The 1002594-nt window shown below is 52.7% G+C and overlaps 356 protein-coding genes across 356 annotated transcripts; 171 read left to right on the top strand and 185 right to left on the bottom strand.

Moving 5' to 3' along the window:
- Positions 1-883: 883 nt before the first annotated feature.
- On the bottom strand, positions 884-2281 carry A1O1_06450 (casein kinase II subunit beta; the record flags this gene model as incomplete). The annotated part of the gene is made up of 1 exon (XM_007727329.1): positions 884-2281. One exon carries the CDS (start codon positions 2279-2281, stop codon positions 884-886), a length of 1398 nt encoding a protein of 465 aa, XP_007725519.1.
- Positions 2282-3086: 805 nt separating this feature from the next.
- Positions 3087-5527, bottom strand: A1O1_06449 (uncharacterized protein; the record flags this gene model as incomplete). The annotated part of the gene is made up of 5 exons (XM_007727328.1): positions 3087-4049; positions 4098-4349; positions 4404-5151; positions 5205-5327; positions 5385-5527. 5 exons carry the CDS (start codon positions 5525-5527, stop codon positions 3087-3089), a joined length of 2229 nt encoding a protein of 742 aa, XP_007725518.1.
- A 6260-nt stretch (positions 5528-11787) lies between these two features.
- On the top strand, positions 11788-12643 carry A1O1_06448 (uncharacterized protein; the record flags this gene model as incomplete). Its single annotated transcript, XM_007727327.1, has 2 exons — positions 11788-11961; positions 12017-12643. The coding sequence occupies 2 exons, from the start codon at positions 11788-11790 to the stop codon at positions 12641-12643; spliced, it is 801 nt and encodes a 266-aa protein (XP_007725517.1).
- A 1687-nt stretch (positions 12644-14330) lies between these two features.
- On the top strand, positions 14331-14777 carry A1O1_06447 (uncharacterized protein; the record flags this gene model as incomplete). Its single annotated transcript, XM_007727326.1, has 1 exon — positions 14331-14777. The coding sequence occupies one exon, from the start codon at positions 14331-14333 to the stop codon at positions 14775-14777; it is 447 nt and encodes a 148-aa protein (XP_007725516.1).
- Positions 14778-19070: 4293 nt separating this feature from the next.
- A1O1_06446 (branched-chain amino acid aminotransferase) lies at positions 19071-20463 on the bottom strand (the record flags this gene model as incomplete). The annotated part of the gene is made up of 2 exons (XM_007727325.1): positions 19071-20086; positions 20199-20463. 2 exons carry the CDS (start codon positions 20461-20463, stop codon positions 19071-19073), a joined length of 1281 nt encoding a protein of 426 aa, XP_007725515.1.
- Positions 20464-23782: 3319 nt separating this feature from the next.
- Positions 23783-25419, bottom strand: A1O1_06445 (uncharacterized protein; the record flags this gene model as incomplete). Its single annotated transcript, XM_007727324.1, has 3 exons — positions 23783-24314; positions 24528-24744; positions 24954-25419. The coding sequence occupies 3 exons, from the start codon at positions 25417-25419 to the stop codon at positions 23783-23785; spliced, it is 1215 nt and encodes a 404-aa protein (XP_007725514.1).
- A 710-nt stretch (positions 25420-26129) lies between these two features.
- Positions 26130-28865, bottom strand: A1O1_06444 (SCY1 protein kinase; the record flags this gene model as incomplete). The annotated part of the gene is made up of 1 exon (XM_007727323.1): positions 26130-28865. One exon carries the CDS (start codon positions 28863-28865, stop codon positions 26130-26132), a length of 2736 nt encoding a protein of 911 aa, XP_007725513.1.
- Positions 28866-29509: 644 nt separating this feature from the next.
- A1O1_06443 (dipeptidyl-peptidase III) lies at positions 29510-31645 on the top strand (the record flags this gene model as incomplete). The annotated part of the gene is made up of 1 exon (XM_007727322.1): positions 29510-31645. The coding sequence occupies one exon, from the start codon at positions 29510-29512 to the stop codon at positions 31643-31645; it is 2136 nt and encodes a 711-aa protein (XP_007725512.1).
- A 751-nt stretch (positions 31646-32396) lies between these two features.
- A1O1_06442 (uncharacterized protein) lies at positions 32397-34330 on the top strand (the record flags this gene model as incomplete). Its single annotated transcript, XM_007727321.1, has 2 exons — positions 32397-32780; positions 33461-34330. The coding sequence occupies 2 exons, from the start codon at positions 32397-32399 to the stop codon at positions 34328-34330; spliced, it is 1254 nt and encodes a 417-aa protein (XP_007725511.1).
- Positions 34331-34945: 615 nt separating this feature from the next.
- On the bottom strand, positions 34946-37263 carry A1O1_06441 (uncharacterized protein; the record flags this gene model as incomplete). Its single annotated transcript, XM_007727320.1, has 3 exons — positions 34946-35612; positions 35640-37179; positions 37242-37263. The coding sequence occupies 3 exons, from the start codon at positions 37261-37263 to the stop codon at positions 34946-34948; spliced, it is 2229 nt and encodes a 742-aa protein (XP_007725510.1).
- A 1996-nt stretch (positions 37264-39259) lies between these two features.
- A1O1_06440 (uncharacterized protein) lies at positions 39260-39900 on the top strand (the record flags this gene model as incomplete). Its single annotated transcript, XM_007727319.1, has 2 exons — positions 39260-39431; positions 39488-39900. 2 exons carry the CDS (start codon positions 39260-39262, stop codon positions 39898-39900), a joined length of 585 nt encoding a protein of 194 aa, XP_007725509.1.
- Positions 39901-41414: 1514 nt separating this feature from the next.
- On the bottom strand, positions 41415-42674 carry A1O1_06439 (uncharacterized protein; the record flags this gene model as incomplete). The annotated part of the gene is made up of 1 exon (XM_007727318.1): positions 41415-42674. One exon carries the CDS (start codon positions 42672-42674, stop codon positions 41415-41417), a length of 1260 nt encoding a protein of 419 aa, XP_007725508.1.
- A 2179-nt stretch (positions 42675-44853) lies between these two features.
- On the bottom strand, positions 44854-48418 carry A1O1_06438 (ubiquitin conjugation factor E4 B; the record flags this gene model as incomplete). Its single annotated transcript, XM_007727317.1, has 3 exons — positions 44854-45071; positions 45141-48342; positions 48389-48418. 3 exons carry the CDS (start codon positions 48416-48418, stop codon positions 44854-44856), a joined length of 3450 nt encoding a protein of 1149 aa, XP_007725507.1.
- Positions 48419-48828: 410 nt separating this feature from the next.
- On the bottom strand, positions 48829-49984 carry A1O1_06437 (uncharacterized protein; the record flags this gene model as incomplete). Its single annotated transcript, XM_007727316.1, has 3 exons — positions 48829-49376; positions 49429-49662; positions 49714-49984. 3 exons carry the CDS (start codon positions 49982-49984, stop codon positions 48829-48831), a joined length of 1053 nt encoding a protein of 350 aa, XP_007725506.1.
- Positions 49985-50456: 472 nt separating this feature from the next.
- A1O1_06436 (uncharacterized protein) lies at positions 50457-50929 on the top strand (the record flags this gene model as incomplete). The annotated part of the gene is made up of 2 exons (XM_007727315.1): positions 50457-50517; positions 50592-50929. 2 exons carry the CDS (start codon positions 50457-50459, stop codon positions 50927-50929), a joined length of 399 nt encoding a protein of 132 aa, XP_007725505.1.
- Positions 50930-53006: 2077 nt separating this feature from the next.
- A1O1_06435 (uncharacterized protein) lies at positions 53007-55267 on the bottom strand (the record flags this gene model as incomplete). The annotated part of the gene is made up of 3 exons (XM_007727314.1): positions 53007-53483; positions 53559-53995; positions 54931-55267. 3 exons carry the CDS (start codon positions 55265-55267, stop codon positions 53007-53009), a joined length of 1251 nt encoding a protein of 416 aa, XP_007725504.1.
- A 394-nt stretch (positions 55268-55661) lies between these two features.
- A1O1_06434 (uncharacterized protein) lies at positions 55662-56841 on the top strand (the record flags this gene model as incomplete). The annotated part of the gene is made up of 4 exons (XM_007727313.1): positions 55662-55788; positions 55842-55970; positions 56022-56103; positions 56154-56841. The coding sequence occupies 4 exons, from the start codon at positions 55662-55664 to the stop codon at positions 56839-56841; spliced, it is 1026 nt and encodes a 341-aa protein (XP_007725503.1).
- Positions 56842-57117: 276 nt separating this feature from the next.
- On the bottom strand, positions 57118-57744 carry A1O1_06433 (guanylate kinase; the record flags this gene model as incomplete). Its single annotated transcript, XM_007727312.1, has 1 exon — positions 57118-57744. The coding sequence occupies one exon, from the start codon at positions 57742-57744 to the stop codon at positions 57118-57120; it is 627 nt and encodes a 208-aa protein (XP_007725502.1).
- A 308-nt stretch (positions 57745-58052) lies between these two features.
- A1O1_06432 (uncharacterized protein) lies at positions 58053-60146 on the top strand (the record flags this gene model as incomplete). Its single annotated transcript, XM_007727311.1, has 1 exon — positions 58053-60146. The coding sequence occupies one exon, from the start codon at positions 58053-58055 to the stop codon at positions 60144-60146; it is 2094 nt and encodes a 697-aa protein (XP_007725501.1).
- Positions 60147-61033: 887 nt separating this feature from the next.
- A1O1_06431 (uncharacterized protein) lies at positions 61034-63181 on the top strand (the record flags this gene model as incomplete). Its single annotated transcript, XM_007727310.1, has 2 exons — positions 61034-61289; positions 61365-63181. 2 exons carry the CDS (start codon positions 61034-61036, stop codon positions 63179-63181), a joined length of 2073 nt encoding a protein of 690 aa, XP_007725500.1.
- An 893-nt stretch (positions 63182-64074) lies between these two features.
- A1O1_06430 (ethanolamine kinase) lies at positions 64075-65363 on the top strand (the record flags this gene model as incomplete). Its single annotated transcript, XM_007727309.1, has 2 exons — positions 64075-64257; positions 64311-65363. 2 exons carry the CDS (start codon positions 64075-64077, stop codon positions 65361-65363), a joined length of 1236 nt encoding a protein of 411 aa, XP_007725499.1.
- Positions 65364-66265: 902 nt separating this feature from the next.
- A1O1_06429 (uncharacterized protein) lies at positions 66266-68157 on the top strand (the record flags this gene model as incomplete). Its single annotated transcript, XM_007727308.1, has 3 exons — positions 66266-66940; positions 67023-67138; positions 67236-68157. 3 exons carry the CDS (start codon positions 66266-66268, stop codon positions 68155-68157), a joined length of 1713 nt encoding a protein of 570 aa, XP_007725498.1.
- Positions 68158-69557: 1400 nt separating this feature from the next.
- A1O1_06428 (uncharacterized protein) lies at positions 69558-72635 on the top strand (the record flags this gene model as incomplete). The annotated part of the gene is made up of 1 exon (XM_007727307.1): positions 69558-72635. One exon carries the CDS (start codon positions 69558-69560, stop codon positions 72633-72635), a length of 3078 nt encoding a protein of 1025 aa, XP_007725497.1.
- Positions 72636-75245: 2610 nt separating this feature from the next.
- On the top strand, positions 75246-76124 carry A1O1_06427 (uncharacterized protein; the record flags this gene model as incomplete). The annotated part of the gene is made up of 1 exon (XM_007727306.1): positions 75246-76124. One exon carries the CDS (start codon positions 75246-75248, stop codon positions 76122-76124), a length of 879 nt encoding a protein of 292 aa, XP_007725496.1.
- Positions 76125-77575: 1451 nt separating this feature from the next.
- On the top strand, positions 77576-78430 carry A1O1_06426 (uncharacterized protein; the record flags this gene model as incomplete). The annotated part of the gene is made up of 1 exon (XM_007727305.1): positions 77576-78430. The coding sequence occupies one exon, from the start codon at positions 77576-77578 to the stop codon at positions 78428-78430; it is 855 nt and encodes a 284-aa protein (XP_007725495.1).
- A 511-nt stretch (positions 78431-78941) lies between these two features.
- A1O1_06425 (Atypical/ABC1/ABC1-B protein kinase) lies at positions 78942-80708 on the top strand (the record flags this gene model as incomplete). Its single annotated transcript, XM_007727304.1, has 2 exons — positions 78942-79219; positions 79277-80708. 2 exons carry the CDS (start codon positions 78942-78944, stop codon positions 80706-80708), a joined length of 1710 nt encoding a protein of 569 aa, XP_007725494.1.
- Positions 80709-81339: 631 nt separating this feature from the next.
- Positions 81340-82854, top strand: A1O1_06424 (uncharacterized protein; the record flags this gene model as incomplete). The annotated part of the gene is made up of 1 exon (XM_007727303.1): positions 81340-82854. One exon carries the CDS (start codon positions 81340-81342, stop codon positions 82852-82854), a length of 1515 nt encoding a protein of 504 aa, XP_007725493.1.
- Positions 82855-84497: 1643 nt separating this feature from the next.
- A1O1_06423 (MFS transporter, SP family, sugar:H+ symporter) lies at positions 84498-86614 on the bottom strand (the record flags this gene model as incomplete). The annotated part of the gene is made up of 5 exons (XM_007727302.1): positions 84498-84963; positions 85057-85850; positions 85916-86188; positions 86254-86360; positions 86416-86614. 5 exons carry the CDS (start codon positions 86612-86614, stop codon positions 84498-84500), a joined length of 1839 nt encoding a protein of 612 aa, XP_007725492.1.
- A 1350-nt stretch (positions 86615-87964) lies between these two features.
- Positions 87965-88428, bottom strand: A1O1_06422 (uncharacterized protein; the record flags this gene model as incomplete). Its single annotated transcript, XM_007727301.1, has 2 exons — positions 87965-88345; positions 88396-88428. The coding sequence occupies 2 exons, from the start codon at positions 88426-88428 to the stop codon at positions 87965-87967; spliced, it is 414 nt and encodes a 137-aa protein (XP_007725491.1).
- Positions 88429-90146: 1718 nt separating this feature from the next.
- A1O1_06421 (uncharacterized protein) lies at positions 90147-91313 on the top strand (the record flags this gene model as incomplete). The annotated part of the gene is made up of 1 exon (XM_007727300.1): positions 90147-91313. One exon carries the CDS (start codon positions 90147-90149, stop codon positions 91311-91313), a length of 1167 nt encoding a protein of 388 aa, XP_007725490.1.
- A 1597-nt stretch (positions 91314-92910) lies between these two features.
- A1O1_06420 (mannan polymerase II complex ANP1 subunit) lies at positions 92911-94423 on the bottom strand (the record flags this gene model as incomplete). The annotated part of the gene is made up of 5 exons (XM_007727299.1): positions 92911-92949; positions 93052-93164; positions 93237-93500; positions 93560-94188; positions 94251-94423. The coding sequence occupies 5 exons, from the start codon at positions 94421-94423 to the stop codon at positions 92911-92913; spliced, it is 1218 nt and encodes a 405-aa protein (XP_007725489.1).
- Positions 94424-95602: 1179 nt separating this feature from the next.
- On the bottom strand, positions 95603-96850 carry A1O1_06419 (uncharacterized protein; the record flags this gene model as incomplete). Its single annotated transcript, XM_007727298.1, has 1 exon — positions 95603-96850. The coding sequence occupies one exon, from the start codon at positions 96848-96850 to the stop codon at positions 95603-95605; it is 1248 nt and encodes a 415-aa protein (XP_007725488.1).
- A 3011-nt stretch (positions 96851-99861) lies between these two features.
- A1O1_06418 (uncharacterized protein) lies at positions 99862-102681 on the bottom strand (the record flags this gene model as incomplete). The annotated part of the gene is made up of 1 exon (XM_007727297.1): positions 99862-102681. One exon carries the CDS (start codon positions 102679-102681, stop codon positions 99862-99864), a length of 2820 nt encoding a protein of 939 aa, XP_007725487.1.
- A 1111-nt stretch (positions 102682-103792) lies between these two features.
- A1O1_06417 (uncharacterized protein) lies at positions 103793-104545 on the top strand (the record flags this gene model as incomplete). The annotated part of the gene is made up of 2 exons (XM_007727296.1): positions 103793-104204; positions 104301-104545. The coding sequence occupies 2 exons, from the start codon at positions 103793-103795 to the stop codon at positions 104543-104545; spliced, it is 657 nt and encodes a 218-aa protein (XP_007725486.1).
- Positions 104546-104752: 207 nt separating this feature from the next.
- Positions 104753-108253, bottom strand: A1O1_06416 (uncharacterized protein; the record flags this gene model as incomplete). Its single annotated transcript, XM_007727295.1, has 13 exons — positions 104753-105069; positions 105131-105222; positions 105296-105395; positions 105450-105665; positions 105722-105917; positions 105968-106334; positions 106386-106528; positions 106588-106802; positions 106859-106914; positions 106968-107470; positions 107519-107571; positions 107619-108089; positions 108145-108253. The coding sequence occupies 13 exons, from the start codon at positions 108251-108253 to the stop codon at positions 104753-104755; spliced, it is 2838 nt and encodes a 945-aa protein (XP_007725485.1).
- Positions 108254-109557: 1304 nt separating this feature from the next.
- On the top strand, positions 109558-109899 carry A1O1_06415 (uncharacterized protein; the record flags this gene model as incomplete). The annotated part of the gene is made up of 1 exon (XM_007727294.1): positions 109558-109899. The coding sequence occupies one exon, from the start codon at positions 109558-109560 to the stop codon at positions 109897-109899; it is 342 nt and encodes a 113-aa protein (XP_007725484.1).
- A 31-nt stretch (positions 109900-109930) lies between these two features.
- A1O1_06414 (2,4-dihydroxyhept-2-ene-1,7-dioic acid aldolase) lies at positions 109931-111007 on the bottom strand (the record flags this gene model as incomplete). Its single annotated transcript, XM_007727293.1, has 4 exons — positions 109931-110083; positions 110145-110366; positions 110436-110767; positions 110851-111007. The coding sequence occupies 4 exons, from the start codon at positions 111005-111007 to the stop codon at positions 109931-109933; spliced, it is 864 nt and encodes a 287-aa protein (XP_007725483.1).
- Positions 111008-111600: 593 nt separating this feature from the next.
- Positions 111601-113000, bottom strand: A1O1_06413 (uncharacterized protein; the record flags this gene model as incomplete). Its single annotated transcript, XM_007727292.1, has 2 exons — positions 111601-112544; positions 112613-113000. The coding sequence occupies 2 exons, from the start codon at positions 112998-113000 to the stop codon at positions 111601-111603; spliced, it is 1332 nt and encodes a 443-aa protein (XP_007725482.1).
- A 532-nt stretch (positions 113001-113532) lies between these two features.
- On the bottom strand, positions 113533-114880 carry A1O1_06412 (uncharacterized protein; the record flags this gene model as incomplete). Its single annotated transcript, XM_007727291.1, has 5 exons — positions 113533-114003; positions 114052-114201; positions 114272-114397; positions 114471-114717; positions 114780-114880. 5 exons carry the CDS (start codon positions 114878-114880, stop codon positions 113533-113535), a joined length of 1095 nt encoding a protein of 364 aa, XP_007725481.1.
- A 1494-nt stretch (positions 114881-116374) lies between these two features.
- A1O1_06411 (uncharacterized protein) lies at positions 116375-117878 on the top strand (the record flags this gene model as incomplete). The annotated part of the gene is made up of 4 exons (XM_007727290.1): positions 116375-116465; positions 116514-116890; positions 116945-117100; positions 117153-117878. 4 exons carry the CDS (start codon positions 116375-116377, stop codon positions 117876-117878), a joined length of 1350 nt encoding a protein of 449 aa, XP_007725480.1.
- Positions 117879-118417: 539 nt separating this feature from the next.
- On the top strand, positions 118418-120810 carry A1O1_06410 (uncharacterized protein; the record flags this gene model as incomplete). Its single annotated transcript, XM_007727289.1, has 2 exons — positions 118418-118609; positions 118657-120810. The coding sequence occupies 2 exons, from the start codon at positions 118418-118420 to the stop codon at positions 120808-120810; spliced, it is 2346 nt and encodes a 781-aa protein (XP_007725479.1).
- A 943-nt stretch (positions 120811-121753) lies between these two features.
- Positions 121754-124954, top strand: A1O1_06409 (uncharacterized protein; the record flags this gene model as incomplete). Its single annotated transcript, XM_007727288.1, has 1 exon — positions 121754-124954. One exon carries the CDS (start codon positions 121754-121756, stop codon positions 124952-124954), a length of 3201 nt encoding a protein of 1066 aa, XP_007725478.1.
- A 3106-nt stretch (positions 124955-128060) lies between these two features.
- On the top strand, positions 128061-130299 carry A1O1_06408 (uncharacterized protein; the record flags this gene model as incomplete). Its single annotated transcript, XM_007727287.1, has 5 exons — positions 128061-128326; positions 128398-128596; positions 128659-128860; positions 128927-129334; positions 129383-130299. The coding sequence occupies 5 exons, from the start codon at positions 128061-128063 to the stop codon at positions 130297-130299; spliced, it is 1992 nt and encodes a 663-aa protein (XP_007725477.1).
- Positions 130300-132595: 2296 nt separating this feature from the next.
- On the bottom strand, positions 132596-133351 carry A1O1_06407 (uncharacterized protein; the record flags this gene model as incomplete). Its single annotated transcript, XM_007727286.1, has 1 exon — positions 132596-133351. The coding sequence occupies one exon, from the start codon at positions 133349-133351 to the stop codon at positions 132596-132598; it is 756 nt and encodes a 251-aa protein (XP_007725476.1).
- Positions 133352-136272: 2921 nt separating this feature from the next.
- Positions 136273-137664, bottom strand: A1O1_06406 (uncharacterized protein; the record flags this gene model as incomplete). Its single annotated transcript, XM_007727285.1, has 1 exon — positions 136273-137664. One exon carries the CDS (start codon positions 137662-137664, stop codon positions 136273-136275), a length of 1392 nt encoding a protein of 463 aa, XP_007725475.1.
- Positions 137665-138435: 771 nt separating this feature from the next.
- A1O1_06405 (alanyl-tRNA synthetase) lies at positions 138436-139260 on the top strand (the record flags this gene model as incomplete). Its single annotated transcript, XM_007727284.1, has 1 exon — positions 138436-139260. One exon carries the CDS (start codon positions 138436-138438, stop codon positions 139258-139260), a length of 825 nt encoding a protein of 274 aa, XP_007725474.1.
- A 199-nt stretch (positions 139261-139459) lies between these two features.
- On the bottom strand, positions 139460-141203 carry A1O1_06404 (uncharacterized protein; the record flags this gene model as incomplete). The annotated part of the gene is made up of 3 exons (XM_007727283.1): positions 139460-140892; positions 140985-141072; positions 141174-141203. 3 exons carry the CDS (start codon positions 141201-141203, stop codon positions 139460-139462), a joined length of 1551 nt encoding a protein of 516 aa, XP_007725473.1.
- Positions 141204-141764: 561 nt separating this feature from the next.
- A1O1_06403 (uncharacterized protein) lies at positions 141765-142877 on the top strand (the record flags this gene model as incomplete). Its single annotated transcript, XM_007727282.1, has 2 exons — positions 141765-142157; positions 142227-142877. The coding sequence occupies 2 exons, from the start codon at positions 141765-141767 to the stop codon at positions 142875-142877; spliced, it is 1044 nt and encodes a 347-aa protein (XP_007725472.1).
- Positions 142878-145330: 2453 nt separating this feature from the next.
- Positions 145331-147640, top strand: A1O1_06402 (uncharacterized protein; the record flags this gene model as incomplete). The annotated part of the gene is made up of 1 exon (XM_007727281.1): positions 145331-147640. One exon carries the CDS (start codon positions 145331-145333, stop codon positions 147638-147640), a length of 2310 nt encoding a protein of 769 aa, XP_007725471.1.
- Positions 147641-150582: 2942 nt separating this feature from the next.
- Positions 150583-151708, top strand: A1O1_06401 (uncharacterized protein; the record flags this gene model as incomplete). The annotated part of the gene is made up of 4 exons (XM_007727280.1): positions 150583-150658; positions 150711-151304; positions 151363-151518; positions 151569-151708. The coding sequence occupies 4 exons, from the start codon at positions 150583-150585 to the stop codon at positions 151706-151708; spliced, it is 966 nt and encodes a 321-aa protein (XP_007725470.1).
- A 636-nt stretch (positions 151709-152344) lies between these two features.
- Positions 152345-153727, top strand: A1O1_06400 (adenylosuccinate synthetase; the record flags this gene model as incomplete). The annotated part of the gene is made up of 1 exon (XM_007727279.1): positions 152345-153727. One exon carries the CDS (start codon positions 152345-152347, stop codon positions 153725-153727), a length of 1383 nt encoding a protein of 460 aa, XP_007725469.1.
- Positions 153728-154389: 662 nt separating this feature from the next.
- A1O1_06399 (uncharacterized protein) lies at positions 154390-154967 on the bottom strand (the record flags this gene model as incomplete). The annotated part of the gene is made up of 2 exons (XM_007727278.1): positions 154390-154643; positions 154727-154967. 2 exons carry the CDS (start codon positions 154965-154967, stop codon positions 154390-154392), a joined length of 495 nt encoding a protein of 164 aa, XP_007725468.1.
- Positions 154968-155793: 826 nt separating this feature from the next.
- On the top strand, positions 155794-156737 carry A1O1_06398 (uncharacterized protein; the record flags this gene model as incomplete). The annotated part of the gene is made up of 2 exons (XM_007727277.1): positions 155794-155833; positions 155896-156737. 2 exons carry the CDS (start codon positions 155794-155796, stop codon positions 156735-156737), a joined length of 882 nt encoding a protein of 293 aa, XP_007725467.1.
- Positions 156738-158132: 1395 nt separating this feature from the next.
- A1O1_06397 (uncharacterized protein) lies at positions 158133-159242 on the bottom strand (the record flags this gene model as incomplete). The annotated part of the gene is made up of 1 exon (XM_007727276.1): positions 158133-159242. The coding sequence occupies one exon, from the start codon at positions 159240-159242 to the stop codon at positions 158133-158135; it is 1110 nt and encodes a 369-aa protein (XP_007725466.1).
- A 2212-nt stretch (positions 159243-161454) lies between these two features.
- On the bottom strand, positions 161455-162600 carry A1O1_06396 (uncharacterized protein; the record flags this gene model as incomplete). The annotated part of the gene is made up of 2 exons (XM_007727275.1): positions 161455-161774; positions 161835-162600. The coding sequence occupies 2 exons, from the start codon at positions 162598-162600 to the stop codon at positions 161455-161457; spliced, it is 1086 nt and encodes a 361-aa protein (XP_007725465.1).
- Positions 162601-164937: 2337 nt separating this feature from the next.
- Positions 164938-169356, bottom strand: A1O1_06395 (STE/STE11/CDC15 protein kinase; the record flags this gene model as incomplete). The annotated part of the gene is made up of 1 exon (XM_007727274.1): positions 164938-169356. One exon carries the CDS (start codon positions 169354-169356, stop codon positions 164938-164940), a length of 4419 nt encoding a protein of 1472 aa, XP_007725464.1.
- A 991-nt stretch (positions 169357-170347) lies between these two features.
- A1O1_06394 (uncharacterized protein) lies at positions 170348-171700 on the bottom strand (the record flags this gene model as incomplete). Its single annotated transcript, XM_007727273.1, has 4 exons — positions 170348-170499; positions 170556-170824; positions 170879-171196; positions 171240-171700. The coding sequence occupies 4 exons, from the start codon at positions 171698-171700 to the stop codon at positions 170348-170350; spliced, it is 1200 nt and encodes a 399-aa protein (XP_007725463.1).
- A 1035-nt stretch (positions 171701-172735) lies between these two features.
- A1O1_06393 (uncharacterized protein) lies at positions 172736-174196 on the top strand (the record flags this gene model as incomplete). Its single annotated transcript, XM_007727272.1, has 1 exon — positions 172736-174196. The coding sequence occupies one exon, from the start codon at positions 172736-172738 to the stop codon at positions 174194-174196; it is 1461 nt and encodes a 486-aa protein (XP_007725462.1).
- Positions 174197-175082: 886 nt separating this feature from the next.
- Positions 175083-177281, bottom strand: A1O1_06392 (uncharacterized protein; the record flags this gene model as incomplete). Its single annotated transcript, XM_007727271.1, has 1 exon — positions 175083-177281. One exon carries the CDS (start codon positions 177279-177281, stop codon positions 175083-175085), a length of 2199 nt encoding a protein of 732 aa, XP_007725461.1.
- A 735-nt stretch (positions 177282-178016) lies between these two features.
- Positions 178017-179705, top strand: A1O1_06391 (uncharacterized protein; the record flags this gene model as incomplete). The annotated part of the gene is made up of 1 exon (XM_007727270.1): positions 178017-179705. One exon carries the CDS (start codon positions 178017-178019, stop codon positions 179703-179705), a length of 1689 nt encoding a protein of 562 aa, XP_007725460.1.
- A 572-nt stretch (positions 179706-180277) lies between these two features.
- Positions 180278-181759, top strand: A1O1_06390 (uncharacterized protein; the record flags this gene model as incomplete). The annotated part of the gene is made up of 1 exon (XM_007727269.1): positions 180278-181759. One exon carries the CDS (start codon positions 180278-180280, stop codon positions 181757-181759), a length of 1482 nt encoding a protein of 493 aa, XP_007725459.1.
- An 895-nt stretch (positions 181760-182654) lies between these two features.
- A1O1_06389 (uncharacterized protein) lies at positions 182655-184373 on the bottom strand (the record flags this gene model as incomplete). The annotated part of the gene is made up of 10 exons (XM_007727268.1): positions 182655-182894; positions 182949-183049; positions 183102-183228; positions 183298-183398; positions 183461-183595; positions 183665-183826; positions 183878-183914; positions 183969-184091; positions 184145-184195; positions 184263-184373. 10 exons carry the CDS (start codon positions 184371-184373, stop codon positions 182655-182657), a joined length of 1188 nt encoding a protein of 395 aa, XP_007725458.1.
- Positions 184374-189346: 4973 nt separating this feature from the next.
- Positions 189347-190681, bottom strand: A1O1_06388 (uncharacterized protein; the record flags this gene model as incomplete). The annotated part of the gene is made up of 3 exons (XM_007727267.1): positions 189347-190176; positions 190236-190348; positions 190401-190681. The coding sequence occupies 3 exons, from the start codon at positions 190679-190681 to the stop codon at positions 189347-189349; spliced, it is 1224 nt and encodes a 407-aa protein (XP_007725457.1).
- A 1275-nt stretch (positions 190682-191956) lies between these two features.
- A1O1_06387 (uncharacterized protein) lies at positions 191957-193340 on the bottom strand (the record flags this gene model as incomplete). The annotated part of the gene is made up of 6 exons (XM_007727266.1): positions 191957-192049; positions 192111-192288; positions 192344-192480; positions 192539-192934; positions 192987-193094; positions 193143-193340. The coding sequence occupies 6 exons, from the start codon at positions 193338-193340 to the stop codon at positions 191957-191959; spliced, it is 1110 nt and encodes a 369-aa protein (XP_007725456.1).
- A 599-nt stretch (positions 193341-193939) lies between these two features.
- Positions 193940-195697, top strand: A1O1_06386 (uncharacterized protein; the record flags this gene model as incomplete). Its single annotated transcript, XM_007727265.1, has 4 exons — positions 193940-194197; positions 194253-195078; positions 195132-195493; positions 195569-195697. 4 exons carry the CDS (start codon positions 193940-193942, stop codon positions 195695-195697), a joined length of 1575 nt encoding a protein of 524 aa, XP_007725455.1.
- Positions 195698-195839: 142 nt separating this feature from the next.
- Positions 195840-197671, bottom strand: A1O1_06385 (uncharacterized protein; the record flags this gene model as incomplete). Its single annotated transcript, XM_007727264.1, has 2 exons — positions 195840-195874; positions 195943-197671. 2 exons carry the CDS (start codon positions 197669-197671, stop codon positions 195840-195842), a joined length of 1764 nt encoding a protein of 587 aa, XP_007725454.1.
- Positions 197672-198630: 959 nt separating this feature from the next.
- A1O1_06384 (uncharacterized protein) lies at positions 198631-199506 on the top strand (the record flags this gene model as incomplete). The annotated part of the gene is made up of 4 exons (XM_007727263.1): positions 198631-198696; positions 198777-199039; positions 199166-199253; positions 199303-199506. 4 exons carry the CDS (start codon positions 198631-198633, stop codon positions 199504-199506), a joined length of 621 nt encoding a protein of 206 aa, XP_007725453.1.
- A 1081-nt stretch (positions 199507-200587) lies between these two features.
- Positions 200588-203423, top strand: A1O1_06383 (E3 ubiquitin-protein ligase hulA; the record flags this gene model as incomplete). Its single annotated transcript, XM_007727262.1, has 9 exons — positions 200588-200610; positions 200667-200689; positions 200745-200783; positions 200840-200945; positions 200995-201128; positions 201182-202343; positions 202392-202823; positions 202875-203270; positions 203324-203423. The coding sequence occupies 9 exons, from the start codon at positions 200588-200590 to the stop codon at positions 203421-203423; spliced, it is 2415 nt and encodes an 804-aa protein (XP_007725452.1).
- Positions 203424-204612: 1189 nt separating this feature from the next.
- On the bottom strand, positions 204613-206466 carry A1O1_06382 (uncharacterized protein; the record flags this gene model as incomplete). The annotated part of the gene is made up of 1 exon (XM_007727261.1): positions 204613-206466. One exon carries the CDS (start codon positions 206464-206466, stop codon positions 204613-204615), a length of 1854 nt encoding a protein of 617 aa, XP_007725451.1.
- Positions 206467-207106: 640 nt separating this feature from the next.
- On the top strand, positions 207107-207475 carry A1O1_06381 (uncharacterized protein; the record flags this gene model as incomplete). The annotated part of the gene is made up of 2 exons (XM_007727260.1): positions 207107-207131; positions 207204-207475. 2 exons carry the CDS (start codon positions 207107-207109, stop codon positions 207473-207475), a joined length of 297 nt encoding a protein of 98 aa, XP_007725450.1.
- Positions 207476-208112: 637 nt separating this feature from the next.
- On the bottom strand, positions 208113-209766 carry A1O1_06380 (uncharacterized protein; the record flags this gene model as incomplete). The annotated part of the gene is made up of 4 exons (XM_007727259.1): positions 208113-208335; positions 208383-208802; positions 208860-209510; positions 209570-209766. The coding sequence occupies 4 exons, from the start codon at positions 209764-209766 to the stop codon at positions 208113-208115; spliced, it is 1491 nt and encodes a 496-aa protein (XP_007725449.1).
- Positions 209767-211844: 2078 nt separating this feature from the next.
- A1O1_06379 (trehalose-6-phosphate hydrolase) lies at positions 211845-213778 on the bottom strand (the record flags this gene model as incomplete). The annotated part of the gene is made up of 2 exons (XM_007727258.1): positions 211845-212886; positions 212946-213778. The coding sequence occupies 2 exons, from the start codon at positions 213776-213778 to the stop codon at positions 211845-211847; spliced, it is 1875 nt and encodes a 624-aa protein (XP_007725448.1).
- Positions 213779-214697: 919 nt separating this feature from the next.
- On the top strand, positions 214698-216040 carry A1O1_06378 (fumarylacetoacetase; the record flags this gene model as incomplete). The annotated part of the gene is made up of 2 exons (XM_007727257.1): positions 214698-215643; positions 215697-216040. 2 exons carry the CDS (start codon positions 214698-214700, stop codon positions 216038-216040), a joined length of 1290 nt encoding a protein of 429 aa, XP_007725447.1.
- Positions 216041-216986: 946 nt separating this feature from the next.
- On the top strand, positions 216987-218661 carry A1O1_06377 (phenylacetate 2-hydroxylase; the record flags this gene model as incomplete). The annotated part of the gene is made up of 2 exons (XM_007727256.1): positions 216987-217614; positions 217712-218661. The coding sequence occupies 2 exons, from the start codon at positions 216987-216989 to the stop codon at positions 218659-218661; spliced, it is 1578 nt and encodes a 525-aa protein (XP_007725446.1).
- Positions 218662-221505: 2844 nt separating this feature from the next.
- On the top strand, positions 221506-223038 carry A1O1_06376 (homogentisate 1,2-dioxygenase; the record flags this gene model as incomplete). Its single annotated transcript, XM_007727255.1, has 3 exons — positions 221506-221573; positions 221634-222879; positions 222943-223038. The coding sequence occupies 3 exons, from the start codon at positions 221506-221508 to the stop codon at positions 223036-223038; spliced, it is 1410 nt and encodes a 469-aa protein (XP_007725445.1).
- A 940-nt stretch (positions 223039-223978) lies between these two features.
- On the top strand, positions 223979-225574 carry A1O1_06375 (uncharacterized protein; the record flags this gene model as incomplete). Its single annotated transcript, XM_007727254.1, has 1 exon — positions 223979-225574. The coding sequence occupies one exon, from the start codon at positions 223979-223981 to the stop codon at positions 225572-225574; it is 1596 nt and encodes a 531-aa protein (XP_007725444.1).
- A 758-nt stretch (positions 225575-226332) lies between these two features.
- Positions 226333-230606, bottom strand: A1O1_06374 (uncharacterized protein; the record flags this gene model as incomplete). The annotated part of the gene is made up of 2 exons (XM_007727253.1): positions 226333-228870; positions 228924-230606. The coding sequence occupies 2 exons, from the start codon at positions 230604-230606 to the stop codon at positions 226333-226335; spliced, it is 4221 nt and encodes a 1406-aa protein (XP_007725443.1).
- A 1273-nt stretch (positions 230607-231879) lies between these two features.
- A1O1_06373 (uncharacterized protein) lies at positions 231880-233780 on the top strand (the record flags this gene model as incomplete). Its single annotated transcript, XM_007727252.1, has 3 exons — positions 231880-232644; positions 232693-233435; positions 233528-233780. 3 exons carry the CDS (start codon positions 231880-231882, stop codon positions 233778-233780), a joined length of 1761 nt encoding a protein of 586 aa, XP_007725442.1.
- A 785-nt stretch (positions 233781-234565) lies between these two features.
- Positions 234566-236167, bottom strand: A1O1_06372 (uncharacterized protein; the record flags this gene model as incomplete). The annotated part of the gene is made up of 1 exon (XM_007727251.1): positions 234566-236167. One exon carries the CDS (start codon positions 236165-236167, stop codon positions 234566-234568), a length of 1602 nt encoding a protein of 533 aa, XP_007725441.1.
- A 553-nt stretch (positions 236168-236720) lies between these two features.
- A1O1_06371 (uncharacterized protein) lies at positions 236721-237530 on the bottom strand (the record flags this gene model as incomplete). The annotated part of the gene is made up of 1 exon (XM_007727250.1): positions 236721-237530. One exon carries the CDS (start codon positions 237528-237530, stop codon positions 236721-236723), a length of 810 nt encoding a protein of 269 aa, XP_007725440.1.
- Positions 237531-238197: 667 nt separating this feature from the next.
- Positions 238198-239038, top strand: A1O1_06370 (uncharacterized protein; the record flags this gene model as incomplete). The annotated part of the gene is made up of 2 exons (XM_007727249.1): positions 238198-238335; positions 238406-239038. The coding sequence occupies 2 exons, from the start codon at positions 238198-238200 to the stop codon at positions 239036-239038; spliced, it is 771 nt and encodes a 256-aa protein (XP_007725439.1).
- Positions 239039-245708: 6670 nt separating this feature from the next.
- Positions 245709-247075, bottom strand: A1O1_06369 (uncharacterized protein; the record flags this gene model as incomplete). Its single annotated transcript, XM_007727248.1, has 2 exons — positions 245709-246089; positions 246233-247075. 2 exons carry the CDS (start codon positions 247073-247075, stop codon positions 245709-245711), a joined length of 1224 nt encoding a protein of 407 aa, XP_007725438.1.
- Positions 247076-247810: 735 nt separating this feature from the next.
- Positions 247811-248872, bottom strand: A1O1_06368 (metal-dependent hydrolase; the record flags this gene model as incomplete). The annotated part of the gene is made up of 1 exon (XM_007727247.1): positions 247811-248872. One exon carries the CDS (start codon positions 248870-248872, stop codon positions 247811-247813), a length of 1062 nt encoding a protein of 353 aa, XP_007725437.1.
- A 1050-nt stretch (positions 248873-249922) lies between these two features.
- A1O1_06367 (uncharacterized protein) lies at positions 249923-250582 on the bottom strand (the record flags this gene model as incomplete). The annotated part of the gene is made up of 1 exon (XM_007727246.1): positions 249923-250582. One exon carries the CDS (start codon positions 250580-250582, stop codon positions 249923-249925), a length of 660 nt encoding a protein of 219 aa, XP_007725436.1.
- A 1509-nt stretch (positions 250583-252091) lies between these two features.
- Positions 252092-253393, bottom strand: A1O1_06366 (DNA glycosylase; the record flags this gene model as incomplete). Its single annotated transcript, XM_007727245.1, has 1 exon — positions 252092-253393. The coding sequence occupies one exon, from the start codon at positions 253391-253393 to the stop codon at positions 252092-252094; it is 1302 nt and encodes a 433-aa protein (XP_007725435.1).
- A 724-nt stretch (positions 253394-254117) lies between these two features.
- On the bottom strand, positions 254118-255195 carry A1O1_06365 (uncharacterized protein; the record flags this gene model as incomplete). Its single annotated transcript, XM_007727244.1, has 4 exons — positions 254118-254255; positions 254310-254803; positions 254856-254968; positions 255029-255195. The coding sequence occupies 4 exons, from the start codon at positions 255193-255195 to the stop codon at positions 254118-254120; spliced, it is 912 nt and encodes a 303-aa protein (XP_007725434.1).
- An 887-nt stretch (positions 255196-256082) lies between these two features.
- Positions 256083-257564, bottom strand: A1O1_06364 (uncharacterized protein; the record flags this gene model as incomplete). Its single annotated transcript, XM_007727243.1, has 1 exon — positions 256083-257564. The coding sequence occupies one exon, from the start codon at positions 257562-257564 to the stop codon at positions 256083-256085; it is 1482 nt and encodes a 493-aa protein (XP_007725433.1).
- Positions 257565-259361: 1797 nt separating this feature from the next.
- A1O1_06363 (uncharacterized protein) lies at positions 259362-260546 on the bottom strand (the record flags this gene model as incomplete). Its single annotated transcript, XM_007727242.1, has 1 exon — positions 259362-260546. The coding sequence occupies one exon, from the start codon at positions 260544-260546 to the stop codon at positions 259362-259364; it is 1185 nt and encodes a 394-aa protein (XP_007725432.1).
- A 2437-nt stretch (positions 260547-262983) lies between these two features.
- On the bottom strand, positions 262984-263955 carry A1O1_06362 (uncharacterized protein; the record flags this gene model as incomplete). Its single annotated transcript, XM_007727241.1, has 1 exon — positions 262984-263955. The coding sequence occupies one exon, from the start codon at positions 263953-263955 to the stop codon at positions 262984-262986; it is 972 nt and encodes a 323-aa protein (XP_007725431.1).
- A 3789-nt stretch (positions 263956-267744) lies between these two features.
- On the top strand, positions 267745-268779 carry A1O1_06361 (peroxiredoxin; the record flags this gene model as incomplete). The annotated part of the gene is made up of 1 exon (XM_007727240.1): positions 267745-268779. The coding sequence occupies one exon, from the start codon at positions 267745-267747 to the stop codon at positions 268777-268779; it is 1035 nt and encodes a 344-aa protein (XP_007725430.1).
- Positions 268780-269600: 821 nt separating this feature from the next.
- Positions 269601-271787, bottom strand: A1O1_06360 (uncharacterized protein; the record flags this gene model as incomplete). Its single annotated transcript, XM_007727239.1, has 1 exon — positions 269601-271787. One exon carries the CDS (start codon positions 271785-271787, stop codon positions 269601-269603), a length of 2187 nt encoding a protein of 728 aa, XP_007725429.1.
- A 1529-nt stretch (positions 271788-273316) lies between these two features.
- On the top strand, positions 273317-276917 carry A1O1_06359 (uncharacterized protein; the record flags this gene model as incomplete). Its single annotated transcript, XM_007727238.1, has 3 exons — positions 273317-275397; positions 275449-276321; positions 276371-276917. 3 exons carry the CDS (start codon positions 273317-273319, stop codon positions 276915-276917), a joined length of 3501 nt encoding a protein of 1166 aa, XP_007725428.1.
- Positions 276918-278629: 1712 nt separating this feature from the next.
- A1O1_06358 (PUA domain-containing protein) lies at positions 278630-279378 on the bottom strand (the record flags this gene model as incomplete). The annotated part of the gene is made up of 3 exons (XM_007727237.1): positions 278630-279020; positions 279156-279296; positions 279365-279378. The coding sequence occupies 3 exons, from the start codon at positions 279376-279378 to the stop codon at positions 278630-278632; spliced, it is 546 nt and encodes a 181-aa protein (XP_007725427.1).
- Positions 279379-280320: 942 nt separating this feature from the next.
- Positions 280321-282944, bottom strand: A1O1_06357 (uncharacterized protein; the record flags this gene model as incomplete). Its single annotated transcript, XM_007727236.1, has 5 exons — positions 280321-280845; positions 280935-281260; positions 281312-282147; positions 282197-282358; positions 282658-282944. The coding sequence occupies 5 exons, from the start codon at positions 282942-282944 to the stop codon at positions 280321-280323; spliced, it is 2136 nt and encodes a 711-aa protein (XP_007725426.1).
- Positions 282945-283302: 358 nt separating this feature from the next.
- A1O1_06356 (glutamate-1-semialdehyde 2,1-aminomutase) lies at positions 283303-284823 on the top strand (the record flags this gene model as incomplete). Its single annotated transcript, XM_007727235.1, has 3 exons — positions 283303-283580; positions 283633-284128; positions 284203-284823. 3 exons carry the CDS (start codon positions 283303-283305, stop codon positions 284821-284823), a joined length of 1395 nt encoding a protein of 464 aa, XP_007725425.1.
- Positions 284824-285060: 237 nt separating this feature from the next.
- On the bottom strand, positions 285061-286266 carry A1O1_06355 (uncharacterized protein; the record flags this gene model as incomplete). Its single annotated transcript, XM_007727234.1, has 3 exons — positions 285061-285131; positions 285192-285690; positions 285769-286266. The coding sequence occupies 3 exons, from the start codon at positions 286264-286266 to the stop codon at positions 285061-285063; spliced, it is 1068 nt and encodes a 355-aa protein (XP_007725424.1).
- Positions 286267-286833: 567 nt separating this feature from the next.
- Positions 286834-288483, top strand: A1O1_06354 (uncharacterized protein; the record flags this gene model as incomplete). The annotated part of the gene is made up of 5 exons (XM_007727233.1): positions 286834-287076; positions 287127-287295; positions 287343-287690; positions 287757-287832; positions 287889-288483. The coding sequence occupies 5 exons, from the start codon at positions 286834-286836 to the stop codon at positions 288481-288483; spliced, it is 1431 nt and encodes a 476-aa protein (XP_007725423.1).
- A 426-nt stretch (positions 288484-288909) lies between these two features.
- Positions 288910-290130, top strand: A1O1_06353 (uncharacterized protein; the record flags this gene model as incomplete). The annotated part of the gene is made up of 2 exons (XM_007727232.1): positions 288910-289306; positions 289382-290130. 2 exons carry the CDS (start codon positions 288910-288912, stop codon positions 290128-290130), a joined length of 1146 nt encoding a protein of 381 aa, XP_007725422.1.
- Positions 290131-290471: 341 nt separating this feature from the next.
- Positions 290472-291461, bottom strand: A1O1_06352 (uncharacterized protein; the record flags this gene model as incomplete). Its single annotated transcript, XM_007727231.1, has 1 exon — positions 290472-291461. The coding sequence occupies one exon, from the start codon at positions 291459-291461 to the stop codon at positions 290472-290474; it is 990 nt and encodes a 329-aa protein (XP_007725421.1).
- Positions 291462-291865: 404 nt separating this feature from the next.
- On the top strand, positions 291866-292441 carry A1O1_06351 (uncharacterized protein; the record flags this gene model as incomplete). Its single annotated transcript, XM_007727230.1, has 1 exon — positions 291866-292441. The coding sequence occupies one exon, from the start codon at positions 291866-291868 to the stop codon at positions 292439-292441; it is 576 nt and encodes a 191-aa protein (XP_007725420.1).
- Positions 292442-293234: 793 nt separating this feature from the next.
- A1O1_06350 (uncharacterized protein) lies at positions 293235-293954 on the bottom strand (the record flags this gene model as incomplete). Its single annotated transcript, XM_007727229.1, has 1 exon — positions 293235-293954. The coding sequence occupies one exon, from the start codon at positions 293952-293954 to the stop codon at positions 293235-293237; it is 720 nt and encodes a 239-aa protein (XP_007725419.1).
- Positions 293955-294273: 319 nt separating this feature from the next.
- Positions 294274-295173, top strand: A1O1_06349 (uncharacterized protein; the record flags this gene model as incomplete). The annotated part of the gene is made up of 1 exon (XM_007727228.1): positions 294274-295173. The coding sequence occupies one exon, from the start codon at positions 294274-294276 to the stop codon at positions 295171-295173; it is 900 nt and encodes a 299-aa protein (XP_007725418.1).
- Positions 295174-295763: 590 nt separating this feature from the next.
- On the bottom strand, positions 295764-296468 carry A1O1_06348 (uncharacterized protein; the record flags this gene model as incomplete). The annotated part of the gene is made up of 1 exon (XM_007727227.1): positions 295764-296468. The coding sequence occupies one exon, from the start codon at positions 296466-296468 to the stop codon at positions 295764-295766; it is 705 nt and encodes a 234-aa protein (XP_007725417.1).
- Positions 296469-297620: 1152 nt separating this feature from the next.
- Positions 297621-298586, top strand: A1O1_06347 (uncharacterized protein; the record flags this gene model as incomplete). The annotated part of the gene is made up of 2 exons (XM_007727226.1): positions 297621-298024; positions 298079-298586. 2 exons carry the CDS (start codon positions 297621-297623, stop codon positions 298584-298586), a joined length of 912 nt encoding a protein of 303 aa, XP_007725416.1.
- A 4237-nt stretch (positions 298587-302823) lies between these two features.
- On the bottom strand, positions 302824-303405 carry A1O1_06346 (uncharacterized protein; the record flags this gene model as incomplete). The annotated part of the gene is made up of 1 exon (XM_007727225.1): positions 302824-303405. One exon carries the CDS (start codon positions 303403-303405, stop codon positions 302824-302826), a length of 582 nt encoding a protein of 193 aa, XP_007725415.1.
- Positions 303406-308486: 5081 nt separating this feature from the next.
- Positions 308487-312146, bottom strand: A1O1_06345 (uncharacterized protein; the record flags this gene model as incomplete). The annotated part of the gene is made up of 2 exons (XM_007727224.1): positions 308487-308755; positions 308834-312146. The coding sequence occupies 2 exons, from the start codon at positions 312144-312146 to the stop codon at positions 308487-308489; spliced, it is 3582 nt and encodes a 1193-aa protein (XP_007725414.1).
- Positions 312147-312719: 573 nt separating this feature from the next.
- Positions 312720-313831, top strand: A1O1_06344 (uncharacterized protein; the record flags this gene model as incomplete). Its single annotated transcript, XM_007727223.1, has 3 exons — positions 312720-313286; positions 313340-313657; positions 313730-313831. 3 exons carry the CDS (start codon positions 312720-312722, stop codon positions 313829-313831), a joined length of 987 nt encoding a protein of 328 aa, XP_007725413.1.
- A 699-nt stretch (positions 313832-314530) lies between these two features.
- Positions 314531-315547, bottom strand: A1O1_06343 (uncharacterized protein; the record flags this gene model as incomplete). Its single annotated transcript, XM_007727222.1, has 1 exon — positions 314531-315547. One exon carries the CDS (start codon positions 315545-315547, stop codon positions 314531-314533), a length of 1017 nt encoding a protein of 338 aa, XP_007725412.1.
- A 541-nt stretch (positions 315548-316088) lies between these two features.
- Positions 316089-317357, top strand: A1O1_06342 (anthranilate phosphoribosyltransferase; the record flags this gene model as incomplete). The annotated part of the gene is made up of 1 exon (XM_007727221.1): positions 316089-317357. The coding sequence occupies one exon, from the start codon at positions 316089-316091 to the stop codon at positions 317355-317357; it is 1269 nt and encodes a 422-aa protein (XP_007725411.1).
- A 221-nt stretch (positions 317358-317578) lies between these two features.
- Positions 317579-317866, bottom strand: A1O1_06341 (DNA-directed RNA polymerase I, II, and III subunit RPABC4; the record flags this gene model as incomplete). The annotated part of the gene is made up of 2 exons (XM_007727220.1): positions 317579-317603; positions 317655-317866. 2 exons carry the CDS (start codon positions 317864-317866, stop codon positions 317579-317581), a joined length of 237 nt encoding a protein of 78 aa, XP_007725410.1.
- Positions 317867-318228: 362 nt separating this feature from the next.
- Positions 318229-319219, bottom strand: A1O1_06340 (uncharacterized protein; the record flags this gene model as incomplete). The annotated part of the gene is made up of 3 exons (XM_007727219.1): positions 318229-318465; positions 318522-318695; positions 318761-319219. 3 exons carry the CDS (start codon positions 319217-319219, stop codon positions 318229-318231), a joined length of 870 nt encoding a protein of 289 aa, XP_007725409.1.
- Positions 319220-320012: 793 nt separating this feature from the next.
- A1O1_06339 (uncharacterized protein) lies at positions 320013-321746 on the top strand (the record flags this gene model as incomplete). The annotated part of the gene is made up of 1 exon (XM_007727218.1): positions 320013-321746. The coding sequence occupies one exon, from the start codon at positions 320013-320015 to the stop codon at positions 321744-321746; it is 1734 nt and encodes a 577-aa protein (XP_007725408.1).
- Positions 321747-321838: 92 nt separating this feature from the next.
- On the bottom strand, positions 321839-322993 carry A1O1_06338 (uncharacterized protein; the record flags this gene model as incomplete). The annotated part of the gene is made up of 2 exons (XM_007727217.1): positions 321839-322195; positions 322286-322993. 2 exons carry the CDS (start codon positions 322991-322993, stop codon positions 321839-321841), a joined length of 1065 nt encoding a protein of 354 aa, XP_007725407.1.
- Positions 322994-323946: 953 nt separating this feature from the next.
- Positions 323947-324825, top strand: A1O1_06337 (uncharacterized protein; the record flags this gene model as incomplete). The annotated part of the gene is made up of 3 exons (XM_007727216.1): positions 323947-324300; positions 324357-324588; positions 324650-324825. The coding sequence occupies 3 exons, from the start codon at positions 323947-323949 to the stop codon at positions 324823-324825; spliced, it is 762 nt and encodes a 253-aa protein (XP_007725406.1).
- A 130-nt stretch (positions 324826-324955) lies between these two features.
- Positions 324956-326186, bottom strand: A1O1_06336 (uncharacterized protein; the record flags this gene model as incomplete). Its single annotated transcript, XM_007727215.1, has 4 exons — positions 324956-325530; positions 325595-325697; positions 325772-326092; positions 326151-326186. The coding sequence occupies 4 exons, from the start codon at positions 326184-326186 to the stop codon at positions 324956-324958; spliced, it is 1035 nt and encodes a 344-aa protein (XP_007725405.1).
- Positions 326187-327411: 1225 nt separating this feature from the next.
- A1O1_06335 (uncharacterized protein) lies at positions 327412-329274 on the top strand (the record flags this gene model as incomplete). The annotated part of the gene is made up of 6 exons (XM_007727214.1): positions 327412-327717; positions 327782-327841; positions 327909-328053; positions 328122-328312; positions 328440-328671; positions 328778-329274. 6 exons carry the CDS (start codon positions 327412-327414, stop codon positions 329272-329274), a joined length of 1431 nt encoding a protein of 476 aa, XP_007725404.1.
- Positions 329275-330696: 1422 nt separating this feature from the next.
- Positions 330697-332016, top strand: A1O1_06334 (uncharacterized protein; the record flags this gene model as incomplete). Its single annotated transcript, XM_007727213.1, has 1 exon — positions 330697-332016. One exon carries the CDS (start codon positions 330697-330699, stop codon positions 332014-332016), a length of 1320 nt encoding a protein of 439 aa, XP_007725403.1.
- A 3383-nt stretch (positions 332017-335399) lies between these two features.
- Positions 335400-336194, bottom strand: A1O1_06333 (uncharacterized protein; the record flags this gene model as incomplete). Its single annotated transcript, XM_007727212.1, has 1 exon — positions 335400-336194. One exon carries the CDS (start codon positions 336192-336194, stop codon positions 335400-335402), a length of 795 nt encoding a protein of 264 aa, XP_007725402.1.
- Positions 336195-337956: 1762 nt separating this feature from the next.
- A1O1_06332 (uncharacterized protein) lies at positions 337957-338509 on the top strand (the record flags this gene model as incomplete). Its single annotated transcript, XM_007727211.1, has 2 exons — positions 337957-338181; positions 338351-338509. The coding sequence occupies 2 exons, from the start codon at positions 337957-337959 to the stop codon at positions 338507-338509; spliced, it is 384 nt and encodes a 127-aa protein (XP_007725401.1).
- Positions 338510-341257: 2748 nt separating this feature from the next.
- On the bottom strand, positions 341258-342685 carry A1O1_06331 (eukaryotic translation initiation factor 3 subunit H; the record flags this gene model as incomplete). Its single annotated transcript, XM_007727210.1, has 4 exons — positions 341258-341840; positions 341894-342363; positions 342422-342461; positions 342516-342685. 4 exons carry the CDS (start codon positions 342683-342685, stop codon positions 341258-341260), a joined length of 1263 nt encoding a protein of 420 aa, XP_007725400.1.
- Positions 342686-343297: 612 nt separating this feature from the next.
- A1O1_06330 (uncharacterized protein) lies at positions 343298-344417 on the top strand (the record flags this gene model as incomplete). Its single annotated transcript, XM_007727209.1, has 2 exons — positions 343298-343330; positions 343386-344417. 2 exons carry the CDS (start codon positions 343298-343300, stop codon positions 344415-344417), a joined length of 1065 nt encoding a protein of 354 aa, XP_007725399.1.
- An 819-nt stretch (positions 344418-345236) lies between these two features.
- A1O1_06329 (uncharacterized protein) lies at positions 345237-346502 on the bottom strand (the record flags this gene model as incomplete). The annotated part of the gene is made up of 1 exon (XM_007727208.1): positions 345237-346502. The coding sequence occupies one exon, from the start codon at positions 346500-346502 to the stop codon at positions 345237-345239; it is 1266 nt and encodes a 421-aa protein (XP_007725398.1).
- Positions 346503-347438: 936 nt separating this feature from the next.
- Positions 347439-350262, top strand: A1O1_06328 (aspartyl-tRNA synthetase; the record flags this gene model as incomplete). The annotated part of the gene is made up of 2 exons (XM_007727207.1): positions 347439-348453; positions 348500-350262. 2 exons carry the CDS (start codon positions 347439-347441, stop codon positions 350260-350262), a joined length of 2778 nt encoding a protein of 925 aa, XP_007725397.1.
- Positions 350263-350698: 436 nt separating this feature from the next.
- Positions 350699-352323, bottom strand: A1O1_06327 (uncharacterized protein; the record flags this gene model as incomplete). The annotated part of the gene is made up of 3 exons (XM_007727206.1): positions 350699-351964; positions 352029-352091; positions 352147-352323. 3 exons carry the CDS (start codon positions 352321-352323, stop codon positions 350699-350701), a joined length of 1506 nt encoding a protein of 501 aa, XP_007725396.1.
- A 4650-nt stretch (positions 352324-356973) lies between these two features.
- Positions 356974-358071, bottom strand: A1O1_06326 (uncharacterized protein; the record flags this gene model as incomplete). The annotated part of the gene is made up of 1 exon (XM_007727205.1): positions 356974-358071. The coding sequence occupies one exon, from the start codon at positions 358069-358071 to the stop codon at positions 356974-356976; it is 1098 nt and encodes a 365-aa protein (XP_007725395.1).
- Positions 358072-359224: 1153 nt separating this feature from the next.
- On the top strand, positions 359225-360102 carry A1O1_06325 (GINS complex subunit 1; the record flags this gene model as incomplete). The annotated part of the gene is made up of 2 exons (XM_007727204.1): positions 359225-359251; positions 359413-360102. 2 exons carry the CDS (start codon positions 359225-359227, stop codon positions 360100-360102), a joined length of 717 nt encoding a protein of 238 aa, XP_007725394.1.
- A 535-nt stretch (positions 360103-360637) lies between these two features.
- On the bottom strand, positions 360638-361460 carry A1O1_06324 (uncharacterized protein; the record flags this gene model as incomplete). Its single annotated transcript, XM_007727203.1, has 2 exons — positions 360638-361101; positions 361220-361460. 2 exons carry the CDS (start codon positions 361458-361460, stop codon positions 360638-360640), a joined length of 705 nt encoding a protein of 234 aa, XP_007725393.1.
- An 822-nt stretch (positions 361461-362282) lies between these two features.
- Positions 362283-362618, bottom strand: A1O1_06323 (uncharacterized protein; the record flags this gene model as incomplete). Its single annotated transcript, XM_007727202.1, has 1 exon — positions 362283-362618. The coding sequence occupies one exon, from the start codon at positions 362616-362618 to the stop codon at positions 362283-362285; it is 336 nt and encodes a 111-aa protein (XP_007725392.1).
- Positions 362619-363281: 663 nt separating this feature from the next.
- On the bottom strand, positions 363282-364891 carry A1O1_06322 (uncharacterized protein; the record flags this gene model as incomplete). Its single annotated transcript, XM_007727201.1, has 2 exons — positions 363282-363386; positions 363443-364891. The coding sequence occupies 2 exons, from the start codon at positions 364889-364891 to the stop codon at positions 363282-363284; spliced, it is 1554 nt and encodes a 517-aa protein (XP_007725391.1).
- Positions 364892-365444: 553 nt separating this feature from the next.
- Positions 365445-367149, top strand: A1O1_06321 (uncharacterized protein; the record flags this gene model as incomplete). Its single annotated transcript, XM_007727200.1, has 3 exons — positions 365445-365619; positions 365699-366187; positions 366239-367149. The coding sequence occupies 3 exons, from the start codon at positions 365445-365447 to the stop codon at positions 367147-367149; spliced, it is 1575 nt and encodes a 524-aa protein (XP_007725390.1).
- Positions 367150-367624: 475 nt separating this feature from the next.
- On the top strand, positions 367625-369374 carry A1O1_06320 (uncharacterized protein; the record flags this gene model as incomplete). The annotated part of the gene is made up of 2 exons (XM_007727199.1): positions 367625-367691; positions 367798-369374. 2 exons carry the CDS (start codon positions 367625-367627, stop codon positions 369372-369374), a joined length of 1644 nt encoding a protein of 547 aa, XP_007725389.1.
- A 291-nt stretch (positions 369375-369665) lies between these two features.
- On the bottom strand, positions 369666-372939 carry A1O1_06319 (uncharacterized protein; the record flags this gene model as incomplete). Its single annotated transcript, XM_007727198.1, has 2 exons — positions 369666-371473; positions 371529-372939. 2 exons carry the CDS (start codon positions 372937-372939, stop codon positions 369666-369668), a joined length of 3219 nt encoding a protein of 1072 aa, XP_007725388.1.
- A 2596-nt stretch (positions 372940-375535) lies between these two features.
- Positions 375536-377015, top strand: A1O1_06318 (uncharacterized protein; the record flags this gene model as incomplete). The annotated part of the gene is made up of 4 exons (XM_007727197.1): positions 375536-376138; positions 376188-376354; positions 376409-376622; positions 376674-377015. 4 exons carry the CDS (start codon positions 375536-375538, stop codon positions 377013-377015), a joined length of 1326 nt encoding a protein of 441 aa, XP_007725387.1.
- A 579-nt stretch (positions 377016-377594) lies between these two features.
- A1O1_06317 (aconitate hydratase, mitochondrial) lies at positions 377595-380015 on the top strand (the record flags this gene model as incomplete). Its single annotated transcript, XM_007727196.1, has 1 exon — positions 377595-380015. One exon carries the CDS (start codon positions 377595-377597, stop codon positions 380013-380015), a length of 2421 nt encoding a protein of 806 aa, XP_007725386.1.
- Positions 380016-380545: 530 nt separating this feature from the next.
- A1O1_06316 (uncharacterized protein) lies at positions 380546-381472 on the top strand (the record flags this gene model as incomplete). Its single annotated transcript, XM_007727195.1, has 1 exon — positions 380546-381472. One exon carries the CDS (start codon positions 380546-380548, stop codon positions 381470-381472), a length of 927 nt encoding a protein of 308 aa, XP_007725385.1.
- A 404-nt stretch (positions 381473-381876) lies between these two features.
- Positions 381877-383302, bottom strand: A1O1_06315 (uncharacterized protein; the record flags this gene model as incomplete). Its single annotated transcript, XM_007727194.1, has 2 exons — positions 381877-382031; positions 382309-383302. The coding sequence occupies 2 exons, from the start codon at positions 383300-383302 to the stop codon at positions 381877-381879; spliced, it is 1149 nt and encodes a 382-aa protein (XP_007725384.1).
- A 1790-nt stretch (positions 383303-385092) lies between these two features.
- On the bottom strand, positions 385093-386286 carry A1O1_06314 (uncharacterized protein; the record flags this gene model as incomplete). The annotated part of the gene is made up of 3 exons (XM_007727193.1): positions 385093-385483; positions 385550-385907; positions 386040-386286. 3 exons carry the CDS (start codon positions 386284-386286, stop codon positions 385093-385095), a joined length of 996 nt encoding a protein of 331 aa, XP_007725383.1.
- Positions 386287-387982: 1696 nt separating this feature from the next.
- Positions 387983-390887, bottom strand: A1O1_06313 (uncharacterized protein; the record flags this gene model as incomplete). Its single annotated transcript, XM_007727192.1, has 5 exons — positions 387983-389269; positions 389321-390196; positions 390252-390471; positions 390522-390619; positions 390717-390887. 5 exons carry the CDS (start codon positions 390885-390887, stop codon positions 387983-387985), a joined length of 2652 nt encoding a protein of 883 aa, XP_007725382.1.
- Positions 390888-391325: 438 nt separating this feature from the next.
- Positions 391326-391892, top strand: A1O1_06312 (uncharacterized protein; the record flags this gene model as incomplete). Its single annotated transcript, XM_007727191.1, has 1 exon — positions 391326-391892. The coding sequence occupies one exon, from the start codon at positions 391326-391328 to the stop codon at positions 391890-391892; it is 567 nt and encodes a 188-aa protein (XP_007725381.1).
- A 105-nt stretch (positions 391893-391997) lies between these two features.
- On the bottom strand, positions 391998-394577 carry A1O1_06311 (uncharacterized protein; the record flags this gene model as incomplete). Its single annotated transcript, XM_007727190.1, has 3 exons — positions 391998-392612; positions 392665-394434; positions 394482-394577. The coding sequence occupies 3 exons, from the start codon at positions 394575-394577 to the stop codon at positions 391998-392000; spliced, it is 2481 nt and encodes an 826-aa protein (XP_007725380.1).
- Positions 394578-395164: 587 nt separating this feature from the next.
- On the top strand, positions 395165-396488 carry A1O1_06310 (uncharacterized protein; the record flags this gene model as incomplete). The annotated part of the gene is made up of 2 exons (XM_007727189.1): positions 395165-395601; positions 395660-396488. 2 exons carry the CDS (start codon positions 395165-395167, stop codon positions 396486-396488), a joined length of 1266 nt encoding a protein of 421 aa, XP_007725379.1.
- Positions 396489-397258: 770 nt separating this feature from the next.
- On the bottom strand, positions 397259-398761 carry A1O1_06309 (uncharacterized protein; the record flags this gene model as incomplete). Its single annotated transcript, XM_007727188.1, has 2 exons — positions 397259-398644; positions 398702-398761. 2 exons carry the CDS (start codon positions 398759-398761, stop codon positions 397259-397261), a joined length of 1446 nt encoding a protein of 481 aa, XP_007725378.1.
- Positions 398762-399779: 1018 nt separating this feature from the next.
- On the bottom strand, positions 399780-400385 carry A1O1_06308 (uncharacterized protein; the record flags this gene model as incomplete). Its single annotated transcript, XM_007727187.1, has 1 exon — positions 399780-400385. One exon carries the CDS (start codon positions 400383-400385, stop codon positions 399780-399782), a length of 606 nt encoding a protein of 201 aa, XP_007725377.1.
- A 350-nt stretch (positions 400386-400735) lies between these two features.
- A1O1_06307 (uncharacterized protein) lies at positions 400736-401029 on the bottom strand (the record flags this gene model as incomplete). Its single annotated transcript, XM_007727186.1, has 1 exon — positions 400736-401029. One exon carries the CDS (start codon positions 401027-401029, stop codon positions 400736-400738), a length of 294 nt encoding a protein of 97 aa, XP_007725376.1.
- Positions 401030-401457: 428 nt separating this feature from the next.
- Positions 401458-402777, top strand: A1O1_06306 (uncharacterized protein; the record flags this gene model as incomplete). The annotated part of the gene is made up of 1 exon (XM_007727185.1): positions 401458-402777. The coding sequence occupies one exon, from the start codon at positions 401458-401460 to the stop codon at positions 402775-402777; it is 1320 nt and encodes a 439-aa protein (XP_007725375.1).
- A 232-nt stretch (positions 402778-403009) lies between these two features.
- Positions 403010-403835, bottom strand: A1O1_06305 (60S ribosomal protein L10a; the record flags this gene model as incomplete). The annotated part of the gene is made up of 3 exons (XM_007727184.1): positions 403010-403466; positions 403573-403750; positions 403817-403835. 3 exons carry the CDS (start codon positions 403833-403835, stop codon positions 403010-403012), a joined length of 654 nt encoding a protein of 217 aa, XP_007725374.1.
- A 2026-nt stretch (positions 403836-405861) lies between these two features.
- Positions 405862-406623, top strand: A1O1_06304 (ADP-ribosylation factor; the record flags this gene model as incomplete). Its single annotated transcript, XM_007727183.1, has 5 exons — positions 405862-405989; positions 406042-406061; positions 406117-406361; positions 406411-406476; positions 406531-406623. The coding sequence occupies 5 exons, from the start codon at positions 405862-405864 to the stop codon at positions 406621-406623; spliced, it is 552 nt and encodes a 183-aa protein (XP_007725373.1).
- Positions 406624-407518: 895 nt separating this feature from the next.
- Positions 407519-409232, top strand: A1O1_06303 (uncharacterized protein; the record flags this gene model as incomplete). The annotated part of the gene is made up of 2 exons (XM_007727182.1): positions 407519-407659; positions 407751-409232. 2 exons carry the CDS (start codon positions 407519-407521, stop codon positions 409230-409232), a joined length of 1623 nt encoding a protein of 540 aa, XP_007725372.1.
- A 977-nt stretch (positions 409233-410209) lies between these two features.
- Positions 410210-410789, top strand: A1O1_06302 (uncharacterized protein; the record flags this gene model as incomplete). Its single annotated transcript, XM_007727181.1, has 3 exons — positions 410210-410245; positions 410324-410396; positions 410473-410789. 3 exons carry the CDS (start codon positions 410210-410212, stop codon positions 410787-410789), a joined length of 426 nt encoding a protein of 141 aa, XP_007725371.1.
- A 1620-nt stretch (positions 410790-412409) lies between these two features.
- A1O1_06301 (uncharacterized protein) lies at positions 412410-413576 on the bottom strand (the record flags this gene model as incomplete). The annotated part of the gene is made up of 2 exons (XM_007727180.1): positions 412410-413305; positions 413471-413576. The coding sequence occupies 2 exons, from the start codon at positions 413574-413576 to the stop codon at positions 412410-412412; spliced, it is 1002 nt and encodes a 333-aa protein (XP_007725370.1).
- Positions 413577-414238: 662 nt separating this feature from the next.
- A1O1_06300 (ADA HAT complex component 1) lies at positions 414239-415942 on the bottom strand (the record flags this gene model as incomplete). The annotated part of the gene is made up of 1 exon (XM_007727179.1): positions 414239-415942. One exon carries the CDS (start codon positions 415940-415942, stop codon positions 414239-414241), a length of 1704 nt encoding a protein of 567 aa, XP_007725369.1.
- Positions 415943-418912: 2970 nt separating this feature from the next.
- Positions 418913-421606, top strand: A1O1_06299 (uncharacterized protein; the record flags this gene model as incomplete). The annotated part of the gene is made up of 1 exon (XM_007727178.1): positions 418913-421606. One exon carries the CDS (start codon positions 418913-418915, stop codon positions 421604-421606), a length of 2694 nt encoding a protein of 897 aa, XP_007725368.1.
- Positions 421607-422508: 902 nt separating this feature from the next.
- On the bottom strand, positions 422509-424323 carry A1O1_06298 (uncharacterized protein; the record flags this gene model as incomplete). Its single annotated transcript, XM_007727177.1, has 1 exon — positions 422509-424323. One exon carries the CDS (start codon positions 424321-424323, stop codon positions 422509-422511), a length of 1815 nt encoding a protein of 604 aa, XP_007725367.1.
- A 1384-nt stretch (positions 424324-425707) lies between these two features.
- A1O1_06297 (uncharacterized protein) lies at positions 425708-428488 on the top strand (the record flags this gene model as incomplete). The annotated part of the gene is made up of 1 exon (XM_007727176.1): positions 425708-428488. One exon carries the CDS (start codon positions 425708-425710, stop codon positions 428486-428488), a length of 2781 nt encoding a protein of 926 aa, XP_007725366.1.
- Positions 428489-428848: 360 nt separating this feature from the next.
- A1O1_06296 (large subunit ribosomal protein L35e) lies at positions 428849-429422 on the bottom strand (the record flags this gene model as incomplete). Its single annotated transcript, XM_007727175.1, has 3 exons — positions 428849-429083; positions 429201-429346; positions 429420-429422. 3 exons carry the CDS (start codon positions 429420-429422, stop codon positions 428849-428851), a joined length of 384 nt encoding a protein of 127 aa, XP_007725365.1.
- Positions 429423-429860: 438 nt separating this feature from the next.
- On the top strand, positions 429861-430647 carry A1O1_06295 (uncharacterized protein; the record flags this gene model as incomplete). The annotated part of the gene is made up of 3 exons (XM_007727174.1): positions 429861-429920; positions 429971-430084; positions 430144-430647. 3 exons carry the CDS (start codon positions 429861-429863, stop codon positions 430645-430647), a joined length of 678 nt encoding a protein of 225 aa, XP_007725364.1.
- Positions 430648-433354: 2707 nt separating this feature from the next.
- A1O1_06294 (uncharacterized protein) lies at positions 433355-434524 on the bottom strand (the record flags this gene model as incomplete). The annotated part of the gene is made up of 1 exon (XM_007727173.1): positions 433355-434524. The coding sequence occupies one exon, from the start codon at positions 434522-434524 to the stop codon at positions 433355-433357; it is 1170 nt and encodes a 389-aa protein (XP_007725363.1).
- A 349-nt stretch (positions 434525-434873) lies between these two features.
- On the top strand, positions 434874-437254 carry A1O1_06293 (uncharacterized protein; the record flags this gene model as incomplete). Its single annotated transcript, XM_007727172.1, has 4 exons — positions 434874-435462; positions 435514-435686; positions 435740-435923; positions 435984-437254. 4 exons carry the CDS (start codon positions 434874-434876, stop codon positions 437252-437254), a joined length of 2217 nt encoding a protein of 738 aa, XP_007725362.1.
- A 722-nt stretch (positions 437255-437976) lies between these two features.
- On the top strand, positions 437977-440216 carry A1O1_06292 (uncharacterized protein; the record flags this gene model as incomplete). The annotated part of the gene is made up of 2 exons (XM_007727171.1): positions 437977-438487; positions 438541-440216. 2 exons carry the CDS (start codon positions 437977-437979, stop codon positions 440214-440216), a joined length of 2187 nt encoding a protein of 728 aa, XP_007725361.1.
- Positions 440217-447499: 7283 nt separating this feature from the next.
- On the top strand, positions 447500-449795 carry A1O1_06291 (uncharacterized protein; the record flags this gene model as incomplete). Its single annotated transcript, XM_007727170.1, has 2 exons — positions 447500-447605; positions 447778-449795. The coding sequence occupies 2 exons, from the start codon at positions 447500-447502 to the stop codon at positions 449793-449795; spliced, it is 2124 nt and encodes a 707-aa protein (XP_007725360.1).
- Positions 449796-451662: 1867 nt separating this feature from the next.
- On the top strand, positions 451663-453281 carry A1O1_06290 (salicylate hydroxylase; the record flags this gene model as incomplete). Its single annotated transcript, XM_007727169.1, has 3 exons — positions 451663-451739; positions 451863-452741; positions 452879-453281. The coding sequence occupies 3 exons, from the start codon at positions 451663-451665 to the stop codon at positions 453279-453281; spliced, it is 1359 nt and encodes a 452-aa protein (XP_007725359.1).
- A 1454-nt stretch (positions 453282-454735) lies between these two features.
- On the top strand, positions 454736-456650 carry A1O1_06289 (uncharacterized protein; the record flags this gene model as incomplete). Its single annotated transcript, XM_007727168.1, has 6 exons — positions 454736-454806; positions 454862-454911; positions 454968-455213; positions 455272-455342; positions 455395-456033; positions 456084-456650. The coding sequence occupies 6 exons, from the start codon at positions 454736-454738 to the stop codon at positions 456648-456650; spliced, it is 1644 nt and encodes a 547-aa protein (XP_007725358.1).
- Positions 456651-457252: 602 nt separating this feature from the next.
- On the top strand, positions 457253-458890 carry A1O1_06288 (uncharacterized protein; the record flags this gene model as incomplete). Its single annotated transcript, XM_007727167.1, has 3 exons — positions 457253-457571; positions 457959-458052; positions 458338-458890. 3 exons carry the CDS (start codon positions 457253-457255, stop codon positions 458888-458890), a joined length of 966 nt encoding a protein of 321 aa, XP_007725357.1.
- A 1207-nt stretch (positions 458891-460097) lies between these two features.
- A1O1_06287 (uncharacterized protein) lies at positions 460098-462677 on the top strand (the record flags this gene model as incomplete). Its single annotated transcript, XM_007727166.1, has 1 exon — positions 460098-462677. The coding sequence occupies one exon, from the start codon at positions 460098-460100 to the stop codon at positions 462675-462677; it is 2580 nt and encodes an 859-aa protein (XP_007725356.1).
- A 463-nt stretch (positions 462678-463140) lies between these two features.
- A1O1_06286 (uncharacterized protein) lies at positions 463141-466161 on the bottom strand (the record flags this gene model as incomplete). Its single annotated transcript, XM_007727165.1, has 1 exon — positions 463141-466161. One exon carries the CDS (start codon positions 466159-466161, stop codon positions 463141-463143), a length of 3021 nt encoding a protein of 1006 aa, XP_007725355.1.
- A 464-nt stretch (positions 466162-466625) lies between these two features.
- Positions 466626-467464, bottom strand: A1O1_06285 (syntaxin 7; the record flags this gene model as incomplete). Its single annotated transcript, XM_007727164.1, has 2 exons — positions 466626-467132; positions 467180-467464. The coding sequence occupies 2 exons, from the start codon at positions 467462-467464 to the stop codon at positions 466626-466628; spliced, it is 792 nt and encodes a 263-aa protein (XP_007725354.1).
- Positions 467465-467884: 420 nt separating this feature from the next.
- Positions 467885-469998, top strand: A1O1_06284 (uncharacterized protein; the record flags this gene model as incomplete). The annotated part of the gene is made up of 2 exons (XM_007727163.1): positions 467885-468032; positions 468083-469998. The coding sequence occupies 2 exons, from the start codon at positions 467885-467887 to the stop codon at positions 469996-469998; spliced, it is 2064 nt and encodes a 687-aa protein (XP_007725353.1).
- Positions 469999-470077: 79 nt separating this feature from the next.
- Positions 470078-474049, bottom strand: A1O1_06283 (uncharacterized protein; the record flags this gene model as incomplete). Its single annotated transcript, XM_007727162.1, has 1 exon — positions 470078-474049. One exon carries the CDS (start codon positions 474047-474049, stop codon positions 470078-470080), a length of 3972 nt encoding a protein of 1323 aa, XP_007725352.1.
- A 371-nt stretch (positions 474050-474420) lies between these two features.
- A1O1_06282 (cytochrome c oxidase subunit VIIc) lies at positions 474421-474725 on the bottom strand (the record flags this gene model as incomplete). The annotated part of the gene is made up of 3 exons (XM_007727161.1): positions 474421-474443; positions 474494-474526; positions 474578-474725. The coding sequence occupies 3 exons, from the start codon at positions 474723-474725 to the stop codon at positions 474421-474423; spliced, it is 204 nt and encodes a 67-aa protein (XP_007725351.1).
- A 357-nt stretch (positions 474726-475082) lies between these two features.
- On the top strand, positions 475083-478358 carry A1O1_06281 (uncharacterized protein; the record flags this gene model as incomplete). The annotated part of the gene is made up of 2 exons (XM_007727160.1): positions 475083-478126; positions 478178-478358. The coding sequence occupies 2 exons, from the start codon at positions 475083-475085 to the stop codon at positions 478356-478358; spliced, it is 3225 nt and encodes a 1074-aa protein (XP_007725350.1).
- A 978-nt stretch (positions 478359-479336) lies between these two features.
- Positions 479337-480305, top strand: A1O1_06280 (uncharacterized protein; the record flags this gene model as incomplete). The annotated part of the gene is made up of 2 exons (XM_007727159.1): positions 479337-479409; positions 479464-480305. 2 exons carry the CDS (start codon positions 479337-479339, stop codon positions 480303-480305), a joined length of 915 nt encoding a protein of 304 aa, XP_007725349.1.
- Positions 480306-481064: 759 nt separating this feature from the next.
- Positions 481065-482042, bottom strand: A1O1_06279 (cytochrome c heme-lyase; the record flags this gene model as incomplete). Its single annotated transcript, XM_007727158.1, has 1 exon — positions 481065-482042. One exon carries the CDS (start codon positions 482040-482042, stop codon positions 481065-481067), a length of 978 nt encoding a protein of 325 aa, XP_007725348.1.
- Positions 482043-482599: 557 nt separating this feature from the next.
- Positions 482600-483887, top strand: A1O1_06278 (diphosphomevalonate decarboxylase; the record flags this gene model as incomplete). Its single annotated transcript, XM_007727157.1, has 2 exons — positions 482600-482664; positions 482756-483887. The coding sequence occupies 2 exons, from the start codon at positions 482600-482602 to the stop codon at positions 483885-483887; spliced, it is 1197 nt and encodes a 398-aa protein (XP_007725347.1).
- A 798-nt stretch (positions 483888-484685) lies between these two features.
- On the top strand, positions 484686-486262 carry A1O1_06277 (uncharacterized protein; the record flags this gene model as incomplete). The annotated part of the gene is made up of 2 exons (XM_007727156.1): positions 484686-485580; positions 485691-486262. 2 exons carry the CDS (start codon positions 484686-484688, stop codon positions 486260-486262), a joined length of 1467 nt encoding a protein of 488 aa, XP_007725346.1.
- Positions 486263-486954: 692 nt separating this feature from the next.
- Positions 486955-487937, top strand: A1O1_06276 (uncharacterized protein; the record flags this gene model as incomplete). The annotated part of the gene is made up of 2 exons (XM_007727155.1): positions 486955-487038; positions 487809-487937. The coding sequence occupies 2 exons, from the start codon at positions 486955-486957 to the stop codon at positions 487935-487937; spliced, it is 213 nt and encodes a 70-aa protein (XP_007725345.1).
- A 1603-nt stretch (positions 487938-489540) lies between these two features.
- On the top strand, positions 489541-490965 carry A1O1_06275 (uncharacterized protein; the record flags this gene model as incomplete). The annotated part of the gene is made up of 1 exon (XM_007727154.1): positions 489541-490965. One exon carries the CDS (start codon positions 489541-489543, stop codon positions 490963-490965), a length of 1425 nt encoding a protein of 474 aa, XP_007725344.1.
- Positions 490966-491402: 437 nt separating this feature from the next.
- On the bottom strand, positions 491403-492309 carry A1O1_06274 (uncharacterized protein; the record flags this gene model as incomplete). The annotated part of the gene is made up of 4 exons (XM_007727153.1): positions 491403-491774; positions 491830-491964; positions 492023-492051; positions 492129-492309. 4 exons carry the CDS (start codon positions 492307-492309, stop codon positions 491403-491405), a joined length of 717 nt encoding a protein of 238 aa, XP_007725343.1.
- A 1833-nt stretch (positions 492310-494142) lies between these two features.
- A1O1_06273 (uncharacterized protein) lies at positions 494143-495762 on the top strand (the record flags this gene model as incomplete). The annotated part of the gene is made up of 5 exons (XM_007727152.1): positions 494143-494208; positions 494259-494276; positions 494323-494662; positions 494711-494861; positions 494895-495762. The coding sequence occupies 5 exons, from the start codon at positions 494143-494145 to the stop codon at positions 495760-495762; spliced, it is 1443 nt and encodes a 480-aa protein (XP_007725342.1).
- A 371-nt stretch (positions 495763-496133) lies between these two features.
- On the bottom strand, positions 496134-498425 carry A1O1_06272 (uncharacterized protein; the record flags this gene model as incomplete). The annotated part of the gene is made up of 1 exon (XM_007727151.1): positions 496134-498425. The coding sequence occupies one exon, from the start codon at positions 498423-498425 to the stop codon at positions 496134-496136; it is 2292 nt and encodes a 763-aa protein (XP_007725341.1).
- A 673-nt stretch (positions 498426-499098) lies between these two features.
- A1O1_06271 (uncharacterized protein) lies at positions 499099-502878 on the top strand (the record flags this gene model as incomplete). The annotated part of the gene is made up of 1 exon (XM_007727150.1): positions 499099-502878. The coding sequence occupies one exon, from the start codon at positions 499099-499101 to the stop codon at positions 502876-502878; it is 3780 nt and encodes a 1259-aa protein (XP_007725340.1).
- Positions 502879-503499: 621 nt separating this feature from the next.
- A1O1_06270 (uncharacterized protein) lies at positions 503500-503819 on the bottom strand (the record flags this gene model as incomplete). The annotated part of the gene is made up of 2 exons (XM_007727149.1): positions 503500-503554; positions 503623-503819. The coding sequence occupies 2 exons, from the start codon at positions 503817-503819 to the stop codon at positions 503500-503502; spliced, it is 252 nt and encodes an 83-aa protein (XP_007725339.1).
- Positions 503820-504836: 1017 nt separating this feature from the next.
- On the bottom strand, positions 504837-506446 carry A1O1_06269 (uncharacterized protein; the record flags this gene model as incomplete). The annotated part of the gene is made up of 2 exons (XM_007727148.1): positions 504837-505512; positions 505563-506446. 2 exons carry the CDS (start codon positions 506444-506446, stop codon positions 504837-504839), a joined length of 1560 nt encoding a protein of 519 aa, XP_007725338.1.
- Positions 506447-506753: 307 nt separating this feature from the next.
- Positions 506754-507542, top strand: A1O1_06268 (uncharacterized protein; the record flags this gene model as incomplete). The annotated part of the gene is made up of 1 exon (XM_007727147.1): positions 506754-507542. The coding sequence occupies one exon, from the start codon at positions 506754-506756 to the stop codon at positions 507540-507542; it is 789 nt and encodes a 262-aa protein (XP_007725337.1).
- A 482-nt stretch (positions 507543-508024) lies between these two features.
- A1O1_06267 (uncharacterized protein) lies at positions 508025-511246 on the bottom strand (the record flags this gene model as incomplete). The annotated part of the gene is made up of 1 exon (XM_007727146.1): positions 508025-511246. One exon carries the CDS (start codon positions 511244-511246, stop codon positions 508025-508027), a length of 3222 nt encoding a protein of 1073 aa, XP_007725336.1.
- Positions 511247-511956: 710 nt separating this feature from the next.
- On the top strand, positions 511957-512989 carry A1O1_06266 (uncharacterized protein; the record flags this gene model as incomplete). The annotated part of the gene is made up of 3 exons (XM_007727145.1): positions 511957-511990; positions 512051-512807; positions 512884-512989. 3 exons carry the CDS (start codon positions 511957-511959, stop codon positions 512987-512989), a joined length of 897 nt encoding a protein of 298 aa, XP_007725335.1.
- Positions 512990-513622: 633 nt separating this feature from the next.
- A1O1_06265 (uncharacterized protein) lies at positions 513623-515013 on the bottom strand (the record flags this gene model as incomplete). Its single annotated transcript, XM_007727144.1, has 2 exons — positions 513623-514770; positions 514827-515013. 2 exons carry the CDS (start codon positions 515011-515013, stop codon positions 513623-513625), a joined length of 1335 nt encoding a protein of 444 aa, XP_007725334.1.
- A 1846-nt stretch (positions 515014-516859) lies between these two features.
- On the top strand, positions 516860-517907 carry A1O1_06264 (protein phosphatase; the record flags this gene model as incomplete). Its single annotated transcript, XM_007727143.1, has 2 exons — positions 516860-516862; positions 516909-517907. The coding sequence occupies 2 exons, from the start codon at positions 516860-516862 to the stop codon at positions 517905-517907; spliced, it is 1002 nt and encodes a 333-aa protein (XP_007725333.1).
- Positions 517908-518681: 774 nt separating this feature from the next.
- Positions 518682-519547, top strand: A1O1_06263 (uncharacterized protein; the record flags this gene model as incomplete). Its single annotated transcript, XM_007727142.1, has 2 exons — positions 518682-519276; positions 519360-519547. 2 exons carry the CDS (start codon positions 518682-518684, stop codon positions 519545-519547), a joined length of 783 nt encoding a protein of 260 aa, XP_007725332.1.
- A 1748-nt stretch (positions 519548-521295) lies between these two features.
- On the top strand, positions 521296-521838 carry A1O1_06262 (uncharacterized protein). Its single transcript, XM_007727141.1, has one exon. The coding sequence runs from the start codon at positions 521379-521381 to the stop codon at positions 521751-521753; it is 375 nt and encodes a 124-aa protein (XP_007725331.1). The 5' UTR covers positions 521296-521378; the 3' UTR covers positions 521754-521838.
- Positions 521839-523116: 1278 nt separating this feature from the next.
- A1O1_06261 (uncharacterized protein) lies at positions 523117-525874 on the top strand (the record flags this gene model as incomplete). The annotated part of the gene is made up of 6 exons (XM_007727140.1): positions 523117-523355; positions 523449-523477; positions 523554-523655; positions 523712-524355; positions 524403-524765; positions 524810-525874. 6 exons carry the CDS (start codon positions 523117-523119, stop codon positions 525872-525874), a joined length of 2442 nt encoding a protein of 813 aa, XP_007725330.1.
- A 401-nt stretch (positions 525875-526275) lies between these two features.
- Positions 526276-527189, top strand: A1O1_06260 (uncharacterized protein; the record flags this gene model as incomplete). Its single annotated transcript, XM_007727139.1, has 2 exons — positions 526276-526516; positions 526624-527189. 2 exons carry the CDS (start codon positions 526276-526278, stop codon positions 527187-527189), a joined length of 807 nt encoding a protein of 268 aa, XP_007725329.1.
- Positions 527190-528403: 1214 nt separating this feature from the next.
- On the top strand, positions 528404-530706 carry A1O1_06259 (uncharacterized protein; the record flags this gene model as incomplete). The annotated part of the gene is made up of 3 exons (XM_007727138.1): positions 528404-529027; positions 529122-529858; positions 530271-530706. The coding sequence occupies 3 exons, from the start codon at positions 528404-528406 to the stop codon at positions 530704-530706; spliced, it is 1797 nt and encodes a 598-aa protein (XP_007725328.1).
- An 883-nt stretch (positions 530707-531589) lies between these two features.
- Positions 531590-533281, top strand: A1O1_06258 (uncharacterized protein; the record flags this gene model as incomplete). The annotated part of the gene is made up of 1 exon (XM_007727137.1): positions 531590-533281. The coding sequence occupies one exon, from the start codon at positions 531590-531592 to the stop codon at positions 533279-533281; it is 1692 nt and encodes a 563-aa protein (XP_007725327.1).
- A 1359-nt stretch (positions 533282-534640) lies between these two features.
- Positions 534641-535850, bottom strand: A1O1_06257 (delta-aminolevulinic acid dehydratase; the record flags this gene model as incomplete). The annotated part of the gene is made up of 2 exons (XM_007727136.1): positions 534641-535549; positions 535617-535850. 2 exons carry the CDS (start codon positions 535848-535850, stop codon positions 534641-534643), a joined length of 1143 nt encoding a protein of 380 aa, XP_007725326.1.
- A 697-nt stretch (positions 535851-536547) lies between these two features.
- A1O1_06256 (uncharacterized protein) lies at positions 536548-537645 on the bottom strand (the record flags this gene model as incomplete). The annotated part of the gene is made up of 3 exons (XM_007727135.1): positions 536548-536642; positions 536702-536911; positions 536967-537645. The coding sequence occupies 3 exons, from the start codon at positions 537643-537645 to the stop codon at positions 536548-536550; spliced, it is 984 nt and encodes a 327-aa protein (XP_007725325.1).
- A 1917-nt stretch (positions 537646-539562) lies between these two features.
- On the top strand, positions 539563-539937 carry A1O1_06255 (uncharacterized protein; the record flags this gene model as incomplete). Its single annotated transcript, XM_007727134.1, has 1 exon — positions 539563-539937. The coding sequence occupies one exon, from the start codon at positions 539563-539565 to the stop codon at positions 539935-539937; it is 375 nt and encodes a 124-aa protein (XP_007725324.1).
- A 638-nt stretch (positions 539938-540575) lies between these two features.
- A1O1_06254 (uncharacterized protein) lies at positions 540576-544598 on the top strand (the record flags this gene model as incomplete). The annotated part of the gene is made up of 1 exon (XM_007727133.1): positions 540576-544598. The coding sequence occupies one exon, from the start codon at positions 540576-540578 to the stop codon at positions 544596-544598; it is 4023 nt and encodes a 1340-aa protein (XP_007725323.1).
- Positions 544599-545138: 540 nt separating this feature from the next.
- Positions 545139-546131, bottom strand: A1O1_06253 (uncharacterized protein; the record flags this gene model as incomplete). The annotated part of the gene is made up of 1 exon (XM_007727132.1): positions 545139-546131. One exon carries the CDS (start codon positions 546129-546131, stop codon positions 545139-545141), a length of 993 nt encoding a protein of 330 aa, XP_007725322.1.
- Positions 546132-547734: 1603 nt separating this feature from the next.
- On the top strand, positions 547735-548459 carry A1O1_06252 (uncharacterized protein; the record flags this gene model as incomplete). The annotated part of the gene is made up of 4 exons (XM_007727131.1): positions 547735-547898; positions 547951-548051; positions 548112-548227; positions 548280-548459. 4 exons carry the CDS (start codon positions 547735-547737, stop codon positions 548457-548459), a joined length of 561 nt encoding a protein of 186 aa, XP_007725321.1.
- Positions 548460-548558: 99 nt separating this feature from the next.
- A1O1_06251 (uncharacterized protein) lies at positions 548559-549867 on the bottom strand (the record flags this gene model as incomplete). The annotated part of the gene is made up of 2 exons (XM_007727130.1): positions 548559-549680; positions 549862-549867. 2 exons carry the CDS (start codon positions 549865-549867, stop codon positions 548559-548561), a joined length of 1128 nt encoding a protein of 375 aa, XP_007725320.1.
- Positions 549868-550609: 742 nt separating this feature from the next.
- A1O1_06250 (ornithine carbamoyltransferase, mitochondrial) lies at positions 550610-551659 on the bottom strand (the record flags this gene model as incomplete). The annotated part of the gene is made up of 1 exon (XM_007727129.1): positions 550610-551659. The coding sequence occupies one exon, from the start codon at positions 551657-551659 to the stop codon at positions 550610-550612; it is 1050 nt and encodes a 349-aa protein (XP_007725319.1).
- A 559-nt stretch (positions 551660-552218) lies between these two features.
- Positions 552219-553226, top strand: A1O1_06249 (uncharacterized protein; the record flags this gene model as incomplete). Its single annotated transcript, XM_007727128.1, has 1 exon — positions 552219-553226. One exon carries the CDS (start codon positions 552219-552221, stop codon positions 553224-553226), a length of 1008 nt encoding a protein of 335 aa, XP_007725318.1.
- A 415-nt stretch (positions 553227-553641) lies between these two features.
- On the top strand, positions 553642-556050 carry A1O1_06248 (uncharacterized protein; the record flags this gene model as incomplete). Its single annotated transcript, XM_007727127.1, has 2 exons — positions 553642-555681; positions 555727-556050. The coding sequence occupies 2 exons, from the start codon at positions 553642-553644 to the stop codon at positions 556048-556050; spliced, it is 2364 nt and encodes a 787-aa protein (XP_007725317.1).
- Positions 556051-556463: 413 nt separating this feature from the next.
- Positions 556464-556763, top strand: A1O1_06247 (uncharacterized protein; the record flags this gene model as incomplete). Its single annotated transcript, XM_007727126.1, has 1 exon — positions 556464-556763. One exon carries the CDS (start codon positions 556464-556466, stop codon positions 556761-556763), a length of 300 nt encoding a protein of 99 aa, XP_007725316.1.
- Positions 556764-559153: 2390 nt separating this feature from the next.
- A1O1_06246 (uncharacterized protein) lies at positions 559154-560166 on the top strand (the record flags this gene model as incomplete). Its single annotated transcript, XM_007727125.1, has 4 exons — positions 559154-559202; positions 559265-559640; positions 559722-559904; positions 559989-560166. 4 exons carry the CDS (start codon positions 559154-559156, stop codon positions 560164-560166), a joined length of 786 nt encoding a protein of 261 aa, XP_007725315.1.
- Positions 560167-560669: 503 nt separating this feature from the next.
- Positions 560670-561458, top strand: A1O1_06245 (uncharacterized protein; the record flags this gene model as incomplete). The annotated part of the gene is made up of 1 exon (XM_007727124.1): positions 560670-561458. One exon carries the CDS (start codon positions 560670-560672, stop codon positions 561456-561458), a length of 789 nt encoding a protein of 262 aa, XP_007725314.1.
- Positions 561459-562426: 968 nt separating this feature from the next.
- A1O1_06244 (uncharacterized protein) lies at positions 562427-563655 on the bottom strand (the record flags this gene model as incomplete). The annotated part of the gene is made up of 2 exons (XM_007727123.1): positions 562427-562727; positions 562892-563655. The coding sequence occupies 2 exons, from the start codon at positions 563653-563655 to the stop codon at positions 562427-562429; spliced, it is 1065 nt and encodes a 354-aa protein (XP_007725313.1).
- A 1177-nt stretch (positions 563656-564832) lies between these two features.
- Positions 564833-566474, bottom strand: A1O1_06243 (mitochondrial-processing peptidase subunit beta; the record flags this gene model as incomplete). The annotated part of the gene is made up of 5 exons (XM_007727122.1): positions 564833-565223; positions 565279-565973; positions 566026-566103; positions 566151-566276; positions 566328-566474. The coding sequence occupies 5 exons, from the start codon at positions 566472-566474 to the stop codon at positions 564833-564835; spliced, it is 1437 nt and encodes a 478-aa protein (XP_007725312.1).
- Positions 566475-566865: 391 nt separating this feature from the next.
- On the bottom strand, positions 566866-569133 carry A1O1_06242 (uncharacterized protein; the record flags this gene model as incomplete). Its single annotated transcript, XM_007727121.1, has 3 exons — positions 566866-567560; positions 567611-568793; positions 568849-569133. The coding sequence occupies 3 exons, from the start codon at positions 569131-569133 to the stop codon at positions 566866-566868; spliced, it is 2163 nt and encodes a 720-aa protein (XP_007725311.1).
- A 1382-nt stretch (positions 569134-570515) lies between these two features.
- On the top strand, positions 570516-571226 carry A1O1_06241 (succinate dehydrogenase (ubiquinone) membrane anchor subunit; the record flags this gene model as incomplete). Its single annotated transcript, XM_007727120.1, has 2 exons — positions 570516-570937; positions 570986-571226. 2 exons carry the CDS (start codon positions 570516-570518, stop codon positions 571224-571226), a joined length of 663 nt encoding a protein of 220 aa, XP_007725310.1.
- A 214-nt stretch (positions 571227-571440) lies between these two features.
- Positions 571441-572262, bottom strand: A1O1_06240 (septum formation protein; the record flags this gene model as incomplete). The annotated part of the gene is made up of 1 exon (XM_007727119.1): positions 571441-572262. The coding sequence occupies one exon, from the start codon at positions 572260-572262 to the stop codon at positions 571441-571443; it is 822 nt and encodes a 273-aa protein (XP_007725309.1).
- A 240-nt stretch (positions 572263-572502) lies between these two features.
- Positions 572503-573732, top strand: A1O1_06239 (saccharopine dehydrogenase [NAD+, L-lysine-forming]; the record flags this gene model as incomplete). Its single annotated transcript, XM_007727118.1, has 3 exons — positions 572503-572560; positions 572610-572798; positions 572855-573732. 3 exons carry the CDS (start codon positions 572503-572505, stop codon positions 573730-573732), a joined length of 1125 nt encoding a protein of 374 aa, XP_007725308.1.
- A 287-nt stretch (positions 573733-574019) lies between these two features.
- On the bottom strand, positions 574020-574823 carry A1O1_06238 (uncharacterized protein; the record flags this gene model as incomplete). Its single annotated transcript, XM_007727117.1, has 2 exons — positions 574020-574642; positions 574703-574823. The coding sequence occupies 2 exons, from the start codon at positions 574821-574823 to the stop codon at positions 574020-574022; spliced, it is 744 nt and encodes a 247-aa protein (XP_007725307.1).
- A 602-nt stretch (positions 574824-575425) lies between these two features.
- On the top strand, positions 575426-575914 carry A1O1_06237 (uncharacterized protein; the record flags this gene model as incomplete). The annotated part of the gene is made up of 1 exon (XM_007727116.1): positions 575426-575914. One exon carries the CDS (start codon positions 575426-575428, stop codon positions 575912-575914), a length of 489 nt encoding a protein of 162 aa, XP_007725306.1.
- A 371-nt stretch (positions 575915-576285) lies between these two features.
- On the top strand, positions 576286-579686 carry A1O1_06236 (uncharacterized protein; the record flags this gene model as incomplete). Its single annotated transcript, XM_007727115.1, has 2 exons — positions 576286-576678; positions 576729-579686. 2 exons carry the CDS (start codon positions 576286-576288, stop codon positions 579684-579686), a joined length of 3351 nt encoding a protein of 1116 aa, XP_007725305.1.
- Positions 579687-584254: 4568 nt separating this feature from the next.
- Positions 584255-584730, bottom strand: A1O1_06235 (uncharacterized protein; the record flags this gene model as incomplete). The annotated part of the gene is made up of 2 exons (XM_007727114.1): positions 584255-584521; positions 584575-584730. The coding sequence occupies 2 exons, from the start codon at positions 584728-584730 to the stop codon at positions 584255-584257; spliced, it is 423 nt and encodes a 140-aa protein (XP_007725304.1).
- A 457-nt stretch (positions 584731-585187) lies between these two features.
- A1O1_06234 (uncharacterized protein) lies at positions 585188-586567 on the bottom strand (the record flags this gene model as incomplete). The annotated part of the gene is made up of 2 exons (XM_007727113.1): positions 585188-585983; positions 586263-586567. 2 exons carry the CDS (start codon positions 586565-586567, stop codon positions 585188-585190), a joined length of 1101 nt encoding a protein of 366 aa, XP_007725303.1.
- A 1607-nt stretch (positions 586568-588174) lies between these two features.
- Positions 588175-589845, bottom strand: A1O1_06233 (uncharacterized protein; the record flags this gene model as incomplete). The annotated part of the gene is made up of 3 exons (XM_007727112.1): positions 588175-588428; positions 588514-589457; positions 589526-589845. 3 exons carry the CDS (start codon positions 589843-589845, stop codon positions 588175-588177), a joined length of 1518 nt encoding a protein of 505 aa, XP_007725302.1.
- A 1484-nt stretch (positions 589846-591329) lies between these two features.
- A1O1_06232 (uncharacterized protein) lies at positions 591330-591785 on the bottom strand (the record flags this gene model as incomplete). Its single annotated transcript, XM_007727111.1, has 1 exon — positions 591330-591785. One exon carries the CDS (start codon positions 591783-591785, stop codon positions 591330-591332), a length of 456 nt encoding a protein of 151 aa, XP_007725301.1.
- A 643-nt stretch (positions 591786-592428) lies between these two features.
- On the bottom strand, positions 592429-594324 carry A1O1_06231 (uncharacterized protein; the record flags this gene model as incomplete). The annotated part of the gene is made up of 4 exons (XM_007727110.1): positions 592429-592941; positions 593011-593156; positions 593210-593259; positions 593321-594324. The coding sequence occupies 4 exons, from the start codon at positions 594322-594324 to the stop codon at positions 592429-592431; spliced, it is 1713 nt and encodes a 570-aa protein (XP_007725300.1).
- A 2036-nt stretch (positions 594325-596360) lies between these two features.
- On the top strand, positions 596361-597710 carry A1O1_06230 (xaa-Pro dipeptidase; the record flags this gene model as incomplete). The annotated part of the gene is made up of 1 exon (XM_007727109.1): positions 596361-597710. The coding sequence occupies one exon, from the start codon at positions 596361-596363 to the stop codon at positions 597708-597710; it is 1350 nt and encodes a 449-aa protein (XP_007725299.1).
- A 168-nt stretch (positions 597711-597878) lies between these two features.
- On the bottom strand, positions 597879-599410 carry A1O1_06229 (uncharacterized protein; the record flags this gene model as incomplete). Its single annotated transcript, XM_007727108.1, has 2 exons — positions 597879-598812; positions 598866-599410. The coding sequence occupies 2 exons, from the start codon at positions 599408-599410 to the stop codon at positions 597879-597881; spliced, it is 1479 nt and encodes a 492-aa protein (XP_007725298.1).
- A 3023-nt stretch (positions 599411-602433) lies between these two features.
- On the top strand, positions 602434-603561 carry A1O1_06228 (alcohol dehydrogenase 1; the record flags this gene model as incomplete). The annotated part of the gene is made up of 2 exons (XM_007727107.1): positions 602434-603099; positions 603154-603561. The coding sequence occupies 2 exons, from the start codon at positions 602434-602436 to the stop codon at positions 603559-603561; spliced, it is 1074 nt and encodes a 357-aa protein (XP_007725297.1).
- Positions 603562-604965: 1404 nt separating this feature from the next.
- On the top strand, positions 604966-606594 carry A1O1_06227 (uncharacterized protein; the record flags this gene model as incomplete). Its single annotated transcript, XM_007727106.1, has 1 exon — positions 604966-606594. The coding sequence occupies one exon, from the start codon at positions 604966-604968 to the stop codon at positions 606592-606594; it is 1629 nt and encodes a 542-aa protein (XP_007725296.1).
- A 1419-nt stretch (positions 606595-608013) lies between these two features.
- On the bottom strand, positions 608014-608970 carry A1O1_06226 (uncharacterized protein; the record flags this gene model as incomplete). Its single annotated transcript, XM_007727105.1, has 1 exon — positions 608014-608970. The coding sequence occupies one exon, from the start codon at positions 608968-608970 to the stop codon at positions 608014-608016; it is 957 nt and encodes a 318-aa protein (XP_007725295.1).
- A 2559-nt stretch (positions 608971-611529) lies between these two features.
- Positions 611530-613170, bottom strand: A1O1_06225 (uncharacterized protein; the record flags this gene model as incomplete). Its single annotated transcript, XM_007727104.1, has 1 exon — positions 611530-613170. The coding sequence occupies one exon, from the start codon at positions 613168-613170 to the stop codon at positions 611530-611532; it is 1641 nt and encodes a 546-aa protein (XP_007725294.1).
- A 586-nt stretch (positions 613171-613756) lies between these two features.
- A1O1_06224 (40S ribosomal protein S18) lies at positions 613757-614472 on the top strand (the record flags this gene model as incomplete). Its single annotated transcript, XM_007727103.1, has 4 exons — positions 613757-613760; positions 613894-613920; positions 613978-614116; positions 614175-614472. The coding sequence occupies 4 exons, from the start codon at positions 613757-613759 to the stop codon at positions 614470-614472; spliced, it is 468 nt and encodes a 155-aa protein (XP_007725293.1).
- A 1724-nt stretch (positions 614473-616196) lies between these two features.
- On the top strand, positions 616197-616892 carry A1O1_06223 (uncharacterized protein; the record flags this gene model as incomplete). The annotated part of the gene is made up of 3 exons (XM_007727102.1): positions 616197-616347; positions 616445-616634; positions 616736-616892. The coding sequence occupies 3 exons, from the start codon at positions 616197-616199 to the stop codon at positions 616890-616892; spliced, it is 498 nt and encodes a 165-aa protein (XP_007725292.1).
- A 729-nt stretch (positions 616893-617621) lies between these two features.
- A1O1_06222 (uncharacterized protein) lies at positions 617622-618742 on the bottom strand (the record flags this gene model as incomplete). The annotated part of the gene is made up of 5 exons (XM_007727101.1): positions 617622-617786; positions 617874-618273; positions 618339-618413; positions 618469-618548; positions 618626-618742. 5 exons carry the CDS (start codon positions 618740-618742, stop codon positions 617622-617624), a joined length of 837 nt encoding a protein of 278 aa, XP_007725291.1.
- A 1304-nt stretch (positions 618743-620046) lies between these two features.
- On the bottom strand, positions 620047-621438 carry A1O1_06221 (uncharacterized protein; the record flags this gene model as incomplete). Its single annotated transcript, XM_007727100.1, has 2 exons — positions 620047-621019; positions 621074-621438. The coding sequence occupies 2 exons, from the start codon at positions 621436-621438 to the stop codon at positions 620047-620049; spliced, it is 1338 nt and encodes a 445-aa protein (XP_007725290.1).
- Positions 621439-624484: 3046 nt separating this feature from the next.
- A1O1_06220 (glutamate decarboxylase) lies at positions 624485-626221 on the top strand (the record flags this gene model as incomplete). The annotated part of the gene is made up of 4 exons (XM_007727099.1): positions 624485-624750; positions 624803-624830; positions 624888-626053; positions 626110-626221. 4 exons carry the CDS (start codon positions 624485-624487, stop codon positions 626219-626221), a joined length of 1572 nt encoding a protein of 523 aa, XP_007725289.1.
- Positions 626222-626683: 462 nt separating this feature from the next.
- On the bottom strand, positions 626684-628299 carry A1O1_06219 (uncharacterized protein; the record flags this gene model as incomplete). Its single annotated transcript, XM_007727098.1, has 4 exons — positions 626684-627376; positions 627443-627577; positions 627643-628173; positions 628243-628299. 4 exons carry the CDS (start codon positions 628297-628299, stop codon positions 626684-626686), a joined length of 1416 nt encoding a protein of 471 aa, XP_007725288.1.
- A 1262-nt stretch (positions 628300-629561) lies between these two features.
- Positions 629562-630141, top strand: A1O1_06218 (uncharacterized protein; the record flags this gene model as incomplete). Its single annotated transcript, XM_007727097.1, has 2 exons — positions 629562-629807; positions 629953-630141. The coding sequence occupies 2 exons, from the start codon at positions 629562-629564 to the stop codon at positions 630139-630141; spliced, it is 435 nt and encodes a 144-aa protein (XP_007725287.1).
- Positions 630142-630503: 362 nt separating this feature from the next.
- A1O1_06217 (uncharacterized protein) lies at positions 630504-632318 on the bottom strand (the record flags this gene model as incomplete). The annotated part of the gene is made up of 4 exons (XM_007727096.1): positions 630504-631607; positions 631686-631910; positions 631972-632076; positions 632136-632318. The coding sequence occupies 4 exons, from the start codon at positions 632316-632318 to the stop codon at positions 630504-630506; spliced, it is 1617 nt and encodes a 538-aa protein (XP_007725286.1).
- A 6929-nt stretch (positions 632319-639247) lies between these two features.
- Positions 639248-641958, bottom strand: A1O1_06216 (uncharacterized protein; the record flags this gene model as incomplete). Its single annotated transcript, XM_007727095.1, has 3 exons — positions 639248-639612; positions 639665-640932; positions 640982-641958. The coding sequence occupies 3 exons, from the start codon at positions 641956-641958 to the stop codon at positions 639248-639250; spliced, it is 2610 nt and encodes an 869-aa protein (XP_007725285.1).
- A 6651-nt stretch (positions 641959-648609) lies between these two features.
- A1O1_06215 (uncharacterized protein) lies at positions 648610-651240 on the bottom strand (the record flags this gene model as incomplete). The annotated part of the gene is made up of 6 exons (XM_007727094.1): positions 648610-648706; positions 648759-648885; positions 648933-649167; positions 649240-650760; positions 650814-650909; positions 650971-651240. 6 exons carry the CDS (start codon positions 651238-651240, stop codon positions 648610-648612), a joined length of 2346 nt encoding a protein of 781 aa, XP_007725284.1.
- Positions 651241-654079: 2839 nt separating this feature from the next.
- On the top strand, positions 654080-655272 carry A1O1_06214 (uncharacterized protein; the record flags this gene model as incomplete). Its single annotated transcript, XM_007727093.1, has 2 exons — positions 654080-654187; positions 654256-655272. 2 exons carry the CDS (start codon positions 654080-654082, stop codon positions 655270-655272), a joined length of 1125 nt encoding a protein of 374 aa, XP_007725283.1.
- A 2365-nt stretch (positions 655273-657637) lies between these two features.
- On the bottom strand, positions 657638-658858 carry A1O1_06213 (uncharacterized protein; the record flags this gene model as incomplete). Its single annotated transcript, XM_007727092.1, has 1 exon — positions 657638-658858. The coding sequence occupies one exon, from the start codon at positions 658856-658858 to the stop codon at positions 657638-657640; it is 1221 nt and encodes a 406-aa protein (XP_007725282.1).
- A 652-nt stretch (positions 658859-659510) lies between these two features.
- Positions 659511-659915, top strand: A1O1_06212 (uncharacterized protein; the record flags this gene model as incomplete). Its single annotated transcript, XM_007727091.1, has 1 exon — positions 659511-659915. The coding sequence occupies one exon, from the start codon at positions 659511-659513 to the stop codon at positions 659913-659915; it is 405 nt and encodes a 134-aa protein (XP_007725281.1).
- A 920-nt stretch (positions 659916-660835) lies between these two features.
- Positions 660836-661714, top strand: A1O1_06211 (uncharacterized protein; the record flags this gene model as incomplete). Its single annotated transcript, XM_007727090.1, has 1 exon — positions 660836-661714. The coding sequence occupies one exon, from the start codon at positions 660836-660838 to the stop codon at positions 661712-661714; it is 879 nt and encodes a 292-aa protein (XP_007725280.1).
- Positions 661715-662081: 367 nt separating this feature from the next.
- A1O1_06210 (uncharacterized protein) lies at positions 662082-664914 on the bottom strand (the record flags this gene model as incomplete). Its single annotated transcript, XM_007727089.1, has 3 exons — positions 662082-662140; positions 662213-664466; positions 664516-664914. 3 exons carry the CDS (start codon positions 664912-664914, stop codon positions 662082-662084), a joined length of 2712 nt encoding a protein of 903 aa, XP_007725279.1.
- A 1012-nt stretch (positions 664915-665926) lies between these two features.
- On the bottom strand, positions 665927-666424 carry A1O1_06209 (uncharacterized protein; the record flags this gene model as incomplete). Its single annotated transcript, XM_007727088.1, has 2 exons — positions 665927-666272; positions 666324-666424. 2 exons carry the CDS (start codon positions 666422-666424, stop codon positions 665927-665929), a joined length of 447 nt encoding a protein of 148 aa, XP_007725278.1.
- A 654-nt stretch (positions 666425-667078) lies between these two features.
- On the bottom strand, positions 667079-668296 carry A1O1_06208 (alcohol dehydrogenase; the record flags this gene model as incomplete). The annotated part of the gene is made up of 5 exons (XM_007727087.1): positions 667079-667268; positions 667328-667864; positions 667924-668032; positions 668083-668164; positions 668225-668296. 5 exons carry the CDS (start codon positions 668294-668296, stop codon positions 667079-667081), a joined length of 990 nt encoding a protein of 329 aa, XP_007725277.1.
- A 497-nt stretch (positions 668297-668793) lies between these two features.
- On the bottom strand, positions 668794-669923 carry A1O1_06207 (uncharacterized protein; the record flags this gene model as incomplete). Its single annotated transcript, XM_007727086.1, has 3 exons — positions 668794-668869; positions 668920-669130; positions 669179-669923. The coding sequence occupies 3 exons, from the start codon at positions 669921-669923 to the stop codon at positions 668794-668796; spliced, it is 1032 nt and encodes a 343-aa protein (XP_007725276.1).
- A 1064-nt stretch (positions 669924-670987) lies between these two features.
- Positions 670988-672555, top strand: A1O1_06206 (uncharacterized protein; the record flags this gene model as incomplete). Its single annotated transcript, XM_007727085.1, has 2 exons — positions 670988-672005; positions 672062-672555. The coding sequence occupies 2 exons, from the start codon at positions 670988-670990 to the stop codon at positions 672553-672555; spliced, it is 1512 nt and encodes a 503-aa protein (XP_007725275.1).
- Positions 672556-673218: 663 nt separating this feature from the next.
- On the top strand, positions 673219-675572 carry A1O1_06205 (uncharacterized protein; the record flags this gene model as incomplete). Its single annotated transcript, XM_007727084.1, has 4 exons — positions 673219-674212; positions 674274-674557; positions 674645-674745; positions 674834-675572. 4 exons carry the CDS (start codon positions 673219-673221, stop codon positions 675570-675572), a joined length of 2118 nt encoding a protein of 705 aa, XP_007725274.1.
- Positions 675573-676177: 605 nt separating this feature from the next.
- On the top strand, positions 676178-677141 carry A1O1_06204 (uncharacterized protein; the record flags this gene model as incomplete). Its single annotated transcript, XM_007727083.1, has 3 exons — positions 676178-676352; positions 676514-676927; positions 677068-677141. 3 exons carry the CDS (start codon positions 676178-676180, stop codon positions 677139-677141), a joined length of 663 nt encoding a protein of 220 aa, XP_007725273.1.
- Positions 677142-677867: 726 nt separating this feature from the next.
- On the bottom strand, positions 677868-680363 carry A1O1_06203 (uncharacterized protein; the record flags this gene model as incomplete). The annotated part of the gene is made up of 2 exons (XM_007727082.1): positions 677868-679758; positions 679813-680363. The coding sequence occupies 2 exons, from the start codon at positions 680361-680363 to the stop codon at positions 677868-677870; spliced, it is 2442 nt and encodes an 813-aa protein (XP_007725272.1).
- Positions 680364-681624: 1261 nt separating this feature from the next.
- A1O1_06202 (uncharacterized protein) lies at positions 681625-682401 on the top strand (the record flags this gene model as incomplete). Its single annotated transcript, XM_007727081.1, has 1 exon — positions 681625-682401. One exon carries the CDS (start codon positions 681625-681627, stop codon positions 682399-682401), a length of 777 nt encoding a protein of 258 aa, XP_007725271.1.
- Positions 682402-682548: 147 nt separating this feature from the next.
- Positions 682549-683727, bottom strand: A1O1_06201 (uncharacterized protein; the record flags this gene model as incomplete). The annotated part of the gene is made up of 1 exon (XM_007727080.1): positions 682549-683727. One exon carries the CDS (start codon positions 683725-683727, stop codon positions 682549-682551), a length of 1179 nt encoding a protein of 392 aa, XP_007725270.1.
- An 857-nt stretch (positions 683728-684584) lies between these two features.
- On the top strand, positions 684585-685328 carry A1O1_06200 (uncharacterized protein; the record flags this gene model as incomplete). Its single annotated transcript, XM_007727079.1, has 1 exon — positions 684585-685328. The coding sequence occupies one exon, from the start codon at positions 684585-684587 to the stop codon at positions 685326-685328; it is 744 nt and encodes a 247-aa protein (XP_007725269.1).
- A 589-nt stretch (positions 685329-685917) lies between these two features.
- A1O1_06199 (uncharacterized protein) lies at positions 685918-686259 on the top strand (the record flags this gene model as incomplete). Its single annotated transcript, XM_007727078.1, has 3 exons — positions 685918-685981; positions 686040-686110; positions 686170-686259. Coding segments are annotated over 3 exons (225 nt in total), but the record flags the coding sequence as incomplete, so codon positions are not given.
- A 137-nt stretch (positions 686260-686396) lies between these two features.
- Positions 686397-687119, bottom strand: A1O1_06198 (uncharacterized protein; the record flags this gene model as incomplete). Its single annotated transcript, XM_007727077.1, has 1 exon — positions 686397-687119. The coding sequence occupies one exon, from the start codon at positions 687117-687119 to the stop codon at positions 686397-686399; it is 723 nt and encodes a 240-aa protein (XP_007725267.1).
- Positions 687120-687520: 401 nt separating this feature from the next.
- On the top strand, positions 687521-690889 carry A1O1_06197 (uncharacterized protein; the record flags this gene model as incomplete). The annotated part of the gene is made up of 1 exon (XM_007727076.1): positions 687521-690889. The coding sequence occupies one exon, from the start codon at positions 687521-687523 to the stop codon at positions 690887-690889; it is 3369 nt and encodes a 1122-aa protein (XP_007725266.1).
- Positions 690890-692213: 1324 nt separating this feature from the next.
- On the bottom strand, positions 692214-694013 carry A1O1_06196 (uncharacterized protein; the record flags this gene model as incomplete). Its single annotated transcript, XM_007727075.1, has 1 exon — positions 692214-694013. One exon carries the CDS (start codon positions 694011-694013, stop codon positions 692214-692216), a length of 1800 nt encoding a protein of 599 aa, XP_007725265.1.
- Positions 694014-694467: 454 nt separating this feature from the next.
- A1O1_06195 (uncharacterized protein) lies at positions 694468-695211 on the bottom strand (the record flags this gene model as incomplete). The annotated part of the gene is made up of 1 exon (XM_007727074.1): positions 694468-695211. The coding sequence occupies one exon, from the start codon at positions 695209-695211 to the stop codon at positions 694468-694470; it is 744 nt and encodes a 247-aa protein (XP_007725264.1).
- Positions 695212-696812: 1601 nt separating this feature from the next.
- Positions 696813-697922, top strand: A1O1_06194 (uncharacterized protein; the record flags this gene model as incomplete). The annotated part of the gene is made up of 2 exons (XM_007727073.1): positions 696813-696875; positions 696945-697922. 2 exons carry the CDS (start codon positions 696813-696815, stop codon positions 697920-697922), a joined length of 1041 nt encoding a protein of 346 aa, XP_007725263.1.
- Positions 697923-698097: 175 nt separating this feature from the next.
- A1O1_06193 (uncharacterized protein) lies at positions 698098-698877 on the bottom strand (the record flags this gene model as incomplete). Its single annotated transcript, XM_007727072.1, has 1 exon — positions 698098-698877. One exon carries the CDS (start codon positions 698875-698877, stop codon positions 698098-698100), a length of 780 nt encoding a protein of 259 aa, XP_007725262.1.
- A 1742-nt stretch (positions 698878-700619) lies between these two features.
- On the bottom strand, positions 700620-701750 carry A1O1_06192 (uncharacterized protein; the record flags this gene model as incomplete). The annotated part of the gene is made up of 1 exon (XM_007727071.1): positions 700620-701750. The coding sequence occupies one exon, from the start codon at positions 701748-701750 to the stop codon at positions 700620-700622; it is 1131 nt and encodes a 376-aa protein (XP_007725261.1).
- Positions 701751-702676: 926 nt separating this feature from the next.
- Positions 702677-703441, top strand: A1O1_06191 (uncharacterized protein; the record flags this gene model as incomplete). Its single annotated transcript, XM_007727070.1, has 1 exon — positions 702677-703441. One exon carries the CDS (start codon positions 702677-702679, stop codon positions 703439-703441), a length of 765 nt encoding a protein of 254 aa, XP_007725260.1.
- A 503-nt stretch (positions 703442-703944) lies between these two features.
- A1O1_06190 (uncharacterized protein) lies at positions 703945-705471 on the bottom strand (the record flags this gene model as incomplete). The annotated part of the gene is made up of 1 exon (XM_007727069.1): positions 703945-705471. The coding sequence occupies one exon, from the start codon at positions 705469-705471 to the stop codon at positions 703945-703947; it is 1527 nt and encodes a 508-aa protein (XP_007725259.1).
- A 1859-nt stretch (positions 705472-707330) lies between these two features.
- A1O1_06189 (uncharacterized protein) lies at positions 707331-708626 on the bottom strand (the record flags this gene model as incomplete). The annotated part of the gene is made up of 2 exons (XM_007727068.1): positions 707331-708180; positions 708229-708626. 2 exons carry the CDS (start codon positions 708624-708626, stop codon positions 707331-707333), a joined length of 1248 nt encoding a protein of 415 aa, XP_007725258.1.
- A 1411-nt stretch (positions 708627-710037) lies between these two features.
- Positions 710038-714804, bottom strand: A1O1_06188 (uncharacterized protein; the record flags this gene model as incomplete). The annotated part of the gene is made up of 1 exon (XM_007727067.1): positions 710038-714804. One exon carries the CDS (start codon positions 714802-714804, stop codon positions 710038-710040), a length of 4767 nt encoding a protein of 1588 aa, XP_007725257.1.
- A 1039-nt stretch (positions 714805-715843) lies between these two features.
- A1O1_06187 (uncharacterized protein) lies at positions 715844-720002 on the bottom strand (the record flags this gene model as incomplete). Its single annotated transcript, XM_007727066.1, has 2 exons — positions 715844-717666; positions 717716-720002. 2 exons carry the CDS (start codon positions 720000-720002, stop codon positions 715844-715846), a joined length of 4110 nt encoding a protein of 1369 aa, XP_007725256.1.
- A 1609-nt stretch (positions 720003-721611) lies between these two features.
- A1O1_06186 (uncharacterized protein) lies at positions 721612-722556 on the bottom strand (the record flags this gene model as incomplete). The annotated part of the gene is made up of 3 exons (XM_007727065.1): positions 721612-722232; positions 722261-722390; positions 722450-722556. 3 exons carry the CDS (start codon positions 722554-722556, stop codon positions 721612-721614), a joined length of 858 nt encoding a protein of 285 aa, XP_007725255.1.
- A 944-nt stretch (positions 722557-723500) lies between these two features.
- A1O1_06185 (uncharacterized protein) lies at positions 723501-725052 on the top strand (the record flags this gene model as incomplete). Its single annotated transcript, XM_007727064.1, has 3 exons — positions 723501-723703; positions 723748-724300; positions 724354-725052. The coding sequence occupies 3 exons, from the start codon at positions 723501-723503 to the stop codon at positions 725050-725052; spliced, it is 1455 nt and encodes a 484-aa protein (XP_007725254.1).
- Positions 725053-725961: 909 nt separating this feature from the next.
- On the bottom strand, positions 725962-727287 carry A1O1_06184 (uncharacterized protein; the record flags this gene model as incomplete). Its single annotated transcript, XM_007727063.1, has 1 exon — positions 725962-727287. One exon carries the CDS (start codon positions 727285-727287, stop codon positions 725962-725964), a length of 1326 nt encoding a protein of 441 aa, XP_007725253.1.
- A 1846-nt stretch (positions 727288-729133) lies between these two features.
- A1O1_06183 (trehalose 6-phosphate synthase) lies at positions 729134-731988 on the top strand (the record flags this gene model as incomplete). Its single annotated transcript, XM_007727062.1, has 2 exons — positions 729134-731777; positions 731822-731988. The coding sequence occupies 2 exons, from the start codon at positions 729134-729136 to the stop codon at positions 731986-731988; spliced, it is 2811 nt and encodes a 936-aa protein (XP_007725252.1).
- A 1182-nt stretch (positions 731989-733170) lies between these two features.
- On the top strand, positions 733171-734042 carry A1O1_06182 (uncharacterized protein; the record flags this gene model as incomplete). Its single annotated transcript, XM_007727061.1, has 2 exons — positions 733171-733219; positions 733345-734042. The coding sequence occupies 2 exons, from the start codon at positions 733171-733173 to the stop codon at positions 734040-734042; spliced, it is 747 nt and encodes a 248-aa protein (XP_007725251.1).
- A 1343-nt stretch (positions 734043-735385) lies between these two features.
- Positions 735386-737047, bottom strand: A1O1_06181 (uncharacterized protein; the record flags this gene model as incomplete). The annotated part of the gene is made up of 2 exons (XM_007727060.1): positions 735386-736857; positions 736951-737047. 2 exons carry the CDS (start codon positions 737045-737047, stop codon positions 735386-735388), a joined length of 1569 nt encoding a protein of 522 aa, XP_007725250.1.
- Positions 737048-737720: 673 nt separating this feature from the next.
- Positions 737721-738614, bottom strand: A1O1_06180 (uncharacterized protein; the record flags this gene model as incomplete). The annotated part of the gene is made up of 1 exon (XM_007727059.1): positions 737721-738614. The coding sequence occupies one exon, from the start codon at positions 738612-738614 to the stop codon at positions 737721-737723; it is 894 nt and encodes a 297-aa protein (XP_007725249.1).
- Positions 738615-739941: 1327 nt separating this feature from the next.
- On the top strand, positions 739942-741693 carry A1O1_06179 (uncharacterized protein; the record flags this gene model as incomplete). Its single annotated transcript, XM_007727058.1, has 1 exon — positions 739942-741693. The coding sequence occupies one exon, from the start codon at positions 739942-739944 to the stop codon at positions 741691-741693; it is 1752 nt and encodes a 583-aa protein (XP_007725248.1).
- Positions 741694-742286: 593 nt separating this feature from the next.
- Positions 742287-743211, bottom strand: A1O1_06178 (26S proteasome regulatory subunit N12; the record flags this gene model as incomplete). The annotated part of the gene is made up of 2 exons (XM_007727057.1): positions 742287-742553; positions 742660-743211. 2 exons carry the CDS (start codon positions 743209-743211, stop codon positions 742287-742289), a joined length of 819 nt encoding a protein of 272 aa, XP_007725247.1.
- Positions 743212-744090: 879 nt separating this feature from the next.
- A1O1_06177 (uncharacterized protein) lies at positions 744091-746241 on the bottom strand (the record flags this gene model as incomplete). The annotated part of the gene is made up of 2 exons (XM_007727056.1): positions 744091-745114; positions 745163-746241. 2 exons carry the CDS (start codon positions 746239-746241, stop codon positions 744091-744093), a joined length of 2103 nt encoding a protein of 700 aa, XP_007725246.1.
- Positions 746242-748024: 1783 nt separating this feature from the next.
- A1O1_06176 (uncharacterized protein) lies at positions 748025-749880 on the bottom strand (the record flags this gene model as incomplete). The annotated part of the gene is made up of 4 exons (XM_007727055.1): positions 748025-748756; positions 748822-749075; positions 749126-749740; positions 749796-749880. The coding sequence occupies 4 exons, from the start codon at positions 749878-749880 to the stop codon at positions 748025-748027; spliced, it is 1686 nt and encodes a 561-aa protein (XP_007725245.1).
- A 444-nt stretch (positions 749881-750324) lies between these two features.
- A1O1_06175 (uncharacterized protein) lies at positions 750325-752408 on the top strand (the record flags this gene model as incomplete). Its single annotated transcript, XM_007727054.1, has 2 exons — positions 750325-752160; positions 752211-752408. The coding sequence occupies 2 exons, from the start codon at positions 750325-750327 to the stop codon at positions 752406-752408; spliced, it is 2034 nt and encodes a 677-aa protein (XP_007725244.1).
- A 509-nt stretch (positions 752409-752917) lies between these two features.
- On the bottom strand, positions 752918-753255 carry A1O1_06174 (uncharacterized protein; the record flags this gene model as incomplete). The annotated part of the gene is made up of 2 exons (XM_007727053.1): positions 752918-753047; positions 753128-753255. 2 exons carry the CDS (start codon positions 753253-753255, stop codon positions 752918-752920), a joined length of 258 nt encoding a protein of 85 aa, XP_007725243.1.
- Positions 753256-754908: 1653 nt separating this feature from the next.
- Positions 754909-755884, top strand: A1O1_06173 (14-3-3 family protein; the record flags this gene model as incomplete). The annotated part of the gene is made up of 4 exons (XM_007727052.1): positions 754909-754969; positions 755027-755333; positions 755401-755713; positions 755768-755884. The coding sequence occupies 4 exons, from the start codon at positions 754909-754911 to the stop codon at positions 755882-755884; spliced, it is 798 nt and encodes a 265-aa protein (XP_007725242.1).
- A 1127-nt stretch (positions 755885-757011) lies between these two features.
- On the bottom strand, positions 757012-758993 carry A1O1_06172 (uncharacterized protein; the record flags this gene model as incomplete). The annotated part of the gene is made up of 2 exons (XM_007727051.1): positions 757012-758521; positions 758824-758993. 2 exons carry the CDS (start codon positions 758991-758993, stop codon positions 757012-757014), a joined length of 1680 nt encoding a protein of 559 aa, XP_007725241.1.
- Positions 758994-760296: 1303 nt separating this feature from the next.
- On the bottom strand, positions 760297-761946 carry A1O1_06171 (uncharacterized protein; the record flags this gene model as incomplete). Its single annotated transcript, XM_007727050.1, has 1 exon — positions 760297-761946. The coding sequence occupies one exon, from the start codon at positions 761944-761946 to the stop codon at positions 760297-760299; it is 1650 nt and encodes a 549-aa protein (XP_007725240.1).
- Positions 761947-762314: 368 nt separating this feature from the next.
- Positions 762315-765333, bottom strand: A1O1_06170 (uncharacterized protein; the record flags this gene model as incomplete). The annotated part of the gene is made up of 2 exons (XM_007727049.1): positions 762315-765208; positions 765267-765333. The coding sequence occupies 2 exons, from the start codon at positions 765331-765333 to the stop codon at positions 762315-762317; spliced, it is 2961 nt and encodes a 986-aa protein (XP_007725239.1).
- Positions 765334-766599: 1266 nt separating this feature from the next.
- On the top strand, positions 766600-769941 carry A1O1_06169 (uncharacterized protein; the record flags this gene model as incomplete). The annotated part of the gene is made up of 1 exon (XM_007727048.1): positions 766600-769941. The coding sequence occupies one exon, from the start codon at positions 766600-766602 to the stop codon at positions 769939-769941; it is 3342 nt and encodes a 1113-aa protein (XP_007725238.1).
- A 1479-nt stretch (positions 769942-771420) lies between these two features.
- Positions 771421-772905, bottom strand: A1O1_06168 (uncharacterized protein; the record flags this gene model as incomplete). The annotated part of the gene is made up of 1 exon (XM_007727047.1): positions 771421-772905. One exon carries the CDS (start codon positions 772903-772905, stop codon positions 771421-771423), a length of 1485 nt encoding a protein of 494 aa, XP_007725237.1.
- Positions 772906-774843: 1938 nt separating this feature from the next.
- On the top strand, positions 774844-778344 carry A1O1_06166 (uncharacterized protein; the record flags this gene model as incomplete). The annotated part of the gene is made up of 1 exon (XM_007727046.1): positions 774844-778344. The coding sequence occupies one exon, from the start codon at positions 774844-774846 to the stop codon at positions 778342-778344; it is 3501 nt and encodes a 1166-aa protein (XP_007725236.1).
- Positions 778345-779769: 1425 nt separating this feature from the next.
- Positions 779770-780456, bottom strand: A1O1_06165 (uncharacterized protein; the record flags this gene model as incomplete). The annotated part of the gene is made up of 1 exon (XM_007727045.1): positions 779770-780456. One exon carries the CDS (start codon positions 780454-780456, stop codon positions 779770-779772), a length of 687 nt encoding a protein of 228 aa, XP_007725235.1.
- Positions 780457-781209: 753 nt separating this feature from the next.
- A1O1_06164 (uncharacterized protein) lies at positions 781210-782769 on the bottom strand (the record flags this gene model as incomplete). The annotated part of the gene is made up of 1 exon (XM_007727044.1): positions 781210-782769. The coding sequence occupies one exon, from the start codon at positions 782767-782769 to the stop codon at positions 781210-781212; it is 1560 nt and encodes a 519-aa protein (XP_007725234.1).
- Positions 782770-785816: 3047 nt separating this feature from the next.
- Positions 785817-787124, bottom strand: A1O1_06163 (uncharacterized protein; the record flags this gene model as incomplete). Its single annotated transcript, XM_007727043.1, has 1 exon — positions 785817-787124. The coding sequence occupies one exon, from the start codon at positions 787122-787124 to the stop codon at positions 785817-785819; it is 1308 nt and encodes a 435-aa protein (XP_007725233.1).
- A 779-nt stretch (positions 787125-787903) lies between these two features.
- A1O1_06162 (DnaJ like subfamily C member 3) lies at positions 787904-789580 on the top strand (the record flags this gene model as incomplete). The annotated part of the gene is made up of 1 exon (XM_007727042.1): positions 787904-789580. One exon carries the CDS (start codon positions 787904-787906, stop codon positions 789578-789580), a length of 1677 nt encoding a protein of 558 aa, XP_007725232.1.
- A 758-nt stretch (positions 789581-790338) lies between these two features.
- A1O1_06161 (uncharacterized protein) lies at positions 790339-792241 on the bottom strand (the record flags this gene model as incomplete). The annotated part of the gene is made up of 4 exons (XM_007727041.1): positions 790339-790947; positions 790997-791166; positions 791220-792061; positions 792147-792241. The coding sequence occupies 4 exons, from the start codon at positions 792239-792241 to the stop codon at positions 790339-790341; spliced, it is 1716 nt and encodes a 571-aa protein (XP_007725231.1).
- Positions 792242-794390: 2149 nt separating this feature from the next.
- A1O1_06160 (uncharacterized protein) lies at positions 794391-796514 on the bottom strand (the record flags this gene model as incomplete). Its single annotated transcript, XM_007727040.1, has 2 exons — positions 794391-794534; positions 794598-796514. The coding sequence occupies 2 exons, from the start codon at positions 796512-796514 to the stop codon at positions 794391-794393; spliced, it is 2061 nt and encodes a 686-aa protein (XP_007725230.1).
- Positions 796515-799704: 3190 nt separating this feature from the next.
- On the top strand, positions 799705-801162 carry A1O1_06159 (uncharacterized protein; the record flags this gene model as incomplete). The annotated part of the gene is made up of 1 exon (XM_007727039.1): positions 799705-801162. The coding sequence occupies one exon, from the start codon at positions 799705-799707 to the stop codon at positions 801160-801162; it is 1458 nt and encodes a 485-aa protein (XP_007725229.1).
- A 425-nt stretch (positions 801163-801587) lies between these two features.
- Positions 801588-802057, bottom strand: A1O1_06158 (uncharacterized protein; the record flags this gene model as incomplete). The annotated part of the gene is made up of 2 exons (XM_007727038.1): positions 801588-801716; positions 801800-802057. The coding sequence occupies 2 exons, from the start codon at positions 802055-802057 to the stop codon at positions 801588-801590; spliced, it is 387 nt and encodes a 128-aa protein (XP_007725228.1).
- Positions 802058-802528: 471 nt separating this feature from the next.
- Positions 802529-803197, top strand: A1O1_06157 (uncharacterized protein; the record flags this gene model as incomplete). Its single annotated transcript, XM_007727037.1, has 2 exons — positions 802529-802779; positions 802831-803197. 2 exons carry the CDS (start codon positions 802529-802531, stop codon positions 803195-803197), a joined length of 618 nt encoding a protein of 205 aa, XP_007725227.1.
- Positions 803198-803640: 443 nt separating this feature from the next.
- On the bottom strand, positions 803641-804672 carry A1O1_06156 (uncharacterized protein; the record flags this gene model as incomplete). Its single annotated transcript, XM_007727036.1, has 1 exon — positions 803641-804672. The coding sequence occupies one exon, from the start codon at positions 804670-804672 to the stop codon at positions 803641-803643; it is 1032 nt and encodes a 343-aa protein (XP_007725226.1).
- Positions 804673-805392: 720 nt separating this feature from the next.
- Positions 805393-808119, top strand: A1O1_06155 (uncharacterized protein; the record flags this gene model as incomplete). The annotated part of the gene is made up of 1 exon (XM_007727035.1): positions 805393-808119. One exon carries the CDS (start codon positions 805393-805395, stop codon positions 808117-808119), a length of 2727 nt encoding a protein of 908 aa, XP_007725225.1.
- Positions 808120-809873: 1754 nt separating this feature from the next.
- On the bottom strand, positions 809874-810940 carry A1O1_06154 (uncharacterized protein; the record flags this gene model as incomplete). The annotated part of the gene is made up of 2 exons (XM_007727034.1): positions 809874-810579; positions 810861-810940. The coding sequence occupies 2 exons, from the start codon at positions 810938-810940 to the stop codon at positions 809874-809876; spliced, it is 786 nt and encodes a 261-aa protein (XP_007725224.1).
- Positions 810941-811777: 837 nt separating this feature from the next.
- A1O1_06153 (uncharacterized protein) lies at positions 811778-813726 on the bottom strand (the record flags this gene model as incomplete). The annotated part of the gene is made up of 5 exons (XM_007727033.1): positions 811778-812568; positions 812618-813391; positions 813448-813473; positions 813528-813565; positions 813634-813726. The coding sequence occupies 5 exons, from the start codon at positions 813724-813726 to the stop codon at positions 811778-811780; spliced, it is 1722 nt and encodes a 573-aa protein (XP_007725223.1).
- Positions 813727-818172: 4446 nt separating this feature from the next.
- Positions 818173-824101, top strand: A1O1_06152 (1,3-beta-glucan synthase component FKS1; the record flags this gene model as incomplete). The annotated part of the gene is made up of 3 exons (XM_007727032.1): positions 818173-818342; positions 818398-823680; positions 823732-824101. 3 exons carry the CDS (start codon positions 818173-818175, stop codon positions 824099-824101), a joined length of 5823 nt encoding a protein of 1940 aa, XP_007725222.1.
- A 613-nt stretch (positions 824102-824714) lies between these two features.
- On the top strand, positions 824715-826491 carry A1O1_06151 (serine palmitoyltransferase; the record flags this gene model as incomplete). Its single annotated transcript, XM_007727031.1, has 5 exons — positions 824715-824942; positions 824999-825099; positions 825158-825668; positions 825729-826220; positions 826297-826491. 5 exons carry the CDS (start codon positions 824715-824717, stop codon positions 826489-826491), a joined length of 1527 nt encoding a protein of 508 aa, XP_007725221.1.
- Positions 826492-827315: 824 nt separating this feature from the next.
- On the bottom strand, positions 827316-828893 carry A1O1_06150 (uncharacterized protein; the record flags this gene model as incomplete). Its single annotated transcript, XM_007727030.1, has 3 exons — positions 827316-827635; positions 827790-828389; positions 828578-828893. 3 exons carry the CDS (start codon positions 828891-828893, stop codon positions 827316-827318), a joined length of 1236 nt encoding a protein of 411 aa, XP_007725220.1.
- A 1256-nt stretch (positions 828894-830149) lies between these two features.
- Positions 830150-830803, bottom strand: A1O1_06149 (uncharacterized protein; the record flags this gene model as incomplete). The annotated part of the gene is made up of 1 exon (XM_007727029.1): positions 830150-830803. One exon carries the CDS (start codon positions 830801-830803, stop codon positions 830150-830152), a length of 654 nt encoding a protein of 217 aa, XP_007725219.1.
- Positions 830804-831357: 554 nt separating this feature from the next.
- Positions 831358-834492, bottom strand: A1O1_06148 (uncharacterized protein; the record flags this gene model as incomplete). The annotated part of the gene is made up of 5 exons (XM_007727028.1): positions 831358-831516; positions 831569-833504; positions 833639-833807; positions 833860-834406; positions 834457-834492. The coding sequence occupies 5 exons, from the start codon at positions 834490-834492 to the stop codon at positions 831358-831360; spliced, it is 2847 nt and encodes a 948-aa protein (XP_007725218.1).
- A 373-nt stretch (positions 834493-834865) lies between these two features.
- A1O1_06147 (uncharacterized protein) lies at positions 834866-836053 on the top strand (the record flags this gene model as incomplete). Its single annotated transcript, XM_007727027.1, has 1 exon — positions 834866-836053. One exon carries the CDS (start codon positions 834866-834868, stop codon positions 836051-836053), a length of 1188 nt encoding a protein of 395 aa, XP_007725217.1.
- Positions 836054-836079: 26 nt separating this feature from the next.
- On the bottom strand, positions 836080-836535 carry A1O1_06146 (uncharacterized protein; the record flags this gene model as incomplete). The annotated part of the gene is made up of 1 exon (XM_007727026.1): positions 836080-836535. One exon carries the CDS (start codon positions 836533-836535, stop codon positions 836080-836082), a length of 456 nt encoding a protein of 151 aa, XP_007725216.1.
- A 640-nt stretch (positions 836536-837175) lies between these two features.
- A1O1_06145 (uncharacterized protein) lies at positions 837176-839734 on the top strand (the record flags this gene model as incomplete). Its single annotated transcript, XM_007727025.1, has 2 exons — positions 837176-838499; positions 838557-839734. The coding sequence occupies 2 exons, from the start codon at positions 837176-837178 to the stop codon at positions 839732-839734; spliced, it is 2502 nt and encodes an 833-aa protein (XP_007725215.1).
- Positions 839735-840123: 389 nt separating this feature from the next.
- A1O1_06144 (uncharacterized protein) lies at positions 840124-841254 on the bottom strand (the record flags this gene model as incomplete). The annotated part of the gene is made up of 1 exon (XM_007727024.1): positions 840124-841254. One exon carries the CDS (start codon positions 841252-841254, stop codon positions 840124-840126), a length of 1131 nt encoding a protein of 376 aa, XP_007725214.1.
- An 870-nt stretch (positions 841255-842124) lies between these two features.
- On the bottom strand, positions 842125-842588 carry A1O1_06143 (uncharacterized protein; the record flags this gene model as incomplete). Its single annotated transcript, XM_007727023.1, has 2 exons — positions 842125-842520; positions 842571-842588. The coding sequence occupies 2 exons, from the start codon at positions 842586-842588 to the stop codon at positions 842125-842127; spliced, it is 414 nt and encodes a 137-aa protein (XP_007725213.1).
- Positions 842589-843134: 546 nt separating this feature from the next.
- On the top strand, positions 843135-844232 carry A1O1_06142 (uncharacterized protein; the record flags this gene model as incomplete). Its single annotated transcript, XM_007727022.1, has 2 exons — positions 843135-843596; positions 843651-844232. The coding sequence occupies 2 exons, from the start codon at positions 843135-843137 to the stop codon at positions 844230-844232; spliced, it is 1044 nt and encodes a 347-aa protein (XP_007725212.1).
- Positions 844233-844655: 423 nt separating this feature from the next.
- A1O1_06141 (threonyl-tRNA synthetase) lies at positions 844656-847119 on the bottom strand (the record flags this gene model as incomplete). The annotated part of the gene is made up of 2 exons (XM_007727021.1): positions 844656-844822; positions 844944-847119. The coding sequence occupies 2 exons, from the start codon at positions 847117-847119 to the stop codon at positions 844656-844658; spliced, it is 2343 nt and encodes a 780-aa protein (XP_007725211.1).
- A 570-nt stretch (positions 847120-847689) lies between these two features.
- A1O1_06140 (H/ACA ribonucleoprotein complex subunit 1) lies at positions 847690-847992 on the top strand (the record flags this gene model as incomplete). The annotated part of the gene is made up of 2 exons (XM_007727020.1): positions 847690-847788; positions 847843-847992. The coding sequence occupies 2 exons, from the start codon at positions 847690-847692 to the stop codon at positions 847990-847992; spliced, it is 249 nt and encodes an 82-aa protein (XP_007725210.1).
- Positions 847993-848911: 919 nt separating this feature from the next.
- Positions 848912-849889, top strand: A1O1_06139 (phosphatidylserine synthase; the record flags this gene model as incomplete). Its single annotated transcript, XM_007727019.1, has 5 exons — positions 848912-849036; positions 849093-849130; positions 849187-849198; positions 849260-849441; positions 849518-849889. 5 exons carry the CDS (start codon positions 848912-848914, stop codon positions 849887-849889), a joined length of 729 nt encoding a protein of 242 aa, XP_007725209.1.
- Positions 849890-850768: 879 nt separating this feature from the next.
- Positions 850769-853012, bottom strand: A1O1_06138 (uncharacterized protein; the record flags this gene model as incomplete). Its single annotated transcript, XM_007727018.1, has 4 exons — positions 850769-852157; positions 852212-852522; positions 852572-852781; positions 852862-853012. 4 exons carry the CDS (start codon positions 853010-853012, stop codon positions 850769-850771), a joined length of 2061 nt encoding a protein of 686 aa, XP_007725208.1.
- Positions 853013-854668: 1656 nt separating this feature from the next.
- A1O1_06137 (uncharacterized protein) lies at positions 854669-859207 on the top strand (the record flags this gene model as incomplete). The annotated part of the gene is made up of 4 exons (XM_007727017.1): positions 854669-855251; positions 855298-855530; positions 855588-858947; positions 858980-859207. 4 exons carry the CDS (start codon positions 854669-854671, stop codon positions 859205-859207), a joined length of 4404 nt encoding a protein of 1467 aa, XP_007725207.1.
- Positions 859208-859678: 471 nt separating this feature from the next.
- Positions 859679-862498, bottom strand: A1O1_06136 (C-1-tetrahydrofolate synthase, mitochondrial; the record flags this gene model as incomplete). Its single annotated transcript, XM_007727016.1, has 1 exon — positions 859679-862498. One exon carries the CDS (start codon positions 862496-862498, stop codon positions 859679-859681), a length of 2820 nt encoding a protein of 939 aa, XP_007725206.1.
- A 696-nt stretch (positions 862499-863194) lies between these two features.
- A1O1_06135 (eukaryotic translation initiation factor 3 subunit I) lies at positions 863195-864364 on the top strand (the record flags this gene model as incomplete). Its single annotated transcript, XM_007727015.1, has 4 exons — positions 863195-863221; positions 863275-863781; positions 863832-863948; positions 864005-864364. The coding sequence occupies 4 exons, from the start codon at positions 863195-863197 to the stop codon at positions 864362-864364; spliced, it is 1011 nt and encodes a 336-aa protein (XP_007725205.1).
- Positions 864365-866302: 1938 nt separating this feature from the next.
- On the top strand, positions 866303-867526 carry A1O1_06134 (uncharacterized protein; the record flags this gene model as incomplete). Its single annotated transcript, XM_007727014.1, has 1 exon — positions 866303-867526. The coding sequence occupies one exon, from the start codon at positions 866303-866305 to the stop codon at positions 867524-867526; it is 1224 nt and encodes a 407-aa protein (XP_007725204.1).
- A 1512-nt stretch (positions 867527-869038) lies between these two features.
- Positions 869039-870310, bottom strand: A1O1_06133 (serine/threonine protein kinase; the record flags this gene model as incomplete). Its single annotated transcript, XM_007727013.1, has 1 exon — positions 869039-870310. One exon carries the CDS (start codon positions 870308-870310, stop codon positions 869039-869041), a length of 1272 nt encoding a protein of 423 aa, XP_007725203.1.
- A 1335-nt stretch (positions 870311-871645) lies between these two features.
- On the bottom strand, positions 871646-874635 carry A1O1_06132 (uncharacterized protein; the record flags this gene model as incomplete). The annotated part of the gene is made up of 2 exons (XM_007727012.1): positions 871646-874537; positions 874600-874635. The coding sequence occupies 2 exons, from the start codon at positions 874633-874635 to the stop codon at positions 871646-871648; spliced, it is 2928 nt and encodes a 975-aa protein (XP_007725202.1).
- Positions 874636-875184: 549 nt separating this feature from the next.
- A1O1_06131 (uncharacterized protein) lies at positions 875185-876162 on the bottom strand (the record flags this gene model as incomplete). The annotated part of the gene is made up of 2 exons (XM_007727011.1): positions 875185-876013; positions 876065-876162. 2 exons carry the CDS (start codon positions 876160-876162, stop codon positions 875185-875187), a joined length of 927 nt encoding a protein of 308 aa, XP_007725201.1.
- A 504-nt stretch (positions 876163-876666) lies between these two features.
- On the top strand, positions 876667-877761 carry A1O1_06130 (uncharacterized protein; the record flags this gene model as incomplete). Its single annotated transcript, XM_007727010.1, has 1 exon — positions 876667-877761. The coding sequence occupies one exon, from the start codon at positions 876667-876669 to the stop codon at positions 877759-877761; it is 1095 nt and encodes a 364-aa protein (XP_007725200.1).
- Positions 877762-878423: 662 nt separating this feature from the next.
- A1O1_06129 (uncharacterized protein) lies at positions 878424-880514 on the top strand (the record flags this gene model as incomplete). The annotated part of the gene is made up of 2 exons (XM_007727009.1): positions 878424-879079; positions 879128-880514. The coding sequence occupies 2 exons, from the start codon at positions 878424-878426 to the stop codon at positions 880512-880514; spliced, it is 2043 nt and encodes a 680-aa protein (XP_007725199.1).
- Positions 880515-881554: 1040 nt separating this feature from the next.
- Positions 881555-884220, top strand: A1O1_06128 (uncharacterized protein; the record flags this gene model as incomplete). Its single annotated transcript, XM_007727008.1, has 4 exons — positions 881555-881689; positions 881793-882600; positions 882649-882864; positions 882932-884220. The coding sequence occupies 4 exons, from the start codon at positions 881555-881557 to the stop codon at positions 884218-884220; spliced, it is 2448 nt and encodes an 815-aa protein (XP_007725198.1).
- A 1087-nt stretch (positions 884221-885307) lies between these two features.
- Positions 885308-886823, top strand: A1O1_06127 (uncharacterized protein; the record flags this gene model as incomplete). The annotated part of the gene is made up of 2 exons (XM_007727007.1): positions 885308-885495; positions 885566-886823. The coding sequence occupies 2 exons, from the start codon at positions 885308-885310 to the stop codon at positions 886821-886823; spliced, it is 1446 nt and encodes a 481-aa protein (XP_007725197.1).
- A 1416-nt stretch (positions 886824-888239) lies between these two features.
- On the top strand, positions 888240-889678 carry A1O1_06126 (uncharacterized protein; the record flags this gene model as incomplete). The annotated part of the gene is made up of 3 exons (XM_007727006.1): positions 888240-888338; positions 888424-888995; positions 889069-889678. 3 exons carry the CDS (start codon positions 888240-888242, stop codon positions 889676-889678), a joined length of 1281 nt encoding a protein of 426 aa, XP_007725196.1.
- A 3224-nt stretch (positions 889679-892902) lies between these two features.
- A1O1_06125 (phosphatidylinositol glycan, class Q) lies at positions 892903-895204 on the bottom strand (the record flags this gene model as incomplete). Its single annotated transcript, XM_007727005.1, has 2 exons — positions 892903-895020; positions 895067-895204. The coding sequence occupies 2 exons, from the start codon at positions 895202-895204 to the stop codon at positions 892903-892905; spliced, it is 2256 nt and encodes a 751-aa protein (XP_007725195.1).
- A 126-nt stretch (positions 895205-895330) lies between these two features.
- Positions 895331-895601, bottom strand: A1O1_06124 (phosphatidylinositol glycan, class Q; the record flags this gene model as incomplete). Its single annotated transcript, XM_007727004.1, has 2 exons — positions 895331-895432; positions 895482-895601. The coding sequence occupies 2 exons, from the start codon at positions 895599-895601 to the stop codon at positions 895331-895333; spliced, it is 222 nt and encodes a 73-aa protein (XP_007725194.1).
- A 1985-nt stretch (positions 895602-897586) lies between these two features.
- Positions 897587-898481, top strand: A1O1_06123 (uncharacterized protein; the record flags this gene model as incomplete). Its single annotated transcript, XM_007727003.1, has 4 exons — positions 897587-897644; positions 897723-897776; positions 897838-897891; positions 897946-898481. 4 exons carry the CDS (start codon positions 897587-897589, stop codon positions 898479-898481), a joined length of 702 nt encoding a protein of 233 aa, XP_007725193.1.
- Positions 898482-899701: 1220 nt separating this feature from the next.
- A1O1_06122 (uncharacterized protein) lies at positions 899702-901132 on the bottom strand (the record flags this gene model as incomplete). Its single annotated transcript, XM_007727002.1, has 1 exon — positions 899702-901132. The coding sequence occupies one exon, from the start codon at positions 901130-901132 to the stop codon at positions 899702-899704; it is 1431 nt and encodes a 476-aa protein (XP_007725192.1).
- Positions 901133-901626: 494 nt separating this feature from the next.
- On the bottom strand, positions 901627-905923 carry A1O1_06121 (5-oxoprolinase (ATP-hydrolyzing); the record flags this gene model as incomplete). Its single annotated transcript, XM_007727001.1, has 6 exons — positions 901627-902507; positions 902570-902771; positions 902847-904576; positions 904635-904796; positions 904850-905141; positions 905204-905923. The coding sequence occupies 6 exons, from the start codon at positions 905921-905923 to the stop codon at positions 901627-901629; spliced, it is 3987 nt and encodes a 1328-aa protein (XP_007725191.1).
- A 1015-nt stretch (positions 905924-906938) lies between these two features.
- On the top strand, positions 906939-908730 carry A1O1_06120 (uncharacterized protein; the record flags this gene model as incomplete). The annotated part of the gene is made up of 5 exons (XM_007727000.1): positions 906939-907079; positions 907160-907273; positions 907341-907782; positions 907862-908301; positions 908359-908730. The coding sequence occupies 5 exons, from the start codon at positions 906939-906941 to the stop codon at positions 908728-908730; spliced, it is 1509 nt and encodes a 502-aa protein (XP_007725190.1).
- A 798-nt stretch (positions 908731-909528) lies between these two features.
- Positions 909529-911694, top strand: A1O1_06119 (uncharacterized protein; the record flags this gene model as incomplete). Its single annotated transcript, XM_007726999.1, has 1 exon — positions 909529-911694. One exon carries the CDS (start codon positions 909529-909531, stop codon positions 911692-911694), a length of 2166 nt encoding a protein of 721 aa, XP_007725189.1.
- Positions 911695-912291: 597 nt separating this feature from the next.
- A1O1_06118 (uncharacterized protein) lies at positions 912292-914028 on the top strand (the record flags this gene model as incomplete). The annotated part of the gene is made up of 5 exons (XM_007726998.1): positions 912292-912426; positions 912578-912926; positions 912995-913341; positions 913435-913549; positions 913625-914028. 5 exons carry the CDS (start codon positions 912292-912294, stop codon positions 914026-914028), a joined length of 1350 nt encoding a protein of 449 aa, XP_007725188.1.
- Positions 914029-914959: 931 nt separating this feature from the next.
- Positions 914960-919099, top strand: A1O1_06117 (uncharacterized protein; the record flags this gene model as incomplete). Its single annotated transcript, XM_007726997.1, has 4 exons — positions 914960-915259; positions 915312-915338; positions 915392-916341; positions 916390-919099. The coding sequence occupies 4 exons, from the start codon at positions 914960-914962 to the stop codon at positions 919097-919099; spliced, it is 3987 nt and encodes a 1328-aa protein (XP_007725187.1).
- An 849-nt stretch (positions 919100-919948) lies between these two features.
- A1O1_06116 (uncharacterized protein) lies at positions 919949-921472 on the bottom strand (the record flags this gene model as incomplete). Its single annotated transcript, XM_007726996.1, has 1 exon — positions 919949-921472. The coding sequence occupies one exon, from the start codon at positions 921470-921472 to the stop codon at positions 919949-919951; it is 1524 nt and encodes a 507-aa protein (XP_007725186.1).
- Positions 921473-922290: 818 nt separating this feature from the next.
- On the top strand, positions 922291-923613 carry A1O1_06115 (uncharacterized protein; the record flags this gene model as incomplete). Its single annotated transcript, XM_007726995.1, has 1 exon — positions 922291-923613. The coding sequence occupies one exon, from the start codon at positions 922291-922293 to the stop codon at positions 923611-923613; it is 1323 nt and encodes a 440-aa protein (XP_007725185.1).
- Positions 923614-924387: 774 nt separating this feature from the next.
- A1O1_06114 (uncharacterized protein) lies at positions 924388-924888 on the top strand (the record flags this gene model as incomplete). Its single annotated transcript, XM_007726994.1, has 2 exons — positions 924388-924634; positions 924707-924888. The coding sequence occupies 2 exons, from the start codon at positions 924388-924390 to the stop codon at positions 924886-924888; spliced, it is 429 nt and encodes a 142-aa protein (XP_007725184.1).
- A 462-nt stretch (positions 924889-925350) lies between these two features.
- A1O1_06113 (uncharacterized protein) lies at positions 925351-926886 on the top strand (the record flags this gene model as incomplete). Its single annotated transcript, XM_007726993.1, has 2 exons — positions 925351-925819; positions 925895-926886. The coding sequence occupies 2 exons, from the start codon at positions 925351-925353 to the stop codon at positions 926884-926886; spliced, it is 1461 nt and encodes a 486-aa protein (XP_007725183.1).
- A 4691-nt stretch (positions 926887-931577) lies between these two features.
- Positions 931578-933386, bottom strand: A1O1_06112 (dihydroxy-acid dehydratase; the record flags this gene model as incomplete). The annotated part of the gene is made up of 1 exon (XM_007726992.1): positions 931578-933386. The coding sequence occupies one exon, from the start codon at positions 933384-933386 to the stop codon at positions 931578-931580; it is 1809 nt and encodes a 602-aa protein (XP_007725182.1).
- A 951-nt stretch (positions 933387-934337) lies between these two features.
- A1O1_06111 (uncharacterized protein) lies at positions 934338-935739 on the bottom strand (the record flags this gene model as incomplete). The annotated part of the gene is made up of 4 exons (XM_007726991.1): positions 934338-934405; positions 934447-935071; positions 935142-935546; positions 935608-935739. 4 exons carry the CDS (start codon positions 935737-935739, stop codon positions 934338-934340), a joined length of 1230 nt encoding a protein of 409 aa, XP_007725181.1.
- A 1918-nt stretch (positions 935740-937657) lies between these two features.
- On the top strand, positions 937658-938423 carry A1O1_06110 (uncharacterized protein; the record flags this gene model as incomplete). The annotated part of the gene is made up of 4 exons (XM_007726990.1): positions 937658-937715; positions 937838-937870; positions 938062-938162; positions 938412-938423. 4 exons carry the CDS (start codon positions 937658-937660, stop codon positions 938421-938423), a joined length of 204 nt encoding a protein of 67 aa, XP_007725180.1.
- A 2116-nt stretch (positions 938424-940539) lies between these two features.
- Positions 940540-941705, bottom strand: A1O1_06109 (uncharacterized protein; the record flags this gene model as incomplete). The annotated part of the gene is made up of 3 exons (XM_007726989.1): positions 940540-941124; positions 941185-941305; positions 941377-941705. 3 exons carry the CDS (start codon positions 941703-941705, stop codon positions 940540-940542), a joined length of 1035 nt encoding a protein of 344 aa, XP_007725179.1.
- A 4801-nt stretch (positions 941706-946506) lies between these two features.
- Positions 946507-951122, bottom strand: A1O1_06108 (sterol 3beta-glucosyltransferase; the record flags this gene model as incomplete). Its single annotated transcript, XM_007726988.1, has 3 exons — positions 946507-946857; positions 947003-949807; positions 949857-951122. The coding sequence occupies 3 exons, from the start codon at positions 951120-951122 to the stop codon at positions 946507-946509; spliced, it is 4422 nt and encodes a 1473-aa protein (XP_007725178.1).
- Positions 951123-951948: 826 nt separating this feature from the next.
- Positions 951949-953733, bottom strand: A1O1_06107 (pyruvate decarboxylase; the record flags this gene model as incomplete). Its single annotated transcript, XM_007726987.1, has 2 exons — positions 951949-953380; positions 953438-953733. 2 exons carry the CDS (start codon positions 953731-953733, stop codon positions 951949-951951), a joined length of 1728 nt encoding a protein of 575 aa, XP_007725177.1.
- A 1407-nt stretch (positions 953734-955140) lies between these two features.
- On the top strand, positions 955141-960219 carry A1O1_06106 (STE/STE11/BCK1 protein kinase; the record flags this gene model as incomplete). Its single annotated transcript, XM_007726986.1, has 2 exons — positions 955141-960020; positions 960081-960219. The coding sequence occupies 2 exons, from the start codon at positions 955141-955143 to the stop codon at positions 960217-960219; spliced, it is 5019 nt and encodes a 1672-aa protein (XP_007725176.1).
- Positions 960220-963554: 3335 nt separating this feature from the next.
- Positions 963555-966741, bottom strand: A1O1_06105 (uncharacterized protein; the record flags this gene model as incomplete). The annotated part of the gene is made up of 4 exons (XM_007726985.1): positions 963555-964549; positions 964603-966186; positions 966247-966586; positions 966655-966741. 4 exons carry the CDS (start codon positions 966739-966741, stop codon positions 963555-963557), a joined length of 3006 nt encoding a protein of 1001 aa, XP_007725175.1.
- Positions 966742-967649: 908 nt separating this feature from the next.
- Positions 967650-972024, bottom strand: A1O1_06104 (transcription elongation factor SPT6; the record flags this gene model as incomplete). The annotated part of the gene is made up of 3 exons (XM_007726984.1): positions 967650-967918; positions 967970-971804; positions 971860-972024. 3 exons carry the CDS (start codon positions 972022-972024, stop codon positions 967650-967652), a joined length of 4269 nt encoding a protein of 1422 aa, XP_007725174.1.
- Positions 972025-972893: 869 nt separating this feature from the next.
- Positions 972894-974593, bottom strand: A1O1_06103 (uncharacterized protein; the record flags this gene model as incomplete). The annotated part of the gene is made up of 2 exons (XM_007726983.1): positions 972894-973708; positions 973765-974593. The coding sequence occupies 2 exons, from the start codon at positions 974591-974593 to the stop codon at positions 972894-972896; spliced, it is 1644 nt and encodes a 547-aa protein (XP_007725173.1).
- Positions 974594-975357: 764 nt separating this feature from the next.
- Positions 975358-978034, bottom strand: A1O1_06102 (uncharacterized protein; the record flags this gene model as incomplete). Its single annotated transcript, XM_007726982.1, has 2 exons — positions 975358-977226; positions 977354-978034. 2 exons carry the CDS (start codon positions 978032-978034, stop codon positions 975358-975360), a joined length of 2550 nt encoding a protein of 849 aa, XP_007725172.1.
- An 847-nt stretch (positions 978035-978881) lies between these two features.
- On the bottom strand, positions 978882-980162 carry A1O1_06101 (uncharacterized protein; the record flags this gene model as incomplete). The annotated part of the gene is made up of 5 exons (XM_007726981.1): positions 978882-979190; positions 979263-979465; positions 979547-979910; positions 979979-980088; positions 980129-980162. The coding sequence occupies 5 exons, from the start codon at positions 980160-980162 to the stop codon at positions 978882-978884; spliced, it is 1020 nt and encodes a 339-aa protein (XP_007725171.1).
- Positions 980163-980807: 645 nt separating this feature from the next.
- A1O1_06100 (uncharacterized protein) lies at positions 980808-982427 on the top strand (the record flags this gene model as incomplete). Its single annotated transcript, XM_007726980.1, has 2 exons — positions 980808-980946; positions 981001-982427. The coding sequence occupies 2 exons, from the start codon at positions 980808-980810 to the stop codon at positions 982425-982427; spliced, it is 1566 nt and encodes a 521-aa protein (XP_007725170.1).
- A 1604-nt stretch (positions 982428-984031) lies between these two features.
- Positions 984032-985760, top strand: A1O1_06099 (STE/STE7/MEK1 protein kinase; the record flags this gene model as incomplete). The annotated part of the gene is made up of 3 exons (XM_007726979.1): positions 984032-984319; positions 984370-984527; positions 984578-985760. The coding sequence occupies 3 exons, from the start codon at positions 984032-984034 to the stop codon at positions 985758-985760; spliced, it is 1629 nt and encodes a 542-aa protein (XP_007725169.1).
- Positions 985761-986285: 525 nt separating this feature from the next.
- Positions 986286-988320, top strand: A1O1_06098 (uncharacterized protein; the record flags this gene model as incomplete). Its single annotated transcript, XM_007726978.1, has 3 exons — positions 986286-986810; positions 986857-987129; positions 987178-988320. The coding sequence occupies 3 exons, from the start codon at positions 986286-986288 to the stop codon at positions 988318-988320; spliced, it is 1941 nt and encodes a 646-aa protein (XP_007725168.1).
- Positions 988321-991397: 3077 nt separating this feature from the next.
- On the top strand, positions 991398-992776 carry A1O1_06097 (uncharacterized protein; the record flags this gene model as incomplete). Its single annotated transcript, XM_007726977.1, has 2 exons — positions 991398-991471; positions 991528-992776. 2 exons carry the CDS (start codon positions 991398-991400, stop codon positions 992774-992776), a joined length of 1323 nt encoding a protein of 440 aa, XP_007725167.1.
- Positions 992777-994519: 1743 nt separating this feature from the next.
- Positions 994520-996288, bottom strand: A1O1_06096 (uncharacterized protein; the record flags this gene model as incomplete). The annotated part of the gene is made up of 3 exons (XM_007726976.1): positions 994520-995342; positions 995402-995877; positions 995935-996288. 3 exons carry the CDS (start codon positions 996286-996288, stop codon positions 994520-994522), a joined length of 1653 nt encoding a protein of 550 aa, XP_007725166.1.
- Positions 996289-997270: 982 nt separating this feature from the next.
- A1O1_06095 (uncharacterized protein) lies at positions 997271-998581 on the bottom strand (the record flags this gene model as incomplete). The annotated part of the gene is made up of 1 exon (XM_007726975.1): positions 997271-998581. One exon carries the CDS (start codon positions 998579-998581, stop codon positions 997271-997273), a length of 1311 nt encoding a protein of 436 aa, XP_007725165.1.
- A 759-nt stretch (positions 998582-999340) lies between these two features.
- Positions 999341-1001621, bottom strand: A1O1_06094 (uncharacterized protein; the record flags this gene model as incomplete). The annotated part of the gene is made up of 3 exons (XM_007726974.1): positions 999341-999628; positions 999681-1001306; positions 1001364-1001621. The coding sequence occupies 3 exons, from the start codon at positions 1001619-1001621 to the stop codon at positions 999341-999343; spliced, it is 2172 nt and encodes a 723-aa protein (XP_007725164.1).
- Positions 1001622-1002594: the final 973 nt, after the last annotated feature.

The following is a 1002594-nucleotide window of genomic DNA, read 5'->3' as shown; positions in this document are numbered from 1 at the left end:
GGTGGTACAAGTAACGAAGTAGATCATATAAGGCAGATCGATGTCAAGGGGAACACGGCCTGAGGAAGACAACCGGGGCCGAGAACAACGACACGAATCCTGAAAAAGAGACAGGAGAAAGAAGACCCATGTTCTTGTGTTTGTGTTCTTGTTGTACAGTACATAATCAATGACACTTGAGCCACCTCGCGCCTCTTGAAATAACGACCTGGCTCCCCATGTCCACGTTTCCATGTATCCATGTACACCACACTAGAGTTACGCATGCCGGTGCCGATGCGCGCAGAAGTCGTTCCGCACCCTGTGTTGGATTGGATTGAATCTAGTCTCTCCTGTGTTCTTGCCACGCAACATCTAAGGCAGACCTTTTTTATCCGTGTGGTGTGTCGTGTGCTGGTCTGCTTTCCGCGCTGATCCCTCGGAATTTCGAAAGTCCACACCCATTCACAATCGCAGTCACAATCATCATCTTGATTTCAAGACGCGTATTCGTCTTCGTTTTCGTTTCGTCACTGTTTGACTGATGACTGTCAAGGTCTGTGTGTCCGTTTCTCCATGCATCTCAATGGCAGGCGGGCAGGCGTCCAGGTGCTTCGGTTTCGCTTCGATACAACACAATCTTGAACAGTCAAGCATGCCACGACCAAGGCATCTTTGTCGGGGAGCGATGAGCGTGTATCGATCAATGCATGCGCCTTGGAACACTCACCACACTTTATCCTCGTTTGAGACCTTGCCGTAGAAACCGGTAATATTGGACAGGGACATCGCGCCAAGACCCTGCTACAGACGAGAGAACGGCGGCCAGATCTTGCCTTTGTTGTCGGGTGGCCCTAGTTCTTCGTGGATTCAATCGCTTCATCGGTCATCGGTCATCGTCCTGTCATATCCAATTGTTGGCTGTCTGCTGTTGTCCCCCTTGCTGCGTCGACACTTCCACTCCCTGATTCTTGGTAGTCGTAGACTTACGTCTCGACTTGCCCCGCTTGGTTCCCTGGGCTTGAGTTGTCATGGTAGCGTCGCCGTCGCCGTCAGGCTGTCGTTTCGATTTCGCTCGGGTGTTGTTCTGGGCTTGACTCTGGCTGGCCATGATGGCGTCTCCGTCAGGATCAGCCCCTTCCTCCTCCCCTTCTTCCTCGGCGTCTTCGTTGTCTTGACCCTCGGAAGCAACAGGTGGTTCATCGTCACCGTCTACGGTCCCACCATAACGTTCGTGCCAGAGTCTAGCTTCGTCAAGTTCGTTGATATCCAGGGGTTTCGACCGCAGCCATTTCATTCTCGGCCCAGTCTTGGCTCGTTCGGACACTCGAAATCCGTAAATCTTGGGCTCGTAGATTTTCCCCTTGCCTAATCCTGGAGCAAGGTTGTGCGTTGCTATCCCATTGATTGTCGGTGGTTGAGGAGGCAGCGTGGTGAGTGCTGCGGAGGCCTTTTCATCTTTGCCCTGTGTCACGCCTGGAATAGATGGAGGCTGCGGTAGTGTCAGACTCGAACTCCTGCTGGCGGTCATTCCAGTGTGTGTCGTGTTGGTCTCAGTTGGACTCAGGGTGCTTTCGACATCATCATTGGCTTGTGCTGGATCGCGGGCCGAGCGTTTCTTTAGCGGAGCCACGTCCAGATCCGGATAAGTCATGAAGAACAAGCAAGGGAATGTGGTCCCGAAGAAGGCACCATCGACAGCCTGGAATCGAGAGTTGGGGGGTGTGTAGGCATCCAGACAACTGGGACAGAATAGCTTGACGGTTTGTTGACCGGGGGTGTCCGTCAAGCCCACTGGCAACACCTTGGTACCGGCACAATACACACGAGGACAGAAGCCGAAGTGTGACAACTCGTACTTCTCCATCATTTGCTGGATCCCCGGTCTGGAAGTAATGTAACGGGCGTGGATCAACCCGTAAAGAAGTTCTGCCGACGATTCAATGACGGATGTGTCAGATGAAGTCCGACCATGTCGTCGACCGGTTGAAGAAACACCAGATTGTCGTCTCGCGGCACCGTTCTGCGCAGGCTCGTCCAACTCCTCTCCCAAAAGACCGTCGTCTTCCTCCTCTTCTTCTTCCTCCTCTTCGGATAGCGCCGACGAGTTCGTATCAGATGGTTCCACGTCAAGGATCATCTCCAAAGCCTCCTTGTACATGGGAACTTGTGCTTGTAACCCTGTGAGGTTGAAGTCATCTTCAATGAAATCCTCGCTGACTTCTGCAAAATACTCATGTCCTACCAAGTTGCAAAACGTGCCTATCCAGCTGTCTGGGGCCTGAGAGGATGATTGAGACATGTCGGATACCGTGGCAGACGAACTGGTGAACTGTTGGTAGTAGAGAGAATCCGAATATTCAGACTGGATGTCGAGCCGGTCCAGGCCCGCGGCCAGATCGGAAGCTAGTTCTGCAGACACTTTGAGTGGAAATTGACTGAGAGGGAGAGTTCTTTTGCCTTGTGTTCGTTATTCTGTCGTTGGATTTCGTGGAAGAGGAAGTAGAGGGGTTCCAGCGCGTGGAGGGGCTCGAAGGGATCCGCAATCGGGATGGCTACGGTGACATCTGAGATATGCCTGATGCTCAACCCAATGCCAACATACGAAAGGCCACAGGGCTCTTCTACTATCGCCAGCACAGGTTCAGTCGACGAATTCCGCGGGGAAGGGTTGAGACAAGGTGTGATCCTTGTTTGCGCACGACCTGGTGTTGTGGGATTGCCCAGCAGCAGTCAACACGATCGAACGTGGGAAGAGTAAAAGGCCAAGCGACTGAAAGGAATCAAAGAAGAATGCCCCGTCCTGGAAGTAGAGAATAGGGAACCAGGCAGTACCAGGTGCAATGGATACTGCTTCTCGAATGCGCCGACGTTGAACGCAGCCTGAGTCGATCGATCGATCAGTCAATCAGTCGACACGCAACCTGCGCGGGTCTTGGCATATCAGAACACGTGATTTGAGTTCCACCTGGAAATGGCGGGCATCAGGCTGTGAATTTTAGGAGAGGAGTGACTTGTAAGAATGATTGCGGCGGTTCATGCAGACTACAGTTCATTTTGGCGGATGGTTCAAGATGTCATGTTCTCGTAATCTGCTAAAATCGGCCTCAAAACAACTCATTCATGATCCTCGTCAGTTCAGGTTCATTCCCGAACGCATTGGTGCCTTCCAAGCCAACATCCCCGGCCGCGCCAACGAAATTGAAAGCTTCTGGAGCCGGTGTTGTGCTACCGTATCCGCCCGCCAGTTCGAACAGGCTTGACAACTCATTCGTGATCTGGAGAGCATCATCCGGACTGACCCCCAACTCCTGGTTTCCATTGCCCTGATGAGAATTCCCGTAGGAATTGTAGTCAACTTTGTGGCCGGCCAAACCCGCCATCGCCACAGCTGCATTGGAATGTGCATCCTGCTCCGCATCGTTCAACGAAGTGCCTACTCGAGCCAACAGGCCGATTTTATCTCCAACGTCCTTCAAACCCCGGATCGTTCTCCAAAGTCGCTTTGACACGTGAGATTTCGTGCTGAAGCCCTTGACAATCTCGATTGCGGCGTAGAATTCCTGCCTCGTCTGAGCGCAGAAGATTCCCGGGGCGTGGGCGACCGAGAGGAAGAGGACAGCCAAAGCCTGGACCAAGAAATAATTGTACAAGATCTGCTGCGTCCTGTAAATGTCGGAAACCTGATTCACCGCAGTGAGAGTGTTGATCGTATCTTTGGCGACGTCGACCACGTTCTGCGCGTAGTGACGGTTCTCCACGATACTAGTCGCCGAATGAAGAATGGGCCTGTATATTGATATGCGCGCCTGGTTCCTCCGCAGATACATGAGCAAGCGAAGGCGCTGAACGGCCCGTCCAGAATTGTCCTTCTCACGAGGAAAGTCGTGGTTGCGGAATTGTAACGAATCGGGTAGCTGTTGGTACCATTGTAGAACCTGATAGTCCAGAAAGCCAATCTCGTCCTTTTTGGTGTTCTGGCCCGCCTCGTATGAAAGATTGTGATACCACACCTTGGTAGCAATTTGGTTGTATTTAGTAATATGCCTTAGATATTGATGGCTCTCATCCTGACGTAGATTAGCAATGGGAGCCGAGTGAGGCGGACAAATACATACTGGCTCCGGTAACGCGGGATCAATGTCTGCGTCTTGTAACGCGAATGGCATCCCCGTACCAAAACTCCAACGACGATCAAGGGCATAGACGGTCCAAAAGATCCGGACCGCCTGCCGATATTCAGCTTCGTTGGTGAAAGAGCGGAGCAGCGAGTCCTTCCGGTGAAGGCCCATCTCGATACACATGCGTGCGGCAATGCCAATGAACCGCCAGGCTTGTGCTTCCTCGTCCTTTTGAAAGTAAAACGTAGCCTGTGCACCAGAGTCAGCCCCAAGAACCACGCAACCTTCCTTTGGGTGACCCACTGTGAGGACAGTCAACATGACCGACTTGAGGTCCAATGCCGTCACAAGTTTCAGATCTGTGGCTGGCTTCGCCGCGTCAAAAAACCTTTGGCCGAGCTCACTGCGGCCATGGCCCTCGACCGTCAAAGTAATGGCGAGAACCATCTTGAGGATGGTCGTGTCCTCGTCGTCAAAGGTATCAGCACCTGGCAGGCCGGGTTGCCCAAAGCCTGTTCGCAGAGACGCCCCGATAAACTTATAGAGCACAGTAGCGTGCTTGTGGAGCCTCTCACTATCCACTGCCGGATACATGATGCCAATTTCTTCGTCATAAACGTTCAGTAGGCGCTCGACTTCCGCGGAGTCAATGAGCCACAAGGGATCTTTGGTGGGATGTGGTGGTAGTAACGATGCCGGTGAGGCTGCTCGGCTTCGCTCGCGGGACACTGCCCCATCCTCCGGTGCAGTGTGTGTTATGCCCATGGTCTTCAGTGACGATCTGGCAACATCCAACCCGTACAAAGTACTGGTAGGTCCATGGAACTGTGGTAAGGCCCTCGGCGGCGGTCTCTTTGAAGAGATCAGTGGAGGCAGCGTGCGCGATACAGACATGGACATGGAGCGTTGCGTGCTGTCCGGAGCGAAGTTGGGGTCAACCGGACCGGAATACATGGCATCGGTCCTGTTTCGAAGCTCATTCAGACTGGCGTGAAGCTCATTGACTTGGTCCTGCAGAGCCCTGATGTGCTCGCGCATTTGATTAAACTCACTGCGCGATCGTCAAGAGATGTTGCAGAGGGGAATGGCCGCTTCAATACATACGCCGAGTCCTTGAGGGAATTTGTGCAACAGTTTGGCGCATAGACACACTCTAGCGAGAGATTGCCGCATCGCTGGCATGGTGTTTGACCGTTGCACTTGATCTTGCGGCGTTTGCACTCGTTACTGTTGACAACCGGTGTGTAAGTAAGATGCGCATCTACCTTGTCCCTCGACTCTTACCACGCAATGGAAATGTATCTATTTCTTTTCGACCTTGTGTGTGTTTGCTTGTCGCCCGAGGCGTCTCCCTCGGCTTTGCGCTTCTCGCCGTGGCCGTTGGTAGGGGCCGGCGAGGCGTCTGAAGCCGTCACGCTCGAAGCCATTGCATCTGATCGCAAGCTGAGGTCGACGCTCGTGTATACCGTGGAGTGATCGAACGCGTAGAGGAATTTTTCCGCAGTTCAAGGAGGGTTGAGAGAGGCGGAATTATGAGTAACAGGCGGGTGGCCGCCTTGACAGTATACTCTGTACGCCGGGGCGGGCGGAGGAGTGGGAAGACTGTTCTCAGTAGTAGCGATGAGGGTTGGTAGCGGGCAGCGCAGGCAAATTGTAAGGGATTAGGGGACTGATTCAAGTCTCCCCAAGCTTCAAGAGGCGGGCAAGTTGGTGGGATCAGCCCCTTAGCCGACTACTAGTGGTAAGGTCAGTAACTAGTAGCCTGCGTGCCCCGTTGCGGAGAAGAGGCGGGGAAGAGTTCGACGTTCGCCCTTCGAAACCATTGGGACCGCTCGTTTAAGCTCAGCATGCGCTTTCTGTCAGTCTGTCCAGTACACCTCTCTATGTCACCGAAGAAAGCTTCATAGGTAGCCATCACCTCCGACGGTGAGGGTGACACTCTACTTGGACACCCTTTCCGCGGTTTACTCCAATACAAGCCTGACGCTAGGTCATGTCGATCTCCAAACACCATTCCAGCATCGGTAGCCTTGCACGACCCGTGTTCAAATGCGACGAACCGGCGGTTGACAAACCTCCCATGAAGACAACCCTCTCCAAATATGGCCCGGGCGATGCTTTCAGTACAGCTACCAGTATGGTCCCGAAATGGACAGAATCCTGAGACGACTAGACCAGTGTCGCGGCATGAAAACATAAAGCAACAGGAGTCTGTCTAGTACTAGCTATTCACGATTATTGTCCTCTCAAGGCCAGTATGAGCTTACAGAAAGCCCAGCTCTCGGCGATTCGGCAGCGAAAATGCTAAGGAAGGGCAGACGTGAGGTCGTTGGCCTCCGGACCTTCTCCATGCCGACACCTCGCCAGAGATAGTGGTACGGCCATCCTGGGGCATGGTACTCTACCTTGAAGTCTAGTCCCTACCGTTTTGTCCGGCTACATGAGGTACGTCCGCCCGTCGCTAGGCCAGAGATTCTCTCGTCCAAAACTCCAAGACCTGCACGCACGAGACTTGGGTCGGTCATCCGCATATGTTTGGAGACAAGTGAGGTCAATCTTGAATGCCCGAAAACGAGTGTGACCACGGTCTGATTGGATCCGGCCAAACGTCGTGAAAAGTTCGGCTCGGAGCGATCTTCGTGGCATCACCCTGACCCCAAGAAGACACTGACCTTCTATGATCATCTCATCCTACCTGGGACTGGGAAGAGGTATGCACCCAACGTAAGCGTTCACTGTGGTGTCTCTAGACTGGTCATATTCGGATGGCATCCATCCACATCCATTTGTCGCTCTGACTGCCAAGGGCCGCAAAGCCGCCGCTCACGTACCTGGGAACTGATCTGACCGGCCATAATCTAAACGATCAAGCCGCCAGCACAGTGACTCAGCATCGCGGTCGGCATCGCGGTGTGTGGACATTTCGCTCTGCGCACCTGCAGGTCCCAATCTTGGATTGCCATGCCTCTGATGCTAGAGGCTCGGCGGAACGACCATGCGTTCCTTGAAACAGCAGGGCGTGATGTTGGTCCATGAGCATCTAGCCTGCTGATCCTACCGACGAAGTGGTTCTTGCCCGATGCGTTCAACAGATGACCAACACTTTAGTCCGGTTCAGAGCACATTCTCAACCCGGATTCGCTGACAATGCTTGCGGGCGCCGCAGGAGCTGTCCAGGTAGGGCTGCGCTTCGAGCGCGAAGAGAAAGAGACCATGTGCTTGCGTTCCCGGATCCAGGGGCCCAGCTGCCGTGTGCAGCTGCCGTGCAGAAGGATCAAACGCAAATACCACACGAAGGACCATGAATCCAACTTGAAACCCCTGCTAGCCCTATGAGCAACCACTCCATTCAGCTGCAACCCGCCTTCTTTAGAAGAGCGGTGGCCAAAAAGGGGCATTCGCACCATGGACACGTGGATTGGCTATAGCTTTTGATGCTGGAGGAGAGATTATATCAGACGATCTGATACCATGTCGACGCTGACTGCGGTTACTCAGCCGCGCATAAATCCTCCCACCGATTTTTCCAAGGAGAACACCGCGCTGGTTGAGTGGCAGGCTTGAATTGTTGTATCCAACCTGCCCATTCATCTCTGGTAGTAACAGTAGGATCTTTGCAACATGGATGTGAACGATCTTGAAGGTGAGCCCCCCCTGTTGCTCACCCAGTACCGTGGAAGGCCGGATCCCGATATCATAGCCATTCCGTTGTCTACCATTTCATGACCACGACTGAGAAAGATCCTTGCCCATCAGATAATGAAGATGATCGCTGACTAAGTATAAAATGAATACCACATACCAGTACCAATATAGAGAATTCACGCCATCTGATTCACTCGAAAGCTGGTATACGTCCCACGATAGGATCTCAGAGTACTCCCTGCACAAGCGCTTAGAATAATGTCACGAACAGATCCACGGCGCCTCTTTGGGAGGCTTTAGACCTACACTGCAGTACATCTCAATGGACATGAGGAAGCGCGCCCCGGGGTGTCAGTAGTGACAATGTCGACGAGTCTTTCCGGTCTGTGGTCGTGATATTTTTGGTGCTTTGTTTGTCAGCCCTTTCATCATCAACAACTGAAAGCGAGGCAAGCGGCCGATCGGTGCGTTGGCGTCGATCTAGCCAAAGACCTCGGTATGCGCTGGCCGCTTGGTGAGGCGCTGCTCACAGCTCGCTGCGAAAATGCCGGAATCATGCTGGCGTGGTGGGCATCCTGGTCCAAGCCGGGATCAGAGAACGCCGGCAAGGCTTAATGATCCTGCTGCCCTGAATGCCTCGTTCGGGGAGTGGGTGTGTATTTAGGGCTGAACGGGAAACGAGCCGGCCTATTGGCGGAGAACGTCCTGTCAGTGAGGATAGCTTTGCTGCATGGGGAAAATGGGGGGAGCAGTCGAAGGGGCCATGTTTCCACCCGCCTTCCAGCTGAACATTTAATTACATCTTGCTCAGGCCAATGACCGCGGGTAGAGACACAAACGTGGTTGTATGTTCGGGTTGGCCTGCTGCGGGCCACTCCCTGCTGATAGGTTGTGACAATCTTGGAAAGGGTAGCCATGGGTGATTGAAATATCTCACCACGGAGCCTCGACGCCGTATCACAAGTATTTCGCGTCTTGATCGCATGGGTTTCCGCACATGATGACAGTGAGCTTCTCAGATCTCCACGCTTCTGACCACCCTGATTACCCAAACGGCAGGGTGGCCATGGTCTTTGCTGGTATGCATGTAACCTCAAGGCGCAGGAGAGGGATGTCCTTTTGGTCGCTCTCCACTGTACATGCGCCTCCATCGATATACTTTACAATGAGGTGCCGGATAGCCGGGAACCAATAGTCACGGACGCCAGGCATAATAGGTTGCCAAATGTTCCGTAGGATCCTGGATTGATCCCGAAGTGAGGAGGTTGTGTCTGTGGATTCTTGCAGGTCTAATACGCTCTGTCACGTTGCCTGGTATGGACACATGTGCGTTTCAAACGAATGTATTGTGAACAGCACGCTCATGGAGCCAAATATGTGTAACACCATGGTAGACTCGAGCCAGAGGTCTTCCACTGGCTCTCGGGATTAAGGAGATCCCCTCCAGACGTGCGTTAGTACGGTGGCTAGGTTGACGTTGGTGCAGCCCTACAGGCGCAGTACAGTAGCCATACCTTAAGTTTGGTTCCAGGAGCCGAAGATGTTATTGGGAAGTGCGCAGACATGAAACCGTCTGGCGGCCGCCGAGCGGACCTTTCTTGTTTTGATATCAGTAAATGTTACTGACAATTCGCCAGAACAATAGAAGGTACTCGGAGGTCAAATCATGTCTCGTACATCGGGTGATAACCTTTAGATCCACATCAGTGGACTCGAAGCCTACGGTATGCCCAGGAGCGTAAGGTGGTTAGAACACTTGCAGGGCTCGATCGGCCAGCTGTTGGAGGAATAGGTATTGGAGTCGGTCAAACTCCGTGTTGAAGCCGTCTGCGTATTGACGGATCTGGGAGATCGATGTTAGTAGTAACCGAAAAGCGGCATGGAACATTGGGGACTGAGGGACTCCATAGCCCGTTTTCATCATGAGACGAAATCCGGAGAATCAGCAACCATCACCCAGATTCTCTCCGACATAGCTCGAAGCGGCGAAGGCGTCAAGTCGTCGGCGAAAGAACTATATGGCGATCCACATTAGTCTCCTGTCCATGTTCGAACAGCTTCATGATTCTAGGTGCGGCTGTATGACGGGCAAGGCAGACCTGTATAGGCAGTGAACATGATTTGCGAAAAGCATGCTAAACGTGCGAGCCATTGAAGAATTGACCGTCCACAAAGCTTTCTCTCGCAGATTGGCGTGTGTCGTTGCCATGAAACATAGTCTCTGCCTCCAGAGGCGGTGATTGTATGTAGCTGCTCGACAATCATGTCGGATATCACCAACGCAAATTGCACTTGATATTGTCATCCTGCAGTAGTGACTCATCAATCATAGGAGAGAATTTGGGGCAGAATTCATGATGACCAGCTACCCGCGTGTTATGAAGGACCTGGGCGTTCAGCGTAGCGTTACCTCACTTATTGATGAAAGGTCGTGGCTGGCATTCTCCCGTGGGGGCCAGGTACTGGTACATTGACTGACATACGGCGTATCGCTTGATAACCTACCTGTACATTGTAAACACCCTGATAGATTCCAAATCCATCGTTTAGCGTATCGGGGTCTGGTCTAGGATATCCGAAATGCTAGTGGTGGGCGCTGTGGCCAAGCTCGTTCTTTAGCGTGGACTGCTGCTGTGCTCATCAAGTTCGAAGAAGCGAGAGGCTTGAAAGGGAAAGTGGTGGGCAAGGGTGGACGCTCGCTTCGTGCACGGAGGACCGACACAGGCATTGAGCAGCGAGGTAGACCTGGGAGGAATGTCCCGGAGACACAGTAGGAGGGCGGAATCTCATCGCTTCACACGAAACAAGCTGACTGACCAGAGCGAGGGCCAAGCCTGAGGCACAGGACTGCTTGGTGTCTGTTTGCTGATGGCGGAGATAGCCGAAAGCAGGTGATGGAGGGAATAAGATGCTTCGTGCCGGAGGCCCATGATTTGACGGTTAGCAGTATGTTGAACAGGGCTCCAAAGAAGAAGGTGGGTGGTGGTGGTGTTGGTCGAAGGATGTTTTGGGTGGTGTTGGTGGTGCAGCCCAGGCAGACAAAGCGCAGGCAATGGTGGACAAGCAGCAGGTGGACACTGAAGGCACTGCCAGTTGATGCAGTGATAGACTGTGGTGGACTGCGAGTACCTTACATTACGGTGTATGGTGCTGCGTGTACACTCGAAAAAGGCGGGCGCCCTTGTCGGCGCAGGCTGCAGTGGCTGCTTGTGCCAGAGCGCAGACCGCCCTTCCTCTTCAGAGCAGCAAGTTACTAACACTAAAGGAGCTAGCCTTGCAACAGGGGCGCAGCCTCTTTACGACGTTACAGTCGAAGCCACCGCAACCAGCTCAACCCCAGCTCAACCACTCCCGTCGCCTTCTACACTGAGTAATGGCCAAAAATGCATGTATCCATCCCTATTTCCGTGTCATGCCGGCTTTCTGTTCGCTGTCCAGCCTCAACCGCCCCCGGCCGGCTCATGCGTTTCGGGTCCTCTATTTCCACCAACGTGGGACGCGCTAACATCCTTTGACAGGGCCCCGGGGCGGTCAACGGACCCTGGTCCACGATGAGGAATTCCCCTCGAGCCCCCTGCTCTCCCGCACGTCGCTTTGCAGGGTAGGGCAGCCGTAGGGCGCAGGAATGTGACGATGTAGGAAAATGCTCTGGTGCTTGTGCTGGCGGATGGACATGTGGCCCGCTGCTCGTGGACTCACACCTGGGTCCCGCACCCCGGTTGAACTTTTGTATCCTGGTACGGTGTATTACTCAACTCATCCTGGCGGCCACATTCTAGCACTGTTCGGGTCAAGCGCTGTATTGGCCGTTTCCGGCTGCTCAGGAAGGATGGTATATATCAGGGACCAGATTGGGCGTCCCGTGGACCTGTTCATGCATTTGTGATTGACCAGACTTCTGAAGCAACGACTATTAAGTCCTGGACATTTCCCTCTTGTCCATCCCGAAACTTCTCTTCAGCCTACCCAGACAGACAATTCCGAGGTATCAAGGACCCTTGATTCACTCATTGCACGTACCACATCAACCCTCTTCAACATCATGCAGAGAAGTCAGAGCTATTCCTACCCATCATCGGCCATGGTCGGCCAGTCGAGGTATGCATCGACACAGGCCACAAGCTCGGCATTCAGCGCATCGGCCAACCCCAACGAAGACTGGACCAAGATATCGGATCTTGCAGAGAGACGACGGATCCAGAACCGGATTGCTCAGGTACGTGGGAGCCTCGCATACAGCCGAAAGTCTTTTGTACTGACTTTCGGGATAGCGAAACTACCGCAAGAAACTCAAGAGGAGACTGGAAGACCTAGAGCGTCGTGCTGGGTCGTCTTCTGCTTCTCCAGAACAGACACATGCGGAACTGGCCACAACAACCGTAACCAAAGACAACTCCCGCAAGCAACCTCAAAGCATGACTCGCCAGACATCAACGTCGGGGTCAGCGACTTCCCACGAGATGCAACGGGCTTCTCCTGAGCTACTACCCTTTGATGATCATTCATCACTGTTTGATACCCCTTCGACACGGCATGCATCGCTTCATTCCCCACCGGAGTTCGCGTTCTCGACGTACCCACCGACCACAGCATACCTGCAGTACGAGGAGCAGCAACAGGCCTCTTACGAGAGTACGCCAGGCTACTTTCCGAACTCGTACTATCCTGCGAACGTCACGTCATCAAGCCTGCCTCCTACATTACCAGCCATGCTCCCGTCAACATATGGGAAACAGGATCATTTCTGGAGCGATGACGACTTCCTGAATCCCTTCAGTATGAACTATGCCTCTCTGGCTGGTCTTGAAATGCCCTCGAATCATGCATACACGGGGGCCACATCTCATGTAAATCCCACCACTTTCTTCTCGCGTTCATATTCCAGCCCGCATTTTTGAGCAGCATGAGACATCCATCTGGCAGCTCGGGCAGCGCGCGGACAAGATTCCCCTAACCTCGATTCAACTTCTGCAGCTCAGATGCTGACGTCCTCTGGGCAGACACCGCCGCTCACAGATCCATACTCGGTGCACTCACCACACAATTCGCCCAACTACTTCGATGTACCGCTTACCCCGGTCTCCCGCGCGGCGAGTCCTAACATTCAAATGTTTGACTTTGGCTGCAATTGAAGGGCCAGCGACAATTGTCACTGGCGTCAGAACCCCATTCAAAGCAATCACTACTTGACGAAAAGCCATCCGGAGTGGCCAGGGAAATTTGGATAGAATATGGGCGCAGGAGTTGAAGGATATGCTTCAGACTTTACCAAAAGCGTCCCGCTGGCGGAGATCATTAGTATTCAACCAACCCGGCACGGGCCTGGATGAATGGGAGACCCTGGAGAGAGATATCTGTAAACAGCTGACTTTTGGAGTTTCGGGAATGTATGTTCTACAGCGATGGTAGCAAGCAGAGGGATTTTGAGAGGGTATCTTAGGATGGACAGCGAGCTCAATATTCGACTGATCAGGAAGCGACTGTGGGAGAATTAAGCTCCTACCATGACATGAATCTATTCTCCCTACACGGCAAGATATCATAACGTTTCCCATATGATTCTATACCATGAGCCGATGCATCGTAGTTTGAGCCAGCTGGATGGTGTGTGCTGTTCAGCGTCTTCAGCTGGTTCACCTCAGGTACTCAGGTACATACTACCGGTACCGAGTTCCTGCCTGGTTATCAGGTACTTTACGTACGTACTGCAGGGCTGAACGGTGAATGGCCGCTTGTGGTTTAGCCCGAACTCTACCGAAGGGCGGCAGATAAACACTGCATCGCTTTGTTCAATTGCTATGTACTTTCCACCACACCTACCGGTTAGACCATTCCCTCATGCAGACGCCGCAGATAAGTGAATCCTACGGCTGAATCTCGTCCAGACCCCCTTCTTCCTCAGCTGGCCCGCTGCCATGTTCAAAATAGGGTGGTGCAGATTGTGCAGTGTTCCTCCCTAAGAACTCTCCAACGCCGCAGCGCATTCAGGCACCTTTAACACCAAACTGCAGGCAAAGAAAGCCTAGGATCGAGAGCCTCGACGCGGAAGAAGACATTGGTCCACAAGAAAGCAGGCAAGTGGCGGATCAGCTCACCCCAGTCCTCAGTGACAAATCATGGGCTCCTATGAGCAGCGACAGGTGTTGTTTGGGTCAGAGCTGTAAGCAGTTGTTATTTTAGTTACAGGCCCCGTTCTATGCCTTTCTGGTCATGCTTGTACCTCGAGGGCGCAGAACCACTGACTGTGAAGCCTTGGTCGGTTCTAGGGGCTGGCACCAAGACCAATGGACCTCCAGCGACGACAGGGTTCGAGGAGGGAAGTCACAGGTATGTGTGCGGACCCGTTTCGCTGCTTCTCTGCTATATCGCTTGACTTGGACCCGCCTACTATCTAGCCTGCAGGGCATAAGGGAGGCTATATGCACCTTGTACTCCAATTGGTCCGACTGCTGACCCGAAGGATTCTTCTGATAGTCCTACTTGGATTGCAGCGGCTCGACGGCCTGCTTCCACGGTCATCTTGATATCGGTACCTTGGGCGGGGCGGGCTTTGCGTCTCAACGCACTGTAGGCGATGATCGGCACATGAAGCTGTCCCCTTTCGCCGGAGTTGAGGTCTCGATCGACCCTTTGCAGTCTGACGACCACGTCTACACGTTGATCCTAAAAGACCAACTTCTCCCCCGCAACCCAGTCAATGGCCGCGAACAATCTACCGTGTCCTGGGAACTTGACTTTGCAAAGAAAGACTGCAGTCCAGAAGGTAATGCTGGGTCTCCCGCTGCCTTCATTTTCATTCCATGGGACCACTTCAAGCCCACTTACCGTGGCAAACCATGCAGCGACTCGAAGCCGCTGGACTTAAGCGACATAAAACGGATCAGCATCATGATCAGAAGGTACGCTCACTGGTCTCTCATAGTTGTTGATGAGAGCTTACGGATCAGTAGCTTCTTCGGCTCGCAACAAGGAGATTTTCGCTTGCGAATCAAGTCCATCGCCGTGTGCTCCTCGCCACTTCTTGACGATTGATCCGGTCTCCTCACCCACAGATATTGTGGAGTCTTTATTTGCCACACGCCTCCTCTGCCAGAAGTCAAAGGAAATGGAGAGAAGACAGGAATGAGATGATATGAAGTGCTCTGGGAAAAGGCACGGGCGCAATGCGAAGAGCGGGAGGTCACTGCTCGACATCCCTTGACCTCCCTCGACCTGAAGCCGGCCCGCCCTCTCCCCTTAAACGAGGCTTCGAGAGGAGAGAATCGCACTCACCTGCGTGTCGGTGCTTTGAACCCGAATCGCGCATACCAGCCACGGCTTTAACTGCCCATGCGGACTTTCGACCTACATGACGACAACCTTGCAGCGACAACCCTGATATGCCGCTATTCTCGCTACCGGTATCGCGCTCCTCGATACAGAGGCTCTTTCTCCAATGATGTTGTCAATATTGAACCGCCAATCTTCTTCACCTGGGTCAAGGCTGAGTAAGGTCATCATCTCCACATGCCCCAACGTGCGGTAGAACAAAAGGACATCTTACATCCACCTGCGGAGCCGGAGCCGTTCTGGACGCGCACACGAACAAGATGACAAGGTATTGGAGGTCAACATGAATGGATTCAGAATATCGCACCTTGGATTAACATGCGGTGCTCAGCCTTCCTGTGAAGCATACCGCTCGCTAACTCGGTCGCATTCACCAAAGCAGGTAACTCGCAGCGGATGCTCATCAGCTGACACGATCTCATCTCCGCACCGCCATCCACGTCCTTGGGACGTTGCAAGAGTGCTCAGAAGTAAAAACATAAACCTTCTGTGGTCATTTGTCGAGAACACGGAAGAAGTGATTCGGCAGCGAGGCTGGCTGTGTAATGACCTCAAACCCTATTCTTACACGTGCTCCACCAACACGAACCCGTTGTGAGCAGCGGATGACCGTGGACAGCATGCATCTGAAGATGCTTGTAAATGCCTCATAGGGCCTTTCCAGCAAGCCCGGTATAGGGAAGATATGCTAGGTTGGCAGAGTTGACCCTGTTACTGTTGAACTGCACCCTCATTGTAGGCACCAAATCACGCACGTTGCGGACGGACGCTACCCCTACTATGCTGGACCAGGGGCTGCAATGGTAGAGACCAGGTTGGGCTGCATCGAAGACTGCGTTATGTGCAGCCAGCCAACCTTCTAGGCGGAAGCAAAAGATTCTGGAAGCCATACCACAATACCGTGCTAACGGCGTTACCATACGTAACCATGCAACACAGCAGGGATTGCTGGCCAAACAGACAACTTGCCAGGTCGGGGCCTCCCGTCTCCAGTTTGGGGTCTATTCTGGGATACGCGTGTACACGAACTAAAGCAGCATGTTACCGATCCAACGAAAGGCGGGACCAAAGACATCGACTCGGGCAGTATGAAGCTACCCAGTTGGCGATGTCGAACCACGCGACCATGTCCAAGACCAGAGTCACCCTGCACCATGGTTCGCCACAGAAACATCCTGATGAATAACGATTACAAAAGTCTCGGCCTTGAGGGACAAATTCAGTGCTGCGGTTCCGACTTGTGTCTATGAGACGCCAAATAAGGTACAGGCCCTCTTCAAGATGTCTAACTATCCTGATGGAATGAACACGATGATTGCCCAATCATTGTTGTTCACCACAGCACTTGCCGTCCTACAGGCAGGCACCTTCGACCATACCCCCAACGTCATGATGGGACGCCCTAACCGTCGGGAGGACTGGCTCGAGTGGCCGGCCTCCAGTAACCGTTGGAACCTTAAGCAGCGTTTGTCATCGAGGCGTGATCTAGAGTAGCACGAAGCCTCTGGAAAGCTTCAAGAACAGTGGTACGCACGTACTGTACTGGACAGCGTCACGATTACGGAGCGCACCACTTAGCTCGATCTTGTCTACTGGCGGGGAGCAAGCCACACGTTGACCATTATCAAAATAGAAACATGCTGGCTAGCGGATCGCCCGGTTTCGGTTCGCAAGGCCAGCATTTCCTTATAGCGGACAAGCGCGTGGAACTCAGTAGCCGCCAGGCTAGGGGGCTAGGGGCCAACGTGTGAACGCTGAACGCTGAACGCTGAAAGAAATAGGATATGTCACACCAGCGTCGACTCAAAGGCGGCGGACTGCTTCACACCACCGACAACCTCCTACCACGAACGTCTTCTCCAGCAAGCAGACATAGGGCCCCGATGGCTCCATGTCATTCTTGTCAACCCATTTCCCCGAGCACTCGATGGACAAAATCAGTCCGCGCTTCAGACTGGAACCGGTGCCTCGTCGACATGAACAGATTGACCACGCAAGCGACCGCGCAACCCTCAAAGAGGCACCTGTCACCGTGCAATATATGCGCACGGTTTCATGCCCGCGGATACACCAAACGGACCCCTCCAAACGGGGTTTATAACGATTCCCCGGATGTTCTCAGTCGTCCTCCAATAGTGTCTTAACCTTACCGACTTTTGCTGCTCGTGGAGAAACCCGCCGTTCAAGCATCTTACGTGTGCACTGAGAATGGACTTCAAGTCAATGATCTAAACGGGGTGATATATACATTAAGCGGAGTATAGTCCCCCTAGGGACTTCAGCCATTAACGATGACCCGCAGCAACTCGTACCATACCTAGGTATGTATTTGGGAATTTCTTTGTTTCTTTGGCACTCTCTCGGCGAATCGTTCGAGAACTACCACGATCGGTCGATGCTCTACCACAGAGTCCCTCCCCTCTGTTGATCGGAAGCGGAGCACGGCGGATAGTCGAACCGGTCCAGGCATCGAGGCAGAACAATGGGGATTGCGTTCTTTATCGTCGATGAGAATCTAATCAAGGATAAGGCGTGCCACTCGGTTCTGGTGACACCACATGATGAAAGGACAAGACCAGGCGTCGTCATTGAAGCCCGAGGCTGCCGATGTCTTCTCCATCCATGTCCTTCGTTCCTGGGGCCTTTCATGAAAACAACGCACTCGAATACTGCGATACGTATAGAGTACTTGATTTTCGGTGCTGCCCCTTGGACTGGTAGACCCGCAACTTGAATCCGACACAGGCTTTGGAACTCAAAGCAGCCAGACATGGCCGCCCAATACAGTATTGCCTGATATGCCGGCCTCCCGGAAAGCGGATCTTCGGTATGGCATGCCGCGGAAATGACATGGCTGTCGATGCGGAGAGGTAGGCTTCCTCCCAACTCGAACATCACCCTCCCGCGCGGGACCCCCGGAAAAGCTTCTGACCGGAACCGTACAACCCGGAACCTTGGATTTATGCATTTCGAGGCGTAACGTCCACGTTGCGTTTCTTCCCATCGAAAAGGACTTGGGAGGCTGTCCGTATATCCAGCTTCTCGAGAGCAAGCCTCTCCTTCCACCACGGAGAGAACCTTTACCAGGCCCTTCCTTCCAAGAAGGTATTACTGAAATTCTATGAAGTGTCCAAGTTGACCTGGGGTGCGAATCAAAACTGGTCTCGTCGCAGCTACATTGTTACCGGTGCTTCTGAGTGGGATGATACTATACTGAACGGAAGGAAGTACACAACCCCTATCTGAAATCATTGATGTCCCCGTATCCATGGTTGCTGGGTTTTGCCTGCTACTCAAGATGATTCAATCAAGAGCATCCAGGTCGGCCTATCTGTCGTCTTGCCGGTGCGCAGACGGCAATGGTATCACCTGAATCCGAGAGCTGAGCTCCCAGAGGGGCTGCTAGACACAAGGCCAAAACAGTGAGTTCCTGCGCAGCTGGCTCGCAAGCTGAACGTGCAGCTCGGTCCCGGGGCGACGATGCGTGTGGGCATTACTCGACGATGAAGCTTCACATACAAACCAGACACTTCAGAGGTCCTGGTACGAAGGTAAGTCTTGCGACTTCTGTGGTTGGGCAGTGAGCGTTGCACGCAGCAAGAACGCGAAGTCTCTTTTTCTTTGCCCAGCCCTACTCACCCATAACACATGCGCATGTTCTACTGGGATCAAGAACCTTGCGTTGCCCCTTAGTAACCTCACCATGGACGAACACTCGAGCAATCGGATGTGACTTAGTACCAGCCTGGTGTAGGTGTAGTAGATGAGCACTGCGGTGGTGTGAAACTGTTCTTTTCTTGCTCGCGCTCGTGCTATGATTGACTGTTGCAGCAGGCGTTGAACCTCACGCATTGTATCTCAGGCTAGGTCGCTAGCCACATCTATATTCCTCAAGACTGTACGTTGTTCATACATATGCCATCATTTTTGCTTCTCCCTCATTGTGTCTTGGCTCCAGGAGGCTCACGCTGCACGAGCTGAGTTTAACATTCGCGTTCAGGGGATCTTAACACTCCAAGGATGTGGTTCATCGCCGTACTGGATGCCCTCGATCCAGTTCTTCATCTTGAGCGCGACCTCACCGGCCTCCTCGGTCTCCTTCAGGCCGCAGTCGATCAGGCGGTCTCTCCACGAAATCTTCCTCACGGGCGCGACGATGGCGGCGGTGCCGGCGCCGAAGACTTCGACCAAGCGGCCGTCGGCCTCGGCATCTGCGAGTTCCTGCATCTTGACATAGCGCTCTTGGACCTTCCAGCCCTCGGGCACCAACCGTTCGCGGGCGAGCGCCAGCACCGAGTCTCGCGTGACACCCTCGAGGATGGTCCCGTCCAGCGGCGCGGTCAGCAATTCCTTCTGGCCGGTCTCCTTGTTCTTGATGCACACGAACAGATTCATGGTGCCGACCTCGGTGATATTCTCCTCCTCCCCGAACAGCCACAGGTTCTGGTGCAAGCCCTTCTTCGCGGCCTTCAATTGCGGCACGATACACGGCGCGTAGTTGGCGCCGAGTTTACTGTCGCCGACGCCACCGGGCCAGGCGCGGACGGCATAGTCGGTGGCTTCCAGCGAAATGGCCTTGAAGCCTGTAGGATAGTAGGGGCCGACGGGCGACGCGATGACGAACAGCAGTGCGGACCCCGGCGGGCCGACGCCCAGAGTGCGCTGCGTGCCGATCAACGTCGGTCGGAGATATAACGAGTAGCCCTTTTCGGACGGGATGAAGCGTTCGTCCAGCTTGCACAGTTTCCCGATCAGGTCGACCAGCTTGTCTCCTTCGAAGGTGGGCAGCGCGATGCGAGCCGCGGATTTGTTCAGTCGCGCCATGTTCTTGTCCGGGCGGAACAGGCGCAGCGACCCGTCGTGTTGGGATTTGTAGGCTTTCATGCCCTCGAAGCATTCGAAGGCGTAGTGGAACACGCAGGTCGCCGGGTCGAGGGACAGGTTTTGGTACGGCGTTATTCGAGGAGTCTGCCAGCCTTGAGACGCCGTCCATTCGATCGAAAGCATATGGTCTGGCCATACCGATCATGTCAGTTATACATGTTTGGCCGCATCACACATACACAAGTCATAGTTCCACAACACAACCCAAACACAAGTCATAATTCCAAGCACACCACTCACCAGTGAATGTTCGTCCAAACACAAGATCCTTGTTGGGCACCAGCTCTTTCGGAGTGATTGTCTTGGTCACCTCCAGCTTGCTCGGGTCGATGCCCGGCAGTTTGGCGGCCGCCTCGTCGTCGACGGCCAAACTATCCTGTCTCCTCCGCGACGTCGAGAAGGGTTTATATGTGGGGAGCAGCCGCAGGCATGGGTCCGGTCGGACGGTTGGTCGGGCGAGTGCGCGCGCTGCGCAAGGAGCGCGGAACAGCCGAGGAAGTGACATTGTGATGGGCGTCGCGAGCAGCAATTGTGGTTTTTTCTTTCTCTTCTCTTTAACTATCGGTCATTCCACGCAGAGAGAAGACTAGAGGAGGAGGAGAGGAACAAGCACGCCGTGGGTGCGGTGGTGGGGTGGGAAGAAGTCAGGAATAAAGAATAAGCTGATGGTCAGCGACCGACTGGACCGATATGGGAGGCTAGTATAGTTGTACCTAGTCAGTCCACACTCCCCATAAATCATTTGTTATAGTAGTAGTAGTAGTAGTAGGGGGAACTAGTCAATTCCCGAGCCGTCAGCGGTCTGTTGCTGATAATGAAATAAATGTACGACTCACCACCTCTGCCACTTTAATCAATTCTGAGTCGACATACAATTTCCACCGTAAGCGCAGGCCCGGATTTCGGAGCTCGGCGCTTGGCACGAACTGAGACTGAGACTGAGACTGCGCTGCTCAATTCCAACTCCGCTTGAAGAATGAATACATGTATGGACCGAGCAACGGAATTTGTATCCTGGTATTGCGATAGTCGACAGCATCTCTACATGCCGTGGCTAACCGTCTGCTACGACTCATCTGTCCACAGTTTCTGGTCTTTGATTTCGTTGTGCACATAGTCATCTCGGAGTCCTCCATGACTCCCCGGCCCAGCGAGATCGGATAAGAACCACTTATCTACTATCTATTTGACGCCTTACCCCTGACGCCCTGTCCGTCGAACTACTACTAGTAGCGCTGTAACCTATCACGATGACTGCAAATCGATATCATAGTTGCTCACGACTTCATATCACCTCGGCCAACCTTATGTATAGATGATTATGACTCCTAGTCCTCCTGTCTCCGGGGACATCTCCTTCTTTACCGAAACCCACGTTTGCTGAGTCTGTGTTACGACCACAGGGGTGTGGACCATTGTGAAGAGTGGGAGCTGTGGGAGCTAATGAGTGTGCTGTACTCTGAATGTGGGTGGATATATCTTTCGATACTCAGAGGAGTTGACTCGGTTGTCTTTGACGCCGGAGGTCTGCATTGCTTTACCTGCTCTGCACGGCTATGAGGTTGGCAATTCTCTTCGGTTGTCGTAGCCTTAGCTGGTGATGGTTTGGTAAAGCTTCCTCACGGCTGAAACCAGAAGGGAGATCCATTGAAACAACTCAATTTACTGTATATCCCCAACTTACTGTATATCAGACAGGCTCAGCTCGGTCGTACACTTGGACTCGTCTTGCTGCAAGACGCTGGAACAACTGCCTGCCATTACATCTGGTTCTATTTAGACCTTCCCTTGACAGGCCAGCCGATGGTCTCCAGTCGATGGTCTGTGATTGACCGTGATATTCTTGCATAGGTACTCATGCACGGGAGAATACCCCTCTAGCCTCCACGCAAGCCGCGCCAGCATGGCTGTGGGAGATGCTGTCAAAAATCCTTGCTGGTAAGAGCCATGTGCATTGCACGTTCTCTGCAACCCGTGGCACAGCACATCCTCGAGGACAACATACGCCAGATAACGTCGGACATGAGACCGGCGCCGAAGGAGTCAATGCCATGCAGACAAAAGCGTCTGGCCAGCAATATACCACGATGATGCATACTCATGGTCTGTCCAGCCGAGTGTTGTCAGCCTTCAAGGAGCTATTGCAAAGGACTTTTTGACGTATGACGAGTTGACCAAGAGAGTCGGTAAGGACCACGATAGCAAGGCTGACCAACAAGGCTGCCCTTGAAGGAAGGCATCATAACACTGCACGTGTTTACAGTGAATACATACACCATCTCCTAGGGTGCTTCCCTTACACCAAAAGAAAATCAGTCGTCCATCCCAGCAACAAAAACTTTTTTCACAAGCTCCTTTGCTATGGAGGTTGTGAGAAGTGAAACCCGGGTTCGCAGGGGTTTTCCGTCAGAGGGCTCGGTGGTTGGTGTTAGGCCGGGTTCGCAGGACTTCGATCTTTTTCTCGTTTCGCTGGTTGGCGTCAACCCGGGTTCGTAGGGTTTGTGGTGGCCGACTTGCTCGAAAAGTCGTTGTGTTGCCTAGATTGAGGATCGAACTCGAGATATTTTGTTTTTCGTCGCATCGCCCAGTCGAATGGTTGCCTTCCACTTCTACCTGTATGGGACAGACGAGCTTGCCATTAAGCCAAAGTGGTTTGACCTGGACCATTCGGTGCTGGGGGTCTTGGTGTTGACAGAAATTCGGCATTTGAAATATATCTGCAGCATTTATTTCGTGAGTGACGCGGCAGTGAAGTCAAAGCGAGTCATATGCTTGCAAGTTGTGGTACTTGTGGTGGTGAAGGGCACCCGTTGCACCGACAACCATATGTGAGCCGCTAGATCAGATTCTAAGAGGCTAGCTACCATCCAATCCTTTCTTCGGGGCTAACAGATAGGTTCTCCAAGCTCTACTTCTAGCAGAACGTGGACCGCCAAATGCTCCAGCAGTCATGAGAGAACTCAGGTCGAGTGGACCTCCCATGGTCTCTCATCGAGGCTCGAAAGTCGGCTACAGGGGAAACTCGGCTTGTCTCATCTCAGCTCAGCTCCTCGGGGAGGACTCCCGGAGTGATATCAACAAAGGATACAGATGTGCGATGTCTACCGTTCTACTCCCTAATACAAACTCTACCGCTCGCCCCAGCATTGTCTGGCCGGCCCAGTTAGGTCATAGGTGATCGGTAGAAAGTTCAAACACGCAGATGAGATCGCTTCAGCAACACTGTGGAATGGTAAGACTCGCCGCTCGATCTTCAAAGACTCATTTCCTGGACTATCAGCTGTCTGCGACCCGCAACCAAGAATTTTAGTTCGGTTATTCAAATATTGTCTATACATTGAACACAGAAACTAGCTGAATGTGTATACAAATCATGCATTTTTGTTTGTATCTGTCTCGATGAGAGCGAAAAGGTAGGCAGGTATGTATTGCTCTCACAGCATTCAACATTGTATACATATATGTCAACTCTGTCTCCGTGTTGGTCACTTACGGTTCCCCCATCTTTAGTATTCTACCTGTACATTCAGGCTTGAGCATCATCCATCCATCGATGATATCCGATCAGCGCCTGTACTTAAGCCATTCCTCCCTTCTCAACAGGTTCATGAAGATTCGACCGAAGCTTGAGGACAGAAAATGGTATATCATCATGGCGTTCAGAAGACACAACACCTAGCACGTCTTCTCTCGCCAGACCAACGTGGGACGTCCCTCCTTTTTTCCCTTGTTCATCTCGTTAAAGTCCTAATCGACCCGTTTCCAGCCATTGCAAGTCACGTCTTATACCTCGCGCAAGGGATGTCTGGCTACTCGTTCCTCCTCTACATGAAGAAAAAGTCCGTATTAGCACAGTACTTGCAGTCACTCTGCATCACCTCCGAAGCTCGAGCTCCGAACTGCGAAACGGAAGCAGGAGCAGAAGCAGAAGCAAAAAACAAGGATCCAGGATCAGGTTCGGGGCCACACTTACTACTCAACCCCTCGCGAGCTTTGACCATAATGCTCCTTTTCGAGCCTTTTCCACGCTCAGCTTTCTCGAACCCCACAAGCGGCGCCAGCGCTTGTCTCACTCCAGCCTGCGCCGGGCCCAGCGGGGCATCATAGTCGATCGAGAAGACCGAGACGGCAACGGCGCAGCCGGAGTCCACGACGTCAGTTTCGCCAGGCAGGGCGCAGTCGCCGTTGATGCAGGTATTGATGGCCGCGGTGAGCTCGTTAGCAAATCCAAATGTCCCAGTGGTCGCATTGTATACCGTTCTATCTGTGACGGCGCCGCCGGTGATACGGGTCTGAATGAACGATGGGGAGATGCAGGAGTCGTTGGTCAGAGATGTGATGAAGGGGGCGTTGACACTGAAAGCCGCAAGAAACAGAAGTTAGAACGGAAGTCAGATCAAGGAACAAGGTTGACTTAATCGAAAAGGAAACAGACGAAGTCATAAGAGAGACAATTCAATTGTGGAAAATAGGGCAGGCATTGACATGACTTGTGTACTCCAGTCATCTCTGCAGGGCAACCCCCTTCGCTTTTTCTTTTTCTTCTTGCTTGGAATTTTTATAACTCACCTGATCCCATAGCCCAGCGGCAGCAGACGTTCGCCCGGTTTCGATGCACCGACCAACTGGGTGACAATGTCCACAGCCAATTGAGCATGGATGGTCGCTGGATCAGGATATCCTGACACGGTGGTCTGGTTGATCCAAGTATACGAGCGTTGTTCCGAGTTGGCTCCTGAGAAGGCGATTCCGGGAAGATTCCGTCCGATAGCTGCATACGTGCCACCTGGAGATGCAGACAAATGTAAAGCGTCAGTAAATGTGGTGTAAGCGTCAGTGAATGGGGGACCCAAAACAAGTGACAAGCACCATGATGGTGAATCCAAATTCCCAGCCAAAAAACGAGTACCACAATGAATGCTGAATCTGAACAAGTAACGACTGTCTCATAGGAAAACAGATCCCATGCGGGTGTCTCTTCTCTTCTCTTCGTACCTATAGTGCCACTCAGGGTATAATAGAAAGGACCGGCGTTTAACCCGAAATTCGGTCCTCCGAGATACAGGTCGACGGTGCGGTTGTCGTAGAAGGTCGGCAGCACATAGTCTAGAGCGACGTAGGTACAGGCGGCGGGCGTGCCGTTGTAGTACCACACGTCTGGATCGGCGGGATCGCGGCCAAGCGAAGGAGCACCAGCGGGGATGAGCCCGAATTCCGAAGCGACAGTCAGGTTCCTCGACGTGGTGAAGACGGATCGTCCGCCTTGGCCACTTTCGTTGTCGGCCGGAGCGACGAGGACGACTTGATGTCCGTCGGCTTTCAATAGGCGGTAGAACTCGCGCACTTGGGCCGCTGCGAAGCCATCGTCGTTGCCTAGGAGGATGGAGATGGCGGACGAGCGGGTAACGAAAAGAGTCAAGGTCAAGGTCACGATGGTGGCAAATGGAATGGAGAAACGCATGGTTGAACTTTGAGTGAGCAGCTGAATAGGTGTCAGTGACAGTGACAGTGAGGATTTGTTGTTCTAGATGCTATATTGAATATCCCTTGTCCTTTGCAGAGCTGGCTGTGGAAAGATGTCGAAGACAAGCTTCGCATAACTTGTAAGCTTTTAAAGATCAAGCTCCGTCCTAGCTGACCGCTGGAGAGCTTGGAAGCTCTTGTCTCTTGTCTCGCGTCTCTTGTCTCTCGTCTCTCGTTATACCATTGATCGGCAAGGAACCGTGCCTTGACAAGGCCTGTAGTAGCACAGCGAGTGGCTACAGTTCGTGCAGCAGATTGGATGGTGGGTGGTCGATGGTGGTGCTATGTGAGTGAGGACAATGGCAGACGGATATCGACATTCCCGAAGCGGTTAGCCGGGACTGTCCCAGAGCAACGTCGTGGTCGAATGATTGGTGTGGAGGACTTCTTCCAGACAAGTCCGCTGCATGGTCGACGTGGGACCAGACAAGCATGGTGCCGATGCAGAGGCATTACGTACCGGGCACCTGCTTCTTTGGACATGATTGTAGAGCGGGTTCGGGCTGCATAACGGTGTATATCTTGCGATATTGCCGGCTATGTCCAGAAGGTCAGGTCAGCAGCCGCGCATCCCGAGCATACTTTGAGCCGAAGGGTATAGTTAATGTTGAGGAAGCCCCATTGCAACACGGCCAGTAGGCTTCAATACTAGATGAGAGACTCGTATTTATCCAATCCCGTTTTTTTCTGCTGAGGAGGCTGTTGATGGGCACTTTGAGGCTGCAAGATGTTATTCATCGATCCGGCAAACCTTGGCTGGGAGGACATTCCAAGACTCTGGTTCGGTTGCTGCCACGCATTCCTTTGTACGTTGCTCAGTGTTGGCGGCGTTATGCTCGGAACGAATACTGTGGGTCGATTCTGCGTCCCAGGAGGAGGTGGAAGCTGCCATGCGTTGGTGGACACGGGCGGAGATGGAATGGCAGTGGGTGGATTGGACATGTACCCTGACGGTTGCAATATGTGGTTATTGTTCTGTACCGTCGTGGGAGCGGGCGAGGATGTTGCCCAGATCGAGGCAGAAGATGGTGGAGCAGGCTGCAAACTTGGGAACGCCGACATGTTGACATCTGGAGTAATGGAGCGCGACGCCGGTCGAGGCTGAAGCGCAGGAATGGGCATGGGTGACAGAGCTTGATGGGTGGAAACACTCTTGTTGGTCGTCGAGACGGGGGACCACGAAAAGGACGGGGGATTCGGCGTCAACCGTTCTCCTTCGGCCAAAGCACCGGCAAAGACATCTTTCTTCTCGTTGTTTTTGTTGCCCAGGACGAGCTTCTCAAAGTCATCTTCCATACCATTGGCCGCACCTCCTCGCTGCAGACCATTGCTGGTGGAAGGCTGCGATACTGACGCTGGTCGGAATTCAGTGGGTCGGCTCGACAAGAGCTCCTGGAGCTTCCGCATCTGTTCCCTCTCAATCTTGGCAGATATCGACCTGATCACGTCCATGAAGGCCTTGAATTGTGGGAGATCCAGCAGCGGCCCCAGGCTAAAAGTCCACAGAATGGGCATGACTTCCAGGGCGAGGAACTCACTGTCCGCCACGGTTCCAATTTGTCGGAAGACCTTCAGTGCAGCCATCATGACGGCAGGCTCTTTGGTCTTGATCGCTTTCAAGAGAGGAACCACCTTCTCCTGCATGGTGAACTTGTCCAAGCTTGACACGCTCTTGTCTTTCGTCTCTGCCTCCGCCGCCCCAGAGAAGTCATCGGCACGACTGGTCATTCGACTGCCAGGGACGCCGCAAAGGACTCCCAACGCCTCCAGTCCACGGACCTTGATACTAAGACTGTTTGTCTTGCTGAATACGCTTGACACCACTGGGAAGAGATCATGCTTGACCGTCGAGAAATCAATCAGCGGCATCACTACCGGCAAACTTTGCAAAGCTGCATCGGTGAGGGAGTGAGTGGAAGACTCCATGGCGACATGAATAATGGGCAGAATGTCGTCTTTGAATTGTTTAGCGGAACAGTTATCGGCAAGCAGCTGGACGTTACTGAGAACTGTAAGTAGAGCGGCTTCCTTGCTGCTGTCTCTTTCCTCCGATTTCGATTTGCTGAGGAAGATGTCTCTCATGCGTAGCAGCACTTTGTCCGACACCACCTCCTTACTGGAGGGGATGACCTTGATGATGTGGAAAATGTTCTGCATGATCAACGGCAGTAGTTCGCGGTCTTTCATCTCGTCTAGGAGGACTCCAAGGATTTTCTTTTCCAGCACCGAAGGGGGGAATTGGGGCATGACACGACCCAGCCCTTTCATGAACTGCGACTTTTCCACGGCGGTCTTTGCTGGCAAGGCGTCCAGAAACCGAATGGTGTTGACGAGTATGTTGTCAAAATATTCCGATTGCTGAAACTCGCTCGCCGTCAGTCGCTGGGCCGGCCTCCTGGTCAGCATTCGTGGCAATGTGACGTTTAGTTCGCGTGGAAGCTTTTGATCGCAAAGATAATTGTTGGCGCTCGAAGGGACAGTCGAGGAATTGCTGAAGAGTTTCTTGTAGGTTGATTGATTGCCATGGGTCTCGATCGGAGACCTGTGAGGATTTCTGTACAGGGCCAAGATGACCAGACCAAGTGAGAAGATGTCTGCCAGATAGTTGATGTTGGCGTCGAGAACGAAGTCAGGAGACGCATAGTCCAGGTCCATTTGTACCGCGCGTGGCAATCGCGGGTCATGGTAGAGTGCTTCGGAGAGTGAAATCTGGGGCACGGGCTGATGTCCTTCTGCTCCATCCGGCGGCCCAGAAAACCCAAGTCCCGCTATCTTCCAGTCCGACTTTGCATTAATCATGATGGCATCGGGCGTCAGGTTTCCGTGAACAAGTTTTGCGGAGTCGTGCAAGAACTCCAACCCTTTGGCCACCTGTAGAAGACCCTTTTGGATTTCCAACTCGTCGACCTCGACATCCTGAAGAGCCCGAGAGGCAGAGCCGTCGTCAGACAAGGACCTTTCAAGACCTCTCCCATTTCTCCCACCAGTCCTATCCTTGTGTGCCAAGGCAGCGGATAAAGAACACAACACTGCTTCGGTTGCAAACATCAGACCACCATTGCGAGTTTCCTCCACCGGTTCAACGAGCTGTAGAACAGATGGGTGACGGAGACGAGCAAGGCTACTCGCCTCTTTTTTTAGGCGCTCAATAACTTCATCTTGGGCCTTCCGGAGCGATGTGGCACTGGTCGAGCGTGGACCAAACCCACTGCTGCCGACATCCAAGGCTTTCCGATCGAAGACAAAGACTGACGCCTCAACGCCCGTACTTTTCTTCTTGGCGCTGAAGACGGTCCAGACACCTACAGTAGATGAGGACTGCCTGGAGATTTCATAGTTGGCTGTGATGTTGGACGAGAATGACTTGAAGGCGGATGAGAACATGGCCGCTTATTGTGAGACAGGGATGCCAGCTTGATGACATGGGAGGAAATGATAGAGATATCTGGTTCTCAGCCGTCTTCTTTTCGCTAAAGTCGGATTACCAAAACGAGTGTCAATGGGACGCCAGTCTTTCACACTGAAGAGGCTGACTTGATGTTATGGTCAGCAACGAGATTGAGAAACCAAGGTTCCAGACAGCGCGACAAGACAGGGGAAGATAGCATTTACGGCGGACCACAAGACCAGCACGAGCTGCTTACTAAGACACACAACACAATACGGTGGACCACTCGAACGCAGCTTTGCTCCCCCGCAGCCTGATCGTCGCTCGTCTTGAACTGCAGCCTCGTCGTCGATGTCGAAGATACTGTTAATCAACCAGAAGACTTCGGAATAAGCTGCTGTGAGCTCTAGGCGTGGACCTGTCGTGACACCCTCCTTTACAATCTACTACGGGCATACTGTGAGCGTTCAGCGTGGGTTGTACTTGTTAATGGTACAGGCAGCCGCCGGCGACTACGCTTTTCCCCCTATACATGACCATTGTGTCCAGATTGACTCTGGGCTCATCCCTTCAAAAGTGTCTTCGTAGACTCTCCCACTTTACCTCTCAATTCTCTACCTTTCAGCCTGTTTCAACCGCCATGGATCCGGCTCTTCGATCTCATTACCTCGCCGACCACCCTCCCACCGTCGTTCAGTTGGAGATCGCTCCTCATTTTGCCGCCCTCTCGTCTAAACAGAAACGCTATGCACATCATCTGAGTCGGGCTTCCTTTTATGGGACTCGAGTGACCTTGGCCCAGGTGTCTCCTGAGTCGCCCGTCATCTACGATCTAATCCTTGCACTGCACCGTGCCTGCGGCGGTGACTACAAGAAACTATCTAATGACACGGCCGTGTCCTCCTCCGAGATCACACTATGGCTGGAATACTCTGCCCAGTTCCTCGGGAACTGCGGCAATTACAAGGGATTCGGTGACTCCAAGTTCATTCCGAGGATTGCACCTGAATCTCTTGAGAAGCTCTGTGGAGTCAACGAGGAGTGCAAGAGCCTCCACGACAAGGCCGTAAAGACTGGAGGAGGCATCTACGAGACGAAGGATGAGGCTTTGATGCATCTCGGGTATCCAGAGGCTGGACATATGACAAACTACTACCCAGATTCACCGACAATTACAAAAGAAGAGATCACCATCGTTGGGGATGTCCTGGAGGAGAAGAAGCTGCTGATAGAGAACACCCGTCTGCGGAAATTGGAGTCGGGAAACTTTGAACTTTTGATTGCGTCGGGCGTCAGCAACCCGCCGGCCGAGGAAAGAGATCTGGGTGATGTGTCGTCAATCCCCTTGACTGGCAAGCTGGCTGGAAAGACGTTAAGCCTCGTCTTCGGGGATTACCAGAATGAAATGTCAAAGATTGCGCTGGAATTCAAGAAGGCACGGAAAGAGGCGGCCAACGAGGTTGAAGAGAAGATGCTCGATGAGTACGCCAGGTCTTTCGGGACTGGAAGTATCCAAGCCTTTGTGGAATCACAACGCTACTGGATCAAAAACAAAAAGCCTATCGTTGAGACAGACATCGGCTTCATCGAAACCTACCGAGACCCTCATGGAGTGCGCGGCGAATGGGAAGGCTTTGTCGCATTCGTCAATCAAGAGAGAACACGAGCATTTGGCAAATTAGTCGATGCCGCTCCAAGTATGATCCCCAAGCTGCCATGGGGAGAGGAGTTTGAAAAAGACAAGTTTTTGAGCCCAGACTTCACTTCGCTGGAGGTTTTGACCTTTGCCGGCAGCGGCATTCCAGCTGGAATCAACATTCCCAACTATGATTTCATTCGCCAGAACGAGGGCTTCAAGAACGTCAGTCTTGGAAATGTGCTGAGTGCCAAAGCACCAAATGAGCCGATTCCGTTCATCCGCAAGGAAGACGATCAGATATATCGCACCTACCGGGATCCCGCCTTTGAGGTCCAGGTAGGCATCCACGAGCTCCTCGGACACGGCTGTGGCAAGTTACTCCAGGAGACCGCTCCTGGCGAGTTCAATTTTGATTTCCAGCATCCCCCGATCAGCCCCGTGACCAAGAAACCCATTACTACCTGGTACAAGCCCGGACAGACCTGGTCGAGTGTGTTTGGCTCGATCGCCTCATCGTACGAAGAATGTCGAGCGGAGTGCGTGGCCATGGCTCTTTCGTGCGACTTTGAGATCCTCAAGATCTTTGGCTTCGGTGACGGTACTCAAGAGATTGGCAACGAAGCTGGCGATGTTCTCTATGTGGCGTACCTGCAAATGGCTCGAGCCGGTGTGGCTGCTCTGGAGTACTGGGATCCCAAGTCTCGGAAATGGGGACAAGCACACATGCAAGCCCGCTACTCGATCCTTCGCACCTTCATGGATGCCGGTGGCAATTTCTGCGAGATCAAGGCTGTGAATGGAGACCTGGACCATCCCGATGATCTGGAGATATTCCTGGATCGGAGCAAGATTCTCTCCCACGGCCGGCCCGCCGTAGAGGCATATCTTCAGAAACTCCACATCTACAAAGCCACGGCGGATTTCGAAGCAGGGAAACAGCTGTATGACACCATCACCAGTGTCGACGGGTGGTGGGCAGAGAAAGCGAGGCCTATTGTGCTCAAGAAGAAGACACCGCGGAAGGTGTTTGTGCAAGCCAATACTGTCTTGGATGAGGACAGTGGCGAGGTCGAGTTGGTCGAATACGAGCCTACCCTTGAGGGCATGGTGAAGAGTTACTTTGATCGAGATGTGTAGATGGTAAGGTGGATGGATGGTGATGGGCGAAGCAGTGCCACTCAATAGCACTCGAGCATAGCAGGGGAAGTAGAGAATGATGGCGTATGACCATGTCTCTGAGTAGCGTCGACCTCTCTCTTGATCAACGGGGTCGTGGCTGGTAGCATGACTGACCTCAAGTAAATGTCACCGGGGCCAAACAGTGAATCAGCCCAGGCAAGACCCCACAGTCTGAGATGTCCCATCATTGAGTCACAGCTGTACACGCCCTTATCGAGGCCCATTCCATGAGGCTAGACATAGCCGCAAAGTGGACAAGAACACTAGTATTATGAGGTGAGTGGTCTCGACAAATCCATACCTCGCACCCATATCAGCAACACCCCAGGGCTGTGCTGTGACTCTTCAATGCTTCATTGGGCCTGATTGGCGATATACAAGGTTGATGAACAGTCACACCTTTGGCCCCCAATAGCTGCAAGTAACATGCCAGTGCTGCATGTGCAGGACGATGGCATCTCCAGACTACCACCACCTCCCAATGGGCTGCCGCAAACCAAGTCGACATTGTATGTATGACAAGGCTATGACAAGGCTGCCGCGGCCGCGGCCGTACAACGACTCTCAATCCGGCACCAATATCCTGGACAAGGCTAGGTTAGGTACCTACCTTAAACAATCAATACCACTGTGTCCCTTACTTTTGTCACAAACCCTACTTTTTGTTTTATCATACTTCTAAGATACCGCATCAACATAATCTCAACAAATGCTAACACTCGACGGCTCGACCCTAGAAGGCGGCGGCCAACTCGTCCGCGTGGCTCTGTCCATCTCCGCAATCGAAGGCATTCCCGTCCGCATCACTCATATCCGTGCGAACCGGGCCTCGAAAAGATATCCGCGTTCAAGCCATGCGGGACGACAGCATCGAGAAGAACAGCAGCAGCAGAAGAAGACAGTCGAGGCCTCTCTAGCTAGGGGGTGTCTCTTTCTTCCGCGACATGCCAGCGGCAGTGGCGATGACGGTGATGGAGCCGCGAAGACCAAGAAACCAGCAGCGGCAGCAGTAGGGGGTGGTCTGAAAGAAAGCCATCTGGCTGCTTTGGAGTGGTTGGCTGGGAAATGTGGTGCCGATGTCCAAGGTGGCGAAGTTGGATCTTGTGAGGTTGTGTTCCGGCCTTGGACACGGGGATCTCGTGGGAGGATGGACTCACGGACACAAACACATACACAAACACAGACATGTACACAAACACGAGTACAAGCCTCAAAGTGGGAGGATCATAGGATGGTGCTTGAGACAGAGACAGAGACAGTGGTGGAGACCCTCGAGCTGAAAAATCCAGGCAGTGTCTGGCTCGTATGGCAGGCTATTTTTCCGTATATTCTCTTCTCCATGTTGGATTGTTCTTGTTGTCAGCATCAACAGCAACAGCAACAGCAGGAATTCGACAACGACGATACTCCTCCGCGACCGAAAGACCAAGGTCAAGACCAAGATCAACAAGAAGATCCAACCCTGAAAATCAGAATGACAGAAAAAACACCGCTGCCCCAAGGACAACCTCTCAGCTTGTATTCGATACCCCTTCTTCATCGTGTCCATGGCCCCAATCATCATCCTGTTCCAAGCCGGCGTTCCGCATCCGTCTCAAGGGAGGCACCAATGTCCCGAAATCCCCGTCGAGCGAGTACATGCAGCAAGTGTTCCTCCCGCTGTGCGAAAAGATCGGACTGCCCAGGGTCGTTGTCGATGTCCATAGACGTGGATGGGCAGGTAGTGCACCGCAGTTGGGGGAGGTTGAGATCACTGTCGATAATCACCTGCAGCCATATTGTCACCATCATTACCAGCACCAGCAGCCGATCCCGAGAAAGGATGGCCAGAAGAATGGCATACCAGAAGACAATGGTCCTGAGAATGAGAATGAGAATGAGAATGAGAATACACCTCATAAAAGCTGTCGCTTCCATCTGTCACCCTTCCACATGCAGACTCGCGACACCATCACACAAATCACCATGACCATCATATCCGGAAGCTCTCAAACACACGCACTGCTCGAGTCGCAACTGGCATCTTCTCTGCGTGCGATTCCGTGCTTCTCGGCCCCTTCGCTTCCCATCACGCTTCACAAATCTTCCGGTCCAGCATCTGGGGATGAACGACGCTTGTATGTTCTGCTCGTGGCACATACCGTGGCGGGGTATCGACTTGGGCGCGACCATCTGGGGTCAGGACGCAAAATTGGTACAGAGGCCGATAGGCGGCGTCTTGTGTCGGAGGTGGTGGGCCGTCTTGTCCGCGAGTTTGTGGAGGAGTGTAAACCCACGAGGAGAGAGTGCAGCGAAGAAAGGCATTCTGCCTCCACCCACACCCCCGTCTCCATCTCTAGTATGGACGAGTTTGCAGAGGATCAGCTTGTCATATTCCAGGCGTTGGCTGAAGGTAGGACAAGCGTACATGCACATGGTGGAGGAGTTGGAACAATGTCAAGGGGAAATGGTAGAAGTAGTCTGCACACGCGGACGGTCAGGTGGGTTTGTCAGCAGATGATGGGGACTGTGTTTGATGAGATGGGCGGTTGCGAGGGAAGAAGACCTAGTGGAAGGAGACAGGCACAGGACGATAACATGGATAGAAGCAGAAGAATGCGGCCAGACCAAGGGACGCCAGGACAACACCATCCGGAGTGGTAAGGGAATCGAAGCCTTGCACTTCAAATGAGATCCATGAAGAGGGCTGAGGACCGAGGGCTAAATGGAGAACGAGCCCCACCGGAGGAAGATGTAGAGAAATAAGGAGGAGCATAGAGTCAGCCGAATAAGGGTATGACTTTCTTTGTCTTGTCATTTGTGACATGAGTTGGTTGCCTGCTGGATTGCTTCCCAATTGCTTCCCAATTGATTCCGCTGCAGAGCAGGCCGACGGGTCGTTGCATCTGCTGTGGGCTGAGCCTCAGCAAACCTGCACAGGTCTTGTTTTGTATTAACATCGATCATCTTGGATGTGCCAGAGTCCATTGCCTCCTGAATGCAACTTCCAGCTACACCCATCCGTAACTTTTACCCTAAGAAAATATGTGCCAGGCAAACACCACGCTTTTGGATCTTTCATTCCGAAACGCTGGCATTGCTGGTATCAGGGATTAGACATGACCGAGAAAGAATTGAGTCCTGGGAAGTAAGACTCGTGAACCGAAAGAGTTATGACAACCACACTCAGTCTTCGAAGACAGTCTTCTTGAGGCCTTGCGGCAAGGCTGATTTCTGTCTGGGAGGTGGAGGAGGGAAGGGATGAGAGACCCGGGTCTCCTAAGCGCCGGGACCACCAGCCGCACTACCACGCGGGCCCTTCTTGTTTTTCAACACTTTGTTTTTCAACTCCTTGTGAGCCTGACGAGTAGCTTTGTCGTATTTGCCCTTTCCCAGAAGAGGAACACCGGGAAGCTTTCCAGGTACTGTCGTATCGGGCTTCGGCTGAATTGGGACAAGCTTCGATTTCGGTCCACGGGCTTTGACGAGGTTCTTGCGTTCTTTCTTCTCTTTCTTCTCCTTGTATTTCTTGCCTTTAGGCCCGCGGCTGGCGTTGGATAGAGTGGCACGTGTGGCGTCGCCCGAGTCGGACTCTGAGGCTCCAGCTTCCTGCTCGTCGTTGTATTCCCCGAAAGATACAAAGTCGGCATCGGTTCCAAGAGCTGCTGGCTCTGCAGTCTGAGCAGGTTCTGGGCTTTCGGCAGATGCGGCAGCCTGGACAGGTTTCTCTTCTGTCTCCGCAACTTTCACGGTCTCTGTGACATCCTTCTTTGCTTTTGCAGCCTTCTTCGCCAGCTTCTTGGCGGCTTTGCTGTCCGTCTTGGGTGATTTGGCCTCCTCTGCAGTGTCAACTCCATTGACTACTGGCGCCTTCACCTCGGCGACTACTGCCTCTACCTCGACGGGCTGTTCTGCCGCCGTGGTCAATTCATTGGACTCCTTGGGACTCTTTTCGACCTTTGATCCATTCTACTCGAATCTGGCAAGCTTCTTCTGGGCGTTCTTAAGAGCCTTTCTTTCGTCCTTGGCTAGATCTGAATCAGGCATGGTTTCAGCCTTCTTCAGCGCCTTCCTCTCCTTCTTTGATAGTTGAGGTTCTTTTGCGGATTTGGCAGCCTTAGCTCCTTTTGACGCCTCAGCTCCGGCTGCCTCGATGGAATCTGCAGTTGCGGGTTCGGAGGCGGCGACGTTCTCAGCAGACTGATCTTGCATCTCCTTGTCTTCATCACCATCAATTTTCTTTTTCTTATCCTTCTTATCCTTCTTTGCCTTCTTGTCTTTCTTTGACTCCTTCTCTGTTCCTTCGGTGGTGGCTTCTGTCAAAGCTGCTGGAGCCGGCTCCTGATCCTCAACAAGTTTGGGTTCTTCGGCGGTTATGAGTTTCTCCTGCACTACATCTTCAGGTCTGGTGAGAGTTGACTCTGGCATATCCAGTCCAATGGCCTTCAACTTCTTCGCCTTCTCCTCACGTCTTCGCTGCTCCTTGTCCACCTTCTTCTGCCATTTGTCGGCGGGCTTAGGTGCGGCAAGTCGCTCTCCTTCAAGCTTCTCGTGAGGAATCTTTCGGTACTTCTTGTTCGCGCCGACCCAGACATCCGGGTGCAGCGATTCAGGTGGAGCATACTTGCATTTGAGGATATGACCGAAGAGGAGGTAGTTGTCCATGGTCTCGGCAACGATCTTGGCAACTTCGTTTGAACTGAACTCGATAAAAGCATAGTGTTTGGATGCTCCAGTGCGTTTGTTGCGGGAGAGTCTTAATCTGGTGATGTCGCCGAATTGGGAAAAGTACTCCCTCATCTGCTTTTCGTAGAATCCATGAGGCACGCGACCAACATAGACTGCGCCAGGACCATCATCCTTGCCTTCTGCCTTGAGCTTGTCCAACTTCTTGCGAACCTTCTTGGATTGGGGCAGGGCAGGCGTGGTGGTGAGGTCGAGGCCTGCATCTTGTTGCTCGTCTTCCGAGTCACTGTCGAAACCGGCCAGAAGGGCGGCAGCGTTGTCATCCGCGGGGACCTCATCAACGTAGCCAGCCTCGTCTTCGCTCGCAACTGCACGGAAGTCTTCTTCAAGCTCCTGATCAACGGTACGCTCGGCCTCGGCTTGCATCGATGTAGTGACGGGTTTCTGTGCGGTTGCAGTTTCAAGGTCTTCATCACCAGGGTGCTCCACGACGCCATTGACACCATCAGCCGTAAGCAATTCGTCCTGTTTGCTCTTCTTGTTCTTCTTCGACTTCTTCGACTTCTTGGAAGTAGGCTCTTCGACAACTTCACCAGTAGAGAGGGGAGCGGCAGTCTTGGTTGTTTCCTCCTCCTCATTCATGAAATCGGCAGCACGCTTGCGAGACTTCTTGGTGCTGGCATCGTTTGAAGGCCGAGATTCGACTTCAAATGCGGCAGTTGGCTCTGTGGTAGACACTGGCTTAGGTTCAACGGGGTCTTTGGTAGCATCTGTGCTCTTTGATTTCTTGCTCTTCTTGAGAGGCAGATCAGTCGCTCCCAACGATCCTGCAAACAATCGGTTAATTCGAGGACGTGGAGAGTCCGGGAGTGATTTGAATTGTACTTACCCTTCCGTTTCTTTTCACCCATTGTTGCAATTGGATCAGGTGCGGAACCTGCTCAACGAAAATGTGAAAAGTTATCTACAAAAGTTGCAATGTAAGATGTTGGATTCAAAGTTCACAGCGACCTGGAGCGTGTCTGCCAATTCACTTGAACTCGATTGTCCCAAATTTTTTTCTCCAACTCCATCCGCCAAGAGTTCATAAAACATTTAGTGAGAATGACAGGGAAACTTAATCCGAAGAGCGTGACTAAGCATCCTCTCTGTTCTCACTGTTCCTCTTCTCCTTCATCCTTCCAACTTTCATTACATGTTCACCCTGTCTTTCTGTTGTTTGATAATATTTTGTACATCAGTTCTTGGGAAACCACCGTGGTTATACCAATCACCATAAGGCTCTCCGCTTACTCAATGCTCTTTTGTTACGTCTCGCTCTGGTCAGTGGCGTGCGGTTGAGAAAAGGTAGGATTCCACGTTGGGACAATATGCTACTAGGTGGAATGCTTATGCCCTGGTCTCAACTGCTGCAGGGTCTCACCCTCGGCCGAGAGCCCTGGCAAGGATCAGAATGTGCAACGACAAGCACCTAAGAGATAACGAGAGCGGACAGACCCCGAACAAGGCCCCAACTGAGGTGTAGTCGACACATGCGTCTGACCGGAACATACTCATATCTATGTATATATTGTAGCCATCAAAATCAACCAGTGCAAGTGGCTCCTCGCCTCGATCATGAGAGCCGCCACACTTCCCACACACTAGCCCAGGAGACTTTCTAGGACAGATGATCTAGGGACGTTGCCTTATAGACCCTGATCCGATAGCTCGATTCGCCAGATGGATCAGGCTTCGCTACCTGGAGATACGGTCATATTAGTAATTGCAACTCCTGGCACTTTTGGATCGACCTGCATTCAGCTTCGAGAAAGACCCCAGCTGACAGTGGGTGTCCGACATCTTTGATGGCTATCCAAGGCCCATAACACATCAAACGTATCACAAAGTGAGTGTGGAAAGAGCACATGCGCCGAGGATTATCAAGCTTCTCCAAGCCCTTCAAGCCTACTCGATTTATGCATATCGTCGCCCAAGAAGATGGCTACGCTGCAGATCGGCAAGGAAGTCGATTCCGTCTTAGCAGGGACGATACGCTAGATGGATCCTGAGTGGTCGAGGACCCTTTGGCCTCACGACGATGGGCAAGACCAAAGAACCACCCCCGGAGTATGATGTCGGGTTGTCCCCTCTATGGGCTGCTTAGGCTTGTGTTTGACAGACTTGAGGCGCTTCAACCTCTCCTACGATCTACCTCCAGGCCGAAAATCCGCGCTGTCTGCGTCATAAGGACCCCTAGACGAAACCACTCACCACTCGGCAACCCGGGGCTACTTGGGCGACGACAAATGCGGCATAGGAGGCGTTTAGCCTGGTCAAGCACTCTGCGGAAAATGCCTCTTGTACGGCTCACGAGTGGGTTCCAGACCCCGGCCAGGGTCCAGATCATTACGCAAAAGAGCTGACTAGCTGCCAACCAGGCTGACTACTCATGCCGGAGGACGGGCCTGTCTGTCACCCTCGCTCACCGTGAGCGGATCAACCGGAGGCCCGCAAAATAAATCTGCCATCATTCTGACAACGCAGCGCGTCACTTCGTCACAAGGACACGAGCAGGACAGGAAACGAATATGCCTCATTGGTCATCTCTTCCAATAATGGATAGAATATCTGTTTGAGATCCGCCCATTTCGAATATACGCATTTGTAACTAACCGTTGCTCACCGAATATAACATTTCCATTTCCTCCATTCCCACTCTCGTCTGTTCCATTCTCTTACCTCCTTGGAAACTTATTCATCATTATCTTGTCTTCGGTGTGACGTCAAACTCGAAACTCGCGGACGCTGATACTGTTCGCGAGACCCACCTAGCACATCACTCCAAGAACGAATCGCGATCGATATTAGGCCACTTTCTCTTCAGACACTCGCAGGCTTTGCATCGCGGTTTGCTATCTACCAACAATGGCCGTCATATGGGGCCTCGATCTGAGGGACATGAAATGGGGGAAATTCAAGAGCTCGTACATGTTTGGCAACAAGGATTACCATCTACGACGCACCAAGTTTGTGGTCTACCAGATCGCAATGATATTCTGCGTCGTCTCCGAGTCTGTCGGCACTGCCGCTCTATCTGGTGAGCCTTTCAGCTGCGATCGTTTGTTGTGACATGGTGCTAATGCTCGGTTATAGACTATGTGGACCAACAAGAGAGAATCGAGAGTTTACATTCTTCCGCGAGCGTGCACAACGACGACTTCGTCGGGATTGCCTCTTACAACATCTTCGTGGGGATCGCTGTCGCCACGATCTTCGGCGCGGCCTTCTTCTTCGACCTGTTCTTCCCGGAGCGCTACGAACCCCCGAGAATTCGCTGGGCATGGAAGATCAGTGCCGTAGTGGTCACCATTATGACATTGGCGGACGCATTGGCTTTGACCGTGATTGTGGCCACGGGCAATGCCTGGGTCTCGGCCGATACTGAAGATGCCCGAATGATTGCAGAAGAGAAGCTCAACCCTCCACTGGTATACCGACACAATGCCCGCGCCATTGCCAGTGTGGTCTTCCTGTGGCTCGGACTGTGCGGGACAATTGCTAGGTGAGTTGATCATTCCTGCTGATCATTGAATGCAGGCCTAGGCTAACGTCGTCTGCTTCCAGCTGTATCGTCATGTGGCTTTATTACCAACATCTTGAGATATTCGGACCGAAGTCCCGTACCGCAAGAATGCGCGACGAAGGCGACAAGGGCATTATAGTCCCCGAGCCTGCGGTTTGAAATGCATGTCGCCCAGCGAAAAATATTGTACAACAGCAGGATCGAGAGTCGCCGATACAAAGATATGACCGGTGATGAAGCATTGTACATTTACGGAATGTGGGTTTGGCGACAAAACGATACGTACCGCACCATCGGCCCTTCGACCTTGCCATTTACTGGCAGCAGATGCGGTTACGCATATCTGCACCCTATTGGGAATAATCAAGAAGAGTCTGCCCTCCAAAGCAGATGGAGGCCACCGCCCTCACGCATCAAGTCTACAGGGACGCCGAGCTCCATGCACGAATGCCTGTCGAGTACAGAGCTGGCCCTTCTTTGACACCTTCGGTGCAACACATGTGGCTGCACATGGATCACCACGTCTCGAGCAGTCTTCGATCTGCGTCGAGTCACTGGGATCTGAGGATATATCGAGATTGGCAGGGAATTACATTTGGGACATTGTCAGCCAGGTGCTAGGAATTTCATGGGATTTATAGATATGCCATTGCTACACAGCGGGAGTTCTGGGTATATATCTGCCAGGAGTTTTGGGGATATCTTGGGACACATTGGATGATTTTTGTTATATGCTATACCCGGACAGTACCTATTGCGATGCTTTTTCTACAGATACCCTCGTTAAGAATGGAATTCATGGTTCACTTATTGTCTCTGCTTCAGATTGTTTACTCTAGTTCCTCACCACAGCTTACAATCGTACTCGGAGACGCCATCGAAACGGCGACGGTTCTCCTGTATTCTCACACCCGAAGCCGATGTCTGGCCACACAATCATGATTAGCATCTGCTATTACACTCCAGTTGAAAATGAAATGCCAACCTGTGTTTGAACAGCTGCCGCTGCGTACCGGTCATCTCTGCTTGCGCTGATATTATGTGTCTCCCTAGAAATCCCGAACTTGTTCAGCTCACGGTGGTCTCTTCCGGGCTTTGTCGTTGCGAAGCAAACACAGAACCACGGTAGAGACAAAGATGGGTGATTTGAACGAACTTGCACAGTGGAAGTAAGTCGCAGCAAAATCGGTGTATCATACATGTTTGGACAAGCCACCAACCGTAGTGTTGATAGCCTGACGGCGTCTCTCTGCTATCGACGATGTACATGGATCGTAGACACATACATAATGCATGCCCAATTGGGCCATGCAAGGCTGTCAACCCCCTGAAATATTCATACAAAGCACACACAACCCAAGTTGGAATTGGAGTTGACGTTGCCGCACGCCCTCCCCCCAAGGCTCTCCCAGCTGTCTCAACAACCTGATGGTGCTGCCATCATTGTTGCCATCACGGTCGCCACCATCGCCAAACGGTAAACCAAAGAGGCAACCCTCAAGGATCCGGGGACGCCGCCGCACCCTTCGCCTTCTTGGCCTCTTTGGCTTGCACGGTCTTTGGTCTATGGCCGTCCCGCTCCCGGGCTGCCTGCCACTCCCGCAGGTTGTTCATGCAGATCTGATTTGTCGGCTTGGGGAGATCTGCTGTCTCTGGCGCATGCAGCATGGTTCCGCGGAATACTGTGTCGTTGTCACCCTTGCCTGTCCAGGTTGGGGGGTTGAGGCTGACGGAAGTATCAAGAGTGAAGCCGTCTCGCTGGGCACCGTGGCGCTGGTGGGCAGTGAAGTCTCGTCTCTCTCTCTTTGCAGCGCCGCAGCGGTCGCAGACAAAGACCCAGGGGTTTGCTGGCTTGTCTGCTTTCTTTTGTCTCTTTGTTGCGGGAGTGGTGGTGCATGAGTCTGGGTCGGATGGGTCTTGATCTTCATCTTCATCTTCAGATCCGTCTTCGCCTTCACCCTCACCTTCGGCTTCACCTTCAACTTCATCTTCATATTGATATGCTGGGCCGGTACCAGCATCATCACCAGCGAGATTGTCGTCATTGAAGAGAAAGTCAAAATCGTCCTGCAACTGCTGGTCAAGGAAGGTCGAGGGAGGAGGCACAGGTCCCGTCTGCTGGGGATAGGCCTGGCCGCCAGATCCTGACGAGTGCGCGTTCTCTTGACCAGCGGCGGTGATGTCTTGTGCCAACTGGGGAGGCGGGACACCGACCACCGGCTGGCCGTAACTTGAGGTGCCGGCCAGCCCCCCGGTGGCGCCCAGTCCTTGTTGGCCAATACCCTGATTGAAAGCGACGTTGAAATTGTTACCGGTAGTTATACCACTGGGAGCGGAGCCGAGTTGTGGTTGAGTGTTGCGGAAACCAGTGACACCAGTGACACCCAGCCCTTGATTCACCTGCCCCATGGTGCCGGTACCAATATTACCTGCGATTCCGGGTCCGAAATTCGGGACAGTGACATTGATACGGATGATACCAAGTGCTTGTGCCAACTCTTCTATGCCAACTATCTCAAACTGGAAGTTAAAGGGCAGATTCGCTGCTCGAAAGAGGTTTTCCAGAGCCATGCGCATCAACAATTCTCTTCCAGACCGCTGGTAGTATTGAACATGAATGATTATCTGTCGACGCTGGTACGGATTCAACGGAGAGCCTCGGCTTAGATCGCCCATCATGTCGCAGATGTCCTCGAAGAAGTGTTGGCGGTAGCGGTTCTCGGTCTGGAGTTGACCTTGGAGTATTATTCTCTCCATGATGTTGGCAGATCGATGGCGTCGATGAGGTGCGGTTGGAGAAGGAGGGTATGGAGATCGGCTGAGGCTTGAGGTTGGATCTGCCACGGAATCAAAATCAGTCAGTGAATACGATCTCGACTTGAAGGATTCTCTACCACGCGTGGGATCACAAGAAGTGTCGGATCACTTACACGATGTGGTTCGAGTCTCTGAGATATGCAGTTCGAGTCTGTGAGATATCTTCTTCGAGTTTCTGAAAGCTGAGCACAAAGTCGATGAGATTGTATGGAGTGATGGGATGAGATGAGATTCGGAAACAATACAGAGCAGAGAAGAGTTCGAGTACGAGAAGAGATTTAATAGTAGCCATCACAATACTGTTGGCCAAGCAATCTCACCGCGTAAGCTATGCCATAATAGACGGTCTGTCTTCACTACAGATCCGCTGTGAATTTGCTTGCATGCAGAATGACCTTTCTGGGACTGGAAAAGTGAAGGAGTGGCGCGGGAATGTTTTCCCGAATCTTGAATTCACACGTTCTACAATAGCCACAATGTCGGTGATGGTCATGCAAAGCCAGTAAAACAAGGTCAACAGGAACAACCATAGACCTCATCTACTGGAAGAACAATAGAAACACGCTCGTCTATAGATGTCTCTATGGAACACAAGTGGGTCGATTTGCATTCTGGGGACAGTTTGTACCGAATCCGGAAACACGCTAACGCTTTCAGGAAATCGACGGAAAGGACCCAGCAGACGAGGCTGAGATTCTGCTATTGACATAAACACACGATCCGGAGAGCCTGTGACACTACCAAGCTTGATAAGAGAAATACAACAGTTCCAAATGGCAAGAGTTGGAGATGGGATATACTGTTGTCCCGATATGAGAATTGGTCGTGTTCGTGAAAGCATGGACAAGTTATCGGGAAAGACGGAGGCGCAGGCAACAAGGCATGAAAGAGCAGGGGAATGGGGATGGCATAGAATGCAGATGTTTGGCAAGACTCCCAAGACTCCTCCAGTAAAAAGCAAAAGCTTCAGAGCAAGGAATGATGGATTTGGATCGAGATCGAGATTGAGATGCTACACGTCCCGAGCCCAAGCCTATTGATTGCACAGGCAACCCCGACAGCTGCCGTCCACTTCTGCCCACCGTCCACTACATCTTGGAGAGTGTGTGCTGGGAAATATGGGATTCCAACGAACAATAGTAGTAAGGAGCAGAACAGTGAAACTCCACAAGCAACAAAGGCAGGTGCGTCAGTCAATATAGGGAGTCTACTCTTAGTTTCTTCCTCTGATGCTCTCTTCTTTCATCGTTCAGGATATTCCGTTGGTACTTCGGTCGGCACTGTACCCAAGAATCGTCTTACGTGTTAACAGACCGCTGCACGTCCTACAGAAGACGATTCAAACATATTATGGAACTTGTACAACGTCTCTCGCAACGTCAAGACACATGTAATACCACTTAGGTCGCCACTATGCCGAAGTTGCACTCCAGGTGAGAAGAGGACAGCGTACAGTTCGGGCGTGATGCTAATCAGGCAACAGACCCAACACCGGTCGGAATCTCCTCATATACATCAGATAAGAGGTGTTCTTCGGGTCCTCGTCGCCGTCATGCACAAGTGAGTGCTCCGGGTATGGCCAAGTTGTCATGTAATTCACGGAGCAAAATGTGTCAACGACAGGCGATTTTGAAAAAGGAGGGCGACAAGGATACACCGGATTCTACAAGACGCTCGCGATAGGGGACGACGAAAGAATATGCATCATCCACAAAAGACAGAACAGGTCTATATAAACTGTAGGTGTCGCGACATCTTTGTCCATCGTTATGTATCTGTATGACTTCGAGGTCTACACTATATGTATGCAATCCAACGCGCCATGTTTGAGGCAGAGCTGGTCATCGCACTTGTACACCATCCGGTATATAAAGCCCGATGTCTCCGAATTAGAACATCGCTACAACACCGAGTCTCCCTAAATGCCGGCACCTGAAGCCGACAGATACGAAGTCTGAATACTAGTATTGGATCGTGCAGGGTGCCATGTTGGGCACTGCTCTATCGCTCACCATTGACCGACCTCGCAGCATTCCGGTGGTAGGATCGCATAAGTCTGCATAGCCGACAGACCTCGTAGATCTCATAGATCCCATGGGCGGTGTGCCTCTTCCGCTCCTCAAGGAGAGGTGTCCATGGGCTCATTATCCGCATTGCCACCGGCTTGAGACGTGTCCATGGGCTCACCATCTGCATTGCCACCGGCTTGAGACGTGTCCATGGGCTCACCATCCGCATTGCCACCGGCTTCCGTCTTCATGGTTTCCACAAAGTCTTTACGACGGTTGCCAATCTTCTCTTCCTTGAACTTTTCAATTGCCTCTTTGACATCCGTAGCTGCAGGACAAGAGCATAGATTAGCAAGCTGAAATAGACGGGAGTAGAGAGAGAAGGATCAAGACATACCAGGAATCACATCTTCAATCTTGAGAGGCATCCGATTAAAGGGGTCATGAGGATCACTCAACAAGTGGCTGCGGATCGTGCTGCGATCGATCACGATCTTGCTCACAGGCAACCGCACCGGATCTTCCATGAGTGTGTACATCAAGGGATCGAGGAACTCGTCAGGAATCTCGCCCAGATCTGCATCCGCAGCTTCATCCTCTTCTCGAGCCTTGGCCACCTTTTCCATGAACTGGCTCCATTTGGCGAGCTCCTCTGGAGACTTCAAGCCGTATTTACGCAGGATGTTTCCCGCAGCAGCAAAGTTGTCCGGTTTGTAGGACCTGCCATCACGAGCCACGGCAAGGATGAAATTCTCTCGGTCGCTGAGGTTCAGGTAGACATCGACAAGTTCGCTGAGGAGTGTTCTCGGATTGAAGTTGTACTCCTGTAAATTGCCAACCTTGAGGGACGAGCTCTTGGTGCCGACCATCGCATCCAAGTTGTAGTCAAGCATGTCTGCCAGTCGTTGAACGATTTCGGGCATGGTGAAGGCATCGCCCAGGGTTTCGGTGAACAGTTTCAGATTGTCGACGGTTTCGTTCGTCAACTGCATGTATGACTTCGCCTTTCCCTTGGCCGCCTCCAATGCCTCTTCTTTCTCCTGTCGTTGTTGTTCGTTCAATGTGGTCCCGGCCAGGGAGAGCTCTTTCGACAGGTCGTAGATCGTGTGGAAAGCGGTGAAGGACTCGTCCAGAACAAATGTCACATCGTTCAACAACAGATTCACAAATCGCACGAAAAACTCCATGTTGACCTTGGCCTCGTTGAGAAGGTTTTCTCTGTAAACGGGGTTCGGCCAAATACACTTTATGATCTGGAAGATCTCAAACCGAACGTTGAATTTGTCGAAAAATTGACCGTGGCCACCCATGAACTCCGCTTCAATGAAGAACTTCATCAAAGAATGCAGTAAATATTTCGCAGCAAAGGGCAAACTGTTGTATTGGTCTGCCAGAATTCCCCTGCCCCCTTGACGCCAGGACCACGTGCCCCGGAACAGAATCGTGACCAGAGAAGCTTTCAGGTAGGGATTCTTGATGTATTCTGAATTTCGTAGGAAGGTGACGCAAAGCATAATCAGCTCATCCGACTGAGTTGACGAAATGACCTGTGGCATGTTGTACATGATAAACCCGAAATTGCCGCTGATAACGTCCAAGAAGTATTCCGGGAGATTCTTGAAAGCCTCGGGCTGTTCGTCAGGGAGTGGCAGGGTGAGTTCCTCCTTGGGAAACTGGCGGTGTGGGGACACTTGTCGCAGTAACCAGACAGTCACAAATCGCATGAATTGCATTGACCGAGTCTGAGCAAGCTCGTCAAGCAGAACCCCTTGAACAGCGTACTTGTAGGACAGCCCTTTATCGTGTTGATCCTTGTACTTCTTAAGTGCATTCTCGAACATCCGCAGCTGCGCTGGATTGTTGATATATTTGTGCCGCTCGGTCTCGAATTGTTCGATCTGCTTGGCCATGTGCTTGAGTTCCCGATCCATGTCCTTCAGCATGTTGCGGGCAGCCTCACTGCCATAATGATGAGCAGCGACTGTGAGGAAGAACAACTCTGATATGAAGTTATTTGTTCCTTCAAGTTGATCCTTGTAGTAAGCGTCTGAACTCTCCTGGTCCGAGTTGATCTTCGTTTCGTCTTTGATGTCGACCCGGGGATGTCGTCGCAGATAGTCGATGTCGACACGGTCTATTTTCGAAAACTGGGCATCGATGAAAGGCTCGCAGAGTTGATCTAGGCAGGTATTGACGTTGATCATGAACCCGTCGCTTGACACTGTCGTCTTGTCGATTCGCATGGCTCTTCGCTTGTGGTTCGAATTCACCACGAGGGCGAACCAATCCAAGACTCGCTCTCTCGACTCGGGCGATGCGCGGACCAAGGTATTGACGATGTCAAATAGTTCAGTCTGATGCGCGCGCAAAGCCATCTGCAGAGACTGTTGTGCGCTCCTAATTCGACCTGGATCCATCGTCTTTGGCCCGGTAAAGTATTGTTTGGTGACTTCGGCTTGAAGGGGTGAGATCTGAAAGTAAGGACCAAGCAGGGTGGCAACTTCTAGTTGTGCTGCTGGAACAGACTTGTCGACGAACATCGGAGATTTGGTGATCGCAACGGCCAGAGGTTTGTATCTGATAAGATGTCGCAACATGGCAGTATACCGTCGATAGTCACTGTCCATTGTCAACTTGGAGAGTCGCCGACTCAGTGTTTCCACGGCTGCAATGAAAACCTCCCTGACGGAGTCGTCCTCCTCAAACCGTGTCACAATCTCCGAAAGGAAATCATGACAAACACCTCGATCCTCGTCCGGATCGAAAAGAAGGTGATCTGCGAGTGCAGAGACTCCATCGTACTCCGCACCAAAAATGTCTGGGTTGGTGACGGACAGTAGACACCAGTTCATGCACAGTCTCCTTGCTTCCGATACTATCGTCCACTTTCTGTTTTCAGGCGATCGATCTTTGATAGCCTTACTCAACCTGGTGATTCTCTTCCAGCATCCAAAGAGCCAGTCGTGGGGAGTGATCTTGCCCAAGTTTGCACCAGCTTCCATGATGGCTTGTTCGAGCAGGTCGGTGTTCAACAGTAGGGGTTTCTCTTCAGCCTCCAGCTCTTCCTTCAATTGGGATATGGGATACAGAGTCTGGCCATGCATGTCTTTGGTTTGTCCAGTATCGAAACTGAGACGAAAGATGCTTCTCAATGTGCGATCCTCCCACTGTTCGATGGTTTCACTTTGCCTAGAACTCGGCCGCTCTAGGCTGATGGAGTCTCGCTTTTGGACGTCGGCGGCAGGGTTGATCGTTATTTGCATCGAAGGCGCAGGAGAGGGGGCGTAAGAGATATCGGCGGAGGGTGCGGGCGACTCAGGATGTGTCTGATCCCAGGTTGAATGTGAAGTGACTTTAGAGAGGCTGCTGGTTGATGGGATAGGCGAATCTATCCGCAGGGGCGTCGCCGGAGTACTCTCTTGAGGAGTCGCGGGCTGGACTGATGGCGTCGACTCTGAACCATTCGTAGCTGAGTTTGTTTGGGCTGGGCCATCTTGACCAGGACGGTCGGGCTGTGAGCCATCTTGTTCTGAGGCAGCGGACTCTTGCGAGGGCGGGAGTTGCGACTGTTGCAACTTCGCCAGTCTCTTATTGCGGATCTGGTCGCTGTTAGATAATTTCGATCACTGAGGATATACCACGCACCTTTTCGGCGTCCAGCGATGGCTCCGACATTGTTGTAGGTAGGTAGCTAAGTCGGTGGGTTGTAGAGATGACAAATGTGAACGACGAGTCTAGGATGAAGTTGGTCGAAGACGGTTCTTGGGGTCGAAGATCGGAGATACGCAGCCTGACCTCCGCCTGCGATTAATTCACTATGCTTGGTAGCGCCACTCCAGGTTCCTGAGGCGCCAGTGAGGTAACTCAGCCTCGCCGCTAAATACTATGCACGGTGGAACCATACAGAAACGCATTATTAAACGGCGTCGGTCAATACTACATATTCCTTCATTCACTTTACAGTTACACTCTGAGTATTGAAAATGTACGCTGGCCCTCCGTTGTTGGGATGCTTCATAACGCCGCCAACACCGAACGATGATGCAATCAAAGGGCCGTCAAAGCACAGAATGTTCAAGATCTGCTCATGGCCGCCGGCTGATCTTCATCTCATCCAGTCTTCGGCACCCAGGCATAGGCATATTCCTCGCCCTCCTCAGTCGATCTTCGTCCGTAAAGAAGAAACCTGTGGCATCATTGATCTCTTGTCGTTGCCGATGCACTTCGTTGTCACACTGGTACTTCAGACTTGACACATAGTCTACCTCCGCCTTTTGGTCCAGGGAATTAAGTTGCCTCGATGTCAGCGCTTGGACTTCCGCAGGGTTGACGAAATAGTCGACCTTGTACCTGGGTGTAACACGATGCATGGTATGTGGTGGGACAGGAGCGTCGTAGCGAATCTGAGGCCCGGGGCTGGCTGAGCCGGAGAACAATGAGGAAAGTAATGGTAGAATAAAAAGCAGCAATAGCGGCAAAAGTTGAAGCAGGGCAGACAACCCGCCGGAAGGAGTCTCTGCGCTTGCGTCTCTCGGCCTTCGTCTTGGTGTTGCACCTCCCATGCGATGGACTGTAAACCCGGGGCCTCCTCCCATGTTAAACATAAACTGAGGGCCACCGAAACCGCCGCCACCTGATGCAGTTAGCGAACTCGTCTCATACGTTTGCTCTCGCCCATGTCTTACCGAAATTAAAGCCCTGGCCCATACCTCCCCCAAAGAACCTGTTGAACAATTCTTCTGGAGATATCTCGTCCTCATATGAAGGGCCGCGGCCAGGCGATCTCGCAAAACCGCTGAAGGGACTAGCTCCGGCGGCCGCACTGCTACTCGAGAAGCGATTGTCTGGATCGCCGCCGAACTGATCATATCTCGACTTCTTGTCCGCATCTGATAATACCTGGAACGCCCGTGACACCACTGTTTTGTCAACACTACGCCCACTGAGATATCAGATAGATGTATACTGACTCTTGAATGCCTCATCGGCGCCCTCATGTCCGTTCTTATCAGGATGTGTCAAGAGACTTAATTTTCTGTATGCTTTTTTTATTTCTCCATCGCTCGCCGTCTTCTCGATCGCAAGGATCTCGTAGAAAGCCGTCGGGCTGCATTTTCGTATTCGAATCACCTCAGCCTTTTGCTGAGGTGTGTACTTTCTGTCTTGGTTGCCTTGATTGTGTTCGCGGGACTTTGCTGAGCCGTTTGCCCTGGCGTCCGAGCCCGAAGCCGATGCGGACATGCCGCGGTTGAAGGATGGTGTATGGCTTTGGAAGTAGAATCAGATGCGTTGATTGTAAGGCGCAATCACGGGCAGTTCTCGAGAGCGACAACAATAGCATTCGATGGAGTTGTTCAGCCAGGCAGCCGACTGGTGGAAGCGGGTGAGGTGGTCAAAGGGAGAGAAATACGTAGTACCATGCCGCACTAGCTGGTGGGTTGGCTTCGAGCGCCCATTGTCGCAGCCACGCCCGGGCTGGCGCTCTTTTGCTATAGGCTCTTTCCAGCACCTGAGGTACCGCTTGGGCTCTCAGAACCGATGACGCACCACGTCCATTTACTGTGATCTCCCGACATCCTCAATTCCAGAAGGACCTATTTTTACAGGATCCCAACCCATATCTGCGGCCTTCAACTCTTCTCGCACCACTGCAGCGGCATGATCTCGCTTCAAAAGACACCTATATCAAAGCTGTAGCTCCTCATCCATCGAAATGCCTGAGAAACAAGAGCAGGCGAAACAGTCGGTGCTGCAGAGCGCCAAAAAATGGGGAGGTCCGTCAAGATACACTCTGTGCATTTTGCATCGCATTGACTGTGTCCAGTCTACTTGCTTACCCTGTTGACAGAAAACCCTGTGCCCCCAGCTCTTCTCGCTACCTTCGTCTTCGCCCAGCATGCCAGGCCTTTTCAACCGCTCCCTATGATCTTTCCGCCGCTGCTCCTCTTCTCCACATATCTCAACCTCCAAGGCTTCAAGATTGACAGCGCAGGGACCACTGCTGCTATCAGTGGGACATACTTAGTTCTGGCGGGCAGACGAAGAGTCGGCTTCATGAACAAATTCGGCGCCCGTGGAATTATTCGAGGTGCCACGATGGGACTCTGTCTTGCAAATCTCATCGGTGGTGGTCTTGCGTACGCATTCGGAAGACGGTCCAAAGAGGACGACGAGAGAGGTCTATGATGCCACCATCAGCTTGATTTCTCCAGCTAGCGAATCTACTGAGCTGGTTTTGTGATCGTTCATGATTCGCGCAAGCGGGCCAAATCTGTCCCGTTCTACTCTGTGTCTCTGGGGGTGCCTGTTTTCGATATCGGCGGCAGACCAGGATGTTGGGGAAAACTTAAGTTACTCGTCTGATGCAAAGAAACGCAAGGACTGGCGATGACTGAGGGCCATGCACGGCATTCTCCAAGACGGCTGGGCCCAGATGTGAAGACTTTCGTACTCGGTCGGATTGGAGTGCAAGCGACAGAGCGAAGTCCTAATTCATGCACACCAAGTGAAGCAATTTTCCCGCGAGATGTCTGTCGGACATGATGTCCTCAGCACACGTCCAAGCCGAGTGTGCGGATAGGCATGAAAGCGGACACTGGGACTGTCAACCAGCATGTTTTCCATGTATGTAAGATAGGGGGTGGATGCTCAAGGAAAGGGACTGACTGAAGGTATGATTAACATTGATCTTGAAGCACCGATGAGCTGGTCGACGCGCTTAATTCTGCGAATGACACTCTTCAACCGCGCGTGTAGGTCGCTTCCTATAAGTCTCGAAGATCAACGAATTTATGCAGGTTGGCATTGGTAGAGGCCCGTTGTATACAGGTAGATACTCTGAACTACCTAAGAGTACGAGGCTGAGGAGTTCAGCCTGATGCCAAATTCGCCAAGCCTCGATATCATTCTGCGCGCAAACAACCGCAGATATAAATATTTCCTCGCGCCGCCTACCACTTTTCCTTCTCTTCACATTTATTGTCAAGGCGCTCTACATACCCTTGTTAAATGCATTCACAGGTTGCGTTGACACATTCCCGAGTCGCCGAGATCGAAAAAGCAGCCTATCTAATCCGTTCCGCTTGGTTCGCGCGTCTTCGGCTTCGGTCGTCGAGGCAAGACCGTGGTGGTTTCGGTTCGCTTTTGGCTCACAGAATCCTCAAAAAACAATATATATCTATAAAATTTATACAGCATTGTCTCCCTTCCCATTCACTCTTACCCTTGCCCTTACCCTCTCCTTTCCTTTCCACCATTGCCCTCTCCCCTTCCTCAAGCCCTCTTTCCATCCCCAGGCCCCGTTCCCTCCTCCAGGCCCCTTGCGACAACTCCTTGGCTCAGCAGGCAAACTGGGCATGGTAAGCAACTGTCGACAAAGCCCAGAAGCGCCAAAGCATAAAATGCCCACGGTGACAACTGGGCCTGGTAAAGTATACAAGGGTGAGTGAATGATGGTCACTCTCTTCCCCCATTCTACCAGACCCCAGTTCTCACATCACTTATCACTGATTTCTCACTTCCTCTTCACATCTGGGTCTTTGAAAGTCCTGACATTGGGATTCGAAAACACTCTAACCCAAATCTCGTCGGTCACTGGGTCAAGGTAGGTGAGGTAGGTATCAGGCGCTTTCGAAGCTTCATCGACTCCATTCCTCCATGAGCGATGTTGTCAAATTTGTGCCGAGATCGAACCATTTGCAAAGGTACGAAAATAACCTTCATCTCCATCATCGTTTCACCCTAGCTCTGCTTTCGCGTGAAAGCCAGGTGGGCATGGGTGGACTTTGACGAGATACAATTCTCAGAATGAAACCATAGCTTTTATACAAGACATGAGTACCGGAGTCACTTGTAAGGCTCGGGGATTGGAGACCCAGCAGGTCGAGAGAGCACAGAGAAGACTAGATCAGAACGCTTCTTGTGATGGTCTTTGCATACGTTCTATCTTTTTTCCCTTTTCCCATCGTTGCAAAGCGAGCCATGCCGAACTTCTCATAGCATTATGTTACACTTCCATCCTGTGCCCTGAGCAGGCTTCCTCTGCCGGACACGATACTGTTCTGAGCTCGGCCTAGCACTCGATGGAAGCTTCACCCAAAGTGAACCTGTTCTCGGAGGTCCATGTAGGTAGTTGGCAGGTTGTCTTGCTGCACACGGTTCCGAATGCGGATCGTTCAGTCGTCGACGGTATCTGCCGAGCATGAAGCTCTTCAGGCGAGAGGCATCGTATCTGTTCCTTGTCGTCACGGTTCTTCATTTTCCTTCATCCTCCCGCAGCCTCCCGGTAGATGGCGATGGACCTATTACTGCCCGCCGTAGCAAACCTCTCCGCCTTATGCTTGTTCATCTCACCCTTGGGCAACCACCTCACACACCAGAGGCCCTTGTCGCTTTCACTATGCGTCGCAACGCAAGTCCTCCGCTCAATGTCCCATACCTTGACCTTCCCATCCAGACTGCCGCTGAGCAGATACTGGCCGGTGTGGCTCCAGTCCAGGCTTGTAATCCAAGCAGCATGCCCGCTCAGATTGGCCACCTGCTCGCCGGATTGCGGATCGTAGAGAGAGATGATACGTGCATCCCCCGCCGCCGCAAGGAGCGTGCTGCCTGGCGAGAACTTGACTGCGCGCACCGGCTTGATGAGGCCTGGTAGCGAGTGTAGGAGACGAGAAGTGGCCGTCGAGAAGAGGTAGATGTTTCCCGATTCGTGGCCGCTGGCGATGAACCGGACATCCGGCGACTGACAAGCAAAAGTGTCAGTTATGGCTCCCATCCGCGTAACGCCAGCATCGGCAGCATAACAATATTATCTTACCACGTCAACGCACATGCCAAAACTGCCTTTCGTCTCGAACTCCCGAATCTTTTGCCGCCCGTTGGACAGATCCCAGACATTCACGCGGCCATCGTGCGTCGCGCCAGCTAAGTATTGTCCGTCCACCGAAAGGGCTACAGCCCATGTTTCGCCGACTTTCTTGGGTGCACTTTCGCTCACGATCTCGCCGTCCTCTTTCCACATACCCTCTTCGTACTTCCATAGCTTGACTTTGCCGTCGAAGCCCACGCTCACAGCTCTCGTGCCAGCCTGGTCCGTCACGAGATGGTGGCAGCCAAGTTTGTGCATGTCTTTCAGAACCTGTGTGATGGGGAAATCGTCGTCGGTGGTGGAGTAGATCTTGATCGAGGACTCGCCGGAACCGCTGAGGATTTGGGTGGTTGTCGCGGACAGCGCGAAGACGTCGGTTGCATGTGCTGCAAGAATTCATGTCAGCGGGGACGTATGTCTGAGACGACAGACCTGACACACTGACCTTCATCTATCGCATGCTGCGAGAGATATTGCTTCGACTATTCCTATTGTCAGCGACGCTGTAGCAAATCCAGAACCATGTGGAAGTGACAAACCATCTTGACGTCTGCGCTGCATTCTACCACTGCGCCGCCGGTGATCACAATCTGGAGAGAGGGTCGGATGTTACTGTATGAGTGGCATCGAATATGACCGGTTCACTGAAAGGTCAGATTGAAGATCAACATATGGTACTTTAATGTTCCCCTTCATGTCGTTATATTTCGAAAATTACTGTACAGGTGACGTAATTTTACACAACTATCTACCTAGCCCAGGCGAACGCTGGCAGAAAGCTGGACCATGCGTTGCGTTTCACAGATCGAGGCCCTATATCTGGTCGACAGTGTGAGTTGTAACTCCAGTTGAAACACCGGGTGGTGACCATTCCTCTCCATAACATATCATCCCGGCAGCGGTCCAGTCTGCCTTGCCGCGAAGTTGTCGCAGCCAGGGCCTTCGAACGCTCACCACTCTTGTTCTCGGCTCGCGATTACCGGTCGCCTTTGTCGACCCCAACTTGACCATGCCGAGTCTCCGGACACTGTTGCTAGCTGCTTCAGACAAACTGAATCATATATTGTCTGGCGTGACGATGATTCATCCTCGTGTGGCAGCCATTTCGACAGTCCCGACGCCAGCACAGACTTGGCGTCATTGGGGCGAGACCTTGGTGCACGTAGTCGTTTCCTGTATTGTCCTGATTTGCTCTGTCTCATCTAGGCCTCTTTATCAGATTTGGTCATTTCTCTTGCTTGCGCATCTCTTTTTTTCCAGCTCTCGTAGATTTCTGGGTCCGGTCAGAACGAGTCACATCTGGGTGACAACTCATACTAACCTGAGACACAATATGGACAAAGGGTATGAGCCCTCTTCGGCCTTCCGCAACCAGGGCACTCATTGATTGCCTTTACATCTTTCAACGCCTTTCCTGCCAACTGCCGATGCCGCTTTTTCGAATGGGATGTCTTTTTCTTAGGCACAGCCTTTAACATTCCTTCCCAAATATCTGTGAGGAGTCCAGGAACGTTGATTGTAATAGCAGGAATTGTGATGGAGGATGAGAGGAGAGTGCGAGAAGACCATGTCCGGAGCACTGTCGAAAAGGCAACGCGTGTCTGTCGTAGGAGGAATGAAGAAAGCTGGCTGTTGCCAGCAGCAGCCGTCAACGCCATATCGTGTATGCCTTCGCCGGACAGAGGAAGTAAACCGTGCGGATTGAAATCAAGACATATTTCAGTATTGGTAGAGAGCTTTTTCGGGATCTCCAGGGTATCTGCAAATCAAGACCAAAGGAGTGCCAGAGATATATTATAGCGGCGGCACCTAGGTGCCAAAAGTGGGTTAGACAGGGGTAGGTTAGCATAATGTCCCTTGGCGACGGAGAGACAAAATAGGGGGATAGTACTGCAGTGCATCTCGACAGGTCTGGGGAACTTTCGTCGCAGTCGCAACTGCTCGCTCACACACTCTTGATCTTGCGATTCACTTGCGCGTTTGGATTGAACAATCAGGAATTTATTCTATCACGCCAAACAACCTGACATCACAGTCAGACCAGAGGACATCATGACCATGGCAATGCCGCAGGGGAACGCGGTCTTCCCGCGGAGCCACGTCGGCTTTGACAGCATCACTCAACAAATCGAGAAGAAGCTGTTGAAGAGAGGGTTTCAGTTCAACATCATCTGTGTCGGTATGTACAATGTCTCTCTCACTTTACTTTATCCATGACTCATGAAGTTACAGGTCAAACCGGTCTCGGAAAGTCAACTTTGATCAACACTATCTTTGCTTCGCATCTTATCGATTCCAAAGGCCGCCTAAGACCGGATGAACAGATACGTTCCACAACCGAGATCCAAACTGTCTCCCACAGTCAGTGAATGTCTTTTTAGGCGGGATGGCCAGACACTGACCGTTCCACAGTCATCGAGGAAAATGGTGTGCGATTGCGGCTCAACATAGTCGATACACCCGGCTACGGCGACCTAGTGAACAATGACCGATGGTGGGTTTGACGATCCCTTCTTGCGAACATCACTGACAAAAACTATCTAGTTGGGATCCCATCGTGAAGTACATCAAAGACCAGCACTCTGCGTACCTGCGAAAAGAACTTACGGCACAACGAGAACGCTACATCCAAGATACCCGCATCCACTGCTGCCTCTTCTTTATCCAACCCTCAGGCCATGCCCTCAAGCCTCTGGACATTGTGGTCTTGAAGAAACTATCCGATGTTGTCAATGTTGTCCCCGTCATTGCAAAGGCCGACTCCCTCACACTCGAAGAACGCCGGGCGTTCAAGGAGCGCATCAAGGAGGAGTTTGCTTTCCACAACCTCAAGATGTACCCATATGACAACGAGGAACTGGATGACGAGGAGAGAGCCACCAATGCCACCATCAAGGACATCATTCCGTTTGCAGTAGTGGGCAGCGAGAAATCGATCATCGTTAATGGCAAGCAGGTGCGCGGCAGGCAGACCAAATGGGGTGTCATCAACGTCGAAGATGAGAACCACTCCGAGTTCGTCTACCTCCGAAATTTCCTCACCAGAACGCACCTCCAAGACCTCATCGAAACCACCAGTCAAATCCACTACGAGACATTCCGGGCCAAGCAGCTACTAGCCCTCAAGGAGAGCAGTGCAGCGAGTGGCATGACTGGAAGCAGGCCCATCAGCCCTTCCGCAGATCGCGAATTGAGCCGGGGTTCTCAGCGCATGACCATGAATGGATATTAAGGAGTCGCACATATCGAGGCTCAAAGCCAGATAGGGTTCGATTTCACAGGGCGATGGTTGACGTTGAGTGACTGCCATATCCTTCTCGTCAGGGTGCCTTTTTTCTATTAGCGTCTACTATGGAGAGCGGGTCTTTCGTCTTCAATCCGGATACAAGTAATCGTCATAGCATTTCATGGCTCGAACTGGCTCCATGGTCCCCATCTTCTTCTTCAAAAACGCCCATGTACGACTGGAATTGTACCATCGGTTGGTAGAGTCTAGTCAAGATGATAATCAGATGTCTTGCATCACCCATTCATCCAGCTCCTGGAATGCGACATCCAAATCGTCGTTGATGATGACCTTGTCGTTCTTGCCCTCGGTTTGGCAATATTCCATTTCTTTCTTAGCTTGAGCCAGGCGCTTTTGGATGGCATCCTCGCTCGTGTCACCTCGACCGCGCAGTCTCTGCTCGAGGATCTCAATGCTGGGCGGTTGAATGAAGCATATCCTTGGATTCAACGGGCTCTTCCTCACTTGTTTCACTCCCTCCATCTCGATGTCGAAGATGCATATTCTCTTTCCCACTGCGGGTGTTCCATCAATGGACTTCCCTCTTCCTTCAGCAACATCTTGGACAGCCTGTTTCGACGAACCATAGTAGTTTCCGCCAAATTTGGCATGTTCCACAAATGCATTCTCCGCAATCATCTTCTCAAATTCTTCGGGGGTTGTGAAGTGGTAGTGGACGCCATTCTCCTCGCCGGGACGAGGCTTCCGGGTAGTGTGGGAGACGCTGAAACCAAAGAGATCGGGATGTTTCGCGAAAAGTCGTTTGATCAGTGTAGACTTTCCAGTGCCAGAGGGCCCGGAGAGGACAATCGGACGAGGCGCGTCGGTAGGGACATTGGTCGGTGCCATGGTCGAGGTGTACTTGAGTGTTTGGCCACAATATCGGAAATTCAGTTTCACGTAGGCCTGGCTCCTGACACAACGTCCTGGGATGAACCCTCGGGTGAGCATGTGTCCTCACGCAGACTGTTGGTGGGGACAGAAGTACAACTTGGAACTGTTTGGGAGCGGTGGAAGGAGAGCCAATGAGAAAGCTGTAAGGTGCTTTCTTGGCAGGGGCGCGATCTCAAAGTCGCTCAACTTCTTCAACTTCGCTCTATTGCATTTTGCGAAAGACGCCTATTATTTCCATCCAAAACAACACCGCTCTTCTCGCGATGGACACCCCAGATACCAATAACGCATCGACCGAGACTCCAGAGCAAGCTTCTACGTCTCAGGATAATACGGACGCCCACGCGGACGCCAATGCGGACGCCAATGCAGACTCCAACGCGAACAACACTCCTGATGGAGCGGACGCGCCTGATGGATCGGACGCGCCTGCTCCAAGAAAACCGCGTCGTCGAGGTCGACAGGCCAAAGACCCTCTGGGACAGTCAGTGGTCTTCAAAGTCCAGAGAGCCGAGGACTTGGAGACGAAACTCCGCGAGTATTTGGCGAATCCAACTGGAGATCCTGCACATACCACGTTAGAGTTCTCCTTTCCAGTTACTGCTGCATTTATGGTTTCCGCCAGAGAATCCAAGACACCAAGTGCTCCCGACAAGAATACGCCGTACATGTACAGTGCTTTCAACAAGACCGCTGTCAGCGTCATTGACGCCCTGCAGACCACCCAGGACCCGAAGGAACAGATGCTCATGCAAAAGGCCATTTCCAGGACTCTAGTCGACACGGTTCAGCTGGCGGATGGCAATCGTTACAGTTTCCACAATCATTGGATTAGTCGAGAAGATCAAGCTAGCAGGTTTTCGTATTTCTGCAATGACTCTGTGCTCAATAAAGGGAGAGCTGCCAATGAAGGAGCAGCCAAAATCAGACTGGGAGTGAAGATCAGAAAGCCAGTTTACGAGTGCCAGGGACTTCTTTCGATCAAGTTTTCGGTCACCAAACAGAGTCTGGAACTGCACTATAAGCATATCCCGCTTCACCAGACTTACGACGAACGGGCTCCACCACCGCGCCGGGATAGCAGACGAAGAAAAATATTGGAGATTTTTCATCCAGAGAAACTTCCGAAACCCAAGGAGAAAGTCCCGAAAGAGAAACGGAAACCGAAAGAGAAAAAGAGGAAAGCTCCACCATCGAGCGGGACGCCGAAGCGGAAAAGACGTGCTACAGAGCCACTGCCTCAAACCGGAACCGTATCACGCCCAGAAAATGCGCGGGAGAGTAGCCTGCAACCTCTATTTGACTTTCTAGGTTCTGCAGGCAGACTTGAGGAAGAACCAGCCGCGGCTGCTGGTGCAGAACAGACAGGGACTGAAGGCGACGCAGTTGGATTGACTGCAGCGTCTACACCGGGCGGCACTGCCATCGACCATGCAGCTCCAGACGGGGCTCGATCTGATGCATCCAAGTCACGGAGAAGCAAGAACTTGTTCCCTGGCATGATGTCCGGTTTCATGTCCGGTGAAGAACTAAACTGGGGCAGCAAGGGAGGGGGTAAAGGGCATCGACCACTACGACCCAGACTCAGTGCGCCTGCCTCTACCGGTGCACAAACACAAAATGCAGACCCAACGCCTGCTCCTGCCACGGCTCCTGCTGCTGCTGGGGCTGTGCCGCCGGCGCAGACTGTGTCAAAGCCTTCTGAGGACGTGGACCTCCTAAAGGCCCGGCTGCAAGAGGCAGAGCGGAAGATCCGAGCCCTTGAGGCTGAAAAGAATAGAGTCGCAACTCCTATAACATGGACAGCGCCACAACATCTACCTCCGCCGCCGCCGCCCGGGTTCGCTCAACCACCGTACTATCCTCCACCCCACTATGCCCATCCTCCGCCACAGTGGCAGTATCCTCCTCCTTCCCCTCCGGCTATGGCTTACCCACCTATGGCTCACCCGCCGGGACCTCCAGTTCCAGCTCCAGCTCGGCATGGAATGCCAATGTGGCCTCATCCTCCCCCTCCCCCTCCTCCGTTTGCTGCTCGGCCGGCCCCAGCACCAGCAGTGCAGTCTCCAATGGCACCTACGCCGTCTCCGACAGCGCCACAAACAGCGGTACCTGTACCGGCGCCTGCTGCCGCACCCGCACCCGCTCCCGCAGCAACGCCACCACCCACAACGGTACCTGCACCAGCAACAATACCATCGCCCGCACCCGCACCCACACCCGGACCATCGTCGCAAGCCGACTCAAATCAGACTCCCTCGCAAAACTCTGCACCAATGTATGGATTCGTTCCAAGTCCGGCGGAGATATCGCCGAGTCAAGCTGTCCCTGTTCCAGGACCACGTCGGCAGCCGTGAAAGCCGATTTTCGGCGTCGCACACAGGTGGCGGCAGGGACCATACCTAAAGCGTAGAAACGGCCCCCGGCACAGGGTATATAGCAAGACCTGGGCTGACCGCTCCATCGGAAGAGGAGCGTTAGTGTTAATCGGTCGGTCCCAGAGGATATCGCGAGCGGTCAAGGTTGACGATGCTCTACAAGTCTATATGTTGGGGTCAGTATGATCAATTGCGAGGGCAAAGAGGTCGGCCGGTCAGCCTGCCACACAGCCATATTCTAGAGGTTTGTCTTTTTCTTTGACTTCAGCAAGGAGCTGTTTAACATGGAAGGAGGCTGGCTTAATGTTGTAACCAGACTCGAAGTTTTACATGGAGGAGGCTTTCTTCGGCGCTCCCGGAGTCCCAGTGCCTCGCAGGCACAGTCTTGCAAGACAACAAAGGACCATGAGGGAGAGAAAGATGGAGGGATGACGGGGATCACATCTTGACAGTCTGCCATCGACGTGGACAACGTCTCTGTTTAGAATGCCCTTCCCTAGGCCTCCTTTTCAAAGCTAGCGAAGCGAAAGCGTTTATTAGCTTCGAGTTGGGAAGTGCAAGTTTGATAAGACCTTAAAGTCACATAATATACAGAGTAGTACGTTGTTCAGATCTTGATAGCAATGTGGTGAGGGCTGGTAAAACAGGGGGCTTCCTAGACCGGGGGATTATCGGAGCGAACCTGGGACATCATGAACCGAAGAGCAAACATGCCAAGTGGAGCCCGCAAACTGTCACTGCAGTGGAGCCCGAGTTTGTCTGGTTTGTTACTCAATTTTTAGGAGGAAGAAAAAGTTTCCAGGCGAATGCAGTGAGCCATTACGCTGAGAACGACTGCCCATCTAAATTCGAAGACCATGTCGAAAATGGCGGGAACGAAGCGCACACATGACACGACCGAGTCAAATGCCTCGAAAAAGGCAAAGACCGTCAAGAATTCCTCCAAGCAGGAGAAAGCGGTTTCATCGCAGCCAGAATCGCTGGAGGATGATTTTATCCGCTTCGCCACGGCCGACGACGGCGATTCTCCAGCAGCGGGAGATGTCAAGTTGAAGAAGCAGAAGGAAAAGTACCGGCCTCAAGTGTACAGGCCTCCGAAGCAGCCTGAGCCATTTTTGAGTGGTGAGTAAATGGAGAATATCCTGGCTGACAACGTTGGAAGGAAGATTGATTATGCTGACCAGTTTATCCTCACAGGTACTACCTCCCGCGAAGCACATGCAAAGCAAAAGGCACTGGCCCAGGACCGAAAATCCGCGAAACCCAATGCCGACTCGATTGCACGATCCAAGAAAATCTGGGAACGGCTGCGCCGCAAATCCCATGTGCCGAAGGACGAACGAGATGTGCTCGTCCAAGAACTGTTTGAGATCCTGTCGGGAAGAGTGAAAGATTTCGTTTTCAAGCACGACGCTGTGCGCGTAGTCCAATGTGCGTTGAAATATGCTACCCCGGCACAGAGGAAACAGATCACGAAGGACTTGAAGGGCACGTACAGAGAGCTGGCCGAGTCCAAATACGCCAAATTCCTGATTGCAAAGATGGTTGTCAAAGATGACGAAAGTCGGGATGCCGTTATCGAGGAATTCTATGGACATGTCAAGAGATTGATCAAGCACCCTGAGGCAAGCTGGATTCTCGACGACATCTACCGAGGCATCGCGTCCAAGCAACAGAAGGCTATCTTACTGAGGGAATGGTACGGGCCCGAGTTCTCGGTGTTCGCCAGGTCCACCAATACCCCTGAAGAGGTCACCGGCGACCTGTCGGAGATCTTGAAGCAGAATCCGGAGAAAAGAGGTCCTATCATGCAGCATTTGAAGGAATTGACAAATCATCTCGTGCAGAAGAAGACCACCGGTTTCACCATCCTGCACGATGCGCTGCTGCAGTATTTTTTGAACTGCAAGCCCGGAAGTCCCGAAGTGGAAGAATTTCTGGCAATGCTGCGCGATGATGAGGAGGGTGACCTGTACAAGAACCTGGCTTTCACCAAATCAGGCTCCCGACTTGTATGCCTGGCTATCGCCTACGGGAACTCCAAGGATAGACGAGGGATTATGAAATTCTTCAAGACGCATATCCGGCTCATGGCCTCGGATGTCAACGCGCACAAAGTCTTGCTCGGCGCCTATGAATGCATCGATGACACGGTCATGACGAGCAAAGCGATTTTTCCCGAGTTGCTCAGCAAGGACTTGGAAGAGGATGCGCGCGAACAAGAGTTGCTGGCGCAGGTGGATGACCTGACAGCACGCATCCCTCTACTGTATCTCATGTTCCCAGATGCGCCCAAGTGGCTACTTCCGGACGAGTCCGCGACGATCGTCAAAGAAGTGCGTGAGATCCGAGGTCAGACTTCGAAGAAAGACCCGGAAATCCGTCGCACGGAACTTCTAAAGGGGATTTCCCAGCCTCTCCTGGACTTGATCGCCTCGCAAACCAAGGCTTTGGCACGCTCAACTTTTGGCTGCAAGTTCATGTTGGAGACATTGCTGGGCGCCATTGGAGACAAAGGGCCCGCGTTGGCGGCCATTGCCAGTCTGGCAACTGAGGGTGATTTGCCGGAAGAGATGACCCAAGTTCTTTCCGCGCCGCCCTTCGGACGGTTGCTGAAGGGTCTGGTGCAGGGCGGACGATTCGACCCAAGCACCAAGACAGTCATGCAGGTTGATCCACCATTGAAGTTTCATGACCTCCTCTACAGCCAGATCAAAAGCCAAAGCGACGACGACAATGGCGTGCCGGAGATTGTGAACTGGGCTACGGGACCGAACTCGTTTGTGGTCGTCGCCATGCTCGAAACAGCAGATTTCAGTCATCGAGGCGAACTGGTAGATGTCCTTAAGAAGCGTGCTTCGTCCTTGGACGAGGACAATGCTGGTGCGCGGATCATTCTGGAGAAGATTGGTGTTCGAGCTGCAGGAGCAGGTGATTCGAAGAAGGCCAAAAAGGACAAAGAGGCCGGGAAGGACAAGAAGAGCAAGAAGGATAAAAAGTCGAAAGGTATATAGAATGGATTGGCGGGTTCTTTGACTATGAGAGTGAGAGTGGCAAGGGATGCCTCCGGGTAGTGATGAATATGACCAAATCAACACGAACCATTTCTGTTCCTGGTATATCAATGATATCTCCTTGGGTGTGTTCTGTAGGCGTGCTCATATGTCTGCAAAAAAATACCTGGCCGCCTGGCATCGACGCCGAAGGAGTTTCTGAATCTGGTGATACGACGGGATTCTTTCTCCGGCAAACAGAGGATGGTGTCTGGGCATACAAAGTGGTTGGGCCAGAGTCATGGAAGATACCACAGGATACCATGTAGGATGATGCACATGCCAGTCAGGCACCCGGAGCTCGCCCGAGGGACGCGGTGGAAACGCACCCTACGCACCCTGCGTGCCTAGGCGCCCTAGGCCTAAGAAGCCTAATCAGGCTTAAGGGCCGAGTGTCTTTGGCAGCAGAAGTGTAGGGGCGTACCGGTCCCAAGGGTCCCAAGGGTCCCATGCCAGAGCCAGAGCCAGTGCCTGATCAGCCCCTCACACCTACTTGCTCCAAAATACGTACTCGGTACAATCACACCGGCCACAAGCGGCGTTAACAGTGCGATTGCGCACAAAGCGGCAAGCATACTACGTACCTAATAGTACTAGTAGCGATTATTACCTCACTGCAGATCTTCCTTCGTCTCTGCAACCCCTCCGAGTCCACTGACTGCATTGTGCTCCATCTTCCTCAATCCAGTAATTCAAACAATCCTTCTTCCAACCCAACTTCTCAAAGAAATCTTCGTACCCTAAATAACGACCGACCTGATCTGCTCATTCCGTGACCAGGACTTGCTCTACTCTACTCTCTGCTCTGCCTATACTGCACTACCGCCTTGTTCCGCACCTGCAAATGCTCGGTTATGGGGGCACCCAACGGTACCGCAAACGGAGCGCCTCCCCAGCTACCGTTCGTTGATCTTCGATTTGACAATAAGAATGTGGATGATTCCGCTCGCGCCTTGGTCTACAGGATACAGCCCAAATGGAGGGATGCTCCCGGCGAGCTGGAGATTGTCAGGTTCACCGACGGCATCACAAACACGGTGAGCCCTCCGGTTTCTGCTCAGGCACGTGCCCATGCTGATGTTCTCTGCAGTTACTCAAGATAGCCAAACATCTTCCAGGACAGTCCCAAGCCGAAATCGATCGAGACTCCATTCTCCTCCGTGCCTATGGCAATCACACCGAGATCCTCATTGACCGAGATCGAGAAGCGCAATCCCATGCGCTGGCGGCAGAGCGAGGACTGGCTCCTCCTCTGCTGGCAAGATTCAAGAACGGCCTTCTGTACCGATACATCGTCGGCCAAGTCTGCACTCCCCGGGATCTCATCTCAGAGCCCGTATGGCGAGCGGTTGCAAAACGTCTGGGGGAGTGGCATGCGCTGTTACCCGTGGACTCGGTGGCCCAGTCCAACGGTGTCGATAGTACCAACGGGGCTGCTCATGACTCTCGCCCGTCTGGTGTCGATACTGCAGACGGCCATTCCGTGCATAATGTCTGGTCAGTAATGCAGAAATGGATCGAAGCGCTTCCCCGCGACACCCCCAAACAGAAGGCCCGGCAAGAACTCCTGCAGAAAGAGCTAGACCGATCGATCGAAGACCTCAATAAAGGCCGAGGGCCGGGATCTCACGGGCTGGTCTTTGGACATTGCGACTTGTTAAGTGCAAATGTTATAATGCTCCCCCAGGATTCCGCCAGTAGTAAGCTGGACGGCGGAATCGAGGTCGCATTTATCGACTATGAATATGCCACACCATGCCCTGCGGCCTTCGACATTGCCAATCATTTTGCGGAATGGGGTGGCTATGATTGTGACTACAACATGTTGCCCACCAAGTCTGTACGCCGCGCATTCCTTCAAGACTACCTCGAGTCGTACAAAGCCCACAGCGACAACCCTGTATCTGACGATATGCTTGACGTATTACATGACGAAGTGGACCGATACCGTGGGATGCCCGGACTGTTCTGGGGCATTTGGGCTCTGATCCAGGCCGTCATCTCTCAGATCGATTTCGATTATGCCTCGTATGCGGAGGTGCGTCTCGGGGAATACTTTGCGTGGAGGGCAGAACAGAACGGCACCCGAGTCAAAGAAGGCACCGAAATACCTCTCCGTGAAAGACGATGGGCGGAAACCTAGAAAAGCAGACATGGGTTTCTCTTGACAAGACCACGATGGTACGACACTGTCATGGCAGTGATCCAGGGATTCAACATTCCAATTTAATATATGGATGGAGTTAAGCCAACTGAGTGTCATCTTGACATGGGTTCTCTTATACACAGTATATATATATAGGGGTCCCACGAATGTTCTCGTTCTCGTTCTATGGTGCTTACTGCCTCAAATCCACGTCGACAAGCAAAGGTGACTCGAGATATGCAGGGCGCTGACGTAAAGATATGAACAGGGGCGGAGATGGAGATGCCTGCACCCTCAAGATACGGTTCGATTCTTGGAGATACTCATGGTTCCTCTGATGAGTGAACCAGGTGAGTCTGTGCCATCTTACCACTGCAGTGCGACCTGAGGTATATACATGCTTCCACTTCTGCCGAGGCTGGGCAAGCAACCATTATGCGTGAGATGACATCGATGCCAGGCTGCAGATTTGCTTGATAAAACAGTGATGGCACGGGACACGGGCAAAGACGCCGCCATACATAGATAAAGACGTTTCTCAGAGCATCGCCGTCCTTTAGCCTGACATGACAACATCCTTGGTCTGTTCTCGCAAGGCTGTGGCCCCCTGGGATAAAAAGACGGAGCTCGCCGGCCTCACTCGCCTTGGTCAGCAAGAATCTGCGATCACTCGGGAGCCTATCTAGCCACCAGATCCCACGGTCAAAAGTCCCGGTGAGTATCCACTGTGGTATGCTCAATGGTAATCTGGACGACTGTAACCTGATAGAGGACTATGATGGTGGTGGAAAAGCACTGATTCACACAAGATCCCCATACCGACTTTCGAATGTCGCAACTTCTGTTTACAATCCTCTGAAGCAGAATCAGTAGTCAATCGGCTGCAAGGAGAAAGCCAAATGTCGTTCAATGCCGCCAGAAACACCTTCATCACGTACAACAATCCAGCCGAATTCCAGAACAGCCAGAATCGACGAGCAGTGTCCTCCCATGCATCAAAAAGCTACCGACCAACGACCAGAAGGATCGTGCTAGACCGTACACACTACCGGCCTTTCTCTCGACATCCTGGTGGTGGTGAATCCATCTCATCAGCCGTGCTCAAGACCGAAGAGAGACAAGGTCCGACCACAAAGAGATGGCCTCCTCCCGCCAGGTCTATAGAACCGAGTTTTCCTCGAGACATCCAGCCTCTCGATGAGCGCCTCCTAGGAAGCCCGCAGGCGGACCCGTTCACCACGTATCCCATCGCCTACCAACCATACATACCGTTTCTCGTGGACTACTTTATCCGATTTCTCACCCCCAGATTCAGTCCGGCGCTGGCGGTCGAGACCAGCCGCTACCTGATCTGGTTCAACAGAGCCATGAACCACTCGGAAATGTTCCATGCATTGATCGCCCTGAGCCAGGTGTATCACAACATCGATATCAAGGGGTTCGGCAACACCCACTGGACGGCGTTGTACCACCGAGGCGAAGCGCTCAAGCAGTTGAGGATGAAGGTCGAGACGGCACAGTGTGCGGACGACGATGCCGCCATCTTGACCGCTCTCTGGCTGATGGATGTCGATGTGAGCCTGACCTGATGATCGCCCACAGCATTTCTTCGTGACGAGCCACTGGACTAATATGAATCTTTCGATGGCTGGACAGGCCGCGCATGGCGATCTCAACGCTTATGCTATGCACAAGCGAGCAGAAGAGGGAATGGTCTTGACCAGAGGCGGGATTCGGAAACTGAACCCAGAGCTGCAGGACGAATTGCTAAAGTATATATCTATATCCACCTCCTCTGCCGTTTGCATTTGCTTAGCTGTACGTTGGTTCGATTTGCGGTTACTGACGTGACCATTGGCCACAATCCAGGAGCGAATTCTTCCTACCGTTACTGTTGCACGGCAAATTCGAATCTGAACTGACAGACGACGACGTCCTCGTCAGGTTCAAGGAGAACGTCCCCGTCAGACGCTCCCCGGCACGAGGGTTCCAGCGGCTGTTTTCGGTTCTGGCCAGCAAAGGGCTCATCACGACCCAAACCGTGGATATCCTCCAACGCATCTACCAGCAGATATCGCAAGGACAACGCAACATCCCTGAAGTTGTGAACAGCGGGACAGAGCATCCTGTCGTGAATACCGCCAACGAAATGTCTCGAGTACTGCGCATCACCGACGAAACCCGACCGACCACATCGGATCATCGACTCCTGCTTGCCCTGCTCGTCTACATCTTCAACTACCACAACCAGCCACGCGAGACTTTGCTGAGAAGCGGGTCTGCAACGATCAAGACTTGTGCAGGGCGTCCTCCGTACCTGAATATCTTGCGCGACGTGACTTTGGAGTTATCGACCCCTTCTAACCCTTGGGATCCGTCTTCAGTGACAGAACGAGAAGTCACACTGTGGACAGTCGTCGCCATTGGATCTGCTTCGAGTTCCAGTCCGTGGCGGCTGGAAATCCCGTTCATGGGCCACCTTATAGAGTGGATGGAAAAGGAGGATGATGATGATGACGACGACAACCACAACTACAACAACGAACACAGCAACCACAACTACAAGATGGAAGAAAGCGCTGCAGGAATGGGAATCGACACTGGTACTGTGCTGCTCAAGACTGAATGTGATGTGTTGGGTACCGTACAGCCCGAGGGTTGGCCACTACGGGAAAGGAACTCCAATATGGACAAATTGACGGCATGTCTAAGGGGGTATTACCTCTATGGAGCGGACAAACACACGCTGCGAACTCTGGAGACTTGGGAAGGTCCAGATCCTCCCAGGTGAAGCACAAGCTGTGATATGGTTCTTGAAGGAGATTGCCCTTGGAGTATTCGGACGCGATGCTTGCCATTGAAATACCTGAGGCTTTCTCGTCAGTCCTTTGTGAGAGCCTGGACTCAGTTCTAGAGGATGAATGCCGCTTTCTTGACGCTGAGAGCAAGGCACTGAAATATCTATCCTCTCCTGTGAGAAGTTGTTTGCGAAGGTGAAAAATAACCTCCTGATATTCATCGCGGATCGTTGAAATGTCACCCACCATACACAACCAGCTGATGGCGCCACACCGCCGAAAGAAAGGAAGGAAGGAAGGAAGGATGGAAGCCACAGAAGATATCACGAACACATCAGTCCAGTCCTAAGAATTGTAAAGGGCCTCTTCGCTTCCCAGAGTTTGAACGAAACTGTGTCGGGACCTCGGATGGTACGCCACTGCACTTATACAGTTTGAGGGGCAATCGAATGGCCTCCCTAGCCGTCCGCCCGCCTTCGTATTCTCAAGACAAGACGCCCTCCTCCAATGATTTTCCTCCAGTCTGTCACAAAACATCAACCATCCACCATCCACCATCCACCATCCACCATCCACCACCACATGTCGCCATTCAATCAGATCGATGACTCTTCCTATTCGACCACTGAGGTCTGTCTGGCTATTCACTCGGTAAATCCTAGTCAACTCGATGATTCGATGATTCGATTATGGATGGATGGATCTCGCCCTGCCCGCGTGTTCGGGTCGGGGGTTTTAACCTCTCTCCAACAGTGTCCAGTGTCCAGTGTCCATTGTCCGGGGTCAACAACACCTTGTGGATTTTGAACCCCCTCTTCAGCGGCGAAATGGCGTACTTGGATTTTGCCGATGAGAGTCCTGTCATCTTGTCGTCCTGTCGTCCCTTTTACTCGAAACTCTCAGGTACCCCAGGAAATGGTGAGAGCCAAAGCATCCGCCCGTCCTCCCCCAAACCGTCATGCCTCCCCCCAACCGTCATGGGACACTGCACTGCACTGGCATGTCATAACGACTGGCCTCGGGTGTTGAGTTAAAACTTAACTCCTCCATGTCCTTTCTCGCTTGCTGCGCTTGCGGCTGCGACCTACTTACTTCCAGGTTGACTTCGTTGTCTTCAGTATAGTATAACGGCTACCCCGTTCCCTCTCGCCTCGCCGTTGTGCTGTCTTGGTACACCACAGTGTGTCTCTCAACATCGATCTCCAGCTCATGTGCGGCGCTCTCGAAGAGAGCCGTACCTCCTCGTCCGGTCGGACATGATGCTGACGACGACGATGACGCACGCAGTGATGATTCGGAGGCTGATGACTTGACAAACGAATGTGTCGCCGACCGAGGGCGAAGGAGGAGACACTTACTATCCTTATATCTATATCTAGGTATTTCTATATCTATGGTCCAAGACAGAGGACCGGCCACGTCGGCCGTGACCATCGTCATCACGGTCCTAGCCACAGTCTTTGTCGCCGCGCGCTTCTACACCCGACTCTGGCTGGTCAAGTCGGTCAAGCAAGATGACTGGTGGATTCTGGCGGCGTGGGTTCTGGCGGTCGGGTTTTCGACTTCGATCTGCATCGCCGTCACCTACGGCCTGGGCAAACACAAGGCCGACATCGCCGACACTTCGTTTGGGTCGCTGCGCAAGGCCGAATATGCCTTTTCGATCCTCTACAACCCTGCGCTGATGCTGACCAAGACGTCCATCGTCGTCTTCTATTTGTCCGTCATGAGCAAGGACGTCGACCCAGTCTTCAAATGGTGCAACTGGTTGACTCTGGCGCTGGTCAACGTCGCCGGAGCGGCTCTCACCTTCTACAACATCTTCCAATGTCGACCGGTGGGGGCTGGCTATCAATACCCGACTCCCCTGGGCCGTGTGAAATGCACCGACATCGTCACGCTGTACTTGTCCTCCGCGCCCGTCAATATCGTTACCGACATCGCCGTGCTGTTTCTCCCGATGCCGATCTTGACGCGCATGCGGCTGCCCCGGAAGCAGAAGATCATCCTGGTCGTGACGTTCAGCTTCGGCGCATTTGTCGCGGCGGTCGATGTCATTCGCATTGCCTATCTGCAGACCGCGGCGCTGAATCGGCTCAAAGTCGTCCGGGGAGACGGCGGGACGACCACCCGTGTTGTCGAGCAGAATGACTTTTCGTGGTACGCCAGTCTGAGTTTCATGTGGTCGGCCGTCGAGGTCTGCATTGGCATCATCTGCGCGTGTGTGCCGAGCTTGAAACCGCTGTTTTCGCGATTCCTGCCGAGCTTCATCAGAGATCCCGGCGACGATCTCACCTCGAGCGATAGCGCCGATCATGGAAAGCCGGATGCGTCATCATCGTCGCCTGATACCAGGACTGCTCTGCGGGGGAATGTGTCTATGGTGACCAACCCGGCCGCATTCAGGAGCCCCAGCGTCAAAGAGTACACGGGAGACGACGACGGCGATCAGATGGGGTTTCTGAACATGCTTGCCGCTCCGCCTGACAAAGATGACGATGACGGCGGTGTGTCGTTCACCGTGAGACGAACGACTACAGCAACCAGCAGACTCACTCGACGCGATACCAACAAGACGACCGTGTCGGACTTTGGGTTTGTCAAGATGTCTGGCAGCAGGAATATGCTGAAACTGTCCAGCGCACAGAGTATCTGGCCGATCGCCGTGGTGACTGGGATTTTCTTCCTCTGGGGATGCGCCTACGGGCTCTTGGACACTTTGAACTCCAGATTCCAGACGGTGGCCGGACTGTCTACTGGCCAAGTGTTGGGTCTGCATGCTGCATATTTCGCAGGGTACCTCGTTGGCCCCTTGACGCTGGGGTTGTTCATCATCAAAAGGTACGGCTTCAAAGCGGTCATGATATCCGGCCTCTGCGTCTACGGCTGCGGCACTTTGGTCTTCTGGCCGTCGGCCGTGCTGACTTCCTACGGCGCCTTCATCGTCTCGAATTTCCTGGTCGGGTACGGTCTCGCGTGTCTCGAGGTTGCCGCGAATCCCTACATCGCGCTCTGCGGGCCGCTGGAATACGCCGAGGTGCGGCTCAATGTGTCGCAGGCTTTCCAGGCCATCGGCACAGTCTGCTCTCCATTACTGGCGACTAGAGTGTTGTTCAAGAACGTTTTGGACGCTTCGTCGCTGGTGAACGTGCAGTGGACGTATCTTGGGATTGCCTTGTTCGTGTTCGCCCTCGCCGTCGTGTTCTACTACATCCCGCTTCCCGAGGCGACAGACGAACAACTGCAGGAAATGGCGGACAAGCGCAGTGCCGCGTACCGTGCCGCTCCAGTTCCTGTGGTCGGTATCCCGTGGAGAGTCGTCTACACGACGCTCGCTCTCGGCGTGTTCAGTCAATGGTGTTACGTTGGGTTGCAGGAGTGTGTGGGCAACAATCTACAGCCGTTGATCACGTTGCTAAAACCAGGCTCGGATCTTCACCCTTTTTATTTCTTGACAATAGGACATACCGTGTTTACGGTCGGACGATTCGCGACAGCGTTGCTCAATTACCTCTTCAAACCGCGATGGGTTCTGCTCGCGCTTTTCATCGGTCTTGTGGTGTGTCTCTCGCTGAATATGGAGTTGGAAGGGAATGCCGGAGCCGTGTTTGGGATCCTTACGTTCCTCTTCGAAGCCGGTATCTTCAGCAATATCTTCGCCAGTTCGATGCGTGGACTCGGCGCGCAGACTAAACTCGGCTCGGCGCTGATGACTGCCGCTATCTCCGGAGGGGCTGTGTTCCCGCCGATTCAGTGGGGAGTGGCGAATGGTCGTGGATTGAGGTATTCATATTGTGTGCCGTTGGCGGTCGCTGTGTTTGGCATGCTGTTCCCCTTATATTTGAATCTGGTTCCGGAAGCGAGGGCTCAGGTTGATCCGACACGGGAAGAGCATGCTCAGAGACATAGGCGGACGGTGCTTCAGCAGGAAAGAGAGTCCGGAAGTTATGATCAGCAGCAGCGGCCAGGGTATGAGCAGGCAATGATGGCAAAGAGAAGGAGGAAAACGAGACAATCTGGAAAGCCGTCGGTGGAACATGTCGAACAACGAACGAGTAGTCGAAATGGCACTCTGTCGGCGTCTTCATCACCTGTTTTGACCATGGACTTTGCTGATTACGAGAAGCGTGAGATTGTGACACGGAAGCTGGAGCCGGTCCGGACAAGGTCTTCTCAGGGATATACTGGCGAACTTGCTTTGTGGCCTGCTGATCAGTCTTCAGAACGCAATAACAGTGTCGGCACCAGCAGTGGACGAGCACGAGAAGCAGAAGGGTCCGACGGTGACGGTGGCAAGTACCGTGACCGTCAAACAAGAGCCCATGAGGAGGAAAAAGACGAGAGAGACGATTCCGATTCGATGGTCACTCACCACCAACCTGCTCCCACTCATGCTGCTTCTGCTTCTTACGAAGTGAGAAATGATGACGAGATTGACGACGATTATCACGCTTTCATGAGACAGAAATGAACGCCGAGGCTGGAGAAGGACGGGTCTGGGTACGATGGATGTAGATATCCCGTACGGGGCCTATCCAACTAATATTTCCCCCCGGAATGCTTGGAGATTTCTTTTTATTGTCTTGCTGCGTTCAAGCGACATGGTTTGGGAATCTGCTAGGTAGGTAGGGCTGTGCATTCACTTGACACTGTGAAAGAGATCTATATGTCTATACTGTACCTCAATATGCCACAGGCCAATCCTGGGCGTACATAGGATCGATCCAATTGTTTTCTGGAGTGCTCCTCAGGCATAACAGCACACAGGTCGATGTTAGATGAGCAAAGACGGATTGTATGCAAGGAGAAGTACTCAGTGGCAAAGAGGAGAGATCAAGTCCGAACGCGGAATCTTGCTCAGGAAGGGCCGCCGTGAGAGAAGAGTACGCATCGGGCTGTTGCAGCACTCTGTCTCATTCGTTAATAACAGTAGTGTAATGGGGGATTTTTGCCCAGAGTCCGTAGGCGCGAATGATGAGTTGTCAAGTCCCTGCAGGGCCAGTCTATTGGTTTGTCGGTGGAATCATTCGGTAATGAAGGAAACACGTTCAGTTCAAGCAGTGATGACTGATGGGCAAAGGCTTCCTCTGTTTGACATCAGTGGGCAAAAGAGGATCAACTTGAGTCGACTCGAGTCGAGGCGTGGGTTCGCCATGGGAGAAGACCGATGGGTAGGTAGTATTGCCTCGATCCCCAAGGATCGAGACTCCGATGTCCCTGTAGACGGATTGCAAGGCGACTCTTGCGAAGAATTGGGCACGCATCGGAGGACGATGGGGTCAAGGGTTCGAATGTGCGCTCATGGGCCTTGGAAAGGCAGGTGGAACAGGGTTGTGTATGTAGACCGACAGCGGCGACGACCACAACCGCAAACCAGAAAGCGGTGGTATGGTTGACCGGCCATCCTCTTTTCCCTGCTCCTGCTGCATGTCCTGCTGCGGGACCACAGACGCAGGCTATGGACGTGCGCAGGAGGGTGAGGATAAGGACGAAGAGGAGGAGGGAGCCGGCCGCTGCAGGGTCTCGATAGACTGGTTCAACATTTTGATTTTTCTTTTATTCAACAGCCATTTGACCATCGTGGAGGTGGGCTAGGGAGGCTCCCGTATGCACCGCCTGCATGTCAGGTACAGGAACAGGAACAGGAACAGGAACAAGCAACAGTCGGACTCATCAGGCGAATGGTCAAGACAGAGTCAAGGGCCCGTCGGCGTTGGAGCGTCAGGCACCAGGAGCAAAGCTCGTCACCACTTGGACGATTGAGGCTTAGACTCGGCTGTTCCTGAATGAAGGTTGAACACGTTTTTCTGGGTCTTTTTGCAGCGACGAATCGTAACATGGATACTGAAAAGTCGACAGACAGGATCCCGAGTCCGCGTTGCCTGAGGAGCTTCCTAAGCCATTCATTCCCTTGCTCCCTTTCCTCCCGTCGTCTACCACTGGCACCTCCTCATCCTCCTGCGAAGCCACCACCGAGCTATCATCGAGCCGGCCAACATCCGTCGATGGAGTGCTAATTGTGGTACTCTGTACTATTACTACACGTCCTACTAGCTACCTGCTTCAGGGCCGAGTCTGGTGCAGTGTCTGGATACCATTGCGGTGGATATGTTACCGTGGACAAAGACTGGTCTGTTGACTCTTTGACAGTTTGTTGACAACCGACAGCCAACATACCACTGGCTACTGCTGCCATGCCATGCCATTCATGCCCTGTCATGCTAGGCTCCTACCAACTGGGACCTTGGCCGTGGCCGTGGCCGTGACCGGAATTGGCACCTTGGATCCTTTGTCTCTCCCGAATCTCCCATCCGCGATCGCTGTTTGGCTCGGTTGGATCCTCGCCCCCTGGACCAGAGTTACACTACCCCATCGCACGACCAGAAAAAGAGTACCGTGTACCTGTTGTATGCAAGGGGGACAGAAAAGACTGGGGAAGAGGAGGCTGGTGTGCATATCCAACATCCACATCCTCATCCTCGTCCGCATCCCCTTTGAGGCTTCCACTGCTGGCCGGTGTCCACTGTCCGCCGTCTAGGCTTTCCTCGAGAGCCAGGGGTCAGGAGGCTGTCGTTCTCGATCGGATGAGATGCAAGGTGACGAGCAAAAGACCTGTCTCTCTCGTCCGTCTTGTCGGCTCCAATCCTTTGTCCTTTACGTGGTGGTAAAAAAAAATCCACATCCGTTCCTTTCCCACTTCATCCTGTTCGTTCCTTTATCTACTCTCCCTTTGTCCCCTTCCTTGACATTCAAGGCTTTCGCTCTCTTCATCGCTCTCTTCATCGCTCACTTGCCAACTGCATTCCTTTCCTTTGCGCGTTTGTTGCATCCGTCTCTCTTTCCCGGAATTGGACTTGACGTCCTTCCCACTGTCCTTCTTCAACCCCAGACAAGGGCTTGTCATCGCGACAAACAACAACCAAACTACACTCCTTCAAGTGATTGAATCACTTCGAATCCAGATCTCAGTGTCTCATCACTTCATCTTGCTGTCGAGCCAGATCTCCAGTCCTTCACATTATTCACTCTCGTCCCAAAAAGAGCTTCCATAGCTCACCACTACCTCCAATCTCTTGACGAAATGGCTGTTCTCAAAAACCTCGTCCTCGCGGCGTCGCTGCTCGCTCCTTTGGCCTTGGCCGCTCCCATGCTTGACGGACGTGCTTTGCACACTCACACCGAGGTCGTCTGGGTGACCGTCGAAGAAACCACCACTGTCTGGGTTGATCCCGCTGCTGCTACGGCCCCTCCTTCCTCAGCAGCGCCCGTTGAGGTGATCGCTACCACCACTACCACGGCGACCCCAACTTCTGTCGAGGTTGATTTCACCACGACCACTGAAGCTCCAGTCGAAGTCGCCGCCCCGACCACAACTTCCACCGACGCACCAGCTGCTGTCTTCGCCGAGACCAACGCTGCTCCATCCACTTTCGCAACCGTGGCGGCTGTCTCATCTGAAGCCGCTGTCGCTGCTCCGGCTCCGGCTCCTTCATCTGAATCGCCTTATGTTGCCCCGGTCGCTTCTACCACAGCAGCAGTCCCCACCAGCTCCGCCGCTGTCGCCGCCGCTCCATCAGCATCTGCTGCCAGTGTGGGATCCGGGGCTGTCACCGCTTCAGCCAGCGGAACTTGCGAGGGTCAAGGAGATGCCTGTGTCGGTGACGTGACTCACTGGGATGGAGGTCTCGGCGCATGTGGCTGGGATGTCAACACCAGCAGTGACATGCAGATTGCTCTGCCAGTCGGCTTCATGGGCAGTCTGTCTAACAGCAACCCTTACTGTGGCCGATCCGTCACTCTGTACAATCCCACCTCCGGCACCACCGTCCAGGCCAAAGTCGGCGACAAGTGCATGGGCTGTGTTGACCGCGCCATCGACTGCACTGACGCTCTGTTCAGCGCCATCACCGACGGCACTGGTGATGGTCGTGTGAGTGGTATCCAATGGTGGTTGAACTAGATTGGAACCCTCTCCCAAACATTGGTTCACCACGGGATCCCTCAATCCTTTCTTTCGGAACGACGAACCATTGGGGAAACCCTCGTTACTGGAAGGATGCGGATTCGGTCACGGCTTTTGAGAAGTCGCTCGACCTATGCCAAACGAACATGACATTTTAGCTTCTGGGAAGCATGGATAGAGATTCAACGAAAACAAAAAAAAAAGAACAAAGACAAAAACACTCAACTGGGAGAAGAATATCGTCATGGCCTGGACCAAACTTCAAGCTTTCGTCTCAGTAGGCTGGTACAAGTCTGACGGGTTTCTATCGTCTCAGCTTGGATTGCCTTGTCTTTGACGAAATTATGATGGGTGATTCATCACGAACTGGAATTGGAAAGGTGAAAGGGGAAGACGAGCCCGCCTTCCCTCCAAAGATTGCATTCTGCATTTTGCATTGGCTTCAGCAGCAGCATCAGCATAGGCATCAGCATAGGCATACCTAGGTATACATAGCAGCGGCGGACGACCACGCAAAAATTGAAATGGTACCATGAGGAATGTAAATGAATTTGCTTGAAAAGCATGACCTTGCCTTTGTCTCCTGCATGTTCCTGTTGAGGTCCACTTCCACAAGGTCACGACTGCTTGTACTAGTACGGTGTTGGGATCAAGACCAAGACAGCTTTCTGACCTCAAGTACCCTACTCAAGTACCTAAGGTAGGCAGAGAGGTAAGGCATGACCTTAATACTCGTTGATACGTAGCAAAATTGAAACTACGGCAGGTAGTATGTGTTTCAAACCAGACCCAGACTAGCCCAGGCCCTCCCAGGCCGATTTCGATATCTCAGAATCGGGTAACGAAGAGGACTGTGATGTGATTGTGATTGTGATTGTTACTATGACTGCGAGTCATCTTCCTGCATACCTACTAGAACATATTACACGCCCGCTTACCAACCTGCATGACGATGAATTGATGCCAGGTACGTTTAACGGATCATTCAAGCGAACAAGTACCTCGTACGTACGTAGTACCTCGGATAGGTCACCCTGCCTATAGGTAAGATGATAGATAGCCCAGGGTAGTATGATATCTCGTACCCAGCAAATGGCTTCTTCCAGTCAACAAGGGCCCCCTTATGTGCAACATGCAGTGCCCTACGAACTAACTCTTGTTGGTTGCGAACGGGTTAGAATAGCTTACTATTGTTGTATGTTTCAGATACACTATGTCGAAGTGCAGCCAATCTTCCACCTGAAACGTCTCTTCGACTCGCACCGTTGCAACCCCCCTATCTTGTTCAAGCAGAATCGGCTGGTCCGTCCCAGGTTGGAAGTTCATTGCCAGCCTTGAAAACAGAGGGTTGCCAGTCTCAAGTCATCACCAAGCCTGCATGCCTGTCTCGCAAGGTCATGTGAAGGCAAGATCTCTAGAGACAAAGACAAGACGAAACAATCCCCAGAATGCATCTCGTCCTATCTCGCGTCGAGCCAAAAGACCTCGATGCCATCGTGCCCATGATGTTTCAATCTTTTCACAACATCGATCTCGCCAACGTCTTCTTCGGCCGCGACAGCCCCGCATCATACGCATACGCCAAAACACAGATGCTGGAAGGAATCCAAGAAGACCCGGCCGACGTGTCTCTCAAGATCGAGGACCTCGATGCCGAAGTCGATGTCAAGATCCTCGATGAACGGGGAAATCCGGTCGGGACGGAACGTCGAAAAAGAATTGTCTGCAGCAGTAATTGGAAGGTTTATCCTACCTATGTCACGCCCAAGGAGGAGGACGAAAAGCAGCAGCGACACCGACAACGACGACCTACCGAGAACTCACAGACTGGTAGTGGTGACGACCATGATCATGATGTTGTTGTCATCCCAGCCACTGAAACCATCAAACCCAAGGCGGCCGTCCAGGAACCGTCATTCGCGTATCTCAAGACAGAACAGGAACGTCTGGACGCGGCGATTCTGATGCGAGACTTCCTCGGCCGTCGCCGGCGTGAGTGTCGCGAGGGCCATGTCTTGTGTTTCCTGCTCTTCACCGACCCGGCGTATCAGGGCAAAGGATGCGGACGGATGATGATGCAGTGGGGAAACGACGTCGCGGATGCCCTCATGCTGCCGTGTTGGATTGAGGCCAGTCCCGCGGGAGAGCTGTTGTATCTGCAGATGGGGTATGAGGGACGCGAGAGGGTCCGGATTCAGACAGAGAGCTTTCTGGGGGAGTATCTACATATGCGACGGCCGACGATGGTGGAGAGGGTGAGATTGGATGGGCGGAGGTTGGTGAGGGAGCCTGTGAAGGAGTAAGGGAGTATAAGATGTCTTGGTAGCAGTAAAGAGTAGATGATGGTCAGTCAGTCAATCAATCAATCATGAGACCATGGGATAGATGAGATGCAGCATGATATGGACAGGAGATAGATGTGTATTTGGATAGACAAGGACATGTATGTGATAGATGTGAGCGATGGACTGCTGTTAGTAGTAAGTGTGCCTGCGTAGTACTTTCTGTACACAGTCAAATAATGGAGGAAAATTGCGCGTCTTGTCGGGAGACCGCGTGCCGACGGTGGCATGGTGGCCATACTACTTTTATTACTCTCTCAACAATACTGGCAATGCCATCTTTCTCCATCCCGGCGCCCTCCATTTTATTCCATTTCAACCTGATCGGATCTGCTGATGGGTTATCTATCAGCCCATCTCTCTCCACTTTGTTGACAGCTCTATCTTGACTCGATCTCTAGTCAGCTTCTGTCTTCTGCGACCCAAACACCCTCTCCTCCATGCCACGATTATAACCCGTTGTCTGCGTTCAATGCGACTCGATCCCAACGCCCTCCCGCGCGGAGGCGCCATCTGGACATGCGCCCGATGTAAAAACTCGCATTCGCCGTTCCAAGGCTCACGGCGCGGATATAGCTCCTCCAAGAGACCTGTCAAGATTATTCGGCCGCGCAGAGGCGTGGTCTGGGCGGCGGCTGGTGGTGGTCTAGGAGCGAGTTTACTATTCTTCGGCGAGGATATCAAACATGGTTGGCTTGCCGCAGAACGCACTGGTCGGGTGGTCACGGCGTTGGCAGTGTGCATCAATGAGTACGGGGCGCTTCTGGTTCAGACCAAAAATGCAGAAAGGTGCTAATGTGTGGCCAGCTATCGAGTTGCGCTCAAGCAAGACCTCGACGACCCCGAACAGGAATCCGCCATCCTCAAAGCCTGCCACAAACGCTGCGCCGAACGGACGTTGAAAGTGCTGGAGAAGAATGGCTCGGTCTTTATCAAACTCGGCCAACACCTGTCGTCCATGGGTTATCTCCTGCCCACGGAATGGACCGAGACCTTTATCCCTCTCCAGGACAAATGTCCCGTGTCGTCGTTCGAGTCGATAGAAGACATGTTTCTCCGCGACACCGGCCACCGGATAGAAGACGACTTCGACGAGTTTTCAAAGGAGCCCATTGGAGCGGCTTCGTTGGCACAGGTGCATATCGCCAAGCTGAAAAACTCCGATCAGAAGGTAGCGGTCAAGGTCCAACATCCCAGTCTGGAAGAGTGGGTGCCGCTGGACCTGGCCCTGACCAGATTTACCTTCCGCACGTTAAAAAGAGCCTTTCCCGAGTACGACTTGGAGTGGTTGAGCAGGGAGATGGATATCTCCCTGCCGCAAGAACTGGATTTCAATCTGGAAGGAACAAACGCCATGAGGGCCAAGGAATACTTCGAACAACACACCAACCTGCCGGTCATCATTCCGAAAGTCATCTCCGCAAGGCGACGCATCCTGGTCATGGACTACGTGACGGGAGCCCGAGTGGACAACTGGGCCTACTTCGACCAGAATAACATCTCCAGAGAGGAAGTGTCGGCGGCGCTGGCCAGGATCTTCAATGTCATGATCTTCCAAAACGACGCGCCTTTACATTGTGACCCACACGGCGGCAATCTCGCGGTTTGCCATAACCCGAAGCGAAGGTATCCGCACAACTTCGATGTCATCCTTTACGACCACGGGCTCTACCGCATGCCGGATAAGAAGCTGAGACACGACTATGCCAAGTTGTGGCTGGCCGTCATCAACGGCGATGAAGCGGAAATGCGCAAATACGCCTACGAAATCGCCGGCATCACCGACGACCAATTCCCCCTCTTCGCGTCGGCCATTACAGGTCGCGATTACCGGGTCTTGAAAAGCCACAAAATCGCCACGTCGATGCGCGACTCACATGAGAAGGAGGTCCTCACCGAAGCCTTTGGGGACGATCTCATCCAGCAACTCGTCCAGCTTTTGGGACATGTCCCTCGGATTATCCTTCTCATTTTGAAAACGAACGATCTCACCCGCAGCTTGGACGAGTCGTTGGGATCGAAGCAGCCAATGCGGCCTATGATGATCCTTGCGCGGTACGCTAGTCTTAGGGTGTGGGAGGAGGAAAAGGACAGGATTCGTCGGCAGGGAGGTTTGCTAAACCCGAGGAATTTCTTCACTTTGTTCCATGCCTGGTGGAGTCACATGAAGATTGAGCTGAAGTTGTTTGGTTATGAGCGGTATTTGTCTATACGGAGGCATCTGGGGCTTGAAGGGTGAATGAAAGGAAGATTGGGGTGGTGTCCCAGGGGAAGAACCTCATTCCAGAGAAGGGTATGCCGACCATGAGCGGTCTATGATTATATTAGACAGCGATGGTATGCATAGCGCATGGCAGCTCTGTCACAATCGACGGGTTTAGAGATAATCTGGCCCATAATGCGTGCTGGAAGTATTGTACTCTGTGTCATTTATACTCTGTATATGGTGTGAATCTGCCCTACCATTGGTCAGCCTCGTCAAGCCGCGACTGGACGCTCTGATTGGACAGTCGACCGTATATAAACTTGAATTGGTCGAATAATTCTGTCACTTCATCGAACCAAATCCGAGCATTTCATCTGGTTTCCTACAACTCAACACTTGTCGACAGCACTGCTACTGCTACCTTCAACAATAACCTCCATGACTGATTCCTCTATGGCATTTTGAGGCCATAATCTCGTCTATCCAGAACCCCTCGGTCCAAGAGAGAGATGTCTTGCTCGACGCTACCGCTACCCACAGATCTAATGAACCAGACCCGATCCCCACGATCAACGCTGTGATATTTTGATCTCAGCCTGATGACATCCATCTTTGTTACTAAAACCACAACACCCCTTCTCTCATACACCTATCTCATTCAGCCATGATCAATCTCGGTCTCCAACGGATCTCGCGTCTCCTCGCCCCCCTCTTCACAGCCCACCCAACCCTACCCTTCAAAGCCATCCACATCGCCGGCACCAACGGCAAAGGCAGCGTCGCGGCGCTCATCTCGACAGTTCTGTCTGCTTCCGGCTACCGCGTCGGCCGCTTCACTTCGCCCCATGTGATCGACCGATGGGACTGCATCACGCTCGACCAACAAGTCGTGGACCGTGACCTGTTTTTATCTGTGGAACGGGATGTGAAGTCCAAGGCCGGGGCGGGGCCGGGGGGTGAGGATGCCTCTGAATTTGAGATCCTCACAGCTACGGCGTTTGAGTTGTTTGCCGCCGAGAAGGTCGATGTTGCTGTGGTCGAGTGTGGGCTCGGCGGACGTCTGGATGCGACGAACGTCCTGAGACCCCAGGATGTTTTGGTCAGCGTGTTGACCAAGGTCGGGCTCGATCATACCGAGTTTCTGGGCGAGACGGTGGAGGCGGTGGCGAGGGAGAAGGTGGGGATTTTCAAGCCGGGGGTGCCTGTTGTCGTCGATGAGAGTAATGATGGGATGGTGTTGGAGGTGGTTAGGAAGAAGGTGGAGGAGGTGGAGGTGGAGGTGGAGGAAGAGGAGCTTGCTTCTGGAGAGGGGGCTGGTCTTTTCGTTTTACCTGAAGATCTGAAGGGGAGGTTGGTGACCGTTCAAGGACTTGCTCAGCTTGGATTGGCGGATCATCAGGTTCAGAATCTGGTTACGGCGTTTACGGCATATTATATTGCGGAAGAGCAGCTGGAGAAATTACGAACAGCGATACCATCGACGACACCATCAACAAGCCCAACAACCTCAACGAGACCGACAGTACCAACGACATTCGAAGAACGTATTTCGAAAATCACACAATCCCTTCCATCTCTCGTTCGTCAAGCTCAATCGTCTCTGCGCGGTCGGCTCGAATGGCTCAGTCTATCGCCAACAGTGCTTTCGATGGACCGAGAGATTGTTGCAGATGCAGATACAGACGCCGATGGTCCTGTCAAAGTCCTTCTCGACGGAGCGCATAATCCCCAATCAGCGCACGCATTGGCCGACTATGTCGATGGCCATATCCGAGGCGATTGTCCCGTGACTTGGGTCCTGGCCGCAAAGAATGACAAGGATGTCCGCTCCATGCTGTCGATTCTGCTGAGATCCTCGGATAATATCGTCACTTGCTCCTTCGGTCCGGTTGATGGTATGCCTTGGGTCAAGAGTATGGATGCTTCCCAGCTGGCGGGGGTGGTGCGTGAGTTTATCACTGATGGTGTTGTCGAGGTGGCTCAGACTGGCTGCGTTGACGAGGCGGTGCGGAAGGCTGTCAAGATTGCGAGTGGTCGGGGAAGTGAACAGATCGTGAATTGCCAAGGGACCGGGAACGGAAATGGAAATGGAAAAGGGCCGATTTGTATCGCTGGCAGTTTGTACCTGGTTGGCGATACCTTACGGTGGCTGAGAGAGGCTGAGATATCGGGAAAGTGAGAAGAACGGAATGAAACAGAACGAAAGAAAGAATGAAAAGATGGTTCTTGAGTGGTAAACAAGGGAATAGTCGTCGACGATCCAGAGATATCTGTCAGAAGGATCACGACTGGGTTGGGTTACTCAAGAGTGATGGTCCATGACAGGCAAGGCTGAAGGCTTTTTGCATTATTCGGGACAGCTGAGGAGTTGCTTCGTCACCCAGCAAAGCTCAGGTCCTCAGGTCATTGAAGCGTCAAGTCATTAATGAGCCCTACTGGTACTGCTACTGCTACGACACCCGACTCATTGCACCCACTACACCCGGCAGAAGGAGACATGATCAAGGCTGAGCACGGCAGCTTCTACAGCTTCTACAGCTTCGACAGCTTCGACAGCTTCGACAGCTTCGACAGCTTCGACAGCTTCGACAGCTTCGACAACCTCTACACCTTCCAGATCGCCAGACCAGGTCGATTAGATATCAGCCAGACCCATACTGGCCCAAAGCTTGACTCGGTTCCGATTCCAATCAGCATTCCATGATCTATGGACAATCCACATACAACGATCGACAGCACCAGCACCAGCATTCCATCCAACCATTCATACTGAACAACACAATCCAAACAAACTGAGAGAAGACTTATCCAAAGATTTCCTTCTTATTTTCTTCCCAGATCTCTGGCCAGCAAGAAATCATTTCTTCTCTATCCAGGTAACAGCACTCTTCTTCTTTTCTATCCAGGTGACAGCACCCTTCTCCTTCTTCTTCTCCTTCTCCTTCTCCATCTTCACTTTTTCTTTCCTGAAGACTCATATTCCACTTCCCCTTCGCCGGCCAGCACACCATCATGACCTAGACGTGCGATCACACTGACACTGACAGTTAGTTACAACATACGGGACTGTCAGCATCAACTTTCAAGCATCGCCGATTCTCCCGCCTCCCGCCTCCTGCCCAAACTTCCTACACCCCACAACTCTTCCATCGGCTGTCGCTTCGAACTCTCATTCGGGGAAAAAAGCTTACAGCCTCACCACACACACATCGCAGTCCTGATTTTCGGGTTGGGTCGGGTCTGTATCTCGATTCGCTCTGTTGGGATTCAAAGCAGATATCGACCGAAGCAGTCAGTGTTCAAGTCATCGCATTCAGGAGGAAACTCCCCTTCGTTATACCGGTATCCAACGTTTCAACTTTCAGGGCTCGTTCCATGATAGCAGCGTCCGAGCCTACATCTTCTCTTCATCCTTTTCGAATACTGTCTCATCTCATAAATTCATCAGAAAAGCCTGTGTTTGATGATTGATCGATTGTTCGGTCGAAAATGGCTGGAGATGCCACAGATACTACGTAATACTTCCATACAAGATGATGTTCTTCGGTTTCAAAGATCAGATCTACGATCTACGATATAATATATAATATATTTTCTTCCGACGACTCTTTGAGAACGCCTTGCCGGCTTTGAGAAGTCAGATCTCGAATCCCCCTTTCTTGCAGCCGTCCACGTCAGGCCAACAGAAGACAGTATCCCTTTCCTTTCTTTTCTTATTACGGAATTATTGTTCTCTGAAAACATAATCTTCTTCCTTTTCCTTTGTACATTTCTTCTTCCCAATCTATTTTATTCTTTCTTTCCCGTCTTTCCCGTCAATGATCATTGCGGCCCTCTAAACGATTCGCCACGCACTCCAGCGCCCATAGGAGACTGATTCTGGCCCGAAACGATAGGAACATGAGGCAAGTCATCACCAGCATCAGCACCACCAAGCACTCCACCCCCGTGTCCTCCATTCGGACCATCACTAACACCAACCGTTTCGCGCTGTTCCGCCGCTCCGTACCCGGCCTCCTGTTTCTTGGTAATGCCTCTCCCACCAGTATTCAATCTCAATCTATCGGCGGTGATGAGTTCCTCGCCCCTCGGCGGGATCCATTTGCTGCTCTTCCACGGCTTGACTTCGAGGAGGAACATGGTGTCGATCTCCTCCAGAGAGCGGCCCGACGTCTCGGGCAGGCAGAAGTAGACGAAAAACAGGGCAAACAGATTGCAGCCGGCGAAGACGTAGCCATAGGCGAAGTTGATGTCGCCGGTGATGAAGGGTGTGAAGAAAGCAATGAGGCTGTAATCGTGGAGAAAAGGAGATCAGTCAGCGGGGGCCGCCGGAACAAGCAAAACCAATGTTTCGACGTCCTTGTTTGTCCTGAACACTTACAAATTGAACAACCAATTACTGGCAGCGCACAGCGCCATAGCCTGCGACCGGTATCTGGACGGATAGATCTCCGCAGTAACCACCCAAGCTTGACAGCCCCAAGTACATGCGAAAGCAGCGATGAACAGACACGAGAAGATGATCAAGACATAGCCGATGGTCTGGTTGTTGGTGCCGTCGGCGTTCTGCAGGGCGAACTGGCCGAGAGACGCGAAGATCAGGAAACACATGAACATCCAGGCCGCGCCAGCCATGAGACATTTGCGACGGCCGAACTTTTCGACGAAGTACAGGCCCGGGAACGTGCAGCCGACGTTGACGGCGCCCAGGATGATCTGGGTCACGTACGAGTTCGATAAGCCCACGCTGGCAAAGACCGTCGTGCCGTAGTAGAAGAAGTAGTTGGCGCCCGTCAGCTGTTGGAGTGCTTGGACGGTCATGCCCAGCAGAGTGCGGTACAGCATGCGAGGTCCGGTGAAGACTTCGTACCATGGGTGAGAGCCGCCTTCGAGTTCGAGTTGGAGCTTCTCCTGCATTTCCACCACTTGCTCTTGGACGACTCGGTGCCGTTCGGACACGCCGTGGAATTTGGCGACGCTGGTCGTGGCCCGGTCGATGTCGCCGTGTCGGTATTGGTGGCGGGGTGTTTCTGGGAAGAATAGGATCCCGGTACCCAGGACAATGGCCCATAAGAATCCAATTCCCATGGGGATACGCCATGAGGCCGTGTTTTGTATGCTCTCGGTGCCGAAATTGATCAGATTGGCGATCAGAATGCCGATTGTGATGAACAGCTATCGCGGGAGTGTAAGTAATCACCAAGAAAAAGATCAGTTGGACAGGGTTTGGGACAACTGACTTGGTAGCAGCACACAATAGCACCTCGGACGTGTCGAGGGCTGGATTCGCCCTGGTAGGCCGGAACCACGACGGACATGCCTCCAATGGCCAAACCGGCAATGATCCGTCCGATCATGAGTTGATACCATCGTGGACCGAGGGAACCGATTTGTACGGCGACACCGGCGCAGAAAACAACGGACCAGATGCAGATGGAGTACTTGCGACCGATTGTTTTGTTGTTTGCGACGGGGCCGGCGATGAGTGCTCCGATTAGGGTACCAATGGAGAGCTATGGAAGCATATATATATCAACTTTTGATTGTCCAACGTATTGCCAGACCTTGCCAAACTCACCATGCCGACTATCAGACCGGATCGCACGTTATCGAACCCTAGTGGATTGCGCTCGTTGGCGAAGTTGCGCAGGAAGTCGTCCATTTCCAGGAAGCCGGAGATCTGTCCTGTGGATTCAGTCAGTCACGCCGATTCCGAGCACACACGACAATCCATCGCTACCTGTATCATAACCAAAACATAGTCCGCCGAATGAGACCAGGACGGCCATGAAGAATGTTCTCACGGTGAGGAAAGGCATCTTGGAATCATCGTTGAAGGGGCCCTTTTCGGCCTCGACATCGGCCACATCGCCATTCCCCATGAACGAGGGCCTTCTCGATCCGCCTCGCCGGACAGTAGGGGGTTTCTTTTGGAACATGGTCTACCGCAGACCTCTTCTTCTATCTTGACATGGGACCAGGAAGAAGAGTACAAGGAATCATAAGCTGGAAGAAGGATTTGGCTTGTTGTGCGAGGGTACAAACTCTATGTATTACTGTAAGCGGATGGTTTGGCATGGCTGCCCAGAATGGGGGCGTCTTTCATCCTGGCCGCCATTCGTGCCGGACGAGAGATCCTAGGAGTCGCCGGGAAGGGTCTTGACCCGGGTCGGTCTCTTGACAAGAAAAGAAAAACAAAAAAGTCCATAGTCGATCCCCATGCGATGTTACACCGTTGACATGTCGACGTCAGTGGCAGCTGAGCCTTGCCAGGGGGCAGAGTGGGTCACGTGCCTGACAAGGCTTTGCTCGGTGGCCAAGATGGTCGGAGGTTGATTCACGGTTTCTTTTCACAGCCAATATGCCGTCAGATGAATGGCTTTCTCGGTATCATTCTGGGAAAGTTGAGTTTGCACATCAGCCTGCTCGTTCATACGACCAATGCCATGGCCATAACTTGTATACCTGGGTAGAGATGCTCAAGGGTTGTGGGGGATGTTGCCCGCGGACAACCCTGGACAAATCTCTTGTGTAATCCTCGTCAAACCCTCGTCGCGGGAACCGAAAATGACGTGGACAGTGCGGGCTACACAAATCCGGAAGGTGTTGATGGAGCCAGTAATGGGACGTAGATACTTTGTGGGCATGGACAAACTTCGGATATTGAGACCCCATGGTTGTAACCTTGGGGATGCGGTGGACTTCCAGCTGGTCACGGCTTTGGGATGTTCCCACACCCACGGGGTCTCATCCATCTCGCTCGACTTGAAATCATCTGCCACCTGGGGGAAGCTCCAGTTGCTGAAGACCAGAGGGTTGCAGAATGGGTATATTTATTGATAAGTGCCCCCTTTTCACCCACCAACTCCGGTCCAATAATGCCGAAGTTCGGACTATGATTACAAGTTTCTGTGATTGATCACTGGATATGCAGCGATGTGAAGCATGCCTCATCGAAATCGCCCATTTGCTGCTTTCATTTTAGAGCGGGGATAGTTGATGCTCGCTGGCTGACTTACACCGGAGAGTCATGGTCGAATTTGGAGCACTGGTGGGCGGTTCAGTTAGCCGTCGAGGCGGTTGTCGACCTGGCTTTCGGAAGGGTTGTCGTCGTGGACACAGGCGCCGGCAGTCCTTTAATCTTTTCAAGATGCGTTCCGATCTTCACGACCGACGAAACTGAGGTCCTGTGCGCCGTTTTCAGGTCGGCGAGCGACGGGGACCCGGGCAGTGTCAGTCGCGTCTGAACAGTCACCGCCGTGACAGTCTTAAACAGGACTTCCTCCATTTTATTGTTGTGGATGCTCCTCCTTGAGCTTCTTGAGGCCGCGACGCCCGCGGTAGGTATCGAGGACTCCCTCGTTCTGGGTCCGGGGTGCGCCTGTTTCTTCTTTCTGCTCTGAGCCCAGCGGCTTTGCTTTGTTTTCCGTCAAGAATCTCGACTCGTTCTTTTCCTCAGCTCCTGCATCTCTGAAAAGTTCCACGCCGCCTGTGCCTTCGACCTGGTCGAGTACGCCGTGTCTGCGCAAGCTCTCCCGACGCATGTCGAGCTGTCCACCGTCGGCTTCGCGGTGCAATCTAGCGTTTCTTTTCGCCGCTCGAATGGAGGTCACAGAGTAGGTGTAGAGTAGGCCAGCCATGACAAAGGCTGCAACGGGTGCGGTGACAGCCTGCAGGCCGGTGAGCTTGTTGACAGCAACAGACTGTAGGGAGGACTTACTCGAGGATTCCATCCGGAGCGTTTGGGGGCCATTTTCACAAACCAGTCAGGTATCAGTTATCCAGTGATCAATCAAGAAGCTGGATGTAGAGATTTATCTTTCTCTTGAGTCTTGCCATTGCATGGTTATTCAATGGCGAAATAGCGAGCATGACTTGAAAGAGCGAGGTAGTGGCCTGATTATTGGAAGCTCCGACTCTTTTCTCCGCAAGCTGCCCTCAACTGCCCTCACCGCCTATAACTCTCGACTCTCGGTCAGTTGGTACCTGGACAGCATCCTCTCGAGGCCACCACAACTTGGATGGTATCCCTTCCCTCTGTCTAGCAGAGTATTCTTCCTCCGTGCCTGTGAAGGGCTTACCAGCTACAGGAATCATACCTAATGCAGAGGGTGCCTATGGTCCTACTCCGATCCTCATGCTTGTACAGAGCATGATGTGTTTGAAGACGCAGCCACTCGAGTACTACTAGTCTCGCCTCTGTTCCATCGTCTCGAGCAACTTCTGGGTCTTCAGCTGTCGAGGAAAGCGTTGTTGTGACGATCAAGAGGATTTGAGCGCCTACAGAAGGTTCGCAGCAATGGTAAGGATGGTGGAAGCATTACACAGTATATCACTCGACACACCAAAGGGTCCTTAGCATCTACTTTGTATCTGTTGAGCTGGCCTCACAAGTATATTTTAAAATCAAGCAATCGCGCCATGGAAGCCAATTCTTTTGCCATCGACAGCCTACTCTGTACTACTATCTGGCGAGCTGCATCGGTATCTGGCCTTGGAGACTTGCTGACATCATGGTGGCCCATCAGCGGCCCAGCCAGGATCCAGGTACGATCAAAGCAGAACCGATGTCCAGAGGTAGTAGACAGACAAATCAAGACGACGTTTACTATGGCCCGAACGAGATCTTCTGAGAAGTTCGGCTGCTGACACCCAGAACCGAAGACTTGGACTTGATCCAGCACGACGCTTGTCTCCATTGCGTTGATGCTTGTTATCGCTGCCAGTGCTTGAGTTCCTCATCTGCGTATCTCCGTATCTGCGTACCGACCCTTCTCAACCTAGGCACAAACTAGTAGGTACCTTAGTTTACGACCAACTCCGCCCTTACTCTCGGATTATTGCTCTACGGTGTACGAAGGAGGCCCACGCCTATCTCAAAAGATATCTACCTTAGGTACCTTACCTACCTAGGGAGCCTCTGCAGCTAGTGCTCTCGCTCACTACTGCCACTGCCAGTGCTGTGTTTCGGACATTCGCCTCGCATCTATCTGGCGAGCTGGCTATCACCCACCCACTCACTGCTCACTGCACAGTCAATTGCTTATCCCGCTCACTTATCATCCCCCCAGCTTCACATTGTCGACCTTCGTTTCCCGACCAGGCGAATCCTGTGTGAATCTGAAACCTCCATACACAAAGTGCTGGCGATCGCTGAATAGCATTTGACCATCATTCGCATCCCAAGGGAACTGTCGCAACGTCGACCGCTGCAGCACTCGCACGCCCCGCAACCCGACCAACAAGCAGTTCTACCTCCCATACTACGGCAAACAGCCGGCATCGAAGAAGACAGACGACACTCTCTTAAGACCCTCCAAGCACAAGATCAATCCTTTCAATTCGGCTCTCTTGCTTGCTTCTGCAGCTCGAATCCTGCTACGGAACTCTTCACTCTACGATCTTATCGAACCCCCGCCCGCTCGACCTGCGAGCCGCGGCAGAAAACAAAACGGAAGAGACGGAAACACAATGACATCCTTGATCTTCGGCTCAATATGGCTGGGCCACAAAGGCCTAGTCAAGTACAAACGGGATAAGCAGCGGCAGAAAAACTATGAGCGCTGGGAAGGCCTGCGCGACGATTATGACGAGCAGAGGAAGATCACCCGGGAGGCCAAGTCACTGGAGATCCAACGCACCGGGGCCAGCTACGTGGATCCGGACGCCGACCGACCGATCCTCACGCTCCGAGACCAACAAGAGGCCAACGATGCTCGCACCAGCTGGCGTCCTCAGGAAGCTTGGGATGGACCCATCTCCCCCGTGGCCCAACGGACCAGCGTCGAAGTCATTGCAGGATCCGGCCTGAGGCCGGTGGTCAGGCACAAAACCGGATCGACGTGGGACGAGGATCTGCCGCAACCTCTCCGCGTCAGCCGACGGACCTTCGATGGCCAACAGACCCCCAACATGAGTGCGGACGTGAGCAGGAGCGGAAGTGTCAGGACCGCCAGCAACAACAACGCCGCCGCCGCCGCCAGTGGAATGTATTCGCCGGGAGACCGGAGCAGAAGCAACACGCCGTCCCTGTCTCAGAGGACCTCACCTCGCCCGAACTCGGTGTTGCCGACCAGCAGCAACGTACGCTCTCATTCCAGAAGTGTGAGCGTGCCCACAAATCTGCTGCTGGAGAGCATCGAGCCGCTCGAGAGTACGATTCCGGGCGGGAAAATGGCCGAGCTGATCGAACTGGGCAATTCGCGACAACAACAACAACAACAACAACAACAACCCTCGCCGTTCAACAGTCCACCTCTGCAACCGTACAACAACCCGCCACCTCCACCACAGCAACTACAACCGTTGTATACCAGCTATCAGACCAGCAACCCTTTCATGACCCAGCAAAACACGATTGCACCACAACAACCCCTGCCTCAGCCGCTGGTTCAGTCTGTCAGTCAGCAGCAGCAGCCTCCTCAACCTCTCCCTCTCTCGCCCACTTTCCCACCGTCCAACTCCCAAACAATGTCTCCCACTTTCCCGCCTCCCATGTCTCCACCCATGCTGCCAACTGGCTATCCAGCACCTATATCGCAACCGCAACCGCAACCGCAAGCCAATTCTCAACCTTTCGGCACTGGTCCTGCCCAGCCTGTCGCACAGGGCATGGAAGAATGGTGGAACCGTCCGTGACCCAACTTCGCCAGCGCATCGTCTTATATCTGTATCTCCGCCCCTGTACGCACGATCGAGAAGCGGGGACTGAGACAGTAATGACAGGACACGTCATATTTGTCCCTCTCCTATATATATGACTGGATCTCTGTCCCCTCCCCTCAAAGCCTCGACTTTTCATGCTTCTGGATCGGTACGATACAGTGCTGGAAGTCTCATCTGCTACATACTCACACACACACACACACACACACACACACACACACACACACACACACACACACACATATTTCTTTTTCTTCTTCACCAGCGCCGGCGTTATAGGGAATCTACAAAGACAGAGCAACGTCACGGATTGAGGGAGACGGACACAGAGAGAGGGAGAGGTTCTGCTTGCATTCTTGAATGACGTTTTCCTGGGGTTATTTGAAACGGGGTGCCATATCTGATCATTTGGATGCGCCTGACTGAGAGCAGTTGAATATGGTTTGTCTAAGGGTACTCCGGTACAAGAAGGCTGTATTTGACGGAGACACTGGCAGGGTACAAGAAGCAATCGACATATATTTCATATTTCATATTTCACATTCTGATCATATGTTCTCTCTTCCGCTTCCCCTGTTTTCTGTTCCTGTTTCGTGTTTCCTCGTTCTCTCTCGTCTTCCAGCCTTTCCATCTCCCTGTCCCTGTCATGCTCGCCGTCAAATTATCTCTATCTCCACCTCAAAGCGGACACTGGAAACTGGAGCTCCAAGAATGCCCACAGTTTCGCCATCATGATACATACCACCAAGTTTCTTGATTTGTTGCTAATCAATGAAACGGAGACAAGGGGGAAGAGTCAGAAAGAGCAGGGAGGTAGAATCTAGGTATAAACATTGCCAAGCATGCCCCAATGATGCCTCTTTTATCTTTGAGGTACGGTACATAAAAGAGCCGGCCGTCGCAGAGTGCTTATCTGGTATAAGTCCATCAAGCGACAGAGGTGACACAAGCCAACCACCGAGCCAACCAGCCGTTGAAAACACCGAGACCATTTTCCCAAAGCCGAATGCCATGGGGCAGACTAGACCTGACCAGACCTGACCAAATGGCCCAGTGCGAGCAATGGCTGGTCAGTTTCGACGGTCGAGTCCAGCGACTGCGGCAGATACAGCCCAACCAATGATACCGGCATCAACGCATGTACCCACGGGCGACCCCAATCCCAATCTCACACTGATTGATATCGTGATCGAACGGCCCCCGGGGCTTCATACACACTTGACTGCCATCACTGCGGAAAACAACAACCTTTTTCGCCCGATATTCGCATGGAGATGAGTGAGCATAACGACGTAAAGATATGTATATATCGAGGATGCTGTTGCTTGTTGGGGAAGATGAGGCGCAGGATGGTCGGGACGACAATTTCATGATTCGCTGAGCGGCCGGGGACAAAAGAGACGTTCATTAAGGGGTACAACCACTCGGCTACCGAGCGAGGTATAGGCCCAAAGTAAATACTCCAGAGCGCTTGACGTGTGGGAAGGACACCTCCAAAAGGCGTAGATGCCCGTATAAACAAACAATGAACCAGAGTTGTTCGGCGACATGATCCTTTCAAATCTTTTGTCTATCCGGCATTGCCTGGCTTTTCTTCCGTATCAATGTGCTAGAGGTGAAGAGTGTCAGTAACCCATCTGACAGCTGACAGCACGGAGCGGAAACAAAAACCCTGGAAGGAACCAGTTAAGCACGCAAGTGGACCACGTACCCAGACAACATAATTCGGCAAGCCAACGACTTGATAACCTGCTCTCTTGGCCATCTTCGCGAAGCCTTCTGTCTCTGCCTGGTTTTCGAAGGCGTAACAGGGGAAGTTGATCCCTATTATGAAGACTTTGTTAGCGACGAGGTCCACGTTGATGCAAGACTTTGTCTTCCAGCAAAGCAACCCACCTGATCTATGAACATCGGCCTTGACCAGAATATTTACACCTCCAATGCCGTCTAGTTCGATCTCTTCATCTTTGTTGTTTCTCCAATCACCCATGCGGGCCATGTACGTCCGGCCGGTGTCATACTCCTTGTAACCTTCGGCAAGCACAATGTCTTTGTCGAGGGTGGAAGACAGCCGTCGGCCCTTGTCAGACTCGATCCACGAGTTGTAGTCGAAACGGCCTTCGATGTCGCGACCGTTCTCGTAACGATGGAACCAGATGTCTGCATAGCGGTGTCAGTAGAGATGTAGAGCTTTGGGAGTTGAGTAGGTTGCCACTTACTCGGGACCAAAACATCTCGGTCATGAGCAACAAAATCCTCGATGATCTTCTTGGGGCTGTCCACGATATCGACATCCCGCCAGTAGACCCAGGCATGATCAGGTTTCAATGCGGCGGTGAGAAGGTAGTTCCGCGCTCTTCCCATTGCTTTCCTTCTTGGTCCTTGTGCGGCAAAGCCGTGCCTGGTCTCCACATCCATGTTCAATGTCATGCCAAAGTCCTTCTCTACAATTGTGGCACTGTGGAAAGGTATCTTGTCCGTCCGCGACTGAATGCGGTTGAGTTCGGACGACAGAACTGCCAGAGTGTCATCCGTGGAATCGCCAACCAGGAAAGCAAGGTCAATCAGGTCATGAGGATAGGTAAGCTCGGTGAGGAGATCGAAGTATTTGATCAAGTAGGGCGAGGCATCCCGCAATGGCGTCAGGATGAGGACTCGTTCCTGGTTGCTGACTGCCCTCGGGGTCGAGACGATCGGGTTCAGGTCTACCCGTTGAATAGTGCTCGCGTTGACTTCGAGCGGCTCGTGGTGATTAAAAAGCACTGGTGTTTGTAAGTGCTGGTTCCACGCCACCATTTCGTTGATGGACATCTGCGTCGGCGGCTTCGAGGGACCAAAGCAGTAATAACTATTTTCGCAATCAGCATTCGATATTTCTTTGCTCGTGACGCGGCTGATGAATATAATTACTTTGACATCTCCCGCGTTGATACAGAAATCCCCCTCCATAATAACACAATCAGGCCAGTGAGAGCGACGGCCACCAGAAATCGTGTCCGGGTCAAAAACATTAATATAGCTCTCCATGGTGGTAATCTTGCTTTGGCGGACTTCCAGGTCACGCCGCCTTTGGGGAGCAGCATGGTGATTAGGGAGAAGATCAAGGTATCGGAGGATCGAAAAGGAGGATCAAGAGATAAGCGCAAGCACGGGCACAGCCTCACTAGGAGGGTCTTGTAATCGTCGTGACCACCTTTGGAGGGCGCAGAGAAGAAACGAACGGAGTGGCCTCCGAAGTTGCGCAAGAGGCCAAGAGGAGGAGAGAAACGCAGGCGGAGAGGCGGAGGATGATTTCGGTTGGATTTATGCGATCGTGTGAGGAAGATTAGGGAGGCTGTATTGGCGGGCGAGAAACAGCTGGATGTGACAGACGGTCGGTCGGTCGACCAAGGATTAGGAGGTGAAGTATGTGTATGTCGAGTAGTCAGTATAGTTTTGTTCACAGGTGGTGGCTTTGAAGGTGGAGGTGGAGGAGGAGGAGGAGGATGGCGTTGGTCTGGCTGCTGCTGTCGCCGTCGCCGTTGCTCTTGTTCTTGTTCTTGTTCTTGCTCGCTGCTGGTCCGCGTCTCTCCACTAAGTCCTAAAGAGGTCTAGCCCGCTCAACGAGGCTTTCCACGCTTCAAGTTTCTCGACTGCCACCATCGACATCAGCCTCAACTACAACTGTACAGACCACACCGTTGCCTTCCGTAACGAATTGATATCGATAGAAGAGATGCGGTGTGCACAGTGCATTACGTTCCTTATCTATCTATGGAGTAAAAGGAGAGACATCGCTTGCAGCCATCGTGGTAAGCCCATACTTCCATCCACCTCTTCTTCCCTGCGCATCGTGTTGGACTAGAGGTCTGTCTCTACAAGTCACTCTTCTATGGGTACAGAGTGTGCAAGTAGCCGACCAGATGTGACAATATAAACCCGAGTTCCAGAATCCAACGGTCCCAACTATTTCCCCGTTGATGTTGGGGTGATACGATCAGGTCCCTGATGTTGTACGGTATCGTTGCCACAGCGAGGGACCGCGTTCCTGTCGTGCCCAAACCTTCCGCTCAGAGTTGGACGAAGGCTGGGTAAATAATGCGAAGTCAAAGGCAGCGCGTTGCTCAGATCCAAAGCCAGCCGTGGTTGAAGGTGGAATGCCCTTGTCGGGTTCGTTGACACTATGGCATCTTGAGAACAACGACCGTGACACATCAGCGGACTATCTGCTGATTCGAACCTCGCAATCATTGTCCATGTCAACTCCAACCTCAAGCCGCATCCTAACTTTGTTCAGAATCGCTTCGAGGCCGCTTATGCCTTTCCTCTGAATGTGCCGTCGAGCTTGAAGACCTTATGTCACGACGACATAACTCCCGGACGGCGTTGAGATCCGGCCTCTGTTCTCGGACGAGGTATTGGAGCAACAACTGCACCATCTTTTCTGCGCGTTTACGCCCATCGTGTTCTGATTGCACTACACGTGCACTGAACTCGTGAGAGTAGATGGCTGTGTACAGTTGTTCATCCTTTCCGGGCCCCTTCGCTCGTGTCCTTCGGGTACCTTGCACCAACTTTTCTTCGTCTGCATGTGTTTCACCGCAATCTGCAGCAATCTCACAGCTGCGAAGAGCACTCTGCATCTGAAGGTCACGGTGCCGATCTCGCCTGCTCCTTTCAAGCTCCCTGTGCTCTTCTCTGGCTCCTTGATATTTAAGCAATCTGGTCGATTCATTCGGACTGCAGTCGATGGTCCTTGAACACTCCGCCTGCGTAGTTATGTTCTTTTTTGAAAGATCCAGGCCGACCTTCCCCTGATCTGGTCTTCTTGGAATCGTTACCTGCTCGCCGTATGTCTGGCGGGCTTCGTTACGGCGGAAGAACTCTCTCACAAGGTCGTCCCTGGTGTGTGCACTGACTTTAGCTTCTAGCCTGTGACTGAACTTGTTATTCGGAGACTGAGGTCGATACCAGCCCTGATTATAAGCAGGAGCCACCGAACCGTGGAGGAAGTTGGAGACAAGGTCGGCGAGCAGTATCTTGTCTGGATCTTGCTGGCTAAGCACGTCCTCCAAAGCAGTTTCGGGACGATCGATCGCTCCAACTGGTGTCGAGCACGCTGACGAAGGCGCAGTGTACGGCGGCGAAGGCGGCTGACCTGGTGTCACGGGCAAGGTATGTGGTCTCAGCCCTCCAAGTGCTATTCTTTTCGGTGCAGGCGCTCTGATCGTGGTCCAACTTTCTGCTGTATTGGTGTTTCGGTGGAATTGTTGATTCGAACACCCTACAGCTGGAGTGATCCCCCGGCTTGTTGATGGATGCGTTTGGCTGGAGTCCGAGTCAAACTGCCTCTCTGTTTCCGTGAAGACATATCTGTTTGATGACACCGCAGGGATTATGTCTCGTGTGTGCAATGTATGTACTTGTCTCGAGTCTGCTGCTGGTACACCAAGGAGGAGGTCGGATATGCCAGGCAGGACTGTGATTTCGGTTTTGACGGATCCCCTTCTATTTTCCCGTGTGTCATCCATCACGGCCCTCAAAGCAGATCGGCCGACCGGATGTGCAGTTCCACACTGGTCTGCTGGACAGTGGCAGCCCGAATCAGAATGCCAAACTTGGTCAAGGTTCGAGCTCTTCTCGCGTCTCGAGAAGACTCAATTCATGCAGGTGAAACACTCAACAACTGGACTGAAAAGGGCAAAGAGGCACATTCACTGGAATGCGACTGTAGAAGGTGAGCTTGAGGGTCCAGAGAGCAAATGAAGTACTCTGAAGTCTTGCCGTGCAAAAACAAACAAACCAAGCAAGCATCGACCAGGGACATGGGACATCAAGCACACATATATGTGGCAGCCTCCCGCTGATGCTATACCATGCCTGAAGCAGTATACAGACATGTACTTCGGATGCGGTTCTCCTGCCAGTTCTTTCTTGACGAGACATTCTTTCTTTCTGCCGCAACTCCCAGCTGGTCCTCTCAATTGAACTCTCTTCCTTTCGAGGCTTGGGCTTACCGCGGCTCAGCATTTCATTGATCCGCTCGCACGCTTCCAGGACAAATCCTTGAGAACACGACAATACGAGAAAGAACGCGCCATACTCTCACGAGCTGCGTCTCAAAGGAGAACCCTGTACAAACCTCATTTCAGAACAAGGAAGCCAAGGATACTTTCTCCGAACGATCTAGCAGTCAGCATCTGAAATCCTGGATAGCTACTGCAGTAGTCCTCCGGAGACTTTCGACTTTCGACTTCGGAAACGGATCCAAGGGCATGGGAAGAGCATCCTAGTACCTAGACATGAGCATGTGAGGAGAAGGCTTGCTTGGACCAACCACCCTCACCTAGGCCGCTGCAGGACAATCCCCATCCCCAACCCCCGGGGATGTCAAATGTCTCGTTCAAATAATGCACACATGCGGACCCCTGGCACGAATCGCCAGCCGGATTCGTGGTTGTGGGCGCGGCCATTCTTGTTCTCAGATCCCTGATCCGGAGTCACTGTCAGCGACGAAACAAAGACAGCATACCCATGTCGTTCAGCCTACAGTCCTAGTATTTCCGATCTCCATCTAGAACTACCTGATCAGGAAAAGAGTACGCACTGCAGCTCCTGCTCTTTCTCTTTTCATCCCGTTGGACCCGTCGACAAGATACATACTACGTACTAGTATGCAAGTCCCATTGCCCACATCCCCGATATCTAGTACTAGATCCTATTCCCAAATAGTCGTTTCCCAAGGTGCAAGAAATCAATGTTGACATCCACCACGGATCCCGGGTTGTGGTACAGCCTATCAACTGATACTATCTCTCATTTGCAACCGACAACCGACAGCTTGAACAAAACACACCGACTGATGGGATTGGGTTTAGACTGACCGTTTCTCAAATCCCTGTGCTGGCATTATTGCTTGTAAGTTGTCGCTTCTCGTTTCTTGTCCCTACTTACTGTCCATCCCGGCTCTTCTCAAGCCAGCAAACCCTGAGATCCTAGATCAATCGACCGATCAGGCTCTTGAACTACTAATCAACACATCGCATTTATTGCTGTTGGAAAGCACCCTTGTTGATTGATACTTTACTAGTTTCACTATCGCGCAATCTCATTTACGATCGGGCCCCCTCCCCCAATGCCCATGATCCTGGGCCAGACCACCCCCTATCTTGGATCTATCTTGGATCTATCTTGGGACAAGTGAGCAGATTTCACCCAGACCGTACAATTTCCCCTGACAAAAGTTCGGAAGAGCTTTTAGGCAAGATAGGCGATATCAGCTACCTTACGCAGCTCCTTCTACAGAGTATCATGCCGTACTAGTACACAGCAGTCTAATATCCGTCGAACTTAAATAGCGGTGAGTTGTTCAAGTTGTAGGTAAGCCCCTAAGGGAGGCAAGCCCTGGCTCTGAGTCTGAGTCTATTCCCTGTTCCCTGTTCCTTTCCCGCCATATTGTAACCTCTCCCCTGTCTTGCTTCAGTCATGCCGTGCCGTAGTCTGAAGGGCAAGGTACTCTGTAAGTAGACACTTAGTTTCCGTTTCCGCCTCCTTGAGACGTTCAGTCAACTTTAAACCAGACGGCAGACAGCAGACAGCAGACAGCGCGGCCCGGTGTCAAATTGTCAAATTGACAACGGCCGGGCAGGATGACGGAACCAAGCCCCCCCGGATGAACTCAAACAAGAGAGGAAAGGAAAAAGGTTGTTTGTAACCGAGCTGAGCTGAAATAGAATCTGTCGTTCTGTAGAGCAAGATATCGAATTTGATGGCTTGGGACCCGAACAGCTGAAGACAGTTGCAGTCCAGCCTCTTCGAGTCCAGCCTTTTCGAGTCCCAGGACAAACCTGAGCCAAAGTCTTCTTCTGGATAGGAGTGCTTCCGAAAGTATCTCTCTGCTCATTCACAATTCATCCTCTCGATCCGAAGCATCAAGGCCTACAAGACTGATTGAACAATGCCCGACCATCACTCACTCGCAGAGAGGAAAGATATCAAGGGACCAATGTACAGGGAGAAAAAACAGAAGGATATCATTTCTAAGCGCATCATTCTTCACAATAGCTAGATATATCTTTGGCAGGTTTTTGCGGAGTGACATGACTTGCAAAGTGGGTATAAAAAAATATATATGAGCACCTCAAACATGAACATGGCACCAAGCTCCAATATATGGATATAAAACCCAAACTGCCCACATCCTTCTCCTCCTTGACTTGGACTTCTCGAGGCCGCCATCGTGACAGGTAACCATCCCCAGATCAGATCCGATCAAATCTCAGCTACCGCCACATCAAGGGACAAATATTTGCAGAGAGAAAAGAAACGCCTCCGATTTCGCACTGTACACCAGATCACCTTGCTGGTATGGGTATTGAAATCTCCTTCCCCCTTAGAATCTAGAAGATGATCAGACTGACCACCAGAACCCCCCCCCCCCCAAAAGACTATTTCCTCGCCTTCGCCAGGCATCAAATATTGCACACCGGTACAAGCCGTGGCTGGCCACCTGGCCCATCCCATCCCGTTCCTTTCATTCCTTTCATTGGATCGTATGACCTTCCAACAACTTCCGCGAGTCATCCAGCCTTCTCCGCAAGACCTTCACGGCCCGGATTTCGTGAGCCATCTCTGCCTTCAGGATCTCATTACACACACCGCCAACAGCTCGAAGAAGATCAAGGACAAGCCCCTTGTCGACGTCAGAGAACGTGACTGACTCCCGACCTTCGGCAATCTTGAAATCCGGATCCGCGAGCTTGACCAGGCTTTCCATAAGAATCTCCGTGTTTGCAGGATGGTCGACTACGCCGTCGTCGGGCTGGACGGGTTTCAACTGGCTGATTCCCGAGGATGCCGCGAACCGAGTGCCCGGAGACTGCATGGGAGGGGTAGGCATGCCGTTCGAAACGACGACGGATGTAGGAGTCTGGACTATATGTGGTGTCCTGCTGGGACCTTGCTGGACGCGTCCGCCCCATGAAGGTGAAGGCGACATAGGAGGAGGAGGAACAGAAACTTCTCGTTTGGGACTCACTGGCGGTAGAGGGAATCCTGTTGTTGCACCAGCGCCGCCGCCATTTCCCCACTGGAGGATCTCACTCGGTACGTCGTTGTCTTCCTCCTCCTCTGCACCACCGTCTCCTTCCGCGGCCGTGGCGAAGGTGGCGGCTGTCGAGACAGAATCCATACTGTTGCTGCGTACTGCTTTCGTCCAAGGTTTGACAGGCGCTGCAAGGTAAGTCGTGGGGTCGGGTTCGACAATCGATGTCGGGAAAGTCTCTTGAACAGGAGTGGTCGCTTCTTCCCTTTCTTCTTCTCCTCCTACTTCTTCCTCATCTTCCTCTTCTGTGCCGGCATCCGTGACCGTGTCTGTCTCGCCTTTACCATCGTCTGTGGTGGGGGTGTTCTGATCAACTCGAGTAGTTGCTGTGCTACTGCTGTCGCTCTCGCTAGGAGATTCACTTCTAGTACCAGTACCAGTGTAATTGCCCAAGGCACTGTGAAGGAACATGTTCTCGTAGTCGAACGCATCGACTCGGTCTTCATGTCGCTCTGCTGCACCATCCGCGGAAAGCTCGACAAGCTCTGGAAGATCTGGCTCTGCCTCCTGCAGACTCTCCTCTAAGACTTCGTTCAAATAGATCTGTTCTTCTTCCGAAGCTGCTACCGGCTCTTCGTCGTCGAACTCTTGCGCCGCGTCCTCGTACAGTGATTCTTGGATGATGGAGATCGAGTCATCCTGCCCAGCAGGCTTCAAATCGACAGCTCGGTGTAGGCTAGGAGTGTTCTTGTCTGTCCTTGCCTCGCTTAACAGTCTGGAATCATCCGTCGTGGGCTGTTTGACATTCCTGAATGTTTGTGCTTGCGGAGTCACTGGTGTGATTTGTATCTCCACAGGTCTTTTGCTGCGAGAAGGACTCCAGTCCTGACCACCGTTCGTACTGAGCGGGCTCCATCCCTTTCCAGCATTTGTGTTGAGCGGGCTTCCTGTTTCTTTATACTCGGGCGCGCTAGTGTACCATTGCTCTGGCGTATGGGCGTCGGTGAACGGGCTTGAGTTGCGAATGCTCTGCATGCTCTGTCTCCTCAAGCTATCAGCATGAGCTTTTTCCTTCAGATCAGAAATCCGAGCTCGCAAATCCGACATTTGTTCTCGGAGTTCTTTTGACCGGCTGGACATTGCCGAAGGAGAGCTAGGGATAGCAGTCGCTGGGCTGCTGATGGTGGCAGAAATGTCTTCCTTTGAAAGGGCCGCAAAAGTATTTATACCCAAACCCCTCGGAACCGAGGATTCCGGAGAAGTCTTGCTTGTACTGGGAGTGTCCTGTTCTTCCTGAAGCACGCGCAAAGGCGAATTGAAGCTGTGGTTACTCGCCGGCGAATTCTGGGCTTGCGGCGATTCTTGTCTTCGGCCATACTCAAGAGCACTCGCAGACCTGACGTCCGGGACGACAGAAAGACGCTTCAGCCCTGCGCTCGACACATCGCTTCCACCTCTAGTGTGCGCTGCCGAACTTGATCTGACGACGGGATACAGGTGCCGGGGCTTGCGATGGCTTGCTCCTGCTGCCGAAATAGAACGATACAGCCCGCCAGCAGGCTGATGTTGCTCCGACGCATTCGGTGATGATCTGGCCAACATAAGGATGCTATGACGAGCTTTGGTCAGATGGTCTTCCATATGCGTCAACCTTTTCCGCGCGTTCGCAAGAATCCTTTCGGCTTGCTCGTTGAGTAAGGTCATTTCATCCTCTGGGCTTGCTGCCACAGTCGAGTTCCTCCTACTATCGGGCTCATCCATCTCGTCGTCCGACACGTTCGCTACGTCTGCAGCCAGCCTTTCATTCATAATGTTCGATGTGTCGAAATCTTCCCAATCTCCCAGATCAGAGCTATTGCTTGACGACGACTGTGTGCTCATTCTTCGCATCATGTGCGACGGTCGTCCAGCGGGCGTGGGTGACCCTGCGTTCGATCTGACTAAATTGTCTGCTCTCCTGCTTTTCCTTGACCTGGGAGTTTCCTCCTCTCCAATGTCGCTCAAGGGTGCCCCATGCTCGTAACCATCGTAGCCGGCGCCGATAAGAGGTGCTGCGCGCGGAGGCATCCTCACGGTTGTCGCGATTCCGACTTCGATCGAGGCATCGTGATCCGGTTGTGAAGAACCCAAGGAGACTGCGGAGTCGGGTCGCACGGGTAGCGATGTTTGTAGGGTCGGCGATGAAGCGAACGGAGTCGGACTGGAAGCATCAATGGGTTGGTACGGAAGGATCATGTCGGGGTTGGTCAATGTCGGCGAAGGCGGGAGTTCTTGGATGAAAAGATCGTGAGGGATGGGATAGGCGTTCACATTTGGCATGGCTGCTTGTTCGTCGCCGACTTTTGGTTGTAAGAATTTGATATACGAGAAGTGCGAGACCGTGCGACCGTGAGTGGAGAGCGCCAGTGTCATCGATCGAACACAGACCAAGGCTATCGATCGACTCCGGGTTTATTGATCCGTTCTGATGGAAGGATATTGAGCATTGACAGCTGGCCGGGGCCAGAACCTGGGCTTTCGGTGTAGAGCTTAGTCAAATATTGAAGCGATAGAAACCATGGAGAGCAATAAACTAGACTGTCAAGCTGTGTTGAGCGAGGAAATCTTTGAATGAAGAAGGTGAACAGCCCTGTTGGGTGGTAAGCCGGAAGTTGGAGCAGAAATCATCATGAGAGATTTTGCACTGGCTTGCTCAGTTTGATCACCGGCAGCAGTTCGCTAAGCTGCTACGACAAATGAGCTGTTTTGTGAGAAACCCCCCGAGGACGCCGCAGTGAGAGAACGTCTACTTGAAGCGTACATCAGCATCGGCGGCCAGGGCATTGTAATGCACCTAAGGCAATGCCTAGGCAGTGTTCCTCACCCCCATAAGATAGAGTGTGTAGGGGTCCTAAGGGGGGTTGTACAGCGTACGCAGGCACCAAAATGACTGGCCACACGCCCAGCTTCCCCTGCAGCAGCGCCAAATCCTAATTAAACCGACAACCTGGACCTGCCTGGGAGCCCTGGAGCCTTGGAGAGTAAATCCATTCACCACGAGCCACGACGGGCCATATAATGGCTCCTAAGGCTCCTTAGGGCTCCCTAGCCTCTATAGCCCCATACAACCTCGATTTCCCGGCAACCGACTTCAGCACATCCATGTCGAAGTTGAATGCAAGCAAGCATCTCCCATCCTACCTTCAACTCCAAACCCTAAACTGACAGGCGTGAGAGGATCATTTGTGGTGGTGTTCCCCTTCTTCAAAGTAAAGTGATGCAGTCAAGGGCTGGATCGCAAGTGAAGGATTGCTCGGAGCCCCAGAGCTGACCTTCCTGCGCCCTCTGTACCGCCTACTAGCCTAGGTTCTTAGCTATCCTAAGTTCCGACGACAGCCCACAACTCTCACCTCTGAACACAATCGAGAAGAAGCAACAACCAGCAACCATAATGCCCACCTTCGTCGTCCTCCCTGCGACGCCGTCCGATCTCGAAGCCGTAGCCCACGTCCAGTTCGCCGCTTGCGCATCTGACCATGCATTCCCCGTCATCTTCCCGCGCGGCGCGACGTCGACTTCGCTCACGCATATGGTGAAATCCTACGAGAATGACATGTACAGCGATCCGAGCTGTCATATCATGGTCGTCAAGGAAGCCATGTCCGGGGAGGTGGCCAGTTTCGCGGTGTGGCATTTCTACGCTCCCCAAAGCCAGGACGAGATTGATGAAGAAATGCTGACCCGCGAGTTCCCTCTGCCTGCTGACTCGAACAAAGAACTGGGCAGCAGGTTGCTTCACAATAGTGTCAGGAAAAGACATGAAGTTGTGGCCGCTAATATCGGTGCAGAGCGACCTTATGCGTGTGAGTTCTTGTTTTTGTGTGTGTGTTTAGAAGAAGAAAAAACCGAACTGTGAAGTCTCTCTCTCTCTCTCACCGGATCTGACATTGCAGCATCAGTTCTAGCAGCCATAGGCACGAGCCCGAAATACCAGAAGCAAGGAGCTGGGTCGCTGCTGCTCGACTGGGGTTTAGAACGAGCGGACGACCGAGGCTTTGCCACGTATGTCGAGGCGTCCCCGGCGGCTGTGCGGCTCTATCGAAAACAAGGCTTTGCAGAAGTTGACCGACTGCCGCTCGAAATCTCACCGTGGAAGGACGGCGAGTATGTCAACCTCTGTATGGTCAGGCATCCTTCGACGTGATCATGATCTGTCTAGACATCTATCCTGCACGCCGAACACCTAATGATACACGAAGAGACGAATTCCGCAAGCATCTCCCACCTTCTCTGCAATCAAAATGCACTTTGAGTAGCCTGAACGACTGGACATATTCCATAATGCCCATTTCAAAAGATAGTCGCACTCCGACGATCTCGATCCCTTCCAGAACTCTCTCAGCTGTACTGGCTATGCAAGATCCGCAATACCCTCGAGCAGCTGTTGGTGCTCTCGCTGCAATCTCTTGATCTCCTGTGCGAGCTGCTCCCGTGCATGTCTCTCTTTATCGGTAAATCGAACGTGTGATGTATGAGAAGGCACGGCGAGGTTGAGGTCGGCGCGAATGAGGCGGAGAATATCATTCATCTTCTGTCTCAGCCCATGGAACGCTTCATCCAGGACTGAACTGATGTCGTTCAACATTCTGTCGGAAATGTTCGGGAACAGAGTTCCATCACTGATTCGGCCTTGGACGATTGCATGCTGTTTGGCCATCTTTCCCGTTCCTACGTTTGAGAAGGTCAGTGCGGACGATAACTTGGGTTAGAACGGCAGTCATTGACTGACCATATATTGCTGCTGCGGACCGGTAGGCGGGAATCATCTCGGCGAGAATGTATGCAGCACCGTTCGGTTCAGACGCGTTCCGACGGATCAATCTGAAGAATATGAGTAAAAACCAACACAGCATCATTCACGTCGAGCTCCTGCAGACGAGAAACTCCAACATACCTTAGATCTCGAAGGAGGAGCCGCTGAGCATTGACCAATTCAAACTGAACTTCATGAAGTCTGAGGTCGAGACTCTGCGCAAAGGTGTCGAGTTCCGAGTCTGCGTGCTGAGGATCAGAACTGGATCTCGAAAAGCCAGATATCATGGTCCCACACTCACCTTGAGCCGACTCTTTGAGCTCCATCAGGTGGCTCTTGACTCCCTTGAACAGTTTCTCAAAGGTCTCAGGTATGCGCTCTTCCATCAACGAGTTCCACGGGATTTCCAGCTCCATCCTGGTCTTCCAGATCAGCTCTGCGTTCCAGTTCACCTTGCCTCTCTTGGCGGTATAGTGGTCACCATATCTTAGGATCCAGGCATTGTATTGGGCTTCCGGGACAAGTGGTTAGCAGCGTCTGCTCGTGTCGGGGCGTTGCATGACTTACTCCAATGCCAGCTTAACCACTCTCGACCTTTCTTCTCTGCTTCCTTTTCCCACGCGTCATTCCTCTGCTCTACCGCCATATTCAGCTTCTTGTCAGGAACTTCAAGGCGATGGTCAGACTGACCGAAATGCTGGAAGAGATTTTCGGTAACCTCGTCATGAAGATCATCTGCGGCTTTTCCGACCTCATTGACGGTCTGGGCGGTCAGCTTGTGGCACACAGAGCATTGGGGGAAGATAATAGCACCTGTTTTCTTAGGCCTCTCCATTCCTCTTGGGCGCGGGCAGCATCTAGCCCCCGGGGAGGAGTCGACGCGGCCTGGGTGGTAACCCACAATTCAATCGAAGTCAGCAAGCTAGGCAATTTGGAACGAAGGAAGTTCTGAGCCTGTAAAAGCCTCGCGGAAGCCGTGATAGAATGGCAGAACCGTCGAAGATCCGGTATGCCGCTCATTTGCAGTAAGTCGAGGTCGTCGGAGCTCTTGTACTTGTCAAACAGCTTGCTCGAAACACAAAACACGTCCAGTTGGCCCCCTGGCACTCTGGAAGCATAGGCGGCTTGCAGACCCGCGGTGACATGACGATTGCGCGCCCCTATGAGGAGGGTTTTCTGCCTAACGATTCATCAGCTTCATTCACGGCCTCAGGGAGTGACTCGCACATACTTTCTCTTGAATGATTTGGCCAGCTTTTCATCCTTCGAAGACTTGGCCTTCTCCAGCTCTCTGTCGAGACGAGCCCATTCGGCGGGTGAGATGGGCTTGTTTGGACCGCAGAATTCTCGTCGATTGGTGGTCATGTTGATCCCCTGTAAACAGTCAGACAGACTTGTTCCCAAAGGACGAGACATTGATCCTCGTTACATACATCGATCTTGGTGCAGACAATTGCCATCTTGAGGCTCTGGCCCGCCGAATTTTCCCATTCTAAAGGGATATGCTGCGCCAGAGCCTGGTAAAGCGAGGACCTCAGTGAGGCATCTGTCTTCGCGCGCATGATGTTGGTGACAAGAAAGACGTGATCACTCTTGAGGAGGTAATTCTGGGTGAGGCGGACCCGGGCAAGATTTGTGTCTTGTAGACCTGTATCGCCATCATCAGTTTGTGAAATTTGATCGAGTTTTGTTTTGATAACGCACCGGGCAAATCGGCAAGGACAACACCATGCCTAAGAACTGGAGCGTCGACGAACACTCTAACGCGGGTGGTCAGCCAAGGGGAAATCTAAGGCAGAAGCTCAGATCCAACCTGATAATCTTTGTGAATGGCCAGAACCGGTTGTTCATGAAGATGCTCGTCTTCTCACAGCATTCGTCAGCATCGGTAGCTGTTGTCGTCCAAAATCCCTCCTGGTCTCCTTCCGGCCATTCAAGCTCTTGAGACCATCGAGCCAGCTTTGCAACAATCGAGGGTACATCTTGTGAACGATCCGTCAGCATCTCTCGTCCGAACCCGGCGTGATGCCCGAATGCCGCTTCCAGTGCTGACCAGGCATGCTCCGCTTCTCGCTCGATACGTTCGTAGTCCTTGTCGCTCAGAGTCTGTCGGCCCTGTTCGTCTCTCAAGGAACCAGCTTCGTTAGCCTGTTTGACAAGGAATAGGTTGCGATAACTCCAGGTAAGTTCTTCCAAGTGCTGTTCAATCTCCTGCTTTGAAAGATACTCGACTTCAATGGTGATGGGAGCTTGCTGCTCTTGCGTCTTCAGGCGGTATTCTGTCACGACCGATGTACATGCCTCACCGATATCTCCCTGTATCAAGCAATGAGCTTGTGACTTCGAAGGACTATGTCCACTTACCGTCTTGGCCAACTCGGGAAAATCGAGGAGACAGTTGATGACACTGCTCTTGCCTGAAGAGCTGTCAGCCATTGCTCTCATCTGCCATTCTGAACCTTACCCTCGCCAGAATCGCCAATAATAGCTATCGTTCTCAATGCTGTCGTCTGATCCATACTAAGACGTTCCGCATCAGCTCTGAATTTATCCAGATCATCGCTTTTGTAGCCGCTTTGCAGAAGCTTCTCGATGGCAGAGGCAGTGTCATTGGCTATGGTCTGGCAAGCATGTAAGGCAGACTGAAAGGCCGGACTGAAGAACGGCTCATCGGGAGTCTCTTCCCTTGGCAAGCCATCGGGGATCAACATGTCCACGTCTGTGCTATCATTAGATACGTCCGAGCCTGGAAAATGCTGGGTTGATGTCGGCGAGCTTCCTAATTCCTGAGGAGGTGATGGGATTTGGGCAGAAATGGGTCGTGGCACTGTGTCGATAGCCTCTTTGTTGCTGCTGCGGTCCACAACAATCTTCTCGTCGGAATAGTTTCGGGTTCGATCCTGATGATTCTCCTTGCTGACTGGTGAAGCGTCGTCTGAACTCACATTAGCAGTAGCCTGCAAGAAACGTGGCAACTTGTGGGTACCTACTTCTCAAGGATTGTGGCGGAGAAGACGGTAGCCAGGAATCTCCATCTTCGGAAGATTGGCTAGGCGTAAAACTCCAAGAAGGTCCTGGGGAGTTGTGCAAGTCGTACATCTGGGAGAGTCTTGAGTCAAGTGGTGAAAGCTATGTAATATGCTACCAAGGCTGAAGTTTGTCAAACTTGGACCTTCTCAGCTTTGCCTTTCTCCGAATGTCTGGACGGCTCTGTAACTGGTTGAGGCTCTCCCAAATATCTTCGTTCTCGAACAAGGAATGTTCAACCTCTTCAGTTCTGTCAATTGCGTGGTCCAGAGTCAAGCAAAATCAAAGATGCCAGCAAGCTCTTATACCATCTCTAATGTAAGTGACCGCAGCAGGCCGACCTAAGCAGCCATGGTCTACTTGCGGCTGAGACGGTGCCAGAAGTCATCGTCTTGCAAAGACATGCATTAGTGCGCTTCAAGAGATGTCACCCACCTAAGGCGTTGTCTTTGATGTACACCCTCCATAAACAATAGAGAGACAGAGGAGATCCTGCAATGATGGCAAGTTTTGTGACACCAAATCATGTTCATCCTACCTTCCATGCCCTCGAGAACACGACTGCAATCCCCCGGTACCTTCTGCCCCAGTCGAAGTCATTTTCACCTTCATCCGGCAGAATGTCTTTGTCCGGCTTGCCATTTTCAGGCTACCGCTGAGCAGTCACGCCAGAAACCTCGAAGGTGGCTTGACCATCTTACAGCCTCTGTAGCGGCTTCACGGTGATCGTCCGGCAAGCGAGTTCGTGGGGGCGAAATGCTCATTGACTCCAAACGCTTGACTCGCGCAAGATAGACATTGATACTGAGTCGCATCGGCACCATTAGTGCGAAACAATAAAGAGACACTGGCGCTGCTACCTTGCGAAGGCGCCTGCCGCGCGCTTCCCATTAAAGAGGGAACATGAGTGGGTGAAGATAACGCCACAGGAGGACTTCGCGGAACGTTGCACTACCCTCACCGGGCTATGTTCCTGGTGGCACATTTTGTGTACAAGGTCATCCCCTAGATTGAGCTTCCAGTACATTTTGGCCCCCAGACGCCGACTCCTGCCACCCCCTGCACACTATCAAGGAGTCGGCGGTGTTAGCAGGGTCGAGTAAAGCGAGAAGCATGAAACCATTGATCGCATGTGCGTCAGGTAAGTCAGTAACGAGGAAGAAGAAGCGACGTCCGAATATACTTGATGGGAGCAGGTAGTACTGGGGCAAGCTATGTAAAAGCAGCAGCAGTACTCTGGTTGACAGTTCATTAAAGCAGCGGCCAGAGTTTCCCTTCCCTGGTGATCCCTTTCAAACTTGTCGATGAAATCCAAACTTCAAGCAATACCCCTGGTCATTCGTGCCTCGTGGGACTCCAACTCCATTGACTTCAAAATGCGTCCTTCCATTGCCCTCCGCGCCGCCAGAGTGCAATTGACACTATTCACCCGAGCCAACTGCGGGTTGTGCGACGTGGCCAAGTCACGCATTGTCGAGGTCCAGAACAGGCGACCTGTCAACTACAGAGAAATCGATATCATGAGTCCCGGGCACGAGAAATGGAGAGATGTCTACGACTTTGACGTCCCGGTCCTACACGTGGACAAAGTTGCCGGCGGGAAAGAAGCCGGCGAAAGTGGTTTATCGCTGGAGGCCGCCAAAAAGCTCATGCATCGATTTACAGTGGAGGAGGTGGAAGAGGCTGTGGACGAGGTTGAAAAAGCATCGTCTACGTGACTTTTTGCCTATCTCACTCTACATGGCGGCTTCACTTCTTCTCCTCTTGCGACATCATATTGGCTGCTCCGTAAGCGGCGCCCTTGATGGCTTGCGCAGCCGCATGGCCATAGGAGCCTTTGGCCTTGGACAACGACTCTGCCATGAACGTCGGAATGGCCGTCATGTCATTGACGACACTGATCTAAAAAGGCACGATTATCAGCACCACCGCGCCGGTATACGGAGGCAGGGCCATCACTTACCATTTGGAATCCCATATCGGCATACCGTCTGGCAAATTCGCCCGAAGGACAATAAATCCCCGACCTTTTGCCCGCGGCTTGGGCGGCTTTCAAGACTCTCTCAATCGCCGCTTTCAGTTCCGGAGCGAAGTCGCCTTGGACGGGATATCCGATGTTGTTACCCAAATCCCATGGTCCGATGAAGAGCACATCGATACCATCGACTTTGGCGATTTCCTCGACCTAGACGCCCACACTTGTCAGCTTGCCTCCACCTACTTTGCGACTCCAGAAACTTGGACATATACGCACACATTCCAAAGCCTCCTTGGTTTCAATCTGGACGATAGTCAAAAGGTTCGCGTTCGCGTTTTTCATGTACTCGTATCCGGTCAGGTCGCCCTTGACGTCGAACGCGCCCATCGAGAACGGACTCCCAAAACCTCTCTTGCCCACCGGCGGGAACTTGGCCGTCTGGACCAGTTTCTTCGCATCTTCAACGCTGTACAACAACGGGACAATGATTCCATGCGCTCCGGCGTCCAGGGCTCGCTTGACCATCCATCCTTCGTTGGCGGGAATCCGCACGATGGGACTCACGCCACACGCAGCAATTGCATGGACGGACTCGTGCATCTCGTTGTCTGCATTCCCGGAGACCAAAAATTAGCTCCCTCTCTCGACTCTCGCCAATGCGAGCCAAGCTTCAACAAGTGTCACCACTGACCCGCAATGTTTCCGTGTTCGCAATCAATACAAATCCAATCATACCCTGCCCTCGCGATCGTGCGTGACAGATGTGAGCCAGGAAGCATCTGCCACGCCCCGAACGACAGGCCCGAGCCTGAGCCTAGCGCTTTGCGCAGGGTATTGGAGTTTTTCATAACGGTGGCCATCTTAACAAAAGCACTTTCTCCGGTTTAATTAGAGGAAGTCTCTGCGTAGACGGTAGATGTGTGGTCACTGCCCGCCAACTCTTGCTGCAAGGGTCGAGGACAGGCGCCGGGGAGGTGGACTAGCAACAAGACTCTCGACGGCACCGTGGCAGCTACGAGAAGATACGAGCCGGAAAAGGAGAGAGAAGGATAGAAGGACGGCAGACACGGATCAAGTATCTGACTTAGCTGTCCTGTAAGAGGGCGTGCATCGAAAGGGGACCAACAGCTGAGGTGTTCAAGTTGAGAGCTTCAACTCGGTGTCGGTCACCGGAGTCAACGCGGGGTTGAGCCGATGTGCAGTGGGGAACGTGGGCGTAAGAGCGGCTAAGAGGTTATAGGGGTTGCCTATGCCCAATAGAGAGCCTAGAGAGCCTAGAGAGCCTCCATAACCGACGGAGCCCCTTTCGGCGGATGATGGACCGAAGATTCTCTCCGCTGTCTCCGACTACTATACAGCTACACAGCCAACCATTGAAGCAAATGGAGCGAACTCAACCTGGAAGTTGAGCCACCTTCTCTTAGTTCCCCTACTCTCTCATTTACAATTTACTACTCCCACTCGGTCTCTCCAGGGACTTGGAGGCATTGCGATAATTCTTGACCAGCTGCCTGATGGCCAAGTCGAGCATGACATCCTCGCTCCCACCGGGGATCCTCGCCCCGGGCACCTCTCTGTAAATTCTCTCGGCGATCTCGCCCTGGCCGGTGCGCGTGTAGCCATTGCCGCCGAACAACAGCACCGCGGTCTGCGCACACTCGTTGAAGACGATCCCCGCCCTCGCCTTGGCCAGAGCAGTGAGCCCGCCGAGCTTGACGTCCGCCTCGGCCTTGGACAGCTGCGTCATATGGTACAGGAACTGCTCGACCCACGCCTGGAGGGACTCGAGCTCGGCGCCGGCTTTGGCCAGCCGGTGGCGCACAACGGGCTGTTCGACGAGGGTCTTGCCAAACGCCTCGCGCTTCATGACATACTCGATCGCCGCGGACAGCGCGACGCGTGCCTGGCGGGTCACCGAGACCGCGATCAGCAGCCGCTCGTGGTTGAAGTTGGTCATGATATAGCGCATGCCCATACCTTCATCGCCGATGAGGTTTTCCACGGGCACCTTGACGTCGTCGAGCTCGATGTATGTCGTGCCCGCGCTGATCTGGCCCGCCACTTTGAGCCGACGCATTTTGACGCCCGGATACCCCTTGAGAGGACAGACGATCATGCTTAGACCCGCGGCGCCGGGTCCGCCTGTCCGGACGGCCATCGCCGCGTAGTCGGACCAGAAGCCGTTGGTGATCCATTTCTTCTCGCCGTTGACCACGTAGTATTTGTCGTCGGGCGTCTTGGTGGCTGTCGTCGCGATGTTCGCCACGTCGCTGCCGGCGCCCGGCTCGGTGATGGCGATACAGCATCGTTTCTTGCCTGGGAGGAGGTCGGGCAGGAATTTCTCATGCAGTGCCTTGCTGCCGAACTTGATGATGGGCGGAATGCCTGTCCTCTGGTGTGTCAATAGACCGCCCATCCAGCCTGCCTTTTTGCAAGAGTGGCACGTCTCTCACCAAATGAGTGTCCGGCTGTCATGGAACCGCCCGGTCCGCCGAGCCCTGATCGCGCCATCTCGTCCAGATATATGCCCGTGTGTAAGTAATCCCACTCTTCTACTGGGGTGCCCAAGATGTCATTGATGCCCAGTCTCTTCAACCACTCGACTGGCAGCGGCGCGGGCAGGTTCGGGATGAGCATGTTGTGTTTAGCAAATGTCGGGAATACGTGGTCGGGCACTGTCTCTTCTCGCTCCCATTCCATGGCATTGGCGAGTAGGTGTTCTTCAACAAACGCGCGACACTTTTTCTGCCATTTCCTGTGCGTCTCTTTGTAGTAGGGGGAGGGTAGGCCTGCGAGCCATGCAGGCTCTGAGAACGGAACGGGAGTAGTTGAGGACGACATCTTGGACGATGGGTCCAGAGCAACGATAGTTGGGGAACTCGGTGGTAACACTACCTTGTTGTACTCATTTCCTGGAAAAGACTAGGAAGAAGGTTTCAAGTTCGAATTCCGAACATGATATAAGTCACATCCTGGTCGGAGCCTGTCCAGCGCCAGACGCTGACATGTCTGGAAGGACTCTCTTGGGGATGCCATGCCGAAAGATGCCTCGGATGGAGTTTCTGGGGAGTGATGCGGGTGAAGCGGGGAGGTTTTGAGGAGTTTTACCTTACTCCACAGGTTAACGCGGAGCATATGGACCACTGGCAGGAGCCCATTTTTCAAAATCGCAATTCCACAAACTCGATATTTACAACTACCTGTGCTACGTGGGAACGTAACAGCTATCCGAATGGTCTACATTTCTCTCTATAGTAGTGATGCCTAAACTGTGATATTCGCTGTTAGATACGCTCTAAATCGCAGCGAACTTTTGATCACATCCACCCTGCACGTGCCGAACGGACGACATCGTCTTGTCGCAAGCCCGTACCTATTGCCGATATGTGTAAGGTGGTGCAGGAGAGCCTTCAGCACTCCTTCGTTTGGATTCGGACTTCATGACGAAAGCAAAATATTTGGCCTCCAGAATCTCCATCGGATTCAGTACACTCAACCAGGCCTTGATACCTAGAGGACCACCTTGATAAAAGCGTGTGCCTTCTACCGCAGACTGGGGTTGGTGTTGCGGCTGCTGCTGCTGAGGATACTGGTACTGACCAGCACCACCATAGCCGGTCTGCAGGTTCTGAAGGTTGGGACTTTCGGTCATCTCAGCAAGGGGCAGAGGCTGCGGCTTGGAGATGTCGTAAGGACGCACGTCGTAGGCATAGTGGAAGAAGACGGCGAAGGGCACCATTTCGCAACAGATGATCATGGTCTGGATGCCGAAGTTGACATCTGCGTAGGTGAGTTTCGAGGTCCCCGTCAAGACATCCTTCGAGCGGAGAATCTGGAAGATGATCTGGTCTTGTCATCAGCATTGTTGGTACAAATGTGTTGGAAAGCATACACTTTGGACAAAGGTGAGCGCGATGATCAGCTTGAAGGCCAAGAACTTGGCAACAGGTTTGTGGTGCTTCAAGTCCTTCTTCAGTACCCCAAAGAACCGGAGGACTGAGATAACGGCGAAGGTCACTGAGACGCGGCTCGCGATAGAACACTATCAATGCGCGTTGTGTGTCAGCTGAAGTGGCTCAAGAAGTCTTCGTGTCGGAGACTCGGAGTCCTACCCAGAGATGTGCGAAGTGAATGTTACTGCTTTCCAGACAGTATTCATTACTTGGTTGTGTGGCATCTGTGATAATGGCGACTGCGAAAGTGACCAGCGGGTATTGGAAGATGAGGAACCATCGTCTCTGTTATAGAGATAGTGTCAGTCATCTTGATTCTTGACCCGGGGACAAGGGGTATTCAGGCCAAATCTCTTACCCTGTACCATCCCAGCCCTTGAACTTGTTTGCCCTTCTTCTCGGACACTTTTAGAGCGGCGAAGAAGACGTCGCGAGTCTGTGCGCTGGGTGATACGTACTCGCACAGGAGGAGAAAGAAGCTCCCAAGGGCGATTGCCTGGAATACTTCGATCCAAGGGGTCAAATAAACGTAGCTGTCTGGCACCGCAATTGTGATGAAGGACAGTACCGCATAGATGGGGATCAAGGCGCATATTTTCAGGATCCTGGAATCAAAAGATGTGTGAGAAGCGTTGACGGCGGACTGTGGAATTGCGTCGCTACTCACTTGGTCTGTTCATTTGGTCTGCTGAAGTGCATGGCATGTCGCGCCATCAACACGAAGATAGACAGGCACGAGAAAGCAGCACATGCCCCCGAAACCGCCATGTTTAACTTGTGGAAGGATAGATTGCCTATGAAGGGTTCCGGAGCGTCTAGCCGCAGGGGTTAGAGGTTGTGATCAGACTTGAATGCGCCGGGTTTTACATACCAGCTTGAAAATGCGTTGGCATATTGCAATTATGCGTCTTTGAACCATCGTGATGAAAGAGCCCCATTGTGTCTCAGCCCACAGGACTAAACTTGACAAGATCGGTGAGCGGTGTTCTGGCGGCGAGTAGAAAGGTCTTGTCTGTAGCTGAAAAGATCACAAAGATGAAGCGACGAGGGAGAGTGGATGCCGAGGACACACTTGCAGTTATACTCTCTGCCATGTTGACTGCGATTCCAGGAACCACGTCGTTGTCGTTAGGCCAGCCGTCCCTCATTCGGAGTATGTCACGAGTTAGAGTGATGCTCCGCCCCTATAGACCCTGGCATGTCCTTCGATATAGACATTGGATAATGCGATGTTTAAGCAGCCCAAGCACCGTCGATCAGTTGAGGCTTGTATCTGTTGAAGTGAAGCTACAGGACGAGGTGAACGGGGCTCAGCCTTGTCGGTGTGACCCACAGCCGAACAAAGCTTAGTGTCGTATCGATTACCGGATCTGGAATGGTGTTTGGGAAAACCCCTGCATTGCAAGGTTGTTGTGAAGCCAATAACGTGGTTTCAACGGGAAGAGGGAAAAGCCTTTTGTATGACAGAATGACATCCACCGTTATCATCCAATCTGGTCCATTCGCGAGGCACCCCTAGGCAGTATTCCTGATACATACCGTCTTTGCCAGTACGTTGAGTGAGTACTCGATAGGCCCCGGAATTGACCGCCTTGGTCAGACAGGCTTCTTTCCCATGCTGACAATGAATAATAATAGTTGTTCGCCTAACAAACCATACTGAGTCAGAAGCGCGAGGGACCTGGTCACTTCCGTCAGAGCTTTCAAAGGCTCAGGCCTCACTGTCCTTTTGGCCTCATCCACAACGGCCCCGTAGCAACAGGCTTAGCACTCAGCCACTTCACACGGGGCGCAACTCGCGATGATGTCCGTTGAGACATACATGGTGCGTCTCACGAGATGAACATCGACCGAAAAAGAACCTGTAGCGGGTCGTACTGACAGAGCATTTTGGTTTCGACCATAAAAGAGCATATCTGTCCATTCGTGTGTCCTCGACTGCCGGTGTCATCTGTCAAGGATGCCAAACGTTGGACGACCGAGTCGAGGCTGCCATCGTTGCAGGCAGGGAAGAGTTGAGGTAAGTCGGGTCTTTGAGGTCACGTACTCATTGAAACTTGCATTAACCCTAGACTCTAGTGCGATCTAGGTCGGCCAGGATGCGATCGATGCAAGAGGCTGGGCATGACATGCCCGGGCTATCGAGACGAGTCGGACCTTGTTTTCCGCGTACAGAGTTCTGCTTCGTTTGCCAGTAGAGGGAATCGAGGGCGCCGTCCAAAATACGGGGTCGCAACGGTACCGAGCTGGTCGCAACACTCGATGTCGCCAGTTGAGAGCTCAAGAGGCCGCGAAGTATCTCTCAAGGCAACCCATGCAGGAACGTCACCCTGGTCCAGCGGTGCTGGTGTTGGTAAGTTCCTGAGCATATGACGGAACCGAATCTGACTGTAACATGTAGGTCTGGTGGGCTACTATTCGGGATCGAAACGATCTCCTTCACTATCCCGTGGTTCAGCGGTCTCACGGATCATTGACCTGCTCCCCCCTGGCTTAGGGGGCATCTTCTCTCCAAACCAAGGAAAGAGGCCCTTGGGCCTACTGGGATTCTTGCCTCAGATGGTTGCGAGATCCGGAGAGAACTCCCCGATTGCACTAGCATGTCGTGCCATTGCGACAGCGCTCATTAGCAACCTGAGTCGCACGGCTGAGGCGCAATCTCAACGAGTGCTAGACTATGGCAAGGCCTTGACCGCCGCGAATGCCGCTCTTGGGGATCGTACATTGCAGACCCAGGATGAAACCCTCACGTGTGTCTGGCTCTTGAGCCTGTATGAGGTAACAAAAAGTCCGTTCCCCGTTCTAACCTTCCTTGTCGTTGACGATTCAAAGGTCATTGTAGGACCTTCTGCTCCGTTGGAGAGGTCTGGCTCAACTAGTTGGTTTGTCCATACACAGGGGTTAGCGGATCTGCTTCGACTCAGGGGAACATCACGCTTCTCTTCGCCCGTTGCACGAAACCTCTTCTGGCTGGCATATAACACGGTAGTCAGTGCGTCTATCCTGGTTAGCAAAGGCCTTCGACTGACATATCGTGCAGCAAATTCAATCTTTTGTCAATGGTGTGGAATGCCCCTCCGAGTCCATAGCCTGGTTCGAAGCCTTGGAGAAGTATATCGACAATGACGATATGCACTTACATCGAGAATCTGTGTATGGCTATCATGCATCAAAAATCTGTGCAAACGGGCGTAAGCTCATCGACGGAGGCCACATTGACTCTTTGGAATCAGTCCTGGACATACTGAATGTTGTCGCACTGCTTGACACTGAATCATACGACACACAGATTCCGCGGGTCAGCTTATCTGGGTCCGACGCGAATGCCAATTCATCAGAAGAGGCGCCTTTCAACCTTCGTGCATTCATCAGTCGGACGTCTTACTGTTCTTTTCGCCTGAAGATGCACATCACTCTCCTGGAACTCCTCAATGCATTGAAGCTGCGGTTTCCTGGCGTCCAGCCCGATGAGGTGCAAGAGCGGCAGCGATACTATACGGCCATTGTCCAAGCCCTTGCAGACGAGATACTGGAAGGTGTTCCTTTCTTTTTCCCTTCATCAGACTCTCCGCTGGGAGGGGCGAGAGGAGGAACGAGACGTTGGACGGATGGATTGCGTTTGCTCTGGCCGCTGCGCCTTGTCGCATTCTGGCCATTTACGCGAGATGATCAAAGGAGGCTTGCTCAATCGGAGCTGCAACGCATACGAGCGGAATGTGGCTTCGTGAAGGTCAAGGCTGCCTTCACGGTTCCAAGCACTGGCTGATCTCCATCCCTTGAGTCGACATGTTAGGGAAGATGGTCTCCTAGGCCTGGAAAAGGAGTACGTGCCATCAACCAGGGAGCATCGCGTTGGTTATGGCCAAGTGTCGCAGTCGTCACCCCATACTCAAGGTCGTGGTCTTTCATTCGAAGGCTTGAATATCTCTTCCTTTCAACAGGTACCTGAGGTCCTCGCTAGGCGCGGTTGATAAGATAACCGTTGAGAGGTGAGGCTGCTAGCCGGACGTCATATCCCGTGACTGGAATACTCAGCGGGTTCTTATCAATTTGTTATCTCGCCCGGCGGCAGAAGATGTCAGAACGTGCTGCTTATCGGCGCCTTCAAGAGACCAGCGACCAGCGATCCAGTGGCCGTCAGACTTCTTGTTGCGCTCTTGACGTCCACGGAGATGCAGATCCAAGATCTTACTGCAGCTTGACGCAGCGCCAAAGCCATCATGGCAACACCTTTGAATCTTTCCAAAATGCCACTCCTTGGAATCCTTCCTCCTGCACAGCTTCAGTGCTGTTGCCATTCCCGGCATGGCGATGGACGAAGAACGCCCTGATGAAAGGACGCACCTACTCGCTCATGGCAGGAGGCTGAGCGAAGCAGAAGCTGCATCCATTGTTTCTTCCCAGATCAGCAAGGAAGAACAGGCTCTGGGAGAGACCGCAGTTGGAGAGCGTTTGCCATACAATGACTATACTACGATTGATTGGCTTCACGATCTGGTCAGTAACCCACCAGTCTCCAGGCTCCCTCACTGAACCTGCTGCAGGTCAAAGACTCTTTCCGCTACCGTTCCATCCACACCGGGAAGGGCATCCGCCATAAACTCAGGTCATCCTTTGATTCCTGCGAGGGATGGATCGTGGCTGCAGTTATTGGCACGTTGACGGCATGTGTTGCCTACGCTGTGGACGTCGCTGTCGCCACGATCAGCGACTGGAAAACAGGATACTGCAAGACCAATGTGTTTGCAAGTAAGGACATATGCTGCGCTCCGACGGCGTCACTGGACCCTTTTGCGGATGAAATGGGTGAGAGTTGTCCTGCTTGGAGATATTGGACCGATAAATACTGGCATGGGTTTGGAATATACGTCGGTTTTGCCCTCCTCTTCGGCATCATCAGCGGCTCAGTAACCTTGACTACGAAGAGGAGTCTGCCTGCAACTGCTCCAGGCTCGGGCGACAGAGTACCCATGGAAATGAACGGCCAACAACCCACCCCTGCGGATACGGCGAAGCCGGAGCCAGCTGGAAAATCGATATACATGGCCGCGGGCAGCGGGATCCCCGAAATCAAGACTATCCTGTCGGGATTTGTCATTCCACACTTCCTGGATCTAAACGTGTTGATCGTCAAAGCGGTGGGCTCTGTATTCGCCGTGGCTACGGGCATGTGTTTGGGAAAGGAGGGGCCTTTCGTTCATATTTCTACGTGCGTTGCATACCTGGTCGGTGTCCAATTTCCAAAATATCGTGAGAATGGTCGCAAGCTTCGGGAGATTCTTTCTGCTGGCTGTTCGAGCGGTCTAGCCGTGGCCTTCGGAGCTCCTATTGGAGGTGTGCTTTTTGCCTACGAAGAGATTTCCACGTACTTCCCTCGAAAGGTCCTTTGGCGAGCGTTCATCTGTTCGTTATTCGCGGCCATGACTCTCAGAGCGCTCAACCCTACAGGCACAGGAAAACTGGTGCTGTTTGAGACCAACTATGGTACGAGTTATCAACCATACCATTATGTCGTGTTCGTCGTTCTGGGGATCGCTGGCGGCATTTTCGGTGGTGTTTTCTGCAAGGCCAATTTCTTCTGGTCTCGCAGCTTCCGAAAGTACAACATCATCAAGAATTATCCTGTGTTTGAGGTCTTCTTGGTTGTCCTCGTCACGGCCCTTCTGCAATATCCCAACCCGCTTACTCGAGAACCTGGCGATGTTATCATCAAGAACCTTTTGGTGGACTGTTCGGACAACTCGAGGATGGCATATGTATGTCTGCAGGAAGGGCATGCTGCGCCTTCTCCCAAGTACCTTGCTTGGCTGGCCTACGGCACGCTTGTGAAACTCGTTTTGACAATCATCACGTTTGGCATCAAAGTCCCCTCCGGTATCATCATTCCTGCTCTTGATGGCGGAGCCTTCTTTGGAAGGTTGGTTGGTCAAATACCTTTGCTGGCAGGCTCTATCTCTCCTGGAATTTTCGCCATGGTCGGAGCAGGGGCCTTCCTAGCCGGAGTTAGTCGAATGACAATCTCCCTGGCGGTCATCATGTTCGAACTGACCGGTGAGCTTGAATTCATCGTGCCCAACATGATCGGCATCATGGTAGCAAAATGGGTTGCGGATGCGCTTGAGCACGAGGGTGTGTACGATTTGGCACAGACAGTCCTTGGCCATCCATTCCTTGATCTTGATTACAGTATGAAGCTGGTGCAGCAAGATACTTACCTCGTCGAGGAACTCATTCCACCTGCTCAGACGATGCGCGAGATCACAGTGGACGTGCCCGAAAACGGTGTGGTACCTCGGGTCCTGTTGGCCCAGAAGCTACATCAGCTCCAACGTCGAGGCCTCATGGATGCAGGACTTGTCCTCGTGCAGCATGGTATGCTTCAAGGCTACCTTGCGGAGGGTGAATTGAAATTTGGATTGGAGAACCTAGGCCGGACGCTTCCAGAAGGATGTCTTGTCCGTCTACTACCTCCGGCCGTAGAGGGTGCACCATTCGAGCATGAGGGCGAGCTTGACATGTCACACTTTGTCGATCGAACCCCACTGTCCATATGTGCCAAAGCCCCAATGGAATATGCCGTCGAGATGTTTGGCAAGCTCGGACTGAGGCACCTGTGTGTGACGGAGGAAGGTACTGGAAAGCTGGTAGGTGTCATCATCAAAAAGAGGCTCGTAGTCTGGTTAGAGGGATTGCGGTGACGAGGCGAGTGCATGGATGGAAATCAGGGGGTTGGTTCAATAGGAGACAAAGTGCCGACCTGATCGTATCCGGTACGGAGTATGCGAATAGAGCTTGCCACTGTCTATCTTTGTTCTGCAGCCCAGACTTGTAGAGAAACGGCAGTTCAGCGATTCCAGGACTTCTGTTGTTCGTTCTGGTGTTGGTCTGGACCTTTCTTATGGCCGATCACAGATCTTCAGGACATGATTGCGTGCTGGCTGCTCGAACGCGCGTGATGCGCAAGGATAGATGCTCGTTCCGAGCCCGTCGACTTGGACAATACCAAGGTGTAGAGCCTAGGAAAATTCGGGCAATGTATTGGAGACGTTTGGTAGAACCGCAGGCGATTTTGCGGGGCTCAATGGATATTTGCTAAGCTGATGATGTTTGTGGTGTCTGCTTTATCTCTCGCGATGCAACCATTTTATCTCGCCAACCACCATCATTGGGCGGCAGGCGCAGGCTTCGTCGACAGCAACATTTTTTCGAGCCAGGTCGGTAGCGGGAGTCAAATTCTTCACCAAGGTACCAAGGAGGGACCAACAAGGGCTACAGTGACTGGCAGAGCTCTCGAACGGACCCCTGTTGTTCACGTCTCGTTGGAGGTCCCCTGTCCGGGTATTTTGCTACTCGTTCTACCCCTCGTACCTCACGTCGTGTTTCTCCTCAGCATAACGCAGCTGAAGGTCAACAGCTTGTTAAAACGACCGCCCGAAGTGCGAGAGCACAACATATTCGATCGACCTGGTCCATACCAAAATCCTACTCCTCGTTGACGCCATCCCTCATTCCCGTATATACCCCATCGGCCGAGAAACTGTCGCCATTCCGTCCCCGCCCGTTGAAGAGCTTGGGATTGGGTGCTGCCACGAGTAACATATGCGAGTGCTGGTCAGCATGATAACCTCATGAGCTTGTGAAATGTCGACAACTGCGCCGGGCAAGCAACATGCCCGCCACAGATCGAACTTTTCTTCTAGACCTCGGTCGGGTCCAGTGCCCGGGTCGCCGTCGAGAAAGTCTTACAGTGAGCATAGTACAGAGGGAAGCAGCCCGGTAGCTTTCGGGGACCGGTCTCACCCCAACCGTCGATCCCGGGCCAGTTCTACCTCCAGTCAACCGGCAGCGAGGACTCCGGCGAGATCTTTCTACCATCGTTCGTTCCATGGCCAGCTAGATCCTGCTCAATACTCTTCTTCGGCCGAACTACGGGATCAGACTGCGGAATTGGCTTCGTTCGCACTCTCCGACAACCTCTCCCATCCGGGGAGCCCTTCACGAAGCCCCTCTCCGGATCCCGAAGATGACCATCACCCCGATGCCATTCAGGAAGTGTCTGAGCCTGTGTCACGAGACGGTTCGGACCACGATACGACCCCTACTAGCGAGCCTCGCCTTTCTGAACTGAGCATGATGATTGAAAACTCTTCACATCAAGAAGCGCCTCATGAGAATGGACAGAATGGGAAGATACCATCAGACCGTCGAGCCACCTCCACAAGGCCAAGATCAGAAGATTCGAGTGAGCGGACGCCCCTTTTGGGAGACCGCAAAGCTTCGATACAGTTTGGTGCATTGGACGACATTGAGCGACAATATCCGGGCAACGTTCAAGGTCTCCGGCAGAAATTGAGAGCAACGGCGGGACGGGCCCGGTCGTGCGCTTATGTCGTCTCACACCCGAAGACATGGAGCCCGCGTGCCGTATATCGAGAGGTCGTTGTGCATCCGGCAAGTCTCCTGCCGGCCGTTTTCCTAGGTTTACTTCTCAACATCCTCGATGCGCTCTCGTACGGAATGATATTGTTTCCGTTGGGCAACCAGATTTTCGATAATCTGGGCTCGGATGGCATATCCATGTTTTATGTCAGCACAATAGTGGCCCAAGTCGTGTATTCGTCTGGAGGGTCTGTATTTCGTGGTGGAATTGGATCCGAGATGATCGAAGTGGTCCCGTTCTTCCACAAAATGGCCTTTACAATCCTCAACAAGGTTGGAGAAGACGATCCGAAATCGGTCCTGGCCACGACGATCCTCTCATTTGCTGTCAGCGCTGTCCTCACAGGGGTGGTTTTCTTCCTGATGGGAGCCTGCGGATTAGGGTCTCTCATTGGATTCTTTCCTCGCCATATTCTGCTGGGCTGCATCGGAGGTGTCGGCTGGTTTCTTGTTGCCACGGGCATCGAGGTTTCTGCTCGCCTCCCTGGCAATTTGGAGTATAATCTTGATACTCTGAAAGAGCTGGTTCGAGGCGACACCATTCTGCTTTGGATCATTCCACTAATGCTTGCCATCATTCTTAACATTGTGCAGCGATTTGTGAAATCAAACCTGTTGGTCGGTGGCTATTTTTTGTCGGTCGGACTGATCTTTTACTTTTTCAAGTTTGCCCTGGACATTCCCATGGAAACCTTCCATTCGCGAGGCTGGGTCTTCGATTCACCACCGGCCGAGAATCCATGGTATCACTTCTATACCCTATATGACTTCAAGGCGGTTCATTGGGGAGCTCTGGCCGATACCATACCGGCCATGTTCGCCTTGACCTTTTTCGGGGTGTTGCATGTTCCCATCAACGTGCCGGCGCTCGGCATCTCCACCGGCGAAGACAACCTCAACGTGGACCGTGAACTTCTTGCTCACGGTGTGTCCAATTGTCTGAGCGGCTTATGCGGCAGTGTGCAGAACTACCTGGTATATACAAACAGTCTGCTCTTCATGGACAGTGGCGGCAACGATCGTCTGGCAGGCTTAATGCTTGCCGTGGCTACGTTTGGCATCATGCTGGTCGGTCCAGTGATAATCGGTTTCATTCCTATCATGGTTGTTGGGGCTCTCATTTTCTTGCTCGGTATCGAGCTTCTGGAGGAAGCCCTTGTTGGGACCTGGGGCAGGGTCCACAAGCTTGAATATGCCACGATTGTCATCATCGTCGTCACAATGGGAGTATGGGACTTTGTGACTGGTATACTAGTTGGCATACTGCTCGCAGCTTTGAGTTTTGTCCTTCAAGCTTCGCGCCGAACCGCCATCAGGGCTGAGTATTCTGGTGCGGTTGCGAAATCGTTGGTCCGCCGACCACCGGTACAGCTGAACTTTTTGAAAGAGACGGGTCACCAGATTTTCTTGCTCAAGCTGGCGGGATATTTGTTCTTTGGGACTATCGTTGGAGTGGAAAATCGGATTCGGGCTTTGCTCGCGGACGATTCCTTCCGCGACCGACCCCTCAGGTTTTTGGTCTTGGATATGGCCCAGATCAATGGCGTTGACTTCTCCGCTGCCGAGGCCTTCACACGCATCAATCGCCTCCTCCAGCAACGGGGGGTTGAGTTCATCGTGAGCAGTCTGGATGTGGATGGCGAGATTGGGCAAGCTCTTCAGAATGTCGGCCTTTTCGCAGCGGAGTCGAATGTGGCCATCTTTCCCAACCTCAACGTCGCACTGGAGCACTGTGAGAACGAATTATTGACGGCACTCTACCGGCAACAGGAGCATCGAAAGACCAAGCGACTGTCGACTCTAGATGTTCCTCGCAATCGCCACCGCAGCCAGGACCTCTCCCAGTCCTACAAGGCTGAATTCATGGGGAGCTCGCCACGCCGAAGGTTCCTCCATGAAGTCGCCGAGACTGCGCTGAATGAAGATCCCTCCAGCACGAGCAAATGGCAGACTTTCAAGCAGCCGTTGCCGTTGTTGCTCCAGATCTTCGCGGATCTGAGTGACAAGAACGAAGACTTTTGGTATCGCGCGACGCAGTACTTTGAGAAGGTGCATTACCCCTCCGGATCCATCCTCTTCAATATCGGTGACCGGCCCAATGGCTTCTATATCCTCGAGGAAGGCATCCTACGTGCCGATTATGACTTACCACAAGGCAAATTCTCCGAACTCATTGTCGCCGGCAGGCCGTGCGGAGAGTTGCCCTTCTTTTCGCAGACGCCGCGTACAGCGACCATGGTGGCAGAGAAGGATTGTGTCACTTGGCAACTGGATGGGAAGAGGTGGCAAGAAATGCAGGCACAAGATGCCGACGTGGCTCAAGAGTTGTTGGTCATCACCTTGAAGTTGACGAAGGAGAGGATGGACGCGATTACGTCTTATGTCTTGACCATGGCGAGCTGAGAGAGAGGCACAGTTACATACGTTAACGATCGAACCCAGGAGGCACTTGTGAGCAGCCTGTTTGGAAAAGTCTGGATATACCTTGGGACGGTACCTTACGTTTGGATGATGAACATACAAAAAGAAGCCGGGCTGTCTGGCACCGAGTAGATACTGTATAGGCCAATCAGGGCAACAATCATGGGCACTGCCGGCGAAGGTGTACAGGCCATATGTGTACAGGACGGCACGATCCCGGCCTGTTGCGGCCAGTCTCCTCTGCCTACTCTGTACACAGCAGTCCTCCTGATGAGACGTGATTCGAGATCATTGAAGCGACCTGCACTGGATCAATCTATCACCATGCATCTCGACTAGTTGAGCGAGCAATGAAGACCCCTGTCCTGTTGTCTATCTAGTTCTCCTTCGTACGCTTGCAATGAAGGGTGATTGTACTGCTTGCAGAGTAGATATCCCTTCCACCTACAGTCTCAAGAAAAGTTAGACCTTGGAACACGAACTATCTCTTCTTTTGCGAAAGCACGGATTGGAGGTTACGTGATCCTGGTGCAGCCAGAGCCCTACAAGGGTTCTTCCCTCCTCTCATCCCTACCAATTGCCCACCGCGCGGTCTTCAGTTCAAATTCTGCAAGTAATCATCCTGTGTCGGGGGTGTGTTAGGAGGGAGGGTTCTTCAGTACGTAGGCAGCCGTGCCCCTAATATCTCCCTACCTATCCAATTATAGACAGCCAGCCTGGACTGTTCAAAAGCCGCGTTTCAGATTCCCTGACCGACTACCTACCTAGTGCCTACAGATACCTAACATCCTCTCCCCCTTGGGTGGCGGGTCTCGCTTTCAGGTCTGGAAGCCAGCCACTGACTGACTGATTGACTGATTCTGTAAGAGTTTTCTGAAGGACAGGGGTATCGAAGGTTAAAAGATCACGAGTGACGGGCGAGCACGACAGTATTGTTCTCGTAGCTAACCAGCCCAGTCCAGTCCAGTCCATGAGCATGTCTTGTTTCAAGCCAATGCAAAACTACTCTGACAGAACCTCAACCAAACCCAGCCTGAACGATTCTTGACACCCGTCGCAGGGCCTGCTGTTCGCTCCTTCTCCGTGAAGTGGCTGACCTAAAAAAGTTATCATTGTCAGACGACCTTCAAGCCCAAGCCGGTGGACCTAACTTTGGCAGTATGATAAGTCAGCGTCTGGCTGCAGACTCCATCGATCTACGTTGCAAGTGGAACGGGTTCCTAGGGAACGAATCACACAAAGGCAAAGCGGACACTTTCTGAAGATTAGGTACGCACTGTTCAGACAGAAATCTGTCCGAGTTCTCCTCACTAACAACCTGACAGGACCGTTGAAAATAATAATGTCTTGAAATGAATATCTCGATCTGTATCCGTTCAATGAGTCCAACGGCGAGCCCGTGCCTGTCTACATACCTACCTGTCCACGCGTCTAGGTACGTAGTAGGATGACCATGATGAAGGCTAGGACTAGTTGTCTACTCACGTTCAAGTTCAATCATCTACTCACAAGTTTATGATGGCAATAAGAGCATGTGATGGCTGCATGAGGCACGTCATCTCAACCCTAGGCCTGCACTGGGATGGATGGTCGCATGACCACTGACAATACTGGAACAGCCGCTTCATCTTTTTCTCGTGATACTCAACATCTGGTCACTCTTCTCCTGCACTTATCACGCCGGTGCTCTTGTTGACCAATTGACGCTTCGGTGTGATGCTTTTGCCCTCCTGCCCCACTATACTTCGTGTAGCACCATCGAGGTCTGCGAGACGTACGGACGGACATATAGACAAGACGAACGACAAGACGACAGCGACAGCGACGGCGGGGAGGGGGTGCAGACGTGCGCTGCTGTCAATCATCAACAGAAGTGGATATCTCAACAACTGGATTTTGGGGGAAAAGGTGTTTTAGGGACAGACAAGACGGCGATGATAGCCAGCTTGGGCAGGAGAGAAGCAGTCTGGACGATTGTCGATTGTCGAGATGGTCTCCATCTGTATACCAACACATTACCAGTCTGGGATGATCACCGACAGGCGTCGCTGCAAGAACCCTCAGGCAGCTGAGCGCCACTGCTTGACCGCCTCCTCTCCATACTAGCAGTCGAAAACGAGGGCCAGACATAAAGAGTAGGCATCAGCAACGACATGTTCATGAAATCGCTCTAGGCGCAGAAAGAGTATACACAAGTATGGCTGGATGTCGGTTCAGTTCCATTCGCTTCTATCCCGTGACAGTTTGTATACATACTCCCGTCTCTCTCTAGCATAGTAGCGCTGCAGGCAACCGAAATGGCGGTGCAGGCAGAAAAACAACGGTCGACCGTCGTTGTGGTGTTAGTTTAGAGACCGGTGGAGCCAAAATAACCGTACCACAGTGGGTACTTAACTGTGGCTCTGGGCTTCTGGGGCCTAAGGAGTTGGGCTTCCAGTTAAAGAGTAGTTAAGAGTGGACCTGGCTGAGCCTGGCAGTTCACCTGGGATACCTGGACACTTAGTGGCCGCGTGAGGCATGTTTGGCCCTGCTTAGCCTGGAACCTAGTGCCGCCTCCAAATCTCTCTCGAGGCTCCTTACTTGGCCTACGCGGCGCATGACTGGTCGCTGGCCAACGCCGACCACAGCGACCCAAGGCGAACCCAAAACAAAAATGCCCCCGGCGTGAGCCTGGTCAAAGACAAAAGATCTTGGGAGCATCCCTTCATCTCACACTCGCTCGCTCGTTGCCTGCGCGCGCCTTCCTCTCAATCTCGCTCCTCTTCCTCTTGTCCAATCCTTTTTTCTCCTCCCTCTTCACACAAACAAGACCCTTCTTCTCATATCCAGCGGTTTCGCTTCCTGCAACTGCACCTTTTCTCCCTCATCTTCATCCTACTAGTATTTCAAGATACTCCCTCATAGGCAAGAGGTCCCTGTGCTCATACAAAGCATTCTGGTGAATCTTCGCCCTTCGTATTGTCAAACACCATCCATAAGTTCTAGTCAGACACATTCTTCTTTGTCTGGAGACCTGATCTTGCACATCTTGATCCCATTTCAGAACCACTGGTGCACATAACCAGCGCTCGACTTCACAATCATCATCATGTCTGTCGAAGCCCCCAAACCTGTCGAGGAGACTCCTGTGGCGGAGACCTCCAAGGCGGTTCCCGAACCTACTGAAGCCTCAACCACTCCCGCAGAGACGTCAGTTGCTCCGGTTGAGACGACATCGTCTGCTCCCGCAGCAGCTGTCGCAAGTGAAGAGCCTGCGGCCCCGGCTGCCGAAGAGGTCAAGAAAGAGGAAACACCTGCCGCGACTGTCCCTGCGACAGAAGGTGTCTTGGGATACAAGGAGCCAACCTTGTTCAAGTATGTTTGCCTGCGCGCATGACTTGGTCGATTCAAAGCCGAACGTTCAATACTGATTGGTCTGCTCCCAGGAAATTCTTCTTCACCAAGCACTACTTCTGGTTCTCGGAAGAGCCATCTTCAACCGAATCTTTGGCCACTTTCTTGCGCTCAGAGAAGGCTGACGCGAAACACTCGACCGCCGCATGGGCTCGTGAGACCGGCAAGGGCTTGTTGTTCTTCGCCAAGCGCGTCGAGGACAAGCCAACTCCGGTCGGTATCATCAACCTGGTAAGCAACAACCTCCCATAATGGTGTTTTCCAGGATGACAATTGCTAACATTATTGCGCAGGCCGATGCTTCCAGTGTCGCAAAGGAAGGTTACAACCAGTTCTCCTTCAAGGCTGGCAGCCATCAACACCGTTTTGAGGCCAACACCCCCAAAGAGCGCGACAGCTGGGTTCTCGCGGTCGAGAAGGCCGTCGAAGAAGCCAAAGGTCTAAAGGAGGAAATTATTGGACGTGAGAGCTACAAGAAGAACGTCGAGGATTATTGTGAGTTTACACTGTTCATGATGACCTATGGGTTCCACCAATGATCGTCGGCTAATGCAGCTCTAGCCAAACCTGCCGTTATTGCTCCGGTCACCTCGGTCAAGACTGCCCGCTCAAAGTCCAAGGAACCCAAGAAGTCCCTTGATGCAGCCACTGCCACTGCCACCGCTGCAGTCACCGCCCCTGTCGCCGCCGATAACGCCAGCATATCTTCCAGCAGCTCCGATGAAGCCGTCAAGACCAAGAAGGAGCGATCTCAATCCCGCAAGCGTGGCAGCATCTTCGGAACCCTTCTCGGCAAGAAAGATGAGCTCGTCGAGAAGAAGGAAGAGAAAGCTGAGGCCAAGAAAGAAGTAAAGGAGGAGAAGAAGGCTGAAGCTGAAGAGAAGAAAGAAGAAGCCAAGGCAAGCGAGGAGCCGACCATCAGCAAGGCTGTCGAGGCTGCTGAAGCTTCGGCCGCCGTTGCCGCGAATGGTAAGTGGAAGCATTCGTGACGAAGGAAACCTAACTAACACGGTATAGCCCCAGTTGCTGCTGTTGCAACCGACAAGAAGGAGGATAAAGAAGAAGCAGCCGCGACTGACAAGAAGGCTAAGCGCGCCTCTGTCTTTGGAAACTTTTTCAAGCACCGTGTGACCAGCCCGGCCACCGAGAAGACGGAATCTGAAGCGACTGCACCGTCGGATGTTCCTCCTGTCTCCGAGACCGCTCCAAAGATTGAAGAGCCAATCGATACAAAGCCTATCGACACTGCGGATGTCACTGCTCCAGTTGATGCCGATACTGCCGCCTCTGCAGCCCCAGTTGAAGAGCCTGCTACGGAGGCCACTCCTGCTCCGGCCGAGACAGCCCCGGCTCCCAAGACGGAGAAGAAGGGTGGCTTTTTGGGTTTCATCAAGAAGACTGAGGCCAAGCTTGAAGGCAAGAAGGAACAGAAAGAGGAGACCAAGGAGGAGGCCGCCGCCGATGCGATCGCCAAAGACCCCGTTGCCGCTGCCAGCGCCGATCCAAACGAGTCGGCCATCGTCGACACCCCGGCTGAGACCAAGGAAGAGCGTCCTGCCCGCGACAACAAGCGCCGAACTTCGCTGTTTTTCAACAAGAAGAAAACCGAGACCAGCGATGCCGAAGACGCGACTGCCGAGCCCAAGCGGGAGAAATCGCCCATGCCAGGCAAGTTGATTGGCAACCTTGTTCGCCGTGCTAGTAAAGCGGTGAAGTATGAAGGGCCCAAGGAGAAGGCGACTGCCACCGCACCCACCACTGAGACAGCTGCTACTACTGCACCCACGGCTCATCAAGCAACCACCATCCCTGAGACCTCTGCAGAGACGTCTGAGCCGAAGACCACCAGCGATATTGTCCCAGAAGACGTGGTGGCCGAGCCCGCACCCGCCGCCACCATTTCTACGGCTCCAGAGGTCAAGGCGGCAGCTTGAAGGTCCAACGAGGTCAGAGACAAGACACCACGCAACTCTCTGTCACATTCAGCCCGACTACCTCGAGCGACTAGTCCACTTGAGTTTGAGAAGTGGTGGGACGAGAGGAACTACAGCAATCCTTCGCTACCTCCTCACAGCCCTTCTCGTCTCTCTGGCCTCTTCGGTTGAGGTGGCGCGATCCGAATTTCGGAGATGGGTTCTACGCCCGAATCCTGCAATGGCTTGCTCCTTTTCCTTCATTCCGTTTTCACCAGTCCCGCTCCTTGATTCCGACGACAAACTCGAACACCACTCATTTGCATATGTTTCCGTCTGCTTTTCCACGATACCCACCACCACTAGATCGAAATTGGCCAATTTTTGTTTTGTTTCGTGTTGGATTGTGTCCAAATGTGCGTTTTAGTACAGATACCCCGCTTATGCAAAGTCTGGTTCCTTATGAGAAAGAGATACCCCCATTGAAAGCAAGTGTGTGCTACTGGATGGAAGGCGGTGGAAGCCACCCTTGGGGAACTAATAGGAGGCTTATTAGTCCTTTGCGATATTCCCGGTGGGCTTGGTGTCTATGGATCACTTCTGTTTTGGATTGGTCACATGTTGAAGTGAAAATGTGATGGTTGAAAGCATCGGATGGCACACTTCGATATCTTGTCATCGACATGGCATGGTGCGATAGTGGTGACAGATGATGCAGGGCCAGAAAAATTCAGTAGCATAGCAGCAGCAGCAGCAGCAGCATAGCGAGTTTGAGATAGTAATAGCTAATAACAGATGTCAAGAGTCGATAATGCTTTGGTTTGTTCGTATCATCCATGGCCCTGATTGTCCTTCTGTGCTACTAAGGATCCTGATTTCCAAGTTGTATTGGAAGACTGGGACAGGAGGGTTGAACGAACATACCTACCCACCTAGGTAACGTAGGTGAGGTACTAACTACCTTAGTATCGTTGTACACAGAATCCAGCCGTAACGATCACCCTGCACACTGTAATGGCTAAGGTATATCGGCCGATCGCTGTATCCAAGTCGCACTGGCATAATAAGGTGGGTATCGATATCCTGATTCGGAAATTCGACACCCCGAACGGGCGTCAGAGGTCGAAGTTGCTCGCCCAACAGCGAGATTTATAACGATATCCTGAAGGAGGATGACTGTCCTGTCCCATTCATACTAGTAGTTACCAAGTACGTATGTACGTAGAACGTAGTAGTGGATAGTTAGATACCTAAGGTAAGTTGCGGCCACATTGTGCTTCTCGGACTTTATAGATGTTAGACGTTGGATGTTGGATGTTGGATGTTGGATGCCGTATGTCTTGTGTCTTGTGTCTTGTGTCTTGTGTACTCTGTAAACGTTCCTTCGCTGCCACGTTACTATACCAGGCACGATGCTTGTTGGGGTTCACTTTCATCGTCATCTCCAAGACTATAGGCAGGCGCACGCAACATGATAAGAATGTCTGCAACCCTCGGTTGCTGTGCATTGGTCAAGCATCAACATGTTCACAGTGTAGGTAGGGAGGGAGTAGATAATCTAACAGATATGTTTGACCTCTACAATTGAGAGTGGCGGTGTGTCGCAAGACATGAAGAGCCTTGGAAGCCAGGTAGAAGTTGTAGAGACTGAGTTGTATTCATCACTCCAACTCAAAAGAGTCTGGAGGGCAAGACGGGATATCACGTCTTGTCTGAAATAGCTAGCTAATCGCGGTAAGGAATGACCAGTGATGCATCCCTTTCACCCTTTCGGGATTCATGATCATCACAAGAATTAATCACACTTTTCAACAGGCCACGAGTCAATCCCTTCAAGACTCAAATATCCTTGCACGTCCACGGAGGTCAAAAAGGAAATTTGATCAATGTCGTGACAGGGAGACGGTCAGAACCGGCCATGTTTCGTCAAAACAAACAGACTGACTAACGGGGACAACATGCCCGAGTCCACTGTTACGCGGTCCCAAGTTTGAACGTCACCCGCAATAAAGAAATCATAGCGATGAGATTGTGCAGAAGAAGCCTGAGAACCCCCGAGGGTAACACTCATCAACCTCAATGATCGCCTGAACCGATACAAAAAGAAAATTCTCGACGTGGCGGAAGGCGAAGGCAGCCTTCACGGCTTCAGCCTGATGATTCCCCAACCCCAAGCGTCATGCAGCTGCGTTGAGTGCTACCTAGCAGATAGCGACAGCGTCAATATGGTCCGAAGCATTGCAACGAAACCAAGCATCAAGACAAGACTGATTGTCCTGTCCTCGATTCATCAAAAAATTCCGTCACTGAAACTCATTCAAACTTCCGCATCGGGATCACCTCCCAGACGATAAATGATGGCTCGAAGGCGCTGAATCTCTGCATCGGCAGCTTCAGCCGCCTCTTGCTTTCTTTGCCGAGACTTCCGAGCGGCAGCAGTGTTCTTTTTCCGCTTGGCAGTTTCCTTGTCATCTTCACTGTCGATCTTGATTTCGGGCAAGGTCTTGCTGCGCGACTTTGACGAGGATTTGTTGATACCGTAACTTTCCGAGAGTTTGTGCCCATGTGCAAAAGGCATCGACGGCGGTCGGCCGGGAGATGATTTCTGTCTGACCATGGGAGACGGGCTGGCAGAAGGCTGAGATTTCACGGCACTGAAGCTCGGCTTGGTTGGAGCCGGATCAGTTGACATGAGCTGTTGAGCAAATTGATCGAAGCCATTCTGTGGGAACAATGGTGCCATGTTATCAAGCTCGGCAAAGTTAAGCTGGCTATCGAGAAGTCCATCTTCCAATGGGGAGGTGTTCAGGCCGCTGCTGGCCATGGCCGGAGACTCCAGGTAGCCAGACTCCGGAGTACTCAAGTTGGGGAAAGCAGTAGATGGCGGGGCCGACATGATGATCGAATCATCCTTGAAGAGATCGGACGGAGAAACGGTGCCATCATTCGACGTCATCCCAGAGACAGCGGTGTAGTTAGTTGGTTGGAAGTTGGTATCGAAGTCCAAGAAATCACCCTGGGAAGCGAGAAACTCGCCTCCCGGGAGGAAGGTAGTATCAAAGACGGTCGACATGTCGCCTGAACGGGGAGTTAGTGGTCTGATACTGTGGGCAAGTTGTTGATGGTTCGTACCTTGTGCAAGTGTTGGAACTGAGTTGTTTCTATGAGTGGTTGATGTAGTTGAATCGAATGGAGGAACAGGGGGCAGTCTGTGCAAACGAGCTAGTTGATGCAAGCTCTGTCTTCGAAGACGCTGTTGGTTTGGTAATGCCGGAGTTGAATAAGACCGGTGGTTGATTGAGTGGAAAGGCCCGAGAGACGGAGACTGACAAGACTGAACTGGAGACACTCTGCTGGAGAGGGAGAGTTGTCTGGATTGAGACAATCTATAATTCTTAGGGGCTGTACTCGATATCACCTGCGCACGCGAGGCAGTCGGAGAGACCTGAGAGAGGTACTCCGGAGCGGCGAAGAGCTGAAAGTCCTGGGTGAAGCTGTGCTGGTTGTGCGGTAATGCAGCGGTTGATCTTGGGGTTGAGGAACGCCATGATTGCTGTTGATCCGTGGTGAAGGATGTGAAATCCAACGCGTGAATGGTTGCGGTGGGCAGTGAAGAGGTCTTGCTAAGAGAAGCGACCAAGCCTTTGTTCACAGAAACTCCGGGTGGAGACTGTGTACGAGGGGGGAGTTGAGAGTCAGATGGTTGTAAACGGGGATGGATGACTGAGTCTATCTTGCCGGTGAGCGAGATAGGGAGGTGACGACGAGGGGATCAGAGTGACTCCATGTCTTGATGAAGTCGTAGTGATGCTCTGAGTGTAATGATTGTTGGTGGTGATGGAGAAAAGAGGAAGAAGAAAAAGAGAAAATCAGGCAACAGGCACGGGGACGGGAGGAAGTTTAAGTGGGAAGCACGCTGAGCGCGCCTGCCGTGAGTGCGAGTCGCAGTGGGCCTTGGCAGTGTGGGTCAATGCGGGAAGGCTAGATGCGATTGGGTAGCTCCACTAGAGGGCTCTCAGCGATTGGTCAAAGACATCAGGCCCCGGTTGCCAAAAAGGCTCACATGTTCATTAGGTTGTTGGCTCCGGGTGACAGAGACAGAGACAGAGACAGAGAGGACTCTTCGGGTCCATGATAACAGAGAAGAAGAGAACAGTGAAATAGAATCAGCAATTCGCCCTGTTCTTTCACCTGAGTGCGTCGGTATGGTGGGTGATGTTGCAGGATTGAGGACTGCAAGTGAGTGAGGACAGAGCACGGCTGACCGGGACAGGCTCGAACTCCCCACTGGATCCAAGGCAGACACACTGCACTGCATGGCACAGGCACAAGAGTACATGAAGTGCAAACCTTGTTACCTCCAGATCGAGGGTAATTCCAGGCGATACTGTACCCGCCCGCCCGTCTTACAGAGGCCGTATCATATCTGTACTTGACCCGACCGCTGTCTGATGGAAGCCGTGCTTTCTCTTGTGTCGACTCTCTCTCTCGGAGTCCACGTCTCTACAAGGAAAAGTACAGAACATGAACTATCGCTCGCTTCTGCACGTCGAAACATGTTACACTGCATGATGGCGGAGTTGTAGCTGTTGACTCATAATAAGTGGAGTCCGAGTCTGCAGCAGCATGAAGGCCATTCACTCAATGCGTCTGTCGCAAAAGTGCAGCCCATCATGGTTCCAACAGGTTTGTGGGCAGCCCATGTATCAGGTACAGATACGAATTGTTTCCAGAGTACTGCATGTCATTTATGGTCATTTGTTTGAAATCCCACCGCGGATCGTTGTTATGTGTGCGCCCTTTGGCATCATCAACGTGAAAATTGTTCTGAGCAAAATGCGTCCTGCTGACTTCAGGTTGTTTCTGCTATTTTCCTTCTCAACTGTCGTTGCATGCGACTCTCTGATCATGAGCCGGCACCTGGAATTTGATGTATGACCATCATTTACAGCGTACACACACAAGCATATGCCTCCAGAGACGTCCTGGTTGCGGTAAGATTGTACTCTCCCAGCTAACAATTCTGGTGTAGCTCCAATTTCCTCTGTCTCCGTTGTGAGTCACAGCCCTAAGGCTCTAACCGTTCCTGTGCAAGTTCCGCCAACCCTGCAGGCGTGTTTCCATTTTCCATCTCCCATTGGATCTGCTGTTAGGCTGTCAGTCTTCCTGAGACGCCATCTTATCTTGCTGCATGGCTCGATCAGATTTCAAACCGATACAGCGTGACGACCAAGGCCAACCATCCCCGCGGGGGCCAAATACAGCTACCTTACCTGTACCGTGGTCCCAATACTCGAGGAGTGATGGAAGCCAGGACCCAGCAAAGGCTGAGGCTGTGCGCTGCATGCACCGCGCCTTGCACAAACATCCGCGTTCAACCTTCGCTGGCCGCGAAGAGGATGTTTACTACAGATTGCTGCCATCTTGACTCCTACTTGCATATCGCAGGTATTGTTCTCGTAGCAACAAGCGCTCAAAGTCCGGCTTCATCATCGCTACTCCGCCATGTCCCGTCTGCGCGCTATTTATCCTCCTATCGCCATCTGCCTGCCCGAGTTTGAGTGCTGACAGTCATCATTGTCTGGTTGGGATTAACGTCACTACGCATTGATCGCGTTGTGGGCGAGTCCTACGCACAGAATAGGTATCCAGGTACTAGCATGGGCCATTGATGGTAATACGTCTCCAAAGGTCAGGTGGCTTTTTTGGTCGGTTCCCGGCGAAGGTGTTCAACAAATACGCTCTGGAGTTTATCCATATCCTAAGGTATCGCTTTGCTTCGAAGCCTCTTGTACTTGCATCTCGCTGTTTTTGTGCCGCACTCGATTTCATCTCTATCGACAACCGTGGCCTCAAAATGGTGCTCTCGAGGTGACGTGCCCAGAAGAAAGAATAACCCCCATGAAGCGATTCTGGATTATGACGTACAGATCAGATATTCGATCACACAGAATCAGGTGGCTCTTGTGCACGATGACTGTCGCTTGGTGCCCTTCACTCTGCCAACGGCCGATCCTTGACCATCGACTGCACCAGTTGCCACGGGTTCTGGTCAGCAATATCCGGTGGAGCCCCTCCCATCATCTCCATGACTTTGGAGCATTCCGCTCGTAAAACCTCATCCAACAAGTCCTCGACCCGTTGCCACTCGAGCTTGCGGTTTTCATCTGCCCCATTCTCGTCTCCCGATCCTCTCTTGACCAGATTACCCTGAGCATCTTCCACTGTAGACCGTAGACCCTCCAGCTCTCGTTGGAGATCACGACCTTCCTCTTCGGCCCATTGGATTTGGCGGCGCAGCAGTCGGAAATATTGTGAAGGAGGCAGACTGCGCTCATACTCGTCCATGTCTTCCAAAATCTCGGCCGGCCAGTAATCGGGAGGAAGAGGGAGCGTGAGGGGGACACTGTCGACGTCGACTGCATCGGCAAGCTCCTCTGAACCATCAGCATCCGCCATTTCAACGTCATCAGGATTGATCCCCATCATGGCCACAGAGTATCTAGTTGGCAACGCGGGAAGGTCTCCAACAAGGGTGGCCTTTTTATCGCCGTTGGTCTTGCCGCCCATTGTCAACTTGAGTCTCTTGAATGGATTGGAAGTCGACCCTCCATTGGAAATGCCTCCAGTATGCCCTCTAGGTACCGGATCACTTGGACGGAGTGCTTCGGTTTCGTGAACGGTCCGCATATGTTTGGCCAGAGCATCCGACCGGGTAAAGCTGCGGTCACATTCCGGCAACGAGCACATGAATGGCTTCTCTTTCGTGTGGCTTCTCATATGTGCTTTCAACGCGTAGGCACTGGTGTGAGGCTGACCCTTGCGAGGACACCCTTCCCATTCGCAGTAGTATTTCTTCTGACGCGGAACGATGTGGACATCATTGATATGCGCGACGAGATTATCCATGTTTCCTTGCTCCGGATCTGTGCAGCCATCCCAAAGGCATCTGGTCACCTGTACATAGTCTGCCAATTCTGGGTTTTCGGGGTTGGCTTGAGCTGCGGCATACGCGGTTGACAGAGGGTGGGTTGGACCGAGATGGGCAAAGGATGGCGAGGTAGGGACTGAGCCTGAGCTGTCGCTTGATATCGAGCCTGTAGGAGAGCGAGACCGCGATCGAGGAGCCGGAGCAGTAGAACCTGACTGGGGAGTGGCATGGTCATAGCTTGATGCGCCCGTCTTGCGACGTTTGGCCGGCGGCATGTCGAGTGCTCGCGCTGTCGTGCTTATGGGAGATCCTAGATCATCTTCTGAGACGGAGATCGTAGACACTCTTGAATGGGAGCGCGATCGAGGGTTGAATTTGACATCTTCAGGGAAGTCGTCAGAGTCAATATCTGACAATGGAGACCCCGAGTTGGGGGTTTCTGAATCCACATCCATCTCGCCGAGACAGACAAACAGGAGACTCGGCCACAAGTGAGGTGACTCTGGAGAGTGACAGCAGTGAAGAAGGTAGGTTTCTACGCCTCCCTCATGTTGACGGGGTTTGTGAAGCGTAAAAAGTGTCAAGATGGCTGTGTCTACAAGTCGTGCAAGGAGTAGTTCGCCATACCTGCCTTATCGGGAACCATTTAGCATGCTAAAATCGTGTCACGTCTAAAGTGCGCAGTGAGCCATTGGACCTATTTCGCACTATGACAGTCACTGTTACTTGTCCACCCAGTCAGTCAACCTGAATAACATGGTGTATCAATGGTGTATCAATTGACCATAGGCTCATCCAGGTGTTGAGTGGTTAGCAACATATCATGACTTTTGCTCAACTTACAGCCCATAAGCATGCTGATAGCTGGTCTGTCAGAACGGTAGCTGGCACAATAGACATGTTAGGTGGCCAAGTCTTCTAACATGCTTACCCATCATGGAAGGTGAACAATGGCCAACGCCTTTTGATCACATCTTTGTGAAGCATATTCGCTTGCTTTCCTCTCAATTCTGTCCTCTCGGAGTCATTCATACTCAGGTTCGATTTCAAAGTCACATTTGAGTAATCATCTTTCAGTGGACGAGGACCCGGTCGATGAACATACAAAAGATGGGCGACCGATAACATCATGATCCATTTTCAACATCAGCGAACAACCAGACTACCTTGAGAACCAAAGTTCAACTCCCCCCAGCGAGCTCAGTTGAGCTACAGTACCAGCAAACATGTCAAGTCCTGTCGCCCGAACAATTCTGGCCTTCCAGCATAATGCAAAGCTCTACAATCTCTCCACCGCCGTGTTGGCAGTGACCCCATTCCACGCCCTAGCCGAAGCGAACCGGCAGCTCTTCAAGATCGGCACCGACGACGACTCTGTAGTCATCACCGGCGAAACCATCTTCCACCCCCAAGGCGGCGGCCAGCCATCTGACACCGGCAGCATGACCTCATCAACCGGCTCAACCTTCTCCGTATCATCAGTACGCATGGACAGCGTGCACGACGGCCAAGTGCTGCACCTAGGCCGCTTCAGTGAAGAATCACGACCATTCAGTGTAGGCGAGACCATCACACAGTCACTGGACGTTGAAAAGCGTCTGCTCTACTCGCGCCTCCACACTGCAGGCCACGTGCTGGGCGCGGCGGTGCGGCATTTGCTCGAGAAGCAGATTCCGGGATTCGACGAGCTCAAGGCCAGCCATTTCCCGGACAGCGCCGCGTGTGAGTTCCAGGGTGTGATCGAGGGCAAGTGGAAGGCTCCCATCCAGACCCGTGTTGATGAGTACGTGGCCCGCGCCATGCCGGTCGAGGTGGATTTCTGGAGTGAAGATGACTTCCGTGCGAATGGGCTCGAGAGGCTCATCCCCGCGCCGGACAGTGGGCTCAGGCTGGCGCCCGGCGAGAAATATCGCGTGGTCAAGATCGTTGGGGCGGAGGTCTACCCTTGTGGTGGGACACATGTTGACTCGACGGATCTTTGTGGCACAGTTGGCGTCAAGAAGATCAGTCGGAGTAAAGGTACCAGTCGGGTGTCTTATACCGTGAGCTGATATAGTTCTGCATCCTGTTTGGACATTGGCGATCTATCAGGTTGAAGATTCTTATACAGTCAACATCATTGATATATAGAGATAGACCTGTCTCTCAGATTTGAGAGAAGAGTAGACTTGGGCGGGTCAAGGAGAACTATCTGCAGGTCTGGTCTGTGTATAACATTTTACGCTGACTATGCTGATTTAGATTCATTCCTCATAATTTACTTTCTTGTTTCTCGTCGGCTATTCCCTCCGCAGGCTTCCACTCGTAATGATGTTTCCCCTTGACAGGCTCGCCGGGCCCCTCGGATTTGAGGTCGAAGCTATGCTCGCCGAAATAGTCGAGCTCGGCCTCCATGAATTGGGTGGGCAGCTCCGTCGAGCCTGAGTATTTGTAGTACTCGAGCGTGGCGCTTAGGGAGGGAATGTATGCGTCGGCCTCAAGACTCTTGAGCACGACGTTCTTCAGTGGAGGGAAACACTTGTTCAGCTCGTCGCCCAGTTCTTGGTTGGCCAGCAGATTGTCGTCGTCGTGGTCAGGTCGCGCAAACACCCCGTCCAGCAGATCGGAGATATACCCGCTGGTGATGATGCAGCCACTGCGCCAGATTTGGATGATTGCACGGTAGTCGAGGTTCCAGCCCTTCTCGTGGTCCATGGCCTTGATGATCTGAAGACCTTGGACGAACGAGGACAGGAACGCCGCATACAGAGCGAGCTTCAAGTCTTCGATGAATGACGGCAGAGACTTCTCGTGTGGCACTTCCAGTTTGATCACGCCGGGCTGCACGCCGCCGTTGAAGGACTTGTTCACGGCCAGGCGCCGGGCTGCATCAGCTGAAGCGAGGCGGAAAAGATGTGCAGTGGCGATCGTGGGCGATGGGACATGCAACCGCATCGTCTCCTCGCAGGTCCAGACTCCAGTTCCCTCGGAGTTGTCGACGTCTTGGACCACTTTATCCAAAATACTGGCCAGCACGAAATGGCCGTCTTTGTCCTTGGTGCGATTGATGTCGACGCCGATCGAGACGAGGAAGTTGTCCTGCAAGGGGCCGTCTTGGTTCCACGATTCAAATATCTCGGCAATCCGCTCATATTTCAGCTTCAGACACCTGTTCATGATAAACCAGACCTCCGCAATCGCCGACAACATGCCCTGTTCGATTCCGTTGTGCACCATCTTCACGTAGTGCCCACTTCCGCCTGGTCCGATCGCCGTCACACACGGCCGGCCTTGTCTATCCTTGGCTGCAACTCGTTGCAGAAAGGGCAGCACTTTCTTCAACGCCTCGGCGTTCCCTCCTGGCGACATGGACGGACCGGATCTTGCGCTCTGATACCCGCCGCTGACACCGCATCCAATGTAGTGGATCCCGTCAGGTTCTAGTTCCTCCTGTCGTCGTTCGGTGTTCTGCCAATGCTCGTTCGCACAGTCGAGGATGATGTCGCCCATGTTCAGGTGCGGCTGTAGTCCCTTGACGATCTCGTCGCCCACGGAGCCATGTGGAGTGCTGAAGACGAAAAGCTTGGGTGAGTTGGGAGAGGAAAGACTCTCACACAGGTCTTTGTAGTCTTTCTGCCGTACCACACTCTTCTCGAGATGGATTGCTTTTGCATTTTCTTCCAAAGCGTCGGCGTTTTCTTCCTCTATTCACCATGCCATCGTAATTAGCGTTTGCTTCAAGTTGTGAGCTCTGAAAGGCTTCGGGGCCTTCCAAGAAACGGTAGGCACCACATACTGGGATCATAGTAATGGACTTCAACGCCATGTTCGGCATATAAAAGAGACATCATCCCACCCATGCTCCCTACGCCAATCATGCCAAGCTGTATGACAGAAATAGTCAGCATCTTGTTTGTAGTGGCTCCTGTCGATTTCCAGAGGCCATTGGAAGATCAATGCTACCAAGGAGCCAAAAAGAACATACCTTCTTGAACTCGGGCCCACTGTCACCCATCTTGTTGGTTTTAATATTTTGAAAGGTCTTGTTAGAGTTGAATCAACGTGTTATACTACACTTGAAAGTTTCTTGATCGCACGTCTTGTCGCTTTGAGGATACCTGCGGGATGTCAAAAATTTATCTCGACCCGACCCAAAGAAACAGGAATCGATGGAAAGCCGATATCCACATGACTGCGTCAGTATGAAGTAGATATGGACAGATGCACCACTTGCCTCAAGATACTGGACGGTTGATGGGTCGCATTTACGCCATCAGGGACTGACGCGAGAGTGACGTCATACAATGGTGACTGCATCTCTCGTAGTGCCAGTGATGCTGTGACTATTTCATCTGATATTACAGGGTGACGATGTCTGAAGAAGAAGAAATGATGCAAAATACTTGACGTTTGAAAGGTGAGAAGAACGTTGACAAGTGTATTCACTGAACGACCTACTGTATAGTGAAAGCAACATCATCAAACGTTCAGAAACACTCGATTCGAATAAAAACTGGCAAGCAAGAGAAACGGTGGACTGACTTACGAGTGCTGTGACAATTCTTCTCACCCCATAATGACTGAGTTCATGGGACAGAAGATTCCAGTCTGTTACGCCTCATGTTCGATAGGACATGACGAATCAAAGCACACGCTGCCGGCAAAGCTCAAAGCCATCGCCAAAGCTGGGTTCAATGCAATCGAACTCTCCATGCCCGACATTCTGACATATGGTCAACAAATCTCGAAAACCAAATCAGAAATCGATCCCAAAGACTATGCAACACTTCGACCCGTGGGACAAGAAATAAGAAAGCTGTGCGAGAAACATGGCTTGAAGGTCCTTATTTTGCAACCGTTTGCCAACTTCGAAGGGTGGCCCAAGGGGAGCGAGGAAAGGAAGGATGCCTTTGAGCGAGCGAAGGGCTGGATGTCGATAATGGACGCCGTCGGGACAGATATGCTGCAGGTAGGGGACACTCCAAAACCATTCCACAGTAAGGTTGACAGACGTGAATATGCTGACGCCTGATGATAGATTGGGTCGTCCGACGCCGAAGGGATTTCGTCCAGTTTCGATGACATGGCATCTGACTTGGCGGAACTGGCAGATATCTTTGCGGAAAAAGGCTTCAAAATCGCATACGAGAATTGGTGTTGGGCAACTTACGCTCCCACTTGGAAGGACGTCTGGGACATCGTCAAGAGAGCTGACAGACCAAACATTGGTTTATGCCTGGATACTTTCCAGAGCGCTGGGGGAGAATGGGGAAGTCCGACCACGAAATCTGGGTTGATTGAGGACGTGGATAAAAGTGAGCTGGACAAGAGGTGGAAGGCCAGTTGTGAAGAACTCTCCCGAACCATTCCGCCAGAGAAAATCTTCTTTTTGCAGATTTCCGATGCATACAAGGTAGAGCCACCTCTGGAAGACAAGCCGGATGAGAGTGGATTAAGACCTCGAGGTCAATGGAGCCATGACTATCGCCCCATCCCATACGACGGCGGATATTTGCCCATCGAGGACTTCACCCGGGCAGTCTTCCAAACGGGCTTCAGGAGTTGGGTCTCGGTCGAAGTGTTTGATGCCAAAGGGCCGGAAAAGTATGGAGACGACATGGGGCCTTTCGCAAAGAAAGCATTCAGTTCGTTGCAGAAACTTTTCAAGGCAGCTGAGGCAACAGGTTGACGGGTGCCTGCAAAGCCAGGATGTTGATATGCAGGAAGACCGAGTCCAGGTGGAACTAGAACAATTGCACCATTAGCTGTCCACGAATCGTCATACCTGTCACCGTGCATGTTGTCCTTTAGTTTGGGGTAAGATGCAGATACGGTTCTAGTCTGTTTCGACCCCGTTCCAGCATCTTGCACCTGGACCCGACCATGGAGAGAGGGTTGTGTTCGAGATTCGTCCGCCCAGCTCAGTCTGGTGGTGAGACAACTAAAGGAAGTGACTCCTGCGACACCATAAATGCTTGATATCACGTTTTGTCGTCGCACAGAAGCTAGGGTCACTAAACGAATCAATGGACCCAGTCAGAAGTTGGAGTGCTTGCAGAAGGTCTGTCATACGTGTCGTGTTCAGCTCCGATGTCTCAGCTTGTCAAGCAATCCCTCCAGAATTGTAAGATTGGACCTAGGAGATACATCTCAGGCCGCCCACCGTTGGTCTTGCGCGGCGTGGCGCTGTGCGGGAAGGAAAGGTTTGATAGAGTCCCGAACCAAAATATGGCAGACAGGGAAGGGGATGACGCGAAAAGTCGACAACCATGTTGAGTGGTAAGCTTTCTCAGGCACCGTCCCACCTCTTTCACGCTTAACTCTGATAAGCACCTCTTTTGGCAGCCAGAGTCTATTATCGCTTGCTTATCAGGGAGATGATCACCAATGGTTGAAGATCTCTTGGGCTTGACTGAAACAGGTGCAGCCTTATAAAGTGGCTGATATTTGACAATCGCATTTCCGTCTTGTGAAAACTTCCGCCGGGTTCAGGGCTTGGTATCCTGGTTGTACACAGCGTGTAAAAGTGCTCCCTCCATGTACAGCGTGGTCACATCATGAATAGTGATGATTCAGTACTGTAGCCTTCCGCAGCAGCAAACTACCGCATCTGGTTTCAGTTATCGTACTGTGCTCACGTTGCGATAAGACCACAATCGTTGGTGGGTGCTCAAGAAAAGCCAACAATGCCAAAATGATGAGCCTACCCAGTCGTCGCCATGCTGTTGGAGAGTTGCATGAAGCATTCCTGACTTGGACAGGTCTCACCATATTGCACATGGAGAGTGTACCCAATGACTCCTGGGTTTCGACACTCGGTGGAAGCATGCAATTGAGAGGAAGAACATATATAGCGTGACGGATGGCAGAGACATATGCCCTGACGAAAGGAAGACTCAAGAGAAGGAACCCTCCAACAGTAGTACTCGGTACTCCTGTGTTACCTGCCCAGTACCTGCCTGTATTGGCGACCAGCAAGGAAAGCGGACAACAGGAGTCAATCAATCCCTGGTCGTCTGCCGTCTGCCGTGCGAGGATGCGATTGTTGAACGAACAAGCGAGAGGGAGAAGAATCCGGACAGGTCTTGGCGTCCGGTTCAATCGAGCACTAGTCCTGTTGTAGCTTAGCGGCCCAATCTCCGGGCTCCACCGCGTTGCTTAATCAAATCTCCTCGAAACTCCGACTCGCCGACTTCGTCCAGAAACGAGAAGCAGACGAAGAGCTGCCCATGGATTGTTCTGCTGCCAATTCCATCACCACGCTCGTCTCTGCGGTTCGTTTCAGTCTCCAACCGCGTCGTGAGTGGTTGTCCAGCTTGACGCCACAAAACACACCATCTGCTAGCGTTGCCCGTGTTGACCGGGGACTACAGTACGGCAGGCAGTACGTACCTGGTTCGACATCAGATCAGGCCTGGGCCCCATGTTTGCAGGCCGCCGTAAGGCAAAGATTGTCGTTTGGGATCATCATGACTATCGACGAACCGTTTGCTGACTACTAGTACTGTGGCTGATTGGCACGCTTAGTCTGGAAATGGCTGGACGATCCTATCATACTTGTCCCGCGCTTGGTCTACTAGACGTGTGCAACGACATCCAAAAAGCATTCCATCGAAACCAAGAAAGCCTTTCCCGCGTTCCTCCAAGAGTCTACCACCTGAGCGCGCTGTCTGTTTACGTCTAAGTCCAAGCCGAGTTCTGCATTCGGGCGCAGTATTCAAAATGAGGTGGCTTGCTAGACCATAGTACCATTTCCCCGACAAAGTTTCCCGGGATGACCCACCCTGCCAGTCGTGGTACCGTCCCTGGGAGCAGGAGTTGGTAGGATATGTTCCTGCAGAGTCAATCTCTGGCAGACTGCGAATATGGGCCAAAACTATTCTAACAATACCAACGGCGAGTCGGCGCGCCGATGCACATGCAGAATGCTTTGGGAGCAATCCTTGCCTCATCTTATCCTCGCGGTACGCCCCCGGCCTTTCTACCGTGTGTATTCTTGTATATCACATATGACGCCTTGTTCTTGCCCTGAGGGACTCGCTACCTAGTACTTATCCCGCGTACCGCCTTATTCTTTATTCCTTTCCCTTTGTTGAGTGTCACTGAGGTTTTGTAACACATGAATCATTTGCCTCCTTGATCATGTCTTCCGAAGGCCAGGATAGACTGAAGCTGTCCGTTCCCCCACGTCATCCTCTACATACCAACACCCAGCAGACTGTCGATAAGATGTCCGGCATGACGGAAAAGGGCATTCCAGAATCACAGAAGCCGTCAGCACCCCCAGGTGGACCCCCGGGACCTCCAGGTGGTTGGCTGTGTCAAAGCATGTCGCGACAGCAAGAAATCCTATTCAATATCATGGTGGCATTTCTTCAACTAATCCCTCAGTCGACCTTGACGACAGTCTTCCCAGTAAGTCATGGTATTGCGAGGTCGTTTTCGATCGCCAACCCTTCGGTGCTCCCATGGCTCGTCGCCGCCTACGCCTTATCCTTTGGGACATTCATCCTCGTTGGAGGCCGACTCGGGGATATCTTTGGCCACAAGATGATGGTAGTGATTGGCTACTGTTTCCTCAGTACTTGGAGCGTTGTTGCTGGCCTGAGTCACTACGCAGGGTATGAGCTTTTCTTTGTAGCCAGAGGGTTCCAAGGTGTGGGCGCAAGTCTCATGGTTCCAAACGGTCTTGCCGTGTTGGGACGAACGTATCCGCCAGGGTCGAAACAGAAGATTTTCTCTTTCACATTGTTCGGCCTTTGTGCACCTGTGGGCGCATATATGGGGATGATCTTTGGTGCTGTTTTCGCCAGATTTTTGTCCTGGTGGTGGAGCTTCTACACTCTCGCCATCGTGAGCTGTCTTTTGGCTGCCCTGGCGCAACTTGTTCTGCCTTCTCCGCCACCTACGCCAAAGCAGATGCGACCTGTCAGAGAGAAGCTGGGAGACATGGACTGGTTGGGCGCCATTACAGGAGTCGGTGGACTAATCTGCATCCAAGTCTCCCTGGTCTCAGCCCCGGCCTCTGGTTGGAGCACTCAATATATCTTCATGCTTCTCATCATCGGCTTTCTGCTGATTGCATTCTTTATTGTCATCGAGCTCAGAGTTGCTGCACAACCACTGGTACCATTCAAGATGCTCAAGGCTGATGTCGGGTTCGTTCTCGGTGCCGTTGCATGTGGTTGGGCAACCTTTGGGATCTGGACATGGTTTCTCTGGAAATTTCTCCTCGGGATCAAACGCGAGGCTCCGCTCGAAGCTGCATTACACGTCGTGCCGATCGTGCCCGTTGCGTTCATTGCTTCCATCCTGACCGCTTGGATGATGCGAAAGTGTCGGCCCTCGTGGACCCTCTTCTGGGCCTTGGTGGCTTTCACCTTGGGTCCGCTACTGCTCGCCATCGACCCGAACGTCAACAGGACATCATACTGGACTTGGACGTTTGTCAGTCTACTTATCATGCCGTTTGGGATGGACATGTCTTTCCCGGCCGCAACACTGATCATGTCCAACTTCTTCCCGCCTCACCAGCAGGGCGTGGCGGGCAGTCTGATCAGCACCGTCGTCAACTACTCTATTTCGCTTGGGCTTGGATTGGCATCAACTGTGGAGGTCCATGTCAACAACCACGGCCACAGCCCTATGGCCGGCATTCGCGGCGGTTGGCTGATGGGTGTCGGTCTGGGTGGATTAGGCGTCATAATCAGTGTCGCGTTTGTGGTCAAGTCGATCTTCTACCCAGCAGCTCCACTTCCAAAAGGGCCGCCTGGAGGACCTCCATCAGGTGCAGGTGGCCCAGCGATGCAAAACAAGCCTCAAGAAGCCCTGCAACGCAAAGCTCGGAGCACAACTGTCTCGAGCGGAGCAACGACCATGGTCCCTGACAGCGCAGGCCCAATAAGCCCACAACAGAGTGACCTGGAAGTGTACAAAACATTCAACTTCAATATGCCGCCATCGACATCCACCACACCACCTCCGCGCGCCCGGTCTTACAGCATCGTCAACAACAGCACGACCAACCTGAGTCTTCCCAACGCCATCTCCACTCCTCCCCCACTATCACGGCCGAAGTCGAGAGAAACTTCACGACCCGGCATTCTCGTCCATAACCGCCACGAAAGCCAATCGCCTCTTCACTCGCGCTTCAACTCACAATCCCAGTTGCCCTATTATCCTGCACAGCCTCTGTCTTCGCCACCTCTTCCCTCCGTGCCAACTTCAGCTGAACTCGAAGCTGTCTATCGCGGGCGTACGAGCTGGGAGAGTGAGCATGATGCGAACGACCGAGAAATTGGCCGACTGACACCTCGCCGTGTCCCAGATCGTCTCAGATCTCATGAAGACATGCGTGTGCAGGGGACTGGCCGTGATGATGTGGATGTGGACGGGTTCGGATTGGATTCTCGGCCGCTCGCGCCCAGGCAGATGATGGGTGATCGATTCTAGTCATGTCGAAGACTATCAACCACCGCGAGAAGAAACCTGATCCGCAATACCACTGAAGACAGGTGAAGTTGTCGCCTGCCCTTCTATCTTACAGACACCTCCCTGGATCGGCGTCGGCGTACTATATCTACTGTTCGGAACCAGGATAGATGGAGTACTACGCTTCCGAAAGAAACGTCCCATGATGCTACCGCCACGAAGGCTTCCTACTCATTGGCTAGGTGGGGCGTTTAAGCTAGGGTGACATCTGCCATGGGACTGAGGAGTCGAAGTTCAATGCTTACGATGGAACGGAGGTTAAGATGCAGGGCGTACGGTGTATCCAAGATTTATGCACGCGATAGACGAGTTGACAAAGTGGTTCATTATCAGATGACAGAATTTGACTAGAGACAGCAAGACGGAGAATGGCTTTGATTATGAATGGGTATCTACAAAGAAAGGAGTCATGACGGGATCGGCGAAGTAATGAAACAACGGATGGGATGGGAGGATGGGGGAACGTTATGTGCAGACATCACTCATGCGTATGGTAGGGTTTCGCGGGTTCTAAGATCACTGAATAAGGAGTGCATGTGGCGTTTGGGCTGGGCTGGGCTGGACTCGACTCATGGCTTGGAAAGGGATATGGACATGGACAGATGTACCACTCGTTTGAGTGACTAGCTCTAGCTCTAGCTCTAAGCTCTGCAGAATGGTTCTGCTTGTCTCCAGCCGTGGTTGTGAGAATAGCTCTCTTTCTCTTTCTCTTGTTGCAGACATATGATCAGCCTGCCGTCGCGTCGATGATCTCTTTTTCCGTGTTTAGGGAATCTCAGCTCAAGTTCTCAAGCCAGATTCACAGAGAGAGCGACACTGCCACGGACATGTCTGACTCAATGTTTTCAGGCCTCTGACGCCTCTTGTCCTGGGCTTGAGTCATTGCGACCCGCACAACAAGGCAAGTTGCAACCAGGATCTTCAATCATGGCTTCTCTCATTCGATCCTCGACCATCATCCCGGCTCTCGCCACCACCGAGCACCCCCGCAGCACGGCAATGTTGAAGTCCAATGTCTGCAGTTTCGCATCCCAGCCTGGTTTCTCTTCCTCACTGGCGTTCTGGAACAGTTGGCGTAGCTTGCGGTGCATCATGCGAAGGAACTTGACGCCGTCGTCGACAGTGTCGAGAACACGGGTGGTGAAGACACGCTTCGCCCAGGGGTCGATGTGATCCTCGGTGTTGTTGTCCATCGCCTTCCTCAGTTTGTCTACGTGGCGTAGCATTTCGGCTGGGGTCATGTTTTTGCTGTCGGCGTTGAAGATGAGGAGACGTTCGGTGATAGTGAGATGTTCGTTTTCACTATCGCTGTCACTTTCACGTGCATGGCCATTGGTATGGGAAAGCGATTGGTTCTGTTCATCTTCGCCTTCTTCTTCGGATTCAGATTCAGACTCGGATTCAGAGTCAGAATCAGATCCAGATTCGGCTTCAGATCCAGATTCAGACTCGGATTGTGAAGTGGTATTGTCTTCCTCGTCTGTGCTGTCTTCTGCATCGCTCATGTCGATGTCACCGTCATACTCGTTATCGCTGGCAATATTGTCGTCGCCGGACTTGACGCTGTGAGGAGGTGCATCTTCTAGAGTCTGCTCCATTGCGCCGTGACTGTCTTGCTGCTGTTCTTGCATGACGTGGCTGTGAGGAGGGATGATGAGGAGGAAAAGGTGAGCTCTGTCGCGCAGGCAATAAGGTAAGACTATGTTTAGCCAAGGTCGTCGCGATCTGTCCTCACTTGAGAACAGGGATCTGGCCACTGCTGTTGTTAGCACAGTTCATAGCACTCCTATAAGATTGTCTCTTACGTACCTGGAATCTTGAGCAGCAGCACGGTATGGTTGACTTGTCGTTCAGCCATATGCCAGCTGTCTTGGGTGGAGTGGTTGCGGGATGAAAGAAACCAAGTCAGAATCCTTCTTCTCCTCGCGCCTTGCTCATCCGTGAAGTCCACGCGACCAGAGAAGCATGTCAGTTAGGCCACGAATAGCTGACAAGACGTAAAGTACTGTCGGCGTCGTGTTGTAGACGCGGGACAGTGCGATGACAGTGTTGATGATAAAGGTGTAAGAGGGTGGAAGAGAAGTCAAGTCAAGTTGATCAGAGAGAAGTCAGAGGTTGCAGTGAAGTAGAAAGCACTCACCTGTGTTGCATGATTGATGTCCAAGACTCTTTGTGAGGGTCAGCACATATCTGTCGACAGTGGGAGCTGGCTTGAACCTGAAGAGGCCGCCACGTATATCTTTGCGATAACCATCTGCGCTGATGGTAAGGCTGTGCAACCGCTTCTTAAAGACACGACATGAACACCGACATGGTCATTAGTCGTCTATAGATGGTGTTCGCCGCCACCACCATGCTGCTCCGGTTCTCAGTGGCGCCTCGCAGAAGCACGTTGAGAACTCAATGAGCTCCTCTTCTGCTCGTGAGATGGCTCCTTGTATGTAGAGTGATGGGGCACGTCTAGTAGGTCTTACATACTTCCATGCCATGTGGGTTTTTCCTTTGTGCCTGACCATAGTTCCACGAAGACGGATGGTGCTGACCTCTCATTCACATCTAATGATGCGATGGGAAGTACCGTATGCACAATGCTGGAGTTAAGGAGTCGGGGGCCGCCAGCCTCGCAGCCTTGCAGCCTTGCAGCAGCCAGGTTAGTAAACGGGCTAGCCACCAATCAGCTTCGTGCATTAAAGCCGCAAACGCCGCCTTCATTGTCCGAATACTGCATATGGTGGAGTCCAGGATCAAGTCGATGCTGGAGGCCTGGATGACGGGGATATAAGACAAGCTCGGGGGTCCTGCTGAGAGAATGTCAACAAGACTGCGGTCTCAGACAAGGTCAGCAGCAGAGCGATTTAAGTATCCAGAACCCAAGACACGCTTGAGGCAAGAGAACATCAGCAATGGTTGAGTTTGGGTTCGAGACCACTGGCGATGAGGTGGTCGCGACTTTTAAGGAGCACATCAGAGGCAAGACAAGTGAGTCAAGCGAGAACGATCAGCTGCTGCAGGAGACTGATCAAACCACCAGTCTTGATTACAGGCCCCAGCTGGGGAAGCGTCGGCTCTGAGACGGTGATCACACTGGCGAAAGGATCTCCCGCAATGTTTGTGCTGCTAGGACGAGACCTTGATAAGATCCAACCAGTCATTGACAAGATCCATGAGCTGGATTCGAGTATTGAGACGAAATTCGTTGAGATACACCTTGACTCTTTGAAAAGTGTCCGAAAAGCCGCGCAACACATTTTGGAAGACGAAACCATTCCCGCGATAGACATCCTGATCAATAATGCCGGCATCATGGCGTGTCCATATTCTAAGACAGAGGACGGGATCGAGCGACAATTCGCTACAAACCACATTGGTCACTTTCTCCTGACCAATTTGCTCGTACCAAAGCTCGTCACCACAGACAAGAGTGCGAGTGCCAGAGTGGTCAACATCTCAAGTTATGGAAACGTCCTGTCGGATGTGTTCGACGATCCCACCTTCAATGACGGCAAGGAGTACAATCCGTTTCTGGCATACGGGCAATCCAAAACCGCCAATATCCTGATGGCTGTGGGCTTGAATGACAGACTGGGGAAGAAGGGTCTGACAGCATTTGCGGTTGATCCTGGAAGTAGGTGTCCAGTTGTTAAAGGGGCATAGCAAGTGCATCAACAGACTGATTGACTCAGGCGTACCGACCAATCTCCACCGTTTCCTCACACCTGAGATACTCAAGGAGAGTATGGCTGTCGCTTCTCAGACTGGAATTATGATGCCGCAGACAAAAACACCAGAACAAGGATGTTCGACTTCGATCAGGGCAGCAATTGACCCAACGCTCTCAGGTTAGTGGATGCGATTCACCTGTCCCAGGAACGTGCTGACTTGTGGGCAGTGGACAAGGGCATTTACTTGACAGACACCCAAGTAACGTCCGACCCGAAATGGGTTGCTCCGTATGCCTTGGACAAGACGAATGCAGATAGATGCTGGAAGCTCAGTGAAGCCTTGGTCGGTCAAGAGTTTGTATATTGATATCAGAGCCAAATAGACACAGCTGAAGTCTTGTATTGCGTTTCTGATGCAGTTCCAGTGGCTGACCATCACGCCGAAGATGAGAGGAGGATTGAGGATGTAATGAAATGGCCGGTCCCATCATTTTGTATTGAAGATATATCACGTTTGAAGGACTCTTTCATTTCAGAACCGTCGAATCCCATGGACATGCTGTACCCATCTAGGCGCGTTCCAAAGGCAGCAGAGCACGTCAACTGTGTCTCTGCCGAGCATCAAATGAGACAAGGAGGGAAAAGCAATCAAAAACCCCCGCCAAAGCTGTAGTACTGCCGGTGCGGACATGGCTCCTTGATCCCCAAGAAAATTTCCCCTCGTGCGTGTTTTTGACACAAAAAGACTCATCCACTCTGATACCGATACTCAACCCCCACCACCTCGAACCGTGAGACCATTGAATTGCGTCTTGAAACCTCATTGTACCTCTTCCCACTCCACAGAGCCGGCTCCATTGCGCCATGATAGTGAGGATATCGATCTGAAAAGCGTCTTCCACTTTGCCCTCCCTTTTCCTTCCCTGCCGACGCACCTTCGGATCTCGCAGATCGCATTGAATTGTTTACAAGTAGCAAGAAAGATCTCACATCAACTGCCACGATGCCTGTCACGCTCGTGCTGGGCTCGCAATGGGGCGACGAAGGCAAAGGCAAGCTTGTCGACATCCTCGCCACGTCGGCCGACCTGGTGTGCCGTGCCGCGGGCGGGAACAATGCCGGACACACGATCGTGGTGAACGACGTGACCTACGACTTCCACATCCTCCCATCCGGCCTGATCAACCCGTCGTGCAAGATCAACTTGATTGGCACGGGCTGCGTGGTACATATCCCCAGCTTTTTCAAGGAACTGAAGGCACTAGAAGAGAAAGGACTACAAGGTGTGCGGGAACGCATCCTGATCAGTGACCGCGCCCATGTCTGCTTCGACCTGCACGGCGTGGTGGACGGGGTGGCCGAAGAGAAGTCCAAATCCGTCGAGGGCGGCAAAGGCATGATCGGCACCACCCGCAAGGGCATTGGCCCATGCTACAGCGACAAGGTCGCCCGTCGTGGTGTCACTTTCTGGATGCTGGTCAACGAACAGCAGCGCTGGGTCAAGCGGCTGCGTGACCTGGAGGCCAACTACCGTCGACTTTACGGCGATGCCGCGCTGCAGGGCTATAGCGTCGAGGCCGAGATCGAGAAGCTCAGTGCCCTCCGAGCCGAGTTGCAGCAGTATGTCGTCGACCAGACGCCTCTGCTCGCCCAGGCGGTGGGCACCAAGGCTGCGGTGGTCAAGGCGAACGGCACTGGAGTCGGCGAGGCCGCTCCCCAGCCGAACATCCTCATCGAAGGCGCCAATGCCCTTCTCCTCGACATCGACCATGGCACATATCCGTACGTGACGTCGAGCAATACTGGCCTCGGCGGCGTCTTCACCGGCCTGGCTGGCTTGTCTCCGCAATCCCTGTCCGCGCCGGGAAGCAACATCGTCGGTGTCGTCAAGGCATATACCACCCGCGTTGGCTCCGGTCCCTTCCCTACTGAACTGGACGCCGCCATCTCCCCGGTCGACGCGGACTATGGTGAGCGTCTGCAGCGTATTGGCCGTGAGTTCGGCGTGACGACTGGTCGCAAGCGTCGCTGTGGCTGGTTCGACTTGGTCTTGGTCAAGTATTCGGCCGCCGTCAACTGCTACACGCAAATAAATCTGACCAAGCTCGATGTCCTGGACGATTTCGATGTCATTCGCGTTGCTACGGCTTACAAAGTGGATGGCCAGGTTCTTGATAGCTTCCCGGCCGACCTCGATGCTCTGGAGAGACTGGAGATTGAGTACAAGACCTTTAAGGGCTGGCAGACCAAGACTACTGGCTGCAAGACCTTTGAGGAGCTGCCGGTCGAAGCACGAGACTATGTCGCGTATATCGAAGCCGAGGTTGGCATCCCGGTCAAGTGGATTGGTACAGGGCCTAGGCGAGAAGACATGATCGTTAGATGAAAAAGGCTACGGTACAGGCAGACAAAGGAATTTGGCGTTGCATGAAGTTCAACACCGTATCCTTTACGAGGGGGAAATGCTTGTTTCGACGGGAGGATTATATCATGGCCGGCAGAGAGGTTGCTGATGAAACCGTGTCTGATTCCTGCTCAGTGGTTGATCAGCGTAGGGCTTAGGCCACATCCGTCTCGCATTTTGGAAAAACAGCTGCATCAAGGTTGCTTTTTGAGGTTATGTCCTTGTACATACGGTCTGATGATAGGCCAAAGCCAGCTCTAAAAAGAAAGCATACCACAGTCTTCTTGAAGACAGAACAGATCAGTCCTGACCAGCAAGCCCAGCATGATCTGTCAGGTAGACGATGTGATATTTGAGAGGGCCGTCACTCCCGTACCCAGAAACAAACTTCCAGAAGGAAGAAAGAGGATGGTAAAATGTACAATCGTAGTCCATAGGGACAAGGCCAAGTCTTGACACGCCCGTCCATGGTTGTCGCAAAATCCATCGGCTCTGACCGCCAAGGCCTGCCTTGCAAGGATCCCGTAGCGACCATATTCTGTGCCCCGTAACATCTGAACCATGGAAACCAAACGCCAAATGCCCTGCCTGATCAACGCGGCGAAAGACTTCAGTGTCAGACCAGTCAATTGTGGGGTGTCCTTTCACAGAACAGCGACGACCCCGGCAATTGCGATAGCAGCAGCAGCGAAGCTACCCACTTGTTTGACATCTGCAGCTGCATTTCCAGTCGCCGAACTGCCCCCGGTTGAGCTGGTCGCAGAAGCAGAGCCCGTCACCGTAGCAGTAGCAGTAGCAGCTGCGCCGCCGGTACCGGATGTAACGTAGATGGTTCCGCTGGAGGACGAAGTACCGCTCGTAAGGCTGTTCGAGGATGTCGAGGTTGCGGTGTAAGGAGCTAAATTTGGAAGCAAACGCAGGTGTAATTAGTTTGTGGTGCTCCTTTCTTATTCAGCGTCTCTCCTGCGGCACAAAACTCACCAACTGAAGAACCGGCACCCGAGCAAGTAGCGATGAAAGCAGACTGAGCCACGGACTGATTCGCACCACAAATGCTGGCAATGGCTTTCTGAACATCGGTAGCCTCCTTGCCGCAGACGGCTGCAAGATCACCAGGATCGTCTTGTGTGTTGACTGCGCTGAGGAGACAGGCTGGAGGAACATCGGCAAAGACGCAAACAGCAAAGGCGAGCAATAGAGGGAGGACCGAGATGTTCTTCATAGTGGATAGCTGATGGGGGTATCACTGGTAATCACTTGAGGATCAAAGGCGCAAGAAAGGACTCGCTTGTGAAGAGGACGGGTTGCTTTGGTGGTTTTCTCGTGAAACCGACGACGCAAGGAGTGGCCGAAAACAAAGACGAACTGAAGGATTGACTGGGACATAAACAAAAATCACGCTTGCTGGAAGACAATGACAAACACGGCGCAAATGAGTGAATGCGACAACGTTCGAGGTTGTTTGATGGAAGACAGACGGCCGCCCGTGTGGAAACCTGGGGGAGAAGGCGCAGGGAACAAGGGGCCCCAGATCACGGGACCACACGTGATTACGGTACGGAAGAATGAAGCTCCGCCTCCGCATCGACGTCGACCACTTGCTACTTGCGACTCTGTTTCTCGTATCTCTAGATATCAAGTCATTCTTTTACTCAGGGCTGCCAAATATGCGGGTTGATTGCCTTATCTCGCATGAACCAGCATCCAGTATCCCCGTCACCGAGTACCTTCAAACCTGAGACCAGCAGAACCATCTCATCAATTTATACCTACACCAACCGTGTTCGTTTCGAGATCATAGTTCTATTCTCCAGAGCAACGCTGTGACGCACGCCTTGAACCATGTTTCATTCGCGATCATGACAAAAGCCACCACTTCTTACCCAGATCTTCTCACGCTCTAACAGCTAGGTAGCATCAGACCGTCTTGGCCGTCCTCCATTACATCGCTACGCAAGACAGACACACTCTTCAAGAGGTTGGGTCCGGCTTCTGATCGAGCCACACAGTCCTCAGTTCCCGTCCCGGTTGACGGGGGAGAGCGTCAGATGGAGTCCCACGTCCAGCGTCTGGTAGACCAGACTTGGGGTAAGACGACCTCTTCTACGTCTCTTGTTTACCCCCAAGTTGCCAACTGATGTAAATTCTAGAGAAGTTTTCGAAATGCGATCTCTCACAACGGCTGATGATCGCCATCGCCGGCATCCCCGGTAGCGGAAAGACGACTCTGGCGGCGACCGTCGCGCACGGGCTGAACAAAAAGCACCATGAGACGATGCACACACAGTTCCCCAACCGACCTGTCGCGCCGGACCCGTCGCAGCCGGACATTGCGTTCGTGGTCCCGCTCGACGGCTACCACCTGACGCGCAAGCAGCTGGCCGAGATGCCCAACGCGGAGGAAGCGATTTACCGACGCGGGGCGGCATTCACGTTCGACGCGCAGAGCTATCTGGAGCTGGTGACGCAGGTGCGCAAGCCGCTCACGCCCGAGACGCGGACCATCTACGCGCCCAGCTTCGACCACGCCATCAAGGATCCCGTGTTGAACGACATTGCCATCCCGCCCACGGCGCGCATCCTGCTGTTCGAGGGGCTGTACACGGCTCTGGACGCTGACGGGTGGCGCGACGCCCACGCTCTCATGGACCAGACGTGGTTTGTCGACGTGGACATCGAGACGGCCTCGCAGCGGGTGGCCAAGCGCAACTTCGCCGCCGGGATCACCCAAACGTTCGACGAGTCGCTGGCCAGGACGAGGGAGAGCGATATGCGCAATGCCCGTGATATCCTGGATCATCGGTTGCCCGTGCAGGAGGTGGTGCCGAGCATAGACGACGACAGCTGGCGCAGTGACGAGGTCTCGCGGCTGGAAGACGAATTGGAGGCCGACCAGGAAGGTGAAGATGTGCGGGAGAGCAATCTCAGGCAGGCGAGGATGTTGCGCATGGACAGTATTGCCGCTCTGGCTGCAGATGGGGTGGGCATGTGATTAACAGGAGAATTGCAATTGGGATAGACCAGTCTCGCTTCGGATGCAGTCATATATCAGGAAACAGAACAGCTTGTGCTTACTAGATCATCAGCATAGCAATCGAATGCAAGCACCATCATTCATGGCATGCGCAGGACGTTGACAAAGTCAGCCTCCTTCCCAATGCCGTGTCGACAAACCCACTGGTGACCAAAAGATGCTAGACGAAGGATATCTACATCGAATCACTGAAGGATGGAGTTGTTCGATCGCAAGTATCCATACCGCGTAGAGCCTTCGATCCTGTAAACCCAGTTCATTATTGCCTACCAAGAAGAAGCAGTGTATCGATGACATCTTGTATCTTTGACCCAACCGAGCCTATCCTCACGAGGATCCAAGTGTTCTTTGGTTCAGTTCATGAATCCATGCAGGAAAGCATATAGCCGTCGTACCGCGCGTACCAAAAACCCGTAGAGCCCGAGGAGATCAGGACGGGCCGAGAGCCGTGATCGGTTGTATACTACCATTTACCGGGTATCTAGGAGTATCCACCGCATATAACCAGAGTCAAGCTACCCGACCTCCTTTACATCCTCCTTACCCCCAGGAAAGAATGCCAATAAATACGTAGGTACTCTGTAATATGCAGTCCCTTCAAGTCGATCAGTTGTGGCGCGGAGAGAAAGCCGTGGTTGACAGGCTTGGCCTTAGAAAGGTGACCGGCTAGACAGACGAATCAGATTCATCAGCAATAACCGGCGGCTAGAAACGGCTGGCTTCAGGGTCATGAGGCAAGAGGGTCGGTCATTCAAACCACGCGGATGCCCCGGTACAAAGTGGTACACGGTGGGGAGTTGAATGCTCGTTGTGATACAAGTAAGATACCTTATCGTACGTATGATTGGTGTATCAAGGTGGAATCATACATGGTGTTGTGGGGTTGTCTTGTCCGGGGGTTGCGGTCATGTCAATACTCTGTAAGAGGGCAGTGGAAGATGAGCACCGGGTACCGGACTGTTTCACATGCTTGCAATAAATGTTTCGTGGATTCGGGAAGAAGCAGATCAGAAGAGTTCACAAATACCCGTCGTCAAGATGGGACGCCGAGACGTGAAAATGTAATAAGACTGGAGCCACAAATCTGAAATATGATCGATCATTGACATTCGGGTTCTCATTTGATTTCATTTGATTTCATTTCGGTCTCCATTCCTCTTTCTCCTTCGGAACCGACGTCGCTACGCGTCAAGGTGCCGAGGGTCCCGAAGGTGTGCACTCTTTTAGTCTTCCGTAGATGTACATCTGGTGACTGCCAATGTTGGGCATTCTTCGAAGTGTGCTGTGAAATGCGGATGGGTGTCGCCTCAGCAAAGAGATTCCACGGTCCAAACCATGCCATCCAGCATTTCCTCATGGCGTTGCTAGAGGTGGTCCAGCAGCTCGGTCGTAGTCGAATAGATCACCGTCGTCACCGTCGTCATCATCACCGAAACTGCTGTAGTCACGTATCACTAATCCCGCCGGAGATTTGGTTTCTTCTCCGTCTTCCTCCATCCCGGGGCTCAGACCGGATGAATGTACATCGCTATCCCTGATCTCGTCCGACATTAAAGGAAACGACGTCGAGAACTTGGAATCATGCACTGAGTCGAATAATGATTGAGCGGGCCCAAAAGGGAACATGGTGTGAAGGTAGCCTTCGTCGGCATGGTAGCATTCATTGAAAGGGTCCATCTGCTCGGCCTCGCGTTTTGACTGGATGCCGGAAAACTCGGCTGGCAACAGTGTCGTGGATGGGCTCGGATTGAGAAGATCGTTCACCATATCTCGTTCATGCTCGGTGCATCGCAGTCCCTGGATCAAATGACTGAACGGAGCACAGTGCAGCTGCTCATAGATTCCGGGAGAAGGTGTCGCGCAGTGGTCGTGTGATGGTGCAGGGGACGAGGTGTCGGCCGTCAAAGCGCCTGGGGAAGATATACAATCCTCGTCGTGTTTCCCTTCTTGAGGTACTCGGCGAGCGTCTTCATCGGATCGGCTGTGGGTCTCACCCTGGGAGTGGTTTGGCAAAGTGTAGCGCGGACGATCGTTAGGATGAAGATGTTGTAGGTAGTTCTGCAAGATGGATGGCTCGATGAAGCTTGGTAGGAAGGACTTCGCTGTAGGAGCAGTAGTCTTGGTAGTCGCAGTGCTTCTTGAGGTCGAAGTGGCAGTATTCGAGCTCGAAGTGGCAGACGGCTTGAATTCAGGGTTGGATCGCTTAGCAGTGCTGGTGTGGGATTTGGATGACATTCGGCGACGTGTTGTTGCGAAGGACCCCCGGCGACCTAGATACACGGCTGAATCACTGTTGTGTCTCCGAGACGTTGCCAGGGTCGCTCCTCGATCCTGCTTTGGCCCTCGCTCATGTCCTGGTCCAACGTCCGGATCGATCCTCCTTCTCTTAGGTACAGGCTCGTGCCATCTATTCCCTAATGCCTCAAGCTCTGCCTGGGGAAAGAGAAGGTCGACGAGCGACATGGTGGTTAGAGACATTTTCGCAACACAACTACCGATTCAATGGTTGCTCTGCTGAATCGAGGGGAAAATGTGACCCGTGCTAGAAGTCGCATGTGGGAAAGAGCAAGATCAAGTACAACCCCCAGAGTCGGAGAATCAGGGACGGGACAGGGTTATACATAGTATGGAGGGTCATGACTGGAACCCGGGGACCCCGTCTCATGGCCGGAGCTCAGCATCCACAGCTGGCAGTCATAGGTTCTGCTTCTGCTTGTTTACGGCCGATTGAGATTTGGCCACGGGATAGACAAAAAATTGTGTAATTTTCGGCCTAAGCCGGACATGGGACCAGCCTCGTGCTGTGGTGTGCAACGACATCTGTGGCCTATAAGCCGCGTCCGCCCCGGATGAGGGGATCGATTCTCCTCGGTGACCTATCCCAAGGTTGGCATAAGCTGGGTGCTCCATGTCGCTTCAGGGTGACAGGGTAATGAATGATACGACGACCTCAGCATTAGTCGATGTAAGCTGACGAATGAATATCATGGTAGCAGCGGCAAGCGGCGGAAATTAACCAACCATGCTGTGAGGTTTGAAGCAGAAGGAAGTGACGCGGAGATGGTTCGGGTCCTGTCATTCCAAGACATGGAGTCTCCGTAAATCCCCGTATCCATCCATTCACAGTCGACATATAGCCGTCTGTTTTGCGTTTCTGGAGCTCCCGCCCGTGGGGTGAAAGCCACAACGCTTGGTGAGGAGACAAAAATGAAATCATGAACACGAGCGGGCAAAAGGGATGGCCCTTTGCGGCATACGCTTCCACACACGGGTGGGATGATTGATTTCTGATATGGGCTGGCCAGACTTTCTCGCAGATCAAACTCCAACGAGGTGCCCGTGCTGTTGTTCAGGCTGTTGAAACGACTAATCAGTCGGCCTGACCATGCAGAATCTCTTCGGCTACGTGGAGCGTTAGCCAGGGGTGTTAATCACAGTAGAGAGGTCGAAATTTCCACCAGGATAAAGTCCCGCCCCCACCAAGCACCAGGAAAGATGACCGGGTCTGATGCCTCGGATCCGAAGGAGATGCACGTGCTCCTTGGTGATAAGATGCCGCCGGAGATTTTTCAGTGACATCGACGTCGAACGCCGGGGTTAGAACCGAGCAAGAGAGTCTCTGACCTGTATGACCAACTCGAACTTCAGGAAGATTCATTAGGCCGCCTCATATTTCCAGGCAACCGTACAGATAGGCATGTCAGAGCCTTGTTGTGGTCCCATCGGGCCGTCGACCAGCACATTTTTGCAGTAGCTGCTTCTGATCATGTCAGATTGTCAAGCCTTGTTTGGAGCCAGCCAGAGTGGACTGGTGGAATCGTCAACCGTCAGTTACGGAACTCTTTCCTATCTTTAGCTCCATTCAAGGCTGCGTGGTTTGAGTCACTCCTAAGGTCCATATGTGTTGACAACTGTGCTGCTGATCTGGGCAGACAAGCAGACGATCAGACTATGATACATATGTTCCCCCTTCTTCCAGGCCGTGGGAAAGATTGATATCGTGCTTCTTCTAACCGAGCTGTTTTTGCCGTCCGAATCGCTTCGTGGGGGGCATATGCAAGCAGTTCATTTATTGGACGCCGGACGCAGGCAGCAAGCAGTGAGCGAAGATTCTGATCGTCGTTGAATGTCAGACAGTCAGAAAATAGATCGAAAACCGTCCAGTGAGGTCTGTCGAGGTCGCAACAGTGTACAGTCAAGAGATTGCGCAGCGCAGGGCAAGAATGAGGAAATCCTGGATGATTTCAGCGCAGCTTAGTCACCCTGCGGTGTCTAGCATCACTACCATCCTTCCACCTCGACTTGCATCCCTTTTTCTTCTTCTCTGGAATCACGATATCGACAGCGCTCACAAATGCACAGAGGGCAAGGAGTTTGTCCACCATGGCGCACTGTGAGTCATTCTGACCTGTTGACTACCTACTCGACTCCCGGAAACTCTCAGCGCAATCCAAGAGCCCGGGAAGCTAGTGTTAGGATTGACACAAAGGCTCGACCACATTGGCAGAACGCTGACAGCCGAAGAACGGTCACAGGAGGGGTAATACCATTGGATTTGGTCTCAGATTCCATTACCAGAGACTACAGCGCTGAATACGACTCAAGACTGTCGCAAACCGTTCCAGGAGGTGCTGATTCGCCTACAACTCCTCCACCGCCATACCCGAGTATCCATCTATTTCAGGTGTTTCTCGTTAACGAGAACATACCTATATCTGGCCTTGCCAGCCTCCATATCAACGATAGCCTTGTTGGCTGCCGACATGGGAACGTTGTTGGTCCACGTATGCACACCCTTTTTGGCGAAGATCTCCAGCATCTTCTTAATCTCTCCCGGAGCGCCGATATAACTGCCAGTAATGCTGGCCCGCTTCAAGAGGAGGGCAGCCATGTTGAAACCAGGCACGATGTCATCAGGGGCACCGACTTGGACGAGGGCGCCCTTGAATCTCAACAGCTGGAGATATTGCTGAAGCGGCATCTTAGGAGAAGAAACTGCAACACCAAAGTCAGCACCCACGTCACTTGCAAATCAGTGGTTAGAAGCTGGCTTACCTGTTGACACGATCAAGTCCAAAGTACCAGCATGCTTCGTGGCCCAATCTTTGTCCTCGTCGGTGGCGATGAAGTCAGTGGCACCCATCTTCAACGCATCTTCCTTCTTGGCGGAGGTCCGCGAGATGGCCACGATCGTCTCACAGCCGAGGGCTTTGGCACCCATGATTCCGAAGTGCCCCAGGCCACCAATCCCGATAATCCCAACTTTCTTCCCCGGACCTGCGCCATACTGGTTTAGGGGACTGAAAGCGGTGATACCACCACATAGCATGGGCGCCGCCTCATCCGACGGGATCTCGTCTGGGATCTTGAACACAAAGTTGGCACTTCCACGCCAGTAGTCGGCATAGCCGCCATAAGCTTTGCTTCCATCAGGGTATCTGCTACCGTATGTCGGAATCCCCTTGGGACAGTGGTTTTCGATGCCGTCGGCGCAAAATTCACAGTCGCCATTCTGGTTCATACAGGCTCCTGCTTGTGCTCCCACCCCGACTCTGTCGCCGACCTTGATGTCCTTCACTTTTGGACCAACGCGCACAGCTTCACCGACGATCTCGTGGCCCACGCAAAGCGGATAATCTGACGGACCCCAACCCGAGCGCAGAACGTGGATGTCCGAACCGCACACACCACAATGAGTGATCTTGATGTCTACGTCGTTCTCTTCAAATGGCTTGGGCTCATATTCTTTCCAAACCATTTTGCCGTTGACTGAGTCCGGGTCGAGGCCGAGCCAGCCCTGGAATTTGTAATCTGTCGACATGATGGAGGGTCGAGTTTATTCGTCTGTGTGGGATCGGATTTCTGAATTCGAATGCACTCTTAATGAAGAGGGAAAGGTAGGTCTAAGTGTTGGGTGTGATTTTCCTCTGATTTTTATATGGGGGACTAATACTGACCGAGCGCACTTCCTACCTATTTATCTTTTGTCATCAAGCACTCTTCGGATTTCGCGCGTTTCTATGCCGTTGAGGTCATGCTAGGAGGGAGATGAGATAAAGACGTAAGTCAGATCCATTGGTCTCCACAACTTTGTTGTTGTCGACGGGTGCCCAAGACTTAAGGTCTCAAGGTCCCGGCACGCTACGCCACGGTTGGAATTTGCACCGGTATCACCTCGCTGTGGAAGCTCCCAAAGTTCAAGGTTCCATCTGCCAGAGATCTACGACCCAACCACAGCCAGAGCTACACGAGTGCCAAAGTTACTATGTGAAAAGCTACAGGGCACATGGAAATGGACATGGAAATGGACACGGGCCTGGACATTAAAGGAGACCCCACTGTCGTCATTTTCAGCGCAACCCGCACAGAGCCGTTCCCGAATGGGCGAGGCTCAGATTTTTATACCTCTCCACCAAGATATCTTTCACGCCTCCCATCTTGCCCCTATATCTACGAGTGGAGAGAAGGCTGCCAGAGCTTGTTGTTTCTCCTTGGAACTCAGCCGTGTTCGTGCGTGAATGCGGTCGCTAATATCAAATTGTCACGGATATGTGGGTGATGTGACTTCATGGTCTTGCCAGGACCCGGTGAACGCCGGGGGGAGCACGTCCGTAGCTGGGCAGCGAATCTGCAACCGAAAAAGCACAGAGCCAGAGCCAGAGAAAGAGAGCCAGAGGGGGTTTCCAGGATAACAAAAACTCTTCGAAGTGCTTCCATTACAAGGGTTGACACACAAGTTGCCAACGAACAAGGCTGCGCGCGGATGTTTTCTTCGGCCGTTGGAAATATCCAGAGACTCGGGCTCCACGGACCCGCGAATCGAAGAACGGGACCCATCTGCCACAGAGTCCGGCTCCGGTATCCGCTCGTTTTCGACCGGCGGCGATGATCCCCCTTCCAGTGTGGCTCAGCTGTGGTGATCCGCTAACTCCCAGCAGCAGCACCCGAGTAAATGATCACCCATGAAACATCTTAGGATACCTTCCATGCGCCAGTTGATGATAAAAAGTTGGGTGCAATTTTCTCTCTTTCTCCCTCAGGCACTCTCGCGGCAGATCAGAGAAACCTCTTTCCAGTTCTGCCGGCTATTTCTTTGCCATTGATAGACCCGTTGTGTCTTTCTGGGACCGATCGAAGCTGGTCGCGGGAAAAAGATGAAAAGATGAAAAGATGAAAACTGACATCATTCATTACCTCGAGGTGGAGAAGATTCTGACCAATAACCATCCACATTATCACGCACACAAAACCCTCACCGTATCACAATCGAAACAAATGGATCCCTTCGGCCTTGACGACCATCGAGAAACAGATTACTATTCTACAGAATACGGTCTCGCTGTTAATTGCTTGTGGATTCCGATACTTTACCGTAGAGTTTTTACCGGTATTGACGTCCTCGCTGTTAGTTGCTTGACTAATCCGAGACATGAGGCCGAGGCCGAGACCGAGGCAATTGTTTGGAACGCATTTGACTTGAGAATGCACGACTGGCTCTACTAAATACGGAGCAGTGCCCTGATTATGGCTACTGCTCCTGCTACTGCCGCTCTCACTTTCGAATGTCTACAGTGTCGGATCACTCAGAGGAGGAGGAGGCGGAGGTGGCTTAGCCAGCTCGAATTCGAATATGCAGTACTCGCCACACCAGCGAGGCAATTCATGGTCCATAAAGTACCTATCTATGGAGGTACAGCAGGTAGGAGGTCCAGAACCATCCCCTTCCCCTTTCACAGTTCTCGCAAGCGCCATTTCAGCCATTTCATATTACCAGTCCATGGAAGGGCGTCGAACCCGAATTCCAAAGCTGGACGTCTGGACGGACGCACATTCGTCAAAAGGTCGTCGCCATTCCTCCCCACGAGCTGTTATGTCCTTATTTGTACAGGTGCAGGTCTAGCAAATACATAATCGTAGAAACAGAGGATCCGGAGAAATGTGCTCGCCCGCACTCCCATTCATCCTCTATCTCCCATCAATGGCTCCGGTGGTGTTCATTTCCACCATCATGACCATTGTTCATCCAGTCATCTCTTTCTGTCTCCCACCCCAGGCCATCAATCTATCGAGCTGATTGGATCACCTGAAGACAAGAAAAGAAAAAGCAACAGACATCGAACCCCAGTCCAAATACAGATTGGGACAATTCAGACGCACTCTAGCCCCAGCGGTCGTCTCCAGCCCCTTGCCGCCGAGCCGTGGTCCGTCTCGCTACTGTGACCTCTGGTCTTTGAGTCTGCTGCGATCCTGGACGCGACACATGCTGATTGTTCTGATTGCCGGTATTGTTATTATTATTCGTCAATCCAGACGTCTGGCTCTGACTCAGGCTGCTCGACTGGCCATGTCGACGGAACCTCCCTTCCACCACCGGCGTCAGAGTCGTTGGAGTGTTTCGCCCGCTGCTCTGGCTGTGTGACGATTGGTGAGCGCGTGTTTTGACCTCTTTGTCGGTAGGTCCCGGGCCTGACCCCCTGGCCGACCCGACCATACTTTCACGCGTACTCTGCCTTGAAAGACGATGATGACCCGCTATAACGGGCGTTGCCGTAGACTGTCGCGGGAGTCTGCTCTTGTTCACTGTCGTCTCCGTCACCGTACTGGCAGTGTTCGCTCTCGTGAGACTTGCCATTGGGAGTGCAGGTGAGTTTTCTCGCGTGTATGTGGACCCATCCCGACTCGCCGGCCGCATCACACTGGCACCATTGACATACATACCGTTGCGCTGCCTTCGTGGAGTCTGGGCACCGGGAGCATCAAACATGGTGATGCTCGCACGCTCAGAACGGCCCAGCTGAGGAGAAGTAGGCATACTCATTTGACGGTCGAGAAGATGCGGAGGAGTGGTGGAGCTCGTGCGGCGTTGAAAGCCGGGATGTTTCCGTCGACCAACATTGGCCGCCGTGGTGCCTCCTTGGCCACTCTTAATACTGACATTGTCCGTTTCCTCACATGAGCGGATAAGCTCTCCTGCCATGCTCCGAACCAAGACTGCCGAGTCGGAGAAGGATAATTCACGAATCACGTCGTATAGACCACACTGCTCGAGGAGGAAACAGCCTTCTTCTGTCGAGTCGCAAATGCTGCCGATTATGCGAAGTAGATTGAGACGAATGGCTGGTTTAGTGTGACCCAGTCTTTGACCCAAAGTGTCGAACAACTGCGGACTCCTTGCCATAGAGGCGGCAAGGGGCGGAGATAGTCTGAGCAGCTTTTGTAGAGGCTCCAGAAGGTTTTCAAACGCAGTCGACTTGCTGCTGGTCAAGGCGGCGACAATGGCCGAGGTGAAATTCTGGTTCTCCAGAAGATGGTCTTCCACTCGAGCGGTCTCTTCCTGGAGCCATGTGAAGATGGCGTCGAGGGCTGTCACCTGCCAATATGGATCAGACAACAACGAAACATAGAACGCCAATCCCTTGTTTTGCCAGAGTTCACGGCGCGCAGCCCTCGTTGAATGAGCCATGTCACACAAAATTGGCAGGGCGAATTCCTTGACCGGGGTCTTTTCTTGCTTGACAATCTTGATGAGGATGGGTATGATACCGACAAGAGCGGCGTCCTCTTGCCGTCGCTTCGATAACCGACAAAGATTGTAAATCGTGTTCAAGATCTGATTCGACATCTCTCTAAAATGTGGTTTGTTCATGCTGTTGCTCAGGAGTTCGGCCAGGACATCGATCGCGTTGGAATTGTGTAGCGCATCCAATGTCGTGGACAACATGGACAGGTTTTTGATGAACTTCAACATGGTGACCTGATGTGCCGGCGTCATCTTTTTAAGATTCTTGAGAACACGATGTAAGACCGTCCTTTCCGCCACGAGTTCCTTGACATAGTTCTCGGCTTGCGAGAAGACAAAGAAAATGCTGGCTATCCGACCTTCGCACAAGGCAGCCAGTTCCTTTTGGTCTCCAGAATCTGATGGTTCATTCAATACTCGGTTCAGGACGAGTGACAATGGTTCCAATACCGAGTTCCGTGAGAGGATTCTGCAAAAGTCGTTCTTGGGAGTAGATCCTTGCAACTCAAAGACGCTCCAGATTCCATTGACCCCAATAAGCACCAATTCCCGGTCGTCATCATAATCGTCTTCCAGAAAATCAACCAATATCGTCAAGCCGCCGGCACTGACAAACATTTGGAGTATCAGTGTTGACGTCTGATACATTTGCCGAACAAAAGCAGCAGCCTCTAATCGAATCTCTCGAGGGAACTTCTTCGACGCGAATTTGTTGATTTTGGGGATTCCGCCGACAAAACAAAGGTTTTCCTGAACTTCTTCGTCATTGAAGATGATGGCGTTGACAATCTTCAGCAGGTTAAGCACGATATCAAGACGCATACAATCCTCCAGGATTTCCAGAATCGGGAGCACTCCATGTGCACTGATAATGACACTTTTCGTTTCCGAGAAGATGTCAAAAAAGTTCATCAACTCTTCAGAAATCTGTAACAGGGCATCATCATCCTGCATGACTTTGAGCCGCCCAACCAAAACTTCCACCTCGCTCCTTAGCCGGGCATGCTTGTCGCGAGCAATGTTGGATTCAAGGTCCACTTCAGGCAGACCTTCTTCGAGTTGCGCGAACGGGTCATCGTCGTCTTCGCCGTCCGGCAGCCAGGACAGATTGGACATTTTCGAATTCAACATCAACTCGGACCCATCTTCACTGTCGGGTTTCTCGAACACTGCGGCTGTCTGTGCGAGCACGTCGGAAAAGTCTTCGTCCTCCTCGTTCTCGGCGAAACGTTGAATCTCAATCGAAGATCTCGTCCTCCGCATCGACAACTTGTTTCTAGGCACAGGCGCCCTCTTCAGACTTCCTCCAGCTCTTGGGGGTCTCATACTCTGCATCAAATCCGTCACGCTCGGCGAATTTAGAATTTTCGATGGTGCCTCATCATCCAGTCGCATCATTCCCAACTTCGTATCCAGAGCCAGTTCATTCCCGTCGATAATGTCGGAGAAATCTTCCACCGAACTTTCTCGGTACCGTCGAGTGGGTGGTTCATTCTGTGGAACCTTGGGCAGTGGAGCTTTATTCTTGGAAAGATTGGTGGCTTGTCGTGATGATGGTAACGAAGCTTTTCGAGGAGTCTGTATGGGCTTGCTTTTGCCCTTTGGCGGAGCTTCGGATTTGTTGCGAGCATGCCGGGCTTCGGGCTTTTTGGAGGTTGCCAGTCGAACAGTTCTAATCGATTCGGCATTGGCGGCAGAGGCCTTCAAGGTCGAGTCCTGATCTTCCGTAGCCTCATTCTCCTTTCCCATCGCATTTTCGACCGCTGCGAACGCCTTCAATCTTTCAGAGGACAGCATCCCCCCAAAGTTATCGTGAGGTCGAAGATGGGGTAGCTGGAATGTGCTGGGCGAAATGGTGGTGGCAAAATCATCATCCCAGTTGTCCTCGTCCTCCAGAGACTGGAATCGAGTCGTATTGTCCTCTTTGTTGAGTAATGGACCAGCGGCTTTGATCTGGGACTTGATGGGTCGAAGAGATTCCTTTGCCGAAGAAGGTGTCGGGCTGCCGGTAGAAGCGTTGGAATTCTTTCTGAGAGAATTGCCATTGGGAGAATCTTTCAGCGCATCGTTCCATTCCTGAACACTCTTGACGGCCTCGGTATATTCGGTCGGGTTTTTCGGTTTGACCGCGTCGGTTCTTCTGGCGTTGACAATCCAAGGATGTCTCAACAACTTCCTGGCAGAGACGCGCAGGTTGGGGTCTTTTTGAAAGCATTGCATCAGAAAGTCGAGGACCGATGGGGATGCACCTTGTGGCAGAGGAGGGTGGTCGTCATTCACAATCCGGAACAGCGCCGGCATGGGCTGGAGGGTATGATATGGTGGTTTCCCGTCTAGAAGCTCAATCACTGTGCATCCCAGACTCCAGATATCGGAAGCTGTCGTTGCTCCAGTCAATTCAATAACCTCGGGTGCCATCCAATAGGGAGTTCCAACGACACTGGACTCGTGAAGACCCGTTGTCCGACTGGCAACCCCAAAGTCTGCAAGTTTGACCAGCCCCTGCTTGGTGGTTAAGATGTTGGCTCCTTTGATGTCTCGATGTATTACACCTTGTTCGTGCAAGTAAACCAATCCTTGAAGCACTTGGGACATGTAAAGTGCCACCAGGTTTTCCGGGAACCGACCAAAGTTCTTGGATATTGAATGTAGAGACCCATTTTCACAATATTCCAAAATTATGTTGAGCGTTTCGGGGGTCTTGACAAAACCATGGTACTTGACGATGTTGGGGTGGTCGAGGTTCTTGAGCAGATCTATCTCCAGCATGATAACCCTGAGCTCACTCTTGGGCAAATCCGCCAGCTTGATCTGCTTCACAGCGACAGTCTCGCCAGTTCCCCAGTTCAAGGCCCGGTACACGGAACCGAAAGCACCTTTGCCCAGACAGTCACCCAATTGATAGTCCTTTAATTCTGCCACATCCTGAGCCTTTGTTCTTTCGTCCTTTTTGGTCGGGCTCGTAGGGGCCCTAGACACTCTGGGCTTAAGGCCAAAGCCATCGACCTGTCTGGCGGTCTGGACATCTTCTGGAATGTCGGCAGTGCGAGCAGGCATTCTGGCTTGCGGTGAAGGGGGAAAAGGTCAGAGTCAATGCCGCGACAATTCGATCGTCATTTGTGCGCTGGCCTGCGGCCTTTATGGCACTCGGAAGTAATTCGTGCTTGGTGGACAGACCAACGCGGATACCGGTAGGGGATTGAGAGGGTGACTGTCTTCTGCGGACGTCAGGAGAGGTGCTCGGTCGGCGGGACAGATGCTTTCTGCAGAGAGGACAGTGGGCTGCCACGTATGCGTGGATTAGGTCCGTACAATGGGCGGAACAACGGATGCATTGGACATCAAACAAACAAACAGTCTGGATAGCAGTGAAGTGCCAGTGTACAGTGAGTTGGGACGTATGAGAGTTGCAGTGGTGCAGTACCAGTTGGGTATCTGTACAGAGTAAGGTGTAAGTAAGGTGTAAGTAAGGTGTAGGGTGTAGGGTGTGGGGTGAGGTGTGAGGTATCTAGCCACAATGCACCTGCGGATCTACGGAGTTGCTAAGATAATAATGCAATATACAGCCATCAACATAGGTTTGTCCTGTTAGTTCTAACTGACAACATCTACTAGAGGATGTCTGTACCTATAAGCAAGCCTCGCTTAACCAGCACTGCAAGGGACTTCCCCATCTTGTCTGTTACTGTGCTGTACTATGCTGTGGTCCCTTGTCCTGGACCTGATACGCGTCGCTACACGCGACCTCCTACTTCCCCGACTCTTGTCGCTGTATCCGACTGGTGGTCAGTCTATGCACGTCAGAATCATGTACGATGTCTTGCTTGACCGCCAAACTGATTGTCATGCTTTAATGGCCTGTCTATCAAGCACTGGTTGTTACCATACTGATATACGACTGAGAAGGGTGATTCAGCTCGTAAACAACACTCAAAATCACCCTGTGGCGCAGAACAGGTCAACACAACACCAAAATAATGGAGACGGTGCGTGCACAGACATACAAGATCCAGGCAGAGTCTCCCCACAACCAACGTCAGTCATGCCTCTAACCATATACACGGTCCATGATGCAGAATCTGGCCACAAATGGATGTCTTGCGTCGCCCAGTCCGGCTTCCACGAAAGCTTTGATCACATATCGGAGAGTAAAGCTCAAGACACATCCTACCCAAGCATATCCCACGATTCGGGTAATCCCTGTTTGGATAGTTAACCGTCATGAAGCAATGGGATTCCTTGTTGGTGTTGCTTACAACTTTCTCTCAAGCCAACCTTGTTTGCAACGATAATGACAACATCTTCGACAGTTATTGCGACAGGCTGCATCATGAAGAAGAGAAACTGATACCACACCATTGAGCAGTAGGGCATATTCAGGGAGCCAACATGATGGATCAGAGCCGAAACGAAGAATGCAGCGTAGAGCTGCAAATAGCGAGATGCAAGCGTGCCTTTCTTGATTCTGAGTAGCCCAGTAATGCCCGAGTTTGCAGTCTCAAACGTTCGCCGAAGAAACTGATGCCTGTACAGCTGGTCAAAAAGAAGAGCGGCCTGGATCGCCCCGTGGGTTGATTACCAGCAATAGCCCCAGACCTTTCTCATCGTATATCCTTTCTGAGTGAAAGATCCAAACATTGGCGGCCACGATTGTGGATGTGATAGCCCCGTCATAACTGTGATGGCTGCAAGGAAATAGTATCCAAAAGCCATAGTGAATCCACTGTGGAGGGCACCCGCCCAAGCAAAGAGGATTTGCTGGACAAGGGAGACGGAGAAGAAGTCAGGAATGGGACGTGTACCATCGCCAAATGAAGTTCGGCGAATACACCATTCATACACGTCGAGAAAAGCGAAACAGTAAATGACTCTGAAAATTTGCACCAGGATGAATCGGCTGCTGAGTTAGTCGCCATTACCACATGAGAGAGACTCATTACCTGCGCGGGATATCCCGGGCCACTTCTTCGACGTTCTTGACCCTCCAGTTCCAACCAATCCCGCGCATGGTGGTGAAGAGGTCGAAATTCCATCGAAGCTTTTGCCAGAGTGTCAAAGTGGTGATTTCTTGCAGTGTTTCCAAGCTCCCATCCGGTGCCACGCGACGACAGGCATGTTCAGAAGTCCGGAGTATGCAAAAGTCAATATATTTCCCCAGAGCCATACACACATTGATAGCCGTTAGGTAATCTTCTTCGGTCTGGCCGGTAGTGTATTGTCTAAGACTGTACGGGATCCAGAGCAAAGCTGGAATGGCAAGACTATGGCGAAGATAGCCGTGAGGGAGTAAGAGTGTAGCAATGGGAATGGCATTTGCGGCCAAAACGTATCGTCCCCCCAGACGGATGGGACGATCGGTAGGAGGGAACCAGCTTGGGTCCATACCAAAAATATCGACCATGGGTGGAATTGAGAGGGTTAAATTGAGGGAGAGGGTGAAGTTGAGGAAGACCGTAAAAATTGTGGCGTAGACTGATCTCGCTTTTAAAAGGACTGCATCGACTGACGAAACACCATGCTGGTAAACCCGATGCGAATACGAGACACCCATGCTCACCTGAAGTACCTCTCGCGCAACCGCAATGGACAGAGTTTAATGCACGGAGCGAGGTCAACTCCACGATGTGAGGCGAGCATCATGGCCAGTCTCTTGCCGGAGGAGGTTTGGAGATCTTTGAAGCCGAGCCAGAAAGGCCAAAGTGAATAATCAAGCAAGCGACGATATTCATCAAGCAACTGGAATCGTACCTAAGGAGTCAGCCTGATGATCCCACGCCGGTCGATGATTGTAGATGCCAAGCATTGTGCTGGGTTTAGCGCCAAGTGACAAAGCACGTGACTGGAGCGGAACTCACTCACGTGACCGCAAGCATTGATCAGTCCTGATTGGCTCCGCCGTGATACAGTTCCAACCTCCCAGTTGCCGCCTCTGCCTCCTCTACCAACCACCTCTTGAACCACCAACCAATTGAACGCCCTGTGCCACAGTCTCCCTACGGCGTCCAGTCTCCCTCGCCGCCTCCCTCGTCCCGTCGCCCTCCTCGAGCCTTCGTTCGCCCTCGCTCTCGCCCTCACCCTCACCCCCAGAATTCCCGTCCGACCCAGTATTTTATTTCTCTTTCCTTATCACCAAGCAACAAGCCATCAACAATCCGCCTCATTTTCATCCTCCTCTCCACTCCTTTTTTCATTGTTTGTCGCGTTTCTTTAGTCCGTTGTTGTCCACTTCGAATTTCCTCTCCCACCGCGACGCTTAATCGTGTCGCCAACGCTCAGGCGCTCACCGCGACATTATGGGCTTGCCGTATGTTCGTCCCTTGGCTTTTCCCACTGCCCCCACCACCACTTCTGCGCGCTCGCCCGGCGCATGCTGATGCCATCTTTCCACACATCTTTCATTAGGGGTCTTGCGCTAACTGCCTGGCCAAAATATAGTATGTTCCGAGAACCGGACGAGGCTGCGGTTGACCAAGCCGCCGCAAAACTCGATCGACTCGCAGCTACAAGGCGCTCTACCATCCGTCGCGAATCAAGTCTGCGACCCGGCCGAACCCCCCTCTCGCGCTCCCTTATCGATCGCATAAGAGACAGGCGAGAACAGGCAGATGAGCCGAGGAATTCTTCCCTATCATCTCGTCAACCGCGCGATGACACCGAACGCGACATTCACGAGCTGGATGCGGATCTGGGCCGTCTTCGCTCGGTGCGCATGAGGCAGCGCGCCCGGGCAAACCAACTTGAACGTGATATGGCAAGGCGACCCGACAACAACAGTAACGACAACAATAACCTCCTCGATTTGATGCAGCGAATTGAGACAGATGTTGACCTGTTGACCACCCTCCGGCCCACGTCGGCCAACGTGTCGTCTGCCAATGACACGAATTTAGATTCGCGCATCGAAATCTTCTCGTCTGACACCCTTAACACCATCGCGCGCCATTTACCCCGTCCGTCGCGGGAATCTGGGCTTCGATTCGAAGTCGCCGCACCAGCTTCACAGCCTTATTCGGAACAATCACGTCGAACACGATTACGTACGGCTGGCACCACGCGAGTCCCCAGCCCGTCGGCTCGCAGACGATTGGGGACTGTCAGGTCTTCGTTAGCTCCTGCAAATCAGGGGCCAACCGGCCTGGACGACGATGTTGAGGTTGATGTTGACGTCGAGACTGCCGACAACGCCACGCTCACTCCAGGGTTCGCTCCAGCCCGTGGTCCCTTTGGCACCGCCACTGTAGACCTTTTGGGGGCGGGACGGTCAAGCAGAACTGGACGCGATATGCTAGATGGGTTCGTGGACACTGCGCCGCCGGAGACTTTCGAGTCGGCCTCGTATCCACCGCTCCGACGGGTCAACCACGCATCTCCACGTCCGGTCATCGGGTCTGGCTCCAGGATTGACGGGCTCGGTGATCGCCTTCGAAGTCCGAGCCCAACTTCTGATGCCCATGAGGAGGAAAATTGGGCCACGCTTCTGACCACCATCGAACCAGGCCGGTCAAGCGCCGCGACGTCGTTCATGTCTTCGCGGCCAGAATCGCGGTCCGGCTCGAATCGGTCGTCACAGGCCACCACTGTCGCAACCAGTTTCGGCGAGATTGGCGGCGACGACACTTGCGATCTCGATCTTCCCTCGGGCATCACCGAAGCAGATGTGCGAGAGATCCGTGCGCGACATGGGCGCTTACGAACAGTTTCCTCGTTTCCACAGACGGATGACTTGGTCCCCGAAGGCGTTCGGAGAGATACTGAGGCTGGCCGAAGAAACGACAGGATTTTGGAGTTGGAGGTGTTCAGCGTCATCCTCGACCGAATGCAGAGGAGAGAGGAGATTCCTGACGAGTGGTGGGCCGCAGTTGGGCTCTCCCCGGATGTGGTCCGAGGTAGTGCTTGAACATGGGCGATGGCCACAAAAGTCACTTCTGGTAGATGATGGAATTGGAATGCTTGTTGGCTGTCGCAATTGCGGAAGAGTCGCTTCTGGCGTTGGGAGCCTTTTACTCAAAATTAAGGGAATGGATGGCGCTCACGGTTGAGGTCTTCGCCATTTGAATCAAGGTAGTTCGAAGTCTGTGCGAAAAGCATGGGTTTGGACCGGGTTGTTTGGTCTTGTATTATGATGTGTTTACGACTTATTACAGGCCCTCTATCGGAGGATCTCTGGGGGTTTCGACGAAAAGTCATCGTTGTCTTGATTGCCGGGAAGAATACTTCATGTCCGAAAAAGGGGACGTATTCAAGTCCAGTCCAGGAAACTGCCGACTTTGCAGCACTTGTGGCCGACCCAGGGTCAAGGCTGGTTTCCGAATAGCAGAGAAATGGCCATGGACATGGCTGGACCATGTTTGTCTTCTTCCATCTGGGAATAAATTCGATTGTGCAGTCTCCTAAACCGTCCGTCCCATTTCCTGCTTCAATGCGACTCCAGTGGTATACTGTCCGTTATAAAGGGTTGGTGATTCCAAAAGAATTCCCATCTCTTCGCTCTTGAACACCCAAAGCACGGCACGGATGATGATGTCCTCGTCCCGGTCGGGCGTCGGGCGCTGCCACCCTCGATGGCTTCGAGTGATCCAAGTTCCAAGAATAAGACGACGCACAAGACTTGGCAGCTTCGCTGCCGAGGAGTCTCAGGACTGGCATGCATTCGTGGTACCAGGCTGATGGTTCTTGTTCTTCTGCTGCAGATATTGTTGCATTATACAACCCGGCGCGCTTCCAGGTTGTCCTGAACATAAGTCCAATAGCTTCTGATCATATCAGAAATGGACCCCGCACTATCAACCTCCAGCAGTCAAAGCCAGACATGCATCCACAGCCAGGCCAACTCTTCCCTCCTTCTGCCGCACCACATCGTCAATTACCTCCTTGTCGAGGTTGGGGAACATGCCGCACAGGGTCTCGACCACGGTCCTGTGCTCGGCCAGCTGAATTCGTCGAGCTTCTGCAGCTTCTGCACTGGCTTGTCTTGCGGCCGCTTCTTGGGCATCGTAAGTGGAGACCATGCCTTCTCGTGGAGGTTGAAACACCGACGGACTCAGCCGTGCAGGATTCTGAGGCGTCGAAGTCGGGGTGACTCTGCGTTCCAGGGATGTCTCTTGATCGGAGAAAATCTTTCCAATAGACGACAGAGGTCGTTGAATGGTACGCAACAGACCTGCAACGCTGTCGTCCGAGCCACCTTCAGAGCTGGAGTTGAGGCGACTCGGTTCCCTTCGTGTGGGGCTTGTAGATACCACATCGACAGAGTTCCTTGGTGTGAGCTCCGGTTCCGCGATACTCGATTTCTCCCGCAACGCTCCGCGTGGGCTGACAGCTTCGGCCTCGCGGTTTTGAGCGGCGATTTGGGACACTGCAATCTCGACATTTCGTTCAAAGTCTTCGTCGCTCACTGTCAAGCTAGTACGATCCAGGTTCTCAATGAACTGGATTGCTCCTGATAGGGAAGACAAATAGTAGCCTGCCTCACCCCCAAGTTTATCCTGGTTTCTGAATCGTAGAATGTACTGCACGTTGGACACCAAGTGCTCCGGATTGGCTTGGAGGACGACGTAGATAAGCAGCGGCACAAACGCATCGGCTGAGGTATCGGAGCTTTTTGAGTTCTTCAACAAGCCGAAGATGACCTTGCAACAATTCAGAACACAGATGACTTTGTCTCGAGGGGCACGATAACCCTTGATCTTCAACAGCTCTTGTTGTGCGAGTTTGAGAAACCTCTCACCATTCGGCCCCACCGGCTCGAGATCAAGATGCTCTTCTCGAACCCAGCTGTAGATTCGAATCTTTTGAGCCAGAATCTCGTCCCGTTCGACATCTTCTTGATGCTGGCCTCGCCTCCCAGGCAGGTTATTCTTGTCCAACTCTCTTCGCCGCCCCCTCGATCGTGATCGAGCAGGTTGCGCGGGAGGTGGTGGGATCGCAGGTGAAAACGTCTGCGAATATAACCTGTTCATCACAAGCTTTTCCATCCCTTCCTTGGCATTGTCGAATTCGTTTTCCGAAACGTCACGCCAGACATCACAAAGAGCCATTTTATTTGTGATGAAGGCGAGGAAGTCGCCTATAATCTTGACTTGTTCATGTACCATCCATTGCTTCTTTCCGAACTCGGTCAGAAACGAACGTAGAAATTTGGCGACGGGATCCGCTGACTTGTGTCGAAGCTGTTCCAGGAAACGATGAAAATCAAACGGCAATTCCGGTTCCGGCTCTGGCGGAGGAGGCTGCGCGAGAAGGGAGGCTGTCGACGCTACAGCTGGACCTTTCAACGACGGGCTTCGCATCCCACCAGAATCATCCGGGACTGCACCGGAGGGCGGTGAAGGCAGCGGCTTCTCAGTCTGAGTCACCACTGGTGAACCTGCCATGGTATCTAGATCCCTGGAGCGCAAATGTTCCAGGCTCGATCTTCGTGGAGGAAAAGTACCGCTTGATCCGAGCAGCGGGCCTGCTATCTCATGCCTTGGAGACATGATTTCTTCTCTCGACGGCGCAACCGACGCATCTTCAAATTGGCCCATGATGCTTTCGATCTCTGTCCTGGATTCGATGTCATTCGCACCGCTCACCTTTGGATCTTGAACGTCCAACGATGCATCTTCACTGTCATCCCCATATGTGATCTCTTTCTCGTTGTATTCTACCGCCGTGCCTCTTACCGATGGGTGTCTGGACACGATTGGCGTTTTGGGAGTGGGATCTCGGTAAGGCTTCTCATCGGTGGCCGGGGATACTGGCGGAAGTGGGATGAAAGACAGGCCCTTTGAAGTTGAGGCAGGGTTGGAATTGGCTGGCTTGTCTTCAAGACCGAGCTGTTGAATTCTTTCTGCCGTATCTGCCTCGGGCTGCTTCTCTTTTCCTAAAGATATTTCTTGTGGTGTGTCGTGTGGAAGGACATTCTTTGCCTCCTCCTCTCCAAGGTCTATGAGGTCTGTCGTAGTATTTTCCGGCGGAACGGTTTCCTTCGTGGCATCCATAACTGCATGATTGCCGTCTGATGACATGGACGATCAAGTATGGGCGGTTTCTAGAGCCTGATGGAGATGGCACTGCATGCTTTAAAATGGAGGCAGCACTGAAGTGTCGTGTCAAGTCGTCTGAACACCGCTGGATCCTCAACGTCGGCAATGATAGAAAGAGGGAATTGCGTAAACAGCCCGCTCAACAATTGGACGATTGATCGAGGCTGGTGATTGTGATATGAGGAGGTCTTCGAGTCTCGAAAGGCGGGCGCTGAGATTGATCAGGTCGAAGGGCCTTTGTTCTTCGAAAGGATTCGGGATGATGACAACCCTCGTAGGCAACAATGTTAGCACAGTAAGTTGAGATTGGGAGTGCTGTCAAGGCCACCCGGCTGCGTGGCGATGGAAACAGGCGACCGACTGGCGCTGATGATGATGGAACTAACACATCGATGGTGGAGGGTCAACGCATCTAATCACATACCATGCTGATAGTGGCCGTTGGCGTCTTCGGCGATCCTCGTTGACAGTTGTTTGGTCAATCATTGATCGATCATCTCTGCCTGCCGCCTGCCCATAGCATTACTAAGGAATTACTAAGCGGCTGGATATCTCTTGGCATCACGAAGTTGGCTCCGAGTCCGGGTTTCGCTACGGCTGAAGAAGCTCCCCATCTTCTTGATGCCCTATGTACCTTGATGTTTTGGAGCAAGTCGGGGGCTCTAGCTCTCGGGACTGTCCTTTACCTTGATGTGTGGCATCTTTTTCTCCATCGCAAGAGATCGCCCATGTCTGCCCGACCCTAGGATCGTATCGAATTTACAGGCACGAGGACCTGACAGTTACAGAGTCCTGAATGCCACAGTGTCTCCTGCTCTGGCAGAGAGCGTCCACTTGACATTTGTCTCTTCAGTATTAGCACTACGGGGCGATGTTATTCAGCAGCAACCTCTGTGTGACCATGACTCCGGGTCCATTCTGTGCTGGAACGGCGAGGCCTGGAAGATTGATGGAGTCGCCATTGAAGGGAATGACTCTGCACAAGTGTTTGATCTTCTCCTACAAGCCTCCCAGAGCACTGAACCAGCGGCCCATCAGCGAATCTGCGACGTGCTCACCAACATTTCAGGGCCTTTCGCATTTGTCTTTTACAACGCACTGACTTCTACTGTCTATTATGGCCGAGACAGACTAGGACGTCGCTCATTGCTCGTCAACCAGTCTGATGATCAGTCGCTGACGCTGGCTAGTATCGGCGTACCCAATAGCAAGACACCGCATCTCGAAGTCAGTCCTGAATCAATTCACTACATCACGTTCGAGAAGAGTTCCATCAAGACCGGTGAGCTCCCCTGGCTCAATGCGCCGCCCGCGATTAATAAGGAGGTGCCCACCCAACCACCAGCCTTGATCCCATCAGCCCTTAGTGTGACACAGTGTTTGACCCAGTTGAGAGAGGCGCTTGAATTCAGGGTTGTCGACATTCCCGACCATTCACATTCGCAAGTCCGTCCAGGATCTGCCAAAGTGGCCTTACTCTTCTCCGGCGGGCTGGACTGTACCCTTCTGGCACGCCTTGTACACGATATCCTACCAACAAATGAGCCTGTCGACTTACTGAACGTCGCTTTCGAAAACCCGCGCTCCATCGCTGCAAACGTCAGTCGCACGAAGTCGCCCTACGAACTCTGTCCCGACCGCATCACAGGCCGCTCCAGTTTCTCCGAACTCTGTGAAGTTTGTCCGGCCAGAAAATGGAGGTTCGTGGCCATCAACATCCCTTACTCGGAAGTGGTTGCCCACCGACCGACCATAATACGGCTGATGAGTCCTCACAACACTGAAATGGATCTCTCGATTGCAATGGCACTCTACTTCGCCGCTCGAGGACGGGGCGTATCATCGGAGAATCAGCAGGGGCCTGATGTTACTGAGGCAGACTTTTCGTCTACAGCTCGAGTCCTCCTGTCGGGTCTTGGGGCGGATGAATTGTATGGAGGCTATTCGCGCCACTCTGCTGCTTTCGAGCGTGGCGGCTATTCCAGACTTGCCGATGAGCTTGAAATGGACATCAACCGTATTGGATCACGCAACCTGGGTCGAGATGATAGGGTCATAAGCCACTGGGGCAAGGAAGTCCGATATCCTTACCTGGATGAGGATTTCGTCAGATTTTCTTTGCATCTCCCTGTCTGGGAGAAAACCGGTTTCCGGCCAGGGAAGAAGGTACCAAAACATTATGAAGACGCCTTGCAGGTGGACATACCGGAAAACCTCGAGCCGGCAAAGCTGCTGTTGAGGTTGGCCATGTGGCAGCTGGGGATGAAAAGAGCTGCTACAGAGAGGAAACGAGCGATCCAGTTTGGCGCGAGAACAGCAAAGATGGATATTGGCAAGGGCAGGACCAAGGGGACGGACACGCTCGTCGCAGATGGATGAGAAATGGGACATCCGAAGACTGAAAGCGTTGGACCGGCGATGATGACATCTTTTCAGATACTTCTGAGGCGCAAAAGACACGTGCTGGATGTTGTTTTCATTACCCACGGAACTGCAACCGCCGTGTCAACCCATGAAGTGCAAAGGCAAGTCTGAGCCGTGAGAAGAGCTGCATTGGTTTCGAATCGGACTGTGAGTGAGCATTTGTCACCGCATATCCTGTCTTCGGTAGGTATAGAATACATACATACCAAACCCCCACTTCATTCCTACCTTGCTCCATATGTATTTTTGTCATTCCGAGCAGCAGACGGAGAACAGCGTGGGTGGGCAAGCTTGATGCATCCACAGTTGTGATTAATTGTATCACCATCAACCAGTCACTTGCGCAGTGAGAAAGCATGGAGGAAAAGACTTCCCCATTAGTCACCATGTCAATGATCCTCTCGAAGGGCGCGATATGACGAGTGTGTGTGGGAGTCCGGAGTTTGTCATATAGAAAGAGAAAAACAAGTCATGTTTATTCATTTTTGCCCTCTGCATTGCCTAACCTTTTCCCTTCAATTCATTCCATGGACGCCGTCACATCTCCCGTAGTCCAGACGGCGAGCTCCGACGACCATAGAAATCGAAATGCGCACGCAGACGGGGAGGAGGTGACAAGCAACCACAGCATCAGAACTCTGTCGCCAGCAAAACCAGCACTGCCACTATTATTGTCGAGTGACGCCGAAAAACGAGCCAATGCATCTGCGAACACGGCCGATGACCAGGACGGCGGCATCCCCGTCGAGATCGAAGGAGATGAGGCAAACGCGACTGCCTCCTCCGACGACACGTTCCCCGAAGGCGGACTGGAAGCATGGCTGGTGATCCTGGGGGCGTTTCTCGGGCTATTCGCGTCATTCGGGTTCATGGTATCGGTGGGCACGGTGCAAGAATATCTGCAAACGCACCAACTGTCCCAGTACAGCTCGCGCGACGTGGGCTGGATCCCGAGCGTCTTCGTCTACCTCGCGCTCGGGCTGGGGATCTGGGTGGGACCGCTGTTCGACCGCTACGGGCCGCGCTGGATATCTCTGGTCGGCAGCGTCTGCTATGTGGTCATGGTGTTCCTGCTGGCCGAGTGCAAACTGTACTGGCAGTTCCTGCTGTGCCTTGGGATCCTGGGCGGGACGGCGGGCGCGACGCTGACCACGACCGCATTGGCCGTCGTGAGCCATTGGTTCAAGCGGCGACGGGGCCTGGCGCACGGCATCGCCATGACCGGGTCCAGTGTCGGCGGCGTCACGTTCCCGTTGATCCTGAGACGAGCGTTGCCGTTGTACGGATACGCGTGGTCGATTCGTATTGTCGGCTTCGTCATCGTGGCCTGTCTGGTCCTCTGCAACATCTTGACCAAACCCAGGCTGCGGCCGTCGCCGGAAGCGAAGCAGCAAAAGGTCCTCTCGCTCGGCCTGTTTGGTGATCTCAAATTCACTTTCCTGACCATCAGCGTCTTCGGGTTTGAGATCGTGCTGTTCGGTGCCCTGGGCATTCTTCCTACCTATGCCACTTACAGCGGCAACTATCCTGCCGATACGGGCTTCTATCTCATAGCCGTGCTGAATGGCGTGTCTTGTGTCGGACGTATTCTGCCGGGATTCTTGTCCGATTTTATTGGTCGCTTCAATACCTTGCTCATCATGATCGTCTTCACTTTGGTCATGATGTTGGTTCTATGGTTGCCCTTCGGGACTACGAGTCTGGCTGTCCTCTATGCGTTCAGTGCGTTGTTTGGATTCGGTACGGGCGCGTGGATGGCCTTGACGCCGGCCTGTATTGGTCAACTGTGCGAAGCTGCCGAGTTCGGAAGATACTATGGCACACTGTACTTTATCGGCTCGCTCGCCACGTTGGTCTGCGTGCCAATCAGTGGTGAGTTGGTCGAGTCTGTCGGGCCTCAGATCATGGTTGGCTTCATGTGTGCCATTTTGGGCTTGGCCATGATGACTTTCAGCTTGAGCCGTTGGGCTTGTCTTGGGTGGAAATGGGAGTGGAAAGCAAAGGTCTGATTTGAGCATAGCGAGGATGTTTACATGCATGTACTCTGCATTTGACTGGTGTCTATGTGTAGCGTATAGATGGGTTCGCTTTCAGCCAGGAGCCGCTTTGGAGAATTCCAGCTCTGAGGCATTGTACTTGAGATCTGGATTCAGAGCACCTATCTCGTGAGGTACTAGGCCCCTTACAGCTCCCATGTTGTAACAGAAGTCAAAGCTACGGTGTATACTGCTATGCACCCTGCTTCGAGCTGCCACCTACAAGTTCCAACTCTTCATCTCAGCACACCCGATCCGCCAACCAGGCCTAACCGCCTCAGACCTTCTACTCGTCAACGTTCAAATCTCGACCACCTTCAACCCTGCCGCCGACTTCTTCTCATTCCCTTCATCTGCGTTAGGTGCAAGAGACCCGTCCGAGTGATCAAACGCAGTTTCGAGCTGAGTGAGTTGACCTGTTCCCTTCTTACGTAACTTCTCCTTATGAGCAAGCCACGCGATAATCGAGAACACAATCACATTCAATCCACCCACCACTGCAGCGGCTCTGTTTCCGGGAGTTACTAGACACAAGTGAATAAGTCAGCTCAACAGCGCCTCTGGTACGGGAAGGGTAGAGTGAGTGAGACGAACCATTAGGTTGGTGTACTTGCTGGAACCAAACTAGTGGTATCCATGCCGTGAAGGTATCTTATGAAAAAGAAGAAACAGATGTCAGTAACTTTTCGACCGATGACAAGGAAGAAAGGGAGGCTCACATTGAAGAGTGTTCATGGCCGCAGCTGTAAAAGCCCTTTGTTCAGCGTTATCGGAGATCAACTCTGCCATCCATCTGGAATGTTAAAGGCTACGTTAGCTCGAGTTCATTCGTGAAGGGAGAGCAAGAGACAACATGCAAAGAAAGGACTTACGCCATGGTCAATGGAACCATACTCCCACCAATTCCTGACACAATGTAAAGTGGTGCCCGATGAGAGAATGGGCCAAATACAGGAGTGACGGCGAGTAGCGTGAAGACGATGATGGCCACGAGATTTGAAAACAGTATAATTGGCCACCGGCGGCCTCTCAAGGGTCCGTCAGAGATCCAGACGGCTAGGAGAGAGTATACGGCAGTGAAGGCGTTGCCAATGGTTGGATATTCGTTCTAAAAGAAGTCAGTCTGATTTCTGGGTTCCGGATGAAAGGCTGTGGAACTTACGATCTGGGCAACTGTGTAGACAGGCGGTTGACCTTTCTTGTTGTGTGCTTTGAGCCAGAAAACAAAAGCAGTGAATGGCTGACTTCCAAAGGGTTGCATTGCTGTAGAGATTAGCAAAGCTGGTCCTCCATGTCAGATAGGAAGGAACCTTACTGAAGATCAGCGTGAAGAGAACTGTCTTCCAGCTGGTAAAGTAACCGAGAATGACTTTCGCTGTGTATGGTTTGCCTTCAGGAGCACGGCCGACTCTTGACATTCTTTCCCTAGCAATTTCAATCTCCTAATATGCAAAACAACAGTGTCAGTGGCTTTGGGTTGCCTGATCTGGACGGACGACCTCGCTACTTACACGCTCGGTGAACAGCCAGTTGGGCTTCGCAGTTCCAGGAGTGTCGGGCAAGCAGAAATACGCGAGAGCGGCAACTGGGAATGAAATGACGCCGTTGATGACTACAGCAGCGATCAGTAACTTGAGAGGGGAGAGCAACAACGGTAGGATTGGGTCGACTTACCAAAAAGCCATCTCCATCCAGCGAGACCAGCATGGCCATCAAGAGAGTTGTAGATACCAGCTTGCAAGAATCCGCTGAAGATCGGTGCGATGGATACCGCGGATTGCAGAATACCGTTTCGTTTTCCAAGTTCGCCTGTTCGACAATTGCACCGTTAGCGACGTTATCAAGATGATTTCCCAAGTGCAGAGCAAGGCAACTAACGTTTATTGTACCAACATCCAAGAATGTAGTAAAGAGCTGGCCAATAACCCGCTTCAAACAGACCGACGACGAATCGAAGACCGAGCATTGCATGGTATGATTTTGCACCCGCAAGAGCAAAGGTGAAGATTGTCCATCCAATTTCAAGGAAAGGGATCCAGACTGAGAAAGGAGACGGTTAGCTATATCTCAGCGCTCTGTGAGTATGCTTACTATGAGCGCGGACTCGAGTCAAGATGAAGTTCGATGGCTGTATTTAAACCATGTCAGCACCCGGGTGACCTTGATAGAAGAAGATGCATACCCATTGCCCGATTATATATCCCACCGTCCATGAAACGACGATGTAGTTGTACTGATTCTGGTAGAGATTGAGGTCTTCTTTCATGCCTGAGACAAAGGCGTTGGTGATATTGGAGGTATCGATCTATTGCTCTGTTATCAGACTTTCGGTCGAAGGGGATAAAGCAGGTTACTTACCCATTTGATTAACATTCCAAGAGTCCCAAATGTCAAGAGAGTGGCATCCAACTGTAGGCTCAGACGCGCTGTCAGTATAGAACACCCTTCGAAATGAGAGCATGGTAGGGCAGCCAACCTTGAGAAGAAATCTCCGTTCTTCCTTGGAGACATCAGCCGAATCCCACAACCATCCTTTCCAACTGGTGGAGGGCGTCGAAGAGGCGACGGAAGGTGCTTTTTCTGCCATTATCTGAACAATCTGAGGAGTGGAAGTGAAGAAGAGCACAGAGACAAACGGTCCAGGTTGAGTACAAATCCCAGGGGGTTTGGATTCATGATATAGACCCTGCGGGAAAAGCAGGAAAGAAACTCACAGCTACCCGAACGTTAGGCTTGAAGTCGCCATTGTGGCGGTTCTGGTGTGATCCTCGAGGCCATGCAATTGGTGCAGGACTCGGTACTCTGCTCTCGCCAGTATTCGCATCTCAAGACTAAGCGATCTATCGGCTGTTCTGGATTGAAGAAGCTTTGCGAAAGTGGTCTCGACAGCAAACGAGGACACCCAGGAGATGCAGTCGGTCGATAAGAAGCCCTCGGTGAGCATCTTACTGGTCTATGCATCATGTCAGAACTCGATGGAACTCAGAAAGAAGAAAGTGTTTCCGAATTCACAATCGTGATAGGAAATGACGTGACTGCCTTCCAACCAGACAGGGGTTTGGACTCACCACAAGCCAAGGTTGCTAAGTAACGTAGATTGAAGCTTGAGTATGTCTGAGAAGGTAGGGGAAATGATGCATGATTGCCGAATGTGCAGGTGAATGCATAGACTGTGAAAAGATCCAGAAATGCAAATGGCGGAAGAAATAAGGAATTCGATGGCACCGAGGTGTCACCCAAAGCCCTCCCCGCATAAACGATGTTATATTCTCATAGTGCTGCACTTGCAAATCAGGCTCTTACCATAGTTCCTTTTGAGGTGATTGCTGTGTACACCTATATCTGTTTTTCAAGATAGTCCTGACACTTTCCAAGACGCATTGTGGAATATTGACAATGGATAATTGAGGAGGACCCGTATGATGCTCTTGAGGATGGTGCTGGGCCGAAGGTGGGCCGAATTCCCATGGGGACTCCACGTGGATACAGCCTTGTGGGCGCAAGGCTGAGTCACGTGTATTGTACTTCACCTCACCCGTATGGACGATGGCAAACCCATGTTGAGGAAGACCTGAGTCTAGTCTTGCCGGCAGTCTTGACGAGAGTGTTGGATTTTGGCGGTCTTATTTTAGCTGGTGCAAGTTTGTATGCAGCGATGGTGAAGGATGGAAAGCAGGCCAATGAATCGTTTTCTATGTGATTCAAGCAGGAGTCTTTACCACGATCATGGCTACAAACTATCAGTCGCTGCACTGACCCCATGCCTGCTCCAGGAAGATGGCAAGAGCCTGGAGTCATGTTCACCATTGCGCTGACTTGCAAATTACCTCGTCGGCGACATCGATCTAGTTCTGGGGTCACTGCTGACGCTGCACTGTACGCATGCCCTCTTATTTCATAGTGGCCGAGCATGTGACTCTGCCATCCGCCGGGCCGCCCTCTAAGAGCCTGCTGCAATGGCCGAAGATGTCGGCTTGGGCTATGCATTTCGCAGTCCACGTAGCCCCTGCTGGAAACTGCTCTTTGATTGTCATATGCTTGAGCGATTAACAGTGCTCAACAGCAGCGGTTGGCTGCATGGACTCGATGGAGCCAATTGAGCTTGTTGAGTATTCCTGCCAAAGCTAATCGAAGTCAAGTGCAAAGTGTGCAATTGTCCAATGAGGCCTCGAATTTCCAGATCATTCGTGATCCTGTCTGCTCAGTGGTCGATGGCTGAATCGTTTCAAGTCGAGCATTCGTGATCTGAACCGAGTTGAGGCACGATTGGCTGCATCACCATCAAATGAACCAACGTATGTGCACGAGGTGGTGGAGAAGTTGTGCTGATCATGCCCTTCTGCTTCGGAGTTGAAAGTTTGAGTGAGGCTGAGGCAGATTCGGCTTGGGTGACTCGACCTGCCCGCGACATGACCAGTAATGATCCCCACATGGGGATGTGGCAGGACAGGGAGTTCACTGGATGAACTATCACCTACCTTGAACGATTGGAAGTCCACATTTTGGACCGTTGTAGGTCTCAATGGTAGCTTCGGTAAGAGTCATAACTGTGATTCTGAATGTGCAACGAGAGTTTCAGTGAGGCTGAGCTCATGAGATCTGAATTGATCTGAAGTGCAATCAGCCAATCCAGAAGAGTCGAAGTGCGAACTGAGGCGGCTGGTGAACTTTCGTATAACTCACTTGTGAGGGCAGCTGATGTAGCGGAGCCAGCAAAACGTGGAAAGCCATACAGAGCCGCCCAGCGGTGGGTCCGCCAATGACAGGCGCCCATGTCCAGCCTTGTTTTGTTTGGATCGAGCAACGTCTCGGCCACTGTATGCCTCAGCCCATCTTGAACCAAAGTATCAATGTTGCGTAAATTGTTCAAGAAGCGTCGATCAAAAGCAACAGCTAAAGCATGATCCGCCACCTGCTCAGCAGAATCTCCCCAGAGGTTGATCTGAGGGAGCTCCGAAAGACATAAATACGGCTTTCCTCGCCCTCCCTTTGAGGTTTTCTCTTCTTTTCTCCAGATCCCGCATTCACAGCCACAAGTACTACACAATTCACCATGGGTTGTATTTGCAGCAAAAAGTTCCACGAGGACGACGAGCCCGCGCCCCGCCCAGTCAGCCTTCCTCCCTCTCCCTCCCCCTCGCCCCCTCCCCAACCGGCTGGCGACCTTCCGGGGACCCTCGAGTTAGTGCCCGAGGTCGCTCCCCAAGAGGTATCGCCACCGGCGCCACTGACACGAACGCCATCCCAGGTGTACCGAGCGCTGCGTCGGCACATGACTCCCTTCTCGAGCGAGGCCGCCCGTGTGCCAACTCCTCCCCCGGTGGTCAAGCCACCACCTGATCCGCGACGATGGATCTTTGATCCATCGGATGACCCGGATTGGGTGTGTCCTTGAGCTGCCCAGGAGGAGCACACACGGGGTAGGCCCAAGTTCGGGTGGGCAGTATGTGCTGGCAGCCGGTGCAACTGCGCGAGGGTGGTCGTCATCAGTGGCCGGGGAGGAGGTGAGGGATGGGTGAGATAGATGACTGACTTGGTGGTGAGTGAACTCCTAGTCCGAGTGGTTCTTCTTGCCACGGCGGCAGGATCTCTTTGGGTGGTTTTTTGATCTTTTTGATTTGGTCGTACGTTTGGGTGGTTGTCTGCTTTGGTCTTGCGTTTGGGAGGTCTTCTTTGATTTGGTCTTGCGTTTGGGTGGTCTTCTTTGATTTGGTCCTGCGTTTGGGTGGTGTTTTGCTTTTCATCATGCTGCTGTCTTGTGCAGTGGTATGGAGGAGAGCTGTAGTGTTGCCCTTGCCTCTCTTTCATCATGTCGACGCCTTGAGCAGAGGTATGGGGGAAGTTGTAGTCGTCGACCTTACCTTGTCGTCTTCACCTCTTGACCTTTCCCTCCACGTCACCGCCTCTTTATCCTTCCCTCATTGCATCGCCTCGTCGTCCTTCCCTCGTCGTCCTTCCCTCGTCGTCCTTCCCTCCACGTCACCGTCTCTTTATCCTTCCCTCATTGCCTTACCTCGTCGCCCCTACCTCGCTGTCTTGACCTCTTCGAAGCTGTCCCTCCCCAGCACCAAGTTTGTTATTCCTATCCCGTCATCTTTACCACGTCGTCCTTGCCACGTCATCTCCACCTTAACATACCTACCTTGTTCACCTCACCACTGCTTTCACACCTTGTCGTGTCATCTCACCGCCCTCACCTTACCGTCATGGGTTTGTTGCTGCTATTCTTACCTTGTCTCCACCTTACCGTTACCAAAAGTTGAGGGAGGAATAGTCCTCGCGTGTACCTCATCGTCTCCAAACCTCGCTGTTCCCGTACCTCGCTGTCGCCACACCTCGTTGTCTTCAAATATTACTGGTTACGTTCTGCTGCATCCGATTCCGTCGCCCTAACATCATATCGATGCCCTACCTTATTGTCCCTATCGACATCGTTGTCGCTCTGGTCTGTCGTCTCTTGTTACCTTTCCAACTCATTGTCTTTTCATGCGAAGCCTATGTCGTCGGCACACCGAGATGACCTCACGTGCTCGCATCACTGCCGTTACCACTCCAAGCTTTGGACTCTTCATCTCGGACGTCATGCTAGGGTCGACTGTATGCTACGCAAGGTGGAAGTCTAGTTCTCGAGCCAGACTCATTGCTAGCACTGAAAGAGGTTATACAAGATGATGGAGTGAATCTGAAATGCGATATGCTGTTGAGCATTGAATCTTGCCGTCATTAAGCAAGGCGTGAGAAGGAGACGTCGTATGAGGTGGTCGTCTTCTCGCAGATTGATAGTACAATTGATCATTGTCATCGCTGTCATATATTCTTGGCGGAAACAACAAACTGCTCGCAACTGTTGTGCGGCCTCTCCAATACCACGCCGCTTTTAGAGCAACGCCAATGGATATAATGTATCTGAGACAACCGTCCAGACCTTTGGCAGATACGATCTCGACTACACAACGAACCGAGTCTACGAGATCAAGAACAGTGTTTGGAACCCTGTTATGGAATCCCTCTCCTGTGGCCCACCAGATCCGTCGGCCTGCCTCCTAGCCTCTTCAAGCCGATTTGAGAGCCCATCATCGGCGCGCAGAGTTTACAGACCATCATGGGTATCTTATACAGTACAGGGATAAGCAACCCTACGCTGGAGGTAGATACACGAATCGATCACGAGGTGGCACAGGAGTGAGTCCCTTGGCTAGTGACAGAGCCAATGTCAAGAACAAGGACATCGTACTGTGTGTCATCATCTGCCGAGTATTGACAAGTTCCCTGTGATGTCGAGGACGGGCAGAATGCTTGCCTTTGGTTCCGAACAAAGACGGAGGAATTGGTTGAGGATTATCAAATTCATTGCTATGTTGGCCTTTCTCCCTTCACTCCCATAACGTGTATCATGTCACGTCAGGGTGCGGAGCAAAAAGATCGAAGCACCATCCTGCCGTCCGACTGCAAACACCCTTCGAACTCTTTCGGTTGGAACTTCTTATTTCTTGCCTTCGTATGCAATCATCCGAAGCGTGGCCCACTAAAACAAACGAGGCACAAAGAATCAGCTTTCCGCTATATGCCAGAGACCAGGGGCACAAGGTCATGGATCGGGGTCTTACCTCTCCGCAGGAGATTGGTTCGTATTTGGCAGGTTCTTCTGGAGTAACACATGATGGCAGGACGCCGCAAGTAGCGCTGAGATTGAAGCCTAGCAAGTGCGCCCATGTCAGTTGGGAGTCCCAGAACAACGTTGTAAACAGCATTGGGACAACAAGGGCATCTGGAGAAAGCAGAAGGGTTCTCACCGAAAAAGAAAGGCATTGATATTCTGGGCTCGGGCGACCTATTGATCTCAACCTTGTGAACCGTACTGACCCATCGATCATTGGTCATGCGCTGGAAAAAATCGGCGATGTTGACGACAAAAGTGTCGGGAATTGGGGATGCCTTGATCCATTCCCCCTTTCGGTTGAGCACCAACAGACCTCCAACCATGTCCTGCCATAGGAGCGTGAAACCCGTGTTGTCCGTATGGCTTCCCAAGCCGACATTCTGTGGGCTGAGATCCACCTTCTCGCCCGGCTCGGCTCCAGGGTAGTAGGCGATAGTGGCATCGGCGCCGGGATAGGTGACGATATCGTCAAAGTAGTTCTCGGGGAGCTCCAATGCCAGTGCGAAAGTACGAGTCATGCTCCGAGCAAGGGTGAGGCAGCTGCGGTAGTAAGCTACCCACGCCTCCTTGAAACCTGGGAGGTTCGAAACACCCTCCCAGATCTCGGGCTCTCCCTTCAACCAAGGATGCATCTCTTCTGGAATCATGGATAGCGGGATGGGATGTGGCAGAGAGTCATATGCGGGGTCGAGTTCTGGCTGATATTGAAACGCAATATGCTCTTTGCGGTCTGGTATTTTGTCAGTCCATGAAATCAAATGCAAAATGGGCTTGAGACGATTCACGAACCTGTCGACTCCGTCTTGTTGCCGTGAGTTGTATACCTGGCTGAATATCCGTTGAAGAACTTGAACTTGTCTTTACTGATTCGTTTCTTGATCTCTTCGGGCTGATGGAAGAATCTGGGACACCGAGTTAGAACTCAGCCTCCGGAGGGCAGAGATCATCATTCACCTCAGGGCGTTTTGGTATGCATTGTCAATGAGCTCGGAATCGACACCATGGTTTTTGATGTAGAAGAAGCCGGTGTTGATGGCCGCGTCTCTGAATTGGGTTGCCACGGCCTTGCGATCCTCGATGTTCTCGCTGTAAATGCCACTCACGTCAATGAGGGGGATCTCTTCACGCGTCGCTTCCCGTGGCGGCGCAGTTGATACGCTGCGTTGGATTGTGCCGTATGCCGAATCCATTGTCAGGATCGTCCGCCCGACGCTGGTGGTAGTTGTGACCGACATGGTGTTTGGAATATAGATCGTGGTTTGCGTTTGATTGGGGCACAGGCTATACTTTGGTCACTACTAACGTTTCGTCGACAATATAACCTTGACGATATTACGGCAGAACAAGGGGAAATCACTTGAAGATGGGAAACATTATGATATTTCAAACTAATAACAGGAGTGCCCCCCACCCCGGTGGCCCCCAACCGTCTAGGCCTACATTGATTCCCGAGGTTGTAGGTAGACAGGCTCGAGATAAGCAGCCATGTGCTATGACCTCCGTATGAGTGGCCACAGTGATACTTGGATATGCTCAGGCGAATCAGCAGGCTATGATTCAAATTCGTTCTACAGTAAGTACAAGGGCCGGCGACCGCCGTACCCAGATTGGAGCTTCAAGCTGTCGATTTGCATGTTTCGGCGGCTTCCTAGCCTCACAGGGTCCTGGCGTACCGGATCTTGATAAGGGACACGCTGTCGTTAATAGGGGCAGCAAGCAATACAGGAAGGAATACGCCATAGCGGTACTTCTTCCCAAAACGGAATCATAGCTTGTTATCTCTTACGCTACGGAGCCTTCTATAGTTTTAAGCTCGTGGAGCACTTGGGTCGACTAGACATCTAGACAGTGATAAGGGGGGCAGCTTGTCCGGAGTAAGCGGGCCGGTGGGTCAATGGAGGTTGGAATTAGGAAATGGGGCGGCGGTGGGGGCCTGTTCAGAGGCGGTATATTTTCCAGAAGAGGACAAGAGCGTTCCACAATTGATTGCTTTGCCTTGCCTCCTATTTGACAGATATCATTGCCCGGAGATAAACCACCGATTGATACAAGGTTCTGTATAGCGCCACTGAGAAAGTCGCTTGGAGGACGAATCAGACCGGTAGGCCAGCAGGGTTGGGCTCGACTGGATTGCTGACGTTGAAGATACGGTAAGGCTTGGGGGTTACGGACGACTGTATCTGACAGCACCCAGTGCGGCCCCGTCTGCTCAATCTACGGATGCTCATTGGTCGTTTACTAGCTCATAGGAGCATGCCGGTACCGTGTCCATGTCTTTGGATCTGGGTCATGCAGCAGCACGATGTGAGCCACAAGTCACAAGTCACTATCGTTTTCGGTTTCATACGGTGATCATGCTTAGGTCATGAATTTGTTGCGTCAATTTTTGATAGATCTAAGATCCAGAACTGGCATATGGACAAAGTCACGAACGCCACCTATGAATGAACCCATAGCACCCAGATATGCACTTGAAGCTGACGAGCAGCTTCCATAATCGAGTATCACGGCTACACCGGAATCTGGATACCCACAGCCTCCGGCTGAGAGTCGGGCACATCGAGTGGTTTGTCATAGACGGCTGCGAGTTGGCGACGAACATACTGTGGAAGCAAGCGTCAGTAAAGATGGGCCTTTCGTTCTCAAGGGAGGAAGTAAACCCACATCACCAGCCATGATCTTTTGTTGCTTGTCGCCTCGGGGGGTGTCCTTGGAAAGGCAAGTGTCCAGAACAGAGATCGTGGCGTCGTAGTTGACTCCAAAGAAGAAGGGCACCGAATATCGATCTCGTCCGGTGAGGTTGGTTGCCCGATGCATGGTCGAACGGAACTTGTTGTTTGTCCTACAGAACAACGTCAGCCGGCTTCTCAGGCGCCGAAGCAAAGCGAAGGACTCACCAGAATTGCAAAAAGTCACCGATGTTGACGACAAAGTGGTCTGGAATGGGTTCTGCCGTGACCCATTGCTGTCGTTTGTTGAGAACTTGCAAGGCGCGCACATCATCTTGACTGAGGATGGTGAAGCACTCGAAATCCTGGAAGGCTTTTTGTTAGCTTCTGAATCGTACATAGAGCCAGCGGGGATGATCGAACCGTGTGAGGAGCGATGCCCGGATGGGTGCTATCAGGCAACGGCTGAGGCGGGTAGTGAATCAGCCTCGACATGCAACCGGGGTATGTGGTCACATTGTCGAAATAGTCTTCTGGCAAGTCAAGAGCCAACGCGAATATCTTCAAAAGGTTGCGACTGAGCGTGAGCATCGCCCGGAAATACTTCAGGTACGTGGATCTGAACCGGGGCGCCGTTTGGGCATCTGGCCAGGTATTTGTCCCATACATGTCGGACTCCATGTCGGGCAGCTTATCACCAGGCGATCTCTCAGGGTCCCCGTCAATCTCGTAGCCAATATCAAATCCTTCGCAAAGGCTGCCAACAGAATGGTCAACCTGAGAGAACTCATTGAAAAGCGGTGTGTAGCCACGGAAAACCTAGTGATAATCAGCAAATTGACCGGACCTACTCAGACTCGGACCACAATACATTTGAATCTCCTCGGAAACACTTCATCTTGTCCTCCAGAGGAAGTGAAAAATATTCTTTTGCCAACGCATGGATTTCACGGACCAGGTCCGAATCAACTCCATGGTTCTATTCACAGTCAGTCGTGTTGAAAGCAGCAGAATATGACTTGCTTACCTTGATGTAGAAGAAGCCCACGGTTGAGCAAACACGGCTGATCTCTTGGGCAAGCTTCTTCCGGTCTTCAAGATTGGGACTCTTCATCGCTGTCAAATCGATGATTGGGATGGATTCAAAGTCATCCTCAACAACATTCTCGGAGACCCGGATTTCCCCAAATTTGGTTTTGAGGACACTGTCGTTGGTGCCTGCCATTTTGAAATGAGTTTTTTGAGGGTAGTCTTGTCGTCTGCTCGCACAACGTCTACGAACTTCTTGGGCCGACAGGATGGTCGACAGTACAGTCAGATCTTATATGGGTACACTGTTGCTCCGAAGCTTCTCTCAAACCTTTGCATGTTGTCATCTTCGTGTGTCATCTGGTTTACATTGCCACAGCAAACCCACAGAGATCCAGGCCCGAAGATGGGTCCAGTGCACGTTACAAGGGTGGCGAGGCAGAACGGCGGCGTGCTATCAGTTGGCTAACCCGATTAGGGAAATCTCCCACCACGCTTTGATATAGAAGTTTTAGTGGCTGTGGGTCCAAACATACATCGCATGATTTTGGGGATGTGTGTTGAACCTTGGGATAATCCAATAATTGTCGTTTGGCCGCTGAGTCCCGACCTGACGAATGTGACCCGGAGACCGTCGTTATCTCAAAAGAACGAGAGGCGTGGATGATACTCGAATGTTTAAAGAGGGCCAGACTTCGCATCCCTCCGATTTACCACGCAATACACATCATCTCTTTTTGACTTCTTCTCCTTGTCATTATTATACAGAGTTGTTTCAATATGGCCTCCCACAAGATGGCTACGGGAGAAGCCCCAGACTACCAGTCCTCGGACCTGGAAAGTGCCAAAGAAGGCGCGACGGTCGCAGACGTCCCTGTCATGACGAGCAGCGTCGAGACCGGCAACTCAGAAGAGCATCCAACCAATTTCTTCACCCGCTTCCTGCTTCGAAGCCGACAGATAGAAGATTGGATGGACAAGAAACTGGGTGTCGAGCAAGATGCCATCCAGAGAGTTCCCACAGAAGACCGCAAGCCCCCCAGCAAGTTCAACGTGAGTCGTGCTACTGCTAGATGCATGAAAAGTGTACTGACTGAGCGTCCTCCAGATGGTGTTCTTGTGGTTCTCCATGCTCTTGAGTCCAACCTTGATCAGTATCGGCTTGCTTGGACCTCTATTCGGGCTTTCAGTGACCGATTCGGCCATCCTCACCGTTTTTGCTTCCATGTTGGGGGCCGTCATCCCGTCTTTCACGGCGACCCTATGCCCTCCCTCTGGCCTTCGACAAATTGCCTTCAGCCGGTTCGCGTTCGGCATCTGGGGTGCTAGAGTCTGCGGGCTACTCAACATCGTGGTCAACATCGGATTCGGCATAGTCAACTGCATTCTCGCGGGTCAATTGATTTCTGCCGTTAGCGGTTACTCGGTCCCGCTGGCCACGGGTATCGTCATCATCCCAGTGTTGGGATTCATCATTTCTCTCTTTGGCTTCACTGTCATCCATCGATGGGAGTCGGTTGCCTGGATCATCGTCCTCATCCTGCTATGCGTGGAATGGGGCCAGTCAGCCAAATACTATTCGCCGACACCGGGCCTGTCACAGCTCCATGGCATTGATAAAAGCGGCGCCGCGCTTTCATTCTTTGCCAGTGTATTTGGTACATGCGCCGCTTGGTGTTCCATGTCAGGCGACTATTATGTCCACTATCCAGCAAACATCGACAAGCGCTTGGTGTTCGGCCTTACCTGGATTGGCCTTACTGTTCCCAGTGTTTTCGTCGGTCTTCTCGGTGTCTTTTATGGTGGAATCATCGTGAGCGACGAGGCTATGGCGAATATATACTACGAAGGTGGTATCGGAGCTTTGATCCTGGCAACCATGCGGCCCTCAGGATGGGCCAAGTTTGTCAGTGTCATCTACGCACTGTCGTTCCGTAAGTGTGAGCCGTCCAGTTTCAGAGTGCCTATGACTGATAAAATTGTGCAGTGTCGAACCTGGTGGGGATCCTGTATTCCAGCTCCCTCTCCATCCAAATCTGGGGCAAATACTGGATGGCCGTTCCGAGATACTTTTGGAACTTTTTGCTCGCTGCAATCACCCTCGCCGCGGCGTGGGGAGGACGCAACGTTCTAGAAGACATTCTGAACAACTTCCTTGTCCTTTTGGGTTATTGGACCATCGCCTTTGGTGAAATCCTGGCCATTGAACATTACTACTTCCGACCAAGAATCGGTGGCTACGACTACGACACTTGGAATGATCCCAAAAAGATCCCACTCGGCATTGGAGGCCTTGGAACGCTATTGATAAGCTTCGGCTGTTCTTTCATCGGAATGAACCAAGTCTGGGTGAGTACGAGCCTTTTTCTTCTCTTAAAAATAAGTCGAGATACGTCCATTGGATTTAGCTAACCTTGCCAATAGTACGCCGGTCCTGTTGCAAAGTTGATCGGGGTTGCGGGAGGCGACGTGGGAGACGAATTTGTGGTGGTGACTACTGCGATTTTCTACCCAATCCTTCGCAGTTTGGAACTCAAATTCATTGGAAGATGAGGTGCCTGGACGGACCACACGCATCGCCAACTCTGGTGATAGCAAATGCAACTTGGAAAGCGGTGTGAAATGATAGACAGGAAGTAGACAGGTTAATACGAAGCTGGTTTTGTATTGTACAGAATTATGGCTGCGTGACCTCCTACACTGGAATGCAATTCGCAACACTCGACGGGACTGCCAAACATTTATTAGCCTCATAGTCGCAACGGTCAGTAAAGCAACAGGGCGCTGGAATGACATACCTCCATTAATCCACTGCTTCCAGGTAGACCCGGGATTCAGGTCTCTATACTCCCATATAGCTCTCAAAGACGCCACCAGTTGGTTTTCCCGGTTGTACCAGTACCCAGGTAGAGTGTTGAGCCGGCTCACAATGGACTCCCGGGTGATCAGATCGACGCTCTCACAGGCTGCAACGTAGAGCGGGAAAACAATGCCCAAGGATACACGAGACGACGGGTCGATGTCGGCGATATTGTCGTGGATGATTTTGACGTGTCGCCGGATGAAGGGTGCAGTCCATGGAAGATCTCGGAGCCGTGTGTAGAATAGAACAACTGCCGCAGAATAACTCGCATCATTCAGCCGTAAGAGATCGATGTTCTCTTTGGGCCGGCCCCCATCTGCAATCAGATCTTCCTCCCGACATGTTAGCAGCAATTCCTCCAGCGCGTCGACTTCTGCATCGAACTTCGAGCGTGCATCATCAGCCAAATCATCTGAATCCTCTACATCGCCGTCCAGATCTCGTCCACGACGGACCAGTCTGGCCAACTTCAGGAGTGGATTGATCAGGCGACTGGAAAACCCGTAGAAGGGATGCACGAGCCAGTCTTTGCAGGCTTGGGACGTGGTGGAACTTATCTCCCACCACTTATACTCAATGGCTTCATGGATCTCGTCGCTTGACAACGAAACGTCCATGTTCAGTGAGCATTGAGCACATATTTCAGCCCATCGAAGGAAGTGCATGGCGATGGAAAGGCAGTCCTTGTCGACAGATGTTGCGACTCCCTCGTTGGCAAGACACGCCGCGGCGCTTCGTGCCAGTGGCAGGACGTCATTGTGGAATTCGGGGTGTAACAAGAAGAGAAACACGGCAGTCACAATGGTCGTCAGCATGTGAGAGCTGGACAGGTCGGAGCCGGCCACCCGGGTAAGTGCTTGAGACGCTTCCAGTCCGAGTTTCCCGGCATAGCGCATCATCCGCTCATCATTTTCGCTAGCCCCGTATTGGAAGGCCGACAAAGCTAGGGCCGCTAGTCTGAGAGGCGAGCTTTCAAAGGCCATCGCAGGCAGCGAGATGGTATAAGGGTCTTGATAGCTTTCGTTGCCGAGGTCCTTTTGCGGATCCCAGCAGAGGAACATTCTGGTACTTCGATGCACAAAGTATGACCACAGGAACATCCTATCACTGGACATGGAGAGGTCCTCAGGCATGGCTGAGATGGTCAGCGGGATGGATTGAGAGAACAAGGACTCCAACGGAAATCCATGATTCCCATGTAGGGCTGTATATCCGTGTGGGCCTGTATATCCATGTAGGCCATTGGATCCATTAGTACGACTCGGCGACCTGCGATGCTGCTGGAAGCGCAAGTCCGTGGGTGTCGACATGGAGGTTGGTGACCGTTGCAGGCCATCTCGCACAATCTTGGTCTCTAGGGTTTCGTGCTCTGGTGGAAAGCTGCTCGCCCGCGACGTCAGACCACTTACGGGAGCAGCTGCCAGGACGTCTTGGTCATAAAATTGAGTATCGATACTGGGATAGTCCAGCACGACTGATGGCGGGGAACTCGAATAGGTTGAACGAGAATCTGAGTCGTCTATTAGCACTGCGTATACAGCCGATTGAAAGTGCCAGCTGATCTGGTAGACACGAACCTCCATGAGACCGCCTGGCGTATTCCTTTGTGAGCTTGTGCTTAGAACCACGCTCCCAGACTTTGAAGGTTGAAAGTTCGCAATCATGGTTCCGTTTCTGACAATGGCTGCATCGTGGCTTTTTCTGATCGCACTGGCATTCGATCAGTCATGGTCCCATTTGGCTGTACAATAGGAAAACGAGGAGACGCTTACCCTTCGCTTTCGGCGCCTGCACTCTAGGCAAGCCCCTTCGTTCCGCATTTACTCTCTTGCGCCGCGCAGTGTCAGACCTGGGTTTTAGAGAGCGTTTGATGCAAAAAGGATATACCGGGCCAAGGAGGAGTAAAGTATAAAGTACAAAGAGGCTCGATCGGATGTGGCGATCAGGCGATCATTCGAGCACTGGCAGTCCCACAGCCAATGCCAAGTCAGTAGTGAAGGAGATAAGCTGATAAACTGATAAACTAGACGCTGAGTGGGTTGAGAGCGAGGCTGTTATGTTCGACTTTCGAGACACTGTACTCCAAAAAGGCTTCGCAGACCTTCTTCTTATCTATACAGAGGCTCAACAGGTGGCAGAGACGTCGAATTAGAGTGGCTAATAGAAGAACTTAAATTGCTCATCTCATGAAGCTATTGTGGCTATAGTCACCGATAAGTGTCACCTGCGGGAAATAGCCGGATGAGCCTACAGGGCGGCATCACCCGAGTTCCCAAACGGGTCGATTCACCAACCCTTGGCAGGGACGCGGCGAGCAAATGCAGTGCAGTGCGGCTCAGGCATTGACAGCGACATTCAAGTTGTACCCTGCAACTAGTATCTGCGTTCGTCTTACCTCCAGCAGATTTCCCTGCTAGTCGACGCATGAGTGTCACCATTGTCCTTCGTCATTCTCAGACACATCCATCTCTACCGTGACTGTCCTCGACCCAAGTCATAGAAAGTCCATCTCGAACGAGACCTCTCACCTTCCGAACATATCGCATATAAATCACCCTCCTCTCCCTTCGATCTTGCCTTCTCCTTCTTGAGCCTCACATCGAGACTCCATAACTGCGTCAACATGTCCGAAGAACTCGAAGTGAAAGATGAACGTCGAGAAAGCCAGGAAGATGGCGGAGAGGAAGAAGTAAGGCTTCCAACTGCTGTCCTCAGAGTGTCCAGATTACAGTTGGTAAAGCGATGCTAACATGGACTTTTACTCTACAGGAAGAAATAGCAGCCATGAAGAGGCGCGTTGCCGAAATGGAGTCGGAAGCGGCCAAGCTGCGAGAAATGCAAAGTCAACTCGAACAACAGTCAGAGAGTGGCCGCAGGGAAGACCGAGAGGACGTCGATGCGCGCAGTATCTTCGTGGGTAACGTGGACTACGGCGCAACACCGGAAGAGATTCAAGAACATTTTGCAAGCGGACCAGGAACAATCAACCGCGTCACGATCCTACTGGACAAGTTCACTGGTCATCCAAAGGGGTGGGTTTGAAATCCAAGCACTATTCTGCATAAGGCTTGTTCAAGAGCTGGATGCAGTTGAATACCTATTCAAAGATCATTTCATGCTGCCTGGCAAGAGATGGATTGCTAATGGAGTTCGCGCAGGTATGCATATGTGGAGTTCTCGGATCCTGGATTGGTGGCACAGGCTTTGGTTCTTAACGAGAGCCTCTTCCGTGGCCGCAATCTCAAGGTTGGTGTTGTTACTGAACTCTTCAGGCCTCTACTGATTGATCGCGTAGGTCGTCCCAAAGCGCACCAACCTTCCCGGCATGACTCGAGGCAGAGGTGGAAGAGGTGCACCGCCACGCGGAGGTCGAGGAGGCTTTGGAGGCCGTGGTGGTTTTGGAGGTGGCTACGGAGGACCCGGTGGTGGTTATGGCGCTCCTAGAGGTGGCCCACGAGGTGGTTTCCGAGGTCGTGGTCGTGGATTCGCCCCTTATTGAGAGGCCAACGACATCTATGGCGACTTGATTGTCACACGCTGGGAGCCATAAGCTGAACGGCACGTGGAGGGAACATTATTGTTGCATGAGCGATGGACGTCGCAAAAGTCACCGTACTAGGCTCGAGCAGTGGTCAACAAAAAAGCTTCCATTTCCCTCTTGACCGTACTGGAGAGGTTTACTACTCAAGCATATCAGACACTCGGATGATGTTTGAGAAAGGAATATCCGTTGGTTCTCCAAGGGTCAATTCGCGAGAAAAGAGGACATTATTTGCTGTGAGCGCAGCGTCAGAAAGGAAAATTGCCATGACGGAATCCCAGATACCATCGTCATGAATGATGACCTAAACTGTAGAAGATGGTATGGCTTCCACTGTCAAACGCGGTAGTAAGTGAATCAAGGGTGACAAATGCTTGTTGAGCATAGTAGTAAGGAAGCTAAACCCGCCGAAATGTGGAATAGACAGTTCCGCGAGCCCTGTTGTGTGTGCCTCCTGTGCTCCCTGCGCTCGTACTAGTATGATGTAAGCTGCGGCCGAGTTGGTCGTAGCCGCGGATTTGGAGGCGGAAAGTCCTTGTTCATGGGTGCAAATGGGCCTCCCTGGTTCTTCAACCCCAAGCATCCGAACCGTCAGAATCACTTACCTCTGTACACTCACGTTTATCAACTCGACGACCAAACAGTCTCTTCACTCGGTGGTATTGTCCATACTTTTTCCCTCTTATGCAATCATGACATGAGCGCCACCCTCTCATTCCTGCGCCATACGGATCCAAATCCATTGCCTCATACCGTCCCCTTCCGCAAAGTTCTTAGCGCCCAAGACACACTCGAGCTGCGCCTCGTCCAGGCGGAACCAACACTGGCAGTGGCTCGCCTCGCGAATACGACACGGCCTCACCCCTCGAGGAATTCTGACAAGAACAGAATTCATCAGCATTCATTTCGATCCCCTCGATTTGTCTGACGGGGATATCGTGCTGTTCATCCTCACGCAGTGTCCCTCGAGATCATTACCCCGCCGCCCAATTGCCAGTGCTAAAGACGTCGACCGCTACCGCGCGGTCAAGGGAACAACATGCCCGAAGCGAATCTACCTGCGTATGTGGTCATCTCAACCTTCTGACCGAGTATGAGGACTAACTACGATGTTACAGAGAGCCCAATCTGCGAGTGACAAGTACGTCCATGGTGTCCTTGACCCGAACCATCTTCGAGACTAACCTCTTCTTCAGTCATCGCAGCCGATGGGTTGTACAAAAGAGATGTTTTCAGTGAGTTCACGCGACTGCAAATATAAAAAAGAGATGGTTACTAAAGGCATCACTAGGATTTCCCGACCCTTTCGCTGTTGCGACCATCTCAGGAGAACAGACGAAGACGACATCCGTCATTAGGAAAACGTTAAATCCTTATTGGAATGAATCCTTTGATATGTGAGTGCTATCAGATCTATCATCTGCTTGGATGCTGACTCGATTGCAGGCGAGTCACCGAAGACAGTATCTTAGCCATCCAGATTTTCGACCAAAAGAAATTCAAGAAGAAGGATCAGGGCTTCCTTGGAGTCATCAACGTTCGCATTGGCGATGTCATTGACCTGGACGTTGGCGGAGATGGTAAATATCTCTAACATTGTGTCTTGTTGTACCAAATCACTGACCGCTATCAGAGATGCTTACGCGGGATCTTAAGAAGTCCACCGACAATCTGGTTGTTCATGGAAAATTGATCGTGAATCTATCCACCAATCTCTCAACCCCTCCAAATCAGCCAAACCGACCCGCCGCAAGCAACGCACCGAGTGTCAATGGCACCAATCCTCACTCTAGTACCACCACTGTGAACCAAACCCTTCCCGTCCGATCCAGGAGCCCTGCACCGTCACGAACGGCTACATCAGGCTCAACAGAGGCCAGAGCCTCCACCACCGCCCTGAACGGCAGTTCTACGCAATCAACGTCCAATGGACCAGGCAGATCAGGAGGGTTCAGCTCCTTCGAAGATAGCCAAGGACGATTGCCTGCCGGATGGGAACGTCGAGAAGACAATCTGGGCAGGACTTACTATGTGGATCACAATACCAGGACAACAACATGGACACGACCATCCAACCACTTGAGCGAGGCTGAGGCTCGAACCCGTCTTGAAGCGAACATGCAGGTAGAACGTCAACGACATCAGAATCGTATGTTGCCCGAGGATCGCACGGGTGCCAATTCGCCCAGCTTGCAAGAGTCCCGGGGAGGGTCTCCTTCTCAACACAATGCGGTTTCGATGATGGCCACAGGGGCCACTACCCCCGGAACTGGAGAACTCCCTGCTGGTTGGGAAATGAGACATACGCCAGAAGGCCGAGCGTATTTCGTCGACCACAATACGCGAACCACTACATGGGTCGATCCCAGACGACAGCAATACATTCGTATGTATGGGAACAACCCGACGGGTAACAACACCACCATTCAACAACAACCAGTGTCGCAGTTGGGACCATTGCCGAGTGGTTGGGAAATGCGACTCACCAATACTGCCCGTGTCTACTTCGTCGACCACAACACCAAGACGACGACCTGGGATGATCCACGACTGCCATCATCTTTGGATCAGGGTGTTCCTCAATACAAGCGTGACTTCAGGCGCAAACTCATCTATTTCCGGTCTCAACCAGCTCTGCGCATTCTCTCTGGTCAATGCCACATCAAAGTCCGACGGGGTGCCATTTTCGAGGACTCTTACGCCGAGATCATGCGGCAAAGTGCAACGGATCTCAAGAAACGATTGATGATCAAGTTCGATGGTGAAGACGGTCTGGACTACGGCGGTCTTTCCCGGTAAGTTCTTTCGTCAATGTTGAGCCTGCTCACGCTAACAACGTTTAGGGAGTTCTTTTTCCTTTTGTCACATGAGATGTTCAATCCGTTTTACTGCTTGTTCGAATACTCCGCACACGATAACTACACTCTTCAGATCAATCCTCATTCCGGCATCAATCCCGAGCATCTGAACTACTTCAAGTTCATTGGCCGGGTTGTCGGTCTTGCAATCTTCCATCGACGTTTCTTGGACTCTTTCTTTATCGGCGCCTTCTACAAAATGATGCTTCGAAAGAAAGTTACCATCAATGATATGGAGGGCGTCGATGAAGAGTACCACAAGAACTTGACCTGGTGTTTAGAGAACGACATTACCGACGTGCTTGATCAGACATTTTCCATTGAGGACGAGCAATTCGGGGAGACCAAGACAATTGACCTGAAGCCGGACGGCCGCAACATTCCAGTTACCAACGAGAACAAGAGGGAATATGTCGAGTAAGTCATGTCTTTTCTCCTGTCACCTGGCCAACTTCTAACCGTGCTCAGGCTTGTGACCGAATGGAAGATTGTCAAACGGGTGGAGGAGCAGTTCAACGCTTTCATCACTGGCTTCAACGAACTCATCCCGCAAGATCTAGTTAATGTCTTCGACGAGCGCGAGCTGGAACTTTTGATCGGTGGTATCGCCGATATCGATGTCGACGACTGGAAAAAGCACACCGACTATCGTGGCTACCAGGAATCGGATGAAGTGATTCAGAATTTTTGGAAAATCGTTCGTACTTGGGATGCCGAACAGAAGAGTCGTCTACTGCAGTTTGCCACCGGCACGAGCAGAATTCCTGTCAACGGATTCAAGGATTTGCAAGGTAGTGACGGACCAAGGAGATTCACCATTGAAAAGGCTGGTGAAATCAATGCTTTGCCCAAGAGTCACACTTGGTATGTTATCGTTTGCTGCGGGTCTGAAGATTTGTTACTGACCTCTGTCACAGTTTCAACCGACTTGACCTTCCTCCCTACAAAACCTACGAGGCTCTTCAACAAAAGCTCACGATTGCCGTGGAAGAAACGCTGGGATTCGGGCAAGAATAGAATCTGGTTTCATTTTGCGCTGGCCGCTCTGTGTATGCACGATTACTCCGGCCGAGTTCGAGTGATACTTCGATTCGGAGACGAAAGCTGATTGCTCTTCTGACCTCTGGGACGGAAAATCGGAGGGTTTGAAGACACGCATCGCTTTGAACCGCACCACAGACTGGAGGTGGGTTGATGGCATTTCTCAAGGCATCGGTACGGGTCAATGTCTATGCCGTCGATGGACGAGCTTGGGGTTATGGTGTTGGTCCGCTTTGGTCGGGTGTAAGTGCAGCCGCATCTGCTGGCCATTGACGGACCAAAGTGTTGGTTGCCGACTGGTCATGGAGGACATTGAATGCCGTATATAAATGCAAGGGGGCGTCCATGGATTGAAATGCAAGTACAGCTTATTTTTACCTCATCTCCGGGCTCCTTTCTTGACTTTGCGTATTCGAGTTCTAGTTTTGAGGGTTTCTTGTCGCCATTGCATTGAAAAGGCATTCTTTTGGGGGGTACGTTCTTTTTTGGGGTGCATGAATTTTATATTATCGTCCTTGCACACACAGCAGTGAGTATAGTACTTACTACTAGTACCCACTACTTTACCCTGAGAACTGGGTTGACAAAGTTGAGTCTGCATCAATTACTCTAGTAGTGTATAAGTAGTAAGTACTACTACTGAGATGATTCTCCCCTTTTCCCTCTGCCACCCGTAATCTGTACGTTCACACTGTCGGCTTTATGATTGCAGAAGGTGCGACCACGTGACCCGCGGACATGCTGACGTAAGCAATCCGCGACTGAGTTTGGGCACCCACCCTCCAATTTTGTGTTCCGCGACTAGGTTAGAAACTAGATTTAAAAACTAGATTAAACGAAACTAGATTAGAAACTAGATTTAAAACTGCCCTTGTTCGTAGGTTGATTTGCGGGGCGTCTGGATCGAAACCGGGGATGGAAGTTGGTGATGTATATCCATAAAAGCGAGTGATTCAATCTCTGAGGTCTTCTGTGAGAGTTTTATGATGTAGATATGTCCTGGTGCAGACAAATGAATCAACTCCAGCGGCCTGTTCGAGTTGAGCATTAGTAGTGTCTTCATACTTATCCCATATCCTATATATAGCCCACTTCTCCATCGTCAAAGTCATTAGTTACCACCATGCATGGATTGGCTTTCCCATTGCTCTTGTGAAATGGTCTGTCAAGGCCAAATCCATCCATCCGGTGCATATGGGGGCGGGTTTTCGTCGTCTTGGGCGACCGTGTTCTGTGTCTGGTTTGTCACCTCGAGGGTTGGAAGCTCACTGTCCGAAATAGGAGGAGGAAGAGGAGGGAGGATCGACTCAATTGGATCTTCGGCGAGAGGGGGTGCTTCGGACGAGATCGTGGCGACGGCAGCTCCTGGTTCACTCGCCTCGGGTCCTCCACTGTGCACTAAGTCCCCGAGTGTGTCGGTTCCTGCTCCTCCATGATCAGAAGGAACATCAGTACCAGCACTCAGGGCTCTCTGTAGGGGGATTGATGTGCCACCGGTTGATAGATGACGTTGAGAGTCGTGGAGGTCTTCTGTTGTTGCTGGACCATTGACAACAATGGGACCACTGGCAACAATGATGGGTTCCCTGACTGGCTCGCTGTCCCTGTCGCGAAGAGTCTCCACAAGCTTTGCACTATCCCCTTCTTCTTCAATGGATCTCCTTCGGTGCTGTGTGATTGTGCGTTGAGCATACCAGAGACGTAAGAGCTGTCGATACTCTTTCACTGTCGCATAAAACCCGTACTCTTCTTGCATAACCCGTTGAGCTGCTTCGTAGCCGAGCTTTTGCACAAGCAAGACTTCCAAGATCACAGCCTTCAAAGTCCACCACTCCTCAACACGATCAGGGGACATGGACAAGCCGCTGGTCGAAAAGGAAATCAAGCCGTCTAGAAACTCGCCATTTGTCCGTGCAAAGGTCAGAGCTCCTTGATCTTCTGGCGTAAATGCCCTCATCTTCGCCGGCACAGGAACGTGAGTGCAGCGACTTCTCATTTCAAGAAGGAAATTCGTGCTATACCTCCAATAGCCTCTTTTCGAGTTATAGACTGAGTCACCACTTGGAGCGGCGGCTTCGGTCATGTAACTGCGGTAATTGAGGGTGTCGAGATGTCGGACGAACTGAGGGACGTCGGCATCTGGATCGTCTTTGACCGCTTCGTCGCCGCGCAACTCCCTCCGAGACATCCTCGTCAGCTTCAGGCGTCTCCTGTTATATTCCTCTAGATCTGCTTGGCGAGAAGCAGCATTCCGCGCCTTGGCCTCGATCATCTTCTGGTTCCAGTGATACCTTGTAGTGCCACCTATCTGTCTGGGCAGGGCCTTGTTGCACCATAGACAAATTCTCCTTCGTTCTTTTTCATCATCCAGTGGCTCCCTGCAGTCCTTTCCGTGACAGACTGTGACGGCGGAGGACATGGCTTCCCAATTCTGAAGATCTTTGCATTCGAGACAAAGCCAGCCGTCGTCCTTTAGAGTACAAGTACAGTAATCCTTGGTACTGCCATCTGGATCATACCATTTCCGCTTGGACGGAGCGTCATGCGGAGGGTTTAGCAAGAAGCGTTCACTTTGGCTCGGATTGCCTCCCTCCCAGCACTTCTCGCACAGAGATCGCGTCCGGTTTTGGAAAGTGTTTTCGTGACCTCGAGCGAACGATGACCGCACGATGCACGCGTCACATATTGGCTTCGAGCAATACCGGCAAGGCTTAGGGGTAGGGCCTTTGGTGTGGGTTCGGGATGAGCATTCAAATGGCGCTTGATTCTTGAGTTGCTGCCAGTAGAGCGTTCCATGTCTCCCGATATTCAGTTCTCCGCGCACAACCGTCGGGTCGGCGGGTAGATTCCAGTGCTGCGGTTTCCCGAATCCGTGGAGGAGTGCTCGAAGACTGGCGCTCGATCTCGAGAGAGTGATCAGATCTCCTGCGGGAAGGTGTTGGCTCAGGCTAATGGCCACAGGCCACAACGATACCAGTGTTTCCAAATTTGGAGACGGCCGTGTGTCCATAGCATCCATGGGTGGTCAACAGGACTTGTAGTGTCACGAATAGGCCACGTCGCCTAGGGGGCCGCCCTGGCTTTCAAAAGGACTTGAACCCTAGACAATGTGCCTAGTAATTCTGGACCTGTAGTTAATATCTGTTGTGATCGGGGCAGCCACCCGATCATAACATGTAGATTGTGGCGAAATCTGATCAGTCACGGATGTAGGGATGCTCCATCAAGGCCCATCTATCAACACCCTTGTTGTTATGTTCTTTTCAGTGCTGGCACCGGATAGAGACAGCCAACATATGCAGAGATCGACAGGGGAGAGGTACGTGAGATGACATGATCGTTAGTCGTTGTTTGGTGAGGTTCGGTCTGGTTCTGATGAGGCCGATTTTGTACCTGGCGAGTTTTTGGTCCACCGTTTAGCATGGTCCGCAGTTCAGTTTCCTTTCTTTTTAATGTACAGCTGCGACGCCCAACTTTTCACGAAAGGATGAGGAACATACCCAAGTCGCAAGCATATTCCTCCATGTATTGAGTGGGATCCAAGTGTCGGCATCTGCAGTGTGACTTAGGCGGTCGCAATACTCGCGCCTGCCGGGTCTGTTGTCGCGACTGCTGCCTTCCCTCTCACTCTCCCACGCGCCTGACTAAGGCCGGTCACAATGTCTCTTCAAACCTACATTGACAGTACGAGCTGCTTCTCTCATTATATTTCGTGACAGTAGGAATGCATACTGACCAGCCCCTTACTTTTTATAGAAAAAGTCCTTGTCATCACAGTCGATGGTCGCAGTCTGGTCGGAACCCTCCTGTCTTGCGATCAGGTCACCAATATCGTCTTGAACGACACTGTCGAGCGAATTATCCGGCCTGCCGATGACCCTGAGCCGAGCTCCCAGGTCAGCCATGGGTTGTACCTGGTGAGAGGGGACAATATCACGATTGTGGGACTTGTGGATGAAGAATTAGACAACAGTATCGACTGGGAAAAGGTGCGAGGAGAGGTTATTGGGACTACGAAACATGTGTGAACCATGGGGACAAAGGGACAACACCGCCTTTGAAAGTAACGCTGAATGGCTGCTTGAGACTACACAACGACCGAAAGGACTTGCGACAATGGATGCCGTCGTGCTGCACCATAAGAAGAAAAGCAGCTGATACTGGCTGGTGCAGGCATGAATTTAGCCGGACGTGCGCCAACAGGGCAGCGGAGAGCTTGAGTTGATTCAGTGTGGCCGAAGAGTATGTCTCATTCATGTCCAGCCCAGAGACTACTTACTGGTTGACACCTTTCATCAAAAGCCATCATCTCGAACTTCTATACTTCGTCGTGCTGATAATGGCCCTTGACGATGCCACTGGCAGGCGATTGAGTCGAGACCATACGCTCCATGCAGGATTATGCTACGAACTCCCGGATTGAACATCAACATCTGTTCAGCTTGCTGGATACTATCTCCAAGCAGCACAGGGCAATGCGGATACCTGTCACCTGGGACGACATACTGGCTCACTCCAAAGGATGTTCCCATGCTATATATCTAGATAGCCAGGCGGTCAACATGGCTTCCAAGACCAAATTGGTTGCTACCGACAGCACAAGCCTTTGCGAGATTATTACCAGAACGGCGAAGATGTCCCGCACCTCGTTGAGCTCGACACAGATCAATATGTAAAGCGGAAACCAGGGTGGTCATCTCCAAGATTCCTCTTCTCATCATGAGGAAGATTATACCTGTGGTCCCTTGCGCCTTCGTTCCTCATTTTGTTCTCGCGTCTGACATAGAACAGAAACGCGGTAGAACTGATCACACAGAGCCATATCAATCCCAACCCTAGGCCGAATCCCAATGGATATTCCGGCGCCTGGCTGGTGATGAACATGTTGCTAATAAAAGTTAGTTCTGAACCCTTCTGCGGTGGTGCAAGTCTTACGATGCAACGATCCCTCCAGTATTGCCCCAGCCGATCATCATTGCGGAGCTGATCGAGCGCTTATAGTGTCCAGACATGTTGTTGTTCACCCAGACGAGGGTGACAGGTTGAGCAATGTACCCGCCACCGATGACACAGAACAATGCAAAGTATCGAGCTCCAACTGCGACTTTGTGCATGTTGAGCAAGATGACATATCCGATCGTCGCCATAACACAGCCAAAGACAATAAAACCGAAGCGATGGCGTAGCTTGTCACTGAGAATGGCTGCGCACAAGGTGCACACAGTCGCAAAAGCGAAGATGGGAATTGACATGACTTGGGCACGAATCGATGTCCACCCCAGTTGTTTGAGAATCGTGGGAGTAAAGAAGGAGCCAGCATAGCCTGTGGTGACTATGCCCAGGTACATGGCAATGCTGGAAATGCCGTGTCAGTTTCTCTCTAACGTATGCAGGAAAGCAACAGCGACTCACCCGAGATATATCTTGACATCTGCAAAGACACGCTTTGCGGTGGCTTTATTCCAGTGGTCCATGGTTGCGCCCTCTACGTCGATGACTAGCCGGCGAAGAAGAAGTTCTCGCTCGCTGGTCGTTAGAAATTTGGAAGTGGCTGGCCAGTCCGGCACGATCCACAATGCAACGATGGCGATGATAACGGTGGCGATACCCTCGATGATGAAAATCCAACGCCAGCCTCCATATCCGGCGATACCATCCATATGAGCGATGGCATATGCAAGAAGACCACTGAAAGCCCCTGCGACGACCGAAGCAGAAAAGAAGAGATTGAATCTCCACTGCAGCTCGTGTCGACGATAGTACATGGAGAGGAGATACAAGCATCCCGGAAAGAAACCTGCCTCAAGCGTACCGATGATGACTCGGCAGACAACGAGGCCCGCAAACGATTGGGTGACCCCTTGACAGACCGTGATGACACCCCAGCCGATCATGATACACGGAAGAAAGATGGACGGACGCACCCTCTTCAGGACTATGTTGGAGGGTACTTCAAACAGGATATAAGGGATGAAAAACATGAAAAGAGCGATATTGTAGTCGTCGCCGGTCATGTTGAGATCTTTTTCGAGGCCCTGAATGCGAGCATTTCCGATATTGATCCTGCAAAGGGGCCGAAGGTGAGCTGAGCAGACCATGAACGCGATGTTGTCGGGTCTTACCGATCAATAAAAGCGCAGAGGAACAACGTGAAGAGCATAGGAACCAAATTGAGGTCGACCTTGCGCAACAATTTCTTTTCAAGTACAGGGTCGATTTCCTGACCCTCTCCTTTGAGGTCGAGACTGGCAACATCGTGGGATTCCGTCTCGATAGGAAGGTGTTGAATCTCCGACCGATTGACCACTTTGTCTGCCATGGTGAAGAACAATATATGTCGCAATTGTGAAAGGACGGAGGAAGGACCCCGGTGAGAAAATGCGACTGGGAGGCCAAAAAGGACGTCCTGCAAAATGGTACTTCTTATGCACGCCGGGGCGACACTTTGATTTGGGTCCCGGTTCATGTTTAGTCTTGTGACGGAGAAGTCAAACTGGACTGACTGCCTTACCGTCAGAATCCAAGGGTTGTTTCCGCTTTGTCGTGTCCACTGGATTTGAAAGATTGACCCGGACATCGCATCATTGGCTATCTATCGATTTGCTGGGGTCATTTGGGCTTTCTCCGCGTTCCAAGCATTTCTCCCACGAGGATGGGGATTTTGGCCCGGGGGAGATGGACAGTCTGGGCGCCTGGGATCGCCTGGGATCGCCTGGAATCCGCCCCTGGGCTGGGAATAGGAGAAGGAATCAGTCGTCGCCATCTCCAAAGCGGCACTTTTCCTATTATCGCTTTGGCACTGGATGATGGACGCATGCCTACCTACTCCTTCCGAAACCTGGGCACTGAAAATTCCGCCATCAATCCGGGGGATCTGCAACCTTGCCATCTCCAGGTCGCCAAAGATGCGGAGACGAAGAGACTGGGGAGCCTGGGGAGCCTGGGGAGTTCGGTCTGGAGGACCAACACGAACAAACCTTTATTAACCGAACTCCGCACACTATTTCGACAAAAGCAACCGAATGGACTAACACCACACGACTCTCACACATCTTCCCGCCTGGTGCCCGGCTCTTCTCCACGAGCCGACACCATTAGTTGCCTGGCACAGGTTGGATGGGCTAGCAACTAAGCGATTCCCCCTGTTTTCCTACCTTGCTGGGCTTCTCATAGTGCGGAATTCGACCTCGACGGAACCGAACCTCAAACCGCATCCTTTCTAGTCTACCGCCCCCCTTACGTCTGGACTGCGTGACCAATCCTAGGCAATCAAGTACGCATCCAGTGAGGGTTCTACGGTAAGTGCTGGTGTGATGAGCCTGCCGTTTCGACTACAGAGTATCGCGGGCCCGTGCAGAAACATGCATCTTGTCGTACAGAGCTGAGAGGACACCTACGCGACCTACGGCTATAGGCAGATACGACCCGAGGGCATGATTGCTGGAAACTCAGACATCCAATATTGTACGCAAGCAACGAGGACATCAACAGGCACCTACTTGGAATCAACCAAACAGTCTTGGTTACTGGCAGAGAACACCGACCTCGCTGCTCTACCAGATACAACCCTGTCCGATACTACAGAGCAGAGCTGGCTGCTGCCCAACCAAGGATGCAGCTACTGGGCGTGCGATCACCATCGACTCTGCGCTCCCTGGATTCCCAAACTGGCGGCTGAGCATTCCTTTTTCGTCGGTTGTATTCCCGTGGTTTGTGCTACACCAAAAGGCTTCTTGTCAGATACATATGCAGCTGGATTCGGAATTCGACTTTATATATTTGTCTGTGATTGCTACCCAGGACTCATCGAAAGAAGCTACTCCCTTGTGGTCTTGTCTTCTCTCAGGTCTCAGCCAGTCCAGTCGCCTATACTTGCCAACACCATTGAGGAAGTGCCCTGATGGAGAAAAGCAGACGTGCCACAAACACAAGTGACTGACACGGTGGCTTCTTCTCCCACTGGAATACGACGACATAGTCTGGAGTTCGTGCAACAAGCCCGACGGCATGCAGGTAGTATGCTTTTACCGGATCTGACCACCCACTCACCAAACCAGGCAGCTTACGGAGGTGATGGCACTGTCATCGTCGGTTGAGATGTCTACGGTCAAGCTACCCCCTTTCCCAGATGCTACAGCTCGGCCGTTTAACATGATCGCATATCTGATTTAATACCATGTTGTTGTTCGGTTTGTGCAGCCCCGTTGCTGGTGCATCTGATCACAATAAGTCATGGTAACTCAACGCCTCTTGTATATCGTCTATATCGTCTATATCGTCTAGATGGCATCCCATATGTCCTCTATAACCGGAACGACTCATTACCGGGATCGGTACAGCGTCATCTATATCTGACCGTCCGAAAATGCTACTCATCATGGCGAAAATCCAGCCCTTCTAATCCGTCTTCACCTTTGCCAACAGCCCCTCCCATGGCCTGAGTGGAATCTTGCCCTTCTGTGGCTTGTCTGGCTGGCCTTTGACATAATTGCTGCTATCCCAAGATTCCAACTTCAGATTCTCGGGCAAACTCCACTCAACATCATTGCCGGAAAAGTTCATGACCACCAACCAGCGTTCAACACCATTCGCGCTGGTGCGGAGATATGCAAAGACATCAGAATCTTCGTGTACGACCTCCTCGTAGTCACCATAGACGAAGACGTCGGCGTGCTTCTTGCGCTTTTGGATGGCTCGTTGCCAGAACTGCCAGGTGGACAATTCCTTAGGATCGTCGGCGTTCATCTGGTCCTCGACATTGATACCCTCCTTATAGTCGTCCATGACGCGCATCCAGGGTTTGACACCGGGTTTGGAGAAGCCCGCGTTTTCCTGGGAGTTCCACTGCATCGGAGTGCGGGCGTGGTCGCGGGCCTTCATCTGGATGATCTTCTTGGCTTGGTCGAGCTCTTTCTGGTCGTCTCCGTGCAGGTCCTGGACCTTCTTCCAGTAATTCTGGGTCTCAATATCCTTGTACTCGGCATTGACATCCCATTCCATCGGGGCATTGCGCATGCCAATCTCTTCACCCTGGTATACGAACAACGTGCCTCCCAGCGTGGTCAGCATCAGTGCGAGCAGTTTGGCGCCCTTGTCGCGCACCGCACCGGCATCGTCGGTGTATCTGCTCACACTGCGCGGGTTGTCGTGATTCTCGATGAAGACCGAGTTCCAGCCGTCGCGGTCGATCATGCATCGCTGCCATCGGCTCACGATCGACTTCAGTTCCTTGACATCCCATGGTTTCATGGCCATCCGGACGTTTGGCTTGTCAATGTCCACCACGTCAAAGATGAAGATCATGTTCAATTCCCCTGCGTGTGAACCGACCGTGCGTAAGATCTCTTCGGGATCTGATATACCAGGCATCTCGCCCACGGTGATTGTCTCGTAGTGCGAAAGTACTTTCTGGTTCATCTCTCGAAGGTACTCATGCAGTCTGACAGATTCGGTTAGTCATCGGATTTCAAGCTAGACGTCTCGAAGAAAGGGACTTACCTTGGTCCGTTCACAAAGAATTGCGATCCAGGCTGGTATTTGTGGCTGAGAGGGTCTAGTGTGACTGCGGCATCGGGATAGGATTGCTCCTTGGAAATCATGTTGATGACGTCCATCCGGAAGCCGGCGACGCCGCGATCGAGCCAGAATCGCATCACATCCCATACGGCCTCGCGGACTTCGGGGTTCTCCCAGTTCAGGTCGGGCTGTTCGGGCGTGAACAGAGACAGATAATACTCGCCGGTGGTGGTGTCGTAGGTCCACGCGGAATTGGCCTCTCCTAGGATCTGCGCCCAGTTGTTCGGGGGTTCGGGAACACCGGCGTTGCTGACAGACTTTGGTGGTTTCCAGATGTACCAGTTGCGCTTGGGGTTGTCTTTGGACGATCTACTCTCCAAGAACCACGGGTGCTGGTTCGAGGTGTGGTTGACGACCAGGTCCATCATCAGCTTCATGTCCCGCTTCTTCAGCTCGGCGATCAGCTCGTCCACATCTTGCAGCGTTCCATACATGGGATCGATGTCTTTGTAGTCGGCAATGTCATAGCCCATATCAGCTTGCGGAGACTTGTAGATCGGACTCAGCCAGACCACATCGATCCCAAGACTCTTCAGATAATCAACACGCGATGTGATGCCCTTGACGTCGCCCCAGCCATCACCGTTGGAATCTTGGAAGGACGACGGGTAGATCTGGTAGACCACGGACTCTTTCCACCATTTGGGCTGGGCGTAATGGTAGTCGAGTTTCTCGGTCTTTTCGCTCAGAGTCGTGGCTGTGGATGTGGACGTCGGTGTCGATACGGAGGTGGGAGTAGCGGTAGAGACTGACATTGGATTGTGGGAAACAGGCAGGTTAGATACTAGGGGGGATGGGTAGGTAGGAAACGAGAGCTCTCGGAACGAGGTGGTGGTGTACTGTGGAAGGTCTAGTAACTGTCAATTGTTGTGGTATTCTCACCGTAAAAGTAATGGCATAGGTTTCACGAGGGCATTTTATTTCTTGGTTTTTCTGCAGATGATGGACGATAACGCAGGCGACGAATTGTTCTCTCCATCATCATCATCGTTTCGTCGTTCAATGCATTTCGATGGATTCTTTGGGTTTCGCCGACCGAATCGCCGTCATGTCGTCATTGCCCGGTTGGGAAATGTACCCGACGGTCACGTGATGGGTGTTTTTCTCGTCCTTTCCAGCATGCGGGAGAAGAACAAGTTGTACTTTGCACAGAGAGCATGGAGACATCGTCGTCCGGTCTACCAATCCTTGAGGAAATGAATCTGAATCTGTGCAGAGACACTTCTTGATCCTCGGTAAGATCTCATATCTTCTCATATCTTTCACAGGGTCCAGAGACATGCAAAGTCATGGCCGAACTCGCAGATCGCAGGTAGATCTCAGACCCTGCCCACTTCACGCCCAGCACGCTTGATCATGTCGAACGGGCTCTCAGAACAAACGAACTCTTATGCGAGGCTGTCTGACAGAACAACGGGTCGATTTATGTCCAGTCTTACCGGATGACTGAATTCAACCTGAGGGGTAGTTAGCGAGAGCCGGGAGACAAGGACTCGAGTACATATCTGGGGAATAACGGAATTACTCCGAACAAGCTGTATCCTGTCCATCGGAGGCTCCCCATCTCAGCTTCAAACATCCAAAACCAGACCTTAGACAGTCCACGGTAAGTCTCAAGGAAGAATTGATCGCAGATATTCTCTAGACACGACCGAGAAACACATTGAACCCATCATGGCATCTCTCAAGTCGTGGTTTCCCATTCCAAAGTCCAGTCATTTCTCTCTGGCCAATCTGCCCTTTGGCATCATCTCGACACCATCCAAACCAACGCCCCGACCAGCTGTGGCCGTTGGTGATCACTGTTTGGACCTCCAAGAATTCTCGGCATCTGGGGCTCTGTCATCCCTGGGATTTGATGTTGCATGTTTCTCCAAGCCAACGCTCAACGATTTTGCTGCATTGGGCAGACCAGTCCATCGCGCTGTGAGGAAATATCTGCAAGTTGTCTTTGCCGAGAACACGTCCATCCCAGATGTGTTACAACGCAATCCCAGCCTGCAGGAGAAGTCTTTGCTGCGACGTGATCAAGTCACCATGCACCTGCCTATGCACATAGGAGACTACACCGATTTTTATGCCGGCAAGAACCACGCCTTTAATGTGGGCTCTCTATTTCGCGGACCCGATAACGCCCTTCAACCGAATTATACGCATTTGCCTGTTGGATACCACGGTCGAGCATCATCGGTCGTTGTTTCGGGGACGCCAATCACCAGACCCAATGGTCAAATTCTGGAGAGCCCGGCAGCAACGCCCAAGGTACCAACCTTCAGTCCCTGCAAACGACTTGATATTGAGCTGGAGTTGGGCGCCTTTGTGTGCAAGGGTAATGCGATGGGCACCAACATTCCGATCTCTGAGGCGGCCGACCACATCTTCGGCTTTGTTTTGCTGAACGATTGGTCTGCACGAGACATCCAAGCTTGGGAATATGTTCCATTGGGACCATTTCTGGCAAAAAACTTTGGATCGACCATCAGCCCCTGGGTCGTGCTGGTCGATGCGTTGGAGCCGTTCCGATGCACTGGTATTCCTAACGAGACGGAGCTATTACCGTATTTGCAGGAAAAGGAGGAAAAGAATGTTTATGACATCCGATTACAGGTGGATATCACACGTGAGTTTTGTGTCCTGACGATCTTGTGTAAATATGAACCTAATCCCGCACAGCCGACGGAAAACCGCCGACAAACATCCTCAACTCCAACGGTCGACACCTGCTCTTCTCGTTTCCGCAGATGCTCGCCCATCATACAATCGGCGGATGCCCCATGGCATTAGGTGACCTGTTGGGGTCCGGCACGATTAGTGGGTCGGAGCCAGGGACAGAAGGCAGCATGCTCGAGATCACCAAGGGCGGAAAGCAAACCATCCAGCTGAACGGTGGAGTTGAGCGTAAGTTCTTGGAGGATGGAGACACCATTACTTTCTACGGAGTATCCGGCACCGAGGAGTCAGGTCTGGTCGGCTTTGGGGAATGCTCGGGCAAGATCCTCCCAGCACCGAAGATTTGATGGGGTCAGATACCACGGACGACGGTTCTGGATTGTAGTGAGCCTTGAACGGCCATCACGAAAGAGTGACAATGAATTGAAGCAGTCAACAAGATATCTGTGCTACCAGATGTCAACGCTTGATGTATCGACATGGATGGAGATCCGGAGTATCAAGCACTGTACCAAGAACCCAGAGACGTCCTCAATTCCGCCTTGGAGACCTGGAGATCCAGCTCGTGCCCCGTATCCGGTTGAGGAGATCTAGTATGGGGAATTGCCGCCCCGCCTCCCCCAGGGTCCAATAATGGCCATCTTATTGATTTGACGGACTGGGATACAGGATGATCAGGTTAGTCTAGTTCTTACCCCAGACACCCCACTCCAAACCGTTTTTTTTGTTCTCTTCACAGTCCCGCGGTCTGAACGGCCATATTTCCGCCGTCAGCATCCCACACAGACCAAGGATGACAGCGGTTTCTTCCCCGCCTCTTCCTTGACGCTGTCTTGCAGATTGCTGACCCCTCCCAGTAGATGACATGGAAAGGACGAATAGGCTGTTTGGTAGGTGAGGATGCCCGGTGGTAAGCGGCTCAGGTTTGACCTCTGACTTTTGATCACCGAATTTCGTGCAAAATGTTATATACCTGATGCTCATCACGAATCTACACGAAGAAGATATAAGTGGCGGTCCCTCATCTTTTGTTGTCACGCACCCTCGTCGTTCCCGATTGTTGTTTTCCATCTTATGCTACCATAGCCAAGTGCCTGATCAATCCTTCAATTTCGAAGCTTGCCCTTGACGAAGAAGGGAGAGCATGAGGGCATAACAAGATCATTGTGCAGCATCTGTGTATACAGTACCAAAATACTTCCACGTTATCAAGTCGAACGAACAATTCTCCCCTTCGCTACACGACACTATACGGATCGGGGGCAATTTGGTGGATCATTTCTATCTTCAAAGATGGTTGTAGCGCTATCCCCCACGGCAGTCTCTTTCATCCTTCTCACACTGGGATACTTCCTGATCCGATATCTCAATTCCACGGACCAGCCAAAGATCAAAGGGTTGCCCGAGATCCCCGGGGTACCGCTATTCGGCAACCTTCTTCAACTCGGCCAGGACCATGCACGCGTCACGGGCGAATGGGCAAAGAAGTACGGCTGGCCCGTCTTCCAGACTCGCCTGGGCAATCGCCGCATCATCTGGGCCAACACATTCGACTCGGTCCGACATTTCTGGATCACGAACCAGTCCGCCCTGATCTCCCGACCTACGCTGTATACCTTCCACAGCGTTGTCTCCAGCAGTCAAGGGTTCACCATCGGAACTTCTCCGTGGGACGAATCGTGCAAGCGACGACGCAAAGTGGCAGCGACGGCATTGAATAGACCTGCCGTTCAGAGCTATATGCCGTTCATCGACCTGGAAAGCTGTGTGGCCATCAGGGACATGTACAAGGACAGCAAGGACGGAACGATCGACCTGGACCCTCGCAAGTATTTCCACCGGTTCGCCCTCAATACCAGCTTGACTCTGAATTATGGCGTTCGTATTGACGGGGGAATAGACCAGGAGCTGCTTCGAGAAGGTTGGTTGCTCTCCGTTTCCATTTCCACATTCCCTCGATCCGACTTGCTCAAGGTAGACTGCCAGGAAAATGGCTAACCTATGACAAACCTCTATAGTGGTGCATGTTGAACGGGTAGTGTCCAACTTCCGTAGCACATCGAACAACTGGCAGGACTATCTCCCGCTCCTACGCCTCCCGTTGATCTCTCGCCAGAACAAATCAGCTGCCGAATACCGTGAGCGTCGGGACCGCTACTTGACCGCTTTTCTCAACATGCTCAAGGACCGAATCGCCAACGGAACCGACCGACCATGCATCACCGGCAACATCATCAAGGACCCCGAAGAGACACTCAACGAAGCAGAACTCAAAAGTATCTGTCTGACCATGGTCTCGGCCGGCATCGACACCGTCCCAGGCAACATGATCATGGGCCTAGGATACCTGGCCTCGCCGCAGGGACAACGGATCCAGCAAAAGGCGTACGAGGAGATCATGAAAGTCTACCCCAATGACGGCGAGGCGTGGGAGAAATGCCTGCTGGAGGAAAAGGTGCCGTACATCACAGCCCTGACCAAGGAGATTCTCCGCTTCTTCACCGTCATTCCCGTGTGCCTGCCTCGGACGAGTATCAAGGACATCAAGTACAACGACGCGGTTGTCCCCGCCGGCAGCACGTTCTACATGAACGCCTGGGCGGCCGATTACGACGAGAGCCATTTCAAGGATCCGACGCAGTTCATGCCGGAGCGATACCTGCATGACCAGGAAGGCAGTGGTGGCACGCCGCATTATGCGTACGGCGCGGGCAGTCGCATGTGTGTGGGCTCGCATCTGGCCAACCGCGAGATCTATACGGCGTTTTTGAGGATGATTGTCGCGTTTCGCTTTGGGCCGGCCCAGGATACGGGCGATTGGCCGGTCCTTGATGCCTTGGAGTGTAATAGCATCCCGACCGCGCTGACGACGGAGCCGAAACCGTTCAAGGTCGGGTTTAGGATCAGGGATAAAGATGCTCTGGATCGATGGATTCGTGCGAGTGAGGAGAGGACTAAGGATTTGTAGACAGAGGATCAATGTCGGAGGAGACAGGACGTGCGGGATCGTGGAAGCAGTTATCGAGATAGATATTGAAACTGACTGGATGGTATGTCTGTCACTTGTTGGCGCTGGGCTGGGCTGAATATACGTCGCACTCCCGATCGTGAATCATATCTTATTCCCTCTATCGAGGCTGTCAAGATATGTGTCAATTGAGTAGTGATTCGTGAGTATCCAGTTAAACCAGTACATCTGTTGGAATTTGCATCACGCCGGCATCAAGCTATACCTCTCAAGTGATCAACGGGTGATTTGTGCAAACGCCTGTTGACCGACCAGCACCTTCCTAACTCTGCACCTGCCTGACCGAAAGACGTCCACATACCTCGCGTATCAATGACTTTCTCAACTCATCATCCTTTTTATCTTTAACCCCAGTGCCCATTCTTGTCAGCTCACACTATACGTCCGTTGCTCATTGCGTCCACATACCTATCCCAGACATTCCTGCTTGTCCTGAAGCCCACAAGTTCGAAACTTCTGCCAGTCGGAGAGCACGTATCTACACATACCTGCCTATTTCATCCAACACATCCGCCATAAGACACCCAGTCGAGCAGAAAGCGACACCAGACATCAGATTAAAGGCAGCCTTCCTCTAGCCACACCTACAGCGCTCGACTCACCGCAGTCCAGTCTACCTACCTCCCGCCATGTCAAGTTCACGGGACTCTTATGCAACAGAGCAAGTGAAATGGTGGCAGCGGAGCGAGATCATTCAGATCACCAAGGACTCGTTGGAACAGCGGCGGAGACGGAAAATCAAGACCACGCAAGGTGAGTGAGATTTGAGACTGGAGTTTAGTCAACAAGAAACAGCACGCCATGCCCTATCACAATCACGTTGTCTCGCGGTCAGGTTGTGCCGTGCTCCTATCTGCCAGTGTTTGTCCAGACTCTTTGATCTTTCCATTCGCTGCGGTCCGATATCGTGCAAGCCGCTTCTCGTGAAGTTCTGCATATAACTCCCTCTGCGTTCTTTCGGCAAATGGACATGGACACACGTCCTCAATACTGGCGGCACGAGAGACGAACTGACCGATGACATAAGAGCAAAGGAACAGGGCAATGAAAGTGACATGATTCGCTGAGCAGACTCGTTCCATCCTCGGCAATCCCGTGCCGCTAAGAAGTGTCACTGGAGATGCGCGTGAGGCTTTTGGATAGCAAGCCTCTTTTTGCCACTCGGGGTTCGAAGATGAACGATAACGAGGACCATCGAGTGTAAGAGTTCGGGAGCTCGAACGTCAGGCTATTTTCCCCTGCGATCGACGGTCAAGGGTGCTTTCGATCAACAACGTGCGATCGGGTGTGAGCGTGGTCGCAGGTATCTTTTCTAGAACACGGGCGAACCTGACGACGACCTGAAGGCGTCATTATCTCGGATGTCCTTCGAATCCTGACCTGACTACTACCTGTCCTCAGACAACAATACTCGGAGAGTTCTGTACGTGCCGTGTCCATTGCTGGGCGCATCCTGCCAAGGCGCAGTTCAGCCGCCGGGCGCAATACTGTTGCGAAAATACCGGCAGAATTGTCTCGAGGTCTCTGATGCAACCCCAGACACAAGAAGCTTCAAGTGGTTGCTTGTGACATCTCTGGGTTATCAGGCATGCCACCGCCTACCCTCCAGTCCGGTTTGTGTTGAGTTGTGCCCTGCCCACGAGTGGCCCTGTGCCTCTAGGGCCTCCGGCCGGGGCGAGCGCCTAAATCGCAGTCATCAAACGCCAATAATACAACCAGTGTCGGGCGACGGTTTATTTTTGACCCTAGATGTCCGACCCGACGTCGCAGCATCGCCATGTTCGAGCTATTGAAGAAAGATTATTGGAATGAGGTCGGCTATACGATGGCAGGCTCAGCAAACAGCCTAACGGGCAGACACCAAATCGAAGCAAGCAAGCAAACCTGCTTAGGTGTTGATGGGCTGCGCAGTCCTTTTCTTGGGGTGCCATATCGCGGCAAAGTCGGCATTGATGTTTTGGTCGGCGGCGCCTCCGGCTCAATTTCTTTAGGCTTGCTGGGGCACAGCTGCTACCTGCTAGGGGACCTGGCGTCACCTAGAGTGTTCACGCCCCGACAAGTATTGGTCCTGGCGATCGACATCCCGCTATTGCGACTGCGATCTTGTTTGTGTTCGTGGAAAAAAGCTACGCCTGGTTCCGCCGTCCTCGCTCGTCGACCATTCACAGCTGCGTCCGTCACTCCATCCATCGATCTCCATCCCACCCATTTTCTTGTCCTCTTCGTATCATGGACGATTTCCAGCGCTACATTCGCTCTCGGAGGCCGCCCACTCCCAAGTTGGACATGATCATGGCCCCTAGATGCCGGGTGCCCACCTTTTCCTTCTGTCCACAAGTTGCTTTTGATCTCACAGAGGCGGCCCACTCGTTACCGATCCTGCGTATGCCCAGGGCCCTGAGCCCTTCGCGATTTCATTCATATTTCTCCCCACGGAATCAATCCTCACTTCCCTTCGACCCATTCCGCACTCTCCTCTCTTGACTGTGGCCAGTCCATGCATTTACTCGATTTCAGGTGATCTAGCGACAACATTGCCCCTCATGCAGGGCCTCAAACGTTTGCAGGAGGCCATCGAACGGCACCGTGAGAACAAGGACATCAACATCAAGTACAAAACTCCCCTCACAAGTAAGTTCGACCTCAGCTTGTTCCCCTCAGCTGCCCAACCTCGACCTCGACCTTGGCCGGTTCTCAACTCTACATCGTCTGTTGTTCCAGACTGACATTTCTTCTGTCTAGTTCGCAACGTGAGCACCTTCACCGACGAACAAGCCATCGACGATGCCTGTAACCCCATTCGCTGTGACCGATACGTACGAATATCTGAATGGGTTCGGGGGATACAAAGAGTAAGAAAAGCTGAATGGACAGTGTTGTTGTGACGGACACAAGCTAACACTGTCGCGCAGGACTGAAGCCATAAAGGGTGCGTTGCCGCTGGCGGCCAATTCGCCTCAGAAATGTCCCTACGGGTTGTATAACGAAAAGTTGTCGGGCACTGCTTTCACCGCACCCCGAGACGACAACCTGCAATCATGGCTCTATCGAATCCTCCCTTCGGCGAGTCATCAGAACTTCGAGCCCGTCCCTTCCACCTCGGCCGAATCGTTGACCACTCCCACCCCAAGTTTCGGCACCCATTTCAACGCCATCCCAAATCAACTGCGATGGGATCCGTTTGATTTCGACAAGGAGGTGTCTTGGATCCACTCGCTGCACCTGGTGGCAGGAGCGGGCGACCCGGTCATGAAACAGGGTATCGGCATATACATCTACGCGGCTGGCGCCACCATGCCCGATAAGACGGCCTTCTACAGCGCGGATGGAGACTTTTTGATCGTTCCACAACATGGGGTCCTCGACATTCGCACTGAATTTGGTAGGATGCTGGTACGACCAAATGAAATCTGCGTGATTCCGCGCGGCATCCGATACCATGTCACACTGCATGATGGGGAACCTGTGAGGGGATACATTCTGGAATTGTATCAGGGTCACTTCAAGCTGCCCGAGTTGGGTCCGATCGGGTCGAATGGGTTGGCCAACGCACGAGACTTTCAGACTCCTGTGGCCGACTTTGACGAGGATTATGACGATACCGAATGGACTCTGTACGGCAAGTTCGCGGGCAACCTGTTCGCGGCCAAGCAGTCACACACTCCGTTCGACGTTGTAGCCTGGCATGGGACCTACCATCCCTACAAATATGACCTTGGCCGGTTCGCCGTGATCGGCAGCATTTCTCACGACCATCCTGACCCGTCCATCTTTACCGTTCTTACTGCTCCGTCACACTCGCATGGTGCAGGCACAGCGGTTGCGGATTTTGTTATATTTCCTCCTCGGTGGCTCGTCGCCGAAGACACCTTCCGGCCACCTTGGTATCATCGCAATACCATGTCCGAGTTTATGGGGCTTATCATGGGCAATTACGATGCCAAGGGGGCCGGAAAAGGAGGCTTCCAACCGGCTGGTGCCAGTTTACATAATACGATGAGTGGGCATGGTCCAGACATGCAGACTTTCGAAAAGGCGTCGACGATGGATTTGCAGCCTCAGAAGGTGGGCGAGGGTAGCATGGCGTTCATGTTTGAAAGTTGTCTGATGGTCGGCGTCACGGACTGGGGACTGAAGAAATGTCAGAAGGTGCAGAAGGTGAGTGTCTGCTGTCTGCCTGTCTCTGGTAATGATGGTATATATGCTAACGACCGTCTACAGGAGTACAATGCTCATTCCTGGGAACCTTTGAAGGTGCATTTCAAGCGACCGGATTCGAATGGGGTGGGAAACGGAGAAAAGAAGGATATCAAGTGAACACATTCGGTCGAGGGATCATGGAGAAGTTGTCTGTTGACCATTGGGATAGTTGATACCGCAGTGGTATGAACAGATCTCCGACCTCTCTCAATTTGGCTGTGTTTGACTTCTGTGGTCTTGTCCAGTCTATTTTCATGATGCATGGTCTCGGGCACTTTTTTTGTGTGAAGCGGGGACCCTGGCGGAGTCGAGAGAAGCACCTTAGCACCCCCGCCATCTGTCTTCCAAGCCTAATTGCAGGGGCTTATGACGCCTGAACAGCCTAAAGAGCCCCTAAACCCCAAGTTTATTAGTTGCCGTCACTACTACTGATAGCGCGTTCAGTCTCTAAACAACTTATACGTAGTGCCAATCACACCCAGCTCGCTCTACACGTGCAATGTCTTCCACGTTCCTGTCGTCGTGTCGTCGACTTTGAGTTGCGCAGTTTCAATGATGGCGACAATCCGCAAACAGGTCGAGCAATGTTGCCTCCATCTTCGGATCCTCCTATCATCTGCCATCTACCACACACGAGGGTTGTCGGTTCAGGTTGACGAGTGTCGTGTGCTTCATTCAACACATGCCCGTTTGTGACTGTCTCCTCTCGTCTTGTTTGCATGATTGTTCCTGTGATCCTGCCTTATTACTGTCTGCCTGCTATTTGAAGACCACCTCTCTGCTCTCCTTTCTCTGTATCTGCCCTTGATAAATGCTGACTCTATTGACCATCATCTCAATTCCCAGTTCCGCCTCCTTTTGTCCCGTGTCTTGCCCTGAAACTCTGTCAATACCAAATGCCCCTTGCCTCGAGTGACAGGACCTTGATCACTTCCGCGCTGCGTCTGGCTGTCTATTCTCCTTCAGTCAGATCAATCCATCCGAAAACCTAGCAGCAGTTCCCTAAAGTTTTTGTGCCATCCTTGTGGTGTCCTCTTGCTTCAGTCCACCGTCCAACATGCCCCGGCCACGCCCTCCTCCTACGCCGACCAATTCGACGGACCTACAAGCACTGGAAAAGACGATTACATCCTCGGAGACGGAGCTAATGTTTGCTCTACCTCCTCCGGCCCTCCGTTCGAGCGAGACAGACATCCAGCTCAACAGGTCGAAGTCGTCCCCTCGAGGAACTTCATTCGGCGTTGCAGTCCCTCAAAATACTCCTCCCATCTCACCAAAGGACAATGCTCTTTATTCGAGCCCTCGACATAAGCGGACGGCCTCTGGTGTCATCAAGTATAGCAAAGAGCCGGTCAATATCCTATCGAGTTGCGAGCTTCCACCACCGCCTAGTCGTGCTAGGAAGATCATCCAGATGAAACCAAAGCCCTTGACCACAGCCAAATCCTCTTCGGCTGACTACCATCCTCCAGCATCGGCTGCGGCTGCTCACACTTCAAGCTCGAAGCAAACTGCTGCCTCGACCAAGTCCAAACAGAAGCAGTCTTCGGCCACCAATGCGGCAGGTCGGAAAATAGCTCGCAAGACTGCTCACAGCATTATCGAGCGGCGCAGACGGTGTAAAATGAATGAAGAGTTCGGCGTGCTGAAAGACATGATTCCTGCCTGTGAGGGGGTGGAAATGCATAAACTGGCCATTCTGCAGGCAGGCATCGAGTATGTCCGATATCTGGAAGGATGTGTGGCACAACTCAAGACCGAGAATGAGAAAAAGGGTGAATTCGAATCGAGTCGGACCAAGCTTTACGAGCAATCGGAATACGTCGACGAAAATGAAGAAGTGGAAGAGATTCCTGACAAAATCGGCGAGCAAGTCTCCCCACCAGCGTCTCCCGTCGTACGGCAAGGCTACAATCATTCTACGGTCACGACCAACGAATCGTCTTTGAGAGACTCGGCTACATATTCGAACGCCTCCCCAAGCAGTTGGTCCTATTCCTCTCCACAGTTGCAGTCTCAGTCACAAAGTCGAGAAAATCATTCAGCGCGATCCCAGAATCGACCTGTCGTTTCCCACTGTAAGGGTTCGTCCACAATCCCGCCAGTCCAGTTGGCCGCTCACTCTGATGCTACCTCGGCAACACCTACCTCTACTGTCCTCAGTCCAGCACTCAACTGTACCCATTCGTCATCTGATCTGAGCCGCACTCAAAAGGCCAGTAATGTCAGTATGTTAGCAGGTAGTGGAGCATTGGGTTGCAACGCGCCGTCAACGTCTGGGTCATGGACAACAGTGAACCAATCTTCCGATCCCAGCCCTAATATCCAATCGCTCCCATCGCCTGCGGTAATGCATCTACCACTGCCTCATCCCCAGCCATCACTCCTGGCCGGTTCATCACTGCAACTTGCTCATATGAACGTCAGCGTTCAATGTGATAGAAGCACTCAGAGCAAATCACCCGCAGTGTTAAGTGATGTCTCGGCCACTGCAGAAGCCACAGCTGGTGCCGCTCTTATGATGCTCACGAACGAGTGGAGAGGTGGTGGAAGGGGTCAGAATCTCGAGAGAGGGAACGAGCGCATGGATCAAGGCTGGGGTCACAGAGACAAAACTAAGGCAATGAGTGTGAGGGATCTACTGACTTCATGAGAGCTTGACTTCATGAGAAACCGGTTCCTCCCAAACTCCCTGCGGCAGACTCTGACGTCGACGCAGACGAAGCGATCGAGCATGCCTTTTTGATACACGACGGAACCTCGTGGAACGATACTGACTGTGCTGTACGACTTCATGTTTAACCAGAGTCGAAGTATACAGACCTTGGCGTGGCTTCTACATAGACGGATCGATAGGTGAAGTGTAGAACAATCACAAAAGCACTTTCTGTATCAGTCTTTGCAAAAGCTCAAGTGACTAATGGCCGGCACCAGTATTGGGTACAAATCCGACGGCCTTAGTCTGAATACAGGAGGGCGAAAGGGAATGCTGACTCAGCAAGGCTGTTCTCGACGTGTCGACACTATCAGCCAACGTATCGAGTCGAGATATGTACACAGTATGTTCTGAGACCCTACTGGAGATTGTCCACTTCGGGCGGCCATCAATCTATTCTCTATACGACAGCAGTATGTGGTCTCTAGATCTATCCACTCTAACTGTCTGTCAGGTATTCTCTAGAGTTTCATGCCCATGCCATAATGCCAAATCTATCGTCCTGACTCCTTTGGCACTTCCGAGCTCCTCTAGTTGGAACTTGCACCGTCTTGAACAGAAACATTCGCCAGTCTTGACCAATAAGTGTCACAAATGACAAGCCAGACTTTCTCCCAAACAAAAAACAACCAAAAGACGAGACCGCTGAAACAAGGTATAAACAAGAGACTTCGGATTGTCCTCGACTGAAAACCTTATCCTTCAGCCTTCTTGCTCTGCTTCGTCCGCAGCTTCATCAACAGATAGACGAGCGCATACGAGCTGAAGACGAAGATGACGACAATGGCCGCGTCTCTCCAGCCATCGTACTGATGCTTGAGATTCAACGTATACAAATAATCGGCCCCGGTCTTGTATTCGCAGACCTGGCAATCGCTCGTGGCATCCGGATTGGTGAGGTTCGCAAGCGCGCCCTGAGGACCCTGGAGATAATCGGCCAAGTATTCGCGACAGGTCACGTTGGACGGGGTGTTGAAGATGGCGAACTCATGCTTTTTGCACTTGACTTTGGAGTCCCAGACGTCAAAGACCAGCAGGGATCCCATGAGGTAATTAAAGGGATTCATCCAGTAAATCCAGTACCGCCAGAACGCCTGGATCTGGCCGTACGGCACGAGCGTGCCACAGAAGGACACCAGCGTGCCGATGACCAGGGGGTTGACCAGCGACGCGAACAGCGCGTTGGGCGCGTATGCGGCGATGAACTGCCCGATGCCGGTGTACAGGAATTCGTAGAAGAGCATGACGAAAAAGGTCCCGCCGCCGGCGTTGCTGTCACCCGAGAATCCGACCGTGTAGTACCAGCAGACGAAATACAGCAGGGCGCAGACACACAGGTAGGGGATCTCGGAGATGATCAGGGCGGTGACGAAGGCCTTCCAGTCGTACATTTTGGCCTTTTTCTCCCGCGTCTCAAAGATATCCCGTCGCTCGATGAACAGGGGTTGCAGCTGGTTGATGACTCCCGGTGCGACGAAGATGAAGTTGAAAATGGTGAAGAGTTTGAGCTGCAAATCACCTACGCCGGAGCCGATCATCCAGAACGAGAAGCCGTTGAAGAGCGCCGACGAAACGTGCAGCGCGAACTTGTTGTTGGTGTAATCGACATTGCGGTACAGGGAGAGGTTCAGCCGGTGCGTGACGATCTTGATCTGCGCCCATAGCGGCATGGCGAATTCGTGTCCGTCGTCGTGCGTCGCGGGAGCAGACTCTACAGCCTCGTGGATGATCTCTTCCAGCTCGTGCGTCACTTTGCCGTATTCGGCCGATTCGAGCCATACTTGGGCCCAGTCTCGGCCTTGGGACAGATGGCCCGACACGACGTCGATCATGTGTTCGGCCGGATTGGCTTGGGGCGGACAAGGAGCGCCATATCGACCGAAGTATTCTTTGATGGTGGCCGCGTTGTCTCCGATGTCGCCGAAATAAACCGTTTTTCCGCCCTTGGCCAGAAGAAGTAGAGTGTCGAATTGTGCAAAGAGCTGTGCGGATGGTTGATGGATCGTCACCAACACGGCTTGACCTACGTCGGCCAGCTTGCGCAGGAATCGTACCGTGTTGAACGCCGATTGTCCGTCCAGACCAGACGTCGGCTCGTCCAAGAAGATGAGGATACTGGGTTTAGCCACAAGTTCCACACCAATGGTGACTCGCTTCCTCTGCTCGATGGAGAGACCGGCTCCGGGGAAGCCAATCAGGGTGTTTTCAAGGTCCCCCAACTCCAAGAGTTCGATGATGGTGTCGACGTACTTGAGTTTCTCTTCTCTCGGGGTATGCCGCGACTGGCGAAGGAGGGCTGAAAATTCCAATGATTCACGTACCGTGGCGTAGGGTTCGTGGACGTCGAGCTGTTCGCAGTATCCGGCCGATCGTTGGAATGAGACCGGTAGAGGTCGACCATCAACCAAGATCGAGCCTTCGATGGTACCTTCGGTCTTGCGCTGAGCTAGCACGTCCAACAAGGTGGTCTTACCGGCTCCAGAAGAACCCATCAATGCGCCCAGCATGCCGGGCTTGACCCAGCCCTGGACGTTGTCGAGAAGCTTGCGATCACCGTGAGGAGTCTTGACCGTGTATGACAGATTCTTCCATGTGAAGACCGACGTGTTTTGGAGTAAGGCCTCGTCGCTTTTCTCCGCCGCGGCATTTTGTTCTCTGAGTGAAGAGTCGGAACTGATGACCTGTTTCTCTGGAGCCTGAGTTTCCACGTCTCCCAGGATGTGACGAGCCAAATGGACATTCTCTCGTGGAATCAGAAGTTTGCTGCCCTTTTCCGAATCCGACTTCCAACGGGTGGTGAAGATGACAGTAATAAAAACGAACAGCGCCCACCACGCCCAGACGATGCCAAAATTCCGCCAAACGTGAGAATGGTGGTAGGAAAGTGAGTGCAGGTAGTCATCTCCCGTGACATAAGTCTGGCCATAGACGGCACCACCGACACCGGCACAAGATTGGTATTGAGCATCGGTGTATCCGGCCCCGTTGGGAACGAGATTGGTGCCGACACAGGGAATGATGGTGTTGTGGAATTCGTTACCCATGATGGACTCAAACGCGTAGGCCAGTGGATCGATCCAATAGATCCAGACAAACCACGGATGCATGTGAGGCTTCGTGATCATGTACCCGACGTACATGACCACCACCATGATCATAAGCCCAGAGATTTTGGAGGCGGCGTCAAAGGTTGAAAAGGCCGCTCCAATCGCTCGGAAACACGCGGTCATGCACTGCGAATGATGAGTTAGTCGTGTTTGAACAGCATGGGGGTGGTGAACATTACCATTGTAGCCGAAAACACCACTATCCAGAACGTGAAGAACTGGGATGCAGTGGCGCCTAGACCGGCCATCCAATATAGAATGACCGAGAAACAAGTGATCTGAACCAAAAGCTGAGGAATATCCGCGGTGATCTGTGCAATGCAAAAGGCACCGGGGTGGAAGAAAGCGAACGACTTGTGTTTGGCCAAAACTGGACGACCCAGGAAGGAATCCGTGACTTCAGACATACTCAACAGAGTGTTGAACAGGAGGCCAAAAAACAGGGCACCACCCTTGATGAAGAGACCTCCCGAATTGTCAGGAGCGTCATAGAAGAGAGAACCGGCAATGAGGGCTTGAATGATGGTCGACGCCTGCTTGATGAAGAATGTCGCCTTGTCACCCCAGATGATCTGGTATTGACGAATGACACACGCCTTGACTTGAGTGAGAAAGCCCGTCGTCAGAGGACTGGAGTGTTTGAGCTGCTTGTCCTTCTCCATGACCACGGCCTCCTGGAAAGCTTTGGTGTTTGCCTCAGCTTCTGGAGTGCTGGGGTATTCGTATTCTGCAGTCATTTTCCCGAACACGGGAGACTTCTCGTAGTGATCCTTGAGCTCGTCTGCGGTTCGGGGGAATCGGTTCTCGTATCCAGGGCGAATCTGTCGTTCGGTGGGCACGGTGACACCGGTGAGAAAATCGGCCACGTTGGCTCCTTCGGCACACACGAACCCGAGGTCCTCCATGAAGTGTTTCGCCTCCTTGATCGGTCCATAGTAGATCTGCTTTCCCGTATCCAGGACCAAGACTTTGTCGAAGAGATCGTAAATGGCATTTCCTGCTTGGTAGAGGGTCACAATCGTGGTAATGCCGAGCACGTCCGACATGACACGTAATGCTTTGGTGTACTCAAGGGCGGTACTGGCGTCGAGCCCACGGGTACTGTTATCCCAGCAAAAGACCGATGCCCGAGTTGCCAGACATTCGATGATCGACACACGCTTTCTTTCGCCTCCGGACACACCTCGGACGTATTCGTTGCCGACTTTGGTGTCTTCGGTGTGCGAGATTCCCATCGACTCCAGCAAAAACTCCTTGGCTTTTTGGCGATATTCTTCTCGTGAAGTAACCCCGTTAGGTAGTTTGAAGGGAACCTTTAACCGTGTTGCGAAGTCGATGGTCTGTCCGACGGTCAAGGTGGGGAAGAACAGCTCTTCTTCGGTGTTCATCACGATCTGGCCGCGATACATTTTTGCTTCGGTCTGGTTCATGGAACCGTAAAACACGTCGCCCTCAACCGAAGTGTATCCCCCTCTTCTGTTGGCCAGCAATTTCAGCAGTGTGGTACATCCGGAGCCGGGTCGTCCTAGGACCAGCAGCATCTCTCCCGGCTTGACGCAGCCATGTGATCCATGCAGAATTGACTTGAGCGGAGGCTTCTGGCGGGCTTCTTTGATGACCCTGGGTAAATTCATTTGGGATAATGTGTTGTCGTGAATGCTAGCATCCGCGGCGACGACCTTGACTGTCAGATTGGACCAGGTGACGCCCAACTTCCTCTCTCGTTCATACGTTGCGATGTCCCGTTCATACTGGGCTTTGACTCGATCAGTCAATGCCCAGTCATGGCCGCGGGGAAGACCGGCCGGGGTATCATGGCCCTGGCCTTGAGCATCTGGGCTGTCGACGTTCTTCTCCCCCATTATTACCTCGTTGACGATGGTAGGAGACTCCGAGGTACCTAGGATACTACCTTCAGATGACTCCATTTTAGAGTGAGTGAGAAGAACCCAGAGTGTGGGAGGGTTGCCAGACCAGAATTATTATTTGTAGTCCATCCTCGCCAGGGTCAAGTCCAAGACCCACGCATTGGAAATACGATCAACGGCGAATGCAAAAACATTGTGCTCGAATCCACATTTGGGGGGCCAGCCTGACAAGGTCTAGCCAGTCGGTTGACTCGGAGGGATCCGCATTGATATTGCTGCTGCCTAAGGCTGTACGCACTCGGAGCTAATATGTCCCGAGTGCTTAGTAGACCTTATCTGGACTGTATCTCAAGACTCAAGGCCAGAGGAATGATAGCGACTGGTCGTCGAGTGTCCGTGCTCCATTTATTGCCTGGCCTCAGTCAAGGTCAATCACAACAACTCCAATAGAGAGCGGCTTACCCAGAACATTGAGAGACCACGACATCTGAATCTTGCCGGGCATCAACATTCAACGTAAAGACCGCTTGATTCTTCCGGGAAAGGGCAGGTTTGCAGCCGATCCGACTCAGATGTTCCATCTCGCTCCCGAAGTGGAAACGATGCCTGTCACAATTGTGGACCCGCCTTCCCCGAAGTGCCGCTGACTAAGGTGCCGCTGACTCAGCGGCAGCAACTTACCCGAGAGTCTCTTTAAGTGCCGAAATCTCCCATCCATCTTCAACAAACCCATTCCGGCCGCATATGAACGCCAATCCCGAGAAACAAGCCCAGTTTCGCCCAGGTTTGAGCATCTTGATAAGCCTGGGCCTTTGTTCTAAGCGACCGCTAGGATCGGATCCTGCGCCACTACTCTGTACATCTTCTGGGCGTCTGCACAACCGGCAAGTCTACTATCACTCCGATGTCAGACACGCCGGCGTCACTTTCCCCCGATGTTTCAATCACAAGCAGTCGTGCTAGTCCCAGAATATCGCGCGCTTGTGATTCCTGTCATGCCAAAAAGGTATTCTATTACTCGCTCCAGTCTCTGGCAATTCCCCAACAATATCTAACTATGTTCTGTTTAGATCAAATGCGACGGCGTCAGACCTCAGTGCAATTGGTGTCAGCATCATGGCCTTCCATGTACCTTTGAAAGAATGCGAGGCGGTCGAAGGAGAGGAACCCGGTCGAGGTTTGTGGATGACTTTATCCATTTGATGCAGTGTATTGACAATTGACCGTGTCGCACAGAAAACTGGAGGAGAGTGACCTCGTCCGCCGGATGGAACGAATAGAGCAGTTGATCACGGATAATCTGAAAAGACGCAATGGTTCGCTATGCTCTTCGACCCCGAGTCACAGACTGAAACTCACCTTTCTAGGCGAAAATGAAGGGCCGTCGCATACGACTCTCCCCAAGCCAATAACCAAACCTAACGATGACGGGCGTCCTGGTCCAGTCGAAGCCGAATCTCCCAGTTTCGAAAATGTTGGACGAATCTACTGCGCCGGCTATAAGCTCGGGGATATCAACATGTTCCATGGAGTCCCTTTCCTCTCGCGCGAGGGTCAGAAATGGATAGGTTTTCGGGCCGATGAAAACGACGTTCCTATTGGCAAACATGAGGCCAAGGGACCACTTTGGCAAAACCGACGACCGGCCTGGCCCAGGGCAAGTCGGCCGAGAACTGTGGCGGATGGAAGAATCCAAGACTTGCCGCCTCGAGCGGTGGTGGAGAAATACCTAGATCTGTATCACCGGTCCGAGGCCTCTCATGCCTTTCCACTTGCAGATCCAGTCTTATTTCCGCAGACCCTCGACAAGGCTTACGATGCCAATCTGACCGGCAGTCTCGACGCTCTTTCAGCCAAAGCATGCATTGTTTCGTTCTTCGCCCTTGCAGCATCCCTGCTCGGCGATGCGGCCACCGAGTCACAGTTGCCTCCTGTGGACATATTGGACGGTGGTAGTTCGGCGGAACTCCTCTTTCTTGACATCTTGAACGCCCGTGCCAGTACCGAAGCGGTGGATGCACTTATGATGCAGGTCAGTTTAGGGTCTTCACTCTCTTGTCTATCACTAATCATCCGCAAGGCTGTCTATCAATTTACTTGTGGACATTTCCAACCTCTGGATATCACCCTGTCGACGGCATCGCGGTTCTTGTTCATGTTGGGTGCCCACCTCTACCCTGGTGAAGAGTTGGATCTTCTTCCTTCAGAGCCACAGAGCATCGAAACCAGGACGATCCTCCATCGACGAGACCTCTTCTGGGTCTGTTACAGTCTAGACAGAGAGATCACCTTCCGCACCGGACGGCCACCCATCATCAACGACACCTCATGTGACCTGACATTTCCCAAATGGTACCTGAAACAAAGGGCCGCCGATTTCGATGGCAACCTGCGCTTCCCTGGCGATCTAGGCTTGAGTTTGATCAAGTCAAAAGCATACGAAAAGCTATATTCCCCACATTCCCTGCAGAAATCCGACGCCGAAATTCTGAGAGACATTCGTGAGCTGGACGAATTGTTGGAGAACTGGAGACAATCGCACCCAGCAGAATCCCGGCCCAAGCTCTCATTCTCGCTGGAAACTCAGGACTCGCTGTGTTTCGAAAACATGAGTGTTCGCTACTTTCTCCTGCAACTGGAATACTATCATTGCATGACGACCATCCACCAGGCCAGCAGTCGCTGCAAGAACTGGGCTCACAACCACAGAGTACATGAAGGTCTTAGTTCCAGTCTTGACCTTGCTTTAGAGTCCAGTCGCTCTTTACTTTCGTTTCTTCACGCTGCCGATCCGGTCTTGGTCAAAATCCCAAACATCTTCTGGTACGTCTTACATCTTCCCGTTATGCTGCGTTTCAAGCCGCTGGACTTGGTTTTGCTGGGCACTACTGACTCTTCCATGTTGGATCACTTAGGGTCGTGCTCTTCTATCCCGTGTCGGCAACGTTGGTTTTATTCTGCAACATCCTCCTCAACCCTTCGAGTGCAAGCGCGGCCTCGGACGCCCTTCTTCTCCGAAATTGTCGGGATCATATCACCACACAGTTCTATCCCCATTCCGGTCTTTCCGAGACCCAGTCGCTTCACCTGCAGAGCGTGTATGATTTTTCTGCAGAAGTGATCAGGTCTGCCGAAAGCCTCATCACGCAGAGTCCTGCAGCAGGATGACAGAAGGGGGGAAGAAAGCCTCTTATCGTAGGAAACACAATGGCCAACAATTTTCTCGCTGCGGCTGTTGCGTTTCACAAACAACTGGAGATCTTCGAGGATATCTAATCCGAATACTTCTAAATCGTCGCCAGTCGCTAACAACAGCTTCCGGCTTTGGCGACTGATGTTTCGTCTGGCCAAGTTACCACAAAACGAATACCTCTGTCATCCACCGATTTATATTCGCTACTGGTGGGAAACAAGAGTCCTCTCAGCGATGTCGAAAAGGATGTCATGTGTCCCTTGTCCCTCAAGCCAAAGAGGAGAGTTTTCTCGATTCGAGAGTCTCTCTTTGTTGCCCGACTGAGAACAAACAAGCACATGTCCCTATCATCTGTACTGTCAGGTTGGTGGCTCTATGCTAACGAGGAAATAAACGATCCTAGTTACCTGTGTGGTTAAGCGTTTCTTGTGCACCCAAGACCCTGCAGTCCAAACGGACAGGAGTTCCGCCTGTACGCTGGAAGTATGTGATCCAGATAGACACCGTGCGGCGTACGATACATATATCAAACCGTGAAGGATTGCTAACTTGAAAATGGGATCAAGCATACGAACGAGACACACTGTTCTCTGATTTTGTCTATTCCTCACTAATGGCCCCTTTTTTTTGGTTTGTACTCCCACTAGAATATCCGCGTCGTTTGCCTTTCTTTCCATATACGGTCCTTAATTATGCAATATGCCTCCTCTGTTGCATAGAAGTCCTTGGATCAGGCAGTCACTTTCAATTGATTTCGACTTTATTTCTTGGCCTTCTCCACCTCGGCCAGACCCGACTTCAAAGCCTCGATAGCCTTGTCAATCTCCCCTCTCGACTCATCCATGGCAGTCACGCCCATATGGCCGAAACGAATGTATCTTGTGGCGATCTCCCGATGCAGACCTCCGGCAAAGATGACACCCTTGGCCATCAATTTCGGCAAGATCTCTGGAGGCGTCATTCCCTCGGGCAAATAAATGGCTGTCATGGTGTTGGCAGCGTTGGCCGGGTCTGTGGGCAATTGCTTCAACCCCAGCTTCGTGATCTCGGACTTGACATATTGGCTGATCTTGTGATGTTGAGCGATACGAGCCTCAATCGGTTGGGAAAGAAGCTGCTTCAAGGCCGTGTTGAGGGCATTGACCAACTGAGTAGGAGGGGTTGCGAAATAGGAAGGCTTCTTGGCCTCGTAGTTCTGCATGATGGGCAACCAGTTCTTAAAGCTGGCGTAGTAGCTGCCCGGGGGAGACTTGCGCGATTTGAACACGTTCATGGCCTTCTCCGACACCATCACGATGGAAAGACCCGGCGGGCAGCCAATGGCCTTCTGCGAGGCGGTCAGGGCCACATCGATCGACATCTTGTCGAAGTACAGCTCTTCTCCACCCACCGAGCAGACGCCGTCAACCACCAGAAGCGTGTCGGGGGAAACGCGACGGATCAAATCGGACAGAGGCTGGATGTGGGACAAGACGCCAGTTGAGGTGTCGACATGGGTGACGGTGACGGCCTTGTACTTCTTCTCTTTCAACGCAGCTTCAATCTCCGGCAGTTGTGGTCGGTCGCCAATAGGAGCTTTGAGTTGGGTCGGCTTCCCTCCGTAGGTCGCAATACATTCGGCAAACGAGTCGGCGAAATAACCGCTGTGTAGCACCAAAACATCCTCGCCCGGCTCGATCAGGTTGGCCGCCACAAGATCCCAACCCAGAGTGCCACTTCCTGCAATCACAAACGGCTGCGAGCCTGGGTTGCTGGTCTGGAAGAGATCGCGGAGCAGAGTCAGGGTCTCGCCGAAGGTGTTGACGAAAGGTTGTCCGACGTGGGACTGGGCATAGTGGCTCATAGACTGGGAAACCTCGTCGGTGATCTCGATCGGCCCCGGGATCAAGAGCGAAGGATGCGGTGGTTGTGTAGACATGTTGGATGCTGAGGTGGACAACTGTCTCTTCTGGACGTGAGACGGTGATCGTTGGAGAGGTGTGTAGGGAAGGTCGTCGGTCGAGGCAGGCAAGGACTCTCGTTCGGCAGTGTAGGGAGTGTTGATCGGAGGGTACGAGGATTGGTGATGTTCGTTGAGGTGTCGTGAGATGAGACTCAGACGAGTGGTGGCAGAGGAATAAGGGCGTGAGGGAGCCAGGTTGCTGACGGCGACTGTGGGGGAGGCAGCTTTGGCCAGGGTTTGTGCGGCTGTAGATGCGAAATGACTGTGGTGAACTTGCCGATGCAGGAGATGTGCGGGGGAACGACAGATCGAGGAGGACGAAGCGAACGAGTAGCAGCTGTTAAGACGCGATAACGGCGAGAAAGAAACAGACGGGAACGAGAGAACTTTATGGTGGATAGACGCGGTCAGGGATGCCATCGTCCTGGTCAATTCTATGTGTGAATAATAAATGGTTGTAATAGATGATGGTCGGTTGGGAGCCACAGAAAATTCGCATGCGTTGCCGCTGCTGGGTTTTTAATGGCTCAATGGAGACACCGGCATTTTATACAGCATTGATATCGAGGAGTCTCCTATCTTTAAGTATGATTGTTCCCTTCTCTTGTTCCTGGTTCTACCCCAGAGCATCGTTAAATATACATTGTTGAAGTGGTGTCCGATATGAACATAACGAACAGGTGAGAAATGCGACGTGGACAAGCTCCCGCCACAAAAAGCAACTACATTGTTGGATCAGGAAGACGACGAGGTTGTGGTTTCACCGGCAAAATGAATAAGCGATGGATGTCACGTGTGTCCGTCTGCTCACGTGAGAACCACTTATCACGTGATCGGGATGGACCCCCTTTTCCCAATTCGGCAGGTATTCGTTGTTTAGCTAGAAAGGGACAACGACGGCAAGGCTGAGGTTGCCTGCTTTGCTGCCTGCCTGTCCATGACTAATACAAGAAGAAGGTCGTTGCCATGATACTCAAAGCTCCTCGCTCGTCTCGCTCAATTCCCGGCTCACAAACCGCCTCTCCAGCTCCATTTCCTGGCCTTGATTGCCGTCCTTGTCCTCTTCTTCAGCCTCGTCCATGTCCAGATCCATGTCTTCGGCGTCATTCTCGTCCTCGTCCTCCTCATTGGCCTCATAGCCTTCAATCTCTGCCTCTTCGTCGTCCTCCTCCCACCAGATGTCGGCCAGGACCTCGTCAGGGAGATGCTGGTTGAGGTATTTGTGGATCAGTATCTGCACGTTCTCTGGCAGACTGCTGGGCTCGATGTTCTGGGCGACCTCGGGAACCAGGAGCATCATTCTGGGGACGACAGACCGGATGATGCCTTGCAATTCGTCGAACCTGGCCTGGGACATCTTACACATGTTGGCGTCGTTGAAATCCCTCATTGCCCGAGTCACCTTTTGCTGGGGAAGCTTGATATCGACGTCTTTGGCAATGTCACGGGCGTAAATGATCTGGTTGATGCCTGCCACAGCCTCGTTCGACAGATCTTTCGGCTCAAACTGCTCATTTCTCGAGATCTTGGTCCAGATCGACGGTTGTATGCTCAGAAACATCCTCAAATTCTCGTCCGCCTTGTCGGGATCGTGCTCAAGGAAGTACTTCATCGTATTGTACATGGCCTTGCGCTCTCCTTCTGGCCATGGTCCATGCAGACGCGGTCGTCGAGCTTGAGTCGTGTGGGCTCTCGGGGTGCTTGGAGTCTTTCTGCCTCTCTTTTTGGCAGCATTTCGAGACTTCTTGCCAGCTGAGGGGTCGTTGGATCGCACACGGGCCATTTCGATTGATGGATTGATCGAAAAAGGGGTTTTTTGTCTGTCAAAGAGGTTCAGAGTGATAGACGAGGAATGGAGATAGGTGAGAGCGACAGCGATGAACAAAAGGCAGAGAATCGCAGTCACGGCTTGAATCACACGGCAGAACAACCTGCCACTCCAAGGTTGCGGTTTCATTGTACAGCCTCGTCGCCTGGACGATCACAAACCGCGCCCCAACAGACTGTCTCACCTCTGAACAAAGGCTAGCACGAATCAATTGTCACACTTAAAATCTCTTCAACTCATGAATTGATCAAGAGAGTGATTGTCTTCCATTCAAACCTCGAACTTGATCAATAGCCCTCGCCTTTTGAGTCGTGGTATTCGTCTCCACTCGCCTCAAATCTGTCTACTCTTGCCATCCGACCACGCCTTCTTCGCCGCTTGCTCCTTCCTCTACACACCTTTTTCGAAGTATATCATCCTCTCCAGATGCTCTACAGTCCTTGCTAACAGCCAGTATAGCTCGCCGGCGACCCATAACCCTCTATCCTACGACGACATACTCTAGACGATTGGTTTTTGGACAGTCAGATCCACAGCTCGCATCGTTTTCTCTCCGCTGGACGGCCTACGACTCTTCAGATCCGCTTCTTCTCTTCTCCGCTTCCTTGACTCAACTGCAAAAATGGATATGGGACCAGACGACATCGATCTGGACGATCTGGAGTACAACGAGCACATCTACCACATCGCCGTCAACAGCCAGCGTGAACGTCTTCGTCGCAGTGCAGCTGCTCCTTTCAAAGCCGTGTTTACCTTTCTGGTAAGCTCTAGCCTTGAGATCGGTATTCTGATCGTTCTTCATCCAAGAGATACTAACGGGGCTTCTATAGTCAATGGTTTACAACTACCTCCTCCGTCTACGCAGCAACAGTGTCGGAAATGCCCTCTTCTGGGTCATTTTGACTCTCAGCTTCTTGGTCCTGGCTGGCGCTGTCACTGTCGTCGTGTTCCTCACAATCTCTACCTGGCTTCACGGCCTCAAATGGATGGATCCAAACTTCTCCTACGCGCCAACAACCAGTGTTCTTTCGGCTACTCCGACTTCTCCATGGGCTTCTCTACATTATACAGCTCCCGTAGCTCACAAGAACGTCCCTGTTGGCATGTTACACCCAGACAATCGCCCTCCTGTCCCTCGACTCCCACTCATCCACGACGATCCTCCACCGTCGAATGAATCAAGTCACAAGCGGAATCTCGAGAATTGTGCCACCAACCTGCTTCAACGACTGCTTGGAGACGATGTTGAGGCCTCTACGGACATGGAAACCGCTCTCAATCGCTGCCAAACTGCCATTTCTGCTGTTTTGAAAGACCTGTTCTCGCCCAAATTTCCTCCTGAGCCAGCCAAATCACGATCAGGGGCGTGGAAATGGGTTGTTTTCATGGTTCTGCTCGGTTTCTGCGTGCTTGGAGCTCGTTTCCTGCTGCGCAAGATGCGATTCCGCCTCCGAGGATGCTAGGAAGCATCCAGAAATGTGGCGAGGCGTGCTGAAGATAGGGGCAGTGGCAGAATCATAGTCATGCAGCCCATCAGGCGGCGAGGTGTTCGTTCATAGTCAACAAAGCAGTGAATACAATTCATGATATGCCCTGTCGCCCGCCATGATACGATTAGTGATTTCGTTGTAGACTTTTGTTGCGTGGTATATTGTCGGTTTCAGCATACTGGCGTCCTCCCGGTGCCCTTAAGATCATGCTGAGTGTACAGCGTACTCCTACGGATAACGTCTCTTTGTGGCATCTTGTAGGACTCTGTTGCCTGCCATGATACGATCAGTGATTTCGATGTAGACATTTGCTACGTGGTTTATTGTCTATTTCAGTATACTGGTGTCCTCCTGGTGCCCTTGAGATCATGCTGAGTATACAGTGGACTCCTGAGGATGATATCTTTATATGGCTCCTTATGAATTCTATCGTCTACCATGACATGATCATCCATTTAGTTATTAGATTTGGTTGTACGTATATTAAGCTATTTCACTACAACGGCACTCTCCCCAGATAATCAAGATCCCACATTTCATCTCTTCTCAGAGACGACTTCATAAGCATCTTAATGACTGATGTAGGTGGGCCCCATTCCGAGTCTCCAGATCTAGCGGCCGGTCCGCCACTGTGCACGTGCCTTTGACTCCTTTTCGGTGCGGTCTGAGCCTGGAGTGATAGTCACGACTCGAACAAATGCCTCGGTAGTTCCGAATTCGTTCAAGGGCGCCGTCATGGCCTTCTCAGCGGAGCTGACAATATCGGCAAAGTTGTCAATTAAACGAGACGGTGACTCGGTGAGATACTACGATCGGAGCCAGATGGATGCAGACTGAGGCAGACCATTGAGACTCCTGGGCAATCGGTGTGCCAGAGAATGATAATCGTGATTAATCCGACGAAGGCCTCCCGTCCTATTTCATCCGCGTTGGATGGCAGGTTTTCTGGTGTATGCTGTCCTCTCAGTTCCATCTCTCTTGACTCTTGTGGCTAGTCTACTAACTTTGCCTCGCAAATTTTGCAGTCAAAATATGCAAAGCCCGACAAGATTGGACCATCTACAATAACGCGTGCTACGAGTCCCGGCTTACAGACGACGAGTCGACGAATGTGACAGCGCGCCCGGTGGCATAGGATATTGACAGCCACAATAAGCAGAGGTACGACCGTTCTACGTCGGTCATCTTCTACAACCCGCCAGACCCTTAGGAGGAATACACCTTCAACGGCTCCAAGTGCTGCGCACAGTACGCCATCCTAGTACTATACGGGCTCTGACTTCTCCACGAAACGTGCTACCCAACAACGGCACCACGCTGACTGTTCTGTTCTTTTTCGCCCTTAATTTATTCTATTTGTTCTATCGGGTGCCTTTGTCCGAGACAGGAGTGTTGATTCTTGCTGACAGAGCAGGCCTCTTGTTCGTCGTCAATCTACCCATCTTGTACCCTCGCCTGCCTCCCATTCTAATAGGTCTAACACTATAGCTTTAATCGTACCTCAACGTCTCCTGCAGCTATTATGCCGGAGTCTAGGGGTAGCGGCGCGCCTACTACCGCCCGGTAAGAGTAAGGAGGAAAGGTGAGAACACAAAACTACAAAATATCCACGGTTATATACTAATGGTTATAGTTAATAATATAGATAATCGTTCAGGGCATCGCCATCTTTATAGTCACCTAGTTTGTCGTTAACTAGTCCTTCGGTTCTAAGTCGCAATCTAGCGGCGGCGGCGTTACTACGCCAAAAGCGAGTATGAACTTCGACGAGCGAGCCGATACAACAGATTCACCATTTCGAGAAATACCATGACGAAAACACCAAAGAGGAGGATCTGGTGCATCTGGAGGATATCGAGCATTTCAGAAAACATGATCAGATAGAAGACGAAGCGGAGCGGGTCTTGAAGGAGCAAAGGCAGAATAACGTGGAAAAGAATATCCCGATGCAGATCGAATACTGACTTTTGCAAAGATCCTGCTTCAACAGCAGACGCTCAGCAGAAGACTGACGTTTTGAGCCGTTGTAAAGCTGCTCACGCTGGTGGCGAGTATGTAGCTCCTAATTCACCTTCAATCCTCAATGAGCTTACCCGGCAGGGTCCAGGGCAAACATGGCCTCTCTTAATTTACGATGTTCCTCCACCACCCTATCTATATACCCGATAGCTAGCTGTAGCATGCTAACTTCTTCCTTATACTGCGATCCCGTAAGCTAGGCTTATTTCTACAACAACTTCTCTTGAGTCGGTGTTAGACGGGGGACAGGCGGCTTCGTGGATAGGGCAGCGTTGGTACTCTTTGGAGCGAGCATGGTCCGGTCTGGGCCAGGAGTTATGATCACGTTGATGTTAGGAGACAGGCTTCGTTGTCGGTAAAGTCATCAATCGAATGAGACGGTGACTCGGTAAGAGGAACTTTATAAATGCTTTAGACTCCTATTCGGTCCGGTCTGGACTAGGAGTTATGGCCACGTTGATGTTAGGAGACTGGCTTCGTCTGAGGATGAGCTCGGTTGCAAATTGGGTGCAAAGGTTGTCCTTGGTAGGAATTCGCAGGCCCGAGGACGCTGGATTTGCCTGAACTCTGATTACCGTGGTGCGCGCCGTAGAGCTTAGTATCTTTGCTCTCCTGGTATATACGGCGCGCACCACGGTATCAAACCCGGAGACCGAAGAGAAAAAGATACCGTGGTGCGCGCCGTAGGCACCAGTATTTCTTCGGTCTCCGCGAGAGGTTGGCTCCAAGGTCCAGCCTGGTCCGAAAAAAGAGAAGGAAACACGATCGAAATTGTTGAAGTAGAGAGACCGTTGTTGCCGTGGTGAGATCGAAGGAATACCTCAATGTTGTCCGGCCGGTCACCGCGCCGTCGTGGCTGTATCAGTTGTCCAAGGTGGAAGCGAGATATCCTCGATATCTTTCCCGAAATAACCAACACCAGTTATGTGAGATGGAGGGGAGGAAGCCGGTCAGAAGGGTATCATCTAGCCGAGGTGAGTATTTCAGAATTGCGTGTTCGGGCTCTTCTCATTGGCACTCACCTATGTTGCTGAACGTCTTTGGTCACTGGGAGTGTCCGGGCCTCCCTGGGGCCTGCCCCCTTCGCTTGCTGCCCTCCGCCCTTGCTCCTTTTGCAGTGTAATCGTTACTGTGATCCTGATCATGCACCAAAGAAGAGTCACAGGCACTAGGTATCTCTTCCTCGACAGTGATTGTCTCCGTGACTCGATCGGGCGATGCCTTCCCAAATCGAGAAAGTACCAAAGGTTGTCGAGGCCGCCGTGACGGATGGATGGAAGGAAGGTAATGAGCAATTAGCTGTGAATGGGACCAGTTTCATTGCTGGGTGACGATGTGGAATCAGACTGAGAGTGTAACGAAAAGAAGGTTGCAGGTGTATGCATTATGAGCTCTGACAAACACTAATCAGCTTTGAGAGACCATCCACGCCCCTGCTTCCTAATGGTCGCATATCACGTACAGACACATGACGTATCAGCCTTGTCTTACTAGTAATGCTTAGTGGTTGGAATTGTCGTAGAGCACACTCTTGCGATACTGGGGGTCTCTGACACTTGTTGATGGGGCGCTGACATATTCCGACGACAAATTGTCTTGTTACGCACTTACCGACGTTGATAAGTGAATGCGCGTCAGGTCGAGGGTAATCGGCAATGGACCAGACATGAGGAGCCATCGCCATTGAGTCGGCATCATAGTTGGGCATAGCAGATAGTCTTCGATGAATCGCTGAGTTCGTCCAACCAGGAAATGCCTTTCATCGTATTTCCGGACCTCAAGGTACGGTCCCGCGACATACAGTCACTCTTAAGGCGTGTGGTATGCATATGGATTGGTCGCCATCAAGAGCGTGACGTCGGTGAAGTTGCTCAAGGATTTCAGACGATGCGCGGATGCGATCGATCCGCCTAGGGTCGGATGGATACGCTCGAGCGTGCTTGCCCCTATCAAATGACGCCCGTGCTTGCCGAGGGATCCATCAAGAACGGGACGGTCCGGGCGCCAGGGAGGGTCGGTAGGCGACACTTCCTCCAATTAGACGCACAGTCTGACAGCGCCACCGGAGCCCTAGTCTGCGTAGTGCCACATCCCGGCTTGGGTAGCGAGGCTGAACTACTATATCAACGTTAACGTTTAAGAGAGGGCTGTAATTACGAGGAGAAAGGAATGGAGGGTTTAATGTGACTGCACTCTCTCTGCAGTGGTTGATTGCCGCAGCGGCACTGTACGACATGTTTGACTTGGACGAAACAGATTGGACTGGCCCGACTGGGCGGCGCTGGGAGAGATAACTAGTAGATATCCTGCGATGTCCCAGCGACCTTAAAACATCAAATATGACTCGGAGCAGGGTGCATTGAACGCGTCTCACGTGTACTGATCAATCACGCGTACTTCGCCAAGCAACGCGCACCATCGCACATTGGCACTGCAGCCTAGTAGTATCTAGACTGCGTCTTTCGATCTGAGAACCTTCTCCCCTTCTTTCTCTCTCCAAGTCGCAACCAGCTTTTAGTTGAATGATTGCGCAGGCTCTTGAATGCTGCGGCTTGTTGTTCAAGCCATCGTCAAGTGTGAGTACTCATCATTCATTCAATTTGATCCGTCAAATCGGTTTCTGTGGGCTCAAACTGATCATCAACAGGCCTCCAACCCCGTCCCTTGCGCCCTGTTTGCCTGCGTGCCTCTGGCTGCGGCGAGTGTTTTTCCCTCTCCCCTCCCCCCTCCCACCCGGCTGCATCAGGTGACTCGACGCCCATTGGCGTTCGGGTCCCTTGAGAACAGTCCGCAGACCTGCTTACTGCGGGTTCATATTTTCATCAAATATGGCATCACCATCTGACGCCAGCCCCGAACTGCTTCAAGTACTTGAGGACGAAGTCAAGGTGCTTCGAAGGAAAGTAGAAGTCCTTCAAGTCGACTTAGTAGAGTCGAAAGCTATCTACCAGGATTGGAGCTTCGATTTCTGTAAATTGAGCACCACCTACGATGATTTGAAGGCAGACTATGAGGCTTTGAAATTCGAAGGCTCCCATCTCGGCCACGATGCATCAGCTGTCGAGCTTGGCCGTGAACAAATTACGATCTCACAACTTCGACGTGAGGTGGAAGATACCAAGGGCGCACATAACCAACTGGAAGCCCAGTACAGTGCAATGTTCGCCGAGAATGAGACCTTTCGACGCGACAATGAGAACCTTCGGAGTGAAAATGAGGAGCTCCGAGGCGCACTTTCGGCTTTTGAGAACGTTCCAACTCGAGCAGAATTTGAAGACATCAAATTGCAGTTGTCAGAGGCCCAAAAGCAAGCGTCCGACGCCCAAGATCAAGCGGACCGGAACATGAAGTTTGCCATTGCCATGATAGGCATTGTCAAACAAGGCAGGAGCGAATTCCTTGTGACGACGATGCGGAACAACAGGATGATGGAGGAAAATACCCTTCGGGGGCAAGCGTCTGACCAACGCCTCTTAGAGACCTTGGCCGCCCACCAAACATCCTTCCACGTGTTTCCAGATGATGAAGAGAATCGGCAAGGCGGGCCAGATTGTTGCGAGGAAAATGCGGACAACACCTCTATTAGGATTCGCAGGCAGATGACAACGAGCAGTCCGGAGATGGTCCAACGGCTTCGACGGAGGATGTTTCAGACGAAGACGAGTCCAGAATTCCAACTAGGTTTCCAATCAGGTTTCCAACTAAAGAGGAGCTGGCCGCAAGGATGGCAAAATGTACATACCTCTCTTGAATCAGACATGTTAATTTGCTAGACCTCCCCCCTTAAGCCCGCTAGAATATGAACTCGTCGGTGGGGAAATTCATCCAATCGAAAGTAGACAGCTGTTGACTGAACCATGCTTCAGAGAGCGGCTCAATCCCATTGATTCCCGGATAAGACATTTCGCGTTGAAGTGTTGCTTCCGGGACCGCGTCCACTGCTGGAGGGGCGGTCTGGTCTTCGACGTTGCCCGGCTGTCTGTCTTCAGCAACATTTGTATGCGCTGTCGAAACCAATTAGCTTCCGGTAATGCTTGGTGGAGACTCTCTGGATGGGATCGGACATACTTTGACGTCCAGACGACTCAACCTGGGCTTTCAAAGCCTGTAGGACTGAAATGGCCTGGGGCGCTGAATGGATTTGCTCTTTGTAATGACCCAAGACGTGCAGACAGCGGTTCCATGAAGTAATGAACGACATGCCATCTGCTTCGACATTAAGGGCGGCGAGCCTTTGACCGGCTAGGAGAACGGTGGCTGCCCCAAATATGACTAGAGAAACATACATCAGGACAGGTTTCAAAATAGAAAGGTTTGTGAAGAGTGAAAAGGTGGGAGAGGTTCATACAGTAGACCGTGTGCCATCCTGAGCTTCGGTAGGTGCTGTGAAGATTTTGATAAATATTCTCAACAAGTTGGTGTGCCGTCTTGATACAGAGTCGACATGCGTTCCTCGCTAGAGCTTCATTGAGGCTTAAATCAGCTGTTGGGACTGGTGAGGAAGGGGTTGTTCGCCTCCTTTCTTCCTTTTCGGCATTCGCAAGAAGGATTGGCCGTAGCAGCAGTATACGCGTGTAAAGGAATCTGTTCAAGGACCACTAATCAGCTCTACGTTGTAACACATTCACTTCGATCGTACATACCTGCAGTACAAGACCTTGCTTTGCAGTGATACATGTTTGTTCTCTTCATTGACGCCAGAAACAGAGGCCGATGTGGGCTGCAAATAGTCTGGAACGCTGGCGATGAACACGTCAAGCCGATTGTTGAGATTCATGACGTCCGAGAGCATTTTTGTGAAGCTGTTCGCATCGCCATCTTGACTGGGAAACCTCTGGCAGTCCTCGATATAGAAGATGTTGAGAATGTCGTTTAAGATCTCGAAGAGCTTGGACGAGTAGACAGAGAGTCCCATGTAGGAAGGGTGGGAGGATGGCTGGGTTCCTTCGCCGTCGACTTGCAAGTAGTCGTCATCGATCAGGAGCGGGGTTTGGACATTCCAGATCTTTGAAATTATAGCAGGTCGTCCAAAAGTCATGGCTAGCAACCTAGGCGACCAGTGTCAGCAGGAAATCTGACAGACAGAGAAAATATCTCTAGCATGAGGGGAGTACGGTACCTGTCAAGAATGACACATGTATGCCATACCCTGCGCCTCATTTCTCGACCTAGCTGGTTCTCGTTCACTCGCATAGGTCGATCCAAATGTAAGCCGAGACTCTGGGCTACCCGGATAGCCAAGCCAATAGTGTTCCAGCATCGATTGGCATGCGTAGTAGATTGAAGATAGACACCCGTTAGAAGGAGCAGTTGCACCACGCCAAGCGATGTTGAGTCCATAACATCAAAGACGATGATCTTCCGGGACCGCTGGTAGAACTCGTCGCCCATGGTTGTCTTCTCAGCCGACATGACAAGATCGCTATACTGGCACCCCAGAGCAAAGACGAGATTCAGAGTTGCGGAAAAGACTAGCTCATCATTGTGGGCGGTGGCGCTGTTTGAGCTCGACGCGTTCTGAGGCACCCAGAGTCGTTCGTACTTTTCCATGAAACTCGTCTTATGGATGACGGGAAAGACCGGATGAACGAAGTCCCAGAAGCAAAGAACGAAGTTGTCAGCCATTGGACGAGATGGGTAGACAAAAGCGCGCGGGTCTTGATCCCGAATTATTTCTGGGGTGGACTGGGTCATTGGAGTGTTGGTGTCGACAAGGTGATCACTCGGGACAGCTTCATTCTCAGAGGAGCTGGATTGAGGTTGGCCGCCCCCTTTGGTCTTAGAAAGCCGCTGTATGAAAGATATTGTCGAAGAGTTGCCATACAAGACCTCTCGAGTGTCGCCGGGGGAAACCATCACCAAGCCATCCACCAATCCAGGTTCGGCAGGCGGTACCGAGTCCTGATTTTCCCTCGAGGTACCGTCAAGAGAAGCGGGTGAAACACCGGCGCTTACCACCCTCGGCGTCTGAGAGGCTCTTTCTTGTTCCATTCTCGCCAGTCTGCTCTCCAGTTCGGCAATATACCTAGTACCTCATCAGCTTCCGGATAGGGCATAGATACAAGTCCGAGAAGCAGGATCTACTCAGTGCCGTATTACCTGTTAGATGTCGACGGCTCATTGTAGACGCAGCTCATGCTGACACCGTTTCTCCGGCAGACAGAGCAGACAGGTCGGCCTCCATCACAGCGGACTTTGCGACGGCGGCATGTCCCGCATGCCACTTGGACCTTGCGCCGTTTGGCCGCTGGAGCTGAAGCAGAGTCATCTGGGACCATGTTCATACTTGATAGGCCATCATTGGAACTGCTGCCGCGAACAAGTCATGGCGTGTCCATAAAAATTGGGAGAAAAGACTTGGCCGGCGGAATCTCCGGCTGTTGCGATCTTTGGGGAAAAATGCGGGGCGCAGGGATCGCCGGCGGGATCCGGATCCACAACGATCCCTGGCAGTCTGTTGAGGCTATAGCTTCTTCCCCATTATAGGAGCCTCATGGTGGTCGTTGCCATGGTCATGCTTTCGAGAAGGTCTCCCTTTCCAACAAGGGGGTTTGGCTTTATATACCAGAGCCCATCAGCACTCCAAAATGAGTCTTCCACGACATACTCGAAGTGAATGAACATAATGTTGGGGATAGTATTGTTTTATTTCATCAAGAATTGGGACTAACTATGGTAGAATTCTCGGCCGGAGAAGGTCGAAACCTTTGTCCATATAGTCCTCCACTAGTTCACCTTAGCATCAGAGTCATGGAACTTGCCCAGACGGAACAGCTTCTTCGCATTCTCCCTGCCAACATCAGCGTAGGCCTTGGTGCCTCCCAGAGCCTTCTTGATGTTGTCTGCATCGCCGTCCCACCAGCCGCAGCCATTCTCGATCGTCTCGTATGGGTAGTCAACACTGAACAACAACTTGTCATGACCGAGGTAGTTGGCAACATACTCCAGGGTGGGGGTGGAGAAGTGGCCGCTGGTTGTCAGATAGATGTTTTCCTTGAAGTAGTGGAGGAGTGGTTTCTCGGCGAATGTGTCGCCGGCAGCCTTGGCCAGAGGTCGCTTGACATCTTCGAACCAGTGGTTGATGCGCCAGAAGTCGAAGGGGATATGTTCTCCGAGATGGCCGACAATGATCTTCAGCTTAGGGAAGCGGTCAAAGACGCCGTTGCTGATGATGCCGAGGAGGTGCAGAGAGACCCCGTTGGCGAAGCTCAAGGGTGGTCCAATCAAGTATTTGCGCTGGGCGTACTGCTGTTGAAGGTAGGAGCCCATTGGCGCTGCAGGATGGATGTAGATTGGCACGTCGAGTTTCACAACTTCAGCCCAGAAGACGTCGTAGGCTGGTTGGTCGTAGAACAGGTACGTCTCGCCATCCGGCCCGGCGTGTTGAACATCGTTGAGAAGTGCACCGTGGAAGCCGAACTCCTTCACGCAGCGACGCAATTCAGCGGCAGCCTGGGCCGGGTCATGCATAGAAAGAGTGGCAAAGGCACCGAGACGATCACGATGGCCTTTGATCTCGTTGGCGATGTAGTTGTTGATCTCGGTTGCGCGTTTTTCGGCAGTGGCCTTGTCCGAGATGCCCTGAATGCCGGGGACGGTCAGGGAAAGAATGGTATATCCAATCCCATGTGCATCCGAGAGGGTCACACGCTCAGTGGTGATTGATTTGATCTGTCGCATATACCGTTCCAGGTCATTGGGGGCGATGTACAAGGCCGCCTGATCACGACTGGCCTCAGCCTGGTCAGGAAGCTCGTACGCTTCTTCGAGGGAGACCTTTCCGAGCATCTTGAGATGAGGACAAGAAAAAAGTGTTAAGTGTTTGGTTGTAAGTCTTTGGTTGCTTGAGAGGCTGGTTGCGTGGTATACTCGACTTTGTGTTGTTGGAGAAGTCCTTACCGATATGCCTTCGCTGTCGAGGATATAAATACCCTCGAAGATGATGACTTCATGGTTGGAAAGTGTCTCAAACGGGATTCCGTTCGGCCACGGCGGATGCCAGAGTCTGATCTCTTTCCATACCAGATCAACTCATATCCAATGGACTGAATATTTTATGTCACAACCTTCCGTATGAAGCCGCTCAGCTCGACATCGAACCACGACATCCTGCTCGGTGGTCACCCGAAGCGCTCGGTAGTGATCCGAAGTTTCGGTGAGAAACCGAAACTTACGGTACCGCCGGATAGCACGAGCTCCAGGCAAGTAAATTTTCATGATTTAGTATCGGCATGTAATGGTACGATCTGGCGGATCTGATCGGAGATGTCAACAACTAGACCACTAGAAATGGACTGGGCGATAGTTGCAATTGCTGTGTTCACATTGAGGCACGCGCACCGCAACAAGTTCTGGATTGGGGAGCTTGGGGACTTACTATCATGTTGGTTTCCGGCTCGTCGCTTCATCTTGCTGCAAGCCATCCATACCATGTACCATCTCTCGGCGGCGCGTTCACTGACGTGGCTAGGTGAATACGTCGACTTGTATCCCGACGTCGTCTGTGTGTAGAATCGCCAAATTAGAGGGGTGGTAGGAGCTGTACCTGCAGAAGCACAAGAGAAGTGAAGACAGCACAACCCTTGATGGCATGAACCCATGAGTCTTGAGTGTATTTACTGATCTAGGCAGAAAAGCATACATACAGGGGATCGCAATTGTAAATTGATGATCGTGTCATGATGGGCAGCACAAGACTAAAAGGCATCACCAGAGGTTGTCAAGGTGGGCGACGCGAGACCAAGAAGCATTCCCCAATAATGGTATCGTTGTCAGGGTACGCCGTATCTCCAGAACGAGCATATCATTGTACTATATCAGGTAATCTACTCATGGTCCCTAATTCTCCGGTGTTGCATTCTCAGTCTTCTCGGAATCGAGCTCTTGGATTTCCTTGATGGTTTCCACCATCTTTAGCACCGCTTCCATGCCCTCGATATCCTTTTCAACCTTGCCCACGAGCTCTTCTTGTGCCCCAGGACGACCAAAATCGAGTTTCCGAGCGAGCTCCCCGTCTTCTTTCAAACGCCTTTGAATGCTCCCGTCCGCATCCTTGTACAAAAAGAGCATATTCAATTCTTGCTCCGTGCGACTCCAATATGAGCTTCCATGGGAGAAGCCAGCACCGTGGTGACTGAAGCCGGAGCCCTCCGTAATATACCCCTTACAGAGCTGTGTGAAAGCAATTTCACCTAGCCAGGTTTCGGCGGGGTCGGAGCACAGATATAAAACGTGTTGATGCAACTCGAATGTACCGGGAAACCGTCTCTCGGTCGCGGCGTGGAACAAATTCATCACGTAGTTGGAGCAAGTATGCTTTGCGTGCGCTCTAAGCCTCTTGATGACCTGGTCCGAGAATCCCACTTCCAGGAATGGTACATGCCGCGGCTTGTCATAGCCGGCCCTGATGTCCAGATCGCGACGGAGATCTCTGACGAAATGTTCGACGACGGACCGGCGGTTATGATCCTGTTCGTGCAGTTTGTTGACAGTTACCATCTTTGAAGTCGGTGTATCTCCTCAGCCCTGTATGTACCAGTCCGGTGGACCATGACTTGGTCGTGTTGACTGCGCGATCTATTTGAACAGCGATCTTGTCGCTCTCTGGACCGCCACTTAGATACAGTGGATATCATCCAGGATCTCGACACATTAACGGTTTGTCATGGGCAAACCCAGCCTGTCACATAACAAGTTGGTGTATTGACAAGGGAAATCCGGGGCAAGCGCCGCATTCGTCTTCAAAGCTTTTTTGGTCGGGTGCGTGAGCATTCTCTCGTGCCGTGCCAACTGGCGGGTGATGCATGACCGGATAAAGTCATCGTCCACGGAAGCGAACATCAACAGGATCTGCGTCCTCGCCTGCTCTGCTGTTTCTGGATTGGTCATCAGCCCTCTTAAGGACGTTGAAATTCCTTTATATTCCTTTTGTATGATGGCGTCAACCGGGCCGAGGCGTCCGAGTGACTCGAATATAGCCAGATGATACTGCGCATGCTCGTCGACATAATCCTCTGTCAGGTCAGTGGAAAGGGGAATGTCACGATACTAACGTAAATAATACACCCGATCTTGCCTACATCTTTTTTCCAACTTCACAACAGACTGCCGAAAACGCTCGACTGGGTCTTTCTCGAGTATGGCGGAGGCAGCTGTGAGATATGTTCCACACAAGCGTGTCACCGAGTCGGTTGGAGTTCCCCAGGCCGTATGGCTTCTATACAAAACAATCAGCCAGACATAAACACACAATGCCTGCGACGGCTCCTTTTGTTCCTCCGTGGGCTCGTCAGGCCTGGCCAATGTCACATCTTTCAAGAGCTCGAGGACAAAGTGAATGCCGAAGAAGACATCGTGAGCAATGCTTGCAGTTCCTGTTCGATTGCATAGTTCGGCCAGGAGCTCCGCATAGAAGGGCATTCTCGGGAAACCCCCGGGCCCTGCATCTTGCGTCGTCGACGATGAAGCGCCGCTCGACTCATCCGAGTTGGGAGGACCTCTCGGCTTTTTGGCCTGCTCGCTGGTCGAAGCCGCTTCAGGCTTTCTCTTGTTGCATGTTGCCATGGTGGCAGCTGGGTCCATGTCGGGACACCAGAAGATTCAATACTAAGGTCAAAGACAGACCTGGAGGGCACCTATAATGGACATAGACAGCACAGAGGCACGTCACGCTTCCAATATAAGCAGAAAAACAATCGAACAACTGTAGCTGGCCATCAATACCATGGGAGACGGAACCAAGAGCAACAAGAATATTCCAAGATTTGGAGTATAGGTATACATATCACCGACCCGCGACTTCCTCCTTGCATGTCCCTGCCTTGGCAAGGATGTTGCAGGCGTTCTCTTGAACGGCAACTGCGCGGGGGTGAACAAGCATCCTGGTCCTTTCGCCGGTGTAATCTTCTACTACCCCATTGTTTGATTGTTCCAACATGATCCTTTAGCAATGTATTGGCAATAGAATACTAGTAGTTGTCACAAGCTTCGATTTCTCTGCGGCATTCGTCAAGGCCCGAAAATGGCGTTGAGCAAGTAGGGCGCCGCAGCATCTGGACCCGGACTCTCTAGCATTCTGTAGATCCTGTTTCCCGACTTGTTGCCCAACCAGTTGCCCCTGTCGTGAGGAACCTCGCCATCACTATTCCTCCGCTTGCGAGATCTCTTGTCACCGACGGTCATGCCTCGAGTCCACTGCCCTGCGGTCTCGACCCTGATGTCCTCAGGACTGCGGGCGCTAGGTTTCCAACGCGAATCATCCTGTGTCAGGACATACCAGATACACAGCGGATCGTGGAGGGCAAGAGCGGCACCTTCGCCTTCATGGCCGATGTGCAGACGCTCCATTTTATCGAGCATAGGGTCCATGAACGCGGTAACCCATTGCGCCAAGGGGCTGCCTTGTTTGGCTAGATCGGATGCATATGCCGTGAACGCACCGCGGCTGAGCATATGGGACTCGGTGATGTCCAGCGACATGAGCTTGAGATTGAGTTGTTTCGACAGACGTGGCGGGTACGCTGGTAAGTCGACCGATCGCGACCCTGCATTCGCGATGGGCATTGTGGAAGATGGAATTGGAGAACTCAATGCATATACCCGTGCTGCAGCGTACGGGTCGGCGTAGACATTGAATTCGGCCACGGGGGTCACGTTTCCGATGCCGTCGACTGTGCCGCCCATGCTGATGACTTCCTTGCAGCGCAGAAAGGTTTCGGGGTCCTCGGCGGCGGCGAGGGCAAAGTTTGTGAGAGGGCCAATGGAGATCAAAGTGATGGTGTTTGGTTCATTTTCTCTCAGGAGACGCAGGATCTCTTTGTGGGCGGGCACGAGTGAAGGGATGAACGTTTTCGTTGGCTCCTCTAGATCTGTTTCTTCCTTGGCGGTCTCGGTCAGGAATGAGTCTGGAGGCGGCTCTTCAAATAGGGTCTTCCAACTTTCTTCGGGGGAGAAGTGAGGGTGAGTGGTGTGCGTTCCGGCCAGTCCATCGACGCCATGGAAGTAGTCAGCGCTTTCAATCCTGTCTTGCAATGGTTCATCTGCGCCAATTGCCACGATGGGCTTGAATTGGGTGATTCCGTCAAATCCAAGTGGCTTGCCGTTCTCCTTTCGCCATTTTAGCTCCTTTTCCAAAATGTGGAAGATGGCCACCACGTTCCGTAGACAGCTTTTCACGTCGACATTGCCAAAGGTTATTGAGACGAGCATGACTTCTAGATCTTCTGCCTTGGCTGCGAATGCCAGCAACATTGCCAGTACATCGTCCACGCCGGGGTCGGTGTCGATGATGATGCGATTTTTGGGAGCCATGACGGTCAGTCAACGTAGTCTGGTTGCTCAATTAGGAAACTCGAGATCAGAGAACAGGTGTTGTTGCCTGGCGTATGAAGGGAGCTCGTCAGATCACCAACAACAGTGGCTAAACGTGTGCCGCGACAGTTCACTGACAGCCGCGAGATACACGACGAGGAGGCAGACGATAACGATTGAAGGAGAAGGACCGTCAGGAAATCTGCTGGTGAGGTGGATTGAACAGTCCCAAGAGCCTGCTTACGAGTCGCTTGTGGAATGGTGCACAGGCGACAACTAGACTCGGAGATCCGACGGAGTGATGAATACCCGAAACTCGCCCGAGTCATGTCAAAGCTTTAATTCCCCATGTCATGACTCGGAAACCAAACTGCGATGCGAACTCCATCCTCCTCGCAGGCTACGTGTAGGACTACGACTCTAATTCCCTTGTTCATGTGGACTTTTGGTATCTCTCTATAGCTGTGCTCATCGCTACACACAGAGAGAGGCTTAAAACGATGGGCCGTCCCAGATGCACTCGGCTGTCTTTTGTGAACGCTCAGATATGCAGACGTCGCCGGTTGAAGTAGATTCACTCCCCTGATTGGCAGGATCCCACGCAGATTGGATCAAAATCTCGCAGGCCGCCATGCATGCTCGTCTCGCATAGTCTCGTACTCCTCGTTATATGGTGGCTCGTGTAATTTCCAGTCACCTCATCGCGACGGGCAGACCTCAGCGTCTAGTATACCTTCTTCTTCTCGTCAACGCTTAATTGACCCGGACCCATGTTCACCAACAGGAGAAGCCCGCCCATGATGGATAGGATCTGGAAGAAGTCGTACTTGGCAAAGTCTTTGTGAGGATGGTTTTTGTGAAGCTGCGGCCACAAAGTTAGCATGTTCTTCAAGATGGCAGGGATGGTTCAACTCACTGTCCAGAAGTTGTTGACGAGCACGTTGAACACGCTCAACAGGAGAACCAAGATGATGGCACTGAGCTTGGCCTTGAAACCAACCACAACCATCACGCAAGCCACAAATCCAATCAGACTGACCAGGACTCGCCCGATACTCCATTCACCAGCGAAAACAAAGCCGATGAAGAGGAAGATGAGAAGAACTCTGCCTCCGAGTTGGATGTACATTTTCTTGTCCTTCTCGTCCATTGTGGGGAGCCCAGCAAATACCCTGCTCTTCTTGACAAAGCTATCCCCGAGCACCATGAGAAGACCGCCGATGACCGACAAGTTGCGGAGGAAGAAATTGAGGTCGAAGATGAGCCCGTATCCAAGAGCTTGCACGACCACGACGGAGAGCAGTCCACCAACTGCATATTCTCCATATCGGCGCATAATGACCAGCGTAGAGCAGACGGACATGGTGATCACGTTGAAGATCAAGAACAAATGTGTGATGCCCCAAGGAACTGTCCTCGTCGTCAGAATCTGGCACCTAGCTGCTTGTCAAGTCTCACTCACTATGTCTGAAATCCCTCAAGTATGTGAGCTGATCGTTCCATTGTGTGATAATTCTTATAGCATCTTCGATGAATGTGACAACGATGAGGAATCGACCGATGGCAGGGAGGTAACTATATTCATATGGGGTCAGGACACGGTCTGCAGAAGAACAATACGAAAGAAATACTTACGGCTTCAGAGGTTCGCCCATGGTAGTCAGCCAGTCCTCAATCTTGCTTGTTTGTTCTCTGATCTGATCCAGAGGACTCGGGTCGCTGGTGGCCTCGCTAGTCCGCTGAGAAGCAAATTGGTTGTTCATCCCCAGGTTATACCCAGCAGTTCCTCGTATTTGCGCCATGGTGACACGTGTGCTTTGCCGTGCGGACGACGAACAGGAGGAAACGAAAGGAGGCGGTAGTCGGTCAAAGGAGGGCGAGGCAATTCGAACACGGTTCGGGCGTGATTGTCTGTTGGTAACAAGGGGGAGCAGGAGAAGGAATCAAAATAAATAGAGGAAACGAATCGAGAAATTGCGTGGGGCAAGATCGTGGTTTGGTTGAAGTTGAATGCTGTCAAGTTTCCGCAGGTGTGAGATTATATCGATCCGCACCCAACTGCTCACTTGTGAGACCAATGTGAATGGACAGAAAGGGGAGTTCTAGCTGGTGAACATGAGTAAGTAGACGGGCAGTCAGCAACCTTGGTGCAATGAGCGAATTCAAGACCTGCGCTGCAACTTATTCAAGTTGTCAGCGGTATTCGACCAATTGTAGGTAGTTAACACGCTGGCCAAACCGGGGAGGGAAAACAACTCGCTATCCTTCATCTCTAACCAATGAGTTGAGACCGGAGGATATTCAGCCCCTGATGGTCGGTTCTGACTGCCATCTTTCAGCAATTCGGTTTACCCTCGGCTGTCAGGTCTGGCTGAGCTGTATACAGATCAACAATAAGCAGAACAACATCTGTGATATTTTCGAACAATTCTAATGCTTATTTGGCCATTGCGATCTCCTTTGTATTAGGAGCGTCGCATCTCTGACACTTTTGCTTTGCCGCTCACGGCCCTATCATTCTCCATGCGTCTCGAATGGATCAATGCCGAAAGTGAACGCTTCCCAAACAGATGTGCAAACCAGCGCCTTGATATAGGTATGCATCTCGAATATCAACAATAATACAGTCCAGACTCCCAGTAAACCATGATCAGAGTTGCAGCACATGTACCCTCCTGTGCGAATGTTGTCAAGCCTCCCATTCGGCGTCCTTGAACGATGGGTCCATCACAGGCTCGATGGACTGAAATCGATTGACGTTCTCGATTCGTGGCTTGACCCCGTTCTCCTTGGTGCCGTTAGTCACAGACTTGTTGGGCATTGTGACTGGTCGCACAATCGACGAGCTGGCCTCACTGCTCGTATCGTTATCCTTCTTGACCTTCTTCTTCCCTTTCTTTGTCGTCACTGGCTCCCATTTCTCTTCCCCGGCAAGTTCAGTCGCCCACTTGTCTTGCTCTTCTTCATTCACTTCATCAGCCCAGCTAGCTTGAGCATGTAGCGCAGGTCGAGCCAGCCTTTCCCGACTGGAAGCGGCCAAGGCATTGGTTTCCTTCTCCCCGACCTCTTGACGAACAGCGTTGGCGTTGGCATTGTCCATGTCAGTGACGGGGCTGATGATAGTCGGGAGAGGCTTAGCACTGACTGCACCATTAGGCACGTCGGATTTGACAGCTGGTGTTGCCCCAGTGTCGAACGTATCCAAAAGTGGGACAGCCTCTGTCTTGGGTGGCTCTTGAACAGACTTCTGGGGGCTTGGCTTCCCAGTCTGCCATGGATTTTGTTTGGCGGTGAACGAATTTGCTTTGGTTTGGTTGGAGGTCCCTTCTGCCAGCCTCGCCGTACGAAGCTGTTGCTGCTTCTTGGCCTCATGCACACGGTCGGCTTCTTCCCGTAATGCTTTCTGCTCGGCTGCTTTAGCCTGTCGTTGTCTTTGCTTTTTTGACAATACAGGCTCAAAGGCTTTAGGAGTTGTCTTGGGAGCACTTTTGGTGGTAGTCTCCTTGACATCCGTCAATCTCAGGGTCGTTGGTTTTGGAGCCGGTGCTTCTAACATGTCTGAAACGTCTCCTGCTCGGGAAGTCGGAGCGGTTGAGACAGGGCCAGTAGAAGGTGATCCAACCGGTGAAAGATCATCATCTGCATCGCGGCCAGTCGTCGAAGAGTCCTCGGTGGAAAGACCGGAAACTCCCTTATTGGGATGGTTCCCTTGAGAAGTCTTCCTCGCAGCACGTCGTTCCTTCTTGCTTGAGCCTTGCGACTTAGAAGACTCCAATTTCGTACCAGCTTGTGCCTTGGCAAGTTGCTGGGCGAACTCCTTGTTACTCATCCCACCATCCTCGTCTCGTGGTAGGCTAACCTGGTGACCATTTGTAGTTTCAGCAACCACCGTGTTGTCGACTGGTGCAGAGATCAGTTTCCTCCTCTTACTGGCCTTGCCTTCTGGGGCACTTGTCGGGGTAGAGGTTCCACTGCTGATATTGTCGAGCCGACTGGCATGTGCGCGCTTAGTTTTGTTACGTTTGGCAGTCGGCTTCAGTGCCGTATCTTTTGTTTCTGGCCTAGCCGCCGCCTGCCCCGTAATCTTGCTGAAGAGTTCCGGGTTATAGTATTTTGTAAGGGCCGCAGTGAGCGCGAGGAGTGCTACCCAAGAAGCGGCGGTCGACCACATCTTGGATGGTGCCAGGTTGTCGGTAGCAATAATGATCGTGATATAGATTGAGACAAGGTATTCGGACAGGAAGATACTCTGTCAATGGAGACCTCTACTCTCAACAAAGTATCAACTGGAGCCAAGAGAGGGACGCGGCGCAGCCAAGCAAGGGATGTGCTACTTCAGAGCTGGAGTCGCGAGCCAAGAGCCTTGAGGAGAGAGCGTGAATTGTAGGTAGCTTTGTAACGAGAGGCTTCAAATGAGGAAATGAAGTAGTGCGTGAACAGTAGATGTCTGCTTAGGACAGTAGCTGGTTGAGGAGCTGATTGAAATGTCTCGGGAGTATGGATGGCTCGTTGCTGCGATGCTGTGGGTTTTGGAACGAGACTCGGGGAGGTAGAGGCAGGGCAGGCCTGACACTGCAGTGGAGACAACTGTAACCCGCGACAGGTCCTGGACTGGATGATGAGGACTTGCTACATGATGTTAGACAGAAGTGCATGGACGATTCCGCGTCATCAGTTCACCACGTACCCTGTTGTGTGTCGACTTGTCACGGATAAGCGCGATAAAGACAGCAGTATTTTTGTCTAAAGAGGAAGAAAGGGAGAGCTCTGCTTGGTGTAAGATTCAGCTGTCAGTGTCCTCGTACAGCGAGGAAGTAAGAGCAAACGCGGATGTTGTGTTGAGTGGTGATCTTAACAGAGTGGTCCGATGGTCGGTCCTCGTGGAGAGACGGAGAGCAACCGCAGCTGTTAGTGAAGGTGCACCATCTAGTCCTGTTACTGTGCTAATTAGGTGACTGCAACCCCTCACAATACATCCTTCAGCTAATTCGAGTCTGTCTCTCGTTTGTATCCCAGAATCACCGTTGAGATTCAATCTTCCATCTCCGCAACGCCCCAGCGCCTCCTGACTCTCCTCCTCCACGCCTCCTCCAATCATTGGTGTGCCACGGGCCTATTGAAGTTGTCCGACCGCCATTGCAGAGGAGCGTGCGCCTTACCCTACGCCAAAACGCTGGTCTATGCATCTATCCCGGGTTGCCACGCGCCCACATCATTACGCCGGACTGATTCTGTGGCTGCTCTTGTGAATGACCAGAAGTGGCGAAGATGTCAGCAATGCTATGACAAGACCAACAGGGAAGGGCTTGTTTCGAAACGTGTCCACGGGCATGCACAGAGAGAGAGAGAGCGAGGAGATCTGGACTGGGTCGTTTGTTTGATGTCTTGTTCATGTACTTATTCAAAGAGTGTTCAAAGCGCGCTCATGACTGTCTCATACCCGCTCATTGTTTTGCTGCTGAATTCCAATGCCAATCCAATGCGCCAAAGCAGGATCATCTCTCCAGAAAAGTCCCGTCATGGTCTCCTTTGCAGAACTCCATCCAATGCCCAAGCGCCGAAAGCATGCAAATCAAATTCATCACTCCGGAAAAGGCCAGACTTGGGTCTTCTCTGCTGTACTCCGACTCCATCAAAAGCATCCAAAACAATTGAAAACAGTATGACTCTTCATACCACGGTTTCCTGTGCCGAACTCCAATCCCATATGCGCCAGTAGCAATCAGAGCAATTCATCACTTATAAAACGCTTCATTCACGGTTTTCTTGCTTCATTCACGCCTCATGACAAAACTGTACTTCTCCTGATAGACCCGAACTCCTTGCTGTACGACAGTAACTCCAGCTGTCTGCATGCATTGCAAAATCAAAGGTAGAAATCGCCCAAGTTGGCCAATGGGCTTAGTGGTGGACTGGGCCACTGTGAATAGGTCCGAGGGGACCGAGTAATCCGTAAGCTCGCAGCTTTTCACATTTCCATAGACCGGTCGGATGGAATGCTGGCAACGTAGTGAAATTGCCAAGAATCTCGTCTCTTGGTTTCAATTGGTTTTCGGGTGATCACCGACGGTGAATAGATCGGGACCGGTCTGGCGACAGGTTCCGAAAGATGCTTCACCCGGATGGGTAGGGGTGGTTCGGCCGACTCATCGACTTTGGACGAGCTAAAGTTCTCAAAGTCCATATCGCTGTCGTATTGTCCTGAACTGTCGCTGGACTCCAGGTCGCTATGGCGTTCATCGCTGCCTTTGGTGGACGGATTGACCAGTTCCGCCACTTCTGATTTTGGAATAATGTATTGCTTCGAACTTCCGACGACGCACATTGGCAATCGCATCTGGTCCGCGACAGGCCTCTTAGCACCGGCCATCACGGCTGCACTGGGTGGGCCAAGTAGCATCCATGCAACGTCCTCTCTTCTGGCAGGCAATTGAGAAACAATCGGAGGGTGGAGGGAATTGATTGAGGGATTTCTGCCTCTGAAGTAATCATTCACTTCGCTTTCGTCCGAGGTTGAATGTGCTCGTGGGTGTAATGAGCGCGATCCTTCATCATAGTAAATGCTGGAAGTCGCACGATGAAACCTTCCAAACATTCTATCGCCCAAGTTCTTGAGGTTCTCATCCTCTCGGGAATGGAGTCTGTAGTTGTTCCCTTTGGAATCCGTGGAGCGCAGTGAGGCTCTCCTTTTCCCTTTGGCGGTTGTGGATGGTTCCGTAGAAGCTTCGACAGGCGGTGCAGGTGGCTGAGTTGTAGACGCTTCCGGTTGGGCAGACTTCTGTGATCCAAGCTTTTTTGTAGCCGCATCTTGCACTTTTGCTGCCTTTGCTTCCGCTTTGGCAGCTTCTTTCTGCTCCTTCCGCAATCTTTCCAGCAAAGGGTCGGCTTTGTACCCTTTTGGTGGTCCGGGACCAAGCAGTAGTTCTTCCGCCCATGCCTCATTCGTCTGGAATGCCATGGGTTGCCTGACAAAGCCCGGCTGAGTGTTGACGACTTTTTCTTGTCTTGCCTGGGCTGCTTTGACTTCTTGCATTGCCTTGCGTCTCTGCTTGGACTCGCGGCATGGCACGCAAGAGACGTAATAGAATATGGCGGACTGGATACCACGCAACAGCCAATGAGGTGGCTCAGGAGGGAAAGTATCCTTGGCCATTTTTCGGAGCTCTGAAGTATTGAGCTGAAGAGGAGGGAGTTCTGATTGAGAGTAGAGTGGTGGTGTTGAAGGTCAGGGTTCAGTGTCGTCTGATCTTGTTCGTCGTGTTGGTATGGGAGGAAAGGAGGTTCTCTCCTGGTTCTGGTGACTTGGGAAGTTTTGTTCCCCCATTGTATCGGCGGGAGGAGGTGACAACTATATAGCTGCACAAAGATCGCACCGCGGTGCAGCTGCGCCGCAATTGTCGCGAACCAAACTGCTGCAAAGGCTGAAGACGAGTACCAGAGGAAGATAGGGTAGGGAGCGGTGGGAGGTGGGAAGCGGTCTTTACTAGTAGTAGGTTCAGAAGAGCGCGGACGGACCATTCGGTTGCAGCGTGGATCTCACTTCCAGCATCGTCACCTCGCAGTGGGTGGCTGCCAGACACCAGGCGGCCAATCAAATCAGCGTCACGTGATATCAATCGCCGGTCGTGAAACTTCAATCGTCCGTCTATCAACTTAGTTCACTTTAGTCTATATCACCCCTCGCTTGACGGATGTGAACGGTTCTGCAATCGACGAGACCCCTTCTCCCGACACGATACGTCGCTGCAAGCCTTGCCAGAGGTATTGTCTTGCAGGCCGACGACACTACGAGACCTGCCATTACGCTCTCCTCCCATTAAGAACTCCCGGCGCATCAGTCCCCCGATCGGCATTCATCAGGTGGCTCCAACAGTAGAGTTTGAATACCCAGGGCAGCAAAGAGCAAGTGGAACATGGCGCAGCTCGCTCAAGATTGGCTTTTCACCTTGTTTAAGAAAGAATGAGTATGGTTGGGACGTGGTGCCCAAACATGCCGAAATCCAGTTGAATTTGGCGCTTCCATTGGCGAATACCTTGCTATGTGGCTGTTGAGATGAATGATCTACAGCCTCGTCCACATGAGTACCCCTCAGGCTTGTGACCATCGAAGAGGCCGACGCTGATCCAGAATTTCGTCCAATTCCTTATCCGTCAAAAACGCGTGTACTTGTTCCTACGGGTTGTGCGAACGTTCCTTGGCGAAACCCGATGGGATCGTACGTGGAGGGTGTTATTTGTACTTACGCTTGTGTACCTACAGGCAGTGAAGCTTACCCTGTATTGGAAGCGGGAAGACCACTGTGGCATGATGTCTGAAGCATTACAAGTCTTCGGAGATCGACTAATCGACTGGGTAGCAATTGACAGCCTCGGAACCATGGGTACGGCGGACAACAAGGTCTTGAGGAAGGTCGGTAGCAATGCTTTTTCTACATTGCTCTCTAGTACCATCTACAATCACATCACTTTTGAAAACACGTCTTAGCTCTAGAGACTGTATTACTACCGTGTTACTACGATATCGCTAACCCCGGTTCTGCAGCTAAGAAGCCATCTGCTGCACTAGGTCCTTGCTATGGTGCCAGAATGGCCCCACGAACTCGACATACGAAAGTGATCATGCATGATTCGGTCGCTATGCTGATCTCTGGTTTGAATGGAGATGAACTTTCTTTCTTGTGTGTGCATCAAATAGGTAGCCTGGACACTATGTACACGAATAACCAAGTTCATCTTCCATATCCCTCTATGCAGTTCGCTTAGCTTCCCGCTCACCCGTATCATCTCCTTCAGCTGGTCTCTTTTCAGCAGCAGGAGCAGCATCATTCCTCTTCCCCTTCTGATCCTTCCGATCATTGTTCTTCGGAGCCTTTGCCCCTGGCGCTTTGCGAGGGACTCCTGCTGCCTGCCGGTGCTCGGATTCCCTTGCCTGATGACCTGGTGCGATTCGTGAGATCCACCTGTCGTTGCCATTGTACGTTGTCATTTGACTAGCTGTAATCATCACTCTTTCTTGTTCTTCTCGTCGACGAGCTCGCACCTGCTTTACACGCACCAATAGCCAGTAAAGACTTGCTTTTGAATTGTGAGACGATATGCTATCGTGCCACCAGTCGTATACATTTTCTGGAAGCGCTGCCTTTATGCGAGGATTGTGGGCTTTGTGAATGCTTCGTCCCAATGACCCTCGTGCGAGGTGAAAGCCCACGAAGCTCTGCAAGACGATGCCACTGGCGTCGGAGGAAGAGGCAGCTGCCTGACTTGGAACACCGGCCCGAGTCGAATAGCCCCCTTTAGCGAGGCTTCGGGCGCAACCTAGGACGATTGTACCATGGCTTGCTCGGGTTAGAGCCACGTTCAGCCGAGATGGCTGAAGAACGAAAGTGGAAAGATGGAATGAAACATCGTGCTGCAGAACGGAACCTTCGAACATTGAGCAGACTTGCGGAACACAGGTTGCAGTTGTCAAAACGATAACAACCGGTTTTGTCTTGCCTTGGGATTGATCGACGGTGATACACTCGACCTCTGCCATTTCCGGTTTCTGGATGAGAACGTTCTGGACAAGTCTAACCTGTGCTTTGTAGTATCTATCTTATGACACAGATGTCGGTAAGCGGACAGCCTCTGTTCAGCAGGTCGGTTATAGTCTGAGCGGCAGACCAAGCTTCCGCGTAATTGACTTTGGAGTGCCCGTTGGCTTCCCGTTTACCAACCCCGCCTGGGACATCAATCATCAGGAAATTGAAGCCTCCCTTGCCCCTTTCGGGTGAATTGCACCCAAGGTGTTGAGAAAAGGCTCTGACAGCCACACGGGCCGGATGCGCCTCTGCCGCGGCGTTGAACGTGCACTCATGGGCAATAAGACCAGATGGATAGAAGTTCGGCGTGACGAACTTTAGGATCTCCGGAGGAACGCGGTATTGGATCTTGCTGGGAATTTCCAGCACCTTCTTGATGTGGAGATACTCGAGTATCGATACATAGGTGTAACCGTGAGCTGCGTTGGCCTTTTTCCCAGCTCTGCTGGTCCCGAGTTGCATGAGATCGCCGATGACAAACGTGTGCAATGGTTTATGTTGAAAGCCGACACAGGCGGAGGGAACGGTGATCTGGCTTGCCTCATCCATGTAGAGGAAGTCCGGCTTGATGTTTTCCGTAATCAAAGCATCTGCGGAAGAGGATAACGTCAGGAAAATAATATCAACGCCTTGTATCACGCGAGTCATCTGGCTCAGACGAAGACGGTTAAACTTCTTCTGTTCCTCCGACGTCAATGGTTCCAGATTTTGTCGTTTGACTTGAATGTCGTGCCACTCTTGTGACAATTCGGGTCGGCCCTTGGCCATATCATCTTCCCGCTGAAGACGAAGCTGCTCCATCATGGACATTGCACGGGGGAAAGCAAGTCGACGACGAGTGTTGAGCTTCTCGGCAGCTGAGTATGCAAGATGAGCACTTTCTACACTGGTGCGAAGCTTTTCTTTTCGCGCTTCGAGTTCTTCTGTATCCGCAACGACTTCATCGGCAATAGACTGCTCGTATGCGGACAAGAGATCCATATAGCGAGAAACTACCGGATCGGCGAAATTGCTTCCGAACGGGTTGCCTTACTGATGTAGGTTTCGTTTGTATGCTCGAGCAGGACATGAAGAGCGTTACCGGACATGGGCATACCATTTGCCTCGAAACGGAGAGGTCGCTTGTTTCGAAGTTTTTCGGCGATTTCGGGCGCTGTATTTTGGAAGTACTGAATTGCACGTTGCCAGATATCGTAGAAGTTGTTGGCATCGTTGTCGACCGCGTCTTGTTACTCGGCAGTGACCATAATCTTGTAGTCACCTACCAAAGGAAGGACGTGCATGTTCGACATCAGGGTTGTCTTCCCAGTCCCAGCTGGACCAGTGAGTAGGGTCATGGATCCCTGTAGACTGGAGAAACAGTTGAGGATGTCCGCATGGTACTGGTTCGTCGAATACCCCTGATTAGCGGTGATGGCACCCGAGACAGAGTTCCAGTGATCGAACACCTTATTCCGAACAGTAAGTTCTGGAGACTTTCCGTAACGATAGTCGGTGCCCGTCGGCACCCGTAATTCCTGCTGCCAGAAAAGCGGAAACTGTATATGCCTAAAGGATGGGTTGTTGACATTGCAGATAGTCTCTAGAGCGTCGTATTGCCGCTGCTCGGTTGTGAGATTGAACCGTGGATATAGATAGACCGAGGTTCGCCTCTTGGACTGCTGCAATGCCTTGTCGATGTTCTCGTGAAAAACCATGCGACGAGCGTTTCGAGTTGACGGGAACTGCGCAAAAATGTAGAAATCAGCACCCATATTCAGTGTTTTAGGATGCTGTATGACGATTCCCCGGAACTGGTCGTGTTTTGCCGATTCGACGTAAGGGCCATCTCCGGAAATGGGTTCCACGAAGAACAAAGTTCCCTCCTTTGGCAATGTTGGGACATCGATCGCACTCCGTGCCAAGAAAACAAACATGTACACTGATGTATGAACGATAAGCGCATCTTGCGACAGGAAAGTCCCTTGTTGCTCTTGACGTCCTGGTTGACCATGTAGCTCTCGAATGCTTTGACACCCACTGCACTATGGATATACCAGGGGAGATATTTAAGTTCCCTGCTGAGAAACCTATGTTCGAAGTAGATACCCAACTTCATCAGGGCTTCGAAGACCTTCGGGTCTGGGAAAAATGGTGTAAAAGGCACCTTGTAGATGCTGTCCGGGGCCTGTGGGAAAACAACCGGTTTTTGGGCATGGTACTGTTTTGCAAGGTATTGTTCCTCCGCCGACTCGTAACAAGCATACTGATGGTTGAAGATGATGTGGACGTTCTCAGTATCGTACAGAGAAAATGTCACGTTGCCCTCAGCGTCTCGAGCGTTGTGCATAGGGGAATAATGTTTCTCCATGAAGAGGTCCCAGGATTCCGACACTTGCGAAGCCCAGGATCCATCTGCAGAGAGACTGATTCTGCAGATGAAATAGTGGACGACTGGCACTTTGTCGGCTTTGGTCTGTTGAACGGCCTCCCTCGCGTTCTCAGGTAGAGCAGTGTATTCAGGGTTAGACCATATTTGCTCGCATCGACCACCGAACAGTGTAACCTTGAGAAGAAACCCAAGATCTCGCTCGGCTTCAGGTACCAATCTGCCCACGGCGTTGCTGATGAGGATTTCCTCTTCGTCGGTTGTATCCGCAGATGGCAGCGGGGTCATTTCGAACGACTGTACCTCGAAACCATCTGTGTCGGCCATGGCAACATCTGTAGCAGGAGTGTGGGCCTGTGCTTTGATACCAGGCTGATAGTCAAACCGAATGCCAAACTGAGTATTGTATGGACGGGCCGCGCGTGACTTCTGACGGTCTGGTGAGTTTACATTGGCCCAGTCAAGCAGGATATCCAGGCTCGGGATGGCGGTATATTGACCCGAATTGACTTGGAGTTTGACACTGACGACATCGGAATCGGACTTGTTCTTCTCATCGCCGATGGCCGGTTTAGTACCCTCTCCAGGGGCTTGCTTGTCATCGGCAGGCCAGAAACCCACAGGGTCTTCGAATCTTGGTGTCCGAGACCATATACATGGGAGGGCGAATGTTCTAGGAGCGAATTAGTATGCATGCTGATCTCTGTCGATCTCATCTTCAACCGCAAAGGGAACAATGAGACCTGAGTTCTTCCGGACCTGGACATCTTGATCGTCGGTGGCCTGAGCACGATGCCTGATTGCCATGATCGTTTCATATTGCTTCTTTCGTTGCGCTATGATCGTCGATGCATCTATAACAGGAAGGCTCTCCTCCAATGCAGCGACGAAGCTGCTGCGCCGCTCTGGTGGAGCTGGAGGATCCATGGTAGCCAGATTCTGAGTTTATTGCTCAGAGAAAGGGCCCTCCTCATGCGGATCGACTAATCAGTGTGCCGACAAACGAGAAAAGAGGTATGCTATCCCAAGATAGCGATGTTGGCAATGCTCGAATGTCTGGAGAGAAGGAAAAGAGAAGAGAGTGAGAGTGAGAGTGGGGGGTTTGAAGTCAGCGCAGCGCAGACAGTGCTGCCGCCAAGACCCAGACTGCGGTGATAGTAAGGAAGCTGTGTTAGAGCGTGTTTTGGACAGGCAACTGTGTATTATGCAAAGAGTTCAAATGAATCTCAGTTTGGTCTGATCAACTGTAGCTGCATCTCCTCCCGTTGCTCTCTTTTCTAGCTTCCACGACAGCATCAAACGCTCCCTAATACGCCAATACTCTCGTAACATGATCCAATTCCCACGTGAAGACATTGCTGATGATGACCAGGTCGCTTCGCATCAGACCTCACGCTCACCTACCTGCCCACCCACCTTGACATCCTTTACTTCGACGCGCCAGGATGGCGAAAAGACACGATCAACTGCACCATCATGTTCTAGAGCAATTCATTTTATGGGCCATGGGCTTGTTGCCATCTCAAACTTAATCTTCGAAGCTGTGTCGGGGATGAAAAAGAAGGATGAGGTTGAATTACGACTTATCGTGATGGCCCTAGATATTTCAACCCCGGCACGACCGGAGAAAGGCTAACCCCTGCAACTTCAATCTGCCACGACCGCCTTTCTCCGTTCACAGAGACATCCCACAACCCATTTACGATGCTGGTTTTTACGGAAAGAGGAGGAAGCTATTGAAGGACTCAAAAAAGACAATATCTGGTATATTGCTAAGAAACAGATTCAGCGTTCAAGGAGAAGGTTTCAATGACTGCTGCTCGACGAGTTGCTACACCTGGAAATCCGTGATGGAGACACAATTATGTCATCATCCTCCCGGTGCTCTCAGCCTCGCCCGATTTTTCCTCTTATCGCGATCATTTTAGCGCGTCCGCTCGCCGCCTCTTCACGCAGCAATCTTTCATGTGCTCGAAGTGCAACTGTGGACACCAGCGCCAGACCCACAGACATGCTCCAGCTATTGTAGCAGCAGCCAAAGGGATTGTCGCCGATTCTGGTGAAGTGCGACGATGATGCCGAGGTAGATTGTTGGCCTTCATGTTCGTTCCATGCATTTCGTCTTCGCCCCTTTCCATCTTTCCCATCTTTGATCCTGCCAGATTCCTTCTCTGTGTTTGAGCACTCTCATTCCTTCAAACAATATCCCCCTGATCTTTGCTTACCTCAGAGGCGACTGAGAGATTCTGCTTGTGACATTTTCCGCCTATTACAAGTCCGAGCAATCCGCGTGACAGAGAGACGTTACCCACGCATTCCATACGCAACCACTCCGTACGGTTCCCCTTGCAAGACAACACCAAGCGACTTATCTCAATACCTGAGTTGTCACATCCCACACGATGTCCTCGCAATCTCAGCCTCCTACGACCGACGTCCCTCTCACGCCTTCAAGCCCTCAGCTCGCCGAAGTCCGCGCCGCCATTGTCAAGCTACTCAAGCAACCCGACTACGATGATGGCAGCGCTGGTCCAGTCATTGTCCGCCTGGCCTGGCACAGTGCCGGCACCTACGATAAGGCAACAGACACGGGTGGCTCGAACGGGGCTGGTATGCGGTATGAGGTAGAAGGCGGCGACCCGGCCAACGCGGGACTACAACATGCGCGGGCTTTCCTCGAACCCATCAAGCGCCAATTCCCCTGGATCACATATGCCGACTTATGGACGCTGGCGGCGGTAGTTGCAATCAAAGAAATGGGCGGGCCAGAGATCTCCTGGCGTGGCGGCCGGACCGACTTTACAGACGACAGCCGATGTCCTCCACGCGGGCGACTACCCGACGGCTCAAAAGACGCGGACCACCTCCGCTGGATCTTCTACCGCATGGGGTTCAACGACCAAGAGATCGTGGCGTTGTCCGGTGCGCACAACCTAGGCCGATGCCACAGCGACCGATCAGGATTCGAAGGCAAATGGGTCAACAATCCAACACGCTTTAGCAACATGTACTACAAGCTGCTGCGCATGCATGACTGGAAGAAGAAGAAGCTGGCCAACGGATTCGAGCAGTACGTCTATATTGACAAGGACCTTGAAGGTGAAGATGCCGACGGAGAAGAGCCTGAAGAGCTCATGATGCTTCCCACGGACATTGCGTTGTTGCATGACCCGTCCTTCCGCGTCTGGGTTGACAAATACGCCGAAGATAAAGATCTCTTTTTCCGCGACTTTGCCAACGTTTTCGCGAAGCTCCTCGAGCTGGGCATTCGACGTGGCGAGAACGGAAGGGTCATCAACCAAGAAAACCTGGAGAGCGGGTACAAAAGTGCTCCGAAGAAACCGGACCATGCTACGCACCCTACCGACCAGAATGAAGGACAGATCGGCCACGAGGCTGGTCCTCTGCGGGAGAAGAATATCAAGGCCAAGCTATAAACGGCCATCAGACATTCGCATTATCCGCTTCTGGATGCACTGCCGCGCATGAGGATGTCAAAGCACGCAGGCTCAAAGTGGCAGGATGGCAGACTTGTTCTTCTTTACATCCCCATGCTCTTAGGCTATCTCAATCAAGCCGCCCCGTCCCTCGCTGGCCGCCATTGGACTCGCTCGCTATTCAACGCCAATTTCCCTTACATCAGTCATACTAGACGCAGTGCGAGGCTCTCGAGGCGCACAGAGAGCTACAATCCGGTCGGTTTCGAACATGCCATTCTTTGCATGGGTATAATGTGCCAGTTTACATTCTGGACGTCTGATTCACCAACATTTTGCCCCGACGGACGTCCTAGGATACGATTTACCTTTCTGTTGTATTTGTCGGCGGGCGTGTTTCTGGAAAGCAATCTACATTTCTTCAGCTTTCCCGGCGTGGGGTCTGATTGATTTACTGGCAGTGGCCTGGTCTGGTACGGGTGGTGTCGTCACGCTACAACGAAACAAAGAGATCTGCAATACTACCACATCATGGAGCTGGTGGCAGTTCAGCGGTGATGCACCGTGGCGTAGTACCAGGCTGGCAAGAGCAGAGACAAGGGGCGAAGTCCTGCATCCATCGGTGTATGACCTCTATAGAGTGATACCCTGTCTAGATTCTAGAGGGTGGATAGATTTCCTAGACATAGACATGAGACTAGACATAGAAGGGGTGTACTTAGATAAGGTGAATATGAAAGAAATGAACAGGACGTGCTAATCAGAGGTATACATTAAATTCAAAATAACGGAAATTTCCTGATTCTAGCTCCATTGATATCCTACCAATGTCGGAAGGCGACCAAAATACCTTTATTCTCCCCCTTGTCATCCTCGACGCCGCCGTCTAAGTTCAAACCCATCTTGACCAACGTGTCCCAGACGAATTTCCTCTTGAGGCCCTCGCGCACAGCAATCCGCTCCAGTGCTTCCGAGCCCGTAAAGTACTTGACAAACATGGGCCAATACTGTCGCAGCTCGGCGGTCTCGATCTCTGTCGCCCCAACCAGCGTCGATCCGATATAGTCGAGCCAGCGTGACTCTTCGGGAGAGGCACGTTGAGGCGACAAAACCAAACTCGCTGCTTTGGGGTTATGTTTGGGTTGTTGCATCCCATGCGTGCTCGTATGATCGGTTGAGATGGATTGACGGCCATCACTGGACGGTCTGCTGACCAAGCTCGGCCGCTGTTTGAACGACGAAACCAAACTGCTTGCGACCGTGGTGGGTGTGCCGCTGCCAAAGCTTTGAGATACTGGCACATCACGATCCGAACCATTGGGGTCGGCAGGGGGTTTGTTGCGGTTCGTGCGGTTGGAGTTGGCCTCTTCCTTTTCCCTTTCCCTCACAGCCTTCTTCACTTCCGGGCTGACGCGCACATACGCAAAGGTTCGAAGCTGCGTCACCCACCCGTCGCGCATCAACCAGGCCAACACGCGGTAGTATTCTTCCTTGTGGTCACTGCTGGGTATGAGAGTGCCGTAAGGAACAGGAGTGCCACACAGAGAGTTCAACATCTTGGGTAGGGACGGCATCATGGGAAACGTGGCCTCATAGGACTTGCAGGCCGATACCAGCTTGTTTATATTTGCATTCGGAGACACCATGTACGTGTTTCGCTGATGTAAGGGAGGTATCGCTACCGCCCGTCGCCAGTAGACCAGATGCCGAGCGAGGTGTTGAATGTCTCCCAAAGACATCTGCGCAGCGACTGATATCTTATAAAAGGACTTTGTTGGATTCGCTTTGGCAATAAAATTCGCCAATGGCAGGGCGAGTGGTCCTCCGGCGGTTTGAATGTCCTTGAGGATCTTCTGTGGACTCGATTTGAACAAGAGAGTAAAGTTCTTGGACAGTTGAAGTGCTCCACCCATCGAGGTCGCGTCCAAATCGGATGCTGTCGAAACGGCATCTGTGGCAGTGGTGAGCCACAGGCCGGGTTCCAAAGGAGGCTCGTTTAGCGAAGGCAGGTAAGAGGTTGAGGTGATCGGAGGGATCTGAAAAGACACAGATAGTTTGGAGCTAAGTGTGATCGCAGCTATTTTCGAGGCAGAAATGTTGTCAAACACTTTGGCAATGGCTGATGCCAGAGACGACCTTCGAAGCATTTCCGTATACATAGCTTTCGTAGGCGACTGTTGGTGGGAGTGGGTGGTTTTGATGGAGTGAAGTAGTTCCGATTGTTCCCAGACATAATCGTGGTGCGACTGCTCCCATTTGAGAACCTTGGAGAATTTCTTCGCAACATTGTCGTACATATCTTTGACGCGCATGGTCTGCTCTAGGGGTGAAGGATCCATGACGAACACAGCATGAAACATGGTCAACTGGCTTTTCGAAGGTTCGGGTTGACGCTTGGTCTTGGATTTGGTGTTCGGCTCAACCTCTTGGTCTTTCTCGCTGTCACTTGCCAAGGCATCGGAAGACTGTTGTGCCCCTTCTTCGTCGGCAGACCTGGACTTTTTAGATCGTGGCTTGCGCCATAACCCATCTTCACGGGCATAAACCGGCCGCCCCAGAAACGTCAGGTTGTTGATTCCCAGTTCAAACTTGCGTTTGTGCCAGGCACGACCTGGAGCCAGTAAGCTGACCAGCCCGTCTTCCCCCAGACCGAGGAGAGGCTCCCACTGTGGTTTCCAAGATCCATCGTCCTGTGTCTTCTTCACCAGCTGGTCATCATCCTCGTCATCAGAGCGTTGTGAGCGGTTGTCACTGTTGGACTCTACCCCATTCTGGACTCGCCGCGTAAACAGGTTAAATTCCTCCTCCGAAGAAGACTCCTCCGAATCACTGCTGGAACTCTCTTCCTCATCGTCATCAATGGATCTTAACGCCGGAGAATCACGATCTGGTGACAGCGGGTCCGGGGGATAATGGAACACAAGTTGGGCACCTGACCCAGTGCGAGCTTGTGTGACGAGGAGGATGGCGACGAGAGACGGGTTGAGAGATGTTGCAGCGGTAGCCATGGGATCTCCTGTACTTCAACCAATATATGGCATCTTCTGTCACGCTAACTCACATCCGTTTACGATACCACTGATAGCCCTACTATTGAACGAATCTTGATTGAACTAGCCTAGCCTCAGCCTCGGACAGACAGGCGCATCCAGCCATGCTCCGTTCGGGCGAGAGGGCAGCTATCATGTAACGATGGAGGCTCCGGTAGCCATCACTGGATCGGCAGTCTTAGGGTCTTCGGTTGTCGTCGTACTTGGCCAACGGGAGGAAAGACACGGGCCGAATCGTATCGAGACGAGGAGCCAGACAATGCAGCCGGTATTGGTCAGAGTCGTGTGTGAGGAGAGGAGTAGGAGGAGCAGGCAGCACAGAGGTTGCTAGTCAAGGAGGGGTTCTCGATTTGGTCCTTTGGGTGATACTTGTCAACAGGAACGAGAGCAGGTGCAGCGACAGAGGTAGCCACCACGATCAAGTGATAGAATAAAGTGTAGATAGAAAGGAATCTAACGTCTCTCCTTGTTGTGTATACAATATCTGGCTGCGCGGGTGTCGGAAGTGCAACGGTCGTTGGTCCCAGTTTGCCGCGCTAGGAAATCGAAATTCAGTCCATACCTGGAGCTTTGCACGAAAAAGACTTCCGCACTCACACTCACACTCACTTTACCTTAACTCTCTCTACCCACAATCCACACTCCTCCTCTCACCGTCCTCTCTTCTTTATTATCCTCTTTCACGCGCCTCTCTCCCTCGTGCTCGTGCTCACCCTTGTTGAGCGCGACATACCTTCCCTGCGCTACTCGGCGCTGTATGAACAGGGTCCGGCTGCGTTCCTTTGACTCTCCGCTCACAAAAGTTTCGGACGCCTCACCTCACTTCATCCTCATCGCACAATCCAACCGCGGGGCCTTCTACCTATCCCTGCCTCTACCTCAGGACGTTGACCGACCTTTTCGATTGCCTAAATTTTATTCAATTGTTCGCGCAAGGAGTCATTGTCTCGAGATCGTCGCCGATTCTGAGTGAAGTGCATCAATCGGAGAACAAAGTCTACCTTGTCAGTATTCCAGCCGAGGGCCAGGCGTAGACAACTTTCAACTAACAGACAATAAGGAAGCACCTTACTCTTCCCGACTATCCGCACTCTCCGGGATAACTCTCATCAGAGTTATCGTGAAGTCGGTCAAACGAGGGTTGTCGAACCGAACTACGCACGAGTCATTGGCTGTTTGACACCGGTCTCATAGTCACGGCTGTGGCAGCTCGGGCACAAACCACATCTATCAAAAGAGTTGTCGCGTCACAAATTCTACTGTACTACTGGGTTTGAGACAACCTTGTTCACAAAATCCGTTGTTGTCCTTCCGACAAGATACTGGGTCAGGAACAGTTGTAAAGTGATTCCAATCCTATCCAGGTCAGACCACCAGGCTATACTGGTTCTTCAAGCTTGCAACCAGCTTGTTGCTGGTTTGGGGTTTAGTATTGTGGAAGTGGAACAGGAGGTGTAGGAATTCTCGCGCTTACCATCGCCGAGACAATGTCGAACCCTTCAGGCACCGGTGTTGCGGCACCAGTCTTCTCATACGCACAGGCCGCAAAAGGACTCACGCCTTCGACCTCCGCGCAGCAGACTCCCCGCAACGAAAGCCCTGCCGCTTCTGAACAGAGTGCCAAAGAACAGACTTCCATCGAGTCCAGCAACTCTACATCAACCCCGAAACCCGAGTCTGATGACAAAGCCAGTCTGGATACCAGCGATATCAAACCGACCATTCAACAGTCGACAGACAAGGAGAACATTCCACCGCCAGCACAGCAAAAGCAGGCTTCAACTCCAGAGGAAAGATCAGGTCCGCTAGACACTGGTAGCAACGAACCAAACCATGACTCCCAGAAAGACGAGACCAGGCCATCGCAGAATGGACGATCATATTCGGAGCAATCAATCGAGTCTTCTTCTCAAGAGAAGGGATCGGAGAGGAAGTCCAAAGAAGTGGATGATGATTGGGAGAAGGTTTCGGTGCCTTCAATGACTGCAGAAAAGCCTCTCAAGGCGGCGCCGCTCCCCGCAGTTAATATTTGGCAACAACGCAAAGAGGCTCAACAGGCGAAGTTGAAAGACCTGGTTGAGCAGCAGCGTATCACCGTCCCTGCTGCGCCTGGTCCAATTCCCAAGACTACAAATGGCAACGAAGATTCGAAGCGCAAATCAATCAGCAAGGACTCCGTCAGCGGTGAACAGGAATCAAAGAATGCCGATAGCACTCGGGGCAACAGTCGAAAGGACACTCCATCAGGCCGATTTTCCCGATCCGAGAGAGCAGAGGCAGGGATTCCACCTGCAGGAGATGCTCAGTTATGGCCAACCCCTGAAATCTCGAATGTGGAAGAACGACGCAAGTCATCTGCTCACGAGAAAGTGGAGAAGCCGGATGCCAAAGAGCAGGGTCAGAAATCCCACGGCAAACAGTGGGTTCCCATGCGTTTCGTTCCGACGGCCAAATTTGAGACGCAACTCCCACCGTCTGCCGCTCGTCGAGGTGGTAGAGGTGGCGCCCGAGGTGGTCGAGACTCGAATGGTCGTGGTGGACACGCTGGCAGTGGCCATCCTGCCGAGAAACAAGAATCGACAGGGTCTATGGGGCCGCCTCCTCTCCCAAGAAGTTTGGGTGATCAAGACAGAGGCCGTCGAGCTGAAGGTCATCATGGTACTCGTGGTGCATCTGTTCCTACCACCAGTGGTACGCGACAACCGAGCCGAGATGAGTCGACACCCAGTTTTCGCAAACCTTCCGTGCCTTCTGCCAAAGAACACGCCGGTGCTGATGTCGCCGGAAATGTTGCGGTTACAAACCAACCGAATGGAGAAGATCAGATTCCAAAAACTGATCAAAGCTCCCGCTCCTCCTCGAGACACACTGGACGTGCTGGAGGTCGTATGGTGAATGGGGACGGCAATCCTGCATCCGAACAAGCTTCCGGCGGCTGGGGTCATTCAAGTGAGCCCTCCATCCGCTATTCGTTGCCCGCCGATCGGACCAAAGGCGGCGCACACAATGCACGAGGAAATGGCGACTTCCCCCGTGAGCGCGGATCTGGCAGAAATCGTGACTGGTCAAGAGACAAACCTGATTCAGCGCGTGAGAAAGTCGAGTCCTGGCGAGACCGAGAGCCTTCTGGAGAACACAATCATCGCCGTGATGCTCGCCCTGAGCGCGGCCGTGGAGGTTATCGTGGTAGAGGCAACCACAACTACAATCCTGCATTTGGCTCGTCGCACGCCTACACATCTCCTCTGCCCCAGAACGGATTTGAGCCATCCAGGTCGAATTCTCACCCCGAGGGTCGCTCAAGACAGACATCTCAAACATATCAACCTGGCCAGCAAGCCAGCGCTAACAACACCTCCCGGTCGCAATCCATTCCCGTTGGTATGATGTTCCCAGGTTACTACAACGCTCAATCAGGCACGGCTCAAGGTATGCCGGTGTTGCAGACTGACGTGGCAATGTATGGCTACCCATCTGGAGTGCAGATGCAGCCGGGTATCATGACTGCTATGCCATATAACGATCCTTTGAACTCGTATGCCTTGCTCTCCATGGTCATGACTCAAGTGTATGTTTTTCCCTCGACGACTTCAATTCCCCAATACTGACATGTGTTTAGTGAGTACTATTTTTCGATTGATAACCTGTGCAAAGACCTGTTTCTGAGAAAGCACATGGATGGTCAAGGCTACGTGCCACTTAGTGTTATTGCAAACTTCCAGCGGATCAAGACTCTGACTGAAGACACCATGACCATGGACACTCTTCGATACGTGTGCCAGCAGGTCAAGAGTGTGGAGTTTCTTCCTGGACCCGACGGCACTGATCGCCTGCGACGACGAGACAATTGGCGAGACTTTGTTCTTCCAGTCGAGGAGAGATTCGAATCGGCTCGCAATGATGGGCCTTTGACGAGTCCCCTGCCATATGCCCAATCATCACACGAGCAAGCTGCGTCTTTCGAAACAGCCTTTGGTTTCGGGCAGATCCGCAGTCCTCAATTGAACGTCGCTCCCGTCAACGGTACTTTCCCTACCGGCTCTCCACTGTCCTTTGTCCCAGGGGCCTCGGTGGATGGACACGTTCCCGGTGCACCATTTGTTCCCGCGTTTGAGACGGTGAACGGTGATGAGACTCGTGTTTCATCTATGCCATCGTTTCCTCCCGCTGCGCCTGATGCAGTGCAGAATTTGAGATCACCCTCAAACCCCGCTTCAGCTTCGCCCAACCACATGGTCAACGGTCATCATCGTCAGGCTTCTCGTGGCGACATCGAAGAAGATATGTTTCCTGACGAGCAAATTGCACACATCAACATCCGCATGCAGCCACGCTTTTTTGCCGGTCAGGAGATGACTGCATCTTTCTCCAACCTTACTGAAGCGTCGTCTCAAGAAGCTTCTACTGGGGCTAACGAAGCTACCAATGGCGTCGCCGAGTCGGATCACTCTCGTATTCCAGGGCTACGTGGGGGAGCAGGGAGTCCACAACAGTGAGTTCTTCAACATTTGTCTCTATCAAACCATTAATCATTCAAGCAGACTTGGGCAATCCGAAACCATCTCGTTTGGATTCCCAAATGCGACTCCGACTGGTGATGGCAACAGTATCATCTACTTTGCAAAAGACGGTCGGGAAACTCATCTGCCACCACCAATGCTCGGACAATACGACCAGACCTATCTGTCACTGCACGATGTGGCATTTCAACAACGCCAGCTGGGCGTCGAGGGAGCCTTGGAGCCACTGTATTCTTTCTGGGGCGATTTCCTGATGCATAAGTTCAATGTCGCCATGTATGAAGAATTCAAGACCACTGCTGTCGATGAATTCAAACAAGGCCATGGCAGTGGTATGGCGCATCTTGTCCGTTATTACGGCAAGCTCTTAGGTGGACCCATCCCGGTCAGTGAACGCCTCGCCTCTGACATGGCCACACTTATGCGTGACGAAAAGAGCGAGGATCGTGCGATTTTCCATACCTTGCGGACGGCCTGGCGCAATGGAGCCACCAACATGAAGACCATCAAGAGATTGCGTGATGTCCTCACTGCTGAGGAGAAAGCCGAGCTCGACAGAAGTGGTTGAGAGGGAGATCCAAAACCTCGTCAACACGTCACCACGTCAACACCTCGTCACATCAGCCACAGATTATTCCAAGCTGTCTTTGAATCAGCTAAATGTCCTTGTTCATCTTCACCAAACTGGAAGATGTGCCTTTTCCCCACTAGCTATGTCACACGTCGATGTTCCAAGCATCTCTCAACGGGCGTTCGAGCAGATTTGACTGGGCGGTGAGATCGAGAATGATGTCAATCTCCTTCTTCCATCCAGGCACGAACAAATGAGCTTCATCATTCAGCATATAGCCCATCAGACCAACCACTCCGATCGACTTCATACTTTACTTGAAGTTCATTCGTCATTTGCTCATTCCGGCAGGAGTTGGTGGCTTTGCTGGAGGGGAGTGCTCTTGTCAGAATCTTTCTTTTCTCTTTTTTCCCATTGTCCGGACAGCATAAGGAGGCGCAACGGCACAAGACGTCAATGCCGACAATAACAAAAGTCACGGCCTTGCATACCACAGGCTGGAGACCATATCCCTGACGGCTGGGCCAGAACACGCACGACGACCGATCATGATTCCGATACCATCATACCCCCATTGCTTTGTTTTGTTTCGAGTCACCACTAGCTCGTCAGTCGTCAATTCCTCGCTCATTTCTTCCGTTTCTCCTTGGGTTCTTGCATAGACCCTTCTTCACACTGTGTCATGACAATGGTTGCGGCGCGTTGGGGAGAAGGCATGGTCTTGTTGCGGTCTAACCAAGGGAAATTGAGATCACCACGGGCTGGAGGATTCACAGAAAGGATAGTTTGCAGAGTGGGAGTTGTGCTTGTTCAGAGTTGATGGGCTTCACTCCATGGCTGCGACCGGATCCCGCCTTGATCATTTGCAGCGACACTAATTCCACGCAACGCCACCTGCGGAGGACGGCTATGTGCCAGTTGTTACGCAAGACCAGGTCTACCAGCAGAACGCGGTGTGGCCTTGACATGCGCCATGAAATCACCAATGATTGTCACTGTCACTGTCACCGTCACCGTAACCACCACTATCCTGGTCTCCATGTGTCTACGACTGCTGCTGGTTTTCCTCTTGCTTTTCCTCAGGCGCGGACACAGTAGCACAGTGCTCAATGGATCAATGCATGGCGAGCAGAGCAAGACAAAAAGTTTGTACACAAGAGTATTATGAGAACAGAGCTTCTTCAAGCCCCATCTTCATTGCCATGTGTTCTGTATCTTGTATCCAGCACGTGGGTGTCGTAGTTTCTCGAGCTATCCTGTCCATGGCGAATACTGCTTTCGCCCCCGTAGACTCATAAGGCTGCTGGTAGTTTCTGTGCCAGATCGCAGACTCGGGCGCACCAAGGTGTTTCCATCACGACCTGACACATGGCTCTTCGACGTTGCCAGATCCCACCCTCGACTGAGCTGTCGTGATATGCCAATATCTGTATTTCCCATCATACCCCTTCATGCCTCGTCTGATACTACCCTCTGTATGGGGTACTACCGGACTTCGACGCTTGATTCATCGTCTCCCGTCACATTCTCGGCCCGCCATTGGTTTCTGGGGGAACTGCACCGATTAGGGCATCCCAAACGGTCGGGAGCGGTCGGCTTTGTTCTCTTTTTCTTTCGTTCCAAGTCTTCCTGGGCCGCTTTTCGATTCAGGATTGATGATCTTCAACGGTATAATGGCTCTGCTTTCCTCCTGCAATCGGCCTGTCCTATCAATTCAACTCCAACTTCCAAAGTCCATCGCCGAGGTAATGCCCAGCGCTGATGGCGACGCCCTTTTTCTTCTCCTTCATCTCCTCCGTGCCCATTTCCAGGGGCCCGATCATGCAGACCTCCTCTTTCCCCTCGGCTGCTATGGCCACAATGTCGCCGGGTTTGGCCTCTTCGTCTTTATCCGGCAGCCGCCCGCCGGCGGAGGTGAGGCCGGGAGCCATGAGTGCAGCGCCGGACAGGACGAAGCGGATGGCGCCGCGGTCGATGCGCAACGTCTTGAATGCATGAGGGTATTGGTGGACGATTTTGAGGTGGGGAACGATCGGGTCATCCATGTGTTGGTAGAATAAGGGTTGGTCGTCGAGTACGTAGAGAGAGACTCGGTCGGGTCTAAAAGCCATGTATGTTAACGTCACTGTCCCGGTCTCCGACTATTCACAAGTATGAAAGATAGAGGAGAGTCACAAAGAGATAGATAGACAGAGAATGCGGGTGTTGTGTCTGTCCAGTCAAACTTCAGCTTACAATTTCACCAGGTCCAATTGACTCTTTTTGGGTAGGATCTCTTCAATATGTGGTTCCAGGTCTGGGTATGTTTCGAGGACTTTGGCCCTGATGCCCCGCTGTACGGAAGACTTGACCTTGGACTTTGCGCCCGCGGTGAAGCTGCAACGGACAAGTGTGAGTAGGAAAGCCTCTGATGCAAAGGGAAAGGGTGGAGGTCAGACACTTACTCCTTCTTGAACATGTCGAAGGCCGTGGGTTGGAGTGAACGAACGGCTTCAGTCACTGGCGTAGGTATGTCGCCGTTGGACTTTGACAGTCGAGGCCGCAGTTTGGAAACAGAAGTTCGGCACACTGCATACGAAGACGTCTGCCAAGTTCAAGTTCGGGGGGAAGCTGCAAGTGCTCGCGGCTCACTCTGCTCTGTTTGGGGAATAGGGTGATGCCGCCCTACGCTCACCTGGCCCTGCGGCCCCCGACGTCCATGTTGAGGCTGAGGATGGCATTGACAAACGCAGACTATCACTTTATGGCAAGGAAATTGTCCTAGATATCGGGTTTACGGAAGGGTACCTCACCTCTCTGGATGATGATTTCACGCCTCGTTGTACGGCACCGAGTTGATTGCGTTCGCCTTCTGTTGTCCAGCAATGCCAGACTTGACCCTCACCCTCAATCCGATGCAGATCTCAATCGCCGGACAAGCTGTATTTATGGACCTCTCTTTTACATGCAGCAAACGGAGGCCGCGTCGACTGTCTCCGTGCCCTTCTGGGGTAGGGAGCCGATTCGGACGCCTTGGATGAAAGGCGCCTTACTGCCATCTACTGCGCATCCTTTGGACACCCTCTTGCCTCTGTGGCGCCCTCCGTTCAAACCTCATCCAGGTGCTACGTATGTAAAAGACCTCTGCGAAGGGCGAACAACGCCGAGCGACGCTTCCATGCCTGCGGCGCTATGTGGCTGAGTTGTGGTGCTTCCCTCCAGCGGACATCCCACGCGCAGGGTTTAGACGACGTGCGAGGAGGCTCAAGCCATCCCTCTTCAATACCGCATCAAACACCTATATGCGCTATGCGTAGGTGGGGTGGGACAAGGCTCCAACCAGGAACACTGATGCACATGAAACCACACTTCGGCCTTGAGGATCCTGACATCGAAATCAGGCAAGCTGTCTCCTGTAAGTCTAGCAGTCCCAGTACACGGCTTCAAGGCTCAGATCATCCCAGCCATCCGAAGGTAAGAATGCTCCTGCGCGAAAGAGATCCTCCAGTGGCAGCACCTCCATCCGGATGGGTGGTTGCTGCTCGGTCTCGGACGTCGAGACCATGACCGAAGTTGAGTCGGGCGCGGCGAGGGTTGTAGGAGGAGGTATGTCGTTCGGGGCACTGTGAGTGGCGGTCGTATCATCACCGCTACGTCGCCCCGGATGTTCGAATTCGGAGGTCATATTGACGTCCTCGTGCGGATGCGAATCGCGCCTGGTGGATTGGGATTCGATAGCTAGCAGCCATCCTTCGAAGTCGAATGTGGGTTTCAAATTCATCAATCGTGAAGATCGGTCCTTGGGACTGATCTGACGCAGGTAGTTCATGACGCCGTCCTTGACCTCTTGGATGTTCATCCTCAAGGCGCTCAGAGTCTCGGCGCCACCGACGAAGGACAGACGAGTGAGGTAGTTCAGTTTGTAATAGAGCGAGATCTGACGAATCTGCGGGCGTATAACCTTGGGTCAGCTACACGCTTCATTGAAAACAGATACCGCGGTATGGGGCAAAGAACCAAGAATCACCAACATACCCAGTAGATTGGCAAGTCCCAATATTGGCCCAAGGAATTGAACGCCCGCATGCTCACGGACAAATATTTTCTGGCGCTCATCCTTGATACGAAGGGGCTCAGGCTTTCCCACTCGAAACTCGTGAATATGGCGTGAATGCTCGCAGCCGTGAACAAGCTGAGACCAGTAAAAGGATATGCCGAGGGCGCGAGATCGAGATCATGCATCCGTGTGTACAGGTCGGCGGCCGAGTTTGCACTTTCCACCATCGTGATGGCATAGTCTCTCCACCAAGACGGAGGAGGTACGCTATCAGGAGGAAGCAAAGGCGTGCCGTCGGAAGGGCCTGTTGAGCGTCAGCGATCGCTAATATGCAATATACATCGAGGATTCTCACCGGCGGCAGGGTCGTAGTTTCTAGACGGGGTGAAGGGAAGATACTCTCGGTAAAGATACGTTTTGGCTTGAAAATAGAACATGAACATGAGCGCCCATAGCTTCCCTTGGCCGGCGGCAGCGACAAGGGGAACATTCCGAGGCTGGTAGTCCCAGTAGATGGGAAGACGTTCTTTCCACGCAGCAAGGGCATTTGCATAGAGGTTGAAAGGCGTGTCCACCAGCCATGGGCTGCGGGTGTCACGACGGCGCCCGCCCCGACCATGCCACAGAACTATGTTGCCCAGGATGTCGATAATGCGGATCGTGTAAGCGAGTAAGCTCTCAGGCCCATCGGTCATGCCTTGTGCACGTCCGACCGGATCCGTCAGACGGCCAGCCTTGCATTCGCGACCGAAGATAAAGTCCTCATCCGGCTGAGGGAGACGGGTGGTGATATCTTCAACGGAAAAGCTGGCAATGCGGTCACGGCCATTAGCCAACAGCCTGTCCAAGCAATAGATGCACCAGAAGGTTCGACGGCGGGCCTCGAGATCTGTCGCGACGAAGACAGGCCGGGGACTGCCCCAATTAAAGGATGTTTGGTCGAGATCCTCTTTGTGTAGCCTGGCCAGCTGAGCGAGCCGGACAGCATGGCCGACGCGCAACCATGCTGGGTGCTCAAGGCCATCACCTACCTCGACGACACACAAGATCAGATGGCATTGGATGGTTGTGATCGAAGGTTGACTGGACAGGCTCAGACGATCAACTTCCCGCCTGGCCCATTCAGTGTAGTCGTAGTGAGAGATTACCCCCGCTCCATCAGTAGACGAAGATGTATGACCGGGTAGGAACCTGGTGATTGATTAGCATGCCGTCCTTCGTCGGGTGCCAAGGACCTCACCTTGATGTCAATGCCAGGATGCATAGCAACAAAGGCAACGGCAGTTGTTCTCCCGCCGGGTCATCGACCAATTGCTGCGGTGGTAGGAAACATAGGAGGCTATTGGCATAGTTGTCCCGAAAGAAGACGATGGCGGATCGGCGTAATTGCGGCGAGGGCAATCTGTGTAGAGGCAATGGTCAACACCACTCGGGCCATTCATCGTCTTTTGCTCGTCAAGGACAATCATCTCTCACTGTAAATCTAGATCTTCACTTGACCCTTTCGCTCCGCTTGCAGTGGCGGATGCGTGAGAGACGGGAGGGGTTGCCAGTTTGGCTCTCTGCCCCGGATAGATACAATCTCGCTGACGGGCCCTGCAGTTCCGACATTGTGGCCATTCGCCCGTACAGCGGATTTTCCGTTGCCTGTCATCTACTGATCAGATCACTGCTGGTGCTCACCAAAGGACCCATTCTCACCTGCAAAACGTGCATGCAAGCGCCGTGCGTTGTTCTGGCCTTTTCCGGCCGGTCCAGGGTCGAGAATCGTGCGGACTAGAGCCTAATGGGGTGCTGATGCTGATATCGGGCATGGCATAAGGATAAGGTGGGAGGCGGGTGAAATGAGAGACGGATGTGGAGGCGGGCGGCTGATGGAGAAATGCACGACGCAGCCTGATCCAAGCCGAGTTTTTGACGGCATCTCCGCCACGGAACAACGGATCAAAGATAATCCTGGACTTCCATCCGCGCTGCGCATCCGCCATCGCCGCTTTGAGGTCCGCAACGACCCGCAAACTGCAATCACACTCCGTGTCTCGATCGAGTAAATCCACAAACACCGTCCATCCTTATCGGCTCGACTCGAAATCATGAGACCCTGCAGGAGAGTCCACTGCCAGGGCGACCTAGCCAGAGGACGTCTGGCCCCGTCGCGGCTTTCCCGTATTTGTTCACGAGAGGGCTGATTGGATTGGACCTGTGCTGATGGCCGGTTTAAATCCAGCGCTGGGTTCAACCTCAATCGTAACGACAACTCCTGGCGGTGGTTTCTTGATACCTCGGAAGCTCGTGTTCATGTTTAGCTAGGCCATCTATCCGACCACGTCCAAAAGACTTTTCATCATGACAGACATCATCACCGTCACGAAAACCGGCCGAACAACTGCTAGGATCTCTCTCGACGGAGTGAATGGGACATGCTCACAGCAGGCACTGAAGACGAAGTTACAGACGGCCGAATCGTTATATGCTTCGAAGAACCCAGGCTCCAAAGCCGCGCACAATGTTGCCTTGGAGTCGATGCCGGGAGGTAATACTCGATCAGTCCTCTACAACCAGCCATTTCCCATCTGCATCAAAAGGGGCCAAGGCAACCGGTTATGGGATGTCGATGGCCATGAGTATGCGGATACGCCTTTTTGACACATACATTGACTAACAAGCTCGACCCAGATACTTGGATTTCATGGGCGAGATGACCGCTGGGCTCTATGGACACTCCAACGGTACCATTCGCGAAGCGCTTATCTCTGCCTTTGATCAGCTCGGCGTCAATCTGGGTGCTCACAACCTCGAAGAAGCGAAGCTCGCATCGCTGTTGTGCTCGAGATTCCAATCTATCGAGCATATCCGCTTCTGCAACTCTGGCACGGAGGCCAATCTGTACGCCCTGAGCGTTGCTCGAAAGGTCACGGGCAAGCGGAAAGTGATCGCGTTCACTGGTGGCTATCACGGCGGCGTGTTGGGCTTTGCTCATGGCGTCAGTGAAAACACCGTCGACCCGGGCGATTGGGTTCTCGGGTCGTACAATGACCAAGCGAATCTTTCATCTCTGTTCGAGTCGCATGATGATATCGCTGCTGTCATCGTCGAAGCCATGCAAGGCGCCGGAGGCTCCATACCAGGCGACCTCGGCTTCCTGCAGTCGATTCAGTCACTGTCAGCAAAAGTAAGTCATCCGACCCACATCTTTCGTCCAGTCCTTTCAACAATTCGTGGATCGCGTCACTCACCCATCTACAGCACCGGGTGATCTTCATCCTCGACGAGGTCATGACCTCACGGCTTTATCCCTCGGGTCTCCAGGGCAAGTTTGGTCTCCACCCCGACCTGACCACGCTGGGGAAATACATGGGCGGTGGATTGGCATTCGGGGCCTTTGGGGGCCGAAAGGAGCTTCTCCAGACGTACGACCCGCGTCAATCTTCTGCTCTGCCCCATTCCGGCACCTTCAACAACAGCACCTTGACCATGGCAGCGGGTTACGCTGGTCTTTCCAAGGTCTACACTATTCAGGCCAACCTCGAGCTCAATGCCCTGGGCGAGTCTCTTCGCACCAAGCTCCAGACCATCGCCAAGGGCACCAAGATGGTCATCACTGGTGTCGGCGCCGTGATGACAGTGCATTTCCTGGAACATGGCAGGACGCCCTTGCGTGTAGAGGATCTTGACCATCATTCGATCCCCGAGCTCAAGAAACTCTTCTGGTTTTGGTGCATTGAAATGAGCTATTGGATCGCCGAAAGAGGCATGATCAGTCTTTCGTTGGGGACCACAATGAAGGATGTTGACGTGTTTGTAAAACTTGTGGACGACTTCATCGCTGAGCATCGAGCTGATCTGAAGTTGGAAAACTCTGCATAGGTGAAGGATGTTCAAAATCATGGTCACATGGGGTTCGGACTACTCCATCATTCAATGGCTCAGGAGGGGAAAGATCAAAATGAAGAATAAAATGTGATGTCCAAACGTGTCTATATTGTCTCTACCACTTTATCCAGTAGTTAGGAGTTGGTATTTCCCAGACTCCATGGATGATGGGACCGTCTCCGATTTCCATGCGCCAGACGACAACTAATTGTATAACCGTGTCACACTTCCCTATAATTTGAAAGTCTTCTTAAGAGCTGCCAATGTGACCTCGTTGTATTGCTTGCCGGAATCAAGGATCGCTGTCGAAGCTGTTAGCAAAGAAAAGACAAGGACAATACTGGGGAATGCCCGGATCTCACCATCTAATAGCATAAAAGTGTGCGGTGCCCGCTTGAAGCGGACGATGTCAACCTCGCAACCGGCTTCCTTCATCTTGGCACCATACGCCTCGCCTTCGTCTCTCAGCACGTCCATTTCAGCGGTGATGACAAGCGCGGGAGCCAGGCCGGCAAAGTTGGGCGCCAAAATCGGCGAGACCTTCCAGTCATTCTCCAGATGGTCTGGGCGGGGAGTGCCCAGAAAGGCTTTGTGGAAGTACTCCATCCGCTCCCGGGGCAAGGGCTGCGTGTCGGCCAGGTCGTTGTAGGATGGGTAGGGCTGATCCGGGCGGATGGGACCGTCGCGGCTGAAGACGTGCAGGTCGGTGACGGGCACGGAGAGAATCTGGAGAGCGAGCGGGATGCCGGCGTCGCGACAGACATGGGCGACCACGGCGCTCAGGTGACCCCCGGCCGAACAGCCGCCGATGGCGATGCGCGAGAGGTCAAGGTTGAACTCATCCACTTTCTGGTCCCTGATCTGAGCCAAGTGGTCAGAAGAGGGTCTCTACAGATGTCGCCGTCCTGGGCCTGACGGAAGGGATTTGATTGGACTTACCCAGTGGAACGCAGCAACACAATCCTCGACCGGAATCGGGTACTTGTATTCTGGGGCCAGACGATAGTCGACATCAAAGACAACACAGTCCAAGGCACGAACGATGCGCTTGCAGAAATCATGGTCGGTCGGCAATCCTCCAAAGACCCAACCGCCGCCGTGGTAGTTGATATAGACTGGTTTCCTGGGCGCCGAGGCTGAGCTGGAGCCTTCTCGTTCATACACTCGTACTGTGATCTCGCCTCCGTCGACCGGGCATCGCTGGTCAGTCATCTTGACGCCGTCGTTGGGCACCAGTTCACGTCCATAGGCGATGGTGTACTTGAATGGGTCGGCTCGATAGCTTTCAATCGGCACCTGATGTGTGGCAAGGCGACCGGCATTGTATTTGTTGTAGTACTCGACATATGTTGGGTCGAAATCCGGGACGAGTTGAGCCGGAATGCTATTCAACAGCGGCTTTTCGATCACCACATGAATCGGAGTTTCTGACGCCATCTTTTCTTGCTATACCAGACAGTCTTGAAGGATGAGATACGGCCTTGATAGCACGCGATGGAATATAGGCTGGCTCACAACAACTATATGAATGTATGATGAGGAAGGGTATTGGGCATATTCGACGAGGCTTTCCCGTCCAGGTGGAGCCGGACATCGACGGCGCATGACGGATTTGCCGCAATACGGGATGGCACCGATGGCGGGATGCTTGACGGCATCTCCGTGTGACAGCCACTGATTCACGGCTTCTGATAAGGACTCTGATCAAACAACAAGCCACGGAATTCCCGTGATGCCCGCCCCGTATCAGTTACTGATCAGCGAGGCTGGACTCATTTCCCATATTGAGATTCAACGGCGAGCTCAGACCGCCTATCTTTTATTCCACTACCCAGGACTTACGGTAGTAGGACGATGGATTATAAAACTCCACCTCTGCGCCGTGTCTATATGACATGCAGCTCCTTCGAGTCGCAGTCGCACGTCTTATATCATTGTCACAACGCGTCGTGGTGTGAAATCTGCCAGTCTCTTCTTCCCGCTTAACAACAAAGACAGGCCAAGATGTTGCGATCGCTGGCCACGCTGCAAACCCGGCCTCTTGTACAGAACTTGATCGCCGGAACGGTTTTGTTCGGTACCGTCGGTATCTATGTTGCCATCGCCAACTTGGGTGCCGGAGCCGGCAAGCCCAATTCCCTGACGATGAACTACATTACCTCGTCGACCCTCTACGGTATCTTTGCCATCTCGGGCTTCTTCGCCGGCTCCATAATCAACCGCTTCGGACCCAAATATGCCGTCATGGTGAGTCCTTGTCGACTCGTTCCTTGAGATCAGAGTTGATATGTTGAAAGCTGGGCGCCTCTGGATATCCATTATATGTGACTGGTCTTCTCCTGTTCGATGAGTATGACATCCTAGTCCTGCCGATTCTCGGGGCCGTTGCCCTCGGCTTCAGTGCCGGCCAGCTCTGGGCGGGCGTGAACTATATTGCCATGGCATATGCGGATGAACACGAAAAAGGTTTGCTTGAAGATGCTGATGATTGGATCGATCGCTGACACTTCAAGGCCGATTCTATGGGTTTCAAGCCGCCATGCAAGCGTTCGGCAACCTGGTCGCGGCGTGCCTCGTGCTGGGAATCAACATCAGCAATGTCAGCAGTGGTGGCGTCCCGCTGTCAGTCTACCTCACCTTCATTGGAATCATGTGTGGGGCAACGGCCTTGACCTGGTTCCTCATCAAGCCGGAAGACGTCCGCCGTAAGGATGGAACTGCTTTGGCCATTTACAAACACGAGTCTCTGATCAAAGAAGTCGTGAGTGTCTGCAAGCTGGTCTTTGACTGGAAGGCCATGGCACTGGCTCCGGCGCTCTTTGTGACCGAATTTGTGCTGATTCTGCAGCCCGGCATCAGTGGTAAGTTTCCCGTCAAGATATCCCACCGCAGCGAGAGTCTACATACTGACGAGCCGCGTCCCATAGCCGTATACTTTGACCTGCGCACGCGATGTTTGGTCGCTGTCATCTCTGGTGTTGTCTCCACCATAGGTGCTTTCTCGTACGTTGGAGACAGCCTCCCCTTCACCCGTCATGTTTGCTGACCGACTCGACTAGGATGGGCATGCTCCTTGACTGGCCTCGCCTGAGTCGTCCCACACGCGCCCGAGTCGGGTTTTGTGTCCTTGCCTCCATCATCGTTAGCATCTATAGCGGCGAAGGTGGTTGGCTCTACAACGACCTGCCACAGGATGAGCCTGAGGACAACCCGGCGTACGACTGGACCAGCAGCCACTTCGCTGGATTCTTTGTCCTGGACGTCCTCTTCAGCACAGTGGGGGCCATGAGCCCGGTCTATGTTGCTTGGCTGCTGGCCTCTCTCACCAACGATCCCAGAAAGTCCGGACAATACGCAGGATTGATTCGATCAGTCATGGCCGCGGGAACGGCCGTGGCTTTCGGCATCGCCGCTGGGGGGACCTCGGACAGGCATCAATGGATCGTTCACACGGTCTTGCAGTTCGCTGCGTTGGTGCCTCAGGCAGTCGTGGCCTTTACTCAAATCACCGAAACCAATTACGGTAAAGAAGAGTTGGTCATAATTCCAGAGAGCATTGTCCCGGAGATCGAGGCACGCCAGCCTAACAAAGCTCTGGGGGCGGGAGATGGATCCTTTGCTGAGAAGGTCCGTGAGTTGGAGCCGTTTGTTTGATGATAGACAGAATGGTGAGGAGTTGGGTAAGAAATGAAGTCAACAGCGTTTCTTCTCAGAGGGTAGTCACAACGGGGTAGCCAACAGAGTAGCCAACAGAGTAGCCAACAGAGTAACTAATCGTGCCGAGAGTATAGTATTGGTATATATGTATGTACCAATGTAGAGCACTTTAAAAGGTGGTGATATCGGAAATAGACTTGGCACCCGGCATTATCCTCTTCGAATTGCGGGCACCAAATAGGTCGAAAACAACCAAACCAAACCAAACCACACCACCACGGTCTGTCACGCTGACGGTGAATGTTGATCCTCCTTCTTTACGGATCAGTTGAATGCTCATAATTCAATTCCCCCTCACGCTAACACCTTTCCCACGCCATATAGTTCAAAGCATGACCGTTCAACTGTATAGTGTATCCCGCCATGGCCTCACCAGAGATGCACTCCGCCTCCCCAACAACAACATCGACAACCACTACGACAACGAAAACTCTCTCACCAGAGGAGTTCACCACTTACATCAATGATCCTTGCCTTAACAGGACCTTCCAGCTGCCTGCCGATCCGTCGCGCGGCCGCCCCGAAGCCTTCCAGGTCTCCTATGCCGATTTTGGCTATCATCGCGAAGATGCCGGCGATGATTCTGACCGAGAGGAGCAGGTGTTTCTGTTCTTCGGGCCACTCATGTCTTCACGGCTGTTCCATGGTGCAAAGGATGGACTGGCGAAGAGGTACAAGGTCCGCTTCGTGAGCGCAGAACGCCCGGGCATTGGCAAGACCGACAGCGTACCGGCTGAGAGAATGCTCGAGGTTTGGCGGGGTGAGTCATCTAATTCAAAGATACATTCTTCAAAATGATACTACCAGCATCCACATTGCTGATCCCCAATTACAGAAGTCATGCCCGCCCTGCTCAACCACCTCGGCATCAAGCACGTCTCTGTAGGCTGCCACAGCGCGGGCACCGTCTTCGGGCTCGACTTTGCCGTTCACAATCCACAATTCCTACACCCCTCGCGGCCGTATATCGCCCTGGCCGGCCCCTGGATTCACCCATCGCATTCGGGCATGCGCGTCTGGTCGCTGGCCTCGTCGTTGCCGCGCTCGCTGATTGCCCAGACCGACAAGATGGCTGTCCTTGTCAACTCGTTGGGCCCTGCGGTCGGCGTCAGTTCCGCTGTCTCAGGCACTGTGTTGCAGCTCTGGTCCCAAGCAGAACCCTCAGGTCGCGAGGGCCCGGACGTCGACCTCGAGGAAGGCTTGCGCGACCGTGTGCCGAAGCACGTCTTCGCGGATAGTGTGCGTGGCCTGGGCCAAGAGACGCAGGTGCTACTGCGCAACGGGGTCGAGAAGGACGGCTGGTCCGACTGGGGCGACTTTGATGTGCTGGCGCCGCGCCTGGCCGAAGCAGTGAGACGGGTCGGGGGAGCCAGGCTGAAGGTGGATATGTTCTTTGCGGAGAAGGACAACATGATTGGCGATGCGGGCTCCAAGGGACCCAGGTGGTTCGAGGCGTGCTGGAGAGACGTAGATGGCGTGGATTTTGCGAGCGAAACGGTCAAAGGGACGGACCACGACCACGTCTGGGATCTGCGCTGGGACGTGATGGAAAGGGTGTTCAAAATGATGACGCAGGAGGCCTGAGATAGTGGTGAGTGTGCGAAGTGTCTATAAGGGGTCTTGCAGGCATTGTATTCGATGCCATTCCCATCAAGTGGTGGCAGAGGAAAGGTGAACCATGTCGAGGCTTGTCATAAGCATTTGAATGTGAAGGAGGATGTTTCTCCCGCTCTCTAGACGCTAAAAGTCTCAATTCCGCCATAAACTCCAGGTGAGTGAGCGGACAAGCGAAAGCGCTCAGTCTTTTGGTGCTGAGAACAACAACGCCTGTGGAAACAAGCAAAAAGGCTCCTCTTGTGTACGCCGGTCACAGTCTGCCCATAACGGCACAAGCACAACGCCAATCCGTCAGGCAACCCTGCTCCTTAAACCTCCAACCCATGCAAGACCTTATGGTACCAGTCGAAGTTCGGGTCCTTAGGACTGCTGAGCACCGCAAAGATGACCTCCTCCCACCAACCCCCTGCAAACTCGAAATCCTTCAACACCGAGACCCAAAGATCGCCCACCTCCTTCAGCGGATTGGCGAACGCACCGCAACCGAACGCACCCAGCACGATCTTGCGATGTCGATTCCGGATGGCAGTGCGAAGGACGATGCGCATCTTCTCCCGCATCAGTTCCCGATCACCGGCACTGGTATAGACGGCCGACATCGCAGGCGGTAGGTTGGCATTGGCCAGCACCTTCGTCTTGGGTTTGTGGATCGCCGCAGCCGAGACCACGCTGATGACAGGCAGTCGACTCGGGTCGCGGGCGTCCAGCACACCATGACCGTTGGCCAGACTGTCTCTGATGACGAGGATCGTGGGCGAATAGATGGCGGCCTTGTCGGGAATAGGGTAGTGGCGGATTTTGAGCGAATAGCTGAGCGACGTTCGGTAGCAGAGCGCCTCTTCCTGTGCCAGCGCACCCTTTCGGAACCCTCCTCCGGCGTGGATCGCGTTGGCCATGTTGAGAACACAGATGGGCTTGTCTGATGAGCGGCGGGATATTTGCAGAGCAGCCTCGATGGTGTCGCTGTTGATCACGCGGACTTTGGTCTTGGGGAGTCTCGGGCAGAAGGTCTGATCCAGCGGGCCAACCTGGTGCTTTTGGCAGAGGAAGCCGTCTGGTTTTGCGTCGGGACGCGTAATGAGTAGTCCAGGAAGAAGGCGGATGGTTTCTCTGGCGGTGTAGGCTAGTTGGTCTCGATCGAATGGTTTGGGAGGTCCCGAGGCAGGCGGCTTGGAGATCAATTGCCCACTAGGCGTGCGTGTCAAAACGCGCTGTGAGCGGCGTCGTTTCGGGGGTGAGGGTTTGTAATCGTCATCATCATCGTGATCACTGCCGCGCTTGTTTCTGTTGTGGGCCATAGTCGTAGAGCATTCGCCGTCTAATGGTAGTAGAGAAGAATGTAGAGAGTCTAAAAGTGAGGAATAGATCTGGGAGTAAATTGCGGGGCAAGGCTGAAATGTCAGGGAGTCTGCAAGTCACAAGGCTCCGAAGCACTGCCTAATAATGCTTGGCGAGATCGGACTGCGGCGTCACAGTTTAGATGCCGCTATAGGGTCATTCAAGTGATTGACCTGCCGTTACACCAGATATATATCTACCTGTACCTGTACTTGTATCTGGAAAGCATTACGGTTGATTGCAGACCATCATAAATTGATTACGGACTTCATCACAATCACTTGTCTCACCACAAAGACGCGGGAATCAGCAAACATCGACAAACAGCAAACCAACCCCCAGGCCCCCATCTCACGCCGTGGCTATGGACCTCGACGAGACCATGACGACCTCAACCTCCTCCACCCCGTCAGCGCTTCAAGATACCACCGAGATCGACGAGTCCTTCGAAGACGACAGCCTGTTTCCTGAGCCCACCGACAACAACGGCGGCGGCGACGGCGGCACCGACCATCCACGAACACCACCGGCAAGCGACCACCTCAGTGCCTCTGCACCAGGCGACCTATCTCCACCACTGTCGCAGCCACAATCTCAGAGCGACGAGGGAGCAGTGTCGACGACTCAAGCAAGAGGCGCAGGAACAGGATCATCCATGCCGAATGGCAGCCACGTGGGCGCAAACATAGCTGCGACTAGAAGTGCGCCGAGATCTACAGCACCATCTGCGATCGATGCGGCCCAACGAGGGGAAGAGCCGACCGAATCCCAGGCACCAAACAGCAACGAGCGAGATGAGCGGCCAGGGTGGGGATGGAAGAACAAGAAGGCCCAGGAAGAGCTGCAGCGTGCTTGGGACAGCATCATCGACCGGGATTTCAATCTTAAGGAATACGGCGACGTGGTGATGCTGGGCAAGGCACAGTTGGCGCAGCAATGAATGGTTCACATAACACTGTTGAACATGGGAAATTTTGGAATTACGAAGCACTTTGAACTCGGCATGCATGGCGACGGGCGTATGGGGCATTGCAGATGTATAAACAGAAGGCTGCCGATGGCCGTCAACCATCAAGCATAATCAATGGAAAGCTTGAATGAAGCAGTCAATCTTCTTGATCGCTACATATGATGCCTCAGGAACGTCTTTGTATGGTGTTGCCCACATCCGCGTGAACACAATGAATTGGCGTAGTCGCTCTGATGACGCCCAACGGACATGTGCCCGGTTCTGCCTTTCTTGATTGCAGTATGCCCGTGTTGAGCATGAGGCGTTGCTTGAAAAGTGGTGAGTAGGTAAAGGCGTTTCTGGAGCGGCCGTGGTGTCTGGTCGTAATCATGCTAGACTCGCATGCATGATCAGACAAGAGACCGGTTCGAGATCGTGGTCAAGCCTGGCATCCCCGCTGAGGATCCATTCTCCAAAATACTGCCTGGATATCGCTGATATGCTGGCTTGGTAGAGTTCTGAGGTCATCTGTGCATTGCTCAAGGCCGTCCTGGGAGGAGACCAGCACACAAGAACTGCCAGATAGGCGGTATCACTGTTTTCCACCCAACATTTATTTGCATCAGTGTGACAAGGCCCCAGCACAGCACTGTCATGTTCGAACGGATAGGTCCTGTTGTGCCAGATGCCAGACGTCGGCACATCAATAGCCACTCATGAATATTCGTTTCCTCTCGCTGCCGGCTTTCATCTTTCTTGCAGGGACCATTCCTCCATATCCTGCTCACTTTTTTCCCGGGGCCGGCGCCAACCCAGGCACATTACTATACCGCTCATCTCTCTCCGTCTTGAAAAGCACCTGACACCAAAACTCCTTGGCATCAGCATCCCACCAAGTCCAATACCTCCCTTCGCGTCGATCGACCTCGCGCGACTGCAACTTGAACGCACACGTCTCGTACGGCTCCGCGGCAACGAGTAAATACTGATAATCTCGATCCGGCTCTTCGACCTTCTGCTCAAAGGCGCTCATAAACCGCACACGAGGCTGGACCCCCGGCGCGATCTCCGGATACAGCAGCTGGAAAAGCAACCCGACCTGTCGAGTCAACGGGTCGCGAACCTTGGTGATCTTGTAGCCCGGCCGGCCGATTTTGACCGCATTCTTGCGCACTTGTACGCCCATCATGCCTCCGGGTCCGCCGAGCATTTGGCCATCCTTTTGCATTTCTTTCTGTTCCCGTGCCGCCCGTCGTGCCAGGTTCGTTTGGTGTTTCCGCCCCTGCGTGTGTGCCAGGTAGGAGCCATCGTTTTGGTGTACCGTAAGACAGAGCCGGCATTCGAAGGAGCCGACGTGGTTTTTGAAGAAGTAGGGGTCTTTGTCGAGATCGATCGTTTCTAGGGCGAGCTTTCGTAGTCGTTCTCTGCGGTCGGCGTTGGTAGCGGAGTGTGAGGCGACGCCGCCACCGCCGAATTTGGAGCCGGCACGGTTTTGGTAGTCCATTTTGACGACGAAGGAAACAGACGTCAATTGGTACCAAAAGACGCAGTTACAGTATCAGTGGACTCGAACGTAGGTGGAGGTGGAGGGTGTTGGCGATGATGATGATGGAAAAGGTCGGTTGTGATGGTTGATTGTCATATGGTAGGACAGGCGAAGTCAAGCTAAGAATTTCCGCAGCCTTCCTCCGCACTGTCGGGTGGACCGCAAGGCTGTAGCGCGCCCGCACATGCTAGGAATCAATCACTCTAGACCACTACTCCTACATCCCCCTGCGAGATCACAACCTCCATATAGTCCTACCTTCTGCTCTTATCCCAACATGGCAGAATCCTACTACAACAGCTCCTCAACTCCAGGCATGCCCAATGCGGGACCCATCTCGTCGACACCGGCATCTCCTATCACAGCAGCAGCCCCCCCTCCACCTCCACCTCCTCCACCCAAACCAACTTCACATATGAGCGCCGACCCAAGTCGATCCGCTACCCCATTGGGCTCATCGACTCCTATCATATCTGGCTCATCTCAGGCTGGCGTGTCGGTGAACTCGCCTCGTCCACAACCGCCGCTGCCAACAGTCCAAGGCTCATATTCTGCAACACCAGCCACTGGCCACACACAGCAAGGGCGGCAACAGGAACATATCCCCATTCCGCCTCCGTCACTCTCTGATCGATGGGTCCCGAAACAGCTTCAAGATAAGCCGACCAGTGAACTCCACCCGCTTGTCAACAACCCTTCTCTGCTGGCATCGTTGGCGACCACCCACCCCTCGTACGCATCCTCACTCGTCCCGCTACGATCCGCGATCGAAGCAAACATTCAACTTGCACAACAGGTAGCGCAGGTGGAAAATCAATTGCGCCAATTGCGAGACGAAACTGCACAGTTGCTGCTGAATCATACATCTCTACAGAACCAGTGGAGAAGGAAACAGCGTGAAATGGACGATGCTCTGTCACCGTGGGGTCCTAGACAAATGTATCAACGGCTAGTTTCGAGCATCAGTGAACAGGAGGCTGTACTTCGAGCTATGGAAGAGAGCTTCCTGGAGGGGTCCAGCGATGGCGACGGGTACTATGGTGGTGGTGATGGAAAAGCTAGTGAGAAGGAGGTGACCGAATGGATCCGTAGGATCAGAGAAGGAGCTACAACTCTCGCAAAGAGAAGGGAAATGCGAGCTCGTTGGGACGAAGGAAGAGTCGGCGGGTGGAGATGAACGCTATTTAATGATGTGAATTGACTCTAACCTAATACTGTTCACACCAATCCATCAACACGACACCCTTCTTCAAACCCCAGTTTCTATAGAGCAGATGCCAGGACGAGGCATGCAACAACACACGACAGACTGGAGTACAGAGCTGCACTTGTGTAACGAACGGGCACACCGTCGCTGGCTTTTTCGCTGCTCTGAGCGCGATAAACCGCCTTGGAAGCCGATTGAGCGGCTCTGGACTCGGACACTGCCAGTACAGACTCCGAAGAAGCTGCTAGCGAAAGAAGTTCCGCCGTGGTCGCCAGGCTCGTATCACCCTGGCTTGTTGCTCTGCGCGACTCGCTGCTGGCGGTTCTAGAAAGTGCTTTGGCCATATCCGAACGTGATCTGGCGGCGCTTGACAAGGAACTGATCTGGGATTCGTATGACTTGATGCTTGAAACCCATCCGTCGATGACAGGGTCGGCGCGACGAACCAGTCCAAGTTTGTTGATCGTTATTGTAGGCTCGTCGGTGGTTGCTGCAACCATCATAGGGGGAGTTGTGATGGTGGCATAGTAGTTCTTGACGTTTGCTGGCATGTCCTCATACTATTGAGGAAGAGTGTCGCCGGAGAACTCTTGAGCCAAGGACTGAACAGCAGTATCAGAGTCGCTGTTGAGCATTGCTTCTTTGACCGAGTCTGGCATTGCCGAGTCGACTTCTTCGGCAATGGTGTTGGACTGATCGATGTCAATCACAATTGGTGACTTCTTCTTCAATTCCGGCTTGGGAGGTTGAGCCGGGGCGGCTGGGATGACGAATTGCTCCTCCTTTGGGGTACGAGCGATGAGCATTGAGTCTGCTGGGGACTCGCCTGCTTGGTCTTCAGGATTGAATGGCCCAGCTTTGTCCTTGGAGGATCCATCTTTGTCCATCCACCCAGAGTTGTCTTTTAGGGGGAAGGCTTCTGGTGGACACTGAATGAGTTGGATCGTGCAGCCTTGGTTGATGACGCATGCCTCACCATCAGACGTGCGGGATGCCAAACAGTGTGCAAATTTCAAAACTTCGGCACAAGACCCGGCATTGGCAGTGAAGCAGACCAAGTCCGTTCCGGTGTTTCTCTCCAACAACCCAGCTCTTACACTCGGATATGCGAGTACCTGTTGAATAGGGAAGGGCCCATGAACATGCCTATTGGTGACGCGTGCTGCCGGCGTAAGAGGACTGCAACTGGTATGGGAGTTTCGGGTGGCCAGGGTTGCCGAGATCTCAGCCAAGATGACAGAAAGAAGGAGAGTTTTGCTGTACATCTTGACGACGAGACGAGGCGCGAATGGTTCGAGAGAGCGTCAAGCTAGAAACAACAGGTGCAGAAGGATGCGATACAGGGAGATAAAGAGCGGACTTCAACTGCAGCTACACTCGGTTGCCCAAGCAAAGCTCAAGAATGGATGCTTCCAAGTACGTGGTGCTGGTGGTAATGGTATGAAGAACGTGAGGAGCAGGATTCTAGAAAAGGACATGATAAAGGTGGAAGCAAAGCGTGGGAGGCACCTTCCCATGCAGCTTCCTTCCAATCTCACCTTGCGCAACGTCATATTCTCCCATTTTGATGTATACCCGACAAGACAGAGGAAGGAGGACGCATGAATGAAGAGAAGGAAGGAAGGATGTGATCTTCGTTACAGGCGCGCTCGGCCGAGCGAGTCCTACGAGCTGACGTAGAATATGCTGCAGGTGATGTAGATTTGCGACATCATACTCAGGGGCGCAGACTGGTAACTGACCTACAAGCTCCTCACAATGCTCTTTCTGTGAGATACTCGTAGAAGGATAGAGGAGAATGCGATAGATGTTGCCTGATCGATCGATGGATCTGCTTGGTTGATTCCCGGGCCCTATCTTATGCCCGCGGAGGCACCACGGAGCGGTTACTCTTTGTCGTGGCTATGCTGTTGCCTGATCGTCAGACGCTGCTTGGCAATTGGCTGAATTCCCGCAAGGCTGCAATCACGTGGAGGAATCGCTTTTATCCCTTACAACCGAACAGCGAGATGACCGCCGCATCTTGCACGATATAAGGGTGATCTGGGGTCGAAAGGATTTGGAAAGAAGTCTGGCTCATGGCAGGCTATATTCACCAATAGAGAAAGTGCAATTCTACTCAACCGTCATCAATTGGCCTTAGCTGAACTGACGGATCAAATCGCTGACTTTTTCACACCCTCTGATTGGCCAGACGCATAGAGTTTGGAGGAACCCCCTTCACGTCCTACGCTCATCCTGGCGCGATATAAGAGGAGAGGCAAGATATCATATTCTCACCGCTGAAGACAGATAGAATTCTTGGATCTCAATAAGTCTTTTACTTTCCAATTCTTTGACGATTCCTACCGAATATCGTGGAGACCGGGAAAATAGGAATAGTGTTGGGCAAATCAACGCAAGGCGAGGCTTACAACATGACCAGCCAGGACGGCGACCGGCTATTAGTGACGAGCCAGAACGGCACATCGTCACAAAGAGTAACGCTCCCAACAGCACCCGATCTTGAAGCGAACAGACCGTTGCTATCAAGAACATCCACCCTTCAAGGTTCCGAAGGTCAACCAGTGCGCGGATTGATGTCCGACAAGAGTTCCCAGAGAAGTATGGGCGGCTTTTGGTCAAGACTCCGACTCGATGCGAGGATAGTGTCCGATTCGATATTGGGATTGTCGGATGGTCTCACCGTACCGTTTGCCCTCACAGCAGGCCTGACGGCTTTGGGAGACACTCGAGTCGTGATATTGGGAGGCCTTGCAGAACTCGTTGCTGGAGCAATATCAATGGGACTAGGCGGATATGTGGGGGCCAAAAGCGAAGTGTAAGTTGACTCCCAAGGCGACAATATCATTCCTCATCGACTAACATCAGACAGAGACTCGTACCACGCAACAGATCGAAGTTGCGATGATTTGATCTGGCAAGAACCAGACACAGCGCGAGACTATGTCCAAGAATATTTTGAGCAATTCGGATTGTCCGTGGAAGACACCAAACGGATAGCGGACCAGATCAAAGCCTCACCTCCAACATTCAAAGAATTTCTTATGCAACATCATTTCCAAGCGGCCAAGCCAGACACTGGACGGCCCTACCTCTCAGCCATTACCCTGGGAGTCAGTTATTTCGTCGGCGGATTTCTCCCGATGATACCATATTTCCTCGTGCCCCGAAACGATGTTCTAGCCGGACTCTGGTGGAGCATCGCATTGATGGGGGTTGTCCTGCTGCTCTTTGGCTATGTCAAGACTGGAGTCGTTCGAGGTTGGACAGGCAAAGACAACTATCGGGCTTGCATAGGAGGAGCAGTGCAGATGCTGGTAGTAGGAGTGTTGGCAGCAGGTGCCGCAGTGGCTCTGGTTCGACTCATCAATCAGAGCTAACGAGGAAAAGTGGTCTTGTTCACTGCGAACAAATCAAGCAAAGACGAGCACATTATTTGCAAATGGCAATGGCAAAGCACGTCGACTTGGGCTTTCGGATCCGTTGCTCACCAATCTCTTCTCACGTTCCCCCAGCGTAGCCATGGGCACAGTTCTCCTCCACAAGTTGAGAGCCCCAGAGCGGGTACATTCTGGAAGAAGGGCTCGAGCGTCCAGGTCAGGGTCTCAAGGGTCTTGGAGGCACACTTGAAGTTCAGGCAACTCAGGGCACGATTCGGAGGCGGCCGTCTGTAGGCTCGGTGCTTCGTGAGTGCGAATCCACCCGGCCCAAAGACCAAAGAGACATCGAGACGAGGGACTCGGCACTGTGGACCGGAATGGGCAGAATAAATCGACCCTCAAGAAATGGCTTCGATTGGACAGCAGATACCCGGGAAAAGTCCTTCGATGAAAACTCTACATCGTAGAGAAGCTGTACAACTAGACCTGAGTAATGAGTGGATCCAATGCAGATTTTTCTGACTCCGACAATGTAACCACGTGACGGATGATTTTAGCTCAAGGCGTCACGTGGAAGCTGAGCACGTGGCCTCTTCGTGATAATGATGGCTTATGTAACCCTCCTCGCACGGCCACGCGGGTTGTGTGAGAAGCTCGTGAAATCAACCACCTTCATTCAGCGGACATGAGGAGTCAGTCTGTCTGCATAGGAGGAGCCTCTGTCCCTTTTCGTCTCGTCGCTTATTTCGGCTGTCCATCCCTGTTGAAGATGTTGAATTAGGGTAAGGATGGAGATCATCAAAGGACTTGGGTTAAACTTTCAGATTCTATGTCTTAGTTGAATATCCTGTTCCGTCAGTCTCGAGAGGCCAGCGATGATCACACAGGCGATGTGCAGTGGTCCTCGACCAAAGATTATGTTTGTGGACTAACATGTTTCACCTGTCACCAAACTCCGATATGCCCATACGTCGATCTCGAGAAGGTGATCTCGTGTTTCTTTGTACGCACTAAACGTCCGAACAATCTGCTCTGGAAAGCAAGTTACATGAGATCCCCATTTGTCCATCTGAGGCTATATACAATATTTATTCGGCTTCATAATGTTTGAGATTCACGGGACGACTGTCGGCCTTCAGACCTGAAGCGGAAGCCTTTGATGGCACTATTCCCTTCCATTCTCATGCTCCACTGTCCTGCCCATGTCTTGATCCAGGAATACCAAGCAAGATGTGTTCCACGGCTTCAAGACAGCCGTCGTCCATCGCATAGCGGAAGAAAGCCTGACTTGATAGGACAAGGCTGATGCTAAAGGCGAGACTCAAGGATACAGAGATTCAGCAGGACGACCCGTTCGTCACCCGGCACATTTCCATTTCTGGGACATCGCAATTTGATGAGCTCGCCTCCACACTCCATATTGATCAGAGCATCCATGTGCCATGGAGATTATGGTTTCAGACACGCCCGGCAAGTTCGGCCTGAACCGCAGTATATTGTTTGTTTGTTGTTATCCACTGGCACTGGTCTGAGGGACGATCACAACCACAACCGCTTAGTTAGTATCATGTGGGTTGGCTCTCCTGCTTACCGCACTCCATTGGATCCATGACTTGATGCACGGCCGAACTTTGGGAAAGATATTCAGGTACGGGTTATCCTCCAAACAAAAGGCCCCCAAATATGAATGGACAAGGGAAGGCCCTGGTCAGCCTTGTGGTTGTCTGTCTCAAGCTCTCAGATCGAGCTGATTCTCTTGTTTCATGATAGGTCAGTTCCGGACGAGGCTGGTAAGAAGTCATTAGTAGTCTGCATGTCTCAGTTTGGGGCTGAATAGTCAGGAACCTACCTGAAGTATGCACCTACCTCACAATTATCATCATCAATCGACAGCTAGCCCCGACCAAGTACAGCCACCACCGTCATCTCAAGTATGTATCGTCGTCCAAATCACACAAACATGGCTAGGGAGGTATGACCAGACAGCTGAGTCGAAGTAACCAACAGGCACCAAGAACGGGGCTGAATTGCAAGTGATGCCTTGAGGCGTACCAGGAACAGTTGGTAGACTGGAATCATATCTCTCAGGCTGGATCGACATACCTAGTGGTCGACCATGACATTCAAGCGCTAGAGAAGCGACTTTTACATCTCTTGCGATGATAATGTTATAGGTCAACTAGGTTGTCCCAATATCAGACTCGCAAGACGAGGCGGGACTTTCCGTCTCGCGTGTTGAAACCTTCTTCTGCATCCGAACCCAAAATCCAACCCTTGAACATACAGACGGATGTCCGTACTAAGTATGCGTCTGCAGTCAAGATTGGGATAGCACTCCCATCATCCCCTCGACCCTCAGGTCTCATGTTTCACGTTTCATGTTTCAAGTAATACAAAAGACAAAAGCGTAATGAGGGTTCTCGAAAGGGGTCAAAAAGAGACAGGGGGTTTCAGTTCCTCGCTAGAGGCTGCCCCCCTTTTCAGTATCATTGGATCACCGAGGCCTGTCTACGTATCCTTCCTTTCCTCGTTCAGGCCGGGGCCAACTGATCTGTGCAATGGCGAGAAGAGAACTGTATATCCGTTGCATTTGTTTCCAATCATAGCTTTCACTTCGGAAACCCTTGCATCGATATAAACGGTTGGCGTTAATCAAGGGAAGAGAGGCAGGAAACGCGATTCAAGACACGGCCGGTACGTCGCTCGGTAGGCAGGACACGTCAATGCTTCAACTCCGCTGGCGTCCGGCGTCTGGCCTCTGTAGTCCGCAGTCCGCAGTCCGCAGTCCGCAGTCCGCAGTCCGCCCTGGGTCTCTTGTGCACTATACGGTTGTGTCAATTGTTGCGTTGACCGTGGGTTCAACCAGCTGTCATGAAACAAGACAAACGTAAGGGGCGGTTGACATAACCGAAGTTGATGGCGGGGTGGCTGGAACGCCCTCTTCTTACGCGTGGATGTACGTTCCCGAACTGCCATGTCCCAGCACAGATCATCAGGCCAATATCCGTCAGTTTGGAGTTGGAGGGCTGAGGAGGCTAGGGTAAGGAGGATCCCATGAGGCTAGGGGGCGTCGTCAGCATTTACCCAGCGTTTAATTTCCCTGCCGCAAAATATCAACAACCACCAGCAACAACATCACAACATTCACAGTGGGTTAGATCTGAGATCGGAGATTGGAATTGGAATTGAGGTTGATGATATGTGCGGGTCGTCAATAACTCGCTAGGAGTCCATTGGTTGTAGAAGACTTTCAGTTGAATCCAGCCTAACATACCAACACGATACCGTGAAAGCAGTGCATGGGGGGTACTAGCATATCAATCATCAAAGTAGGAGGACCAAAGAACAGCAACACTTATGGAGTTTTCATATATCTATTGTCCCTAAGCAGTGTGATCAAGAAGCGAATGTATATACGTGAAGTAACCCTTCTCCAGTTAACAAAACCAGCTGAGAAGCTCAACGTTGATGGCGAGTTTGGTAATACTACCACTCAGCCTTGCACTTCCCAACCTTTTGGTCAACTGTCAAAGGAATACTCCATACGAAGAGAATGACAAAAGTGGTTTTTCCTCCCACTATCTGCACACGCAATGAGTCTTACAACCCAACTACATCCACCTTGTAACAAACAAGATGAGATGTAAATCAGGCGGCAAGGTTGCTCAAAGCAATGTCGATAAAGAATGGCCTGAAAGCCATGTATCCAAAGTCAAAAGATGAAAAAAGACAGGGAACCCCCAAACCACCACAGGCGCGTGTTGCTCCTTATCCATCGCCGTTGCTTTGCTAGTCATAGTCATTGGAGTCATGACATGGTTTCGCGTGTGTTTTTTGTTCGTTCGTCATTTCATGTAGGGAATCTCTAGTTCGTAGCCCCAAGAGCATCATCAAATGCCCTTTGTTTGTTGTCCTTGGTAGCGTAGTGTTCCACGGGAGACCTGTCGCCGGAGAGAGGAAAAAGCTGATCGTCGAGATCGGGTACTGAACCTGCAGGGGTAATGACATGTCCTTGTGTCGACTCAAGGAGGATGTCGTAAAAGAGTGACTTTGCAGGCAGCGTAAAAGGAGAAATTTGGCGGAGCGACAATGAGGGCTTCGTCAAGGCAGCAGAACTAGCTGCGCCAAGAGGAAAAGGATGATGGAAAACATTTGTCGTGCTTGACAACAAAAAAGGGCATTGCTTGATGCTGGGAGTCTTCGTTTGCAATTCTGTGGTAGCATGGCCATCCCCCGCTTATGCCAGCTTGGGCATGTGGCGAGCGTGAACACGGTAGTGGACGTGACCTTGGTGAGAGGCCTCGAGATCACGCTTGGATGAACCACTTGGGCACATGGTCAAGACAAGATCGGAATCTTGGTCACAGACCATGGTGCGGGTGTCATCAGGGTGGTTGTAGGCGGCAGTGCAGACGGCCTCACCGGCAGGGCAGTCGACGGGGACACAGGTCGGGTTGCTCGAGTCGCCCTGCTTGGATGGCACAATCTCCATACCACCGGCGGAGAATGGGTAGCCGTCAATGTTGGACAGGTCATAGGCGATCTTGCCGTTGGCCCAGGTGAACTCGAATTGGGAGACGGGTCCAGAGGTTGAGGCCACGGGGGCGAGCTTGATGGAGATGCCGACACCTTCTTGGCTGTACTTCTCGGTGTAGTTGCCCTTGATTTCTTGCATGTCGGCAGTGTAGCTCTGGCCGACAGAGGCGTAGTAGATGGGGAAATCACAGTTGTTCACCACGGTGGCAGAGCCAATGGCCATAACGGCGGGAGCGGAGGCAAGCAGCACGGCTGCGCCAGTGATCATGTTCTTGAATTGCATCTTGGTTGATGTGGTGGGTGGTTTTGTTACTCGTAGAGAGTGAAAGTCTCAAGGAACTGAGAGTCGGTTTGTTGGGGCTGAAGAAAGGAGTGGTCCTTGTGTAGTGGTGGTCAAAGTCGACACAAATGGGTTCTTGCAGCAAAAGGAATGATGCTGTTCAGAGACCTGCTCGAGGCTGTAGAGAGGGAGGCTGGAAAGGAAGGATTGACACGAATGGTTCCAAAAAGCGAAAGGTGACAACAGAGAAGGACCGTGGGTTTAAGTAATTTCAACACGGTCCTTTTTCCCATCGCCATCAACAAAACCTCGATGCGCCCACAGCATCTCAACTCCAGGGCCCTGGTCTTCCAGATGGACCCTCCCTGCACCGTTCAGAGATTTTCGCCCATACTCCATTAGCGCCGTCAACCAGTCGGTAACCGCAACCGCAACCGCGGCCCAGACACAGCTAGACAGATAGACCGACAAGGGTTCTGGGGCGGTAGTTCAGAATCAAACTCCGTAGTGCCACCGCTGGCAGCATCCGTAAAGGATGAAAATGGAGCCGGTCAAATAATGCATGTTCGAGTGCGGGCGACAAGGGGTTGAGCCGACTTGTCCATGTCGTGAATTGGATCCCCCTAGGTGGTGAAAAAGGATGCGCTCGATGGAGGTTTGCATATCCACCAGACAGTCGCCCAATAGAAACTCAATCGCAACGCCACGAGTACCGGCGGCCCCAGGCTAATGCAGGTCGTTCAGAACAGTTTTGGGCCAATCCCGACACACGGTACCTTTTCGACCAGGGAGTCCACACCAAGCACTGATCCCAGGCACCAAAGCCCGCCGATTGGAAGTTGACCATGAGCCCGCCTTGAAAATGCCGCAGTCAACTCCGGTCAAACTAGACGGAAGAAGGGTAGGCTTCAGGTACCGTTCAGGCACCGGCACACCCTCACCTCCAAGAATCAAGCCTCCCGCCTGGCCGTGCTCGCTTGCGTTTACCCACGTGTTGAACAGCCGGCGGTGGTGGGTGCTTTCAAGTTTGGGCTTATCTAGGTACCGAGCTGCCATGCTGTCTGTTGTTTGATATCGCTTATGGTACCGCACCATGGCACTCTGTCGCACAGCATCATAGTCAAAGCAGACCTGTCGAGTCGCAAGTCGCCACATGTTTCAAGAATGAAGTCCTTCCTGCCGCTCTCGCAGGACTGCGCACCAGATGGGTTAGTCTGACCAACCACAAGAAAAGGCCTTGTTGAAAATCTTCGGTGGTCCTCCAGTATGACACGTTCGCGCATCGAAGGCACATTGTATCCCAGTAACGCCAGCCGCCGTCACTTTGCTGTTAACACTCCAACCCGCCCGTGAACCTCGAAGCGGTTAAGATCTTCGGCAAAACGTAAAGGTTTCAACGGGTCTCATGGTGTCGGTAGCCTCCCACTCGGGCACACTCAAGGTTGCCGCCTCAGTGGGTTCCGGGGCCTCTGCCGTACCAAGCTAACAAAGTCCCAAGCTGGGTTTTTTAGGTTTTGGTCCTGCGTAAGATACATCATGATGGTAATGGCGATGTGTTGACAGCTGGCGTTCGGCTGCATTGCACAATGCCACTACTACTATAGTGCTTGCAGGATGTCACTTCGGAAGCCTGACATGTGCATGAGTGCCTGACAGGCGATGGCAACAGCTTCCTTACTGTACGCTAACGCCTTGTCGTGTCGAGACCACCGTTCAGGATTCGTTCCCAGTTGCCTATTGTAGAGTATCCTATAGCGAATGGCTGGCTCGAGGTCTTTTCTTGCTCATTTTTCCAGGCATTGTACCTCGGTGCGTGGGACGGAAGAATTGTTGCGGTTGCCGCATGTTATCGTTGATGCTGGTCAATCCAGCTGGTTCGTGCTTCCATGATCCAGACAGGACTTCGCCGTGGTCAAGTCAAGATGCTCTGGCTTCTCAACGGAGGCGTTCAAGTCTTTTGGCATTCGTCGAATTCTCCGCCCATATACACTCCCAAGGTCGAGGCCTTCGTATGTTCCATGTCCTTTGAGTTAAGGTTGCAACGGCCAGACGGTGAGAGCATAGATCGATATGAAAGGTGATACGTAACTCCATTGCATGACAAGGTTGTATGCGGTAGATGATGAGAGAATGGATGTGAACGTCCCGTCCAGTCCAGTAGCCCCAACCTACCTTTGGTCTCTGCGGCACTCGGTCACTGCAAGGTGTCTGACTGAGTTCGGTCTGCAAGGATGGTCTTACAAAAGATGCCAACCAGGTATCGACGAGAGTTGCCCCTGCTCCGGTGCAGTATGCGGTGGAAGAGAGATTCGGCAGAGATTCGGTGTCTAATTGTGCTTTCACGTGACTTTGAAATGTGCCAAGATATCACGTGTTGAATAACCCTAATCTAATCTGATCCAGATTGCTCAATCCCTCGCTCCGTGTGCCTCCATCCGCCCAAGGATTATGGACGACGGGAAGTCGATAAGGCATCAATCAAGATTTTCTCAATGTGACTATGAACAATAGTACGAGGTGCTAAGCATACAGAGTCCAACCCTGAGAGAAGATTGGTGTGTGAAGGACTGGCACTTCGTCTCGGCTCTCGCCTTTTCCCACCGAACTCTCTTCGAGTTTTCCAACCATCTGCAGAACTCATCACGGCACCCCCAGGACTTGACTCGGTCCTACCACAGAGTACAGACTGGCCACCGCTTGCCACGGCCATTGTCTACTACTTTCTTGATTGAAAGAGAAAGGTCAGAGCTTGTTTGACCCCTCAGTACTATACCGGACTCGACTCGTTCACCGCTGTGTTCTTCTCCTCTCACTTTTTTCAACCACTGGCAGTCTCCCTACGACGCTTTGATCACCTCACACGCCGCCCTTTCATTTGTCAACCGTGCTTTACCTCGCCATGCGCTCGGTCACAGTACCGGTGGCTTGGGACAATCGCACGGACGGATTGACTGTTATCGAGTGGGGAAGATTCACCAGGTACCGCACAACGTCCGTTGAAGCCCAACTACCGACGGCCAGATGACCATGCGATGGACAATCACTTCTGCGTCATGCGCGCAACTTCCTGTTTCCTGAAATGCATGGATTGATCATGGCCGCCACTTGACTTTGGATACATCATCCGATGCCAGTGCTGCAAAGCTCACTACCCGATGACTTCAAGCCATGATATAAGATACACAGCCTTTTGCCAAGCTAGGAGCTTCATTCAGGGCCCAGGGTACTATGGGAAACTACTTTTGACAGCCTCCGGAACTCCATACATACTGTGGGTACAGGGATTGTGTTCTACTGTCAACTATCGATTTTTCCAGTATGCAAGTTACCAGCAAGTGCTTTCCCTCTTTCGGTAACCAGTATAGAGAATACCCATCCCAGCCACATCCCGCCGGCGCATTTCAACACTCCGCTTTAACTTCGATACCCTCTATCCGCGGTCTGGTCTGGACACCAGCTCGCTTGTCATGTTGGACAGCTACTCTTGGTATCAATTCTCTGAACGACTTGTCTGCGTTGGTTTGCGCCACCTTTCCGATGGCCATTTTTGACGTTACTGGAGGGCATCGCTGCAGTCCTTCATTGACCAAACCAAACCACGACGGATGGACAGCCCTTGCATCTGAAAGTTGTTGCTTTTGGCACTAGCTTGATCTAGACTGCTCGTTCCTTCGTTACTCTCTTTCCAGGGACCGGAGGGTGTGCGGTTTGCATTGTTGCGACGCTACTCACTGGTGGGCAATGGCATGCTATCTCCCATTACCTCGTCCGATCATCGGGTTACTACGAACTATTGAAGCGGCGAACCTGTCTGCTCACCTTGTCGAGTCTACCTTCCTTCCCGTCTTGTGCGACTTCCCTACAGACTCTGGGCAGGTTAAGGTTTGGCAGACCGCAGGGACTTTCTCAACCGACATGGCGCGTGAGCCGAAGAACTAGGTTTGCAGCACAGATCCTACGTCCTCGGTGGACAGTTCGTCTCGGAATGCCGGTTGGAAAAGGATTTCGGAGCCCAGGTCGTCGAGGACCACTGGGGGTATTTCGCGTACATGATCAAGGTGGAATCCTGCGTGACCGTCGACTGTATCCTTTAGCATGTCGATACTAGTGACTACGTTTCTTGAGAGGCAAGTCGGTTAAGAATGTTTGCAACCTGCCATGCTTCACTAGATGCGACAAGGCTCATGCACGAATCCCTGGTGCAGCGGTCCTGATTCTCAAGCACTCTCGCGTACCGCACTGTTGGCTTGGGTGTCAGATACCTGCCCCAAGCGGTGGCGACTTTCAATCTACATGAATGCGAAGGTTGAATGCGAAGGAGCTTCGGTAGATCAACCGGTCCAGGTCTCCATGATTTTGTCCTGTCTAGCAACCGAACCTCATCTAGACGAGAGCCGTGAGAGCCGTGAGGGCCGAACTTTGCGGATCATCTCAAGATGTACCTAGACAGTCCGGCTGACCGCCGAGATTACATGTCCACCGAGTATCTCTTATCCATCTCCGTCGAGCACACAAATGACCACGACTGGTAGTATGGCCATGGGCGTCTATGTCAACGTCGGAAGCCGATCTTCGCATATCTAGCTAGGTAGGCTTTGCTGAGGGGGCAATAGGTGCAAGTATCTCTACGCTTCTGTTAGGTTTTCAGGATCATCGACGTCTATGGCCGCATTTTGGTACTACTTCCCAAGTGACTCCAAGCGCCCACCAACTGCTTGCCTACCACTGGGTCCGCGTTGGTGTCCGCCTGCCGCTTTAGCGACGAGGCTGTCTGCATTCGTCTTATCGATGAAACTTGGGTTGGGTACTATTTGGATATACATCTGTACGAAATCTTCAATTCTAATCGAATATTGAACAATCATCGATCATCAATCAATCTGTGACCGTCCCTCTTTTTCATTCGGATATCTGATTGAATGCCCACTGAGCGTCCACCCGCCGCCTCGTGCTTACATCTTGGACATCTATGCATTATAGCAGCAGACGTTAATGCCCTCTGGAACCAAAACGTATTCTTGAGGTGAAAATTATATTGGACATCATTCTCACGCACATGACTTTCGTCCAACCATCCATTGAAACTAAACTACAGAGTATCGTCCTCCGGTGCGCTCCGTCGACTCCGCAGCACTCATGGTCCCTTCCTTCAACAGCCGCATCAACTCTCTCATTGCATCGCGCACCACGACCTCCGTATCGCCTTCGACAAGAATATACAACTTTGGATTCTCGCCCGGCCCTGGCTCTTTGCCGGCCGGATAGAAGGAGCCCTTGGTGGTGATGGAAGTTCCTGTGGATTCGAGGATTTTGGCGACATTGGTCCGATTCGTGACAGCCCATCTGGCCTTTTCTACAATGAGAACAAACATTAGCAAATCGTTCAGAAACTCTCGGGAGAGGAATAGAGGAAAGCAGCACAAAAACTTACGAGGAAAATCGTTGATCTCCAGGGTCGCATGGAATGCACCGGCATCTGGACCTTTGTTGTCGATCGGCACACCGGAGCGCATGATCCCGGCTTTGGACAGTTTCTGGTTGATGGCACCAACAGCGGCGGCGACTTTGTCCATCTGACTTGCAGGTCCAGAAGATGGTGCCTCCCGTTCTGTCCTGTGCACTGTGATCTTGCCGTCGAGATCGATACCCTTGGGGACGCCGGGGAGAGAGCTGGACGGAGCAGGCGCATCGGATGCCTTGACACTCGATGCTGCCTTGGCGAATAGATCGTCGCCTACTTTGACGTCTTTACTGTCTTCCTTTTCTTCTTCCTCTTCCACCTCGTCTCCGGTCTTAAATGTCTTGCGCTCTCGAGCTTTGGCCGCGTCGCGTTCCTGGTCCAGTCGTTCAAGACCTTTGCCACCGAACCCAGATCCTGCAGCTTTTTCCTTGCCAGCTTTGACCTTCTCCATAAAAGTATCGACAAGCTTCTGCACTGATTCCGGAACCGGTTGACCACTTTGCCTCAAAGCCTTGGCGATATCAACTGCATACCGGTCCTGCTCTTCGGTCAGGAAGGTCACTGCAGTACCAGTGTTTCCTGCTCTTCCTGTACGACCAGCTCGGTGCACATAGTCCTCCAAGTGATTTGGCGCGTCATAATTGACCACCAGTTTCAATTGTTTAACGTCCAGACCACGAGCCGCGACAGAGGTGGCAATGAGGATGGGAATCACACCGGCTTTGAAATCGGCAATGGTCGAGTCGCGGTCGATTTGATCTTTCCCACCATGAATCGACATGCATGGATATCCTCTCTTCATCAAATCCCTCAACAGGCTGTCGGCGGACTCCTGCCGATCAACAAATATGAGAGCACGGTCATCTTCGTTCTTATCGTCTTCGTATAGCTTACCCAAAAGCTCCAGCAATCGGACGAATTTGGTGCTCTCGTCTCGGACCTCGACGATTTGAGTAATCTCCGGAGCTACGACACTGCGCCCGCCCACGATAATTTCAATCGGTTTGTTCAGAGTCTTTCTCGCCAACGCCTCCATTTGTCGTGGAAAGGTGGCCGAGAATAACACTGTCTGACGATCTGGCCGAATATTCGACAGAATCTTCATGACCTGAGGCTCGAAACCCATGTCGAACATTCGGTCTGCCTCGTCCAGTACCACATACGTGACACGCTTCAGATTTGTCACCCGGCCACCGTTGGCGGCAAGCAAGTCGATCATTCTACCAGGTGTGCATACCACAATCTCAGCACCTCGCTTTAGATCGGCAATCTGATCCTTGATCGGTGCACCTCCGTAAGCACAGACAGCCCTCAACCCAAGAGCCTTCAAGAACGGCTTGCACTCTTTATGGATCTGCGTGGCGAGCTCTCTGGTGGGACTGAGGATGAGCCCAATCGGACCGTCCAGTGGGTCTAGCGGTCTCTGGTCCTTGATATGCCGAAACACCGGGAGGAGAAATGCAATTGTCTTGCCAGAGCCTGTTTTGGCGACACCGATGACATCTCGACCAGACATGATTGCAGGAATTGCCTGAGCCTGAATGCTGGTAGGAGCTTCATAGCCTAGTCTTTGTATGACTTCTTGAACCTGTACGCCCAGACCACACTGAGCCCATTTTTGTACAGGCTTTGGGACATTCACACCTCTCACTTTGATGTTGTCAAGCTCCATTCGCAGGACCGCCACCTCTTCTTCGGTCATCTCTGCCATTTCAATAGGTTCCGAATAGAAGTTGCGCCGGAATGGCTCATAATTGATCTTTGAGTGATTGACCGCTGGAATATCCTTCTTCTTCTTTTTCGCAGTGGCGTTTGCCAGCGAAAGGATGTTGTCGGGATTGTCGTCGTCGATTGCAGTGAAATCAACGTCATCGTCTGAGAACAGGGCCTCTGGCTCTTGCTGGCGAGATTTAGCATTCGACTTCTGTCCAAATGATTTTGTGTTTTGCTGAGGTTGCAGATCTTGCATGAAGGCATCCAATGGATCTACATCCTCTTCCTCTGCTTGGGCATCTGTAGCGTCCGTCGTCGACACTGCCGCGGATGCATCAGTCATGGCTGTATCTTCGCCCCTTTCTGCGCGACTTCTTTGCTCTGCGGCAGCACGTGCGGCCGCCATAGCCTCTTCTTCTGTGCCTTCATCTTGCATGTCAACATCATCCTCGCCATCTACTTCGTCCGGATTGACAGCACGAGAGTCACCATTGGTTTCAAGCTGCATGTCCGGGAGCTTTAAAAGTGTTTTCTTTGTCCCCTCGTCGTCCTCAAAAGCCAGCGCTGACTTGGAAAGATCAGTTTCGGTTGCAGCCTTGCTCCCAAGCCCAAATTTGCCCAAATTACCCTTGGCCTTCAACGCTTTCGCGGTTGAGGAGCCATTTGTGGCGGGATTGGGCTGATCCTTTGGCGACGAATGGCCATTGGTGAGGACTGGGGCCGGTACGTCGCCACCAAGCACTTTGGCCGACGCAGGACCGTGTTGAGCTTTCTTCACTATGGCCTTTGGGTCAAATTTTCCGGAATAAGAATTGGATGAAGGTGCAGTGGGTTCAGGGGCCGTAGTAGTAGAGATGTTAGCTGCAGGTGACTGCGGCGAGCTTACAGCCGGCGAGAGCTCTGCTTTCCTGTCAATCTCATTTAGAATGCTTCGTGCTCCACCTGAAGCCTCAAGCTCCTTCTGCTTTCTGGCTTGCTCTTCGGCCTGCTTCTTCTTCCATTGTTCCAGCTTCGCAAGTCGAGCAGCCTTCTGCTCCTCGGCCGTTTGATGGGTAGGGGTGCGCGGCTTCGAAGTCTGTAGGTGGTGATGAGCGCCGTATGATTGAAGCGTCTTTTTGGAACTCACCTCTCTAGAGATCCCACCAGAGTCCCGTCTCGTATCACGAGCACGACTATTCTCCCGTTTCCGCTTTCTTGATTCCGTCGACTCATCCCTAGGACGACGATCTTTATCACGCGAATCGTCTCGTTTGGAGCGTGTATCTCTGTCTTTACTCCGTCGTCGATCGTCACGATCTCGGGAACGCCTCCTGTCTCTTGACCTATCCCGCCTCGAATAATGATAATCATCATCTCTCCGGCTATCGTATCGGCGGTCTATGGAACGGTCTCGCCGCCGGTAGCCATCACGGTCACGGTCACGGCGGTCGCGGTACCGGCGCTGTGCAGAAAGAGTGTAAGCATTGATCCACAGAGATGGGGAGACCGTGGCAGCAACATACATCAGGACTCCGTGATCTGGAGTACTTCCGCCGATGACCTCTGTCATCCTCCCGACGACTTCTCTCATGTCGGTCCTCATCTTTTCGACTTCGTTTTGACGAGGAAAAAGAACTGCCTGTAGGTGATGGTGAGCGAGTGTCCCCGTGCCTAGCCATCCTGTGGCTGCAGATAAGTGAGCTTTACTGCTTGTACCGCAACCAAGGACCAGGCTCGAAAAGGATTTCTGAAGGCGAGTGCGATCAGTCGAACTGGATAGTTTCGTCTTTCACACAATAGCTCCTGTTTGTAGAGGTAGCCGCACGTTGTATCAGTCAGGCGTGACTATTACTCAAGTCGGCCGTTTCCCATCGCAGTCTATTGTATCTTGATGTCCGCCCGTTGAGCCTCAAGGCTGCAAAGGGTCGAACTTGGATGGAGCGCCGCCATCGTCCCGCTTTCTTGGCATATTTACATAAGCAGACCCTTCATCCACGTGACTGGATGGACCGTGACCCCAGCTCTACGCGCATTGGGATCGAGGCTCCAGCCACCGAATACTAACAGAGGTGGCTCCATGAACTGATATCATCTCCATTCCAATGCCGGCCTCCTTGCTTTGATTTACCTTCTCAGATTCAGTCATCGCTATTTTCAGGTCGTCATGACGGCCACACTGCCTTATTCCCGGACTTTGTCCAAGCAGCTTGTCGGTAGGGGGACTTGGTTGTTCACGCGACCTGCTGCGAACAGCCCCCTACTACGCGTTTCTTGCAACTGCACACGCAGTGGTGAACGACCCTACAGTCGCCGGACATACCTGAACCGTGTTTCCGGATACAAACATGCAAGAACGTATGCGACAGCCACTGAGAAGCCGGCAAGCAGACCAAAAAGTCACACCGGACGCGATCCTCCAAAGCGCCGCGCCACAACGCTCACCAAGGAAGCCAAACCTGCAAAGAAGACCACAAAGAAGCCCAAGAAAAAGGCTGTCAAGAAAGCCAAACCCAAGGGCAGGAAGCCTCTGAGCAAGACAGCAATCCTTCAGAAGCAACGACAAGACGCAGCGGACCTTCGCGCTGCTGCTTTACTGCAGGAACCAAAACAGCTCCCTCAGACAGCCTTCACTTTAGTATTTGTGGAGGAGGCGAAGAAAGGTGGTGATGTCAAGAGCAACGCCGGAGAAGCGTCTGCCAGATACAGAAATTTGTCTCCTGAAGAGCGCGAGGTAATCAAATTCCCTTTCAGAATATTACGGCCGAGTTCTAACTATTTGCGCAGCAATACAACCACCAAGCCAACCTGAACAAGGAGAAGAACATCGAAGCATACAAGAGATGGGTCCAGAGCTTTACGCCACTTGAAATCAAGAAAGCAAATAACGCCCGAAAACTGCTCGCTAAGAAGGCGAAGGCGGCAGGCAAGAAAACCAAATTCCTGTCCATCAAAGATGACCGGAGTGTGAAAGCGCCACAGAATGCATACTCCTTCTTCTTTACAGACCGTCATAAGTCTGGAGATCTGAAGGGAATGTCTGTTGGAGAGTCAGGCAAGCTTGTGGGAAAGGAGTGGAAGAGCTTGTCACCATCCGAGAAGAAGGTACGTGCTGCCAGCAGTTCTCTACAGGACAAATTGCTTGCTTTGGACATCTTTGCTAATTAAATCTCACAGCCTTATGAGGACAAGGCAGCCGCGGACGCAGCCCGGTACGAAGAAGAATACAAGACTGTCTATGGTGTGGACTCTCCACGCTCACGGAAACGGACATCATAGTGTGTTTCATGTTTCATGTTGCAATTGTTCTGTTGTGTCGACGGTCTCAGAAGTGAACATAACAAGGTCGGTGTGTACTGGTCCATTAGCATCATTTCCACGTACGCCATGGCTTGATCTCTTGTCTCTATCCTCATACCAAATGCTTGTGGCGGGGATTGTATCTGCAAGAGAGCAGTTAGACCGGCATTCTGGGTTCCTGGATCAGATGATGAATGAATGCTTGTGATTGTACCCTCAACCACTTGGACGTCATTCGTGATGAAAGTTGCATCAGACACAGGAGGATTGTGTATTTTAGCGGCACTCACGGTGGAGGTGATGGTTATAGCGATTTCAAACCAAAGGGGCGGGCACAACGTGGGTCAACGAGTACTCTACATAGAAATCAACCAATATTTCGATTGCCGTCAATCTCACAATCCATATTGTAACAGCGGTGTTGCTTTCCAGTCGAACACTCCTTAGCTGACTGTCCCTGGAGTTGGTAGCCACAAACACATTATCTCTCCAGTCTCCGGAGTGGCATTCAATCCTGTATATCTTGTCAAGCTTCAAGCCGACGATCCCAGTCTGTAGTACCATGTCTTCGCAACGTCGCCTGCTGGATCAGAAAGCGTCCTTCGGAGTTGAAGCAAATCCGATGGCGCGTACCACACCAGCCCCACACAAACGACTCTCGTACGGTCGTGACGGGGTTCATTCCTTGCTCTCCTCTTTAGGCTTTTGCTCCCCTTCCAACATGTTCCTTCGGCTATCCATGGTGAACCACAAATTCCTGCTCGCGCTTTCCAGGGTGCTTGTAAGTGCGACACCAAATCCTTGCAAAAGAGCCACCAATTGAGCACGCAATCCATCAATCCCACCATCAATGCTCCCGACCCATCTCGTACTCTCCATATCAAACACGTCCCCATTGATGCGCGCGCCCAAGAGCAACAGCTTCTTCAGACCATCCTGGACCGGAGGTTCGTAGTACGACGGGACTGCCCGACGTGTAGGAGCCGGGAAAGTCGGTGGTTGGGGAGATAAGATAGAAAAGGCGGTCTTCAGATGCACCGGCGAGACAGAAGGGAAGGTCAGAATCGCGACAGCACCGGCAAGGACAGGCGTCAGAGGATGCTCGCCCTTGTGTTCGCTCGCCACCTTATATGCTGCTTCAGACAGCGCATGCGTCAGAGAAGGATCTTCTTTTTCTGAAGATATCCCGCTCAATCCCCCGATCGGCTCGGGTGGAAGTTGCACTTGTCCAGGCTTGAAGTACTCTGCCACACGAAGTGCCGGTTCGAAAATGTTAGTCTTGATGACTTCGATCTTGATAGCGTCTGCAATCAGATCTTCCGGCGGCGATCCTTGCCTGGCGAGCTGTTCGTCGACTTTCCTAAGTGCGGCCCTCAGTTCGCGTCTGATGCCCACCCATTCTATGGCTTTGAGATTGGTGTGTTGGAAGAAAACTATCATAGGCGTTGTCTGGAGAAGAGAAACGTAGGATCGCAGGAGTTGTGACTTCCGATACGCAGGATTTCGATGTGACGGCGGCTGGACGGGTGAATATCGTGATAATGAAGGTATCGAGGCATGTATTTGTGCATCAGACGGTGCCGGTGTCGTAGCTACTGCTGTCGCGTACTGGCATCTGCCGCATGTGTAGGCAGTTCGCTGGAGCTGTAGGTCCGCTAATTGCGCAAGTGAACGCAGCCGTAGACGAGGAGGCATGATCACTCCTCTAGACGTCGATGAGGCTAGGAAAGGTTTCGAGATTGGAGGAGATCAGTTGTAAAATGCAAAGTTGACGGCGGTCGAAGCAATTCACCATTCGAAGTGCCAATGGACGCAGTCTTTTCGACGTCACGTGCCAGCGTCGCCAGCCTTGCAAAATACCGCCGCCTCAACGATGTTGTCTGGTGATTGTACCCCTTGAGTCTCAGCCTTCCCACGCAACACCCCAGTATATAAGATTCTGTAAGAAGAATCCAGGCTATCTTGCAAGATGACTCTGCTCTAAATTGACGTCTGCACCTACTTCTCACTGTCTCTCTACCGAATAAAGGGGGTTCATCTCGGAGGCAAATGGGTTGCCGCTTTTAGCCCGCGCAAGCCCGCCGCGAAAGGTTGCCCGGAGATATTTACACTCGCACCAGAGTCAAATGCCATCGTCTCATGTCTTGCTTCCGGAACGCCGTGGACTGCACCTCCCTAACTTGAAATAGCTCTCGCTTGCTTATAAGACGACACAAGGTCTTTGTGCGCCCGGAAAATGGAGAATCCTCCCACACATGTCTCGATTGCGCCGTTACTAAAAAAGCTCTCCGCCCCAGCACCACAGAACAACGACGTCGACGTGGAAGATATAGCACTAGCATTCTCGAGGACGTTTGAGAATCGACTCACCACGACGCAGCTGGCAGCGCTTTTGACCTTACTACATTCCAGCGGCAAGGATAGACACCCAGATGTCATTGCAAAATGTGCACAGGCAATGCGAGATGCGGCGGTCTTTTTCGACAAGCAGAAATTGAAAAAGGCGGTGGGAAAGAGGAGGCGCAAACTGGGAGAATACAGAGGAGGCTTATGTGACATTGCTGGCACAGGAGGCGACTTGCATTCTACCTTCAACATCTCCACTACGTCCTCAATCATTGCTTCGCCAATTTTGATCATGGCGAAGCATGGCAACAGAGCCCAGACATCCATGTCCGGATCCGCCGACGTCCTCAATGCTATACTTCCCACACCACCCAAGATCGAAGCCCTCACCGCCGAGCACCTCGCCGACGCATATGAGCATACCAACTACACCTTCTTGTTTGCGCCCAACTTCCACCCAGGAATGAGATATGCTGCCACCGTAAGGCGAGAGTTGGGCCTGCGCACGATATTCAACCTGTTGGGCCCTCTGGCGAATCCTGTCGACGCGCATATTGAGACTCGACTGTATGGAGTGGCAGACCAGAAGCTGGGGCTAATCTATGCGCAGGCGTTGCTCCTGTCGGGCGCGACGAAGGCATTGGTAGTCTCTGGCCAGGAAGATCTGGACGAGATCAGTTGCGCTGGGAAGACAAGCTGCTGGTTACTAAGAGAATCGAAAAACCCCGAATACAAAGGGAATTTTGATGACGAGGAAGACGACGGCACAAGCGACGACGAGGCACCTCCGAAATACGTGGCCAAGATCGAGAAGTTTGAAATCGAACCGGCTGACTTCGGTCTTCCTGCACACCCATTGTCCGAGGTTGGAGGCGGCAAACTCCCAAGACAAAATGCCGAGGTTTTGATGAGCATCTTGCGCAACGAGAGAAGCCCGGATGACCCCATCTTACATTTCGTCTTGATGAACGTCGCGGCGCTCCTTGTTGTAAGCGGCGCTTGTGAAGCAGATACTTGCGAAAGCGGCGAAGTCATCAAAGAGCGAGGGCCGGCAGGAGGACGATGGAAGGAGGGTGTCAGGAAAGCCCGCTGGTGCATAGAGAGCGGAAGAGCCTTGGATGAGTTTCAAAAGTTCATAGATTTCACCAACAGTTTATAGACGGAAACTGTCAAAGTTGAAGCATGGTGTCCTGCTATCCGGCAATTCCCACCCGCATGTATGGTTGTTTTCTTTGCTTGGCCTCTTATGCCTTGATTCTCAAAAAAACATTCAGTCCTTCCTCCATCCCGTAGTACGCCATCGCTATGCACAGAATGACCAGTTTGATTCATATCCCCTCGCGCAGGGCCTGTCTCGCGCTTTCTCTCGCGTTTCATGGGTCATCGGGCTTCGAACTGGACCATGCTAGGACTCTGTCAGTACGAGACTTAGGCATCCGTGAACGCTGAGCCATACCGCTTGGTTCTCTCCTTGTAAAGCACTCGGTGCCCGCACATGCTGCATCTGATGGCATCTCCTCTTCCTAGACTGACTTTTGCGGCGCATTCACCACAGACATATTGAACGGTTGGGCCACCAGATGCGTCGCCTGCCGCATAGCCGGAAGCAAACTGGTTGAAGCCGCTGGACTGCGTGGGGAGAGTGTAGGCTTCTCGTTGAGACGACATGATGAGCGAAGTGAGCGCGAGTGAGTGTGCAGGTATGGATAGATGGGAGACAGACGGAACAGATGATCTTTGAGAAAAGGGAGTGGTGTTGAAATCGTTTTGCGTTGACAAATGCGATCCGGACCAAATGATCCATCGGGCGAAGTTTTGATGAACGCAGCGGTCACGTGATGGAATTATAAGTCACGTGACTGAATCCCCACTCCAACTTCTCCTTCGAGCCATCTTTCATCGTCTTCTTACTTTCTTCACTACTAATCTATCTATATCACTCTAACTCGCGGGCTGATCAATGATCATCAGATATCCAGGACACTCACGGTGGCTCATCGGCATGTCTGGATCGGGTTTTCTTGCGGTGTCTAGATCCTCCCCTCTCTGAACTCTTTTGCCATTTCCGCGAAAGTGCACCATTCAACTCCTTCATGCTCATTGTTGACCCAGTCGATGAACCTCTCATGCATCCTGAGGATATGAGGCCGTCCGCTGACTTGAGGATGAATGCTGATGGGAAAGATGAATGTGTTATAGTTTTCGTAACACCATTGAAACTGTTCTTGCCATTGCCGTTGGATGTTGAAGGGATCAACGTAGCCTTGCTGGTGTTTGACTCCCATAAGCTTCTTACCATTAGCGATCGATGAAAGTGACTTACCGAATTGGACCATGGATCGAATTGGAAAGGCGGCCAGTCGTCTACGGACCAGTTACCAGGAATTTCAACCATTTTTGACGGCGAGCTTTGCTGCAACGGCACCATCCACGTCCCAGGGTGGTTCTTGTAGTCTGTAGCCTTGAACCGCTCCCGGCCATAGGGCACGAAATAGGGCTTGAAGTCATGGTGCATGAAGGAATGGTCCGGTGGGAGTCAGCAGCGTGCAACGATTATGGCACGTTTTCCTCGCACTCACCATACTCGATGCCATATTGTTCCAAAACCTCCACCATATCTGGACTCGTCTTCCACGCCGGAGCTGTGAACCCTCGAGGCTTCTTGCCGCAGAATTTGGTTTGAATCTCAATCGTCTTGGCCAGAGTCGTCTCAAACTGTTCACGGGTGAGATCTCCTGGATATTCGTGGGTGTAACCGTGCAAGCCGATCTCATGTCCAGCATCTCGGATCTGAGCCATCTCTTCTGGGAAAGTTTCCAGCGTATGACCCGGAATATACCAAGAGCAGGTGATGTTCTTCTTTTTCCATAGATCCAGAAGACGGGGGACACCGACAGTGGCCCCGAATGTACCGCGCGAGATGTTGGTCAGGTCGGGTTTGGCACCATCTCGAGTATTGATCGCGCTGGAGCAAGCATCGACATCAATGCCATAGCCGATCAATATTCTCTTTGTCCCCATGGTGTTAGATAGTCAGATGAACAATGGTGGCAAACTTTCTTCGCGGGTTTGATCAACAAAGATGACATTGGACCAACCTCTGGAAACGAGTATAGCTGCGGTTCAACCAGATTGCATCACTACTGGAGCATCAGCGCCGATGTCTGGGACACCTTCAACGTTCGGCATCATATTGAATCACTGGCTCAGCCTATGGTGGGGACGACTGCACTTCGCCTGTCGAGCCTGGTGGACACCTCAGTTGAGTACGCGAAAAGGAAATAAACCAAAGTATCCTCCCTGCCACTGGCTTACTGTCTCACTGTGTCAATGAACGAGGAAGAACGATTCGAAGTAAGTCACAAGTCAAGAAGCAAAGATGCCTTTCTCAAGCCTTGACAATGTTACGGGCAGTTACAAGATACGGTATCGACTGTTACCAGAGTTGGACCTTATCAATTTCACTCCACTCTCCTCTTCTCGAGCATGTGGGTCTCGCCTCTATCCACGCTGGTGGTCGCACAGATAAGGCGAGTTTCAGTCCACATAACCAGATTGGCATATATCAAATCGTTCTGTCAGATCCCAGAAGCTATAGTCACTTCGAAGACAGACCAGCCAAAGGGTGGACTGCATAGAACGACCTCTCACGCAGTTCCTTGCTATCTACTACTCTTGTCCCATTGCGTCCCGGATCCACCTCGAGCCAGGGCTCCATTCTCTCACACGTTCCCTCGAGACTACTAGTCCAGTCACAACTACAAATGAAACCCCTAGGTCGCATGGAACGGCTGGACCTTCATCAGTTCTCGTCATGGGCCGTCGACGCCGGCCTGGTCAATTACCGCCCAAGCCACGCACGCGGGCAGGCTGCCTGACTTGCCGCTCACGCAAAGTCAAGTGCGATGAACAACGGCCCACGTGTCACCGATGCCAGATTTCCCGGCGACAATGCGACTATGGCAGCGAGATCCGATGGGAGGAGGACTACGTGTCCAAAGGGCGAGCTTTTGGCCGGGCAGGAGTGTGGTCCAAGTCCGGGTGTTCGTCTTCGTCGACGGCAACCTTCCCCTCAACCTCGGTACCGGCCATACCAGGTCAATGGCGACCAGTCCCCGTGCCACCAATCCACCCGTATCATTTCCTCAACTATTCCGCCCAAACATTCGAAGAGCCTCTCCGGATAGACAGACACAACGGCTCCCAGGCGTGGCAGGCTGCTGGCTATGGCGGAGCGCATCTACAACGCCTCGCCTCCAGGCTCAATGCCGCCTTGGAGGCCGACTCAAGCCCATATCCGATCAACTCTTATTCCACCGCCTTGACCCGGTCACGGTCGCTGCCCCTGATCCCGCACATAGTTGACGAAGACCAATCCATGCTGTTGAACTACTACGTCCAAAAATTATGTCCTCTCACGACCTCGAGCAAGCTGGCACAATCGCCTTTTGCCAATCTCATTCTCCCCTTCACGCTGACGAATTCCAACACGGGAATTTTGTCTATTCTGGCTCTGTCGGCATGTCATCGGGCCAAGAAGGAGCCGGCTTGGAGACTGCCAGCGATGAAACTCAAAGCACAGGTCCTCCAGGAACTACAAAACAGGTTCCACGTTGAAGGACCCGAGAAAGTCGCTGCCAGCTCTGACACGCTGATCACGATGGTGGTGCTCTGCTTATACGAGATCATCCAAGACTGCGACAAGGGTTGGGTCGTTCATCTGAAGGGGGCGCATGACATGGTGAGATTCCGCAAGGAGCTGCAACGCATTCCAGGTACCGAGGTCGAGGTCAACGACCTGACCGCCTTTGCTGAGAGGTTCTTCGCCTTCCACGACGTGATCGGCCGGACGGCATGTGCTCAAGTACCCCTGTTTGGTCGTGACTACTGGAACTTCGGCGAGAAGGTGGTCGATGTCTGGATGGGCTGCAGCCCCGAACTGGTTGCGTTGCTCTGCACCATCACGGAACTGAGTCGAGCGGCGTACGCGGATCCAACGATATCCATTACCGATGCATTTGTGAATGCCTGTGCCGTGGCCCGGTTCAAGCTGGAAAGTCTCGAGCAAGCGGTGGAGAACGATCAAGACGAATTTCTCATGATGTCTGCCAGTATCAAGCGTCTGGCAGCTCTGCTCTATCTGAACTGTGCGCTGTACAACACCTTACCGACGACGCCACATGTCATCTATCTGGTCGAGCAGATCATGCGCCAGGTCGTCGGCTTTATTGAGAAGGGCTTCATGACTGGCCTTACCTGGCCCGTGTTTGTCGCTGCCGTCGAGCTAAACAACTATAATGACGACTTGTGGATTGATGAGCGATCCGGTCGTCCTGTTCACGGGCGGAAGTTGGTGTTGGAAGTCCTTCATATCATGGAAACTTCGACCGTGTCCAACATTGATCGTATGAGAGCTATCATCAGTCAGGTTTGGCAGGCCAGAGACATGGAAGAGGATCCTTTCTCGCAGACTGCTGATAGCCACTATTCCAGAAATGATTGGGAGAAGTATGTGGTTCCCGTCAGTGAGAATATTAGCCTTGTATGATTAGACCAGTGATTATGATTCAGCTCCCGATATGCAACTACCATACACAAATGTAGACTACATCCATTCCATGCCAGTCAATATACACATATCTATTTCATATGGTCATAAGTCCTCTCGAAGTAAGCTATCTGCTCCTTTGCCCACTCAGCAAACTCCTGAGGATCAACCACGGCGTCAGAGTAATTCTCCTTCTTCTCATGATGTTCACGGTATTGTTTTGCCTTCGCGGCACATCTGGCAGCCAGCGTTTCCAAGCGATACGTGGCCCACTGATAATACATCTCCGGCTTGAACGAGACGTCCCGTGTATTGGCGATTTTGGAGTTATCATGCTGTAGAGGGTCTGCCGGCCACCACGAGCAGACCATGGTGATACGCTCTTCAGCACCAACGGCCCGGACGGCTTTGTGCAGAACAACGCTTCCATGAAGAAGAACACCGTAACCCTGTCCAATTAAAGAGTCAATTTCGAGTCAAGAGACCACAACTGAGGAGCTGGGAAAGGGGACAAGGTAAGAACATTGGCTTCCACTTACGACATCGGGTTTAGGAGCCTTGATGATCGATCCGTCTCCACACAGACAAGCAGTCTCTCCACCCTGTCCTTGTGGCAGAGAAAGCGAAACGACCAAGGACCACGGGTACATGTCATTGTGCCATTCGATCACATCAGTGTCTTTGTCTTCCTTGATATCTTCCTCTTCAATATCCACCGGGGGGTTCTCGGGCACCAACGGCTCCGGAGTCAAGCTTTTGAGCCCCTCCAAGCCTGTGGGTCCAAGTTGGATGTTGGTGTGACCGATTTCTTGCTCCATGTTGATCTTGACTGGTAGGCCGACGACCGCGGACACCGCCATGATCGTTTCCGGGTGCGTCCATGCCTCGTAGACGAAGGAGGCGTACTGCGGGCAGGCGCCTCGGACTTGAACGGAGCCTGGGCGTGTGTAGGTCATGCAATTCTTGATCGTGCGCTCGCTGAGCAGCTCGCGGCGCATCTCAATCACAGCCTCGGGCGTGAACAGTGGGAAAGGGTCCGTCGCGGCCACTTTGCCCACGGATTGCTTGACATTGTATTTGAGGTCTTCGAGCGTATATGTCTTTTCCGGCAGCTGGAATCGTAAATGCTTCTTCGGATCGAAGTGGATGCGGGGCTGAGCTGCTTCGCCTTTCAAGGCCAGGCGTGGTGGCCCTTCTTCTTGAACTGGATAGTCGTAGTGCTCTGACACGAAGGTTTTGGAGTCCATTTTGGTAGTTGATAGAGAGAAATAACACAACAAATGCGGCTTGAACAATCGATGGAACTCAGAACTCGAATAGTTATACCAACAAGATCAATATATCCTTACTGCACCTTGATAGATAAGAACCTTCCCATCTTTCGAGCAATTCCCCAGACCCGCTCCCCAAAGTCTGCCAGCAAAGCACTCCACAGGTTTAAGGGGAAAGACAGTGTCCTGAAGGTACAGCCGAGGATAGATAGAGACCTGACCGCGTGAACGACCACGGCAGTGTCCAGATGTCTGGGTCGCTTGTTCATACTGAACTCCGCTGCGTTTCGACCCGCCGATCTGCATTGTCCGCCGTGATCTGGATGTCCATGGTTAGCAGCTATCGTTATCTCGGTTGTACCTTCAATGAATAACGAGGCTGGCTGCTCTGTTTCGTCGAGCTGGTTGCATCTTATCAATGTGTGATGTGTGCGTCCGATGAAATACCCAATGGCCTCTGTAACAAGTGAATCGCCGAAACCCGCTTTACCTTAGCCTGGTAACACAATGTAAAGCTGTACGATGGGGAACGGGAGATGTGGGATGTGGATATTGTTCTCTCGCTTGTCTATGCAGTAAAAGTCCAGACCCGCTATTGTCGGCTGTACCTTCTGCAGCCTCAACACGTCGTTGGACCCATATGGATAACGTCGAGACATCTTACTGCGTAGCAACCATCAGTTATCAAGTAATCTAGGCAAGGATTGCACAGATTGGAGGCTGTGATGTTATCTGAGCAAGGCAAGATTAGGGGGCGAAGGCTGTGCCAACGAAATAACCCACAAGTCATGTCGACTAGAGATCCTGGCCCCTATCATCCCTTAAGGAGATCTGATATACCGTAGAGAGGTGGAAAGACCAGGAAAGAAACATATCCCAGAGTCAGCCGTCCCCCCGTTTCTCTACGCAAGCAACTATTGCCAGACAAGATGGCTCAATCACCTGTTGTCATTGTGACGGGAGGAGGTTTCGGCATTGGTGCTGCTATCGTCAGCGAGTTGATGGAACAGAATGCACGCGTAGTGCTGGTCGACCTGAACGAGGCCCCCCTGGAAGAATGCCAGGCCAAACATGGTGTCGGCAGAGTTCAATATGTCGTCGGTGATGTTAGCCACCATGAGACCAACCTCAAGGCTGTGGAAGTCGCTGTCAACACTTGGGGTAAGGTGGACGCAGTGGCCTTGAATGCTGGCATCATGGCGCCGGTCATGAGGATAGCTGAGGTCGAGCCGGCCGCCTGGACAAAGATCTTCAACATCAATGTGGTTGCTCACATCTCAATGGTGTGTACAGCCTCATGACTGAAGCATCTGGACTGTTGCTGACCAGTTGACTGTAGCTGAAGGCGGTGATTCCAGAATTGAGAAAGACCAAAGGCCGAGTTGCCTTCACATCGTCAGACGCTGCAGACAAAGTCTCATTCCCAGCATGGGGCGCCTATGGAGCGACCAAGGCGGCGGTCAACTATGTGATCAAAGTGGTGACCTTGGAGGAACCGGATATCACTGCTGTTGGACTGTATCCAGGCGTCGTCAACACTCCTATGGTCCAAGCGATCTTGAAGGGTGGATGTAAGTATATCTTTCCAAGGACTTGCAGAGGAAGGTTTCTGACTATACACCTCATATCTAGACAACAACGGCATGACTCAGGAGGAGCTCCAAAGATACATTGAGAACATCACGCCTCGACTGGTGGAGCCTCATCAGCCTGGCTCTGTGATAGCAAATTTGGTTTTAAAGGTAACCCCTAATTTCAAGGGAGAGATTAATTTCTGGGACGACAAGGAATTTGCCTGCTATCAATAGCGGAAGAGTCATGATCGACTGGCCTGGACAACACCTCAATATTAAGATACTATGTGATTTTCCAATGCTATCCACAAGTGAATCTGCTCTTCTCCGACTCCATCAAGGAATGATAGATATATTGTGGTATCTAACTCAATGTCCTAGGGCGTAGTACATAGGTCTTCTCAGGCTTGTTCGGACGTCCCAGCAAGACCTTCGCCTCAATCTTGCCGAGGTCCATGGTGATACTGAAGATGCTGGCGGCATCACTCTCGCCCCTCTGATCTCGATTGATTGAACAGGGATAGTTCTCTTCGTCACAAAGAAACTTTTGTAGAGAGTCTTGAGTCACATCATCTTGCAACTTATCTGCCAGTTGGCGGATTCTCTTGACCCGGCTCAAGCTGTCGTTGACCCAAAGCATGTCCGTACCAGGATGTGATTCTAACATGTGGTTGCTATGGAAGATTCGATCTTTGTCGTCTGGTTGCAAGTATTTGATAGTTCGATGCGTGACTTCGACTCCAATGCTCCCCGATTGGTCTCCTATCAGCATATGACATGCCCCTCCGCACCCGTGGGCGTTGATGGCTTCCACAGCAGCAGCAATTGAAGTGCTCTCCAGAATCACCCGCCACATGATGTGAATGGGGGTGCGGTTGACATCGCTTCCTGCGCAACGGATTGCATTGACGCAAAGACCTATGCCTGCAGAGTTGAGACCTTCAGGAAGATCAGTGACAACCCACAGAGTCAGAAAGTGGCATGGGGCGCAGTCTCTGCTTACCTATTTTCCCAATCATGCCTGCTTCTGTGACCATTTGGATGGTTGGCTTATTCTTCTGGACGAGTCGTAGAAGCACAAGGTTTGGCTTTTGTTCAACCATCCACTGTTGACGTTGACAATGATCAATCAGTTTGAGGCCTGTGGGCTGGCATAATAGTCTCAAAGGGGCATTCTTACGTCCCAATTCTGGGCCAGATAACAAGTTGCTCCCGTCTTCCAGGAAAGAGCAGTGCAGCCGTCCAGAGCAGCCCCGAAAAACAGCTCAGATCTCACATTGAGAGCCAGAATCTCCTCGTAGGCGACACCGGCCCCTTGGGCTATCCCTTGCATCTCAATCTCTAGGTGAGGGTAGTTCTCATGGATGTGAGGCGCAAACCCGTTGGCTTTGGAGCATGCTTGCTTCCAACTCAGGTGACACTTCTTCTGGAACAAGTCGGCATAGAAAGATATGGTACTGGCGATTTGCGGCGCGGCTTTTGTCCCATGCTCAAAGCCAATCTGAGACCAAAACATCAGATCACAAGGAGCCTTGAATTGGACACGCCACGAGACTCACCTCGAAAGACTCTCCAACACAATTGACCTCAATCATTTCGTTAGTTGTATGCCAGTTGTTGCTTATGCTAGAGGTCAGTATCAACGACCAGGATCACTGCTGTTTACTCGATGACGGAAAGTCTAGGACCAGAGATTGATACGGACCCTTCTGCGGCCCTTAGATAACTAGCAGACCTGCAAACCCGGTGCTCGTCGTGTCCATAAAGCAACAGCCACTCGTCAATCTTCGCTTAGTATCATCTCAACAATGATGGTGTCTATCTTGTATTCTGGGCTCTGGTCCATTCTCGTGCATAATCACGACATGCAGGTGAGTCCCCTAGCGGCAACAGATCCATGACCTTATCAGTCCCAGCGTCTCTTTCTCTCCCTCCTGCTCGTCCGACCTCGATGTAGAATGTCGGTTGGACCTTCAAAGGGTCCGCAAGTGATAAGGTTCGTTTTGACGCCGATTGTCCCGATATAGAAGTAGACTGGACCCCCCGATCGGGTATAGCGCAGTATCAAACGGTCAAAAGTGGAGACTGGTCCATATCGGTTGTACCTTCATATCAACCTCCTTAGACTCATCCAAGACAGCCCAGCGAGCTCAAGCGGTCAATGGCAGCAGCTTCATTTTACCCACTTTCTGTCACCTCCAGGCTCTCGTGCCATCAAACGCCAGAGATATCAGTCCCCCAGTGCCGCTTCCCCTCAGACTCACCACAGATGCGGAACATCGTCTCTATCATTTCTAATCCGCGAGGCGGCGAGCAACCTGCCGAGGACCTGGGGTACCTCCATTCCTCGACAGCTGATTGGCGCGAGGACGCATGGGACGGAATTTAGGGAGTCCTAGTCTCTCGGGCGTCAAGCTATATTCTCTCCAGCTCTCTCTTTGAGCGCTATTTTTCGCTGCCGAGCATCGGGTGTACCTCTCATTCCAATCAATTGACAGGCATTTCGTCGAAACAGCTTATCTTGAGTGATCTGAGGTACATGGCCTATTGCCAACACCCTCAGATAAGACAACGACTGGTCGGTGGTACTAGCATTGAATCTCGTCGGGAGATGCAGCAATGCGACATACATAAAGGGCCGAGGCAACCACCACCCAAGTATCGTCGCCTCATCCCCGTTCCCAGTCGACCTCTTGCTCACTGGCAACCTTTCTTCCCTTCATTTCCAATCTCGTCTTCATCTCCCTCTGTCACAGGGGGCCAGACAAGCCTCCAAGATACCGAAACCGGCATCAACAAAGCGCGCCCACCAATCCCACCATGTCGGAGAAAGTGGACACCATCACCAGCAAGGCTGAGCCTGCAGCGCCATCAAAGCATTCCTCGAAGGAGGGCAGTATCCAGGACGGAGTCGACATTGTCCTTCCCGAAGGAGTTGACATCGCACTCGGATGGTTCGAAGAGATGAGAACCATTCCTCCGGGAGAGCTGGAGGCGGAGAGCAAGGCTGTGCGCCGCAGATGTGACCTGATTCTAATGCCTGTTATTTGCTTCACCTATGCCATGCAATTCCTGGACAATTCCGTTCTCGGATACGCTTACGCCTACCAGTTGCTGCCAGACACGGTGAGCAGTCTGCGCCTGTCGTTGGAAACATCTACATTTAACGAGCTAATCCTCTTCGCAACAGCACATGACTCCGGGAGATTACAACTGGCTGGCAAGTATCTACTACTTCGGATACCTCTTTGTAAGTCAACCACGACCACTCAGATAGCAACGACAGCACCAGCTGACCAGCTTTCTGTTGTTTGTAGTGGGCATATCCATCAACGCTCCTCCTCCAGAAACTACCGGTTGCCACCTACACCACCAGTCTCATTTTCACCTGGGGATTCCTAACCCTCATGTGCTGTGTGGCCAACTCATTTGCCGGATTTGCCGTTCTGCGATTCCTGCTGGGTGAGATATCCCGTTCAACTGTAGGAGGTCCGTGATCATGGAACTGACAGACATTCCGAAACAATCAGGCTGCCTCGAAGTCGGCATCACCCCCACCATGATGATCATCACATCTTCTTTCTACAAGCGAGAAGAGACTCCGATCCGAAACAGTTTCTGGCAATCGTCCTTCGGGAGTGGTGTGGTTATGCTGTCCATCGTCTCCTATGGTCTCGGGAACAGTCACAGCTCCGTGTCGAACTGGAAACTTGTCTTCCTGGTAAGTACTAAGCACCGAATGAAACGTCCTTGCGCTTGGCCCTGAGGGCTTTCAAGACGATCAACGCTCCCCTCTGCCACTCATGACCTCACCGTCTCTTGTAGGCTGACCATCTGAATGCAAATAGTTTGTCGGAGCCGTCACCACCGTTTGGGCAGCCGTCTTCTGGTGGCTCGTCCCTAACACACCAACCGAGGCTCGATGGTTGACACGTCGCCAGAAGCTGGTTGTCATCCACCGCATTTCCACCAACAAAATCGGCATCCAAGACAAGAAGCTCAAACCCCACCAGATCAAAGAGGCCCTGACCGACCCCAAGCTCTGGCTCTTGACTGCTTTCCAAATCACCAACGGTATTTGTAAGTCACCACCTCAACAGACACCAATCAAGGCTCAGGACAAACTGCACATCTATTACCTTGAAGCTTCTTTCTTCTCATGGCTAATCCAATGTGTTCTTTGCAGCCAACTCCAGCGTCTCGTCCTTTGCATCTCCCTTGATTGAAGGATTCGGCTTCAGCGACCTGGACACTGTCCTCCTCCAAATGCCTACCGGAGCCTTCGTGGCCGTGATCGAACCCATTCTCGGCTATATTGCGACCAAGATACCGAACACCATCATCTACATCTCAATCGCCGCAAACATCCCCAACGTGGCTGGACTGTTCGGAATCCGGTTCATCGATCGAACTCCGGGCAACAAATGGGCTTTGCTCGGCTGTACCTGGCTGCAATTCATCTTTGGCGTGACCAATCTGTTCAGCTGGACTCTTACGGCCTCCAACTTTGCCGGACATACCAAACGATCATTCGTCAATGCGGTCATCTTTGCCGCCTTTGGGGTCGGCAATCTGATCGGTCCTCATATCTTCTTCCCCCGTGAAGCACCTGTCTACAAGTCCGCCATCACTGGTCTGCTTGTTTGTTTTGGATTGAGCGTAAGTCTTCATCTTTTGCATTAGCAGCCCGCTTCACACTTTGGACTTCTGTTGATCGAGGACTACATGTCAACATCTCGGCATGTATTTGTCAAGCCTACCAATTTCCTGTCGCCTGCAACGCTAACTCCAAGATCTTTTTGAGCTGACAATATCCAATCCCCATTTATAGATCTGTTTCAACATATGTCTTCGCTTTTACATGTCTCGAGAGAACAAGAAGCGTGACGCAGCCTTGGCTCGCGGCGAAATCCAGGAAGTCGACGGAGAATTGGAAGGGTTTCATGACAAGACAGATAAAGAGAACTTGGCGTTCAGATACGTGCTGTAATCGACACCAAGCGTGAGAGAAGAGAAGAGATCGGGCGGGAAGAGGAGGGAGCGAGGAAATAGAACTCAAAGAATCCAAGAAGAAGCTGTGAGAGAGACAGATTCTTGGGCTATTGATTGGTGTCGAGCCGAGCCCAGCCGCGTCTAGCTGTATGATCCTCTTGGTGAACTCGTTGGGCGGAGCCTTGTTGGAGGATGCGATATTGTGCAAAAGGCGGAAGAAGGTGGGAGGAGAACAGATTTCGCATTCTTCACCCTTCGAAGCCCAATCAGAAGAGAATCCTTGAGCTCTGGTGTTTCCTCATTCCAGAGCCAGATCTGTACAAAATGAGGCTTGAGCCACATCTTGTCATAGTAGTACAAGGGAGCTGGAATAGAGGTCCAGCGAATGTTTGACATGAAGTCATCAAGCACATCAAACACGGTGCTGCGAACCAACACCAAAGCTGAATCCACAACATAGTCTTTTTCTCGCATTGCCATGTGTCACCAGACGGGCGTTCGCGTTTCATGCCGGAAGTGTATGTACTGTTGTAAGATGCGTGGTTTGGTGGCTGTCAGGGTTTCGCTTGGACCTGCTCAGTTCTCGATATCCCACTTTTGAGACTTGTTCTATCGTCCTCCGGTTTTCCATAGGAGCCACTTTTCCCTCGGTTCTGCGGGCGGGAGTGGAGAAAATTGATGGGCATCAAATCGGGAAGGTCGACAGTTGACAGCAGTCAGGAGTAGCTTGATGACTCTAGAAGATAAAGCACAGTCAGGTCCAAATGGCGAAGAAAAACAAATGATGACCGTTATTCATCCTTCTCGATTTATTCTGCCGAAATTCACGAAACCTGATTATCTCATAGGCGACGGCGAAGATATTTTCTTATATATCAAGTTACCTAACGTGTTACCCATCCCCTCTCATTGGATCCGAATATACTAGTAGTCATAATATCTACAGCTCGATCCTCCAGTCTACACTGTCAACAGCACCGATCAACTCAACCTCTGACCAAGAGTGAACAACAGACTTTTTGATATAACCTGAGATTCAAGTCAACGGCTCAGTCCATCAATCACAAGTCTCGAAAACTAACACCATTGATAAACATTTCATATCTCTCTACAATGCCGGTCACAAAGTCATCAAGTTTCCTCATCGTCGGAGCAGGGACCTGGGGATCATCAACAGCCCTGCACCTCCTGCGACGAAGCTACAAGAATGTTACCCTGGTCGATCCGTATCCAATGCCATCACCTCTATCCGCAGGAAACGACGTGAACAAGATTGTTGAACAAGGCAATTTCTCCGAAGGCGACGACGAGGCGTGGGTTTCTCGCTATCTCCTTCGAACCGCAATGGAAGGCTGGACGCACGACCCGATCTTCACCCCGTACTTCCACGACACGGGATACATTGTGGCTGCGAGCTCACCGGACGGCCTCAAGAAGCTACACGACCGCGAGCGGCCCGACCTGAACCCGGAGTTCGTCGAGTTGGAGGACGCCGAATCCTTCCGCAAAACCATGCCCGCTGGTGTTCTGCAGGGCGAGTTCCCCGGCTGGAAGGGCCTGTACAAACAGACCGGTGCAGGCTGGGTGCATGCACGCAAGGCGATGGAGTCGTGTTTCAACGAGGCGCAAAGACTGGGTGCCAAATTCGTGGTCGCAGAGGTGACTGAGTTTATCTTTGGCAACGGCGACGTCAAGGGCGTCCGGACCAAAGAGGGCCGCGATATCCTGGCTGATATAACCATCCTCTGTGCCGGTGCAAATGCCAACCAGTTGCTCGATTTTAAGGACCAGTTACGGCCGACCGCCTGGACCTTGGCTCATATTCAGATGACGCCCGACGAGACGCGACTGTTCAAGAACTTGCCCGTCTTGTTCCATATCGAAAAGGGCTTCTTCATGGAACCGGACGAGGATAAGCATCAACTCAAAATGTGCGACGAGCATCCTGGCTACTGCAACTGGGTTGAGCGTCTGGATGGATCTAGGCAGAGCATTGCCTTACCGGTTGACCTACTCCCAGTTGATGCCGAACAGCGTTGTCGCCAGTTCCTGCGCGAGACCATGCCCCAACTGGCAGACAGACCTTTTGTGCTAGGCCGTTTGTGCTGGTGTGCCGATACCCCAAACCGGTCTTTTCTGATCGATAGACATCCCGATCATCCCTCCTTGATTATCGGTGCTGGTGGCTCCGGTCATGGATTCATGCATATCCCTGCTGTCGGAGGGTATATTGCCGATGTTATCGAAGGGAAGTTGCATCCTAAGCTGAAGGATTCGTTCAAATGGAGGCCCGAGACTGCTGTTGGCAGGAACTGGGAAGATACTCAGGGTCGCTTTGGCGGTCCGAATCAAATCATGGACCTGCAGAAGGTCAAGGGATTCACCAATATCTCCAGCGACGATGGTGATGCCGATGTTAATGCCAAATTATAGAAGGATGGATAATTTGTTGCCATATCTGGAGCATAGAAATCTGTTTGAGTCAGTTCAATCTGGATACGGCTCCAGCGAGAACGTGTTGATCAAGCCTCTGAAGTGAGATTTTCTACGCCGTCCTTCTGTCGGGTTAACAGCATTCTCTATGCCTTGACTTCTGCTGGTGGGATTCTGGAATCCGTAGAACTGGAAATGCCAACTTCACGAGATCTTATGGCGGTCAGATGTAGCAGCAATGTCAGGAGGAGGCGTCGTCATTCACAGTAGACATTATCCAGTGGGCAGGGGCATGAACACCCTGACCCATAGTAGACGATGAGGATGAAATTGGGTTTGTTGCAGTCGAGGACTTGAGACGCCCAGTGATCGCACAATACTCCCTTCACGATCACAAGTCTCCTCTTCATGTGGTCAATGAAGGGAACAAGTTCTGTCTAGAATCCCATTTCTGCATAAGGGACAACGCAACGAAAAGAAAAAGCGCGACGGACGACGATCTACCTGAGGACACTTGTTAGTGCGAGCCACATCCAAAAATGATACAAAACGAAAACTTACTTAATTCGAACTCTCGGGCCCACGATCAGGGCTCACGAGGAGAAGCTGTGTGCGAACTTCTGGAGTTAGAAACCATCCAGGAGATCACGGATACAACGAGAACATACCCCGGAAGCTCATCAAGAGACACCATGTAAGAGATTCATTCCAGAGTTAGCAATCATCCAATAGTGTATACTATGGGATGAGATTTTACATGAGTCTTGCGACTCGCGAGAACAACCAATTTGAGGCGATATGTTGCTAGTGTGCACTGTGTGATAAGTTAGCGATCGACCTTGCAACTGTGGCATGACCTTACTGGGAAAGTGACTACTGTGTGACAATGACTTCCTGGGCACCACCCAACCGCCCACTTGCCCAGGAAGGATGCTGACGGCGAGATGCTAGTGACCTGTCATGTCTTAGTATGGGTGTAAGCTTGTGACATTGATGTAACACCGGCATGGTCCATATTGAGAAAGCGAGAGTAGAACGACGACAACGACCTCCTGGGTTCCACCCAACCACCCAATTACCCAGGAGGTATATCGGAGACAAGATATTGGTGATGTGCAGTAGGCTAGGACCGTCCTAACTGTGGAATTGAGACAGTAGCTGTAACCCACTTGCTGGGAAAGCGACGACAGGACAATAAGAACTCACTGGGCACAGAACAGCCAGTCACTTGCAAAGAAAATCTATCGCACCTTGGAGACGGAATGTTGGTAGGTTGTAGTTGGTTAGTGGCTCCTGTTGTGACAACAAGATGGTCACAGAGAGCCTACTTGCCGTGAAGGCGATGGTAGGCTGGCAAGGACTTTTCCGTGACCACCCAAGCACCCGCTTGCCCGGGAGAATGTTGGAGATCGATATTGGCGAATGCGGTAGGGCAGTGAGTCCTGTTTGCAACGGTGAGATAGCACTGATGCTAAACTTGCCGTGAGCTCAACGATAGGATAGCAAGGACTTCCTGGGCAGCAACGAGCCGGCCACTGCCAGAAAGAATGTGGGAGACGGGATGCGGTCACATTGGTAGTCGGAGTCTGTACTAAGTTAGCACCATCCAGCTTGTAGAGGTAGTAAGGGTCAAATGCTCACCATGACTGGGATGATAGCAAGGACTCCCTGGGCACCACCCAACCGCCAACTTGCCCAGGGAGAATGTCGGATTCGGGATGTTGGTAGTCTGGACGTCGTCAGTGGAAGTCAAGTTATGAGAAGGAGGTAGCGACAACAAGATACTCACCCGAAGAGGACGGCCAATTGACAATGACCTCCTGAGGGCCGCCCAGCCACCCGCTGCTCAGGAAGCCTGGTTGAATATTTGTCAGTGGCCATAATGAGATGGTGACGGGGAGGTCAAAGTTGACGGAGACGACTTTTTCGGATGATTGAAGTCGTCTATGGGAATGGTCCCTTGTCAACGCCGAGTGATACATGTTAGCGAAAGCCAGCAACAGTGAGATGTTGTCTCAAGTATCAAGGAATCTCCAAGTAAGATGTCCTGAGAACCGCCGTCCCACCCACTTTCTCGGTACAGGTTGTGAGAGATGTAGTGGTGTCGCAGCACAAGGCGTCTCCGGTGACGGATCGAGGAGAAGTTATGCCGATAATGGAGGACTGCCAGAATGGTGAGAGGCTGGTCCGGAAAGGGTGAGAGCAAAGGACATGAATCTCCTGGGCACCGCCCATCCACTCTCTTGCCCAGGAGACTCCGAGGGGAAGGGAAAGGAGAGGTAGCGCTGATTGTGTTGTTGCCACTGCGTGTCGGCCATGTGCTGTTGACAGTGAGCAAACAGCAGTCAGAGGCGCGGACTTACACTCTCGCGTATCAGCCCACGGTGAGAAATAGAGTTTGCAATCGACGGGAGGGTAAGGGCAGTCTGATGCTCCATGGATGCTGCTGGCCTCAGTTCTCGGATATTGTAACTTGGAATGTTGATGAGGGCATCGGTAAGCCCAGATAGGCAGCTATTGCATGCGTGAGGCGTCGGCATGGCCCTATTTGGGGATGAAGGAACCGATTAGTGCCTGAAGGGAGTTGGTTGGGCCATTGTCTAGGCTAGACAGGTGCCGATGACGCGGGTGAGTGTTGGGTTGGAGAGGCAGGCTATGGGGGCCACAAGCAGTGATGAAGAGGCACACAGGGCCTGAACATCCTTCCGGGGGTACCCATAATAGGCATAGTTAGGCGCTGGAGAGGAGACTCTCTGGGCACCGCCCTCAACACCCACTTTCCCAGAGAGTAACGGTTTAGGTCGGTTTGAATTGCTGTACTGCCTTGAGAAGCGTCGAGATGGCGGCGGTCAAAGCACAAGATTTCCCTGGGTACCACCCTACCACCCACTTACCCAGGAAAGGATGTCTTGATATCGGTTGCGGCGTGCTGAAAGTGGTTGATGTCGATGTGAACGTTGATGTGAAAAGAGGAAGTCTCCTATGGAGCCACCCAGCCACCCTCTTCCCTAGGAGTTGGAGGAGTTGTTGTCGGATAGATTTGAAGAAAGGAAGCATTTGCTTTCGACTGATTGGAGTGTGTGGAGAGCAGAGGAAGTCGAGATGGGTGATGAGTAGAAAAAAGAACATGATGATGATGTTCAAGGGCTTCAGCAGACCGCCCGTTGTAATTGCTTGAGGATTGCCTTTGCAGAGCACGAGCTCTGTGCTCTTGGTTCATGTTGTGTCGTGCGAGAGCTTTTTGAGGTGAGGTTTGAGGCAGGCAGCTGGATTGGTGTTTGAGGTTGAGGCTTGCAAGTCAATGCCACTGGTAGAGCCCGAGGAGATAAATGCGCTTGGTGCCCACTGAAGCTGGAGCGCCCCCGAGACCTTCCACTGTTCCTTCACACCGAGGACCACCAGTCGGACTCCTGATTGCCCTCGGACGGTGTGAGGGACAGAAGGCGGGGGTCAATCCCCTGCCCTAGGACTGGGTTGGTAGATGATTCCGCCAACCCGACAACGCCTGTAAAGACCATCTCATTGGATTGAGATGGAATGGCCGTTGCCTCTGCGGCGAGGCCTGCTCCCTGATCGAAACCAGGGAAGCCGCCGGCGAGTTCCTGGAGGACAGGATCTTCGGGTGCTGTCCAGTCATTGGCGTTCTCCAGTAAGGAGGACGCAAGGGCCATGGGAGGGACCATCACGTCCTCCTCAGCGTCGACAAGCGGAGCGTATTGGACTGGAGCGTACTGAGCTCCATTCAACCCTCCAGGAAAAGCCATTGGCTCTTCCGCTCGCTCCAATGGGGGCAGGGGCGCCCCAACCTGCAGATGGCTGACGTCGGGGATTTCGCTGTCAACCAAGTCTCGGGAATGGACCTTGATAGGCCGTTTCGTACCTACCAAGTTGGCAGGTTTCAAGGCACATGCTTTCATGTGCCTCGCAACGTTGTCGTTGCGGTCGCCGCTATGCGTGCACGAGTGCCACGCGCAGACGTATTTGTGGACTGCCACGGCGGCCGGTCGCAGCTTGCACGCTTTTTTGTGCCTGCTGTTGTCGGAGGCATCGTTGCACTCCCTGCTGCAATAGGGGCAGCGGTATTTCTGGCCCTGATGTTTGCACTTGTTGTGCTCCCGGAGCGCACGCGGGGTGGTGTATTCCGCAGTGCACTCGTTGCACTTGTGAGGGCCCGGCATCTTGTCTGGGGAGTATCAGCTTTGTTGCATGAAGAACACAAGGGTGTCACAGGCTCCTGGAAGCCAGTGACATGTCCAGGTAGTTGTGAATAGAGTCCACTTACCTTTCAAGCTTGGTTGGAGTTGTTTTCTGCTTGGCGTCTTCTCGAGAGAGAGTGAGAGAGTGAGAGGAGAGAATGTGTGCTGTGTGTTGTCGTTTGTTTGCTGGGAGTTCTCCAATGTGTTCTGTCGAGAGAGACTGAGACGGAGAGAGAGAGAGAGAGAGAGTGTGTGTGTGTGTGTGTGTGTGACTGTGAATGTGTGTGTATGAGTGAGTGAGTGTGAATGTGTGTGAGTGTGTAAGTGTGTGTGTAAGTGTGTGTGTAAGTGGTGTATGAGAGAGATACAGAGGAGGGAGAAGCAACGAGAGAAGGGACGAAAAGGGTGTCTGATATACCTGGGGGATCGAGCCTGCCATGAAGATCGCCCAACAATGACTCTGATCGCTATTGCCTTTGCAATCGCCTGGAACACAATGTCGAGATACCTGATTCCAGCAATGCGGCGGGAAATGCAACATAATCATCGTGGAATGGATGAACCATGCTCGCGAAAGTATCCTCCGGAATTGGTGGAAAGGAGCCAAAGAGAAGCTTCCAAATGCAGAGGCATGGAACGGACATCCATTCCGCTGAGAGAGTTCAATAACCGATGGCCTCTTGCAGCCCTTGGTAGTCACGTTGCATGCAAATCCCGTCTTGACCTTCCCCATTACGGAGGAGCTCCAGCCACTGCTAGGACTGCAAATCTTCGAACGTTGAGCGAGAGGGCCAGCATCTGGAAAGCCTGATTCCTCTCTGGCGAGATTGCCAGGACCCCCATGATCCTTGCAACAACAACGCAGCCCATCTTTTTGCTCCAAGGCCGAAACAGGCAAAGTATCGCCAGGCTGCTCACGAACTGGGCTCGACCTTGATCCCGGTCGACGATCATGTTCAGCCTCAATCAGACAGGGGAGGAGATCTCGGACGGTTCGCTGAAGAAAGACAAAATGGTGGAGCAAGCCACAGGTGGAGTCAAACGTCGGCAGGCAAGGTTTAACGTCTTTGTAGTGAGGCAGTGTCGGCGGCGACGACGACGACGGTATCGTTGGTCACCGTTGGTCCCGTTACCAAGTATGGTCAAAGGTAACAGGCCCAGAGTTGGACAACAGAAACAGCACAGATCTTTTGGCCTTGCCATGAACATTCGGTACTCACTTGGTTTGACTGCGTCCTCGTGATGCCGAACGACCTGACAAGAATCGACGTGTTCGCGGTTGCAGCACTTGTTGGTAGAGCAGGTGACGTTGGAATTGAGTGATCGTAGCTGCAGCCTTGCATTGCGTGCGAATACAGAATGTGACAGGAGACGCGCCTTCCAAAGAGGGCTGGTATAGGCTGTCACGCTGTGATTGGTACCGTACGTGACGTGTTTGTTACAAGGGTAAATCCCGGGCCATCAACAGTCGGTCCGCGAATCGCCAAGCAGCGTCGCCAAACTTCCCTCCGAGCCTCCGTTTCTACCTTCCGAGTCTCTCGCTCACCACTGCACTGCAGGCATCAACTTCTCGTCCTTCTCGTCACCTTGCTGTGTTGCATCAGGTACTACGTTGCATCCAACTCAACTTGGACAGATTCGTGACTGGCGCTACGGCCGCGTTCTTCTCTCTTCGGCCCCCGCCAGGCTGTACTTTTGCAGAACCAAGCTCTCTGTCGGTTGAGGGACTCCACACTCGACCGTCATGGGCAACATCTGCTCAAAATCCGCGAACAAGCCGGATCCCTTCTCCACCCCCGGAAGAACTCTAGCTGAGGGTAGCGGTCCAAATCCCTCCACTCAGAACAAGCCTACCACAGCCCCTCTTCCCCCGAAACTGACTTCCAGCACGCCTGGCCGAACACTTGGAGGGCCAGATAGTTCCTCCCGTGCGGACGATGCTAGAAGCGCCGCAGCAAGAGCAGCTGAGGTAAGCCGCGCCGTTGATTGCTGCATTTTTTTTTTGCCTCCCAACGGTGCGAGTGACGCAAGCCATCGCCCAATCTGTAGAGGGAAGGGAAAAAGTCTATATTGACTGGCCTCCGATGTGGATACGGCCCCGATACAGGAATCAATCAACTAATCTATTCCCATTATAGGAACGGGCTGCCAAAGCAAACAGGGCAGGAGGAAAACTCTCTGCCCAACTGTCCAGCCAGAAAAAGCAGACTCAGAACCAATTGCTCAACTCTGGCTCCGAAGCAGAAAGGAGAGCTCGAGACGCCGATCAAAGTGCTGAAGCCCGCAATTGGAACTAACCAAGCCTCATTCTCTCCTTGAGTCATCAAGGAACATACTATGGAGCTTCAAAGTATATCATGCGTCTGCCGTTACAAATCCGACACGGAGCAGCACGGAAAGCCAATCCCTCTCTCTGTGGCTTGCGAAGCAGCAGCAGATGGACAAGGTGGCAACGTCCTGATGTTCGGAAATTGCAGCGTCCGGCATCTTCGCTTCACAGAAAACGTCAGGGCATGGGTTCGCCCCCAGAGATACCTTGGGGAACTCAAGAGTAGGGTGGACTTCAAGGTTTTCGAACTTTTAACGAGCTTACGACGGGGAAGGTTTTCATTCATTTGAGTGGCTGGCGAACTTTGCTGAGCTTGGGGTCGTTTGTGGTCCAAGTCGGTGTACGGAGGAGTCACGGTGTGATGCGTGAGTTGGATGAAGACCCTCTAGCGGACACGCTCGCCCTACCATGCATCATGGCTTCGCTGGGAGCATTGTCGAGGAAGGCCATTTTGATTACAGTTCTACAGTACATACAGCAATGTTGAACATACCTACCTATTCCTTCTTGATCCAGAGGTGGTTGTGGGGGATGTTGTTGCTGCGAGATTGAGTGGTTTCGCCTGGGGGTGGTGACATACCATGCTTGGACCCTTACAAAAAGCAGGCAGAACAGGGGCGCAGGGTTTGCAGTGGGAAAGTCCAGCACGCAGCGAACATGCGTTTCGTCTACACCGGAGAACAAGGCTTATGGGGAGCAAGGCTTATAAAGCGCAAACAGGCAGCACAGTGCCCCCAATGAGCCCCTAACTTGAAGGTCTTGCATCGGCCTCAGCTCTGCATCGATGCCTGATCATTTGTCGTCGGTGCCTCCAGCAGCAGCAGTGGCGGCCCTGCTCCCTCTTGATCCTCCCTCCACCTAACAACCTGCTTGCTCGACTTTCAGTTTTCCCAATCGTTTCATTCTTCTATCACCATCAATCTGTTTTTATCTGGCATTCAGTGTACGTCTTCCTGCGACTTTTGAAGCAGATGCTTCCGCATGCTAGACATATAGAGATCGAATTGCTGCATTGCGACTTGAAGAACAATAACTAAGTCGATCTCTACTCTCCTAAGTGTAGGTATTCCTTTTGCCTGCGCTGTTCCTACCTCTTGGGCTGAGTTCTACTTGACAGCTTTTCTGAACACTTCTTCCTCGTCCTCTTTTTGTTTACGGCCGAACACATTGTCCGCTTGTTGTACCTCCTTGCTGCCAATCCATTGCATTTGCTGCGGCATTAAAAACACAAATTACTATCAGATCCTCAATTTCATATTCCACCTCTGAAGAATGGCCGAGATTCGGAACAACGTCCCTTTTATACAGCAGAGATACTGTTTCTATGCTATTGTACAGTCTACACCCGATGTCGAATCAAACTCTCCCTCTTCCACTAAGTTACATGCTCCCTTGTCTGCTGGAAAGGACCGAGCCGCCCTTTTCAACGCCCGGATCAACGCCCGGATCTACCCTCCACAAGACTGAAAGGTCCTCGAATACACCACTCTCTTTTCTGGAAACAAGACATTGTCCATGGTCACGTCTTGAAGATCATTCCAGGGGTCAACAGTCCACGAACGGGCCTACGCGATGAGAAATATATCCCTGAAATGCGTGAACGTCCAGCCTGTGAGAATGGTTGGCTGAAGTCTAAAGAGACGTCAAGTACAGGGGAATGGTGGAAGCACGTTGGCCGGGGTGGAGCATTTCATCTTTGTGGGGAAATCCAGCTGACATTCCGATACAGTTCGATTTCACTGATATACTGAGCTGAACAACATACTCAGGAAACAGGCTACATGCTTACAGCAGTCTCATTTTCATCTGCATCCCTACACGAGGTGTTTGGGGAGAAGGATCAGTTGGTGACTACATGTTGATACAGAGGAGTTTCGGGACAACGTATATCTGTGGATGATGCCAAACAGGATGCGATCCAGGCCTATCCCAGATGGCATGACATGGCGGGATCATCTTGGAGTTTGATGATGGCAAAATTCAGTGACACACCAGGAGAGCCGCTGGCTTCAACCGAAGAGAAAAACGAGACGGATGGAGCAAAAGCAGACGAAGGACTCCTATAACCTTGATCCAGTGGCCAGGTGAAAGAGTACCACATCAGAGGAGCATGAGAAATCCATCGTTGCGTTGATGGTCGAGACAAAGCTAAAATATATCGAACAAATGTCTGACGGCGATGGTAAGCCTGTCGAGTTTGACGCTGCTGACAAGACGTCGAGCACGAAGAATATCGCTCAATATTCTCCTGAAGCGCGCACGGGGGAATGTTGCTGGCGTGCCCTCAAATGTTCATTTTCCCAGATTCATGTCCATACTGGCAGTGGATGCCAGTGATGTCGCTGTTTGCACTTCTCGACTGCCTCGGTTCTTCTTTCTTTTCTGACCATGCCCTTGAGAAGCCCTCCGTACCTAACTTTTTGAAGCTCATCAAGATGACCACGGTGTCCTCCCGGAACTCAAACCAAGCATGCCTCTCTTCCGGTCGGGGAGGCCTCCAGCAACAACGCCAAAACGCCTGGCCCATGCTATTCTATGCTAATTTGGGTAGAGGTCATCTCAAGCTCATTAATGTCAGTCCAGCACGAGCCGATCTAGCTCGCTGCTTAACTAGACGCATTTTCGCTGGTTTTGTTGGACCCTTTTTCGAAACGAATCATTCGTCGTCTCGATCGCTCTCATCTCCCACTCTCAATCCACGATTGCTGCTCGCAATTCACTCCTCCTTTCCGTCACCGGGAAGAAGATTGCCACGGACCGAGAACATCTTGCCAGATGTGGCTGCAACGAATCCATCCACCTGTCGTGCATACTGCTCCACCTGGCGACTGTTCAACATGCTCTCCAAGCGACTTGGCTCCGTCGGCAACTTGAAGAGTTTCTGCCATTCATCCTCCGGCAACGGTGCCTGCTTGGAAAGTGCACGAGCTGCGTTCTCGGCCTTTCGCTTCGCTTGCCATTGCTGGATCTTCGCCTGTTCCCTAGCCAAAGCTCGCTGGTAGTAGGAGAAGTTGTTGGATTCGACGTGGTGAGTCTCAATCGAGTCAAGAAGGTTGTCGGCGGTCTGGGAGAGATATGGGTCGATGTTGATGGACAATGATTCAAAGGTTGGAGCAAGAGTGTCGTTCTTCACCACTGGGTTGTTCTCAATCTCATCGACAGAGGTTGGGGGCTTCATGGCACCAGAGGCGAGCATGCGCGGGACTTGGTGAAGGAAGGTATTGACAAGATGAGAGTTATGGACGGTGACCGGGATTTCGACCAGGATGTCGGTGTATTTCAGGCCGGACTTGAGAAGGCTGATTCCAACATGTTAGCACTGCACATTTTCAGCTCGGGCGGTCATCCATACTTCTCGGTGGTGAACTTGTTTTCCTTGTAGGCAGTCATGAACTGAGGAGAAAGTCTGAAAGCCTTGATGCTGAGAATTCCCTGAGAGCTTCGGCTGACATCATGGACAAGCGCAACAGTTCTCTCGTTCAACTCCTTCTGATAGTGATACTGGTTCTCGATGAAGTTTGCGTTGACAAAGTTACCCAAGTTTGCGCTTGTGTACCAGCCCACGTTGTTGGCATCCACATTGACCTCACGCAACATTCTGATCATCTCGGTCTGGTATGCAGTGTTGGATTTTGCCCGTGGAGCCGCGGCCGCACTATTGAAGTGCTGTTGCTCATATTGCGCCTCGGGAGGAAGATCGACGACTGGGAAAGGGAAGGTATTGGTGATTTCGAGGGTGCCGTTGATGTCCATGCCAACGAGACTGCCGGTCGCGGTGGTGGGGAAGCGGCTGGCGCAATGCTTGATGACTTTCATGACGACCTGTTCTCTGTGTAAGATGTTTGCAATACAAGAAGACCTCGCTGTACACGAAACTCACCAGCGCCTCAAGCTGGACCGCCTTGAGCGGAGCGTCTTTCCTGCGACGATGGTCAGTAAAGTTGTGGATCTAGAAATGAGCGACCAGAACATACTCGACGATGGGAGCGGTGGTAGCCATGATTGAATATCCGAGGTAGATTGCGACCGGTTGTCTTACGAGGTACTGTTCACCGGTGAGAATCGAGTTATGGTCGTCGGTAAATGGCTTCCTCACTTGAACCTGCCGCTCGTGGTCACTCTGCTTTGTGGGTGAGAGGGACATTTTTGCGAACTGCGATGAATTGTACAAGGAAGGTTTAGCGAGACACTTGTGACTGATACAGAAGGTTTGCCGAAGCACTGATTCAAAAGAGGGAGGTTTGCCGACTTGAACAATATAGAGAAAAGGTGAGAAGAGGAGACGAAGCCTGTGCAAAGGAAGTGAGAGGGAGTGCCTGTGTTGGTCTGGCCGCTCATCTTCTGCACATGACCTGTGTTTACATCTACGGTGCTTGTGATTTGAAGCGCATGGCATTATAGGATACTAGGCGCCCAGATACACTTCGGGGACCATTTTCACATGGAACCGGCGAGGACTGTCATGTTCAACCAAGCAGGAGTCTGTGACTGCAACAGCCTCAATGAGGGATCAAAAGTACAGGGACTGAGGAGTTGACAGTAGAGAGTGGGCAGCGTCCAACATGGCTGGTGGTCAATAAAAGTACATATCGTGCTTATAATACTATGTCATGGATGACGATCAGACAAAATACCTTTTTTATCTTGGCCATGTCATTGATATTTCCTCACAACAGCTCACGTATTCTACATGGACATAGATACTGCTATCTCTCTTTGACATTCCTGCTGCGTCTTCTAGGCCCTTTGGCCATCCATGTCGTCCAATACTAATCTTGATATATGGTTTGTAAGTGATGCGCCCAGCAGCTCGAATTGACGAATGTTTGCTCATACATTCACAGGCTGGTGCTTTTGCTGCATTCACGGTTGATCTGCTCGTTTATCCTCTAGACACCCTCAAGACACGGCTTCAGTCGCAGGACTATGAAAAGCTGTACAGAAACTCCAATGGCACATTAAACCGGTCTTTGTTCCGTGGATTGTACCAAGGCGTTGGCTCCATCATCCTCATCACGATCCCTTCCTCGGGCGCATTCTTCACCACTTATGAAGCCTTGAAGTACGGTCTTAAGGACTTGGTACCACCGAACTCTACGATATACCTCCCTCAACCTGCCATTCATGCTGTTGCAAGTGGCACCGCCGAGCTGGTTAGCTGCGCCATCTTGACACCCGCGGAAGTTTTGAAGCAAAATGCGCAAATGCTAAGTGCTGGCACACGCCGGTCTACGTCTCTTGAGGTTCTCAGACACTTCAGGAAGCACCCGGCGAGGCTTTGGAGGGGTTATACTGCGTTGGCTGCGAGGAACTTGCCGTTCACTGCACTGCAGTTTCCTGCATTCGAGTCGTTGAAGGGCTATTTCATGAAAAGACGGCAGCTGAAAAAGGGTGGTCAAGCGGTCGATGGAATATTTGAACGCGCACGTATCACCGCCCTGAGCGCTGGTATTGCCGGTAGTGGTGCTGCATGGATCACCACGCCTGTTGATGTCGTCAAAACGAGGATCATGCTCGCTGCTGGGTCTGGGGACGATGGGCCGAAAAAGGACCTCAAGGCCAAGTCTTCAAATTGGCTTTTGAACGGCGTACGAGGCACAGGCAAGAGTGGATTCGATGTGGCCCGAGAAATCCTCAAAGCTGAAGGAGTACGGGGTCTGTTCCGGGGTGCTCTGCTGCGTGCATGTTGGACTTCCATCGGTAGTGGTCTCTATCTGGGATGTTACGAAGGTGGTCGATTCTATCTCGAAGATGCAAGACAAGAGACCAATGAGCGGGACACGTCCTTACAGAATGACTGGTCAAAGGTCAAGGTTGGTATTGGGGGCAGCAGGTCCCAAGACGTCGTCAAGAAGAGTGCATGGCAGGATGACTGAACGTCACGACGAGGCTGTCATATGACCTTGATTCTCTTCAGTTGGCGCCCTGGTCACGGGTCGAGTTACATCCGCGAAAACGCTTCGACGGTTTCCACGGGAGTTGAGGCACCATATCGCCATACACAAACAACACGCCCTACGTCCCTACCACTGTCAGTCCAGAGCAATACTGAAGCGTTCGGTGTGAGAGACAAAACATATATTGCCTGACAGCAACACTGTGTGTTAAGGTCCGAGTTCTATTGCAATGGTCCTCCACAACCTTACGCCCGTGTCTGTCTTTCACGCCGAAGGCTCTGATATGGATGTGCAGTCTGCTCAATCGCTTCAACCTCGAGTCATCGCGGGTGATGTGTCATCGCAGTTGAAGGAATACACTGATCTGGAAGAGCTGTCTCCTTGGGGTAGAAATTCCCGTTCGAGGTATCCTACGCAAAGACACCATCGTAGTTCCACACTTCGACATCTTGCGGCTATGATGGCGATGGATTGATTGCGGGCCGTTGCAGGATAAAGCATCTCGGGCATCAAGTCTCCGCAAAGACTCCGACAAGCTGGAATCCAAAAGAGTGGAAACCCGAACCCGTTAGTTCTCCCCCTGTCTCAATGCGAGTAGCACAGTGCCAGCGTTAGTACTGCCTGCAATTTGAGAGAAGTGTTGAGACGTGGCCAAGGGTGACTCCGGTGCGTCGTTAGATGAAGAGGCAAGATGTGGCAGACACTGAACTAGACAATGCTCTTCGTTGGCACTGTGATATTACGTGGATATGGGAGCCAAAGTGCGCTCAGGCATATCTCTTCTGCGGCGCAGGACATTCAGTTCATCTCTACATCCCCATCCTCATGACCATTTGTTTCGACCTCGACCTCGAGATCCTCGTCGCCATCTTCCTCCTCCTCATCATCTTCCCAGGCCTCGTCATCGTCCATCTGGTCCTCCACACCTAGGATCTTATTCAACTGCTGGACAAGCTCAACCGCATGGTCCCGTAACCTCTCGTCCTCGTACTGTTGCACCCGATATAATCTGAGGCAATTATCCAGCCAAGTTTTTGCGGTTTCTTGATTGTTGGCCTGCGTCTCGGGGACGACGTCAGGCTTCTGCGACATGAGAACATGGCACCAGCCGCCGAGGTACCAGCATTCGACGCTCTGGTCGTCTTCGCGAATCAAGCCCTCTAGAACTTCGAACGCTTCGGCCTCCTGCTCGACTTCCATAAGCAGCCTGCTCAGACTGACCCGTGTGGGAAAATCAGGGCGCCGTTCGTCATTGTCAACAATCTCTTGCGGGATATCCTTCCAAATGTCGATGCTGCGCTTGAGGGCTTGGCGGGCATCGTCGACCCTTGTCTGGCTTATCCTGACACTGGCGAGCGTCTGCAGAACTCCGGCGCTGAGTCGTTCCGGACACACGGCCACGGCTTCGGTGACCAGTGTTTCGCATCGTTGCTCTGCGTCTTCTTCCCAACTGAGATCCGTCATGTAGACTTCCGCCATGGCACACAACGCGTTGGCCAGCTTCGCCTTCTTCTCGTCCAGGATCGTGGTCGTCTGATCCAACGATTTTGCCTCGTCGTCCTCCAAGACTTCAATCTCGTTGCGTAGTACTTCTGTCGCTTTTTCAAAGTTTGCTATACTCTCACCGCCGCCACCTTCGCACAGCTGCGCCAACCACAGCCACGGCTCCGCACTCACCAGCGCGCCATCCGGGTCAATCTGGGTTACCCGCGTGAAACTTCTCCGAGCCGCATCCACGTTTCCCATGGCAAGCTGGATCTCGGCTTCCAGTGTCAACGCTGCCGGGAGGGTAGGCTTCCCTTCTGCGGCCAGGCGCAGGAGCGTGTCGATGTCATTGTCCTCGCTGGTGGATTGTCTTTCGGACTCGAGTCTGCGGAGGGCTTCTTCGGCGAGGGGAAGGGCGAGTTCGGGTTGAGACTGTTCCAGCAGCTCAGCGGCTTCGGTAAGAAGATCTTCAATGGGCCGTTGTGAGGACTTCTTGGGCAGAGACTTGACAAGCGGAGCGTTGGTCGAATGAAGTATATCTTTCACTTTCGGCGGTGATTTCGACTTTGTTTTGGCCATCGTAGTCAAATCGAATCTCGGATTCAGTTATTCTGGATTGACTTGACGAGGAGTGTTGTAGCTGGAAATTTGTGTAGCATGCCTCTTCAGGATCTACCACATCGCAATCCTCAGGGTCCGCAACAATTGGGACAAATTTTTGGCCGCATAGTTTGGCAAGGCAGGTTTGCCGGGCTCCATAGAGTGTCACGTGGATGAAACGGAGCTCCGCCCCGACTTCCTCGGTTATGAGTAATCTAATTGTCAAGTCGACTTTTTATAGCAGCAAGAGTGCGTCAGTCGACCGAGTTTCAAGCAACAAGCATTCTGCCAATCTCGGGACAAGCATTTGGCTCTGCCCGGGCCTTTAGATCGAGACCTTGCCCATGCTAGGCTGCTGAACCAGGCCCAAAGAAGCTGTTTTGGCGTCACCGGGACCTGACACTTGTATTTTATTTGAGAAACTCACTGGCCACTGACTGTCCGTGCCTCGGTTGGCAGATGCGGATGCGGATCCCGCCAGGGGGAATTACAGAATCACATCTGGTCTGTGACTTCATCATCAAGTCAGGCTGCCGAGTTCTATCGCTTTTTGACATCCGCATCATGGACCTTAACTGGAATGGGAGATCATCGGCCATGAGGCAACGTTTCAGGCCGTCGCGGTTGATAGTGGCCCGGCACTTGCTTGCGAGACGCAGGCAGTGTCAGAGTTGCTTCACACTTAACACTCTAAACCGTCGAAATGACGTCAAATGAACCGACTGCACTGCAGTGTAGCACCAACCCGCCTTCCTGCTCGACTTAGGCTGCAGTGTAATATGCCCCGGCTGTTCTCGCCGGGCTATATAGTCATCCTCTGACTTGCCAGGGAATGTATTGACCAGCCTCCTCCAGACCTCACTTCCTCTTCTCGAACAGCCCAAAACCCCGGCGGCTCTATCCAGCCACATCAACATGGCGCCGGCGAACAATCTCTTGTCGACTCTTCGCGAGAAGCTGTACCGCCACAAGCCAGAATTGGGTATATCGCTGAACCGGGACCGCAATGGTGTCCGCGGAGGGTCAGAGGACGACATTGCCCGTCGCATAGAAGAACAGGAGGGAAGTGGCTGGTCCAGTGAGGATGCGTCGGGGTCGGACTCATCGAGCGCAACTCCGTCTGCCCAGAGCGCCAAAAGCTTGGATGAGTTCCTCGACAACGATGACCCTCCGAAGATCAAATGCCATTACGGTCAATTACCTGTGATGCAATCGCAGAATGAAGCCGCCGAAAATGGAGAACATACCGGCTGGACATCTCTAACCGATCTCACTCCTGACTCGATCGGCCAAGAAGTCACCTTTCGCGCGCGGATCCATCTTGTGAGGCATATGAGCGCAAAACTCGCCTTCGTCATTTTTCGGGAACAGACAACCACGGTCCAAGGCGTGCTCAGCATGAAACAAGGCCAGATATCCGAGAACATGGTGAGGTGGGCTCACCATATACGGTCTGGGACGATAGTGGTGGTCAAAGCCAGAGTCAAAGAACCCGAGCAGACAGTCAAGTCATCCAGCGCACACCATCTTGAGCTGGAGATTATGGAGATGCATATCGTATCCGCCAGAACCAGCCCTGTCCCCTTCAGTGTCTATGAGGCCGAGGCAGCAACAGACGGGCACTCCATCGCCGACCGGGTGAGATTGGCCAACCGCATCCTAGACCTGCGAACTCCCACGTCCCAGGCAATCTTCAGAATCCAATCTGCTGTCTGCAGAGCGTTCCGAAATTACCTGGAAGATCGAGGATTTCTTGAAATCCACACTCCGAAACTGCAAGGCGGTGCCACCGAAGGCGGAGCAGACGTCTTCCAGGTCAACTATTTTGGTCGCCCAGCTTTCCTAGCACAGAGTCCTCAGCTGGCTAAACAGATGTGTGTCTCCGCAGATTTTGGTAAAGTGTATGAGATTGGTCCAGTTTTTCGAGCTGGTAAGTATTCAATCTGGTCATCTCGAGTCGTCTAACATTTCCGCAGAGAATTCAAACACACCGCGGCATATGACCGAATACACGGGCCTAGATTTAGAAATGGCGATAAACAGACATTACCACGAAGCTATGTGGTTGATAGACGCATGCCTTAAGAGCATCTTCAAGACTATCTACGATCGACATCGAAATGACCTGGAAGTCTTGAGACAACACTTCCCTCATGATGATCTGATTTGGCTTGAGAAAACTCCCCGACTTACATTTGCGGAAGGTGCTCGATTGTTAAATGAATCGGGCTGGATGAACGAAGATGGCAGTCAGCAGTCGGAATACGAGGACCTATCGACGAAGGCAGAACGAAGACTCGGCGAACTGGTTAAAGAGAAGTATCACACTGACTACTACATGTTGGACAAATTCCCAACCGACGCCCGCCCGTTCTACACCATGCCTGACCCGAATAATAACAAAGTCACCAACTCGTTCGACTTCTTTGTTCGCGGACAAGAGATTCTTTCCGGCGGACAACGTGTGCATGACTATACCTTGCTGAGAGAACGAATGGAAGGTTCCGGCATGAATCCCAGCTCATTGAAGGAATACATGGAGGCTTTCGAATGGGTTGCGCCACCACATGCAGGGGCAGGAATCGGACTTGAAAGATTGGTTTCATTGCTTCTCAATCTCGGCAATCTGCGTTTTGCGACACTCTTCCCCCGCGACCCCAAGAGTTTCCCAGCACCAAAGGATAGTCATCTGCGACATCCTGAAGACAATACTTTGGAGAGGCCTAAAGGTCATCTTCCGCCCTTGGAAAACCTGGTGGCAAACTATGGTGATGCGACAAACACTTCCTGGATGGATGAGAGGTTCCAAATCTGGAGAGACGACAAAACCGGAGCAGCCATAGGCTATGTTCCCATTCGGAACCGCGCAATCTGTGCCGGCAACCCTCTCTGTGACGCGAGGCAGCTGGAGGACGTGATAACGGCGTTCCTTCACTGGCTCCGTCGAGAGACCAAGCTCAAGCCGCTCTTCATCCTGGTGGACAAGGAGGTCGAGGAGGTCTTGGGTGATAAGCTAGGATGGAAAAGCTTTACTAATGTGGCGGAACAGCGGGTCAACCTTGCGAACGACGAACACATCAACGTGGACAATGATGTTGAACGCAAGATCAGACACGCCAAGAAAGATGGCGTCAAGGTGGTTGACTATGGCAGCTCCGTTCCTGAAGACGTGCGCCAAAAGATAGAAGCCCGGATCAAGGAGTGGCAGCAAAGTCGTCAGGGAGCACAGGTCCACTTGAGTGAGATCACCCCGTTCATGGACAGTACTCATCGGCGGTACTATGTCGCAGAGGGCGAGCAGGGGAAGATCCATTCTCTGGTGGTGTTGGCGCAGCTCGCTCCACGGTATGGGGTACAAGTGAAATGGGCCCTGGATTTCCCGGGCGCAAGCAACGGTTCAATCGAGTATACCGTACAGACAGCCTTGAGTACGGCGGCACAGTCGGGATACAAAACGTGTACGTTCGGTGCCGGGGCGACAGCAAAGTTGACGACCGGACACAACATGGGCAACATCAGGTCGGCCGCACTGAACTCGATCTATCAAACTTTGGCTGCCAAGTTCCGTCTGGAACAGAAGACTGGCTTCCGTGCCAAATTTAACAGTATGGACGACCCGATCTATCTGTGTTATCCGCCAAAGGGACTGGGACCGAGAGGCACTCGAGCAATTGTGGAATTCTTCCAAGCTGAAGGAGCTGACGGGAATGATGGAACGACTGAGACCAATGGGGCATAACCAGGGATCAAGTCGCTATCGCCGTCGCTACGCTCCTGGTTCGGTGTGGTTCTCTTTTCGTTATCTTTCGGAGCAATGGCGAGGGCTGTGTGCAGTCTCATGCCGATTACGACTTATGTGGTGTCACGTTACAAACTCATGGTCTGTTTCCCGCAAAGCAAGCGAGTGGTGAAGGATAGTCATACAAATTCTTTGTTCCAGTACTTAATGGCACTATGGACAGCATTTCAGAACTATGTTGGGCCTGCTGGAGACTGACTCTGATAGCATTTCCTTCTGTTGACAAAGAATCCCAGAGGTCTCTGAGCGACGCTCCACACTGACTATCGAACAGACAATTCCAAACCAAATGAAAGAGAAATCTAGTAATACTCCGTGGCTATGCGAAAATCAGATCACGGCCATCACGTCCCAGGCCGGCAGATCTCTCTGCTTTTCACCTTAACTTCTGAAATTCCGAGTCAAAGTCGGATCCAGCATGCGCCGCATCCCCCCAAACATCATGTTCCTCGGTCAAAGTGGCCAGTCCCGGGTGATATGCCTCTGGTTGATAGCCGACTTCGAGCTGGGAGACTGGCTCATAGGAGATTGTCCTTGGGATCTCCTGGGGAGGCTTCATCGCGTCTCCGTAATAGACGAGCGGATAGTTCGGGTCAAAATGGCCCAGACGCGGATCGAGCACATTGTGTTGGACGGGATATTCCATGGACTGCGGCGGCGGATAAGACGACAACAGCTCATGGTGACCGGCATTCGGCATGCCCAGAAGACCCATGGTGGTCTGGTAGGAAGGGAAAGGATCGTGCATCTTCTCATACTTGATATCGCTGATTTGCTCTCCATAGGGGCCCATTGCCGTCGACGAGGGCTGATAATACTCGCCAATCATGCCCCCGGGACCCATGACCAAAGGTGGCGGCCCATATGGGTTGCTGATCTCATAGCCGGAAAGATTCAGTGCAGCCTGCATGGGAGGAGGGTGATGATAGCGAACAGGTCTGTCTTCCAACGGAGTCGACGAGGCGCTTCGGCTGTCAAAGCGTCGGGCGCTGCGACTGCGTTTGGAGCTCCTGGTGGACCCCTCCCAGTCTGGATCGCTGTCACTGGCATCATCACCGTCGTCGTCGTTGCGTCCGGGTCTGGGCCGCTTGGCCGCCTTGTTGGGCGCGAACTTGTAGTTCGGGTGGGCGGCCTGGTGGTTGTCGCGCTCGATGAGAGAATACCGCTCGTACATTTCCCGCACCTCCTTAGGCTCCAGTGGCCATGAAGCGCCCGTCACCTGCGACACGACCTGGTGGTTGTTCTCTTTGCAGAACTGCTTCACTCGGTCGGCGTACGCGGCTCGGTACAGCATGAACGAGTTCATCGGTCGCGAGATGTATCCCTTCTTTTTCTCCACTTCGGCCATCCGGTCGGCCACTGGTCGATGCACCCATGCGCCCATGTCCTTCACTGGTGTTGTGTAGTCTTTGGTGAGTAGGCTCAGGGGCTGGTCGATCACGGGCGCGCCTTTCCTGGCTGGCTTCTTCTTGAGGTTTCTTCGTGCTTGACTGCGTGGTGCCGGCGAGGCTGATGTGCGTGTCGATTCGGTGTTACCGGGGCTTGAGGGGGTGGTTGCGAGCGCTCTTCCGCTGCGAGTCTGCACGCCCATGTTGAGCATGCCTGGTGGCGGCGTGTGGGATGGTTCAGAGGTGATCATAGCCTTGGAGACTTGTCAGTATGGTCCTTCTCTACGGTTGCCAAAGTCTGTTTGGAACATCACTTACATGCTGGTGTGTATAGTAGACTTGACTGGGCTCTGGATATAGGGATTGTTCGACATAAGGATGCTGTTCCCGGTCAGTCAGTATGTGTCTTTCTTGTCTCGAAATTGCAGGTACTTACAAAAGCTTGCTGTGGCATCATGTCCGCCCTCATCAACCTCGTCGGCATCGGTGGTGTGTATGGCTCTGTCTTGACGGGGCCCAGTTGGCCAGCTCGATTGTCGTCGCCCATGTTGTAATGGCCGTCCACCGAGTGAGGAGGCGATGGAGGTCTGCTCGTGCCTGTGTTCTGGGACATTGCTTTTCGCAAAAGTTTCTTTCTGAATGTTCAATGAAGGTAAAGAAGCTGTTGCAGTGATGGTGACTATAAGGTGGTTTCCTTTTTCTGCTCAACACTGTTCAAAGAGACTGCTGAGAGAAAGGTAGGATGCTGGATAGCTTTAATATCGGAGGCCGTGGAAGGTTGGGCGGCCTTGCAGAGTGTATACCCTTCTGCTGACTGTCTGCTAGGGTGAGAGATGCAGATTCGTCTGGCGCCTTCAGCTAGCCGAGCCCCTGGCGAGGCTGAGGAGAAAGGATTGTTGGAGGTGACTAACGATGCTGTCTTCCGTGGCCTGATGGACTGCTGCACAATGGAGCAAAGATTTGAGCGTTGGTGTACAGGGAGTCAATGGCGCCGCTGTCTTTGATGGAAAGGACAATTGATGAAAGAAACCTTTCTCCCAAGACCTTTGGGGGAGGCAATATGTTGCGGGATGAAAGCCCTCCTTTGCTCTCTCTCTCTCTTTGAGGGATTGTTGCAGGAACCCGATGCACGTTGTGGAGGAAGTAGAGAGCAAGACCGATGATCGTCAATGGCTCTTTGGGAATAGGATGTCGGTCCACTGCAGGACAAGCCTGGTGTATGATACTTGCGGTGAGTGGGAAGTCGCCTTCTCACGCCTGCAACCTGATGACGCTAGGGCTGTTGGGCTTTGTCTCAATTACCCGGCGGGCGAGATGTTGGGAGTTGGAGGGAAAAAGACCAATCTCAGCTCTAAGACCGACAGGCTAGGCTGAGCTTGACGGACTGATTCGGACGGACAGATGAACTGGTTACTGACCAGATGTAAAGCCACCTTTGTTGTATGTGGTTTGCAAAGAAGAAACATGAAGGAGAGAGAAAGACAACAAGAATCAAAGGCATCATATCAATCGACGGGTGAGAGTCTCGGCCTTGTTGCGTTCGCTCATGGTCGATGTCCCTGGACGACGCTTTAAGATGAAGGTGCCGCATCCGGAATCATGGGCAAGATCTCTCTCTCTCTCTCTCTCTCTGGCTCTTGACGCACTTGTTCTGTTTTCGGCTTGAGATGAAAGCAGAAAAAGACGTTCAACCAAGACGAACAACTCACCCCAGGCACCTGTTGTCATCATACAGTATACTCCTCCTATGGTGGCCGTGGCCGTTGCTGCTGCCAGTAGTGCTGAAGCCATGTTCCCACAGTAAGTAAGATCCACGCCTGCTGAACCAAGCCATCACCATCCATGTCCACGGGTATGATCTTGATTGAGTTCGAGGAATCAGGATGTGTGAATCAACAGGGAGAGGACACTACAGCAGCAGCAGGCAATGATGGCGTTGCAAGAGATGAGTAGCTCTGAGACCCTGAGCAATTCTCCCCCTCCCCACCTCTTGGGTGAGTACTGTAAGTGAGTCTCTCCTTGGAGGAATGGAATGGACCGTTGCCCTCCCCTGTCTCTTCTTGCCGATGCTCGGACCCACCCCAGTCAGACTCACATTCCTGACATGTTTTGGGAAATCCGTTTTCAAAACCCAAGTCAGTCGGATTCTTCTTTTGTTTACCAGCCCCGCCCTGGTTTTGTCAAATGACTGCTGTCGCCTGCAAGCATTGAATCTCTTGCTTGTGGCCTGTGTCGTGATTCTGACCGACTGGTTCAATTTCAACCGGCTTCTTCTCCCGGTCTCATTGGCTACCAAGGGGGTTGCTAACTGGCTCTGTACAACGAACACTGAGATATGACGGGCGGCTACGCGCATGATCGCCATGGAACTGGCTGCCGCATTCCATATTTTCCGATACGCTACAAGCCAACTTCCTTCGTCGACTGCAGCTGCGGTTGTGGTTGCAGTGCTATACTAGACAAGCCTTCTCCACCGTGGCCGTTTTCAGCTGTTGTTGCGGTCCCGGCTTGAAATTTGAATGCAAAGACCTGATTTCGCCGATCTCGCATTCCGCTTTTCAGCGATATGCTCGCGGACTAATGCTTGTGCAGGGCTCAGCTCTATGATCAGTTTGCCCTATCTGGCGTCATCTGGATCCGTGTGTCAAGTTGTTGGTCGTAGTCGGCCCGCTCCCGCATTCTATGGCTTGGACTTCAGCCTCGACGGAACCGCTTACAGCTCCACCAGCGAGCGATGTTACCAGTTGGCCGACCTTGTCACAGTCTGTCAAAGCTTACTTGCTTGCTGACACCGTTCACATGAAAAGAAAAGCCCTGCAGTCTCAGCTTTGACTGGTCGACCGATCTGTGGTCAGTACTACTGTACCTGCCAGAAATACAAATGGACGCACTTTTATCAATCGTCTCTGACTGGACGGCTTCTAATCTTCGAAAGCTTCAATCGGTACTAGTATCTGACATTCTCGATCCATTTGTGGCGTGTTACATCCGCATACCAGGGCCAGAGCCGCCACAGATGCCTCCTCCATACAAACCATGTATCCGGCTTTCGGACGAATGGCGCATATCTGGCGTATCTGACCTCCATTGGAGCAATCCGTATGAATCTCCAACTGGTTACTTGGTTACCGAGCCTCTCTCTCTCTCTCTCTCTCTCCTTGGGCAATCCCAGTCTGGACTCTGTAACGCGTTTCAGCCGCAATGGCGTCAATTGAGTTCAGTTCCTATTGCTCGCCCAGAGAGCTCGTTGCAGATCAATCCTTCTTCTAGCGAGAGAAGAAAAGTATGGGACACGGTGAGATCCCTAGCTATGGCGTCTACTATACACCATGGCCGTCGCTCATGATGCGCAATGCCAATCACATTGATGATATGAGACTTATACCACTATTTGGCAAGTTCTCAACCACGATGCTAGGGACCTTTTGATCCCAGCAGTGACTTACAGGGAAGAATTTATTTATCATATACCTGGCTGCCCGTACCATGGCGACATGGTCAGATTTATTTTCCGGGGTATCTGATTGCGCAATGCTTCATCCCTGCCATTACTTGAATCCAGGGGTTCATCAGCTCATGCATCTTAGCCCAGGCCCAGGCGCTTCATCAGCCATTGGTTCGGAAACACCTTTTTCAAGCGGGTGCGTTTCATATCATGTACTCTGTAAGTCAATCCCAAACCATCTCTGAACCTTGTATCGGCTGCACATCATCCTGATCCTGGCATTGGCTTGTCCCAAACTACAGTGGGTAACTATCCCCGGATTGACCATCTCCCTATCCTGAAGTATTACTATCATGTCAGTGATTTCCTTATATTCTAAATCCACAGGTGTCCCGTTCCCATTCATGTGTGGATGGATGCTTGACAGACAGCTTCGATGGTCGGCATACTGGTACCCCGGTTGGCCTCTGCGGCTCTGCCACAAGCCCGTCAATTCATTCCTGACAAATACTTGTTGGTTCTATACCTTGCAAGGTGGTCCCATCTTTGGATCCAGTCACAGATCGATCCATATACAGGGGTGGGTTCTCCATCTTTCTCCCCCGAACCAATCCTTCTTGTTTTCTCGGATTCGATTCCAACGGTTCAACCTTCGTTACTGATCTTCTATTGGTCGTTCCCGATACAACGTTCATCGGTCGGTACCGCTACACATACACATACACCTACCTGTCCTTTTGCTACTACGTCCTAGTACAGCGGGACATGCCACTGCCAATATGTGATTGGGGTGTCATCTGCACGTCGTCACACTTACGGCCGTCCACAAACTGACTAGTTATCGAGTCCAGAATATGTCACGTCGATATCTCTTACTACTGTCAGCGCTTCACAGTCTTTCTGTTCCTCTACTCAGAATAAGTGGTCGATCTTGATCCAGACGATCTTTCAAGGCAAGAGGAACTTCCGAGCAAGGGAGACAGAGCCTTTCTTGATCTGGTCTGTTCTTATTGAACGGATGTTCTCCAGTTTTCTTTTCTAGGATATTCCAAATACTGCTTGGAATTGCAACAATTTCACTGGACGGCTTTGACGGCAGAACAGGAAAAGAAATCTCACTTACTTGAAAGGCGACAGTTGTCAGAGGTTTGAAGTGTGAAGGAGGCCGACTACATACAGAGCAGCATGTGTTGTGTCCTAAATCCTTCTCCCCACGGTGCTGTCGTCGGTAGCTATAATATCATGTCTGATATGATGAAGACCCAGAGTCGAGGATGTCGATGTCTTTTGTCTATGGCGGCGACCTATCTGGCAACTGAATATAGTGAGTGGCAGATGACGATGATAGGTGAGGAACGTACTGTATCAGACGACCAAGCTGTTACTTATGGTCGCGGAGGGAAGCAGGTTCATTTATACGACTTTGAATACTATAAGCATAGAGTCTACCAAAGTTAACGGGATGCCAAACATTATGGGAGAACGATCTGAGTTAGGGGCGACGTCGTGAACAACCGAAAGTCATATAATGAGGCCGTGGAGCGAATAGACAGTTTGGGATATTATGGTCTCCTTCTCTCTCTGGAAGTGCAGTCGGTCGCATTAACACCATTCTGCCCCTATGATACATAGACGGTCGGCGTCATTCCTAGAAGCAGTCCAGAACCTGCCTACTGCTTTATCAAGATGTGCCGTTTCAGCCATACAAGCTCGTCCCCTCGACCTTAACTCTTCTCCCAGGCATTGCCACGCGCAGTCGACAAGAACCCAATTCATCTGTTCATCTTATTCTCTCCTTGCGACGCTGTCGTGCTCCATCTACAGCGTTCCCAATTCCTTGGTCCGGTGGTCCATCATTTTAATCATAAACTCATCATCCAGTACCCCCCGACAACAGGGGCACGATCCGTTCTTGTGTTCTTCAATGGCTGTTGGCTGAAGCCAATTAATAAGACACGTCGCATGGAACGCCTGGTTGCAACAAGGGTGGGTGAAGAGAGGCGCCGGGACCGGCTGGCTCAGGGCGACCTGCCAGCGGTTGTCTGGATGGCTAAAGTCCTCCTTACATATCGCACAGACGACAATATCGTCTTCTCGGATGGGCGACTGATGCACATGTTCCTCTGCCTCTTGGCCTTCTAGCGTTGTAGCGACGACGTCTTCCATTAGATCCGGGTCACTGTTGTCGATGCCCATGGCATCTCCCTTGTCGTCAACGTTGATGGCATTGTCGATGGTCATGGTATGCTCGTCATTCTCTTCCTCTTCGGCATCCGCGTCGCTCTCGCTGTGGTCTTCCGCAAACACAAAGCCGCCTTTGTACCTGATGCTGTTTAATCGCGGCGTCGACAGGTCGTCTATCTCCATGTCGAGCAAGTTGCGGAATTCAGCCCGTAATGTGCGCACCACTGCATCCTCAAGACGGTATTGCGTGCACAGCAGATGTTGGTTCGCAGCTCTGTCTCGTTCCGGAGTGACAAGAAAGTGCTCTATCACTGCTCCACGAGCCAAGATCAGTGTCATGGTGTGTTCTGCGTGGTGGAGCCATTCCGTCATGGGTTTGATGTCAATCTGGTCGAGCAACTCTTGCATTTGCCAATAACAATCTTGAGCCAGTCCTTTCGCTTTCCACGTGTCTTGATAGGTGATATCCTGCTGCCTTCCCACAAGGAAGCTTCCCACAAGGCAACGTAAACGGCGGATGAACTTCCTAACTGCCTCTATGAAGGAACACATGTCGTCACGTTGGACCACTTCGGGAGCTGGGCTGGGCTCAATTGGATCGTATTCATACTCTATGCTGTAGTTTGTGAAGATGACAGCTCCTGACTCGTTGCGTCTTTCTCGTCTAACCAGTCTGGCGGATGTTGGGTTGGGAAATGGAGGAAGGAACTGATCTAGGGGGTCTGAAGACATTGTTGCCGTTGGCAGTTGCCAGTGTTGAAAGGAGATAAAGACCGGAAGAAGGAGATGAAGAAGGAAAGGAAAAAGGATAATCAAGTAGAGGAAAGACTGATGAGATGGAAGGAGAAGAAGATGAGGTTTCGTGAAAGTGTGAAGCAGGTGCCGAGGGGAAGACTGAAGGACTCTCGGCATCCGCGCCATAGAGAGGAGCGTGTAGGTTGATACCGCATACCACAGTGCGTGCACAACTCATCATAAGTGCGGAAGATCAAGAGGCTTGCCAGCCAGCACGGTAGCTCATCTAGTCAGCTGGACGCGAGTGGACGCTTCAAATGGCTCCAGAGTGTGCACACAGAGAACTTACATTATGTCTGAAGAGCGGATATAGCTATCTTTAAGTAAGAAACCTGCAAAGAGTTCTGCTGCGCAACAGTCGATGTACACGGAAAAGATTGGAATTTCGGAGTGTTGTACAATAGTGATCATTGAGAGAGTTGTTGAAGTCTCGTCAACATTTAGAATGGGGGAAGGAGGAGGAGGAGGAGGAGGAGGAGGAGGAGGAGGAAGAGAAAGAGGAGACAACATATTTCACAACACCTACTCTTCGAGATACTTCATTCGCTCCTACTGAAAGAACGGCGGTTGAAAAGCTGATTGACAGAGCTCTGCTGGCTTGTTTGCGAGGACTTCTCCATAGACGGAGGGCTTCTTCTCCACGAGGCTGAGAATCCAGGGGCAACAGACCAACCGGGCAAGGGAAGAAAATGACATCCTGCAGCTCGCCCCATCAGATATATATAATGTCAAGACTGCCTGTATCTCGAGAGCACGATATGAACAAAGTACAAACAAAAGTAAAGAGCAACAAACATGTCTCGCTAATGATAAAAGACACAAACACATTCCCATGCAAACGGCGGCAATCCGCAGCATCTGATTGGCGGACCGGCCGACGCGTCGGGAGACTGGAATCCAGGGGCATTTTTGCCATATTACTAACTACAGGTGATATTCCATCCACTCCACGTCCCCGCATAAACACTCGTCCATTTCGCCTGTCTAGAATCCCAGTTGCTGAATGCGTCAGTCCTCGTTGTCCTCCTCCTCGCCATAAGAGGCCAGATCCGCGCTCTCCCGAAAAGAAAACTAGTCTATGTGATCCCAAATGCATGGGGAGCTTGGGAACAAGCTCGTAAGTCTCTGGTCTTCCCCCCATCTTTTCCCTTGAACCATTTTACTCAAGGAATATGTATCTGCGACCGAAGGAAGACGGATCCTGTACTCAACACAGAGTTGAAGACACTACTATCTCAATCAATGCTACTATCTTACTGACCATCACCTCACCAATAGGTCCAACATGCCAAACGCACCCAAACGCTCCCAGCCCTCCCGCCATACCAAACCGAACTGGTGCGCGCCGTGGTGCGCGAAGTGCGCGACCTCGACCGCGACGTAACCCGGATCCTCGAACCATTTAACGCAATCGACGAAGAAACAGGCAGCAGCCAAAGCACATTCAATCCGGCCGAACACCCCGCGACGGCATGTGCGCTGCTCGTCGACCATCTGAGCATGCGGCGCAACAAGAGATGTCTGCTGGCCTACCACCGCGTGCGTGCTGAAAGACTGGAAACCATGGCGTGGGAGGGGAGGGATCTGTTGGATGAATTGCATAATGCGCATACAGAACAAAAGGAACAGAACCAAACCCAAAACCAAAATCAAGGAAACCAGCAACAACAACAACAGTCGTCTGATGTCAAGGCGACTCAAGATTCATTGAGTCCAGAAGAGGAATCATATTTCCGACGCTACGTCGATCTCCTCGCGCAATATAAAGGCCAGTGGACGGATATCGATCTCACGGGCCCGCTGGAGCCGCCGCGCGACTTGTTCATCGATGTTCGCGTGTTGAAGGACGCCGGGGAGATTCAGACGGAGTATGGGGTCATCAACTTGACCAAGAATAGTCAGTTCTACGTCAGGCATGGCGACGTGGAGAGGTTGATTCAGATGGGGTTTCTGCAGAGACTGAGTTGATTAGATGGATCTGAAGGAATGCGTTTCTCTGTGATGGAGAGTGGGCTGTTCGGCGGAGAAAGTGCACGAGGGTCACTGGTGACGCTGTCGGTTGGAAGAGGGTGAAATAGACGCTCCCATGGAATGGATTGCATGACTGATACGAGACCAGGAAGAAGTATATATTACTGGTTTACGAATACATGATTTGGAAAAAACAATGTCTTCTGAAATAGTGAGGAATGGTCGTCGAGGTTCTTTGCAGGAAACCGGTTATGTGCCTGAGGATTTGTTGTCAACTTCATTAACGTACATGGGTATTATCTACCTGCACCTTTCCCAGTAAACGAGCGTGGTTTGGATAGCATGGCTATCCATCGCTAATGAGCCGGCTTTCATGAGCACTGTTGTCGTTGATCTGTTGTAGTCTTCAGAGACAGCTCACTTGATTGAACCCTCGATCTCACAGTATTTCTGCAGCCCATTGATCGAAGCGCTCCGGCTTTCAACACTTTTGTAACTGAGGTGGTAGATCCCAATCACTCTGGTTTCATTATTACATCGTCCCCAGCATGTAAGCCATTGCGGCAACGGCACAGACAAACCCGCCTTTGGAAACGGTCGCCAATCCGACTGCTGCCCCTGTCGGCGTAGAAGTGCCAGCTGTGGTTGTCGTCGACCCACCGCTGCCAGTCGTATTCGAAGCCATCTGCTGTGTGAAATTGCCACAGTTCAATCTCGCGCCGTTGGCGGCATGGACCACAACGCTTCTATTCCCAAAGAACGACACAGATTGTGGATCCGTCGAAACATACAGATCAAGGTACATGAGCTGGTAATTCTTTTCGTGTGCGGTGTCGGTGATGGCCCCATGTTTTCCGCTCAGATCGCCCGGTTGGCAGGTCCCAGGCTGGGTGGCATTGCAAGCTGGAGTGTCGTTGCGTCCGTAGGGGGAGAGATGGCCGCCGGCGCCGGTGCAGTTTCCATCTTGAGGGACGGGGAGGTCATGGATATGGTATTCTGGCAACGTTAGCTTGAGAATCAAGGTATGAAAATAGTGTTGGGAGATCTGGAAGCATAAGACAGGAGATAGATTGTAGAACTACAGTGTGGTAGGCTGTGATGGTTTGACACTCACTGAATGGGCCCATCGCAGCGTCTGGGAAGTCGAAGAAGTTGATGTTGAAGTTCACTCCTGTGCCGTTGTTGCTGGAGACGCCCGTGATCTGTCCTTGGATGGGTTTCTTCTCTTGTAGAATGGCTTGAAAAGTGGCCATCTTAGGGTTGTTCTCTGTGATGGGAGCATCGTTGGGCTGTTGCTGGGCGAGGACGGCGCAGATGAGCACGAGGAAGGAGGAGAAAAGAATGAGAAGCTTCATCTTGGAAGCTGGATGTGGCTTTGGTATTCAGGCTTCGATGGAGCGTGCTGTGAACTGTTGGCAGCGAGTTGCTGGAATGAAAGGAACTGCTTGTTTGGGGAGATGTTTGTAGCAGAGAAAGCACAGAAACGAGTCTGCAAGGTATGAAACAACAGAAGAGTGAGCTACCGATGACCAGACCGAGTCTGACAGAGAGATTCAAATGAGTTGCTGGAGACAGGTAACGCGGGAAGTGGTGGTGAGTGTGTGAGTGTGTGAGTGTGTGAGTGTGTGAGTGTGTGAGTGTGTGAGTGTTGGATGGAGTGAACCCGGCAACCTGCAGGAATGGCAAAGACAGTGAGTGTCGAGTGTGTACCGCGAACCTGAAGCGCACGTCACCAAATTCCAGCTTCACACGAGACAGTGCAGTCATGTCTCAGGAGCAACGAGACTCACCAAAAGGACATACAGACACAGTTCTGTATTCAATCAAGAGTTGAGATCTGGTTTCATTTGGCCTTTTCAGTCCAACAAGTGAGGTGAACCTTAACAATATGCAGCCTGCCACCACCGACATGGCTCTCTGGATCTATACACAGAGCTTCCTCTGACAACTTCAGTCCGTCTTTGCTCCCAATGTGCCCGCATCTGATGGTCAACAAGCTGCCTGTATCCCGACCGGAGTGTGATCGGACACCTGGCTGTGACCCGTGTGCTGATACAAGCTGTCTCCAGGTAACATCAACACCAGCTGAAGTCTCCTGACCGTGCTCAATCGTACTCTCTGCAAACCCGAACTGGTGCTTCAGTCCCTCTCACTCATGGCATCCTTTCGACCACCTCTCACATAGGAGTCCTGACCGCACAGAAGAACGGGTAGATCGTTGCATTCTTCACATCCCAAACTCCAACTTTGGTGTAGGGATCATCCTCCAACAATTCTCGGACCTTCTCCTCGCTCTCTGCCTTGTAGAGCATCACACTCCCCGTCATAGCTAGAGACTCGCCCGGACCCGGATGCTTGGCCAAAGTCGCTCCGCCAAAGGCCACTGTGCCCGACTGGACCTTGGGCTTCACTCCAGCCAGATGATCAGAACGGGCGGCAACACGCTTCTCTAGCGCGCCGGGAATGTCGGGGATGTGAACAAGCCAGTCCGCCAAGGGTGCGGTGGAAGACATTCTGGAAAAGCGAAGACCTGGTGCGGTCAAGAAGAGAGTGTTCGGTCGGAAGCTGGCTGGTAGGTGATGTGTACAAGCTCTGCTGGTGCGAAGTGCGAAAGACATCAAGAAGGAAAGATACAAAAGGTGCTATTGCTATTTATAAGCTTTCAAATCACCAGAGAACCCGACAGCTTTATGGGATGTCTCGGTCAACCATCGTGGTGGAAGAGATGTCTCAGGGCGCCCATTTCAACACCCATTATTAATGAGATCTAATGGGTATATTATTAATCATAGAAGTAATACCTCGCTAGTACGGACTCTCTATTCCTCTCTGTCTACACGTGACTAGGCCAAGCCGATGTTGGAGAGAGCGGGCGACATCGGAGCGGGACCTTCGACTATGATCAGACAGAGTCCTGGCTGTATACCTATCTGTCACGGCGTCGATGTCCATGGCTGTACTATCTTTGTACATGTCTACTCGAATCCTCCGACTAGCGACTGGGCTTTTCCACAGCAGTCTACAAAAGTCATTGTGCACGAAATCGTCCAGGAAGCCATCGAAGCCTTATCAGCCCCTTTCTGAATTCCCCCTTTGTCCAAAGCAGGGTAACAATTCGTCTTCTCTATCACCGTATATTGCAACAATCCATGTCCAATGCAATGTTGACCGCACATCTATAACTTCGGTCTAGGTTTATCCTTGGCCAACAGTGAGTCGGCCACCTTTCGTCGCTGAATCTTCCCGGTCGCTGTCTTGGGTATCTCTTTCAAAATCCAAACCTACATCTTCATGTTAGTACCTTGTATGCAATATAGGCTCTGCATGGGAGACTCACCCTGCTCGGCTTCTTGAACTTGGCTGTCTTGCCAGCGACAAACTCGGTGATTTCTTGTTCTGTCACACTTTTCCCGGGTTTCAGAACAACTGCCACCCCAACTTCTTGACCGTATAGTTCGGAGGGAATAGCAAAGCTCACGGCCTCCGAAACAGCAGGATGTGTTGCAATCACATTGTCCAGCTCGATCGGGCTGATCTTTTCACCTCCTCGGTTGATCAATTCTTTGATCCTCCCAGTAATGTAGACATATCCCTCTTCATCTTTTTTGCCCTGATCTCCAGTTCGGAAGAAGCCTCCCTTGGTGAAGGCCTCCTTGTTTGCCTTCTCGTTGTTGAGATAGCCTTTGGTGACGTTCTCACCTCTAATGCAGATCTCTGCTGCTGTCCCTTGAGGCACCTCATTGCCTTCGTCGTCCAGGATCTTGACTTCCACCCCTTGGCCAATGCCCACACTTCCTGGCTTTCGCTTGCCTTTGTGTGGTAGTGGATTCGAAGTCATCTGATGCGCTGCTTCCGTCATAGCATAAGCTTCCAACACAGGTGCCCCATAAGTCTGCTCGAGTTCTTGGAAGGTCTTCGGTGACAGTGGCGACGAACATGACCTGATGAATCGGATCTCTGGCTTGGGATTCGGTGGCGGGTTCTTCAAAAGAATTTGATGGATCGTCGGCACGGCCGTGTACCAATTCGCTTTATAGGTGATGAAGTCGTCCCAGAAAGACCTGGCGGAGAATGATGGAGGGACAATGACGGAGCCTCCAGCCTTCAGCGGTGCAAGGAAGCCAGCCAGAAGTCCGTGGACGTGGAAGAGAGGCATGACCAGCATTGTCCGATCTTTCGGTGTGAGCTCGTACGTGTTCTGGATGTTCTGCATGGTCCTTGTGAGATTACGATGGGTCAAGGGGACAGCTTTCGGCCGTCCAGTCGTGCCGCTCGTGTGTAACACCAAAGCAACATCCTCGGGCTGAGCATGGGATGTTGTTTGGGACTGTCTCTGGGCCAGCTTTCCTTGCTCTTTCACGTCGAGAACCAGCCTTGACCCTTTCAGATAGCATTCCGCAATGGCCGCATTGTATTTCCTCGACGCCCGCACCGCCGGAATATTTTTCTCGTACGATCCCCTTGGAACAATTACCACGGCCGAGGACAGATCTTCAATATAAAACTCAAATTCGTCTTGTTTGTAGGCTGGATTCAGAGGGGCCGCGATTCCTCGTTGCCACGAAGCCGCAAGGAAAGACACAATGAACTCGTAGCTATTGGGTAGAGATATTGAGACCGCATCACCATTCCGGATCCCAAGCTGTGCAAGCTTCTTCTGAAAGTCAAGGATATCTTGCGTCAGTTGCTGGTAGGAAATGGTCAGAGCATTGGGCTTCGCAGGTACGATGATCGCTGGCGCAGAGGATGTTCCTGAGAACGAGGTTGACAGAGTGGAAGCGACCATGGCTGGAACACTGCTGGAAAGCCAGCGGAAAGGAGAGAACGGAAGAAGTAGGAACCAGATGTTCGGGGACAGTTTATTTAGATATCTATAAGTAGCAAGATCTAAGGAAACACACAAAGTAAAGGACAGAGAAATGACGTGATAGAAGGAGAGCACGACTCTGAGCCGAGCAACAGCCTGCGCATCGCTTGAGTTCGGCCTGTCAATAGATGCGATTTCAATACATCCTCCCACAGCATTTTTATCTTTCACGGTTGCTTCCGATGCCGATTTCTGCTTCGCTGTGAAGAACAGCCGAAAAAGCAACCAGGGGAGTGCCTTGCTATAACTCCTGCTTCCTCGATTGGTGGGCGCCCGCATACAGGTTCGGGTCACATCCCAGTCAACGTATCGCAAGGCCCTGTTGAACCTCCTCGTCTCCTGCTTCGCCCTCACTTTTCCCCCGAGAACCGTCCGTCGTTCGTCACGCGGCCATATCGAGCCTCCCGAATGTTCACCTTGATGTTTCGGGCCGTGTCGCAATCTTGATGAAGGACCGCCTGTAATCATCAACATGTCCAGCAATACTCCAACACCTGCGAAAGGAGGCCTGTCTCTCTACGCCAATCTACTCGACCCAAACAGTGCTACGGCTGGCACAATCTCAAGCGCGCCAGTGTCGTACGCCAGGCCGGCTGAAAGCTCTCCTGAACAAGATGAAGCTGTTAAGAAACAGCAAGCACTCGCCGGTATATACAACATCGTAAGGATCTAAAGGTTTGCCGAATAGTTTTGCTCACGTGTGCCATGCGTTTTGGTGATATACAGCTTCCCTAAGGTTTCAACCTACCAAAAGACCGCAATTGGCGGCCCAAAAGGCGAAGGCGAAGGCCATCGCTGGCAAATTCGCGGCCTTGTCATCCACAACCTTCAGCGCTCCAACAGTGCCTCGCTCTGAGGGCACAGAAAATGCTTCGACAGACGCCCCGACCACTCGGCCATCTGCGCCCAAGACAACTCTTGCAGACTGGACTGCTGGCGCCTCCGACGATGACGACGTGAACAACTTCTACACGAGCGGGCAACGACCACGTGTCACCCGCAAAAAACGCAAGAAGAACCAGGATAATGGCGGTTTCGCTCAAAATTGGGATGACATCTATGACCCCAGTCGGCCAAACAACTATGAGGAATACAAGCATAGTGAAGAAAAGGTTCGCGAGGTCAGAGAATGGAAAGATCTGCTCTATAGACATCGCTTGAGACGGAGAGACACCGGCGAGTCGACGGATGATGACTACAGCCGTCCCCTGAACCGTAAGAACCGGAGAGGAAACGGTCGTTGCGCTCTCAGCTGACTCTTTGTAGGACAATTCGCTCCACCGGGCATGTCTTTTGCTCCGCCGCCAAATTTGAATGACGAGAGCTCTCCGGCCATTTCTACACCACCGCCGCCGCCTGCTGATGTGCCAGATGATCCAACAGGCGAAGATGCATACCTCCGTCGGATGAGGTTGACGCAGACGCAGCCAACTCAGACGCCGCCGCCGCCCGAAGTGCAACCTCCACCCCAAGTCCAGCCTCCACCAGGTCAGATTGCGCGAGCGCCGGTTCGTTACAACCTGCCTGCGGCACCGGCAGAGATACCTGCTTCTGACGCCGAACTGGAAGAGAAACTTGCACAGTCGGAACAAGAGGCCAACGACTCCGCTGACAATCAACCGTCGAAACGTCCTGGTCAAGCAGGATTTGCGGAACGTCTGATGTCGAAATATGGTTGGAGCAAAGGTCAAGGTCTAGGTGCCCAAGGAAGTGGAATCATCAATCCCCTGTACGCCAAAGTCGACAAGCGGAAGAAGAAATCCGATGCCGATGGTGGCGGCTACGCTACACCTATTGGCACAGGCAAGATCCTCGGTGGGAACAAATCCAAAGTCGCTCAAGAGGAAGAGGAAGGCAAATTCGGAGCCATGTCAGAGGTCATTCGACTAGAAGGCATGCTGAACGGCCTGGATCTGGACGAGGAGCTGGCTCAAGGGGAGGGAGGAATCATGCAAGAGATTGGCGAGGAATGTGGTGAAAAGTACGGCACCGTCCAGAGAGTCTACATTCACCGACCCGAAGCCGAGGAGGATGAGCCGCTGGTATTTGTCCATTTTGTGAGCCAGCTGAGCGCGTTGAGGGCAGTCAACGCATTGGAAGGGCGTATCTTCAACGGCAACGCCATCAAGGCGAAATTCTGGCCCAAGGAGCGGTTTGATCAAGCAGACTATATCTAGAGATCTCGGTGACCATGATGATGTCCAAGTCTGGCATGTTGAAGACTTGTAGTAGCAAAGACATGAGCACCGAGTAAACAAGCTGCAATTGTCGAACGATTTGTCGCTGATGTCAGGGATATCCAACATTTACTCTGTAGAATAGAAAGTATATCAGCCTGAATGCTCTGTTGATGATGAAGAGGCTACAAGCGGCAAGCGAACAAGGCCCGACGCGTCAGGGGCACGGCGCGATATGGTACGTATAGAGCAAATTGATTTGAATGCATCATCCAACCGTCGCAGTATCACAGGTGTCCTGGCCCATTCTCAAAGGGTTCAAGTTTCCTATGCTGTCCTGACCCTTGACTCTTGACATTAACCGTTACCATCTCCTCCGACGTCCAACCTGGGCGCAACTCGAACAACAAGCTCGACAGCGACAACTGAAGTGTCCCATCTCCCTCTGTGCGCACACAGACTTACGATGACCGACATGGCCGCAATCAATCGCGCCTTTGCGCACGACGATGTCCTGAAGCAGAAGATCTTCGACGTACTGAGTATGTTTGGATTCCGCGAACCTGAACCTGTCCTGCTCCTCAATGGCATTGTCATGGCCTTCACTCTCTACGCTCTACGGAACACCCATCTCTAACCTCTACGTAGACGTCAATCCCCAGTACGACACGCTATTTGAGGAAATTGCACGGTACATCCTCTACTACGGCCCGCAGAGCCTCAATAACGGCGACAACGACCAACTCCATGCGTCGAAGAAGCGGAAACTCACAAACGGCAGCCTCCCCATCACCTCTATCTCCGGCCCAAACAGCCAAGACGGGACCCAGGAGCAAAAAGGACCTCGTCAAGTGATCCTAGAAGCAAGAGATATCTCGTTCTCCCTACCCCAGCGAAAGAAACTACACCTCGGAATCGCGCAATACGGCACAGACATGCACGACCCAGACACGACGTTTACGATATTCACGCGGAACCCTGCCACGAGCCAGATCGACATGGAAGTGCCTCTCTCGCGATTCGCCTACGCGCTGCGGCTGCCTGTGCCCGAAAAGGCGGCGAAACAGTACAATTTCTGCCTTATTCCCCGGACTGGGGGGGATTTGAACAGTCTTCCTCCTCCCGAACCGATCATCTGGACGGTCAACCATGGGGCCCTGAAATCATGCCACGTTTCCAGTCCCGAGCTGGCCAAGATCGCATCCGGCCCGGACGAGATCCTCGAGAAGGCTCTGGACTTCCTTCTGCAAAAGAGCAGTGGAATCAACCTGACGTTTCCGACCGCGGAGGAGTTCGCCAGCGCCAAACCCGAATCTCACCGCAAGGGCGATAAAGCTTATCACGTCAAGGCCTTCCGCGGCAGTAAAGACGGATACCTGTTTTTCTTGCACACCGGCATCTTCTTCGGGTTCAAGAAGCCGCTTTCCTTCTTCGCGTTCGACGATATCGAGTCTATCTCGTATACTTCAGTCTTACAGCGCACCTTTAATCTCAATATCGCGTACAGATTACCGCCCGGGTCGTCTGATGGTGCTGGGGCGAATGATGTTCCCGTGCAGGAAGTCGAGTTCTCTATGCTGGACCAGGCCGATTTTCCTGGCATAGACGCCTACGTGAAACGACATGGCTTGCAGGATGCCAGTCTCGCCGAGTCGCGCAGAGCTACTAAGAAAGCCAATGCTGCTGCCGCTGCCGCCGCCGCGAATGGAAGTGGGAAGCAGGAAGCGGGAACTGAGGGAGTCGGTGGATCTGGAGACGAAGAAGATACCCGGACCGAATTGGAAAAGGCGCAACAGCAGCTCGAGGATGAGGAGGATGAGGAAGAAGAGGATTACGATCCTGGCAGTGAAGGCGAGAGCGACGGAAGTGGGAGTGACGAGGACAGCGAGGATGATGACAACGGTGCGCAGCAGAATATGCGACAAACAAGGAGGAAGACCAAGACGAAGAGTCGTGATCTGGTTGCTGAAGAATTGGGCAGCGAGGCTGAAGATGTCAGTGTCACTGAAGCTGAGGATGGAGGACGCGTAGAGGCAGAAGACGGCGACGAGGAAGGGGAGGTATATGAGGAGGAAGAAGAGGAGGAGGAGGAGGAGGAGGAGCAGGCCGATCAAGCTCAGGCTGTACCATCGACCGGCAAAGGCGATCCTTCAAGCCCAGTCCATCAGCCTGCTTGGAAACATGACCCTGGCATGCCCGATCCAGATGATGAGGATCAATTGTGAAATAGATCAGTCAGAACCACCACAAAGGCCACAAAGAACAGACAGCAAGTTCTCTCTGCCATGGGACTACATGACACTGGATTGTCAATACCCGAAACCAGACCGTGAGCCTATAAGAAACCAATTGCCAAAGCTTCGGCCAACATTCCACTTGGTAATCATACAGTAATTAATTGTAACAACGTTCTAATCTGTATCAAAGTTTCTGTCAGCCTTGCGCGCCGTCCCAACCAATTTTTCCCATTCAGTCCCGACTCCATCATTGATATAAGAATATTACAATACATGTCGCTATGCAGGGGTATCTCCGTTAATCAACTCGTCTATTTTCCAGAGCACATCAATGGCACGGAACGGCTTCGGTAGCACGGCATCAACCCCAGCCTCGAACGCCGCATCGATCTGCTCGGCCCTCGCGTTCGCCGTTATAGCAATGATGGGAACCTGCCTGGTCAGGGTACCTTGGTCCTGCAGCTCGCGGATCCGTCGGGTGCAGCTGAGGCCGTCCAGGACTGGCATTTCGACATCCATCAATATACAATCGATGTCGATGTCGAGGTTCGAAGATGGGTCTTCACTTTCGGGGGCGCTCTGGTTTTGGCTGTGCCACGCTCTCAGTCGTGGGAGGAAATCCAACGCTTCGGCCCCGTTGTTCGCCGTGTGCACCGTACATCCCATGCGTTCGAGCTGCTTGGTGAGCACTTGGGTATTGATAACATTGTCCTCGACCAGGAGGACTCGCACGGGCGGTGGCTCCTCTGGCAGGGGCGGGTGGATCTGCTGGGGGTGCGGACCTGTGATTCGGCGCGACAGCGATGGCCGTCGTGAGATAGCCGGTGATGTTGGAGATTTAAGAATTTGTGCGTGATCTTGTGAAGATGCTGCTTTGCGTGCCTCGATGTAGAACGCAAAGGTGCTCCCTTTCCCAGGCGCAGAGATAACGCCAATCTCACCCCCCATGTTCTCTGTAAGCTCGCGGGAGACGAACAGTCCAAGGCCCGATCCACCATATTTGATGTGGGTCTTTTCCGTTCCTTGTTGGAAACGGTGGAACAGTCTTGCCATTTCTTCCTGTTCCATGCCCTTTCCCGTGTCCGACACGGAAAAAAGCAGATACACAAGGTCACCATCGCCCCAATCTCCTGACGAAGTTATATCTCTTCTGCGGTGATCGCTTCGGAACCATTTGACACCTTGCAAAGACGGCGGCGGAAGAGTGAGGAAGGCTGACCGTCGGACAGTGATTTTTCGGACCTGTTCCATTTTCGTGAACTTGATGGCGTTGGTGAGGAGATTGATGAATATCTGCGTAAGACGCGACGGATCCAATGAAACCCAATCCACCCCACATTTGGCATACATGTCGTCTGCTATATTTTCGACGACGATGGAATTTGTTTCGAACTCGGCGTGGAACATCGTCAGGGCAGAATCCACCACAGCGTGTGGTTGGGCCACGACCGGAGTGATTGAAAGAAGTTGAGAATCGAGTTTGGACAGGGTAAGCACATCGTCGATAATTCTCTTTTGGTGGGCGGCGCAGAGCAGGATTGTTCTCGCATTTTCGACATTTTCCCGAAGTATGTCGAGCACGGCGTGCTTGGAATCGTGCTTTTGACCATGACTGTTGTCAAGAGAGGAGGCAATCCCATCTGCAAGTTGAGTGATGGCTGACAGAGGGTTCCTCATCTCATGTGAAACCACGTCAATGAAGGCCTCCTGGAGTCTGCGGGCTTCCGTTGCTTCAACCGCCAGACGACTTTGAATCTCCTCTGTCCATTTAGTACGGCTGATGTCGGTGACACAGCCAACCACGCTGTGGGTGACGCCGTTATCCATGACCGGAAAGGCGTTTGCCAAGATCCAGCAATTCTCTTCCTGTGGGTTGGGATTCCCTGCAGTGGGCGGTGGGAGCCACTTTCTGTTCAGGCGGAATTCCTGCTCGATCGACTTGTGCTGATCGACCATGACGGACCAATTTTCCATACAAAATTCACGCTCATCGGGATGGAGCACTTCGGCGAACGAGTACTCATACTGGTCTTCGACCGAATGGCCGGTGATGGCATAGAACTGTGAGTTTGCCCATACGATATTTCCTGGAATAAAGGTCAGCAAGGAGAGCGAAGGGACGGAATAAATCCAGTGTCTTACCGTCCGGGGTGACGCGAATCATGCCAACAGGACCGTGCTCTGCAATCTCTCTGATTTGCCTCTCCCGGTGGGCTAATTGCATTGTGATCCTCTCGGCACGTTGGTGGGCTTCCTCGCGGTCAATGGCAAATGCTATCGTCGCTGACACTTGCCGGCAAATAGCATTGATAAAGGCGTCGTCTGCAGGTTGATATCGCCTTCGCGGACTCCATCCGAAGACAATGATGCCAAGTAGGGCGGTGCTGACAGATACTGGTACCAGAATCAGGGTGACTGGAGCTTCACCATAGCCGCGCCAGGCAAAGCCATCGAGAAGTCCATCAGGCAGGGATCCGTCGGCTTTGTGAAGAACAACTGGTTTATGTGTAGTCTTCACTTTGCGGTAGAAGAAGGGAAAGCCTGTTGACCCGTCATAAATGTCAACGCGCTCTGGGACAAGAGGGTGACCATCTGGAGGGAGACCGAGCGATCCTCGTAAGGTCAACAGGCAGGCCGAAGTGCTATCCTCCGCGGAATAAGCGAATGCCATGGGAAAGTCCTGCTCGTTTGTTCCGAGTGCGTCGATGACGTGCTTCCATACCGAGCCGTTGGCGTCTTCAGGTGAGGCAGATATTGCATAGAGGGTGTCTGACCTCCTCTTGCTGATTTTTTCGGTGGTAGTCTCTGTCGCCCTATTGTAAAATCCAGTGATTTGACCATTTTCCCCTCGTATGGGAAGAAGTGCCCCATCCCAGAACGTCTCTTCTTTGCGACCGTCAGGCTGCTCTGGGTATACCGCTACATTCAGATTTTCCAAACCATGCTTCAGCTCTTGCATTGTATCATAGAAAGGTTGCAGGTCAGGCCACACTTCCTTCCACACTTCCTTGAAAGGTCTACCTTGAATGCCAGCATGACCTTTGAGCCGTTTTGTGACATCTTCATATGCCCTCTGGTTAAAACAAGCACAAAGTGACGGACCCCAGTAGATGACAGCCGGACCGGGCTCTGCGAACAATAGGTTGACCGCGGTTCTCAGGGAGATGGGCCAGGTTCCCAAGGGTCCAAATTCTGTAAGAGCCCAGTCGACTCCGGTCAAAAACCATTGCCATTCGTTGCTTATGGGGAGAAGTTGCGTCCAGGACTGGGCAGAACTGTCGAGAGAAAGTTGAGAAGAGAACGGCGTAGAAAGTTGGGTAGAAACTTCATCAATGAGAATAGGCAGTTTTGTTGGTTCCGAGTTTGTAAGCATCCACCGGCCAGTCGACTTGTTGAAGGTAGCCTGAGAGCTGTTCAGGTCGCTGTTTGTGCCCTCATCGAGCTGAATGGTCCATCGCTCCTTGCCGTCGGGGCCCACAGAGGACAATATTCCCAAGTCTTGAAGCGTAAACTTCTGGTCGCGTCGGACTGTGTCGAACACATTCATGCCCATAGCGACCTTGCTCGTGGGATTGATTTGAAAGCACGCGGCTTGAGTGCGATCAAGTCATTTCCTGTAAGGAATGATCCAGAACGACGTTGTGGAAAGAGATTTGTTCGATATGTCGCATTCTTGCAGCGGAAAGCCGCCCTAGATATCCGTGACCAAATTGTTCCAGAGCGATGCGAATGCCACTGCGGTCGACGGCTGGGACAACCCGACGGGACCGTCAATGGCGAGGCTGCAGTAAATGTATCTATGTCGACACGTTTTCTCAGGTTCGTAACAGGCAATAAGAACAAAAATGAGATCGATAACGAAGTTTGGTACACAGGCTGTAATCGTGGCAACCCCCGGGGCCGTGCAGGTCAATAAGTGACGATCCTGGCGGACAGTTGACCTGATGTGTAGGGAGCCCACTTCGCCCGTAACTTTGTGGATTAGGCCATCGTGAGCTTGCTGTCGATGGGTCCGGGTGGCTGAAGCGCCCCGGCTCCAGGGATACTAGCCATCTAGGCCCCATGAGTTGTGGTCTCCTCTCCAGTACAGTTCTCCAGATAGCCTTCCTCTTCAACCCGATCACATCCGGCCGACCATGACTTGTGAGGCATACCCGCCCTGAATGCTTTGCGGATGTTTTGCATGGCGGCGGTAACCAACAGGAGCGGGAAGTTTGAGTGGGTTGTGGAGATATCGACGATGGTCGTCCGAGAGCCGACTAGCCGACCGAAACAAATGCAACAATATTCTTTGAATCAATAATATACTCTGTACCGCAACCCAATAAAGATCCCTGTCTAGGAGTCTGTCAATCGACGTCACCAGTGGTCCGTTTGGGGACGAACGCCCGTCTTTTACTTCTCACCTGAGTATCCGAATTATAAGCGAAGGACAGGGACGGCTGGTTCGACATGATAGGCTCGTTCATGGGCGTTGAACCGTGTCTGTGTGTCTCTGGTGTCGGTCGCTTAAAGAGCTGATGGCTGCCACGAGGGACGCTGTGGGTTGTGGCTGAGGCTGGAGATTTGAACAACAGTCCGGCTCTCTTGTATTTCGATCAACGTTGATCATACAGCGATGGACTGTCAAACAGGTACGTAGTTGTTGGATCAAGGAGTATTCGAAGGTGGTGTCGGTCATCTGGTCCTGGACACGTTAGGAGCTGAGTGCCTACCGAACATAAGGTAGCTAAGGTCGGCAGGCACCTCCTACAAGACACCGGCCGTTACTGCGCAGTACAGAGCACGGGAGGTAAACTTCAAGTTAGTATAGGACTAGACCATTTGCAATCTAGTTCAGACTAATCTCCTCCCTAACAGTTCATGGAACGGACATCTTCGCTGTTTGCAAACCTATCAATATACTCCTCGTAGGAGAAAGGTCTCTAAATCCTTCCCTGGGCTTCAATGGCGCCTTGATTCACACCAAATTCGAGCTGAAGAACCTGGAGCTGACTGTATATGGGGTTGTATCATTCCGACATGGTAGGATGCCCTGCCAAATCGATCGTTTGGGGGTTCAAGCTTTGCAATACGCCAAAACGGCCGGCTGGACGAATAATACTGGGTGACTTATTGATGCGATGGTGAAGGCCGCCGCGAGATATTCGGATCAGAGCGCAGAACCTTCCTTTAGTCCTTTGATCTGGTGCAAGTCGAAAGACAAGCCTCACAGAAAGCAAGTTCACCGGCGAATCCAGCAGCTCTGGGGTCGGCAGCCTTACTTCCCTCCGATCATGGTTTGTCCCAACTACCATGCTGCAAAGCGTCAAGTCGATTATTTTGTCCGCAAGACACCCAGATTTCGCATCAATTTGAAGATCGTGAAGAGGCTGCACTCAAGTCGAATGATGAGGACAGCACGGCGGTGACAAGGCTGGTCTCAGGAGCCTCCTAGCCCTCATCAGCCGGTACCTTACCTACCTTACCTTGAGTAAGTACCTAAGGGCCTGTTCGGCAAGTCATGTGTTGAAGTGCAAGCTTGTCTGTCAGTCAACGGCGCGACCGGAGCGGGCGCTTCCGCCAAGGCGAGGGGCAGCTCAGCGGTAGTAGCTAGTATGTAAGGTAGGTCAGGTAGGTAGGAATACAAGTAGTGAAATCAGGTCTGCATACTTCCTGGCCATCGTTTCAGGCTGGCTGTAATTGCTGTGGGACGAGAGTATATACATTCTCATCAGATAGTAGTAGAAGTACATGCACTGCAGTGATAGACTCTAGCAAGAGGATGAGGTTGAATACCGGTAGTTTAGAAGGTGGACTACTACTAGGTACTAATGCTCTGTTCTGTGCACCCTCGCTTAGTGTGTAAATGACCACTAATTAACCACCTGCACCGACCTCCCCCGCTTAGTATTTACTGACTACAGCGCCGCAGTCGTACATACCTACCTAATCACACCTACTTGCCCGCGGCGAACTGAGAACCGGATAGCCACCACTGCTCCTCCCAAACCTGAACGACCAGATAACCCTCCTGCGACGATCGGAAACCCCATGTTATCTTGCTCCGAGTGACGATTCAGTGACGGCGACGACCTGCTCCCGTTCCAAAACTGTCCGAAGCGTTCTCTCTCGAACCTCTTACACACATTTCATGCTCGTTCCTTGCCATGGCTGACTCGCCTATCATGAATGCGCCCTTAGGGCCCCAAGAGAAGCCAATATTGGACCAACTCCTCTTGGTCAGGGACAAGCTGCTTCTTTTGAAGCAGGACAAAAGCACATACCTCAAATCCTCTGATGTTCTACCGCTATACGAACAAGTCATCGAGCAAGTGTCCCTGCTGAATGAACTCCGCGGAACGGAGCATCTGGTACAGAACCGCGTCGATACCGTCCTAGACGACTGCCTACAACTGATCTCCCTATTCTTCATGGCTGTCGGACGCAATAACGAGGCGCCCGCCTTGTATGCCATGACCGGGAACATCACCCGCCTGTGCCATCATCTGAAAGAGGCGGCCTTTTATAGCAAGAAGGACCTGACCAGTCTCCAAAGCACAATCGCAAAGATGGAGGCTACGCTGGAGAATGGGACAGACAAATACTCTCATCATTTGCTGACAAGGATACAACATCGCCTGGAAGTGTGCAAAGCAATGTTAAGAGAATTGTGGGATTTCCTCGCGACTCTGTCTCCAGAAATGACTCCCACCTGGGAGAAGTTGGTTTCAATCCTGCGGGCGCTCGCAGCCTTGAACACCAGAAGCAAGGTTGGTCTCTGAAACACGTCGATGGGCCACTGCTGACAAGTGTCTGTAGTATAGTCAGAAAGATCTGGACGAACTACGCAAACAACTACTACAGATTCAAGCCACCATGAAAGACGGCCAGTTGCCGGACGAGTCGGGCAACACTCCGTCAGGACAAGACCTTGTAGTGCCTTTACTGAACAGGTGCCTGAGGTTCGCTGAAATGGTCGAGGAGAGGTATGGATCGCTACGCCGCCTATGGAACTACGGGGATGCTAACCGTTCCCAAAGAAAAGGCAAGATCGATGAGCGATTCAAGGATCTTTACGATCAACTCATCGAAATTCGCAATCAGCTTGATCGATTGACCATGACCCAAGCCTGGTCGCTGCGTGAGACCGATCTGTTTATGTGGCAACGGAAGTTGGATCGTATTGATGACTCCCGACAAGACGGCAACTTCTTTGACGCGGAGGGCCATCCGGCAGACTTGCACGCACAAAGAGTAGGTACATTCCCGGCGGGGTTGAAGTGTTCATTCTGACTTGTAAAACAGACCCTACTATATCTCATCCGTCGCGGTTATGCCTTCATCTACCAGCTTTTGGTTGCTTCGGAGCCGGTTTCGGAGGCCCTTCTACCCATCTACAACCAGTTGTTGACGCTGCGGAGATGTCTGGTCGAGGTTAAGAAAGCAGGGGGCGTGTCAAATCCCCGTGAATTATATCCCTATAGCATGAAACTCAATTCCATCGACAACATGCGGGTGGACGGCAAATTCCAGATTGGAAAAGACATCCCAGAAGGTCAAGGAAGCGTCAACGATCTGCTGGCGGAATGCTATGACCTTGCCTACGACCTAAGGACGGCTGCCGAGGAGGAGAATGAGGAATCATGATCTGAGGGTGGTTGTGTCCGAATTGTCATTTTCTGAATTGGGCGCGTTGGCGGCTGGAATACTTGATTACGAGCTATTGCAAACCTTGATCGCTGGGCGTGAACCCACGTGAACCGGGTGGCCTGCGTGCCGTGCTGGAAACCCTCAGTAGGCGCAAGAAGGAGTCGCAGCGGCAAAAGCCATGGGTTGATATCGGCTGGCGGTCATCTTTTTGCAGACATGTTGTACCCATTACAGGATTCTTCAATGATCATGTCCTTTTACCCATGTAAGGTATCCTCTAACCATTTACGAAGCCTCATGAACCCATCAGCATCATGCAGTACGTACAGACTACCATTCCTAGCTAAGGTACCTTCTAAATGATATCCGATTATGGGGAGTAGTCAATTAGATGCAATATGACTGGTGGCCTTGCGCACCTCGGCCCGCTTTTACCCCGAGATGAAGCCTTTTACTTATTTTAGCCTGCAGACGAAAAAAAATTGGGCTTGAATTGCCAGTCATTCGTCTGAGCAACGCAGTCACTTCTCTCTCCTTGCTGTTGTTCTCCCCTCTCATACGGACAGTACGCCAAACATGTCTGTCCTACTACAACGGGTGCCGCCCGTACGAGGGCGATGTCCACTCGACCTGGCCGCCTGCGCTCCTGCCCGCAGAGCACTCCGTCGAGGGTACGCGGTCCACGCCCAACCAACAGCTTCCAGGAGGAAAGCAGCCATTCCTCCATACCAGAAGATCCTGAAGAAATTCGAAGACGTCAGAGCCATTCTGGGATCTCGAAAGCTGACTCTCGCGGAGAAGATCCTCTATGCCCACCTTGACAACCCCGAGGAGTCATTGTTGACCAACACCGACAACGGCAACAAGATTCGTGGCAATGCCAACCTCAAGCTCAAGCCCGACCGAGTGGCTATGCAAGATGCGTCCGCTCAGATGGCCATTCTGCAATTCATGACCTGCAACCTTCCCTCTACGGCCGTTCCCGCGAGTATTCATTGTGACCACATGATTGTGGGGGAAAAGGGCGCAGACACCGACTTGCCCAACTCGATTGCCGGCAACAAGGAAGTGTTTGATTTTCTGGAGTCTGCCGCAAAGAGATATGGGATTGAATTTTGGCCCCCAGGTGCCGGCATCATTCATCAGACAGTGTTGGAGAACTACTCGGCACCAGGTCTGATGATGTTGGGTACTGACAGTCACACGCCAAATGCTGGGGGTCTAGGTGCCATCGCGATTGGTGTTGGTGGCGCTGATGCTGTTGATGCACTTGTTGACGCCCCATGGGAGTTGAAAGCGCCTAAGATTCTAGGTGTCCGTCTAGAGGGCAAACTGAGTGGCTGGACTTCACCAAAAGACGTGATCCTACACCTTGCAGGCCTCCTCACGGTCCGAGGCGGAACAGGCTCTGTCATCGAGTACCATGGACCTGGGGTCGACACACTGAGCTGCACTGGCATGTCTACGATATGTAACATGGGGGCCGAGGTTGGCGCCACCACGTCCATTTTCCCATTCTCCGACAACCACATTCCTTACCTGCAGGCTACAGGACGAGAGCAAATCATTGACGCCGTCCGAGGGATTGCGTACGGATCGGAAAAGCACAACTTCCTACGGGCCGATAAAGGAGCCGAATATGATCAAGAGATCACGATCAACTTGTCCGGCCTCGAGCCTCACATCAACGGACCCTTCACCCCTGATTTGTCAACGCCGTTGTCGAAGTTCAAGGATGCGGTTCAGACAAACAAATGGCCCGACACCTTTTCGGCAGGTCTCATCGGCAGCTGTACAAACAGTTCCTATGAGGATATGACTCGGGCGGAAGATTTGGTGAAGCAGGCACAAGCAGCAGGGTTGAAGCCGAAATCCGACTTTTTCATCACCCCTGGCAGTGAGCAGGTCCGCGCCACACTTGAGGATAACAAGACTATTGAGACATTTGAAAAAGCCGGCGGCACAGTGCTCGCCAACGCTTGCGGACCTTGTATCGGACAGTGGAAACGTACTGACGGGGTCAAGAAGGGCGAAGACAATGCCATTCTTTGCTCTTACAATCGCAACTTTCCCGGTCGAAACGACGGAAATCCTAGAACGATGAGTTTTCTGGCTTCTCCCGAGATCGTCACCGCCATTTCATATTCCGGATCCACCTCGTTCAATCCGATGACCGATGAGATCCCACTGCCTTCAGGCGAGAAATTCAAGTTCCAGCCTCCTGAAGGCTCCCAGCTACCAGGCTCGGGCTTCGCAATTGGGAATCCCGCATTTCTGCCGTCATCTGCTGAACCGGATCCCAGTGTCGAGGTTGTTGTGGACCCAGAGTCTGACCGACTGGCTCTTTTGGAACCGTTTGAGCCGTTCCCAGAAGGCGACCTCAAGGGGCTCAAGGTCTTGTACAAGGTTAAGGGTCAATGCACCACCGATACCATTTCTGCAGCCGGTCCATGGCTCAAATATAAAGGGCATCTCCCCAATATTGCCGAAAACACCCTTATCGGTGCCGTCAATGCAGCGACTGGGGAAACCAACGTTGCTTATGATGACGACGGCTCGAAATTCTCCATTCCAGATCTTGCGAAGAAATGGAAAGAGCAAGGTCAACATTGGCTGGTGGTGGCCGAAGACAATTACGGCGAAGGGTCCGCAAGAGAACATGCCGCTTTACAGCCGAGATATCTTGGAGGCCAGGTCATATTGGCCAAGAGCTTTGCACGTATCCATGAAACCAACCTCAAGAAGCAGGGAGTGGTGCCGTTGACCTTTGCGAATAAGGAAGACTATGATCGAATTGATGCATGTGACAAAGTCGACACAGAAGGTCTATGGGATGTCTTGCAGAACGGAGGCCAAGGCGAAATCAAGCTCCGCGTCACAAAGACAAATGGAGAAAGCTTCAGCATTCCAGTCAAGCATACATTGAGCAAAGACCAATGTGCGTTTATCCTGGCCGGAAGTGCTTTGAACCTGTTATCGAAGCAGAGCAAGAAATGAGCCGCGTCTCGAACTTCCTCTTTCGCGCAAAGTCCTCACCACCTGAGGCGGCGCCTCGGTGAAAATGTGTCTCTAAGAACAAATTGAACTTGAACCTGGGTCTTGGAGTTGGAACTTCTGCCCCTGCTTCGACCCCTGCACATATCGACATCTTGGCTGACCCAGGTATCCTGATTGGCTGCTTTGAGGTAGTATTGCAGGAGATTGACAGCATTGTGCTCGTTCAATGCACTCACAGCCACCCTTGTCGCGCCACTATGTCCAATCAACCCACAAATGGCAGGACGTCACGAAAGTGTTCAATCGGAAAACAGACATGCTTTGCTTGCCTATCTATCATCATCACTGGAACGGAGCAAACGACCACTCTGGGGCATTCGATGTGGCGATCTACATGCATACTTGCATGCCAATGCAGGTAACCACATACCAGATGACTTATAAATAAGTGTCTTTCCTCCTCGAACTCAATAGGGATGGAAGTCGTCACATCGAGAGTAACTAGGTGAGTTACACTCAGTGGAGTCATGATGCACTACTCCTCCACGACAATACGGTTCAGACCCGTCCTCCTTCTGGCATTCACCCTCAGCTTCTCCTTCACCAAGCTGGCGTATGCCTGGGGCTCACTTGGCCACGAGACCGTCGCCTGGATTGCACAATCCTATGTCTCACCGGCCACCGAATCAACGATCAAGGCTCTCTTAGAGTCCAACCGAACAGACTACATGGCCAACGTATCCACCTGGGCGGATTCATACCGATATACCAGTGAAGGCCGATGGACTGCACCTCTGCATTACATTGACGCAAACGATGATCCTCCGTCTTCCTGCTCGGTTGATTATGCTCGAGATTGCGGAGATGCCGGGTGCAGCGTCAGCGCCATCGTCAATTATACTTCGATTCTACTAAACGGCCATCATCGTCCATCCAGCAGTCGTAATGCGAGCAGTGCAGCCGTCCTCAAAGATGCAGCCAGATTCATAATTCATTTCATCGGCGATCTTCATCAACCTCTCCATGACGAAGCGCTCGATGTCGGCGGAAACACTATCAACGTCACCTATGATGGCGAAGACACTAATTTGCATCATATCTGGGACACGGAGATCGTGGAACAGCTTGCCGACGGGATGGACGCGCATGAGTTCGCCGAGAACCTCACCAAGTCTATCGAGGCTGGAGATTATGGCTGGAACGTTAATGGCTGGCTGAGTGGTGTCGTCTCGGTGAACAATACGTTGGCTACGGCAATGGAGTGGGCGAGCGAGGCCAATGCCTTTGTTTGTACCGATGTCCTGCAGGAAGGGGTCGATGCTGTCGAAGACGATGGGGATCTGAGCCGTAGTTATTATGAGGCTCATTATGATGTCGCCAGAGTGCAGATTGCAAAGGCAGGATATCGCTTGGGCATATGGTTGAACTTGATTGTCACTGGGAGGATGGATGGTTAGAATAGGGAACGAGCGGCACGGCAGGGCAGGGCAGGATATGAGACGAGATGTATATATGTGGTTGTGGTCGAACTCCCGTGTAGATCTGAAGATCGATCAATCCATGAGAATCCAGCATGGACTTCTATCACCATCACCTGCACCATCACCACATCATGTCCCGTAAGTGGCACGTGATTCATTAAGTGAGTATTCTTTGATATGGGCTGTGCGTGTGGCGTCCTTAATGCTATCATCCTAGCAATAGATTTCGGTTTCGCATCTGCAGCAGCTCAATTGTGTGTCATGTATCTCCCCATGGTGAATATAGAAGCATGCTTGTGTCCTGTGAGATGATGTCAACAGGCTGCGTATCTGTAATGGTTGGCACACGGCAGCGAGGCTGAATGGCGGCAGCGCCTCTCTCATCTCCAGATTCTGCCGCCATGCACGACCACAACCTTGTTGACTTGGTCAGGAGTCTCCTGCAACGACCCCGCGACCCAGCCCTCGATGCCTTCTTTCAGGAGACGTTGGTAGTTCTTGATCGTGGATTGCGTGTACCAAGCGATGTGCGAGGCTAGATTGGAGAAAAGAAGTCAGAAGGTAGTGTTCCAGCCTTGTCTTATAACGATCCACAAGAAAGAAAGAGAGGGGAAAAAGAGACACGGTTCGACCGCTGATGCATGGTAAGGAAAGAGACGAAGAGAAGAGAAGAGAAAATCCAGACAAGGAGTGATCAACAAAAGGGGAAATGAAGAGGACTTCCCAAAAGGAAAACATCAACAAACTTGCATGGAAGAGAACGTGGTGTACGGTCAGTATTCAGTAAGGTAAGGAGAGGAGGACCAACTCACAAATAGTCAAATTCGGCACGGCAGATTCCTCCCCTTTTGCCAGATCCGGCGTCAACGGGCCGGACCCAGGCCAGGCCGGCTCGATCTCGAGGACATCAGTGGCAGCACAGGCGATCCAGCCCTCCCTCAAGGCTTTGGCAAGGGCTGCCTCATTCACGATACCTCCACGAGCCATATTGATGAGCAGCGCGTCAGGACGCATCGCTCGCAATTCCGGCTCGGCGGTGAGATCGACCGTGTCATTCTCCTTAGGAAGACACACGCAGATGGTTGTGGCTTGTCTGATGATTTCGGCAAAGGACACTCTTCCGTCTCTGATTGTGTTTGTGGTGGTGGTGGTGGTGGTGTTTGTGGTGGTATTGATGTTGCCATTGCCAATCTGGCCAACATTCTTCCTCTCACTGATCAACACCTCACCAAACCCAACTGCCCTTGCGAGCTTTTCGATCTTCTGCCCCAGCGCGCCGTAGCCCATGATCCCCAGGGTTTCCTGGCCACAGCCTATCGGAGGACCGGACCAAAAGGCCTTGGTCAGCGTTCCCTGGTCGCGCCACTCGGTCGAGGCGGTGACCGAGTTATGGACGCGCACGACCTGTCTGCGAGCCGCGAAGTACAGGGCCAGGAAATGCTCGGCCACGGCGTCGACGTTGCCCGCGACGCAGTTGGTCACGGTGACGCCGCGGCGCGCACAGTCGTCTTTGTCGACCCAGCCGAGCCCGACGGCCATGACGGCCAGCATGCCCAGGTGCGGCGCGTGGTCCATGTCGCGCGGCGTCACGGGCACGACGCACGCGATCACGATCGTCGCGTCCTTGATGCGCTCCGCTACCTGGGCCGGGTCGGTGCGCGGGTGCAGCTCGATCGTGTGCGTGAAGGAGAACGCCGGCATGACGCAGTGTATCGCTTCCAGCACGACAATGTGGTGTTGGGCCCTGCCGGGTGGTAGGGGGGGTGGGTTCTGGAAGAAAGACGTGGTCTTCGAGTTGTTGGCCATCTTGAGACGGCTGGATGTGTTGAAGTTGTGTGAGGAAGAGGAAGAGGATAGGGGTGTTCTTTGGATTGTCTTCGAGAAGAGGTGCTGTGTCGAGTAAATCCCGCTTGAGACTGTTCGCCGTATGTTCTGTTTCGAGTAGATTCTGCTTGAGAGTCTCCTCTTCGTTCGCTGTTCCGGAAGGGTTCCTCCTAAACAATCAACAAGTCTCGTGAACTTGGCCCTCCTCGAGCTGGGAATCGATATCGAGGTATTCCTCCACACATTTGTCTCGCGATTAGCGCGGCTTATCCGTGTCCTCCACGTAGACGCTGCTCTGACAACCTCTGCCGTTGACAAGATCATACAAGATTGCCGAGTTCAAATGCAGTTCCGTGAGCTGAGTAAATCTCTCCTGTCGTCTCTTGATTCCCTGTCCGTATAGACAGCGAACGCACTTCGCGCTATGCAACCTCCTGCTGCCGAGGTCGTTGGACCATAAGTCTGACAATTGACAATTCGCGACAAGAAGAGCAGATGGAGATCAGAAACGTCGTTCTCCTCGTTATGACCGAAAGACCTAGCTTGTCTGGTCGATTTTAGTCTTTTTCCCAAGTGATAGGACAGACACCGCTTAGTAGATCCCTGAGGCAGTTAACTGTCCAATCCTAGATATCGTCGAGGCGCGTCTGTTCTGTATGTACCACGTTGTTGTCGACACCGTGCTGGAAGAATACGATAACGATCTCGAACTGTGGCTCCTCTCTCGTGAAGGAAACTGTCGTTTAAAAGAAACGACGACGACGAAGAAGAAAAGAAAGAAGAAGAAGAAAACGAAGGGCAAAATCACCGCTGATTGATATATTGATATATTGATATATATTGTCGAGAAGTTGATATAATCAGCACCAGGAAACCAGGTCGGCAAAGTCGTACGTAGATCGATGTATACGCCCTTAGGATGACATTGAAGACAACAATACCTAGTAGTAATACACAACCAAGTCTGTTCTGATTGATTGGATTACTGATCATCGGGACCCAGAGTGGACTGTGGTCTTCGGTCTCTCTCGGTCAACAACTTCATATCAGTTAGACTCTTTACTCAACAATCATCGGAATATACAGAGTTATATATCTCTCTCTTGATACTGTGGACAAGGACGGAGACCAGCGGTGGCAGATTCTTGAATAAGATATCTCTCTGTCATGCTACAAGGGAGCAGACCAACCACTCCAGAAAAGGAGGCCTAGGTGGTTATATATGTACATCTATATTCACTTACTATATGTGAATAGCCCTTTATGCACATTCCTTCTTGACCGGGGTGATGGACTGGAAGAGACCTAAGACATCAAGGTCTCAAGACTCGATGAGTTCTTTCCGTCAAGGTCAGGGATTCCCAGCCTTGCGTCGTTACATATTGACAGCCTCATCAGCCTATAGAGATACATCATACATGTATATATATATCGAGTCAACACATTCCCAAGGAACGCCCTACATTTTGATACTTTTTCACGTCCATGTCATTGTCATTGCAATGCAAATATGAATGTGAATGCTGAGAGTAGACGCACGCTCTCCCACCAACAGCGGCAGAAAGTATACACGTAACAGAAACCAAACTCCATATTTGCAGTCCATACTGGCCAAGATAGACTCTGCCAAAGTCATGACCCAACACTCCACCCTCGCTGATGCTGCTTTCCGTCGTAAATCATGCTTTCGTGATTATATGGATACATAGTACCCTTGTAGGTCGGTATGCTCGCACGGAACAGGCCGGGTCACACGATTCCATCTCCAACCATCAGACCAGACTCAGCTTCCTCAGCAAGCTTGGGAAATTGTTTTCGCCTTCCTCCTGCTTGCGGATGTTAGCAGCGACCTGGCTCTCCAGGGTTTCGGTTTCGATGTGTCCCAAGACAGTCTCATCGTAGTATTTGTGCAAGGTCCCTCCTTCGGTCCAGATGCGGCGTAGTGTCACCACCGTGGCCAGTCGAGAATGTACTTGATACTCTTCCCTTTCGATTTGTCGCAACCGTTCAAGAGAGGTGTAGGACTTCTCCCACGTGACTCCGGTCTGTCTTTCGTACTCGGCCAGAATCTCATGCGGTGTCGCGGTGAACGAATGGACGATCAGCGTAGCATTCCTTGACGCGTTGGTGTTGATGAGCGCCGCAACGACAAATTTGCCCACACTAAGTAATCATGGATCAGCAAGGATGGCCTTCAGACAGCCAAAACAACAAGAAGAGTCCTCATACTCTGCAATGGCCGTAAAACTGACTGCCCCATTGCCATCACCAAGTAGCACCGCCTTCTTTGCCTTGACATCGAAGTAGCCCAATTCCGGCCGGGTTTCCATGGTCCCAAAGTACAGGTCACTGTAGGGCCCGGTGACCAGGTAAGTGTGTTCTAAGCGTTGCATCGTCTTCATGTGCGCTCGGACTTTTAATTTGAGCTGATGCGGCGGCTCCTGGGCCGACTCGGGCCAGTATTCAATGTCTGTGCCATATTCCGAGGGAAAGAACCGCCGCACACCAGCCTGCTCGGCCCAGGTAATGAGATCTATCTGCCTCTCGATCCCGGCGCGGCCAACGCAGGAGACAACGGTATCTATGCCTGTTCCGATTTGCGTATATTAGCGACCGGCACTCGACAACCGCTTCTGCATAGTCCCACGCGTCTCTTGCCTGTTGTGTGCGGGCCACGGCAGCCTCCTTTTGCATTGTGTTACACAACGTCCTGACGTACCTTCATATGCACTCTTGACGGATCTCTCGCTCTCCATGCGACCGGTGAAGATCTCGACTCCCCATGCTTCCAACGCAGCGATATCTTGTACTTTCTCTACCAATGTCTTCTCACTGGTGAAGACACAGATTCGCCCAAAGTTCTCTCTGGCATCGACAATGGCGCGTATAATGTATGTTCCCACCACACCGGTGGCGCCAATGATGAGGATGTTTCGTGTCTGTTCCGCCGTGACGTACGGTGGCATGGCCAGGGAAGAGATGGCCAGACGGATCGAGGCGAACCGCTACCGGGCAGGACACCTGACACCTGACACCTGACAAAAGACCTAATGACGGTCGTGGACAGTGTTCGTGTCCGCAGCTGTGAGCCGACGCCAGACACTGACTTGTTCGAAGGATGACTAGAGTGCTGACAGCGGATCTGGATCGGAAGATGACATTCGGCGCGACGGTGGAGAGAACATCAAAGCGCACAAGGGTACAACTTGGGGAGGGGGAACGATATATACAAGAATCGAGTACTGGGTAAAAGGTCAAGACGGGCTTCGAGCCAACAGGTACTATCGGACTCGGCGGCAGTGACGGTCTTGGTCTGGAGTAACTATAACGAGCGTGGTGTAGTAGTAGAGTCAGTCAGGTGCAATCGAGTACGGTAGCAGCGTCTTGTATGTCCCAAGAGTCGAGTCCAGAGTGTTTGTCAAAGACAGAAAAGCTAGCCCCCAAAGCTCCAACACACGAAGATGGTTTCTGGGGGTTGTTCGTATATTGACGAGTCGAGAGCTGGCTTTGTTCAGCGATGATGATGGTGATGGTGGTGGTGATGGTGATGAGAGAGAGAGTGATCGAGGGGCCAAAACTGCGGCGCAGCGCCAAAAGCATCACAAAGTAAATACAGTAGATAACTCAGCAACTAAACTACCACCAAGTACAACCACCATCAACCTCGAACGGCTTCTTCTACTCCCTGCTCGCTCGTCTTCCTCACTGTCTCATCTGAACTCCTGTCTCGTCTTGTCGAATGCTCATGTCCATCATACTCGAAGATAAACAGTTCTCGATGCCTATAGTACATTGCCGCAGAGTCATTCAGTAATCAAGACGATCGCGTGAGGCACCTTTTCAGCCCGACACTCTACCAACCCCGGCCTGGCTCCCCAAAGACCTGCCTTCGATGGAACACATGCTTGCCAAATCCGCAAGCCTGCATATGAAGCTGGAGCCTTCGCGTACATTGATGGTCGCACAAAGTCATTCCTTGTTTCAGAACTCGGCCTTTTTGGGTGGGATGCAGCAACGCATGCATCTTGGGGGGACAAGGCCATGGATTCAAGTCAAAAGAACAAGTGCTGATGGGAAAATGGGACAATGTCACCAGAGCCTGTCTGTGTCGAGTCTCTCGCGCCGAGGTAGGTAGGTGTACATGTTGTTAAGGCCTCCTATCTACATCCATCAAGATGCACGCAGTTGATGCACATGCTCTACGCTCGAACCATGGCAGACCTCAATCATGCTCCTTGTCTCCTACCGCATCCAATATTCTGGACGAGGCGAATCAGTGATTCAGGAAGTCATACAACAGAAACAAAGTTGCAAGTCATGGCCAGAGCAAAGTTCCTTTACTTTATCAAGCAAGGCTCACTGTTCATACCAAGTCTTAGTTCATCCCCTCGGATCCCATCCCAGTCCATTTCATGTCATCATCCGTGCCAGTGGCCATCATTCCATCCACAGTCATATCATTCGCTCGTGTAACCCAGGATCTCAACCAACAGATATGGTTTAAACCCTTAGGGCTATCGCCAACTTCGAATCTGGTTGTCCCATTCGCCTAATCATCCCAGGCGCCAGTGGCTCCAATTCGTCCCAAAGACCAAGATATCTCTATCTCACAACCAAATGCAGTGACATCCGTCTTCCAGTATCACTGTCGTCTGGACGAAACTAGTTGTCCATTCCGCCAAGTGATTGAGGAGATTCCCGAGGCTGAGGCTGAAGCTGAAGTTGATGTTGAGGCTGCTTACTCGGAGTAGGGACCGGTTCATTGCTGCTCATGTTACTCATCTGTTCGGGACTCGGCCTCAGGTTCTCGACAGGAGGGAGAATGGGCGTGCCGCTAACTGTTCGTCTCTCTGCTGGACCAGATCCGGCCGCATTTGCAGGGTTTGCCAGGGCTGTCAGGGGAGGGGATGTCGTGTTTCGCTTCTGTGGAATGATAGATGGTGGTCCAAGCGGAAGAGGAGTTTGTTGCTTCTTTGGCGAAAGACCGGAGAATGGTTGTGTATGGGGGGTTTGTGCTGGTTCACCCGAACTGGGCTGTCGAGGCGTGCCCTGCGGTTGAGATCCTACACCGTTGGACGCCGCTTGCGGATACCCGTTGACGCTGGATACTGTGCCATTGGCGGCGTGTTGGTCCAGAGTTGTCGACTTCTGAGGGATGCCTGCAACAGGGCCGACATCCATGTTGCCTTGAGTAGGGGACATGGTTGGGCGGTTGATGACTGGAGATGGAAGGCGACCACTGTCCATCATAGTCTGTGCATTCACGGTTGAAGATGGCTGACGCGGAGTATTTTGTGCAGCGGCGATCGGTCTCTGACTAGGAGGGTAGCCCGAAGTTCGAGATGTGGCGCCATTTTGATAAGAAGGACTGGTCGAGACTTGAAGAGGTGGACTCCTCGCGGGGCCGTTGCTCAGGGGCGGGGGAGGATGAGAGCGGAAGCCTTGCTGGGAAGCGGCCATCTGTCCCTCGGGTTTAGATGAAGACACTCCATTGTAAGCTGCTCCGGCATTTGCCTGCTGAGCAAAGCCATAAGCTGGGTGCGAATATGCGTATCGCTGGCCGTCGCCGTTCTGGACAAGTGGTATACGCGACGGTGATGGTGCTGGCTGACCAGGTGGCGAGGACTGGGGCTGGGAACCGTTTGTCAATGACCCCTGACTCGGTGCTCGGACGGCGTTCTGGCTGGGAATCTCGACACCAGCAAACGTAGACCTAGGAGGCGATTGCACCGGCATCTGTGCAGGGCTTGGTTGGACTGGTGACGACGATGTTCCGACCTTGAATTTGAGCGAGATCTTGGGCTTCTTTGCGTCTTCCTCCTTGCGTTTGCAATCGTCGCAGACGAAGTGGAAGTCGTCTTTCTCAGCCGCGGACTTGGAGATTCCCAAGCATTTACTATGCTGCCAAACATTGCATCTCTCACAGGCGACACTATGAGATCCATCATCCTAGACAGTGTCAGTTATGGCAATCCACAGAGGAGAACAGCAAAGACTTACAAAGTTCTTGCCGTGCATGCCACAGCCAGAACAATCAAAAGTCCAATCCTCCTCGGCGTTGAGGTCCTCCAATTCTTTCTTGGTCTTCTCGATCCGGTCTTGGAGATGTCTGCTAGACCCCCGAATTTGACCCTGCTCAAGACGTTGCTGTTCGAGGGCATCTCTTGCAAGCTCCTCTTCCTTCAAGAGTCGCCGGTGTTCTCGATCCTTGATGCGTTGTTCTCTTGTCATCATGCGGTATTGTCGCTCTTTCTCCATCTGTTCTTGTCTTTCTTGTTCGCGACGAGCAGCAGCTAGATCCGCCTGTCTCTTGCGTTCGGCCTCGGCTTCTTCTGCCTCTCGTCGTTCTCGTTCTTGCTTGTCGGCAAGACGGTTCGATCGTTTGGCCCCGACCATCTTCTCCATCATCATGAGTTCGCGTTCTCGTCTCTCGATCTTTCGACGTTGTTTCTCTGCTGCGGCTTCGATGATCGGGATGACCTCCTCTACCAGTCGTTCTCGTAGAGCCTTTTCATTGGGATCTCTCGAACTCTGGAGACACTCACACAGTTCTTGATAGTCTGAAAGAGTGATGGCAACGCACTCCCATTTATATCCACCGAACGTGTCGACCTCCCAGCTCTCCGGCTTTCTCTCTTCCATGACCTCAGTATCGTCTAGGGTATCTTGCGTCTCATCTTCGACCTCGGGTGTCTCGGATTCGATCTTTCTTCGTTTGCTTTGTCTTCGTCTGGCAGCAAGTGCCTTCTTAGAGTTTGCTTTAGGTTTGGCCTTCGGGGCTGCGGGTAGGGGAGGATCAGTGCGACGGTAGAATCGGTTGTCGTCGAGAAGGTAGTACTGTCTGTCATGTCGATCGTAGCCAAACTCCTCAATGCGCTGTTCGGACCATGTTAGTGGTTGGGACCTATCATGCAGCACGGTAGGAGCATACCCATTCCGTCTGATCCACCTCACGCGGATGTTCAGGCATCTTCTCCCGTATGCGATCGGGATTCCAGAAGGTCCAGACGGTCAACTGGTGCAAGACTCTGATTTTGGTAAAGATGTCGAAGTCACGGAACCGCTTGGGTTCCTCTTCGTCGCCGTAAGGATTGAGATGTGGTGCTTTGGCGAGGTACTGGCGGCGAGTGTACTCGTCCCAGATGTCATAACTGGATGCGAGTTAGTTTGGACCAAGGCGCCGCAGCAAGGGGTGACTAACTTGAGTCCTCGATGGGATGAGATCCATTTGAGAAGAGTGAGACCGATTTCTTCAAGTTTTTCCGAGTGACCTGGCTTCAGGCATTCGTTCTCAAAGTCCTTCAAGATCATAATTAGCCCTTCCGCGCATCAATTATACTCCGCCGCAGTCTCCTCTAGAGCAGTGCCCGCGTGTAGAAGGGGTTTTATGGCGCACCTCGATGTCAAAGTCCTCGTCTATCTTGACAGCTTTGCCAAACATGAAAATGTATTGCATCACGGAAGCAAACTCCCACATATTGCGTATTCTCTGAAGCAATGAAGGCTCTTGTTTCTTCTCAACCGGCTCCGAAGCCTCCATCTCGTCGCGGGTGCGTTTGCGAGGCATGGTGGTCAAGGGCTGCGGGCAGAGGCGCGGTTGCGGTTGCGGCGATGGTGAGGGAGAACCAGATTCCTGTCGGCCAGGGGTCTCACGGATTGACGTGCCGCAGGATCCGGACGTTCATGTGTATGTGGTGGGCGGAGAATGGATAGCGACGTGGAAACAGTCCTGTAGTTCCTTTGACCAGGGGACCGGCAATATAGTTAGCATCCTATTATGTTTCTTACGCGGAGCGCAACTTTTGGGCGAAGCGAGACGTGGAGGCGCGACGAGCCCCGCCAAGACCATTTCGGCGGAGCGTTGTTCCGCCCGACGCATCTTCTCTCCCATCTCTATGAACATACTGTGAGACGGCGGTCGTTTACGTTGAATCTATGAGTGCCTACTCAATTCAAGATATGCTGCGGTAGTGTCACTGCACTAGGAGGCTTTGTTTCCAAGGCTATGAATCAAGCCGGACAGAAACAGGAGAATGCCTCCGACTTCGTGTTCCCCAAAAGCTACAACTTCCCTCCCTTCTTCAGCCCTCAACCTACAGCGTTGACCCGCGAGGCCCAGTTGAGGAAATGGTCAATATTCATCCAGAGATATTGCAGGCATCATCGTATATTCCAGCTCACCATCATCGAAGCCCTGGACACGCCGCTCTTCCACAATGCTACACTGAAGAAGCGTCTGAGTCTCAAGGATGCCAAAGCAGTCATCGACTACATGGTGAGCAAGGCGGGCGATGAACGGGCCGAGTGGCTGGGTCCAGAGAAGGCGTCGGCCTGGATCTGGTGGCGCAAGCCGGAGGAATGGGCGACGCTGATTGCCGCCTGGGTCGATGAGACAGGCCAGAAAGGCACAGTCCTGACCCTCTACGAATTGGTCCAGGGGGAAACCACCGAAAAGCAGGAATTCTATGGTCTGGATATGGAAGTGCTACGCAAGAGCCTCCAGACGTTGGTCAAAAAGGGCAAAGCTCAAGTCTTTGGTGCAGAAGACCAGCAGGGTGTCAAGTTCTTCTGAAAGAGCTAGATTGCATACACCTGCTCTATGAAGTCGTTCACAATATCCATCATGTCCGGTACTCATACAACACATAAGGGGCAACATCCATGTCTCGGTCGCAAGCTACACCTCGTATGGTTGTGTTGGTAGGATTTGTTGAGACATTGCGGTCTCGAGGAGCCAATCGGTCAGCACGATGCGCGGGACTTTTCCACCTTCTTCTGCCATTTCCTTGAAACGAGACCACGAGGGCTTGTTTTCTTTTCGCCCATCGGTGACCAAGTAGACATCATGGTCTGCATCATTGTCCGTGCTCCCTTCACTGTCGGCTCGACTGGACGGTACGGTCTGTACCTTGCGGTTTCGCCACTGCAAACATCGACCACCATTGACTTCAACAATGGTTTTGAACGTCTCGAATCCACCATGTATGTTTTCCATACAATAGATGCTCCGGCCTTCCAACAGTTGATTGTGGTTGTTCCGCGCCCGCTCTCGAGAGGCTTCAATCGAAAGGTTTAGTCGCTTTTCATTCTCCTCGTCCTGCAGCCTGAAATCTTCCGGGTTCAGAAACTTGTTTTCATCCAGGCACGCATCAATGAAGTCGATGGATATGACCAGCGGAGCATAAGCTAGGGCCGTGACGAATTTCTGTGTCCGAACAATGTGTGGAGCCGCGAGATGTGTTGCTTTCGAAGGGTCTGACGTGCATATTATGCCCAGATTTTTGAGTTGTTTCTGAACAAATTAGCAAAGGATGTGCTGCGGCGGACCTCATCAGAGTACATACCTTGTCATTATCCTCGATCTTGGGGCGACCGACCCATTTGTTGAAGCCAGATATAATCAAATGCATGGTTGGTTGTGGATTCGATCGCTTGATCTTCTTCGTTGCAGTGTCACTTTCCCCGCCGTTTGCTGATGTTTGGTCCGCTGACCGCTTCCGTTCGACTGGAGCCCGATCTTCACCGGCCTTTCGTCTGCCGCCATAGACAACTCCTCCAACTCGCTTGCGTTCTTTCTCGTACAAGAGTATGTCAGGTGTCAGCTCGTGCAGACGCGCCGAGGCAACCTCTTTCGATTTCCGGCTGTTGGTCGTAGAAGGTGTGACATTCTCCTTTCCTGTGGGTATAAATCTTGGTGGAACTGGAGTTCGAAGTTGTTCAGTTGGCGGATCGTTGCTTGTTTGCCCTCGGTTCGCCTTCCTTGTCTGCTTGAGTCCTCCGGCAGAGACTGTGTTTTTGGACATTGGACGCATTGGACCTGGCTCTTCAGCGTCGGTCATATCTGTATCCTCACTGGAAAGGAAAAACTGTTCGAGGACATGGCGATCTAATTGAGTATGGCCCACGACATCACCCAGGTTAGTACGCTTGGGGAAATGAGTGTATTTTCCGTCAGTGATGCTCTGCATCTTCCAGCGTGCGTAGCTCTCTTCCAGCCATAGATGGTTGACAATGTGGATTCCCCAGTCTTTCGCAGCTGCACACTTTTCGCTCATGACATGCGCAGTGATCAGATGAGTGTTGTCTTGTTTCAGAGTCTTTGTGCATTCTGCGCCGGTCGCATTGATCAGGTTTTCGAGATAGGTTCTTGCTTCGCCGCTGTAGTTCGAGAGACTAATCTTCAGAGATGGAAAGCCAGGGAGGCCACCTCGCACGATTGGATAGTGCAATAAGCGTCGCAGAGGAGAAGTCCATTCATCAGTCTGAATGAGGAAGTAGAGCCAAGCCAGGTTGCCCACGTCTTTTCCCGCCCTCGAAGCAATCTTGTAGTCTCTGCCCTCACGATATTTGCCGATATACATGTTGGCCTTGGTCACAAAATCCGTCAACTCTCCTCCACCAGCGGTTATGATCTCATGTAGAATATCCCGCAGGTACTGCGAAATTCCAAGATCTCCTGCAAGCATCACAGTCTTGTTTTTGAAGACCTTGCGTAGCCGACGAGGCTGAGCCGAACGCGGCTGTTGTTGAGAAGGATCAGGATCGGTGGCACCTTCAACCGGTGTCTTCCTCTTCCCAGACGGCGCTTTGCCCATTGGAGGTTTCAAGATTTCTGGATCTGGAAGCATATAGGGTTGTTCATCGATCTTTCTACCCAGCTTCAGGCAGTCGTCTACCCAGTGGGGAAGTACAACCTTCACGTTGAGCCGCTTCTTCTGAGCGTAGTCGCAGGCCTCAGAGTCGCTGGAAAGTGAAATTATATGGGTGACTTGGCTGGTGAACTTTGTGGAGAAGAGGCCTCCCATAGCGAGGATCCCACCAGAGATGGCGTCGGCGTCACCATGAGGGAGGTCGGCCACACAAGCCACAACATCGGACATGAAGAAACGTGGATCGGGGGTGTATTGACGGGGGTTGATCAATTTGTCCTTAGCAAGCGAATGTGACACCCAGATGGGTTTGACTACTGGAATGAGGGCATCGCAGCAAGCGTGGTAGTCGGGGAAGTCGGAGGTGGTCGCGATAACGTGTGTGATGCCGGAGAGATCGAGATTGTTTTCGGGGTAATCGTCGATGTACACTTCGCCATCGTGTAGTTTCAATTCACCTGCCAGCTAGGGAACGTCAGCTTAATCCTCACACAAGATGACTCGGTACGTACCGACTCGGCATCCTTGGTTGTGAGAGTCGCGGAACGAACGATGGCGAAGCTGCAGTTGGCAAACAAGCCCTGCGGCTGCGGCTCGTCGAGGTCCATGTTGGCGGACGATGATGTGCCGACGAAGCTACGGATGATATCTTTGCAGGTATTAAATAGAGTGGCGGTCATAGGAAAACATATCAGTCGCAGTTGCTGGACTGGAGAAACCTGAAGTATTTCGTACGCGCTCTGTGGTCGTGAAATGCGCGGCGCGTCAAGTCAGGAAGTGGCGGCCACGCGCCTGATCATGTGACCTCAGCCTTGCTCAGCCTCGCCTAGTCATTTATCACCCAGGGTTCCGCCCTCGACACTCAATACGCTATACAAGTTGACCTCGACCTCTTCCACTCGGTGTGAGCGTGGGATCGAGACACTACCGACGACATTACTCTCTGCGAAGATCAAGGGGACGGATGCTCTTATCCAGGTCCCTGCAATAAAAGGGTACCGACTTCCGCCTACGGCTTGAACCTCGGCAGTTCGACAACATGCGGATCTACACAGCCTTCGACCTGAGGACTCGATCTATGCCACAAGAACCTGGAGCATTTATGCTACCATTTCCAGGATGACTCTCTTTCCTTGACAGTATCTTCCTCCTGTAATCTGAATGCTAGCCTGTCATCTCGCCGACGTTCAACAACATGTCGTCCTTCTACGTCGTCGAGCATACCATCCCATGTCAACATATCCGAGAATACCCCAGAGCATTAAGTGGCTCGCAAGAGGATGTACTACAGTTAGCAGTGAAGCAATATATACCAAAAGACAACCCGAACCCGCAGCCAGGGGATGTGACCATAATAGGGGCCCATGCGAACGCCTTCCCGAAGGAACTGTACGAGCCGTTATGGGACGACATTCACGCTCGCTCGAAGACGAATGGGTTCCGAATAAGAAGCATATGGATCGCCGACGTTGCGCAACAGGGCCAAAGCAGTGTTCTCAACGAGCAGCTCCTCGGGAATGACCCTAGCTGGAATGACCATGCCCGAGACCTGCTGCATCTCATCAATCTCAAGAGAGATCAAATGCCCCGGCCTCTGATTGGCATCGGCCACTCAATGGGCGGTAACCATCTGTATGGCACATCCTGTCTTCATCCGTTGGATAGTAGCTGACTTTCCTTCCCTCTGCAGGGTCAATCTTGCATACATACATCCCCGTCTCCTTACCACGTTGGTCTTGATCGATCCAGTAATACAAATACACTCCAGTGTCGCCCCAGAGGCTGGCCCCAGCCCGGCGCGTCTGTCTACGTTCCGCCGCGACGTCTGGCCTTCTCGAGAAGAAGCAGCAAAAGGCTTCAAGGCCAGCAAATTCTATCAAGCATGGGATCCGAGGGTGTTGGATCGGTGGATCCAGTATGGCCTACGAGACATGCCCACGTTAATACACCCAGAGAAGAAAGAACCGCCGAAAGTGACTTTGACCACCTCACTTCACCAGGAAGTCTTCACATTTCTGCGGCCCAACTATGAAGGGTACGGATACAATGGGAAACCCGTCAATAGGAAAACTCACCCGGACGTGAATCCTACTGTTCCCACCATATATCCTTTCTATCGCGCGGAAGCACACCAAGCATTCTTCCGGCTGGAAGAGCTGCGGCCTAGTGTATTGTACATCTTCGGCGGCAAGTCCGAAGTCGGGACTCCTGAGTCTTGCAAGGCTAAGATGGAACATACTGGTGTCGGTGTTGGCGGGAGCGGAGGGGCCCCAGCCGGCAGAGTGAAAAGTGTATTGTTCGAGGATATTGGACACTTGATTGCCATGGAAGCTGTGGACAGGACTGCTGAGCACTCCAGCGCCTGGATAGCCAGCGAAATGAAGATATGGAAGGAGGATGAAGACGAGCACAATCAGATCTGGCAAGCGAAATCGTTACTCGAGAAACAGACGGTGGATGAAAGATGGAAGACAATGATAGGAGGTCCGCTGCGCAATCCGAAACAAACGAAGTTGTGACGACCAATCAACCGTTGAAGCTACTGTGCTACAAATCATCATGCTCCAGTCATGAGACCCAGAGGCGAGACTCATTCTTGGGTAGAGGCAGGGACCCATTTTCCATGCGAACGAGTAAGATGGCAAGCCGACACAGACGTCGCGGCAAGTGTTTAGCGGTCACAAGGTTCCCTGGCCTGGACAGGCAATGGATCAAAAATCAAACATGCAGCCAATTGTTGCTCGATCGATTTGTGGCATTATATTGGACATCTAACAATTTAGACTTCCGATCCTTGATGGGTGCGATACTTAGGATGATTCGGAATTGGGAGGCCTTCATCCGACTGCGGTCAGAGCCAGCATGGACGCAGCACTCAATATGTTGTCCCAGTGCAACTCCGTGGATTATTGTATTCCCGAGTACATAATGTTGGCCGGGCATATGTTCTTCGAGGCCTTCCACAGCAGCGTACCGTATATATTGCCCATCTTGATGCTGCGAAAGACCCAACCGAGCTCCTTGCGGCGAGTCCGTCCTTGCATCTCCTTCGGTCAAGCAAGTCTGACACCGGGAGGAAGGCCAAGCCTACGATGTGATGATATCGCCACCGGTTTGCAAGTTACCGGTGATCGTCTGAGCGTACAACGAGTCCAGAAGACATGCACCCCCCGACACTGATCCTTGCAAGACAGTCATGGAGATATATATAGGCCCAGGCCAAAGCGGTTTAGCACGCCATGGGGGTTCTCAACCCGTTGTTGGATTTCAGCATCCCTAGCTGCATTGTTCAGGCCGCAAAGGCATAACTTCCCAAAACGGCGTAGATCGTCCAAGGTGCAGGCTTTTCTGATGCGGTAAGTATATCTGCGACGAGACGAGCATTCTTGATTCCTGATGTGCTCGCCATCGATCTTAGTCGGGAAACAACCCACTCCGTGATGCCGCTCTCCGGGCTCGCGAACAGCCCAGCCACATAGAAGGGGAACAGCAGGGTATAATAATGCATTTTCCGCACCGACGAAAAGTCATCGATCTTGTCACGGACGTTTTCAACTGCCGTAAATTGTGGTCCGGGAGCGCATATCTCTTGTGCCAAACTATCAATCATCTCGACGGAGGACCGAATGTGTTGGTCGAGACATGGGTAGTCGTCAGAGGTCGCCAATTCCGTATAGGCCGATCGAATGGTATCATGCAAAAGAATCCTCATCATTCGAATCACATTGCGGGTCTGCGCTGTGAAGTAATCCGGATAGACGTCATAGTACTGTTCGAAGACACGATCTGACTGCTTCGAGCCCGGAACACTGTGACGAATCCACGACGGAGGAAGGCGTTCTGCAAGCACACGAAACTTGTCGTCAAGAATCTTTGCCTGTAAAACCACGTCCGAGGGTGCGAGGCAGCCAGTCTGTAGCGCTCCACGGAAATTCGAATAGTCCATCACGAGTCCCGACACTCGCCACTTGGGATCCAAGGGGTCAAGCAAGGGGTCAAGCTTCTGACGGAGCTTATCCAAAGCCGGTGGAATGGGAGCATTTGCCGCGACGCAGCTGATGAGCATGTTTGTGAAAAGACGTACGGAAAGCCGGAGCCCGACGTAGGATTGAAATTGGTGCACGTCTCGCACCTTGAGGAGAGCCAAAGCACCGTTGACATGGCTCATCCATGAATCTGATGACCGGGGATTGTTATTCATGATCTTCTCGAACAGGTCCAGCAGGAGTACCGCCAGCAACGTCGAATCACGAGCAACTAGATCGGCGGAACCCAGCGCCTTGTTTACTAGCGGCAAGGCTGACAAGTACTTTTCCTGTGCACGCCGTGCAGCATCCGTGGAGTAGTGTCGGAAATAGAAGAAGGCCAAGCTAGCGGCATCAAGGCTGGCCGCCAGGTGTTTGTCCAGTGGGGATTGTTTGCCGATGCTTTGGAGCACATCATAGGTTTTGGCCAGGCCATTGACATAGTGAGAGCAAAAGGTGGCCCTTGCTAACTCCTCAATGGATAAGTCGATGGTCTGTACATTCAACCTGATGATTCGACGACTCTCGAGAACCTTTTGTCTCGTCAAATTGCTCTCGTCTCGGATCCTCAGTTGATTCGGGTCACGGTAACCGGAACACGTGAGTCCGGCTCTCACACATTGACCACATGCTTGCTTGCGAAGGTCGCACTTGTGACTTGCTTAGCAGGGTTGCAAATCTTCGTAGATGATTACATAGCCACTTACTCGGAGCTTCCTTCTTCTGCAATGAGCACACGCTCTCGATGGTTTGCCTGTGAACACCATATTATGCCATGACAGAGCACAGCACCTGAAACTTGGCTTCCTAGCAAGCAGTATTGATGCATGGCCTTTTAGTCACAGAGGCAGAACATGAAAAGCCAGGTTACAGCTGTGCACAGGAAGAGGGCAAGGCAGTAGTGAGTGAGTGGTGGTACGAGCTGAGCCATTTTCCACTTGACGTTGGAAACCCGCCAGTCAGAGATCGTCGGGAAGTCGGATAAACAATATATATCCACTGAAGCTAGTCCATAACAGGCAACGGTTACGTTCTCCAGCCACAGAATGATATCGGCGCCTGCTGAGAACTCTGTCGCCAAATATCATATCGCGACAGGTGTCCAGATTGCAATGATACTCTGTAAGTGCCACTTGCAACATCATATTGTCTCTGTGGTGTCATTCTGCTACTCACATGAATGCAAGTTCTCGTGAAAAAGGGGCCAAGCCAGGAAATTAAGGAGCAGGTAAGTGAACACGTGCAGGCATCGGCTCTGGGGCCGGTTCAAGACATCCGGCCTCTGACCATTTTCGAGGCATTCTCCGCAGACGTTGCACAGATCCTGTCCACCTCAGAAGCTAGCTTCACGGACTAGCTGTGTGTGATTGCCCGTCTCCTGCAGCGGGGCTCTTTTGCTCATGCGAATCCCAAACCAAACCACAAGGCCACAAACCTTGGGATTGCTTGACCCGTGGGGGGCCAGGGTTCAGGATGCAAGCACGCCACCGACTCTGGTTCCTCAGCCTCCGCGTCGGCAAGTACAACTGGCAGCTCCGATAATGGTGCAGCCAGCCTAGGAATCGCTGGCAGCCTGTTCGGCCTGGCTCTCGCGAGGCTCGGCTTCGTCTTGTAATAATACAAAATATGGGTGAAAGCTGTGCTTGCGGGATAGTCTCATAGCATTGCATTGGTCTTTGGGGGAAAGTGTGCGTTCACCTATTCTCTGCTTCGGGGTGTGCAGGGAGCAGACATAAACAATTCACACCTTAATCGTTGATTTAATTTCGCAACAAGCTTGTTCCTTCATTTGATCCGTTGTGACCGGCGCTTCGGTGGTTGCTGCTCTTTCTTATCAATCTCGAGTGTCGATGATGTTCGTTTTGCTACCTGGGTCGTGTTTGTTTGCTTTTGTGGTTGGTGGGTCTTGACTTTCTTGTCCTCCAAAGTCACTTCTTGTTTGACTTCTTCGTCCTTGGTCTCCGTTTCACTCAACCTGAGGTCATGCTCCAGCTTGCTTCTTTCATTTGGCTCCAGCAACTCCAAGTGTCCGAGGACGTAAGAGATTTTTTCCAACTCAATAGCTTTAATACCTAGCTTTTCCAGCACCGGTCGAGCTGAATCAAATAATTGCAGGTACTCTTTCTGAGTATACTTGAGCTTGTCGCCTTTTGTGTGCGGGAAGAACCACATAAACATCTCATCCTGAAAGAAGGGCACGTGGTCCGAGTCGTACACATTCAGAATCAGAGTGCCGGTTGCCGGTCCGATGCCTTTGAGCTCGCAGACCACATCAAGAGCCGCAGTGACTGTTGACGTCGACGGGGCTGTTCCTGTCTGATGTGTCGATAGCTTTTCCCAAGCCAGTTTGGTCTGAGTCAGGACTGCACTAGTTTCGTTCTTTCTCACCATGGCAGGCAAGAAAGGGCGAGAGTGGCCATGCGTACTGGAAAAATGTCAGGTCTCGGACACAGTTATATTGATTATTTTGGGACGACGGCCCCTTGTGGATCGTGGAAGTAAGGGAGACAAGGCCAGTGTAAAGAGGAAGAACCCAAGATCAAGATTAAGGATGTCACCTAGAGGCGATTTTGGGATATGAGCAAGCATATTGGGACCGCGGTATTATCATTCGTCCCAGAGATTCGCCGTTTTTGTGCAGAAGAAGAGCAGCTGATTGACAGCCGCAATGGTTTACACCGGTGGTGTTGTTCAGGGCCTCAAAACAGGACAATTCCAGGTGCCATTGAGCAAGGTAAAGCTTACATTTTCCACTGCACCAGCCTCTCAAGAGCGTCTTTGGCAAGTGCCCCGTCGACTATATCGTTATGAGAGGTCGACTGCTTCGTTTCGTTGCTCCCTCCTGAATTTATAGCAGCAATGGCAGCCGGCAACTCGCCGAACCGCCATTTGTCGCGTTTGAGAGCATCCGCCACTTTCTTCGGATCCTTTAGCTTGGCCTTATACACCCTCTCCACGAGCAAGGGATAAAGCTCCAGTGCTCGTTGCACGGCATCCGCTGTTAACTTTGCTGGAGGTGGTAAAGAAGATGGCATGGCTGCCGAAACCTCGCCTCATGAAGGGGTAGGTGTTCGAGTGCCGCCTCATCAACAACCGGGGTTTTCGATTGTCACCCCAGCACATGTAAGATTCCTGGTTGCCCTGATGGAGGGGCGAGCAGATCCTTACGAAGACCAGCAAACGTCGTGTTCAAAATATCGTGAGACGTGACTGGGTTGTGCCAATGCAGGGTACCTCAAGCTCAAGGAAGTTGAAACTACTAGGCTAGGACATCGTACAGCGTAATGTTGCCTCACCGTTATAGAGTTAGGTAAGCGTTCACGTGAGCAATATTTGCCGAAGTCCTGCCGATGTGCCTCGTAGTACTAGTACGGCAGTGACATTTCTGCGCAATAGAACAGTGTATGTGATGCCCTCTTCCATGAACACAGCGTCGAGTACCAGCACGACTACCTGACCTAGTATGGCGACTCTAGTGCCGCGACAAGCGGGCTTTGTTTGTCGTTCATGTCAAAGAGTCCTCGCATTGAACCCAAGTCGACGGCACTTTATCTCATTGGCAACAATTACTCCAAAGCAGGATGTAGCGGCAAAGTCACGGAAACATGCTTCACTCCTTCCAAGGACTCGAAAGGCTGCCTTGACAGGAGCAGCAATAGCTGAAAGAGCATCGCAACCTCAACCAACACCGACGCCTGATCGTATCGAGATCCCTCCAGAGCTCTCCCTCCAAACATTCAATCCCGCCGCAGGACTAAAGAAGCTAAAGGACGATATTTCGCGCCTAACATCGCAAGATGTTGCTGCCCCGGCTGAGGAAGTCATGGCTATCATCTTGGGGTGCTATCAGTTCGCGAATTGTATTGTCTTTGGGACAAGCAATGGCCCTCATGACGTGACGGAGAGGCCAGGGGAAGATCTATCGCAGGCAGTGCTTCGTGACTTGGCTGAGGATAAAGATGCTTCGAAAGATGGTCCAGTCTTCATACCAGATAGGGAAATGTCGGCGCCATTCCGACAGAACGCTGCAGACACAATCGCTGAGCTAGCCTATACGCTACTCCGCGACCCGAAGGTGTACATTTCCCAGGAGATACTCGCAGTGTACGTCCGGATTCAGTGTCTTCTCGGGAAGCCGGAGTACCTTCCGGAGATATTCCATTTGTATGCACACAAGAAGATACCCAACCCAAAGACGAAGCCAGTCACTTATTCCGACCCATGGCCCAAAGTGCCTAAGTACGCTATTCCCTTGGATCTGGCTGAGGCAGCGTTGGAATCGGCCATCCTCAAGAAGAATCTGGCGCTGGCCTTGGCTATCATTGATACAACCGTAGCAACTCCGGCTTTCCGCGCCAACAGGGTCCTGCGGCGTGCATCATTACCAGGCTTGTTCGTTGCAGGGACGCCGGTCGCCGCATACGCTGGAGCAAGTTGGGTATCCCAATGGCAGAACACAATGGACGTCGACATGGCCAAATACACGGCCATCGCAGCGGCCACGGCTTACATTGGCACACTGACCACAATCGGCTTCGTTGCAATAACCACGTCCAACGACCAGATGGTGCGTGTCGTCTGGCGCCCAGGGACAGGCCTGAGCGACCGATGGATCCGCGAAGATGAACGCGCCTTCTTCGACAGGCTCGCCTTGGCTTGGGGATTCCAGGAAAAGCACCGATGGGGCGAGGAGGAAGGCGAGGATTGGCAGAGACTAAGAGATGAATGCGGGATGAGGGATATGATTCTCGATAAGACGGATTTGATGGAGGGCATGCAGTAAGCATGCATCGTGTACAAACATAAAACGGAATAATTCACTACGCCGGGAACCAAATTCTGGCGTCGTCTCATGGCTTTCATTTCGGCTTCTTATGCGGAACTATGAAATCTGCATGTTTTCGTCAAAGTGATAACACTTGACTGCTTTGGCCATCAAATCGTGCCGTGAGGCGACAAGACTTGACTTCGAGAAGCGAAGCGAAGCATGAGCCAGCCACCAAGAGATATATAACTTAATACAATCTCTTGGGCGGGCTCATGGTAGCCTTGATGGTCAAGCTTCCCACGTTCTGCCATCCCTTCTTCAACAAACTGACCAGGTAGTTGATGGCCAACATGATGTTGGAGATCAGCTCATCCTCGGACATACCGACGTTTCCGACAGCGACACCCATGCACAGAACCTTCTTCAACTGGAACTTGATGGTGGACTTGACCTCGGTAATCTTGGCGGAAAGATCTTCGTTGGCGGAGATCGGGGTAGGGAACTTGCCGGCCTTGGACAGACCAGGACCCAAGAGACGAGGGATCTGCTTGATCAAGCTGTCGGAGGCGACGAAGGCATCGTACTTGCGGGCGAGCTTCTTGATCAGCTTCTTGTTCTTGTTCAGCTTCTTCAAGTCGTCCGAGGACATGGCGTCGACACCGAAATGCTTGGCTCGGTCGATATCGTGCTGGTCACCGAGAACACTGTGTCTTGCGTCAGTACTGTCTTCTCTCTTGCTATGCTGCTGTCATGCTGTTCGGTCTTCGCTTCCTGCGTTGACCCGAATGCGCATTATACGGGGTGGCGTACCAGACGGCCATGTTCGGTCGGGGAACGGTCGGCAGCTTGATGGTGCCAGAGAAACGCTTGTCACGCTGGGGGTCATAGTTCTTCAAGCCGATTTGGAGTTCGACAGTTTCGAGGAAGTTTCGCTTCTTCTCGTTCAAAGAGTAATCGAGAAGTTGTTGCACGTTCTGGCGCACTCCGGCTAAGGAAATCTGTCAGCACATTTCTGGTGCACAAATGGCGCAAGATGGATGGGGAAAAGACTAACCGACTGTGATTTTCGACATCTTGAGGACAGTCTTCCAGAAGAATTGATATAATTCTTATGGTGAGGCACTGCGCGAGAACTTGGTGGTCTGAGAGAAAAGACGGCGATGCGAAGGCCAATGTTCGACGTCGAAAATCCAGTGTGAAGTGCCAAGACTTTTGATGAGCTAAGGCCTAATCAGGTTAAGTGGATTCTTGCATCTCAAGTCTGCTCCCATTGGAGGCGTTCGGTTCCTGGGGTCGCTTCAGACTGCTTAGTAAGCTATTGAGTTGTCGAGTCAATCCCAAGCAACCCACATTTCCCCTCTTGCCTTCCTGTGGCTGATCTCCTATGGAGAGCGATCAGATGAGGCCGCGCTGGCAGACGTTGGAGTACCCAATGGCTGGTTCCTGAGGTGACACAGTCGCAGGAAACCCTCCTCTCCGGTCAGAGGGGGTGAAGACTACGATCAAGACTATGCGGTTCCTATCATACCTTTAAGACTAGCCTGTGAACAATGACCGCATGCAAGTTCTCGAGTCATGGGCTTCTCAGACCGGCTCCTGACCGGAATACCCTCTTCGAACACTCCTCGCGCCTAAACTCTTCGGTTGAAGAGCCTGAAACAAATTCCTGACAGTTTCGTTTCCATCTACGACAGTGAGGTCGATCAGCCTCAAGCATTCTGGCCGAGAAGGGTCTCAGATCCGAGCGCGATTCATCTGATCCCAATACCATATCCTCGGACGAGAGATCTGGCTTGATTCAAGGCAAACAGGTAGGGTATGTGATTGCCATCGCAACAGACCTGGAGAAATCCGACAGTGCAGGTTATGGATTACTTCAGTACTTCATGGCAGCGTTTTATATTGGCGTGGACTTCTATTGCCTCGGTCTAGGAAAGCGAATGGTGCAAGCAACCATCGATATGGTCATGGAAGAGTGTGCAGCAGAGAACCAGAGTGTCTGCTTCGTGTGTCACCAACGTCCTCCACGGCAATGAGCGCGCATTGGCGTTTTATCAAAAATGGGGCTTCGAGGTCATCAACCAGAACAAGAGGATCGAGAAGGAAGGAAGAACATGTTTTGTGTTGGCGATGAGGATCGATGTTTAAGGAGGGGAGGACTGGCCATGTATAGGCCTGAAAAAGTATATGAGACCGCTATTCATGCAGCGCCAATCTACTAGACTTATCAGCCGAGCACTGTCAAGCCCCTTTGTCGAAAGGGATGAAAGGTGTCGCACGTGTTCTTTTGTGGTGTGACTGCTTGATTATTGGTCGAGATTTGTTATAGATGCCGAACTGACAAGATGATGACAGCGTTCTATGCTTGACCTGGTATGTAAAGAAGAAGGATTGACCCATCCTTACGGTGCAGACCAAGCCCCTGCCCCTTGAAGCAGCCCGAGCGTGTATGTATGTTCTTTGTGCGTCCTCAATGCCAGCTTGAATATACGAAAAGACGTCCCGAGAGACCATGGCGCGCTAAAGTAGAAGCCACACATTTGCTGAAGACGCGGTGAACAGTGGCCAGTGATTAGTACTAGTAGTGGAGTACAGTGTAGGCGTTGTGGTGTAGTCTGGTATCTCCATCCCCTCGTCCTCGTAGTAGGACTTTCAAGTTGTCAGCCGAACAGATTTGGCTTGGCGCCTGCGACCTGCGAGTTCAACCTCGAACTCGGCCACCCCCAATTGACTATCGTCCTATTTCGACTCGTGCACCCATTATTTCCATCGAACTATCGACACTCTTTGCTACTCCTGCCCCAGGAATAGTCACTCCATCCTCTCTGGTATGTGAAAAATGAATACTGTCTGCCTGATCCCGGATCTCACCCACGGTCGCGAGGACAAAGTGGCCACACATGTGCCTTCAAAGGGACAACCTTGGCTTCACCTTTATATCTCGCGACACGGTAGATCCTGCGATCATCCCCCCTCTGTGTATTGCATTTCACAATTCATAGAAGTTTACGCGCTTTTTGGCATCTCACTAACGCTATCATCGCCAGACCGCCTCTCCTGCCTCCCTCTTCGCAGCTCCCCGTCAGCTCAGTCGCAATCATGGGTCTTGCATTCTCAAAGCTTTTCGACAGGCTATGGGGGAAGAAAGAGATGAGAATCCTGATGGTGGGTCTTGATGCCGCTGGAAAGACCACCATCTTGTATAAACTCAAGCTCGGCGAAATTGTGTATGTGACGACCTCTGGTGACTACCTTTAGATGTCTTGCTAACGTCCACAGTACCACAATTCCCACAATTGGTACGCCGAATTTCTTCCGTGCGACGCTCGTGACGCGAATTAATCCCTTTCGCAGGCTTCAACGTTGAGACGGTCGAGTACAAGAACATTCAATTCACGGTGTGGGATGTTGGTGGTCAAGACAAGATCCGACCTCTGTGGAGGCATTATTTCCAGAACACCCAGGGAATCATCTTTGTTGTCGATTCCAACGACCGAGATCGTATTGTTGAGGCACGTGAGGAACTTCAGCGCATGCTCAACGAGGATGAGCTACGTGATGCCTTGCTCTTGGTTTTCGCCAACAAACAGGATCTTCCCGTAAGTCTTCGTCCCGATAGATTCAACAATCAGTGTCTAATTGCAGCAGAATGCCATGAACGCCGCCGAAATCACCGACAAGCTTGGTCTCCACAGTCTTCGACAACGTGCCTGGGTAAGAGCAAACAATATCCCTAAAAGGCATGCAGGCAACTAACGTATGAAACAGTACATTCAATCCACCTGCGCTACCTCGGGTGATGGTCTCTATGAAGGTCTCGAATGGTTGAGCAACTCTCTCCGGAAGGCCGGTCACAACTGATCAACCTTTGCTGTCACGTTCTAAGAAGGGGCCATTGTTAGCAGTGGCTTGACAGACATAGCCAGTCATCTTCCACAAATCGGCCCGAAGTTCATGTTTCTTTTCGCAACAAATGTCTTCGCAAGACCTGCAGTGGACATAATCCCAATTTCACGTCGAGATTGCCATCACTGCAGCCAGCTTGCCAAGTTGAAAATGCTTCAATCACGCATATGAATGATCTGCCTGTGTCTGGTCTGTTACAGAGGTCTGCTACGTTGGGGGCGTTCGTTCCATAGTTTTTTGTGCGATTGCTGGCATGCCTTGGCTTCAGGCGGCAGGATCCGGTAGTCTGCAAAAACGAAGCATGGGTTGCCAGTGTGAGCAATCAATAGATTTAAATCACTTTGCAGGAACGCGCGTCCAACAGCTTAACATGTTTGGGATATCTTGTTGCCTGCGGATGTGATGTGAATGAATTGTGATATGCCCCAGGGACTCAGTAATCCAAGCTGTGGGCAGTCCAATGGTGGTAGTACGTACGAATACTGTGGAGTACAAGGTGGTTAGTAGTAGCCAGGCAGAGGGAGTCCGTCTCTGCAGGGCAACTCTGCCGCCCTCGTATGACGAACTGCGGTTTAGCCCTTGCCAACCAACGTCTCCAACTTGAAGTCCATACATTAATTTAGGGACCGACTCTTCTTCATTGATTGATTCTCTCACATTTGCAAATGCGCGGCCTGTTTGCGCCTCAGGCTGCCATTACCTCTTCGATGTACATTTGCTGAGACACCTCGAGTCCTCCTGGCAGTTACCAGTCCTTGTTTGTGCCGTTATCGAGTACCTTGTCCGTGTCAATTTCAAGCCTTTGTGGTAGAAGAACGACGAGAAGCACGAAAGACGAAACCACCACAAGATGCCTGGTCCTCCTCCTCCACCTCCTCCACCTCCACCACCGCCTCCTCCAGGTATAGGTTCGGGAGGACCTCCACCACCACCGCCTCTTCCAGGAAATGCCCTCCCAGCAGCACCGCCCAAAGCGGTTGCGAAAAGTCGAGTACGTTGCCCACCCCTAAGAATAGACAAGAGTGATATGGCCCTCCAGGATAGAGCGCAAATGTCGACCGGACGACTAACACAGGCTATAGGATGCTTTACTATCAGACATCACGAAAGGAGCGAGGCTGAAAAAGGCCGTCACAAATGACCGTTCAGCGCCATTGATAAATACCAAGGCCGGCGGCGGAGGTGGACCTGTGGCCGGCGCACCGCCAGTACCAGGAATGAGAGCACCAAGCGGTCTGGCGCCGCCAGCTCCAAACGCAAACCGAGCCCGAAGCAATAGTGATACAGGGGGAGATGCTATGGCCAGCCTGGGAGGCGCTCCACAACTGGGAGGCTTGTTTGCTGGAGGCATGCCGAAGTTGAAGAAGACAAGAGGGGGAATCGACACCGGTGCTGGTCAAGATGGCGCTCACTCGGACTCGGAATCGAACAATCCATCAATCCCTCGACCACCGTTGGGCGGCGCACCTCGGCCACCTTCGATGCCCGCTCCTCCCATTCCTGGGATCAGGCCTCCTCTTCCACAATCAACAGACTCTGCCCCGGCCATACCGAGTCCGCTAGCTCATCTCAAAAAGGCTCCTCCCAAACCGTTATCAAAACCGTCATCTGTGGTCAATTTGGCGATCGGAAAGCCTCCGCCCCCTCCTCCGACAGCAAGGAAAGTGAGCACTTCTGGGCCACCTCCCGCTCCACCGCCTCCTCCTCCGCTCTCTTCATCCTCGAGTTTTGCTCCTCCTCCTCCACCACCACCACCTCCACCACCGCCGTCATCAACAAGTCCAGCTCCTCCAGCTCCTCCGCCTCCGCCTCCGCCTCCACCAACAGCAAGCCCTGCACCTCCCGCTCCTCCCCCTCCGCCTCCGCCTCCGCCAACAGCAAGCCCTGCACCTCCCGCTCCTCCCCCTCCGCCTCCACCACCGCCAACAGCAAGCCCTATACCTCCCACTCCTCCCCATCCACCGCCGCCAGCCGCCAGCCCTGCTCCCCCAGCTCCTCCACCACCGCCGCCTCCGCCTCCTACAGCAAGTCCTGCACCTCCTGCGCCGCCGCCTCCGCCTCCTCCTCCTCCAAGTAACGCAGCACCTTCTTTGGCACCTCCCCCACCGCCAATGCCACTATCTCCTGCATCCGAGCCACCTTCTAGATCAACACCGCCGCCGCCGCCGCCTGGACCGCCTCCACCGCCGAGCTCACATCCAACGACCAACGGTTCTGGGTCCTCTTTTGCAATGAAAGCTGCGACTGCCGCATTCGCCAGACAACCATCTCACGGTGCTTCAGAAACTCCCCCGTCACCCTCATCCCCTGTATCACCGCCTCCTTCTCAACGGATATCGCAACGTCCTTCGCACTCAACCTTGGATGCGAGCTCATATACACTCACAAATGGAGGCTCGATCGGCTCCTCAGCTCGGTCGGGGCCCATCAAGATCGAGGATAATAGATGGAAGTTCCAGGACGATTCTCAGTTGCCACCACCACGACAATTTACAGGAGTACCTAAAAGGTACCGAGCAGGAAGGGGGAGCAGTGTTCCACTTGACCTTGCGAGTCTGGAATGAATTGTTCTACCAGCAGGATGGATACTTTATTTCGTTTCGCACTAAGAACTGTCGAACACTTCTGCCTTCTACTCCATGTTCAAGCAGTCCAGATCAGCCTTTCGGGCCAAGTTGAACCAGTTCATTGATAGCAGGCTTCCATGGTGGTTGACCTTGGACTACGAACTGCAGCTCTGGCAATGGTGATCGTCCGCAAGATCGACAGCAATGCGTCAAAAAGGTAATGAGGTCAAGAAGAGCACAGGCCTGTCATCTTGAGCCAACAGCCAGTGGTAGGTTGTCTCAGAATTTCAGGTGAACTTGAGGCCGGGTCGGATGGAGGAGCGTTGGATAGGGAATAAGCGAATCCTATCGGCCACAGGATCGAATGTTCCAAAAGCGCCAGTCCTGGACGAGATGTACTCGGAATCGATGGAAAGTCTCGCCAAAAATGATCCAGCCAGATAAGGCATAATCCAGGTGCGAAGCGTCTGTATGGTAAAACTTCAGATTCAATCGAATGATCACAATCATGAGGATCGCTCAGCTCTTTTGTACGTCGGCCTGCCTCTTTCGGGTTAACAGTAAGACTCAGTCACAGTCGACTCGGATCAGAACACTAGGCATCCTGGGACACAGGTCAGTTCACTCTTCTTTCACTCAACACTCAGGGAGAGACAACGATTTGCAGCGTATTAACCCGAAAACACGACATCAAATCACGAACTGGCCTCCTCCATAAATACCTGCTTCTCCTCCCTCTTCTACCTTTCTTCTTTCTACCAAACCTGCTCGACCTACTTAGGATCCTCGGCTACCATAACGCTTATTAGCTGAGACTTGATCGTCGTACTCGAAAGTAGAGTGAGTGTCTTCTTTTCCCTTTTATCTCCTACCTTCCTCTATTCCTTCAAGTCAGAAACTGATTCAGAATAGTTCCAATCACCGCTACCACCAAACCCGCTGTTCAAGCCAATACCACTTCACAATCTTTCAAGATGCCTATGACTTGGGATGCTGACGCCGATGCCAAGGTACGTCTCTATCGCCCGATGTGCTCGTCCTGATTGTCATCTTCTGTTCTCTCTGCTGACTGGACTGCACGACTATAGCTATTCGCAGCTGTGCTTGCAACATCTGAGGTGAAAATCAATAATGGAGCCGTTGCGGAAATGATGGGTCCAGGTAAACTCGCTCCCAAGTCCCCTGCGAACATTGTGTTATTCTTGCCCATTACGATACTAACCAGACTGTCTGATAGACTGTACGGCAAAGGCCATCATTCACCGTATCGCAAAAATCAAAGACATCGCCCGCAGCCTTAGTGATGGTAGCAGCACGTCAACGACTCCGACCAAGTCTCCTGCCAAGCGAGCCAGAGGAAAGGGCAAAGCGGCCGACGATGACAATGAGGCTGGAAATCCAACTGTGAAGAAAACCAAGACAGCGACTCCACAGGCGAAGGCGAAGGCAAGAGCTCCAGCCGGCTTGAAGGCTGAACCCATCGAGGGCAGAATTGTCAAGAAGGAGGATACACCCGATGACAGTCAAGATGGCAAGGATGAGTCCAGTGACTAGCCACCGAGTCGAAGACACGGGCTCTACAGCTCAATCACTACCAGATTGTCGCTACCATATTTCCACGGTCCGGAACGTGGACCCAGCGGACGAAAAGTCTTGAATCAGAAACTTTGAGAAATGGGAACGGCAAGATCTGGTGTGGGTGCAGAGTGCCTAACTTGGTCGATATTATGGCGGACTACCATGCTAATATGCTGGGAGATGCTAAATGGAAAGCAAGAGAGAGCTGATCATGCTGGTGTCGAATACCTGCTGCCAGACAGCGATCGCCCATCATGGGAGACATGTTATGGCAGCAGCAATGGTGAACAAGAGCTTTTGGCATGGAATGCCTCGGTGACCACATCACCCTGTCACTAGGCACTGCAAACAATCAAGTAGTTCTCGTACTTGCACTGGCTATGATTCAATGGTACATCAGAAGCCATTTGCAGGCCTCGCTCTCTCTCTCTCTCCTTCCCTATACTCAGGGTGACGACGATGGCTGCCCTCCAAGGACAAATCCGTGGTCAGGAAATACATGGCTCCAGAAGCAGGCTGGAGAAGTCGTGTTGTATCTATCCCGCCATCGACATTATATTCCTGCAGCATACATTCGTCAACGCACCTGAAACATCGACTCGTAGTCAATTGGAATGTTAAGCCGTGAAAGCAGTCAGAAACCTCCTTGTCAATTGAGACCTGGAGTGTAGTACCGGGACGTTGATACATAACTTCCACATCCACGCAAGGCTGAGCAGGGGATGGTGATGTCAAACTCCCACTAAAAGCAGCGTGAGCACTAATGCTAAAACGTCTCGTTTCGCCAAGGCCGCCGCCATACCCGACTGGGACGTAGGCAAGGTTGTCATACAAATATCTTTTCCGCCGGCAATCGCTTTCTCCCTCTTTTTTTTCTTTTTTCTCTTCTTCATCATCAGTAGAGGTGTTACATTACCTATGTAAAGTATACACTTATACACCGGAGCTCCACTACGGTGGCTTGCTGAGGGTTATTCTTGATTTTCTTCAATGGATCTCCTTCCGTTCCCGGCTTCGCAGAGAGAAGACCAGTCACCGTCCTTTTTCCCAAACATACTATGGCTGCATGCGCTTTCGATCGCGTGGAGCTGTGGAGGAGATGATACATACCAGCATTTGAAAAGTTCAGCATTGCTAAAAGAAAAACAATGACAATGAGTGGAAAGCAAAAAGAAGCAAGAACAAGAAGAGTTTGGGTCGAAACAAGAAAGATCATGGAGTCAGACACAACCACGAGACCTGAGGAAGAGAAAACTCGAAACACTGATCATTCGTGGTTCCGCGCTGGACGGAACATGTTTGATGTCGTGGTCGTCGGAAGGGAAGACGAGGTTTCACTGTAGGTGCAAGTTCTGTAGTGGGAATGCTTTTTCCTGTGTCCGCTATATATGCAGAAAATGATACTGCTCTGGCTCTATTTGCTCAACCCAAAAGCTTCGATGCAGGAACACATTCTTTTGTGTTGTGATGTCCCTCCTTTACGTAGCGTCCTCAAACCATGGCCAGCCACGCCCTTGCTATGCCCGTATGATCGTCCTTTTTGAGATGTTCGAGCCATTGTTGAAGAAAGCGAGAAATGCCTCCAAATGAAACCCTCTACAACAATCTGGCAGCTCTTCCAACCTGAATCCTCTCGCCCGTGCCCTTCTCGTCACTCCGCAGCGTCGACCAACTCGTTCCATCCTTCTTAGCCAGCTCCAACTCCAACTTCGTACCCATGATCTTGAACTGCGACTTCCCGGGTTCGATAGGGGCAAATAGCGGTATCGTAGCCTTGAACCGCTTGCCATCGCTGGTAGGCAAATCCAAATCAATGTCCACTCCGTTGTCTTTGAATTCGACCTTGGCCTTCTCCTTGACAATCTTCTTCAAGTAGAAGCTGACAATGACGCTGGTCGGCGTCTGGTAGAAGTCGTTGCGCACAGTACTCAGCATCTCCTCTTCCTCGTCTGCGGCCGCCGCGCCGTTGGTCCCGCCGGCCTTGTTGTTGTTGTTGTTGGGTTTCTTCTTGCCCACGTAGCAATGCCGCTTCCTCTTCTTACATCCTTCGATTTTCATGAACTCGTCGAATTCCAGGACTCGCCGTTTGCAGCATGTCCAGCCCTTGCTGCCTTCATGGAAAAGCGGCACTCCTGGGTGATACACGCACTCCTCCTCATTGCGGGGAATGCTTTCGTCGCGAACTTTCCCGCATCCTCGTCTCTTGCATGTCGCGCCGGCAGGGATTTCGGCATCGGAGTCGTCCGATTCGTCTTCAGGCGGCTCAGGCTTGGGTGTCGACGACGCGGTCGGTTGCTGGCTGGGTTTGCCGAGGTTGGTCGAGAGAGGTTTCGTGATGGGCACGGTTACAGGCGTCGGCGCTGTTGTAGAGGATTCGGGTTTGGGTGGTGGTGCGGGTGTGTCGTCAACGGTCGAGTGTTTCCCTTTGGTGCAGGGTGGGATGGCCAGGAACTCGTCGAAGGTCAAGACTCGAGGTTTGCAGCATTTCCAGCCTGTAGGTCATCATTCAAAGTCTCGTTAGCATCTCTCGTATGGACGGAGCCATGCCTGTAATCGGGATATTGCTTCTCCGCCATGGGCTGCGCTACTGCGGACCCCCTGGTGGCAGAGAAGCTGCATGAGAGCAGCTTGAGGTAGCCGAAATGGCAACAACTCACCTTTTTGACCCTCATGGAATTCGGGCGGCCCTGGATGGTATATGCACTCCTCCTCAGGATCGGTGAACGTCTTCCCGCATCCCTTGTGTACACACTTCTGCGCCATTGTCCGAACCTCCTGCCCTTTGGGTCTTGATGACCTGTTGTCCTCAAGAATCAGTGGGAATGCACTTCAAAGACTTATGTCACCTGTGGGATGTTATATCTCCAAGATTGAACAATTGTCTGATCAGGGGCTGCGGTTCCCGCACTGTGAGTATGGCTAATAGTAGTAGTATACTCTGTAGTATCGAATTATAGAAGACCGAATCCGAGCCTTGGCGGTTCCAGAAACATCTGACGCAATGGCGCGCAGGGGAGTGGATATGAAGATCCTCAGCCTTGCCAGCTGACAAGGCTTTACTAGACGACCACGGCACGTTGAGCACAGACATACTCGACGAATATGTGGCTTAACAAAGACGGCCATGCTTTTCATAGAGTTGAGTCTTGTATATTGATTTGCACACACGAGGTCTTCTGAAGCATGGCCGATATTACTCAGACGCCACAAAGATATTTACATGACACATTCTGGAGATCAGCGTGATTATTCTTTCAAGAAACCACGCCCCTTCCTATATCCAACATCTTCGTCACTCATACACCAAGTCACTCCTTTCTCAACGAAAGAAAGCCTGGACGCCTACTGAAGTGTGCAATGATGCTTCACAATGACCTCTGTTGGGCATACACTCTATTGAGGCAGCCGTCCTAACAGAGACCCCTCTAGGCCTTCCTCCTCTTCCGGTCACCGGCTTGACGAGGTGCTGGCAAGTCTCTGGCCGGACTTGGACTCACGAAAGTAACGTGCTTCTCTTCCCGGTCTTCACCCTGTCGACGGATGGCCGAAGGTCGTCTGACGTGCCCAGTAGGTCTTGCAGGTTGTGTGCAACTGGGCTGAAAATCTGGACCTCGCAATACACTTCGGGCATCGTCGTCTTCGTCGCCTCGAACCTCAAAATCAACCTCACCAACGTCTTGTTCATCAGACACGGAACTGCTTGTGGGCGAGTGAGGCTCGAACTCTTCGTCGTCGTCGACCAAACTCGGAGCCTGGTTGGACTCACTAGTTGGGGACGGATCTGAAGGCTGCATTTCAGTCATGGAGGTCTGCTCAGTGGGGATGTCGATTCCTCTCGGGCGTTGCTGGACGGTATTATCGGCCGCCCCGTCGAACTGTGGCAGACTGCTGCGCGTACTGGCGGCCGATCTCGACATGCTGGTACTCAACAATGGCGAAGACATTGGAGATTTGGTGGATTTAGAAGGCTGCTTCGTTCCAGCCACTTGCGGGTGTCGGCCTTGCGCTGTGTTTTGCATGGGCACATCAACATCCATTTGGTCATCCTCCGAATCCGACTCTGGCATCTCAACCTTCTGCTTAGCATCAATTACCATCTCTTGAAGATCAAATCCAAGTCCTTTGACCTTAACCAGCTCCGACAAATTGGGTGTCAACACTGAACCCTTAAAGTCGGGCGATACTTCCTTTGACTTGACCACTCGTCCGTCGTCGTCTGAGGATGGCGACGATTGCGCCGTCCGCGGTGCCGAGGGCTGCAACAACTTGGCAGAGCGAATGAGAGGATGGACGTTACCACCTGTGGGTGTAGCCACAGGTTCAATACCGACCATTGCTCCCGAATCATCAATCTCGACCGGTTCTCCACAAGCATCAGCGGCCGCATCGTGACTTGCGAAGCTCCTGCCATGTCCTATTCGACAATGATTGATGAATCCTTGTGCACTGCCGAAATCGTGTCTACCACAGTCGGGACAGACAAGCTTCACCATGCGCCCGTCGGACTTCCTCTTGACAATCATAGGACCAGTTGCCTTCTCTTTGGGATGACCGTAACCAGCCGGTAGAGCTTTGAGTTTGCCACTGCGTTGAGAGCGAGATGCACTTGAGGCTTGCGGAACATCCACAATACTTCCCCTGGTCGATCTCGACTTCAGGGGAGACTTGCCTGCCGGGAAGCTGCTCACAGGCTCAGGTTCACCGCCATCGAATCGATGATCTGGAAGAAGCCAGCTCGCGTAGTGACGAGTGTAAGGACCATTTGTCACCCCCCACGGAGCCGGGGATTTGGGTAGAGGAGTCGGGAAGGAGCCACGCAAGGCATGTCCAGTACCCTCGCTCACTGCCAAAGAGGGCCCTTCAGTACCTGGGTAAGGGATTTCCGTGCACCGCCGCAGTTGCTCCAAGGAGATTTGACACTTGGCAATTTCCTGGTCGATCAGCCGGAGTTCTTTATGCTTGAGCACGATTTCCAGACTAAGCTGGGTTTGAACCACGTTCCTTATGGATTGTAGACGTGCCGCGGCAGCAGCCTTACTAGACTGTGTCTCGTGTTCCAAGCCGTCCATCTCGCAATCCCCAGCGCGGATCTCAGGAGGAGAAGGTAGGAACGATGGTTGTCCAGGCATAGCGAAGGATGAAGTGGCTGTTTGTCCAGTAGAAGAAAGGGCATCTCCTGATTCGGAGGCCATCACCTGTGAAGTATCTTTGCCAGTGATTTTTGTCCGTTTCCTCTCTGATTGCTGACCCTGCTGGTCGGGCGATTGTTTGCGTTTGTGAGGAGATGGTATGGTAAGACCACCAGAAACAAGTGATTCTTGCTTAGGGACAAACATCCTCATCTCTGCAGAATTGACCTTATCACATCCCGTCCAAGACAAAAGGCGCAACATACCGGAGCGCTCCTCAGAACGTTGCAATAGGGGATGATATTCAATTGTAGATCGCTCATTCGCACCGCCTAGTCACCCAAGACTCGGAATATCGCCACCAGCCATATGTTTCCCTCACTAAGCACCGGCTTTGTGATCCCACCCAAGATACTCTTCTGACCAACGCAGGACCGCAATGGTCTCCTAATTCACTGAATTCGGTGGATGTACTTCCCAAGCACTTCAGTCGACACAAGCAGGGCTAATCAAGTCGAGCAGGATGAAGTTTCTCATTCGTGGTTGATGCTTGTGCAGGAGTTCCGCAGGCGTCGAATGTGGAAGTTTTGTTGTTGTGTATTACAAGGACTAGTTGGTGTACAAAATGCGCGCAGCGCTAGGTAGGCAGAAAGGAGCGAAATGAGCCCAGTCAGGTTGAAGAGTCGTTATCGAACAAGACAGAGGACAGATGGCGTGCGGGAGCGGAATGGAATGAATGACGCAGAAGATGCGGATAAGCGGATCCCTGTGGTGGCCAATATTCCGGAGAGAAGGCGGCGACGGGTAGAGGAATAGGCGCAGTGAAAGGGGATGTGTATTAAGAACAAGCCAGGAAGAAATGGGATCAAGAAGTGTTGTTTGAGGCGACCAAAAGGGAGACAAGAGTGAAGTAGAAGTGGTAGTAGTAGCAGCAGTGGTACAAGGTGTAGTCGTGGCTTGGATAGAGTGGAAGGTTGTATGGTAGAGGTTCGCAGGAAGAGGCGAGGATCAGACGGCAGAAAGCAGAAGGCACCAGCAGCAGCAGCAGAAAGCAAGAGCAGGGGAGAGAAGGAGGAAGGAGCGAAGGGGGGCGGCAAAGACCCAGAAACCAGACGCAGAGACCCCGATGCTGAGCAAATAGTGGATTCTAAGCACATCAGCGGAACCTGATGGCCATATTAAGGCCCACATGATGTCCGCTACTGCGTACTATCTTCGAATACAGACCAATTATATGTGATAGATAGCAGCCAAGAAAGTGCTAGGCCGCGGACCTAGGCTTGTATAGGTAGCATTGGGTGGGGTCATATCAGGCACCAGCGGACCCTCCATCCGCCCGCCGCAAGGGTCACCTGATCGATTTCGAAGACGACTGATAAGAGATCACGTGCTCAGATGAAAGGCCCAATCACGCAGTCAGACACACTCTGTCTGTTGTACTCTCTTTCTACGGACAAAGGTACTACCCATGATATCTACGACTCTGTAAGCTGGCATGTGCTACTCCTGGACATTGTCCACGAAGATCGGAGTAGTATCCAGATGCTCACAAAAGGCGAACAATAAGTGTTAAGCCTGCCACATAACAGGTTCTCCTGGATCAAGCACCAGGTACCTGTCCTTTGACTCTCGCCAGCCGTTGCGAGGCACCGAGAAACGTATATCTATCTACTCACAAGACCCTCAATGTTCTCCTTCCTTTGATGTACAATGTGTCTGCACTAATCGGCAATATTCTGCTCCTAGTGTTGACAGACTGAGCTCTGGCGAGCTCTCGACAACACGATGGTTCGAGAAGCTTGCTAGTCCTCGGCACCACAGACGAGAGGGTTTGGGCAATCTCGAACTGTACCAATGAGAAGCCATGCGAGAACCTTCCTTCCATAACAGCCTCTCTTCTTGTGGCCATCAAGTCCTCATTTCCAGAGACCTTACGGCTGGCAGTAGAGGTCGAACACTAGACACTACTAACAAGACCATGGCCAGATGTTTGGACGACATGAAAGTGGTCTTGATAATCTTCGACATCTCTTGCCGGACACTTTTAGCCGTCCGGTTGGCCATCGTCAGCGGATTTATCTGGCTACACAGTACAACCGATGATGGCTCCTCCCTACAGGCTGTCTAAAAATAAGACAAAAACAGAATTGATCAGGAATACTTCAGGGTATGATCAGCCTCGTGAAGCGTTGGTGGCGACTCTTCTGTCTATCAGTTCCCAATGGACGAGACTCCTGCAGAAGCTTCAGGGGAGGAAAACTGCGAGAATGCGAGAATGCGAGACTGCGAGACTGCTAATGCAGATTCCCTACTATCTCCTCTCCAGGCTCCAACTATTGTTCACCACAATGAAAGACCCATCTGCTTGGAAGAACCTCCATGGCTACAAGTTCGCCACTGGCACGACGCCAGGAGCCGGGTCGATAGAACACAGCCACGCAGCCACAAGAAGCCGCCATTCACGCCACAGCATCACCTCCGTCCCTGCATCGACGACCCCTGTATACTGTCCAGGATTCCTCCCAGTCAACATCCAGGTTCTTTTTCAACGTCCATTCAGACTTGAAAACACCTTCAGTCGGTTACCTTAGTCCACTGCCAACCATGACATCGTCGGGCCGCTTCCAGGGACAGGATGAAGCTGCATTAGCTGCGTATGCGAATCCGGTCCAGGCCCATGCAGATCTACCACTGCAAGACCTGCAACTCGTCGCTCTCCCCTGCGCGCATGGTGTTAGAGAACACAACGGCCTCTAGGCATTGTGGCCATGAAGATCTTCGAGGCCATGCGCAGAAACGAAGATCCGGCGTTTATGAACCACCCTGTAGGTAAATACCCAGGTAAGTGCCGTGACTTATTTTCTTGAGGAAGTGATCCTCTTGCTATTCCACCTGAGTGTGGCTATGATATTTCCGACTTCAATCTCTTGAAAATGCCCTGTCTCCCTCTTGAGGTCCTAGCTTCACAGCATGCTTCCCGAGCGAAGAAGGCAAATCTATAACACCAACGACAGAGCTCCCAAACTCGGCGGGCGAACAATGAGGGTCCGCAAGGCGTGGGTGCTTGCACCGACTTTCTTCTCCCTCGTCGCAGCGCAACAAAACACTGCGGATCCACTGGAGATCTTTGCGTCGGAGGCATATTCAATATACACAGAAGCGACCTCAATACTGGCTTCAGCTGCCTCGGCGGCCTCAGCAGCAATTGCTTCATCTTCGTCACAAGTCGCTACCACGTCCACCTCGTCCAGCTTTCAGTCATCAAGCACGCCAGAAAGATCAATAGTCGTCCCAGAGGCTAGTCCAGACACGACTACAACTTCGTCGCCATCCTCAACTTCGTCTTTGCTGTCTTCTCCCACCTCTGGAGCCGCCTCGTCCAGCTACTCCCAGACCTCGGCATCAACGTCTTCACGGACGTCCTCGTCGGTAGTTCCTTCGTTGATCTTACCGTCTTCGTCCTTGGGAAGTTCTTCAGTGTTGGGAGCTGCTGCCGCAACCGATACAACCCATCCGTCGACGTCAGCGTCCAATCACGACAGCTCGAAGTTAGCTATAATACTCGGCTCTGTCCTGGGCGCCCTCGCCCTCGGGATGACCATTCTCACGGTGCTATTATGCCGAAAGAGGCGGCACCATGGCCAGTCTCCTCGGCATCGGGCCCTCTCCCCAGGCGACGACGAGGTGGAAGGTTGGAGACTGGATCGAGCCTCCACTCTCACCGGAAGTAGAGATACCTCACGCCTTGTGCCCGGCGCCTCTGGAGCCGCTCCTCTCATGTCTGACCATCCCGCATTTCGGAATAGCGGGGAGCATGAGAATCCTTTCGTCCCTGTCGTGCCACCACCTAGGCGAACAGCCCCGAACGCCAGGGCTGGCCTTACTGACGGGATGGTGCCAGGCGATGACCCTTTCTTGACCGAGAAACGGACGGGAGTTCCAGCAAGCTCCAAAGGCAACGTGCCCCAAAACAATGGGTCCAAGCACACTACCCTCGCCGCCGCGCTGGCAGTTGCAGCCGCAAAGGAGGACTTTGTGCATCGCCAGCGGGATTCGCACACTGACGCAGTGCTGGATGAGAAGCATATCCCAGAAGTCGAGCCGCGATACAAGATCAACCGCAAACCAGTCCCAGTGAACCAGATCAACCACGCCGAGCCATGGCCCTATTCTCCGGTCTCGCCGATTGACCCAAACGCCAAAATCGGTGCCCTAATTGATGGCCCTTCCGGACGCGAGAGTGGCGAGCATCATCGAAGCTTCAGCCGCGACGCCGCCAGAGCCAATGCCGCCTTTGACAAAGAATACATCCCGCCTAATGCTGAGCAGGAGCGCCACGCCGAGTTGTCAGCCGGTGCACCAAGTCTCGCTGCTGAGGCTGTTGGCGGTACAGCTCTGACATACCATCATAACCACCCATTCTCGCCGAGCAGCAGCGGCAGCAGCAACGGTAGACGCAGTCCCCGGCGAAGCCAAAGCCCTCAGTATGCACAGATTCCGTCGCACCCTGAAGGTTCTGGAGCGTCCAAGTCTTCGAGAAGATCGACTTCCAGCCACGCCTCCAGCGACAATGCCACCTCGAATGTTGACCACCCCGCCGACAACGGTCCTACCACTACTCCTACCAGTAGCCGATCGCGACAGCGACCAACTCTGATAGTCAGCGCGCCTCAAGAGGCGGCTATCCCCCCCAGTCAGCCTCGGCAAAACACCCATGAGACCTCCTCCGCACCATCACCGCCATCCTCTCGAAATGACCGACGCAACAGCGCAGCTCTGGCCAACGCCGGTGCGGTCGTCGGTCAGAGCAACCGTCCAGCCGTGCCGAGCCCCCTGTCCAGCGAGATCCAACGCGATCGATCGAACTCCCCTCCACGCGCTCCTCGACGGACCAGCAACGGCCTACTAGTGACAGAACGAGCGACTCGCAGCCCACGCCGTCGCAGCGCAGCCCGCTACAGCTACGAATCTGACTACGCCCCCAGCCTTGGCTATGACGCCACCCCGAGCTCTTTCTACGAGCCATACTACCCTGTCGACATGACTGGCATGTCAGGCAGCAGCGGAAGTGGAAGTGGAGTTGGAAAGTCGGCCGGCGGAGCTGCTGCATCAGACGGCTTTTACGTCCACGTCCCCGAGTCCGATGACATCGCCTCGGTGCAGAACACTCTAGCAAAAGGTCTGAACGGCGACAGTCGCTATCCTGACATGGGAGTCGTTCCTCAGCGCAACAGCAACAGCCGTGGCGACTACGATTTCGATCACAATCACAACACTTACAGCTATGGCTCTGACTCGGATTTCCAGACGATGGAGCCCTCCGCCTCTGTCGACCACAACCACAACCACCATCCTTCCACATCCCAACTGTTGGCCCGGAGACGTGATGATAATGCCGTGGCCGCGACGGCCATGTCTGGCTATGACTCGACTTGGCGCCTCTCCACGGGCATGCCCGCGGGATGGCAGCGTGAGAGGACGACTGGTGACGATGGCAATAGCAGAACTAGTAAGCCCAGAGACAGTGGAGGATCGTATGGGATGCGCGACTCAGGTATTGCTGGAATCAATGGGCGGAGGAGGAGGCTGAGGGCGAGTGATCTCGCTAGGGAGCAGCAGCATGACGGAGGGTATCTGGGACAGGGCGTCGGGCAGGCGCTGTAATCGTCGCTGGTATTGTGCTTAATGTGTTGCATTGACGATGAGAGTTGAGAGATGAGACAAGAAAGGAGACCTGGTCAAGCCAGCAGGGGTCGAGCCCACGGAGTCTTGTACCATCAATAATGGTGTTTGAGGAGTCTCTGAGGAATCTGATGTTGGATAGGTTGTCTCTTCCCTAAACCTCATATTTGAATGTCATATAAAAACCCTTATGCTCGATCCAGAGATATATACTAGGTATTATATGTCATATATTCTCCTGATCATGCGTAATCCATCTTCTAATTCTACACCCATTGGCCCCTCCGCCAGTCCTGAATTGTCCTGCCGCGGATTGTTTTGTTACTGTCCATTTTTATTTGAACAGACACGAATATACGTGCACAGGAGAATTTTATGATCGAAGGGTAAGGTAATGCTATGCTCAAATAGAGATCTCGGTTCAAACTAACATCTGGGTCTCAAGTGGTGTCCGCTCATATCAGCAAGAGTGAGACGCGCTCTGGTCCTCAGTATCGCATCGATATGTTGAGATATCAGGAACATGCTACAGGTCTGTTTGTGTCCCTCCAGCAAATGAAGAAGAAAAAATGCATTGTCTGATCTCATGCGTAAAAGCCCCTTGTTCGGGCATGCTACCATGCGAGAAGTGGGAAGAATAGAACACAGTCGCATGGCGCCCCTTATTCGAGCCACGTCTTTGTAGGCTCCCTTCCTGCGAATCCAACGACGCAGGCGATATGCGACATACGACGCTCTCTCCACGCTGAAACCACGCGAATGATCAATTGTGTCAAGAGTTTGTTCTCCTATGCTTTTGAGAACATGAGAACCTACGGAGAAGGCTCTCTTCGCCATTCTTCCCGTAATAATGCTCGCATCATTGAATATGCTTTCCCACGGTATTAGTTCAGTAGCTTGACCATGTCGGACGGTATCCTTCCTGTAGGAGACACTGTTTCCCGTTTCTGCCACTCATCGTTCATCGAGGGCGGCGTTTCTGGTGCAGGGCTCCCTTCTAGACTGGAATACTCCGATTTCTGAGGAGGAATGAGAGTTTCATTCGAATCGCGACGAGGCGACAACGGTTCCGGCAGCGGCTTTTTGTTTACCGTATTCTCCACGGCGCTTGATTTCGTGATCTTGCCTGTGATCAATGTCTGTGATCGAGGATTGTTGCGAGCTCGGATCTTGGTGACCTTCGGCTTCCTGTTGAGAGAAGTCTTGGACTTGGTAGATTTGACCTTGTTCTCTTTTCCACACAGCACATCGGCGAGAGACCTGCCCGAACTGGCCGCGTTCTTGACCTGTGCAGAGGCCTTGCTCCGGTCCGAGACAAATAACTTGATCCGCACAGGCGAGGCACTCGAAGATTGGCTCTCCCTAGATTTCTTTGGAACGTCCCCTCCGTTCTGGCTGCGCGGTGGAGTCATCGTGTTTGGAACAGCGGAAGGTAACAACGGTTGAGCAGGTCTTTCCTCCTTCTTGGGAGACCCGGAAATGACCACCTCGATTTCTCCTTGACTTGATTTGACCTTCTCGAGATCGGTTTCGGTGTAGGGCTCTGTCACATCAGGGCTGGAATCGTCCCATTCTTTCAAGCCTGCTAATCTCGCCACGTCATCGGAATCCGCCTTCACAATGAGGTCCCAGCAGTTCTCGAGGTCCTTGCCAGGGGGAACCGGGTCTCTATTGAGCCATATCGTAGTGCCTTCTCGTCGGTCTCTGACAATCTGACACATTTCGTGGACGATTCTTCGTACCGCTGGGATTTTCATGCTCGTTCCAACAACGATTACCGCGTCAGGTCTTGTCCGAAAATCGGCTCTCGTTACAGCACCAATGGCTTCATCGTCAGGATTATGTTCGTTGTATAGAACAATTCTAGGTCGTAACCTTCCCACACCGTGACTTCGCTTGCCCGCATGTGTTGTTCGTACGGTATCCGCCGCGACACATTGTGGGCAAAGTGGTGGGGTAGGTCCGTTGAAGAGATGGGCTTGGAAATCAGAAACATGTCTGCACTTTTGACACATCATCTTCTCCAACCCGCCATGCAATTGGATAGTTTGCGGCCATGGCGCTTTGTGGCTGAGGGGTACTTGGGTTGCTAGGGGAGGTAGAGACGTTTCCAGGCCGTCGACATTCTGAGTATAGAGGCGTAATAGGCGACCTTCGACAGCAAGTCTGGCCAGGAAGCGGTGGAAAGCAGACGGCTTGGTATTTTCAGCCATGGTGGAAAGCTTGCGCACCATGTCATGGAAACTGGAAGTTGAATGATCATCCTTGTAGACGGACGCATCGAAAAGCATTTTACCAGAGCTTTTCAGTTTGTGCTCGTCCCTCAAGCTCCTGAATAGTCCGTCGGATGATCTGAAATCTGGTATGCCAGCTGAGACGGAGATGCCGGCGCCTGCAATGACCACGATTTTCCTCCTGTTGCGCAAAGCCTTCAGGAGGGTGTCTAGAGCTTCGGATCGATCATACTCCGACTGCGCCGTGTCTGACGTGAGGTCCAGGTGCTGGGTTGTGCGAACCCTGGGTTCAATTTTCCGGCGCTTGCGAGCAGGTGGCATTTCGTCGCCGGCATGCTGTGACGGTGGGGGAGTCAGGTCTTGCCAGGCAGGAGGTAAGATGGGCGAGCTTGGAGGAGAGCTGAGAGGAGAGCTGGGAACCGAGCTCAACGGCGAAGACAGGTCGGAGAAGTCGTCGGCGTTCATGTTTGTTGTGCTGTTTTTCATGACCCAGCGATTTATCGCATGATTCAGATTCTGGTAAGGGAAGGAGCTACCCACAGCCGGATCGCTATTTTCTCCGTCGAATCGCAATTCAACAGACTCGAGACGACGTAGTAGAGACTCGAGATCGCAGTGCGTCGACGACGGCGAGATAGTCGCAGGCAGGTGGATTCGAAAAATGAGCTGAGAACGAGGCGTAGGATGAGATGAGGCTGGACTAAACCATACTCAACTGGGATGATGGAAGGAGGAGTGGGAGGAACAGGGAGCCGATCTGGAGATTGAGTGGTGGAAGAAATCGTCAGCGGCTGCGAGGGCGGGATAACACAGGAGACAACGGAAAGACGGAGAGAGCCTAAAAGGCGCCCTGCAGCGTCTCTGCAGAATGAAGAGAGCCGACTCTCCGGCGAGGGACGCAAACAAAGTCAAAACAAAGGATCGGAATCTCAATCGGTCAATCGGTCAATCAGACAATAGCATTCGGGCTGCGGGCCTGAATAGCACGCGTTTTAGGCTATTGTGGTGCCTGGACAAGCATACTAAAAAGGCGTAACAGATGCCCGAGGAGCCTAACAAGCCCCCAACAAGTAACGAGGCTGCGGGGGGTGAACTTTAGTGCTCGGGCACCCAACCAGCTGCTGGAACCAAACATTGGCCTAAAGTGCCTACCAGGAGTCCTCCCTAGGTAGGTAGTATCCCTCTGGGCTTTCCATTATTGCTCTCTACTACAGTGACTCAGTGACTGCACATCAACTCTGCTTCATACCCCGTCCTGTTCCTCTATTTCCCGCTGGTTGCACACCAGGCTTTGCCTTCTTGCTCACTATACTGATCTATCTGCAATTCTCAAGCAAATCTTCTACCGACCTCCAAAGCACCTGAAGTTCGTACTACTCTACCGAGTGCCGACCGTTACCCCGGCTACAACTACAGGCACAGACAGACCTGAAACGCAGGCTGTGGCTTGACCATCCTCACTCAAGCCACAGCGCAGTCTTGCAGCCTTTTCACACGAGCCACCTGTGCCACGACGGCTCCCTAGGACTGTTCTTGCCTAAACCCACTTCCCTGTGGCACTCCACGCTGCACACGGTGACCAGGACATCTATCATCACGCTTCAAATTCGAGATTCACACACGCCTCTTTCGGCATATACCTAGTTGGCTGCTGCCAATCAAGTACACCGTATCACTGGCTAAACATTCACTACATCAAAGGAGTCTGCGTTGAATTCACCAAACAAAAGCCGCACACCATCACCAGGCAGAAAAAGAAACCCTGCAGACACGATAAAGCGCAAGCATGGAAGACATGGACGATTCATAGTATGAACGCATCCTGCTCGAAATGGAGCAATTGAGTCAAATGGATCACCCTGGCGACTTCGCTCCGGAGGCTTTCTTCGATCAGAATTCTATGCACCAGATTCAGCACATCAACCCTACAACAGAACTTGGATCCGTACCGAATGTCGCCCTACCCCCAAACCTCACTGTCATCGAGCAATTGCATCGCCGATGGTATTCCGGCTGCCTCGAACGCATAGCCTGGTCGAGACATGGGAATATTGCCAGCATCTCCGACGATGGTTCCACCGTCTATCTCGAGTGTCTTCGGTACAGCCACGATGCCAAGGCATGGCAACTCAACGATAGACATGCCCTGACCACTATTTTTGAGGATGCTGTGAACCTCAGTTGGAGTGCGACGGGAGGCGAACTGGCCGTCGTCGACCTGAAAGGGAGAACTTGGGTCTACCACACCTCCCTTGTCGCCATTAATCGCTTGATCTTGGCTCGTCGAGGAGATCTGGACGAGCCAAGTGAACTGTCTCAACCCGTCGGTGTAACATGGCTCAATCAAGACCGGCAAGAAAGGCTTAGGAATGTCGTGACGCTTGCCACAAAGGCCGACTCTCGATGGGTTCACAATAACGCCAGGGCGAAACCACTCGGCCCCTACTGGCACCGAGCCATTCTGGTTGTGCACCGCAGTGGTCTTCTCACATTGTGTTTCCAGAGAGGGGATGGTCAATATACCAAAGTCACCAAGCATCTGTCGCCCTCTGAAGACATTTTGTACAGCCATGCCAGCTTTGCCCCAACGTTGGAAGGCAAGATGTTAGTCGCTCTGCATTCGTTCAAAGCCTTGATATCGGTGTGTCTCATCTCCTTCGACTGGACCGAAGTCAGACAAGCGGTTGAGGGGCTTCCAGCCATCAATGTCGAGTACGCCCCTAGCAAGGTGTCATCGCAACCAGCCGGGTCTTCCACGCTGGGGGACATGTATGATCCAGACTCCTGGCGTCTTACTCATCTAGAGGTCGTGCAAAGTCCAGACATGGAAAAGGCGGCTCAGACACCTCCAACAATTCTGGCCATTTCTTCAGGCGTCAACAAGGCAGTTAGCATAGTCGATCACGGCTATCTGGTTTCAAGCATGATTAAAAGATGGGCTGTGACTTCGGTCGAGCAAAAGCTGCATCCCCGATTCGCCGAGTTACCATCAAAAGGCTCCAGCAAGGTCGGATCACCCTCCACCTACGCTCTGCAACGTCGCGCAGACAAAGAGGAGCAGGTGATTACCACGGTCCATCACGTAGATGGCTATCCAGCACTCGTGGTAACGACGCAGGAAGGTCGAACGGACTTTTTGAGCTCGGAGGACTTGTCCCCCGTCTCATTTGCTGCCTCAGCAACGGAAACCTCTTCCATGTCCCAAGCAGGCTTCGTGTTCCCATTCGTACCGAATGCCGTTTGTTCGAGTTTCTCACCCAGTGCTTGTGTCAAGGCGGACCTTATGCAGGATGGGAAGACCCAAATCGTCACCATGGAACACCAAGTAGCACAAGTGCAAATGCAATCGCAGCAGTCACCAGATCCCAATGCTGATGTGGCCATTGCTGCTCTGAATCTGACATTTGCACGAGCCTGTTGGACGAATTCGACTTGCGACGACGTGCTGATGTGTGCTTTACACAGTATACCGACTGCCATTACGCCCACCATCGTCTCGGGCATGTATCGGAGTCTCTTCCGTGACAACGAATTTGTGCACGAGAAGACACCCGGTTCGGAGCTTGAAAAATTGTTTCACAAACAGGTCATGGGGCGAGTCATGGCTTACCACGCATGCCTCGTTGCCAATTGCCCACAGCTTCCCTCCATTGCTCCAACTGAGGGGAGAAAGGGCTGGTCTTTAAGTGCGCAGTGGGCATGGGTTGCGAACAACATACGCCACACGGCGACTCTGCTCTTCATGAACTTGAAAGAAGTACAAAATCTGAACGTTGTCATGACCGAGGATTTCACCGACATGCTCTGCTCTAATATTAGATGGGGATTGTCGGTCGTCCGATTCATCATCAGCACAATTCTGGAAGTGGGTGACAGAGAGACAAATCCCGAAATGTTCGACGACAAGGACATTGGACGCTTAGGAGATACCAAGGGTGATGGCAGCCAGGGGCTGGTCGCCCTTCTCATAAATATACATTGCTCTCGCCAATTTCTTGTTGCATTTGTCAGGGCTGTGAGAGCTTACGCCAAAGGCACGGAACCGAAAACACCACATCACGTTCAAGTGCTTCAGTGTATTCAGCAGCAAACCACCAACAAAGGAATCAGCTTTCAGGCCATTGAAGCACTACTGGAATATCGCTGGTCCGGGCCAGGCGACATCGAAGGTGACATTCCTGGAACTGCTACCAGACAGCTCGACATGATGGCGACAGGCATCGTCCACGAAGCGTATCAAGGAACGATCAAAGTCTTATTGAACAAGCTGTTCAACAGTCCAGTCGGGTTACGGGCGAAAATGCTGATCGATCGACTGAAACTCTTTACGGACCAGGTCGACATCGAGTATGTGTTTTTGAACCAAGACATACTCGGTCATCAAAGTGATGGGTCCAAGACGTCCTCCGTCGTCTATGATGTCCACCGCAAGAAGCCGATATTGAAAGGCGCACCGGATCCGAGTGGCACAGGCGTGCTCATGGTTCGCCGGTGCATGAGATGTGGCAGTTTCAATGAGGATATCAGCGTCTCACCGCGTGATTGGCCAAGACAAGTCGCCGGGCTTCTGGCGAGATGTGTCTGCGATGGGCATTGGGCTCTCGAGCCCTGGGAGCGTAGCGGCAACTGATTGATATCGACTGTTAGTCTACAATATCTCTCCCCGAAAGCTACGAAGTCTTCCACGGCCAGGCTTACAGCCATTCGCCCCGACAATTCTTATCGTCAATGATCAAGGCCAATATTCTTGAAACCATAGTGTTGTCTTCAAATTTAGGTACTGAGGCTTTTCTTCACCACGTAATCTGGCAGGACCAGATGTACTTCTGCATTGTCCTGTGCTCAGTTCCGTAGCTAAGACGCAAGCCGACGCTCCTAGAATAATGCTCGAGACCGGGGACTACCGATCCCATTCCATGCCTCCCGAATCATCGCTTCATTTGTCGCACTTGCATACACGTCGCACCACCAACTTTCCACCGCTCATCATCTACTCGGCCTTGACAGCATACTTTCGCTGGGGGAAATGCGTTTGTCTCTTCTTCTGCTTCTCGGTGATTCTGCTGGCGTCCTTCTTGCTCAATTGGCGACGGATGGCACGGGTCTGCTTGGGTCGGAGGTCGAGAGGAAGATACTTCTTCTTCTGGTAGAACAGGCGGAGCTGGTGTCGTTGGTTGGCGTTGATGACTGTGAGAACGCGGGCAATCGATTTGCGGAGATCATGTCTATTTTCCCAGAGAATGCTTGTCAGTTTTTTCTGCCTTCATCTTGCCAAAATCTGCCATTTCATCCTGCGCACTCGCTTGGGTGGTGGAATCAATCTCGTTGCAAAGAAAACGTACATTCTGGTGAGTTTCGAGGAAGCACCGCCGGCAATCTTCTGGACACGGAGGGAAACGAGCTCGCCCTTGAGCTCGTCGAGTTGCTTCTTCAGGTCGTCCTTGCTCTTGCCCCAGAGCTGGCCGGGCTTGACTTTTGCGTTGGTCGACTATTTGTCCCAGTCAGTATGCGCTGCGCTGCAATGCACAGAAATCCTTCTTGTGCGACTCGGGGAACCGTACCATGGTGACTATTTGGGAGACCTAGTCGACGTCAAAAATCGTGCTTGGAAGGGATTGATGTCGTGTGGATGGGCGGCCAGGTCAATGTCCTTAGTGGTAGCGACCTGCGACCTTGGAATTTTTGGAAAGTGTGAGGTGCCAAGATTTGAACACGTGACTGGAGATGTGCGGTGGATCGACTGTTCCGGATTAGGCTTGGCGTGTTTGACCAAAGGATGGGGCCGGGGTCCGCCTGCCATGAGCCTCGTCAGGAAGTTCGCTGGCGGTAGGATCCCTTCTTTACCACTATCTGTAGGTAGTATTACACCACACACTCTCCTATCTCGACCAACAGTCGATGCTCCTGGATGAGTACCATGGAGACATACGTCTGCACACTTCACTCCAGATTGTAGCACGACTGCATGCTTTTATTCCACGATACAGTACTGCCTCTAGACGATGACGACCGGAGCAGGCTGGGCGCAGTTGCGTCAACAGCTGAGGACTCTTGAGAGTCAGGTTGGTGCACCCCTTCAAAGGATGGTGCATTGTGCTAAATGATTTTTGAGACCGAGGCGTTATTCCACACATACTCGCAATACTCTTCGACGCCGAACCTACCTCCCAAACCGTCCGACGAAGAACGAAGAAACGAGGCCGACATCGAGGATTTACTACAGAAGGTACGATGCCTCAAGAATGCAGGAAAGTATATGCCAGTGCGCCTGACACGGAGATATAGCGCGATGGCTTGATATCGCAACTTTCGCGACTCCTGGACTCCGAGAGCGCTTTAAATACTTCCACTTTAAAACAGAACAACCTTACCCGCCATCGCGAACTGTTGAGCGAGCATCGCCAGGAATTACGGCGCCTCAAATCCTCCATTTCCGAGGCACGCGACCGGCAACATCTGCTGGCCAATGTGCGGTCTGACATTGATGCATTTCGAAGTTCGAATCCTGCCGAGGCGGAAGCCGAATACATGCTGCAGGAACGCGCTCGGCTCGATCAGAGCCACAGTACGATTGATGGCGTGCTGGCGCAGGCGTATGCGATCAATGAGAACTTCGGCATCCAGAGAGAAACACTGTCCAGCATCAACCGGAGGATTACATCCGCAGCGGCACAAATACCTGGTGTTAACGGGCTGATCTCAAGAATCGGATCGAAAAGACGACGCGATGGGATCATCCTGGGGTCTTTTATCGCCTTTTGTTTTCTTGTGCTGCTTTACTTCAGCTGATACTGAGGAGCTTGTGGCGTCTGGTTATCTTCTTCATTTAGCGGGATTCACACAGCCGGCACCTCTGATACCTCCCTTAGCGAGAGTCGACTGCGTGGTCCAAAAGGTCTCGTCAGGCTGGGCACTGAGATGCATATTGCCAGCATCTTTCACGACATCTACGTCTCGATCACGGGAGCTGTGGCGGGCGATGGCAGTCAACTCGATTCCGCTCCGATCTCGACCGCTGATATGTGCCAAGTCTCCGTCGGTTTGAGATGAGGCTCACCAAAGCATCGTCGAGGAAACACACTCTGTAACCGACAAGGGCTGGTTATGTTTTCCATTATACGACCCAGAGACCCAATCACACCCCTGCAAGGTACCTCGATTCCAGGAGCGAGCAGTCAGAGAGATCGAAGCACACGGAATCCGGGCAGCACGAGGTCATCCGTCCGGGCGTCTACAAGGACGACTATCGAACTTGTTATGCAGGGGTATCTGAATGATATTTCTTATTGCAACGCTACCAACAAACGGGCCCTGCAATCTCCTTTGGTCGATAATGTCCAGCTCGTTTGTATGACTGATTCTTGGCTCATTCTCGATGTCAAGACGACTCAGCTTTGGCAATAGCACATTGGTGCTTGCATTCGAGCTAATCGGGACAATGCGAATGGGCCTCTCACACGGGCGTGTCAGAGGTTCATCGAGGCATTTCTGCGATGGGACCACGACAGTGGCCCTTTGTCTGTGGCCTTCGACAGCTGGGTCTGGGATATCCTGCAATAGAGGCATGAATGGTCGGTCATTGTAGTGGCTCACTGCTGCCATACTCTCAACGGAGATCAGATGGCCACATGGAGACCCGTGAACTCCTCGGTCCTTCTCAACCCCCCTTAGAGCGTTCCCAGCAAGGCTCGATGGACGCTACGCCGCACCAATTGCCAACGTTATAAGGAAGGAGGCATAACCCTTTTGGTTGATACTCCGAGCTCAGATATCCTTAGGTGCGCTAGGGCAGGATAGAATGCAAAGACGGACGAGAATAGGACAATGCGAGTACATGTCCATTTGATATCCTCCACAACATTTTCGTCTGTCTTCCCATGATACATCCATCGTCTTCGCCTGTCTGCGCGCTGCCTTTTTGATCGGGTCAAGACATTTCGAGAAGTCAATCCAGTCTTGCGCGACTCAATGCTCGAAGATAGGTAGTCTCGGTGTAGTAGACTTCAGGCTTTCCCGGGTCACTGGCCAAGAACGACAACGCTTTGGCTATACTACCTCAGATCATGACGGCTTTGCCGTGGCATACTAGGATGTTGGAAGCAGTGTTTCTAGATATGAGGGAAATGATACCTTATGTAAGGTACCTACATAACTCTATAGTGTCTTTGACCCTGGCACTGTAAAGCAGTGCACAGGGCTCATAATACTGTCATGTCAGTCTTGGTCCTTTTGTCTTGTCTCCGGGGCTGGGCGCGGCAATTAGATTTTGAAAATTTCTCCCTCTTGGGACCATTTCTAAATACCTTATTTTCGTCTTCGAACACACATCTCGTTGAGACTGTATAATACAATCTTGCCGTATACTACATTGTAAGATCGACTTGTCCAGCACGTCTAATTGTTGCATCTGCGCTGGTCCGCTCTATCGAAAAAGAAAACTTGAAGGTGACGTCGCCAAATCGCAAAAGGCCATTGAATCATTATTGGAGACGCAAACGACATATCTTGTTGCATAAAACACACAAGAATACCTCAACAAACGGGGTCGCATATTTTATGTTTCTTTGCTGCAACCGGCAACCGGCAACCGGCAACGCAGCAGACAAACAATCACCACCTCAAGGCTTTGAGGCGTGTCACTCGGCTGTGATTTGGGCCGGAAAAGGCAAGAAAGAAACAAAGAACAACCAAACACGACGAATGTTTGGTTGAAGTGGCAAACAACAAGCACAACCACTACCAGCCGACGTTGTATTTGCTAGCAACTTCATTCAGCGCTGGGCCTCAAACCGGGCTGCGATGCGCATGTACTAGTATCAAACCCAGAGGATATGGACCAGGCCTACTTTTGGGTTTCCAGCAGAGCTAGATTCCAATTGTCAGATCAGGTCAGAGGCCAGACGCCAGACGCCAGGAGCCAAAACCACCGCCATCTCGGAGACGGAAACAGAACAACGACAGAGACAACGCTGCAGTTGGAGTTTCAGACACCACCTTTCGACAGAAACCAGCCGTGCGAACCTGACAAGACTGTGTCTTTCAAGCATCCAAATCGGCCACGGGAAGGGTAAACAGCGATTCAGCGATATCACCGGCATCTTTCGTGTTGGCCTGAGACCATTCCCGCCTCATGTGCATCTATTACACATACCACTGGGGTTGCTGCCCTGGTACCGCTCGGCCGGCTCCATATTATGTGCATTCCTTATGCGATCGCGCAACGGGACGCAAGCCTTCCAAATCTGCGGCGAGCGAGTCGGACCAAGCGACAACAGTATCGAAGAAGTGCAGGATCGAGCATGATATCCTTGATGGAGCCGAATCTGACCAGCCATGTCCGAAGTGCGGGTGAGTGCTGAAACATCATTGGACACCGAGGAGACTTGCTGACTGACTGCGTCATTTAGATTGAAGCCGGAGAATTGTGATCAATAATGTAATCTGACCAGATAATGATGGGTTGCATGGGTTTGGGAGTTGGTTGAATGAATTATCATCAAGCTACAGCGGCGGACGGAATTGCATCTGGGCTTGTGTCGGCGGAGTTCGGGGTTGATTTCGTGATCGCGGGTGATCGCTGTGACTGTGCAACCGAGTTGGTCGATTGTGACGATGATTGCAGCGCTCTTTCTTCTTGTATCAGTCTCTGGAGGACGGCGTTGAGGCCGTCCACTTCCCCTTCCCATGCATGGCCACTTCCGGCCCATCGGATCTTGCAGCTCGAATCGACCAGGTAGACGTATCCAACCTGAGAATTGAGCAGACCCATGGCGTCTCGCACATCATCTGACAATCCACGACGAATGTCTCGAGGCAGCTTGATCATGAAGTAACGGTTCCAGCGGTCCTCCGGTACCAATTTTCTCAATCTCCCGCTGAATAGCTTGACCAGCAAAGACCGCGCCCAGTCTCCTTGCATGTTGATGTCGACTCGTTGCACCAGACCGTCGCTTTGCGCAATGATGTCCTGTAATCGCGGATTCGACTTCTCGCTGACGAAGGTGTCGACTTGCTCCTCTGCCCATTGTCCTGACTGCATGGCGATGATGGAGATCTTGCCCATGAGGACCGGAGTGGTGTCTCGCCCACCATCTGGTCCGTCCCCGTCTTTTGAGAGAGTCTGGCCCCATATGTTTGGAAAGTACAACGCCTTTTCCCTTTTGAATAGCCTGTCGTTCGAGACAAAGCTTTTGCCTTTCCAATGGTCTACCCGACGCCATTCCTGAAAGTATGGACGGAAGAACGACCGGAGGTAGACTCGCCGCCGTTCTAGGGCTTTTTGGTAGCTCGTGAAGTCGGCCTTTTTCTCTTGGAGCGTCCGGCGGTCGATGGGACTGTTCTGTCCCGGGCGAGGAGGATATGTGAGACCGAGAGGTCGCGCTAACACAGAGGGTATGAATTTCTCGCCTTTCTCTCCCTTGGGGATGGGGATTCTTGAGATGGCGGAAAGTCCCTCGGGATTGCGGTCCAGCCCTACATGGAGTGGTATAGATGGTTTGGGAGCATCAGTTCTGGACTTCGCCGGCAGAGCGGGTTTCGCGGGCGTGGTCGACGTGGAAGCATATCGGAGAGTTCTCGCAGACAACCGTGGGGCTTGGTGCAAGCAACGACTGTGAGGTCGCATTGCCAGGGAGACGAAGACGTCGACTATTTCCCCACGCGCCATGTTTGAAGAGCAAATAACCTCAATCTATAAGAGCTCTGTACTTTCACTCCCAGCGATTCTACTGCATTGCCAGTGGAACTGGTACTCGGACTCAAGTGCTTGCAGGAATATGTCTTGGCATCACATGATCAGGCGCAGATATCGTGTCTCGATTCCAATGGTCACCCAAAGAGACCGCGTCGTGCCGTGTCGTCTTGTCCCACACCCCGCTTCTTTGTTCAGTGAATGAAAGAAAAGTCACTTCTGGGTGAGAGATGAGTTGTTACATGTCAGCTGCACATACTCTTATTATGAATCCTTCTTGCGCCTCTAGGTTTGACCCTTACACCAACAATTCCTTTCAGCCACAATGGTCTCTACGCAAGAAAAGATTGAAAAGGACAAGTTCTTCCGTGATCTGTATCTCCTAGACTCTCTTGACGATGACTCACCAGAAAGTGAGGTCGAAACTCCCATCAGACTAGCTGCGAAAGCCAAGCGGCAACCAGACCAAACCCTAGATGCTGTCCAACATGAACGGGCAAAGCAGATCACAACCAGAGGCAAAGTTGGTGAGCGGCGGCCAGAAACCGTGCCCAGCACAGTCAGCGCTGTGGATCACACTCTGAAGAAAGCGAAAGTACCTCTCCCTGTCGACGCACCAAAGAAGAAGGCTCTGCCTGAGAAGAGAAAGCGAGCACCATCCACGGACCGTGAGCTCCGACGAAGAGACTCAGAACCTGCACTCACCGCGAAATCTGCTCCATCTCGTGCAAGGAGGTTGAAAACATCGCCGTCCATCGTTGTTGACTCTGCAGTCCAGACCACCAAAAGGTCTTCAGAGAAAAGAAAGCATGTGACGGACCTATCAAATATAAAGCAGCGCAAGCATCAATTGGGCAGCAAGAAACTGCCGCCGGTACCCATTGGGGAGCAGATGCTCAAAGGACTGCTCTTCTGTATGTATCTCCCCGACTCTGTTTGAGTACATGCGCTTATAACTCTGGCAGACTTCGTCCCAAACAATGACATTTGTCAAGCCCGGCGTTTTCGAATCCACAAAGCCATCCAGTATGGTGCTGCTTGGGCGAACGAGTGGTGCAATGGTATAACTCATATCATTGTGTGCGACAACCTCGACGTGCACGAAGCATCAAAAGAATTTGCCTGCAAAGAGATCCCGGTAAGTGCAAAATTGTCCCGAGGTTAATATCCCATCGCTAACAGGATTAAAAGCGTGGTCCGACTTTGGTCAACGTGAACTGGCTCATTGAGTGTTTCTCTCGTAGGGCTGTCTGCGACACTCACTGGAACCGCTTCCAAGTATCTGGATCTGAGGCTTTGAAAGAAACAAACAAGGAACAGCAGCAACATCAGTCCAAACCCCTGATCGAACACGAAGATTCGATTGATAAACACGGTCCTACATTACCGGCGGGAACACCAGACTGCTGGTAGTGGTATGGATTCGCTCCATCAGCTGTGGATGAGGAGACTCCGGAGGGTCTGGAAGCAAATGCCGCCGAATGTGCGTTGTTGGATGCAGAAACCGAATCAGAGGACGAGCTGGACAACGCGATCCGTGACGTCCGGAGCCTTGGTAGCCTTTCAATTGATCCGAGCTTCGATGACGGTGCGAAGTCTCCGGGAGACGAGCCTCCTGTTGACCAAGAGCCGGCCCCATTCCACGGTGATGGCAAAGCTCGAAAAGAAAATGCGGGCTTCATGTGCATGGAAAAGCACGATGGTGGCAAAGGAGACAACCCAAACGAGCAGACCATTGTGAAGCTGCTGAAGATGGCAGACTATTACAGTGCCACTGGCGATCAGTGGCGGACGAGAGCTTACCGGCAGGCAGTAGCAGCTTTGCGAAAAGAGCGGCGATTGATCAGGACGAAGCAAGAGGCGTTGACGGTCAGAGGGATTGGCGACAGGTTAGCAGAGAAGATCCAAGAGATCGTGTCGATCGGCAAACTGCAACGACTCGACAATGCTGAGGCCGACCCTCGTGACAAGATCCTCCGGTTGTTCATGGGGATTTACCACGTAGGATTTCCCACAGCGTCCCGGTGGATTGCTGAAGGTCATCGCACGCTGGAAGATCTCTATCAAAAGGCCGATCTCAACCGAAACCAGCGCATTGGAATCGAGCATTATGAAGATTTTCAACAACGGATTCCCCGAGCGGAAGTCGCTCAACATGCCGCGATCGTTAAGAAGGCGCTTCGAGCCGCAGATACCGAAGCACAAATGATCATTGGGGGCTCTTACCGCAGAGGTAGCGCCGACTGTGGTGACATTGATATCCTGATCTTCAAGAAGGATGCGGGCCTTGATCAGATTCGTGCCTTGATGATGGAGACAGTCATCCCGGAGCTGACAGCTCAAGGCTTCCTGAAAGTGGCTCTGGCCACGACTCACCATCAAGACTCGGGGTCAAAATGGCATGGAGCATCAGCCTTGCCGGGTTCGAAGACATGGCGTCGCCTTGATCTTCTTTTCGTGCCGTGGGCCGAACTCGGTGCGGCCTTGATCTATTTCACCGGGAACGACTACTTCAACCGGAGCTTGAGGTTGCATGCGAGCCGGAAGCAGATGAGGCTGAACCAGCATGGGCTGTACGCAGATGTCATGAGAGGGCAGGGAAGGGAGCGCATAACCCAGGGTAGACTGCTCGAAGGCCATGATGAGAAACGTATCTTCGAAATCCTGGGGGTGACATATCGACCGCCGGAGCATCGAAATCCGTAAGATAGGTACTTGGGTACATCAAACCCTCAGCACGTCTCCAGGGCAATGATTCTGTGGAACATAATAGCATCGACGAGCCAACAGAGAACATGAGAATATGAGAATATCAACTTGGGGCCAATATCCAAGAAGGCATTGAGTAGGCAGTTGAATTGACAGTGACGGCGGATCAAGATAGAAAGATGAAAGGGGAGCAACGTAGAGATCAAGTTAGTATCTTCCTCGACCCACTAGTCCGAATATGATTAAGATTATATGGAGCCCGCTGCGGGCAAAGGCGCGACCCGTTAGCCAATCATGGCGGAGGCCGGAATCTCACCGCCCAAGAGTCCGAGCCACCGCCTTGGCCAAATGAAAATACTGCCTGTCCAATTTTTGACCTCGAGCATGGCGGTTGTATACATACATACCTACAGCATTGACTTCGTGAGCGCTGTAACTCTCACTCCCTCATCTTACTCTGATTGACCATGGTCCACACTCAATTGTGATCACGTCGGCTGTAGACTGAACCTGGCGTCCGCCTGGGAGCCACGATCTTCTAACACTGGTCTCACAAATCTCTCACTTCACTGCACGATCTCCTCCTCTCTCAATCCTTTCTACTGACACACGTGTGCCAACAAACAACATTGTGTGAGTCTCCTTCATTCAGGCTGTATGATATCAACATAACTTTTGTGATCCGCTAACCATACTCCTTATATACAGACATTGTCACAATGGGCCGCAGGCCAAACCCTCTTGTCGCGGAGTACTTTGAGCGCGGCTCTAAGATCGGAGACGCGTCGAACCGCTATGCCCACACCTGCAAGAAGTGCGGCGAGCATTTCGCAAAGGGGCGCCTGGAGGGGCTCACGACCCATCTGACCAAGAAATGTCCTTCTATCTCGCACCTTGAGAGGACCCGAATCGTCATGCGCATGCACGACCTGACCGACCTCGGCCTCGAGCCGAGCAAGAACACTTCAAGAGGCGGCCCACAAGAAGATCTGGTCAGTCCAGCCAGCCAGAAAACCTCGCAAGAGGTTCAGAATTTCAACGGCCTCAACGTGTTGGCCGAAGCGTCCCGTCGAGTGGGCGGAAACGCCCAAAACAACTCTGGCTATACCCCGGCGAACCAGGCTCATGCTGAGGTGGAACCACCCCGGATGCCCCTTGACCCACAACTCGATGCTGAGCAGTTTGCTGATCACCTCTTGAATGAAGACGGTATGGGCGCCAGCAACAATGGTGAGTACTACAATGATATAAATGTGTTGTCAGCCTGCTCTAACACGATACAGCCTTCCCCACGGCCACTGCATCGGGCCTACCAGCAGAGTACTCCTTTGTGCACAGTGGTGCACCGGTCACGCAAGATGAGCTTACTATCATGCCCGTGGCGAGCACCCATCCTCCAGATCTCAGCAGCATTGCTGCCACTGCAAATGAGACCCTTGCCAGCCAGATGGTCGACAACGACATCAACATGACGCAGGATGAAGTGTCAAATGCAATTCTGAACAGTCTTCAGGACCACAGTCTTGTACAAGGTCAATCACAACTGATGTGGCCGACGATCATGCCAGGCACACAATCTGCGGATACACCAAATACTGTTGAGCAGCCAATCAATCCGTTCCTACAACCTCCAGCTGCAACCGGAGCTCGCATGCTCCTCCCAGCAATCCCTCTGAATGCTAATACTGATGCTCGACCAACCCATTTTGTCGCCGAGTCTGGCACGCCGGCAAAATCCCAGAAGCCCAAGGTCAGGGGCAGATTTGATGAAGAACGTCGCAAAGAGGTTCGTGAGCTACGTAAGCTCGGGGCTTGTATGCGCTGCCGCATGCTCAAGAAAGTGTGTTCTCAGGAGACGCCGTGTCAGACCTGCTCCGCTGTCGAGTCGCCTCGGGTTTGGAAGCATTCCTGTGTTCGCACAAAGCTTGCCGATTCATTCCCGCTGTATTCTGTTTTGCCGTATGGCGTTTTCGCCCACAATGAACTCAGCAAACTGAAGGCTTGGTCGGCTCTCGAAAACCTAGACGCTCGGCTTCTCGCGTGGTACCTACCAGAGCAGAAGCTCCAAATCAAGGCGCAGAAGAGCAAAGTCAAGCGCAATAAGGCTGCAGAGTCCCCTGCCAGTGCAAATGGTCAAGATGTTTTCGTCATCAACACAGACGACCAGCTTAGTGTCAAGGTGGAACAGTTTCTACAGGAGATCCGTGTACCGCTGGTGAATCGAGAGAGATCAGAAGTGATCCGGGCGACTTTGACACTGGCTCAAGCCATGCAGGACGACCAACTGCGAAACAGACCGACGGAAAAGAACGATAACCTCCTACCAGATGTCATTGAGCTCTGGACAGCCACGGTCCTTCTCACCGACAGAGACATCGGGCCACACTTTATGCTGGAAGACAACACGACCCACGAGATCCTGACGATCGACGGCGAACACTACCAACACACTCGCACTATCATGACTCTCCAGCTCCAATCCACTGTTGAAAAGCGCGCAAGCAAACTCGGGCGCGCCGTCATGAACCACCTGGAGCAACGCGTACTCGAACGTAAGCGTTACCAGAACGTCGAGACCGTCCTTGTCGCATTCATTCTGCTCAACTGTGCAGAGCGTATGTGCTGGCTCTACCGCTTGTGGGCGGAAGACCGCGAGACTACGAAACCGGGTGCATGGCCTCTCCACCACCCAGCGGGCGACTATGCCAGCAAGGGCGAAGGCTTTGCGGAAGTCATCCGGCTCCTTCTCAGCCTCAGGCAGATGGAGCCTGTTGTCACGGTGGACCCGGGTTCTGGATTCGTCATTCCTCGTGACCCAAAGGACACCGCTCTTGCGATGTGGTTGTCCAATGTTGGTCTTACGAGAGACTGGCTGGTGCAGAGCGAAGCCGCCATCTTTGATCCCGCCGATTCCAGATCCACGGAGGGGGCCCTGTGCGCTCGTCTCTTCCAAACTTAGCTCCACCTTGCTTCAGTATCAGGAAGATGACTAGGACAAGTACGACTGCGAATTACAATCATGATCACTGGCCAGGCATGACTCCCAGAAGCGCGTGAGTCAGGAGCAAGGGTTAAAACGTTTCAGTGCCAATTGAGGCTCTGACACTGACACCATAGCATGCCTTCAGGGATCAGCGATGTGCGAAGAAGATGGCATACGAAGGCTGATTGCTAAGGAGTGAACGGAGGTGGTAACAGAAGGCGAAACACCATCAGACACAGACTTTTGTGCGCCAGTGATCGGCCTCACCTTGCTGTACACACGTACGCAGAAAGAGAGACACGCAAAGGTTTGAGCCAGGCACCAAGTGGCGATGTCATTGTCCACCATTGCCCACCGCCTCTACTGGCAACACTCACGGTTTTCCCAATTACGCTCACCCCAAACACCAATGGCGAAACTATGTCAAACACAATAAGATGGTTTCCACCAAATCACCGGACACATTTGTCACGAGCGTGATACCTCACACAAGGCGTTGAGTTCTACCTGAGAGAAAGAGAGAGCCTGAAATGAGTGGATGGCTGGAAGGCTAGGAGCAAGATGGCCAAGTCTAATCCTATGACCTACAAAACCACGAGCTATGAGCCATGAGCTATGCCATAAGAGCAAGACAAGGCATACCCCTGGGCTGAGCTGGAACTGGAATACAACAGAATTGCTAACGAGGTGGAGAAACGGGTACAAAATTGTAGCCTCTCAAAATGGAAAAGAAGATGTCACAAATAATGTGCTTCGAAATCCCCTGAAGTTGAGGTGTTTCCTTCGTTGTCCAATGCTCCTTGGATTGGGCCTCATAAGTGGAATGTTACAGGCTGCAACTCGTAGTTGTATGTTGTGGGGAGACTTATGAGGACGTCGGTGCTTACATTGATTCTCTTCCTGCGCCCGCCGGTCTCCTATGTATACCACCTTGGTGACAAGGAAGGACTGCTTGTTGAGATGCTTAACGAGACAGTTGCCTTATTCGAAGCAGATATCGTCCTGGATCTCAGAACTAGGCTTACCTAGCCCGGCGATAGCTATTGGTTAGACGATGAGCTCATAAAACACAGGACAACGTGCGGTAGAGTGTCCAAGAGCTCAGGCGTGAAACATGGGATATGGCACAGCGTGCGATGCTTGGTAACGACGCCGACTGAAGAGCGCTGGAATCGAGGGACAACGACTCATCATCTCTCATTGTTCAAGGCAGAGAGTGAGGGAGCGGATAAGCAATCGAATGCGACAATGGTCGGTCGATGAATCGTCAATGTCGAGGCGTTCGGCATAATCCGTTGCGGGTTTCCAATGAATGGAGTTGATGAATGAGTCAGATTGCATGGAGATCCAACTCAAAGCTCAGCAAGCCACAGTTGCACAGTATCTCACCGGAAGGAGCCGTCGACGTGTCCATGCTCATGGTCGTGGTCGTAGTTGTAGTCACGCTCGCGCTTTCTGGCGGACATTCCTGAGTTGACAGAGGTACATGGTGATGCAAAAGCCGGCGTCGAGAGGTAGTGACAGGAATGCCTCTATCCTGCATGTTCCAGTACATGTTTTTGGCTCATTTCCATAGATTCTGAATCGTATAGTATAGGTATGACGAACCCGACGCCTGGAAACCTTGAGACGTCATGTATGAATAGGGGCCAGTGATCTGACATTGATGCATGGCAAATCACTTTCCCAGCACTAAGTTCAGTACGCCTGGTCGTGGGCATAAAAGACAGGGGCACTGCAAGGGGTGACAAGGTGTTGCCGGTGCATCCACGATCGCGTTGCACAAGGACAAGGACAGACTTCCGATGGTCGTGCGCGAGATGCAGTGTTCTCGAGCCAGACATATGTGATATATGAAGGAGTAGAGACAGTATAATAAAGGGTAATTGCTTGATGATAGGTAGTGAGGGGGCGCGTAGAATAGGGCTGGGGTTGAAAGATACTCCCCGAGGACCACAGGAGCATTTCAATTTACAAGGGGTTCCTTTAAGCATAGCATGTATATTGAACAGATTCTCCGTATTCTGTAGGGTGTCCTGAGCACACCACTTGGACGATCTTGCATGCGTGGTTGTGGTTGTGGTGTGGTTTCGTGAACAGGCAGCGCGTACTGGCGCATGAGCAAATACCAATACTCGATGGACAATGTCATGGATGCATGTCCACCACTGCTTATGCGGTTCGGTAGCAACCGACTTGCTTACCGGCATGGTGAGTACAGCCATCGCGGCGAGATGAACTGCTGCGCAAGCGGCTCGTGTCGATCTGCTCAACGTGCCACGGCGCCCGCAGCTGTGTCGTTCCGTGTGTCTGTGTGCGAGTGTGTTGCAACAACCTGGATCCCTGGATCACATACATGTCGGGCGGCAGATCCTGCGCACAGTCCATGCCGACCTGAGTTCCATTTACCCCGCGCATTTCGGCTGATGTCCGGCTGGCGAGTGGACTATCGACGCACTGAGGAGACTCGAGAGTATACGCCTTGACTGCGGTGGCGTTAGGGAGTCTGTATCGAGAACAACCGCTTGTATGGAACAAGACAGTCTCAATGGGACATGCCTGGCCTTGCTGTTGCTGTACCGCGCCTCCAAGTCTTTCCCCAGAGCACCCTGAACGAGCACGCACGCGCAGTTCATGTGCTGCAGAAACGACGTACACATTGAGGGTGTGCATGCAGCCGGGAACAGATTCCAAGCACTTCGAAACCGTCCGAGTCGCACAATATTGCCACCATCCAAATGCGACGGCACAGGCATGAACCAGGGGCGGGCCGAACAGTTGTTGCAGCTAGGCGGCACATCGAGCTTTCTGGATGGTGTACACGCCACTTGTCAGGCGTTCAGGCAGTGAATGGATGATAGCAACGCAAGTCACACATTCTTCCTGGTAGGCGCCACGGCAGATAGACCAACCAGCTCAACCCATCTGCCGTCAGCCGTCAGCCACGGCGCCGTTGTCGCATTACGCTTGTGCAAATGGTATGTCCCCCCCGCCCCTGTCGGGCCAGGTCGTTGCTGCCCAAAGCACAAGACAGAGCTCAACTCCGTTGGAAAAGTATGCCGCGTTGCCATCATCTATTTTGTACTATGCCGAAGCAAGGACAAAGGATCAGAACGAAGAAGGCGGGGGTATGCAAGACCATCCAGTACCGTGGCTTCTCGGCAGCTGCTTATCATTTCCTCGACCATTTACACCATAGTTGAAGTCTCACTTTTTAGAGGCTGGAGACACGAGACTAGCCGCGATTGTTCGGCCGCGTCGTGAACACCGAAGAAGCGAGCTCTCCTCTTGCAGGACTAACACCGGAGCACCCGACACGTTGTGTTAGTTGACGCGCAGGCAATAAGGCACGTACTTCCCTGTTGGTGCCGCCGAGTAGATGACGAGGCGGAGACTGTTCGGAAATGCAAGCAGCTCAAGCCATGTGCTCGCTGCGGGTCCACAGTACAGAGTAAAGAGCATGAGTCGAGCTGGTGCTGGCTTGCGACGAGGAGCTTGCTTACCTCTTTCATCACTAGCGCTTGTGATCTCGTCCATTCCTAACCGGATTTCCGGCTATTCGGCCGACAGAGCCGTCTGTGGAGAACGATGAACCCCTCGAGAGTGACATGGTTACGATAGAACGCAAAAGCAGACGCGTTTTCTGCGGGACGGATGCGACAGGGAATGGCGAATTGGTCTTTGCACCAGTGCGACATTCGTCGATGAAATATAGACTGTAGTCAGTGACACACTGTCCTCCAACAGCTCTAGAATGAATGTCTTAGTAGAGGATACTCTGTACATCGATTACCCATGAGTTCGGCGGAAAAGGCAATCAGCAGGTTGGCCAAGATGAGGCCGACGGGCGCATCAGGCAAGACTGGAGCCAAACACGAGACCCAAGGTGGATGGACCGAGCTATTCGTGGATTCGTCATGGAGACAACTTCGAACACTACGCTCGGACCCTGCAGTCGATAAGTTTCTTTGTTCACCTCACCTGAACCGGTTGATGTAGCCTGCGGTGCAAGCCGTCTCGATATTTCAGCCGTCTCTCTTCCATGTCGGCGCACTGGCCAGACGAGGGCGTTTGAAGCAGAAGTTGATTGGCACCAGACAACTGCCCAGCAGGCATGCCGCAAGAACAGTATGGTCGTCAAGTTCAGTAGTTCGCAAACATGACAAAACAGGTTAATCTGAAGCGGACGCTGCCACGGGTAGATCGAAAGACAGGGGCGTGAGTGCAACGGTGGACGGCCGCCGTGGAGAAAGGATGGCACAACGCAGACTAAGCGTGACCAGGGCCCATCCCGCGCTGGCCGACGCGTTAAATGGACGGTGCATACCAGGATGTAGCGACCTTGGACGAGGATTGAATGGTAAGAATCAGGTTATAGTGCTCGAGCAGACCAGTCAGGATGCAGCAAGGCTCTTTCCGGAATGAGACTGTCTCCAGTACTAAAGCACGCACCCGGCCGCAGGCTTAGAAGATGGTCAGCAGATGTCTTGGGAAGCAGCATGCCCTTCCTACTGGTCTTTCTCCAACAGGAAAAGCCGCACGGTTGGAGAGGAGGTGCGGAGGGCTCGAATGAGCAAGCATTCAGGACGTAACGTAGTGCTCAAGGATGCACCCGGCCAATCATTCAATCGTATCAGCTAAAGATGCTGGTCTGTTCGTCGAGGGGCGCAGTCTGTCCGTAGCGAAATGTGATCTTGTTTGGTTTGGCTGCAGAGGGTGGCAGGCTTGAGCTCCTGCTGGGAGGAGCGTTGTAGTTCGTTCTCACTGATTCGGTGGACGAGGCAGATCCCGTCTGGTCTTTGAGCGTACCTAGGAGGGGTCATGGTGGCCGGACCGGGTTAGGATTGATGAAGTTCCTAATGACCAAAAAGGAAGGGAGCTCGTGGAGAGACATTTCCGCCACCAAACAGGGATCTTGTAGTCGGGGTGGAGCAGATGACCTGTTTGAAATCCGACAAGGAGCGAGCATGTCAGCGGCAATAGAGGGTGAGGGTGAGGGTGGCAGCCTAATCATAAGGGCGTCCAGACCAGCGTGGCAGACGCAATTGGCCAGATCTTGAAGTGGTATGGCAGAATGACCGGTGTCTGTCGATGTGCCAGACTCGCAGAGAGAGAAAGAGACGAGGAAGAGGGAAAGAGTCAGGCATGAAAAGACCAAACGGTAGACAGTGTGAAACCAACGGACTGAGATGGGATGGGATGAGATGCGACGAGGTTCGTAACTGAAGGATACTAGGACCATAGTACTCGCGAAGGTCAAGATGCAGCGCTTGCATGCCATACTAGTATGGCCTTTGGGGGGGCTGTCAAGCCGGGGCTTAAGGCCTGGACACTTACAGAGTATACCTGATGGACGCACACGCCTGTGCAGTGGTGCTGCTACAGCTCCTCAGCTAGGTACCTCAGGGCCTTATAAGTTAGTCACCATACCTACCTGGAGAAAGCTCTGTCAATTAAAATGCTATAGGCACTTATGGGTGCTGTAGGTGCGTCGATGCACCAGGGCATTTACTCCCCGGTTCCCTGTCTCTTCACACTCTATACTCTTTCTGCGTGCTGTCTTTCCGAAGCATATCTTGCTTGCTGCCACTGCATATCTCGTTCATTTTCAAGAACCGTGCAGTGACGATCAACTCAAGGATGGTAGTCGTGGGTCAAGCCGGGTGACAGGCTACATATCTGACAAGCAAAGGCCCATTCATGCCAGATCTCTTCCCAGAGCCACGATTCCGAAGTGACCGATTCGACGACTCACTGCCTTTACTTAATCTGTACGATAACATTGTCGCGCACCAGACCCTGTTCCACTCTGTTCCACCCTGTTATACTGTCTACGTACCTAGTAGCACAGTAGGTAGTTTAAGCTACCTGTAGTTAGCTACTGAGCGACCGAGCGAGCGAGCGGCTGCAGCTCGGTTCGTCCACCCACACTTTGACTCCCCTACTTCTGCTGCACATCTCCTGCGAGGCTCCCATCTCCCCCTCCAATGACTTGATTACCATTCCTTTCTCGAGAACTCAATCCTCCTGTCAGTGGCCCGCTTCAACCCTTTCATAGCGGTACCAAGTACTTGGGGCGCGCTCTGTGGCTCCATCCAGCTCAAACACATATACACAACGGGCGCCATAACTTAGACCTACCTACTACTGACTCGTGCTTCCAAGAGGGAGCCTGACCAGCCTGCGATCCACCGACAGCCTGCTGGTCATCTGTTGTCGCTAGCTACCTCAGATACCTACAGGTACTTACGTACCTCTGTACTCCTGCCTTCCCGGACACAGCCTATCGCGGACTGTCGCCGCCAGAATATCAGCCACTGCTATCGCCACCATCATTAGCAGCAGCGGCAGCGGCAGTATCATCATCATCATCATCATCATCGATCACCACAATATCAACATCACCATCATCAGACAACATACCTCGTACTCTCCCTCACCAAGTGCCAGCCTCATCTCTGATGGTATCAACCACCCTCGTTCTGCTATAACAGCACCGCCTCCTCGGCCATATTCACCTTTCTCTCCTCGTCCGTCTGTCAGTCACTGTCGTTATCGCCACCACTAACGATTTGACTGGTGTCGGTTCAGCCGCCAACTCCTCGGCAAAATCGACATCCACAAGGCCCAATTTTCTTAGTCGTTAATTTACTACCTACCTATCGACGGTCCGAGCAGAGACGAATGGCAGCGAGGAAGCAAGAGTGAGGAAAAAAACACACAAAGACCAACAGCGGCGGAAACCGTGACCAGCATCTGCAAGCTCAAGCCCAAGCCCAAGTCGCGCACTTTTGCGCGCTCTCCTACTTCCGAGCAGCCCACAGCTCTGCTTACTTGCCTGTGTTCTCTCATCATCCGTGCACCCACCAGGCAGTCATAACAGGCCACGACCAACAAGCGCCTCTTCTTCTTCTTACTAGGTACCCCCGAGCTGCCAGCTGCAGCCTCTGCTCTCTCCTCCACCCCATCGTCTATCCGCCATTGCGAGTGGTCCGGCGTCACCCTCGTCATCCTCGCTACCGCTGCACGCCTACATACACGCATCTTGCTTCGCGCCCTCCTACGGGTCTTGTCGCACCTCAGTAACCCTTCTGTAGCACGACTGCTCCAAGAGGCGAGGAACTTATCAGACGCAGGCACCCTCCCTAATCTTTGGGTCACCTAGCTTTGTGCTGCCGCGCAGCTCCCTGGTGTGCTGATGCGAAGCCTGCGCATCAACACCACCACCACCATCTCAACACCTCACCTCCAGCCCTAGAATGTCCATCTACCCGCCGACTCGTCAGCCTACAAATGCTCTGAATGGTATCAGCGACATGAGTGATGGTTCAGGCACCATCAATCCTGCGGCTTTGAACGCTAGTGGTACGTATTCTTCATTGGTGCATCGACCTGACCACTCAACACGTCGTCGGGCCTCTGATTCTCATCGGAGAGCCATTGGCGCAATGGGCGCATCGTCATCACAAACTTCCATGGCCATTGTCTATCAAATCTCTGTCGCGTCTGTTGACTAACAAGGTGGCGTGTGTAACAGGAGGATTAATACAGTCGTCAACCGAATCTGCCCCGCGAGGCATCAAAAGAAGCCGATCCCCTGAGCAATATGGTGATTATCAGCACGTTGTTGAAGAAGAAGGTCAGTTGGGACATTTGGAGCCGGTTGACCTGCATGCTGACGCGCACACGTTAGGGCCTCGCAAACGTGGTCGGCCGTCGAAGACGCCGCGAACATCCGGCGACTACAGCTCTCACATTGATGCACTGCCAACGCCTTCCAGCCAAACTTCTCCCGATCTGACACAAACGCCAAAGACACAATCCGGCGGCCAACATCTTTCGGCCACGCCGGTTCAGTCCTCACCGCCGCGCACGATACCGAAGTCAACGATCAAAGCACTACCAACGGTCAGAGATCATACGAGCGATGTGCTGCAACCAGAAGGAGATGAATACGTACCGCGTGAGTATGACGAAGCAGGAGAGAAAAAGGTGGATGCTCTCGGATACCTCCAGGGCGGTCGAGAATATAAAATCCGAACATTTACTCTTCCAGGAAGGGGTCAGAAGTTGTTCATGTTGGCCACTGAATGCGCGCGACAACTACAGTATCGTGATTCTTACCTGCTGTTCAACAAGAACCGGTCCTTATTCAAGATCATTGCTAGTGCCAAAGAGAAAGAGGAACTTGTTGGCCAGGAAATTTTGCCTTACTCGTACCGATCACGGCAAATAGCGGTTGTCACGGCTCGGTCGATGTTTCGGCAATTTGGCAGTCGTGTCATCAAGGATGGTAGGAGAGTTCGGGATGATTACTGGGAAGCAAAGGCCATCAAACAAGGATTCACCGAGCAGGACGCCGCAGGTGAAAAGAGGCCTGGAGCCGCAAAGGCCCGGGAGGCCGCGGCTCAAGAACAACTCAACGCGAGGACCAGTGTGGTTGCTAGTTATGGCGACATCGTCTACAGCAACGGGCCAGCGTATGGAGCTGTTCAACCGCCTGCCTTGCATTCGGGGATCGCTTCCACCATGGCTCAGCTGTCATCATTTGATGCGGCGTATGACTCCAGGTACAAGGATATCCCACGGCCCAGGCAGGACATTACAGGTCCGCCTTACCAAGATATCACACGTTCGAGCAGTGATGTCGACCTTGCCAGTCAAGCCGGTCACGCCGCTGATTTCAACAAGAGCATCAACCAGCAAAATCGCTACCGGCGCAGTCTTGTTGAAGAGTACTGGCGCAGACCACATGAGCCGCCTGCAACGACACCGCCTCCACCAGAACCTGAAGTCCCCACGACTAGCCACTCCTTCTCATCACCACGCTTCCATACCAGCGACCTGCCGTCGACCCAAGCAGGAGCCCTGCCGCACCAAACTCAACCATCTCAGTCATCGATGAATCCTCCCTCATTCCCTCACCAGCAGCCACCACCTATTCAGTCACCTGTTCGGCAGCCGAGTCTACAGCAACCATTTGCGCGTGACGCTTCTCAATTTGCACCACAGCACCCTCAGTTCCAAAGATCGCCGTCGAATCTGTCCATGTCACAATCTGCGGCCCCACAGCATCAACTGCCTTACGGCGGTGGCGCCTTCTCCCCGCATGGGATGAACCAGCAGCAGCAACCTCCACCACAGACTTGGGGGGCTCCACCGCCGCAGCCTCACCAATCCCCGGCCTTGCATCGCATGAGCACACCTCAGTTCTCTCCCGATCTTTCGCAGGGTCAGATGCCTTCTCCGTTGCCCGGTGCTGCGCATGCTAGCCCCTCGCCTCATCCACCGCAAATGCAACCGCCGCCGATGTCGATGCTTCCTCACCAAGGGAGCTCAGGTCCCATGGGAGGCCAGCAGCTTTATGGGCCTGGGGCAGGACTCCAGGCGATGAATGCTGCAGGTTACGGCTCCATGGGCATGGGTCAACGCCCAATGTATGGAATGGGAGCCCAGAACCAGTTCATGCCGCCGAACCCTCCACACGGACAGGGCTGGCCCGGTCCACAGAACCCATCTCCCGGAGCGGGACAATGGAACCAAGGGTTTCAATGAGCTGGCTGAGGGCTTGTCTCGTTCTTCCATCGAATGGCCGAGCAGGCGCGGTTTTCTTCCATGTTTGACGATTCCACTACTTCGGATGGCGCTGGACCACAGGACCGAGAGCGCACGGCACCGACTTATACACCTAATAATGTTGTTTTGATGCATGCATTGGTGATCTAGGTTGTTGCATAGCGAACGGGGGGTTACATGGGGTTGATGCCTGACCATCGACAGCATGTATGGGAAGGAGCACAGTGAGACGCGTTGGACGATAGCTGGTTGCATTGGCGATAGGGCGGTTGAAGACTGAGCCTTTTTCTATGGGGGTTTGTCACTTTCCGGTCCTATTCTCTTCTCTGTTCCCTGGTGCTTTCGGTTTCAATTGGAAGGTCTGGCACACCATGGTGGCGAAGAGGCTGGTGATGGCTGCGCCAGTGCAAGCATGATGCCTTCTTGTTTGTCTCGAGTGATTGTCGATTTTCTGTGTACATGAGGTGTTCCGGCATCTTCTGTGAATTTGTTCTTTTTGCATTGGATTGGGTGAGTTGGATGAGGAACACGACTGAAGCGTCTGCATTCCTGTTGGATCACGTTGCGTACACACAGTTTTAATGGGCCTCGAAGGAGACCACTAATGATGGACTATGGCGAATAAATGCAGTTCCCACTGATATTCCAAGATCCAGCGATCCATTTGTCTATGTCTGTTGCTTCTGCTCCATCCTTGAGAGAACAGTAGGCTCGTGCTGACCCTTCTTCCTGCGTCAATGGAATATACATCAACATTGCTTGTGCACCGTCAGCTCGCTATGTACGCGGAGTCTATCCGGTGTATTCGGCTGTCCAGAAAAGCCGAGAGGGCTGTAAAGGTTGTTTATGATGACCTAGTACATACCTACCTACCTACCTAAGGTACACACCTATTAGGTCCCCCTATACGTAGTATGTACTCTGTATTATTAGCCAGGGTGTTGGACAGGTCAATACCTTAGATAAGATAGGTAGGTACCTTAGGCTACCTTAGGCACGAGCAATGAACGAACACTCAAGCCTCAGGCCCGGCAGATTCAAGCGACAGAGACAAGCTTCGGCAGTTGCATTTGCTCTTCAGAATCATGGAATCGTTTCCACGCATGATTCCCTCCTAGTACTAGATATCTACCTACCAAATAACTAGTACGTAGTAGCTAAAAACAACTACCGGCTATCGAGACCGGATCTTCGGCTGGCCCCTGGAGAGCCTAGAGAGCCATCTACCCAATCTACAGAGCGAGATATGCCTCTCTAGGCCTCTCTAGGCCTCATAAGCCCATGCCAGACAAGCGACCCATCCTGTTCAGGCAATTGACTCCATCCGTGCCTTCAACCATCATCTGCCGACAGAACTCGCCCCACGAACAGTCCACTACCACTGCATTGATTCAAGTTTGTCTCTCTCTATTTGCACTGATGTACGAAGCTTTGTGCCGACCGATCTCGAATTCAAATCTGTCCCTTTAATTGCCGTGCCGACTCCTAGATTCGATAGTGACAGGGACAACTGTGAGCTGAGTCTACAGTACCCACGACCGTCCGAGAATTATATTGTTTGTAAGTTATTATTCCGTCCGAGTCGTTCACAGCACAGCTTATCGTTGCGTTGCGTTGCGTTGCGCCATTTCGAAGAAGAAAAGAAAAACCAGGGTGATCTGTGCAGTCGGCGGTTTCGAGGCTGACGAATGATATTAGCAAGCTGCGAGCCTTGTAGGATCTTGGGGTTTCTGAAGGAAGAGAAATATCTTCTCGGAAGGACCATTGCACCAGAGGAGTTGCAGCCTTCGCCTCGAGGAACATTACACGGTCGAGTCGTCTGGGCCGGACATCCTCATCTGCCGACATGGAGAACAGGACGGAAGTGAAGCGGGAGAAACAATATGCGCCCGCGAAAGTCCCATTGAAGGTCATCATTGTAGGGTTCGTGTTAAACTTCCTCCCCTGATCCGCTACGTTTCTTTGCTTTTCTCTCCTCTTCTCTTTTTTCCATTTGTTCCAACTCGGACATTCCTTTATCTAAACTTCTCTCTTGTGGGCATCTAGGGCAGGTATAGCCGGACTCGCAGCAGCGTTGTCGCTCGGGAAACGCGGCCACGATGTGCGCATCCTCGAGAGCGCGCCCGAGATCGCAGAAGTCGGAGCAGGCATCCAGGTTGCGCCGAACATGCTTCGCCTCCTGGACCGGTGGGGAGTAGGAGCCAAAGTGCGCGAAACCGGAGTCGCCCTGCAAGCGATCCACATTCTGCGTTGGGAGAAAGGAAGCCTGTTGGGGAGCGTGCCGATCAACCAGCAACACGGCGAGCAGTTCGTGGTGCACCGCGCGGACCTGCAGGGAGCTCTGCTGGAGAAGGTTCTGGCGCTGTCCAACGTGAAGCTCCAGGTCAACACGAAGGTCGGGAACGTCCGCTTCAGCCCGGCAGCCGTGGAACTGGCCGACGGGACGAGGATCGAGGCCGACGTGGTACTCGCGGCTGATGGGATCAAATCGGCCACCCGAGGCAAGATCCTGGGCGACGACACGGACGTGGCGATTCCGACCGGCGACGCCATGTTTCGCGTCGTGCTCAGCAGAGACGTGATGAGCAAGCACCCGGATCTGCTACCGTTCATTGAGGAAAAGAAGGCCATTCGCTGGGTCGGCCCAGAGAGACATATCATGGCCTACCCCGTGCGGAACCACGAGGTGTATAACATGGCCCTGGCCCACCCGGACCGCGGCCGCGTCGACGAGGGCTGGACCACGGTGACGACCAAGAAGATCCTCTTGTCGGAATACGAGGGATGGGATCCCCGATTGGTTAAGATGCTCGATCTCGTGCCGGAGGGCGACGTCCTGGAGTGGAAACTCTGCATGCACATGCCTCTGCTGCGCTGGACGGAGGGGTCTTGCGCGTTGCTTGGTGATGCGTGCCATCCTATGCTGTAAGTCCTCTTGATCTCTTCCTTGATCTTTCTTGCCTTTCTTCCTTCCCGAAGGCCGATGGGCCCGAAGGCTTAAAGATATTGGGCCGAGACGCACATCAAGGCCATTGCTGACATTGAAAATGAAATATATACAGACCATATGTCGCTCAGGGAGCAGCTCAGGGTGTGGAAGACGCCGCGTCGCTGGGCGTCGTGCTCTCTTCGATCTCCTCCAAGGAAGAAATCCCACATGCCTTGAAAGCGTACGAGACCGCCCAGAAGGCTCGCGCCGAATATATCCAGCAATCGTGTCTGACCACGCGGATTGCCCTCCATTTGCCCGACGGGCCGGAACAGCAGGCCCGAGACCTCAAGTTCAAGGCCCTGTCGTCTGGTGGTGAGAGCGATGATAAGTGGGGAGACCCGGAGATGCAGCGGTTCCTGTGGAGTTGGGATGCTGAGGCCAAAGCCGAGGAGGCGTGGAAAGGTGAGTTGTGTTTTGGCTGTCCAAGGAGGCCGTTCTGTTCTGTTGTTTGGAGGGCTGCGACTGATTCCTGATTCCTGGCTAGGTATTTCTCGAGACTCTTCTGCTCAGAGTCGACTTTGATCGCAAGGGATGATGATCTTTGGTCAGGCGGATGTGTCAAACCGATCGATCACCCGTTTGCGCATGGTATATACAGATGTCGAGGACGGGAGGCAGTCTGAAACGTTCTATCCCAGAGCTGAGTGAAGGGGGTATATATGGTGTACAGGCGAATGATTCATTTCTGCTGGACTGTTGGACACAAGCGAGCGATCGGGTCACATACAGCATATCTCTTGGTGTTTGTGTAGATGGACGTGTTACTCTACTCAATGCGCCTTTCCCCCTGGATTGACGCGTCGTTCGGTTTGTTAGCAATACATTCTTCGACTCACCCCCCACTGGCAGTCTATGATACGGGCTTTTTCGCGTCCTCAGACAGATCCTCAGTTATGAGGGACATTTGACGCCTTGCACTCACAAATGTCTTAGAGCCTCGTGACCAAGCGTGGATGGGCTGGATGCTCAGAAGCAGATGGATGCCTCATCGAATTTGATACAAGCGAACCAACGCCAGCTATTATGTACCTGGTAGCTTGGCCTCCTTGGCCGCCAGTTTCGGGGCCCAATGCAATTTCTCTCGGGATCAGGTTCGTCTCTTCTGTTCGACTTGTCCCAAGTCTCATCAGCCCTAGGTTCCAGGGATTCCACCAGCTGGTGACGCTCCACGCGAGGGTTAAAGGGTCATCAGATCTTCGCAGTCCCAGGTGTATCATTCCCGGGCCAGAGGAGATCCTAGCGCACTGGAGCTACCGATGCTATTCGGGACGTTGATCAATCCCCGGAGGCTCAGTGCATTGCGCAGTGGCAGAAGGCTTAAGGCCAACATGCCGACTGAGAAGAGAAGACCATGTCCATTCGACAATCACCATGACCCCCGCACGGCAAAAGGAAGCCTTGTTCTTGTTCGCCTGGGCGAATCTGGTCGGGGCTTGAATATTTGCCGAATATGCCAGGGGACAGACAAATCAGGCTGATCGTAGACGCCGAATGTCATGCCCCCCACAGTATCACGGCAGTGGTAATACGATGCTATCCCGCCACGGATGTTCGACCCTGTGGACTCTCGAAACCCCTTGGCCAGTGTTGTTCCCCGCTTAGGACTCCATGCAGAGGTATACCTCGCAAACACACAGACACCAGGCACCGTGGAGACCCCGCCTCGCCCCACAGACGATGGACTGGAGGATGACGGCTTAAGAAAAAATGATCTGACAAGGATTTTGTGTGGACACTGGACTATGGTCCAGGCCATGAAGAATCTGGGCGTGGGTAAAGAGGAAGATCATTGTTTTTATGAAGACGGTGGCTCCCCGAGCATATGGTTCTGTCATCCGTCAACCACGGTGTCTATACCACAAACCGCAAACTGTGCTGGCGGTAGGCTTTTCCAAGTCCCCGAGACCCCAAGCCTCCGAGTTTCACCATGCATATCCTTCCTGGTCATGATCATGAACACAGCGAACATGGCGCGCACCCACCACACCTCAAGCACAGGTATGTTGAAGTCTTGTTCAACGTCGCGGCCGTCCCCATACTGACCTGAATATAGCCATGCGCACGAGGAGGACATTCCAGGCACTGTGAACTTGAGAGCTCTAGGTAAGTCGAAGCCTTGAACGAGATCTAGAAAGTCAATCTCTGACCTTGCCATATAGAGGGAGATGACACTGGCTATGGACAGGGGCTATTTCCGGTTCCGGCCGACGACCCCAATGATCCTCTACAATGGCCCAACTACAAGAAGACCATGATCTTGATCATTTGCTCTGCATATTCGTTTCTGGGCAATTCGTCACTGTTGGGGCCTTCCGTCTACATTGGCATCTATGCCGAGTCGTTTGGAATCTCGCCAGCTACTGCATCGGGGTTGATATCATATCCCAATCTGGCTTATGGATTCGGTATGCATAGTGAAATCATGCTGCTCCTGTCACGAGGCTGCTTATCTGACCTTCTCAGGGTCTTTGGTTTTGGTTCCTGCTTACCTCAAATTCGGTCGTCGACCGGTCATGCTGTTTTCCATCATTGCTGTGAGTCTACCTCACCTCTGCGCTGGATTCGCCCGCTAACCTTCCTCCCCAGTTCGCGGCTGGACTCATTGGCGCTTCTCAATGCAATTCCTATGGTAGCCTCATGGCCGCTAGAATCGTTCATGCCTTTGGCTCCGGAGTCTGCGAGGCGCTGCCTGTGCAATTGGTCAATGACATCTTCTTCTTGCACGAACGTGGTCAGCGGTTGGGCTACTATACCGTTTGCCTCTGCCTGGGCGCCACCGGGCCCCTTTACGCCGGTTACATGCTGGCGGGAGGATATTCATGGCGACTGTTCTTTTACGTCGAATTTGCGTTTGCGTGTGTCTTGTTCATTCTCGCCTTCTTCTTTGTGGAAGAGACGTGGTACAAGCGGGACGAGATGAAGGCCCGCCTAGGGGCCGCCAGCGAGTCGTCCAACGATAACGAGAAAGCCGTCGACGCCGAACTGAGAGAGGTTTCGTCAGCACCGCCTCCTCGAAAGTCCTTCATCACAACCCTGAAACCATGGGGTGTGTATGACCGGGAGGCGCCGTCCTTCATGACCGCGCTACGCTCGTTCTCGTACTTCTTTGTGCCGTCAGTGTTCTGGGTTGTGGCGACTTACGGTATCTACATCGGCCTGGGTGCGCTGGCTTTCAACTACACCTTTCCCATCAAGATCGTTGCCCCGCCCTACAACTGGAGCCAGGTTAGCCAGCAACAGAAATCTTCCAAGGACGCTATGCTAATCCTCTCTAGACAAACTCTGGTCTGATCGCCGTCGGCAACGCGGTCGGCTACATCCTCGCTGTCCCTTTTACGACCTCGTCCGATCGACTGGCAGCGTATCTGACGAAAAAGAACAACGGCATACGCGAGGCTGAGATGCGTCTGGGGGTTCTGTTGCCAGCCCTGCTCATTGGACCTGCTGGATTGATTGTGTATGGCTACACTGCAGGACAAGACCTCCATTGGTTTGGCTACTTTGCGGGAGTGGCCATGGTCAACTGGTCGGCCTACTTCTATTTCACCTTCTCGCTCGCTTATGCCGTGGACAGCTACACGGTTAATCTGTCGGAGATGCTGATCGCCATGAACTTGGGCAAGCAGGCCATCTCGTTCGGCATGGGCTTTAAACTGCTGGACTGGATCCTCGAGACCGGCTACATCAACGTCATCGCCGGCATCTTCTGTGGAGTCCTGGCCGCCAACGATCTGGCTCTCTTGGTGTTCATGGCTTTTGGAAAGAGAATCCGCATTGCGACTAGCAAGACATGGCTGGCACGCATGCATAAAAGGACTCACGTCACAGGGGAGTCGCATTGAGATCTGCCATCGTATACAGACGGAGTCGGATGAACCCCTGATTTGAAACTCTGTGGAATCTGTTATTGACAGAGGACCATGGCATATATCAGGAGTGTCGTTGTTCTTTTGCCCACAGCAAGCACAAGCACTTGATCCGGGCATTCATCTTCAACATGGTGGGCTCCTGGGCTCTAAACAGCATTTCGTTTCCTCGTTTTGATGGGCTCCCTCCCCATCTTCATTTCATCGTCCATTGCGATGCATGGCGGACGCCGTGGCAGGGAAAGGTCAGTGAAGACTAAGTACTGTCCCAAACACAAGCACTCATTCACTTGAACTTCACTTCACTTGTCACGTTTGATCCTTATCCTCATCCTCGCGCAGCCTTTTCTTTTTTCTCGTCCTTTTCATCCCTTCTCTCTTCTACCTCGTGCAACAACTTCTCTCATCAGCCGCGACATTTGTGCTGAACGACCTGATCAATCTCCCTTGCTCAGGCTTGCTGGCTGCGCTCGCTCTTTCCCTCCTTTCATAAGACTGACCCTCCTTCACAATCCTCAACTGCGGCAGAACGCGCTTCAGCTTTCTCTCAAGTGCCCCGTCACCCTGGCAGTGCCAAAATGGCTCCAATCGCAGCGACAATGACCACCTCCATGGCTCTCTTCCTTCTGACCATCCTCGTTGCTTTCCCTGTCGTATCGGCCCATCCCAGCAACGCCACCAGTCCCAGCTTCGACATCTGCGAGTGGAAGGACGCGATGCCACTTCTGTACCATGAGTACGGCACGGTGCAATGCCCATGCCTCTTCTATCTCCTGGAGAATGGAGAGTGTGAGCGGAAGTCCTGGATCAGTGGGTGCTCCAGTTTCTGTCAGGTCCGGACGACTTTCTACCATGGCGAGGAGCAGCCGTACGTGCGTGTGCCTGTGTGTCGTGGCGGTAAGTCAAGTTCCGGTTGGCAAACAAGCAAATCATACTTCCTTGATGTCTTTTGTTTCTGGATTGAAGATTCCTGGGAAGAAAGTGATGGTCAAGCAACAGTTTCAGCACCAAAGGGCAATCAACGTTCAACATATTCGCAGGCATGGTCATCTACTTGAGTCGCCACCTTCCTCTCCTCTGGATGTTTGTTATGACGGCTTTTATAGCCTCTCCTCTATACCATTATGGCGTGCCTCAACCTTCCCTCTATACCATTTTGTCGCGAGGCTGAGGCGCGCCGTAACTCGGAATCCACCATTACCCTCTTTCGTTGTTTTCTCGCATACAACGCCCACCCCTATATTTGTGACTGGCATATAGACTGACTCTATGATATCCTGTTAGGTCTCACTTGTACTTTGTCGGAGTCTGTCCACCAGAACTACGCATGGAAGGCAAAGCTGAACTTCAACGTCAAGATTCAAGTACTTACTGCAGGGTATGTATATATCCTCCTACTAGTTCACATACACTTTGTTCTCTCAGAGGATTTATCCACTGCCCTTTTCACATTACGAATGTCTGCGAAGCGAGCAAGAGGGAAGAGAGAATAGAAAGAGAAGAACAGAAAAGAGAAGAAACATGGCTAGATGAGAGCACTGCCTCGTACCATCCTCGTCAACAATCGTTGGCGAGGTCTTCTCTATAAGATCAATGAGCAACCGCTGCCTAAGTCACTACAAGTTCTGTGATCTTCGTCTTTGCTGACTTGGTCTTACATCAGCATCACGCAAGGCTACAGCACGAAGTCCGGCATCACGCAAGGCTACAAGTTCAGCAAGACTCTCCCCGACGGCGAATGCGGCTACTTCACCTTCATCCCAATCTACAAAGGCACTTGCGGGAGCTCCACCGAGTGCTACGGCAGCCGGTGCAATGACGACTGCTACACTCAAGGCAATGTCTGCGTCGAGCAGCTGGTCGGCTACAACGCGCACGACGATATCCACGACTGGCGGCCCATCCGGGGCATCGTGGTCTTTGTCTATGTCGACTGTCTCACCTTGGCTCCACTGCCGGACGAGAAGCAAGACCCGGCGTTCAGCCAACCAGGTGTTCGGCTGCCTCGCGACTATCACCCCATGATCCGCGCGTATGAGAATCTGTGGAAGGCGTCGCTTCAAGGTCCCCTCACTGCCCAGGTCGAGACGCCTTACTGCGGAACCCGAATGCCGGTGAATGCGAGCATGTGTTTTATGGGTTGGTGTTTCTGCATGTACTGGCTAGCTATTAGTCTCACTCTTACAGCCGAGATCCGCTGGCTGGTTGACTGGTAAGTCGTAGGAGGAGAGTAGGAGAGTAGAAGTGCTTGTGAAGTATCAACGAATAGCCCCGGATTCCAGCTTTCTGCCCCGCCATTGCATCTCTGGGCATTTGCCTGCGCCCCTAGGCTGCTAAAGAGTTCTGCCCCTCCACTCCATCTCTCTAATTCCCATTATTATTGCCTGCGCCCCAAGTTTCCCGCTTCTTCTCCATTTCTACGACTCCCCCACGATTCTCCATCCCTTGGTTCCCCCCCCAGGAAAAGGCACCGACAATTGCAGTCGAGCTCAGTCACGAGCTGCCAGAGTGCCGTGCGCCTTTGGACCTCTTAAAGGAAGATGTAAGAACACCAGAAAGACTAGGTAGGATGCGAAGAGTCCAACCAGCCTGCGCCAGTTCGTCGTCTGTTCCAACTCCTCTCCTCCGCATCCTCTTCCTCTTCCCTTTCTCGATGTCCAGACCTCTCTCGCGTCTTTGCCTGCCACCTCTCATAGCCCATCCCTCTCTCTCCTGCTTTTATCTCACCCCGCGGGGATGTCGTCGGGCCCTGTTGGCTACTCCGAAACCGACCTACTCCTTCAAACCACTGTTCCTTGTCCCGCATGAAAGAAGAGAGCAGCGGTCACGATCAACGTACCAGGGATTGCTGCCACCCAATCGAAATGTCCCATCAAGAGACCACACGTCCCCGTGCCAGTGCCAGTGCCAGTCCCTCGGATAAGACCCCAGATTGTGTTCGGCCTCGCATCCGCCCTCCACTCTTTCTCCGCGAAATCTCTGGTTTTGAGATCTCCTGCTCCTCCCTCCACCTCTCCCACACTGGCATCTTCCATCTTGCGGGACGCCCTCTCCTATATTGCTCCTCCCTCCGCAAGCTGCCAAAGACCACCGCGGCCATGGTATTGAGACAGTGCACCGTATGTGGCCGCCGCTTCACCAAAACAGAACACTTCAAACGCCATGAGCGCTCTCGTACGTCTGCACTTAGCCGATCCCGCCCGAGTCCAACCTCATCGTTCGTGTCGTTGCTGACGTATACTGTTAGATACTCGAGAGCGTCCATATCCTTGTACGGTCTGTGACAAAGCATTCTCCCGCAGGTATGTCTTAGACAAACTCCCTCGCGTTGCTTTTCTTGCTTGGAGCGAGAAGTACCTTGCGTTCCACTGTGCATCATGTATCCTGACCCAATCACACAATAGCGATGTCCTGTTCCGACATATGAAATGTCACGCTCAAAAGAACGAGAAATCAACTCCGGCCAATCCGTCCTCGCGCAGAAATACCATCTCTGAAGGGGTGGCCCCTCAGCCCCCTCAGAACGTCTTTGATGTCAATTCTCCTGCTGCTGGTGCTGCAAATGGCTCCCATACTGGCATCCCGTTGATGCAGATCCTTTCGCCCTCCGACTATCTTCCACACCGAGGAAGTGAGCACAACCGGCCAAATCGACATGCTTCTATCAATGGCTCCAACCCTTTCCTTGACGGCTCGGGCAGCCAGCCACATGCCCTCAACCTGCAGCTCTCGGGCTCAAGTTGGAACCTTTCCTCCCCTGTCAACCCCATATCCAAGGACCCCCTTTCATCGCAGCACCAGCAGCAATCGCCTTCGCAGACCAGCGGCGAGGCTTCCGCCTTCGAGCCGTCGGTACCGACTCCAGGAAATCAGGCCCACACTCCGAGGTCTGATCTCGCGCCTCACCAGTTCACTGATGCTCACAACGACTGGCTTCCGCCGTCCAACCATGCAAATCAAAACAACTTCCATGATCCTTTCCAGGTGTGGTTATTCCCTTCATTAGGAGACCTGGACCAGTCTCCCGACCTTCTCCAGAACTACGGACTCGGCGATATTCAGCATCAATACCTCGAGGAAAAGGACCCGCCCAATAGAACGACTTATGATCCCGTTGATCGTACCAAAACCATTGCTAAAGTCCCCAGAGAACGCTTTTCAAGGATCCAGCGTTGCTGGGGTCGCCATCCGGCTCGCAACCATCGTATCATGCCGATCCTCTGGAAAGAGGCCGCTTCATCCGTCATGGACAATCTCTTCTCCGAAACTCCATTTGCCGCCGACGACTTTCGGACGGCCTCAAACTGGGGACTCGACACAGATTGCCGGGCTCGGTTACGCGACACCTTCCATACCCCTATCCCAGTGACTTTTCAGTCTCCCAAACTGCAAGGGCTCGTCGATCCGGCTTTGTCCCATGGAAACGAGGAGTTTCCGCCTGCTGAGATCCTGGACATTGCTTTAGGTCTCTTCTTTCGTCGATTCCATCCTACGGTTCCATTCATTCATGTTGCCACCTTCTCTGTTCGAAATACCCCAACACCTATGTTGTTCGCCATCTGTTTGATCGGACTGAGTATTCTGGGCACAACCGGTGCTACCCGGTTTGTGTCGAGAATGTTTCCCAGTTTTCTGCAACGCGTTTGCAACGACCTGTCTGCGTGTGCAGGAGGTTCTGCTCCCCCAGTGCAACAACTGGTTGTCTTCGGTACAGCACTTCTTACTCTGAACTTGTCCATTGTCACGGGCGACAAGGACTCCTTCAACAAATGTCAGATGCTGTACGTCAGTCTGACTTCGATGGCTCAGCAGAACGGTCTGTTTACGGCAGATGACGGCCAATCTCTTGATGCTGTGCTGTCTGAAATGGCTGAATCAGACGACCGGTGGAAAGCCTGGAGTCGCATTGAGTCGGCCAAGAGACTCATACTCGGCCTGTTGCTGGCTGACTCGTGGTACGCAAACCTCTTATCCAAAGCCCCCATCATCCGGTCCGAGATGGTTTGTGTATTTGCACCCTGCGATGAGGCACTATTCCAAGCCAAATCTGCCACTCAATGGCAGTCACTCCTGCGAAGTGGAGAAAGCCAAAGTGCGCCCACCTTCAGGCTCGAAGACCTACTTCAACGTGATGTGGAATCCATTGGTCGATTGGGCTACCTGGGTAGATCGTCACTGCTGGCTTTGCTTCAGATCCAGATCCTTGAGGCCTACCAGCGGCTGATGCCCACCGATCAATTGACCGTGGGCGCCTTCATTCCCTGGCACGTCTACGTTGGCGACACTCGAGCAAAGACCGTGATATCAGCCGTGCTGGCGGCGAACCGCACAGCGGGCCCGTTGTCCAAAGTCGACGACACAAACTGCGTCGTGCTCTGGCACAGTCTCTGCATCATGCTTCTGGCAGATCCTCGGCTGTTTGAACTCGCCGCCGGTCGCCACGGGGCACTTCCAGCAACTGCCGCGCTCGAGAACGTCGCCCAGTGGTCACAGACACAAGCTGCACGTCGGGCCTGCGTCCATGCAGCCCAAAACTTCAAGCTGATGTCGGAGCGCCGGGTGTCGGACAACGTGACCATCCATTCAGTCAACGCCCTTTTTGCATCGGCTCTGGTCTTGGGCTTGTATTTGTTCATGGTCACTCCAGGCTCGATATCAAGCCAGGGCGCCGCGCATGTCGAACTGGTCGAGGCTGAGCCCGACTGGATGGAGCTGCACGATCTGGGATTCGGCGCCGAGTCGCTCGAGCAGCAGTCCGAGCACAGCCTGACGGCCAACAGTGGAGACCAACCATCTTCCTCATGTATCTACCAGTTCGTCAAGCATGGTGGGAGTATCAGTCTCAACGGCGTCGTGCATCAGGGCGGGTACGAGAGCGCCAGGAGGGTCTTGTTGGATTTTGCGAACTTGATGGACGGCATTTCTGGGCGCAGGCTGGGCACGCTCACTCAGGTTTTACATATCATGAGTGATGATCTGATGAATGTCGATCCCGCCCCTTAGGCGACAATGGCTGTGTAACGGATGGAGCGACGGATTGATTTAGAAGACCTGATATAAAAGGAATATATGCATTTATTTCGTTATGTCGCGATCTGTTCTTGTTCGTCTATCTATGGCTTCGTCACCTAGTCACCACAGCGTAACCACCAAACGGCCTTGCCTTGTCTTGCCTAACATCTTCCCGAGAAGCCTCAGACTCTCAACATCACGCCCCACCCTTCCGGTCTTTTCGAAATCTCGGACAAGGCCCATCCAACGAGGAATCTTGTAGATTGCCGGAAGGCTGAGATCAGTCAGATGTCGATAGCCTCACCGGCACGCCTCGTCAACGAGATCGACTTTTTGAGTCGCTGTTGATGCCAATGACATTCCCTCTGGACATGGACGGGGCGCTCCCCAAGACATCCCTAAAAAAGAGAAGTGGGTTCAAAGAACCCATCGGACGCATCAGTCCTGATTGATCTTAGATGTCAAAATCATCGTCGTTCCATCCGAGTTTGGCATAGATGTCACCGGCCTCGTCGCCGGCACCAGTCTGGACTGTGACTGTTATGGGATGCGTTGAGACCGTTGCATCGTCTGTCCTCGTCTGGCTCCCATTCTGAGTCCCACGGGGATTGCTGTCCAACGTTAATTTATCTTGGTCGGCGTCGTCCCATGCCCCAAACCCGGCAGGGAGGGCCCGCGTTTTCCCGCCCATCACGCGATCCATCGTTTTCCCAGCTCGCTCTGGGATCTCGGGCGCATCGCGGAAGGCTTGTTCCACGCTCACTTCGGATTTCCGGACCGTCGTGAACAGAACGGGCCGGCCAGAGCGGGTGACACTAGCCGATGATAGACTTGGGGCAGAAACAGCCGAGTAGTAGTCGCCGCCGCCGTCGCGACCGCCATCACCGTTGGCCGAAGACACCAGCCGCGGCAAGTCCAGTGGGTTTGAAGTCTTGTTATGGACTCCGCGGGACGGGGTCTCGTGGATTGCAGACAGCACTGCTCGTTTCGTGGCGGACGATCTGTTGGAGGGAAGTCCCATGCTGCCGGAGCCTGAGATCCCGGGCCGCGACACCCCTTGCCGCGGTTTTGCCGTTGACGATGGAACTATCATCATGTCTTTGTCCTGCTTGTGCCCCGGGAGCGAGAGAGAAGGTATGATCGGCGGTAATTCTGGCTCGGCATGACCGTGTTCAAGGTCCTGACTGTGGCCTATATGTAAACTGCGGTCGCCGATCCTGCGAGCCCGCGGAGTCGCAGTGATCTGCACCGTCTTCGTCTTCTCGCCGCGTTTCTCCACCTCGTCCATAAACGCGCTGGCAACCGTCCCACGACTAGGCCTCCTAAGCGCTTCGATGGCGGCTTCAAGCTCGCGCTTCTGTTGCGCCAGACGGTCGAGTTTGCGGCGCTTCGCTTCATGAGCCCGGCAGTCCGCGACGAGGTCGATTTCTCGATTGCTGAAGCTCGAGGATTTGGCTAGCATGCTCATCCCGCCCCGGGACAATGGTCGCTCCGATGGCTCACGCTTCAAGGCTGGGATCACTGCATTCATGGCGCTCAAAGGGGCGGTCGCTGAGCGGGAAAGTGATGTCGGTGGCGACGCGTGTCGGTGGGCTTGGTCTTCGCTCAAAACACGTTCGAGAGTCCGTTTATCTAGCATTTGTGGTTGGCCGGGCTTGGAGTTGGCTCTTGCGAGGGAGGAAAATGAGGAGGACCTCGTCAGTGCTGTCGGAGGTGCTAGAGCCTGCTTTTGTCCCTGGTGTCGGGCCACGGGCTTCGGCCGTTTGGGCGATATTTCTGGTCCGCCGAGTTTCCGAGATAGTGACTTCACCTGCTCAGGGAGCTTTGCGGAGTAGAAGGGGAGTAGAACGTCCTTGCAGAAATCACGCAACGAGTCACTCGCTTTCGCCGCGGTGCTGCTGTTCGCCGAGTTGGTGGTGGTGCTCAATTCGTCTTGACTCACCGTATGCCATATACACAGACGATCCACTATTGTGTCTAGTTCGCCGACTAGATCGCGTTTCTTCTTGGGCTTCTGCTTCTGAGGTGTTTTGGCCAGTATAGCCGAGGGGTCCTCTTCGATAGACTCGACCTTCACCTCCGGGCCGGTAGCGGTGTCTTGGGTTTCGGACAACTTGACAATGGCGAGGTTCAATAGCATGAGCTCGAGTACCAGTAGCATCTGCATCTTAGTCTCTCTCATACGCAGGTCTGCCAGCTCTCTACGCAACTCATCTAGTAGTGAGGGGCCGTTCATGGCTGGCTTGAAGTCTCGGCCGCGCCACCACTTCTTGATGAAATCTTCTTCTTCGGGCCAGAGGCAGTCTTTGCCTAATTTCTGCTGTTGTTGCTTCTTCTTCTTCTTCCTTTTCTTCGGGACATCCTGCCCGTCTTGCTCGCTTGTGCTTGCCAAGCCCTTGACGATGCTGGACAAAGATTCCTTGTATTTCAAGTCAATCTTCTTCGTGGCGAGAATGCTTTGATCGTAGAAACCGGCCAAATCCGCAATTGCTGTCGATGGGTGGGCAGCTGAACGCACATGCGCTCGCGCCCGGCTCAGAGGGCCTTTGACGTAAAATGCCAGAGAAGTCTTGGAAGCGTAGAGATGCTCGAAATACTGATTCCGAAGGCGTTCGGGAGCACATGGCTCCTCAACCGCCGCAGCAACGTCCAGTACTCGCTCGGGTTCTTGAGCGAGCTCGTGGGCGGGTTCAGTTGCCACCTCGGTTGGTAGATGCTCACTGTGGAAAGGGTCTTCTTCTCTGATCTGTGCAGCAGGAGTGATTGGAAACAGTGCCGTTGTCGGAGATGGGACAATAACAGGTTCGAGCGTCCTGGGAGAACTGGAGGTTTGGGATGTCGTATCCTCTCCCATTAAATCCCTGGGATTCAATATTGACATTCTTGCAAGAGCTCCTCGTCGATTGGTTGGCCTTCTTGGGCTTTTGGGCGTAGGGAGGGCTGGCACGAAGCTTGAGGAAGAAGGAGCTCTCGAATGCCTTTGACCTGCTCCATCTTCTCGCTTCAGGAGATCCTCGACTCTTGCTCTCGCCACTTTTCCGATTGCAGCATCCTTACACCAGTCTTGCGATACCCAGTTGTGCAGGGCACACGCCACATAAGTGTTATTGCCCACCCTTTCTACTGCATAGAGCCCGCCATTCGGCAGTCTGCGAGCCACAAGTACGCGCTGCTCCCATTCTTGCACCGAAGAGATAGTTGCTTCGACGACAGGGCTTGGTAATGCCTGCGAGGTGTCGAGCCAAGCCAAAGGAAGACATGCTCTGGCAATAAGTGCTATCGGACAGAACGCGAGGCCTTCCTCCTCGAGTGGTAGAGATCTGGCGGTGAATGTCTCCTCCTCGAGATCACCCGCATCAATCACGTCGCTCTTCCTCTTTCTGCTGTTGCAATCTGGACCGCGTGACGTGACATTTAGACTGCTACTGGTCGCCGGCACCAGTACAGATCTCTCGGTTGGATTTCGCGGCAGCATGGCTTGCCATCATGCCTCATGAACGCAAGGATACTGAGAGTAATGAACAAGGACGAGGCAACCAAAAGAAAATGCCGATGGTAGACGTGGATTCTTACGGAGTCCAGACGCGTAGGAGACCGAGTACGGGGGATTACTTGACGTCACGCGTCTTCAGGCGACATCGGGACAAGGCTGAGTCTTGGCTTCAGCCTCGTCAGTTCAGTCATGTTACAGCCCCGTCAAAGGGTGATCGCATGCAGATGTGCAATGTATTTATTAGTATGCTGTAAGAGACGTGTCTGAGTATACAACTGCAATACGATTAACGACTTTGTCTCGAGTCAGTTTAATCCATGCTCTAGCACATCGCCCCCTGGGCCTTGATAACACAGCAATGTACCTGATGACCCCGTGTGCCATACAATCCAACCTTGTTCCCCGAGACTCAACTCCAGAAACGCCATATTCTCCAGGCTTGCCTCTCATCCCAACACAACAGCCAGGACCACAATTAACAATACAATAGCCAGGATCAACAATAGACAGCAGGCTTTGTTTCGTGCGTTTTTCTGGTACCTACTCGCACTCCTCAGCTCGACATCGGCTCCGCGTGTATCAGTCAGGGTGTTCTCAACGTTGACATCAATCGCGTCAATCAGATCACCCTGATCTCGGACGAGAGTCGCGACATCGCGGAACAACTCGTTCAACTCGCCCACCGACTGCTCGATCTGTCGAATCTCTCCTTCCCGTTCAATTATCAGGTTTTCTTGGTAGTCGACTTCATCCTGCTGAGCCAGTCGAGGTTCCTCCAATGTCTGAAGCTGTTGTTCTCCTTCCATCGAGGGTGATTGGGCTGACGCTGCTTCCTCCAGAGCAGCCTTCGAAGCTCGTTCCTTTTCTATCGCTCGTCTTTGCACAACTTGAAACTCGGACAAAGCCGATGCAAACTCGCGGGATAGTTTCTGATTCGTGTATCTTTGCGCAGGCTGTTTCCTGTCAGTGTCGAAACTCGGGAGGCTGCCAGGTGACTCACATTGAGGTCCGGCCATGCTTGCGCCCTCTTGATGCCCTCTCCAACATCCTTAAAGCCATCCCGTGTCTCTTCGAGCAAATCATGTACCCTCTCTCGAACCCTCTCGGTATCTCGTTTGGCAAGTTGATTGGACAGGCGGGAGATGTTTGATACTAGTTCGAAAAGCTTGGTAGACAATGATTCCGTGAAGTCCTGGAATTCGGGGTCATCTCTGTACTGAGGATCGTCCTGCCGCCGGGTTGTCGTCGGTTGCGACTCGAGCGAAGAGAGCCTGTCGAACGACATGACGCCTGTTGAGCAAATCGAGGACGGTGACCGCTAGAGGAATGAGTGAAAGCAGGTCTGGAGGCTAGTGAGAGTGTTGTAACGGAAGTGCGAAAGTGACTGGGCGATCATGGAAGCCTGGAATCTGGACGAACGATAGATTGAACGGGCGACTGCGACCAGCCTCCGCATGAGGGCGCACATCACGTGGATCTCCGAGTCCGGGAGAACTTGCTACTGTGGAGCATTCGGCCAGTCTCTGCAGCGACCACCAAAAAGTTTGGAGACGCAACGCGCAGCATCGACTGTTTACACACTGCAATTCATTCCTTCAACAACTTCCGTACCAGTTATATCCTCGAGCACACGCCAACTGCAGTCACGCTGGTCGATTTCTGCTGGTTGAGCATGCTTTGTTTCGATTGAACCTCTCATTCAGCTATGGCGACCCCCTCCATGGCTGTCGCTGCTGCTCCGCGGCCCTACAGAAGATTCCTCACATCTGCCCTGCATACACGGTTCGTGCATGCTGCACTCATATCTTTTCTTCTCGCCTTCAATAATGCTTTCTGGCTGGGGTCCAAGAGAGGTATGTGCCGCTCCTCTCTATCTGACTAGGAAGAATCCTGACTTTTCTAGATCTCTTCTGGTCATGGTTCCCATTTGGGCCTGCGGGGATCAGAGCCCTGCTTTTCTTCATGTCCAGCCTCTTCATCTTCATCTTGCATATAGCGACTCTCAGCATTGGCAGACAAACCACTACCTCGCCGTTTGCTACCATCCGAACGAACTTTCTCAGCATCACCGCGCTTCAAACGATGTTTTGGTATGTGGTTTCGGCGTGGTGGTTCACCGAAGCCTACGTCTGGTCGGCCCCAGATCTCGGATGGATCACAAGAGGCAGCCACAATACTCCCGACATGTTGAATGAGAGACCGATTTTTTTCCGGTTATATGCCCTAGTTACGGCGTTCGCCTACGCTGGATACCACCTTTACATCGGAAAGTCAGCGCTTGTTATTCCTGTCTCGCACCTACCTGCAACTGCGGCTGCCGAGGGGAAAAGCCCGAACACTCATCAGCTGGAACCGATACAGATACGATTACAACAGAGATTGATACCTGCGCTCTACCGAACTGGCATTGCTGCAGCTTTGTCTTTGGCGACGGCGATTGTTCTCAACACTGCTTGGCTCCGCCAGCCTCTTTGGCAGCTGCATCTCATGCTTGCAAAGCCCTTCTTTAATCTGTCACGGGCAAATGCTCAGGCTACTGGATATCCGCCCTTAGGACTATTTTTACCTCGATGTTTTGTGGCAGGCTCTTTGTTGGTCCTCACGTGGGAAATCACGTCGGTCCTGTTCTTGACCTACCTCAATCAGGAGCCTACCAAAGCTGGTTTACCACTTTCAGCTTCCAGCAGAGATCCAAATGGGACGCTGCTCAATGGTCTGAAAGCCAAGCGGGATGTTGTCAAGACCTTCGCATTTTGGGAGCTTGCCATCATTGCACAGAAACACAAGGATCGAAGAAGAGCCATATTTGAGGATATTGAGCGACCCAGTGGGCCAGTGTGGACTCAAATCTCGGAAGCAGGTTTGAAAGTTCTAAGAGAGATTCAGGACCGTATCTCTGGTCCCCCGTCTGTTGCACCACAACCTACGAACAACAGTTCTGTCAGATCCCTTCCTCACATTATTCCTGAACTGCCTGCTCAACCAATCTTCCAACCGAGCCCCAAACCCAGAAAGGCGGAGGCGATAGTTTCGAACCAATTACGACACATAGGTAATAGTGCCCATCCGTGGCACCCGCCAGTCGAGAGGACGACGAAAGCAGTGGAGACGAAGTTGCTTGAATATGCGAAGCGCCCAGGCGCAAATGATATGCCTGCTCGGAATTTGTTGGAGCAATGGAGTCTGTCTCTGCAGAGGAGCCCCGTGGGTTGGTTCTTCATCTCCACCAATGCAGCAAAGATCAATGCCGCTGTCCTCGGAACACCATTTGGCAATGCGGCTATTATAGTTGATGTGATTGACTCCATCACAAAAATGCTCGTGGCAAGTCTTTCCGAGGATACTTATGGTAAAGCCACGCCAACAGTACCAGAAGCAGTCCGAACGTTCACGAGGACGTTGCTTGTTATTGAAAATTTTGTGGCCAAAAACGACCCCGGATCAACGAGAAATATCGAGGAAGTTGAGATCATCGTTGGAAGGTTGAGGTCTGGGCTGAAGGAGTTGTTGTCAGCTTTCCAAGTTTATCTGATCGACGTTGGTCTGGGAATTTCAGATCTCAACCAAGCAAAGAAAGCAGTCCAGGCACCACCAAGAGATGAACCTAGAGAGAAGATTGCGGCACCACCCATCCGGAGACAGTTATTCTCCAATAGCGGACAGAAGACTAAGAGTGCCAATGGGCAACCCATAGCAGGTGCTCCTGACGAAAGACGCCGACTGGATGCACCTCAACAGTCATCCGAAGGTGCAAACATACCAGCGAGGAACGTAACCAGCCGGCAGTCCCAAAGAAGGGAGATGGAGCAGGTTAGATGAGTTGTACGTCGAAAAGACAAGAAGCAGTGAAGCCGAGATTATGGTCAATGCTTGACAACATCTTGATGCGTCGATCTACTTAGGACGTGAGCAATTCACTCGCAGCCCATGCCTTGACTTCCGGCGCCTCTTTCTTTTGCATTTCCTGTTGGCTGTCCCAGAAGACGCCGTCTGCTCCTGAAGGCCGACCCTCGCCATTCACATCGTAGAGATTGGCTGGCTGCATTTGATCACTTTGAGGGAGTTGCCAGACCTCGCCTCTGGCTTTGGAGCATTGCTCAGCGAGATCTTTCAAGACCTCATCGACTTTCGCAGCCTGGTCCCGCATGCCACGTCTCAACAGGCCACTGATTAGTCTCTTAACCTCGTCATGCACGCCATTAACTCTGTCGATTAATCTTGCCACGCTGGCGACAAGGTATTCCTCCTCGTACACACTCCCCTTCTTCCCGCGGGCGCGCTTCCTCTCCTCGCGTCGCTTCGTCTTAGACGTCTTTCTCGACACATTCGACGCCACGGTGCCGCCGAACTTACTAGCGTTGGACCCGTAGCGCGTGAACAAGCTCTGGCCACCAACCGTGCTTGCATCGGTGGCAGCGAGGGAAATGTTATCCGGAATATCGACCGCATTGGCATCCATAAGACTCGGATCGCCGCCATAAAAGGCCAACGGATCTTCCTCCTTTTTGCGCCGCAGTTCTTCGATCCGCGGGATCTGCGCACTTAGTTGTCCCTTGCAGTCAGCCACGAGTTCGAGAATCTCGCCGAACTTCTCGGTCAGGCCGGAATCGATGATCGTCGGCATCTCAGCCTGCAGGCCTCTCATGGCTAATATGCGTGAAGCATCGGCGAAATAGGAACCTTTGCAAAGCAGTCTGGCGGCGCCGGGGATCTCGTCGAGATAATCGGCGTGGATTGTCGCGGCGGAGCGGTAGTCGCGCGACACGTCGGCGCAAGTCGTGGCGAGGGATGATGCAAGATTGAGAAGCCGCTCACGCTCCACAGGCACGAGGGTCGCACAAGTCAACGATTCGCGCCATTTATGAGCCAGTGCGTACAGCGGATATGCTGTCTCGTAGTCACCCAAGGACTCGAACAGAGTCGCGGCTGAGGCGTGCTGGGACTGACTTGCCAGATGTTCGGCATACAGGCGAGTCGTGGGCTCCAGATGTTCTCGATCGTATTTGTACAAATCCATCGCCGTCGTGTAGAGGCCATGTTTGACCGTGTATGTGCGCACCTCATCGTGGGCTTCGAGTGCGTGCAACGATGCCAGTGCTTTGCTGTACTTTTTCAGGTGGTTGTCGATCTGGTATCGACGGCGTAGCACAGGCATCTCGTGCAGCGATTGCAAGAACGGCATGTATTCTCTGGGGTCGCGCTGGGCGTTCTGCGCCACTAGAAGCGTCAGGTCGAGATCGTATAGCGCCAGCGCGGCGTCGAAGAGCCGGTTCGCGTCCGTTAGGAAACAGAGGTGCGCGACTGCCATGTCGGCTTCTTCCTCGGAGGTCTGCCGGAGGGAAGAGACCAGTGAGAGAGCAGAGTTCAGGTCAGGTGGTCGTTTGGATACGTGGGCCGTGATGGTGTTCTGGAGGTATTGAGACGGTTTGGATGCCAGGGCTGAAATGAAGGCGTCGGCAATCTTGTTGACTTTGTTTCCCAATACGGGGTTGGAAGGCTTCTCTGGCTGGTTCGGAGGTTGAGGATGTGCGGTTAGAGTGTCTCGATAGAGCGTCTGGGTTACGTCCTCGTCTTTGATTTTGGACAAGAACTCGTCGATCCGGCTCGGTTTCTTCAGCTGGTCGATGAATTTGGGCGCATTGGCCAGGAATGTCTCCGGGTCGTAGTCGTGCAGAATGTTCATGTCGACCTGGTGTGTCTGGCATGCTAAAAAGGCGGCCAGATAGTCTTGTTGTTTGAGGTGGTGTCGGATCCCAGTCAAGACAAGCAGGCGAGGATAGATGGTTTCGAGGTTGCCACGCGGCATCTGTAGGATCAGGGCGTAGATGGAGGGGATGACCGTGACGATATTCGCGCCGCGTTCCACGTTGCGACATCTTTCGTCGATTTCGGGCGTGTCACCTGGTACCTGCATGTCTGTAGGCTCAGTCAGGTGGACGAATTTCAAGAGGTGTTGCGAAGTCGTGAAGATGAGGTGGGCCGAGGTGACAACATATGATGTGCATTCTCGGGCCAGAAGAGTATCGTTCACGTATAGACTGCCCTTGGGGCTTAGTGAGACTTTGTGATACTGGATGCTGTGTCCGTTTATAATTTCATTGGATGCGCCACCTGGGACTGTAAAGAGGGAACTGTTTGGTTGGGAACCGCTCAGCCGAACTTGATCAAGACTATGAGGGTCGGACACTGAAAGAGTAGCGTTTTGGCTTGGATCGGTGCAGAAGAGGGTCTCGAAGAAGGTGTCGATGAGCAAATTCTGAGATCCCTGGGGTGTCGAAACGTCTTCAAAGGTTGCGGTGGATGGGTCATTGCCCCATTCCAATTTGTGGCAGGTTGCCCCGACGTTCGCCTGGGCAGGGGCTAGGAGGAACACCTCGTCGGCCTTTTGCGTGACCTGGGTGTATCGAAGACTCTGAGACGAGTCTCCTGCGCGCGGAAGTGCAATGGAATAGTTCTGGACTTGCGTCGTGAATCTGGCCTCGCCTTTTGGAGTCGACCGAGTGACCCATTGGCACAACTCAATAGTGTCTGTCGTTAAGACCGTGACTTTGTGTCCGTCTTGACTGACGGCCGAATCAACAATATTGGAGGTGAAAGAGATTTCGCAGAAAGACATGGGCGGAGGGACACCAGCCTGTTTGAACGGGGTGAGCTTCAATGTCTTGCCGTCAATAACACTGACAATCCCATGGTCGTCTGGAGGGACAGTGCTTCCACGGGCCACAGTGGACTGGAAGGTCAGATCCAACAAGTATTCATGAGCTCCAAATGACACTCTCAGCGGTGACTCCGGATGCCAGCGCAAGGGAGCCTTGCTCTGGTGCGACCCAAGCTGAACCTCCTGCTTAAGGTAGTAGTGGTAGTTGCCCATGGTCCAGAATTGTACCCTGTCCTTGAATGTAACAGCCAGTACGCTTGAGTCACTGTTCCATGTCAGAGTAACGTCGGATGCCCAGCTATCCATTTCATCTTTTGTCAATCTGAGATCGAACTGGCCATGTCGAAGGCCATTCCTCTCGAGAAAGATGACCTCTATCCTGTTGTCTGACCGCTTAATCCCTGCAATCAGATTTCCAAACGGTCTCCAACTCAACGCAGATTCCATTCCATCAACAGGCTCACTTGCACTGTCCAGTACAGCCTCGCGAGAGAAGACTCTAATGGCTCGGCGGTGGCCTGGGACAATGCTGTTGATGGCCACGTATTGACCGTCACCTCGCCAGCTGACTGTAACTTTGCCATTTTCACATGGACTTGGTTTTCCTTCATCGACAGTCTCGGGCATCGTAGGATCGCGCATTGCTTTGGCCCTTTTGCCTTGGAATTGAGTCTCCTTTTTGCCCCAGCCAACCGAGACATGCTTAGAAACTTTCAGGTCCTCTGGGGAGAGTGTGGCTTCGTTGAGCGGCTCAAAGTTCCTGCTCATCAACACTAGAGTATCTGCTCGGGTGACAATAGCCAGGAGTTCCTCGTCTGGAGCCCAAGCAGCGGCACAGATACCAACATCAACACTCCCGACAATTTCGATCTTTTCTTGGTCCGGAGAGGGATCTTCACGGACGACCACAACATCGCCGCCCGCCAGGACAAGGCAAGATGTCGCAATGTCAGTGAAATGCTGCAGAAGCAGGATTTCGTCGCAGTCGAGGTCCGGCAGGGGACAAGGAGCATCCCATGATGTTATGCTTGCAAAATCGTCGCCGGAGGACAGAGAAGGATTCCTCCGTTTCAACTCGATGATGGGCTGTGTTGGGGTAGGCCCAAAGGCACAAATTACCGTGTCGTTCCCAGCATCCCAGGCCGTCGCGGTCAACGGCAACTCGTTCTTCAGCCTCGTTTCATGATATGCAATCGTCTTGAGGTTCCTCATCGTGGTTAGGAGCCACCATGACCCAGGTAGTGGTCGCAATTTGGGCTTTGGCGTCAGATACAAACTATTTCACGGCGAAAAATAAAATGTCGTCGGATAATTAAATTTACTACGTCAATCCGCGTATTCTGATTGGACCATTTCCCGCAATGCACATACACAGAGTACGGAGAGGAGAGGGCGGAACAGTGCGCCAGAGATATCCAAAGCAGATCATAAGAGACAAGTTGCGTGAACTGAAAGCCTTTGTGATGATTGTGTATTTATTCAGGGCTCTGTACAGACACCGGCCACTGGGAGCGCCACTCCCAGACCTGATTCGACGCGACCTGTAATGTTCTCCCAGCAGACTTCTGATTCATCCAAACAACTCAAGCCTTGTAGGTGTGCCAAACTGCCATTGTGTAAGTAAGAATCCCCAGTTATCCAGCGTCGAATACGTACCAGCCATGCCGAATGGGATAAAGAATCCAGTGGCTACAGAATGTTCAGTGTATTGCCCCCGCCTGTCGGAAACAGGCCTCTTACCCATAAATGTCCAGTATCGCAGCCAGAAGAATCGTGTCTTAGGGTTGAAAGGTAAACTGGCTCGCGGGCCTTCGGGATAGTGGTAAGGGCTGGAGAATTGAGGTCGGGTGGTAGAGAAGCCGCGGCGGGCAATCTGTTGTGTTGCCATTCTGGCGCGGAGCATGGTTTGGGCGTTCATCTGCATGATCAGCATACTGTACAGAAGCGACGGAGGCAGACATACATCGACAGCTTCTCTCACACTAAGAGTGATAATGTTCAGAGAGGGACAGAGTCGTGAAGATGAGTGAGTCTCTCATAAGTCCGTCAGTCATTCCACCGGATTGAAGCTGCAGGAGCTATGAGGCTTGGCAAGGCTTCGGCAAAGTTGCCCCGTTAATTTACCCGCAATGGATTTTCTTTCCCTCTACTGCGTTACGCTTCTAGTCCGTCTACCGCAGATTTCTCTGTTCGCGACATTCCCATTCTCTAACGCAGTTTGTGGGGCACCCACAGCTCAGTCAATATGGATGAGCTCTTTGATGTCTTTGAGGACAATCCTCAAGGTGGGCAACCCGCCAACAGCGGCTCCGCTACACCCCACAAGAGAGAGCGAAAGCGGCTCAAGCGACAGGCGAATGGTGAAGTAAAGGATGCGGTCAACGGTGACGAGGCACCCGCCGCCTCTAGTGATGTGAATACCTCAGAGTCTGAACACAATGGGTCCACAAGTCCAGCTGGAAATGAGGCAGGCGTGAAGCGTCTGCGTTTGGACGATGAACCGGAGCCCGTCGTCACCGACACCTTTGAAACCGAGCAGTCCAGAGAGGTGGCGGCATCTGCCGGCTTGCAGGCATCCAAAGAGGAGGAGAAAGTCATTCTCTCACACCAAGTCCGTCATCAAGTAGCCCTTCCTCCCGACTACGACTATGTCCCGATTTCCGAACACAAACCTCCCGCTGAGCCCGCGAGAACATGGAAGTTCCAGCTCGATCCTTTTCAGCAAGTCTCTATCGCATCGATCGAACGCAACGAGAGTGTTTTAGTCTCAGCACATACTAGCGCCGGCAAGACTGTCGTGGCTGAGTATGCCATAGCACAATGTCTCAAGAACAACCAGCGGGTCATCTACACAAGTCCTATCAAAGCACTGAGCAACCAAAAGTACAGAGAGTTCCAGGCCGACTTTGGCGACGTTGGCTTGATGACTGGAGACGTTACGATCAATCCTACGGCCACTTGTCTCGTCATGACCACCGAAATCCTGCGCTCCATGCTGTATCGAGGATCCGAAATCATGCGAGAGGTTGGATGGGTCATTTTCGACGAAATCCATTATTTGCGAGACAAGACTCGAGGTGTGGTTTGGGAAGAGACGATCATCCTGCTTCCAGACAAAGTGCGCTATGTCTTCTTGTCGGCAACCATTCCCAATGCCATGCAGTTCGCCGAATGGATCACCAAGACACACAACCAACCCTGTCACGTCGTCTACACTGACTTTCGACCAACTCCGTTACAACACTACTTCTTCCCAGCCGGAGCAGATGGTATTCACCTCATTGTGGATGAGAAAGGTGTCTTCCGAGAAGACAACTTCCAGAAGGCCATGAGCACAATTGCTTCCAAGCATGGAGACGACCCTGCTAATGCCATGGCTCGTCGAAAAGGCAAAGGAAAGGACAAGAAGTTGAACAAAGGAGGGAATAAGGGTCCTTCCGATATCTACAAGATTGTCCGCATGATCATGACCAAGAACTACAACCCAGTCATTGTGTTCAGTTTCAGTAAGAGAGACTGTGAGGCATATGCAATCCAGATGAGCACCATGTCTTTTAACGACGATTCCGAAAAGGCGATGGTCTCCAAAGTTTTCGACAGCGCACTGGAGATGCTGTCCCCCGAAGACAAGAACTTGCCACAAATCCAACACCTGCTACCGCTGTTGAGGCGAGGCATTGGCATTCATCACTCTGGCTTACTACCCATTCTCAAAGAAACAATTGAAATTCTATTCCAAGAAGGGTTGATCAAGGTTCTGTTCGCGACCGAGACCTTCTCGATCGGACTCAATATGCCTGCCAAGACAGTGGTGTTTACCAGTGTCCGCAAGTTTGATGGCATCTCACAACGTTGGGTTACACCATCCGAGTTCATTCAGATGTCTGGCCGTGCTGGCCGTCGTGGCCTCGATGAGCGCGGTATCGTCATCATGATGATCGACGAGCAGATGGAGCCTACCGTCGCCAAGGAGATTGTCCGCGGTGAACAAGACAAACTAAATTCCGCATTCTATCTCGGTTACAACATGATTCTAAACCTGCTACGCGTCGAAGGCATCTCTCCAGAGTTCATGTTGGAGAGATGTTTCCACCAATTTCAAAACACTGCCAGCGTGTCGGGGCTGGAGAGAGAGCTGCAGCAATTAGAGACCGAAAAGTCTGCTATGGTAATTGAGGACGAGAGCGCCATTCGTGCATACTATGAACTTCGAAAACAGCTGGACGTCTACGGCGAAGACATGAAAAATGTCGTCATCCACCCAAACTACAGTCTGCCATTCATGCAACCGGGTCGCTTGGTCGAAGTCAAGGACGGCGAGAATGATTTTGGGTGGGGAGCGGTGATCAACTTTGCGAAAAGAAACCAAGGTAGATCTAACGAGAAGTTGACTCCTCAGGAAGAATGGATTCTCGACATCGCGCTCGAATGCGCCGAGGGTCCAGCTCCCGCTACCAAGACGTTCCAGTCTTTGCCAGCCGGCATTCGTCCTCCTCAACCTGGCGAAAAGTCCAAGATCGAGGTGGTTCCAGTCCTCTTGAAATGCGTTCAGAAGATCTCTCACGTCCGCATCTTTCCTCCCGCGGACATGACAGACCCGGAGGAGCGCAAAAAGGTCCAGAAATCTCTGGCAGAAGTGAAGCGACGGTTTCCGGATGGTCTGTCGGTGTTGGATCCAATCGAGAACATGAAGATCACGGATAACTCCTTCAAGGAGCTTCTTCGAAAGATTTCGATTATGGAGTCTAGGCTCATGGCCAATCCTCTGCACAACTCCCCGCGGCTGGAAGGTCTCTACAACCAATATGCAAAGAAGGTGGAGTTGACCAACAAGATCCGAGCCCTGAAGAAGCAGATCCAGGATGCCCACGCCATCATGCAATTGGACGAGCTCAAATGTCGCAAGCGAGTCCTTCGTCGACTACAATTCATCAACGAGGATGAAGTTGTCCAGCTGAAAGCTCGTGTTGCCTGTGAGATCAGCACTGGGGACGAACTGATGCTTAGCGAGCTCTTGTTCAATCGATTCTTCAACGACTTGACCCCAGAACAATGTGCTGCTGTCATGAGCTGTTTCGTCTTCGAGGAGAAGGTCAACGAACAGCCGACGTTGCCAGAAGATCTGGCAAGACCTTTGCGCGAAATTCAGAAACAAGCTAGAATTATCGCCAGGGTGTCAGCCGAGTCGAAGTTGCCGGTCAACGAGGAGGAATACGTGCAGAGCTTCAAATGGCAGCTGATGCCTGTGATGTTCGCTTGGGCTACAGGAAAATCATTCGGCGATATCTGGTAAGTGGGCTGGCGACTGTCTCATAAATTCTTATACTGACTGCGTTGTAGCAAAATGACCGATGTTTACGAAGGTAGTCTGATTCGGACTTTCCGACGACTCGAAGAAGCGTTACGGCAGATGGCTGAAGCTTCCAAAGTCATGGGAAGTGAAGAACTGGAGAAGAAGTTTGAGGAAGCGTTGAGCAAGGTAAGACGAGATATTGTGGCCGCGCAGTCACTGTATCTCTAGATTCGACATGCCAGTGAAACGAGCGTGCTTTGAGCGATGCATAGCGACTCTGTGGGAGTCATGGATTTTTACACGGTACAATACCCACGGCTGTTGGACAATACCATTTGCACGAAGAGATCCCGTGGGCAAAGCAGGTATGATGTTATTGCCTGGATAGCTGCCCCACGAGCGAACCCTCTTACGCTGCGTTGCGTATTGTCGAAGGCCATTGCTGTTGCTGCTGTATGCAGAGTATTCTTTCTTGTCATGAACACACCCCAATCAATACGTTTCAAGCCTTGCAGTGGCGGAAAGCTGCACTAAAACGCAATTGTTGTTTGACGTTCTCATAGTAGAGGCTGCAGCCGTAGACAGGCCGTGTAGCATTTTCCTTGTCGAAACCGAGATGCAATCAACGTACTAGAGGGGGAGGCAAAAGTGCTTTGAGACGTACGGGGGACGGCTGGAGGGAGATGCAAGCTGCACAGACCCGCGGTGGATGACGGTTCGATGGCGACCTCAGACTGTAAGAAACATTTCTGTGGACTGGGCAGTGACAGACACTGCAGTAGTAGTAGTAGTAGTAGTAGTAGTAGTGAAACAGACCTGTTGATCGAGTCGATGGTCCGAGGAGTCAGTGCGAATCAATGATAGCAAATCAGGGTGCGTCGAGGCAGCGGGCAAGGAAGTTGTCAACTCATTAACTTCGCTCCAAACTCGAACTCCACCAAGTAAAGTGCGTTGCCATCACATCCATCTCCAATCCCTTGGAATCAGGTGCAGTTGAAGTGGTGGCAGCCTCCTCACCGCCCGCTCTGCCTTGTTGATTGGCACATCTACTGCTTCTTCTTTCTTCCCTTCTTTCACCACTCTCTGTCTCATCGAGATAATCTACATCCACATACCGCCTGAACCTCCGCCAAACACCACAACCCATCGTCTACTGTGTTTCAGGCAAACAAGAGCGTCCCTGAACATCCGGCTTTCGCAGCCACCATGAATAGCCTGGCTACGCCGCCAGTCCCTCCGCATTTCCACGAGCACACTCGTCTCTCTCCCAGCAGATCAAGTCAGTTGCCTGCTGTGGCCTCCATTACGTGTGGTGTACTAACCGCCACTGCAGTGTCTGTCACCGCCCCCTCTCGAAAACGAAAAGCGTCACCCTCCCCGGATCGAGATGATGAAATGTCCACCTCGCCTGCGATATCCAACGCTCGACTCCCGCACACCTTGACACCTTCTTCGAGAAAGAGAGCTCGTCCGAATCTGGCTGGCAGGGCACTGTCGGTGGACAGACTGCTGGAAACACTGGATAAGGATGCATTGAGATCAGTCCTGAAATCCGTGTACGATAGAAACCCTGGTCTACGAGATGAAATCATCCAAGTCAGCCCTCGACCAAGCATTCAGAGCACACTACAGGTGCTACGGAAATACTACAACCGATTAATGGCGTCTTTCCCTCTGGACCCGAACCCACGATCCGACTATTCCTATGATCGAGTTCGTGCTCCATATCACGATCTCCTGGAGGCTCTCACCGACTTCACACCGCACTTCTTGCCACCAAATGAACAACAGTCTTCGATATCCCTCGAGTATCTCAACGGAGTGACGCAGATTATACATGACCTGCCCGATTGGGACAACCCGCAACACAATCTGGCCAAGCAAAATGCCTATGATGAAATCTCAAAGGCCTGGGCCAGTGTCATCAAAGAAGCTAGCAAGAGGGGTGCCGGTATACAACTACAATACAATGGCTGGGAAGAAAAACTCAGAGCCCACAACGAGAAGAGCGGCGGACGATTGAGGGAAGCCTATGAAGCTCTCGTTGACGCTCAGGGATGGCTGAGGCCAGCGAATCAGTCGGGTCACCAGCAACAGCAGCAGAGTATTCGACAACAACTATTTTCCAACACCTACGGTACGGAGCAACCCATGGTCCGAACAGGCAACTGGTAGAGGAGAATGGCCGGAACGAGAAATGGCCAACTCGAGACACCAGAACAATGAACAATTCCAGCATACAAATGGAATCATCATGCGATGCGTACAAAGTCACGTCAGAAACGATTTTCCTTTGTCACTGGGTGGGATGAGTCTGCACCTTGATTTTTAATCATCATGAATTGAAACGGCCTGCATTCATATGCACCATTGTGGTGGGGTTTGTTGCATTTCGTCCATAGAGGGATCTATTCCTAAGAACATAACTGCAGAGGCGGCAGAGCAGGTTGCCTACGCACTGGTCCACATTTGCACCTGGATTCGATGGGTTTGCTGGCGTTTGTTGGCGTTAATGAGGATTCCTAGGCTTTCATGAAGGAGCAGCCTTGAAGCATTTGTTGTGGCCTGATTTTGTTTTTTCGATGATACCACGGAGAGCAACGCCCGGTCGGGGCAGCAATACACCTCTTTTTACCTTATCAGCTCGGCTCGGCAGAGTTATCAGGTAGTCAGTGCAACCGGCCGAAGGTAGAGTGGAGGTGTAGGCGGAGCGATCCGTAATGCAGAGACATACAATTGAGTAGGTAGTGCTCTGGAGAAGAATGTAGAAGAATGGCATTTCCTTTGATCAGTACTGTTGATATGTACAACGGGCGAAACATGTAGTACTGCAGAGAGTGGGATCATCTTCCTCGTCACCTTTGTACAGTTCGTGGCCTTCTATGGATGGAATAACATTATACAATATGGTACATTTCCTACAGCTGTTCACTGTCACCTCCAACCCAGGGAGCGTTCGGCCCGCATCTTCCAGCCCTCAAACGTGTTCAGCTTGGGCCGGACATCCAGATAGAAGTTGAGAGCAGTATCTCGGGTCTGGGGCTCCGACTTGCCCTGGTAGAAGTCGATGACATATTCGACCGTCTGGCCGTCGCACCGTTCCACCACCCAGTCATGCCGGTCAAAGGGCTCCGTATAGCCCATGAACGTCTTGACGCGGGCCTTGGGCGACTTGGCACCACTCCCCAGACCCTTGAATGACAGCAGCTTAGGTCCGCCACACGCCGCGGAGGAATCGCCTTCCCAGCTTTTGATCAGCGACCACGCACGCTCGTTGACGGCGTTGTGGATGGGGATGATGTGGCTGATGGAACTGACCAGATCCGCCGGGTTGGAGGAGGTCTGCTTGCGCATGACGGCGTTGAAGAACTGCGATTCACTCGGGTAGATCCAGTTGCCGGAGCTGGACACGCCTGTCTCTGCTTCGTTGTTCATGGGGGTTGCAGGACTTTGGCCGAGCCCGGCGGAAGGTATGGCGCGTGGAATGGACGAGACAGCACGCTCTTGAGATAGGGGGCGTGGAGTCTTGAACTGCGGTTCTGTGTTGGGTGACTGTGATATTCGGTCGGAGGAGCATTCTTCAAAAGAGCCATAGGAGGTCGTTGGCTTGATTGCTGTTGCTGGTTGCTGAGGAGCTTGGGAGGGTAGCGGGATTGTCGGGTGCAAGGGTGGTAGGGATGGGAGAGGTGTGTTCGTTTGCGTGGCCGGTTGGGATTGGGATTGAGATTGGGATTTCTTCTGCGCTTGCTGAAGCCATAGGGCTCTTGTTTTTGGGTCGACCGGACATGCTGAGGCCGGATCGCTGGTCGACTGCGGAGGGATTGGGTGTGGTGGATGCGACAAGACTTGAGGTGTAGGAGGAGGAGGAAGAGGTGTAGAGTCGGGAACCGGGTCGGCCTTCCACCAGCCCATGTTGGAGGAACGGATATATGTTACAATACAGTTGGAGCTGGAGTTTGTGTTCTGGCGAGGGCTGGAAATGTTGTTGGCAGGCTGAGATGAAGGAGAACGTTGAGTGTTTTGTGAAGTTTGCGAAGAGATCGGAGACCAAACTGCAAGTTCTCCAACGAGTTATTAATCAATCAATCCTCGACTTTCTCAGCCTCACTCCGATAAATGCGTCCGTCTCTCTCATCACCACCATTCATAGGCCAGAATCGCTTCAGTTCCTGCCCGTCACCGGCGATCTAGGAATACGGCGAACAACGAGCCTTGCCGGGGGATGGTATCGCAGTATGATCCAAAGGTGCTGAGTAAAAACAACCGCTGTAGAATCATTGGACATTTGAACCAAGCCACGTGACACCGACTTTCTTTGGTCGCTCCCTTTTGCCCGCATTTTCTCCAGACTATTTACTCTTTACTCTGCACTTGCGCCCACACATTTGGAACAGTTATTCCAGAGCTTCAGACCTGTCTGCCCTAGTACTCCTCACCATTGTGGTCCTTTCGTGCAGAGTGTAGCCATCATGTCTGGCTCCTCCCAAGTGTACCGTGCAAGCACGACTGCTCCAGTCAACATTGCGGTGATCAAGTAGGTACGCCGCCGCCGTTGTCCCTCCCGTCCGATCAATCAATGAAAGATACGTCGCAACAGTGTTGAAGGGTTCTAACGTTGGAAACAGGTACTGGGGTAAAAGAGATACAGCTCTTAATTTGCCCACCAATTCCTCACTGTCGGTCACGTTGTCGCAGAAATCCTTACGGACACATACGACAGCATCATGTTCGGAATCCTTCAGTGGTCCTGACTCTCTTATTCTCAACAACGAGCCCGAAGACATTCAGTCCTCCAAACGAACGCAAGCATGTCTGAAACACCTCCGGTCACTACGGGAACAACTAGAAGCAAAAGATGCATCTCTGCCTAAATTGTCCAAGTTGACTCTACGCATTGTCTCGTCCAACAACTTCCCTACAGCCGCCGGTCTCGCTTCTTCGGCAGCAGGGTTCGCAGCGCTAGTCAGAGCGATTGCTGACCTTTACGAATTGCCTCAAACACCGCAAGAGCTATCTTTGATCGCAAGGCAGGGGTCCGGGTCAGCATGCAGAAGTCTAATGGGTGGCTATGTTGCTTGGCGAGCAGGAACCAAAGAAGATGGCAGTGACAGCATTGCCGAGGAGGTGGCGCCAATGTCGCATTGGCCTGAAATGAGAGCGTTGATACTGGTGGTCAGCGCGGAGAAAAAGGGAGTGCCTTCGACGGCGGGGATGCAGACCACGGTCGAAACGTCGACTTTGGCACCAGCACGATTCAATGAGATTGTCCCCAAAAGGATGGCGGAGATCGAGAAGGCCATCCAGGAAAAGGACTTTGAGACTTTCGCCCGCATCACCATGCAAGACTCGAATTCGTTCCACGCGATCTGTCTGGACTCGTGGCCGCCAATCCACTACTTGAACGATGTCTCTCGGGCAGCCATGAGTGCCGTGGAGACGGCGAATCGAAAGGCAGGCAAGTTGATTTGCGCGTATACATTCGATGCCGGCCCAAATGCGGTCATTTACTATCTGGCAGAACACACACATGAAGTCGCTGGGGTGTTCAGAAGTGTTCTACCGAGGTTACCGGGCTGGGAAGGGGAATTCGCAGAACAGATTCGACCTAATGAGTACGGCAGCTTGGATTCGAAGGCGCTGATGACTCTGAAAGCGGGCATCAGTCGTGTCATCTGTACAGGCGTCGGTGGAGGCCCGGAGAAGATTGAAAAGCACCTGGTTGATGAGAGTGGGAAAGTGGTACGCGTTGAGGGATGACGGCGTCGCTGTTTGCACAGGATGTACCGGCAAAGGAAAGTGGCAGGAGGATGGAAGAGACACTGGTCGATACGAATATCGTAGCGAAGCAACTATTCTGTCTTGATTCTCGTATGGGTCGTTAACATCGCGCTGGGTTTGGCATCCACCGTATCTTCGTTGCGCGTATCGCGTATACTGGCTGAGGGATCTGACTTCAACCTATGTTCGTATCCCAGGTCTATAATAGAATTGGATATAGACGAACCAGGAGATGTATTGTAAGTATATCCCTTACCTCGGTATCTCGATCCTGACGGCACTCGATCGGCTCCAATGCCCAATCAATGACTATAGGAATGAACGAGGATCAGAGTCGTCTACGCATCTCTCCACACTTTGGGACTGTCTCTCCGCAGACTTGCCACCACCATCTCGGTCCAGACGTCAGCCAACCACTCGGGTGCAGGTATACACCGCGTTGGATTGACCTCCAAGACCTCCAAGACCTCCATCCAGCACCCCGGTGGCGCTCCCAGTCTCGTATCGAATCCCAAACTTGAACCGAAGCAACCCTCCGAGGCTGATTCTTGACTTTGCCAGGGGGGGGGGTAAGCACTGGCACCTCAATCCAGATACTATCAGTCAGACCTGTTTTTGGTCGGTTACTGCAGTTTAATACATCCTCCCTGCCTCCAAGATTCAAACAGATTCTCACGTTCCAGTAACCTTGAGCCACTATTGTGCATTGAGTAGGTCATTCCTACTATACATATCTCTCTCCTTGTTGTTCAAACTGGAGAAGCCATCGATTGCACGATGGGTGACAACGATTTCGATGTGATCATCATCGGTGCTGGCATCAGTGGGATCAACGCCGCGTATCGCCTGCAAGAAGGGATCCCAGACTATTCCTATGCCATCCTCGAGGGCCGACCGGAGATGGGAGGCACCTGGAGTCTCTTCAAATATCCCGGCATCAGATCCGATTCCGATCTTCACACATTCGGGTTCGCCTGGGACCCATGGAAAGAAGATCGATCCATTGCCGATGCATCGTCGATTCTCAACTACCTGAAATCCACGGCCGAACGACACGGGATCGACAAGCACATCAAGTACCGGCACCAGGTAGAGTCTATGAACTGGTCGACCGAGAAACAACATTGGCAACTCGAGGTCACGGTCGACGGCACCGACCGGCGACGATACTATGCGCGACAGGTCCTGATGGGCACCGGCTACTACGACTATGCCCGGGGTCTGACCACTCAGATTCCCGGCATCGACAGCTTCCAGGGAACCGTCATCCATCCGCAATTCTGGCCCGAAGACCTCGACTACACCGACAAGAAAGTCGTCATCATCGGCAGTGGGGCCACCGCGGTGACACTACTGCCCAACATGGCGGACAGAGCCAAATCGGTCACCATGCTTCAACGATCGCCCAGCTATTTCCTGCCAGTGCCCCTAGTCGTCCCGATGGACCGGTACATCAAGAAAATCCTGCCGGAGAAATGGGCGTACAAACTGATCCGGCTCCGCTTCCTGCTGGTGGGCTATCTCTTCATCCGGTTCTGTCGCCTATTCCCCAACCAGGGGATCAAGATTCTTCGAGCCGCGACCGAGAAGGAACTTCCCAGCAATATTCCCTTCGAGCCGCATTTCGTGCCAAAGTACAATCCATGGCAACAGAGGATGTGTATCACGCCTGGTAAGTCAATACCAAACAAACCTTTCTCCGTTTTATGGTTTCATCAGGACTCTCGTCTGGAAACCCCCAAAGATGAAGAAACATGCTGATCCTCCTTTTGTGTCTTTCAGGCGGCGACTTCTTTGCAGCCCTCCGCACCGGCAAGGCCGACATCGTAACCGACACCATCGACACCGTCAGTCCGACGGGCATTCGTCTCCGGTCTGGAGCCAGTCTGGACGCAGACATCATCATCACCGCAACCGGCCTGAAAATCCGATTCGGAGGCGGCGCCAAAATCCTGGTTGACGGCGATCCGTACCAGATCTCCCAGAAATACGTCTGGCGCGGCGCCTTGCTGCAAGACCTGCCCAACTTCGCCTTCGTCTTCGGGTATACCGATGCCAGCTGGACCTTGGGCGCGGACGCCACGGCTCAGTTGTGGGTGCGGCTGCTCAAGACGGCGCGAGCAAAGAACATGACCAGTATGGTCCCCCGGGTGGGCGAGACGGAAGAAGTCCTGGACAAGCCGCTGCTCAATCTGAACAGTACATATATCAAGGCCGCTGAGCAGGACAATGTTCTCCCCAAGGGTGGTGATCGTGGGCCGTGGCTGTTTCGGAGCAGTTACCTGAAGGACATGTGGCATGCCAAGTTCGGCGATATCCAGACCGGGTTGCAGTTCTATCGGGTGTCGAGTTAATCGCAAGAAGGAACGTACTAGATGGTCATCGTTCAACCAATATGGGGAGCAATGTTATACTGTGAGCTGTAGACGCTGGTTACTGGGTTTCATGGGGGGAGGATTGTATCTATTTCTCCCCAGATGACGGAATGAAGGGTGCCTAGGAGTACAAGTCTTTCACTGTCCCTGGCGATGGATGGTCTCATGTTTTACGGTGCGAGGCTGACAAACAGACAGACAGCGGGAGTTTGGAGAAGCATTGCGGTACTAACAGCATGGTATTTAGCCCAATTGTAAGTTGGCACCAATCACACCATGTTCTCATAGATTGAGAACCGCGCCATTAGTGAAATCAGGCTTAGCGTTTGGGTTAATATCTCGTGCCTAATCGCAATCACTGCAGGCCACGGGGCGCTAGACCCTTCTGGCCACTGGTTATCGTGGCACTAGTACACAGCTGTACAACGGTAGTACTAGTACACTACTACCTTGGTAGCTTAATCACTCTACTAATAAAAAGGAATATTTTTTCTCCGTTCTCTTCCTCACCTCCTTCCGCCTTACCCACTGCATACAACTACAGTCCTTCTACCACTTAACAAGCAGCCTATCTATCAGCACCACACCCGGTCGGTTGCACTCATTCAATCCGACAGCGAGTTGCGCACAGAAAAGACCCGTTCTACAACTACATTCTTTTCCGGGGAACAATGGGTAACGGAGCCAAAGCCGCTCAGAAGCGCGAGCGGAATGCCAAAGACGGCAAGAAGGAGCCGAACAGCCAGTTGAAATCGGTACGTTGTAGCATTTCATATCTTCGTTGGTGCTCTCGTTGGCAAGTGTTTGTCTGCAATGTTTCCGCTGCCTGTTTCCAACATGCTCGCGGATCGAGTTGGCCGGCAGGGGCCGTACATGTTTTGATCCTGGCTCGAGTCCAATTTTGTTTTCTCGATATTCCCGCATGTGACCGAGGCATAAAGCACAAACTGCTGTGTTTTGTTTTGGTCTTTGATCTTTGATCTTTGATATTGAGAACTCGTTGTGCTTTGATCTTTTGACTGGGTCTTCCTCCCAAAACGCCCGTGCCATTCTTGTGGTCGAATCAAGCCGTTCACCGTTCACCGTAGACCGGTGACCATGGAATGTCTACATGGCATCGAACGGTGTACTCGGCTGTAGGGGAACGTGATGTTGCGTTTTCGCCCATGCTGCCGGGATTCAGCCCTACTCGACATGAGACCCAAAGCTCAGGACCCGGACACAGGCCCCATGGCCTTTGGTGCTATGGATATTACGACTCTGGTTTAGGTCTGTGACCTGAACTTATACAAGCGAGCGAAGGATTCCGTTTCAAGGGCCTTAGGGCCGATTTTGTTCACTCTTCCAGAGGAGCTCCTCCCGGTGATTTGGGTGTTTGGATCTATTTTAGGCATCTCGTGCCTCATCGATTCTTTTCCTATTCCTTGCGTTTTGATTCTGAATTCAGTCTGTCCTTTGCCACTGTGTACTCTCATACAGTCTTTCCAGGAGATAGACCTCACCGACTGACATGATTGATGTCTAGAACGCAAAAGCCCAGTCGATCAAATGCAAGATCTGCTTCGCCACCTTCCAGAGCACCACGGCGCGCAAGGGTCTTGACGAACATGCAAGCAACAAGCACAGCAAGCAGTACGAGGACTGTTTCGCCTGAGATTATACATCAACGGCGCAAACATGGAGAGACAGGCATCATCAATACAACGATATCAACCACCGCACTACGGGTTCCACTTCTTCTTTGCGGAGGGCGTTGATGACGTGCGGTACAAATACGCTTTAAGGCCCGCTGGAGGTGGATGTTGCTGAGACGAGCTGCGCTGAAAGGGCTGGGAGAAGGAGTGATGGTGTGTCAACCCATGAGATATGGCCCCTGGCCAAGACAGAGAATGAAGAGAACGAGAGATGCGACGATTCGGTCTTGTCCAACAACGAATCGAACAGGAGTGCGGAAAAAGCGCAGAAGGCGACCGCGTTGTCTAGCGAGAGGAGTTACAGGTTCTGCTCTTTTGGTCTGCTCTACTTGTTGCTTGGGGAGCCTCGATTTACGAAACCGGAGCTCTTCCCCGCCTGTTCCTGGATGAGATAGAATGATGCTTTACATTTCAGCTCAGATTGAGCGTTGTGGATATATATTTTTCTCTGCATTAGTTGCCTCATGTGTTTCCGGCTTCGAATCATATATCAAGCTAGCAAGGCAGCTGTCTGTCTTTCGACACGTCGTCCTCCTCACACTCACGCTTTGGCCAACCAAAAGCGATAACCCCGGGACTTTATGAAAGGATGGATCTGCAATTGGAACTGACTGAGACACGCCGCCTCAAGGAGCGAAAGAATGGGCCACGCATGGTCTCTGAGGGATCTCTGATATCACAATACCTTGATGCCTACGTAGGCATCAACAATCTTTCTTACATGAAGGAATACTGGCCCTGCTTACCAATCTGAGATAAGTATCAAGGAGAACCCCCGGACTTCGGCGGTGATTTGGGTGTACTTGTACTCTGGTGACTCTTTATCGGTCGGTGCGTATGTAGGCGATATATAGCCGTGGACACTAACACTATGCAATACTACTTTGTTATCTAGTTGGATGGGCAAAACAGTCATTTGCCATGACGATCTACATACTGATGCTGGATAGATTGATGAAGTTCAGGTTGATCTGCCTGCCAGTAGGCACCAGCGTGGTATCAAGGTAGTACTTAAGTACCTTAGCGTGCATTAGGTACCTTAGTAGTAGTGCTAAAGGACTAAGTACGCTGATTTTTTATACTAGTAGTGGAGATCGTCATATATCTGCCCAATCAACTGCTACAGCATGCCACATAAACATAGTACTAGTAGTATAGTACTACAGACTAAATGGACGCCGATCAAGTCGGGAAGAGATGCCTGGTTGATCCAACAATTACCTACTTGGGTAGTAACAATCGTTGAGAAGGCTTGCTGCCTGACCGATCGTCATATCCATCTTATCCAGTTCTACCTCAGGTACGGTACATTAGGTATATATATATAAACGTTGCAGGATCGCACTCTGGTCGTTGTCAGACTGCAGTTTGCAGTGGTCGAGACAGAATCCTTGGAGGTCGGTGACTACATACCTGCATCGACATCTCGTCAATACCCTCATTAGCAGCATCTAGTGTGTTGGAGGGCACCTCGGGTGAACAAAACAAATCATGACGATAAACGACACACTCCGTATCGACATCAAAAGCCCTGGTTCAGACACCACTGCTACGGCGACCACCATGGCCGAAACAGAACCGGCTCCTTTACTAGGAGAATCGACTCCTCCTCCTCCTCCTTCAGCACTATTCCACCGCTCTCTACAGCAGCAACCGGCCAAAGTGATCTCGGCCAAGGGGATCTACCTGACGCTCGACACGGGCCGAGTGGTGATAGACGCGTGCGGCGGCGCGGCGGTGGCATCGCTCGGCCACGGCAACGAGGAAGTGATCCAAGCCGTAGCCGAGCAGATGAAGTCGGGCGTCAGCTACGTCCATTCGCTGACGTACACGACCGATGCGGCGGAAGAGCTGGCGCGGCATCTGATCGACGGGCCGCAGGGCGGCGGGCGGTTCGGGCTCACGCGAGCGTATTTCGTCGGCAGCGGCAGCGAGGCGATGGACTCGGCGCTCAAGCTGGCACGGCAATATTTCTTCGAGCTGGGCCAGCGGGGCCGGACCAAACTCGTGGCCCGCCGGCAGGCGTTCCACGGCTCCACGGTGGGCGCGATGAACGTGAGCTCCAACGTGCCGCGGAAGGTGCCGTATGCCAATTTCCAGCTGGACAATATCAGCTGGGTCAGTCCGGCGTATGCGTACCAATATTCCAACTGGCAGCGAGGCGAGACGGAGGAGGAGTTTGCCCAGAAGCTGGTCAGCTCTCTGGACAATCATTTCCAGAGAATCGGGCCGGACAAGGTCATTGCGTTTGTTGCAGAGCCACTGGTCGGCGCCACCAGTGGCTGCACGCCCGCTCCCAGGGGCTATTTCAAGGGAGTCAGGGAGGTGTGCGACAAATACTCGATCCTGCTGATCCTGGATGAAGTCATGTGCGGCATGGGTCGCACGGGGACCATGTTCGCCTTTGAGCAGGAGGGGATCGTGCCAGATATCGTCACCATCGCCAAAGGCCTCGGTGGAGGATACGCGCCCATTGCTGGCATGCTGGTGCATCAGAAGGTTGTCGAGGTCGTGAAGAAGGGCACGAGCAGCTTCAACCACGGCCATACCTATCAGGCCCATCCCGTAGCGTGTGCTGCCACTTTGGCCGTCCAGAGGATCATAGCACGCGACGGCATGATCGACAATTGTGCTCGCATGGGCCGCGTCCTGCACGCTCTGCTCGTCGAGACTTTCGCCCAGGCCAAATATGTCGGCGACATTCGAGGCCGCGGTCTGTTCTGGGGACTCGAGTTTGTCCAGGACAAGGCCCTGCGCAACTCTTTCCCTCCCGGGGTCCTCTTCGCCGCGCGCTTCCAAGCAATCGCTTTCGAGCTCGGCGTCGCCATCTACCCGGGCGCCGGCACGTATAACGGTACCCGAGGAGACCATGCCATCGTGGCTCCTCCGTACAACATAACGCCAGACGAGTTGATCAAGATCGTCGACACTCTGAAACTGGCCTATGATCGATTGGAGAAGGAGATTGACGACAGCGCTTCAGAATGAGCTCGACTGCAGTGGAACAAAGGCGGGATGCCGGATTGGAACAGAGATGCAAACGCATCGCCGAAACCCCCCCTGATCAGACGATTGGAGACACCAACAGACTGTTAACAGGTCGTGCTTCAAGTCTCTGAACATTAAAATTACTCTGTCACTGGTCAATAGCCGTCAATCACAGCCAGCAAAGACCTCATCGATATCCAGATCGGTTCCAGTCGTGATCCGAAGTCCTGTAACCTGCATTCTGCATCCAGTGTCGTAGCCTCCAGATTCGTCTCTTCCTGTATGGAGCTTCGCCGCAAATGCCCAGGTGCGATGTTTCGAACCAATGCCGCCGATGCTGGTCAGCCCTTGAACTCCATCCCATGTCCCTTACCCATGCCAATTATTCATAATGCATGTCCTCGAAAGATGATTTTTGAACCCGCGAAATTGCAGCTCTACCGTACCGTCACTTCCGCCTTGCCACTACTCTCGGGTCGAGATATCTCTCCCAGCTCGCTGCCTGTCCCACTCTGACCTCGTCTTCGTCCCGGAAGCAGATGGAAATGATGTTTGCCGTCTTCCTTCACAGGAGCGGCGTCGCTGCTGGAGTCGCCGAACCGGGAGAGAAAGCTTTTCTTTTTGGGCTGTTGTTTCGGCTCTTCGTTCAACTTGACATCCTCAAACCCCTCTTCCTCTGCTGTGGGCTTCTCAAACGTGGTGCTGTTCAACGTGGATCGGGTGGGGAATCGAGTCGACGGTCGTGAGTCTAGTGATGTACGCGAGTTGAAGCTGTCCGTCAGCACGATGGGGGACCGGCCGGAAATGTCCTGCAACGCGTGTCAGTGAGGTACCTCTGTTTTTGTAGACGCGACAACCACTTACGAAAGACCGTCGGTAGGACTCGAAGGATTCACGGGAAATGGAGAAAGGTTCGTTCTCGTTGAAGCAACTGCGGTGATTGCTGCTTGTGGTAGATGGAGATTTGACCCAGAAGGGCTTCTTCTCTGTCGGAGATGGCTAGAACCGGCGTCAATCGTAGTCCACAAGATCTGGGCGTGTGAATTCCCTTGCTTACAGGCAGGTATTCACCACTGTCGTTGACGGCTGAACACACGGTTAGCCCGGATTCTCTTGTCTACCTCATGCAAGGCATTTGGCGGGGCAGTAGGAGGGCGACATACAACTCAACTTGAATTCATCCGGCGCCTCTCGTCTTTCTTTAATCCCAAGGGCTACAGAAGGTTTGTCTCTGTACGGGCTGGTGACGCTTCCATCGTTGGATGTCGGGCGGCTGTTCTCGTCGACGGGCTCTGTGCTGACCGTGGGCCGCTTGGTAGTGAAGGGCATACGAAACGGAGGCATGGTCGGCGATCCTGGGTTCTATTGTTGCGTAAGGTTAAATCTATTGAGGGAGGATCATACAAGGGGCGAGGATGAAAAAGAAAATGTATCTCTGTTTGTTCCGCAAGGGAGATACGTGCAGTGCGACAGGATAGAAAAGAAGTCGTAAGGATGGAGGTGGTGGTGACGGTCACGAGCGGCAGGGTTGCGTTTTAGTTAAAGAATCAGCACCCGGGTAAGGCCGCGAGGAAGCTACCCACCCGGGAGGACCTGGCCTTTGCCCTGAGATTACTCTGGTTTGGTAGGCTTGAGATACCAGGCAGGTCTTCAATGGGTGCTGTGCTGCAATCTACAGTACCTCAACACTGTAGCTTAGTACCTAGCACCTGGTACCGAGTTATTGAACAGTACATACCTATAGCCAGTATAGCACACTATTGCTGCCGCGCCGTGGTCTCTTCGGAAGGCCGGGAATCAAACACAGCGACCCTTTATTGGTTTTATTGGCTTTATTGGATGTATCCGGCGCCTCTACCGCTGATCGCGAACCCTTTATCGATTGACTCCAGTGGGTTGGACCCCTAGTCGCTTTGTCAATTACCCGTCAGCCACGTACTAGTGCCAGTGCTGTGTTGTGTGCGCCCGATTCCAGTGCATATCTTGCGGCACAACTTTTGCTAGGGCAAATACTGACCATCGAGTCGGCCTTTCTCTCTCACACATGCAAGGTACGGATCACTGATGGGGAAGCACGAGACAGATCTGTCCTCATCCCATACCTCGATATCCGTGGACCCTGAGCTGTGAAACATGCATCGTTGTTTCCCTTTTTCTTTGTCGTGACGATCTTCTTCTACTCTGTATTCATCTTTTAGTGGAAGACAAAGATGGCCGGTCCTCTCCGATTAGACCGGTTCTGTATGATATAATCGTCCAAGCCACTTGAAGTCAATCAGTCGATCCAGAAAACTCCACCGCTTGACGTTGGCGATCCAAGCTCCGGTTAACAGGCCGTGGCGTGGCGCAACTCCGCAAGGCGTGCTCAGGATGGGGATGTTTTCTTGGGAGACGACATTTGCATCTCTCATTCTCCATCTCTGTCTCCAGGCCGACGTGTGCAGAGTACCGTAGCACTGCATATACGCGTGGTCCTCCTCTACCTGCAATGCCATGTGCCCTACCGTCTCTTATATTTTGGTTGCCCTTGGCCCTGTTACCAAATTGTGATGAGCGTTATCATGTATCAGGGAGGTTGAGTGATCCTTTCAACGGTCATGCAGGTTCGAGGTCATGGACCGGAGTGCGAGAAAGGTTGTTTTCGTTGCTCTGGACACGCGTGTTGACATGGAGGAAACTGTAAGGTATGCTGAAAATGTGGTGGGATCGGCCAGCTGCAGGACAGTCGGTATAGATGCAGTGGTGGAAGCTGAAGGCGCAGGCAACTATCGCAGCATTCGCCTGGATGCCTCATGTTGATTGATCTCTCCATGTTTCTCGTTCTTCCAAAAGCCATGGCGGCCCTCCTAGGTTGGTCCATTCATCTTCAAGTTCAAGTTCGGGTTTTCGCTGCTTGCTGTTCGTCTGGCGCGGGCAAGAATGGAAGCCGCGATGGCAACTCTTCTTCGTTCCTGTACCAATCTCAAGCAGGTGCCGCCGTCATCCAACCTCACCAGCAACACTGCTCTGTCTTCACTTTGGTTTGCTCTCTGCTCTGTCATTCGTGCTGCACTTCACTATTTCCACGGTTGCTCTATCGTTTGTGCGGTACTTGTCTCCCTTGCTCTACAGACATGGGGATGCCAACCTTCATCATTCCGAGCCTCTAGCATCCATACCATATGGTCGCTCATCAGCATGCCTGCTTTTTTTCCAAATGGGGCTTTCTTTGTGGATTGGCCAACATGGGCCCGACTGGCTATTGTGAGTTTCATTTGGCCAACACTATCTGCTTCGGGCTGACTGGTACGTAGATTCTAGGTGGCTTGCTTGTTCGTTCTCCCGCGACTCCGTCAATCTCAAATCTAACTCCCTCAGACCATAACCTTAATCACTGGTTTCTGTGTGAAGTTGAGAAATTGGAGGAAGAACATCCGGCTGGAGAAAAGAGCCGCCGAGGAAGAGGCTGAAAGGGGAGAGGTAGCTCTTGTCGGCCGATCAAGCGATGACATCCCTTTCGGCATTCGTGCTCTGTTGGAGGACTCCGAAGTTGAAGGCGTCTGGAACTCGCGAAACGTCACTCCTCTACATTACAATCCTACCGAGCAAGATCGCCCGGTGGCCTTTCTCCAAGCCACAGTTGCCCCCAAGACAGACTCCTCCACATCATTCACCTGCCTCTACGATCCTGCAGATATAGGCCTGACAGCACCAAGTGGTAAGGTCGCGACAGCTTTCTTGTCCTCAAAGCTCTAACGTTCTGCAGATCGCGGACCGGTCGTCAATTCGGCAGTAGTGATCGATCCGCCTCCTGGAACTTCATCTATGAAACAGAAGAGAAAGACTCTGATCATCAGCTACAATGGCCCATACATCCGATCGGAATCGGCGGGAACTGTACCAGGTAAAGTAGCATTGTGTTTCGACCGCCAACTAAAATCGTGTCCTAGACCGCTAATCGGTTACACAGCCGTCGACTCTGCCACACCGCAAGCGAAACCAGGCAGCTCTCCGTACAAAATGCATCTGCGATCAATCGCTAGCCAGCCCTCTTCTGGAAGCCGCAGATTCGTGATCGGAAGCCGACAGATGGGATCGGCTGGATATAGACGGGCGGAAACCAAGTCTGACTGTCACCCGCTTGAGCGCATGGAAGCCCACCGAAAGTTTCATGCTGCAGAAAGCGGACAACTCTTGCCCAGGGATCAACGACATACCGACTTGATCCTCACATCACCTCTGGCACCGTCGCTTCCGGATGGCGAGGATAATGATTCACTCCCCGCTCGTGCTTTATCTTGGCCCTCTAGGATAGAAGACATGAACCTGGGCAAACAACAATCTCGCAAAGCACTGAGGTTGGAAGGTCCGCGGCCTGTACCTTTCCGCGCCTTCGTGGAATCGCTGCCTTCTACCAAAGCCCCTCCATCAGCATGGACACAAAAGACTCAAGCCAAACTCAACGCGAACATGTCAACTTCTTCCAAAGGGAGTGACACGAATTCGAAGACGTCCACGCACACACCGAAGTCATCCATAAGCTCTAGTGTGACCAGCGCATCCACTTCGCGTACCGATTCGATCTCCATCCCAAGCACCCGGGCTCGGAAGATCAACGACGGGTTTGAAGTGTTACCAGCTGGGACATTGGCCAAGGGCCCCAGTGTGAAGGAATTCGGCCTGTGGCCCGAGAATGTGAAGGCCATCAACAAGCCTAACAAGCTGCGGAAACATTCTCGCTCGGATGCAGGAAGTCGTCGAAGTTCGACAGAAAGCCGAAGATTCAGCGACGAGAGCTTTCGCTTGCCAATTTTCTGAAGTCACTCTGAATTGTTTTTACACTCCAGTCGTGCGTGCTAAGGGAGGCGCTGTTGGATTATGCTTCTTGAGACCTTGGAGGTCCCCCAAGATGATGGGTTGCCGGATCGGGGATGGGACTAGAGGTCTGTCAGGTGTCCAACGCCATGCTTTCGCTTTGAGACTCATGTGTCCTCCAGGATCAACTTCACTTGGGATATCGACGTTCACTCTTGGGGTTTAGGATGCTGTCAGGCGTGCTTAATACGGTGAAGGAGTTAGGAGAAGTACAGCATTAGCATTGAGCAGCCGATGTCGAATGATATGGGCTGTGTCTCCTTCTACGATGAGCATTGGTTCCATGGCTCGCTAATTCCATTTTTCCAAAGGTCTCAACTTTTCCCCCATTGCCTTTGCAGCATCTCGTATCGCTTCATGTCGTCAATCCCAACACTTCTTCTGACTTCGCCTCTGGCCAATTCAAAGTCTGCTGCGACTATCGTGCCTGTTTCCAAAGAATCCAGCTGCGATTCGCAACGGCTAATAGCCGCATAACCTGCCTTTCTCAGCAATGATTCCAGGTCGGCACCGCTGAAACCCTCGCAAGACCGTGCGATGGAGGCCATGGATTCATCGAAAACAAAGTTGTTCAAGCGTTTGCACAGAGTTTGCAAAATATCCACCCTCTCTTCGGCAGTGGGAAGTCCGACGAAGAGTAATGTCTCCAGGCGACCGGGCCTCAGCATCGCCGGATCAATGATGTCCGGCCGGTTCGTTGCCGCGATGACATATATGCCTTCTCGACTATTGCCAACGCCATCTAGCTCCGTCAGCAGAGTGTTTACCACCCGCGCACTCGCCTCGGACATGGTGCCGTCGCGTCGGGGCACCAAGGCATCGAGTTCGTCAAAGAAGATGACCACAGGCACGCTGGATCTCGCACGGTTAAAGACCTGTCGGACTGCACGTTCAGACTCGCCGACATATTTGTTGAGCAACTCGGGACCCTTGACACTGATGAAGTTGGCGTGACTCGAGTTTGCACATGCTTTGGCTAGCAATGTTTTCCCGCAGCCAGGCGGACCCCAAAGCAGGACGCCAGAAGAGGGGGTGATGCCAAAAGTGGTATATACCTTCGGATTCAGAATGGGATAGATAATGGCCGTCTTCAATTCCGTGATATGATTCTTCAGTGCGCCAATCGAGGTGAACGTCGTGGAAGGGATCGTGGCGAAACCTTCTCTCAGGGCGGAAGGTTGGATTTGCGGAAGAGCAGTCATAAAGTCGCTGAAGGTGATTGATATTGTCGCATCATCGTCATTCGGCTCTGGAGGGTTCTCGCGAGTATACTTGATCAGGCGACGGAGTGAGGCTATTGTAGGTGATACCGTTGTCGCCGCCTGGTCAACGTCCATGGAAGTTGTTTCGGAGTTGGCCTTCAGAGTGTCGAGGTATCGTTTGATAGCTGCCGCGCCGGCCGTCGAGACCAGATCGTTCAAATCTGCGCCCACGAACCCGGGGGTCCGTGTGGCAAGGAGTGAGAAGTCTACGTCAGGTGCGATGCTCGTCTCCTTCGTGAGGGCCCGCAAAATCTGTTCGCGCACAGGTTCGTTTGGTACGCTCATATTGATTTCCTTGTCGAAGCGCCCACCCCTTCTCAAGGCAGTATCGAGACTGTCCGGACGATTTGTCGCAGCCAACACAATCACCGGTTTCCCATCCGTCTTCTCCAGTGCAAGGTCATCCATGCAGGTCAGCAATTGCGCGACTATGCGCTTTTCCATCTCCCGCTGCGCAGATTCGCGCTTGGGCGTGATGGCATCGATTTCGTCAATGAAGATCAGACACGGAGCCGCTCTTTTGGCCTCCTCGAAATGGTCGCGCAACGCCTTCTCCGACTCTCCCGACATCCCTGAAACGATGCTTGGCGCTGAAATGGAGATGAAATTGACACCCAACTCGGCTGCGAATCCGTTGGCGATCATCGTCTTGCCGCACCCTGGTGGACCGTGGAGCAGGACTCCCCGAGGAGGTTGGACCTTGCTGGATGTGTAGATCTCCGGCCTGGTCATGGGAAGGACTAGTAGGTCTTCAAACTGCTGGATCACGGCGTCGACGCCGCCCATCGAGGCAAGCGAGACGTGAGTCGGCGGAGATTTGTCAATGGCCGGATTGGAGGCAGCAGTTGTGTGTTTGCGGCGCTTTTGGTACGGCTCGTTGTTGGCCGAGCGGCGTTTCGTGCCGGAGGAAACTGGTTCAGAGTCCATGGCAAAATTGCCCCTTTCTCTTCCCACTACTATTTCCTGGTCTCTTCTGGGCGATGCCGATGCGTCTGGTGTAGAAGTTCCGGAGGGTCTTGCCCATGCTCCCACAATGCTTCTGTTCAGGCCGCTGGAAAGTGAGCTCTGTTGAGGCTGCTGTTGTGATTGCGAGGTCTCCTGTGTGAGCTCGTTGTCCAACTCCTCAGAATCGACCTGCGCATCTTGTTGGATCGTCTCGAGAACTCGTTCGATGCTGTCTTCCAGTATTTTCTTTGGTTTGCGGTTCAGACTAGAATTTGAGGCTTTGATGGCGTCGTATACTGTGGCAAAAGAGAGACTGCTGGAGGTGGCGTCGGGGTCGCCGTATTGTGTGCGCTCGTCGATGATCGCGCGGACGACTTGGTATACCTGTATGCATTGCATTTGTCAATTATGAGCACTCTTACTACATCGCGGTAGTAGGAAGCCATGGAGTCAAAGATACCTCTCTGTCCAATCCCTGGCTCAGTGCATGATGCCGCCGATGGGCTCCGCGAGCCATGATGGTTGAAGACCGAGTTCAATCGACTTTTTTTCAACGGTCAACTTATGGTCAATGGTCCTTTACAATTTAGTGGCGACGACGTCAACTTATATACTAGTGGTAGATCATGTGCCAAGCAAGGCAGGTATTGCGGACCAAGAGAACAGAGACGGTAGAAACTGCGCTTTTGCAAGCAACTTGAAAAGCTGGGGAATGTCGGAGTCACGTCGAAGTACCTGTTACCACATAGCTACAAGGTGCTTCACCTAGTAACATACGACTCGGACCTGTGCGACCACTCAGGACAGAATGATCATCCAATGACCCGGGTATCTTGTCTCTGCGCGAAGCATTGCACTGGCATGTGGCATCTATTACAGCCCCGTGTCCAACAACTGTCGCACCGTCCCTAAAAGCCTTCAACAGTCCACTCCGACAATCTCATCTAGAGTCCATCCTTCCTCGCCTCCTACGATCGAACCGGACCATCAGCCCACGCTGATCACTTTCTCATGCCGATGCAGCCAACGCCTCAATGATCCGCGCTGCCAAATTTAGGCCCATCGCGCCTGGATGCCCGTCCTGAATCCCTTTCTCCGCGCGCTCTTTCAGAGTAGTGTGCTAGGAAGTGCACTCGCCGCTCAGAACTATGTCCTCCTTGTTCCGACCACCGAGTCCCTTCTCTACGGCCAAGACAGAGACACCCACAAACGATTTGCCGAGCAGGTCGAGGATGAGGACTTCTTGGGCAGTCATCTCCTCCGAATTCTACCCAGTGTGGCCGGAAAAGAGGGCAATGTTCGCGACAATCGGAACAAGGCAAAGACCTATGCGACCGTGAATGGGAGGTCTGTGATTCTGAAGGAGAATGTTGTATACACCAACAAAGGATTCAAGCAGCTGACCCAGGCCACCCTGTTGACCGACCTCCTGTATTACTCCCCGGGCCATGACATGCAACAATGGCTTGTCTACTACATCTCCAAACCACTCACCGGCTTATTCGAGCCGGTACCGTTCAAGCCCGCCATCTTCGGAGAGACCAAGGCCCTTCCCCCTGCACTTGCTTCCTCCTCTGAACCTCCGACCCCGAAGAAGAAAGATGTCAAGACATTTAGTGAACTTCTCAACAGCTTCCCCATGATCGGACGCCAAATGCAACCGGGGCTGGAGAGGCTGTTCAACGAATTTGGCAAGGAATTGGGCCGGCCACTACCTCCACCTCCTTCCCGCAGTTCTGCCAACGGCTCATTGGATGGAACCACCCAGGCCTCGGAAAACGATTCGATCAAATCAAATGGGTCGCTGAAACTTCCGTTCAACTCGGCGGCTTATTTCGAAGATGAGGAGGACCTGATGCGAAGAGCACTGGAGACGGCCGTTACTGCCGCAATCGATCTATTTCAAGGTGTAGACAAACAACAACTTTCCTACCTCGGCGCTACGACGGATCTGACGGGCCCTGACGTTGAGAGGCTGATTGAACGATACGTTGCCGAGTACGTCCATGACTCTCTCCTATTTCCACGCCTCTGTGCCTTCTACAAGGTTCAAGACCAGGAGTTGGACCGGCGGATACGGCAGATGGATTGCCTGGACGTCTCACAAGTAGGAATTGCGATCGAGGACGGCCGGGCGGGGAAGCGAGAGCTGATGGGCCGGATCTCTCGTGGCGTCGCTGCCTTCCGGAGAATGGGAGTGGCTAGTAGTCCGCAGGAGATGTTGGATATCCTTCTTGAAACTCAGAAGATCGTTTCTGAGCCGCAGGGAATCTCGGACGTGGAGAAACGCGCAGTAGCAATGACCATCAATGCCGACGTTCTGGTGTCATTGATACTCCTGGTCGTCATCCGGTCGTCGGTGAGGCATCTCCAAGCAAGACTGTCTTACATGCAACGTTTCATCTACATTGACGATGTCGAAAGTGGCGAGATTGGATATGCACTGAGTACTCTCGAGGCTGTCTTGACCTACCTGGCCAGAGATGCCGCTGGACTTCGGAAAGCATCGAAACAGAATCAGTTACTCTGGAACGCTGTGAAGGCTGGCAAAATTGATGATGTCCGGTCGGTGTTCGAAGAATCGGCCATTCTGTCGGATGGGTTTGTCGATGAGCCTGTCGATGAGCCTGCCGAAGTTCCTTTGTCCAGGATCACAACTTCTTCCAGTTGCTTGTCCGAACCTCGACCTCATAGCTCACTTTCGCGGACTTCTTCCAACGAGGGTGGCTTGTCGCACGTGTTTCCTTTCCAAGCAGCGGAAAAGAGGCCTTCCATACCCAGACTGAAGAAAAAGGTTCAAATGGCTGCCCGAAGCCTGTCCATCTCATCTTCATTCTCGTTGGCATCCAGAGCTGCTACCATCGACACCACCCTCAGTGGCCTTGAAGGCGACACCTCTGTCCGGAGCCTTGCACAGACACAAGATGCAATGGGTAATTCGATCCTGATGATGGCAATTGAAAGTCAACAGCCGCAGTCTCTCCGGTACCTGCTGAGCCTTTCCGAACACTACTCGCCGGACGAAGTTCTTTCGGATGTGACTCAGGATGGGACCTCATTATTGAGTGCTGCGGTTCAGCTTGCTAATACCGAACTGGTCGATATCATTCTTCAGTATGCAGAACAGAATGCCGACGAAGCCAGATTTAGGAGTTATCTTGCCCTAACGGATTCCCGTGGCCGAAGTGTGGCACATTACTTATTCAACGCGCCTGAATTGATCAAGAGGCTTGCCAACGTCCTTCCCTGGAGACAAAAGGACAAGATCGGGCACACGCCTTTGTTCGCAATCTGTCGCACATACGACCATCCCGACTACAGCAGCATGGTCTCAGAAGCTCTCATTGCAGCGAAGCAAGCACAGAACGATGATGGGCCACTGCGTATCGAAGAGCACACCGATCACAAAGGGAACTCGTTGCTACATATTGTCAATGATGCCGGCATCATGCAAAGGATCCTCCAATATTGTGACGTAGACTTGAACGCCATGAACGACAGAAAGTTCACGCCGTTGATGCTTGCGAGCAAGTATGGTCGAGTCGATATGGTCCGCATCTTCCTGGGTGATCCAAGAATAGATTTGCACCTGAGAGAAGCGAGAGGCTTGACCGCAGTCGAATTGGCTAAAGACGACGAAGTGCGAAATCGAATCGACGACTTGACATTGTTCGCACCCGCGAACACTGCAGACATGGCGGGTCGGATAACGTCGATTGTACGGTCATTTTTCGTCGAGGATGGCTCGTCACGATACATTCTCAAATCAGGCGCCCCAAACCCGGCCGTCTCAAGTACAACATACACGATCACAACCAGTCGTAGATCTCTGCAAGATTTCGAGAACCTGGCCAAATGGCTCCTGATGGATTCTCCTGCGTCGTATATGCCAACCATATCCACATCCAACTTTCGAAGCCCCTTTCAACTTCATTCGCGACCATCCCGGGCAGTTTTATACGACGCCCAAACCTATCTTGACCGGTTCCTGAAGATGCTAATAAACCATCCGACCTTTTCGACGCACGAGATGCTCTGGGAGTTTTTCTTGGTGCCAGACATGCTTCAAGAGCAAATGGCGGAGCGGGCCAAGCTCAAGTCGGAACTGGTGCAGGAAAAGATCATGGACGAGTATGAACCGTTGACGTCCAGAGCGGACATGAATACCGTTGAAACGGTTGTGACTCATTCGCGGGAGATGGTGCGAAGGCTCAATATCAGTACCCGGTCGGTGGTCCGGAGAGGCCATGTCTACGTTCAAGCGCACGCTGATCTGGCGGAAGCAATGAGTTTATGTGCGGTCGCTTTGGCTAGCCTAGGTCCTCCAGCCACCACTCTGTCACAGAAGCACGTCGACACCCTGGTCAAGTTCGCCTCGTTGATGCACACGGAGCCTGCATCGTCGCCGCTTGCCAATTTCGTTTTATCTTTCAGCTCTCTTCACGCGACCATTGCGGCCGTGCAATCGGCACTGTTGAAACCGAGCACCTTGGTCGGCCAGATCTATTCCACGCAGCGCGCCCTGGACAAGTACAAATCCAATCTCGCCAACAACGCCACCCCGCGCAAAGGGATCATGAACATCAATTTCCCCGGCACGGAAGAAAACCGAGCCAAGACTGCCAAAGACACAGAGAAGAAGATCGTGCAGGCTGGGTTGGACATCGAACGACTAGGCAAGGAGTTGAGATACACGCAAGAAGTTGTGGTTGGCGAGTTGGCTGGTTGGACTACCTGGCGCGAAGAGTGGGGTAGAGATGAGATCAAACGACTAGCAAGGAATGTGGTGGTCAAGGAACGAGAACGGTTGAAATGCATGCAGAGAGCGCTCAGGGCGTTGAAGGAAGTGTGATGATACTGTCGTTGTGTTGGCGTGTCGGTGTCTCCATTTATCCATCGATGGGAGCTACAGCGAAGGGGTCAAACGCTGGTCCCACTCTTGATTTGGCAGGAGGGGAGTGGCATTGTATGTTCGTTCAAGATACCATCTCTGGTCTGGTCCGGCCCAGTGCGACACTTTGATTCAGCACCCAAGTGATACCCCAAGGAAAGTCCTCACACCGCTGAGAGACAAAGAGATAAAGATAGGGTGGGAATAGAAATACAACAAGCACAGGACTTCACAGACTCTGTTGTTCGTATTGCAGCAGAAGAGTTGGAAGTTGGTTTCTTGCAGTTGGTTTCTTGCTCTATGTTGGATTGTAGCTCAACTGTAATTGCAATAATTGGTATTCATGCCCCTGTCCGCAAGCTCATTTCATCTTTCATAAGAGGAGAAGTCAACTTCACGTCTCCTCAAGCAAGCCTTCCCATAGTCATATATGGATGTCGTAATGTGATCGTTGGAGAAAGAGTGCAGGTGGTGTGTGTCATACAATATAGTGGGTGTACTGGACGTGACCCTCTGAGAGGTAGGAAGGACTCGAAGGACAGTCGAGGTACATGTACATATAGCGGTACTTCGGATCGACCTCTATCCTTTAGTGACTTTCTTGACAGTCCCGTCTTTGTCAACATGGACGTTGAGTCTGTTCGTTCTGTCAGTCTTTCCCGAAAGAGACAGCGAAGAAGAAAGAGAAGATTTCAATAAACTAACCTGTCAGGATTGTGGTCCATGGTCAAGAAACCGCCTTCTTCAACGACGCGGTGGTTCTGAGGCAGATCTTTCTTCGCGAAACTCGTCTCGTCGCTCTTGTCTGCAAGTGTCTTGCCCATCAGCTTGGTCATCCAGGAATCCGTGCCGGAGCCGGAACCGGAGTCTTTGGAGTTGATGCCGGGGACGACGAGAGGCATGATTGTGGATTGTTGTAGGGTTAGGGATTGGATGGTATGAAGAAAGGTAGATTTGGTCACGGATTGAGGTTTAAAACTCGGAGGAGGAACATTCGAATAGTACCTGCGAGGACTTTGGTTGCCCGTTGTCATATATAAGGTATCTCTCTTCTAGCCGCGTGTTGGGTTCAAGTTGTTGATGCCTGGCTTCTGGGTGACATTGCGCGATGACGTCGTTGTCGTCAAGCGAGGGAAGGGAAAGGCTAGACATGGCTGAGAGTGGTAAAGCGTGAAGGTTAAATGTCAGGTCACACGATATCACTGGCACTGCAGTCACCAGCCAGACACGTGCGAGAGACAGCCCCGTGTATAGATGACGTCGAGTAACCAACCTGCACAGGGCAGCCATCATCGCAGCCAGATAGTACCTATCACAGAGGTACCTGTATGCTTTTCCTTTTCGTCGCTTCGTTCTTCATACCTAAGATAAACAGTAGTCACTGTCGACCTTGATCCTCCACCATTAAAACTCTCTACAGTTCGGCCACGTAAGAGGAGACGGCATGAGATGAACATAGTAGGGCACAAGACTCCACGATTGATCGAGAGAAGAATTATTTGTATTCTGGTCATTTCGACTCTTCGCCCGACAAGCGGTAGCGGAGTTCTCTCAGACAACCACAAGTCACCAAAGGCTGGACATGTTAGCAGCCGTCAGACTTCTCGTCCGGTCCTGTCACGTCCGTCGGATGCATCCGTTTCGCACCTGACCCGACCCAACCTGACCTCGTCAAACTCCGGACAAGAGTAGAAATACATCGCAAGGGGAAAATATCCAGACCGCCGCCCATTCAGCAACAGTGGACACTGCTGGGGAAAGTGGCCTCCCCACGGAGAAAAAGACGTGAGAGAAACAGCGGCAAAAAAGGCATTCTTCTTTTCCGGTCCCGAATGCTCGCTAAATGCAGGAACACACACACGATCTCCATCTCATCTCGAAACCCTTCGTCGTCCTTTAGACTCGAGAAGGCTCTTCCATCAGATGTAATCTCTGGCGGCCTTTTGCAACTCAATCATCCTCCACCCACGGGTTTCGGGGTTGTTGACTTCTTCAGGTAATCTCGTCATGCCGATGGCATATGTGACCAGTTGGACTTTGTCCTCCATCCCAGCAGCGAGTTCGTTGGTTTTCTGATTGCGATAAACGTGTACCTCTTGCGTACGGCAGGTGATGATGAAGACAGGAATGTCGCCGGGCTCCAAGAGTCTGGCGTTCAAGATGTCGACATTTCGGATATCCAGGATCCGCCCATCTGATTTCAATCCAGCCTTAGTGTATTGTTCCATCAGAGCGGAATAAACCTGAAATTGCGCTGCCGACAGCCAGAGCTTGAGAGTTTCCACATCGCCTTTGACATATGCGTCCAAGACCTCGGGGAGGATGTATTCTCGCAGTTCTCGTAGAAATGGCTCCAGCTGGAACGACGGGTCCATTTCGCGGAATTTCTTGATCACCATTGCCGTTTCGTTCTCGGCGAAGAATCCGGCCACACGGTCCGAAATTGACCGTGCCGTCGAGATCAACGGATTCTCCGACTCCTCGTACGTCGTCTTCATATTGAACAGCCCCTGCATGAGTTTCGAGTTCTCCTTGAATTTGTTCCAGGACTCCTTCCACGCCGCGTCCTTGTGGATCGTGATGTTCGTGCCAGCACTAGCGAGATGTTAGACAAGTCGACTCTGCGGGTTGTATGCTTCACTTACTTTGGATCTTCGACCATAGGCTCGGCCGGAGCGCGCGTGCCCTCCCTTTCCTCTTTCAACCTCAAGGCTTCTCTTCTCTTGCGGCGCTCCTCTTTCTCTATCCAGCCACCGTACCTTGTGCTGGCTCCATCGTCAACGGCTTCAGTGATATCCTTGAATGCCTTTGTCTCTCGAACCGGGCGAGTTGCTTTCTCGATTGTCCGACCAGTCGCATTTACGCCTTGGCGGATTCCTTGAACCATCTTTGTGTCCCAGGTCCAGGCTGCACCTTTGCCAATGGCACGACCGGTGGTTTTCAGGACTTGCGAGGTTCCCTTGGAGGCGGCCTCTGAAGCCTCTCGCGCCCTCCGTACCGTTTCAGACTCTGTGAATTGTTGGACTGAGCCAGAGAGCTGTTTGGTGGATTCGTTCCATTCCTTCGATGCTTTGAATTCGTTTCGGAGTGTCTCGGTGAAAACCTGCCACGGAGTTTTGTCTCCATGAGGCGGTGGGGGAGGTTTTGAGTCCTTCTCCGACTTTTCGTCCTTCGCCTCATCCTTCTTCTGTTCAGATCCCTCACCAGCCTCCTGCTCGGGTTTCTCGTCCCGTGGCGGATCTCGTACGTCCTGCTTTTGGTTTTCTTTTGGTTGTGCTTGCTGGTATTGCCGGGGGGAGGTATGTAGAGATCGTAGAAGAGGATAGCTTGACAATGCCAGTCTAGGAGAGAAAGGTGTGAGATATGAGGAAGAGGATAGAGGCGTCGACTGAGTCGGTGGTGAGTTCAATCTCCGGGAGGCTGCTGTTCGTCCATATTGCGCCGCTCGTAATGGTAATGTGGCGACAGGCGCACTGGCTGTCACATACTGACGGACACCGTACACTGGTGCGCGACACGGGACAACCATGCTATGGGCGGGAATCTTGACAAACGGGGTCGACAAAGAAGGCGTTGACCGTCGTGGGAAAAATTGAGACTGAGCTTGTTCATGGTTGTAGAGGCGGAATAGCAGCGACTAGAAAAGTGGTAGAGCATTCGGCTAACCTTCCGTCTTTTGCTGTGAGAACGGGTTAGCAGCCACTTAACAAACGGCCGCATCAAATTGTACTTTTAGTACGTACTGAGGAATCTTTGTAGCTTTGCTGTCGACGACTGATCAATTGACTGTGTTGAGTATTCACTATCCACAGCTCACCCTCCTCCTGGCCACCGCCATGGCTCGCCCCAGCATCCTCACGTCCATGTGTCGGTCATGTCAACGCTCGTACATGGCACAGACACGACGCAGTGCCTCCAACACCACACGCAGCCAGGAGCCCAGCAGTCTCGCCGAACGGCTTGGAATCCGAATCGAACCTGAGACGCCTCCCAAGGAGCCCCAGGCTCTCGACCAGATCGCCGAAGCGCTCCGAAGACCGCAAAAGACCTCGACAACCTCTCCATCCAGCGACAACGCTCAGCGCTCGGGCCTGAGTTCCCTGTTGACGGGCGACCTTCGCTCAATTGCACGAAGCGCACGAGACGAAGCGGCCACGCGACCCAGCGCGCGCGTCTCCGCCGACGAGCCGTACCACATCACCGTCTACGCGCACAAGCACAACACGCACATCACGTTCACGGAGCCGTCGCGGAACCCGATCATCTCGCTGTCCACAGGCAACCTGGGCCTGCGGAAAGCGCAGCGCAGCTCGTACGACGCCTCGTTCCAGCTGGCCGCGTACACGTTCCGCAAGATGGCCGAGAAGCAGTGGCGAGTCGGAGGCAAGAAGACGACCCATAACCAGATGATGACGCTGGCGGACATCCGCAAACCGGGCGCCATGGGTGGAGGGGCTGGCATAGAAATCATTATGAGAGGATATGGGCCCGGGCGAGAGGCGTTTCAGAAGGCATTGCTCGGGACCGAGGGGAGGATGATCAAGCCGCTGGTCTCCAAGGTCACGGATGCCACGCGCCTGAAGTTTGGCGGGACCAGAAGTCGGAAGGTCAGAAGGCTGGGTTGAACCATTTGTTTCATCACTCTTGGCTGGATGGTTGTATGTACAATTTTCTTCGCTGTGTCTGGGAATGGGATACAGATACAACGAGGTCAGAAACCATGCTTGTGCTTATACGCTCTGAGGTTGAGATTACTCTGGAGGAGTCGAGCTTGTACGCTTTTCTGTGGCTTGGCCTGTATACTTACAGACATGGAGTGCAGTGGGTACGAAGAAACAACGACAGCGTTATTTGACGGCCGTCTGCCATCTGCCGTCTCCCGTCCATACCTGTAGGGGTCGGTGCGGCGTGCGATGCACTGTCGTAAGGGGCGTGTCTGGACTCTGCGCCGCACACACGGTATTGAAGACAAAACGGCACAGCACGACTTCATCATGGCTTGTGATAGGGTGGGAACACAACAGAGGATGCACGTTTGGAAGGTATACAGATATCAGGAATTCAAGAGGTTTAACATCTATCTTTCGTCGTACTTTAGCCAGTGCCATCAAAATCCACCAGGCGACGGAGAAAAGTAATCTCCGCCACCCCCAGAACGTGCTCTGGACTCTCCTCCCGCCTCAGCGCTCCCTTCTACTTTCTTCTGCTTAGGAGAAATAACCAACGACCCAGACACACTTCGCGCCGGGGCCAGATGCGTTGGTTTCCGCCCGAAGCCCACCCCGACAATGACCCTTCGCAGCGCCTCTCCTCGCGGATCAATGCCCATCATGAATCGCGCCAGTTCCGAGCAAAGCTCAAAGTCCGACTTCTGCCGTGCCAGCTTCATCAGCCGCACCACATAGCCCTCGAACTTGCGGGCGTCGTACGTATCTGACTCGTCATCCTCTTCGAGACCTTGCAGTACAATCAGGAACCCCGTGGCTGTTTTCAGGTCCTCCAATTCGAGCGCCTGCTCGAACAGCACAAGTGGGGCCGGGAGATGGGCGAATAATGTCCGCCAGGAACTCAGCTCTGTTTTGCGGATGCATTGGACCAAAGTCGACAGATAGGTCGTGGGAGGGAGGACTAATTGCAGGAATGATAGCACTGCCGGCAACGGGCCTGGAGACGGTTCGTCATTCACCTGTTGGTTGTCGTTGTCATTGTTGTTGGGTATCCGCTCTGCTTTTCTGGTCCGGTCCACTTCGTCGTCAAGGACGTGGTGTAGCAGAATTTCCAGTGCGTGTGGGAAATATGATAGGTGCTGGTACTGGTTCGCCAGGCCAAATGCCGCGGCCGTGTCTTTCGCTTCGCACAATTGGTGGCGTAGGATGTAGGGTAGGAAAAGCTGTGTCCGGATTCCGGATCGGAATTGGGCGAAGTTGACGTCGCGTCGTTGCAGGAGTTCGGATTCGATGCCCAGCACAACGCCTTTGGTCAAGAGGATGGATAGCGGGTAGAAGTCCACGGACATCGAAAGCAGCGGAGATGTGCTCAGATCTCCGTCGGCTGCGTGATTGAACAGTTCGCGAACGTCAGGCCAGAGACGAAGCTCGTCGCCGCTGAAAATCCACAAAGAGTCCCGTAGTGAATACTGATGTTGTCTGCGCATGTTGTTGAACCCTGCCCCGGGTGACGGGGTCGGAGGCGCAGATTCCTCGGGCCCGGTGAAATTGAAGTAGATCTGGTCGCGCATCAGGATATAGTACTCGACATGCTGGGCAATGACGCGCATGTCGTATTTCAACTCGTCCTGATCATTGCGCGATGACTGCAGCAGAACCAGTTTGTCGTCGACCAGAAACAGCACCGAGGCAAACTCCACATCTCGCGAAGGATCGCCGTTTCGTAGTTGAGAGTCAGGGAGGACCCAGCTTACCGATCGCACGCGACTCGGTGCACGTACGATCCCGTGGAATGCAATCTGGCCCACTTGCACGAGCTGGGCGCCTCGGGCTGTGATGTTGAGGATATAATGATAGAGGATGTTCTCGTACGTATACACCAGCAGGGAATCTTCGCCTGATGGTCCAACGAACACGATGGGCATGGAGAAGGCTTCTGTATGCAGAGGAAATCGGCCAAGCTCGAGCTCGCGCGAGTAGAGACGCAGATCATAGCCTGCGGCATTTTCAGTGGCCACGGCGAGGATGTGGTTGAACCAGCACATTCCCCCGCGGACGGCGAATGAGTTTTCCACCGCAGACTCGGCGAATGTCTTCCACCGTCCGCTTTGTAGGCTGTAATGGGCGAGCCCTCGACGACCTGCAATGGCGATGTATCTGCCATCTTGTGAAACAACACAGGACTTTATAGGCCACTGGTTGTGGAGGTAGACTGGAGGATACTGCGCATGATGCCATAGTGAAGCCTCGTTTGAGATGGACGTCAAGTCTGGAAGCTCGTGACCCCGGTAGACTGTTAACTCGGTAGGTGTCTGGAGAAGGGCACGGACAAGATTTGCGCATGAAAAGCAGCCTATGGCTGCACTGCGCGACATATCAAGCTTCCATATCGTCTCTTCATGCGGCGATGTGATTAGTATTTCTCCGCCACCGCTGATCCAGCTCGCCCGTTGGACGGCGAGCAGCCATCTTTCATTGTTTGACTCTGCATGGGTCAAGTTTAGGTGGAAACTTGAAGCTCCTTCTTTTCCAAATACCGACCACATCGACCATCCACGGTCGTAGCCGGCGAAGAGAGAGTAGCCGTCCGGTGACCAAGTAAGGTGTGTCACGAGGCCCCGAGATGAGGGTGAAGTAGATGCTTTGAATGTGTGAGACAATGGGATGTTGCCTACGTAGTCTTTGGCGGCATAGCAAATTATCTCACCACCAGACGTGGCGATAGCAATCAGTGAGAAGCGCGCATTAATGCTCGCAAGCCGCGCTTCCCCCCAGGTATCTGGCTGATGGAAGCAGTAGCCGTCAAACAATCGTGTTGAAGGAGTAGTGGAAGACCTCGACGAGGGAAGAGAGTCGGATGAGGATGTGGACCTAGGCAGTTGAGGCCTGATTCGCTGAACTGCGTAGGCATATCCGTCCTGCGACAGCCAGACTGAGAGATTCATTGCCCGATCATGGACCATGATTGATATGGCAGATTTATGACCAATCCAGTCCATCTTGGTCAGTAGTTGAGCTGCAGCATGAGGGCCATCCTTAGGCGGTTCCCACTTGATACACTGCACAGCGGCAGGCTTCGTCGTCGCCACCACCAATTCCGCATCCAGTGCCACGACAGAGTTAATACCCGCATCGATCTTGATGGCGCGTCGAAACCGAAGAAGGACCTCGCCGACACCCGCAGTATCATCCACTCCGAAACTCCGCATGAGATTTTGTCGTTTTGCCTGACTGTATCCATATTGCTGTTGCAAGACTCGCGCGGTTGGGTCACTTTCAACCGAATACACAATCAAATAACTCCCTGTGGTCCGCAGCATAATGGTACTTGAATCTGGCTTGAACACCACAGATATGTTGCTGCCATAGGTCTGGAGTGAATTCGTTGATCTAGACAACGAGGCAAGTAAGACCACTGGGCGAGTGCACCATAGATCTAGTCTGGAGGCAGTGATTGTCGCGAAGAGGTGATCATTGCGCGCCGTTTGCAGATCGAGGATCGTATTGGCCACTCCAGCAGCATCCCCATTGGCCTCTGTCTTTTCAGTTGTATCATGGGTTTCATTGACGCGTACGGTTCCCTTCTCGCCGTTGTCGACTTCTGTCTCTGGTTGGGGGCCATGATATGCTGAGACTTGAGGCACACTGCATGGCCAATACATAACTTGACAGCTCAACAACGGGGACCATCTTTGTTTACAGACATCTCATCGCCGACGCGAGCTCTCCAAGGTGCAGTCTCCTAGTGCAGGATCTGAGGAAAGACTTGTTGAAGGATCGTGGTGAAGCCAAATAAGCGGATGACCAACTTTCCCTTCAAGTGCTGGATGAACGTCGGATACCTGAGAAGGGACTAGTGGCCAAGCTACACTCATGCTGCTTTACCACAATCACGTGATACGGTCCTCGGTGTGCTCACACGTGCAACGTGGAGCCAGGACGATCATTGCCGTTTCTCGTATAACACGGATCTTCTCGGAAATCGGGTGGGACAGAACTTGCAGTCTTTTAGGTACATGTACCTTACCTACTCCATACTTATGCTCTACAACACAATGACTGATCCACCATGGAGATGCACCAGATCCTTCCTCATGAACACACGCCGCAAGATGAGCTGTCGTATATTCATTGTCGGAGATAGACTCGGTGTTATCCCGCTCAGACAGCCTCATCTCGATAAAACACACGGGTCCCATGCACAGACCGGTTAAGGTCGAAATCTATTCAGGTAGGTGGGTAGGAGCAGTGGAAGCCCATATATATACGTAGTAGATTCCATTCCAAACCTCCTTGACCTAATCCTGCCCTTCTCTACTTTCGATCCCAATACAGCCGACGACGAACTACATCAAGCAATACGACCGCGACCATGGCGCCTTCAGTCGCAACGGACGTAAACCGAGGTGAAACCCCCCTTCTCTTTGAGTCTTGTTGCAAGTGACGACATACTGACCTCCTTCCAGTCATCAACTTCGTCCCGACCATCCATAACGACACATACCCAACCATCGACCCATTGAACGCGAATCTTTCCGGCAAATATGTTCTCATCACCGGGGCGTCGAAGGGCATCGGTCGAGCGACAGCCATGTCATTCGCCCGAGCAGGAGCATCCGGCATTGCCATACTCGCCCGCTCCGACCTGTCATCTCTTGTGCCTGAACTGCACACAGCAGCCGAGAAGGCGGGCCGTGCACAGCCCAAGATCCTCACCTTGGCCGCCGACCAGACCAACGAAACACAAGTCCAAGCAGCAGCGGACAAGGTCCGGACCGAATTCGGCCGTCTCGACATCCTGATCAACAACGCCGGCTATCTCGAGCCATGGAAGCCGATCGTGGAGTCCGACGTCAACGAATGGTGGAAGGCCTTCGAAGTCAACGTCAAGGGCGTGTACCTGATGGACCGCGCCTTGATCCCACTAATGCTGGAGACCGAGAACGGCGACAAAACCGTCATTACCGTAAGCAGCAGGGGCGCTCTTGGCGCCAGGGCCGGGGCCAGTGCATACCAGACGAGCAAAAATACCGTGATACGACTGAACAATTTCCTCTCCGCTGAGTATGCGGACCAAAGGCTTCTCGTTTACACCGTACACCCTGGAAGTGTCGAGACAGACTTGGCTCGGGGTATGCCGAAGTATATGTATGAGCACTTCTACGATACGCCGGAACTAGCGGGCGATATGTTTGTCTGGTTAACAAAAGAGAAGCGAGAATGGTAAGTCGAATTCCTCGCTTCACCTTCGCATCACGAAAAGGGGGGCGTCGATCGACTGACAAGATGTATATATTAGGCTGAATGATAGATTCATCAGCGTGGCCTGGGATGCCGATGAGTTTCTCGCCAAGAAGGAGATGGTGCTCAAGCATGATTTACTGAGGTACCAGCTACGCACTTGAAACGGCGCAAGACATCAGCAATTTGACTCCGGCCCCGAACGAGACTGTCTCCAAAGGGATACTCCGACTCCTGGTGGCGCCAATGTACCGCCCCTCTTGATCTGTGAGTGCTGAAACTTGGCCGAAAATGTACTGGCAACTTGCATGGGCACTATGGCAAAGCGGGCAAGGAGAACACCAGCCTAAGGGGCTTCGCATAAGCCTCGGGTTTGGCGGATCAGATACGGACGCAGCTCGTTGGACAGACGCTGCAGGATATCAGGAGTGTCGTGGTACAGGGATAAAGACAGCTGCATAGCAAGAAGCCAGAGTCGATGTCAGATCACGACCTAGAATTCAAATCATCCATTTGCATTCCAGCCTTATAGGCTATCCAAAACAGCCTGAGGAACCATATACGCTTTTTGATCCCGGGGTTCAGAGGACCCGATGAACTAATGTATCCAGTCGGATCACAATCTGTGCCATCCAAGAAATCGCTCAGTACTTTTGTCCATGCCGTGTCGGTATAAATGTTCATCCTGAATCGTGAAATGTCGTAATATCACAAGACACAAGATCATCGCTGCCGGAACCAATGGGTATAAATCGCCCGTTCATGACTCAAAACACAGTTTTCCGACTTCATCTCGATCAACCGGTGGCCGGTCGCTTGTCGCTGTTGATACCAGAGGCCGTGCCTACAGCCGCGGTAGTAGTGCTAGTACGCCGGCCACTATGGCTATCGAAAGCCTTTCCGAGTGCACCACCAGCACTAGTCGGAGTGTGGACATCATGTTGCGAATGTGCCTTTGCATTCGCTTCCACTGCGAGATGCTGCCATCTCCTCTCTTCATCCGGACGCAGTTTTCCAGGAAAGAAAGTGTCTCTCATACTCGCCCCGAGATGAGGGTATTTCTCCTCGACAGCAAAGAGCGCATCCATAACCTTGTGGGAACCAATGACGTCTTCCAGAGTCAGTGGAATCCCATATGCTTCTGGGAACCTTCTGTAACCGGCAACGAAAACGTTCTGGACGATGCCAACGCCCCCAATGGCAAGCAGAAACCAGGTGTTCCGCTTGAGGCCGGCTGCAGTCAGCAGCAAGAGAATCCAGAGGGTCGCCAGAATACTCATCACGATCCTGGTTCCCCACGAGGCCGAGACATCGACGTTGGTCTGACCGGCGGCAAGGTCCTCCAGATCGAATCCTTTGCCGTTGCCCAGAACGACGATGGCGTGTTGGCTTCCGTTGCCTCTGGTCAAAATAATATTCTTCGAAGACCTCTGTCGACATGCCCACTTCTCCTTGCACCATTGCGGCAGACTGCCAGTGGCGAAGGACAGGAGGATACCCGCGACAGTAACCAGAAGGATACCCCAATCGCCGAAGATGGCGCAGGGAATGGCAGCGATGCCGAGTTGGACGACGGTCGTGGCAAAGCCCATCCAGTAGACGAGGTCGTAGCCAGGGTATCCCTTGACCGCTTGCCCCGCGTTGTAGATCGATATGCAGAGACCAGCTTGGGCGGGCTTCTTCACGTTTGCGCCAGGCTCGACATTAACGACCTTGGCTTTGTCGTGCTCCCAGCGATCTGCAAGGATCTGGTCTAACTTCGCTCGCACTCTGTCGTCCATCCAGCTGTCGAAATCTCGCACGATCCGCCCGATGATCCAGCTGGTATTGCCGCGCACATAGCCCGACCTGCCATTGATGACTTGGCAGTTACAGTCTGGAAGGGGCATCAGTCTGTTTTCCCCGACTGCAGAGACAACCGCGGAAACCCCATATGCCACCCATCCTGAGTCGTGGGTCAGCAGGCGACTGCAGGACCATTTCAGAACCCAAGACACTCACCAAAGGAGAATGCCACGGGGGTAATGGAAGTACCAGCAAGTTGAGCGAGAGCACGACCGACTACATCACCGCCTAAGATCAGCAAGACGGAGAAAACATCACCAGGGTGTTTCCATTGAGACCGGAAAGCGTCTGATGTTTCAGCTGGGTCGAGTGTGCGACGCATGAGATCCATGACAGGTGGCATCGCGAACCAGGGACGAAGGGCTGATATAGGGAGTAGATAGTTAGTGTATCATAGCGAGTCCTTCACAGACCGTGCACACTCCAAATGGCGATCACCAATGGAATAAGATGAGTTTGCACGTTGGGATTGTCCGTGATGACATTAGAGTAAGCACACAACGAGGCTGGCGTTTGATACCTTGCGGCCATGTCATTGAACCACCCCAGCCATCGGATTGGCCCCCAAAGGCACCAGCCACTCCGGTCACTAGCTTCGGCCCTTACCGAGCTCCTTAAGCAGACCCAGTATTTCAGCCTTGGGAATGGATCATCTTTGAATTCGTCTTCAACTCTGTGGTGTCACCCATGGTCGCCAGTTCAGGAACACATATTTATATATATTGTAGCCATTTGAAACAAGGGCAGTCTTCGACAGCGCGTGGCTTGGAAAAAATGAGCTCAACTTCAGGGAGTCGGTCGCACATGCTGTCCATATAGTGAACACGATTCGACCCGGCATGAGATTTTGTCTACGTCCCGAAAGTTTGGCCATACTCGAAGGTATCATCGGAAACGCGAAGAAAGCAACACTTGGTGTGGAGGAAATAAGCAAGCCTGGAGTACGAATATGAAGTCGATTTCGAATACGTACGAGCTTGGAGCCTTACGTAGGAGTTTCGACTTAGAAATCCGAGTTTCGTTCCGTTCCTGGGTATCGTTCTGCGGGCATCTTGAGAGCATCCTAAATTAATCAAAATTTGTACTGGCAGGTGAGTAAGGATAAAGTCCATTTGAGAAACCACAGAATGATATAGCATGTAGCATCTCGGTCGATTTGCCGTTGCCCACTTGACAATCATGCTGCTGATGTGAATGGAGACTCCCGGGCTGTGGCCATCTGCAGATATACTCACTTAGATAACCAAGACAACACCAATCCGTCGGGACCAAGTCCTGGAGATTCGGTAAGCCGCTTCAGCCTTCCGACCTAGACACAAACCGCGCCATCCAAGATCATAGTCTTGCACAGGTGGTGGCTCTCAGAATTGTCGCCTCCAGCGGAGCATCGGCTCGCAATCTTTCCAGGTTCTCTCGATGTATTTCCTGTATCTATTTTGGAATTGCGAGGCCGTGTCCCTAGCATCACAGCACCTTTAAGGTTGAGCGCGTGGCCAAGTAGTCACTGTCAGCATTGCATTTCTGGTTTTCAGCTGCTCTTCAGCTGTCACTTTCTTGAGATTTTAGAAACCTGTCCAGATTCCACCAGGATGGTAGGAATCGATGCTTTCACAGACCATGCAGGGTCAATCAATTACCCACATACTAGTAGGATGAGCAGGCCAACCAGACGTCGGCAAGGCGTGAATCATCAGAAGTACTCAAAGCCCCGTCTGGTCATATCAAAAGTCCGATGGTTTGCAGGGTGTGATCATGAGCTGCCGATGCGCTGCAGGATCCAACATGCAGCTTCTGATGTGCCACGTGTCTTCTCTGCTTTGCGCATATGCCTGAAGCCTGCTTAGAGAGGAGGATTGAAAAGAAGAAAAGTGAAGGGTGAATTTCTCTATCTCGAAAGTCAAAGGTGTCAACTTGAAGTGGAGTGATATAATTGCTGTCTGACGAGGAAATAGTGGTAAAAGTGCTGCCTGATTAACACTGTCATCACCCCTATCAAGCCGTCATTTGGTCAGAACCCTGCTTTGGGGCGAAACTTCTGGAGCCGCCAAGGTGATAAGATATTGCCTACATCATACTAGGATTGCCTACCGGCTGGCAACTGTTTACATACACGCAACGCAGTCGACCCTCAATTCATTCAATTCACGACTCTTACACACTACCTCACAAACGTATCCATAGTCATCAAAATGGTAAGTGTGTGTTCGTCAAAGGCGAACAGCTACTGACCGTGCACAGCCACCCTCAGACTCCCAAAAACGACTGGCGCTCTCAATCATTGACTTCCTGTCGGCCTCTCTCAAAGATGGCACCCTCACCTCTGACGATGCGGACAACATTGAGGTCGCCACGAATTGTATCGCTGAAGCGTTCAAGGTCGACCCAAATGACAAATCAGCCATATCTGAAGCAGTCGGATCTCAATCCCTGCTCAGCATCTTTTCCGTCTATGAGAAATTGAAGGGAACCGGTGCCTCCAGCGGAACATCGGCTCCCAAACCCTCAACAACGTCTGCGATTAATCCCGAGGCCGACAAACTCAAGAGTGCCGGAAATGCTGCAATGCAGCAGAAAGATTACAAGACTGCCATTGCCAAATACACCGAGGCCATCAAGTATGCTCCTACGAACCCCATCTATCTGTCCAACCGCGCGGCCGCATATTCGGCGCTTGGCGATCACACGTCGGCAGTGCAGGATGCCGAGCTAGCCGTTGCGGCCGATCCAAAATATACCAAGGCGTGGTCAAGGTTAGGTCTGGCGCGGTTTGCCCTGGGTGACGCGAAAGGGAGCGTGGAAGCATACGAGAAAGGGATCGAGTTTGAAGGTAATGGTGGAAGTGAGGCCATGAGGAAAGGACTCGAGACTGCCAAGAAGGAGCTGGCTAGAATGGAAGCCGAAGAGGACAAGATCCCCGAGGACGAAGTCGACGACGCTCCAGGCAACACCCGAGGCGGAGGTGGGATGCCTGATCTCTCAGGACTGGCAAGTATGCTTGGTGGAGGTGGCGCCGGGGGAGGCGGCGGCATGCCCGATCTCTCCAGCATCATGAACAACCCCATGTTTGCATCCATGGCGCAGAATCTGATGCGGAACCCCGATGCCTTGAGTGGTATCATGAACAACCCTACGATTCAAAACATGATGCAAGGCCGGCGAGAGGGTGGCGGCGGTGGCATGCCAGACATGAGTTCCATCCAACAGATGATGCAGGACCCTAACATTGCCAATCTGTGAGTACTACCTCTTTCCTTGGAGTTACTATTGCTGACATGGGGTTTTCCAGAGCGCAACAGTTCATGGGTGGAGGCGCCGGAGCTGGCGCCGGAGCTGGTGCTGGAAGAGGAGCTGGCCAGTAGAGCATAGGGGCCAGGTGATTGTTTGCATTGCACTCCATAGGCGAAATGAAGTCACGATACATCAAGTACTCTGTGCATGCCATTGTTCGCGTAGACTGATTGTTTGTTTCTTCGATACAGCTGGATCTGCCATTGGTGAACCCGTCAGAGCGATTGTGACTGGTCAGCCTCGTCCGTTCATATGCCTGACAGTACCTCGTCTCAGTTGTTCTCGGTATTCGAGCAAATGCACTGAGATCTCCTCTGCCTCACGTATCAGTCCGCGCCACTGGCATTATGTTGTTAAGCCGCGGATGTCGTTATCGGCGCTCGGCCGGGCTGTTGACACAAGTGACAGCTGGTTATCTTGCATGAAGCTAGAGACTGCAACGTGGCATGCATTCGAGCAACACTGCACGAAGATGCAATCTGCTGTCACCTCGCGAGTTAATAACCTGTCCCTCTCATAAGAGACACATGGGAGGTTTACGACCTTGTCACTGACAACTTGTGGCGATAAGTATTGGGCGCGATTCATCTGTCACATCTCCCTCCTTTTCCGGCGCTGTTGCGGAGATCCACATCCGATCGTTAACAAGAACTGTATACCAGGATACTCACTCGCCTGTCATTCAACAGCCCGACGGCGTCTCAAATTACCGGGCCTAGCAGCATGGCATCCATTGCCGGCAAGGTATTTGCACTTACCGGAGCGGCGTCAGGGATTGGTTTGAATACATGTTGCCAGCTGGCACGACTCAAAGCCCGCGCCGTCTCTATCGGCGACGTCAACCCAAACCTGTTCGAAGATGCGAAGAAGACGTTACTGGACATCAATCCCGACCTGCAAGTCTTGACCGCCAAAGTCGACGTTTCTTCGAGCGAAGAGGTCAACGCGTGGATCCAAGACACGGTGAACACGTTCGGCGCCCTGGACGGAGCAGTCAATTGCGCCGGTGTCATCAACCAGGGCAGCACATCAGAGCAGACACCACCCCTGTTTCTGAATGAGACGGATGAAACGTGGAATCGAGTGGTCGGCATCAACCTGAACGGTGTCCTGTATTGTATGCGAGCCGAGGTCAAGGCCATGATGGATCTGCCCAAGGCACCCCGAAGCATCGTCAACGTGGCCAGCGCGGCCAGTTTGTTCCACGATCCAACAATTCTGTCGTACTGTGTCACGAAAGCAGCGGTCGTTAGTCTCACCACCACGGTCTCGAAGGAGCTGGAATCGTTGGGCATCCGACTGAATGCCGTCTCTCCCAGTAAGTGAAAGGAACCGCCCAGGTCTTCATTATCAGACGGAACGAACCATAGGTTCTGACAAGTGGGTTTCACTTCTATATAGGCGCGACAAAGACTGGAATGTCTCTGCAGTGGTATAAGAACGAGGAAGAGGCGGTGGCCGATATGGCCAAACGCGGCATCACACTGCTTCAGCCCGAGCGAGTCTCAGACACTATTGTCTGGCTGTTGGGTCAGGAGTCGGATGGCATATCGGGCGTCAATATTCCCATCGGTGCAAGTGCTCCTTGAGTCTGGTTCGTTGCAACAACGACTATAGTAGTGTGGAGGAACTCAAGCCACATACTAGACACATAGAAGACTGTGGAAATACCTGGCATCCGGAAAGGCTACCTACCAAGTAGATACCTAGTATCGTTGGTATCCTCGGCGGCCGAACAAACCCCCAACCCACTTTCGCAGTACAGAGTACGTACCTAGTATCAACACCAATGCCAACAATTTGCTGACTCGCCGCGTCTCCATCTCAAATATTAGTTCCCGCGATGGACCAGACTACAGACTATGGACCTACTCTGTGGGTAGTAGTTCATCAACATTGACATCATCTTGCAGCTTGTCTTCTGTGCTTTGATCCATCACCACGGACTTCGAAAGAGACGGACACGGGCTTGACCAGACCCACGCCACTCGCCAAACCACTGTCGTCTAGACCTCGTGTTTGTACAGAGTACGCGCAAGCTTCCAACACCAGCCGGGGGACTTGATTGGAGTCAAGCTGCAGCTCTGCATCGTCCTGCGAGACACTGCATGCTCGACTGCTCATCCTGGTTTTGTCTTAGGTGGGACGGTAGCTTCCAGCCACCGAGGAAGTCAACCGATGGCAGATGGCACCCTGATTGGGCTGACCAGGCCAAACCATGGTCGCCAGAAGTCTCCTACTAGCAACCAGCCTATCCCATATGGCGCCAAATATCACGGCTCAGGTCATGGAGCAATCATCGTCGAGATAAGACTACCTTTCATCGAGTCTGCCGTGGCTTTAGGAGCCTACCACCACCCTTGTTTCTTGCATGGGGCGGACGGCAAACCACGACTCACTGCATGTTTCTTCGACAGCGGGGTCGCTTAAGCTCGAGTCCACGTTCACTACTGCGGTCCTTGCAGCTGCTACAAACCGGGAATGTAGCGAGCGGTATATTTCTGGATCTTGGAAAAAGCTGGAACTCTCGTCGCAGAGCTGGATGGAGCTGAACTCAGTCAGGCGATTTCCCCTGGGGCTCAGAAGCTTGACGACCACGTTGTGTACGAGGTTCCTAGCTGCGGGACATACAGCTTAGCTGTAGACAAGCTGAGGTACAGAGTACCTTCGCAGACCCAACGCCGTCGACTACTACTACCGATGCCTCGCCTTGCAGCTTGACGCAGATCTTCCTTCTTACTTACTGTCGGAACTGGAGAAGCCTCGAAGTCTCTCACTGCATGCCAGGTTGAGGTAGCCAACTAAGGCAGGGCCGCACCTATCGCTTCATTCCACTATTCTACAACTTCAACTTCTCGCTATTTGCCCATCGGCCATCACTACCATCTCTGTCCACTCTCGCTTTTGTCTCTCGTTTCCCATTCCCTTTTCCCCATTACCCCTGCCACTAAGCTGTCTTGTTACCCTCTATGCCCTACCGTCGGGGTTGCCTTACACATCGTCCTCACGTCAAGGTGTCTTATTGGTCAGGCTGAGACGACCTACTTCATATCCTAGCTCCAACCTCTATGCGAATGCAATACCGACGAGATGCTCAGCTTCAATACCGCCGTCGTCCTCTTTCTCAACCTTCTGGGACAAGGCTTGACATAGTACGTGACCACTTATTACTTCAGCCTCGCCAATCCCTCTCTGGACTGCTAGTGCAAGACCTGTACAGGAAGAGACCCAACCCTACATTACCCTACCCTATCCAATCCTACCTAACCTTACCCTACCCTACCCTACCGTGTCCAGCCTAAGGTACAAAATCAGCAAAACCCATCATCACGGAGAAGCATTCTCACTAATTCTCTGCTCCCTTCTTCTTCTGCTTTACAGTGAACAAGGCTACTGGACTCCCGAACCAACGACAACCGCATGGTGGACCCCAACCACAACATCATACTGGTCATACTGGACCCCCTCGACGACCTACACGACATGCTACACGCAACAGAACGTCGTTGTGACCGTCACTTCGGTGCTGCCCTGCCCTGTAACCTCGACCGTCGTCTACTGGGAATGCTGCGACCAATGCGCCACCAACTGCAACTACCCACCCACCACGACCTACGATTACGGCTACGGCACCACGACCGTTACGTCGTATACCACCACGACACCCGCGGCCGCCGCGGGGTTACAGACCCAGACCATCACGAGCAACGGCCTCGTCATAATAGTCGTGTCGACCTCGCCGGGCGTGACCACCCCCACGCAGACGGCGAGTGTGGTGTATCAGGTCGTCAATGAAGCGCAGGATGGAGGGCCGTTTGCGAACCTATGGTCTGTCGGCATGGTGTTGGTGGTGGTTGCTACTGTCATGATCTTGTTATGATATGATTTACGATGAATCGATGTGATGAGTCCATCTAGCCCTGCCTTTGATGAATGCAATTAGGAAAATATCCTGCATTGTATTGGGTGTGTGTGATCATGGTGGTATGTATGTGTTCAAGGATGTTGGGAGGCGATTTGTCTGCTGAGCTATCTCATCACTGCATGGGCGGCATTTTGGGGAAGAAGGAGATGAATACCCCCGAGACCGCCCGGGAGCGGCGGCCTAGAAGAGCAGGACTGATTAAAATAATGATAATGAACGCACTAAATCCTTTGTATGAGAAAGAAGTCTGAAACGGACGCCCCCATATCCTTTCAACGTCTGGTCACCCTTTTCGACCTGTCCACCTTCCCTTCCGACGGCCTTGGAAATGAGTGAGGGGACTGTCTTGCAAACGACAAGAGCGGCAAATCCTTTTTCCTTCCTGGAATGGCATCGCCTACCTCACAAGCATCGACTCCTCGAGAACTGATGCGATGCTCTTAAGACGATACCGATCCTTCCACATGGTCTTACACCCAGAGTCACACGCCAGGTCCAGCTCTCGCATGACAAATTACTCAGTCTTCAATACGATGGAGGCAACCGATCCGATTCCAACCTGAGAGCTGGCGAGTATACTGCTCAGCGTCGGTCTTCGTAGGTCGCCTTATTGCCATGATGAAGATACTGGTTCAGTCCTAAACGCTGATCAGAATCATCCTTTCGCGCACGCGTTTCGTCCCCTGGCACCGGTCTGTATCGAGACAGATCAAGCTCAACGGCAGGAGCGCATCGAACGTCACTTCTTTGGCCACTCAACTCCTCGTTTCCCAAGGAGTGAGATGGTGTGCAAAGGTAAGGTACCTAGTAAGTAAGTGGTTATGTCTCCATTGAGCATCTTAAATTAGCATCTGCCTTGCCAGATATCAATGCTTAGTAAAAGCTTGGTCTGATAAGGTTATCGTGTCAGTGCTGTCAACCCTCCGATTGGCGTATGCTGGGTATCGGTATCCTATTAGTGCCCAAAATGACATTCTCATTACGGTTACCGGCTGACGACGTAGTCCGGTTTGTGAGACACTCACTGCACTACAGGTTTATGATTGCTTTTTGCTGGCATCATATCCATATCCATATCATGGCATGCTATTCAAGTCGTTCAGATGGATGGTAGGTACTACTAGTATAGGGGAACTAATCAATAGACATGACATCGGATGTTTGTCAAATGTCACTATGCACACACACACATAACTACTTCGATAAGCGATTGATCAGCCAGAGTAACAAACAATGCCACCGTTCGGTTCAAGATCGTCCAGTTCGCGCGGGTTCACTCGCCAGTTCCGCCTGAATAGCCAAAGAACAGAGACCGAGGCTCTGCTGGCGTCGCAACACGACGAAGAAGATCACGCCGATAGCGATGGGCTGTATCCGCCTCATTGCACCTGGACGAGCGATCAGGCCGAGCCGCCTCCAGGGGCAGATCTGTATAGGAATGCAGATTGCAATGTCTATGAAAACATTCTCCGGTAAGAAGCGCTCGTTCCCTCATCCAATCCCCATGCCATCCGTGATAGCAGACGCTGTGAAGAGTGCAGAGCGCTGACCTAACTGGAAAATAGGATTCGGAGAGATATCATCAACAGCATTGGTGAGCAAGGCTGACCTGACCCAGGAGAGCGAGAAGTAGGAAGTCTCCAATCAGTCTAACCACCAACCACTCACAGATGACCCGTACTCGCTGGAACAATTGAAAGCACCGCGCATGAACATCTCCGTCGTTCGGCCTCTGGTCGATTCCATCTACGGGAAACAGGACCTTTCGCTCGGTCTGGCCACTATTCCAACATCCTGACAGTGAAGATTATTACTGACCCTGCCTTAGTATACTGTCTGCTCGTCAACCGGATGCAATTCATCCGTGAGCAGTCCTTCGCGACACATCATCAGACAGTCAATCTCACCCGTGCGCTTCTGTGCGAGCTGGCCGCCGAGAAGGTTCTTCGTCGATATAATGAAAACAACCCTGGTCCGCGAGGCCTGCTGAAACTGGCTAATATACTGGTCGCCGGCTTCGACCCGTTCCAGGGGGCGCCTCCGGAAATCGTGCAGAAAAGCACGCACCCGATTCACTGGGCAGCTAGAAGGAGCGGCAAAAAGATCGAAAAGAAGCTGACTGCTCTCGAATTGGCGATTGTGAGTGCAAGCAAAAGCTTTCTGGCCAGTAGTGCTTGTCAGAAAGTCGTGGATGCCATCTACCGAGGTAAACTGGTCTACACCCCAAGCAGTTTCATCGACATCATCCCCGATGGTTGGAAGAAGAGACCGATCTCCTTGTATGACCCCAGGAGAGCGCCCCTGCTGAACCAATACCGCTTGATTGTGCCTCGGATCCGAAATGTCATCGAGGTCTTCCAATTCGTCATTCTACTTGCACTGTACATTGCACTCATGGTGGGTCGAGAAAGTCGGCTGAACACGCGATATACCCCGGTTGAGGCCGTATTTGACCTGTACGCTGCTGGCTGGGTATGTTGCGGATGGTTGTACCGTAGAGCCTGAGCTAATATGGGCAGGTCCTCGATCAATTCGCCTCCATCCTCGAACACGGCTGGGGTGTCTATACCCAGAACTTGTGGTCATTCCTGGATGCCACTTTCAGCACCATCTTCATCATATATCTTGTTCTTCGACTCCATGCTTTGCGAATCGACGACCAGGACAACTCCATCCTGTGGGCCCGGACGGCTCTTGACGTGCTCAGCTGTGCAGCGCCAGTTTTGATTCCAAGACTGGCGTTCAACATCATGTCGGAGAATATGTTGTTCCTCTCCTTGCGAGCAATGATGTCTGACTTTCTCACTCTTACTGCACTTGCTGTTTGGTGTTTCGCGGGATTTATGTTGAGCCTGAAATGGTTGCATGCTGGGGCCCATTCAGTAAGTCTTGGGTGACTCGTTCAGGAAGCATCTAACATGATTAGTCTGTCACAATTGGCAAATGGATGATTTGGATTTGGTTCGGGCTCGATGGTACCGGTATCGACGAGTCCGTCGATTTCCACTGGCTGTTGGGACCGGTGTTGATGGTGCTGTTCGCCTTTCTCGGAAACACGCTGTTCCTCACGATCCTGGTTTCAATGTTGACCACCACGTTTAGCAGCATCGTCTCCAATGCCATTCAGGAGATTCTTTTCCGTCGGGCAGTTCTGACCTTCGAGGGGGTGAAGTCAGATGCCATATTCGCATATATGCCGCCGTTCAACATCGCCGCACTGATCATCATGCTTCCGCTGAAACTGGTGGTTTCGGAACGAACTTTTCACAAAATCAACGTTGCAGCGGTTCGGACGCTCAATATGCCGACATTGTTGGTGATTGCTTGGTATGAAAGAAAGACATTGTGGATGTCTGACAAACCTCGACCTTACCGTGCCAGAAGAATAGATTGGAAGAATACCAATGGGCCGAGACCCGCCGAATCGCCATACTGGGCCCTCTCGAGGTTTAGTGTCCACGGAGACATCCATGCAGTGTTTGACATTGATCCACCGCAGCCAGTCTTGGACAAAATAGCTGAAGAGGATGATTTGGAATATGGTGATGGGATAGGAAAAGCGGTCAATAACAATTTGAGTAGAGGTTTCAACCCTGCCCCGGTGTCTCGACGAAGCAGTCGAGCAAGCGATTCGAAGCGACGGATGTCTGCCAGTTCCAAAGCCGAAAGACACCAAAGCAAGGACCGCAGGACTCCAAAGGGATCCCCAAGGGAGGAATTCCGAGACTCGAGCGAGGCAGAAGATGAAGGTAGTCATCCACCCCATCACCGCAAAATGATGAGAGGGGAAAGAATGGATTCCATCGTCGACTATAGCGATGATGGGGACGATAAGCTCCTGGAGGCGAACACAAGGTTGCACAAGATGGAGGCCGCTATAACAAGGATTGAGGCTATGCTGTCGCAGCTGGCAAATGGGGATGCCAGCTCAGAAAACACGGAAGGGAGGGAGGAGTTGGAGCAGGAAATGCAATCGGGCACGATGAAATAGGATGGCTGTCTGTGTCGCGGTTTAGTAGGCGTGTATTTGGTTTCTTCGTACAATTGACGGGGATAGGCCGAAGAGGCCTTATGATGCCAGTACCATTGTTACCTTGTAGATCCTGAGGTACCTGCTCGCACGATAAGGTATGCTACTATGAGAGATGTGATGTGTTCGCCTACATGAAGCTGAGAATATACTGCCAAGACTGGTGGTGGTTGCCTGGACGACGATTCGTGTTGTGGTTCCCTTAGTTAGACGCCAACCTGAACTTCATCATCAATGCTCAGCGAACTCGCGGTTTGCATAGTTACCAGGTATCAACCACCTCGATTCAATTGAGACCGCCGCGCGCACTCGAATCAGCCTATACAATCACCGAAAGAACATTTCCCTGCAAGACTGCAACGATGTCTCAAGCATGCTTCTCCGCAAGCACCTCCTCATTCCGGACATCACAGTCGCAAAACGCCCCCATGTCCTATTCAGACAATCCTCTGACCCAATTACCGACGGTAGACTTCAATTTTGACGACCTGCGAAAGCGCATGACCGAATTCAGCTTAAAGTTTGACGCCTTCATTGAGCGAGGCAGGAAACGAGTTCTTGAAGAGAGGAACGAGTTCCGCGCGCATCTGGGAGAGTTGCACGGTGAGTAGGGCCAGAAACAAAGATCGCCTGTCCTTGAGAAGCTCGCACGAGTGTCTGTCGCAAAGCGAAGTAAGCTGACTGGTCATTATGTCGTGTGGAATGAATAGAGGAGCAGCGATCAGCAAATACACAAATCACAAGCCTACAGTCCACATTGTCGACACATAACCACGTCCTCGCGCGAGAACAAGCCGAAAAGAACGAGATGCATGCACAAATCTCCAAACTGGAAGCTCACCAGGCCAACCAAGCCGCGGCGCGAGATCGGCTGAAGAGCGCGATTGCACAAACACAGCGGCAGATCGAGGTCAAATTACAGGCGCAGCGCGAATATGCTGCCAAAATGGATCAGCAGAGTCGATTGAATGGGCCGGAATTGGGGTTCTGGGAAACACATCTCGGCTGCCGTATTGAAGGGAGTGGCGATGAAAATAAAGTCAAGATCGTCTTTGTTTTTCCGCCTGTCAAGGGCGGGAAGGGGGATGAAGAGAGGGAGGCGGTGTTCGAGTTACAGGTTCCTGCTACGGCGACGGGGAAGTATGCTGTGGTACATATGAAACCGAGACTGGATGGTGCGAAGGTGGATAAAGTGGTCGACCGTTTGAATTCGTCACGCGAGATAGGGACGCTGTTGAAGGGGATGAGAGTGTTGTTTGCGGAAGTGATGAAATGATGAAAATGAAAGAGAGTTTGATGACTGATTTGGATACCCTCTGCTGCAATGGTAATTGGAACGACAGAATGGGTCTGAAGATGCCAGGTTGGCCGACAGTCTGAAAAAGACTGGAAGGCCTGCATGTTGTGATCCTCGGCGATATTCTATCCAGTTCTCGAAGGTCATATATTTCGGACAGCCGACTCCTCGGAGATATGTCCAGCAGTCCTGCAACTCTTCAAGATGGCTTCAAGAAGAAAATACCTATTGTTCTCTTGCAACGACTTGCAACATGCAGCCTCTTCCTACCTTTCGATGAGATGTAGTCTTTTCGCTGCTGTCGTCCGGGAGACGCGACTATTCGCATCGCACCGGTAGTCTCACTTCGATATTCGCACCATTATGGACAGCCAGTCCGTTTGACAGAGTTTGATACTGCTGCTCAATCCTTACCGTGCATCATGGATCTTCAAGCAAGCTGTACGAGCGCTAGCACTCGTCATGGAAGCATAGGTGATGCAACCAGGAAACGCATGTGTTTTGCCCTTCATGCCTGATGCATGACGACAAGTCGATCTGTTATGGATTAGGGAATCCGGGTCCATTATAGTGCTGTGCCAGTCAGGGTACATGTTGGAATGGACGTAAGAAACGGTGGGTCGGCAACCGCGTTCAAGTTCTTCATTGCAAAGTCGAGTAGTCCGACGACCATCTGAAGCACCACCGGCCTCGGGTCCAGCAGAGACTCAGCCAGCAGGAACTCAAACAGGAAAGAGTCAACCAGCAAACAAGAGTGAGCTCGAGTATGTCTCGGTGCGGTTTCAGGAGTTGGTGTCGAAACTCGCCCTTGATCATTATGGTAACCTCCCCGGTTCCTGCAGGGAACAGCGCTGCGAGACTCATTGTTTGCTTGTTGGTAGTGGGAGGTATGTCTGATTGAGTCACTGCAACGTATTCGGTACATAAATGGTGTTGTCTTCAAGATGCAATAAGAGACGAAGGTAGATGTAGATATCTAATGAGGCGGCCATCAATACATGTATGCAAATAATGCGCCAAGCAGACAATTGGACACGCGGCGTCTTGCGAATTGGACGACCATCCCGAGTTCGGACAACGTTTCCATATACTATTTACATTTGCGGTTGACGAACACCATTAGCATTGTGAACGTACTACGTCGTCCACGAATATGGCTTCAATGCCCCCAGGAGGTGCGGTTGACGTTAATGATGTTGACGGAATGCAGGTTGGCTGACATTTGTTTAACAGACCAGAAATCCAAAAAGAAGAAAAAGTCCAAGAAGAAAGGCACTACTGCCCCGTCCCCGGCAGTAGATGCTCCCACGATCGCCGTCGAGCCCGAAACTCCTGATCCTGGCGACGAACTAGAGACAAAGGATACGGCAGAGAAAGAGAGCGAGGACACAGAACTAGAAGATGACACCAAGGCGAGTGTGCACGCGGACAGCAAGCAGGAGTCTGTCAACGAACCAGAACCAATACCAGAAAAAGAACCAAGCATACCTACGACGGAGGAGACAAGTTCCGCAGCCTTGACAAATGGGGATGCCAGGACTGTGAACGAAACAGAGAAATCCGTCGACAACAACGATGCTGCAGCACGGTTTGACGCGCTCGTCAAAGATCGCGATGCCCTCCGTCTTGAAGTCACTCAGCTCCGCCAGTCACTGGAGGAACTACGGTCCAAACATGCCACCGACATCGAGACTGTCCGAAGCGAATTGGCGGAGACACAAGCCGAGAAGGAAAGCGCAGAAGAGCAATACCAATCGCTACTTGGCAAGGTGAACACGATTCGATCTCAGCTTGGAGAGCGTCTCAAGGCCGATGCAGTACGTACAGTAACTCCGTCCAGCCCTCTCCTTCTGTTTCTATAATACTACTTCTTCATCTCCCGGGCATTCTCGGCGTACTGACAAGGAACAGGAAGACCTGGCGCAAGCAAGGACCCAGATAGACGAGCTGGAAGAACAAAAATCCGAACTCCAAGAACGATATACCGCGCGGTCCGCCGAGGTCGAGGAGCTGACGGCACGCAACCAAGACCTTGCCACCAAAGCGGCGGAGCAGTCCAAAGAACTGTCGACGTTGCGCAATCGCCTGACGCTGGCCCAGCAGAATTGGCTGAAGGAGCGAGAAGAGCTCGTCGACCAGGAGGCGTACCTTCGCGAGGAGTTCGAAAGTGCCAAACAGGCCATGCATGACTGGGAGGTCCTGGCCATGGAGGAACGTACTATGCGCCGCGATCTGGCCGACCGGAACGTCGATCTGGAGGAGCAGGTCTCTGCCCTGAAAGAGGCGTACGAGAAAGCCGCAAGCGAACGTGACACTCAAACGAACACTGTCGATGGATTGCAGAGAGCGCTTCAGGAGATCCAATCGGTTCGAAAGCAAGAATTGAAGGAACTCGTCGAGGCGAATCAGAAGGAGCAAGAAGAGCTACGCGCACAGCTGCACGAACTCCAGACGAAACACGACACGACTGTCGCCGAGCTGGAGCAGACCAAGAAGGAACTCGAAAGGGCCTTGCCTTTCGAAAAGGAGGTCAAGGAGAAAAACCTGCTGATCGGCAAGCTGAGGCACGAGGCGGTCATTCTCAACGACCATCTTACCAAGGCTTTGAGGTTTCTCAAGAAGGGCAAGCCAGAGGACAATGTGGACAGGTGAGGCATACTTTGGTTTCTTTCCTCTTTTCTCCATGTCTTCCTTTTCCCTCTTCCCTTACATCTCCCAACTCCTGTGGCCATCGTCGTTACAGATTCAGACACTATGTGACCATCGTGTCGGTGTGTGTTGCATTGGTGTTGTGGACGGGGAAATTGAGACCCATCGATGGACAAGACGTGCCGTCGAGGCCTCGGAGGGTTGCCTGTCCTACGACGCTTTGCAACACTCAACAACCAGACATGACTCAAGATACCGAGTTCCATGGCACGATGGGCAAGGTTTTTGGATCTACAGACCCATTGCCCAAGACTTCCCATACACCCTCCTGCAGATCTTCGGCATGACATCGTGATCCCCTCTCTGTACTCTACTCTATATGCTGACAACTCCCAAATTCTTCCTATCCAGACAAATCGTCACAAACCACTTCCTTCAATTCCTCGCCCTCGACCGGGCCGACCCCAAGAAATTCCAAGTCCTCCAACTCATCGCCGCCCTGCTAGGCTGGACGGACGAACAACGCGAACAAGCCGGCCTCGCGCGGCCTGGAGGCCACGGCAGCTCCAACACCTTTGCCTCGAATTCCAATTCCCTCCGACTCCCCGGGTCGCCGCTCTTCCACCGCACGCCGAGCACACCAGCTTTGCACCATGAGTACTTCGGCCCGGACAGCCTGGGTGTTTCTAGCCCTGGTGCATCGTCGGCGAGTAAGGAGTCACTGGCAGAGCTGTGGCAGCATTTTCTGGAACAAGAGGCCGGAGCGAGTGCCAACAAGTCAACGAAGACAGGAAACTCGAGGCAAAGTAGTCAAAGCACGACGATACCGCCACCGACGCCACAATAGAGTGGATGGAAACGAATCTTCTTTTCTGGAGAAGACTTGTATCAGAACAAAAAGTCGGGTGTTTGACAAAAGCAAGCCTTTCAAGAAAACCTTGTGCAATTCCAATCTACCTTATGTTTCATTGTATTACTTCAACTTGAAGATTGTGTCAACAATAGAGCAGTGCTGTAGTTGAAGCATGGAGTCTGTTGACCGTAGTCTCTGTAGTGGTGAAGAAGAAATATGGTAAGGTCGAGGCTGTATAGGTACAGTTTGAATAAGGGAGAGGAACAAAGGATACGGTACATGTATTGTAACACCAGCCCGTATTATTACCAGGATGATTTCAATTGGCTCTCCTCCCTTTCAACTTCATCCACTCTACTTCCTATTCCGGCGACGACTAAAGCTTGGCATTTCTCCTCCCGACCAATCGCCTGCAGCCCCTTTCAACTTCTCCTTTTCCCTTCATTCCAAGCATTTCACGACATCAACTGCAACATACCTCGCGCCAACCGATCAACGTCGGTGCAGGCGTGCCAGTTGGTGTCTCAACTGTCACATCCCTGCGGCTCCTTAGTAAGGAGACAATGTTTGACTCCCGTTGACTAGTGTCAAATGTTAAAAGATTGGTTTGCTCCCGCAATGTCTGCTAGTTTGGCTGTTGGGGTCTCCGCCTTGTCTCTCTTCTGTATACACACCGACTAACCATCTCCTTCTCCATCCTCTATACTGTACAGAACAGCTTTCTGCCTTTCTTACCCTTCGCCTGGATCATGACCTGATTGATCATCGTCGTGCCCTCTGTCCACTGACCTCCATAAAGGGCTTTGTTCTTACCCTCACAAGAGCAACTCCTCACGCCCATGTCCATCTCCGAACGGTGACCATGGCGTGGCTAAACATGCTGCCCAGGAAACGCGTCAAGATCGCCATTGCATTGTTCACACTCCTTGTGATCCTTAGCTTTCTCTCAACCAGCCCATCAAAACCGACCAGGATCCAGCACAAGTTCACACGGAAAGCTCAGATCCAGACGGCCCGCCAGAATGCAGTCAAACGCGAGTTCTTACATGCTTGGACGGGCTACAAAGACCATGCCTGGATGGCGGATGGATTGATGCCCCTGTCCGGAAGTAGGAAACAACAGTTCTGTGGTTGGTCAGCCACGCTGGTCGATTCTCTGGACACCCTATACATCATGGGACTCGACGATGATTTCGATGAGGCGGTCAACGCCACTCTAACCATTGACTTCACCGGCACGGCAGGCGACTGTGACGTCAACCTGTTCGAATCGACCATTCGTTATCTGGGAGGGTTGATGGCGGCTTATGATCTCAGTAACGACGCTCGCCTCCTTCCCAAATTGGTGGAGCTGGGCGATATGCTGCATTCGGCTTTCCGGACTGCAAACGGGATGCCATGCACTCACTGCAAACTGGGAGCTAAGCGAGGCGTACTCATGGCCTCCAACAGCGCTCCCTTAGCCGATGTCGGTAGCTTGTACCTGGAGTTTGCCAGACTCTCCCAGATCACCAGAGACGAGAAATACATGAAGACGGTCGACTTCTTGAGCAACACCTTTGCTCGGGCGCAGGACCAATCCAGCATTGTGGGGCTGTGGCCGGAGATTGTCATTCCAAGTGCCACGGACGGCACCGATCCCATGTTCGTCAAAGCAAACTTCCGCTACTCCCTCGGTGCGCTTTCGGACTCTGCCTACGAGTATCTGGTCAAGACCCACTTGCTGCTAGGCAAGACGACCAAGATCTACGAATCGATGTGGAAGGCGGCATCCAAACAGATCAAGCGACATCTCCTGTTTCGAGCCTTCATCCCGCACGCCGACAAGACCGAGGTGATCTTCCCCGGCATCGTTACTAGATCACGGATTGTCAACCAGACCTTGCTTGAACCGCGGACAGAACATCTGGCTTGTTTCTCCGGAGGCATGTTCGCGATGGCATCGCGGATCTTCAACGAGCCCGACGACTTCCACATCGGCGAGCAGATCACCAACGGCTGTGTCTGGGCGTACCGCAACAGTCCGACAGGCATTATGCCCGAGGCTTTCACGGCGCTCCCGTGTTCAGATAATGACGGCAGACAATGTGACTGGAACGGTTCCTACTGGGAACAGGAAAGCCGCCGTCCCGCCCATTGCCAGGATGCGGATTGCGACCAGTATCGGTTCCCACCCGGCTTTCTGCAGGTGTCGGACCCGTCTTACAAGCTGCGGCCCGAGGCGATCGAATCCGTCTTTGTCATGTGGAGGATGACCGGCAACGAACACTGGCGCGAGGTTGGTTGGTCCATGTTCGAATCCATCATCGCACATACCCGCTCTGCGTTTGGCCACGCGGCTCTCCTGAGCACAATGGAGACATACGACCAGGACCGGTACGAGAAGGGACTGATGGTCAGAAAAGTCCTGGCGAGAAGACAAGACGACATGGAGAGTTTCTGGTTCGCAGAAACGTTGAAGTACTTCTACCTGTTATTCAGCGAGCCCAATCTCATCAGTCTGGACGAATGGGTGTTGAACACTGAAGCCCATCCGTTCCGACTGACTGCTGGGATCCGCGGTTTTTGAGCAGTCGCTTCGGCTGGTCTGATCTGACCACAAAGAGCCACAGGTCGAAACCAACCTTTTCACCATACCAAAAGGCCCAGGACCCGGAGCCGGAAAGGTTCAACAATTGAGCGTCGTATCTCCACGGCCAGTTACCACTTTCGTCGTTCCAGCCGATGACTCGGCATTGTATGCTGAGCTGCAATACCTCCAAACGTTCTGAACCAATGGTAAACATGTGTCAGTGTCTGTCTAACTGGGCCTTTGGGGGGAGCAAAACAGACAAAACGGGCACAATCCGGGCTTGGCCTCGTCTACACTTACTGTACTTCCGCGATAAGGCAATGCAGCACCCATCAACGGGCGAATCCCAGATTCATGACTATGCTCCTCCCAACCAGGGGATCTCGTCTGTGCCACTACAATCGAGAAAAGCCAGCTGCTAGACAGCCGAGCCGAGCTATGATATCATCATTGCCAACAGTCAGCATGTGGAAGGCAGTCAATAAGAGCAGAGCTTGAGAGGACAGTCGGTCAGCACTCTGGAGAATGGATCCGACATTCCAAGCTTGATAACCAGAGAGAGACGAAAGAAGGCAAACAACATGTGACGCGAAAGACATGAGAAAGATCATACATACTTATCTTCCCTGGTGTCGCACACCATAGGGAAAATACCGCCCCCGATTCCATATCATCGGCATGCCCGTAGCAGATGACGTTAGGCAAGCCAGGCTACATCAACAACATACGAGTACGTGGTACACTTTTGACGAAACCTTTATCAACTGCTCTCCTTTTCCAACAAAACGAATCATTAGGAAGCTGTAGGAGAGGGCGTGAACGAGGATCTTTGTGTCCTTGCTATTAAGCGATCCGCTTCCTTTCCGTGGGCGGTTCCCTCCTTTGCTTCTTGTCCGGTTCAAGTTGATCGTGCCCGCCTGGCTGCTAGATCTCTGTAGAAGGAGCCCACCCCTCTCCGGACTGGCCCTACTATGCCACGAGGCTCATCCTCTTCAAGAGCTTATGGAGGCAGACGCCAGACATCCACTACCTACTACTAGTATAGAGGGATCTCTGTGTAAGGGCAACAAAAAGAAGTGTTAGTTTGGACAAAGAGGTTTGGCTCGGGGAGTCAATTGCGTCAATTCTCTTTCGAATATTCATACCACCCTCTTGCAACCGCAGAGGGCAAAGTAGCACATCTCTTCTCACCGGCCGAGTTGCGGCCTCTTTCTTCTTCTTTTCTTTTTCCATCAGCCAAATCTCGGTTCCAGCCGCAAGACTCATTTTGTGCGCAACCACCTTCATCGCTCCCATACGCCGGTCCCGCTACGAGACACAAACAAACACACATGATCGCTGCACAGACCGTATCCCTTATGCATTCAACCAATCCAGAAACTCGGGTGTGAAGTAGCTCACGACGATGCCCGCGCCGGCTCGCAAGATACCTTCTGTGCTCTCGAAGGCCATAGTCTTGAGGTCAAACACCCCGGCTTTGGCTCCGGCGTGGATCATGGCGTATTCGCCGCTGACCTGGTACGCGGCGACCGGCATGTCCTTTGCAAGTTCCTTGGCGTCTGAAATGATGTCCAGGTACGACGAGGCGGGTTTCACCATAATGATGTCCGCACCTTCTTGGACATCTCGTGCAATGGCCCGTCTCGCCAGGCCCCGTCCGCCAGGAGGCAGCTGGTAGCATTTTCGGTCGCCGAACGAGGGGCACGATCCGGCGGCATCACGGAAAGGGCCATACAGACAGCCCGAAAACTTGGCCGCGTAGCTCATCAGGTTGACTTGGTGGGCGAGGCCGGCTTCGATCAGCTTGAGTTTGATCGCTCGTATCCGCCCATCATTCATGTCTGACGGTGCCACACAGTGGGCGCCCGCAAGAGCGTATGCCATTGCGACGTCCGAGATACGCTCCACCGACATGGCGTTGTTCAAGCTCCCGTCGTCACGTAGGATGCCGCAATGGCCGTGAGACGTGTACTCGCACAGGCAGACGTCTGCGACAATAAACAGTTCAGGGAAATGCCGACGGATCAGTTGGATGCCCTTGATCACCGGACCTTCAGGGTCGTCGGCGGCAGTGCCCAAGGCATCTTTCGCGGTAGGAGCAAGAGGCACCCCAAACAGAATGACCGATCGCAGACCCTTCTGGACCAACGGTGTAAGGAATGGAACTAGTTTGTTCAAGCCGAGGCGGTTTTGGTTGGGCAGCGAAGGGATCGGAGTGACCTCGTTGGGGTTGTCGGTGATGAAGAGAGGGTAGATCAACATGGACTGGATGCACTGTGTTAGCAAGCGCACAATACTGCTAGGTCTACTAGCTGGCCGTGTTCCCACATACCTTGGTTAATTGTCTCTCTGCCTGCCATGCTCTTGATAATGGGTGACTGTATCCAGCATGAAGCTGACTCGAAATGTCGCCTGCAATGCTGACGCTCGTCGCCGCGGTTGAGGTGTAGGACCGCGCCTGTGAGGGTCGGGAGATAGTGGATTGGTTGTCAAGGCTGACCGAGCTGTCTCTGGCATTGGCCTGGTCGCGAAAGGCAAGATCTTGGACTAGCGACGAGAAAGACATGATTGTAAATTGCTGGTCGAACGTCGATGAACAAAGGATTTATGAGGCTGCCGATGGGCTACAGCTGCAAAGGACCAGCTGGCGGCGATAGCAGAACGGCCTCTCAAGAGCAGGGAGGAGACCTATTGAAACTTGATCAAGGGTGCTTTGCGATGAGATGAGACACACGAGGTAATAAAGGCCAAAGTGTGAAACTTCCAGGAACCGTCAGGATGGCGAAATAATCTTCTTGTCGCAGTCCGGCAATAACTCTGTAGGACGGGCTGCCGGTCTACAATTCTACCAATTCTCAATCCTACGGAGTCAGCGGAAACCCCGAGCAAGGGACTCGACGACTGGCAGCGGCAAACCCTCCCGCTTATCTCCCGCCACATACCATTCGTCAACCCGCCTCTCTCATCTCCTCGCTCTTCTCTCCTCTCTACAAGGTGGCCTCGGAAATATTCCGGCGTATTTATCCCCCGGTTTTTAGTGGTTCGAACATAGATTCAGAAATAACGGCACTCACTCTGCGAGATGTCGAATTGGAAACATCCTGACCTACGTCCGGTCATGGCTCCAAGGCTTTCTATCGCCACGCGCTTACATGTCATTCATTGTACACCATTGATGTACCAGCTGTATCCCAGCCTCTCATACAATTCCATCACCGTCCGCCATGAAACGCCAATCCAGTCCGCAAATGCTCCTATGAAGTCTAAAGTTGGATATCGTTGTTCAAGAGACGCACTTCCTCGCCAGGCTTGAAGGCGGGAAGACCGATATAAGGACATCCATCGCACCGGAAAGCATCTGGACGGAGAAACGGTAAGCAAGATAAACATGTCAGGACAACGAGGGCTCTCTCTTACCTCCAAGACTGCAATTGCCGCAACTTCCAACTTTGCCCTGCACCGTGAAGTCGACTTCAGCCAAGTCGTCTGCTTGTAATTTCATCGTGTTCAAAGCTTGATCGGCCTTCTCGCGTCGAGCTCGATCTTCTGCTTCCAATCTTTCTGCGAGTCCACATGTACAATCTTTACATGCGCGTCGTCGCTTGGCCTTCGGCTTGCATTCAACAGCTGTAAATGTCAGCATGATCCTGAACCCACAGATAGCGGCGTGTGATGAACATACGAATCTTAAGAGGTCTCTGTAGATCCTCCCCGTCCAGCAAAGTATCTTCATCAATCAATTCATCGTCCGAGTCATTTGTCCCATCATCGAACCCAACCCCTTCAGGAACCGCATCCAGGCTCTTCCGTTTGCCGTTGAGCGCGAGCGGTACTGTGCCATTGGTTGTGTTGGGTCCGCCTACGGCTTGCGCAGGCTTCTTCTTTCCAAACTTCAACGGAACGGACTCCTGCACCCCATAGTCTGGCTTTGAAAATCCCGTCCCAGGCTGGAATGACAGGCCTGCCAAGATGGCTTCATTCTTTTCCACGCCATCAACGCTACCGAATTGTCCATCCTGACTGCGCAGTTGTCCTCCGCTTTTGAGGGCTTTGACCAGCGAAGCGAGCATATCCCGATTTATTAAATTCTGACTTTCGCGGCGAGTCCCATCGGCGTCGGAAAGGATCATGATAAGGTCATACGTCGACTGTGGGAGGGATACCAGACCGAGCGATAATCTATCCAGCATCTGCATGTCTGTCTTGGTCCTATCGTGCATTGCCAGCACTGCGGTCAATTTCTCTTGATGGGATGAGAGCGACGGTGGCGAGAGGAGCAGAGTTCGGCTCGAAGATGGAGGGGCTTTTGCGACCGGGAAAGTGAAGTCATCCGACAGATCCATGAGTACGGAAGGCGACATGGTGGCTCGTTGCTGGATCAAAGGAGCGTCGGTATTGAAGGTGGTTCATGGACTTGAGGACTTTGCAGTAAGCGCAGAAAACCACGAGCAACAGGAACACAACTTTGAATCGTCCAGGTGGAAGCGGAATTACTAAAATCGCAGACCCTGGCCGAACTTGCTGACCAATAATAGTAGATATTGGCAGCCAGGGCTGGAGGGGGCGCTACCGGCTTGGAAAATGCCACTACGTATTACGGTGCAAGGGTTTCTGCCTGCCTCTGATTCGGTAGTGCGCACGTATGATTATGTACCGTAGTCGTGCTAGTAAGTCCTGGCACCTATGTCCCTTCTATGCCTGGGTCTCTTGGTGCGAATCTGTTTGATTTTGATTCCGGCTTTGACCCAGGCTGATGTTAGAGCTATCTACCTTATTCATCCCTGCGGGGTCTTGAAATAGCAGGGCTGGCACCTGTGACCAAAGCTACCTCGAGCACCATTCCACTTTGTATCGCGCACGTGACGAACGGATACCGGTATATTCCGTTGTCAGCCCACTACACAGTGCACCTGCCCATCGTTATGGGTTGGGTGAGGTAAGGCTGACCAGCTGCTCATTCATCAGGTGCTAGAGTTCCGGTAACGTGTCGCTGGCATGGAGCTTTGAATTGAGATAATACGTTAGGTACCTAGATACCTACCTAGGTACTTCCAAGCAGTGTATCATGCTGGAATCTACACGCAGATCTTTCGCCTTGACCGATAATAACCTGAAAGGTTAGGTACCTAAACTTGAAGTGAATACCTAGGTACCTAGGTAGGTAGTGCCTAAACTGATGTAATATTATTCTCTAACACAGCCTTGAGTACTCCAAGCCTGCGACATTATTTCGTCGGTTCTTTGTCTCCATGGTCTCCTGCCAGCAAGTGGCGATCCTTCGAACTCGCAAGCACTTCGCAATTAGTATCATTACAGGTGCCTGGACTCCACGTCCACCTGCATGTTAGGCAGTGTTTCAGTAGTGATAGTACTAGCAGTAGTAAGGCCCGGAACTCGATCGATCGCTGCCGGTACCTGCCTGCAGCCCTCTTCAAGTTCCGGCATTACAAGTTGGGGTGGAGATGAGGCCAAGTCCAGAACCCCGCGCTAACGCCAGCGCTGCTCCATTTCTAGCACTAGTCCATGACGCCAGCCACTAAGGCAGCATGAAAAATCCGGGGAAGGTGCAATGACGACGGCAAGGAAGGCGCCAGAATGACCAGGAGGTCATGCGAGCAGCGAGGATGGAGACAGCAGGAGATGCTGTTCATCGCAGCCTGAACACACCATCTGGGTTATTCGGTCACCTTCTTTCTCCAATAAGGAGTTTCCGGCCCCTGTCACATAACTTCCGGCATTTATCTTCCTGGCCATTCCCCTCGTCCTGTACAATACGCCAAACCAAAGCAGCAACTCAATCACAACAACAACAACGCTCTCAAACATCTCGCGTAACTCTGTGCTATTCCTGCCTCGGATCATCCTACCATCCTATCGCAGACAAACACCAGGTAAGCCTTTCCTTCGTACCGCGCTACCGCAGAGTCCATTTATTCGTTCATCATCCTCATCAATGTGGTCCGAGCGTCTTATCGCTTGAACTGCAGGGTCGCGAGTCCCCTTCTTTAACTCCAACTTCACTTGATAGACACTGACTTGTTCTTCAGCAAACAATCTGCTACCTCGTCGACTCTAATACCACTGAAACTCCTTCAATTCACTTGTGTCGTGCCCTATCCCTCCTTCTCTACAAAAGTAAGTCATTCCGACCTCTCCGACGCTGGCTGCTAACCCTCCGTCAGTGACTCGCACCACCAAAGGAAACGACCGCAACCACAGCGCTCTGGCTGACGGTACCGCCGTTGCTGAAGACCGCGTCCCTCGCTACTTCGCGAAACATGGTCACGCCGACGCCGATCCGACCAGTGTCAAGAAACAAGGATTTGGCAAGGGAAACTGGTATGATCTCACCCCTGCTCTTTGCCGATGTCAGCAGACATACTCACGATGACGATAGGGGTCGCGAGGGCGAGGAAGTCGAAGACTATGGCTACAACTTTAGCAAGACTCGTCGTCGATCCAACAGCAGCACCCATGGCCTAGGTGACTTCAAGACGAAGTTTGAAACCCGCGATGCCGACCCCGTCTTCGAGGAGCAGTTGCATGGACCGACCGAGGATGACGTTGAGAAATTCTCCAACCTATCCAAGGAAGAGAGCATCGACTCCAGCACCAACGCAGGCAGTGTCGATGAGGAGTACAAGAAGATGTAACAACACAAAACAATCCTTCCTAGAGATGATTGGTCATTCAGTCGGTGGCCAATTCATTCTCACATATGGCGCTCAGGATGGTGCTCACGAATGTATACCAAGATACAACAGCAGTCACATTGCTCACAGAGCCTCAAGGTGACACAAAGCTGAGGATTCCATGGAATGAAATGGGTTCAACCCACATGTATTAGCATAGCACGAATCAATGCAATCAGTTCAGTTATGACACAATGGACACGCTCTTTTACCATTGGACGATTGTAGGTGACATGGAGGCAGCTGGGCCACAGCACCTTACGGTATGTACCTGTATGTATTGGATCGGTAGTAGTCGAACCTGTTAGGTAGCCTTTGAAGTTCATTGACTGCGTCTCTTTTGCCAGATTGTTTAAAGAGGCGTCAAGACCACGTAGCGCGCAAATAGTGACGGCCTTAAGGCGGCATTAGGTTTGTCCTAAACGGGAGTGTTGGCGGACGCGAAATACGCAGGCCACCACAACCCGGGGTTTACAACGGTCATAACAATCACATCTCAATTGACCCTTAACCAGATAATTTCGCGGTATTATTTCGTTACAGTTGCTCGTCCCTTCTCCCTTTCTCGACGTCTTGGACGTCAGTGTGACCTGTGCAAGATGTTCTCACCAGAGACTGCGCGTCCGCAGTCTGTGCGGCCCAAGAGAACTCGACAGGCAGCAGGACAAGATGATTCAATCAAGCTGCCACAAGCGAAACGTAAACGGTCGGCCCTTCGAAAAGACACATTTGAACCTCTGGCTGAGGCTAGTTTAAATGAGGTCGCAGGACGCGAAGCAAACGACGAGAAAGCCCATGAGAATACCCATTCAGCTGCGTCCACGAGAGAATTGACTTTGCGGAGTGCGAAGAAACCTGAAAAGCGGTCCGAAAGAGCGTCAGGCGCAGCCAGCGCGGCCTTGATCTTATCCAACAATGAGTTCTACACTGTGTCTCAGCTACCCGCTCTGCCGGACCAGATCAGAAACCGCCCTGCAGTCCCATATTCCTGCGTGATCTCTCCCGAATATGGCTACGCATTGGCCTTGACCCATACCGATGCAATCATCTGGCCCTACAATACAGGCGCATCCACCCCTTCTTCCCGAGAAGTCGTTACCTTCAAACTACCATTTCCGCCAGCTTCGATCGACGACCCGCTACCGCTGGCAACCTTTACGGCCCGAGCAGCGAGCGGAGAACCAGGAGTTGTGGCGGTTTCTGCCAAATCAGGAAAAGTCGTGTATTGGGAAACAATATCCAGCGCCTCATCTTTGCTGCCTGGCCAAACATCCAGCGTCCAAGGCTCGATACCACAATTGCAGAGCAATGAAGTCGTCGAAGAGCTGGTCAACGCTGAACCGTCCGGATTCATACTTGCATTACGACATGGCCGAGCAGCTCATCTGACCATCCGAGATCAAATGGGAAGGCCTGGTATAGGTGTCCAATTTCTGCGAAAACCAACGAACGGTACAGGAGGCTTACTAGGGAGTATTCGGAATGTTTTCGGTGGAGATCGAAGAAAAGGAATTCCCATTGTGAAAGCCGGGGGTTCACGAAAGGGCCAGCGAGACATTGTCATTGCAACTCAAGATGCTGAACTGGAACTCTGGAGTACAACCTTGAGTTCTGGTAACAGCCTCGAGGCTTCTTTCAGCTTCAAAGATGAAGTTCTTGAAGCATTGAAGTCATCGATGCCTGAAGATGCGCAACCTGATGTCGAGGTCCTGGATGTGGAACTTTCAGCAGGTCCAAGCACGGCGTTGACTCGACGAGAAAGCCACGGTGCACCGATGATGGTGCTGGCTTCGGTGTCGACTTCAGAGCGCGTCAAATATTTCATCATTGAGATGCTTGTCGACCAAGGCGCCCAAGTTAAAGTGGTCCATCCCATAACCTGTCACTCCTCATCAAACTCGGATGAACAAGCCTGGCGGCCTCGCTTGTGCGTTGCGAAATCACATCCAGTGGCGTTTGTCCTCTTCGAGACTGCTGTTGTGGTGTTCTCGCTTGCGAAGATACGAGAGACTCCATCCTCGCAACTCTTGATGGAGCGGCAGGCGCTTCCCGAACCATTTCAAGATGCCATTCGATTCCGGGAAAGTACACAGTACAAGGTCCTGGGGTTTGCGCTGGAGACGGCAGAGAAACACTCCTCGGTCGTTTTCGGCGTGCAAGGTTTCGGAGTGGTCAGATTGACCTACCATCCTCGAAACAATGGTGAAATTGATGTTGATGAACTTGAAGACCGGATCAGTGCGAAGAGCAAGATAGAGCAAGCAGTGTTTTTTGGAAGTCTCAAACAAAACCCTCTGGATCTCAAAAATGCCAGCCTATCTTTCTCGGCCGAAGAAGTCGAGACCGCTGCACTGGACATCAGCTCTGAAATACTCTCCTCGTCATCCAAACACCTGCCGAAGAGTGCACCTTCCATCGAAATGCAGATGCGGATCCGGGCTAAGGCCCTCGATGACTTGGCACAACATCTGCTGGAGCATTACCCGTCCCTAGTGTCTCGCAACACTCGCTTCGAGTTGTTGTTGAATGCCGAGAAATTGGCAGCCGCTCAGGCGCTTTGGAAGGTTCAAGAGGCAATTCAGCGGAGGTATCCTCAGAGCGATCGGGAGATGTCTTATCTTGACTTCACTCTTCGAGCATTGCACGAGTCCCGTCAGAAATACCCAGATCCAGAAAAGGGAGAGAAGGATCGAGTGAGACACTGGTTGGTCAATAGCGTTGAGCACATTGGCCATTTGATGTCTGAATTGGGCGACTGCACTCATGAACTAGAGCCCATGGATGTTACAGATCCCAGAGTTGTTGCCGATTACTACACAGAGGCCGCCGACCTGTGGATCGCAACATATAGCACCGCCTTCAAGTTCAGGGAAGACAACGCTCCTCTTTATGGGCTAGGAGATGAAGTCTTCAAAGATGGGGTGCTGGTCTCAGGTTTTCCTGTTGAGATCCCGCACCCTTGGACGTCACGTCCGGAGCCGTTACGACTCGGCCAGCGCATCATCTATGACATTGGTACTTTCATGAACGAGTGGTGGGAGTTTAGCCACGGGAGAAACAGAAAGAAGAAGATGCCCACGGATCTTGACGGCAAGCCCTATGATGGACCAAGCAAGACCGCACTCGAGGAACTGGCTGCACGTTTGCCGGTGCAAGTTGAATTGCTTTCTCGTATTGTCGATGAAGAAACCACTCAAGCGGAGTGCCACTTGAAAGTCTTGGAAAAGGATCCCGAAGCCCTCAGAGATGAAATCAAGGCCTTACGAAATGAAGAGATAGACCGTCTATCTCAAGCATTACTGGTGATTTCAGCCTTCAACATGCCAGGAGCAATTCGGTTAAGCGAGAAGTTCGGATACTTTGGAATGCTGGTCAATCTGCATTACGACTACTATAAACGGTTGACTGCAGAGGTGGCGGCTGATCCATCTTTGGCCGAAGAGAACCAACGAAAACTGTCCGAGATGCAGAACAAAGCCGAGATGTACTTCGATCAATTTGGTAAAGGATGGGCCCTTGCTTACTTCCGCCGACTGATCGAGGATGATGAGTGCGGATCTCTTTTGCTCAAGGGTGAAGAAGACGACAAGAAGAAGAAGTTCCTTACCTGGTTCTTTAAGCTGGCCGAAGAATTGGGCCAAAAGGTCGGCAAACTCAGCTGGATCCATGACATCGTCGCCAATGGAAACTATCTGCGCGCCGAAAAAACACTTGAAGAAGTTGCGGCCGAAGAAATGGATGACCTCTGGAGCAAGAAAACCGAACTGTCCCTTGCCAAATTGGCAGGCCTGGCTGCAGCTGAAGGCAGAGCCACGACAGCGGATGATCTCGAGCGGTATGATGATGAACTGGCGCTCATCAAGATCCAAGAAATGCTTCATTCCCATGTGATGGCCGTGGTCGGTCCCGCACTAGACGACAAAGCAGCAGCTGATCTCGCTATGGAGAGTTTTGCCACACGCTGGGTATCGAAATTTCCCGCGCTGAAGAGACAGCTGAAGCAGGGTCTGAAGGCTCTGTTGCGTCAAAATCCATTGTCGGCGGAAGAACTGATAGATATTCTGACCTTGATGGATCCGATGGACTGGCCTGGGATCCCAGAAGAAGATCCCGAGGTCCGCGGACAAGAGTTTTCGGTATCTCTGCAGGTTGTGGACCTCTCTGGATTGCCAGCTCCCAAGCAAGATGATCTTCGAGTCTTGATCTGGAGACGAGCAATGATTCGGGACGACTGGCTGTTGCTGAACGAGACCAGTGGAAAGGACGATCAAAGAGTGCAAAGCGAGATGCAACAAACCAGTCTCTTTAGAACCATCGAGCAACTTCTCACCCTGGGACACCTTCAAGGAACAGATGTCCACCTGCTGTCACCCAAAGAAATTCTGGAGCGTGATCCCTTCCCAAGCAGTCTCCAGGAGAGGTTTACCGAGAATGAACTGGAAAGCCTTCGGAAAGACCTTGACAAGGAGCAAGCTAAACTGAAGACTTATGTCGAGAAAGGAAGACTGGAGGATCATTATGGCGGACTGGTGTCGTCTGCCCAGCGAACTGTTCGTACCGCCATGGATGGGAAAGGGGAACATATGGCCAAAAAAGTCATGGATGAGAGCAACGGCTTCTGATTGTATCATCGGCTGCCCAGATGCCTCGGGGTAAGGGCGTTGGGGATGATCAGGCCGAACACGGTGATGGTCTTCCAAAGGGACGGCAGTGGCAGTGGCAATGAATGAGTACAATGCGATCTCTGAGAGTGATTAGATAGCAGCAACGCTTGTGATGGCTGAGAAATGTCCTTGAAGCCATCTTCAGCCTTCTTCAGCCTTGTCACATCACAATCCTTGCTGGAATGCCCTCACAGCCTGGGGATCCCTCTAAACAGCCTTCTCCGGCTGTCTAACCTCATCAATGTTCTACGTCCCAGACCACTTTCAGCAGTAGCAGTACGAGTCAGCATGGCTATACCCGACGAAGTCGAGGCCGAAGTGATCATCAATGGGAGCTCTTCGTGAACGCGACAAGGAACCGCGCCCAGCAGACTCCGATATCTTCCCCCAGTAGTACAGGGAGGGTTGGGCCAGCCCCAGCCAGATGCATTCCGGGGATTGACGTCTTTGAGACATGATATACTACTAACTAATCGTCATGTCATTATCATCTGTTTGTCACTGTGTTTGCAGCAGCGCCGCATGATCATGCTCTGTCGCGGAAATGGCGTTGATCCAAACCGCCAACCTTCGACCGGCCTTGGCCACCATATCATTGATAATGGGCACAGCTCCATCATAGTAATCTCCGCCCAGATCCTGACCACGCACATCTCTAGCCAGGACATACAAACAGACATGCGCATTGGCCTCGCTCGCCCATTGAAGCGCACACTCTGCCGGATCGGTCAAACACTCGTCGTGGTCATCGTCATCAGCATGGTCTTCGACCCCTAATTCGTCTCGTTCATGCTTGTCGTACAATCTGCGAGCCCATTCCCAAGCGTCCAACAATTCGACGTCAGCGCTGTGATGATTGCTGCTTTTGGTTTCGTTTCTCGCCATGGCAGTAGCGACAAGTTTATTCGGAATCAACGTGTCCCACGCACTGTGGAGATTGGTGGCTTTTCCGTCAAATGTCACGGCGTACTCGTTCCCTCCGCGGTCCTCGGCTTCCGTGTGCAGCGGCTGATGGACGTCGCCGAAGAAATGGATCATGAACCGCAGACTCTGGCCGCGGAAGTACGCCGGCAGAGATAGATTGGAGACCCGTTGCGTGTGGTTGGCGATCGCGCTGACCACGCAGCCCCCGGTGGCGGTAGTGTCAGAGTGAGAGTCGGCGTCAGAGTCGGTGGCAGGGTCAGAACTTCCGCTTCCGTCGCCGCAGTCCCTGGTCATATTGATCCCGCAGTGGCGTGGCGGATCGTCGCGCGCGTCGATGTAGTGCCAGCCGGCGGAGTAGGCGAATTGAGGCATGTGCCGCACTTTGTCAGCGAAGAGGGCTGCTTCCGAGATGTCCTGGCCGTGCAGGAGGTGGTTGGTCATTACTGTGGATTCGGTCGTGAAGTACATGCTCGCTAGGTAGGCCACGGTGCGGTGGCCGAGGCTGCCCCATGCTGAGACGTGGGGGAGGGGAGATAGAAGGGTGAGGATGACGATGAGTGAATGCATTGTTATAACCGGTGTATAGGTGAGGTTGAGGTTGGTTGAGGTTGAGGTTGGAGCGGTAGAGAGTCAAGGGAGAAGCTGGCGCAGTGGTATAGGGCCCTTAGGTACCTAGGTAGCTATGTAGAGATGGGGATGAGCTGATGTATATATATTTGTTATGAGATTGACAGGGTGTTGTTCTGTGTCTGTGTGATTTGTTTACATCCTCGTATCGGGTCGGCAATGTGGTCAAGTGATACTAGATGTTGTCATGGGAGGTTATAGCAGGCAGATGATTCGATGTCGCTTGATGAATGCAGCGATGGAGGGATGGAGGGATAGAGGAATGGTCGCTGCAAGGCTGCCAGTGTTTCACGTTTCACGTCGGAACTGGGTCACGCGTCGGTCCGTCGGCACGCGTAAAGTGGTTCAAGTTGGGGACCTTGCCAAACTAAGTTAGCGTATCAGAAGTGCTTTCGTCAGACTGAAACTTAAGGTATTTTCGCTTTTGGAGAAGAATTTCTGCTGGCGACTACACATTTCGCCAAGGAGCTGTCTGACAAAGCCGATTTTCCTCAGACAGTCGACCACAGCACTGCACTACACTGCCAAAATCATCGAGCTCTCCATGTAAGTAACTAAATGAACTCTGTACACGAAGACAGATGCGTCGTTGCACTATTTACCTCTGCAAGTGGCGATATTCTACTGTATCTGCTATTGTAGGTACCTATTCAAGTACTTCTGCTGGCCGCATCAAAAGACTTCCTTTCCAGGCTCGACTCACTTTCAAACCACGCGGCCAGAGTCGAATAGACGCTCTTTCACGCGCTTACAATGCCGCAGTCTCACTGACTGTAGGATCTTCTACCAGACAGTCTCATAAGGTGAAAAGAAAACGTGCCTGCTTCCACCGATCCGTTTCTGCTTCTCTCACTACCACTTGACCTTGTTTCGCTTTTCTTCTCGTTGACCTCCTCCTTTATCATCCTTCATACCTTGCCCTCTTACAATCGTCTGTTGCGAACCCTTCTTTCGCTGCTCCTGCTCCTGCTCCTGCTCCTGCTACGCTCGATCCGCCTGCGCCACTTCGAGCCCGAGTCACCGTCCTTCCTAGGTACATCAAGCCCACCGCACCCCTCTTCATGCAACTTGTCCATCCTCATGGCGATCCTTGGAAATGTTGAGATCACAATCTCCAGCGGTGGGAAGACCGTGCAGGAATATCAGCCTCGTGCTGACGACGACGCGGCGCTGAATGCTCATGGCTCTTCTTAGGGGTCCTCCACAATCGTCAAGTACATTGAAGCAATTCCCGGTGCCAACTTCGAGATCAATTATACGGTCAAAGGACATCTGTCGTTCGGCACGGCCGACTACCTATCGTTGACTACTTACGTTGATGGACAGAAGGTCCATGTCCCTGTCGTGAAGAAAGCAGATTACAAGCACCATCATCGTATGAACTTCGTCAAACAAATCCAGGGTGTAACGAGTGGTCCTCGTTCACACAAGAAAGTCAATCTTTTCCAGTGGAAAGAGCTCTTGATAAGTACGTAACGACTGGCTCCCTCCATCTACGATGTTGATATTTACCATGATAGCAGAGGAAACCCCTGAAGGTACAATGGCAGAGATCCAGAAGAAGTATGGACATATTGGTACCATTCGTGTTACTTTTTCACGCAAGAGACTTCTAAGCAAGGCCATGGTCGGCCGGGATCTCCCGACGTTGGAGGACTTGATTCCGGAGAAAGCTCTGAAAGGACAGGCAGTGGACATTGGGATCAGGTGAGTGACCACTGCGATGGCACGATACAGAAACGCTGATCAATATGACCAGCCTTGGGAAAGAGGAACCAGCAAAAGCCCTGATGACCTACACAGGGGAGATGATCGACAATAGCCCCATTGCCGTGTTCATCTTCCTGTATCGGAGCAAAGGTGTGTATCGAATCTGCTTCGGTCTAACGCAACATCCTGACTGGACTAGATGCGCTGCAGATGCGCTGCAGATCCTCGATATCCTTCCACGAGCACCCAGTCCTGTCCCCTTGGAGGAAAGAGATCCCGAGACTCTCACCAAGGAAGAGGCAGTGGAGCTACTCCGTCGGCAAAAGGTGTTTCAATACGGTCCTCAAACACAATGCATCAGCTGACAATCAATCACAGGCAGAGCTTGAGGCAGCTAAGCGCAAGATCAAGAAGGAGCAAGCAGAAGCAGATATGCAACAACGTGGTGGGATCAAATGTGAGGCTCCTGCTGATGACGAGGAAGACGACATCAGCGTCATTGCACCACCGACGAAGAAACATCGCAATATCCCAGAGACCATCGAGCTTTCAGGCTAGAAGCACAGTTGCTATCGGGGAAGGGAATCAAATCCACGAATTAGTTTGTTGAGTGGAGCGCAGTGGAGCGCAATCGAGCTGGTTCGACGTGAGCTTAGGCTATGACTGAAGAGTCCTTGCTATCAAACGACCAAACCAGGCCACATCATCCCAGACACCATTGGGCTTCTCAGGAGGAGCTTCCACTGACGTTTCGGATGCCACACTGGCAGTTTCCACGTCTTTTGCTGGTGCAGGAGCTGATTGAGCATTGCCTGCTTCCAGATCTGATCGCCCAGGTTCCGGAAAGTCTTCTAAACGGAGAAAGACGTCCGCCACTCCATCCATCCATCTTCCTAGTCGATATTTCGAGATCTCCTGTCGTACGTCCTCTTCGTCTTCACTGTCAAATTGCCCTTCGAAATCAAGGAGTCCGTAAGGGTCCTCGTCCAGTTCGTCGGTAAAGTCACTCTCAATTTGTGCAGCGATTTCCGCTTGAGTGTGGTCATCAGCCCAATCAGGAGTCGGTTCATCCACAGGCGTAGCTGGAGCCGGTGTCATAGCCAACGACCTCCGACTTCTCTTGTGGCTGCTTCGACGACTGACACTGGGTGTGGCTCTCCCTGACCGCCACGCCAGTCTCTCGTCGGTAGGGGTGTGTAAGGAGGTCGACGAGTCGCGTTTGAACATCCACGACTGGCCTTTACTTTCTCTCGAACCCTCCGTCAGTGTCAACCCGGTCTGGATCAACCACGACGCGTCCGAAGTATGCACATTCAACCCAGCGTGATGTTTCTGTCCGAAGCCGTCGCTGCTCAATGCTCCCGACGGCGTATTGAGGTAAAAAGGAACGCCCTCGTGTATAGATGAGGCGTGTGCGGTTGTGGTGCTAGATGCAGATGCATGCGGCGGCACAGACAACGCCGACCTCGTCTTCTCTATGGTTTTGTTCTTCAGTTTTCGCGTCCGCGAACTGGCTCTCGAATGCGCGGCCGAGCGGCTGTCACCTCCTGTTGTCGTCGTAGTGGTCAGGATGCCGCCCGGAGACGGCAGACTGGCGATCTGGCTGATCGAGGCCGATGTGTGCAGTTCCGATGTCGACGGGTCGAAGTAGGCCAGGTAGTCTGCTGGATCGATGGGGTATTTCGGCGTCAATGGCGCCAGGGACAGATGGTGTAGGTTCGGGTGGGAGCGGCGGTGTGGACCGGGCGCGAACGATGATGAGCGCGATAGGGCTGGGGACTGTTTGTGAGGTCAAGCGGTTAGCAAAAGGTAGGTTTGCTGTCAGGGGAAGACATAGTTGGATATGATGGGTACATTGAGCGGTGCTGGAGTGGAAAATTTGATGTTTGCTACATGTTCGTACGATTCGATCGACGCGTGAGGTGTGTGAGGTGTGTGAGGGGAGGATAGGGACACATACCTCCATCTTGTCTGGTCGGCGGGTTAAGTGTTCAATGTAGTCTGTAGGTTGTATGTATCGCGGCCGGGTGAGATGGGGCGCGACTTCGTCAAGGAGTTATGTTATATTCCGCAATCAATGGTAGGCCGCAAGCGAGAGCAGGAACAGGTTCGAGGCGAGGAGAGACGAGGATTCGAAGCAAAGCAATCAGCCTACTATCGCAGAGGCATTGGAGTGATCAAAGCATAATCGGGCGATGGTGTGGAAGGGTGGAATGATGTCGGCGGTGGCGTGTTATGCAGCGGTGGAGGTCTGCTCGTGAACTTGAAGTTCGAAGTTGGATGTCCTTTCGGGATTGATCTCCAGAATTGACAACTTGAACCCCAGACCGAGGCAGTCAATGCATGTGATTCCACCAATTCCGGTCCACTAGGAGGATGTTACTTAAGCACAACTACAGAGAGGTATATAAGGCCTTTTCAGTTGTACGTGACGCACCCTTCTCAGTGTAGTTGTGCTCTTTATAATGGCCTCGCTTCGACTATCATCGCATAGATCGTCATCTGTACGTGGATACTCTGCGTTTGCTGGTCGACATCCTGAGAAACGGCTTAGGACTGTAGATGAGCATGTGTATCTATCGTAGCTCTAGTATTATGTCTACTATCTTTTTTGTATTTCGTTGCCTCGGACGACACCACGTCGTGCCGGAGGTCATCCGCTCCATATGTGCCAGCTCCCGTGGTTGCTGAGAGAATGGTCAATCCGTTCATTGCTCGGTCTTTTTGACTTCTCCTTTGTTGACGACGAACGCCTCGAGAGTGGCAATGGCCGACCATAACCGGTTCTCAGCCTCCGGGAAAACCAACGACCTCTTTCCATAGAATACCTCGTCACTGACTTCTTCGGGGTGTCGAGGCAGACAATGCATGAAGCGCCAATCCTCAGCGGCGCCACCCCGTCGAGCCAGATCCTCTGTCACCTGGTATCCACTGAAGGCCTGCAATCGTTTTGCCTTCTCCTCTTCCTGGCCCATGGAGATCCACGTATCCGTCACGATGATGTTTGCTCCCTTGACGGCTTCTTCCGGAGTATTTGTTTCTAACAGCGTTCCTGGACCTGCAGCATCGATTTCTTGCTTGATTTTGTCGGGAATGCCGTATCCCGATGGGGTGGCCACTGCCATATCAACCCCCAACTTCCTGGCGCCAATGCACATGTCGAACAAGACATTGTTGGCGTCGCCCACCCACGCGATCTTCAGGCCCTTCAGCTTTTCCGCGGGCGTGGAGAACGTTTGCGTCAACGTCGCAAAGTCCGCGATGGTTTGCATGGGATGGTAGGTGTCGCAGAGGGCATTGATCACCGGCACAGACGAGTCTTTGGCCAGATTGGCAATGTCCGAGTGCGGCCCGACTCGCGCAACGATCCCGGACACCATACTCGAGATCACTACGGACGTGTCGTATAGCGACTCGTTGACTCCTAGTTGGATGTCGTCTTTCCCGAGAAACATCGGGTGTCCGCCCATCGCGACAACCGCGCCTTCAGTCGATACTCGTGTCCGCGTCGATCGCTTTGAGAAGATCAGCGCTATCGTTTTGTTCGAGAGGCCGTTTCGGAGCGGCCATGTTGTGGGTAGTTTGGAGTTTTTGTGTGCTATGGCATTGTTGACTAGGGTTGCCAGCTCCGTCGGTGACAGGTTCGAGATGGACAGGAGATGTCGCGGTGAAGGTGAGCTCGAGGTAGCAGCTGAGGAAGCGGTCGAGAGAGACCGGACGTGTTGTAGAGGACGGAGGAGAGAGCGGAGAGACGCCATGGCTGGAGGAATGCTTTTTGTCTTCGCGATTTTGTAGTGCAAGGTTTTGAGATTCGAATTTCAAGTATCTTTGAACCTGCAGAGAGGTAGGTACCGTCGCCAGCGACGCCGACCCAACACTAATGTAGATGACTATATTTACAGTCAAGGAAAATTTGTTCTGCACAGAGCGAGATAAATTTTGATGGCGGGGAAGCGTGCATTGGACGCCATTCAAAGTCACAGGTACGTAGTACGCCTAGTACGCCGTGTGCAGCTTGCATGCTTGCGGTTTGACTCACAGTCTTTCCACGCCCAATGATTCGGCTGCGATAATCTCCCCAGGCCCCTAGCCGGGGGAAGCTTCAGGCTTAGGAGGCCCATTTTACTTTGTTCTTTTCAGGTCCACCACCTACAGAATGTGCAGACGTAGATTCTGGAACGCCGAGCTCTGGCCTATTGCGCCCATCGACCCACCCCCCTTAGGTATCCCTTCGTGGCCGGGGCTTCAGCCTTGTCGTAATTTTGACGAACATGACCTGGTCGACTGGGAGTTTTTTCTTCAGCTTGATATCCTCTAATGGCTGATCATCTACTCGACCGAGACGTCCTCTTGCTTGACGGCGGCTTGGGGACGACGCTGGAGGATGAACACGGGGTTCAGTTCTCGACCAAAACGCCGCTGTGGTCATCCCACTTGCTCGTGGAAAATCCATCTCCGCTCCAGAGCGTACAAAGAGATTTCGCCCGTGCAGGTGTCGACATCATTCTCACTGCGACTTACCAGGCTAGTTACCATGGGTTCAGAAACACAAAGACCTCGAGCGACACTGGCATCGAGCCAGAAGAGGCGAAGAAGTACATGTGCTCTGCAGTCAGGATCGCTCGGGATGCGTTCAACGGTCGACCGGGTCTAGTGGCTTTAAGTCTGGGAGCCTATGGTGCAACTATGGTTCCTAGCACTGAGTATAGCGGAGACTATGGGGCAATTAAAGAAGACAATCTTTTCAAGTTTCATATGGAACGAATATCCGCGTTTACACAGGATGAGGCGTGGAGAGATATTGATCTCGTGGCTTTTGAGACTCTGCCCAGGCTCGACGAAGTGAGGACGGCAAGGAAGGTCATGCGCGCCATCACCGACAAGGAGTATTGGATCTCGTGTGTCTTTCCCAGCGACAATGACAGGCTGCCCGACGGGACGGAGATCAAGGACGTGGTGGCTGCCATGCTCGAAGGCGAACGCAGGCCATTCGCAATCGGGCTCAACTGCACCAAGATCTATAAGGTGGCAGGATTGGTTCGCGGATTCGAGGACGCCGCAAGATCCCTCTCGATGGAGTTGCCTAGGCTGGTCTTGTATCCTGACGGTGCTGGACGCAAGGTCTACGACACACAGCTGCAGAGATGGGTGGGCGACGACATCGATAGCAGACCTTGGGACGAGCAAATGCTCGAGATTGTAAGTGAAGCCAGACAGCGAGGGGCGTGGAAAGGTATCATTGTCGGAGGATGTTGCAAGACTACACCGGGACATATTGCAAACCTGAGGAGGAGGTTGGATGAGATGGAACAACAAAAGTTATAGGTGCCTCTCTATGTCACGGGCGAGGAGCGCAGTGCTGAGACCAGCAGATAGAGCACATGCTGTCATAAGCAGTCAGGTATATCTGGGTGCCTGATGCACATCCATCACCCCGCACGACGCCCCCAAGCACCTCTCTGGGTGACCCATTGGGGGGAAGGGCGCCTAAAGTCCGGCTAATTCCCTGTTCCTGTTCCTGTGCCTGGTGCTGCAGTGGTGCTGTTTTGTTAGGCAGACAACTTCCAATCGCATGTTCACTCTTCGTTTCATCCGCATGATGAATCATGATCTGATACTAATATCCTAGAATCACATCACATCCAGCCTCACCACTGTAGCCTCCAGTGTTGACCACCTCAATTCTACAATGGTGATCACCTAGTTGCTTCGCAATAGGGAAGCCCTTCTGCAGACTATCATGTCGTCGCGACAGACGTCGCCGCATTCATCCGAACGAACTCCCCTGCTTTCGAGACCCGAAGACGGTTCGCGGACGAGCTACAATGACCAATCGGACGATGACGACCTGCCTTCAGTGTCTGTCTCCTCCGTGGAGTCGATAGAGAATGGGAAGAAAAAGCAAAGCAGATGGCCAACCATCCTTGCTCTGTCCATCTTATGTGTCGGGGTTATAGCCGCATGTTTTGCCTTTACCCTTCCGTCGGTCATCGAGGAATATGCTAAACAGAGCATCGTGTTCGAACCGACCAACCTGTCCATCGATTCTTTCACATCCCTCGGCATCCGCGCCCGGGTACAGGGAACCTTCTACCTCGATGCTTCACGGGTGCGCAACAAACCAACAAGGGACTTGGGCAGATTCGGGACATGGATCGCACGAGAAGTTGAGAGCGGAGAGGCCAATGTCAAGGTCTATTTACCCGAATATGACAATGTTTTGTTGGGTACAGCAACACTTCCTCCAGTCAAAGTCAATATCCGCAATCATCATCATAACCATGTCGACCTCCTGGCAGATTTGGAGCCCGGTGACATTGATGGCATCCGAAGAGTTGCCAAAGATTTTATGGATGGGAAGTTAAAGGCAGTCACCGCCAGAGCCGTTGCTACGGTTCCGGTTCGAAGTGGTCTCGTCAGATTGGGCGAGCAGACGGTTGCTCAGGTCTTGAAGTTTGAGGGCCATGATGTCCCGAGAATGCCGGAACCAGACATTCGACAGGTTCGCTTCGCCGAGTACGGTGTTCCAGGCCACCCCGAAGGTTTGAAAGCCATGGCCAATGTTTCGGTCAAGAACGACTTTCCTCTCAAGTTCGACATACCCACATTGGGGTTTGAAGTACTTCTGCCGGATTGCGAGGATGATTATCTGCGTTTTGCGACCGCTAGAACAAGTGCGATACATATCCTGCCGAAGCAGAACATCACGGCAAGCGTTACTGCATTGGTGCGTCAATTGCCGACGTCTCTGACCAAAATATGTCCGAATTCAAACACATCGCCTTTGGATACCTTCATTGGAAAGTATTTGGAAGGGAGAGATACGACCGTGTACATCCGAGGTGGTGAACAGGATGAGAATACACCGCAGTGGATTGGGAAGATCTTGCGCGAGACCACAATCCCCTTTTCTCTACCTGGACACCCCTTTGACAACCTGATCAAGAACTTTTCGCTGGCCGACGCGCACTTTTCTCTGCCTGACCCGATCAAGGAGACACGACCCAAGATTTCGGCGGTTGTCACAGTCCTGGTTGCATTGCCTCCAGACATGAATATAAACCTGGATGTCGACCGAGTCAGAGCGGACGCGGATGTTTTCTACAAGGGGGACCTGCTGGGTAATCTGGATCTAAGCGAATGGCAGACAGCCAATGCAACGAAAATCGGCCACGACTTACTAGTTCAGTCCATCGTCAAGGACGCACCCCTGGAAATCAAGGACGACGCAGTCTTTGCAAAAGTCGTTAAGGATTTGGTGTTTGGCCATGGTGCCGCACTTTCAGTCCATGCCAGTGTCGACGTAAGCACTCTGACTGCCTTGGGCCAATTCGTGGTGCGCCAGATCCCGGCGCAGGGAGATATCTTTGTCAACCCAGTGACCGGGAATTTTCAAATGCCAGAACTCAAGGGTATGGAAGTCGTCGATACGTCGGACACATCATTAATTCTGCAGGCAACGGTTAATCTGATCAACCCGACCGAGTATTCCGTCTCGATTCCTTATTGCAATGTCAGTCTTTGGGTCAACGACACGCGAGTCGGATACGCATGGCTTTCGGCAGATGTCATTCCTGGTCCGAATCAAATCACCGCGAGAGCAGCCTGGGAGGTCGGTGCAGTGGGCGGTGAATGGTTATCGCAGTATATCTCCGGCTACAACACGACACTGACCATCAAAAGCCACGCCGACTCGATCCCCAACTTCCCGGATCCGAAGGTGGAAATGACGGTGCCGACGCCAAAGATGTTTGGACCCAAGTTCTTGAAGGAGACGACGGTACGTTTGCCGATGCCCCTGAGGATAACACGGCTGATAGAGTAGATGCATATACTCTCGTCCACGGCCACATTAGTCCTAGTGTCGCCCTTTGCCATGTATGTCACCAGTATCGATGCTGCAGCATACCACAATGGCAGCGAGATTGGCACCATCGCCTGGGAGTATCCATTCGCAATAGTACCAGGGGAAAACCTGACCCCCCGGTTGCCCGTAGATTGGAACAGTAATGCATTTGGCACAATAAGAGACGCTCTTGGAGGGAGCTTGAAACTCGACGCCAGAGCTGACGTGGGTGTCAAGATAGGTCAATGGCAGGAATCGATCTGGTACGAGGGTCGTGGATTGGGGGCGAAGATTCGATTGTGAAGCAACAACACCAACACCAACACCAACACGTACAGACTGTTAAGGACAACCATCGGATCGATCAGGTTCCTGGTGAGTTACATCTGACGGATCCGAGCTTGTGCTGAATGTCACGATAGATCGAACCATCATCATCCGGGCATGGGAACCGACCGATGCACGTCATTGTCGTCCAGCCTCGTTGACAGCTACCTGCCAGGTACTATTTAGCCCAGTAGCCGGTCAGCCTCATCACATCTTGCTCTGGCGGTAGAGAAAAAGTGGCTTGAGAAATTTTCTTTTTGGTCGGCGGTCAAAACTCGGATTTTACTCCACGGCCGCACTCCCGGTCACGTGGTGTCAACAGTGGTCCAGGGTATATATCTTACCTGTTCGTCCGGCTTCCGGGTTACCCTCCCACAATGTATGCCAAAATGAAATCCCTTAATACTCAGCTGAAGAAAAAGGGCCTGGAAATGGTCGAGGAGTATGTCGACCCCGAATTCGGCCCCGTGTACACCATCCATGCGGTGAAGGGTGATGTCAGCAACAACGATGTGGCATATCGACTCTACTACGCCGGAGAGGTCACAAAATGGAGTGCGTCGAGGAGGAAGGCCATTGAAAAGGCCTCGAACCGTGTCAAGGCCGCCAAAGCCAAAGCCGAGAGAGAACTTGAACGGGCTCAGAGCCAATTGACAGAATCCACGAGGAGCTCGCCGTCGACATCATGAGGACGGTGGCATGTTCGGAAAGGGTACCAGCCCCGGATCACTATCATTTTTCATTTTACCTGGAAATACTGTTTGGTGAATCACACCCGCGTGGACGATGACAGCCGAGGACGGCCGAGGACACTCCATTGACACCTCTTTCCACCTCGAGCAGTGGATTGAATGCAGCAGGTCTTTTCTGATGGTCGGCGTCTCTCGATATTCCCACTGCATCTTTACACATCTGCTCAACACCATCAACATCACTGGGCAGATAATCATGCTCCAATTCACGCATCACGAAGTCCACGTCAACGCCCAGTGTCGATTCGGTTATGGGCTTGGATAACAGCCACGGGCTATGTGCTCATACGGCCGGTGCCAACTGCATGAGCCAACTTGCCAGGCATACACTGTCTTTTTGGAACAATACAGCTTGTTGAAATCTTCGATCTCTCTGCGACGCTGGAGGCATGCCACAGGTACCAAGATACGACTGAGAGAGCGAGAGAGAGAGACGCACGCTTCAAGTTCCAAAGAAGCTTTTCGTCTACTGTTGGCAGATGCCTTTGTTTGGATTCTTTTTTTCTTTTCCGACGCGAGGGGAGCAGGCGCCTTATCTGGTTGTTGTTGTTTCTGGGTTTTCAATGGTTCTTCTACGACTTTGCAAAGACTTCTCCTAAGAGGGAGCCGGCATACATATTAATGAGAGACAACGAATGACGATACGGCAGATCCCTTGGAAGGACAAAGGACACTTTATATATACGATAATGAATTTATTTTGCATCTGCATCTACATCTTGTTGACCTACGTACGGCTTGAGACCGCGGGGAGGAGCTCAGCTACTCATAATTCATTGTGTTTCTGTTCCCAATCCTACGCTGATTGAGAATCGAGGATTGAGATAAGATAAATGGATGGATCATTGGATCATCTTGATCTTACTCAATAATGAATGAGAAGACGGGATTTGCCGTCGTGGATCCATCCATCCAATCGACACCCGTCGTTGTTTGCTGACAGACTTGAAAGCTCTGCTCTGTTGGAGCAAACCGGAGCAAACCCGGGAGAACCGACATGGAATAATCGACTCCAGGCCTCGGGCCAGACCGTTTTTCCTTTTCCTTTTCCTTCTCTACAGCAATTTTCGGACAAGACTTGGAGAACCCGAGCGCTTCCGAGCTGCTGCAGTGGGCAACAGGAACATTCGTATCCCTAGGTAGTCGATTGATTTCATCATTGCTTTCTCGGGTGCTGTTTCCTCTCGCCCTGTGGTCCGGTTGACGGCATTCGCAGGTCAAGTATCTACGTATCATGGTATTCCTATGATGTATGAGTAGGGGCCCATGCTCTATGCTCTCCCCGGACTGCGTGGAGTTGTGAGAATCCAGTAATGCATGAAATACCTACCTCACTATGTTTCTCATCGATGTTAGTCTCCCTGTGCTCCTCAGACTGGCTGCCAGTGCTAGTCACAGCAAGCTTGAGATTCTCAGGAGGACGAAGCTCAACCTATCCTACTAATATCATATATATACTGACAGCGGCAGCGGCAACAGAACCGTGGATTGACGCAGCCCCCTTTTTCTCTCTGGGGATGATATTCCCGATATTTACCCCAAAAAATGTTCCCTGACACCGTTGCTTGACTCACGTACATAAAGGCACGCATGAGAAAGGCTGTTATCTCGCAGTGATAATGCGTGTTGACTTGTCAACAGCGAGGGAAGTACGTAGGACGACGGCGCGCATGCCACTCTTCGAGCTGCATCCATAATGGCTGGGGTGTGAGTAGTCAGGAAGGAAGCGGTTTGGTGCCTTCTAGAACATTATGAGAAGGATTGAAGATCCGTCGCACGCTTGGATCCAAGTTATTTTGCGGTTTCCAGTCCGGGGTCTTGGTTAGATAGAGCGTCCAATCTGCTGCCTTCCCAAATCTCAGAAATATAGCCGGATCTTTGTATTTTCGGTGATATCATTCAACTACTTGCTGCAGTAGTACTGGATTGCACAGAATTATGCATGGTCCTAGGAGATGGTATGAACATTCAGAATCGGAACCAGGCCAGCAGATTGCGTGGAGACTGTCTACAAGAGACGGGGCGAGGCTGAACCAAATGAGGAGAAGGCATCTCAATCCTCAGGTGATGTTGACAGCCACAGCCTTGGCCACATCCTCGGCCTCGGCATACAATCGCACCACTTTACGGCACGAGATACTAGTAGTAGTACACTACGAGTAGTCTGTATTTGACTACACCAGTTTCAAGTATAGATTGAGTAGCTGTACCCAGGCACATCACCCAACAATGGTGTCGTCCAAGTCCATCCCTTCAAGTTCCACAAAGTACCATCTATCGAACCCATCCTGTGCGAAAAGACACAAACATCTATCATAACCCATCCGATGGCGTCGATACTGAAAGGAGTCGGATTCATTACGGGCGCTGCGTCGGGTGAGTTTGACCGCTTCCTTGAAATCACCGGCATGAGGGACGCGAGATTAACCTATCTCCAGGTATCGGGAAAGCAACCGCATTCTCGTTCGCGAAGCACGGCGCAAAAGCCCTAGCCATCGCCGACCTGAACGCTTCGGCGGTGAAACAGGTCGGCGCAGAGATCAAGAAATCATTCCCCGCCGTCGAAGTGCTTCCCCTGCAACTCGACGTGACCAACGAACAAGCCATCGACGACGCCGTGGCGGCGACGGCCAGCAAATTCGGCCGGATCGACTATGCCGTCAACAACGCCGGCATTTCAGGGACATTGGACGCGTCAGCCGACCTGAGCACGGCGGACTGGCGCAAAGTCGTCGAGGTCAATATGCACGGTGTCTGGATGAGTTCTCGAGCAGAGATCAGACAGATGTTGAAGCAGGAGCCGCTGGAACCAAAGTAAGCCAGCCATCCTGCTCTTTCTTCTTCTTCCTCTTCCTCTTTCCCACATGTTCGAACTGTGATTAACATTTCAACCAGTTCCGTTCGATACGGCCGAGGAACGATCGTGAACATGGCATCCATGTACGGAGTCGTCGGGACAGCGATGCACATCCCAGCAGTGGCATATACGGCGTCCAAGCATGCCGTGTTGGGCTTCACCAAGACCGACGCCGTAGCGTATGCATCGCACGGCATTCGAATCAATGCCATCTGTCCAGGGTAAGCTTTATCCAACGGAACTTCAGTCAATGTCGTCCCGGTTGATCTTTTTGCTAAACAAATGTCAATCCCTTCATACTTCAGGTATGTCGCTACCCCCTTGTTGAAAGAGGCCACCGCAAGCGGCGCCATGCAGAAGGAGATCGAGAGGACTCCTGCGGGAAGACTGGCAGAGACGGAGGAGATCGCGGATTCCATCGCCTTCCTGGCGTCTCCTATGAGCAGTTTCATGTACGGGGCTGGTCTTGTTGTTGATGGGTAAGTTCGGAAACCTGATGATACCACGTATCAGTCTTCGTGGGCCGATGATGCTGACCTTGGCCATAGTGGTTTCACGGTACAATAGCCTTTTTGCCGACTGCGTCCCTGCGGAGGGAACCACACACTGAAGTGTATGGTACTACTGTGCCAGCGCCATCTAGAAAAGATTGTTGAGTCCTACGTGGTAGTACTACGTGGTACTTGAGTTAGTAATCGATAAAGGATACTTTGCGGTTAATCTCATATCGATAATGCGATATACTACTAATATGTCTTTATCATCTCATTCACAACCCCTTTTCCAACGCCGACAACATCCAGCCTCTTCTCTTACATCGTACATGATTGCCGAGAGCTACTCCAGATATCCGTCATTGTACTTACCACTTATTTTCAGACTACTAGGTAGTAGTAGTACCTACCAAGTGCTCTAATCTACTCTCTTCAATCTCTAAGTACTTCATACCTCGGACCGCAGGGACAACAACTTGAACCACAACAAACATGACCAGTCTTGCCGAGGGGAAAGTGGACGTCCGCAAACGCGTGTGGGAGCCACTCCTGAAAGTAGCCCGACCGGACTCTCGGCACCATTTCGATTTTAGCAGTTTCATCGCCGACTTTGACGGCTCGGACCGGGCGACCGAACGACTCGTCCAACTGCCAATCTATCTCAGCAGCGATATCCTCTTCATCACGCCCGACAACTGCCTCGAGAGTCTGCGCCTTCAAGCGCTACGAGATGGCAAGACGATCTTGATCACGACCTACGCCATTCGCCGGGGCTTCTGGGTGTTAGACCCGCAGCATATCGCGACGTCGGATTTCCGCCTCGCCGCGACGCTGGACGGCATGGAGCGTCTGGGCCAGCACGTAACGCTGGCAGACATTGTCTCCAGACGGTGGCGCATTCCGTTGATGGTGACGGGCACGGGCGCCATCAATCTCCGCGGCGTGCGCTTCGGCAAGGGACACGGGTTCTTCGATCTGGAGTGGGCAATGCTGTCCATGCTAGGCGTCGTGGACCAGGACACGGTCGTGGCTGCAGTGGTGCACGATTGTCAGGTTCTGGACGAGGAACTGCGCCCGGAAGAATTCGATACCGTTTGCGACGTTGTCGTGACGCCGACCAAGACTGTCGAGGTCCAAATTGGAGGAGGTGGAGGTGGAAGTGGAGTTGCCAAACCGTCGTGTGGGATTTTGTGGCCGTTGCTGCAGCCGGGGATGCTGGAAAGTATTCCTCCTTTGCAGGAGCTCAAAGCCATGTATGTCGGACAGAAACGAACACCATAGTATGACCGACCAGTCGGACTTATGGTGGTTGAGTCGCTGAGGTAACTTTGGGGGTAACTCCTATCCTGGGGCACTGGAACATGCCAGGCCTTCACACCACGGCCTGCTCACCACTCCAGTCGGATGGATCACATGGTCTGACCTGTCCAGGCAGGCATTGCAGCATTCATACGACGAGCTGAGTGTGATGGGTACGTCGTCTGCTCAGCAGCTGGTCTGGCTTTACAATTGTCGCCCTGCCCAGCCAAGCATCCGCATCCGCATCCGCATCCGCATCCGCATCCGTATCCCTCGAAGCAGCTTTGCTGGTCTGCAGGGGAGACTCTTGCTTGGTTAAGTATGCGGAACCTTCGCACCTAACTGCGTGATGTCTCCCGAAATGGTGCATCTCAATAAGACGGGCTTAGCCGGCGGGATATATATGATCATGTGGCGTTACACCACGATCATGGTCTCTCATGTCTAAGATCTCGGGGCTCCTATCAAATTGCTTCGACGTGGGCCTGGAGAGGTCAGATGTCTGCCATTGTGAGTGTACGGATATCTCGGATTTCCATCTCTGCCTGTGGAGGCCTGCGGCGTCACTCTCTGTGATCATGTTTGCCGGGAGAAGAAATCAAAGGTTGTACAGAAACACTCTGCATTTCCGTTATCAGTAGCTAGTACTTGGATTGCTAATTTGTTGGATATAGGCTTCATGCTCCATTATCCGTCAATGGTCTCTATCTACAGACAAGAGTCATTTGTCATCGCTCGACTACTGAAATATCTCTCTACATGCAGTGCCTTTTATGCCATATCGAACAAGACATTACTCTTCCACTCAAGAACGATGGCGTTCGACAAGACGATAGCAACTTCAAGTCTCTTCTTGATTACAGGGGAACTTGCTATAAGTCTACTACCAAGTGCCGACCATCATCCCGATGCCGAATGCGCTCAAGCTGGAGCGAACCTTCATACTATTCTTACACTTTGACCTTCAACACGGCCTTGCCGAAGTTCTCGCCCTTCAACATACCGACGAAAGCATCGGCGGCATTCTCCATGCCCTGCCACTCGTGGATCTTAGCCTTGAAGCTGCCATCCTTGAGCCAGGTGCCGACGTTCTTTTGATGCTCTAGGAAGTGCTTAGGCCCCATGTTGGCGTCGCCGACCATGAATCCTGTCATCGTGATCCGCTTTGCTACGGTCTGGAACGTGTTGCGGATCGGATAGCGCTGGTCGGGTGGGAGGTTGTATTGACTGATTTGGCCGCATTCGACAATCCTAGAAAAGAGGACCGAAAATGTCAGTATACTGTACTACACACGATGGCTTTCATCCAGATATTTTTGGTAGATGGAACCCCGGTCCTCCATCGACTGGACCTTTTGAGAGCCGGGGCGGGGGGCTCTATCTGTCCAGAACGAAAAAGATGGTGTTCGACTTACCGGCCAAACAGGTTCAAAGTGTCGAAAGCCCCCTCGAGCTGTTCGCCTCCGACATTGTCGTAGAAGATATCGATGCCCTTGCCGTCCGTGAGACGGTTGATGGCATCTTTGGTCGACTTCTCCTTCTTGTAGTTCCAGCCGCCATCGAAGCCGAGCTCCTTGGTGATGAACTCGAGCTTGTCGTCGCTGCCGACGCTGCCCAGGACCTTCAGGCCCTCGTGCTTGGCGAGCTGGCCGACCAACTGGCCGACGGCGCCCGCGGCGCTGGTGACGACAATGGTCTCGCCCTTCTTCGGCTTGCCGATCTCATAGAGCGACGAGTAGGCGGTCAGGCCGGGCATGCCCAGCGCCCCGAGGTAGTGGCGGATATCTTCGGGCCCGGCGCTGGGGTCGATCTTGCGCGGCTTCGCGGGGCTCGACTCGGACGGTTGCCACACGTTGTACTGCTGCACTGGAAGCCTGTCCTGCACGATGTCGCCCTCGCGGAACGCCGGGTCGTTGGACTTGAGTACCTTGGACAGCGACGCCGCCACGACCGGCCCGTTCAACGGGAACGGCGGCATGTATGATGGGATCTTGGGGTCGCGGAGCAGACCGCGCAGGTACGGGTCGAACGAGACGTAGAGCGTCTCCAGCACCAGGCCGTTGGGCGGCGCTGGTTGCGAGAGGTCGAACCCTACATCCTTGACTGTGAGGTGTTCGCCGGGCACGGGGAACGCCTCGGGGATCTTGGTGAAGATCAGCGAGAGGTTTTTGGTGGACATTGTCGGCGGGGCAAGAGAGAGTTCGTGATACTGGTATGTATGTCTAATCCTTAAGGGAGAGAGTGTGCCACAGAATATATATGGACGGGCCACGGAGCGATAGAGATAGGTAACCTGATAGATCGAATCGAATCGACGGCAGCCAAACACTTTCATTTACCCTGGGATACTCCCTTTTATATATTTACAGTAGTTGTATCATGATCGGAGGCCGTGCTATTTGTAAGCTACTAGAGGAACGGACCTACCTCCTGTTTGAAGCATGTCCCCGGGTATCCATCGCATCTACTGCAGTGTGTAGAAGGAATTCGACCACAGCTCTTCGTGGCCAATCATGGCATGCGGGTTATGGATGGATGCATTGGATGTAGATTGCAGATTGCAATGAGACGAGGCACTGATGGAACAAAGACTGTGGACTGACAAAGTTCTTGCGTCATGGAAAAGCTCGATCGTTGTATACAGAGAGGTAAAATGCTCCAAATTGCCGAGGTATCAACGACGAGGGTTTTTCCAGAATAGTAATATAGTAGTAATAAATGGGAACAGGGAACATTCTCGATCCTCGGGGTCATTTTATTAGGTACAGAGTAAAGGCGTAAAGTACTCGAAGCAACCACACAGTTGTGACCAGTCGGACGATAGTTCGTCCGTCGTCAGAGATTGGTCCGGATTTGGTGGGTGGCATTTTTAACCTCTGTATATACTACATGGTCCCACGCGAGACAACGGCCTCCTCTGCTGGCATCCTTTTAGTTTCTCCCGGCCCAACGCTGTGGGCAAAGTATGGGACGGAAGACCGAGCAGTGTTCGATATCGATCTCGTTGGGTATGGAAGGCAAGACTCGACGTAGTACAGGTATAAGAAGCTCAGCTGAAAGCGAAGAGACGCGGCGAAGAGGGACTGTGGATGGAGCCTTGTCGATGGTGCAGGCTGCACACGTCTGCGATACAGAGTAGAGAAGCCGAAGAGCAAAGACCCAAAGCCTTGACTCTGTACTCTGTAAGCCGGCCGTTGCAATCTCGCCAAGAGTCCGTATCTAACGGTAATCAAACGGGAGTCGTGCCTATATCTGCAATTCTTTTCGCATTATTGCTGCACTGTACAATACAAAGCCTCTACCCCAGCTAGCTGTGCCCAATCCTGCATTTTTCCCATCGAACAACCGCCTACCTTCTACACCGTGTTGCGGCTCATGTCGTTCCTTATCCGGTTGTAATCCAGCAGACCTTCGATCGAGCCAACAGCAGACACGGCAATGTCCTGATCCCATAATTTCTTTGTAGCAAAACGCATCACGTCCTTCTCCGTGATGGCTCCAATCACTCTCTCGATCTCGGCGGGCTCCATTCGTCGTCCGGTGGTGATGATCTGTCGGCCAATGTCCTCGGCAACTGCGGTCGTTCCGTCAAGCGACAAAAGGATTGACGCCTTCAGTTGCGCCTTGGCTCGTTCCGTTTCGGCCTCGGATACGTTGAAGCAGAGTCGTGTCCATTCTCGAAGAGTAAAGTGCACCAGGTCATCGAGTTGGGTCCTGTTCTCGGAGACGAGATAGATGCCCCATAGACTGGAACGAGCGATGTTAGCTAGCGCGCATGCAAGAACAAGTGGTGACAACATACCCGGTATCGCTGTAGCTGGTGGAGAAGCTCATAAAGCTGTTGGCCAGGTTGTTGGCATGCACAAAGGTGCTCAGTTTGCTGCCCAGGTATGGCGAGTTACCCATGGCTCTGTCCCAGTTACCAACAATGGCTTGAGTCACCAATGCAGTGAAGTAATCATCATCCTTCCAGCTGACTCCTTCGACGGCAATGGCGATGTGGGCGGTCGGAATGGTATCGTCTCGGATTCGAACCTCGGAGCCAATGAATTCGGGCTTGCGCTTCTGCTCGGCGGCCAATTCGGCAGCATACGATGTCGCCGGTGCAGTTCTCAACGAGCCAAAGCTCTTCTCGGCCAGCTTGACCAGCTCCTCGTGGGGAACACCACCTGCGCCCACAAGGACCATGCGGTCTGCGGTGTAGTTGGTGCTGATATAATCCACTAGGTCTTGACGGGAGATGCTCTCGATGTTCTCTCGGGGTCCGAGGATGGTCCGTCCGAGAGGCTGGTTCATGTATGCAGTGGCGTGTAGATGATCGAAAACCACCTCTTCCAACTGTTTGTCTACCTCTTCCTGTTCCCTCAGAATCACGTCCCGTTCTCGCTCGACGGCGGCGGGATCAAGTTTCGAGTTTTGCAGAATGTCGGAAAGAATGTCCACCGTCTTGGGTACATCGGAGTTGAAGCATTTCGCATAGTACACGGTGTTCTCACGCTGTTTTATACTGTTAGCCCATGGCCACTGTGGTGGAAATAGGTTTTCATACCGAGGTGTAGGCGTTCAGGTGGCCACCCATGTTTTCAATTTCGAGCTCGAGTTGATGCTGGCTGCGTCGCCCAGTGCCCTTCATTTCTTAGCCTGTGTCCTAGCATCTTCCACGATTGTCCTTACCTTGAAGGCCAGATGCTCAAGGAAATGAGCTGTGCCGTTCGTCTTGTCTGTTTCCGCTCGACTCCCAGCATCGATCCAGACACCCACGGTCGAGGTTTGGGCCCATGGCGAATGCTCGGTCGCAATCTATCACTGATCAGCTCATCCGTCCCTTGCACCAGTATCGGGGCTTCGTACGGTCAAGCCATTCGACAGCGTCGTGCTTTCTGTTCTTGTGGGAGTGACGGGGTTGGCATAGCGTCGGAGAGGAGATTGGATGGACTTCAGAGCTTGCCGGCTTCGAAGGGAACGCTGAAGGTTCAGCGCCAGCCGCTGAGACGCCATGGAGAGGAATGAGCGAGGACGCAGGGGCGGTTCGGGCAGCTGCGGTGCGAGATGAAGTTGTCGAGCTTCGAAGCAGATTGCCTTCTCTCACTTTGGGAGCTCCAGTTCGAGATGATGGGCTCTGCAGTGCTTTGCAAAAATGGCGCTAGTCCTGCCAAGGCAATGTTCTTTACCACTCTTGTGATTGGCCAGATCAACTACATACATTCAAGCTGATGGTCCCTTAGTCTATGTACATAACCAGGGAAGAGTAGGAGCACACGAGCACAATGGTACAGAGAGGACAATGTCTATACTGAGCTTACTACAACCGTGTGACAGTACCAGTATATATAGCAGCCATCCAGTTCAACATGCTATAGTAAATTGGAGTTTAACTCGGGATGCACGCCTATGTCGCAAAATTCCACATCGATTCTCCTGCATCCAGGGTTGTCCCCTCGAAATCGAAGAATGGCATGCCAAGTCCGAGGGCAGGATCCCCGAAATCGAAGGCGGCAGGTTCCAAAGAGTTGTATTCCGGAGCATTAGCTTGCCTGTGGGGTTTCTGATCAGGGGTAGCATTCCCCGTGGCCAGACTTGGAGATGTCAATGATTGACTTGGGTCTCCGTCTGTGCCATTGACTGTGCGACTCTTCGCACGGGCCGATCCCCCAAGAGTTTCTGCCATCTTTTCCAATCCCTCTGCCATCCGGTGGAGCAAATGGTCTTTACCGACGTTGGTGGCTTTGAACTGTTGAGCCAACGCATCGATCAGTTTCTGGAAGCGGGCCTTGTCCACAAACAACTGCTCGCTGTGCCTGGTGGCAACCTTGAGCAGAAACATACAAGCGAACGCGACCATGCCGTGAAGGTGGTGTGGAACGTAGGCAATTCCTTGCTGCGCATCCTTATCCTCTAACAGGAGATTGATGATCGCTGTCGCCGCGAATACAGCGGCCGACGCATTCTCGAGAAAGGCTTCAGGAATGACGGCCCCATTTTCAGGGAGTCCTCGAAGCACATAGGATTGGAGATACAATTTGGCCCAGTGGTACTGCATGATGGCGCCTTTGTTCGGCCAATTACCGATCTTTTTGCTTGGATCTATATGGCAGTTAGTGATGCATGCAATAAAAAGGACCTCCTCGCCTTACTATGTCTGGAAAATCTTGCGATCCAGTCGTCCAGATCCCGTTCAAAGCCCGCGATCTTGCTGAGAGCGGAAGGTGGTAAGACCGAGCCTGTGTCTTCGGGACCAAGCGTCTCCCGGATTTGGTTCATCAGGTACATTAGGCAGATCTGTCCTGCGATTCTGCGGTCGGCGTCGGTGGCTAACGAGCAAGCAAGATATGCTTCCCATCCTGTGATGTAGCTCTCGTTGTCGCGCATAATGGAGGATCGACCGTAAAGAATAGAAAGATGATGGTCGCAGATGTACAGGGCATATAGTACGCGGAGTCCGTCAATGGCTTCCTGCAGGGTGTCCTGGTCTACCTTGCCTGGGAACCGGTTTGATTCTGCAATATCATGGTAGTACCGCCGCAGCTGGAATTCCGTGGCTCGGCGAATGGCATATCCCGAGAGCGTCCATGAGATGTCGCTCAGCCAGTAAGAACCAAGCACCAATGCTCTCAGGTATTCCATGTCGATCTTCCTTTCGAACATGGCGTTGGCCACTAGCCTGCGATATTCCTTGCTGCATATGGAGTAGAGATGACCCAGTTTTGTGTCATGAAGAGCGGCCACGGTCAGAATACAGGCAGTCAGGGTGGGTGACCGCCGTCGGAAGGACTCGAGATCTTTGTAACCCATGCACATATGCCAGATGTATGGATCGAGTTTGCTCAGGTAGTAGGTAGCCAAATGCTCGGCTTCTTCTAGTTTGATGATGCCTCGGGCTATGAAATCAGTGTCACGCAGTTGTTTGCATATTCGCGACTGGTCCTCCGTTATATTCTCCGTCGCTCGCAAAGACCGCATGCCGGTGATCTGATACAATGACTCAATCGGGACGTGAGACAAGTTGTCGGCGACGGGTGTAACCTTGGGCGAATTGTCAAGCGATTGATCTTCATCGTCTTGGTCATTGTGATCCTCCTGGTCAAAAAATATCGCTGGGTCTTGCGTCGATGTAAGCATCTGCGGTAATGCCGGCAATTGAAGTGTTCGGACTATCTCTTCCACGGTGGAATAGAGCGACGTTACGTCTTTCGTGACTGCCGCCTTCCACTTCGAGTCCTCCGACATGAGGGTTTGTAGACTCTTGTTTAGTCGGCATGACAGCCCTCGCTCTTTGCATCGCTGACATGGAGGGTCTCCGTGCATAATACATTTTATCTGCAAGTTCAACCATTTAGTGTCGCGTAGGGGCAATGAACCGCAGGCTACATACTTTCTGCTTGCGACATGCTGCGCATGCCTTCACTTTTCTTGATATTCCGGGCAGTTTACTGGAATCGCCATGGATACCATTGACGGAATTGGCTCGTTGCGGTTTCGGAGGGCCTTTGGCTAGGAGAGGAGGCTCGTCCATGGAACTGCGTATCTTTCTCGGCGAGGTGGGTTGTGCAGGCGAGGCATAGGAATGGGGCGACGTCGAAGAACCAGCTTGTTGAAGGCTTGTTGCAGCAGACCGAGGGGAGGGCAGATTAGCCTCTTGCCAACTCCGCTTCGACATGTTGTGATTAGTTGGTAATGGGTTCTACCAGATGGGAGTAAATGTCACGAGGCATTGGGGTTATCGACAGGTTCTTTAGGATCTTGAGCACACACAACGTGGGTTCTTTGGGAGGGAGGTTTCAGGGCGCAGGCTTTCAATTGATGACTCCAGACCTTGGGAAGTTGTGAGCGATCAACTTGAAATGCAGTGGGCGGAGAATTCGCAATCAGGGGACTAGAGACGCCTTAGTACGATATGTTGCCTGTCCGTCTCGCTGTCTTCCGTGTTAAAGTTAAACATAACCGCGCATCCTGTGGCACTAGTTAGTTGCACCTAAGCTTAACCCCACCCACAGGTGGTTTACACCTACTACCGACCCGCCGTTGCCGCCCATGCTCCGCGTTAACCGCGTGGTGCCCGCCAACCACATCTATTGTGGTACAACGCATTATCGATATTCAAGTTTGTGACAAGTGTGCAGCTCACGTCCTTAGCGCCCTTAGTTGTCCGGCATCTAGATATTTCCCTATTTCGGCATCTACTAGGATCTTTTACCTCTTGCAGCAAGCCCTATCTACAGAGCTAGAGCTTGTTAGACCGGGTGCATTATTGTAGTAACGGGCTGGAACCAGCAAAATGACAGGTGTTTTGCCGGGGATTTAGTTCTCCCTCCGAGCTGCAACTACGTACTAGTATATCTTAACATGGGTTGGCAGTTGCCTACGTATCTGACATCCGCTGATGATTTGGATCCCGACGGCTACCCTACGGGTTCTCTTAGTAGGCTGGTCGGGCTGAAACGTAACTGCCTGCCCACCTACCTGGCTGGCAGAGGTTTGCCCCGGATCCCGTACACCAATATTATATCGTTACAAATTCTTTATTCTGGCCGGAAACTCTAGTGGACATACGCCGTCATTGGTAGGTCAGCTATATCACCTTCCCCGACATTCAGCTAGCGTTTCTTCTATGCATCGCGGAGCATGAGGCAACCTCTTTGAGATCTCGCTATGAGGCTCATCGAGACCCGAAGATGGGCAGCAAAGAGCTACTTATACCATGGCCATTTGCGGATTTGCTTATGGCAGCAGTAATCATCTCAACTTACAAGACCAGCGAGTTTTGGTCGATGCAAGCAGGCAACTAGTAGGATATTTGTACAGCAGTTGTATCAATTACAACCGTAGTATATACGAACCATACATGTGCTACCGGGTATTGTGAGTATATTAGTATGAAATGCAAAGGTTATGATTGGCTCGGGCCAATGTGCTTGGCGGAGTCGGCAAGGTGCCGTGGATGAAGCACTGCATCGCAGTCGCTACATGATCCGACACTCTTGCTTTCACTTCGCATGTTCTCCCACGACGGCGACTAGATAACTCGAATCTGCATTCGTTATGGCGGCAGCATCGAGAACTACTCTGCTACGGCAGACGCAGCTTTTCACCTCTTCTCCGAGTCGACTGCTGTCCTCCACAACTCAACCTCTTCGCATCCTCCGATCGGCTCCGTCCACATCATCGCGGCTGTTGCTCTTGCCGAAATGGTCAGCTGTCTCTCGAGCAGCAGCTTTCTCGACGACTACGAAAAAACAGATCCTCCCTGCTGGTCCTCAAGTAATCAGCGGTACAGTCAATGACCCGGCGCCAGTCCCGAAGCCAGATCCTCTCCACGGCAGCTATCACTGGACATTTGAACGCTTGCTCTCTGTCGGCTTGGTACCGTTGACCATTGCTCCCTTCGCTGCTGGCTCAGTGAGCCCAGCATTGGATGCAGCCCTTATCTTCTCCATCATTGTGCACTCACATATGGGTTTTCAGTAAGTCCCAGCCGTACCCTGGAGGGCTACCCGAGCTAAATGTGGCAGATCAATTATCATTGATTACATTCCCATCCATAAACACCCGACCCTGAGGAAGACCTTCATGTGGCTGTTGAACCTGGCCACTGTCGTCGTTGCGATTGGCTTCTACGAATTCGAGACGAATGATGTTGGTGTTGCCGAGGCAGTCAAGAGAATCTGGCATGCTGGGAAGAACGATGCAACCATTGGCAAAACAGATGTGTCTGCACTCGGCCATGACGGAAAGCTGAAGAACCTGAAATAGCTGGCTTCCAGAGGCTGGAAGTGCGTTTTCGGCGAGTTTGATATGTATATGACCTCTTTGAGATGAATAGGAGTTCGCAATTCGACACCCGTCACTGGCCATATGATCCGCTTTGTTTTCATAAGATCGACCGCCCAAAATCAAACGTCCTGTCTATTGGCGCCTTGACGCCTCCCAATGCGAGTTATATGCAAGTCATGATCTATTGGCCCATTCATTCTTCTTCGAGCAGATCTTCTTCGCCTGCCAGCATGTCATCGTCATCAGACTTGGCCATAATCTTTCCAATGAGCTTCAAGGTCGTCCTCAATGGCAGGCCAACCACATTATCGAAGCTTCCCTCTATCCTTTCGACAAGAATAGCGCCAGTGCCCTGAATGCCATATCCGCCTGCTTTGTCTGCCCCCTCCCTCGTGCGAACGTACGCCATCAGCAGCTCATCTGTGATCTCATGGTCAAACTTGACTGTCGTCTCCTCTGTCGCAGTTTCCAGTGCATAGCCCGGATCTCGCGCGCTCTGAAGAGGCGTCACGAGCGCAACGGCCGTGTATACCTTGTGCAAGCCAGTATCTCTCAAGCCTTTGAGCATGTTGATATGATGTACTTCACTCCTAGGCTTCTCCAAAATCTCCCCTAAGCTGCTAACCACGATGGTGTCCGCGGCGATGATCAATCCCGGCTCTCCCTTCTCGCTATTGTCCACTTCGTGCTTGTAGACCGCCAGCGCCTTTTGAGTTGCTGTTGCGAGAACGTATTCGAACGGCGAGAGCGTTTTGGGAAGGTTCTCTTCGAATTTTGACGGCACAATCTCGACATTTGTCAGGCCTATCTGCGCCAAAAGCTGTTTTCGTCGAGGGGACTGCGATGCGAGAATAACCCGTTTGCCGCGCAACAAGTTCAATGCGGGCAACTCGAGCGGCGGAGGAGGTCGAAGTCGGCGTGGAGGCGCCCCGGGTTGCGGCTCTTGGGGAGGGACAGACGCAGCCTCATAAGATGGAGGCGCATCCGTAGGGATTGCAGACTTCAAGTCTGCCATTATTGTGTGGTGCTATTCTGAAGCATGCAAATGGGGAATGCGCACTGGTGTTGTCAGGCACACTCTTGGTTCCGCGCGTTTCACCTAGATTTGGCGGTGGCAGAAAAGTTCTGGGGAAAAGTCCTCCAGCCCGATTGCGGCATTGAAGACTTGAGTCATAGCACGTCCTTACAACACTGAACAACTTTCTGCAATTATAGGAAGCGTGTTGACCTCTCAATCGACAAACATTGAACAATTATGGCGACTACACTGCATTTACGAGCAGAGTCCAAGCCCCTGGAGCATAGGTCTGCCTGTACGTTGCCCCTCCATCCTCAGATAGCTCATGACTGACCGCCATCAAGTGACGCCTGCGACGACCAAGGCCCTGCTCGATGCGGGTTACAAAGTGAACGTTGAGCGAAGCACGGAAAGAATATTTGACGACTCCGAGTTCGAGGCTGTAGGCGCCACGCTTGTTCCTGAGGGTTCATGGGTAGACGCCCCAGCGGACCATATCATTGTCGGTCTCAAAGAGCTACCGGAGGAAAAGTGTACGTTGTAACCCACATGAAAGAACATGCATCATGGCTTTTCTGACTCTGAAAAGTTCCTCTCAAGCACACACATGTCCAGTTTGCCCACTGCTACAAGGGCCAGGCCGGCTGGCAAGACGTCCTTTCCAGATTCCCTCGCGGCGGCGGGACACTGCTCGATTTAGAGTTCCTGACCGACGATTCTGGCCGGCGTGTTGCAGCTTTCGGATACCACGCGGGCTATGCTGGTGCCGCTCTCGCCGTCATGGCATGGGCATACCAACTGAAGAATCCTTCTGCAAAGACAATGCCAGGCGTGTCTAGCTATGCCAATGAAAGCCTCCTGCTCGACGATGTCCGATCCCAGATCGCGGAAGGAGAAAAGATTGCAGGACGCAAGCCTACGGTCCTCGTCATTGGCGCGCTCGGTCGCTGTGGCAGAGGTGCTGTCGACCTGTGCAAGCAGGTGGGCATTCCAGACGAGCAGATCATCAAGTGGGATATGGCCGAGACGGCCAAGGGCGGTCCTTTCAGCGAGATCGTCGAGTCAGACATCTTTGTGAACTGCATTTACCTCTCCGAGCCGATCGCACCGTTCCTCAACAAAGAATCGCTATCTTCGCCGAAGCGCAAGCTCTCCGTCGTTTGCGACGTCTCATGCGATACCACCAACCCGCACAACCCGGTGCCTATCTACACTGAGAACAGCACCTTCACAAACCCGACGTTACCAGTGCCCGGCTACGACAACCCCCCTCTTTCTGTCATCTCCATTGATCATTTGCCCAGCCTGCTTCCGCGAGAGGCGAGCGAAGCGTTCAGCCAGGCTCTTCTGCCCAGCCTCTTGTCTCTCAAGGACCGCAAGACGACAAGAGTATGGCAACAAGCTGAAGAACTCTTCAACAGCAAGGTGGCGACGCTACCCGAAGCTCTGAGACAAAAGGAAATCTGATCTGATCAGAACTGTACGGCACGAAGTTAGATACCCAAAAGATAGATCCCAACGGCATCAAATCGTTGTAGTCGATATTGAACTTTTGCAACTATCAACGTCGTTGAGTTATTCGTGTTCCCTATGAATTCCCGGCTCCCCATATTATGAGCTTTTTTTTTATCTCAGCGGAAAGCGCAGGTCAACGGTACGAGCTGAAACGTTGGCGTGCCCACTCCAGCATCTGTCGTTCTATCTCCTCTCACAACAAGGGCCTCCGAACAGTTTTGGTCGTCGGCTATGTACCTTCACAACACCATGCCCACATCGCCTATCTTGCGTTTCGAGCCCGTTGGTGTGGAGGCAGATTCCAGCTCGTCGCTTCCATCGTCGATGTATTCGGAAATCTCCCATTCCACCGAGGTAGAACCGTCTGCACTAACTCCCACGCCACGTCTGATATTCTGTGTGCGGCCTAGACGGCTGCCCTCAAGTAGCTCTTCAAACCAAGACAGTCCTCCCCGCTTTCCGGTCCGCTGTGTTCGGGTGAGCCCTGGTTGGTTCCCTTGACTGATGACGGCTTGCTCTGTTGGGGGTTGAACCTGACTCTGCTGGCTGGGCTGCACATCCTCCATATCAAAGTCTTCAGGGAGCAGATCCAGGTCTTGAAGTGCCTGCAAGTCCCGACTCAATAGACTGCCCAGAGTGATGTTCATGTACTCTGCTTCAGTGGAGGGTTGTTCGGTCCAGTAGGACAGATGCGTTCCACAGTAGCCACAAAACACACGCTGACTGTGGGGTTCATGTACTGGAGAGAAGGTGCGTCGGATTGAGGAATGGGTTTCGTCAGGGAAAAAGGCTTGTGTCGACGAGAAGTACCAGGTTAAGGGAACCCGCAGCCATGCTGTTAACGGTGTGGCCTGACTTCGCCCTATGCCAGATCTTAGACTCGTGTGTTTGTGGTCGACCTCCAAAGATTGATAGGACTTACTGCTGTCGCTGCTGTCGTCGAAGTAGACTTGTGCTCGCTCTGTTGCGTCCTCCGGAACGACCACGGAATACATAATGCGCCCGCAGTTGCAGGCGCCATGAAGTGGTCTGAGGCTGCTCATGTTGTTAAGTGCAGAACGATTGGGTTTACAAGAAGGAAAAGTATGTACAGTGCTTGCGAAACCCAAGAAAAGAGAACTGCGGCTTTTTAATACGTTTGGTGTACTGGCAGTGGAGGTAGTATGATGGCAAAGGCGAGTTCGATGGTCAGTCTCGACAGAAAGTGGCGGAACTTGCAGAGGGCGGCCTTAGCCACATGCATGTGGCTTAAAGCCGCAGCCAGGCTTACTAACCAAAGAAATATAGTAAACTTTAAGTGGAAGTCACATTGAATGGTTACTAGGCAGGTACCTACCTAAGGTACCTAGGTAGTTATCGATACAACAATCTGGCGCCTTCCTGATGCTCAACAGGCAGTCTTCTTCTTCACACCCTCTGCCACTGGCAGTGATATAGGTCGGCTCATCTGGCAGATGCAGGGTCCCTATGGCTCTGCATACATCCCTCTCTGAACAGATGACAATAGGTTGGACTTCCCCGGTTTTGCCTCTAATCTCTACCTCTCGACGCCTTCCACTTTCTCTCGACTTCGATAACCAATAAAGACACATTTTCTCAAATTTGAGCAAGGATAGCTGGCCTTATCGAACAGAGATCGACAAACATGTCGAAGGAAGACGCCACCGAGTCCGACCCCTCCTCAAGGGAGTCATCGGAGGCATCAGAAGCCCGATCAACGGCAAGACGGTCTAGCTCGGCCAAGAAGACGTCGAAGACGTCGAAACCGCGCCTCACAGCAAGCCAGAAGAGTTTCAACCATAAGGATGCCGAAAACAAACGAAGAACAGCGATCAGAGAACGCTTCACCGAGCTCTCACGTATGGTGCCAGGGGCTCTAGGCCAGGAACGGAGTGAGCAAGTCATGTTAGCGAAGACGACGGATTTCCTCCGGGAAATGCTCCTGGAACAACGGCGGCTTGAGGCGATCGCCGATGAGCAGGGAATCCAGATTGACGATGAGGGAAGGCTGAAGGACATTGACCTTGGGGGAACGGAGTGGAAGGCGACCAATATGGAGCAATATGAAGCCAGTAAGCAGAAAAGAGTCTCTGGAGTCGGGCCAAGTGGCAGCAAAGAGGAAGACCACGACTAGACTAGGCTGTGGTCTCGCTGCAATTGATGAAAGGGCCCATGATCAGCACCTTCACCAGATTTGGCACAGTGTGCTGGACGTGGATGGAACATGTGGTGTTATCTAACAACCCAAGGAGGAGACCTGATGGCTGAGACCATGAATTGATTTAGCGGTTCCCTCCCGTCTTAACAAGCTGGATAAATGGGCGAACAAAGGTCCTTCTGCCGCAACCTCCATTAATCTGGCATTCACTCATGCGCCGAATTGAGCGACACTAACTACTCCCACAAAACAAACATCTTCCTTCACGTCCACCACATTTCTCAACAGCACAGCGCGAGAACTTCTTTAGAGTTCTACTTCGCGCAGACCCGCCTAATCCTCAAACCATGTCGTCGCTGAGAGGCGGCCAGGTATATGCTCGCGCCGATGACTATGATGAGATCTACAGTCAACCGTCAGCAAAGCCGACCGGTCTGCGTCCTCGCAAGGTGACACCATTCAGCGACCCTCCTATCTCTCACGTCCCTAGATATCCTGTTCTCGTCAACTCCTATCACCCTGCTGGCAGGTCGTGCACTGCTGTTGTTGGATGCGCACAGTCATCACCTCTGAACCCTGCTTCATCCGCAGACAAGCCCAGAAAAAGACGCTGGATCAGCAGTGCCTCAAAACATTTTGGCTTCACAAAGTCGCGGGAGAAGATGGAGCCAAAACACGGGACCAAAGATGCCGCGAAAGCCTTGGTCTCACGCAGAAACAACTCGCCTTCCAAACTTACTGTGAGTGCTTTCAGAGGGCATTGTCCAAAAATTCACTAATCTGACAACAGGGCCAGTCGCTCCCCTCTTCACAATCACCCAACCCTGGCGACCGAACCAAGCCTCTACCTCGTCCAAGTCCGTCCGATAAACCCTTACCGAGTCTTCCAGTAGCAGCAGTCAAGTCTGGCTCCCCTGTCCGCAGATCTCTTATTGACTGCACAGAACGGCCCCTGCGCCGATCTCTATCGCCTGCCGAAGGTCAAAATCCCAAGGAGGATTGGCCAACGATGGAACCATCAAAATCTGGCGCGGTCCCAGTCCGCCACAAAGAGACAGCGTCCTATTCGAAACCAAGCCTGGGCGAGAGCTTCATAGAAGGCATTCGCGGATTAACCATTGACGATCATGGAGAAGAAGAGCCTCAGCCCCCTGCGAAGGTTCAGTTCTCAACTCCAGATGTTGCTCGAAATGCTGGCAAGGCGACGAGCAAAGTCTCTGCCAGCCTTGCCACCCTCGGCGTTCCGGCAAACCCTTCAGATCGACCACTCTCTTCGAGCCAACTCCCTAAGCCGAGAGACTCCATGCTTGAGTCACTGGCACGTCATGTTGACACTCCCACTGTTCGCCAGACCAAGACCTCGGCAATGCGACTGCGTCGTTCTATCGGCAAGACTGCGTGGGGATCTGGTGAAAAGAAACAAGAGAAAGACGGTCGTCTCCATGCGATCCGAGAAAAGACACAGTCTCCGTCGGTGGCAAAAGCCAGACAGGTATCTCCAGGTGGCCCTTTCCGTTCGACCTCGCGTGGTCGTCATGCCGTCACGGCTCGGGGCTCTCCATACACAATTCCGCCTCATGTCAGTGCGAGGTTGAACAAGGCTCTGCCAAATATCGAGGACGATACAAAAATTGGTCGGACTACACCCGTCACACCACCTACCAACATACAACATTCACGCGGCCGCGTGGACGAGGTCACTCAGACATCCATCACCTCCAAACGCACAGCCCGTCAGAGTTCGATCCCTTTGCCAAGCCGGGGTAACCAGTCAGCACGCAGCTGGAATAACAACGGCGCAGATAACGGTAGTCGTGACCCAACGCTGGACGAAGATACGAGTGCACGATGGGAAGATCATGGTGAAAATGAGCCATTGGCGAATGCCAATGCTACTAGCACGGCTAGTACGCCCCAGTTGAACGTACTGGACACTCGTGAAGAGGTTGCCGCTCAGGAGGCTAAACTTTTGAGCATGAAAGAAGTCTTGTCTACACCAGCTCCCTACGACGTTGAGTCTCTTCCAGAAAGCGAGGCTTCTGGTGCTACTGTCCATGGCTCCGACCCTCTTGGAGGCTTCCGCGTCAGACGTGTACGGAACACTCCTACGGGAGGACCAACACTCCGCATTACTGATTCAGCGTCACGCGTACTCCTAGGCGAGGAGGACGAACCCAAGTTTACCGAGAGCGGAGACGCAAACGTCACTTTGAGATACAAGGCAAGCTCCCCTGATCTCCATCAGTCCGCTGTTGTCAAAGAACATTCTCGACGATCCAGTGGGCTTTTGGCACGGCCTCTTTCATTCGCCCGAAGCATTACGGAGCGATCGCAGACCCCTGGCAAGGAATCACAAGATGAAGAAACTCACAAGCTCATCGACGAAGACCATTTTGATGGAGGTGCACTGCCCGCGGAACTGCCTGGCGGTGATGTTGAGGATGAAAAGCAGCCGTCTGTCGAGTCTCAGACTTCTCTTGATGTTGTGGAGCCCACTACAGAAGACCTCCCTGCGGCGCGTGGCAGTTCCAGCCTCACCCATGGTGACTGGCCCTGCAAAGATTTCGCCGATTTCAAGCTCTGTGACGATGCTCCGCCAGTACTTCCGGACGAGAAGGATTCTGCCCTCCCCACTGCTCCAGGGAGGAGTAAACCGTCGTCTACCCAGACTTCCATCCGCTCAAGACCATCCACCATTGTCCTGCGTCAAGCACCCACCAAAGAAGTATCACCATTCCTCTTCCAGGATCTCGAGCAGGAAAAGGCGAGCCAGGAGAGATATTTGCAAGACTTCATGGACAAAACCAAAAGCCGAGAGAGTAGTGTGATACCAAGCTCCAGTTTTCCTCCTCGGACTTCGTCACGAAAGCCCAAGCCACCACCGATCATAGTCTCTTCTCCGGAGCAAGGGCTGCCACCCAACTTCTTCTCGTCCCAAGCCGCGAGAGCATATGGAGGTGACCCAAGAGTGAATCGAAACGTTAAGGATGTTCGGGCATTCTCTCAGAACATGGATCCAAAATCCGAGTCTTCCAAGGCGAAGAAGGTATCGCAAAAACTATCTTATAGTCCCTCTTCGAGCAGTAAGAAGGTCATCTCGAACATCCGAGGGCTGTTTCACAAGCGGTCGATCGAATCCACCACAAGCGTCAACGCGGCTGCTTCTGAAAATATGTTTAATGGCCAACCTCGTCTCCAAGGTTCTATGCGTCGCAAGCCAGTCCCGGATCCCAAATTGTCTAACCCCTTATCGTCGAACAATCAAGGACTGGCTGGACAAGGTATGAATAGCGTTCATCACACCTCCAACTTAGGAATGCAACCTGTCATACGCAACCCGTTCATCAGCCCTACCACTCCGTTCACCGCTACGGCCAGACCGTCCCCGGATCCGAGATCGCCATCTCTAGCAAAGATTGCATCTCCGCCTTTACTGTCCCCCTCATCCAGCTCGCCTGGCAGCTCGCCTTCTCTGTCTACAGCAACAGGTTTGACACACACCCTTTTGGACCTTGCCCGAGCGGAGGCCAGCCCTCGACGCAAGGCATCTCTCATTGAGCTCTCCAAATGCATGGTTGAAGTGGTCAATGCGGCGCGAGATGCCGAGAAAGCCATGGAGAAGGCCAAGATGGAGGCAGCACGAGCAGAGGTCTCTTGGCTCAAGGTGCAGAGAGAGGTCGGTACTATTGAACGCGCTGTCAGTGGACTCTTGGGACGAAATGGTGAATTAAAGTCGGAGAAGAACTGATGCGCCATCACAATACCTCGGGTCCCGGGTGCCTAAGAGACCCCTTCATCCCGAAGAAATGTCCGAGCCACTCGTTTCTTTTGCTACCATTGTGCGACATGTCTGAGTATGGTCTTTGCCTCTTTCTGCAATACGACAATGTCTTGTCTCGGGAACATCAACATTGCGTCAGACCCCGGGATTTGCAATGCTCCGGACCCAAAACGACATCTGCCTGGTCCTGACGAGTTGCGAGTCGCTGCCTGTCATATTGTTGCGTGCTTGGGTATGTGTGATTTCTGCGGCAAGGGAGGGTGGGGGACATGGCATGTTTCTCCTAAGAGACGATCATAAGAATGTACGAGCGAAGCGCAGCAAGGCGAAATGGCAGTTCCTGTCCAGACTGAGAATGGCAGATGGATCGCTTCAATACCGGTCAAGGTGCAGATCCATGAATGGAAGGTCACGTTCAGTCCACGCCCGAGTTGTCTTCTACACGTCCCAGTCAGTGATCGTAGATGGTGGAGGAGCCTACCAGAATAACTTGAAGATACACTGTTGTTGAATTGAAATGAAAATTGTTTGATTGGCCCTGACCCTGACCACATGCTGACGTGAAATACCTGTCGTCTATACTGTTATTGCTACTAGACGTATACCTCCTAGGGACTATATACGGGACCTGTCAATTGCGACAATCTGGCTCTTGTGCCGCTGTTTCTTCAATCAAGACACAAGTTATGCCATGAGCATGCTCGGATATCTATTTCCTAGGGGAGATTTGATAACATTGCATTGCTTACAATCTGCACTGAACGAAAAATCGGATCTAGAGAATAGTATCTATCTTCTTCTCGTGGTCCCTGAGATCTCCCCGGTCTGCACAACGACCGACCATTAACCACATAAGCATAATTGTCCGAAATTATTGTCAATCTTCGGTTTCAAGCCGCTGTTCTTACCCTGCGATGGCGTAGTCCCCGACAATTAAAAGAGCCGGTGACAGTTGGGACACGGGTCCAGCAATCGAAGACTCCGTAGAAGAGGGCGAATGGCTCGGGGTTCGTTTGACACGGACACTCCTACCACCTGATCATCTCTCTCGGCGGGCTTCATTGAGCTTATCCTCCTCGCGGGCCTTATCCATGAGTGCTTGCACAATCTTCAGGCCCGGGTGGTCTGGAGACATACGTGTCCTTCCGAATTCATGGATTGTAAGCGTTTGCATGGACCCTTCTGGCTGGGGTTGCCCGACGGACTCCGCGGACTTCCATGCTGATGCCAACATGTCCACCACGTCCGATGGCGGGACAGTCACAGTGCTCCAGCCTGTCAAGGTCGAACTCAAAGTCGTCGTAGCCGCGATCACAGGCAGTGTCGGCGAAGGGAGCAGATCTGTTACGGACGAAAAGCCCAAAACAGCCTTGACATGGTCCGACGAGCGTTTGAGCGTGGAGAAGTATCTGGCGCCCGTGGAGAAGGGAAGGGGTACACCATTGCGGATATCCCGGGCCAGCTGGACCAGGTCGGCCAGTTTACTGTTGACGGCAAAGCCTGCTGCGCTCCGAGCTGCGGCGGCCTGCAACGCGACGATCAACATCCCGCTGGCCAGTCCGCCGAGCAAGCCTGTCGCCACCGCCCACTCGTAGGCGCGATATTCCAGTACGAGATTGACGGCCTGGATTCCCAGATCTTCGACTCGATAGTACATGCCTCTGGCTCTGCGCGCTGCGCCGACGGCTTGTTCCAATGTTTCATAGTGGTGGGATGGAGTGATGCCGTCCCGGCGCGGGAATGCCGGTTGCGCATCGTCGACCCATACGCAGTAGACATTGGCCGGGGCGAGGCTGGGGTAGACTGTGACGAAAGAGCCGCGCAGGGGTTTAGGTGGTCGTCGTGCTCCGGCTCCGCCTCCAGTGGACGAGGAAGGCTCGTCCTCCGAATCGGCATGGCCACGCTTCTTTCCATAAGTGTACTCTCTGCGCTCTGCCGCGGCGGCTTTGGCGATGCCAATGCTCCACTCGGTGCCTCGAACAGGTCGGTCGCTTTCGACTGCGACTCGGCCGGCATCATCTTTCTGCAGATCATACGGCAGAAGGGGGAATACTCGGTCTTCCACGTCGGCCCAAGTGAAATCGGCTTCCTCGCCAAGTTCTTTCTGGATCTCCGTCCTATGGCCTTCCAGCTCCATCCGGTCTGGGCCGTGGGGCACCACGGCTTCGACTCGTCCCCAGCAAGTCATCTTCACGTGTAATGCATGCCGAGGGCCGAGGGCGTGCGGCTTAGTTGAGTTGCAGAAGTCGGCGTTCACGCAGATGTTGTTTGTGTCGGGGGACATGTCGTACGCGCTTCCCTTGGCCACGTGTGGTGCAATGCGAACAACTGTCCCGTTGTATCCTGTCAGACGAATGCAGAGGTGCAGGCTGGCTGCCAGCTGGATCAGTTCCACCAGTTCCATGAATATGGTGTGGTGCAACGAGTCAGCCTGCTCCTTTTCCGCTCCGGCCAGAGGCGACTTGCCTCGGAGGGGATCAAAGACCGGCGGGGGAAGCAGAGGCTCGAGGAGTTGCAGCAAATGTCCGGCCAGTTCGAAAGACGCGACGTCCAGGTTGTTAGAGTGTTCGACGGGGAAGTACGGGTCGTCCTCGGTATCGTCGTCGCCCCACTGGAACTTCAGCCCTTCCAGGACTTCTGCGCGCTTCTTGCTGCGAACAAAGGCGTCGTATTGGACGTAATCACGGTCGATAGCCTCGAGTTGCTTTTGTTGGTAATCTGGCACTCCAAATGCCGTGTGGTTGAAGATCCGGTGCTTGCACCATTCGCCGATGGTCCCGTGTATCAAAGGAACGCGGTGCGCACGCTTGGTGAAGAAGTTGCGCCAGCTGTATCGACTGCCATCGGCTATGAACTGTGTCATAAGCATGAGATGCTTGTATTGAGTGGAAAGGAGATGGAGGGGCCAGGCCGCCTCTTGCTCGGCTGTGAGCTCGTAGTCGAAATGCCGTTGGGAGAATCGGAAGCTCGTCTCCTGAAGACGGACGAAGAGGGCAGATATCTCATCCAGCTCTAGGGCTCGCGGGCGGGCGAGCACCTCTTGAAACAACTCATCTGCGTGCTCGATCAGGAGGAACTCCTCGTCGCTTGATGCGCTCTCGCTCTCGCTCCCACTCTCACTCCCACTCTCACTCTCACTCTCACTCTCAGAGGGAGGGACTTTCTCGGCCTGGGTAGGTTTCAAGGCAGGAGGCTCTTGGATCCGGACACGCTTCGGGGAAGAAGCTACTGTAGGTGTGACATCGGCCCGTAAAGCCGGTCGCTTTGTTGCGGTCGATGCTGCTGGAGATGGAGAAGGTACCGAAGCTCTGGGGCGTCGACGGGCACCAGCTGATATATCCTGTGGAGACTTTCGTGCTGGGATTGCAGCACCTTGACTGGGCGTCGGTGTCGTTGACAACGCTCTCACAGGTCGACCCTCGATCAAAACAGGTCGGCCCTCGATCAAGTCGGCCATGCGTTTCGGAGCGGATGTCTCTGGTTGCAACAATAGGTCCCTGGGTGGCGTCTCGCGCATGGGGGGTTTCAAGGTCAACCTTGCTGCTTCTGAAGAACTATTCCGAGGACTTGGCACCGGAGGTGGCAAAGGCTTCACTCCAACAGGGTCTTCGGCTTCGTCGTCCTCATCCTCATCCTCATCCTCATCCTCATCGTCCGAACGGGCTCTGGCCTTCCCTTTGGCCTTTGCGCTGAGCTTTGCTGGCTCGCTGTCTTCGTCTTCGTTCTCATCTTCGTCCTCATCGTCCGACCGAGCTCTGGCCTTCCCTTTGGCCTTTGCGCTGGGCTTCTGGGGCTGTTGAGGTTTCTTCTGTGGCGATCGGCTTCGAGACTTTCGAGACTTCGCTGTTGGTTTCAACTTGTCACTTTCCTCAGAAATGGAAGAAAGTGCAGAGCCCGCGGAGGTGTCTGCGGTCTTGGGCGGTCTCCTGTATGGAGAAGGTCGGGTCATTGCCCGTCTGGGCGGATTCGAAGATGAAGGCATTTCGACCTGGTCAATGTTACTGCAGAGATTTGTGAATATTGCGATGTCTTCCTAGAGAATTCAGCAACCACGAAAAGAAATGCGGAACAAAAGAGAAGCATAGCCGTTGTGGTAGATATATCGCGATCATGGGCGGTTATGCTTGCGGTGTGTGGGCCGCCGAAAACGGAAGAAAGCAGGGAGAAGAATCGGCCGTTTTTATCATTGAAGATGTCTTCACAGTCTTTATTGTTCATTGTTACCATTTTGGCTTCCATTGAAGACAATAGCGTGGAAAGAGTAATCGGAACTCTATTCAGCGGCGCAAACACAAGTGGACAATAAGATCTCTTCAAAATGAGACTGGAGATGAAATTGAAGTGAGGCCAAATGCAAGTGCGCAGCAAAAAGCTTAAGACCTCGTCGTCTCATTCCTTGAAACGCTCGGCTGGTATGGCCCTCTCTGGTGCACCGTTGCCGCGTACTGAAATGCTTTTATACATGCGCAATGCACTCGATTTCGACCTGACACTCATTAGTGAGAGCCTCCCAGAACATAAGGAATTGGGAGGAACTACATCAGTCTTGCCAGGCAACTCCTTGACGCAAACGCATGATCTGGCCGGCTTTGGGTCTGGGACGATATCGAGGACTGTTCGCGTGTCAGTCTGTGGAATGTGGCCGGTTCAGGCTTGTAGCAGCTGCTGGAACTGTACGCACAGGCCTTGTTCATGGCGGCATAGTCAGCCATGTCAGTCAGGAAGATGTTGATCTTGACAATGTTCTGCAAGCTGCTTCCGGCTTCCTCCAAAACGTTTTTGATATTCTCAAGTGCTTGTCTCTGCGTTGAAACGGGTCATTATCTAGAGCGAACTTGATGGTTGTCTCGCTTACGGTCCGGTCTTCCACGCTCCCTCCCACGATCTTCCCTGTCGAAGGCACCATACCAACGGTTCCGCTCACGTAGACAGTGCCATTGTGGATGATGGCCTGAGAGAACAGGGGAGACTTGATGCCTTTCTCAGAGACGACGGGCTGTTTTGGGGCCATTTTGACGAGCAGATTCGGGGGTAGATAGTCAGGACGCTACAAGATATACAACACAGATGGACCAAATAGTAGTCTACAATCCTCTAAAACAACAAATTGAACAAAGTGCGAGGTGTAAGATGTGTGCGTGATGTTGATGTGGACGCCCGTCTCCTTAAGCCTGGTCCTTCAGGCGGTCAATTCCGGGCGCAGTTGGCGGACTAATCCGCCACGCGCACCTCGCAACTCCGATCCTTGACCAGGCTGCGTCCCTGCGCCGTCAAACTGTGCCCCTGATTCTCCTTTCCCCTTTTCTTCCACCATGCAGCATCCACCATGCAGCATCCACCATCATCATGATCATCATCATCGCCGTCGACATCGTCCTTGAGCTTCAGCAAACATTTCTTTCACAGAGAAACAGATGTTTCAACCTCCATCAAAAATTGAATGTTCTGTCATAGACCTTCAGCCGCTGTTACCACCGATCCAATCGCCCCCATCGGCCCTGTGGCCTTCCTCTCCGTCTCGCCCGCCGCTCTCGGTCTCGATCTCTCTCTTGCTCCCAATGATACTGCTCACGACGGGCTCGCTCCATTCGGTGTTCTCGTCTGTCATCCTCTTCTCGCCGTCTTCTTCGATTCTCATCATCGGCTGCCATCTCAGCTCGCAGTCGTTGGAGTCTGCCCTCGTCCCCTCCCTCTTGCTGATTCTCCTGCATCCCCTGAATGTGTTGAACAGCCCGACCGTCTATTTCATTGATTTCCTGGTTCTGTCGATCCATGCGCTCCTGGTGTTGCTGAGCTCGCATGTTTTCCAACTGCTGCAGGTCCTCTGCTATGGCCGGGTCTAGGGCATCCCACGGTATGGGTGGTTGCCACGGCCATACCGCGTTCCATCCTTCGTCTGGATATCGCTGCTGAACGCGTTCATCACGGCCGGCTCTGTCATCGTGCATGATCTCACGGAACCCTGCGTAGTCTCTAGGCTCATAGTCGTCATCGAGGTAGTATACCCCTCCTCTTCTTCTTTCAGGCAATGCATCGGGATCAAGTCCTATTGTTCTGGAGAGCGTCCGCGTCCTCCGACCGTCATTGCCACGGTAGTGCTCATCGACAGGTACCCAGTAAGTTCTCTTACAAGGCCCCCATCCTTTGGTGATCGGGATCCTTCGACGTCGGTATGTCCAGTCATCGTCTGCCATGCTGATCAGCTTGTCGTTGGGGTGGGCTAAGAGGAGTAGCGACTCTGCAAAGACTATTGATGGACCACTTCTGTGTACTGAGCAGCAATGGAATGTATCAGTTCTCGTTGCAGGCAGATGCTAATCTGATGTACTACATCCCCCACAGCTGTTGCCCGGAGGTTGGAGTCAAGTTACACCAGAGCAAAAGGCAAACAACTCGAGGCCGCCAGTCGAAAAGCTCTCTCAGCGCCCCGCGGGAGACAGCAGAATTCATCATCTCCGTCAGTTCTTCCCCACGAACCAAGTCAAGGTTCAGAAATGAAAGCTATGCCCTCGTACAACCTGAATCTCAACCGGCCCTGCTCACTTGTCGTCCGCAGCCTCAGGCTCCTGCGCCTCGCCTTTAGCCTCCGTACCCTCAGCCGCTGCCTGCGTACGACGACGAACCAGATCATGGTACGGATAATGGTGTAAGTATCTGTCTTGAATCTCCCGTATCTCTACATCGAGATCCCTCCTCCGCTCTCGAAGTTTCCGCTCGCGTTCTTCCTCGAGGCGAACCTCTTCCAGGATTCGTCTGCACTTTTCCTTTACCGACTCGGAAGTGAACCTGTCAGGGTCGAACTGATGCCGTGTCCACGCTCTTTGGATTTCTTGATCCATCTCAATCATCATCAGCCTTTCCTGTGATCCCGATCTGGATGGTGTTGCGAAAGCGCCGTAACCGTACGAGACAGTCGATTTGGGCTCTAGCCGACCAAGATGGTCCTCGTACCGATGTCCCCTCCGGTGATTGCCACGGTCATGCTTGAAGTCGATCTTGTCAGATGTTGATATTGCCGAGATCGGGAAGGCGGGCTCCTGTCTTCTTCATGATGATTGTGAAGTGGCCTTCCATGCAAGTGGCATCTCGGACACGACCTCGATCTCGTTGGTCGAGGCATTGAGGTATTACCCTATTAGGTGAGATCTACTGGCACTTTTCAATAACAGTCAGTGGGTGAGCCTCTCAACTTTGATTCGCAAGATTTCGCCCTTTCCTGCAAGATTATGACCACAATCTAGAGTTTTGAGGATGTATTGCAAACTCTTTTGATGAAGATGGGCAAAAGCGAACTGAGAACCATTGTCTGGTCATTGTGTTAAAAGGATGGTATGGCTTCATCACTCTACCCTCAACTCGTTTGGCCGAACGGTTTCTGGCACCGAGCGGTTCCAGCATCCTGTCACCATCGATGAGGCAACAAATCTGGAGTGATGGTCTGTGACATGTTCGTGTAGATCCACCACTCGTGCATCTAATAGGACATAGGCAGAATCGTTGGCCGGAATTCTGTCTCTACAGCACAGCATTGGAGCGCGATATTTCTTCGTCGCCTTGCGCCCCCTGCTGGCCGGATTCTCTAGATGGTCGGGCGCGCCGGCCACGCTTCCACAGCCATGTTTTCCACCTCCTTGACTGGCGCCGAGTCCCGTTTCCATCATCGATAGATTTCTCGCGTCCTCCCAATTCACAACGAACTTGAACCACAACGCTTGTCTCACTGCTTGTAGTAGCATAGCATTTGATAGCATATGGTGAAGCGTTACACACAATGGCATGTAACGAACATAAACGCTCGACAACATCGTCAGTAATAGATACCATAGACGGTACTACCACATGCGAAGTTTGATGGAGGTGGAGGAGCCGTAGAACTCTGGGACAGAGCCCAGTCCGACTTTCTTATGCTGATTTGGGCTGTCAGCCTTGTCAGCCTTGCGAGCCTTCCCAGTCAGCCTAGATCAGCCACCCGCCTCGTGGAGCCTTGGGTGACCTGGTAGGGTTGCCATCAGCAAGAAGTTCACGGTGAAACAATGGATTCACAGAACAGCCATTCCTTGTTAGGGGCCCATCTCTGCAGACCATGGCTTTTGTATAATTTCTGCCCTTACTTGCTGGCCTACTTGGGTTTTGGGCAAGCGGAGCGTGAACTTCGCTGTTCTCTCATTCATATCCGGGATGGCTTGGCTTCCCATGTTCACAGCCTATTTTATAGGTGTCGGCTTCTCGTGCATATGCTGTGCAATGCCGTTCGCTGCCATTCGGGGGGGGGGGGGGGGGGTCGGAGTGACATGACCAGGAATCTTATCTGCGTCTTGTAATCGCCCATTCTGGCCGGGCGATTGTCCTGAAGTGGGATTCAGATTCATGTTCAAATCTTGTAGGCACTTTAGAAAATGTAGAGTTATTGATGAGATTCAAGATGTAATATTCCAAGGCACGTATACCGGGTCTCTCAATCGTCCAACACCGGAGCATACGTCGAGCGTTTCCTGAGAGCCAACCCATACTTCATCAAGAGGAACGGGACGGGAAGCAGGGCGGCGGCAACAGCACCGAGAATGGACATTGCCGGGCCGACTCCCAGATTGTGGAACATGGGCCGAGCGGCGAGAGGGAGGCCTGCAGCCAGAATGCTGCGGAGGAATGTGTTGGCCGCCGTGGCGCTGGCTGCGTAGAGACCATACACGTCGACGAGATAGTTGATACCTGAGATTCAGGGTCAGTGAAAGAAGGAAGGGAAGCAAATTGGCTCGGAGCCGACCTTTGCACGAGGCAATAAGACAGGACTTACATTGTTGGAAGATCGTGTTGAATCCAGCTCCGATAAACAGCGCAGCAATGGTGGGAAGGATCCAGTGGTACTTTGGCGCCGCAGTCCATCCGAACCAGAACAGTCCGGCAACCATGAGGACAGCTCCGATGGATAAGGGTGGCAGCCTTGCCTCTGGGACTGGCTTGCCGTGGGCGGCGCGACTCTTTCGGATATACTGAGGCTGATTACCCAAGTTGATGCCAATGGCAGAGATGACACCGATGAAAAGACCGATAAAAGGCAGCGAGCCGACCACTGGGCCCCAACCGCGCTGTTCCCGGAAGACGATGGGGAAGACCTCGAGAGTGAGATAGAGGATCGAGTAGACGAACGAGGCGTAGAAGGCGATGCAGGTGACGATAGGCTCGGTACACAACATGATCAACGGGCGAGACAGCTGTTTGGTGACGATGGACCGGAAATCCAACTGGAGCCTCTCATGGGTATGGTAGAATTTGTCGTTGCCCGTCTCCTTGCGCAGTCGTTGAGCCTTGCGCTTCAGTAAGATCGGGGGATACATTTCAGGCATGCAGAAAGACGTCAACGCCACCACGGCGAAGCTGATTATGGCCGTGATGTACTCTGTCCATCGCCATCCAAGGTGCCGGTTGACCAGAATGGCGGCGCCCGTGGTAGGACCCAGCGTCGGGCCTCCGACGACACAGGCAGCATACAGGGTGACGGCCGTGCCTCGGACTTCTTGAGACCAGATGTCCCCCAAGGCGGCATTGACATTGCTGACGGCAGCCGAGCCGAAAAGGCCACCGAAAAAGCGAGTGACGAAGACCGACGCGGCATCTTTGCTGGTTGCTGTTCCAATCGAAAAGATGCCCAGGCAAGCCATGGCCGGCAGCATGGATATTCGTCTGCCCCAGATTTCCGATATGGGAGCCCATAATAGAGGGCCGCATGCGAAGCCGATACTGGACGAACCGTCAGTCTCCAGGCAGAACACTCACGCACTTCCCGCCGAGGGGAATCCAAAACTCACATGTAGAGCGAGGTATCCAGTGTCACAACGATCTCGCTGACCCCAAGATATTTGGCAAGTGTGGGATTTGCAGAGGAGAGAATGCTCGATCCCAGGCTCGCAGCGAAGGCCAACAGCGTCAGCTGGAAAGTCACCCAGACTTTGACGCCCGTCGACCAGTTCTGCGGATTCTCTGGGTCATTGTCCCCATCCCAGCCCACCAGGATCTCGTCTTTTTCCTGGTCGGCGTATGGCACTGCCACTGTCGTCGCCCCGTTCTCTGCTGTTTCTGTCGGTCCCGCCTCCTCGTCCGGTGCTGCTTGGGTGGTGGACAGCACCATATCTCGACATCTGGTCACGGGCAGGGAACAGCAACATCTCTGAATCACAGATGGTCCGTTTCATTAAGTAGAGAACAGCCATGTACGCATCGGAGATCCTGGAGCCGATGGTCGGGCAACGAATGGCACCCATTGTCTTTGTTTTCCGAATCAAGGAGAGGATGGCCCGAGTGGCCGTTGATACGTCGTTGTGCCGGTTTAGCCGTGGCCAATTCCCGCTGGTGGATTTGCCCATTTGTTTCTGGATGGAGATCTTGAGCAGATTCAGATCCACTGTTCCTGGCTAGTTTGTAGCCGACCAACACGCGCAGACGCCCGACAGCGGACAAGGGTCGCTGCGAACAACGGGTTGGGGTTCGGGTGTGTGTCTTTGTGTAGGAGGCGATATCGGGTCTCCATCAAGCCAAAAGACCTTGTAAACTGCGCTTTTCGCGCCGACTGCCAACACCAGACGTCTGAGGCACCTGGACAGGAAACACTTTTGGACACGCTGCCCGTTTGTCTTCACTCGGGCCCAGAGATGTCTCGATAATACCGATGTCTTGAAATGTGATAAATCCCGCAAGCTGCAGACCTTCATTGCATCGCTCCGGATTACGCTCGCAGCGCCCGAAGAACTCAGCGTGACGGGATTTCTCATGTCGATTCAGAGATAGAAGGGACTTTGACATCGAATTTTCTTTCTGAAGGCTGGGTCCGACGAGGTGCATATTTTGCGCCTTTACCAGACAGCCAAGCGACCGGTGCAGCGAGATAGGCACGATCTTCAGTTACCTGATACAAGAAAGCCGAGAACGGGCCAAGCAATAAATACTCGGCACTGCATCACGCAGCAATGAGGCGAAAGGCGAAAGGCGAAGAGCGAAGAGCTGGACCTGAATAATAGCGGACAGGCAATTTGTTTACCATTCAAAGCAGTCGCTCCCACCCGTCCCTCATGACTTTGTCCAATCCTTCGGAGCAATAGCTTCATTGCCGGTTTACTCTTCAACGTACCCATCTCAGAATGCGAAACTTGTGGCCGCAGGCCATGCTCTCCGTTCTCCAGCATTGATGGACTCACAGCGCTTGATCTGCCCCCTCAAGTTTGAGCGAATGAATGATCGTCTCCGTATCAGGATGGACGAAGATTGGAACACTAAACCTAGCAGGCAAGATATCATTACACCATCACGGCTACCTAAGGTACCTATGCAGCGACTCATGTCACCATAGAGACTGGCGAGGTTTGTGGTATTGTTACCAGCAGAAAAGATTACATTGGTAATGCACTAAGAAAGAGTCCTTCAACCATCATGGTTTGACCACACACCCACCAGCCCTGACTCCATATTGCTGCCCAACAAGCAAGACTTGTTACGCCAGAGCCTGAAGACCCTTACAATTCCAACGCGAGTCAATGGTATGGCACCAAGCCCCATACAACGCCCCAGATTATAACTGATCCCCACTTACAAGCCAGCAGAACGAGACTCTTCCCTAGTTTATACCTTTGCATGGACCCCGACAACAGGACAAACCGCATCCTTCGACACCGTCGCAAGGCTTGGATGTTTATGTACTTTATTCCTGTGATGCGACAGTGTGGCATTCGTCACCGGACAGACGTCGGTGTCTTTGGCCCCGGCCGTGGAAGGATGGTTGGGAGGCAGGACGCTCGAAACGGTCCCGACCACCGGACAGATCGCTTCGTCCATGGCCTGTTGTTCAGGACGGCTGACTAACTTGGACAAGGCGGGACAGGACCCGGCGTTGGAAAACCGTTCGTCGGATGAAGATGTGTTGAAGATGCCGGGGTGTTTGTGGAGGTTGTGGTGATGGTCGGTGCTGGCGTTGGTGACGGGACAGACGAGGCCGGGTTGGTTCATGTCGAAGCTGGGGTGTTGGGGAGGAAGGACTGTGTTGGTCGTGCCAACCACGGGACATACTTGAGTCGCCATGGTGATGATGAACTCGATGCTGTGGCAGGAGAAGTATCAGGTATGTTGCAAGCGGGACAAGCTGGATGATAGATGCTGTGTGCTAAGGACTGTTGTGACTGCGGGTTCTTGGTGTTCGATATCAGATTGTGTAAGAGGTACAAGTATCATGTACTAGGTAGACGAAGTGGGTGGGTTTGGCGAGTATGCTTTACAAAGTAATGAAGAGAATACGGTCAGCAGGGAGGGCAAAGGGATGAACAAATATTGCGCATCAACGAATCAATAGTAACGGTACAGAATAGCAGCCAGTTGACAGCCTCGTTCTGGCCGATGACGTATGAAAGCGACTTCTTCCCCGCGTCCGAATATGGAGTGGCAGCACACCAATCATGGCCCGCCCGTTTCCTAAGCAACTGATTTCCGTCTTACTAGTAGTAATAAGGATCGCAGCCTTGTCTATGGATAGATCTCGTAGGGATCCGACGTCTATAAGAGTATGTACTTCAATCTGGCGCCGTACCCTCATTCGGTGGCGGCCAGCAGGGTCAAATGAATGATGGAGAAAAAGGTAAGGGCATACCACGCAGCCCGACCTTTCTAGGGAGCAATGCTTGTTTCCCAATCCAGGGCCCTTCCGCCTGGCTCGACATTCGGTAGCAGCTCATCTCGTCTTCCTCGCCATCTCAATCGCCTTGACAGCCATGGCGGTGGTCAGGCCTCGGTTCCCAATCTCGAGACTTGTCTTGCCTGTCTGGCATAACCAGCCAACCTCCCACCCGCCGTCCTCTTGCTGGCTTGTTTCGAGTCTCTTCAGGTCGACTTCATTCTTGATGCCCATGTCAAGACACGCAATCACGCGCATGGCCAATTCTAGGGCATCACCGCTCGTGCCAATCCGTTCCTGTAGTCTCTCCCGCAACAACGACGCTGTACGGCGGTACATGTCGCTCTCAGGGTTGGCAGTCAGAAGACGACTGAACAGATAGAGGAAGACGTCTCCCGTCGGGTAGTAGTATGTGCCGTCCAGGTAGGCTCGATAGAAGAGAACATCCGAAACCCAATCCTTGGTGGGCTGCAGGGCAGCTGCATCCCCTCGCGCGTACTTGTGGAAGAAGCGAAGGGCATTGATGCACACGGCCGGATCCACGCGAGGTCGTTTGTTGTCGAAATACGTCTGTCACAAGTAAGCACGATTGACAGATTCTTGGGGCTCCCTCTTGGGCTGAAAGGGACAAGTCTTTACCATGATGATGCCATCTGCATTGGTATGCCTTAGGACCTCGTCCAAGATATCATTAGCTTTCTCAATGTCGTTAGGCAGCAAAATCATTGCCAGTGAAGTCGTGTCAATATCATCAGGAAACTTCTCAACCGTGTCCAGTGGCTTTTCTGTTCCATGAGTTAGGTCTTGGCCAAAGGTACGGTGCCCATCCTCATCTCACCAATGTAGTAGTTCCATGTTCGTTCGTAAAATGTCAGGTTGACCAGGTCTCTGTACATTCAGATCGGTAAGCTATGCATGTCCTCTTAATCACGTTGATCGGGCGACTCACATGTCGTCCGCAGCCTCATACAAAAAGAGTTGGGCGAAGTTATCTCTCACTTCTCTCCCCTGCGTCGTCACACTCCACATTTGCTTAGCGTTGTTCTTCAGATACTCAAGGCCCCTTTGCACAGGATCGTGAAAGGTGGTCTTCAAAAACCGGTCTAAACCCTCGGATCCCCTAAACCTAAAACTCTTGATTCCGATAGATCGTGCTGCAAGAACATTCTCGGCGTTGTCATCAACCAACACTACTTCTGTGGGCTTCATGCCAACCTGCCGCAGAACATGCCGGTAAAAGCGCAACTCGGGTTTGCACATGCCTGCAGCACTGGACGTGAAGAAACCGTCGAAGAGAGACCAGTCGAAATCTGGGTTCTCTTTCAGAGCCTTCCACTCAGCAGCTGGAATGTTTGACATGAGATATGTTTTGAGAGTCGCCTGGTACCTGGCCTTGAGTCCTTTGATGATCTCGAACACAGTGTAATTGGGCGACAAGGAGTCGCGAGCCTTGTCAAAAGCTTGGGCAATGTCCGAACTTGAGACGCTGTATTGCTCAGCAAGCAGGCCATAGCATTCGTTTTGTGTTATCATGCCGAGATCATACTCGTACCAGAACCGTGTTTTGCGAAACCTGTGCAACATCGCAGGCGCTATAGGCAAGGCTACTGGTGCGGTCCAGTTGCATAGCACGTCACCGATGTCGAAGATGAGGGCTGGTATATCGGCATTTCTCTCCCGCTGGACATTTCCGCTTGAGGCATCCTCATCGGATTGGGCCTCTGACTTGGGCACTCCATTTGATGACACTGTCGGCTCTGTTCCAGATGGCGATTTAATGATGGGCTCAACATCCTCATCTTTTGACTCATCAGGAGAGATATGGTCACCATCGGACTGCAAGGTCGTTAGGGAGACGCCACTATCCTTCCGTTTCGACTGTCCCGCCTCAGGTTCCTTGTCTGTCAGATCAGCCTTGTTTGCAGAGACATCGTTTTGCACATCTTCCGCCATGGGGTTGTGCTGTATTCGAAGATCGCCAACAATTTCAGACTGGGGACACTCTACGCCTTCCATATCGTTCTTCAATCTCTGCTCGGCACGACACGCAATAGATTCCACGTCCTTGGTTGTGGGATCAAAAGAAAGAGAGAAGGATAGAGATGGACCACCGAGAGAGCGGCAAGGTCGAAACAAAAGCTCCAACGCTGACTTGAGCTGTCACTCATATTCTGTTCGTAGTTCTGCCTGCCACATGCCACGAGAGCTGATCAGTGGGTATCATTCTCCCCTAAACTCACACTCTTCGAGGCCAATGCTTCCATGGGATAATCACAACCCGCTGACGAAGTGGGATGCCTCGCATTAGGTGACACAGACCGTCCCTGATACACTGGTGTCAAAGATCCGATACGTCGAAAACCATGCCGGTCATGACCAGTGTTTTCAGACATTCGGGTAGATACGATGGGTGAACTGCCCCCGATTGACACGTCATTTGGATGCGTTGGCAAAGATGGTGTCAACGATGGAAGGCATGTGCGGGTGATCTCACAGCGAACAGTGACCTGCTATCAGACGCTGAGGGCATTTCTGCTTGGAAAGGGTAGATATCCCATGCTGAATCCAGTATAGATGACCGGCAAGATACGCTCGTGCCGAAGGGAATCTCTTGGTACCTAGATAGGTGGACGGTAGTGTGTGGACAAAGGTATCGATGCATGTGGAGAATCAGTCCACCGGATGGCTTGCTTATTCGTCAGGCTCGGCCCGTTGAAGGAGGTTTCTGTTGGCGAAGATATCAACATCCCAATTGACAGACAACTTGACAAGCTCTGGTAGGAGAGACTCGGACTAGGTTCGCCAACATGCATTAGTCCCCTGCAGTGTCATGCATCAAGCCAGCAGAATGTTTCCAAGTAGGTGGCCAATGTCCTGGCCTACTAGTAGTACTAGCCATCTCCGTCGTTGTCCTGCCTCATTGTACTCGATGCTCCCCTCTCTCTTGAAGGAGCTATCATCGCACCCCGCTTTCGGTCTCGAAGGCGGTGAAAGACGGAACGACGGGTTGGCGATGAGAAATGTGCACGAACATCAACTTGCAGAACATGGGGATGGTCGGCTGGCGGTCCGTTGTCTCACAAAGGGGACGGCCTGATGGAGACTGCGCAAATCGCATGCAGTGTTGTCTGTGCACTCCTGTCCAGCCATCGGCAGACTGACTTGTTGGAAGCGCCCGAGGTGTCAACAGGGCATGCCAACGCCGGAGCCGCAGGCGTTATCAGGAAAGAATTGTCCGGGAGCACGAGACACCTTGCAACAGGTCGGGAACGACGTCAAAGCACCAGATGGGAGCGTACTCCGTCGTATTCCTGGTGAACTCGAAGGGGAGAATGGCGCAAAAGCGGCAATATTGTGACAGCTGAAATAGGTTGCGTCCTCCCAGCGAAGAAGCTGGGATACATGCCGCTTTTGATCCATGATTTATTCCATCGTCTGGCTGAGGAGGTTGCTTTCCCACCTACTACTACTACCTACCTAAGGAGATCGTTATTGCTATATCACAGACAACGGTGCATCTCTGTATACCATAGTAAGATACGCTGGTTTATACGTTGTACCTTCAACAGACCGAACTAGATAAGAGTGTTTCTACATCCATACTACTGGCATGTCATTCGACACCCCACGTTGCTGTACAATTATCTGGCGAGCTGGCAATGCTGTCCAAGCCTCAAACATGCAGCAGTGGAGGCAGCAATCCAAGTGACTGCAAATCGACCTCGCTATATACAAGCCCACATCCTGGAGTATAACTTCAAGCATCTATTCAGGTAGGATGGGTAGATACATACCTTAGGTACCTAGCGAGATACTACAGGATGTACCTAGGCATGTTGCCCGCACAAAAGTGCGGAGCGACGGTACTAGAACTTGGAGGCATGCACTTGGTCGTCCCACCACTACTGCAGTCTTCCAACTTGCTCTTTCTCCAACTGGCCTGCTTCTGACTTTGACTTTCCCAGTCCCAGTTCACGCACGCAGCAGCCATGTCGGCCACGGACGACATACTCAAGGGCAAATATCCTGCCAAAGCCCATTGCCGGCGGGTGGCCAAATACCTGACCGACGCAGGCCTGTCGCGCGATGGAGTCATCTACCTGGAAGCGCAGAAGACACAGATGGTGGAAGACGACGACCAGGCGATGCCGTTTCGACAGCGTCGATACTTCTTCTACCTCTCCGGCTGCAAGCTACCGGACGCATACCTCACGTACAACATCCCGCAAGACATCCTCACGCTGTTCATCCCGCCCGTGGACCCGGACAGCGTGATCTGGTCCGGGCTGCCGGAGTCGAAAGAGGAGGCACTGCAGAAATACGACGTGGACCAAGTCCTGTACACCACCGAGGTCAATGCCGCGCTGGCCGCGTACGGCCCGTCCAAGTCGACCACCGTCTACGCCATCCCCGAACAGGTGTCGGAGCATATCACATTCCTGGCCTTTGCGGCGACCGAGTTCGCATCCCTCAGGACGGCGATTGACGAATGCCGCGTTATAAAGGACAGCTACGAAGTCGCACTGATCCGCAAAGCCAACGAGATCTCGACGCTTGCACACGTCGAGGCCGCAAAGGTCGTCCGCACTGCGGCCAACGAGCAGGAGCTGTACGGCGCGTTTATCGGAACCTGCATCTCCAACGGCGCGCATGAGCAAGCCTACCATTCCATCTGCGCCAGCGGCACCAGCTGCTCGACCTTACACTATGTACGGAATGACCAGCCTTTGCGCGAGAGGCTGAACATCCTCCTGGACGCCGGCGCCGAGTACGACTGCTACTGCGCCGACATCACCCGCACGTTCCCCATCTCCGGCACGTTCACGCCCGAGTCACAGATAATCTATTCCATCGTCGACGAGATGCAGTCGTCCTGCTTTAAACTCCTCCATGCTGATGTAAGGTGGGAAGACGTGCATGAACATGCTCACTGGGTGGCTATCCGGGGACTCAAAAAGGCCGGCATCCTGGTGGGCGATGAGCAAGAGATCTTCGACAAGAGAGTCAGCGTCGCCTTCTTTCCGCACGGCCTGGGTCATTATCTGGGCATGGACACTCATGATACCGGCGGCCATGCCAACTACGACGATCCGGATACCATGTTCAAATACTTGCGAGTCCGTGGAAAGGTGCCGGCGGGCGCGGTCATCACCGTCGAGCCGGGCATCTATTTCTGTAGATTCATCTTGGATCCAGTCCTGGAAGACCCCAAGTTGAGCAAATACATAGACAAGAGCGTGCTCGATCGATACTGGGCCGTGGGTGGAGTGAGGATCGAAGACGACATACATATCACAGAAGACGGCTATGAGAATCTGACAGACACGCCGAAATTATAGATCCTGGAGTCCATCTGAACGGAGACGTGTTATGTCCTCATGAAGCGAGTATCAGCGAAATGGAAATGGTATTGAATACATCAATGGCTTATGCCCTGAACGTAAAAGCAAATCCCAATGGCCGGTCACGTTGATTGTGATCGAAACCGCCATGCTTATTCTCTCCATTCAGTCCTTCCATGTGACAGCCTTGGTCCGGACCCATTCTTCAAGACCCTGCAAGCTGTTGAATCGGCCAAATCCACTCTTCTTCGCGCCTCCGTGCGGAAGAGCCGCTTCATCATGTACAGTCATGGAGTTGATGTGCACAGCGCCGGTCTCAATCTGACGCGCGATACGCAATCCACGCCGGAGGTCTTCTGTAAACACGGCACTGGCGAGACCGTATTCGGTGTCGTTGGCGATTTCAATGGCCTCCTCGTCCGAATTCACCACAAACAGAGATACGGTCGGACCAAACGACTCCGTGTGGTAGATGTCCATGTGCGGCTGCACGTTCTCGATAACGACGGGCCGCATCTTCGTTTTCGAAGGTTCATGGTGATCAGGGTCGCCATGGAGGGGGACGGCGCCCTTGGAAAGAGCATCGGAAACGAGTTTTTTGTTCTTCTCGACCGGTGCCGTCGTCACAAGTTGTGGAATCCCCAAGCCTTCTTCGCTGAAGACCTGGTCCAGGGTGGCTTTGAGCGCGGGGCGGAACTTGTCGACGATCTTGGCATTCACGATTATACGCTCGGTGGCCATGCAGATCTGCCCGGCGTGCAGGAAAGCACCGAGCGCGCATTGCAGCGCCGCAGTCTCGACGTTGGCGTCTTCGCAGATGATGGAGGGCGCCTTGCCACCAAGTTCCATGACAGTTGGCTTGAGGTATTTGCCCGCCATAGACGCGATAATGGAACCGACTGCGGTAGAGCCGGTGAAATTGATCTTCTTGATGGCTGGATGGGAGACCAGAGCGGTAGTGACTTTTGCAGCATCTGCAGGTCGATGGTAGATTGTGTTGAGACAGCCCGCAGGTAGCCCAGCCTCGTGCAGGACCGACGCAATGGTGTAGTATGTCGCCGGTGCTGCTTCTGGACCTTTGAGGATCACTGTGTTTCCCCTGAGAATGTCAGCTATTCTCCAATGACAGAGTCGGGTTTGTCGAGAGCTTACATTGCGAGGGGCTGCAAACAGGCACGCACACCCAGAGCGGTGGGGGCATTCCAAGGAGCAATCCCCAGAACTACGCCGTAGGGTTCTTTGATCACCATCGCAGTCCTACCCTCCTCGGCGACAACCGGCATGGTAGAAGTAGTGGCCACTTGAACCAGGCCCGCCACACTCATACACGCCTCGTACGCCAGGTTATACTCAAATGCAAACATGGATTCGGCTGCGCCAGTCTCAGTATGAATATAATGAAATTGCTCGTCCCTCCTCTGCTTAAATCCCTCCGCCGCCCTCAGGAATATGTCTCGCCTTGTGATTGGTTTTGACTTCGACCATGTTTTGAAGGCTTTTTCTGCTGATGCGATGGCCTTGAGAGCATCTTCCTCGCCGGCAGCCGAGCACTGATACAGGACTTTGTGGTCAAGCGGGGAAACGACGTCGAATGTGGACGAGAGCTTGACTTCCTGGCCGTCTAGCCACAAGGGAATAGTCGAAGAGCTGTCGAATCTCGAATGAGATGACGTGCCGTTGGTACCGTTGGTAGCCATCATGAAAAGAACAGAGAAGCTAAAAATGAAGGGCAAAGAAAACCTAAGACAAATTGCCAGACCTGTGGGTGTGGAGGGTCTTTATGATCTGGGATATGCCTGCTGTTCTGCGGAGATATGACCGGCGATGAGCCGCGGCAATTGAACAAGGCAATATGAGAGCAATTTGCTTGGTTCGGGTCTGTACCTTTGAAGCGCAAGCGCGGGCAGGCTCTTGCTCTTGCTCTTGCCCTTCAGGAGCAAACTTCCAGTTCTTCGGACCGGGGATGCGGGGCCAGTCAAAACCAACCCCAAGGGCAGGCTGCGGGGGCAAAGGGGCTCCCCAAAGATAAGGTACCGTACCTGTGCACTGCCAGGCATACGGTGATTTGTTGGTGGGTGCGTCCACGTGCATACCTCGGCTCGCTCTCGTCTCAATTTGCTTTCAGGGCGTCGACGATTGGCCCCCTTCAAAAAATGTATAACTGCCGGCGGGTTCAAGTAGTATTCTGGGGATCCATTCCCGCATAATTTCTGGTCAGCAGGACACAATGAACAGTAGTAGTGAGGCCGGCAGCCCACCAGACTTCCTTGGACACCGGAGGCCGCCCAATAATCAATGATTCTCGGCGAACGCTCGTGAGCAGGAGACACACCTACCTAGGCACCAGCTTCGGTGCCAGTTGAAGCCATTATTCCTGAGTGGCCCGTTACACATCGACCCGCGTATGCCAGGAGTAGCCGGCGAGCCGGTAACAGAGGGATCACTCGTATGGATATTAGTTCCTGTGCGGTCTTTCCTTTGTTGCTGCCTCTGCTTCGTGGCGAGCAGCCGCATGAAAAGAGAACATTGCAATTCACGATGTGTGCTCCAACAGCAGGAGGGCTCGGAGACTCCAGGCTCGGCCGCATAATAGGGATCATGTTTGAGCAGGTCAGCTTTCACGGCGCAGCATAAAAAATGAGGCACGCTCCGGATCCTTTTGGGCGCCGCGTCCGTCAGCTTCAACTTGTGGGTGCTCGGCATCGGCTTGCCTGTTTCCCCGAAGATGGCTGCCCTCTCCATCATTGAAAAGAATTCCGCTGAGCCCTCCATCAACAATCGTTGTTCTGTCAATATTCTCGAGACCCCAAAACCGGTGACGATGCATCCGCGCGCGATGAATCGAAGCAAGGTGGTGTACAGCTGGCCTAAGCATGCACCTGTTCCTGGTTCCCCCTTTTCCCAAGCTCGACATGTCCAGCAGCTAGGAAGCCACGTCAACACGCCGATTGTGGTTATGGTGGTGGTATCGCAGCGCATGTGCGGTGGCTTTAAAGTCCATGATAACAGAAGAGTCGCTGATCGGATTGCTCGCCGATGGTCATCATCAGTAGGGACGTCGCGAAGTTTTGCCTGTTCTAACATGCGGACATCAGTCCACATTTGCGTAATCGCAACATCATACCTGCAGTGGCTCGCTGGGTGCCTAAACGAAATAATCGACTCGGCTTTCCCCGATAGGGCTCATAGATCAGCCTGGACTTCGACTTTCGCGGACGAGGCATGAGGACAGTTGTGTTGACCGGTGCAAGTAGTGTCCCTTGTATACCTAGGATGCCCTCACCGCAGTAAGCTGGCCATGAAAGCCACAAGGTCATTGTGGCATATGGCTGAGACGCTGCATGTAACTTGAAGTTCGTGAGGTTGGCTTCAAGTTGCTGATGCCGGACGCGTGAGGGCGCTTGCCTGCAGCCATCTCCCTACCATCGCTGCCCACCAAAGCGACCAGCGCAGGCGTGGTCAAAATGGTGCGGTCGTCTCGAGTGCTCCTCTGCTGTAGCGAGAGGCCTGGGCCGCGATGGTGAATATCTACTGCAGTGGTATCACGGTCCAGGTCTTGGAATTCGTTTAACCTTTACTATCGGGTGAGAGGCAACAACCATCCTGACAGCCGATTGTAGACCCCTTGTAGCACCTACTAGCGAACCCTCCTCACCCCCACTTTCAACATCATCATGCCACTTTGTAAACAAAAAAACAAAAAAACAAAAAAGCCATCGGTTAGCGATAGCTGATCGCTTGCATTATTAGGATCATCGAGGGGTTAACCCTTAGCCACTGCACTGGATGGATGCACAGGATGAAGGAGCTTTGTTGCGTCACGAACTTCGCCTGCGCTGCAATCCCCCGCATTGCCTGCGCCATGTCGAATGTCTCCCACCCCTCGGAGCTCCATCTGAAGCATTTGTTCCGTCAGTCCTGAGTCCCCGAATGAGCACCCCTCTCCTCATGAGGCACAACTCGAACTGGATGTTGCATTTCCGCCAGCTCTGGCCCTTGTCCCGGAAGATGACTGCTGATCATGGTCTGATCCGCGAGTCCCTGGTCTCGGCGCACCGCGTCTCGCTTGCTGGAAGCTCAATGGAAGAGCTCTCGCACTCTATTACTAGGTAAGTATAGGAGTACTATGATACACATCTCGTATCGAGCTGTAAATGTTTAACCTGCCCCTCGACGCAATCTCCATTTTTCTTTGCAGCTTCATGCTAGCTGACGATGGTTCAGAGCTTGGGGTGCATCTACTGCTTTGTTCCTCTCCCATTCGTCCTATTCTTCCAGAAATCCGTTCGTCCATGCTTCTTGACCCACCGTGACAGGCTGTGCTTGGGCAACCACATCATCCCAGTTACTCTGTAGAGGAGGCCTCCTTATACCCGTCATGAGACGGAGCACTGGGGTATCCGTGTCATTGGTTCCATTCGCCCACGAGCTCGTTCGGTCCACAGAATACCGATCTTCGTAGAGGCGTCGGCCCTGGGCTAGATGCCCGATCTGCTGAGGGGTTTCCGCTCATCCTGTGCATAAACGTTGTCGAAGACGTGGGTGGCACAGGTCATGAGAGGGGTTGATGAAGCTTATTGATCGTCTACATAAACGCGCATCTCTCCCTCAGACCACGACAGCATACCCTCCCCAAACAAACCCATCTCCAGATTCTCTTTTGCCAGTCTATTCCAATAGATTGTTGTTCATACCAAACTCTTTTGACACATCATCCGCCATGTCCTCCCCCAAAATCCCCTCCGAACAATGGGCTCAGGTCATCGACAAGGTCGGTGGCCCTCTGCAATACAAGAAGATCCCGGTCGCAAAGCCGGGCCCTGAGGAAGTCCTCGTCAACGTCAAGTATTCGGGTGTGTGCCATACCGATCTTCATGCCCTCAATGGCGACTGGCCCCTCGACGTCAAACTGCCTCTTATCGGTGGCCATGAGGGCGCAGGTATCGTCGTGGCGCGTGGAGAGCTCGTGACCGACGACATTTGCAAGATCGGCGAAGCGGTCGGCATCAAGTGGCTCAACGACTCCTGTTTGTCCTGCACATTCTGCCAGCAAGCGGACGAGCCTCTCTGCCCGAATGCCAAGTTGTCCGGCTACACGGTGGATGGTACATTCCAGCAATACGCCATTGCATCAGCAAGACACGTTTCCCACATCCCCGAGGGTGTTCCTCTCGACGAGATCGCCCCAGTCCTCTGCGCCGGTATCACGGTCTACAAGGGGTTGAAAGAGTCGGGCGCAAGGCCCGGCCAAACGGTTGGTATTGTTGGAGCCGGTGGCGGGTTGGGCGCTCTTGCCCAACAATATGCGAAAGCGATGGGTCTTCACACCATTGCCATTGACACGGGCGATGACAAGAAGAAGCTTTGCGAGGAGATGGGTTCCCAGGTGAGTTGATTACAGCTGTAGGCGAATGCCACATGAGCTAACCCATTCTTCCAGGCGTTCATCGACTTTGCCAAATCCAGCGATATCACCAAGGATGTGAAGGCTGCCACCAAGGATGGCCTGGGCCCCCACGCTGTCCTCCTTGTCGCCGCCAGCGAAAAGCCTTTCCAGCAAGCCGCCGAATATGTCCGTCCCCGTGGTACGGTGGTTGTGATCGGTCTCCCTGCCAAGGCGTTCATCCGAGCACCAGTGTTTGAGTCGGTGGTGAAGATGATCAGAATTCAGTGCTCTTACGTCGGTAACCGTCAAGACGGCGTGGAAGCCCTGGACTTCTTTGCTCGTGGATTGATCAAGGTTCCATTCAAGACGGTGGAACTGAAGGATCTCCCCAAGGTGTACGACTTGATGCACCAAGGACAGATCGCTGGCCGATATGTGCTGAAGATTCCAGACCCTGAATAGATGTTGAACCGCGAAGCAATGGTCGCCAGGGAGACGAAAAATAACGACTTCTTTTGAGATGATGATGCAGCCAAAACAATGCTGGGATGGTTCTCGGGCTGCAATTTTATAGCTAGATAATCAAATGGTCTTTGACAATCCTTGCCTGTCATCTACAGCGGTCTGATCTGATCTAGTATCCGATCTCTGCGGCTGGCAGAGAAGCCGAATGTGCGCCCATCGCCCATTGCCCATCGCCCATTGCCCATCGCCCATCGCCAATGTAGTGGTTACACTCTTGGTCCGAAAACGAGCGTAGGTTGGGGAGAACAGGAACAGAGCTGAGGAGTTGCGTCGACCACTCCCTTCCCACCACTAAAAAAGGCCGGAGCTCCGCAGTAGCGGCAGAGGAGGAGAAGGAGGCTGGCGTTGACAGGTGGTTGAAGATCCCTTGGACCGTAGTCTCCGGATGCTGGCCATAGCTTCCCCGGGGAGAAGAGGAGGAGAAGGCTGTTCTGGAGAGGAGGTGCAGGTAGGCACCTAGCTGTGAGCAGCCATGTTAAGGCATCATTCACTGCTACGTTAAGTACATCTCTATCGTCAGTCATTAGGTGCGTACCTCCAACTTACCAGGTAGTTCTACGTAGTAGATCGCAGGTGAAGGAGAAGTTCGGGGCCGGAACATGTAATCTTCCGTGTGTCAAATTTTGCCATCTTCTTCTGTCTCGCAGAGATAGATAGATACCTCTCTCTCTTCCTCTGCATGTTGCATTCTCCAATAGCGCAGTACTACTACTTATAGGTAAGTGGCCATATTCGATTGACTAAAGTACACTGTCTCCATTGTTATGTCACATCTGTGTTGTTCTGTGGCCTCAACGCCGGATATCAGAGCCTACCGCCTTTCTACTGGCACTCGCTCTCTACATGCCACCAGAGCTCAAAATATTTGGCCGATTCACTGAGTCAGCCTGCATCCGTTGGCCCCTACAACGGCTTTGTCTTGCAGGCCGGACCAATGGAACTGCGCAGAAGAAACCACGGGGTTTAACGTCTTGTCCCATATTCCAGCATGATATTTCTGCCGTGCTCGACATCGGAAAGACCTATTGCCTAGTCGGGAATTTCAAGGTAGCACTGTCCGAAACCGAAGCTCTTCGGCCTGACTTGTTCTCTCGAACTCCCCGGGAAGCTCTCATCTGCGCTGCTTACTACCCGTCAACGAGACCTTGATTGCGGGATCCCCGCCGACTGGACAAGGTAAGATAGGTCGGATGTAACCATCCTCTTGGGGGCGCAACCAAGCCTCAACAAGCGTTAGAGTCTTTCTATCCCTTCCTTGCATGAATGACTACCCAGCTCCCCTGGGCTGAGTCAACATACAAAAGAGGCGCCGCAAGCTCCCAGCTGCTACACTCACTAAACATGAAGGCTTCAAAATTTATGTTCATCAACAAGGACGCTCAATCCGAATCACTTTCTCACAGTAATAGACATGAACGCATCTCAATCCACAGTCATGTACAGAAATGTCAGAGATACAAGAAAGCAGAAGGCCGTGTGAGTCACGCGACTCCGTTGCGCCTGCTCCAGCCGGGCAACCGATCTGGCAATCCAGGTCATCGACCTGAGCAGTCGGGCGACGATGTCTTAACCGCCTCCGAGCAGTCAACTGCTCCCAAACACAATGCAGGCCATGTCCATGTAGCGCCTTGGGAAATGTCGCCCATTAACGGCCCTAAGCAGACCTCGCCTCACATCATTCCAGTCTTCCCAGCCTCGGCGGAGGAAAGCTTTGACCCCTTCGACGTGACTTGTATCACGGTCGATGCAGCGGTACACAGCCTCCTGCAGTATTTTCTGCGGGTCCACCATCCCAATATCTGGCATATTGAACGAGCCGTTCGGTTGGACCACCAGTATACATTTCGCTCCGATGCCATGTCCATTGTGCAGGGCTGCTTGCACGATCAGTACAACATGTATGCCCTTCTTGCTTCCATGGCCAGCTACATGACCTATATCGATGGGATCCCTTCGCCCGCAGATGGGACCTACTACATCCACAAAGCCCTAAAGGCTTCGCAGGAATATGTACACAGCCGCCAACCCATCACTGGGAGGATGGTTTTCAACATCTTCAACCTCGGCTGCGCAGAATGGTACCGATATAATGTCGATGCGGCATATGTGCATCTTAAAGCTGCAAAATCGATGGTGGATTCGATGGGCGGTCTCAAGATCTTGGACGGGCCACTCATAGACCTCCTCCTGACTGGTGACGGCTATGTTGCGGCCGAGCTTAGAGCGAAGCCTCTCTGGTCCGCGTCCGATTTCGAACCTGGTGATGACCATCCCATGACGACCTATGGCATCTGTGAACTTCGGAAACTGCTATCTGGCAGAGTGAAGATAGCAGCAGGACTACTTACTCCCACCCAGCAAGACATCGTCCCGGCAGACCTACGCTGGATCATTCTCGACCTAGCGGTCGCGCTGTCGGTACTCCGGGCATCTCAGTCATCGGACAGAGCAGCAGATAAACCTCCATCAGATAGTCTTCACTGGGTCCATATCCGAACCCTGACGATTCGACATCGCCTTCTGTCCATGCAGCTCGACGACCCTCGTAGCGGCGCACTCCGCACCGCTCTTGTTTTGTGGATCTTTCTGATCTTCACCGTCTCAGGGCGCAAGAGATCGATCAAAATCATTGCACCATTTTTACGCGAAACGCTCCTTAGCATTGCTGACGAGCTTTGGGCCGGACATGAAGAGGTGCAACTTTGGATACTCAGCGTTGGTTCTTTCTGTGCAGCGCCGGATAGCGAGGACCACCGGTGGTTTGTGGATGAAGTGGCCAACCGGTTGACTGGTGCGCTGGACGACCTTGACACTATTTCTGAACTACTCCGCGCGCAGTCTCAAAAGTTCTTCTACCTAGAGCCGGCGCAAAGCTCTGTCTTGCAGACTCTGGCTGAGGACATTCATAAGAGGAGAGTCCCAGGAAAAGGTGATACATCCAGGTATGGAACGGCTTTCAAGGCTATGTAAAGTCTAAAGCATCTGAATCTGGGTGAGACAAGTAGCGACAAGCTTACACCAACACCACATTGCTCCTCCCTCTACACTTATGTGACATGTCGAGCCTCCCGGTTCTCGGAGTTTGCTGGAATCGACCTTCCACCTCGGCTTTGGATCTGAGCATCATTCTAGGCTGTTGCAGGAGCCGAGCCAAGTCTACATCTGCTGGCTCTGAACCTCCTTTTCCTCGGTGGCGACAATGTGCATCAGAACCAAGAAAACGGGAGACATTCAATAGCGGAGGACGACAAGCCGGTAAGAAGCCATGCACTGGCTGCCTGTTTACTGAGGCACCCGCTAGTACGGCAATCGAGGAGTGAAAATGCCAAATAATGCGAGTTGGGTTGATGCAAGCATGGACTTATATTTTCGAACTGTCTCTCTGCTATTGCCTCACTTTTGCCCGTCTGGAGGAGACAAAAGAGCGTCTTCTTTCACAAGTTGAACCCCAAGTGCTGGATGCAAGAAGCGCTGATTCCAGCTGAGCAGAGATGCAGCAGTGCTTGTGAAGAGAAACTCGATATTCCATGGACATCATTGTCGATGGGGTTTGCTTTCCAATTTCGTTTTCTGTAACGGTTGCTCTTCATCTTCCCCTTCCTCTCCCCCACCACCTACCTCCAGACAACTTGAATGGTGTCTTTGTGAACAAATATCCAAGTTATCGAGTCAGGCAGCCAACGATTCAATCACTTCTTCTCATCTTCATGTCTGCACCTGAAGAAGTAGCGAGTGGCCTACCTCAGCCCCTTTCGGTTGTCCTCACACTCGCCTGCTACTCCTCCGACTGTCTCTCTCTCCCTCTCCTGCGGCCAAAAGCCCTCATCCATCGAGATCCCCTCGCTTTCTCGATTCATTTACCTCGCCATCTTGCCGTCGCCCCTGATCCTCAGTCTTCGTCTTCTTCTTCTCTCCTCCTTCCACACGCTGTGCTTCACTGCATATCGACCTGGTAAGCACATCTGCCAGATGAGGCAGTTTGAAGCCCAGATCCATGATGGGCGAGTAACACAGCGGATCCGGCTGAGTCAAGCAATTCCCTTCTCATGAGAGATTGGGTTCGGCTTCAATTGTTCCCTATTCTGCAGATGACAAGTCCCATTGACGGCTGTCCGGACGGACGCGACGGGGATTGTTGCTGAGTGACAGATGATGACATGGCTCCGGAGAGGTTGACTCTGTATCTCTTCTTCCATGATGCCAGAACGACAGTGTCCGCTGTCTCTTGTCGCTCTCAAATGAACGGACGAAATGCAAGTGCACTGCCATAGCAAGATACAACAATTTGCCTGTCTCCGGATTAGCCCCTTCAGATACCCTTTCTGGGTTTACTCACCAATCAACGCATTCCAATATTCATGCATGCACACACATACATAGAAGCACCGGCTATCTCCTTCTCTTCTCAACAACGACAGTTCTCCTGCGATCATCGGCGCCAGCATGGGCTTTTGAGGAAGGCGGCGCCCGCCTCCTCTCGGCCTCCTTATGCATCCTGGCGCGACGGGCACGTTCGTCCTCGCTCGAGTCCTCCTCGCTAGCCACAGACGACTCACATTCGGAAGAACTGGAACTCCACCCCCCACAGCGCTTGCCGCCGCAGTCGAGCTTGACGCGCTGTCCCGACCGGGTCACGCCGAAGCGTTCACAGCGACAGCTCCGATCGCTGACGCTGGACATGGTCGACGGCGACGAGCGCGAGAAGGCCGTCCCACTGGACGAGCTGTCGTCGGACAACTCGGACGGCGACGACGACGACTGGTCCGCGCTGATGCGGTAGCCGGCAAAGCGCTCCTCGAGGTCGTCGACGGGCGAGTGCTCGTAATCGGCTTCGCGCAGTTGTCGAGACGCGTACGGCTTGCCGGGCTTGGGGTGTTGGATCTTGCCGGGACTCAGGGCCCGGCCTTGTGGGACTTCTCGACTGTACCGGTTGCTGCTATAGCTTGTGGTGGTGGTGGTGCTTGCAACAGTAGGTCGTTGTGCTGTTGCTGCTGCTGTTGTTGTCCTGCCACCACTGCCACTGCTACTACCGCCGGCCTTGGGGACGTCGATGACGTTGAGTTTGCGGCCCGTCGTCTTCTCCGTCACGAATTCCTTGGCCGGGTCGTGCGACACGTGGTAGCCGTCGACGATGTAGTAGTACCAGTAGCGCGAGCCGAGTTTGAGCGCGTTCGACCCTTGGAAGCGGAATGTTCCCTTCCAGGACCCCGGCTTGGCGGTGCTGTCTTTGACCAGCGAAAGGGGGAGCTGGGACTTGTAGTTGTCCCATGAGCCGAGGAGATGGACAGTCCGGACGTTGGGAGACGTGCGGAGAGTGAATGAGAGCTGGACTGCTGGGGACGACATTGCCTTTTTGTCTTTTGTCTTTTCTGCTGTGGTTGTTTTTGGGTTTGGTTTGTTGGTCGGTGGGATTATGTTTATAGTGACTTGGAAACACATACATGTCAGCATAAGGCTCTGTAGAGAAAGGGGTAGATAGTCTTACATGGGTGTATGAAAGAGATATTCTGTCGTCGAGACTCTTGATTCGTAACGGTGCGTAATAAGTTTCGTGAAAAATGCTGAAGAGCTAAGTTGTCAAGTCGATGGAATTAAACCAAAGGTTATAAGTTGATGCTGATGCTGATGCCAAAAAGCAGAACGAGGTTCCAAGAATGTCGATTCGTGTGGAGTCAAAAAAGGCACAATGCCGTGCGTATTGCACTGCACGGTGTACGCTTTGTGGATGGGAGTCCAAGAGACACACCTCTCTTGCAGGGAGAGATCTAAGGCCAGAGGCAGTGGCAGAGCTTCCTCGACAGATACGTCAAGGCCACGTGGTATCGAGAGTACCTAGGAAGGATTGAGAAAGATGCTGTTGCTGGATCTGAGATGGAGTAGATTGACCGGCAATCGTAGATGTGAAACGGACAACCACACAAGGCGTCAAAGGGGGTAAATGTGCCTTTTGAGGCTTTGAAGGCGAAGAGCTAAAATAGCAGCGTTGAGCCGTCGTGGGTAGGTGGGTGGCGTGCAGGGAAACCACGCTGACGCGGGCGTGCAAGAGACAAGACTGGACAGAGGCTGAAGCCCGTGTCTTTTTCGGCTCTGGGTCCCGGGTGCTCGGGTAGGGTAAGATGCTGGTGCTGAACTGAACAGTCTTGGGTATGCTATGCTGCAAGGTCGTGCGGCACAGCTCGACTTGCAGTGGCTCGACAGTAGCTTGACAGGGGGGAGTTGGGGGACAACTGAATGCTGGTGTACACTACTCGCCAGGAGCAGCGTTGCGGCGTGGAGGGTCTTCGCTTGATTGGAGATTTCGGACTCGAATCGACCAGACTGGATCCAAAAAGGATGGGACAGGATGGAAATATCGACAATGCTGATGCTGATAATAGTAATAATAGTGAATGCTTGAACAAGGTTGACAGTTGATGATATTAGATTGTTTTTTGGGAACGATGTCGGAGGGGCGGCACAGCAAGATTGGTATGTGCGGTGTCAAATTTCACACAAAGGCGGACAAGGAGCTATTAGAGTTCACTTCGTCTGTAGACAAGTGGAAGGAAGCCGTCGACCAGCAACGGAGCAAGACTGGATATTGACGAAGAGAATTGAAAGGCGGATGAGTCTGCAAAAAGACGGGTGATGTGTCGTGGTGTCGTTGACCAGCGGCAGGCGTTTAGATGGAGCGGGAGCGAGATCTCGAGGCCAGCTCGAATCGATGCCGCAATCGTCTTCGTCGTCGAGGACACTCTTCTTGTTGAAAATAGACCGGTAAGCAAGACCAGAGATGGGTCAATTGGCTGGCTGGTTGGCTGTCTTGCAGTCAGGGAATCAACACAAGAATAGTGTACCAGACACTATCCTTTGCAGACGGATTAGGTGGTGTCAAAACAAACGATGAACTGTATGTTGTTTCTTTTTTTCTCTTTCTCGCTTTTCTTCAAGAATAGCTCTTTGTAACCGCACAACCAAAATTAAACAAGACTTGCTTGCGTGAAGAGAGGAAAGGGATCAAGTTGCAGAGAGGCGGGCTGGGGATGGCAATATTTAGCTACAAGCAACATGGCGTGCGGCACCGACCTTGAGGCGGAGAGACCCATGACTGGTCCGGTTACAGACCTTTTGGCAGCGAGAGCAAGACTGCATGTGGCATGCCATGGCAGGTCGGCCAGGCAGAGAGCCATGTTGAAGAGAGGGTCTTGCAGAAAGAACATGAGGGTGGTGGGAGAGTCAACAGGCCAGTCAGAGGCAGCTGTAGCATGACAAGACTGGGCCGGGCGCGTAGAGGGAGAAAGTCGACCAGCCAGAGTGCGATGGAGATGATGGGACGAGAGAAGCGAGGAACAGGCTGGCAGGGATGGAAGATGGGACAAGATGAACAAAATACGGGAGCTAGAAGGCCTCTCTCCCACTCGGCGCTTAACCCGCTGGTGATTGGTGTGATGGCGACGACCACGCATCCAATCGATGTCCGCTCCAAGAATAGCCTGGCCAGCAAAAGACAGGGGATGGGATGGGATGGGATCATGCAGACGTCAAGTTCAAGTTGGGCGCTTTCGACGATGTGATGGTAAACAATTCTCTGACTGCCTGGCTGCATGGCCAGAATCAGACTATTGACCGAATCAACCGGTGTATTCGCTGGAAAGAGAAGATACGAACAGGAACTATGAGTGATGGAGGAAGACGGATGAGTGAGATACATCTAGATGAGTCAATGTATGCATCTAAGGTTGTATATCGGCGGTGATAGTGCATACATAACCGCCAGCGACCCTTTACCATGCTTTCTGATCAGTCATGTTTGAATCCATCGCCAGGCCTTCCATGTCTTCGTCACTGCAGCCCAGTCCCCAATTCACTTCACCAGCGTGATATATTGCCTTCACATTCGGATTCCTGACTGCCATAGACCGGAGTCTAGAACCATTCCTTCGCTAGCCACCGGTTGAAGAACTCCAAGCTGGCCTCGGGTTGGTCCAAGGGAACCATATGCCCGCCCGCGTGGATCCTCATGTAGGTGAAGTTGCCATGTGACTTGACTTCTCCGATCTTCCGCCCGTCCTTGCTGCCGTCCATGCGTAGGTCCTTCATCTCGGCCGCTGCATACTGCTTGTGGTCAGGATATTCAAGCGCCTCGGTCCACGCCTTGTTGCCCAGCCAGTTGCAAATGAAGTCGGCGTCACCTGCATAAATCAACACCGGGAGCTTCTCGATCAGTCCAGGGACCAATCGATGGAAGGGCTGCATCCAGTCACCCTGGAACAAGAAGTTGCGGTTGATGTCGAAGTTGCAGGAATCGTAGCCCTCCACTTCCACTCCCAGGGCCTTCATCACAGACTCCTCGTTGAGCCATTTGCTGATCCAGCCAAGCTCGGGATAGCATAGGTTGCTGCTGTCCTTACACTTGCCGCGCACATCATAGACATTTTGGCCGGTGCGTTGATAAGGCGCCAACAGTGCATTGTTGCAGTAGATGCTGGCCGGAACACACGACCAGACGCTCTCGCTATCGTAGCAGTTCTGGATCAGAGACTGACACCGAGGCAAGGCATTGTCCATGGCCTGGCAAGACTGCTCGTCAAGCACTGCGGGCCATCCTCCCTCACCGCAGGCCATTGGTCGGTAGTACTCGTACTGGGTCAGCCCATCGGTAAGCCCGTTGCCAATCAGGACAGACTTGAGGTTGATATTGGTTTTCTTGTGTGATAGGATTTCGGACGCAAACACTGGAATGTAGTGTCCAGCATAGGACTCTCCTGCAATGTGGAAATCCTGGCTGGCATACTCGGGGAACTGTTCGAAAAACAGGGTCAGCAGGGCATAAACGTCCTTGCCGGCAGCCACTGTGTTGGAGACGCTGGAGCTCGAGTACGAGTATCCGACGTTCACCGGCTGGTCCAAGAAGATGACACTGGCGTTGTCGTTCCAAGAGTACGGGTTTGCCACAAGTTCCAGCTTCTCGTTGATGCGCGAAGGCCCAAGCTCGAGGAATAGTCCGGTCAACGACGAGCAGCCGGGGCCGCCGTTGAGCCACAAAACGACCGGGTCGGTCTTAGGGTCGTTCCTGGATTCAAAGAACCAGTAGAACAAATGCTTATCATTTTCATTGTCATCCAGGTATCCCGAATACTGCTTCACGTTGGGGTCGACGCCGAGCGCGCTCGGGTCCACGGTCTTGACCCGAAGGTCGTATGTGTCAAGCTTGCCGTCGATACGACGCTCTTTCTCGCCGTTGGCATTGTCAACCCAGACGTTCTGGATGTCTTCCCCACGAACGATGTGATCCCATTCATGGTCCGGTCGACGAGTGTGCTTCTTTGGGGTTGAGAAGAAGCTGGCCGCGCTCATGTCTTCGGGGTACAAGGCCGCCACTTCATCCCAGATGGCTGCGGCCTCGACGGTGAGTCCGCGGAGGGCGTCCTTGAGATGATGGAGCTGGTTGTCGAGGACACTCTTGGCCTCGCTGGGGAAGGATTTGGGGAGTTGAAGCGGTTGTTGCTGGGGAGCAACAGCAGCCGTGGCGACCCCCGCCAGGAGGGCAGCAGCGAAGGCCTTCATGATGGAGATGGCCGATGAATCGATCGAGGTTCGTCTACGTGACCAGTTAAGGCGGCAGCGAATACCGATGACGTTGTCCAATAGATGCTTCAACAGACAAGTGAGCGTCGAGCTGGCACTGGGCTGATGGAGGAAACAAACAAAGAAAGGATTATGAGATGGGGAAGGGTGGCAGAGATGAAGGGGATGAGAGATGAGAGATGGAATGAATCAAGATAGTGAGAACACGATGGATGATATGCTGATCATCGAACTGCGGCTCGTAATGAAGCAGCCTGTTTGTTGCTGGACGACGAACCACTCGGGGCACTATCGGCACTGCACTGCAATGCATGGGGGTTGGGCCCCTGACATCATGTGACAGCCGATAAGACAAGGCACGTGAGTCCATAGTCCGGACTATCTATTATCTAATATATTGATCCGCTAGTCGAGTTTGGGAGTAGCTCATTTTTCGGGTGCCAAGCCCACAATTCCTCGTCCGAAACCCTCCAACATCGAGGATTGCACATTGATCGCTTTGAAGAAAGTTGGTCCGCTACATCGCAACTTCAACAAGCCCGTCAAGGAGAGACTGTTGCCCATCATGTGTACGTACTACCAGAGTCTAGCAGCTGTGACATGATATTCGATCCTCAAATGAGATGCTTCTCACTGGGAGGATTCGAATCATGTTGCGCCTGCGCTGTGATCGATGTTGATGGCTAACTTTTTCTTCAACAGCTCTCGTCAGCGGAGAGAAGTCGAACTGTATGAAACAACGCCAAATCCCGTCGGCAGAGCCACGAAGCTAACTTCAAATCACAGTCCAGTACATTCTCCGTCTTCTCAACACCAACGTCGATGGCAAGCAGAAGATCATGTACGCCTTGACCCGGATCAAGGGTGTCGGTCGCCGCTACTCCAACTTGGTGTGCAAGAAGGCCGATGTCGATTTGAACAAGCGGTATGTGGAATTTTTGAAATGGCCGGGATGAAAAAGACGGCTGACTTGGGGTCTATAGTGCCGGTGAAATCACCACCGAAGAGCTCGAGCGAATTGTCACCATCATCCAAAACCCGACTCAGTACAAGATCCCAGAATGGTTCCTCAACAGACAACGCGACATCGTCGACGGCAAGAACTCGCAAGTTCTGGCAAACGGCATGGAGAGCAAGCTGCGTGAGGATTTGGAACGTCTCAAGAAGATCCGTGCTCACCGTGGTCTCCGACACTACTGGGGTCTCCGCGTCCGAGGTCAACACACCAAGACCACTGGCAGAAGAGGTCGCACTGTCGGTGTCAGCAAGAAGAAGGGTTAAACGATTGCTGTCACTTTGTGGAGATGCCGGTACCGGTGCTTCTGGTTGTTGGGGGTGGCTTGAAAAGGCTCGAAACACCACTGCAAATTCTGCAGTGGACCAAAGGAGCGATAAGCAGGGCTGGGGATTCTCGGTCATTGCAATGATATCACAAATACTCATGGGGGTCAAGGTTCAGTAGACTTCCGGGGAAAATGCATGGCATAAGTTGAAAGTTTCCATTGGGTTTGTTCCTTTTTGTCTGCCCGTGAGTTGTATCCTTGTTCGGATGATATTTTCTTTTTTGTCTTCGTGCGCTCCCATGCTGTGGGATGGAAGTTGTGACCACTGAGTTGTGAGGCAATGCAAGGCATATGAGTGTCCCTGGGTTGGTAGGTAATGACCCAACCGGGCTTGTCAAGGTCACCGTGACAACGGAGATGGCGGCCGCCTTCAACCGTCAAGCACATCGTGGTGACAACCTGCGCGAATTTTGGGAGAACAGGAGGCCTTCACGGCAGACCGACCGGGGAATTGACTTCCTTAAATTCCGTGGGCGGTGGCCGTTCCGATGTCTCAGAATGTCCTTGACCGTCTATCATCTCAGCCATTGATCTGGTTACACAACAGTTTTAAGCCCGCGGTCAGGCGACTCGTTGATACGGAAACACTCGCTTCTTGTGTTCTTCTCCCACGTTCGCCTACACGGTGAGCGTGCCGACCGACCTTTACTGGCCGGTGCATGAGGCTCAGCTCTAATACGGCGATACAGCCCATTCCAATAACAGCTGAGCCATCTCTCGGTTCGATTGCGCGACTCCATCGACGGTCCCGTTTATAAGCAAAGCCCCTTCCATGCTGATTCACATGCCCGCCAAATGCAACTCGTCGGCGCACCAGCAGAGCAGTCGCAGTCCTGCAGTCGGCACGAAAACCGACGCCACAATGCTGGTCCCATGCCACCGTGTCTTTGCCTGCCTCTCACTCTGCTGCTCTTGTGTAACCCCTACTATTTCTGGCAGGCTCTCTCGAATGTTCTGAGAAGTTGGAACATTATCCAACCCCGATATTCTCCGGTCTAGGGGCACGACGCGAGGACCAGGCAAGTGGAAGGCTGGAGTCGCATCGCATGTCCTTCCATGCAAGGGGTTTTCAGCCAACTCATGCTGGTCCCATGCAACCTCTGTCCTCGTCGTTGGGCCACACAACCTTCCCAGCTTTCTGCAAGACCCGACCGCATGTCTCATGCGGTGTCGCCGATTCAACTTCGGATCGCTGGGTTCTGGAAGGACATTCTTTTCGACGGCAATTTGAATGGGCGCAGCATGCAGGTGTTGGGTCACAAGCATTGCTGTCTTCAAATTCGCCAAGGGTTGCACTGTCGCCATGTTTGTCTATCAACGTCACAGAATGCAGAGGCGCATCATCCTGATGTTTGTCCGCCAAACTTGTTCTTGCGTGGTCCAGAGAGGCGGGCAAACGGACCTGGTGAGAAATGCAGATTTTCAGGAGCGCCGGTTACGCTGCCCGTGATGCGAGATATAAACCTTCATCCTGCTGCTTCCCATCGTTCCTTCCCCAGCCTTCCTCAGATCAAACAAATTCTCGAATCTCGATCAATCCACTACTTTCCCCTTGGCTTTGAACCCTCTGTCTGTGTCTCTCAGCATCTCTTGGATCCGACCATCACAGCTTCGAGACTTCCTAGCCATCTCACAAAGTCCTGGTAAAGCATCTCAATCAGCATGTCTGCCTTCGTCGCTCTCCTGACAGTTGTCGCTGCTTTCTCCTCTTCCATCGTGGCAGCATTCTCTGGCAACTTCGAGATGGCCAACGTTGTTGTCTCGTCTCCCTTCCAAGCAGACATCAAATCCACCGAGAGCACTTACATTGAATGTGAGCCGACACCCCATTGCCTGCATGACACCAGCATATGCTCTAGTTTCCCCATCGAAGCAATTCCCCAAACAAACACTCTACTGACAATAGACAGTCGACTTCTGCGACCAAGATACTCCTGAGGTCGGCTCAACACACTGCTGTGTCGAATGGGCTGTGGGTCTTAGTCCACCAGCCAGTTCGGGAAACACCTGTGACAACGGCACCTTTGCCGTCCTTGTCACCTCTTGGAGCGGCGTGGGGAACCTTTCGCTTGAATTGGCGCACACCTATATTGATAATAGGTATGTTTAAGGCCCCTGAGGCTGGAAGTGGTCGCAACTCGAACAGTTATCGAGCCGAGGCCTCGCGCACATCGCTCGTATGGGATTGACAAATCATGTAGTGTTGGAGAAGCCCCGTACAATGTTCTCACCAAATTCGCCGATCTCAACTTGACATACCCGGCTACGCAGTCATACGAGTGCGACTTACCGCAAGCTGAATGCAAGAGCTGTGACGGAGAGGTCATCGTGGCCATTGTCAACAAAGCTGTCGCCTGATCCGAATCGATGTGCCGTTCAGCTCGGAACATCTTCAAGAGTGTTACGGAAAATACGCTCTCGAAGATGCAGTGTGAGTAATGGGGCGGATAGAGTCGGAAAAGCCTTGAGTGCATCACATCCAAATCCAGGTGGTTCGGAGGTTACTGCAAAAGTGATAAATTTTGATCATGGGAATTGAATCGTCAGTACTGCACAGGATTGTTAGACCGGCTTCTTTGTGTGCATGTATCCGTGTATGATGTATTAAGGTGAGAGGTGGTGTAGTGGAAGCGCATGAAAAGTTCTTGGACTGATCGAGGGGCTTCTTTTTTGCGGCTGAGGGATAAAGGTCTCAAATAATACGTATAGTGAACACAATTTAGAAGTTAGGCCTTCCAGAAAGCAAAACCCAAAAGCAAAATCAAGATATGGCTGGTAACCAAAGTCAGGGAGTAGCAAGACTGATTGATGCCGATAGCACAAATGACCACGTCGTGCTTGATACACAACACATTAGTATTGGATCTCTCGTACACTTCACCCGGCAAGACATGATATCAAACAACCTCCAGAGTCTGATTCAAAGGGGTTTCTAGCGGCCCGAGAGTCAGAGATACTTTCATTCTCGTTTGCTAAGCGATCTCCCCGGCCTTCCACTGCTACTCCTTCTCTGGGGAAATGCAGAGGTGAGCCTCTCCAACACGTCCATTGTCAATCAACTCCTCATGGGCTGTTTGCGGGCATAGGTTAAGCCTGCTTCTCGGCTCGGCCCATCTCGAGGTCGGTCTTTGGCCAGAAATGACTGAGGTCGCCGACGGGGAGGCTGACAGCGAGGCGCATCTCTGCCGCCATCATCACGAATGTCATGTACCAGCCCAAACAGCCGACGATGAAAAGAAGGGCTCCACCCGTCTAGGATGGACCATTTAGCACCTGGCTGGTAATGTTCGGCCAGTGTCCACAACAGAACACTGGAAAAGCTGGAAAAACTGCACGTACCTTTTGTAAGTCCTGCGCCTTGCTGTAGTCCCCGGTGCTGACCTTCCAGTAGGCGCCGCTGAGGACCCAAGCGGCGATGGTGACGAAGAGGAAAATAAGCGCGAAGACGGCATTGGTCTTGAGTGTGAAGATAAAGAACGTGAACAGCGCAAAGCCCCAAACAATCAGGTAGAGAGCAACCACGGCGTTGAACTCCTTGGTCGCTGCGCCGGACACTGCATCGGTGCCGCTGGCCGAATAGGGCGCCGCAAGACCCAGCGTGGGAAGCTGCAGCATGCCGAAACTCAGCCAGAACACCGCAAACAGACCGCACACCATCATGGGGAAGAAGTTGCCCATGATCCATTCGAATATGGTGGTCAGGACGAGTAGGACCGGGCCAACAAAAAAGAAGATGCCACTGTCGTCGTCACGCGATCAGCCGACGGCAGATTCAATGGAACACTCCATGGTCCAGGGACTTACACAACTGGCGACAAGCCTTCGGCGCTGCCCCAGCCCATTGAAACCATGGCGAAGGTCATGGTCGAGATAACGAAGCTGTCTGTCTCAGCGCTTCCATCTCCCAAAGTGCTGTTTGCACAAGAGAGCTTACCCCACGAAGCCCAAAGGCGTCGGGTTGGCGAAACGTTTGATGTTGTCGCCAGCATGGGGGACTTTTGGAGTCAGGTAGAGCTATGTAACCACTCCAGATTAGCAGGAGGTCGCGCGCATGGGCAATGTTCCAATCTCGTGAGGCTCGCTTTGCGTACCTTTTCAAAGAGCTCGGGACTGATTGAGATCGCCCCGGCAGATAGGGTGTGCGACAAGCCGGACTTTTCCTCAACAATGTCTGGGTCAGATAAAGTACGATTTTTTGTAGACGACATCTTGCTAGAGAGACTTTCCACAGGCTTGATCGTTCGATCGAAGGAAGGGCGCAAAGAAGAGCTGAAAGAAACTCCTGTCTGTCTACGGCCAGACGAAAGAGTCGTCTTTATTCCCCCGTCCGCTTACTTAGGTCATCGGCTCCTTTCTTGCAAGATGCCATAGATGTGGGACTCTGCGGAATAGAGCCAGTCTCCAAGCATTCGACATTGTTATTTGACACAACAATCGCTGTTGACTGACTAGCCAACTGCCGGTGGCTCTCATGCACAAGGCATGCATCGGACACAAAAATAACACCATCCCTCCGGCGGTCATGTCACTTGCCGCATGCAGGGTACGGCCATGGTCCCAGGCGTAAGGTATGGGAAGGCCAGAGGTGTCAGTTCTAATGTGGTCGGAATCAGGAGGTGCCAATGGCCAATAGCCAATGGCCACAGGCCATGGCCCTTTCATCTGCTTCGCTTTGATCTTCAGGCACATTAGCTCAAGGAAAAGTCGCCAACCCCGCAAGCAGGAAGCTGAGGTTTCGGCCAGTGGCTGTGTGGGAGAAAAGAAAACTTCTCGTGAAGTCTGAGACTCCTCAGGATCACAGGATGTGGAGCCCGCGGAGGGCGGAGAGCAAGCGACTGAATGAGGTGTGGTAGCGAGGCAGTTCGATCAAGTCTCGAGGTCAATCTGTCCGGTTATAGGTCAAGATCATTTCCCCGCAAACAAAGCAAGCAGCTTGGGAAACACGATATTGCTGGGGTTATACTTTATACCCCAGATGGTGGTTAGGCTGATATGGGGCTCGTGTTGATTTGCTTGACTGGTTTAGCCGACCCCGAAGCAGGGGGCTCGTGTGGTACAAAGGATTCGGTTGTTGAGCCACTGCAATCATTGAGAGCCGGCGCAAGACATGAGCGGAAGATGGAGGTTCTTGATGAGTGGGAGGCGAGGTGCGAAGGAGTAGAAAGGTGGGAAACAAGAACAAGAGACGCAGTTGACGGATGCCTGCAGGCGCAGGCAGGATCACTGCTTTTCTGCGCAGTCTGGTACAGCTGCTGCTTCTGCCCCGTCCCAATATCTACTACTCTGTATTACTGACAGTCCTTATCCAACTTGAAGAACTACCTAAGGTATCTACCTACCTACGGAACTAACTGATGCGTCTGACAATTGCTCTCCTCCCTTGCATGAATGACCGAATATTACATTATTGAAGTAAGAAGCAGGCAACGATCCGCACCTCTCCCAAGACCACACGCACGAACAAAACAGACGCTTTTAGATGAGGGGCCGAAGAAACCGTGTGCCCTCGTTCTCAACGGGTGGACACGCGCCTAGCCCTGGTTGCAGATATCTCCAACAACTGGCCTTCCACTCGAAGGATGTCTTGCGCCTTTCCAACGACCTCTGCAAATAGCATCGGTCTGTGACACGGATCTGGAGTCGCCGGAAGGGAAGGAGTTGATGATGGGATCGATTCGGTCCCTGAAGCGAGGCTGGGTAGCCTTTCGACATACAAATGGGAAGCCGTCGTGTCAGGTGTCCACCTTGCTTGGTTCCAGCATGGTGGTTCGGGCCCCAAAGATAACTCGAGTGGGAGAGGAAGAGAAATTCGCGGCTCGGTGTTGCGCAGGATGTAAACATCCGCCAGTTTTTCCGCTGTCGTTCTCAGCCGCATGAGGACTTCGGGTTTCGCAAGGTAATTTTCCGTCTTCACCTCAATTTCGCTTGGGCCATGCTTGTCTACGACCGCCTGCCACTTGTCCAGAGTGATGCTGTGCATTCCTGTATCGGCACTGAACCTTTCGAAAAACAGCTTCTCAGGGGCAAGCGCGGCGATATAGGACAAGTCGGCCGCCCGCTGTTCGGACTCAGTTGCCATCTTGGCAAGATCAGACAGCAGCCCGAGGGCCTCCACTAGACTGTTTGGCAACAGCTTGGTCCACCAGGGCCGCTTGCGAAGGCGGACTTCGTCGGAGCCTTCTGGTAAGGTGCCGGTTCCGATGTTGATCAAAACCAAAGGATGCCTTGCAGGAAGGCCATGGCTCTGGTGGTAGTGGATCTTGGCTGCCCAGGATGGGTTGTTGGTGTCACCGTACCCTCCGTCGACAAACGATCTTCCTTGGATGACCATCGGTTCGAAATACGATGGTGCGGCTGACGTCGCCCGGGCTGCGTGTCGTAGCTCGAGGTCAGGGTCAAGCATATGTCGCCGGTAGGGTCCTGTACACTCATGTGTGCACAGAAACATCTGATGTGCCCGTAGCTTCTCGTGGCAGACGACGGTCCTCGGTTGAGTCAGTCAAATGCGGGCAGAGGTTTTAGTGATCATGTCAACTCACCCATGCATTTGGTTCCGCTGAACGCTGCCGCGTAATTTGAGGTCATGGGGATGACCTCTGGATATCAGAAGCTTTTCCACAGCTCCTTGGAGTCTGTTGCCTGAGAATTTCGACCAATCTGAACCGAATACTCTCCTCAACAACGAGCGGTATTTCGAGAAGATCTCTCCCGACAAGACCTTATACTGTCGAATGCATTCGTCCACGGTCATATCCAATTTGACAAGCATCAGCACAATCAACCCGCCGGTGCTGGTTCCAACAGCAGCGTCAAAGATCTCCTGAGGATCCAAGATGGGGTGATCTTCTGGTATCGCTTCTCTTCTGACAAGCTCTTGTGTGACAAACGTGAGTAAGGATCGCATTATTATCAGCGACGAAAGACCCCGGACGCCGCCTCCATCTGTGAAAACATGGTTAGCTCAAAGCCAAACTATGAAGACGTTGAACCAGACTGCTGAAAGAAATACAGAAAATGGCTGGCTGCAATATCATCCCAAGAAGAAGACTCGTACAGAAAGTGACAATGGCAGGACCCTCCAGATGACACAGCGCGTCTGATCTGGTCAAGAGAAAACACCAAAAGCCGCTGACACCCTTCCACGTTCAGAGGGCGAGTATGGAACGTACCAAACGAGAGCATTGCAATAGGTCGTCTGGATTGACCTATCGTGTTGGCACACTGTGTAGCCATGGTGTTCTGCTGAGTTTGCAGTCCAAGTAACGGGACTGAGCAGGTAGGTGAAGGTGTACTGTCGGGATATCTGTGTTTGGCGACTGGATGAAGGGTTTAGTCAGTGGCAACAGAGACGGAATCCGACTGTTATAGAAGAGAACGCCGCAAGCAGCAACACATTCGCCACCATATCATATGACTGGGAAGGCGACAATCAACGATCACTGCATGGAACAGATTCGAGGGCTGGTTGCCTTTCCAAGAAATGTGTGGGAGGCTTATGGGAACACCAAGTGCCCAATATATACAATTGATTGGACCAAGTTCTGATGCCAATGCATCGCGGTCGGACAGAACGGAGAATTTTCAGCTATATTTTGAGCCCAAGATCCGGATACTTGATCTGAGGAGGAAGTTGGATGAGTGCATTCGACGTCGCTCCCAAGACCGCCTGACTCAGTATGCAACTCTTCATGACCAAGATAGGCGAAGGGTTGTCGCATACTTGGGTTCCAGAACATGTAGGATCCGGTTATTCCAATGTCAGGCCGCACAAATTGAGGGTCTGTACGGGGCTCTCGCTCTTCTGATGCCGATTTGATAACATGCCCACAGAGAGAGTGCCATTGATGCGCAAGGTGAAATGGTTCAACCGTAGCAATGCCCCAAAATATTCGCATCCAGTGATAGTGTCAATACTGGTCAATGTTCTGCTGCAACCCGCCCGGTCAGCAAGAGGTGCCAGAAATGAACAATCGAGAGAAAACTCCAGCAGTCTCAGGATCATGTCTCAGAGCGCCCAGCCGCTGGCCGAGCGGAAAAGGCGCAACACGAGGTTGCTGGTAACACAAAGAGTCAAGAGATGTCAGAAGCACGCTCGGCCTTCCTAGGCCGAGCTTGAGACACCCACCGCAATACTCAGGTCCATTGTACAGACACTGTGCCCGGAAGAAAACGTGGTGAAGGTCGTCTACGGGGCTGTTGTGGCGCAGTCGATAGAGTCATCACATACAAGCAGCACGGAAGTTGTTACCTACAACGTCCTTGAGAAGAATAGTCCACATTGAGACGACCTCTGCACCGAATAGAGTAGGGCTGCGGGCTGGTGATTGACGCAGCGAGTGCCGCCGCCATCTGTGACGGATGTTCTTTCGCTGTGATATAATTGACTTGACACCGGATTCACCCTGCCCATCAGTAGTATGCGTTCGCCGCCTGCGGAGGGTGACGCGATATAGCTGGACAAGTCATCCGAGCGAAAGAAGGCTTCGATTCCATCGATTGCAGGAGGGGAAAAGATCCTCGGTACAAGCTTGCTCGGAACTATACCCAGCTGACAGCTTGCCCGACTGTGTTGGTATCGTTCGCGTGCCAGGCATCAGCTGGCTCTTTTCGAGCAAAGAAGGGTGGGTCGTAAAAGTATGGTCAGCGGATTTGAACCTACAGAGTCCTTACCGTGATGGCCCAAGGCACGTCTTGAAGCGTGCGGGTGTGCCCACGTCGACGGACGACAGCGTAACTCCCGCTTGCTGTGATTCATCCGCCCGATCTTACCGCACTGGGAGGAACGTCTTAGTTTGAAAGTAATGTACCGTGACGGGCTCATGAGAGAAATCCAAGTCCTGCTGGATAGCGTAGCTTATCCACCTTTTCAACGAATCTGTTGGTTTTCGTGCCCCCCAGTCTGCTCACTCTCAGAGCATGCTTCAATGAGATCGCGGGGGAAAGGGTTCAAGTGGCGGTAACGGCTTTGCTCGTGTACGTTGTTCCAGTAGAAACTTGAAATAGGTGCAAGGTAGTAATGCTGGGCCCAAACAGTACTTGGACTCGATGCGCAGGTTACAGCTTGCCGCTACAATACTGAACGCGGGGATGATCCGATCATTTGCGTCGTCAGCAGGAGGACTGCAAGCAACAACAAGGCGCATGGTCGAGTCGCTCATCACCCAATAGCGGCCGTCTCTGGGACAGGGGACGAGGAGAGAAGCAACACCAAGCAATGACAAGCTCATTAGAGCCCGTGGGTCAGAGGCCCGATGGCATTTGATGGATCAATTCTCCAGCTGATGTCGGTGGCTGTCGGTTGTTACATGGTTGTGGTGGTGGACTGGAGGTGGATTGAATGATGCAGTGTGGGCAGGAAAAACCGGAGCTTGGGCACATCGCTCAGCCAGCTAGCTGTGTTTGCAGCAGTGCAGACCCAAAAAATGAATTTTCTTGCCTGCGCCCCCGAAAACGAGCCCCTGCGCTGCGGCTGCTGTCTTGTCCCCGCCAATCGTCACCCCTGGCACCACCATTTTGTGGCTCTTGCACCGGCATCACTGCTCTCAGGCTCATCATCACGGTCACCCATTACCAACTTGCACTGTCATTCAACTGTCCACATCACTACTCCCCATCCAGACTGCTTCGTCACTTCAGTGGAGGGGCGATCGGGACCCAGGAAATAACAGCTGTTACGCAGCCATTCGTCATGTATCCTCTCTGTACCTGACTGTGTAGATAGCAGTCCTGCCAGAACAAAAGATCGCAACGCACTCCATTCTCCTACCATCTGGATTCACTCCCCTTACGTCTCTCTTCCTCTCTCAGACCGCCATCTTGTTGAACGCTCACTTCCTTCTTGAACCCCTGGGCCGCCGGTCCTATTTCTTTTGCTCCTGCAACAACCTCTGTCCCTACTCTCTTTCGTCTCTCATCCACCATTCTTCCTCCAGCAACACTGATCAGTCAAAATGGTGCACCTCGCCAGTGTAACGCCCGACCCGCACAAGGGCGAGGACTTCGATGCTCCTAAACGCAGAACCTCCATGGTTCCTGGCCTCGAACACATTGCTCTCGAACCTCCCGGAGAGGATGAGTTCTCCACGTCCGTCTACGGTTCGCGTTTCGCAGCCCAAGATCTACCCTCCCATGAAATGCCTGAAAGAGAAATGCCCAAGGAAGTTGCATATCGTATGATCAAAGACGAGCTCAGTCTCGATGGAAACCCTATGCTGAAGTGAGTTGGAGGGATATATCGGATTTGGGACCAAGCTGACACCGCTCCGTAGCCTGGCCAGTTTTGTCACCACATTCATGGTTAGTTTTAAGCTCACCAGGAAATGCTACCAATATTTTGCTAAGATCTGGGAATAGGAAGACGAGGCTGAAAAGCTCATGACCGAAGCATTCTCGAAGAACTTCATTGACTATGAGGAATACCCACAGACCGCCGAAATCCAAAACCGTTGTGTCAATATGATCGCTCGACTGTACAACGCACCGGAGTCTGAAGACGGGTCGAACGCAATGGGCACTTCTACCCTCGGTTCGAGTGAGGCAATCATGCTGGCTGTGCTGGCCATGAAGAGAAGATGGGCCAATAAGCGCAAGGCGGAGGGCAAAGACGCCTTCAAGCCCAACATCATCATGAACAGTGCGGTGCAGGTATGCTGGGAAAAGGCTGCCCGTTATTTTGATGTGGAGGAGAAATACGTCTACTGCACCAAGGATCGGTACGTCATCGATCCAGAAGAAGCCGTCAATCTGATCGATGAAAACACCATCGGTATCTGTGCCATCGTGGGGTTGACATACACTGGCGAGTACGAGGATGTTCAAATGATCAACGACCTCCTAGTCGAGAAGAACATCGACTGTCCCATCCATGTTGATGCTGCTTCTGGTGGGTTTGTGACACCGTTTGTCAATCCGGATCTCGTCTGGGATTTCCGGCTCGAAAAGGTAGTGAGTATCAACGTCTCGGGCCACAAGTATGGTTTGGTATACCCCGGTGTGGGTTGGGTCGTTTGGAGGTCGCCAGAGTTTCTGCCCAAGGAACTCGTCTTCAACATTAATTACCTAGGAGCCGATCAAGCTTCCTTCACCCTGAACTTCAGCAAAGGTGCAAGCCATGTCATCGCTCAGTACTATCAGATGATCCGACTGGGAAAGCGTGGATACCGCAGTATCATGTTCAACCTGACCCGCACGTCCGACTACCTTGCCGCACAGCTCCGGGCCTTGGGCTTCGTCATCATGTCACCTGGTGGTGGTCGATCACTACCTGTGGTCGCTTTCCGACTGAACTCTGAGGATGATCATCTTTATGACGAGTTCACTATTGCCCATCAGCTACGCGAACGCGGTTGGGTGGTCCCGGCCTATACGATGGCACCGCATAGTGAACAGCTCAAGTTGATGCGTGTGGTTGTCCGTGAGGATTTCAGCAAGGCCCGGTGCGATAGTCTTGTCAATGACATCAAGATGGCTCTACAACTGCTCGGTGAGATGGACCGCAAGACCATAGAGCGCTACCAAGAGTAAGCACCCCATAATCGCTTTGGACCGACAGATCGAAGGCTAACACTTTTTTAAGGCATGTCAAGAAACACAGTCGAACAGGCAAGGCGGGTGTCAACATTGCACATTACAAGCATGAGAAGCATTCGCTCCAAGGCAAACACGGCAAGACACATCCTATTTGCTAGACGGATGTCCCTCTTTTGATCAGATAATTGGAATGACCATACTGTGCACAAGTTGCAAAACTCTCGACGGGAAAGAAAAGTTAGTGGTGGTCTACAATCCAACAATGGTAGAATCACCAACCTCTTACTTGTTTTGCGTTCATTACCCAGCAGACTGTTCGTTGCTCTTTATTTCACACGACGGATCAATATCTGTAGTTGACTTATCTAACTCGCGATGTGTAGCGGTCGCCCTCAGCCAGGATGTGTAGGTTACTTGCTTTCCTTTTCTTTCGGCAACGCTGGACCTTGGCTGAGCCGATCCTGCGTATGTCGTCGCGGTGTTGGAAGGAGAGCTTCGCTCGGTATCAAATAGCGAAGGCGTTTCTCATCATGCCAACTACCCGCATGGTTGTTCTTTCTTTTCTTTTGATAGCGTGACTAAGGCACTTGAAGCATGGCATCAGAGCACAGACTTTGGTGCTATTGCAATACTCGAGGTCTTGATGTGTGACGGCTGCAGGTTAACCTGAGTTTCATCGAGGATAGATCATGTGCGTCCTTTCCACGAAAGTCGGAGTGGTAATCTAACCGCAGCTGCCGGGCGGCCAGTTTCGTGTCAGGATCGCTGGCTCCAAGCTCGGCGGCGACTAGGCACATGCCCAGAGAAGAAGCGCCCAGAGGTCGATATCGACAACCGATTTGCCCCAGGCAGACTAACTCGGTCGCAAACTGTTCCGATTCCGCCAGAATGTGGGACGGGTCATCGGACAAGGCGAGTTGGATCTCGTTGACGACAATTGCAATGGCCAAGCCGAGGCTGTACGAGCGGAGATAGTGGCAGTCTCTCAGGGCGACCCAAATACTCTGCTGAGAATTGAACATGGTGTCAAGTTCTGCAACTGCAACTGCATGCCACCGTTCACGAAGGCCGGATAGATGTGGCTCCAGATCGTCGCGAAGACGCCCGGCTTCATGCTGGAGGTCGACGAGGCTGCGACCGCAGCCATCCGGCATTGCAAGCATGGCTTTAGCTCGGCGCATCAGATTCGGCGCCCGGGTCAGGCACTGGACCAGTCGGCCTTCCAGACTCAGTGTGTCGTTGCTGGTCTGGAACATCTCGATCCATTCTTGATCGGAAAACGCAATGCGGTCATTGAAAAGAGACTCAAACAGCTGCATTCACTACGTCAGAAGGCCAAGGCTCCAACAGATCCAATATTGCTTCCAGGTGTGACCTACCACGACCCCACGAAGGCTCAGGAGCAAATTTGTCTCGAAACGGTCCCGATTGCCAGGCCGCCTGCGCATTCTGAGGATCTGAGCTGCGCCTTCAGAATGAGTGGTGCGGACACCCGCGGGAGTCCAGAGGAATGTCTTCTAATGCATCAGAACGAACACGGGAACTGATCGCCACAGGCAACACACCAAGAGATCCTTACCTGACACGTCAACAGCAGAAGGATGGCACAGAGCGTCTCGCTCGACTTCGCTACTACCGGGTCGTCCAAGCACATTCTCAACGCCGTCAGAGCCCGGATATACTTCTCGAGAACAACGGGAGCCACGTCGGAACCATGGCTTGAAAACCTCTCCATCGCCGCCAGAACGGCATCGGCAGCTTTGTCCAGGGCATCATTCGTGCCGAGCCGAGCAGGCACATCCACGAGATAATCTCCGAAAGTCCAGGCCAGGTTGAATCTGACACCTGTGGAGGGTTGGATCTTGTCTACAAAAGCGCTGACACGCCACGAGTGGTCGTTGGAGAGACTCCGAAAAAGAGTTGTGCTCGCTGACGAGTCGCTTCGAGAGTCGGATAGTCGGGTTGGTGATCTGCTCTCCCATCGCGCAGAGACGGAGGTATCTGGAGAACCCGTCTGAGGAGTCACGAACTTGTACCGTTGTCGTCCTAGTCCGATGCATGGAATGTCTAGACGACGACATCGAGAGCATGGATAATTATCAACATCGCACTGTGGTCGCGTTCATCAGAATCCGGTCCACGGGAAGGCCTGGTGGGCGGCTGGTGTCTGAGTGTTTACCTTCTTCTTCTGCTTACGGCATGCGTCGCAGCCGCGCCCTGATGGAACCCCGGGCATGTCGATATATGATCATCCTTGATACAAACCACTTGAAGACTCTGCCTCTTTGAGGGGTCCTGACAGTTCGGATTGAGGCCTCCAGAGACACCCTGGGCGGAGAATAGAGACCTGAAAGAAAGACTGGTCACGCTATGTCGAGCAGGAAATGATTGAGCGATCCATACCAGACTTACCCTGGGCCAGTGTATGAGAGTCTTCCTCTACTGTGTTCAGAATAGAAGATGCTGACAGAGGTTGGTTCGACGACCAAAAAGGGGCGGGGCAAGGATCGGGAAAGTAAGGCGAGTGTCACGTGATGTAACCCATACAAAAAGGGGTGGGAGCCTTGCCATGAACACAAATCACTGCATACATTCATACATGGGCATTGTTAGTAGGCACAGCATCGTTTCCTTCAGAGACCCCAACATGCTTTGGAAAGCTGCTTGTAGTTGAGGGACATTTGCAACGGTCGCCATGGGCTGCATCATCGGCCGTCGTCGTTTCAGCAGAGTTCCCTGGCTGTGTTGTGTAGACAAACAGAAGAGAGACTCCCGACCACCAGTCCCGGTAGACTCTACTGGATTTCCAGTGGGCGTCAATCATCCAAAATCTAAGGATTCGTACTGACAGTGTTGATGAGCAACAAAGAGCCGTCTTCGTCTCAACCCCTTATCTGCATGACATAAGCCTGACACGTGATCCATATCTCGAAGCCGAGGTACTCACGCGATTGGCCATCGGACCAGAATTCCTTTCCCTTTTCCCCAGTTCTATGACACCAACTGCATCTTCATCCAGCGACCACCACTGGCAAGCCAATGCGTGATCACCGCAAATCGGCGAAACATGATGCAATATCGAAGAAGCAGGTGAGGTCGGGCCACGAATCATTCAGGCCAGCTAGTGAGTGATGAGCCAACCACAAAGGGGCAACGAACCTCTGTGATTCTCAGCGCAGCTCCATGCCGTCATCTATACTTTATACTGAGGAAAAGCGCCAGCCATATTGGATGACATCCACTCCAGGTTATGAGCGCAGGCCAGCCAGTAGTGGCGGCAGTGACGGACTCGGATGACAGATTTGATGAGGGGGTGCTGCGACTCGAGGGAATAGCATCATCGCCCGTCCACTGGGTACGAGGTGTGACCGGTTGGTTGCTGCTTCTCATATATATGGATCGATAGGTGCCTTCCTTGTTTCAAGCTCCATCTCTTCAATTTCTAGGAGGTATACAACACCCACGTCCCTCCTGACCAACAACCACCACCACCACCAGATGACGCCTAACATCCTCAAATCTCACACCGACACCTCCAAGTTTATCGGCCAGAAACCACCGACCAAGGAGAACGACCCGAACAACAACAACTACCAGAACTACAACCCCGCTCCGAAATCAGACAGCAGCAATATGCCGACAGACGCCTCCAACAGATCTGGTCAGGCTCTCGACGCGGGTGCTTCGGCGGGGAACCAGGCTCTGAATGCCGAGACGTCGCTGCCTGAGAACGCTTCGAAACAGGTACGGTTGATTGTCTCTTTTCTTCCATTCTCGTTGATCGCTGGTATCGTATCTGGTTACGGTCGGGGAATGTCTTCGTCCTGTGCCCTGAAGAATTGCGTCTGTATATGAGTGAGTGACTAACTCGCAGGTTGTTTTTGTCTAGGGTGTGGCACCAGCGTTGAGCTCTCAAGGCGCAATCGGCTCCCACTTCACCGAACATGGCGCGATCGGGGGCACGGCCCAGAAAATCGGCGGTCCGTTAGATAAGGAGGGGATCATTGGCAAGCACTTCAAGGGCGATGGGACGTTGGGTGGAACGGTGAACAAGATAGTTGGCGGAGAACAGAAGTAAGGAAGAGGATGTCATTACCACCTGCGCTTGCAGAGGTGAGGTATGGTATGGATCATGGTCAAAGAGATGTCTATACTTTGACACCATCATGTTATCAAGACCCCGGTTCGGCACGTATCAAGTCGGACGAAAGCCTTATATCAATAGCCACTATATGAAATCATGAACGTTGTTCTCAAGAATACGAAACTTTTGACTTGGTCATAATCGGGTTCTTAGTTCTGCATAAATAGTCCGGCATCGTTGTGTAGGAATTCCTGTATATCCTAGGTAGAGATACATGATCCATCAAAGAGTAAAGCCCAGCATGACCACCAAGCCTGGCCAGGGGTATCATTAACATCATTCATTTAACCTCAGCCTCATATCCAGGCTCCACCGGGTCCTTGACTGGGTTTCACGCCGGCGTTCTCCCGCTGCAGATCTTCAATCATACTATCCAAGACCAATTCGGTGCGGCTCGGGTGGTACGACTGAGAGATCTGGTTGTTTTGCATATAGTAGCTGTCGATGTCGATCTCAGAGAGGTCCTCGTCGTACAGCGAACTCGTGGTATCCCACGGTCTGGTCGGGGAATCGCGCGGACCAGGCGTCAAGTATGCAGGTGGCGGCGCTTCATATGGACCCCTTCCTTGGTGGTGAGGGTAGTGTTGACCGGTCAGTGTTGGAGGCAATGCTGCTCCCAGAGCAGGCGACTGTTCCAGCACCGGAGACAACAGATTGCTGAGCGGGCGGCGGTAGTGGTGGTACGGCCGGCGTGGTACATAATGCATCGAAGCAGTAGCCGTCCCGGTCCCGGTTGCGGTCTGCTGAGGCATCATGGTAGGAGGCAGCTCGTCTTTCTCCTCCTGCTTCTGCACATCAACCGCAGTGGGCTCCTGGCTCACCAGCGTGCGGCCGGATTCGAAGCTCTCAAAGCTTCCAATACTCCGCACCTGCACAATCACTTGGTCGCCCCAGCTACCCTTCTCGCCGGCGGGAGAGAAAGCCGGGCTCGGCTGCTGGATGTATGGCTTCTCCAGACCGAGATGTCGTGCTTGGGCTTGGGCTTGGGCTTGGCCCTGGCCCTGACCCTGACCCTTGTCCAGACCAAGCTCGTGCCCGAAATCTCGAGAAGCGGCCCAGGTCGACCTCAGTCCTGCCGAGCCCCGGGTCATCAACTCCCACAGCATCCGGCCCAACGAGGGCAGGCAGGCCGTGATGACACTGATATTCATGACGATCTGCTCCCAGAGCTGGAAGGAGACCAGGTCCCATGTTTGGTCTTGTGAGACCAGCACCTTCTTGAGACGGTATATTTGTGGTGCGGTGACCAAGGGGAGCGCGAGGCGAGTGCCGAACAGGATGCATACGAAGATCTTCTTGTCTCGAGGCGTCTTGAGCCTGCATACCATGATAATTGGTAGGAGGAGAGTGGCTGCGTCGATTATAATGCTGACGATGACAAACGAGGTCAAGAAGGATTGCTATGTGGCAAAGGTACTGTTAGCTGAAGGGCCCTTGGGAAATGCTAGGCAGAGCTGGAGATCCCCAGTGTGACTAACCCGGTCGACGCATCTGTCTGCTGCAACCAGCCATGGCTCTGGAAGAGAGCACTGGAAAGCAAGGATCGAGAGGGACAGCGTAGTGTAGACGCCGATACATCCAAGCAGAACATTGCAGGCGATGCGGACTGGCCGCTGCGGCTCGACGCTCTTGATAAGGAGGACCACAATGACTTCGGATAGAGAGAGCACCAGTTGGAAGAGGAGGTTGCTGGCGTATGTGAGCTAGAGTATGACCGGTCAGTGCCATCCTTCGATATGCTCGGTACACCAGAAGATGTCTAACCTGCTGGAATTCCGTGAGCTGGTCGGAGCTTAGCGAGGCCACATGTCTGCCCAATCCGCTCGACAGCGACACTCGGACACAGACGCTCTGCGCGATGGCCACAACCTGCAAGTTTTTCAGTTAATCGTCGTCGCAGTGTTGGTGTAGGCGAGACAAAGACCTACCAGAGTCAAAGGCAGCAGGACATCTGAAGGTTCAGCAACTCGGCTGATCCGATACCTGGCCACACCGCGAACAAGAACCACGACGAAGGAGACTGCAATCAGCACGACAGTAACAATCTCCAACGAAGATCCGTTGTATGCATTCATTCCTCCATGGCCACTCGCCGACACCTCACTCGTCATGATGGGTTGAATCAATAATCAGACACATTGGTTCATTTGCAAAAGGAAATTGAACAGGAACAGGGCCCAAAAAGGATGATTGCGATGCAACAGGCTCCCAGCCAAAGTATATGCAAGATGCTTGCCTTCCCTCACACGCGACATCCAGATGGGTCGGTGGGCAGGCGGGGAGATAGAACGAGAACCTTACCATCTCCACAGCCTTTCGCGTCAGCAAGGCGTAGGCTCGTGTGCACTGCCGGAGAAGCGAGCACGGGATAGGGTGCTACGTGGAAGTGGGTGGCCCGAAGGTACGTGTTGTAACAAAGACAAGTGTCCGAGGCGTCGTCGGGATGTCAAAGCTTTCCAAACTGGCTGTCGAGCTGCAGGGGTCCAAGGGGTCACGGACGCCGAATCGACAACGCCTGCCCACACTCACTGACAGATCTCGGTATGTCGCCGGCTGTTCTGTAAAAGAGGCGAACGAAACTGCCAACACGCTGGAGGCACATATACTCGCTGTCGTGTGACGCGCGAGGCTGTGGTGGCAGATGTAAGAAAGAGTTTCTTCAATGCTGGCTTAGAAGACCGCCCCTCGGAATATCTTCGCCAGTGGATGGTTAAGAGTTGCTCCATGCAAGGCCACTTCTCGACTTGGCCAACAGCGAGTCATAGTCCTGTGCAGTAGCCTCGCTCATTCATAAATACGTAGCTGCATGAGAATTGTAGGTCACGCTGAGGCTCGAGGCTCGCAGCTCGCAGCTCGCTTGTATGCAGCATGGGCGCATCTGCGTATTCTGGACTCGAACAAGGCTTCCAGCCCGCCGCACCTGGCCATTGGGAAGGAAGCCCAGCACACAGCGCGAACCCTCCCAGCACTCCGAATTTGGATCGAGCGAGTCCGTCTTGAGCAGGTGACAGTTGGTTGACAGGTCGCGTCTGCGTAAGTGGAGGGGAGGTTGAAGCTGTTCAGTGCTCAAATGTTCAATTCTCCAGCCTCCATGAAATTTTTGGCCCGCCAAAAGAGTCCAGTTCTTGGCATCCAGGGGTCGAACTTTGATCATACCACCAGTCACTGCACGTCGTGATGTCTGTCTTTGTCAGGCTTTGCCTGTCTCTTATCTGTCTCGGTCACGTCTCTGCTGCTGTCGTCTCCTTTCTTACTATCCACAGCGGTACAGGATATGCTGCTGCATTCCAGTGCCCTCTCGGACTCGTCCGAAGACATAAGGACTGCCGTTTCAAGTCTGACTCCGCCACTTCGGCCATCGCAGCGTCTCTGACTGAGACTGGGACAATCACGGCGAGAACAAGCCTGGAGCTGCTGAACTCGGCCGATGAAGGGCTGGAATAGGTAGGCTGTTTGATGTTCGTTGGCAATGCAACGCTAGCCCTACATATGTGTGCAAATAATCCGTCGCTTTCAATCAATCCACGGAAATTCAAATATGCAGAGGTTCATGAACAACGTTCGCACGGTAGCAAGATACATATACAAGCGAGAAAGCTGAGCGAGTTGCTGCCCTCGAAAATTGCAGAGAAAAGCCACAAGCAAACGAGACTTCATCGTTTCCCAAGCGCAGTCCTTGGGGGCATATCTCCATGACCATGCCAATGCCAATGCCAAAACGATATTGGAAATGAGACATGGGCACACGTGAGCTAAGGCGCAGAAAAACCTGAGGATCGTCGCAACAAGGAAGACAAGGCCACGCCTTCGCGAGACTTTGCACACTTGTAAGGCGAACATGTAGCGTCGTGGTCTTCCATTTGGTCTGTTGCACTCAAGTACAATGACTATAAAGATAACAAGATGTTAAGTTTAGAAGGCCGAGCTACAACTGAAGCTGCGAAATGGTATCTTCACATGATATAGCTTACAGGCTACCGCCCTTCACGACCATACTCTTTTTGATGATATGGAACCTGGACGTCAGACCTAATTTCTCTGTTCACAAGCGAGGCTGGCTTGCAGCTGGAGTACCCTTGGAACACATGGCAAATGTAATGAATCTGTCGCCGTGCAATGCAGTGGTGTTCACCTATATTATCCATTCACTCAGGCTGCCTAAGATGAGGGATCATCTAGAGCAAAAAAGACATTTCCTTCTCCGACACTTCTTATTAGCCAAGGTAGTATTGTGTGCAAAACCTGGCATCCCATGTCCTTCCATCACTGCTTCACCACTTCAAAAGGTGTCTTGCAACTGAGAGCGAAAGACATGAACGACCCAGGGACCCTTTTAGATGCAAATAGCTTTCTACTCAAGAGGGGCCTGTGATGGGAGTCCAGCCGGGTAGATGACCCGTAACGAGGGTATGTATGCAAGTTTCTCCTTGTGCCATCCCATTCGTAAAGTCAACCAGATGTCTGTCTCTCTCTATTCCCTGGGATAACTTCCACGTCAGCCTGATCGTGACCACTGACCATTCACTATTGTCGGTCTCATTGCAACCTTGGTCAGCAGTGATAGCCGCTGCGACACGGGACGGGAAGGATGAAAGTGCGGGGCGATCACCAGACGGCACAAGGTACGCAGCTGTAGATCGGTATTAAGTCGCACACGGCAAGAGTCATGACGGCAAGTTTATGTTCCTCTGGAAAATGTTTCCTTTCTGCCCAATGTGACACGGAATCCTCGACGACTCTCTACCATCCGTCCACAAGGAGTATTCGAATTAAGTGGGAGAATTTTACCTCTCTTTCTCCGCCATTTGCGGGAAGAAAAGCATATCCCTGGCCTGATACTTTTACCTGGTCAGGTTCACCGTGGTCTGATTGTACAGACGACGCTGCAATGGAATGAAGCTCCGTAGGAACAACGGCCCGTCTTTTCTCTGTCATTTCATGCAGAAGTTGAATTTCGTATACGTACCCTGTTGCCACGGGCTCTCGAGGTCAAACAGAGCACCTCGCGGGAATGCAACAAGAGCAAATTTGCAACAATAGTTCCACGAATAAACAAAGGTAACAGCGCACAAGGTCGCCATGTCTTTCCCAGACCCTGCGTCACCGCTTCAACCTGGAGTCTCCAACCAAGAAAGACAACGCATGAGAACGGCGGTTGGCTGGCGTGCTACCAATTGACGTTGTAGAAGAGGAAGAAGACGGGAGGGACTGCGCTGACACATACCCTGCAGCTTCCAGTCGCATCAGGCATGCATAGAGGGAGGACATCAGTACATGGATCATGGTGGATAACATGCATTGCAATTTGAAAATGCATGCACCGCCACACCAAGCCATTCAAACTTGCAACGGCATAAACGGCAGACACGAATGTTGTCTCGACCTCGATTGGGGAGTTCCAAGAGGTGAAGTAAGGTAATGGTCGGGATTGTGCGTGATCTGTGATTCTGTGTACCCTCTGAGAGGCTTACCTTACTACTCATTCGCGGCTCCTCTCTCCTCATGTTTCGTAAGGCAGGTCGGTTCTGCCTGGACAGTCGAGACCACTGGCCAAGTCCAAGTCCGTTCGGTCAAACCGCATTGCTGTGAAATATTGTACCAGGACAATAGTCGCAACGACCACAAATAGCATGAACACAGCCACGATTCAGTCCAGTCCAGTCCAGCCTAGTCCAGCCAGCTAGAATACAAAACAGGGAATGCTGATCTCGACGTGGAGGCCCCGAGACCGAGACTGAGACTGCGGAAAGAAAGAGCGCGTTGTCACCCAACGCCAATCCTGGGAACCTGTTAGCTGGTGCGGTCGGAGATGCCTGCTCAAAGCCAGATATTAGAAACCTCAATGACATGCTTCTCCGATTCGCTCACATCCAGAATGAGTCGTATATTCCAAAAACGAAAAACGAGGAACAGAAGCACCAGAGAGGACAAGGGTTGAAGTCGAGAATCATGATGCAGGGCACTGAACCTGTGGATACTAGTCCTGTGGCGCAGCAACAACAGCCACAAGCTCTGACATGTGATTGTGGCGAGTGAAGAGCCAGTGTGGCGTCGGATATGCCGGTCGGCGTGCTAGTGGCTGAGGTGTGGCACACCCATTGTGGCGTAGAAATGGAGTGTGGCTTGCGTCTGGGCTCTGGCGACCCGCCGTGACGTCAGAGAGCCGCCGTCTATCAACCCCACCTGCACCTAGGCCCTTAGCCCTTCCCTTCACACTGCAATCTTGGATTGCTTTTCCGTCGTTCAAAGTTGAGAACAAATTCAAGTTGTGTACTACACAGCATTTCACACGCTAGTACTAGTACCTCAGATATCTGAGCGGAGTACTAACCTGTACTACTACCCGAGCATCAACCACTGCGGCTGTACCCAAGGAACAGTTAGTTACCCGGACTCTATCTTGCCAGCTAAGGGGTCATCACAGGACCCTTGGACCCTTGACAATTGTGGTCGCACAGCTACAGCTACATGGGTTACCTGACGCCTTGAGCCACCTCGACTGAACTAGGAGGGCGGCCAGACAGGTGATCGAGTGTGCCCATCCTTTACCGCAACCGCAACCGCAACCGCAGTTCCTACGCTTCCTCTGCCTCCCTCCTAGCTCCTCGAACTGCAAAGAAAAAGGACCAAAGGGGCGCCACTGACCTAGTAGCCAGCTCAGCCTCCTCGGTCTGTACCTACCGTCACGATTTCCGGCGAAGACAACTCCAGAAGCGACGCCAGGTCCAGAAAAAAAGAACCGGAAAGCCCGCCAGCAGTTAAGTTGATTGAGTGGTCCCGGGGTGTGCCGGTGTCGTCGCTCCACTGTACGCCTCTGCCTCCTCCTTCTCGGCTGCATGGTGCCGAATACCTGATGGATATCGGAAATGAGGGCACGGTTTCTCGTTCCAACTGTAGTACCTACCTACCCAAAGAGTACCCTAAGGTACTGGGACAAGATGCAGATGGTATCTCGGTACGCACTCTACCCAAGGTATACAGTGTACACAGTACATAAGGGGTACCAGCTCTCTGTATAGGGCAAGGTATTTATTAATAGCGCTGATCTTCAACAGCCAGGGTTAAGGGATCAGGGGGCCAATTCCAACGACTGGAAAAGATACCCGACTAACTCAGCGTAGCAACACCCTTGCCACCTAGGTACATAACTACTCTGTATCTACCTAAGGTAGCCACTCAACCACCGAATCATTCTACTAATCTACTCATGTACCTAAGGTACCTAACATACACAGGTAGGTACTTTATCTACCTACCGATCAGCAATTTGAATACTACCGAGGGCCCCGGGACGTCGCACGAAGGGAGTCTTTTCAGGGCTGACGTGGCCGGCGATATACAACAGAACTTGAAGCCTTGAAAGTCGGGACATTGTTCCCTGCAGGCACTACTGGTACCTCAGATCCTCCTTCTATCATATCAGCACGGGCATCATACCAGTAGTAGGGGCGACTGGGACCGGGACTGGCCGACCGGCTACAAGGGATAGGAAAGGCAGAGGAACTTTACTCACCCAGTCATTCACTCTACTTACCTTAGGTACCTTAGGCATCTCAGTACGTCCTGTGCTTGAAATAACAACAAAAGGGTCTCTCCACGCTCTCGGACTTTTAACCCATTGGAGCCCAGATCGTCGGGTCTGCTGATATACTACTGCCAGTCCCTTGCATCCAAAAGTTGAAGGGGTCTCTCTCTATTGCTACTACCGGGTATACCAGTCTTGCGCCACATACTGGACAGTTTCTCGGTCAACTACCGACCTAGGTACGTGGTAGCGACATGGGCCATAGCCTAGGTGCCTGCGTACACAGTACTATGTACGTACCTAGGAATGGTGTGATGTGAGGAGACGACAGGGGGGAAAGATGCCGCTTGGCCTGGGTGTGCTGGCAACCGCTATGCACCGCCACTTCTACAAGTTCAACAATCCATTGCCACTCAGGCTCATCCCTCCAAGTCTCCTGGGAGAACCGGATTCCAGACGTGACTGGCTTGTGAAGGACAACATTTCTCGGTTCAAAACGTTACTAGAGTCACTTGGGTTGAACCGTTGAAGCGGAAAACTTGAAGTTTGAGACTGTCGTCGCGTTGCATTGCATTGCATTCAAGCAGTTTTGATTGGTTTCTGCTCTTCACCCTGCAATCATATCTCCCAAACAGACTCGGACTGTCGTTCCTGCAGCACGCAGAGAGCGCTAGGACGAAGTCTGGGATTCTTGAGCCGTATATGCGCTCCCAACATCGACACTGCACCCAACATCCCAGTCTGCCACTATCCATTCAACTGCTCCGGCTGGTCAATCGTCCCGTCAATTACCAACTTTGCGGCCTTGCCTTGGCAAGACCAGCATTCACAACGTGTTCACCCCCTGTTTATGTCCCTGTCTCAGAAGAGGAGAAGAAGAAGAAGCACGGATCATGGTCTCAGACCGCGCGCAAGATGCGCGGACAAGTCGCCCGTGAAGAAGTAAAGAGAGAAACAAAAATGCGTAGGGTGTGTTACGCAATCAAGATTAGTCGATAGAATTGATAATGATGGCATATCCCCCCATCCAAGTCAACGGGGTATCGTGCTGCCTGCCAGAAAGGAAAAATTTCCGCTCTTCCCATGTGGGTATCTCGATAGGTCGTGTATATCGTCACAAACGAAACAGTAATAGTCGGACGTCGCTCAGAGACTCGTATATCATCCCGTCATTCGATCGTCCGTGTGCTGTACGAAACAAAGGAAAAGGTGGTGATGGTGAAAGCGCAGGAGCAAATGAATCCATCCAAGAATGTCCTCCTCCGGTTGTCGTCCAACTGTACACTCTCGAGGCAACCGACGAAGTCAATAGTATATATCAAGCTTCTGCGCCATTAAAGGTTATCGAATAGTTATGGTTCGGCTGGCCGTCTTTCTTTGACACTGCCAGACGGCTCCGAAGGTTGCCTCCCTCCAATATTAGTCCGTGTTCGTAAGGAAATAAAACCGATTGATGAAGCCAGGGGTATCTCATGCAATTTCAGGGTCGCGTCGTGGTGCTCAATGGTTGTAATATCAATAATTCAGCCACATCTCCAAGGGGTCGGACATCCAGCTTTCCGCAGGTGCCGTTGCGCTGTCGACCCTCACCTCGGTCATCGCTGTACGAACAGGTTCAGGTTTGACCGGCTGCTCGGATCGTAGTGGTGCAAATTCAACGATCATATCCTGTCCTTCGGGCAACTCTCGAACAACATCTTCATCCACAATGATGTGTAATCCTCGAGAATTGATGTGCGTCACCTGGGTCACTTGGTGAGGGTCAACTTGGAACTTGTCCGATATGCCGTTGATCAGGTCTCGGACAGATCGCTGCATCAGGTAGACTGCGCGATAGTAGTCCCTGCGTGAATCTTTCTGGCGCACATAAAAACATGCAACTATGTACCAGGTCAGCGCGAAATCTCATCAAAGGCACGAGAGGCAACTTACCGGGTCGGATGGGTTTCTCGACAGGTGGCTGATAACTGCTATCGACGTCCACCGCGAACAAATCTCTTTTGACCATCGCATCAGTCTCGGTCTTGGGGATCTTGACCGCTCGAGTCGGAGCGCCAGATGGAGCCGCCGGTTCCTTGTCGTGCTCGCTCTCGCCCTCCTCCTGTATGGCGGGTTGCTGCATGTCCGAAAATCTCCTCTTGGGCGAGGCCTGTGATGAATTTGAACTGGGCGAGGCTGCATTCGATGTCGGGGAGTCGGAGACACTCTGTCTCGACTCCCATGTATTGGTTCTGACGATTTCCTTCATGTCAGGGTCGTCCCCAGGTAGCTTGACAGGAAACAAGTCCGGATCGTCTTCTGGATCGCCACGCAGAAACAGAACGCTGACCGGTCTGGTCGACGAGAACATATCTTGCATGGTAACAAGCTTCATTTGCAGGTCTTCTTCGACCGAAAACTTGGCTCCATCGGCCTCCGAATCGACTGAAAATGTACGCTTGTGTTTCATCACTTTCCCAGGGCGCGACGTCGATGTCGACGTCAACGCCTTCACCATCGATCCACTCCTCCTCCTCTTTCCAGAATTGCCCAGACCAGCCTCAGCCTGCGCTATCTGTTGTTTGAGCTTGTCAATCGTCTTTTTAACGTGGGCCACGTCGTTCGAGAGCTTTCTTTCGGCACCATGGTCTCGGAAAAGTTTGACCTTCGAGAAACAGACTTCTGCTTCGTTGCTGGCCGTGGTTTGTGGAGTGACCAATTCGGTCTTCGCACAAAGTCGGACGGGAATACCCTTGACACCTTTAGAGTGGCTAAAATCCGTCGACAAAAAGTTGAATCGAATGGAGATAGAACAGTGGGGACCTCCACTGACCAGGCTGGGAACCCAGGTTACTGCGAACCCGTCGAAAGACGCCTTCTCAAGCTGGACCAGTGGCTTGCGTAGTTCGTCATCCCCGCCTTGATTAGGATCGACGTATTCCACAGCGAGAAGTCTGCCGCCTCGTTGGTGGGCCTCGTTTGAGCCGCGGCCTTCTTTCCAGAGTTGCCAACAGGCTCCTGGTCGGGCTCTCTGTTGCTCGTCCTCGAATGAAACACGAACGCAGGTGCGGTACTGAGGAGCGCTGTCTCGTGGCATGGGCGGAACCGTGTCCCAGATGGACATGGTGTATGCTTGACCTTTGTTGAGATAAGTGATGGGGATCTCGTCTGCATGCCGAACCATGGCGGTCGGAGCATTTAAAGTGGTGTGAAATCGTAATCTAACAGTCATGTTAGCCAATGCGTGCTATGGAGCTGGATCGTACTGACTTGTCTCCCAACGGCACATCTGCAAGCCCCATTGTCCCGGACATGGCTTGTGAAATGGCCGCATTCATGGGAGGTCGTTCCATGCCAAACTCGGCCTGATTCGGGGTCGTCTTGTGCGGACTATCGTCCATTGCCACATAACCCGAGTCCTGATGCTGGAGGAACTGTTGAGGCGCAAAGCTCTGTGGTTGCTGCGCAATAACGGAGACTTGCGGTTGCGCCGGCTGAAAGGCATCCTGGAACGGATGAGGTTGGTGTAAGAAATGGGGGTTGAAATGTTGGAGATGCATTAGAGGATCGTGCGCATGCATGGCCTGCACTGAGTGAGGCAACGATAACGGCGTATTCATTCCCATTCCAGGGGTGTGAAGGTCGCCCGCTTGGGGGTGGTAGAGCGTGCTATAGCCTCCAGGGGTCGGCGTATACAGGTAGCCAGGAGGTTGATTTGCGAAGGCCGAGAAGGCGAAAGAGTTGGGATCCATGAGGGAAGGAGTGAATCTCCAGCCGTCAGCGAAGTGTTTGGGTGTCGCATCCTGCGGTTCTTTGACCTCAGGCTGACTATCGAATGCGCTGGAGAAATAGTCAGCGCGATGCCCTCCTTGGTCGGGCTCCTCAGAGGAGTGATAGGTCGGCGACATTGTTGAAGAATGTTGACATGTAGCGCTGGTTGAGAGGAGAGGAAGACGAGATGAAGTAAGACTGTCGGAGACGTACCGTTGAGCTGTCGAGGGTTCATCCACAATAGCCTCGCTTAGGACTGATGATCTGCGAGCAGGGCCTTCGTCACTCGGTCCAGCTGATGAGGATGATCCAGGCCCGACTTCGGGAAAAGACTCCTTGAAGGCCGCGTACAACGCTTCGTCGGGCTTCTGAGAAGTGCGTCTGCGAGCAAGTTGACGGTTAGCGTCCCGGACGGTCGAGTCGGGGGGAAAGGAATACAGATCAGAGGGCAAGAAGACGAACCGATTGCGAAACATTTGCGCCGGAGACTGTGTCTCAGGCTGCAGGCTCTCGAGAGAACGGGGTCAAATCAACGACATGAGGCCTTTGAATGGTCGGACGGTGTAATGGTAGTTGAGGCTGCGCGCATCGACGGATGGCTTAGAGAGGTGGACGAGATCGAGTAAAGGAGGCCAGGATGCTTTCGAAGTTCGAGAGTTGCTGCGCCTTACTGCGATTGCGCGTAATGTGAGGTGTGGCCGGGTCTATGTAGGCCGTCTTTGCTCTGTTCGGTATGGATTCTCTTTACGTGTCGGAGCAAGCAATATGAGGACGGAGGACAGAGGTCAAAGGATCGACGTTCTCGCTTGGGGTACACTTCAATTGAGAGAGATCGAGGTTGAGATATGAGGTGAGGTAGGCAGGGCGTTGGACGCATCCGCGTTACTGCTAGGAGTAGTACAGGGACCGGGGTGGGATGCTGGTGGCCATGGGCTTTGGGTGGCAGCATTTAACATTTCATAGTAGGATAGTAACAAGATTAGCCCATCACTAGATTGGGGGGGTCACGGCTGCAAGGATGGTGAAGCAAGAGTGGATTAGAATGGGAGGATGGGTGACAGCAGATGGAGATGGAGGATGAGATGTGTATGGAGTGGCGTGGCGTCGACCCATCGATCGGAAGTAGTTTGAAGCATCGATGCACTGCAGTGGCATTCGTCCCAGCGCAGCGCAGGCAGCGGAGACTCTGGTCAAGAAGGAAGTCTCTCACCACTAACCCATGCTTAAAGATACCTCGTACTAGCTACGGTGGGCAAGACACAGGCGGTATTTGTGGGATTGTTAGGATTGTACTCCGTTCGTTGTTTACTGATTGATTGCTGGATTAGCCTGGAGCCTACCGGAAAACTGTGAAAGCCTCAGCTGCCCAGGGCCGGGGTCAGGGAACCTCGTCTAGCTGAGCCACGCCTGGAATTAATGCCCGGGGGTGATGGAGCCTCCCCATTGGAGAGTGTGATGGAGCGGCCTGGTGGAGGACTTTTAGGCTAGTCACCCAGCCGTGGCGTCGAGCAGAGGCCTGGAGTTTCACTGGACAGCATGAGTGGCCCCCGGTCAGGCGACGTGGCTGGCACACTCGTACGGGGACTTTTCTCAGTGGCTCACTACACTGGACCCGTAGAGGAATGATACGTACTCTGTCGGCACTGCACCTAAGAGCAAGTGTAGGTACTACGGCGGTACCCCATCCCCCGTCCGTCTCAGACATGCCTCTTTGGTGCTTGTTGGTCTCTGTTCCTCTCCTTGCAAGCCGGGCTCATCCCTGACCAGACAGCGGGCAACAGTGTGCCGTACCTGTAACAGGCATCTCCTCCTTCGCATCACTTCCTCATGCAGTCTTTTGATACTGCGGCGTCCCCCAGGGCCCAGGCAGTCAATCGCCGTGATCGACAGAAGCACAGCCACGCGTCTCTCGAGGTTAGGCTTCAATCCCATCGACAGGACTGTTGAGACTCACGCCAGTGGAAAAGTAACTACTAGTAGTTACAACGAGTCATAGTAGGAGTGGGAACTGTGGCTTCTCAGTGGCAAAATAGGTGTGGCATCTGTGGCATCTGTGGCGACCACGCCTAACTCTGTAAAAGGGGGCTCCCTAGGCCCTAAGCCCGGAAACATCAACCTAACGAACCCAGTGCCATCTACGTAAATACCTAACTGACACTGCCTGTGTCTGTGTGTCTGCCTTTCTCCGCAGCGGCCCCAAGCGCCAATTGCCGGCCCATCTGTGGCTTGACTTTTCTTCACTCCTAGTCCTCCACCCAAACTCGTCTCCCCCCTCGCCCCTTACGAAAGTTCAACAGGCCTCTGCCCTTGATCCCGTCACTCTCATCTTATCCTTCGCATCGACAATTTCTCAATTTCCCATCCCTCTCTCTCGACCGGCACTTCCATGGCTGGGTGAAACAATCCGCACAATATCCACCGCAAGCCACGATCCTTTCTCCCGCAGCCAGCAGCATACGCCGTGTACCGGACACCGTACAGTCGTTCGGCAATTGGGCGATGGGTTATCTCTCTTACGGGTCCCTGGTTTCTCCATACCCAAACTACTACGTACTGTCGTCTAGAGAATGGTACGCTACTGCTACTGCTACTGCTACTGCTCACTTCTATCTTAGCACCAATCGTCCACACGTGTCGCCTGAGACCTTGAGAATATTTTACCGTCACTTCGCTGTCGATCAATCGTCCCTCTTCGTTCCGTGCAGCCGCCTGCGCCAATGGCCGGCCGCAATGTCATCTCACACAGGCCAACACTTGACTCGATTAAGTAGCAATTCGCTCCATCGCTTTTCGGAGGCAGATCCTCCCTGTACTGTGACGTGACGCGTACGCAGCTAGCACATCGTGCACAGCGAAGACTATAGGATCGAGAAATAGGACACCTACCGGCGACTCTCTGGCTAATTGGTTGCGAAGATCATCAAGAGCGTGGCACTTGGTTGATAATGACAGTGGTCGCCATCTTGACCGACACCGCATCAGAGAGTCACCCGACACCGTCAATCCCTATAGCCTATGGGGATAGCGCAGACCAATAATGATACGCCCAGCGCCGAATGGTACCATCTCTAAACATAGACACCGTCCTTCACACACCAGGCTGCACCGCAGATTCCCTCACGATGCTACACGAGCCATTACATCATGCCCTATGCCCATCACACATCGCCAGCCGTTTTGTCTGTGAGCCCCTTGGAAGATGAAACACTCCGGGTGCAACGAATAGAGATGGGCACGTTGGTCAACTGACCCCTTGATAATCTCACATCTTTCGGCATTGCCTTTCACGTGGCAATCTTGATCATTCTTCCTGTGTCGTTGCACCAATCAGCAAGCTACTCTGCTGAGGTTCGACGGGATCATACTGGGCCTCGTATAGGCCGCTCTCCACGCCGTCCACGGCGCACTGGCGACCAAGTGACCAGAGAACCACCCCCCTGCCTGCCGGACCGGTCGGTGACCCGGTGGACCTCGAGCAAGCAGAGCCCAGCGATATCAGCCTTAGCGCTCGAATAAATGAAGGCATGCCTCATTGGGCGTGTCTTGAGGGAAATTCAGTCCTCCATCGGCTACGGACAAGTCGTAAGGGTCGGACAACCCGCTCTCAGAGGATGGCCCATAGCGCGGCATTGACCAGGCACCGGGCGAATTGGCGGACCCCGGTAATCTCGATTCGAGACATTTGGAACGCGGATGGAACGAATTTCAACGGGAGCAACGGCGCCTGGGACCCACGAGGCGCACGGTCGGAAAGCACACCCAATAATGGACCAGCATCACCGGCAAGCCACAGACCAGACGAGCTGTGGCACAGATGGCCCTCGCCTACAGAGTGGGCTTGACGGGACGGTGGACACTTCCAGCTCGGTTGATTCGATCCCGTGCCGCAAGCCCAGAGGAACATGCAAATTGCTCGGGCCCTCAGCCATGTCGTCGGAATGCTAATTGCGCAGGGGAGCTTTGAAGGTAGTGTACCTTCACCATGCCATGTCTGTCGTCCCAGACCGTCCATCTCAACCGCTCAAAGGGGCACGGCAAGCCGCCGTTGTTATCGCTGCAACAGTATTCGGGACAATTCTTTTCCTCTTAATGGCTTGGGGAGATTGGTATCCGTGATGGGAAGCATGAAATTCCTCATTCTGCGCCAGCATCAGGGTCCTAGCCTGAGGGTAACGTCAGTATCTTTGGGCCCGTGACAACAAATTTGCCGGGGCACCTTGCTTCCAAGCGCCAACTTCGCGCCGACTACTCTCCCATAGTGTTTACGATCGCAAAGAGAATTTCCGATCATGCCAAACCGATGGTCCGCAACGCTTTCTCAGTAAATCTCATACGCGCCAGCACGCGGGACCAAAAGAAAGTTTGAGCCGGGTTGCCCGCAGCCCACTCCGGAGACAGAACTGTTCTCCTCACACGGATCCGGCTCGCCGAAGAGTTCGTTCACAAAAGTTCAAGTTCCCACCAAAAGTGCCACACTTGAAACCGCCACAGTCACTGCGCCACAGTCAGCGACGATCATTCCCGTTGTGGGGTTAGTCATGGGTCTTTTGTTGAAATCTGTGGCTTGAAAGCGAAAAGTTGATCCATACTCGCCATTGACAGTAGGCAGGACAGACGGACGACCCGATCAAGGATTCATGATTTGGTTCAAAGCCTGTTCAACACGGCGGTCTAGAAGCTGTCGGCAGCAGGAGACAGCAGTAAGTAAGACGCTGATCTTTGCACCCCCCTTTTCCTTTTCCAAGACTTGGTAGGTCGAAGAATGAGGACACTGACGAGATGGGTGTCAACCGGTATGGATACTTTGCCTGGATACAGAAAAATCCGATTCGCCCACCGACGAAAGAATGAGAGCGGCCCTCCCACCGACGGCATTTCTAGGTTCCTGAAAAAGCAGGTGGACAACCATACTATTGACTACTAGTTTACTGCCGTCGTGGGTTTGCAAAGAACGTACTCTACCCATACGCCTCGGGCGCGCTTCAGTGTGGCGCCTGTTGCAAACTCTTCAAAATGTCATACGACTTTTTGAAAAGGCTGAAGAGAGTTATTCTCTGTCTCAAACCTACAGGGAGTGTCAGTCAATGCCTTGCCCGTCCGGACCAGGTATGCGGTGACTGCTGACCCCCTGCAACCTTAATAAATCCTATACAGCGAGATTATGGCATACCCACCATGACCAGCGTTGAGAGTGACCGCTCACCGACAAGCAATCCGGACAAGGCCCTTTCTCGTGCTCCTTGTGATTTTGACCTGCGCACAGATGATGTCCCCACTCAAGAGATGAGAGAAATATACATTCAGAGATTCCATATTGGGATTCGATCACGCTGGTACTATCGATATACACGAGCAAACTCTGATTAGGAGCAGAAAGAGAAGAAGAGATAAAAAAAAACACACTTCGAGCATGCGGCAAACCACTGGCACAAGCATGAGGACGTGAAAGGAATTCCACACTTCTACCTCACAGAAATCTGGACTTGCTGCTCAAGAGATGGATATATAACCCAGCTTCTGTTTGCCTTGCTTTGCTGTGGGACTGGCTTTACTGGCCTTTGCCGGGCAGGCTGGCCGGCAGGTAATGTTGGCAGATCATGGAAGAGAGTCGTCGCATGGAGGTATCTGTTGTCGATGCCTACTCCTGTGAGACATCAGTTCTTTATCTGCCTTCGTCTGGTGGGTAATGGTATATTGTTGCTGTGTTACAACATGTGAGTTCAGGCAGTATCTTTTGGCACAAGAAGCACACACTCGGCCCATTGGACCGCCTCTCCTAATCTATATGTCTTCCCATTTCAAAGTACTTTACATCTGCATCACATACCTGGCACATGAACCTGTCTGTACTTTTAGTATTTACTTTAATATGGATCTCATCTGGGAATCTGAATCTCAACCTCAACCTGAACCCGAATCCACTCAACCATGATTCCGAGCCCTGCGTAAGTCGTCGCGATTCCATTCTCTCCTTGAAAAGGTTCGCAGATCAGGAAAAGACACCAAATGTCTAGTCTTGGATCCAGAATCCAAGGTCGAATCCAAAGTCGAGTCTGGACACATACTGCGTACTACGGTACTAGTAGTAGAGTCATTGTCTTGCCACGCCACACCACAAAAAGTGAGTATCAGGTCCATCCAGCGTTTGAAGCCACCGCATCCAATGCATATAGGATTCTAGATTTATAGAATCCAGGTCATAAAAGAGGAGAGGACAGCACCCACTGTATATATATTCATCTCTCTCTCGCTCTGTATGCCTTACATCTCATACCGGCGTATCAGACAAAACTCCCGTGCAAGACAGAAAGAAGAAAGAGACCCAGCGGGTACCGGGTGATACAGTCTTGTGAAGACACACTTTGTCTGCCAAACCACTTAGAGTAACTTCCTTCATTACCTGAGAGTCGACAACCGCCGGAAAGTATTTTGCTTGGGAGCTGGGGAACAGGATATTGTGGTAAAGAGCATGGGAACCCAAGATACTTGATAGCGAAGCCTTTGTCTCTGGCAGCCATCCCCGTAATACAATTCTTGTTCATTGCCCTCATTTCCCATTACTTCCTACCTATACCTAATATCGCCCGTTTCTCGGTATTCGCTTCTAGAGCTGCGTCGTCCAGCGAGGCCAGATGAACCGCGCGACCACCACAGCCATGGCCCATGCGGACGGCGCGGCGTCGCGATGCGGCTGCTCCTCTGTTTTCGGAATATTATGTACAAGCTTGACTGTCTGTGCGCGCTCACAAGATGCTGGGAATTGCTTTCTATTTTCCTCAACCATGGCATTGGATCAACGTCACCCGTCTCACCCGTCTCAATTATTGCAGGATCGATGATTCGATGCCCTCTTCTGCGCGTCGTTTCTTTTATGCTTCCCTTGCCGTATTCATATGCGTGTGGCTGATCCTGGCACCCTTGCAGTGCCGTCCGAAGAGAAGGATGTAATAACATTATTTCGCTTTATGTTGTTGTTGACCTGATCGGTACAGCTGACCTCAGCTGTAGTGATTGCCGTCTGTATTAGAAAATGCTGCAAGTCGCAAGTACTCCAATCATGGACAATTGCGTCCACGGCAAGTGTTCGAATTTGGATGCGTGTCGGAGAGATCCGTGATCGAGGATTATTACCGGGTGATGATGATTTGGAAACCGTCCACCCACGCGCCGCAAGATCCCGCAATGCCAGCGAGACTGTAACCACGAGGCACCATCAAAGTGTGCCTGATGTCCCGTTAGAGCATAGAAACAAACATGTGCAGATGTAATCACTTACCCAGAGCCCCCTTTTGCATTGCCAAAGACCCCGGATCTTCGACCAGTACTCGTCAAGATTTCCACGCCGTCGATCCAAAGACCAGCTCGCACATAGAACCCGAGAATGGTTTCCCCTCGACGTGTATCTGCGAATATCAGCTCCGAAGAGACGCTAGATTGGTCTTCCGCTTACCGAGAGGGAATTCATCGCCGCCAGGCTTACCGCCTCTTTTCCCGAAAAGCTGACTATGCCCGTCTTCATAGCAGAATTCGATGCCATCTAGTGCGTATCCATGATACACTCTAACCGATGTGAGGAGTTTTGTTTGGAGGTTGGCACAGTCCAGTATCACTTCTTCCGGCTGCGATCCCTCCAACGCAGAGTGGCCCAGTCTTTTGCCCTTGAATCCCAGTCGCGTATCGAACGACTTGCCCAACTTCATCACATTGTTATATACATTCAGAGTCAGGCCTTCGTCACGCTTGGGGGCCTGCCTGACTGGCGGTAGGTTGACGATGTTCTTCTTGGACAGCAAATCATCCAGGTCCTCAATCTTTTCATTCCGTGAGCCGCCGGAGAAGACAACGAGCGACAATTTGGCCTTCCTCTTCTCTTCGGGGAGACGAGCTCGAAGGTCACTGTCGACTAATGTCACCTGTCTAGGGATGCCGCTCAGTCGAGGGTCGGCATTGTTGAAGTCGATCCAGTGCCGGCACAGGTCGTCTCCTTCAGTCCAGATTTCGATGAAAGAAATCCCCGTCGCAGCTGAACAAATGACCCGCCCATTGCCAACTGGGAAATACTGGATGCTGTCATCTGGCGACAGAGGTTCGTCACTGGGGAGCTTGAAGCAAGGGTGATGTCGGAATCGAAGAACATCTAGGCGGTGCCAGCCGCATTCATCCTCCTGGCGACAAACTTTGAGCCCAGGAGACTTGGTCCTGATCGAAGGCGATTCCCGGATTGAAAATGTGCGATTGAGGCGCACATAGTCTCTTAGCATAACTCCACTTTCTTGGTGAGGGCAACCAAACAAGTGGCCGACTTCGTGGAGGTGCGCGCCGATTCCGATGTTTGCAGCTTCCCAACTGCTGCCTGACTCGTTGCAGTCATTGGCGACAAACTTGGTGTCGGTTGGGGTGCAATCTGTAAAAGCTGGCACCACTTCTTCGATGCATGATGGGTAGCTCTGAAGCGCGTGGGAGCCAAAAATGGCGAGACCAAGGTCATCCCCCGTACCCCCTAATGCAGCATGGCCAGTGATCGTCCCCACCGCGGGATCCCAGTGGGCGTCGAGCAAAAGACAAGCAACGTACTGCTTCTGGCCTGGTTTGATGTTGAAGTACTTCTTGACTGCATCCGCGGCGATCGAATAGAGTTCCCCTTTCTTTGAAGCCGGCCCGTACTGTTGGGCATACTGTAGATCGCGTAACTCTGCAGTGGTCTTGTCCGATCGTACCACATGTACCCTGGTCTCGTTTTTCATCCGGCCCGTTTCCCAATCACGCATGGATAGTGTTCCCGTCTGCCATTCTTCTTCGAATCGGAAGCATCGCCGTCCGAATTTGTGCCTGTACATTTGTTCGGCCGTGAATGCCTGCCAAAGATGAGCCGCCATCCGGAACTTCCGAATCGCCATGTCAAGATTATTGCCTTCAGTCTCTATGCGCTGGGGAACGGCGTCGTATGTGCACGGCGAGTCCCTGCCGGCAAGAATGACCAACTGTAAAGGCGGCGCACTGTTCAATGGTAGGTAGTTCAACATCATATAAGAGGAGTGCATCGTAGGAGCAGAACCGTTACTAACGGAGCTCAACTTGGGCGAGGTGAAGTCAAGTCGTATCTTATTCCATCCAGGCGAGAGATAAACCAAGGCTTTGAAGCAAGATTCGGATACTGGCCAATTGGTTGGTGGAAACGATTGCCCGTCCTTGTCGTGGTGAACAGTCAAATTACCGTCAATCGCCTTTTGACTGGGGTCTCCAACTTCTCCGTAAACCGACAGCACCTTGTTATAGACCTGGATGTCCTTTGTAAGTTGTGGCCCAGACTAGTGCTCATGTTTTGACATACCACTGAGTTGTCCAGGATAGAGGTGACTTTCGGCGCAAAAGCCGAAGTGGCCATTGGAGTCCGCATTGTGCCATTCGAGCCAGAAGGAGACAGTGTCTGAAAGATGTCAATGTTTCTGCAAAATATTTTTCCGTCTCTTTCTAGGACATATCCTTACCATCATGCTATTCCGATTTGAACTCTGCACCATGACGTTGGGCCGCTGGGGCGCCGGCGGAGGGGTATCGCCATTGGGCTTCGGCGTGGCCTGAACGTTGGATGCTGAGCCATTGGTATGGTAGGTGGAAGGTGGAGTGGTGCTTCCCAGGGCGGAGTTCAAGGTAGAGGAAGACTTTGTCGTCTGGACGGTGCCATTGGATTCGGTTGAGGAATCGGAGGTTCGAAAGCTAGCCTTTGATCGCCTGCGCAAATCTTTAAAGAAGGGCATGGCCGACAAAACGAATGGAGGTTTCTGTGGTTATGACCCGGGCATTGAGATATGAGCAGTGGCGCGGGATGAGCTCGACAGTGCAACCAGGGATGTCGCGGAAGGATTGAATGTAACGACCGCAGGTACATGCATGTGCGATGAAGCTTGTCCGGGGTGACAATTGGCCGACCAAGGGGAGTACAGCAGGTCGTTGGGTGGTTTCGCAACCTTGATAGACAGCAAACGAGTGACGGAGAGGATGAGGATGCAAGGGAGATGTGAAGATTAGAGGCGTAGGCTGTTCGCAGTGAGGTCTGTCACTATACTGAGCGACGACGAGCAGGTGCTATGGTGCTACGGTGCGGTGGATGAGCGCGGACTTCTACAACACCCAACTCCCACCGATTGGTTTGATCCCGCTCGACCTCTTCCTCTTCAGATAGTGCGCGGGACAGCAGCAGCTCTTCCTCCACTGTGCACTCAACAGATTGGTGCTTGACCGACACTGGCGAGACATGCTCCTCTCCCAGCTCAACCTAATCGCCCGCAGAGATAAAGAGGTTCCTGGAGCCCCTGTAGCATTGAGGTTCAGCCCGCCCGTTAAACCGCTTGTGGGTTGGCGCTCGGAGGCTCGTAGCCATCGGGGTGCCTAGAGTGCACGCATTTTGTGGGCGGGAGGCCCAAGGGAGAGAGCAATGACGCAGCCAGTGGCGCCCCTTGCGCCCCACGGAGCTTATGGTTGGGCACGCCGATTTCATATCCATCATCCTAGGTGTTCCGCTCTGCAGATTTCAACGACACAACGTAGCATATCACAGGTAAAGTACATACATTAGTATGCCTCGGTGTGTGGCGCTTATCTTTTCCGACCAGCTCATCTGCAACCTGAAACAGCATTAATCGGGACAGGGCTTAGAGCTTTGGCAACAATCCGCCATTGATCAGCTGAAGTCTTATGCGCACGTTATCGGCTCACGACCAGGGCAAAAAGGGCAGACCACACCTGTTGGCTGTTCTCCAAGACTGACAGTCTTTCGTGCTTAGGTTTGGCATATATGAAGCTGTCTTACAAAAGTACGAAGTCATGAGTGGTATGCTTAAAGGGTGAGCACATGGACAATATAGCAGCCTCATCTCCATTTTCAATCAAGCCTTGACTCACTGCTAATGTACCTAGTGGCCGCTTCTTTTGAGAGATGTCTCGAGTTGTGGGCAAAGAACGTCTTTATACACGACCTGTATTCGTGCAGAGGGAAGCATTGCCTCGATTTCCGAGGCCGATGGTGGTTTGAACAAACGATGGTGGTTTGAACAAACGATGGTGGTATTCATGTGTCAGACGTTGTAGCATCAATCTCTTCGAGTCCAATTCCGCTCCCAGCCTTCCGACTAATACCACAATAACGCTCATCTCTTGTCTCTTTACCGTTCTTCCGAACATGGTGTAGTGAAGCTTGGAACAAGACTCGCTAGCGACTGCCCCTAGTAGTAGTACGTCCCAGGGACAAGGTTCATGACTTGTTGGAGACGAACTGGACGAGATGTACCTAGATAAATCGTGATTAGCGGGCGCATAATGCAATTCCGTGACCAAGCTTCACAAAATTACTACTCTGTAGTACAGAGTAGTCCCAGGGCTCTCAGCAGTAGAAGGCAAGATGTTTCCCAGACCGAGACTGCAAAGCCAAACATCGTTCCAGGCTTGCCAGGAGGAGGCAATAAAGATGGGCAGGAATCTACCTATCCTTTGACGGCGGTCGAGCAGGGTGACAGCGCATCAACCATCTCCCGCCCTGGACGTTGTTCCAGAACGTCTATGCACACACGCCATACTACGTATCTCGACCCAGGGAGGCGGGCACACAAAGTTGACGCTCATCAGCCCCTACCCGGACCAGACAGTCTGGCAGAGGTGGGCGCTATCTGGTATCTGCAAGCTGGCGAGCAGATTGGGGAACAGAGAGCGATGAAACAAGAGGAGAACTGCTTGCTGTGGAAGGTAACTGGGCCGTGGACAACGTAGGGTTTGAGCTGGAACCGACTGCAGAGACTCCTATGGCTGAAGTAAGTTGCGAAGACACACACGACCAATGTAAGGCGCGAATCTGACATCCAGTAAGCAACTTGAAGCTCCCAGTAGACCCAAGTGAAGAGCATGTCAAGTTGCAGTCAAGTTGCAGTCAAGTTGAGGCCTAGGGGCTCGAGGGCCTGAAGCCAATGGGTTACAGGCTTAGGCTTGGGGGCAACACCAGCCACGGCAAATGTAGGTGCACAATTAGGCGGCCTTGGAGGTGGGAATGCGAACTCACCCCTCGCGACAGGCTGCTCTCCACTACCGGTGCCGATGCCTCATTACTACTAGCACACGGTTCGGTTGGCGCTCACTCTCCAAATTCACTAAACGACTAGCAGTAAAGTGGCCCCTAGCCCTCAGTGCCTGCCTTAGGTGCTCTTATTTGACATTATTGCATTCTCATATGCTTCACAAATTCCTCATCTGCTACTCCGTCGACCGCTCTACTGCTTGCTGTTCTTCTGCCTCACAGTAAACCTACCGTGGAATCCACCACCCACCAGACAAACCTCCATTCCTCGGCCTTGAGATTCTTCTCCCTAATCGAGAAAGACGCCGGTACCAGGCATCCCCCAGCAAGTTGCACCGGTTGCCGTGGCCAGCGGCCAGCGGCCCCACGAGTCAGGACTTAGCAAGTGTCAAGCTCTAGTATTATTCCTAGCCTGCGCTTTGACGTGCCAGACCAGCTACTACATATTCCACACTCCTGTTCCTTTCTCCTTCTTCAGACCTCGACCAAAGACTCGATCCCTCATGCTGGCCTTTGACAGTATCTGCACCAGCATGGCTTCTCAGCAGCAGCAACAGCAACAGCAGCAGCAGCAGCATCATCATCCTTACGCTGCAGCTCAGGTCGCTGAGAAGGTTATGCGGAGAGTGGAAATTGCAAAGGTAACCCACCCACTTCGATTGAACTTTTTTGAGGCCACCAAAGGAGCCAGGACTGAAATTCTTCCCAGGTTGCACGGAACCTTCAAGATTGTCTAGCATTTGCGAGCTTTAAAGCCCAGAACGGCTGGCAAGATCGAACCCTTTCCACCATTGAGCCCGAGGTCACAGAAAAGCTCAAGAGGAAACGACCATTCCTGGAGGACGACGGCCCATCCGATGGCTCCTCCGGGACGGACGACGAATATGTCCCTACTCCCTCCATCGCAAAGAACCGCTTCGCTCGTCCCTCGAATGGAAAGTTCAAGGTTCCTGAGCCTCCTGGTGGCGCGAGAAAGAAAAGAGTCAGGTCATCCTCCACGAACGGTCGTGATAGGCAGTCTAGCAGCATGACATGGAAGCAAGACCACCGCCTCACACAGTCATCTCCTGTCCTAGGAAGGTCACATTCTTTTCAAGGGAATAGGTTGTTTCACTCCGATACCGCTGGAATGCCACAAACTGCTCAAGACGACTCTCCCATGTTCGATGTCCGCTCTGACGACGAAGACCATGACATGCCAATGCCCCCCTTTAGCGATCATCCATCGAGCAGCATTTTGTCATCCTCACCGCCCCGGACTCCGCCACCTACCAAACGTCTACTGAATGTCAATGCTAAGCAAGCTGGAGCCGATCTCCTTCTCTATCTAGCCAACTCGCCGTCCCGCTCTCCGGCAATCAACATCCACCGGACGTCTAGTTCCTCCAAGGAACCTCCTTCTACCCCACCTTCGCAAAACTATCATCTTCCGTCCTCAGTCATGACTACGCCGGGAACACAGTTGGGACTATTCAATGGTGCTCTCCAGACTCCAGGACAGAATTTTAATCTCGCCGATTTTTGCAATGTCACCCCATCCCCAGCGCAGGCCCAATGGGGCGGTCGAACACCAAATGCGGCCAAGACGCCCAGTAGATTCGCTCGCCGAAGCCTGAACTTTGATTCCATGCAACCTCCTTCTGGCAGCCCAACCTTACAGCGCAAGACGCCAACTACCAAAGGCCTAGCCCTGCAGCTTGGTGAAGAACTGATCCCAAGATCATAGATGAAGTTCCTTGCCTTGTGTCATGCAACGCGACACAAAGTCTGATCACCTTTTTTGTCGACCCACTGCACATCGATACGATAAACCCAAAGAACGAAGACACACGATAACTGTGCGATGAACAACTCGAATTGTCACGATACACATACAAATTTGTCCCTTTAGCAACGACGCATGCGATGACCAGGATGGAGTACGCCGGATGAGCCTAGTGCAGTGGCACTCGGGATATGCACATTTGTTTGTGTTTTGCTTTGGCTCTGTATTTGCCAATGGGAGAGAATGTATTGATTGCTTTTGCTTTTATGCACTACGCCGGCTCTCAAAGAAAGTCATCGGGAGGGAGGGCTCGGGGAGATACTGTTTTGGGCACTTGTTTGTGTGCCTGCATTGCATTGCACTGCTTCTGCTTCTGCTTCTGCTCTTGCTCTTGCACATGCATCTGTGCGCCTGAATGCGGTCAAGCGACGGCATCCTCGAACAGTTAATTCAACACACCGTCGATAAGGAGCGCTGAATTCACAGTAGGTAGTCAACCAGCAAATAAATAGCTAGTACAAAGATATTCCATCTTGGCCTATCCCACTATCTCTGGCCGCTATATGTTCTCTATTTGCCGGCCGATCTTGATGGTGGCCAATCTTCTAGTTGTAGTTTGTCGTCGTTGTCTGTACGTATTAGTATTTCATTGCGTTCTTGGTTCATCTTTGGTTTCCTTGTACCACCATTCCACCTGGCGAGCCGCCTTTGTACATACCGCCTATTGAAGTTGTGAAGGGCGCCTATCATACCAAGCTTACGGAACTGAAGGCACCTATATCATTTTGCGGTGCCACTTATTTTGTAGGTGTGCTTGCTGGCACGATCACGATCACGATCACGATCACGACATACACACTGCCAGCCACCTGTCAATAGTAACTGTTGCATTCATGCTCATCCGATCATGTCAATCGATCGATTGCGTGCTGCCATGGGCATAATAAGCAATATCTCTCCGATCCTTGTTTGGCACACGGCAAGGCTTAGGCCTTAGCCTCACAGTCTTGCCGCGGGGCTTTGTCGACGCCATAAACTCAAACTATATATCTAGTGTGTCATTCGTTCTTGTTCCTGCACCGAATCCCCGTTGCAATTTCATGTTATTTAGTCTATCAGCTTGTTTCTCTCTGCTGCATGTATGCTGACTGCTGCCTCCTTAACCTGAATTTGATAAGATCGTACTTGTGGGCTGAGAATGCCTCAGGTGATCGAAGCTTCTTCCTACCGACCACGCACTGCTGAACTTTCTCCAATCCGTTCGGAAGTGAGGCTACTACTAGGTATCGAGCAACGCATACCATACGACTTGCATACTTGAATAAATCAGGCGTGGACATATTTTTTCTCCCCCACGCAATCACTGTGCCAAAATGTGGCTGGCTTCTTTTCTGCTTCTCTGAACTCCGCAAACGATCTCTTGCCCCAGCAAATCGCGGTGTACGGCGGGACACGCGATCTGCGGTCTGCGCGTTACGTTTTAAAGGATCCATCGGGCCGATTCTTGGTGATCATATTTCCTTTTTTGACATCATGGTTCGTCGAGCAGTACGCATGTCGCATATCGGTCGATCGTGGCCGGCAGAACGCTGCGGGTGCGGATCGAATTGATAAGTAACTCGAAAAAGGGTCCGTTTTCCCCCTGTTGACGTGTTTTGGAGAAATTACCACTTTACGCGTCCCGGCGCGGATTAGCTGTCCAGCTTATGACGTGACGTGACTTAGCGCGTAGCCAGTGGCTGTGTGGCAGCAAATGAAAACGCCGCGAGTGGAGCACTAAGATCTCCGGATAAGACATTGCGAAATCCGGCCGGGGGCCGGAAGGAGGTTGGGGAGTGCAGCAGCCTCACCGCACGGAGTAGCACGGAGCATCACTTAGTATTTCGTACGTAGTGCTACTAGTCTCTGTAGTAAATAAGGCAAGTGTCCAAAGTGCTGCCAGATCATAATAGTCATTATTGTACGAGGATAACTGCTGCTCCTAGCGGAGATAGATCACTGCATCGAACACATCAAGGCATATAGTCCTAGACCGGAGTGACGCCGGTGGTTCAAAAACCGGACTGTTGGCATGCCGAACATTCAAGCGGTCCGGAGCCGCGCATGGTCCCAGAACGGTGCGGCAGATCTGGATTTCTGATCTGAGACACGACTCGTCGGAGGACGACAAGGGCAAACAAACAGTGTGGTAGCTTTTCAACCGGCTCTCTCTCACAGGGTATTCGGCCTTGAACAGGTTCAAGCAGCTTTCTGTGCTCATGACCCAAGAGAGTGCTGAGTGTCATGCATACTCTCACAGCGATGACTGAAGAATGACGCTCTGTTCTTACTTTCTGGCCACTCTTTCTTCCCACTGGACGCCGACCCATTCCTCTCGGAAGCATACGCTCCCAGCCTCACCACAGTTATTGGCACAGGTCCCGACAATGATGGTCCCCCATTCCATTCCGTCTTCTAAGTCCATTGCTTCGTCCTTTTCCAGCTCGTAGATCAAGCCAGGAACGAGCTGCAATTCAAAAACCCTGCGAGCACCACAGCTCTCGCACCTCGGCATTCCTCTCACCGCGCCGGACTTGCCATGCGGCACCACGAACCGAGAAGCAACACCGTCTGTCCCGGAATAAAGTAGCGGTTCGCCCTTGAATTCGTACCGCAAAACTTGTTCTGGATTCTGCGCTATTCGGTCGGAAAACTTCTGGAACGTCTTATCCAGCGCTGATTCGAAGTCGTCCTTGCCCGCGGCGCCGGCCCCTCCACTATCATCCATGTCATACTGTGTCTTTGAAGCTTCCGCTTTGGTAAGCTCTATCGGTTCTTTTTCCAGTTCTTCGGGGTAGGCATCTAGGTAAAATGAGGTGAATGGAGGAGGAAACTCGGAGGTCTCCGGCCATGGTTCTGTCACTTCGACATTGTTTGGTTTCGGATCTGGATCCGAGCCGATCTTGAGTTTGTCGGCGAACGACTGAGTGAGAGGCGCGGGGTCGTCAACGGGTCGTTGTGGAGGCTTCGCAGCCAGCGCCGAAGGAGACCCTAGCGAGGAGAAGGGGTTTGCAGGTGCCTGCGCAGTCGAGCTGGACGTGGAGAAAGGATTCGCGGCGCTGAGCGTCGACGACGGGCCACTCCCTCCGAAAAGAGCAGTCCCGAGGTCCTGAAGCGGCCTCTGTGGTTGTGTGTCTACGGCCGGCTGTGGCTCTCTCTTCTCCCGCAGTTCGGGTTTCCTGACTTCTCGGAAAGCCCTGATGCTGCCAATCTTCTTCGAGCAGATTTTCTTCCTGCAGCAGAAAACGTGAAGACGTCGTTCGTCGTGAGGGAAATGCTGTTGGAGATCTGCATTAAGCTGTAGCAGAAGAGACATGTATCCGTTGCAGACTTTGCATTTGGCGAGGGTGGCAGGAGGAGGGTGCTTTGGATCTAGCCAGCTGGGATGGCCACCAACGTGGCTGACTTCATCGCCAGTGGGATCAGTTGTGGCATAGCCGAGGACGACATTGGTCGTCGAGTAGTCGTCGTCGCCGTCGTCGGATGATTCGCTATCGTAGGGAGCCATCGCGGTGAAATTCAAGACTCTGAATGAGTTGGATGCATTACAGTAATTCCAGGCAAACTGCGCTCGGGATTTGGTAAGAATAATTTTCCCAGGCGGTACGCAATCTCTCCAGAAAATACCAAGCTATGATTGGCCAAAATTAAGCTGTGATCAGAGCGGAAGCTATATCGATAAAGGACAAGTGCTCAGCCTTGTTTCCTGTGCCCCGCCTTGCACGTCAACTCCCGACCACGCACTTTCTCCTCTTTCTCCATCCTCCACCGCAGCCTCTTAACGTATTCATCCTCCTCTTCACTACACGTACCGAGCCGTGTCCGTGTCAGGCCAGCAATTCTCGGCCTGTACATACTTTTTACATCTCTTTCTTTCTCTGGCCGTTGTTTTCTGCCTCTGACAGGGGAGCGGCCCCCTTCATCCGTCCCCGTTCGACTTGATGCCCGCGTTCCACTCTCCCCGCCTCAGGCGGGGAACCATGTAGACCGGTGTTTTGCTTGCATGGCAATGAGCATAAAAAGCCACATCAGACGATCGGTTATCCCAGATATACCGAAGACCTCCTTACCTCCTGTCTCTGTTCTAGTACCTCTAGGTGTGTACCGTTGACCAGACTCCATAGTACCAAGTCAGCCAGACCAAATCCTCCTTGACAGACATGGCGACGCACAAAGCCTCCTACATCACCATTGACGAGTATGAATTCCCAAAGGGTAGCAAAAGAGTTGCAACGCTGATTCTCGCGGGATTGATGACGCTATCTGCCCGAAGGAAATTCATCGAACCTCGTTCCATCATACACGATCACCTGCTGGCTCGGAGCATCAAAGCCACAAGATACTCCAAACTTGTTCAAGATGTGATGTTCTATGTCCTGTTTGGGATACATGGGATCGAGACGGTCTGGTTTGCCCTGACCAAGCTGAAGAGACACAACGTCGATGTATTCAGTCTGCTCGGGTTCAAGTGGCTAGCAACTGTCTTTGCGGGCGGTAGCTTTGCCATTGCACACTGGGATGAAGTGGTTGAAAAGAAGGAACTCAATGTTCTCAAGGGGATCTAATTGCTGGGCTCCTCCCGCGGAGACGAGGCTCGACGAATGCTATGTGACGGTTGGGATTGACAACCGAAAGATATATGCAAGGTCTCGGGGGATACTTTCTTCAAAGCTCTCCCAAGACGGTGTGGTGTGCAGCTATGTCTCTTTGGCATGATTTGCGAAGGTATAGCCACACCCTGCTGCCAGTGGGGCATCGGACAGAGCTCGTTGGGGGAGACATGCGTGGTCTACTGTAATTCATGTCAGTTGGTTCAATCTGATCGACGTCTTCACCCTATATTGTCCTGATTGACCTGCTTCTTCACATTTCTGTGTATGTCCCTCATGTTTCCATGGTCTCTTTGAGACCAGGCACTGCCACCTAGTAGGAATGTCGGTTGGTCGAACCTATAAGTGCTTATTGCGGCATAGCGACTTCGTGTCACCTCCTGTGCGGCGTTCCAGGGCGCGAAGGACTGTAGACTCAGCTGCCACCAAAGGCTGTATAAGGGCAGAATTGAATTCCACCGTGGTCCAACTACCACTGACATACAAGCGTATCAGCTACATGTCAGCAGACACGTCCATTGCGTGTAGGTACAGGCACCTCAGTATAGTCAGCAGTGTTAGCAGGCAGCCTTCCCGCCAACCTGCTCTTTGAGGCCCGTTCAAGTTTCAAGTTCAAGTTGACTGGCCGTTGCATTTGGTTCAGTGACAAATCACACTGCATGGGTTGATCGGCTGTTTCAATGTCCAACTTGAACCTCGAGACCGACTTTCGCCCTTATTATTCGGCCAGAAGATCCAGCCTTGACCTTAACACCACAGCCAACAACACATCAACACACTACAAGTAGGTAGCAGTCTGGTCCTGGACGATCCAGACGTCGACGCCTCCAATCACTCCCAAAACGAATCATCTGATTCACGAATATACACCGACAATGACTCAACTCGCCCCTCATGAAGAGGCGGCCCCCTTTCTGCGCCTCCCAGCCGAAACCCGCCTACACATCTACAGCTACCTGATCCCCGAAGACCGAATAGAGATTGACCTATGCACATCACGGCGCTCGGAACTTGAACATCACCCAGCAGACGCCCGAACGACTTCCGTCTCCTCGTCCTCATCAGGCCGATCTCCTCCAAGATCAAGCACCATCCCCACTCCCAAACGGTCCATCATCTCCGGCCTCGTAGCCCAAGTCATCCAACTCGAGACCATCACCCGCACCAACGGCCTGCACTTGCTGCTCGTGTGCCGCCGGACCCGCGACGAAGTGCGCTCCCTGCTGTCCACCCTCCCCGTGCGGTTCCACTGCCCGAAATGCTTCGAGGAGCTGCTGCGCAACCTCTCCTTCGGGCTCGGCGTCGGCGTCAAATGGATGAGGCATGTCGAGATCGTCGTCAACTGCGGCTCCGGCCTGTTCGGGCCGCCCTTTCGACCGCTCACCGACAGTCTGGCCAAGTTCATGGTCACCGAGACGTTGCAGGCCGCGAGGCGCACCGGCTGGCTTTACTACGGACGTCTGGATCTGGCCGGCCGCGAGGAGTGGAAGTATGAACCGTTGCCTGCGGATCCGGTCGCCACTACGGCTGAGAGTCCATCTCCGCCGACCGTCTCCGCTGGAGCACTTCAGACTCAGACTCAGAATCAACTGCCACCAAATGCACAGTTTCCTGTTCCTGCTGATGATCACAGCGTCGCTGCGGCAGGGTTGGGTGTCCAGCAGTCTATGACCAATGGCCTTCAGCAGCAGCGAGGTGTTCAGCCCAGGGGCCCGCCGGAGAAGTGGTTGATTAGTGGCTGGTTCTCCATCTGATGTATTGGGCCGCTTTTCGAGATGAGAGGGAGGATGGATCAGGGAGGCCGTCCCGAGCGCAGGCACTGTACGTATAGTAGCGAAAGGAGGAGGAAAGGGGCGGCACGCGCAAAAGAATGGAACAAGGACCAGCAAATCGTGTCCTCATGTCGACGACTTTGATGAGATTATGAGCATTAACATGTTATGGAATCCAATCGCTATTCGAGCGACGCAATTCCATGAGCCATGACAATTGACAGCTTTTATCTTCATTCCCTGTGAGTAGAACGGCCTCAGCCCAAGCTGTAAGTTCAACCCAGCTGATGATATCCCTTTTCAGCACTTGCCTCCACAACAGATATGACGCTGTCGAATGGTCTCCATTTCAAAAAGTAAACTGCATCAACCCTGGGTTGAGTACAAGAGGCAGCAACGCGTGTGAAGCTATGCAAATGTTAGTCGAGCGTGTGCGCACCCCCGGATGCGACATCATATCGCAGACAGTGGAGGACTTACCAACTATGGTCGCCAAAGGCCAGACGGCGGTGAAAAATGATATTTGCCAGTCATAAGGCACCAACGCACCAACCGGCCCGACGCCAGCGACGATGATCATCCCCAGACTCATGACGCCACAGAACACAAAGGTCAGTCGGAACTTGCGCAGGATAACAGGCACTTCCTTGAAGAAACTGGTGTCGCTGGCCTCCTTGCTCGTCGCACCCCATGACATGTCCACACTGAACAAGTGGCTGAGAATAGCCTGGGAAACGTGCAGTGAGATGCCGCCTAGGAAGACAGTGAGCAAGGGGACCCAGCGAAAATTCTCCCAAAAGGCAGCGACCAAGGTCGTGTTCTCGACCCGATACCGCATGACGGCGAGAGCCACGTTGCCGAGGGCCGTGAACACCAGGATGATGGCAAAGTAGATCTTGAAGCTGTCGATATAGTAGTGGTCCAGGTGCCCGTTGAACCATCCAATGATACAGTAATTGACTAGTGTTAGAATCCACGCAGACCCAATCGCATAGTACGTGCCCACGTACGCCATGATGGTCAGCTTGGATGGGAACGGCATATTGCTGGCGACGAACCCGCGAAACAGGGTTGTGAACGGGCCTTTGGATAGCCACTGCGCGAACGGGTGGAAGATGAGCTCCGAGCAGCCGTACGCATATTTCTCCCAACGCGCGAGCTCGTCATACACGGTAAGTGAGACGCCTTCCTTGAACCCCTGGCCAGCATATGCAGCAAGACGTAGGATATATCCACTTGTCTGGAGCCGCAGTGCCATGTCGAAGTCTTCGGACACGGTCGCTTCCGACCAGTACTTTTCCTTGACAATGCCATCATTCACGTCGGCGTACACATATGCCACGTCCTGCACGGCTCGCCAACGCAAAAATGCGTTATGCCCAACAAACGGCGCAACATCGCCATTGGACACTGCGTATTGGATGGCGGAGTACACCAAGTTGGTGAAGAAGGTGATGCCTTTCTCAAACCAGCTGTCCGTGACGTTCATGACGCCCGAGGCGAATTGGATGATCGCGACTTCAGGAGACTGCTCCATTTCGCTAACGGCGTCGAGAAAGCAATCTACAGGGACCCGGGTATCCGAGTCGATGAGCAGGATGTAGTCACCTACGCGAATATTCCCATCTGCTTGAGTGCGTCCTTCGTCTTCGGTGATGATTTCAGCCAGAGCACCGTCATATGCTTTGTGTTCTTTCTCTGAAGTCCACTCCTCGGTGCGGTCGATCAGGGCAAGTTTGTCCTCAACGCGGGCGCTCACATTGAGTGCGTAATTCATGTTAGAGGCCTTTTTGAACTTGCCCGCTCGGATGAATGGCCGCTCGCCGTCGGCTGGCTTGGGGTTATGCCTAGGTCGTGCCACCCAGCCAACGTTGTGTTCGTCGTAGTATTCGCGTCGTTCTTGAGCCTCATCGGCAGGTATGATTTGCATGCCGTCGTCGTTGATGAAGATATTGGCTGAGCCGCCTTGCATCTCGTACGTGGAGATGGCAGCCTTGATGGATTTGATCGTCGGATCAATCACTGACCAGAGGCCTTCTTTGTACACCGGACATTGAATCGTGACGTGCGGCAGAGCCGAGGCTGTGGAGAGTCGAGGTGGTGCTTCGCCAGAGAAGAACTTGGAGTTTACTGTCATCTGACTGATAGGCCCAATGATTTGGGCGAGACAGCCTGCAACGGATTGCATGAAGAAAAGCGCCAGCCAACACTGAAGAGGCACAACAAGTATGAAGGCAAGCCGGACCCAGGCCTTGTCCACTTTGATTTCAACAGCAATCTCACGCCAACCGCTGCCGATTGCACTGAGGAGTAGAACGAGTGTCAAAGCTGTCAGAACGGATTGTATCAGGACAACTCGGCGTGGAGGTATGCTGTTTGTGAGCTCGGACTCTTGCGAATCCTCCTTGCCATTGAGATTGACGGTGCTGGGCATTGCACTCATAGCCGGAGTCGCAGATTCGTCGTCATCTCCCGTTTCTTCCTTCCAGACCATGCCGATTAACTGATCCATGAGGCCTTGGACACGTCGCATGATGTGGTTTGGGTCATCGTCCCAGACAACAAGGATCGAGTAGTCCTGGATGAAGGCAGCAAAGTGGTGTTTCTGGCAGTCGGGCAGGTATGATATGCTTGGAAGAATCTGCAATCGAAGGCCTGAATCGAGCGGGAGATACGCCATGCCGGGGTTGCGAAGGAGAAGCTTGATGATGCCTGTGTTTACAGTCATGGCACACTAGGACAGCATTAGTGGAGGAGTGGTTGGCTGCGATTGCAGATAATACCTTAACATTCAACTTCCTCACCGCATCAAACACTCCGTCTGAACGAGAGCGTAGATCTTCAGGGGCACATTTGTATTCGTCCCTCGCTTTCTTGATTACAACTCCCTCTTCTAATCCATTAGTTGACCACATTTTCTCCAGCTGCTGCTGATGCAGCCAGGTGCACATCATGTCGGTCTTGAGATCCCGCAGCTCCTGTGTAGAGCTATTTCGTAAGTCGCTTTCGTTGTGATAGAGCACATTCCGGCCAGGCGCAGTCTCGGCCGAGCCAACGTGCAAAGAGGAACCTGATAGTGTACCTTGAGGTACCCGGGAAAGCGGTGGCAAAGCGCTGGGAGGCGGTGACTGGAGGAAGCGTGAAGTATCGGCATGATTGCCTTGGAGCATGGTCGACTCCATGTTTGGCTCTGCAGGGGTTTCGTATTTCCTCAGACTTGAAATGCTGTGGGGTTCGGCTCCATTAAGAGGCATAGCCAAGTCTGCAGCCGACCTCGAGGTGTTCAGTGAATAGTAGATCCTGTGTGTCAACATAGAAAAAACCACGGAGGTTGAATAAATCACAGATATAAAATTGAATTCGGGAACAACATTTCAGGAGACCTAGATCGCATAGATCTTCCAAGAAGCTGGCTGATCTGGACTAAGCCAGGATATGAGATTCGTGCCATCGATGATCGCAATGCGTGTGTTGAGACAAGAGACTGGTCCAGGGACGCCCGAAGAATTGCTCTGAGACTGAATTCCAGATCTTTCGGTCGGCCAGAACCATCGGTGACTTCGAAGCAACGAGCTTCGAACCAGTACGCCCGAAAAGAAGGAGACGTTTCATCCGTTCTTGAGACCTGGCTCCCCTTTTATTCTCAAATTGCCCTTCAGGTCTGCACAGGGGCTGGGAGGCGGCCATTCTCTCTCAGATACTCTCCATCAGCACTATACCATTGACAGACAAGGCTGAGGGCACTCAGGCCAGATGCAACCGTGGCTTTTCAGTTCTCTTTCCACAGACGTAGTGCCGAGCTTCATACGGGACAGACTGGAAAGAGGAACTGCGTCGAGAGAACAAGTTCGGGTGAGTATTTCTCAACCAGCGTGGAGGAATTTCTGAAACCGAGCGAAAGGAGTTCTCAAAATCCGAGAGTGTGCTTCTGATCGCAAGGCCAAACGGCGCCAGATGCTAAGACAGTTGATGGCTTGATTTCAAACCCAACCTGCCAAATGTCACCTTGTTGAAAAGCTGGAGAGGTCCAGCGTGCCTCCTTGGATACACAGCCAGTCATCACAGATCTCCTAGCTGCAACTCCTAACCAGCTTTTCATGATTCGCACGCAGGGCAGAGAGTCTGGTGCCCTGTGTACACGATACATTTTTCGGTCGCCTCAACACATATCCTTCTAGTTCTCAGCGGCCGATTTCACTTATTCCTGCGTTCAATCTGCCGATGCATCTGAATTTGTTCCTCCAATGTTGCTTCATAGTCCGCTATTCTGAGCGGACCGGCATCCCACATCAAGATTGCCTGCACAAACACCGGGAGGTCCTTATTATGGAGCTGGGTAGCCTTGCGCTTCCGACCTCCTTGGTGGGCATTCTGAACATATCCAATAACATTGACCCACCTGCCTCTTTCAAGCACCGACGAAGGTGTGCTCTCTAGGATGAGATTGACGTCGATCAGTGCATGAGGGCCCGGCTGCGCGGCCTTCGGAAAGGCATGTTCGAGTAGAAGTCTACCGGAGAGGCTATCGTAATCGACCACGCTGACAGTAGATGTCAATAGCACGATATCTGGAAACGAGGGAGGTGCATACCAGCCCAGAAATCTCACCTTGGTCGCTGCTGGGAGCGAAGGTATTTCGCTCAGGAAAACAAACCTGGATGGAGTGGGACCATTGCTTGCACTTTGGGTCATGGCGTAGCTGATACAGTGGTCTCAGAGTTGCGAAACACAACAACTCAAACAGCAGCACAAGAGCTCAGTCACCATTGCATGTCGTAAGGTGAAGATGATGGACAAACAAGTTCCAACGCGTACAAACGCGTCTATGGCAGAAGCAAAATTTGGTCCACGTGATCTCGGCTGACCTTCCCTGTCCCTGATTATGACATCTTCGTCTCCATGATCGAACGAACAGAGTCCGTCCCTTGTCATCTTACGGATTGAACGTGTTCTTGCATTGGGAGTCTGCCGGTTATAGAATGGACCGTCTCGAAAAAGACCTCTCTACCTGTCATCCTCGGGACACTATGGCAACTTTTATGATATCTTGCTGGCGCCGCCAGGACCGACCCGACTACTCGCGCCTAATAGTGACTGACTGTTGTTATGCTCCATAAGCTACAACACATGGCCTTCATAAACTGTCGTCCCTCGCAGTCGCCCATCTATAAGTCGAGGGCGTGCGACGGTACGTCGAGCCTCGCCGAACGAAGCACATAAGCTTCTGGTGAGACACGTCCCAGAGTTGAATGTGGGACATATTGTTCATATTGCAAAATGGCCACAAGTTGAATGTTCATGCAAAGATGCGCTGAGGAGGGTTCAAGTATTCGCCCTATCATATGGTCAGCCAATCTCGAGGGCACCAGAAACAATGACAATGCCACAGGTGACACTTACAGGATCGTTGAATCTCAGGCCTTTATCCAACGAACTGATAGCGCTCAGTTCCTCGGACGAGAGGTCGAAGGAGAAAACGTCCATGTTTTCTGTCTGGCGCTTCGTATCGGCCGACTTTGGGATCACGATGACACCTCTGCGAGCACGGACAGTCAATTTGTGCTGGTCTAAAGCAGTTCATGGCCTCAAGCTTACCGTTGCACCGCCCACTTGAGCAAAATCTGAGCTGGGCTTTTGCGATGTTTCTTGGCTGTGGATGTGATAACATCGTTCTCAAACAGCAGAGCAGTCCCAAGGGCTTTGGGAGTCTGAAGGTCTCGATAACTCAGAGGGCCAAAGCTGGAGTAAGCCGTCACAGCAATGCCAAGGTCTTTGCACAAGTCCAACAGCTGGGGCTGAACGAGATAAGGATGATGCTCGATCTGAAGCATGGCTGGAGGAATCCTTGCAGAGCGCAGCAGGTCCAATAACAGGCCACCCTGGCAGTTACAGAGGCCAATGTTCTTCACCAGACCGGCGTCGACAAGGGATTCCATTGCCTTCCAAGTCGTAGCCAGAGGGATATTGGCCGTTTTGGTCTCCCATTTGTCTGCAGCAATCGACCAACCAGGTGGGTAGCGCTCTGCAGGATCCACATATTGGAGTGGCAGTGGGAAGTGGATGAGGTAGAGGTCGAAATATTCGAGGCCCCAGTCCCCGAGTTGCTTCTTTGCTGCCTGTTCAACGTGCTCGCTATGGTGGTCATGTCAGTCAACGGCATTGAGGCTGGCTCTGGTGAGGATTCGACCTACGGAGAATGGAAGGTTGCCCAGAGTTTCGTGGTCACGAAGATGTCTTCTCTCTTGACTAGACCATCTTTGATTGCCCGCCGAATCCCCTCGCCTGCTTCTTTCTCGTTGCCTGATGACTGGTTAGTGGCGGTATGTAAAACAGTTTCAGGGTACGCTTACCATAGTCGCAGGCTCCGTCAAAGTGACGATAGCCTGTTTTGATAGCATTGTACACAACATCGGATGTGCTGTCGTTTGGTACCTGTCATGGTGTCAGAAATGGCACGACTTCGAGGCCAAGGAACAGGGACTGCCAACCGACCTTCCAGAGCCCGAACCCAACCTGGGCCACCTTTTGCCCCGAAGGCTTGAGGGTGATATTTGGTACAACCATCTTGACTCCAATTTGTACAGATCTGTGAAAGAAGATACAGATTAAACTGATGAGATGCAGCAGGACAAGTTCGAAAGAGAAAAGCAGAAAGCAAGCCACAAGGTTCTGACGGACTGTCAACAGGTTAAATAGCCACCAATACCGTGCAGTACCGAGAATTGCTTCATCGAGTGGGCCGTGCCTGATGCGGCCCAGTGTTTCAATCCTCGTATTGGGAATCGGTGTTGAGGTCAATTTTGAGGATCTTCAGGGCCCAAAATTACCGGTCTTGTCAGGGGTCTTACGGTCTTATTGATTGTTATTACAAAAATCATTTGACCGCTGTAGTGGATCCACCAAAGAATCCCTGGAAATTACGCCGAGTTCCGCATCCCATACAGAGTCAGATACCAGGTACAATGATGCCACCGATTCTGCTGGCCTCGTCCAGCCTCGCCGCCGCCACCAGTCACGCTTTCTTGGAAAGACCATTATATCTTTACTGTGTACTTGGTCAATCATCCCTTGAGGGAGATCTCGTTCACCAGCACCGTTTCCACTTCTTTGCCAGCCTCTACGAATCTGCCATCGTATCTGTTGCGACTGGTCAGTGGAGGCAAGCTTGATTCTGGTATCTGACTTACAGCATGTGGCACATGTGCTCATAATAGTTGACTGCTGGCTTGCTGAGGTTGTTGCTTGCATCGCTGGCACACGCCTCAAGGGGCTTGACCTTTGTGGTCAATGACGGCTCGAAGAAGAAAGGGATCGAGACTCGGGTCTCCTCGCCCCGGTGGATGACACGATGGACGGTGGCAGTGTATCGATTGTTCGTTAGGACATTCACCATATCCCCTATGCGTGCGTCAGTTGCTGCAAGGGATGAAGAAGGGACCTCCATACCGATATTGACAACATATGCTCCCGGGATTGGGTCCGCATTGATCCAGTCGCCATCCTTGGTTTGCACTTCCAGAGCCGACTTGATGTGGTCATCCGCAAGAAGGAACGTCAGACCCCCATAGTCGGTATGCTCTCCGCAAGAGATGCCTTTCTCCCTCTCGTCGATGTCAGGTGTGCTCAAAGGCGGATAGTTGACGAATTTCAATCCCCAGAAGGGGTCAGTAATGATCTCCTCGAAAGCCTTCGCCCCTTCTTCCATCCCCAGTCCATCACCCATCGCTCGCATCAGCGCCTGGCCGACAGGGACTAGACTCTCGACGTACTCCAGGACGGTGGACTTGAGTGTGGACGGCCGCGATGGCCAGAGCTGCGCCCCTCGCAGCATCTCGCTCGAAGGTTGTGGGTATTCTCGATATATGTCAAAGCCTTCAAGGACATCCCTCTTCCCCGAGGTAATGTTCTCGCCCAAGCGAGCATATCCGCGAATCCGGTCCATACTGTGAAAAATCGAGACGTCGTCCTTCTCGGCCTGTGGTAAGGCAAAAAACTCGTGCCCTAGACGCAGCATCTCTTGCCGCAATTCCTCGGGGATCCCATGTCCGACGACGTAGAAAAAGCCAAAGTCTCGACATGCCCGGTGAACAGCGTCCGAAGTCTCTGCGCGATCTGATGCTGTTGACTCGGGATCAAGGTAGGGAGCAATATTCACAATGGGCAGAGAAGCACCTTGATGGTGGTGCGCCATGGTGTCGAATCGAAGACCGGCAGCACGACCTAAGGTAAAGCTCGAGACAGATCGATGGTCCTGGTCTGGCTGGCAGCCTCTAGCCATGTGGCCAGAGATATCAAGGATCCCTATCGACCATGACTATACAGCAAATTCCCTCGGGTCCAGCGATGCATACTGCGACAATCAAAGTGGGCGGATTATGTCCAGAACAGCGACATTCAGGATTATTTCCCTAGAACGTGTAATTTCGAGACAATTGGTTTCCTGAAACGGCATTTCCCAGCCTTGAAGAGGCCTCGTCCTCTTGACAACTGGAGAACACAGCTTGCCGACGGACTGGTTGTGGACACCTACTGACAGCTCCCGGTTGCCGCATGTTGGACAGACAGAGCTCTAGTCCCCTCTATCTCCTGAGAAGACATCTCTTATCGGTCTCCGGTTGCCGAAAGAGGAATAAACAGTGGGGACTTGGGAAATCGACTACTGGGCACTGACCCGTTTGGATTACCAGTAGACAGTCTATCACATCTCGCCTTCAAACGGACTAGGCCGGACCTCATACTTTCTCTCGGGCCAGGATCACTCTCCTTCCTATCACACGACATTCTCGCTTCCTCGATGCCAGAACAAAGGTCGCCGCTAGCACCTATGGATACTTGTTCGTTGATATCGATCGTTTAGGTCCAGGCACATTCGACTGATAACCAGAAGACAGATAACAGATAACGCCAGTCCGATGGGTTACCAAGTGTGGCAAAAGCCCATACCCATCGGTTAACACACACGCAAGACATAGTACATGGCCGCGCGAATAAGACTGACCAAGATCGCAACGTACTGCTGCTGAAACTGTGGAACTGCCCTTGTCTTTTTGGTCACCCTCAGGACGCTTTCAGCCTCGCGCATCGGCAGTGAGTGTGCAAGATACAAACCACGGCAACAGTTGATCATTCAATGGTGAGATTTACTTGAATCATATATTCGATTTGGGCAAATGCTAACAAAAGCGACAGCCTTCCGTGACTGAAGAATCGGCTACAGAGGCCGCCAGTCTTGAAGTTTCCCTGGAAAAAGGAATCATGACGGAGAAAAGGACTCAGGCTGATGCCGGAAGCACCAGAAGCATCGGCGAGGTTGAACCACACGCCAATGGTTGGCTTCAACGGGTCCAACACTTCTCAGCTTTGCTAGACCGGAAGTTGCATATCGAAAGTCGTGGCATAGAGCGCGTCCTGCCCACCGAGCGCGATGATACTCTCAACTATTGGGACATGATGTTCCTCTGGTTCTCCTGCTCCGCCACGATCTCGACGGTGGCTACTGGACTACTCGCAGGACCTTCATGGCTCGGTCTCAGTGTGACGAACGGATTCCTTGCAGTCTTCTTCGGCACAGCCCTGGGCGCGGCCTGCGCAGCTTACATGGGCACATTCGGACCCCGTCTGGGACTTCGACAGATCATTCTTGCCCGCTTTGCCTTTGGCTGGTACGGAGGGAAGCTGGTGGCCCTGGTGAACGCCATCACGGAGCTGGGCTGGTGCTTGGTCGGCGTTGTGATCGGTGGCCAGATCCTCAACTATATCTCAGGAGGCTCCTGTCCGACAGTGGTCGGGATCATCATTCTCTCAGTGCTGTCCTTCGTCGTTGCGGGCTTTGGATACAGTCTGGTCCATTTCTACGAGCGATATGCTTTCATTCCCGGGTTCATTGCCGCCATCATCCTCTGCGCCATCGCTTCGAGACATTTCGACTCCGGCGCTCCCAACCTGTACTCCGGAGCCACGTTTTCCGGCAACTTCTTGACCATGCTTCAGATCTGCTTCGGTTCCGCTTCTGGATTTCTGCCTATCGCAAGTGACTACTATATCACCTATCCTGCGACAACGCCACACTGGAAAACCTTCTCTCTGACATGGGTGGGCATTACCGTGCCTATGGTGTTCTTCCAATCCGTCGGCCTGGCCATCGGTGGTGGAATGGGCACTTACTCCAAATGGATGACGGTGTACTCTGATGAGGGCTACGGAGCTTTGATCGGAACCGCGTTGAAACCTGTGCATGGCTTCGGCACTTTCCTTATGGTCGTCTTCTTCCTTGGTAAGCACAGCAGTTCCTGAAAGGTCTCCCAAAGTCTCGTGGCTAATGACTCCCAGGGCTTATCGGGAACAATATCCCCAACACCTACTCGGCGGGCCTGTCCATCCAGGCGCTCACCCACTACTTCGCCATCGTCCCCCGCCTCTTTTGGACGCTTGTTGCCGTGCTCATCTATGCGATCTGCGGCATCGCTGGTCGCAACAGCTTGATGAACATCATTAGCAACTTCCTCAGCGTCATCGGGTACTGGACCAGTGCCTTGTTCATGATTGTCATTGAAGAGGATCTCATCTTCCGGCGGAACACCGGTTACGACGTCGATGCCTACGCAGACAAGCACAGGTTGCCATGGGGTCTCGCGGCAGTCTTTAGTTTCTTGCTAGGCATTGTCGGCGCCGTGATCGGCATGAACCAGACCTGGTACGTTGGCGTCGCTGCCCGACAGATCGGGGAGATGGGCGGTGAACTCGGGGTCATCTTGGCCTTTGCGTTCACAGGTATCTCATACCCTCCGCTGCGATGGCTAGAACGTCGACACACAGGGAGATAGAAGAAGGGGTCTTTCGGGAAGGAGTGAATAATGATCTGATCTAGAGTGTCACTGAGTACTACATAGATTTACGATGATGCCGGCTATAGCGAGCTCGTGTACGACCTGTTCCAGTAATGGAGGTATTATTGTTTGAGTCAGTTGCATCTTGTCAGCCATGTCCTGTGACAGCAGGCCTGATCTTCTCCGTCCGTGGCGAAGTTGTCTCCTGGCGAATCGGGATGCGGCCAATGCCAATCGTATATAGAGCCGATAATATACCTCAAAGCCTCGTATCATGATCAGCCGCACCCTCTGTATTAGTGGCCGGGTTGACACAAAAAGTGGACAAGATAAGGCTAGAACCATCTCTCTTTCGGTAGTAAGACGCTGACAAGAAGCCTGGATCACCCACTGGCACTCTCCCGGAACACACACCCCTCATCTCCAGACTGCTTACCATGGATCAAGCTTTCATTATCATCCCTTCACGATCCGACTTTGTTGAGTAAGTGGAGATGATCACCATCGACATCTAACAACATCAACCACCGCGCCGTTCACCCGATGAAACACCCGCACTGAATCCAGGAGATTGCGCTCAGGGGGCATCTTGGAATTTGTTCGAGACTACGTTTCCTGAACAGATCAGCATAGCATCCGATATAATCCGTTGCCGTCGACATGTCACAAAGGACCAATTCGCTGGCGTTCGCCAAGTCAGACTGCCACACTTGCAAAGCGCTTCACAGAGTCTGTGACCGTCAGCGACCTATTTGCACGACATGCCAGAACGCCGGGGATGAATGCAAAGGGTTCCAGACGCGTTTGATATGGGAAGGGAGCGACTTGCCCTCCAGACGCGGCGACGACAGTAGGCGGAGGCATGGCATCGAATGCCGCCCAGTGCCATCTGAGACGGCGACGGCGACAGCGACGGAATCAACAAAGGCCAAACGAGCTGGCCACACCAAAATCGGCTCCCAGAGGAGCACGTCGCCTCAAAAACGGGGTCGAGAGTTCTCCTTTGTCAACTGGCCACCAAAGCGCCGGAAGAAGCACTCTAGAAAAGGCGGCGAGGAATCTCAACAGGCACACGCCAGTCCCGTGCCAAAAGAAGAAGATGCATCCGATGCTCATGCTCCAGGAAAGACCGTCGCTGACCCAGCGTCGCAAAAGCCAGTGCCGCCGGTTCCTAACATGAGGCAGAAGCATCAAGACTCCCTACATATCTCGGCGGATTACACGTCTATCATGGGCTCGGCAGATCTACAGCTGACACCAACTGTGCAGACCAACAACATGTTCCGCAGCCCCGTCTTCGACAATTGGCTGCTGCCCGATACAGCAGGAGTCGAGGAGCTGCCGCTCTTCAGCACTGATGCCACATTGGACGGAATGCCAAACCAAGGGTCTGAGCAGCACCCGTCCGCAACCCTGTGGTTGATGGACGGAGCCGAGGAAGATGAGGACGTGGAGGGTACGGTGACGGGCTCGGGCGCGAAGATACAATCTGAGTGGCCGCTGAGGCCAAATTCACCTAGCTCAATGGCCTTGTCAATGGCCACTCTGCACAAGGACACGTTTGATATCGACTCCTTCACCATCCTAGCCTCGATTCCACCCCGAGTACAATATATCTCCACGGCCGATCAGTTCTCCGTCCTGCTTGACAGATGTAAGTCCCTACTCTGACCCACCACCGTGGATTACAGCTCTTTGTTCTGACAATATACTAGATGACCAGGAGTTTTGTACATATCCAGTGACGAACGACTTGGACATCAATCCTTTCCGCTACCGTAGAGAGACGTCTCGCGGGTCTAAACATCTCCTGCACGCAATCATTGCAATTGCATGCCATCACCAGAATTCGTATTCCATCAACAGCAGTCCGCCCGCAGAGTTCTACCAGCATAAAAACCAGGCGGCTGCCTTGTACAAAGCAGCGGTTGAGAATCCGGAAATCCAAGCCCAGGGTCTGGAAGCGCTAGACACCTTGTTGGCTCTATGGTGCATCGATGTAAGTCCTCGCAGCTATCATGCGTCGGCCAAAAGCCGCTGCAGACCTCCTCAAACGGCAAGCTGACTCTTTGTTCTTCTTCTGCAGACTGTGGAATCGGCTCTGAATCCATGGAGAGCTCATCTTTCGCACGCATACTCTCTCCTCGAGCTCGCGGGCGGTATCGATGTATGGTCGCTGTCCTTTAGGTCACAAACCCAGGTGACAATGCTACTATGGCAAGTTCTATTGCTCTTATCTCCTGCGGCCGAAGTACCGCTAACCGTATGATCATAGGTGGGACGCCGTGGTGGCCTTGTTGTCTCGTCGCCCATGCGTGATGCCATATACGTACTTTGAAGCCGTTCTTCAATGGGAAGTGTCGCAGTTCTGGACCTTTTTTGAACTGATCGGCTGTCCGCGCGAGCTGCTCGTGCCTCTGATGCAGCTTGCCCATCTTGCCGGCCAATCCAAAACCAAAGGCAGCATGGGCAAGGCCATGAAAGCGATTGTCACCGAGATCGAGGGCAATCTGCGCAGTTACCAGCCTCCCGACAACGAGGCGGTCTACGACCTCGAGCTTGAAGACGATGAGAGTCTGCAGCAGGCTAGGGATCAGTATCACAGCTGCGAGGCGATACGATATTCGCTACTCATCTACGCTCTGCAAGTATTTCAGGACGATGAAGGAGAAACGACACGGGCTTCTGTGAGCACGAAGCTGAGATATCTGAGTCGGGTGGCTCTGGACCATGTGTGCTCGATTCGGCCATCTTCGCCGACACAGAAGCAGCTGCTATTACCCATCTTCCTCGCTGGAGCTCAGACGACTTTCGACCGACACAAAAATTTCATTCGAGAATATTGCAGACAGTGGTTCGAGACTTTTGGGTACCACATGTTTACCAGCGTCATCGGCATCTTGGAAGAGGTTTGGGCAGGGCAAGATGAGGCTGATCGAGGGCCATGGTGGGGTGAAGTGGTCGATAGATGGCGGCAAGCAGGCCATGGGGACGTTGACTTTTGTTTCGGGTAGATGGACAGATCCATTAACAGATAGAACTATGAACCATAATGCCTTCGAGAGAGACCAACTTGAAGTTACAGCCTCGTCCCCTGCCCTCGTCCCGGGCGCATGACTAATATCTGACTCACTAATCACGGGATCTCGGCTAACCTGCCAAATACGTGCCACGTGACCGAAGCCGCCGTCGATGTCATTCTCTCATTCATCCGCTTGGACACTTCCAGATCCCGTGCCAGGCTCTCGTTCTCATCTCCATTCCATCCAAACTGCGGCGTCCTTCTCCCTCTACGCAAACCACTGTAAACGTCCTGCTCTCGACCTGCCATCAACTCGAATAGTCCGTACAATATAGGCCCCCTCCTCGTCATTCATTTGCCCTTGCAGACCACGAAAAGAACCCGGCTGATAGCCATCCGGCACACGACGCGATAACGATCGAAGTCTGTGGAAGTGCCATCGAGCACGCTGCCACCACCAACAGCAGCATTGAAGGTCCAACCATCTGGTATAGCCGGCCCTACCACCACGCATTGAGCGCAACGACGTCTCGGGCCGCTTGTTCTGCTGGGATCTGAGCATAAATCTCCCGTGTCTTCCGTTCTCAAGCGAACAACATGTGGAGTTGGTTTGGCGGGGCATCGGCGCAGGCCAGGAAAGATGCGCCGAAGAAGGCGATTCTGAGCCTGCGCCAGCAGCTGGACATGTTACAGAAGCGGGAGAAATACCTAGAGAGCCAAATGGCAGAACAAGATGCATTGGCACGGAAGAACATCACCACAAACAAGACAGGTAAGCAAGCTACCCAACACATCCCAGACAACATACACAACCTCCCAAGCCTGGTCTTGCAATATACGTGCTTCTCTGTCTCTCCTTCCTGGAAGGCTCCCATCTGTATGGGTTAGTTCGTTTTTCAGACAGCTCACACAATGTTCTTTTGTATCTTGTAGCCGCCAAAGCCGCCCTTCGACGCAAGAAGCTGCATGAACGAACGCTAGAACAGACGTCGGCGCAGATCGCGCAGATCGAACAACAAATCTACTCGATCGAGGCCGCCAACATCAACCAAGAGACGCTGAACGCGATGAAGAACGCCGGCGCCGCCATGAAGCAGATCCATGGCAACCTGACCATCGACAAGGTCGACCAGACCATGGACGAGCTGCGCGAACAACACGCTCTGGGCGAGGAGATCGCCAACGCCATCACGAATGCGCCCATCGGCGAGCCCATCGACGAGGCAGATCTCGAGGACGAGCTGGAAGGAATGGAGCAAGAAGCCATGGACGAGAGAATGCTCAAGACCGGCCCCACGCCTGTCACGGGCGAGGTCGCGAGGCTGCCTTCTGTTTCTACCGGTCCTAGTAAGTTTCCATCCAGAAAGCCTACATCTGAGATCTTCATAGCAGGAAGTCCTGCCGTTTTGGGGCAACCCGCAATCAGAGACAGGAGACATCCAACAACAATCACATTGGCCAAACCCATACTGACGCTCTTGTAGTAGTCACCAAGCCCTCCACCGTCGAGGAGGACGAAGAGGAAGAACTCAGGAAACTGCAAGCCGAGATGGCCGTGTAATTGGAGCTTTCAGGAGACCAAGCACCTTTTCATTGGCGTGGGAGAAAGCAATTGCACCGGATCATAGGCCGAGTCAACTATGTCGCAGCACGATTGCACCCGGTTCAGTCCTACCGTTCCTCATTCTCATACACTACCTCCACGACCGCCACCGTCACCGCCACCACCCTGGGAACCTTTCTGTGGGATCTGTCTTGCGATTTTTCGAGTTCGGCAATCTCCTCGCGTACGAAGTAGATGGGCGTTTCGCACTGGGGTACTAGTATGGGGGCACGGGTTTTTGCATCAATCATACATTACTAGTTTTGCAAGGTTGTCCATGGGCCCCATGCTTGCCGTCTGTTACAGGAAACAACGATGACTTTCTTCAATTCCGAACTCCCTTCTGGCCTGTTTGCTTCAAGACCGGTACTCTGCCCGCCGATCTATGGCTCTCTCATTACTACTGCGCCATATTCCTCGGAACCACGCTTGGTGGAGGGCGTAAACTTGCCCTAGTAAGAGCCATGCTCTCCATCGTACACGAGGCCCAGTCATGCTGGGAAAAATCTCTGACATCGTTGTTGTTGGATACAGACTTGTATTGGCGCTCCCCGAGGGCGGAGAACATGCCTAAATATGTAGGTATCTCATGCTCGCTTGCAATTGTAGCTGCATCATTTCCATGTAACGTAGAGCATCCAAGCCCTAATCCCAAACGTAGTCCGTGTTTTAATGCTGGAACGTTTAGGACTTGAAGGTCATGCTCTTGCCTGCCAACTCCTTGCCCATCCTGCCCCGTTTCGCCCCGGTGGTGGTGTCCAACGCCTTTGCAAATGGATTCATCCTCTTGCCTCCTTTCGCATCTGTATCGGCTTTTGCTGCCTGCGCCTGCGGCTTGAGAAGGGATTCCGCGCTCGCATAGTCGAACGGTTGTGTCGCCTTGGCCGCGTTCTCGGCGGCAAGTCTGTCGGCTTCCTTCTTCGCCTTCTTCTCTGCCTTCCTCTGTTTTCTGGCTTGACGCATTCCCTCGAATGCAGGGTCCTTCGGCGAGTCGCTAGAGGCATTGGGCGGTTCTGCCCCCAGGGTCGACACTGGCAGATCTGCTGCCTCCGTCGTTTCGTCCGCCTTCCGCTTCTTCGCAGTAGCCGCGTCTTTCAGTGTGAAGATCTCGGCTTCCTTGGGTTGAGATTGTGCTTTGACAGCGGGTTTTGTGGTTGCAATGGGCTCGGCTTCGACAGGGGTCGCCTGTTCAGCGGGAAGGGGCTCTTGCGCAGGATCTTGCGGGACAGACGGCAGAGGCAAGACGGACTGGAGCGCAGTCATCACGGTGTCTAGTTGGGCAGGCAAATGTGCAAGCTGCGGAGTGATGCCACCCCAAAACATGGATGCCGAAGAGCGCGTGGCGACCGGCGTTTCGACGTCCACATCCACATCCATGCCACCATCATAATTCAATGAAGCTGGCGAAGCACCGACGTCGCCACTGGCAACCAATTGCTTCAAGGTCGCGCCTAGCCCCTGGATTGTGGTTGCTGCAGGTTCTCTTTTCTCCCTTGGTAGTCGGCGTGGCGCGATGCCGTACACCTCCTCATTATGCTGCAACACTTCCTGAACAGAAGGTCCAGTACGGCCCTCGAATTTGCCGGTCTTGACAGCTTCGAGTAACTCAGGTAAGTGGTCCAAGACTGATTTTGGGGCACTGCCTCTGAAAACGGCGTGGAAATTGAAATTTGACGTGGGCATACTCTCTGCAAGCTGCCAGAGGATGCGATTCGGAAGAATGTACTGTAGACCTTCATCTAGCTCTCGTGCTTTCCGGTCTCGCCAGGCATGAACGGCTCGGAAAACACCAAACTGTTCGTTGCTGAACCGGACAGATCGTTGCAGTAGAAGTCCCAGCCACCCAAGTGGGCCACGCCCGCTTTCCATGTCATACACAGAGCGCTCGTAAGTCTGGAGGGCCTCTTTCTTCGACTGCGCCAGTACATAATCCGTGAGATTTTCGGCCGGGTTGGAGCTTTCAATCAACAGGTTGCGAAGATTGTCGTAGATGTTGAGCAGAAAATGAGTATCTGAACGGGCATAATCTACTAGCTCCTTGGGAAGAGGTCGTATTCTCCAGTCCGCGGTCTGGTATTGTTTCTGGGCCTCGAAATTTGCAAACTGGTGCAGCAGATGCTTCAAGCCCTTGCCGGGAAATTGAAGGGCGCAACATGCGTGGTAGGTATCGAAGAGGCCCACGACGTACAGGCCGAGATCTCTTTGCAGCCAGATGATGTCCATGTTGGAGCCATGAAACACTTTCAGGATCTTTGGGTCGGTAAAGACTTCGTTCAGGATTTGCAAGTTCTCCCGCCATGGTTTTAGAGTGTCAATGATCCAATCTTTTTCCCTGGTGCTGATCTGCATGAGACACACCATACCCACGTATGAGCGCTGGTCATTATGCTCAAGGTCAATCGCAATTTCTGAAGCGCCCTTCAACTCTTCCAGCATTTCCCTCACTCCTTCCTCAGTGTCGACGAATATCGGCTTACTGTCCTCCGGTGGTGCAAATGGAACAGGAGGCCTGGATTCATACACCGAAGCTGGATAGGTGTATTGCTCGATCTCGTGTAGGTATGGGTGCTTGTAACTATACCACCGTCAGCGCTGCGAGAACATCCCTTGTCCTAGGTACTAAACTCACCCTGTGTCCTCATTACCGATACTCTCGTCCAAAGGAACGATAGCATGCGGCTTCTCTCTCAGTAGAGGTTTCCATGGTTTTGTCTCGGCGTTGTTCACGTGTCGATCGAATTGGAGCTGGGGCTTCTGAGTATTCTCTGAAGCCCATGCGTGAAGTCCTCTTCCTGTCCTGACTCGCTTGGCTGGAGGTTCTGGATCTTGACCAGGGCTTTGACGCTTAATGACGCCAGAGTATTCATCAAGTGCGGAATCCGCCTTTTCAAGGAGGTCGTCAACCACGTCGACTATTCCACGCCAATTGTCCTCGATGTCATCCTGGTCTCGCACAGCAGGGGGTTTGAGAGTGGTATCTTTAGTGGCAGCCTTGAGCAGACTGCTGGTCAAGCGCAGAAGATGCGTGTTCTGACGGTCAAGGGCACGGGACAGCTTTTCGCTGGACGAGCGATGGAAACTCAGATCTTGGTTAGAGATTTGAGTTGCCGTCCTCGTCACGTCGATGAGGGATGATTGTATGAGATCTTGAAAAGACTTGAAGTCCGCGGTCAAGTCCATGGCTACGATAATGGACAGTAACACAAGTCCTCATAGGTATATTTTTGCCAAAGGAACTCGGTCGAGAAACTTACGTGCTTCTCATCAGGTCAGTTTCATCGACTGTCGCAGCATCTGCAAAAGTCTCCAAAAGTTGAATTCCTCCCCACAAGTGCCAAACATGCCAAACATGCCCATTAGCGCCACCCTAAAACCACGGCGCCGCATTTTATAATCTCATGCAGATTGGATTGCCGTACGGTGGATCTCTAATCCTTCAAGCGCCTTCGACTCCTGACGATTGTTCGTCACTAGGCTGCAGGATCCTAATCATCTTTCTCCCATCCATGAACCAGCCTCAGAGACGTGAGGTTCTGGTGGTGAACTCAGAGAATTGCCATGGTTGGTACTTTCAAAAGCACTGGCTGTGCAAACTGTCGAAAACGCAAGAAGAAGGTAAAGCATTGCAATTGTCGCTCTTGACTTGAGGTATACGGGCAATACTGAACGTCTACATGCCAGTGCGATGAAGAGCTCCCCGGATGTGTGGCATGCTTGAAAGCTGGGTGGAAGTGCCCAGGCTATCGCAGACGTTGGAAGTTCGTGAATGAAACTGCCCAACTCATTGCGCTGTATCAAAGAAAGAAATATATATTCGAAGATCTCGACGAGCCTCAATGTCCAGATTCAGCACGGCCAGATCACCCTCCTCATGGCATGGTTACCCGACAAACAGCTGTTCTAGTCAACCATGATACTACCCTCCTACATAACCCGCTTACCCGTCTGAATCAGCTTTGTTCTGCGCTGAGTTACATGCTTAACGGGCGAGAAAGTCAAATTCGGTTTCCTATCGGGTCCTTCGGTGGGTTTCTGAGCATGATACCCTGTCGTCTTGGCCGCAATACTGCGTTAGATGACTCCGTTTCATGCATTTGCAGCATATACACCGATGTGCTGAGGTTTCAGACGGCGGCTTCTACGGATTCATTTCGACTCTATGCAAAAAGCCTGAAATCCTTACGAAGAGCATTGGGTTCGCCACAAGTCCGAACCGAATCTGAGACAATATGTGCTTCTATCTTGTTGCAGCTTTGCGAGGTAGGTCAAGTGCTTGTCTGCATGTATAACGGTCCAAAGGGGAACTGCTGATGCTCAGAATACATATCTGCAGCTGAATCTGAGTGCCAACACCGGGCGATGGAATAGTCTCTGCAGGGGTTCAAAGCTCCTGATTGAAGAGTGCGAGCCTGCTCGCTTCTCACAACCTTTCGAAAGATCAATGCTTGAGTCGCAGCGAGCTTGGTTTGTGAGTGAAGCTCTTGTTCGACGGCCCAGTGGCTGTATTGTAATGCTGAATCTCATTTGGCTGTGCACACAGATCGTCCAAGATGTCGGATCCGAGGATCGTTGTTTTCTGGCCCACCCACGTTGGCAAGCACTATTCGAGGCTTCTGCAAGACCAAGTGCCGTCGAATGGCCTTCGGGCTTCTCGCTACGTGCGCAGCTTTGTGATTTCCTTGTCCAAATCCCGGAACTCATCACAGAAGTCTCAAACATTGTCGAGTCTTTGAATACAAATGCTGTCGTGTCGGTTGGCCTTGCGGACCGGCACCAAAGTGCTCTGCTTCGAACATCATCCATCAAGAAGTCGGTTGAAGGCTGGTATTCCACGGACCTAGAACCCCGAAGGTCCCTTGTCACCCTACAGCCAGATGACGAACAGCCCAATAGCGACCACCTGGCAGCATATCTAGCGTCAGCTACTCAGACGGAATTCCCTCAGCCGGATCTACTCATAATGATCGTTCATTGTGTTTCGAATCACCTTATGGTCAGATTGGACACATTATTGTCGAGTCTGATCTCGAGTTCACCCTATGACATCGACAGAACAGGCCTTTGCCCTTGTTTGGCAACTATGCTGACAAGGAGAGATGCCGCCTTCCAATATTGGAACGTCGTCAAGTCTATCTCTCAGGTAGCTGCAAAGCCCCTGGAATATGGCATACGGCAGCTTTGGGCCAACGATACCGCAGGTCTTGACCCTTTTGCTTGAATTCTTATAATGACAATCCGGACTAATGTCATATGATATGTAAATGGTCATGCTAACGACAATCTCAACGGCTGCTGCGACAAGAGAACGGCAGTTGGCTTGGCAAGTGGCAATCTGCGGTGGTTTGATGGTTCCCTTTGACCCTTTCTAACGTCCTTGGAGTCGTCGGGCCATCTCGTCAATGCCATCGGCACTGAAATGGCCTATGAGACCTTTCTCAGTCTTGCGGGCATTCTGCTCTGCGCGCTCCCACATCACCTCCTCATATTGTCGGATCGCGTCTGGAAGTCGGCTCGCATCACCGGCACAGCCGATCACGGCTTTGGCTAGATCCATTGCGTCAAGCATGGCCAGATTGACGCCGACCCCAGCGAAAGGGGTCATCAAATGAGCTGCGTCTCCAACGAGCGTAACTCCAGGGTGCGTTTCCCATCTCATGCCGATGGGTAGCATCCACATTTGCCGAGGGATCAGCTGGTCGTTGGCGTCGAGAACGGCTCGTTTCAAGTCAGGTGCGCAGTCGTTGAAATACCGGTCCAGCAGGGCTTTCTTTGCTTCCTCAGGTGAGGCCCAATCAATGCCACATGTATTTATCCAATCTTCCGGCTGCCGCACCCCAACGTAGACTCGAATCCTATTTTCACCATCCCTCTGACACTGGATGGCACGGCCTTCGTCGAACATGAAGCAGCTTCCTGCGCCAACAAATTCTCCTAGCCACTGATGCCGCTTGTCGACCTCGAGCGCCCAGAGCTCGATCCCAGTGACGCCCGAATAAGAAGGTTTCTGCTCAGTAAGAAAGTTGCGCACTCTGGACCACGCGCCGTCGGCGCCAACAACCAGATCAAACCCTTCTTCGACACTGTCTTGGAAGTGCAGATCATACCTGCCCGGTATGGACGTCGATGCTGCGACGGAGACGAGCTTTTTGTCCCAGATGACCGTGTTCGGCTGCAAAGAATCGAGCAGCAGTTGTCGCAACTTTGTACGGTCGACCTCGGGGCGATCGGCATGTTCTTCGGGCCTGCGGCTGCCGGCCACATTCTCGTCGAGAACCACAGTGCCATCGTATTTGATGAGTTTCAACGCCTCTCCTTCCGGGCGCGCGACGCGCCTGAATTCCTCGAGCAGACCCGCTTCTCGGAGAGCCTGTTGCCCGCCGTTCCGATGGAGGTCAATGCTACCACCTTGGTCACGACGGTCAGGTGTTTTGTCCAGCTCAAAGACTGTGCAGGTAACATTGTAATTTTGGAGAATCCGTGCCAACGTTAGACCGGCCGGGCCGCCTCCGACGATTGCAATTCGCATGCTGCTGCTGTTGTTCATAGTGTTGGTGTTCAAGTCCAGTCACCGATGTATCTATCTGATGGGATGTTGCTTGCTCTCAACGCACCAAAGGCATGTATTTATACACGGATTCCCCATATCACTCGACTCCAGACCACGTTCGGTGCTGGACGCATGAGCATCTCATCTCGGCGTGGAGCCAGCCTGATGATGCTAGCCGCATGTTACTGATTGGCGACTGCGCAACATGCAACCATATGGTGCAGTCCGACCCTGAATCCTAAAGAGGAGCAATCCTTACGGTAGATTGCTCAGAGGTGTGGCGCGAACCAGCCTTCGGCCATATCTTGTATAGCGAGCCTCGCGCCGGGCGATAAACCCGAATGGCGGCCTCGGGATGTGGTGTCCCGCAAAGACAATTCAGGTGTGGATGCATCTCATTGGCTACAGCGCAACATCAACCCCTATCCACCCTTCAGCCTGGTCCGTCCACTTCGAAAATACTCAGTGGCAGCCTGGCTTGTGCAATTCGGGACGCAAATACTTGTCAGCGTTAACATCAACTGCCTCGCTGACTACACTGATGTGCGAAGGGTGATATAACAAAGTGCGCAATCATTTGGCAAGTACGGAGTGTTGTTTGATATCGCTTTGTCCATTCTTGCAGACCCATTATTTGGGTGTGACGGCTTAACAAGGTATAAGTTGAGCGTTCGATTCTGAGCCCATTACCCACGCCTGCGTTCATTGCGTTGGTCCTGCTTCTCAAGTTTAAATCTCTGGAAGAGTCCATCCACTTGTGACACAAAGCCTTTGTTTACCATCATCAAACGCAGTCGAATCTCCCCCCTTTCTCTCTCTCTCTCTCTCCTCTCTAACTCGGCCAAATTACGATCATGGATTCAACCATAGGCTCACTCTTCCGAGTCTTCCCAAGCGACCCTATTATGGAACAGATCGGTGTGATAATATGCAGCCAACGCCCCCGCCGGGCAGGTCCACAGATTGCAACATTCGTTCTGGACACACTGAAGCAGTACCAAGCCGGTCATCCATCTTCGCGACCGTATCAATTCATGCTCATCGACCTCGCCGAACATCCACTGCCGATGTATGACGAGCCAGGCATTCCATCTCGCATCCACTCCTCGGCGGGATACGCCCACTACCACACTCGAGCCTGGTCAGACTTGATCAACAGCTTTGCAGCGTTCGTCTTCGTCACCCCACAGTACAACTGGGGCTATCCGGCCGGCCTCAAGAATGCACTCGATTACCTCTACCACGAATGGGCAGGCAAGCCGGCCATGGTGGTCAGTTACGGCGGGCATGGTGGGCATAAAGCAGCGATGCAGTTGAAGCAGGTCTTGCAGGGCTTGCACATGAAGGTTGTGCCACATCATGTGGCGTTGCAGTTCCCAGATCGAGAATTCATGGAGCGAGCCTCTTCTGGCGCTGATCTGGGGCTTCGGGTTTTCAACGAAGCCGAGCCAGGTGAGAGACTCTGGGCGCAGGAGGGCAAGGACATGCACATTGTCTTTGCGCTGTTGCTGGAACGATTGTTTGGTGAAGCAGATGAGGAATTTGGACTAAGAAATATCGAGGGGTGTGCATGTTCGGATGCACAATCACACTCCTGATCACATTTCTTCAACATGCTGCGGATGACAGACTAGGGACAGGCAAGGCAGTCTCGGCAGGTCATCGCAGGTCTTGCTTTTCGTTCGGCAGTCGAATTACACGGCCTAGCATAGCAATCCCGAGAACACTCAGAATGACACGAAAATTGCACTCTGGCGTCAGAATGGTGTAGTATGCAGCAAAGTGATAGGAGGCACATCTGACAGTAATAGCGACAGTGGCATCACGATGGCAGCGATGAGAGAGTGGAAGATGGTAGAGCAGTGAAGATAGATACCAAGCTAGATGCAACTTGAATGAGCTGCAGTGGAATGACAAAATATCTGTCTGACAGAATGTTGTGACACCGGAACAACTGTTCTTCCGATCCGGCACCCAACCTGGAGAAAGGAGCCTCATTGGCTCTCCCTTCAAGTTGAGATGCTCTTGTTCGCCTCCAACCTCCAACTCTTATGACTTCAAGACGAAACTGTTTTTCCACAGTCACTCATACATTCAGTCTATCGTTCACATCGACTCGAAAATGTCGGCTTCGCTCGCCTCCGAGTGCAATGAAGTCAAAGAGTACGTTGGACCATCCTCACCGATGTTTTGGCACAGCTAACTGTCGACAGGAAGTATGACACATGCTTCTTAAAGTGGTATTCCGAGAGTATATCTGCACCATTTTCCATCACTGAGAATGCCATGAGCTGAGACGATTCTTTCAGAATACATCCGCGGCAACTCTTCCACAGACGAATGCCAGCCTCTCTTTCGGCAGTACAAGTCCTGCTTGACTGTGAGCACCTTGACATGCGAATTCCTTCCTGTTTGGCAAACGCTGACGGCGCAACACAGAAAGCGCTGAAGGAGAGAGGGATCGACTCTATGCTGAATGAGGCTAGGGAAGGCACCTCTGAGACTGATGATGAACACTTGCGGCGGTAGCCATTGATGCGACGCAACCCCGGGAGGACCGCCTCGCTTCGCTTCAGAATGACTCCGACTGCTGGTTTTGACGAACCATGTCAGGACCGCACCATGATTCCTCCTGACCATATTCCGATTATTCCACCATCTACCAATCACCTCTCCACCACCAGATCAGATCTCAGAACCCATTTCTCACCACTCGTCACCTCCCTCCCTGCATGGAGCATACAGTCTTCGCCATGCTTATGCAGAAGACCCATGCCAGCTTCGGGTTCCACCATGATAGGGTCCGGGGTCTTCTCTCCCCTCTTGCGGACGGTCGGGTAGAAGGCGGTCTCACCGCCTTCACAGGTTGTTAGGTATATCAAAAGCGTCCAAGTGGTTTTGGCGGGCACTTTCTCCTCGCCAAACTGTAGTCTATTACTCTCATCATAATGCGGGTCGAAAAAGTGGCCTGGACGATATCTGTACACTCTTATATTTGGATTCAATCCAAGCACCTTCCCTCCAAAGATAGTCGGATCCTCAAATGATTCTACCAGATATTGAAGCCCACTCTGCTCCCAGAGCATTCTAGCGAAGACCGTATCCTCGATTTGGAAACGGTCGTTGACTCGCACTGCTTCTCCACGTTTAGGGTTCCCCGGCGTGGTATTCAAGGGAAGTGCGGACAGGAATGACACATAGGCTTTGCATAGGTTGGAGGTGAACAAATTCCGCACGAGAAGAATCTGGCCTGGACACAGAGTCTCTAAGGCGAGGTGTTCGGCAGGAATCAGAGGAGTCAACGGTGGCCAGTTTGGCACTTGTGGTCTGACGACTTCTTTGATCGAGGCCGCTGATTTGGCAGGCTTTTGTTTTCCTCGCGGAGCCATGATGGACGGTGACTCATGATAGAGATGTAGCGATGTAGAGCCAAAGTCTCCAGCATGTGTCCAAATGGCCAGTAGTAGTAGCAGTAGCAGTAGCAGTACTAGTAGTAACTAGTATCTCCTCTATCACCTTAGTGAAAAAGTCCCCATGCTGGAGACTCGGGGTCCAAACAAAATCTGAGATGGAGCCACAGTCGATCGGATCTGATTGGCTGGCTGCTTGACTAAATCACCCGCAGCCAATCACCGTCCCTTATTCGTCCTGCGCCCGCCGCCTCGAGACTTTGACGATGCAGAACTTCATGTTCCCGTCTTTCTTCGCAACCAAGTCTTGCGCCGCGTCCTCGACACAGTCGAACCTCGTGCGCTTTTCCCCCCCGGCCCGTGAATTCGCAGACCTCGTCATGTCGTCGCAGGCTATCGCGACGTCAACAAGAGGTCTGCCGGATTTCTCCTCCCATCCGCTCGACCTGCCCGACTTTCCAGATCCAACATGGTCCGATCGCTCGAATCCTCACGACGAGGCCGCGGAGCCGAAACCCCAAGATGAACCGCCGCAAACGAACCTCGCTCAATCTCCTGGCGCCGAACACCCATCTTGGAGTGAGATGGATACACAACAACGAAGTCAAGCCGTTGGGAACCTCCTGGCGGCATTGGCGCCCATAAGTCCCACCCAGACCGCAACTGCGACCGCGGACGCAGATGCCAACGCAGATGCAAATGTAAACCAAGGGTCGCCTACAAACAAAACCGAAGCCACATTCAAACCGACAGACGAGAATGACCCTATCGACGTCCCTGCTGCAACCGAAGCAACCAACGACAACATCAATGCCGATCCTAGTATCTCTCTTCCTCCGCTTCCTCCACTGAGCAACGATGAGTTCCTAGATGCGAATCCCCAATCTACCTTTTCTCCTCCCTTACCAGAACCACCAACCGACCCGACGCCAGCAAATCAAGGGCCAGCAACGCTTATGCCCTCGGTATCGCAGATGGAATCCCAGACTCCTGCTGCATCTCCCGGCCCTCTTCCTGAACGAAGAGAAATCGAGGCTTTCGCAAAGATCGAGTTCGAAGACGGCAACTACTACATTACAACGTATGCCTGTGAGCTGGGACGGGATGCCTTCGCATACAGAGCAGCTCTTGCCAGAGCGGAAGAGGCGCGCCAGGCCGAGCAAGATCGCACTCAAAGTTCCAGTGGGAGGCGGTCTGAGGGGATGCCAAAGCCTAACGATAGCCAAGTCCAAGGAAGTGTCGTCAGTGAGGCTGGAGGGTTTGGAGGTGTCGACGATGGTCCGGTTCTGCAAGATGGCGACCGCCGCAATCCTGATCCGCTTCATTCTCAATCCTCCGACCGATCTGCTGGTAGCGTGGTGAAGCCTCAAGAAGTCCTCATCAACCCGCCCCTGATCCCCTTCGATTACCACAAGATGGCTGAGCGTCAGGCACAATTTGAACACGAGAACGAGCCCGAAGCGGACAACGAACAACCGGCTCCGGTCACTGCAGACCATATCCCTGATGCTCACAACTGCCCGCTTATTCCGATTCATGCGATGCGCACTTCACAAAAGTCCGAAGTTGAAAACCACAGAAGTATCTCTCGACGACACGTCAAGATTCAGTGGGACTTTGACAAGGATTGCTTCTCGATGAAAGTATTAGGGCGGAATGGTGCTTTCTTGGATGATCAGTATCTCCCCCGGGGTGGGGTTAAGCGCCTCCGAGATGGGTCAAAGATACAAATCTCAAACGTCTGGATGACATTTCGCCTACCAAACCAGAGGAGTGAACCGATATCTGAAGATTCCGAACGTGATCGAATGGAGGAGACCCCTTCTGCACAACGCAACACTTCGCCAACGCCGAACGAAGAAGATGAGGATGAGGATGCGAGCCTATCGCCTTCGCGCAGTGGCAAGACGAGGACTAGAATCGTTCTGAATACTTCGCAGCAACCGTCACCATCAATTGCGGATCCTCTGATTGGACCTGACGGTCAACCTATGCCGCCGAGGAAACGGGGGCCTGGAAGGCCACCCAAGGACGGGATCATGTCTACTCGAGAGAGGAGAGAAAGGGAAAAGGCGCAAAGATTGGCCGAAGCCAAAGCGGCCAACGGAGGCAAGACTCCACCGCCGATGTTGAAGGGGAAATTTCCGAAGCCTATTGTAAAGGAAGAGGTTATCATCCCCGACATGAGAACAGAGAAGAGGAAGTACAAGAAACGAAAACGACCCGGAGAGGATGGCGATATTGTACAGTCAATTGAAGGAGGTGAAGTCGACGTCCCTAGTGAGACGGAAAAGGCGCCGGTGAAGAAAGCGCGACAATCCAAGTCACCTTCGCCAGATTATCCCCCAGCGGAAAGCTTGACGGAAGAGCAGCTTGCACGACCATCCGAACCATATGCTCGGTTGATCTACGACATTCTGATCGACATACACCCGAAGGCTCTTCCGCTGAAACAAATTTATCGAGCGTTGAAGCTGAAGTTCCCTTTCTTCGTCCACCGAGTGGATTCGGAGGGCTGGCAGAGTAGTGTTCGACACAACTTGAATCAAGAGTGGAACAAACTGTTTGAGAAAGGAGAGAAGGAGGGCAAAGGGTTTGCGTGGAAGGCCATACCTGGCGCTCTTCAACCACAAGCTGAAAGAAGACGAGCCGCTCAGCAAGCTGCAGCAAACAAACCAAAACCGCCTCCCGCACCACGTCAACCCCCTCCTCCAGGATCTCATCCTCCGTTGAACTGGCAAAATACTCCCTTTCCTCAGCAAAACGGTATGCCACCCCGCGGTCCTCCACCTTTCTTCGTCCAAGGTCCACATGGTCCAATGCCGCCTCCACCCAACGGTATGCCTTGGCCTCCGCCCCCTCCACCACCGGGTGGAATTCCATCTTCAGCCTCACCAAATCCAAACGGACACGTTCCTCCACACATGCAGCCCGGTCAAAATCCTCCTCCCCAATTCTTCCCACCTCCCCAGGGAGGTCGTCCGCCATTTCCTCCCCAACCGCCTGTCCAGCCTGGTGGTGCTTCTCAACCCAACGCTGCCACGGCGCAAGGACCGCCTCGTCCCAACTCGGCAGCCGCAACACCAGTGCCACCTCCACCCATTCCATCCAGTTCCTCCGCATCTCGAAACATGCCCTGCTCGACCGACGGATTGCTCGCCATCAGACGCTTCGAAAACGCCATGTATGATCAAGTGCGCGACCCGGCGAAGATTGAGGAGTGGCAGAAAGTGTTTGCGTCTGTCAAACGACGGTTGCTGCATGGCGCCCCGCATTCTTCTTTGCCTAATGGAGAGACCAAGGAGGAACTTACCATCATGGAACACGTTCGGCGGTTCATTGATCGTTTCAAAAACCCCAACTTTGTCGGCTTCTCCATCGAGCAGACCAGAGGCACTGGGTCGCCGGCTCCGACGACGGCGACAAGCGGCGCAGTTCAGTCGGCCGAGCCATCATCTGCGCAGCCATCACAATCTGCGACTGCACCAGTTCCGACTCAGGCTGTCTCCAGTGCCAAACCTGTCGCGGTTGAGACCACGAAAGAGGCTCCAAAGGATGCCGTTCCTCAACCTCCGCCAACAATTGATACCATCATTGGGGGTGAAGTCAAAAACGGTGCTGACAACGGTGACAAGAATGGAGGCGCCGAGCAGCTCAAGGCCCCGGTCGATGTTCAGCCCAAGATTGAAGCCAACAATGAACGATCCAAAGTCTTGACCGACAAACCCTCTGTTAACGGTGCAGCCTAGGGATTAGACGCGACAAGTTGAGCATTTTCTATCCACCAGTGTCAGGAGTATTTGGCGTCTCTCTTGGAATTCATGTCTTGTCGCATGGCTGCTGCAGGAAGGTAGTGGTGCTGAACAACAATCTCGCCATCTGTTTGGGCTCTCGGCATCTCTCATGACATTGCTTTCATGCGTGCACCTTATGCATGCGGGCGGACAGGCGGATAGAAAGCAGACAGGTGTCTAGGTCCACATGCAAGTATCTCTTACCACTCCAGGTAGCTTTTCCTTTGCAGGTTAGGTAGTGGTAGCGACTCAGCAAATTCACTTTTCATGTCATCATGTCATGTCATGTTATGGTTTCGCATTCCGTCCTCTCATCAGTGAGACCGGAAATGCCAATTTTTTCTTTTCTTTTCTTCTTTTCCTTTCTGTTTTTTTCCCAGTGATGATAACAACCCCTTGTCATACGTCGTCAGTCAGCGAGAAGAGGATGAGAGCAACTCAGGTGTTTCTCTGGCTTTTGTCTGCGTTTGTTTCCTTCCTTTTGCTCAACATCGCGCCGTGAGGACCCGTCCTTTCAGCTTTACTTTACGGGACGCAGGCACCTGATCTGAGGTATATACTATACAGAGTCCAGTAGTTGTCGACCATGTCTTTGTCCTTTTTGTGAAATGGCTCCAAAGACTAGGTTATAGACAGCCAGCTGGGTATAGATACATACATACATTTACGTATATACATACCTATATACAGGTAGATCTGGGCAGGTGGACAGGTGTGCAGGTGGGCAGGTGTGCAGATGGGTATCTTAGATTTGCTCTGTGATACACATAGCTCGGAGACCACTCCAGACGCATGGTCTATTTCCAATGCATGATTGACCTTTACGGAAACCAGGAGATTCCTTACCCTGTTTTTCCGTCAGGATACCAGTATGAGATCGGTTACAGTTGGGTGCGGATAGAGAAGAGGAAGCAGGAATGTATTGCTTGGATGGAATATTGTAGGATTTGATCAGATGGTTTATTTATTTATATAGAAAGTGGTACACCCGACCGACTCTTGAGAGAGCCTCTTGTGGAGTTCGCATCATCTGGAAGTTCCATTTAATGATGCGCTGGGTGTCAAATTGACCCTTTTCACCCGGAGGGCCGGCATTCGATGACCAGAGTCTCGGTTTGGCTGGTGTCTTTTCGCCCTTGTGAGTCGAGTATGGACTGGAGTTGTCGATCCAAGCAACCAAAGCAGAGGTGGAAAACAGTCAGACTTTCGTTCGAGTCACAATCATGCTGAGGTGGTTTGTCTCGGCTTGTGAAAGAGTCCACTATTCCAGCCGGGTTCTTCAGGTTTGAGGCTGCCTTTGCTGCAGCTGGAGCTGGTCGATGATCAATTTGGCCACGTTCATTCCAGAAAGTGCACTCGTCTCCATGGTGGAGATGAAGCTCTCCATGCTGGATAGATAGAATAGGTTCTCGCCCTCAGCCTCGGGCTCGGGCCCGTTCATCAGCGACGACATCGTGTGCAGGGTGAAGTTGTCGAATGTCCGTCGAGGGGTCTCGTAGGGATAGCTGTGCCAGTGCTTCTCGTAGAGCCAGGTGATGTCTTCCTTGGGCAGCGTGGATACTGGGTCCTCCTTGGATGTCGGGGCATGTGGGAAGCCGAGAATCCAGGAGACGAATGTTCCGGTCAGAGGGGCCGGCGAGAAGATCTTGTAGAGATACTGCGTCTCGGAATCTGTTTTGGAGTTAGTGTCACTTTCGGTATCGGTCTCGGTTGGTCTTCGTCCGCTGTTGGTGCTGTTGCTGTTGCTGTTGCTTGATATCGGACCGGAGAAGCTCAGCCCGTCTATGTCGGGATGGAGGACGCGTAAGGTGCTGATTGACCAGAAGCCTGGCGGGCCGACGGCATCAACGCCGCGACGGGAACTGAGTTCGTCGTTCAGATATTCGGGCAGAGTGGTGAGGATCGACGAAGGTACGTCGGCTTGGGACTGTAGACCGAAATAGGCCGGCGAGAGTTGATGTGGGGAGGTCAACAGCGTCACGTACAGAGAGACATAGGGGATTTTGGAGGGCGGATCGACGAGCGGCGGTGTGAATGAGATGTTGGCGAACTGGTACGGTGCGGCGAGGATGACGGTGTCGTAGGCGTCCGCGTTGAAGTGTGCATCGAGGTCGGGGTCATTGGTCTGCAGGCGGTACGATTTCTTTCCCGGATCCTGTGTAACGTCGGTGACCGTGGTGTTCAGAAGAACCCTCGAGGCCGATCTTTTCACCATCTCGTCGAAGATCTGCCAGTTGCCTCCATCAACCGCCATGGCGCCTTCGATCGCCATACAGACCAACGTCTCCAGACCGTGGATTCCGCCTAGATTGGAGGCGTAATTGACCCGCGTGCTGGCCTGGATGATCTCTCTGCTGAATAACTCGCTGACATGCGTCTCTTGGAGTACCTCCCTGCCGGATACGCCCGTGTATGCGTCCAGAGCTGTGCGGTCCACAGCCTCCTGCAACGAACGGAACGGGAACAGAGGTTCCTCGTAGACCTGGAGGAATGCGCCCACCGCGGCCTTTGTCGCTCTTTGAGTGCGGATCGGACTCAGCCCGTATTTCCACAATAGCTTCGCTATGTCCCACCACCCGCGCCAGGAACTGCGGGTGTCATCATCATCGTCATCATCGCTGGCAGTTTTGAAGACGAATTGGTTCCCGTCCCATATTCCCAGCTCGTACTGTGACTCCGGTGTGGCCTCGTAGATCTTGCCGGACGGGGCCAGCCCGAAATCCCGCGTGGCATTGTACAGGATATGGTTGACCTTGACGAAAATGCTGGCGCCCAGTTCGGTCGGGTAGCGAGGGTCGTCCAGGGCGTTGACGGTTGTGGTTCGTCCGCCGATGCGCGGGTTGGCGTCGAAGACGGTGATGTCTAGATCAACGTCCAGGTCTAGTGACTGCGAGAACTGGTTGAGGTAGAACGACGCAGATGAGCCGCCAGGGCCGGCGCCTATGATGGCCACGCGGTGTGTCTTTGATTGAGGGACTCGGAGGGGGTCATCGTGCAGAGGACTCTGGGACTGGTCTGCAGCGGCAGAAATGAGATGAAGGAGGATGGTTACAGAGGTGAAGACCACTCTGCTTAACATGTCGATATTGATTGCCTCGAGGGCAACAACACGGTGGATTACATATCTTTGGAGAATTGGCTTTCATGGTGGTTCAACGTCTCGCAATTCGCGATTGAAGCGACGTCTGTTTATGGAATTGTTTGGCGTGTTTGCACAGACTCAGCCTCAGCCTCGTCGGCTTCTACCATTGTAATACGTAGTATCCAATACAGAGGCAGACCGTGCTTTGCAAAATACCTACCTTAGTTACTGGCACTGGCTGTCTGTCAACATGAAGACATGAGCAAGTTCAAGTCCTCTGATTGGGCTGGAACGAAGCGTGTTGGTCATAGTGATCGAAATTGCCAGAATGCTTACAGTATTTGAGACTCAAGCCTTGCGAGAGACCGAATAGCTGATCTTCCCTGCTTTCCCTGTCTCGTTGGGTTGGCTGATGTTGAAGTCGATGCAATGTCTCTTTCCAGGTCAGTCTTCATAGTAACCCTTTGGATTGCTTCTCTTTGCATAACTTTGCAAGTAACTCAACATTATGCTGATCACCACCATCCTTGAAACCAGGCATCAGGGCAAGCCATTGATATACACCCTCCCTGACTTCCTTCGGCAGTCTGGGCGGTTCTTTCAGGACCTTCTCAAAGGCATCAATGACTTTCTGCGCCACATCCTCGATCATCAACTCGCCCCCAGTTGTCTCTTTCCCTTGACTCAGCGCCATTGCCAAACTGGTCTTGTATCCGACCATGGCATCCAAAGCGACAGCGACCGTACGTGGCCAGAATGAGCTCATCAGATTCCAAGAATCACCCACTTTGCCTTGGTCTCCAGCTCCTCGAAAGTCGGTGCGTAGAATGACAGTGGGGATATCTGCCATCTTGGCGACCATATACTCGACCACGGTGCCCGCATCCAGTTCTGCCCCATCATAGGTGAACATGGCCAAGTCGGAAGATAACAATGCACGAAGATCCTCGTCTCGGATCGAGTGTGGACTGAGATCTCGCTGTTCTAGGTCTTGTGGCAGTATGGGAATGAATTTCCCCGACGACTGTTTGTTGATGGCTTGAGATAGGAGAACGTTGGTGTGCAGTTCTGCGATCGTGAACAATGGCCCGGCATGGTAGTAGGTGTATGTTTGGGGCGGATGAGAGATCTCCCGCTGACTGGGATCTAGCGAAGTATGGGTTTCAAGGACCGAGTGACTGGTGAATTCGCTCATTTTGGACAGAACGTGATGGAAAGCAAGCAACGATTGTATCAAAGATGAGTAGGGAGGGAGATAGAACCAAAATCAAAACGCGCCGTGTAGATACCTAGATATCTATAGTTTGTCGATTGAAGTCGTGTAGACTCTCGGTTACAGGATATCAGATAAGCAATCTTGCTGTGGGGATCCATTAGGATTGTTGATGCCTGGTCCTAGGCGGTTCAGCCCTATCGTGAAGCCCGGAGCCCCCCGAAGCGCCTGAGCATCCTTGGCTTTTATAGCCTCCATGGGGCTAGGAGGCCTAGGCCTAGGGTCCTATAGGCGGGTCCCCTGTTCCATATCCTAGGGACTGCAGCCTCATCAGCCCTAGCCCCACAGCCTCCTTAGCCCATGTACCTGATATATAACAAGCATTCTTCCCCTTCTCGATATTCAATCTTGTCATCTGCATCCTTGAGAACCGGGTGCACGTCATTTTCAACCAACGCAAGAATCTGTGGGAAATCAAAGGGTTATAAGGGAAAAGTTCCCAAATTCTCCTGCCCATCGTGGTAGGTTCGATAACCTAGTGGCACGACCACAGCTCTTGGATACGCTCTGCACTAATCAGAGGATTCCGGTTCTTCTGCCTTGAGTGGTTATCTGTTCCTTTAGGGGCCGGTTCCTTCAGTCCTAGCGATTAGGTTCACATACCCATAAATACGAGTTCGGTTTCTTTGTCGATTTGCTTTTTTGGCATTCCCGTGGCTGGCCGTTTTGATACTCCGCGGTAGGTTTGTGTTGAGGAAGAGGGTGCGGACGCCCGGGAAGTTGCGCGGTGCAGTGAGGCACAATGGTCAACTGGAAGTGAAATCCTTGAAGATCCTCTTCGAGCTACAGTGTCATACTCTTGCATACTCTGTACAGAGTATCCTTCACCTTGCCTATCGTTATATCGACTCGCAGGTCCTTTACCTAGCGCAGGGTCTTCTACACGCCCGCCCGCTGGCCGTCCAATCCACCACCCGTTCCACCCTCTACCGCGACACCAAACCCACCCCTCGGCCAGCGCACTACTAGACCTACAGTCCCCCCTTCGTCAACTCTACGCTTGATGCTGAATAGAAGAAGAGTCGGAGTGATTCGAATCAAGAAGCTGATGCTCACAAACTCAAGCTCCGGATTCAAGCCAGACAACGGCTTCTCAAGCTGCCAGCTTGTCCTCAACACGACTCCGGGGCATCGAGCGCCTGTCCTTCGAAGCTCCATCGTGGTAGAAGAGATTGGTCAGCTGCGTGACGTGTAACGGCGTAATATTGCGGACAATTGTTAACGCCGAATTCGACGCCATCACGACAACTTCTAGGGAGGCTCTCGGCGCAGTCCAATCGGAGTGGGTGAGGCTGTCACGACAGAACTAGCCATCCCTTCCCTTCATACTACCTACTAGTACTTAGTAGTGAGTCCCTCCATCCTTATTAGATAATTAGTAACTCAGCCGCGCCTGTCTTCTGTCTTCTCTTCTCTCTTCCCCTTACTAGAACACAGTCTCTTCCTGGGCGCCTCTACTACCACAGAGTGAGTTCTGCAGTGGAAAGCTACCCTCCAATCTCCCATCCCAATCAACCTTCGCCATGGCCCCAAGAACAAAAGAGGAGCTCGACGCTCTTTCGGTGATCGACCCTGAAATCGAAGCCGTAAGCTTCCCCTTCTTCCACCAGTGCAATGCCCTGGTTTGGCTGGACCCACTGACTCCGTCTCGACAGATCGTAAGGTCAAGGCCATTGCCCGCCCCTGAAACTGAGACTGAAACCTCCAGCATCGAGACGCGAGTCGCTCAACTTCGTTCGTTGGAGAGTCAATGGCCCGTGCCCCCTCCAGTCGCCGGAGTCAAAGAATCCAATCCCAAGTTCACCACGCGGGACGGGGTCAACCTCAACCTATTTGTCTATGAACCTGCCTACGCAGACCCGCACTCATCAACGCCCAGACCTTTGGTGATCTTCTTCCACGGCGGTGGCGGCGTGATCGGCTCGGCGAAGTCTGTCGCATCGCTGGCTGGAAGCCTAGTTCTCGCGCATGGCTGCGTGGTCGTGAGTCCGCAGTATCGTCTGGCGCCCGAACACAAGTTCCCCACGGGGGTCAACGATGGATGGGACGCATTTGTCCATGTGACCTCCAAAGCATCCGACTTGGGCGCCGACTGTTCTGCCGGGCTTGTGGTCGGTGGCGTCAGCTTCGGTGCCGTCCTGGCCAGTGTCATCGCGCTGCGGGCCAAAGAAGAGAACCGGACGCCCAGGATCACGGGCTTGTACTTCTCCGCCCCGTCGTTGATCGCGAGCAGCGACACCGTCCCGCCCGAGTACAAGGACCAGTACCGCTCGCGGACCGACGAACGTTGTCTCAGCTCGCCGGTCCTGGACAAGAAGACCAAAGCACTCTTCGATGCTGCCTACGGCGCGGACCCCAAGTCTCCACTGTACCGCGTCTTGAATGTGCAGCCGCTGTCGAAGCACGCGGGGATTGCGCCGAAAGCATACTTCCAGATCTGCGGCATGGACATTCTCCGCGATGACGGGTTCATCTACGAGCAGATTCTGGCTGCATCCGGGGTCGAGACCAAGGTGGACGTGTACCCAGGGGCGCCGCATATCTTTTGGGCCGTCTTCCAGAGCATCAAGCAAGCGACAAAATGGAAGGATGACACGGTGAGAGGTGTAGGCTGGTTACTTGATCGACAATGAGGGTGAGGGTCGGGATAAGAATGGATTAGGGTGTTGGTTGGGTCATGCCGAAGACGCTTCTTCTCTCCTCTCTCGATGTACTAGTATTCTCTCCTCTCTCGATGTACTAGTATTCTGTACGAACAACGAACCAGATTCTCTTTTCCTTTCATACTCGTCTCTACTTGGCTGTCCATCACATCAAAAACACCCCACCATCCGACTTGGCCACCGTGCCCGTAGCATTGCGATCCTTCATCAAGAACAAATAACTCTCCACCACATCCTCGACGGCGCCGACTCTCCCGGTGGCCTGTTTCTTCGCATACTCGGCCATTGCCGCTTCCTTGTTCGGCCCCAACGCATCCCACAACTCCGTCACCACGGCGCCGGGACTGACCAGGTTGACTCTGACGGGCCTCAACTCCAACGCCAACCCGCGAACCATGCCGAACAGGCCGCTCGCGAACGACGAAATCACCGTCCACCCCTCAGCCGGCTTCTCCGCGGCCGCGCCGGTCGTCAAGGTAATCGACGACGCCGGGCCCGGAGTCAGCAGCGGACTCCCGTACTTGGCGACCATCAGGGGCGCGAAGAAGCGGACCATGCCTACCTTTACGGCCGACTGGACCGTCACGTCGCTCAATTGGCTGGGCGCCAATGGGTCGCCGGCGGTGAAGACGATATGGTCCAACTTTTCGATGTGGCTGATTAGATTGCGCACGTTGGCTTCCAGGGTGGCTTCGTCGGAGAGATCGCAGGTCAGACCGGTGATGGTTGTTGTTGTTGTCGCTTCCGGGTATGCGGTCTTCAAGCGCTGCACGGCGGAGTCGACTTTGGCGGCGCGGGACGACGAGATCCATAGCTTCTCCACGCCGTGCTCGACCAGGGCTTCGGCCAGACCGTAGCCGATGCCGGAGGTGCCGCCGACGATGAGGACGGAGGAGCCTTGTAGTTTGGAGGTGTATTTGGCCATGGTGTCCTGTTCTTGTGTTTGTTCTTGTTCTTGTCCTGTTCTTGTTCTTGTTCTTGGTCTCTGTCTTTGTCTTTGTCTCCGCTGGATATGAAAGAAGTGTGTAATTTGTATTCAAGAGTCAAGACTGAAAAAAAAAAGGACAAGCCCTATTGCGAGGTTAACTAAGTATCCGGTCTTTCAGGCAGTATAGACAGAGAGGAGGTATATATACTTTGTCTGTTGTGCATCCAAGGTGAGGGTTTTCCCTTGTTTGTGTCAATATGTCTCCTTGGTCGCGGGGAAACTTCCCTCCGTCGATCACTTCTAGCGGCGGAGCGTTGTCACCAAGTGGGGAAGTTAGCTTGTCCTGACTGGTCTGACCCACTGGCAATGGCAGTCCGGAATATTCGGTAACGATGCGGGAGATTGGGTATCACCGTAGATTGATAGATATCTCAACTATGTATCTTTTGCTTCAATTCACCTTATTCAAACAACTCACCTCTCTCAAGAAGTGCATGTAGAGGGACTGCTAAGTAAGCGATACCCTTGGCCAGTTGTAATCTCGCCGTGTATTCTGTACAGCGGGGCAGAGAAGTCTGGTGCTACTGGTACCTTAGTAGATTAATGCCATCGTCATAGAAAAGTTCTTGTCTTCGGACGGACTTAAGGAGCATGAAGGGCACTGGCAGTTGTGGTAGCGGGTGGGTGATCCTTATCTCCGGGCGTCAAGAGAAAGAGTCCCGGCACGGTCCATTAAGGTCAGTCAAGCTTTGGTTAGCGAAAGAAAAACTTTAGAGTTTACTAGCGGCCGAACACAAATCCACGTCAAGTTTCCACTTCGCTGATAACTTGAACTTTGAACCTTATCAGGTTAGTAGTCACCTACTGGTAATAAGTACTACTAGTATAGAGATGTTACCTAAGGTACGTACCTGACTTAACGACGTCGTCGAATCGGTATACTACCTACGATAAGATGAGGTGGTTACAAAGATTACATCCTCAGCAATAGAACACCAGGGACACGCAGGTAGATCTCCCATGCTCCGCTAAGCTCTACGCGCCCATACTACTAATAATGTACTCTGTACCTCCCTTCCGCACTCACCACTGCGCCTGCACTGCAGTTTATGATGGGCGGATATAAGAACTTAACACCGCTCTGGCCAATACGGCCAGCGAGACGGAATACTCTGGTCGAATTGGAGTTTGAAAGGACTGAGTTGGCTACCTAGGTACCTTATGTGGTGGGTATATTATATTTGGCATCTGCTCCGGTTCTGATCTACATTTGATCACTGCTTTTTTTCTCTTTCTGTTGCGTACGGTTCAAAAAGGGAGGGGGAATGAAGAATTGCCAACTGATTGAATGTCGGTTCGACGCAGATCAAAGAGAGTGCTGGGATTGTCCTGCAAGGTATGTCTTGTACTCTTGGGCAAAGGGTATAGTGTACTTCGCTGTATAGGGTAGGTAGATATCCAATTGAATCGCCACATCTCAACCCATGTCATGGCAGTCGCTGGAAATGAAAGCCAATTCTCTATTGATCTTCTCTGTACGTCAGACCTAGACACTCCTCCATGGAAGATGAGATCCAACCACATGCAACGATACTGTGTCAGTGTGTCTATCTGCCGACTGTATACCGTGGCATTATATATCTGGCGTACCAGAGGCTCGATTTTTCTTATGGTCTTCTCTCCTATTCCCACTTCAACGTCAGCCATCACATCTGAGACTCTCAGTGTCGTTCGGTCGGCTATTGGATTGCATGAATAGCAGCCATGACATCCAATGCAGCCAGTTGACTATGACTGGTAGGCAGGTCCATAGGCCCAGCCCACCAGGGCCCAAATTGGCCTCTGCCATTAGTAGCGCGCTGCTGAAGACTTTGGAACTGCCACTGGACAAACCCGGCCAGCTGGGTCTGCAGGTCCGGATAGACACGGTCTCGGGACAAGATCTTGTACAGTTTCGCCAGACTGCGCAACAGAACTCCTTTGAACCCGACGGCGTCGTCGTTTTCCGACGCCTGCTTCGAGTTTGGACCCGTGCCGGGATACGCGCCACGCTCCGTGAGAGTGCCGTCGGCGTCGACCCAGGTTGAGCGCGTCATGGCAGCTCGGGCCATGTTGCATGCCAGATCCAGGTACGTGCCTGCACCGGGGGAGTTGGCCGGTTGGGTCTGGGTCTGTTTCATGGCGTCGTAGATGGCGACCGCCGCGGCGATGGCCTGGCCGGTGTTGTAGGTGAAAGTCCAGTCGAAGCACTGGCCGGTCTGGAGATCGATGTGGTCCAGCACGACATACTGGGCGGAGAGATATCGACACCGCAGAATCCAGAAGAACCCGAAGATGGCGTCGGTCAACATCTCCCGTCGTCGTGCAGGGTCTTGTTGCACGAGGGCCAGTCTGGCCGAGAGCTCGGTGAACAGGCCCGTGGTGATCGCGTTGACTTGGGTTTCGTTGTTCTTGTTGCTCCACTTGACGCCGCCCTCCATGTCGGTGCCGTTGATCACGTACTGTCCGGGCGGGATGACATAGTCATGCACGTGAGCCCAAATGTTCTGGGCGACTGACAGATGGTTGGTGTCTTGGGTGAGATCGTACATCTCCAACAGGAAGATCCCCCACCAGCTGGAATCGTCGTTGAAGTCGTTGATGCAGTCCGTCTGGTTTGCTTCGACCTCGACGAGGAGATCATGCAGAATCTCCGCGTTGCCTGTTGTCTGCGACCAAGAGTCGTGCAGGGCAATTGCTGTATAGCCGTTGGCGACTTGCCAGTAGCCCAGACCGGAGATCTGCCCGTTGGCTTGTTTGGATGCGAGGAAGACGTCGATGGCGGTTTGGGTCGTGTTGATCAAAGCCTCCGCCCCTAAAGATAGAGACATGTTCATTTTGATTTCTACGGAAGGCACAGCGGGTTCGTGGATTGGGGATAAAAAGGACTAGACTTACTGTTTTCGTCGTCCGAAGACTGGCTTTTTGATCTCCTCGAGGTCATCATGGGTCAAACGCGGCAGGCTGGAGCTGACGCATGCGACCCGGTGTCATGGCAAACAGCCCTTCACTGGCCTCGAGGGCTGGCCGACTGTGTCGTTGGGGCTGTGACGGACGAACAAATCGAAAGATTGAGACATCTGCTCGAAGTCATTGATGGTGACTCGAGGCGCGAAGACAGTAAAAGTCCATCCAGTCACGGCCGCCATTGGGTCACGTTAGAGCGGCGGCAATGTCAGTGACACCGCGTCGTCAAGGGTGCAACATCCGACTGTCAGCCGGCCCCAGTCGGCAGCTCAGTATAAAATGATTCGCAGTGTAAGAAGCAGGTGATAATGAGACATGTAACAATAGAGTGGAAGAAACAGGTGAGAATCTCTGCGCATTGGTATAAAATGTTGAATAGTGATTAATGATTGATATGTCGTTGAACTTGAGTCGTCGGTTCCCATCTCTCCGATTGGTCGAGATGGAAACAACGTAACTCATACCGCATTCGGCAGTGATCGCCACAGACTATCTCCGCGAACCCCCTAAAATCCAGCCAGTCAGCATCCAGTATTCAACGTTAACCCTCATACCTCCGTACCAAGTCCCCATTGCAGCAACTGAACTACATGTCTGTGAGCGTGTCTGCCCCGTTGAGAAAAAGCTATATAAAGCTGCCCATCATGGCATTGACTCTTGTCTTCTCTTCTCTTCATCCTCTTCATCGCACCTCGATCTCGCTTGATCACTACTCAATCGCACTACTAGCACAGCCTCCTACCAGACTGATACCAATACCAATATCAAACCTCATCCCTCAACTGTCAAGATGACTTCCTCCATGTCCAAGATCCTCATCTTCGGAGGCACCAGCGGGATCGGCGAGTCGCTGGCCCGCGCCTTCCACAAGATGGGCAAAAAGGTCATCATCACCGGCCGTCGCGAAGCCCGTCTGACGTCTCTGGCCTCGGAACTCCCAGGCCTCGAGACCTACACCATGGACAACGCCGTGCTGGACGCCCTTCCCAAACATGTGGCCACGCTGACCTCGCGATACCCCGACATCGACACCGTCTGGGTCAACTCGGGGATCCAGTACCAAGGCGACTTCAAGGCTCTGGACAACTTCTCCGACGAGAAGATCATCAACGAGATCAACACGGACCTGACCGCCCCGATCATCCTGGCCCGCCACTTCATCCCGTACTTGCTGTCCCAGAAGCACGAGACGAACTTCATGATCACGTCGTCTGGGATCGCGTTTATTCCCGTCGGCAAGTTCCCCGTGTACACGCCAGCCAAGGCCGGAGTGCACGCCTTTCTCGTGGGACTGAGACAGGCCCTGAGAGACACGAACGTCAATGTGATTGAGATCGTGCCGCCCTATGTGCGCACCGAGCTGGACGCCGCGAATCCGTTGCATAACGTCTACAAGCCGATGGAGTTGGACGACTTCACGGCGGAGACGCTCGAAGTGTTGAAGAAGCCCGCAAAGGAGATCAAGGAGGCTCCTGCCGGGAGCGCGGCCATTTCGGTGGACGCCTGGCGGAAGGCGTTCAATCCTATCTTGGAGGCAAGGCATCTGTTTGGTTGAGAGGGACAACGTTAAATGGCCAAGCGGAGTCACGGAGATGGATACGTGTTCATCCAGTCCGGCGTCCGGCCTGGAGGAACGATTGTACATAGCACCCTTCCGATGCTCCTTGCAAGTTGCCTCATAGGCATGTAGAATGGGCCATATCCACTCGACCGAGCTGCGCTACTGCATATATACATATAGACCATAGGCAATCACTCGTTATGTATATAGCAAGAGAATGAGATCGCTCCTTATGCCAACTCTTCCCTAACTTTCAGAAAACTAGTTGAATTCGGGTGCCAATTGCGCTCCACGTCTCGTCTTGCCTCGTCTCGGTTGGTTTCTACGATAGCCCAATTCGTCTCTATATCTTCTTCTATCCTGTCCTCATCCGTCTGTTGGATATATAGCCGTCTCTGGCGCCTGTATGTATGACTATGTCTCTATATGAAGCCCGCGGTCCTTTGCTTTCACGCCTTCTCCTCGAAGTCTTTGTCTTTATTCGGCAAAGCCGGGGCTCAAGTGGGAGCAGGTGGTAGTTTCTTCCGCGGTACATTTGGATCAGTGGCCGGCGACGCATCGGGGTCGAATTGTGGTTGTGGTTGTGGCTGTTGCGCTGGAGGAGATGGAGGCGGTGGAGAGCTATGAGATCTCGACTCTGGCGTGGTATAACTTCCACTGTCTTTGTCTTTGAGTCCTGAAGGTGGTGACGTAGATGAAGAGCGAGGCGAAGACGGGGACGAAGGCGACGTAGATGAAGATGACTTGCCGTTGCCTCGCTTTGTGGAAGAAGAGCCGTCATCTTCGCTTTCACTTGTGTCCTTTTCCTTCTCTCTTGCTTTGCTCTGGCCGCGACGGTCCGCAGGTGTGGTATCGTCTCGTTGTTCTTTTCCACTAGAGTTCTGCTTGTCAGCTTGGCCATCGTCCTTCTTGTCGTGATGCGATTGCCCCTTTTCCTTGGGTTCAGTGTCATCTCTATCAGCATCGCTCGCTGTGCCTTCGTGTATCTCTTTCCTGGCATGTCCATCTCTATCGTTAACAGAGTCTTTAGCTCCATCTTCATCATCAGTCGGTTCCTCATCTTTATCCTTTCCTTTATCGGCCTCCTTCTTACCCTCCTCCTGTTGAGTCTGTTGCTTCTTAGGCTCCTCCTTAGGCTCCTCCTTCACTGGCATCGGCTTTGCCGCTGTAGCAGGGCTTTCATCCGGATCCGGATCCAAGGTCTGCTGTGGCGGCACGGGCACGGGCACCGCAACACCTCCCGCCGCCGTCCCCGTCCCAGGATCTACCGTCACCACAGGAGCCGCAATCGCAGGCTGGGCACCCGAGCCGACCGGCAGAGAAATAGGCACGGCAGACGAAGCCCCAGGCACCTGGACAACGGCCGGTCTCGGCCTCAAAGCCGTGTTCATAGGATCATAGATGCCCGCGCTGCCAGCCATGTACATGTCCGGATTATTGGCCGTGTTGGTCCTCACCGCGCGATCAAAGAGACGAGTCAGCCTCGCCACCTCGCTGCGGACGGTGACCTGGTGATCGTCCGTGTTGATTTCGTCGTAGCCGTGCACCCGGCGCGTAATGCCCAGCCACATGATCTCGGAGTTTTCGATCTCATCGACAACGCGCTCCAGGTCGTCGCGATACATGCGCGCCCGCATCGGCTGGCCGCGCGACTTCAGGTACGCCACGAGCCCGGCGATGACGGTGTTCAGGGCGCCGAACAACGTGATCAGCACATGCGAGGACTCGGAAGCCCCAAGGGCGGTCAATGCCGCGCCAAGCACCACTTGGGACAGGAGGAGTGTGTTGGACAGTGATGCAGTGAAGTAGTATGTGAAGCGCTGTTTCTGGAGCTGGCGTGTCGCTCGAACGTATAGGGATTTCTTGGAAGGCGAGAAGGAGGAGCCATTCTTGGTGCTGCCGCTGGGATCGGGGACTGATGGTGGCACGCCGACAAGCATGCAGAATTGCCTGTGCGGGTCTGAAAAGAAGTCGTCGCCGCCGTATGAGGAGCGTGAGAGCAGTGGAGTGCGTTCGTTCGACATGGTTGAGGTCTTCATGAAGTTGTTTGGGGGATTGTCCTTCCTTTGCTTGATCACCAAGTTCTAGGTCATCCAGTGTAGCTTCCCAACCATGAACATACGGTCGTCGTCAACCGGCCCTCCTTGTAGCAATATCTGAGATAGCCGGCGTGGGACCAAACTGTAGCCCCTTCCGCCGACCTGGTGTCAGATAATCAGAATCGACAATTTCTAGTCGAGACGTTCGCAACAGCCAGACACACGCTTGCCTCGAATCGCGGAGACGTTGAGTAGTATGGGCAACGTAACGAAGGACACCGAAAATTCAATGTCTACACTCAACGCGGCGCAAAGAAAACACAACCAGCACACTCGTCAGCCCAGAGGAGTCCCCAGCCAACACCTTTCCGCGTAGCACAAATCAAGAGCAGACGGAAGCGAAAAATGTGATTTCACCGTCAGCAACACCACGCTCCAAAAAAAGGATTCGCTGGAGGGCTGTGTTGACGCAAACTTGGAAACAAACAATCCGAAACGCGATAGATAAACAAGGTCGATGCGCACGAACTTAGAACTTGGATCCTCGACGGTAAATCCAATCTCGCTGGCACAAACCCTCCCAGATCAACGCAAACAATACCGTAGCAAGCCAACGAGTGAAATAAATGAAATGGAGGTCGAGCAGAACAAGAAGCAGAAGCAGCAACAACAATGGCGAAGTGCCTACCCAGCAAAGGAAGATGACATGTACGTGAAGGATCGCCTCGCACTGGTCAATGTCAGATACTGTACTGTGCCCCCTTCCCCTTATCTTCAGATTAAAGTACCGAGGTACTTCAGGTCACCAACCAAGTGACGTGAGATTGGCGCCTTCGGACTCAATACCGTATTGATATCAGTGATCCTCAGGTGGTCAGCCAAGCAACTGTACGTGCATAAATAAGATGGGTACCAAATTTAGAAACGCTTTCGGACGACAATTTTGGTGGCTCGAAGGCTGAGAGGGAGAAGAGAGGAGACGAAACGAGGCCGAAAAGGTCACTGTAGGGACTATAATGCCAGGTATATACATGTATGTACCTGAGACCTACACAATGAAAAGAATAATGGCTCAAGGGGACCCTACAAAAGACGCGGAAAGAAAACAAGAGGCAAGGCGTAGTTCGAATCATTCAGTGTTACTCAAGGTATCTCAGATCCCTCCTTCCCAGATCTCCCGTCGACTCATTCATGGCCTTGAAGTACGTAGTTTCGAATCCTCATACATACATACATACATACAGTCGCCGGCGCCGGCGCCGGCGCCTTGATTATCTGAAATCCATCCTGTTCGCCGACCAACCAATCCACGCTCGTTCGTTCGTGATGTAACATTGGACCAGCAATGAAACCAATCCGTAGACAGAAGTAGAGAAGACAATGTAGGCTTGTCATGTGTCGAATCGAATGTGTATGAGGAACGCCCCTTTCTGGTGACAAGAAGAAGAGGTGGCAATGCAGACAACGGCCCTGATGCAGCTAAAGCGAATGAACCCAACCCAGTCGAGCCGATCCCAAGTGCTGATGAGATCCCTCTGTGTCCGAGGTCACAAGGACAGGAGACCACTTCGAATCGAGTTGAGGATGCGTAAAGGTGACACTTGACAGAGAGTGCAAGGCGCAGTCGCAAAGGGGTGTTAGGCAGACGGGCAGCAGCTTTGGTGTTGGACCCTTCATTCCATGGATGCGCAAACCCTTGTGTCGGGGTCCCATTAAACCATATTCCAGTCCCTGCTTCACGCATAAGAGACGACCTCATATTATGCAAGTCATCGAGTCTCGCAAGCCACAACAGAGACGCATTCCCACAACAATCCAGGACCTATTACAGAGCTCCGCTCCACCTACCATCCCACTCCCGGATTGTTCCAGACCCCCATAGTCGACGGCCAGGCGCCATGACTGGTCCTCAAAGGATGCAGACTCCCAGCCAAACCGACTCCCGGGTGATTATGGTTATGTCTCGATGCCGCGCCCACGGCAGCTGCCGACGTCGATGCAGTAGACGACCCAGTCTTGGCCGCCACGGCAGCAGCCCTGGCCGCACAGACCGTGGTGGCATGAACATGATAACAGCATTTGTCCCAGAGGGCGGGATCCTTCCACGGCTCCGCGGTGAACTGCCACACCTTCTTCATGATATAGAAGACCAGATCGGGGATCTTGAACAGCTCCTCCATATCGACGCGGGCAGGCTCGGTACGTTTGAGGTCATGGTACCATTTCGGATGTTTCATCATGTGATGCACCAGATGTTCGACGTAGAACCGTTTGAGAGGCGACTTGTGCGGGCCAGTGAGGTGGGTGAGCGCGAGGGCGGAGAAATTGGGCGTCTTGCAGGACTCGGTTTCGCGTCGTCCGAAACTGGCGCGGATGCTGTCCATGATGCTGTTCTGGAGTTCCTCCATCCCGAACTTGTCGGCCATGCAGTATGCCGCGGACATGTCGGACAGGTCGAATGACGGCTCGGTTCGCAGCGGTAGTTTGGTGCGGTAGATCCAGTCGACGATGATCGAGAACGCTTTCGGGTCGTCTTCGGGGAGGTAGAGCTCGTTCTTGTAGCCTTCGTCGAATCGGTTTTTCTTGAGACACTTGTCCATGAACGGTGATCGTTGGCAGATGAGCTCGCGGTGGAGGAAGAATCGCTTGCGCTTGACGCCGACGTAGACTGTGACGATTTCAGATGTGGAGAAGCTGGAGGATGTTAGCAAGAGTACTGACTTGAGTCCACTGACAACTCACTTATCAACATCATCATCCTCGTCGTAATCTTCGCCTTCTTCGTCGTCGTCTTCTTCCAACTCTTCTCCCTCTTGACCTTCATCGCCCTCTCCCTCAGCATCAGCCTCTCCATCTTTCTCCGGATCTCGATTCAGACCCCCGTCGCCGAACAAAAGCGTGCCATCACGTATTCCTTTGCCCGTGCCAAACAATTTCGACGACTCAGCTGCTGTGCCAAACACTGTCTTCTCCCGCTGTGATGACTGCTGCTGCTGCTGTTGTTCATGTCGTCTTTCTTCGACCGCCATCACATCTGCTCCACCTCCGGCCTCGATGATACTTTCTCGACCGGGAATCGACGTTGTTGAAGTTGCAGCCGATGCTGCTCGAGTCTGAGGCCGAGACTGAGGCGCAGCCATAATCTGACGCTCTTTCTTTTCCTCTCTCTCTTTTGAGAAAGCACACTCCTTGTCCCTCGGAGTTGTTTCTTCAGCGCGAGACGAAAGGAAACCGGCTCGCTCGCTCGAAAGCCGAAAAGGATAGGAAGAGATACGGTTGAGACAGACAAAGGATACGATAGCCTAACATGCAAAGCGATGCGATGCGATGCGATGCAATGCCGTGCGATAAAATGCGATCAAGTTGCCCGACGAGGGATGAAGTTGTAGGGCGACGGCGACGGTAAAGGCGACGGTAAAGGCGACGGTGACGGTGATGATGACTGTAGTAAGACTGCGGATACCGAAGGTCCTACAAAGTAGAGTAGGATGCCCGATGTCAACTGTCGGGCTGGTTGATAGCCGGCGATCAGGAACAAGTGCCGTTCATGTGCGGTGTTCGGCGTTCGAACGGCTCGGAGCCTGGAAATGTCCGGCGCGTCGGTCCGATCTGATCAACTAGTAATTACTAGTAACTTAGTACAGAGGTAGGTAGTACTAGTACCGTATGTAGTAATAGTTACCGAATCAGATATGCTACGGCGGAGTAATGCAGATAGAAACACATATAGAGCAGAATGATCTGAGGCTCCCATCACATCACATCACATCACATCACATCAGGCTACCTTAGGTACCTACAGAGTTACTACGGTATCTAATATCTATTCCTCCGCTGTACATCTATCTATACATACCTACATATACTTACTCGTACCTCCCAATTCGATCTGATCTTCTACACCTTCCAAGCTGGCTTTGAAGTCCAACTACTAGTACGGAGACGACGGCGGGAGCACACAGACAGACTAGCAGAGAGAGGATTGAGTGAATGGGTGTGAGCGCTCGTCAATGTAGAGTGAGCAGCACATCTGATCTAACCGTCCATAATGAGTTGTACTCTCTGTTTTCCACCATGGGCGTCTCTCTCAGCAGACCAGACCTTTACTTTCTATGGAAACGCCCAATTCTTGTTGGTTGCTATAGTGGTTGATACAGGTCGGTTGTCTTCCCGACGTCCTGACCCCCTGCCTGGTATATAGTAGCAGTAGTGATACAAAGACGATCAACCCATCCGAGTTCAGTTCAGCTCAGCCAGTCCAGTCCAGTCCATACCATTCAGTCCAGCCCAGTCCATTCCAGTCCAGTCCCATCCCAGCACGCTTAGAGATCCAAGTCTCTTCTCAGCCCAATCAATCAATCCTCCAAAGATCCTATGAGGCAGACAAGGCCAGACACATCTCTGACTCAAAGCGAAGAAGCAAACACCATTCTGAATACCCATCCGGCTTTCCCTCCTATACCATCTCTCCCCTTTCATCCCGTGTTCCTCGCTTTTCTCTGTTTCTTTCCCTTAATGCCAGCGAGTCACTTTGAACCCGCCAAAACGAATCTAGCGCTTCTTCGCTCCATTTCCATTCCCATTCCCACGCCCGGCTCCAGCATCCGGTTCGGTGGCATGAGCCTCGCCCGCCGGGAACGGCTGCAACCCAGCATCCGCACCAACGTCAACGCCAGCATCAGCAGGCTCGACACTCTTCCTGACCCTCTCGCGTTCCAGTTCCCTTCTCAACTCTTCATTGACCGCATCTCTCTCCTCCAACCTCTTCCGTGCCCCACTGCGGTCCAGGAGCCGGGCTTCGCGCTCCGCCTTGAGCCGTCTCTCCAGTTCCCGGAGGCGATGGACCCATTTCGACTCCTGCCCTTGTCCGCCCACGCTGACGGCCGTCGTGATACTGGCAATGTCCGATCCCGACGCGTTACTGGGAGGCGCAGGAGGCGCTTCGCGCGGTGGCGGCAACGAGAAATTCCCGTTGGCAGGAGCATTGAACGGTCCCGCCGGGATCATGAGGCCTCGCTCTCGCTCTCGCTCCCGTTCGGCGTACATGTAGGCCGAATTGCGACTGGAGATCGAACTCGACCGCAGCGAAGTCACGTCGCCGGCGTTGCCGTGGTTGAAGCTGGCGAAATGCTCCACCGTCCCTGCCGAATGGTGCCGTTGCAGCTCCCCGGGTCGACTGCGCCTCATGCTCGACGACCGAGTCGGCACTCCGAGGGCACTGTTCATGGCTCCGTCAAGGGCTTGTCCCGGCCCCGGCGCCTCGTTGGTGGACATCAAGCTGGAATAGCCGGATGCTCGACTCTCATTCCGGTCCCGTCGCTGGTGTTGGGAATGATGGGCTTGCTGCTGTTGAAGCAGTTGGAGTTCGGCTTTAAGCAGGCGGTTCTCCCCTTTCAACTTACTGATTTCAGGAGTCCGGCTCGATTTCGGCGTCCGACTTCCAAGGTCGCTGGGCATGCGCGTCTCCATCTCGGACACCTTCAGTTTCATCTGCTCCCAACTCTCCTCGATGCGTTCGAGTTTCCGCGTCCGCACTTCGAGCGTCTGTTCGAGCGCTTGGTACTCCTTGTACAATTCCCGTTCCACCCGTTTGATCTTCTCTTTGAAACTCGACAGCGTGCCTTCCACCTGTTTGGCGGCAAGTAGAAGATTGCGGCTGAACCCGGGCCAGAACAGCATGTTTCCAACAACTTCCTGCGACGGTAGATTGCCATTGATCAGACTATTGTTGTGAGTCCAGTCAGGACCGCACATGGCCGACAGTCGCTTCCAAAGAGTGAGCAGGATCTGGTTGCGCTCGCCGAGTTGTTCCTTGAGTTGGCTTTCCATCTGGCCCATTCGTTTCCGGTCAGTCTGCCGCAGCCCTTCTAGCTCCGCAATCCGGGCGGAAGCAGAGCTAAGTGCGCGCGTCGTCGAGTTGTGGCCCTTGTTGGTCCGCTCAAAGTCCAGCTTGTCTTGTCGTCGACCCAGCTTCTCACGTTCAAGGGCGTCGGCCAATTTCTTGCATTCATGACTCGTCGACTCCAACAGAGCATCCCGGTCAGCCAGCAGACTTTCGCTTTCGTCCAATCGCCTGCGCAGCGATTCAAGATCTATCGTTGCTTGATCAAGCTCCCGGCGCATCTTCGTGATGCCACTGATGAGGCTCGATCGCGAGCCCTGAGAATCGCCAAGGATGTTCCGCAGGCTCTCCTCCAATTCAGACAGCCGGTCTCTGTAGGCATTTGCTTCGATATCGCGAGACGACAAGGCCTTGCGCACCTTTCGCAGTTCATCCTTGGCACCCGCAGCCTCGCGGTTGAGATCATTAATGACTCGCTGAACTTCTTGCTTTTCTTGGTTGGCCACCGCATCTCTTTGAGCCCTTTCGTCGTTGAGCCGACGCTCCAGATCTCGACTCCTGTCTCTTTCTGTTTCCAGATTGAGGTGGACCTTCTTGAGCAACGATTCCAAATCGCCAATCTTGATCTTGTCCGCATCTTGCTCTTCGCGTAGGAACGCAATCTCATTATGACTGCTCTCCTGCTGCACCGTCAATCTTTGCACTTTGCTCTCCGCTTCTTGGAGAGATTTTTCGAGATTCTCGATTTCGCGATTCGAGTCATCGAGCTCGGTCTTGACGGACTGATATCGGGCCAAGTTCTGCTGCGCATCTTCTTCGAGACGGACCAGCCCTTCGGCGGCCGAACGCATTTCAGCCTGCAATGCTTTGACATTGTCGATTTGCCCCTGGAGTTCCTGCTCGAGCCTGGCACATTCCTCCACCTTAGCATCGAGCTCGTCTCCCAAGCCGTCAATCTCTTCTTGCGCCTCATTCTTCAGCTGTTGGAATGCCTGGTCTTGCTCCTCGGCCTCCCGCAGAGCGTTGTCGCGCTCCTGAGTGAGAACATGAAGCTCCTCATTGAATTGATCGGCATCCGCCTGGGCTTGGGCATCCACCGCGTCGAGTTCGGCCAGAGCTTGGTCGAATTGGTTTTGAAGCGTTTGGTTTTCAAGTTTTAGTTGGGAGACCTCATCGCGGAGCTCGTTGATCCTGTTCTCCAAAGATTCTCGTTCCTGGTCGCTCACCCGAGACAGCCGCGTGCCGTTGCTAGCGCGAGAATGAGATCTTGCGCGGGAAGCTGATCGGTCCAGAATGCTGTCACCAGCCACGGATCGAAGGCCGCCCATCCGACCCAACTTCAAATCTTCGATTTCCTGGTACAGGCGTTCTTTCTCCTTGTTGCGTGATGTCAGGGTGGATGCTTGCGCACCGATCATCTTCTGCAGCTCCGAGACTTCATGCCGAAGTCTTTCGATTTCCGCGATTTGCGCATTCGCAGCTTCGACACTGCTGGACCTTGAGACAACGGAACCTGCCATGCGAGACTTTCGTGAGTTTGATTTGGCTGAAGCTTGGAATGCGTTCCGGAGCTTCACAATCTCATCGCGAAGCCTCTTGTTGTCCTCTTCGGATTGCTCGCGGGCGATCGTCTCCGCCTCCAGCATATCCTTCCACATATCACGCTCTTCTCTTGAGCCAACATCTGAGGTGGCTGTCCGGGTGTCTCCCAAAGATTTGACCATCTCAGCCAATCTGCGCTTCTCAGATTCTTTGGTAAAGTTCTCCGACCGAAGTTTCTCAATCTCGACTTCGTTCATCTCGACCCTCTCACGAAGGTAGATGACTTCTTCTTCCGCGGTTGGGCTTCGCTCCTCATCAGTTCCATACCCAGGATCGCCGTTCGGAGATTCGCGAGCACCGCTTTCTTCAAGCTTTTTCTGCAGCTCCCGAACCTGCTTGCGTAGATTATGATTATCCTTCTCCAGCTTTATCCGGTCCGATTTTAATTGTACATTTTCCGTAATCATTTCTTTGATCCCGTCCTCAGAGCGCGTCTGGAGAGCTTGGTCCAAGAAATGTATCTTCATCTTCAGGTCGAAGTTTTCCTTGCCCAGCTTTTCCACCGTGCTTCGGTGCTCTTTCAGGGTCAATCCTCGCTTGGGGCCGGGCGTCATACCAAGCATTGGATTGTTCTTGTCGGGTGACATACTCCGTTCTTGTCGGTATTGCCGCGCGAACGTCCCAGGTACTTCTATGTCCCGGACGTTATTGGCAATGACGGTATCGGTGGGCATGTTGAAATTGAATATCGATGCTCGCGGAGTCGCCAGTCCACTAGCTTTACTAGACCGTGGTGGGCTCTCTTCTTCCAGCGTACTCAAATCTGGCACACTGGCTTGTCGCTGTATTCGAGACTCATCGTCACTCATCCCCGATATGCCCGACATCATGCTTCCCAGGCTGGCCTGTCGTGAAATTGTCGCTCTTGCCTGGCGTTGCGCACTCGATTCGGGTAAAGCGCCACCCGACTGCAGCGCGAAGTCTGCGCCGAGTGTAGCATCACTCGCGTCCGTGTTTGAACTGGCCATCGAATCATAGGAGAGCCGGGCCTGCGAGGATCGTTTGTGAAGGTACTGTGGCCGCCTTGACACCGAACTGGTACCATTGTCTGTCTTCTCCTGCTGTCCATCCATGGCATTGGGAACGTTCAGATATCGTTTCTCCTGCTCGTACTGTGCGCCAATCCGTTTTGGTGTCTCTTCAGCATCTTCTCCTGCATGGCCGTGGCCTCTGTCCGATCCGAAGTCGTCTTCTCTTTCGTCTGCCGTCTCGTAACCACCCATTGTCGCCAGAGACTGAACTCGTGAGAGTGTTCGAGCCGCGGCGGCCGCAGTTGGAGAGGAAGACATGTTTTCGAGAGCTGACGTATTTGATATCTGCGGCGTGGTCCCTTCTGGTTCCTCGAGATCGTGGAAACGTTGCTGTTCGGGCGCCGGCGTCTTATATCCGCCTGGCGGCGTACGAGGAGATTGCATCTCGGTGGATTTTGAATGCATGTGGTTTTCAGTGTCATCGTGTGAATAGGATATTACAATCGGTTGAGGCCTTTTGCGCGTGGCAACATTATTGTTTGGAATTCCGAACAGATGCGTGTCGTCCGCGCCAGCCTCCCCCGAGTCTTGAATGGCAAGCTGAGACGGTTCAGGGAGGAAACTAGATTCGACATCGAGTAACTTGTTGTTCATTTCGCTTTCGTCCAGGGTCGCATTTGCCCGTCCATCTATATTTGTGTTCTCGTCCAGTTGCTGCAACAGACTGCTCGGGTCTTTGGGTCCTGGAAGCAAGGAGTTGGTCAGGGAAGAGTCGAACTGTGAATCGCCGTGCATGCTTCCTGTGGGCGACAGATCCTCGTCGTTTTCTTGGTCAAATCCCCCCGGTACCCTCGACGACCTGCGCTCCACCTGTGGCCGGCCACTGAGGATTGAAGACGACATCGTTGGGTTTTAAGGATGGCTAGAGATAGTTTGGTGGCTAGCCGACAGTAGGCATGCGGCGTTGCAGGCCGATTGTAGTCGAGCCGTTGGGTGGTGGTCTCGCGGACATTGGGGGGAGGTCGGGGAATGGTGACCAGATAGACGCGGCTGGATGACGAAGGGAGAGTTGGGGAGCGCGTTGTTTTCGCGGTTGCACAGAGAGCGATTGAGAAGCGCAGGTTGGCTTTCAGGATACTGAGTAGTATGTAGTAGTTGCTATGAGCAGGAGAACGGAGATGGAGCAGTGAATGGCTCAGTGCATCAAGCAGCCTCCTCCATCCCTGAAACTCGCTCTCTATCTCTATCTCCATCCCTCTCTCTCTCAGTCCCCCTGTAGTCTACTCTAACTAATAAGCGCCATTCCCAATTCGTGCGCATCATCAACACTACAGCCATGACCAACACACTTGGTTTATGTCTGACCAATATATTTCTCAGCCGTTGCTCATTATTTAGACAGTAGAGCACATCCTCCTGGAGTGCTCCCAGTGGGTAGCGGAGAGAAGAGAGCACCTTGGACTACTAGTAGGGCACCCCCTACAAAGAACCCTAGGAATAAGAGAGGCGAGTACAGCAGGATCCCACAAAACTTTTTGTCAGACAAGAGCCAACCCCCCTGATCACCGACCACTGCATTATATCTTGAGAGTCCTCCTGCGTAGCACCTTGGTAGTTCTCATGTCCCTTATCGCTGTAGGAAGAGACGGTCAAACAGTAAGCGAAGAACCAGCGTCGATGGTGCAACAAGCTGTCTCAAACAACATAGGGATTTCATGTCAACAATCTTCGCCAGCTCCATGCCCGCAGAACAGTGGCATCAGCTACGCATCCAAAACCCGGCTTGCTCTGTTGTTTCTGTTCCTGTTCCTGTTGCTCGTAAGTCGTGATTCGTTAGCTACAAATGCAAAGTGCATCAAATGAGTGTCTCTTCAGAGTCATCGCCCCTTTAACTTCCACCCCTTCTCCCACACAAAGATCAGATTCGCATGACCAGTGCTGTTCACGCCGTCACAGGCTGAGCATTCAACACCCGTGTATCCATTTCGGCCCTTCGAGCCTCGTCTTCTTCCCTTCTCATCTTGTATATGCGTTCCTTCGTCGCCTGGGCGCTCTGGAGTGCGTCAATGTATGTGCGAAACTTGACGATCTCCCGAAGAAGGTAACTGCTCTTCTTCTCCCAATTGTGCATTGCTTTGGTCGAGTTGGGATGTTTCGCCGAGAATGCCAGTAGCATTGGTCCCCGGAGCTCATTGTGCTTTTGCAACTCGTCCTCCACATTGTTGACGTACGTTTGTAACGCCATCAATTGGTCCACCTCCATCAATTGGGAGGCAAACATGGACTGTTGGGGAGGAGCCCAGTCATTGATATGTGCTCGATCTCCCGCCAGCTTGGCCCGACCACCACCAACGTGCTCGAAAGAACTCCGCATGGACATCTGGGTGCTTGGACGCGGACTGAGGGAGCTGTTGATTGCGCCTTGAGACTCAACCGCAATCAGTGCTCGGTTGATGACCGCCTCGCTCCAGCCATATTCCATGTTGCTAACGCCGCCCATCATCGGCTCTTTCGAAAGCCGGGCGCTCCAAAAGTTGGCGCTGGATACGAACTCCTTGACAATGTCCGGGGTTCCCACGGAAAAGAGGTGCACAGCCCCAGTGGGAAGACTCAAAGCCCAGACATACGGTCGTGCTTTCGAGTAGCCGGGAGGAGGCAATGAGCTTGCAATCGTGTGTCGCAACATGCACTTCCACACTTCTTCGGCGTTGTCCTGCCAGTTACCGCCACCAACAACATCTCCGGCTCGAGGAGCCCGTGTTTTGTGTCTCGTCGACTTCGCAGGCGAAGAGAATGAAAACAATCGGATCCATCCTCTTTCAACCACCGCAAAGCAGTCACTCCAATTTCGGTCTTTGGATCTTTTGTCCACACCTTCGAGGTGACATTTATGTTTGACAATCCCTTCCTTTGCCCAAGGCGCACCACACAGCTCAAGCGATTCATCCTCAAGCAGCGAACCGGCCTTGGATCCGTCGTCAATGGAAAAGTCCAATTGGTCCTCGCGAATGATGGCTTGACTGAGAGCATTGGCGAAGCCGATCGAAGATTGATAGTCTGCGTGAGTCGCCTCTGTGCCAAAGGAGTCGACCGATACCGATGTCAGGGTCTTTCCCAACGAAGCTCTACTCCATGTGCTGGACATGGAAGGGCTCCATGTTGACTGCTCGTCTATGCTGGTTCTACTAGAGCCAAAGCCTTGTGCGGACGGCAGGCGGGGCCTCGACCTCGCTTTCGTCATCCATCGGGCGCCTAGTGACCGGCTTTCTCCGACAAGTCGGCCGCGGTGGGACTCGGAGTGAGCTTTGCTGAGCACGCTGGGACTCCGGCGTAGCATGTTCGAGCCAACGGTCAAGAAGTTGTTGGACTGGCTGAATGGCCCGAGTGTGTCGCTCTGAAAGCCAGACAAGGGTAACGGTTCCTGACCGATGGATTGGTAGAAGGATCTGAGTACCGAGTCCATCTGCATTTCCCAAGTCCTGCCCGATCCACCTTCTGCTGACGACTCAATGGTGTAGAGGCCCGACTCTGAACCTTGCCGTTCAGCATCATTTGCGCCTGAATCATCTCCCGACAATCGGCTCGGACCAGGAGGGATGGCATGGCCGCGCAGAGTCCTATCGGCCTCTCCCCCCTGAGCCACCACTTTGATGGTCGGAAGCGTATTTCGGACAAACTGAGCCTTGGTCATCTTCTGGCCAATATCGGCCATATGCAGATCCGTGTTTAGGAGTAGAATAGAATAGCATATTGTATGCACGACATCTTCCACCAGTCAGCAAGATTACCGGGATAGAACATTAGATTAACGTACCACTCGATCTGAACATGTGTGAGGTGTTGCACTCGCACCATCTCTGTGCGAACGCGTCCACCACTCGGTCCATCTGCTGAGTTTCTCCTTTGAGGGCGATGCGCTCGCAGAGGCCTCGGAAGGCATCTAAGAGATTCTGATCGGACCAGTCGAAGAGCTCCATGTACGCTTTTCGCACATGCTCGCGCTCAGGTCCAGTTTCTCCTAGCCATGCTGCCGCACTTGTGGAATCAATTTCGTCATCTGCATTGTCGAAGATCTTCTGGGCCCTTAGCTTGTAAGGGTCTGTGACCACCTGTAGCTGATCTGGCCGTGGAGCATGGGAAGATGCCGACGCAACCTCGCCGCGGGCTGGCGGCTCAGTCACCAGAGGAGTTGTGGGTGCAGACCGATACTCGCTGACGTCGGATGTAGAAGCATATGGTGAGCCCTTGGAGTCGTTGTGCCCTGCCTCCAACTGTTTCAGTCGGCTCGCATTGTGGTTGGATTTACGCAGAGTGTCCGTAGGCGTGGCGGCAGATGGTGGATTTGAGGCAAGGTGAGGGATGGGCGAAACTTTGTCAGACTTCCAAGACGGTCTTCTTGTCGTTGACTTGTACGGATCGGTAGACGGGCTTGCTAAGGTGCTGAACGCAATAGTGCGATTGCGCGGGTCATTGACACTTTGACCAAACAAGTCGGTTTGGTCACTATCAAAGTGTTGGTTTTCGTCGAGAGCAGAGGGTCTCGAAGGCTCATCGGTGCTGCTACTATCTGCCAAGAAAGAATCTTGGTGAGAGATAAGGAGGGTTGATTTTGGATTGCCGTTGGATTTCAAGGTTCTGTTGCTTCCGTGCGACTCATTGCGAGCGTGCGCTGCAAGTTGCGGCCGGTTGGACGCTTCTTTCATCAAGCCAAAAGCAGGAGGAGGGAGGGTTGGAGTATAGAAGCCTTGCATCGAGTTGGTCCTGACATGACCTGTGGAGGATACTGGGGTCCCGACCAGGTATGGATCCATGAAGGCTCTGAGACTACTGACCGGACTCGTCTCGCCAACGGGAGCAGACTCCGACTTGAGCTCAGAAGTGAGAGTCAGCGGGAGAGGAGGAGGAATGTTGGTCGACATAGATCTCTTCCTGCGACGAAAGAAAGTGGAAGTCTTCTTAGTCACCACAGGTTGATTTTCCTTGTTGGCAGATGCATCATGGGAGGAACGAGGAACTGGTCTTTGACCCTTAGCCGGCGGCGTGAACGGCTGCGGCGTCTCGTCCTGAATTGGGGTCGATCGACCCTGTTGTTGTTTGAGGGCATTCAGTGTGTGAGCATCAGCATTGGCAGTGGGCACATTTCTGGCCGAGCCGAAAACACGCCGGAAGAAACCAGGCCGTGGGACAGAGGGTGTGCTCTGAAACGTGACCTTCTGCTCGTGCCCGCCATTGGCAAAAGCAGGAACACTTCGCATCGAAGGTAACTGCGGCACAGAATCACTGTTCGGCCTCGTGGTATTGTTTCCCAAGGCTCCTGGCCGTCCTTTCTTCGCATGGGCGCTTTTGGAGGATTTTGTGCTATTTTTCCGTACGAGAGGTGAAGCAGAAGTATTCGGCGGCGTCGAGCTCTGTGCCTCTGGCCCTTGAGAGATGATAGGCATCGGTGCGCCTCCAGCAGCCATAGCGATTTTGGCGGAACGGACATTTCGTTGTCCGGAGCCCAAATCAAAACTTCGAGAACGCCTGTCCCCTGCTCCTCCCAACCGACCTGATAGACTGGTCAGGTGGCCCAGATCAATACTCGACGATGCACTGCTGCCCGGGCTTTTGCCGCCTCTGGATGTATTATGCTTTCGTCTCTGATGGCTGGGCTGAGCCGCACGCTGGGAACCGTATGCCTTTGAGCGAACCGAGTCCTCGTCCTCGCCAAAAATACTCGGCAGTCGTTGTAGATTCTTTTGATGCCTCAGGTTGTTTCGCCCTGGGATGCGAGGTACAGTATCTGGAAACCGTAGTGCAGCTCTCATGTCATGCAAGTCTGCCTCCGAGGAAACCGAAGAGGAGAATGTGTGCCCCCTTCCCCGCAGCCTCGTGCCAGTATCATAGCTGTTATTGCGAGGAGTGGATGGTGTCTCGTCAAAGACGTTGCTCGAGAACTGATCTAGCGACAAGACCAGGTTGTCCACCATAGAGGCGCGGAGGATGTGGCTGGAGGAGAAAGACAGGTCATGGGGGTCCTCGACATCATCTTGTTCACTATCGTTGTCATGCAGATGCTCAATGGAAGGCGAGTCTGCCAGAAATGTGCCCGAAGCCGCCATCGAGGGAGGATCTAGCGGACGTTGACGGTCGACGTTGAGCGTTCAAGAGATGTTCCGCTGGCTTCGGAGAGGAATAACGGTGTGCTGGATTCAGATTCCGACCACAATATTGAAAAGTAATATCGGTCTCCGATCGATCGGAAGAGTTGTGCGTTGGAGGATGAGACACCTAACACGAGTTTGCCGTCGCACGACCAGCAGTCGGTCGGAGCGGTGGCCGTTGCATGTCCAACTGCAATGCAGAGGATTGAACGGGAGAAGGGTGCCAGAAGCAGTCTGGAATATGTGCTGAAGGAAATGGAGGGATGGAGGCACGGAGGTCCTGCTTGACCGTTTTTCGAGTGTCCAGGATATATCAAGAAGAATTCTGTACTGCTGTACTGAGTATGTTAGGTATGGGATCTCCAAGGGTCACGAACAGCGCAGCGCAGGACATGGACATGGAGACATGTACCTGACTGTAGTTGTGGCACCCTGAGATGCTGGAGTCCAGTGCCAATTGGGTGGAGCGATTCAATGGGTACCTTAGGTACCTATGTAGAGACGACGGCCAACGCAAGGATTAGGGGTTGAACCTGCAGCTAGTGGCAGCAAGGGATGAATCAATCAATCAACCACTGGAACTGCACCAAGTTGAGATACATTTTCCCTCTGGCTCGACATCTCTTTTTTCTTGTGCTACTCGTTGCCTTACTGTCCACCCGCGATCCTCTTCTCAGGTGTCCTCCTCCTACAGAGTCAATATACTAGAATATCTCACTGGGCGACGACACAAACACAATCCTGCGAGAACAGTCGATGTCGTCCTCGTATTCCCTTATCTTGTTGTGCACCGACCTCCTCCGCCCACATGATCCGCAGCGAGCATGACCGGAGGCTAGGCCTAAGCCTGTCAAGCTTGCCGCAACCCACAGAGGCGTGTGAGGCTTGCTCTGGACTGGGTGCTGTGGGTAGACTGCGACTGCCTTGGGTAGATGTCGCCTCTTCCGCTCAAGGATCATTGAGACCATCCCGTATTGCATATTCATTATTCTAAATGCGTTTATAGCCAAAAAGTTTACCCCTGACGCCCATCTAGCCTCCAGCCCCGAGTTGACGGCAGATAACTCAAGAAGTGCAATACGGCTTCTCCCCTTACCGTTTAAGGACGGCATTCGATCCTAATGGTGGACGCCCAAACCAAGTGCTGGTGGAGGGACCTGCATTAGCACTCCCCGCTACCGCACGCCACCTTACATTTAATGGTCAGACCGGGCTGGTCCGCCCCTGGTGCTGGGCGGAATCGTGCACAGAGTTGGTACAGGCGATCAGTGAAGTGTATATACATAGGAACTCGGTAGATGCCTCCATAACGAACAAGGCGCTGTGCAGTCCCCAGACTGACTGTCGCAATAGATGACCGTCTCTCTGCCAGACAGCCGTGTGCCAACGTTCAACGACGACATAGATCACTCAATTGGCTCATTGTTTCAATACAGCATGGCTGATCACATATGATGGGCGACACTTGACACCGAGGTGGACGGGGAACAGTAGCAAAATGACTTCAGAAAATGCATATAAATTGCACTCGCTCGATTAAGATGCTTTTGATATCAACTTTCCTTGATCAACCCTTGACACCCAAAAACATCCACCTTGTTCCCCAGGTCGTCAGGTTCACGCCTAGGATCGTACAGACAAGCCAGATGACCACCCAGGCCACCATGGGCGAGAGAAGCAGCTGCGTATGGCTGAGGAAATGCAGGGCATTGTAGCCCAGGAAGATAATCACGCTCCAGTATAACCCGGCTGCCAGATAGAGGAGATTGGCGAAGAAAGTAGAGGCGCGGTTTTCGTGATTGAGGACCGGCATGAGGATGTACTGTAGAATATAAAGCAGCACGTACGGCGGGAAGAACGCTCGTATTGACACGTCGAAACAGTATCCGAATTCCAGGGCGTCGGCCCCTCTTGGCCCTCCAGCTGGTCCAAACAGCCCCTGCTGACGCCTCCGACCAGGAAGTCCTGCAATGCCGGGGCCCAGAAGCCGTCCGACAACATAGTAGGCGATGGTCGAAACAATCAACGATCCCAGGAGGAAATGGATGAGGACGAACATGAGGGCCAATTTGACGACGGAAGCGAAGGATGGCGTGTAGGCAAGCGACCAGGCGAAGGACGTTAGGAGAAGGAAGAAGGACAACAAGTAGGTAAAGGAAGGATCAGGACGGTGCCATGTATTCCTTGTCTCTGCAGCTGCTGTTAGCGAAGGGTACGGTGTTGGCAGGATCGGAAGACGTGCGTTTGTGGTAGTAAATTGATTTGAATACTTTCTTGGGCGCGATGAGCAGATGTGTCATCTCCCACACGGCCATCTCGAAATCCATCTGAGGGAACTTGAAGAGCCTGCACGGTCACAGCATTAGTATGCCAACGGGCCCAGCAGATGTCAATGGGTGGTATACCTTCTGAAGAATCGAGGCATGCGCAAGTCGGAGCGCCGCCTGTCGGACGTGGCGCCAAAGTGACCGCCGCCATATTGACGAGGTGTTGCGATTCGGGGACTGCTCATAGAGAAAGAAACCGAGTACAACAGTCCAGTGCCAGACTCGTCGACGACCAGAACGCGCGACAGGAAACGCGGACGAAGCAGGAAGGCAGCAGAGGACGGAGACAGGCAGGTCAGGTAGGTAGGTATGTTTGTACCTATGGATTGTTGATGCGTAGTAATAAGAGCCCTAGCATTTACTCGGCCCAAAGACTCTCTTTACTCCGAAGGCTTGCAGCCTGACTCTGGCTTGGCATCGTCACTCTCTCCCTGCTCCTCAGTACATGTAGTCGTCCTGATATCAAGAAACCCAGATGTGCTGAGCCGGCGAGCCACCATACAAACTAAATGGCACCGCCAGATATTGGTAGGGCGGCCCTTCGAACATTCAGAGGCGGTACCTACAGGTAGATAGGTAGGTATACCCACGCTGAAGGAGACCGCCTATTGTATCAACTTCCAGACTGCTTACCTCTTGCCTCCTAGGCAAGAGGTTAAACTACCTGGGGTGTAAGTAGGCACAACTTAACGCGTTTTGCGCGTTAGGAGGTGCTCAAACCCGACCTTCATATGCTACCCATCAGGGTGTTCCTCGAGATCAAGCATTAGGTAAGGGGAGCCAGCAGGGGCTGGCTCTCGGCCAAGATCTCTTCACTCCCTTCAAGTTGTTTGCTTGCTGTTATACTTTGGGCTGAACACGGAAATCCACATCACCATCATCATATTCAAGCCGGTAACCACACAGTTGCCTAATTCAAGCTTTCGGCTGTACAGCTTTTCAGCAAGCTTGTACTTTTGACTATGACTGCAAATCCCTCTCCAGAAAGGTATAAGAATCTGCTATAATCTCCCTCTCTTCACCCCCCAAACACCAACTCAAGCTTCGAGCTATTTCATCCCATCACATCCTTCTCAATCCACACCAACCGCGATCCTTCATACTCAACTTACTGCACGCCTAATCAGAGATGTCTGGGGACAGAACCTCCTGGGATTGTTTACCTGCCGAGATTCGAAGCGAGATCATTGGTCTCCTGCCAGTTCTCGGCGGGAGGTGCAGCCTGCTCGCGACCGTTGCCCGAGAATGGCAATCAATTATCGAGCCGCTCAACTTTGCCGAGATCAGACTGACGGTACCGCGCCTTGCCGACCTTAACTCTCAAGCTATTCTGTTCCGAAAGAGAAGCCTGCTACGCTATATCTGGTTTTGCGTAGAACTGAAGCAGACGATTGCAACCAATGTGCTAACACTGACCGGGACCGTTGGGGCTTGGACGAAATCGACAACCAATTCATCGCGGATGCGTTTAAAAGCTTGTTCACGACACTCAGCACATGGGAGCCCCGCGGTGACTTGGTCCTCGATATCAGTGTCTACTCGCCCAGTGACAACCAGCACTGGTTCAAGTACCTCAGCTTCTACTCAGACACAAACCTAGGCGAGGGCTCGTTTCGCCGTGGACACGAACAAGGAACGACCCTGATAAATGACCCGGCTCATGGCTGGGTTGCCGGGCAGCAGGTCCTTGCTCCTAAAGAGCTCGCCATAGAACAGACATTCGATGAGATCATGGGCGAGGGGCCTTTCGACGACGAGGAACCCGAGATGCAGTGGTGGCGGGGTCTCCCCGTTGTACCCGTCGTCGGGGTCGTGCTCCTTCGCCAGCAGACCCGCCGACGATGGAAGCCGGTTGCCCTTGCCAACATGTTCACGCGGTTCCCTAACATGAAGGAGCTTTGTTACGAACCCTGGAGGGAGTGGTATGGAGTTGAGATGCAAACCGATAAACGCAAGTGCTTGCTTGACTCCTGGCAATTTAGTGGACGCAGCCGCTGACCAACCAGCATACAGGCACTCAGACGCTGATCGAATCTTTTTCCCGGACCAAATTGTGCAAGCTGACGATATTCGAGAACTTCAACGAGTCATACCCGGAGGGTATTTCCGACTGTCCCGCTATCAGGGTGCCGAACCCGGCCGTGAGCTGGAAACTTGCCCGCGCCAGCCTGCACCTCACGACGCTATCCGCCTCTTTCATGGCCGACGCCGGACACTTCTTCGCGGCGTGTCAAGATTCATGGACGTGGGAGAAGCTCACTTCTCTGGCGTTGACCTCGAGGGTCCTCACCGACAATGCGGACACCTGGGCCATCGACAACATGCTTCGAGATGCCGCTACCACAGCGCTCAAGATGCCGAGACTTGAGACGATGGAGTTATGGAACGGCAGACGGGGTGTGGCAATGCTCTTTCGCTACCAGAGGGCTCGAGGTGCGCAGTTGGCCATCATCACGGTACGGGGGACGTCGGAGCTTGCTCTAGGGATTGCGGCCATGCAAGCCTGGGACGTGGTCGCCCACCGGCATTGTCATGGCAGGGTCGTCGTGCAAACCTCTTTGATCGATCCAGATGTGATCCGATGCCACGGCGATGCGATCCGCCAGCTGGGACTTTCGACTGAGGTCGCTAGGCCTGTCTCGCTGCGGCAAATCCTCAGCGAGCATAGGTTTCGGGCGTGAGATCATTCCCATCACTACCACCATCATCATTGTCACCACGCAGAAGAACTGGTGTAATGATCGAGTCTTGGTTTCGGCCGAGTCCATTTGTCTCGGCCTACTTATCCAGGACACCACAGAAAGGTGCTCGATCGTCGTCCTGGGGGGCAAGGGCATGTGCAAGTGCTGTGCAGGTGAAAAACAGTCTAGCCCCGAAATTCTCCGAACCCTCGGAGAAGGGCCTCGAGGGCCGCTTCGGCCAGGAGTCAACGACGCCAGCCGGCGAGGCCCAAATGGCCCGCCAAGGCGGACGTGGCGGCGGTGATGGTGGCGTCGCGGGCTTGGTTGAGCTTGGTCTTGGCGTCGTTGGTGGCAATGCGGCGGGATGGTCCTCTGTCAAGTTCAGGCCTATCAAATCATGTCAGCAGCTGCGAAAAGGAGGCATAGAAAGATCTAGGAAAACGAGATAGGCAAGTCTTACATTTTGTTGTGGATGTTGGTATAGGGAGAAGAAGAAGAAGAGCATCGAAGCGGCGGTGGAAGAATTCATAGTCTTCATCAGCTCATGCACCTACTGCAAGAACGGTAGGAGCATCCCAGGCATGGCTCTCTACTAGGCAGTGGCATCTCTAGATCTACTATTATTAGTCCAGGAAACAAGACCTGGGGTACTAGTCCTGGGCTTATGAGGCTGCTCGATAGACCGTCATTCCTTCCTTAGCATCACTTGTGGGTGGGAAGTTGACAGGACGTCCTCGTCAACACCAACACACGGATTGCCTACCGAACTCAATGCGATGGGCCGCCGAGAACTGGCAGGAGACCAAGTAGATTAGGTGGAAGATCTTGTTACAATCAGACGCAGCGCCTGGCCTTGCCGATATCAGAAACACAACCCGTCAAATCTGTCATTGACCTACTCTACACGTCTCATCTGGTGGCCTTGGAAGGGCCCAGGAGCCGTTGCCCGAGAGCCTGCAAGTCACTGCGCTCCTGTTCGTAGATGCGGTAATCAGCACCAAGGCAGGGTTCCAGCAGCGCCTGTGGCCGTGAAGCGACTCGGGAAGGCTCTGAATCCTGGCTCAATCGATCCCATTGTGCCATGGTTTCATTTAGCTTGGCTCTCAGGTCGATCAGTGTTGCCTGCACATCTTTGATCATGTATGCCGACCGTCCAACATCGTTGAACGGGTTTGCGGGATCTTGAAGCGTCATCAAATAGCCAGATTTACCTCGAGAAAGGCTCATCTTGCGCTGGCCCTCAAGTTCCTGCGGGAACAACTCCAACAAAGAAGCATCTGGTGTGACACTGTCAGACGGCCTCTGCTTGCCGCCGCCATGCTTTGGGAAGAACCGTAGGGGCCGGGTGGAGATGCCTTGGGACGAGAAATCGAGCTCGCAATACAAGTCGAGGAAGGACAAGAGCTGTCTTCCGGCGTCCAGCGGGTGGACTTTACCCTCGGAGAATTTTAGCGCTGCCACAATCATGTTGAGCAGAGGGTAGGACGTCAGACCACCGTGGCTACCAACGGTGAGCCCGCGCATCAGGAGAGACTGCTTCAGAACTTTGAACAAGCTCCGTAAAGTGGGATACTCTTTCAGGAATGCTTTGACATATTCGGTGCTGTCGTATGTTCGAGGCGTGCACTGAATTTGGATAGGTAGACCTGATGACCGATGCCGACACAGCAAAATAGGCACTCTGGCACTCTTGAGGTTGTAGACGACCTCAAGAGGCCGAAAGTCCAATTTGATCTTTTCATGCGTTCCACGGAATGCCCTCTCGAGCAGGTTCAATATCTCCATGGGGGCTTTGGCGCTGTCCATTGAAGCGGGAGTTCGCGGTCTGGAGACATTGACATCCAGATCTGACAAGGCGTCCGCGGTGCCGGTCGCTCGGGAGCCGACAATGTCGATGTCGAGATTCTCGTCGGCATATTTGATGGCTTGAATCAAGTCTTGGAGGGCGAGCTCCGTCACCAGTTGCTCCTCCTCGGACGGAGCGACATATTGTTCGAAAGCTCGGATCTCGTCAGATAGCCGATCGACCGCGGGGGCCCAAGTCTGCGCTTCAGCAAGATGGGCCAGCCATGGGAGACGGGACCGCGTGGCAAGGCTCTGATCCTCGTCGTCGGGGAGCCACAGGTTTGTCAGCCCGCGGCTTGTGCCTTTCTCTTCCTTGAACTCATCCGAGCGCCTGATGCGGCTGCTGGATGCAAGGCTGGGAAGTGCTACCTTCCTCACCGCATCCTTCATTCTTCTCCCGTCTACATGCTGTGATACATCCTGGGAGTCTCGCTCTCGTTGTGTTTCCGAACTTGTCGAGTTGCCTGCTCGGACAAAGCGGCGTCGTGGCCTCTTCCGATGGCCGCTCCATCGACCATCGTGACCGACCTCTTGAACATTTAGTGAAGCACGGTTGGTTTCTCGCACGGCTTGCAGTGTATTCCGAAGACTCTTAATGTCAATGTCAGGGTCTGCTGTGGCCAACGGGACCGATCGATGGCCAGGAAGGGCGTCTGCGGTTGAAACCCCCTGCGCGGCGGCGCTCCTTTGCCACAAATGGTAGAAAGCAGCAGTTGGCCTCCGCGGAGCCCGCGCTGCAATCCCAGCTAATGCATCATGGCGAGGGACAAGAGCGCATGTTCGAGTGGAGAGACGGACCGATGGCATGCAGCATAGAGACGGGCGCAACCGGCGACGATGGACGGACCTGGGTGAAGGGACAGAGTATAGGACTCGGTGGATGGATTTGGGCTCGGTGAGAATCCGAGTTGGGTATTCGTGCGTTAGTGAGCGTGAATGGCGTTGGTCAGCAGAGGAGGAGCCGGCTCGCCAGATATCGGTAAGCAACTGGTGTTTGACTGTATGAGATTATATGGTCATGCAGAGGTGTGTCACGGCGAGTGCACGAGAGAAAAGACTGTCTGATTCAACTGAAGTTCAAGTTGTGAGAATCGCCTTGGCGGATGAACCCAGGCTTCAGGGCTCAAACCACCTACATACAGGGTACAGGTACAACTCACTGCACGTTTGCCTCGATACTTGTACCTGCTTGTACTCTGCACCTCACCCAATGTCCCAACTCACTTCATCATCCCACGGGCGTTATCGGCCTGTATTACTCAGGCTTCTCATCATGACTGTGTTTTCCTACACTACCGGAGACAGGATCCGTCTCAAACAACGAACCAAACACACAAAACTTGACCTCAGGTGATATATCAAAGCGGATCTGCTTGTTGTGTGTCTGTTGGGCAGCCAGTGCTGCACCAGCGCACCCCGGGAAGCTACTCCGAGCCATTATTGTATCAGGGGGTCTCGTTAGCCTAACCCTGAGATCGCCTGGGCGCCTATAGGCGTTAAACACCTAAGATAGGTACCTAGTAGTAGTCTCTCTTATACCTAATCTAGTCCCTCTCGGGTCTGTGTAGGTCTATCTCCCTACGGGCGTCCTCCTCGTTTCTATCGCTCCTCCTCCCCTCCTATCTCTAATACCTCCCTCTTCTCCTCGTCTTCTCCCTGGAGCACGCCGTGGTATTGTTCTATACAGGGGGTGTCCTAGGTACTAGTAGTCCAAGGTGCTCTCTTCTCTCCGCTACCCACTGGGAGCACTCCAGGAGGAAGATGGAAGTGCCCTACTGTCTAACATAATAATAATATCGATATTTCTCTTAATTGCCCACCCGCCGAAAAGCGCATGATTCCACCAGGAAGATTCCATCTTCCATCATCCACCAATTTGTTCCTCAGCTTGTGACGTCGTTTCAACACCAGGCTTGTTGCTTGTGCTTGCTTCTACCTCCCGTCTTCTTGTGTCAATCTGTCGATTTTGTCGGATACAGTAAACGTTTAAACGTTACGCTTGTTGTTGAATTTTGTTACCTGACTGGTTATCCGACCTTCTTTTCGACAAAGGTGAAGCTTCATTTTCTCCTGCCTCTTCTCCCCGGGTCCGTGGTCCGTCCTCCTTCCTTCTCATCCGCGCTCTGTCGTCGGTGTTCGTTATCTTTATTCCCTCCCCTCTCTACCAACACGGAACAATAGGGCGATCGTCAATCCTTTCCTACATTCCCCTCGCTCGCTCGCCTACAGCGCAATCATGACCGACCCTTCAGACGATCCAGTCAAGCATCTGCGTCAAGAGTATATGAACAACCCTCCGAGTTCAACAGCAATCGAAACTGCCGCCCCTCAAAACCCTGCCTTGCAGCGAGCGACCACTTCATACTTTTCCGTCCCTCGACGTCAACCCCCAGCTGAGGAGCCTGCTCCCGCTCCTGCTGCGCCGGAGTCTCCGGTGGAAATTGCTAAGGGTGCTAGTTCAGGCAAAGACCTGCTTCGCCGGCTCAGCCTTGTCGACCAGAAAGACGCCGAGACCCTGGATGTCGATCCTCGTACCGCCTACCCGGGACTGAGGTTGAGCGGGAATGTGATCAGTGCAACCTTTTGTATTCCTTATCAGCTCACCCATGGACCGAATGGCGAGTGGGCGCTTTCAAATCGACGCGGCACCTCGGCCTTGTTCGACTCATTTCGTTACCTTTCGTCCGATAAGACGCCCTGGAATCACACCTTGGTTGGATGGACGGGCGAAATCCAGACTCAAACCGACGCGCATACGGTCACTGACTTACAGAAGGATGCCACTTCGACGACTGCTCAAACTCAAGCACAAACACAAGCGAATCCACCTCTCAACAAATCCGCCGCACCCTACCCTGTGGATGGTAACCTTCAGAGTCAGCAAAATCCCCACGGTGATCATCTTCGGGTGCCACGTGCGGAGAGATCCCGACTCGAGAAGATTCTACTCCACCACCCGAACGGCAAGACTGTCCCTGTATGGCTACCGGACGGCTCGACGGATGACCAGGGTGAATTCGTTTTTAGGGATCAGAGTCGATGGCGGAAATATCCCGAGCACGAGTTGTACACGCTCTTCCATTACCGACAGCATGGTCCAGACGATGGCCGAGAGGAGAAGACCTCGTGGGCGGACTATGTGCAAATGAATCAAGCATTCGCCGACCGTATTCTGCACATCTATCAACCCGGCGATATTGTTTGGATCCACGATTACCATCTGATGCTGCTGCCTAGTATGCTCCGCCAGCGTATCCCGAACATCTACATTGGTTTCTTCTTGCACATTCCCTTCCCGAGCAGCGAGTACATGCGGTGTCTTTCTAGGAGGAAGGACGTGTTGACCGGGGCTCTTGGCGCCACCATGATCGGATTTCAGGCCTACAGCTTCTCCCGGCACTTCAATTCATGCTGCAAACGCATCTTGGGCTTTGAATCCAGCTCGGCTGGAGTCGATGCATACGGCGCCCACGTGGCGGTGGATGTCTTTCCCATCGGCATTGACGTGGCCTCGGTGCAGAAGCTGGCGTTTCGGGACCCGGTGATAGCGCAGAACATGAAGGCATTGAAACAGCTGTATGCGGGCAAGAAAATCATCGTCGGGCGCGACCGACTCGACACCGTCCGAGGGGTGGCGCAAAAGCTGATGGCCTTCGAGATGTTTTTGGAGCGGTATCCCGAATGGCGCGAGAAGGTGGTGCTGATCCAGGTGACCAGTCCGACCAGCGTCATGGAAGAGAAGGTGGACGGTCCTCATAAGATTGAACATCACATCTCGGAACTCGTGTCCCGGATCAACGGCAAATATGGATCTTTGAGCCACGCCCCCGTCCAGCATTACCCACAATATTTGAGCTCCCAAGAGTACTTTGCACTTCTGCGGGTAGCCGACGTCGGGCTCATTACCAGTGTCCGAGACGGAATGAACACCACCAGTCTGGAGTATGTCATTTGTCAGAAGGACAACCATGGCCCCTTGATCCTCTCGGAATTCTCTGGAACGGCGGCCAGCTTAAGCAATGCCCTCCACATCAACCCGTGGGACTTGGGAGGAGTGGCCAAAGCACTGAAATATGCGCTCGAGATGCCCGAAGGAAAGAAGAAGAGCGACCACGAGAAACTGTACCACTACGTGACCACCCATACCGTAGCGACGTGGAGCAACAATTTCCTGAGGCGACTGCTCACCAACCTGACATCTTTTACCCAGAACGAACTCACCCCGGCCCTGGATCGCAATCTCATGATCCAACAGTACCAAAAGGCTAAGAAGCGCCTGTTCATGTTCGACTATGACGGGACCTTGACTCCTATTGTCAAAGACCCGAATGCCGCCATTCCGTCCGACCGCGTGCTGCGAACGCTCAAGGCCCTGGCTGCCGATCCTCGCAACAATGTCTGGATCATCAGCGGGCGCGACGCTTCCTTTTTGGAGGAGTGGATGGGACACATCACCGAATTGGGGTTGAGTGCTGAGCACGGTTGTTTCATGCGTCGCCCGGGTTCCGAGCAGTGGGAGAACCTCGCCGAATCGATGGACATGGGTTGGCAGAAGGAGGTGATGGACATCTTCAGCCACTACACGGAACGCACACAAGGATCATGGATTGAGAGGAAACGCGTGGCTCTGACCTGGCATTACCGGCAGGCCGATCCCGACTTTGGAGAGTTCCAAGCGCGTGAATGTAAGAAGGCTTTGGAGGACAACGTCATGAAAACATGGGACGTCGAAGTCATGTCGGGAAAAGCGAATCTAGAAGTCCGCCCGCAATTCGTCAACAAGGGGTTCATCGCCACGCGGCTGATCAGCGAGTATGGATACGGCGCTGGCGATCCGCCCGACTTTGTGCTTTGTCTGGGAGATGATCAGACGGACGAAGGTAAGCTCCTCATTTGCAGATTGCGATGGACTTTGCTAACTCAGGCACAGATATGTTCCGGGCTCTTTTGAAGACCGACTTACCCAAGGAGAATGTCTTCGCTTGCACGGTTGGAGCGAGTAGCAAGCGGACCCTTGCCACGTGGCATTTGCTGGAACCCAGCGATGTTATTGCGAGTATCGCCTCGTTGATCAAGCAGGAGAATCTATGATTCTGGCAACAGATGCCTGGATGAGTCATATTGTGCCATGGGCCACTTTGGATGACAATGATGTACGCTGCTGCTGAGATCAGCGTGGCGATATGCTTCTTGGTATTGCGTACACGTCGCAATGGGCAGTATGAGGTGGATGCGACAGACGACGACCAACGCCGAGCTTCCACACTCACAACACTCAGTGTCCGTCCGAGTACGACTACGATTACAAGCGAGGATTTGGTGCAAGTTTGGAGGCCGGAGCGCGAATGCCTGGATACGGACAGCGATCCAGGGGGTGGACAGGCCGTGCAGGGCTTGTACGGAGGAGATTATTGCTCATACATGTGGCGATGCGCCTCGAGGTCTGGGTCCTCGGAAACTACATTAACGGACGATAGAAGCAAACAGATCAGCCACTGCATCCTGCTGCTCCAGAAGGGGATGGGATGAAACTTGAAAAAGTCGGCACCATGGGCATATAGACAAATTCTCTTATTGCGTCTCCTTTGAACAGAGTCATCTAATATCTGACGCTGAGAGAGATTCCAAGGGTGGCTCATTCAGGAGCATCAGCCTTGCAGCAATACACTCTAGAGCAGGTGAAGAGGGTAGAAATCAGCAGGATGATGATTGGTTGTAGCCATGGCAGTCAGTCAGTCCCTTTTTCCCTATGACAACTCACCGTCGCATATGCGTTTGACTCTTGAAGCGCCCTCACATCTGCTGTTCTGTGTCCCAGAAAGTCAACCAACTACTAGTATCGATCGATCAGTCTGTGCCTACTAGTATCTTGAAGAGCTTGTGCTCTGTAACTACTTAACTGATACAGTGTGAGTGCGTCTGTTCAGTCACACTACTACTAATAGTACGTCATATTTGGAAGAGGGCACAAAGAAATTCCTGACCACTGACCGACTGCATCCCACCGCTCTTTGATCCTTGATCTTTGTCGCAGCCCTGGTTCTTGTCTCTTGTCTCTTGTCTCTTGTCACTCGTCCACGACACTGCTCAGATTCCGCACTTCAACCCAGACGTCTTGACTGACAGGTTAATCTAGAGGCCTCTATCCTCCTACCCACCCGCCAGATACGTCCACCACGACCACCCCGCCGCAGGACAACCGACGCTGCTAGCCCTCGAGCGCACCTTTCAGCCGACTCCACGAATACACACTCACACTCACCTCAGTCCGTCATGGCTCCGCGAGGAAGAGGAGGCAAATTCTCCAAACCATCGAGAGGAGGTAAGTAATCCACACACACAACCCCCATGCCTTTCAATCCTGTGCGACAACGACTACAGTCCGCAATACCACAATTCAAAACATAGCTAAATAAAAACTAACCAATACTTCCCCCACTCTCACAGGCGGCAAACACTTCTCACGCGACCTCCAACCGCTCGACAAAGATGGCAACCCTCTCGGGATGTGGCGCGACCCAGCCGAAGCGAAAGCATCGTCGTCCGAATCGTCGTCCGAAGAAGAATCATCTTCCGAAGAATCCTCCGACGGCGGTGTCGGTCCATCAACATCTTCTGCCGCCGGCAGCGAATTGACCCGCGAACAGCGCCGCGAAGCCGCCCGCCTACGCAAACAGGCCGCCATCGCACGGAAGAACCGCAAGGCCGCCGCGCCGGGAGACATGCCGACCAGTTCGTCCGAGTCTGAAGATGAGGAAGAAGACGCGGCCAACATGCCGGCCAACCCCAACCATACGTCGAAAGCCCGGACGCAGGCGCGCGCCGTCACGGGCCCCAGCGGCGAAACTACCGTCAAGAAGGACACGGAGAACTTGAGCCGGCGCGAACGCGAGGCCCTGGCAGCCCAGCAGGCCAAGGAGCGGTATCAGAAACTGCATGCCGAGGGCAAGACCGACGAGGCGCGCGCCGATCTGGCCAGACTCAAACTCATCAAAGAACAGCGTGAGGCGGCTGCCGCGCGGAAACTGGCTGAGAAGGAGGACCGAGAGGCCCAGGAGAAGGAGAGGCGCGATCGCGAGGCGAAGATGAGAGAGGCGGCTATGGGCGGCTCGACGGCCAAGAAGGGGTCCAAGGGCAAGAAATGATGCTCTTGAAATTGTCTAGAGATCGTTGCAGGCAGTGAGTGCTCTTCTGGGGTCTGGCTCTGGAGTTGGAGCGAGACGCCCAAGACCGACTGTGATTGCTACTGCGACTGCGACTGGGTAATGTCTCTGGCCGAGAGACTGGAAGCGAAGCGAGACGAGACGAGACGAGACTCGGTAGTAGAGCATATTTATTACTACTACTGCTGCTGCTACTGCTGTTACTACTACTCCTCCGGCATCTATCCATGCATGCGTTTTGCTGCCTTGCAACCTCGTCGCATGCGTCAATCGTACCTCAGAAGTCAATGGAAGGAATATCTGGGTGCATACCGTCAAGTACCTACCTACCTACCACTTACCAGAGGATGGATAGGGGTACTTAGCTTCTACCCAGTAGATACCCAAAGACAATGCATACATACCGTTGACCATCGAAGCAGAATACCATACCTTACCATACCCGGTATGGCATAACATAACATAACATGAGACTCCGAAACAATCCTACCTGTTGTATTTTGTTACCCCTTGCAAGACCCTTCGGAACTCGAGGAGAGGAGAAGGGAGTGGTAGCATGTAGTGTAGGTATAGTCCCTTATGGTAGCATACAGTATGTCTAAAGATGCATTGGATTAGGCAACTTGAATGTTATGAAATGACATTCTGCTGGAAGAGCGATTCATGTCTTCCTTTCTATCCTCTAAAGGTAAACAAATAAATACGTCTTGCCTGTACAGTTCGCTCAGCTCAGCTCAGCTCAGCTCATCTCATCGTGTCTCATCGTTTCTCATGATACAATATGTACCGGACAGGTACAAACAGCGCTCGACGGCATCGCTTGCTTTTTCTTGTTTGGTCTCTTGTTCTTGAAGATCATTCAGCTCTTATGGCTTGCTCGCTTGCTCGCTTGCTTGCTAATCAGACACATGTTGTCTCCTTTCCAGCAACAAATCACTCGACTTCATAATCTTTGAGTTAGGAAACTTCAGGAGGTTGGTTAACACTGTAGTAAGGATCATCCGATATCCATAACACATCAACCATACACACACACAGATCATGAATTGTCCCATTTTGACAATTGATTCCCCAGCATAGAGGGACCGACCAGGTGTCTGCTGGTTTGTTGACTTGTTGGTTGGTTGGTTGGTTCCATTTGTTCTTCATCACCACCACCATCATCAGGGAAGGGATAGGATATCAATCACCAGAGACCATACCAAGCATCGTAGAGTTAAGAACAGGTATCGATCCTGGGCAAAATAAGTCGTCTGCTTGGATCCAAACCCCTGGATTGCCATCTGCACTTGGACCTGACCCCCCTAATAACGAAGTCGGCATCATCATCCCAGGAAATCCTTAGAACAATACATGCTGGCCTTCAATCTGTATTCGTTCCCATTGGCAAGGTCGAGGTACGTGTAGGCGTCGGATTTGTAGTAGATCGTGATCAAGCCATTGCTGCTGTTGCTATTGCTGTTACTGTAACCACCCCGGCCACCCCTATTGCCGTAGCCATTGGCGTTACTGGTCGCGCTGCCGTACTTGGTCCGAGTGTGATTGAAGCCTGATGCATGGTTGGGATTACTGTTGTCAAGCAGTCCCAGCTCCTTCATGCCCAGAAGGACACGTCTGACATCAGCCTTGTCGGTAAAGTCGTAGGTATAGACGCAGATCAGACGATGATGGTCTTGTCGACCCTTTTGTCCGTTGTCATTGCTACCTTTACCTCCTCCTTCCCTATCTTCGGGCTGTTCTTCGCCTTTGCCTTTGCCTTCGGCGTGTTCTTCGTCTTCGTCTTCGGTTTCGGCGACAGCAACTTTGGCACTCACCCCCAATTTCCCTTCCCATGTCCCATGCGCCACAATGGCCCACAGACGATCGACATCTTCCGGAGCCGGAAAGAGCATCCATTTCCCACAAGTCACGTTCGTGGTTTGCGCGGCTTTCAGGATGGCCGGTTCGAGCTGCATGCGCTCGGGCCGGAGCATGCGCGTGATACTGCCCGGTGGTTTGTCTGGATATTCGGCCTCTAGGTCTCTCTTGCGCGACGTGTAGGTCTCGAGAATGCGGAAGCCGAGTTGTTTGAAGGTGTAGATGTCTCCACGGTCGGGGACGTTGGCGCGGTCACGCTTGCGCTTGGAGTCGTTCGAAAGGGAACTCTTTTTGGCGGGTTCGTCTCGGGTTCGGTCGGGGTAGGGGTTTGCGATCCAGATCCAGGGTCCGCCTGCTGTTGAGATGGTGGTGGTGGAGGGAGGGAGACGGGCGAGGAAGTCTGTGACGGATTCGGATAGTTGTTTCGCGTTCGACATGCCTTCGTAGTAATTCTGTGGTTGGAGGGTTGTGTCAGATGTGAGATCGTTGTTGTCGTTGTCGGTGCCGACGTTCTCGTTCTCATTGTCGTTGTTGATGTCGTTGCCGTTACTCGTGTTGGCTGTTGTAGAGGTATTCTTAAGGGTCTGAGGAGCAGGATCCAAGTCCATGGGATCCAGAGAAGGAAGGGAAGGCGCCAGTGTTGCTTCTTCATCCTGGACCTTGACCTCGTCCTCGTCCTGCTCCTGGTCGGCGGCTGGTTGAGTTGTGCGTGTGCGTCTGTGTACAGGATTGCCGTGACCTGCTTGCTCGCTTGCTGCTTCCGCTTCGGCCTTTGCCCGCTTCTCAGCATCTTGCTTTGCCCGTAGCTTCGCTGCCAATTTCTGGGCTCTTCTGCCTCTCACGGCGACGACTTGTGCGTTCCATTCGTGAATGGCCCAGTATGTCTCCGGGCTATATCTTTCCGCCAGCTTTTGGTAGATGGATCTTGTGCCTGGATCGCCTGGATTCGTGCGAGGGGAGGATCAGCATTCGGTCAACGGATTGGATGGTCACAGACACGGGCACTTGGAACGGGGAGTTGGAGCTGTCTTACCGTAGAAATCCGATTCTTCGCTAATCAAGTCATCGGGGATAGAGACCGAACCTTCCGCCGTGGAGTCTGATACTTGTGTGGGAGGCAGCTGAGGCATGGTGCTGGATTCTGGAAAGTAGAGAGGTGAGTTACATGTTGTGCTGGAGCTGCACACAACAAGGTCAAAAATGGACTATATTCTTGCAACATGCGCGCCGAGATATTTCTTTCAGGACCACGCGGCGACAAGAGCAACAGGAAGTTGCAAATTAGCTATGAACGAAGGGCGGGAAGAAATGAATGAGATGGTCTGCTGTTTGTTGTTTGACGTTCAAGTTGGAAGCGGTGATCAGGCTGAAACACTGATAAAGAACACAACTAGCAATACTGACGAGGCTGACAATATATAGCCATTCATTCCCTCTCTCGAGGCTGACAACTTGTGCAAAAATACAAAGATACAAAAAGTGTTCATTCATCAATCCATTAAGGTATGCAATACATGTCACTGTACCTGTACAAGTGAGATCCTTCACAGCCTCCCGTCGGCTCCTTCCGTTCCATCGTGTGCCATCCTGCGGCACGATTCATTAGATCGTGGTGTGTAAATCCTTCAACTGCTTTTGATATCCGTCCACAGCCTCGCCGGAATACTCGATCCTTGATCCTTGATCAGGGTATATGTACACCTCAGCCCGTCATGTGGGGGGCAAGATTGGCGGGTTGTGGCGGTTCGGTTCTCTCCTGAGATGCTTGATGCCTAGCAGAGCTCGCTACCGATCGATCCATGCTCAACCATAGTAGGTGCAACTCAATTCTCCGATGATCAAACTGGTTCCAGCACCACAAGCCCAGAAGTCGACCGTGTAAGTCTGTTCCTCGGCGACGAACAAGGTCAAGGTGGACTCTCGGTATTTCTTTTCCGGGCGCGGACCAAAATGCCGGGCATTGACCATGGAGAAGGAGGAGTCGGCTGCCGTGAAGTTGAGTCCCGCCACGCCGTCACGGTAAGCCGCCGGGACGAAATTGGGGGCTCGGGTTCTCGCCACACATTCATAATACACATTGCTGTACAAGGGCGTCCAGATTCCTGTCAAGTGCACGCACGACTTGGAGGCTTGCCCGGGGATATAGACGACGGAATATGGCGCGCAGTTCTCGGAATTCAGATCGTGCGGGTCGTCCACGGTTGCAGCGGCCGCCGTGTTCGCCGACGACTGCTCCAGCGACAGATCCACCAGCGGAGTGAAGACATGGCGATCGACAGCCGGAGGTAAAGGTGTGGGAACACATCTGCCTGTAGTGGTGGGAGAGGGAGCTGCCAATGACGATACCGTCGATTGTAGAAGAGCTGGGGTGGTGGACAAGGTCGAGCTGAGTGTTGTGGATGGGGCAGCACCGGTCAATGACGAGAACGTGCTGGTCGTCGTCGATGTGAGGCTGCTCAACATCGCGGGCGACTGTCCGTCCATGGGTAAGCTCTGCTCGGCTGGGGAGGACACATAGAGAGCCGGCGTCGTGCTCTGGCTCTGCGAAGACGGTGACATCGTGTCTGATTGCGCAGCCTCGGTCACGGTCACGGTTTCGGTTTCGACTTCGATTTCGGTTTCAGAAGCAGTGACCGTCTCTATGGACGTGACCGGTTGTAGAATACGCTTGGCCGCCTCGAAGATTGAACAACCCATGCTCAGCTCTGAGCGATAGGCATCGTGACACTCCAGGCCGAATTGCTGCAGAAACTGGGTCGACAACTGCGCGCCGTCCAGAAAGTCCGTACAGAAGCTATCTGCAAGCGCTGCATCGGCCAGTAACCGAGAATATAACAAACGAATATCGCTGCGACACGACAACAGTCAGCATGAGTCTCCCCAACCATCCCCAGAACCAGTACTCACCACGCTACTTGGGCTTCACAGAAGCTCAACACCGAGCATAAAACGAATAGCAGGCTAGGTTGGTACATCTTGTCTGAAGATCAAAAAAAAAAGAGTGTGTAACTGTAACTGTGAATGGGATGGAGAAGAATTCGTAGACCAAGCAGAACCTCAAATACTAGTACTCAACAAAGCCACTCCCGAACTCGAGGACTCGTGGCTCCCAGCCTCAAGAAACGGCGCGACTTGGACATGGTCTATGCGTAGCGAAAAGGCTGAGGTTCTCAGCGTGGTTCGTCGACTCTGACTGGCCTGGTTCTGGCCGTTGACCGTTGACCGGCCCATCGCACGTCCCCCTTTACCACAGCGTCGAGCTGGGAAATTAGGATCGCTTTCTGACGGCAGTCCGCCGGCGTACAGCCACTGGTTGCCTCTCCTGAGAGTCTCCAAGCGTCGGAAGTTGTCGTGTTTCGAGGGGTGATCCATCAACTAGTTGAAGGCACGTTGACACCAAAGTGACAGGTTGACATGCTCCTTTTCTTTTCCTTTCGGATACTTCTTCACGTGATCAGGCTGAGGTGTTCAACCCCAGCCACCCATCCATGACAGTAGGGGTAACAGAGTATATGTCAATGTGTGTCGATGTGCAGTAACGACGATGATGTAAAAGGAGTATTTAGACATCGGCCAGACGGGAGCAAGCGACGCATGATGTGCGACGTCAATCAATGTCTCGTCCGCGTCTCTTAAAGGGGCGAGGCCACGACACGTATAGACTGTAGACGCAGAGATGCTCCGCCGTACATCCACAGCCTCAGCCTCGTGAGAAAAAGTTCGGCCTCCTTGAACATGAATTGAAGACTTCCTCAGCCTTGCGACATTTATTGGCGACCCTCAGTTGCCTCAAGGGAGGACACCAGCGATCCTCTTCAAAGCTGAACAACATGGATCTCCGGCGTACACCAGCACAATTAATGCCACGTATCTCCGCACTTCACAGACAAACCTGACCACAGTCATTGATCTGTTTCTCTACTGAGACTCTTCTCACCAGTAAGTCTACCGATCTTGTAGGTGACCGACAATTCAATCTTACCATATTTTCCCCTTCATCTCCTCCTTTCATGTTTCATTCATCATGGCCATCCCCAAGCAACCCCTCAACGAGCTCATGCAGACCATCAAAGCCAACATCACAAGGTATCGCACACAACAAGCATCTCTCCCCGAATCGGCCAACTGGCACCTCAAACGAACGACTTCCACCGACCTCACCTCTACAATCATGGCCTTATACGAAGAGCCCGAGATCGAATACACGACGCGCACCGCCGACCAGGAAGTCTGCGCCGTCGAGATCTGCCCCGACCACCCGGAATACATGATCATCGGAACCTACTCGCTTGTCAAGAAAGACGACCGACGCGACTACGAAGCGCAGACACGCCGAGGCACGATCCAAGTGATGCCGGTCGCGGCGACCTTCAAGCCGAAATACGCCGGAATGCTCGCGCCGCAGCTCGACCGGGTCGCGTTCCCCTGCGCCGTGCTTGATCTGCACTTCCACCCGGCCGACAGCACGCTGCTGGGCGTCGCCACGAGTAATGCGCAAATGCAATTCTTCCGCTTCGTCAAGCACGGAGACGTGCTGGGCAGGCGGGTGATTACGAAACTGCTACCTCTGGGCGTCGCGACCGTCGCGGAAGCGGACGAACATGGCCTCGTCCCGCTCGTCACGCAGTTCACTTGGTTCCCGGAGACGCGGACGCACGGGGTATCGGGCATCAACGATGTACAGGAGATAGTGTTCGCCGTGACGACCTCGCTGGGAGAGACTAGAGTGGTCCACACAGCAGTGCCTGCGATCAGGGGGTTATTTGACCAGCGATTGTCAACACAGTCCTCCGAGCCGTTGGCCGTTAAGGCGGTCGATGTCCATAAACATGATCTTGAAGCGTGGACCGTTGCAGCAGTGCCCCTTGGCTATGATGTGTTGGATGATGGAAGTCATGACGCGACATTGCATCGTCTGATTCTTAGTGGTGGCGACGACAGCGCGTTGATTGCCTCGATGGTCGAAATGCCTGCTCATGCTCCTGATTCGTCTGGTCCTTCGGAGCCGGATGAGGCTGCGACGGATATCACGCCTCTTTGGAAAGATCGACGTAGCCATACGGCTGGCGTGGTCGCTATTCTTCCACTCCCACGCCTTCAGGCTGCTGATGACAACAACTCCAGTCCCGGACCCGGTCCTGGAGGCAGACAAGATGCCAGCACCATCGTACCTCTGGTCACAGGGAGTTACGATGAGTTCATCCGTGTCTACGAGCTCGATGTCGACAGGCACCCGCACCGCGCGGCGTTCCAGACCGAACTACGACTCGGCGGCGGTGTATGGCGACTCAAGGTCCTCGATCAATATAGCGACATCTCCAGCATCGACGACTCCGCCAGCACCAACAACACCAATAGAAGCACCAACACCCCATCTTCTACTTCTACTTCTATTCAACCAAACCCACAGCACTACCATAATCATCACACCCTCGTCCTCGCTTCACTCATGCACGGTGGCGCCGCCATTCTTCGCCTGACACGCACTCACTGCATGTCCGTGACTTCACCACATTCCCACACGAACACGGCAAACCCCAGACCAACACGATCCTCGCCACAACCCGCCGATTCATGGACGATAACGCCCCTCGCGACATTCCGCACCGGCCACGAAAGCATGGTCTACTGCTGCGACGCGTGGCTCGAGGAACCCAAGACCTACACCTACACGATCGTCAGCACGAGCTTCTACGACATGAAGATCTGTACGTGGAAATATGTGGATCGGTTCAAGGCGGATATCTTTCAGAATCGGAATCAGGGTCAGGGGTGACAAGTTGGACAGGAAAAAAGAAACAAAGCCCAAGATCAACACAGTATGTCTACCAGGGTCAGTAGCCAGTGTCGATTCGCAGGGACTGGAGCCGCGCGGGTTGGGCAGTTGGTGGACGGAGAGGTATTGTCTTGGAGAGTAGGTATGGATCGCTGGATAGAGCCATCCAGTTGAAGTCTTATCAAGTCCTACCCTGTCTCGTCCAGTTCAGTCCGATCCAATTCGGTCCGATTCAGACGAGGTCCACGGTATGGTTTGCGCATCTCACTTTTGTGCTGGAAACAAGGCGGATATCAGGACAGTGTGGCTGCAGAAAAAGGAAAACACCTGATATTGCTCTGAGGTGTCGTGTCAGGATGACGAAACACACGCAGAGACTCACAGTCGATTCTCCAATACGGATTGGAACAGAGAGAACAAAAGCGTTGGGCCCTTTCAACGTCTAGTGTATTGTAAATTCCTTGTTCCCGCTCCCGCTCCGCTGTGCTCCATATGATACAGAGGCAGGATACGATGCGTAAAGAGTACAAGTTCGAGTTGGTCCCCTGAAGTGATGCAGTCCAAGCACCTATGGCAGGACTGTTGCAGTTGCTTCACACGATCATCTCCAACTCCCTAGCATATTCAATCATATGGCTAACGACTTCTTTCTGGTCCCCTTCTTCCGCCTTCTTCGCGTCGCCCAGACCGGGGAAGTATATCCTGCCCTCCTCCAGACTCCACCCCTGCTCTCTGGCAAACTCCGTCACAGCGCCCTCGGAGTCGAGGAACAGAAGGTTCTTGGCCGAAGCGATCGGAAGAGAAGGATAAGAACGGGCAGCACACGACGCGATCTCCAGTCGAATGGTGTTTATCAAGATCTAAGTAACGGTTCGGAAGCCCGCGGTCAGCAAAACATGCATAACTAACTGCTAGGGCCGAAGCAATGTCGACGAAAGGGGAGCAGAAACAGTCAAGTCAACTCACATCTGAGAACAAGGCAAACTCTTCCCCAGGCACATGGCGACCGCTTGTCTTGCGCCAGACCTGGTCATAACTGCCCTCCATCAGACTCCGTTCCAGCTCGATGGGGTATTTGATGAACTGGTCATCCTCGACACTGGAAGCGCCATTAGAGCCCTCCGCCACGATGAGCGATTCAAGCAGTGTGTGGAACCCCGCATAATCGCCCTGGCTTAGTAGTAGGAGTAGGTAGAGTCCAGTGATCTTGGATCGATTCGGAGATGGTGTTTGTTGCAGACCGGGGAAGTCGTAGAATGGTTGCAGCTGCGAGTAGTATCGGATGAAGGATTCGGGGTCTCTTGAGCGGATGGACAGAAGGGCGCCGGCTTCGAGGATCGATCGAGCGGCGGCGAGTGTGGGCGTAGGGGTTTGTGGGGATGGGATCAGGGCGTTGTGCTGGAGAAGAGCGAGCTTCGCCTTTTGTAGTTGCGGCTGGCTTTGGGATGAGTCGCCATGGCTGAGATATTGTTGGAGGGTGTGGAGGATCGAGTCGAGCGAGGGAGCGTTGGAACTCATCGCCGCTGGCATGTAAGATGTTCTTGTGTGTCTTTGAGAAGGCGAGCGATCGTCTCGGAGGTAGAGGGTTCGGTCGCAGTAGGACAACTGATTGTTTGGGCTTGGAACAATCACAGGACTAGTTACGTGCTCAAGGGGGTTTTGGGAGAGGACACAGGTTTATGTGAGAGCCGCACGCATCAGTAGAGTGACTGAAGCAGAAATCACACGATATGAAGTGTATGGTTGGGTGGACAGATCTAGTATTGCGGATGTTCAAGTTGGATTCAGTGTTGGCCAGAGCCTCGTGGCGGCGGCTTGCGAATCGGAGCATATGCCTGCCTCGCCAAGGAACGACGTTTTAGGTTAATACCACGCCGCTTTAATAAGTCCAGTCGTCGAATATTGGCTCTCTCATGTCTATTACAATCTTATTAGATGGATTCGTGGACGAGTGTATGCCGTGGAATATGGATATATTCTGGCCAGTCATGAAGGATGCCTTGTATAAGTCGCTGCTTGACTCTGTTGAGCCGCGCAAGTAGCACCAGGCCCACAGGCGTGATCCAAGTCGGCGAAGTACTGGAGCGTTTCCATGTCCAGGACTCTGGTAATGCCGTTCTTATTCGTGCTGCCAAGCAAGTGGTGGCTGGCCTTGTCAAAAGTCAGCCACTGCAGCATATATCTTCAGGCTCATCTTCCATCCACGATTCTTGGAAGGTCAACGTGACGCCAGTGACTTGAACTGGTGCGGGTCGACGTCTTCACGGAGTATATCTTCTTGTTTTCCTTGAGGGAGGACCCACAGGAGACAGATCACTAGGTCTGGTGTGAAAGAGTGTGGGCTGGATAGAATATCCCTGGTCAAGACACGTTCATATATCACCCACTGGGAGCGAACTAGTAGAGCCTCGAGTCCAGATCATTGAACAGGCTGTCCCAGTCCGGCATGTCCATATTTGGCCCATACTCGACGTACTCCTTCCAAATCTTATCGAAATCGGCAAACACGTGCTGTGTATTGTCCATCGAGCTGGCATTGTCAGGCTGTTGCTTCGAGATTGGTAACACATCTTGTGAAGGGTGGAACATCTCCATCGAGGCCGGAACGATCGCTTCCTGTACCATACCGCCAGGTGGATGGTGCAACTTGACCTTATACTTGCGCAGGGTTTCTGTGACAGAACTCAGGAAATCGCAGGCCGCGCGGGACCGGGATATGCAATCTTCCAGTGCCTTGCAGGCAGCTGTAACCTCGGCTTTCCTAGCTGCGTCGTCGCCCTCATTGCGGTTGAAGCAAATGTCCATGACGAGAACAATGGTTGCCATGAAGATGTGGTAAGCTATCGACCCGGGTTGGATGGGGGCATGCACCATGGTCCCCACCTCCGCATCCAGCACCCCTTTCAGACTGATGACCGCTCGTGCGCACTGTAACGAGACATCCCTGGAATAGTTGTAATATCCTTCGGCGGAACGTCGAATGAGGAAAGGCTGATGTAGCTTACACCGCTGAATGAGCGCGACGGTTCCCAACGTGTATCGTTGTAACCTCATATGAGGGTATTTGCGCATGATGGCATCGCTCTCAGCACGACTCTTGTCGTCCATCTTGAAAAACCAAGGCAGGTCTTCGAAAAAGGCCTCGAACTTACGGTCGAGGGCGATCACATCCTGGTAATCTATTTTCGAGATTGATGGGCTGGACAGAGGCATGACATCCACTACGCTGCGACAGATATCGGCAACCTTGATGCGTTGAATATAATATGACATGATGGTAGGTTCAGATAATGGCAGGTCTATCGAAGGGTTGTCGTGGTATAGGTCTGTGTCGTTGACATTTCGTGGGAGATTCACACACATATGTCGAGGATGAACCAGATATGTACCCTCCTGGGGACCTCCGTTGTGCGCCAACAGCCTGCAGAGGGATTGAGTACACGTCAAGAACAGGAAAGAGGATGCTCACCAGTCTGTTGCAACGATGTGCCACCAAACACGCCGCTTGATTTCAGTCTCTATGGGGTTGGAAGAATCGGAGGGCCGGTTGGTCGGAGCATCGAGCTTGTGCAAGCACAGGTCGCGTGCGATGGCAACAGCTCCTACAAACAGGAAGCGGGACCTGGCAGAAAAATCTTCCATATGGTAGGACAAGAAGCCCATCAGGATTGATGTCTGAACGTACTCCAAACTCCCCGCAGTCGTACGACGAGAGAACTCCATCAGTTCGAGGGCAGCATTTGCCCAGATCCTAGCTGCTTGATAGGGGTCAGAGGTCCTGAATAGCTGCTGCAAGCTTCCCCCAACGCCTGTAAGGAGGGCGGCGGAGGTTGCGAAAATGCTCATCAAAAGTGCCACTTGGCTATGGACCACTGGGAGTGCCTGTTGCAATTGTAGGTAGACCTCGTCCATCAATGCACGGACACGTGGGATGTACACCACGTGTTGCAAAGCGTCGATGTGGGAAATGTAATGGTCCAGTAAGAGAGATGCCTCGTGTTCTGGGGGAAGGAAAAGGCACCTCGAGTCTTGCCAACCATGGGCCGCTCGGATATGCGCAACTCCATAGATATCGCAGATTTGCTGGGTAGCTAGGACGCGTATTTCTGGCCCTTCAAGGTTGGAAGAGAGAAAGGGGTCTCTTGGGTTTGCTATGCGTTCTAAGCTCTGTACGGCCTCTTCATACTCAGATGCGGGAGAAAGACACTCCATGGGAGATGCCGTTGGTCGAGATTGGGTAAGCGATGGAGAGGGTTGCGAGCCCTGGTTGGCAGCTGGCAATCCATGCTGCGCTGGGCCCAAAATCATGTCCTCCAGTCGCTGCAGGCGGCACAGAATGGATTCATTCAGGGCATCGACCGGAGAACGAATGTTGTTGGAAGGCTGGGATGAACTGTTACATGGCAGACCTCGCGCCACACAGTTGGAACAAGGATGCTGGCGATTGCATTTGAGTTTCTTGGAACGACAGAACTGACATGAAACTGGTTCTTGACGAGGTCTCTTTAATGGATTGGCCGTCCGCGTTTTCGGGCCGGCCAAAGACATGATGGCAGATTGAAGAGGTGATGCCGTGCCTCACTCACTGTGCGAGTGGTCTCCGTATACCGCAACGAAGGACTAAACCCTGTGGTTCTGCCGTTCAGGACTTGGAGGACTTAACGTAGGCATCAATCAGCTTGGCTTTGACCGGGCTAGTCTGAAAGAGGGGGGCATCGAAGGGTGAAGTACCTCAGCGTAGTGTACCGAGTAGGTAGGTAAGATAGTATTCGATCCGTCGAGACAAGTATATCTTGAGTTGCGGTCTGAAGAAGATGTACCGCAGTACTATCTACTCTGGTGACTGCGCTGTGTACGGTCGAGCACTAGATTTCATGTGGCATCCTCTTTCTGTCTGCCAAACCGCCGCTCTATGCATACAGTATTTATATCAGCAGCCGATTCAGTGTTGTATAACGAACTTCAGGACAGAAAGTGCTTCATGGAGAGTTCTCGGACAGAGCCCTCCGGATATTCCCGCGAGCAACAGTGCTCGTGCACTTGAAAAGCTGTTCAAATTTGCTACATCAAGTACTAGTACTGTGAGTGGTATCAATCCCAGACCGGAGCCTCCGCGGAGATTCCGAGCTTCGGTCTAGACTGCAATAGCGCGGGCACAGGGAGTGAAGACTCGTTTTAGTACCTACCTAGGTACTACATCAGGTACCTACCGTACCTAAGGTAGGTATCTTTGCTATGTTTAGGCGTACCTAGTCATCGTTTAGAGGGACAGTCAACGACAAACTTGAAGGAGACAGACACGGCACTGTATATCCATACGGTTAGCACCCCTTTCTCTCACTCATTCTTATTTGTTGGAAGATCATCCGCCAGAACATGAGATAACAGCCCAGATTTGATTACTACTACATGTACTCAGTGGCTTATGGTCACAACTACGTACCTATCCACGGTTATCGAGGCCTCCTACAGAAGTAGTTCCTCCTTATCTAAGTTATCATCTCCTCCCCGCCCCGCCCGGGATATTCCTTTTGATCCTCTCGGTTGTACCAATACCAGCAGCAACTCTGTCCTCATCAGTGTTCTGTCAAGCGTACATCCCAGTCGAACCTAATCCCGTCCTTCCATTCCCATTGGAACGTGGAATCTCCTAGAGCCAGTGGCAATCACAAGAAAGGAGGAGAGCAGCAAATCGCTTCCTCTTGAGCCCATGGATCCCTTCTTCGACTACTGCTACTGATGCACATCCACATCTATGGCCCCGGTCAAACCATGGCAGTCATCCCGGGCAAAACCCTCATCCACATCCAGTAGACAGTTTGCCTCACTGCAACGGAGAGAAATTCCTGGCAGTCGCTGGAACGATATCCGTCATGCAGAGGCCCCATCCCTGGAACGAGGAATCGTATTTCTCCATCGAGCCATCTGGTGGCAGTTTGATGCTCCAGCACTGGAAATCCGGGGTAAGTATTTCCGCTCAGGTCTGCTGTCTTTGCCGCTAATTCGCCACCGGCGTGGGAGAAAGATCAAAGGTTTGTGGCCAGTCGTAAGGGTGGGATGTCTTCCTCTACGACGGTTGGGTGGCACAAATCGAGAGGAAGGTTTTATCCTCTTGTCGCCTACCTACCTACCTGACAATTTACTGATGGGGGCAGAACAGTTTGCAGACAACATAGATTTGCGAGTCCTGTAGGCAGTTTAGGTAGAGTGATATATAAGAGAGCAAGTGCTGTGTAATTACTTTCATAAGACGCTCATCATCAAGGTTCGAAGATACAGGGTCATAAGAGGCTAAACGATGTCCTGGTGTCGCTGATCCCATAAGCTCATATCATTTCCGGACCCTTCTGGCATGCCTGACGAGGTTTTCAATCACACCCTCGAAGGCTTCCTTTTCTTTCCGTAACCCATCCCGCTGTTTTAACCAATATTCCAATAACTCCGACGTCTTTTCTGTGACGTCCTTCAACTCGGCGACATGGGCTTCCAGTTCCTCATCCGTGAACCCGTCGAGTTTCTCGTCCGTGGTTGCGCAGAGACGCTTCACGGCGACTAGGTCGAGTTCCGGGGGAGGAGGTGGGCCTTTCGGTCTCCTAGACCGACTCGGCCGCTCCTTTGTTCCGGATTGGGTGCTGTCCAACGAACCAGTCGAGTCATTGGCAGCCTGGGCTTTCAACCGCGCCACTGATCCAAGCGTCTTGTCAGATTCTGACTTTCGAGACGAGGGCTCCAGGTTGATGTCCGGCAGCACGAGCTTCTTCTGTTTCGAAGGAGGCAGGATCTCGTCGAGATCGACAGGTACGCCTAGGCTGACCAGGAACAGCCGTCTAATGCGTGACTGAGTCCAATTGGGCGGTTGCAATGGTGGAGGCGTGATAAGTTGTTTCCATAACGACCGTGACCTGTCGGATGGAAAGATGGGGGAAGATTCGGCAATTGGGTCTGGTTGTGGAAGTATGGATATTCGGTCGGCGGTAGAAGAGGGAAACATGGCATCTAGGTGAGCTTGAGTGGCAGTAAGAAGCTCTGCTAAGGAGGAGAGCTGGTCGAAATCCACCAGAGGCTGTATCCAACCAAGAAGCATCAGTGTACATCCATAGCAGCCACATGATAATCGTAAGAACTTACAAAAGGTGTGGCGGGTATATCATTGTTTTGAAAGATAGATACAGGAGGGCTCTCCGCGGTCTCGGCTTCAGCTTCAGCTTCGGGTTCCTGGAATTCTCCACCAAAGTCCCCAAAGTCATCATCAGCTACAGCCTGGGTGCCCTCCTCAAAATCGTCGAAGTCGTCTCCAAAGTCGTTGCCGTCATTATCTTGTTCGTCGTTCGTGGTGTGCTCCTTCTCCGAACCTCTTGCAGATTCGTCGAGTGTTGGTGACCCTGAAACAGGTCAATGGTCCTCCCGGGATGTTGTCAGACGCTAGGGTTACCTGAAGTGGTGTCTTTGATCTCCAAAACGTCCGGGGTGGCGTCTTGAGTGCGTTTCTCGTACGCTTCGGTCCCTGGAACCTCGCCGTGCGCAGGTGTGGTATCGATGCGTGTAACGACAGTCTCCGGAATGGGGGTTGACAATACAGCAGGCTTTGGACTTGCATCGTCGGAATCACCCTCGGCTACACTCCGTCTCCTCCCGGATTCAGGGTGGTTGAGAACCACATCCGGAGCCGCATCCATCTGTCTCTGCAGGTAGGCAGTAGTCCCAGGGATTTCGCCGTGGCTTGGAGATTCCGGGTCAACTTTCTCCACTACCGTCAGAGGTATTGGACTGCCTCCGGGTGTCGTTGCATGTTCGGGCAATTGGGAAGAGCTTTCACCGAGTCGACCTGGGAACAGTATCTCCACCTCATCAGGCACGGCGTCACTGGCTCTTTGTTCATACGCAGTTGTACCAGGAATCTCGCCATGGGCCGGGACATCATCGATCTTCTCTATTCGTGTCCTTGGGATAGGTGACGAAGGGGTGACCGGTCTGGAAGTTGGTCTGGAGGTAGGTCTGCGGCCTTCTGAAGCGTCGGAGAAGTATTCTTCTTCCCCTTCTGAGGATACTGGAGTGGGTTTAGCTGTGTGATCGCACCCAATGCGTAGGTAGGAAAGTCTTACACTCATGCGCACCAGGGTCAATCAGTTCCACGCTCTTTCGCGGAGGCTCCAGATGTGAACTACTTCTCGAGGCCGGTCTTGACATTGTCAGAGGGTTAGAGACATGAACAATATGCTGAGAAGAAATGCGAACGTAGTGGAGAGAGATGTGCTCCTTGACCAGCGGTGTAAAGTTGGTTGTAAGGGCGGAGGTGAAGTGCGTTGCGGTCAGATGCAGCGCCACCATCATTGGACATTCCCTTTTTGGACACTGCCTTAACTGCCTGCACTGCAAGTTGCGACGACTTTTTGTTCCGCGTCCTTAGAGCGCGTCCACATCACTTTTGACTGCACGCTCAACACCACCAAGCCATCCTCGCACTTTACTTGTCTTCGCAGCATCGCTTTGTATCAGAATCCCTAGAAAGGTTGCTCATTCTAGGGCAATTCTTCAACGTCAGCGTCATTCATCCTTCGCTGACTGCGATGCTATCTACCTGAACCCATACCCCTCGACGCAGCGCACATACTTCGCTGACCTTCCCTCAAGATGTCCTTCAATTTCGGGCCACCCTCGTCCACCGGCGGAGGAAGTGGTCAGTCAATATTTGGGACAACGAATAAACCTGCATCAGGAGGCAGTCTGTTCGGAAATACTGGTACATCTGGCGCGTCAGGCTCAAATAACCCTTCATTCAGCTTTGGAGCCCCGAGCAATCAGACAACATCCAACCCGCCTTCACAGTCCTTGTTTGGAGCCCCAACCCCGACTGAGAACAAATCTAGCACGCCGAGCCTCTTTGGACAGAGCAGCAGTGCTGGAAGTGCAGGAGCCTCTGGTGGTCTGTTTGGTGCGAAGAAGCCTGAGGACAACCAGAGCAGTGCCAGTGGTGGTTCAAAGTCCCTCTTCTCAGGATTTGGCACACCAGACAAAGGACCGACACCATCGACAACATCGGCAGCGCCTCTGTTTGGCTCTACTACACCTGCGACGACCGGCAGTAGCAATCTGTTCAGTTTCGGCAATGCTTCAACCACACCCGCTGGACCTCCACCGTCTGGCTCGACCTTTGGCGCAAGCACTGGCGGTGCTGGGCTCTTTGGGGCCAAGCCTGCTGAAGATACAACCAAGTCTTCCGCGTTTGGGGGCTTTGGAAAACCTGCTGAAACCTCTGCACCCTCATCGTCCACTGCAGCACCCGCAGGAGGTCTCTTCGGTAACAAACCAACATTCGGTTTTGGAGCGCCCTCGAAGCCAGCAGAGTCGACTTCGGCTTCTACGCCCGCAGTAGCTGCCTCAACATCCGAACAAAAGCCCTTGTTCTCCTTCGCCGGTCCTACATCAACGTCAGCCTCAACTCCTGCAGCCTCAACTCCTGCGACATCCCAGCCCTCTACAACAACTGCTCCGTCTCTCTTCGGCAACGCCCCCAAGCCAACCTCTAGCGCACCTAGTCTCTTCTCTAAACCTGCAACAACCACAGAAGCAGCAACCCCTAATAAACCCACCTTTTCTTTTGGACCGCCGGCAACACAAGCCTCCGCGGCAGAATCCCAGACAGCCTCCGCCCCTGCTCAGAAGCCCTTGTTTGGTGGTTTCAATCTCGGTGCGTCAGCCACTTCTTCTGCCTCGACTCCTGCGACAAGTGGAGCTACAGCTCCCACCGCAACCTCTGGTGGTGCTGCTAAGAGCACCTTCTCGTTTGCCCCCAGCACAACCACATCGGCACCCCAATCCACTACAACATCAGCCCCCGCCGCTGGTGGATTCTCATTTCCGACCACATCAACAGCACAGACATCGCAACCTGCCACGACTACTAGCACTGCTACTGCTCCAGCTGGAACCGCTACTGCGCCAGGTGGTCTCCCAGGAACCGCAGGAGCACAGACATCTACAACCGGTCCGGCTCCTCCTGCCCAATCCAGGCTACGCAACAAGACCATGGATGAGATCCTCACGAGATGGGCGACTGATATGTCACGGTATTCCAAGGAATTCAAGGAGCATGCAGAGACGATCGCACGTTGGGATCAGCTGATCGTGGACAACTCTTCAAAGATTGACAAGCTCTATGTGAAGACGCGCACCTGTGAGAGGCAGACGATGAGCGTTGATATGCAGCTAACGGCCGTTGAGAACCAACAAGCCGAGTTGGAGAGCTGGCTAACCAAGTATGAAAATGATGTGGAAGAAATGCTGGCCAAGGATAGCACCAACCCGAGCGAACTTGGTGGACCTGACCAGGAGAGGGAGAGAACCTACAAGCTCGCGGAGAAACTTGGAGAAAGACTCGAGGAAATGGAGCATGATTTGGAAAGCATGGTTGAAGAGGTCAATGCCGCCAATGCCAACCTGAACAAGAGTGGCAAAGCTGATGAGCCGGTAAGCTATCCTGATCCGTGTTGACCTTGGTCAGACTAACAAAATTCCAGATCACCCAGATCGTCAAGATTCTGAACTCCCATCTTGTCCAGCTTCAGGCGATCGATCAGGGCACCGTTTCTCTCCAAGAGCGAGTGGCAGCTGCACAGAAGTCTGCGAGCAGTTTAGGCTACCTGACCAACAATGCCGATGGGAATGGCAGTGCAGCAACTCAGGACTTCTATCGAAGCTACATGGGAAGAAGATAAGGGCATGGCATGAGGTGCATGGCTGTTTAGGGCGGTCCTTACTGGACTGAAGCAGCACTTGAGAGTGACTTCAAAGGGGTTGTTACCAGCCCTGTCCGAGTATTTTCATGAAAGAAGCCTCAAGGGCGCGAAAAAGAAATTGGTCTCATGGCGCAAGACGGGATGAGTGGAGGAAGCAACTTGATGATGCCGCAGCCTATCCCTGTACACGTACGTAGCTAAAAAGAATTGAGCACTCTGTGAAAAGCAGATATCTCCACATCTTGCTATGGTGGCTCAAATCAACCGTGTAGCTCCCATCTTGCCTCGACTCGCCATTGCAGACCTGTCAATGTTTACTGCTCGCCAGCACGCTCACTCTCCAAATCCTTGATGTGTTGGTCCAGCTCGTCGAGGTGCTTTCGTTGTTGGGCAAGTTTTTCCTTCAACTTTCGGAGACTATGAAAACCCCACCACAGTCAGTCATTTTGATTCTCGGTATACGATACACGCAGCAAAACACCACCACATCATCTTTGTTTTGCATGTTGTTTTAATTCGTAGGCGGGTGGGGTTGGGGTTGGTATCAGATACCTTTCCATTTCCTTCTCTCGGATGAACTTGGTTTCGTTGGCGTTCTCTCGCCGGGTCCAGGTGTCACTAGAGGGCAAAGGCAAGTCAGTGATTGTCTGATTTGGAAGATGTCCAAGATCATTGGAATGGATCTCAATCGAACATACCCTGAAGCCATGCCACCGGGCCGTATGCCGCCAGTGTCGCCCTCAGAGGCTCTGATGGCAGCAACGGAGAACGATCGCTGGGCGGAAGGGGTTGCCCTTGCGAGCTTGACAACTTGAGTTCGTAGCATGTTTGCGGGCAGATGAGAGATTGTGGTTTGACAATCAGGAGATTCGGAGGGCCGGTCTGTGATTGTTACAATGTGCAGGTTGAAGGACGGCTGCGGAAGCTCGCTTGAGGTTGCAGAGATGACGGGGTGCACGTGAGCTGGGTTGGTGGGAGCTTCCAATCACGTGGTTGTCCTCCTCGCAGCGTCTACCTCCTACTAGCCTGGTAAGTAAGGTATTATTGCGTTTCTAACAGTACCTACCTTTTAGGTAGTACGTATGCAAACAAACCAAGCACGCACATGGCATCCCACCAGTACCTCAGATCCGTCGATAAAGGAATCTTACATCCGCGTGGGAGACCTCACGACCATAGATTGCCCATCGACTAGTATGAAGTGGTGGGATACAAAGCACACACGAAGTCTAATGACGCCTTCAAGGCACAGAGTCGTGATGATATAGACCGCTCCAGAGGTTGTGCTGTTGACATGTCTTTTGCATTATCCTGTAACCGCGCGTCAAGTCTCATCAAGTATGAGGCAGCCTTATGATGAGGTGGTGGCTGGGCCTCTAAACCAAAAGCAATCAATCATCAGCATGCCATCGACAGACAATTGAGGCTGTGTTTGTTGCTTGAGAGATGCAGGGCTCCCACGATTTCAATGCCGTGTACTACGTACTAGCAAGGGTGAATAACTCACCAATAGAGATAGATGGCAGCAATAGATTACCTCTAATAGCATCAATTGGCCGGCCTAGTGTGGCGCTTGGATGTATCAGGCCAGGCTTAATCCTTTCCCGTGATTAAGGCAGCAATCTGCAGAGTAATGCCGCAGGCTTATGATCCCCTTTGCTGAGTCTCGTCGCCCCTACAACTTCCCTCTCCCGCGCCCCCAACTTGAACTTGAGGTGCAGTCACTCGCTCACACTCAACTCCAGTCAGTTTCCCCTGCCAGTGCCAGTGCACCACTAAAGTTCCACCGCCTGCGTCTTGCTGCCCTGCTGCCCTGCTGCGCACAACACTCTTGTCTTGACTTGAGATTCCCATCTCTACCCTTTTCTAACAACTTGTTGACAACACCTTGCAATCACCACAGTCATCGTTGATATCCATCGCCGCTACTCTCCATCTCTCGAGTCTTCGCATCTGCCAGTCTCGACCATCTCTCAACCCCTTTCCAGACGGTAAGCTACCCTCCAGATTCAGCACCCGTTTGTCTCAGGGACACCTATACCCCACGTCTCCTCCAGCCGCGACGCTTCGCACTTCGACTCGCGCGCTCCCGATCGATCAAGCTCCATCTGGGATTGTGGTCCTTGATTCTACTCAGACTTCTCAAAGGCTCACTCTCGACTTCTGCCTGCAATCTGTTGGTCTTGTGCTCTCAACAGAAAACGCCCCGTGGTTGACGTCAACCTCACACGCCGAAGCCCACTTGACTGAACCTCGACTTTGCGCAGCCACGATTGCTACCAGTGCAAACGCAAATCTTCGCATCGCAGTCTTGACAGTCTAGAGGTTGAGCAATCGTCAGCGCGGCCAGTTCGTTGTCGTCGAAAACGTGTTTTGTTATTGTTGTTGGATCGATCGCGTGTCTCCGGATGACCGGGCTAATCAACCATCTTAACAGGTTTCTTTCCATCCCAACTAGTCCACCGGGATCATCATCAAGATGGGTGTAGAAGAGTCAGTCTATTTGGCGAAGCTTGCCGAGCAAGCTGAGCGATATGAAGGTAGCCTATGGAACCCTCTCTCTTGCGGCGCAGGCAGCGACTGATTACATGTTTTAGAAATGGTCGAGAACATGAAGGTTGTCGCCTCTGCGGACCAAGAGCTCTCTGTCGAGGAACGAAATCTCCTGTCCGTTGCCTACAAGAACGTCATCGGCGCCCGACGTGCTTCCTGGAGAATCGTCACGTCTATTGAGCAAAAGGAAGAATCCAAGGGCAATGAGGCTCAGGTCAAGCTCATCAAGGAATACCGTCAAAAGATCGAGGAAGAGCTCGGGAAGATCTGCGAGGACATCCTTGAGGTCCTTGACCAGCACTTGATTCCTTCTGCTCAATCGGGCGAGTCCAAGGTCTTCTACTACAAGATGTAAGGATCTTATCACCCTGATGCTCGCAAGCACACACACACAAGCATCGGCTAATCTTGACCACAGGAAGGGCGATTACCACCGTTACCTTGCCGAGTTCGCCGTTGCAGACAAGCGAAAGGAATCGGCCGACAAGTCCCTTGAGGCCTACAAGGCCGCAACCGAGGTCGCCCAGACCGATCTTGCCCCAACTCACCCCATCCGACTTGGTCTTGCCCTGAACTTCTCCGTCTTCTACTATGAGATCTTGAACTCGCCAGACCAGGCCTGCCATCTTGCCAAACAGGCTTTCGATGACGCCATCGCCGAGCTCGATACTCTGAGCGAGGAGAGCTACAAGGACTCCACATTGATCATGCAACTGCTGAGAGACAACTTGGTTCGTTATTTTCCGTCGAGTTCTCTATTGTGACTCTGCTAACGAAGGATTCAGACTCTTTGGACCTCTTCCGAGGCCGAGCCACAGGATGCTGCCGGTCAATCAAGTGAGGCACCCAAGGAGGCGGAGGCCTCGACTGCAGCTGAGGCGGGCACAGAGAAGGCCGAGTAAGGGGAGCGGCGTTGGTCTTGACCCTTACACGCGTCCCAATGGCAACTCTTCCAGGCTGTTGCAAACCAATGGAGCGAGCAAAGGGGGTTTTCAACAGCCGGGACGCCCACGTTTAAGCACTCGAATGATCTTCTTTCCTTGACCACCTGTCCCCCTGATATTCCCTTTTACGATAGCTCTAGCAGATGATACAGCAGACATCTGCGGCAGTGCGAAAGACCCATCCCAAGGTAGCTGCTATTCTAGACAAAAAGACAGAAACACAATAGCAATAACGAATCGGGTCGCATCATTTCATATTTGTCTAGTCTTCGTCCTGGACCTGGACCTGGACCTTGTTGTTGGTGTGGCATTTGCTTGTCTGCTGTCTTTGACCATCACCCGTCTTAAATATGTGATGTAGTATTACCTAAGTTGATATTGTTGCCGTCGTTCTCGGCGTTATATATGTGGCCTTGCTTGATATATCTTGACACATTCAAGTCTGAGCTGATAACGACTTATGACTATGACTATGACTATGACTATGACGGTGATTGTGATTATATTGTGACTACGATGAAGGGATTAGATTAGAGTCCCTTCCAGAGATATTGGAAGAAAGAAATTTGAATCAGGAGCAATCCTCTCCATATTTGTTACGTGAGTGAGAGAGAATATATTCCTGCAGGTGGTCATCACAGTCCTGTTTTGCTTAATTGATTGAAGGCAGTATTGGTATTGGTGCACTTCTGAGATCCAGAAATGAGGGACCAAAGCAAGCAAGTAAGAAGCACGTAAGCAAGTAAGCAAGTAACTTGAAGCAAGCAAGCAAGGCGAGGTCAAGCCATCCCCAGCCCGTCCAGTCCACGCAAAAGGTCAAGCAAGGCCAATCCAATCGAGTCCAGCCAGTCCAGCAACTTGAAAGTCAAGCAAACCCAGGCGAGGAGGTCAGGCCAAGTCAAGCGACCTCAAAATCAGCAATCGATTGCACGCTCTGATCTCGTCCTCCCATCCCATCGTGTTCTCCTCCGAGTCCTGAGTCCTCAATCATCACGGTCTGCATTCTGTGTTCTTCGTTCTTCGTTCTTCGTCCTTCAGCTCGTCTCCCCTGTCGCATCTTCTCCCCGCTTGCATTCCTCACATTCTTACTCAGGATCTTGGTCTTGCTCCTGGTCTTGCTTCTGGTCTTGCTTCTGGACATCCGTCATCTTCATCCGCAACTCCTTGGTCCTCAAAGCAGTCTTCCGCGCAAAGCGATTATTATCCCAGCAGCGAGAACAATGGGTTCTAGCATCCATCTTCCCATCGGCCAAGTCTTTGTCCAAGGTCACGAGGAGATCGGTTCTGAAGGGAAACGAGGTGATGGGCGGACCCAGATTGGCCCAGAACTCGTCACTGCTCGCTGAAGGAGCCGGCTCAGTTCTTGGCAATGGGTTGTGAAGGATGTCTGCACTGGGGTCGAGCTCGCCGGTGTCTAGGAAGCGCTTGACGATAGCGTAGCCGGGGGTTTTGGCGGATATGGGTGCCCATTGCGAAGAAACTGCAGATGAAACATCATCACCGAGACCAAGACCAATTCCGACATCAGTTCCAGCATCAATGCTACCGCCAACATCAATGCTACCGCTACCGCCACCGCTGGATGACTCAGTTGGAGTGGAAGCTGACAAGGCTGAACCGGTAGTAGATGCGCTCGGAGTGGTGCCAGTCGTAGCAGTAGAGTCTGTGGCACCAGCACTGATCTGAGTGTCGCCAGCAGTATCAGCAGTACTGGCATCAGCACTCGAGAAAGAACCGGTCCCAATCACCAAATCGTTCTTGATCAGAATGTCGCCGACTCCGTTTCTGTACTCGCCATTGCATCGCTTGACATACGTCGCTTTGGTCAGAGGGCCCATGGCAACCAGCGGTTCCAATCGATTCAGCTCCTGGACAAGAAACTTGCGCGCGTCGACCTCGAAGAGCTGCCATAGGTGATGATTGCGGATCTCCTCGGTGAGCTGGACGCCGTTGGCATCGTCGAGATCTGAATTGTCACCACCGGAGCCAGACATCAGACCAGAGTCTGTGGCAGGGGGAACTCCAGTCAAGGTAGCCAGAGCCAGAGCAAACCGAGACTCGAATGCGTGGTCATCACCATCGCCCTTGTCCTCGTCTTCGCCAGCCGCACGCTTAGCGCGAAGTTTAGCACGGCGTCTCAGCTCGTGCTTTTCCTTCAGGTCCTGCTTGACATGATCGAGGACCATGTCTCGAGCGTAGCGCAGGTTGTCGTCCATGATTGCCTCGAGACCTCCGGCCAGCATGCCCTTGATTGTCTGCAGTCGCTCGTTTGCGAACTTGTCCATGAGAAACACCTCTTCGGCTGATTTGGCCACCACGTCCGGCTTGTCGGAGCGGCTGCATCCTTTGGCATGAGTGTATTCGACTATCGGGTGGGGAAGAGGTGGAGGAGTCTTTGGTAGAGTCGGAGGAACGATGGTGTAGTGGAAGGGCGACGTCGCGGATTTTATGAATGTAGCTGCTGGCAAGGGATTGACTGAGACGGTCTTCCACAGCTCTTCTCGTGATACGTCGGGCAGAGGGACACACGAGTACAGCGGGTAAATCATGTTTCGGATCTGACTGAGCAAAGCCTTTTCGTAGTTCTTATCGCATCTATGTTCGTCTCGTCAGTATATGGTTCAATGCTCATGATTTGATTTGGGTCTGAGATCGGCACGCAAGGATTGCGAAATTGGACAGAATCATCAGACAGTGTCTCTCTTTGTCAAAGTCTGGGGAACGCGAGCTGGTGTGTCCCATGCGACATCTTGGTGAGTAGTGCTTTGTAGACATTGTAGTAGTCTCACTTGCAAATCCTAGACCGCGATTCCAGTGTTCTCAACGGAAAGTGAAGTGAAATTGCCAAAACAGTGTTCAAGAAGACAATGAGGACTCAAGAATGGGACTCAACTCACATTGGGGCATGCGTCTCGCACATGGCAAACGTAACCTTGGTCTCGCCGTCACAAGTCCGTACTTCGTGAGCCCGAATACAATCTGGACAAGCTTTGTAGACATTTCTTCCCCAGTCATACTTCAGGGGCGAATTGAGCTCGTTCGTGAAGGTGATGCTGAAGACCGGCATCTTGATTGCTGTATGATTGATGGCGAGAAGTGTGAGATGGAGATTGAGATGAAGAAGATGGAGATGAAGAAGGAGAAGGAGAAGAAGAGCAAGGTGTGTGCGTGCGCGTAAATAGGAAGAATGAGTAGAGAAGCCAAGCGGTTGCGGTCTCTGTGAATGCGTCTATTTATCAGACCGCGCCTGGTGGCTGGTTCACGAGGCTCGGCCTGAATAGGGAAGACTGTCACTGTCACCGTTATTGTTGTTGTCATTGTCACTGCGCGACTCGCCTTGCATGTGCAGTAGAACCATGCACTGTCTCCTTGCTCATCTGTAACTGTCGTAGTTATAGCTCACTCCTTGCTATTGTTCTTGGTATTGTTCTGGTCTGTTCTCTTCTTCATCTTCTTTTCCTCGCAGGATCAATGTCGCTCCCCTCTGCGCTCTTTGCTGATTCGCTGGCGAGACAGGATGTTGGTTCATAGTGGAAATGTCGGAGGCTTGTACCTGAACAATGGGTTACACTTGAACGCGTTGCGAACGAACGCGTTGCTCCAACTCCTTCGTGTCCTTGCTCCATTCCTTGAGCATCTTCAAGCAGAACCTCACCTTGAACGGGCGGAGGGTTTGCAAAGGCGCTCTCCCAGCCTGAGATGGACCTGGCAACGCCTCGACTCCAACTCTGACTCGCGTGAAGTAGATAGACTTGAAGATGCTTACTCCGCCAACAACAAGGTAGTCATCGGCCATGATGCAATGCCCTGTGTGACAGGTGCATATCAGCTCTATCCTTGGAAAGATTTGTTGCTCGGGGTGGTCTCTCGCTGTTGTCAGGTTTGGGTCGGGGCTGCGCCAGGGTATCAGTGATATGGGCGCCATCGACATCTCAAGAGACCACTCACGAAAGCTTGTGATAGGGACAACGCCCTCTGATGACCTCCATGGTTCCGTCAGAGAAGTCCTTCACGGCCTTTGGTGTCTCGCAGACATGGCATATGTGGAGACCGCCGCGGATCTCAATCTTGGGCTTGCTCGTGGCATAGCGCCACCGGTGCCAGTCGCTGAGGCTTTGCGCTGGCCAGGAACGCGAATCCCTGGGAAGGGCTCGCTCGCGTTGTCTGGTGCATGCATGGCTCTTGGGGACCTGCTTGCTCTTGTCGGCGCGTGCCATTGTGATTTGTTTGAGTCATAACGAGCAGGTGGTTACAAAGATGCCGAGTGGAGGTGAGGTCGCGCGAGAAGAGAGACAGAGAGAGAAAGTTGGCTCGACCGATCTTTGTAACAGGTGTACCGTGTGTTAGGAACCCAGACAGCCTGCGCCCCTTCAGGCATGTGCTTTGCTTGTGTTGGGCGAGACAGCCTTGTCTTGGCCGGCATGCGAACGGTCATGCTGAACCAGTATGCCCCTGACAAGGCTGAACAGCGACAGGCCCAAGACCACCAGATCAATAACATGAGTCGCCCACCATATCTTGACGTTTAACCCACACATCTGCATTTGGTATGCCCATTCTCCTGTAGCGAAATCAAACCAGACGCTCAATAGGCCTGCATTGCCTCCATAGTCTCCCATCATGCTCCGCAGAGTGACTTCCCGAATCCCGGTATGAGAGCTACTATGGTTCATTTGGGTCCAACGTACGGCATCCCATGAGGTCCTTCTGTCCTCGTCAGTGTTGTTGGTAGACTGAGACCAGGTCGAATTCGTCGAGATATGATGCCACACATCGCAACCCTCATGATCATGGCCTGTCAAGATGAGGCCCGGTCTGCCCTTGCCGTGAGCTGGAACATCACGGTTTCCGCTCATGCCGAACAACGCCTCCAGAGTCCCCTGACGGCTAACATGCTCGCTCAGATGATTTTGTTCCTTTAAGCCATGAGGCCTGTAGACGCCGCCACCGTCGTCATCGCCCCAGTAATCGAAGAAAGGAGCATCAACGCACGTTCCGTTGGGCTTGTAGAGAGGCAAATGGGTGAGCAGGAGAGTAAACGAAGAGCGATCCTCTACCGGCCTCAATCGGTGCGAAATGACGCTGTTGAGATAGTCATACGTCTCCGCTTGCATGTCCTCAGACATGGCCGGTGTGTCCAAAACGAGACTGTTCAGGACAATCAAATGCAGCGACGGAACTTGGTCTGTTGTATTGGTTGACTCTGTACCATTGAATAGAGGGTAGCGGAATCTGACGTCCCAATTGGCCTTCCCAAACTCTCGTTCGAACCGGTCCAGCCTGTGCCTTGAGATATCTCCAGCGTATCCGATGTCATGGTTGCCTGCAACATTTATGATCTTGGTAGCCCAGCTATCGTCGTCCATGTTGAATGTCTTTTCTTCCTCCGGCCTGTCCAGTGTCACCAGTTCATCCGCCACCCTGTTCGCACTGCCAAAGACTCTGTTCCAAAACCTCCACCCTCGCCCTCCGAACTCTCCATCCGTCACCCATTGACTGCCGATCAGGTCTCCGAGCACAGTGACATGACTGGGCCTCGTCCACCAATGTAAAGTGCGGTAGATATGACCCAGGTAGTAGTCGTTGCCGAACAGATCCAACCGTTTCCGCAGCGCCTGTAACGCCTCTGGGATATCTTGAAGCAGCACTTCCCGCGTCACCGCTGTGACCGTGGGAGGTATGGACGTGAATTCTTCTGAGCATATCTTCGTCCAGTGCCGCGCCAGCTTGGGTAGTAAGCCATCCTCAGGCTTGGGAAGCGAACTGTCCCCCTCCAGCTGGGGATCGGCGAAGACGAGGAGCCGAAAGGGTACATGGACGGTATCGTTGGCCACGTTCGAAGCATATGAGAGGGGGAAGTGTTGTTCAAGGGTCTCCGTGAAGGCCGTCAGCGTCGAGCCACTTCTGGAAGGAAAAGCACATCCATGGAAGACCGGGTACAGGTACAAATATCCTGTGAGACAGAGAGCGAGGGGGACAAGAAGATGCAGCGCCTTGTCTGCAAATGCAATTATATACATTGAACCATGAGGAGCAAAGCCAGACGCCACAACCAGAGAGAGAATGAATGAATGAATTGTTCAATTGTTTATTCGAGCAGCATTGGAACGCGGAGAAAGGGGCGAGGTCGCGTTTCCCTTGGGGAAAAATTTATGACGTCTGACAACTTCTGATGCTGGGATGTACGCAGCAATTAATGGTATAGGGCTGTCAGACGAAACATCTGACAGACGGTATACAACATCAGTTCCATCTTGGTGTCTCGGGCTGGTCAGAACAGGAGAACAAGAGAACTATAGTAAACAGTAAACAGTAAACAGTAGGTAGTCAGCTTCATCCGACTGGACATTTGTATGTGTATCAACGTCGTGGATTATTCAAGGTCTCATCATGTCTCGGTCTTCTGAACTGCATCCTCCCCCAGGCCGGCTTTTATTTCACTGAAGTCGACATCCAGCCGGAGATCTATATTGGACTGGTTGAGCCCAAGCCCCTGTATGTTCAACCCGCTTTCCCGCAGGCCCTTCTCTTCTGCTGGAGTTGGGTTTTCCGCCAGCTCAGCTATGTCCGCCGTCTCTTTGAGCGCAGGCGGCCGCTCCTTCCGTGCCCTTGCTTTGGCAAGGCTGATAGTCTTTTGCCGATTCGTGGTTTCGAAGCTTGATAGGTCGTGCTCAATGGTCGCCTTTAGGATCTCACCCATCCACTTTCTTCCTTCGGCGATGTTATCGACCTGAAAGACATGTACAGTAGGCTTGGTGAACTGGACAGCTCTGGACGATCCTGCTTTGGGAGGAACCAGCTTGAAGAAGAATGGCCCAGTTCCACCAGAGTGGCGCGGCGCACCCTTCGACTTGTCGGTTGCAGAACCTGAAGCCATTGAGGGGGACGTTCCTCCGGCTATGGTTGCATGCAGTGCCGTAATTGGATCGGTGCTGATGCTCAACACTTTATGACCGGAGATATCGATGATCCCTTTTTCTTCGGTGTCGGTCTCCGAATAGTAGTAAGAGAGGCGTCGGCCACGAAGTATGAAGAGCCGAGGCTTCCACTGAGTCATAAGCCCGGTGGACTTTTTCTTCATCCAGCCACAGTGGTCGCAGTGCTTCCGCGCTTCAGCTGGCGAGATAGGCAGAAGTCCCTTGGTGTAGGCACTGGTTTGTCGCTTCGTCTTCGGGTTTGTGCGCACCGTGGTTTTGGTATGTAAAAGCGGACCGAGTTGGTCAGCGGTTCCTTTCGACGAAGCATCAGTATTCTCGATCTCGAAACTCTGTGATGTCGCTGACGGTGTCTGGGATCCTGAAGGTGAGGCTATCGGACTCTCTTTGAGTGGTCCCGTCGTGATGTTTGACGCATTTGCTGCCTGCTTTTCAGTTCCGGTTATCGCATCGGATGCAGCCCGGAGACCAAACAACTTTCGAGCCTTCTGTGACGCTGCCCAAGGCATAGGAGCACCAGCGGGAGATGGCGAGCCGCTCGCCATTTTGGGGGATGACAACGCCGACAGGTTGTCGTCCTCGAGATTCGTGACAGTTGGCGACAGAGTAGTGGGGGATCGTTGAGTGCCTAGATTTCGCGCGCTGGCAGACCGGAATCGTCCGTTAGACGAGCTGCTGTGGTAAGCCTGGGCCGCCGAGGACCCTGTTCCGAGGCCTCGGTCTCTGACAGAGTCGACGCTGCTCAGCCGTGAATGCCGCTTGACCCCAAGACCAGGCCTGTGTGTCTCCTCAATCATGCTGGACTGACGAGAATGACCAGTGTCCCCGCCCCCTTTCTTTTTCAAGAGATTCCGGGATTTTCGATTGTCCACTTCGTTGCCACTGAAGTAGCCCCGGTCAATGTCGACGGTAGAGTGGTCACCATCAAACGGAGAATCTGGAGGCGCGCTGACATTCTTTGCGACATCCGCTCTGAGCGAAGGGGTGCTTGCGCCGGCACCAGCAGTTGTCGCATTACTCATTGACCAGTCTCTGTCGAGCGATACGTTTTTCTTGTGAGGTGGGGAGACGGTGGAAAAGGTCCCAAAAGCCGTCTCTTGATATCCCTGTTTGGCAAAGTCAATGGAAGAGTGGCGGCGCGAGTGGTTCATCTCCCGAATGGACGCAGCTGAAGGACGCCTAGGACTTTCGGCGGCCACGGATGCTCTCCACGGTGATGGAGGTGTACTTCCACCAAGCGGAGACCGGGCGAAAGGCGAGGGCGGGACCTGCGGCTCAGGAGGAGGCGATGCAGAGCCCGTCTGGACGTATGGGTGAGCATGTTGTGACTGGCGGATAGAAAGCCCTCGCTCCTCCATCAGACTTGGTATTCGAGGGAGAATGGTGGCGCCGGATAAAGCGCGGGAATGAATGCGTGCCACGTCCTCATTCGAGCTGTCCTGCTTCAAGCTGCTCTTTCCCGAGTCTGGGGAGTTGCGAATCTGAGTCTGAAATTCCCGGATCTTGTGCCACGTCTTCAACCGGCGGCCCATCAATCCAAAGTCATACTCTTTCATGTGTATGAAGGACTGATCCATGTCCAGCAGAACGTCTCCCGTTATTTCCTGCTCTTCGAATATATCACAATGTTTGGAATCCACTCCAAGAGCTCTGAGAAACTCGGCGGTATCTTTGGCATCCCATTGCTTCACATCGGCTTCCGTCAACCGCAAACTCTCCTCACTCTCGGTTTCTGGACCGGCAACGTAAGAGGCTCGGTCCAGATGGCTGCTGTATTCACTCTCCGAGTCCTCTGATACAAATCGCAGAGGGGCAAGACTCTGACGCGGCGTACTGAGATCCGTGATATGTTCGTCTATAACGCTCAATGTTTCGTTCATAACAGGGCTATCCTCTCCATTTGCTGTGCCTGAAAGGGCCTGGCCAATGCTGCGCGGTATGACAGGAGAAAAGGACATTGACGAAGGTTGCATCGGCGATTTGGGGACGAGGGAACGGCGGGCGGTGGATTGATCTTCTGGTATTGTTGGCTCGGATGGCTCAGTCTTTGCACCATTGGAAAGCTTGTGCGCAAGTTGAGAGGGTCTGGAATTCGCAGGCCCAACAGGTGTGAAGTTCGAAGGCAGCTTTGCAGTGTAAACTAGCGGGAGATCAGACATGGTGAGACAATAAGTGATGGTTTTGGAATCGTGCAGCATCTTACCTCCTGGAAACAGGCCTACTGTACCCTGGCCAAGATGTCTCCCCAGATACCAACCATCACCGAAGCCCTCGTCCAGTTCAACTAATTCAACCTGATCTGACTTTCGAAGGGTCAACTCGTCCGAACTTCGGGCATCGAAATCATCTGAACACCTTCCTGTCAGTATATTTTCAGAGGCTGCAGGCCAGATAGCGCGACATACGAATTACAACCAATATGTCTCCAGGTTGGAGGGCGCCACCTGGGCGCTGCTGGACAGTGAATGACATGGTGAAATATGAGCGCGACCTCAGACAATCGTTGACGCACAGCACCTCCGGGATAGTGAAGCAAGTCTGTTCATGGACAATCTAGCCGAATTTAACTGTAGAAGACAGATCGACGGGGAGAGTAGTGGCGAGAGCCGGCATGATAAACTTGTCCTTTGCAATCAAGTCGCGAAGGGTGCAAGGCGTGTTTGATTTGTGTCGGTGAGGAGGGTCAGGAGGGTGAGGAGGGTCGTACAGCGACGTGGGTTTGGTAGGAGGCAGTTGAGGTTGCGCGAGCCGATCTGGTTGTTGTAGTGGTCGTTGTGTAAGTGGTCGACGGTATCATTCGACAGAGGACTGGGATGGTGACACGTCAGATCGGCGGCGACAGGACCTTTTGACGGGTGGACAGAGGCATGCCGGACAGAAAAGAAAGTGGGAGGGAACCAGAGAGCCTTGTCAAAATTAGGTTGAGTGGTGTCAATGAGATAGAAGTCTGGTTACAAAGGTAGAGAGAGTAGGGAACAATACTGTGTGTGTATAGTCAGGTAGTGGAGGAGAAGTTCTCGGTACATCTATCTACCTCGTATAGGTATCTATCTGCACTCTGTCTATCTGTACTTTTTGATGGGGGCTGCAGTGGCACATGCGCCGCCTGCGCTCAGGGCGTCAGGGCTCCTTAGGCGTAAGGCTAGTGCCTATAGCAAGGCGTTGAGACCATTCAGCTCCAAGCACCAAGGAGGCTAACAGAATAGCTATCGTCCTGTCCAGTCCCAGTGTCCGTTGTCTAAGCGCTTCTCCGCATATCTATCACTCCACTGTCAGTGGGCAACTACTAACTGCCAGTGTCTCGCTGTATATCTGTATCTGCTGGAGAGACTGTCATCGTTCGTCGTCCCTTAATGAATTGTGATATACCCAGCCTTGTTGCTTGTTGACCATGGCGGCCTCCCACCACCATCTTGATATTCACTGAGCTGTGAACTGCCTATGAACTGCCTGTGAATTACCTATGAATTAACTCTTCTCCATTCACTGGCAACAGCTCAGGTCGGGTCGTCGCATCTCGCAGTCTCTCAAAGCCACAATGTTGCTTCACCGCATCAAAGGGTTTTCCCATCTTTCGCAGAAGCAGAAAACCCGCCTGCCTTGTTGTCCACTGCCTAGTCTTCTATCGAGACAAATAGTTGCCATCGTATCAGCGTCTGTTACTTAAAGGCCTTTTCCTGCGGGCTCTACATGTCCTTCTTCGCGTCAGAGCAAGGCTGTACTTGATCAGCCTGAAGCATGCCCCGTGCTGGCGGCAAACCCAAGAGTGGCAGTCCAACTGCTCGGAATGTCCCTACCGTTCAGTCCACGAACGACACTACTCACTACTTCATCGGCGCCCCTCAGCGGTCGTGGATGAACAGCGCAACCGATCATTCCTCTTCCTCCACCTCCACAGTCGCACGGCCTACTTCTAAAAGAAGCAACACGATTTCCGAACGACCTCGATCAGGTGTATCTAATGGCATTTTGGTGACTACAGCCTCTAAAGATGCAGCCGCTGGGCATGTCGAAGCAAACTTCGACAGTCTCCCAACCTCCAATGAGATTTCCTCGTTGCCTACCAATATCGGTGCGATACAAAGAGAAAGACAACAGATACAAGCAGGAGAAAGCACGGTACACATCCAGGCTGGCCCAGGTCCTGGAATGAACAACGCAAGTGAAAGTGCGAGTGCAAATGCAAATGCAAATGTAAATGCTCATCCTGAAGCACAACCACCACAGCAAGCAGCTCAGGTTCCGTCGCCACCGAGCAACACCCAACCCGATCAGCCTCTGAGATTTGAAGAACCACACAAAGGTCTTGAGCACAATCCTGCACATGCGTTGTCACAACAGTCTCCGCCTGCGGATCATACGGACATTCTTCCCTCGTCTATCCAGAGTCTCCAGACACACAGAAAGCGTCCTTCTGACGCCGAGCCAGACTCTAGGCGAGGAAAACGAATGATGAACGACCAAATTGCTGGACCTGCCCAGCTTCCCACTCCTCACAGTTCCCCAACAGTTTCGACAATAAACGCCCTGATCACGCGGCTCGATTTGGCCATACGGGCTCTTAACCGCCCTTTCAATCTGGTCTCCCCGTCCAATCTCGATGAACATAGGCTGTCAACGCTACGCGAGGCTTGCCTGAAGAACGATGTTTTCTTCGTCTTTACTCATTTGATCTATTGCAATTGGTCTGCTGGTCAACATACGGAATTGGTCGACCTCACCTTGACTCGGGAGCACTCCGTCGGCATGCAGATACTTTCCACAATTCTGGGGTCGAACTACCAGCTCTCTTGGGGAGTGAACCAATTGCTTTGCAACTTCCCAAGCACAGCACATGTCTACATAAGGGAGTGGCTCCGTGATCGCGAAAAAGTGGGATTCGACCTTCCCAAGAATATGAAGACCTTCTTGAGCTGGTTGGCCACGGGTTATGAACAGGTCAAACACAACTTCGTGCATCTAGCCATACCGCCGATCCCTCTTGATCTGCAGTTGCAGCTGCTGCTCCCTTCCAAAGTCCTGCTGGGTGCAATCTTCCGCAGCATTATCCGTCATGGGGTCACAGACGAGAACTACGTCAAGAGGGCTTGGATCTTCTTCCAAGGGCTCATGGATCTCCCCAATAACCATTCGATGGCACGACCCGATTCGGCCCATGCGAGCGCCGAACGCGCCACAGTGGCTGATATGTTCCGGGCGTATCAGTCTGTATTCGACGAATACTACGCCGCAGAGGCAAACCGGAGGGTATATCAAGACTCGCAAGCAGTTGGACATCAAACCTGGATGATCCCTCCAGCTTTGCCGGGTCAGCGCGCAGTAGCGGGTGGGGGAGCAGTCCATGTCTTGTCCTCAACCCCATTAAGAGCACCTGGACAGCCACGGCAATTTGTCAGTCAGGCACAACAGCCGCAGATGATACCCCAGACCACCATGTATCCTGGTTCAGGGGGTCAGAAAGCCTCGATCCAGCCCGACTTTCCATCCACACTGATAGGTCAGCGTCCAATTCAGTCAGGTTTTGTTCCGAATCCACCAAGATCTCGTGGTGCTCGAGCTCCGCTCCCTCTCGGCCGTGGAGTGGCAGCACAATCCGTAGGCCTGCCTCATTCTGCTTCGCGAGTCTCGTTGCAGCAATCTGCTGCCATTGGTCAACCACAGCCCACAGCAGTCCAGCGCGTACAAAGTGTTCGGCGTGCTCAGGCGACCATACCAGCGCAGGTTTTGCCCACACAAGCGGTCCCATCCCCACAGACGCCAAACGCGTCGCGGTCACCGGCTCCAGCTCTGTTCCCTCCTGCGCAATTTGTTTTACCGACTCTTGCGCGTCCAGATCCAGACAAACACGCCCTGCACCAAGCGCATCTTCGCAGCCCCAAATACAACAAGATTGCCTACCTCGGAGGCACGTCCGACTCGCGATACTACCAGCATGTTGTGGATATCGTCAGAATGCCTCAAACCATCAGCGCCAACTCTGACTTGGTACAATGGATTGCGCATATTGACCCCTACCTCTGGGACTCGAAGGCCAAGACTTTGAAACCGTCAGGCGAGTTTTTGACTCGACGCCGCAGTATCTGGAATGGCTGTGTACAGTTCAGACTGAAGTGTGTTGCCGTTGACGAGGGACCAGGCACATCAAGTCTGACATTATCAGAGTTCTGCGTTCAAAGCACCAAATGGCCACAGTACCTCGCTGTCTCTATCAACGGTGACATGGGAGTCGACTTTCGACGCAAGGCACATCACGGTACAGATATACCGACGGATGTTACAGACCTGCTGAGGGCAGGCGATAACGAAGTCTCCATCGCCATCAGCTCGACTTCTGCAGGGCCACAGCAGACTTATCTGATGGCGATTGAGGTCGTCGTGGTCTCCGATCGTGAACACCTCCTTGGGTTTGTTGGTCGAAGCGCGCCACAAGAATCGCTATCTAGCATAGTTGCGGCGCTGAAAGGCCAGAAAGATGGCAACACCAACGACGATGACGAAGATATCATCATCGCGCAACCCGTCTTGAGTATTGACCTTGTGGACCCCTTCACGTCAGTCATGTGGGTGACACCGGTGCGCGGCAAGGAGTGTCAACATCGCGAGTGTTTCGACCTGGATTCATTCCTCCTGAGTCGCACATGCCGTGACCCGGGAAGTGGCGTGACAAATCCCGACCTGTGGAAGTGTCCCATCTGCAACAAAGACGCTCGCCCTCTGATGTTGACAATCGACCGCTTCCTGCTCGAGGTCCGCAAGACGCTGGAGCAGCGCAATCAAGTTGAAGGTGCCAGGGCGATCCTGGTCAAGGAAGACGGGTCCTGGGAAGTCAAGCTGAGCCCGGACCGAGCTGTTTCGGTTGCTGCGTCTTCATCCTCGGGTCCATCAGACACTTCTGCCACGCAGACCCCTGCACCAACGTCGGGTGTCCGTCAGGAAGATCAGCCAACTGGCAAGTCCCAAGATTCACCAGCCGCGGCGAAGCACGCGACAACTCCTTCGGCATCAAAGGACCTGACACCAATCATTGTTCTCGACGACGGAGATGAGGACGAAAATGGCGGCGATGATGCTGTCCTATGATGATGATTAATGTTGATGATTCCCCTTTGCTTTTTCTCTTTCTGCTTCCTGTTCAGAGATACCCATTAAGCCAGCCAGTATTGTGCTTTTGGAATTGTTTGTGTGGAAAGGTGTTTGCGCGAAGAGCTTGTGAGTTGGTTTTGTTTTTGCTCAGTTGCATTTGCAGACGAGCAGGGTCGGTCGGTCCATCATCCTCATCAGTGACAAGTGACTCCCGGAAGGCTTGTTTGCAAGTCATCAGCCACCTCTGACAGTGATGGCGGAGTTTCGACTGAGCTGGGTGAAGCATCATGACACATGACACATGCCTGTGGGGGTCTGTGGCATCACTGCTGGTTGGGAATACTCGGCAACAGTTGCTGCAACCAAACATGTGTTGGGACTTCTCCGGCTTGGTCTGGAGAGATGTGTCTTGGGTATTGCCGCCAAAAAGGTTCGATTCGGGGAGGGGTTGGAGGCGTGACTGCTCAGGGTTCTGCTACTTGCACTCGACTTGTCAAGGACATGGACATGGAATGAGACATATGGCTGACCAGGGAGAGACACACAGACACTGTCCTTTCTGGTGTCGGCCCAGACAGAGCTGTGTACCTAGATAATTGGGGCCGGTGGTGAACCTTGTTCCAAAAGTTGACGGCCGCTGGAAGTCAATACTTTCATACCTCAATACCTGAAGACCTGAATAGATCAATACCTGAACCAAACCGATCAACAAATATCCATTTCGATGTCCTCACTTAGACATTGTATGTAACTTGCTTCTCTAATCTGATTCACTCAAGGCCCATTTGAACGGCGTTTTGCTGGGTGATGGCTACTAGTTACTGGTAGTCCTCTTGATCACTCAATTCACTGGGGTCACTATGGTCCAAGGTCATGGTACTGTCATTTATAGCCATGGCTGGTATATATATAGGAGGCGAGTGCTGTCTTACTCGGTACAGTCGAAGAGGCAGACAGTGCTGAGAGGTGTCAGTCAGTTCAAGCGCCTGTTTGTAGAGGGTTAGCTGGTTTTATATGAGGATAAGGTGGTGTTCTGTAGATGTGGTAGTTTGAAGTGTTGCAAGCATAAAACATAAAACAGCTGGGGATTCTCCTATGGACAGAGACGAGGCTGAGCCGAAAAGGGTGATTTAGGATCGGTTGGTGGATGGCATGAAGTCTTTTATTATTGGCCTTCGTCACAATATATATATCTATCATACACAGGATCACCTCTCATCGAACAAATACTAGTATTTTTCCTTTCTATCCTCTATCTTAGGATTTGTAAAGCTTCACAGGCAAAGATTTGAGCCAATTTTTTTTGTAAGATCGTATATTTTTTGATATGTTTGCCGGCCTGCGTCCCCTGAACCCAGACCCTGCGTCGAGACCAGCTCTGATATTGAAAAGACCGAACTCTTGCCAACTTACATTACTGCCCTCTCCTCTCCTACCGACTACGGCCTGCGCTCTTCCCAGTGTTTCAGCATCTCATCAGCGCGAGACACCGTTTGCATGGCGCAAGAAAGCCTCCAGCTGGTCCATCTTTGCTTGGTTCCCAGGCTGGCTGGCATGGACTTGTAGCTGTCTCAAGCGGCTACGCGTCATAGGGCCTTGCATTGCTTGTGCCGGTCTGATCGTAGTAGGCTGGGATGCATGGCTTGAGCGGTTGCTGACTTGGAGCTGTAGCTGTAGCTGTCTCAAGCGGCTACGCGTCATGGGGCCTTGCATTGCTTGTGCAGGTCTGATCGCAGCGGACTGGGATGAGCGGTTGCTGGCTCGAGTACGGGGACCAGATCCTGCGCCGTTGCCACTTCCAGACTTACCGTGAACAGAAATTGTAGATTTTGCTGGCAGGCGGAATCTCAGCATGATGACTTGTCTCGGACCTTGGGGGATCTGTAGAGTCAACTTTGGCTTCGTGGGCTTCGATGGCATCTTGAGTCGATGCTTCAGCGGTCCTGGTCCTGGTCCTGGCTGTTGTGGGGTGGTAGGGACGATTCCATCACTTCCACGGCTAGTTGGACGGGCTTGGGCTTGGGCTGCCTTTGCAAAGTTGGGGAATCTCAGCATGACCTTCGGTCGTTTGTTGGGAGTATCTGGGCTGGATCTGGATATGGAAGAAGGAGAAGGAGAGGGCGACTGATCCTCAGATTCACTTCTGGGTCGCTTGCTTGACTGCCGGGCACTGTTGGCTATGGGTGTGGGCGACTCGGGCTCCCATCCTGGTGGCGAGATTGGTGGTGGCTGCCATTCCGGATGTGCACCTTGTAACGGGCCATGATCACTGCTTGATTCTCCATTGTGTGACGAACTGCCCGACGAAGACTCCGGGGTGGATTGTCTGTCTCGATACCCGGCGACCAGGGCGTCGAGCTGTTCGGCAAAGTCATCGGGGATGGTGGGCATGGGTGGACGAGGGTGATGAGTGGCAGGGGGGTCGGCTGGGGTTTGAAGACGGCGTACGGGACGGCCATCGGCTGATCGCCAATATGCGGGATCATACGCGGCATTCTGAACCCCGACGGGAGGATGAGTATACTCGGTCCGATCGCCAGGACTGAACTGAGGAGGATCAAGCGAAACGGGCCGTGGGACGGGATTCCAGTCAGTCTCACGATACAGGACGTTTGTCCAAGGAGCCTCTTCGACGTGCCACGTGTAGTCATCCTGTGGCGAATTAGCAGACTCAAACACATTGTTCACCGGTGATCGCGGATCATATCTCTGAAGTACTCCATCCTCGTCGGAGAGCGGGCTCTCGTGTTCGGAGCATCTCCCTCGGATGTAGCGGTACTCGATATCCGGGATGCAAAAGTCTCCATGTAGGCCGAGGCGATCATAGCCCAATTGCCAGGGAGGAGCTTCTTGCGCGGCAGCTTGTTCGCATGGCTCGATGTTCACAGGCTCGATGTTGCCGGTGCAAGTGCGCGTATCTCCCCAGCAGCCCGAGAAAACATACTGGATGTATTTGCACATCTTTTTCGATCACACCATGCACTCACTCACTTGGTTGTTGAGAGAAGTTCCCGGTGCTCAGCCCGACCGGCGATATAACTATACTCTGCTAAAAGGCGCAGAAAACAGCAATGCAAATCGAGGGTATGACAGAGACTCGTAGGAGACAGGACGGACGGACAGGCAAGATATACACCTACTTGCGATGCAATCTGGGCAGCTCGCTCCCACCTTTCTTTGTTGGCCAGCCACTGTATGAAGATGAATTGGCCTTTGTCGTTTGGACAATCAGTCTTGCATGATGCGACCTGGCAGATGCTATGTAGAGAATAAAGCGGCAGGTTTGACAAAGTGTGATGATCTGCGGTTGAAAGGATGCCATTGTTGTTGACATGAAGCACTGCCGGTTGACTCGTGTCAGATTCATTGTTGGCGACCGAGTATGAGGACGAAGGGGGCAGAGCTGCCTGGTCAGATTGACTTTGGCGCTCGCCGAAATGTCCTTGCTCGAACAAAGCGCCCGAAGAGTCTGGAGCGAGACATGCAATGCTTTGCCATGATGGTTGTCGTGCTCGTGGGTGAAAGGAAGACTCGTGATGGTGTTGATGGCGTTGCTCATGTCTCACTGCGCTGTGCGGCCGCACTCGTATGGAATTGCTTACACTCAGGGTGGAATGGGATATACCACTCCAAATAATGAACAGAGTGGTGAGTGGCCTACCTGCCAGTCGACATGTTTGGCAATACAACGACAGTATGGCCAGGTTGACTTCAAAACGAAAATGTATATCCAAACCACCTGGAGATAGTAGAGAATCGCCGTTAGCTTCTAGGGGGGAAAATTGACGCTAGCAGGAAAGAAAATAATATTATATATTTGATATGGGGAATTTCTCCCAACAATTAGCAATCAACATCCGCATTGGTGTAATGGTAACATCACTGGTTTTCATAGAAAACCTATAACCCAGTAGCTCGGGGTTCAATTCCCCGATGCGGAATTTCTTTTTTGCTCTTTGTTTTTTTCCATGGCAGTCAAGCACAAGATTGGAGCTGCTATCTTCTGCGATTGGTGTCAAATAATTTTCAAGGATATAGTACCTTACATCTGAAATGGTGCGCAGGCGCAGGCACAGCGCAGAGGTACCTGACCCTGCGCACTGGACAGTTGTGACTGTGAATCGATCTGGGTCGATTCCACGACCTCGGTTGGACTGCCGAAGCCCCAGAAACCCTACTTGTACAGCTGCCGCCTTTACGTGCCTGGACTTGAAAGCAGTGTACAGCTTATTAGTGTGGCCTAAGGAGTCTACTCTGTAAGGGTTTCAGGGACCGACCCCTAGTCCGGTGCCTAGGGCGACTGGAATCAGACCTAAGCCCCTCGGCTAAAGGCCCCTAAACTCTGCGGCTCCTGGCGGCAGCGCTCGGGACAAGATCGTGGGACGTGTGGTGACCTGCAGATGTCAGAGACAATCTGACTCGCCAATTCATTGTATTTAATTACTGCAATAGTAAAATGTCCCGAATCCCAGTTGAGGAAAAGGTAAACAGATTGACTGCTGTCGTAGTAGTAGGTACTTGTGTGCCCAACCCACTCCCACTGTTGCTGTCAATCTCTCCAGCTTCTACTAGTAGCACGTACACTACTACTACTACTCTCCTCTCTATTGTCATCGCACCTGCGTAAGACACTTCACTTCAATCTTCTTCCTCAGCCAGACTTCAAAAGCTGCTTTCTTCCTCACATTCCTTTGCTCGTAGAGCTCCGTATTGCATCATTCCTCGCTGCGCGAGGTCTGGAATGTCAGGCCAATTTCCACGCCTGCGAACCATTCGTTCACTCCTCTATACGCCCCTACGCCACTCGACTCGTCAACGCCAATGGTATGCCTTGCCCTGTTCGAACCATACTGTCGGTCAGGGACATCCTTGACAACATAATTCCTGAGCACTTGAACGATGGATGACGCCCATGCCCATCCTCTCTCCCCGGTCAACACTATCCACACGCGTTCGAGATCGACTACCGTTCTGATCCTTCGAGACCAACCTCCGAGTTCCGCCCACGCGACGCCGAAATCAGTCCCCCATACTCGTCAACAGAGGATTCTACAGACTCGAAATGCCAGATTTCCCGCCCAGAGGCTTTCTGTTAATAGCATGACAGTTCCGTTTCCACACTTGATTCGATCCGCCGAGAACGATACTTCCTACTTTTCTGTACCTCGGATGACGAAGCGTGAAGAGAATGGCATTGACTTAGAGAGGGCTTCCGACCTCATCAGCACCTCGCCTAGATCGAGTATCTTGAATGAAATTACAAACTCGGGCGCCTATCGTATCCGTGGTATTCAGAGAAGAGCGCCTATCCCGGTATTCCAGGACGCGCCAGACAAGCGAGTCGGCATCACAGCGGGATCTAATACACCCTCGGTGTATCACGACGCATCTAGCGACGTCCCATCGCCTTCGGTCACTGATCCTTGCAGGGCCTCCCCAGCCGCCATGGGTCTTAGAGAGGTTTCCATCAACCTGCATCGACCTTCACCAAGCAGAGAGTCTCCATACTACCGCTCGACGCGAAGTGGTTCTCGGCGTATCTCATCTCATAGCAAACCCCGTTTCAACTCGGAAGAGTACATTGAACACATTGAAAATGAACTGCAATTGGTCAAGGATGCTATGTACTCTCCCACAACTAACGTTCCCTGGAAAGAGAAGCTCCGCAAGGCGAAAGAGGAGAACGACAGACTCAGGAAAGACATGGAAGCCTTGAAATCGTCCTTTGAGCTGGAATTGCAACAGACCGTCGAGCGGTCCACAGAAATCGAGCTGAGATTGAAGCGGAGGATTAAGGATCTAGAGGATGAAGTGGAGCACAAACAGACGGTGATCCTGGATCTGGAGTACGACCGGCAGGAAAAGCAACTCGAGCAATCTACGTTGGAGGTGTTGAGGGCCAAAACCGAAAAGCTGGAAGAAGAAAAGTCCAGCCTCGAGATCACCAATAGGGATATGATGAAGCGCAACGAGGTCTTGACGCAACTGCTGGTTCTGTCACCCACGAAGATGCACCATCAATTTGAACTTCCCACTCCAAGACGACGGAGTGCACGTCCCATGTCCATGATCATTCCACGGCTGCCCTCATCGCCTGGAGCACACACGCCACTGAGCCGGCCTCAGTCAGTCCTCATCTCACCAGCCCTGCCGGCTTCCGACTATTTCCCAGCGAGTGTTACATCATCCCCGCTGGGATCCAGCTCCAGCTGCATTGTCAACAACCATGGGTTGGCTCCGGATGATGTCCAGTCAATTGACTCCGGCACGGGGGAGTCGTCCTCTCAACTTACGGACGGAACCAGCTCCAGACGGTCAACACTGGCTTCCTGTGCCAGCAATAGTCCCCCAATCGGCCCCATCAGTCATTCTCAGCCCGAAGTCAGACCGCAGATGCCTGCAAGGCAACCATCCAAGAGAAGACCTCGCAAGTTCATGCCGGGGTCTACTCAGTTGAAGCCGCTTCTGCTGCCCACGTTCACCGCTGAAAATGGCAATCTTCCTTCGACATCCCCCATTGCTTCGCCAAAACGACCGACATCTGTCATGTTTGACTGCGGCCTGCCTTATATGCCACAATGGGAATCTCCTCCCGCCCCACAGAGGAGAATGGAAAGTGTTGTTGAGGTGCAACCATTCGAGCTTTCTCATACCACTCCCGATTCGGTGGCCCATGCGTTTCAGAGCCTAGACGAAGTCTTCACCGCCGATCGTGGACTATACTGTCGAGAAGTACTTAAGGAGCCTTCAGACGGTCGACCCGACCAGAGCCAATGCGCACAGCTGGATACGTCAACCCAGCCTTCTCACATGGAAGCAGCGACAGAAGTCCACGACGACGAAGACGCCCATCCAAGACTGGGTTCTTGGGGCCTTGGAATCCAGGACGCCATGCCGGCAGATATCGATGACAGGCACGATGAGCAGATTGGCCATAATTGCCACAATGATGATGCCAGTGGCTCTCACACCCTGCAGATGCTATCAGAGTTCGACCAGACTCCGTCAAAGTGTGAGAGAGTCTTTCAGGCACTCGAGGAACATGTCGAAATTCCACGTCCGCTTTTCTCAAAAGATTTCACGCTTGGGCTAGTTGCCCCTCAATCACCAGGCTGTTCTACAGATGACCTCCCTCCATCGAACCCACGGAAGCGTCGAAAAGCAAGTTCGGCTTCTGACCAGTCGACACAAGGAAAGGAGGTGATCAGTTGCGATGTGGTGGCACTTGACCCTGTTACTCGTCCGATGTTGACTCCAAGTTCCACGATCAAACAGAAAGTGGAAGCCGCCTCGTCTCGACCTAGGCAATCTCCTTCCTGGAGACGAGGTGTCAAGAAAGGTCGCAATCCATTGGAAATGCTCCAACAACGCAACGTAGGCGCAAGACCGCTTGCCGCCTTGACCATTCAGACCGTCTATGCGACTTTGTCCAGGTACACTTCATACATACAGACGTTCAAGCGAGATCCGCTTGCACTAGCCCGCCGGGTCATCGCCAATGCATGGCGGTCGAACTGGGCAACTTTTGGGAAGTTGAGTTGGTGGGTACTTGGACTGTTCATTGGCCATCGGCGTCCTCGTCCTCAGCAACGTGCTTGGGATTGGGATAGATATGACGGCGAAAGCATTGCTGACCGTTACTGTTCGCTCCAGCGTGACAGAAATTCATCGACTGAAGCGGGGAACTCAAATGCAAAGGAGCCTTCAAGTCCAGCGACTGAGCGTGGTGGCAGCGAAACAAAGCACGATACAGCATTACCCGATGCGCCGGTACAACCAAATCAAGCACCCAAACCCGGTTGGGGCACTTCTTTATTTCTCTGGGGCAAGTTCAGTGTCGCAATCATGCTTGCAGTTGGGGGTGCCATTGTTAAAGGCCCTGGTGAGATGCTGCGAGAGACGGAGGAGAGACGGAGGTCACGCAGCAGCAGTCTCAGTACAGACCAGGTCGACGAACAGCAGCGTGGATTGCCGCAACGTGGTGGACGGTTCGGCGAAAGTGAACGTATTGTTAGGCCAGACTCGAGGCAACAGAGAGAGGATATCGGGGCCCCACGAACGACCCGCAAGGCTCGGAGCTTTAGTTCTCCCACACCGCCAGCGCGGACTCATGAGGCTCGGCCTCTGTCTCCAGACCGAAGCCTGGCCAGCAGGGAACCTGAGGGAGAAGGTTCTGACACTGTCTTCCACAAACATTTTACTGGTCCTGACCACCACGACTCGTCATCGAATGAGACAATCAAGCCGATGAGACCCGACCGTAAGGGGCTGGGATGCCTCTTCGAACTCCCGCCTGCCGAGAATCAAAGCCGAAACACTGGAGACTTACCAGCCGACATCAATGTGCCACCAGACCATGGTGACAACGCTTCGATCCAGCACTTGCTTGAGAATGGCTAATACTGAACACGCCTGGGTCGGACAGGAGACCCTGAGTGGTTCTTTTTGTTGAAATGCTCCGACAGATGGGTGGCCTGCATAAGGCCTATAGGAGGCATTGTATGATTAATGAGGTTACGAATGATACCACCACACTGCGCCTTATGATTTTGTGAGATCAAGATGAGGGTGGTCACAAGGGGTTGGACGTTGACCACCATATGATGATCCACTGTTGCTATGGACCATAATGAAGAGCGCATCGGGTCCGCGAACATCAGAAGCAGCAATAGCCCAATCACTTTGGCATGGCTGTATGTTTACCTGGGTGGTGATCGCGGATGAGGTACATGGAGAGATTAAAGAGCCGTAATGATAATGAACAAACAATCCCTCACGGGAAGCAGATACTAATGTCTATTCGAACCTTTGCAGCATTCATGGCCTGCGCCAATTTTTGTAAGTAGTTGTCTGATGCTACTCCCTGATCATGGTTCCGCACGTCATCGTCATCTAAAGGACAGGACAAGACAGAGTCCACCGCCAAAAAGGAGACGTAGGGATGGTGTCAGGTTCGAGTTGCTTCGCTGCCTCATGACATCCCCTGGAACATTAGGTGCATTCGCTGACAACTTCGAGTATGAGATCAAATGAATCCGGCCAGCCCGCCAACAGAGATCTGGTCCTTCCTATTTTCTGATCCTCACTCGGGCAGGAAGAGCCCATTTTTCTCCCTCTTTTCTCCTTTTGTGTTCTCGAACTTGAATGGATCTCTTCCTGTCTCATGACATGCAGTGGTACTTCCAGTTGACGTCAGAGCCCCCGGGGAAAATGGAGGCGGAGGGAGAAGGAAGGTGACTTGAGTCCGGCCTCGTTCAGCTTTTCCTTTATTGAACCAGATTTTTCTTTTTCGAAACAGTAGTTGGTGGTCCTGACAAGTAGATTGAGGGTTGTCATCTCAAGGTCTTGCTGGTTCTTCGCAGCTAGCCTGGCCGACCTGGGAGCATGGCGATTATCGCAGGGATGATACAGTCCATGGCGATTTCAAGTTGGAGTATCGGACCTCGTTGGATGAATGAGATTGTCGCAGGAGTGTAGCACGAGTAGAGAGATCCTTGGGGGAGACATCCCGTCGTTAGCATCTCTGATGATGATATGATACTCTTTTTCTCTTCGAGACAATCCCAAATCCAAGTCCAAGTCCAAGTCCAAGTCCAAGTCCAAGTCCAAGTATTCCTCTCCTTCTGCTGAAGGCCGGTCGGTGCTTCGTGTGGAATCACACACTGTCGCGAATGTCTGTCCACAAACATCGTGCCCTGCGTATCATTTCAAGTCCAGCGTAAGTATCTGGCCGTACCCTGCGTAAGAGCGAATGCACAGTATGCTGTCCCCAAACCCCATCGTTCAGTGTCTCTGTCTCATGTGCTTCTCCAGCGTGCCAATCATTCATTCCTTCTCCTTCTCCTTCTCACCAGGCCCATGGTCCTTAAGTTTCCCTTGAGCCCTCAACTTCCGCTTCTCGCCAACATCCCAATTATGGACCCTAGCAATCGCGACCTCGAGAGTCGTGATCTGGATCCTCAGAAACTCCAAATCCTCCTCGGCCGCGGCCAGGCTTTCCCTCGCTTTATCCAGTTTCGTCTGCAACAGCTCCTCCGCCTCGTCGAGGGGATACGCGACCATGACGTTCGCCCCGAGCCAGAGATAGACCTCGTCGATGGACGCGGGCCGGATCTTGGCTTTTGCGTACAAAGTATCTTGCAGACTGAATGTGGTTTCGATTTGACCAGAAGAAACTCCTCCTCCTGCTAAGCCTTCTCCTTCTTCTTCGTCTTCTTCTTCTTCTTCTGCTTCGTCTCCTTCGTCTCCTTCGTGGCCACCAGAACCAACATTCTTTCTCTTCTTCTTGAGAAACTTGACCACTTCCAGCGTCCGCTTCATGTCAGGCAGTTTCTCTTTCAGGCCGGCTGCGCGCCGCTCCACGTTCTGTTGCATGAATGTGTATTTCGACACCATCTCTTGGAAGCGCTGCAGCGTGGGCTCGACGTCGTCGATCGACTTGACGTAGTCGCTCACGTTGGTCATGAAGGGGAAGGACGGGATCCCGCGCGGGTTCGTCGTTGTTTCGTCCATGATGGATGGCGCTTGTGGTTTTTGACTGCCAGTGGCTGGCACGCACACACAACGAGATTCTGCGAGTTGGTCGTCAAAGGTGAGAGTAACAACCTTCACAGCTCTGCTATGTGAGATCAGAGAGCTGCAGGGGGTGACTGGGAAGGAGAACTTGTTGAGGTTGAACTTTTAATAGTACTGAAGTCTGGAAAGGTGGAATAGAAGAGGTGGGTTCAAGTTGTACGTATTCTGTTGTAAACAGTGCTAGAGTGTGAGGTACTAATCAGGTAAGAAACCTGTGGCTGTCAACTCCGACACACTAACACATGAGACTCAAATACAGCACGACCACCAGCCCAGCATGTCCAAGTAGGGTGCCCGAATCCCTATACGTATTGTGTTATGTCTTCGACGATGAGAGCTGTTTAATTCGCCTAGGAGGAATGGTACGTGTTTGTAATCCGTAAGTTCATTGACTTGGTCGACTCTGTCTTGTCGATTCTCCCTGCCTGTAATCATACTTTTGCTCGTGAGAGCCTCACATTCCTGATGCCAATATTGCACAGTCTTCGCCAGGCCCCGAAAACAATACAATTCCTGTGCTCATGCCCTTTTCCGTGCCATGTCATAACCAGTCGCTGAGTCCCTTGATGTCTTCTTGCGGTAGCAGTAGCCGCGACCGTACGCCTGAAAATCCAAATCCAATCCGTGTCAAATACACATCGGCCGTTAGAACAAAGTGGGCTATCAAAGGCTGATCTGCACACCAGTGCCTTAATCCGTCGACTTCTGTTGAGACTCCCATTCCTGTCTCTTTCGTTTCATCTCCTCTGCGTCAAATGAGGGTAATGTTGGGGTATTGGGTTCACTACCGCGGCTGGATGGGCGGAAGGCGCTGCCATCCAAAAGATTGGTATTCGATCTCATCCTCCGAAGACTGCGTTTGAGCTTCAAGCTACGGTCCTTAGCGGGAGCCGGCGGAGGTGGTCCAGAACCGTCCATTACCGACGAATCCGCGGACTGGTTTGAGACTGTCCGAGGGCGTTGGTCGTCTTTGATGTTGTTGCGGCTCTTCATTTTTCGAAGTTCTCGCGCAATACGTTCCAGGGTCGACCCGGACGACTTTTGCGTCACCGTGACATCGTCATCCTTGGGCGGGGGAAGTGGCTTCTCCGGCAACTGTTTCTCCTTTGACACTTGACGGCTATAACTGAGGCTTGCGGTGCTGAAGCTGCTGCTGGTACTGGGTCTTGTGGCGTGACTCTGACCAGAGTTGCGGTTGGACGAAGCTGTAGACCCGAACGAAATTGCGGAATCTACCTTCCGCCGACCTTCCTCTTCCGAGTCGGTGAGATTGAAAGATGCGGTGGTGGGAGAAAGGCCACGGCCAGTGATTTCATTACATTCCTCAATAATACTGTTTGCCATGCGAAGATAGTTGTCCAGCGTCTCCCGGAGGCCTTTCCATCCGGTGGGATCGTCTTCTCGCTTGCTGGCAGCCATTAGAGTCGACAGGGCCTCCGGGCCTTTCCGTTCAACGCCTTTGAGGTAGAGGAAGAACTGTTCGCGTTGTTTGGACAGAATCTCCGGAGTCAAATGTGCCGTAGGTGGTACAAACTGCTGCTTCGAGCGAATGTTGATCGGTGGATAAAGGGTATTGAGCATTGCAATGCAGTTCGCCTTGTTGAAAGGTGTCAGGGAAAGTTCATTGGTCATTGTCCATCGTCTTAAGCCGAGGTACACATGGGTGTACAATTGTTGGACCTTGCGCTCTCGCTCCTCGATATCGGTCACCCACTTCAGCACACCGGGGTATTTGCGGGCCAATTTGTCTCGATAGCCAATATCCTCTCTGTCTATACCCAATTTCTCGAAGGCTGCGACCACCTCGCGTCGGCGTCTGACTTCAAGGTCCTTAAGATAATCCATGGCGGTCAGCGCTTGGGGAAAGTCGACCTGGTCGAGCTCCGGTGGGAAACAGCGTCGGACAAAGCTGGTGATGAAACTCGGAGGCAGAGAGGTGGGCTGCGAAGGTAGTTGGGAGATATGGGTCATGAGATTTGCTCGTAATTGAGCGGCTGCGGTGGCTGTGTTCATGTTTTGCTGCTCATCAAGAGCTTCTTGGGATGATCGAGGAAATGCATTGCCGGGGACAGCAGTAGACGGAGGTAACTTCGGAGACGGTTGTTGGTTCTGGGTTGTTGCGTTGAGTGTGTACATGGTCCGTAATGGGATCTCGTAAGTGCCTGGATATGCCAACAAATGCTCCAGAACCCAGGGATAGGCGGCTCCCTGGGAACTGCCATCTCCGTCTGCGTATTGTGTGTTATCCATGTTGTGTGGTTGCTGTTCTCCAAGAGTTGGTTACAACCGCATGAGGTCGGTGGTGTGAATGGATTCGCGAGTAGAGAGGATTGGACTTGCGAGTTCCTACTCTTGTCTTCGCGTCCCCAGGATTGGCAGCACCCTGATCAACGCCTTGTTGTTTACGACTCGGGGAATTTGTCAACAACGCGTGAGATCGTGAAACCTATGAGGATCGAGCGTCGAGGCAGAATCAAACAACTTCGTGAACCGTGCGTAGACCACGAGATCAAAAGTGTGTACTGGTGTTCGGGACGGAGCGATGATCCATGTACGTATTGATTCGAGTGGGGACCATGCCACGATTGAAATTTGATGACCGCTGTCAAATGGCAAAGCAGTCTCGACTGCAGCTGGGCTTCGTGCACAATGACGCCAGAGGTTTCAAGGACAGGGTATTCCGAAGGTCAGTGCTGTGGGAGTATTGCTTGAATCGAAGAGGAAGAGCTCGAGTGGACGGTGGCAGCCGATGGAGTGATATGGCCTGGAGGAGGGAGATCCGTGCGAGGTTGACTGTCTGGGAGTGGGAGTATCTAGTAGTGAAGGAGGATGAGCAACACAGTAATAAAAGAGCTGGAGGAGACACCACGTCGAAGCTAGTAACCGAATGCTAGATGACAAGTGTGGTGGAGATGAAGATGGGGAATTTGAAGAAGGACGGTAGCAGGAGAAGTAGCAGAGGTGCAGAGGTGCAGAGGTGCTATCCGTACGTACTGTGTCCGGACAGGGATGTTGAACAGGAAGGATACTGTATCGCATCGAGTCAAGGGTTTCTTTCTGTTCTGATCGGAGGTACCACAGAACTAGTTGTTTACTATTGTGATGTCCTACTGTGTTAGGTATCTGCGGGAGTACGGAGTGCAGTAGTAGTGGTGACAGTGATGAGGTCTCTCTGCCTGCGTTGTAGTATCACCGCAGGAAGAGGGAAATCTACTACCGCAGTCTGTTCCCTCGACCGCAGGCTGAGGCTCCTTTGCACACACCATGCTCAACATACTATTTCATCAACCTGCAATCAACATACTGTGATACAACTCGACATTCTTTCATCTCGACTCCTCGCCACCTCCGTATCCATGTTTGCCCTGCCTTGTCCTCCCGCATCCGTCCTGCCTCCTTTCTCTTCGCCCTCACTCACTGTGATGACCACTCACTCACTCGACACAGTGTCTGTTCCTCCACGGAAGAGACGAAGTATCACGGCACATCAATTACCACTATCTCCCCGCCATCAGCGTTCTGAACAGACCAAACAAGGGCCCCTGGCTGGACTCGATTCAGCCCTGAACCAAAGCGCAGCCAACTCCACAAATCCGTATCCCCCGTAGCTGGGCGGCCGCAGCTTCGGCACGCTACAGCTACCCTACCGTTCCCCTACGGTCCCTACCTATTGGACTGCTAAAAGCTGACCACTCGGCTTGCGTATAGTTGTTTACCCCTGGTCCCTCGACCCAACCGAACGGCAAATAGCCTTAGGCTAGTTCAGCACTAATGGCAAAAATTGTCCGGCGTTGCTGTCCCTCTATACTTCAAAGGCCTGTCACGGTACTTGAGCCGAATCGACATGTGAAGCACCATTAGAAACCGCCGTCACCCTCATCACCGTCATTGACATGGGGATCATTCCAACTTGGAACCAGTGCGCACGAGACAGAGTGTAACAGACGCAATGGAAGTCGGGCTTGGAAGAGAGCGTTTGACTTGGGTCAGCATTTCCGGATCAAGTCGATCATGATCTTCGACTCCTTTTTCCTTTTCCATCTGGCGGGGCTGTGTGTTGCGGGCTTCCACTCTCCTCAGCCGCTCGACCTGGATCCTCACACGCTATGAGAACGCGTCAACAACACTACTGATGGTGCTACTGGGCATCTGAACGCGATGTCTTACAGTTCCCCTGAGCCTCCATGCATGTGTTTGCGTGCTAGGTCAATCACTGTTGACGCGTGTTGTCCACTCGAGCTCTATAGAGCGGTGATTCACCTAGTACGTAAATCAGTTCGCGCTTCTAGGCCAAGGTCATTCATTATTCCGGGGGAAGAAAAATCTGCAAGTCTCTTCCGAAAAGGTTGGATCATGCTTGCAAGGTTAACCAACTGTTCCTGCAGCAAACGATACCCAACATAGCTTCGCTCCCTTCAATACCGTGGCCCCGGATCCTTGACGTTGTCTGACAAGTCGCTACAGGAGAAGGGGGAGCGATATGCAGGGGAACGGGCAAATCACTACCTTGCGCTAACAGATTCGCCGGTATCCGGACGGTCGCGGATCCGGCCTTCAATTGGCCTTCAGAACGATGAACTTCAGGCACCATCGACAACTTCATCAGACGAGTACGTACTCACTACTGACTGCGGACTCTGACTCTCGGGGCGAAATGCTTTGACTTGTAGGCGAACGGAGAACCGACCTCCCGTCCTAAGTGCGAATCTGAAAAGTCGATAATGTCGGTGTCTTCTGCTCTCGACATGGATGAGATGGCTCCAGGACTCCTTTTGAAGAGAAATGCAGCAGATCACGACCCCTGCCGGCGATCATCAGCGGTCACGGGTGGGCCTTGCTCCGTATGTACCAAGTATCGCGGCTCCCATAGTACTGGCATACCGGGTCATACTACGTACTTCCGAAGCGGCAACGATGTGTCTACCTTATGTCTTGGACCTCTTAACCAACCGTCGCGGAACAAATCCCGTCACACTATGCTTTGGAGAGGATCCGAACTGATGCACCGATTCGGAAACGGATCGTCAAACAGAAATCTTCGGTCACTTGAACCAAACCCTTCTCAGCAATTGCAAGGGCCGGTTGTCGTACGTTCCGCTCGACTAACTTCTCCCAAACCTCCTTTGAGCTGGGTGACGTCTGGAGAAAACCGAGACAGGATTGTCGCCCGGAAATGTTCTCGCAGCCGTGATACGCTATGTCGACGATATAGAGCACTACTGTGATCCAAACCCAATTCTCATTTCACCAGGCAGCACAAACTCGACAGTGAGCTAGGATTCTCGCCTAGGGTGTTGTCATGTGGTAGCACTGTCATTGTCATGCTCGCCGCCGTTGCCCGAATTGTTTTCCAGGTCGCTGAGTGCCCACTCGCCCCGAAATCCCTGCTCGGGCACTGGGCTTATCAAGTCCACACCGTGTTTCTCCGCCCATTCCACTATCTTGGATCTTTGAATCATCATTGTAGCCAACTCATCCGATTCCGAGTCACCGTGGGTTGTGGTCCCGTTCAGTTCGGTCGAGGTCTTCTTCTTCCGCTTCGGGGTCACTAGCTGGCAGACTCCCATCTCCATCAAGGCAGCCGCAACGTCTTCTCCTAGCATGCCCGTTCGCTCGCCAATTTCCTTGACGGTCAGTTCCTCCTTTTTGGGGTGGATGGTCCTCTTCCTGGAACTGTGGAATACCCGTTTTGCATCGGCATCTGCTGTCTGGCCCATCATAAACCGAGCAATACGTTCGGACCAGAACCTCATGTAGCTTCGACGGCCCATGGCACTGAGAGGCTTCTCAGGGCCGCCGATCACACCTCCTTCCCACTCCCATCCACTCAGCTTGTAGGAAACTGCCATGAGCAACTGACCCAGTTGCCGATGTTGGAAGGGCGGGAAGATGAGGATGCAGGCCAGATTATTCGAATCCCAGGACAAATTCTCCTTGGAGAAGAAGCCAAGAACATGGGATTCGTATAAGATGTCGTCGTCAAAGACCGACGAGCTCCGTTTCCTTCCTCGGCCTTTCATCGCCGGCGGTGACGGGCTAGTCGGGGTGTGAGTTAGGACATAGTACTTAAACCCGGCCGTATCGAAGAAGACACTCTTCTGCTCGAGAAACAATTTCCCAAACAGCGACAGATTCTGACAATAGAGCTTCTCCTTCTCGCCGTCGATTTCCCAGACCGCATAACCCTCCCAATCGTACACTTTGACCGCCGAGTCCGGCACGGGTTGCATCTCCAGGCCCCGGTCATGCCTTTCTTGATGATGCTGTAGATGCTGCACGTAGTCGCGCTCACTGGGCGTGTAGCGAAAACAGCGCGGGCAGACATATAGCCGCCGGCACATCGGGTCGAGACTGTTCAGCAAGCTGGTACGAGCGGCTCCGTTTCTCAGGTCGGCGGCTGAACCGACGTGTTTGCCCGCGTGTGGTTGGTAGTCTGGCCCTAGGATGATACTGTCCGGGTAGGGCGAGTAGTACCAGGTATCGAAGAGCAGGTTGCCCAGCACGACCTGGCCGATGTTTCGATTGAGGACCTTGACCGATGCCTTCCTGGACCGGTGTGGCGATCCATCTTGGAGGACTGACATGCCCTCAACTGCGGACGGCATGTTTTGTAGACCCATGCCATCGCCTATCAGGTCATTGTTTCGGAATGATGCAGGGCTCCTGTTGGATAGAGAGAAGTACGAGGATAGCGACGACCCCAGGTCGCAAACCGTTCCCGATGGAGTGAGTATGTACTGGTAGGGCGGGAGGTCGATCTTTCAAGGGATTTCATGTACTATGTAGAAGGTATCTACGGGTATCGAGATAGACGTGTCGTGAAAAGCCTGGCCAATAACGATGCTTCCCCACCGATAGGGTCTGGGGGAGTCGGTTATTATGACGCTGCTTTAATACAAATCACGTGATCTATTTGGAATCGTCCACCGGCCTGATGCTCGATCTACGGAAAGGTGCTATTAATGAATGACTCGAGTACACTAGGTGCCTTAGGAAAATAGAAGCCCAGTCTTCCAGTCTCACAGTAGGCTTATGCGTTGGAAAGATGGCGGACCGTACTCTGTAGCAGGAAGAGACGATCAAATAAAGCGGCCATAAACACGTGATTGGCTTATTCCCGACATCACTTTTGACCCGCAAAGAATGAAGCCGCACCGCATTTGGAGGCCGTGGCAACAAAAGGACAATCTGTCGACTGGTCCATTGCATTCCACGACCAGTCTCCAAAGCGACAACACTTACTGCGTAGCAGTTGAACCACCACTCGTTACCTGCTTGAAGCTACAATCATCCACTCCCCGGCCATTCATTATTTTCTAGATCTTCCCACTGGATCTTCATTCGTTCGAAGACGACCTCAGATAATCTCAGACAGCATGCAAAGATGATGCTCAACCTACGCCGGCTAGGACTCCTGGCCGCTGTCCTGGGAGTCACTCTCGCAACCCTCTGCGCGGCCGACGCCGTCCAAATCCCCTCCGATGCCACGGTCTCTTCCTTAGTCGCGTCCGGCAAAGCAGCCCGTGCTCGAGGCGCCAACAGCGAAGCCCTCGCATACTTCGACGCAGCCGTGTCGAAAGATCCCGCCGACTACCTGACGCTATTCCACCGCGGAGTGACGCAATTGTCGCTGGGCAGGAACGCACAAGCAAGCGAGGATTTCGACAAAGTTTTGAAGATCCGGCCAGGATTCGAAGGGGCGTTGGTGCAGAGGGCCAAAATCAGAGCGAGAAACGGGGATTGGGCTGGCGCAAGACAGGATTATGCCGCGTTGGGGGCACGAGCGACCGCGGATCTGGCACAACTCGAGGAAGCAGAGGGCGCGGCTTACCTCGCGTCGGAGGCGGAGAAGAAAGGAGACTGGGAGACATGCATCAACCAGGCCGGGATTGCAATCATGACGGCCGGCACGGCAGCATCGCTGCGCCAGTTGCGTGCGCGGTGTCGGTTCGAGCGGGGCGAGGTGCAGGAAGGCCTCAACGACCTCGCCCACGTACTGCAGATCCATCCGGGCCTCAGTGATCCGCATCTTCAGATCTCGGCGATGATGTTCTACAGCTTGGGGGACACCGAGCGTGGACTGACGCAGGTCAAGAAATGCTTGCATTCCGACCCGGACTCGAAACCTTGCAAGGCGCTCTTCCGGGAAGAGAAGGCGATCTCAAAACAGATCGAGAAGGTTCAGGGGTTGATGGACAAACGACAATTCAACTCGGCCAGCAAGATCCTCACAGGCAAAGGCACGGAAGACGACCCGGGCCTGCTGTCCGAGTTGAAGGCCAACATCGACGCACATCGAACAAGTGGGATCATCCATGCCAAAGCCCCCTCGGAACTCTACACGAGGTTGCTGGAGAAGACGTGCGAAGCGTACATGTCCATGAACAACCTGAACAAAGCCACAAAGTACTGTCCCGAAGTCCTCAGGTTGAACCCGACCTCGCTGCACGCACTGCTGTACCAGGCCCAGAAACACATGGAGAACGACAACTTCGACGCGGCCGTGGCCACGCTCAACACCGCGCGAGAGAACCACCCCGACGCGCAAGCCACGATCAACCAGAAGCTGCAGGAGGCCCAGACCGCCTTGAAGCGCAGCAAGACGAAAGACTACTACAAGGTGCTCGGCGTGTCGCGCGACGCCGACGAGCGCACCATCAAGAAAGCATACCGCACCGCCACCAAGAACTTCCACCCCGACAAGGCTGCCGCCAAGGGCGTCCCCAAGGAAGAGGCCGAGAAGAAAATGGCCGCCATCAACGAGGCCTACGAGGTCCTCAGCGACCCGGAACTCAAGGCCAGATTCGACCAAGGTGACGACCCGAACGATCCCTTGGCCAACCAGCAGGGCGGCAGTCCGTTCCAGCAAGGTGGTGGTCCCTTCGGACAGGGCGGTCAGCAGTTCTTCTTCCAGCAAGGAGGTTTCCCGGGCGGCGGCGGCGGCGGCTCCAGAGGTGGCGGTGGCCAGAGACAGTTCAAGTTCAGTGGAGGAGGATTCCCAGGCGGTGGTGGTGGTGGTGCTGGAGGAAATCCTTTTGCTGGCTTCCCTGGATTTGGTTGATATGTCCCTCGCCAGCGCTTTGCTTCCAAAAACTGTCCGTTCGGTTCGGGTGGGATGGGTCTTTGCATTGCGTTTGGAGTTCCGGGCCTGGCTAGGCGTGAATGTCTTACTAGAATACTTTGACCTCACCTGAGCCCTTTGCTTGCTGAGTATTGCTCACAGACCTTCAAAGTTAGACCTAGGTATATAATAGTTACGTACCTCAGTCAGACAGGTCGGGTCATGTACTGCTCATCCTTCTTTTCTTGGATGGGCGTCTGGAGACGACGACGGACGACGAAATGATACCCTCATGTTTCTCAAACCGTGCTTCTTGGTCTGCGGCTTTTCTTGTAGGACCAGCCTCGGGGACCTCTCTCTCCTCCCTCGACACTAGATTGTCAGCCTAAGAACAAAGCACAACACCCAGTTATGCATAGACACCGGAGTCTTTCACCCAAACAGAAAATGTTTCAAAGCAATTGTATTTTTATTTCAAGGCACTCGTCTCGACGTGGCGGCTTGATGATCGACTCGATCTGTCATCTTCTGTGCTGACTATTCGATTCTTCTCCATTGAGCCCCAATTGTCGCTAACATTGTATCATGCTTTTGTTATGTGGGAGTAGTTTGAACTCCTCATCCATGAAATGACATATCACCAAGCGCTCTACCTCCAGCCCAAGCTACTACTTAAGTTCAGCCCCTTCTCAACGACGACAGGACGATGTCGCCAACCGCTCGGTGCGGTGTTTCACCTCGTGTTCAGTGACCGCCGATCAAAGTCGAATCTTCCGAGACGAAATGCGAGTCAGTCCAGCTGCGCAAGTGTTGTTGTACCAGTTCAGGTCCAAGCTGTCAAGCCAGAAGATACTGACTCTGCCATGCACATTGGCGTAGAAACTCAGAGTCGTCATCTTGTAAAACAAGTAGTTGAAAGTGATCTTCGTGAGTTGGCAATTCTTGAAGTCCGGACACGGTGGAATCTTGAAATGTTGAGTTGCAACCAACACCTCACTGGCCGAGGTATTGTCCCATTGATAGGAAGTTGCAACAAAGTCACAGGCCGAGCTGGAGTTCTGACCACCGTTGTCGCAGCCCACATAGGCCGAGCGCGCGGTAAACCAGTATCGATTGTCATAGTTGCGAGGGCCGCAGCCAAATGAGCTGGGTGGAATGAGACCTGCATCTGGGGAGCCGGTGTCGTTGTTGGCAAGCGAAGGGATAAATTGAGCGAGTCGATCTCCTGACTGAGGTGGGTAGGGCTCATTTGGCGGTGGTACATACGCCCATCCATCACCCCAGAAAAAGTGATCGTAAGGATTGAAGACCGGAGGAAAGTCCGCAGTATTGTTGTCAACTGGAGAGAATGCTGGGAGGTCGTCAAACTATGTAATGTAAGCCAGGTTCAAAGGTTAATGTATCACAGCCACTCACTCCAATCTCAAATGGACCGACTTGGCCGCAAGCACTTGCACTTGCTGATGGCGAGGACTGGGTTAGCGCTGGCGTTGATGTCTCAATCGTCAAGGTGGGCTCCGCAGAGCCGCTTGGAGTGGTGCCCGCGACTGCAATGGTCCCGATGCCGGGAATGTAGGTAGGAGTCGCTATTCTCCTGTCAATATCTTTCCCAGACGTGGCGCAAATTTGGGCTGCTTACTGGTAGTTTCCCAAGAAGTGTAAGTCAGGGTCCTACTCCCGTCCCAATTGTTACACCAGCCAACCTCTTGACCATCAATGGTAGCAGTAATCCACACGCAAGTCTGTCTCTTCTCCACATTATCATGATCTTCTGAAGACTTCGATGAGCCATATCCGTAGTTGGGCGGAATATACCCGGATGCTGGAGCAGACGTGGCATTGACAGTGACGCTCTGAGTGATGGTGTGAACAATGTTTGTCAACGTGACCGTGGAGACAGCACCATAACTCGAGCGAGGGCCCGATGCTCCCGTTCCATTTGCTAGGATGGAAGACCCGGCTGCTCCAGTGCCCACAGTAGGATAGCCACCTGTGCCAGTTCCTAGAATGGATGAATTCGAGTATGTGATGTTCCAGCCGCTGGAGGGACTCGCGAACGCCGAGGGACCATTGCTGCTTGTTTCGACATCGTGCTCAGCGGTCGTCGCAGCCTTGGAGAATGGCAACACAGTCACGGTAATCACCTCAGCCAGGATAGATGGTTCTGGTGTGTAGCTGGAGCCAGTGTAGGAAGGGGGGTCGGACAAGTAGAAGACAGAGTTTCCATAAGCGACCTCGGTAGCTTCATAGCCAGAGACGAAGACCGATTGAGTGAAGACCGGAATGCGGGTGTCTTTCGAATTCGAGACCGGGGCCAGCTGGCTCTGCTCCATGACGTAATCAGTGTCGACTGAGGCCATGTACTTCGCCTGTGAAGAAGGGTCTTGCTGGAGGATGGTGATAGTTGGTGGAGCATAGGCAACCACCTCTGTGATTGTGACTGTGCCGTAGATCGTGACAGGGGAGCATGCTGGAGTAGCCCTGGAGAGGACATGTCAGCAAACCACAAAGACACATCTCACTGTCTTTGTGAGATGTTATGAGCTCCCAATAGTCTGTCACTTACTGTGCTGTAGGAGAGGCGTGTCTGATGGGCAAGATAGCACCTTCGCAAGCTCCTGCCACCGCTCCCACCAGGAGGGCAGCTTGCAAGAGTCTCATGGTGACAACACTCCTGAGTCCCCCAACAATGTGATCCCTTCAGTTGTTTGTATCTTGCCTTTGTTGGTTTGTCTGAGGGAAGGTAGAAAGGCACTGGTGGTGAACAAAGAGTGTCTGTGGCAGAATCTCTGCTCTTGAGTGCTTGACCAGATAGATCCACTGATCTTGTGCCTGATTGACTGGAGGAGTGATGAGGAGTCAGAGAGAGAGTGAAGAGAGCGTGAGAGAAGAAGATGAAGGAATGCAGGGCGCAAAACGAGTTATGAAGGAAATAACAGGTCGTTAAACCGCGATTGACAAGGCTCGCACCTGCCTGCCTGCTTTTCTGCCTGCGCCTTTTCCAGGCTCCCTCCAGATGCGGGTGCAACTTGAACTTCACTGTTGGTGACTCCATCCGCATGGCCTTCATTTCCGGGTCCAGTCTGGCACCGGCTTGCTACAGGCCGTCTTTTGTCCTATCCTCATCCCTCGTGCTCGACTTCTGCAGCTCCCAGCCTGTCAGGTTCGGGCCCATTCTCGACCAGCAATCCAATGGACGACAGGTCATTGGGATGTTTTACTGTGGACTGGTAATCGCTCATCGACTGACGCCACGAGAGAAAGGGAAAGTAGATACACACGTGGCAACGGGTATCTGAAGACGAAACCTGCAGCTATCGCAGACATCCCATATCTGTGTTCCCATATCTGTGTAACTCAAGAAACCGTCCCAGCCTATCCCATGGTCGATCCTGCATCATCTCCCCTCTTCGTTGCAGGGCAGCTTCGTGGATCTCGACCTCTGAAGGCAACATTTGCTGCAAGAGGTGGACCAAGTCCTGAAATCAGGCTCGGAAGGAGACGACGACAATGTTTGCTCTTCCCGCAATCTGTCAATAACAACAGGGCGCTGGTCCACTTCTTCGAGGTTGGCGGCATCTGCTCTGAGATGATGTTGTTCCAAATCGACCGGGTACCTACAGCACGCGGTGGCCATGGCGGAAGTTTAATGAAAAGGACCATTCACGGCATGCTGTGTACACACCAAGCGTGTGTCTGGTTCTGATTGCCATTGCTGGCAGGGCAGGAGGGGACTCTTGCAGTTCAATATCCCGGATATGGCACGAGCCACCCATGGGGTGAACATTGAGATGCATACCTGTCATTGTGGTGTACAAGCGGCCCTGCAAAAAAAGCGTGGCACAGTCTACCAGCGTATTTGCAGAGCGGCATTGATGGTAAGGTGGATTTGCCTACCTGACCTCAGTGGCCCTCGGCCGAGATTGCCTGAGCAGTCTACGTTGGACACGGACAAAGGAGGTTTCTGAGAGATGGACAGCAAAAGGAACCGTCCGACGAGGCGCTGCTGGGGACGGACTCGTCAATCGTCGTCGTCTACAAACGCGGAATTTTACTGTCGAGCATTTAACCTCACAAGCAGCTTCGAGTCAGAACACATCAATGGCACCAGCCAGCCATCTACCAAGGTTCTCACACGTGTAGCAGAAAGACAGCACCATACCTACAGCCTACGACAGGACGTCCCGAGTTCATAGGGAAACAACAGCAACAGCGTTCTATAAAGGCAAGTCGTTACAAGAATAGTCATTAGTCGCACGAGCAGGCAGCAGAATATGTGCCAACGTCAATAGAATCAAATCGGCAGAAAGCCTCAGTCGCCATCACCAAGCGAACCAAGACTGCCCAAAGCCTAATGCTCGAGAGCCTGATCGCTGGGAGGCGGACGGCGAGAGATGAGAAGCGAGCATCCGAGAAAAGACAACAATCCAACACCAACTGGAGCTGTCCTCTCATAAAACCACACGGCTCGTGAACTCAATGTGGGTATTTCATGATCCGCTCAGACAACCGATCCCACAATCCCAACGCCCGCTTGCGTTTCAAAGCAAAAGTCGTGAGCCGTAAGCATGCATCCAACAAATCCAAAAAGCGTGAACACACAAATCGAATGCAACCAAAACAAGAGTTGATAAGGGTATCTCTCAATGCAAGTCGTCAAAGAATCCAAGGAGAGGTGCTGCGTCTCGAAGTATTGCTCCTTCGCTTGGACCCGTGATGAGGATGTGCACATGTCTCGTAGATCGAATCGAAAATGGCCAGTTGGGTAGTCGCATCGCTGTATTCGACCCGGCTGCCTCGTCTTCGTCGATCATCGGACGCTGTTCTCCTCGCTTGTCGCCACAGCCACCAGAGCTTCCAAACGGTTCATCTCGCCACCGCTACTACGGCCACCAAAGGACGCCGAGTGTTGATGACGGGTCGCCCCTATGTAGGGAGACGGGGCAAGACAGACCTAATCGAGATATCAGCACAGGCCTCCGTCGCAAAAGACTCGTCAGGCCGAGTACAAACTCACATTTTGCTGCCCATCCGGGGGCAATGCTGCATGATGTGGTTCCATATAGCCGTTGCTGTGCATGATCATGGGATGCACTTCGACCGCCGTCATACCTGGGGTGGGGACGCCATCACTGCTGCTGGAATCTTCCGGTGACGTTCGAGCAGGCGGGTAGGGACCATTATACCAGCCTTGTCGTTTGGAGTGTTTATGGCCAGATTGTGCCTCTAGTGCCTCGCGCGCTATTTGTTGTTGCTGAGAAGGAGTTACTGAGGGAGGCGGGCCCATGTCCATATGTCTCTGTGCGGCATGCCGTCGGTCGCCCATGTTTTGGAGCTCATGGATAGTCTGCTGGCTCCAGGCTGCTGCAGCCTGGCTTCCCTCCCCATGAAGGTCGTGTTCTGGATATTGGCTGGGGCGTGAACCGTCCCACGAAGCATGTCCAGAACGAGCACGACGGTCCTTGCTGGAGGGCGATGTTAATTGTGCGTCGCCCGACATCTCAACCTGCATTGGGCTTAACTGCCGCCGAGGTGGTGTATATGATCGATGCTGGACGTGATCGAAGCTCTCGATACCCGGGAGCCTAGGAGCTTGACCCGCGGCGGCGGTGGCATACTGAGCGTGCGCAGGCTGCGGGGCATCTGGGGTTTGCGAATATGTCAGACCGCTGGTTGCTGGACGGCCATAGTTGAAATTGGCAGTGAATGTAGACGGATGCCACGTCCGCCTGCGCCAATCATCCCCAGGCGGGACCTGGTCACCAGGTGCAATCGGAAAAGTTGTTGAGATAGGGCTGGCGAATACGCTCGGATTTGATGAACCATAAGAGCTGGGAGGACCCATCTGATTTGGATAAGAGACCGGATATCCAGGAGGGTATTGATTCTGGTACGGATTGGGGCCTGACGGGACCGACAGCCTACGTACGGCGGGTCTTGAACCGAAGAAACCCCCAGACCTAGAACTCGTGGAGACTGGCGAGCCCAGGGACGAGACGAAGCCGGGACTGCCAGGGGTGGCCGAAAAATTGGCAGATGTTGGCGTGCTCATGCCGCCAGGAGAATTCGGACCGTAGCCACGATATTGTGCTGGGGGTGTCTGTGGCGGGTCGAGGCCCAAGCTGGACCTGGAGGAACTATCAGTGGCCATGAGGAGCGGCGGCGGTCGCCTCTTCGCTTCCGTAACCATGCTGTAGTTGGAAGAGGTCGACCCGACACTTGAAGCCGAAAGATTTCGACTGTGTCCTCGACTATGTCCTCCGGCACTGCCTGTGGTGCCTGTGCGAGGACGACCGGAGGGTCTGACACGGTCAGTACGGATTTGTCGCTGAAACCGGGTACCAGTGGCGGCGAGAGAATCGGTAGGGATCTCCTCATTAACGTGAACCGTTTGGGCATGCTGTCGCAGATTATCCAGTCGTGAGAACCTTCGGTTGCAATGGCATTGGAACGGCCGTTCACCCGTGTGTTTTCTGATATGGCGAGCCAGATGCTCGCTTCTCGTAAAACTGAGATTGCAAGGAGGGTATCCCGTGCAGAAGAACCGTTGTCCCTTCTTTTTCCGGGAGGCTGAGTCCGGATCTCCCTGTTCGCCCTCGTTGTCAGTGCCCGGTTGGTCGTTGTCGTTGTCGTTATCGTGGTCATCGTCATCAACATCAACATCCATCATGCTAGATTCCGTCTGGTCTTGACTTCTGCCGTCCTGGTGAGGCTCTTGATGACGGCTCACTCCATCCGCGTCAGTGACTTCACTTGAAGACTGCGCATTATGGGAATGCGCATTAGGGTTCTTATCCGCAGTCGCCCCATTCACGTCGTCCGTGAGTGTTGGCGGGTGACGACCTGCTCGAGGAGTTGTCGGAGTGTCCAACTCTTCCATACGGTCTTTCGGTGGGACTGCCTCGTTCACGACGAGATTGGATATCGCAGCCATCGCGGGGTTGGCGTCAGGCTATGCGACGATCAAGGATCCCAGTGACGGCGGCGTTTCGGCCCCCAGATTGAGGCGCATCCGGAGCGACTTTTTCTTGGATGATGGTGACAATGCGATGTTCACGAGATAGTTTCGCAAACGTTGAACTTGGAAAGGGCCTGATGAAATGTCGGATGGTGGCAACGGACGCGGGCGGAGGGGAGGAAGGCGGTGATAAGACTAGGGGCTCCGAATGAAGAATGGTTCAGGAACTTGGAGGCTGCGCACGTTTACACAATGTGATCCATGCGATCGACGTAGCCGGCGAGCCGGGAGCACACGCCCAAGAGGTTTGAGCGGTAACTAGCGGGAAGAGAGAAGATGGACGAGTTCTGAGACTGTTGACGACTCCTTCGAGTTGACGACTCAGACACTCGAGGCGTGGGATCTCGAACAGGACGCCGTAGACAAGTCTATCGGTAAGTGGCAAGGCGAAGCCCAGTGCATAACATGGTACACAGCGGTAGTAATAGGCCTACGCAAGTAGGTTGGATGTGGATACGAGGAGGCAGATGACGAGAACGCCAGGCTAAAAGTGAAGGGCCGAGCGGTGTGTGAAGCGGGAGGGCTCCGGAGGAATTGTGATGCAGTGGCAGCCTGCCCTTGATATCATCGGCGACGCCCACGACAGGTCAGTGTGAGAACAGTACGGTAGTACGCAGTACTATACCTTAATATAATATAGACAAAAGAAGAGGGAAGAGCTCGACGGACGAGGTAGCAAATAGATGTAGATGACGATGACTCCGTGAATGCAAAAAGGGATGGGCACAGAGTTAATAGTATCATTATTGAGTGTTTCGGACGATGGGGTGCATGTGCGGTAATAATGCTGTTAGTAGCGCTGCGCCCGGTGCAAGGACGGAAGGGTCCAAGGTCCAGGCACTGCATATCGCAGTCAGAGCGCTGCCAGTGTTTGGCAGTAACGTAGGTGGTTGTAGTGGTGCGTTGAAGGGAACAGCCAGCCTCAAAGAGGGGCATCATGGAGGAACGGTCCTTGAAAAAGGCACGAGTAGGTACCTGTAAGTAGCAGTGGCCAAGGCTCCTTACAGCGCATGTCGCTCGCACCCGCGTTGGAGCCCGCAGCAGGCTCTTAGGCTCTCAGGGCCCAGGAGGAGGCTAACGGACTGGAAGCACAGGGTTGATTGGACCAACACGTCCAGGCTAAGAGGGGTGCAGCAACTCCCTAGGCCTCCAAGGTACGAAAAAGGCACCGTAAGGCGCTTGAGCACGGAGACCAGTCACTCGAAACAGGTGGTGCAGCGTGCACTGACTACTGACTGTAGTCGTCGAGGGCATCGGTCAGACCTAAAGGCCCAAGGGCCCCAGGCTGCAGGATGCTTGCTGCCCAGCATTGATGTGCAGCGGCACCCGCACTAACCGAGGGGCTTAGGGGGCAGGGTTGCTAACAAACAAGAGCGGCCGCCAGACTCGTACCATCCCTGCGATCCCCTTGCAAGATCCGCGAGCTGCAAGCCTGGAGCCAGTCAAAAGAGCCCAAACTCCGAAAGCGACTACCTTCAGCACACACCACCAGGGCCTTTAGCAACCCGTCAAACTGTTGTTCGCCGTCAAGTGTCGCGATTCGCGATCTGGTCCTTTACCAATGCTCGGCGGCGAAACGCGTGACATCAATCGCTGCAACCAACACATCATCTCGCCTTGTTTCGTGCTTCAACCCCATCATTATCATTGCTTAACCTGCATCTCTGTCGACTTCGCTCGCCTGTCAGTTCGCTGGCGCAACTTCTCGCAGCGAACCTACCTGACCGCCAGCATGTTGCGAGCAGTGCCACATGTGTCACCCTCGCTCATACTTCCCTGCGTCGATAACTCGACCGCCTCAATGTTGCTCCCTTGCAGCCCATGTCCGTCCGGCCCGTCTACTCACTACCATACATGTCTAGCACCAGCTCTCGGCGCGTGAGCGACCCTACTTTTGCTGACAGCAGAACCCGCTGTGCACATGATAACCAGGCATTTCGCAGCTCGGCCAATCAATCCGTCTGCACCGAGACGCCAGCCCTCATCCTCCTCAAGATCTGTGCATGAACCGAGTAAGTTGGGTCAGGTACTGCAGTGGTACAAGGTACCTCACTCGCAGAGGGGTTGGTGCGATCAGCGCCGCAGGAAGAGCTGAGACAATGGGTTTTGCTGGATTCAGGCACCCGCTCAGGCACCGGTACAGGCACAGGCACCAGGCACGTTTAGGTATCGCGACCGCCTAGGGCCTCCTAAATGAGCCTAAATTATTATTCATACTGTTTGCGTCAGTGGGCAGTCCCAGGCATATCCAGGTGCTCCCATGTGGAGGTCCAAGCCACATCTTTATCTGTCTGTATCTTGGGTACAGGTAGGCACATGAGGCAGCGACTTCACTTCTGACAGCTTCAGATGACCGGTCAAGCGGTACCTACCTAAGGTATGTATGTACCTGTCATGCCTTGTCGCTGCCGCTTAGCCGAGCGAGCTTCTCTGTCTGTCACCATCCTTGCCATCAAGTCATTCTTACGGAGACGATTCGACTATCTCTGATCTATACTCTGTAGAAGATCACGGGAAGGCATCTCAAATTGCAGCATTCTGAAACCACTCGTTCGACAGAGGAAGCATTTCCATTTCAGACCTCATCATGTACCATCGTGAAGAAGCTGATAGTCCGACTTCTTTGACTTTGAACAGTAAACAAATAGATAGGAGTCAGCGCCCCCTGGTTGAGGGTTGACTTTGCTATAGTACGTACTACCAACGTTGAGATACCTAAAAGCGGCGCCAGCTGGCAGCCTTGCTGGCGCCCCTCAACCCACTGCACTGGTACTATAGAAGTATCTACTGTGCAATCCATCCATGGACATCAACACCTCACGGTCTACAGAGCCACAATATATGTCAAGGTCTACCAACGAACTGTCCGCTGAAATCCAGTAGGCACGTTCATATTTCCGTAACCTGCCATTCCGCTTCATGTTTGTTTGCTCCTGGAGATCAATCATTGGATTGCTCAAATCTTGAAACCCTCACGGACAACCTGGCCTCTCCAAGAGATAAATCCATACCTTGAAACACGCCTGTAGGACGGAAGTGGCACAGACGGCCTGTACAGCATCTTGCCTTCTTGTCCCAACCGGGTTGAGTCCGGTCCTTACGCATCATGGCAGCCTCAAACCCTGCTACTACAACCTCGACCTACATCGACATTGCCTCGCTTTCATCAGACCAATTCTCTCCATATTCTCATGCCAACAGTCTCATCCTCGCCACCAATAACCCCTCAGATCCCACCATAGACCTTACAACTCCGCTGTCACGGGTCCTATTCGATCTGCAAGAGATCGACTCACACATCCATACATTGACATCTCGGTCGGCCCTGGAGATCTTGACCTACACATCTAGCCAAAACGCCGCCGCACAAAGAATCCTTGCCAAGGTCGAAGATGAGCGAGCGCGGCTTACCACCAGCTACGAACGGCTAGAGAAGGAAGTGATGGTCCGGCACCAGCGGGCAGTCGACGCGAAGGAGGTGGCTCAACGAAGCTGGGAAGTCCTCCGACTAGGCCGCAATGTGCAGAGGATCCTTGCCCTTGCAAGACAGCTCGAGGTGATTCTGGCCGAGTCGGGCTTGGGAGGTGGTGCGAGGCATGGAAAAGAGGACCATGCCGCGCTCACCCGTGCAAGCCTCATCGTCCTTGCTTTCCGTGAGGCCATGAGCGGGAAGGATGGCGACGACCTTGGCCGCATCAACCTCGTCAAGACCCTGCGCGGTCGGGTTTTTGAAGATGGCGAGGCTAGGCTTCTAGATTTCGCCCGACGCGTCGTCCGCGAATTTTCAATGACTACACTCTCGTCCACACCTAGCGGTGGACTGTCTACTGCCGGCCCAACATTTCGCGAAACAGAGGACAGTCGTGCGAGATTCATGAGTGCGGTGCATATCCTCTATCTCCTCTCTCCTGCACCCAGAATCGACGGTGAACGCATGGCCAAGAAGGACTTTGAGCCCGAGCATCTGATCCGTTCGTTGCAAGGATACCTTCACACAGCCATCACTTCGAGTGCCGCCTCCATTGGACGTGCCCTTGGTCAGCTTCCCACATTAGACAGGGCGTTACTGGAAGCCAGTGCCAGGTGCCAGAATGTGGTCGCCCTGGAAGTTTTGCTGCGAGGCATCTATGCTCCGGAACACCCCCTGTTGCGCGCTGACGGATCCGACGAAAATATCAAGAACACCACTGATGAGGACAGTGACGAGGAAGATGGCATCGAGGACCCTACAGAACAGTCGTCCGAGTCTTTCCTCTCCCTCCTCCTCAACGCCCTTGACACTGCTTCGCTACCATCTTACTTTTGGCGCTCTCTGGCATCCTCTCTAGCTCCCCGAGTGTCCGAGATCCTCAATCGGGGAGGAGTTGCTGCACGCACGCTTCGGAGTCAACGCGACACTGTCCGAGCGGAAATACGCGAATGTGTGCTACGGGGTTCGAAGATGCCTCGGACCGTTACTCTAGGAAATAGTGGTGCAGCAGCAAAGGCAGAGCAACCGGTGGATAACTGGGAAAGAGAAGCTGCTGTCATGGTTGGGAGTGTCTTGGCTCCGCTAGGACGATAGCATGGCTTCACAACCCATATTTGGCCGCGAGCCACTGATATCTGAAGGTGTTCTCAAGCACGCACGAAAGTCCAAGTACCTCATTCCCAGTATGAGTGAAGATTATGTTCATTGAGGATCTCCCAACCGGCCGTGAAGAGACAAAGCTCCTTTCCGTTCCCACAGTAAGACTCCATCTGATGTGTTTATCGCCATACCACGCTATGCATACAGGGAGGTCTGTTATACAAGAATCATGCCCTCCCGCACCTTTGAACGGACTCATCAGTCTCCTCACCTACTTCAATACACAGTGTCGAAGCCGGCGCCCGTAGGAAACGAGACTTTTGGCATATAAAGAGGTCCTAGAGATTGAATCTCTCCAAAGGGTGAATATGCCCGACAATAGAATGCCCTGAGGCAACATCTCCTTGAGCAACATCATATCATCCCAACCAAGAACCTGACTGCCGGCCTTTGGCCTTCGCAGCAGCCTTCGCGTCGTCTTTCTGGATCTGGGCTATCGTCTGATCTCGGTTATATTCCATCACCCTCTTCTCTTTGAAATATTTGATCTGAACACGCCCCAAACACGGCATCAGCATGAATTCACCACGTAAAGCCTTCGGATCTCCAGGTGAACTGCGGTATGACTCACCCAACTCCTAGCACAATCTTTCTCATACTGTGCGACTTCCCTCGGACACACCTTTCTCGCCTTCTCGTCCTCTTTGATGGCATCCAAGATGTTATTCCTGTCCAGACAATCGAAGAATACGTCTCTGGATTCGTAGCATAATTCTCGGGCATTCCGGTCCGGAGCGACGAAGCCACCATCCTTGGACTTTGGCCGAACTGGTTCTGGCTGCGCCGGAGTCGAACTACCTCCTAACCATGTAGGAAGTCCCCAAGCCATCACTGAGGAATATTCAGGACAACGAGGTGCACCGGATGTAGGATTTGGTTGAAGGTCGTGTTCGTCGAAAGGTCTCTTAGTTCGGCGAGGGGCAGTTATATAGTCAGATATCCGTGATATGTGTAGGATGCGTTCCAGAAAAGGTGTCGACGACAAGAGAATCTTTCGAGCAATGCGCCGTTCGGAGTGATCAGGCTTGCAGCGAACTTGACGTTGGAGTTGGAGAAAGAGAAACCCCGACTCCACGTGATACTCCTAGTACTATGAAGCGCAGTGGTTGACGTCTCTTCCCCTGGCCTGACTCTACTACATATTGAGCATCAACTACCACCACCACCACCACCACCACCAACCTCGACTCGCCCCATGCTTACGTCTAAACACGGCTGATACACCAAATCCCTGTGGCGATGCTAATGTCAGCGATCTTCCAAGCGGAACGTAACAGCCAGCGGACAGAACGACAGGCGAATGCCACCGCGACGGAGAAAGCCACCTCGCGCAGGCGCCCTCACTGAACTCCCACCTCTAAAGATCATCCGTTCTATTCTCCTCCTTCAACTTTCCTACTACGCGACTGCGTTTGTATTAATACTATTTACTACGCTCGTGCTCGGCCAGAAGTTCTCGTTGGCCCTGATATTCGACTGGAAGAGCGTAAGAGGTGACAACACGATCGGCTGGACCATCGGCTTCCTCTGGGTGATCGATGGCTTCATAACGTACGTTGTGTCTCTTCACGAGCAGGAGTGGTTTGGCTAACCGCATGCCAGAGTAATTCCAATAATCCTTCTCATCGCGCGCTCCAAACTGGTCCCCGATTTTGCTTTGACCATCCACTTCTTCCACCTCTTAGTTACGTCCTTCTATACAAAATCGGTTCCAACAAATCTTCTCTGGTGGGGCCTGGAGGCCGCCAGTGCCAGTCTCATGATCAGCTTGGGGGTCTGGGCTTGTCGGTATCGTGAAATGCAGCCTATTTCGTTTGGCACGGTTCCGAAGAAAGGAACACAGAGTGCCGGAGACGGGCTGGTCGAGGCTGATGACGATGTTCGTGGCGGTCAGGGACGGAGCAGAAATGTCGATACCGGACCGAGCTATGAGATGGTGAATGTGGCGAGGGCAGATGAAAATGTATAGTCCCGCGAACTTGAGAACGAGCATGATCCTTGAAACATTGGACCAGGTTGGTAGATTGAATATATGGTGATTGAGAACATCTCCTCAGCAGAAGGAGAACCACTCGCGTGACAGTGGTCTGTGATTTCTTTGCAATGGAGGCTCGATTGACGCTATTGCGACCGCATTACCGTGATGATGCCTCTCGCAGAAAGCCGCCAGCCTCCTTACCAAGAGGTCGAGACTGGCACCGGTGTCTCCTTCGTCCACCATGCAGCACAAGAGAAGACCATATGCTTCGAAGCACTAAGCGGCTGGAACACCAACTGATACGGACCTGGAACACCCATGCCCGGCTCTGTCGGCTATTACCCCTTGGGTCATGATGAAGCGACCACAAAATATCTCTCTCTTTCTCTGTCGCCCCTACCACCGATCCATGCCTGCTAGGCATTCGCGTTCTATTACGCGGCCACTCCTTGATACCCTTGAAAATCCAGACCTTGCTCCTTCAAAATCTCGGGCAGCTCGAACATCTCATAGGTCTCGTGCATGCTACGCTCCTTTGGCTCCCAACCGAGTTGTCTCAACCTGACAGCACGACTGCGTGAGTTCAACCCTATGACAGCGCCGGTATCATCCCCGAACAGATCGCCATACAGATCCTTTGGGATCGTTCTGGGAGTCGGATCCTGGATCTTGCCGGCCTTGTGCAGCCCAGACCCAATCATCTCGGCGACCGTCTTCCAGGAAGTGTCGTGGCAATTCTCACAGAAGAAATAGGGGTTCTTAAGAAACTCGTCGGCAGGGGCGGATTCCATATGATGCAACAACACGACATAGGCGCGAGCCAGATCGAGCACATTGATCTGCGACTCGACAGCCAGGCCTTTGCCAACATAGCCTGCAAAGCCATGCTTCAAGGCGAACCGAGTCAGAGTCGGGATCTGGATCGACAGCCGACGATGGGACGGATTATATCCATAAATCAGCGGAGGAATCATAATCGCGATCTTGGCCTTGTCGCCGATCTCTCGGTGAGCTTTCACGATGGCCAGATCGATCTGGCGGTGCGGCGCGCTGTCCGGGAGGGCATCGATCTCGTCGCGCTCATCGTCGCGGTAGATCTTATCGCTCTCGAAGTCGCCTTGGGCACCATCGTCCAGCACACCAGTGCCCGACGTGTGGATGTAGATTGTCGATTTCCCCTGGGCCGCGCGCTCTGCTACGCCGGCGCAAATGGCCTCCGCTGATGGCTGATGGTCGGCGGTGGCGGTGTGGAAGATGATGTCGTGCGCCGTGGTTTGTGTCTTGATCAGAGCCGTGTCGTCGAGGCTGCCGACGACTGCTTTGGCGCCTGAGAGCTGGATCTGCTGTGCCTGTGCGCTTCGACGTACGAGGCCCGTTACGTTGTAGTTCTCGGAGACGAGTCTGTCAAGGATGTTCCAGCCGATAAAGCCGGGGCCGACAATCAGCACGGTCTTGCCGGGAGACATTGTGATAGTAGTAGGGATCAGTCAACGCAGGGGGTTTCTATAAAGGGGGCCAGAAGAGGAAAACACGGGATGATGTGAGCGATCTTTCGATACGATTTTGTAGGAGCAGGAGTATATATATATCTCTCTCTCTCTCATCCGCCTCTCCTTTCTCCTGTCTTTGTAAGTGTTCGGCTATGTCTCTATATCTGGGAGCGGGTTTGATCAGTGCCCTCCCAGACCACAGTTGCTGCTTTTGTTGGATTTATAAGAGATGGAGCCTCCTCATTTAGCCCTCTAGCCCTCTAGCCCTCCAGCCCTCCACTGCACTGGCATGAACGCTACACCATGACGTCAACGAATCGGAGGAGATGGAGAGTTGAGAGACAACATGCCATCTACACGATAAACATCGACACGGTATTGAATTGTGGTCAAGATCAGTAGCCATGGAGGAATCGCAAGGCTTGCCATCAACCACAACCAATGATGACCACAGCCTGATGAGGCACAGCCTTGCCTTTCTCCAGGCGACAAGAAGAGGCTGTGTTTGGCGGCTATTGGTCTCACGTGATCCAGTTGCCCCATGAAACGCCGAGCAAGGACCGACTTCCGGATGGGGACAAGTAAATATAGGAACTACATCCGCAATTGTCAATGAAGGCAACTGAGTTGCCAGCAACGAACGACCACGATCCGGCCAGCAGAAAACGGAGTGATCCCAGTCATAGTGTTGAAGAGATGTCGGATTATTCATCCGAAGACGATTTGCCCGACCTTGCGACCATTCTCGCTCCGAGACCGCTGATGGCGACGAGCACAAACACCGCCCTAAGAAGATCGCCTCGAAAGCAAGCAGCGCTGGAATCGGATATATCACGCTCACCAGAGAAGAGACAACGAGGTGTTCCCAGTCCTCAAAAGCAAACCAAGCCAAGCGTGAGGCAGAATGTCCAGGAGCATCGATCCCCCTCAAAGCCAGCAATGGCGATGAAATCGCAGTCGTCCACTGTTATACACAACATTCCTCACCTGCCTCACCATTCAACCTTTCCCAGTACCAGTACCAGTACCATGTTGACCTCCAACAATCGCCGATCACCTGTCAGTGGCCAGCACGGTCTGAAAGTCTCTCAAGCGGACTCCCTCCTTCTTCCGCTGAAGAATATGGTATTGGAGGACGGAAGTACAAGAACCGGGAATGGTCGTCCAATACCAGAAGCAGATGGACTCGCGATGAGAAAATGGAATAAATCGCTGTTGTCTGTAAATGAGAAATCATCAGGACGCACTTCAAAAACCCGAACAGTCCCGCGCAGAGAGCAGCAGCCTGGGCGAGCCTATGCCAGCAGGTTCGTCTTGACGGAGGCCCGGTGCAACGACGACAGTGGTGACTCGATGGGTGAAGAAGATGAGAACGAGGATACAGACCTGAGTGGGTTCATCGTGGATGATAACGCCGAGCTTAGCTATCATGAGTCTTCGTCGCCAGAGTCGGATCAGGATACAGTAGTCTCAAGACGAGGATTGTCCCATAATACGGCATCACACAGAAGACTACAACGTGGTTCACCAACTCGAAGGCGGCTGGATTTCGATGTCGCCGAAGGAGAATCAGATTCTGAATCAGGCAGAGAAAACAGGTCGGCCGAGAAATTATCCAAAGCGTTGCAACACATGTGTCTCAATAATGACGGGAAAGATGAGGAAAGGAAAAGAGAGATTGAGGTGATCGATCTGACTTCATCACCCGTTGCAACACCGGCGGTTGATCTCAACACACGACCCGGACATGAACCTGAATCAGAACAAGATGAGAAGCCCAGTTCTCCCAAGAGATTACCTCGTAATTCAACCCCGTTCGAGGACCTCGACACGTTCCTGAAGCTCAATCCTCCTCTTTCGAAGCCGTCACTGCTGTTACCTCCAAAAGTCATGCCTGTCCAGAGTACCGTTGAGACAGGTGGTGAAGAAGGCAAAGGTCAAAAAAGATCGGGTGGTGTAGATGAGCCCGGCGCCGAGTTCAAGACACCGCCCACCACACCACCCCGATCACCAAGCAAGCTCAAGTCTCCGTCCAAGCTGTTGTCTCCTTCCAAGCGACAAACCGTCCCGCAGTCACCTCACCGGCAAAGCATGGATGCGTTCTGGGACCATAACGTGGTCAATGAGTGGAACGACACGTTCTCACCAAAAAAGGCCCCAGCAACGTCTCCCAGCAAAAGACTGTTTGCTCCGTTCACAATCTTTTCAGATTTAGATTCGGATTCAAACTCGGATCCAGAAGAAGAGCGAGAGAGTCAGGGAGAGCGAGACCACAAGACTTACGAAAGCTTCGAATCCCTTCCAAGCCCATGTTTCTCGTCATCGTCACCCGGCAAAACGAGAGCACGATCGAAGTCGCCGTCCAAAACCAGTCCCGAGAAGGAAGAAAAGAAGCGTCTACTGGAGGAGAAACGAGCCGCCGCGGCCCGAAAGAAAGAGTTTGACGCACGCAAGGGACAGATGGCCATGGATCTGCTGCGAGAACTTGACACGCACGTGGCCGGTTCCAGACTAGCCGAGCTATCCTCCAGCACGGGCGGAGTCAAGATCATCTGGTCCAAGACGCTGCGCTCCACGGCCGGCCGAGCCAACTGGAAACGAACGGTGACCAAGACATCCGGATCACCTGTCAAGGGAGCAGAAGACGAGAATCGAGCAGCGGCCGGCCCGGGAGTCCAGATCCAACATTTCGCAAGCATCGAACTCGCCGAGAAGATCATCGACCGCGACGAGCGGCTCGTCAACACCCTCGCCCACGAGTTCTGTCACCTGGCCAACTTCATGGTCAGCAACGTGCGCGACCAGCCGCACGGCCCGTCGTTCAAGCAGTGGGCGGCCAGAGTCACTTCCCATCTGCGCCAGAGTACCGGAGTGCCGGTGTGGCGCCAGGTCCAGGTCACCACGAAACACAGCTACACTATCGACCATAAGTATCTGTGGGTCTGTGCGGGCAGGGACCGAACCCCGGTCATGGATTTCCTCAATCTGAGCCCCGGTGCTGTTGGTGTCGGGGCGGGCTGTGGCGCCGAGTACGGCAGGCATAGTCGCAGCATCGATCCGGACAAACATCGCTGCGGGAAGTGTAAGGGGAAGTTGGTCCAGGTCAGGCCCAAGCCTAGAGCCACTGTGGCGGCGGGGGCGAGGACGAGCCCGAGGAAGAAGTCGAGGATTGAGTTTGGTGTCCATAAGTCAAGCAGAGAGGGGAGTGTCGAGAGTTCTGGGTCTGGGTCTGGGTCTGTGTTTGGATCTGGAGCTCGGTCAATGTCTGGTTCAGGATCAGGATCAGGATCACGATCTGCTTCGACTTCTGGCTCGACATTTGGGTCACGCTCTGTTTCAGAAACAGGATCACGCAGTTCGAGTGGTAGCAGCACTGGACCTGTTTCGGGCTCAATGATCGAAACCGTCGAGTTGAGTGACTGAGTCGGTGTCACCTCCTGAGGCCTTCAGGGTTCAACAGTCTTCTTGTACACCAAACTCATGTGGACTTGGGAGAATATGGCACGTTGGCTTTGCTGTTTGGGCTTGTTGAATGGGGGGGAGAGGTATGGTTCATGTTGCTGGAGCAAGGGCTTGCCATGCATGCATGATTAGTGTCAACTTTCCTTCGACTGGCTGGAATGACTGCATTGAACGGATCATGGAAGGACTGGACTGGGTTGACTGGACTGAAAGACTACCATGCCGCAGAGACTGCATCACGTACAGTAAGTGCCTTGCATGAAAATGCCGAGTTGCTTTTTTTGTCGTTGTGTGCTGAACGTAGGGTCACTTTCAAATGCCTGGCTCTTTGTTACGTACCCTCGGAGGCTCTGTCAGCATGTCAAAGGAGAAGACAGCCTTAAGCGGAGTTATTAACGACAGACAAGGCTGAGAATGAATGAATAAATGAATGAGAGACCCATCTTGCAAGTTGACTTTGGCTTGACTTGGCTGGACTTGACTTGCCTCTCCGAATGTAACCGGCATCGTAGCATTTGTTTGTAGTGGTATTCGTGGATTTCATAGTAGAATGAACGTACAGTGTACAGTCGGAGCCTCGGAGAGTAAGACCATCATTGGCATGGCTTCCCTTCTTCTCTACCAGGCGGGCTCGCTCAGTCCAACATCGGTCTAATTTCATCCCGCGCTCAGATCTCCCCAGATGTCTGTCTCCTCGGTATCAAGGAAGAGAGGGTTCCGGGGGGTTAGAAAGGAGTAGGTAGGTAGCCAGCAGTCAGCAGCTAGATGTCTTGTTGAGCATCCCCCCCACAATCTTGGATCCCATACTTCTAATCGGTAGTGATATTGTGCCTTTGATGACAGCTATAGAATAGAGTCATACAGATTTTGCTGTTCGTTCCAATCCGTAGCCCGTAGCCCGTAGCCCGTAGCCCGTAGCAGCGGTGTCTGCTCTGCGGTCGCTCTGCAGTCATCCTCGTGCTTGAGAAGTGCGACGCTCAGACAGACAGCCGGCCGAGGTCGTTTCCCTCCTTCTGGTTTCAAATAGTTGTTCTCCTCCCCATTGGCATAAAGTGAATGCCACATCGCCGTGTCCAATCCAATCCAATCGACGAGGATAAGGTGCGTCCGCTCACAACTGGAACTGGCGTGGTCGGGCTGGGCTGTCTTTATTCATTTCCTCCCTTTACTTTCCTGGTCATCCATGGCTCATATCTTGCTTCCGTGATCGTGATCGTGATCGTGAAATGAAAGCAGGTGGGCCGAATCCCTTCGGCGAGAAGAAGAAGCTCTGCTCCGTCCATTCCGGTTCTCGAGTGATGGGAGGGCAAGAGTATCAGGCCGGCCTTACGAGGTAATGCGATCAGAATCCTTCCTGGAAAGCCTTGTCTCAGGGAGGAAGTAACATCCCTGCGTCGGCGGGCTCTGTGTTCAGATCGCTCCCCCATTTTCGAGATTGGGAGAGAGGGACATGATATGCAGTGGCTGGCGGAGACCTCTCTCTCTGTCTCTGTCGGCTGGGCTTCTCAGACTCGGACCACGACGAGGTTGTCACATATGCACCAACTCGATATGTCGTGCCAGTCAGTCTCGGGTGATCCAGGCGGTCAGCTCACTCACTGTAACTCTCTTCAGTTCAGGTCAGTTGAGTTGAGTTGAGTTGAGTTGAGTTGAGTTGAGTTGAGTTGAGTTGAGTTGAGTTGAGTTGAGTTGAGTTGAGTTGAGTTCAATTCAATTCAATTCCCGAAAAGGCCAAAGTCCACAACGTCAAGAGTCGCAACCACACTGGCGATCAGATCTCTGGCAAACGCTGCCTCGGCAGCAACTTCGTTATTGTCGACGAGCTCCTTCAAAGGCACATTGACCCGAACACACAGGTCGGTGGCATAATCCTCCATACGGATGAGGAGCTGGATCTGATGCACGAGTGACTGGAGCTGGTTCGCTGTCGATGACGATAATGATGCTGAAGTTGCCGCTGTCGCTGTCGCTGCCGTCGGAGGTTCCGCTCGGCGAGATTGATCGTGGCTCCTGATATTGCCTGTGACGATATATGCCGGATATGCAGCCAAGCTGGGCCTTTGCAGCGTGACTCTCTGCGGCGTCGGGAGCGGTGAAGCCAGCGTGTCCGGGGGCGAGATGACGTCTGTGAAATGGAATTTGGCGGCTTCTGCATCGTTCTGCGCTGTCTGTGTCTCTGTTTCTGCTTGGTCTCCGGAAACAGGAATAGAAGCAGGAACAGAAACAGAAGTGGAAGTGCCGTTCACAACGGTCGTCGTCGTGGTCGTCGTAGTGCCGTCCGGTCTGGTCGTCGTGGTCGTCGTTGTGGTGGGATAGTCCAGGTGGCCGCCGTCGGCATAGTCGTTGATCTCGAAGATGAGCGACGTCAACGTCGTCGGGGAGAGAAAAACTTCTTGATGGTCTGGGATCTGGCGAAGGTCGCTATGCGTAACAGAGTAGTTAGTCGTCAGTTGGGACGGGACAGCAAAAAGAAACCCCATCACACAGTGGCTCCGGCTCCGGCTCCGGCTCCAGTTCCTGCTGTCAGGTGTACTGGTAACGGGATGTCCGTCGTCAAAGAGGACTCGTTGATGTCCCTTTTATCGACGTATCGACACGACGTCCGTGGTCCTTTGGAGGTCTCGGAAATGGATCGCCCCGGCTGGACTGTTGACGACAAGACAAGACAAGAAGAGAACCAACCGTCGAGGGCCTAAACTTACCTGGAATCAATGAGGTCTACCGGTAGCTCCACCGTCATGGCGCCTCCGTAGAGGTCTCGAATGCCGTAGGTAGTCGCCATATCGGTGGAGCGAGCAGACAGACTTGCGCCTTTCCCATGTTCTTCCATATTCTTCAGTCTTGATGGTTGTTTTTTCTGGTCGAAAAGGTATGGGTACGGATCGATTGCAGGGGAGTCTGTGTCTTTCTGGTTCACAGGCGATCAGATCTGTGTAGGGCGGTAGCAGGGTTCGATGGTGGGAATGTCGTCGGAAATTCAAGATGTGTTGTTGCTGATTATTTCTATCCAATTCTGCGAGACAGCCTTGGGGTTGGGTATTTGCACAGAACCTCATCAACCTGCACCAGGCAACACAAGCATCCCTTGAGAATAACTGACATTGTAGCTAGGAACCGGTCGCTGTCCTACGATTCCTCTCTCGATCGTTACCGCACCCATTTACAACCTCGCGGTGAAGAACACCCGCGATATTTCATGGGGTCTGCTCGACATTACTCAGCCATCGACGCTCATCGGCCTCTACCAGGCCCTGATGCCTACCAACATTGGGAAAGAGGAACAAGACATGTGAATCTGCAATAAACGCAACAGGAATAGATACCCTTCAACCAGGTTGACCAGGCATGGACTGTACAAAGAGCTCAATCACGATGAATAGAACACTTCCTATCTGCGCAATGCTAATATCATGATAACCGGCCGGGGTTGATCTATTTGGCCACAACTAAACCAACCATTTCCGGTGCTCGCTAGACTCCAGCAATGCTGTGATACATTTCCCCCCTGTAGCCGGGGCTGTCCCGAAGACCACTTGAAGCAGACTGCGTGACCGATATGAACACATCCTTCAGCCTCCCTCTCGATCATCCTCCCCAAAGCACCTTCACCCACTCTTGTTCACAACAAGATCATGCCGGCTCCGGACACAAAGGCAATAGAAAGATACAACGCCACTGACGCAAGACCAATGTGGCTTGGGGTTGAGACACCTGGGATACCTGCACTGGAGCTGCTGCTGCTGCTGCCACCAGAGCCAGAGCCAGAGCCAGAGCCAGAGCCAGAGCTAGCGCTGGAACCTGACCCGGACCCGGACCCAGACCCAGACCCTGACCCAGAACCAGCACCAGCAGTGCGGCTGGGCTGAGAAGTGACCGTCCCAGTGCCTTCATTACCGGCCTGGCTGATCAAAGTGGCGCAAGTCCCGGTCGGGCTGGTGGGAGACTGTGTCCTCGCTGAGCCTGAGAAATCACAGGCCGAAGCACCATTGCCGGCTGCCACCTGCTGTTCGTAGTAGTTGTTGAGAGCCCAGCCCAGCTGTTGTGTGGGATTGCACATGCCATAGGCACCGTATTCGCCCACCGTCGCGTTGGCGTTGATGCCATCACAAGTGCCTTGACCCAGACCGCAAACTATGCCGAAAAGATCGCCAATCTCATCACTGGGAATTCTGTCCGGGATGCAGGTCAAAGCATTGTACATGCATTCACAAAGCTGCTGATTCGGGGTAGGAGGCAGCTCAGAGGAAGCTTGCCAATCCGAGTTCACTGTGGGGCAAGCCTGTGCCGCAGTGTTGGTGGGCGTGTAGTCCTTGGAATTCACTCCGGTCGGGTCAATCTGTGCGATCTGCGAGGACAAGTAGTTGAAATCCGCCAACGTGCTGACAGAGTCCCCGGACACGCTGACAAGACCTGCATCGGGATCAGTGACATTGACGACCCTCCAGAGAATTTGGCTTACCGTAGTCGTTCACTTCCTGGAAGTACATGTAGACGATACCACCCGACCACACAGGGGTCATCTGAGGGCCGTACAGTGCTTGCACTTCAGTGAATGTCCGAGGTTGCACTTCGTTGCAGCCATATTCGGCAAAGAAGACGGGCACGTTGAAGGTCGAAAATTCCTTTGTGCGCTGGTCATAACCAGACTTAGTATAGCTGGAGTTTCCGCACCAGGAGTAAATGTTGTAACCCCAGAAGTCGATGGCATCTGCACGGTCTCCACAATCAAAGTAGTCGGCCATGTCCACCCGGATGTCTGGATCGTCGTTGGTGGCATAGCCGACACCGATGGTGCGGTAGTCCTTCTGCTTGATGTACGCCTTCATGTCACGGACGGCAGCCTTGGCAAAGGCACTGGCATCGGTATTGCTCTTGTTGTTGGAAACCTCATTTCCTGCGAAGAATCCCAGTGTGTTGGTGTAGTTGGCCATGGCATCAATCACCGAGGTGTAGCGGTCGTATAGGTCATCATTCCACGTCGGGCTGTCGCGCACGATCGAGTTCCCAGGGGAGGAGAGATCAGCAATGACATAGATGCCAGCATCTGCTAGCATAGACATGCATTCATCGTGATCTTTAGTGGGGTCGAGAGCATAGACTCGGATGGTATTGGTTTGGAGTTCTTGCAGGTAAGGAATGTCTCTTTTGCACGAGGATGTATCGGCGAGAGGGTCAATGTAGCTGTCTGAGCCAGATGTCGATCCAGATGTTGTGCCATTGCCCAAATAGTCCTCTAAAAACATCTCCGTCAGTTCATGCTGTCCACGAGAGGTCCACGGAATAGCGTACGTTGGTAAGCGACACCCTTGATAAAACTGTGATTTTCTCAGGTCAGCGGCGCGCCTGCGCAGATGCACAGAAGCACTCACAATTGGGTTCCGTTGGATTGATAGAAGAATTTAGAGCCCTGCAAGGGAAGGAGAGTCAGACATCCAGCTATGATGAGGGGAGCCGAGTTTGCGCAATGGGACATACTTTGATGACGATGGGGTCTACATCGGCATAGGCGGTCTTCAGAAAGAGAGCAGCGCTTGCAACGGCCGTCGCAACGGCAGTGAAGCTCTTCATGATGATGAGGATGGGCGAGATATGTTGTCTGGGCAAGAATGTGGTTGCTCCAAGGACTTTGTCGCAGTTGAAGATGGCCAAACAATTCTCGGATTACGAAGAAATCTCTCTCGGAGAGGTGAGGGCAAAGACCTGACTCCGCCGAAACGAAGGCAGGAACGGAACGAACGGCGATGAGTAGGAGGTAGTTTCCAAGATGATAAAGAGTGTCACGAAAGTGAAGACAAAGAATGTGACGCGGAGGTTGACCTAAGGTGCGCGAGTCTATGTGATAGACTCGTCGACTTTAGCCAGGTAAAGGGAGAACGGAGGATGTACACAGGATTAGAGACGAATCCAGGGATGAAGTGTCAAGATCGGCGAGGTTAATCAACAATAATAGGATGGGAACGCAGCAACGCATTGGTACGGAAACGCAGGCATTTGGCACTTGAGACCACGCAACCACTGCCACTGCACTGGGCACTAGCACTGGAGTTGGCCCCTAACGCTGGTGTTGTAGGCAGCTTGGCCGAGGCTAGGGTGGCTAAGGCCCAGTACCTAACGCCTAGGGAGCCTAAGGCCGCGCACCACTGGGACCGCCGCCATAGTACCTGGAACGGCAACAAGTCCACTAACCCTGGGAGAGCTGCGAAAGCTGTCTGCTCACTGCTCACTGCTCAGCCTAGGGCCACCTCTGACCCTCTGACCCTCTCACTTCTGGCATCTGGCCCAGACACTGACCTGTGGCAGATCTGTTTGTGTTCGTGGCCTCCCGCCAATTGCCGGTGAAGACAACAAACTGAACACGCGTCCTCTCTTCCACCACTCCAGTGGGCTAAAAACCTCCATGAAATGTGCGCTGGCCTTACGGATTTGCGGAAGATTTGTCGCCGTTGACACCGAGACGCGCTCTCTTGTGGTAAACACGACAAAAGCTTGCGCCAATTCATCCGTTGTTGGACGCGCACTGATATGATCTTACAGAGTACAGAATTGTTCTCCAACCTCCGTGAATGTGTGACGGCCTCAAGAGCGAACAAAACAGCTTGACGATGTTGAACAGCAATCAAAACATGATGTTTACCTCCTCTTCTGCTCACAGCTTCTCTACTCCGGACCGACCGTTGCTGGTACGAATATGCTGCTCATAAATCCATCAGAAGCAAGGCAAACAGACAAGGCGTCCGTGTTGGAGTAGACCGTTCAAATTTTTGCACTTCTAGATCCAAGGCCGGCACAAGAGGCGATATACACAGTAGTTATTGTTGCGGTCCACCATGTCTCGAAGAAGATCGGACGACTCTGGCAAACACACTACATCGCTATACTACTGTGGAAGCTGTGATGGGGAAGGTATCATTTGCCACGAGCTCATCAAAGCGAATAAATAATAGTACAGAAGAAACATATGCATGTCTCACCACGAAGGGCCCATCGGTGCCATATCTTCCAACGGCAGGTCTCGAGAGGTCTCGAGTCTCCAGCTGTGTCTCGGCCCGGGGAAGCTTGGACCTTGGACAGGAACATGAAGGAGATGATCTGATGCCGCCCACCAGCCGTCGCCCGAATTTGCTCGTCCGGTCAAATTGCATTAAACACTTCCGGGTCGTTGACAGTGTCAAGATTGATTGGAAGCGGCCCCCCTTTTCCATCTTGTCAAATCGCTGCTCCTGCACCCCAAGACCTTAGGGGGCTCCGGCAGTGTCATCTCACCGGGAAGAACGAATCGTATCTTAACCCCTGAACCGCCGCGCGCCAACTTGAACATGATGGCCCATGGCGTTGTCAACCTTAAATAGCAATCGCCACAGGAAACCACGCCCCCTGGCTATTGATTCCCATCAAAGCTTGTTCCGGTACTTGTGGAGAGCTTGGGATGCTTGCGATTTCCGTCACGACCTCCGGGCCAAACCGAAACAGCTTAGCTTCGTTGGCTTGCTACATTGCCAGTGTGTTGTTTCTGTTATGCAGAAACAGAGAGGGATAGGTTTGCGCATTACAGAGGAACAAGTTGAACACGTTGAAAGTGAAAGCAAAATTTCTCATACCCAGTATTCATCTTCTGGAGTTCTCAATTCCGTGTGTCAAGCCATGCCTGGTAGGGTTCTGATCTTCCATGGGCGTTCCACCGTCGTCAATGGCTGCCGATCTGATATGAAGGCCCGCATAATGGATGATGCTGGCGTTCTGGCTCAACCGCCACCTGAATGATTGGTGATATGGTAGGACCAAAGAGTGCACTTTACAGGGAAGACGGGTCCAGCACAACCATGGGAGGTCCGTATGTCCATGTGGCATGCCTGACCATGGTGAAGCATATACGTATGAAAATATAAATGGTGATTCCTTGGGAATCAATGCTCTCGGTAGGACCTTGCAAGAGGTGCAGGTTAAGTGAAAGCCGTGTAAATCTTCGACTATTTCTGAAATTTCTCTGTGGAAGAAAAGTCATGCCCATTCATCAGATACAAAGTGCTCAACGGCTTCATTGCTGACCTCCAGTCCCTATCAACCCGACGACCATGCCTCACAGCTGTGTGCGTAGTATATCAACAGTCCAAGTTGGCATGCGCCGTATTGGTGTCTTCATATATTCATCTTTAGCTTGGGCCGCCAACATGGGTTCTAGAGATCCTGTCAAGTTTGTCGACGGCTTCCGGATAGTCTGCATAGGCTGGCACGGGTAGCTGCATTCGCCATCTACTGCGTTAAATGTCCGGCACCGTAGTCAAGATCTACGACTTTTGAATGCTTCCTCACCTGAAACGCGGGTTGTGTGACCATGGTGCAGGATGACTGACCCAAGGTCTGTCTATGTCTTTGTAGACGAGGCGGGGGGTTTGTGTGTAATCTGCCATCTTCTGTCCAAGATTGGTTGCCTTCTGCAGAATCATGACCGTTTATAGATGGATGGATGTCTCTCTGTCTCTCTCGCTTGCTCTTGTGCTCTGGATCTTCAAGTTCTGCATGATTGCATAGCCACACTGCCTGGCTAGGAGCACCGCCCAGCCACGACATGGCCAGATGTTTGATGCGGGAGGGCAGCAGGGATAGCAATCTAGCTGCACCAGGGCGGAAAGTCAGTCCGTAGCGTAGCAAGCTGTTCACGTTAAGCGGGCGCATGAAGGTGCTAAAGACGTCGCAATCAAGGATGGGCAGCGAATTGCGGTGGCCGGAGCAACTGTCGTACTCTGTAGACTGACGACCTCCGGCCCCAGTGTGGATTTTGACTCGGAAATGGAGCTGGTGGGCAAAAGAATTTTAAGGTCGGTGGAAAGAGACCTTGTTGATTTTCTCGCGTTCGCTTTCTGGCTCTGGTACCCATCACACAATATAGTTTGCACAGAGTTAACAGTAGCACATCCATAAGAAACCAAAAGAACTTGAAGACTTTCTAACGACAAAGCAAGACTCGGTGGCAGGGAACACGGAGTGTCGTTTGCGGCGTGGCGGGTTGGAGGTCAGCCTGCGCTGCGCTGCCCCTGTTTACATCCAGGGCCCCTTCCCTGCTGAAATCGTGAGGAGCTGTCGTGCATGCCCGGAACTGGACAAGCTCTGATTTGCTCTAAGCACCTCTTGCACCCCCCCTGGCCCCCCGAAATGAAATGACTGGTAGAACCCACCCACCCGTTCCAAGTTGCAATCCACCTTGACCATCCAAATTTCTGGCCGGCGCACGCCCCTAATCCCGAAACAAGCAGCACAGCACCACAGCACCACTCCTGCTCCCAGTGTAGGAGCTCCGCCTGCTCCCTACTCTCCCTCCAATCCTGCTTTTTCTCTTGGGTCCTTTGTCGCCTCTTTTCTACGTCCGACCAGCCTTGCCTCAGTACTTTCGTTCTCTTTTCAACCTCCTCCTTCGTGTTCCTCCTTCACTCGCTTCTATCGCTGCGAGGAAAGGCAGGTGCGTAGGGATTGTTTTAAACAAAGCAGAGCCCCTCGGATTTCCTGGCCTTCAAGTTGGGAAGTGGTCAGCTTGCACAGCAGTCGGCCGACTAGCCACGCTTGCCGTGAACGCGCTCCTGTGGCTGCATTGGCTCAGCAACCAACACTCTTCCCCCTTCATTCGTTTCAGTTTCACAACAATCGCTGCGACACCCAACCTATTCTTCACCTGCGACCTCGACGTTTGGCCCAGCTCAACCACCGGCCTCCGTCTTTCTGGGATTCCTTGAGATCGCCTGGTGACGATTTTTGCGGCCACGCTGCGCAGCTTTCTCGTCATTTCCGTCGTCGGTTACCCCTTACCAATCGCTCGTTGTTTATAACGTCGTTACCGCCGTAATACTACCACAACCTCACGAACCGCATATCTCGCATATTCAGTACAAGCAAACTGTTGATGGGACTGTCTTAAGGTACGTGGAACTTCAGGAACAGCCTGCACCACCTGGATATTGAATGCCAAACCCTGCTTGAGCCAGCGCGTGCTGACTTTGAATTGCTGTAGCAATCTCTCTCAACATGTCTGGACATCCTCCTGCACCTCCCCCTCAGCAGGGTCATTATGACGAAGACTATGCCCAGCAACATGGCAATGACGCCTATTACCAAGATGAAAATGGCTACCATGATCAACAATACGATTATGGCCACAATCAGCAACAGTATGGTGAAGGGTATTATGACGAATCGTAAGCACATCTTGGCTCCGTACTCACGCTGTTTCTGGCTGACCTTGGAAAACAGTGGCTACTACAATGCAGATGCCGCGAACCCCTACCACAACGACGGTGGCTACTACGAAGGACACCAAGGTTACCAGGATGATTACTACGACGGCCAGTACTATGATCAGGGAGCTGCTGGCCAGCAACAGCACCAAGGTCAACGTCCAAGACGTCGTGGTCATGATTCCGAGGAAGATTCGGAGACATTCAGTGACTTCACCATGAGATCGGACATGGCTCGTGCTGCTGAAATGGACTACTACGGCAGGGGAGATGAGCGCTACCACAGCGGCTACGAAGGACAGGGAGCACGTGGTTTCAGACCACCCTCTTCGCAAATCTCCTACGGTGGTAACAGATCTTCCGGCGCCTCCACACCGATCTACGGAATGGACTACAACGGTACCTTGCCTGCTGGGCAACGCTCTCGCGAACCTTACCCTGCTTGGACCTCCGATGCACAGATCCCTCTCTCGAAGGAGGAAGTCGAGGACATCTTCCTGGACTTGACTGCGAAGTTCGGGTTCCAACGTGACAGCATGCGGAACATGTACGACCACATGATGACTCTGTTGGACTCGAGAGCCTCTCGAATGACCCCGAACCAAGCTTTGTTGTCCCTGCATGCGGATTACATCGGAGGTGACAACGCCAACTACCGCAGATGGTATTTCGCAGCTCATTTGGATCTTGACGATGCCGTCGGGTTTTCCAACATGAACCTTGGAAAGTCGACTCGTCGAACCCGCAAGGCACGCAAGGCCGCCGCCAAGAAGGCGAAGGAGAACCCAGAGAACGAAGAACAAGTTCTTGAAGCCATGGAGGGTGACAACTCTCTCGAAGCCGCCGAGTACCGCTGGAAGACGCGCATGAACAAGATGTCCCAGCATGATCGTGCCCGACAGATTGCCCTCTACCTGCTCTGCTGGGGTGAAGCCAATCAAGTTCGTTTCATGCCTGAGACCCTCTGCTTCATCTTCAAATGCGCAGATGACTACCTGCATTCGCCTGCCGGCCAGAACAGCGTCGAGCCAGTAGAGGAGTTCACTTATCTGAACAATGTCATCACCCCGCTGTACACGTACATCAGGGATCAGTGCTACGAGATCATTGAAGGCAAGTACGTCCGACGTGAGAAGGACCACAACCATGTCATTGGCTACGATGATATGAATCAGCTCTTTTGGTATCCGGAGGGCATTGAACGAATCGTCTTGGAAGATAAATCTCGCCTGGTCGACCTTCCTCCTGCCGAAAGATATCTGAAGCTTCAAGAAGTGAACTGGAAGAAAGTCTTCTTCAAGACCTACAAGGAAACACGGTCTTGGTTTCACTTGGTTGTCAACTTCAACCGTATCTGGGTCATTCACTTGACAGCTTTCTGGTTTTACACTGCTTTCAACTCCCCAACACTGTATACCCACAACTATCAGCAGCAACTGAACAACAAACCGCATGCTGCTGCTCAATGGTCTGCAGTGGGATTGGGTGGTACCGTAGCCACGCTTATCCAGATCGTCGCGACTCTTTGTGAATGGTCCTATGTGCCACGGAGATGGGCTGGTGCTCAGCATCTCACCAAGCGACTTCTCTTTCTGATCGGTGTTTTCGCCCTCAACATTGCACCCAGCGTCTACATTTTTGGGTTCAGCCAGAAGTCGAAGGTCGCCTTGGTCCTGGGTGTCGTCCAATTCCTGATCGCTCTGGCAACGTTCTTCTTCTTCTCGATTATGCCATTGGGCGGATTGTTCGGAAGCTATCTCACTCGCAATTCGCGGCAGTACGTTGCAAGCCAGACTTTCACGGCTTCCTTCCCGCAATTGAAGGGCAACGACCTCTGGATGTCTTATGGTCTCTGGATCATGGTTTTCGCCGCCAAGTTCTCCGAATCCTACTTCTTCCTGACACTGTCGTTCCGAGACCCCATCAAGATCTTGTCCTACACCAAGATCCGTCATTGCGCAGGGGACCAGATTCTCAAGGAATACCTGTGCAAATATCAGCCTCAGATCCTTCTTGGCATCATGTTCTTCACCGACTTGATCCTGTTCTTCTTGGATACCTACTTGTGGTACATCATTTGGAACTGTGTCTTTTCGGTGGCACGGTCTTTCTATCTCGGTGTGTCGATCTGGACACCTTGGCGCAATATCTTCTCCCGACTGCCAAAGCGTATCTACTCCAAGATCCTTGCCACCACCGACATGGAGATCAAGTACAAGCCCAAAGTGCTGATCTCACAGGTGTGGAACGCTATCGTGATCTCCATGTACCGAGAACATCTGTTGGCCATCGACCATGTTCAGAAGCTTCTTTACCACCAAGTTCCTTCCGAACAAGAAGGCAAGCGGACACTTCGTGCACCAACTTTCTTCGTCTCGCAGGAAGATCATTCCTTCAAAACAGAATTCTTCCCGTCGCAAAGCGAAGCCGAGCGTCGTATCTCGTTCTTTGCGCAGTCACTGTCCACGCCTATTCCGGAACCTCTGCCGGTCGACAACATGCCAACTTTCACGGTTCTCATTCCGCACTACAGCGAAAAGATTCTCCTTTCGCTGCGAGAAATCATTCGTGAGGATGAACCGTATTCCCGAGTCACGCTTTTGGAATATCTTAAGCAGCTCCACCCCCATGAATGGGATTGTTTCGTCAAGGATACCAAAATCCTTGCTGATGAGACATCCCAGTTCAACGGTGACTACGAGAAGTCCGAAAAGGATACCGCCAAGAGCAAGATTGACGATCTGCCTTTCTACTGCATCGGATTCAAGTCTGCTGCTCCCGAGTACACCCTCCGGACCCGTATTTGGGCCTCTCTTCGTTCTCAGACTCTGTACCGTACCATCTCCGGCTTCATGAACTACAGCAGAGCGATCAAACTCTTGTACCGTGTTGAGAACCCCGAAGTCGTGCAGATGTTCGGCGGCAACTCTGACAAACTGGAGCGTGAGCTCGAACGTATGGCCAGACGCAAGTTCAAGATCGTCGTGTCGATGCAACGATACGCCAAGTTCAAGAAAGAGGAACGCGAAAACACGGAGTTCTTGCTTCGTGCTTATCCCGATCTCCAGATCGCATATCTGGACGAGGAGCCTCCGCAGAATGAAGGCGAAGAGCCACGCCTGTACTCAGCTTTGATTGATGGTCACTCCGAACTCCTTGAAAACGGCCAGCGACGACCGAAATTCCGAGTCCAGCTTTCCGGCAACCCTATCCTTGGAGACGGTAAATCCGACAATCAGAATCATGCCATCATTTTCTACCGCGGTGAATACATCCAGCTTATCGATGCCAACCAGGACAACTATCTGGAAGAGTGCTTGAAGATCCGAAGCGTTTTGGCGGAGTTCGAGGAAATGACCACGGATAACGTCTCGCCGTACACTCCTGGAATTGCGCCGTCCAAGGCCAACCCTGTTGCCATTCTCGGTGCCCGCGAATACATCTTCTCCGAGAACATCGGTGTCTTGGGTGATGTTGCTGCCGGCAAGGAACAAACCTTCGGTACCCTGTTTGCTCGTACTCTTGCCCAAATCGGCGGCAAGCTTCACTATGGTCACCCTGATTTCCTCAACGGTATCTTCATGACTACTCGTGGTGGTGTCTCCAAAGCCCAGAAAGGTCTGCATCTGAACGAAGATATCTACGCCGGCATGAATGCGTTGTGTCGCGGAGGCCGTATCAAGCACTGTGAATACTATCAGTGCGGCAAAGGTCGTGATCTTGGGTTCGGCTCCATCCTCAACTTCACCACCAAGATTGGCACTGGTATGGGTGAACAGATGTTGTCTCGCGAGTACTACTACCTCGGCACTCAGCTTCCTCTGGACCGCTTCTTGTCTTTCTACTATGCGCATCCGGGTTTCCACATCAACAACATGTTCATCATGTTGTCTGTGCAGCTCTTTATGATCGTCTTGATCAACCTGGGTGCTCTGAGGCACGAGACGATTCTGTGTCATTACAACCACAATGTCCCCGCCACCGACCCCCTGAAGCCTACCGGATGCACGAACCTGACCCCGATTATGGACTGGGTGTCTCGTTGCATCGTCTCCATCTTCATTGTGTTCTTCATTTCCTTCGTCCCCTTGGTCGTACAGGAATTGACTGAACGTGGATTCTGGCGCGCGGCTACTCGTTTGGCTAAGCACTTTGCCTCAGCCTCGCCAATCTTTGAGGTGTTCGTTTGTCAAATCTATGCCAGTTCTATTCAGCAGGACCTGTCGTTCGGTGGCGCTCGCTACATCGGAACCGGTCGTGGATTTGCTACCGCGCGTATTCCATTCGGCGTTCTATACTCCCGGTTTGCAGGTCCATCCATCTATGTGGGAGCCCGCTCTTTGATGATGTTGCTGTTTGCCACCATGACCGTCTGGGGTAGTTGGTTGATCTGGTTTTGGTTCTCGCTGCTTGGGCTCTGCATTTCGCCCTTCATCTTCAACCCGCACCAGTTTGCCTGGAACGATTTCTTCATCGACTACCGCGACTATCTTCGATGGCTCTCTCGCGGCAACTCCCGCTCGCACGCCTCTTCCTGGATCGCGTTTTGCAGATTGTCGCGTACTCGTCTCACTGGTTTCAAACGCAAGGCACTCGGTGCGCCGTCCGAGAAGCTCTCCGGTGACATCCCCCGAGCTCACTTCACCAGTATCTTCTTGAGCGAGGTTGTGGGCCCATTGGTGCTCGCCTGTCTTACGCTGATCCCCTATCTTTTCATCAACGCTCAGACAGGTGTTACTGGCCGGGACCTCGCGCCCCCCACCAACTCGCTGGTGCGAGTGGCCATCATTGCCTTTGGTCCTATCGCCGTCAATGCCGGTGTCCTTGCCGGCTTTTTCGGCATGGCGTGCTGTATGGGTCCTCTCTTGAGCATGTGCTGCAAGAAGTTCGGCTCTGTGCTTGCAGCAATCGCCCATGCCATCGCTGTCATCATGCTCTTCGCTTTCTGGGAGGTGATGTTCTTCCTGGAAGGATGGGTCTTCGCCAAGGCACTGCTGGGCATGATTGCCGTCACGGCCGTCCAGCGGTTCGTGTACAAGTTGATCATTGCTCTGTGCCTTACTCGTGAGACCAAGCAGGACACGTCCAACATTGCGTGGTGGACTGGCAAATGGTACTCGATGGGTTGGCACTCGATGTCACAACCCGGAAGAGAATTCCTGTGCAAAATCACCGAGCTCGGCTTCTTCGCGGCCGACTTCATCCTCGGGCACGCCATTCTCTTCCTCATGCTGCCGGCCCTCTGCATTCCTTATATCGACAAGTTCCACTCGGTGATGCTTTTCTGGCTGCGACCTAGGTATGTGACTTTGCTGCTTTGACAACGAGACCATTGCTAACAAGTTCTTAGTCGTCAAATTCGGCCACCAATCTACTCTCTCAAGCAGTCTCGCCTGCGCAAGCGGCGTGTAATCCGCTACGCCATCCTGTACTTTACTCTGCTCATCATCTTCCTCGTCCTGATCGTGGGACCGGTCATTATTCGCAAGTACATCACAAATCTGCCGACCATTCCCATGAACCTAGTCCAGCCTACCGGACAAAACAACAACGATACAACCACCGGCATCACAGGGTCTGCTCTTCTTGATTTCGGTCAAGATGCCACTCTTCCAGCTGCCGGTGGCGGTGCTGCGGCAACGGCTGCGGCTACAACCTCCGGCTCCGACTCCAACGACCCATTCAGCTTTGGTGGTGGAGGCAGATTTGTGCGATGGTAGATGCGACAGAGCATGGAATCGTGGAGTTGGGTTCCATTATAGAGAATGCAAGGGGAGGGTTGCGTGAGCCGGGAATAATGGTTGCAGGAAGTTGGAATGCGATGCCGGCCAGCGCCCTACAAAACTACTGACTGAATGAAATGGCAGCGATGAGCGGCCTTCGGCCTTCCATGCGACAGACAAGGTGCTTTCACACATCCGGTGCTTTGACTGTCTCAATTTTGGGGGAGCGGCGTTGTGGTGGGCTGGGGCATTTTTTTTGTGTTACGTTAGACTTAGCCGTACTGTATATGAGAACCAATGCAAGTCTGCAAACGAGAGATGTGTACATGATGGACTGGATGGCGTCTGTGCCTGTAGACTGCTCTCTTCCTCTGAATCTCTACTACTACGTACTAGGCAGCAGAGATTCAGGATCATTTCGGAAATTAATGCTGGGGCTCAAATTGCCCCTTTTTGTTGTATCACGTGACATGCCGCGCTGGAAGGCGTCCACTGCGCGCCGTGCGCCGCGGCGTCGACAATCTTCTTGTAGATGCAAGGAAGTGAGATCTTTCGACAGACTCTCTCCCAGTCACAGACTTGCACCTCAACCCATGCTGGCTCGCCCAACATGGACACCCAAGACGCTCAAGAATATCTCACCAACTTTGTCAACGTGACCTCGACGCAGTTTCACAAGCTCCCCGGGTCGGCGATTTTCCTGCGATATGTCAAGTCAAGCTACCAGGACGACCCTGTCCGCTCCGCGGTCGAACTCTTTCTCGTCCTCTTTGCCATTCGGTATCTGTTGGCGCCCAAATACTCGACGAAGCCCAATTTTGTCAAGTTGACCGAAGAGGTGAGCGCCCGCGGTACAGAAGTGGTGGCTGCCTCTCTAGACTGACACCCGAGTAGGAGATCGATGATCTTGTGGACGAGTGGACGCCGGAGCCCCTGGTGGCCAAAACGACCCCATTTGAGGAGGCGGAGCTGGAGAAGCGACCTGTGATTGTCGGGTATGCCACGGCCTGTTGCAGGATATCTGGAAGAGCAGATGCTGATGAGCGACTCCAGGCCCAGTGGACCGCGCTCGAAACTGACCAACGGCCGGACCGTGACCAATTTGGCCTCGTACAATTTCTACAACCTGGTCTCGAACGAAAATCTCAAGGAGAGGGCGATCCAAGCCCTGCGCACCTACGGCGTCGGCCCCTGTGGCCCCCCCGGGTTCTACGGGACACAAGATGTTCACATGAAGGTGGAGGCGGACATCGCAGCGTTCCTCGGCACTACGGCATGTATCATGTATGCGCAGGCATTCTCGACCATATCGAGTGTGATCCCGGCGTTCTCCAAGAGGGGGGATATCATTGTCGCCGACAAGGCGGTCAACTACGCCATCCGCAAAGGCATCCAGATCTCTCGAAGTGCAGTGAGATGGTACGAGCATAATGACATGGAGGACCTGCAACGAGTGCTGGCCAAGGTGACCAAGGAACAAGCCAAGAAGCCGTTGACTCGGCGGTTCATCATCACCGAAGGCCTGTTTGAGAACGTCGGGGATATGGCTGATTTGCCCAAGATTGTGAGTTCGCTGTCTCTCCTGGGATATTTCGACTTTGACTAATGCGTCGCTTCTACCCAGATCGAATTGAAGCTCAAGTACAAGTTCCGTCTGATCCTCGACGAGACATGGTCCTTCGGAGTGCTAGGCCGAACGGGCAGAGGCATCACGGAGCACCAGCACGTCGACGCCGCCGAGGTCGACATGATCGTCGGATCTCTGGCCGGCCCGCTGTCCGCGGCAGGAGGCTTCTGTGCCGGATCGGACGAAGTCGTGGAGCATCAGCGGCTTTCAGCATCGTCGTACACCTTCTCCGCAGCCCCCTCGGCGATCGCGGCCGTCACGGCAAGTGAGATCCTCGTGATGCTGCAGACCCAGCCCGAACTGTTCACCCAGCTGAGAGATAACATCCGATCCATGTGGACGCAACTCGACCCCCGAAGTGACTGGATGTACTGCACCAGTGCGCCCGAGAACCCGATCATGCTTCTGGCACTGAAGCCCGAAGTCGTTTCTTCTCGGCGGCTGACGCCCGATGATCAGCAGCAATTGCTGCAAGATATAGTGGACGAGGTATGTTTTTCTCTCTCTCTTTTCTTTTCTGTCAAAACAGGAAAAAAAAGACACTAACGTCATGTCTCGCACACAGTGCCTGGCGCAAAACGTGCTCATCACCCGTGCCAAAACCCTTCCTGCTGGACCCTCGGGCGCAAAGACGGATATCTTCTCGCCTCTACCCGCCCTCAAGGTCTGCATCACTTTGGGTCTGACGAAGAAGGAAATCGAGAAGTCCGGCATCATCATCCGCCATGCAATCACCAAGGTCCTTACACGGAAACGGTGATCTGTGTTTCAGTGACAGATTACTTGCCGTCCCAGGCTTTGTTTTGCTTCGACAAGAAGTCACCCTTTGTCTGTACAAACCTGTTTCAAAGCACCTTGACACTTCTGGCTGGTATTCAAAAAGGGTATTACAAATGGTTGGGAATGCTGGCAAGGACTTGTACAGTGGGTGGAGAAGCAGTGTTAATGCATTGCTGGATTGATTGATGAACTGGTTGATAGAGCGCAACTAATGGGTTAATGAAGTTAAAGGCAGTCTTGACTATCAATTAATACAAACTCGGTTCGATCCATCGAGAGATACTAACTGGTTCTCTCTGTTCTGATTACTCTATCGTGTTTTCTTTTCAAGTTATGCAGTAGGTGGTGCTGAAGGGCGTATCACATATCATCCGTCGATCTTGTCTTTATCAAGCTAACTCAGTGCAGCCATTGGGTTCGATGGTGAATGAGGACATCAGCCGAAGAATATCGACCCAACACCCTGGGCTAGTTGGCAGAGATCATGTCTACAATGAATGGCCCAGATGTGATGTGATAAGTTGCTGTGGGAGTTATGCTCAGTTACGAGAAGTCTGATCTGGAATGGAAAGATGGAGAACAAGAGGAGGATGTGACGGGGATAACATGATATCGACATTACCTTACTACGTAGTAAGTGGCTGAAAGAAGTCTCGAGATTAGGCACGCTCGAATGGAATGTCCCACTGCAGGAGACAATAACTGATGACTTGCATTCGTCTTGTCCAAGTTCCTGCGTCCTGGGGAAGCAATGTCGGATCTAGATCTATTCTGTCTTCAGCTCCCGTCATGTCGAATCTAGATCTATTCCGTCTTCAGCTTCCCTTCCACAACTCCCGCCGCCGCCCCTGGAGCACGATGGATCGCCACGACCTCCAGGCCAACACTGTCGAACAGGCGTCGAAAGTCCTCTTCGGTCCTCTCCTTGCCGCCCATGACCATGCAAGCGACGTCGAGGGCGGCCGTGTGCGCCTCCTTGTCCGTCATGATTTCCGGGAGAAGCATGTCGGCGATGAGGATGTGCGAGTCCGGAGCCATGACGGGGATGATTTGGTTGAGTGCTTTGGCGCAGAGCTCGTCGCTGTAGTCGTGGAAGACGCGGCGGAAATAATATGCTTTGGCACCTGCAAAAGACAGGTCAGAGCAAACCCCGGAGAGAAGGAGAGAGTTGTAAGTTGTCAGATAGAGGGAAGAGGAGAGTCAAACTGCTGTCATTCTGTGCTTTTCGCCTTCCACTTCTAGTGCAGTCTCTGGAGGGTTTCCGTTCCTTCGACGTACCTTTGACAGGCTGCGGCCCCCAGAAATCATGTTTCATCAACTGCACTCCGTGGGGAGCAATCTTCTCCTTGCTCGCCATGTCGATAATGTTCTCTTGGTCCTGCAACACTACATTCTCGGGATTGAGGTCCTTGTAGGCATCCAAGATCCGCTTGACGACATTTCCGACCCCGCCGCCTATGTCGATGAGGCTGACTCGGTCGGGAGTCTTTTCCAACTCCGCGGGCGTCAGCGCCAGCTGGTTGAAGTCGTAGTAGCCCGTGACCGGGACCATGGCGTCCCCCGTGGTCAGGCCGATCTGGAACGTCTTGAGTTTCTCCGGGTCCTTGGACATGATCTCCCAGGTCGTCATTCCGGAATCGCTCGCGTTGTGGTAGTCGGAATACGGGTTGACGTAGAAGGAGGTCGGTTCCACGGCGCCGTGCTTCTGGAGGTACTTTGGCAGATCGGTCATTGGTTGCAGAAAGTGGTCGAACATCAGAGTGAAGAACAGACCGGGGAAGGATGTGTAGGCCTGCGAGAATCGCGTCGAGCCGTACGAGCCGTCGTCTGGAGACTGGGTGATGAAGCCTGACGCCACGAGAGGACGGAGAAGTCTTTCTGGATCGGAGCAAGCCATTAGATCAGATCCAACTTTTCAAAAGAGACACCCTATGGACCACTCGAGAGATGATCAAGGAAAACAGGCTGCAGACTTAGGAAAGGGCCTTCTTTCAGAGAGAGGCTCGCAGATAAAGCCGCGATGATGTATGGAACGTGAGTGGAGCAGAGACACAGAAAGTCCTTACCAAGGAGTGTATCTTGTACACCAGACCTTTCACTCAACTCCTTTGCCGTGATCGTCTTGCCCTCTTCCTCGCTGGACATCTTCTCAAACACCTTGAGGTCCAGCAGCGTCCGGATGCAGACCATCTCGGCCATCTGCAGAGAATGTGCCTGTACCATCATTCCAGGATCCATGAGTGAGTACATGATCTTCTTGCTCAGATTGACCAGTGCCAGCTTGGGAGCTTGGGATGCGGCATCGTGTCCATCGGAAGGGACATACTCTGCAGCGAGCTTGGAGAGCTCGGCTACAAGCGAAGTGAGCGAAGGATCGGTCATGTTGACAACTTGAAGAGAGAGTGAACGTTCAGAATAGTCCCCAATGGCTATATGTTCCGGCGTCCTCGATAGAAGGACTGTCTCCAATCTACAACTTGAAGGTTGCAATAGACTCCCAATTAGCCTGCCCCAGTGTCCAGCCGAAACGGTGGAATCGCTATCTTTCTGGTGATAGTCCCAGAACTGACAAACAGTAAGGTGAGGGACGACAAGAGGTAGCAAGTGTCATTTCTGTCTTCTTGGTGACAAGGTCAAGCTGTTATCATCCTCCTCAGGCCCTCATGTACCGCTCGTGTAGCTTCCCTTGTGCCGAGTCGGCATTGATACCTGATAGCCACCTTAACCCGCATATGCCCGTCCGTACCACTTGTCCAGTGTTCGGCCTAAGGTCGATCGGGCATGTCAGAATGGGAAACATGCTGTGTGCAGCAGTGGTCAATGTCACGCATGTTACAGCATGTGCGCATGTAGGCGACTTGGTGGCATCTCCATTTGCCAGCACATCGTGGGTCGACACGTCAAAAGGGAGACGATATGGCCAGTCGACCATTGATGTCGTCGAGGTTGGCGCGGCGAAGGGTCCACTGGATGGTCAAGACTCTTTCTTAGGCGGACAGCAGGAAACTGGCTAAACACTAGCCGGTGGATATGGACAAGTGACTGATGTGCGGCGGTTGGAGATCCGTCCCTCGTCTGCTAGTACGTAGCTGCAGACAGTTCAAGATGTTCAAGTTGCTGATAGAGGAAAAGATTAAGGAGACAGAAGAGGAAGAAAGGAACAAGAGCATGAACACAGACGTTAAAGCAGCTACTACGTATATGTATTGCCTGCGCGGCTGCGAAAGGTAGATTGGGAGTGAAGCCAGCCGTCGCAGCAAAGAATCACCCTCCACGCCCGATTGCCAACGCCGTCCGTGCCAACTTCTATATTGAACTCCATCCTCACGGCTGCTGAGTCGAGAGAGGTCCTTTGATCATTTTGTATGGTAAATACTGCTGGCCATGTATGTGCCCATGTTCACCCCTATACTTGTAACCTGTACTCCAAAACTTCCGCAACCCATCAAACGATACCCTATTCCAATCCACAAGCAGCTCCTATCCCATGCTGATGCGTGATGTGTTCAGTAGTAGCCAATGTTGACTGGTGCCCTAAAAAGTACGAGGACGCTGCCAACGCCATCAAATATCAGCGGCCCAACCGTGTGTATCATGTTATGTTCGTAGCACATCTTGCCCCATGGTGGCCACCGCGTTCATGGCATCATGGCCTCGGCTTCCTCGTCCGTGACGAATATCTCGGCAACCGGGCAGTGCTCTTCATCGCCAAAGTCTCCGTCGTATTGCTTCTTCCTGCCGCGCTCCCCGTAACGCCCGAGCATGTAACTTGGGAGGAATAACTCATCGTTCCATGTAAACCCTTGACTGTGCTTGGTGTAGGTGATCAGGCGAGGGGGCTCGTCAGGATCGTCAAAGCGGGAGTTGAGATTGATAGACTTGTAGGAGCTGGATGACAGCATCGAAGGGCCGAGGGGTGACGAAGCCTGGCCAGACAGTACAGGCATGGTGCTGGGCGGAGCGACGTCAGCCTTGTGCTTGTCCTTTCGTTGCGATGTGTTCGTGTCCCCCGAAGGTGTCGACAAGGTATCGAACCGGCTGTCTTGCGTTGACGGATAAGCCACGGTCTGCAAGTGGTCTTGAGAGAGTTTAGAGACCGGGCTGTATGACCAGGCCGACTCCTGGTCAGAACTGAGCGACGATGGGCCAGCATCGGAGGTGTCGGCTCGTTCGGCACTCTTGACATAGCGTTTGCTGCGGCGCGGTGTGGAATATCCCGTGAGGTTCTTGCTGTATAGAGGTATCTTGATGGCCCTGGAGCCTGGAGGCGGAGGGGCCACCGGATCAGCCATTTTGACAACAGCTTAGGTGAAGACCAAGAGGAAGAGTTAATAACGCAACACCAGCACCAGCTCCGGAACCTGGAAGGAGACTCAGATGCCAGCTGCAAGTATAGACATGCAAGTGGGGGATCGGAGAGAAGGGAGTACGAGTGAAGACGTTTGAAAGGGTCACTTTGGTGAAGAACAACGAATACAAGAAACGCAGGCAGTCAAGCGGTGCAGTTCCAGTCTCAATTCCAATTCCAGTTGTTGTGCATTGTAAGATGGAGCGAGCACAAGAGTCACGTTTCCGATTGAGTCATTGCAGAGTCAGATGATGCGCCTTGAGGCTGCCGAAACACCCCGCATCATTTTCGTGATAAGATAAAGGCGCGAATATAGACTCATCGAGATAAGATAACATTACAGTCACGTGATGGACTAGAGTCACATGATGTTGTACGATTGTTCGTGTACAGAGTAAGATAGACAGGGGAACATTTATTGGTGATAGCACTGCGGCATCCATGTCTACACACTGTAGCTTCTGCTGCTCAGTTCAGGATATGGGGCTAACTTCAAGCTCATGCGTAGTACCATGGCTCATCAAAGACGTGATATCTGTGCCCTCGAACACCCTCTCCACGGAACAGTGCTGGAAATCTTCGGCCAGGCGGTACTTGTTCCTCAGGTATCCGCTCGTCTGAGTATGAAACTGGTTCTCCCACGACAAATTTGCCCACCTGTATACCGTTAGTCTGCTGTGCTTCAAAGGCGGTTGGTCGATGGACTCACCTGTATCTCAGTGTCGGTAATGGTCCCCCTGCTGACACGAGCATATCCAACACGCTTGATGTCCTTGTACAGAATATATTCGCACCATCGGTCCCAGTCGCTCGGTTCAATGTCATGCATGCCACTCTTCTCGCCCACGTACGTGTTGTAGTTGCCTTCTTTTGGTTTGATCACCAAGTAGCTCAAGAGGATCGCCGGTCGAGGGCTGGCTTTCATGATTCGTGCCAGATACTCGGACTGAAGGCGTCGATCTTCGGGGTCTTCTTCCTGCCCGGAGTGGAAGACAAACACATCGACTTGGGTGCCATACACATCGAGAGTCGCCTCAATCGCCGGCGCCAATTCACCGACGGGTGAGGGGAGCAGGTGATGAGTAGAGTTGAGGATGGGGAATTTGGACAGCAGTGCTGATCCCCAGGTATGCTTGTTAGGGCCCGGACCATAGTCCACATACATGCCCAGATCTTCAGCCAGATATTGTGTGGTATCTCGATTGCCCATGATGATGCGCTGCAAGTCTGATTCCAGAAGCCCAACCACATCAAGTTCAAGCTCCTTGAGAGCATCGCGCATTCTCCGCTCAGAAGACCACATGTCATTGTCAAGTGAAAAGTGGATGGTCCAGATGCCGGCGGTAATCAACTTCTCATCCTTGTGATAAGGCTGATAGTCGTTTGTGGGGAAGCGTAGATATGCAATTGACGCTGTCAATAGCTGAAGTGCCAGCAGAAGATGAAGGTAGTATGCCGACTGTTTCCGCCCACGGGGGCTCGCCTTGATCTTTTGCTGGTGGCCTGAGTCGGTGGTCAATGCCGAAAACACGCCAGCGCCAATCATCAACATGGTGGTGATCATAATCCAGTCGGTGTGCTCCCGTACGAGCGGTCCACCCGGCACGAAAGCATATGCAACGACCCAGACATGGAACAAAACCATCACGTTGTAGAGGAAAAAGCCCAGCCCAAAGGTAGGAGCGGGGTTGTGTTGAGCGGCGGAAGAAATCAGAACAGGAGCAACTCCCATCAGATAGAACGCCAGTGCAAGACCGCCATAGTAGCCTCGCCAATTGCTATAGCACGTGAGAAATGCTGCGCCGACAGCTCCTAATCCGTAGGCGGTCCAGGATCCGAGGAGTCTGGGAAGCGCAACTCCTACGAACAGTCCCGCGCTCATAACGAATATCGTGAGAGCACCGTGGGGAACTGCTAGCGGGCCTTGGACAGGGTAACCGTCCCAAACCCACAAAATCATGGTACTGGAATCTGAGAGCAAGGAATGAATGGCGAAAAACAGTCCTCCGAGGCCAAGTCCAGCCAGGACGCTGGAACCCTTTTTGGCATTCGGGGCTATGTAGTCGCCGCCGCTCGTGGAACTCGATCGTGTAGAGCGCCAGACGGCAATGACGGCAAGCGCTAGACCGGTCTTGTTCCAGCCTCCAATGCCCGAGTGTAGGATGGGCCATATGGGGTTATTGGTGTGATTCGCAAACTTGGCAATGCTCGAGAGGATGAAACCAATACACCAGGCTAAAATTCTGCTTTGAAGTCGTGCCGAGTCTCTCCGTTCAGCGTACCATTCCGCGGACCATGCCAGGCATCCCATCCAGACAGCGAATCCGACAGTGAACAACCGGTTCGCAGGGTCTTTCACCAACCAAGCGAGGAGCCCTACCAGGGACGACATGTGTGCCCATCGGAGATTTCTAATAGTGAGAGACCGAATGAACGGTATGCCGAGGAAGAGAGGTGAGATTGTAGACATAACCATAACTTCGTAGCCTGAAATGCCCATATGCCAAAGTGGGAAATACCAGACGAGAACACCTAGTGAGGTGAGAATTGACCAGAAGACGAAGCCATGGAAGATGTCAGCGGCAGCGTCAAGCATGGCGGGCCAGTAATACGGTCCGTCGAAAGTAGATGTTTGGATGAGCGTGCTATCGCGTCTGACAGGCCGTTAGTGCTAGAAGCCAAACAACTCTTTGATAACCTACTCCTTTTCCTTCACCGAATCTTTCAGAAGCTTCGCGTCACTGTGCTTTTGTCAATCATCCACCAAGCTACTGTCTACCTTGGCCGTACTTTTGAGTATCTCGGGAGCATCTGCACATACCCTCTACTGAGCCCCTGCACGTCCTTCACCACAATTTCGAACGTTTCAAAGTCAAGTGCGGTGACAGCGTCGAAAGCCACATCGAATAGGATGAGCGACCACTCGAAAAATGCATAGATCGTATAGGCTAGCAACGTCAGCTGCGGGTCGGGCTTCGGGGAGAGGAAGTGAGAGCATACCGCCAGCAACTCTATGGACCTTGTGCTGAATGAAGAAGTAGATGAGAGGTACCAGGGTGCCAAAGAACAGCCCAGCGAAAACCTTCCGATATTTAACGGCTTTGGCATTTGGAGGACTCAAAGCGAGACATCCTAGCGTCCATGGTAGGGTTGCCACAAGATACGAAATCATGAAGATATCGTGCCAGTCATGGTCGTCCGTAGAAGTCACGTATGTCCATCCTCCGCATGTAACCGTTCTGAACAACCCGACAGCGGCGATGATCCCTGGGAGATTCGAGTTTGGTCTCCTGGTGAGAAGATACCACAGCCCAACCAGAGCAAACCGAGCGCCCGAAGTGATGGCGATGAAAATCATGAACACCGAGCGTTCGGGGTATCGATCGCCAATGGTGGCCGAGACAGAGGGAAACCATTCATCAGGATATCCATAGTGTTCATTTTGTACAATTTTGTGATAATGAAGCGCAACTCCGACGATCAACGCTCCGAGGAATGCAGCGTACGCAAAGAGAGTATGGCCCCAAGAGACATATTTCCCATTGATCTAGGCGCTGAACATTAGCTTGGACATGAAAGTCTGGCAAGGCTACTGACAGAAACCACCACATCGCCGTCTTTCCTCGGCGCCATTGTGCACAGAAGGGGATTAGGAGGCCACCGGAGGCATCAAAGTAAGTAGGTGTACAACGCCGAGAAGGAGTGACAAGAATGTAGTGAGCGAGTCTCTGAAGAAAGGATGTTCAACTATCGATCAAGCTGCGCGTGAGAAAGGATGTCTCTCGACGCGGACCCCTTTAATTACTTTATGTCGGCCACTGCCGAGGCGACCCGAAATTTGCGGGCGACATTTGACATCTCGTGGCGGACTCCTCAAAAAAGTTTCCTATATTTTCCTGAATCAATACTCCACATCCCCAAGTCGTCACGGCGAGAGCGTGGTTTGGCAACGAAACACTGAACAAGAAGCAGATCCCTCTACAGTCAGACCGCCCTTGCTGCAACTATGGCCGCAGCCAGCGACAAGGCTCGCTTTTTTCTCGAGCAGTCCGTGCCGGAATTGAAAGAGTATGAGCGCAAGAAGATCTTTAGTCGAGACGAAATCACCAGCATCGCCCGCAAACGATCCGACTTCGAGCACAAGATCAACGCCAGAGGATCTACGCCTTCAGACTACGCTCGGTATGCAGAATTTGAAATGAACGTCGATGCCTTGAGGCGCAAGAGGGTCAAGAGAATGGGCATCAAGGCAACAACCCACAACGGCAAGCGACGCATTTTCTTTATCTTCGACCGAGGGACGCGGAAACATCCAGGGGATGTTGGTCTGTGGCTTCAGGCCATAGACTTCGCGAAGAGGCAAAAAGCGCATAAAAAACTGCAGGAGATATTCACAAGTGTGCTCCGACTACACCCCACGAAACCGGACTTGTGGATCTATGCCGCGCAGTATGCGATAGAGGAGAATGGAGACATGACAGAAGCAAGAAGCTACATGCAACGCGGTCTCAGGTTCTGCAAAAGGACACCGACAATCTGGCTGGAGTATGCGAGACTAGAACTCTCTTACATCGCTAAGATCCATGCTCGTCGTGAGATCTTGGGAATCGCAGACATCAAATCAGGAGGAGCTGGAGAGGCATCCCAAGAAGACGAAAACATCATGCAGCTGCCGAAGCTGACAGCTATGGATGTGAATCCTGACGTCGAAGGGCATGAAGCTGACCGCTCAGCATTGGACCATTTGGATTCAATACCAGCTTTGAGTGGTGCCATTCCCATTGCAGTCTTCGATGCAGCAATGGATCATTTTAAAGACCCTGCAGTCGGGTACGACTTTTTCAACATGGTCCTCGAGTTTGACGAGCTCCCTCCTTGCCGCAAAATAGCAGACCACATCGCAACGAGATTGGCTCAAGAATATCCGGAGAGTTGGTGCAGTCAAGTATGCCTCATTCAGCTCCCACTGGTTTCGATATCTCCTTCCACACCAGAATTCCCCTCTGCACTGCGACAGGCATTGGCACGACTAAAACAGGCGCGTTCAAAAACAACGGGCACTGAGATTACAGCCTGGGCAGCCACTTGGCTACAGAAGCTCATCGATACGCCTGACCTTGATCCGGCGATCAAGACGATTGGGAGCTCTGTGTTAAGGTCGTTAAGCACCCGGGAGGTGACCGGCACAACATGAGTTCCGCAGTCGCAATCGTAACCCAATCAATCCATATTACCCTTCGACCTTGATTGCTTCTTGCTTGCATGCAGCTTCTTAGTCTTCAGCCGCGATTCATTCTCTGCATGTTGCAGTTTTTCCACCTTCTTCTTCTGATCCGCTGTTGTTTCTCCGGGCACGGCACGCTTATATTCATCGACAATCAGCTGGGTGAGCTTGCGAAAGCAGGTCTCCTTGTTCGCTGGCTGTTTACGGCTCTCATCTGCCTGTATCACGAGGCTGGACGAACCCTGTGCATAATATCGAGAAGCGAGGATACCTTCATGCAAGACAGGAGGGAGTAAGGGAAGGAGACGATCGACAGGAACTCGCAATTGAGCTTTGGAATTGACCCTGAGAAACATTAGACCCTGGCGCGAGATAACAAGGAGGTCAAACATGCTTATTGACATTCTGGCCACCAGGACCACTCGAACGACTGTAGCTGACTTCTCCAACATCGCGCAATGTATTCAGAGCGTCAAAGTTCTTGAACCATTTACGCGCTGCAGCATAGTCAGGTTCACGACGCTCAGTCTTTGAAACATATAATCGAGGTGCAAGCCGGAATGGCAGACATCTGCCAGCCGCGAGCGTGATGCTGGAGGTCGGGGGTTTGGCCCATCGCAACATCTGCCAACCCTAGTGATGTGGTGTCTTAGCATCAGCATACACAGGATTGATTGTAAGGGACGATTTCTATCCATGCTCTTCAACAGATCTGGATGTAGGTTCGGCGCAAGGTCTGGTCACGTGTGCACACCGACTCGCTGCCTACGCTAGCCTCTTCTGGCAACTGCACCTTGAAAGTTTTGTATGTTTCTCTTCATGCTGCGGTCTGTTCCCCTCCAACTCAACTACTATTTCATGCCGTTACCCGTTTGATGGAACATCTGGACTTCTTCTTCTTCATCTCCTCGCCTCCCACCGGCCCGCTCATCATCGAGGTACTATTGCTTGCCTAAGCTTCTCTTCTGTTCTGCGCGGTGATTTCACGGGTCTGTCCTTGCACCTTTTCCAACTCGGCGTCAGCCTGCCCCACGTCGCCAGCCATCCAGGCAAATCACTTCGCGTCGCCCTTCATGCATTGTCCGCCTCAAGATGACTGAAACAAGCCCTCCGCCTGAAGCGCAACGCTTTGGTAGATCTCAAACACCGGAAAGCCCACGGCCTGTCCACATACCTGAGCCTTCAAATATTCCCGTTCTGCTGAACCAGATGGATCCCGTCTTTAATGACACTGCGACTTATAACATTCCTCACAATCAGACCTTTTCTCCTTATCCAGATTCTCCCCGCGTTATGAATGGATCCAACTCCGAGGAACAAGATGCTGTGCAGAACTTCTTGCGAGGCGCGGAAGAAGAGAACGGTCGTTTCGGAAGTGGTGCACAGTTCCCCAACACAAATGGCCGGACTACGCAGAATGATGCCAGCTTTGAGACCAATCTTCTTTCAGCCCTTGCAGAGAACTCTGCGCAGCAAGCACCTGAGGCAAATTCAAATGTTTCCCATGACGCCTCCGGCCAGTCCCACACTGTCGCGCAATCAAACAATGAGTCCTCGACCAATGAACATAATGCCAATGCAAGCCATGGAGAGCCTGAGTCTCCCTTCCAGTCAGATGGGGCGAGGAAGTCCGAGCAAGAACCCAGCGTGAAGTCCAATGCTCAGTCGGGTACAGGTGGAGTAGATTACCAGTCACTTCTCGACACCATTTCTCAGTCTGCTTCTACTGCTCCTGCCGCAGACCCTGTTTCTGCTCCAACCACTGCTGCATCGCATGTCGACCACGGATCTTCCCTTTCACTGCCTCCAGTCCCAGGCCTACCCCCAAAACCGCCGGTGCAAGCGACTCCGCAAGAGTCCCCCAGCTACTATGCGTTTCCTAGCTCCACAAGCGACTTGCGAGACCAATATCAACCACTGAATCCCGATGCTCTCCCAGTCAATGGTACAGAGTCGTCCACATCCGGGCCCGTACAACCCATGATTCAAAATATCCCCACCCAAGCCCCTGGTACATGGAATCAGAATGTTGCACAGGTGTCCCCCACGAACCCTGATGCTGGCTTTGTCGGCCATCCCCTTCAACAGGTAGAACCATCGAGGTCAGAAGACCCCGATGAACGTCCATGGAGCCCACGGACACAGAGCTTGTATGACCAATTTCTTGAGGAGGAACGGCGATATGTGACAGAAGGTATCTGGGATAGATTCCCCCCAGGGTCCCGCTTATTTGTGGGCAATCTCGCGTCGGAGAAGGTGACCAAGCGCGATCTCTTCCACGTGTTTCACAAACATGGCCGGCTGGCACAGATATCCATTAAGCAAGCATACGGATTCGTGCAGTATCTGGAGGCGTCTTCTTGTCAAGCCGCTCTGCAGGCGGAACAGGCCTCAGAGATCCGAGGTCGCAAGATTCGTGAGTTCCTACACCCCCAAGCGGATCGACCAAGACGTTTAGCTGACTTGGTCACAGATCTGGAAGTCTCAAAGCCTCAAAAGAACACGAGGAACCAGGCGCAGGGGAACAAACGACGGCGCTCGCGCTCGCCAGACCGTGGAAATGCGCGGCAATCTGATCGACACAACCGCTCTAACTTTAATGACTTTCGTGAGGAAAAGAATAGGCGTGATGACTATCGACCTGCGCGGTCTCCTTCTCCGAGAAACTTTCGTGTGCGGGACGATTATCGAGCAAGAGCACAAAGCCCACGATTCAGCCTTGACGCACGACAAAGGTCTCCATTCTCCAGCAATTTTCCACCGCCGCTCCCTGCAGCTTACGATGAGGAGGCTACCCTGCCGTTACCTCGCCGAGATCCACGAGACGTGCCCGATGTACAGCTCCTCATCCTAGAGCCTTCAGTTGCGCAGAGCTTCATCAATTGGATTGAACAGGGATTTCGGGCCAAAGGATTGCGTGCTTCGACCATCTGGCTCAGTCCTAGACTTCCCCTGGGTGCCGTCGTCAAGAGGCAGATCATCGAGGGTGTTCAGGCCGTTGTGAAGCTGACACAGGGCAATCAGTACAACAGTAAAATCCCGCTGCAGGTCTTTGATAGGAATGTAGGGGCTTCAAACGTCAACTTCAACGAATATGTCGACCTTGACGTCCCCGTCGCTGCTGACATTGTGCTTCATGCACGCCAAAAAGAACGAGGTGCTGCGCCGCCCACTCCCCAGGCCTTTCCGCCGCCGCAAGGCTATTCACATGGACAATACGGGCAACCTCCAACTCATCAATATCCGCCTCAACTACCTCCAGCGTTCCCGCAACCACAGCACAGTCCTCCTCAGCTTCAGTACGGCCAACAGCCTCACTACCAAGCTCAATACCCAACACCAGTCACTCCGACCGCTTCCGCACCGAACCTGCAGCAGCTGCTGGCGAATCTTCGACAGCCTGGAGATGCGCAGAGCGGCATACCACAGGGTGAGAGACCAACGCCGAATTATACATCTTATCTTGGGAATGGAGGTCGTCAAAATGGACCGACTGGGCAGTTCCCTCCACAAGCTGTTGCTACTCCTCAATATCCAGCACAACATCAGCAGGCCCCAGCTTATGGGAACGCTCCAGCCTACGGGGCAGGACAGCAACCCCAGCAAAATGTACAGAATATCATGGATACGCTGGCCAGATACAACCGATGATGGCGTCAACCTTAACCCTAGGATCGAGAAGTGGGCCACTCCATATCGGGCATCCGCGAGTGTATGCAGAACCGCTCGCGGGGAAGTAGTGCCGTCGGTCAGACAACTGCCTTGGACTTTCTTCGGTCGAAGTCCGCAGATGTGCTCTGCTTGCTGAGTTTAGGCGACGACATGCCGACTTGTGAAGGGTTAGGCACACTCTGCCCAGAGAGATAGCAAGAGACTAGAAATTGTCGGCTTGACAGATTGAACATCCAACACACTTCTGTGCGATAGTCCTTCGTAAGGTCGATTCAATTCCACCTTGTCTTCGCACTTGGTAAGAATAGAATGTATCGAGATGTCCTCTCGGCTGTGCAAGTCTAGTCTGTTCTACTAGTTCTGGCTCGTCATATCTTACTGCCCAGCTTTGCATGGGTCATGTCCTGCCCATTCTCGAGCGTTTCATTCACGAATTTGACCATGGCCGTGACCATTGCCGGGGGCACGTCATGGCCAACGCCCGGATAGACAATATCTTCGAGATACAGCCCGGCACCCTCGAACCAACCGCCCGGACCGATAGATTTCTTCAACCAATCCAGGAAGGGTTTGCTATGGGCGTAACTGACCAGCTTATCGCTCCCACCGGCGAGATTGAGGATACGCTTGTTAGCGAAACAACGAGCCATCAGCGGCCTCAGCCTCTCCTTCTCCTCGGCCGTGACTTCATCATCCAACAGTTCTTGACCAGGCTGCCTCTGCAACCCATTGCGAGAAGACCACAGCAGCCCGGCGGGATCGTATCTCTGCACAGCCTCGACCAGCGAAGGCGGGAAGTCAGCCGACCCAAAGAACTCCTTGCCCTGGGTATCCAGCCAGGCCTTGCGCTTGCTCAGTCTGGCGCGATCGCTCATGAGCCGCGCATAGTCCGGACATCCGATGGTCACGACGGCGGCGCTGAAGCGCGAGTCGTGCATCAGACAGTGCCACGCCGCGTGGCCGCCGAGGCTGATGCCCAGCACCAGATTCTGCACAATCCGCCGCTCGTTGGTGGGGAAGATGTAGCCAGCCAGGTAGTCGAGCAGGATGGACGTGTCGGCCGCGGTGCCGGCGTAGCAGCTGAACATGTCGAGGGCGTGGTGCTCGTTGCCGCCGCGCCACGCTTCGTTGGCCAGCGCGCTGACTTGCCGTGTGCCGTGGTTGCGCTGGTCGAAACTGACGGCGATCAGGCCCTTGTTGCTCGTTCCGCTATGCATGTTTCTCGAGGAGCGGTGCTCGTTCCATTCGGTGATCAGGTGTGCGGCGAACGGCGCCATGCATGCTTGCGTCTGGAGCCGCGGGTGTAGCAGCCATAGCACTGCGACGTCCGTCGCTGATGACGGCAGTTCGTTGAGGCCGAATACTGTCACTAAGAGCCCGGCGATGTGGTGTTGTACTGCTGAGATCGGTTCTGGGTATGGAACCGAATGCGCTGTCGAGCCGGTGTTTGGGGCCCCGTAGGTGTACGCAACCGGGTTGGGCGTGTTGTTCTTCGACATGGTTGTTCAGGATGATATGATGGAGATAGTCGACGCTCGCGGAAAAATGCTGCCAGGAGAGAGAGGAATATGGAAGAGAGTAGACGATGGAGTTGTTACTTCGTCTGCCATATCTACCGGATAGTGTCTAAGTAAGTTATGGACGGGTTTTATTTAATAACCGCGGCTCAACTTTATTGGAGTGAATTGAGGGGAGACGGTTTATGATTCTATCCGCGATCTCCAGTCATATAGATTCTGTCTCGATAGTACTTATGAATGGTTACCAACATCCAGAATTGGTGTGAAGGTATTCCATAATCTCTGTATCCTAGTATTGGTAGCGGAAGTCCACTGGCACCAGGTAGGTAGGGTTTCCGTACTTTTGGAACGCGCTATGTTCCCATAGCGCTGGTAGATGCCGGCTGTTGTCCAGAATAACTACAACGTGCCCTCCCCTGAGGCATTTCGCCGTCCTTCTTGGCCAGTCCTTTCACGTTTGAGAGCGTGATTACAACAAGACCAAGTCTCTGTCATCTGGACCTTTGCACCTCGCGCCGGTCGAGGCGCTGCACAGTACAGTCCATGAGACGGCGCTGAGTGTATAATGTCTCGGCTTCCGACGTCCATGGGCAATTCGATATTGACTGTACCAGGAATAGCCTCTTGGCTATAGTTTCAGCCAGTTTAAAAGCCCAAGGAGGCAAACAATTGGTGAGTTGGGGTTGATTTGTCCGATGCCCCAGAGCACGCTTGCTGCTTGATTCTCTGGCGTGCGTTGGCAATTCGGGATCTGCCGGCCGACAGCCCTCTAGACCCTAGGATTGCAAGTTGCAATCCAACTCATATTGGACAAGCTTTGATTGTCTCCCACAGAAAAGGGTTCATTGTTCACGAGAAACGCAGAGAGCCCTTGATCCTCTTCATCAGTGACTGGGTCCATGTCCGACTCGGCGCCTCGTCCATCTCTTTGATCACATCGTCGTAGTGTGTAGGCATGCTCTCCGGATTCCGTAGTTTAGCTGGGATGGGATATGCGTTAAAGTATCGATCTTCCAGCAAGGAATATAAAGCGTTGACTTGTCGCATTTCTCGTGCTTCGTCAAGTTGGGGGGGATTGGCTGGCGACACCAGAGCTTCATTTGCTTTTACATTTTCCGCAGCTGCACTGGGAGACGAGGCTTTCTGTAGACGGCCTTGCATAACCGTTTGGAAAGAAATGTGTTCTGGACGCACTCGGTCGACGGGCCATCGCTTGATGATTCGCGCCCAGTGCTTGACGGCGACCTAGACAAATGCGTCAGACATGATACCGCGATCTACCGCGACATACTTACAGATTGTCCAGTCGCCATGGTGTTGGGGATTGTGATGGATAGAATATACAGTCAGCTGTCGGTTGTTGGCAGAGATACAAGAAGCATTGAGATTTCTTTGATCTGAGCGGCGCGGCATCAAAAGCAGCTGCGCAGTATTTTGAATGACGCTGGGATCATGATCAGTTAGGCTAGACCAGTTTAGGCAAGGTGGCTGCTAGGGCGGAGCAAAGCACTTGGCCAGCCTGGTGCTAAAATACTGTATTAATGACTATTAGTCGAATACTAGTACGACATGGGACTAGCACCTCTAGTCAAAGTGGCAAGGCACCTGACCTGAAACTGGCAGCGTCTGGCCGACGACGACGTCCTTCTACACTCTTCCCATCACAATCCCCGAGATACCTATTTTCCTGTCTTCTTTTTCGTCGCCTTCTTTCCCTCGCATCGAGCGTCTTTCCTCTCAGTACTATTAGTACAGTGAGGGGCTCTCTTGCGACAGCAGGCCCTGCAATGGCCCCCCAGCGATATGAAGTGGTATGTTATCCCTAGGCTGATAAATCCGTTCTGGACTGAGACCACAACATGAACGTCGCTGACCATGCCCAGGTAAACTCGCATGACGATGATGTTGATTCTCCTATCTCTTCCGACCATCCTCACGGCATTCCATCTTCACCTCCTCCCTCTTTCCGATCTCGCACATCCTCCCCGACATCACGCCGCCTATTAGCCCAAGAATCTCTTTCCAATGAAGCCGATCAAGATCTGGCAGACACTTTCGACGACGGAGAAGGTTCAGATGCAGAGAACGATGGTGATGATAGACAGAGGTTGATGAGGGCGGATCCGGCGACTGCGAGACAAGACGGCGCCCCAGCTGCTACATCTGACCCCGATACTCGCCAGGCACCTGCGGTCGAGCGGAGAGTGACAGAACTACCGGCCTTCAGACCTATGCCGCCATCTCTTAGACCGATGGATGGTGTGTTCGCGAACCTGTCTGCTAAACCCGAGCGCGGTGACCAGGTTGATGAAAAGCCTCCGGTAAGTGACTCATCATCTCCTCTACAGCAACTTGTCATTGACCTGGCTATCTAGTCTTATGAACAGGCGGCCGCCGATGCAACCCCTCCCTACTGGGAGACAACGATCCTCGCCCCCGGCATGTCTTCCGATGAAGTCTACGTCGATGGCCTTCCCGTCGGTTCGTTGTTCTCTTTCGTATGGAATGCCATGATCTCCATGTCGTTCCAACTCGTCGGATTCCTTCTCACATATCTCCTCCACACCACCCACGCGGCCAAACACGGTAGCCGAGCTGGCCTGGGCTTGACTTTGGTTCAATATGGCTTCTACATGAGCGGGTCCAGTGATGCGAACCAAGATACCGGCAATCCAGGACAGTTTTCGAGTTCGTCGCCACCGGACCCAAATAGCCACAACTTCGATCCCGGTAGTGTAGACGGCTCGGACAACAAGTCACAAGGCGGAGTGGGCGGTCTCACAAGCTCCGATTGGATCTCTTACATTTTGATGATTGTTGGCTGGTTCATTCTCATACGGGCAGTTTCGGACTTTATGCGTGCGAGGCGGCATGAGCAATTGGTATTACAGAGCCCAAACCGCGGACTCCCTGTGCCAGTTGTTGCGGAGGGAGAAACGCCAGAGCAGGCAGCATAAGCTCTCGCCAATTGAGGATTGGTTTGTTTTAGGACTTGCTACGGGGCGTTTCCAGGGGACCTGGTCCAATGTTTGTTAAGCTATAACAGCCGGGGGAAAATGAATGCTATGAGATGCCGTGCAGGTTGCACAGGAATTCTTCGCAGTTGTGTTCATTCCGTCCTTGACTACGTGGAATATGTCTTCTCGTCAGCTATCAACGTGAACAGAGTGTGCACTGTAAGCCAACGTGCTACGATAATGATTCGTGCGAATCATATATCTAACTTGGACATAGAACGACTCGCTCGTGGTAGTTGGGCATTTGCCGTATTGTACACTGCTCCCAGCCAGACAGTTTGTGATCTTCTCGTCATCCCAAGCTCTTTCTCGAGCCGGTGAAAATTGGCGTCTGTCTAAGCTTTTGCCTTGAAGGCCGCCCGGCTAATGGGTCATGTCAATCTTGTTTTCCAGCCGTCTCTCATCACGTAGCTCGACCAGTCTCTCCAGTGCCTTCTCCAGCGGGATGAGCTCGCCCATCTTCTGCGTGGCCGGGTCATCACGGTTACGGATATTGACGGTGCGGGTTTCTTGTTCTTTGGCACCGACGACTATAAAAGGAGACATCAATTAGCTTTCATCTTTATCTTGGTCTTTCGATGATCGGACATTGCAGTCCGAGCAATGCGCAAGGGGATGGGAAAGTGCTGGTGGTGTGCTTGATTTACTTACCAAAGATGAAGTTGTACTGGGCCAGCTGGCCAGACCGAATCTTCTTTTGCAAGGTGTTTCCACTGACGTCGATGTCGACATACATTCTGGCCTTGTGGAAGATGGACTGGATTTCACGGACATAGTCCTCGGCGGCCTTCATGACGGGAATGACGAGGATTTGGCGCGGAGACAGCCAGAAGGGCCACTTGCCAGCGAAATGCTCGCACAGGATGGCGATGAAACGCTCAAAGGAGCCGATGATGGCACGATGGATCATGACAGGCCGAGCCATGCCAGGAGCGAGACCCTTTGCATCACGCTCGGACGACTGCGTCTGCACGGCCTCGGCGCCCTCGCCGGTACGGTATTCGAGCTTGAAGTTCTGAGGACCCTGGAAGTCGAGCTGGATGGTGGCGCACTGGTATTCGCGTTTCAAGGCGTCGGAGATGGTGACGTCGATCTTGGGTCCATAGAAGGCGCCGTCGCCCTCGTTCAACTCCCAGTCGTCGCCGCGGAAGTTTTGCAGCGCCTGCTTGAGACGGGCCTCGGCCGAGTCCCACTCGGCCAATGTGCCCATGTACCCTTCCGGGCGGGTGGACAGCTTGAACTTGAAGGGGAAGCCGAACAGGCCGTAGACGTGCTCCATGAAATTGAACAGACCCTCGATCTCGGCTTGGACTTGGTCGTTGGTGCAGAAGATGTGGGTGTCGTCTTGCTGGAACTTGCGCACACGGGTCAAACCTGACAACGCGCCCGAGGCTTCGTTGCGGTGCAGCACGCCAAAGTCGGCCACTCGCCACGGCAGTTCGCGGTATGAACGCTCCTCGTCGCGGAACATGACACAGTGGCCTGGACAGTTCATGGGCTTGAGCGCGAACACGCCCTTGTCCTTGTCCTTGTCCTTGGGCTCTGCGATCGGCTTGCCGTCGGGTTTCTGGTCGGCCAGCGGCATGGGCTCGGCTGTGTCGTCTTTGACCACCACGCGGAACATGTCGTCCTGGTAGTGCTGCCAGTGGCCGGACGTCTTCCACAGCTCGACGTCGTACATGTTGGGCGTCTGCACCTCCTGGTAGCCGCGGTCCCAGTATTGTTCGCGCAACATTTGTTGGAGGGCGTTGAAGATGCGGGTGCCGTGCGGAAGCAGGAACGGCGACCCGGGCGACAGTTTGCTGAACATGAATAGCTTCTGCTGCTGGCCGATGACTTGGTGGTCTCGCTTCTTGGCTTCCTCGAGAAAGTGCTCCCACTCCTTCAGCTGCTGTTTGGTCGGGAACGCCACGCCGTGGATCCGCTGCAGTGAGTCGTTGCTCTGGTCGCCCAGGAAATACGCTGAGCTGTTCTTCATGATCTTGAACGATTCGATCTTGCGCGTGTTTTGGATGTGTGGGCCCTGGCAGAGATCGACGAGCGTGCCGTTGCGGTACACCGTCGACGATTCGCCATCGGGGATGAACTTCTCAATGTAGTGCATCTTGTACTTGCTGTAGCCGAACATCTTGCGCAGGTCGTCCTTGGACACTTCCAGTCGCTCGAACGCCTGCTTCTCCTTGGCGAACTTCTTGGCCCGGCTCTCCAGAGACGGCCACTCTGCTTCTTTCACCGAGCGACCTGGCTCCATAGCCATGTCGTAGAAGAACCCCATGGCCGTGGGAGGTCCGTGGGACAGTCGACAGCCGTATTCGTGTTCCGCACATTCGCCGAGCACGTGTGCTGACGAGTGCCAGAAGACATCCCGACCTTCGGGGTCGTCGAAGGTCAGATACGAGACTTTGCTGTCCTTCTCGAGCGGTCGGTCAAGATCCCATAGCTTGTCGTCGACTTTGGCGACTACGATCTGACCCGCTCGCTCCTTGGGGACATTCTTGAGTAGTTGGCCGGGAGTGGTTTCCCAGGCTTTGCCCTCGACGGTGGTTTCCTGGCCAGGCGCCGCCACGAGTTTGATTTGAATGGCGGGTTTCTCCTTACTGGCCAGTTCCTCGTCACGCTGTTTCTTGAGCTCGTCGAAAAGTTTGTTTCTCTCCTCGATAAAATCGGGCAATGACTTCGGCGGCTGGCTACCGGCAGGGGCTACTTGCGTCGACATGTCTTTGGGTCTACTAGGAACCTTTTTGCTGGCCGTCGGGCTGGTTGGTCTTTTTGAGGTCTTGGACTCAGGGGCCGATGACTCAGGGCCGGGTGTACCGTTTCCACTCATATTCGAGCCTTTCAAAACGCCCCAGAGATCGTGCGGATTCAGGCTGACTTTCTTCTGGTGGCTCACAATCAAGCTCCTCGAGAGCGTCGTGGGGTGAATGTGGTGGAATAATGTGGTCTTGTGCCAGTGGTAGTGGGTACGGTGTCGATTTGAGATGTCGATCACGTGTTTTCCGAAATTCTGCCTGCATGCAACGCGGAACATCGAGCATCAAATAATTAATGCTCGTAGACCGAACAATTTTGTTCTTCCCCAGAATCCGAGTCTGCGTCGAGGCCACAACCAATTCTCCCAACAACAATCCCGACAATGGCGTTCCGAGGCGATTCGCGCGGTCGTGGTGGCTTTCGAGGTGGTGATAGAGGAAGAGGATCGTTCGGAGGGAGAGGTGGAGGTAAATTCATGTCTCCGCGCACAACAATTTCCTGGAGCGCCAAAATGGACTGACCCGGGTGTCGTGGCGCAGGACGAGGTGGTTTCCAACCGCAGAGTTTCGGTCCGCCTGCACAGGTGTTTGGTGAGTTCCAACATGTCTCTACAGCTTGTTCATGGCTGACTTTGGATGCAGAAATGGGCAAATTCCTGCATGCAACCGAAGGAGAAATGGTCTGCGAGTCCGTCAATGCGAAGATTCCCTACTTCAACGCCCCCATCTACCTCGAGAACAAGGTGCGCAACAGGTATCCCTCGATTATACAATTGTGACTGTTCTGACGGGTGCAGACTTCGATAGGAAAGGTGGATGAGATCTTGGGACCCATCAACCAGGTCTATTTCACCATCAAACCACAAGAGGGCATCCAGGCTACATCGTTCAAGTCCGGAGATAAATTCTACATCGGAGGAGACAAATTATTACCGCTGGAAAAGTGAGTTGTGCTGTCGCAGACGTGGGAAGAGGATGTTGTACTAAAGAGTCGATAGGTTTTTGCCCAAGCCCAAACCACCGCCAGGTCAGAGTCACACTTTGTTTTCTCACATGGACACACAGCTAACATTTCTACAGGTTCTGCACGAGTCAAGAAATCAGCTGGTGCCCGAGGCGCGCCGAGAGGAGGCGGATTCCGAGGTGCTCCCAGAGGACGAGGCGCACCGAGAGGAAGAGGGTCTTTCGGTGGTGGTGCTCGAGGCGCACCCAGAGGAGGCCGTGGAGGCTTTGGTGGCGGGTTCTCTTCTGGTTTTTCTTCCGGACGAGGTGGCCCACGAGGCGGCTCTCGAGGCCGGGGCAGGTTCTAGACATTGTGACCTATACTACGGTCATATGTCTTTGCTGAAGTATTGTTCCGGCGTTCAGGAGGATACCCATCAGAAAACTATGGTTACGGCTGGGTTGGGGAGATATTACGCTGGGATAACAAAAGACGTCGCTGGGTCAGAACTTAGGGGTTTCCCTATGTGCCATGCCGGTCGCCTGAGAACTGTCCTTCGAGGCCTCTGTCAATTGTATGGGTCTGATTTTCTTTTCTCCAGATCTTGAATTGTTCCTGGCACGTGATCAGTCTCTTTTTTCTTTTGGCCTCAAGACTGCGCCCCAGTCAGTTTGCTCCTCTGTAGCCAGCTTAATGCACTATGACGAAAGAAAATGTGGCTCGTCATCAAGCAAACGTGGCTGCGCCTTGTTTCGATGTTTCTCCAACAGGCAAGCAACATCATAGAAAGCGACCTTTTCGCACCTAAAGAACCTCTGGTTTTGGTCTCTACACTTCACACCTCTGTCATTTAGAACTCCTCTAGAACCACGAAGCTCCCACTGCATCCTCATCAGTCCCCTCCAGTCCTGAAGTCCGCAACCATGTCACGACGAACCGGTGCCACCAATGCCGGCGAGAAAGAGACTTCGGTCGAGCCAACAAATAACAGCCAAGAGAAGCAGGCCATGCTGTTGGCTCAGGACACCGGCCATTTCAGCATGATTAGGTAGACGAGACGCAACGGCCCTGCTCAAGTATCTTCCGAGGCTGACAGACAACAAGGGCACTGCACTTGGCCGACCTGATCACCGAAATGAACGGTAAGCGCCCTTCCGGTACCAAGGTATGGGGGTATCATGCTAACACGATCGAACAGGATTCTGTGGATGTTTGTGCCCTTGACAGTGTCGAGTCCCCCTCGATTTCGCATCTAACAAGCCTTGCTGCAGTCATGTCTATCCTCTCCTCCATGCGATACTGCCTATCCGACCCGCAGGACCTGACCAACCTTTGGTTCGCTTTCGCACTCATGCCGTTTGGACTGTTCTTCGACTTCTTCGACGGCAAAGTCGCACGGTGGAGGAAGAAGTCCTCATTGATGGGCCAAGAGCTGGATTCATTGGCTGATCTGGTATGCATCACGGCAACATCACATTTTTTTGGTTTGGGTGGGAAGGCAATCCTCTCTAACAGAAGTTATTGTGCAGGTTTCTTTCGGAGTAGCCCCTGCCGCGGCGGCCTTTGCCATCGGATTTCGCACGAATGTCGACCAATTATTCCTGGCCTTCTACGTACTCTGCGGGTTGACCAGATTGGCCAGGTTCAACGTCACGGTTGCCATGCTTCCTAAGGACAAGACCGGAAAGTCCAAGTACTTTGAAGGCACGCCGATTCCCTTTGCCTGTCTGACGAGTTCGGCGGTCATGGCTACATGGACTTTCATGGGCCACGTTCACGATTCTTTACCTCTGGGGACGGCCTTGCCCGGAACACTGCTCGAATTCCACCCTGTTGGTCTTCTCTTCGTCATCAACGGCTGTCTGATGGTTAGCAAGACGCTGCATGTTCCCAAGCCTTAATGCATGGCCAGATTTGCTGGAATGAGAATGGTCTTGGAAATGAAATGACGACTGAATGTCAAACCAAGGCCAACCAATAGAGCATTACGCAAGGATGCTTTGTTACGCATGGAAAAGGCAAGGCTTTTGGGGCTACGTTTCTGGCAAGGAACGGCCAGGCCTTGTAAAAGTATGCATTCGGTAAGAGAGCAGAGAATATACTAGCCATCCGGCTTCACTTGCTTGCCGTCCCGACCTCCGCCTTCTGGAGTGCGTGGTCCCAGCTTCACGTGCTCCAGACGTCGTGCAAAGATTTAACATTGGTGTCCGTCGAGTGAATTGCATATTACAGCCATCCCCAGCGTACCTAGGTGCTTGACTGCTTTGTAGTCCACGCGTGATGCCATGGAGGTGTTTGCCCAAAAGGGATCCTTTACACGGGCTCATCAAGTCAACATGGACAAGTTCATGTTGGCCCACGTCAAGCCCACTTTGGTGCGTGCGAGAGAGGGAAGTTCCGAAAGACATTCGTAGCATTGAAGGCTTTGTGTAGGACATGCGAAGATTTCTCTCCTGGCAAGGCTGTACCCGTTCGTGGAGAGCTCCTGACCCGAATTTCTCACGCCTTGCGAGCTTGAACTCCCCTGAAGCCACACAGTCTCCATCCCTGGCTGGCAACTGGGCAACTCCCATTTCCTTGTGCAAGACAGAGACTGGTGATATTGAGGTTGTGAGAATGATCACCCATGTGGCGAAGCACTTCGCTGGAGGTGTGTCTGTCAGTCTGCCAGGTGTGCAGGCATGCAGTTTGACCTGGCCACCCTCAAGTAACCGGCAGCAACTCTCAATAGCGCGCAGAGGGGCCTATGTATGATGGCCTTGTCAGAGCGAATGCTAGGGTCAAGTACTCCAATCCCAGTCGCCATACTGTAGAAGATAGAAAGGATCGTCCGTAATGAGATTCCCCAAAGCATCTGGGTCGGTATCAAAGGTAGGGTCAATCGAAGTAGTAGTATTGATAGAAGTCGACGGCGTAGAAAAAGGCCCATTCAAATTGAATAGTTCGAAAGGAGTTGGTTGGGCGGTCGTCGAATTGAAATCTCTGTTATCGGAGCGGAAGCTATTCGAAGTCGTTTGACCGAAAGTCGATGAGAGGCTTGCGGCCGGCGACGTTTCCATATGCGTGTGAGAGTCTTGCTCTCGTTGTGGGATTGGACCGCCCGTCTGTGGCTGTCGCGCCCCGAAACCAAACTCCCCAGGGGGCGGTGGAGAGGCCTTAGCCCTTGCATTCCTGACGTGTTCTTGTACGATGATGAGAAATTCACGCAGGACGTGACTGGCAAAATTCGAGAAGGAGGCATCATTGGGGAGGATCGTTAGGCTCAGACTGGTCAAGGCTCTCTCCATGAGTACCATATCTGCGTTGGCCCTTTCGTCCAATGGATACTGTACTAGATGGGTGAACAGGACCATATAGGCCTGGAAGGGGAAATAAGGGGCGGCCCAGAGCATGCTGTTGCGTGGATCGTCTTTACTGACTAGAAACTCGATCAATAGGTGGAGCATCGACCGGGCCGCAGCAAGGCAGAGCGCATATGATGACTGAGTCCGAACATTCGTCCAGGCTTTCTTCGATGGAGACGCTGGAGACTCCTTCAGGTCGTTCGCGTCGGTCGCCATTTCCTCCGCCCCGGAGGTCCATACTTCGTGGTGAGCATTGGCACGGTGAATGGATGACAAGCAACCGTAATATCCACAGTGAAGTACCATGATGGGGAAGCGATTTTGATCGTCGCACTGGATCTGATGCTCAGGCCTGATCTCCAATGGGATGCTGTCTTTCCAGTCCTGAAGCTCTGCATCGAGTCTGCTGATGGACCGAATCCGCTCGGCGACCGTCTTTCTGCGCGAGTTGGCGCGGTAGAGTTCTCGGTAGATTTTGCTCTGAATAACGGCCAGGGCACACATGCTTTTGAACGCATAGAACTTTTGGTTGTCCTTGCTCGTGAAAGATATGGCGATTCCCGCGTCATCGTCTACCCTTCTCAAGGCGGCGTCGAGGTCGATGTCATCATCATCAATGGCGGAAGGCCGAGCAACCCGGGAAGAGAGGTCCTTTTCGAGGATGTACAGGATCCAAAACACCCGTTGGCGTTGTTGAAGCTCGGACTTGGACAGGCCGAACCCTTCAAGCCACTGATGCAGACCAAGAGTCATAGCAAGCCGTGCAGCTGTGCCCATCAAGGTGAAGGCCCCCTCGGGATTCATGGAGGCCTGCATGACGAAAGCCTGCCCGAAAATTAGCAAAGAGAGATCGCTGTAGTAGGAATTAGAAATGTCTACCATTCCCATAAGCACCTGAACAGCGGTGAGATCCGTGTCGAGAAGCATGACTTCTGACAACATGGAGCAAGCGTTCTGCAAGTACTTGGATCCCATGTCTGCCATATTGGTGGAGCAGAGAGGATCACAGATGAGCACGTTGGTCAACACTGCGTCCGTGGCTGTAATGCAGGCGATGGCGAGGACGATGTTTAATAACGCGAACCAAGAGTGCTTGAAGTCGGCATCCCTGGAGTATTGTCGTTCGAAGTTCTCCCAGAACGTCCGCCGGTCAAGCAGGGGAAATGAGGCATTGAAAAAGTCGAAATAATCTGCAGGCGTGTTGGTTGCTGTGATAGCCCCAAGTGTCAAATTACTTACGGTTCGCAAGATGGATGGCTGCTTCCTTCGATGGGAGGTTGTGCCTGGGGGAGCTGAAGTCGTTCCATTGGTGGCCAGATTTGGACGATGGCCACAAGTGTCCGCTGCGTTGAAATTCCCGCATGATTCCTCGCATTCTGCTGGTCCCGGTCTTCCGCTCAACCCAAGCCAGTCCTCGCGGCGACAAAATAGACATACCAGAAGCAGCTCCTGTCCGCCAGAAGGACGATCAGATCACATGAAATGGTGGAGCTGTAGCCTGTAGGCCAAGGAGCGATCTTGATACATACCGATGTACTTTTGCGAGCCTGTCTCGTTGATGACCAGAGTTGCCAGCTCCTTCTCGATTGGAAGTGACTCGGGTGTCTCCTCATTTAAGGGTTTCGTGTCGTGTATTGTGGCTGGAGGATCTGGAATGGTCGAATGGAGCAGGGATTCCATACGTTCGATACGAGACTCTATTGAATCCAGAAATACCGCTCTGCGACGACCCAACGCATTGCAGGTTAGCAATTATCACCGTCGCAGGACCGATTTGCACAAGCACCTTTTCATTTTGTTGGCTTTCCGGTCCACTGGAGTGACGACACATTGGACACCCCGTGGTCGACAGTTTGAACATTGGTTGCCTTGTCTATCACATTTTATCTGGACACATTGACACATTAGTACCTGAGACGTAGTATTGGGAAGTCGGCAGCCCATGGGGCCATGAACAAACGAAAAAACGCTTCAATAGCAGTAGCAAGGATACCCAGGCGATGTCAGAACCGAGAACTCTGTAGAGATCTTTCCTGGTCACATTCACCAAGTAACACCATAAAGCCAATCTTTCGTATTGGTGGCCCTCTCGCAAGGCTGTGCGATGGTTTCCCCACAGTTACTCTCTTTTGGCCAAGGTACCGCCTGGGAAACAGGGGGCACATTGTGGGATTGTGTTTGGGAGACTTGCTTAGTATAACTTACCTTCATACGTCTGCATAGGTCGCACGACATCCGGCCTCCTCGCCGTGAATCCGACCTTTTGGTAGACAGAGACATCTTTCGCTTGGTGTAAGATCACCCGGAGAAATAGGATTTATCTGTGCACGAATGCGAAGGCTCCAAATACCATGTTGTAAAGATCCTTGACGGGAACGAAGAGGGCGCTAGGCTCGCCAGAATGAACCACAAGGTTCTGTCAGTCGACTAAGATGCTCGCTCAACGAGATTGAATATTGAAGACACTAGGATCATCTTAGGTGACGAAGCACATTTTCGGTCCAGGCAGGAAAGAAGACCTGAACATCGTATACTTGCCAAATCAGGCACCTTCCTGCAAGGTTTCAATAGAGCGTATTTAATACCAACTGGTATGTGTTCCGCGCCAGAAAACAGAAAACCCCGAGCAGATGTAATGACTAATACACCGCCGTCTCCGCTGTCTGACCCAAATTCTGAGGGTGTGCAATGCTCCCTATCTTCTGTCCGACGACTAATTTGATTTCCTTTTACGCACGGTTTGCCCCAGATCTCGTCACGGCGCCGTATCGGAGCCGAACTCCACCGGCAATGTCCGGCACTAGACCGCAATGAGCGACTGGCTTCGTGTTTAACAGAACGACGCATCCTGAATCCTTTGCATCCTTTGCACCTCTCCTTCCTTCAGGTCCCTATCGCCCTTCTAGAACTCGACTACTCCTCCACCAACCTGATCTCAGAAGCCTTAGGTAGGTCTCTGCGGCTTTTGAGCATGGAAGGTGACTGTGTTGTACATTGGCAATGCCAAATACAGCAGCCGGCGCGGATGTCTGCCTGGCGCCTCATCGGCAAGTATTGTTTTTCCGTGAAACACGATGTTTCAACGGGGATCTTCTACCCCAAATATGCTTAATTCGGAGCCCCGTGCCGGCTTATTGTAGATGCCCTTCGTTTATACTTTGATCGTCGCTATGGTTGTACCAGCCGGAAGCTAGGGAAAGTTTTGCACAAAACTCCTCATCTAACAGACTCTCCATCCTCTTCTACTCCTTGAGATCTCCATACTTACCTACCTAGCCAGAGAAAATCTGGCCAAAATCTTGATTATATTTCTTTACAATGCACAGCTCTGGCGACATGTCGAGCTCTGGCGAGACGCCAAAAGAGGCACTAAACGAGGGGGAATATTGGAGGCCTATGAACGAGGGCAAAGACAGGATAGAAATCTCTGGTCAGAGAAACAATGCACGGCAAGATGCAACGGCCTTGCAAGTCTCAGACGAACTCCTACACGGTCACTCGACTGAAGATAATGTAACGGAGCTGGCGGCTTTGCTCCGGAGACGAGAACTCCCAGAAGATTCATCCTACTCCTCAGTGATGTTTGCCAACCTCTGCGCATGGCAGAAAGGTACCGGAATCGGACTACAGCCAACGGTGAGAGACCTAGTCCTGGCACCTCTCAAAGTCGTACGTGACCTGTTCCTCCGACATCATAAGGTGGAGAGAAGTACTCTGTACGGCCTAGAAGGAGTTGTGCAGGCAGGCGAAATGCTCCTGGTCTTGGGACGTCCCAGCAGCGCCTCTAGTACCCTCCTGAGAGCTCTCGCCGGTGTGAACGACTCAGGGCAAAGGTGGAAAGGTCAAATCCAATACAACGGACTGGACATTCATACCTTCAAAAGCCATTTCCCTGGAGACTCAATATATATCCCAGACGGTAGGTCCACCGAATTCGAGCAAGATACGAATACTAACGAACGAAGTTGACGTCCACTTTCCTCATCTCTCCGTTGGCGATACCTTGGACTTCGCCTCCGAGACTAAAACACCGCGACCCAAAATCGACAATAGCGCACCAGCACAATCTATACGGGCACTTACAGATCTATACACGAAACTCTTTGGGATGCAGCACACCCTTTTCACCAAAGTTGGCAACGATTACGTGCGAGGTCTTAGTGGCGGTGAAAGAAAGAGGGTTTCGCTCGCCGAGGCGGTCTGTTTCAAATCTTTTCTGCTTCATGACGGTCGCTGATTACTAACTCTTCACCAGCTTGCTACGAGGTCCTCTGTAATGATCTTGGACAATGCGACGCACGGCCTCGACTCCTCAACAGTGCACGGCTTGATCTCTCTTATGAGAGCCATGGCAACTCGTTTTGGCAAGACGATTGTTGTGTCACTCTACCAGGCTGGTGAGAACCTAATCGACGAATTCGACAAAGTCTGCTTGCTATACCAAGGGAGTCAAATATTCTTCGGAAGAGTAGTTGATGCTGCAGATTACTTCGACGAGCTGGGATTACTTCGTCACCCGCAGCAAACGACGGCCGACTTCCTTACGGCCATGACTGACCCGACTGCTCGAACAGCGAAAAACGGCTGGGAGTCCCGGGTACCTAGGTCTGCTGAAGACTTCGTGAAGCTATGGAAAGCCAGCCCACACTACATTATACAACAAAAAGAGTTGTGTGCGTATGTGGAAGCCCATCGTAACCATGAGGCCGAACTGGAAAAGTATCAAGCCTATCGCTCCATGACCAAAGCAAAGCGTCAGAGACAACGCAGTATCTACAACGTCGATCTGCGTACACAGTTCTATGCCAACACGCGACGCGCCATCCAAAGGCTTATCGGCGACAAGGCGTATCTGGGTGCTACCGGCTTCTCCTCTGTGTTCATGGCACTCATCATGGGCAGTCTATTCTTCAGTGTGCCTGAATCCACCTCTGGATTCTTCTCCAAAGGAGGAGCTCTCTTCTTCGCAATTCTCTTCAACTCCCTCCAAACTATGACGGAAATAAACACCATGTACGACCAGAGACCAATTATCCGTCGTCAACGAACCTATGCAATGTATCACCCCTTTATCGATACCCTAGCCACCGTACTGGTGGATGACCTTTACAGACTCTTCAACTCTATGGTCTTCAACATCATATTTTATTTCATGGTCGGCCTCAAAGCCAGTGCAGGCGCATTTTTTATCTTCTGCCTGATCACATACGTATCGGCTCTCATTATAAGCGCCTATTTCCGGTCCGTTGCTACCTTCACTGACACATCAGAAGCGGCGTTTAGCGTGGCCGGCATTTCCGTACTGGTATTTGTGATATACACTGGCTACATGGTTCCAGGACCAAGCATGCATCCATGGTTCAAATGGCTTATCTACATCAACCCCCTCCAATATGCATTCGCGAGCCTTGTTGCGAACGAGTTCCATAGTCTAAAGGCACCATGCGACATTCTGGTACCATCTGGCCCGGGGTATCAGAATGTCAGTCTCGAGCACCAAGTATGTGCCGTGACCGGGGCAGGGCCCGGCCAAAAGCTTGTGAATGGCGACGACTACATTCAAGTGTCGTTTGACTATAATTACTCCCATGTCTGGCGAAACTTCGGTATCCTCTGCGCATTTCTGTTGGGCTTCCTTGTGTTGTTTGCAGTGGCAACCGAGTGGAAGATGTCTGGGGCTGAACGCACGGAGGAAAAGTTGATGTATCTGAGAGGCCACGAACCCGAAAGCGTGAAGAAGGCTCTCAAGGCAGGCAGAAGTCCCGATGATACCGAGGCGCAGACTTACAACGCACCCCTGACGGAGATCTCAGCCACCGTCTCGAGGTCCGGCGGCATTGTGAAGACGAAAAATCTCTTCACATGGCAAGACATAACATACGATATCACACTTTCCAATGGCTCGAACCGCAGGTTACTTGACAACATCACCGGCTATATCAAGCCAGGGAGCCTAACAGCCTTAATGGGAGCGTCGGGTGCCGGAAAGACAACTTTGCTTCGGGTGCTTGCCGCACCAGTTAACGTTGGTGTTGTCGGCGGTCGTTGCTATGTTAATGGCTCACCGCCTGGCCGTTCGTTCAGACGGATGACTGGATATGTGCAACAACAGGACGTGCACCTCGAGTCATCCACGGTGCGGGAGGGGATGCAGTTCTCAACGAAACTCCGACAGGCAAAGGAGACCCCATTGGCCGAAAAGCTCGACTATGTAGAGACGGTCATTGAAATGCTGGAGATGCAGGACTTTGCCGACGCCATTGTCGGGACACCAGGGGATGGCCTCAACCTTGAACAAAGAAAACGACTCACCATCGCAGTGGAAGTGGTGGCGAAGCCTGAGATCCTGCTCTTCCTGGACGAGCCAACCAGCGGCCTTGACTCGCTGTCAGCCTGGTCTATTGTCCGGCTGATCAGAAAGCTTGCCGACTCTGGGCAAGCGGTCCTCTGCACTATTCATCAGCCATCCTCCATGATCTTTGAACAATTCGATCGATTACTCTTGTTGGCCAAAGGCGGAAAGACAGTCTACTTCGGCGATATCGGTGATCAATCTCAGGAAGTCATCCAGTACTTCGAATCTAATGGCGGAGAAAGCTGTCCCCGGAACGCCAACCCCGCCGAATACATCCTGAATGTCATCGGCGCTGATTCGAAATCCGACCTCAAATTCAACTGGAATGCCGTGTGGACGAAATCACCTGAATATGAAAAAGTCCACCGAGAAATCCGGTCCCTCCACAATGAATATGCCATTGTCCACCCTCCTTCTGCGAAGCATCACGCCGACAGCTTTGGCAGCGACTACGCAGAATGCTGGAGCACCCAGTTCCGCGCCGTGCAATCCAGACTGTTCCTCCACTACTGGCGAACGCCGGGCTTCATCATGGCGAAACTCATGCTCAACATACTTGCTGGATTATTCTTGGGCTTCACATTCTACAAAGAAGCCAACTCGCTGCAAGGAATGCAGAACAAGCTATTCGCCGTCTTCGCTGCAGTCATCCTAACCATGCCACTGATGAACCAGTTCCAGCACCAATTCTACACCATGGCCCAACTATACACGGCTCGGGAGAAGCCGTCCTACATGTACCGCTGGACGACGTTCGTCATCCCGCTCATGGTCACCGAAATTTGTTTCAACCTTGTGTGTACCACGCTATTCTTTCTGCCATGGTACTTCGCCATCGGCTTCCACGAGGACGGGACACAAGCCCAGAACGGCGAACGCGGCGTCTACATGTGGCTCATGCTGATGCTGTTCACCATGTGGTTCTCGACCTTCGCCGTCAGCATGGGCGCCCTGGCCCCGAATGCCGAAACGGCCGCCACGCTGATCACCCTGTTCTCCTCGTTCGTGCTCGCCTTCAACGGGGTGCTGCAGCCCTTCAGCCAGCTCCCGCAGTTCTGGCACTTCATGTACCGCGCGTCGCCATTCACTTATCTGATGGCAGGGCTGGTGGCCAACGGCGTGCACGGCACCGCGATCGTGTGCGCTCCGCACGAAATCAATGTCTTTCAACCGCCCTGGGCCAGACATGTCTTGAATATGCTGGCCTTTTCGTCCGCGGCGCCGGAGGAAGTCTGCTCAACCCCCTCGCAGCTGTGGATTGTCAGTACTGTCGCTATACCTCGGGCGACCAGTATCTCGCTTCCCGGAATATGTTCTACTCGGAGCGCTGGAGAAATTTGGCAATTCTGGCGGGATTCGTCCTTTTCAACGTGTTCATGGCTTCGGCGTTTTTCTATTTGGTCAAGGTTGCTTTATTCAATGTCGGAAGCGTGAAGGTTTGGGTCCGGAAGGATCCTAAGGAAGAAAGAGAAAAGGGAGGTAATGTGGACGAGAAGACAGATGCCTGGGCAGAGGCATAGGCATGATCTGGCACGGACAATACCATGTGGAACGACGTAACTACATGTATTGAACGCACACGGTGGATGTTGTGGAAGGGCAGAAGATTGTCCTACGCGGAAAATGTTCCATGATGATCTAACAGAATAGCATCCATTTCTCTGTTGCTGGTCGGCGACGGAAAGATGAAGTACGCCATCTGATAACTTGTTGGACTGAGAAGAAGTTCCTGTTTTGAACGATGACTGACGACTTCTTATGTGTGAAAATGAAGAGCAGCCGCGGCTTTCAAGATTCAAATACGTTTCTACAAGCAAGACCATTCGGGATTTCTGTTTGTTTGGGAATCTGTAAGACAAGGATTGTATTGGAGTGTTCAAGCTACCACCTTATAATGTTGAAATGGGTATCTCTTTTAATATTCAATTGTTGAAAGTCGCCAACAAGACCAGACATGCACGCGTATCAGTTTTTCTTCTTCTTTTCTCCACCTAGAACAAGCCATCGATCTCGCCCGTCTCCGGGTCCACATCGACATTCAAGTATCCTGGAGCTGTAGGCAGGCCAGGAATGGTCTGGATATCAGCGGCCAGGGCGTACAGATATCCCGCACCGACGGCGAGCCGGACATCGCGAATGGGGACGGTGAAGCCGGTCGGCGCCCCCTTCAGAGCAGGGTCGTGGCTGAGGGAATACTGAGTCTTCGCAATGCAGATGGGCAGATTGCCAAAGCCTTGCTTGGTGTACAAGTCGACCTTTTTCTGGGCCAACTCGCTGAACTCGACGGCTGCCGCGCCGTACATGTCCTTGCCGATCTTCTCGATACGCTCCTGCACGCTTCCCTCAAGATCGTACAAGAGTTTGAAATCCTTCGGCTTGGACGAAGCCGAGATGACGGCCTTGGCCAGTTCGACAGCACCGGCGCCGCCTTCGGCCCAATGGTTTGCAGGCACGGCGGCCTCGGCACCGGCAGCGAGAGCCTCTTCTTCAATGACCCTGAGTTCGGCCTCGGTGTCCGTGTCGAACTTGTTGATCGCGACAACTACAGGGATACCGTACGACTTGGCGTTGGCGATATGCTTCTTGAGGTTCACGCAACCGGCGCGCAGCATGTCGACATTCTCGGTGCGGTAGGCTTCCGGGAGTGGCGCTCCTGCTGAGATGTCGGGGCCACCGCCGTGCACCTTCAACGCACGGATGGTAGCCACGACAACAACGACGTCGGGCACAAGGCCCGAAGACCGGCATTTGATGTTGAAGAACCGTTCTCCGCCCATGGTGAAGTCGAAGCCGGCTTCGGTGACCACGAATCCGGCTTTGGATTCATGGTCTTCATCCGGCTCAGTGCCGGCCAGCTTCAAGGCCAGTTTGTCGGCAAGGACGGAGCTGTTGCCGATGCTGATGTTGGCAAATGGTCCGGCGTGGACAAATACTGGAGTTCCCTCCAGGCTCTGCATGAGGTTGGGCTTGATCGCATCCTTCATGAGGGCAGTCAGCGCTCCACCAGCGCCGATGTCGTCGCAGGTGACGGCATCGCCGGACTTCGAGAACCCGATGACCATCCGTCCAAGACGTTCACGCATGTCACGGAGGTCGTTGCTCAAGGCAAGGATGGCCATGCATTCGCTCGCAACAGAGATGTCGAACGCCGTCTGTCGAGTGTGGCCTTTTTCGGTCGGAGCCTGACCGATGGTGATCCCTCGCAGGAATCTGTCGTTGACGTCCAGAACTCTCCTCCAGGTGATGGAGTCGGGGTCAATGTCCAACCGGGCGAAGCGACGGATTTCGTCCTCCGTCAAGTCGTCAGGGTTGGTCTTGTTGATGCCGAGCTTCTTCAGGCGTCGGAACATAACGGGGGCAAACTCGCGCTTGCCTTTCTTGCTAGGAACCAACCTCTTGTATAGTGGTCCATCCTTTTGGGTAGATTCATGGAACATACGCGTATCAATAGCCGCAGCCAAAAGGTTGTTCGCAGCAGTAATGGCGTGGATGTCGCCTGTCAGATGAAGGTTGAATTCGTCCATGGGGATGACTTGACTGTAACCACCGCCTGCCGCGCCGCCTTTGATTCCAAAGGTCGGCCCCATGCTTGGCTGTCGCACATTAGCAAAGGTCAATCTACCCAGATGCGCTCCTAGAGCCTGGGTAAGACCCATCGTAGTCGTGGATTTCCCTTCTCCCAAGGGCGTCGGCGTGATGCCGGCGACCAAAATGTACTTTCCGTTCTTGCGGTGCTCGAGCCTTGACAGCAGAGAGAGGTCGACCTTGCCCTTGTACGGCCCGTACTGCTCCAGCTCGTGTGGCGCAATGCCAACATCACTGGCAATGTGAGTGATATGTCGGGGATGCTGCGCACGCGAGATCGCAATGTCCGAGGGTACGGGCGTCTGAGGCTTGATGGGAAGAGGGATGATGTGCCTGGCCTTTAATTTTGCGAAATATGTTGAAGCAGCGTCGACGACGTTCTGCATGAGCATGGCCACCGTCATGGGACCAACACCTCCAGGCACAGGTGTAATATAGGAAGCAACCTCGACTGCCGTCTCGAACTCAACATCTCCCACTAGGCGCTGACCCGAGTTCTTCGAGGGGTCGGGGATGTAGTTCGTGCCGACATCGATGACTACAGCACCAGGTTTCAGCCAGTCACCCTTGACAAAAGCAGGTTGCCCGATGGCGGCAACCAACACATCGGCCTGTTTAACCACCTCTTTCAGGTTCTGTGTTTTCGAGTGGCACACAGTGACGGTTGCATCAGCGTTCTTCAGCAGATAGCTGACAGGGCTACCGACAATGTCGCTGCGGCCAAGGACCACGGCGTTCTTGCCTTTGAGCTCTACCCCGGCCTCCTGCAAAAGAACCATGACGCCCTTCGGCGTGCATGGTACGAAAAATGGTTTCCCGCCTCTCTTTGCAAGTTCGCCAATGTTTGTAGCTCCGAAACCATCGACATCCTTCTCATCGAGCACGGCAGACGTGATGGTGTGTTCCGATAGATGTTTTGGCAGGGGCAATTGGACGAGTATACCGTGGACGGACGGGTCGTTGTTAAACTCGGTGATCTGCTGTACCAGCTCGGGCTCTGAAATTGTCTCTGGGAGATGGATCAGGGCACATTCAATGCCAGCCTCTTCAGCAGCTTTCAATTTCATTCGGACGTATGTGGTTGAGTCGGGGCGGTCCCCCACTTGAATGATCTTCAAGCATGGCTTGTATCGTGGATTCACTTCCTGCTTCTCACGGATTTCAGTAGCCAAGCGCTCCCTGATCTTCTGCGCAACAGCCTTGCCATCAATCTTGACTGCCCCCATGTTTACTTGCGTGGTAGAGAAGTGTCGGCGACTTATTGAGAGTGATAGTGGGATGTCCCTTGTGAGCGCGGCACCATGCACCGAGTTGAGAGCTCGCAGGTGGGTAATAGAGGTGGCAGCTGAGAGCGCAAGAGATGCGGAGGCCTTAGAAGCGCGATTGACTCGTTCGCAAACAGAGCTGAACGAAGGCGCAGTCCTGAGCGTTCGGTGACACGGGAGAGTAAGAGGGAAGATCGATCTTGGAGGCCGGGGAGTATAAATTTTGGAGAAATATACGTGACCTGCAGAAGTTGTTCCTCGTAGATGACTTGCACTGGTCAATCTGCTGGCCATATCCAGGGCTGCAGCTCCGTGGATTGAACGTAGGGACGATAGACCGAGATGTTGTTATTCTCGATCTACGCGTATGATCCCATTGAAAGGCCGGGTAATGGTTGCAACGAACTTTTTCAAGAGTCATGACAATGTCAAGGATTTGTGCTCGCGAGTCGTGGACGGAAGTGGTCGAAAACCCCATGACTCGTGCGGACCGCAGTCTTGGCCAGCAAATTCCCACATCGCCTCAACTTCACAGCAGACGTGACCAGCATAATTCAGACCAAGGACTGGTAATCGACAAGCTTAGTCTTCATAGATTCCCGAATTCATTCCAACGGTGGACATATCGAGTGAATCTCGAAGAAGGACTTTTCCAAGATGAGGCCTGTACTGTTGCAAGGCCATGTGCGTAGCCTTCGAAAACTCAAACCGAGATTGCGCTGACCGTTCATTACTAGGAGCGGTCGATTAATCAGATCAAGTACAACAAAGAAGGCGATCTACTGTTCTCGGTAGCAAAAGACAAGGTCATCTGTGCCTGGTATACCAGCAATGGAGAAAGATTAGGAACATACAACGGCCACCAGGGTGCAATTTGGACCGTCGATGTGTCTCCCGACTCGACTCTTCTCGCCTCTGGAGCGGCCGACAACACGATAAAGCTGTGGAACGTGAAGACGGGAGAATGTGTCAAGACCTGGGAGTTTCCGACTGCCGTCAAACGTGTCGAGTTTAGCGAGGACGGGAAACAGCTGCTTGCTGTGACCGAAAAGCGCATGGGCTATCTCGGAACAATTGTTGTCTACGACATCCGATACGGAGAAGACCTTACAGACCAGACCGATGAGCACAGTTTGAAAATCACCTGCGAAGACAGCAAGGCCACCGTCGCCGGATGGAGTTATCTGGACAAATACATCATTTCTGCCCATGAGGATGGGACAGTGGCACAGTGGGATGCAAAGGTAAGCTGTGCCATGCTACTTAGCGGGAAATCAGCTGATGGCCATTGCAGACCGGCGAGAACTTGCAGGTTGTGGAGGCGCACGAATATGATACGACTATCAACGATTTGCAATTTTCGCCCGACAGAACCTACTTCATCACCGCTGGTAAAGACAAGACTGCGAAGGTTAGTCGTCTACGTGTTCACGGCGGTTACACTGTTCTTACTGACGTCGTTATTAGCTCATAGCTTCGCGCGACCTAAGCATTCTCAAGACGTATGTCGCCGACACGCCGCTCAACACTGCGGCCATCACGCCCAAGAAAGATTTTGTTATTCTAGGTGGAGGCCAAGCTGCCATGGACGTTACCACGACATCAGCCCGACAAGGCAAATTCGAAGCACGATTCTACCACAAGATCTTTGAGGACGAAATTGGCCGTATCAAGGGTCACTTCGGGCCACTGAACACCATCGCAGTACACCCACTCGGGACAGGGTATGGTAGTGGAGGTGAAGACGGCTACGTGAGGCTGCACGCCTTCGACAAACCCTACTTCGACTTCATGTATGAGGTTGAGAGAGAACAAGCACGAAAATGAACTACCATCATCATGCCTCCTTTTTCCTCATGATACCCCGTTGGCAGTGGAAAACAAGAGCGAGATTGTATGATTACGTTGAATGAAGATACAAAAATTTCCACATTTCCTCCGACGTTATCGGGTATTGGCCAGTGGCGACTTGCGGCAGGTGGTACCATTTGTGGAAATTTCCTGCCTGCGGATATGCTTCTACGGTATCGCAAGGACGGTTCGCCGTGTGCAGTCAGAACCATAAGCTCAGCAACAAGTTCTCATCCTCGACGAGCTGCCAAAAGCTGTTTGCGATGTCGGAATCTATGCGCAGAGTCAGACTTGCTCTGTGTCTGGCATCCTTTGGGACCTAGTAGCGCTTTGCGCCCTATCGCCTGCGCCTTCCACACACCTAGGTTCTTGAGGGAGAGAGAGTACAGTTTCTTGCATCCTGCCTCTCGTGAAAAGGGGCGGAGCCCTCGAAGATCATGTTGCAAGGACCGGTACATTTTCTCACCTTGCTGGCGCTGTTGTTGGAGAATCTTTTCGAACGCGAAGATGCTTGACTCTCTTTACGGCCCAATGAATGTTTTTGGCTTTGCGCTGAAAACAGACTGTGGCCAGTGAGGAAGCGACACCGGCCTCGGCCAGATGTACCTCTTGGTCATCTTGACGGATGGATAGTTAGCAAGGGCGTGACAGTGGTGTCTGGAGGATTGCGGGAGCGGCCCATCGATTATGAGGGAATGCTGGGCAATAAAGTATGTAAAACGCGTCAAGGAAGTTGATTTTCCGGTCCATGACCTTGGTTTCTTGCGAGGCCGTGATCGAGTTTTGTAGGTTCGCTCTCTTCTGTTTCTCTCATCCTCATGTTACTCTTACCCAACACTGCCAAACGCCATCTTTGGGCGTATCAGCCGTTTCGCATCCATCCGCTCGTATATACACATTAGATAAGATTTTCAGGGGGTTTCTGATCACATGACCAACCCATAACTTCCTCTATGATTATTCATCAGGAAATCTTCCATCTTGCAGCGCCTCCAAAAAAATCCCCCACCATTCTGAACCCTGCAAGATCTTGCTCCACCTCCAATAATGCTTCTACAGAGTTGGAAGAAGAACCTACCCAAGGTTCTTACGGAAATAGATCCCTTCTCAACCTTCCCATCGCCAACGATGCATGCCTCCCTCTCCCACTGCAATGAGCAGCAGCTCTCCCTCGCTAACTGTCGCCTTGTCTCAGCTCCTAGCACCCCACAGACTGGGCCTAAACGAAATGACAACTCCTTCAAGTTCTCCTCGGTCGCAACGCCAGCCACTTTCCTAATTCCCCCCACGACCGCCCTCAGTCAAGTCGTATGACGGACTTTTCCTTATCACTGTGGCTGGGATAACTGCCCCTCCAAGGCCTGTCGATCACCTCAAGCCAGCAAGCACCTCTATGACGAAGTGACACTGAAGATACCTACCTATCACAGCTATATTTCATGCGTATGAGCTGAGTCAGGGTTTTCCTCGTATTTTCGATTAATTGCGGAGAGGGAAGAACCTAGCAACGTCTACCTATCATATGGCACGCCCTTTTGTCGACTTCGATCCAGTTGCACACCACCACACATACTCTTCTGCCTGATCCTGCTGGTGAACTGTCGAGGGCTCAAGGCCGGGTGATCATCTTGAACATGTCTTTTTGGAGATAGTCGCACGAGCGCTAAGACATATTGCGCGCGATAACAATCTAAGCCTGAATGATCTAACTCCTTCAACAGTGGCCGATCTCTGAATTTTCCTTCGCGTGGCGACAAGGAGGCTAGAAGCGACCGGGCTCACCTTCTGCCCCTCCCTCTTTTAAGAACGTTTGTCTGGGTTCTGGGGGACTGCGCATGGTTGTTGTGAGCAAGCTTTGGACCATAAGTGCAGCCTGACAATTCTTTGCCCGCTTTACGTTCGTCTTCACCTACCATGGCGAACACTAAGACCGACTTTTCTACGCCTGATATTCCGATGTCTGAGGCAGTATTTTATGTCTCAGCATGTACACGAATCAACGCGCCTGCTAGTCTGGTTTTCCGCACTTTACGGAACACCGAGACATGGCGAGACTGGAACCGGTGGGTGCCCAGAGTAACAATCACATTCCAGCCTGAAGAAGAAGACGATGCCACACTCGCGGAGATCGAAGAACTGGTGCGCAACACATCCATCGCCGTGAGTTTCGACTCGGATATCACAGATGGAGCTGCCAGGTCATCCAGTCCAGGCCCGAAGCGAGGCAGTCGTGCACAGGGTTCAACAGGAGGAAACCCTTCGCCTCTGGGCACTGGTGGTGATTCAAGGCGGAAGAGCTCAGAAGGCTTCAGTCTTCCACCAGTGACGCGTCAACGTCTGGCCAGCAATGCAAGCAGATTCTCTGAAAGGCCTAGCGGTGAAACACCTCGGTCAAATTCGACGAATGGTCAATCTGCGGCCCAGAAGTATGCAGCCGCATATGAAGCGCGGAAAGCATCCATTGCATCGGGTGAACAGCCGGCCCCAGCCAAGAACGCCGTGCTACTCGAATCGCCCGCCCACCCATCAATCCTCATGCCAGCCCCGGCGAACACGCCGTCAACCGCGTTGGCGGTTTCGAACAAAGCCTCCCGGCGGAAAAGCGGCACCAGCTCATCGCTCCGGCGCCAATTGCACATTAACGCTCTCTACGGAGAGCCCAGCGTGCGGATCCAAGTGGGCACACGCATGACCTTGCACATGAGGATGAAACTGCCTCACAGCCACGAATCGCGCGAACAGCATGTCGTCGTCACCGAAGTCTCCCGCCCGGATGACCCTCTGGACGATGCCGACCCTGAAAGTCTGATGCGCGCTCCCACTCACACGGCTTCCAAGTCCGGGGTGTATCGGCTTGTCTGGTCGATGGTGAACAGCTACAATCCGCCGAAAGCATATCCCAAATTCATGTTACAGACGCAACGCGTGCACGAAATCCGGCCGATCATCAGCGGTGATGGGACGGAGACATGCGAATATTGGGACTGGGAGGCGCAGAAAGGTATCCTGGCCAAAAAGAACAAGAGGGAGCAAGCCAAATACATGGAAGAAAGAATGGCCGAATGGGGAACGAGGTTGGGCGAGTTTTGCGAAAGCATGGGCGGCGCAGTCGAGAGGAGAGATTTTGTGAGCGGTTGACAGCGGCAGCGGCAGCAGCAGCAGAGGAAGAAACTATAGGGAGAGCGAGAACGAAGTAATGACCACGAGCCGAGGGAATGCGCGAACAACACAACGAGAAACTATGATCTGAGAGCAAGCGAAGCAAAGAGACGTGCCCACTACAGGTCTACCCAGTATCGACCCAAGGAAAGGCACTCAGGGCGATGCAGAGCAAGCAATAAGCTGGACTATGTCTTGACATGCCGAATACCGCCAGCATGAGACTATATAGGTCAGGATTACGGGCATACTCTGGACAAGGCGCATTGACGAGCAATTTATACGACTTCATACCACAGCAAACGGACAGGCATTTCAGCTACCATGTACCTTATAATTTATGCCATATTAGTATTAATATTCAACGAATCTGGTGATGTTCGTTCCAGTGAGCCGGACTCTTGCACCGTGTCGACATGCTGTATATCTAATGTGATGACTCGTACAGTGCACCAAATAAGAATCAGACACACTTCAAGCACATACCTACTAGTAAGGTAAGGTAGGTTGCGCTGGTACAAGTATCACATTTGCATCAATCTCATCTAGAGCATATGGCATAAGGTACGCCATACATAAAAATACTAAAAATACCTAATTAGGTAGATACTAAAAAATTCATCAATATCCAGAATGGATAAGAATAGAAAAGCGCCCTCCATTCCCTCGCTGCCCACCAAAAGACCGTCAATCCATCGCCCTCGCTCAAAGTCCAGTCATGAGAGGTCATCACATACCCTACCCCGTACCGTGGCCCTGCGGCCGCGTTTCTGACTCCACCCTGCAGTTCCCAAACTTGATTCCGAGAAGGAAGAGAAAAAAGAGAAAAAGAACCAAAAAAAGGCAGAACCCAATGTCCCAAGTGAACTCCGAAACTTCAGATTCGGCCTTTGTGAAGCATGGACTGCACACCAAAACTAGCATAGCATAACATAGCCAGCTAGCCGTGGAACCAACCGGCTGAAGAAGTGTAAATTGAAATTTGTCGAACGGTGCCATCTCAAGCATGAAGCAAAAGCACTTGACTGCTTTCCTCTGTTCTGCTCGCTGGGTGCACGGCAAGGCTTGTCGTTTCGTCCACCGACCCTCAGTCAATGAAATTAGGTCGAACGTGAATCGTGATCTGGCTCGAAGGAACAACAGCGGTGCGAATGGACTGCTTGGGTCCATGAATGTGTTGAAAGTATCGGAGCACAGAGACGGAGACGGAGAGAGCCCAAGCAAGGCGGTCAAAGATATTGGCCGCCAGCCAGGCAGAAAAAAGTTTCAACGGGCTGTTCATCTCAGTAGACTGCCATGCCATATGGATCGCTTCAGTTTGTGTTGTGGAAGTTCCGCCGGCAGAATCCAGCGAACCTCTCTCTCTCTTGGTGCGGGTAAAAAAGCGCGAAACGGGGTGGTATAAGCATTTCTTGAGACGAGCATCTGAGAAACGTGAAACATCCAGGCTGGATGGGAAGTCGGAGGTTGTCACAGGGTCCGTAGCCGGGGTCATGATTTTCTCGGCTGACCCTTGCCCATGCTCTCCACGATGTCCAGCCACTCCCGCGCACCGATGCGACCCATGTCAGCCTTCAGAACTGCTCGTTCGAGGACTCTCTCAACCACACCCATTCGAGGCACTCTCGAGCCTTGCTCTCCGTTTCTCACGTGGTCGAGAACCATCCATCCTTGCGTTGCCATTAGTTGCCGTTGGAATACACTGCCAGGGTATACGAGTAGCTGACCTGTCGCAGCGACGAGGAGAGTGACGGCGAGGGAAAACACATCGGAGGCTGTGGTGGCAGTCGAAGTAGGATCACGTAGGACACTTGACTTGAGAAGTTCGGGGGCCGTGTATTCTCTCGTCACCGCAGACAGAGTGTTGGGAGTAGGTTCGTCAGCGATCAGGAGCTGCGCAGACGAGAAGTCGGCGTAGATGGGATCAAAGGTCAAGTCGTCGGTGGGAGAGTCCGACTCCTGCATATTCGAGAGCAGGATATTTCCAGGCTTGATGTCGCCGTGCACGACGCCAGCTTCGCCATGAAGCCAGACGAGGGCGGAGATGAGTCGGTGTGCGAGTTGTAACCATGTGCTGGTGCTGCCGATGACAGGTTCGTTCATGGTCCAAGTCGAGAATTCGCGCGATGCGGCAACGGCGCGTTTGCGAATATGCGCTTCCAGTGAAAGTGGTATGGCTTCGAGAACCAGGGTGGCATCGTCAAGTATGCCGTGGAAGGCGACAATATATCGATCGCTTCCAGATAAGCTGTGGAGATAGCTGAGGACTTTGGCTTCGTTTCTGAGGATGATGGCCGCGTCTTGTCGGCTGGGTGTCTTGACGGCGACAAGCGCGGGCGTGGATACGGTAGGAGACTGTGGTGGCGTCAAAGATTCTGAAGCAGACCATGCCTTGGGGCGCGTCGTGGCTTTGTAGACGATGCTCCATGCGCCGGTGCCGAAGATGGCATCTCTTCCGCGCTGGTCCTTGAGGATTTCGACGTCAAAGGGACACTTGGGTACCAAATATCCCGCGGGGGCTGTCCGGCTTTGGGGTAGATCCGTCTGGATAGGATCAAGACTCATGCCCCGGCCTTGCGACCGCGAACCCAATGTTGGCGATTGAGGCGTAGGATCAGGGGTCGTAACAGTCGAAATGTAGGAAGACAACCGACTCACACGTGGCGAGGTTGGAGGAGTCAGAACGGAGGCGAGGGCGTGGCGAGTGTCAGGTTTGGCATCGCCGGTCGCGTCTAATCCTGGAGTTGTAGGAGGAGTGTCCATCGTGCGATTGACAAGTGAAGGGCGTTGAGGAGTCGCCATCGCTTTTGTCTTTCCTGTCCCTCTGGGTTTTGGAACGTCTTATCAGACACACGCGTGTCGTCGTCTCATCAGTTCAGGTTGCGCGAATTTGTGTGCGTAGTGCTCGGACGTGCACAAGCAGATCACGGGGTTTAGCGGTATGAGAAAGTATCGACGACGGAGTCAGAAGGAAGATGTTGCGCTGTATGTACTGTGATCCAGGCCATGCCAACGCGGGCGAAAAGATTAAATCATGCAGCCCGTCCGCCGACTGTGGGCGCTATTGACTTCGGTTCCCTAGATCTGGAACTCGTATCCGAGACCGATAGGGAAGGCCGAGGGGCAGTGATCAACTGTTTGTCCGTGCCCAGGCCAACGCGAATCCTTTCTCGCTTCCTCAGCGAAATCTCATGCAACACTGGTCGGATATTGTTCCAAGGCAGGCCACGAGGACGGGCGGGGAGATGACAGGAGAAAGTCTATTCAAGGTTCCCGCAATAATGGCGACGCGCGAGGTGAGAGAAGAGGCCGGCCAACGAACGAAAGGGGATGCTGCGATAGGATATGGCTCGAGAGAAGATGCGGCCAGTTCGAGGGCTGGTACGTCATAGAGGGAGGTTGACACCACAGACACTGAAGTGGATGGGAGAGCGAAGAGGATTCGACTACGGACTGATAAGAAGAAAAGGAGGGAAAAGAGAGCGTCCGGGAGATGCCAGGGTTCAAGGGAAAGAGAAAGAACCCTGTCTGAAGTGTTGAAGCACGAGGCAGCGAGGGTCCAAAAGTGCAAAGTGCAAAGTTCATGTTCTAGTAACTAGTAGTACGTACTAACTCTGGAATGGCTAGTCCAACGCCACTACTTGTAGCCTGAGTCACGCTGACTGGCCGGTATCTTTGGTGGCAGAACTTGTAAAGCCCTGACATCAGATCGCCGCCGGGCCGAGATGGTAAGAGATTTGATTGGACATGAAAGTAAGCTATATATTAGTAATCCACTGATTCCGAATTAGCCGGTGTATCTTACTGAAATAGGGAAAACCAACATCCACTATTAGTTAGAGTTCCTAGTCCGGTAGAGACGGTGCGGTGTTTTAATATGTTAGGATGTTCTAGTCATCACGCTAGGACAGCACTATGTGGCTTTAAGTGGGTCCTATCACCTCTTCTCCGGCCCTACCCCAAATGTCCGTAAAGGGACTTTTGATAGAGCCCGATCTCAACCACACTTTGTGTACGGCAAGCCAGACTTGACAGAAACAGAAACAGAAATAGGAAACGGGGAGACGAGGACAGAAGTTCATCTTAACCCCAGACTGACTACTGTTCTGTTTGAAGCACCGGCACCACCCCCGTCCATTCACCTCGGGCTCGTTCCTCCCAGTATCCGTCTTTCCCGGTCTTCAGCTTCCACACCACTTCATCCCCCAATTCTATCCGGGAAAACCATCGAGGGTTCCAGCTCTCGCCTTTGGCCTCCATTTGCTTTCTCCGTGCTCGTTGCCCTTCCTCCAATTGATTCTTCAGCTTTTCCGCTCGGTCATGATCCCCCTGTTCCAAGGCATGTTGATCGGGTCGAAGTCGACTGTCAGTTGGAGGCAGCTTGCCCCTTTCTATCGGCGTGATTTCGTTCAACTCCACAGCAAAGCGAGTCATTCCATAGTGTTTGTGGGGATCGTCCACCAGTGGCCCTACTGTCCAAATGGTCGATCGCCCAACCTTGCCGGGCTCCTTCAGCTGCAGTGAATTCGTCCACGTCCCCGTCAGCCCAATAGACAATTCTTGCCCATTGCTGTCGATTGTCTGCGCCTCCACATCCTCACTGCGCCCAGAGAACATCCCTTTGGCCTTGAATGTCACCACCGCCTTGTGGCCTGACGCCTCGTTCACAACGGTCATGGTTCCCACAGGCTCCACGTACTTCTCTCCCGCAATGATGTTCCGCAAGAAACACGTCGCCGCGGACCAACTGTAGACCTCGCCCGTGGGGTACAACACCAATCGAGCTTTGCCTTCCGTAACGATCTCGGATGATTTGCCCCAGAACTTCTGCGATGGGAGAGGCGATTGGGTAAAGACCCAATGTTGGGACTCGGCATGGAATGCGAGTTGCACGGGGCGGTGTGACACCTTTTCGGCGATGAAGCGGAATCCCCGGTCCTCTCGGACCAGCTCATACGTCTCCCCCAGCATGGGATTGAAAGGTTTGCGGATCGACCGCTCTTTGGCGCGCGAGTTCGACAGTGATGAGACAGCAAACGCAGTCACGTACATGAGTCGTTCGAAAACGTCCGTACACTGCACAGCATGGTCCAGAAGCTGGGAGTATTCCAACTGCTCTGCCGCCCGCTGCAGTAGTGACAGCGGCTCATTCGCTGAAACCGGCATCGATATGGTGGACAGGTCTTTGCCTACATTCTTCCGAAGAAACCCTATCAGGCTGGGAGGCATCACAGTTGGGGCTGTGATGGACCGCCTTCGGGGGATCGGAGACAATGGCAAGGGCGTCAATGCCCTAGATTTCGGTGGTAGAAACGTGGATACACTGCCAGATCGTCGCTTTACCACCTCCAGGTTGTCGTCCCCGAAGTCACTGCTTGTCGCGGAAAATTCGTCCTCGGCACCACCATCATCAGACCCAGAACCCTCATGTTCAGTATCACTGTGGATATCGAAAACCCCAGATTTGTCTTCCGCATCAAAGTACTCTTGTGAATCCACCGACTGCAGACTCATTCGAGAAACTGCCGACCTGGGCGGCGCCGCATGTCGCATCTTGTGCTCCGTCACGAAGGACGCAAATTCGCTGACAACTGAGTCAAGGTCGTGAAGCACTGCTCTACAGTGGTCGTGCATGCTTTCTTCATGAGCAAGCCGGGGCCGCTGAGCTGGTGCAGGAGATACCGAGCCATTGCGTTGACCGGGCTCGGTGGCGGGCGCAGGGACTGCCAGTTGACCAGAAACACTCCGCTTAAAAATGTTCGGTTGACTGCTATGAGTACTGGGTTTTCGTTTCCAGAAAGATCGCCTATCGTCTTGCTTGAAATAATCCTCCGTCGGGCCATCCGTCGGGGTTGACCCTACAGATGTAGGACCCAAAAGAGGTGACGACGGCGGCATTGACTGGGCCAGCGTCTCCAGGCAAAGCCTTCGTACGGCATCGCGTGTCCCTGAAATCCTACTCAGCAGAGTTTCCAGCCTGGCCCACTCCTGGTCATCAAACAAATTCGACTTTTCGTTGGCCCCGGTACTGCCGGTGGAGATATTCATGCTATCACCTGGAGTGGTAGACTCCTTCACCAGCCGCGCAGCGGTTTCTAGAGCGCTCTTCCATTCTTCGAAATCGGACTCATTGCTCGCCTTAAGGTGCCATATCTCAGCCCCGGAATCGATTGTGAACTCCCTTGATTTGGCATTGGCTGCAATAGCTGCCAACGACAGCGGGATGGCGCCTCGGAGTGCTGAGGAGTTCCGATCCCGATAGTAAGACAAGGTAGCCGTGGTCAGGTCCAAGCAGAAGAATCGCCGCGCATAGCCTTGATGTTTCTTCCGGCGGCGCTTGTGGAGGACTCCTGTATGGATTGTGGCAGGATCCCCATCCCCCGCAAGTTGCAGACCCTCCGGAACAGGAGCAATACTTCCAGCTCCCGATTGACTAACAGATGCTTGTCTGAGTGAGTCCTCGGATACCTTATCTTTGGCCTTTAGCTTGGGGCTCCTCTTGGACTTTTGAGAAGATGCTGAAGCGATGGCCATCGCCGAAGCCATTGCTGGGGTGTGCTGGGTCTGAGCGCCAAATTGGATCTGCGGTTGACATGCCGTGGGATATGTCAAAACAAAGATGGTTGCTGTTTTGGATGTATTCTTCGAGAATGTATTGTCGAACACCAGAGCATAGTTGCCCCCTTCTCCTGAACGTACATCATGCTTGCCCTGGGTTACCCGGTCGGCCTCACACTTGCCCATCCATCGTATTTGTTTGAGTCCGATACTGGTCAGCCTCTCGATCGCAGTGGAGCTCGTGTCTGACTTGTCTTCGTCGACGGCGGACGGGCTGGGCGAGGGAGGTGGTAGTGAAGGAGGGCCTGGATTTTGGTTCGCCTGCGGCCCGGGATGCTTGAACAAGCCAAAGTTGATTGATTTCTTGTGAGGCTGAATGGTCCAGGAAATGGTGTGCTCCTGTTTCACATTCACCCAACGTATGAGGTAGTCCTGCACAGTGCCCAGTTAGCAGTTGTCGCCGCCGTCTGCAGGTGAAGTGAGATTCCGCGTACCCTCGAGTGCACCTCGATCTGCTCCAGTCCGGCCATGAAGATAGAGGGATGGCGTCAGTGCTCGGCCTCTTGATCAATGCTGCTTGGCCTAGTGCATGCTGAGGTTCGTACAAACAAGGTCACCGGTAGCTTAGCCACGTTGTGAGGAGCTGGTCGACTTGAGATGACTATCTATGTTCCTAGAAAAGGAAGAAGGAATACTTACGTATGTTTGTAGAGTAGCAGCAGCTATCAATCGGGGCGGATGCCAGAAAGTTGCCGAGAGAGCACGGATGGCTGACACCTAATGAAGCCGCCCCTCGATGCACATCTGACATACCACGACGTTAAGCACCAATTTCTCCAGCTTACTACCTCGCCACACAACGTCTGTCTCTGCAGGAGACAATACGAGCATAAGACATCGCACCTATCCAACATACCTAGGGAACTGTAAAACTCGGGAACATATGAGGCCTTTTCAATCCCGGAGATATTTCTTCCACAAGAGCGCGGAGCTATTGACCGTGATTGCATCATACGTACGTAGAGCTGGACTCCTGGTAATAACATCAGGTAGATACCTACCTAGGTACCTACCGCGTGCTATCTGCCCTCCGCGGCCGACTTCTTTGACCGTTTGCTACGACCGGTATCCTCCTTCGCTTCCTTCTTGCGCTTGCCCCCCTTGGAATTGCCCCCTTTCGGTCGATACCCGCCATCTGCGTCCCTTTTACGCTTCCCTCTTGAAGAAGAGCCCACGTCCAATGCGATCCCGTCATCGTCGTAGAGCTCCTGTTCCTGCTTCAAAGCCTCTTTGTTGGCAGATTTCCTTGCGGAAACTCGAGAACCAGTTGCTCGGGATGGCTTTTCAGAGCCCGGCTCATGATCCTGCAGGAATACCTGCGGCTGGTGCTTGCGAAGCCAATTATACACAGACACGGGATTTCTTAACTGTGTTTCTCGTTCGCGGTCCGCCGTCCTTTCCACGCTTCGGCTTCCCAGACTGCCGGCGGCATGCGATCTCGGATTCGTGCTGCTCCCGTCGAGGAACGCGTCCAGTGCTTGTAGATATTGCTCCTCTTGTTTCGTCGACAGAAATGCACTGGTTTCTTCACCATTTGTCTCCAACTTCTCAGCCGACTGACGGGGGTTGGGTGCAACGGAGAGCAGGGAGGCGTAAGAACGTTTGGGTGCAAAGGCCGGGGCTTTCAGAAGGCTAGCTTCGATTTCTCGATATCGGGTCTCATCAATTTCTTTCGCTCGTAGCTGGTTTCGGGCCTTCTGCAACTCTAGGTGTCCATCTTCTTCACTAATGAGCACTTCCGGACCCTCATCCCTTGTGCTCTGGTCTCCCAGGGGCTTGAGATCATAACGTAGTGTCGGTGGCACTTGCGGGCAAGAGTTCAATTCGACGAGCAGCTGAAGCAATTGACTAGAAGAGATCGTTAGCAGTGGAAGGTCGGCGAGCCATCTGTGCTCTCACTCGTTCTGCTCCGCCAGCCGTTGTGAGATGTTCATGAGTCGTTGCTCCTCTCTGAAAAGCGACGTATTCTCTCTCATTTTCTCCTCAAATGCCACCATGGTTTTGCGGTACTTGCGCCTGCCGAAGAATTAGGACACCGCTTCACCCGTTCCCGGTGCGAAGTGCTAGTTACCTGTATGATTTTCTGGAAGCGGCAGGTTGCTCAGGTGGAATTGGTTGATCCGCCATGGTGGGAGCAACCACTGGCTCTTCTGCCAGAGACATGTCGTTCATCGTCAGAAAAAAAGCAGAGCGCGAATGAGTTGTAACAAGTGGGAGAATTCGAACTTGAACGTCGCGTAAGTGCAAGAGGAAAGTGAAATGCTGCTGAATTGAAACCCCTGCGCGCGTTTGGGGGTTGCAGTGACGAAGTCTCCAAAAGTCCGAGTTGCACTTTGGGCCTATCGAAGTGATAGCGCGGGTTATTTTATTTTTATTTGTTAGGTCTCCGTTGCAGGAAAATCCTTACCCTCAAGTAAAAGTCACCACTCCTGTAACGTTGTCTGCTTCACCCCGGTTAATCACAATCATTTATCCAGGCCTACGCAAACTCAGACGGAAAAATGAGCGTCACAGAAGTCACGACTTCCAGTGAGGAGACTAAGAGTCGAAAGAGAAATGCAGAGGCAGCAGACATTGAGATCGATATTGATGCCCCAGAGCCTCCTTCCAAGAAGGCCTTACGAAAAGCAAAGAGAGCGAAAATCACTCCTAACAATGATGGCACCTCCAGCCAATCTACAAATCAACGGAGTGAGACCCAAGAGAATAAGAAGCGGTCCGAATATGGAATCTGGATCGGAAATCTAGCATTCAGCACCACCAAAGACGACCTTCTTAAGTTCTTTACTGAGAGCTCGAAGAATGTTATCCGTAACGATCAGATCACCAGGATTCATCTCCCTCAGGGACAGCCAAAATTCGGCAAACCTGCAAACAAAGGCTTTGCTTATGTTGACTTCTCTGATGAAGACGCTCTCCAGAACGCTCTGGAATTCAGCGAGGGTCTTCTAGGTGGACGTCGGGTCTTGATCAAGAACGCAAACAACTTTGAAGGCAGACCGGAGCCGAAAAAGGGTTCGGATGGAGGGCCGGCTCATCCACCCAGCAAGCGCATTTTCGTGGGCAACTTGGACTTCGACACCACCGTGGAAGACCTTGAGGAACATTTTGGTGTTTGTGGTCCAATCGTGCACACTCACATGGCTACGTTCGAAGACACTGGCAAATGTAAAGGCTTTGCCTGGATTGACTTCGAGCAGCAATCATCGGCTGAATCTGCAATGCGAGGCTGGATCGAACCCCGACACACCGGGGAAGGACTCTCTACGAACAAGAGATCGTCGAGTCAGAGAATATGGCTTTCCACCCTAAAAGGAAGGAAATTGAGGATGGAATTTGCTGAGGACAAAGCCACCCGATATCAAAAGCGCTACGGAAAGCAGGCCAAATCAACGACCTCAGGAGAAGGGACTGGGTCTGAAGCAGAGGAGCCCATTCAGGAAGTCAGCGAGGACACAGTGGTTAAGCCCGCCTGGCGTGGATCAGACAAAGGGAAGAAAAAGAGGTCAGGTGGCAGATATGCGGAAGAGACGGTGCAGAAGTTGACCGGTGCCATTGTCGAGAGCAAAGGTCAAAGAGTTGTGTTTGAAGAATGATATGGAGATTGTCGCAATGCTACTTAGTTTGTGCCAAAATGGCATTCAAAATGTACTCTACCTTATCTACGTGACGGATGCACAGAAGATACCAACACTGAGACAAAGGGAGACTTAGAGGAACGAGACATGTGAAGTCACTCCCACACTCCCATCTGACAATGTCTATCCATGTACATACAATTCCTAGAGGCTCGCCAGTTGGGGTCACTGACCAATAACATGGCCCCATCCTGTGCAGGCAACAGATGCGCTTGGCGTCGTACTAATAAACCCCGTGACGAAAGTCTGGGGCAAGAATGCCAGTGCTTCAAAAGGTCTCGCCCTCGACTGGACACTACACCACTACGTACTACGTACGGACTTTTCTGACGACCTGAAGCTGTTGGGAGAAGGACAGTGTCTCGATTGCTGGGACTTCTTTGCTGTCCACATCGACAATCTTGTCAGTGGTTTCATGATCACATCCCCAACAATCCTGTTCGCATTCCGGCGTCGCCTTGACATGTTTCCATAATAACGAGTGCTCGGAGAAAACCACTGGCTGCGTCGTGCCGTTGTCGACTCAGGACCAGTCATCGCGACCACGAGAATGATTTCAACTTTGGCCTCTTGACCCGTGTCCTTCTTGCCAGTCTGCGTCGCGCAGAGGATCCGAAACCATGCCTGCGACTCACAAGAAAAACCTGCTTGCCAGTAGAAGACGGCGAGAAGATGATGGGGAAGATGATGCGTCGGTGGTGGGAGACTTGGAAGATGACTCGATGAGCGAAGGCTCTGCACTGAGCAATGTTGATGATGATGAAGATGAAGAAGGAGATGTAGAGGCAGAAGGCAGCAATTCCAGTGGAGATGAACATGAGCAGGCGAAAGCTGCCGAAAAGAAAGCCAAATCCGCTAAGCAACAAGGTGAAGATGGGGATGATCATGCTCCTACAGTCAAAGCACCGGACTCTAGAGATCCATTGCAGCCCACCGCCGGTACAGATGTTGTGCCGCCCGAATCAAATGCGCCTCCAAAATCGCAAGAGCCCGAAGAACTTCGTTTCGAAGAACTGGCAATACCCGCGGGGAATGAAGCTACCACTGGCAGCGAAACTGTGATTCCCAAGGCTCCGCGACATGAGACAGTCTCACAACGCAGCCGAAGGGAGCATCAAGAATATGTTAGGCAGCGCGACGCCAATCCTGCATTCGTGCCTACTCGAGGCGGGTTCTTCCTTCACGATGATCGCAATTCAAGGTCCTCGGGACAGCACCCGAGGACATTTGGACGCGGCAGAGGCCGGGGATTCGCGGCCCCGGTACATGAAGCAGGGTATGTTCAATATAACATATGATACAACCAATTTCTGACTTGTTACAGGCGCGGCGGCGGCTTTAATGAGCCTACGAACAGACCTTGGGCTCATGATCTTCATGAAGGCCTTGAAACGGCACCGAGAGAAGGAGCGCTGCAAGGGAAGCAAGACGGACTTTCAGAAATGCAACGAACGCAGAACCCTGCAGCGTCAACGGCTCCAAACAGATCCTTTTCATTTTCAACAGTTCTGGGAAATGTCACCGTTCAGATCTCCTTCCCGGGAATGGCTCAGAAAATCTCCGTTCCAAATGTGGTCAAAAAACAACATACACTGCTACCGCAACACCGACCCCCCTTGAGGCGAGACAAACCCGTCCGAATCTCAATACCTGACACTGCGCCCCGATATATTTTCCCCAGCACCGAGAGATCTTTCATCTTCATTCCTCGAGCAATGCGTCCAAACCAACAATCATATCGTGGTCGTGGGCGGGGAAGCTTCCATGGAAGCCGAAGACCGAGCATTTATGGCAGCACCTACACTCCGAGTGTTGCAATGAGCCGGAAATCTTCGGTGGGGGCATCTACCCTAAGGGACGGTATACGGTCGCCAGCTGATTCGGTGTTGTCGCGCATGGGCATTCCTGGCATGGAAAGCACCCGGCCTATTGTTCGGATGCCATCAACGGTTCCTACCCCGTCGCTTTCGAGGAGTGGGATGCACGGCTTGAATGGTCAGATCGGAATGAGTGCACCAGCTCCCCCCATGTATGGCAGCCATTCCACTGCTATACCAATGCATCAACCAAGACCTCAGAAAGCGGTGTCTCTTGCAGACATTGAATCTCCAGCATCCTTCCATTTCAAGGCCCCGCAACCGCAGCAAGAACAACCATTTCATCAACAGGTCCCAGCCCACATTGTCGATGCCTATGCGGAGGGGAAGGAGGTCCAACCTGGTCAACAAGCCGCACCAGCTCTGGCTGGAGTGGCGCCGCTATCACAGATCCCCGAAGGCGCAGTTTTCGCACAAGGCTATCCATCGTACCCTGTAATGGGAGCGCCGGCCTACTTTGGCGCGCCTTACAACCCTGGCACGCTGTTCTATCCCCCCATGGTGGACACGAACTCTTATGGCGTCCAAATGCATGCGCCCTCATTGGCACCTAGCTTCGTCCCAGGTTCTCATTCGCATCCTGTCGCGTACATGCCTGCTCCTGGTGCTGTGGAAGGCGGAATGCCACCCAACCCTGTTGCGCACGAGTCAAACGGAATGGTCTATTACTATAATCCCCCGATGTTCGCGCCTGACGCTCCAAGCGGACTGCAACCCCTACCAGTTGCTTCCAATGGTAACATGACGGCGATGTCCAACAGGATGTCCGGGCAACCTCCTTTTTACCTTCCTTCTGCGCCCGCTGGCATGTTTTACCAGGCACAGTCTGGATGATCTCCTCTGTGCCGCTTATTGTCTCTTAATAGGTTCGACTTGGTTTGACTCACGAGAGACGGAGTCAATTTGCATTTTGGGGAGCGAGCAGGCATGTCCGGTTTCAGCGATATCGGAGGGCTTTCCTACGTCGCTTGTCCTGCTTTCGAGATATTCTTGACCATATCCTTCATGTACATTATATCTCGTGGTTGCAAAAACATTCTCTGGGGACGCTTAGAGGAGCCTTGGAACAGACTGGCCAAAGTAGGGCAACGCGGGCTTGTAAAAAGAAACAAATCGAAAGACTGTTTCAGGCATTCTCTTGATCGGCGTAGTTGACTTCCTAGGCGAATGACACAAGGCTGTGCTCTCCGTGAGGGCGCGGGCAGCGACACTCCGATGATCAACAGGGCGAGCAGAAAAACGCCGTGATCGACTGCAGGGGATGAGATGTCCGGACTTTTGGGCAGGTGGGAAAAGAGACGGCGATAATCATCCCCCACGGTGTCGTAAATAGGTACGTGTCGAGGGTGTGTATTTAGTGACAGTGGCCGGCTACCGACCGGTGAGCATGGGGCTCGATGAGAGGTTGAAGTGGTTGGAGCGTCTCATAGGTATTTCCGTCACGGCTACAGTGGCAGTACGTGCCACTGAGCAATAATGTCGAATGATTAGCCGTAACTCGTGCGTACTATTGAATTCCGTTGCTGTTGCGATGCTGCCTGCTCACGTGCAACGAAGGGAAGTGCAGTGCCAGTGCCAGTGCTGCTGGTTTCCCCGCCCGCTCCACGGAACAGGCTGCGGCTTTACCGTCATCTCTCTATCATCGACCCGACCGCCTCTCTCACTCTCTCTCACTTACACCTTGATCTTGCTCAAACCGCCTTCCATCCTCCATCTACTCCTCCTGATATTAGGGAGAGGTATCCTGGGTACTTTTATCGTCCATGCTCTCTCCTTCTTGAGGTGTCTCTACGCATCAGCCGCGCCTCTCGCCTTGCTCGCTGTTAATCGTCCAACCCGGTTGACACCGCCTGCCTAGGTCCTTATCATCCAGCATGGCTACTCCTCATCCCCATCCAGGTCCCGTTGGCCCTGATACTCTGATCACTGTCAAGGTCATCATTGATGGGACCAATCGAAGATTCAAGCTCGCTCTTCGTGATCTCGGAGCCAACGTGCTTCCACAGAAGGTATGTGGCGCTCGTCTGCCTCACTGACGCCTCATCCTCACCAGGCCCGGCTGGATCCCCAACCAACGCCTGCGTGAACTACGGCTAATTCCTGGTTTTACAGCTCCGTTTTCTTCTTAGCATCCCCGCGGAGCATGAGGTCCGCTTCGATCGATTCTCCGATTCCGCAGGCACCTACGTCACCCTCGATAGCAACAACCCAGCCATCTACAAACAGTTGTATAGGGCTGCGAAAGCGAAGCTCAAGCTACGTTTGAGAGCTATCGTTGAAGCACCTGTGAAATCTCACATCGATGAAGACGCTGCCGATACCCCCAAAGTGCTTGAAATCAAGGAGGTCATGAAGAACACTGTCACAGCCTCAGAGCCGAGGCAAACCTTCCTGGAGACCGTCCTGTCACAGCCTCTGGGTAGTGGCGTTGCACCATCGAACAAGTCCGCCCAGAAGAGCTGCACATATTCACCAACCTGTGCCATCCCAGGTGCATTTGATATCAACAACATGAGCTCCGAAGACCTGTCGTTTCTTCGCGGAGGACTCTCTCGCGATCCCAACGTCTTCTCCTTCCCCACCCTCCCGTCGCTGAATGACTTTCCGTCCACCTCCTACAGCATCGACTGCAATAGCTGTGGCAAGTCCGTGCCCAATGAGCATTACCATTGCGGTATCTGTGAGAACGGCGACTTTGATCTCTGCAAGACATGTGTTGATGCCGGCGTCACCTGTGATGGAGAAGAGCATTGGCTTCTGAAGAGAACGATTCGTAACGGAGTCGTAATTCCAAGCATCACCGAGACTCTGGCTCCGAAGAAGTCGGCCAAGACGACCACGCTCTCCTCCGACGAGGTCGTCACACCGGTCAGCCCTGACCAGGAAGATGGTGAACGCACTTGCAACTCTTGCATCTCCCGTACGTCTATACCCAAGCTTGGTTTGGCGCTTGCTAATGTTGCTATAGAACTGCCAGCCCGGGAGTTTGTTACTTGCCGAACCTGTCCCGACTTTGATCTTTGCTTCACCTGCTTCCAGGATGGTGAACATGGTCATGATCCATCCCATGGATTCGAACCCCAAGGAACCGTTGACGACATGGTAGATCCAGCAATCAAGGTGCTTTGTGCTCCGGGTCGCGGTATTCGCCATGACGCTATCTGCGATGGCTGCGATATGGCAAGTACCCCACTCACCATTTGAGCTGATATATCCGACTAACGCACTTTGATTGCAGAGCATCTACGGAGTCCGACACAAGTGTTTGACCTGCCCAGATTTTGATTATTGCTGCACCTGCGTGGAGACTGCCGGGGAGAAGCACCCTGGTCATCGGTTCGCGCCCATCTACACACCGCTTCAGATTCTTCGGACTCCCAAGCAATATCATCGTGGTATCTACTGTGATGGTCCCTTGTGCACCGACCACATGGCTTACATCACTGGCGATCGTTACAAGTGCGCCGTATGCCATGACACTGATTTTTGTGCCAAATGTGAAGCATTGCCCAACAACGGACACAACGCAACTCACCCGTTGATCAAGATCAAAGTCCCGATCCGCCACATATCCATCACTACTCAGCACGAGTCAGAAGACGGCCAGAAGGTTTCGGAGGTGGGAGACCGGTCAACAGCGAAGCACGCTGCTACCGAGACCACCCGCTCCACGTCTGCCAACGCGGCTACGCAAGTTCAAACTGTCGCAGAGGTTCAGCCAGCTGAAGATCAAGCCTTTGTGGGTGAGCCTGGCACCGTCAACGACGTCATGTCAGGCAAGCCAGTGGTGAATGACCTCCAGGCTTGGTATGTTTCTGACTCGACCCCTGATGGGACTCGCGTTGCACCCAACCATCTCGTCTCTCAGTCGTGGACGCTCCGCAACCCCGGGCCTCAGGCATGGCCGGCCGGCTGTGCAGTCTACTATATCGGTGGAGATGATATGCGTAACTTGGACCTCCATCACCCTTCGAGTGTCTCTACGATGACCGCCGCCAATCGAAGCAATTTCCTTGCCACCGCCCTTGAACCAGGCAAGACTGCTGTCTTCACCGTGCTTGTGAGATCTCCACATCGTGAGGGACGGGCCATTTCTTACTGGCGCCTTAAGACTCCTGGAGGGCTTCCTTTTGGTCACAAGCTCTGGGTGGACATCGATGTCCGATCGACTCCTGTGGATTTGCCCATCCGTTCGGCTCTGCTCCCCTCGGGCCCGGCCAGCGTTGTGGCGGACGAAGAGGCCAAGGAGGACGACAAGTCACCGGTTGGCTCCACCATGATTTTCCCCACACTGGACAAGGAATCTCCCATCTCAAGCGTTCACGACGTCAGCGCCGAACACGTCGAAGTGGCCCCAGTGGCAGTGATGGAACCGACCACCAAGACTGATGAACAAGAACTCCTCGAGGATGTGGAAAGTCTGGAGTTGGAGGAATCCGACAGTGAGGAGGAAGGGTTCTTGACTGACGAAGAATATGATATTCTAGATGCAAGCGACGAGGATTTCTTGATCGAGGCACATCAAGCAGTGAGCAAGTAACCTCGGTTGCCAGGCTAGACCAACTGTCTGGAATAATTCCTGCGGTTCTCCATGTCGAGCAACAAGCGACAGGGACTGAGCCTCGCGGGCTTTTCGCAACACCGGGCTGAGATTGAAGCATAATGGAGCAAGTGGGAGGGCATTTGGATCAGGCTGAATGGGGGTGTCAGGGTTATTATGGGATGAATGATTGCTTTTTCTTTACCTAGGTAGTACGCACTGCAACACAAGTTGATAGCATGAATGCCTTGTCCACTCCACTACGTATCATTTCCACTGCTCTCCACATCGGTGTTGTGTTTGTACTGCGGAGAGTTTCTGTAGGTTTGAGTAGGAGGACTATTTGGTATTGGCCGGTCGGAGATGGCCAATCCGGGGGATTTCATTACAAGCCTGAGGAATTGAAGAGGGGCGATAGTGGACTACCATACCTAGGGAAGTAGGCTCTACACTGTCTTCTGGACACTGGCAGTGTCACCTCACCGTGACAAGGCACAGGATTTCTCGGAGGAGTGGGAGATTCTCCGCGCTGTCCTACGACCAGAGGCAGGCATGTGGCCTCCGAGTCTGTGGCCTCCGGTTTGTAAAATGTCAAAATGTCGTCACATTACTAGGGACCTCTCACGGCTCCCACACTCCTTGTACCTCTACAGTGCCGTTAACCGCCTTGATTCCGCTCTCCGCATTCTCGTGCATTCCTCGTTCCTCGTTCTAAAGTGCTTTCACCGCTTCCTTGCCATCTCCGAGTCTGCCTGTTCGGGGCAGCTTTCACTTATCTGCCGCTACTGTTGCAGCTTCTGCCTGGTTTGGCCTGACCTGACTTTCCATTCTCGACTCACGGACGGAAGCTCAGGACGAAGATCCTCCACATGGAAATTCGACGACTTCCACCCCATCATCTCTCATACCGTGCCTCCCTCCCCAAAGGGTGACAGATCTGATCCGGCGCGTGGTCTGCCTCCGACCGACACCGACGGTTACAGGATAGATCTATTCTAAACGGCTGTCTCGAATCTTACCACTTTCCAACATTGCTTGCCTTTTTTGCCATCTAGGCAGACGCCAAAATATCATCCACCCACGCATCATGCACGAAGATCTACGCAGAAGAGCTCTCGAGAGCCACAAGACGGTGTCGAACAAGGCCAAGTCGAAACAATCGTCCCGGGCCAGTTCCCTGGCGGCGTCGGCTGCGAATTCCCGAGTAGCGTCCCGAGATGCCTCCGACGAGGAAGACGCCGGCAATGGCAATCTTAGTGATGATACAACCCAGAGGTGAGGCCGAGCATATGCTAGAGTGCGCAGTTGATATCAGACCGGGCTGACCTTTTGCGATTTCATATAGCATCAATTCGATCGATGCACTCCTGGAAAGCGACGATTTCAACGAACAGACCACCGAGGTCATTCGACAAGAACTGACCGATGCGATTGCCGATCTCTTGGAACGAAAAGGCAGTAGCACCAAAAGCCGGGAAGATTCCTTGAGCACCTATGTCAAGTGTCTGACCTCGCACTATCTGGCCGAAATCCTGCATGGCCGTGTGGCCGACTTATTGGGAGCATTTGGTCGGAGCATCAAGGCCGAGACGAGCGAGAAAGAGACGACACTGGCCCTGAGAGCCGTGGCACTCACCGCCATCACGTTTGCAGACAACACCCTCTATGAGATGGTATCCGGGGTGCTGAAACGCAGTATTTCAGACTCCCAGTCCTTAGCGGTCAAAGCAGAAGGCATCTTCTCCTTGGGCATCTGCCTCTCCTTTGGTGGGGCCGGGGAAGAAGAAATTGCCGAGTTCATGACATTCTTACTCGAGATCGCTTCGAGCGACGGTGCCTTCATTGGGGCTGATGACAACGCCGAAGTGGTGGCGGCCGCACTAAGTACCTATGGGTTCTTGGCCACCCAGATCGAGGATGTGGAGGAAGAATCGGAAGACGCAGTAGCCACGTTTCTCGACCAGCTGGACGCCAATGACGTGCGGGTGCAGGTGGCTGCGGGAGAAAACATTGCGCTGCTGTACGAGAAGAGCTACACACCACGCGAAGAGGACGACAGCCCTTCGTCGGAAGGGGAAGACGAAGAGACTGGAAACGGATCCTCTGAAGAACTGGGCGGAGGGCGGGACGACTCGGGGCTGGTGAAGCGATACAACGCGTACCACAACACGCATGAAGTGGTGGAAAAGGTGACGGCGTTGGCGTCGCTCAGTACCAAGGCGATGCATCGGCGCGACAAGAAAATGTTACATCAAGCATTTGCCCGGATCTCGGTCACGGTGCAGAATCCCAAGCTTGGACTGCAGGCCAACAACGCATCCAAGATGGTGGTGCGAATCCACCGAGAAGGAGAAATGCGGGTGGACAAGTGGTGGAAGTTGATGCGATTGAACGCGATTCGACGATTGTTGGGCGGCGGGTTCGTCAATCACTATTTCGAAGGCAACAAGCAAGTGCTGGACGCGCTGCCGATGCTGATGCGCTCGACAGGGGACGAGGGCATGCGCAGTCCCCGGAAAGCAGGGAGCAACAAAGGTAGCAAAGGACGATATCGAGACAGTCGACGCTTTGTTTCAGGAGACTTCCTGTCGGCGGATGAGTAGGGGAGGTGGAGGGAGAGGTAGAGATGGATATTCCTGCTCGCAAGAACAACTTTGGCACATGGGTTACAGATGGATGAAGCATGACACTAGCACGTGATTTATACCTACTTTTATTCTCGCACTCGCACTCGCTGGGACATGAGATGGGGCTTTTAGAAGAATGGATCAATATTCAAACACATATGCACATACACGTATGCATGTGTTCGCCAGTGACTTGACCTTCTCGACGTGAGGCAAAGACATGCGCTGCCCAGTGATACGGGCAACTTGGTAGTAGGAGTATTAGATCCTCGGTACCTGTATGTACTCCGAGTCTGCTCCGTAATTTAGGCGACAATCTTATTAGGAGGGTGACCCAGTTTGCCTCACATCAGAGCCCACTTGGTCTGGACTGCGCAGTGGATAATGGGGACTGTACATGGGTAATTTAGGCGGCTTGGGGGGCCTTATGAGCCTGGACGCCATGCAATTACAAGAGGTCCAGGGCATCAAACCCCAAACACACCTGCAAGTAAGACACGCTTATTAGAGGCTTAGGGGCGCCACGCCAGCCTGCTGCCATCCACTACGGCCACCACCTGCTAGTACTGCAGAGGATGAAGAGCCGACGTAAGGTCCCTCGAGTGTATCACTGGCGTACGTAACCTGCAATAATCCCAAGATGCCTCCCAATTGCCCCTACAACTAGTCCAATAATACTGGTAATCCTCGTCCTGACCCATACGTTACTTGTCACTTACTGTGTTGCAACTCCGCCTCAACTCAGCCGCAGCCCCCTCGCCCCGCCCTTTGTTTCTCCTGCAATTCCTCGCAGGCTTCTTTCCTGCTTTGAGTTGATTCGATTCTCTTCCTCTTGACAGTTCACGAAATTGTGTCTTCCACCATCTCATCTCGAACCTGCAGTGGTCGACGCTGTTGTCCTTTTCCATTCCTTCATTCTCGATTTATTCTTTCACTTACTTCCTCCATCAGGTCGACTGGCGTGGAGTGCAGTTGTCGTGTCCTGCTGCTGCTCCGCCACGCTCACCTTTTTCCCTTCCCTCGACCAACAACCGCCTACCGCCCGACCTCTTCACCTTCAGCTGTCCACGAGCGTAATCCGACCCTTTGGCGGTACCGAATATTCCATCGAGCAGTCCAGGAACGTCCGTCGGTAGTCAGAACCACTTCAGCAACGAGCCTCTGTCGTTCTGCCCTGTCACTCCTTTTCTTTCCGACATTCACTTCCGACTTGGTTTTCCAGCTGGCTTCCCGGGTCAGTCTTCCGCGCACGTGACTGTCCAACGCACCGCATCGGGACACGCGACATCCATCTCAACCTCAATCTCACTTCGTCCCTTGACTTCATCCTGGGACTCGCGGCGCGGCTGATCCAACCTCGAGTTTTAACAATATCAATACGCCGTCTCAATCATGGTGTCGGTTCCTCTCAACGTCACCGAGGCCGCCGTGGCCGCCCAGCCCAATCTGGGCGGGGCTCAATTCTCTTCACACACCTGGGTGGAACCCATTGTGAGTCTCGTCTCGCGCTGTTATCCTATCTGTTACCTTTCCTTTGGGAGCATGTCTAACCATGGCGCTTTGGCCTGATGTCTAGATTGTGGTGTCGATCATGATCGCTTCCTTGACGGTCAATCGTCGCCGAGGTTACCGAATCATGGAGTCTAATAGAGGTCGCTCACCCACCCAGTCTCTCCTACCACACGCCCAATCGCAAGACGGATCCCCCGACAACTCGGTGGACGATGATTCGTATCTGTCCAACGACTCCGATGTCTTCACCTCATCCAAATACCCGCCCAAGAAACGCAATTGCTGTGGCATGGTGGTCCATACCCCGAACTCGTCCCGATTTGCCGACAACTTCCACTCGCGCATTCTCGCCAAGTTTCCCTTCCTGATCGAAATGTTCTACTGGGTTTTGAACCTGTTGTTTTACACTCTGACCAAGGCCATTGCCCAGGTGGCCTTTTCTGGCTACGACGGACTGTGGCAGCTGGCCCAGGACCACGGCGTGCTCATCCTCGACATTGAGCATAAATCCTGGCTGAGGTTTTTGTTCCCCATCCAAGAAAGCGACTTTCAAGCTTGGTTCCTCAATAACCATTTGTCCGCCATCACCTTTCTGAATCGCATTTACTCGCTGGTCCATATTCCCGGCACGGTTGCGTATGTTTATCTCTTCCTCCAGCCCCCGGTTTTGTTTGAAGGCCATTACTAACATGTGTATGCTCTTACCCAGCTTTCTATCGTGGTATTACTATGCCGCACCATCCCACTCCTCCTTCGCCACCGTCCGTCGAACAATGACCCTGGGCAACTTTGCCGCTTTCAGCATCTTCACTTTCTTCCCCTGCATGCCTCCTCGCCTGTTACCTGAGGACTACGGCTTCCACGACACCGTCCGTCAAGCCAATGCCGAGTCCGTCTGGGTCGGCGGCAACTACGTCAACCAACTGGCCGCGATGCCCAGTCTGCATTTCACCTATGCCTTCGTCATCGGCTCCACCTTCCTGTGCCATTCGGGCATTTTCCGTCGCGCGCTGGGCCGCAACGAACCCCGGAAATCCGTCTTCACCCAGATCTTCTTCCTCGTCCTGGGTATCTGCTACCCTCTCCTGGTCTTGACCGTGATCGTCGCCACCGCCAACCATTACTGGCTCGACGCCGTCGCCGCGATGTGCACCACCTCCTTGTCGTTCCTATGCAACAAGGTCTGGTTTTTCCTCTTACCAGCGGAGGACGTGTTGTGTTGGATTCTGAGAGTGGACAAACCAACTCCCACGACCGGTCAGAGACTGGAGAGACAGACGGAGAGTTATCACCTTGTTAAAGACGAGGAAGACGCTTAAGGGCTTTAAATTATCTCTGGAGACCAGCGGAAGCAAAGAAGGCGTTGACATCCTGTCTTCGATGACACCCCCATATTGTCTGCTTTCTTTTTTGGGCACATCGAAATCCTGGACAAAAAGATCATCATTAATTTCGACTATCATTGTTTTTGTTGGTGCGTAGGATTAAAAAACGCTGGGCTGGGCGAAAGGCGTCTTGGGAAAGGAAACCCCCCGCACAAACAGCGAGTGAGCAAACGAATAACGGCTGTGGCTCTCCTGACATCGATTGGATTTTCAATCAACGACGAACGATTTGGATGGAGCTGTTGTGAGCCCCCTGAAATAAATCCCGTGGCTACTGGGCTTGTGTTGTTGTCTTGAATCTGAGACAACACAGACGATGGAGGGCGAATGTAGAGCTACAGGACGGAGCAGTGGAAGATGGGATGGGATGGGCTAGGATCGTGATAGTCAGTCATCGATGGTGCCACCGTAAATCAAGACCAAGATCAATCTATGTATTTGTTCATCATCCTCGGACCTGAAGCGACCCGACGGCAACTTGTTGCTGTTGCTACTGCTAAGACTGGAAGTCTGAAGATCTTAGAATCCCATCTTTCGAGTTATGTCCCATCGATTGATTACCTTAGCCACAAACCCAATCCAATTCCAATTCCAATTCCAATCCCAATCCCAATTCCACGTCCTATCACCCAGCGCTTCCTCCACTGTTTCGCGAGCATGTCGTTGCAGAGGAAGTGAGCTGGGTCATCGTGACTGCGAGAGTTGGCGAATTGTTAGAACGAACAGTCAGTCAGACAGTCAGTCAGTCGTTCGAGGCGAATGTCGATGCCACCACACCAGGTCAAGGGAGTCAGCATGGATAGGAAAACACCCATCGCGGTGCTACTAGTAGAACATGTTTCATGCTGGCGTCGCTCGGTAAAAGAAAACTGACAACTGTGGTTGGTGTCAACCTTTGGCGTGCAGTAGGAAAGGGAAAAGGGGGAAAATAAGCAAAGCCCAATAGTAAGTGAGCTATCGACAGACAGTGCTTACTACATTCCAGTCTTTCGGGAATTATTATGGAGGGAATCAAGTCTATGATCTTTGACGAACTTCTGTCAAGATCCGAGATGTGAGGTTGTCAGGCACCGGGTTTGAACCTCTATTGTCCATCACGCAGACCCCTTGCCTGATTTCCGTCGGCCCTAAAGAATGCTTGCTTCCTCTTGGTCTTTGGCCATCTTCGTGTATGATCAGACCTGACGCTGTAGCCTTGTGGTACGGTAAGAGCCGCGGCCTGCTCAAAGTCCAGCCGTATCAATCCATGCCTGCCGACGAGCCTGCTTCAGATTCATCGGATTCTTCCTTGACATCCCGAACCCAGCTGCCGGTCCAGACTGTTCCAGATCCTGCATTGATGACGCCCAACGCATTTGTGTTTCCAGCCATCTTCTCTCTCCATGCGCATTGGCAACGGGCGTTTCTGGTTGAGCAAATCAGTCAGCATGAAACGTCGCCTCAAGACGACCGGACCCGAGTGGTGCTTACATGGTACACTTGTCGTAGATGTTTTGGGTTGTGCAAGCTATGAGCATGTCAGATGGACTCGACCAAGTGTTTTAGAGACGTTGTTGTGCATACCTCCGTACGCATGGCAGACCAAGGTTCCAGATGGAGTGCAGGCACAGAGTCTGCGACAGGTCGAGGTGTAGACATTCTAAGTCGGTTGAGGCTGTCCAGATTGATCGTCCAAGCCGGCTTCTGTTTGGCGCGCCAGTCAGCAAATCTGTGCTCTTGTTTCAACTGAATGCCGACGTCTTACCGTTGGTGGTCTCATCTCTCTGGCTCAGGATACATTGCGTCAGGTAGGTTTGATCCGTGGTCAAGCAAAGGACAGTCCAAGCCCACTCAGTAGGTTGGTAAGAGACGTCGTTGGTGTTGGAGCTTTCGCTGACGTTTGACGCCTTCGTATCAACGTCGCTGCTCTCCTGGGTTGGGGCAGCGGTAACGCAGCCGAAGACGGACAGCAGGATGCAAAGAAGGACCAGGACTCGAGAGAAGGACTCCATGGTGAGTGGGATTGGAAGGAGATGGAGAAGCATGCGAAGATGGAGGTTGAAGACTCAGTGCGCAGTCTAAGAGCAAAGGAAGATCCAGCAAGTCTCTCGATTGCAGCCAGTCGCTTTGAGTGATGATGATGAACTCGAGGAAGATTGAGGAGAGTGTGAAGCTCAGCTCAGCTCATACTACGCAAAGCCAGACGGTCGCCAAGTAAGAAAGAGTGGGAAGAGTGGGAAGACTGGAATGGGAGGAAGAAGTGGAAGTATTACCAGGTAGTAGTGAAAGGAGCAGTGAATACCAGGTTCCAGGAGGCAGCTAGGGACGCAAGGTCTCAACGTCGTCCTCGTCGTCGCAGTCAGTCACTGCAGCCTGCGCTGCACACAATTACAATTGAAAAGTCTCAATCTTTCCACCTTCCCTATGCTATCATCTTTCCTATTTCTTTACATCCGTCGAGGAGCCGCCTCCCTCTTTGACAGGCTCTTCTACCTTCTCATCCTTCTTGATCTCAATGATCTGGCAAATCTCAGTACCATCGAAATCACAAGACTCCATCACCTTACATTATTGCCTGGAAAGAAGTCAGTGCATGAATGGATCAGTAGAGCACGAGACTGTCACTACAATCGGCACAATGTCCCCAATCTCCATCCTTCGTTAGGTCCACTCGGCCGCCGCACTCGGGACATTTGGGCATGGTTAAACGGTTGTTGAACCAGATATAGCTGTGACTCAAGGAGAATGAGCGGAATGAGGAGTTGGAGATGTAGAAGTCGAGGTTGGAGACGCAGGACAATCAGATGCTTTGGGCAAGATCATGATGGACTGAGAGAACTTGAAGAAGAGCGCGCGATGGAAGACGTCGTCGATACGTAGATGCCAAGCTATTGCAACTGTACTGCGAAATGCCCGTATCGAAGAACTAGTAGTGTTTGTCGATGGTAGACAACTGGATCCAGATCAACTACCAGCCAGAAACAATACTACTACTTGTGTCTTGCCTGCCAACGCTGCAAATTACTTTGTAGTAAGGGTACATGCACCCTGTTGTGAAGAGACGACAATATCATGTATACAGCAGGGGCTGATTATAAACAGCCACCACGATACAGTGCAGGCAATGATAACTCGACGAAGCAAGAAAATATAGCTAGTTTGACTCGATTTCATTTGGCTCATCCCCATCGCTTGCCGATGGCTCTGCCATGACTGCCTAGAGATCCTTCTTGTAGATGTGAATGCGCATGGCTACTGCCCGACACTGCGCCCGCGGTCATGGTCTCACTCAAGCTCTTCCAGACCTCAGAGATTGTCGCACGCTCTCTTGGAAGTACCGAATACTGCAGCCCATACATCTCGCTTCTGCCCAGAGGCGGCACAAAACGACCCGTCAAAAGTCTAAAGACCACCTTGGGTGAGAGATAGTGTTGACGGATCCGTGCCCAGAGCTGGAAATATTGTTCGAAGATGTGTCGCAGTGACAAAGGGGTGGAGGAGAGACGCACGTACGCGACACTCGATTCGGATTGTTCATGCTGGTCGTCGACGTCGACGTCGACGTCTGCGTCGTCCTCTTTGCTAGCATCGCGCTCTGTCTCTTCCTGCCACTGAAGTCGATGTTGCTCGGCGTCCAAGAGTTCAAAGTGCACCCCCCCTGGTAACCTCTTGCTATCCTTGAGCCTGAGCATCAACGCAAACAAAGGAAAATGATTGAGGCATGCGAGGCAAGTGTCCAGAGTTGCCTTCAATGATATGATTGCCATTCGAGCCGAGGCGAACGTCAAATAGAAGACGACCACAGTTGGGAGCAGGAAAAATAGCAACGTGAACAAGATTGTACCGAGAAGGAGCTGGTCCAGATCATAGTCGCAGTTGTCGATGCGATTGCGCAGCACATTTCTCTTCTTGCCACGGAACAGATGGAAAAGGCTGATGATGATGGTGAGCTGCCAGTTGAATATGCGCGCGCTGGCCACATAAAACGAGTAGATGTGGATCGTCATCAGACTGAGCAGGTCGGAAAAGATGGCGATCGGCATGCTCGCCCCGGCGAAGGAGGAAATTCCAATGAAATATACAATTGTCGGTAATCGTGGCAAAACGAGCATAACGGTTGTCGAGGACCAATACTCAATAACCCACAGAAACAAATCACCCAGAAATGCTGCCAGTTCGGTATTCAACTTGAGACCACCAGGAAACGACATAAGCCATCGGATCATTCGTCTCAGCCCTTCAATTGTGTACTCGTCGAGTATTCCGCCGATGAACTCCGACGCGGTTTGAGCATTGTCGCTGAGAAAACTTCCTAGGGCTATGCCAATGATAACGTCGTTCGCAACCAGCCAGAGAGAGTTGTAGAATCGAATGTAATCGCTGTTGCTCGTAGGAAAAGAAGACCAAGTCGCATGTCGTCGCCGCAGAAGCGCATACTGCGTTGGATAGTAGGAAAATTGTTGGAGCCGCAAGTGGACCTGTTGGCAGCAGGCCGAGATGTCCTTCAGGGCAACAGTTCCGTTGAATGATCGTCGACTTTCCGGGAGCTGTAGTCTCTGCAATGGCAATGGCCATTCAAGGATCTGCAGGATGCCTTCAGCAAGGATGCGATGCCCAATGATGGCAATCTTGAATAAGGACAATAGAGTCGGGAAGGCGTATGTCATGAAAAGTGTCCAGACAGTCCACGCAGCAAAGGCGTAGAGAGACTGTGCCGACTCGACGACCCTTTCACTGACTGACAAGCTTCTCTTCCTACGCGGTCCCACCAGGGGCGTATTCTTTTGTAACAAATCGGCAACTTCCTGCGCACAGTTGATTTGCCGCAGGATCGCGTTCAAGGCAAGCTCCTTTTTTGTTGACCGATGTCGCACAACGGTATGGTATCGGAGCTTGTTGACCAGCTGAGTCACTCTCTCATGCTCTCTCTCTGCTTGCACCTCCACCTCATCCGGAAAATACAGGGGGGCTCTTTCCGAGTAATAATCCCGACCGAGAGCAAGGGATATTGGCGTAAGAGACATGTATTGCATTTGAGTTGGATTTGGTGGATCGAAGAGAACGACTTGCACCGAGATTTCCGCTCTTGCTGGACAGTATATGCGAGGCCTTTTCTCCCCAGGCATAATAAAGGCACAAAGTCTGGTTGGGTCATATATCTCGGGCAAATCTGGATGATTGAGCGTGCCCAGGACGTGCATGGCGGATCGGTCGCAAAGTTGGAAGATCCTAGCCACGGGATATGGACTGTTGCGAAAGAGTGTGCCTATCCGCAGCGCAGACTCGACATTTCGGACCTGTGACGATCAGAGTTGGCCCCAGTTCTTGCTTTTGATTGCATACCTCGACATCCTCCAAGACAGTTATCACAAAGAAATCCAATTCTGAATTCTTCCATCCTACTATTACTCCGGGTGCGGTTGTCCGAGTAAGACTGTTCGGCCAGAATATCCGTAGCATGCCATCGCTATTCTCGACCATGATAACATGTTGTCAAAGGCTCAGAAGGAACCTCTTCGACGTAGTTGTTCACGAGCTGAAATTCCATGCGAAGGCAACCGAGGATGCTATTGTAGATCAGCTTCTGCCCCCTCCTCAATCAGGGTATCAACCCACAACTGCTGCCTCCTGCGCTGCGAGTCGGTCCAGAGGGATTGCGATGAGGGCGAAGATCAAGGAGATTATGACAAAGGCTTTGGCCGCCCGGGTCTGGAGAGCAGTCAGTTTTGCGCTTCCAGAGTTCGAATGAGTGTCTTACGATAACCCCGTGATCCCAAGCAAAAATGGCCAACTCGTAGAGTCGGGTGACGAGATCCCAACGTGCAGTGATATAACCAGCAACGAAGATGCCGATAGTCAGGGACGAGAATGGGTGCATGCATGCGATCGCTTGACGGCGGGATCAAAGTCAGGCCTTGCTCTTTGAAGGGAATACAAGTCCCTGCGCCTGTCAAGTTTCAAGGTGAGTGTGACTGCACCGGCTCTGGAGAGGAGATAGAGGCATTCTTTCTAGACTCGCGAACCTAGAATTGAACTCCAGGAAACACGATCGTTGTTGGAACTTGAGCTCCACGTTCCCCTGATTCCAGATCAACAGCACTCATTGGTACGGCGCCGCATATGCACCTAAATGAACGATCTGGGTTGTACATTTGATACGACACAGCGCATCCATGGTTATGTAGCTGCTGTATCGGGGTGATACAGGAACAATCTCGCAAGGATGCCACTTGAAACTGTGCTCGAGCGCATGATCGCACGAATCCCCCATAGCTACGAAGCTGAAGTAGCTTACGTGCGTGCTTGATGGGCCAACGCTGTCCGTTCAACGGGCATGGTCTAGCAGTTTGAAGGGTACTAGGCCACCACGACGAAGTTGGCCGGACGTCTGAAGAACGAGTGCATCAAACCGATGAAGCTAGGCTCCGATGTCCGCCGCATTTTCTCCTCGATCTTGATATTGCTTCGCGGACGGGTTTCAATTATCCTCGGATGATAAGCGGGTCGGCAAATGCCAGCAGATGTATGCCATTCCACGTCCACACTTTGTTGTGAACCGTGCTGCTTATAGACATCAACAAGCACATCGAATAGCATGGCGAGAGTAGTTGCTCGTGGCCAGTTCAGGCCTCGAGGCTTTGGTCGAGGGTTCATCGTGGAGATATCCTCATGTCTCTGATATCACCATGGGTGTCCTCATATCTGTAGCCTGCCAACGTAGGTATCCCACCGCTCTGTCTCTTCCCTCCTGTTGTTGTAGATCATACTCTTCCAGAAACAATGTCCTCGTCCTCCTTGTCCATCTGCTGTCTTGTTTCCAGCTGCTCTCTTCAGTGCCACTGTCCCCAAAAGACGCTAATATGGAATAAGCTTCTTAGCGGTCGATCACCCGCTCTTAGCTCCGGGTACAGCCGCTGTAGACAGGTCGAAGCTCAATTTCATCTTGTTGTAGCTGAACTTCCTCCGTATCACTCTCCTCTGCATGATTTGACAAAGCCATCCTCGTCCCGTGTAAGCTTTCCGAAGGTGGCAAAGGGGTGTGACAGATCTGTGCAATCCTGTCCAGGGTGTGAGAGATGAGACATTGCAGGTAGCCGACGACGCTGGATTCCAGCCTCCTGCTTTGGCCTACCTAGGTAATTGGCAGTGAGCTGAGCTTTGAATGCAGTGCTGCCAGAGTCCACCATGCCTGGAGCCTTGTGAATTGTGATACTGGCGGACATCACCCAGAGGTAGGGTATTGGAATTTGTTATCTCCCATCAAGCAGCCACTGTCACTGTTCAGCTCTGTCTTCACACAAGTTTAAGTGAAGATGCTGTGGCCGCCCGTTTGCCTTCTGCTGTCTCTGTTGTCTCTGCCGTCTTTGTCGGCTTCATGCATGGTGGTTGCTCGCTAGACTCCCAATCCCCATTCCCATCCCCCTTGGTCATTGCAACCCTTCATCGGCAGGCGCCCGAATCACTGAAGCGCGGTTTCCTTCACAACGCTCCGCAGCGGCGTCCTTTGCTGGATCAATCACTGATCTGATCGCAGCGCTCGATTGGCCGGTATCGCTCTGCCTTGCGATCTGATCAGAGGCGTACACTGGGATCATCCCAAACGAGAGCGCGGCAACTCTTGGCCGGGTCGATCTGGGGACACTCCTTCACAGCTATAAATTTCTGCCTCTGCATCCTCACTCCTGCATCTCTCTTACCACCTTCACCGAATTACCTACCTACCTTTTCTACTCAACTCATCAAGTCCCATCAACCTTCTCTCTGTGTCGCACCTTTTGGACCAGACATCCTCGGACTTGGATACCTCATTACTCTTACTCACCACATTCTACCCAAACCCTTCTCGCAAAGGCTTCATCCACCATGAAGATCTCAAGCGTCTTGGGCCTCGTGGCTGTTTGGTTCGCAGCAGTTGGCTTGGGTGAGTTTTGTGTGCCAAGATCCGCTGGTGCCTGTGCCAGTGCCAGTTCCTTCCAATCTTGCTGACTTTCGGATTTAGCCATCGCATCCGTCACTGGAGATTTCGAGGACAAGGTCATCGCAGTCTTGCAGGGTAAGTTTGCGGTTCCAACTCTCTTCCAATTTGACCATCAAACAACTGACACAAGATCCAGCTCGTGATGTTCCAGCTCACCACATCAAGGAGATCGTCAATCTCATTCCACGTGGTAAGTGAAGAGAATTCCTCGTTTCCAGGTGCTCGGCTAATCTTTTCCCTTCAGACACCGTTACCGTTACCACCACTCCTGTCGGCTGCGCTACCTATGGTCCACCATCATATCTACCAGCACCACCATCGTCTTATGGCATCATCACCACTGAGACCACTGATGGTACCACTACTACTTCGGTCACTGGAACTGCGATCTTGACTCCGGCCATCACTCCAGAGATCACCACCACTCCTATCGAGACTACCTCCCTCGAGACTCCAGTTCCAGCTGTTCCGGTCACTCCCACTGTCGCAACCACTCCGGTCAGTTCCACTACTACCACCATTGAGAGCACCACCGTTGAGAGTACCACCGTTTCCACCACCGAGGCCACCACTCCTGTCGAGACTTCTACCTCGAGCAGCGTCGTTGAGAGTACCTCCTCTACTACTGCTCATCTCACTGTCTCCACCACCACCTCGGCTCGGACTACGGTCACTCCAACCACTAGCACCGGCATTCCACTTGCTCCCAACAATGGTGCCAACACCCCTGGTATCAATGTCGGCTTGCTCGGATTGGTGGCTATGGTGGCTCTTATCTGAGCACATACCTCATCACCCACATACCACGACACTCTCTGCAGCTATGTCTGCCATGTACTTTCACATGCATTCATCAGCATATGCAAGTGGTGACAAGACATACCATCTCGAGGGTGAGATCCAAGAAGAGTCAATGCTAGCTGGTTGCAAGGGACACACAGACAGAATTCAGCCTCCAGCAATCAAGGAACCGCATACTTGACCGGGGTTTTCTCCAAGCTAGGCCATTTGGTTTGGCTAGATGGAAGCCTGGCCATGGATGGCAGGTACACTTGCGTTGGACAGGTCTTGAATCAATTGCTATTGCTTCTACCAAAGGTTCTCAGCCACACTAGGTGTGCACATGGATCAAATGATCCTTGAACCATAGCTACTCCAAAACTAATAAAATTGCTTCTGCAATCAATCCTTCTGCTTCCTTCCTCTGTTCTTTGCACTCTTGTAGCTGTCATAGCCATGGTAGACTGAGACTTCGACAGAGATTTCATGCCTTAGTCGTAACTTTTCTTACATGTCTCCCGCTGTCCCCTGCCCTTCTGCCATAGACCGTCTCATAGCAACGGCAAGGAACCAAGCACCGCATCAATTTGTAGCTGTGAGCACCGTGTGAGGATAGCAGTGAGAGAACTCACCTTACTCTGACTTTTGCTGTGCCCTTTTAGCCACGAGCGATCTATCAACAAAGGCATCCTGAGTTCTCCTTATCATCAACACACCCAGACTTGTGACGAGGCTGTGATTCTCGGCTATTCTTCGGCTTTATACAGAACCCCCTGACTGTCCTGAACACTCGGTGATGTCGTGCACCAATCCGCCTTGATCGTGATATCTTACTGCCATTTATCTCCTCTACGTGGAGAAGCTCAATCTCTGTCTATCACTCGTCACACAAAGGCTATTTGCTATATTGGATGTACAGAGAGGTAGGCACAAGGTAGTATTTGATACATGTCTTTGTTGGAGTAATGTGAACAACGAAGTCCCAGTATTCCAACATGATATATTGGAAACAATGACATATCATGACGATCAGGCAGGCAAGTCTCTGCTTAACTTCCAAAGACGCTGAGTGAGTCCATCCATTTTGCGATTTTGGCAGCCGATGGTACAGCCTGCCAACAGATCTAGCCATACGGCTAGGTATTTTTTATTGCAGTGCTGCTTTTTGAGTTGAGTTTCTAAGGCGGCGAACTGTCGCCGTGCTTCTAATATAAAGTGTCTTATGGGTTGGCATCGAGTATTCTATCCTTGGATTCGCCAGCGTCGCCCAGTTTACGCTTGTTCCAGACCTCCTCGAAGAACCCCTCCTTCCTAAGTCGCAGCACTTCAAAGCCGACCTCGACAGCAATGAGCACGATGATCATCCACTCGAGGGACAGACCGTGCTTTTCGCTAAGCCGCTCCCTCAAGACCGAGACGATCTCGGAGGCGTAGTCCATCTTCTCGTTGAGGACCTTGATCCGGATGCCGACGTCCAACGCCCGGCCAACCTGGTCGTAATAGTTCTCCAGGTTGAGCTCATGGCGGGAATCCCAGAACAGATCCGGTAGAGAGTCCGTGAGTTCGGAATAGAGGTTCAGCTGTGCTCGGAGAAGAAGAAGTTGGCCGGTCTTGCGAAGGATGAATCGTCGGGACAGTTTGAACGGCAGACGCGAGCCTTTCGACAGGAGCATGGGAATGTCGGCGGTCGAAGCGAGGTAGGTGGACAGATTGGTCTCGAGGACGGCCAGCTTGGTGCTCCTCGCAAAGCCCGAGGAGAAGGCGATCTTGGTCAAGACGGTGTCGACGGATTGGTACTGCGACTCCGGTTGCGCGTCGGCGTGGTCTTGTCCCTGTCCTGAATGGAGATGGTCCGGTCTTTTCGTGCCCAGAATGATCGTGTCGCCACGGATCAGACTGTGCTCGCGGCTCGGGTCCTCTATGTAGTCCAAGTCTTCGGTCTCGATCGGCTCCTTGTGAGGATCGATCGCGGCCGGAAGGAGAGTGCGGGTCGCAAAGTACGATGTAAACCCCTCTGGCAGAGCCCACGTCACCACCGTCCCGGAAGGGAATACAAAGACATCGCCGACCTCGGTGGACGACAGATCGCGAGCGGCCGGATTCGTCGAGCGGTAGATGGACGAGATGGGGATCTGGACGTGCAGGACCTGCGGGAACAGGCCGGTGCGCAACGGATCCGGCTCGTAGCCTTTGCTGCGCAGGATTTCCACGACCTTGCTCAAATCGAACTGCTCGGCTACAGCGTATGCCGTCACGATCTTGGGCGTTGCAGACTCATTCTCGCCCTCGCCCCGGTTGGAAGACTTGACTAAGTTCCCGGCTTTGGACCGCTGTGCCTCCAGACCCACGCGCCGGAGCGACGTCTTGGTCCCTGGTGTTCGTGCGGTCTTCCGTTTCGGCGACTGCACTGCCACAGTTGCAGGTGTTGAGTTCGCATCCTCCTTTTGCTCGTCTCTCCTGGTGGCTGTCTGGCTTAACAGCGCTGGGTTCGAGGAGAAAAATTCCCGCCGGCGCGGCCGCTGGAGAATCGGAGAGGCATGCAGTGGGCGGAATGAAGGCTGTCGGAGGGATTCATATCCGGTGCGTCGACATGTCGAGCAAATGAACTGGTTCCCGAGACATAGCGTCGGTCGCGCAGCAGCTGTCCGCATCACTTACTTGTGCAGCACAAAGTGTCGCAATCAGGACCGTGGAGGGTTCATATTACTTCAAGTAAGTAATTGAGGACTGCAGCAGACATTGGATTGCATTGCAGTTTCGACACAACTTGTACCTCTGGTCACGGTCGGTGGAACTTTTGATGCCTTGGGGCAGCGTGTTTTGGTTGCTCAAACAGACGACATCAGACGATGCCGCTTTAAGAACGAATGAATGAATGGCTTCACGACTAGATTTCAATCAATCAATCTCTCACCTCTCGCTTGACGCTTCAAGGTACCCTCGCTTCCTCGGCGTCATGGATGGTACACTCTTGAACGGAGCTTGACCATTTTCTGCGTTTCCCTTGTGATCAAGGAAATGCCTATCCGGGTCTAAAGCGCCCTGGAAGGTCCTATTAAAGACATCATTTTGAGCACCTGTCTACCGCTGATCTAACTCTATCCTACAGAGTGACAACAAACAGCCCCGGAGGAGGGCTGCCGCCTCAATTACTATTCTGTTGAGCGCCTCTGGCAGCCAGACTTCCGCCGCCGATCCGAGGCTGAGGCTTCTTATGCTGCACTGCATAAAGAGCATCCTTGCGCAGTTTCTCGTCCCCGACGGCTCCCCACGCACCACCGCCAGGGGTCATGATGACCATACGATCCCCGACGTCCGCTTTGATGGTGTTCTTCGGCCCCAGGTTGATGACGCGTTCCGGCGTCACTGTGCCGTCAGCTGCAGTTGTGGCTTTCTTGATGAAAAGGTTCAATCCCATGGCACCGTCCTCACCGCCATGGAGGCCATAGGGGGCGTGGCTACGGCGGTCTGATAGGATGGCGCTGGAGAGAGGCTTCCGGAATTCGATGTCGCGGATACAGCCATCGCCGCCACGGAACGCGCCAGCGCCACCGCTTCCTTTCCGGAGGCTGAACTCACGCAGGAGGCAGGGGTAGCGACGCTCGAAGATCTCGGGATCTGTGATGCGCGTGTTGGTCATGTGCACGTGTACGCCGCTGGTTCCGTCCCAACCGGGGCCCGCCCCAGCGCCGCCCGCGAGCGTCTCATAGTACCCGTATCCGGGCGTGTACTTGCCGTCGGCGTCGATTTTGCTGCTCTGTCCGAAAGTGAGATTGTTCAGGCACCCTTGGCTGGCCGCGCAGCTGTCAAAGGCCCTCAGGATTACGTCCGTCACACGCTGCGAGGTCACGCAGTTTCCACCGACCACGGCGGCTGTCGGACTGGGTGACAGGAGTGTTCCTTCGGGAAGTATGACGTTGATTGGGTTCAGGCAGCCTTGGTTGAGCGGAATGTCCGTCTTGATCAAGGCTCGCAGGACATAGATGATGGCCGAGTACACGACTGCCTTGGGTGCGTTGGTGCTTCCTGTCAGGGGGAGATACATGTGAGTTCTGTGCTCACGTCTTTATTTCATGATTGGCACTCACCATATACTTCTGGCCCAGTGCCAGTAAAGTCAAAGTCTGCAAGGCCCTTTTCGCCATCAATGGTGATTCGAAGCTTGATCGGGCTTCCGTCATCCATGTAATCTACTGCCTCGAGCGGCCTGCCACCGAAGTTATGATACGTCTCTTTCAGCAATGCCTTGACTGCGAGTTCGGCGTTCTGCTGGATCGCTTTCATGTAAAACTGTTCGGAGTCTCCACGTCAGTTACCACACGTGAAAAGGATCGCGCGCTGGACGAGAGCTTCAAGGTAACCTACCATAACCGTCTGCAGTCCATATTCTTTGGTTAGGAGCTTGATGAGGTTGATACCTTTCTGATTAGCTCCCACTTGGGCACGTAAGTCTGCCAGATTGTCGGAGAGATTGCGTGCACCGCTGCAGCCAGGGTAGGCGGCGGGCCGGCGCAGAAGATGCTCTTCCATGGCTTCTTCATTGAAAACACCATCCTCGACCAGCTTGACGCTCTCAATTGCAGCACCTTCCTGCCACAGCTCCGTCGAGTTGGGAGGAAGTGAGCCGGCACTGATGCCGCCAATGTCGGCGTGATGACCTCGGGACGCGGTGTAGAAGATGATCTTGCCATCTTCGAACACCGGAGTGATCACCGTAATGTCAGGAAGGTGAGTACCGCCACAGACGGGATGATTGCTGACCAAAACATCACCGTCCTTCAACTGGCCTTTCCAGTGCTCGTGCTGCCAAAGAACCGCATACTGCATGCTGCCCAGATGCACTGGGACGTGGGGGGCATTCGCGACGAGCCGACCGTCAGCTGAGAATAAAGCACAAGAAAAATCCAGGCGCTCCTTGATGTTGGTGCTGACACTGGTCTTTTGCAGGGTGCGGCCCATCTGTTCGGCGATGCCCATGAATCTATGCCCAAACACAGAGAGTTGGATAGGATCGACGATACCGGTATTGGCCGCGTTTGAACCCAGCCGCGACGAGTTTTCAACATCAATGACGACGTGGTTCCGTAATACTGTGGCCTTGGCTTCTGGGGTGATAACAAGAGTTTGTGTGTTGTCGATTATGATGGCGGGCCCTTGGATCTGGTCACCATGCTCCAGCGAGCTCAGGGGCAGTATTGGCGTGGTCTGCCAGCCGCCATGTTCGAAGTAGACCTCTTGCTGCTGTTTCGATGACTCTTTGGCTATAGGACGGACCTGGGTCGATGAGAGTTCTTTGGCCGGCGCCGTTACGGACTGGCTGGCCTTGCTTCGCCCGCGAGCCCGTACCCGCACGTCCTCGACAAGCACGCTTCGAGGCATCGTGAAGCCGAATTCCTGCCGGTGTCGATCGATAAACGCCGTGCCAAAATCCCACCCGTCTTCTGGCTTCGGGATCATTATCAAGGTATCCGAGCCGTCATAACGCATGTTCAGATAGATCTCATAGTCGACCTGGTCATCCTCCTTGATACCTTGTTTCTTCAAAGACGCCTGCGAACGCTCAAGTAAGGCATCCACTTTTTGCTGGATGATGGGCAGGCTGGCCTCGCCGAAAGCGCAAGAGAGCGGATCTTGTGCCTCAGAAACGACATCGGCCAGAGCCATGCCATAAGCGGAAAGGATAGAGCTGTATCGGTGGATGATTACCCTCCCAATACTCAAGGAAGATGCGATGTCACAGGCGTGCTGGCCACCTGCACCTCCAAAGACGGCGAGATCGTGGTGAGAAGCGTCATGTCCACGGGCCTCAGTCAGAGCTCGGATGGGTCGACACATACTCTCGTTGGCGACTTTCAGAAAGCCCAGGGCGACCGCTTCAGGAGTGAGCTTGTCTGACTCAGCTGAGAGCTCCCCGTTGATTTTCTCCGTCAGTTCGGTGAAGAGTTTGCGTGTGATTTCCGCGTCCAGAGGCTGATCCTCGTTCTCGCCGAAGATCTTTGGGAAATGCTCGGCACGCAATCGGCCCAAGAACAGATTCGCGTCGGTAACAGTCAAGGGTCCGCCTTTCCGATAGCAAGCCGGTCCGGGATGAGCGCCTGTGAGTCGATGTGAGCTTACCGGGCACAAGAGTTCACAAAGTCAGGGAAAACTTACTCGCTGACTCGGGTCCAACTTTGAAGAGACCGTTCGTCCAAGACAGCATTGAACCACCACCTGCTGCCACAGTGTTAATGTCCAGCTGGGGACACTGCAGAGCCACACCGGCCGTGACAGTCTCGAAAACATGGTCGTATGATCCTGAGTAGCGCGAGACATCTGTGATCTACTGTCAGCTTCCAACTTTCTCGGACGAGATCGGGAATCCCGACCTGTTGAAGTTCCTCCCATATCAAAGCCTATGATAGGTTTTCCAGATTCAGTATCATAAGACGTTTGGGCATATCCTACGACACCACCGGCAGGGCCAGAGAGAATAGCTTTCAAACCCGAGAAGCTTCGGAAGTCGGCCAGCCCGCCGTCGCTCTGCATGAAATCACATCGGGTGTTTCCAGTGGTGAGTCCCCCCTGGAAGTTCTTGCTGAAAGAGTCCAGATATCTCTGGATGACTGGAGTTAGATATGCATCTGCTGTGGCAGACTGTCCACGAGGGACCGCCTTGATCTGTAGGGCGAAGAACTGGTCAGCCATATGGTTCGATCCTGCAGAACAAAGGGATTCCATACCATTGGCTGCAAACTAGAGCTGACCGAAACGCTCATACCCATGTCCGAAGCAAGGCGTGCAACCTGCAGCTCATGATCTGGGTAGGTGTAGCTGTGAATGAAGCAGATGCTGACACTGCGGAATCCCTCATCGTGCAGCCTCTGTAATTGCTCTTTCACAGCAGACAGGTCGGGCTTCTTGATGATTCGCACCACCTCGCCCGATATCCCAGTGACGAGGGCCGGATCCGAGGACACATCTGCGACGGCATGCTCGGGGTCCTCGGTGAAATTCTCCAGAGTCACTCGCTCATCGACCTCGACGACCTTGTCGTACAGTACCTCGGGTTTGGCGACAGTCAAGTCAAAGATATCCGGTCTAGCCTGATTGCCAATTTCCAACAGATCGTGGAATCCTCTCGTGATCAAGAGCGCAGACCGCTCTCCGTTGCGTTCTAACAAGGCGTTGGTGGCCACAGTCGTGCCCATTCGAATATTGACGACGGGAGACACATCGAGTAGCGAGCCTCGTGGAATCTCCTTACCCGTTGCGATTTCCAAAACACGTCTAATGCCTTCTGTGGGCGCATCGGCATAGTTCTGGGGATCGACCGAGAGCAGTTTGAAGACCAAGTCCTCGTCTCGCCCTGGAATAGAGGCCCAGACGTCGGTGAATGTTCCGCCTCGATCAATGGCGATTTCGATCCCGCCAGCGGCAGCATCTTGTGTAGAGTGAGGCATGGCACCGAAATCCAAATCTCAACAATTCAACAAGATCGTTGATGATCGGTGGAATGGCCTTATCTTGATCCCTCCCTTATATGACAGCGTTGCGAGCATTGAGGGTGGGCCGAAGCCTCGCTTCATCGGCCCCATAACCCGATATTCGACGGGCCGATGAACCAAGACACGCCTTTGATCTCACTCAGGTTCATCGGGTAGCCGCTAGCCATAAGAGCTCTCGGCATGTGCTGTTGGTTAGCATTATTGCTCTGGGCAAATCCGACCAGACTGTTAGCAGACAAATTTTTTGTTAGTGATCTGTACTGCACCGGCAGCCGTGGTCACACTTGGTTGGTCTTGAGGCTTGCGATGTTCAAGGTGATTCACGGATCAGCCCAGCCTACGCCTAGCCGGGCATGTCACATATCTGGCGCTATCTTGATGAAGCGGTTACATGATCCCGATGCAGATTTCCGACAAGGACAAGCACTCTCTATCTTGTCATTCATTTGGAGCCCCATTCCTACTAATCAGGGCAATGGGAATTTCAGTCAGGTCACATGACAGGCTCTCCCGTTACAGGAAGTTACCTAGGTACCTTACGCATACGTCTCGGAGCCCACTTCCGACGCGACTCACACTCGTCTCTTATAGAGGTATTTTGTGTACTAGCTAGTGATTGGCTACTCAAACACCACACAAGACTGCATAGTTATGGCATAAGCAGTCTAAATCTTCTGGATTTGCCTATTGCCGACAATCAGATTGCCGCAACGCGTTTTGGTGTTGATGCTCCACCAGCAGCATGCCGCTAGTATCTCGCTGGGTTGGGACGGCTAACTGTTAAGCGAAAAGAACGAGAGAACTGCCAGCGTCTACCTCAGTACTGTACTCACCATGCCTCAAGAATCCTTTTTCTAGGCAGCCAGCGAGAGATAAGGACTTCAGATATGAGGCGATATAAAGTCGCTGTTGGAGAACGACAGTTGTGGACGGATCAAACGTCGATTCGATGTCTGGAAACAAGGAGATCATGGCCGTCAGTGCGGCCGACAAGACGACCTCTGACGACCAAATCGCCATCGAGGGTGGTAAAGACGAACGTGTTGTCAAGTGTCGCTCGGATGGTATTCCTCTGGTGCCTCAGCCGAGCGATGACCCCGAGGATCCTTTGGTAAGATTGCCCCCCTCCCCCCGGCTCGTGTTTGTTTTTGTGAGGCCCAGACGATGGATGCTGACTGATGACTCTCTCAGAACTGGTCTTCGGCCAAGAAGCATAGTGCGGCGGTGACTCTGGCTCTTATGTCATTCGTGCTGAAGTTCACCACTACTCTGATCGCCCCTGGAGCTCACACCCTGGCTGCACAGGTATGTTCCGTTGACCATTGTCACTGTGATGGATGTCGGCATTGGGCAATCACTAAACGAGGTACAGTTTGGCACGCCTGCGTCCAAGGCGACATATATCGGCTCTACGCCGACCATTATGTTCTCCGTTGCTCCGTTGCTCTGGATCCCTCTTTCGTCGAGATACGGACGCCGCCCGATCACGCTGATCGGCAATTTCATGGCGATCTGGTTTGCTATCGGAGTTGCCGAGTCTGAGTCGTACGCCTCGGCATTGGTCTGCCGGATCTTCATGGGCTTCTGCGGTGCGGCAGGTCTTTGCTTGGGCCCAGCCGGTATTGCAGATATGTTCTTCTTACACGAGAAGGGCAGACATATGGGTCTCAATACTGTTCTGCTGGTTTCGGCTCCCTATGCTGGCGGCGTGGCTGGGGGCGCGGTGCAGTTCAACAAGAGTCTTGGATGGCGCTGGTCGATGTATATCGCCGCCATCATCTATAGTGGACTCTTTGTTGCGCAGCTCTTGTTGGGTGAGTTGCCGAATGCCAAAGGGCGAACGTCAAGCCCTCTTATGTTTCTCTGTTGCTGACAAAGTGCTTTTGCTTTCAGTTCCTGAGACTCTGTATCCCCGGCCAGCCGCAGGAGCGCCGGCCCCGAAGAGTACCACCACTGGTACTCTCCGCAAACTGGGCTTCCGGAAGCCTACCTACGCCAAAGACCCCACCTGGCTGGATCTGTTCAGTCGGCCGGTGGCTATGTTTGCGTACCCGACTGTGCTGCTTCCTTCGATCTGGTTCTCGCTGGCTGCCATGACGGAAGTTGCGAACACGGCGGGCTTCCCACTGAACTTCGGCGAGCACACCAGGTGGAATTTTAACACGCGGTCGGTCGGGTTCTGCTCCTTTTCGGGTTTCATTGGAGCGTTGCTAGGCGAGATCTTTGCTGGCCCTCTTTGTGATTTCATCGCCGGAAGAGCACTGGCCAAAAAACGGGCGTGGGTTCCTGAGAAGATCCTCCCTGTAACATTCATCTCACTGGTCACTATACCGGTAAGTATCATCACCCGAATTTCTTTTCTGCTCGACACAACTAACATCTATGACTAGGCTGGCCTACTGCTTTATGGGCTGGAACTGGAATACCCTACGGGTTGGGCGGCGGCGTTGACTGGCGTCGCCATCTTTGCCTTTGGGCAAGAAGTTGCCTTGACAGCCATCATGACATACCTGGTCGACTGCTACCCGCAGCGCGCCTCGGAGTGTTCTGTTGTTTTCCAATTCTGGCGGAACCTCATGGCCTTCCACCCACCGTTTTATGTTCCCCAGTGGATCGAGTCGGGAGGTGGAGCTAAAGTGCCTTATATCGTCTTTGCCTGTCTCGCTGTCGGCCTCTTTCCATTCGGTGTCGGAACACTTCTCTGGAAGGGCTCGAACTTGAGAGCCAGAGGACCGATGTTTTCATTTTCACATAAGCAATGAAGAGGAAGATGGTGTGGCCTGGAACCGCAAGTACAAGTTTAGACAGCGCTATATACTAGTACATATTCAATCGAACTTTATATAGGAGCCGACTATATTTGTTCACCCAGGAACCCTGTGATATCTGTACTCCATATCTACAAGTCGAAAAGATGGCGAAGACGCTGTGGAGGAAGTGCGTATCGGATCCCGGGCACCTGCCCGATCTGATAGACAGAGCGGAGACCAACCGGGTATCGGATAACGGGCTATCTGAGCTCCACTATGCTAATTTCCTTAGCTAGATGCTATGTGAATGGTAGCATTTCAATCATAACGCCAGTCCTGATTAGGTTAAAAACCAGGATAAGGCTTGCAAGCGATGTCTAGCAAGTCTATCGGTTGGTCGAAAGACGCAATAAGCCTTATTTAGCGCCCCATGTGTCTCTCTAGAGACGATCAACCATGGAAAACCGGCAGATATGGACCCTTTAGAGCCGGTCCCTTATCTTGACCCTTTCAATACCTGATGGCCCATATCAATCTCGACTTCTAAGGCCAGGTCCAGTAACTCGAGTTCCTGACTCAGGGCATCCATGATTGCTGTGCTCTCCAATCCATCGACGACACTCCCCGCTCTCGTGCATCTCTCATTATTGCAGCTACGTTGTTACCAGCAACCTTCCCTACGCACGCTGGAGTATCATTTGCATAGGAAAGCGAACATCCAACCGCGATGCGAGGCTAGGTGCCAAAGAGCTTGCTGTCGAATAGATCCAACCGATACAACCCCTCCGGCGAGCGGAGCGTAGAGCAATGATGGAGCATCATTCAGCGGCATTGGCTCAGATCCGACCGGACCTGCTTAAAAGGAGAGTACCTCCAGGCTTGCGCAAGAGAGCTGAAATCAGCTGTGACAACTGCAAAGCGCGCAAGCAGAAATGCCGTCGCTCATCGGCCGACCAAAGCTGCAACTACTGCCGCGGACTGGGCGTGACATGCGCGGCGACCAAGCTTCGCAAGCCCCGAACCGGGCGGACTGGGACTGGGACCACAACCCGAGACAACATGCGCGTCGCGGTGCTCGAGAGCCTGGTGCAAGGGCTGATACCGGAGGCGGACCTGGCCGACCTAACGTCGATGAGAGACCTAGGATGTTCGCTGGGCATCCCGATGCCTATGCCCATGGCGAACGACGGGAGTTCGACAGCAAGCGAGTCCCAGTCAGGTCTGCCGGACCTCAGAGAGCGGCTGCTCCAAGACAACCGAGGCACGACGCAATACATTGGACCGACGAGTTCCTATTTCTTCATGACCGAAGTCTGCAGCGCCGTGGGGGCCAAGCGGAGTCCCAACACCGAAGAGCTGTGTAAGACACTCAACGTGGTGAGCAGCATTCCGCAAGAGACAGCAGTTGCATTCACGCCCGCGAGCAGCAGCACCATCGCTTCCGAACAGACAGGATTTCCTACGCAACAATTAGCCGGTAGAAGTCTTGACGTGGTTCTGCCGACATCCTCCCAGACGAATCGCACCGTGGACTGGTTCTTCGCCCATGTCCATGCCGATTTCACCGTGTTCCATGAACCGTCGTTTCGCGAGACCTACGAGGCCTGGCGCCATTCGCCTTCCGACCTGGTCGATCCGACCTGGATGTGTTCGTTGCTTGGGATGCTCCTGCTCACGGCGAAACCGCTAGGCATGCCAGCCAGCCAGGAACAGGAGATATGGATCAAAGCTCAGGAGCTGCTGACGCGGACTCTCCTGACGTCGAGTCTGCAGTCCGTCCAGGCGATGATGGTGCTGGCGCTGTACCTGCACAACTCGAATCGGAGAGACGCCTGCTGGACGCTGACGGGGTCTGCGATCCGCATTGCCCTGGCCATTGGGATGCATCAGAACGATGTGCAATGTACCACTACCAGCCAGACGCCGCTGTTGAGGACCCTACGAAAGAGAATCTGGTGGACCCTATATGCGTTTGAACAGATGCAGGTCTCTTCGCTCGGGCGCCCGTCTGCGCTGAGCGTCTTTGTCCCTGTCGCGGATTCGTCGTCGGGCACAATGATGGGAATAGGCGCCGACATCCCGCCCGACTATATGACCTGGCATAACAAGTTGGTCGTCTTGCTGGGGAAGGCATGCCAGACGGCCAAGAACACATCCCCTACAACGCCGAACGCGGGACCCTTGTCTCCTGCGGCCAGTCTGTTGAGAGAGCTGGACGAGTGGAAAAAGGCGTTGCCTCGACATCTGCAGCCCGGCTCGGTCGAGTATCTGCCGCCCTACTATCAGAGACCGGTGATCCTGCTTCACGTTCAGTATTATTACACCATTTCTCTGGCGACGCGCTGGGCCTTGTTGAGCAGCGTGTCGCTGCTCAAGAACATGGCCTCGGGCGCGGTGCCGCAGGGCTTGTCGGATATGGCTGAAGCGTGTGTGGAGGCAGGACACTCGTCTTGCGCTCTATTACTCAAACTGGATGCAATGGGCCATTTCAATGTCTCTATCTGGTGGGACGTCTTCTGGCTGTACTCGGCCGTTCTGACAGTCGCGTTTGGCATCCATCGCGATTTCATGCGGCAGAGCACCTATAACCACCCTACGGCCCAGGCACTCCTGAGAGATGCTTCTGCTGCGATGCAGATTCATGTCCAAAAACCGGAAATGCCGCCTACAATGCAACGCTGGGCAAACATCGTCATCGACATCTACTCATCCACTTCACTCGCCGTGGTGAGCGAGAAAGAAGGAATCGAAGAAGATGAAATTACGACCCAGTCGAGAGGCATCTCTCAGCAGGCTGCCCAGTTGAGGTTTACACTGCCAGAAACCCAGGAGAGATACGATGGAGTAGCGTCCAGCGAACCTCTCCTGTTTGATCCAGGATCGATAGACTTTGCAGATGTTGGTCGGGCTTTTCAAGCTGCCAATTGGGAAGATATCAGCGGCATGCTTCTGATCCCAGATTATGCCTTTCCTTGAGCATAAGGTAAAGCTGTCAACCTCAATAGTCGATAGAATCTGGACACATTATTTACGAACGTCGTCTCCCTCAAAGATAGAAATGTACATCTCTCCTGCCACCAGACTGCAGAAACAGGCCTCGCCTGACTATCAGCGGCTTCATCGTGTAGGGACCACCATCAGTCTTCATGTTTCATGGAAGGGACCGGTCTACAGGCGGCAAACCACGCAACTTGACTCAGATTCAGCTAGCCATTCTGCGTCTCAAGATGGATCGATTGTCTCCGGCAGATTGCCAGACCCTGAAATGGTGGATCTGCTGGTGGAGTCGTACTGAGCACCAAATGGTCTTCGGCAACTGGACTGTCAAAAAAGGAGGCTCGACGCTGGCCTGATAAGCATCGGGTGACTGATAGCCGAAGAGATGTGAATGTTGCAACTTGCCGCACCACACACCATTGTCAACCTGCTATGCCAATCATGATATAGAGAATGGACGCGGCCAAGGCTTCAAAGGCCGTCTACATAACAATAGCTCCAAAGAGCAGGACGGAGGCCCAGGAGAGCCACAAGATTCGACTTTGACTTCCAATCGACGAGTCCTAGTTCTCAATCATGGTGATCACCCCGGCTACGTCGCGCGATATACTCATCGTTGGAGGTGGCTTGGGAGGCCTGGCTGCTGCCACAGCCCTGTCAGCAGATGGGCATCGGGTCCGAGTCCTGGAAGGAACCAAAGTTTTTGCAGAGGTATGTATGGCAACACTCAGTGACTCACTCTTCACCCTCAATCTGACCCTCGGTTTTGAGCCAAGTCTGTCTCGTCTTGTCTTTCATACGAGGACATGCTTGTAGCTTGTAGCCTTTTCTTTGTTCTGACTTTCTTTCACTCCTTGCGCAGGCCGGCGCAGGCATCAGACTGCCGCCGAATTCGACGCGACTGCTTCAGAAATGGAACATTGATTTCGGAGAGATCAAATACTGCCGTGCCGGATCCTACCATTTTCGCAGATGGCAAGATGGCAGCACGATCCGCATCATCCCCCTTCACGAAGCCGAGACGCTCTGGGGAGCACCCTACCTGCATGTTCATCGGGCAGATCTACACACCGGTCTGCTGAAAAAGGCGCTCGCAAACGGCGTCCAGGTGGTGAACAACGCCAAGGTCGTCAAGTACGATTTCGATGCTCCCTCTGTAACGCTCGAGGATGGCCAGGTGCTGACAGCCGAGCTCGTGCTTGCAGCTGATGGTGAGTCAGAGTCCCTATTACATCTCCAATTTGCCATCAGTGGCTCACGGAAGATTGACATTTGCTAGGCATCAAATCGCTTGCCCGGGCGCAACTGTTTGGGAACAGTATCCCGCCCAGAGACACAGGCGACGTTGCGTACAGAATACTCATCAGAGGCGAGCAGATGCTGAAAGATGCTGAGCTTGCCCCATTGATCCTGCAACCCGGCACAACGTCGTGGTGCGGGCCTGAAGCGCACATTGTCGGCTATCCCATCAGGGCCGGGGAATTGTACAACATTGTCGTCTGCGCCACGAGAAGGCCTGGAGAGTGTGAGACCGACTGGGTCATCCAGGGGGACAGGGCCGACCTGATGGATCGATTCAAAGACTGGGAGCCGAGAATCCAGAAATTGTGCGCTCTTGCAGACTCGGTATGTGACACACTCGGCGTAATGAGATTCCTTTCCCAGTGTTTCGGTTAGAGAGCACGATCGTACTGACGCAAAGATTTCTTCCACTTGTAGTTCCTGAAGTGGAGACTTCACGATCTGATGCCTGTGCCATCCTGGGTACACTCTGCTAGCAAGGTGGCATTGCTGGGCGACAGTTGCCATCCTACACTTCCCTACCTGTCACAAGGTAAGTTGTCTTGGAATAGCCAAGGCAGCATTCTTCACTTTCCATCTTCCCTGGGGTGCTAACATTCGGCATTAGGCGCGGCTGCAGCGTTCGAGGACGCTGCTTGTTTGTCTCAAGGCCTGCGCAGACGGTCAACCATCGCTGCCGCATTGTCGGATTATGAAGCCATCCGCAAACCTCGCGCAAGTATCATCCAAGCAAAGTCAAGGGAGCATCAAGAATTACTGCACGTAGAGGATGGAGAGTTCCAGCGTCGACGGGATATGGAGATGGCCATGGACAGAGACTCCAATCCCCTGTTCTGGGGCTGGGCCGATCGCAGGAAGTGGCTCTTTGCTCATGACGCCGAAGCCGCCGAATCTTTCGTGCCGTTGGTAACTGAAGACGGGGCGAAGCCCTCCTCGCAAAGACAGGCCAGCCAGCGTGGGTTCTTTTCGGTACAGTCTTTGCCAATTACGGCGCAGGCAGTCAAGCTATGAGCTGGAGATTGCGTCTACCTGAGGACCAGCTCTTTAACTCGTTCCAGTCTGGGATCCGGCGTCGCCACGTATCCATACTCGTTCGAGGGACAAGCCATTTAGGGAGGTGGTGATTGCAGTAGGCCGTGGCCCTAAGTCAGTCAGCATCAACTGGCACACGTCTCCCACTCTGGGGATAATAACTGGATGGTGAATTGTAGGTTTGATAGGGAGAATCTGTTCGGGGACTGGGGAGACAGATATGGCGGCACTGCTTGACATTTGGCACTCGATCTTCTAGTCTTATGCGAGCAACTGAATGGTCTCCGTCATATCTCAAGGGCTATCTCGCAAGAGCAAAGTCATCGTGCTCCGGAGGGCATTCAGCATCAGTTCGTGTCGGCTCAAGTGTCCAGTTAAACAGGAGCTAGGAGTGCCCATATCGGGGTCTGACTAGTTCTTCTGCGGCAATACTGGTAGCTTTTATGGTCACTTTGTGCCCCTGAAGAAGATGATCGACGAGGACGGAAACGAGAAGGACGTCGGGGGGGGGGGGGGGGGGGGGGGGGGGGAGTAGCTCGCTCTTGCCTCGGTGAGTGTAGGCTTGAGTGTAGAGGTGTCTACCATCTACACGTTAAGATAGGTATGTAGTGGACAAAGGTTGAAAGGAATGGTTGTTCGTTGTTCGTTGTTCTCGCTAGTTGTCAACACATAGGTCGGCGTCAACTTTTCCCCAAACGGGGTGCTATGGCAGTTCATTCCCCAGCTTGGCGCTCGTCACAGTAACTACATTGGGTAGTAGAGTAATAAGTAGTAGCATCGAGGGCATCTTGCATGTACCTTACATACTGCCAGTCAGTAGCTTTGGAGTGCGACACCAATCTTAACGCTCCGCATGCGAGCGTCCAACACGTGTGTACAGATGACGCGACATTAACCATTTTCAGTCTGGATGGCGGCAGGAGATGGCTCATCCGAGCCAGGCGACGATGAAGAGCGTCAGGTTGAGCCAGGGCAGACCGCGAAGTCCCCCGAACCTGCACCGATCGCAGACGACACCGACAATGGGGAGGAGGACGCAGATGAAGGAGAAGAAGGAGAAGAAGGAGACGAGGAAGAGGAGGAAGAGGAAGAAGAAGAACCACGCCTCAAGTATGCTACGTTGACGCGGAACCTGGGTCCATTATACCGCAATGGAGATGCTACAAGCACGTTTCTGGTGGCCGGGGACAAGATGGCAAGTCTCCTTCGTGTTGTCGGCACTGCTCTCGCATGGACTGTCTTCTGATACGTTGACTATTTAGATCGTGGGAACTCACAATGGCAATATCGTATGTTGCTCTGTTGCTCTCTCACCTCCGAAATTGCTGGCTCACCTGAATAGCATGTCTTCACCTTGCCTTCCTTTACGCCCTTGCGTATGTACCATGCGCATACGGCCAGCGTTTCCTCGATTTCGATATCTCCGTTCCCACCTGCCCTCCCCTCTCTGAGATCCGAATCTCTACAAAAAGTCACCAACAGAGACCAGTCGCCGGCGAACTCACCGACACCGAAAGGAAAGCAACAGCAGCACCCACCCGTGCCCAACGTGCCCTCGAACCAGATCTACATTGCCACCTCGTCCATTGATGGAAACGTCTGCATTGCCTCCTTGGTCGACCCTCGAGATGTCCAGCTCCGCAACTTCGGGAGGCCGGTGCAAACCGTTGCTCTGTCACCAGAATATAAAGCAGACCGAAATTACCTTTCTGGCGGCCAAGCCGGAAGTCTTGTGCTGACTACTGGTGGACAGCCCGGGAAGAGTGTCAATGCAACGACGACCGGGACGGCAGCCGCGGCCAGTGGCTGGCTAGGGTCCTTAGGTCTAGGACATAATACAGGTTCGGACAAGGTGTTGCATAGTGGCGAGGGTATTATCAGCACCATCAAATGGTCTCTCTCGGGAAAATATGTTCTCTGGGTCAACGAACAGGGAATCAAGATCATGCGGTCGAATCTCAAAATGGAAGGCATCGAATCTGGCCTTGAGTGGAAACGAATGAGCCACATTGATCGGCCAAATCGCCCAGGCTGGGAAGAAATGGCCGGTGTTTGGAAGGCTCGGGCGGATTGGATTGATCGAGACAATCTCGAAAACGATGAAGACCCTGCTTCTAATGGTATAACTCAGCCTTCTGCAAATGGGACACCACTCAAAACGGCCATTGAAAAGACCAAGGTCGAGGAAGTGTTGGTGGGCTGGGGAGATTCGGCATGGATCATCAGAGTCTACCCTGGATCTACGGAGAATGCAACTGAGAACAAGATGGGTCGTGCAGAGGTTGCTACGATGTGAGTATGATCGTTCTGGCTGGAATTTCTCACTAACGGGCACTTCAGTATACGATTTGATGACTGTACAATATCTGGAATTTCGCTTTATACCCCGTCGCTGCTTTTGGTGCTTGCATTCACGGAGAAAAAGGGGAACAAGTCAACAGCTGAAGGCAATGGAGAAGGCAAAAGAGGCCGCCGCACTCGACATAACGCATTGGAACCGGAGTTGCGTTTGGTTGACATTAATACCAAGGAAGAGATCGACACGGATACTCTATCAGTGAGCCGCTTCGAGACTCTTTCCTCTTCAGACTACCATTTGTCCGTTCTGGCCCCCATTCGAATCCCTGCCGCGCTCGTGCCAAAAGGCTACCTCAATACGATCGGCTCTGGTATGGGTACTGTTGGAACCAGCCTCTACACCGGAGCCGAAACCGTTGGACAAGGCATGTGGGATGCTACGATGTACGGGCCTAGGATGCTGGGCGCGAACCGACTCTTTAGTGGTGCCGAAAGTGTGGGAAGTGGCATGAGTGGCCCTGAACGTGGTGGAAGCACTCGGGAACGCAACTATCTTACAGGCTGGCTCCCTGGACTCGGATCCAATGAGACACACGCTACCGGAGACTCCAACGGTGTGATAACCGCGCAGGGCATGAAAATCTTCATCTGCAGTCCGTATGATTGTATTGTGGCTGTCAGACGCAACCTCAATGACCGTTTGCAGTGGTTGCTGAGTGTCAAGCGATATCAACAAGCTTGGGAACTGGTTGACCAACATCCTGAGGCAGCTGGCACTACATCCGATCTCTCTGACATCTCGTCACCACCGACTCCCTCAAAGTCGAGTTCTGTTGCAAAGTCAGGCTCGGCTGTTCCAGCTAGTCCCTCAAAAGCACTTCAAGAAGCTACGTTGGCCGAATTTTTCGCGGACTCTGCCTCGGTCACCAGTTCCGCTCAGGATAGAACCAAAACGAAGTTCTCGGCGGCAGAGAAAGAGAAGCGCAGAATAGGTGAACTCTGGCTCAAACAATTGGTGGGTGCTAACGAGTGGGCAAAGGCTGCTCAAGTGGCCGCCAAAGTGCTCAATACCACCACCCGATGGGAACATTGGATTTGGGTTTTTATCCAGAAGCAGAAGTTTGATGAGATATCACCTCACATACCCACACTGGAATTGACGCCTCCTCTGCCATCGTCAATTTTCGAACTCATCCTGGGACATTACGTCGAAACGGACAGACTGCGATTTAAGGAGCTCCTGGACGAGTGGCCCTCAGATCTATTTGAGATCAGCAGTATAACTACTGCGATCGAGGGCCAACTCCGAGGTGGAGGTGCCCCGAAGGGTTCCGAAGACTGGAGAGACCTACAAGAAAGTCTGGCCAAGTTGTATCTGGCCGATGGACATTATAATGAGGCTCTTAAGTGCTATATCAACCTCCAGGACGCAGACACAGCATTGGCCCTAATCAAGGATCATCATCTGGTAGATGCCGTTGCCGACGACGTTCCCAGTTTTGTGATGCTTCGAATCTCACCCTCGCAGCTGAAATCCGCGTCCCAAGATGAACTGGAGGAGTTGGCGTCTGATCCGATCAAGGTGCTCGTGGATGAAGCAACGGCGGGAGTGGTCGAGCCCGATGAAGTCGTTGCACAGCTGGACACACCTTCTTATCGACCTCTCCTATATTTCTACCTCAAGGCCCTCTGGCGGGGTGATGGTACCAAGAACAGCTCGGCAACTCCTCGAGTTGGCCACTCGGCTATCGCGACGTCTATCGTTGCGGATGCCGGGAAACAATTGGTGGAGCGCTTCGCCGATACTGCGGTCGAATTATTTGCGAAGTATGGACGAGACTCGCTGATGGAATTTTTACAGACATCCACTGCATACACCTTCGAAACGGCCGTGAAGATATGTGAGCAGAACCACTACATTGAAGAGCTGGTGTATCTCTTGAGCAAAACGGGCCAAATGAAGAAGGCTCTGTTCTTGATCATCGACGAACTCAAGGACGTCTCCAAGGCCATCGCCTTCGCCAAAGAACAAGATGACCAGAGCTTGTGGGATGACCTGCTAGAATACAGCATGTCACGGCCGCGCTTCATCTCGGGTCTCTTGGCCGAGGTGGGCACCGCCATTGACCCGATCACCTTGGTCAAACGAATCCCTTCGGGGCTCGAAGTCGAAGGCCTCAAAGACGGGCTGAAGAAGATGATCCGCGAGTATGATCTGCAGGACAGCATTAGCTCCGGCGTGGCGCGGGTCCTGAGCAGCGAGGTCGCCGTGGCGATGGAGATGTTACGCCGCGGACGGAGGAAGGGCATCAAATTCGACGTTCGTGGACCCTCTCCTCGTCGCCAAATCAACGCAAACGCCGCCCAACCCATCAACGGCAGTGCAGAACAAGAGGGGTTGGAGCAACAGCAACCCGAGCCGGAAGTCGAATCTGGACGTTGTGCGTCGTGCGGCAAAGCATTCCATGAAGGGGAAGCCGAGACACTGGTTGGATTTGCCTGTGGACATGTCTACCACGTTTCTCATCTACTGCACGGACCAGATGCCGAGGGTGATGAGATGCTTCTGCCTCAGTCGGGACTGGCACGACGGGGGCCCGACGGCGATGACGATCTAGAGGAAACGAGGTTTTCCAGGTCAGTCGGGCCGAAAGTCACGAATGCGAGGCTCCTCAAGGACAAGATTCTGGCGGTGGGCGGGTGTGCCGTGTGCAAGGAATCGAGAGATAGAGCAGAGGTTGTGGGAGGATAGGAACATGACTACCAAATCATAACCATTTCGAACATATTCCAGATCTTGTATGCCTAGTAGGCGGTCTATGGTATACGCTTCAAAGGTGGGGGCCCTGTGGAATATGCTTCCCAGACGTCCAAGAGCACTGAAAGCCAACGCACGCATATTGTCTCCCGTTCCGTCCTCGTTGCGTTTTGTCTCTCAGCGCCTCATCGCGACCAGTCGTCACCGGGCTGCTTGACTTGAGGTTCCTGAAGATATACGCCGAGCCGACCGTCGACGGGGACAGGAAATTGTCCAGGCACAGACCCATAGAATGATAGCCTTAGACTGGAGAGTGCAGCTGTGGATATGTCGTCGGGCTATTTTGGCGCTTGGCTTTCTCCAGCACGTTCTGCAAAATTGTAGTCTGATCAAGATAATGGGGATCTCGACAAGTATCCCCTCCTGCGTATTGTGGCCAGATACAGTGTATCTTGCGTTTTGCGTTCCAGATGTGCGCTTGACTCTATTCGGCGCGGTTCAGTCGACCAATGCTCGATCGAGTTGGGGGATGGGGAGTGTGTGGCGAACACCTTTCCTGATCTCGGTCGGAGGCGGGTTCTGATACCTGTAGATCTTGAGTCTCTCACCTGTATGCTGGTTGACATGTCTTTCCAGCTGATATGTTAACTGTGGAGGCGATTTTATGCTGGGCAGTTCGTCCCGCCCCCTGTGCTCTTTATGAGAGGGCACAATACAATCATGACTGTGACTGCTGCTACAGAGCATCATGTGCTCTACGCAATGGTGGGTGGAGGCCGATAGCGCAGCTCATCCGATGGGTTGTTTGTAGATAGCTTGGTCTCCAGCCAACTTGTTCTTTGATCATCCCTGGGCATTTGCTCGGCGTTCAGCCATGAACGACCGCACGCCTTCGATACGATTGACGAAGAACATGCGCTTTTTGTCGTTTTTCCACACCAAGACCCCGATTTCGTCCGCGTAACGGCAGGGCGCCTCGTAATCGGCATGGTTGGGGAAGTCTTTCAGCAGGAAGCCCGGGGTCGTGGTCATCCTATCACGTTCTAGCTGCCATAGATGGATCTGGTCGAGAATGGTGGCTGGTAGGATTGGGACAACGAGGTTCGGGTCGGAGTTGCGGGCTTGCTCGGCCTGCGCGTGCCGCCGCATCTGCGGGTGCGCATGGGAGGTGAGGTACGAGATGATTTGATCGGCGGTGATGCCGGCTTGGATGGCCCGTTGGACGGATGACTTGCTCATTTTGCCGGTGACCAGGTTCGGGTGGCGGGAGCGGAGGTTGACAAATAATGAGAGCAGTGCGATTTGTAGCGGGGACGAGGTATATGCGTAAAGTCGATAGTTAGTCTCGACGATGATGAAGCCTTTGGCCGTGCCGGAAGAAGACTGGGATGATGATGATGAAGACTTGGAAAGTGAGGAGCCGATGGTCGTGTTGGTCGCTGAGAGGGTCGTGCTTGAATCAGATGTCAGGGTGGTGGCCAGGCGTGTTGGGTAGAAGAAGTCGACGGGCGTGCCATCATCTCGGAGCGGCTGGTAGACGATGCCGAAAGAGACCAGATCGGACAGACATCGCTGCTGGGTTTCGTCCAGGGGCGCGGTCGAGTAGGCCAGGCCGAGTTCCAAGGATGAAACGAAAAACAGGAATGACAATACGTCGACCTTGTCCATCTCAAATACCTCGGCGTTATCAACATACAGAAACAACAAGGCCCAGATCTGCGTGTTGATGTCCTGCAGCACAAACGCGAATCCTTCTTTGGTGATCTTAGCCGTTTGGCCTCGGCTATGGGTTCCCGAAAGTTCGATCAGATGCCCAGCCTTGAGCAGTTCGATGACGCCCGGCGACGGTTGCATGGCCGCCTGATGTTCCGTTGTCGTGCTTTCAAGCGGCACTGCGGACGAGCCGACCATGTACCCCAAAATACCCTCCCATCGTTGACGAGCATACTCGTCGAGTTGCGCGATCGTGACTTTCTGGCCATGCGGGACGTGGGTGGCTACTTGTCCGAACGACCGGCTGTCGCCTGCGCCGGTCAAGGCGCGGCGCAGGGATCTGGCGAAGTCGGGGGTCAACGCATGCGCTTTGGCACCGTTGTAACTCACGTCCTTGAAGATGTGGTACCGGTGCAGTAGGTCGATGGCGTATTCACGCTCTCCGCGACTGGCGTCCTTGACGAACAGCTCCAGCTGTTTCACAGGTAGAGGGGCAGGCATATACAGGAGCATCATGACAAAGGTCTTGGCTAGGCTGGTCAGCCGTTTGCGGAAGATGGCCAGTGCAGATGCCGGGCTGCGGTACAATCGGTAGAACTGGGTCCCGGGAAGAGTCTCGAGATATTCCCACGACTGCAACGTGGTGTCGGCCATCTTGCGGTATCAACAGATTGAACGAGGAGTCCGGGCTCCAGGGTCAGGTGTCGCGACACGGCGCAGAGACACCAGGACATTCAGGTTCAGGTCATCACAAGTTTGACTCAAACGGATAGCTTATGCAGTCAGTAAGGATAGAGACTGCAGGCAGACGTGAAGTCGGGCGTCGACTTGATGTGAAGATCAAATACAAAGACGTCAATCTCAGTCCCAATTGGGACAGACATTGACGCCGCCCTGTCAGCCACCTCCCACGCCGCCTTAAGTAGATATAGCAGCGTCACTTTTCATTGTCTACCACGTTCCGCAACAGGTGTACAGACAGAGTACAGCCTCGACAGTTCTTCTATATATTTCAAGTTCATACTGCCTTTGCTGTGTTCCAATCTACATAACGAGACCCTACGAGGCGGAGCGAGATACCTTGATCCTGGACGCCCACATATCTGCGTGGACTGAGCTGCTGGGTGGCGCCGGATCGCCAACAGTGATGCTCTCCCTTCGAAAATACGAGCAGAGGTTAGCGTCCGATGAGGAGCCGCTGTCAACAACATCAATGAACGAATGAAAAGCAGAATGTGTCCATTCGTTCTACGTTCGCCTTGACCCGAGCGTTCGGACGTATCTTGCCTTCTTCCTCTTATATCCGAGCCTCGATGGCCGCTCGCACCCGGGCCCTAAATGGATGGCATCTCTATCTTCCCATAATCGTCAAGCCAGGCCTGCCTCGACTTGTGCACTCGCAGGATCACTATTTGTGGCTTTCAAACAACCGCCAATAATGAGAAGTGCCTGCATCTGAGTGGCTCTCCAATATGGCTGGTGACGGCAAATCTGCCCCTCCCACTGCTAGTGGAGAGTCGGGCTCTCGCCAGCGAAAGACACATCGCAAATCAAGACTTGGATGTCGAAACTGCAAGCTACGAAGAGTCAAATGCGACGAAAAGAAGCCGGGTTGCCAGAAATGTCTCAGCTTTGATGTCGTGTGCAACTATGACCCAAATATACCAGATCTCCAGCCGCGAGGGCCCGCCTCTGCAGAGATGGGCTGTATGAATGCCACCACCACCATGGAAAGGTCTCTGCTCTCAGCGAACCGACCTACACTTAAGTGGATCAATTCATCGTTACAAGAGGATCCGGGTTTCCCTCTGGTGATGGGAAGATATACGGCCAAGCAGCAGATTGACTATTCCGATCTGGCCCTCATGGACCGATTCCAGACGCGAACGGTCCTCACCATCGGGACCAGATCGGCGTCGCACTTTCTCCGGAAGGAACTGATACAACTCGCCTGTTGCAATCGGTTCTTGATGCATTTGGTCCAATCGTTGACTGCAGCCCATGACCGTTTCCTGTCGGGAGCGGCCCTCTCCAAACGGACCGCGACCGAGGTGTACCACATGAGTCAGGGGGTGCGAGCGTTCCAGTACAAGCTTTCCCGTCCCATACGGGACCAAGATCGTGACGCGGTGTTTGTGGCAGCGTCTATAGTCGGCGTGTTGACCTTTGCCATTGAAGCATCCTCGATCGAACAAGTCTGGCCGTTAGGAGAGGGCGACTTTGCCTGGCTGAACATCAGTGAAGGCAAGAAAGCCGTGTGGCAGGTTGCCAACCCGCTACGTGAAGACAGCGTGTGGCGGGGCTTGGGCAGGCTCTACGCACGGAATACCTTTGCCATGTCCAAATCCCCAAAACAGCGACCTTCGGTGTTTGGCCATCTCTGTGGTGACGACGACGCAGTTGAGTCCGAAGAGAGCGATGGCGCCTCCTCCCCGGTTTCAATGCCATTCAACCCGTATCGCAAAACCGCCCTGATTTTGACGGAACTGCTCGACCTTGACTGCGATGACAGCACATGGAACAAGTTTCTGGCTTTCATTGCCCAAGTCGACCCGTGTTACAAGGTCTTACTCCAGGCCAAAGACCCCTGGGCTATGCTTATGCTCGCTTATTGGTTTGTCAAGATCTGTCGAGCACCATGGTGGATTGCCACGAGAGCCATTATTCAGGGCCAAGCCATCTGCTTGTATCTCGAACGATATCATGCCGATGATGCCAGATTGCAGGAAGCCATCCAGTATCCCCGGAAGGAGCTCGATCTGGCCCAAAGGGAGGGATATGGGGGATTTCCATAGGCGGTCTGTTATAAGCAACGCGTTACATTTACCTTCTCCCGCAAGCAGCATGACCTGCATGTCCACAAAAGCCTTGCATTCATTTATTTCCCCAGGCTTGAGACACGCATTCGACACCAGTGCTGTAATGGTGGAAGGATATCCATGTAGATCCGAGCCGCGTTTAGCCAACACCTCGGCTTCACGGATCGATACCCGATACGGTGAAGCATTTGGACACCCAGTGGAGGTGAAGCTCCAACGTTCGCCGGCATATCTTGTTGATAGATTCCCTTCTATGTAAACGTTAGGATCTCGCGCTCTCTCTTGCCTTGTCAGGGTAGTCGGTCGCATCTCGTCCTATCGTGGGTCTGAATTCTTGCATACTTGACGCAGGAGGGCCACACCAGACCCCGTCAGTCCCCGCCAATCTCAGAGGATCGTTCAGTTCACCGGTATCCGCACCAAGGGGAGAAACCAGACTGGAGTCAACATGTCGGCGCTGAAGTTTGTGAGATCAGTGTGTTTACCATGTTCTGTGCGTTACAACAAGATCACCATTTGACAGATTCAGGTATGGGAGTCGTTTCGGGCCACCTCTGGCCTCGAACCGCGGTAAGCTCAAAGGTCGTCGACTGGCGAATCTCTCATTGACGATTGCAATTGCCAGGTTGATTGATACCGTAAGTGATATGATTTCTGGATCCTGATACGACCTAGGGCTATCAGGGCCTACAGAACCCACTCGACTGTGTCATGGTTGGAACGTTCTCTTATGGTCTACTCTTCATCTAGATGCGAATAACAGCAGCCGAACCCGGAAAGGTCAACTTCGAACTCGACATTGAAAAGCATCACACAAATCGACTGGGGATCTTGCACGGCGCGACGCTGGCTGCGATGGTCGACACCGGCGGGTCCCTCGCCGTCGCTTCTCGTGGCCTATACTCAACTGGAGTGTCGACGGATTTGAGTGTGACATACCTCAACTCGGGCGGCAAAATAGGCGATTTGGTCAAGGGCGAAGTGATCTGTGACAAATGTAAGTCTAGGTCTATGGATCCTCCTCCTTGGATCTTCTCGTGGTGTTTTGAGTTACTGATTCGGTGTACAGTCGGCAAGACCCTTGCCTATACCACGATCAAGTTCATGAACAAGAACCATGAAATCGTCGCCCGAGGCAGCCACACCAAATTCGTTGCGGTTGCTTGGAAGGACGAGAAGAACATTACGGATCAGTTGAAGCCGAAAATCAATGAGTCACAAGCCAGCGAAGCAACCCGGACGAGCTTCTGAATGTCAGAAACCTGATACCAGAGCATTGTTTCCACTCCCCGATGGTCGAGGCGTTGCGAAATAGAGCTTACATATATCTTCTTGATACTGTGATCGTATGTCAACGAAATACAGCGGCTGCGTACGAGCAGGGTTTCGTTCCCAGGAAATATGAGGTCAATTACTAGTAAGCGTCAAAGAAGGTCCCATAGTAGCTATGAGACATTGAAGAGAGAGTCTGGATGCGAGGCGATATCAATCACTTCGTCCGCCGATTCTGTGATCTGCCGTATTATCTTTTGATTGCTCCACCGTACACGAATGCGTTTCAACCGCAGTTCGACAACCATCAATCATCAGGTCTTCAACAGAACGTAGGTGTCTCCTTCAGTCTATAGACTTCTTCTCGTGACAGACCTCCCATCCACTATTTCTCCCTGAGTTGCGGGGCTCATCGCCATGACGAGAACCATATGACCCAAAATGCGACGCGGTACAAAAGCATCCGCACGTAACGTCCCCGGCCTGCCCTCTACAACCTTCGTCCTCGACAATGGAGGCTACACCATCAAAGCCGGGTTCGCTCCCCCAGAAACAGTGCCGGACACAGAGGCGCTGTCGAAATGCCACATAGTCCCCAACACACTCGTGCGCACTCGCGACAGGAAAACATACGTCGGCGCCCAGACCGAAGTCATTACAGACTGGAGCGAGGCGTTGTTCCGGCGTCCGGTAGAGAATGGACAGGTCGTGAGTTGGGAGGCGCAGAAAGAGATTTGGGACCAGTCCTTTTTTGATGAGCGGACTGCTCAGAAGGACCTATCGGTCAAGAACCCGGTGGACACGACTCTGATCTTCACCGAACCACCAAACACTATGCCTGCGTTACAGAAGAACGCCGACGAAATCATCATGGAGGAATGGGGATTTGGTGGCTACTCCAGGGTGATCGGTAGGTATGGCAGAGCCAGGAGGGACTCGACGTGAGCTTGCGACCTGTTCAAGTTGTGCTGACAGTTCGAACTAGGCCCTTCACTGAACGCGTACAACGATCTCCATCCTCTCTTTGAAGAAGTCCAGACTCCGGCCGATCAAGATGCCGACCTGCCCATGGAATGCCTACTGGTCATTGATAGTGGTTACAGCCATACCACAATCACGCCACTGTTCAATGGTCGGCCGTTACACCGTGCAATCCGTCGATTGGACTTTGGAGGCAAACATTTGACGAACCTACTGAAAGAAGTGATATCGGTGCGCCATTTTGATCTCCATCAAGACAACAAAATCGTCAACGACATAAAAGAAGACGTCTGTTTCGTCAGTGACGACTTCAAGCGCGATCTTGAAAAGACGTGGAAGGGCAACCAGGGCAAGAAGGGCGGTGGGAAAGTGGTAGGACACCATGGTGATACCAATGTCAACCTCAACAACCCAACGAGCCAGGATGACTTCCGAACAACGGACGAGGTTCGAGTCGATTACATTCTTCCCGACGGCGTCCATCTGCTACGAGGGTTCAGTCGCCCATACGACGCCATCTCAGCCGCGCGCAAACGCAAACAAGCCGCTTTGTCTGGTCAAGCCGATGCCGAGATTGCAATGACCCTAGGCAACGAGCGCTTCTCCATTCCGGAAATCCTCTTCTCGCCCAGCGACATTGGCTCGAAACAACCCGGCATTGCCGACATCGTCATGCAATCGCTGGCCGTGCTTCCTCCGCTGGTGCAGGCCACCATGCTGAGCAACGTGCTTGTCGTGGGCGGGAACGCCAAGATCCCCGGCTTTGTCGAACGTATCCAGGCCGAGCTGCGCACGAGAGTCAAGACGGAGTGGATGGTGCGTGTTCGCAAGATGCACGATCCCATCACATCGACTTGGCTCGGCGGGGCGAGGTTGGCCAGTCGGTTTCCAGGAACTGTCAGAGAATACGGCGTCACGCGGCAAGAGTATTTGGAGCATGGTAGTGCCTGGGCTGCTCGACGATTTGTGAATGGCGGAGGTGGGAAAGGACCTTGACCTTGATTCGAAGGGACGAGCGAGCTATATTGCTCTGTTCGCAGGACATATCCCTGCATCTGCATGCTGATGGCGTAGCCTCGAGTTACGAAGATATTGATACCCCCGGACGGTTAACACCTAGGAGCGACTGAATACAAAAGTTTTATGTTGGATTCCGATTGTGGTCTTCGCTTCTGGGATTTTTCTTCCTATGCTCAAATCTCACACGTCTTGAATGTCTTCTTCGTGATGCTCAACGAATGACCACATCCTTACTGGTGGCGTACGGGATAAGGCCAGATACCTGACTGTTGTGGAAGTCCTCGATCTGATCTCAAAGCCAGAATCCCATGGGTCTCCAGCAGTCATGGCCTCCTCGAGGCAAAAGAAAGGGCCATAACTATGCACGGAGCTGCCACACTCAATGTTCCCTCGTCTCTCGTGGTTACAAAATATAGGGCTTGGTCATCTCGAATGCATTATGCCAACATATCATGTATTGATTGAGTCGAGGAAGGGTTGACACACAAAATGAAATACAAAGCGATAATCATATGGTACAGCAGAGGATACCTATCACCCAAGCTGTCCCGTAGTGTCTATTATCCGCTTGTTCACCTATGTCGCTGGAGTTGAAATTTAGTTCACCCAATAGCCATTCCATTTGATTCCAAGCGATGAAGCCATGTCGTCCGCTGCTTCTAAAGACAAACAACAGGTCGGAGGTCACGATATACCAACATAGGATGAAGACCGTTGATGTCGCTGAAGCATGTCACTGTCAGCATCGAACCAGACCAGATATAAGGTATACTTGATCAAACCCAGGACAAATCGGTATTAACATCACGGCGTAAGCCATATACAACAAAGACAGAGAGTAATGGTATATTTCTCTCTGGCACCGACCGCTCTCATAAATCGTTTTATACCTGACGATGAGTAGACGGAGGATATAGGTATTAGTCGTTTACAAAGGGTAGTTTAGTAATGGAATTGGTGAGCGACAACGGCGAAACAAGCAAGGACAATAACGATGGGAGGGGAGTGACTCAGGACCGGCACCGCCGTCATCAAGTTGCATGGGGGACACTATAGTCAAAGAAAGGAGCCAGGACTTGTGTTTGGTTCACAGCATTGCTTCAAGTATGTATCGCCCTAAAAGGACCAGGGGCCAGGAGACCAGCAGCACCAGCACCAGCAGCACCAGCACCAGCACCAGCAACGACACCAGCAGCGACACCAGCAGACGTCTCCTCGCTGCTATCAGCAGCTGTGATTGTAAGTTCTGCTATCAGAGGTTCACGGGTTAGCAAATCTGTCCATGAGATATAGGAGTAAGACCCGGAGTCAGAACAAAAAGGAAGAAGCATCCAACGGGAGCAGACGACGATGGGGGAAGGACAAGACAACGAATGATGAAGTCCCAAACCCGCCGGTCTCCAACGCCAGGGTAGTAGTATGAAAGGGGAAGACGACAGTGAGACAACAGATACAGGAGAACTCACTTTTTTTTGTTTCTTTCTTAGAAACGGGGATCGCGCCCCAGCGCCAACCAAATCGCCTCGGTCAAGGCCCGACCGACCGCAACCACAACGGACATGACGGCCGCGGTGACGGCGGCAACGACCACAAGAACCAACGCCCACAGAGCAAGGGCACCGACGACACCGACCCGGTCTGCCATTTTGAATGCCGAGGGCGAGGGCGAGGGCGAGGGCGAGGGCGAGGGCAGACGACAAAGAGGAGGGAGAGGAGGAGAAGGAGGAGGAGGAGGAGGAGGAGGAGGAGGAGGAGGCGGGCGGCAGGACTGAAAAGGCGAGTTGAGGTTAGCTTGAGATCCATTCACAGCTGGTATTTGTCTATCATAGCAAAGAAGCCAGATATCATCCTGACAGTGAGGAATCACTTACTCTCTGATTGATTGATTGGTTGATTGACTGACTGACTGACTGACTGACTGACTGACTGACTGACTGACTGACTGACTGACTGACTGACTGACTGACTGTATCAACGTGTCTGTCACTGGTGATGATGGTGGTGGTTGAGGTTGGTTTGTTTGAATCCGAGGAACAAGAAGAGAAGAGGAAGGGTGAAAGGAGGAGAAGAGCAGATCTTTATCTGAGGATCTATCAGAGCCTAACACTGGCAGAACAATAGCAATAGAGTGCGGCTGGTACTGTCAATAGGGTCAATAGGTGCGCCCAGTATGGCACGAGGCTGAGGTTGCGGTTGCGGCTGGGGTTGCGGCTGGCAATAGGCAGCGACAATACCCAAATAGGCGGTTCGTGATCCGACGAGAGAGGTTCATTCACTTTCCAGTGTGGGAGTCACAGGACGGAACTTTCATGAGAGGACATGGCATGTAGGCGTGGTGCGTAGCCCCCTCCCGGACGAGGCTGAGTATATGAATGGGATAGCAAAGCTGTATTCCCAAACGAGACAGTTCAAGATTCGTCAGAGTAAACAGTTGCCACTGGCATGTGCAGAGGAGAAGAAACAGTGACAGGGGAACTGGCTGGAGGGGACAGTGGGGATCGTGGCAAGTAACAAGGCTTGAGACAGAGGTGGTGTAAATACGTATCCTGACAGGATGGGATTTTTTTTGTGATCCGACAAAGTAGAGTATTATCACGGGCGTGTGCAGAGAGACATTGGGAGAGTGACCGGGATAGTGACTGTACCATGATCAAAATAAGATATATATGGTGTATACCTTCCTAGCCAGGACAGTGGGTGCCCCGACAAAGGGTGCCCCGACAAAGGGTGCCCCGACAAAGGGTTTCCTCGTCACTAGATATGGCCTTGTGCTGAGGCAAGGCAGACCTGATGAGTGACAGGCTCTGGATGAGGGCTGACACAGATACAGAGTGTAGTGTGTACCTATCAAGAGAGGGTATTCTGTACCCTCAAAGATGTAGTTCCTAGCACTGGCAAATGCCAGATGGCATATATAGCCTGGGGGCAATAAAAGGGGGCAGAATGCTCTGTGACACCAGCAATGGCTTGCCCAGTGACCAGGCTGGAACCATGACCCAGAATGGTCACTGGTAGGCATATACCTAGATAGAGCAGTTCGTGCTCCGACGAAGGCGGTTCCTTCACTGGAATCTAGCATCACTGCACAGCTGACCAATGAATGGAAGAAACAACAAAGAAATTGCGGCTGGCTGTACGTGTAAGGTGTGGCTCTCACGAGGCTGAGGCACTTCCTGAGAGCGGTAAGTAGGATCCCTGGATAGGCGGGTTCGTGCTCCGACAAGCCGGGCCCTTGTATTCACTACACCTCAGAGAGAAGCCAATCAAACAGCTGGAGGAAGTGCGGCTTAAGGTGCAGGGTGCGGCTTTGACGAGGCTGAAGTACTTACTACTGATCAGTGATTTGGGTAGGTGGTCTCCCAGAACGGGATGCTTCGTGGTCCGACGTGGTTGATATCTGTATTCACTGTACCCCAGGAAGAAGCCAATCAAATTAGTCCAGTAAGTGCGGCTGGTGGTGTGAGGAGCGGCTTGACAAGGCTGATGCTTGTGTCCTGAAATGGCGGAGAGGCTACCTCTATGGGCCGTTTGGTGACCCGACGTGTCGAGTTTTTGTATTCACTGTATCTTACTCGACGACCACTGGAGCGTGAGGAGAGAGAACGCGGCTGAAAGTGCAGAATGCGGCTTTGACGAGGCTGAGAGTGCGGCCAGATATGGCATATGAAGCACCTGGTTAGGACAGTCCGTGGGCCGACGATGACCTTTCATTCACTGTCATCAGCGGAGAATTGTGGCCAGTAGATTGAATCCAGCACACCAAGACACCTTGTCATAAGATGGTCTGGTTGGCCTGAAGAAGAAATCAGTCACTCCTTCTCACAAATGGAGATTCTAGCAAGAGATAACAAGATCCAGGAAAGCAGAGCAGATCAGACAAAAGAAACAACATTGACGTGCTCCAGAGATTGGATGCTCGAAGAACCCCAACATACACTTCTAGTTGCCAAAGAAGTCCTCACACACTTTATTCACCCCTAAAGCTTTGCATGCCGCCTGGCATCAAGCTTTAAGGGGGGCCCCAAGACAGGAGGCCAGCCAGCAGTCCGACCCATGTCGAGACCTAGGGGCAGAAAGAAGCCTAGGACTGGGCTGCCGAAACGTCTGCCACGAAGTAAGTCGAGGAAGAGGGACGGAGTGGGATCAATATCGTTTGGTGTACACTGCAGCTTCTCCCAGCAACAGAGTCGATCAGAACAATCCTGATAGAAGGGAGCGTTACTAAAGCCAGGAAATGCCGGGCAAAGGAGATGGTAACGAGGGAATCTGTGCTCGGCTCCATGCCAGCTGCTTGCGAGAAGAGAGAAAGTGGTTGTAGGTGGGTAGGCCCTGAAGATGAAGAATCGTCGCTATCAGTGAGAGATGGGAGCTTCCTTGCTGATAGCTGTGTTTATATTCAGGGGCTGAATTGTGGCCCAGGGATGGCCAGACAGATAAGGGGCAAATCCTGACGGGATGGATGAAAAGGCTACTTTTATCTGACTTCTGTTCGAGCTATACTCTGTATATGAGGCACATGAGCCATTGCCAACTTGAACCCTCTGTGGACCTGCCCATCAGCAAGCACATATGACAACGCGAGCACACCCCACTACAGATCCCTTCTTGACAAAATTTTAAACAAAAGTCTCCCGCTCTGTCAGAAGTCCCGTCGTCTCTTTCCTGTCTCATAACAAATCCGTCACAGCTCCATGACTGGCGTCGCCGACCAAAGCGGCATATTTCGCCAGAACACCTCGAGTCACGACCGGTTTCGGGGGCTTCCAATCCCTCCTCCGCCTCTCGAGCTCCTGATCACTGACGGCCATGGAGATGGAATTCGATTCGGCATCGATGGTGATCTCATCGCCGTCTGCGACCAAGGCGATGGGCCCGCCCACCGCGGCCTCGGGACAGACATGGCCGACGATAAAGCCATGCGAGGCGCCGGAGTAGCGACCGTCCGTGACCAGGGCGACGTTCGTGAGGCCCGCGCCCATAATGGCACCGCTGGCCTTGAGCTGTTCCGGCATGCCCGGGCCGCCCTTGGGCCCTTCGTATCTGACGATCAGCACGAGGTTTTGGCCGCGAGGGATTTCGCCGCGGTTGAGCGCCTCGTTCAGCTGCGCTTCTTTATCGAAACAGCGGGCTCGGCCGGTGAACTTGAGGCCCTCCTTGCCGGTGATCTTGGCCACAGCACCCAAAGGGGCGAAATTGCCCCGCAGGATCTGGATGTGTCCGCTCGATTTGATTGGGTTGTCCAGGCTCCTGATGATCACTTGGTCGCTGGGCAGGCAGGGCCAGCTGGCCACGTTCTCGGCCAGCGTCTTGCCCGTGACTGTGGGGATCGAGCCGTCTAGGAGACCGGCGGCGATGAGCAGTTTCTGCACGCTAGGCACGCCGCCGATCTCGTACAGGTCCGCCATGTAGTATTTCCCTGACGGGGCGAGGTCTGCCAGGAACGGGATCTTGTCGCTCACGCGCTGGAAGTCATCCAGCGTCAAGTCCACTCCGGCGGTGATGGCCATGGCCAGGAAATGTAGCACGGCGTTGGTGCTGCCTCCCAGCGCCATGGTGATGACCAGGGCGTTCTCGAACGATTTCTTGGTGAGTAGCTTGTTGGGCGTGATGTCACGTTCCAGACAGACTTTGATGGCGTCCGCGGCTTTGGCACACTCGCGCATTTTGGCCGGTGAGCTGGCGGGCGTCGAGCTGGATCCGGGCAACGACAAGCCCATGGACTCGATCGCCGTCGCCATCGTGTTGGCCGTGTACATGCCGCCACAGGCGCCGGCGCCGGGACACGCGTGCCGTTCGAGGTCGTCCATGATATCGTCTTTCGTCTTGGACGTGTCGCCTCCGTCATCCGGTTGCCGGAGTGTATTGAACGTGTATGCTCCGAACGCCTCGTAGCAGGTGGCGACGTTGATCGGCTTACGCAGCGTTTCCGAGTATCCCTTGTCGATCGTGCCGCCGTAGATCATCAGGCTGGGGCGGTTGTGGCGCGCCATGCCCATGATGCAGCCGGGCATGTTCTTGTCACAGCCGGGAATGGTGATGTTGGCGTCGTGGGCCTGCGCGCATGTCACCGTCTCCACCGAGTCGGCGATGATCTCGCGCGTCTGCAGGCTGAATCTCATCCCCTGGTTACCCATGGTGATGGCATCGCTCACTCCGATCGTGTTGTACTGCCATGCCAGCATGCCGCGGGCAGTCAGCGCCTTCTTGACCTCCTTGCCCAGATCCAATAGGTGCATATTGCATGGATTGCCTTCCCACCACACGCTGGCCACACCGACGTGCGGCGCCGTTTTCATCGTGAGTTTGTCGGGCACTCCCGCAGCATATAGCATCGCCTGGGCGCCAGGGAAGTCATGCTCCCGGGTTAGATGGGTGGAATAGCGATTGAGCATGGGCTTGCCATCGATGCCGTTGGGTTCCTCGGATCGGGTGAAATTCAGATAGAGCGGTTCCTGTACGCCGCTGGGTCGGTTCATGATGGCAGAGCGTGGCTGTTGATTGGTGTTCCCAAAGCGGTTTGAATATGTCTGCTATCACCTTGATCGTGCGGGGTGCCAGTTCACGCAATATATATGTATCAACCCGGAAGAAGCTTTTCAATTGTGAATGTAGACAAACGGCTAAGAGGGGTTCTTGCCCGAGATGGCCATCCAGATGTACAAGAAAGAATGGAAGAAAAGCCTCTGAAGCTCTACGAGATCAACTACTCCTATCCCACGTTTACCGACTTGTACCGACGTTGAACTTGAACTCGAATTCATCCTCGGCGTCTTCCCCGGATTGTGGCCATCGATCTCCACGAGGGGCGGCCAATCAGAAGAGACATGAATCCAACCATCGATGGGGATCAGGGATCAGACACAGTACTGACTTCTCCGTCGCCATTGCTGCTACTCCTACCATCCTGTTTGTGGCTGGATACCACAGGGGACTCGACTCTTGGAATAGATAGTCATGTTTTGTTTCATGCTATACAATATGTTGGACACTTTTGATTCATCTTTAGCTATAGAAAGGGGCAGCTCCCCTTTCCACATACACCACCAAATCATAGTCAGTTCTATGGTCTTGACACCGTGCAACTATCTGCACGGTCTTCTGCGGCTCGTCACTCTGTCGCTTCATCCCTTGCCGGTCAGGACACTCCTCCAGCTCAGCTTGCCTCTTGACACACAGGAGTAGAGCCTGGTCAAACCGCTAAACATAAATTGCGAACATGAAATTTCGTCAAATGAGGGTCAAGAATGGTCAAGTTGGTCCAAAATACAAGCAGAGACCGATAATGCCGCTGCAATTCCTTAACCCCAAAGAATGCGTGGCACATTCGATCTGCATCGTGATGCAGGTGGGCTTTCCAGATACATCAGACTTCAGCAACGTCTTCGAACGTGTCTCCTAGTATCCAATCGATGGGACCGCCGGGGCGACTACGGTTCGATCGCAATCATCAGCACACCAGATCCATTAGATCGCGGTAAGAAGGCACCAAGCAGGACTGCCAGGTCATGACTAAAAGAAGAAACAAAATGAACTCACCTTCCATGATAGCTGGCCCAAACAAAACCTCCGAATCGCTCAGCCGGCCACCTGTGATGTCAACGATGGTGATGAAGATATACACCTGTCCACCAATGCCGCCGGGAATGGCCACGTCGATACCGGTCTGTGAGATCTGGGCGCCCACCGAGATGACGTTCAATCCAGCAACGAAAGTGACAAAAATCTCCACGACCTGGCTGAAGTCGTGCATGGACTTGCTGAAGTCGGGAACCAGGCTCACTTTCGAACCGGCAGATGGTGCGGCGCAGGACGCGGCAGAGGATCCAGCAGTGCGAGCTCGCATGCGTTCGGCCGCTGCGGTCTCGGTGGCACTCGCTTCGGCAGAAGAAGCGGACTCTGTAGCAGTGATCGTGGTTGTGGTGGCGCTACCGTCGGTAGCGGTAGCGGTAGCGGTCTCGATAGACACCATAGCCGTCACGGTGGCGGTGGAATTCGAAGTAGACGTGTCGTACATTGATGCGGCAGAGCTGTTCTCCGCGAAGCATGACTGAGCATTGACTTTTAATCCAGGGAATGCGGTGAAAGGCAAGGGCGGGTTGCTCGACGGACAGGAGACGATGAATTGCGCTGCGAGGGTAAATACAGAGTTGGCGTCAAGGGGCTATCAAATGGTGCATTAGTACACCAACAGCACTCAAGGGCAGGGTATATGTGGCATATATGTGGCATACCGTGCCGAAGGGATCGGGAGCGCCTATCGCACCGATAGACGACCTTTGCAGGGATGTATGGAGTGCCTCGGTGACCATAATGCTGGCCGCGACAGCAAGGATATCTTTAGAGCAAACGAACGGGGCTGCACCTAGGTAGGCGCTGGTCCCGACGCTCTCGAGAATGGCAGACAAAGCCACGAAGCTGGCCACATCAGTGACGGGGAAGCTGTACTGACAGGGAGCGACAGGCACGATGCCGGCTCCTAGAATGGCAGTCTCGAGTGTTGTGACATGGGCCGACTCATCAGCCGCGATGAACTTCAGATTGAGGAAGAAATCCTCGCTGAAGCCGGCATCAACAAAGTGCTGGAGGTTGAAAGTGTTGAATGCCTCCTGATAAAAGGTATTTTCGAGGTGTTCAAGCTGAGCGATGTCAGATACCGAAGGACATTCCCAGGACCCCGAGGTGCGCGTGTCAGCTTACTGTCAAGGCAAATTGGAGGATTGTAATGTCCACAGCAGAGAGGGATGATGAGCGTGCCGAGATATCGACAGGATGAGCCAGGGTCAAGGCGGCGAAGAGAGTGCTTAACGCAGAGAGAGTAGATGTTCTCATCTTGGGATGCTCTGGTCCTCGTTATATCAATCCTCAAAAACAAAAGATGGTGTATATGTCCAGCAAGGCAGTTGGAAGGAGAGTGTCCGTTACACGTCAGGAAGTGAACGAGACTGATCAAAAGCCCGAAGATTTAATGAACGAAGATTTGTCAAAGGTCTCTGAAAAATGAATGGAATGCGAGTGCTTTGATATTGGATTGACATTTCACCCACCACAAAATGGGACATATCGAGTATATATATAGTAAATATGCCGATGAGAACGAAGCCAGGAAGCGTGAAGATCCGAACATACTCCTACCTCATGCTTTTGGCGAAAGACATCCGTGCAGGTGAAGCCAAAAACGACAAATTGTGATACCGGATCATAGATGTTGACGTTTCAACTCTGCTTTTGGCAGTGTATCAGGACCAAAGGCCAGGATGACAAGAGCGCTGCGAGCCTCGCCTATGGCAATTTTCTCGGATGCTGTGAGATTCCGAGCGGAAGGGCCGAAACAAAAGGAGATTCTGTCCTGAGATGGAAAACGCGGAGAAAGGGGTCGAAGAGCTGGGGAGATTGTAGAGATCTCTCAGCCCCCCTGCCCGCCAGAGAAGGCCTAGACGCTGGATGAGCGCCAAACTGATAGAGATCATGGCAGTGGCTGAGACCAGCCATTTCATTTGTAGGGAATTTCAACCTGCGTGCGACAACTCAGGAGGAAACGAGAGTGAGTGAGATGCCACTCCAAGGCGAAGAAGCTGACAGATAACCGATCAGATACCTAGTTGTGGATTGCAAGCAACCATTCCCAGAAGGACTGCAGAACCCGGCGCTTCTGCTAAATTAGGACAGACCTCCAGGACCAGACCTGGAGGAATATGAGACGGTTGAATGTCTGCGAGTGAACCTGGGGCAATCGGAGACTGGAAAAGCCGGACGATGGTGAGGCTGTTGTGGATGGAATTGAGTCGGTGAGTGTTTCAGCGCGACGAACTGAGACGGATGCCAAGACTGATATCGTTCACTGCAGTCACTCGACCAATTGAACGACAGAAGCTGGTCATATCTTATCTTCATGTGACTCTGACTGCTACATCACCGATGACATCATTGTCTTCCCCCACCTCACGTTCCTCTTCCCATTTGAAGATGATGATGTATTAATCCCCCAGAACTCTCAGCTCCCTCTCTCTTGTGCCCAGTTTTGAACCAGCTTCATCATCCCAGCCATCTACCAATGAAGAATTGCTCTGGCCGCCGTGGGGCTATCTTTCATTCAGGTTATATCACTGCAGCTGAACCTGTCAATCCAGTCGCGCAACGAGATCATCCAACGGGGATCCACTATGATGTGAAGTCCAGTATATCGTGTACTCTGCACTGAAGCACGACAAGCTCAATGGTACTGAATGCTTGAAGAAGCCATCATATGGACGCTCAGACGCCTCGACAGATACCAAAGACGCCGCCTGAGGTATTCTCGAGCATGGCAGGGTTCAGGAGCTGGGAGGACAGGTGACAGAGCTTCGGTCTCTGGTCTTTGGGCGCATGTACCAACTTGAACATTTCCAGCGAGCGATACTAGTATCTCAGCTGGACATGGCTCGAGTGCAGGGTTCACGTCTCGACGTCTATGCTTGCAGGATCCTGTGCGTAGAAGCAGGGCAGATGCTGTGGACGGTGTAGAGTGTAGATTGTAGAGTGCAGAGCGACGTAGGATATTGCCCCTCATCCAGCTTGATGAACACATCAGACACTGCAGTTGTTCACCGACCACTTGAACTTTATTATATTATCTCGCTCCCTGATCTTCATTCTTCAACTACCTTATCCTACTACACCTCCATCTCAAGATCCAAAGCAGACCTTCTCAACCAACACAATCAACCAGCCTTCAATCCATTCCGATCTCCAGCAGTAACATCAGATCACCATGAACACTCAAGGATCTGCCGCCGGCTCCAACCAGCAAGAGGATTACCTCGACAAAGGTAGGCAACCACCAAAGCAATCAAGCACTGTACCCTGTCATTACGGCCTCAACATTCACACGACACCCTTGATAACTCCTCTCTCCATCTTGTCCATATCACTGACCAGCGATGACTATTAGGTCTCGATGCTGCCGAGAAGAAATTCGGTCAGGGTACGTTGACAACATGCCTCGTCCACGCTTCTCAATCTCGTCACCACCTTTAGCCTAGCAACCCTGCTCAGAAAGACAGAGAGCGATGGAGGTAGAGAGAGACAAGAGATGAACAGTGCCTGCGAACAAAAGGAACCTGACTTGAGAGACACAATGCCTTGACGGGGGCTGACTCCCAAAAACACAAACAGGCAAAGTCGACCCGACCAAGCAGCGCAGCACGAACGAGAAAATCACCGACAAGGCCCGCGACCTGTTTGAGAAGACGACCGGCAAGAACATTCCTGACAAGGTATGAATATGAACTCTTTGGACCGGGACTCCCCATCTCCCACCTGAAGTCCCCTTTCAGTGTTCACCCACCTTCCCCCCTCTGCGTGTATCTCTCGTCGGAGAGGGAAGCGCCTTGTTGTGAATCCGTACATGGGGTTCTAACGAGGATATCTCCATGATACAATTTGGAAAACCGACCGAATTCGAACTCGAACTCGAACTCGACCTTGAAATGGATGATTGCTGACTGATCATGAATCCTTAACAGTTCAGCAACTGATAGGTATATTACCCTTCAGACTTCTCGTCTAACTCGTCCGACCCGGCACTGGGGAAGGAAGGAAGGAGACAATAACATGGACGCGAACATGAAATGAATTAGGACAGGTCAGGACAGGTCAAGGCACGGAGCCAGGTTTCGGTCTCGCAAAGACTCACTGCTAGAGAGGGATATTGAAAGTATCGAATATGATAAACGGAAGGATCAGGGATTGCTAGAAAACCCAGAGTAATACAACTTGAGTTACCTGATTCTTGCGCACACTCGAGTTTGACCGTCGAACCCCAGCGAGGGGAGGTTATTGACTTGTTATCATAGCTACGGTATCATGCCCAATTGTAGTGCTTTGCCTCGTCTTCTAGGTATATATAGAACCTCAGGCACCTCAAGAAAGTACCTACTACCTAGCACCTTACCCTTGCTGCGGTACCACATACCTGGTAGTATTGGTATGATGATAATTGATCGGACATGACATCCGTCAACTCCTTTAACTAGGTACTGAGGTATTGGTTCGATGTGCATATGACATAATGAGTGAATGGGGAAATTGTCTTCCTAGATCCCAACCACCCACGTAAGTACATCTGCCTTGACACCTGCCGCTGAGAGGTAAGGGATCTATCGGAGTTTCACTTACCCGTAGGTAGGTACCCCGAGGTACGATGGTTTTTATTGTGGTATGACTACACTACCTTATTACGTTTTGTTCGTGCTGTTTTGCCCAGGACGCCTTCCCGGCATGCAGTGGTTGACTGCTAAGTACGTACCTACCTGGGACCCAAACATATACGTAAATTTGCCCATGTATTACTTAGCTAGCTACCTAGGTAGGGACTAGTAGGTAGGTACGTTGTTCAGTACAGTACATACGTACCTACAGGCATCTAACCTATAGGAGGTAGGTATTCGCTCGGTGTGGTCCGGGAGATGCTTCCGAAGCAAATGACAATGGAGGCGGCCGCCTGTTGCTGACCCGGCGAATACGAGGGTCAACAGGAGCAGCTGACAGCGGTTGAGGTCCGTCGGGATCCCTTAGCAGGCCCTTTCACCCACGCACCATCTCTTCGACTCGTTTGTCAAATCAACGCAATAAGAATCCGTGAAGAGGACGAATGGCATTGATGGCATACAGAGTAGATGCATATGGCATGTTCTGGGTGGGCCTCCACGTCGGGATCTGTGCGGCTGGCGTGGGCAGACGTCTAAGCTGTCCTGTCGGAAACCGGCTCAAAGACCGCCGCCATGTAACGGTACGAGTTATCGCACAGTATGGACTGCAGTGTGGTATTCTGTACTCTGTCGCCTCCGGCCGTCTGGCTTTCCGGGCACCTCGGATGACGTGCCCATGTTCCAGAGGTCGAGACCAAAGACGCGGAATGAAAAGGGGCTCCCCGCTCTTCGGAGGAATGTGAAGAGGCGACAACGGCCGAGACATCCAATTGCGTTCCAACCAGGACGACAACTGACGGCGTTGGGTTTGTGAACAATAATAACAAAAATGTCTTGGAATTTTCCAGCACCAACCCTTGCATCAACAGAAGTCAAGACAGCGCGGCCCCAAAGGTCGGAGTTGCCCATTTCTAGCCTCCGGAGGCTCGACCGCACGGTGGTGTGTGATTGGACGGTTGCCGAGATCGACCCCAATGGCCAGACCGAACCTTTCCAAGTTGGAGGGTCAGATCGAGATTTCGGTGAAAATGTGGATGTCAAATCTTGAGGGGCCAATGATAAATGCCATCCACCCAAATGGAGAAGCGAAAATGCTGCATCGTTGGTGCCCATGTGATTGACCCGAACCCGGGTAATGTGCACCGTTTCACGATGCCCTGACAATCCTCGATTCCCACCTCCGTTTCTTACGCCAGGGCCCCGGGCTTGAGGAGCGGTTCGTCGTAAGTGGCTCACCCCTCAGATAATCATGCCGTCTCGGGCACGCTGTCCAACACCATGCCACAGCCCTGCAAAATATGCAAACGTGGACATGGTCGCTACTTGGATCCGGTGCTTTTCCGGTAGCTCGGCCGACATACTCTGTACTGTTGAATTTTTGTACCGTCAAACGGCCTTGTCGATGGGGAGGTGGCTACAATCTTGACCGACCGATTGCACGTGATCATGTTTGCACGGCTGCGGCCTGGTTTGATGTCAACCAGGGGAGAACGGGGGCAGCGTCGTAATCTCTTTTCCGGACGTCAGCATGTAAACCTCCAGACGGCGATTCGGTGGACCAACCTCCAAGGGAGGTGTGACGCGACGGGGAAGTCGGGAGAACTCCCAGACGATCTTGTGCAAAGATGGCGGTTGGTTCAACCCCAGAACCGACTGGCGCCAGTGCCAATAGCGGCGGCGGCGACTGGTCGGGTCGACCAGCCTCAAGCAAGATGCCTCCCGAAGTGATGGAGGGCAGCCGAGTTAGTGCGTTGGAGTCGGGAGAGGGTCGTTGAGACGGCGGGATGCTCGAGGTCGAACTCCCACTTCCGACCTGGAGGGATGGAGGACCGATGGGGGGAGCTGTGACTGCATCAAAGGTGCCCGAGGATGTTGACGAACGCGAGACGGTGGGTATGTGCGGGCTCGGAATGGGCAGTGGCAGGATGATTCGACCGCCAGGTCCCGGGAGGCCTGACTCCAGTCTCGGAGGAGGCAAGCCGTAGTCATTGTCTGCTGCTTCAGAGGCGTTGGAAGCAATTGAACCTTCCTGCCAGTACCGTGAGCCAGGCGTACCGATGGCCAAGGGCCGGTGGGTTAGCAAACTTACATTGTCACGCGCGTCCTCGATCAGAGCCCGGATCTCGGGAGATACCAGGGGAAAGATCTGGTTCAGCAGGGTTTCGTATCGCGCCAACCGACGCGAGGTAGCCGTGAGATCTTCTGCTGTTCTAGAAGCACAGGGGGTCAGCTTGGGAATGCACCGAAGTCAACCGACAGGCAACCAAGAATAAGCACTCACTTTCGCTTCCTCCAACCCTTTCCATAGCCGTAGTAACAGGTGGTGCCTGTATGGAGGCATCGTCGACAAGCTGGCCGTGAACCATCACACTTTGTTTTCCGCTCGCGACATGGCTCGCAGGCATGAGAGGTGCGGGCGCGTTCGGGCTTATCCCAGGTGGAACTGCCGCTGCCACTGCCGCTGCTATGGTTATTGCTGTTGCCGTTGCTGTTGCCGTTGCTGTTGCCGTTGGATCGAGGCGCTGCTATGGAAGGACCGCCGTTGGGTACCAGGGCTGGAGAGGCCGTGGAAGGCGGCGACCGACTATTAGACGGATTGATAGGCCTCATCCTGGAACCGCCGAGGCTGCAACGGGTGCGAGAAAAATGTCTGGAAGGGAGAGCGAGAGGCAGTTCGGTGACTATGCAGCAGAAGCAGTGTCGATATAGTAGTCAAAAGGAGGAGGAGAAATCAAAAAGGCAACCCTAGCCAGCACAGATATTGAGAGATGGCAAGGGCCGGGGTCGGGGTCAAGGCCAGGGCAAGTAGGGACGGGTTGATGTTTGGAGTAGTGGCTTTTTGTGTGGACGATCTTCTGTGGAAGAGTTGCGGATCAGCGGTGGAGTAAGGGAGAGGTCGAGCGTTGTGTGGTAGCGTGGCGGGTGGCGGCGTCTAGTGGTACTGGTAATGTGGAAAAGATGTGGCCCAGGTTTGGGGCGGAGGGAGAGGAGAGAGGTAGGTCGAGGATGTGAGAAGGAGTGACAAGGAATTTGTCTGTGGTGCAGTGGTTGAGAGGAAGAGGAGGCTGCGGCGGTAGAAGTAGATGTATGCTGAAGATGGCAGAGGTGGCTATGGTGGCCAGTCGTGACTACCTTAGGTTGTAGCAGACCCGAAGTACCGTGATATCGTCGATGTCTGTTACTAGTAGCAGTCTGCGACCTATGCCCGTGGTGGAAGGGATGCAGAAGTATAATAGGAAGGTAGCCTAGTCCTAGGTACCGAGGCAAGGAGGAGAGGGTGTTGGCGAAGTAGTAATCGGGTGTAAAAGTAGTAATAGTAATAGTAATAGTAATAGGAGTAGGAGTAGGAGTAGGAGTAATAGAAGGGACTGGTAATACCCTGGTCGTAGTGGCCAGGAAGGTCAAGGCTAGAAACACAGGTAGCTTATGGGGGCTCTCTCGTATGTATACAAAGTAGTTGTGACAGGCACGGAGGAAAAGGCGGAGGAGAAGTGGGCCGTGGGATCAAAGGTCGCAGGTCTGAAGGGGTCGAGGTCGAGGTCGAGGTCGAGGTCGAAACTGATCGGGTGGGAGAGGATGGAGCGAGTGGAAAGGGCCAGACGCAGGACGGTCGATGCCGTGAGTTTATGCTGTAGTACTGTACGTAGTAGTAGTACAGTACGTACAGTGTAGACTCGTAGCAGCGGCAGTAGGACAGAGTCGTAGCTACTAGCGGTAGCAAGAGGACTACCTGCTACTACTACTAAGTACAGTGATTGGACAGTCCTTGCAGTAGTAGAGGTAGAGGGGTAGAGGAAATCGTGGCGCAGCAGCAGCGAAACAGTCGTAAGGACAGTCGGTACTAGGTTAGGTAATAGACGGGATGTGATGAAAATCTCTGTAGGGTCAAAAGGCGCGGGACAAGGCTGGGTGAGACGAGTGTTTTAGTAGTACGCACTACATAACTGCCTAACCTGGAAGGTAAGTTAGGCACCTCTAGGTGAAAGCGGCTGGTACAGACACCTACTACCTAAACCTTGAAGTATGTACTACAGAGAACAAGGAAACGGCGGGACGGCTGCTTCGGAGATGACGGGGATGATCGCGACACTTACAGCATAAAGTATCCAGCTTGCAGGTGCCTCTCTCGTGTACTGTACTGTGTACTCCTACTAGTACTACCGTGTAAGCATGAATGGTACTCGGCTGTGTCTTGTACCGCCGAGTGTCAGAATGGCCTCCGTAGCTTCAGAATTCGGATCACACAAAGCGAGTTGGGAAAAGATCTCACTTCCGGACAAAGCTGGATATCCCCATCTGGTCCCACCAATATTTGCGATGTCAGCATACTGCTGCTGCTGCTGACGTCGACGAGATTGTTGGTGATGGTGGTCCCCCGCGGTCACCGGAAATATGGTCGCGATACACTTCCGGATCTAATGGACGACAGCCGTGATGGGCATGATCGAAGGGTTGAACGCGATCGATACGAAGAATAAATCAGGCCAATGCTGGCCAGAGATTGAACATTTCCAATATGATTGGTGGAAGAATGGCGGAAGTCAAGTTGGATTGGACTTCCGGAGAATGTTTCCAGCTCTTGATCGGGTGGTTCGTGTGGTTCGTGTCGTGAGCGATTTGGGAAATATCGAAGAGAAAGAGAAAGAAAAGAGGTTGGACCCGTGTCGGCAATTGGAACGGCGGAGTCCGAGGAGAACTTGCATCTGGAAATGATTGTCCGAGTCATCAGTGCCGATGGATTTCAGTTGCAACATCGCTCAGGAGGAGGAAGTATCGTGAGAAAGTCGCAGGTATCAATATCACAACATTCCCCTTCACACATTACTCGTGACAGGGGGCGGGCTAGTGGTGCCATGACTCAACAACAATACTAGTAGGTACTAACTACCTAGGTATCTAGTCCACACCTAGTAGGCAGTGACTAGGTACTAACCTTAGGTACCTACCATTAGGTACTACGTGGTTATAGCAATAGTCATAATACCTCAAGGGACAAGGTTAGAGGCTAAGAAGCGAAACTTAAACAAGAAAAGAGAACATTCCAGGTCTGCCAAAAGGAAATACTACGTACTGTGATACCACAAATACTGCCAGTGCCAGTAGTACCTTCTGCAGTTGTGACTGCCACGGCCAGCTCCGGGCCCGGATCCTTCCACTTCCACTTCCACTTCCACTCTGGTACTTCTGCCTCAGGCTTGCACCAGCTCGACAGCTCTACCACTCAATCACACAATAACCGACTACTCTGTAAGAACTACCTACCTTAGCTTGAAGTACGTCCTACCTCAATTCTTCTATCATCACCTTCTACCATCACGCTACTCAGGTTCAGCCTTGAGCAGTCCTAGAAAAGGACTCATAGCACAGTGCCGGATATATCTACCCGAAAACACCCACCCGCTTCTCCATCCACCTACTACAACCCCCTAGTACTAGTACTAATAGCAACAACCAACAACATCTATGCCGGAAACATACTCCGAAATGTCATCAGATAATCGTATTCGACACTGCACTGGCACACGACACTATACATTATTCCTTCCGGACTCCACAACATAGACTTCGCTCTACTTCTGCTCGTCTGTACACACGGGACCCCCGACTACTGTCTGACAGTTCCAGATTGAATGAATGACTGGTGGAGAAATCATCTCGTATCCGACCTAGATCTACATAACAATCTCTGATCCACATCTCCGGCAGGAAAGAAAAAGGGGGGCACCGCTGACTAGGTACCTAAACGTCTACACAATTTAGGACACGGTGCGTCGAAGTACGGAATTGAGAGGAAGGTTTGTTGTTCTCAAATTCGGCGTGCCCAGAAACACATTTGAGTTGAGGCTGTGGATCTTCTGCCGTGTTTGACGCCACATCATACCACCACTGCAGAGGCTGGTGCAAGTCCCAGCTTAACATCAGAATTGTTGTTGGAGAACCCGAGATCCTCCACGGGCACTCAGGCTGCTGGAAACAGGTGACATTCCCAACCTTGATTCACCTCGTATGAGCGCCATTGCTTTGAAGTCATGTACAATCCGTGGTTTGTCAAAGGCTTGATTGTGGTATCTCAACAGTTCCTGTCTCTTCCTCAGGCTCGCTGGAGCCCAAAAAGACAGCAGTCATAGGAGGACAAAGAGATGAACTGCCGGCCATCGAGAAACGAAGACACATGACTGACTGTGCCAGCAGACTGGTTCTCGAGGCCAGAGGGGCTTTCCAGGAGCCAAACAAATGCAGCTGAACTTCTGGAATACGAAGGCCTAAGGGGAAAGGCTGCAAAGCTCCCTTATCAAACCCCGTTGTTTGGCTGGAAAGGGACGACAAGCGTTCACCATCTGCGGCTGAATACGAAGACTGCCTTGCAAATCAATCGATCGAAGCCTGTTGTCGCTGGAAGCTTTTCTTCGCCATCTCACTAGAAGCACGGGTTCCTGCTTCTACTTCTACGTTATAACCCTCGCAAAGGCCACCAAGCATTCATTGCCAATGTTTGCTTGCGCAAAGCTTCTTCTTTGTCTCCCTTCTCTCCTTCAAGTTCTTGCTCTTCATCTTCCTGAAATTTTATCATCCAGCCTTGGACCATGATGCCCTCCTTAGCTACAGCGGTATGGCTCGTCTTTCTGCTCGCTGCCAACCTCAGGAGTTAGGAGCGTCAGGTGTATGCCCCCGGATGGGCCGTACCCGCATCCTGACTAGTATACCAACCATTTTGCAAAGAGTACCGGACTGCCGGCGATGATCTCTCCTTGTTCACTGCGGGACACTACTAAGGTAGAGGTAGTCGATACATCGGATACATCGTTGTACCCATCATCGTGGATGTATAACAAGTGCGCAGTGGTAAAGCGATTTCAATTCATAACAGAGACAAAGACAGCGACAACGACAACGACCCCGACAAGCCTAGGAGTACTCTATTAAGAACTAATAAGTAAGGTAGTCTTTCTCGAAAAGAAAACAGTCGTAATTAATGCTCTTGCGTCCCGTCCCAGCTCTCTCGACTTGCTGGTGTCCAGCACTGTCCAACCGTAGCCATCATCTAACAATAGCAATAGCATAGTAAACGTAAGGTAGTACTAGTGATAAAACTCCACGTCTAGCCATGACGTTTAAACAAACAAGTAACTGAACAGCAAGCAACAAGCAACAAGCAACAGCAATAGCCTGGGGGTTGTACTGATCAACTGCCACTGCTCACTGCACCCTGCTCACGCCCTAGTATGCGAGCGAGCGAGACCCGTCAGTAGCAACAACCCCTTTTGAAAGGTCAAACCCATTGTCATCTCATCAGCATCAGCATCAGTATTAATATCGTCATCATGATCATGATCGTCACCGTTCCCACCACCATCACCAGCACCATTATTACCATCACTGTTTCACCCGTTCCACCGTCGTCCACGATTCACTACCTACCCTTCCTCACCGGTTCCACCCGTTGCATGGCCCGCAACCCTGCTGCTGGCGCTGCCGCCGCTGCCGCCGGACCTGGTGTTGTTGCCGGAGCAGGGGAATCCATACTCCAACGAGGCCCAGCTCGACCTCGTCTCGGCGACTCCCAGTCTTGGATGCGTCGTTGCATCTCCGGATCGCTCTCGTCGCCAATGAACGTCCAGTTCTCTTCGATGTCGCCGCCATCGTCCGGCTCGCCGGTTGCGCTCGCCGATGTCCCTGGCCCTGCTGGACGTGGTTTGATCAGAGATTTGGCATATTCGAGGTCTCGGTAGATTGCTTGAATGGCGGTCTGCACTCCATTTTCCTGTCGATTTGTGTCACGTTAGTGGATAGAACAAAAAAGCTAGTTTCCTCTGACGCCTGCCATTGGATCCAAACAAACGGAAATAGACTCCTTGCATGGTTTGACGCGGCAAAGTGCGCAAGGGGGGAGAAAAGGTCAAACTCACCTTCCGGATTTGCTCGCCGAGTAGTCGTGCCTTGACAATCATTCGCTCCGAGTGCGTCGCTTCCCATAGGGCGCGCGAGAACAAGCTGACGTTGACCTTCTTCAGACAGATCCCCACGCCCAGATCCTCGACGCGCGATCCGAAAAAGAACTGGTCGCCAAAGAACGGCTTGATCACGGTCGGCACACCAGCCCGCAGACTGGCCCCAGTGGTCCCGGCGCCTCCGTGGTGCACCGCGGCGTCAATCTGTCGGAACAACCAGTCATGTGGTGCAGACTTGATCTGGAAGATCTCCGCCGGGAGCGGGACTTCCGCCTTGACCGCCCTCGTCGGGTCACCCAGTCGGTCACTCCAGCCCTTGGACAGGATGCACCGCACATCCGCCTTCATCACCGACTCGACCACGGTTTTGGTCAGTGCGGCAGGGTCGGACACCACAATCGACCCGAAGCCGATGTACACCAGCTTCTTCCCGTCGTCCCGAGCTTTCCGGATGAACGCCGTCAGTTCTTCGGTGGGCTGCCAGTCTTGCGCTTCGTCCAAGAACCAGTATCCCGTCACGCGCACCCAGTCGCTGTAGTCCAGGGGCGGTACCACCACATGAGGCGAGAAGTTGTACAAGAAGGGCACCTTGTTGGGCTGCATCTTGTCCAGGTTGGTGCTGCGCAGGCCCAGTTCCTTCTTGCGCCACCGGTTGACCTGTCCCGCAATCGCCTTCCAGAACACGTTGTCAAACATGACATACGAGTAGTAATTGTAAGCCCCGCCGATCTTGTGCTCCGGCACCGCGAACGCATGAGGATACGCTCGCGTCCGAGTCCACGGCATCGTGAAGGCCCGGAAATACGGAATTCCAAGGGCCTCGGCGATATGGATGCCTGCCATCGCACTCGGTGACTCGATCAGCAGGTCGCTGTCTTGACACGCCCGCCACGCTGATGTGAGTAGTTGGTCGATCCAGCTGCGGAACTTGACCGAGGCTTCCCGTAGAAAGGAGTAAGTGAACATGCCATTCTCCACGCAGATCCTCATCAACTCCGCAGGATCGCCCTCCACCGGCCGGAAGTCAATGCCATGCTTTTGGACCCAAGGGCCAAACTCCGCGTGCGTTGCAATTCGCGGTCGGTGCCCTTCGGCCAACAAGCCTTTGCACAGAGCAATGTAGGGTTGCACGTCCCCTCGGGAGCCGATCGTGAGACACGTAATTCGCATTGGCGCACTTGGGCGGAAGTTGATGATCGAGGCACCGGGGTCACCCATCGAAGCAGCTGAAGTTTCGGCGTGACTGTAGATCGCTTCCGCAGTGTCGGGCAGCACAAGTTGATGCTCTCCACCCGAGTTGCGGCGGGCTTCCTGAAGCATGCGGTGTTCTTCTCTGGCGGCCTCTGCATCGTCCTCGTCTTGCTGTCCAAGCAGTCCAGACTCGGCCATGTATCGAACAGTCTCCAAGCTGTGTAAGAGTGTGACCGTGCAGTCGTCTCGATGCTCCGCCGAGCTGAACTCGAAGAATAATTCTTCGTGGCCACGGATGACCAGCACCAGGCCGTGGTACCCGAAACGGAACCCCTTCTCCTTGTCCACATTCTCAATGTCCTTCAAGGGCAGGACCAGTTTCGTGCGTGTACCAGGAAGGAGACTCCGAAAGCAGAATTTCCGGTTGCTGATGTAGATCTTACCATATAACGGCAGCACACGGTGTAGGAAGCCAAAGTAGGTCGCCTGCAATCTCTCGGTGGGAGGCAAGGCGAAATGTGCACGAAATCGATCACCGTGGCCCACGTTGGCTTCTTCATCCTCCGGGTCGATACCCCGATCCTCAGGCACGATTCCTTCGTTCTCCCCGTAGTGCTTTCTGCCACCGGCCCACATCCCCGATACCTTCTCCAGATACGACATGGATTCCTCTGCCAACAGCTTCCTCATCGACACGGATCGATTTTTGAGATAATAGGCAAAGGCACCTGCACGTTGAAGAGGATACGTCCCTGCTTTGACCAGATCCTGGAGCGCGGGTGACGGGTCATCTTTGCCCACTTTCTTGTCGTTGTCGGGGAATGTGGCTTCGTTGTGCACTGGTGCTCGAGCGCCTCGCGGAGAATGTCCGGTCACGTCAGCCATGCCTCGCACCGCCCTAGGCGAGGCTGCCTCCCGGTGTGGTGAACTGGAAAGAATGGTGCCACCGTCCGAAGATGTTCGCGTAGGCTCCGTGGAGACCGAAGCCAATGTCTCCATTCGATTGGCCGGTCGAGAATGAAACACATCGCTGCGAGTCAGGATCTGGCTAGCAGACATTTGGGCTTCCACTCTCGGCGATAATGGTGCTGTGGATGAATCCGTCTCTTTGTCGATGGAGGGGACATAGGAATCTTCGGAATCGTGATGCCTCGCAAGGGGGGACCTGCCATTGCGTCGAGAGGCGCTCACCTCAAGACGACTGGTACTTCCACTTCTGCGGCCCCGTTCAAAGCTGGCTCGACCATATTCACGCGGAAGCTCGCCACTTGATCGCGACGGACTAGCTCCACGGCTCAGCTCCCCACTCTTTCTGGGGGACATTCTGCCATCACCACCAGGGGAAAACGGTAGCAAGGTTGCTCTGATGCTGTCCTTCAAAACCGGAGTCGAAGGGCGTCCAGGACTCCCAGGCCCGAGTTCAGCTGGCCTACTTTGGGGGCTGGACGGACTCTCGGCTCGTCTTATTGGCGAGAACACATCTTCCGATCTCCTTCTTGCAGGCGCTTCGGTGAGTAACTCGCCCAAGACGTGGAGTGCATCCTGGCCGAAACTGAAGAAAGAAAAGAAGTACTGTACCGGGTTAGTTTCTGTCGGTCCAGCTACCCAGGGGTCTACTTACCTCGTCAATGGCATAGGAATCTTCGCTTTCGATCACTCTGATCTTAACTGTCTCGGCAAAATCCACAACAGGACTTTCTTCGAAGTCGATGATATTCTCCACCGGCAAAGATATCTTCACACTGTCTCCATCATTGTGAGATCGGAAGATGGTCTTCTGCAAGGCCTGCACCCATTCTTTGGCGCTTGAAGGACTGTCGGCACGGAAGTGGTATGTGCGGTGGTCTGTCGTCACGGAGAAGTCCCTGCACTCCTTGCGTTTGCCCTTCTCAGTGGAGAGAGCAGCAGAGATGCCGAACGTGAGGTCTATGTTCCCCGAAGGGAAATACAGGTTGGATGGGTCGGTGTAGTATGAAAGGACGTCCCCTTTCAATGAGAACCAGTATCTCTTGTACTTGGAATTGGTCCGACCTTTCTTTGCGAGGTACCCGTTCTTGGCGACAGTGTGCGATTTCTTCGGAAGATAGGCGTAAAAGCAGAGGTGCTGTTTGGTGATATACAAATAGCCCTGTAGTAGGACACTCTGTAGCAACCAGCACGGATATTCCGCCAGGACTGTTTCTGGCTTGTCAAACCCAAAGATATCCATCAATCTTGCAGCCAAAAGTGTTTGAGGTGATGATTCGGCCCTCGTTCTGGGTTGCTGGGCGTCTGACCCAGGCTCCCTCTGCGTGTCATTGCCGCCACTCTCTTGGAATTCCGCTTCTGCACTGAGTAGTCGACTTAAAACGGGCGCATCCCGAGGATTACTCCGGGAGGATTCCGAGGTTTTATCGCTGTCGGGACTGCCACTCTGTTGGGAAGGCCGGTCCTTGTCCTTGCGTTTTAAAGCCCTGGCAGACAGCCGCGGAAGAGACCGCACTATCCGGTGTCCAGGCGATCGTTGGTCTGTAGGCTCACTTTGTGTATCCTCTTCTTTCGCTGGCTCGTTCTTTACGGGCGCCGAAGTACTCGCTTCCGGTCTGTCTCCCGGGGCTGTTGTTTGTTCTTCCTCGGCAATCTCATCTTCACTCTCGCTCGAATCGTTGAATCTGGCATTGAAGTCTGTCCGCGACCCCGCCGCCGCAATCATGGAGAAGATGGACTGATTCATGTATGCAGCTGGAGCATTTCTGCCTCTGCTTGGAGCAGTCACGTCGTCTTGAGCGTCAGGACCCAGGCGGAGGCGACTGGGAATGTGGGAGGAGGGAAGGCGGTTGAGGTTTGGATTGCGTTTTTGGAGCTTGCGACCGCCAGTCTTCTTGGGAGGAGGGTCAAGACTCGCCATCTTGGAGGGACGACTGCCTCGTCGCTAGGCGATGGGGCTGCGACTGCGGCTGCGGTTGGGGGCAGGGTGTTGGGCACCAGTGTGCGCGGTCAAACAGACCGTCCTAGTTGAGGCGTGATCTGCGATGCATCTGGTTCACAGCCTGAGGACAAGAGTAGAGTCGTTTGATGTCGACCGCAGGAGTCACAGGTTCAGGCAACGATGGCTCACCTGATGGAGGAATGGCTTTGTCGAGGAAGACGAATCCGCAAGCCAGCAAGATAGGTGGTGCATGGTAGGTCCGACATTGTGAAGCACTCTGTCTTATACGTCTATTGATCTTTGAAAACGCGTCAAAGCGGGATTGGCCATCATTCAGAATCGGTGACTGTATCTCGAGGCCTTGGAATGCATTTGTTACTGGACCGGGGAAGCGTGAGACAATGGCATGGCCATGGGGGTTTCTACTACTGGTACTGCAGACTACAGGTATCTACTACTACATCGGGAGTAGGGGCATGGGGGTGCCACGTGACATTAAGGCGGCAGTACTTAGAAGGCAAGGCAGGAGTAAGCGAGGTTCGGCTGCACAATCCGTCTCGTATTTCCACCATATTAGGTACGTATATTACGACAATATACACAGCCATATCACTCTTGTATTGTCAGTTAGATACTCGTCATACAACAAATGTCACATCTGGCATTCACAGCTGATCCAGCTACGTGAGGATCGCAAGTTGAACAATTATTAAGAATTCATCTAGTCTATGTCATCCATCATTCTCGCTCACCCTCGATGTATGAGCGGCGTTCTTTGTGGCAGAGATGCGTCGGTGCTCTCCGATCATGATTTGGCATTGTTCCGCGCACTGGCTTCTGCTGTCAACTTCAGGGCAGCAGGAGCATCCTTTTTGGGCATGTGAAGTTCAACCAACTGCAGATAGGGGGCTTTGGAGAAGTTCTCGTCTTGGAACAAGGCGTTGACCTCATCCTTTGTCTTGACCTGGTACGTCTTGTAGGTTCCTTCTTTGGCCCCAAAGGCGGCGGGAAGGTCTCTGTACCTCCAGTTCTGGATGTCGTTGTACGAAGCATCCATGCCGTGGATGAAACGCTCAATCGTGTAGCCATCGTTGCAGACAATGAAGATGATGGGATTGAGCTTGTGCCGGATCATCGTGCTGAGTTCTTGTGCGGTGAGTTGGAAACTTCCGTCTCCGGTGAAGAGGATGGTCCGGTGCTTGCCACCAATCTCTCGGGCGGCGAGTGCTACTCCTTGGCACGAACCCGTGGCGTACCCGATGCTTCCCCACAGAATCTGGCTGATGTTGGTCACGTTCTTGGGGAATCGAGTGTTGAAAATGCCATAGTTGGAAGTTCCGGTCTCGGTGAGCACGATGTCGCCTTCTTGCAGCCACTGACCCATGCGAGGCCAGAACCAACCGTGAGTCACGGTCGGGTCGCTTGCGTCTTCTTCCTTGGGAATCAGGTTCTGGGGGGGTGTCGGGCCTGGCTCAATGTTGAGTTTGGGCAGTCTGTCAATGAGTTTGCGCAAGACGCCCTTCATGCCAACACCAGGATATTCGGAATACCGAACCCGTATATAGGTGCTGTGAAAGTCGATTGTCTTGAGCTGTGAAGTTCTGTACGTGAAGCCGGCCGTGTTGAAATCGGACTTGACACTTCCGATGGTCAGGAGGAGATCGGACCCCTCGACCCGTTCTTGGACTCCAGGGTTCGAGCCAGCCCCGGCATAGATACCACCAAAGGTCGGCATGGTTTCGTCGACAGCACCTTTACCCATAGGTGCCACGAACACTGGAAGCCCGGATTTCTCGATGAACTCGTGTGTCTCTTCTAGCACCCGGTGACGAATGGCGCAGCTATCGACCAAGATGACCGGGTTCTTGGCCTGCGTCAGGTATTTCAGAACGACATCCACCACATAGTCCTCCTTCTCCGGGTCGTTCTTGTAGGGGCTCAGATCGAGCTTCGTTTTCAGTCTTTCACCCTCAACTTTCTTCGTCACCATATCTGTAGGCAACGTGATGTAGACCGGTCGGCTCTGGAGGTAGCAAATGCGGAGGGCTTGGTCAATCTGGGAAGGAATGTCTCGAGGATTGTTCAGTTTGGCGACATCCACGGCAAGACGTGAAGCTATATCGGCAAACACTTGGAAGTTGCCATTACCAAGGGTATGGTGAAGCAACATTCCGTTCGCTTGAGAGAGGGTGCTCGGGGTTCCCACGATGTGGACGACAGGCACGAACTCGGCGTAGCTACAGCAAGTCAGCCATCATTGCCATCGGATGATACCCGGAGAAAGATGGACTCACGCTCCCGCAATTGCGTTGGGTAGGGACAATTCGCCCACGCCGAAGGTGGTTATGACGGCTGAGATGCCTTTGACACGAGCGTACCCGTCGGCCGCGTAGCCAGCATTCAGTTCATTGGCATTGCCCACCCATTTCAACCCACAGGGCTCGAGGTAGTCGAGAGCGACCAAATTGAAGTCGCCGGGCACACCGTGGACCGAATCGATCCCTAATTGCTTGAGTCTGGTAAAGAGATAAGTGACGACGTCAATAGGCTCGCGGAGCTCTGCTGCTCGAATATCGGATTGACTAGTCATGTTTGTTTGAGAGGATCGAATCTTAGGTATGGTCACAAAGACAAAGAAAGATAGAGAGCGATCGGAAGGGAAAGGTAATAGTAGGGAGTAGCTTCAAGAACTTAAGTAAATCTATGGACAGCACCAACTCAACGTCATCACGTTGCGGCGGCGGAGTCGGAGGAGGGTCCGGACGTGAGTAAGAGGCATATATTTAAGCAATATATTAATATGGATACAGAGTAGAACTATGTACCGAAGGAGCGAAGCTCAAGCTGCACAGAGCATGCCACGCGCAAGACAATCATCGCGAAGTGCATGTGTGGTGTGATGTCTGGTGGGATGGTGGAGGTTGACAGCTAACTAGGTGGATTTGATCATCGTAGATCACTGAGTGAGCAAAGTATAGGTAATGATGGATCGACGACTATGGGGGACGGTGCCTTGGGAGGGTCACTGGGTGGTTAGTACCTACACTCTTGTAGATCGGATCTGATGGACGAGGCTCATACAGTCCATTCCTAATGCCAGTCTACTCTGTACTGCTATTGACCTCTGATATGCATGATGCAGTGGTGCATTGCAGTGCAGTTCCAGCATCTACAGCAGGCCTATAAATACCGCAGCTGCCAGTTATTCTGCCACTGGCAGGGGGCCTAGGACGCCTATTCTTATCTAATCTGGCCTTTATCGGCGATGACGGATACTGTCATCAAGTGCCTTAAGACACCCTAGGGAACCCCTCGCTACGCGCTTATTCTAGGCCTCCTATTGGATCAATCAGTATTAGGTACAGTTAACTCTGAGGTAGGCAGCTAGCTATAGGCACCTAAGGCACTGACTACGTACTATGACTGACCCTACTAGGGCACAGCACAACAGTCAGTCAACCTTCTCCGCCTCAGGCAGAAACAAAGTCAAGTACTTCCACCACGCCGTTGTTAGGACTCCTTGCACCCACCGCCCTACTTCGAACCTCAACGATTGCGCTGTCTGCTCACCTCGAGCATCAGTGCGACATCCTTGCCTGCATCCTACCTGACTTGCTCGAGTAGCTGCAACTACTTTCCCCGTCCATTGCGATCCAACAGCCTCCGTGCCCGCTCCAAGGGTCTACCGACAACCCTTTACAACCATGCGCCTTTGATCTATCGCGTCGGCAAGGCAGACTTGCTCTTTCCCCTTTATGCTGGCGAGCGCTAGAAATTGTCCGAAGCCAGCGTCAATCTCTCCCTACTACGCAAAATACGGTTGATCTGCTTGGGCCCGCAGGTGGTTGGATAATATACAAAAAATATGTTGGGTTTCAATATTAATGCCAGCATTCCACCCTTTTGCAACCACGCAACGTGTTGAACCAGCGACAGCGACAACAGTTGGACTGGATGATATTAGGTGTCTGGGAACATGGTCTCCAACAGAGAGATCATGGATAACCAACGTCCACAATATATCCCCGGACCTCCTCCGCCCCCGAGCCAGGGAAACCTAGGTCACCTTCCTCCGCCTCCGCCTCGACCTTATCCGCCCTCAAACCTCCCTCCGCCACCACCGGGCCCTCATCCTTCAGCTCTGCCTTTGGGAACAGTGTTTGGACTGCCAGGAGGTGGATGGCAGCAACCATGGGGAAGAAGTGGCATGGGTCAAGGCCTTCCGCCTCCCCCTCCCCCTTTCAATCACAATCAATCACAAAATCAGCATCACCCGTACGGGATGCGGCAGACACCTCATATGAACCTCCCTCCCCCGCCTCCGCAGAACGACAAACCTATTCTTTCGGCGACGTTCATACCCACCGGGGATTCTTTCGGCCCTGGAGTAGGGATTCCTCCACTCGATGACTATTCATCATACTCCCGGTATGAGGCACAGTTCAGCTCCGAACCTCCGCCCTCACATCCAGATCAGAAGTATTCAGACGGTACTACCAATTCACATAGTTATTCTTACCCGAATCCTTCCCAGCCGAACCTGGACATTGCGAATCGAGAATCGCGTGCGGCTTCGGCCTCTTCCTCCCGACCGCCTTTCAACCTCCCTGTGCGGGACGTCAACGAACCAATCTCTCCAGGGCCCCCAACTGCAACACTCCAAAATCCCCAGGCGATTAGTGAGCAAAGTCGGCAGCGAGCGTATAGTGCTGCTGTCACCAGTGGAAATGCAAGCGAGATGGCATCACAATGGCCCTTGGACCGTGTGCTCGTATGGTTGGCCGCCAATGGATTCTCGAATGATTGGCAGGAAACGTTCCGGATCCTGAAGCTACAGGGTTCCGAGTTCCTCGACCTCGGTCGTGGGCCTAATGGCCGTGGTAACTTGGGCATGCTGCACCAGACAATCTACCCACAGCTCGCAAAGGTTTGCTCCAGCAGCAGTACTGGCTGGGATCAATCACGGGAGCGCGATGAAGGCAAGAGACTGCGAAAACTCATATCGCGCCTCGTCGAGCAAGGCGGTGAGGGGCCATCCAGCGCTGGACATGGTCACCGCAGACGAGAATCCGGTCTTCTCCCAAGTGCATCGACGGATGGGACCGTGGAGAACTCACCTCACCTCCCTAGATCGGAGTTTGGTAGTACCCCTGGCACGGCCGGTTCGGAGGGGAGCCCAGGAAAACAAATGCCGGCGCTTTTCCCGGCAGGATTGGGTCCACGCACTTCCCAGTCGCGAAGTAGCACAATGCCAGTCCTGAGCAAACATAGCAGCAGCTCCTCAACTCCTAGTGACGCCAAACCGACAGACAGCCTTCATGGCAGTGGCCGCGCGGATTACACAAGAAATGTCCTGACAGGTATCAACAGCCGTGGTCGCCATAGCCCTAACATGTCCGGCGACACCGCTTCGGGCTTGGCTGCAAAAGGGTTCGAAGCTTCTCCCCATGCTAGCCCCGGCCTGGGAACTGCTGTTCCAGCCTCATCTGCGAGCGGTACCTCTCTGACACACCGGCCTGAACATAGCAAAAGCAACAGCACGGATTCCTTGCTTAAGATAACTGGCCATCCCCGATCGAATACCAGTACTCAACCCAGCGTCGACACCGGCAGGAACGTAGCGGTTGGGAACACAGACGGGTCGTTCGCAGGCCGCTTTTACGCAGATCGCCGTGATGCACAGGAAACGGCGAGACCATCGCCGGTCGAGACTCATCGAACCTGGAGTAACGAGTATACACCAGGCCCCGGCGGAAAGGATCAGAGTAAGGGATTCTTGAGCAAGTTCATGAGGAAACGCCATGAGCACAATCAACCGCATCCCGACGATCATGCTCTCGAATCACCCACTAGCCCCGGTGGTTTCCGGCTGTTGTCGAAACCAAGCGCAAATGGTAGTGAATCGGCCTTGCCCCTACGCCCTTCTTCCACGAGTGTGACAAGTGAAGATGAAAGACCACCCCCAGTCCGGCGGACCCAATCTATGTCCCGAAGGTACATTTTCGTGACCCCGGATGGTTGGAATTACCGGCTTGTTGATGTCACAGAGGTGGAAAGCGCCGTTGCGTTGCGTAGCCTGATATGTATCGAACTAGGCATTCCGGACGCTGAGTACGCCCAAATCTTCGTCACAGAACCCGGCCGGACTGAGCACGAAAATCCGCTGTCGGACAACATGCTGGTTTCTATTCGCAGTCGGACCGACAACTCGGGCAGTCTGAAGTTGTATGTGCAGAGTCCAACCCTATCCGCGGTCTCAGGACCTGCAGGTCAGTCGACCGGGCTTGGAGTCTCATTCAATCATGGGCTTCAAGCTGAGGCTACTTCACGAGGTGCTCCTATGGTCAAATCCAACTCGGCTGGCGGAGTGGACCGTACTGGCTACTCTGTGAATACATCGTCGGGCACCGAACAGCCGATGGCAAATGTCGACTTGCTTCAGAAGCAGGAAGAGTATCGACGACATACAGAGGCCAAGCACCGAGCTTACTTGGACACTCGGCGTGGACAGAAAGAGCAGAGCTCTACCTACAATGGCAGCGGTATTCGCGGCAGTACCGTCATAGACTTTGATACACCGCGCCTGTCTCCATTCGAGGACAAGAAGGTCGACACTCTTGTTCCCGTTCGACGGCCGCCCACGGCGCCGTCTGAGTCCAGTACACTGACCAAAGTCAACTCCCTGCGGGCAAAGAACTCAGGCACGAGGTCCTCCGTGGATGCCCTGAAGCGAATATCCGATCCGATTGCCGAAGAGAAAGCAGACCGTGGGAAGAAGAGGACCGATACTGGCTCCATTGCATCCGGTGGGATTGGTGCGGCTTTAGCAAACGTGGGCAAAATGGCAGGTGCTCCTGCAGCCGTGGGGAGTCAGGGCTTGCAGTCTGAGAGGGATCGAGGCATGCATTCAGCCGACTCGGATCAAAAAGGCGGCAACACAGGTATGGCGGATCGTCCCCGTTTTACTGCAGCCAAAGGGTATACGCTGTCCAAATATCCTAATCATGAAGAAGGGTTCGGCGTGCCACAATATGGCACTCGGCCACGGAACACCGCCTTAGACAACAGCCGACAATATGGCCCTCCTTCTCCCAGTATCAGTCCTTCGACGGAGAACGCACCTCGACCCGGGCTTCAGACCAGGAAGTCATATGGTCCAGATTATGACTTCCAGGAAACGCATATAACATTCGCGCCTTCACCAATCCCGGCTAAGAAAGATGACTCGGATGATGACTCGGACGATGGCCTCTTCGCCATTCCACTTGGGAATAAATCCATGCCCAAGAGCGAGGGCCAAAGCAGTGTCCATTGCACAAAGGACCAAAGACCCGCCCTGACTGTGGACACTGACCAGAACGTAGCCAAGAACGTTCGGTTCAAATCGCCCGGCTCGTCCAGTGAGATGTCGGGCATTCCCAATCCAGGAGACGATAGTGCCACGGCCAGCGGAGAGGGCTATGAACGTAGTCTCTCAGAGGGCAGTTTCAGTGGTTCAGCACGGTCTCCGGATGACCGGATGGGCAGAAGAGAATCCTTTGTCAGTGATATTTGGGCGAATCGACCTGCCGTAGAGAATGTCGTGCATCACCTCGACGAGTTCTTCCCTGGCGTCGATCTTGACAAACCATATCTTGAAGAAAAGGGCGACAATAGCTCACCAATGAAGTCCGCCGACTACGACCCCCTTGATAGCCTCCAGGTTGCTCGATCAGGTGGTATGACCTTTGGGACCGGAGGGCTGGATCTTAACTTCAACCGGAAGAGCGAATCAGATACACTGGGCTCGGATGAATCAACCCTCAAGGCAAAAGATCGAGAAAAGGTGGCCAGTGTGGCGGAGAGACAGGTTGGGAAAGCGTCTGGTGGAATCACGCGAATGAAATCCATTCGTGAAGTGGCTCAGAAGCGAAACGACATCAGAAGAGGCCCTTCGGTTGCTGCACGGGTGGAACAAGCCAATTCCAGCAGCATTGTTCGGCGGAAGAGTACCAAGATGTTTGGGGCCAATATTGTTCAAATCAAACCCAAGCCAGGCAATCGTCTTTCAACCTTGGATCCCATTCCGCAGGAAGAGGTCCCGTCGGAAGATATGCCCAAGCGCCAGGCGACATTCAAGATCATCCGGGGTCAATTGATTGGGAAAGGCACCTATGGCCGGGTGTACCTTGGCATGAACGCGACCACCGGTGAGTTTCTGGCGGTGAAACAGGTCGAAGTCAACCAGAAGTCTGCCGGACAGGATAAAGATCGCATCAAGGAAATGGTGGCGGCTTTGGACCAAGAAATCGACACGATGCAGCATCTGGAACATCCCAACATTGTCCAATACCTTGGTTGTGAACGTAGAGAGTTCTCGATCAGCATCTACCTCGAGTATATCCCCGGTGGCTCCATTGGCAGTTGTCTTCGCAAACACGGCAAATTCGAGGAGGCGGTGGTTCGATCCCTTACTCGACAGACTCTGGAAGGGTTGGCGTATCTCCACCATGAGGGTATTCTCCATCGCGATCTCAAAGCGGACAATATTCTTTTGGATCTAGACGGCACCTGCAAGATCTCCGACTTTGGAATTTCCAAGAAGTCGGACAACATCTACGGCAACGACGTGACCAACAGCATGCAAGGGTCTGTTTTCTGGATGGCCCCTGAAGTGGTGCGTTCTCAAGGTCAAGGCTACAGTGCGAAAGTCGACATCTGGTCACTGGGATGTGTAGTGTTGGAGATGTTTGCCGGCAAGAGACCTTGGAGTCGCGAAGAGGCCATTGGTGCCATTTTCAAGCTGGGCAGTCTGAGTCAAGCACCACCCATCCCGGAAGATGTGCAGTCCACGGCCACTGTGGATGGGCTGAACTTTATGTACGACTGTTTCCAAGTGTGAGTACAATCTTCCTGATTGAAACCGTTGTCTAGCTTGCGTGCTAACAAGTCTTCTAGCAATCCCGCCGATCGCCCAACCGCTGATACTCTCCTTCGACACTCGACCTTTTGCGTTCCAGACCCCTACTACAACTTCTATGACACCACACTGGCGGCCAAACTGCGAAGTGTTGATAGCTCGACACTTGGTGAATGATGAGGAGAAGCATTTGATACCGCCATTCAAGAGTGCAATCCGCAACGTACGCCTCGGGCACGAGGGGCTTCTGCAAATAAAGCTGGAACCATCTTGCACTATCTGCGACTATATCATCTCGACTTTGAACGAAGAACCCTTATAACTAATACTACATTGACGCACGAAGCCGAGTTCTACGACATAACGACGCTCGATCTGACGAGACATATATTTATTGTATAAATATTTTTATTGTTGTGCCTTGGTTTATCCCCTCGAGTATTGTTTTCGCAAAGACTTATCAGAAGTCTGGAAGGACTGGTGCACTTCCTTCTGAAGACGCTAATGAAATACATGAATTTGGTGTTGACCTGGTTACCGCGATCCAGGAGACAGTCAAGGATTTCAGGAATGCTCAATCTTCTTTTCCCTCCTGCAATGCCTGCCATCACATTCCTTGATCATCTCGACCAAACTTTGTCCAATTTCCATTGTCGCTTGTCGATGTTTACTATGCGCAGTGTTTACATACCTTACTTGAGATCCCATCCCATTTATCCACCTCCGTGCTGCAGGTTCATATCGACCCCGGACTCTTGTAGCTGGTACGGTGTATCATCGTGTCAAAGGCAATCAAGGCACCTCTGCTCTGTCTTGGCGCATGGGTGCTTTTCTGTTGACTTGCTCTCATTGTCAGCACTATTTTGCACTGCTCGATTCATTCGCGAAACAGTTTAGCATACAGCCACCACTGCTCTCTGTCTGATTTCACGGTGCGCATCCAGCGAGAATTCCAGAGAAGAACGCAAAAGCATTGAACTGGGTGCTACGTTACGGCACGATTTCCGGATCAGGAGTGAGTCTATCTCTGGAGTATTTCCCATTTCGATCGCAACAGACACATCTATGCAATCAATGCTCCAAGCCCATTTTGTCCGGTGTTGTCACTGATGGTTGAATTGCATTGTGTTGCGCACACACAGAGAGCCAGTGTTCCTCCCCAGCATCCCAGTCCCGCCAGAAACGGCGGCGGCGGCAGCAGCGGTAGCAGCAGCTTTCGAGTCCAAACACCCGCGCTGAACGGGAGCGACAACAACATCCCCCGCTTCGTCCCCCATGCGGGATCGCCGTCTCGTGGATTTGCAACTGGTAGGGGAAGCACCGTCTCACCGGGACGTACGATTACGGCTTCGGACATGTCTGCACCTGCGTCTCGGTCTGGGTCTGGGTCTGCGGGTCTGCCTGTATCTGGTCGTCAGCAGAGTGGCTCCGCTTCCTCCTCCTCGGCTTCGGCTTTAGCCAAAGCTAAACAAGAGAGCATCAGCTCGTCAGGCAGCAGTGCAGAGCAGAGACGTGCTCAACTCCAGAATTTGCCTCAATGGACGTATGGCAGGAGCAGCAGCAACAGTACCGGTGCCGGTTCCGGGAACGTCAACATGAACAGTGTGGGCACCTACAACGGCAGCAGCAGCGGCAGTAACAGATCGGGGAACAAGAACGGCAGCGGTAGCGGCAGTAAGAGTAACAGTACTGGCAATAGTACTGGCACCAGCAAGGCAAGTGCTGGGAATAGCAACCTCAACAACCCGGTTCCTTCTACAAGTGTCCAAAACCCCACGACCAACACTACAGCAACTACAGCGAAAACCAAAGCCAATATCAGCAAGAAAGCGAAAGCGAAACCAAGACCGGCCCCAATCCCAATAACCAACACCAGCACCCGGCCCCAACGCACTCGCCGACCACCGGACCGCTATTCTCCCGGCATTCTCCCCAGCCAGCAAAGAGCACTGAATAGACCAGGCGGTGCTCGCAAAAGGGGACAGACTTCCAATACTACAGGCGGTGCGTCGAAGAAGAAGACGACAACAACAACCGGAGGTGTCAAGGCCCAAGCCGCTGGAATCAAGAAAGCAACGACAGCGAAACCAGCGGCGGCTAAGAAGAAGGTTGTTGCGAAGAAAGCGGTTCAAGCTGCTACCAATGCCAAACCCACCGCAAAGAAGGCGCCGGTTAAGAAGGCTGCTACTGGTGCTGGTGCTGGTGCTGCGAAGACCAAGGCCAAGACGACAAGAACAACAGCGGGAAAAGCAAAAGCAAAAGCAAAAACTATGAAGAAGACTCCTGCGAAGAAAGCTCCTGTGAAGAAATTTCCTGTAAAGAAAGCGCCTGTGAAGAAAGCTCCCGTGAAGAAAACTCCGGTGAAGAAAGCTGCAACGAAGAAGAAGAAATAGCGACTTCCAAGTCTCTCGACAGTGGTGGTGATGACGATTCGTTCGATTCAAAGAAAAGACAGAAAGGGAGAGATACTAATTGAAGAAGGGACAGATAGGACGGAAGCCCACCGTGGTGAACTCATGAGTTCTGTTTGTTGATCGTTTGTTCGTCTGTTTGTTTGTTTTTTGTCTTCTCATTCATTGTTCGTTTCCTGAGGAGGAGAGGAGATCGATCTAAGAGCAGATGTTAGGCAGAATGGTAGAGGAGAGCCAAGAGGAGATGTAAGAGGATATGTTAAGGACAATTTAGGGACGATGTCTCCAGGAGAAATGAGAGTTTTGGGGGGGGGGGGGGGGGGGTGCCTATGTACTACTAAATAACTAGTATTTCTCGCAAGGCTGAGCTCGATTCAGGGGGAACTAATGATAATTCTTGGACGACTCTCGATTTTCGGAAAAATAATCTGTTAATTATTTACACTACTTTCCCTTTCACATTCGCTTTCGCTATCAGGACGCATCGTGTCATGTCTCTTGACGAAGCACGGCGATGAATAAAACTGAGAACTGAGACCGGTAAAATGAAATGAAATCGACGAGACGAGACTGCGCAGGGGTATTTACGTATATCCAGATATATATATATATCTAGCTAGAGATATATAGTAAAGAGGGCGTGTCGTATGGATGGAATACAGAATACTTAGAGGTTCAAGGTGTCTAAACCATAGACAGGTAGACAGGTAGACAGGCAGTTTAGATAGAGCAGGCGGACAGGAAGACAGGCAAGGCAAGGCAGTCAATCAGTGGCATACATGACATAGATGACTGGTTCATGACCGTTGGGTTCAACCATCCATCCACCCTTGAGAACTCTACAGAACATCCAAGCCTAGGACTACATGTAATAAACACCTTCTTCTCAGCCGTTGCGTTGCCTCGCCATGTCAAGAGTGAGACAAACGTCCGCCTTCCCGATTCATTCAAATCATCTGAACATAACCACTGCTGTCTGCTGTACGGCATTTGTTTGAGAAAGCATCAACACCGTCTCGGTTTTGTCCTTGGTCTTGCCAATGACATGCAGGATCCCAGAAAATTGTATCAATGTCGCTCACTCGAACCAAAATCAAGGCCTCATAACCCGAATTTCGAACCCAGATAGCCCAGCGCAGCTTGTCGCTTCTGCTTGGCGACGAATTTACTGACGCCATCGCTCCACGAGTTACTCGACTCGGCGGCCCGGTCCATACTGTCGCCGGCCAGACCGAGGGCTTCGGTCCTCTCGGCCAACTGCCGCTGCATGTACTCCCAGTAACTCTCCTGACTCGGGTCCTTGGCCGCGGGGCGACCGGTGCGGGCGGCCTCACGCTGTCTCTGGAACTCGGCCTCCTGGGCGGCGCGCATTTCGGCCATCATGCGCTTCGAAGGCGGGCGGTCCGGTCCGCCGATCAGCACGTCCATGTCGGACGGCGTGATGTACTGTGTGCCCGCGATCCACTGGAGATTGCTAATCGTCGGGCGCGGGGGCACCATTTTCGTGCCGTCGAATAGCTGGTCCGTGCTGGCGGGCAACGGCAGGTCGGCGCCAAAGACGTTAATTATGGCTACCTCGCTGGGCCCGACCCAGCCCAGCACGTCGCCGGTCGGGGTGATGATTGCTTCGCCGAATCGCTTGGTGTCGAGGATATGGTTGACTCGCGCATGCGCAATCTCCTTGAGGGCCGGGATGGAGAAGGCGCGCGCGACTCCGTCTCCAAACAGCCCTACGAGTGCATGGCCTCGATCTTCGTAGCGCGCCACCCGCGCCGAGTCGCACAGGTAGTGGTCGAAGGTCTTGGATGCGCCTTTGGAATGGGCCGGCCGGAAGATGTGGGCGGACGACACGGTGGCTGCCACCAACACCCCGTCGACTTTGCGTCCGGTCTGCAACCCTGCCATTCCTGGTCCGGTGGCTGCCGCGGGCGATCCGGTGTGGGCATCGATCGGCGAAACAGAGACGACGCGGCTGTCTGACAATTGGATCACACCGGCTTGTTGCGCAGTGTACCGCCCGGTTGGAGATGGGAGGATCTTGAACGTGGCAACTCGACCGTGAGATGTCCCAACAAAGAGTGCCAAAGACGAATAATCTGTAGGGGGTCAGTCAAACGGAACCGTTATTGTCTTATTGTGAAGAACTTACCATCGCCTTCCAGTGTCATGATCCCAAAGTCCATGGCGGTGGCATATTCCGTAGACTGGGTGGTGCCTGTGCTCGTACGCTTCAGATTGCCTTTGCGGTGTTTGCCGCCGACCAGCTCACCGAGTAAGACCGTGTAGATGATGGCGGGTCCACGCAGATCGATGATAGTGATGCCCCCTCCAGCATATCCGGCGGCCACGAATCCAACGTCGGAATGCCTCAAAGCGACCACTGGACCTTGCTGGTCGTTCACCATGGTCAACGGGAGGAGGCCCTCTTTCAACCCGGGATCGGCCCGCTCGGTGATATCCGTCATCTTACCGGGGCCTTCGTTGGGTAGGGGATCTAAGGGAGGCTGGCCAGCAAATTGGTTTCGATTCAGTCTGAAGATGACGACTTCACCAGTGCGCAATCCGACCGACAATTCTCCTGTAGCTCCAGACATACTCATTTCCGAGACTTCCAGTAGATCCCACCTACCGACTGCTCTGGCAAGATCGACTTGGAGGACACCAGGGTTCTCTATGACATCGCCATGTCCCGCATCCCAGATTCGGATGGTTCCATCAGCATGAGCCACCTGGACGATGTTTCGATTCTCAAACCTCTTCAGAGGTCGGTTTCCTTCAGCTCCGCCCAGGAGAAAACGGGGTCCATGCTGACGCAATTCCCTCATGCCTAACCACCGGGTCCGGTCCACAAAGGCCAGTGCTAGTTTTGTCACAAACGGATGGACGAAAGATAATGAAATATGCAGTTGGTTGGTCGGCGTGATAGGATGGCCGGAGGGGAAACTCAAGGTCACCATTTCGCCCGAGGAGAGGACCGTTAGAGCGGCGATGGGATCGTGAGAGCCGGCGTAGTGAGGAGAAGAACGCGGAACAAGAGTGAAGGTGATGATATCGGCAGCCGGGGGCGTTGGTAGAACGTGGATTCTCTTGGGGTTTCGGAAATAGGCGGCCAAAGAATCCCACGTCGAAGTCTGATACACAGGGGTTAGGCCTAGGTCGATGAATGTCAGACCTCGAGTTGGATTGGTCGTCGGGGAGCCGCCGGCGATGAGGAGGCCGGTGTCGTCGGCATTGACTTTGGAGCACCAGGCGATGTTAATGTACGGCTGCCTCAAGGCGATGGTGGCTGATCCGTCTTTGGATCTCGGTCGCCCTGGGATGTTGACATCCGTGTCGTCAATGGTCCTCGCATGGATGACCCTCCCATCCCGAGGATCCCAGAATACCAAACTCGCATCGTCATGGGCGGTCAAGATGAAGGTGCCCGTGGGATGCCAGACTGCATGTGTCAGGCGCGGCAGCCTTAACTGACCGGCCGTAGCCACATCTCCGTCCCCACCTCGGGCCCCTCGAGGCACTTCGTATTGGAAGAACTTGGTCGCTTTATTTTGCTTGAAGGAGTAGACCACGGCTCCCTCGGAATAGCCGACCAGCAAGGTGCCAATATCTTTGGGGTGGAACTGCATACACACGACCGGCACGAGGCGTGCCCTGGCGTTCCGCTCTCGCCAGAGGTTGGGGATCCTGAACGGGGTGAGGCCTTCTCGATCGAGGTCGTATGCCACAATATCGCCTATAGGAAGGTCTTAGTGATTTGTAGACAGGTACAAGTTTCTGTATTGTGAACACGCACCATTTTGCAGTCCAGTAAAACAATAGTCCAGGCTGGGGTCTGTCAGGATGGCCGTGACATGGCCCGGGGGTGCGTATGTAGTGACGATCTTTTTGGTCTCGAGGCTGAAGATGCTGACATCGTTCTTGCTATCCAGCACAATGAGTTTGTCTGCGCAGAATTGGAGGGCTCGAATGGAGGATCGCCGTGGAGGAGTGAAGGTCACGCAAACTCGTTTCTGCCCGAAGACATAGACGAGGCCAGGGCCGAACTGGGATTCGTTGGTGCCGACGGCCAGCAGGGATTGAACGGGGTCGTAGGCAAGCACCGATATCTGTGAGTCGACTCCGTAGCGCGCGAACTATTGGGGGTGTGTCAGCAAACATCGACAATCTTCGTGGCAATCAGTGAGCGTGGGCACGAACGTACGTCGTCTACCATGAACACATCCTGCGAGATGCCGACGGAGAGGTCATTCTGGACGCCGACCTGCTTGCCGCGCAGGAAATGGGCCATGTTGCCAGGGAGCGACGGGTCCCAGTCGCAGTCGCATCACAGGGGGAAGAGTGGCACTATCTCAAGTTGCGGGAGGAAGCACAAGGGCATTCCATTGTTGTTGTTGGATGTTGACGAAGGTGAGGCTTGAGGATTGGGACTTGAGGCTGAAGACTGCGGAGAGATCGCTTGTCAGTGGAGAATTGGACTGTGATACTCGATACTACTATACTAGTGGTAGTAGTGCCTACTAACTGTTAACAAATTCGGAGACACAGTGCAACCAACATCATCTTTCACTTGCAACAATCACTACTAAGTAGTAGTCGTAAGTATATCTACCTTATATACCTAGCTACGTATATAGTAAAGGTGGAAGACAGTTCAATCAATCAGTGTGCAAGTCGAGAATGGCTTGATTCACTACCGTGGAGCAGACAAACACGCAAATGAACTTCGACGAGGCTGATGAGGCTGACAACCCCTTGATTACTGCCTAGTTTGCATCGACATGGGCAAGCTGTGTTGACTGTTTGTCAGGACCAGCATAGCACGATATGACCACTGGTTTGGTCTGGATCGGTTTGCCGCCCATGATAGAGAGCTGCTCATCATTCTGTTCTCATTGGTGCGCGTTATACAGGGGCAGAGATGTGTTGGGTGATTTGTCCAAGGTGGACAGAGTCTTGTACGACTCGTGCATACTGCTCTAGATTCAAATGGAAGACAGGAACTCGTTGTAAGACACTTTGATTGTTAACGCAGGCTTATAGGATACCTCGCCGTTGCTCCCTTGCCGAACGCATTTTTGTGATAGAATACATCGAAGAACATCATGATTTTTGCCGGAAAGCCGCTATTTGGCGACCAGCAAAGCCCTTGCCTTGCTGCAGACGTGATCCAGACACGGGTTTAGCGGTAGATGGAGTTCATCTTCTCCCTCCCCTACCCATAGCTGCTGCTTGATGCATGTTCTGGAAGATGAGCTTGAACCCGTTGCACAAATCCCGCATCGTGGGATACGGTTGCTTCATCAGTTCAAACCCTTGTGGAATCACTCGGACGCTCCAGTCCATCAACTTCGCATTCTGCCCGGCCTTGAACACCAGATGAAACTGGCCTGGCCGCTCTCGGTTGATGCAGAACTGATACATGGACCGTTTGGGATTCGCGTTGGTGTATGTGGTCAACCACTCCTCTGGAACAAACAAATCAGTATGAGCCACAGCGGTTATTGATATCGACTTACCTAGGGCCGCCTTGGACTTGTCCTGGAATTTCTCGTTGCCGCACATCTCGTCCACTTTCCGTGCCATGGCCTTGACGTGTAACACGATCAACTCGTCCAAGTCGGAGTAGTTGTACCGTCCTCCAATCCGCAAAGTCCTGCCCAAAGCAAACTCGTTCTCCTTGTCGAGTTCAAGCACGTCGATGTGCTGAAAGATGCCATCTGCGACCTTCCACGTCACGGCGAGATGGTCTGTTCCCTTGGACGACGGCCGAATCACAACATCGCCGCGGTTTTGGTTGGCCAAATACTCTTCGGCCTGTTTGGCGTTGAACGGGCGGAAGAGAGGGTGCTTGACCACGCGAGTGGCTCGGCTTCCCGAGTCGGCCTTCTCTTCCAACAGTTTCCTGTCCTTGGCCTCTTCACGGTCATCCCACTCATCGTAGTTCCGGTCGTTATGGTTGTACCTCTTGAAAGGCTTCTTCAGCTGGTCATCTCTCAAGCTCACCGTGGCGCTGAAGTCTTTCCGATTGATCGAAGTGATGTGGGCTTGCACGGTCTGGTGCAGCGTGTACAATTGCTTCGGTGACATCCCAGTATCCGACCATTGACCATCCTCGACAACTGCAGTCAAGCCACAATCCAGCTTACCCTCGACGTGGGTATCTGTGATCCGCTTCAAGGAAATCGGGACGTTCATCCCTCGTTGTAGAGATTCCCTCGTCTCACCGGTCAACATCGTGAAGATCTCCGATTCTCCTAGATTGCTGCGGAAGGGATTTCGGAGCTCTTCATAGGGTTCATTGAGTTCCGCTCGGATGTTCTCCAACGTGGTGCGCTTCTTGGCATTCAGATTCTTCTCCAGTTGTTCGGCGTACTCCTCGAGAACGAGATCATTGACACGTTCCTGGGCTTCTTCACGGATAAGACGGCGTACGATAGCTGCGGATCCTCCTTCCTGTCGCTCAGCTTCGATATCTTCCTCGTCAAGCTCGAGCGCATCAGCCGCCATTTTGCGAGCAATATCATAGTCTTCCGGATGCACACGCGTGCCATCCAGATATTCCGACGTCGGCTCTGATGGTTCAAACGGTATGTATAACGTGGCTGCCGCGTTGCTCCACACTTTGAAGCCCATTGCGGAGTGTTTGTCATTGAGGCCGAGTAGGTCTTCGCGAGTAGTGATGACTCCTCCATTGAGATTCATCACCTTCAAGAGATGCGAAGCTTTTCTCGGACCCAATCCAGCCACATATGGCAGGAGGTTTGCAATGGCACTATCGCTGGTGGCTTCGTTGATGTCCACTCCGACCATGTTCACAGTGTCAACCAAAGCCATTTCCAGCTTCTTCAAAAGCTTCTCCTGAGGCAGGAAATTTTGGGCCGGATGAAAACTGATGGATACAATGTCTCGTCCCAGGGCGGCGTATTCCTTGAGAGGGTCTTGCATGTACCTAGCCAGAGCGACACAGTACAGAGCCAGTTGAGGAAACCCAGGATGGTCGTGTTTCGCCCGATCGCTGGTCTGGTACATTCGAGCAACCTCGTCGTTGACCATGATCACCTCTAGAAGCTCGCTTCGATCTCTGTCATCTTCATCCGCGAAGACGGGCCCTCGGAGATCATGATTGCTGACCAACGTCGCAAGATTTGACTGAAGTTTGCGGGTTTCGGGGCTCCACCCAGACACTCCAATGACTTCAGGTTCTCTCCTCTTGATGACCTCGAGCAGCGCTTCGACATCTTTGCCGTCGGGAAGACCACGTTCGCGATCGCCAGGGCCTAGTTCCTTAAACTGACCATGTTCGAGGACTCTGCCGTCGTCGTTGACATATGCCCAATAAATCGGGTCGCGCCCCACAGTCCCGCCGCCATTAGACAGCGTAAGAACACGCGGTGTCGTCCCCTTCTTCATACCTCTTGGTTGATACGGAGCTTGATCGAGTCTCTGGTTGAATTCTTCGCGGCACTCAATGCCAATGGCGTTCTCGCACTGTTCCTTGAGATTCTCCTTGACCAATCGACCCATAAGCTTCATCACTTTATCCACCGCAGCAGAGACGACGTCGCGTCGCTCTGCATTCCAGGCATCCGCGGTAGTGGAGTAGTTATCCGTCTCGATGTACTTGTAGAGCTGTTTTTTGAAGTTGTCGGGGTTCTGCAATCTGACTATGACCTCAATCAGACCTTCTTCTTCGGCTTTGAGCATCTTCAAGAATAGATCAGGCCGCTGAGAGAATGACCGAAAGTCCTGATTCCGCAGGTATTTGAACTCGTAGTATGGATGTTGTTCGTCAATCTTTTTCAGGCCTTTTTCGGTGCGATGGCAATCTATGACACCGTCGATGTACACGTTCCTTCTGATTAAACCTCGGAATCTTGGGTTGGTGGTGAGCTCCTCTGTAAACATAGACTTTGCTGCCTTGAGAACCTTTGTGCCGGTTGGGAATTCTTCGTCGATCATTGTGTCTGCCAGGTTCTCCGGGCTATCGCTGGGATCTTCTGCGTATGTTCGGACGCCTTGCCGAGCAGCATTCTGTGCGAAACCGTCCGCAGTGATGCCGAAAGCGCGGACAAGACCAAACGCCTTGGAAGCTCGGATTTCCTCATAGACCGTCCTGGTGGACGCTTTCTTCTGAGACATGTTGATACCATTCGTCTCGCCATTCGAGGTCAACGCCATATCTTTGAGCTGCGAAGCATACTGGAAATAGAGATAGTCCTGGAGATCCTGAAGTTCTTCCATGGTAGCTGCTAACGGGAGCATTTCTTGGAACATACTGTCCTCGGGGACGTTAGCAGATCTCAGATCATCGTATGTCTTCTGCAGCGCCTGCCTCTTTTCAATCAAGGCTCGGTATTTCAGGTCGTGCTCAAAGATCTGCCATAGATCGCGTTGGACGAGTAAGCGGGTTGCGTCTGCGACTGTCCGTTCGTTGCCATCTTCGTCCCTCCCGACGACTTTTTGAACGACATGGAGCAAATAGTCTTTGCGATTTTGGAAGATGAAGGGGACCTCATAATCATCCCGCACCATGAACTCCAGTACCTGACCAATGGCTCGCCTGAAAGGCTCTTGGAGGTCGGACGTGAACTGTTTTCCAGGGAGCATAAGATTAGCTATCCAGCTGGCTTCTTCTTTGAACTCGTCCTCGGTCAATTCCACATGTCGATACGGCTTCCTGGCAAGCTGGTGGCGCTCTGGCTCATCGGCGTGGCGGATAAGGTTGTCTTCGTCGGTCAACATCTTCTCTGCCAGCTGCGACGGCTCAAACACATCCTTGAGGTCAAGATGCTTGTCCTTTTCGGCTTCCACCTCATCCGCCTCTTCTTCCTTTTCGAGAGCAAAGTCATAGTCAGTCCCATCGCCGAAGGCAGCACGGAAATCTTCGAGCGCCTGTTCGTCCAACCCGGCTGCATCTGCGATGCCCAAGTCTGGGAGACCTCTTCGATTTGGGCGCGCCACCTCCTCGTCTTCGCGTTGCCGTTGCTGTTCTTCATCGGAGAAGACATCTTCTTCGATGAAATCCTCGAATTCGTCCTGCAGGCCTCGTCGATCGGGACGACTCCGGCGCGTGTAATCGACAGTTTCTTCCTCTTCGTCAGATTGACCGAAAATCTCGTTGACGCCAGCAGGTTGTTGAACATCACGATCTTCCCGGGGGCCACGCTTGAGACGTTTGAATTTCGGCTCAGGAGCTTCTTCCGTGGGTTTTAATCCGATCAGCTCGAGATCTTCTTCATCGAGTCCTTCATCTTCACGTTCTTCGCGTCTGCGCTTCTTTCGTTCACGCCGTCGCTCCCGCCTGGCCTCTTCGTCTTCTTCGTCTTCATCGACAATGAAATCTTTGGCGACCTAAAATAGCTGTTAACGTTCCCGCAGCCTCGGCGCAGCCTTGTGGACAGCTCACCTCTGCCGCAGCCTCTTCGTCGTCATCGTCTTCCTCCTCCTCCGAGGAATCATCAAAGCCACCGTTTGTTCCGTTCGTTTTTTCCCTCACCTCGCCCGTGTCTTCGTCGAAGGATTCGTCGTCCTCTTCATTGTCGAGGACTGCGCGATCATCGATGAGATCCATGGTGGAACAAGGGGCCCGGTGGGCGGCGCAGATAAGTGGACTGGACACAAGCCAAAAATGGGATTCGACAGCTGGCCTGGATTGACCTCAACTCTCCTCTACCAGGCAACAAACAGAAGTGAGGCTGCGGTGCCAGTGGTTGGAAGATGCGAAAGGGCAAAAAGGTTGCGGTCTCGCCAGAGTTTCCTTAGGAGTAAAAGCGTGCAAACAAGACAAACGCGTGCTGGTGCACCTCGTGATACGGAGGAGTATCTGGCGCAGCTACGCAAGCTAGAGATGCAAAAGCGGCATGCAGTTTATTGTAGTTCTAGAGATTATATCATGCCGCCCTAGGCTTGCCCTGGGTGCCATGCTTTCCATTCTTTGAATACCTCTATTCAGGCAGACTACAACTTCCACCCGCAATGCAATAGACCTCCCGGACTCCGTTCCTCAATGGATGTTACAGTGCAACTTTTCCCTTCCTTCGCCGAGGTGCTCGCCACACTTTGCAGACCCTTTTCTTGGTCTACGAGGCTCGAGTCCCGAAAGAGGCCATTCGTGCACCCGGCTCCCCCCAAGTCCGATCGGGCCGCATGTCTTCGACCAGTGACAACGCGATTAGGTGCTGTCGAGGACGAGACTTGTCGGAACGTGCTACCTCAGAATGATGCTTGTTGGACTCGAATAACTTGAAAGATTCGGTCGGTACGGCTCTGGCAGACCTGCTCGGGATTACTACCGTCAGAGGAGTGATTTCATGCTGCCTCTCCCTCGGAACCGTCCTAGTAGGTTAAAATTGAGCAAGAGGAAACGTTGACGCATTGTAACGCGTGAATGCATCTCCTCTTGTTGTTCGGCGATTTTCAGAGAGACTCTTGCAGTGCTTTTCAACCACCTTCGGATTGCTCGAAAATTTCCACCCTGGGGTTGACAGACCGACCATCGTGGATGTCCGAAGCTGCGGCCTTCGCCTCGATGCCGTCTTCCTGGACCGCCTGAACTGGCCTTTCATCCGGTCGCTCCAAACCTTGGTCCGTGATCAGAAGACAGCCGAGTAGACAGAGGCCGATCAAGGGCACCTGGATGATGAAGACGTTTCGCATTGCTTTCATGTAAGCGTCTAGGACAACGGCCATGTCTGCGGAACCAAGATTCGGTCTAGCATACGTGGACTCGGCCAGATACTGGAACCGCGCGGGCAGGCTGGCTCTCAAACTGGCTTGAAGCACGGCCGCCGCGACGGCCAGGCCGCAGGCACCTCCGCAACAGCGGAAGAAGTTGCGATTAGATACGATGACAGCCCGTCGGGCCTTGGGGGAATGTGCTTGTAGGGCGACAAGGGTGGGCTGAAAAACATTGCCGACTCCGAATCCCACCACGCAGAGAATGACTGCACACGCCGCAGGGCTGGTGGTACGGTTGAACAAGATGGTCAAGCCGGAGCCCAGAGTCCACGCGCCAAATCCGACCCAGAGAACCTCGCCGTAACGGCCTCTCCGGGACATATATTGGCCCGAGACAATGGACGCAACCGCTTGCGTGGCCATGATGGGGATGGTGAGTGCCGCGGAAGTCACAGCGCTATAGCCTCGGACATTCTGATAGTACATGGGGAGGTAATACAGGTATGACTGATACACCCAGCCCAGCAAGAAACTTTGCGCCAGAAGTGTAGCGACGACTCGATCGCCGAAAATTTGAACTAAATTTCTGTCAGTCCAGCCATCACAACTTCCTCAGGGGCGATATCATCCTCACCCGGCATCATTGGCAGACTTGCCACCTTCCATTCAACCCCCACGAACAACACCAAAGCAGAGCTCCCAATTGCAAGCATGGCGATTACCATAGGCGAAGCCCAGGGGAAATACGCTCCTCCCCCAGATATGGGAACAAGGAGAAAGATCACGGCGACGGCAGAGGTCAACGTGCCCCAGTGGTCGATTTTCCGTGCGCTTTCTAGGAAGCCCGCGGCCGGAGCGGTTGACGGCAAGAGAAACATTGCTGCTACGCCGCACAATGCCACCAAGGGAGCAAGAAGATAGAAGAAGGCACGCCAGGTCGTGTTCTCAATGAATGCAGCCGCAACGAATGGTCCAGCCACGTTGCCCAATCCCACACAGGCTCCCAAGATACCCTGAAACTTGCCACGGTCCTTCAAGGTCACGACATCGGAGACGATGATCATGGTGAGATTGGTGATTCCGCCTCCAGCCAACCCGGCCACTGCGCGAAAGACGTACAGCATCGCCGGGTCCTGGGCGAGGCCACATAGTAGATCACCGAGCGCAAGAAGGGCACATGCTGACAAGAAGATAACCTTCCGGCCAAAGATGTCGGACAGTCTTCCGTAGAGGACGGAGAAGACGGTATTGGCGATCAAGGAAGACGTCCCTGCCCATGAGATTGTTTCTTGTGCATTTAGATCCTTGGCAATGGTAGGAAGAGCCACGGAAATGCCATTCTGATCCATGAAGCAGACGCAGAGGACTAGCGCCAGCACCCCGAAGACAACCAACAGCTGAGCTGTCGGAAGGATGTTCTCCTGGTTGTGCAGTGTCTTTTCTGCATCGTCGGACCGTTTCATCGCTTCTCCAGCGAGATATCCCAGGGACAGGGACACCGCTGCGCTGCTTGATTGAAGAACGTCGACAACTTTTATGATATAGGACCTGTGAAACGGTGGTAGCGAATGAAGAGAGCTCTGGATCTCGCATCCAGCCTCATCCTGTCCAGGAACAACTAGACTGAATTCCGATGTCTTCCACCCAGAGGATCTCCAATGAATCTTGTTGAAGATGCATCGCCTGCCGGAGTGCCGGGCGGACCTCAGTCTTTCTCTTCGCACTGATACCTTCCTAGGTAGGTATGTTTTGCAATCATGGGCTCTATGTTGTCATGGGCTCCAGGGCTCCGGATCCGACAGAAGGAATATTTGGGAAAAACTCGCGTGAGTGGCGGATAAGGGTCTGTCGGAGGTCCGAAGATACTTCCCAAGGCTGTGGGGGATTCGGATAACAGATGCCGCCAGGCGCGGATATCATCGCTGGCACGCCTTTCATCCACTACTTCGGCTCATCATTGCCCGGACGCATCTCATGTCGGGACAAACAACCCGTTCCTCCATACGAGGTTTGGTCTGGACGGCTCGGTACGGCCACGCCACAAGACCGATCGGTCAATACGATGCCGAACTGCTCAGATGCATTGGATTATATGTCTATGATCATCTCCATTTCATTGGTTTCTTAACCATAGCCGGAAGAGAATACATGTCGAGAAGACTAGTGTACGAGGCCCGTGGTCTACAGTTCGCGAAGCCTACTGGCGCTTGAGGGTGGACTCCTCTGTTCATTGAAGGTGAAAATTGAAATCCTGGCCCATACTAGTAGGGTTCACCACGTTTTCCAGCATCTCGAAGTCCGGCATCCACACGGGCGTGTCCTGGTCCTGATCGATCCACGATGCCAACTCGTTGACGACCCTCATGGCATCATCGTGAGCCCTGCCTCGTTCGTCGTCCGTGGAGCCTGGAGTTTGTGCACTGCTTCGGGTATCGGGAACGAAGACTCTGAAAGGGTCGTTGATACTTTTCCGGCCACTCCCGGCCCCAGTACTACTCCAATTCATGTTCTCAGTCCCAGTCCCCTTCCCATTCCTCGATGGGGAACTGGTGCCATTGGCAGCTGGGAACGGATCCAGGTTTGGCGGCATATTCGAGTGACCGTAACCATCGTCAAGATCGGGACTGTGGTCTGCAGCGGGGGTTGGTCGGGTTTGGGACTGATGTTGAGAAGGGGAATACTGGAAATTGTATCCATGCAGACTGCTGTGGGTTTGACTGTAGTTGTTGTAGTCATTGTGGTTGTGGTTGTGGCTGTGGCTGTGGCTGTGGCTGCTGCTGTTGGGATTGTATTCTTGAAAACTCGCAGGACTGGACAAGATATCCGGAGTGGTATCATAGCCGCCTACAGGCCTGGCAGCACCACTGGCACTAAACCTGTCATTAAAAGACGGTTCAGAAGCAGGAGCAGGAGCAGCAAAGGACGCAGCAGCAGCAGAGTGTCCCGTAGCAGCGGCCACAGCAACGGCAGTCTGAAGAATGCCACCGCTCACGGACTCCTTGTCCTGCAATTTATCCATTGTAGCACTGACCAACAACTCGAAGGCGTCGCGATATTTCTTGACCCAGGCGGCGCGCTCGCCCATGACGAACAGCACGGCGGAGCAGGCGCGGATGTCGTTGGACAAGGTCACGGACCAGATCTGCTCGCCCTTGGTCCACAGACAGTACAGCAGGGTGATGCCGGCGACGAAGACGGTCTGCACGGCGATGAAGCTGTGGCCGTAGTCGAGGGTCTGGTGCAGGCGTTTGTGGGCCTGGCAGATCTCTCCCGCGGCTTTGAGACAGATGTCGTAGTATGAGTCCGTGGCCGGGAGGAGCGAGAGGAACGGCACAATCAAGAGCCTCACCGCCCGGTTGTAGTGCAGCATCGTGTAGTCTAGGTCGGCCGGGTCCGGGGCGCGCTGGAACAGTTCCTTCTTCCAGGCCTCGAGTTCGTCGTAGAGACGCGGCATCTTCGGCAGTAGGGACGTCAGAGGCCGATCCGCGCGATAGATGGAGTGGTAGATCCGCGATTCGATCCGGCGGAGTTTGAACAGAGACACTGCTGCTGCGATGGGGGAAGGTCGGTTGGGATGTCGAGTAGTATGACTAGTAGACGGTGGTGGTTGTGGGCCGCCTTGTGACTTTGATTGTTCTGTCGTGGTGTGGTATCTACGTGTCGCTGGGGACTGCGACGACACATTTGCACCGCCTGCTGTAGTCGTTGTTGTTGTTGTTGTTGTTGTTGTTGTTGTTGTTGTTGGATTGTTGTTGGATTCCTCAACCAGGTCAGGCAGTTCCACGTCTATATGTCGGTCGGTGATGCTGAACGGCCGGCCCAGCGAGATCGAGATGACCCGGTCCAGAGAATAGACGGACCAGAAGAGCCGGCGGCGCAGTTGGGCCGCTTTCTTCGGGAGATGGTCTTCGTTGGATTTGCGATGCAGGCCCAGGTCGATGCAGGTGCGCATGGCCAGGCCGATCATGTACCACATGCCATGGGCCGACGCGGAACGGAGGTGGTAGATGACCAACAGCGTCATGGCCTCGATGTTTTGCATGGTCCTCGATTCCCGCGCCGCCGATATATGCTGCAGCGCCGTCATGTAGTAAGCCTAAAGCACCTGGTCAGTGGAGATTCTTTCTTCGCAGATTGCACCCCCTGAATTGTGAATTGAATGGTCATGGTCATGGTCATGGTCATGGTCGCTTGTGCTTTGTGACTTGTGCTTTGTGACATACCTCGGGTTTGGAGCCGGTATGCTTGTCGGTGAGTTGCAGCAGCATCGCCCCTATGGCATAGACCAAGTACAATTTGAAAATGCCAAACCGTTCCGCCTTGGACAACCTCGAGTGTTTGGCGGCGCCCAGACGAAGTCGGTCATCGTGGAGACTCCACAGCTCAGCCTGATCGAGCAGGGGATACCTCTTGTGCAGCATGGACAGATACGCGTTGATCATGCGGCGCCCGTGGTCATCGCTGGGCGGCTCTGCACTGTTGGCGCGCAGGTCGTCCATGTTATAAGGCCGGCCTCGCTCGTGCTCGTGCTTGGGGTCGGCGGGCCGCGATGCCATTGTTTCCTGGCGGTCTCCGGCCTCGGGATGGACGGGGAGGGCCTTGTTCCATACCGTTGCCTGGACCATCTCGCCCAGAATCACGGCCAGGGTCAAGCCTGAAGCAGTGCCGACGTACGCAGGGGCTTCAAAGTTGCCTCCATGCAAGGTGTCGACGACTTCTTCGAGGGCATTATGCTGATGATTGAGAGGCGACGGCGTATTGGCCGCTTTGACGCCCTGTTGCCGGGACTGCGAGAGCTGGAGCTCAAGAAAGGCGACTCGATCTTCCAGTGCGCGCGTATACCTTGGACGGCGTGTCAGGAACTCATTCCTAGTATCTCGGGGAATGCTGGTGAGCATCTTCATACCTGGCTGGCATTGGCTTCTCCGTTCTGATCGAAGTCAGATCACAGTCGACGCCTGCTTTTTCGCAATTCGAGCAGACTGGCCATTGGCCATCGCACTTCAAGAATCAGTCAGTGTCTCGGTGTCAGCTTCCGCGGTCTTGCTGGACTGGGAATGGGACTCGGAGGACAATAATGGACACATTGGCACTACCTTTTGTTTTCTCGCCCTGCATCGCGTACAAGCCGTTCTTCCTCTCTTTCGCGGGTTGTCTTCAGCTACTGAAGGTGTTCCTGGAACACTCGTACTCGTGGATATTGAGGACCTGGTGCCTGTCTCTGATGCCATCACCACTCAGTGTTATCTAGATGCTGGTCTCCGAATCTGGATACAGTCTGAATACATGCGCCAGTGGTCGCAAATTGTCTCCATGAAGGCTGGGTGGCTTCGCTTGCCACTCACCTGTCTGGCGGGGATCACAGTGGTATGGATGGTTCTGAGTGTGGGTTTCTTACTAGGTCGACTAGATAGATGTCGAGAGGTTTGATTTGATAGAGAGAGAGAGAACCCGTCTTGCCGTCTCTTCTTGATTACGGATTTGTCCGGGAAGCATCGTCAACTCCTTATCTCTTCATCCACCTCCAATTACTAGTATACAGTAGCTGTGGGCTAAGGGGCTATAGGCTGTGGGCAGTGGGCTCCCTAGGCACCGCCAAATACCACATTACTGATAAGTCGAAATGTGAGGTTTGGAGCTTCAAGCCAGGCTTTTTTGAACAGTGACTCTCTCGCAAGTCGTGTCCTACGACCATCTATTGCACCCCCTGTGTGCGTAGGAACAGAATATCGACGCCCCTTGAGCACTGCACTACTGTTTAACTCCCTCCATCCACTTTCTATCGGGCTGATAAGGAAAGTTCTTGTGCATGTGCTTCGCGATGTCCCTTCTCGTTGTGACCCAGACGCCCTCCTTCTCGGCAATGTACAGCATGAACTTCCTCAATGCCTCGCAACGGCCAGCCTTGCCAATGATGCGAGTGTGAAGCGGGATGTTCATCAACTTGCCTCCTTCCCGGTAGAGCATGTCGAACGTATTCTTGAGATATTGTTCGTACGTCTCGGCCACAGAACTCCCAAACCCTGGAGACATGTGGAACTTGCCGTCGTTGCAGTCGTACTATCATATGGTCCCGATCAAGTCAGTCGTGTGGCCAGCCGCTGTAGGTAGCAAGGGGGAATTCCCACGTACGTTGTAGGGGATAAGCAGCATTCCTTTCCGTTCCTTTTCAGGCAGACTGGCTTCCCACGGCAAGTCTAGCCAGTAGGGCACATCGTCGTTGTAGCACTCGGACGACCAGAGGAATTCCTCGCCCAGCTCCTTCCATACTTCTGGGAAGAGAGCGTGTGTCTGTGGAGTCCCTCGGCCAAAGTAAGCACCAACAGGGAACTCTCCTATATATCAACATCCCACGGTCAGCTGATCTTCACTACCGCTCTGAGGCATTGATACTCAGCTGGTGTCCAGACTCTTACCTGTGACCTCTTTCAAGGTAGTCAGTGATTTCTTAATATAAGCCTTGTCTTCTTCGAGGTTGTAATCATAGAATTCCAGCCATCGATAGCCGTGAGCAGCAACCTCGTGGCCGTCCCGGACCAACGCCTTCGCGAATTTAGGGTTCTTCTGCAACGCCACGGCGATGGCATAGGTGGTGAAGTTCCAGCCGAACTCCTTGAAGAGACGGATTAGACGCCAGGAGGCTACCCGGCTTCCATATTCGAAGTCTTGCTCGGCATTGAGATATCTCGTCGTTTTATAGCCCCCAGACGCCCCCTTTTCCCATAGGTAGGGCTCGCTGTGGGCGTCTCCGTCGAGCACACTTCGCTCGCCTCCCTCTTCCTGAGAGACAATATATGTTCAGGACCCTGGCCGAAACAACGGACCCAGCGTAATCACTTTAAACTTACATAGTTGAGAACAAACGACACTGCTATCCGCGCGCCGTTGGGCCACTTGGGATCGAAGCCTTCTTCTCCAAACCCTGTCTGGTTGTCAACATTGAAGAACAACAAAACAACTGTGTGAGATCAGGGGTGCAGTCTTGCCTTCGAAGTCACGCGGAATCTGGTACTTCTCTTCAACGACCACCATTTTCGCTATTGTTGGGACAGATATCGACGGTCAGACTCAGGTTAGTTTTTTCAATGTAGAGTCTCCTGATACCCGTAAATGCTTGGGGACTGTGGTTTCGCTTCATCAGGTTGAGAAGGACTAATATTGAGTAGCTAACTTTGTCTTACCATCATACGCCCGAGGAAATTGATGATAAGCACCGATGACCGGCTGTCGGAGGGTCCGACTTTGTGGACCTAATTAGGCATTAGGGTCAGTAGCTGCAGTATACAAGGCGGTCTGAAGGTCCAGTACGGGCCCAGCGACCACTGGAGGGCGTGGTACTACTAGTAGTAGGGAGAGTGGTCATGGTAGGAGATCCGCAGATAGACGAGACCAGGCCCACCATCGCTTGCGGCTCTCCGATAAGAACGCGCACGTCCGACACCTTGAACTCTTTTGACAGACTCATAGGGACCGACCCCGCTGCAAACCCTTCGATACAACTTGTTGTGTTGACAGACTAAAAGGTAGAGTTGGTCGAGCAGGAAGACTGGAGAGTTGCAGGGTCAGAACCAGTCAATGTTACCGTTTGCTCACCGATCCAGATCGTTACCTTATAATGAAAGGTAGACATAACTAATGCTGACCGTTCGACGATCGTAAAGAGGCACCAGGTCAGTCATGGCTTCGACCATGGACGATTTGTTGGCAGCTGCAGGTCGGCTGAACATCAAGCTGGACGAGGCTGAGACCGAACAATATGCCCAACTTCTGAAACGTATGAAGGCAGCATTGGAAACGGTGTCACAGCTAGAGGGTCGTAACCCCATGACTACAGGAGACAGGAACCTTGACCGCTGACTTCTGCTTCCAGATTATCAACCGACGCCAGACCTGGTGGCAACTCCCAGAAACAAACTCTACCTGCCTAAGCCAGAGGAGAACCCTCTCGGGGCATGGGCCTGGAGATTTGAATGCGCAAAGGCCAACCCTTCATCCAGCTTACTCGAGGGGCGGACCGTGTGCTTCAAGGACAATATCTGCGTCGCCGACGTCCCTTGCCTAGTGGGCACCGAGTCATTCACCGGTTGGGTTCCAAAAACGGACGCGACGGTAGTGACGCGAGTCCTCGATGCCGGGGCCATCATTACGGGAAAGGCAGTCTGTGAGAACCTGTCTCGAGGTGCGGTCAGCAACACCGCCGCCACAGGTCCCGTGCACAACCCGTATGCTCGAGGCTATTCTTGCGGAGGCAGCAGTTCGGGGACGGCGGCATTGGTGGCATCGGGCGCTGTCGATTTGGGCGTTGGATGCGACCAGGGCGGCTCAATCCGAATCCCTGCCAGTCTCTGTGGCCTTTACGGCTTCAAGGCCACCACTGGACTGGTGCCGTACACGGGCATTGCCAGTAACGACGCCAGCGTAGACAATGTCGGCCCCATGACAACGACGTGCCTTGACAACGCAATCATGTTGGAAGCGATTGCGGGCGTTGATGGGCTAGATGACCGGCAAATCGCAGGGACCCCCTTTCCTAAGAATGTGCCAGCATACTCCCAGATCTTGCGAGATACAAAGGAGCAGGGCGTGAAAGGGATGAGAATCGGCCTGCTCCACGAAGGCCTCACGTCTCCCGTAATGGACGCAGAGATCGCGAAGAAGTTCCGAGCAGCGGTGGCTGTTTTTGAGAAACTAGGGGCCAACGTCGAAACCGTGTCCGTCCCAATGCATGCCAGCGCTCGACAGGTCTACTCTGTGCTCACCAAAATGGGAAACCACATAGGCATGCTGGGCCGGGCGACGGGGCGACGACAAGTGATGCTCACCGATCTCTTTGAGAAGAAAGCCCTGCCTTACACGCAACAATCGTGGGAGAAGTTGAGCGCAATGAGCAAAGAGGGCCTGTTCTCCGGCGAATATGCCTGGCAAGAATACCCCACTGCATATCCCAAGGCCGTCAATCTCGCACGCAAACTCACCCATGCCTACGACGAAGTGCTCTCGAGGTACGACTTGTTGGTCATGCCAACCACACTGACGCCCGCGGATCCGTTGCCCCCGGTGAACGCCACTCCAATGGAACACATCATGGCCTCGACTGGCAAAACGGAGAATACAAGCCCATTCAACATCACCGGTCATCCTGCTCTGGCGGTCCCGATCGGCTTCGTCCCATCACACGCCAACCCGAACATAAAAATTCCCGCAAGTATGCAGATTGTGGGAAAGTTCTGGGACGAGGCAACAATCTTCAAAGCAGCGTATGCCTGGGAGAATCATGTCGATTGGAAGAACTTTTGATCAAGGCTGCTCAGTTGCCAATACGAGAAACTTGCTTGACATTGGTGTGTTTTAGATAGGTAACTGTGGACGGTCAAGGTCCAACAGGTCTAGAGTCGACGGTGATGAGACTTGTCAACAGCAACAGCCGCAGCAACCTCACGCACCGAGAGCCGAGAGCCGTGATGCAGCGCCAGTAATGGCGACAGTCGTAAGAAATCACTGAATATTGAGATACCCATAGACAGAGGTGCTTGAGACAAGAACCCATGTATTTAGCGCCGGGCAGGAGAAGATATGCAACAAAAGAATAGGGAGGGTACGCCCGTGGTATGGATGAGTGCCAAACACTATACACACCGCTCTCGACTCCTCAGGCTATTCCTAGATGACTTGTCGTCGATCCGCAATAGCACCTCAACTCTTGCACCGCTGCTGTCCGCCGAGGGCACCGTCATGTTCTTTTCCTCTTGGACCTTTTCATTTCGAGGTAGCCGAAGGCTCGGGCACGTAGGCAGGTATCCAATGAGACTGCCGTCTACCTGGAACGAGGGCACGCAGAGCAATGTTTATCTCAATGCTGAAGGAGGTGTGTCAAGATCATGTTCTGGCTGGGTTTAGATGTGCCCATGGGATTGACTGCAAAGAAAGTACCTACCTAACCTAGGTGCGTCGAGGTGAGAGGGACGAGGATTCCAAGAGCTGGAGTTGCAGTTCAAGTTGTGTTGGTGCAGGCAGGTTAAAGCGGCATGGCGTACAGCTTCCAAACGAATGGCGGGGTCTCGGGGCGTTCCAGATCTGTCGCAAGACGCAGGGGCGCAGGCTGATATTAGGACTCTGTGCGGCCAGGGCAAGTTGAGCGTGAGACTAGCCTCCTAAGCCTCCTAAGCCTAACTTGGTATCGCCTAGTAACACTGTGTAGTCCCTCCTCACTTGCAGCAACCTGCCCTCAAACTGCACACTACATCTGCAACATCCTACCAGCCTACCAGGAGGAGTAGTAGATCTGATTGAACGTCCCCCGAATAGGCGCCTTCGCTTGAACTAAGGCCATGTTATTGGTGATTTCTTCAGTCTATCAACTATCTATGCAATGACATTTGGCCAGAATCTCTCTCATTCTGCCGTTAACGTCCCAAAATAAACGCCTCCGTCGTCAGGAGGGTCCTACCTGCCTGTGAACCCCTTTCTCCAAACGAAAGTCGACTTTGACGATTCCTTCTCTGCCTCGAAAGCTCAGTTGATCTGTCACCTGCGGCAGGACTCTCCAAGCCATCTCCTCTAGTCATCCTAGTATCTGGACGACTTGCCCTGCTCTGGATCTGCTGACGTATGCGTGGCTCTCTTCGACTCGGGTACATGGCACTGACAGGAGCGAGATAACCGCCACGCGTTCCTCAATCCATCGGTTGGCCCTCCTTCACCTAAGCGCCCATGGCACAGTCTACCTTTGCATTTGAATCCTAGGCTATCTCTCTCGTTCGACCTGCCGCACCTTAACAACCCCACGGAATCGATCGAGCCTGCTTAATACCTGATCCCCTCCTCAAACCTCCGGCCCACGAGACAGTGACAGAAGCCCCGTTCACTGGATCATACCTAGACCTCACATCAACTCCAACAAGATGTCTGACCCGTTCAAGACCAGAACTCTGAAGAGGAAGAATGTGAAAGGGCTGGCTCTAAATGCTCCTCCGCCACGAACAGCGAATCCGTCGGAGGGTGATGCGCAGATACCGGGGGCTCTGGGCAACTCCGAAAGTGACCGTACGGACACATTGGAGATCGGGTTAGAATTCAAGTTGGATTTGAGAAGTGAAGATCTGGTGGTCCTCAAAGAGTTGGGCGCTGGCAATGGAGGTACGGTCAGTAAAGTCATGCATGCTACCACCAAAGTCATCATGGCCAGAAAGGTAAATATAGAATTCTCCGATCTAGTGTCACGCGCGCTGAACAAACACAGATCATCCGGGTCGATGCAAAAGAGAACGTCCGCAAGCAGATTGTGAGGGAGTTGCAAGTCGGTCATGACTGCAGTTCCCCGTATGTGATCACATTTTACGGCGCCTTTCAGAATGAGGCTCGTGACATTGTACTGTGTATGGAATACATGGACTGCGGGTGAGTCCTCAGATTGTAGACTCGTCCTTTGGCGCAACTAATGTGGGCAGTTCTTTGGATCGGATATCGAAAGACTTCGGACCTATTCGGGTCGACGTGCTTGGGAAGATAACAGAGTCAATTCTAGGTGGCTTGGTCTATCTCTACGAAGCGCATCGCATCATGCACCGAGACATCAAGCCTTCCAACGTTCTGGTCAATTCTCGTGGCATGATCAAACTGTGTGATTTCGGAGTTGCGACAGAGACCGTGAACTCGGTCGCAAACACCTTTGTGGGGACTTCAACATACATGGCTCCAGAGCGAATCCAGGGAGGAGCGTACTCGATCAAATCAGATGTGTGGAGTGTTGGTCTTACAGTGATGGAATTGGCTATCGGCAGATTTCCCTTCGACTCTAGCGACTCTGCCGCAGGCGACAGAGCTAGTGCGGGACCGATGGGAATCCTCGACCTTCTGCAGACTATTGTCCACGAGCCTGCGCCGAAGTTGCCCAAGAGTGAAGCATTCCCCAGCATTTTGGAAGACTTTGTGGCCAAGTGTTTGTTGAAGAACCCTGACGAAAGACCAACACCCAGAGAGCTGTATGATAGGGACAATTTTCTACAAGCGGCCAAGAGAACTCCAGTCGATTTGCAAGAGTGGGCGGTATCAATGATGGAGCGACACAATCGGAAATCCTACCTTGCACCACCCGCGCCCAAATCTCTCAAGAGTGACGGTACAAGCTCGGATGCCTCTTACACGACCTCGGCCGCGTCTACAGCATCCTTTGCCAGCGACATCCGGGGCACGCCTGTTACTGCCAGGCAACACAAAGTGCCCGCGACTGGTCATATACCCGTTGCCGCACCTCAATTTGTTGGTCAGCATACTCCCACAGGGATCGTGGAAAGATCACCACCACCCCCGTTGTCACTACAACACTTGTCCCTTGAGACGCGAGACGCCCCGAGCGGAGTTGTGCCGCGTCCCAACCGCATGGGGTACAACGACCGTGACAACATTCCTGAGCCTGCATCGGCAATTGAACCCTCACAGCGGCCAGTCTTTCCTCCCCGAACAAGTAGCAACGGTTCAGCGATGAACGGACGAAACCCATTAGCAAGTCCACCTCTGTCCTTACGACAGCCACCGCCAACAGGGCCACTACCACCACCCCCGGTGAAGGATTTGCCGGCGCCTCCACTATTGCATGGTGCGGGCATAGCCAGTCCGCGTCGGCTGAGGTGATGTTTAAGAGTACATATTCTCGACATCGTTTGGGACCTTGAGCGTAAAGCATTGTGGGTGAATTGGGACGGCCGACCATGGCTCAGCATGTCTTCAGGCGTAGCTCGTTTGCCAGGAGCGTCATGTCCATTGTATTTCTTGAGCGAGGACACCACGTTTACACTGGAGTTCATTCAAGTAATCCTCAAGTGCGACAGGGGTTATACCATTTCAGTACTTTTGAGATGCCGAGGAATACGTAGTAGTAGTAAGGCTGTAACTCCTGTCGGGCCGTCCATTCTCCGCTCATCTCTGAGTCGGGTAGTTGTGAGTTTGGTCCCGCTGTCTTACCAGGACGAATAGGGGGCGCGGAACCGCCAAGGTTTCGTCACAGCCTGGCCTGATTACTCTGTACTTTGTACAGGTCCTAGGTAGCCATCCGCGTCTCGTTCAGAAGCCCGCAGCCCAGAATTCGAGTTACGAGCAAACGTTCGACCCTGCCGATTGCGGCTTTTCACGCAAGATATGGAGGCGGCATCTGCCAGAATGGCGTCGAGGAACCAGTTCGAGGGGTTCGCGCCGCCGCGGTCGACGCTTCAACGGTACATCTACAATGCCTGCGACCCGGTAGCCAACCTCGAACCCAATCTGGCGTTGAACCTCGAGATCGTCGACTTGATCAACTCCAAGAAGGGCAACGCGCCTCGCGAGGCTGCCATGACTATTGTCCAACTCATCAATCACCGGAACCCGAACGTGGCCATGCTGGCTCTATCATTGCTAGATATCTGTGTCAAGAACTGCGGCTATCCGTTCCATCTACAGATCAGTACCAAGGAATTTCTCAACGAACTCGTCCGCCGATTCCCCGAACGACCTCCCATACGTCCGAGCCGTGTGCAGGGCAAGATCTTGGAAGCTATTGAAGAGTGGCGGCAGACAATATGTCAAACCTCAAGATATAAGGACGACCTGGGCTTCATACGAGATATGCATCGGCTCCTGCTGTACAAGGGCTATATGTTTCCGGAGATACGCAGGGAAGATGCGGCAGTGCTGAACCCGAGCGATGTGAGCAGCATGTCTCGATGACAGCGCCCATACTGACGCATTACAGAATCTCCAGTCTCCCGAGGAGATGGAAGCGGAAGATCGGGCGGCACAATCGGCTAAACTTCAAGAGTTGATCCGGCGTGGACGACCACAGGATCTCCAGGAAGCAAACCGCCTGATGAAGGTTATGGCCGGCTACGACACAAGACATAAAACGGACTATCGAGCAAAAGCAGCCGAAGAGGTTGCGAAAGTACAACAGAAAGCCAAGATCCTGGAGGATATGCTCCAGAGCCACAGGGAAGGCGCCAAATTCGCAGATGGAGATGTTTTCGAGGTATTGGTTCCCGACCGCCTCTTGACGACGATGACTGATTTGGTGTAGGAACTCGCAGCAGCGCTCCGGAGCGCGCATCCCAAGATCCAGAAGATGTGCGAGGAAGAGTCTGACGACGCCGAAGCAGTCGCGAAACTGCTGGAAATCAACGACAGTATACACCGGACAATAGAGAGGTACAAATTGATGAAGGCGGGCAATGTCGATGCGGCCAACCAGATCGCGAAGGGCACATTGGGTACAACGACAGGAGTTGGCAAAAACTCCGCCAACGAATTGTCCTTGATCGATTTCGACCCAGACCCGCCCGCGCCGACTGCACCGGCTGTGGCAGATACCAATGGTTCCCTCCTCGATACAGGCGCCAGTGCCTCGACACAAGCCGCGCCGAAGACCGTAGAAGACGATTTATTGGGACTCTCCTTGTCAGATCCCAGTCCCGCACCCCTTGGATCGATTTTCCTGGGCCCAGGAGCGACAACCGGGGCACCGGCAAGCAGCAGCTTTTCCAACACCCTCAATTTTACACCAAGCCAGCCTCCTGCGCCTCACCCAGCGGTTTCACCCAAACCAAACTATGATGCCTTTGCATCGCTTACCAGCGCGTTACCGGCCTCCAAACCGGCAACTCCCATACCGGCTGCACCGCAAGTTCGACAAGCTAGTCAAACACATGGCGATCCCTTCGCCGCTCTTGTAGCCTCGAGTTCACGGCCATCGACCCCACGACAGGTGCAACCACCGCAGCCCGCATCACAGGCGTCCACGGTACCGCAACATCAGACTTTTTCTCAACCGGCCGAAGATGACTGGATGTTTGAGTCGTCATTGCCTGAGACCAAGGTGGTGAAAGTACTTTCGTCAGCGGTGGAGATTGACTTTGAACCGCGACGGCCGGCAGGACAGTCAGTTATCCAGATCACAGCACGTTTTTCAAATACCACCGACCAACCCATTACTGGCCTGCATTTCTATGTCGCTGTGGAGAAGAGCTACACCTTGGAGCTGAAGCCACAGAGTGGACGCAACATGCGACCCAAGTCACGACACGCCATTCATCAAGAAATCATCCTCAATGGAGTACCAGTAGGGAAAGGCAGTACAGTCAAGATGCGGTTCAAAGTGTCCTACGAACTCAATGGGCAGGCGCGGGAAGACCAGGGCCATGTACCTTCGTTGAGCATCAGTTAGCGTGACAGAGATCAGAGATTCAGACACTGGCCTCTCTAGCTTTCTCAACCAAATTGAATTATATTACATACTGGCAGCAGCAACCAGAAGGAAACTGTAAACGGGAACATGACGCGCGAGCCACCGTGGAGCTGAGTGTCCTCCCGGGAGGTACCACGAATCCGCCGTTTTGACACTTGCAGACAGCTCCCTGGTTCCGATGCTCTACTAGTATACAGTGCATCGTGCGTTTGGACCTTCTCTTTGTCTAGTGATATGGTCCGTTGTTTTGACTTGGCATCCCAACAACTTCCACGTCCGCCCAATGCAGGTTGCAGCGCTTTCTTATTCCATTTTTGGCCTAAAACACGAGGAAATCGTCATCCTTCCTCAGTCGATGGGGAAGTTTTCGTCGAGGTTGCAATGAGGAAAAGCCACGTTGATGGATGATGGGTGATAGTGATCGGAGAGATACGATCGGCGGGGGAGAGAAGTGATAGGCGGCCATCAGATCGATCAACATGCGGCTCCCAGATCCGGATACAGATCTGGATCTTGCAGATGCCAGTCAACTCCGGCACGACAGGAGATGCGAGGAGGAGCTGAAGGACTAGTTTGAGTGATGGTGGGAACTGCTAGATGAGACCGGTTCGAGGGTGTCAGGGAGCGCTGCACTGCACTGGACGCTGGAGGGTGCAGTGATTGAAGATCAACAATCCATGATGCTGGAGCCCTGGAGGAGCCTAAGGTAGGGAGCCTAAGGAGCCCATCGAATTGCCTGCCAGTCACGGTGGGTGGAAATCCAGGTCGCGGATCTGGGGGCGTTGTACGAAACTCTACCGCTGCTTCAAGTTCCACTTCTTTAGGCTTCATCAATTTCTTACTTGACTCCCAAACAATTTGAAATACTTGCTGCCGGAATTGTCTTACCCGTGGAGTTGGCACTTCAGCTTGAGAGGATCAACCACATCCGTTGCCGTTGTGACTTTTTTTCTTCCAGGGTCGGCATCCTCAACGCAACGAATAACGATGGCTTCCCAGAGCCACTCGCACCCCAAGATGACAACTGTACCAATCTATCTTCGCACTTTGTGCACGAGGGGACCTCACTCGGAGCGCCATGAATGCTGGCCAAGTATTCTCACATACTCGCGTCCTCGCCGGGTCCAGCACTAACCTGCTCAGTCACTCCCTCGCTCAGTGACGGCCCCCGTCCCTCTACCATAGTCCCTGAGCCTCTCAACGATCACCTCCGCAGTGGCCAACCCGAGGATGGGCGAACGATCCAAGCCCACAATGCTCCGCTGCGGACCGCAGGGCATAGTGGCAACGATGTTTGCAGTGGAGGCGTGCAATAATGGCTATTTACCTGTCTTAACCACTACCTCATCCACCTTTGCAGGAGAAGCACAAGAATCTATCTGATCTCTGGCATGAGTTTCTGCACGGGCCCTCGTGATGGAATCTTCACACTGCAGGAATGCCAACTTGAACTGCAATAATGAACAGGTCTCGAAGCTGAGGTTGAGCTTGCAGCTACATGGTGGATTTTCTTCTCCCAGTTTCCTCGCATACCTTCTCCGGCGTCGTCTCCCCTGCAGTTGACCACCTTCCTGAATAGCCGACCAGTCATGATTATGGTGAAACCCAAATATCAGGTCCGATCTGAAATCAGGCCACTTGGGGGATCTGTAATCCGCTGCCATCACTATCAAAACCGTCAGTTGACGTGTGTCTGTTGAAACTGGGCGATCGCAGGTGCACGCTAGGATCTGGAACTACGACCGATAGAGCCAATTCGCGGAGTCGCACGGCAAGATCGGACCCTGCTACTGGCAGTTCACAAGACACCCTCTTTCTGGGGCTTGGAATGCAGACCTATGGAGCTGGAAGAAGGAGATGGGTGTAATTTCCGTCATGGTAAAAAACCGAGCGAGAGCAGCCAGCATCAAGAGAGAAAAGAAGGGATGCCCCGGCAGAATGGCATGGGATAAGGGCATGGGGATCTGGGATCTGGGATCATGGTGAAACCCTTCGACATAGGCTCTTCGATCCACGGGCCCAATATGCGCCGGCGGAGATGGTTTACGAGAGGGTGGAGGACCGGATGGACCAATTCTCCTCCATGATCGCTGGCCTAGCGGCGCTCACCAACTCTATCTCATTTCAGACCTTCCTCATCGAGAATGGTGGCCCGATGCCCAGGACCCTGTCACCAAGTGTGGGCACAGAGCACAAGGCACAGGGTCGATCGCTGGAAGGGCGAATGGTTATTCCATACCAACACCATCCGGGTCCACCATGGTTTACCATTTCAGCTTTTCGCCCACGATGACTGTGCACAGGATGCACACTCTCCGGCTTTTCTCTTTCCCTGCTACTCGTTTGCAGGCGACTTTCAGCCAACCAGGATGGATGGTTTTGGCGTATTCCTCGGTCGCTGGAGAGCTTCTCAGGCTATCGACTTGTGCCGTCTCTCTCAGCCACACTTTGGCACATACGCACATCAGGACTAGCACAGTATTATGCCCGCGATCCTCGCTTCAACACATCGCCTCCGCTGCAGCCCTGGCCATCGACGCTATAACGACATACCTTTTTCCCCGGGAGTGGTCTCCTAGCCCGTCGTCTCCACTCAGTCAAAACACTGAGCACCGTCACCAACGTTGTACGAGCTTCCTCGCGCAGCTATCTTCCCAAGCTGGCTTTGCTAGAACTCTACGCTACACTCTCTTTGCCATCATGCCCCTGCCCCCAAAGCCAGTTTCTTCTTGACCGGATGATTTTCCTGGGCTGCTTCGCCACTTTATATGTCTTGCTCTTAATGTTGCCTCTTCCTCTTCTCGGATCTCGATCTGTCGATTGTTTACTTTACACGACATATTGTCTTCTTCAGTGACTTGAGTTGTGAGACCAGATCACCGAGAGCAACAGCATCTACTTCGTTGCCGTCATCTTTTTGATCAATCCCCGGCCTCCTGCATTGTGAAGCTACTCAGTGATTGAGCAACTGAGGCCCATAGCTTGCCAATCCGCACTGAAAGCAGTCGCTGGAAACATTCGAGTTTCTTCATCAAAACCCAATACTCTTTCACAAAATGCCGCCTTTAAGAACGACACCGCCTGCCAAGGCGATCAAGACTGAACGGACTCATGAAGAGAACCAGGAGAGGTACACCAAGTCCGACCTGGGTATACGGGGCATTCAAGCTGACTTTCGTGTTCAAGAGCCTACATCGCTGCGTCGAGAAGAAGTGATCGAAGTCTGGAAGCTCGAGTCGAGTCGGCACGAAGGGCATCTGAAATCCACAAACGCCGCACAGGTCGGTCACTGCGTGTGACTGAGCAAGATGTTATCAACGAGGAAATGTATGAAGAGGAGGACGATGATTTGCCTCTCCAATATCGACGTCTCACAGCACATCTCCAGACGGGATCGGCAGACTTCAATCGACGGCTAGCCGCATACCTTACCAATCAAGTCGCCATGAGAAGTGCAATGGAACAGATGATTCAGAACCCGTATGCTCAGTACCCCAATGCTGCCACTTACCAATCCCGACCCAACATGTTTTCATCGCCTCTACTGTCTCACCCCAACATGGCTTCGCCGGCGGCCACTGGCTCCTACCGACCCTCCCCATATCCTTCTCCCCATCAAGCCAATTTCCGGTCCAACCACGGCCGAGCCTTCTCCATGGCTTCAATACCAACTCGTCAAGAACGACAGTCGCCCCCTTCATCCGACCCACCAGGTTCGCTGGACCACAGGAGACTGTCGACCCCCGCTACAATCCAGCTCGGAGATACCTCTGCTGGACAAGTCAACACCGACGGGATCAAGCCGGATCCCGAATATATGAGACAAACGCAGTCCGCCACTCTCTCAGCGCAACAAAACCACGGCGGTGGTGGCCATGCATTTTCGTCATCATGGCAGGATATGGGCCCGTTCACCACCACTCTACCCCCGGAGTCTCAACAGATGTTTGCCCATGCCCCTGGTTTCGATCATAATGATCCCAGCTACGCCATGCTCATGCACGGTTCGGACCAGTACGTCTCCTCCCCATACTACCCATGGCACGACATGCGAAGTGGCGGCGGCGTCAAGGGTATGCCTGTCCATGCGTCAGCATATCAAGGCATGTCGGCGACTTTGGCACCCTCGGTGCTCGAACAGAGTGTCGAGAGCGCCCATTCTCAGGAGATCAACTCCGAGTCGACACCGACAAACACGCACGGCAGCACTGCTTCGTCCGCAGCTGACCGCACAGCCAGTGATGCTAGTTCCCTCCCTACCGCTGGGCTGGACTTCAATTTCAGCCAGGAGAGCAAGGGGCTCGACTTCGGCGGTGCCATGCCTTTGACTTCGGGCCAGATCACCCCGGCCGGAGAGGGCTTTTGGGACCACTTCGTCATGGACGGAAGTTGGGACGATGGCGCCGAGGTCGAAGGTGCAGTCGCTACAGGATAAATCTTTGTCTAAATCCTTGTCTTGGGATGGACAGACTGTAGTTCTATGCTACGCAAGATCTGGTCTTTCCCTTTTGGCCCCGAGCAGAACGCTGCATCGGCGCCGGCGCACGGATATCTTGCAGTGCATTACTTCTCCAGCAACATGAAGGATGCATGTCATCAGTTGTCCATGACGATACTGGTGCCGGCCAGTGGGATGAATGCTGTGCTGTTTGGATCGGTACTCCGTACCATTCTCACCCAATGCAGCCACGCGGTCATGATTCTCATAATTCTCATGATCACTGTGAGATCTATCTACTGGTCACTATTGTGCCGCCTCACTACAATCCACTGGTTACCGCCTGCTATCTTCGACAAATCCCGAATGAAAGGCTCTGGTAACCTGATCACCTATCTCTCAGTCTGAGAGTGGACTTATTTAATCCGGGACCATCTATCTGTCGAAGCCTCTACCGCTCGAGTCATCCTGACCCCGAGCATATGGAGAAAGTGTAGACTTCAATCCTCGATTCCTTATACGATGGAGGTATTTTTCCACGAAAGAAAAAACGAAAAACAGGGCACCTTGGGAGGAAAAAGCAAATGATGATTGCTGCTGCAACGAGAGTCATGTTTGCCTGGGTTCGGGATCTCCGCTCTCTGCCGCCAGTTCACGTGGATTACCAACGCATGTGTGCCCAGACATATACATATATGAGGACTCTAAAGAGTTTGAGACCCAGGTGTTGCGTTGCTACCCTGACTTGCATTGCTTTCTGGTCGGTCGGGTCGGTTGGGTCGGTTTGGTCGGTCGGGTCAATGCCCTCTATATCTATATATTCTATTCTATCTATCTCTTCTCTTGCTTCCGCCGTTGGCGTTTCGGCATCTGAAAAGGATGCCTCGAAAGGACGGGAAAGGTCAAATCTCAAAGGGTTTGACCAGGTGTTCCAGATTCCAGTCCGCTCAGGAGTCAGGGGTTGGGTCGGGTCGAGTCAATCACCTGGAGGGTGTTAATATATAGGTAGGGAGGATTGGGTCCAGAAGGGAAAAGAACCATATTTACGTTGGTTAAAGTAATATGAAATGAAAACATTATCTTCCCTCCATATCAGAAACACAGTACAGCATGCCTATGTTGGCAAAAGAAGACCTGCGTACCTTAGTAACCAAGGTTGGTACCTAGGTAGAGTAGGTATCTCACCCCTTTTACAGTACCACGAGCACATCAAAGCATGGAGTAGTTTTTCCGATTGGCAGACCTAGTCGCAATACACTATGAAATCCGCCTACTGCTGCTACTGCCGTCTTCTTCTGGTCTTTCTAGGTAGGCCGCACAAATATCCTGTGCTTGGTGTCGTGTACACTCACTCCGTAAGAAAATAATCCATGAGACCAACCGCGGGAAACTCCTTCAACCATGTCTCTCTCTCCAGTAAACAGCAGTTCGGAGGCCAGCCTGACCTCGGCATTTCTCTTCGATTACAAGAGCCTTTCCTGCCTTGGATTGGATCGGCGGCATCAGGATTGGGACAGGGACCAGGACCAGTATCGATATCATGGGATAGTCAGTCATTTGAACAGGTCTCAAGTCACTCCAGAGAACAGAGGAGCGGGCTTCGCTTCTGCCATTATCCTTGGTCCTTGATACCGCCTTTACAAGGCTCCAATGACGGGCTACAAAAAGCATCGTTTCTTTTCTTTTCTTTTCTTCTTTCCCATGGGAATGACAATATCCATAGCAAACCGAATCCCCGGCTCAACCTTTCCCAGCTCCGTTACCAGGCGATGAGACGCTGGCCAGACTGCTCCTCCTCGACCTGGAACGTTCACCTGACAGGCGCCCTACACCGCTTCCTTGTCCAGTAAGAGACGGACGTGGGCCTAGGTCGAAACTCTTCCGGACACTGCTGGAGCTGCTTCGGCGTCGTCTCATGCGGACCTCGTTGGGGTCGGCGACATCGTCCATGCCGCCGACGCGGGCAAAGAGGATCAAAATGTCCGTGAGACTCACGACGCCGACAAGACGGCCGGAAATCCGGGCGCCAGGCAACGAAGACGCAGAGACGCTGGGCCCGGTGGGCGTGATGAACGGTGTCTTGGGCGACTGGTCGACTATGGCGCTTGAAGATGGATCCAAGGTGGTGGAGGGGGTGGCGGCCGGGAATGCGCTGCCCGTGACGACGGAGGAGGCGTGGCTCGAGGTCGGGGCGAGGGTGGCGGAATGGATGGAGGGTGTGGGCGGGCCCGAGGAGATCGGGGAAGCCGGATCTGTAATCCACAGGCGGTGGGACTTGGTGGCGACGAGTTTGGCAACGGTATGAGCGAGCGTCGACTGCGGGGTGACGTGGAACACGGGGAACGAGTCCTTTCCTTCATTCATGCCGCGCGTGGAGAGGATGACGGTGATGAAGTGGATGCAGGTATTCCGCAGGAGAGGCAGGGAGGTGGACTTGATGAGTAGTTTCACGTCGATGTTGGAGATGTTGCCGATGACATTGTAGTTGTGGTCCACCACAGCGAGCGACGAGACGCCTTCGGTGTAGAGCATAGTCAGGGCGTCCGCCAGAGGTCGGTCACCGCTAGAAACGAAGGTTAGCCTTGCCATCGCCAACCATCCCAAACAAAAGATATGACTTACTTGATGGCCACGACATCATTGGAACCAATCTTGAGATCGCGCAGGTGTTGGGCATAGAGGTGTTCCAGCACCGGGAAACTCCTGCCATACTCCCAGAGGAATTGGGTCAGCCTTGTCTGACTCAGGACGCCCGTTGCCTCTTTGGTCGACTCGTTCACGACGACGACGCGATGGACTCCTTTGCCGAACGTCTCGATTGCCTTGAGCAAATCCGAGTCCTCGCTCAGGAATGTCAACGGCTCTTTCTTGCTGAGAGACTTGATGTCTCGGAGGTGCATGGCCTTTCCTTCGCGTGCTTGTTGAGCCAATCTTTCCAGTTCTTCGGCACGATCATCATCCTCGGGTTTGATCAGACCCACGACCAACAGAAGATAGGCATTGAGGTCGCGATAGTCGAACGTCCCAATGACGGGCGAGTCGTCAGACTCGGCGTTTTCGCGGACGAGCAGAGCGGGGGCTCCTGACTCGACGAGGATCTGCTGGCTGTCAGCAACGATGCCATGTTCACAACTTGAGCAGAAGTCTCATGCTACCTTTGTGGCTGATTCCACCGCCGTCTTGATGTCCACGAACCGAAGGTCCCCTGGGCTGACCAGCTCTTTAACCTTGATGGTGGTCCATTCGCGACCTGCGAATTTGGGATCGGGGTTCTTCATTGGGGGATTGTCGATGAGTTCTTGCACGGCCAACTGCGACAGAGAAGGTGGTCGTTGGGATCTGGGAGAGGGAGGCAGGCCTCTTAATTCGTTGAAGCTTTGGCGGTGTTGGGCTGCGGCGCTGGGCATAGAGGGGATGCGTAGAGATGTTCTAGAGGAGCCGGTGGGCGACTGGGCATCCAGACTCGGTCTGGACGAGGTGGCGGAAGGATCGCGATTGGGTGTCGACATGGCGATAGGGCAAGGTTAGAAGCTTGCTGATAGAGGGTACGTGCTAAGGTAGTAAGGTGATGGTGTCTTCTGCTCTGAAAGATTTGCGATGGAGATATGATGTGATGTGATGTGCTGGGGCGGTGATGGCAGGAGGCTGGAATTCTAGTTCCCCAGGTAGAAAGATAGTGAGTTAGAGGTGGAGGGGCAGATTGTCTGCCTAATCGTAACTAATGGGCGGCAGCGCCCATTGTTACGTCCAGGTGGTCAAGCCGTGTCGACACGACTGATTGTTGGGAACGGGAAGCGCAGGATCGATCAGGCTTGTGATGAGATACTCTAGCGGATGATTTCTTCTTTGGTCTGGACTTGACGGCATACAGAGGACAGTAATCGAAGATGAGTTGTTTGTTTGGTGGTGTATTTTGTATTATCACGAGAGCAGGTGAGCCATATTGTCCCGCAGACAGGGGTCTCTTAGGCTCTCTCTCGTCTAGGCATCTTCTTTAGGGGCCTGGTTAAGTACCTACCGTGTTTGCTGTCCCTGATTGTTACCCCATGTGCATAGTACGTAGTACTACTAGTAGTAACCTCTAGCCCCTCGGCGCCTCCCTAGCCCTCCACCGCAAGCGAGTTTCCCACTATTACCGCTGACGTCGACGACGGCTTAGGGCTAGGGAGGCTCCTGAATACTAGCAGCTTCCTAAGGATTACCTTGTAGCCTGGACATTATTGACTACCTAGACTGCACTGCCATCTGTGCCATTACTGCTGACTGGCAATTAGTATCTAAGGTACCTAGGTATGTAGGCGCATCAGGCTCTGGGAAATTGATCCCTGAGCTCCCTCTAGCATCTAGAATCTACCATGGCGTCCCCAACCACGGACCCAGGGCTGGTCAAGGCCACGACAATCCCATGGACGAAGTCGTCCCCAAATGACCTACTACGTACTACTAGTAGCAGTAGGAATATTCCCGAATAGCAGCCCTTCAACGCCTGTACTATCGACCCTGAAACTCATTAAGCATGTCGACCACGCTTGGCACGTTTGATCTCATCGTCGCCCTAGATTTGGATCCCCTCTTGGCCGGCGGCGAGGCAGTCCCTTGTGAAATCATTTCCGAATTTCTCAGTCTCTTGGTATGATCACGCCCGGCAGCCTGAGAAGAATGACCCTCGCGTTCCGCCCATGCCTGAGTCCTGACATTGTCGAAGAAAACCGTCCGTGTCGAAGGGAAGTCGTCGACAATGTGTGACCACTGACGAGGAGATCCTAACCAGACTTCCAGCAACGGCAACCTCTCCACCACATTCGGCCGGCGGGGATGCGCCAGGTCGCGGAAGAGGGCCATGCTGTCGTAGTAACACCCCGACACAGAACCATAGTAGAAGTCGTCGTTGCCGATGACAGGACGTAGACTTTTGGCACTTCTCTTGGAATGTCTCGCTTCCCAACCCGCCGCTTGCGAGACAGGCTCCCAGTCTCCTCGGTTTCGCTGGTGCATCCGGGGACAGTCGGTGACAATCAGATGGCACAAGGATGGGAAGGAATCTGTATATCTGAAGATCCAGTCCGACACAAACTCCTGCCAGCCACACAAAAGGACACGGAGATGTTGAAACGCCTGCCCCGACGCGGCGAGTTCTGCCCACGACCGCATCACCCGTTCGTCAAACTTGGACACGTTGTTATCAATGGTGACTTGGCCGTCAGACAGGTCAAGCACCGCCAAGTTCGTGACCGTGTGAATCGAAACAAGGTCAACGGTGGTCATCTGCTTGGGTGACAGCCGGAGACATGTCAACCAGCTCAAATCTGGAGAGGTGATGCCGACTAAGTAGTCGCACAGTGGGAGCACCGGTTGCTTGATGTCCAGCAGGTATCTGTATTCGGGCTGGCCGAACTCATCCTCGCCGGGATAAGCGGCCGCAAACGTTCTCCAGGCATGGAAGCTTTCCCTTCGTGTGGCAAGCACTTGCTTCCAGACCTTCTCCGCAATCGCCCAGGGCACAGCCGCGAAATGCTCCGGGGTCAGCCTTGGAAGCAGTTTGGCGACCTTCACCACTGCCATGTCGGCCAGTGAACGGGCCCCGTGCTCGTTGGGACGAGACTTCTTGATCAACCCCGGCGTCTTGGGCTCGCCGATCCAGTCAAAGTACTGCTTCCTGTTGAAGCGGACCTCGACTTCCGAGTAGACTTGTCCCGACTCCGCATCGTACTTTCGCTCAACCACTGGTCTCGGAGGCGACGTAGGACGCTTCGGTCGTCGAGTGGCGTGAGGTGGCCGACCAAAATAGAAGGAAGATTTCATGGTCGCGACACGGCTGGTCGCTTTGCCTTTCAGAAATAACAGGCACTTTGGTTTCGTGTATTGAATAGCGCGGTTTGATCGATCAAGAACCCCTTGAGGATTTGATGCCCAAGGTCTCTCTCACCCGGACCTGAGCAGCTTGGTCATGGCAAGGAGCGACTCCTTTTCCATTCTAGCTGACTGGGGGTGATTCTAGGGCTCGGTCGAGGGATGGTCTTTCATCAATCTCAAGTCCTGGAACTGTTCAAGCGTAGATTTCAGTCGAAATAGGCATGGGTACGCCTCCCCTGTGTCTGTCCACAGTATTTGCCCGCAGATAGATATCTGGCCACCTTCAACTTCACATTCGAATTGATTCTTTCATCGCGTCGCCATCGCCAAGCTTCTGGAGAAACTCGGGCTGCACCAGCCTTATCCCAATACGGAATGAAAGTGGCGCCGCCTTGTACTCTACAGACCCCATTAGCTGAGTCATCCATATCTCACACAACTACGCAGGTACCTTAGGTAGCAAGGCTAGGTACGATCCGTAGTATTTGAGGTACCTACCAAGGAAAGGCATCCGGTCTTCATCTGCCTCGTTCATGTGAGGTTTATTTCGGCGGAGTTCCCTTTTACTGCTGGGCGTCTCAGCCCTGACTACGGTAAGGAGCTCGAGCGTGACAAGCACAACACAACAATCCCTTGTTCCATGGCCGCGGAGGCAGATGTCCCATTGTAATTCTTCATTAAATGCCGGAAGATCTCGCAAGACCGTCGTTACCAGAACCCGTTGGACCGAACAAATCGCTCCTGGTGCTCCTTCAGACTGGCCCAATGCACGAGTTCTTCCTCCTCGATTTCCTCGGGTGTCCTCAACAGACCTCCATTAGCACTGTCGGCCAGGCCTCGGTATCGCGCCGGTCCCAATCGTTCCAATCTAGACAAAATCTGCAGGAACGTGTTGAGGTAGGCGTTGACACTCTCCGAGTCCAGCGTAGGCATCACGCTCATTCTAGAACGCTTGGTCTCCAGCAACGTGGATGCGACGGTCCGGATTTTATTACACTGGGAACGGTCAGAAAAGTGAGCACCCTAGTTCCACAATGGCTTGACTCACAATACTCATTCCGTTGGGCTCCATGTTGACCTGATTGATACTTCTCAACAGGAGGGCCATATCACGAACAATGTCTTCACGCTCCACCGCCATCATTTGTTCACCAGCATCCATCATGCTATCGCTCGGGGTCCGCGCGGTAGCCTGTTTGTTGAAACTGTGCTCCATCCCCGCAGTGAGTATACCTGCCGTGGGAGAAGTACCAATCCCCGACTTCTCAGTTGGAAGGACGAGCTTGTCGCGATCCACAACCTCATAGAGATTCCAAAACCGCTCCACCAGATATGATCTGGATGAGAGTTGGGTGGCGTAGATGTTGGCCTTCTGTATCTCAAATTGAATGGCTCGCTTCGAAAACGGCGGCACGGATAAGGACCCTCGGGCACTCCCAGACGTCAAACTGGGGTCCGTCTCCGCTCCTTCGCGATCGATGTACAGGTGAGAATAGGCGGAGATATCGGTGTGGGTGGGTGGCCACTCGCCGAAGCCATTGGCTGGATTCAGCTGCAGCTCTTTTGGGGCATCTCGAGTGGCATCCTTCACGTTCTGAAGAGCGCGGCGGATGATCTGACGTTGTCGGTCCCAATCGTAGACGGTATTAGCGCCGAACGCCATTTCTAGAGCCGCCAGAAAGTGAAATGCCCTGAAGACCTTGACATTCAGATTGAACCCTACCAATTCTGCCACGACGCCACGCGGTTGGGGGAACACCTGGGATTCCGTAATGTATTCATCGTCCACCTCCAAGGGCAAAGGCGGGAGCATTTCCGCATGTGATACAGGGGGCATCAACAGATCACCTTCTGCGTCGTCCAGTTGTCGAGCTGACATGGCACCCACAAAGAGTAACCAGAAGAGACGGCGACCGGATTCTTGATAGACGTAGTCAACGGATGATGGTTTCTCGGCATCGGCAGGAGCGTACCCGCCAGGCGTCACCAGCGAAGCTTGGTGAGTTTCTGGTCGGTGAAAATTCAGCTCCCGTGTAATGATCGTACACTCCCAAAGATATAAACGGAGACGTCGAACGTTCAAACAATATCCAGCGGCCAAGCCCGTCAAATAGCTGGCTATACCGTCGTAAAGTCCTAAGGGTCTATCTTGATATCCGATTCCTCGAGCTTCGACGAAGACCTGGTGACACCGATCAATCAAGGCCCCAGCATTGGGGAACAGCGATTTGCCTGGCTCCGTGACGAAAAGTTGTCGCGGTCTGCGTGGGAAAGATGCCACCAAGCACTCTATCATGGCAGCGATCAGAGCCAGGAAACTGCGATTTGTTCTGTCTTCTCTTGCGTCGAAAGCTCTGCGAAACGTGGGCTCGTGTGGGACAGGAATCAATGGATGGATGTATGTGAAGTAATCGTCCAGAAGGATCTTCAAGGTGGGTAGGTCGCAGATTGACTCGGCGGACAGCGGCAAGGGAGCTGAGAGGGCTGCCAGACTGTATGCAGCATCGTGGGTTGGGGAACCTCGGGACGCTTCGTATGCCACGCTCTCCAGCTTCTGTCTCTTGATGGCTTCTGCATGTCTATTGGGAGGGCCACGGCGTCGGCTCGGGCGATCAAAGGTGCAAGGAATATCGAGGGCGGCGCATGACTTGCAGGGAGGTCCAGCTTCGTCGCACTGTTTAAGTTTCCGTCAGCTATGGCGCCCTCGGAAGAGCACAGATTGCCGACTCACCTTGACCTTTCGCACGCTGCAACTGTCGCAGGCCTTTCTAAGACGAACCCTTGGTTCGGATGAGCCCGTTGACTGCTGCCTTGTAGGTTTTGCTTGTGAGGGTCCTGCATCGGACCGAGGGGCAGGCACTGAAACCTCGAACTGGTTGGCGTAGGTGGAAGGAATTTGGTATGCGGACTGATCTTCGTATTTGTATGCGCTGCCTGGGTCGTGAGGTTGGGAGGGGGAGTAGGAGCCGGTAGGAGAGATGGACGACATCGTGGATCAAGTAGTGCGCGAGTATGATCCTTTGTCGCCGATGCCACAGTCGAAGCCCACGGGTGAACGTCGGCACATAGCAAGATAAGAAGGATGGTGAGCGCCAGTAAATGCTCCGGCAGGCGGAGAGGCGGCTTGAAATCCGGGGCGTTAGGAAAGTGGAGGAGGCAGATCCGAACTGCACCGCGCCGTACTTAGTCGTACTAGGTACGTACTATTAGTAGGAGACTCAATTCACTGCGATCCTCAAGTCATCATTTTGCACTGCGGTGTCTACAGCGCTGGCTTGTTGTTCATTCATAGTATCTGTCGACAAACTGACCTCGTGTCCGCCGATGTGCGTCAAGTCAACTGAGAAGTTGCAGGTCCAATGGTGGCATGATTGGTGTGGAGGAAGCATACACATAAGAGAGGTCGGGGTCATGGCGAGTTGGTCAAGTGAAGCCTGCGAGATCCCGCACTTTTGCCAGGACTAGGTGTATACTGTGTGTCTAGGTATGTAAGTACTGCCACTAATACTAGAGCTACTGGATAACTACAGTACTTGGAGTACCTACCCTTTACCGGTAAGCTTGAGGATGCGAGCAAGCCTATCATGTGGGACATCCAAGCAGGTCAGATATAGAATGAGGAATTGATATGGGCATGTCGGGAATAGCATTGACTGGGTGATGATTTGGGATATTCAATATTCCCTCTTTTGCTGCTCCATGCTCATTTTTGATTCCTCTTGGATGGCCACTTCCCCAGCAATCGCCCCGGTAAGGAGTTCTGATATACTACTAGTAGTACTGGATCAGAAGCGGTGGGTGAAAGAGACCACAACAGTGAAAGCACCATGCAAGTAACAAAGCGAGCACAGCTTCTCAGAGGCAACGAAGCACAGCAAAGCACAGCAAAGCACAGCAAAGCACAGCAAAGCACAGCAAAGCACAGCAAAGCACAGCAAAGCACAGCAAAGCACAGCAAAGCA

The sequence above is a fragment of the Capronia coronata genome (assembly GCF_000585585.1).
Source record: "Capronia coronata CBS 617.96 chromosome Unknown acBCG-supercont1.5, whole genome shotgun sequence".
Taxonomy (NCBI): Eukaryota; Fungi; Ascomycota; class Eurotiomycetes; order Chaetothyriales; family Herpotrichiellaceae; genus Capronia; species Capronia coronata.
The sequence above is the reverse complement of the archived record's forward strand: the minus strand, read 5'-3'. Positions and strand labels throughout refer to the sequence as shown.

Excerpts from the sequence above, each read along its gene's own strand:
- A1O1_06262 (XM_007727141.1), top strand. The coding sequence starts at position 521,379 with ATGGTGGACCCCAACCACAACATCATACTGGTCATACTGGACCCCCTC.